This window comes from Balaenoptera physalus (genome assembly GCF_965194825.1).
Source record: "Balaenoptera physalus genome assembly, chromosome: 15".
Lineage (NCBI taxonomy): Eukaryota > Metazoa > Chordata > Mammalia > Artiodactyla > Balaenopteridae > Balaenoptera > Balaenoptera physalus.
The window spans coordinates 65,482,509-66,574,732 of NC_138894.1; the positions used below are offsets into that span (position 1 = coordinate 65,482,509).

At 38.9% G+C, this 1,092,224-nt stretch overlaps 5 protein-coding genes, 4 long non-coding RNA genes and 4 pseudogenes across 30 annotated transcripts; 8 read left to right on the forward strand and 5 right to left on the reverse strand.

Moving 5' to 3' along the window:
• Positions 1-28,818: 28,818 nt before the first annotated feature.
• On the reverse strand, positions 28,819-30,758 carry LOC309644257 (receptor-binding cancer antigen expressed on SiSo cells pseudogene; annotated as a pseudogene). The gene has a single exon. The product of its transcript is annotated as a receptor-binding cancer antigen expressed on SiSo cells pseudogene (transcript).
• A 289,872-nt stretch (positions 30,759-320,630) lies between these two features.
• THUMPD2 (THUMP domain 2 tRNA and snRNA guanosine methyltransferase) lies at positions 320,631-384,045 on the forward strand (the record flags this gene model as incomplete). 8 transcript variants are annotated; one of them, XM_082427796.1, is made up of 10 exons in its annotated part: positions 320,631-320,791; positions 326,204-326,339; positions 327,714-328,120; positions 329,000-329,110; positions 331,500-331,552; positions 339,499-339,586; positions 346,821-346,892; positions 347,388-347,502; positions 359,578-359,686; positions 383,874-384,045. In XM_082427796.1, exons 1-10 carry the CDS (start codon positions 320,666-320,668, stop codon positions 384,043-384,045), a joined length of 1,389 nt encoding a protein of 462 aa, XP_082283922.1. In that variant the 5' UTR covers positions 320,631-320,665. The 8 variants fall into 8 exon arrangements, with proteins under 8 accessions (XP_082283922.1, XP_082283925.1, XP_082283923.1 ...); XM_082427799.1 differs by having other exon boundaries at positions 381,351-384,016; XM_082427797.1 differs by lacking the exon at positions 383,874-384,045 and adding an exon at positions 364,415-366,498.
• Positions 384,046-384,448: 403 nt separating this feature from the next.
• On the reverse strand, positions 384,449-433,602 carry TMEM178A (transmembrane protein 178A). 2 transcript variants are annotated; one of them, XM_082427860.1, is made up of 4 exons: positions 433,153-433,602; positions 397,828-397,941; positions 394,863-395,000; positions 384,449-384,697 (listed from the first exon to the last, which is right to left on the reverse strand). In XM_082427860.1, exons 1-4 carry the CDS (start codon positions 433,550-433,552, stop codon positions 384,456-384,458), a joined length of 894 nt encoding a protein of 297 aa, XP_082283986.1. In that variant the 5' UTR covers positions 433,553-433,602; the 3' UTR covers positions 384,449-384,455. The 2 variants fall into 2 exon arrangements, with proteins under 2 accessions (XP_082283986.1, XP_082283987.1); XM_082427861.1 differs by lacking the exon at positions 433,153-433,602 and adding an exon at positions 410,946-411,084.
• Positions 433,603-434,823: 1,221 nt separating this feature from the next.
• LOC309644263 lies at positions 434,824-635,164 on the reverse strand. 3 transcript variants are annotated; one of them, XR_014254320.1, is made up of 9 exons: positions 634,915-635,164; positions 626,312-626,475; positions 596,075-596,189; positions 564,625-564,747; positions 561,258-561,388; positions 496,235-496,505; positions 488,502-488,661; positions 470,866-470,964; positions 434,824-437,652 (listed from the first exon to the last, which is right to left on the reverse strand). It is a non-coding gene; the product is annotated as an uncharacterized lncRNA (long non-coding RNA). The 3 variants fall into 3 exon arrangements; XR_014254321.1 differs by lacking the exon at positions 434,824-437,652 and adding an exon at positions 438,509-448,280; XR_014254322.1 differs by lacking the exon at positions 434,824-437,652 and adding an exon at positions 460,074-460,690.
• LOC309644303 lies at positions 509,767-516,519 on the forward strand. The gene is made up of 2 exons (XR_014254366.1): positions 509,767-513,983; positions 514,355-516,519. It is a non-coding gene; the product is annotated as an uncharacterized lncRNA (long non-coding RNA).
• Positions 635,165-635,383: 219 nt separating the features above from the next.
• MAP4K3 (mitogen-activated protein kinase kinase kinase kinase 3) lies at positions 635,384-836,623 on the forward strand. Of its 2 annotated transcripts, XM_082427700.1 has the most exons (34): positions 635,384-635,656; positions 689,971-690,028; positions 736,469-736,559; positions 747,293-747,357; positions 757,415-757,470; positions 758,059-758,106; positions 761,121-761,163; positions 762,700-762,772; positions 773,808-773,939; positions 774,137-774,199; positions 774,285-774,366; positions 774,465-774,575; positions 779,452-779,530; positions 784,168-784,226; positions 785,514-785,576; positions 793,744-793,802; positions 799,203-799,241; positions 799,492-799,545; positions 801,804-801,846; positions 803,064-803,223; positions 804,083-804,195; positions 807,206-807,247; positions 809,228-809,312; positions 810,500-810,579; positions 815,568-815,628; positions 815,712-815,829; positions 817,918-817,976; positions 818,978-819,081; positions 821,993-822,164; positions 826,021-826,089; positions 826,168-826,260; positions 829,171-829,241; positions 831,743-831,798; positions 832,475-836,623. In XM_082427700.1, exons 1-34 carry the CDS (start codon positions 635,561-635,563, stop codon positions 832,560-832,562), a joined length of 2,685 nt encoding a protein of 894 aa, XP_082283826.1. In that variant the 5' UTR covers positions 635,384-635,560; the 3' UTR covers positions 832,563-836,623. The 2 variants fall into 2 exon arrangements, with proteins under 2 accessions (XP_082283826.1, XP_082283827.1); XM_082427701.1 differs by lacking the exon at positions 785,514-785,576 and having other exon boundaries at positions 635,388-635,656.
• On the reverse strand, positions 691,007-701,823 carry LOC309644292. The gene is made up of 2 exons (XR_014254356.1): positions 700,770-701,823; positions 691,007-700,555 (listed from the first exon to the last, which is right to left on the reverse strand). It is a non-coding gene; the product is annotated as an uncharacterized lncRNA (long non-coding RNA).
• A 1,059-nt stretch (positions 836,624-837,682) lies between the features above and the next one.
• Positions 837,683-895,923, forward strand: CDKL4 (cyclin dependent kinase like 4). 6 transcript variants are annotated; one of them, XR_014254292.1, is made up of 11 exons: positions 837,683-837,800; positions 855,425-855,646; positions 859,060-859,181; positions 870,217-870,289; positions 875,794-875,884; positions 876,995-877,192; positions 878,627-878,709; positions 880,177-880,233; positions 882,633-882,767; positions 887,652-887,764; positions 890,993-894,058. XR_014254292.1 is itself a non-coding variant. In XM_082427844.1 (10 exons), exons 2-10 carry the CDS (start codon positions 855,479-855,481, stop codon positions 895,363-895,365), a joined length of 948 nt encoding a protein of 315 aa, XP_082283970.1. In that variant the 5' UTR covers positions 837,683-837,800; positions 855,425-855,478; the 3' UTR covers positions 895,366-895,923. The 6 variants fall into 6 exon arrangements, 5 of the variants coding, with proteins under 5 accessions (XP_082283970.1, XP_082283966.1, XP_082283968.1 ...); XM_082427844.1 differs by lacking the exons at positions 887,652-887,764; positions 890,993-894,058 and adding an exon at positions 895,345-895,923; XM_082427840.1 differs by having other exon boundaries at positions 885,012-894,058.
• Positions 853,136-854,536, forward strand: LOC309643504 (rho-related GTP-binding protein RhoQ pseudogene; annotated as a pseudogene). The gene has a single exon. The product of its transcript is annotated as a rho-related GTP-binding protein RhoQ pseudogene (transcript).
• A 3,800-nt stretch (positions 895,924-899,723) lies between the features above and the next one.
• On the forward strand, positions 899,724-902,169 carry LOC309643505 (large ribosomal subunit protein eL31 pseudogene; annotated as a pseudogene). Its single transcript has 2 exons — positions 899,724-899,748; positions 901,247-902,169. The product of its transcript is annotated as a large ribosomal subunit protein eL31 pseudogene (transcript).
• An 11,732-nt stretch (positions 902,170-913,901) lies between these two features.
• LOC309644281 lies at positions 913,902-933,630 on the forward strand. Its single transcript, XR_014254345.1, has 2 exons — positions 913,902-921,291; positions 922,826-933,630. It is a non-coding gene; the product is annotated as an uncharacterized lncRNA (long non-coding RNA).
• A 2,870-nt stretch (positions 933,631-936,500) lies between these two features.
• On the forward strand, positions 936,501-1,084,825 carry SOS1 (SOS Ras/Rac guanine nucleotide exchange factor 1). 2 transcript variants are annotated; one of them, XM_082427659.1, is made up of 23 exons: positions 936,501-939,299; positions 1,002,906-1,003,031; positions 1,012,534-1,012,665; positions 1,015,071-1,015,235; positions 1,018,069-1,018,278; positions 1,020,790-1,020,933; positions 1,028,881-1,028,991; positions 1,029,066-1,029,164; positions 1,045,412-1,045,539; positions 1,046,322-1,046,977; positions 1,055,548-1,055,629; positions 1,056,387-1,056,509; positions 1,057,027-1,057,130; positions 1,058,279-1,058,501; positions 1,059,638-1,059,757; positions 1,063,885-1,064,047; positions 1,064,570-1,064,687; positions 1,073,058-1,073,230; positions 1,073,439-1,073,555; positions 1,074,808-1,075,072; positions 1,080,434-1,080,478; positions 1,082,209-1,082,327; positions 1,083,252-1,084,825. In XM_082427659.1, the coding sequence occupies exons 1-23, from the start codon at positions 939,213-939,215 to the stop codon at positions 1,083,741-1,083,743; spliced, it is 4,002 nt and encodes a 1,333-aa protein (XP_082283785.1). In that variant the 5' UTR covers positions 936,501-939,212; the 3' UTR covers positions 1,083,744-1,084,825. The 2 variants fall into 2 exon arrangements, with proteins under 2 accessions (XP_082283785.1, XP_082283786.1); XM_082427660.1 differs by lacking the exon at positions 1,080,434-1,080,478 and having other exon boundaries at positions 936,502-939,299.
• LOC309644241 (ubiquitin-ribosomal protein eS31 fusion protein pseudogene) lies at positions 957,746-961,605 on the reverse strand (annotated as a pseudogene). Its single transcript has one exon. The product of its transcript is annotated as a ubiquitin-ribosomal protein eS31 fusion protein pseudogene (transcript).
• Positions 1,084,826-1,092,224: the final 7,399 nt, after the last annotated feature.

A 1,092,224-nucleotide genomic window follows, 5' to 3' on the forward strand; every position in this document is an offset into this window, starting at 1 on the left:
AAAAATGCAGAAAGTGTTTGGACAGTACTCACAAGTTCGAATTCAGATCTGGAAACTGGAGCTTGATAAGTATCAACTGACAAATTACCCAAGAAAGAGAATCAGAAAGAAACCAAAGAGGGCCAAAATTTAGCAAGTCTGTCCTCCAAGATCATCGACTTACTTTATACTCAGTTAAAACTTTTAAAAAGTCATCTATAGAGCCAAGGCAGTGGAACAATTTTTAAATCAAATATCAGAGTCTATTTCATTTTTTCAATCATACAATTCCATAAACCTCAAGCATTTCTTTTGTGCAGAGTATTATACTAGGCACCCTAAGAAAGTATGAAGAATTCAAGACAAGTTAATTTCAAGAAAATTAGCACTAGCCCTGAATTTAGTCAGGAAGAGTCCAGCTATGGCACTCTAATTAAACTAACCTTCCATTTTGGTCTGGAGACATCTTATCAATTTGAGACTGCTAAATGGAGCCATTCTGAAACCTATCCAGGAAGCTTCCTTTAATAGAAATAGAACTGCTAATTTTCTTAACTTCACATTCTATCTTTCACCAACGAGATAAATGGATACAAACTCAACCAACATCTCCAGAGTCTACAATGCAACAAAGCCTGTGTGAGACTGACATACAGTGTTTTGTTTCAGCGTTTCAAGTTGGGATAAACTTGTTCCAAAAATAATTTGCCTTCCCATTACTGAATTTTTTTCTATTGGGTGTGGATATTAGTTCATCACTGAATTTTCTTAACTCTGCCTATTGTTCTTTCGACTTTGAGGCATCTGGCTGTATTTCAGTGAGTTACAACTCCAGCTGTCACATTTTAACAGCCAAATAGAGAAGACCTCAATCCCCATGGCTGAGTACACAATGTTCTCTTCATTTCAACATCAAAAAGTCACCAAAGAGGAGACCTCAGAGGCTTTTTTCTTTTGAAAATTAGAATTTAATTGTTTCAGAGGATTGTGAATCTTGAGCTCTCTCTGGACTTGAATTTCCTCATCATTAAATGGAGGGGCTTCACTTTTAACTTGGTCTTCCAGAACACATGAAGCCCCGGCATGATCCTGGTATCAACCCAGTGGGTATGGGTTGAAGGTGTTTTATGTTGGGAACCAGTTGGTCCTCATAACACTCATAATACTTGATTACCAATGTAAGCCTCAAGCCAATAAAACCACATTAAGTCTGACAGGAATTTAAAGATTTATTTTGAAACAATTCTTTATGCACTGCTGAAAAATTTCCCTTCCCTAACTGGAGTGAAAATTTTCTCCCTTTGTGGGATGCCCAACAATACAAAATTTAATGAGATAGGAATGCATTCCACCTCAGTGACTTCCTAAGGTTGAATCTGCTATTCTTCTAAATGTAAATTTTGAGTTCACACAGTTTCCTACAATAATTCCACATTTATTTTTTAATTTTTATACTTAGTGACAACCTTTTAGGAGAAAGAGACAGCCAGCAGTGATTTTATACTAAAGTGTGTGAATACAGACAGGATGCACACTGACCAGGAGAAAGATATTAAAAGATATAAGTATTCTAAAGGAAGATGAAAAAAGGATTGCATTTGCTGCAGATTCAACTGTCTTTTCAAACGCCTCCCTTGTTATGGAGAAAATGACTCCTCAAAAAGATTTTACAGAAAGACTTAAATCCCATCCCTAGCAATCATCTGGTTTGCCACAGCCCAAATGTCTCATTAGCAATCTGAAATTGCACATGGTTGGAGAAAATATAGCAAGAGGATGTAGACATTGCCATGGGGAAAAGAAAGAAAAAAAGAAAAAGCAACCATGACAAACTCTGCTTATGTAAACAAGGAATGTTTTAGTGGAATAAATGTAAGCTTTCTCTTGAAGGAATCCCAGTTAGAATGTCATCAGAAATGGCAAAACCATGGCAACATCACAGCAGTAAGATATTCCAGTTTTTTTAGCACTGAGGCAAAAAGCCAAATCTGTCAGGGGGGAAAGGTAAATAAAAATTCCTGGCATTGCAACAGATGAAGAGATCTTGCGAGCCTAGTTGTTGAGAGAGAAAAATTAAAAGATAGTATTTTTGTTCTAACTATAGTACTGTCTAACTTCCATATAGGGAAAAAATTACTTTTCCTTCTCTCATTATATGTCTTTATGTAGAGCTGCTATTCAGTTACGGCAGGCATCATATTTTTATATTCCCGTTAAGTCCCTCATGTTGAATGTGACCCTCATTTCACATTTGATTAGGAAATCCTAAATTGGAAAGGTAGATTTTTCTGCCTTTTTTAAAACAAATCTGTGCCATAAGCATTTTCTAGAGGTGACTGCCTTAAGCCATCCTGGTAGCTCTGTCAATCTTCAGTAGGTGCTTGGTTTAAGGCAGAGAACCCGTAAATAAATGGAGCTTTCCTTCTGCACCGGGAGTGGCCCCTTCACACAAACTCACGTCTGTTTGTCCTCAAGTTCTGTGCCAGACCAGCCTCTTGATTGACCCAGGTCCACCTGTCAGTCAGAAGAACCGCCAACTCTAATTACACGTGCTGACAGCTTGTCGAACCGAATTCCTCATCAACGGGATTTCATGGAGTGGCCCTTGCTGTTCCTGCTTACTCTTTACTCTTTTACGTAGGTCCTTACATTTGGTAGGCTGTACAAAGGATTTTACTAGAAAAAGTCAACAGACCTTCGTGTTCAGTGAAGAAACTACGAACAAATTTAGCTGTTATCATGTTAATCCTCCTGAGGTCTCAGGGAGAATATCACCTGTGTGGCGAGAGAGACTCTCAATGCTATTCCTAAAATAATACTCCCTGAAGAAAGGCCGTAGAGTCTTCCGCAAATAGCCTTTGGGGACTCAAATTTAATGATGTATAAAAAGCATATTCTCTTCAGAGGGAGGTCATAGGTTAGAGCACGAGTTTGAGTCATATTTTACTTTTGGGTTTGCTGTATATGCTAATATAGGACTTAAAACTTCTGCACCTCTAGTTTCTCAAGAATTAAACTAGCACCAATTGAATCTGTCCCTTGCCTACATTATAAGAATGCCTCGGAAAAAAAAAATCCAACACTGACCTTCACATTCCAAATGGAAAAGCTTTGTCCTGGGAGTGCAGTTAAGGTGACTGAATAACTAGTGTGTTTGAGGATAAGCTACTATAGTGGTTCGTAACATTTGGTCCGCAACAAGCCAGCATCAGAAGCAACTTTGCAGTCTGTTGGGTATATAAATTCCCTGTTCCCACCTGAGACCCCAGCCCAGACCTATGAATCAGAAATTCTGGGAGCGGGCCCAGCAATGTGGGTTTTAACAAGCCCTTGGGATGATTCTGATGTACGTTCAAGTTTGAGAACTACAAACAGTGCTCTGAGTGGTCAAGAAAAGTTCATGTCACCCACTGTTTTAACTCTGCTTCCTCACAGGAAAAAGCTTAAAAGCTTAAGTGATAGATTCCATCTAGGCCCAATACATTCTGATATATGGACAGAAATGTCCACCATTCAGACATAAAATATAATCTGAAGGAAAATTAATCCTTACAAACATTCTTCACTGGTGTAACTGAGCTTCAGGCAGGATCTCCAATCAGAAAGATTTCTCATCAGCTCTTCTAGTTCTTTTAAAAAGCCAACAGCTAATCCGCTTTGCCTGACTGCCCAGGGCCTAGAGAATGACCTTGGACACCTTTCTCTTAATTGATCAGCTCTGGCCCATTTACCTTAATGCTAAGCCATCATGTAACAGAACTGAGGTATATTTAATGACATGGTATATTGGTTTGAAGAATGGGTGTGGACTGAGCTAAAATGACTAGTGGTTCTAAGTGTGTTTGGGTTTTCGAAGATAGTGTCAAAGGCTCACATAGCTCATAAAACCTGGAAACCACAGACAATGTAGACATCAATCCCAAGACCCCTGGGAGCTTTTTTCTAGGCTCATTTGAATTGGTGCAGAACCAGAGTGGAAGGCCAGCAAGTAACTTGGCTTATAAAAATGGCTTAGGAAAGGGAATTTAAGACTGTGGGCTATGTGTGTGCGTGCATGTGTGTATGCTTCCTTAAATCTAACCTGAAAATAACACATTTACAGCTACTTAAAACATCCATATGTATTTTGACCCCTCTTTTTTTTTTTTTAAAAAAACATCTTTATTGGAGTATAATTGCTTTACAATGGTGTGTTAGTTTCTGCTTTATAACAGAGTGAATCAGCTATATGTATACATATCTCCTCCCTCTTGCGTCTCCCTCCCACCCTCCCTATCCCACCCCTCTAGGGGTTGACCCCTCTTTTTGATGCAGAAAAGTAAATTCAGAGTAGCCGAAAGGAGGCCTAAAATGGAACCTCAACAATGATATTCTGAAGGAAAATGCTAAACTATCCCCCCAGGCCTTCCTTTGAAGGAGCCAAACTTGTCAGATATCTTGGAATGACTGCTCTTTTTCAGGAATTACTGAAAAAGAATAACTGATGTATCATAATGTTCTACCTTCTTCTCTAAAATCTGTGTTGCATTTGGGTGTCCCGTTTTCTGTCTCTGACAGCATTTTCTCATTGGCTCTTTCCCCAGCTGTGACCTGATCACCACACAACTCCAGCTAAAGCACCGCCCCCCCTTCCTCTGTCTCCACCATTGTGTCCATCTCCATCTGCATATTCTGTCTTTTACTCAAAGTTAAAGCCTCACTAAGAAGATACTTCTTAGAATAATCACCAAATGTCAAGGTGCTTGGCGATGGAACATGCACCTTTGCAGGGGAGGGGCTGGATCAGACTGGGACTCACTCAGATCCAGAGCCTTGACCTCCCTTCCGGACCTTTGTAGTCCACAAGGCAAAATTACAGTGCTGGCTTGGCTTTGTCGACAATCCATGGTTTATGTTATGGACTCAAGTCTTGAAATCTTGAAACAAACCTGGATTAAACATTTCCCTTGGAAAGTTTAAGAGAAAAAGTTACATGTTCTAAAGCCCATTCACTTATGCGACACATTAAAAAGGCCTTGACATTACAAGGTAACAGACAGTTACTTTAATCTCCCAACAGTTTCTGCCTTTCAGTGCCATTCTTGGTGATTTTCGTAGGCCAGGGGTGCAATTCGATATTATTCTAATAAGCCATAAAAATAACTGTTGGCACAACTGTTATTCCAACAGGGGCTTTCCTGGATTTCACCTATTAATTTTTGTAGACAGTAGGAAGGTCACACTGAGGAGACATTTTGAGCTTCCTAGAGGAGGGCAAGAGAAGGAACTAGCATCTTGTACACACTATTTATCTGCACAGAACACTGCTCGGTCCCACTGGGAGTGTTCCCCGCGGGGCAGGCGAGATGGAAGAATTCAGGTAGGAAACAAATTTAGAATGTCTCTCTCACCTTTGATGGTTAGGATGGCAATTCATTCCTACCGAAGAAGCTTGGTAGATACTTTTGATAGTAAACTGAACTCATAGGCAATCCATAAAGAAAAGGGAGGCAAGATCACTGTGCCAGAAACCCTCTCTTCCAAAGAGGCGATCATGAATTCCCCACACAGGACAGAAAAGGAAAGACCAGCCGATTCACATCCTGTATGCACAGTTTAAAGGACCCACCAAAAATAGCCTCCAAACACAGGCTGCGGTGGGGGGTGGGGATGAGAGTGGAAAGAAGAGAGGCCAAAGTGGAGAGAAGGAGTTCGTGTCTCGAAAAATGAAGTGAGCAATCCTAATGTTCCTCTAGTTGATCCTGAAGATAGTCACCTGTCTAAAGCTGATTTTTAAATAATTTCACCGCACTTTGAAATTCCTGAGTAGTGGTATGTCAGTAATACATTTGGCTACTTAACTGAACTTTTCAGGTTTTATTCTTCCATGCCAATGAATGTAATCTCTAAGACTTGCCATTTTTAAGTACACACACACACACACACACACAAAGGTAAATGCATTATATATTACTCATTTTGTGGGAAACACAGTGTACTATAATCAAAAAGATTCCAGTGGATTCTTTCAGTGTGTTTCAGTGATAATATTTTGTATGAAATAAAGGTAATCAGACCCTCTCTTTCCTGACCATATGGTCAAAATTACAAACTTAAGCAGCGCTGTTAGAAATGCCTGTGTGAAATAGCTTCTCTAGTATCAGTGAGTCAATACACTTTAACTTTCAAAAAGAATATGTGCTAAACTTAAATATTTTTATATCTGTGGTGTTTTCCTATTAACCTATAGTTGTAAACAAGTGAGCTTACAACTGATATCATCACAAAGGAAAATGGCCTACACAAGACGTTAAAAGTAGAGGAAGTTATTTATAAAGTGTTCTGCCAAAGACCATTTAATGATCTGTAAAACGTAGATTAACTTCTTTCATCATGAATGTGATTGTAAGAAATGCTCACCCTCTCATCCTCTGTCTTTTGAAAATTAATATTTTGTATTTCTAAGGACCAAGGAAAATATTTTTTAAGCCAATGTAATACACAGACCCCTTGGAAATGAGAGGTATTGATACAATGACTCAGATCAACCATGTAATGTTAGATTAGAAGTCTGACATCCGATGGTAAATTTATCAGTCTTTCCTATAATTCTTATACTGCACTAAATTACATTTGGGAAATTCAGCTAATCTCTTCAAATTAAAGGCACCAACATTAATGGTGGATCTCATCAACATGGAAGGCATTAAAGTACTCCCTTTCAAGCACCTTGAGCGGATGGAAATTACCCCCTAATTTTCCCACCTACCATCTCACGTACGTTAACTCAGAGGTCTAACAATGTTGCATAGAAGGTTAACAGACTATGTACACTGAGGATATTTAATTTGTGCAGTTAGTAAGAACTAGCCATTTAAAAATATATTCAAATGTTTTGTAAATAAAATTTTTGATTCCTATAGTTTTGTTCAAACTACTATCTTTTAAAATAATTAGATATTATTTGAATTTTAAAAATAATCTATTATAAGTTAGATGTTGCTTTATTGACTCTGTGATTCAATGTACACTCAGCCATATTCCTGTGGGGAAACATCAATCTTACTTTCTTGGCATAAGCCAAATCTTCATAGATTATTTAAGGACTCTAAATATGAGATGAAAAACAAAAAACAAACAAAGAAAAAAAAACACCAAAATTAAATGCTAGTGAAGAAATTAGAAACCTATTGTATAAAATGTATTTTTAAAATCTTAAGATATATGTGATTTACACTGCCTGTTAATCTAGTCTCTTTGTGAAATAACGACAGCATAATATTTGTTTAGACTCTGAAACACCAAATATTTGTGATGTTTGCATAGCACCATTGTTATTATATGTGATTTCAAATGGTAAGCATCTTTGTTGTAATCATGTGAATCCACAGAAGAATAAATTCCTGCTGTTAATGTACAACCAGCTCTCAGAATTCAGATTTCCTGCAGCTGCTGTATCACCAATAAATGAGAATTAATTGTGAAAACAATTTTTAAAGAATTGAGTTTATCATCACTGTGCATTTTCCTGATGAATGAATTCAGAGAGTTTTATTTTTACCAGAAATGCTCTCTCTGTCAGTCAGTATATACAACTGCTGATTCCAACCATACCATCATTTCAATGGTTCCTGTATGGTTGATCTAACTACCCAAAACTGGAAGCTTGTTGCAAGATGTGTCCTAACAAATGTACAATAAATGACTTTTCCTGCATGCTGCCTGAGATATACTGTAATTTGAAATGTCTTATCCAACAAATTATATATTTCATAACCCAAAATTGAACTGGCAATATTTCTCATGTTTATAACTAATGGTATGTTAATATCAAAATCAGAAGCACTGTCATATATGTATGTTACATGTGACATTTAACTTGTTAAACTGTGATCAGTGAAGTGTTCATTGCCTGAACTAGTCAATTCTGTACAAATCATTGTCTTAACTGTTTTCCGAATCTTACCATATTTCCTAACACTTAAATATAAATGTTTGTAAATTAGTCATTCATTTTTTAATTGACTTTTTGTGTATCTTCAGTGTGACTCCATTAACTAACCCAAACAAAGGAGAAACAAAATGTTCCCCTGTCATAGTTAAGTCCAGGCTCAAGGACATTTTAGCGATGGCGAAAGTTCATTCATTCGTCTGACAAATATTTATTGAGTATCTGCTGTGAATCAGGCTCTATACCAAATATTGGGAGAATTTTTGAGGACTGAAGTAATCACAACCCTACATCACACCCCGTGAGGACTTCTGAACTTTCCCTAAACCATTCTTCAGTGACTTTCACGGAATTAAGAAACTACTTTGTTTCTGTGTTATATCAAAGATAGAAATTATCCACTGAAGAGTCTTGGATTAAAATGCAGTACCTTTGGCCCAGGAAAATGCAACTATCACTCACAGAAGTATTGTCTTAAGGTCAAATTTAAAAATGAATTAAACTAAAACTCAATTTAAGAGATTTGACCCTAACTCCAAAAGAAACACTTAAAAGGTCTTCTCTTGAAATTTATATACTAGGTCTGTTTTAAAGCATTATCCTTAAGGTTCTTTGCTACACATAAAATGTAGCATCAGATCACATTTCCTAAAACCGTACCCCTGTGGGGTATCAACGAATTCTGTAAAAGAGGAAGAAAATGTCTGTGAAAGGATAAATATTTATCTACAGAATAGCACAGAAGGGAATACACCCAGATGTTTTCTCAATGACAGATTTCCTTACATGTACCATATCCATTTACCACGTTTCAAAAGTGCTTGTACACACTCACAGCCAGATTCATCTCTCCCACCACATTTTCATTGTTCTTATTCAAGGAGATGCCCCAATAAAACCTTGTGGTTCCTGCCATCACGGCACTTAGGGTAATGAGGTTGGTGAGTGTTTTATGTCTTGACTTTACTATCACAAATTAATTTTTGCAGCACTTGTCATTCCTCTGAAGCTGCTGGAAACAACTGCAACTTGCCATTCGCACAGAGATTCATTCATTCATTCGCTGTGAATATTTGCTAAGCGCTGGAGATGAGACTAGATCTTTCCATACAGCCACACATGCCTGAGATGGAACAGTGTCCCCCAGTACTGGCTGGTAGAGTCAGAAAACTCTGGATTTAGAGTCTAGCTTTGTCAGTTGACCTGGGTAATCTTGTTGAAATCCGTTCATCATTCTGAACCTCAATTTCTTCCTGTGTAAAATGAGACTAATTGTATCTGTTCTTTAGGGTTGTCATAAAGGTTAAATGAAACAATCACCATTTATGGAGTGCCTGATGCTCATAAGGCCGTGAATAGATTGTTGTTGGTATTGATGTCCTAAATATTACTTACGTCCCTTATACCAGTGACAAAGCGTTCTCCTTGACCAAACTTGAGTAAGGCTCCTTGGAGACCTCTTCTTGACTAGACCCTGACCTTGGGCTCTGTCCTTGGCCCATTTAGTTCAGTTTTGGCAAAAAATCCTGCTGGGTCAGTTGAGTGAAAATCCCCCCAACCTCTGATACTTGATCGCGTTTCCCATCCCCCACCCTTATCACCCTGTCCTGCCTTCAACAAGATTCCTGTTGAGTCAGACTAGCAAAAATCCACCTAGCTTTGATGTTTGCTTTTAGTAATTTTCCATCCATTGACCGCTGACTCTGCTCCTTGGCTTTAAATCCCCATTTGTCTTCATTCTATATACAGAGTTGAGCTCAGTCTCGCTCCCCTACTTGCAGTAGTCCCCTTTTTTGAATAAAGTCTTCCTTACCATCTTTAACAAGTGTCTGAACAAGTTTCTCTTTAACGCCAGCAACATCTTCCGTGATGAAGGATGAAAAGACCAAATGAGCTAACTCTCTTCACCATAGCAGCTTTAGCCAAGATATATCAAGTGCTTGCTATCAACCAGGTAATGTACTAAACACTTTACTTGGATTATATCCCAAATCCTCACAAAAACCTTCTGAAAGGAGCATAATTTCTTTCACTTTTTACACATGAGAACTTGAATCTTAGAGAAATACTTGCCCCAAATCACACACCTAAGTGGCAGAATCAGAAATTGAAATCCAGTCTGCCCGACTCCAAAGCTTAAGCTTATGATTGTTGATAGAGAGAGGCAGAATAACACAATCTTGAAAGTATCTACTTGGACTGAGCAAGCTCCCAAGATGACATAAAATGATAACAATGTCTATCAACATATACTACCCATGCAATCACCATGATCACTAGGTGAGTCCAAAAATTTCATCAAAACTTGATATACAACTCCATGGTAACAATCCTATAGCATTACTATCATAGATCTTATAATTTGTGATATGAGATTATATAGAATGTCTTATCACTAAAGAGACTTTAGCTAATGTCCCCCAGATGCAAGAAAAGCACACTAAGTTTTTCATGCCTCATCAAAGTCACATTGGAAACATCTCATCCAACACCGCCTTCAATATTTTAGACAACCATGGAAAAGAGACATATTTCTTTCTTGCTGTTTTGGTCTGCCTTATCTGTACACATCTGATTTGGGAACAAAAATAAACCTGATTTCGCTCACAAACTTACAACGCAGCTCTTTCAACAAAGCAAGTTACAAGATAATCCAGAACAACAACAAAAATGACACGTCTGTGGTAGATAATCCACGAATGGGAACAACTACCAGTCCAAAAATGGGCTTGATTATACCAGGAATTCTCTTATTCCAAATGACCGTTTTGTTCTAAGACTGTCCATAGCACTAGCTATGTTGCAACACTATTTTCATCATCTGTGAACAGCTGTGATTCTCCAATTGTACCTAGTCTCTGTGCTTATTGGCTGCATACCATGTAGTCACATACAGGGAAAGACAATATAAACAGATCCAGAGATAGGCCGGTAAACTCTTGATTTTTCTTTTCATTTAGAACCCAATCATTAAACATGTTTAAGTGCAGATTCCCAGGATCCTACCATTTACATGCTTACATAGGCAGAACTATTAGTAGCTCTTCCTAGGATCTGTGCTCACCCATTCAGTGGCAGGTGAAACTTCACCACATTTCAAGGAATAACAATGGACACAAATATACAATTAGCAAAAGGTCACATTCAATCCTTAGTTGGCACCTTAGCCAGATCCTTTTTAAGTGCCTCTGCTTCCATATCTCATCCACTGGTTGAAAGTGGAATGCCATGAAATATTTTCAGAAATTCTGAGATGATAAATCTGTAACATATGAAGGTAATCTACAATGGTCCCAGGCATATCCCATTTATTGAAAGGAATTCATTTCATGTGAGTGATAACGCTGGCCTTTATTACCAAAGATCTGATATTGCAAGGAAATTTTTTAGTTTTTATAACAATGAAAAATTATTAAATAGGCTATATGCAACAAAGGATTCATTCTGGGTTCTTGTTCCTACTATATCACTAAAAACAAGGTACAAGTGTAATAATAATCTAGTAACACAAACTAGGAAATTCGACAAAAGTCAAGCCCTCATCAAACAGCTGTACCTGTTCTGACAGCTCTGCTGGTTTTACTTTGTGAGAAAAAAAAAATGTTAACAACCTTCTTTGGTTACCATGAGAACTAGAGCACAAACAACCAAGCAAATTTCCTAAAGGGAGTGGCCATCTGTTTCAAAATTCTAGCCAGCAAATTCCAAGTGTGTGTAAGTCCCAGCCCTAAAGAAGCCAGGACCTAAAGCTGCAAATGATAAAATTTTGTCCTTGATTAATCTGAGGGCAACTCATGTTTGGCCATAATGCAATAAGAAATGAGGCAAAAATTATGGTTCTATTATTGATTACAGAAAATCTGTATTTTCTTGAATGAAGGTTCCATGATGCCTCATCCTTCACATATTTGTGAGGGTTTCTACTACGCCACAGTTCCATAAATTCCAAGGGAAAGATTAACTCAAAATTCCTATCTAATCTCCTTCTGTTGAGAAATCAAACATAGAGATTTTTTTTAAACATCCTTCCCCAAAGGCTTTTCAATTCAATAGAAACAAATGATCAGAGTGCCTATGTCTTTCTGAAGATAATGTGAAGCATGGCCCAGATGTCCAAAAACATCCAGTTGTCAAAAAAGAATTCACGCACATACTCACAATGGCTACAAGAAGAGCAAAGACAATTATTAGAGCCTTTTAGAATTGAAGAATGAAATAGAAAAAATCCTAGGCAAATGCCAGACCCTTTCAGCTCAGTCAGCAAGAGCACTTCATTTTTACTTGAGTCAGAGGAAACTTGAGATAGAACATCATGTTTTTTAGTCATGGGAGGCACTAGAGCTTGACCTGCTATGACTTTTGAAAAATTGCTCTGCCTCTGTTCTCACTATGCAGGGTGAATCTTATGAGTCTAAGTGTCACTGTATTTCAATTGCCTAACTCCCAATATTCCTCCAGAGGGGCACTGGAGAGTAAAGAGCGTAAATTCTGGACCTGAACTGCTTGAGTTCAAATCCTGACTCTGCTAAGCTAGGTGATCATGGACCAATTATTTACTTTATGCCTCAGTTTCCTCATAAGTAAAATAGGGAGAATAACAGCACCTGTCTCGTGGAGTTATTGTAAAGATGAAATGAGTTAATACACACAAAGTCCTAGAGAGTGCCTGCCACAGAAGGAGTGCCAGGTAAACGTTATATACTATCAGTGTAGCCGGTAGATAGAGAGCTGTGATTGGTTGCTTGCTATCTACCCATAGTGAAGTATGACTTAGTTCTACTGTATGTTTAAAAAAAGGGAGAGAAACAAAAAAGAACAGAAGCAACTGAGACACAATGGGGAAGAGACAAAAGGAAAAATACAAAAGGAAAAGAAAGTGGTGACGGGAAAATGGACACTGAAAGGAAGCATTTTAATGTACAATAAGAAAAGGAGGGTCGAATAAGGAAGGAAGATTGATGGGTTCACGTACTGATATACTGAGTGATGCCTGCTAAATAGGCAGGGGGCAGGGGCGCACACCCTCCATGCAATCAAAAATCCGAGTATAATGTGGAGTCGGCCCTCCATTTCAGCAGTTTCTCCACATCCACTGATTCAACCAACCATGGATCGTGTAGTACTATAGTGCTTACTACTGAAAAAAAATCCAAGTATATGTGGCCCCATGCAGTTCAAACGTGTGTTGTTCAAAGGTCAACTGTACTCTAGAACTTCTGCTTTATTACTGTTTTATAAAAAAAAAGAAATAATATCAATAGTTCACCTTTATTAAGTACCAGCCGCTGTTAGGCACTTAGTAACCCTCACCCAAAAATAAAAATAAAAATCAGTCAGGTATTATTATCACCATATTTCTAACAAAAACTTGAGAATTAAAGGGGTCCCTAATGTGTGAGGCTTACGTGGCTAGTCAATGCAAAAGCAGCCTGAGGACGGGCTTGACTGCAGAGTTTGTACACTCATCCCCTGAGCTGCACTCACTCCCACATAAGTGACAGGACACGGGGCTCAATTCTGGAAAAAGCCACATGTAGAACTGGATGAAAATGGTAACAGCTATAAAGAAACCTACTTGTGAAATTTTCTCTTCGGTACTCCTTGAGGATTTTTTATGATCTTGATAGTTTTATGCTGTGTAATTCCTCCAGTAGCAAAATAACCTCTTACTCCTTCATAGTCTTCGTGAATCCATGGATCTATTATTGTTGTCATTGTACATATGCATATTGCAGAACTAGGCTTCTGCTGTGGGCAAAATAAAAGTAATTCTTACATGATGGGTCTTTTTTTCCTTTTTTTAAAAGTCCCACACATCAAAATATTAAAAATCGAGCCTAAGCTTCCCATGTGGGGAAAAATGTGAAAAACGGTGTGACTGGTTTCATAACCACAAACGCTTATGCTTGATAAACTACTGCATTCCAGAAGACTGAACTGCATCAAGTTTTCTAAGCTGAGATGCATAAAGTTTTCTAAAATGCATACAAATCTTTTTCACAGGGAAACCAACTATTTAATTGCAGAAAATCATGCTGAAGTTGACACTGCGTCCTAGCATCCTTGAAAATTTTCTTCTGAATTCTTTCATAGTTCCTTTAATATTTTTAGAGCAACAAGTCAGAAAGTGAAAGAACCTGTTTATTGTGATCAAAAACTTTAAGCTGTATGTTTTTGGGGAAAATTTTACAGAAATCTTTGAAGAACCCCTGAGAAAGATGCAGAGTCACTAATCATCCAAGGAAACCTGTACGTTGTCCTCTTCATTCCATTGTAATGACACTGTAGCACTGTAACCATGGGAGGCATGAGACAGAAATACACTGTTCAAAGTTGAGGTTAATTTCCTCCCACTGGCAAGATGACAAATGAGAACTTACACACTGCATATGAGAATCTCTTGGGAATAACATGTGTTTAATTGGCAAAGTGCTTTAAGGGTAATTACTTTGCTTCAAAGACTGCCTATAAGAATTTAGGACTAAATCCACTATGACTGGGAAAGGGCACTTCCTTTTGATCTACTTATAATTAGAAACAGTTAATAAACTATTGTCTTTATGTCAGTGATTAAATGGAATTAAAAATGAGTGAGAAGGTTTTAGAACCCATAGAAGACATAATTTACTTTTTCCCCCTTATATGCCGGAATATAGAAATCTTTCTTGACTTCTTCTGGGGGTTAATTTTACTGAATTGCCATATTTATTCATGCAGGAGAGGTTTGGGAAATTAACGCAAAGCCTCAATAGCCATATGCTCGGCTTGGACTTGGCACTCACATATTATATGGATGGATGGATGGATGGATGGATGAATAAATGGAAAGGCCAGGAACAGAGTCTAAAGACTGGATGGGACCACTGTGGTAAATCAGGTTCCTGGGGAAGATTTCAGTTCCAGGCAATTAAAGCAGTAGTTTTCACCCTGGCCAGACATTGACAAGCACCAGAGGAACACTTCAGATAAACACTTGGCTCAGGAACCCCCATAGGCCAATGAAATCAAAATCTTTACATGTGGGGGTAAGTGGTAGAGTATAGTATAGGTTTTTTTTCAAAAATTTACCAAGTAGAGTTACCAGGTTCTACAAATAAAAAGACAGGATGCTCAGTTCAAGCTGAATTTCAGATTAAAAAACAAGTAATTTTTTAGTATAAGTATGTCCCAGGCAACAGTTGGGATATACTTATACTAAAAAATTATTTATTGTTTTTCAGAAATTCAGATTTAACTAGGAGTCCTTATTAAATCTGGCAATCTTATCCCTCAAGGTATTCTAATGTACTGTTTTGAGAACCACTGAGTTCCATTAAGTGAAGTAGGTAGTGTGACATCAAGAAAATACAATAACGGCAAACTAGTCTGTCCAGAACACCCAGCATTAGGCAGCCAACAGCAGGGACACAGCCCCAGAAGCAGTGCTCTATTCTGGAAAGACTAATGGAAGTCAAAGTAAATCCTCAGTTTCAGAGAAATTGGGGTATCAGATAAGAAGCCTAGGCAGAAACTTAAGTAAGTTTAAATGAACAAGACAAGGACCCAGCTATTTAGTATGATATACTATGGCGTTTTCATGGTCAGAACACTGTTGTGGAAACAGAGAAAATGAGAAGAGAATTTACAAAAAGCAAGATCCTTCACAGCAGCACCAAACTGTGGATCCAGGACAACTGGTGTTTTCTCTGCTAAAGAATGAATTCATCTCAGAGCCTAGAGCGTGTAAGTTTAAGAGAGTTCTGAAGTGACCTTATTTCTGTGATTGGAGGTCTTTTGGGTTGAGGGCAGGACATTTCATTACAGCAGAATCAGCAAATAAGCCAGCACTCACATCAACAACTCTTAAATGTGTCTCTATTGACCAGTATTCATGTGAAAGCAAAGGCCAGATGAGAACAGTGTTAAGGAGATAAGCCTTGAGAAAGATAAATGTCAGTCACTACCTATAAGAGTTTCCTTTTTGTGAGCTGAAGATGGCAAAATGAAAGTAGATTTTGACATTAATGGGACTACCCAAGAAAAAAGGTTTAAGGAGTCTTGCTCCGCCTTAGAAAAATCCAAAGATACTCTGGAAAAAAAAAGAAAAAGAAAAGAAAATGTAACAGTAGGATATATCTCATTTGGAATACCAATTTTAAAATACAGTTGACCCTTGAACAACACAGGTTTGGACTGAACGGGTCCACTTATATGAGGATTTTTTTCAATAGTAAATACCACAGTACTACGCGATCCATGGTTGGATGAATCTGTGGATGCAGAGGAACTATGTATGGAAACGAAGGGCTGACTATAAGTTACATGCAGATTTTCGACTGTGTGAGGATCAGTGCCCCAACCCCCATGTTGTTCAAGGGTCATCTGTATAGACATAATTGTAACAAGAAATATGTATAATATCTTTAAAAACTCCAATAACTTCTATGTATAAATATGAAAAAAAGAGACATTAACAGAAAAATGGACAAGAGTAGAACAAACACTTACAAAACAGGCTATCCAAGTTGCCAAAAATAAACAAAACATAAAAGGCAATAACAACTTTAGGAACTAGAAAAATATATTAAAATTACATAGTAATGATACTACATACCCACCAAAATGGCCAGAATTAAAAAGACAATGTCAAGTGTCGGTAATAACATGAATAATTGGAACTCATGCACTGTTAGTTCAATCATTTTGGAAAATCATTCAGCATCATCTATTAAATGTATAACTTTGCATATCCTGTGGTCCAGCAATTTCATTCCCTAATACTCAACAGAAATGTGTGCAATATGCACCAAAATTCTTATGCATGTATATTAACAACCCAAACTGGAAAAAACTCAAATGTTCAATAGTAGAATGGTTCCATAATTTGTGCTATATTTATGCAATGAATACAATATAAAAATGAAACTCAACAAACTACAGCTATTCACAATCATTTAATGAATCTCACAAACGTAAGGTGGAATTTAAGAAGGCAGACATAAAAAAAAAAGAAAAAAAAATATGTATGATTTCATTTGTATAAAGTCCAAAAACAAGCAAAATAATTTTAATTCTGGAAGTCAGAACAGTGATTATTTTGGCAGAAGATGAGGAGTGGTATTAGGGAGGAGGTATGACTATTACCGAACACAAGTTCATGTGCCCGATGCAAAGTGGGGCCAGATAGTACTGAAATATCAGAGTTTGGAGCAGAGAAAGGTTCATTGCAGGGCCATGCAAGGAGAACAGGTAGCTCATGCTCAAAACAAAAACAAAAACAAAAACCCAAACTACTCCTCGAAGGGTTTTAGCAAAGCATTTTTAAAGGCCAGGTGAGGGAGGGGCATCCCAGGGTATGTGATCAGCTCATGCACAATTCTATGATTGGTTGATGATGATCAATCCTTAGGCACCAAAAGGTCTGGGGGCTACGTGCTCACGATCATCAAGTAGTTAATTTCTTCCATTTGGTGGTGGTGTTTAGCATCTGAAAAACTCAGGAAATATGCACGAAATACTCTTATCTGGGTACTTCAGAGAGGAGCTACAGCAGAGGATAGGGGGGAGTGGTCTGTCTCCAGGAAGTCCGCGTAGGGTCCTGCTCGGTTACGTGACAGAAACATTTGAGATGCTGGTACTGTTCTATTTATCGACCTGGTGGTAGTTATGTGGGAATATTAACTTTGTGATAATTTTCTGGTCATTTTACTTTTCTCTATGTTTGCTATATTTTAATAAAGGTTTTAAAAATTAAAGACTTATGAAGGGATCTAAAAGATTTGCATAAATATAAATGCCCTATTTCTGTGTAGGAAAAGTCAAAAACAATGTCAGTTCTTCTCAAATAATCCCTAACTATAATATAATCCCAATAAAATACCAACAGCTTTTTAGGGTAAGTGGAGGGTCAGTAGATGATATTTAAATTCACATGAAAGGTAGAGAACAGAGTAGTTCAAGATATTTTAAAAGTTAAGAATAGTGATGAGATGATAGCTCTTCCCAGGTAATAGTGTCAAAAGAAAATGCAGAAAGCCTCACTTGATATGACTACTTTATTGACTGAGAAACAAACTGGTGAACAGGGAGACTTTAAAACCCAAAGTGGTAAGAAGCTAGGCTCTCAGCAGTTACAGCTCAGTTTATAAAGCATGAATGAAGAAGTACATTGTTTTCTGTTGTGACTGGTTACTAGAAACTTATATTCCTTTTAGAGTAGTAGCACTGCACGATGTTACTTGCTTGTAGCCGACTGGCTAGGAAGTTGCAAGGTCATGCTGACGTGAAGAATGCTTAAGTTTTAAGGTCAAAGTCATCATTTTAGTGAAATCAGGACAGTTTCATTTTTGGTTAGAAGGCTATGGGTGGTTGGCTTAGGGGTGTTCTCAAATTGTAGCCTCTGTTGTTTTTGTTTGGTTTCGTTTGTTTTGTTTTTAACCAGTAGTAAAACATTTGACAACTTAATAGTAAAATATAAAAATAAATATTAAATTTCTAAGTATATTAGATGTATTATAAAATCACAGTAATATAAACAGTTTGGGACTTGTAAATGAATATAGAGATTAATAAATTGAACAGAATTGAGAGTCCAGAAGTAGACTCAACTACATGTGGAAATTTGGTAGCATTCTAACTCAGTGGAGGAAAAACTAGATTATTTAATAGAACATATTAGAACAACTGTACATTCATTTCAGAAAAATATAAGATTCTTGCCTCGCTCCCTGCAACACAATATATTTCAGATACATTAAGAATTTAAATGAAAATAATATTAAAGCCTTAAAGAAAACCTATAAAAAAATCACAAAAGAAATATTTTCTAAGAAACATCAAATTTGAGTAATAAATTGGTATTTTGAATTACACATGAACATTTTTTAATTTGTGTGGAAACATACCATAAACTTCATAAAAATTAAAAACTGGGAAGAATATTTGCAGCAGATGGCAAAGGACTATATTCCTTAAAATAAAAAGAGCTCTTAAAAACCAGTAAGGAAATAGATGGAGAGATATACCATGTTCTTGGATTGGAAGAATCAACATTGTGAAAATGACTATACTACCCAAAGCAATCTACAGATTCAATGCAATCCCTATCAAACTACCACTGGCATTTTTCACAGAACTAGAACAAAAAATTTCACAATTTGTATGGAAACACAAAAGACCCTGAATAGCCAAAGCAATCTTGAGAACGAAAAAAGGAGCTGGAGGAATCAGGCTCCCTGACTTCAGATTATACTACAAAGCTACAGTAATCAAGACAGTTTGGTACTGGCACAAAAACAGAAATATAGATCAATGGAACAGGATAGAAAGCCCAGAGATAAACCCACGCACATATGGTCACCTTATCTTTGATAAAGGAGGCAAGCATATACAGTGGAGAAAAGACAGCCTCTTCAATAAGTGGTGCTGGGAAAACTGGACAGGTACATGTAAAAGTATGAAATTAGAACACTCCCTAACACCATACACAAAAATAAACTCAAAATGGATTAAAGACCTAAATGTAAGGGCAGACACTATCAAACTCTCAGAGGAAAACATAGGCAGAACACTCTATGACATAAATCACAGCAAGATCCTTTTTGACCCAGCTCCTAGAGAAATGGAAATAAAAACAAAAATAAACAAATGGGACCTAATGAAACTTCAAAGCTTTTGCACAGCAAAGGAAACTATAAACAAGACAAAAAGACAACCCTCACAATGGGAGAAAATATTTGCAAATGAAGCAACTGACAAAAGATTAATCTCCAAAATTTACAAGCAGCTCATGCAGCTCAATATCAAAAAAACAAACAACCCAATCCAAAAATGGGCAGAAGACCTAAATAGACATTTCTCCAAAGAAGATATACAGATGGCCAACAGACACATGAAAGAATGCTCAACATCATTAATCATTAGAGAAATGCAAATCAGAACTACAATGAGATATCATCTCACACCGGTCAGAATGGCCATCATCAAAAAATCTAGAAACAACAAATGCTGGAGAGGGTGTGGAGAAAAGGGGACACTCTTGCACTGTTGGTGGGAATGTAAATTGATACAGCCACTATGGAGAACAGTATGGAGGTTCCTTAAAAAACTAAAAATAGAACTACCATACGACCCAGCAATCCCACTACTGGGCATATACCCTGAGAAAACCATAATTCAAAAAGAGTCATGTACCAAAATGTTCATTGCATCTCTATTTACAATAGCCAGGACATGGAAGCTACCTAAATGTCCATCATCGGATGAATGGATAAAGAAGATGTGGCACATATATACAATGGAATATTACTCAGCCATAAAAACAAATGAAATGGAGTTATTTGTAGTGAGGTGGATGGACCTAGAGTCTGTCATACAGAGTGAAGTAAGTCAGAAAGAGAAAAACAAATACAGTATGCTAACACATATATATGGAATCTAAGGGAAAAAAAAAAGGTCATGAAGAACCTAGTGGCAAGACGGGAATAAAGACACAGACCTACTAGAGAATGGACTTGAGGATATGGGGAGGGGGAAGGGTAAGATGTGATAAAGTGAGAGAGTGGCATGGACATATATACACTACAAACGTAAAATAGATAGCTAGTGGGAAGTAACCGCATAGCACAGGGAGATCAGCTCGGTGCTTTGTGACCACCTAGAGGGGTGGGATAGGGAGGGTGGGAGGGAGGGAGATGCAAGAGGGACGAGATATGGGAACATATGTATATGTATAACTGATTCACTTTGTTATAAAGCAGAAACTAACACACCATTGTAAAGCAATTATACTCCAATAAAGATGTTAAAAAAAAAAAAACACTATCTTGTTACCTTAGACAAGTTAACCAACAAATACAGGAAATACAACTAAAAGCTAGATATTAATTCTTATTTCAGATAAATACATTTTACATAGTTGAATGTATTAAATCATTCCATATTCATTTCCTGTTTGAAGTATTTGTCTCCTGTTATATTATTGTTTGAAAGGAAATCTTAGTTCTCTAATTCCATAATTTTTTAAAAAAAAGATTACATACCATAGTGCAATTTGACAATAAATGGATGATTTACTTCCAAAAAAAAAAAAAAAAACCCCAATAAGGAAAAGAGCGTCAAGCCAGTAGAAAAAAATGGACAGAGACAAGAACAAACAATGCATATAGGGCTATGAAACTATATTGATTTGTACGGTACTGGCACAAAAACAGACATATAGATCAAAGGAACAGGATAGAAAGACCAGAAATAAACCCACACACCTATGGTCAATTAATTTATGACAAAGGAGGCAAGACTATACAATGGAGAAAAGACAGACTCTTCAATAAGTGGTGTTTAGAAAACTGGACAGCTACATGTAAAAGAATGAAATTAGAACATCCTCTAACACTATATACAAAAAAAAAAAACTCAAAATGGATTAAAGATCTAAATGTAAGACTGGATACTATAAAACTCCTAGAGGAAAACATATGCAGAACACACTTTGACATAAATTGCAGAAATATCTTTTTGGATCTGTCTCCTAGAGTAATGGAAATAAAAACAAAAATAAACAAATGAAACCTAATTAAACTTCAAAGTTTTGCACAGCAAAGGAAACTATAAACAAAATGAAAAGACAACCTACAGAATGGGAGAAAATATTTGCAAACGATGCGACCGACAAGAGATTAATCTCCAAAATTACAAAGAGCTAATGCAGCTCAATATCAGAAAAGCAAAAATGGGCAGAAGATCTAAATAGACATTTCTCCAAAGAAGACATGCAGATGGCCAAAAGGCACATGAAAAGATGCTCAACATGGCTAATTATTAGAGAAATGCACATCAAAACTACAATAAGTTACCACTTCACAGTGGCCAGAACGGCCATCATCAAAAAAGTCTGCAAATAATATATGCTGGAGAGGGTGTGGAGAAAAAGGAACCCTCCTACATTGTTGGTGGGAATGTAAATTGGTGCAGCCACTATGGAGAACAGTATGGAGGTTCCTTAAAAAACTAAGAATAGAGCTACCATATGATCCAGCAATCCCACTCCTGGGCATATATTTGGAGAAAACCATAATTCAAAAAGGTACATGCATCCCAGTGTTCATAGCAGCACTATTTGCAATAGTCAAGGCAGGGAAGCAACCTGTGTTCATTGACAGATGAATGGATACAGAAGATGTGAGAAATATATATATACATATATATACACACACACATACACACAAACAATGGAATATTACTCAGCCATAAAAAAGAATGAAATACTGCCATTTGCAGCAACATGGATGGACCTAGAGATTATCATACTAAGTGAAGTAAGCCAGACAGAGAAAGGCAAATATCATATGATATCACTTATATGTGGAATCTAAAATAATTATATAAATGAATTTATTTACAAAACAGAACTAGACTCATAGACATAGAAAACAACATTTTGGTTACCAAAGGGAAAGGGGGGGAGGAAGGACAAATTAGGAGTTTAACAGATACACACTACTACATATAAAATAAACAATGACCTACTCTTCCTTCCTATAGCACAAGGAACTAAACTCAATAACTTGTAATAACCTATAATGGAAAATAATCTATGTACATATATGTATGTATAACTGAATCACTTAGCTGTACACCGGAACTAACACAACATTATATATCAACTATATTTCAATAAAAATTAAAATATATGTATGAATTCATAAATATATAATTCATGAATATATGAATTTATGTTTTTTACCATATTAACCATTTTAAGTGTACAGTTAACTAGTTTAAAATACATTCACATATTTGTGAAACAAATCTTTAGAAATACTGACTCCATATATGAAATACAAATTAAAACTAAGTTTTCACCAGTAAATTGGTCATGATCAAAAGTTTGGTAACATACAACATTGATGAGGGAAACAGTTACTCTCATTCATAACTGATAGGAATGCAACTTAGTTTACTTTGAATGACAATTTGGCAATGTCTTCCAAATTTTAAATGCACAGACATTTTGATGCAGAATTTACATTTGTAGCTATTTTTTTTCTGCAAGGATATATTTGTATATACACAAACTTATAAAATATAATTGGTTCAGCATTGTTTGTGGAACCTAAATATTGATAAAGAAATCATGTCATATCTACTTAATGGAATCCAAAGTAGCTTCTACAAAGAATAAGCTTGATTTTTGTATAATGATCAGGAATAGCCTCCAAGATACATTAGAAGGTACAGCATTCAACACTAATATTTGTGTTAAAAAAAATTACTGACAGGGGATAAACAATAATGTGCTTAGATATACTGAGAATTTCTCTGGAAGCGTTCACAAGACAGCGGTTTGAGAGTTACCTCTTAGGATCAGGACTGGAATATTAAGGGTCAGGAGCACATAAGACCAAAACATGTTTCACTGTAAACTTTTGTACTGTTTGAAAGTTGCTACATCCATGTCTTACTAAACCAACTCTAAACCAATGGCAGCAAAACAGACACCCTGAAACAAAATAACTCTCTTGTCTTTGTGAGTCTTACATCAGAGCATTTTTCCCTCCTGCAGAAGAGGGATTCCTCCTAGCACCTGGACTGCCTGACTTTTCTCAAAGAAGAAGATGAGGGTAAACGTCATTGTAGCCTTGTGCTGGGTGCCATGCTGTAAAATGGTTTCAGAACTCTCAGCATGAGAGGGGACATTACTAGGCAAGTCCAATAGTCTTTGAGCTCACCTCACTGAAGTAGATTTGAGCAATTAACCACTCCATACTTCTGTTTTGTGTTCATCTGCAAATTAGGAATTTTGATAATGCCTGCCTATAATAGGGAAGAACAAATCTGACTCCATATTAGATCTGTTTTACTTTAACCTTTGTGCTCTGTTGCCTGTGCTTAGTCATGCTGGCTTTGCACCTTTTGTAAAAGAATGTTGCCTATAGCCTGAAATATACAGGATAGCCTATTCTTAGGGCTCTGACCTTTAAGAGTCCATTCATATAGAGATAAAAAGTAAAACAGAGAATAACATTTGTCTTTTTGGAGGTTTACAGGAACATAGTGACCTGACCTACGTGGACAGCTACGAGAACAAAGGATCCAACACCAAGAAGTTTGCAACAACTAACCACCCGCCTCCCTCACCTCGCCTTTATTTATTTATTTTTTAAAAATAGTTATTTATTTTATTTTTATGGATGTGTTGGGTCTTCGTTTCTGTGCGAGGGCTTTCTCTAGTTGCGGCAAGCGGGGGCCACCCTTCATCGCGGCGCGCGGGCCTCTCACTATCGCGGCCTCTCTCGTTGCGGAGCACAGGCTCCAGACGCGCAGGCTCAGTAATTGTGGCTCACAGGCCCAGCTGCTCCGCGGCATGTGGGATCTTCCCAGACCAGGGCTCGAACCCGTGTTCCCTGCATTGGCAGGCAGATTCTCAACCATTGCGCCACCAGGGAAGCCCCACCTTGCCTTTAAAAGTGCCTTGCTGAAACCCTTCGAGGAGTTCGGGGGTTTGGGGGCATGAGCCACCCATCTCCCTGCATGACCCTGCAATAAACCTTTCTCTGCTCCAAACTCAAATGTTTCTGTTTTTTGGCCTCACTCTGCGTCAGGCACACAAACTTGCGTTCAGTAACAGGCCTACTTCACAGGTGTGCATGATCAGATGAAATCATGTTCATGAAAATGCTTCATTAACAAATATTATCATGTATTTTATTCATTTAAGTCTCTGAAATAGTTTTCAAAAACATGAGCTTACTTGTACAACTGACATGTTATCTGACAGAAGTGACACAGAAGCGCTTTCCTTGCTAGTGCAAATAAACCAAGACAAGTACAGCTTATTATTCTCCCATCTTCTGTTAAATCCAACCTGAGTCGTAACATTCTTAACTTTCAGATGGGGTAGGTCTTTGAGGATGATCGTGTCTTCCCCCTCACACCCAGTGAGAAATTTCATACAGCCTCTCAGAAAATGAGGCAGACGATTCATCCTATTCCTTGTATTCACTCTTCATCTACCTCTCAGTTTTTCCCAGTGAGAGTTATCAACAGTTTTCAGGCTGTTTCAGATTTGAAATGTGACATTCGTGACTAGCAAGTGCCCTGGAGAAAGGACTTGTGACATGTTAATACTGAAGTAAATGGAGGTGCAAGAAATGACCTGTTTATCTTCCTGCTCTCACTCCAGGCAGAGAGATCTTTCTAAAACTTACCCTCTCTTCCTTTTCCTTTAACTCACAACAAGAACTATCTTTCCAGGTGCCAGTGGTCCCTCCTCGGCTTCTGCTGGCTCAACACAGCCCATACCTGCCTTTGTCCTAGTGCCACAGGCAGGTCACCCCAGGTTAATTCCCTACATGACTGAGTCCTCATACAGCTTCATCCCTGCCTCTCCTCTACGGTGTGTACAGTTTTAAAAGCCGACTTTCATCAACTGTTCTTCTTGCCTCCCCTTGCCATCACAAATATTATGGTGAGGGTTTCTCTCCAAATTATCCCTCAGTAAAGAGGGGGTCACATTATCCACATTCTTAACAAACTGCGCACATCTATTAACTCTACTTGGAATAATGAAGTAAATGAAATATGTTCACCTGAAATATCCACTATTAATGTTAGTTTGATGTGTATAGAAGTCACACGATGGATTAGGTTGGAGACAATAAGGAAACAATAAATCGAATAAAGATGTAGGGATTATTCCTGGGGTATGAGCTCATAATTGCGAGTGCTGGATGCCATTGTAAACAAGCCTCTTAAAGATCATTTGAAAAATCAACATAATGACATGTTGTAGGTATCACAGACACGCAAAAGAAATGAAGATCAAGGGTACTGTCTTTTGAATGAGTATTTGTGACAAGGGATAATGAATGCCAGTGAAAACATCCTACACAGATTCAAAAGGGACTAAGTTTCAAAAAACTTAAATAAAGATGGCATACTCTGGAAAACTGTTAGGTGATTCAAAAGTGGCTCTATTGAGGATGATACTCAGGTTAAATATTTTATGTGTTTTAAATAAAATTACTTACAGAACATGAGGGTAGAAAACACTGTGTGACTAATTAATGCTTTATGAAATATGCTATCTTCATAAGTCTGTATAAAGAAATTAAAAATAAATACAATTTGATATTCATTTGCATTCTGAAAAGTTTACTTATTATAATTGAACTTGTTTTGTGTGCCTGCCATACTTCCCACTGGGAAAATGGGAGACCCCTATGTGGAGTCTCCTCATACTTGTGCTTGTTTATTAGTCATTTGGATCCCTCCCCACTCATGTATTCACAGGGTTAAGAAAACTGAGGCTCCAGGAGATGGTGTTACATTCAAGACTCACAAAGAGTGGTTAATGGCACATGTTGGGCTAGAACACAGGTTTCTACGTAGGTCCCATGCTCATTTCAGTCAGAGAGGGAAAGCCCAGCAACATCACAGAGATAGGACCAAGTATGCTGGGAGTAGAAAGTAGTGAGGGTGGTAAATGGAGAAGCTCTATAGGATGACAGGAAGAGACTAGAAAAGTTACAAGACTTTCTTTTTTCCTAAAATAACTATATTCTTTTTTTTTTTTTAACTGAAAGAGTAATGCATATTATGGTAAACATGTGGTTTGGTTGCCTTTCTTCTGAGGACTAATTCTTCCCACTCCATAAAGTATTGTCAGGGATCTCTACCATGGAATTGTGCCCTGTGACAGGAGAGGCACATGACTTGGTTGGATCCATGAGAGACTCCCCCTCTCCTGAACATAGTTACAAATCTACCTGGGTCATGTGACCAGGAGGGGCTATAACAGGGAAGAACAAGTCTGACTCCATATTGGATCTGTTTCTTTTACTTCAACCTTTGTATTCTATCACTTTCGCTACAAGTTAATAACTAAAGGGATGTTGCCTATAGCTTAAAGTATAAATAATGGCCCATCTCTGGGAACCCTGCCTCCCATGTGTGAGTGTTAAGCTAAAATACCTTTGTTTAGATCACAGAAAACATCCTGACCAGGCCCACCTGTGAATGGCGGCAGGAAAGAAGAAATTAACACATCCCTTCTGGAGTCTGGCTGGAACCAGGAAATATTTGCAGCAACTTATTGCCTTTTTTTACTCTTCACCTCTCTCTCTTTGTTCTGTAAAAGAAACTAGCCTCCAAATCCCGGCAAGATGGTTTTCTGGGATACTACTCCACCATCTTCTCGGTCTGCTGGCTTTCCAAATAACGTCGCTATTCTTTGCCCCAACAACTCAGCTCTCGATTTATTTGCCTGTCATGTGGCAAGCAGTACAAGCTTGGACTTGGTAACAGGGCCAGTCAGAATCATCTGGAGAAACTCTTTCTCCTGGAGTTATGGAGTGGAAATAACAAAGAGTAGTGTTGCCATTGGCCACGTCTCCTGGCCACATGGAAGAAGATCATCTTCAGTGGGTGGGAAGGAGGCCAAACTCAGAGCGAAACATGGTCAAGAAATCTAATGAAGGACAACATCCTGCTTTGATTCACATGTTCTGGTTGTTGCGGAAATAGTGTCCCTAGACTTCCCAGTCATATAAGCCACTAAATTTCCCTTTTTATTCCAAATCAACCAACAGTCTTACAAGTATATCAAGGAAAAAATAGACAATCGAAAGAAGAAAATAGACCCACACACCCATGGACATAATTGTCTTTGTCTTTGACAAAGGAGGCAAAAATATACAATGGGGAAAAGACAGTCTCTTTAGCAAGTGGTGTTGGGAAAGCTGGACAGCCGCATGCAAATCAATGAAGTTAGAACACACCCTCACACCATGCACAAAAATATACTCAAAATGGCTTAAAGACTTAAACATAAGACAACATAAAACTTCTAGAAGAGAACATAGGCAAAACATTCTCTGACATAAATCGTACTAATGTTTTCTTAGGTCAGTCTCCCAAGACAATAGAAATAAAAGCAAAAATAAACAAATGGGACCTAGTCAAGCGTATAAGCTTTTTTGTTTGTTTTATAAATACTTTTTAAATTTATTTATTTATTTCTGGCTGTGTTGGGTCCTCGTTTCTGTGCGAGGGCTTTCTCTAGCTGTGGCAAGCGGGGGCCACTCTTCATCACGGTGCGCTGGCCTCTCTTGCTACGGAGCACAGGCTCCAGACACGCAGGCTCAGCAACTGTGGCTCACGGGCCCATTTGCTCCGCGGCATGTGGGATCTTCCCAGACCAGGGCTCGAACCCGTGTCCCCTGCATTGGCAGGCAGACTCTCAACCACTGCACCACCAGGGAAGCCCCAAGCTTATAAGCTTTTGCACAGCAAAGGAAACCATCAACAAAACAAAAAGACAACAAACGAACTGGGAGAAAATATTTGCAAATGATGTGACTGACAAGGGCTTAATTTCCAAAACATACAAACAGCTCATACAACTCAGTAACAAAAAAACAAACAACCCAATCGAAAAATGGGCAGAAGACCTAAATAGACATTTCTCCAAAGAAGACATACAGATAGTCAATAGGCACATGAAAAGATGCTCATCATAGCTAATTATTAGAGAAATCCAAATCCAAACTGCAATGAGGTACCACTTCACACCGGCCAGAATGGCCATCATTAAAAAGTCTACAAATAATAAATGCTGGAGAGGGTGTGGAGAAAGGGAACCCTCTTTACACTATTGGTGGGAATGTAAATTGGTTCAGCCACTATGGAAAACAGTATGGAGGTTCTTAAAAAAACTAAAAATAGAGTTGCCATATGATCCAGCAGTCCCACTCCTGGGCATATACCCAGACAAAACTACAATTCGAAAAGATATATGCACCCCTATGTTCATAGAAGCACTATTTACAATAGCCAAGACATGGAAACAACATAAGTGTCCATCGACAGATGAATGGATAAAGAAAATGTGGGGTGTGTGTGTGTATATATATATATATATATATACACACACACAATGGAATATTACCCAGCCATTAAAGAGATTGAAATACTGCCATTTGCAGCAACATGGATGGACTTAGAGATTATCATATTAAATGAAGTAAGTCAGAAAGAGAAAAGCAAATACTATATATATGATATCACTTACATGTGGAATCTGAAATATGACACAAATGAACATATCTATGAAACAGAAGCAGACTCACAGACATAGAGGACAGACTTGTGGTTGCCAAGGGGGGTGGGGGTGGGAGGTAGTGGGAGTCTGGGATGAGCAGATGCAAACTATTATATATAGGATGGATAAATGACAAGGTCCTACTGTACAGCACAGGGAACGATATTCAATATCCTGTGATAAACCATAATGGGAAAGAATATGAAATAGAATACATATATGTATAACTGATCCAGTGCTATATAGCAGAAATTAACACAACATCGTAAATCAACTATACTTCAATAACATTTTTTAAAAGAGAGGAAGAAGAAAATAGAAATCAACCACAGTCATTACCCAGAATGAAAACTCACACACACACTCACATGTAGAAATACACTGTTTAATAAAAGATTTTTTTTTTACTAACAATATATTGCAAATATATTTTCATAGGAGACTTCACTGCTTTTGTCAACTCTAATACTAACCAGCTGCGTAAGAATGAGCCATCTCTTAAAATCTCTGGTTATCAGTTTTTGCACCTGTCAAGGGAAGAATCTGGAAGTAGACTGCTAAAATCCAGCAAGGTTGGATAGGTAAGTGAGACCGTTGGATGAAATATTTTAAATGCCAGGTAGAGCAGTTTGGGCAGCAGTGAACTATGGCGGGCTCCTAAGCCACAGACCTTCTCAACTCCATTATTTTTTTTTTAATATTTAAAATTATTTATTTTATCATTATGCACATTGAAGGAAAGCATTACAGACAGCAGAGTTCTTTCCCACCATAAAATTTACACCCATCTAATTAGCTAGAAACACTAGCTTGAAGAGGTACTGATCTGTTCCATTTGTAATAATTTCTCTACAGCAAACAATCGTCTTATAGTTGGAACATGTTGAAGAAAATATTATCTCACAAGTCTTTTTTTGTTCTTTGAGTCTCAATCACCAAGAGTTCAAGGGACTTTGAGAGAATCCTGGTGTCCTGCATGGCCTGATGAATGCATTAAAATCAAGCAGTGTATTTGTATTCTGAAACTACTCTTAGCTCCATACAAATGTTACTTGGGTTGTGGAGCTCACGTTTCTTGCACTGGCACTATGACATATGAAGAACATTTTGTCATGAAAGTTTCACACCAATTTTGTTTTGTTCTTTCTTCATTAGCCCCTGTGCTTCCTTTTCCATTTTCTTCCTTTGTTGTTCTGCTGCTCTCTTTTCTCTCTCTTCTGCTGCCTCAGAACTTCTTTGGCTTGCCAGGCCGCATCTTCTTCTTCTTCCCATGCATTGGTATTTTCCTGCCAGGTATCCAAGTCACCTAATTCAGGAGACTGATGAATAAAAGGCATATCTTGTGTAACTGCTAGTCTACTAGAGACACCCGTGCTACCATCTGGGATGCCAAAATTTAATGGTTCTCTCTTCTTAATAATGATTTTCTGGGTTTTCTTTATAGTTGGTGTCATGTCCTTAAAATAGTCAGGTTCCAGTTGTTCTAAAGCATTTTGCTGTGTTGCCACATTCCCATTCCCTCCTTCAATCTTTACACTTGCGGGTGCATCTTCATCCCAGGAAGTCCACTCTTCAACATCTGTCTGCTTAGGAACTGATGAATAATCAACTGTAGTTGGCAAAGTTCTTTGGTCTCCACTTAATTTCCGTCCTCTGCCAGGTCTGCGTATTAATCTCTTTAGGAATGAGAATACTGTTGCTAGGCAGGTACAAACTTTAAATAACTTGAAACTGTGTGATAACCATGGTGGGAATCAAAACCTGCCCCTGCCCCTCCCCCTTCCCCGCCCCCTTCCCCGCCCCCTTCCCCTCCCCACCCGCCCGGCGGAGGCTCCCAGCCGCTGCGGGCTGCGCGCGCACACAAGACGCACGCACGCGCACTGCTGGTCGCTTCCTCGAGCCTGTGCTCCGCCGGGTCAGTCCCGGCCCCGCTCATTCAAAGCTGGGCGCGCGCTCCGTCTCAGCCGCCGCTGCTGCCACGCAGCTGCCATAGCCGCCCCCTCGTCGGGAAACCCTCCCCTCCCCCAGTCCCACCTCCCTCCTGCCTCTCCTCCTTCGCCCTCGAAGGCGGCTCTCGGTAGTTCAACTGCATTATTTTATATTCTTTTTTTTTTTTTTTTTTTTAGTTCTTATAGCACCGTTTGAAATTTTAAGGTAGTCCCCCAAACACAACTTTATTTTCTTCCTATTTTCCTGTCATTTCCTGAAAATAATACATTTGTTTTTCTTATTATATGAAATGAGCCTTGTTATATACAAGCCACATATAAGAAGTTGCAGCCTCGGCTTCTGAAGAGTGGGAGATAAGAAAACCCATGACTCCTCCTGCTTCCGTGGACTTAGGGCTCTTATTGAAGATGCTCCTCCTAGATCCCGTTGGCGGTACCTCACCAGCTGATACACCCTTGGCTTGCCTCGCATCTAATAATATCCTGGATCTGGATTTCCTTTCAGATGTTTCTAAATTTGATTCCTCTTCGTTTCAGCCACAGAGCAATCCCAGAGTAAAGGGCAAAGAAGGTTATAGGCCTTTTTCACCCCTGGGAATCTTAGAAACCCGAGAAGGGATTCTCCCAAGAAGGGACTCTTCAGGATAAAAGATCTCCCTGTGGGGAGATGACTAAACCCCTTTATCTGGCGTGTGGCATTTGCGCCTTCTTACGGTAAATTCCTTTAGGGACGTGATTTCTAACAGCCTTTCCTGGAATCGGTGGATGCCGTCATGTACAATAGACAACCTGAGAAGAGCAATTCTGACAGAGAACTGGAGTCCATAAACAAATGAGTCCCCGAGTCCCTCTGCCACGGTCTCTTCCCTATCTGTGTGGCGTGGTTTTACTTTGTCACAGGCCACGTTTCCTAACACGAGTGGTTGCACTTGGGTTAACCTCTAATGTTCCAGTCTCTTCAATGACATCCCATCATCATCCTTAGACGAGAGGCTTTTAAACATGATTTCTTAGTGCTGGTCTGCAGGTCGACACCCAGATGTCCCGTGCTCTTCAACACTCAGTGGCTCCCACTTAGGGAAGGTAAGAAGAGAAGCCGTATTGTGAGCGCCCTCTAAGGGCCCGGGCATTCTGCTTGGCATTTATGTTCACTATCTTACTTCATCATTATAACCATAGAGTCTGTAAATATTATCACTTTTTTTTACAAATAAACCAAATCTCAGAGAAGTCACTTTCCTCTTGCACATCATCATGTCACGTGGGACATAAAAGAGCTACAATTAAAGCCCTCAGCTCTGACTCTTCCCAGATGAGACCAGAACCTTTCAGAGCAATCCCTAGAGGAAACAGGAGAACAGAGAAAAAAGAACTGTGGTTTTTTTTTTTTCTCACAGAGTAGATCTGTCACAGCTGATGATTCACAGTTCGTTCTCAAGTACCTGTTGACAATCTTTTGCTCAAGGTCTGTTGCGAAAGATGGGATAAGTCGAGATGGCGGTGGAAGAGGAGCAGGGAATTGGGGAGCCTCATTTGAGCTTCTAGGTGCTGGTGGATCCTTCTGACCTATGACACACAATCCTGGGGGCCACTCTTCAAGTTCTTCTCCTGGGAGACTTAAAGACAAAGCTACTTGTCTGAGCTGAGCAGCTCTAGGCAGAGGAAGGACAGCAGGAATTTTGTCAAAATGCCAAATGGATGGCCAAGAGGAAAAAGAGGAAGATAGTAGCGATGGCATCCTCTGGAGATGGCTGGCTATTCACAGCCCAGTGTAGGATTGGCTCTATTAGCTGTGACGTGGAGAGGTACATTAAGATACCAGTCAGCAGTGTGGCCCCGTGAAAGCCATTCTTTATGACTGAAGTAAAGCAAAAATTTGGTTTTGAATTCTTATCATCATCCCCTGACTCCCCAGCCCCTACTACATACGTGTGCACACACCCATACACACACAAACACAGAAGCTTGATATCTTGCCTTTGGAATTCTCAGGATGCCATATCAACCCTGCCCTGGGTAGTAATACATATCCCTCCAGAACTAGGAAAAGGGCCTGGTTTTTAGCATTCAAGAGGTAACGGGGAGGTTTTCTAGCACAAGATAATAACGTTTCCCTGCCTTGCAAGTCCTCGGTTGGCACAGGTAATCTTAATTCCCTACCCTCTCCCAGTTCCCTGGTGATACTCAGCGAGGCTGTGATGGCAGTGGCTGACCCCAGGCGGTCCCGGCTGCCTGAAGTAAAGCGTACTGCTCTTCTTCTCACTTGCTGGAGGTGAATGAAGAAAGTGCGTTACACACCAATATCAGGGGGAAGATTGACCTGAAGGGTAATCTATGATACAGAGGAGGAAGAAGAGATCAAATTTAGCTGGTGCAAACTGAGTTAGCTATATAAAGGTGGAAGAAACCGCACAGCAGATCTTGAGAAGAAACAAAGAAGAGAAAAAGGCAGAATTATAAACCAGTTTAACCACAAGAGTGAGGATAACCAAGGACGCTGAGTGAATCAGACCGTGGAGGGGTAAGGCCCAGTTAAGGCTGCACTGGGCACACACTGCCCTGGCCATCACACATTCACCTATTCTGATCGGATTTAAATGAGAAGAATTACATGTGAATAAAAGAAACAGGCATGAGGGAGCAAAGTGGCACATGCTGCATCTTGGAGACTGTTCTGGGAAAGCAGTCCTTGGAGAAGTTTGCAATGAAAACCAAGGTTATATAAAGGGGTTAACTTGCTCTCCGGAAGAGAGGCAGACCGTCAGTACCAGAGACCTGTTGTTTCTGCTGTTTTGGTAGAGGTCATGGTAGTAATAAGTCCTGTTCCTGCATCCTGGCTAGCTTCATGCAGCCTCCGACCACCTCATGGCTAGAAATCAGCCCTGAGGGAATGCAGATGTTCACCCTGAGGTGGCCTCTTGTCGTTGTCCTGGGCATCAGGGCCCTCCCAAAGTGGGGTTGTAAACAAGGAGTCAATGACTAGAACTGGCCAGTGATCACACAGCCCGGGGGTTGTTTGAAGACCCTCACAAAGAAAGAGACAGGTTAGAGTTGGAAGGGTTAGTGACTTCTCTCAAGTAAAACAGCAGTCTGAGCCTTTGCTTTGGTTGGCCAGGGCCACAGATAAGAGCCTTTCCAGCATCTGAGGTCTTAGCTATGGAATAATGATAAGGCCTGTTGTAAATAACAAGGGAAGGACCAGACTTTAACAGCTGAGATGATTGCACCAGATGTGGCCAAAGCTGTCTTCAAATAGATATCACCCACTTAGTATGGAACACCATGTGAGTGGTTTTACGTGTACATTTTACCTTTACATTCTCTCTCTTAACCATCACAATAACTCCATGGAGTAGATACTATTTATTTTATGGATTAGGAATTTCAGATCAGAGAGGTTGAGTAACTTCCTTAAAGTCACACAGCTATCAAATAGCAGAGTTAGGATTCAAACTCAGGACTCCAAAGTCAATGCTACTCCCCCTGCTGTGTCTCCCGTTAAAAACCAGCTATACCCTCACCCTTGCCATGCAGGACCCCAAGGGTCTGTAGTCAGTATCCGTACCTTGAGCCAGACCTGGCCTTATTCTGGTTGATCCACACTTCTTAGTATAGTGTGTTAAGGATCCATATTGCATTTTATTGACTCCTTTCATAGAGACAATGGTGTGCAAACTTGAGTGTAGGTCAGAATCACTTGAAGGACTGACTCATTAAAGCATAGATTGTTGGCGCTAACCCTACAGTTCCTGATTCAGCAGGTCTGGAGCAGGGCCCAAGAATTTTCCCTTTTAACAAGTTCCTAGGTGTTGCTGGTCTGGAGACCACACTTTGAGAACCATAACACTCAGATAATCATGCTGGGGTCGTGGGGGGAGACAGAGGGGTTAGTGATGTCCTGGAGAGGCTGGAGGGAAGGCAAAAATTCAGGCTGCAGAGCCTCAAACTGTTGGGGAAATCCAATGCATATTGTAAATTTTTTTTTTTTGTAGGTTTATTCCTAGATATGTTATTCTTTTCCTTGCAATGGTAAATGGGAGTGTTTCCATAATTTCTCTTTCAGATTTTTCATCATTGGTGTATAGGAATGCAAGAGATTTCTGTGCATTAATTTTGTATCCTGCAACTTTACCAAATTCATTGATTAGCTCTAGTAGTTTTCTGGTGGCATTTTTAGGATTCTCTATGTATAGTATCATGTCATCTGCAAACAGTGACAGTTTTACTTCTTCTTTTCCAGTTTGGATTCCTTTTATTTCTTTTTCTTCTCTGACTGCCGTGGCTAAAACTTCCAAAACTATGTTGAATAATAGTGGTGAGAGTGGACATCCTTGTCTCTTTCCTGATCTTAGAGGAAATGCTTTCAGTTTTTCACCATTGAGAATGATGTTTGCTGTGGGTTTGTCATATATGGCCTTTATTATGTTGAGGAAAGTTCCCTCTATGCCCATTTTCTGGAGAGTTTTTATCATAAATGCGTGTTGAATTTTGTCAAAAGCTTTTTCTGCACCTATTGAGATGATCATATGGTTTCTATTCTTCAATTTGTTAATATGGTGTATCACATTGATAGATTTGTGTATATTGAAGAATCCTTGCATCCCTGGGATAAATCCCACTTGATCGTGGTGTATGATCCTTTTAATGTGTTGTTGGGTTCTGTTTGCTAATATTTTGTTGAGGATTTTTGCATCTATATTCATCAGTGATATTGGTCTGTAATTCTCTTTTTTTTGTAGTATCTTTGTCTGGTTTTTGTATCAGGGTGATGGTGGCCTCATAGAATGAGTTTGGGAGTGTTCCTTCCTCTGCAGTTTTTTGGAAGAGTTTGAGAAGGATGGGTGTTAGCTCTTCTCTAAATGTTTGATAGAATTCACCTGTGAAGCCATCTGGTCCTGGACTTTTGTTTGTTGGAAGATTTTTAATCACAGTTTCAATTTCATTACTTGTGAGTGGTCTGTTCATATTTTCTGTTTCTTCCTGGTTCAGTCTTGGAAGGTTATACCTTTCTAAGTATTTGTCTATTTCTTCCAGGTTGTCCATTTTATTGGCATAGAGTTGCTTGTAGTAGTCTCTTAGGATGCTTTGTATTTCTGTGGTGTCTGTTGTAACTTCTCCTTTTTCATTTCTGATTTTATTGATTTGAGTCCTCTCCCTCTTTTTCTTGATGAGTCTGGCTAATGGTTTATCAATTTTCTTTATCTTCTCAAAGAACCAGCTTTTAGTTTTATTGATCTTTGCTATTGTTTTCTTTGTTTCTGTTTCATTTATTTCTGCTCTGATCTTTATGATTTCTTTCCTTCTGCTAACTTTGGGTTTTGTTTGTTCTACTTTCTCTAGTTCCTTTAGGTGTAAGATTAGATTGTTTACTTGAGATTTTTCTCGTTTCTTTAGGTAGGCTTGTATAGCTATAAACTTCCCTCTTAGAACTGCTTTTGCTGCATCCCATAGGTTTTGGATCGTCGTGTGTTCATTGTCATTTGTCTCTAGGTATTTTTTGATTTCCTCTTTGATTTCTTCAGTGATCTCTTGGTTATTTAGTAATGTATTGTTTAGCCTCCATGTGTTTGTGATTTTTACATTTTTTCCCCTGTAATTGATTTCTAATCTCATAGCATTGTGGTCAGAAAAGATGCTTGATATGATTTCCATTTTCTTAAATTTACTGAGGCTGGATTTGTGACCCAAGATGTGATCTATCCTGGAGAATGTTCTGTGCGCACTTGAGAAGAATGTGTAATCTGCTGTTTTTGGATGGAATGTCCTATAAATATCAATTAAATCTATGTGGTCTATTGTGTCATTTAAAGCTTCTGTTTCCTTATTTATTTTCATTTTGGATGATCTGTCCATTGGTGTAAGTGAGGTGTTAAAGTCCCCCACTATTATTGTGTTACTGTCGATTTCCTCTTTTAGAGCTGTTAGCAGTTGCCTTATGTATTGAGGTGCTCCTATGTTGGGTGCATATATATTTATAATTGTTATATCTTCTTCTTGGATTGAGCCCTTGATCATTATGTAGTGTCCTTCCTTGTCTCTTGTAACAGTCTTTATTTTAAAGTCTATTTTATCTGATATGAGTATAGCTACTCCAGCTTTCTTTTGATTTCCATTTGCATGGAATATCTTTTCCCATCCCCTCACTTTCAGTCTGTATGTGTCCCTAGGTCTGAAGTGGTCTCTTGTAGACAGCATATATATGGGTCTTGTCTTTGTATCCATTCAGCAAGCCTGTGTCTTTTGGTTGGAGCATTTAATCCATTCACGTTTAAGGTAATTATCGATATGTATGTTCCTATGACCATTTTCTGAATTGTTTTGGGTTTGTTTTTGTAGGTCCTTTTCTTCTCTTGTGTTTCCCACTTAGAGAAGTTCCTTTAGCATTTGTTGTAGAACTGGTTTGGTAGTGCTGAATTCTCTTAGCTTTTGCTTGTCTGTAAAGCTTTTGATTTCTCCATCAAATCTGAATGAGATCCTTGCTGGGTAGAGTAACCTTGGTTGTAGGTTCTTCCCTTTCATCACTTTAAGTATATCATGCCACTCCCTTCTGGCTTGTAGAGTTCTGCTGAGAAATCAGCTGTTAACCTTATGGGAGTTCCCTTGTATGTTATTTGTCGTTTTACCCTTGCTGCTTTCAATAATTTTTCTTTGTCTTTAATTTTTGCCAATTTGATTACTATGTGTCTCGGCGTGTTTCTCCTTGGGTTTATCCTGTATGGGACTCGCTGTGCTTCCTGGACTTGGGTGGCTATTTCCTTTCCCATGTTAGGGAATTTTTCAATTATAATCTCTTCAAATATTTTCTCTGGTGCTTTCTCTCTCTCTTCTCCTTCTGGGACCCCTATAATGCGAATGTTGTTGCATTTAATGTTGTCCCAGAGGTCTCTTAGGCTGTCTTCATTTCTTTTCATTCTTTTTTCTTTAGTCTGTTCCACAGCAGTGAATTCCAGCATTCTGTCTTCCAGGTCACTTATCCGTTCTTCTGCCTCAGTTATTCTGCTATTGATTCCTTCTAGTGTAGTTTTCATTTCAGTTATTGTGCTGTTCATCTCTGTTTGTTCTTTAATTCTTCTAGGTCTTTGTTAAACATTTCTTGCATCTTCTCGATCTTTGCCTCCATTCTTATTCCGAGGTCCTGGATCATCTTCACTATCATTATTCTGAATTCTTTTTCTGGAAGGTTGCCTATCTCCACACTTCATTTAGTTGTTTTTCTGAGGTTTTATCTTGTTCCTTCATCTGGTATGTAGCCCTCTGCCTTTTCATCTTGTCTATCTTTCTGTGAATGTGGTTTTTGTTCCACAGGCTGCAGGATTATAGTTTTTCTTGCTTCTGCTCTCTGCCCTCTGGTGGTTGAGGCTATCTAAGAGGCTTGATGGGAGGCTCTCTGCACATTGTAAATTAATGTGTGTTTGTTGTCTACATTAAAAGTACCAGGACAGGGGCTTCCCCGGTGGTGCAGTGGTTGAGAATCTGCCTGCCAATGCAGGGGACACGGGTTCGAGCCCTGGTCTGGGAAGATCCCACATGCCGCGGAGCGACTAGGCCCGTGAGCCACAACTGCTGAGCCTGCGCATCTGGAGCCTGTGCTCCACATCAAGAGAGGCTGCGACAGTGAGAGGCCCATGCACCGTGATGAAGAGTGGCCCCCGCTCGCTGCAACTAGAGAAAGCCCTCGCACAGAAACGAAGACCCAACACAGCCAAAAATAAATAAATAAATAAGTACCAGGACAGATTCTTGAAACAAGTAGGTTTACACCTGTACCCTCACAAAGGGAACTATTTCGCATCTTCTGAGTCAACCTCACATGAAAGTGGAGTAATTCTCTCACACACTCACAACTTTTATAGTTCCGGAGTCCTGAGGGATTGTTTTGCTCCTAATGCCTGTTTCTCTTCCATCTAGCGTCATTCTTTAAGAGTCTGGTACCGTAGGAAGTGCCACTTAAATGCAAACATGTTGAGTAGGTAGTAAGCCTATGAGAGGCAGTGAGCATGGAGGTTAAGGGTGCAGGCCTTGGAGTCAGACATCCTGAGTTTCAGTTTCCACTCTGCAACTTATTTATTTATCCTTTATCAGATAAATCATCTGCCAATGAGTAAAGCAAGAGTTACAAAAATACGGAGCATTGTCTTACGGCATCGTGAGGTTAGAGTACTACTTTAAGAGAGCAGAGCATTCAAGGAACACACAGGAGGAGGACACCAGAGGAAGGTAAATGATGGGGGCTGACGCAGGAGACATGCTAAATGTTAGACTCTGATGTCACAATGTTGCACAATATGCCTATAGCTGGAAGAGAGAACCCCTCTTATTTATGAATTGACTAAACAATCCTGGTATTTATTTGTTTATGCTTTTCCTTTCTGGAATTGACGATCAATCCACATTAACTAAATCAGAAAGTTCTCAGATTTCTTTCCCTCCAAATAATATTTAGGTGAGTTAAGTGTAAATGAAAATGAAGCAGATGGATTAAATTGCCACTTAAGTACACAGAGGGTTGAGAAGCAAATGGAAAAGGCAATTAGCAAAAATCCCATTCTGAGTTCACTGAACCTGAAACACTTGAAAAGGTATTTGCCAGGTGAAACAACCCCCAAAATGCAGCTGCAGCTCTCCAGACCCCAAGCCCTCTGTCACTGGTCTCCCAGAGTCCCCACCTGCCATTCATCTCACTCTTCTTTCACCAAGAGCCATACAGACAAGCAGTAAACTTTCATTTTCATCATGAGAACATATTCCAATTATTCCTATTCTTTTAACAATGAAACTGCTCTAAAAATTCTCTGCTTTTGAAACTGGCCTTCAAGTCTTATAATTTTTGCCACTGAAAAGCACAGAAACAGATCAAGGTGAATGACTATATGGGTTTGAAATCCACTATTGATGTATTTATTCATGTAATTGGCAGGTATATACCAGGCAACTGCAATGTGGAATGAATGAATGAATGAATATGCAAGTATTGTGTCCTAACTCAGACAGTCAGACACCAGGATGAGTGACATCCCTCAAAGACATTATACTTTAGAAAGGGAAGTAAAACTCACACACACACACACACACAGATGAAAAGAAAGATAGTATCAATTTGTAGCCAAAAAAAGAGATTACAGGGGTTTAGCAAGCAGAGTCCAGAGAGCAGCAAATTTAAGTAGAAACTATGAAAGAGATCTGAATTCTCAGCTTGGCCTTACCACTCACTAGCTGTTTCTGCCTGGCAAGTCACTCTGGGTCTCGGTCTCCCCACCTATGGGTGGTTGGAATAGATTAATTTCCTAGCATTAGCACCCTTTTCATTTTTTGTAAATGAAATCTTAACACAGAATTCCAGTATATTAAATAAGTCAAAGCAGAGCTTTTCCAGGAGACCCTGGTTGGAGCCCCCTCTTACCATGTCATCCAAATCAGACAAAACAGAGGTGGAAACCTCTGGACTAGATGCTTGAAGGTAATATCAAGTCTAAAAATCTATAAGCCTGGAAAATCACTCCCAGATGAGGTGAACAAAGATGTCTTCAAAGGAGAGGCAGAAAACCGGATAAATACAAAGGAACTCAGGGAAGGGGCACTTCCTCATGGTGTATGGACTTCCAAGCGGCCTTAACACCCAGCAGTAATGAGCTTGTCCACTTTCACGGAACAAGATGAGTAGGAGGAGCATTGGCTTCAAAGTCAGATGGCTGAGTTTAACTCATTACGCTATGAACAGAGCTGCATGACTGCGGACAAATCATTTTATTTCTCTGAACCTAATTTCCACACCTTTAAAGTGGTTCCATAATGTCTATCCTCACAGGGTTGCTGTTAAGTTTTACGTAAATTTTATACACACACACACTTTTTTTATTGTGGTAAAATAAAATTTACCATCTTAACCATTTTAAGTGTACAGTTCAGTAGTGTTAAGTATTATTCAAGTTGTTGTGAAACAGATCTCCAGAACTTTATCTGGCAAAACTGAAACTATATCCATTAAACAATTCCCCACCCCCAGTCCCTGGGAACTAATATTCTGCTTTGTTTCTATGGATTTGACTAGTTTCCTCATGTAAGTGGAATCATACAGTATATAACATCTTGTAATAGACTTATTTCACTTAGCGTAATGTTCTCAAGGTCATCTGTATTGTAGCATGTGACAGGATTTCCTTCCTTTTTAGGGTTGAATAATATTCTATTGTATGTATAAAACACATTTGGTTATCCATTCATCCACTGATGGATATTTGGTTTGTTTCTATCTCTTGGCTACTGTGAATAGTGCTAAGTGAATAGTATACAGTTAACCCTTGAACAACACAGGTTTGAACTGGGAGGGTCACTTACACACAGATTTTTTTCAATAGTTAATACTACAGTACTACACAATCTGTGGTTGATTGAATCTGCAGACATGAAACCACAGATACAGATGGCTGACTATAAATTACACGTAGATTTTCAACTGTGCAGAGGGTCAGCGCCCCCAACTCCTGCATGTTCAAGGGTCAACTGTATTTGAACAACCCTGATTCTTTAAGTATTGGCTTTCTTTGTTTTCTTGATATTTTTGTTTTTAAGCAAAGATCAGTATGCCTTGTCATTTATATTTCATGAATTTCGCTATTCTATCCACACACATTTCTTGTTCTTCTTGTAACCAGTAAAACTACTTTATGACCAATAGGCCAGGGTAAAGATGTAAGGAGCAGCTCATAATAAAATATAAAGACCTAATTAGCCCAGCTAAGTTTTGAACCCATAACAATGACATCATGGTACAATGATTCAATTGAGCTTAGTAGCTATTGTCTTCTATTACAAAACTGCCTACTCCTGAACTAAAGCAGCAGTAAGAATTAGAAAGATCATCTCCAATTTTCATTAAAATACTCTTGGATTTCTTACTTTGTTCCCCTGCTTCCACCCCCCCCGGTTTTTTTTCCACCAGAGAAAGTCCAAACAAGCTTGCACGCATTTTGGAACTAGACAGATTTTGTCTCTGAAATTTCTGCTTTCCTATTCTGTGAGTTGAATGAAATATTCCAAAAATGAATCTAAAATTACCTTCATTTGTTTGATGTAAGTTAAAGCATTCCAGACAAAATTCTGCTTCCACACAAAAAGTGGTCATCCACTGATGACATGACTATTAACAGCAACTAAGACATAATTATTTTAGTGGTCACCCCAAAGATTATCTGCCTAGCACTCCTTTTTTGCTCTTTTTAATGTAATTGCTCTCCTCACTTTGACATGATCTGCGTTGATATTTTTCATCATACTTGAATTTTTTCAGCCAATTGCTGCAATTAGTTTGCTGCCTCCTTCTTCTAAGATTACAATTTTATGTGTGTTGGACCGCTGGGAATTATTCCACAGGTCACTGACACTGTGTTCACATTTATAACAGCTCTTTAAAATCCTTTTTTGGTAATTTTATCACCTCTTTACCTTTTTGTCTTGACTGATTTCTCTCTTGTTTATGGGTCACATTTTCCTGTTTCTTCACCTAATAATTTATGACTGGATGCTGGACATAGTGAATTGTTAGTGCTTGGATTTTATTCCTTTCTTTAAAAATTGCTAGTCTTAGTTTACCTGTGGATCATCAAATTATTTTGAGGCTTCTTATAAAACTTAGTAAGAATGGGTTTTTAAGTAGACTCTGGGAATTATTCAGCTTCTAGCTCCCTAGTAATTCATCATTTTCCCAGCAGCTCTTCTTTGCCTGGCCTTGTGGAGTTTTCACTGAAACGTGTGCAGATTAGTAATTATCCAAGGAATTGAGGAAATCCCTATGCAGATTTCTATGCTTTTCTCTGGATATCTTCTTTCTCTAGTATTCTGTGCCACAAATTATAGCCACCTTAGTCCCTCAAACTCTGATCTCTGAAACTACTCAGTTCAGCAAGACCACTTTGCTCTACCTGGCTTTTTTCTTCCTGTGCAGAGTCTAGAAGTTGCCTGCAGGTAGGAAGCTGGGATGATCATATTGTTCACCTTGTTTTTCTTTTCTCCACCTCCACAGTCCTCTGCTGTCTATGTCTATGGGAACAGTTGTTTTCAGATTTATTTTATAGTGAGAAGACTATTCAGGTACCAGTTATCCTGTCATGGCCAGAAGGTCAAAAGTTGATTAAAAGAAAAAAAAGCTGCAATTTTTGAGATTCTATTATGGACCATGGGTTTTACATACATTATCTCTATTCTTTACAACCGTTGCTGAAAGGTTGGTAGTTTATTTTCATTTTATGGACAAAAGATCAGAGGTTCTAAGAGGTACTGTCATTTACCCAAGATTGTATAGCCAATAAATGAGTTCTGATTCCAAAGAATATTTGAAGCAATTGGTAGATCATTCCTTTTTTATTTATACAGCTACACTGGCTTTATCATTTCTATTTTTCCTCCTTCCAGAATCCTTATCCACTGATATTTTAAGATGATACCTTCTTAAATGGAGACAACCACAACCCTACAGTTATCTCAAAGGACTAACAGGTTAAATTTCCTGGAGCTTAAATTTTATTTAATAGTAAGTGTTTTAAAACATCACTTTTATTTTAAAACAAATATATATTATATTGTTATGTATTTATATGTAACAAATATATATGTGTGTGTGTGTGTAACCTATATTATGGAGTAGAATTCATAGTCAACGTGAATATTTAAGATAAAGTTAAAGACTTTAGAGGAATGTTGTTTTTCTCCAGGAGGCTGCGTTGGGTTATTCTCTCAGAATCCCAGAAGTATAACTTCACTTTCTTCTATTAGGGGCACTTGTGAAAATTTTGTGACACATATAGGCATGAGGATATGTGCATCACATAATGGTTGAAGGGAGGATAAGAATGCAGGTAATAGATGTTAGAAATAAAAGGGTATCCCTGTTGCATAATAGGATGGAGTACAGTTTTGCCTCTCACAGTATTTTCTGGTCTCTAGTTTTATTTTATACTGTAGTGCATCCTGGTTGCATTTATGAAGGAACATTTTATCTCCCTTCTCTCTACTGTGGTGGCTTTCAAATTTACGAGTCTCTAAGACTCACTCAGGGAACTTTTTGAACATCCAGACTCGCAGTCCCCACCTCCTAAAGGTCTGATTCTGTAATCTGAAGAAGGGGTCAGAAATCCACAGCCCATCAAGCTCTTCATGTGATTCTAATGGTCCTCTGACCACACAGAGAACCATGGCTCTTTCATATATCACAGGTGCTGTCCAGGGCTCTTCCATAAGCCTGGGGAGGATATAAAACCTGCCCATGCTTCTTATCAGTGGGCAATAACTACAGGAAAATAATACCAACTGTTGAACAGAAATTTATTTCAGTCATATTTTCGAACCTCATTATTTCAGTTGGCCAAGCAAAAATCAATTTATAAATGCTACAGAATTTCACCAAATGGCTCATGAGCTGGGATCTTAGACTACAAAAGCAGAACCACACATTTCCTAAACTCAAGCAGCTTATGTGCTAGTCAAAAAGACAGATGTGTGAGCAGTTAAATGACAGTGTAAATCTGATAAGTACTATTCCTGAGGTAGGAAGTGACAGAATGGCGTACAAAACAGCTAACGGCTAGAGGGCACTCCGTAAAAGCTACATTGAATCAGTGACATTTAGGCTAGCAGTTGAAGGATAAGTACACATTTTCAGTAACACCGGGGGCAAAGAAAACGCACAAAATACCTAATCTGACCCTTCAGGCCTGTCCATGGAATGGCCAGAAGTTCAGTGTGGCAGAGGACAGGGTGATGACATGTAGGGAGAAAAGCCCATCTCTTCAAACCATAACAGGTGGGTCTGTCCAAGAGCTAAAGACAAGGGCATATGTGGCAAGGAGTGGAAGGGGGTAAGGATAAAGTACAAAGGGACTGTTTAAATCCAGTCAAGATGCAGCCCGTGGCCTACTCTATGCCTTTGCAGAGCCAGAGAGTTGTTTAAATGCCCAGAAAATTGAGCCCAGATGTTTTGACATGAGGACCTCATTTCCCAGGAAGTCAATTAGACACATTTTTTGCTTATCCATGGAGCTCTGGTCTCTGCCAGATTATTCCGCCCTCCAGGGGATGTGTCGTGTCTCCCCAATGTAATTGTCATGTATGTGTCTGCGGCTAATTGATGCTTGCTTGCTTTTTAATAACTAGTCAGGTGGTGGTAATAAAAACTGGACTGAAAAAAAAAGAAAAGAAAACAAACCTGGGCTGAGTTTCATTTAATGACTGTTTGGGTAATGAAAATTAATAGCAGAAGAATCCAGGCACAGCCTGCTTTGACCTTGTGTGCTAAAATGGAGGAGGGCTGAGGGGCGTCTACCTGAGATTCCCTCAGCCGTATCTCCCGCTGGGTGAAAGGGGTGGGGTGAGGAAAGGAGGCCAGGTGTGAGCTGAGCCTTTTTCAATTCCCTGGAGAAAGACACTGAGTAATCATCAGTAGAGCAAATAAACTTGTCTTAAGAACATTCCCTTCTCATTTTCTTCACCCTTTCCTCACTCCTGGCACTTCTTCCCTCAAAATATTTTCATGTAGCCCTGTTTTACCAAGCTCCCCACTGGAGAATTGCACGAGGCCTGTCCAACCAGGGGGATCTCTGGGTACCACCTTGATCTACCACGTCCAACAGGAAGTGTTAATGGAGGACTGCAGCAAATGTATGACAGACAGTTCCACCAAAAGCCCGGAAACCTCTGGAATAAAAATTTAGATCACTTCATTAGACAAACAAACTGAATCAGTTGAAGCTTGGGCAAGAGGGAAAGAGAATATAGAATGGGTAATATCAGAGGAAATTCATTAATATCAGCTACACCCTTGGCAAGTAGTTAGGAAATAATTATTTTAGCTCCTCTATGTATTCTTCTTGCTGTTTTCTATTCACCACTCAAGCCTGGGCCCCTGCACTTAACACTAGACTCTTTTATTCAGCTGACCTTGACATCTGCCCTTAGAAGTCTTATGGGCATCTTCAACTTAAAGTGTCTAAAAACAGACTCTTTATCTGCCCCAATTCCTCCATCTCAATAAATGGCAACTTCTAACTTTCCATTTGCTCTGATCCAAAACCATGACATCATTCTTTATTCCTCTTTCTCTCACACTTCACATTTAATCAATTAGCAAATACAGTTGGCATTCTACCTTCTATAGAAGTCCAGAGTATAATGATTTCTCATCACCTCCCCCTCTGTCTCCCTGGCTCAAGCCACCATCATCTCTCCAAGAACCAGAGTCTTTCTGTTGGCAGCCTCTGAGAGTTACCTGCATTCAGGCTAAGAGATAACTTTTATTGAGCTTCTATTAAGTGCTAGCCACTGCTCGAAGCATTTCAAGAATAGGAATTCATTTGATCCTCATAACAACTTCATGAAGTCGGCACTGTATTTATCTCCAAGTCTCCAAATGGGGAAACAGAGGCATGAGAAGGTAATCATCTTGTCTAAGTTCACAGTCCTGCCCTGGTTACTGTCTGTCTTAAGGCCTGATTGGCTGCCTCTTTCTCTGATGCTGGGCACCAACAGTGTCCTTCCAATAAGTTATTATTAGTAAAGATAACTTTATTTTGCTTGCATCCAAAGAACCATCATATGCTGGTCTCACCCATCAGAATGTCCTTCCCCGTGTTTTTTTTTTTACCTTAAGGAAAGACATTTAATTAATTAGTGTTCATAACTGGTAAGTGGTATATCTATGTGTGTGTGCTGGAGACCTCAGAGGGGAAAACTGCATTTTCATAGAAGACTCCTAAGTATACAATCCCTTAAGCCTAGAGGAATGAATAATTAACAGCAAAATTCCTGGCACCATGATAGGTTCATGATGGAGCTTTTGGGGAGGAGGGGGGGAAATCTGCTCATAGATGATTTCCCTGAAGTCACATCTCATCATTGATCCCTAGCCCTGGCAACAGCCCCTATGTTTAGCCTGAAGCCTCAAGAAAAGACTCAATCCCTCCCATGCTCTCATACTGAAATTTTTCTGAAAACTCATCTGCTGGTAAAGTTCCATGATATTTTAAAAAAGGATTTAGAATGTCAGGTTAAGATATTTGGCAAACTAATAAAAATATAAAGAAAAATAATCCTATCATCCCTCACTTTTTTTTTTTTTTTCCTATTTCTCTCTTTCCAATCTCCCTCCCTCCCCACTCCCAAACCCTATGATTTCCAAGAGGCTAAAAGAAGCTCTATATATCGTACTCAGGAGATTTTTCTGGTTTCTATTCGTTAAAATGCTCCAAAGGTAACAGTGGAGATGGACATTAAGTAGAGATGCTGATTTGTTAAATGTGGCCACTAATTTCCTCCCATAAGAAAAATATTAAAATGGCCTTTGGAGCCAATTTCTTTAGAGCTGTTTTCACATAGTTTAACAAAAGGACAAATTTGCCAACTGCCAATGAAACCAGCAGTAAAAATGAAACCCTCGGGAAATGCTTTAATCTAAACCACATTCAAAACGGATAGACTTATCAAGTATGCTTTTTAAAAAACTAACAGTTTTCCAACCACATACAAAGGGATGGAAGGTACTTTATGTTAGGAATTACTGGACAAACTCAAGGTTCTTCCAGATCTGATTGTGTCCAAGGTCAGAATAGTCAGTACCAGCAGAGGACTTACAAGGAATCAAACAATCTTGGTTACTAACACAAACAGATATCACATCTCCAACCCGTGTCCATCTCAGCTTATCTCGTACTCTGCAAACTAGCAAAATGAATTCAGAAATCAGATATAGAGAGGGAGAAACAACAAAAGGGATACACAGTCCTTAGGACATATATTAATTGGGTGGAGGGTGTGAATTATTCATACTGATGAATACTTGTTAAATTCATCTTTTCACTCAGCAAAGATTTCTGCTACATGTGCTGGGGAAACCATGATGAATGAGGGTCTCAACTTTAATGCTAGTGTGGAATCCAGGCACTGCAGATGTTTTTAAAGGTGTGAAAAGTACTATGAAAAGTGCAGCAGAGGAAGCTGCAGAAGCACATAATGGGTGAAATTATCTGGAGGTCAGATTAGGCTTGTGTGAGGAAGGGACAACTAGTACTGAACACAAAGAATGAACAAGAGTTAGCAAAGTAGAAGAGCGTGGTGAAGAATGCTGTAGGAAAGAGCATGTTTACACATCTGGAGAGAGAGGAAATGAAAGATGCCCAGCAGGCAGCCAAGGGGCTACATGGAAGCAGGGTGCAATGGGGTTGGAAAGGTGAGCAGAGCCAAAGTGTTACTTAAACAAGGTTTGGATTTAATTTTAGGAGCAAATACATGCCATTGAAGGCATTTAAGCTATAACAACAGGAAGGGTAATATAATTAGACTTACAGTTTTCAAAGAGTATGTTGTATGTAGACTAGAGGCTAGACTTGAGAAAGACAAGAATGAATAACTTAATTCATTCACTAAATACATATTGTACAACTACTGGTGACAATATTTACCTAGGTGCTAAGGATATGGCAGCAAATGAAAAAAAAGATAAACATAGGAACATCAAAAAAGGAGATTAATAAGGTAGTCCAGATGGGAAGTGAGGGTGCATGGACTAGGGCGCTGACTGTAAGACGATCTGAGAGATTTATGAGAGCCCTTCCGTATGAGTTAGTGATAATGCAGGACCAGAAGTGAGAAAGAGGAGTCATGGAGTACCAAGTCTTTGTCTTGCACTATTTATAAAATGCAATAGGAAAAAAACCCTGAGGGACACGCAAGTTTGCGGAAGGTGTCGATAAATTCAGTCTTGGACATGTTTCCAAAAGATCTTAAGGTGTGTTGGAACATCCAAGTGGAGAAATCAAATAAGAAGCTTTCTACAAGTAGGTGAGGCTTGGTTAGGGTCAGAGACGGATCTGGGTAGTCAGTGAAACCATGGCAGTAGATGAGATGGGCTGGGAAGAGTACAGCAAGTGAAAAATAGAGCCCTGTAGAATTCTGACATTTACAGGTTACTTAGAAGAAGAGCTAATAAAGGAATCTGAAAAGGAATAACCAGAGAAACCATGACAAGTGGAGTTTTGAGGAGGAAGAGTGGTCAACGGTGACAAATGTTTCCATGAGGTTAAATAAGGACTTCAAATTGTCCATTATATTTAACAATATGAAGGTCACTGGCAACCTTGACGAAAGCAGTTACAGAGCATTGGAGGAGGTAGAACCACATTATAATGGGTAGAGGAGTGAGTGTGAGATTGGAAAATAGAGATGGTCAGTGAGAACAACTCCCTTATGAAGCAGCTGGAAAAGGACAAAATGTAAAGCAGGCGATCAAGATGTGATTTGGCCCAGGTAAAAAAAAAATTGGGGGCTCTTCTCCCAGAAAGGAAGGCCCAGCCAAAAGCTGCAATATGAAAGATGCCCAGTGAGGGGTTTGCTCAGGCACCCTTCCAGAGCTCATCATGCCCCAACACCCCAAAGATTTGGTAAACTGTACTGGCTTCTCACTCTCGTCTCTACCCCACCTACGTGCTTTTTGTTTTTTCAAATGGGGGAAATCTAAGAATGTTTAAAAGCTGACTGGAATGGGTCAATAGACTTGGAGAAATTAAAGCTCCTGGAATTAGAAGGGATTTAAGAAAAAGATAAGCTCCTGGAAAATAAGGAAGGTGTGCAATTTAAAACAGAGTGTAGGAATCAGAATTTTATAAGAGTAGCTTAAATTACAGCAGCAGATAAGGAGGAAAATATGATTGAAATAGCTGGATTTGTGAACTTGGTAGCACTAATTTGAGCAAGTTCCTGTCTGATCATGTCTATTTTCTGTACAAAAGAGGAGCCAGATCTATCAGCTTAACTGAAGGAGAATATATTTGGTTTGGAAGTTTGAGGATAGTGGGACAGTTTGAAATGGGAGAGTGGACTGAGAGATTGCTGGGTAGTATCATGCACTCAGATTGAGATGATGACCACGAATTTAAGACAGTGTCAACAAACACCCAATAAATCAGACACAGGCACAGGAGAAAGTGGGTAGTTGGATTCATCCAGGATGTGGGGTTTTTCCAGGTGGGTGTAATTAGTGTGGGAAGTTAGGTTATTAGAAGAGAAGTTTGAAATGATAGAATACTGCATATAGGCTAGATAAAAGTGAGAAAGGCAGGAGGTAGAGGCATCAATGAACGAGAAGTCCCGATGTGTGGAATAAGAGGGGTCACAAGGATAATCAAGTCAGCAGGCTCCAAGCAATGAGTCTGAATTATGATTCTGGAACGGTTTTGGCTGATGACAGGCTCCAGACTATGGCTGTGTGAGGGTGAAACTGAATGGAGGAAGAGGTCCTTGAAGAGAAAGAAACTGAGAGGCCAAGGTATAGGATGGGTTGTTTACAGAGCAAGAAAGTCCCCCTGGATGGTGACTGGACCTTGGAAGCAGAGGCAAACCACCATCAGGATGAATACTCCGTGAGAAGGAGTCACTGGGTGGTCAGCAGATAATAGCAAAAAGGAGACATGAGAGGATGATGGACCGAAACTCATGAGCCTCCAAGAAGCAAGATGGCAGGATCATGGTCTGGCAGCCTTAGGGAATGAAAATCACACCAGGCCATCTCGGAGCCTAGGATCAGCGGCGGGATGGAGCAGAATGAGCGCCAGGGGAAAGAGTATCCTCAGGTGGGACCCTGGTTTCTGCTACAACCAGGAGGTGCAGGGAGAATCAAATAAATAGCACAAAGATAGAAGGGAGTTTTTTCGGCAGTGAACAGGAATTCTGAGTGGCGAATGGAAGGGGACAAGGAGAGAAACTAGAGTGGAGGGTGACATCAGGGGAGAGGAAGACCCCAAAAAACTACAGGAAAGGGAAGCTACAAACGCAGGGACACACAGAGACACACGGGATGGAGCAAGAGTAATGATGTGATGCCCTTTCAATCCTATTTCTGTAAGTATCTGTTTAATGTTTACTTAAAGAGATTAGGGGGGAATCTGATTTTCTATTGATAAAAAAAATCTGGATTTTTTTCGGCTTTTTAAAAATGAAGTATAGTGATTTTGCAATGTTGTGTTAGTTTCAAGTATACAGCAAAGTGATTTGGTTATACATATATTTTTTCAGATTCTTTTCCATTATAGGTTATTACAAAATATTGAGTATAGTCCCCTGCACTATACAGTAGGTCCTGTTGTTGTCCTATTTTATATATAGTAGTGTGTATATGTTTATAAATGAGGAGTTTGGGATTAAAAAGTATCTGTGTTTTAAGTTCAAAATATGGGAAGTATTACTTGCATTAAGCACATGGAAGGACAATTTCCAAGATATGAAGTTTCTGTTTTCTTCTTCTCCTCGCCAATTAAGGCAGGCAGCAGACATTAAAGGAGGGACCTCTATCCCCCTGACCTTATAATCCTGATTGACGAACTCCTGCTAGAACATTTACTGCCTTTCTGGCTCCTTTACCCTCTCCTGCCCAAGGGATAGTGACGTGTCCAATTGGTGAGCTCAGCGTGTGCTTGGCTTAGCGGTTTCCAAGTCTCCTCCCCCTGCTTCGTCCTGCCCTCAGGATGTGCACATTCTCTGCTCTCCGCCAAGGCGAGCACTCCCTGGAGAAAGAGTTAGCAGAGCTCTGCCAGGGTCTGAATACATAAGCTTTTCTCACTCAGGGGTAAAGGATTAACAAGCCCACAATGCACGCAAAGAAAAAGCCACTTTCTCAAATCCCCTTCCACAGTAGTAAAGCTAACATTCTAAATCTCCATCCTTCTGTCTCTTGTGTCTCATTTCTCAGGTGACTCCAAACTCAGGATGAACGTACATAGGTTGCGTCTTATTTTCCTATTGCTATTATAACAAATTACCGCAAACTTGGTGACTTAAAACACTATCAGTTTATCATCTGACAGTTCTGTAGTTCCCAGGGTCCGGGGATGAGGACGTGGACATCTTCAGAGGCCACAGGTTACAGGCTGCCTGATACGCCATTTGCAGGCTCAGTGCTTACTACTTTGAGAGAGATGGGGCAGAGCAGGAAGTAGTAGTCTTAGCTGCGCTACCCAAGCCTTCCCAGATTTTGTTTCCAAAAGCCTATAGCCATTGTAGAGATTTTGCTAGGTGGCTTGGAAATTTAAAGTGAACTTGAAGGGAAACATGAAGATAGAGGGATTCCCTCCAAATTAACAGGAGGTTTGGGGAGCTTGGACTTGAAGGGAAACATGAAGATAGAGGGATTCCCTCCAAATTAACAGGAGGTTTGGGGAGCTTGGAGAGGGGAAAGGAAGGTCATGCAGTCAGCTGGGAATCTTTCCCCCACCTGTGAATATGGAACAAGTGGTGGTCAGGTATGCCCTTGGAGGCAGGACCTCAGCACCAGGGTTCCCAGACCGAGCAAAGATCTCCCTTCTGGGCTTCCCTGGTGGCGCAGTGGTTGAGAATCTGCCTGCCAATGCAGGGGACACGGGTTCGAGCCCTGGTCTGGGAAGATCCCACATGCCGTGGAGCAACTAGACCCGTGAGCCACAACTACTGAGCCTGCGCGTCTGGAGCCTGTGCTCCGCAACAAGAGAGGCTGCGACAGTGAGAGGCCCGCGCACCGCGATGAAGAGTGGCCCCTGCTTGCCACAACTAGAGAAAGCCCTTGCACAGAAACGAAGACCCAACACAGCCATAAATAAATAAATTTAAAAAAAAAAAAAAAAAGATCTCCCTTCTGCATGGGAATGTGTGGGGCCAGAGAACCACCAGACGCCATGGTGCCTTGAACAGTGAGATCAAGGGCCTTCTCCGATTTTCTGCATCACTGGAGAGACTTGCTCAAAATAAGTACGACTTTTATCCTCCTTCCTTCATTTCAGAAAAGTTTCCATTTTTGTCCATGGTTTCCTTCTCCCCCAACCCCTTCCTCCTCCTTCTTCGTCAGTTTTCCCTTTCGACTTTCTAAACCAGATAATTTCTTGGAGAGCATACTAAATTATTTAGATTTTAAATAATGAATCACTCATTTTCAGTACATGGAACAATGCCCAGCATTGTTCAGTTTTTCTAGCCAAATGAGACACACCGTGCCAGCTGGCTGATCCTAAGGTAGATAGATATAAGGTGTAGACACAGAGATGAGATTGGTAGAAATGAAAAAATATATATATATATATTTTAATGTCTTCACTGAAGACGCTGGGGGCCCTGGCTAAAGCGGGGCAAGTTTACATTTCCAGTAAGGAAATCCCAGTTAACTAGCCCCACATTTCCAACATTTCTAAGAATTCTGACCTGCCCCTTCTGACATGTGGAAAGCACAGAAGTCCAGAAAGGACAGTCTTCTGCAGGATGCCTGAGATAAGCAGGGACATGAAGCAAGGCGGCTAGGAGGGTGGGAACCAGACCTCACTGAACACCCAGGGCTCGCTGCGGAGGACCCAGGGCTTTGAAATGGAGCAAGAAACTCCTTTGCTTCTTGGTTCAATAAAGAAGCAGCGGGTGGGCGGTTCAAAGGCACAAGCAGAAACCTTGATACCCTGCATGTGTGTGTGGGTAAGATTCCTCTCTGCTTTCCTTGACTGCATGCAGTTCAGGCTCAGCCCTGAGTTGGGGTCAGCACTGCGGATGGAATCTCTTTGCTGGGCTGCTGGCTGCAAGACTCAGCGCACAGTTCAGATTTCTTCCCTCAAGTACTGTATTCCAGACTTTTGTTCCTGAAGATAACTCTGTCATTATTCTTAGCTGATTCAGCAGTCATTTAAAGACGCTTATTGACTTGCTTGTGGCTGTCTAGCATCCTATCTCTATCCCTTCCAATTAGCATTCCATCTTTCCTTGGGGAGAATCACCCCATTCCGTGGAGCCTTGTGGAAGGGTGATTTCTAACACCGCCTTCCCCAGTAGGATCCTTCTTTGGAAGCTCATAGGACCTGTGGCCAGTCCATTGGATTGCTTGCTCCTGGGACTCAGAATCTTGAGCGATTGTAACCAAGGCAGGAGGAAACTGGAAGTTCAAATTGATTAGAAGTTGTGGAAGAGCAGTGGCATTTGGACCAAAGTGGCTTTACAGCATGACCCCGGCTGGGCATCTGGCTGCTCTGCCCCAAGCCTCCCTTGGTTTCCTGTCAAATTGCCACTCTTGGATCTCGAGTCTCCTATAACTGCAGGTGTCCCTCCCAGTGTCCTGCTGGCCGGTGTCCTTTTTGTTAAGACAGTTTGCTTGCGATCAGGAACCCGACTATTGTATTTTTTATAGAGCTTTGAGCCCGTCAGTCAAGATAGTTAAGAAACAACATTTAATATTCCCCCTTATGCCAGTAAAAAGTTGAGTTGGGATGGAGACAGAAGGAAGATGAGTACAGATCACTTAGAATTTGGACTGGTTCTATGCATCGTTTCTGTGAATAGTACAATCTACTCTGAGCACGGATGAGAACGAATAGGTGTTGAGGAGGAATGATGAGATAGGAGAACGAGGCTGCTTCCTAGCATTCTTCTATGTCAGTGACATCATTATCTATGAGGAAATACTGAGAATTCCCAGAACTCCACACACAGAAATCCCTAAACTTAATCACAGAATTACATTCCAATGCGAAATATATTCTTTCTATCATACTAACCACTTGGATTATCTCAGATAATCATACACAATCAGCCATTTGGTATCAGAATTCCTAGGGATTAACAGTGGTACAGAATACTTGAAAAGTGAAATGGAAAAAAAAAAAATCCAAAAAACCTGGAACAGACAACCTAAAGGAACAGATATTTACACTCAAATTCTTTGGGACTCTAAGGCCATCCTAGGCACCACAGAGAGAGTCCAGTCAATCTGTCTCCTCTTCTTTCACACTGATAAGTAGGGCTCTATTTACTCATAAAATGTAAAATTTAGTTGATACTTTTTATTTAAAGAAAAGTACTCTAAAAGCTTAAAAAAAAATGTATACCCAACTTAAAGTGACAGGTATGATATCAGCTAACAAAAGGTCCACAGAGAAGAGGTCAGGAAACAAATTCAGCTGAAATATTCTAGAGAAGACACACTTCCTAGAAGTGGTAATAGAAGAGCCATTTGCTGGGGACTTCCCTGGTGGTGCAGTGGTTAAGAATCTGCCTGCCAATGCAGGGGACACGGGTTCGATCCCTGGTCCGGGAAGATCCCACATGCTGTGGAGCAACTAAGCCCGTGGGCCACAACTACTGAGCCTGCACTCTAGAGCCCATGAACCACAACTACTGAGCCTGTGTGCCACAACTACTGAAGCCCGCGCATCTAGAGCCCATGCTCCGCAACAGGAGAAGCCACTGCAATGAGAAGCCCGTGCGCCGCAACGAAGAGTAGCCCCCGTTCGCTGCAACTAGAGAAAGCCCGCTCACAGCAACAAAGACCCAAGGCAGCCATAAATAAATAAATAAATAAGCCATTTGCCAAATTAAATAACATGGCAATTATAGTTTTTCAATTAAGCCACTGCAAGCAACCGCCACACAGATTAAAAGTGAAATGGCACATCCATCAAGGTAATGACATTGATTTATTAGTTCTAAAAGTACGACATGAAAGCTAAACAGCACTTTACTAAGTGCAAAAAGATGAAATGAACATGTAAATGACTGCCAACGCTAAGGAATTTTTGTAAATTAAATAGTAACAGGGACTGCTCAGTTATCCTATTCAAAGCCCCATTCCCACAGAATTCTGGGAACATAGAGCTTGAATCATTTACTTATACAACATTCACTTGTATTTTGGGTTTTAAAAAGAAAATTCTTATCCAGTGTCAAATGTGAATGAAATTATATGAGTGGTACATCAAGTGTCTGCTATAAAAGAATTCTAAAACACAGGAAGATCATAAAAAGCAAGCCCTAAGGAATCCAAGTTTATGACATTGGAACAGTTTAGCACTAGCAGTAATTCAAGCAAGTTTTTCATTTTGAGTGTTTTTCCTATATGTTATCTGTCTTTACCTCTCCTCCCCCAAATGGGGGGAAAATGAAAGCATACATATCTTGAGAACCGGTAAAAGACTCTTAATTTCACCCTACCTCCTGCACCTACTCAGCCATATCTGTGTGCAGTAGAATTGACTTATATTTTGAATTAGAAACATTAATCTATTTAAGCTGCTGTCTGTCACAATACTCTAGAAGCATAAAATGGAATAGAGATGCAGTATCTTCTGTCAAAGGAAAACGCGCTGCCTTGTCTGATCTCTCCAGCCCATCCTTCTGCTGTTTATGTCGGAGATAAATGGGAATAGCCACATTAATGGGAATAGCCTCCTGTGGATGTGGCTGAGACTCCGAAGAGTCCCATTCCCTCCTCCCCAGTCCCATGCCCACTACCAATTCACTCTGCTTCTGGGGCTCCTGCTGCCAAAGGAGCAGAAAGCCTTCAGAAGGAGAAACTGGCCTCTGGCAGAAAAAGGCATGGCACACCAAGCTGCAGGTAGATGCGGTGGATGGGGCAGCATGTGATGTAGCTTTGAGCCGCCTCCCCGCTGGAGCTGCCACCTGTGTGCCCCAGCTGATGGAAATGGTTGAGCCCGCAGCCTTGGCTGGAGGCAAGGTAGGTCCTTGATTTTAAGTCTGGCAGCCGCCAAAACCAAAATCCCAGTTTCTTCAATAGGTAGGAAGGAAAATTGCCAAGCTCTTAATAAGCAGCTACATCTTGATTCCCCCAGAAATGCTCTGTATGGAGATTGATAACTACAGATTTATAGAAGTCACCGATATTATCACTGGTTAGCCACACTCATCTCAACATGGCTTTATATACAGACCCTTATGAAATTATATCATTCATTGGAACAAATTACGTGGAAATATTTTATGAACGCAATCTCTTTTATAATGATGACTGATATCCAGATGCATCTGGGGTTCAGTCCTCATGACAGTGTGCTTATTCCAAGTTTTATAATAATGTTCTATTGGGTAGAAATCGCCTGGTGAGGTTGAATAGTAAATATTTTCTTGATTTGTTTCAAATCCTGCTAATTTAGAATCGCTTAGGGAAAAAATGCTTTAATTTCTAAGTATCTTCCTTTGCTCCGAAATGAGTTAAGGCAGCAAGGTAAAATAAATGAGAACTAAGTGCTGGAAAAACACCAAACAAACAAAACAAGTAAAATTAAAAATGAATACCAAGGTTGTAACCTTGAGCCAGGAGTGAGGCTGATTCGATTGCATTCTCCTTAAAGAGCCTGGGCCATTTAGCATGGCTGAATGCCCTTCCATCCACTCATTCTAATAATTAATTATTTAGTGTCTATGTACCAGACACTCCATGGAACTCTCCTCTTCAGCTTTCAGAGCAATGTCCTCTTACGATGGTCCTCCTCTCTGTTCTCTTAATTGGCCCCTATTCCTTCTGCGTAACTTGAGGAATCTTTTTTGGTTCTACTCTCAATCTCTTCAATTTTAACTTCTCAAGTAAGTGATTCCTAAATATAGGAGCAAACTCTTTCCAAAATTGGAATTCTGTATTTCTCAAAAGCTACAGGATGTTTCCACCTTAACAGTCTGCTGGTACCACAAACTTACAGGACAAAACTGCTCTGTGCTGACCGGCCTGAAATCCCACTCTCCACAGTGTACTCACATACTACAGACAGAAAACTAGCTCATTGCGTCCTTCACTTTACTAAGGTCCCCGCCAAACTGCCAGCCACCCAGGCATTAAACTGCGAAAGCATTTTGTCTCATCCCTCACCAATCTCTAGCCTTCCCTCCCCATCACCCTGACAACCAGCACAAAGGGAGAGGGACAGAATCAAGAACATACTGCCATGTGTACTCACCTGAAAGAGGTAAGGCAGGCCTCTGTTTATAATAGAAAGACAAGTTGGTGGAAAAACAAATTTAGGGAGGACAAAAGGAGCAAAAATAGGCTAGCTTAGAAATAATAGACATAATCATGGTTACAGAAGATTAAAATATTTATAAAACAGTGCTACATGCAACTTTGTGGCAACAAAGGCTCATGCATTTGATTACTGCCTTTAGTAAATAAACATATATTGACTCAACAAATAGCTTTCCCAATGCTATTATTTTAGATGAATAATTGATTCTGAATATAAACAAAGAACACAGACATTGAAATTGCTTGTGAGTACTTATATGCTTAAATTAATAATTTTGTTTTAGCTTTTAAATTTATTTATTTATGTATTTATTTTTAGCTGTGTTGGGTCTTCGTTTCTGTGCGAGGGCTGTCTCTAGTTGCGGCGAGCGGGGGCCACTCTTCATTGCGGTGCGTGGGCCTCTCACTATTGCGGCCTCTCTTGTTGCGGAGCACAGGCTCCAGACGCGCAGGCTCAGTAATTGTGGCTCACGGGCCCAGTTGCTCTGCGGCATGTGGGATCTTCCCAGACCAGGGCACGAACCCGTGTCCCCTGCATTGGCAGGCAGATTCTCAACCACTGTGCCACCAGGGAAGCCCTGTTTTAGCTTTTAAACATCATCAGGCATCATACTTGTCATCAAAAAGCTATTGCTTTTCCATTGTATATATGTGCCACATCTTCTTTATCCATTCATCTGATGATGGACACTTAGGTTGCTTCCATGTCCCGGCTATTGTAAATAGAGCTGCAATGAACATTTTGGTACATGACTCTTTTTGAATTATGGTTTTCTCAGGGTATATGCCCAGTAGTGGGATTGCTGGGTTGTATGGTAGTTCTATTTTTAGTTTTTTAAGGAACCTCCATACTGTTCTCCATAGTGGCTGTATCAATTTCCATTCCCACCAACAGTGCAAGAGTGTTCCCTTTTCTCCACACCCTCTCCAGCATTTATTGTTTCTAGATTTTTTGATGATGGCCATTCTGACTGGTGTGAGGTGATACCTCATTGTAGTTTTGATTTGCATTTCTCTAACGATTAATGATGTTGAGCATTCTTTCATGTGTCTGTTGGCAATCTGTATATCTTCTTTGGAGAAATGTCTGTTTAGGTCTTCTGGTATTTGTAGTGAGGTGGATGGAGTTAGAGTCTGTCATACAGAGTGAAGTAAGTCAGAAAGAGAAAAACAAATACAGTATGCTAACACATATATATGGAATCTAAGGGAAAATAAAGGTCATGAAGAACCTAGTGGCAAGACGGGAATAAAGACACAGACCTACTAGAGTATGGGCTTGGGGATACGGGGAGGGGGAAGGGTAAGCTGGAACAAAGTGAGAGAGTGGTATAGACATATATACACTACCAAATGTAAAATAGATAGCTAGTGGGAAGCAGCCGCATAGCACAGGGAGATCAGCTCGGTGCTTTGTGACCACCTAGAGGGGTGGGATAGGGAGGGTGGTAGGGAGGGAGATGCAAGAGGGAAGAGATATGGGAACATATGTATATGTATAACTGATTCACTTTGTTATAAAGCAGAAACTAACACACCATTGTAAAGCAATTATACTCCAATAAAGATGTTTAAAAAAAAAAAAAAAAGCTATTGCTTTTTGAACACTTCTTTTGTGCCAGACAGTATTCTAAGTACCTCATATTGGTTGTCTCCTTGTACAAGTAAGGTACTGTTATAGATATGAAGAAACTGAAGCTTAATAAGATTAAGTTTGTTTTTTTTTAATTTTAAAGTCAAACAGCAAGAAAGTGGTAGGGCATGGAATGGAACCTAGTAAGTCTGATACCAGAGTTAGTCACGTTACTTAGATCACTGCTTAACCATTAATTTAGGATATGCTATAGTTACAAAATAACCTACAAATCTTAGTGGCCTAAAATAACAATAGTTTCTTTCTTTCTCAAGTAGACCACAAAGTCCAAGCAGTCAAGCAACTCTCCAGGGCAGTTGCTCCAGGAGGTGACCCTGTGGTCCGGGTTGCTTACACTTTGCAGCTCTGCCATCTGACCACATCACTTCTGCAGCTGCTGTGACAGACAGAGAGCTGGAGAGCTGCCTGCCGGCTTGGACATCCTTCAGCCTGGAAGTGACATCTGTCATTTTTGCCCACGGCTCATAGCTCAGACTCATCACATAGTCACATCCTAACTATAAGGGAGGCTAGAGAACATCTTCCAGAGTTCCTGAGAAGAGAAAAATGAAATGGGATTTGGTGTCTCTGCCATAATGCTCTCGACCCACAGCTTGAAAATTCTTGAAGAGGCGGTTTTATATACCATACGTAACTTTATTCAACAGAATGCCTTTTAGGAAGGGCACTGTCTGTATCTAGAAGAACAATTTCCTTAAGGAAATTTTGGGAGAACGTAAGACTCCCAAGGTCATGATCCAGTTCAGAAAGGTCATTAGCAACTTGTAATGAAATGAAAAGGAGAGAAAGTTGTTTTTCTTCTTAGAAGAATGATCAAGAACAGAGAATATACTGAACAAGGAATCAGAGTAAACCCCAGCCTAAAGAGACAGAGCAGCCAGTGGAGCCCATTTTTGCTGCAGGTGGAAAGGGGAGACACAGGAAAAGGAAAGATAGTCAGCGAGATGGCATGAGGCTGAAGGGTAATGTGATCTCTCCCCGGGACCCCAGTCTTTAGTAAAATTGAACAGATGAAATATTTATAATAAGTGATTTTTATTTTTTGTGGAAAATGATGAAAGAGCAAAAGAGCATATCTGAGTTGATGTGAACTTCATCAGAGGCAGTAGATTTGACTCAGGAACCCAAAGTCAAGGAGGCCATGGGAAAGTAATCCCCTGGGAATCAACAGAAATCTGGAATTTAAATCCTCATTTTGCTTTCTTTCTTTCTTTCTTTCTTTCTTTCTTTCTTTCTTTCTTTCTTTCTTTCTTTCTTTCTTTCTTTCTTTCTTTCTTTCTTTCTTTCTTTCTTTCTTTCTTTCTTTCTCCCTTCCTTCCTTCCTTCCTTCCTTCCTTCCTTCCTTCCTTTCTTTCTTTCTTTATCAAACTAAAGCTAATTATGAGCCCACATCCACAGTGGTGATGGAATAATTCACAGTCATTTCTGCAGGTCTCCCCCTCCTTAGAAATTTGGAAAAGTCCCAGAATATTATGCAGAGCCAAGCAGCAGGGAGCTCCCTTAGGTCATCGGTAATCATTGTCAGTCTGCACTGGTCAGTCACTCCATCCCCAGATGCCACTGCCCAGCAGGCTCGAGGCTTTCTGCAGGGCAAATCTGTTTTCTTCTGTGCCTCATGTGGAGCTCTGGAAGCATTGGCAAGCCTTAGAATCCCTGTGCCTAAGGTCCAGTCTTTCTGGGATACCAAGGAGTTGCTTTTCTAGCAACCCTCCAATCTTGGATTGAATCTCTTCTCTCTTGCTACTGTCAAGGTGCTATAGACTGAATGTTTGTGCCCCCTCAGAATTCATATGTTAAATCCTAACCCCTAATGGGATGGTATTAGGAGGAGGGGCCTTTGGGAGGCAGTTAGGTCATGGGGATGGAGCCCTCATGAATGGGGTTAGTGCCCTTATAAAAGGCCCTAAGCAAGAGAACTCTCTGCTCTCTGCCATGTAAGCATACAACAAGTTGGTAGTCTGCAACCCAGAAAAGGGACCTCACCAGAACCCAACCATGCTAGCACCCTGATCTTGGACTTCCAGCCTCCAGAACTGTGATAAATAATTTTCTGTTGCTTATAAGCTACCCAGTCTATGGTATTTCATTATAGCAGCCCAGACTGACTAAGCCACCAGTGTTCCCTCATTTCCCCTCTTCCTCCAGAACACCCAGAATAATCTCTGCAACATTCTTACAAAAGACAGGAGGATGCACTAACTTCATGTACTGTCTACTTTCAGTTCTTCAAAACTCCCTGAGACAAGTAAATACTAAGGATAGAGCTGCTTTGAATGGTGGAGAAAAAGCAAGAAAAAGTCAAATTTCAAACAAAACAAAGCAAACCCCCACCAATATACATGCATAGAATACACACACATACACACACAATGAAAAACCAATTCTGGGTAGGAAATACACCAGAATGCTGACAGTGGTTATCTCTCAGAAGTGAGATTATAGAATTTTATTTTCTCTATTTTCCAAACTTTCTGTGGTGAATACATGCAACTGTTATAATAAATCAACAGAAATCCCCTAGTCTGAGGTGACTTCTAGGACAAATTGTTTCCAACCTGTTGACAGCTCCCACCTGGAGCTCCTGATTTCCTCTCAGCCTCTCAAGCCTGCTTAGCCTTGTCTGCACCAGGAACTTCTGAGGAATTTATGACCGCAAGGCCAATCCCCAACTGATGGGGGCTGGGAGTCAATAAATGTCTCAACTCCCCATCCTCCAGTAGGACATCTGGCACATGTCCTACAAAGTACCTCAGAGAGTCCCAGTGACCCAGAGTGGGATGTGCTTGTCAACACATTTTACACTGGCTTTTCTCCCTTCCCTGTTTCACCTTCCCCAGTTCCTCAGCTGTGCTTCCTGGGATCACTTCCCAAGTAAACTACTCCTGACATAGTCTTCTTTAGGGAGGAATGTGAACTAAGACAGAGGGAAAGTCAGTATTTCACAATGTCACGCTTGTTCACATCTGTCTATAATGCAGTGGGCTCTACTGAGAGCTTCGCTGAACCAGGTGAAGAGGATTCCTACCACCAGGAACCCAAGGATTACCAGGCACCAGCCTTCATCTTTATCCCTGTACCTCTACATCACCTAACATAGAGCTTTGCCTACATTAAATACTCTATTAAATGCTTGTGGAATTCAATAGATTTTCATTTACCACAGCTCTGATGGAAACCTGAATGCTCCTTTCAATGAGCCAACACCAGCATGGATTCAAAACCAGAGTTTCGAATCTCTATTTGCAGCACAACCAAAGGGTGTTCCTTAAAGGGCACTGTGTGCTGTTAACAGATCTTCTTTATAACTTGTCACAGTGCCCAGGAGCACAAATGTCTGAAGTCAACGATGTGAGCTTGCAAATCGGTTCGAATGGGCGCTATTTCAATGACGGTCAATAGTGTACATCAAAAGGAATGTCACTTCCCCTACCCATCCCTTCTAGAATAGTCACATCCTTTGCCGCCAGCAGTATCTCCACAATGGTTAGTTACCCTCAGAGAGTAAATACTAGCTTGCTGACATTCTCTCTATTTGAGCTCCCCACAAGCCATTGCATCCACAATTTGCTGGCACGATGAGAATTTCTATTCATGATAATGAGACAGAAGCACTAATTGCATGATCCTCAAAGGCTATCATCACAGAAAAAGTGAATTAAGTTTAATTGTATTATTCTTCAAAAATGGGCAGTCCATCTGTGGGCAACTAGTACCTCTCAGTTAACCAGAACAGTTTATTAATAGCAAGGTCCCACATGTGCTGAGCCCACAGGAATTCAGGAGTGTGCAGGACCCCATCAAACGACAAAGGACAAACATGGGACTTGGAATCACAGACCTCACCATCCTCTGGAGTGTAGTTCAAAATTGAATCTTGCTGTGAGTCTTTCTTAGATGAAGACAGAGATTTATGTTTCATTTGTGTTTATGTTTGAACTGGAGACAAGATTTGGGGGCAGGGGGCAGTAGGTGAGGCCCACAGGAATTCATCACCTACATCACCAAAGGCATCGACTGCCACATCTGGTGCTGTTGATAGTCCGTCCCTCTGCCCCATGACAAGCATGTAGCTCAAGTCTTTTACCTTGGCATCCTGAAAGCAAGGACAGAGGCTGAGCAGAGGAGAGAGGAGTCCATAATAACTTGGACTTTGGAATCAGATACAAGCCTGTAATCTTTGTTTCCACTTTTAACCTAACTCATGATGACCTCATAGATATCTGACAAATAAAGGTGAGCATGATGTTCATGACCTTTTAAAATACCCAGAAAAGAGTCTCAAGTACTTGGTGGCATTTAAAACTTCCAGAAGATGCTCCTCATCCCTCACTGCATTTGAAGCCTAGGATTAATTTAGGACTGATCTTGCCAAAGGAAAAGTCAGCAAAGTTTCTCTTGTCGTCTGGTGCCCTCAGTTCCCCCACTCAGCCCTCTTTTCATTCTTCCTCTTGAGTGTGCAGGACCCCATCAAACGGCAAAGTACAAACGTGGGACTTGGAACCACAGACCTCTCTGTCATCTGGAGTGTATTTCAAAATTGAATCTTGCTGTGAGTCTTTTTTAGATGAAGACAGAGATTCATATTTCATTCGTGTTTATGTTTGGACTGGAGACAAGATTGGGGGGTGGGGCAGTAGGTGAAGGAGTGACAAAGAAGGTTGGTGGGCTCTCACCTGATGGAGTCATGCATCTTTGGACATATGTTCTCCTGGTCTCTCTTCTCTTCCTTCCTGCTCCTAACATTACCTCCACATTCTCCTAGTCTTACTTTCTCTATCTCTACTCCTTCCAAAAGATAAATGTGGAAGAAAGGAGATGTGAGGTATTTTCTGTTTTGTATTTACATTTAAGGATGAACCTATTTATTATGTGCCATGTGCTATTTACGACATTTTCTTATATAATACCTTAGTGCCTCTGTTTACATTCAAACCCAGTTCTCTTTCCTCTAAATGTTGTGTTATTTTCTCTACCCAAAATTATTCAGAGGAAGGTAGTCAAAGTAAACTAGTAAAAATGCCCTTGTACTTCTTTTGCCCAAGTACCCAGTTTTAGGTAAAACCCAAAGGCGACTATGAATTCAAGTGAGTCCAAAATGTATACAGTACATCATCTTCAATGAGCAACAAGAAATGGTTGAGAGAAAAGAACAGTTGACCCTTGAACAATGCAGGTTTGAACTTACACACAAATGTTTTTCAATAAATATGTACGGAACTACACGATCTGAGGTTGGTTTAAGCCACAGATGCAGAACCACAGATGCAGAAACACAGAACCACAGGGCTGACTATGGGACTTAAGCATCCACAGATTTTGGTATCCACAGCGGGTTCTAGAACCAATACCTCATGAATACAGAGAGACAATTGTACGATTATAGTTGTGATTGGTACCCAGATAAGTTACCCAGAATGACAGAATGGTTAAAATTTGGGGGGTTTTAGTTAGGTTACCTGGTTCCATTGTCCACTACTTAAACTTTCTAAGTCTCCATTTTCTTACCAATTACACAATAATTCTAAGCCTCAGCACTGGTAAAAGATTACATGAGATAATACATGTAAAACACTTAGCACAATTCTAAGACATAATAAACTACCCATAAAAGAAGTTTATTCTGAGCACAGAGTTATTTCCTTTCTTTAAAACTCATTTTCTCTTCTCAATTTTCACTTAGTGTAGTTTCTATTTAGAATTAATAGCCTTCTTTCCTTCCTGATTTGCTTGTGTTCTCTGTGTGTTATCAATTAGAATCTCAGCTATTCTGGGAAACATGGTCTAATTCACCATGGGAGTTGCCACTTTCATTGATAGTAATTACACTAATGTCAGTGGCCACTCTTGAAATTTAACTAGAGCTGTCTTCAAAGGCACTGACTGACTAGTTTTCTCCAGTCAGTGGCATATTGATTATACACCTTCCTGCCTCACTTGCTCAATATGGTAGTTATGAGCCAATACCCTCTAGCTTCCCTGCTCAGCTAAGCCAGCCTGAAATGCTGCCCAGCTCCAGCTCAATTTGAGAAATTAGAGGGTAATGAAATAAGGAGTGAGTTGGTAAAACAACCAAGGATGATGGAAAGTCTGACATGATTCACCCGTAAAGATCAATGAAGAAGGTGAGTAGAAGAAACAGAACGTAGCCAAGACAGAGAAGGAGAGCAATTTTCTGTGTTGGGCTGTACTTTTAGAACTATCTTCACAATCCCAAAGGAAGGAAGTGAAACTTGCCAATGAGCATATGACGAAGTCAAATTTGGAGTTTGTTCATCATCCATTCGAATATTTATTGAAGTACCAACTACGTAACAGGCTCTCTTTGAGATGCTGTGATATAAGGCTGAACAGAACCCCAAAATCTATACCAGCAGAGATGTGAAGTGGGTTGCTTGCTAGCATTTGACCAACCTCGCTTTTCTCTTCCAGTCCTGTGGGTCTGAGAATATCATGGGTTTAAAAGAAGTCAAAGGACTTTCACTTCTCCTTTGTTGATTTTTTTTTTTTTTTTTTTTAGCAAGAAGCTCTTGAAGGAGCCACAGTTGTGAAGAAAAAGAAGTTAGAAGAGCTAGAGAAGGAAACATGTAGAGAGGTGAGAAAAATGACTTAAAAAAAACTAGAAGGCCCACGAATACAAGCCCATCAAAACCAGAACATGTATTGATGATATTAAGTGAAGGAATCAGAGAGCTAAGCCCTTGGAAACCATTTCCAATGTTAAACATCAGTGTTGGGGTTACTAAAGCTGAAAAGCCTAAGGTTAATTTAGCACTTTTCCTAAGCTAACTCAGTTAAAAGCCAGTAAGCCTCCTGGTGTCAATGTGGCACAACTGTTAGAATTTCCCTTAATGAAAGCAGCAGCCCTTGGTCCACAGGTCAGAAACTTTATATTAGAACGTAGAAACAAGAGTAATACAAGTCTGTCCTCTGATTCTCCACTGAATTGAGGAGAAAGTTACATGTCGACAGTGGACTAATTCTTTTTTTTAATTAATTTATTTATTTTGGCTGTGTTGGGTCTTCATTGCTGCCCAAGGGTTTTCTCTAGTCATGGTGAGCAGGGGCTACTCTTTGTTGTGGTGCGTGGGCTTCTCACTGCAGTGGCTTCTCTTGTTGCAGAGCAGAGGCTCTAGGTATGCAGGCTTCAGTAGTTGCAGCACTCGGGCCCTAGAGGACACGGGCTTCAGCAGTTGCGGTGCGTGGACTCAGTAGTTGTGGTGTGCGGGCTTAGTTGCTCTGTGGCATGTGGAATCTTCCCAGACCAGGGATCAAACCCATGTCCCCTGCATTGGCAGGTGGACTCTTAACCACTGCGCCACCAAGGAAGTCTGACAGTGGACTAATTCTTTTTTTTTTTTTAATTTTTAAATTTTATTTATTTTTTTATACAGAAGGTTCTTATTAGTCATCAATTTTATACACATCAGTGTATACATGTCAAACTCAATCGCCCAATTCATCACACCACCAGCACCACCCCCCGCTGCTTTCCCCCCCTTGGTGTCCATACGTTTGTGCTCTACATCTGTGTCTCAATTTCTGCCCTGCAAACCGGTTCATCTGTACCATTTTTCTAGGTTCCACATATATGCTTTAATATACGATATTTGTTTTTCTCTTTCTAACTTACTTCACTCTGTATGACAGTCTCTAGATCCAACCACATCTCAACAAATGACCCAATTTCATTCCTTTTATGGCTGAGTAATATTCCATTGTTTATATGTACCACCACTTCTTTAGCCATTCGTCTGTTGATGGGCATTTAGGTTGCTTCCATGACCTGGCTATTGTAAACAGTGCTGCAATGAACACTGGGGTGCATGTGTCTTTTTCAATTATGGTTTTCTCTGGGTATATGCCCAATAGTGGGATTGCTGGATCATATGGGAATTCTATTTTTAGTTTTTAAAGGAACCTCCATACTCTTCTCCATAGTGGCTGTATCAATTTACATTCCCACCAACAGTGCAAGAGGGTTCCCTTTTCTCCACACCCTCTCCAGCATTTGTTGTTTGTAGATTTTCTGATGATGCCCATTCTAACTGGTGTGAGGTGGAGAGTTGTAGTTTTGATTTGCATTTCTCTAATAATTAGTGATGTTGAGCAGCTTTTCATGTGCTTCTTGGCCATCTGCATGTCTTCTTTGGAGAAATGTCTAGTTAGGTCTTCTGCCCATTTTTGGATTAGGTTGTTTGTTTTTTTAATATTGAGCTGCATGAGCTGTTTATACACTTTGGAGATTAATCCTTTGTCTGTTGCTTCATTTGCAAATGTCTTTTCCCATTCTGAGGGTTGTCTTTTCATCTTGTTTATGGTTTCCTTTGCTGTGCAAAAGCTTTGAAGTTTCATTAGGTCCCAGTTGTTTATTTTCGTTTTTATTTACATTTCACTAGGAGGTGGGTGTAAAAGGATTTTGCTGTGATTTATGTCATAGAGTGTTCTTCCTATGTTTTCCTCTAAGAGTTTTACAGTGTCCGGTCTTACATTTAGGTCTCTAATCCACTTTGAGTTTATTTTTGTGTATGGTGTTAGGGAGTGTTCTAATTTCATTCTTTTACATGTAGCTGTCCAGTTTTCCCAGCACCACTTATTGAAGACACTGTCTTTTCTCCACTGTATATTCTTGCCTCCTTTATCAAAGATAAGGTGACCATATGTGCATGGGTATATCTCTGGGCTTTCTATCTTGTTCCATTGATCTATGTTTCTGTTTTTGTGCCAGTACCATAGTGTCTTGATTACTGTAACTTTGTAGTATAGTCTGAAGTCAGGGAGTCTGATTCCTCCAGCTCCGTTTTTTCCCTCAAGACTGCTTTGGCTATTCAGGGTCTTTGTGTCTCCATACAAATTTTAAGATGTTTTGTTCTAGTTCTGTGAAAAATGCCATTGGTAGTATGATAGGGATTGTATTGAATCTGTAGATTGCTTTGGGTAGTATAGTCATTTTCACAATATTGATTTTTCCAATCCAAGAACATGGTATATCTCTCCATCTGTTGGTATCCTCTTTAATTTCTTTCATCAGTGTCTTATAGTTTTCTGTATACAGGTCTTTTGTCTCCCTAGGTAGGTTTATTCCTAGGTATTAGATTCTTTTTGTTGCAATGGTAAATGGGAGTGTTTCCTTAATTTCTCTTTCAGATTTTGCATCATTAGTGTATAGGAATGCAAGAGATTTCTGCGCATTAACTTTGTACCCTACTATTTTACCAAATTCATTGATTAGCTCTAGTAGGTTTCTGGTGGCATCTTTAGGATTCTCTATGTATAGTATCATGTCATCTCCAAACAGTGACAGTTTTACTTCTTCTTTTCCAATTTGGATTCCTTTTATTTCTTTTTCTTCTCTGATTGCCATGGCTAGGACTTCCAAAACTATGTTGAATAACAGTGGTGAGAGTGGACATCCTTGTCTTGTTCTTGATCTTAGAGGAAATGTTTTCAATTTCTCACCATTGAGAATGATGTTTGCTGTGGGTTTGTAGTAGATGGCCTTTATTATGTTGAGGTAGGTTTCCTCTATGCCCAATTTCTGGAGAGTTTTTATCATAAATGGGTGTTGAATTTTGTCAAAAGCTTTTTCTGCATCTATTGAGATGATCATATGGTTTTTATTCTTCAATTTGTTAATATGGTGTATCACATTGATTGATTTGCATATATTGAAGAATCCTTGCATCCCTGGGATAAATCCCACTTGATCGTGGTGTATGATCCTTTTAATGTGTTGTTGGATTCTGTTTGCTAGTATTTTGTTGAGGATTTTTGCATCTATATTCATCAGTGATATTGGTCTGTAATTTTCTTTTTTTGTAGTATCTTTGTCTGGTTTTGGTATCAGGGTGATGGTGGCCTCGTAGAATGAGTTTTGGAGTGTTCCTTCCTCTGCAATTTTTTGGAAGAGTTTGAGAAGGATGGGTGTTAGCTCTTCTCTAAATGTTTGATAGAATTCACCTGTGAAGCCATTTGGTCCTGGACTTTTGTTTGTTGGAAAATTTTTAATCACAGTTTCAATTTCATTACTTGTGATTGGTCTGTTCATATTTTCTATTTCTTCCTGGTTCAGTCTTGGAAGGTTATACCTTTCTAAGAATTTGTCCATTTCTTCCAGGTTGTCCATTTTATTGGCATAGAGTTGCTTGTAGTAGTCTCTTAGGATGCTTTGTATTTCTGCAGTGTCTGTTGTAACTTCTCCTTTTTCATTTCTAATTTTATTGATTTGAGTCCTCTCCCTCTTTTTCTTCCTGAGTCTGGCTAATGGTTTACCAATTTTGTTTATCTTCTCAAAGAACCAGCTTTTAGTTTTATTGATCTTTGCTGTTTTTCTCTTTGTTTCTATTTCACTTATTTCTGCTCTAATCTTTATGATTTCTTTCCTTCTGCTAAATTTGGGTTTTGTTTGTTCTTCTTTCTCTACTTCCTTTAGGTGTAATGTTAGATTGTTTATTTGAGATTTTTCTTGTTTCTTGAGGTAGGCTTGTATAGCTATAGACTTCCCTCTTAGAACTGCTTTTGCTGCATTCCATAGGTTTTGGATAGTTGTGTGTTCATTGTCATTTGTCTCTAGGTATTTTTTGATTTCTTCTTTGATTTCTTCAGTGATTGCTTGGTATTTAGTAACATATTGTTTAGCCTCCTTGTGTTTGTGTTTTCTACGTTCTTTCCCCTGTAATTCATTTCTAATCTCATAGCATTGTGGTCAGAAAAGATGCTTGATATGATTTCAATTTTCTTAAATTTACCAAGGCTTGATTTGTGACCCAAGATGTGATCTATCCTGGAGAATGTTCTGTGCACACTTGAGAACAAAGTGTAATCTGCTGTTTTTCGATGGAATGTCTTATAAATATCAATTAAATCTATGTGGTCTATTGTGTCATTTAAAGCTTCTGTTTCCTTATTTATTTTCATTTTGGATGATCTGTCCATTGGTGTAAGTGAGGTGTTAAAGTCCCCCACTATTATTGTGTTACTGTCGATTTCCTCTTTTAGAGCTGTTAGCAGTTGCCTTATGTATTGAGGTGCTCCAATGTTTGGTGCATATATATTTATAATTGTTATATCTTCTTGGATTGATCCCTTGATCATTACATAGTGGCCTTCCTTGTCTCTTGTAACATTCTTTATTTTAAAGTCTATTTTATCCGATATGAGTATTGCTACTCCAGCTTTCTTTTGATTTCCATTTGCATGGAATATCTTTTTCCATCCCCTCACTTTCAGTCTGTATGTGTCCCTATGTCTGAAGTGGGTCTCTTGTAGACAGCATATAGATGGGTCTTCTTTTTGTATCCATTCAGCAAGCCTTTGTCTTTTGGGTGGTGCATTTAATCCATTCACATTTTAGGTAAGTATCGATATGTATCTTCTTATGACCATTTTCTTAATTGTTTTGGGTTTGTTTTTGTAGGTCCTTTTCTTCTCTTGTGCTTCCCACTTACAGAAGTTCCTTTAGCATTTGTTGTAGAACTGGTTTGGTGGTGCTGAATTCTCTTAGCTTTTGTTTGTCTGTAAAGCTTTTGATTTCTCCATTGAATCTGAATGACATCGTTGCCGGGTGGAGTAATCTTGGTTGTAGCTTCTTCCCTTTCATCACTTTAAGTATATCATGCCACTCCCTTCTGGCTTGTAGAGTTTCTGCTGAGAAATCAGCTGTTAACCTTATGGGAGTTCCCTTGTATGTTATTTGTCATTTTTCCCTTGCTGCTTTAAGTAATTTTTCTTTGTCTTTAATTTTTGCCAGTTTGATTACTATGTGTCTCGGCGTGCTTCTCCTTGGGTTTATCCTGTATGGGACTCTCTGCGTTTCCTGGACTTGGGTGGCTATTTCCTTTCCCATGTTAGGGAAGTTTTCGACTATAATCTCTTCAAATATTTTTTCGGGTCCTGTCTCTCTCTCATCTACTTCTGGGCCCTATAATGCGAATGTTGTTGTGTTTAATGTCCCAGAGGTCTCTTAAGCTGTCTTCATTTCTTTTCATTCTTTTTTCTTTATTCAGTTCTGCAGCAGTGAATTCCACCATTCTGTCTTCCAGGTCACTTATCCATTCTTCTGCCTCAGTTATTCTGCTATTGATTCCCTCTAGTGTATTTTTCATTTCACTTATTGTGTTGTTCATCTCTGTTTGTTTGTTCTTTAATTCTTCTAGATCTTTGTTAAACATTTCTTGCATCTTCTCGATCTTTGCCTCCATTTTTTTTCCGAGGTCCTGGATCATCTTCACTATCAATATTCTGAATTCTTTTTCTGAAAGGTTGCCTATCTCCTCTTCATTTAGTTGTTTTCCTGGAGTTTTATCTTGTTCCTTCATCTGGTACATAGCTCTCTGCCTTTTCATCTTGTCTATCTTTCTGTGAATGTGGTTTTCATTCCACAGGCTGCAGGATTGTCGTTCTTCTTGCTTCTGCTGTCTGCCCTCTGGTGGATGAGGCTATCTAAGAGGCTTGTGCCAGTTTCCTGATGGGAGGGACTGGTGGTGGGTAGAGCTGGCTGTTGCTCTGGTGGGCAGAGCTCAGTAAAACTTTAATCTGGTTCACTGCTGATGGGTGGGCCTGGGTTCCCTCCCTGTTGGTTGTTTGGCCTGAGGCAACCGAACAGTGAAGCCTACCTGGGCTCTTTGGTGGGGCTAATGGTGGACTCTGGGAGGGCTCATGCCAAGGAGTACTTCCCAGAACTTCTGCTGCCAGTGTCCTTGTCCTCATGGTGAGTCACAGCCACCCCCCACCTCTGAAGGAAACCCTCCAACACTAGCAGGTAGGTCTGGTTCAGTCTTCCCTGGGGTCACTGCTCCTTCCCCTGGGTCCCGATGCACACACTACTTTGTGTGTGCCCTCCAAGAGTGGAGTCTCTGTTTCCCTCAGTCCTGTCGAAGTCCTGCAATCAAATCCTGCTAGCCTTCAAAGTCTGATTCTCTAGGAATTCCTCCTCCTGTTGCTGGACCACCAGGTTTGGAAGCCTGACGTGGGTCTCAGAACCTTCACTCCAGTGAGTGGACTTCTGTGGTATAAGTGTTCTCCAGTTTGTGAGTCACCCACCCAGGAGTTATGGGGATTTGATTTTATTGTGATTGCGCCCCTCCTACCATCTCAATGTGGCTTCTCCTTTGTCTTTGGATGTGGGGTATCTTTTTTGTTGTCTTCCTGTTGATGATTGTTCAGCAGTTAGTTGTGATTCTGGTGTTCTCCAAGAGGGAGTGAGAGCATGTCCTACTCTGCCATCTTGGTTCAGGGCCCTATCTGGACTAATTCTTAACATCCAGAAGCTTCATGCAGAAAAGACTACTTAGGAATTGAAAGATCAAATGACCTTATAAGCAGTTGTCAAGAGCATGGTATTTAATGAATATGAGTCACCTTTCTTCCTATTTATTACTACACAAAATAGTAACTGATGTCAGAAATTCTACTGTAACCAAATAATTTGAAAATATCCAATAATTTATAACTCCCCTCTTCTCTAGCTCCCAGCTCCTATCCCCAGACTATATTAACTTTCATAACAATGAAATCAATAATCCCTTTATGGCAATTATTATTTTTAGATTATATTTTTATATTGACTTGGATAATTATTTGATTGGCCTCTTTTCCCTCCCCCAAGTTATAAGTGGCCATGAGAGCAGAGACCAAGTCATATTTTTATTAATTACTGAATCACCGGCACCTAGCACATAGTAGGACCTCCATAAATATTTGCTAATTGAATGAACTTTCAACATTTAGGATTGTGGACTTGGTTATATTCCAAACACAATGTTATGATGGACAAAGCTGGTGTGAATAAGTTACGAGGAACTGGGGAAAGGGAAGCAGAATGAGATTATTTGTGATAAGCAGTGAATTGTGCCTGTGGGAAAGTCCAATTCAAAATTCCAGGAGAGGGCAGCCACAAATCCATGGGAATCAGATGTGCTGATGCCAGCTTCTTTAGCAGTTTTCAGGCTGATGTTGTCAATAGTCACTGTCATCATCATCATCATTATTATTTGCAGCTATTTCTGTGCTAGGCATGTTACATATATTATTCCTAATCACCAATAACCTGCTTAGGTGTGATTATCTCCATTTTACAGCTGAAGAGACTAAGGCTTCCTGAGTAAAGCAGTAGAGCCAGAAATCAAACTCAACCCTGATCCAAGTATACTGCACTTCCTCCCCCAAGACTGGCTCAGGATCACATTTTTTTTTTTTTACCTAGCAGATGTCCTCCCCAAATTCACCATCTTAGATTTCTCAGCACACAGTTTTGCCTCTCCATCTGACTTGGTTTGACCCTACTGGTGGCCATTAGATACGGCTTGTTTTTTGCAAAGAAAATGTTTCTTTCTGTGATGTATTAGCTTCCTACAGAGTCCTGTTCTGACAGCTCTGGCTGCTCTAGCCAAAGAGTAAATGAGACAGTCCTGGGAAGAATACCCTATGGTAGAGGGCTGGAATCATCCGTTTTTTAACTTGCAGGCTAGAGCCAGCTTGAGAATATCACTCTTTTCTCACCAGAAAGCCATAGTGTATGAAAGAAGGGGTCCTTTGGTTAAAGTATCCTTTAAAACTCATAATTTGTTTTTTTCTTAATGGTTCAATAAAGGAAAGTGCCAAGTCAATCATATTTATGCTGTACTTTCCCATCTCTAGGCATAATTATTTGCATAATAGAAATCTCATAAATGTTTAGTGAATCTAACTGGCTTTTTAACAGATCATCTATTCTAGGGAGAAAGGAAGATCCAGTTTGAAGATGACAATGAAGACTTCAGGAATAGGCCTAATCAGACTTGATGGCAAGTAAATAGTGGAAATGAGTGGAATTATACAAAAGTATATGGTTCTACCTAGTCCATGACATGGCACGTTAGTGGACAGTGACCTACCATGCCAAGACCTGGAAGACCATCAGAGCAGGCTAGGAGAGACTAGAATTAAATATAGTGTGGTTTTTCTTTCCTCTAATTTACAGTTGTTTTTGGGAAAATGGATGATGTTTCTCAGTGACCCACATATACATGAAACTTCAGGTCCCCTATGGGTGATTAGATCAGAAAAATTAGAAAATCATGCTGGGTTCAATGCAAATAGCATATGTTGACTAGTTTATACTCACTGTCAAGAAAAATGTTCTCTTCCCTTTACTGGATCACAGTATCTGGCGTGCTAAAAAAAAAAACCAAACTAGCTATATACCTTCCATTTTCCATCCAACTTCCAAATGTTTGGTCCTTTGCCAAAATATTGATAAATGTAATAAGTTAATGACCCGAAGGATAGAATCGTCTCTTGGGCAACGTTTCAAATTAAGTACTCCTCAATTTAAGGAAATCCCATTTATGAAATTCTAAGATTTCAACCCAAAATCTGTATATAAATTATGGATCGGAGGAAGGAATGGAGGGTTTATTTAAATTACTACAATAATCTGTTCTATTTCACAAGATTCTCAGGAGGCTTACTTTAAATGGTACATTAATGCATTGAAAATATGGGTTAGGAATTTATGGCACGGATGAAATTAATATAGTGTCCCAAGGCTCCTTCCTTCAGAGACTCGACCTTTGGATTCAATTCAACAAATTTACAAGGAGGGTTCAGCTCTGGTAAATATTGGAGGCGTGGGAAGATGGTGCAGGACCAGTGTGTCGCCTCACCTCCCAGGGAACACAAAAATACATAATTTCCCTCTGTTCCAAATGGTCTTGGATCCTCAGGCCAGCAACCGCAATTTAATAGAAGCCCCAGATGAATTAACCTTATTTTTTAATAAACTACATGGAGCATTCACTGACATGAAAGCAAAACTTAATTAAAACTGAAGCGTAGATGAGCTGGAACTGAAGAGAGAGGAAGTGCCATTAAAACCAAAGCTGTCTTTCCTCTCGTGCCCTCTATCCCCAGGCACACAGAATGAGCAACAGAGTACAGAGGGGATATCAGTGCCCTATTAGGGTAAAAATAATCGTGCTAGTACCAACACCCTGAACAATTATTATAAGATTCTAAAGCATTCATTATATCGAACTGTAGTGCTGATGATACCACAGTAATGACTACCGAAGTAGATCTTAAAGACTAGTTTTAATTATGAACAGTGATCATAATACAATTGAAATTGCTTCCCCCATCCTCTGACAATTAGACATTCTCTCAATGGCAGGGATTAAGAGGACACATATTTAGAAGTCTGGAGAAAGACTTCTGAGGAGAAGATAAGGCAACCCCTTTTGTACTCCAGTGGTACTGATTATGGATCCACTTTCTCCCCAATACCAGGCTATTGAGATGATTTCCTGTGTTCTCTCACTTCCCCATCTACCCTTCCCATAAACACTCATCACCAAAATTTGCCCAAGCAGGTCACTGTTTCTTACAATCTGAAAAAGCATAGCCAACTCCCCTGGCTAATTCCACATCTGCCTAACTGCTCAAGTCTCACCCCACTGATTTAAGAGATTTCAAGAAGGAAAGAGAAAAATTCACCTGTCACCTTCCCTCCACCACCTCCATTCATGCATATCATCCAATGACATAAGGCTTCAGAGAAATCAAAACATTATATCTCATCGTGAAAAGATTAGGAATCCTTAATCTATACTTTCTGCTAGACCCCGTAATACATTATAGTCTTGGGTAAACGTGCCTGATAAGTCAGTCAGCAGTTACTCAGTGTCCTAATAAATCACCTTCTAGCTGCAGACCCAGCCCAACAAGGCAGCTCTGCACTGCAGTTACTTTAGGCATGTGGAAGAATGTGTCCCATGCCAAACCCTGTCCTACTTAGTTCTCTAGTGTATGGAAAATTCTGTACCCCTATATGTAAGGTGTATATCTCATAAGCAGCATATAGTTGGGCTTTGAGTTGTCTTTTTTTTTAAATCCAGTCTGACAATCTTTAAATTGGAATATTTTAGCATGTTTATTTCAAATGTAATGACTCATGATTTGAGTTTAAACTACCACATTACCATTTGCTTTCTGTTGGTCCCATCTGTTCTGTGTTTTTCTCTCTCTCTCGTTTCTCCCTCTACCTTGGCTTTATTCAGATTTATTGAATTTATTATTTTTTAACCTATTTTCCTCGTGATTATCTTGTTTTCTTGGTACTAGTCCTGCTTATGGCATGTATCTCTGGTTGGAAGGTTTTTTCGTCACTGCTGGAAAATTCTGTCCTGTTTCTCTTCAAATATTGTTTCTGTTCTATTCTCTCTCAGTCTCACCTTTTATTTTCTTGAAAATATTAAGCTTAGTTATTTTAAAGCTCAGGTCTAATTAATTCCATTATCTGGATCCCCTATGGATCTGGTTCCTTTGTCTCTTGTTTCTTTTGGTCTGTGGTGACAAATTTGTGTTTCCTCATACGAAAAACATAGATAAAATTTAAGGCTCTACAATATGGTATCTTCCTTCTAAGGAGTTTTAAATATGCTTCTAGATCTAGACAAGGGACACTCACAATCCCAGGTCACCACAATTTAGTCAGGGTTTGACATGATTCAAAACCTATTTCCAGGAGAGGGTGTGGAGAAAAGGGAACCTTCCTACACTGTTGGTGAAAATGTAAATTGGTACAACCACTATTGAGAACAGTATGAAGGTTCCTTAAAAAACTAAGTATAGAACTACCATATGATCCAGAAATCCCATTCCTGGGCATATATTTGAAGAAAACCATAATTTGAAAATTTATGTGCACCCCAATGTTCATTGCAGCACTATTTACAATAGCCAAGACATGGAAGCATCCTAAATGTCCATCAACAGAGGAATGGATAAAGAAGATGTAGTATATATATGCAATGGAATATTACTCAGCCATAAAAAAAGGAGATAATGCCATTTGCAGCAACATCGATGGACCTAGAGATTATCATACTAAGTGAAGTAAGTCAGACAGAGAAAGACAAATATCATATGATATCACTTATATGTGGAACCTAATTTTAAAATGATACAAATCAACTTATTTACAAAACAGAAACAGATTCACAGACATAGAAATCAAACTTATGGCTACCAAAGGGGAAATGTGGTGGGGGGGAGTGATAAATTAGGAGTTTGGGATTAACATGTACACACTACTATATATAAAATAGATAACTAACAAGGACCTACTGTATAACACAGGGAACTCTACTCAATATTCTGTAATAACCTATGTGGGAAAAGAATCTGAAAAAGAATGGATATTTATATATATATATACATATATAATATAATATATATATATCTGATTCATATTGCTGTATACCTGAAACAGAACATTGTAAATCAACTATACTCCAATAAAAATTAAAAAGAAAAATAACTGTTTCCAATTTACTCTTACTCCTAGGGTTTGCCTTTGGGATCCCAACACAAAAACCTGAGGGGTTTAGCAGAGCTCCCTCCTTGATGAACCCTTAACTCTGGTGTTTGTCTCACCAGCCCTGTAAGGCTGTTAAAGCTCTGTTTAATCTTAGCCTTTGAATCTCCTTCTACAGGAAAGCAGCCCCAAAGGCCAGCCTCATCTCTTTGGATTTCTTCCCCCAGAACTTTGATACATAAAAGTTTGTCACTGTATTGCTACTTTCTTAAGCCTTAGAATAGATGTTTTTTATATTTGATCCAGCTTTTCCATTATTCCCAGCTGGAAGATTAACCTGAACCATCTAAGTTCACCATTACCAGAAGTAGAACTCCCAGGGCCTAGAATCTAACCATTGGAGAGTTGTCTTTGGCTGAAGGTTTTGCTTCTACTTAAAATCTAAATGTCAAATAAGAGCACATCAAGTCTCTTCACTCATTTACATTTTCAAGGAAATAAATATATTTATTATTTCCTAGGTGATGGGATTGGGGATAAAAAACACAGAAGGAAATGTTGCGTGCCTTAAGTTATAGTTTAGCTGGTGGGAAGGATTTCCAGAAAGTCTTGGATATACAGATAACAGGGATAAAGTGATAGACACATTAATCTACACACACATATTTTTGATCCCGGAGTTTTATAGGTGCTGTTTAGATGGTACTTTGCCACTCAAGTGCCACACTGAAAAGATCAGTGTAAGGACAACAATTCATCCATCTGTGGCTGCCAATGGCAAGGTCAATCGTCACTTGTACTGTTTGCCCTTAGCACGAAAAATCCGCTCAGCCTTAGCCTGGTAAGCAACTCTGATGCCTCCCCTCAGGGAAGCACGGGCTGCTACTTGTGAAATGATTCTCTTGGTATCTCATAAAGTTTATGCTCCCAGCCAATGGTGGGCATGGCCATTTATTTATTCTGAACCATTTTTTTAAATGCACAAAGCACTAAGGTAGGTGATATGAAAGGTAAAAAAAGATGAATCTCAATCCTATCCTTTCATAAAATGACTCGTGATGCAACTATGGTTTTAAGAGTTTTATTGTATCCGTCTTTATTGTAAGTCATTTCAAGTCCATTTTGAAAGCAGTCAAGGCATAAATAATTAATAAATCTATGAACAGATCTCTATCCCTGTTCTCAAGGAGTTTATGATCCAGAACTAACTCAGCTTACCGTGGAGTTAATTAGGATGGGTTTGCCCTTTCATGGAAGGTCATTGAGCAACACCGGAGCACACAGGGATGTTCCTGTGATGTGGACACTGTGAGTTACCTGCCCAACAACCAGTGCTCCCCCTCTTCTTCTTAACAGAACCCCAGTATCGTTCTCGTACTTATCCTCCCCACCCATAGTCAGGAAAGGGGAAGCTGACCACCCTTCCCTCCCCAACATCTCCAGAGGTGGGTGTGGTTGATCTAGATTAATCCTCTTCCACAGCCAGTAATTAGGGCAGTGGTAGGTACATGACCCAGTGCTGGTTCTTGAGATGCGAGAGCAAGTCAAGCCGCTCCTAGGACAAAGCCACAGAAAGAGGCACGCTCTCTTCTCCCTCCAGCTGTCTCTGTGATTAATAATGGCACCTAGAGCTGTGCCCGCCCTCTTGCAACAAGGCTGAGGATGAAGCCAACATGGAGAATGACAGACTAGAGAGGGCAAGAACGTGGCACTTCGATAACATCGTTAAGCCAGGGGGGCTGAACGTGTAAGTAATTCATTGTAGACATGATTTTCAAGAAGGAGAGAATATAAAGAATAAGAGTTAAAAAAAAATATGAGAGAAAAACACTTTTTGGTAAACTGGATAGAGTGTTTTTTATAATGTCCTTTAATATTCCAAGGAAAAGGTGGTAGGATGAGGGACATGCTACCTGATGGATATATCTATCAGGCTCCACTGTAACACTCCCTGAAGGTTTTAAAGGCAATTTCTTCAAATGAGTACTTCATCACAATCAGTACATTTCTATCAGCTGTTCTCGATCAAATGTCCAAGATCAAGGTTTCCCAACCTCGACCCTATTGACATCTGGACCTGATCATTCTTTGTTGTGGGAGGCCTGACCTCTGAAGAGTGCTTATCAGCATCCCTGGCTCCTACCTGCTAGATGCCAAGTAGTGCCCCCTAACGCTTGGTTGTGGCAGCTAAAAATGCCTCCAGACATTGATAAGTATCCCTGGAGGGGGGCGAGGGACTGCCTCAAGTTGATAACAATGACCTCGATAAAATCAATTTTTTAACCACCTCAGTCCAGTATGAAGGCAAATATGCATTCCTTTTAAAAATACACCTTGCTTCTTTTCTTCTTTAAAAAATTAACATTTTGAGTGGTACAGAAACATGTAATGTAAAAGAGAAACTCATTCATAATCCACCCCCCTCAAATATTAACAATTAACAATTTAGTGTGTAAGCCTTGATATTTTCTATTCACGTGTTTACATATACAGAGATAATTTTGTAAATATAAATAGGATTGTAAAGTATGTTCTATTTGTTCAATTCCTGCATATCAATGTATATAGTGCATCTTTTCATATTTATAAATATATATTTATTTCCATATTTTATATATACATATAGATAACTCCCAACCTTATTCTTTACAATGGCTAAGTGGTATTATATTGCACGGATGTTCTACAATTTATTTATCTAACTATGTAAAGATGAACCTTGGGGTTATTTCCAATTATTTGCCATTACAAACAACAATGCCATGAGGATACCTGCACGGAAATCTTTGCATACACATGTATTTCTTTAGAACAAATTACATGAAGTGGAATTAATGACTCAAGGATCATAAAAGCAGCCCTTTTTGAAAGTGTAAGTGTACTCCAAATGTGGAATAAGAGAATATAAGAACCAGGAGGAATCTATTGCATAACATTTATGCTAATTTATGTATAACAAAAATTTAACCTAGGGGGTTTGAGGGTAAATTACCTAAGGTCACACAGCTTTTTTGTGGCAGAGCCAGGACTAGAAACGAGGCCTCTTAAATCCTATTCTGGTATATTGCATAGTGAGATGTCTGTGGAAAGCCAATTTATGTTACTACAAGTTTCTTAGATATTAAGAAAAACTATTCTCCATTTGACTGTCTTGCAAAAATAAGAAACAGGCATTGAGCGTCATAGGGAAGTATGGCTCTCAACAGAAAGTGAGTTTGCCGCCCTCGACCCAGAGGACATTTGTCAATGCCTGGAGACATCTGGTCATTATAACTGGGTAGGTGCTCCTGGCGTGTAGTAGACAGAGACTAGAAATGCTGCTGATTTCCTAGAATGCACAGCATAGCCCTCATAACAAAGAATAAAGGGCCCTAAACATCAATAGTGCTGAGGTTGAGAAACCTGCAATACAAATACAGAGAGAAGATTTTTAGATATAGAGAATGTAGACTATTTTCCTATGTTTGGTCCAGGAAGAGAACTAAGGACATTGCCACATCCCTTGCCTACCTTACTCTACACATATTCACACATGCAGCAACCACATGGAAGTCACCGGGGGTGGGAGATAATCATTAGTCACATCCTTCTCCTCTTAGTGAGTTCGGCCCCATTTGATAAGACGCAGAAATTGGACAAATCACGATAAAAATGACAGCATCATTCCTGATAAGGCCAAACTAAAGAGTTGGGCTTGACCTAACTAACCTTAACCTAAGGCCAGAGTTGAGCTTCCTAATCTCTCTCTCTCAAGTTGTATGTTGCCCCACAGTTGAAGCCTTCCCCCTCCCCCTAGGTAGGGACAGGACCTACCTAGAAATTGCATCACAGTTATGAGCAAAGAAGTACTGCTGAGAACAGGTCTTTCCAAGAGACACCTGGGCAAGGCTGAGCCTTCCATGCTCAATCCCTTCATTTTCCACACTCCCTAATCCCATCTCCCCTGAGAAATACAATGAGAGTTTATGAGAGGCCACATGTATTCCTTCCATTTTTTTTCCATGTTGGGGCAGTAGGGTACTAGTTTCTTCCTCTCTATGAAAACTGGAGGAAAGGGGGAAAGCTCCTGCACTGCAACAGGGGCAGAAGCTTTGTTCAACAGAGGAGCACTTCTTTTTCACCTGGTTTATATTCCAATCTTTGTAACATGTAAAACAAGTTGGTTTAGATTTTTAAAAAGACATGATAGATAGATAGACAGGGCTACATACACACATATACATGTTCATATATATGTATGTTATTGTGTGATAAGGAAACCAAACTTTTCTCAGTTAAAACAAAAATTTACTTACTGGAGACTAACATTTTTATTAAAGAAAACTCTGATGGAGTCAGATTATTTGTGCACATGACGAGTGATGACCTGTGAAGTTTGCTTGCTTCATCACTCCTTTCCTTTCCTAGCTCATTTTTCACGGATTTTCCCTTTGTACATCCAACTATACCATCCACAGATAACAATTTATCCGCTTATTAATTATTTATTGTAATGTAGAAACAGTTCCTTCAAGATTTTACTTGTATCTCAGCATTGTACCTGCTTCTCATCTCTAGCCAAAGCCTAGAGAGAATAGAAATGACTTGAATTGTGCTTCAGGGCAAATGGGGGAAAAGTCAAATTAAACCCATCAGTTTTAAATACCTTGGTCTCATCTCCATGAATAGTAATACTCAGAAACTGCTCAAAATGAAAAGGCTCAGTTGAAAAGATGTCAGCTGCACTCTTCAATTTATGAAGCACCAGCTCGGGCCCTCCTCACATTCGATTCACCAAAGAAAAGAGTCGCTGAGTCCAGGGATGTGTTTAGCAGCTCAAAGTTCTAATGAGGAAAAGTACTTCTGAGCCCCACTGCAGCTTCCCAGCCAAAGTAAATCCCCCTGGGAGGGCAGGTGCAAAATCGATACCGAAGGGAGCAGTTGACATGCACACAGGGAACTGCTGGCCAGAAAATGTTCAGAAATAATATTTGCATGGCCAACCATCCTCGGTCTGAGGCTGACCGGAAGCTAGCAGAACTAAGAGCTCTCAGAGTCACACCAGATACATTTGGTATTTTCTCACATGAACCTCTAGTAGAGATGAAGGAAGGAAATAACACCGACGTAAGCTAAGATTTAATATATGCATTCGAATAGCACATTCTCTAATTCCCACTCTTCTTTTGAAATGAAACTTTTAGAAATGAAAACTTTACACCCCAAATTAGGAGAATAATATAACGGGCCATCTGTGCACTCCCCAACTAACTTGAGAAATGAAATATTATAAACACATTTGAAGACTTTCTCCTTTGCATGACCCTCCCTTCCTCTCATCACCCACAGCGAAATACTCTCCTGGATTTTCTGTTTATCATTTTCATGCATGCCACTTTCTACCATGTATCTGTAATCCATAAACAATATACAGTATTTTAATGGTTTTAAAGTTATGTAAGTAGCACCCTACTGTAAATACCACTTCTGCACCTTGTATTTTTTTTCCTCTCTCGACATTATGTTTTCCAGATTTAAGATTTCTGAGCAGAGGAATGATAAGACTTTTCCTCTTGTTTTGACTCAGACCATCATAGTCTTGAGACCAATCAGGTAGATGAATAATAACTGAAATACAGTCGGCCCTTTATACCCACAGTTTCCACATCCCCAGATTCAACCAACCATGGATTGAAAATATTTGAAAAAACAAATTCCATAAAGTTCCAAAAAGCAAAACTTGAATTTGCCACACACTGGCAACTGTTTACATAGCACAGACATTGTATTCGGTATTATTAGTAACCTAGACATAATTTAAAGTATATGGGAGCATGTGCATAGGTTTCATGAAAATTCTACACCGTTTTACAATAGGGCTTTGAGCATCCACAGATTTTGGTATCCACGGGGCGAAGAGGGGGGCAATCCTAGAACCAGTGCCCCCATGGATACCAAGTGATGATGGCAAATCATTCCAAGACCCCACCAAGGTTGTTACTGGGTCCACCTATAATGAGCTAGTATCAACATTCTTCAAACAAGTGAAAAAAAAAAAGATTATTTCTCTTTCTTTATATATTTCAGACATCATTTCTCCTTTCGTAAATATCACCCCACCATCCCACACCCTTCTATTCTTTCTAATGCCACCATCCCTCTAAGACAGAGAAATATGTAGACACCAAAATACCTTATGGTAGGAAGCAATAGGTAAGATGAATTCATCATGCTTGATCCTAGAAAAATGGGAGTCATCTTTGAAGAGGTATGATAGGATGGGTATAAAAGAGACTGAGTCTCCAAGGCACTCAAAACGCATTCCCAGTATGCTATAGTCCAGTTCATAGGTCATTGTCCCCCTGAAGTGAAAGCCCCGTGAAGGCAGGGGGTATGTTTCTACTTCTCTATATCCCAGGGTTCAGCATATGCTCTGCATAAAGCAAGTTCACAATGAATATTTCTTGAAAAATCTGACAATGGTGGTGAAGATGACTGGGACCAAAAAAGTGCAACATTAACACAATGTCAGGCTTTAGATGATCAAGATTACTGACCTGTTGTCTTTTTATGTAAGCTCTCCTAATCCTTTCTAATGTTTCCATTATAAGCATCCTTTTTTTCATGTTCTTTCAGTCTCATTAGTAAAAATGGAAACCTTGCCACCTTTGAATACTAATTATCTTGACATTTTCATACCTGAGGCTAAATGTATCATCAATGAGCTTTAACCTTATCAGCTAGAGCCCTGTACCACTGTGCTGACAGGAGGGCCAGCTGGTTCCCAGGGGGTATTCTATCATGGCTACAAATCAAGATCTTCTTCAAGGAACCATCAAATCCCGCTTCATCCAGGCCATGGTAGGAAAAATGAACTTATACGTCAGAAAGCCAGTATATTACTTCACAACAAGAAATAAAGCTGTCAGGGAGAACAGAATATGCCAGTTGTCAGGCCTGGGCTTCCTCTTTCTCACACAGTTCTGGAGGCTTGTTGATGACATTTGTTTTCCAGAAGGTCACCCGCGTGTGTGCCTCTTTGCAGAGTCGCAAGGGTCCCCGTCATTCTCAGCCAGAGGGCATGTCCTGCTTGACCTTAACCAAGCTTAGCTTTCTCAGAGGTCCATCTTACACTCAGTGGGCTTCTAAGTAGAAGTGTGAATCTCTGCTCTCGGTCCCCTTTTAGTCCTTGCTTGTCTATTAGTCTTTCTTATTCTTAAAAAACTGATCTGATTAAGCCCTGGTCCCCAAAGCAAACCTCATAAGGGCACTGAGCAATGTGCATGTAAGAGTTGAGCTTAGTGCCATAACATCCAAGGGGGTTCTTTCTATATGCAAATAGTCCAAACCAGATCTACTGAATCCTATCTGTACCTACATGCATTTAAAGGTTAATTAAAATATTACTATCTCATGAAAGAGGTACATGTCTTCAAGAAAGCTGTTATACAGTAGTTCACCAGCAAGGCTCTCAATTCTAAAATTTGTATATTAACTCATAATCTGAATTGATGAAGATATAGACAAGGAAATAAACAATATACACACTGAGAAAAAGAGAACTCAAATGACTTTAGTCCTCTATGACATTTTTGCTAACAGTTTATAATATCAGAATGTGTGAGCTGAAGAAAATTAAATAATGTTTTTTTAGCACAAGTCTCACAATGGTGCTTAAATTGACTTTAGTCAAAATAACCAAACTATCACTGAACATTTTACCAGGACATTAGAATGTCTGAATCAAGCAATTATTTAGAAACTAACCATTGATATGGTCAAAATTTCTATTAATAGCAAAAACACTGAAGCTATCATATGAATGCCAAGTATACTCCAGCTTTACCTAGCCCCTCCCCATGAAAACCAGCATAACAGCTTTCCCATAATTCCTAGTCATTAACTATTTATGGATTTTATTTAATCTCAAAACCCATAAAAGAGAACTGGGATCCACTTGGATCATTTTTAGTAGGCCCATCATCTATTGATTTTAAAGCCATCTCAATAATTTGAGAAATGCCAAAGAAATTCTTAGCAAGGACGTTAGAGCAATTATAAGTTTTGGCTGATGTGAAAGATCAATCTTGCAATAATTCCCTCCTGAACTGAATAAAACCTGAACAAATGTAAACCAAAATTCTTTGACACAAAAATCCAAAGGTTTACGATGGATTTGTGCTTGAGGAAAAATGCAACATTTCATCATTGGAGGAGCTCTCCCTTCTAACTTCAAGGCCAGAATGTGAGCTCATGCATTGGCCTTAGATGACAGGGGTCCAGTGGCTGTCCTCATGCCAGATGCTGAGAGCCAGGCCACTACAAGTGTCGGGAAGTGGGGAGATGAAGACCAAAGTAGCTTCAAACATTGTCCATGCCTTGTGCAGTGCTTGTAAAAGAGGAGGTAGAGAAGACGGCAGAGGAGTAAGACGTGGAGATCACCTTCCTCCCACAAATACATCAGAAATACATCTACATGTGGAGCAACTCCTACAGAACACCCACTGAACGCTGGCAGAAGACCTCAGACCTCCCAAAAGGCAAGAAACTCCCCACGTACCTGGGTAGGGCAAAAGAAGAAAGAAAAAACAGAGACAAAGAATAGGGATGGGACCTGCACCAGTGGGAGGGAGCCGTGAAGGAGGAAAGGTTTCCACACACTAGAAGCCCCTTTGCGGGCGGAGACTGCGGGTGGCAGAGGGGGGAAGCTTCGGAGCCATGGAGGAGAGCGCAGCCACAGGGGTGCAGAGGGCAAAGCGGAGAGATTCCCGCACAGAGGATCGGTGCCGACCAGCACTCACCAGCCCGAGAGGCTTGTCTGCTCACCTGCTGGGGCGGGCGGGGGCTGGGAGCTGAGGCTCGGGCTTCGGTCAGATCACAGGGAGAGGACTGGGGTTGGCGGCGTGAACACAGCCTGAAGGGGGCTAGTGTGCCACAGCTAGCCAGGAGGGAGTCCGGGAAAAGGTCTGCAGCTGCCAAAGAGGCAAGAGACCATTGTTTCGGGGTGCATGAGGAGAGGGGATCCAGAGCACTGCCTAAACGAGCTCCAGAGACGGGTGCGAGCCGCGGCGATCAGCGCGGACCCCAGAGACGGGCATGAGACGCTAAGGCTGCTGCTGCCGCCACCAAAAAGCCTGTGTGCAAGCACAGGTCACTCTCCACACCGCCCCTCCCGGGAGCTGGTGCAGCCCACCACTGCCAGGGTCCTGTGATCCAGGGACAACTTCCCCGGGAGAACGCATGGCACGCCTCAGGCTGCTGCAACGTCACGCCGGCCTCTGCCACTGCAGGCTCGCCCCGCATCCGTACCCATCCCTCCTCCTGGCTTGAGTGAGCCAGAGTCCCCTAATCAGCCGATCCATTAACCCCATCCTGTTTGGGAACAGATGCCTGAGGGCGACCTACAAGCAAGGCGGGGCCAAATCCAAAGCTGAACCCCAGGAGCTGTGCGAACAAAGAAGAGAAAGGGAAATCTCTCCCAGCAGCCTCAGGAGCAGCGGATTAAAGCTCCACAATCAACTTGATGTACCCTGCATCTGTGGAATACCTCAATAGACAATGAATCATCCCAAAAATGAGGTGGTGGACTTTGGGAGCAACTGTAGACTTGGGGTTTCCTGTCTGCGAATGACTAGTTTCTGATTTTTATGTTTACCTTAGTTTAGTGCTTATTATCATTGGTGGATTTATTGGTTTGGTTGCTCTCTTCCTTTTTTTAAATTATTATTATTATTGTTTATTTTAATAAGTAAAAAAATTTTTTTCTTCTTTCTTTTTTTCTCCCTTTTCTTCTGAGCCATGTGGCTGACAGGGTCTTGGTGCTCAAGCCTGGTGTCAGGCCTGTGCCTCTGAGGTGGGAGAGCCGAGTTCAGGACATTGGACCACCAGAGACCTCCCGGCCACACTTAATATCAATCAGCAAGAGCTCTCCCAGAGATCTCCTTCTCAATGCTAAGACCCAGCTCCACCCAACAGCCAGCAAGCTCCAGTGCTGGACGCCCCATGCCAAACAACTAGCAAGACAGGAACACAACCCCACCCATTAGCAGAGAGGCTGCCTAAAATCATACTAAGTTCACAGACATGCCAAAACACACCACCAGATGTGGCCCTGCCCACTGGAAAGACAAGGTCCAGCTTCATCCACCAGAACACAGGCACCAGTCCCCTCCACCAGGAAGCCTACACAACCCACTGAACCAACCTTAGCCACTGGAAGTAGATACCAAAAACAACAGGAACTACGAAGCTGCAGCCTGCGAAATGGAGACCCGAAACACAGAAAGTGAAGCAAAATGAGAAGACAGAGAAATACACAGCAGATGAAGCAGAAAGGTAAAAACCCACCAGACCAAACAAATGAAGAGGAAATAGGCAGTCTACCTGAAAAAGAATTCAGAGTAATGATAGTAAAGATGATCCAAAATCTTGGAAATAGAATGGAGAAAATACAAGAAACGTTTAACAAGAACCTAGAAGAAATATAGAGCAAACAAACAATGATGAACAGCACAATAAATGAAATTAAAAACACTCTAGAAGGAATCAATAGCAGAATAACTGAGGCAGAAGAACGGATAAGTGACCTGGAAGATAAAACAGTGGAAATGACTACCACAGAGCAGAATAAAGAAAAAAGAATGAAAAGAATTGAGGACAATCTCAGAGACCTCTGGGACAACACTAAACACACTAACATTCGAATTATAGGGGTCCCAGAAGAAGAAGAGAAAAAAAAAGGGACTGAGAAAATATTTGAAGAGATTATAGTTGAAAACTTCCCTAATATGGGGAAGGAAATAGTCAGTCAAGTCCAGGAAGCACAGAGAGTCCCATACAGGAAAAATCCAGGGAGAAACACGTCAAGACACATATTAATCAAACTATCAAAAATTACACACAGGTCTTCCCTGGTGGCGCAGTGGTTGAGAATCTGCCTGCCAATGCAGGGGACATGGGTTCGAGCCCTGGTCTGGGAAGTTCCCACATGCCGCGGAGCAACTAGGCCCGTGAGCCACAATTACTGAGCCTGCACATCTGGAGCTTGTGCTCCGCAACAAGAGAGGCCGCGATAGTGAGAGGCCCGCGCACTGCGATAAAGAGTGGTCCCCACTTGCTGCAACTAGAGAAAGCCCTCACACAGAAACAAAGACAACACAGCCATAAATAAATAAATAAATAAATAAATAAATAAACCCAAAGTTAAAAAAAAAATTACATACAAAGAAAAATATTAAAAGCAGCAAGGGAAAAGCAACAATTTACATACAAGAGAATCCCCATAAGCTTAAGAGCTGATCTTTCAGCAGAAACTCTGCAAGCCAGAAGGGAGTGGCAGGACATATTTAAAGTGATAAAAGGGAAAACCCTACAACCAAGATTACTCTACCCAGCAACTATCTCATTCAGATTCAATGGAGGAATTAAAACCTTTACAAACAAGCAAAAGTTAAGAGAATTCAGCACCACCAAACCAGCTTTACAGCAAATGCTAAAGGAACTTCCCTAGGCAGGAAACACAAGAGAAGGAAAAGACCTATAAAAACGAACCCAAAACAATTAAGAAAATGGTAACAGGAACATACATATCGATAATTACCTTAAATGTAAATGGATTAAATGTTCCAACCAAAAGACATAGACTGGCTGAATGGATACAAAAACAAGACCTGCATATATGCTGTCTACAAGAGACCCACTTCAGACCTAGGGACATATACAGACTGAAAGTGAGGGGATGGAAAAAGATATTCCATGCAAATGGAAATCAAAAGAAAGCTGGAGTAGCAATTCTCATATCAGACAAAAGAGACTTTAAATTAAAGACTATTACAAGAGACAAAGAAGGACACTCCATAATGATCAAGGGGTCAATCCAAGAACAATATATAACAATTGTAAGTATTTATGCACCCAACACAGGAGCACCTCAATACATAAGGCAAATGCTAACAGCCATAAAAGGGGAAATCGACAGTAACACAATCATAGTAGGGGACTTTAACACTCCACTTTCACCAATGGACAGATCATCCAAAATGAAAATAAACAAGGAAACACAGCTTTAAATGATACATTAAACAAGATGGACTTAAATGATATTTATAGGACATTCCATCAGAAAACAACAGAATACACTTTCTTCTCAACTGCTCATGGAAAATTCTCCAGGATAGATCATATCTTGGGTCAGAAATCAAGCCTTGATAAGTTTAAGAAAATTGAAATCGTATCAAGTATCTTTTCCTCACAACACTATGAGACTAGATATCAATTACAAGGAAAAAAATGTAAGAAATACAAACACATGGAGCCTAAACAATACACTAGTAAATAACCAAGAGATCACTGAAGAAATCAAAGAGGAAATCAAAAAATACCTAGAAACAAATCACAATGAAAACACGATGACCCAAAACCTATGGTATGCAGCAAAAGCAGTTCTAAGAAGGAAGTTTATAGCAATACAATCCTACCTCAAGAAACAAGAAAAATCTCAAATAAACAACTTATCCTTACACCTAAAGCAATTAGAGAAAGAAGAAGAACAACAAAAAAACCCCTGAAGTTAGCAGAAGGAAAGAAATCATAAAGATCAGATCAGAAATAAATGAAAAAGAAATGAAGGAAACAATAGCAAAGATCAATAAAACTAAAAGCTGGTTCTTTGAGAAGATAAACAAAATTGATAAACCACTAGCCAGACTCAGCAAGAAAAAAAGGGAGAAGACTCAAATCAACAGAATTAGAAATGAAAAAGGAGAAGTAACAACTGACACTGCAGAAATACAAAGAATCATGATAGATTACTACAAGAAACTATATGCCAATAAAATGGACAACCTGGGAGAAACGGACAAATTCTTAGAAAAGCACAATCTTCCGAGACTGAACCAGGAAGAAATAGAAAATATAAACAGACCAATCACAAGCACTGAAATTGAAACTGTGATTAAAAATCTTCCAACAAACAAAAGCCCAGGACCAGATGGCTTCACAGGCGAATTCTATCACATTTAGAGAAGAGCTAACACCTATCCTTCTCAAACTCTTCCAAAATATAGCAGAGGGAGGAACACTCCCAAAAACTCACTCTACAAGGCCACCATCACCCTGATACCAAAACCAGACAAAGATGTCACAAAGAAAGAAAACTACAGGCCAATAGCACTGATGAACATAGATGCAAAAATCCTCAACAAAATACTAGCAAACAGAATCCAACAGCACATTAAAAGGATCATACACCATGATCAAGTGGGGTTTATCCAGGAATGCAGGGATTCTTCAATATATGCAAATCAGTGTGATACACCATATTAACAAATTGAAGGAGAAAAACCATATGATCATCTCAATAGATGCAGAAAAAGCTTTTGACAAAACTCAACACCCTTTTTTGATAAAAACCTTCCAGAAAGTAGGCATAGAGGGAACTTACCTCAACATAATAAAGGCCATATATGACAAACCCATATACACTACCAAATGTAAAATAGATAGCTAGTGGGAAGCAACCACATAGCACAGGGAGATCAGCTCAGTGTTTTGTGACCACCTAGAGGCGTGGAATAGGGAGGGTGGGAGGGAGATGCAAGGAGGAGGGGATATGGGGATATATGTATACATATAGCTGATTCACTTTGTTATACAGCAGAAACTAACACAACATGGTAAAGCAATTATACTCCAATAAAGATGTTTAAAAAAAAAAAAAAAGAGGAGGTAGAACAGCGAAATTGATGTCCATTGCATCAAGCCAGCAGGAAAAATACCACATACTACAATATATGGAATAAACTTTTAGTAATACTCTAATAATCTTTACTTAGGTAGCATCTAATTATAAGCCAGCAACTGAGTTGTCCCCACCCAGCTCTTAGCAGCTATACCTAAAGAGCACCAAAGCTTTCCCTATACCATGTGCGGCAGGATACAGAACACAGCTCCAGGTCAATCCTGGATTTTCTGCCACTTACAAGCCTTCTGGTTATGAACCAGTTCATGAACCTCTCTGAGCCAGTTTCTTCTTGACAGAACTATGGCCAAGATCTGAAGAAAAGATGAGATAAAGATAAGCTATCAACACTTCATGAAACTGTACACGGCCTTTCTTGTCAGATAGCACAGTACAGTGAGCACAGGCTCAGAGTTGGAGAGTTACGGGTTTGAATCTCAAGTCTGCTAACTAGTGCCATGTTACTTAGGAACAGTAGCTAACATCTCGAGGCTTTATTTTCCCCATCCGTAAAATGGGGATAATGATACCTCCACCTTGCTTTTTAAGAGACGTCTTCACAGTGAGTTTTGCAAGGGCAGGGACCGGCACTTGTAGGTAGTCAGTAAGGGTGGTCATAGCAGTGGTGTTGCTGCTCTTGTTATTTTTACTATAATCACTGTGTTGGTTGATTGATCTGGGAAGGCTGTGGGATCGACTGAAAAACAAGGTGAAGAAAGAAGGGAGACAGAAGCAGCGCTGCCTGGACAGAAAGAAAGGGACTAGTGGCATGTGGGGAGAAGAAATAGGTTAAGAAAAATAGAAATCTTTAAAAAGCCAGGGTGGGAAGTCACTCCTGGGAGAAAGCCAATAACCACGTGAAAGTAGGTTGAGGGGAAGAAAAACAGAACTCATGGGGATGGCGGGGGTGGGGGCAGTTCTAACGAAAACTTCAAATAGATACGTGAGAATAAAAAGCTGCCCTGGGACATGGGACCACAGGTGGGCCCTGTGATCAGTATGATTAGAGAGATTCCTTGGAAAAAACATGCCATCACGACAGCCAGTTGAAAGGTGTGATGGCTGCTATGTAGGCACCCAAAGAGAACTGCTTTCATTACACTGAGAGAATATAACAAACATATACAAATTCTATCAGGTGTTCACTCCCCTACTGCCTCCTAGTTTAAGGGAAAGAGGGTAACAAGGAAAAGAGCCTGTCAATTCCAGTGCATAACTGAATAGCAGAAGCCCTGTGGAGAGGGGACATGAAGTTACCACTGGCCTTCAGGACTTTAAGTACCAAAATAATAACCCATCTCCAACCAGAGGACACCATATGTGTTTCAGGGGAAATTTCTGAGAGGGAATTTACTGCTACACAAATCACCCTTGCCTAACCACAACTAACCAATCAGGTTACTCAAAGAAATCAAGGACGTTCTTTGTAAATATCACACTAGGATCCCTGATTTCCAGCACACATGGGAGAGGCCTTCCCAGTTCCATCTCATGAAGGAACGGCTGAAGGTGCCTCACGCGAGGCCCTACCCTGTCTTCAATAATGCAGATTCTTCACCTCACCTCCAACGTGCACAGCTGCCCAGTTACAGAAAGTCTCCATCAACCAGGAAGCTGAAGCTTGCTCACCACAGAATGGAGGGAAACTTGGTGACCTCAGCTTCTGAGGACTCAGAACACCTGATATTAAAAGGGCTTCCTGGGACTTCCCTGGTGGCACAATGGTTAAGAATCCTCCTGCCAATGCAGGGGACACAGGTTCGAGCCCTGGTCCGGAAGATCTCACATGCTGCGGAGCAACTAAGCCCGTGTGCCACAACTACTGAGCCTGCATTCTGGAGCCTGCGAGCCACAACTACTGAGCCTGCATGTCACAGTTACTGAAGCCCATGCGCCTAGAGCCTGTGCTCCGCAACAAGAGAAGCCACCGCAATGAGAAGCCCACGTACCGCAACGAAGAGTAGTCCCCGCTCAGCGCAACTAGAGAAAGCCCACGCACACCAACGAAGACCCAACGCAGCCAAAAAATCAATAATTAATTAATTAATTTTAAGACAACAAAACAAAACAGACACTCAATATTGAAAGAAAAAAAAGGGGGCTTCCTGCTACTCTTTGCTTCTCTGTTAAGGGGAAAAAAAATCGAAGGATTTCTTGAAACACTGGGAAATCTACTCAGCTGTACTAGTATAGGTTGTGCCTTTCTAGCAAAGACATGTCAGCCCAGACCAAGATGAACAGAACAAACCCCCAGATAGGTGAGCAGTGCATACAGACCCAGGTTGAACATGGACAGAAACAGTGAGTGAAGGAACGTGGAGAGAAGAGCCATGAGAAATAGGCCAATGGCCATCGTGGAGGACAGACAGGGTGATATATAGGGGATGGCAATGTGGTACCCATCCAAGGAGCTCAGGATAGGAGCAGGCTAAGGGTGGAAGGGCCCACAAGGAACGAGTATGAAACTGGCAGCAGAGAATACAGCGGGTGCAAGAGAGACTCTAAAACAAACGTTCTTTTTTTGCAATCCCAGCTGATAGCTTCCTCATGGCTGCTTCAGGGAGGAGCTACACCAAAGCTGTTTGTTTTTTATTTGACAGTGTACAGAGAGCCGCTGCTTGGCCGCATTTTACGTGAAACCACGATTTCGGAGGCAAAAACGCTGGTGCAGGGTGAGAAAATTTATTCCTGGGATTTGAGTGGCTTCTTTCAAACAAAGGGTAAAAGATGTAGGATTTATTCCTGCGCATCAGCTTTCAGACTGTCTTCATCAATACATATTCCCCCCAAAGCATACACAGGACAGAGCTCAGTAAGAAAACAATGTTCACTTTCTCATTTCCAATAGGTCTCAAAATATTAAATTTACATCAAAGGACAAATCCCTTTCAAGCCCTGTGAAAGGAAAATGCTCACAAGAACAAAAAGAAGGAAGTGAACTCAAAAGTCCTCTTATTGTGTCTTCAAGTTGCTTGGTTATTAACAGTTTAAATACTCATTACTGGCCCTTTTGCAGAATTGAGCAGCCGAGATCTTTTATTGAATTATCATTCTTTAATAAAACACAATTCTTCAGGCAGATTTACCCATATCTAAGAAAATACATTCAGCTTAAAAAAATTAAATGCAACAGATGTTAATAACGCTATATAATTTAGCATTCGAGCTCAGAAAAAAGGGGGATTAAGTGATCATATTCCCCCAGCACCATGGCTGCCCCTGTGTCCAGACAAGCCTAAAAGTACACAACTTGTCTGTTACCGATTCTGATAAACCAGCAGCAAGACTCTTAAGTACTAGGACTGAGGAATGAGGGGAAATAGGTGCCACAGAGTTCAGGATTTGTCTCTTTCTCCTCCTCCCCTTAATTCACAACCCAAGATAAAGACAAATGAGAAGAGGGAAGGAATAGAATAACAGAAAGGTTAATCCCAGGAAAAGAGAGAAAGATGAGGTTCATCTAGTGGTAGAAAAAGATCTATTTAAACACCTAAATACTCCACCCATTGCCAGGTTATCACTGACATTAGCCAACAGAATTACTGTATAATCAACTGGAAAGGAAAGGGAAAAGTTCCCACATGTGGACCAGAAAGCCTCCTCCACTGCATCTTATTGGCTGCTCTACTTTTCACTGCGGAAAGATGAGTCACAACATGCGATACTAGGTGATACAGGCAATTTATGACTGTCAGACCATCCTGGAATGAGGTCCAGGTAGTGCCAGTAAATCAGCTATTGCGCAAATATTCCTGATGTCTGATTCTTTGCAAGGTATTTTAAACAAAATACAAATTATTATTGTGTTGTAAAATAAAACATGGCACATTGAACCCTCAAAATGGTTTTGCTCTTCTAATATGGTCATAACCTTACTTTAGATGAAAGGGGGGCAAATACCCTTCACAAGTGGGGTTTATAAGTTAAAAAGATTCAGAGATATATTTTGCTTTGTTTTGTGTAAGTCTCTTTTGACTTCCCTCCACCAACTTTTTTTTTTAATTTTATTTATTTATTTATTTATTTATTTATTTATTTATTTATTTATTTATTTATTTATTTATTTATGGCTGTGTTGGGTCTTCGTTTCTGTGCGAGGGCTTTCTCCAGTTGCGGCAAGTGGGGGCCACTCCTCATCGTGGTGCGCAGGCCTCTCATTATCGCGGCCTCTCTTGTTGCGGAGCACAGGCTTCAGAAGCGCAGGCTCAGTAATTGTGGCTCACGGGCCCAGTTGCTCCGCGGCATGTGGGATCTTCCCAGCCCAGGGCTCGAACCCGTGTCCCCTGCATTGGCAGGCAGATTCTCAACCACTGCGCCACCAGGGAAGCCCCCTCCACCAACTTTTGAAGCCTGCATGGAACCGTAGTCCCCAAAGAGAAGACATGCCGAATATTTGTTGTTTTTAAACATGGCCGGTTAGTCAATAAAATAATAATTCCTTCCGTTTATTTCACTTAAAGCCCGTGTGTCCTCGCTGTGTCCTTTCTACTACTATGGGTGTTGAGATCTCCAAGAGTGTAACCTGAGAGCCCCAATGACATCGTGATGATATCCACATGTAGGACTTGCATATTTACGGTCAAGCAGACAGGGTGGCAGTCTACAGTAAATACCGGTTCCAAAAATTTAGAGGTAAAGTCATCCCTGGAGAAGGAAACTACTAAGATTCAACACATGATTCGGAAGTGGTTTGCAAACACACTGCTGATGAAGAACTGGGCAACAGTCAAGGTCGGCATAGCCTGCCAGTAATGAAAGAAAGTTTTAAAGGAATCTTTGGTCCAGTAACCCATCTGAAGAAAGATAGTGTTAAAGAAGTCAAGTGATCTGCTCAGAGAGTTTTTCAATGTATCACTTTGGGAGACAGTTTTCAGTCAATAGCAATGCCTTATCTATTGCTCTAAAGTTGGATATAATATTTTTAAGGACAATGTGCTTGCCTTGGTTCTAACTCCATGATTTCAAAGCAATTTTGTGATCATTTATTTGGTGTGCCAAATAGCGTGACCGCAAGAAGAAGATGCCCCAGATACTGAATACAGTACTCCAATTCCTGGAAAAATATTCACTCCACTGTAAATCACTATATCAACTTCCTGGTTTATCATGTATTTCTTAGGGGTTTACTGTGTGTCAACACCTAAGAGCCTCAGGAACTCTGGGAAAATTGAATCCAGAAAGCTGTCTCTTGTCATTAAACCGCAGAGTCTCCACCAAGCAATATCTAGTGAGGCTTTAATTGAGCGAACGCCAGCTTCGTTCGGCAGCATCTTTTTTTTTTTTTTTTTTTTTTTAAAGCAGAAAAGACACAGTGTTTCCCCTGCCTGGGGACTGTTCAGTCCTCCTCCAATAGCACTGTGTGCTCTCAACAGATCATTCAAATGTACCCCCCACCATCACGATGGTGTTTTGTTCTGGAGAACAGTAGTTAATGCAGATGTCAGAACAACCGGGAGTCATTTTTATTGTGAAGACTTGATGTGTAATTCAAACTTGTGAATGCAATAACCTTTCATTCTAGCACCCAAAGGAAATGTGTCTAGTCTAGCTCATTGCGATCAACTGCCCTCCAGCTCACTGAAAACCCATTTAGAAAGAAAAAGCTAATCCAAACACTTGCAGCACCAGGGTTGGGTGCACATGGGAGATTGCAGCCCCCTGGAAATGGGAAATCACATAATTTCTCTACAAAAAAAAAAAAAAAAAAAAAAGTCATTATCTCTTTATTTACTTCACTGGAATGCTCTGAAGACTAGCTACCTTTTCCCCTTTTCCTGAGAGCCCTAGGCCCTTCATGAAATACATCATTTCCCAATGATGTACCTAAAATACATCTCTCAATGAGTGTCTAGATGGGTCAAAGCTGCATTATTTGTCAGTGTAGATGAGGCTTAAAATTTGGCTTGGCCTTAGGCATTGAGGTCAGTAATTTAGAGGGTAGTCTTGAAATGACTGCTGAACTCAATAAAAGAGTACAAATTATAGCTGGCACTTGCCTTGTGCCAGACACTACCTGGGAGCTTTTGACATGTTTCTAATTCTCCCCAATGACTTTGCAAGATAGTTATTATTCCAGCTTGTACTAATGGACAACCTGAGAGATAGGAATGTTAAATAACATTCCCAAGGTCACACAGCCAGAAAGTCAAAGAGACAAGTCCATCTGATATCTCAAGACTTCTCCTTGAAATGCACTGGAGCGCTTCTCAGAACATCTTTGCTCAGTTCGGGATCAATGACTAACTTTAAACAATCAGCCTCTCTTTGCCTCAGTTTTTTTCCTCTATAAAATAAAGGTAGTACACTAAGTAATTCTGAGTTTCCTTGTTGCTTTAAACCTTATGACACCATGTGAATTCCACAATTAAAGACCATACTGCCCAACACACAATGCAGTGACATTTCCCTAGGATTTGTAGAAGCCTTTGAAATTCTAAAGCACAAAATCTTGTTTATAATCTATAGGTTAAACACTCCGCTAGCAGTTACCTTCAATAGGCAGTTTCCAAAAGTGAACGTGGAGGGCAACAAATGGTCATGGTCCTTCCTAAAAGTTTGATTGTGGTCAACAGAAAACAAACAAACAAATGTACGCTCCTCAGTGAATCTAACTATAGTCATGTAATTATTATGGGGTGATCTTTGAGGGCTGGGCCTGTAGACAACTGTAGCTGCCAGAGTTCCAACAGTGTCTTTCATGTGCTTTGGGCTAAGTTTGCCTTCCAGTAATACCTCGTCCATATGTAGATATGAATAATCTGAGAGCTGAAGCACTATAGCTGAAGTTCTTTGCAAAATTCCAGGTTCGAATAATTCAGTCCATTGCAAGATCCCCTGTTGGTATTTAGGATTTTAAATTAGGCAAAATGGTTTTGTTGTAACTGGGAACTATTTCTGGGAATGTAGCAAAGTAGTTGAAGTCAGACTCAGGTGCAAGTCCTGTTCTGCCATGAACAGGCCGTGTGACAGAGGGTTAGGTAGAGAGCTGACTCACCTCCTCTGAGCCTCAACTCCTTACTGGCAAATGGGCATAATAATATCTACCTTAAAGGGTTGTTGTGGGGCAATATGAAGTGAGATAAAGTACAGACCTTGGCTAATATCATACTTGGATTCCGGAAACAACCTCCTAACCGGTCTCTCTGCTTTTATCCCAGCCCCCATAGACTTTTCTCAGCTCAGCCGCTAAAAGGATTTGGATAAAAACAGAAGTGAAAGAACTTGCTATCTCACTCACAGTAAAAGCCAAATGCTCTTCTGTGTCATAAGGCCCTCCAGGATCTGCACCCTCCCCCGCCCCTTACCCCCTAGTTCTCTGTCCTTATCTCGGGTCACCCTCTGTCTTGAACAGTGTGGCGGCCACACTGGCCTCCCTGTAGGCTCTGGAGTGCACCAGGCACGCTCCTGCCTCAGGACTTTTGAACTTGCTGCTCCCTCTGCCTGAAATTCTCCTTCCCTGGACACGTGCGTGGCTTATTCCCTCACTCCTGTGGGTCTCTGCTCAAAGAGCACCTTCTTAGTACGTGCGTCCTTGGCGTCCTTTCCAAAATGATCATTCCTCTGCTCCCAAGACCTCCTTTCTCCCTTCTCTGCTATATTATTTTTTACTTTAGTATTTATTACCATATAACAGATTATAGATTTTACTTATTTGTCTTGTTTCTTAGCTGTTTTGCCCTCTAGAATCTAAGTTGCCAATACACAGATCTTTGATTGGTTTGTCCACTGCTATGACCCGAGTTTTTAGAGTTGTACCTAGCATATTAGTACTCATTAAAGCAGCTGCATAGCACAGGGAGATCAGCTCCGTGCTTTGTGTCCACCTAGAGGGGTGGGATAGGGAGGGTGGGAGGGAGACACAAGAGGGAGGAGATATGGGGATATATGTATATGTATAGCCGATTCACTTTGTTGTACAACAGAAACTAACACAACATTGTAAAGCAATTATACTCCAATGAAGATAATTTTTAAAAATGTTTTGATAAAGAAAAGGAAAGAAGGAAGTCTTTTGAAGGCAGTACTGTCCATAGTAGCAAAAAGCTGGAAAAAATAACTGTCAACAGATAAGTGGATAAATAAATTGCTGTATGACACACAAAAAATACTATTTAGTGAAAAATGAAGGTAACTATGTGAAAAACATATTGATACATGGTTCTTAGAAATATAATTTGAGTGAATAGTAAGTTGCAGAAAACTATAATACACAGCATAATACCAAAGCCCAATTATAAGAAAAACAAAACAGTATATTGTTAGGAATACATTCAAAGGTGATAAAAACTACATATATATATATATATATATATATATATATATATATATATATATATATAATTTTTTTAAGGGATAGTTAAAGGAAATCCCTGAACAGTACCTACCTGTAGCTGTCACATATGTAAATCTGGCTTACCACACAAAACAGTGGACTATATCATTTAAATATACATATATAAATATATAGTGAAGGTAAGAAAATAAACAGAAATGTGATGTACAACTGCTTCAGGTTAACAGTTATCTCAAGAGAGAAGACCGAGATGAAATGTGAAGGGGTATCATTAACTGTATCTTTAATATTTTCTTCTTTCCTTCCTCAATTATATTCTTCCTTCCTTCCTCCTTCTCTCCCTTCACCTTCCTTCCTTTCTCTTTGAGAGAGAGAGAGAGAAAGTGAGATAGATGGAGAGAGAAAGGGAGGGAGAGAGATGGAGAGAGAGATCTGAAGCAAATATGACAAATAGTTAAAACCTAACTTGAGATTTTATATGATTCTGTTACATCATTTTCTATGTAAATATTTTTCAACAGCTTTTAAATGTTCCAAATTTTAGAGTAAAAGTTATATAATATCATGAGAAAATTTATGTTAGTTAACATGAACACAGAACAAATGAATGATTTTCTAAAGAACAAGTCATTTTTCAAAATGTGATAATTTTAAAAAATAGACTGAAGACTGTTTAAGAAATGAAGTAGTAATTTAATATCTACCTATGGGGGGGTGGGCCCAGATGATTTTACAAACAAGTTTTACCTAATATTCAAGGAAGAGATAATCCCAATATTATGCAAGTATTCAAGATAAAAATGGGTGGATAAAAAGGAAATTCTCTCTAACTCTTTTTAGAAGGCAAGTAAATCCTGGATTCCAATAACAGACAAGGACCATAAGAAAACCATAAGAAATTATAAGATAAGAAAATTAAATAAAGGTATAAGATTTAGAAAAGAAAACCTCCCTTCACTGAAATTAAAATTGTCGATTTTAGAAAATTTAAAAGATTTCTATTCAAAATATTAAAACTAATGAGAAACATAGGAAATTTCCCAGATGAAAACTAAGTATACAATAATTATGCTTTTATATAGAAATTTTTTAAGTAAAAATAAATTGGTAAAAAGATGTCATTTAAAGCAGCAGCAAAAACAATACATTTCTCGGAATAAATTTAAAGAGAGAGAATGAGAGATATGCCACCCTTCATGGACAAAATCATTTAAAAAATCATTAAAGGTCATTAAGGAGACAAATAAAGGAGATAAATATGTGGAAAGATATAACATATTCACTCATGGGAGAAAAACCCAACAGTGTGAAAGCGTTAAGTATTTCTAAATTAAACTATAATTTCCATGTAATTAAAAATTCCAACAGGATTTGGAGGAATCTGAAAAGCATGTAATCCTGAAATGCATATGGAAGAGCCAAGGGTCCAGAATAGGCATGAAATATAAAGAAGAAGAATATTAACAAGAACAAGGTAGGATTGCTGTCTGGCCAGATACTACAGCAACTCCCTCCCCCTCCTTATCTGCAGGGGATTCATTCCAAGACCCCTAGTGGATGCCTGAAGCCATGGATAGTACCCAACCCTATATATACGATGTTTTTGTCCCATGCCTACCTATGATAAAGTTTAATTTATAAATTAGGCACAGTAACAGCTTAACAACAACAATAATAAAATAGAATTATAATATACGGTGATAAAATTATGTGAATGTGGTCTCTCTCTCTCTCAAAATATCTCATTGTACTGTATTCACGTTTCTTGTGATGATGTAAGATGACACAATGCCTAGATGATAAGATAAAGTGAGGTGAATGAAGTAGGCATTGTGACATAGCCTTAGGCTACTACTGACTTTCTGATGAGTCAGAAGGAGGATCATCAAGCCATGACCTATGAATTGTTTATTTCTAGAATTTTCCATTTAATATTTTCAGACCATGATTGACTGTGGGTAGCTAAAACTGTAGAAAGTGAAACTGCAGATAACAAGAGTGGGGGTGGGTGAGGGGGTACTTTCAGCACAGTGGTTAATTGCACAAACTCTGGAGCCAGAATTCATGAATTTGAATCTCTGTTCTGCAATTTACTGCCTATGCGAGCTTGGTTGAGTTTTTTCACATGATTCTTGTTTAGATAAAATGACTTCAAACATAAAGCCCTTCCAATTTGCCTGACATGTAATAAGTATTTTCTAAGTGTTAGATATTACTATGGAAATACTAAATTAGCAAAAGGCATAACTAGACAGTTCACTAAAGTAGAAACTTTAATGTCCAATAAACATGGAAAATTGTGTCAACCTCACTAACACCTAGGGAAATGCAAGTTAAAGCAATAAAAAAAAATCAGAAAAAATTTAAATGTCTGACAATACCAAGTATTAAGGAAGTTGTGAAGAAAAAAATAATTTTTTTAAACTACAACATCTTCAATAAACAATCTGGCAATATTTATTAAAGCTGAATAACACATAAACTACAATCCAACAATTTTACTCATGGTGAGTACTCTAGAAAACTCTCCCAAGTCTTGTAGAACATGACTTGCAGAGTATCAATCATTACAGTTTTGACGCAGATAGATCAAGATGTTGGAGTAGGAGGACATGGAACTCACTGTCCTCCCACAAACACATCAAAAATACATCTGCGTATGGAACAATTCTCACTAGAAACTGGCAGAAAGACTCCTGTACAATCAAAGCTATAAGAAGGATATACATGGAATTGGGTAGGAAAGGAAGAGAAGCAATCAGGTCAGGACCTACGGCCCTGGGAGGAGACTCAGAGGAAAAGCGAGATTACATGGGCAGAAATTCACCCTGGGAGTGAGCAGTTCAAGCCACTTATTGGGCACTCCATCCCTGACTCTTATATAGGGAAGACAAGCCCCTTGTCTGGTTGGAGGGCTGCTGGAACTAACAGGAGGGCTGTGGAAAGCCCGGGCTCCACTCATAAGGAGTGTGTGCATGCTTCCTTGCCCCCAAAGGCAGAATGGAGAAGGCAGATTTAAGACTTCTCTGTCCAGTTTCCTATGACAGAGACAGCACACGCCCCAGCCTGAGCTGAGCAAACACTCCAGTCCCACTTACTCCATGTTACAGCTCTGCATTGGATCAAGAGCTGCCACGACTGAGAAGACAGGTTGGTCATGGGGCACACAGGCAATTCAGACACAGGGTGGCATCTGGGTGGGGTGGGGGCAGTCACTGTTGGTATGTACTCAGAAGCACATCAGAAGCAGCCTGGAACTCTGATGGTGGCCAGTCCACCACAGCCCATGCCCCAATATATGCAAAGAGGCAACGTGGGTCCCATCTACCCTGCAGTACAGCTCCACAACAGGGTGGGGGGAGTTACTGGCTATGAGGGACAAAGAGGACTTGGACCCGAGACCAGGGCTGAGCAGGGCAAGGGCAAAAATTGCTGGTATCTGCACAAACAGTGCATCAGAGGCAGCTCAGACCTTTGTCTGCAGCTGATCTGCTGCAGCCCATGCCCCATCATATCTAAGAACCTACACAGGCCCCCCTTATTTTAGGACTGCTCCCCTCTGGGGCAAGGGTCCCAGTGCTGGGAGAGAGAAAAACATACACATAAAGAAAACAGAGCCAGCTCAGACCTGAATCTCAGAGCTCTGCCTCACACCTGGCTCTAGATCTAGCTCCTCCATCTCCAGCCTCACCTCCTACCAAGGTGATAGCTGCCACCATATCCTGAAGAAAGACGTGACTTGTGTTCACATCAAATCTAGCTCTCCAATCAAAGGCACTGGGCACAAGCAGTCTATAACGGACACTCCTACATAAGGGCACCACTTCAAGACCTCAACTAATAATTGTTGGACCTAAATTCATAGAGATAGAGATAGTTAAACAAAATGAAAAGGCAGAGGAACTGCTCTCAGTTGAAAGAACAAGAGAAAACCCCTGAAGAAATAATAAAATAGAAATAAACAATTTACCAGATAAAGAATTCAAAACATTAGTAATATGAATGCTCACTGAATTAGGGAAAAAAGGTAGATGAACACAGTGAAAAATTTAACAAGGAACTAGAAAATATGAAAAAAACAATCATAAATGAAGAATTTCATAAGGAAAATAAAAAACACACTGGAAAGAATGAATAGCATAGTAAATGATACAGAATAATGCATAAGTAATCTGTAAAATATAATAATGGAAATCACCCAATTAGAAGAGAAAAATAAAAACAAATTGGAATAAAATGAAAACAGCTTAAGAAATCTTTGGGATAATACCAAGCGTACCAACATTCGTATTATAGGGGTCCCAGAAGGAGAAGAGACAGAGGAAGATTGAAAATGTATTCAATGAACCCACACATCTATGGACAATTAATCGTCAACAAAGGAGGCAAGACTATACATTAGGGAAAAGACAGTCTGTTCAGCAAGTGGTGTTGGAAAAGTTGGACAGCCACATGTAAATAACGGGTGTTAGAACACACCCTCACACCATACACAAAAATAAACTGAAAATGGCTTAAAGACTTAAATATAAGACATGACACCATAAAACTCCTAGAAGAGAACATAGGCAAAACTTTCTCTGACATAAATCATACCAATGTTTTCTTAGGTCAGTCTCCCAAGCAATGGAAATAAAAGCAAAAATAAACAAATGGGACCTAATCAAACTTACAAGCTTCTGTACAGCAAAGGAAACCTATGGACTGGGAGAAAATATTTGCATATGATGAGACAGACAAGGACTTAATTTCCAAAATATACAAATACTTCGTACAACTCAGTAGCAAAAAGAAGACCTAAATAGACATTTCTCCAAAGAAGACATAGAAATGACCAATAGGCACCTAAAAAGATTTAGATTTCTCTAATAATTAGTGATGCTTATCATCACTAATTATTAGAGAAATGAAAATCAAAACTATAGTGATGTACCATCTCATGCTAGTCAGAATGGCCATCATTAAAAAGTCTACAATAAATGTTGGAGAGGGTATGGAGAAAACATTCCCTCTTACACTGTTGGTGGGAACATAAACTAGTGCAGCCATTATGGAAAACAGTATGGAGGTTCCTCAAAAAACTAAAAATAGAGTTGCCATATGATCCAGCAATCCCGCTCCTGGGCGTATACCTAGACAAAACTATAATTCAAAAACATACATGCACCCCTATGTTCATAGCAGCACTATTTTCAATAGCCAAGACATGAAAACAACCTAAATGTCCATTAACAGATGAATGGATAAAGAAGATGTAGTACATATATACAATGGAATATTACTAAGCCATAAAAAAGAATGAAATAAGGCCATTTGCCACGATATGGATGGACCTAGAGATTATCATACTAAGTGAAGTAAGTCAGAAAGAGAAAGACAAATACCATATGATATCACTTATATATGGAATCTAAACTATGAGACAGATGAAGATATCTCTGAAACAGAAACAGACTCACAGACAAAGGAAACAGACTTGTGGTTGCCAAGGAGGAGGGAGTGTGGGGGAAGGAAGGATTGGGAGTTTGGGATTTGCAGGTGCAAGCTAGTATATATAGGATGGATAAACAGCCAGGTCCTACTGTACAGCACAGAGAACTATATTCAATATCCTGTGATAAACCATAATGGAAAAGAATATGGAAAAGAATATATATCTACAACTGAGTCACTTTTCTGTACAGCAGAAATTAACACAAGACTGTAAATCAACTATACTTCAATAAAATTTAAAAAAATAAAAATAAAAATAAATTTATACCTAGATATACATTTTTTTTAAAAGAAAATGTATGTGATGAAATTATGGCTGAAACTTCACAAACCTGAAGAATGAAATAGATATTCAGGTACAGGAAGCACAGAGAGTCCCAAACAAGATGAACCCAAGTAGACCCACACCAAGACATATCATAATTAAAATGGCAAAAGATAAAGATAGAATTCTAAAGGCAGCAAGAGAAAAACAAAGAGTCCTATACACAAGAACCCCCATAAGGCTATCAGCTGATTTTTGTGCAGAAACTTTGCAGGCCAGAAGAAAGTGCCATGAAATATTCAAAGGGCTGAAAAAGAAAAACCTGTAACCTAGGATACTCTATTCAGCAAGATTATCATTTAGAATAGGAGAGATAAAGAACTTCTCAGACAAGCAAAAACTAAAAAGTTCATCAATACTAAACCTACCTTAAAAGAAATGTTAAAAGGTCTTCTCTAAGTAGAAAAGAAGTAAGAGTCTATAGGAAAGGGAAAATCCCACTAGGAAAGGCAAAAATATGGTATTTAATAAATAGCTAACAGATAAACAAGATATAAAATATGACGTCAGAAACACAAAATGTGGGAGAGGAGAGTAAAAAATGTAACTCTTTTAGAATGTGTTTGAACTTAAATGGCTACTAATTTAAAACAAGTAAATATAGTTAGAGGTCAACATATATGAACCCCATGGTAACCATAAATAAAAAACTTGGAGTAGATACACAAAAACTAAACAGAAAAGAACCCAAGCACTTGTAAAGAAAATTAGCAAACCATGAGGGAAGAAACAAACAGAGAAGGACTACACAAAAAAACAGAAAACAGGTAATAAAATGGCAATAACCACATACCTATCAGTAATTACTTTAAAAGTCAATGGACTGGGGCTTCCCTGGTGGTACAGTGGTTGAGAATCTGCCTGCCAATGCAGGGGACACGGGTTCGAGCCCTGGGCTGGGAAGATCCCACATGCCGTGGAGCAAATGGGCCCGTGAGCCACAACTACTGAGCCTGCGCGTCTGGAGCCTATGCTCCGCAACAAGAGAGGCCGCGATAGTGAGAGGCCCACGCACCGCAATGAAGAGTGGCCCCCGCTCGCCGCAACTAGAGAAAGCCCTCACACAGAAACGAAGACCCAACACAGCCAAAAATAAATGAATAAATTAATTAATTAAAAAAAAAGTCAATGGACTAAATGCTCCAATCAAAAGACATAGGCTAACTGATTGGATTTAAAAGAAAAAGATACTCATCTATATGCTGCCTATAAGAGATTCACTTCAGAACTAAAGACACATACAGACTGAAAATGAGAGGATGGAAAAAGATATTTCATGCAAATAGAAATGACAAGAAAGTGGAGACAGCAATATTCCTATCAGACAAAATAGACTTTAAAACAAAGCCTATAGCAAAAGACAAATAAGGGCATTATATAATGATAAAGGGATAAAGACAAGAAGGGGATATTACACACATTAACATATATGCACCCAATAGAGGAGCACCTAAATATATAAAGCAAATATTAACAGACATAATGGGCAAAACTGACAATAATACAATAAGAGTAGGGGACCTTAACACCCTACTTACATCAATGAACAGATCATCCAGACAGAAAAATCAATAAAGCAACAGTGGTCTTAAATGACACAATAGACCAGCTGGACTTCCATCCCCAAACAGCAGAATACACATTCTTTTCAGGTATACATGGAACGTTCTATAGGACAGATCACATGCCAGGCCATAAAACAAGTCTCAACAAATTTAAGAGAATAGAAATTATATTAAGCATTTTTTTCAACCCCAACACTATAAAACTAGAAATCAACAATTTAAAAAATTGGAAAAAGAACAACTACGTGGAGACTAAACAACATGCTATTAAAAAGACTGGGAGGTGGGTGGGGGTGTTGGTGGGATGAACTGGGAGATTGGGATTGACATATATACACTAATATGTATAAAATAGATAACTAATAAGAACCTGCTGTATAAAAAAAATAAAATTCAAATTAAAAAATAAATTAAAAAACCAGTGGGTCAATGGAGAAATTAGAAAATACCTAGAGACAAATGAAAATACAAACAACACTCCAAAGTTTACGGAATGGAGGAAAAGCAGTTCTAAGAAAGAAGTTTATAGTGTTACAGGTCTTCTTCAAGAAGCAAGAAAAATCTCTAACAATCTTACCTACCACCTTAAGGAATTAGAAAAAAAATAAACAAAGCCCAATGTTAGCAAAAGGAAGAAAATAAAGATCAGAGAGGAAATATATAAAATAAAGACCAAAAAAAATAGAAAAGACCAATGAAACAAAGAGCTGTTTTTTTTGGAAAAGATAAACAAAATTGATAAACTTTTAGCCAGGTTCACCAAGAATAAAAGAGAATGGACCCAAATAAACAAAATAAGAAATGAAAGAGGAGAAATAATAATACCTCAGAGATACAAAAAAAAAATCATAAATGAATACTACAAAGAGTTATATGCCAACAAAACAGACAACCTAGAAAAAATGGACAAATTTCTAGAAACATACAAGACAGAATCAGGAAGAAACAGACAATTTGAAGAGATTGATCACTAGAAGTGAAATTGAATTTGTAATAGACAAATTCCCAGCAAACAAAAGTACAGAACTGGATGGCTTCACAGGGGAATTTTACCAAACATATAAACAAGAACTAATACCTATTCTTTTCTACTGCAAAAAATTGAAGAGGACAGAACACTCCCAAATGCATTCAGTGAGACCACCATTACCTTATATCAAAACCAGAGAAAAACACTACAAAAAAGAAATTTACAAGCTAATATCTTTGATGAATATAGATGCAAAAAATCCTCAATAAAATATTAGCAAACCAAATCCAACAACACATAAAAAAGATCATACACCATGATCAAGAGGGGTTTATTCCAGGGTCACAAGGGTGGTTCAACATGCACAAAATCAATGTGATACACCCCAACAACAAAAGGAAAGACAAAACCCATATGATCAACTCAATAGATGCAGAAAAAGCATTTGATAAAATTCAACATCCAATCATGATAAAAACTCTCATCAAAGTGGCTATAGAGGGAACATACCTCAACTTAATAAAGGCCATTTATGACAAACCTACAGTCAACATCATACTCAACAGTGAAAAGCTGAAAGCCTTCCTGCTAAATTTAGGAATGAGACAAGACAAGGATGCCCACTCACACTGCTTCTATTTAACATAGCATTGAAAGTCCTAGCCACAACAATCAGACAAGAAAAAAAAATGTATCCAAATTTTAAGGTAAGAAGTAAAACTTGTCACTATTTGCAGATGACATGATATTCTATGTAGAGAACCCTAAAGTCTCCACCCAAAAGCTATTAGAATAAATGAATTCAGTAAGGTTACAGGATACAAGATGAATATACAGAAATCTGTTGCTTTTCTATACCCTAATAATGAAATATTAGAAAGAGAAATTAAAAAAAAAATCCTGTTTAAAGTTGCATCAAAAAAAAAAAATCCTAGGGATAAACTTAACCAAGGAAGTGAAAGACTTATACTCTGAAAACTATAAAACATTGATGAAAGAAACTGAAGATGATTCAAAGAAATGGAAAAATAACTCATGATCTTGAATTGGAAGAATCAATATTATTAAAATGGCCATACTACCCAAAGCAATCTACAGATTTAATGCAATCCCTAACAAAATATCCATGACATTTTTCACAGAACTAGAGCAAAGAATCCTAAAATTTACATGGACCAACAAAAAACCATGAATTGCCAAAGCAATCCTGAGAATAAAGAACAAAGCCAGAGTTATAACCCTTCCAGACTTCAGACTATACTAGAAAGCTACAGTAATCCAAACAGCATGGTATTGGCACAAAAAGAGAAATATAGATCAATGGACCAGAATAGAGAGCCCAGAAATAAAAGCATGCACCTACAGTCAATTAATCTATGACAAAGGAGGCAAGAATATGCAATAGAGAATAGAAAGTCTCTTCAACAAGTGGTGTTGGGAAATCTGGATAGTTGCCTGTGAAATCATGAAATTAGAACATTTTCCCATACCATATACAAAAGTAAACTCAAAATGGTTTAAAGACCTAAGTATAAGACCTGAAACCATAAAAATCCTAGAAGAGAACATAGGCAGAACACTTTTTGACACAAACCATAGCCATATTTTCTTGGATTACTCTTCTAAGGCAAAAGAAATAAAAGCAAAATTAAACAAATGGGACCTAATTAAACTTAAAAGTTTTTTCACAGCAAAGGAAACCATCAACAAACTCAAAAGACAACCTACAGAAATGAAGAAAATATTTGCAAGTGATATGACAGACAAAGGGTTAATATCTAAAATATATAGACAGCTCATACAACTCAAAATCAAATAAAGCAAACAGATGGTTAACAGGCACATGAAAAGATGGTCAACATTACTAATTATCAGAGAAATTCAAATAAAAACCACAATGAGGTATCAGCTCATACAAATCAGAATGGCTATCATCAAAAAGAACTCAAATAACAAATGTTGACTAGGATGTTAAGAAAAGGGAACCCTTGTTCATTGTTGGTGGGAATGTGAATTGGTGCAGCCACTATGGAAAACAATATAGAGGGTCCTTAATAAACCAGAAATAGAACTACCATATGATCCAGCAATTTCACTGCTGGGTATATATTCAAAAAAATTGAAAATGCTAATTTGAAAAGATACATGCACCTCAATGTTCACAGAAGCACTATTTACAATAGCCAAGACATGGAAGCAACTCAAGTGCCCATCAACAGATGATTGTATTAATTAATAAGATGTGCTGTGTGTGTTTATACACATGTATACACCATGGAATATTGCTCAGTCATAAAAAAAAAAAGAATGAAGTACTGCCATTTTTATCATCATGGATGGACCTTGAGAATATTATGCTTAGTGAAATAAGACAGAGAAAAACAAATACTGTATGATATCACTTATATGTGGAATCTAAATAATAATACAACTGAATGCATATGCAAACAGAAACAGACTCACAGATACAGAAAACAAACTTGTGGTTGCCAAAGGAGAGAGGTAAGTGGGGAGGGACAAATTAGGGGTATGGGATTAACAGATACAATAATATATGTAAAATCAATAAGCAACAAGGGTATTCTTTATAGCACAGGGCATTATACCCATTGTCTTGTAATACCCTATAATGGAGTATAATTTGCAAAAAATACTGAATCACTATGCTGTACACCTGAAACTAACACCATATTGTGAATCAACTATACTTCAGTTTTTAATAAAAGGTTGAAGAGGATGGAACACTCCAAATTCATTCTACAAGGCCACCATTACCCTGATCAAAACCATACAAAGACAATGCAAAAAAAGAAAATTATAGGCCAATATCTTTGATAGATATAGCTGAAAAAACCCTCAATAAAATATTAGCAAATCCAAACCAACAAAATATTTAAAAGAATCACACACCATGATCAACTGGGATTTATTCCAGGGATGCAAAGATGGTTCAATATTCACAAATCAATTTATGGGATTCACCACATTAACAAAAGGAAGGATAAAAATCATATGATTATCTCAATAGATGCAGAAAAAGCATTTGAAAAAATTTAACATCCACTTATGATAAAAATCCTCAACAAATTGAGTACAGAGGGAATGTACCTCAACATAATAAAGGCCACAGCTAACATCTTACTCAATGGTTAAAAGCTAAAAGCTTTTCTTCTAAGATCAGAACCAAGAAAAGAATGCCCACTCTCACCATTTTATTAAACATAGTATTGGAAGTCCAAGTCAGAACAATTAGATAAGAAAAAGAAATAGAAGCCACGTATATTGAAAAGGAAGAAGTAAAACTGTCACTATTTACAGGTGACATGATATTATATATAGAAAACTCTAAAGACTCTACCTAAGAACTGTTAGAATTAATAAATTCAGTAAAGTGGCAGGATACAAAATCAATACACAGAAATCCATTGCATTTCTAAACAAACTAGCAGAAAGAGAAATTAAGAAAACAATCCCATTTAAATTGCATCAAAAAGAATAAATACGCAGGGATAAATTTAACCAAGGAAGTGAAAGATCTGTACACCGAAAACTACAAGACATTAATGAAAGAAACTGAAGAAGACACAAATAACTGGAAAGATATTCTATGCTCATGGATTGGAAGAATATTGTTAAAATGTTCATACTACCAAAGCAATCCCTATCAAAATTCCAATGACATTTTTCACAGAAATAAAACAACCCTAAAATTTATATGGAACCACAAAAGACCCCAAATAACCAAAACAATCTTGGCAAAGAGTAACAAAGCTAGAAGCATCATGCTCCTTGATTTCAAACTATAATACAAAGCTAAGGTAATCAAAACAGTATGGTTTTGGCATAAGAACCAACACATAGGTCAATGGAACAAAATAGAGAGCCCAGAGATAAATCCACAGATATATGGTTAATTGATTTACAACAAAGGATCCAAGAATATGCAATGGGGAAAGGACAGTCTCTTCAATAAATGATATTGGGAAAACTGGCCAGCAACTTGATTAAAGACTTGAATGTAAGATTTGAAAGCATAAAACTCCTAGAAGCAAATATATGTGGTAAGCTCCTTGACATCACTCTTGGCAATGATTTTTTGAATCTGACACCAAAACCCAAGGCAACAAAAACAAAAATAAACAAGTAGGGGTACATCAAACTAAAAAGCTTCCATACAGCAAAGGAATCCACCGACAAAAGGAAAAGGCAACCTACTGAATGTGAGAAAACCTTTGTGAATTATATATCTGATAAAAGGTTAATATCCAAAATATATTAAAAATTCATACAACTCAATAACAAAAAACTCCAAAGATCCAATTTTTTAAATGGGCAGAGCTAAATAGACATTTTTCCAAAGAAGACATACAGATGGCCTTCAGGTACATAAAAAGTTGCTCAATATCATTGATCAGGAAAATAAAAATCAAATTCACAGTGAGATATCACTGTGCACCTGTTAGAATGGCTATCATGAAAAAGATAATTAACAAGTGTCCACAAGGATGTGGAGAACAGGGAATCCTTGTGTGTTGTTGGTGAGAATGTATATCAGTGCAGCCACTATAAAAAACAGTATGGGGTTTCCTCAAAAATTAAAAATATTCCTATCACATGATCCAGCAATTCCACTTCTGGATATTTATCTAAAGAAAACAAAAAGATTAACTCAAAAAGACATACGCACCCTCATGTTTATTGCAGCATATTTATAATAGTCAAGATATGAAAACAACCTAAGTGTCCATCAATGGACAAATGGATAAAGAAGCTATCACACACACAAAGTGGAGCAGTGGAGTATTATTCAGCCATAAAAAGAATGAAATCTTGCCATTTCAGACAACATGGATGGACCTTAAGGGCATTATGCTAAGTGAAATAAGTCAGGCAGAGAAAGGCAAACACCATATGATCTCACTTATATGTGGAATCTAAAAAAAAAACCAACAACAATAGAACAACAACAACAAAACCCCAACACAAACCAAACTCATAGAGACAAAGAACAGATTGGAGGTGGGGGGGTGGGCAAAATGGATGAAGGAGGTCAAAAGGTACAAACTTCTAGCTGTGAAATAAACAAATCATGGGGATGTAATAGACAGCATGGTGACTACAGTTAATAATAATGTAGTGCTGCATATTTGAACATTGCTAAGGGTAACTCTTAAAAGTTCTCATCACAAGAAAAAAAAATTGTAACTATGTGTGGTGATGGATGTTAATTAGGCTCATTGTGGTGATCATTTTGCAATATATGCAAATACCAAATCATTATACTGTGCACCTGAGACATTTTATATATCAATTCTACCTTAAAACATTTAGTAAAAGTATAAAAACATATTAGGGATGAATAAGCACCAAATTTAGAATAGAGATTACATTTGGAGGGAAGGGATAAAGGAAAGATATTGAGGGAGCATCAACAAGTATTTCTACTGTGAAACTTCACTGAAATATACGAAGCAAATTAAGCAAAATGTAACCATTCACAAAGCTTAGGTAATAGGTAAGTGGATATTTTATTATTGTCAAAACTTTCTATGTGCCTGAAATATTTCATAATTTTTAAAAAAATCTGTGTATTATTGAGTATATTGTTGAATATTGCATTCAGAATCACATTCCTTTAAAACAAATAAAATAAGCAGGAAGAAAATGGCTTTATAGATGTATATCGATGCATTCATGAAGGAAGATGCAGACAGACTGCTGACTGAGGCTACCTCTGGAATAAGAAATGAAAAGGGGAAGGAAGCCGAGAGAAGTTCCATGTTTTGCTCTGTATGCCTCTGTGTTGTTTGAATCTTTGAGAATGTTCTACTTGAGTCATAATAAACACAAAACACAAAGAATTAAGCCCAGAGCAACACTCAGAGGCAAACCCCAAAGAACATAGTTTCTCGCTATGTAGAAAAGCGAGAAACTTTCTTGAGGGAAATGTCTCCCCCTCTTCAGTACCAGTGAATTCCTTTATGAGCGCCTCAGAAGTGCTAAAGCATATGAGGCATTACAGGGGGGAAATCACTACCACTGTTATCCTGCAGCTACACTCTCTGAGCGGAAGGAGACTGAGTCTTAGGACGGCGCAGTGATCATAACCGTCCTATTTATTTGTGCAGGACAATTGTTTCTAAGCCACGGAGTATTCACGAAGTGGAACCATCTTGAGTCTTACAGTTTAAACGGCAAGACAGTGCTGGGAGGGGAAGGGCTTTGAGAAGCTGTTCTTCTGATCTCCAAAGATGAGGAAGCACAGCCTCATTAATCATAGTGAAATCAGAGCTCGGCAATAAAAGTGGCTGGCTTTAGAATGAGCTGTTTTCCAGGAGTCATTTATTTATTTGATGTTATGTCCCTGATAAACTGCGCCAACCATGATTAAGCTAAGTTTATTCAGATGCACAACACTGCCTCCTGAAACAGCTAAAGCCAAAGCCCTCGATCTTTGTCAGGGACTGCAAACTACTTGAGCAACTCAACAACGGGTCTCTGCTGGTAGCAACCAGTGCTTAAAATGTAAATTGTGCTCATCAAGGTACCTAAAAGCGGGGGCTTCCCTTGTGGCGCAATGGTTAAGAATCCGCCTGCCAATGCAGGGCACACGGGTTCACACCCTGGTCAGGGAAGATCCCACATGCCGTGGAGCAAAAAATCCCGTGCGCCACAACTACTGAGTCCACGTGCTGCAATGACTGAAGCCCGCGCGCCTAGAGCCCGTGCTCCGCAACAAGAGAAGCCACCGCAATGAGAAGCCCGCGCACCGCCATGAAGAGTAGCCCCCGCTCGCTGCAACTAGAGAAAGCCCACGCGCAGCAACGAAGACCCAAAGCAGCCAAAAATAAATAAATTAATAAATTAAAAAAAAAAAAGTACCTAAAAGCAAAGGGAAGGAGGTGTGGAGGTAGTGCAAAGGAGGGGGAATCTTTGCAGAATCATGTCAGAGAATCTCAAAGTCTGGAGGCTTGTCCCTCATTGTTTCTGGAAATTCGAATAATTGGAACAACACATAATATCTGACATTTCTTGTGGACTAATCATATGGCCAGCAGGAAACTGCTATTTGTATCCTACTTCTTTAACCATCACAACCCAATGCAGGCTTCTGTGTCATCAGGCCATGCCCTCTGAACCTTCTGCCCACAGCAGGGCTGGGTATTAGCAGGCTGGTGTTGGTGTGAGTTGGGATGGAGTCCAGTTGTGGTATATCCTTTGGGCAAATCATTTCATTTATCTGAGCTCCAGATTCCTCTCCTTGATCCTCATTAATGATAAAGTAATGAATATAGAAAGTTCTTGGAAAGTGTTCAGCTACTAATTCCTATAAAACCTAAATAAACAGTAACAAGGGGTATAGGATTCCTCCAGCATCCAACACACACACACACACACACACACGCCTGTCCTCAATTTCACAGGCACCGTATCATCTTCCCTTTTTTTTTTTTTTTAAGAAAACCATATTCTTGGACTCTTTCCTCAAAGCAATATCAAAACAAGAAACAGACCAAAAAAGAGGCTTCTCCAGAATACAGCAATACATACATACATTCCATTTCCCTATATCACACCGCCCGTATTGCATCATGCTTCCAACACCCACTTCCCTTCCTATCACGCAAACACCAACCAGATCTCCTCAAGTGGGTGACTGTTTTCTTTCGATCCATTCTTGGAGACTTAATAATGTAGTTTCCATCTAAAGATGGCAAATCATTGTATAGCCAACAAAAATTACAGTGTAGTTTTATTGCTTTGAATTATTCAAATAAAAATAATGCCTTGCTCTTGTTAAATATATATATATAAGACTTAAATTCTCTTTAACCACTATCCCTAATTATTTTTATGCATTTATTGGCATAGACACACACACACATACACATACATAAAATTGTTATATGTGTCACATAAATGGTGTTACACTGTACAAATTCTGTAACTTGCTTTTCTGCAACAGTATGTCTGGACTTCTATCCATGTTAACTGATGTCCTGTTTACATAGACTCTATTCTATGGAACTTGATGGGATTGAGTGTATCTTATTATATTATTACTTAGAAAAAGTGAGGACAGTTTCTATTTCCAATTGAGAGAAGAGAGGAACAGAAAGACAAAACTGCTGGGCTGGCTTCAGGGACATTAGGTGTCCTGGTCCTCAGTTGAATGATTCAATCCACACATGATCTCTTATTTATAAGTGACAGTGTCAGGAAATCAGGCAAACCAGGATAGAAGAGCCAGTAATAGCTACAGAGCTTCAAAACATAGAAGCAGATTTTTTAGCTGGAGGGGCCAGAAAAGAATTTTCATTTCAAATCCCTTCGTTTACCGATGAGAAATCTGAGACTAAGAAATACTATCAATTTATCCAAGATTATAGCCCAAGGTGCCTGGCTTTGCCCCTGTAATGGGTTTTCTTTTTTCCTACTTCAGCAGATCTGTCTCAAAGACCTCAGGAGTAATCAACAAAGTAGTCCATATTTTTTTAAAAAACAAACCCTTGCTGCTCACCAGCTATAAAAGCTGCTGTATTTGATTTGTTCTTTGAGCTGGGGCATGGTAGTAAAAATTAATTGATATTTAATCAATCAACAGTGATAATGACAGATTGCTCTCAGACATTTCTAAAGACCTAAAAAGTCAGTATTTGCTCAAGTGGGGCAACCACAGGACTTCCATTGGCCACAGATAATATCTGTGGTGAGAATTAAATTTAATTAAGTGATGCAAGTGATGCATTTACTTAGCACAGTGCCTGTTACATCAATGCTTCCTACTGGTAAGCATTTTTATTTAAAGACATCCTCTCTGCTGGAAATTCTCTCATTGCTCTGAAATGGAAGAAACTGAGGACCACTGAGTCCTGCTTACCAGCACCCCAGCCCAAGTCAGCTTTCCAATACTTGTTTTATTTTAACCAGAGAGGGGTGATGATGGTTTATGGTCTATGGTGTTTCGGTCAATTCCAAAAGAAAAATATCCTATTTCATTAGGAAAAGTGTCTTCCCATTATGGAAGCCAACACGTCTCCTACCTGGCATCCCTGCTCAGTTATGAGTGGAAATGGTTTCTAATCATCCTTCCAGGCCCCCCCGCTCTAAGTCTTTAGGCAACTGCCATGTGCCAGCTGGCAATAAGCACTGAAGAGACTCTTCTCAGGTTTTGCACATTGGCTGCATTAACAAGTTTACCCATTTGATCTTTTCCAAGACCTTCTTTCTAAATGAAAAGTAAACATGCCATTGCCCTTGGATAAGAGCCTCTGTGATCTTCTCTCTTAGCAGTTTATGAGAAGCTGATGCTATGTGGTTATAATTTGGGCCTGGGGAAACCCATCCGTGTTCTAATCATATACGTGTAAACCAGATGTCGGCCAAGGAATCCTGGCCCCTTGAAATGTAGAGAAAATCAGCTCCAACCCTTGTTCCATGCTCAGTGCAAGTCCAAAACAGCTGCCCTCCCTCCAAACTTTCTTTCAGATTCCTGGGCAACCTCACGCTCATGGCCACCTCTGCTCCAGGCTCCTATTTCTCATAGGCTTGTTTTCTCCACTCAGCACTGAATGTCCCCAAATGTCAAACTTAGCCTTGTAAGCAATTTCCAAATCCATCAATCAGACATAACCCCAAAGCATGGACGACTGCAATTCAATGAACTTAGGATCTGGAGGGAGACAGAAGAGGCTGCTGCCATCACAACTTTTATGCATCCCTGTTCTTAAGATGTCTTTAGGTCACTTCACCATGGGGAATTTCCACTGGCTGCTCCTGAGACCAGCTTCACCCCAGCTTTCTGGCTTCTTTCTTCTTATCCAAACTATTTCATCTCTCTTCTTCATGCAACTCCAAATTCCTCTCTTTTGGCTATGGAAAGCCATTCACCTCTCCCAAGACAAGATAGCAAAAGTCTGTCTTAGCTTACCTTCATTCACCAAACCCAGCAAGCTCCTCAGCAGGACCATACAAGCTCTGCCCTTCTTAGAGAGCAGTTGTCATAGCCAATGGAAGTTTGTCTATTTTTTTTTCCCATTTTGTTGCATATAAATCAAGTTCTTGGTTAGGGATGGGACCAGAGGACAGGGGATGGTCATACTGAAGTTTCTGTACCCCTTAGAGTTGTGCGCTCAGATGCATAGCCATTTGCAGTCACCTTGAACAGAACCAAGTTGCAAATCAGTTGAAGTTGTAGGAATTGACACCTTGGAGAGAAACATCTGAGACATAGGAAAGAAATGAGTTAGCAACTAAAATTGTGGGAAGAGAAAAGAATGTAAAAAAAAGAGTGACAAAATAAGGTGAGAAAGAATGAGAAACAAAAGGAGTAGCAAAAGAAGAAGAGGGGGCTGGTTTTAGGACAAATGGCAAGAAAAGGAAGGAAAAATGTGAAAGAAGGGAGCACGGAAGTGGGCAGTGGGAAGATGGAGGTGACAGAGAAGAGAGGTCGCTCTGCCCACATTTTCTCCTGGCTCCATCATCCTTTTGATGTCACCCAGCCTGCAGGTCTTTGGCAGCGTGGTCTAACAAAGCAGAACACTAGGCTTGAGCTCTGATCCAAGCTCTAATGAATGTCTGTAGGCAGGTCATTTACCCTCTCTGGTCTGCTTGATTCACCTCTAAAAGACAGCAATTAAACTCAGTGTAAATGTCCCTTCTAGTGACAAGATTCAATGTCTCCATGAGACAGGAGAGTTAACTCCTCAATCTCCTACCCCACTGCACACTTAGTTGCTCCCTTCTTTACCTCCTCCCCTTCCCTACTCCTTCTTGATCTGGGCATAGTGAGCCAGAAGCCAGGAAGTCCACGCTGAGTCAGCTGTCCATCTACTGCCTAGGTAGCTGTTAGCTACCCAACAGCATTCCAGAAACAGTCAGAAGGAGGCACAATGTTCAAATGCATCTTTTTAACCATGATTCCAGCCACTTTTAAGTATCATGTAAAATCAGGTGGTATCAAAATAAACTGTTTTTACTGTTTAGTAACTGGTATTACTGTTTTAAGATTTACTGTTACTGTTTGACCTAAAAGACCAAAATGCTGTGTGAGTTTACATGCAGATTTATCTGCCTTGTTCAACACTCATCAAGTCCCAGAGTGTACAGACCTCTACTATGGAACTCTGGAACTCCCTATGGGAGTTTCCAGAATCAAAGTAATGTGGATTGGGGAATCAGGAGTGTCCCAGTCAAGGAAGGGTAGTGCTGGCAAGTAGGAAACAGGTAGGAAACAGCTAGATGATTCTGGCCCCAAAGCACAACAGCCTGTAACAGTCCTCATCAAAATTCCTACCCTCTCAAAGCCCTCTCCCTATAACCTTTCAAGGGAAAATAATTAGAGAATTAGAGCATCTAATTCATCAGATGCTATCAATGGCTAGAAGATACTCTTTCTAAGGCAATACTAATAAAGCTATATAAATGAGTTGTTAAGTATATCATTCATATCACGAAATGGGGCTAAAGAGAAATACAGATAGTTTTGAGCAAAGGTACCTTTTCTGTGCCTCTGAGATTATACTACACAGACTACATATTTCTCCACGTGTACATCAAGTTGCATTTTTCAATTTTAAGAATGTTTTGCCATGTACCGATGCAAAAATGGAAAAAAAAAAAAAAAGGAGAGAAAGGCTGGGAGATAAAGAAAGGGTAAAAAGCTAATTAAGAGTCCTAGGGATGGAGAATCTCACTGTTATACTTGGAGCAGACTTTATTTATATAGAGCAAGCCTGGCTGTAGCCGATTAAGTGCCTGAGAATTAGGTCAGAGAATTGGCCAGCACTTACAGTTTTGAGAGTTTTAGTGGAAACCCTGAGAGAAGTTTTCCACTGTCAAATCTATTTGGGAAATGCCATGTTCTATACCCCTGTCTTTGATAGTCACAATACATGTTAAAGACCATAGGTTTCTTGTAGGAAAAAAAATTATCTAACTCAGTAAGCTCAGCCTTGCCCAAACCCATTTGGCTACAGAACCCTTTTTTCACATAATGCCTACTAGAGCTAGTATTCCAGAAACACACATTGGGAATGACTGACACAACATCGTTCGGATATTCATAATTAACCTCTCCTCTGTCATAGGAAGATGAAGCCTAGGAGCTATAGAGCCTTAAAAATAAAATAACCCAGATTGGTGTTCACAGATGAAAGGCAAGTTGGGGGAGGCGGGTTTAAGTTCACCGGGTGGAATAAGATGCAGATTGACCAAAAAGCACTGAGATGTTTAGCACCATAGGAAGCCTTTCATTTTTTGGCTGTTGCTCTGGACATGTGATGGACCACATGATTTTGAGCTACATTTGCATAGCATGTTATCTGACCTTCCTCCCACAGATAGATAGTTTTCCTTCTTAATTCTTTAATGAAGTAATCTCACTTTGTCATTAATACAAAAGTGTGTTGTCGTCTTGCTTGTAAGAGTCACAAAACCAAAGATTCTTAAGACAAGATGTAGGTAACTAGCACCAGTACATGCAATACTAGGGCACACGTAGTTCAAAACTGTCTGTGAGAACTAGTAAGTACAATCTTGAACAAGGCTAGGCCACCAGCTAGCTGCTGTGTGACCTCACCCAGACTACTTAACATTCGGCCATGACTGCCTCACTTTCTAAAATGAGAGGGTAGGAATTGATTCTGCTCAGAAATCTCAGTCAGCTTTAACATAACAAGAGACAAAAGAGTAGTTAAATATTCTGGCTTTAGAGTCAGAACAACCTAAACATGAATCCCAGCTCCACCACTCACTGCCTGCATGCTTGGATCAATTATGGAACTTCTCTTGACTTTGGGATAATAATAATCATCCCCAATTATCCATTAATAGGTAGTTGACCTAATACATGAGGCTTAAATACAGTTAGTTATATTAAAAATAATTACAGTCTGGATCTATAAATGTTGCTATTTTGATGATCATTAGTTTCCTATGCCACTGAGTTCTGGGTATCTAGGGTAACAGATTGCGCCCCCAAAAAGGGCCAGACTGGGCCATGTGAAGTCCACAGACACATGTAGAATAGTTTGATCGTGCTAGCCTACACCACGTGTTAGACATGCCTACTGCTTCCACATATAGAAAACAAACTTATGGTTACCAAAGTTGATAGCGGGGAGAGGGAAGATAAATCAGGAGGTTGGGATTAAAATACATACACTACTATATATAAAATAGATAACCAACAAGGACCTACTGTATAACATAGGGAACTATATTCAATATCTTGTAATAACCTATAATGGAAGAGAATGTAAAAAAAAGGATGTATTTTATATGTATGTATAACTGAATCATGTTGCTATACACCTGAAACTAATACAACATTGTAAATCAACTATATTTCAATAAAACTAAAAAAAAAAAAAAAATCCCTACTGCTAGGTCACTCACTGAGAGCTTGAAATGAATTGATACCACAGTTGGCCTTCCATATCCTCAGGTTCCACATCCACAGATATGAAGGGTCGACTGTACTAGGCCACTTTATATAAGGAACTTGAGCATCCATGGATTTTGGTATCCGTGGGGTCCTGGAAGCATCTCCCTTGGATAGGGAGGGACGACTATAGTTAAATCAGATACTGTCAATGCTCTGCTTAAAACTCATTAATGGCTACTGGTTTTATTCTATATCAAGAGTAAAATACCAAATGCCTATAGGTCCTGGTCCCAACTGGTCCAGATTTCCTCTCCGCCTTACTCACTTCTCTAGCCACACTGCTCTGCCGTTAGGATGTGCCCCAGCCGCTGCTCCTGCCTGGGCGGCATTTGCCCTCATTCTCTGATGGCCTGTTTTTTCTCACCTTTCAGATCCCAGCTGAAATATTGTTTCCTCAGAGAGACTTGCCCAACCACACCATCAAAAGTGGCTCCCAATTTCTTCCACTTGCCGTGCCAAATCCCATATTTATTATCTTAGCACCGTGTGATCAATTCATTTGTTGATTTATTTGGGTCCAGCTGCAATATCTCAGGGCCCATCTTAACAATAACAAGTTATGCAAGCAGAGAGGAAAGTTAGTCTGAAATTTTTAATCCTGATCTTTTGGCTCCAGTGTCCTCGACTCCCCAGTCACAGCCTCTATGTCTATTAATTAAGAACGAAAAAAAAAAAAAAAAAAAGAGACTCTTACTGGTGCAGCTAAGTTTCGAGATTTATCCTTAGTCCAATTAAATATGGGAAGGAGGTAGATCCATGCCATAAAATATGATTTACCATTATGGGAATGGGCTGGACAGATACCCCAAAACATGTCTGAACAGTGTTTAAGGTCCATGGAGCACAGTAGGAGAATCCAGCTCTGAGCAAAAGCTAGAAAACTTCTGCTCCTTTCAAGACCCACTCAGCATCTCCTTCACTTCCTCCTCCTCCTCCTCTCCCGTGAGGCATCCCTGACCCCCACGAAATCTTTTCCTAAGCAGCAATGACCACTTCCTCCTTTCCAAGAACACCCACATTAAACATGTATCTCACTGCACTGTGACTTTTTTTGTGAATAAGTTTATCTCCCCCAATGAGCTGTAAGCACCTCGCACAGTGCCTACTTTGTATTCGATGTTCAACAACTCCTTAATAAATGAAGAAATCGATGCATGAATGAACTGACTAATTGAAAGTTAACAGGTGATTATGACAGATTCAATAGATGGAGAGCAGAGTCATACCGAGCAATGTGGGGTCAGATGTTAGAGGTGTTGATCTATACATAGTCAAGGACGTATTGTAGAAAGAGATCATCTGTGTGCCCCAGTGGCTGCCCCATAGTCAACCTCAGTAACTGGTAATTGTAATGACGATGACGATGACGATGACGATGCCAGCATTTAGGGATGAGGTACATAAAACGTTTTTTCCTTTCTGATGAAAAAGTGACAATTGTCCAGCACCTTCCTTCATCTTCTTTTCTCTCCACGTACTTTTAAAGGTCACTCTCTAAAAAGACCATTTCGTCCTGGCTCTGTGGGAGAATAATTTAAGTGAAAATGTCCACATTTCAGAGGATGCCTTACACTAAACTGAAATTAAACTCAAAGAAATAATTCCATTTTTGTCCCAAACTTCTTGAAACTCTGTTGGTCTCCAGCAGGAGAGGGTAATCCAGTTTTTATCATTTGCTTTGCTTGAATACAGCTGCTTCCTTTTGCTGAAGCAGCTGGAATTTATCTTATTTCCAAAGTTTTGCTTCAGAACTTGGCTTTCCCCCTTTTTTTCCCAGGCCTGGTGTAAATAAGGACATAAGCGGAGAATAAAAGCATAAACTGAGACCAACCATCTAAGGAGTTTGAAAGTCTGTTTTCCTCTAAGCAACGCTGGGACTCCAATCCATCACCAATTTCCCAGGAATGTTTAGATGTTAGATGGGAGACCAATTACAGAAAAGCAGAAAGCAACCTGTGTCTAAAAGGATGGAGTTTTGGAGACACAGTTCCATAAAAAAATAATTGTGTATGTTTCTCAGAATGATGACCTTAATAATTTGGGTAATGTGAATTAAGACTGTTGAAGCATCACCCTATGGCCAATAACCCTGGCAATAAGCTAAGCTCACCGCTCAATGACAAATGAATATCGCAATATTGGACCTCAGTCATTGGCTTTACAAATTAAGAATGTTTCTGAGAGCACTGGGGAATGTTTGACAAGAGAAAAAGGTAATTGCTTTCTACATATTAATAATAATGATGGTGATTCCATGATATTAATAACAAATATCATTATTGATATTTTATTTGATAGCTTATAATTATAAATAATTGGGTTTGAATCTCAACTCCGTCACTTACTTATAGCTATGTGACCAATAAGTTGTTTAATCTCTCTTTATCTCAGTTTACTCACCTGGAGTATGAGGTTAATAGTATCTACCTCATAGAACTGGGCAAGGATTAAATCAACAGTGCATGGTACAGAATAAGGGCTCTATAAATATTAGCTCAATTATTATTGAGTTCTTACTATGTATCTCAACTTAGTTTGACACTGAAGTCTCTGACCCTAATCATTGTTCTATTCTGCCTTCTGCAGGTGGGGTGTGTGAGGAAGGTGGATGGATGGAAGATAGAGCAAAGGAAAGCATTAACAAAGAGACTCCAATAAACCTTGTAAGAGCTCACTTTGTGACTCATATCACAAACTTACATATCACAAGAGAGACACTTATAAACCATGATCTACTCTAGAGAGGAGAGCATCTTGGAACAAATCTCACTCTATACTCTATTTCTTCCAGACCATAATATTTTCAATCAGGGAAAATCTGATTAAAATCTATTTAACAAAGGTTTACTGAACAACTGAATGAACCAAGGATAAACCTTGGGTAATGAAAAGGCAGAAGGTAATGGAGAAGATGTGGAACTTGCCAGAGGGCAAGCTGATGGTGGCTGGGGGGGGACCAGTGGGTAGGTGGGGTTACCAGTGGAGTGGAGGGCATCCCATTTAGCCCTCTACTTTTCTGTCCTCTTGATTTACATGATGGCAGAACCCGTGTGAGCCCCAATTTATAGTCAAGTTCTGGGGGAAGCCCGGCCTGAAATGGAATTTACTGTGCAGAAAATTCACGAGAAAGTGTCCTCAGGATCAAGCCTGGCGGAAGGTGGGAAAAGGAAGCAGGACTGGGAGAGGGGAGAAGCTGTACTGTGAAGCAAGACCTGGGGCCTCAGCCGACACCATGAGGGGCTTTGGAGCTACCATGGCCATGAGGTTGATCTATGATGAGCCGAGTGCACCAGGCCTTTGTACTCCTGCCTGGATCAGTCACTGTTTTGGGGATGGGGGCGAAGAGGCTTTCTGTGGCTGAAGCAATCCCTGAGGGGGCTGACAGCACCGCCAGCAGCGGGGGCGACAATCCCTCCTAGAAGGGGGATTTGGGAGAAGCACCTGGCTGGTCCTCACAGCCCCCAGGTCAGTGTTTCTCTACCTGTAGTCAAAGAAGCACCTGCGTCAGCTTCGCCTAAAAAGGGGCAAATTCCTGGGCCCCAACTCCAACCTACTGAATCAGAGTCTCTAGGGGTAAGGCCTGAGAGTGTGCATTTTAATGAGCTCCACAAGTGAATCTGGTTCACAGTGAAGACTGAGAATAGCTATATGTAAGAGAATTAAAAACAAAAACAGGGGGCTTCCCTGGTGGCGCAGTGGTTGAGAATCTGCCTGCCAATGCAGGGGACACGGGTTCGAGCCCTGGTCTGGGAAGATCCCACATGCCACGGAGCAACTGGGCCCGTGAGCCACAATTACTGAGCCTGCGCGTCTGGAGCCTGTGCTCCGCAACAAGAGAGGCCGCGATGGTGAGAGGCCTGCGCACCGCGATGAAGAGTGGTCCCCGCTTGCCACAACTAGAGAAAGCCCTCGCACAGAAACGAAGACCCAACACAGTCATGAATAAATAAATAAATAAATAAATAAATAAAAGAACGTGAATTTCTAAAAAAAACAAAAACAAAAAAGGTTGTTGCCAAACAAAGTAGGAACTTGACAAAGAGAATTCCTAAATTCTGCTACTAATCCCACCATGTTCAATGTAACTGACAAAGTAAATTCTTGCCTAAAATAAATTTCCTCCAGCCCCCTAGGTGGCTGCTGTAAGAGGATTTTCCTCTGGGGGCATGGATGTGTTTTCTGTGGCCGGCCATCCATCCTGTATGTCTGCCCACAGATTCCCAAGAGGGACACAGGGCTTCCAATACATCATCTCGAGCCTGGCAGGCCTGGTGCTACAAACGCTGATTCATTGTGCCGACAGTCTACAGGCTCATTTGTGTCTATCTTCCACAGAATCCTTGTCATTTCTGAAGAGTCCATATGTTAATAGTACAACCCAGCTAAATCACTGCCTTGTATAAGGAAGCTTTGGGAGGTCATTAAATAAACTCCCAACTCCACACACCCTGAGCAGTAAAATATTTGGAGCACAATTTAATCTCTGTCTCAAAACCTCCACTTTTCTATACTTAAACTGTTCATCCGAAACCCGTCCTCTGGGCACTGCCACGTTTACCCCTCTTCCTGCCTTCCTTCCAATAAGGTCTGGGGCTAGCAATGACATCAGCCTAAAGGCTTTAAGGCTAAACCAGCCAGACAAAATTAAACATATGGAAAACAGCAAAGTTTTCTTTATGAAAAAGTAAATATTTGTATTTGTCCATATACATTGTGAAAATTAACGAAGTTCATATTCTTTGACTCCATAATTCACCTCTTGGAAGTAACCTAAAAAATAATAATAAATGTGGAAAAAGCACAAAGATGTTCATCATAGAATTACCCATAACAGTGACACAAATGGAAAAAAACTAAATATGCTACAAAAAGAATAACTGAGTATACATTACATGACATAGCTATTAAAATGTTTAGGAATAGTTTTGAATAACAAAGCCAAGTGCCTTCATTTAACAGTAAGTGAGAAGTGCAGGATACATAGTTGTTCACACAAAAAGAATTCAAATGTTAAAACTGCTTATAAAAAAAGACATTTACTAAAATGTTAATAGCAGTGTGTCTGGGTGATGGAAATGAATAATTTTCTTTGAAGAATTTAAACTTATACTCTAAGTTTATAATTTTTAAGAAATATATAAAACTTAAATCCTTGAGTTTAAGAAACATAAAAACTTAAATCCTTGAGTTTAAGTCTCATTCTCTGTATTATCATAGAAGTCCATTAAAATGTAGATTCCTAAGTATGAGGATAGTGTTTGCTTCCTAGAGATACCCCGTTATATCGGAAGTGTATTATAGAAGGGATCATTTGTTATTATAGGTATAATCAATCCATAGACTTGGGCAATGTTGTACTCTTTCATCTGTGTTTCCAGAAGAGTTTTATTTGTTGATAATCCCCCAAAAAACTGCCCTTCCCTGGTGATGCAATCAGAGCCACAAGCAGTCACCTCTGGAAAGGGGTTTATAGCTGCCTGTGCTGTACATGTGACATCTACAGATTGCTTTGCTTTGTGCATCTGGCTGTCTCTATTGGAGCCTCAGGTATTATTTCTGGTCATTCTGTGTGGGTTATCACTCTTTGCTTGTCTTTTTCATGGAAAGAAGTAAGAAACTAGATTATATAATATTAAATTCATTTACATAAAAATTGAAAGCAAAATTAAAAGGATAAAAGTTTTAAAAGCAAATAAGCTGGGGAAACATGTGCCAGAAGTATAAGAGGATAGTCCTTTTATTAAAGGACAAATCAAAAAGAAAAATAGGCAGTTGCACAAAAGTAAACTAACAGAAATTCATTAAATAACTAAAAAGTTAACTTTCAAGAATTTAAAACAAGTTATTTTTAACATAATCTTCAATGCTGGCAAGTGTACAGTGAAACAGACACTCCCATACACTGATGAGAGGGGTGCAATTGACAACGCTTCTAGAAGTCTGTAAGGCAATATGTATGAAGAACCTTTAAAATATTTATACTCTTACACAGTCTTTCCTTTTCTAGGAATATATTCCAAGAAGACGATCAGAAATTTTTCTGGTTATTTATCACTGTGTAACAGATCTTCCAAAATTTAGTTGCTTAAAAACAGCAACCCATATTTAGCTCACAAATGTATGAATGTGGCAGGGCTCTGCAAGGACGGCTCATCTCTGACCCATGCAGCAGCAGCCAGAATACGTGGAGCAAGAAGGTCCGCGTCTATGGCTGCTAAACTGGGGCCAGCTGGCAGCTCAGATGGAGCTGAAGCCAGCGCTATGGTGGGCTAGAATGACATGTCAAATAATAGCCGAGCATTGCTCCTCCCCGTTAGTAATTACTGGTCATGCTCTCCAAATGGAGGACTGACCCTTGGTGTACCAGAAAGAACTGGGTCTATCGGTCCACATTTCTCTTCCCCTTCTATCCCTCAGCTCACTCTGTCCTCACCACCTGAAAACACTCTTCCCCCAACATCCTCACTCACTGATATTTTACTTGAAAACTGAGCAGACTGACAAAATTATCCGAGACCCCAGCTGAGCTCTTTTCCCTCTGAATGCTTCTAGCTCCTTGTTTCCACCATAATTATAGTACTTAATCCTTTTATCTACATGCCATTCCTCTCTTCTCCTCAACAACTCAGATTAGATGTGGCTTCCCTGGCGTCCCCCCATACCTAACCCCACCCAAATCTATGCTGTCCTTTCAGTCGGCTCCTATGCGACTCTATGCTGACTCCTGTTTCGCACATCATATTAGAATTATCTGTCGATTGTTCGTCTGAACAATAAACCCCACCCATTTATTAGTCTCCTGAAAACAGGAATTGTCTTGACCACTGTGTTTGTAGTAGACACTGGCTTCCTCCAAAGCCATTTGCAATCCCCTCTCCCTTGCCACATCTCACAATGAAGATTAAAAAGTCAAATGCTTGTGTTGCCAGCCTTCCTGACAGCAAGGAGTTAAGGTCCATGAGACATGAGAAAAAGTCTGCTGTGAGGATTTTTATTAAAAAAAAAAAAAAAAAAAAAAAGCAATATTCTTCAGTGTCCTAGCCCTTTTCCTTTCCCTGTTATTCCTACCTTGAGTGGCATCATAATAGCTGGAGGACAGTGGTCATCCTGTCACCATAAGGAAAAAAAAACAAGAAAATTTCAGAGACAGTGGCACTACTATGACTGAGATTCTAAAGCCAGCAGCAGCTACCTATGGGCATCTTATTACCTGCGAATAATAAAGACCTATCTGTTTAAACCAGCAAACTGTGGCCCAGGGCCAAAACTGGCCCACCTCCTGTTTTTGTAAATAAAGGTTTATCGGAATATAGCCATGCCCATTTACTTTCGTATTGTCCATGGCTGCTCTTACAATGGCTGAATTGAGTAGGTGCAATAAAGACCACATGGAAAAGCCTTAAATATTTACTATCTGGCCCTTTACAGAAAGTTTGTTGACCCCTGGTTTCAGCACCTGTTGGTCACGGTTCCTGTTGAGTACATACAGCCAAGTGACTTTTTGATGAATGTCATATCCCCAATATCTAACACAGGACCTATCCTACAGAAAATGCTCAATAAATGGGTGTCCAAGGAATGGATGGGTCAATAACTTGAGGTCACTGGCAATATCTCCATTAAAAAAAATCTTCCCCAGTGCCAAGCAGCACCTTTCATAGTGGACACTTAATAAATGTATAGAGATTTGTACCTAGAGGTGGATACAAAAAAATAACTTCAAAACAATTAAAGAAAATTTAAATACTAAACTGTGTGGGCTTAAGGGTAACCGTTCCGAGAATGCTGAGCTATATGTGTGGGCTAGTGCAGTAAAATTAATTTTCATGGTGCAGCTGGGAATTTTAACAGTTTTATTCCCTTTTCTTGGCGGAATTACATTCAAACAACTCACACAGCATTTGACCAATAAAGAAGGGCTTTTAGAGGCATATCAATCCAGGATGATTTAGAAAAACACCTCCTAGGACTTCTGGTCCTAAGGATTTGACAAGGACTCTGGCAGCTTAAGACACTAGTTGTTTAACTGAGTAGAACTTACAGCAGAGGAGAGGGCTGGATGGGAATTCCAGAAGGGAGGTGGAAGGTATTAGCATAAGAATAAAGTACAAAGGTAGAAAAGACTATGGCATACAAGATATGGAGCAGTATTTAGTTTCTCCATTTATTCTGGAATGTTGTTTTCCTTCTAAACAAAAACAAATAAATGCTGAATTCAGGATATTAATGGGTCCTCTCACTTAGTAAATAAAAGTATTCACGGTCTCACAACTAGGCGTCTCATCTTCTGAAGTCATCAATGATTTTAAACCACAATGAACAAAGACCTATACTTTTACCTTAGGCCTATCTGCATGTAGGACAGTTTACTAAAATAATCTCTCTTCAATGTGTGCCTTTAAACACTCGGGTGAGTGCATCAATAATCCAGAACTCTTCTGCATTTTAAAGTGATTCCTATCATAAAGAGAATGTGTTCAAATAAAGGTTCTACTTTTGATACACCCCTTCTGCCTATTTCAGGAAGGCTGGAAGCCTAATATTAAAGATTTTGTAACCACTGTGCCATCCTTACCAAGTATTGCCTGCAAAGCTGCCAGAAACCTGAACTAAGAACCTCCTAACTCCCAGTGAAGAAAGTAAATGAAAAGTACTTTTCTTTAGAAATACAGAAGTGGTTTTATTGGAGGGGGGAGAGAAATGGAGATGAAGGAAACCTTAAGTTGAACCGAGGCAAATTCAAAACATAATAAAAATCATAATGGATCCACCAGAAGTTGAAATGAATAAATGAGTCAGGGAACCAAGGTTGGGGTAACTGAGTATATCAAGAGATGAAATGGAAGGATGCGGAACAGGCATGTATACCCCACTTACTGTGCTTCAACAATCTTGAGCTTGACTTAAACCCCACCCTTGCTTGGTCAGCTGGAGCCCCAAATGGAAGGCAAAAGGCTCAGTGAGTTTATTTCTCTACTATTTAGAATCCTTAACTCATCAGAGGGCCCATTAACAGGACTTCCAACTGTGCACACAGGATTGGCCAATAAAGGACTTTTAGAAGTATATTGAGCCATGATGATTCAGACAAAAAATCTCAAAGGATTTCTGATCCTAAGGATTTGATAAGGAGCCCATTTCATCTAAAGACTCTGACACCTTAGGGGGTTCCAAAGCGCTTTGCCCTGTAGATATCCTGGGTTTCTTTTGTCTTTTCACCTACTTCCTCAGGCTAGTAAGAGAGATGAAACGAACATTATACGAAAATCAGACCTGAATTCTGACCAAGGATCTGCCACAGGTAGCCTATGGCTGAAGTCAAATCACTTAACCTTTCTGTGTCTTAATTATGTCTTTTGTAAAATAACAGTTCAGAGCTCTGAAGTCCTTTCCAGCAACATGAGCCCTGATGGTAACCCAAGATCTTGTCGCAATTATTATTCTGGATTGTAACTGCACTAAGCTTCTGTAGAAATAAATGTAAAGAGAGTATATTTGGGAAGATGGCAGAATGTAACAGAAAGCATGTGTATTTTGGAGTCAGATACCTAAGCTGACAGAAGGAAAAGAGCTGCTCTACATAAATACAATTTGCCTGACTTGGGGCCAGCCCCTCAACCTCTCTGAGGCTCATTGCCTATAAAGGTATCATGAGAATTACATGAAGCAACATATAAAACAAGTGGCAAGGTGCCTGATAAATTTCAAGTACTTAGTTAATGTTAGTTCCACACCCTTAAACCCCCATGATTCAAGATGAGGAAGAGAGGGAAAGAGACAGACAAGAGTTGAAAATTACAAAGGGCTTAACCAAGAATAACCAGCAGTATAGTGAATAAAATAGACAAGGAAATTTAGTAAAATAAAACGATTTGAAGGTAGAGAGAGTTTAGTTCTAGAAATATCAGTTTGAGATGAAAGCTAAACAACCTAGAAAAAATGTCCAGTAGGCAGTTGAGAATGTAGAAAGTAAGACTTATGAGAAATGTAAGAGGAGATAAAAAATTTAAGTGTCCAAAATGGATTAAAGACCTAAACGTAAGGCCAGACACTATAAAACCCTTAGAGGATAACATAGGCAGAATACTCTATGACATAAATCACAGCAAAATCCTTTTTGACCCATCTCCTAGAGAAATGGAAATAAAAACAAAAATAAACAAATGGGACCTAATGAAACTTAAAAGCTTTGACACAGCAAAGGAAAACATAAACAAGACAAAAAGACAACCCTCAGAATGGGAGAAAATATTTGCAAATGAAGCAACTGACAAAGGATTAATCTCCAAAATTTACAAGCAGCTCATGCAGCTCAATATTAAAAAAACAAACAACCCAATCCAAAAATGGGCAGAAGACCTAAATAGACATTTCTCCAAAGAAGATATACAGATGGCCAACAGACACATGAAAGAATGCTCAACATCACTAATCATTAGAGAAATGCAAATCAAAACTACAATGAGGTATCACCTCACACTGGTCAGAATGGCCATCATCAAAAAATCTACAAACAATAAATGCTGGAAAGGGTGTCAAGAAAAGGGAACCCTCTTGCACTGTTGGTGGGAATGTAAATTGATACAGCCACTATGGAGAACAGTATGGAGGTTCCTCAAAACACTAAAAATAGAACTACCATACGACCCAGCAATCCCACTACTGGTCATATACCCTGAGAAAACCATAATTCAAAAAGACACATGTACCACAATGTACATGTAGGACAGGACATGGAAGCAACCTAAGTGTCCATCGACAGATGAATGGATAAAGAAGATGTGGCACATATATACAGTGGAATATTAGTCAGCCATAAAAAGAAATGAAATTGAGTTATTTGTAGTGAGGTGGATGGACCTAGAGACTGTCATACAGAGTGAAGTAAGTCAGAAAGAGAAAAACAAATACCGTATGCTAACACATATATATGGAATCTAAAAAAAAAAAAAAGGTTCTGAAGAACCTGGGGGCAGGACAGGAATAAAGACGCAGATGTAGAGAATGGACTTGAGGGCACAGGGAGGGGGAAGGGTAAGCTGGGATGAAGTGAGAGAGTGGCAATGGACATATATACACTACCAAATGTAAAATAGATAGCTAGTGGGAAGCAGCCGCATAGCACAGGGAGATCAGCTCGGTGCTTTGTGACCACCTAGAGGGGTGGGATAGGGAGGATGGGAGGGAGACGCAAGAGGGAGGAGATATGGGGATATATGTATATGTATAGCTGATTCACTTTGTTATAAAGCAGAAACTAACACACCATTGTAAAGCAATTATACTCCAATAAAGATGTTAAAAAAGAAAAAAAAGGCCAGTGAATGCTAATAAGGGAAATGCAACATGAGCGAAGACCCCATCAGCAGAGGCAGGCTGCAGAGAGAAAGGCAGCAGCTTGGGGGAAAGAAAAAAAAAAATTTAAGAGTGTCATGCATCGTTAACACTCTAGAGGGAAGTTTTTCAAATGTTGACTGCAAGCCATTTTAAGAAATACATTTGACCTTTATAACTAGTAGTTACAAAGTGTATATGCGTTTGTGCATGTGCACATGTGTACAGGCATGTAACAAATTCTTCATTTAAAAGTTTGTGCCCTTATACCATGATACAGTTGTGTATTTTCCATTGCATTCTGGTCTATTCTACTCTCTCTGTTTCAGTAAGGAAAAAAAAATGCCGGTGACAACTCTAAATTGATTCCAGGGCCCAGTAATGCCGACAACCTACGGTTTGAAAGACACTATTTTGGAGGAAATAGAGTCATAATTTATAGCTATTATCTAAACCATCCACAAGAAGAATTCAATAATGACCTTCCAGCTTTCTCCACAAAATGAGAACAATCCCTGGTTTCCCGAGACAAGGTAATGCCATGTGTCTGGTAATTTATTGGTTGATTTAATGTGCCCTTGAACAATAACTGACATGAATAAAAGCTTTTAAAAGTTTTAAACTGTGTTCATCTGGATTTGGGCCTTTGATCCTCACCATGCCTGGTAAGAAGTCACATTGGTTCATTTGATTTGTGAAGAAACTGTGGTTCCCAAGTCACACAGCTGTGAGCGAGTCCAGATTTCCTTATTTTGGAGGTCGCGCTCTTCACAAGTAAACTTGCATAACTGTTTTGTTCAAAGCACCAAACAAACTGAAACTACAGACAAAATATTCTTACAAGTCAGTTCCTGCTACTGCTCAATACAAGCTTCACCCAAAACACAGTGCAACATGGACTTGTGTCTCCCTCCAAGAGTGTCCCCAGGTTGAGGGACTATTTCCATCAGTGTCACATCAAGGTTCTAGGCATCTGCCCCCGTCTGCAGCTAGGTTTCAGTGCTCTGTTGTTTCCACATAACAAGATGAGAGAGGATCATAATTGAGATTATTACCCTTATTTCTCTAATGAGTGGTTTCTATTAAACCAAGTCCCTAGCTAGTCTCAATAGAGAGGAAGTAATTTCCTGATACCGGCTCTTTTTATGACTTCTTATAAATGACTCAGTGGGGGAGGGGGAGGGGAAATGCTTTATCTCACAGCTCTTTGCCCTATAACAATTTTCTACCCAATGGAAAAATTAAAAAGAGGAACATTATATTATTTGTTTGCTTAGATCTCTTTGATCCCTCCTCTCCCTCTTTCATATGCTTTGAATAAAATTAAGCTAAATCACCAAATAATCAATTTTTCAAATGGTTTTCCTCTTGAAATTCTCCTCCTTCAAGACCCACTCTAAATGCATCTTCTTTGCAGAGATTTCTCTGGTCATAATTAATGACTTCTAACATCCCATAGCACAGTCTCTGCATCTCTATTTCAACTGTATCATTCTGCTTTTATTATTTAAAATTTATTTTTTTGTTTAAAATTACTTAAATCTCATAGTAAAAATTTTATATTATTTATTATTATTTTGCTTATATTTTTTATTGGTTTATAACCAGACTCCTTCAAAAGTCTAGGTCTCATTTATGACTTGATCTCCGTACCTTATGTGAAGGAGGTCTTCAATAGATAGTGAGATTGAATGATCCGTAAGTTAGATATCAATGTAGTTTTGCAATATTCTTCCCTGGTACTAATCAATATAAACAGTTCTTACACTGATACTGTTTCCTCTCAGGGAAAGAAAATCATAATTAAAGCCAAGGATAGAGGGAAGACCTCTATGGACTACAAAGGAAGGAGGAAAGGCAGAGTCAACCGTGGGGAATCCCTGTTATTAAGCAGCTGAGAAGGTGAATGGGAACTGAAATAAAACAGAACAAAATACAGAAATGAATGAAAAGATATAAAATTATGAGATAATAATTGGAAGGAACGACCCAACATCGACTGTAAATCTAGTACATACCCTAAGTATACACAGTGCCTTATCCAGTTCTCATGACACCTCAACAAAAGGGTGATCTTCTGTCCTACAGATAAGGAAACTGAGGCTCAGAGAAGTTAAGCAGTTTGCACAGGTTACATCTAATAAGTATCTGAATCAGGATTTAAATTTGGGTCTGTCTGATGCAAAGCCCCCTCTTTTCCCCACATGTGACTGCCTGTCTAAAACGTTACTTTTTTCCTATTCCAGTTGATAGGATATATAAACATAGAGACAGCTATAAGGCATTAGAATTCCCACCTCTTAGGTCTTATTAGTTCTGCCTTTGTCCCAGGTAACATATGCCCCAGATTGTAATAATGGGACTGGCTTTATTTGCTTTTCCACAGATGTTTGATCATAATCCACTGGACACTGAAGATACTCCTTTCTATCAAGGAACAGGCAGAGCTGCTAACCTTTAACCATAGGCGTCTCAGAAGAAGCATCTTGAGGCTCTAATGTGGGAACGGCAGGACTGAGGGCCCCAGAAAGAACAGGAAACCTTGTTCACAGGCAACTCAAGTTACACACTCCATCAGTTCCAGCGGGAAGTCATCAGCGTTTTGCATCAATCTAGAATCACGTTTTCCTCATGTGCACTGATTTTAAGAGTTGGAAGATCTGTCTATCAAATGTTTAACAGAGTAACAAGTAGAACCAGCCCCTTAAAAGGCATTTGAATGAATTATTCTAACCCCTGCCCTTGAGACCTTAGTGTCTGATTAAAAGCTAAACCTAACCTTGGCCAAATACAACAATAAAGTCATAGAAACAGAGAATAGAATGGTGGTTTCCAGGGGTTGGGGGGAAGGAAAAATGAGGAGTTGTTATTCAACAGGTATAAAGTATAAGTTCTAGAGATCTGCTCTACAACAGAGTAGCTGCAGATAATAATACTATACTGTGAACTTAAAACTTTGTTAAGAGGGTAGATCTCATGTTAGGTGTTCTTACTGCTAGGGAGGGAAGGGTAGGGAGAGAGGACTTATATTGTGGAGGGGGATAGGGAGAAAAAAAAAAAAGAAATTTCACTGGTGGTTACCAGAGCAAAGGGAGGTGGGGTGGTGGGAGGTGAAATAGGTGAAGGGGATTAAGAGGTACAAACTTCCAGTTATAAAATAAATAAGTCATGGGTATGTAATATACAACATAAGGAATATGGTCAACAATACTATAATAATTTCATATGGTAACAGATGGTTGCTAGACTTATCATGGTGGCCATCTGGTAAAGTTATTTAGATGTCAAATCACTATGTTGCACACCTGAAACTAATACTGTAGTCAACTATACTTCTCAAAAAAAAAAATCTCAGCCAGGGTTCAGGACACCAATTTTACACTGAGCCTGTCATAAGCTTCTGATTTAACTTTTCTGTATTTATTTACACAAATGAGGAGATACAGATATCTTTTCCTATTTCCTTCTTACCTATATTGAAGAGCACTATATTATGGACACTTTCTGTACTTTTTCACTTAACCAATGTATACTGGAAAAATCACTTCGTATTAGTTCACAGAGACCTTCCTCATTCTTTTGACAACTGCAGAGGACTCCATTGGACGGAGGTACTGTAGCTGACTCAGTCACTCTGCTATGGATGGACTCTTAGATTTTCCCCATGTGTATTTTCCAATTACCAATGATAAACCTGGTGCATTTATAATTTTCATATTTGGGGGGATGTATCTTCAGAGCAGATTCCGAGAAGTGAGATTGCAGGGTCAAAAGGTGAGCACAGTTTTGTAGGCATTGCCAAATAACCCTTAAGAAGGGCTGTATCCGCTTGCATTTCAAGTTGCAGGTATGAGAGTAACTGTTCCCCACAGCCTTGCCAACGGAGTATGTTGTCGATACTTTTTAATTTTCACCCACCTTATAGGTGAAAAATGGTATCTCAGTGGTTTTATTAATTTGCATTTATTTGATTATGAATGGAAACTTTTTCATAGGTCTAAGGGCCATTTTACATGTTAATCTGTGAATTATCTGATCATGTCTCTTTCCCACTTTTCTGTTGGATTTTGGCCCTTGGCTCCTTGATGTTCAAGGTTTCTTTTTGTATATTAAGGGATATTCGGTTTTAGTCTGTAGAATATGCTTCAAATATTTTCTCCCAGTTTTCCAGTTACGGTGTTTTCTTCTAACATGCAAAAACGTTTTATTTTATGTAGTCAAGAGTTATCAGCACTTTACTGCCTATAGATTTTGAAGCATAATTAGACTTTTTCTACACCAAGTAAAGAGGAATTCGCTCATGTTTTCTTATAGTACTAAACGGTTTTGGTTTTACAGTTAGATCTTTGATGCATTTTAAGTTAATAATGCATTTGCTGTATAGTATAAAGTACGAATCTAATTTTTTTCTTTTTCCAAGCGGTAACAGGGTTGTCCAAGCTTCCTTTATAAAAAGTCTATCTTTGCCTTTTATCTTATACTAAATTTCCATATGACCATTGGTCTATTACTGTGTTTTCTCTTCTATTCCACTGGTGTATTTGTCTATTTATGCTTCAGTACCTCCTTGTTCTAATTACAGAGGCTGTATAGTCTGTTAATAACTGATAGGTTTAGTTTACACTCATAATTTTCCTTTTTCAGTGTTTCTCTGGTTATTCTTCTACATTTGGTTTTCTATAAAAATTTCAGCATTAATTTGTAAAATTCCATAAAAAGCTTATTTATACTTTATTACTGTGGTAAATTTAGAAATTAACAGGAAGAACTGACATATTTGTAATGATGTGTTTGAATTATTTGTATCTTTGATTCTGTTCAGTTTGTCAAATGTAATGTATCATGTGCAGATAGATATAGTTTTACTTCTTTATCTATTCTTATACTTTGATTTCTTGCATCTAATGCATCGGCTAATCTCTCTAACAAAACACTGAAATTTAGTGAATATATTGGCATCTATGCCACCCATTCCTGACCTTAGAAATTCCTCTAGTGTTTCCCCATTAAGACACTGGCTTTGAGATTAATATATATTTAATCATGTTAAGAAAGTAGCCCTCAATTCATTTTTTCTTGAATGCTTTTATCAACAGTTAATTTTGAATTTCATCAATGGCTTTATCAGCATCTATGGAGATAATCACATGATTTTTCCCCTTAGAGCTATTAATATGGTATGTGATATTAATGAATTTACTAATATCAAACCAACCATGAAATAAATCTCACTTGGTCCATAGTGTATTTTTTTCTTAATGTGCTGTTGAACTCTCTTTGCTATTATTTTTGCATCAATATTCATAACTAATATGGTTATTATAATTTTACAGTATATTTAGCAGGATTAAGTATCAATATTATATTTGCTTCATAAAAGAAGTTAGGACATTTTTCATTTTTGTTTTCAATGCTCTGGAACAATTTATGGAGCATTAAGACTATTGCTTTTTGAAGGCTTACTAGAATTCCTCTGTGAAATCATCTGAGCCTGCTCTTTTTTTTGTGGGATAATTCCTTACCTCTCATTATTTCTACTATGAAAATTGATCTGTTTATACTTTCTAACTCCAATTGGGTCAATTTTGGTAATCTTTATTTTCCTAAAAATTTATCCAGTTCATCTAAATTTTCAGATTTGCATCGAGGTCTACAGTCTATTAGTACTTTTAAATTTTCCTCTGGGTCCTCGGGAAGATGGCGGAAGAGTAAGACGCGGAGATCACCTTCCTTCCCACAGATACAGTAGAAATACATCTACACGTGGAACTGCTCCTACAGAACACCCACTGAACGCTGGCAGAAGACGTCCGACCTCCAAAAAGGCAAGAAACTCCCCCCGTACTTGGGTAGGGCAAAAGAAAAAAGAAATAACAGAGACAAAAGAATAGGGACGACACCTGCACTAGTGGGAGGGAGCCGTGAAGGAGGAAAGATTTCCACGCACTAGGAAGCCCCTTCGCGGGCGGAGACTGCGGGTGGCAGAGGGGGGAAGCTTCGGAGCCACGGAGGAGAGCGCAGCCACAGGGGTGCGGAGGGCAAAGCGGAGAGGTTCCCGCACGGAGGCTCGGCGCCGAGCAGCACTCTCCAGCCCGAGAGGCTTGTCTGCTCACCCGCCGGGGCGGGCGGGGCTGGGAGCTGAGGCTCGGGCTTCGGTCGGATCGCAGGGAGAGGACTGGGGTTGGCGGCGTGAACACAGCCTGAAGGCGTTAGTGCACCACAGCTAGCCAAGAGGGAGTCCGGGAAAAAGTCTGCAGCTGCCGAAGAGGCAAGAGACTTTTTCTTCCCTCTTTGTTTCCTGGTGCGCGAGGAGAGGGGATTCAGAGCGCTGCCTAAACGAACTTCAGAGACGGGCGCGAGCCGCAGCTACCAGCGCGGATCCCACAGCAACAGGGGCGCAGAGGGAAAAACGGAGAGATTCCCGCACAGAGGCTCGGCGCCGAGCAGCACTCTCCAGCCTGAGAGGCTTGTCTGCTCCCCCGCCGGGGCGGGCGGGGCTGGGAGCTGAGGCTCGGCTTCGGTCGGATTGCAGGGAGAGGACTGAGGCTGGCGGCGTGAACACAGCCTGAAGGGATTAGCGCACAACAGCTGGCTGGGAGGGAGACCGGGAAAAAGTCTGCAGCTGCCGAAGAGGCAAGAAACTTTTTCTTGCCTCTTTGTTTCGCGGCGCGCAAGGAGAGGGGATTCAGAGCGCCGCCTAAACGAACTCCAGAGAAGGGCGCGAGCCGCGGCGATCACCGCAGACCCCACAGCAACAGGGGCGCAGAGGAAAAAAACGGAGAGACTCCCGCACAGAGGCTCGGCGCGGAGCAGCACTCACCAGCCCGAGAGGCTTGTCTGCTCCCCCGCCGGGGCGGGCGGGGCTGGGAGCTGAGGCTCGGGTTTCGGTTTCGGTTGGATTGCAGGGAGAGGACTGGGGCTGGCGGCGTGAACACAGCCTGAAGGGGTTAGCGCACCACAGCTGGCTGGTAGGGAGTCCGGGAAAAAGTCTGCAGCTGCCGAAGAGGCAAGAGACTTTTTCTTGCCTCTTTGTTTCGCGGCGCGCAAGGAGAGGGGATTCAGAGTGCCGCCTAAACGAACTCCAGAGAAAGGCGTGAGCCGCGGCGATCAGCACGGACCCCAGAGACGGGCGTGAGACGCTGGGGCTGCTGCTGCCGCCTCCAAAAAGCCTGTGTGTGAGCACAAGTCACACTCCACATCGCCCCTCCCGGGAGCCTGTGCAGCCCGCCACTGCCAGGGTCCCGTGATCCGGGGACAAGTTCCCCGGGAGAACGCACTGCCCGCCTCAGGCTGGTGCAACGTCACGCCGGCCTCGGCCGCCGCAGGCTCACCCCGCCTCCTCTGTACACCTCCCTCCCCGCGGCCTGAGGGAGCCAGAGCCCCCGAAGCAGCTGCTCCTTTAACCCCGTCCTGTCTGTGCGGGGAATAGACGCCCTCAGGCGACCTACACGCAGAGGCGGGTCCAAATCCAAAGCTGAACCCCAGGAACTGTGCGAACAGGGAAGATAAGGGGAAATCTCTCCCAGCAACCTTAGAAGCAGCGGATTAAAACTCCACAAACAACTTGATGGGCCTGCAGCTGGTGAATACCTGAATAGACAACGAATCATCCCAAATTCAGGAGGTGGACTTTGGGAGCAGGATATATTAATTTTTCCCCTTTTCCTTTATTTGTGAGTGTATATGTATATGCTTCTGGGTGCGATTTTGTCTGTATAGCTTTGCTTTACAATAGCTTTATTTTACTTCACTATATTATAGCCTCTTTCTTTCTTTCTGTCTTTCTTTCTATTTTTTCTCCCTTTTACTCTGAGCCGTGTGGACGAAAGGCTCTTGGTGCTCCAGCCAGGCATCAGGGCCGTGCCTCTGAGGTGGGAGAGCCAACTTCAGGACACTGGTCCACAAGAGACCTCCCAGCTTCACGTAATACCAAACGGCAAAAATCTCTCAGAGATCTCTATCTCAACATCAAGACCCAGCTTCACTCAACGACCAATAAGCTACAGTGCTGGACACCATATGCCAAACAACTAGCAAGACAGGAACACAGCCCCATCCATTAGCAGAGAGGCTGCCTAAAATCATAATAAGGCCACAGACACCCCAAAATATACCTCCAGACGTGGACGTCCCCACCAGAAAGACAAGAGCCAACCTCATCCACCAGAGCTCAGGCACTAGTTCCCTCCACCAGGAAGCCTACACAACCCACTGAACCAACCTTAGCCACTGGGGACAGATACCAAAAACAACAGGAACTACGAACCTGCAGCCTGTGAAAAGGAGACCCCAAACACAGTAAGATAAGCAAAATGAGACGACAGAAAAACACACAGCAGATGAAGGAGCAGGGTCAAAACACACCAGACCTAACAAATGAAGAGGAAATAGGTAGTCTACCTGAAAAAGAATTCAGAATAATGATAGTAAGGATGATCCAAAATCTTGGAAATAGAATAGACAAAATGCAAGAAACATTTAACAAGGACGTAGAAGAACTAAAGAGGAACCAAGCAATGATGAAAACCACAATAAATGAAATTAAAAATACTCTAGATGGGATCAATAGCAGAATAACTGAGGCAGAAGAAAGGATAAGTGACCTGGAAGATAAAATGGTGGAAATAACTACTGCAGAGCAGGATAAAGAAAAAAGAATGAAAAGAACTGAGGACAGTCTCAGAGACCTCTGGGACAACATTAAACGTGCCAACATTCGAATTATAGGGGTCCCAGAAGAAGAAGAGAAAAAGAAAGGGACTGAGAAGATATTTGAAGAGATTATAGTTGAAAACTTCCCTAATATGGGAAAGGAAATAGTTAATCAAGTCCTGGAAGCACAGAGAGTCCCATACAGGATAAACCCAAGGAGAAACACACCAAGACACATATTAATCAAACTGTCAAAAATTAAATATAAGGAAAACATATTAAAGGCAGCAAGGGAAAAAAAACAAATAACACACAAGGGAATCCCCATAAGGTTAACATCTGATCTTTCAGCAGAAACTCTGCAAGCCAGAAGGGAGTGGCAGGATATACTTAAAGTGATGAAGGAGAAAAACCTGCAACCAAGATTACACTACCCAGCAAGGATCTCATTCAGATTCGATGGAGAAATTAAAACCTTTACAGACAAGCAAAAGCTGAGAGAGTTCAGCACCACCAAACCAGCTTTACAACAAATGCTAAAGGAACTCCTCTAGGCAAGAAACACAAGAGAAGGAAAACACCTACAATAACAAACCCAAAACATTTAAGAAAATGGGAATAGGAACATACATATCGATAATTACCTTGAATGTAAATGGATTAAATGCTCCCACCAAAAGACACAGGCTGGCTGAATGGATACAAAAACAAGACCCATATATATGCTGTCTACAAGAGACCCACTTCAGACCTAGAGACACATATAGACTGAAAGTGAGGGGATGGAAAAAGATATTCCATGCAAATGGAAATCAAAAGAAAGCTGGAGTAGCAATTCTCATATCAGACAAAATAGACTTTAAAATAAAGACTATTACAAGAGACAAAGAAGGACACTATATAATGATCAAGGGATCGATACAAGAGGAAGGTATAACAATTGTAAATATTTATGCACCCAACATAGGAGCACCTCAATACATAAGGCAAATACTAACAGCCATAAAAGGGGAAATCGACAGCAACACAATCATAGTAGGGGACTTTAACACCCCACTCTCACCAATGGACAGATCATCCAAAATGAAAATAAATAAGGAAACACAAGCTTTAAATGATACATTAAACAAGATTGACTTAATTGATATTTATAGGACATTCCATCCAAAAACAACAGAATACACATTTTTCTCAAGTGCTCATGGAACATTCTCCAGGATAGATCATATCTTGGGTCACAAATCAAGCCTTGGTAAATTTAAGAAAATTGAAATCGTATCAAGTATCTTTTCCGACCACAACGCTATGAGACTAGATATCAATTACAGGAAAAGACCTGTAAAAAATACAAACACATGGAGGCTACACAATACATTACTTAATAACGAAGTGATCACTGAAGAAATCAAAGGGGAAATCAAAAAATACCTAGAAACAAATGACAATGGAGATACGACGACCCAAAACCTATGGGACGCAGCAAAAGCAGTGCTAAGAGGGAAGTTTATAGCAATACAAGCCTACCTCAAGAAACAGGAAACATCTCGAATAAACAACCTAACCTTGCACCTAAAGCAATTAGAGAAAGAAGAACAAAAAAACCCCAAAGCCAGCAGAAGGAAAGAAATTATAAAGATCAGGTCAGAAATAAATGAAAAAGAAATGAAGGAAACAATAGCAAAAATCAATGAAACTAAAAGCTGGTTCTTTGAGAAGATAAACAAAATTGATAAACCATTAGCCAGACTCATCAAGAGAAAAAGGGAGAAGACTCAGATCAATAGAATTAGAAATGAAAAAGGAGAAGTAACCACTGACACTGCAGAAATACAAAAGATCATGAGAGATTACTACAAGCAACTCTATGCCAATAAAATGGACAACCTGGAAGAAATGGACAGATTCTTAGAAAGGCACAAACTGCCGAGACTGAACCAGGAAGAAATAGAAAATATGAACACACCAATCACAAGCACTGAAATTGAAACTGTGATTAAAAACCTTCCAACAAACAAAAGCCCAGGACCAGATGGCTTCACAGGTGAATTCTATCAAACATTTAGAGAAGAGCTAACACCTATCCTTCTCAAACTCTTCCAAAATATTGCAGAGGGAGGAACACTCCCAAACTCATTCTACGAGGCCACCATCACCCTGATACCAAAACCAGACAAAGATGTCACAAAGAAAGAAAACTACAGGCCAATATCACTGATGAACATAGATGCAAAAATCCTCAACAAAATACTAGCAAACAGAATCCAACAGCACATTAAAAGGATCATACACCATGATCAAGTGGGGTTTATCCCAGGAATGCAAGGATTCTTCAATATACGCAAATCAATCAATGTGATACATCATATTAACAAACTGAAGGAGAAAAACCATATGATCATCTCAATAGATGCAGAGAAAGCTTTCGACAAAATTCAACACCCATTTATGATAAAAGCCCTGCAGAAAGTAGGCATAGAGGGAACTTTCCTCAACATAATAAAGGCCATATATGACAAACCCACAGCCAACATTGTCCTCAATGGTGAAAAACTGAAACCATTTCCACTAAGATCAGGAACAAGACAAGGTTGCCCACTCTCACCACTATTATTCAACATAGTTTTGGAAGTGTTAGCCACAGCAATCAGAGAAGACAAAGAAATAAAAGGAATCCAAATCGGAAAAGAAGAAGTAAAGCTGTCACTATTTGCAGATGACATGATACTATACATAGAGAATCCTAAAGATGCTACCAGAAAACTCCTAGAGCTAATCAATGAATTTGGTAAAGTAGCAGGATACAAAATTAATGCACAGAAATCTCTTGCATTTCTATACACTAATGACGAAAAATCTGAAAGTGAAATTAAGAAAACACTCCCATTTACCATTGCAACAAAAAGAATAAAATATCTAGGAATAAACCTACCTAAGGAGACAAAAGACCTGTATGCAGAAAATTATAAGACACTGATGAAAGAAATTAAAGATGATACAAATAGATGGAGAGATATACCATGTTCCTGGATTGGAAGAATCAACATTGTGAAAATGACTCTACTACCCAAAGCAATCTACAGATTCAATGCAATCCCTATCAAACTACCACTGGCATTTTTCACAGAACTAGAACAAAAAATTTCACAATTTGTATGGAAACACAAAAGACCCCGAATAGCCAAAGCAATCTTGAGAACGAAAAATGGAGCTGGGGGAATCAGGCTCCCTGACTTCAGACTATATTACAAAGCTTCAGTAATCAAGACAGTTTGGTACTGGCACAAAAACAGAAATATAGATCAATGGAACAGGATAGAAAGCCCAGAGATAAACCCACACACATATGGGCACCTTATTTTTGATAAAGGAGGCAAGCATATACAGTGGAGAAAAGACAGCCTCTTCAATAAGTGGTGCTGGGAAAATTGGACAGGTACATGTAAAAGTATGAAAATAGAACACTCCCTGACACCATGCACAAAAATAAACTCAAAATGGATTAAAGACCTAAGTGTAAGGGCAGACACTATCAAACTCTTAGAGGAAAACATAGGCAGAACACTCTATGACATACATCACAGCAAGATTCTTTTTGACCCAGCTCCCAGAGAAATGGAAATAAGAACACAAATAAACAAATGGGACCTAATGAAACTTAAAAGCTTTTGCACAGCAAAGGAAACCATAAACAAGACCAAAAGACAACCATCAGAATGGGAGAAAATATTTGCAAATGAAGCAACTGACAAAGGATTAATCTCCAAGATTTACAAGCAGCTCATGCAGCTCAATAACAAAAAAACGAACAACCCAATCCAAAAATGGGCCGAAGACCTAAATAGACATTTCTCCAAAGAAGATATACAGATGGCCTACAGACACATGAAAGAATGCTCAACATCATTAATCATTAGAGAAATGCAAATCAAAACTACAATGAGATATCATCTCACACCGGTCAGAATGGCCATCATCAAAAAATCTAGAAACAATAAATGCTGGAGAGGGTGTGGAGGAAAGGGAACACTCTTGCACTGTTGGTGGGAATGTAAATTGATACAGCCACTATGGAGAACAGTATGGAGGTTCCTTAAAAAACTACAAATAGAACTACCATACGACCCAGCAATCCCACTACTGGGCATATACCCTGAGAAAACCATAGGTCAAAAAGAGTCATGTACCAAAATGTTCATTGCAGCTCTATTTACAATAGCCAGGACATGGAAGCAATCTAAATGTCCATCGACAGATGAATGGATAAAGAAGATGTGGCACATATATACAATGGAATATTACTCAGCCATAAAAAGAAATGAAATGGAGGTATTTGTAATGAGGTGGATGGAGTTAGAGTCTGTCATACAGAGTGAAGTAAGTCAGAAAGAGAAAAACAAATACAGTATGCTAACACATATATACGGAATCTAAGGGGAAAAAAAAAAAAAGGCCATGAAGAACCTAGTGGCAAGACGGGAATAAAGACACAGACCTACTAGAGAATGGACTTGAGGATATGGGGAGGGGGTGGGGTGAGATGTGACAGGGTAAGAGAGTGTCATGGACATATATACACTACCAAATGTAAAATAGATAACTAGTGGGAAGCAGCCGCATAGCACAGGGAGATCACCTCGGTGCTTTGTGACCATCTAGAGGGATGGGATGGGGAGGGTGGGAGGGAGGGAGATGCAAGAGGGAAGAGAAATGGGAACATATTGTATATGTATAACTGATTCACTTTGTTATAAAGCAGAAGCTAACACACCATTGTAAGGCAATTATACTTCAATAAAGACGTTAAAAAAAAAAAAAAAAAAAAAAAAAAAAAAAAAAAAAAAAAAAAAAAAAAAAAAAAAAAATTTTCCTCTGTTTCAATGGTTATTTCCCCTTTGTCAGTTCTTATTTTGTACTTATGTGCTTTCTCCCTTTGTTCATGAGCAAGTTAGCTAGTTTTGCTGACTTTTAAAAAATACAATTTTGGATTTACTGATTAGGTCTACTGATTTGCAATTCTTTACCACACTGATTTCTGCTTTACCCTTATGATTGCCTTCCTTGTGTTGTATTTACTTTGTTGTTCTTTTACTAGTTTTTGGAGCTAAAACATTATTTTCAGAATTTCATTTTTACTGGTAAGAGTGTTTACTCCTATGAATTTTGCTTTGACAACTGCTTAAAACGTGTCCCACAGATTGTAATACAGAGAGAGTTTTGTCTTAATTTTTCATTCTATAATTTCATTTTGTATTTCCTCTTTCACTGAGTTATTTAATAAAGAATTTTTAAATTTCAAAGAAGAGCATTTCTTTTTTTGTTAGTAATCTCTAGTTTTATTGCTTTGTGATCATGGAGTTCCACTTGTAATATTTCTACTTTATGAAACCTAGTAATGTGTTAGAGCTGACTTGTACTGGCTTATGAAAACCAATTGCCTTTATCTCTCCCCAATTCCTTGTTCAGTGACATTACATTGGTAACTTCAAATTGGCTGTATGAGGATTTACATCAGAGAAATTAGCAAATGCTGCAACAGAGCTTTTTTCTCATAGAGACATGCTTGTTAAATATTTATCATCATACCACTGAATTTACTGTGTGTGTGTATGTGTAGTAAAATATAATCAAATTGTGTGACTGGTGCATGAACTCGAGAAAAAAAATGTCTTCTCCATTGTCAGGGTATAGAGTGATACCTATTCACAAGATCTTCCACATCTATTATGTTTTTAGGTCTTTCATCTCCTATGTTTTTTGTCTACTTCGTCTTTCCTGTATTAACAGAGCTGTATGACTGTCTCCTACTATTACTGTAGTTACCTCTGTCTCCTTGCATCTCCTATAGTTTATTTTTATAAAGGTGGTTGCTATGTTATTTAATGCATAAATATTCATAAGGATATATCTACATTTTGAATTGTGACTTTCCCATCAGAAAGTACCCTTCTTAGGTCTCAAAGAGATAATTCGTACACTGATGTTTATAACAGCATTATTCACAATAGCTAAAAGGTAGAAGCAACCAATTGTCCACCAAAGGATGAAAGGATACACAAAATGTGACATGTACATATAACGGAATACTATTCAGCCTTAAAAAGAAAGGGACTGAGCTCTGCCCACCAGAGCAAGAGCCAGCTCTACCCACCACCAGTCCTTCCCATCAGGAAACTTGCACAAGACTCTTAGATAGCCTCATCCACCAGAGGGCAGAGAGCAGAAGCAAGAAGAACTACAATCCTGCAGCCTGGGGAACAAAAACCACATTCACAGAAAGATAGACAAGATGAAAAGGCAGAGGGCTATGTACCAGATGAAGGAACAAGATAAAACCCCAGAAAAACAACTAAATGAAGTGGACATAGGCAACCTCGCAGAAAAAGAATTCAGAATAATGATAGTGAAGATGATCCAAGACCTTGGAAAAAGAATGGAGGCAAAGACCGAGAAGATGCAAGAAATGTTGAACAAAGACCTAGAAGAATTAAAGAACAAACAAACAGAGATGAACAACACAATAACTGAAATGAAAAATACACCAGAAGGAATCAATAGCAGAATAACTGAGGCAGAAGAACGGATAAGTGACCTGGAAGATAGAATGGTGGAATTCACTGCTGCAGAACAGAATAAAGAAAAAAGAATGAAAATAAAAGAAGACAGCTTAAGAGACCTCTGGGACAACATTAAAGGCAACAACATTCGCATTATAGGGGTCCCAGAAGGAGAAGAGAGAGAGAAAGGACCAGAGAAAATATTTGAAGAGATTATAGTCGAAAACTTCCCTAACATGGGAAAGGAAATAGCCATCCAAGTCCAGGAAATGCAGAGAGTCCCAAACAGGATAAACCCAAGGAGAAACACGCCAAGACACATAGTAATCAAACTGGCAAAAATTAAAGACAGAGAAAAATTATTGAAAGCAGCAAGGCAAAAATGACAAATAACATACAAGGGAACTCCCATAAGGTTAAAAGCTGATTTCTCATCAGAAACTCTACAAGCCAGAAGGGAGTGGCATGATATACTTAAAGTGATGAAAGGGAAGAAGCTACAACCATGATTACTCCACCCGGCAAGGATCTTGTTCAGATTCAATGGAGAAATCAAAAGCTTTACAGACAAACAAAAGCTAAGAGAATTCAGCACCACCAAACCAGTTCTACAACAAATGCTAAAGGAACTTCTCTAAGTGGGAAGCACAAGAGAAGAAAATGACCTACAAAAACAAACCCAAAACAATTAAGAAAATGGTCATAAGAAGATACATATTGATAATTACCTTAAACATGAATGGATTAAATGCACCAAACAAAAGACACAGGCTTGCTGAATGGATACAAAAACAAGACCCATTTATATACTGTCTACAAGAGACCCACTTCAGACCTAGGGACACATACTGACTGAAAGTGATGGGATGGAAAAAGATATTCCATGCAAATGGAAATCAAAAGAAAGCTGGAGTAGCAATACTCATATCAGATAAAATAGACTTTAAAATAAAGAAAGTTACAAGAGACAAGGAAGGACACTACCTAACGATCACGGGATCAATCCAAGAAGAAGATATAACAATTATAAATATATATGCACCCAACATAGGAGCACCTCAATACATAAGGCAACTGCTAACAGCTATAAAAGAGGAAATCGACAGTAACACAATAATAGTGGGGGATTGTAACACCTCACTTACACCAACGGACAGATCATCCAAAATGAAAATAAATAAGGAAACAGAAGCTTTAAATGACACAATAGACCAGATAGATTTAATTGATATTTATAGGACATTCCATCAAAAACAGCAGATTACACTTTCTTCTCAAGTGCACATGGAACATTCTCCAGGATAGATCACATCTTGGGTCACAAATCAAGCCTCAGTAAATTTTAGAAAATTGAAATCATATCAAGCATCTTTTCTGACCACAACACTATGAGATTAGAAATCAATTACAGGGAAAAAAACGTAAAAAACACAAACACATGGAGGCTAAACAATACGTTACTAAATAACCAAGAGATCACTGAAGAAATCAAAGAAGAAATCAAAAAATACCTAGAGACAAATGACAATGAAAACACAACGATCCCAAACCTATGGGATGCAGCAAAAGCAGTTCTAAGAGGGAAGTTTATAGCTATACAAGCCTACCTCAAGAAACAAGAAAAATCTCAAATAAACAATCTAACCTTACACCTAAAGGAACTAGAGAAAGAAGAACAAACAAAACCCACAGTTAGCAGAAGGAAAGAAATCATAAATATCAGAGCAGAAATAAGTGAAATGGAAACAAAGAAAACAATAGCAAAGATCAATAAAACTAAAAGCTGGTTCTTTTAGAAGATAAACAAAATTAATAAACCATTAGCCAGACTCATCAAGAAAAAGAGGGAGAGGACTCAAATCAATAAAATTAGAAATGAAAAAGGAGAAATTACAACTGACACCACAGAAATACAAAGCATCCTAAGAGCCTACTACAAGCAACTCTATGCCAATAAAATGGACAACCTGGATGAAATGGACAAATTCTTAGAAAGGTATAACTTCCCAAGACTGAACCAGGAAGAAATAGAAAATATGAACAGACCAATCACAAGTCATGAAATTGAAACTGTGATTAAAAATCTTCCAACAAACAAAAGTCCAGGACCAGATGGCTTCACAGGTGAATTCTATCAAACATTTAGAGAAGAGCTAACACCCTTACTTCTCAGACTCTTCCAAAAAATTGCGGAGGAAGGAACACTCCCAAACTCATTCTATGAGGCCACCATCACCCTGACACCAAAACCGGAAAAAGATACTACAAAAAAAGAAAATTACAGACCAATATCACTGATGAATATAGATGCAAAAATCCTCAACAAAATACTAGCAAACAGAATCCAACAACACATTAAAAGGATCATACACCACGATCAAGTGGGATTTATCCCAGGGATGCAAGGATTCTTCAATATATGCAAATCAATCAATGTGATACACCATATTAACAAATTGAAGAATAAAAACCATAGGATCATCTCAATAGATGCAGAAAAAGCTTTTGAGAAATTCAACACCCATTTATGATAAAAACCCTCCAGAAAGTGGGCATAGAGGGAACCTACCTCAACATAATAAAGGCCATCTACTACAAACCCACAGCAAACATCATTCTCAATGGTGAAAAACTGAAAGCATTTCCTCTAAGATCAGGAACAAGACAAGGATGTCCACTCTCACCACTATTATTCAACATAGTTTTGGAAGTCCTAGCCATGGCAATCAGAGAAGAAAAAGAAATACAAGGAATCCAAATTGGAAAAAAAGAAGTAAAACTGTCACTGTTTGCAGATGACATGATACTATACGTAGAGAATCCTAAAGATGCCACCAGAAAACTACTAGAGCTAGTCAATGAATTTGGTAAAGTTGCAGGATACAAAATTAATGCACAGAAATCTCTTGCATTCCTATATACTAATGATAAAAAATCTGAAAGAGAAATTAAGGAAACACTCTCATTTACCACTGCAACAAAAAGAATAGAATACCTAGGAATAAACCTACCTAGGGAGACAAAAGTCCTGTATGCAGAAAACTATAAGACACTGATGAAAGAAATTAAAGATGATACCAACAGATGGAGAGATATACCATGTTCTTGGATTGGAAGAATCAACACTATGAAAATGACTATACTACCCAAAGCAATCTACAGATTCATTGCAATCCCTATCAAATTACCAATGGAATTTTTTACAGAACTAGAACAAAATATCTTAAACTTTGTATGGAGACACAAAAGACCCTGAATAGCCAAAGCACTCTTGAGGGAAAAAAACGGAGCTGGAAGAATCAGACTCCCTGACTTCAGACTATACTACAAAGCTACTGTAATCAAGAAATTACGGTACTGGCACAAAAACAGAAACAAAGATCAATGGAACAGGATAGAAAGCCCAGAGATAAACCCACGCACCTATGGTCTACTAATCTATGACAAAGGAGGCAAGGATATACAATGGAGAAAAGGGTGTCTCTTCAATAAGTGGTGCTGGCAAAACTGGACAGCTGCATGTAAAAGAATGAAATTAGAACACTCCCTAACACCATACACAAAAATAAACTCAAAATGGATTACAGACCTAAAAGTAAGAGCAGACACTGTTAAACTCTTAGAGAAAAACATAGGAAGAACACTCTTTGACATAAATCACAGCAAGATCTCTTTTGATCCACCTCCTAGAGTAATGGAAATAAAAACTAAAATAAACAAATGGGACCTAATGAAACTTAAAAGCTTTTGCACAGCAAAGGAAACCATAAACAAGACGAAAAGACAACCCTCAAAATGGGAGAAAATATTTGCAAACGACTCAATGGACAAAGGATTAATCTCCAAAACATATAAACAGCTCATGCAGCTCAATATTAAAGAAACAAACAACCCAATCCAAAAATGGGCAGAAGACCTAACTAGACATTTCTCCAAAGAAGACATACAGATGGCCAAGAAACACATGAAAAGATGCTCAACATAACTAATTATTAGAGAAATGCAAATCAAAACTACAATGAGGTATCACCTCACACCAGGTAGAATGGGCATCATCAGAAAATCTACAGACAACAAATGCTGGAGAGGGTGTGGAGAAAAGGGAACCCTCTTGCACTGTTGCTGGGAATGTAAGTTGATACAGCCACTATGGAGAACAGTTTGGACGTTCCTTCAAAAACTAAAAATAGAGTTACCATATGACCCAGCAATCCCACTACTGGGCATATACCCAGAGAAAACCATAATTCAAAAAGACACATGCACCCCAATGTTCACTGTAGCACTGTTTACAATTGCCAGGTCATGGAAGCAACCTAAATGCCCATCGACAGACGAATGGATAAAGAAGATGTGGTACATATATACAATGGAATATTACTCAGCCATAAAAAGGAACGAAATTGGGTCATTTGTAGAGACATGGATGGATCTAGAGACTATCGTACAGAGTGAAGTAAGTCAGAAAGAGAAAAACAAATATCGTATATTAACACATATATGTGGAACCTAGAAAAATGGTACAGGTGAACTGGTTTGCAGGACAGAAATTGAGACACAGATGTAGAGAACAAACATATGGACACCAAGGGGGGAAAGCGGCGGGGGATGGGGGTGGGGATGGTGGTGTGATGAATTGGGCGATTGGGATTGACGTGTATACACTGATGTGTATAAAACTGATGACTAATAAGGACCTGCTGTATAAAAAAATAAATAAAATTAAATTCAAAAAAAATAAATAAATAAAAGGAAATTCTGACATATTTCGTAACATGAAAGTTGATGTTTTTATGCTAAGTGAAATAAGCCTAACACAAAAAAAACAAATATTGTATGGTTCAACTTATATGAGGTATGTAGAGTAGTGAAACTCATAGAGACAGAAAGCAGGGTAATGGTTGCCAGGGGCTGGGAAGGGCAGGGGGATGGGGAGTATAGAGTTAATGAGTATAGAGTTTGTTTTGCTAAATGAAAAACTTCCCGAGATAGGAGGTAGTGATGGTTGCACAACAAAATCAAGGTACCACTGATCTGTACACTTAAATATGGTTAAGATGGTAAATTTTATGTATTTTACTGCAGTTAAAAAAAAAAATGGGGGGCTTCTCTGGTGGCGCAGTGGTTGAGAGTCTGCCTGCCAATGCAGGGGACATGGGTTCGAGCCCTGGTCTGGGAAGATCCCACATGCCGCGGAGCAAATAGGCCCGTGAGCCACAATTACTGAGCCTGCGCGTCTGGAGCTTGTGCTCCGCAACAAGAGAGGTCACGACACTGAGAGGCCCGCGCACCACGATGAAGAGTGGTCCCCACTTGCTGCAACTAGAGAAAGCCCTCGCACAGAAACGAAGACCCAACACAGCCAAAATAAAAATAAAAATAAATAAATTAATTAATTAAAAGAAAAAATTCTAAAAAAAAAAAAATGGGGAACAAAATGCCCCTCTTTGACATGTTTATGCTTTTTGGCTTGAATTCTATTTTGTCTAATATCAAGATTACTACCCCTACCTTCTTTATTTTTCCATTTGCCTGCTATGCCTTAGTTTATCCATTTATTTTTAGCCTTTCAAAACTACTTAGTTTCGGGTATAGCTTCTATATACAGTATATATACAGTTAGTTCATGTTTTGTGAGCCAAATTAAATACCTTTTTCTTTTAGTACATGAGTTAAACTTATTCACATTTATTGATATAACTGATATGATTAGTCTCAACCGTGGCAAAATTTTTCATATGTATTTTGTTATATTTGCTATGTTTCTTTTCCTATGATATGTATTCTTTGCTCTTTAATTTAAAACAATTTTTGGTATTTGGAAATATTTGTATTTTTGTACTGGTGATTACAGTTGTGCTTATACGTTTGTAATGCTTCTAATCTCCTGGGGTTGGTTGGTTGTTTGCTAGGTTGGTTGGATTTTACCTTTTGTGATCTGGTTTATCAGTTTTTGTTACCATACTTTACCGCCCATCTCCTGCTTATACAACTATCAATAAGCTTATTCTATTTTCTTCTTCCCTTTCCCTTTCCCTCTCACTTTTCAGTCACATTATTTCTATTTTGTCACAACATTTGTACTTTAGACTTCTACCCTCATCCCCACCTATTTTTATTCTTATATCTGTCATTTACATACTGAAAAATTTCACCTGAGGTTTAGGATTTTCAGCAGAATCCTTTGGTTGAAATTCTCTCTGTCATTTCTTGGGGGGGATAAATTTTATCCTCTATAACTGACAAAATTAATCCAATAATAAACACATCTTCAACTTATTTTGCTATATAAATGTTATTCTAAAACTATGCTGTTGGGACTTCCCTGGTGGCATAGTGGTTAAGAATCCACCTGCCAATGCAGGGGACATGGGTTCGAGCCCTGGTCCCGAAGATCCCACATGTCGTGGAGCAACTAAGCCCATGTACCACAACTACTGAGCCCACATGCTGCAACTACTGCAGCCTGCGCACCTAAAGCCCGTGCTCCACAGCAAGAAAAGACACCGCAATAAGAAGCCCGCACACCACAAGGAAGAGTAGCCCCCGCTCACCACAACTAGAGAAAGCCCCAGCAACAAAGACCCAACACACCCAAAAATAAATAAATAAATAAATAAATTTTAAAAAAACAAACAAACTATGCTGTTACTATTTTCTTTTCCTTAAACTAAATTAGTGGCAAAATAACAACTCTGTCTCTCCTTCCTACCCTCCTCTGCTAGGAAAAAAAATATCTTAAGTCCATAGTAATGTCTCTTTCACATTGAGTGACCCATTTGGAAATATTGTCATTAAAAGTAACAAAAACATACCACACATCAAAAAAAAAGTCTTTCCAAAGAACTTTTAATAACATTCCCACTGGAACATTTAGATATAACCACCAATTAATTCAATCTCTGCTAAAACATATAACCTTAATAATGATGTTCAGTGCTGGCATCATTCCCAGTCAATTGCAGTTCTATTTATTCATTTGATGTTTTAACATTTAGTTGAATCATCTAACCAAAACATCCCAAGAAAAAGAATGGAGTAATTATATAAACACTTGGAGCAGAACAGTTATAAAGCAAGAGCGTTAGCATTCAGCCAGGTTAGAGAGCTAATCTGCATATGCATATATCCTGAGGAGCAGGCACCGGTGGCCTTTACTATCTGTTTCATTATGTTGTTCTTTGGTTTCTGCATGTTTGTTTATTAATTTTCTTTAATTAGATGGTATAGAATGTTTTCCTCACTTAGGTGTCAATGGCATATATGCATATACACAAATTCCAACTCAGAGATGCCCAGGAACCTTGGAAACATAGGTGGAGTATAATTACAGGACACTGGAACATCAACAGGGAAGAAATAAACAGGGGAGTTTGGCTGGAGTTAGACCTTTGGTGCCCATGGTAGGCACAAGGTCTACAATTAAATTCCTAAGTGGGCCTTCAACATGCACATAAGCTCATCAGGAAAACCCCTAGCATTTAACTGTAAATGAAAATGTCATGTAATTTTAGAAGACCTTTTTGCAGCTCTGGGTCCATTTCATTAGCCTGAAGGGCAACCTTTAAGAAGGAGCAATTTCTCTGACCTTATTTTCTCGGTAGCCTTTTGCATCCTTCCTTTTCCTCCTCACCATCCCCTCACACAGCAACTATAAATATCTCTTTCTCGAACCCACTTGCTTAGGTACTTGACAGCTTGACTCAGCTCTCAAGGAAGATGTGGTTTTGATTCATCTGTGCCTAAATCACTTGCTTTAAAATATCACGTTTCTCAAGAATATACCACTTGAGTCCAAGTGAAGGCAAGGAATATTTCATGAAGCTTGGTAGAACCAAATTCTCTATGGGAGAAAGGAAAAAAATCTGGCCACTACAGACTGTCATTCTACAATGAAAGGGACTAGATAAATAGCCTCAGGGACAGAATGTGTCAGAACATGATATTCTGTACAGAGACATCAGAAACCAAGATGTGTGTCATCCACGCAGGTTCATTGTTAATCCATTCACTCTATGTGCTCTAAAATAAGGAAATGAAAACCTTAAAGGCAGAGCACATCCCTTGCTTTTATACCTCAAGAATTTCAAGGACAGGTGTGTGTGTGAACTTAAGTCTTGATGAGGTGGTTAGTGCACAAAGGGAACATAAATGACTCATTCTCAATGATTCACTCTCATTCCCTCCTTAAAAAAAATTTTAAAACAGCATGTAATTTCAAAGGTTCAAATTATGTGACCAATTTTTCCACGACATGTGTTAAGAAATCCCTCAGTAATTAAAAATTTCCTGGGAGGAACGTTAGGATAGTAATCTGCTACTATCTTTTTGATACTGATGTACCATTTTCTAAAATAGCTCAAATCTCTTTATGGATAATTATTCTCAAAGTTTTCAAAGGAAGTCCAGTAAGTGTACCTAGAGTGAAAATGATGCCTGACTCACCAGGGAAAGAGGCACAATGTAGTGGAAAGGACTGAATTTAGGACAAAACAGTCAGGCACATGATACACAGTGAGACAGAGGTTTTTTGCCAAAAACAAACAGGTTGAAAGACATCTAGAGGCCTAGGGCTCCCTAGACATAACACCTAGATAAATCTGTCATGATGTGATTCTTACCATCAACTTTACAGGCCTACGCACCAGAGACTCAGACATGAACATACTCTTACTGATAGGGTCACGATCATGAAATTCACACTGAGACTCATATATAAACCAGAAAGCTAGTTTATGAAATTCCCAGCGGGGGTGTGGTAGTCATAGAGGTTCAAGAGAGAACCTGTGACAAGGAATGGTTAGACCTTTGGGGTCTGCCTCAACATTTGAGCCAAGGCTAAAAGAGATAAGCATAGCTCTTACCTGGCAGCCCCTGCCAAATACTGAGCCCAGTACTGAGCAGGGACACAATGGCTTGGCTATTACTGTCCAGTGCAGACTCTTTAATGGGCAATGCACTAGAGCTTCGCTTCATTTGACAAATATTTTCTCAGCTTTGCACCATAGTCTAAGGCTCTTCATACCCAATCTTCCTTCTTTCCCCCTGAGACCCACATAGCAGACTGAAGCCTACGCCTGCCTTCCCGTTTCTCTTCCCTTTGTCTCTTACAGACATCACTCCCAATAAATCTCTTTTACTTCTCTTTCCTGGCATCCACTTCCCGGAGGACTTGACTGTCCAGAGTAACCAACTCTTTCCTGTAACTAGAATGTTGTATCTACATGGCATTGCCCTTGTTATCAAGGTACCAGAAGAACAGGCAGTAATCAGAAATCTGTTGAGTCTAGCAATGAAACGTGACTGTTTCCTTGAACTCTATCTTCCAATAGTTCTGACATGATTGCAGTTCTCTCAAATTCACCATGAACTTTTCTCCCTCTTCCCCTACCTTTACCTGGTTTGCTCCTGTTTGCACTTCAGGATCAAATTATGTATCTCTTCTTCTAGTAAAACTTCTCTGACCTGAGCTCATCCATAGCTTTGGTGGTCCTGTTTTGTTTCGAAAGGAATATATATGTATCCCTTTTGTACCAATTACACTATATTATCCAAAAATTACACAGCTATTTACCCCACTAGAGTACTATCTTGTGAGCAGGGACTATGTCTTATTTGTCTTTGTATCCCCAGTACTAAGCTCAGTGCCTGGTATTAACTAGAGTTCAACAAATGCATGATATGGAAGGGCTTCTGATTTTGGAATTAGAGTAGAATAAGATAACTTGAAAATACTCCACTACAAATACAAACAAATGCTAGATGAAACATAGGAAACATTATTTCAGATGCACAGCTAAGCTGACGATGAAGAAGGGAAATTCCCAAATGTTAGAAATGAAGGCAGCCCTGAAAACCAGACAAGTATGTTCTGCTAATGCTATAGCTTCCCTAGGAGAGTTTGGTGAGAGGTGGAGGGTAGCAATCTTGGTAAAGTAGGAGATGGGGTTCCAGTGTTCATGCAGAAATAGGAAATTGAGGCCTTGGGCCAGTGTGAAGGGAGGAGGGGGAATTGAGTTTGGATCCTTGAAGTGTTACACATTTTATTGAAAGGTTTGACCAGAAAAGAAATTCCCACCAACACTCTAGGAGATGACAGGAAAATTTCTCTCTCTCTCTCAAGACTCTAGATAAAAAAAATAAAAATTCTCTATAAAAGTTTAAAACCCAGGCCTTCACTTCCTTTGGGTTTCTAATTCAAATATGCATTGGCCTGGAATTTCCAAATGAACAAACTACCAGAAATTAAGTTCAGACTCAAGATTTTCCTGCAATTCTTGTCAAGAATACATGCAAAAACATACACACAAAAACTGTTCTGGAGGGTTCTGGTCTCAACCTGAGGTATAGCTTTTCATCTACATATGCACACTGTGATCTAATACAACAAAGTACATAACAATCCACTGTGAGCTAGAAACAGCATAAGTATTCAAAAAACATTGTGCTAGAATGTCAACCTGAAAGAAAATATTTTTAAAGTATACTTAAAAGTATTAAATACACTAATGGAAGAATCAAAGTCCTAAGGAAAGAATAAGACACCATAAAAAATAATGGGTAGTAAAATTCAAGAGTCGGGCTACAATTAAATTCAGTAGTAGAACTTCAACAAATATTACACAATCTTAAAGAAAATATAATTGTTATCAAAGAAATAAACAGGAAAGAAGCTTAAGAAGAGACTGAGACATTATGTAAAAAATGAGGGAAAACTTAAACAAATCACCAATATAATGTCTCATAACAAATATGTAGGCATTGAAATTTTAAATAGATTACCCCTATCAAAATACCTATGGTACTTTTTACAGAACTAGAACAAACAATTTAAAATTTTTTATGGGAACACAAAAGACCCCAAATAGTCAGGAACAATCTTCAGAATAAGAACAGAGCTGGTGGTATCATGCTCCCTGGCTTTAGACTATACTACAAAGCTACAGTAGTTAAAACAGTGTGGCACTGGCACAAAAACATACTTATAGATTAATGGAACAGAATGGAGATCCCAGAAATAAACCCATGAACTTATGATCAATTATCCTATGACAAAGGAGGCAAGAATATACAATGGAGAAAAGTCTCTTCAATGAGTGATGCTAGGAAAACTGGACAGCTACATGTAGAAGAGTGAAATTTGAACATTTTCTAACACCATATACAAAAATAAACTCAAAATGGATTAAAGGCCCAAATATAAGATCAGAAACCATGAAACTGCTAAACAAAAACATAGGCAGAAATCTCTGATAAAAATCATAGCAATATTTGTTTGGATCTATCTCCTATGGCAAAGGAAACAAAAGCAAAAACAAACAAATAGGACCTAATTAAACTTAAAAGCTTTTGCACAGCAAAGGAAACCATTGACAAGATGCAAAGACAACCTACTGAATGGAAGAAAATATTTGCAAATAATATGACCTATAAGGGGTTAATATCCAAAATATATAAACAGCTCATACAACTAACATCAAAACAAACAAACAAAAACACAGCATAGTTAAAAGACAGGAAGAAAACCTGAATAGACATTTTTCCAAAGAAGACATACAGATGGCCAAAAGACACATGAAAAAGTGCTCAAAATCGTTAATCACCAGAGAAATGCAAATCAAAACCACACTGAAATATCACCTCACACACGTCAGAATGGCTGTCATCAAAAAGACCACAAATAAATGTTGACAAGGATGTGGAGAAAAGGGAACCCAAGTACACTGTTGGTGGGAATGTAAACTGGTGCAACCACTATGGAAACAGTATAAAGTTTTTTCAAAATAGTAAAAACAGAACTACCATATGATCCAGCAATTCCACTCCTGGATAAATAGGTGAAGAAAATGCAAACACTAATTCAAAAAAATATATGAACTCCAATGTTCATAGCAGCATTATTTACAGTTGCCAAGATATGGAAGCAACCTAAGTGTCCATCAACAGATGAATGGATGAAGAAGACGTGGTATACATACACAATGGAATACTAATCAGTCATAAAAAGGTATGAATTTTGCCATTTGCAACAACATGGATTCATTTGGAGGGTATTATGCTAAGTGAAGTACATTAGACACAGAAAGATAAATAATGTATGATATCACCTATAGGTGGAATCTGAAAAATAAAACAAACCAGTGAATATAAGAAAAAGAAACAGACTCACAGATATAGAGGACAAACTAGTGGTTACCAGTGAGGAGAAGGAATGGGGGAGGGGCAGGATAGGGGTAAGTGTACAAACCACTATATACAAAATAAATAAGCTATAAGGATATATTGTACAGCACAGGGAATATAGCTAGTATTTTATAATAACTGTAGGGTATAACCTTAAAAAATTTTGAATCACTATATTGTATACCTGAAACTTATAATAATATTGTAAACCAACTATACCTCAAAAAAAATTAAGTTAATCATACTTTAAGAGACTTAATGACTTGGAAGACAGATCTGAGGAAATCTAAAACAAAACACAGAGAAATAAAAAGTTAGAAAATATAAAAAGAAAGTTAGGAGGCATGAAAGAGAAATGAGTAGTTCTAATTTACGTCTAGAAGGAGTTCCAGAAAAGGAAAATAGATAGTGAGAGGTAATTTTAAGGAAGTAAGAGCAGACCATGGCCTAGAAAAAGGAGAAGGGAAAGACCTACAAAAACAAACCCAAAACAATTAAGAAAATGGTAATAAGAACATACATATCAATAATTACCTTAAATGTAAATGGATTAAATTCTCCAACAAAAAGACATAGACTGGCTGAATGGATACAAAAACAAGACCCGTATATTGCTGTCTACAAGAGACCCACTTCAGACCTAGGGACACATACAGACTGAAAGTGAGGGGATGGAAAAAGATATTCCATGCAAAAGGAAATCAAAAGAAAGGTGGCATAGCAATTCTCATATCAGAAAAAATAGACTTTAAAATAAAGACGATTACAAGAGACAAAGAAGGACACTCCATAATGATCAAGGGATCAATCCAAGAAGAATATATAACAACTGTAAATATTTATGCACTCAACATAGGAGCACCTCAATACATAAGGCAAATGTTAACAGCCATAAAAGGGGAAATCGACAGTAACACAATCATAGTAGGGGACTTTAACACCTCACTTTCACCAATGGACAGATCATGCAAAATGAAAATAAATAAGGAAACACAAGCTTTAAATGACACATTAAACAAGGTGGACTTAACTGATATTTATAGGACATTCCATCCAAAAACAACAGAACACACTTTCTTCTCAACTGCTCATGGAACATTCTCCAGGATAGATCATATCTTGAGTCACAAATCAAGCCTTGGTAAATTTAAGAAAATTGAAATTGTATCAAGTATCTTTACCGACCACAACGCTATGAGAGTAGATATCAATTACAGGAAAAAATCTGTAAAAAACACAAACACATGGAGGCTAAACAATACGCTTCTAAATAACCAAGAGATCCATGAAGAAATCAAAGAGGAAATCAAAAAATACCTAGAAACAAATGACAATGAAAACACGATGACCCAAAACCTATGGGATGCAGCAAAAGCAGTTGTAAGAGGGATGTCTATAGCAATACAATCCTACCTCAAGAAACATCTCAAATAAACAACCTAACCTTACACCTAAAGCAATTAGAGAAAAAAGGACAAAAAACCCCCAAAGTTAGCAGAAGGAAAGAAATCATAAAGATAAGATCAGAAATAAATGAAAAAGAAATGAAGGAAACAATAGCAAAGACCAATAAAACTAAAAGCTACTTCTTTGAGATGATAAACAAAATTGATAAACCATTAGCCAGACTCAGCAAGAAGAAAAAGGAGAAGACTCAAATCAACAGAATTAGAAATGAAAACAGAGAGGTAACAACTGACCCTCAGAAATACAAAGAATCATAAGGGATTGCTACAAGCAACTCTATGCCAATAAAATGGACAACCTGGAAGAAATGGACAAATTCGTAGAAAAGCACAACCTTCCGAGACTGAACAAGGATGAAATAGAAAATATAAACAGACCAATCACAACCACTGAAATTGAAATTGTGATTAAAATCCTTCCAACAAACAAAAGCCCAGGATCAAATGGCTTCACAGGTGAATTCTATCAAACATTTAGAGAAGAGATAACACCTATCCTTCTCAAACTCTTCCAAAATATAGCAGATGGAGGAACACTCCCAAACTCATTCTACGATACCACCATCACCCTGATAACAAAACCAGAAAAAATGTCACAAAAAAAGAAAACTACAGACCAATAACGCTGATGAACATAGATGCAAAAATCTCAACAACAAATTAGCAAACAGAATCCAACAGCATATTAAAAAGATCATACATCATGATCAATGGGGTTTATCCCAGGAATACAAGGATTCTTCAATATACGCAAATCAATCAATGTGATACGCCATATTAACAAACTGAAGGATAAAAACCGTATGATAATCTCAATAGATGCAGAAAAAGCTTTTGACAAAATTTAACACCCATTTATGATAAAAACTCTCCAGAAAGTAGGCATAGAGGGAACTTACCTCAACATAGTAAAGGCCATATATGACAAATCCACAGCCAACATCATTCTCAGTGGTGAAGAACAGAAAGCATTTCCTCTAAGATCAGGAACAAGACAGGGTTGTCCAGTCTCACCATTATTATTCAACATAGTTTTGGAAGTTTTAGCCACAGCAATCAGAGAAGAAAAAGAAATAAAAGGAATCCAAATCGGAAAAGAAGAAGTAAAGCTGTCACTGTGTGCAGATGGCATGATACTATACACAGAGAATCCTAAAGATGCTACCAGAAAACTACTAGAGCTAATCAATGAATTTGGTAAAGCAGCAGAATACAGAATTAATGCACAGAAATCTCTTGTATTCCTATACATTAATGATGAAAAATCTGAAAGAAAAATTAAGGAAACACTTCCAATCACCATTGCAACAAAATGAATCAAATACCTAGGAATAAACCTACCTAAGGAGACAAAAGAACTGTATGCAGAAAATTATAAGACACTGATGAAAAAAATTAAAGATGATACCAACAGATGGAGAGATATACCATGTTCTTGAATTGGAAGAATCAACACTATGAAAATGACTATATCACCCAAAGCAATCTACAGATTCAATGCAATCCCTATCAAGCTACCAATGGCATTTTTCACAGAACCAGAACAAAAAATTTCACAATTTGTATGGAAACACAAAAGACCCTGAATAGCCAAAGCAATATTGAGAAAGAAAAACGGAGCTGGAGGAATCAGGTTCTCGGACTTCAGACTATACTACAAAGCTACAGTAATCAAGACAGTATGGTACTGGCACAAAAACAGAAATATAGATCAATGGAACAGGATAGAAAGCCCAGAGATAAACCCATGCACATATGGTCACCTTATCTTTGATAAAGGAGACAAGAATATACAGTGGAGAAAAGACAGCCTTTTCAATAAGTGGTGCTGGGAAAACTGGACAGCTACATGTAAAAGAATGAAATTAGAACACTCCCTAACACCATACACAAAAATAAACTCAAAATGGATTAAAGACCTAAATGTAAGGCCAGACACTATAAAACTCTTAGAGGATAACATAGGCAGAACACTCTGTGACATAAATCACAGCAAAATCCTTTTTGACCCATCTCCTAGAGAAATGGAAATAAAAACAAAAATAAGCAAATGGGACCTAATGAAACTTCAAAGCTTTTGCACAGCAAAGAAAACCATAAACAAGACGAAAAGGCAACCATCAGAATGGATAAAATATTTGCAAACAAAGCAACTGACAAAGGACTGATCTCCAAAATATATAAGCAGCTCATCCAGCTCAATATCAAAAAAACAAACAATCCAATCCAAAAATGGGCAGAAGACCTAAACAGATACTTCTCCAAAGATATACCGATTGCCAACAAACACATGAAAGGATGCTCAACATCACTAATCATTAGAGAAATGCAAATCAAAACTACAATGAGGTATCACCTCACACCAGTCAGAATGGCCATCATCAAAAAATCTACAAACAGTAAATGCTGGTGAGGGTGTCGAGAAAAGGGAACCCTCTTGCACTGGTGGTGGGAATGTAAATTGATACAGCCACTATGGAGAACAATATGGAGGTTCCTTAAAAAACTAAAAATAGAACTACCATATGACCCAGCAATCCCACTACTGGGCATATACCCTGAGAAAACCATAATTCAAAAAGAGTCATGTACCACAATGTTCATTGCAGCACTATTTACAATAGCAAGGACATGGAAGCAACCTAGGTGTCCATCGACAGATGAATGGATCAAGAAGATGTGGCACATATATACAATGGAATATTACTCAGCCATAAAAAGAAACGAAATTGAGTTATTTGTAGTGAGGTGGATGGACCTAGAGACTGTCATACAGAGTGAAGTAAGTCAGAAAGAGAAAAACAAATACCATATGCTAACACATATATATGGAATCTAAAAAAATAAAAAATGGTTCTAAAGAACCTAGGGTCAGGACAGGAATAAAGACGCAGACATAGAGAATGGACTTGAGGACACGGGGAGGGGGAAGGGTAAGCTGGGACGAAGTGAGAGAGTGGCATGGACATATATACACTACCAAATGTAAAATAGATAGCTAGTGGGAAGCAGCCGCATAGCACAGGGAGATCAGCTCAGTGCTTTGTGACCACTTGGAGGGGTGGGATAGGGAGGGTGGGAGGGAGACGCAAGAGGGAGGAGATATGGGGATATATGTATATGTATAGCTGATTCACTTTATTATAAAGCAGAAACCAACACAGCATTGTAAAGCAATTATACTCCAATAATGATGTTAAAAAAAAAAAAGATGCAGACATAGAGAATGGACTTGAGGACACAGGGAGGGGGAAGGGTAAGCTGGGATGAAGTGAGAGAGTAGCATTGACATATATACACTACCAAACGTAAAATAGATTGCTCGTGGGAATCAGCTACATAGCACAGGGAGATCAGCTCGGTGCTTTGTGACCACCTAGAGGGGTGGGATAGGGAGGGTGGGAGGGAGACACAAGAGGGAGGCGATATGGGGATATATGTATACATATAGCTGATTCACTTTGTTATACAGTAGAAACTAACACACACCCAAAAAAAAAAAAGAAAGAAAAGAATAGAAGCCAGAATAAAATCTTGGTGGAATGAATTCAAAAATAAGAGTTTGATTTAGGCCAGAGAAGACAACGTTTCTATTTTGTATGCCCTCTTCCATCACCTAGTTATGTCCCCCTGGAAGGATTTTTAAGTCCATTCATTCTCAGCAGGGGGGAAAAAAAGTCCTTAGGGCTGTCTGTCATTGGCAGAAGAAAGGTAAGTAAAGCTTCAGTGTGTTTGTGTGTTATCCATCCAAAATCTAGGCTATTGTAAGGCCCAGTGAAATATTATTGCCCCACAGCAGAAAATACCTTTCTGGGGCCAAAAAGTCTGAATAAATGCCATTACGTTTATTTAATGAGGCTGTTCCAAGAATCAAGTTGATATACATACAACATATCTTGTAAAAAAAAATTTATATTTAATAAATGGAATGGCAATTCTGATGATAATACTGCTAGAGGGGTCTTCACCAACATCCTTTGAGTGCCAGGACTTGGGACCCAAACATGCCCCCTTCAACTTGGCAGAAGGAAGTTGATCCCTATGGTATGAAGACAGAAGGTGAAACTCAAGGGATCTAATACCAGACTGGCCCCAATTAACTCCACCTTCCCCGACAATGGCCTGGCATTTATGTGTGTAGGTGTACAGCGTAATTATAACTGGTTTTTTAAAGGCAGAATCCATTAAGGATGTGAGTTTTATTACTAAAATACTATAGAGTACATAAAACTTTTTGGAACCTGGGGTATATTTTCCCACACAAGTAGTGTTAACAGAGAGCTTAACTCCCAAACCAACATAACAGACAAAAATCTGCATTGTCCATGGTGAACAATGGAATACACATCACTGGGTACCACCTCACTGTGTGTCTTGTCTCTAAGGGAATGTCCACGTATAGATCCAATGTAAAATGGAAGACCCAGGACTACAAGATTACAGTCCTTTCCTCCAGCCATGGCTTTCCCCTTTCACCATGTGTCTACCAGCTCTCCTGCCCCTGGACACTGAATCCCCCCAACCCCAAATTCAGAGGAGGTTGAAGCAGGATGAAGGGTTCCAATACTACCTGTGTGGGCTTAGTGAGAGCGAGCAAGAAATGGTTTCCTTTCCTGGAGACAGTATGAACATGCTTACAAGCTAAAAATTAAAAAAAAAAAAGACAAGGTGGCAGAGCCAGGATACCTCTAGGTTTGTCCTCAAGACATCAGTCTATTAATTAAACTAATTCAAATAACAATGTTTGAGATGTACTAAAGGTTTCAATAAATCAGGTAAGGCTCTGCATTAAGCACTTCATATATAGTATTTAAGTCTTCTAGCTACCTATGTGATAGGTATTATCTCCCCCATTTTATACAGGAAGAGACTGAGGCTTTGAAATGTGAAGTTACCAGTCCAGGGTCGAAGAGCTAGCCAGCCATGGAGACAGGATTTGACAAGACGAAGATGAAGTCTGGCTCCAGCTGCATGTCTGTGAAGCATGGCTTCCCTGTCCAACCCCCTTAGGCTGTCAGGAAGAGCAATTACACACTGCTGTGGCAAATAGGTTTTAACTCATGCCAGCTCTGATCTATTTGTGATTGTTTTGATAAAGATTCCAACGCCCCATCAGGACTCAGTGAAAAAAAATGCTGTGCTCAGTTAGCAATGTCTGCCCTTGGTGAGAAAGAGGTCGAGGGACGCTATTTGCTACGTATTGGCCATCCCAGAGTAGTGAATTCTCTGGAGAGTTTCTATCTTTAATACTCAAGTTAGAGTTATAAGAAGAAAAATAACGTTGACAATTGCTGCCACTCCTGATATATTTTTTAATGGAAAGACACCCATCTGTGATATAAAACTTAAAAATGGAATTTACGCTGCTAAATTTTTCTGAAGTCTGTATTGGGAAAGGTTAACCTCAAACACCACTGCTTCCAACATTCCATAATTTTTTTAAATGATAAAAGAAGTGATAATCCAGCAGCAGAGACAAAATGAAGTGGTATGCTTCCCCCCTCCCCCCCCCAAAAAAACCCAAAAACAAACAAAACCCCTTATAACTGTCAAGCAACTGCCAGGAGTTTCATGAGTCAAGCACCCAGATTAATAAATCCCAGTTCCCCATTGACCCAGGGAAACACACAGGAAAATCACATCTGTCCATATATATGTCCCACCACTTCTCATCACCAGACCAGCAACTGCCATGACCCAAGCCATCCTCATCTCTCACCTGGGTGACTGATACCCCCTACATGGCCTCATGGCTTCTACCTTTATCCTCGACAGATTTTAGCACAGGTGCCAGAATGATTCTCTTAAAACATAAATCAGATCCTGTCATTCATTCCTTTGCTCAAAACCACGCAACGTATTACATCCCATATTACTCGGATTAAAAGCCAAAGTCCATAGAGTGCCTCCTTAGGCTCTAAGCTGCCTTTTTTCCCCTCCTATCTTCATCTCACCACAGTCCCCTGCCCCCCAAACTCTAATGACACCAGCCTTTTCACTATTCTGTAAACATGCCAGGCTCGCTGCATCTCAAAGCTTCTGTACTTGTGGTTCCCTTTGCCTGGAATGTTCTCCCCGGATCTCCCCACAAGCTCACACTCTCACCTCCTTCTTGTCTTTGCTCCAATGTCCTTTTCTCAATGAGGCTTTTTTTTTTCTTTCTTTTTTTACCTAAAACTGCAACCCCACACCCTCTACCAGATCTGCCTTCTCTGCTTTTTAAAAAATGGTTTTGTCTGTATCCCTTACAACCATCCTACACATTACATATTCACTTTTTGTCAACTTTCCCCTTCTCTCCACCCCCACTAAACTGTAAACTTCCTGAGGGTAGGGACATCTTCCGTTTTGTTTTCTGCTCTCTTCCCAGGGTCTACAGTTGTGGCTGCTATATAGCAGACACTCCATGAGTGACTGAGTTAAGCACCTGGACTTATAAATTCTGTTTACTGCAAAACAGGGGGAAAAAAGTCAAATCAAAATTTCTAAGCTTTTTTTTTTTTTTTAAACAACAGATCCAGAACGCAGAAAGATTCCTAAATGTGGCTTTATGTGGGAACCTGAGCCTATTTCTTAATAAAGATCCAATTTCTAGATGTCTTAGCCCCTAAGGCTCCACACTAAAGTACTCAGTTCACAGTGACCATAAAAGCATATTGTGTTCTTACTGCTGCGTGTATAGCCAGAACTAATGAATCATAATATACATTTTACCACCACCAACCCAGGTGATTCTTAGGCACTTGAAAGTCTGAGAAGCACGATCCTGTGTGATGAGCTTCCAGCAAAGGGCTCTGAGGTCTTATCAATGGAAGCACAAGCCAGTCTTTGGACTCCAGGAAACCCAGGGGTTGCTTGTTCTTAGGTAACAGAGCTTTTAAAGAAAAAAAGTTGACCTCAAAAGTCAGGCTTCCTTTTCTAAGTCCTGCATCAGCTACATGTGAAATCTCCTAAACGAAAAGAAAAATCTTTGCTCAGTGTACCATGCTGCCTTTAGTTAGCGTCACATGGCCAACATGCACCACAGCTTAGCCAAGAAAGCATCATACGAGGAAAGTGATGCCAGAGCTCTTGCACTGTCAGCCCTTTGACAGATCACGTTTTCCTCTTTGGGGTCCAGCTGAGTCATCTGTTTAGGTGGATAGGAATACAAACCCTCCCTCCCCTCAAGGATGTTTTGAGTTTCAGATGGGGTCTTATTTGCGAAAGTCCTCTGAAAGGACAACAGTGCTGTATAAGATGAGGTATTACTTAAGCATTAGTATTTTACTTGCCACTTCCTAACACATGCTTGGTTCATGCTTAGTGAGATGCATTCACGCCATATCACGATTAGCATTTGAGGACCAACTGTTGTTTGCTCTTGTGCCAGAAGCCATAGCAGCTAAGGTAGGACATCTTCCAATTCTATGGTTTTGGTCCTAATTATTTTGCACAGCACCCACACAGCAATACGTTTTCCCTTGCCACTGACAGAATTATAAGAAATAACTATCCTTCCTTCCTGAATCATCCAATCATTAAAACTGAGCTCCCCCGCCCCAGAGAGTTCTCACCCTCTTTCTGTGCTTCAACCACCGGGTCCCTAGCAAATCTTGCCTCACTTTGAGGAGCAAAATAGCCTTGTCCTCACCAAGAAGGAAACTTCTCACCCACCAGAGCAAACAGTTGCTGTCCTTGGATCAAAAGGCAGGCTAAAACATCTTGTAAATCTGCATGCCTATCAACTCCACCTTCTATTTGCCCTGGGTATTTGGATGTCATTCCCAACTCTCCCACTCTCTTCAGCTTTTGCTCCTTCCTCTCTGACCTCATTGTTGCTCTCTGAATTCACAGGATTTACCCACCAGCAGTTCCACAATCCCCCAGGCCCCCCACTTGTGATCTTTGCCTATATGCTGCATCACCAACCAGAGCCAAAGTGCCTGGGCCTGGCCCCTTCTGAATTGCTTGATTCCAAAGCCACTCGAGAGCTAGTACTGGGTACCAACATCCTGGTCCTTCTCGTGAAACAGCTCACTCTGCTTGGGCCCATATCTGGGTGCCATTGCTATTTACAAGCCATGGCTGTTCTGTGGGACACTTTCCGAAAGCTCCCATAAGTTCATTTATTTAAAAAGATGAACTTATCCACTGAAGTATAATGAACATACAGAGACACACGAGTCATAAACAACTCAGTAAATATTCAAAGTGAACACATGTGTATGATTTCCATTCAGATCAAGAAATAGAACATTTCCAGCACCCCAGAAGCCCCTTCATGTCCCTTCCCAGTCATTAAAATCCCCAAGATAAACATTTTCTCCTCCCAGTCATCATTCACCTCCCCCCCAAATAACAATTACCTTGACTTTTAACACCATAGGTTTGTTGTGCCTGCTTTTGAACTTTATATATGGAATCATGCAGTATGGACTCTTTTGTGCCTGCCTTTCTCTACTAAACAGGTCTATGAGATTTATCCATGTTGTTGCATGTAGCAGCTTATTCTGTATTACTATAAAGTATTACAGGTTATGAATATACCACTATTTACCTGCGTTTGATGGACATTTGGTTATTTCCAGCTTTGTTCCATCGCAAGTAGCATTGCCATAAACATCCTTATACATGTCTCTTCTGGTGAACATAATGTACACATTTCCTGTTGAGTTATAACCAGGAGTAAAATAACTGGTTGAGAGGATGTACATGCCTTCACTGTCAGTAGATGTAGCAGTTTTCCAAAGCTATTGTACACGTTTACACTCCCATCAACAGTATTTGCAAATTCCAGTCACTCTACATCTTTGCAAACATCTGGTATTGCCTTGTACATTTTAGCCATTCCAGTTATTGTGATTTAATGTAATTCCCCATGACTGACGATTTCAAGTACCTTTCAATATGTTTACTGACATTTTGGGTATTTGTAAGTGCCTGTTCAAGTATTTTGCCCATTTTTCTATTCACACATCTTTTTCTTATTGCCATGTGGGGTAAGAATATTTATGTTTGTAGGTAGTGCAAATGCCATCTCCCACTCTGCAATTTGCCTTATCACTCTCTAAATAGCGTCTGTTAATAAAGAGACATTCCTAACTCAGAGTCCGGAAGTCAAATTTTTCCCTTATAGTTAGTGCTTTTCACATGTTCAACAATCCCAGCAAGTGACAGTCTGCCTCTGATGGATGCAAATTGTCCCAACCGTGGCATCTGTTGGTATGAAAATCACTCAAAATAGTCAATCTTTAAAGTCATACAAATGGCAAAATTTCTCAGGTTTTCCCTGAAATTGACTTTTCCCAAAACTGAGCCAAGGGCTGGCCTAGACCTTCGAGTCAACCACATACTGCTGATATAAGATTTATTGACATTGGCTTGAGAACTCCAGTCCCGAAAGATCCCCAGTGAATGAAGCAAAGACCTGTTAAAAAATGCCTACCTCATAATTATTTAGCAATCAATGTGGTAAATAAAGACAAAAAGTATTGTGTTTAGTTATATTGCCTTATAAAGAAAATATTGATCAGCATCAGACAGGACCATTAAAGCCCAGGGATGATTTAGGGCCATTTCATTTAATCCTCACCACGGAGAAGATAGTGTTTTATCTTTTACGGGTGAGAAATTTGAAGCACAACTGTAAGAAATTAGATAATGCACGAAAGTTCATAGAACAAAGCCTGTCACCCTGACTAAGCAGTCAATAAATCTTGGCTACTGTTGCTATTATTCCAAGTTCTTTATGTTGCAGTTGTAAAAGATGAGGCCCACAAATATAAAACACCTGCTTCTCAACTCACATGGCTTTCTTGTTCCAGAATTAAGACTAAACCCTATATAATCATATTCTCAGTCAACAGTCTCTCAGAATTGCCTACCTAAAATAGTTCCCAAGGATATTTACAGGGGAAATGGATTCATAAATATTTAATAACTGACAGGGTGCACAACTTATTTTCATTTTCATCACTTTATAAATTATAATACCATGCTTATAAAGAACTGATCTTCTCGTTATTGAAACAACACTCATCCTATTTTTCAACTAAGATCATTTTTCATCACATATGATTGTTACCTTCTCCACCATAATACTATGATGAGTGTTTCAGTTAAATTTTGTTGGGTAACAAACTATCTCTAAATGTGGTCATGTAGAACAGTGATCATTTATTTTTCTCAGGAATCTAAAGGTCAGCAATTTAGGCTTTGCTTACCTGAGTGGTTCTGATCTCAGCTGGACTCATTCACACATTTGTGCTCAACTACAGATCAGCTACCCAGTTCTGCTTCTGGGGATTGACCATTTGGCCACTGGCATGATGAAGTCCCCGGCCTATGTATCTCTCATCACCCAGTAGGCAACCTGGGCTTATTCACATGGTGATTCCAAGATAGCAGATGAAAGTGTGAAAGCCTCTTGGGGCCTAGGCTCAGAAAGAGCAAACCACTTGCTACATTTTATCGGCCAAAGCAAGTCACAAGTTGTTGGAGGTGGTCATCGAGAGGACATGACTGCTGGTTGACCTGGATAATTGGAGGCTCCTCATCACCTCACCTCTTCTTGGAATGGACGTTCCACCTACTACTCCCATACTAGCAGCCACTTCAAGGTCAAGGATGCACCCTTGAGAAAGTAAGCTGTGGTTGAGACCATCCAGCTGTGGTTAAGGCCTCTACAGCAACTTTTAAGATTCCAGCAGTTGGGTGGGGAAATCTACTCATCTTGCAGCCGCCTAAGACAAGCCACATATGTAAGTTCCCTTGCTCATTAAACCTGCCAGCTACCAATCTGGAGTGGTCTGCCTCTTTCTTCCATCTCTCCTTGCCCTCTGTGTACGGGAGCCAATCTGTGAACCAACACAAGTCCAACCCAGATCCAAGGAGTGAGGAAATGGACTCTACTTCTTGATGGAAGATTCTGCAGAATCACATTGCGAAAGTCGGATATGGCGAGGGAAATAATTGCAGCCACTTTTGAAAAACTTTACAACAATGAATATACGTAACTGTCAGATAGACATGTTAATTCTATCCTTGTTTGGACTAGAAGTCCTGTTATCTTTTAGCAAAATAAAGCTTTCTCTGCAGTCATTAAAATAAGGATTTGTATTTTTATATTTTTCTCCTATCACATGAGCAAATATTTAAAAATTATAATACCCGAGGCTGGCAAATTAGGAAGGAAATGGACACTCTCATATGTGTATATCAGAGTGCATACATTTTGAATCAGGAATTTCATGATGAAGAAGTTATTATTTAAAAAATCATGGATTTCACAAAGATATACCTCTCTGGCTATTTAACAAAGCATTATTTTTTTAATACTGAAACACTGAAAAAATTGATGTCCAACAATAAATAATTGTTAAACACATTATGATATAACCATATAATGGAATACTATAAAGTCATTAAAATGAAGATATAGTCAAATGTTAAATGATTTAGAAAGATAGTCACAACATATAAAGGTCAAAAAGATTATGTATGGTGTTATTTGCTTTATTTGTATTTTTTGGTTATAACTATTTTCTAAAGATATTACAATTGGTATTTGTTTTTTGCAATCAGATGGATAGATGCCCGTTGACAATAAATTTGTCAGTCCTTTCACCTGCTGCAAATTAGCATTTATAAAAAACAATCTACCTTCGGTGGTATTATCACAGAAGAACTTAAAATCTCACGTGAAGAGATTTTACTGTGAAGCATTGTTTAAACATGAACCTGTGCAATGAGTCATGAACCCATGCTTGCCAGTCATTTTCTGTTTTAATACTCCAGTAACTGGTACCGGCAGCACAATTTATTTGGAATGGAAGTCATAAAATGTTAACAGGTCCAGCTCTGCCAAGTTCTGGTTGAATGACTTGAAGAAAATCACCATCTCTTTTCGTTGCATTTTCCCATCTGTCAAATGAGGATATAATGGACCTTAAACTCCTTGAGAGAAAAAACTGACCAGGTCTTATTCAGCCTTGTGTCCTCAGCCTTGCCTGGGGATACATTATATGTGCCCCAGTAGCATAGCTGCCTACTTCTCAGAGGTGTTTGCAGAGCCATGGAGGTTGTATGGAATATACCATCACTCTACAAGGAAGGTTTCCATAAGGAAGGAAGAAGAATCAGACACATCTTATGCACCATGTCATGCCCTCTTGTATTCACCTATGCCCAGGGCATTTGGCCACTTGTTCTAACCTCAGTGGCTGCAGTAGCTACCAGCTCTGTGGGAAATCTGACCAATCTCACTTGGGTACAACCCAACAGCATCTTACCACACACCCGTATTATGGAAGACTGAGACACTACAGGACCCAGTGGAAACCCGCACACATGCAATGCAAAATTACATAAGAATTAACACTCAAGGTGAAACTCTGACCAGTGGACAAAGTCTTCTCCCTCCCTCCCCAAACAGACCATCCTGAGAAATGGTCATGTATAGGGCCAATGTCACCTGGGTAATGCATCATCATGTTAGATTGTCCACCTTCTTTGCTTCACTTCCTCTTTCCCTCACTCCTGCTTCCTAGTATTCCAGGCCTGCCCACCTCAGGAAGGGCCTTAAAGGGCAGTGGTTAATGAAATCCTAGTGGGCAGAGCTGTGATCAGTATATTTTATCATTCACTTTGTATGGAGAAGTCGCCTAAAGTATAGATATACAAGGAATCCTGGACAATGAATTGGCTGGCTGGTCAGGGGCCCAGAAGGAACAGATTAGAATATTGGGGAGAAAGAGGCCTGTGAAAGAGATAATGATGGACATTTGAGCACGGGCACAAAGTATGCAAAGGTTATATCTCACGTCCTCCAGAGAATGTGAATGTCCTCCAGAGAGCATTCACCATAAAGGAGACTCTCAAAGACCAGATGATAGGAATGACTTGTTCTGTGGACGTCAGCCAGGCTGTCTCCTTGAGTATCCCAAGGTGGCATGATGAGCCCACGAACAGAGCCATCATGGTGGTGGGAATGGAGGCTGTACAAGGACCCCTCAGCACAGACTCCCTCTCAGCAAGACTGATCCAGTTCTACTACTGCTGAATGCACAAACTGCCAGAAGGAAAAACTAAGGCTGAGCCCTCATAAGGCACCATTTTGGAGGGGACCAGCCAACTGTTTGATGACAAGTTAACCATATCCATTCCACCTTAGAGGAGATAGCAATTTATCCCAACCAGAATGTGTGTCTACTCTGCATATATGTTTTCCTTCCCTGCTACACTACAGAGCCTCTGCCAATATCAGCCCCCGCGGACTTTCACAATGTCTCTTCTCCTGACATGACATCCCATATAACATTGCCTTGGACCAAGAGACCCATTTCTCTTCAAGAACACTCAACAATAGGTACATGAACATGTGATCAACTGCTCATCACCCAAAAGCAGTCAACCTAACAAAACAGGCTGTTAAAGGCTCAGCTAAAGTGCCAGGTTGAAGACTACTCTTATGGAGTTGAAGCTTTCTTGTCTAAAATGTGGTATATGTATTTAACCAAAAGGGCTGTGTTCCCACTATGTAGAATACGGGAGTCCAAGAACCAAGGGGTAAAAATAGGATCGGCCCCTTTAATTGTCACTCCCGATGACCCACTGTGGAATTTGTGTTTCTCATCCTATTTCCTAATTCAGGGTGGGGGTAGGGAAAAAGTGAGCAGTGTGAAGAACAAATTTTTCCATCATGTAACACATAATGGTTCCAGTGAATTCCCCACTGTAATACCATAGATCACTGACTTCCTTATGCTACTGGACAAAGAAGAGACTCATCCTACTGATAAAAGCACTCAACCCTGACTGCCAATGAGGCCCTGGGGAAGCTGCCACACAATGCATGAAGGAGGAGCACGTCTAGAGGCAGCGGGTTCCCTAGAACATCCCTTGGTGCTTCTCAGTCAGTAATAACAGTAAACAGACAACCGTAGCAATCACAGCCTGACACAAACAACGCATAGAAAATATCAGGGATGAAGGTTTGAGTCCTCTTACTGGGACACACCAGATCTACTCAGGTGTTGGCCACAGTTAGGAGAAATCTAGAAGAGATGGTGGAGGAGGGAGATGATACGTATCAATTAGCAACTGTCATTTGCACCATTAACCTTCTTGCCTAAGTCTTTTCAGAGTCTGAGCTGCCCATTCCTTGAAAGATCCTCTGACTGACTGGACTTGTGCCCTCCCCTCCCAGAGGGGGCACCATTTTGTAGTATAGGAGCCAAATACAATGTCTGTTCTCATACCTGTACCAGGTACTTCTTGCCTCCTGCCCAGGGTTTCCTGTTGTTACTAAGATGGGACATGCGGCAGAGCCCATGTAGGCACATACAAGATGTTCAGAGGAATCAACACCCATGAGGTTAAATTTTGACCAAGGGCAGGCAGGGGCCAGTGGATGAATTCTTCTCACTTCCTCCCTTGGAGGAAGACAGTCTTTCCTTGCAGACCCATCATTTACACAATCTCTAAGATGATCCTGCAAGACTCAGTTCCCAGTTGCTCTTGACACCAAGTGGTGGTGGGCTTAATAACGTACCTTTATACTGGCTTTCCCTCCTTTCCTGACTCATTTCCATTTTCCTTCCCTCCTGTTCCCTGGGATTATATTCTCTAATAAAGAAGTAGCACAGAAGCCTCTGCCTCAGGCTTTGATTTGGAAACCAGGATAAGACAGAAAATGATAGGCAGGCACAGCCGTGGTGTTCACACCAGGGAGAGAAACCTGTGAGGGAGACAGCAAGCCTTCTAGAGGTGGGAGGACACAGCCCACTCTTCCCAGAAACAGGAGAGTCTTCATGAACTTCCCAGGGACCTGGGTTCAATGCCAAGATTAAGGCAAAGAATAGTCCTGTAGCAAACAAATGGACAGATATTCCCCAAATCCCTTTCTTCTTCAGGCTTAGAACATATCTTTCCTGTTCTGATGGTGTTGACCCCATCTTCACCCTTAAGGATGGTCATGAGATCAAGCATGGCCTATCAAAAGCCCCCCACCTCCAGTACTATGATTGTTTTAGGAATTAGTCTCTGATTGGAGCCAAGCCAGTCAGGATCTTCTCTGGGATCTTTCTACCAATTCTATAAGAAAAAAAAAAAACTGCTTTCTTTTTGCTGGGGCACTGAAGCTAGGAGGATGAGAGTCCTGAGCTAGTGGCCTTCATTGATGCCACATGGAATCTGCCCAGTAATGCAGCCAAAAGAAAAAATAAAAGCAGAACTTAGAGCTGCAAATAAAGACTTTTATTTATTGACACCACCGCCATGGGTCCAGGTAGGACTATCAATAAATAAGCACGCATCAGCTTCTAGGAAAGAAGTCAGGGTTTTTTATGACTACAGTACTGACAAAATGAGTTGAGCCCTTATGAGCTGAGATTTGAAGGCTGTCAAAATGCTATTAAATCTAGCAGAAGCATAATGTCTAAAAGGTAGGGCTGGCTTCACCTATGGCTGGATCTGAGGGTCCAAACAGTATAACCATGACTACCTCTATTTTCAGCTCTGAGCTCTGCTTTTTTTTCTGTTGGCTTCACTATTAGGCAGATTTCATGTGCAGAACAGTCATGGCCTTGAGGCTCAGCGTGGCTATGGGAACTGCAGTAATTCGTGGTTGCAGTGGGCAGCTCTGAGAAGGGGAGCCGCAGGTCCATCCCCGCACTGGAAGTGAGCACTTGACAACCACAGCCAGGAGGATAGATGCTCCACTCGCTCCTGAATTCGGTGGAGGTTATAATGAAGAGGCAGGCCGAAATCAAAGCTGGAGTCCTAGGGGTCACTCTGGAAGGGAGCTAGGGAGAAAAATGGTGCTTCTGATTGGCACTTTTTTTCCCCTCTATAGCTCCACCTTTGTCCTGCTATAAGCATGAACCAAGTCAAATGTTAAGCAGGTGACATTTGACAGTCCCAAGAAAATATTTTCTCTTCTCCTTACCACAGCAACATTCCCCTGCACACCATTTGGATGTATCACTCTTGCTCAGAATTCTAACAGCTGAGTCACGAGAAGTGACAGACTGAGAAGTAATACTTTCTTGATTTAAAAAAAAAATTTTTTTAAGTTAACATAAACATCAAACTGTAAAGGCTGAGCATATATGAAAATTAGTTTTGCAATTAAATAATTCCCAACAAAGTTAATTTCAGACCTCCTAAGACACACATAGATAGCATTCTTATGATGCCTAGGAATTACGTATATGAGTAGTTCTAAGAAATGACTAGTCATTGTTGCATTTTTCATAAAGTTAAATCCAACTGAGTCAGTTGTAGAGACAGGAAAGAACACAAATAGTTCCCTCAATCCTCTCCCACTGAGAAGCAATGCTGGAAGGAGCTCATCATTGTCCCAAGGACCCCAACCCTCGTCTGGAATTTAGACTTCCCACCCTACTCCCAACAGCCAGGGCCAAGACAGTGGTCAGCTAGTAGCTTGTAGAACAGCTGGAAACTCCATCCAGACACTTGTGGGAACCTCAGTGGTGGTTTCATTTGCCCTGTGATTAATCCAAGAGATTCCAGGGCAGCTCCCTGTTTCTTTTAAAGAACACACAACATTAGACAAAGGGATTTTGAAGTTAGCAAGAAACTTCACATCCAAGATGTCTCATACAACAATTTTGCCAAAATAAGGGGTTTCCTGTCACCAATTCTTTTTGCTTTCTATAAAATTTTAGCATACACTGAGCTCAAAGAAGAGAGAGGACTACGGGCTGAACCGTCATCATTCCAGAAAGGCAAAGACAAATGAAGCAAGACAAATGAAGCTAATACTAATAGTTATTTGGAAGGAAATACATAATAAAATAACTGATGCTTTCCTCTAATTAAAGAAAGTAGACAATAACATTGTAAAACTCAAAACCAAACACCTGATCTCCTTGCACGCCTCTCCACCAGACTACCATGTCTCTACCTGGAACAGTGCTGTGTGCTACCTGAAGGTATAAAATGGTGAGAAGAGGGAGAGAGACCCCGCCTGCCTATAATCAGTGAAGCGCAGGCTACGTGGAAGTGGTGAGAAGGGCCCCCTGACCCAAACTCTGGGGGTCAGAAAAGCTTCCTGCACAGAGTGGTATCCAAGCCAAAAACCAAATATCAAGTTTAGACACTGTGGAGAATAGTGTTTCAGGAAGAGGAATGACATATGTTAAACCTGGGGAGGATAGAATCATTAAAAGAAGTTCAGGACAGTTCATTTATTCAAGGGCAGGAAGTAGGGAGTAGAGAATAAGGAAGAGATGAAAATGGAGGGAGGGAGGCAGAAGCCAGATCATGAAGGGTTTTAAGTCATGCTTAGGTGTTTGCAGTTTAACCTCCGAAAACGACAAGACATTGAGGAGATTTAAAATGGGGAGGGATCTGTACGTAAGTGTTTGAGAATCTTTATAATCCCAGTGTCTAGTATTGGTGCCCAACTCTCAACAGGTGTTTAATAAATGCAGGGGTGAGGGGGTGTGGCGAGTGCAGAAGAGATGACTAACCAATGAAAAGATGGGTTTTCTAGACTATTATAATACAAAGTATTTAAAAACATACTAATAATTTTAAGTGTATGCTATAAAACGGTCAGCTATCATTAGATCACAGTCACAAACCAAAAACCATCACTATCTTTAGGGTGCCAATATCACTTCCTAATTATTAAAAGGAAAACCATGAATTATTTCATGAGTGTTTCCTCATTGCATAAATCCGGTAGTTTTTTGTTTTTTTAATGTTAACATTAAGGAAATAGATGGCAAGAATGTTCTGGAACCTGGGGCGGGAAAAGATGATAGCATAACCGTAAAGAGTATGGGCCCTGGTTTATTCTACCTACATTCAAATCCTGGATCCTAACAAGATTCCCAGATGTCGAACAGTGGCCAAGGATCTCACCTTTCTGTACCTCAGTTTCCTCATTTGACAAATGGAAAGGAAATCAATTACCTCCGAAGTTTATTGTAGGAATCCAGTTACATAGTACCTGTAAAGCAACCACACCATGCCTGACAGGGTGACTGCTTGGTCACCATTCACTCCTCACATAGGTGAGAGAGGAAGGCTTTCAAGAACAACATTATGAAGACTTTAGAGACAGCATGGAATTCTTGAGGGTTGGAGGCTGCAGAATAAAATTTAGAAAGGAGGGTGCCAGAGAATGCGGATTTACTCTGATATTATCTAGAGTTCGGCCCACCCCCTTTCTTGAGAATTTAGAACTGGGACAGAGTTCTGGTTCATCTTAGGTTCGTTCATTCATTCATTCCACAAGCATTTCTTGAGCATCTACATGCCAGGCACTGCACTAAGGAGTAGAGATTTGGCAATGAAAAAAATAGATCAGAAACAAAAACAAAAAGGAAAACCAGGCGACCGGCATGTGAAGTACCTTTACAAAGAAGGTTTACGCCTACAAGAAAGAAATGGAGTGATTTAGGCTGGGGTTCTTCAGATATTTTGTGAAAGGTGAGCTTCTTTTGGCTTCCCTAAGCCTAGAGATGAAGTGCTAACAGTAAAAGCCCTGAGCAAAGTAAACACACAGCCAAGCAGAGGATGGAAACACTGATGGCCCAGAGATACAGCAGATACACGTGAGTGCAACCAGCAGATCCTGATGTACTGATTAAAGTCTCAGGGTTTAGCAGAGCTTGTAGGGACTTCCTGTAGAATCTTCAAAAATTGAGAAGAATTAGGGAAAGTAGAGATAGCACGTAGGAAGTTATACATAATTTTTTTGTTAAGGCCAACAATAAAGGTCAAGGAAAAAGGAGGGGGGTACAGTACCTGCTCAAGAGATGGGGGTGGAGACGAGAAAGAAGGAACAGCAGCAGCTTCTTCAAAGGTACTAGAGAACTTAAAACTGTGTGTGAAGGATTTAGGATTGGTGAGTGGGAGCAGACTAGCCACAAAAGAGAACAAAAAAACATTTGTTGGGACCTCATTAAAAAGAGAAGGGAAAGAGAAAGTCATTAAGAATTGTAATTCACATCTGCTGTTCAATAAGGGTTTAGAAGAACACAGCAAAAGAATAAAGCCTATCTTGTATTTAAAAAGGGGGGATGAAAACTACAAAGTAATTTGTTTTATCAATGTAACCAGCATGGTCTTTCTCTCTCATGTATCCCCATTCAACAAATGATGATATCTGAGATCGTTATTCCATTTGACTGGTTAAATCATCCCCAGGTATTCTGGACTCCCTGGGAAATATTTCACACTCTTCAAATCCATCTTGATTGTCCCCTGGATCCAGGCTTCTATCTGTGGACCATCACTTGCTCCAGCATATATGACCTCCTGCCACCTCATCAGAGGTTTCCATCAGGCCACCTCTCTCCTTTAGACTGCTTCGTCTAAAACCTGGGTACAGATGCTTCCTCGAGTTCCAGTTAAAACAGATCAAATAAACAAAATTTTGTTGCTGTTTTGAGGATAATAGAGGGATTGAAGAAAAAGAAATAAAGTGGTCCAGCGGTTAAGACTCTGCGCTCCCAATGCAGGGGGCCCAGGTTCAATCCCTGGTCAGGGAACTAGATCCCGCATGCATGCTGCAACTAAGAGTTCGCATGCCACAACTAAAGATCCTGCACACTGCAACTAAAGATGCCACATGCCGCAACAAAGACCTGGCACAGCCAAGTAAATAAATAATTAAAAAAAAAAAAAAGAAGGCAGTAAAATTGAAACCACTTTTAGATATGGTGCCCACAAAACCTACAAGCCAAGACCCAACACTAATTTCAAGAGATCCGTAACTGTACCTCTCCCACCTAGACTATGTTTTAGGAACCTGCTTATGAACCACACATGTACGCTAGTGGAATGTCCTTAAACATATCCTGGTTTTCAATAAAACAAGTTCCTAATCCCAAGGGCCAGAAAGACAAAGAAGTTTATTTCTCACTTCCTAGTGTTCATTCCATGACCTTGGAGCAGCCTCTCCCTTTCAAGGGAAAACCTCCAAGGTAAGGTCTTGCTCTATGGCCTTCCTTTGAGTGAGCCCATAAATACACAAGAATTTGTACAGATTCCCAAGTCTGGATATTCACTTTTTTTTTTAAGTTCCCTATGTTGTACAATATATCCTTGCTGTTTATCGAGTTTATACATAGTAGTATGTATCTCTTAATCCCATACCCCTATCTTGTTCCTCCTCCACTTCCTTTCCCCACTGGTAACCACCAGTTTGTTTTCTGTATCTGTGACTCTCTTTCCGTTTTGTTGTATACATTCATTTGTTTTATTTTTTAGATTCCTGGATATTGAGTCTTTAATGTAAAGATTTGGGACCTCAACAGTCTAGCGTGGGCAGAGCTGCACCAGACTCAGGACACATGAGGTAAAGATCATATCTGCACATGTTTCCAGCCATGGCAGGTCTCAGCTGCTTCTCTCCTATCAGCAGCAGCTTAAATACATATGAACTTATCCAGAGCAAAGGCAAGACTACATTGATACAGGGAAATCCAAATTTATGCATAGAAAAGGAGCATATTCTAGGAAAAATGATCCCGAGATGCAATTCTGTTTGCTGTAAAGACACACTTTAAATTATAAAGTCAAACAGTTTAGCTTTGGGAGGCCAAGAAGCCTCAACCCTTTTGAGTCCAGAAAGGAAAATTTGCTCTGTCTTCAGCTCAAGGGCCGCAGGATGGGGGATGATGGTGTTCAGAATGAAGAATGATTATGAACCTCTGGTTAAGTAGGTGCTCTTCTGAAACTCTAAAATGAGCAGTTTTCAACTTCTACACACACCACTGTTAGGACTGTCACCCAAGACACTAATATATAACCAATTTGTGAAGCTTTTTTTTAGTACTGAAGCATTAACAGTACATCTGTATGTTACACGTTTATTTTTCATAATTGAAAAAAACCTGAAGGTCAAATATATGTGAAAAGGCTTTGACAAGTATAACATACTGCCTCAGCAACTGTAAGGGAGGTCAGTCTTTGCAAAGCTGAAGACAAAATAATTTGGAGACAACGCAGATTGAAATAAGCTCGAGACCTTGAATACCACAAAGAGAGTGTCATGTCTTCAAATTCTTTCATATCTTAAATTATATCCTTAGTACATTTTGAAAACCCATTGCCACATATCCCTGGCCAGAGGTCTTAGAAGCCATTCATCTCTTTGAGCCCTTAACTACTTTAAAATTCTTTGGTGCCAGAGAATCACTAATTGATCAGTTGCTTCTCAAACTATATATGCCCCTTATAGCTAAAGTCCTCCTACAGAAATTGTATATGTGAATTTTCCATAACACTGAATATCAACCTTGGGCTTCCAATTAAACATAACTTGAACACACATTTATTTTCACTTCCAACTCCACTGAGATCACAGTGAATTCATTTCAAAAGGCAGGGCAGGGACTTCCCTGGTGGTGCAGTGGTTAAGAATCCACCTGCCAATGCATGGGACACGGGTTCGATCGCTGGTCAGGGAAGATCCCACATGCGGCGGAGCAACTAAGCCCATGCGTCACAACTACTTAGCCTGTGCTCTAGAGCCCGTGAGCCACAACTACTGAGCCCACATGCCTAGAGCCCTGCTCCACAACAAGAGAAGCCACCATAATGAGAAGCCCGTGCACCACAATGAAGAGTAGCCCCCGCTCACCACAACTAGAAAAAGCCTGTGTGCAGCAACAAAGACCCAATGCAGCCATAAATAAATAAATAGATAGATAGATAGATAGATAGATAGATAGATAGATAGATAGATAAGTAAGTAAGGCAGGGCAAATTCCTTAGGCTCAGGAATTCCTTGGAGGTACCAAGTGCCTCTGAGGTTACGGGAATTCAGTGAAAACCCACATGCTGAATATGAAATCCCTAGTTCTTTTCCCAATTTAACTCCTAAAAGGCAAAGCAGCCAGGCATATGCTCCTCAGCCAGAAGATTGGAGAATCATCCCTAGGAAAAACAACTAAAGAGAAAGACCTAAATATATTAATATTTTGCATCCACCACTCCACAATGAATGAAATGTCTAGGTGACACCTGATCACAAAAGTGGGCAAGCCCCATGATCACATGAGACTTTCCAAAGAGCATTTCAATGTCCCACTCTCAAAATGCACAGCCAAGGACAACCAGATATTTAAGAAATACCTCTAAAATGAAGACAGAATCCAAAACAAAGAGAAAAAGAAAAGATACAAGGAAGAGTCAGAGATAATGCAGAGAAGAGAAGAATCTTTGAAAAGAACTATTAACTATCATGCTCCAAGAGAAGATTTTTGGAAACATTACAAGAATGTGGTACTTGGAGGTGATATCAGCATCATGGTGGCACAAGATGTCCCTCATTTTTGTTCCCTTCCATATCCTGGCCCCCAAAATTCAGCATTCATCCATGGACAAAAGTGCCTTTGAGGGATCTGGATCCAGCACCATACACCAAGGGACCCAGGAAGTTTCACCTACCCATAAATCAAGTAACAAGTAGACAGACCTCAGTCTCACCTATGGACTTTGCAGTAGCCCATGACCTGATTCCAGATTTTTTTTTTTCGGCCTATCATGCTTTATTATTTCAAGAAAGGTAAAAACGTAACTGAAATGCAAACAAAGATTTGTGCAGTGTATGGAGAAGGTGCTGTGACCTCTCAGCCATAGTCCAAGAACCCCTGGAAAACACTGTCTTAAACACTCACCCATGGATGAGAGATTCTTTGTGGAAGTCCAGGTTTCCAGAGGAGAAGTTCCAGTACACCGGTGAAGCAAAAAAAATATGAGTTTGGATGCATTGAAGTGGGTCAGAAAAACAACTTGACTTTACTCACATCACCCTTCCTCCAATATGGCACAGGTTAGGGCCAAGAGATCTTCTCTTGCCTGTGATTTCTCCTGCAAGAGAAAGAGAGAGTATGTGAGTGAGCAACAGGGTTCTCCAGCTATGCAGGATGCTGCCAAAGAGGTTAATGTCTCTCTCATCCCATCCAGAGTAATGATTTTGAGCTACACGACTGGGAGGTAAGGGGAGGGGGCAGAAGAGACTGGGAGAATGGCAGATATGTCTCTAGGAGAGCATTAAAGGAACTAACTCCATCAGAAACTTCATCAAGAATCCTGTCCATGAGCTGCTGGGAATGTCTCATCCACAGATCTCCCCATCTGGCCCATGGGCACCCCACAGAACTCTGCATGCCTCACCCACACACCCTCCCATCCTGTGGCTGGCTCCCTGTGCATGCTTCCAACAGTGGCAGCAAGAACAACATTTGGCAGACAGCTAGTGAGCATGCACAAAAAGCCAGTCCAAATCTACCAGACCCAGAGAGACCAAAACTTGAATTTCAGCATCATCTTTGGAAAAGCACAAGAGGCTGTCAGCACTCAACCTGGTGTGTTGCAGGATCTGGAAAAGTCATACCAGTTTAAGAGTTCTGCAACAAGAGGGAGGAAGCATGGAGCTGGTTACCCACAGAAGGTCTGAGATAGCTTCAGAATCTCTAGCAAAACTAATGGAAGTCATCTCTCTCCAGAAAGCAGATGGTCTGAGATAGCTTCAGAATCTCTAGCAAAACTAATGGAAGTCATCTCTCTCCAGAAAGCAGAAGGTCTGAGATAGCTTCAGAATCTCCAGCAAAACTAATGGAAGTCATCTCCCTCCAGAAAGCAGTTATTAAAGACTAGAGGAGGTGACTGCTACTTCAAACACAAACTGCAATGCAAAACTTCAAGGAATATGAAAAATCAATATAACACGACACCAAAGCATCACAGTTTTCCAGTGACCAAACCTAAAGACATGGAGATCTGTGACTTCGCCATTAAGAATTAAAAGTAGCTGTTTTAAAGAAACTCAGTGAGCCACAAGAAAATACAGAGACAATGTAACAAAATCAGGAAAGCAATACATAAACAGAACAAGAAAAATCATAAGAAAGAACCAAATAGAAATTCTAGAGCTGAAGAATAAATAAGTTCAAAAGAGGGCATCAGAAGCAGAATGGATCAAGCAGAAAAAAAAAAAATCTGTGAGATACAAGACAGGAATTTGAAATTATCCAGTCAGAGGAGAACAAAGAGAAAAATGATAAGGAGTGAAGCCTATGTGATCTATGGATTACCATCAAAAGTCACAATTTTTTAATTATTGTAGTTCCCAAAGGAGAAGAAGGAGACAGGAGTAGAAAGCTTATTTAAAGAAATGATAGCAGAGAACATCCAAGTTAAGCTGACAGATCACCAAATAAAAATCAACCTAAAGGGACACTCTCCAAGAACCATTACAATAAAAATATCAAAGATCAAAACGAAAAAGAATCTTAACGCAGCAATCATGTAACTTACAAGGAAACCCCCAATAAGGCTATAAGCAGATTTCTCAGCAGAAACGTTATAGGTCAGAGGAGAATGGGATGGTATATATTCCAAGTGCTGAAGGAAAAAAAACAGCCAACCAAGAACATTTTACCCAGCAAAGATTTCTTTCATAAATGAAGACGAGATAAAGGCTTTCCAGGACAAACAAAAGGTGAGGGAGTTTGCCACCACTCCCAAGTGCTACAAGATTTGAAGGGAGAAATAGACAACACTACAATAATAGTAGGGAATTGAATATCCCACTTCCAAAAATGAATAGATCAATCACACATAAAAAACGAAAAAAATTTGGATTTGAACCATTCTTTAGACCAAATGGACCTAAGAGACATATACCGACATTCCATTTAACAGCAGCATAATATACTCTTCTTAAGCACACACAGAACATTCTCCAGGATAGTTCATATGACAGGTCACAAAGTAAGTCTTAGCAAACTTAAGAAGATTGAAATCATACCAAGTATCTTTTCCCACCACAATGACATGAAACTAGATATCAATAACAGGAGGAAAGCCGGAAAATTCACAAACATACAGTTGTTCACGTTCCTGTACAACAAATGGGTCAGAGAGGAAAACAAAATGGGTATCAAAAAATATCTTGAAACAAATAAAAATGGAAATACAACACCCCAAAACCTATGAGATGCTACAAGGCAGTTCTAAGAGAAAGTTTGCAGTGATAAATGCCTACATAAAGAAAAAAGATCTCAAACAACCTAACTTTATACCTCAAAGAACTAGAAAAGCAAGAACAAACTAAGTCCAATGTTAGCAAAATGAAGGAAATAAAGATCAGAGCAGAAATAAATGAAATAGACCCCAGAAAAAATAGTAGAAAAGATCCATAAAACTAAAAACTGCTTTCCTGAAAAAATACACAAAATTGACCAATCTTAACTAGACTAAGTAGGAAAGACCAAATAAATAAAATCAGAGGAGACTTTGCCACTGATATCATACAAAGGATCATAAAGAGACCATTATGAACAATTATATGTCAACAAATTGGAAAGCCTAGAAGAAATGGATACATTTCTAGAAACATACACCCTACCAACACTGAATCATAAAGAAATAGAAAACCTGAACAGACCAATAATGAGTAAGGAGAATGAATGACTAATTAAAAACTTCCCAACAAAGAAAAGTGCAGGACCATATGGTTTCACTGGTGAATTCTACCAAACATTTAAAAAATTAACACCAATCCTTCACAAACTCTTCCAAAAAATTGAAGAGGAGAGAATATTCTCAAACTCATTTTATGAGGTCACCATTATACTGATACCAAAACCAGATAATGATACTATGAGGAAATAAAACTGCAGGCTAAAATACCTGGTGAATACAGATGCAAAAAATTCTCAACAAAATATTAGAAAACCAAATTCAACAGCATATTAAAAGGATAATACATCATGATCATGCAGGATTTATCCCTGGGATGCCAGAATGGTTCAACATATGCAAAATCAATAAATGTGATATTGGTATAGAAGGAACATACCTCAACATAATAAAAGTCATATATGACAAGCCTACAGCTAACATTATACTCAGTGGTGAAAGGCTGAAAACTTTTCCTCTAAAATCAGGAACAAGAGAAATGTACCCATTCTCTCCACTTCCATTCAACACAGTAGAGTGAGCCCTTCATATCCATGGGTTCCACACCCACAGATTCAACCAACAGTAGATCAAAAATATTTTGGGGAAAAATTCCAGAAAATTCCAAAAAGTGAAACTTGAATTTGCAGTACACTGGCAACTATTTACACAGTGTTTACATTGTTTTTTACAAAGCATATACACTGTATTATGTATCATAATCTAGAGATGATTTAAAGTATATGGGAGGATGTACATAGGTATAGGCAAATACACCATTTCATATAAGGGAGTTGAGCATCCATGGATTTTGGTATCTGCAGGGCTCCTGAAACCAGTCCCCGTGGATACTGAAGGATGACTGTATTAGAAGTCCTAGCCAGAGTAATCAGGCAAAAAAAGAAATAAAAGTCACCCAAATCAAAAAGGAAGAAGTAAAATTGTCTCTGTTTGCAGATGATATCATCTTTTGTACAGAAAATCCTAAAGATTCCACACACAAAAAAAAATCCGTTAGAACTAATCAACAAATTCGCTAAAGCTGCAAGATACAAAATTAACATACAGAAACCAGTTGTATTTCTATACACTAACACAAAATAACTGAAAAAGAAATAAAACAACTCCATTCACAGTAGCATCACACAAAAAAAACTACTTAGGAATAAATTTAATCAAGGAAGTGAAAAATCTTTATATGGAAAATAATAAGACTTTGTTGAAAGAAACTGAAGGCACAAACAAATGGAAAGATATCTTGTGTTCATGGATCAGAAGAATATTGTTATCATGTCCATACCACCCAAAGCCATCTATAGATTCAATGCAAACCCTAACAAAATCCCAATGGCATTTTTCACAGAAATAGAGAAAATAATCCTAAAATTGGTATGGAAACAAACAAAAAACCTCTGAATAGCCAAAGTAATCCTGAGAAAGAATAAAGCTGGAGGCATCACACTTCCTGATTTCAAACTTATCATACAAAGCGATAGTAAAAATAGTATGGTACTGGCATAAAAATAGACACACTAACCAATGGAATCAGAACCCTCACATATACAATCAATAAATATTTGACAAGGGGGCCCAGAATATTCAGTGGCAAAAGGATAGTCTCTTCAATAAGTGGTGTTGGGAAAACTGGATAATCAGACGCAGAAGAATGAAACTGAACTGCTACCATACACAACTCACAAAAATTAACTCAAAATAGATTAAAGACTTGAAAACATAGGAAAACCACTCTCTCACACTGGCAATGATTTTTTGGATATGACGCCAAAAGCACAAGCAACAAAAGCAAAAATTAATAAGTGGGACTACATCAAACTAAAAAGCTTTTGCATAGCAAAAGAACCTATAAAATGAAAAGGTAACCTTACATAATAGGAGAAAATATTTGCCAATCATATATCTGATAAGGGGTTAACATGCAAAATATGTGAAGAATTTGCTGAATAGCAAAAACACAATCCAATTATAAAATGGGCAGAGGAATTGAATATTTTTCCGAAGAAGACATACAAATAGAAACAGGTATATGAAAGGGTGCTCAGCATCACTAAGCATCAGGGAAATGCAAATCAAAACCACAATGAGATATCACCTCACACTTATTAAGATGGCTGTCATCTGAAAGACAAGAGATGAACATTGGTGAGGATGTGGAGAAAAGATAGGCAGAAATATAAAATCATATACCCGTTATAGAAAACAATGTAAAGTTTCCTCAAAAAATTAAAAATAGAACTACTATAAGATCCAGCAATCCCACTCCTGAGCATATAGCCAAAGGAAATAAAAACAGGATCTTGAAGAGGTATCTGCACTCCACATTCACTGCAGCACTATTCACAATAGCCAACATACGGAAACAACCTAAGTGTCCATCAACAGATCCATGGAGTATTATTCAGCCGTGAGAAAGAAGGAAATCCTTCCATTTACAACAACATGGATTGACCTTGAGGTCATTATGCTAGTGAAATAAGTCAGAGAAAAACAAATACTGTATGATCTCACTTACATGTGGAATCTAAAAATGCCAACATCATAGGAACAGAGGAGTTGTCACCAGGGGCTGGGTGTGGCAAAAAAAAAAAAAAAATGGAGAGATTGTCTGGGGATCTAATATACAACATGGTGATTATAGTTCATAATATTGTATTATATACTTGAAAGTTGCTAAGAAATAGATCTGAAATGTTCTCACCACAAAAAAGAAATGGTAATTATGTGATGTGATGGAGGTGTTAGCTAATACTATTGTGGTAATCATTTTGCAATATGTAAGTATCAACTCAATCTGGTGTATGCCTTAAACCTATACAATGTTATATATCAATTACATCTCAATAACACTGGTAAAAATCACAATGGCAAGAGCTATTATCAGTAAAGTTGATATGTATTTTAAAATGTGCTGAATCTAATTGTGAAATATTCCAAAGAAATATTTCAGAAAAGTAAAAATAAAACACTTTTAAAAGAAAAAAGAATGAGGTGCCTTAAAAACTAAAATGGGGAACCCTGCGGCCATGTTTTCCTGGGGAAGTGGCGGGCAGGGTGACGCAGCCAGAGGGGCCTGGGAGCCGCCGCCACCTAGGTGGGGTGCTGAAAGTCTCCTCTAGAGCTCTGGAAGGCTGAATGGACTAAACATGAAGAGCTTGAAAGCCAAGTTCAGGAAGAGTGACGGAAAAAAGTCACAGTAACAACACTATTAAAAGCATCCGTGAGAGATCTTCAAGATGGCGGAGGATTAAGACGTGGAGATCACCTTCTTCCTCACAAATACATCAGAAATACGTCTACATGTGGAACAACTCCTACAGAACACCTACTGAATGCTGGCAGAAGACCTCAGACTTCCCAAAAGCCATGTGGCTGACAGGGTCTTCATGCTCCAGCCAGGTGTCAGGCCTGTGCCTCTGAGGTGGGAAAGCCAGGTTCAGGACATTGGTCCACCAGAGACCTCCTGGCTCCACATAATATCAAACGGCAAAAGCCCTACCAGAGATCTCCCATCTCAACGCTAAGACCTAGCTCCACTCAACGACCAGCAAGCTACAGTGCTGGACACTCTATGCCAAACAACTAGCAAGACAGGAAACAAACTCACGCATTAGCAGAGAGGCTGCCTAAAATCATAATAAGGTCACAGACACCCCAAAACACATCACGGGACATGGTCCTGCCCAGCAGAAAGACAAGATCCAGCCTCATCCACCGGAACACAGTCACCAGTCCCCTCTACCAGGAAGCCTACATAACCCACTGAACCGACCTTAGCCACCGGGGGCAGACACCCAAAACAATGGGAACTACAAACCTGCAGGCTGCTACAGAAGATCCCAAACACAGTAAGGTAAGCAAAATGAGAAGACAGAGAAACGAAAAGTAGATGAAGGAGCAAGGTAAAAATCCACCAGACCAAACAAATGAAGAAGAAATAGGCAGTCTACCTGAAAAAAGAATTCAGAATAATGATAGTAAAGATGATCCAAAATCTTGGAAATAGAATGGAGAAAATACAAGAAATGCTTAACGAGGACCTAGAAGAATTAAAGAGCAAACAAGCAATGATGAACAACACAATAAATGAAATTAAAATTCTCTAGAAGGAATCAATAGCAGAATAACTGAGGCAGAAGAACGGGTAAGTGACCTGGAAGATAAAATAGTGGAAATTACTACCACAGAGCAGAATAAAGAAGAAAGAATGAAAAGAATTGAGGACAGTCTCAGAGACTTATGGGACAACATTAAACGCACCAACATTCGAATTATAGGTGTCCCAGAAGAAGAAGAGAAAAAGAATGGGTCTGAGAAAATATTTGAAGAGATTATAGTTGAAAACTTCCCTAACATAGGAAAGGAAATACTCAATCAAATCCAGGAAGCACAGACAGTCCCAGACAGGATAAATCCAAGGAGAAACACGCCAAGACACATACTAATCAAACTATCAAAAATTAAATACAAAGAAAAGATATTAAAAGCAGCAAGGGAAAAAAAAAAACAAACAAATAACATACAAGGGAATCCCCATAAGGTTAACAGCTGATCTTTCAGCAGAAACTCTGCAAGCCAGAAAGGAGTGGCAGGACATATTTAAAGTGATGAAAGGGAAAACCCTACAATCAAGATTACTCTACCCAGCAAGGATCTCATTCAGATTCAACGGAGGAATTAAAACCTTTACAAACAAGCAAAAGTTAAGAGAATTCAGCACCACCAAACCAGCTTTACAACAACTGCTAAAGGAACTTCTCTAGGCAGGAAACACAAGAGAAGGAAAAGACCTACAAAAATGAACCCAAAACAATTAAGAAAATGGGAATAGGAACAAACATATTGATAATTACCTTAAATGTAAATGGATTAAATGCTCCCACCAAAAGACACAGACTGGCTGAACGGATACAAAAACAAGACCCATATATAGGCTGTCTACAAGAGACCCACTTCAGACCTAGGGACACATACAGACTGAAAGTGAGGGGACGGAAAAAGATATTCCATGCAAATGGAAATCAAAAGAAAGCTGGAGTAGCAATTCTCATAACAGACAAAAGAGACTAAAATAAAGACTATTACAAGAGACAAAGAATGACACTCCATAATGATCAAGGGATTGATCCAAGAGGAAGCTATAACAATTGTAAATACTTATGCACCCAACATAGGAGCACCTCAATACATAAGGCAAATACTAACGGCCATGAAAGGGGAAATCGACAGTAACACAATAATAGTAGGGGATTTTAACACCCCACTTTCACCAATGGACAGATCATCCAAAATGAAAATAAATAAGGAAAACAAGCTTTAAATGATACATTAAACAAGATGGACTTAACTGATATTTATAGGACATTCCATACAAAAACAACAGAATGCACTCTCAAGTGCTCATGGAACATTCTCCAAGATAGATCATATCTTGGGTCACAAATCAAGCCTTGGTAAATTTAAGAAAATTGAAATCGAATCAAGTATCTTTTCCGACCACAATGCTGTGAGACTAGATATCAATTATAGGGAAAAAAATGTAAAAAATACAAACACATGGAGCCTAAACTATATGCTACTAAATAACCAAGAGATCACTGAAGAAATCAAAGAGGAAATCAAGAAATACCTAGAAACAAATGACAATGAAAACACAATGACCCAAAACCTATGGGATGCAGCAAAAGCACTTCTAAGAGGGAAGTTTATAGTAATACAATCCTACCTCAAGAAACAAGAAACATCTCAAATAAACAACCTAACATTACACTTAAAGCAATTAAAGAAGAACAAAAAAAACCCAAAGTTAGAAGAAGGAAAGAAATCATAAAGATCAGATCAGAAATAAAGGAGAAGGAAATGAAGGAAATGAGAGCAAACACCAATAAAACTAAAAGCTGGTTCTTTGAGAAGATAAACAAAATTGATAAACCATTAGCCAGACACATCAAGAAGAAAAGGGAGAAGACTCAAATCAACAGAATTAGAAATGAAAAAGGAGAAGTAACAACTGACACTGCAGAAATACAAAGGATTATGAGAGATTACTACAAGCAACAATATGCCGATATAATGGACAACCTGGAAGAAATGGACAAATTCTTAGAAAAGCACAACCTTCTGAGACTGAACCAGGAAGAAATAGAAAATATAAACAGACCAATCACAAGCACTGAAAATGAAACTGTGATTAAAAATCTTCCAACAAACAAAAGCCCAGGACCAGATGGTGTCACAGGCAAATTCTATCAAACATTTAGATAAGAGTTAACACCTATCCTTCTCAAACTCTTCCAAAATATAGCAGAGGGAGAAACACTCCCAAACTCATTCTATGAGGCCAACATCACCCTGATACCAAAACCAGACAAAGATGTCACACAAAAAGAAAACTATAGGCCAATATCACTGATGAACATAGATGCAAAAATCCTCAACAAAATACTAGCAAACAGAATCCAACAGCACATTAAAAGGATCATACACCATGATCAAGTGGGGTTTATCCTAGGAATGCAAGGATTCTTCAATATATGCAAATCCATCAATATGATAAATCATATTAACAAACTGAAGGAGCAACACTATATGATCATGTCAATAGACGCAGAAAAAGCTTTTGACAAAATTCAACACCCATTTATGATAAAAACCCTCCAGAAAGTAGGCATAGAGGGAATTTACCCTCAGTATAATAAAGGCCATATGTGACAAATCCACAGCCAACATCGTTCTCAATGGTGAAAGACTGAAACCATTTCCTCTAAGATCAGGAACAAGACAAGGTTGTCCACTCTTACAACTATTATTCAACATAGTTTTGGAAGTTTTAGCCACAGCAATCAGAGAAGAAAAAGAAATAAAAGGAATCCAAATTGGAAAAGAAATAAAGCTGTCAATGTTTGCAGATGACATGATACTACAGATAGAGAATCCTAAAGATGTTACCAGAAACCTACTAGAGCTAATCAATGAATTTGGTAAAGTAGCAGGATACAAAATTAATGCACAGAAATCTCTTGCATTCCTAAACACTAATGATGAAAAATCTGAAAGAGAAATTAAGGAAACACTCCCATTTACCACTGCAACAAAAAGAATAAAATACCTAGGAATAAACCTACCTAAGGAGACAGAAGACCTGTATGCAAAAAACTATAAGACACTGATGAAAGAAATTAAAGAAGATACAAACAGATGGAGAGATATACCATGTTGCTGGATTGGAAGAATCAACATTGTGAAATGAGTACACTACCCAAAGCAATCTACAGATTCAACGCAATCCCTATCAAACTACCAATGGCATTTTTCACAGAACTAGAACCAAAAATTTCACAATTTGTATGGAAACACAAAAGACCCTGAATAGCCAGAGCAATCTTGAGAAAGAAAAACAGAGCTGGAGGAATCACGCTTCCGGACTTCAGACCATACTACAAAGCTACAGTAATCAAGACAGTATGGTACTGGCACAAAAACAGAAATATAGATCAATGGAACAGGATAGAAAGCCCAGAAATAAACCCACACACATATGGTCACCTTGTCTTTGATAAAGGAGGCAAGAATATACAATGGAGAAAAGACAGGCTCTTCAATAAGTGGTGCTGGGAAAACTGGACAGCTACATGTAAAAGAATGAAATTAGAACACTCCCTAACACCATACACAAAAATAAACTCAAAATGAATTAAAGACCTAAATGTAAGGTGAGACAATATCAAACTCTTAGAGGAAAACATAGGCAGAACACTCTATGACATAAATCACAGCAAAATCCTTTTTGACCCACCTCCTAGTGAAATGGAAATAAGAACAAAAATGAACAAATGGGACCTAATGAAACTTCAAAGCTTTTGCACAGCAAAGAAAACCATAAACAAGACGAAAAGACAACCATCAGAATGCGAGAAAATATTTGCAAATGAAGCAACTGACAAGAGATTAATCTCCAAAATTTACAAGCAGCTCATGTAGCTCAATATCAAAAAAACAAACAACCCAATCCAAAAATGGGCAGACGACCTAAATAGACATTTCTCCAAAGAAGATATACAGATTGCCAACAAACACATGAAAGGATGTTTAACATCACTAATCATTAGAGAAATGCAAAGCAAAACTGCAATGAGGTATCACCTCACACCAGTCAGAATGGCCATCATCAAAAAATCTACAAACAATAAATGCTGGAGACGGTGTCGAGAAAAGGGAACCCTCTTGCACTGTTGGTGGGAATGTAAATTGATACAGCCACTATGGAGAACAGTATGGAGGTTTCTTAAAAAACTAAAAATAGAACTACCATATGACCCAGCAATCCTACTACTGGGCATATACCCTGAGAAAACCATAATTCAAAAAGAGTCATGTACCACAATGTTCACTGCAGCTCTATTTACATTAGCAAGGACATGGAAGCAACCTAAGTGTCCATCGACAGATGAATGGATAAAGAAGATGTGGCACATATATACAATGGAATATTACTCAGCCATAAAAAGAAACGAAATTGAGTTATTTGTAGTGAGGTGGATGGACCTAGAGTCTGTCATACAGAGTGATGTAAGTCAGAAAGAGAGAAACAAATACGGTATGCTAACACATATATATGGAATCTAAAAAAAAAAAAATGGTTCTGAAAAACCTAGGGGCAGGACAGGAATAAAGATGCAGACGTAGAGAATGGACTTGAGGACAAGGGGAGTGGGAAGGGTAAGCTGGGATGAAGTGAGAGAGTGGCAATGGACATATATACACTACCAAATGTAAAATAGATAGCTAGTGGGAAGCAGTCGCATAGCACAGGGAGATCAGCTCGGTGCTTTGTGACCACCTAGAGGGGTGGGATAGGGAGGGTGGGAGGGAGACGCAAGGGAGGAGATATGGGGATATATATATATATATATGTATAGCTGGTTCACTTTGTTAAAAAGCAGAAAAACACCATTGTAAAGCAATTATACTCCAATAAAGATGTTAAAAAGAAAAAAAAAACTAAAATGGAACAGTATGGAACAACAGTTTGTGGTAATTAAAAATCCTATATATACATATATATGTATATATAGTGTGTGTATGTATATATATATATAGTGTGTGTATGTGTGTGTGTGTGTGTGTATATATATATATATATATATATATATATACACATACATACATATATACACACGTACATATATACATCACAATTCAATGTCTCAGAAGATAACAGTTGAACAAATCTCCCAGGGAGGCAAGTAGCAGTAGTAGTCTTGGGGTGTAAGCCACTGGAATGTGGCCACACCAGCTGCTCCCACTGGAGCTGTGCCACATCAGGGGGAACTGAGCTTCCAGGGCACCATATAAATTTAGTCCCTCCTAAATGGTCTGAAGCAGACAGAAACTTTCACGCTATTGTTCTTCCTCCTCTCACACAGTGCCAAAGCATTCTTATCAACCGGAGCATTTACTTCATTAGATAGACAGTTGGAATACAGAATGCCAGATATCTCTAAATTCGGTTCAGTCCATATAGACACTGCCCTGAAGCAGGGAGGAGGGACAATCCTCAGAAATGTCCCATTCACTGTGTAACATGCACTGCAAAGCAAAGGGGCATTTTCCCCCTGTGTTTCCTGCTTCCACAGTCAGTTCCAAATAAATGATTAAAACATAGGAAAACGTGAGTCTTTGTCACCCAACACTGTTGGGTAATGATCACTTCAGTCATGAAGGAGTCTACTCCACTAAGGAAACACACTGCCTGGAAAATGTAATGTTTCATATTCATGCATCTGTGCTCTTGCAAGTGCTTTCTTGGCACCACTGTATTTTGTATGATTAATTTTCCACTAGATTTACAAAGGAATAAAAATCCTTCTTTATGGAAGTTTGACTTGTATTTTCTGAGTAATTCCTGACACCAAATGCTGAAATTATGCTTTACCTTTCAGCAGAGAAAAAAAATGTATCTCTAGCTAGACATTTTTATTTGGACGTTATCTTTTCTAACCTAACTATGCTTTATTGGATTTATTTAGCAAAAGCACATATTGGATATGTATGATAATACATTGAGTCTTCAGCCCTATTGCAGTCCTCCTAAACTTCCATATAGAAGGTCCAGAGTAAAACTCAGGGTCTCATTTCTCCAGCCCAGGACATACAGAACAAGCTACTGTACAACCATCAGGGAACAATTCCAAGAGTGTAAACAGGAGAGCTCTGTAGGAGAACAGCATGACACTGAGCTGGGCTTGCTGTCCATTCTCAGAATGCAGAATAATCCCTCTTTTCTGAATTTGAGTCAGGGTCATGGAAAAGTAACAGAAACTTCAGTGTCCTATGTCAAATGAAGAACCAGAAAGTAAGCTGTACATCATAGGTGCCACGCATATATATCAGGAGGCACTATATTTTGTAGACAGCTTTTGTAGACAGTAAACGTAGAACAAAAACAAAGCAAAACAGACACAGCTTCCTCTCACATCCCTCTAACCCACCCTGCCCTGAGCAAATGCTTACAGACAAACCCACAAAATTAGATTCATTACATATAAGATAGGGCCCAAGGATCTCTATCTCTAAAAACCCACAGTGATAATCAACTAGGGGGCCACCTTTCTAAGTCATCATTTAAGTCCCTTCCAGGGCTTCGGTAGATAGAAGATATGGTCTGTGCTCTCCAGGAGGTTGAAATATAGTTAGACAGTTAAGACAGAACAGAGCAATATGTGTTATATGAGCTATATGAGTATCATACATAACGAAAGTTCTAGGAATATAAAGGTTCAGAAGCTCATCTCTGGAGGAGGAAGACCCCGAGATAAGTGTCAAAGAATTTTTAGAACATGCAAAGGCAGGAGAGATGGAGGAGGCCATTCTTGGAGAGAGACACAAGAAGGGCACTGCAGGGTGATGCGGCAGGCCCAGAGATACATGCAGGTGAATGCTGGCTATGAGCACTGCCAGCTGGGTCTTGACACAACCACTCTCCCCTCTGGAGAGTTTTCACCCAGGTTGGTTTACCTTATGATGTCCTGCAGGGGGAAGAAGATGAGTACTCAGTCTACTACACTGATGTAGACAGCCTGATGTATCTTTCAAGGCCTAATTCAAATCCAGCCTCTTTCATAAAGCCGTCTCAGGTCAACCTAAACCTATTATCTTTTTCCTCCTCTGAACTCAGCTAGAGATGAATTAAGAGCACTTAATCCAGCTCCCTTATATTACATAACATCATCCTGAAAGGTTCAGTTGGCTTGCCCAATGTCACACAGGTAGAAGAGCCAAGCGAAGTAGACCTCTGGTCTCTTGTTGAGAGCCCAATGTTCTCTGCCGTGGTTGCCTATGGTTGACGGAAGTTGGAGGGGCTAAGGGGTGATGGGGTATGGAGTTTTCTTCTGGGGTGATAGAGATGTTCTAAAATTGATTTTGGAGACAACTGTGCAATTCTGTCCAAGAGCCACTAAATTGTACACTTCAAATGGGTGAATTGTACGGCATGTGATTCATCTCAATAAAGCTGTTAATAAAAATAGGGTCAGACTTCCACTTTCGGGAAGATGGAGTAGACATACTTTTCCCTCTTCCTCCTGCCAAGTATAACTAAAATCCCTGGACATGGTATATAAAAACAACATAAGAAGACTCTGATAGGTAGAGAGAAGACAGACATTCGAGAATACTATAGATAATTCAATATTCTGAAAAGTTGTTCAAGTAACCCACAGAAAGGCAGAAAAAAGAATATTAAAAAAAAAAACACAGAACAAATCAAAAATTAAGATGGCAGATTTAACCCCTAAAATATGTAAAAAGTTATATTAAATGGCCTAAATACATCAACTAAAAAGACAGACTGTCAGAGTTGAATTTTAAAAATGACCCAACTATATGATCTCTGCAAAAAACTCCCTTTAAATGTAATATAGGCAGGTGGCAAGAAAAAGATAAGAATATATCATGCAATTATTAATATAGCTATTCTTGCTTTCCTTTGATATTAGACAAGTAGACTTTAGAGCAAGGAAAATTACCAGAGACAAAAAAAAAAAAAAAAGACATTATATAATGATAAAAGGGATAATCTACAAAAAAGACACAGCAATCCTACTTATGCATGCATCTAACAATAGAGCTGCAAAACTGATAGGGAAAAAAAGAAATCCACAATCATACTTTGAGCCTGCTGCCAATATAGATATAACTACTCAGAAAATCAACAAGGATGTAGAAGAACTTAATAACACATCAACCAACAGGACCTAATAAACATTTATAGAGCATTCCACCCAAAAGCAGCAGAATGTACATACTTTTCAAGCACCCACAGAACATACATCAAGATAGACCATATTCTGGACCATAAAACAAACCTCAACTCAGAACAGTTGGTATTATATAGAGTTGCTATTCACAATGAAATCAAACTGAAAATCAATAGCATATAACATGAAAATCTCCAAACACTTGAAAATGAAATACTTCTGAATAATCCATGGGTCACAGAGGAAGTCTCAAAGGAAATTTAAAAATACATTGAACTGAATGAAAATGAAAATACAACATATAAAAATTTGTGGGACACAGCTAAAGCAGTGCTAAGAAGGAAATTTATAGCACTAAATGAACATGTTAGAAAAGAGAAGTCTCAAATCAACAATCTAAGCTCTTGCCTCAAGAACCTAAAAAAGAACAAGATAAACTCAAAGCAAACAGGGAAGAAAATAAAGAACAAAAATCAATTGAAAGTAGGAAAACAATTGTGAAGTTAACAGGAAAAAAACTCGTCCTTTGAAAAGATCAATAACATTGTCAAACCACAAGCAAGACTGGCAAAGAAAGAAAACACAAATTATCAATAGCAGGAATGAAACGTGGTATCACTACAGACCCTGCAGACTTCAAAAGGATAATAAGCGAATGCTAGGAATATCTCTGCAAGCATAAATTCAACAACTTAGATGAAATGGACCAATTCCTCAAAAACGAACTATCACAACTCATCCAGTATGAAATACAAAACTTGAATAAGCCTGTAACTATTAAAGATATTAAGTTATAATTTTAGAAGTCCCAAAAGAGAATTTGCAAGGCCAAGATGGTTTCACTGGACAATTCTACCAAACACTTAAAGAAGAGTTCATATCAATTCTACATAATCCCTCTCAGAAAACAGAATAGGAAAGAACACTTCCCAACTCATTTTATGAAGGTAATATTGCCCTGATACCAAAACCAGACAATATTTTTTAAAACCACAAATATGCTCATAAATATAGATGTAAAAAAATCCTTAACAAAATAGCATATAGAATTCAGCAACACATAAGAAGAATTACATGTCATTTATACCTCAATTTTGTAATTCTTTATTTTTTAAAAAAAGAGTTGTACACCATGACAAACTGGGGTTTATTATAGAGATGTAAGCCTGGTTCAACATTTGATAGTCAAACAGTATAATCCACTATATTATTAACAGTCTAAGAAGAAAAATCCCTGATCCTACCAATTAATATGCAAAATGCATTCAATAAAATTCAATATCCATTCATCATTAAAAAAGAAAAAGAAAGAAAAAGAAAAACCTCTCAGTAAGGAGAGAGAACTTCTTCAACTTGATCGATAGATTCTACAAAAACCCACAGCTAACAGACTTAATTGTGAACGAATGACTGCTTTCTCCCTAAGTTCAGGAACAGGGCAAGGATGCTTGCTTCCACCACTTTTATCCATAACTGTACTGGAAGTTCTAGCCAGTGCAATAAAGCAAAACAAACAAATAAAAGGCACACAGATTGGAAAGGAAGAAATAAGTCGTCCCTGACTGCAGATGACACAATTGCCTATGTGAAAAATCCCCAAACATCTACAAAACAAAACCTTTCTAAAACTGAGTCTGCAAAGTCACAGAATACAAGGTAAACATACAAAATTGTCTTCCTATATACTAGCAATGAACACTTGGGACACTGGAAGTTAAAAAACAATAGCATTTAGTGTTATTCAAGAAAATAAAATTTAAAAACAAACAACATGGTGTTAATCTAATAGTCTCCCCTGGAAATAACCCAGATGTCCTTCAACAAGTGAATGGTTAAACTGTGGAATACCTATACCATGGCATACTGCTCAGCAATAAAAAGGAATGAACTATTGAAACAACAACTTGATAAATATCCAGAGGAATCTGCTGAGTACAAAGAGCCAATCCCGAAAGGTTACATACTGTCTAATTCTATTTAGACACCATGCTTGAAATGACACAGTCACAGAAATGTTGAAGGGCTCAGTGGTGGCCTGGAGTTGGGTAGGAGGCCAAAGGGAGAAGGAAGTGCATTTGGCTGTAAAAGGGCAACATGAAGCATCCTAGTGGTAATGGGAAAGTTCTGTATCTTGACTGTATCAATGTCAGTTTCTTGGTTGTGATGTTGTGTTATAGTGTTGCAAGATGCTCCCAAAGGGGTAAACTGGGTGATGGGTATATGGGATCTCTGCCTTATTTCTTACAGTTGCATGAAAAGCTACTATCTTGAGATCCACAATCTCAAAATTAAATTTTTAATTGAAAAAGGTGGCATGGTTCATGAAATAACAGGCATACAATTTTGAACAAGCAAACTTTTTCTTTTAATTTAATCTAAATATCTTTTTCTGGATACTCATTCACCCCTCCAGCCTCATTGTTCTGCAGGGCTGCTAGGGGCAGCATGGTGGACACAGGGTAAGGAAGGTCACACACCTAGAAGTCACCACCTGGCCTTGGAAGTCACTCAATCAACTCCAAGGTCGACAAAATGCCCCCCACCCCCCAGCCCATAGACCTCACAGAGCTCTAACCAAGATAAGCAGGATGACACCTGTGACAGGGATTGAATTTCTCAAGAGACTGATTAAGCGAGAAATCGATGTCTGTGGTGGTCACGATTGCAGTTTGAAGGAAAGGGAAGGTAATTCACACTAGGGATTTCCTGCATGCCAACAATTTGCAAGTGGAAAAGTGAAACAGGAATTGAAATAGAAAGGTGAGAAGGAAAGGTTTTAGTCCCAAATTGCATGGGACTAAATGCAATTTGGGACTAAAGCTAATTGGTGGGGGGACTAATTGCATCCCAGACCCCACCACCTACAGGCACAGGACCTCAAGAAATCCCTTCAGGATGTACGTTGTCAATAACACAGAATCCAATTTCAATCATGCCGTATCTCCTGTCATATCAAATTGTCTCATCAAATCATTTTATATATTCTAAATTTAGCAAGAGTCTGCCTTCACACACAGCTTTCTCAATTTGAAAACATTATCTTAGAGTCATTCCAATGCCAACACTACCCTCTAGTGGCTAGAACAGGCAACTAGGTGGATACAGCTGAACTTGCCCGTTTGGTCAGTTTTCTTTGTCATATGGATAGCACTCTCTTCAACCAAAGCAGCTTCACAAAATAACTATTTCTTTTTGCTAAAAACTAAATCATCCTGTGGTATCATGGACAAGCACGTTAGAACAGTATTCGTAAGAAGGTTAGCTAATATGACTATGTTTAAGCCTCACTGAGTAATAGCTAAATTTATCCCGGATTTTAAAGATTTATGATAGGATTCTGTTTAAATATTCCTTATACATTTGCAATATCATTTTACAAAAATGAAACATTTGCCCACAACTCTAGGAATACCTATGGTATAAGCTGAGTATGTAGGTTTCCATTGCCATTTAAGGAAGAAAGGATGATTCTGCCTCTTCAGAAGGCAAGATGTTTAGGGAGTTATGTGGAGTAAAGGACACGTGGTTTGGAGGACCCCAGATACAAGTTTGGATCCAGCCCTGCTATTAGTTAAGGACCTTCATCAAGTCCCTCGATTTTATGATGCCTTAGGTGCCCCTTCTATAAAAATGGGAATAAAAATAATTACCTGGCTCACAGAGTGGGAGAAATTTTATAATTCCTGGCATAGAACAGCTTCTTAATAAATCACGTCTATCATTAGGTATAAGTCTGTATCAGTTTACACATGCCGGAGAAACTCAAGCTATACATGAAAAGTCATTAGGAAGAATTATGAAACATAATTTCCTTTCCAATCTAATAACCAAGATAGGAACATAAGACCCTATCTCCAAATGCTATATCTTTTAGAAACTCTTTGAAATAATAGCATTTACTGTGTGATAACCACTGTTTTCAATACTTTACATGAAACATTTAATCCTACAAATATCCTACCAGAAAATCAGCAACAGAAAGGTCAAGGTCACATGGCTTTATGTGGCCCAATGGGCACTTGAACCCAGACACTTAACTCCAACTGCACCCTGCTACTACTATGTGGGATCACCTCCCTCAGGCAACCCAAAGCATGTAGTGGGGAACGTTGACTTAAGATTTGTGTTATCACTGATGGCTTACTCTTAACAACACTTAAGATAAGGCTGACTGGTTTTAGAGGACAGAGAAGTGAGCTACCACCCAAGAATCAAAATATGAATTTCTAATAAAAAATTCTTCCTACCCACTCAATTTATTTGCTTGCCATGCATAAACCAGAAAAATGAACAAGCAAAATGTTTTCATTTGTTCAGCATTTTACGGTGAGTGGTTCCTTCCAACACCTGAAGACTATTTCCCTCCTCACAATAATGCTGACACAGGAAAGTGTTATCCCTCACTTTAGAGACCCGAGGCCAAGATGGTTACGTGTATCATCCAAAATCACAGAACAAGGAAATGTCAGAACTATGACCCTTAAACCCCATTCTTCACTGCCAGTCCTGTTCTTTTCCCCTACAAGGTCTCTGTAAATAAGGTCTCTAGAAAATCCTGTTTCTAAGTAGATCTTGAAGCCTACTTTCAACACTGTAGGCAATGGAAAAGCCAGTCTTTATTAGGGTGGGAAATGCAAACAAGTTGGAAGTTGATCAGACCAGAGTACCACATTTTTAAGGAGCTATTGTTGCCTTTTCCTATTCTTAAATCAGCCATGGCTCCTCCAAGCCACAGAGAGATTAGGACAGGGATAGCAGGTAGATGTGAATCCTCACATCTATCTTTAAATCCATCAGCACATAGAAACAAATCTTCACCTGCCAGCTCTCGGGATCAGTAACTGCATTGCTGCATTTGGAGGACACACATCCTACTTTGCCTTACAATCAGGAGGCAATGGAATTGCTATTTTCAGAACTTGCAGTAAAATCTGAAGGTGATGGAGAGACTCTTCCCAAAATCATCACATCAGTCTTCTAGTGGCTCATCCTACCCCAGTGTTCCTCAGGCCCACATCTATATATTCAAGCTCTATCTAGCACATCCGAATACCTCACCTTCAAAAGATATTTCAGATGTTAAGTTGGAAGGGTCCAGTCCCTTGAAATCGCTATTCTGCATCTTGGAAAACCTATCAACTATCCATGTTTATAATCTTCACTCAAAATGAAACCATACTGAAGGGGAAAAAACCCTCTAAAGATATAATTGGCTGCCTGTGCCCCAGGTGCCATGATGTCTTATGGTGGAGGTGGGAAGCTTCAGTGGCTTTTCAATTCAAGAGGCAAAGTCACCCTCAAGCATACAGGGACAACGAAGACTACACTTTCCAAAGTTGCCTGGCAAATTATCTTGTCCCCTACTAAAAGAGAAACAAATCCCTACAGATATATGCAGCTGCAAGCAATTACTCATCTCCATTAAACACTCACTTAAAAGACTAATTCAAACAACCCACTGCCTACACCTGTGGGAGGAAAGTAAACAAGTTATAAGGGGAAAGGGCAACATCTACATTAAAAAAAACCAACCTGTTTATAAAAGCCTGTAGATGGTCATTTCCAGACACCAATATTAACTAATCAAGGCATCAAATAACTCTTCTTGTTAGTGACCTGCGTTACTCACAGAATAAGCAATCTATTGCTTCTGTTGCTAAATATTGTCAATTTCTTATCACATAATATACGTCTCATGCTACTCTTTAAAAATGGCATAAAATTAACAATTTGGGAGAGATTTTAGGGCCCAGTAATAGCCTCCAACTTCCACCCAGGGACAGAAAAATGTGTGCTTAAAGGTTTCACAAGGCAACAAAAATCTGTGCAGGGCACGAATGTGAGATACATAGGTCTGGACATGACCTATGATCCAGGCAGTGTGCTGGGAACATTTCATGGGTTATTTTATTTTCACCACAAATATACAATGTTGTTAGTATCATTTTCAAAGTTCAGAGAAGTGAGGTAAACTGTCCTTGTTTGCACAGCTTGTGAACAACCAAACAGGACTTGGAATCATCTTACTCCCAAGCCCAAAGTCTTAATCACTCTGCTGGTCTACCTCAGGGGCTGAGTGTTTAAGATACAGAATCTCAAATTTGGCTGCATGTTGGAATCACCTGAAGGGTTGTTTTTTAAATACTAATATCTGGATTCAACCCCCAGGGAATTTGATTTAATAGATTTCAAGTCTGTCCTGGACTTTGGGGTTTTTTTCTAAAATTTCCCAGGTAATCCACTTGTGTTTGTGAATTGCTGGTGTAATATAACCAGTAGGGCTCCTGCATTTCTTTTCTCTTTATATCGGGCGCTGGAAATGGAAGCAGTTTAGCACAGGGCTTAAGAGAATTGGTTTGGGGTCATTTGGATCTGGGTCTGAATCTCAGCTCTGTCACTTGCTGGTTTTATAATTTCGGCAAAATTAACCTCGCGAAACCTCGGTTTTCTCATCTGTAAAATGGAAACTCAGTTAATATGTGGTTATTTAAGGGCTTGGCATGATGCCAGCAAGCAGTAGGAATTCCGAGAATGTCACTATTATTATTATTACTATCATCATCATCATCTTTGAAATATTATATAACTTATCAGTTTAGTGAGTTTGTAAAATCAAGATATGAAATTATGCATAAAATAACACTATTCATGTTGATAACCATCAACATGGTGATTACCCATTGGAGTTTGTAAGATATATTCACTTATCACCTCATTTAATACTCATCACATCTCTGACATTATTATTCCATATTATAAGTGAAAATGAAGTCCAGGGGTACTAATTTCACACAGTTCCGAAGGGGCAGAACCAGAATTTGAATCGACTGTAAAGATGCTTCAGGTTCAAGTAACACTTTATACAAACTGAAAGTGGTATTTTTTTCAGAAACATCAAAAAGCATGTAAGAGTTTTTCTTCAATGTAGACTCCTTATTCTAAACAATTTGAGGTTATCTTTTGAACTGCCTGTAGAGCTAGTTTTCAAGTACAACATAAAGCCACTCTCACATTGTTCTTTATTTTATATGCTAAGTATTATTAACCAGTTTGATTACTCAATCCACTGTGCTTACTTTTAAATGATATTTCTTTGAATATGGATTTGTTTTCAGAAAATGGACAGAGTTTTCAATCAATGAGCAAGTTCAAAGGGATTTGCCTCAGATTCTGCAGGTAGTTTCATAAATGGAATTTCAAAATTGATGAAGCTATAATAGCATCCTACCAAAATGATTGGAAGAGATTGAACGTCTTTGGATGGACAATGTCTGGTTTGTTTGTTTTTAATTCAAGTTTCCTCATTTTATTGCAGCAGCTTATATATGTCTAGAGTTTCTAAGAAGGCACAAGTTAGACCTCAGGAAATTACTATGACAATCCAATGACTAGGATTGTTACAGGAAAAAAAAAATCCAGTTTTATTTTCACTTTGGATTCCAGTCAGTCCAAAGGCCCAAAAATCTTTTTCTTCAACTGAGAGACATTTTTCCCCTGATGCACACAGATGAAATCACCTGACTTCATTTTTCTTTGATTTTATAGAAATGGCCTCTGTAAGGATATCCTGGAGGTTTACTAATTCTCACAATAATTTTCTTTATATTTTAATAGCTCCTAAAGTTATATAACTATATTTCTATCAAACCTGTAATCTTTATGAAATTGAGGGTATTCTAAAAAATGGCTGAAAACTAATCTCAGAAAGTTGCCCCTAAGTAAATATGTATGAAATACATGGAAAGAAAAATTAAGGACCAATATAGGCAGCAAATGGAAATTATGTCCAAAGACTATTATAACTAGAAGGGGTACTAGAGATCATCCAGTCCAACTCACCTACCCCCACCCATGAGTTAAGCTGAGCCTGAGAAGTGTTGCAGGACTTGTCTGCAGTGTCTTGACTAGCAGTATGTGGATGATATAACTCTTTTGTTTGTTTGTTTGTTTTGTTTTTTTGTTTTTTGTTTTGTTTGTTTGTTTGTTTTTGATATAACTCTTAAAATGTATCTTCTGACTCTTAGGGTCGGGCCCTACATCAATGTTTGCATTGCTCCAAACATTAATAATAAGACAGCTCCTTCAATTACAACAAGTTTTGAAAACATGATCATAATGAGATATGACAAGGATGAGGAAAAAAACACTAATGTTGAGTCCAAGAAGTGTTAAACTCCAGGGCCTAGAGAATCAATAGATTCCTCGGGTTTAGAAAGGGACTTGGAGATCATCTAATCCTCAGTTACTTTACAAATGAGGAATCTACATGCAGAAGAGATGGCATAACTAAAAAGTAACAGTAATAGCATACACTGACTTCTGCTCTGAGTTGAGCGCTTTCCTAAGCCACTGATATGCATATTCTCATTTTTTATCACATCAGCCTCATCAGGTAGGTCCTATTAGTAGCCCTGTTTGTAAAAGAGGAAATTGAACAAAGCAGTGTCATTACCAAGGTTGCATGGCTGTTGTGGTAGGCGGTCTTCTGAAATGGCCCCCAGTGATCCCTGCCCCCTGGTATTCGTATTTACTAGTGACTGATTTCTAACAAATAGAATACAGCCAAAGTGATGGGATATCACCTCTGAGATTAGGTTACAAAAGACTGACTTGACTTAGTGGCCTTCTCTCTCTAGTTCTTCTAGCTTGCTCGCTCCAGTGAGGCCAGATGCGCAATGTGAGCTGCTCTATGGAGAGTCCACAAGGCATGGGACTGAGGGGTGGCTTCTGGCCAAGAGCCGGCAGTAAACCGAGTCCCTCAATCCAACGGCCCAAAAGAGACTGAATCCTACCAACAACCAGGTGAGCGAGCTTAGAATTAGAAGCTAATCTACCCTCAGTTGAGTCTGGAGATGACCACAACCCAAGCCAACACCTTGATTGCAGAGAGTGAAGATGCAAGTAAGGATTCGTGATACAGAGAAACTGAGGAATAATATTGTTTTAAGCCACTAATGTTTGGGATAATTTGTTATGCAGCAGCAATTTGATAAATAATACATCTACGAAATTGAAATCTCAGGATTTAAGCTCAAGGGCAACTGACATCTCCCATTTCTTAGCTTATACAATAACATCACAGAATAGTTTATGGAAGATCATAGTCAACCTCAAGTATCGTGGCTAATTCATGTCTTCATTCATTAATTAATTTTAAAAACATTACTGAACCTCTACTAGGGATAAGAAACACCTAGATTCTATGATATGAAGATGTATAAGACAAGGTTTCCAATCTTATACTGTGTAATTTCTATTAGGGAAGAAAAACATGCAAACAAGTAAACATTTAAATTGCCACTCAAATTCGAATTACACATACTTATTTTTATGACTATATATGCAGTTCTGGTTTTTCTAGATTTTAGTAGAGATATCCACTGAACATCTAATTCCTACTCTTAAGAGTTTTTTTCTTTTTTTTTAGTAGCACTGGGATTAACCCTATTTTACACATACACAATGTTATTTAGTATAAAAACCATTACCCAATTCTATCTCTTCGTTCAACTTCAACACATTAGTATTTTAAATAATGCTTCCTGAAATTAATACAAGAAGCAGACATACAGAAGATGGGGTATTAAAACAGGAACCTATGGGGAAAGAAAGTGAGGTATTTAGAAGTAAAGCACCAAGTAGAAAATAAGGAAATATTTTAGGGAAATAAAATGCAAGGGTGACAATAAACTTGACAGAAAAGAGCTGATAGAATTATTGATTGCTGGCTGTAGCTCACCCAAGTGATGACTTTCCTGCTTTCCTCTTAGGTGCAAATGAGGAGAGTTTGCACTAAAATGATAATCCATGGTTTATTTGAAAATGTGTCTGACTTCATTAGCAGAGGATGACAGAGAGGATAATGGCCCTGAATGCTGACTTTGGGTTCCTACTGGTTTTCAAGAGAATTTGTCTCAGTTTGGTTGATGAGACTGACAGGCTATGAAGTCAAAGTAGTGACAGAATAAAAAATGTGTTTCTCCCTCAAGCTATTGGATAAAGAGCTAAAGATATAGATTTTTCATGAATTTACATTTTAATATCCATAAATATTTCTTTCTGCCTCAGAGAGCTTACACAGTCTTTTCTTTTCTCATCTTTTCCACTAGCTTTGGCTTACTTTTTGGTTTTACATTTTTATTTTCTTTAACTGCACTAATACTGTGTGTTCCACCCTACAAATGACTTTTATGGGAAATAAAGCAGTGGTGTTTTTTTTTTTAATTCTCTAAAGTGAAAGAAGTTCCTACACACTAAATTAGCCACACCCTCATCATTCCTGCCAGACTGTGTGCCTAACAGGTAAGTGTCTTCAAGGGAATTATCCACCAAGAACATGAAGACCCCACTGGAGTTTCTGAGTGCCTGTCTTAGCTTAGGCTGCCAGAACAAAACACCATAGATTAAGCGGCATAAGTAACACATTTCCCATGGTTCTGGAGCCTGCAAGTTCAAGATTAGGGTGCCAATACAGTCAGGCTCTGGCGAGAGTACTCTTCCTGGCTTGCACATGGTTGCCTGCTCCCCGTGCCCTTGCATAGCAGACAGAGAGCAGCTCCAGTCTCCTCCTCCTCTCCTAAAAACACTAATCCACCCCATCACTGGAGCTCTACCCTCATGACCTCCTCTAAACCTAGTTATCTCCCAAAGGCTCTACTTCCAAATACCATCGCATTGGGGGTTAGAGCTTCAATAAGTGAACTTGGGGAGAAACACAAACATGCCGTTTATAACCCTGCCTAATATCTTCCCTTTAGGACACTGGGGCTGATGAGTCCACAGTAGAATGAGATGCTCTGCTCAGCCTGTGGGGCTGTGGTCATGAGCCGCTAAGGGCAGACAGTCGGGCCAAGCTTGACTGTCTATGAAGCACAAGCACAACGAATAGAACCACCTATGTATGAAGAAAACTAAATGGGACAATTTTAAACAAGTATAACGAGTACATAGAACTGACAGAACATAAAGCCAAATAAATGTTGAACACATAAAAGCGGGATAAAAGAATTGTAACGTCACTGAATTTAAGTTGGATATGGAAGTTATTACATTGAAATGAAAACTCAGCAGAACGAATTAACAGCAGAATGGACACAGTTAAATCACAGATTAGTGAGCTGAAAGATTCCTGGGAGAGTTCCTCAACCCAAACATCATGAAGGACATAAATATAGAAAAAGAAAACATAAAGATAAAAGATATGAAGGACAGAAGGAGTGTCCAAAAAAGAGAAAGGGGAGAAATTATTTGAAAAAATGACTGATAAGACTTTTCCAGAAATAAAGACAGACCTGAGGTCACAGATGGGAAGAGTTCAGACTGCAAGGAAGTTTGAGAAGACAGTCATTACTGAGACCCATTCCAATTTAAAAAACTTAAGACGAAGGCTTCTGAAAGACATGAGGGATGCAAATCTCCTTCCAAAAAACTCTGAAATTGATGTCAGATGTCTCAGCTGCACTGGATACATGAACACAACGTGCTAGTATCTTCAAACTGCTGAAAAGAAAGATCGTTAACTCTAGAATATTATATCCTACTATGCTAGCATTTGAAAACAAAGACATAATAAAGACATTTTCAGACTTGTGAGATGTCAAAAAAAAAAACCATCACTGAAACCGTTTGAAAGATGTTCTACAGGAAGAAGAGAAATGAATGCAGAAGGAAGCAAAGAGATATGGGAAGTAAGCAAAAATAAAGAAATTCATAAATTTTGTGGTTTAAATAAAGAGGAGGAGCAGGAGGAGGAGGAAGGAAGATGGAAGGTGGGAAGGACGGAGGCAGAGATGGGGATGCAGGGGAGGACGATGGAAAGGGACAACAGGAAAAGAAAAAATACAATCGAAACAATCTGGGAGGGGGAAAATCACCTTAAAATACTAACAAAGGAATTAGGAAATGGAGGTGGGGCAGGAAGAGACCATAGGAAGATGAGAGTGTGCTATAAGTCCTACCCTTGTGTTGGTTGGGAGCCATAAGTACTGACACTTTATAAAGTGACAGGGGAAATAACTGTAGATACAGCTTTCAATAACTTAGGAGTAACCAACAGAATAAAAATTAAAGCTCAACTTTCAAGCCTATCCAGAAAGAAATCTTTTTTTTAAAGAAAAAGCATAGCAAATAGGAATCACTGAGCTAATTCTGATATTTTTATCTTTCAGTCTGTGCAGTAAACCACATTAATAAATTTTCTGATGTTGAATCACCCTTCTCTTGAGAAACTATATTTAATCACGATGCATTTAAAATGCTATTAGATTTGTCTATGCACTATATTAAGATTCTTGTATCTGTGTTCATAAAGAAAATGGTCCTATAATTTTATTTTTCTTGTGTTCTTGTCTGGTTTGCATATCAAAGGTAATCTATCCCGGTACAATGATGCAAGCAGCTTTCCTTTTTTTTTTTTTACTATGTTCTGGAAACACTTAGATACAACAAAGTCAACTTGTGCTTTGAATCACCTATAAAACCCTTTGTGCCTAGCCCATCATGTGAAGTGGTGGATTCTTGCCATTTTAACGTCTTTATTGGTTAACAAGGCCTCAAGGGTCTTTTCAATCTGGCCCATTTATATCTCCAGATAGATTATAAGAGGTAGAGGATGATATATGGTCCAGCCAAGCTAGCCTACTTATAGTCATATCAATGTTACTTTTTCCCCTCTCACTTCTTGTCCTTTGTATGTATTCTTTCTTCTTCCTGGAATCACCCACCTACAGTATCTGCTCAATGCCCACTTGCCTTTTATGCCTCAGCCCGGGCATTTCTCCTCCTGAACGCTTCCTCGATCCACCCTCCAAGGGTCCTACACTGGGGTCTTGTCCATTGGATGGAGTCAAGTCTCACAAATACCCCATTTTCCATTTACACATGTCCTGGTTTCATAGTTGACACATTTTCAAAGTCCTCTTAGGTCAAGACCCAAGAGTGGAACACACGCTCCTGCCGCAGCACTCCTGGTCTCTCCTGTTCTATGGAGCCACATGGACCTCAAGATGGAGGAGCCCTTATCAGGCCTCAGCAACCTGAGGATTCTAAAAAGGGAATGTTTTCCATGATGAATATCAATACATAAGAAACAGGTCAAATTGACAGAATCCATCTTTTACAGAACCATCACCTTTCCAGGATGTGCATTCGACCTGACAGAAATCCTCAGGGCATGCTTGGGTCAACCATCCTTCATTGGCTCGAGCTCTTTGACCCTACCACCATGCCTCACAACCCTATGACGACCACTATCACAATTCTCCTTACACTGCATTGACATTTGTCCACCTCTGGGTGTGCCACCAGCCTAGAAGTTGGTAAGAGCAAACTAAGAGGCCCCTGGGCTGAAGCCAGACCTGGAATCTGAGGTGAGGTTAAGTCCTAGCTACACTCTTTACAAATTCCGTACCTTGGGCGAATGATTTTAGTGCTCTGCCTTGCCATCTCTCTATAAAATATGCATGCCTATCTAGCTCACAGGAATTCCTACCATGAAAGGGATAAAATGAGATTTCTCTTATGAAAGTGTCTTATAAACAAAGAATTATACAGATATATTATTCAGTAAGCAAAGAATTGGTGGCTGGCCTTAAAAAGGGCTGCAGTATTTCAAGGCAGGCTTGTACCTTTTATGTATTAAGTACAAGAGATAATTTTCTAAATGACAGTCTCCTGGCTTGAAACGTTCATCTAATTCCCCTAGCTAACTAATTAACTCCCCTAGCTAAAAACTCCCCTAGCTAAAAACTGTGCTGACTTCTTAGAGGAAGGACCAGATTTTTTCCATCTGTCTATACGTACAACAGGGTCAAAAAATTTAACTCACACAACTCAGATGTGCAAGGTAGACAAATAATTAGTCTATGATTAATATCATCTTTCTTTCAAGACCCTAACTTCTTCTCAGTCCACTTTAGACATAATCTGATTCAATAATTGAAATGGTTCCTCAGAATAGCATTCAGTCTCTCTAGGGAAGGATGCTCAGTGTCCCAGTTTGCCTCTACCTGCCCCTGCCTCTCTCCCTGACTTGGCATCAAGGTGTATGGGGGAGTCAAGTATTTGAGTCCCTGGGGACATAGGGGGTAGGGGGGGTCCCCCTATCTTGTACTGGGGCTCTGTGGGCACTGGCAGGCCTGACCTCTAGAACAAGAGTCCTAGTCGGCCTAGGCGCCCCTGGGCTCTGCTGGCCTTCCCTGCTGAAGCTGGTGTCATTCAGGCTCATTCTTCTGACTCAGATGGCGCTCTGTGCTGACTCACCAGTTTGGCGACTATGGGCTACAGGCCATGAGCTACTTACTACATCCTCAGTCGAGGGTCACCGCTACTGTATCAGCCCCCTTAACAGACCCACTGGCTCTCAATCCTAACAGAGGAAGTAGGGCAACTCAGGAAGGCTCAAGTACCAGCTTCTCTACGCTGAGCACTTGGGATGCTTTCCCACAGCCGTGCTCCAGAGAAACAAGGAACAGGGAGCCTTTTCTATCTGGCATTAGCTTCACTTACCTCACATACCTGTTTCTCTTCAAGCCTAAACCTGGTGAAGGAAAAATGAGCAGCACACGTCTTACCACCTTCCTCCTCCCTTTTCTCTCTAGTCTCTGCTCAGTTTTACGAGACAGCAGACAGAGGCGGCATCCTCTTTTCTTTTTTTTAAAATTTTTGTTGGAGCATAGTTGATTTACAATGTTGTGTTAGTTTCAGGTGTACAGCAAGGTGAATCAGTAATACATATATCCACTCTTTTTTACATTCTTTTCCCATATAGGCCATTACAAAGTATTGAGCAGGGTTCCCTGTGCAATACAGTAGGTCCTTATTAGGCACCCTCTTAATTCTCCTGCATCCTGTCCTCTCCACCCCCCTCAGAGGAGCCAGCTGGCGTGAACAAACAAGGCACCTTCCTCACACCTAGAAGGACTCGGCTTATTTGTTGATCCATCCAGTCTTATGTGTGACTATTAACAGGAGATGAGGGAATGGAAACATTTCTCAAGACCGTATCATGGCTCACAACCTATTTTTAAATATCAAAATCTGAGCATGCCCTTGTTCTTTCCCTCAGCATCCCTTTCGTAATACGTTCTGTTCCCCAGCCCATCCCTCTGCCCCATGGCTTCCTGGGGGAAGGCTGAGCTAGACAGCTTGTATCCAGAAAGGGAAAAGCAGAAAGCGAATTAAAGATATTACCCCTGTGACAGACAGGTACATACACTGTGGAGACATACAATGTTTTCATGGAAGGATGAGGAGTGGAATTCAGACATAGACCTCCATGTGGAAGTCTGACTTCCTGAGGCCTCTTGAGATCTCAGAACAAGGGATTCTCTGGTATTCAGGGAGCCTGGAAGATGCAACCTAGAGAGGGTCCAAGTCTTCAGAGTAGTCAACACTAGTATCAATCTATGGCCACTATCCCAAAGGCTCCTGATGGTGATGTTGGGGAAGCAGTTGACTAGGGCTAGCCTGAACCCCTATATTTGTAGCAAGCAGGGGCCGCAAACCCAGATGTTCACAGGCAGCAGGCTGAGAGCACATATGTCTGAAGCAGTTGGCTACAGGACATCAGAGGGTGGATGGGGCTTCCGGGGCACCACAGAGTAGAGACTTTTAAAAATTTTTTAAGCACTGTTTCTTCCCCACCCAGCTGCCAAAGCATTTAAGGCCAAATATAGCTGTATTCCAAATTTTGCATCTTTGGGATTTACATACAATTAAAATAATCCTAAATGATTGGTGTCCTCAGAGCAGAGAGGAGGTTGGCAGCATTGAGAGTAAAAAAAGCATCTCAGAAACACATGAAGTGAGGAGTTAGTAACTTGCTACACGTCATGTTAAACTCAAATGACTCTTTAGAGTAAACCTTATTTTGTCTATATTGATGGTGAAGAGGGCGTGAGATTATATGGTGGGGAATCTATTTCTATCATGATTGAGCTTAGAAAAGTATACTTCAGTCAGGAGTCACAAGTCCAAATGGCCACAGGGCTCATGCAGGTCAGACCACTGTGTGGGTCCACTGAGGTGGACCACAGGATTGGGGGGCTGAGAAAACCTGGAGAGTCCTGTCTGCCGACATTCAAACATAACGTTTTAAACTAATCCTGAGTGACAAAAGACATCTGCTGCATCTCTGGGGTCGGCAGGAAACGTCTTGAGAACTCTGGTGTATGTGAACAACTCAGGTATCTCCTGAAGAAGTGGAATTGGTTTCTATTTCATAGAACAAGATTGTGTGTGAATTAAATTTCTCCTCTGTATGTGTATAAGTGCACATGTGTGTGTGTGGTCCCAACACAGAACACGGGTCTGTGACCTTTGAAGAGGTTCTGTGTGAAAAATCAGTGAGATGGCCATGAAGATACAAATGTCACAGGTTTCAAATCTTTCTCCTTAAAAGAAGGGCTGAGAACCTCATTCCTTCTATATCTTTTCACTATCTTAATCAAAGGCAGCCTGAGTTAGAGAAAACCATGGCTTGGTGGGAGGGGATATGTGGAGAGAAGATAAATATTAAGAGAAAGCCCAGGCTTCTTGTGTGTTAGTCCTGCAAGCCCCCTCTCGCTTTACAACACTGGGTCTTTTTATAATGACCCAAATCAGTGAAATTTGCCTGCAGACATATTTCCTTGTGCTTGTCTAGTGCTTTTAAATACTTGAATTATTTTCCATCCTTTAAGAGTTAGGAGACTTCAGAGATCCCAGCAGTACTTGAGCCAACATTCTGCCTGAGCTGAAGACAGGACACCTCCCTAGACAGGACTGTGCTCCCCGTTCACCACACTCCCCACCACTCCCTTTCGTCTTCCCCGTCATGGAGCTTGCCTTTTAATGCCATCTTGTGCTACTGTTGTACTTCTGGATACCTGATTACTTATGTTTCCTGCCTGGCGCCACAGGCAGGGGAGTCCACAGTCCCTCTTCTAGAGTTCCCATCCCCCTCCTGACCCGCTGCCCGCCCCCCCAACACCAGGTTGTGATCAGGATTGCCCCCATGCTCAACACTTTGCCTGTGGACTCGAGGGAGTGGCAAAGAGAACAAGATGCAGAGCGCACATCCACAGAAGTGTTTTGCCTACTAGGGAGTAACTGCTTCAGAGGGATAACCACGACTCGGCTAATCCTGACTCTAAGTGGCCCAAGACAGACCAGGCTCAGAACTTGAGTAGCAGTGTTGGACAACAGCTGGCCCAATGTAGGGGGGAAGATTCTTGCATGCATTCCTAAAGTGACTTGTTCTAGTGGTTACCATACATGAATTTCCTCTTTCTGGAAAAGAAGACACGGATCTTACTGACACTTGCTTAATAGTCATAGTTTCTCCATTTTATCGTCATCTCAGAAGAGAAAATAAGCATCATTAAACCTGATGATTATTAGAAGGGTGTGAACAAGCTGTGCTTGAGATAGAAAAACAGGAAAATTCCATCTTTAAGTTAGTTTTCTGTCTGTGTGTGTGGAGTTATAGAACTTATCAAGATCTTGTAAAATTAGACCTACTCAAAAACCTACCCTTCTAGCTTCACCAATTGCAGTGATTCGTCCTGCTTTTGGAAACATCTGTGTTCTCGGCAAGCATCTGACTGCCCTGGATGTTTAGCCTGTAACTCAAGGTGTAACATTGCCATGGACCCTCTAAAGATCTCATGGGCTGATGGCTTCTCTTCTTCCTCCCAAGCAAAGGCTAAGCCTAAGAGGGTGAAAGAGGTCGTTTGTGAAAAATAGGCACCATATGCTCTGGGAAAGCAAGCATGGGGTTTGGGGTGGCAGGCAGGAAGAAGTGACAGATTTGTGACCAAACGCCATTCAGAATCTTTTTTAAATACTTCCTAGCATATTTGTCCTTCTTGGTAATTGTTCTTTCCCTGCAGCCATTCTATTTTTGCCCCAGAGAAGAGGAGGGGCAAGTACCACCTGGGGCAGAAGGAAATGTAGGGGCAGTTCCTGTCAGTCAAGAACAGGAAACAGGAAATCCTCACTGTGAGGGGAGAAGTAGCTGCAAGACATAGAAAGGTAACTTGTGAGCAGTCAGATAAGTTTCAGCTTGAGGAATAGGGAGTAACTGTAAAAACCTAGTTGGCTACCAGATGCCAGGTCAAGGCATGTCCAGGCCAATTTTGTCAGTAATAAAGCATTTTATCCTTATTTATTTTTTAAATCCTATATCATTTTAATAAGTTTTAAATAGAAAACAGATAACAGGGGTGCTGTTTATTAATTCCTCCTAAAACCCCAATAAGTATCAGGAAACTTTTACGTACAGAATATTAGCAGTTCTCCTGAAGTGCAGCTTTGATTAAATTCTTACATCTTAAACAATGATTGAGATAAAATGGGCTGCTGAATCTGGTTAAGGATCATTGTCAGCCTTCCATAGGAAATGGAAAGCAATGAAATGAAACTGCACTGTTACACAGAACGTAAAACTGAAAGGACTATGAGGGATGAGGCAATGGAAAAAAACTTCTTGGTTATATAACTAAGATTTTCTTGAAGGAATTCAGTGTCATTAAACCCAAACTAGACTCTGTTCTTCCTCCCAAGTCTAACAGCGTGAAAGAGGTCATTTGTGAGAAAGAATAGGCACACATAGCCATTAAAAAATTATACCGCACAAGAGTCAAATATCACAAGGCAAGCCATGTACATTCACGATGTTAGCATCAGAACAGAAGGATTGAAAGATGAAACATTATTATTCCTATAGATAGATGACAGAACAGATGGTGATGTTCTGGAACAACTACTCCATTTCCTGTGCCAGAAAGCCTGCATAGAACAGGACAAACTATGAAAGAGCCAAGGTGAAAGTCATTGTGAAGGTCAAAAGGAGACATGAACGAACCAGAAGACATAACCCTGCACTTCCTCCCTTCCACTCCTGCAGTGATATCCACAGATGAGACCTCGACCATCTCTACCTGTGAACCACACATTCAAAGAACTATCCATCTCCTTCTTCAAACCTCAACATTTAGGTCAAAGGGGATTTTCTCCTCCACCAGCTCCTTTAGGCCTCTATCGGCATACCACTGAATTGGAGATACAGACAAGATGATGGGTTCCCGCAGCGCTTTACGCCTCATGACTTGAATCTTTATTTCCTTTTTCCTCAAGGAATTCAGCTCCTCAAGCCAGCTTTTCTACACCTTCCAAGCAAATTTGCTCTTCTGACTATTTGCTCATGTCACTCTTGCCTCTGGGGTTCTCCAAGGCACAGCTCACTCCGCAACTGCATTCTCAATTTGGCCCCAATTCCAGTCGCCCATCCCTTGGCACCACCCCACCCCCAAATCACTAGGCTTTTTACTGTGTTTTTCAAAAACCATCACATTCTATATTTTTTCACCGTGAACTACTGGACAAGAAATTTCTAGAATTTACTCTGCCTAAATATTCAAATTCTAGGAGCTGCTTTATTCACAGAATTTTTATATCATCTGCAAGCCAAAGGGTAAATGAAGTTTATACAGGTAGTGATCATTCTTTTATTAAATTAGAGGCCCCTAGAGGGTAGGGAAAAATGTTGTCTCTAATATGTTACTTTTCTCCCAAATTAGGTTATTAACGCTTTTAATAATGAAGATGAAATTCCCCACGACACTGGTTTCATTCTTAAGACAAAAAAAAGGTGGGGGAGGGGACAGGGAGAGATCACCTCATGCCTATTAAGCTGGCTGCTTTCAAAAACAAAAACAAAAACAAAACAGAAAATAACAAGTGTTGGTGAGGATGTGGAGAAAAGGGAACCCTTGGGTACCATTAATGGGAATGTAAAATGGTGCAACCACTATGGAAAAGAGTATGGAATGTCCTCAAATTTAAAATACAACTACCATATGATCCAGCAATCCCACTTCTGAGCATATATCCAAAAGCATTGAAGGCAGGGTCTCAAAGAGACATATGCAAACCCATGTTTATAGCAGCACTGTTAACAGAAAAAAGGTGGAAGCATCCCAAATGTCCACCGACAGATGAACAGATTAACAAGCTGTGACATATACATAGAATGGAATATTATTCAGCCTTAAAAAGGAAATCCTGTCACAGGCTACAATATGTATGAGCCTCAAGGACATTATGCTAAGTGAAAGAAGCCAGTCACAAAAAGACTGTAGGATTCCGTTCATGAGGTATCTAAAGTTGTTCAAGTTATAGAAACAGAAAGTAGCATGGTGGTTGCTAAGGGCTGCAGGGAAGGGGGAAAGGAGTTGTCTAATGGATATATATCAATAGTTTCAGTTTTTCAAGATGAAAGTCTTCTAGAGAGCTGTTTCACGACAATGTGAATACACTTAACACTACTGAACTGGACACTTAAAAATGGTTAAGGTGGTAAATGTTACGTGTTTATCACAATAAGAAAAAGTAAGTGCACTCAGCTTCATGTTTAAGTATTACCTGCTGAGTTCTGATGTTCTGTGTACTCACATCTAAAACCTGCCAATTCAATCCATTCAGTAAAACATCTTATTGAATCACAGTAAAATGAATAGCTCAAGCTAGTTTTCACACTGGATTAACCAAGATCTCCATGTAGACAAGGTCTCAGGCATGTGAAGGAATGTTTCATACAGTATATGGCAATAAACAGATTATTAATAGCATCCCTATGGTTAAGAACTCTGCCAAATAGTGTAATAAAAAGTACTGTAGGGCAAGCCTGAACCAAGATGGCGGAGTAGAAGGACGTGCTCTCACTCCCTCTTGTGAGAACACCAGAATCACAAATAACTGCGGAAAAATCATCGACAGGAAGACACTGGAACTCACCAAAAAAGATACCCCGCATCCAAAGACAAAGGAGAAGCCAAAATGAGATGGTAAGAGGGGTGAAATCACAATAAAATCAAATCCCGTAACTTCTGGGTGGGTGACTCACAAACTGGAGAACACTTATACCACAGAAGTCCACCCACTGGAGTGAAGATTCAGAGCCCCACGTCAGGCTTCTGAACCTGGGGGTCCAGAAATGGGAGGAGGAATTCCTAGAGAATCAGACTTGGAAGGCTAGCGGGATTTGATTGCGGGACTCTGACAGGACTGGGGGAAACAGAGACTCCACTCTTGGAGGGCACACACAAAGTACTGTGCGCATCAGGACCCAGGGGAAGGAGCAGTGACCCCAGGGAAGACTGAACCAGACCTACCTGCTAGTGTTGGAGGGTGTCCTGCAGAAGTTGTGGGTGGCTGTGGCTCACCGTGGGGACAAGGACACTGGCAAGAGAAGTTCTGGGAAGTACTCCTTGGCGTGAGCTCTCCCTCAGTCCACCATTAGCCCCACCAAATAGCCCAGGTAGGCTCCACTGTTGGGTTGCCTCAGGCCAAACAACCAACAGGGAGGGAACTCAGCCCCACCCATCAGCAGTCCAGCAGATTAAAGTTTTACTGAGCTCTGCCCACCAGAGCAACAGCCAGCTCTACCCACCACCAGTCCCTTGCATCAGGAAACTTGCACAAGCCTCTTAGATAGCCTCATCCACCAGAGGGCAAACAGCAGAAGCAAGAAGAATGACAATCCTGCAGCCTGTGGAACGAAAACCACATTCACAGAAAGATAGACAAGATGAAAAGGCAGAGGGCTCTGTACCAGATGAAGGAACAAGATAAAAACCACAAAAAAACAACTAAATGAAATGGAGATAGGCAACCTTCCAGAAAAAGAATTCAGAATAATAATAGTGAAGATGATCCAAGACCTCAGAAAAAGAATGGAGGCAAAGATCAAGAAGATGCAAGAAATGTTTAACAAAGACCTAGAAGAATTAAAGAACAAACAAACAGAGATGAACAATACAATAACTGAAATGAAAACTACACTAGAAGGACTCAATAGCTGAATAACTGAGGCAGAAGAATGGATAAGTGACCTGGAAGACAGAATGGTGGAATTCACTGCTGTGGAACAGACTAAAGAAAAAAGAATGAAAAGAAATGAAGACAGCCTAAGAGACCTCTGGGACAACATTAAATGCAACAACATTCACATTATAGGGGTCCCAGAAGGAGAAGAGACAGAGAAAGACCAGAGAAAATATTTGAAGAGATTATAGTCGAAAACTTCCCTAACATGGGAAAGGAAACAGCCACCCAAGTCCAGGAAACACAGACAATCCCATACAGGATAAACCCAAGGAGAAACACGCCGAGACACATAGTAATCAAATTGGCAAAAATTAAAGACAAAGACAAATTATTGAAAGCGGGAAAAATGAGAAATAACATACAAGGGAACTCCCATAAGGTTAACAGCTGATTTCTCAGCAGAAACTCTACAAGCCAGAAGGGAGTGGCATGATATACTTAAAGGGATGAAACGGAAGAACCTACAACCAAGATTATTCTACCCGGCAAGGATCTCATTCAGATTCAATGGAGAAATCAAAAGCTTTACAGACAAGCAAAAGCTAAGAGAATTCAGCACCACCAAACCAGCTCTACAACAAATGCTAAAGGAACTTCTCTAAGTGGGAAACACAAGAGAAGAAAAGGACCTACAAAAACAAACCCAAAACAATTAAGAAAATGGTCATAGGAACATACATATTGATAATTACCTTAAACATGAATGGATTAAATGCACCAACCAAAAGACAAAGGCTTGCTGAATGGATACAGACACAAGACCCATCTACATGCTGTCTACAAGAGACCCACTTCAGACCTAGGGATACATACAGACTGAAAGTGAGGGGATGGAAAAAGATATTCCATGCAAATGGAAATCAAAAGAAAGCTGAAGTAGCAATACTCATATCAGATAAAATAGACTTTAAAATAAAGAATGTTACAGGAGACAAGGAAGGACACTACATAATGATCAAAGGATCAATCCAAGAAGAAGATATAACAATTATAAATATATATGCATCCAACATAGGAGCACCTCAATACATAAGGCAACTGCTAACAGCTATAAAAGAGGAAATCGACAGTGACACAGTACTAGTAGGGGACTTTAGCACCTCACTTACACCAATGGACAGATCATCCAAAATGAAAATAAATAAGGAAACAGAAGCTTTAAATGACACAATAGACCAGATAGATTTAACTGATATTTATAGCACATTACATCAAAAACAGCAGATTACACTTTGTTCTCAAGTGTGCACGGAACATTCTCCAGGATAGATCACATCTTGGGTCACAAATCAAGCCTCAGTTAATTTAAGAAAATTGAAATCATATCAAGCACCTTATCTGACCACAACGCTATGAGATTAGAAATGAATTACAGGGGAAAAAAACGTAACAAACACAAACACATGGAGGCTAAACAATACGGTACTAAATAACCAAGAGATCACTGAAGAAATCAAAGAAGAAATCAAAAAATACCTAGAGACAAATGACAATGAAAACACGACAACCCAAAACCTATGGGATGCAGCAAAAGCAGTTCTTAGAGGGAAGTTTATAGTTATACAAGCCTACCTCAAGAAACAAGAAAAATCTCAAACAAACAATCTAACCTTACACCTAAAGCAATTAGAGAAAGAAGAACAAACAAAACCCAAAATTAGTAGAAGGAAAGAAATCATAAAGATCAGAGCAGAAATAAGTGAAATGGAAACAAAGAAAACAATAGCAAAGATCAATAAAACTAAAAGCCGGTTCTTTGAGAAGATAAACAAAATTGCTAAACCATTAGCCACACTCATCAAGAAGAAGAGGGAGAGGACTCAAATCGACAAAATTAGAAATGAAAAAGGAGAAGTTACAACAGACACTGCAGAAATGCAAAGCATCCTAAGAGACTACTACAAACAACTCTATGCCAATAAAATGGACAACTGGAAGAAATGGACAAATACTGAGAAAGGTATAACCTTCCAAGACTGAACCAGGAAGAAACAGAAAATATGAACAGACTAATCACAAGTAATGAAATTGAAACTGTGATTAAAAATCTTCCAACAAACAAAAGTCCAGGACCAGACGGTTTCACAGGTGAATTCTATCAAACATTTACAGAAGAGCTAACACCCATCCTTCTCAAACTCTTCCAAAAAATTGCAGAGGAAGGAACACTCCCAAAATCATTCTAAGAGGCCACCATCAATCACCCTGATACCGAAACCAGACAAAGATACTACAAAAAAAGAAAATTACAGACCAATATCACTGATGAATATAGATGCAAAAATCCTCAACAAAATACTAGCAAACAGAACCCAACAACACATTAAAAGGATCATACACAAAGATCAAGTGGGATTTATCCCAGGGATGCAAGGATTCTTCAATATATGCAAATCAATCAATGTGATACACCATATTAACAAATTGAAGAATAGAAACCATATGATCATCTCAATAGATGCAGAAAAAGCTTTTGACAAAATTCAACACCCATTTATGATAAACACTCTCCAGAAAGTGGGCATAGAGGGAACCTACCTCAACATAATAAAGGCCATCTATGACAAGCCCACAGCAAACATCATTCTCAATGGTGAAAAACTGAAAGCATTTCCTCTAAGATCAGGAACAAGACAAGGATGTCCACTCTCACCACAGCCACCATATTGCTGTGGCTAGGACTTCCAAAACTATCAGAGAAGAAAAAGAAATAAAAGGAATCCAAATCGGAAAAGAAGAAGTAAAACTGTCACTGTTTGCAGATGACATGATACTATACATAAAGAATCCTAAAAATGCCACCAGAAAACTACTAGAGCTAATCAATGAATTTGGTAGAGTTGCAGGATACAAAATTAATGCACAGAAATCTCTTGCATTCCTATACACTAATGATGAAAAATCTGAAACAGAAATTAAGGAAACACTCCCATTTACCACTGCAACAAAAAGAATAAAATACCTAGGAATAAACCTACCTAGGGAGACAAAAGATCTGTATGCAGAAAACTATAAGACACTGAGAAAAAAATTAAAGATGATACCAACAGATGGAGAGATATACCATGTTCTTGGATTGGAAGAATCAATGTTGTGAAAATGACTATACTACCCAAAGCAATCTACAGATTCAATGCAATCCCTATCAAATTACCAATGGCATTTTTTACAGAACTAGAACAAAAAATCTTAAAATTTGTATGGAGACAGAAAAGACCCCAAATAGCCAAAGCAGTCTTGAGGGAAAAAAACGGAGCTGGAGGAATCAGACTCCCTGACTTCAGACTATACTACAAAGCTACAGTGATGAAGACAATATGGTACTAGCACAAAAACAGAAACATAGATCAATGGAACAAGATAGAAAGCCCAGAGATAAACCCATGCACCTATGGTCCACTAATTTATGACAAAGGAGGAAAGGATATACAATGGAGAAAAGACAGTCTCTTCAATAAGTGGTGCTGGGGAAACTGTACAGCTACATGTAAAAGAATGAAATTAGAACACTCCCTAACACCATATGCAAAAATAAACTCAAAATTAGAGACCTAAATGTAAGACCAGACACTGTAAAACTCTTAGAGGAAAACATAGGAAGAACACTCTTTGACATAAATCACAGGAAGATCTTTTTTGATCCACCTCCTAGAGTAATGGAAATAAAAACAAAAATAAACAAATGGGACCTAATGAAACTTCAAAGCTTTTGCACAGCAAAGGAAACCATAAACAAGACGAAAAGACAACCCTCAGAATGGGAGAAAATATTTGCAAACGAATCAACGGACAAAGGATTAATCTCCAAAATATATAAACAGCTCATGCAGCTCAATATTAAAAAAACAAACAACCCAATCCAAAAATGGGCAGAAGACCTAACTAGACATTTCTCCAAAGAAGACATACAGATGGCCAAGAAGCACATGAAAAACTGCTCAACATCACTACTTATTAGAGAAATGCAAATCAAAACTACAATGAGGTGTCACCTCACACCAGTTAGAATGGGCATCATCAGAAAATCTACAAACAGTAAATGCTGGAGAGGCTGTGGAGAAAGGGGAACTCTCTTGCACTGTTGGTGGGAATGTAAATTGATACAGCCACTATGGAGAACAGTATGGAGGTTCCTTAAAAAACTAAAAATAGAGTTACCATATGACCCAGCAATCCCACTACTGGGCATATACCCAGAGAAAACCATAATTCAAAAAGACACATGCACCCCAATGTTCATTGCAGCACTATTTACAATAGCCAGGTCATGGAAGCAACCTAAATGCCCATCGACAGACGAATGGATAAAGAAGATGTGGTACATATATACAATGGAATATTACTCAGCCATAAAAAAGAACGAAATTGGGTCATTTGTTGAGATGTGGTTGGATCTAGAGACTATCATACAGAGTGAAGTAAGTCAGAAAGAGAAAAACAAATATCGTATATTAACGCATATATGTGGAACCTAGAAAAATGGTACAGATGAACTGGTTTGCAGGGCAGAAATTGAGACACAGATGTAGAGAACAAACGTATGGACACCAAGGGGGAAAGCGGCGGGGGGGTGGGGGGGGTGGTGTGATGAATTGGGCGATTGGGATTGACATGTATACACTGATGTGTATAAAATTGATGACTAATAAGAACCTGCTGTATAAAAAAAAAAAGAAGAAGATTCACATCCACAGGGAACCCACCCATCTGAGGGAGGAAGCCCAGCAGAGGCCATTGGAGTCTGATCAAGGAGAGAGGAGCCAAAGGAACCATGGGGATGTGGTGAGCCTGTGAGCCCGCGGCTCCAGCTGGGGGTTGCACACCCACGTGGGTTCAGCAGAGTCTGGAGCAAGACTCAGAGGGCTGTGGTAGGAATGCTTATTCAGCTAAAAGCAGGGCCACAGAGGGAGTAAAATTAAAAGGTGGAACTGCCTCTCTAAACCTAAGTATGACCCAAGGAATGGCTGCGGGAGAGGGGGAAGTGAAGAGGGTACTGAGAGTAGGAGATGTGCTATTTTAGGGATCGCGGTAGCCCAGAGGAAGGCTGGCCACAGCAGATGCAATGTCAAAACATTCAGAGGAAAGATAAACAGAATCCCACAAAGGCTCTCAAATAACAGTCCTTAACCTTTTTTGGGTCTCTGACCCTTCTGAAAATATGATGAAAAGTACAAATTCTCTTCTTGGAAAAAGAGCATAAATGTACTCATGAGGGACTTTTATGGCTAAGAATCTCTGTTCCTTAACATAGTGTTGTAAGTCAATTATATCTAAATTATAGTTAGATAGATAGGCACTTGCCACATATATATATATATATATATGTGTATATATATATATATATATATATATGTATGTATGTATGTATGTATGTATGTATGTATATATAAACTGGAATGAAATGCCAAAAATAAAAGTACTGTAGGGATAGAGGGAGTCCCATTTTCCCTTCCCTGAGAAGCAGGAATAAAGATTTCTTCCTGTGGTGTTTAGGAATCTGAGCTGGGAGTAGGGAATAGAGGCTGTAAGCTTTAATAAATGAAATCGGGCTTCCCTGGTGGCTCAGTGGTTGAGAATCTGCCTGCCAATGCAGGGGACACGGATTCGAGCCCTGGTCCGGGAAGATCCCACATGCCGCGGAGCAACTGAGCCCGTGCGCCACGACTACTGAGCCTGCACTCTGGAGCCCGCGAGACACAACTACTGAAGCACACGCACCTGGATCCCGTGCTCCGCAACAAGAGAAGCCACTGCAATGAGAAGCCTGCGCACCGCAACGAAGAGTAGCCCCCGCTCACCGCAACTAGAGAAAAGCCCGCATGCAGCAACGAAGACACAACACAGACAAAAATAAGCAAATAAATAAATTTATTTTAAAAATAAATAAAAAATAAATGAAATAAGGTAGATGGTTTGAGAGGCACTATCCAGAAATGAGAATCCAAACAGAATATTCATTTCAGGAGGAAGGAAAAAGACCTTGACCTCGCTTCCTAGGCCAAACGGCCATATTTTATGCTCTCTTAAAACCACAAATTCTTCATAGCATTTCTCTCAATGACAATTATAATATCTTAAGTGTAAATACTTGACTTGAACTCAATAGTCTAGTTAGGGATGGCCTTACCGGAAGGGAGAAGAGTGATGCCACCTTGTGAATCACATCTCAGACCAAGAAATCATCCAGGATAAGTCATCATGGTGGGTACCTCTAACACCTGCATACTCTGCCCAACCCACGGCCCCCCATTTAGCCATGGGAACAGAGCTCACCTACCCACTTGAGAGTCCTTTAAATTTCCACTTGGGAGACTGAAATCAGAGGGGTAAAATGGGACATTAAGCGGGAATTGTTGATTTGTATTTTGTCAGGGTTGCTTTTAACCATTTAACAACTTCCCTGGAAAAAGGAGAAACCAAAAATGTCACACATTTGTGGAGATGGGAAATCAGGACAGACAGGCTCTTGTTAGAAGAATGTATTTCTTGATTTGGTTTCATCATCTTCGCTTCTTTCATAAAAATTTGAACACTGCTGAAGATTCATGAATTGGGCTATTTTTATGCTGCTTTAATATAGGATATTATACTTCAGAAATAGGAAGGGGATTCATTTTTCAACCACAGTAAACAGTATGAGGCTGTTCCGTATAAGCTCAACAAGTGTCAATATATGTTTTCTTTCCTAAGAAGCCACCAAAAGCAACATTTATCCCGGTATGAAGAGTTTAATTAAAAATCAGTTTGCCTAGCTTTGAACCCCAGCTTTACTACTTCCTTGCTATGTGGTTCTAAAAGAATTACTTAAGCTCTCTGTACCTTCATTTTCTCATCCATGGGATGGGTATAATACTACTATCTACCTCATGGGACTCTTGTAAGGATTAAATGAGTCGATACACGTAAATGCCTAGACCAGCACTTGGTATCTAAGAAGTGCTATATAAATGTTAACCCTCATTTCCTAATATTCCCCCAGCTGGTTAAAGCTGGTTTCGTTTAAAATCTTACTACTTTGCAACAGCATGACCTAACCTCTGTAAAATGAAGTGTACTCCTCCAAAAATGTTGAAAACCCCGTGTTCCCGTCTGAGTTTGGTGAAGATTTAATGAGATGATCTATGAAAACCTTGTGCCTGGGACCTGGTCCATGGTAACCGCTCAGCTTTCGTTTGAGCATTCATACGGTCAATTCACAACTTTTGAAGGCTTTCTACTTAAGGCACTTGGGCAAGAGTCTCTTGTCCTCATACTTATTCCCTTTTACTGAATAAAAGTACATTTACAATCATGACGTGGGAGTAGTGCCGGAAGAGTGGACAGCACAGATAGAGCATGGGCAGAGTAGAGAGGAGGAAAGAAACCTCAGGAAAAGGCTTCACGGAGGAGCTGGGATCTGAACTGAACTTTAAAGAATGGGCAAGACTTGGAGAGGGAGAAACAATGGGGGTGGACGGATAGCTGCATTTCCTGGGTGAGGAAATTGAGCCTGAGAGAACACAATTCACTTGCTCCAGGGCCCCCAGGGAGCAGGGGGCAGTGCCCAGGCCTGAATCCAGGCAGGTGGGATCATAGCCCACGCTCCCCCACCAGTTCCTCCAGGAATCTTCACGTCTCTTTCAGAGTAAGATTTAGCAGATAAAACGTTTTCAACATTAGATAATTCAGATTAAACTAAAGAAAACTTTCTGGCCCAGTTAACATCCTCTCTCCCGTGGTTATAAGCCCTCTAGCTGGTCTGTCTTTCCTTGACGGACGTGAGTCTCCATCACACCCCAACCCTGGGAGGGCCCAAGGGGTTAAATTTAAAAATCACATGGAGGGACTTCCCTGGTGGCGCAGTGGTTAAGAATCTGCCTGCCAATGCAGGGGACACGGGTTTGAGCCCTGGTCCGGGAAGATCCCACATGCCGCGGAGCAACTAAGCCCACGAGCCACAACTACTGAGCCCGCGAGCCACACCTACTGAAGCCTGTGCACCTAGAGCCCGTGCTCCACAACAAGAGAAACCACCGCCATAAGAAGCCTGCCCACCACAACGAAGAGTAGCCCCTGCTCGCTGCAACTAGAAAGCCCACACGCAGCAACGAAGACTCAATGCAGCCAAAAATAAATAAATAAATATATAAAAAAAAAAAAGTAAAATCACATTGTATTTTGGGGAACAAGAGGCCTGCGGCTTTACCCTTGGCACTGTCTGCGCATTGCAGATGTTTATGGAGCTGCTCCTTATGGAGAGGGTCAAGCCTCTCAGAAGGGCTGCCAGGGTGACAGGATGGCACTAACTTTGAGTGACCCTGGGAGATTTATTTCATCTTGAGTTTTTCCTCCCCAAGTGGGAATGGTGATATTGACTATATATTCCTCACACAATGACCAAGGCCCAGGCTTATGAATATTTCTATTTATCTCAGGGAGGCACTGAAACCTTTAAGGAAAAACAATCTGGAGCTCTATGATATTTATTGCATGTTCATGATCAAATGGGGACCCACTGGTCACCAAGGCAGTGACACTTCAGTAGCTCGCTATAAACCAAGTTAACTACCCAGGGTAATGGCCTGTCCTCTCCTGCCTACCAGGAGTCACATTCATTTATCTTCCATTGATTCTAGTTTTCTTCTCAGAGTCTCTTTCAAGTTATGGGTCACAGAAGACCTTGACTGACACCAGGTGCAATTAGATTTGCCAGAAGGTAAGAATTCAGAGCTAGTGAAATAGATTATTCCAGAGCTACATATTACAGAGAAGATGGAAAACCAAGATGGAGAAAGCTAATGGGAACATATCTTCAGGGAGGGATGGGGAACCAGAAGGACTCTCCCTCCACAACATCTGTTAGTATCAGTAACTCCCACTGATGGGCCATTTCTGAGATGCTGGGCACTGCAGCCACATGCTTTGCATAGCCCAGTTATTCCACACAAGAACGCTGGAAAATATATTATTGCTTAGATTTTACGGTTAAAGAAACTGAAGCTGAGCGTAGTTAGGGAACTTGTCCAGAGTCACAGAGCTACCAAGTGGCAGATCTGGCATTGAAAACAGCTCTGATTCTGATCCTGTGACTGGTCCCCTGGAGACCCAGCCACTCTGGAAGCAGGAAAGGGGGATGGAAGGGACTGATTATAGCTAAGTAGGCATCTCCTAGGCCTCAACTGTTACGTTTGTTTATGAGATGAAGTTAATCATCAGGACACATAGAGCTGAAGGTGATGACTCAACCATTAGAGGAGCTATTGTAGAAGAGGCTTTAGCATGAGACAGACTCGGGGTCTATCCAGTCACAAATTATATGGCTTCTCTGAGCTTTTCTAAATTCCCTCCTGTAAAAGTAGAGCTAACACCACCTGGTTCAGAAGATGGTTATAAAACTGAGTTACTTAACATACATTAAATCATCTAGAACATAGTAAATGCTCAAGAAATGCTAATTCCCCCAACCCCTCCTCATAGCCCCATGACTCCCTTCTCTGTCTCCCAGTCTTGTAAGAGATGAGCATACAGCCCGACAGAATAAGCTCAGTCAACGAAATGTGTAACCTTGCCAGGGCCTGGGTTTCTCTTTTGCAATTTCTTTTTCTGACATTTTATAACTGACTGAAGAAACAAACATTTTGAATAAAAAGCTACCCTTAGCCAATCTATTGTCTTTATGTCACTCCCTTTCCTATACAAACCTCACATGTGGGAAACAAAATGTACTTGATAATATGCTTTCAAATATAATTTCCTTCCTTCCATCTTCCCTGTGGGCACAGCTCCCAGAGAAAGTCTTCATACTTCATAAAAAAAAAAAAAAATCACGGACTTTATTAAGAGTTTAGTTCTGGCTAGTCTTTCTTGGTCCCAAAAGATCTGGCTGTTGTAGATTTTCCCCAAAAAAATACCCAAATGGAGAATGACAATGGAAAAACAAACCTCCACAGGCAGGTTGTAAATCTTATTACTGTTTAAGGCATTATGTTTATGACTTGCCACACTTGATAAACAAAGACACAACTTTAAGAAATACATGTGACAAAGAAATGTTAATTATGTGATGTGATGCCAGTGTTAGGTAATGCTACGATGATCATTTTGTAATATGTATATGTATAAATCAACATGTTATATACCTTAAACTTATAGTGTCATGTCAGTTGTATCTCAATAACATTGGGGAAAAAATAATACATGTGACCCAATAGTTACAATCAAATGCTTTGAATTATGTTGTCCAACACAACAAAATTCATTTTCTGATTTGTATGAGATTATGGTTTACTTTTTGGTATTTTTATATGACTTTGAAATGCCCAAGTACTTTTTTTTTAAAAAAAACTATTCAACAAATCCCTCTCACACTCTCATGCTTCTAGCCAATCCTACCATCCTTTTAACAATACCATTTAATGGTATACCACTGATGCCTGGAAAGGATTCTAGTCCTTGGAAGGCAGATGCCACGTAATTCATTATGGTTCCTGGTTCAGGGTCTTGCACATAATGGATGCTCAGTAAGTATTTAAAGTCAATTGAACTACATCTTATTCATCCTTTGGATGTCAAATAGAGCCTAAACTATTACCAGGTATCTAGGTTATTTATATCCTTGGTTATTTTACTGAGTTGGTGGATTGTTAACTTCTTTAAGGCAGGCATGGCACTTTACATGGGAGAACACTGTGTACAATAAAGCATTCCCTGCATATTCAGTTAAGTGGGAATTAAGTTGAACATTCCATGTAATGAACAATTAGTGGGCTGGAGAAAACAGCTTGGGTCCTACTTTACCGCTCTTATGGAAAGCAAGTAGTTGATGTTAATTCTTATAGCAGAGAGATCAAGGAAGGATTCACTTAAAGTGTGAAAATGTCATTTCTCACTTTGATAAGGACAAGAGGTTCTCCTAGTTGTAAAAAGGCTCTAATTTTGTGAATATTGTGCTACATGACACTAAGCAATGTAGGACTTCAGCAGAGCAAAAAATGACCTAGATTTAAAGTGGGAAATACCTCTATTCTAGATCAGTTGTTCCCAACAGGGGGGCAATTTTGCTCCCAGAGGACACGTCGCAACGTTCAGAGGTATTTGATTGTCACAACTTGGGACAGAGGACAGTTTACAACTGGCATCTAGTGGGACAGAGGCCAGGGATACTGCCAAACAACCTACAATGCACAGGATAGTCCACCACCACAAAGGTTTCTCCACCCCAAAGTGTTAATAGCGCTGAGGCTGAAAAACCCTGTTCTAAATCAAGCACTACCACTTGCTGCTTGTGTGACCTTGACTTCGACGAAGTGACTTTCCTTAACTGTGATGTGGAACATGGAATTCCTTCCCTGTCTAGCTTGTAAGTGTTGTGAAGACCTAACATGGTAAAAAAGTGGTATCTGATCAACTAAGTACCTATATAAATATGTTGTTAGCATTAAAGCATATTTAAGAAAGCATAAAGGTTGCTAAGTCATGGGTAGCCTCGGCCAGCCAATGCACCTCACAATGAGCAGCCCCAAGGGGTCAGGCCAAGGACATAGCTTCAAACACAGCACTCTAGTAAGAAGGCCAGTTTTCCCTAGGATCCCAGGTCTACCTCAGAGAAGGCCTTAACCCCCAAGGCTATTCTAGAGCAAATAGAATCCCTCAGAAAGCATCTAAGAGAAGACTGGGAGAGCCACTAGGGAAGGGTACCTGGCTCCCTCCACCAGACCCCAAGGCAGTGACCAGCTAGCCTATCAGACTAGACTTCCAACTGTCTTCCAAGATAGTCTTCCAACTAGAGACAACCAGGAAAGCCAAATTTGTTTCTGTTCCAGTGGAAGTTCCTTAAATACAGAAACATTTATCGACTGAAAATCATTTGTCAAAGACATTCTACCAAAACTTGCCGATCTCAGACCCTGCAGTTTAGGGATTAGTGATGAGTCCAGGCACAGCCCAAACTCCTATAGAAACGGGGGCAAAGTAGTTCAGAAAAGCAGTTAGTATCAAAACATGTAAGATGGCCAGTTCTTTTTCAGCTGATGAAAACTCTGGCAGAGAAGTCGCTTTAAGCGTTTCTTTTTCTTCGTTGGCAATCCTTGCAGAAGAAGAAATTTTCTAGAACTGTCTTCACAAATCATAAGCTTACTTGATGGGGTGGGGGGAGAGTATAGGTATACCTCAAAGTTCAAATCATGTTTAATTTATTGTAAATCCTTGAAATTTAGGACATTTAGTGGCATGCCCCCAGAGCTGATGAACTGTACATAAAATGCTAAGATTTTTCTTTGAGGTTTAGCATTAGTATTAGTTCAGTCAGCCTGCATCAATCATTTCCTGTAATTTACTAACACAGAGTAAACCTCTATGGTTAGGCTCATAAAACAGATGTTAAAATAAGAATTAAGCTATGTGTGGATACAAATCTTAACTTAACATGGGAAGAAACGAAGTATAAATCATAGATATGTGTCACTTTTTTTTTTGTCACTTTAAATAAGTTGTTTTCAGTGTGAAATTAAGAGTTAAGACAAGTTTTCCAAATATGTATGGCCATGAATTATAAGGCATGAGGAAGGCATTATTTTCCAAATCCTAGGAAACAAAATGTTAGTGATTGTGGTACATTACTATTGGTCCTAGTAAGATTTTTTTCCTTTCAGAAAACTTATTAAAAGATCTGAGAATGAAAAATGTCGGGTTTTCCTACATTCTGCATGTAAAAACACACTAAATCCTAACTTTATTGAAATGTGCTTATTTCTTTCTCCTTAAGTGATCCCTGGACTTGGAGCCATAAGAAAAGATCAACAGCTGATGGGTTCTTCTCAAGCACCCAAGTGAAAAGCACTCTGTTGACGGCTCTCAAAAATACATCAGATCTCATGAGGACACATCAGATCTCATGAGGTTCCTGCCCGCACTTTTTTTTTTTTTTTTTTGGAATGCTTAAATTTTCAGGTTTAATGAGGAAAATGAGAGAAAATGAAAAACATGATCATACAAGAGATTAATGTGTTCAATATACCATCATAAGAGATTTTATAAAGTAGAGTACAACTACGTATTCTGTACATAGTGTAAACTAAGGGCTATTAATTACTGTGAATGGGAAAAACCTAGGAAGGCATCACTGAGAGAGAGATCAGAATTTTTCCAAAGATGAATAGGATCAAGATAGTCAGAATAAAAAGGGAAGGTATCAATAGTTCCTTGTGCCAAACGAAATGCAAAAGAGAAAAATTGAACAATTTGGCTGGGTTGAACAATTTGGCTGGACCAGAGAATGAAGACCAATTTGGTTGAACAATTTGGCTGGACCAGAAAAATTGAACAATTTGGCTGGACCAGAGAATGAAGGTAAGTCACTGGAAGGAAGACAGAAAAGCAAAAACAAAAACACCTACACACACAGAAAAAGGAGGAAGGGAGAGAGAAAGAAAACCCTCCTTGATGACTCAGTCCTGACACCAATGGCATAATCAAGACAGTATTTTTAATAAGATTAATTTAGTAGTAAAACATATAGTGCATCAGAAAAGGAAAAGCCAAGACTTAGATGGACCAAGGCCAAAGAGGAGGTATCCAGCAGTTCTTCCAAAGTTCAATTTCTTTAGCTATCCAAAGCTACGTTCAGTAAGAATGACATAATACCAATTTTGACTCACCTACTAAAAGGATCGTTCATGTAAAAATAGCTGTCAATTATCTAAGTATGTTTTCTGCATGCCAATCGATATTATGAAAAATGAATCCTTCTCTTGTGGGTTCTACCACTCCAATTAAAACATTGCTTAATGAAAATCATGGACCACAGACTATCACAAAGGCTTGATTTAATTTTCTTATAATGGCTAAATGACAGAAACATTGTTCAAATTATGAAGCCTAACAGTCCTACTGGTTCCTACCCATCAGGAACATTGTGCTAAATTCTGGGGACCATATTTTAGGAGGACATTGGTTAACTCACCAGAATTGTCCAGAGTAGGGCAACCAAGTTGGTAAAGAATCTGAATATAAAGCCAAAGAACGATGGAAGGAACAATCCAGGTTCCTTACCAATCTGGTTGTCCCATCCTGAACTACTACATAATGTGTAAAATACATATTTTGCTTTCCCCACAATACACGAGAAATGAGAAGCAGAGTAGCTTTCACCAAGAGTTGAAGAACCATCTAAAAGAAAAAGCATTCATCTGTACTACTCTGGATGTCAGACCATAAGCAGTAGATTGAAAATATAGTGGAGTAAATTTGGAGGAATATAAGAAAATTCAGACAACCAAACATAACCATTTGACAATACAGCAGACCTCCTCAGCATATAGTGACCTTTCCAACACCAGAAGTTTCAATCAGAAGCCAAACCACCATTTGTCAAGGAGGCTATGAGAGTGATTCTTCAGTTTGGTGGGAAATCTAGGATTTAATACAATCCTTACATCTCCAACCTAGAATTCTCTCCTCTTCTGAGAATCATTTTGTTTGTTTACCAGGAACTGAAACCTACTCAAACCAGCTTAAACAAAGGGCAAGTTTTACTAGAAGGCCCTAGGGGTGTCTCATAGAATCCAAAAGGCAAGAAGAGTAGTTGGGCCATAGAAGGGTCTAGAAACAGGGACAGAAGATGATCAGGATCCAAGAAGCAATCTGTTTCTCAGTCTCTCCCTCCCCACCCTCCTCTCCTCTTCTTCTTCCCTCCCCCGCCATCTCTTATACCTTTTGATTTATATATGTATATAAATATGTATGTATACTTGTGTGTGTGTGTATATATATCTCAACATTCAGATGGCAGCAATACTTCCCATATATATGTGAAAGTCTCATTTGGATCCTCAGAACAACTATAAAGGTCAGCAGAGTGCATTATTATCTTCATTTAATTTTGAATCAGCTTTATCATCTATGAAATGAAGTCTACCAGTCTTAATTAATGGCCTTAATTAATGGCCAAACTGGGCCTACATCCAGAAAGTCCAGAGTCTTTTCAACTGCTCCTGCCACACAATATGCTGCCTCCCTTGATCAACTTTATTTTTTAATAAGTTGGTAGACTCAAGTAAGAATTACTTCACAGCCCAGTGAGTAACAATCTACTGCCTCTTACACATCTTTCCACAACATGCTGCTTTCAGTTATTACATTAAATTGAACTTGGCTTTGAAAATATTCAAAGACTATTATAGACAAGCACAGATATACAACTGCAGTTCTTTCTGTCTGGGTCTCTCCAACCTCCCCCCCCAATATACATCTCTTCACCATCTCCCCCACAAGGATATAAGCTCCATGAGGGAAGTGTCTAGAATAGCACCTGATGCAGTGTAGCTGCATGATATATATTTGTTGAATGAATAAATAAACCCATCTCTCTGTTAGAGTCTATGGCCCTCCAGGAATTCTGGATCTCTTTACAATAAAAGGAAAAACTTTCCTGCAGCCTTTGCTTAGTTTTGCTTTGGAGAAACTTTATCCAACCCACAAAGTTGAATACAACCTTGAGCAAGAGAAGTAGGTGGAGTAATTTTCCAAGAACAAATAGGGTCTCCTCTGAAAACTGCCTAACCCAATAGAAAAAAATGAGGGAGAAAAAGGAAATAACAGACCCACATTAAGAACAGTAGACAAAGACCCATTAATGCTTTGACTGAGACATCAAAAGGGGACAAAGTAGTGATGAGTGGAGCTACTCAGAGAAGAGACCGAGAATGTGGGGCACTAGCACCCAGAGCAAAAGGAGGGCTGTAGTGGGTCAGGTAGGGACAGATCAGCTGCCACCTAGTTACATTGAGAACCTGACTTAGAACACTTCTTGCAAGTGAAGAAAACCCAAACCCAAGGCAACTACAAAGTCCAGGGTCCTGGTTTCAAGGACAGCTTTGAGCAGGGCTCAAGTAATGTGACCAGGACCCAATTTCTCTCCTTCCACCTCTCTGCCTTTTTCTGCCTTGGTTCTATCTTCAGATAGGCTTTCACCCTGGGGCTGCACGAGATTGCAGCATTTCTAGCCTACCTCCTTCCAACTTCAAGTTTAGCAAAAGAAAGAGTGAATGTGCTTCAGTGAAGGCACAAACCCATGTCCCAGAATTGAGTCTCATTAACTCTGATTGGCCAGACCTGGGTCAGATTCCATCTCTAACCCAACCACTGTGGCTAGCAGAATGGCATGTTTTGATTGACTTGTGCCTAGGTCTCACTCTCCATTATTAAAATCAATTATGGAGTCAACTTCTCTTGGAACACATAAACTAAGAGTGGGGAGAGGGAGGATTCCCTTGATGGACTATCAGGGTATATTTTTCCTAAGATAAAGTAGATGCTAGAGGCAAAAAACAACTAGTGTTTACTCCATTTTCCAACTAAGCTCAAGTGTGGCTTTCACCTAGTTGGCCAAGGGTATGCTTTGATCTTGCATTTTCAGAATCTCTCAAAACATCAGAGGCGACAAATTTGGGAGGTAGACAAACCTGAATTAACATCTGGCTCCAGCTTATATTCGCTATGTGATCTATAGCAAGTTACTTAACCTCACTGATCAATTTCTTATGTATAAGATAGGGATAATTTTTCCTCATAGAATTATTAGAAGGACTTAAATTGTGTATGTAAATTTCTTGGCTCAATGATGACTGACTAGTGAATCCCAAAATGGATAGCTACAATGATGACAATAATCATGACGGTATTTAGAGTTGCACTACTGCCAGAAGGACTTAGTTATTAACCTATTTCTCTATTTTGCTATGCTCAGCATACTCAAGGAGACATCGTTCACCTGAAGAAGGTGCCATGGCCATCCTAACCCATGTGTTCTACCTTTCTTTGATCTACCACCTCAGTTCTATGGGGCTAAGACTTCATTAGCCTTAATTTTTGACATCTTAATATATGTTAAAGCAAAAAGAATAGTTTCGCTCTCCCACAAAATAAAAGATTAACTAGTTCTACCTTTAAAAAGGCAGAACTTCATTACTGTAAAAAGAAAAATACCAAATCCCTTTGGAAAGCTGTCCAAACACTGAAAAGCACATTTTGCCTCTGTGTCACACTCTCTGCATCTGTAATTTTGGCATACTCTACAAAAATCCCTTTTCTTGGGCAATAGAAACAGTTTATCACCCCCTGTTGCTAGGGCTTAATGAAGCTGGTTCACCGACAGAAACAAGCAAATTCTCTCAATGTCTCTCAGCAGCTTCCCCAGGTTGAGGAAAATGGAGCTTCCGTCTTGAATATAGAAAAGCTTCATTTCTGTTTTTCTTTGAACATGCCGCCTAAACTTCAGGCTCTCAATGACACTGGGAAGGACCGACTTGGACCATTAGATGGAAGGCAATATTTCTCTGTACATTTTAATGGTCTGTATTTCTAATGCTTTCTCTATGTCCTTTCCTTGCCTTTCACTATGACTAGCAAATCCTCAGAAGGCCTCTTGGCACTATCCGTAATTCAGCTTGTCCTCATCCAATTTGATTCTACTTTAGAATAAATAATATCTCGTTATGTTCACTCTTGTCATACGGTGAACACCTTTGAATTCAGAGGAGAAACTCAGTTTTATCATTTGGGTCATAATCTGAAGTATTCTTAGTACATACTATTTTTGGTATTAAATATTTGTACAAGAATTTACCACCTTTTTCCATGGGACATTTTGTAAAGTCTGGTTTATCTAACATCTTCTACAAGGAGGTAGATTGGTCACCAGTAGGTCACTCAGATAACATTAATTACTGCCTTCAGATTTACTTTGGGAAATGTTAGAGGGCAAGGAGAATTTTGTAGAGTATGTACACTCAAAAGAAAACTTCATATTGTATGGTTCCTTGACAGCATTCAAGATAGTTTTTCTTTATCATAGTGCTCAGCAGGTATGAGTGTCCCACAGGCGAAAGTTTAAAAACAAAACAAAACACCAATGAGACTAACGGCAGCTCATCGTGTGTTGATGAGGTCATGAGGTGGCTAAACCCAGCACACGTTCTTTGCTAGTAAAAGAATCCTTGCATGAAAGAATATACAGTGGAGAAGAGACAGTCTCTTCAATAACTGGTGCTGGGAAAACTGGACAGCTCCATGTAAAAGAATGAAATTAGAACACTCCCTAACACCATACACACAAATAAACTCAAAATGGATTAAAGGCCTAAATGTAAGGCCAGACACTATAAAACTCTTAGAGGAAAACGTAGGCAGAACACTGTATGACATACATCACAGCAAGATCCTTTTTGACCCACCTCCTAGAGAAATGGAAACAATAGATGGGGCCTAATGAAACTTAAATGCTTTTGCACAGCAAAGGAAACCATAAACAAGACAAAAAGACAACCCTCACAATGGGAGAAAATATTTGCAAACAAAGCAACTGACAAAGGATTAATCTCCAAAATATACAGGCAGCTCGTGCAGCTCAATATCAAAAAAAACAAACAACCCAATCCAAAAATGGGCAGAAGACCTAAATAGACATTTCTCCAAAGAAGGTATACAGATTGCCAACAAACACATGAAAGGATGCTCAACATCACTAATCATTAGAGAAATGCAAATCAAAACTACAATGAGGTATCACCTCACACCAGTCAGAATGGCCATCATCAAAAAATCTACAAAGAATAAATGCTGGAGAGGGTGTGGAGAAAAGGGAACCCTCCTGCACTGTTGGTGGGAATGTAAATTGATACAGCCACTATGGAGAACAGTATGGAGGTTCCTTAAAAAACTAAAAATAGAACTACCATATGACCCAGCAATCCCACTACTGGGCATATACCCTGAGAAAACCATAATTCAAAAAGAGTCATGCACCACAATGTTCATTGCAGCTCTATTTACAATAGCCAGGACATGGAAGCAACCTAAGTGTCCATCGACAGATGAATGGATCAAGAAGATGTGGCACATATATACAATGGAATATTACTCAGCCATAGAAAGAAACGAAACTGAGTTGTTTGTAGTGAGGTGGATGGACCTAGAGTCTGTCATACAGAGTGAAGTAAGTCAGAAAGAGAAAAACAAATACTGCATGTTAACACATATATATGGAATCTAAAAAAATGGTTCTGAAGAACCTAGGGGCAGGACAGGAATAAAGACACAGACATAGAGAATGGACTTGAGGACACAGGGAGGGGGAAGGGTAAGCTGGGACGAAGTGAGGGAGTGGCATGGACATATATACACTACCAAATGTAAAATAGATAGCTAGTGGGAAGCAGCCGCATAGCACAGGGAGATCAGCTCGGTGCTTTGTGTCCACCTAGAGGGGTGGGATAGGGAGGGTGGGAGGGAGACGCGAGAGGGAGGAGATATGGGTATATATGTATACATAGAGTGGATTCACTTTGTTATACAGCAGAAACTAACACCACTGTAAAGCAGTTATACTCCAATAAAGATGTTAAAAAGTAATTAAAAAAAAGAATCCTTGCATGAGATATTCACTTAATTAAACCTATCTGCACAACAACTGTAAAAACATAGGTTTTTGATACTTTCTTCTCTTTAACATAAATAAAACTTCTAGAAGAAAAACTTCCAGGCTACACTCTCCTGGATTAATGAAGCCAGAACAGAGCATTTTCTTCCTTGATCATGAAAATGAAATTTCTCAAGTTAAATCTTACTAAGCAGGCGATCTGACAACACTAACACCCCCGTTCTTCAACAACAGCTTGTTTCCCTGGAAGACATCTGCTTTTAAGATATTAAGAAGTGTTCTGTTTAAAAATCAAATCCTATTTATGAACGCTACTTTTATTTCTCCCACTCAAATTTTACCTTTCTGCTTTCAAAAGACAAAGATACATTTTGACTTATTGGAATTTTATATCATCTTCCTTTCAGCCTTTCAGTCACTTTTCTTTTATAGAACTTCTTAGGATTACAACGCTTGCTGGAATTTGAAGGAAACCAAAGTCCTGGGATATTAAACGAGGCTTCAGTCTACGTCAGAGAACATACTCCCAATTCACCTGTGAGAGTTCCAGGTGAGGGGAGAGGATGGTGGTCAAGTCGGTAACTACACAAGACTCCCCTGCTCTCTCCACACTACGTGCTAGCTTTCTTACCAGCACACCCTTGCTTGCTCCATGCTCATGGAGCTTACAGAAAAGAAAAGAAGCCCCTTCATTCCTATTGCTCTGGGCCCTGACAGTCACTCCTCTAGTCTTGGCCATTACTTGTCATCCAGAATCAGACACTGGTTCTCCTCCTCCTTGGGCCCAGCCTGGCATCTAGAGCTCTCTTTCTCTGAAAGAGGTTCCAATGACTCCGCTTGCTTCCATTTCCTCTTTAGTACCACCACCGCGTTCTTTATTCCTTGGGCTTGCCACCCCAAGCTGGCTGAATGATGCTTAATGTATTGGCTCTCTGTTGCTTAGCAGATGCCAGTGATATCATTTTTCATTTGATGGCCTGATAATGAACCACTAAGGAGACACCAAAGTAATCAACATGGAGATGTTATTAAGTTACTAACAAAGCAAGTGGCAGACCACTTATACTCCAGCCCACCTGTTTTACCACTAGGGGTGGAACGAAAAATCCATCCCCACCAGGCCTGAACAGTGAAGCAGGAAAGAACAGAATCTTCTTGGGTAACCAGCCTTTCTGTGGCTCACCAGACCAGATGACTCCCAGTTCTCCAGGCCCCTAAATCCCAAGCACGGGAACCCTCGGAGCATTTTCTCAGAGGGCAAGACCCCACGAAGACCCAGGAGCAAGAAAGGCAGGTGGGGTCAGAAGGTGGGGCCTTCTGCTCTGTGAGATCTGGGCCACCTCTATACGATACATCCTCTGATTAGGCCCATTTTGAAGAGAACTCTAGTGCTTCAAGAAGTGAATTTTGCCAAGCTCACACAGCTAATAAGTGAAGAGCCCAAACCCAATCTGCCCAACTCCAGAACCTCTACTCTTGATCGCTCTGCTGCACCACTTTCCACAACCCTCGTCTTCTAGGGCAGTTATTTTTTCCCTCCCCACTATTCCAAAGAATTTTTAGCTGCTGTGTAAATAAATGGGTGCAAGTAGAAACAAGGGGCTCTGCTCCCCCTGCCCTACTCACCAGCAGCTTCAGGTCCCAGATGTAAATGTGCATTGTGGGTGAGGCACAAGCATAGCCAGTTCTAACTGCCTGGGGAACCAGTCTGGATCGGCACAAGTCTGCACCACGGGATGGGGGACAGGTCAAGGCACACCCTGTCCACTTTCCAGGGAGTGGCACTCAGGCAGAGAGTCCTTACAGCGAAGAGAAATGTTGGAGGAGAGGACATTGGTCCACAGTCACAGCACAGGAGAAGCTGAAGGGAAGCACCAGGGACATGGCAGCAGTGAAAGGTTGTCACACAGAGAGGGGAGGAATTTTTGGCAGCTGCCATGAACTGGAAACCATGAAGAAAGGAAGATTGCTAAAGTTTTAGGAAGCCTTGTGTGTGGAAGTCTCCATAAAATATCTAAATATCATACTCCCTTTCTAAAGAAACTTATGATTCAGACTTCCCTGGTGGCACAGTGGTTAAGAATCCGCCTGCCAATGCAGGGAACACGGGTTCGAGCCCTGGTCCGGGAAGATCCCACATGCAGTGGAGCAACTAAGCCCATGTGCCACAACTACTGAGCCTGTGCTCTAGAGCCCACGAGCCACAACTACTGAGCCTGCATGCCACAACTACTGAAGCCTGCACGCCTAGAGCCTGTGCTCTGCAACAAGAGAAGCCACCACAATGAGAAGCCCATGCACCGCAACGAAGAGTAGCCCCCGCTCGCCGTGACTAGAGGAAGCCCGCATGCAGCAACGAAGACCCAATGCAGCCAAAAATAAATACATAAATTAAAAAAAAAAAAACCTTATGATTTTAACAACAAAAAATTTCAAGTCTTCTGAAGTTAAACTGTTATTTCCTTGATGCAATATCAAGGTATACTGGGCCACATGAGACTTGGGGATTTCTAGAAGTTACATAGAAAACAAATTAGCACCTTACCACCATTTCTACTTCTTTGGAAATGACCAGAAGCCTCTCTGATATGATTCATCCTACGCATGAATGCTGCCACTGACCATAACTCCAGTAGACACTGGCTCCTTTTTTCTTTTCTTTTTTTTTTTTTTTTTAAGTCAAAAGAAATTTTTAAAAAATACAAAACCCAACAAATTAGGTATTGGAGTTTTTGGGGTTTTTTTAAATTTTTTAAAATTTTTATTTATTTATGGCCGTGTTGGGTCTTCGTTTCTGTGCGAGGGCTTTCTCTAGTTGTGGCAAGCGGGGGCCCCTCTTCATCGCGGTGCACGGGCCTCTCACTATCGCGGCCTCTCTTGCTGCGGAGCACAGGCTCCAGACGCACAGGCTCAGTAGTTGTGGCTCACGGGCCCAGTTGCTCCGCAGCATGTGGTATCTTCCCAGACCAGGGCTCGAACCCGTGTCCCCTGCATTGGCAGGCAGATTCTCAACCACTGCGCCACCAGGGAAGCCCCTGGAGTTTTTTAAAAAGCACTTCAGGAGAAAAGGAAAATTCTGGCAAAACATAATCAGCTCCCTGAAGAGCAGAAAATAAACCATATATGCAATGACTAGATGTGTTACTTCCCAAGTGTTAAAAATAAGGTTTGATTATTAGGGACACCCACCTCCCTGCTGGGTCCTAATAGGTATCTCAATTCCAGGTGAACACTTTAGACCCTAGAGGACTCTGGGAGCTTGTACATGTATTCAGAGATAATAGTCCACTAAATGATGACTAATTATGCCAATTTTTCACCTTAGCCGAAGTCTCGGGTTAAGAGTCCATTAAATTATATTTGCTCTTTGGAAACTGACTTCCTGATCTACAAGGCAGAGTAATGAAATAGCAATACTCATATCAGGAGATGAAATTAAGGAGGTTACTTTCACCTTAGCAGGGAATGATTCACCTAGTAAACAACCTGGTAAAAAAAATGCTAAAATGTCAGAAGAATCCTGATGTCAAGTTAACTCTCAAGCTGCTGAAAAGATGATTAAACTTTGTTGACAAAAACAGGTCTTCTGGACTCTTAACGAAGCCATTCCCTGAAATGGTGGCCGGCTCCAGGAGTACAAGGCTTGGGGAACATTTTCTTCCTTGGATTAGAATACAAGCCACTCCAATGAAACTGGATCCTCCAGTAGACAAGGAACTCCCATGACCTTCACCCAGATCTCTCCTCATTAAGAGCAATGGTAAGTTATATGCCATCATGAGATATTCAGGATCCTCAAGAACAAAGAGTCCCAGGGCCCTCATCTTTTTTCCCATTCTTTTCAACTGAGGGAAAATTCAAATAAAATTCAGTGAATCACTATTTTTAAATACACAATTCCGTGGCATTTAGATCATTTACAATGTGGTACAATCACCACACCTAGTTTCAAGACACTTTCATCACTCTAGAAGGAAACCCTGTACCCATTAAACAGTCGCTTCCCATTTCCCCTCCCCACAGCCTCTCACAAACAGTAGCCTGCTTTCTCTATGGATTTACCTATTCTGGATATTTCATGTAAGTTAAATCATATAAATGTGGGATTTGGGGTCCACGGCTTCTACTTAGCATAAGGTTTTTGAGATGCATCCAAGTTGTAGCATGTATTAGTACTGCATTCTTTTTCACAGCTGAGTAATATTTCACTGTATGGATAGATCACATTTTGTTTATCCATTCATCAGTTGATGGACATTTGTGTTGTTTCTGCCTTTTGGCTCTCATGAATGCGCTGCTATGAGCTGGGGCCCTCACTAATACTTTATTCCTATAAAGCATTTTATAATCCTCAGCAATTTGCATATAATACCTCATTTGACTCTCTAATAAGATCCTCCCTATTCATTTCTCAGGATTATTTCTCAGATACTAAATCTATGTTTCAAAAGATGTAATTCCAAGCCACCTACTCTACCATCACTAAATGGTAGAACCCAAGTCCTTTGACTCTTAGTAGAGAGCTGTGTACCCCACACATGAGGACTTCTGGTCCTTAACTCTATATTATTTTCATCTGGGACCAATTTTCCTTGGGCAGGTGAGGCCATGCAAATTCATGCTCCAAACTCCATTCAAAACTGTGGCTAGAAAAACAAAAACAAAAACTGTGGCTAGGGCTTCCCTGGTGGCGCAGTGGTTAGGAATCCGCCGGCCAATGCAGGGGACATAGGTTCATGCCCCGGTCCGGGAAGATCCCACATGTCGCGGAGCAACTAGGCCCGTGAGCCACAATTACTGAGCCTGCACATCTGGAGCCTGTGCTCCGCAACGGGAGAGGCCGCGACAGTGAGAGGCCCGCGCACCGCGATGAAGAGTGGACCCCGCTCGCCACAACTGGAGAAAGCCCTCACACAGAAACAAAGACCCAACACAGCCAAAAATAAATAAATAAATTAATTAATTAAAAAAAAAAACTGTGGCTAGATGAAGTTCCTAGAGAGTTGGGATTGAGTTTTCTCTTTATAGTCTACCATCTGATACAGCGTCTCTCTAGCACAGAGCTGGCACCAAAGCTTTGGAGGCAGCAGAAAGAAAGGGATGGAGAGGAAGAGAGAGAAGGACACACACTAGACAGACTCACAATGTCACAGTTGGGAGAATATTTGTTCCTGTGACTTCCTGAGTTTGTGCCCCTTTTACACACAATGGGGACATGAGTCAGGGGAGTTTTGGAGAAAGTCCAGACTGTAGGTAAACTCAGTGGTGAAAAGTGCTATGGTCAGATCCCCAATCAGCAAAGTTCCTGCTATAACATCAGGACTTTTTCTTGTCCCTGTTTTGAAACAATTACACTATCTAAAAATAAGCTAATATGAAAACTAAGAACAAGCGCAGCAGCAAAAAATACTTCCTAAAGGGCATTTTTTCCATCATCCCACTGCCAAGTTTGTATTGCCCAAACCATGGTCTGTGTCCAGGAGAAATTATGGCTCTGGGTACATTGTTCTTCTATCCAGGCAAGTCCTGGATTTATGATCCTACACACAAAGTATGATCCTCCACTTAAAGTACAGAGTTTCTAGAACACTGGACAGGTCCCAGAAGATAAGATTCTGATTCTTGAAGCACTCTAGAATCATAAAATCTCAGAAACCTGTCCAATTCATATTCCCAATCTTTTCCCCATAGCAGTATACATAAAGAATTATTTCCCTAGTGTGTTGGGTTAAATGACTAGCTGCTCACAGCTGGAGGCAAAGGGTCTGGGCCTGCTAGCTGAGAGGGATGGGAAACTTTTTTCTTTTTAAACAGGAGCCAAAAACCCAATCAACAAAATCAGCAACTGATCTGAGGATATCACCTTACGGTATTAACTTTAGTGCTTAAAATGTTCTTCCCTTTTTCTTGTTGGACCCTTCACATTAGCGTTATATAATCCTCACAATGACTGAAGTAGGTAGTAGTAGTCCCATTTTATAGATGTGGAGACTGAAGCTAAGTGTAATTAAGTGATTTATCCAGCTAATAAGATCTATGGCTCTGTTTAGACCAGGCCTAATTAAATCTATTGTTCATGACAGAATTTGTTCCCAAACTTGGATGTGCATCAGAATCAGGGAGGCTTGTTAAAATACAGACTCCCAGGGGTGGAACCATGGGATCCGTGTCTCTGACATGCCTCCAGGTGCAGCCAGTCTTGGGTCCACATTCAGGAACCACTGCCGAGCTGACATCCCACTACAGCTGTCCGGAGAGCTTAAAGCTGACCAAGTGTTCACCATGGCCCATTAGTTACCCACTGACTTGGCCTGACCAAGCTTTCATCAGGCGTCTGTCCTCCCCACAGGCCTCTGAACTTTGGCTCCAAGCCTGAGCAAGAACTAAAATGCAGAACACTGAGCCCTTAGCAGCTCACCCTGCAAAGAGGCTGAGTACCGTGAGAAACACTTCCTGTCTCACCGCCCCATCCTGCTGTCTGTCTGCCCACCCCCTGCTCACTTTCCTGATTTCCCCTCCAAAGCTCCTCCTAGACCTGCTTCCCCCTCCCTAGAAAAGAAAAGGCTTTTCCTGTTTGGTTTTGAGATGCTTGTAGATCCTGAGATCTGAGCACGCACCCTCTTGCAACAGTCTTTTTGAATAAAGTCGCTCCTTGTTCGAATCCAGATTGGTTTTTACTTGACAAAGCCCCCAGCCACTGACTGAGCCTCAATCTTCACGAGCTTTCTCCACGGGGGCTGAGGGGTAATTTCACAACACCATTTTGGGTTCTTTTGTGTATGCAGCAAACTGGCTGGGAGTTTGACCCCATCACCAGCCTTGGGGTGCCATCCCAGGCTGACGTGTGTTTGTTTGCACTCACTGTGGACCTTTCTGACCTGAGCTTCAGGACTCAATTCCTGGCATTTGAACATCAACCCCCACAGGGACCCTAAGATGAAACAACTCAAGGAAGGTAAAAGTGTCTGCCGTGAAATACTTCTCTCCAGAGACGCACCAGCATGCTTGCAAGCAGCCTCCAGAAACGTTTCACAGAGTTGTCAAGGCTCCTCCTGTCAAAGTGATCTTGAAAGCTGACTGTTTTCCTCCAAGGAGCTGTCTCCCTTGGCTTTTTCTCCACTCTAGGTTGAGACACACACTTTACATAAACTATGACTAAGCAGAATCTAAACAGCATTAGGCTGCCTGCACATCCCTGCATCTCCCGGCTGAACACTTGGCCTTGGCTTTGCAGAACTCTTGCCAGTAAATCACCCAGGCTCCCAAGATGCAGATTTTATGGGAAGAGGAGAGTGCCAAAGAATGAAGTTAAAGGATCTTTCTAAATGTAGAATCCCTTTCCACCTGAATTAGAAAGCATTAGGCCGTTTCTAGCCTAATGATTTCACTTGACAGTTGTTTGTATAAATAATTACACAATTATGCCCTCTTCACACAATCCTATGACGTTGCCAACTTTGTCTTTCAAGCAACAGAAGAAATCGACATAATCCATATGTATTCTTTTCTTAAAGATTATGACAATCACAAGCAATGCTGCCTATGTAGTGCTACCAACACAGTTCTAAAGCTTTCCAAGAGGTAATGCTTTGTCTTTTCTCCTCCCCTAGAGACGCAAGAGCAAAGGTGATTAATAGGTTAACAAGCAGCAGTAGTGTGTTGGGAAGAAAAACCCTAGAGGGAAAACACCCAGGTTTCAATCCCAGCTCACCACTTGTCTAAGGCAAGTTTGGTCTTAGGCAAGCCACTTAACCACTTCGAATCTCAGTTTCTTGATCTATAAAAGTAGGCACAAACAGCATACAACCCAGCCTACCTCCTCATTTGGTTGAGAAAATGAAGCAATTTGAAAGCACTTTAAACAGGAAAGTGTTGTAGAAAAGCAAAGCAATAAACAAAACACAAAGTGCCATCATTAAGGCCTTCAACTCATCCCAGCATGATTGCTATGTACCCTTTATCTTACATCTCCAGAGAAAAGAGAACAATTCTCATCCTTGTATTATATCCCGAAGTCTTCATGAATGCCTTTGTCCAATAAAATGACGGTACAGGTAAACGGTGGTATGTAAACAAATATCAAAGTGCATAATGTATGCAAATCTTCCTAAGACAAATCTTAGTTAATATATATACTCAATTTAAGTACAACAGCACTCCACTTGTCTAAGGCCTCATTTGAACTCTTACGGGAATTAAGCAATCAATTTACATAACTCAGTAGAACTGGTTGTATACATAAAGGCGCAGATTATTGTCTTTCAAATGGATAAGAACCTTGCAATATTTTTCCAAACAAATCTTATCATGATGTCTCAAATACATTCTATTTCTCATGTTGGACCTACCATGGACAATTACTGTATTTCCATCACTTTAGAGAGAAGGAAACAGAAGCACAAAATAAACAAATCCGTCAAAAAGAGCTTTTAAGTATGTGTAATATTTCTCTAGTCCTGGGCCTGGAAAAGAAGTTGAAAGTTAAGTTTCTGCTTTACGTGAATTTACCTTGCGGGGTGAAAGTGTCGCCATGGCCTGGAGTGCTAAGGGAAGATCTTGTGGCAGAGTACAGTTCAGAACTGAGGCTTCAGAAAAAACTGTCACCGCAAAACTTCCAAAACAGAGCTAAGACCCAGCGTACCTGGGTCCCTCTTCCACCAAATCACAGTCAACTTCAGCGGTGCTCGAAATGTAGCCCCGGGGCTAGCAAAGACAGCAGAGCGTTGGCAGAACTGCACTGTTCCCCAGACCCACACCAGGCAGCTAAATAAGAAGCTCTGGGGGTGGGGTCCAGCCGTGGTTTAACAAGCCCTCAGGTGATTCTGATGCACAATTAAGTGTGAGTGGCTCTGCTAACTTCGTGGTATGCTGGAAAAAGCATGATATTTCTGGTTTTATGGTGCTGTCCCTAATGCCTGAAGTGGTCCTGGGTTCAGTGCAAACTCCCTTCATGTGCCACTTTATATCATTTTTATCATAAGGAAAAATTTAAGTCATGTTGAAACCGTGGGTAACCCATTAGTCAAATCCATTTCACCTGCCTTTGCTAATCTAGGTCGTTTTTAAGACTTGCAGTTCCTCCAAGCTGCCTGTAGCCTAAACAATAAGATGTTTGCCGGAGTTGTTTTCCAGGAACTTGGAGTCAGCTGTGTCTAGTTCAGCTGAGATGGTTAAGACTGAAGAGGATCACCCACCCCTGCAACTGGGCATGCACATCTGCTCAGTGACCTTTTGATGTCACAGGGCAGAAAACTCCACCCTCAGATCACGCTAAGCGCCTCCACTTTTTAACGTGCAGAGGCCTGGGGCTTAGTTAGGCCTTAGCAGAAGGAAGATTACTGCACCTTTTTCCATTCACCTTTCCCCACCTCCTCATGCCCCTGACTGCCCTGCTTCTTTATTCTTTATCCTATAAATACCCCAGCCCCTTGCCTTCCTGGAGCATCTGAGACTGTTTCTCCTGTCTCCACGCTTGGCTGCCTTGGGAATAAACCCTCTCTTTGCTGCAAACCTCAGTGTCTCAGGGATTTGGCTTATTGAGTGTTGGGCAAAACAAACCTGGTTTAGTAACAATGTATTTTGAAAAAAAGAAAAAAAGGGAAATAAAGTAAGGGATGCAGGACAAATAGAACACACCTGTGATCCCACAACCCAGAAATAACCACTTAGGACTACTGCTTTGCACAACTCCTGGGCTGTGTTTCACACAATACAACCTGAGTTATGTAACACGGCAGTCTTGACCACAATTCATATTTTTGTGAATATCTTTCAAATACATATATCCTCCAAATGGAATCGATGGTACATACCATTTTAGAAACTGCTTTTTTCACTGAAAGATATAATCATCTTACTTTTAATGGCAGCACAGTAGTCCTTTTATGAATATAAGTTATTATTTTAATTGAAGTATAGTTGATATACAATATTACATAAGTTGCAGGTGCACAGTATAGTGATTCACCATTTTTAAAGGTTATATTCCATTTATAGTTATTATAAAATATTGGCTCTATCCCCCGTGTTGTACAATATATCCTTGTAGCTTATTTCATACATTATAGTTTGTACCTCTTAATTCCCTACCCCTATCTTACCCCTCCCTCCTTCCCTCTCCCCACTGGTAACCATTAATTTGTTCTCTATATCAGCTCAGTGGTACTTTTTGTGGGTTTACCATAATTTAAGAAATCCTATATTTTTTATAATTTGTGTATTTACAGTTTGGAACCCTTATAAATATTACAATAAACAACTTACAGCTGTCTCTTTGTGCACACCTATGGTTATTCTTTTGTGATTAGAGTCTAAGCAGAGAAGTTAAGAATAAGGCTTGTCATTATTTGTAGTGTTATAATTCTATTCTTCCGGGTAGCAAGCACTAATCTCTACATTTTGAAATCTTCCTGTCTTACCTATTTATGCTTGCTCAATTAAATATAGTATGCTTTATCTATCTTTATCACAGAAGCATCCAGCTCAATAAAAAAATCAGTAAGAAAACACATGGATTGGTCTGCATGCTGCCATGTTAAAGAGAATTGAGATCCTATGATAGTTCTATTTTTAATGTCTTTAAGAACCTCCCTACTGTTTTCCATAGCAGCTGCATCACTTTATTTTCCCACCAACAGTGCACAAGGGTTTCAATTTCTCCACCTCCTCACCAATACTAGTTATCCAGCAATCCCACTCTGGCTATAGATCCAAAAGAATTAAAAGCAGGGTCTCAAAGAGATATTTGCACACCCATGTCCATAGCAGCCTTATCCACAACAGCCAAGAGGTAGAAGCAGCCCAAATGTCCATTGACAGATGAATGGCCTAACAAGATGTGGAATACACATGGAATGGAGTATTATTCAGCCTTAAAAAGGAAGGAAATCCCATCACATGCTACAACATGGATGAACCTTGAGGACATCATTCTAAGTGAAATAAGCCAGTCACAAAAAGACAAATACAATATGATTCCACTTATGAGGGATCTAAAGTAGTCAAATTCATAGAAACAGAAAATAGAATTGTGGTTGCCAGGGCCTGCAAGGAGGAGGGAAAGGACAGTTGTTGAATGGGTAGAGAGTTTTGCAAGTTGTGCAAGATGAAAAAGTTCTGGCGATCTGTTTCACAGCACTGTGAATACACTTAATACTACTGAACTGTACACTTAAAAATGGTTAAGATGATAAACTTTATGTTATGTGTTTTTTACCACAGTTAAAAAAAAAAAGTGCCCTCAGCTTCATGTCTAAGTATAACCTGCTGGGTTCTGATGTTCTTTGTACTCACACATAAAACCTGTAACTAGGGGCTTCCCTGGTGGCGCAGTGGTTGAGAATCTGCCTGCCAATGCAGGGGACACGGGTTCGAGCCCTGGTCTGGGAAGATCCCACATGCCGCGGAGCAACTAGGCCCGTGACCCGCAATTGCTGAGCCTGCGCGTCTGGAGCCTGTGCTCCGCAACAAGAGAGGCCGCAATAGTGAGAGGCCCGCGCACCGCGATGAAGAGTGGCCCCCGCTTGCCGCAACTAGAGAAAGCCCTCGCACAGAAACGAAGACCCAACATAGCAATCAATCAATCAATCAATCTTTAAAAAAAAAAAAAAAACCTGTAACTAGAGTCAAACTTAAGAGAAGCAGAGAGTACAGCGGTGGTTGCCTGGGCTGGGGGTTGGAGAAATGGGCAGCTACTGTTCAATGGTTGTAAAGTTTCAGTTAGGCAAGACGAATGAGCTCTAGAGACCTACTGTTCAACAACATGCCCATAATTAGCGATACTGTATTGTGACTTAAAAATTTGCTGAAGCATAAGGGAGACTTTTCCCCCACGTTCCTGACGCTCTTCACTCGCTAAAGTTAAGATCCTTTCCGATATCTGGAATCCTCCAGTGGCCCTTTTCTTCCCTTCCCCCAGGACTGAACGGACCTTTAATCAATGTGCATTGCATGGAAGCAAAGCCACTCTGGAGGGAACGGTGTTCCTGTGCTCTCAGCACTGACGCAGGCAGACCTCAGCCTTCCAAGAAACCATCTCATAGTGGAAGGCACTTCAGAACCCTGGAGCGCTGGGATTACCAGCTCTGGGCCCGCTTTGGGCAAGCAGGGAAAATCCACCTGTCAGTACAGCACAGCCAGATCCCTGGTTGCAGCGCTCCAGTCATTTGGCTGAAAGCTGCAGAGTCGGCTCCAATGCACCAGCTGGGGAGGAAATGAATCGCACAATAAAACTGAGCAGAGCTCACCCCTCTGGTCCCTAGATGCCCAGCATGTCCACCGGGCCGTTATTCAGCTCACACGGGCTGGAGGGAATCTGGGTTTCTCCTTCCTCCGGGTTATCACTCGATCTGCTGTGGTTTCTTTTTCCCCAGTTATGGCAGACGCTGAAATATACATGGAGGGAAGCAGCACGGATCTAGGGAAGCAGGTGGCCGAGAACCACGTGGAGGTGGACGTCACCAAGGCCTCGTCTCCTCCCTCTCCTCTGATTCCTCAGTGGCCTCGCCTGTAAACAGGTAAGCATGTCCGCTGTCCTTATCTCTCATATGTGGGCTCTCAGGCTGAGCCCGCAACCCCTATCACTTATGAACTGCCCCCCACGCTCCACTCCCACCTTCAGCTTTTAGGGACACGCCCTGATATAACGAGGCATTAATTATATCAGAATTTAAAAATTTATGTGGGCCTTGTTTGCCCCTTGAAATGGTCTCTTCCCACCGTCCCCTCTTTCTCCACCTACTTGATACTATTTACCCTTCGACATCCTTCCAAGTCACATCAAGCCCCCCTCAGCCGGCCACTGAGCTCTATCTGACAGCCCAGCCTGCAGCCCACAGTGGGTTCTTCCTTCCCAAGTCCCCTGGAACACTCATTGTCCCTCCTGATTCCTGGGGGCTTATACTTACTTGTATTATCCTTCAGTTTTTTGTGTATATGTCTCATCTCTACCACTAAATTGTAAACTCCTTAAAGTCAGAGATTATGAGGAATGCCGCCACGCATGTCCTGTGATGCTTCCCATCACGGCATTTATCTTAAGAAAATTATCACAGGCACTTACGATTGGCGAGTGGCAACCACTATGTCAACAGTAATAACCGCTCCAAAAGTTTCTTTTCTCCCAACAGAGCCTGAAAGAGCAGTGATAGTCTGTCCTTCCCTCACTTATCACTGCCCCCCTGCTTCCTAGTTCTCTACATCCCAGGACCCAATCCCCTGGCTGTTCTCTAGTTCTCCAAAAACTCTGGAGATTGCTGGACCAGGAGAGGGCAGGGTGGGGTTGTTGCTAAAATATCCCATAGGTGATAACGTTTTCAGCAAAATTCCAAACTGCCTCCAGTTTCTTTAGAAACAAGCGCAACGTTCTCCAAAGTTCTCAAAATCAGAACACTGTATTCTAGGGGGAATTCTGAACTAAAATGAGTAAGGATGTTGGGATTCCAGGAGAATGGGGAATCACTGACCAGGAAGAAGCCCCCTCAGTAACAGAGGGGACTCCAGTGTGAATGGCAGGGCTTGGTGGCAGGCAGAGGAGATGGAGGGGTGGGCTTCTCTACTGCTGTCTCCAGTGACTCCTAGGGGCTCAGTCCCTGTCTCCTCACTACTGTCTCCCATTTAATTAAAACTAGCCAAAGCCTTTTGTTCTTCAATCAGAGATCATGTTTAAAATGCAAATATCCCCAGTGTTTAAATTGACATTAAGATGTAAATGGTTTGTGTCAGATCCTTTACTTAATACAGGCTTTGACAGCAAAAAAATAAAAGGAGAGTCACTGAATGAAGAAGAGAATAGAAAAGGAGCAAAAGTCTCCCTTTTGGGCCAACAATGAATTTTTTCTCTTTTTTTTTTTAGGCCTGATCACATCTGCTCTAGAATAATAAAAAAATCAACAGAATCAAAAATCGCAATTTACTCTTATGGACTGTAGTCTACAAAATACCTTCATTGTCATTGCCTAATTTGTTTTCCAGAACAATTCTGTGACTTAGACATAGTTCCCACTTGACTGGTTAAAAAAAAAAAAACCAAGCCTCATGGAGGCAAAGTGAGGACCTCAAGATATCACAGATTGACTCAGGTCTCTAGCTTGGTCCTATGTACTCAGCAATAATGCTGAAAGACTTACTCCAGGCCAGACTTACGCCAGGTGCTGGGGATAAAATTATGTGAAAAACTCATGCAGACTGTCCTTAGGGACCTTGGAGCTAATTAAGGGGACAAGTGTTCAAGTAATAACAGAAATAAATGTAGCGTTACAGCTGTGATAAGAGGAATGGTGGTGATAATAGGAGAATTGGCCTAGAGCCAGCCTATGCATTCCAGAAATTCTAAGAATGCCAGCAGGGCAGCAGGCAGAGAGCAAAGTTGCGGATAGTTTGGGTAGGTGGGTGGGAGCTAGATTAGCAGGAGGATGTCTGAGAAGTATCCATAATTGAAAAGCATTCTTGTGGACAATGGTATCATGTTCCCACTTGGAAATATGTCCAACTGAACTGAACATCTACAGTGGGCAGTGGAAAGCCATAGCCCTGCCACTAGCCACTGCCGTGCAGATCTGAGGGATCTGCACTTGACATAAGGCCATTATCCCTTCCTCTTTCCATCCAATCAAACATCTCTAGAGAGCCCCCCATGTAAGGTTCTGGGCTGGACCACTCCATGATGTCTCAGACTCAGACTCTGCTCTAGGAGAGGAGCCATGCAGACAGAGAGCTCGAGAACAATGTGGGGAGTGATGACTACCTCTTGATAAAGGGAAAGGAAATAATCACAGAATGACTGAGCTGCAGTCTTTCCTCAAGATTTTGAACACTTGGTTTTCATTGTTTTCTGATGTTTACTACTGCAGAGAAGTCAGAGGCCATGTTGACTCATTCTGTTTTATGCAATCTCTCTTTTCACTTTTCAGACATACGTAAGCTTTATTCCTATATCTTTGCAATTCAAAATTTGACTCTGAGTCAGGTCACTTTTCAGTGATTTTGCTGAAAATATAGATTGCTTTCAATCAGCTTATTTGAATCTTTTTTCAACTTAGGAAAGTTTTCTTTGAATATATTGTTAGTTAATGCTTCTATTTGGAATGTTCTGGAACACTGTCGGATCATAAAATGATTAAGTTGGTTCTCTCTTCTCCTATATATATATATATATATATATGTATAAACATATATATGTTTATACATATATCTGTATGTAAACACATATGCACATATATTTACATACACATATGTATGAATGTACAAGCATATATCATCTGATATGCATGTGTATAGAATAACACCTTATCTTTCACATTTATTATCTCTTTGTCCTTTTCCTCTGAATTCTGAGCTACTCTGTTTGCCTTCCACACCATTGATCTGATGTCCTGTAATGTCCATTCTTCATGTTACTGCCACTAATGAGAATTTAAATGCTACTTCATTTTTTATTTCTTTCATCTTGTTACATCAGTTGCCCTGATCACATCTCTGGTTGTTCTCTCCTTACAGTTTTCTGCTTTTATTTCATAGATACCATGTCTTCTAGCTTTTTATTGAGGCAGCTAAATAATGATTACATTTTCCCTGGTGGCCCCTCCAGTAAATAATTTTAATAAATCTGCTCCTCCTCTGAATTTTCAGGATGATGTACCATCTCACTTATTTTGCAGAAAGTTCTGTCTCACAGGAAACATATTCTTGTTGTTTTTTGTTTTATTTTTATTAAAACACAAAAGAGGAGATATCTATCCAGGCCTGCATTTACCAAGAGACAAGGAGTTGGAAATGTCCTTGACCCGACTCTATGTTCCATCTCGACTTTATTGAAAATCCTTTCTCAAGTCCATAGGTGGTTGTGTGCAGCTCAGACCAATTTCCAGTCTTGAATGGACTTTTCCTCAAGAGCAGCTCTGCCAGGCTTCTGTGGCATCTTTCCCAACTCTGACTGGCTGCTTCCCAGTGTCTCGAACAGTTGGAGTAAATAAAAACCTCTCTCAGCACCTGCCTTCAGACCATTACTCATGGGCCAGCACCAAGGTGGGCTTGTGAGCCCCACGAGTTCTCCCACCAACACCACTCCCTGCCCATGGCAGTCCCAACCTCTGAATGGAAGTGTCATAATGAAAGTGAGAGGGGAGATGAGATTGTGGTAACACTAAATTATTAGCCATGCAGGAATGCAGATGGATGCCTAGTTTTCTGGTTGATACCCATCTTGCATTTCACATGCAGGTGGCCCAGCAGAGTGGTTACAAAGGGTGCTCAGAACCTACTCTTCAGAAGGCAATCTTAGTTCATTTCTAAACACAGGTGGGCTACTGGTTGTGTTTTTCAATTCAGTTTTTCAGCTGTGTAGTTTGTGGAAATTTCTCTCAAGTTTGGGCAATGGGCTGTCAGCCATATTTCCCATATTTTTTTCAGTGTCTCTCAGAGTATTTTATTCAGAAGCTTAGAGAGGTTATGTAGGGACCATTCAAACCCTACTCAACACATGTTATTTTTAATAGAGGCTTCTCTTTAGCATCCGGACTCAACTACAAGAATTAACTCCAGGGACTTCCCTGGTGGTGCAGTGGTTAAAAATCCGCCTGCCAATGCAGGGGACATGGGTTCAAGCCCTGGTCTGGGAAGATCCCACATGTCACGGAGCAACTAAGCCCGTGTGCCACAACTACTGAGCCTGCGCTCTAGAGCCCACGAGCTACAACTACTGAGCCCATGTGCCACAACTACTGAGCCCGTGTGCCACAACTACTGAAGCCCATGTGCCTAGAGCCAGTGCTCCGCAACAAGAGAAGCCCTCGCAATGAGAAACCCGTGCACCACAACGTAGAGTAGTCCCCACTCGCTGCAACTAGAGCAAGCCCGCCCGCAGCGACAAAGACCCAACGCAGCCAAAAAAAAAAAAAAAAGACCTAAATGTTAAGACCAGACACTATAAAACTCTTAGAGGAAAACATAGGAAGAACACTCTGACATAAATCACAGCAAGATCTTTTTTGACCCACCTCCTAGAGTAATAGAAATAAAAACAAAAATAAATAAGTGGGACCTATTGAAACTTAAACGCTTTTCCACAGCAAATGAAACTATAAACAAGACAAAAAGACAACTCTCTCAGAATGGGAGAAAATATTTGCAAATGAATCAACAGACAAAGGATTAATCTCCAAAATACATAAACAGCTCATGCAGCTCAGTATTAAGAAAACAAACAACCTAATCCAAAAATGGGCAGAAGACCTAAATAGACATTTCTCCAAAGAAGACATACAGATGACCAAGAGGCACATGAAAAGATGCTCAACATCATTAATTGTTAGAGAAATGTAAATCAAAACTACAATGAGGTATCACCTCACACCAGTTAGAATGGGCATCATCAGAAAATCTACAAACAACAAATGCTGGAGAAGGTGTGGAGAAAAGGGAACCTTCATGCACTGTTGGTGGGAATGTAAATTGATACAGCCACTATGGAGAACAGTTTGGACGTTCCTTAAAAAACTAAAAATAGAATTACCATATGACCCAGCAATCCTACTACTGGGCATATACCCAGAGAAAAGCATAATTCAAAAAGACACATGCACCCCAATGTTCATTGCAGCACTATTTACAATAGCCAGGTCATGGAAGCAACTTAAATGCCCATCGACAGACGAATGGATAAAGAAGATGTGGTGCATATATACAATGGAATATTACTCATCCGTAAAAAGGAATGAAATTGGGTCATTTGTAGAGACCTGGATGGACCTAGAGACTGTCATACAGAATGAAGTAAGTCAGAAAGAGAAAAACAAGTATTGTATATTAAAACATATATATGGAATCTAGAAAAATGATACAGATGAACCAGTTTTCAAGGCAGAAATAGAGACACAGATGTAGAGAACAAACGTATGGACACCAAAGGAGGAAAGTGGGGGACGGGGGGTGGGTGGCAGTGGGATGAATTGTGAGATTGGGATTGACATGTATACACTGATGTGTGTAAAATAGATAACTAATAAGAACCTGCTGTATAGCACAAGGAACTCCACTTCACTGTACAGTAGAAACTAACACAACATTGTAAAACAACTATACCTCAACAACAAAAATAAATAAATAAAAAATAAAACAAAAAAAAAGTGTTGAAACAAAAAAGAACATCAATGGAGAATTCTATATCCATCAAAACTTTCCCTCAAAAATGAGGCAGAAATTTAGACATTCCTAGCTAAATAAAAGGAATTTCGTTACCTGAAATGAGGGAGTTCATTACCTTCCCTAAAAGAAATGCTAAAGGGAGTCCTACAGGTTGAAATGAAAGGATCCTAGATAGTAACTTGAACCCATATGAAGAATGTAAAGATCTCCAATAAAGATAAATATGTGGTCAAATAAAAAAAAAAAAAAGTAAGTATAAGGGAGGATGCTGTGTAGGTTATATGCAGATACTGAGCCATTTTTATAAGGGACTTGAGCATCCTTGGATTTTGGTATCCACGTGCGTCCTGGAACACAATTCCCATGGATACCAAGGGGAAACTGTATATACAATTGTTAAACCCTTTGAACTGCATTTTTAAAATATGTTTGTTTTACTGTATGTAAATAATACCACAAAAAGAAAAAATAAACCTCAATAATCATTAAAAAAAAGAAAAAAAAAGAATTAACTCCAAAGCCAAGAAGAGAGCAGAATAGGGAATGCGCGGGCTGGGAAAATGCAGTCCACTCCTCCCAGGTTTACATGTCTCAACCCCTGTCAAATGGAGAAACTATAACGCACGAATACAGACTCTAACCCTCCAGCGTTTGTCCTGCCCACCCTTGAAAGGATGATTATGGGAGCACCAGACTAGGATCTATGCCTGAAAACTGATTGGTAATCAAACCCAAAATAAAAACAAATATAAATGTAAAGGTTCAAGTGTGAGCTAAGATCTCTAGACTCTGGGTCTAGCTCTGTTCCTATCTGCCTGTAGGACTTGGGGAAAATTCCTTGACTCTAAGCCTTGGGGTCACTCATTCATTTAAAGAGTTGCTGCTCTCAATGAGAGGTTCTCAAGTAGAAAAGATGTTACTAATAGGACGGTACCACATACATGATGTGTGCGGAGGCAGATAAACAACTGACAACCCTGAGATCTCTGCCCAAAGTGCAGCCAGGTCTAAAATCCTGCGGTTTTATGAAAACCAAATTTGGCCAGTGAGAATGTGGAGTTCTGGGTGATATTTGGTCCTACATCCTGAAGTCCCATAACTTCCCTGAACTGCCAGGAAATGCTCTTGCCAAGATCTCTGGAATGGCCTAGCCCAAGGTTGCTTTAGGGTTGGTGTGTGCTTTCCAAAGTGGTAATGTTCCTTACGTTGCCAAACCAGTTGTGCTGGATTCAAACAATGAGAAATGATAAACATAAAACCCATTAAACCAAAGCAGGCATAAAGTAGTTTAGGCAAATGTGTATTGCACAAAATAGTGTTACCTTATTTTTTTCTTTCTTTCCAGCAGAGTGGGAAGGGGAGAGAAAATCTAGAGCTCTTGTATTTCGACCTGAAGGGGGGACATTGCACCCTCTAATGGTGCCTCTACTGTGTCTCCTATTTCTATAAAACAGCGCAGGACTACCTCACAGGGCTGTGCATTCATACAGACTTTAATGTGAATGGCATTCTCCAGATTATATGCTGCACATCCTAGACAACCATACACGACAAACCTGTACACACACATGTGAACATATGTATGGACATAGCCAACATATACACATATCCGTACAAGTACACTAAACATATACTCACATACCAAGGTACATATACACACAGTACATACTACAAATATACCTATACAAACACTAATGCATGCATGCAAACACAAGTACAGCAGACATCCCATGTACAATATGTGTATACCTAACATACACACATTCACATACATATATATGGAACATATATATGGACATAACCAACATATACACATATCCATATACATACACTAAGCATATACACACATACCCAGGCACTTATACACACAGTACAAACAATAATATACCCATACATGAAGGTTCATGCATACATGCAAATACATAATACAGCATATAAACAATACACATATACCTAACATATACACATTCACATGCATAAAAGTGTATGTGCATCCACACATGTGCACACACATATATGCTCAAACATATACATTCACAATAAGCATGTATATGCATACACGTGTATGTACCACAAGCACATATACAAACATATATGCAAAGTTATGCCTCTGTAGGTACATACACACACTGATTCCATGATAAATTATAATTAATCTATGAGAACAATAGTAACTTTATTGATTACTTTTTATGTGCCAGGCACCTTTCAAAATGATTCACATGTGTTAACTCATTTAAACCTCAAATAATTCAATGAGCTCTTATTTTTATCCCCATTTTACATGAACCAACTGCAGCCAAGGAAGTTTTAGTAACTTGCCTATGGTCATAAAGCAAGTAAGAATCAGAACCATGATTTCAATAGGGTCCATAGTCACAGCTATATGAAAGCTAATCAGTTATATTTAAGGTATTAGGGAGCATTTCTGTGGAGAGAAGTATGTGATCTTAGTAAAAAATGGTATGTGATAATGTCTGTAAGCCCATAAAGTTAGACTGCAACGGCCTCTCACCAGCCCTTTGAAAATGTTTTATTCCTTTCCTGATGCTTTCTCTGTATCCACATCTTCCCTTACCATCCTCACCTCTACCCTCCTACACACACACACACACACACACACACACACACACACACACATACACACTCATTTTGGCAGTCTTCCAGATCTTCACCTTATATATCCACACATATATTAAGCGTAGTTATTTATGTCTAACATTTATAGAGTGCCTAATATATAGAAGATGCTTTTCCTATATTTCTATACTACTTAATTCTCATAGCATTCCTGAAAGTTATTTAGTATTGTTCCTATTTGTAAGAAGAAACTAAAGCACAGAGAGAAAGAAGTTTGCTCAAGGATCCGCAACTAGTAAATAGCAGAGCAGGAATGAAAACCGAGCGTTCTGGCTCCAAATCTCATGCTGTCTTCCCTGTATCACCCTGCTTATCTCTTTTCATTCCATAAAAATTGCTACCATTTCCATGCACAGATCACAGAAATTGTGAAGGATGAAATCTAGTGAGCCAAAAGATTTTAAGATTTTTCAAATATAATTGCTGGATTCAGTTGCAAATAATAAAAATCACTGTGGCCATGTTAGGGAGAAAGAAGTTTCATACAGGTGATTGGATGCTTACAAAATTACCAAAGGCCTGGCACCTGGGCAGGGCCTGACCTCCAAATAGCACCGCAAAATGGGCCTGCCCGTGCAACTTCTACCTCTGCCCCAGGCAGGAATCTGCAATGAGGACGGTGGTGATCTGCTGCTGGCTGCCGGGTCCCACCACGCCTGCTGTGACCTGCACAGCAGAGGCCCCTTTAGGATGGTTGGCCCAGAGAAAAGCCATGCCTGCTGGGCTCTCATGAGCAAAATAGATGCCTCCTGTATCACCACCGTTCTCCCCATGGAGCTGATGTCTGACTTTAAGTCTCCTTGAAGTGTAACCCAATTGATGGAACCAAATCATATCCAAATCCCTACTGCAAGGAAGACTGGGAAAGAAAGTTGATAGTTTTCTGGCTGCAGTACAACAAGGCACACAAGAAAGGCTAAAACAGATGTTGAGAGATACAGTTCCTACCCCATCCTTTTTAACAGAAAGAAAGTGAGTCTCTAAAAGGGGAGTTTTTGAAAGTGTACATATTCAAGAGAGCCTCTCAGTCAGCCAGCAAACAGCCCATAAAGGAAAGCACCTGCTCTGTCCAATGGTAAAGCCAATCAAATCTTTTGTGCTAAAGAACCAACTTTGTCCTGGGAGCTTTGAAATATTTCACTGGTGACAAGGAGGACCTTCAAAGATTACTACCCATTAAAGGTATGACCAGAGCAGGGGATGATGGGCTGACTTCCTCCTGGTCTCAGACTTTGGGAGTATCTTTCCCAAGCCTGAGAGAGGACAGACGGTGCTAAGTTGCCCCTCAGCAGGCTGCAAGAGGTAAAGCTCTTCCCAAGAGCTGTCATTTGCTGGCCTCTCACCACTTGGATCTGCCCAACCCTTGGCATTTCCATCTGGCACACTGAGGACTTGGCAGGGAGAGAAGACACCCCAGTCCAACCCAGGCAAAATGAAACACTTCCTTCTCCTAATTCTGAGGCCAAAATATTAAAAAGGTTGCAATGGTTCCGTGCTTCCAAAATCACCTTGATTTTAATCAGTCTGTATCTGCCTGCCTTTAGGTTAGATGGGCTGCAAACCAGATGGGACCAAGTCAACAGAACCAACCAGTTATTTGCATACAAGAGTGAACTTTTTTAGAGTAACTGTGGTTCAGGCATCCAGAATACAGCTGGATGGCCATCGTGGACGTGGGTTCAGACACGTTCCTTTATTACTGAGAACTTGAGTTTTCTAAACTGTGTAAAAGACTTAAGGACACCATCAGCCATTCTCAAAATACCTTCTAGCAGCTGCCAACTGCAACTTTATGCTTTCAAGGTCTCCTCTTGTAACCATGAAAATTTTTTCTTATTTTTTTAATTTTATTTTTGGCTGCGTTGGGTCTTTGCTGCTGCGCACGGGCTTTCTCTAGTTGCGGCGAGCGGGGGCTACTCTTCTGCGCGATGAGCGGGCTTCTCATTGTGGTGGCTTCTCTTGCTGCGGAGCACGGGCTCTAGGCGCACGGACTTCAGTAGTTGTGGCATGTGGGCTCTAGAGCGCAGGCTCAGTAGTTGTGGCGCATGGGTTTGGTTGCTCCGCGGCATGTGGGATCTTCCCGGACCAGGGATCGAACCCGTGTCCCCTGCGTTGGCAGGTGGATTCTTAACCACTGCGCCACCAGGGAAGTCCCCTTTTCTTACTATATGAGTGGCAAATAAGAGAGTTCAAGCTATAGCCTGCCAGCAGAAGGCACTAAATTCTTTAGCCAGAATAGAATTAGCTAATAAAATTGCTTTTTAAAAAGGGGAAAAAGAAGAGAGAATTTTTTTTTAAAAAGGAAAAAAATTTATTTTTGAATGTCTTCCATGGACCAGACGCCATTCTAGGCACTCTATGTTTTACTTGATAAATCCTCACACTAAATCTATCAAACAATTCTCACGCTCTCCATTTTCCACTGTTAAGTAATTTGCTTCAGGGACACAACTACTGAGCTATGGAGTTGGGGTTTGGACTTAAATCTCTGATTCCATAGCCCTTGTGGCTCCTAGTACATGGGTATTTCTCAGGCCTTTTTAGCCATGTCCTACCCCCAAAGCTTTGCTAAGCGTTCCCTTCGGTAGCTTATATCACAAAAATAATAGGCACTCTTTTTACTTTCCAAATATGAGTTATTATATTTCATTGTCAAAAATAGAATTATTGTATGGTCGTATTTATTCTTTCAAAATGCACATGCATCCCAACTTCTCTGCAGGTTATAATGATACACCATTTCCCTCACCATTGCTACTGTGCCTTAAAGGATTAAAGTCACATCAACCAAAGAAAAATAATTGAAAAGAAAGTGGAGGAAATTTCTAAACAATGTAAAGAGTCATGAAGTTTATAGACACAATCACCTTAGAATAAGATATCCCAAATTCAAGTTTCGATCTCTTGGGAGTTGGCGTCTTCATTTACACACTTGTGATATCCCACATACTTTAAAGAGTTGTGAAGATGAATTATAAATTTTATGCTATGCAAAATGCTTTATAAGTTGAAAGACTGTACAAAGAAGATAAAGTGTTCTTTTTGCATATTAAGACATCCGTAACCAAATTGATTCCTATGACTTGAATAAACCAATACTCATATTAGAAAGCAAGTGCTTTCTTCCTTAGGTACAGGTGAGCATAACACTCTGAAAGAAATCTGGCTCAGATGTCTATGGACATAAATTTCTAGAGAATGGAGATTTTTGTTTTATTTTGTCTTGTTTGTATATTGGACCCAGGAAGTATGGCCTAGTGAAAGACAGAAGACACGTTTTGGAGTCAGAAATCCTGGATCTGCACATAGTTTCTCCACACACGTTTTGAGCAACATTAAACAAACTTGTTCTCTCTGAACCTCATTTCCTTATCTTGAAAATTATGCATTTACCTACATCACAAGCCTATGGTAAAAATATGGGAGACAAAGTATATGAAAGTTCTATACATGCATAGTAATTATTACATTACATTCAATATATCAGCATCCCTGAATTGACCACGCATCAGAGAAAACACCAAGTTATCTTCTGATAAAGTTAATTTTTATTTAAAAAATAAGTGTTATATATCCGTGTTGCTTCTAAAGAAAGAAAAAATATCTAACCCACCCGACCAAGTGTATAATGCTTTTTGATGGCAATCAAACCTTTCAGTTCCCACATATTCTTCCCTGAAATAGTAAGATGAAGTTCTTGTATCTCTTTAGTTTCATTTTTGTACATTTACATCCCGATACTATTTACTGAGCGAAGATATAATTTTCTTGATATTACATGTAGCCCTATTCAGCAGGGTCAGTAGCAAGAGCCGACTCTCCGCAGCGCCACCTAGTGAGTTGGGAAGCACGTGCACACCAAGCCTCTACAACCAGTGTGGTCATTGCTGTTTCCCCAAGTTTCTGAGACACTTATACAATCTTATACTGGCTTCTAAAAGGTACACTACACATTGATGTATATTAAAGTGAGAAAGCTTATTTTATTTATCCACTTAATATATATTAAAGTGTAAAAAAAAGGTATTGATTTCTTTTAAAAATATTTAAAGAAAATACTTTTAACGGACGCTGCACCCTTAGAATATGAGAAAAGCATGCTTCTAAAAGTATTTAAAATCCTCTTTATACACATAAATCTAGGAATATTTGTGGGAAAATTAGTATTAATATTAATCATGAGGATTTTAGCAAATATTTCCCCCTCCCAAATGGCAAAAATTATATCCTTAGTCACCAATAAGATACGAAATGTGTTTTAGGAAGTGACAAAAAATATAAGGAAGATGCATATAACTGGATGGGGCGGATGGATACTGATACAAAAAAAATCTGAATAGTCATGAAGTGCCAAAGGTAAAAACGCACGCGCACACACACACACGAAACTTCAAGTTGTGTGATGTACTTTTTCTGGGGTTACAAATACAATTGAGAGTCACCTTCATCTACATTGAAGAGGTGATAGGGTAAAGGGAACTATGTCTTGAAAGACCTGGGTAATTTGCCAATACCTGCCCTGGGCTGATTCTTTTTAATTAAAAACGATAATAGATTCATGACAGTCCCTGGAAAATTATCATGCAGTATCCTAGGAAACAGACGCCCATCAAACTCCATTCCGTAGCTAACATGAGAATTCAGAGATTGGGTTTTTATTCTCTTCTAATAATTTTTAAGTCTGAAATATTTTGAACATATGGAAAAGTGTAAAGAATAATAAGCACATATGAACCCATGTGAACCAATGTTAACATACTGCCCAATGTGTTTCAAGTATTGCGTTTGTTTCTTTCTTTTGTTTTATTTTATTTTAAGGAATAAAATATTGCAGAAAGTGTTGAAGTCCTCTATTAACTCCTCTCCAATCCCATTTCCTTTCTTCCTACCCAGAAGTAATTGCAATCCTGAGATTAGTGTGATTCATTCCCATGCATATTCTAATAATATTAGAATTAATGCTGACAGTTCTCAAATAATATAAAAAGAACCTGGTGAGAAGAGTCAAAGACAGAATGTGTTGCTTTTGTTTGTTTATTTTACTTTACAGCCCACATAGACCTGCTTAAAGTCTACCCCAGTGTGGGGAAAAAATCAACTTTCAAAATTAAAACAAGTCAGTGTCTGTTAAATATGATGGCATTCTTTTCAGCCTGGGATAATTTTTTTTTCTCCAGGCACAGAAGTCTTAGCCAAGGGACTCAATACTGCCTAATTTCTTTTGTTCTAACAGCTTTCTTTGCAATACTTCCCCCGTCCCTTATGTAGTATTCATTATCCAGAATGTTCAAGCTCATATTAGCAGTTTCCATCATCAACCAATGGGATTTCTGAAAATGATAGCAGCATTTCAAATCAGTCTGCAGTCCTTTGCTAATACTGGCAACTCAGTGTCACTAAACATTTGGGCTGCAGCTCCCCATCTTGGGAGCTGCACTTCCTGAAGACTCTACCGTCTTAGAGCTATTTTCATCACCTCTATTGTTTTATCAAATGAATCACAAAATCTCTCTTCATTCATTTCCTTTCTGAGATAACTTTTGAAAGCATTATAATAGAATAAACTTTGAAAATCTTATGTTGCCTCTTGTTTCAAATTGTTTTCATCATAAGCTGAGCAAGAATTTTGGAATCAAATCTTCCTGGCTAGAAGTGTGAAGTATGTAACACAACCAAACAGAAATACGTAGGGGTTACATACATGACCATCTGGTTTTGCCTTCACTGGGGACCAGGGTCTTGGCCTGCTATCAAATTCCCCATGTTTTTATATATAATAATACCAAGATGGAGTATCTTTAACTTCAGAACTTTATGGAGACAAAAAGAATTGTCAGAATGACTGAATTCACATTTGCTATGAAATTTTATAAACAAGTTACTATGCATATTTATATGTAACAACACTTAGGGTTTAGCAACTGGTAATAAACTTTGACAGTCACAGCTAAGGGAGCAGTTGTGGTGGTCATTATTCAACCTCTGTGGGGCTCTCCATCATTATTCTTTCCCTGGATGGTCTTAAATCCGAACCATTCTTGCTCTCACAGATTATTTGCAGCCTTCTATCATTTCCCCTGGGAGACTGCAAAATGCCGCCCCTCTCCCTCTCTGCCTCTGCACCCAGAGCCTGGTGTCTGCCGAGCAGTTTCTCTGCAGCTCTGAGATACATCTGAGCACGGTGCCATTGGAGGGGGATTGGAGGCAGTGCCTTCCGTAGTAATGGAGCTACAAATGGATCCTACCTTTGCATCGTACTGTGATACATTCTGTGCAACATCAATAGATATTCTCCAACCTCTTCATAAAAGTAACCTAGAAGTAACCAGGGCATTATGATTGAAGTACCTTCTTACCCAGTCATTGGACTTAAGATGTCCTTTGACAGTCACGGGGAACCATCAGAAACGACTGATCTGTTTTGACCTTCTTGTCCTAAAATATCCTGACTTGTAGAGCAGAATCTTGGCCACAAAAATGAGCTGAAAATCGTCAATACCATTATAAGAGTATCTTCATGGCCCTCTCTAGCTACAAGAAAGGGACAGCAGCAGAAATGGAGATTCACTGACTCAAACAGTAGAAAAGGAAACGAAGATATTATGGTCAAATCCTATCTATATTTCAATTCTACTTCTTTCACAAACCCTGAATCTCTCACCCTACTAGTTAATGTCTTCCTTCTTTGAACTCCTGCTGCATTTCATCTCTACCATATATTATCACATGGCTATACACTAAACTGTATACTTGGCCACTGGTCCATGTCTTAGGCTTGACTCTGCAATCTATATTTGAGAGCAAGTGCTCCCCAATACACATGAGTCCCTCTCAGCCTCTACCCTATTTCTAGGCACATGTCACATGCTCCCTAAATACTACTGTTTGATAACAGAGCAGTCATGATTCACTAAGGACATGACTCACTAGGATATACTTGGTATAGCAGCCTTCCCAAAATAAGAGCTAACATGTCACAAAACCAGAGCCATTGCCATGCACTTCTTCTTGAAATGGAGTAGGTATGGGATGAAAGTTGGATAGTAACCAGCAGACTGTTCCTCGGATCCCACTGCTAGTTAAGACCTGCTCTGCAGCTGTTGGTACTGGTATAAGTTAGTACTGGTCTAAGTGCAGAGCAGATCTGTATGACACCAATGTCAGAGTGGATATCACATCACCACTGCCAATCTCCACATTAGAATGCCAACATCTTGCATCATCCTTGCCTTCCCTCAAGTCATGCCATGAGCCTTAATCAGGAGTCTGCTTCATGGTGGATGTTCAAGGCAGATCACCCAATGTTCTGCTTTGGGGTGAAGAAGGGCTTGACTCTAGATCATTTTCTCTCTTTCATAGATTATTTTGAAACTTCTGAAAAAGAACTGAGTTGTAGGGCCAACTGTGATAGAATGCTATTAGATCTGTGACCCTAACAGAGAGGAAAAGAGACTTGTGTGATCTGCTGTGCCAATGAAGCATGAAATGAAAGTCGATTCATTTTTTTCCTACATAACCCTAGAGCAAAAGTAAACCAACTGTTAGTTCTAACCCCCAAACCAAATGCCATTAGTATATAGAATCCCCCTCTTCAATGAATCTATAGCTCCTTCTCTCTATAACAACGCCCTTAAACTATCCAAGTAACATCTACTTAAAATTAAACCAGAATGCAGACTCTAACACTACAATTAGATCTCCATTTATGCATTCAGTCTGCAGACAATGCTTGGTACACGTATAAAGTCACTCGCAAATCCTATATATTTCTCAGCCCCTAAGATGTATGGTCCATCTTGAGAATGACACGATTCATTTGACAAGGAAGTATTGGCCAAATATGGGAATTGTCTTGAGTTGCTATATTAATTCACTTAAAAGTAAACTCTATAAAGAAAAAGATCTCGTTTGTGTTGTTTTGTTTTATCCCCAGGGCCTAGAAGAGTGAGTATCATAATAGGCATTAACTAGATAACTCTTAAATGTTACATGAATTCGTGTAATTTAATTTCATTTTTCACGTATTTATGGTTTCTTTCTCCACTTCACTTAGCTTTTCCTACATCTGAGTCCTACCTGGAAGACGGTCGGTCACATCTTAGGCCCACACTTCAATGCTCTGACTCAGTAATTAATGTGGGAGTTTGGAGCATCATGCTAGAGCCCAAAAGGAGGCTATTTGGGTGTAGTGATTAGAGGAATTTCTTATGGCCCTCAAAATATCCTGTATGGGTGTCCTCCAAATGACATCACAGTCTTTCCACTTAAAAGTTAACTTCAACAAGTGGTGGAAAAGCAAACCCTAGCCAAACAATGAGAACACAGAAGAAAATAGATCCAGAAAAAAAAAAAAAAATACGCCATGAGACTATCACACATGACTTTGCTTGGTTAGTCCCATAGACATTCGGAGTAAGGGGTGTGGAAATGAGGAGTGAAGTAAAGGATGAGGGAAGGGAGACTTTGCCAGCAATCTTGGATATGCAGCTTCAGACTTAATTGAAATGGAAAGTTTAGGACTAAAAACCCCTTGAGCATCTTTGAAACAAGAAAGAACACTGAAGAACATTTAAATCATCTTTCCCTTGCAAAACAAACCAAAGAGTTGAGACATTTTTATGCCACATAATGGAAAGTCAGGTTTCAACCTTGCAGAAGAATAGGCGATTTTAAATTGCAAAATAGAGTTTGGGAATTAATAGTACCATTAACATTTAAAAATGCTGTCCTGAGCATATGCACTAGGAAATTATAACAACGTGAAGCTCCTGTATTTAACAGCTCACTGCTTCTATACACCCTGCTCTCAGAGCAAACACGCCAAACTGAAGAAGGGGCACATTGGCCCTTTGTCACTGTGACAGACACAAGCAATAGGCTTTTTCCAATAGCCCCTATACAACCTTAATGGTAACTGTGGTCCTCCCCCAGTTTTCCTCCCACACTACTTCCTCCTATGTCTTCTAAAACAAAGACCACAGCAGGACTTAAATATGAAATTTTTCAGAGATACCCACATTTTTTTCTCTTTTAAGAACATAACAAGACATTGCAATCAATTTCAATGTGTTTACATTACTCCATTGAGTTATACCTTTGGTCCTCAGGGGCAATCAAGTCCAATCTGTTAGCGAGTTGTTAATATTTAGATACAAGGAAAATATCAAATCAAAATGTAAACAGAACTCTCAAATCTCACAGTGCAAGTAAAATTAAAAAGAAGGCATGGATACCTATATTCTTCTAATATTTTAGCTTTGAATTTTCATCACCAGCGGAATCACCGAGACAGGGGAAAGGGAGTATGCCTACCTCGCAGGCTCAACTTACCGCATTTGTCTTTTTCTCTTTGTAGCATTAAGGACATGCTTGGTCAAGCAGCAAAAAGATGCACATTTAATCATGGCTCTACCACCGAACAGCTGCATGGCTTTGAGCAAGAAATTCTTGGAGGTTTGGTTCCCCCGTTTATAACTCTATCCCAGACCCTTTCTTGAGTTCCAGATATGTAAATGCAACTGTCTTTCTGACATCTCCACCTTGACAATCCCAAAGCATCTCAATCTAACAAGAAACTAACCTGTGATCTCCCACCATGAAATTGGTTCTCTTCCATCATTCCTCACCCATCCACCTGAGCCAGCCAGGAATCTGAAACCCATGCCTGACATCACCCTCTCCTCTGATGTCTGATCTATGACCAAGTTTTGTTAAATTTAGACCTTTCATTTCCGCCCACCTCTGTCCATCTCCAGCACAGCACCACTCCCATTTAAGCCACCTTCACTCTCATCAGGACTACTGAGAGACTTCCTCACCAGTCTACCTCCATCTACTCTTGTTCCTCTAAACATTTGTCCATCTTATCGGTATTCTTTTTAAAATGCAAATCTGATAATGTCACCCCTCCACCTAAAATATTTCAGTGACTTAGTCTAGCTATTTGAAAATCCAGCAATGGTCTCTGAACTCTTATCATACAGTCCTTCTCTCAGTTGCTTGCCCCCCACACCACAGGGCCTTTGCACATGTTATTCCCCTGCCTGCCATACTGCCTCTTCTCCAGCCAACATCTAGTCTTCCATCAGACCTCATCTCAATTCTCCTCAGAGAAGTTACTCTCACCTCCATATTATGTCAATTCTCCTAATAATTCATGCTTATAGTATTCTTACAGTTGTAATTTTCCATCTGTTTTGTGATCATTTGAATATTGCCAGCTTTCCCATTAGACCAGAAGCTCCATAAAGGCAGAAACCAAATCTCACTTTTCTCACGTGACATATGCACAATAATTACTTGATGAGCAATAGAATGCATCAATGAATATAAATAAATTAATAAAGCTATGAAATTAATAAAGCTCTGACCACGAAAACCTACATCTATTATTTAACTTCTCTGTGCAATCACTAGCTGCATTAAAATGAAGGAAAGCCGTATAACTGTAAGTCCAAAGTTGGTCTAATGTCAGATTTTACTGCTAGCATAAATAAATAGGTCTTGAAAAAGTTCCTATATATCTAGTCCTTGACAAGAAAGCAAACCATCTATCAAGACACTGCAGGAAAGTTATACAGGAAGAGAATGTTTTGATGGAGAAGTTGAAAACAGGAAAGACTGGTCCAGACAAATGCTGACAAAGGGAACAGCCTAGATAAAAAATATCTGCGTGGAAAGGGACACGGGGAATATGGTATGGAGTACCCAAGAAGCATGAGCCACAGAAGGAGAAAAAGAGGTAGGAAATTATGAAATAATAGAGCTGAGTCATGTATCACCATGAACAACCTCACCTCACACGGGATCTGATTGGTCAGGTGCCCTGTAAAATAGTTCAGTTCTAAACATTGAATTTTTTTGCTTGGGACAGCAGTTTTACTGCAGTGTTTTCATCGTTGGCAGCCTGAAAGATATTAGAACAATGATCGTCTTCTGCCAACAGTGTGCTATTTTCTTGGCTGTGCTGATGGCAAAACAGTTTGCTTCTGGCTGTAAACGAGTTTCTTGATCACCTGCATTAAAACCCTCGCTGCAGGTTCTATGGACAGATTCTGGGAAAGGACAGCATCAGAGGTACTTCAGAAGCTCCCAAGAGAGCCTAATACACACACACACACACACACACACACACACACACACACACAGGGGCCTCTTAAGCACAACACAGAGGTAATGTCTACGGGGCTTTTTCACTGGACTAAAAAGAAGAGAGAAACATGTCACCCTTTATAAGAATAGGCACCTTTTGTGGAAAACCCTTTCCCAACGCTGCATCTACACAGCCAAAACTCTAAGGGGCTCTGTGATTGGCTCAAGACCCCACTCAAGTTTTTACATCTCCAGTCCTCCAAATATTTTAGGGGATAGTTGCTATTCCCCCTCCTTGGTGACAAGTACAATAAGCCCCCAAATTTGTGGCCTTCCCATAAGTTTTAAGCTCTTAAGCTCACAGTTGGGACCTAGACCTTTCTCAAGGGAGTTCCCAACCTGGCAGGTGGACCGAGCAGCAGACTCAGGGCAGTACCTTGTCAGCCATTCCCTCCAGCCTTCTTGGCTCCTGGCCTTTTGCCAAGAGGTGGGATTCCACAGTTTTGGTGTATCAGAGCCCCAGAAGTGTTCTGCTGAGCCCTCTCCTTAACAACTATGTCATCCAAGACAAAACTCTTGAAGGGAACTTGGTCTGGATCTCTTAGGGTTGGATTAGGGACCCTAGTTTCTGAAACAGTTCATGTCCTCCAAGTCTTTGGGGCTTGGAGGAAGACACAGGTGTGCAAACTTTTCCTCAGCTCCAGGTGGTTTCCATATCAAGAGAATCTCTACTAGCAGTTCAGAAAGGAACCCATAATTCTCTCCTGGCAAATTCAAACTCAGGTCTTTTGGGGAGCTTATCCCCAAATCCTTCCCATATGTTCTTCCAATAAGACATTGGGATGCGTTTGAGAATTAGGATCAGGAAAAGAGTTTCCTAATATTGCTATTCAAGCTAATCTCCAAAAATATAGAGAAGATGCCATTATTTTTTTAAGGAATCATAGATTTAAGATGAACATCATGCCTCTCCAACCACATACCATGAAGGAAACATTATCTCAGAAAAAATGTTTGAGCAGAGGAAATAGGAAAAATATAAATTACTTTTAGTACCCAGATGAATCTCTGGCAAGGTATTGTGTTTAGTCTTTAGTACCTGACTAATTTTCATCCCTGGGAAAAATCAGGAAAATATGGATGTAAAGGGGAGCTTCAGAATACAGAATTGCCTCTATTCTTAAGTGACCCACCAAACTTTTCCAGTGATTGAGAACAATATATATGTTAGATTTAAGACAGCTATAAAAGTTGCCTAATAAACCCAATTACAAAATAATCAAACATTAACCATACAAAATAAACCAGAGACCTGGTATATGTTCAGTAACTTCTAAGCTTGGTTATTAATACAAATTTTATATCCAGTCCTAGTTTACATTGAGAGAAGCTATTATATTTCTCTTTCATGAAAGCATGACCTGGACCATGAGAAGACAACAAAAGGAATGTTGCCTGACTCTAAAAGCTCCCAATATAATGCTAAGAAGCGAGCCATCATCCCTATGATTTATCTTTCATGCCCTCAAAAACCATCCTAAAATCTTCTAAACTGTTTGAAAAAATTTCCCCAAAAGTAGAAATAATATACTGATTGTTTATCTTGCGATCCTAGATTTATACCTTTGACTATATAAACTATGTATGAATGCCACACCAAGTTTAGGATATAATTCACACAATTATGGTTTCTTAAGCCTACATCGAGAGAGGTAAATCACTGCAGAGTTCTTTCATTTTTTTCCCTAATATCAAACAATGACATCGAGAAGCATATGAAATGACCGTTCAAACTAGAGAAACGTTCAGCACCTCACCTTCCATGTTTCTGCTCTGAATGAAGAAAGTTCTTAAAAACTCAGAATAATTACTGTGTACTTAACAGCTTCTTAAGTAGCCTCTGAACATGTGAGTATAATTCTTTTCTGGTGCTTTCTACAGTAGAAAAATAATCAAGTTGTTAAGAAACTAAATGACCCTACCTACCCAGTCCATGAAATTATACATACAGACGATGCATACAGGACACAGTTCCTCATGAAATGTTAGTTACTCACACCCTGATGGTAGCTCAGCCTATTGGCTCCATGGCTCCAGATAAAGGATAGGAGGCTCAGATTCTAGTTAAAAGTAATGTCAATTTTAAATTTTTCCATTACTGCAGAAGAGGATCCATTCTATGTCCTAGTGACAGAAGAAAATCATCAAACTCAAAATAAAAACTTACCTCCTTACCCAAGTCCCCACCCCTCGTGACATATGCAGGCATTCTTGCCCTTTGACCACAATTCTCCTTAGTTGTTTCTAGAAGTTTACAGATTGTCTGAAGCCTGCACGTCACATACGCCCATTTCTGGCTCCTTAGTGTTCACCTTATTCTCCACACACGCAATGGTGTTCAGGTATTTCCTTAATGTCTGGGCAGCTGCAGCAGGACCCTGTCAAGTACCCTGAGATATTGGGGCTTCAGCCATAATCCTTTAATGGGTTGGGTCCCTGCAGTCTTCACTGCTTTTCCTCTGTCCTTTCTCAAAAGTGTACACATTCATTTTCCTACACATACACCATAATATTTGTGTTAACAACGGTCAAGGATAAGCAAACTCGGGTTCTTTACAGCATAGGCCTGGAACTGGGACAGCAAATATGAGCTCAGCTGGCCATCTTGCTCCTCTGGCCAACCTCAGTGAGCCCTGCAAGTAATAAGGTGTGAAGTATGACCTTTGCAAAAAAGACCATGAATGGATGCAGCTCCCTCCACCTTTTTATGGAAAAGTTAAAGGAAAACATTAATAGAAGAGGGTAAAGAGCTTGAGGCTGCCTACAATTCAAAGCCCTATTTACTCAAAAGTCTGGCTAGATTTCTACAGATTTACTCAAAAGCCCAAATTCATTTGATGTTGTCACTACAGGTGGGTCTAACTACTCGGATTATGACGATTTAAGGGACCGACTTTTTACAGGTTGGGAGAGTCACCAAAGATAGCCCTTCTTGGTTTTTTGTGTGACTTTAAGAAACTATAGTCACCACGCTGTACATTACATCCCAGAACTTACTCATCTCATACCTGGAAGTTTGTACCCTTTGATGACCTTTCACCCATTCCCTCCACCCAACCCCCGCCCCCAGCAACCGCCCATCTAGTCTCTGCTTAAAATATACTTGTTATATCCTTTCACTTTGAATGTTTCTGTAGCCCCATAGTCAAGGTGTATCTCTTGTAAACAACCTACATAGAGGTGAATTTTGTTTTTCAATCCAGTCGAACAACCTTTATCCTCTAGTGTTTTTAATCCAATTGCATTTGGTATAATTACTGATATATTTGGGTTTAAATCTACAAATTACTATTGTGGATTTTTTGGTCCCACCTGTTCTACGTTTCTTCTTTCCTTATTCTGTATTAAGTAGTATTTTATTATTCTATTTTCCCCTCTATTAGCTTCCCAGCTAGACAATACAATTCTTTTACTATCCTTGTAATGGTAACCATAGAAATTACAAATGCACTCTTGTTTTATTAAAATCTAATTTAAATTTGTAGTTTTATCCATTGTTGAACAATGCAAGGATCTTTGAACATATTAATGCCATTTACCCCTTCTGTCTTTTGTACTACTGTTATCATGTATTTTAATTCTCTCTATATTTTAAACCCCACAAGTCCTTACTGCCTTGGTAGCTCTCTGATCTGCATGCATACACACATACACACACACACACGCACACGCACACTCAGCTTTTCTGGGGTTTTTTTTCCAATGGAAGAATTGGTCAGTAACCAGCTAGTCTCTCACTGTTGGATATGGAAATCCAAATAACTCTATCTTAAATGGGATTAGTAAACCATGATTTATCTGCTAATGTTTCTAAAGATCCCATTTGTTAGATCCTTAAAATACAGTCACAGATTTCATATTTTCATCAGCAGTTGTCTATCGTTTCTTTATTTAATTCAAGGATTAGAGAACTACAGCCCATGGACTGTCAGGCCTGTCGCCTGTTTCTCTAAATGAAGTTTTATTAGAAAACAATAGCCACACCCATTTGCATATTGCCTATGGTTGCGTGTACACTACAGAGACCACATGGCACACAAAGCCAAAAATATTTACTATCTGACCCTTTACAGAAAAACTTTGCTGACCCCCTGATTTTGAAAATCAAGTCTTGTATCGATTCTCTGGTCTCCTTACCTCCATTATCTGTATTCCAACCTAATCTGGATATCTCTGGTATATTAATATTCCAAAATTCAGGTCTAATCACATCACTAATCACACAGTATTCTGCCTTATATGAGTTATTTGTATGAACTTATTTTATTTTCTTACTAAAATATTTATAGTATTCCTTTTTGAAAGCAGGATTTGTCCATCATATTCTAAAGTTCCTTTTTACTATGCTACATGTGATAGGTGATACATAATCAATACTCATTCATGTAATTGAATAACAAGTTTATTCATTGTTAGAAGACATAAAATGTTCTTTTTTACTCTACCGTCTGAAAATTAATGTTAGGCATCTGAAATGATACATATTATTTCCAACTCGTTTCACTGCAATTTCACTTGAAAATAATTCACCACCACCTCCCATGGGCTGCTTCCCTCAATGCCACGCATCATCCCCCCCCACAGAATCCAGTTTTATCCTTCTGTCCCAGCCTCTTACTCCCACTGGCCAGTTCAATTTGGAGCCCTCTTAGTCAATTAAACGTTCCTCCTTCCGACCACATCCGTCTCAGTGTTCATGAGATGTGTTGTTATTTGTCTTGTCCTTTGGCTCAGAAGTCATGATTTATCAGATAAATCCTGCTCTGCTAAACTATGGTAAGAGCCAGCCAGCTCACTTCCCCACTCTCCCTTCTAGTCTAAAGCCATAGGATTTAACTAGAAGCATAAATGAATATAAAACCTGAGCAACGTTTCTCCTTTCTCCTTTATTTTCCTGTTCAGAGACTCAAATCTCTAAAGAACAGGACAAACTACAAGGCTACAATACACATCAGAACTTCATCCGAAAAAGTCCCCAAACCAACTCTTTCTACACCCCTCTTTTATCACTGAGACATATTTAACTCAGAGTTTTGCATAAATTGTCCTTTACAACATGGGTCTTCCTTGAAATGTTTAGCAGGTTGTATAAAAATGACTTCCTTCGTGATAAGTATGGGAAGTTATAAGTAAAATAGGTTTTTCCACTGCAAGTTTCTCAGCGCCTTCACTATTCTAATGGGCACCGTGGATCTGGGAGTGATGGGTGGATACACAGCAAGTTACCTTCCCAAGCTCATTTCACCACACTTTTGGAGATCAGCTATTTGTGTCTTGATGGACCACCAGTGTTCCCTCTGAAAACAGTTTAGTAAATGCTGATAGAACTCCCAACTCCAGCTAGGGCACTAAAGATGTTTAACACCCAGATGAACTGTCTTTCTCTCATTACTGCTCTCTATTGAAATACTATTGCACTGTCAACTTGAACTCAGTGTTCCCACGAAAGTTGAATTTCTTACAGCACCATATTCCCAGCAAGGACTAGGCTATCTGCCTATGAGCTTGCCGGGGGAGCTGTGAGGTCCAACATATCTCTTGGTGGTGGCTTGATTCTAATTGGATAAATCTGAAGTTAAACAGCCACAGCAACTGAAGAAAACCTAGTCTGTAGTCTTTATACTTCTCTATATTATTATTTCATTTTATCTTGTATGTTTGGTTTGAAATCACTTTAAATGATATTCAGGGTCAAAAAGGAGAGCAAATTACAATTCTACCCCCCGATCCCTTACCTTATATTTATTTGCCTCTCCCCAACCTCTCCCTTGTCTGTTTTTTCCTTAAAAGAAAATAGTCCTGCCTGGTTTGCTATATGTTTCCTTTTCTTCTCTGGGTAAGATTATTAAATCAATTGGTTATTGGTTTATCACTTGGACCAGCTTGTTGTAGAAGCAATTTTTTCAAGCCTACTTCTCATCTTTAACACACTGAGGGAGACTGCAGGATTAGTTTATGAACAGATGCACACTGAAGCTTCCTCCGATAATGAAACCATAGGAAACATGTTTAAGAAGCAATCCCATCAGTCCAGAAGCAGTTATGAAGCCACTTGTGATGATCAGAGAAGCCTGGTGGCATGTTAGTAAGACATGGATGACAGAGGAAAGTTATAGGCATTAAACTATTTCATGTTCTGCTGAATTTTTCAAAAACCACTTCCAAGCCTGTTATTTTACTACTGCTGTTAAAAATAGAAATGGCTTCCTCTCAGAAACTTGAAATATTCTTGTAAAGTGTTGTCCCCTTGCAGAACTAGTAAGACACAAATCTGTATCCACATGCATTTCTCCTCTCTTCCCCTTTCCCACACCGTACCCCTTCTAACATGGGATGAAAAGGGAAACCTGAATATGATTATTCAGGTGTAATTTGATCACTTGATTCCCAATGACCCACTCATCTCAATCTTAGGAATGTATTCTAGAAAAACAGTTTAAAAAAAAAAAGTATCATGTGCATCAATAAGTTGCTGTAATTTATAGCAGAAAAAAAGGATATAACATAAGTACTTAATAAGAGGGAAATGTTCACTAATTTATCTACAACATAAAATTTGATAGCCCTTTTAAAATGTAGACATAGAAATATTGTATATGTTAAATAGAAAGGCAAAATACATAAATCTTAAACTCTGAAAGAAACATACACACATATGGATATACTGAGAAAAGCAAATTAATGCACCGGGTAATTTTTATCTTATAAAAATTTACATCAGAGACTATCGCATCAGCTTCACATTTCCTTTGCATCCTAATTAAGGTTACACTTAGCCACTAAAAATACAGTAGACCAGGTAAATTTTAATTTCAGATTTAAAAGACAACTAAATTTTAGTACAATTAGTATAAAATATAATCTAATACTTTAACTTTTTAATATAGTACGCATGCAATTTGGGGACATATTTATACCCCTCAAATTTTATTTGTTAGCTGAAAATGCAAATTTAACTGGATATCCCGTATTTTATCAGGCAACCCTACTCCAGTTTCTTCTAAGTTACCAAGTCAAATGGAGAACTGGAAAAAGAGGTCAGTGTTTAGGAGGAAAAGATCATTTAAACTCTAGTGACCCATCTTCTTCTCATGTATGTCCCAAAAGAGAAAGGCTATGTTGGACTTGGTTTGTCACTATCAATGTGGAGTTCCCCACATTGGGTAGAGTTTCACACCAAGCTTCTCCAATGACCAACTAATCCTGGGATGTCTTTGACTTAAACATTGATCCTTAGTATGGCCAGAAATGGTGCACCATTTCTACAAATATGGCACAAACCACAGAAATTTCATGCAGAAATAATATTTTCAACTGCTTTTCTCTAATGGGGAGTAACAGGCATTTAGACTTTCTGGAATCTTCTCCATGACAAAAGTTCAAGTGGAAAAAATAAAATATAAAATGCTTCCATCATGTCAACCTTGAAAATTAGTATATCTATATGCAAACAAGATTTTTATAGCGATACTGTTAGCATACTGCTAATAGTAGGCAGAATGGTTTGTGGAAGTAGGATTTCAAATTCCCAATATTTTCCTTTACCAACCATAACAATAGTCTGGCTATCTGAATTTTTAATGAGAGAGTATCATAAAAATCTCCTCAAAAGTGTAGAAGACATCTTACAGAGTAGCCAGTAAAATGCCTCATTTTACAAATAAAAATGGAGACGCAGACAGGTTAAATAAGCTGTTCAAGGTCACATCTATGTCATGACTTCCCTTTAGGAAGAACGACTGAAATATTTCCATTATTTTCCCCAGTACAGAAAGGTGATTGAGGACCGACCATTAACAGCAGCAGGTTGATTTACTAGGACTAGGAGTTTCAAGTAAGCAAAAGGCAAAAAATAGGGCAACAGAGATAATTCTTGACATTTTGCTTTCAGCATAACTCAAAGATGAATTCAAGGATTATGATTAAATAAATATGTATTGATTTCTCCTAAGAATATAAAGAACTCTTGATTATTAATTACATCCATTTCCATTTTACAAGTCAAAACCTTTTCGCCATGGCAGCCTTCAACTCTGCATTTAAGTGACTGTGTATTGATGGATGCAGAGAGGATTGTCGGGGTTAGGAGAAGTAACCCATCAAACAAATAATTAAAAACAAATCCCATGTCCAATTTTTGCTTCCACAGACAAGAGATCTATACCTCTCTCTTGAAGAAATTGTTAGCTTAAAATTGTGGAGAGTGACCATATGTTACTTAGTGTCCTTTGTAACAGCTTGACTATATATCAAAAGCTAGGCTAACAACAAGAATTCAAAGTAATAAAGCTTGCACGCAAAATTGTGATCCACTGTCAGATAAGATGGAAAAGTAACGCTTCCATAGCCGTTTAAAAGAGGTTTAGAAATTGCTAACAAGGAACTAGTTTCTTTCCTTACACCAAATGCTACAGAACAAAATACAACGGCTTTTCCTTCATCCAAGATGAAGCTCGTTGATATAAAACTGAGCGAGATGAACTCATAAAACACTTGCATTTTATTTAGGTAACTTACTCTCTTCTTTTCAAGGGAAGGGTGGCATCTTGTGGTACAAACACAACTTGCTTCAATAAGCTTACTCTCCCTGTGAGCAGAACAGTTTGGAAAATGGCATCTGGTTCTGAGCAACTACGCATATTTTAAAATTTCTTCTCCCTATGGGACCAGCCCCTCTCCTGCCCTTTGGTGGCTTCAGTTACTGTCAGGAGACCGAGGGCAGTGATTGGAAGGTGCTTGGTTTATTAAACACAGTCTGACAGCCAAACCACCAAAACAAGATGCTTCTGGAACAGCTGCACTCACCCCTCCCCCACCCTATTCCCCTGGGGCAGGGGACCTTGATTTTCAAATTTCCTGAGATTTTTTTTCTCCTTGCTTACTTAGCCTAAGCAATTAACCCTTCCTATAATTACAGTCTCGGGAATTTTGTTTCTAAAACACTTGGCCTATTTCTGGGATAGAGAATGGTGGCTATAGGTTTACAGCAATTCAGTGTTAGAGTTTTAATCACAGTGCCGGGAAGGAGGAAAGCCCAGCACAGTTGGGACCAGAAGGGAAAGAAGCAAAAATGTTCCAGAATGGTTTACTGTATTTCATACTGAATGAAGGCAGGAACCCTGACATGATAATGACTTTCGTGGGAGTTAACTTTCATTGTAAACTTTTGGCTTCACAGATTTGACTTGCCTGGAGGGATGTCTTCTTTCACTTGTCAGTGACACATAAGACTGAGGTCTAACTGTGTTTTCTCCTCACTCTGAAATCACGCCACTGGGTGTGGCAGACACACATGCACACGGCACGACCCTCCATCCATTCATTTCTTCCATAGCTTGGATCACAACCTATCACTTTTGAAGCAGCATCGAAGGCTTGCAAAGATGTTTTAAACCATGATTACTTGTGCTGGTAGTTTCTAATTTCTCCCAACTCTTTTTTATAAAAATATCATTGTTGCACAATTGTTTCATAAGCAGATCATTCCAGTATACGTACTATGTGTACGGACATGTCCCCATGTCATGAAATTTAATGCCAACATATGTTCTCTATGTAGATGTATTTTTTAATCCCCCCAATTATTAAGCACTAAGGTTGTTCTCCTTATAAATAACACTATGTAAATCTTTGTGCACATTTTCTATTATTTTCTTAGGAAAAAATTCCTAAAAGTAAAATTTCTGGGTAAAATACTATGCATATTTTAAGAGTTTTTAAATATATTACCAAACTGTCCGTCTAAAAGACTGTACCCATTTACATTCCCCCCAAGCAACATTTTCAAACAGCAGTTTGAGTTTTATCGCTTTTTTAAACCTTGCCATTTAGATAGGTGAAAACGAGTGTCTCAGAGCTAAAAGATGAATTTGTACGATTTCTAGTGGACAAAATACTTATTTATATATTTTTACTTCATATGAATGTCTTTGTTTTTATTCCTTCAAACTCTTTGTCTGTTTTTCTATTAAATTGTATATCTTTTTTGGGACTTCCCTGGTGGCGCAGTGGTTAAGAATCTGCCTGCCAATGCAGGGGACACAGGTTCGAGCCCTGGTCCGGGAAGATCCCACATGCCGTGGAACAACGAAGCCCATGCGCCACAACTACTGAGCCTGTGCTCTAGAGCCCGCGAGCCACAACTACTGAGCCTGTGCTCTAGAGCCCGCGAGCCAGAACTACTGAGCCCACGTGCCACAACTACTGAAGCCCGTGAGCCTAGAGCCTGTGCTCCGCAACAAGAGAAGCCACCGCAATGAGAAGCCTGTGCACCGCAACGAAGAGTAGTCCCCACTCGCCGCAACTAGAGAAAGCCCACGCGTAGCAACGAAGACCCAACACAGCCAAAAATAAATAAATAAATAAATAAATTTTTTTTAAAAATTGTTTATCTTTTTATAGTAATTGGAATAAACTTTTTCTGTACAAAGTCAACTCTTTATCATTTAAGTAAAAAATATTGCCCCCAAGTTTTCAATTTTACCTTAATTCCAAATTTTTAAAATTCTGGTTCAGTCTGTTTATATCTCTTAAGTCTGCCAGTAGCCTCTTCTTTTCTTTTTCTAGCACACTTTAACTTGCCTAAGATTCATAGCTTTTATTCCTACCAGAAGTTGACTTTCTTCCTTTATCAGTCTAGCATTTGCAACAGGTTGTGTTTCATGACTGAAAAGAATGGATTGATTATTCAATAAATGGTGATCAAACAATTGGATGTCTAAAAGGATATAAAACTTAGATTCTTACCACATACCTCAGACATACACACAGGTGTACACAAATTCCAGATGAGTTCAAGATCAAAAGATAAAATAAATAATACATGAAAATAAAATAAATAATAAAATAATGAATTAGAAAAAGGAATGAAAAGAAATAAAGGCTATTAGTCTCAGCAAAAAAATCTTGTGCGAAGTCTGGTAAAGAAGCAGAGACATTGAGGACTTAAATAACAGGCATGTGAACAATATCCACGTGGATTGTAGTGCCCAAGGGCCAAACACACTGCTCTGCATAAGAGAACCTTCCCACATCCATGAAGGTTTAGGAGAAGAATCCCCATGATTACTGACCTTGAGTTTCTCATGACTGGCAGAGTGTTAGGAGATATGCATATAATCGCATTTAAAGAACATAAGGTAATGTAGCAGTTCTTACATGCCTGACTGGGGTCACAGACTCATACCTGATAGATAGATAGATAGATAGATAGATAGATAGATAGATAGATAGATAGGAAAAATAAAGAAGAGATCAAAATCTAGATTATAGATACTTTAAAACTCCTCCAAAACCATAAAAAGACAGTAAAAATGGGTGAAGTATATAAAAAGAAAATTCACAGAAAAGATACACAAATGGTGAATATACATGTGAAAAGATCTCAGACTCATTAAGTAGTAAGGGAAATGCAAATTCAAACAATTAGATGTTATAATTTCATCTACAAAATTGCCAAAATTTATAACTTGATAATATCCAATCTTGGGAAAACTGACAAAAACCCTCATATGAGTGTAAACTGGCACAGCCCTTTTGGAAGGCAGTTTGGCAGTACTGACTCATGTTTTAAATGTATAAGCTCTTTGTCTCAGAAGTCCACGGGTGTCTTTCTAGAAAAAATTTACACCTAAGTACAAATGTGGTAAAGAATTTTTTTTCAGCATTATTTTCCAACTTTTCAGGCAAAGTTTCAATTAATGTTTTTGTAAAATTGTTTGTGCATATGTAAACATGTATTTCTATAGAATAGAATTTGCTGAGTCAGAGTATACACAATTAAGTTTTTATATCAGTGGACTAATTACCCACCAAAATGGTCTTACTAATGTGCTCAGTCACCAACAGAGTTTGAGAGTGCCTATTTTCCTGTTCTTTTGCCAACCTTAGGTACTGTCAACTTTAACCAAACAATGGGTAAGAAGATAATATCTCAGTTAAACAATGTGTATTTCCCTAGTTACTAGAGAGGTTTTCAATTTAACTGCTGTTGAACTTGTACACCTTCTCTCTAATAGCCTCTGAGTTTTAGAAATTTTTCCTAATGCTATTTAATTTTTTCACTTTTTTTAAATTGTGGTAAAATACACATAACATAAAATTTACTATCGTCACCATTTTAAAATGTACAGTTCAGCAATGTTAAGTATATTCACAGTTCTGATGCATCCAATCTCCAAAATTATTTCATCTTGTAAATCTGAAACTCTGTACCAAGTAAACAACAAGTCGCCATCAACCATCATTCTACTTTCTTTCTCTATGAATGTGATGACTCTGGAAACTTCACATAAGTGGAATCATATAGTATTGATATTTGCCTTTTGTGATTGGCTTATTTCAATGCAATTTATTTTTAATAATGAAAACTAGAAACAACCTTCTAGAAAACAGAATAGTTAAATAAACAATAATATATCCATGCTTTTTATAACATGCAATTATTTGTTTGTTTTATAAGAGAGATGTAGATGTATTGGCCAGAGGTAATTGTAACAGATCAAGATCACCATCTTGGGTGCAGGTGGTAAAAACTGGCAGATTCTGGATATATTCTGAAGTTAGTGCCAATAGTATATACAATTGGGTTGAATATGGGATTTGAGAGAAAGACGACACTAGTGTTTGTGATCTGCGGAAAGGGAAGATTGGAGAGAGTATTTCCTGAGATCAGAAAAGTGATTAGAGGAACTGATTGGGACATGCAGGAATCAAGAGGTGACTTCTGGTCACGTTAAATCTAAGATGTATAGTTGACATCTATAGTGCATATGCAGCTATAAAAAACCATTCATTTTAACTCACTGTCTCATGACTTGAGGTTAGACCAATCCATTTTTTTCAAAGGATTCAATAACTTTAACTGTATGGATTAAAAATTTTTTTCAACGTTAAAAAAAATGAACACCATATGTAATTACAATATTTTTAGTCAAATTTGCATTTTAATATGGTCGCCTATTACACAATGATACCACCTGTGTAAAATGAGTCAATCATAGTTTAATAAGACTTGGATACAGTGAAACAATTTATAATGTAAAATAGCATTATCACATTTGGTGATTATCAAGACTGCAAGCTGAATAAAATGAGAAGTTCCATCTGTTACTCTCTACCTTTCACCCCTACGTGAAGGAAATATAAAAGGGAAGAGTTATAGGAGCTTCTCCAAGTAGTTGCATAGAGTGAAAGTTCTCATTTGGCAGGGACTGTGTGTTATTCATTTTTGTATCACCCACAGCGGCTTGTGTGTAGTAGGCGTCCAATTAACATTTGTGGAATTTAATCAAAGGCTATTGAGCTGTAAAGAATAATGTCACGGTCATTATTCAATACATTTGCACAAGCATTTATTATGGAATGTTAAAAAAACAGCTTAACTTCTGGCAACTTCAATTATCCACGACACAGATAGTAACTGAGAAAACAAGTGAAAAAGAACTAACTACCATAAAACCACCTGTACTTTACTATTGAAGAGAAGTCATCTTTAGGCCAGAGAAGAACTTAGAATTACAGGTAAATTAAAATTTATTGGTCTAATAACTTAAGAGTAAATTAGAAGCAACAGATACAGTTATTTTAACTGAAATGCACCAGTAAATGATAACAAATGAAGGAGAGAAAACAGGATACCAATTATATTTATTTATTTGGTTGCTCCAGGTCTTAGTTGCAGCAGGCGGGCTCCTTTGTTGCAGCTCGCGAGCTCCTTGGTTGCGGCATGCATGTGGGATCTAGTTCCCTGACCAGGGATTGAACCCGGGCCCCCTGCATTGGGAGCGTGGAGTCTTAACCACTGTACCACCAGGGAAGTCCCAGGATACCAATTATAAAGTAAATAATATAAATAATATATTGAGCACTGGTGGCATTTTTCTCTTACAGCAAAGTGTCATAATTGATGTGCATGATGTGAAAAGATTCAGTTCCACAAATGTTTTGGTAGATAACACATAATCAGATGCTACGGGGATTCAAAAGTGAGTAAGACATAGACTTAGCTGCCAAAGGCCTAAAAGTCCCAAGGCAGAGATAAGAAAAGTATCAAGTATAAGCAAAGGCAGACTATGAAGTTTACACAACATTGAGAATGCAAAAGAAAGAGAAATAAGAAAGATGTGATTCAGAGGGTGTGGAGAAAAAGGAATCCCCCTATATTGTCGGTGGAAATGTAAATTGGCACAGCCACTATGGAGAACTGTATGGAGATTCCTTGAAAAACTAAAAACAGAGTTACCATATGATCCAGCAATCCCAATCCTGGGCATATATCTGGAGAAAACACTAATTTGAAAGGACACATGCACCCCAGTGTTCATAGCAGCACTATTTACAATAGCCAAGACGTGGAAGCAACCTGAATGTCCATTGACAGATGAATGGATAAAGAAGATGTGGTGCATAAATACAGTGGAATATTACCCAGCCATAAAAAAGAATGAAATAATGCCATTTGTAGCAACATGAATGGAACTAGAGATTATTATACTAAGTGGAGACAGAGAAAGACAACTATCATATGATATCACTTATATGTGGAATCTGAAAAAAATGATACAAATGAACTTATTTACAAAACAGAAATAGACTCACAGACATAGAAGACAAACTTATGGCCACCAAAGGGGAAGAGGTAGGGGAGGGATAAATTAGGAGTTTGGGATTAACATATACACACTACTATATATAAAATAGATAAACAACAAGGGCCTACCATATAGCACAGGGAACTATATTCGATATCTTTTAATAACCTATAGTAGAAAAGGATATGAGAAAGTATAGATTTATATGTATATACATATATGTATAACTGAACCACGTTGCTGTACACCTGAAACTAATACAACATTATAAATCAACTATACTTGAATAAAAATTTTTAAAAAATAAAGAAAGATGAGATTTATGGAAGGAGTCCAATGTAAAGGAAAGATCAAGGAACTTTACCAGGTGAGTCAAAGCATAGGAATAAGTTGGAGATTAATGAGAGACGTAAAGGGAAAGATGGGTAGGAGTCATATTATGGAAGGCACACACACCAAGACGAAAATTTTTTTAATTAGTAAGGGTGGGTATTTGAGAGTCATAGAAGGATTTTGAGCAGGAAAATAAAACATTAGGAATTTTGGTAGTGAGAAGATTAACTTAACAATACTGTGTAGACTTTGCTCCTGCAAGTGTCGTTCCCAGACCAGCAGCACCAGCATCTAACCTTAGCTTATTGGAAATATAGACCCTCAGACCCCATTCTAGACATACAGAATCAGAATCTGCACGTGGACAAGATCCCCCAGGGAACGTGTAGCACATTAAAGTCTGAGAAGAACTGTTTTAGAATAGCCTCAAAGGGAAAAATTCTGGAATTGGAAAGTCAATTAAGAGTTCTTTAATATAAGAAAAATAAGAGTTGTAATAGTACAAACAATAGATAATGAAAAGCAGAGAACTACTACTGCCATGCTTCACTTATGCAGAGCTAACCCTCAGATGAGAATGAGATGCATCTTAAGTAAATCACTGCTCTGTGAACATGATAGTTACTGGACATCTGGTCCTTTCTTCTTGATGCCCTAGACTGAGTCTCTAGTTCTGCTCAGTTCCATCATTTTTTCTTCACGTGCTGAGGTTAAGGGCATCACCTATCCCTATTCTCTCTCTCTCTTTCTCTCTCTCTCTCCCCCCCTCCTTCCTCCCTCCCTCAGGAACCTAATACATGGTAAAGATAATACCACAATTCAATGGTGGAGGAATAAACTGCTTAATCGTGCGTATTGGGGAGAGTGGTTCACAATGAAGAAAAAAGAGACTGGATCACCACCTGACATCACATACAAATGTGAGTATCAGATGAATTAAAGACTTCATGTGAAAGGAAAAAACAAACAGTAAATAAAGGCAGGGAGGGGGAGTGGTGGGGGAAGGTAAGGGTAGTAGAATATCTTTGTGACCAAGAGGCAACACACAGGCCATGAGGGAAGCAGTCCACTCAGTCATTTGTAGCATGGACAAACTTAGCAGTCAAATGACAAAATGGAAGGAGGTAACTGCAGCTTTTAACACCAATAAGAGATTAATAGATAGAATCGGAAAGGAACTACCACAAATCAAATTGGGAAAACGAGTGATTCTCAACAGAAAAATGGGAAAGAGTATGAAAGGGCAATTTAGAGAAGAAAAAAAAGATGACAAACATAAAAAATATTCAAATTAATTAGTAATCAGGGAAATGTAAATGAGAGCAATAGTAAAATACATTACGTTAAATGGAAAAGGAAGGATGCTAGACCATGTTGAATGCTGGCAGAGGTGCAGCTACGAAAGGCTCCACATGCACTGCTGGTGGAAGTAGAAGGGAGTAGCCATTCCCAAAAGCAACCTGGCAGTGCTTGGTCAAATTAGTATATGCATAGTCTATGGCCCAGCAGTTTTTCTCCTGGCTATATATTCCAAAGAAATTCTCACATAGATCTATTCGAGAACACCTAGAAGGCTAGTCATTGAGCATTATCTGATGATGAGAGGAGTTGGGGGCAACCTGGGATAGTGAATGAGCAAAAGGTGGAGGATACACACCCTGGAGTCCATGCAAGAACCTGATTCAAAGGACTCCCTGTAGGACTTCCCTGGTGGCACAGTGGTTAAGAATCCGCCCTCCAATGCAGGGGACACGGGTTCGACCCCTGGTCCGGGAAGGTCCCACGTGCTGCGGAGCAACTAAGCCCGTGTGCCACAACTACTGAGCCTGCATTCTAGAGCCCACAAACCACTACTGAGCCCACATGCCACAACTACTGAAGCCCGTGCGCCTAGAGCCTGTGCTCCGCAATGAGAGAAGTCACTGCAATGAGAAGTCCGCACACCGCAATGAAGAGTAGCCCCTGCTTCCCGCAACTAGAGAGAAAGCCCACACGCAGCAACAAAGACCCAACGCAGCCAATAAATAAATAAATAAATAATAAAATAATAAATAAATACAACAAAGGATTCCATGTACATCATGTTTATATCACAAATTTTACCACAATAATAATAACAATTGCTGGCATTTATTGACTGCTTGCTATATGCCAAGCATCATTCCAAGCTCTTTACATATGTTTATCCTCACACCAACTCAGGTATGTACTATCCTTAGGAAAGTAAAGCATGGAGAGGTCAAATAACTTGCCCAGGTGCACATAGCCAATAAGGAGCAAATAATGAACTCAAACTCCAGGCAATCTGGCACCAGAATCCATGCTATTAGTCACTATGCTACACAGCCTGCTCTGAGATATACTCTCGGAAGTGTTCCAAATTCTAATAAGAACGTCTATTGTTGCATGGTTTAAAATAGAAAAAAAGGGCTTCCCTGGTGGCGCAGTGGTTGAGAATCTGCCTGCCAATGCAGGGGACACAGGTTCGAGCCCTGGTCTGGGAAGACCCCACATGCTGTGGAGCGACTAGGCCCGTGAGCCACAATTACTGAGCCTGCGCATCTGGAGCCTGTGCTCCGCAACAAGAGAGGCCGCGACAGTGAGAGGCCCGCGCACCGCGATGAAGGATGGCCCCCGCTCGCCGCAACTAGAGAAAGCCCTCGCACAGAAACGAGGACCCAACACAGCCATAAATTAAAAAAAAAAAAAAAAGTCTTCTGTTAATCTAAATTTCCATTAATAGTTGTCCATATGCCCATCTGTTTGTCATATGAACTAGATCTTGCATGTAGTCACATGAAGATACCTAAAGACATAAGTGAAATATATAAGGAACAAAATATTGTGTATAATGTAATTTATTTTGTGTAATTTCCTTTTTCAAAAGAAATGAGTGTGTGTGTGTGTGTTTGTGTACACACATGTGCAAAATTGTGAGTATGTATATATGCAAAAATATTTGGGGGGAAATAATACCTAGGAATATGTTCACAGTAGTTTAAGTTGGAGAGAGAGTCTGGAAAAGAAATTTTTTACTTTTCATTTTTCCTCTTGGGATTGCTTAAATATTCTAACCACACACACATTACTTTGTTTTTTTAAACAATTATAGTTACCAGAATGATGAGATTGTAGGCCATTTTTGCTCTGTTCTTATATTTTTTGTACTAAAAAAAGTAATAAACACAATTTGAACAGATATGTAAAATTACCTTAAATCCATTGATGGCATGAATCACTGATGCTTTCATAATTGAAATTTTCACTCTATGTCTGACATTGTTAATGAAACACATTACAGAACAATCGTACAGAATGTAATCTTCATGGAGAAGAAAAGTAGCTTCTCTTCATAAAAAGCTTGCAACTCTAGCCAAATGAAATAGCAAGATATAGATGGCATATCTCCAATACGACAGCATGTGGCCTTTCAAATGGATTTACATTAGAGCTGAAAAACACCGTCTCCTAATGATAATATGAAGGAGGAGAACAGAGGGATCTAGATTAAGAATTTTTTGCAAATCCATTTAACAGAATTTAACATTTTACTTGCCAAAGACTTCTCGGGAAAATTAGATGTAAAGTACAAATGCTACCAAATGATCTGGATGATACCCGATGTCTAGGTAGTTTGCATGGTCAACGGAGTTATTATGGTCAATGGTTCCCAAGTAGGAGTGTTACGAGCATTACACTCAGGTACAACATTATGAAACATGAATTCAGGTGCAGGATCAGCACAAGACGTGATACACTATTACCTTATATACTGTTACCTTACTATCTTATATATTTTTCATGGCACCAAGAAAACATTGTTTTCCTCTAAAAATTTTGAAAGGTATTCCTCCATTGTTAACTAACCTTTTTTCCCTTAGGGGATTTCATAATCGTGGAAAAATTTTTAACGAACCTAATGCACCCTTTTTTTCAATGAAGTTTGAAAGAGGCTGATTTGAATTATTTAAGAATTACTTTTATTAACTTCAACCAGTTAGCAGTTATACTAGAAGACTCCATTTTCAATAGCAACAAAAGATAAATATAATATGCAATATATATATTAAGGAAAAAACTACTCCTAAAATAACCAAAAGATAAGTTGAAAATATGAAAAATCACATCAGTAATGATGGTAATTCTCCCCCAAGTTAATCTATAAATCTGAGACAAACTAACAACAACAACAACAAAAACCACCAACCACATCTTTGGAAGCCAATTAGGAAGATCTATCAAACTTTAAATGTACATTCAAATCCTACTTCTAGGAATTTATCCTACCAAAAAAAAAAAAAACCTACTAATGCCATGATCCATGTTCAAGGTCATTCACTGTGACACTGTTTGTAAAAGCAAAACCGCAAACAACCTAAGTGATCATCAATAGACCAGTTAAATAAATTATTACATATTTATCCAGTGATATACTATACAGGTAATAAAAAACAAAATATTACAAAGCTCTCAAACTATGACATGTTTTCTTATCAGTTATAATTTTCATTTTAACCTGAGAGCCCTCTTTCAGACTTATTTATAGAATATTATTATTTATCACTACTGGGCATACATAAAAAGGAAAATGTAAGTGAAATCAATTTAGAGATTCCTAAAACTTTTTCACGTTTGGAGTTCAACTCCCTCTAGGCTCAGAATTATAGAAATCCATATTTTGCCATGAAATGTCATCCTCTGGGCTCCATTAGTATCTTCAAGATCATCTTCAAAAATGCTGAAACATGTTATATTACCTTTGAACCTTTTAAACTTTTACTAGAAGAAGGAATTGTAAGGTTTTCAGCTCTTCCAAAGTGGTCTTTCCCAGTGGTCTATTGACTGAAACATCAAGGCACTGCAGTTGTCCAGTCCGTGAATTCACAGACAGTGATGATTGCACCACAACTGCTACTTATTGATGATGGTTGTAAAATATCATTGAATACAAGCCTCAGATTAATTTAAGGCACTAAAATATGAAAAAATACGTGTCATCTTATTGCTGAAATACATTATAAAGTGAAAGGAGCAAGATGCAAAACAATGTGTACAAACAAAGCCATCATTTGCTTTAAAAGGGGTTAAAGAATACATACATATGATTATGGATACATAAAATATCTCTAGAAGAACACACACACATAACTGTTGTCTGTTGGATGTGTACTGTGCTGCTAGAGATGGGGTAGGAAGGAGAACTTCATTGTGTAGATTTTGCGTCTCTTGAATTTTAAACAATGGGAATGTAGTATCAATTCAAAAAACTAATACATTTTAAAATTTGCAGATTTGCTTTTGCTGTTTTAAAAATAAAATTAGAAGTGAGGTGTCATTTTATTTTTATCACAATCTAAAGCAAGCTTTCAATGCTATATAAAATATGTTTGCATAAGAAGTAGCTAAATCCATTGCTTTATGCAAGCAGTTACTTTCAGAGCAAAGAGACCCCAAAGGATCCAACACCACAAGTAAAACGTAAATGAAAGTACAAATTAGTTGATAAGTCATTCCTGGGCTGCCATTTATGTCCTTACTAGTTGAGTCCAAAAAGACATTTAAAAGCTTTGAACCACAGGGAAATTGAAAAATGCCATTCCTGTTCTGGTTTTGAGCTGTGTATATATATGCAAAAGGGATGATAGTCATTCACTCTGTAAACTACTTAGTGGCTATTATCATGGGACTAGAAAGACAAAAGTCCTGACAAAAGTTCTGGTAAGGGTAAAGGATATATAAACCTATGATAGGACTCAATGCAGAATGCACACAATGCAATGGAAACCCATGAGAGTGTCTAGCTTATTTTAGGAGTATATAAGAAGACTTACTCTGAGAGTTGACACTCAGACTGAATCCTAAAGGCTCTTAACCCTAAAGTAAACAAACTCATTGGAAGATGTCCTCAAAATCTGGTCAAAGGATCAACTCACCCCTGCTCTTAAGCCCATCACCATCTGAAAATGGATTAACTTAATAATTCTATCAATTATCTCTTTTCTATCTTCAACCTCTCATTTCACACTAGCTCTTCTTTCTCAACATAGAAATAATCTTTCTAACTATTGTCCTACCTCTCTTCTTTCCTTCACAGCCTTTTAATAAAACATGCTACATATGCTTTCTCTGCTCTCTCAGCTCCCATTCATTCTTCCTGCCACCTCACCAATAATGACTCTTGCCCAAGTGGACAATGATCTCTTGCCTGGAAAATTTATTTAATACTTTACCATATCTTACTTGATCTCTTTTTCTCCTTCCTTGGCTTCCCAAATCTTTCAATGACTTTCCATTGACTTTATTATAAAAATCCATGCCAACAGCATGGCATGTAAGGACTTACATAGTTTGAAAAAAATTTCATTTCAGAAAAAAAAATGTCTACAGGAAAATAGATTAGGACACATCACAGAGAAGTCCAAAAAAGTTCATCATGGGACTTCCCTGGTGGCACAGTGGTTAAGAATCTGCCTGCCAATGCAGGGGACACGGGTTCGATCCCTGGTCCAGGAAGACCCCACATGCCACGGAGCAACTAAGCCCGTGCGCCACAACTACTGAGCCTGCGCTCTAGAGCCCACAAGCCACAACTACTGGGCCCACGTGCCACAACTACTGAAGCCTGCATGCCTAGAGCCTGTGCTCCGCAACAAAGAGAAGCCACCGCAATGAGAAGCCCATGTACTGCACCGACGAGTAGCCCCCACTCGCCACAACTAGAGAAAGCCCGCACACAGCAATGAAGACTCAATGCAGACAAAAATTAATTAATTAATTAATTAATTAATTAATTTTTTTAAAAAAGTTCATCATACTTAATCAGATAATCAATTGACATATACAATATAAGAAGCATGTGGCAAAAGTAATAGCTTCACCAGCATCTTTATTTCCAAGCTAAAGTCATGGTCAGGAGCAAACCAAAGTTCCTGATATCTGTAGGCAGCGAGTTCTCATGGAAAAAAGGAATAGCAAACTAGGTGATTTGAACTAACCCTCTCACTGAGAACAACTAAGAAAGCTGAACAAAAACAAAACAAACAAACAAAAAAAAAAGACAAAGACAAAAACAAACCAAAAACCTTACAAAATAATGAAGTATTGTGAGACCAAGATTAGAAGGCAAGAACTGAGAAATGTAAGCTGAGGCACTTAAAGCTGCATTTTTTCCAAAGACATTTGCTTATCATGGAAAACAAACTATGAAGTTCATCTGTATTTTGGAGACCTCTTGAATCCAAAGAGACAGAAATTAAAGCCTGGACACTGCCAAGGGATGGGATTCTAATAAATTAATTCCCATTTTCAACTAAAATTATGATAATCATGTCATCAGGATAGGTGTGAACTGACAATAAATCAGCAATAACATGGATTTGTACTCTAACCTCCAATCAGCTAGATGTCTGGGATTCTCAAGCTTTGAACCAACATGCAAGAGGTCCCAGAATGGGATCCCAAACAACGAGCAGAACCAAATGAAAGTCCTCTCTGGGAAAAGCACCATCATCCAAGGCATCAAAATATTTATCCAAATATCTTTTAAATACAATGTGAAGCATAGACTTAAAGATAACCAAACACACAAGGAAACAAATACCCTAAGGAAAAAAACAATATAAACAATAAGTAACAGAAATGACCCACAAATATATATGATGTATTGAAATTATCAAAGACTACTAAGAAAAGTAAAACAACAAAAAACAATTGTGTTTATTATGTTGAAAGAAACAAAGACCAAGATTCAAATTTTAGGCAGAAGACTAAAAGAAAAACAAGAGAAAGTCTAGAATTGAAATACATAATTCCTAAAATTAAGAACTCAATATATGGTTTGAATAATATATTAGACATAGACAGAAAAAAATCAGTCTATTGAAAGACAGGTCAAAAGAAACTATCCAGAATATAGCACAGAAAATTCAGAAAAGAAGGAAAGATATTTAGAGGATATGTTGAGAAGGTATAATGAATGTTTTGTCAGAGCTCCAGAAGAAGAGCAGAGAGAGAATGTGTGGAGACAATATCTTAAAAAGAGAGTAGCTGAGAATAGTTGAAGACCGATCAAAGACATTAATCCACAGATTCAAGAAGACAAATAAATTCTAAGCAGGAAACATAAAAAGAAAACCACATCTAGATACATCATACCCAAAAGGACAGAAAAAAAACACACACACAAAGGAAATCTTAAAAGCAGCCAGAATAAAAAAGCTCCAAAGGATCAAAACTGACTTTGGAGCTGACTTCACAATAGCAACAGTGAAAGCCAGGAAACATTGGAATATCTTCAGTGTGTGAGGAGGGGTGGAAGCAGAGAGAGGTGAGGGAGGGAATACCACTCTAGAATTCTATATCCAGTGGAAATATTGTTCAAAACTAAAGATAATGAAAAGATGCTCAACATTGCTAATTATTAGAGAAATGCTGATCAAAACTACAACGAGGTACCACCTCATCATTAAAAAGTCTACAAATAACAAAAGCTGGAGAGGGTGTAGAGAAAAGGGAACTCTCTCATACTGTTAGTGGGAATGTAAAATGGTGCAGCCATTATGGAAAACAGCATGGAGGTTCCTCAAAAAATTAAAAATAGAGTTGCCATATGATCCAGCAATCCCACTCTTGGGCATATACCCAGACAAAACTATAATTGAAAAAGTTACATGAACCCCTATGTTCATAGGAGCATTATTTACAGTGGCCAAGACATGGAAACAATCTAAATGTCCATCAACAGATGAATGGCTAAAGAAGATGTGGTATATATATATATGCAATATATGTGTATGTATATTTATACAATGGAATATTACTCAGCCATAAAAAAGAGTGAAATAATGCCATTTGCAACAACATGGATGGATCTAGAGATTATCATACTAAGCAAAGTAAGTCAGAAAGAGAACAACAAATACCATATGATATCACTTATATGTAGAATCTAAAATATGACAGAAATGAACGTAGCTACAAAACAAAAACAGACTCACGGATATAGAGAACAGACTTGTGGTTGCCAGAGGGGAGGAGGGTTGGGGTGGGAAGGATTGGGAATTTGGGATTAACAGAGGCAAACTATTATATATAGGATAGATAAACAACAAGGTCCTACTGTACAGCACAGGGAACTATATTCAATATCCTGTGACAAACTGTAATGGAAAAGAACATGAAAAAGAATATATATATGTATAACTGAGTCACTTTGCTGTACAGCAGAAATTAACACAACATTGTAAATCAACTATACTTCAATAAATTTTTTTTTTAAATGAAGATAAAATATTAATACTTTCAACTTAGAAAAAATACTTAGTTATCACCAGAAGACCCATGTTAAAGGAAATTCTAAAGAATATACTTCATGAAAAAAAAAAATTATCTGCGATGGAAGCTCTGAAATACAGCAAAGAATAAAGGATGAATAAGGTGGTAAAAATACGTGTAAATATGTAATAATATTAACTGTATAAAATAATGTCTTATGACATTTAAAACGTTAATGACAAAATTATCTGGAAACAATAGCATATTAGTTATGAGGATAATTAATAGAGATAAAATATTCCAAGGTTCTTTTATTTTCTAGGTGACAATCTTCATTAACTTAGACTTTCACAAATTATTAATGAATATTTTTGATAATTGAAAATGTGTCTTCTAATTTTGAAGGTAATCCCAAAAAGAATAAAATAAGATGTATAATTTCAAAAATAATAGATTTTTAAAAGATGGAATCATAACTAAATCCAAAAGAAGGCAATAAAGGAAAGAAAAAGAAACAAAGAATGAGTGGAACAAATAGAAGACACATAATAAGATGGTAGATTTAAGTCCAAACACTCAGTAGTTTCAGTAAGTGGATAGAATCTCAGAATTAGAAAGCTTTCCTCACCTAGTCACAGGAAGTTCTGGAACGATCACAGGCCTCTCCCAGACACAGATAGAGGCAAGCCTCCCCATAAGTTTTGCAGCATGCAAAAGCAGAAAAAAATTCATTCTTCCTTGGGTCAGCTGGGTTCCATGAGAAAAGAGGAAGGGAAGCCTCTGGACTCGGCATGCCCACTTCCTGTTTCCAAGTTTACCAGGCAAATAATTCACTTTTCCCCTGAAAGGATGTGTGAGGGGGCAGAGAGAGGTCAAGAATATTATAATGCTTGATAAAACCAGGGAAAATTCAGGCCACCCTCATAGTAATATTTATTGTTCTAGTCTAGGCCACTGAGACATATTTGTTTGAGGAGTGTAAGAAGGATAGGTTAAGGAGGGAGAAGGTAAGTGTACAAATAAGGCAAATGTTTAAAAATAAAGAGCAATAGGAGAAGATAGAAATGATTGGGAGAGACAGGAAAGAAGAATTGGTTAATACAAAATTACAGATAAAATATAATTCCTTCACAGCTTTACCTTGAAGAATATCAGTTGCACAAAAGCACTTTTTATTCACTTTTTTAAAAATTTATTTATTTTACTTATTTTTTTTGGCTGCGTTGAGTCTCCGTTGCTGCGCACGGGCTTTCTCTAGTTGCGGCGAGCAGGGGCTACTCTTTGTTGCAGTGCGCGGGCTTCTCATTGCGGTGGCTTCTCTTGTTGCGGAGCATGGGCTCTAGGTGTGCGGGCTTCAGTAGTTGTGGCACGTGGGCTCAGTAGCTGTGGCTCACAGGCTCTAGAGCGCAGGCTCAGTAGTTGTGGCGCACAGGCTTCGTTGCTCCGCGGCATGTGGGATCTTCCCGGACCAGGGCTCGAACCCGTGTCCCCTGCATTGGCAGGTGGATTCGTAACTACTGTGCCACCAAGGAAGTCCCCAAAAAAGTACTTTTTAAAAGTTGCATTTTTCAGCTAAAATTGGAGAGCAATTTCCATCAAAGGGCTCAAATAGAAACATCTCAATCCTTCCATCTTTAAAAATACTCCTAAACTAGCCACCTCAGAAAGATAAAAATATATCCTATATTTAAAGACCTCCACAGAAAGATTTTACATGCCATCTCAGTAACTAATTCCAGCACCTGACACAAACTGTTTTTATCACCTTAATTAACTATCATTCAGAACATTAATAGGAATATCTTCTTTAAAAAACTAAATTAATCTAACCTACAGGTTAAAGTTAAATTTTTTTTCCTCCAGGAAAATAAATATCATACGAGCTCCATAAGGCTGGTGGTAAGATGCTTTCTTGAACTCTCAAGCAAACCTCCCCACAAGAAGACTTACCAAAGCAGGAAGTTGCATGAAAATGAAAACAACAGAAAGAGCATCAGTCTTCATCATCATGGCTGGACAGATCTGGTGTAGGTGCAGAACTTATAATGCTGAAGCGAATGGCTTGACTTTGTGGAAATCCAATGAGAGTAAAATTCAATTTAAACTTTTTATGAAAATAACAAATTTTAAGATGTGACTTTGCTGTTGTAGTAAATCATCAAGACTCTTAAAAACTACGAGACGTAGACCCAGAAAATCATCATTCGAGTACATAAATTATACCCTTGAAAGTAGAGTATTGGCCCTTTCAGCCTCATCAAGAAAAGAAAAGTTGAGTCAAGTCTATATACTACAGGCATACCATTCTATTCATGTCAGCAAGCTCCAGAGATAGGGATCGATATGGCCAAGGTAATTATACAGTAATGTGCAACGATTATTAAAATTACTGAAATTTGGGAAGAAGCAGTGGTATACACTGTCCTTTTTAAACACAGTTATACAACTTGAGAACTGGTAATATTATAAAGAATGTACCCGTGTGGCATGACAATGAACTAGGCCAGATTGCTAGCTCCCTCTCCTGAACCCAAACCTAAAGAAGCAAACACCAAAACAAAGAAAAAACAAGCAAAACAAACCAAAAACCAGGAGGGAATCACATGCATTTTAAACACTAACATAAAACCCATAAGAGACTCCTGAAGATCTAGAAGGTGGTCAGGATCTTAAGTGGGGAGGAAATAGCAGTCTCCCCAGGAGGTTTACAAACCAGGACCTGAGCTTCAGACTCCTCTCCCTGGATACTCATTAAAAGTCAAGGTACACACACCTATGGCCAATTAATCTACAACAAAGGAGGCAAGATCATACAATGGAGAAAAGATAGTCTCTTCGATAAGTAGTGCTGGGAAAACTGGACAGCTACATGTAAAAGAATGAAATTAAAACCTTCTCTAACACCATACACAAAAATAAACTCAAAATGGATTAAAGACATAAATGTAACACCTGATACTATAAAACTTCTAGAGGAAAACAGGCAGGACGCTCTGACATAAATCACAGCAATGTCTTTTTAGATCCGTCTCCTACAGTAATGGGAATAAAAAGAAAAATAAACAAATGAGACCTAATTAAACTTAAAAGCTTTTGCACAGCAAAGGAGATTGTAAACAAAACGAAAATGCAACCTGCAGAATGGGAGAAAATATTTGCAAATGCTGCAACCAACAAGGGATTAATCTCTAAAATATACAAACAACTCATGCAGCTCAATAGCAAAAAAACAACCAACCCAATCAAAATTTGGGCAGGAGATCTATATATACATTTTTCCAAAGAAGACATAAAGATGGCCAAAAAGCACATGAAAGACACTCAACACCGCTAATTGTTAGAGAAATGCAAATCAAAACTACAACGAAGTATCACCTCACACCAGTCGGAAGGGCCATCATCAAAAAGTCTACAAATAATAAATACTGGACAGGGTTTTGAGAAAAGGGAACCCTCTTGCACTGTTGGTGGGAATGTAAATTGGTACAGCCACTATGGAGAACAGTATGGAGTTTCCTTTAAAAACTAAAAATAGAGCTACCATATGATCCTGCAATCCCACTCCTGGGCATATATCCAGAGAAAACCATAATTCGGAGAGATACATGCACCCCAATGTTCATTGCAGCACTGTTTACGATAGCCAAGACATGGAAGCAACCTAAATGTCCATTGACAGAGGAATGGATAAAGAAGATGTGGTATATATTGGGTTGGCCAAAAAGTTCATTCCAGTTTGTCCATAACATCTTACAGAAAAACTGAAACAAACTTTTCTGCCAACCCAATATACACAATGGAATATTACTCAGACATAAAAAAAGAATGAAATAATGCCATTTTGCAGCAACATGAATGGACCTAGAGATTATCACACTAAGTGAAGTAAGTCAGACAAAGATAAATGTCATATGATATTGCTTATATGTGGAATCAAAAAAAAAAGATACAAATGAACTTATTTCCAAACAGAAATAGACTCACAGACATAGAAAACAAACTTATGGTTACCAAAGGGAAGGGATAAATTAGGGGTTCGGGATTAACATATACACACTAGTATATACAAAATAGATAACCAACAAGGGTGTAGTCTATAGCACGGGGAACTATACTCAATATTTTGTAATAACCTAAAGGGAAAAGAATTCAGTTTATATATATATATATATATATATATATATATATATATATATATATATATATAACTGATATATATATAACTGAGTCACAATATATATAACTGAATCACTTTGCTGTACACCTGAAACTAACATGATACTGTAAATCAACTAGACTTTGATTAAAAATAAAAAAATAAATATAAAATTAAATTAAAAATTTAAAAAGTCAAGGTAGCAAATACCCACAGGGGAATATAAGTTCAGAAGGAAAAATGGCATTTGAAGAATATAAGTGCTATAAAACAAAAGACAACAAACAGTGACATACAGCAAATAAAGCTGAATTATTGGAAGAAGCAGATTAAGAATGTAAAGTAAGCATAAGATCAAGTATTGGTTACATGATGAAGAAACAAGAATTTTAAAGAACCAATGAAGAACCATGAGGGACAATATGGATAGAGTGGAAAACTAACTTAGTGAGCTGGAAGATCAAGGCAAAGAACAAAGGATTCAGGGATGAATTAACAGATGGAATATATGTGGGGTATTACAAATATATTTAAAAGATATGAAAGGAGAGTGTTACCATCTGCATAATAGTATACAGTTGACCCTTAAACACATGTGGGGTAGGGGCCCTTACCCTACACACAGTCGAAAATCTGCAAATAACTTTAGTCTGCTTCCATATCTGCAGATTCAACCAACGACAGATCATGTAGTACTGTAGCACATATTTATTTTTAAAAATCCACGTATGAGTGGATCCATGCTGTTCAAACCCATGTTGTTCAAGGGTCAACTGTAATGGGACAGTAAATAAAAGGAAGCAAATATTTGAAGAATTAATGACTGACAGTTTCCCAGAATTAAAGATGAAAGCCCTCATTTTAAGAAGGCACATAGAGTACCAAGGGACAAACAAAAGAAGGAGAAGGAAAAGAATATCCAAAATCTAGACATCAATGGAGGAAAACTAAAGGACTTCAAAGTCTAATAGAAAATTCTGAAAGCTTCTAGAAACAAAGAGCAATCCAACTACAAAGGATAAAATTCAGACAATTAGTCTTCTCAACAGCTACACGAGAGGCAATGAAAAAATATTTTTAAAGTGTTTCAAGAATATATAGTTAAAATTTTATGTACAGTAATTTTCATTTAACTATAAGAAGCCAATAAGAATATTCTTTGATGCAAAGCCTCAGAATGTTTACCACACAAAGACCTGCTGTGAAAACACTCAGAAAAATTACACTAACAGAAAGAAAACAAACTAACCCTGACATAAAGGAAGTTAGGGTGAGTAAATAATTCAGAAAGGTTTATTTTGCCTGAAAAAAGCAGAAGAGAAAAAAATTAATACACATAATAATCCAGAGCTAAAAGGGGATGATACTAAGTGGACTTTCTTCAGAAAAGAGGAAAGTAGAGGTTAACATCAGAAGTAAGACACCATTTTACAGATGAGGAAACTGAGGCACAGAGAGATTAAGAAACCTATACAAGGACACACAGCCAGTAAGAGGCAGTACCAAGATTCAAATTCAGGCAATATGATTTAGAGTTCAGTCTTCAAGGGGAAGATATAGATATTGATAAAATCAAGAACTATGAAAAGGAAAAAAAACATAAAAGTGGGTCTTAAGTTTGAGGTAACCACCAGACAAGTAAAAATTTAAAATGTATACCTGTCTAACCAGCATAAGAATATTTGATTTATTGATTGGAAGGAAGGAAAGGAAAAATAAATTAACCAAATGAAAGTATGATAAAGAGATAATATGAATTAGATGGTCTCAATAATTCTAAATATGACAATAACTAAAATAAATGTAAATCATTAAACTAACCAACAAAAAAGAAATAGGGTATCAGATTGGCTTAACAACAAACAAAAAATTAGATGCAAAAATAAGTTGTCTACAGAGACGTGCTCAGATACAGAAAAGCTGAAAAAGAAAGGAAGGAAAGAGATGTAATAGGCAAGTGTGAACCAAAAGAAAGCCAGAGAAGCAATTTTAACGTCTGCTGAAAGTGAATGCCAGGCCAAAAATAGCAGTGAAAATATGAATATTATATATAGGTTAAAAGAATATAAATCAAAAAGGTATTATGATTATATCCCTAAATGCACTTAACCACACCTCAAATAATAATAGTTCATGTGCATTTAGTGCTTATCATATCCCAAGCACTGTTCTAAGAGCTTTACATGTATTAACTCATTTAATCCTCAATAACCCCCTGGGGTAACTATTACCTCCCATTTTACAGAGGAGGGAACTGAGACACAGAGGGTTAAGAGGCTTACACAAGGACATGCTCAGACTACCTGACTCAGAGTTCACTTTCTCAACCTCTATTTTCTGCTACTATTCTAAATTATAAAGTAACAACTGACAGGTTTTTAAGGAGATAAATCAAGAACAAATTATGAATTTACTTGGAAAGTTTAACACACCCTACAGAAAATGACAGATCAGGTAGATAACAAGTAAATAAAGCAATAGAACATGGATCAGCAAATTCTGGCCTGCAGGCTGACAGCCAATTTTTGAAAATACAATTTTATTGGAACACAGCTATACTCATTCATTTACATACAGTCTATAGCTGCTTTTGCATTATAACAGCAGAGTTGAGTAGTTATGACAGAGACTGTATGGTCTGCAAAGCCTAAAATATTTACTATCTGTCCTTTAAGGAAAGATTGCCAGCACCTGCTATAGAAGATTTAAACAACAAAGTTAACCAGCTCAACCAGTGATATATAGAGCATTTCATATCCAGAGAAGACTCTACACATCTCCCAAACAGTATATCAAATTCACTACCTTAAAGCTCTAATTCCACCCTCCTTGCGCAAAAACAAAGATACCCAAAATATAACCCTAATCACAATATTAGAGAATAAAACAAACTTAAGGACCAGGTAAATAAGATGAAAATCAATGCCTTAAGAAAAGGCATTTGAATGTGACAGTCAAATGCACAGACCTTTAGTGCTAATTTAAATGAGTGAAGAGGAATAGAGTAGTAAAATGTCTCAATGCAACTGTGGACATTTGTCAACAAATTTAAAATAAGCATTACCCTACAGTTACTGAATCATCTACTGCACATCCCTTGAAGGAGAAAGAGTGAGTATAGCAGATGAGAGCCTGGGCATTGAGGTCTAGCAGCACAAATTCCATTCTCAGCTCTGTCCCTGAACACTGTGTGGTGAAGGAAAGTCACTCAACCGTTCTGTGCCTCGATTTCCTGATCTGTAAGATGAGGCTAATAATAGTACCCATCTAACCATAGAGTTATTGAGAGTAATAAGTGAAACGATGTAAATGAAAAGGGCTTAGTATAGTCCCTAGCATACAGGAAGTTTTCAATCTATTGATAATAGGGGATATCACCCAACTGATAATTTGAGAAACCACCATGACTCCAGAAACAGTGTATTATGAAATTACTTTCTTTTAAGTTAAAAAATTTTTTTTTCCTGTTGTACCATCTGTTGAAGCAGTAATATTTTGAGAACACAGGTTGCTGCTATCCTCTGTTCTTTCATTCACTAAGAATATCCAAGTTTAGAAGCAAGACCATTGTGAGGAGTGGGCAGGGGAAGAGTCTGATATATGTACTAAGGTGGGGAATAGATCCAAGATGTAAGGAAATCCAAGTTTAGAAGCCTATGTTTTGTTTAGTTCTATGAGTATCTCCTAATAATGACTGTCATAAAAAATGGTCAAGCCAGAGATGTTTTTATGATCAGTACCCTAGAAAGCAAGATGTTAGCACCAAGGTCCTCTCTGATAGAAAATCAATTTTAAGAACAGACGTCCAGGACATGGGTTCGAGCCCTGGTCTGGGAAGATTCCACATGCCGCAGAGCAACTAAGCCTGTGCACCACAACTAATGAGCCTGTGCTCTAGAGCCTGCGTGCCACAACTTATGAAGCCCACGCGCCTAGACCCCGTGCTCCGCAACAAGAGAAGCCACCGCAATGAGAAGCCCGCGCACCGCGATGAAAAGCAGCCCCCGCTCGCCACAACTAGAGAAAGCCCGCGCGCAGCAAAGAAGACCCAACGCAGACAAAAATAAATAAATAAATAGTATAAAAATTTTTTTTTAAAAAAGAAAAGAAGTCCAAAGGATATTTTCTCTTAAATCTACCTATAATCATGATGCTGTAGGTCAAAAAGCTCTATCTCATTCTGATCAGGGCTGAAAAGATACAGAAGACAGTGTTATCAGACTTCAAGAGAAATAAAGGTTCACCAACATTTAGGTGGATTAATTTCTTATTGTACAGTCATCAGAAATAAAAGCAGAGCAAGAGAAACTGGCAAAGCTCATAACTCAAAGATCTGGTTTAATAGCAGAACTTGGATACAGAATATGTCATTAATGATGCTTTGGGGGAAAGTTTAACTTTGCATATCTCTGGATAAACCTTTTAATTTGAATATTTGCTTTGTAGAATTAAACAAACCTCAGCTAAATTTGAAGCCAGGACAAGCCTGTAGGAGGAGCTCTCTTTGCCCTGCCTCGCATCATCAATTACTCCAAACAGGAAGAGACATAAGCCTACATCTCTGACAGGAAGATGTCGCCTACTTTACTGTCCAGCAGGAAGAAGAAAACTCTCAGCCCACTGACAATCCAGCCAATCTGATAGCAGCCCTACAGATAAGAAGCCTCCATACTTTGGACTTGCAGCTTCTTTCAGTGGTCCCTTTGGTTATCACAGCCCTTCCCTACTCCTCCCTTTTCCCTATAAAAGCCAGTTTGCCTTCCTTGTTCTCTGGATTGCCTGTGGTCCAGAATAGTTCATGTATCCCAAATTGCAATTCCTCTGGCTATTTCTGAATAAACTTGCTTTTGCTGGTAAAATAACTGGCTATGATATTATTAACATTGACAACTCAAAGCATAACCACAATCTCTATAACAGAGGAAGCCTAGAGAGGAAGACTAGAGTACATTCATCATTTTGGGTGAAGTTTCTTACAAGATTGTAAGTCTCTTTTTCGGGAAATCTCTAATTGAGAATATTATCATTTATATAAATAGGACTGTTGGACTCCTGGCGAATTGTGTGTCATGGGCTTCAGGTGATCTGAGTCCCTTTCTATAAAATGTGCGAATCTCTTAAGTGACAATTGGAAACCTCCAAACCAGTTTCTTTTCTAAAGACCTTTTTTTTTTTCTTCTGCCTGTAAGTCCTTAAAGCGCAGCTTACCCTATTATCTCTTCAAGCCTCATCAATAATTATCACAGGGCTTCCCTGGTGGCGCAGTGGTTGAGAATCTGCCTGCCAGTGCAGGGGACATGGGTTCGAGCCCTGGTCTGGGAAGATCCCACATGCTGCGGAGCAACTGGGCCCGTGAGCCACAATTACTGAGCCTGCGCGTCTGGAGCCTGTGCTCCGCAACAAGAGAGGCCGCTATAGTGAGAGGCCCGCGCACCGCGATGAAGAGTGGCCCCGGCTTGCCACAACTAGAGATAAGCCCTTGCACAGAAACGAAGACCGAACACAGCCATAAATAAAAATAAATAAACAAATACTTTAAAAAATAATAATAATTATTATTATTATTATCACAACTGGTCATTTTCATTTAGACTATTATTGAGAAATAGCCCCAAAATAAACTCTGAAAAATTAATAGCTTGAGTTGTATCAGTGTTCTTGTCAAATGTTAGACTGGATGAATTAAAACTTGTATTTAAATAAATTATACTATCAACTCCAAAGGGAAAATAATTAGAATTCATTAACACTCCATCTACTGATCTGTCCATTCCTAGGATATATAAGAACAAGATTTTCTTTGATTTCCAAATTTTTTTATTGAATTAGGCCTAACCACGCACAAAATATATAGCTGTGTTGATTTTCAAAATCATAGAAACAACACCAAGCAACTTGAAATTTGATACAGATTTTCTTCTGACATTTATTTACTGAAATATTTGTTTTCGATTTCAAAAGAAAGGAAGGAAGGAAGGAAAAAAGAGGGCATAATGTCACACACATCACAAAGCCTCATTTCTGTAGGCAATGCTAGTGTTAATGCAATCAAGCGGAATAAACAGGAAAAAGCTTATAAAAATTGTATCTGAGTGATGACTACTATTTTTAAAATTTGTTCCTCAGGTTGTATCTTATCACACTTCTGTTTACACTTAATCCAGGATGTAAGATTGAATGATTTGCCTCTGTCAGATGTTGAAGCCTGGGTAAAATAAACAGTTTTCATTTGATGTCATTAAACTTCAGCCTAGAAGGCCATCACAATAACTCAGGAAGATAAATAGAACACAGAGCACTCCAAACAGAATATTTTTTTCTCCTCTCACTTCATAAAACCAAACTGGGCTAAAACCATGCAGCCATAAAACATCAGCCAGCCCTAGATGACCTCTCTCTAAGGCCCTGACCTCCAGAGACTTCTGTCTGCTCTACGAAAAATTCTTAATATGCAAAATCTTATGATTATCAGTTGCCTTAAAAGAGACCATGAGAATCCCCATACATGCTGTAGTTTGGCTAAAGGTGAAGCTGTGTCCCTTTTCATGGATATTTTTATGAAAGAACAGCCTTCTCCTTGATTTTCAGTGTTTTCTCCATTCCCTAGATGTGCATCACCTCTCACACCCCGCCCAAGTACATTTAAAAAGACTTTTCTTTAGAAAAATAAGCCAAGGGGTAGTTAGTGAAGAATTTTCCCCACGGGGCTCACTATAATAACCCTTATATTTAGTTGATAAGAATTAAATATCAATAATATTCAAGCCCTGGTCTATAGAGATCTTGGTATTTCTTTAAATAACTAGTTTTCTAAAAATAGAGTTGTCATATGATCCAGCAATCCCACTCCTGTGCATATACCCAGACAAAACTATAATTTGAAAATATACATGCACCTCTATGTTCATAGCAGCACTATTTACAAGAGCCAAGACAGGCTATTTACAATAGCAACCTAAATGTGCATCAACAGATGAATGGATAAAGAAGATGTGGTATATATATATAAGAGAATACTACTCAACCATAAAAAAGAATGAAATAATGTCATTTGCAGCAACACAGATGGACCTAGAGATTATCATACTAATCAAAGTAAATCAGAAACAGAAAGACAAATACCATATGATGTCACTTACATGTGGAATCTAAAATACAACACAAATGAGCATATCTACAAAACAAAAACAGACTTACAGACATAGAGAACAGACTTGTGGTTGCCAAGGGGGAGGGGTGGGGGAGGGAAGGACTGGGAGTTTGGAATGAGCAGATGCAAACTATTATATATAGGATGGATAAACAACAAGGTCCTATTGTATAGCACAGGGAACTATATTCAATATCCTGGGATAAACCATAATGGAAAAGAATATGAAAAGAATATATAAATGTATAACTGAGTCACTTTGCTATACAGCAGAAATTAGATACAACGTAAATCAACTATACTTCAGTAAAATTTTTTTAAATGACTAGTTTTCTACCATTGTCTCAAAAGTAATTTTTAAAAACCTTTCCAAAAGCTTACATAAAATTTAATAATTTATGTATATGACTTTTATCAATATCTCAAGCAATTAATTGAGATAAAATCTGAGGAAGATCCTTAGGAGATACTAACTCTTATATCTGTCTCTTTCCCCCTCCTTGCATTCCTGATTGGTGGGGTTTCCCTGGGAACTCACAAAACTGCTATTAAATCAACCAAAGTGAGCTGGACAGCGGAGAGTGACAAGAGTGGCACCTGTCACAAGTAAGAAAGGAATGCCCACTACTGGCTGTATCCCTTCCCTATTCTCAAATAGAGCAACATGTCACCATCATAATGTCCTTCTATGTCCAATCTTAGTAAAATAAACCAGAACCCAAAGGGCACGGGGAAATCACATGCTTATTAACAGACAGAGGAACTTTCTCCCTGTTTTAGAAAGTGAGGTCCATGAGCTCGGACCTTTTCAGACTGGTTCACGACCATATTCCCAGCATCTAGAACAGGCATCATTATGATGTTTGAGAACCACTGTTTTTAATTCTGTACATTCAAACTGCAGAAAGTAACACCAGCTTTTGGGTTCCAAAAATTATCCACCATAAGATGTCTAATAAGAATATATGATAGGCAGGAGGACACACAATCTCCACAAAATCGAGGATCAACTCTTTTCCCCTTATCTGTGGCTAGCAGGTATAAACTTCACCAGCCCTTTGGGGAGCACATTTCGGTTACAGTACATATTCAGAAAATGAATCTAGTACTTAAATTTAACTTCATTCTCGATAATGATCCTTTCACCTGAGTATTTAAAGACGTATCATGTCAAAAGTAAAATCAGAGAGGTCTGCCTCCTCTACCTGATTTAAAACTGTGAGTCTTTCTCTTTCCTGTGCTCCTAGCGCTCCTTAACCTGTTCTATTTCTCAATAGCACTTTTGACATTCTAACACACCCCACATCTTATTTATTACCATGATGGCTTCTTTGCTTGCCTCCTGCAGCCCCCAACTAGAATATCAGTGCCACAGGGGTATTTTTAAAGACAGAGTTATTTGCTTTGTTCACTAATGTTGCCATATGCTTAGCTAAACTCATGTCTGGCACAGAGTTGATGTTCAATAAATATTTGTTCAATGAATAAATGTTATTTTTCATTAGATATGCCATTCTACCATGCTGACAATTATTACTGGAAATATAAAAACATAAATGCAAAACTGAGTAAAACTTATACGCAACTTTGGCCTGTTTTTGATAGTCACATCAGGGAGTGCTTTACGGGAAATATCACAAACTTTTGCCATAGCAGTTATACATGTAGGCAAATAGTTCTAGAGTTTTAGCCAGGTTTTCTGAAAAACGTTTCATCATGGGATTTATCTGCATCCAGTTTGAGTTTGGTCTACGATACCCTTTGTTTCAGCTCAGAATGCTTTTGTAAGCAGGTAATGAGAGAAGAGCCACTGTTAGGGGGATTAAACCATAATGACACTTATTGTTTACTAAACAAGAAAAAGTAGGCAGTCCCAGAGTTCAACAATGTTATTAAAGACCCAGGTTCTTTCCAACTTTCTGCTTTCCCACTAACTTGTTGGGTTTTTTATCTTAATGCTTGTTGCCTCATGGTTGCAAGATGGCTACCATAGCATACGGCATCACACCTGCATTCAAAACAGAAAAAAAGAGGAAGATGCCATAGCATTAAGTTCTCTGGTATCTGTCTCTTTTATCAGGAAAGCAAAAGGAGTGCCAGAAGACACAGCAGAGATTCATTGGCCAGAACTAGGTCACATGGCCAACCCCAGAGATTAAAAAGCCAGGAAAAGCAAAGATCTGGCAAAGAACAGGATTGCCTGACAATGGTTCTCTACCCTAGTGAGAGATTTTTTAAAATGTTAATGCCCCACTTCAAACCAATTAAATCAGAATTGTGGAGGGGTAGCAGGAATCTGTATTTTTATTTTTTTAAGAATTCTTTTTCTTTTTTTTTTTTCATGCCATTCTCTCCAGTTCTGTCATTTTTTTTTTTAATTTTTATTTTATATTGGAGTATAGTTGATTAACAATGTTGTGTTTGTTTCAGGTGTACAGCAAAGTGATTCAGTTATACATATACATGTATCTATTCTTTTTCAAATGGGAATCTGTATTTTTAAAAGCAAAACAGGTGGGACTTCCCTGGTGGTCCAGTGGCTAAGACTCCTGGCTCCCAATGCAGGGGGCCTGAGTTCGATCCCTGGTCAGGGAACTAGATCCTGCATGCTGCAACTGAAAAGATCCCGCGTGCTGCAACTAAGACCTGGCACAGCCAAATAAATAAATATTTTTTAAAAAAAGAAAAAGAAAAAGCAACACAGGTGATTGTCACATGCAGGCAGGGTTGAGAACCACAGACTGGACCATTCAAGAGTCATTGCTAGGATTAGCCACATCCATTGTCATGGCGAATGAAATCTGGCTTGTGTAAAAAAGGGGATGGGTTAGGAAAGCAAATGGTACCAGCCACATCCATTAACTTAATGTTATTACCACAATTCTATTTAAAAAGACTCACTCTGCTGTTCATTCCTGCATTCAGTCAGAAGACATTTATTAAGTACCCTCTAAGTGTAAGGCGCTGAGGACAAAAATGAATAAGTTCTTAACTTAGAAACTAATGAGGGAGATAAACATGTAGGAAAAAAAATCCATCAAAATACAATATACCAGGGGCTGGGGAGAGGGAGAGACGGGGGTGGGGGGGTGGGGTTGTTCAGTTTTACAAGATAAAAAGTTCTAGAGATCTCTTGCACAACAATGTGAATATAGTTACTACTGAACTGTATACTTAAAAATGGTTAAGATGATAAATTTTATGCTATGTGGTTTCTACCACAATTTAAAAAACAAAAGCAAAACAAAACAAAAAACAATATGGTAAATCCTAATAGAGGAATAAGACTAAAGAGCTTATGGGAGAACAAAGAATTTTTTTTCACTTATCAAAGTCTTTGGAAGTGAATAATTACCCAACTAGCCTCTTCAGTAACCATCTGTCTCTATGCATCAATTTCACCCTTTATGACCTGATCTTGGGACACCTACCTTGCTTAGATTGTGATCAACAAATGGTAAAGAGCAAAGGCTACACTCTGGGCCACCAAGAAGACACCTTAATGGGAAAGGGACCAGCAGGTCAGAAAGCCAGAACTTCAGACTCTGGGACTTGAAGTCCCAAAGGGCTTTAAGAGTTGAACCCATGCATTTTTTTTTCAGTTTTCTTTATAACAGACCTGTATCCCACTAATGATCCCATTCATGTATTTGAAGATATTTAAGGCTTTTTCTTAACCTTCCTTCATTTCAGCAAGCTAAACAATTTCAACTCCTTCTAACCTTCCATGTAAGATTTATTTTCCTCAGTTATTTTTTTCCTTAACCTTCTCTACTTTCATATCCATGTCAAAAGTAAAATTATTCTAATAAATGCCCTAAAATACTATATTAAGTAATTGTTAACAAATATGCAGTTTGTGGTCAGTTTGAGGTCCACTTTTAGTATTTAGGCTTATAACAGCTAAATTTGGATTAAACTTGTTTCTAGTCAGTGCTTCCCAATTTTTTTCCTTGCATTTGCCCCCATCAGATTTATATTATTGAGATTTGTTTTCAAGTTTTTGAACATCTCTTTGACAGAATCTGGGTAGAGAGCCAACTGTAATTCGAAGAAGAGCAAGGAATTTCCAAATCAAGTTACCACCTAACACTGTTTTCAACAAGTTATATATGTGAATGTTTTAAATTCTATGTATACCCAGTTTGAAATAACAAATACTATTACCACATCTGGGCCATACATTTAAAACATATGGGTGTCAAGTTTATCTGGAATTGTTTGGATTAACAGTGGTTTCCAGAGCCTGTGTCTTCCAGCTGCCCTCACTGGATGCTCAGTATCAAAGTTGCCTTCAAGGAAATCCAACTCTCAAAACTGTGACTGCTATTCTCACCCCACAAACGAAGAACCTCAATATGCATTCAGTAGCCGCGTTTCCCCCCACTCCCTAACACACACAGTCTTTCACAACTTCAGGAATTTGTTTTTTAAAGAATCCAAGTCCACTGCCACAGTTAAGAAAAGTGCTTCCAACTTAAAGAGTGTATGTACCCCCAAAGTCTAAAAAGTCTGGAAAATCTGCACTATAATCTACATCCAATGTAGAAAGCTGATACAACATCCAGTACAAACCACATACAATGTCCAGATTACAAAGTTGAGCAGTTCTGATTATTGTGATTAAGCCATGTGCTAGTGCAAAACTAGTACTATTTTACATAATAATTTTAAAAGACCATAAGAAAATGATCATCCAAAAATACAAAATTTAGAATGTTGGGCCCAACCTCTGATTATAATCCCCATTAGTTAATCTGCCCTGGGTCACCCTGAGATTGCACTGTCTATACCTGTCAACAATAAGAAATAAGTACTTAAGAATTAGACACTTGGTTTATATAAAATCTATTGCTGCAGGTGAGGGATGAATTCAGACACTTAGGTTTTCCTTATGAGCTCTGCTCTTAGTTCTTGCTTCCACTGAATTCACTCAAAAGATAGCCACAATGCATGTAGAGGGTACCACCCCTTTTCCACATCAAAACATACTACTATATATAAAATAAATAACTAACAAGGACCTACTGTATAGCATAGGGAACTATACTCAATATTTTGTAGTAACCTATAAGGAAAAAGAACCTGAAAAATTTTATATATATATATAACTGAATCACTTTGTTGTACACCTGAAACTAATCCAACATTGTAAATCAACTATATTTCAATTTTAAATAAAGAAAACACTCTGATAACTTTGAATCCTAGAACACCTGAGGCAAAAAGCTGTTTCTGTCTATTTGTTTTACTGAAAGTTTGGGTACTCGAGAGGTTAAACATGGCAACACCAGAAACAAATTTAAATTGAGTACTGAAGATCCTTCTTAGAAGTCCTTCAGCAACCGTACCACAGGCAACCTCTCACTGGCTGCTTTTCCCCACTGGCCTCAGCTTCCCACCCTGCTATCCCACACCCCACTTTCCTTATCTGATCGCCCCCCATCACCATATTCCCTACCTCTTGTTGACTTCTCAAGCAGAATGGTTTAACTGTCTCTAGATTTCTCTGGTCGGTGACTTGAAGCCTCACTGAACTCCATCAAGGAATCTTCTTAAACAAAGACTATTTTGTATCTAAGGTGGATTCTGAAGCCTGCCTTTAAGATTATTTTTCCCAGCCTGGCTACATTTAGATTGTGAAAATTGTGAGGCAGAAGACCTGTGTCATCTAAGTTGATCAGAGTGACGGGGCAATAAAACAAGATACACATAGTGATTAAAGATACAAATATTATTATCTGTCTGGGATCTAGAAGCTCACCCAGTACCAAATAACTGCAGCATTATGTCCTATTCTGAAGGTATTTTATGAAAGACCCAAATGATTGCCTAAGCTGGTGCTACAGATTGCATCTTTCATTTTGTATCTATATTGTTTTTCTGTTAAGCCAAGTAATTAATCCATTATTAAAAATTATACGGGCTTCCCTGGTGGCGCAGTGGTTAAGAATCCACCTGCCAATGCAGGGGACACGGGTTCGAGCCCTGGTCTGGGAAGATCCCACATGCCGCGGAGCAACTAAGCCCGTGCGCCACAACTACTGAGCCCGCAAGCCACAACTACTGAAGCCCATGCGCCTAGAGCCTGTACTCCGCAACAAGAGAAACCAAGACAATGAGAAGCCGGCGCACCGTAACAAAGAGTAGCCCCCACTCGCCGCAACCAGAGAAAAGCCCGCGCGCAGCAGCAAAGACCCAACACAGCCAAAATAAACAAATAAAATAAAAGAATGAAATAAATAAATTTATTTAAAAAATTATAGCATTAAATGTAAATAGAATATCCTTCATTATTAAATCTAAAAATTTTTTTAAAGAATTGTTGGGAGACAAGCCTGATTATGTGTGGATATAGATCAGAAAGAATTTTCCAAGAGTGCTAAAAAATCTATTTTTCAAAGCAGCACAAAATGTCCATGGGCAGCAAAGAATTATCACCCTTCAACAAAAAAAAAAATCGAAAGATATGAATACATAATAAAGTAAGTTTGCTTGCTCCACAATCCACTCTCAACTCTTCGTGACAACAATGGGAGAAAATTAACTGAATCAAGCTAACATTCTAATAAAATCTCCAGATTCTGTTCTGCCAAATACCATTCACGGTAAAACAGGGTGTTCTTTCCGTACTTTCGAGGAAATAAAATCTGGTTGTTTTTGTTTATTTGCAGATCACAGCTGCTTGAGTTTTAAGGTGATTTTCTTCTTCAATGACCACTGATAAACAGGCAAAATAAACGGCTGTCTACTAGAAAGTAGTAAGACTTACAAGAAAATGAAAGGGGGAAAATATCAAAATATGGGTATCCTAGGTAGTTTGGGACATTTCTGGGGCTTTCTTTGGACTAGGAAATAGAAAGGTAGGTAATAGCAAACCTCTCAAGGAAAATAATTCATAGTAAACATACACATAAATGCAGCACAAGAAAAGGAATATTAAAACAGCAGTCGGAGTAAGGTGAATATAACTGCAAGAAGAAAATGGCTTTATTTTATTTAGGCAATATAGTTCACTCAAGCAAATTGAAGAAAATTGTAGATTCAGTCATTCGTTCAGTCAGCAAATATATCCAAGAAATAATTTTCATACTCTCTTCTAACTGGGACATTATAAAGGTCTATCAGATATAAATACAGTTTTATGGGCTCAAAATACATTTAAACAAATAAAATCACATCAAATACCTTAGTGTCTTGAAATATGCATTAAACACTCAGCACGCTTTTCTGAAAAAGCACTGGATATACTAGGTTTTATTTGTACATCAAAATAATAATTTCATGCACTGCATAACTAAAGGAAGATAATATCTATAAAAGAATTGTCTCTCTAGATCAAAGCATGGCAGTTGCATCTTTTGAATTTTGATGCTACAATTAAAACTACAGTGATATGAACGCTAATGAATAAATAATGCTTTAAAAGCAGTATTTACATACACAATGCAATAATTTTCCACTAAATTTTCTTTTTTGACTGTACGTTCAAAGAAGCACCATTCATGATGATTACTGTGTGCATGTAGGTGGTTGAAATGATCAGTATGTGACCAAGAGCTTTTCCCCAAACTGCTTTTGCCATTGCAGACATACAAATATATTGATTCTTTCACAACCTGCACTGACTTGGTTGGAATGTGTGTGTGTGTAACAGACTTCTGCGTCTGTATCTAAGGTTTTACCACAATGCTACAATTCAATTGAATTCTAAAAAATTTATAAAATCCTACTCTTTTTAAATTACTATGCTGGGCTATGTGAACAGAGTTCATCATACCTCCATGGGGCTTACCAACTACATATCCATCTTGGGGAGGTGGGTTTCTGAAGGCAGAGAATGTCCTGACTTGGCAAAGATGTGCAAAGGGAGCTGAGAAGCCACAGATGTGACAAGTGTTCACTCAACTTCAGAATAAATTCATTTGTTCGATCTTGTTTATAAAGTGCCTACTATATGCCAGGCCCAATTGCTCTCCTTTCCTTCCCATATATCACACTGTATTGTCATGCTTTATATGTCTCTCTGGGCAATCCAGCACCATCGCATTACCTCCCATTAAACTGAAAGATTCTCAAAGGCTGGGACCTTGTCATATCAACTGATACATTGCCATGGACTCAATAAATATTTATGAAAGAATAAATAAATGGTAAATGTATAAAATGTTATGTTGTAAAGGCAGGGAAAGAGCTTCATGGAAGATGTGGCATTCTAGCTTAGCCTTAAAGAGAAGAAAGGGAAGAGAAGAGGGTTCTAAACAAAGGGAACAGTGTAAGCGAAGGCCTGGGAGTGGGGAAAGAGCAGGCATTTGGGGGAAGTCGGCAGTTGAATTGGCTGGTATATAGCAATGGTTCCTTCCTGGGGAGAAGGGCCCTGGCTTGTCACCAACCCCACTCAACTGTACCAGAATACAGGGGAGAGGGGGATGGCAAGCCCGACATATTGAAGTGACTCCCCAAGTCATTCTGAGGAGGATTCCTGGTAAGGAAACGTTATTTATAAAGCGTTGGGGGGGAGGCTAGAGAAATGATGAGGCGGGGAGAAGTAGCAGGCAAAGTTGCAAAGAAGTTCATCTTTGGGGTCCTCCTGTCCCCTGAATTCCCTTCAGTGGTCTCTGTACTCTACTCTTATCCCCATGTCTCATTCGCAAAGGCCCCCACTGATATGGTGGTGATAGCAATCCCTTCTAGCTGAGGGGGATTTCTTTAGTGAGTGGCCTTCCATTTAGTCACGATTCCAACCAATTCAGCATTCACTGACCAAGAGCCCACCATACACACGCCAGCATACTCCCCTCAGATGCCCAGATGAATGACGTCATCCCATCCTCAAGGATCTCACAGTCTAAAGCGTTTGCATTTTAATATCTAAGTACATACATCAAATGCTTTTAAGAACTAAAGGAATTGCCAATCGCACCAAAATAGGGAGAGATCTTGAAGCAAATAACCTTGCCCTAAATTCCTAAAACACCCCCAATTAAAAGTGTATCTGTTCTAAAATTGTTCCTGCCAACTGCCAACTTCCTACGTTAAATATGCAATATTCCATCAGCAAAACAGCTGGCTAAGCTAAATATCTGTAGGGATCAGTGGTTCTTCTTCAGTAGAGACATTTTTGAATGAGAAACAGAAGTGATGGAGGAAAATCATTTGCATAATAGGGAGAGAATTCCAGGCAAGTCTCCTCTCAAAAAACCAATTGTTTTCTCCCTAAAGAGGCAGCTCTCCACCTGTTTCATCTCATCTCAAGCATTGTGTGAAAGGCATTGTCGGAAGGGTTGTGCTGCAGCAGGGTCCAAGGGTGTGTAAATGCACTTGACCCCCCAACTGGAACAAGAGTGGCCCCTGACCTTGCTGACCAAAGGCTCCTGGAGAGGCAAAGACCACAGAAGAAGGGAAAAGCGGGGGAGGTAAGAGGAAGATTGGCTGTGCAGGCATGGTTTTGTCCAGGAGAGCATATTGCTGGCCAGCCTAAGGCTGGAGAAGTTATTTCTTCTTCTGCCTTGGGCAGCACTGCTGTGACCTGGTCCCTACCGACCTTTCTACATTTACCTCTATCGACCTCAACTCATACAATTTATGCTCTGATAATACCTAACTGCCGTTGTGGCCTTCTGTCACTCACTCTCTCACACACACACACACACTTGCATCTGCTGCTCCTTCTACCCAAAACTCTACACAGCTATTACAACCCCTCACCCTCTCCCCCATCCCCAGTGAGTCATTTAACTCTTACACAACCTTCATGGCTTGGCGCAGAAGTGATTTTCTCCAGGAAGCTCTCCCTGCTGCCTGTTTGTTTGTGCTGCCACAGCATCCTGGGTAGTCCTCACTAAATCAATCTCACCATCCTCTGAGTCCCTTGAAGTCCAGACCCTTACTTACTCATCTTTGTATCCTCAAGACTTAGTGTGGCATCTGGTAGGGAGTGGGTCTGGTACGTGTTGAACTGAATGGGATACCGTATGTCTCGGTGCTTACCATCTTGGGTCCAGAATGTAGGAAGTACTATGGAGGTTTCGTGGGTTTCCCCAGACAGACTTGAGAGTCAGGAGCCTCAAAGTAGAGAGGAGTTGGAATAGCTATGGCAACTGCCAAGAGAACAAGAACATAAGTCTGGAGGGAAAAAAAAGATTTCACCAAAATGCATGGGTCTGAGAAGTTTTAGGACTGAAGCTTTGAAAAGCCCATGTTACCTGACTCCATAACAATTTTCATGGACTTCTCTGATGGCGCAGTGGTTAAGAATCCGCCTGCCAATGCAGGGGACACATGTTCAATCTCTGGTCCGGGAAGATTCCACATGCCGCAGAGTAACTAAGCCCACGCACTACAACTACTGAAGCCCGTGCACCCTAGAGCCCGAGTGCTGCAACAACTGAGCCCACATGCCGCAATTACTAAAGCCTGTGTGCCTAGAGCCCATGCTCTGCAACAAGAGAAGCCACCGCAATGAGAAGCCCAAGCACTGCAACGAAGAGTAGCCCCTGTTAACCGCAACAAAGAGGAGCCCCTGCTCACCGCAACTCGAGAAAGCCCACACATAGCAACGAAGACCCAACACAGCCAAAATAAATAAACAAATAGATAATTTACAAAATTTTTTCATAATACTGTCCTAGTGGACCAAGATGCTGGGGAGGGGGCGGGACAGAGGGAAGGGAAGTCCATTATTCACCTTGGTGTCCCATTGTGAAGCGCGTGAGACGTACTGGCTAGACAGATACACATTTAATAGTTCCTATATATCTGATTCATATAACGACAGAGCTAATTCAATGCTGTTCATACTATAATATGGCTTCTATGCTTCCCAAGTAATATATTCATTGTCAATTTAATTCATAGTTTAAAAACAAATCCCTTCAAATACTGTTAAGAGGGTCAATCAAATCAGGTGGCCCAAACTGGATGGTGTATTCATTACCCTGATGATTAACTTAGTGCAAGAAATGTGACCTGTTTCATGAACATAAATACATTTTGTGGGAGCATGGGAAGTTCTGCTCCTGGGTCTAGGAATTCCCAGTTTGAGCCCAATGCTTGGTGAAGACAGAACCGGGCTCCTTACATGAGAAGAGTAGTGGGGAGAGATGGAGAGGAGGGGAGGGAGTTGGGAGGAATGGAACAAAACTCAGTATAGTAGATGCCAAGGCGGCTAGGTTCCAGCCTCAGCTGCACCACTAACTCACTGTCCCTTGGCCTCTCTAGGCATCAACTTCCTCAATCTGAAAAACAAGGCAGATGGATGAGATGATATTATATCTCCTTTCTAAAAAAACATATTTCACGCCTTTATTTTTAAAAGGCATGTCAGAGATATAATGTTTTAAAACTATGCTAATGCATATCATGCTTGATTTTTATTGCCTATTTTTATTATGCTTATAGTCAAAGATTAAAAATAAGAGTACACGTTGCTGTACTCTTATTTGCCTTATCCAAGTTCCAACGGACTTCTGATGAACTGTCTTCTCCGAGGTACAAGAGAAGGACCTATTACTGCGGTAGCTTCCTTTGTTATAGACATTTAAAGCGTAGCAGTTACAGATGTTACAGAGAAATCATTTTTTAAGACTTTATTTTCCCATCTTAAAAAAATATTTGATTTGAAAATATTTTTAACAAGTTACTCATCTGTTTTATTCACCAACAATTTATCAGTTGGAATAGGATTTCTCATTCACACATCTCGCTACTAGCACAAACCAGTAATCTTATCCATTACCTCACTTCGGGAAGAGAATTGGGGTGAAATCTAATGGATATTTCAAGCAATACATCAGTTAGTTCCTATAGTCTTTCACATTTTACGTTGCTTCCCTATAATCATCATCCATTTCTCTGGCACCGCGAGGCCATGAGTATCAGAGGCAAAGATGTGTCATGATATCATCTGCTAAAGATCTAACAGATCGATGGCAGTCTTTATTCTTTCTGAAATAAACTCTGCCACCCTCTATGTGTGTATATATATATATCCTTTTTATATATCCCAATCATATCCCCCTTTTTTTTTAATTTATTTTATTTATGGCTGTTAGGTCTTCGTTTCTGTGCGCGGGCTTTCTCTAGCTGTGGCAAGCGGGGGCCACTCTTCATCGCGGTGCGCGGGCCTTTCACTGTCGCGGCCTCTCTTGTTGGGGAGCACAGGCTCCAGACGCGCAGGCTCAGTAATTGTGGCTCACGGGCCCAGCTGCTCCGCGGCATGTGGGATCTTCCCAGACCAGGGCTGGAACCCGTGTCCCCTGCATTGGCAGGCAGACTCTCAACCACTGCGCCACCGCCACCAGGGAAGCCCTCATATCCCTTTTATACATCCGCATTATAGATCCCAATCATATCCCTTCCACCTGTGATTGTAAATAATTCCAGATGCCTAATCAAGGAGGTTCCAAGCAGTTAACCTAGGAGACCCACAGGGCCCCTCCCAGCCGATCGCACCCTCCCGGGACCTTCCTGCCCGGCTCGCCTTAGGCAACACCCGGCCCTCCACCCCCTGAGCGCCACCTCCGGGGCCGCTGCGCCGCGCCGCGCGCACCCGAGGCCACGTGACCCGGAGCCGCCATGGCGGCGGTGCCCGGCGGTCGCAGCTCCGGGCCTGCAGCGGGCGCCCGCTTCTTCTGCACCGCGGGCCGCGGCCTGGAGCCCTTCCTGATGCGGGAGGTGCGGTCGCGGCTGGCGGCCACGCAGGTGAGTCGGCCTGGTCGCGCGCCTGGGCGGGAAGCAGGGTGGCCCAATCCCCGCCCCTGGCCGTGGTGCCTCCCCGCCGGGGTCCGTCCCAGACCCGGGAAAGCGACGTGATCCCCGCGCTCTCGGCCCGCGAACCCACGGAGGCGACGTCCCGGCCCTCGGAGTTCTGCTGGCAGGTCCTCTAATTACTGCCGGAAAGACCCGCCAGCCGTTTTTCCCTGCACATCTGTTACCGCGTACCCGTCACGGGTGAACTTTTGTTAAAAAGAGGGGTTGATGCAAGTTACTTCATGGATTCTTTAAAAGTGTTTGATAGTGCCTATAATTAGAATTAGACCTGTCAGAATCCTTTCTCCATCCTTTAAACGCAAATATAATCTTCAGGTTCAGCTGTTTTCGTCAGTTTCCCGACAATGATTATGTTTATCTCATAGGACTTTTGGGAGGATTAAATGACAAAGGGTGTGTAAAGTACACCTTAAACACGCTGTAAATAGTAGCTAGAAAAATTCTCTTGGAGGCCTCAGAGGAGGAAGTTAACAGTTGCTGGCATTTATACGCTGTTAATTTCAATGAAACGAAGAAGGTTTTAAACATCAGTTTAGGTTCTAGGACATGCTGAGCCTGGTTCTTGAAAACAGGAAAAGGATGTAATAGAAAAGTGCTCCAGTATCTTGATGGGATATATATGACAGCGTGAATGATGTGTTTTTGGAAAATGAAAGCTTAATGAAAGAAATTGACCACTCCACTCCCAGGACTCCTGCAGTGTTGAAGGTCCACAAAAGGAGTTTCAGTGATGAGGGGGTGGGGAGAGAAGGATATAGGTGTCATGAAGAATGGCATCAGTCTTTATTAGACTATCTGCCATTTGTGGTTTTGGTCACAGAATGTCATAGAGCATTGAATGTAGCTAATCTAAAAAAGCAACAATAGCAACTGCTGACATGGATTAAGCATTTAATATGTATCAGACAATTTTCACAACTACCCTATGTTACGAGGTAGGCTCCACATAGAAACGGAAAATGAAGCACAGGTAAAGTCCAATAAAATATTCAAGTCATGGAACCAGAAAATGGCAGAGCTGGGATTCAAACCCAAGCTGTCTGTGAAATCAGGCATGAGCATATTATCACGTTCAACCCAGGCAGGCTGGGACCTGGGTCCAGTTCCTTAAACACTGTGTGGCCATGACATCTTGCTGCACTGATTTTTTAAAATGTTAACGTAGAGTTCTTGGTATGAAAAATAGATGGCTTGACCCAGTCTGCGTGTGCAGCATTATTAGAAAAATGTTGGTCTCTGCTTGTTCTCAGTCTTTGCCATTTGCTTCTCCGTGGTGTGGTTTCATATGTTCCTCTATCCTCTATGTTTCCTGTAAATCGGAGTCCTGTAAGTTATAGCTAGCACTTGGTCACATTCAGGTTTGATTTTTTTTTTCTCCTGGTGGTGGGGCAAGCCTCTCTATAGGTTCCTGTGTATTTTTAAATATTTAATTTATAGCATACAAATATATTACATAGTATACTATGTAGTGTGTAGAGTACTTTAAAGAAATGTGTTGGGTAAAATTAAGCTTTACTTTGTAATAATGTTTAATGTGTTAAATACTGTTATTTATTATAACAATAAAAGTAGGAACAGGGCTTCCCTGGTGGCACAGTGGTTGAGAATCTGCCTGCCAGTGCAGGCGACACGGGTTCGAGCCCCGGTCTGGGAAGATCCCACATGCCGTGGAGCAACTAGGCCCGTGAGCCACAACTACTGAGCTTTCGTGTCTGGAGCCCGTGCTCCGCAACAAGAGAGGCCGCGACAGTGAGAGGCCCGCACACCGCGATGAAGAGTGGCCGCCGCTTGCCGCAACTAGAGAAAGCCCTCGCACAGAAACGAAGACCCAACACAGCCAAAAATAAATAATAAATTATTTTTAAAAAAAAGTAGGAACAGTAATTTTGAAGATAGTAGAGGTGCCTCCAATGCCAGCTGACCAGGAGGGCCTGTCAGTTGATAAATCAGCCTTTATAAATCCACATAGCAAAGACAATTAACCCAGGTCCTTTTTTTTTTCACTTTTTTAGTGGGGTCATGATGATAGAGGGTATTGGGTTACAGCTAAGCAGATAGTTGAGTTGTTTCATAGTTTTTCATTTAATGTAGTAAAGTATATATTTTTAATTCTCCTAAAATGATCCAAAAAAGCTCACACGCCACCTCAGTCCTTCACTTAGCACTTTAAAATTAATTCCGAAATTAAATGGCATCTGTAGAATTAGGAAAACTTTGGTATCTCCCTATATTACTGTACCTTACTTTTTTGCATAGGCTTAAGCTTTTCATCTTTGTGTCAAACTTGAATCCCTGAATTTTAAAAGAAAGGTAAAACTGCTAACTGCTTAGATAATGCTAGCCGATAACAGAGCTGTTTTTTTCTTTAGTAAAGGCTGTTATTTCGTCTTCTGAAGTGTTAGACATAAAACCAGCTGGTTTTAGACAGTTTTTAATGATTTAATTCCAAATGGAAAAAACAGATTGGATATATAAATAAATTTTCAAGTAACAAATACTGGGATGAAATATTCTAAAATGCCACAGTTCTCTCTAATTATTGTAACTGAATATGATCAGTTACAAACAAACTAAAAAAAAAAACGAGTAATGGAAGCTTCACTGTTTGAAATCATAAACACCAAAATTCATTTCTCTGCTACTTTGAGATACAATGTCTTTACAAAGGGTGAACTGTTAAAGTGCTTTCGTATATATGATTGATTCTCACAGTGGCTGTTTTACAACTTCGTAAACTACTTCTGATTACATGCTCATTTCTTGTAAGAGGAAGGTAGGCCTAATGTTAATTTTTTAAATAAAGAGAATAATGTTGCTTTTGGTTTTGAGAATGTATTTAGCATTTTAATGCCTCAACACATATTATTCTTATGATTGGATACCCCAAATAAATTAAATGACCTTTTAGGTCCTCTTAATTAACTTTATTTTCAGTCAAGTCTTTTTGTTTTTTTGTTCTCCACACCCCCCTCAAAAAAAGATATTTTTGGAGGAAGTTCATTATATAAACTGTTTCCCTTGATACTCAAGTAAATGAGAAAAGATAAGATCTTTGTACAATTAAATAACTAATGTCTAGACTACTTAGGTTAAAATCACTGGTCTAGATGTTTGTTTTTGCATCAGTTTGTTTATAAGACTTGGATCTTAAAACCATACATTTTCAGTAAAATATTTATGTCAGTTCCCCCAGAATCTTGACAAGGTATTTCATGTCTGTTAACCTGTTTTGTGATGGCGTAACATCAGCTATATTTTTAGGTCAAGTAACATAAAATCTAAACTTCTAAAAATTTACTTTTTAAAACTGTGTCTCCAAGTTCTAAGCACTTTTGAGGTATATATTTAGTTTTGACTTTAGTGGGAAAATGTCACGTTTGTAATGAGAAAGAAGTAAATTGTAGAAACCAGAAGTTCTTGTTTTAGTTACTTCATTATCCGCTTCAATACTGATTCCTAAACATTCTTCTCATTCCCTTCTCCCTCCATCTCTCTTGGTCAGCTGCATTGCTGGTACCTAAGCTATTTGGGTTTTCTTTTTTATTTATTTGTTTTTCCAGCTCTATTGAGGTATAATTGACATACAACATTATGTAAGTTTAAGGCGATTTGATACATTTATATACTGCAAAATGATGACCACCATAGCATTAGCTAACACCTCCATCCCGTCATATAAGCACCATTACTTTTTTGTGGTGAAAACATTTAAGATCTCTTTTAGCAACTTTCAGCTATATAATACAGTATTACTAGCTGTAATCACCATGCTATATGTCAGAGCTGCAGAACTTGTTACTCTTATAACTGGAAGTATTGGGGTTTTAACTGTTATCAACCTAGGGCTTCCCCAGTGGAGATTCTTCTTCATCAAGCTAGAGTGGTAACCTCAGAAATTACCATCCCCAAAGCTTAATTAGACCAGGTCAGATCAAACATACAACATTTGGAGTTCAAATTCCCATTGAATGGGAGCTACCTACACACATGGGATACCCCAAATTCCATGGTTGCCTCAGTCCTAGGAAATGACTTAAAACCATGTCAGTCAGCCCATGGCCACTGCTAAAAGGAGAATGCTAGGACTATCCACATCCATCCTGAACTTGAGGGGGTTGGATTGACCCAAAAGGTTTAGGGTTCCATTGGCATTAAGCACCATTTGCTGTACCTCATTCGACTCTCTGTGAGTCAGTGCTCTTTTCATTTTCCGTTCTTCCCTGACTTCGACCACGTAGCCATCCTGTCTCCACAACCTCTTTCTGTTTGATGCATACTTCTTGCTTCTGTCCATTTTCCAGTTCCCACAGCCAAATGGTTCATTATTTCTTCCTCAGTAATCTACTTCTTCCTCCAGCATCACATTCAACACTCAGTCCTCTATGCCTCTTCCACGGTAATTTTTTCTGCCAGCTAATTTAGTGCTGTCATAGTTTTCATCAAAAGCCTATAACGCTTGACCGTTAGCATCTGTGATACTCGAAATTTCATGAGCGTTATCAAGCAGGCCTGAGCTACACCATCCATCCACCTGACACCATCAGTCAGCATCACACAGCAAATGTTGCCGTGCTGGCTCACAGTTTACTTCAGCCAGGTTGTCACTCCCATCTGCGTGTTCTTGCCCTTTTTTCTTTTGTTACAATCCCTCTTCCCAAGTCTTATAGGATTCTTCCCCGAGACTTTTACTAACGATGGCTTCCATCATTGGTGCTACTTATTGTACCTACAACTTACCAGTGCGTTTATTATGTTAAGTTTTTTGTTTTCTTCTGGGTTTAATGCAGGTTGTTGTCTTATAAATTTTACATTTTAATTTGTATGTCAGTGTATGCCTATTACATTATTATTCATCTTTAAGATTTATACTGTATGCTTCCTTGTAGACCACGAGGTAGATGTTTAAGAAATACCTACTGATTATTTTAACCTTGGGCTAGACACCTCATTTGTCCTCTCCATTATACCTTTCCTTTGCCCACTCTTAACAGTTGTGTGAGATTTGATAATTAATGAGTATTTTGTGTTCTATTTTTTTAGTAGTGTGTGCACACACACACTTTCCAAAAGGTAACATAGAAAGATTATGATCTTGGTCACTGACTGTGTGAGTTCATACAAATTATTTAACCTCTCTAAGCCTCAATTTCCTAATCTATAAAATGGGGATGATAAAATCTACCTTAGAGGGTTGTTATAAGGATAAGGGGGGGGGGGGAATGTATTCAGAGTGCCTAGTACAGTGTCTGATAAATAATAGATACTTCAGAAATGGTCATTTTTATTATTGTTAGTCTAGGTGCCATGTTTTAATTCATTAATACCTATTTTTTCTATCTCTAGGTTGAATATATTTCAGGAAAAGTTTTTTTCACCACCTGTTCTGACTTGAATATGCTGAAAAAATTAAAATCTGCAGAAAGGTTATTTTTACTGATTAAAAAGCAGCTTCCGTTGAATGTTTCTTCTGTAAGTAAAGGTACAGTGTATACCTATTGCTTTTACCCCCCATGATATATTGTACTCCAAAGTTTTCTGCTTGGTAATTAATATGTAGCCATTTCACATTTTTAAGATTCATTCAGACCCATGGGATCGTTAATTAGTTATTTTTCTGTATTTCCTGAACATTATCACCTAATTATGTCTCTTCTCTTTGCAATCTGCTGCCTTTCTTCTGAGATTGTAGTGTCCTAAGTCACATTTCTTCCTTAAGAATTACGATCAGACACCTTCTCTAGAGCTATGTATGGTCAGTGCATTTATTTAGATTTAGGAGCATGTGATAACCCAAAATGCATTGATTTAATAAATTGGTCAAAACTGTCACCATCTAAATTTTAACTGATGAGTGATATAATTGGAAAAATACTACATAGTAAAATTTCCTGTTTGGGGAACTTTAACTGTTTTGAAAAAACTTACACCCATTTATAAAGCATTAGAGTTAAAGAGGGCTTGAGAGATTTCTTGTCCACTCCCTAATTTTATAAATATGCTGCTGAAATAATGTAAAGATCTTGATAAAAGCAACAAAAAAGGATCAGATACATCTGGCTAAAACATTGCCTTAAACCTCATTTTGATTGCTGCTTGTGCACAAGAGACCATGTCATCATATAGTCTATAATAAAGTGTGTCAAGAAAGATACAAATGGCAAGAAATCAAGACAGGGCAGAAAAATTGTTTTAAAGCAAATCCTAAGGTATTATATTGTGGGGTCAATAAAATTTCATCCCAGTATTCCACACACTTTCATCTTTAGAGAACTACAGTTATTATTCTTGGGTCATCTTGATGGCCCTTGTTCATCAAGGAAAGGTTACATTTTATCGAGCATGGCTGGCAGTCCCTAAGTTATGAATCGGTTGTATATCTGAAGTGTTACTTTGTGGAAACTCCTTTTATGATCTGTGCTAATACTGTATGGTCTAAAATAGTCCCAAGATTCAGTTGCTCTGTTTTTGTGCTCTGTGTTTTGCAATTTATTCTGTTTTTTTAAACTTAATTTTTATAGGCAAGATCAGCATTATTTTAAAGATCAACACATGCTCTAGGTCTATAAGTATATTGAAGAGATGCATATGTTATCGTAGGACAAATGATCTTGCTAAAGAAAATGATAACTTTGTAGGAATTTTAAAACAGTTTTGACGTTAAGTATAGAATATACGAATGAACTTTATTCTGCACAATATTCTTATGTTAAATTATATAAATTCCAGATGAAAGGGAAGTCACTATTCATGTAGCAATTTAATAAAATTTCTTATTTTAAAGAAATAAAGGTAATGGGATTTGGGGGTGATGAATAGCTTCAATAAAGGGTAAACTGAGATTTTATTTATTTAGGAAAAATACTTAATGAAATGCAGAGACTTACAAATGATGATCCTGAAAGTTGGTTGAATGCCATTTCAATTTGGAAAAATCTTCTTGAACTTGATGCAAAAAAGGTAAAACTTTCTCAAAAAAATGCTAAACCACTAAAAAGAAAAGTGGGAGAAAATGACATCATTGCTAAGAAACTGAAAACAGAACAAATGCAAGAGATACAAGAGAATAAGGAATGCCAACTGGAAAAACAAATAGAAGAAGAAACACTGAAGCAAGGAAATTTTACCAGTAAAAGAGACAAACCTCAAGAAGAACTTCAGAACGATGTAGCAGAAGCAGTTGATACTCATAACCAGAACGACTTAACTTTCAGAGTTTCCTGTCGCTGCAGTGGAGCCATTGCAAAGACCTTTACTGCACAGGTACACTTTCCCCCTCCAGAGTGGGTTACCATTTTCTAAAAGAATTTATTACTCTTTAGATCTAAAAAGAGGTGAAAACCTTTCTCAGAATACATAAACCAGGCCCAGAGAGATAACTAGGCCTAATCTCATATAACTAAATCTCTTCTAAAAATGCATTTTCCTTCTTAACTGTACCTCAGATGCTTAAGAGGAATAGTATGCCATTCTATGTAAACACTTCCTTTTACTTTCTCCCTAAAGGTTTCGTTAAACGAATAGATATACTTTACATTTGGAAATCCTAATATCATGGTCTGAAGCTTTTAGGCTTTCTCTGTAGTTCGGTTCTGTGTTTATTGAATTGTTGCTCTGCACCAGGTCCTGCATGTGGGATTGTCCCAGGACCCAGATGCAAATACACAGATGGACGTAAAAGGAGAGCAAAGACCACGAACAGACCCTACAAAGTTCAGTAATATAAAGGGCATAAGCCTAGGTCCTTTGGCCAGTCTTAAAATCAGACAGACCCTTAAGTTTGAGCCTAATGCTATTGCTGGTAATTTTTAAACATATAGGATTGCCATAGCTAAAATAGTTAATCTTTCAGCTTGCATCTGTTTCCTAAAACCCAGAATGACCGTATTTATCAGGCCATGATCTGGTTATTTCATGTATCTAAAATTACAAGAATAAAGATTACATACAAGTAGACGTTACTGCCGTAGGATGTGTTGGGGGTGGAAGAGGTAAAATGTACCCTTTTTGCCTTGAGTAGAAAATGCTTTCGTGTGATATTTTAATATTGTAACCTTAAATTACCATCAGATAGTCTGATTGATTTTCCTGCAAACTCTGTTAGTTTTTGCTTACATTTAAACTTAAAATTTTCATTTTTAGTATATTCTTTTCTATAACCTGCTGCTTTTCCAGGAGGTAGGAAGAGTAATTGGAATTGCCCTCATGAAACAGTTTGGATGGAAAGCAGATTTGAGGAATCCAAATTTAGAGGTAATGAATGTTCATTTTATTTTATATGCTTATAACCTAATTCTTTAAAGACAATACCAACTATTCTTTTTTTAAATTGAAATATAGTTGACGTAAAATATTATGTTTCAGGTGAACTACACAGTGATTCGACATTTGCATACATTACAAAATAATCACCATGTTAAGTCTAGTAGCCATCTGTCCCCATGCAAAGTTATTACAATATCATTGCAATGTCAACAACTTTTATTGTGCTTTTCAATTTTGCTTTAGAGTTTTAAAAATCATGTCTACATGGATCCAGCAGTCTGTTTCCTCTTTAGCAATAGAATACTGCAGATAATTTTGCTAGTAGTTTTCACTGTGAAAATGTCTCATCCAAATAGGGCTTTTGGAATGGAATTGTTTAGTCACAGTTAAACTGAACATTTAACATAAGGTTGCAGAGATGCTCTCTATAATCACTATAATAAATAACAAGTCTGTATAATAAGAAATTCTAGCTAATGGTAAAAAAAAAATTGGAAAACAAAAAGGCCAATACAAAGTTAAATAGTGTGTTAATCGTGGCTTTGTTAGGGTTTGGGGATTATTTTTCTTTTTCTCTATTTTCAAAATCAATTTAAGGAGGTTACACAATTTTTAATTAGAACAAAGTAAACACATGGGAAAACAAATTCTAGCTATAAAAAATATTCTTCACTATTTTTTGAAAACCATCTCATAAATTTGACCAGTTTAGTCACTTTTATGATTCGTTAATTCATAAATTTATTGTTATATAGCTTTAAATGGAGTAGTGGCTGGCCAAATCAGAAGATTTTGTGTTGTTTTTCAGTTTTGTTATTTGATATTTTTTGCTTTTAATAAGTCGTGCCTCTTTTATATTCTTTATTGCTGTTATGCAAAATATTTTGACCTCAAGAATGTTTTGACATAAGGGTGTCTTCCTTCATCTGCCCCTTTCCACTTTTCTTATCTTCTGCTCTCCTGGTTTCCTCCTCTCCATCTCTCCCTGACTCTATCTCACTGTCTCAGAATTATAGTTTTCTCATAGTTTAGCTCATAAATAAATATATCTAATTTAATTCCTATCATCCATTTAATGCAATTAATAATAGCTATTGGTAGAAATAATCAACACAAAACAAAATTGACAACAATAGAATCACACATAGTAAAATCCGTGACCAAAATTGACAGAAGAAACAAACCTTAACAAATTTTGTTCTGTACAGTTAATAGAAAAACCTTCATAGTGGGGAAAGCTATACCTGATAACATTTGATATATAAAAATATCAGTATATCATATCTTTAATATAACTTTTAAATAGAAAAGAATGAATCCCAATTAGTAGTTTTGCTAAAGTGAATAATATAAAAAATTGGAAAGTTTAGCTTCAGTAATCAAGGAATTAAACTGACTAAATGGAGTTCACTCCAGATTATTCTTTTCTTAGTAAAAGTTTATCAATATTGGAATAATTCTGATTAAACTATATTAAAATACCTTTGGGGTGAAAGTATCAGGAATCAAATGTTCTTGAGGTCAAACAGCAGAATTAGAGAATTCCATAAGCCTCATCAGGCTACAGAAGGAGGGTTCTTTAAAATTTATGTGGGCTACTAATTATAACTTGAGATATTTAAATCCTCATCATGGCCTATCATGACGACTACAGCTGACACTGCTATACAACTTAAAGGAAGGCGGTTAAGAGAGTAAACCCTAGGAGTCCTTATGACAAGGAAAAAGTTTTTCCTTTTTCCCCTTCTTTTCCTTTTATCTATATGAGAAGATGGATGTTAGTTGGACCTATTGTGGTAATCATTTCACAATATACGTGAATGAAACCTTCATGCTATATGCCTTAAACATATAGAGTGATATATGTCAATTATTTTTCAATAAAACTGGGAAAAAAATAACAAGGTAATAGGAAGAAGCTCCCCTATAAATAGTAAGGAGGGAAAAGGTCACACTTGCTACAGTATATTTGGCTTAAAGAAAGTTTCTGTTAACCATGGCATCAAGTCTTATTTGAGGCTAGAATTAGGGTAGATTTAGGTAGTTGTCTCTAACCTAAAATGATGAAAAATCTAATTTAGTTAAGGTAATTCAAAGAATCGCTGGGAAGAAAGGTAACCTTGAGTTCTTCGTAATATGATTCTCAATATAACTTGTATACAATTTGACCTCAGAATTTTTCTGTGAGACGTACTTAAAATTTACTTTGCCTCTGCTCAGTAAAAAATATTATGGAAAATTTTTCTGGATATGACAAAGCCTTGGAATTTCTTATTAAAATATAGGTTGTATAGGTTCAAAATGGAAGTTTTCAAATTGTCAGTCATTTGGTAATGCATTTCCTGTTCCATTTTAACTTCTGTATTTGTTCTTTCAGATCTTTATACATCTAAGTGACATTTACTCTGTGGTGGGAATTCCTGTGTTCAGGTAGATATTGTTTCTAAGTTTCAGGCTTGTTCCTTAGTAGAGTTTGTAAAATTAAGAACTTTGTGCTTTTATTTATAGTATGAAAGAAACATTGATATATCAGAGGGGGCTAAAGGCAAAGCATTTGAGTTCTTTGCTTGAGCCAGTAAAGTGTTTTCACAGAGCTTGGTAGATATGATCTGATCGGACTAGAGCTGTGAAAGATTTGATCACAATAACCCACTGATTACATGATTCATACTGAAAATTATATCTAATTATTTCTATTATTAAATGATTTTCACAGGCCCATATTTAAGCTAAAATTTTTAGTCTGTTGGTCTCTTGGATTTTTTTATTAAATTAGAAAATACAACACAGTTCTTAAAAGTCACCTTAAACATTCTTCAAATTTTATTGCAGTTCTTTTTTTGTGGGAGAGTAATTCCAGTTTTTAAAATCTTCTTCAGGTTTTCTCCCTAGTTATGTTGGGTACTATATAATAATAAATGCAGTTGATTCCTTTTCTTAACTTATTGAACCCTTATCATACGACAGGTCCTTTTTCTAGGTGCTTTGGGAAGAAAGAGCTGGTTGGATGATGGAAATAGGGATTTGCAGTTTTTTGGGAACATGTGAATATTGTTGGCATCTCCAAAACATTTTATATGCAAAGCCCTGTTTACACAGTATAAGGTGATTTAGATACCCCTTCTCTAGGTGATTCTAGGCATGGAATGTTTTTAAAATCCTAAAAGTGCTATAGGAATACCTCACTTACCCTAAGCTCACATTTGTGCATGTGTAAGCCTGAATCAGGATGTAAAAAGTAATGCTGAAGGTCATTGTAATAGCTTTTATCAAATGGTGCACCATAGCAGTTGATTAGCACAATGCTGAGAGCACTGTAGACGTTCAAGAAGTGTTGAATGATTGAGTTCCACTGCGTGCTAGTTATAGGGTAGGCCCCACTAGCCTCTAGATTACAAAAATCCTGCACCAAATAATATTTCTTGTCACCTTAACACACAAGAGGTCATCACATGCCTCAATGCCCTGTTGGTTTCCCTTGGCCCCCACCTACCCCAGTAGCCTACCAACTCTCCCAGACGAAACCTAACCCACTGTTTTATACCTACACCTACAAGGTGTCCAGGCTGCCCTACTCCAGTGCCTTTTGAAGTCCCAGGCCCTAACCCCTGCAGAATATTTGTAAAACTGGTTTTTTTTGTTGTTTTTTTTTAGCAATTTTGCCTACCATGGTTTTTTTAATTTTATAATAGTCGACAGGAAAGGTGGGAGAAACTGAAAGATGGCCACATTTCAACCTAGTGTAATTATTGATAGTCACCAAGACAAGGGTAAGGAAGACTAGTAAGACAGTAAAATATGAAATATATTTTTAGAAGGATTCATAAAGCAGCTAAATATTCTTTAACACTTTGGCCCCTAAAAGGGTGAGCTTAAGTGTCTAGAATATTGATTTATAAGGAACATTTCATCCCCAGCAGGGCTGACTGATGCAGTATGAATGTATTTAGATTTTTGGCACCAAATAAAAGAACTCATTTTTAATTTGTAATCATATATAAAAATGCTAACTTTCATGATCTTTTATTATTAACTTAACAAATATACATATATATAAGTTTTTATATGTGTTTTTAAAAGGTGTACAATTTTATTTAATGCTTGCTAGACACCTTCAAGAAGTCATGCTTATGGCATCTCAAGTAATAACTGGTAATTTAACCTAAAAGTTGACAAATAAAAGGTATGTATCTGAAAATTAAGGCTCAGACCCTGAATGAGCAGTGGCCGAAAATAAGATTGCATTAGACGCTCTCTGATTAGTCTGTTTCACTACCTCAGCGAAGGAAGGAAGCAATCACGAAGTGTGTTGATTAAAACAGTTCGCCATTGTGTGAGGCAAGGGAGGCGTATGAAGAACTGAAAAGCAGATAGCGGTGGACGAGAGAAGTGACGGTGGAGGTCAGAAACCGTAACCTGGTGACCCTGACAAGAGAAGAAAGTCAGAAGTGATGGAACAGAGGACAGAGCAGCCATCGAGTTTGAGGGACACACAAAAATGTGTATCTTAGTAGCACATCACCTGGTACAGTAAGCATAGTGGATAAGAACCATGGACTTCAGTTCCCCCTTCTCCACAAAATAACTCTGTGAGTTGGGGCATATTATCACATTCCTCTGCTATAAAATCAGGAAAAGGATGGTATCTACTTCCTAGCTTTGTAGTTGGGATTAAATGAGATAACACATATGAAAATGAGATAACTGCTTTTATGATAGAGTAAGTGGTAAATAAATTTCAGCTATTCTATTTTTAAACAGATCAGCAACTAGGGAGGGAAGGGGAAAAGCATTTACCAGCGTAAGATTAATTCATTCAATTAATTTCAAGTGAAATTATCTAATAAGTTCTTACTCTGTGCTAAGCATTGTGCTACATATCCAGTGTTCGAAGATGAGTAAGATGGTTATTAAACACAAGGAATTCACTCTAGTGGGAGAACAGATATGTGGTCAGTGCTTGATTGGAATTAGAAAAGAGGACCTAACTGATGGAGGACAGGTGAGCAAAAGAACACAGAAGAGTATCACTCAGTGTATCACTTAAATGGAGAATAATAAGCAAGGATATCTCAAGCGGACAAGAGAAGGAAAGGATCTTACAAGCAAGGAACTGCATGTGCAGAGGCGTGGAGGTGTGAGGAGGCTTGAGGTACATGGGGGACAGCAAGTAGTTTCGGTATAGATGGGACAGGGAATGCATAGGGAGAGTGGTAGAAAAGGAGACAGAGGATTGGGAATGAGTCATGAAGTGTCTTATAAGCCGGGTTAAATAATTTGAGTTTTATTCTAAAAGCAGTAAGAATTTGAAGCAGAAAAGTGTTGTGATTAGGTTTGTGATTTTTAAAAAATTACCAAGGAAATTATATTTTAAAGTGGAAGGGAAATAAAAAAGGGGGGGTTAAACTCTTATACTGGTTCAGGCAATGAATGATGAAGAAATGAACTAAGGCAAAGTTGGGGGTAATAAAAAGGTAATAATAAAACATTCAAGAAAATGTTAGGGAGTCTAGAATAACTTCCAGATATCTGATTTTGGCAACCAAGAGACACTGGTGTCAGTCACTGAAATATAAAATGTGGGGAAAGGAAGTAGTTGTGTGTTCAGTGAAACATGTCCAAGTAGATATTTAAAGTTGCAGCTCTGGAGTTCAGGTGACAAGTCTCAGCTGGAGATGTAGATGAGATTACCCAGTACATAGATGGTAAGTGGCCTAAGAAAATGAAGACGTATATCAAGAGAGTAAATACAGGGAAAGGAGAGTGTACTTAGTTTATATCTGTAAATTTTGCAGTACTTAAAGAACCTCCAGGTAAAAGGTGTCCAAACACACGTTTGAAGATAAAGATCTGGGATTCAGGGGACAAATCTAGGCTAGAGAGATGTAGGTGAGAATGTCTTCAACTTGCTGATAGACGGTGTGTAAGAGAAAAAAAGAAGAAATGCACGTAAGAAGATCAAAAAGCACCTTTATTTTTTTTTTTAACATCTTTATTGGAGTATAATTGCTTTACAATGGTGTGTTAGTTTCTGCTTTATAACAAAGTGAATCAGCTATACATATACATATATCCCCATATCTCCTCCCTCTTGCATCTCCCTCCCACCCTCCCTATCCCACCCCTCTAGGTGGTCACAAAGCACCGAGCTGATCTCCCTGTGCTATGTGGCTGCTTCCCACTAGCTATCTGTTTTACATTTGGTAGTGTATATATGTCCATGCCACTCACTCACTTCGTCCCAGCTTACCCTTCCCCCTCCCTGTGTCCTCAAGTCCATTCTCTCCGTCTGCATCTTTATTCCTGTCCTGCCCCTAGGTTCTTCAGAACCTTTTTTTTTTTTTTTTTTAGATTCCATAGATATGTGTTAGCATATGGTATTTGTTTTTCTCTTTCTGACTTCACTCTGTATGACAGACTCAAGGTCCATCCACCTCACTACAAATAACTCAATTTCATTTCTTTTTATGGCTGAGTAATATTCCATTGTATATATATGCCACATCTTCTTTATCCATTCATCTGTCGATGGACACTTAGGTTGCTTCCATGTCCTGGCTACTGTAAATAGTGCTGCAATGAACATTGTGGTACATGACTCTTTTTGAATTATGGTTTTCTCAGGGTATATGCCCAGTAGTGGGATTGCTGGGTCATATGGTAGTTCTATTTTTAGTTTTTTAAGGAACCTCCACACTGTTCTCCATAGTGGCTGTATCAATTTACATTCCCACCAACAGTGCAAGAGGTTTCCCTTTTCTCCACACCCTCTCCAGCATTTATTGTTTGTAGATTTTTTGATGATGGCCATTCTGACCAGTGTGAGGTGATACCTCATTGTAGTTTTGATTTGCATTTCTCTAATGATTAGTGATGTTGAGCATCCTTTCATGTGTTTGTTGGCAATCTGTATATCTTCCTTGGAGAAATGTCTGTTTAGGTCTTCTGCCCATTTTTGGATTGGGTTGTTTGTTTTTTTGATATTGAGTTGCATGAGCTGCTTGTAAATTTTGGAGATTAATCCTTTGTCAGTTGCTTCATTTGCACATATTTTCTCCCATTCTGAGGATTGTCTTTTCTCTCTCTTTTTTTTTAATAAATTTATTTATTTATTTATTTATTTATTTATTTACTTATTTATTTTTGGCTGCGTTGGGTCTTCGTTGCTGCGCGCGGGCTTTCCATAGTTGTGGCGAGTGGGGGCTACTCTTCGTTGCGGTGCGTGGGCTTCTTATTGTGGTGGCTTCTCTTGTTGCAGAGCACGGGCTCTAGGCGCACGGGCTTCAGTAGTTGTGGCATGCGGGCTCAGTCGTTGTGGCGCACAGGCTTAGTAGCTCCGCGGCATGTGGGATCTTCCCGGACCAGGGCTCGAACCCGTGTCCCCTGCATTGACAGGCAGATTCCTAACCACTGCACCACCATGGAAGTCCTGTCTTTTCATCTTGTTTATGGTTTCCTTTGCTTTGCAAAAGCTTTTAAGTTTCATTAGGTCCCATTTGTTTATTTGTGTTTTTATTTCCATTTCTCTAGGAGATGGGTCAAAAGGATCTTGCTGTGATTTATGTCATAGAGTGTTCTGCCTGTGTTTTCCTCTAAGAGTTTTATAGTGTCTGGCCTTATATTTATGTCTTTAATCCATTTTGAGTTTATTTTTGTGTATGGTGTTAAGGAGTGTTCTAATTTCATTCTTTTACATGTAGCTGTCCAGTTTTCCCAGCACCACTTATTGAAGAGTCTCTCTCTTCTCCATTGTATATTCATGTTTCCTTTATCAAAGATAAGGTGACCATACGTGCGTGGGTTTATCTCTGGGCTTTCTATCCTGTTCCATTGATCTGTATTTCTGTTTTTGTGCCAGTACCATACTGTCTTGATTACTGTAGCTTTGTAGTATAGTCTGAAGTCCGGGAGCCTGTTTCCTCCAGCTCCGTTTTTCTTTCTCAAGATTGCTCTGGCTATTCGGGGTCTTTTGTGTTTCCATACAAATCGTGAAATTTTTTTGTTCTAGTTCTGTGAAAAATGCCATTGGTAGTTTGATAGGGATGGCGTTGAATCTGTAGATTGCTTTGGGTAGTATAGTCATTTTCACAGTGTTGATTCTTACAGTCCAAGAACATGGTATATCTCTCCATCTGTTTGTATCTTTAATTTCTTTCATTAGTGTCTTATAGTTGTCTGCATACAGGTCTTTTGTCTCCTTAGGTAGGTTTATTCCTAGGTATTTTATTCTTTTTGTTGCAATAGTAAATGGGAGTATTTCCTCAATTTCTCTTTCAGATTTTTCATCATTAGTGTATAGGAATGCCAGAGATTTCTGTGCATTAATTTTGTATCCTGCTACTTTACCAAATTCATTGATTAGCTCTAGTAGTTTTCTGGTAGCATCTTTAGGATTCTGTATGTATAGTTTCATGTCATCTGCAAACAGTGACAGTTTTACTTCTTCTTTTCCGATTTGGATTCCTTTTATTTCTTTTTCTTCTCTGATTGCTGTGGCTAAAACTTCCAAAACTATGTTGAATAATAGTGGTGAGAGTGGACAACCTTGTCTTGTTCCTGATCTTAGAGGAAATGGTTTCAGTTTTTCACCATTGAGAACAATGTTAGCCATGGGTTTGTCATATACGGCCTTTATTATGTTGAGGTAAGTTCCCTCTATGCCTACTTTCTGGAAGAAAAAACACCTTTATTTTTGTACTAGGGTACAAGCCAGCTAAACTCTGATTAAACACATCAGCGGATTTTACCAAAGTAGGGAATTATTTTTATTTTCAAGGAGTTTATTTCTGAACACTTCTTTCCCCCGAATAATTTTATTTTTACTGACATAATGAGCCCATTTTGTTGACGTAATAGCAGATTAATTTTGCCCAAGTTTAAGCAAAATAAGAATACATTCACTTTTGTCACATATTAATAGAATTGGCTTCCATAAAATAAAACCTCTATTAGTAAAAATATGCACATAATGGCTAAAAATTTAAAAGGTTCTACATAAATCTCTGATGCCTAGAAAAGCACTTTGTAATATATACGGACAAAGACAGTTTTCTGTACCAATTCTCTCTCTCTCTCTCTCTCTGTGTTTGTGTGTAGAGTGAAAATAATCTCTCCATTTTGGTTTTTAACTAATGTGTTTTGTAGCAAGATAATTGCTGCACTTAGCCTGCAGAAGCAAGGTTCATTGATCAAAATATTTTATAGTCTTTCTACCTGCAAAGTTTATATCCCAGATTCCAAATCTATGGATATAGTACTATTTACAATGTGAATTTTTATTTCCTGAAAAACCTTTCAAGAGAAAAAAAAAAAAACAACTCTCATGGGTTTACCATTCAGGGCTTCCTTGTTATAATAGTAACTATGCAATTATACTGTTTTATTTGATAAGGTATTTACAATTACCTCATTTCATTCTAAGATCTTAAGAGGCTTGCAGTAAATACACACAAAACAGGATAACTTAAAGTCAAAGAAAGAGCAGAAATAAAACGATGAAAGGAAATAGGGTTTGGAAAACACTGTGGCTTTGTGTAATGTTAGTAGAATAGCCCCTTAGTGGCTTTGGAACAAGCCTACCCCCAAAACAACCAGACACTGATTCTTGAAATCATACCGTAATGTCTTACCAACAAATTGTATACATGAAATAGAAAAGTGCATTGATATTTCCAAGGAAATGCTTGTTCATTGCATTAGAAACATAAAAGTAATATTCTGAAAATTTGTATCAAATCTGGAAACACTGATAGTAGCAATGATTAGGTAGAGGATAAAGTATAAAGTGATACATAATGGAGACCAGTGAACTCATTGGAGAGATGTCTGCTTCAGCCCTTCGTTCGATAAATTATCTTAGGCAATACAATGTCATGCTTCATTCCATCTCTTGAGAAAGATGCAAATGAGCAAAAAGCAAACTTACAAAAGGGAACTTTTAGAAAACATATTTCAAGGGTTAGCATCCATTCAGCCCTGCTTCCTATACTACATCTATATCACAATGCAGTCTGTTCCTCTTGATGACTCCAGATCAGCAAGGAAAGGTCTAGTCCGTGTGGCAAGTCAGGGAAGTATATAAACACTTTAGGAAGATTTCCCTCATGTGATTAAATTTTTATAAGTTAAACACATAAGGGTTTAAATTTCACTTATCTAAAAAATTTACCTTTCTGAAATACCACACTGGCTGGTTAGACAAGGTGCCAATTAGAGAAGGTAATTTTGTAATAAGGTTAAATATTCTCTAACAGGAATTACTTTAGTGCATGTTGTATGAACTTGTTAAAATGAGGTACAGATATGAATGGGTTAATTATTTTTGTTTACATCATATTCTTTAACATACAGTAATATTGGGTGTTCTTTTCTTTTAGGGTTCCTTTAGCCAGCAGAGCTTACATCAAGACAGCAGGACTGAGATCTACCATAGCGTGGGCAATGGCCTCTCTCGCAGAAATTAAGGTAAGGAAACCGTTCTCATTCTTATTAATGTAATAGCAGGGTCCCTTGCATAATTAACTTACACAGTCTCTTATTGATAGTCATCTTTTCTCTTTAGTTCTTCTAACCTTTTTTTTTTTCTTTTTTTCTTTTTCTTTCTTGCCATTACTCTTACGAACTGCAGTGATATGTTTTTATATACTGTTGAACTTCTGAGAGTATTTTGGCTATGAAAAAGCTGAGTCAAAAAGTAGCTACATTTTATTATTCCTAGTCACAATCACATGGCCTGTACAACCTCTACTTCTTAAAATTTAACCAAGATCTTGATCAGTTTTTGTAAATATTCCATGGACATAAGAAAATAATTTTATTTTCTAGTCAGGAGATGGCCTTTATATCTTTATTTACTGTTTTACTGTCTGCTCAGTTCTGAAAGAGGTATTTTGAAATTTATTAGGTTATTACATTTTTTTAAGATTTTGCACTTTTATTAGTTGTTACCTCATTCAGCTGCTGTGTAGTTTGGTTTATACTCTTTTATGACTGTTATTGCTTCATTGTGAAGTGTGCCTCTTTCTTGTTATTAAAGTTTTCATTATCTTGATTTGGAAGTTTACATTTAAATTTCACCATGTCTTATTAATATTTTCACTGTTTTCTTTCTCTTTGCATTTTCCTTTGTAGTAGTTCTTTGACACTGCTTTATTTTCAACTTTGTTTTCAGTGTGTTTTTTTTATAAACACAGAACTCTGTTTTTATCCCACTCTGATAGGCTCTGTCTTTCAATGAGAGAATTCAGTATTATGATAGATACACCTGATTGCATTCCTCCTGTTTTACTCTGTTTGTAACTTCTTACAGTTTATTCTCTTTATTTTTGCTAGTTTAAGCAAGTTAGTCATTTCACTGTTCTCCCTGAGGTTGGATTTTACTTTATGTTCTACTCCATTAATGGCTCCCTCTCCCAGCTCTCTTAATTAAACACATGGGACTCGATTCTAACTTTACACCAAGACATCAACTCTTTTCTTTGCCAAGACACTGTTTTTACCACCAAGACACTCTAATCTTTCCCCTCTTCCGTATCATAAGGTGAGACCTCCGGGGTACTTTTTTCTCTTCTCCTGCCCCACCTTTACTCCTCCCTACAATGAGACTTTTGAAACATTTTCCCCCCTTCCACTCCCAACTCCCAACTACTAGATTGAACTAAATTATTTATTATGTATCAGAATTTCCCTTAAAGCGTGTCCCTCTGTTTCAAAAGTTCTTATTCTGCACTTATATTACACAGCCTATCCTTAATCATTAAGATGTAATGTGTGTAACATACACGTTTCTCTATAAACACACAAAGATATACTGTGAGGTGCATTGCTCCTCGCCTTTGTTCTTCACTTTGAGGCCTCGGCTCAGGTTTATTTGTTGCTTGGTTAGTCTTTTCTTACCTACTTTCCTCAAATGTGGTATTGAGGAATATACTGTCTGGATTCCTATATATCCTCCAACTTCTTCCTTTCAACCTGGGTATCCCCACTTTGGCTAGGTATAAGGATCTTGAGTTGCAGTTCTTTTCTCTCAGAGGTCTGTAGATGCTATTCCATTGTCTTTTCACTTCTGGTGTTCTAGGTGAGCAGTTCACACCAGTGTGATTTTTCTTTTCCATTATGCCTATCTTGTCCTTTCTGCTTGCAAGCTTATAAGAGTTTTCTCTTTAATCCTCTAAAGTTCAGGACTATCACCAGGATGTAAATACTTATGTAAGAGCCAGAGCTCGGTGAGTCTGACTGTCTGAGTTCTAATTCTGGCTCTACCACTTACTGGCTGGGAAACTTTAGGTAAGATAACTTAACATCTCTGTGCCTAAGTTTCTCATTTGCAAGATGAAAATAATAATCTCATAGGGTCATGTGAGGACTAAGTGAATTAGCATTTATCAAGTGATTAGAACAATGCCTAGCATATAGAAAGTATGTAAGTGTTGACTTCTGCTATAGTAATGTCGGGGAGGTGAAGACTTCCCCCCTACCCCTCTTGAGTTCTTTTGGCTGGTCTAATAATTAAATTGACACAAGACAGATTAATAGGAGGAAAAAAAATTTAATTTGTTTGCATGGAAGTCTAATAGAAATGGGACCCCTGAAGTGACCAAAGCAGGCTGTCTATGTATTATTTTTAGACAAAGAAACAATTATTTGTGAAGATTTAATGAAACAAAGGGGCTTGTGCTTGTGGTAGCAGACTAATGAAGAACTAACAAAGTTTGTTTATCCAGCTTTCTTAGCCTTCAGTTCCCTAACTCTGGTGACAAGGATGCTTTCTATCTCCTCCCAGTAGTGGGAGGATACCTTCACAAGGGAAATTTAGTTCCTGCTTTCAGGGGGAAAGGAGGTGATCAGAGTGTCTTTTTCTTTCTTTTCCTTCTTTGTTAATATCACTTCTTTTTACTGGCTGTTTCTCAAGTAACTTTAATTCAAGATCATCAATATGCCATTGAAGCATATTTTGGGGTGGCCTGCTCTGGACCCCAACAGTAATAATAATCATAGTTATAATAATTATTATTTGGAATGTATAATTATAAAAATACCATTTTTTTCCTCCACCTCAGGCACTCTTTCGTGCATTATTTACTTAATTATTATTTCCTCAATTATTCTGCTTTAGTGCCTTTAACCTTAAACTACTTCCTTTTTTCTGCTTCTGGAATTCCTGTGATAAACATGTTAAGCTTCCTTTCTCACATGCTCTCCATCTCTTTATATTTTGGCTCTGCATTTTGAGTTATTCTTGGATATTTTCTTAGAAACTATAACAAGAGTCACAAAGATGTGCTCTACTTTATTTAGTGAAATGTTTAGCTTTAAAATCATGGTCTTTTTTAGCTTTGGAAAATTGTGTGTGTGTGTGCTGTATTTGCTATCTCTAGAAGCTCTTACTTTTTTTCGCATATTTATCTGTTCCCTCCAAAAGTTTCGTTTCACTAGATATGTGTTCTCTTTGCTCTATGTTCTCTCTAGGTTTTGAGGGACCTCCTCCCCTTAGATGTGTCATTATTTTTCTTTGTTGGCTCACTGGGGCTCAAGTGTGGTTAGTAAAGTATTTTAAATGGCTGGAATCCAGTAAGTGGTAAAAGGCAAGTGGATCTCTGGCACCCCTGGGTTTGGTAGTGTAAGGAGACTGTCAGCCATGCTGAGGCACTCGGTGAAAACTCTTCTATGCGCTGGTCTCCCTGCAGGTCCACAGATCTCTGAAGACCAGGTTTTTCCCTGATTCCAGTGATTTCCCCTCTGGGTTCAGCGCCGGTCTCTAATCACCCACCCAGCCCATGGCGAGGAGACCTCGCACTGGGTCCTTCTCCTGGGACCTCAGCAGAGCCCAGGGCGTCTCCTAGCGCCGGTTGCCTCTGGCTCTGAGCACCATTTGCCTCAGAAGTAAATAGCTCAGAGCTGAGGGAAAAAGGAGAGAGCTATTCCCATATTACCACGTTCCCAGAATCCATGATTTTCTTTTTTATTTGATTTACATCTTTAGCCTAAATTTCTTTTAGTAAGGAGAGAGGGGTATGGTAACAGTTTATTTTTTCCCAAACTTCCAGTGATGTCACCACAGTTTACATTTACATAATAAATTTATATAACCACCTACACATTTGAAATGTTACCTTTATCTGATCTAAACATACAGTTTTCAGAAATACAGAAAGTAAACGATCGAAAATATCCACAGGGACTTCCCTGGTGGCGCAGTGGTTGGGAGTCCGCCTGCCAATGCAGGGGGCACGGGTTCCAGCCCTGGACCGGGAGGATCCCACATGCCGCAGAGCAGCTAAGCCCGTGCACCACAACTACTGAGCCTGCGCTCTAGAGCCCACAAGCCACAACTACTGAGCGCATGTGCCACAACTACTGAAGCCCACACGCCTAGAGCCCGTGCTCCACAACAAGAGAAGCCACCGCAATGAGAAGCCTGCGCACCGCAACGAAGAGTAGCCCCCGCTCACCGCAACTAGAGAAAGACCGCGCACAGCAACAAAGACCCAATGCAGCCAAAAATAAATAAATAAATAAATTTATTAAAAAAAAAAAAAAAGAAAATATCCACAGATAATACTCAATGAAATTTTTCCCTTTTGTCAGTTTGTCCTGCTAGGACCGAACGTAAAAATTTTCTCTAATGTGACCACCAACAAAGAAGGTCTGTTAAAGTAGGTGAGAAATAGCGCAGCAGGGTTCTTCTGGGGGGGATGCAGTGATGACCCACCGTGTAAGTGATCCCAGCATCCAGCGTTGATCCAGGCCCCTCTTTGGAGCTTGGTACCCAGAGCAGTGCACAGGCAGCTCAACCTCAGGTAGGCCAGCGCCACGAAAAATGAAACTTAAGTCTGGGGTCGTTAGATATTTTTCATGTTTACTATAAACTGTTCTTCCTGTATATCATAACAAGTAAGGAAAACCAAGTTCTATAAATCTCAGTTATTCTTTTAAGCATATGGAAATACTTCTCTGCTTCTGCCTGTGTACCCAAATATCATGGCTAGAAAAGGTCCTACAGTAAAATAGACATTGAAAGATACTTAAGGTCAAATTACCTCATTGAACAGGGACCATCGGGGAGAAAGAACACAGTGTTTGGCACATTTTAAGATCTTAATAAAAATCAGTTCTTATACCACTATTAATCTTAAAGTTGCCATTTAAATCATTATTCTTTTTGTTACTCTCTGCCCCTTCATGGGAGACCCATGTGATACTCTCCGTAATTTCGTGCCAGGGGAAAGTCTCTCTCTTTCTTGAAGGACATTTTGTTTCTTTCCATCAGGTACCCCCTGGCTCTGACTGAAACCTGGCTGTCCTCTGAGTGTTCTGCCTCCTCTGTAGACAGACCAAGGGACCGCTGGGCCTGGAGGTGGGGTAGGTGTCCTGCTTGGCCTCGTCGCCCCTTCTGCCCCAGATCTCTCACTGCCTTAGAAGCGCATGCCATCAGATTATCCCGGTGTCTACAGATCTCTTCCTATCTTTTCTGCAATGCTATAGACCATTACTCCTGTCATAATTCTTTATGACCTCAGTGTCCGCTCTGTAGTCTGATCCCTTAGTGTCCTGGCTTCCCTACCTCTAATGATCTGCCTTAGTCACATCCTAGACTTTATCATACCCAGAAGGGTATACCTTCCAAAATCTCAGATTCAAGAATCCTGCTGTTAACCTCCTTCTCTTTCCCATTCACTTCCTCTTGTGCCCTAAAGCAGTTCTTTAACCCCGTGGGACCTCTAGTAGGTGACCCTACTCACCACCTGTCCTCAGCCCTCCTTCACAGCTTGGATTTTATGTTCTATCATTACAGTCATTTCTTGACCATACTTTTAATTCTCTTACTTCTTAATTGACTTAAATATTGGAATCAGAAGAGAACTTTAACATGTTCTCCCCACCAAGTTTACCGACATATTGGAATCTACACCCTCATACTTTGCCTTGCCATCATTATAATAAATGAACTGTCCTTGTTTCACTCCATTACTTGTGTACTGGATTCCATTCCCTCTTGCCTACTTGAGGACATTTTTCTCTACTAGGTCATTCCCATCAGCATGTACACATGCTGTAATATCTTGCAACTTAAAAAAGAATTAACCCTCTCCTGAATCCACATTCTCCATCAGCTACCACCCCCTTCTCTGCTTCCCTTTACAGAGAAACTTAAAACTAGCTGTCCATATTTGGTGCCTACTTCTTCTCTTCCCACTCTTTCTCGTGCCCGCTTCCCTCAGGTTCTCATCGCCAGCACTCCACTGAAAGAGCTCATCTTGCTTAATCTACTAGCATGTGGACACTGTCGTCACTCCGTCTTGAAATGGGTGTTTCCACTTTGTTTCAGGACCACTCTAGGTTCTGCGTCAGGATGTGCTGCTGTCAGTGTGCACTGCTGCATCTTCATCTACCAAATGTCTGTACTTAGGAGATCACCGGCGTCCAGCCCATAGACTGTTCTTTTCTAACTTCTCTTGCTTCCCAGATGGCTCATCCAGTTTTGATGCTTTAAGTACCATTTATAAACTAACAACCACGGTTCCCAAATTTATATCTGTGGCCTGAACCTCTCCTCTGAACTCCAGGTGCTTAAGTCCACTTGACATCCATGCTTGGTCTAAGAGGTATCTCAAAATGAACAAGTCCAGAACTATACTCTTGTCTCCCTTGTAGCTTTTCCTCCCCAACACTTCCCAGCTCAGTAACAGGCAGCTCGTCTTCCTGATGCTCAGGTCAAAAACTTCAGTCACTCCAGACCGTTGTCATTCTTTAACATGCCACATGCAATCCATCCTGTTGGTTCTACCTTTAAAATATTCCCAGAATCCAACTACTTCTCCCCACTTCCACCAGCATCACTCTTTATGCAAGCCACCGTTACCTCTGCCTGGATTCCCTAACTAGCCTCCCTGTAACACTCTTAGCCTTCTGTGATCCGTTCTCGACAGAGCAGCCAGAATGGTCCCTTTGAAATGTAACATCATGTTACTTCTGCTCAGTTTCCCTCCAGTAGCTTCCCACCCTTCCGCATAGAACCAGACCCCTTATAACACCTACGAGATCTGACGTGATGCGACCCCACCCCAGCCCCACTGCCCAGATGGGAGAGTTCTTAGTTTTTTCTCCAGATTTCCTGTTCTCCTCTCAGGTACAGCTAGGATGACACTTTCCTGACCCCTTCAAATTGTGTGTGTCATGTGACTGACATGCTTTCCCCAATTAAATGTTGGTGGAAATGATGTATGTCACTTCCAGATGGCACCTTTAAAAGCCGGTGCCTGATTTGCTTTCTTTCCCTCTGCCACAGCGGTGGCCGTGCTCCAGGTGGCGACCACTTCACTGTGTGACATGCTGAGTGAGGAGCGGAAGCCCCAGGTGTCATTCTGTGGGCATGCAGCGTGAGCTACACGGTGTTTTAAGCCTGTAGGACTTGGTGGCTGTGACTGCACGCGGTGTAATGCAGCCCATCCTGATGAAGTAGTCTGGCCACCTCTCTGACGTCATCACCACCTTTCCCCTCTCACTCACTGCGCTTTGGCCACACTGGTCTCCTTCCTAATCTTTAAATGTGTCAAGCATACCTGCCCTGGGGCTTTAACTACCTGAAATTCCTAATAAAGTATAGAAAGGAGTCTTTACTCTGAAATATGGATTCCTCAAGTGTTAGGTTTCTTTTATAATAGATTTAATGACAGCAAATCAACATTTCTGTCTATAGGCTGGTGCAGTTGTTTTAGATCCAATGTGTGGACTTGGAACAATACTTTTGGAAGCTGCTAAAGAATGGCCAGTAAGTTCTAAAGTTTGGTAAACCAGGCAATGTTTTACGTTAATCAGTGTGTGTGTGTATTCACTTACCAATTATGTACAGGTAGACTGTCTATTTAGGGATTATTTTTTAATTATACAAGTTGCTATATAACTGTAATAAAAATAGACTCTGAAGGGTTAATTAAATTGCTGTGTTGTTTCTTTAAATACTGTGATAAATTTAGGAAAATATGATAGAAATACAATAATTAGTCATGACCTAGATTATATAAATCCCTAAATTCCTTAGACATTTGTAATTGTAAAATATTATTAACAGTTTTTAAAATTTTAACAAAAACTTCTCAGTTTTTTGCCCATGAATGTCATTTTAAAGAAATATTCTAAATTTGTTTTAACCTGAATTAACAAATCTATTAATTTCATTTTCATCATTGAAAATGCAAGTAGATTTTCTTAACTACATAAAATATGGGTTTATTTATACTTATAATATGAATTTCTTCCCTCATAGGATGTGTATTACGTGGGTGCTGATGTCAGTGACTCACAGTTGCTAGGTGCATGTGACAATCTGAAAGCTGCAGGCCTTAAGGATAAAATTGAGTTACTTAAAGTCTCTGTGATAGGTAAGATATTAAAAATGCAAACATTTGGGGGAAATGAACATTTGCAAATACATTTAGAATCATAATGTAAAACAGGACTCACTTTTCATATATAAAGGTTGAATTGTTTATACTCTGTAATATATCTGTGGCGCCAATACTCAGTTTACTTCCAATGTGATAATTGTAACTTTTTAATTTTTCGAATGATTCATGATCAGGAACAGTATTTATGTAGTTTCCCTAAGCACGTAAGTAAAAGCATGCCTTCTTAAGATGTGTTTGTTGCATCTGAACCATTTCTCACATCATAACCAGGGATCACTTAGTATAGGCATAAAATAAACAGAATAATAATAATAATAATAGCTCTGTGGATTCTTTCAGATAAAGTGTATATGAAATGTTTTGAATTACCCTACCTTTTCCTTGCCTCATTGGACAGTATTCCTGTAATATAGGGAGTGAGGTGACCAACTATCCCAGTTTGCTAAACCAGTACTACTTTCAGGGCTAAAACCGGGGAAGTCTGGGGCAAACCAGGACAATTGGTCACCCTGTTAGGTAGAGGGAAACCATTACTCCCAGTTTACTGATGCGGAATCAGCAGCAAGAAACATGACGAGGAATCAAGTCTGTGGAGTCCAAAATAATATTTCCCTGAGGCCCAAGGTATTTAGACTGTGTGAGAGAAGCCTCACATTCCTTCTTTTTTTCCCTTAGTGCACCTTTCTCCCTTAAAAGTGACCACATTTAATTCCCAGCTAAGAAAATCGTATTCTCTTGACATGAGAATGAGAGAATAGGTGGTAGATAAGTCCCAGTATTGAATCTGTAATCTAGAGGAACAGAATATTGTTTAAACAGATTTTTATTATAGTAAAAAAGTAGTAGAGATGAGTTATTAACAAGAAGAAAATGTTAGGATAACTTTTATATAAATGCATAATAAAGCAGCATCACCAAACGTAAAACAGATAGCTAGTGGGAAGCAACCACATAGCACAGGGAGATCAGCTCGGTGCTTTGTGACCACCTAGAGAGGTGGGATAGGGAGGGTGGGAGGGAGGGAGATGCAAGAGGGAAGAGATATGGGAACATATGTATATGTATAACTGATTCACTTTGTTACAAAGCAGAAACTAACACACCATTGTAAAGCAATTATACTCCAATAAAAAAAAAGAAAGAAATGATTAAAAAAAAAAAAAGCAGCGTCAAAGAAGAAATTGTACTGTTGATTGAGATCTCATAGTTGTTTGCTATCAATGACTATCTTTTCAACCTTTCTGTCAAGGTTTTTAACAGGGCTCTGTGCATAAGACACAATTTTCTAGAGGAAGCCGAGGGGTGATTAGACTGAAATCAAGTTTTCATATACCCTAATTTCTTTAAGAAAGCTATTTTTCTGAGACCTTCAAGAAAAATGGAATAGCTCTATAAGTTGTTCCAGAGCAGTGGTTTTTCATACCCTGTACAGTCTCCAAAGTGCCTTAACAGCATGAGGAAGGAAGCACTGATTTGCCCATTAGAACGTTGCTACGCTCCCAACTCCACTTTCATCAGTTCTCATGTTTGGGGCATTTCCCATAAGATTTCACTTTAAAATCAAGTATAAGTGCTCAACTGTTATTAAAAAAACATTTTTTTAAGAAAAAAGTTCTCTATGATACCAAATAGCCAAATAAATCCTACTTTTTTAAAAGATCACTCTAACTGCTGTGTTAAGAAGAGACAATAGTAGGGCAAGGATTGAAACAAAGAGACTAGTTACAAGACTATTGCAATAATCCAGGTAAGAAATGGTGGTGGCTTGGGGCAAAGTGGTATTGGTGGAGGTGTTAAGTAGAGGTCAGAGATGTGTATATATATTTTCTGAAGGTAGAACCAACAGGATTTGCTGGTGGATTAAATGTGAGGAAAAGAACAAGGATCACTGAGCTTTCTGACTTGAGCAGCTAGAGGGTGGTGTTGCCATTTACTGAGTTGGGGAAAACCGCAGGCGGAGCAAGTTGGAGTTTGGGGCCTGTTCAGTTCCACGTGATGATTAGACACCACATGGAGAAGATGTCAGTGTAGTAGGTCAGTATACAGATCTGGAGTTTAGGGGAGAAGATGGACATCACTAGTACAGATAACATTTAAATCCACGAGATCGCCTAGGAAATAAGTACAAATAGAGAAAAGAGAGGCTTTCTCTGAGGATGAGATGCTTCGAGTTCTGGAGGGTGAGAATCTAGTAAAGGAACAGCCAGTGATGAGAAGGTAAGAGAGAATCTGAGGAAGAAGCATCAGCTGTGTCAGATGCTGCCGGTGGTGAAGCAAAATACGGCCTGGCCGTGTCCGTGGAGCAGCAGGAACGCAGACCTGGCCGCCTGAGCGGGTCCTGGAGAGGATGATGGGGGAAGGTGACCTGCAGATGGCGAGTCCTGGTCATTCTTTTGGGCAGTTCGACTGGTAAGGGGCGCTGAGAGATGGGGCGGTAACAAAGTGGTGAGATTAGGCATCAAGCAGGGATTTTTTTTGAAGATAGAATTCACTTTTTTAAAAAAGTACAACACGTTCTTACGCTAAAGAGAATGAACAGATAAACAGGAGAAACTCAACAGTGTAGGAGAGAGAGACTTGCTCATCTGATACACTCCCAGCCCCCAAGAAAGGATGGGACGCAGCGCACAAGTGGCGGGACGGGCACTCCTGGTGACGGGAAGGCAGAGCACGTGAGGATGGAAGTTGTAACAGGTCACACCAGACCAGGTGTGGCCATTATAGTGCACGTTCCCTCAACCTCTGCTGAGGCTGGATATTATCGTTCTATTATGATTTTTTAAACTCTTTACAAATCTGGTAAAAATCTGTAAAATTTACCTTTAATTACTAGTGAGATAAAACCTTTTTCACTTTATGTCATTTGTAGATTTTTCTTTTGTGAATTAATGGTTTTCAAGATAACTTTCTGGAGGAAAGAATAAAACATCTGTTTTAAATTATTTTAACATCACAGCCTTTTAATATTAAAAGTCAGTCTAGGGGGGATTATATATCTTGTGTACGTAGGGGCCAATATTAACTATTTAATAAGTACCCCTTCTTTGCATGCCTCTACTTTAGAGGTGGACATTCTAGCTAGATATAAGTGTTTATTTTCTTTTTTTTTTAACAACTTTATTGGAGTATAACTGCTTTACAATGGTGTGTTAGTTTCTGGTGTATAACAAAGTGAATCAGCTATATGTATACATACATCCCCATATCCCCTCCCTCTTGTGTCTCCCTCCCATCCTCCCTATCCCACCTCTCTAGGTGGTGACAAAGCACCGAGCTGATCTCCCTGTGCTAAGCGGCTGCTTCCCACTAGCTATCTATTTTACATTTGGTAGTGTATATATGTCCACGCCACCCTCTCACTCCGTCCCAGCTTACCCTTCCCCCTCCCCATGTCCTCAAGTCCATTCTCTACATCTGCATCTTTATTCCTGTCCTGCCCCTAGGTTCATCAGAACCTTTTTTTTTTCTTTTAGATTCCATATATGTGTGTTTGTTAGCATATGGTATTTGTTTTTCTCTTTCTGACTTACTTCACTCTGTATGACAGACTCTAGGTCCATACACCTCATTACAAATAACTCAATTTCGTTTCTTTTTATGGCTGAGTAATATTCCATTGTATATACGTGTCACATCTTCTTTATCCATTCATCTGTCAGTGGACACTTGGGTTGCTTCCATGTCCTGGCTATTGTAAATAGTGCTGCAATGAACATATTGGTACATGACTCTTTTTGAATTATGGTTTTCTCAGGGTATATGCCTAGTAGTGGGATTGCTGGGTCGTATGGTAATTCTATTTTTAGTGCTTTAAGGAACCTCCATACTGTTCTCCATAGTGGCTGTATCAATTTACATTCCCACCAACAGTGCAAGAGGGTTCCCTTTTCTCCACACCCTCTCCAGCATTTATTCTTTGTATATTTTCTTCATTAATTTGGTTTTACCTTTTAAAGCTCTAATCATAAGTACAATTTAGAATTGTATTTCTACACAAGGATCTCACACCTCTTACTATAATGAGAGCACATATGAACTTCAGAATCAAATTGAGTATAAATCCTGGATCCACTTCTTCACTATGCGGCCTTCAGCAAAACACTGGACCTCTATGTATTTTCTCATCTATAATATGAAGCTAGTACCTACTTCATAGAGCCGTAGTGAGAATTTATTACATAACTACATGGAGTCCAGTGTCTGACACACAGCATGAATTAAAGACTTCTGTAAGCATGGATACATCTAGGAACATTAGTATTCAATAAATCTCCTACTGTGATTTGTGCTTTTGCAGAATCACTGTCTTCTTTCTCTGTATGCATTAATGGCCTTATTTTTTTCTACTTTTTTAGTAACATTCACTTTATCTTATAACCCTCTACTAATTAATATAAGATGAGATAATCCTTTAACATGCAGAAATTTTGCACGTGTTTATTCCTAAGTTTTGATCATCATGAAAATTTGGAACCAAATGAATATTATGTTGCAGGCTATCTTAGGAAATAATTAGTCATTGATTAGGCTTTTTTAAAATCTACAGAAACACTTACATTCTCAATATAATATATATACAGATTTGAGCAAAAGAAACACACGAATGATTAACTAAAATGACAAAATTATAGGCAGGTGAATAAAGGGGAATGTTTTCACTCCTTCTAACCAGACATTCTGTATAGCCTGTCACATTCAGTGAAAGAGTGTATAATAAGATTATTGGTAATAACTGTGCTTTGTTCTCAGTCACATCTCTGCCTTCGTCTCTACACTTGTAGATATAAGGCATGCTTTTTTCTACACCCATAAGCTCCCCATAATGTGGTTGCATTTTCTTTCTTATTAGTGTGAGTTTTCCTCTAATACCAGTCCTGCCCCTGCTCACCTGGCCCTCAGTGTTCTACTCAGGTGTGTTGTGGCCCACACCATATTCTGCAAGATTCATGAAGCTGCCAGGATGCCCTGGCATTTGGGGAGTCAGGGGGAAGTGTAGGAAGTGATGGGTTAGGTGTGTGTGAAATATGTGTGGGAAATAGGGTGTAAGAAGCTCACCATAGAGAGTTTGAGTGTTTTTGCTACAATGGCTTTATGGTTTATCATATGGTATAAATCCCTTTTTATTATTTGGTAATGCTACTACTCTGTAACAGACTCTTGCAGCAGCAGTTAGGTTTTAAAAGTGCATATTTAATGAAAAAGTAAATACTGAGTTTATATTTCTCAAGAAAGCTGTTGATGAACAGATAACTTGAGTAAAATGTTTATTACCATTTATCATCCACTGTGAGGGCCATGATGATAGCACTAATCAAATGAAACAAATCTGTTCATAGAAGCATCTAGCATTTACTTCAAAATGTAGTCATTATTTTAAGGAGACTGAGCCAAAATTAAGCATTTATCACATGCAGCTGAAAGAACTGCATTTAAATATCACTCTGTGAAGCATGCCTTTTCATTTAGATCAAATGACCACTCTTCTAAATTAATTTTGCTCATTTTCAATTCCAAATTTTCTTATGTACATAAATAAAACGAAGCTATAGCTATTAATATGTTGGCTCCATTAGCAGAAGACCTCTGCAGAAAGGTAAATGTTGCCATATTTGTATCAATGTTATCAGATGCTTCAAAGAGAAGATCAGCTAAGTCAATTCCAGTAGTGGTTTAGCTTTTTTTTTTCCTCCAATTCTTGGAAATTTAGGAAGTTTTTTCTCTCAGAGATGAAACATCTTTCATTATTTTGAATGCTACTGTAAATTCAGCTCAGCACTGCATGTGTGTCTGTTTATGCATTATTTGGTGGACCACAGCATCATGGTGAAAATTAATGTTCTTATTAAATAAAGTAACCTGTGAAGCAGAAATGTACTTGGAATCTGACATGGTACCTACATAATTCATAATTACCTCCAAACAAGCTGTGATGTTCTGAATTGAAATAGAAACTTAAGTTATCAAAATAACAGACTTTAAAAAAAAAATTTTTTAATATACGCAGAGTAACTGAACTGCAGGCTATCTGTGATAAAGATGGTTGAACACAAAAAAATTAATTCAGCATGACAGTACACGCTTTATTTGCTTGCCCATCATTAGGTAGGTTTAAAAATGTTTAAGCCTTTCAAGAATATAAAATGGGAAAAAGTCTCTTCAGCAAGTGGTGTTGGGAAAGTTTGACAGCTGCATGTAAATCAATAAAGTTAAAACACGCCCTCAGAGCATGCACAAAAATAAACTCAAAATGGCTTAAAGACTTAAACATAAGACACGACACTATAAAATTCCTAGAAGAGAGCATAGGCAAAGCATTCCCTAACATAAATTGTACCAATGTTTTCTTAGGTCAGTCTCCCAAGGCAATAGAAATAAAAACAATAACAAATGGGACCCAATCAAACTTACAAGTTTTTGAACAGCAAAGGAAACCATAAAAAAAAAAAAAAAGACAAAAAGACAACCTACGGAATGGGAAAAGATATTTGCAAATGATGCATCTGACAAGGGCTTAATCTCCAAAATATACAAACAGCTCATACAACTCAACAACAAAAAAACAACCCAATCAAAAAGGTGGGCAGAAGACCTTAATAGACATTTCTCCAGAGAAGACATACAGACGGCCAGTAGGCACATGAAAAGGTGCCCAATGTCACTAATTATTAGAGAAATGCAAATCAAAACTACAATGAGGTACCACCCCACGCTGGTCAGAATGGCCATCATTAAAAAGTCTACAAACAACAAGTGCTGGAGAAGATGTGGAGAAAAGGGAACCCTCCTACACTGTTGGTGGGAATGTAAGTTGCTGCAGCAACGATGGAACACAGTATGGAGGGTCCTCAGAAAACTAAAAATAGAATTGCCATGTGATCCAGCAATCCCACTCCTGGACATATGCTTGGACAAAAGTATAATTCAAAGAGATGCATGCACCCCTATGTTCATAGCACTATTCACAATAGCGAAAACATGAAGACAACCTAAATGTCCAACGACAGATGAATGGCTAAAGATGTGGTACATGTATATACAATGGAATACTACTCAGCCATAAAAAAGAATGAAATAATGCCATTTGCAGCAACATGGATGCAACTAGAGATTACCATACTAAGTAAAGTGAGTCAGAAAGAGAGACAGGGACTTCCCTGGTGGTGCAGTGGTTAAGAATCCGCCTGCCAATGCAGGGGACATGGGTTCAAGCCCTGGTCCAGGAAGATCCCACATGCCATGGAGCAACTAAGCCTGTGCACCACAACTACTGAGCCTGCGCTCTAGAGCCCACAGGCCACAACTACTGAAGCCCGCGCACCTAGAGCCCGTGCTCTGCAACAAGAGAAACCACCACAATGAGAAGCCCATGCACCACAATGAAGAGTAGCCCTCACTTGCTGCAATTAGAGAAAGCCCATGCTCAGCAACAAAGACCCAATGCAGCCAAAAGTAAAATAAATTTATTAAAAAAAAAAGACAAATACCATATGATATCACTTATATGTGGAATCTAAAATATGGCACAAATGAACCTATCTAGAAAACAGAAACAGACTCACAGACATAGAGATCAGACTTGTGGTTGCCAAGGGGGAGGGGAGAGGGAGAGGGATGGACTGGGAGTTTGGGGTTGGTAGATGCAAACTATCGTATTTAGAATGGATAAACAACAAGGTCCTACTGTATAGCACAAGGAACTATGTCCAATCTCCTGGGATAAACCATAATGGAAAAGAACATAAAAAAGAATGTATATATGTGTATAACTGAGTTACTTTGCTGTATAGTGAGATTGGCACAATATTGTAAATCAGCTATACTTCAATGTTTTAAAAACTGTTGAAGCCTTTGAAGAATGACTTTGTAAATCAGCCAGGGTATCTTATAATTGTGCTATAAACTTTTTAAAATAAACAAGTTGCCTATTTGCAGTTGCATTTTTTTCAAAATTCATTGGAAATCTGTAATCAAAGAATTCAACAAATGGAGTGCCAAAAATCTTAAGTTTTTGAAAATTTTGATGAATTGCAGTTATTAAAAACAAAGCTGGCAACAGGACATTAAAATCTATCCCTACAAACACCAAGGAAGAAATGAACAAATTAAAACAGTGAGAGCTCAATTATGCACAGGACTCTGAAATTTGTAAATACACCTTGGGTATATTATAGGAAGAATCTTCTAATGGCTTCCTTAATTTTAATTGGTTAAATGTATATTCTAGAATGGAATGGAATGAAATTGAGAAGGCTTAGATTTTACAGCCTCTAAATTTGGCATTACAATTAAAAGAATAATAGAGACAACTTATTTGCGTTTTGTGTTGTGAAAATATTTGTCAAAAGCACTCTGAATGGAGAGACTGTGAACCAGAGGGCTGAGATATTTACACTTTCCCAATGAAAAAAAATAGAATTGAGAGTCTCCTCCATTTAGCAGAATTTACTCTGAGCTCTACCGTACTATCAACCATAAAAATGAAACTTTGAAGAATGTTGCAGGCAACTGTATGAAAAATTTTAGAAGTCCATACTTTTTAAAAAAATACTACCTTCTTCTGTAAAATGCCAGTTATGACATGGTATTAGAGCTGATGCATCTAAGAAACTGCTCAGCATACGAGTACAGAGTATTTCACTTATTTTTAATGTTAAATAATATTTTAAGTTTTTATTTAAAAAAAAAACTTCACTAACACAACATTGTAAATCAACTATACTCCAATAAAAAAATTAATTAAAAAAAACTTCACTATGCCAGATATGTTATTTTTTAGGTTCACCATAATAATAAACCAATTAGTTAGACAATAAATATCTCAAAAATTATATAATTTTATTTCTAACTTCTTTGTTCTCAAAAAATGTTTCTGTTTGCTATAATGGAAAAGAATCTGAAAAAGAATATATATATATATATATATATATTCTTTTATATATGTATTTATATATATAAAAAACTGAATCACTGTGCTGTATACCTGAATCATTGTAAATCAACTATACTTCAATAAATAAATAAATAAATAAAGATTTCTGTTTGGACTATAAATTAAATGGTGACCAGATCCAGATGCCAAACTACATTTTGCATATTCAAGACTCATTATGGATTAAGAAGACAGATTGAAACTTCAACTTCATTGAAGTATTTGTATTCTCTTGTGTTTAATGAAATCAGAAAAAGAATAGTGTGAATAAAAGGGAAAAATTTCACCAGCAGCAACCAAATAAGGAAAGCGCATAATCTAATGCTGATGGAAAGAAACAGAAAGTGGTAGAGCAATAGCCAGTGGAATAGTGGCGACTTACAAGGTTACTGAGGCAAAGTGGGACCCAGAAATATAACGCCCAACCAAGATGTCATTTTAGTATAGAGATATTTTCAAATATAAAAAAGTTCAGGCAACATTTCACTAATAAGCACTTTTGAGGGGGAAAAAATTAATAAAATCCAGATATTTAAGAGATGAACCCACTGAGGAATAGAGAAAGCCAAGGTAAAATGGTCATGAGGATTGAATCAAATATACAACTAATTTTGAACAACTGAGAATTACAGGAGAGGATGCCATTGTTATAAACCTGGACGATGGAAAGAATAACAAACAGAAAGTACAATTAAAGAAAATAGAAAAAGGGTGTGCCCAATTTTATAAAAGTGCTCAATTTACCTTGTCTCTTGTCTAAGTAGACACAGAGAAAGATATCTTAAAGGCTCTTAAAACCTTTTGGAATAAAACATCTTAGGGCCATAATCCTGGTTTTAAGCAGTTCTTACTCATTTTTCTCCCTGAAGGAGGGAGTAAATAGGACAGTTTTTGTTCAAGACATAGCAGTCTTTTAAAATTTTTTTCATGTTCTTGAATCATCCTGCAGAGATGTAAAAAAGAGATGATTTTTTTACTTGTTTGTTTTGAGTTCTGTTTCTATTTCAGAATTTTATCTCCTTAGTTACAAACTCTTTGTTCACAGGCAGTTTAAACATTTAATAATTTAAAAGATTTTACTGCGTGTTTAATCTTACGGGTCAAGTGCTCGTGATTTTCGGAGTTTCTGCATCAGAAACTCTGGAGGCGGGGCCAACAGTCTGTGTTCCACCAAAGCCCTTCAGTCGATTCTGATACACACTAAATAGGTTTGGCTGGGGGCCCCGAGAGTTTGCATTTGTAGTTCCCAGGTGATACTGATGCTGCTTCCCTGGGGACACACTTTGAGAACCACTGCTAAAGGGAAGGTGAGTTGGAAATAAGCCCATCTGGAAGTAGTTGCCCCACCTAGGCCTTTGAGGCGCTGTGACAAGGAATTGCGAAGTTCTGCAGAGCTTCCCTGAAGGATTCTGACCCACTGGTCTCCGCCTGGCTGTCATCTCCTTATACACCTCAGAGAGGACATTGTAAGTAATGACAATAGCTGACAGTTACTGAGTGCTCATTACCTGCCAGGCACTGTTTTAAATACTTTCCGTGAGTTCCTCGCTTGTTAACTTCTGAGATGGGTAGTCTTATCCCATTTTACAGATGAGAAAACTGAAGCAGTAATTTCCCAAAGTCGCATAGCTAGTAAGTGGCAGAGCCACAAGCAAGCTGTCTGACGCCAGAGACTACACAACAAAAGCCACATCAACAAAAGTTCAGAATATTTTATGTTCTATTGGAAGATGACACCACTCAGTTCTAGAACTTTGTAAAAAGTTACTCTCTTCTATCTCGGTGAAGTTTATTCCTTCAGCTTGTACAATGATTTAAAGCAGTTTGGCAAATTATATGATACAGAGTAGAAAAGTTGCAAATAAAAATAGACACCAACCAGAAGGGGAAAAAATGTCACCAAATCTGAAGATGGGCAACTCATGTATGAGTGTGTGTGTAAGTAGACCAAAGACTTGGGCTCAATCTCAGGAGTAAGTTACTGCCGGGTTCCTCGTGTAGAAACGTTTGATAACCATGTCTGTTCACTGTCTTCAGTAGTTTCACAAAAAGTATAGTTAACAGTGTTCAAATGGATGTGTCCTATATCAGTAACCTAAAACCAAAGGCATGAAGTCAGAACGTGACCTGGAGAAAAGATTTCCTGCCTAGCCCAAACAGAATATTATCCCATTACTTGTTTTCTAACAACCTGCTCTTCTACTAATCTCAGGTAAGGTCAGAACTAGGAAAGATTAGCACGTGTTCATTAGACTTTCCCAGATAGCAGGATTTTTTATTTTGTTTTTAAGTTTCCCACCAACAGAAATTTGTATTGTATTCGGATAGTAAAGACTATTTAAATTCTATTGTGCTTCTATAGAATTAGATGCTCTCCAAAATAAAAATGATTATCTAACTTAGTTTAGGTGGTGGTGGAAGTAAAATAATTGGAAAGTGCAAAGTATATTCAGAAAATGTGGAAGTTAAGATTGGGTGTAGGTAAGATTACCTTATGGTAATCTAATTTCTGAGAATAAGATGTAAAGTTGAGAAGGAAATTTAATTTGATAATCAAACACTATATTTTGTTTTAGAGACGATATTCATTTTGTTGATTATTGATTGTTTAGCCTTTTCTCTAGTCTTAGGACTTAAGTAGATGTTCTTAACCCTTTAAAAACACAATGAAAGCTATGGGCCACCTCTCTTAAAAACAAATAGATCAACATGCAAAATTTTATATATGATCATGAAAAGAAAAATGAAAGTTATAGGACGTAATTTTGTAAAAGGTCTTTCTAGACATCCTATTTCTTCTTGGATCTAGTAATTATCTATTCATGTAATATGTTTAAAGAGTTGAATTTTCTGGTTAATTTAAAATTCTGCTTATGTCATATTTTATTATATCAATACCTAAAAAATCACTTTTCAAAGAACGGAATACAACAACTATGCCATCTATCTTTAGTGATTATGAAAGCCTTTCAGGATCTTGTAATTCCTTAGAAACAATATTAGCAACCCTAAATTTTATTTAATATGCAAAAATAATCCAGTGTACTTCAGTTTTCTCATATTTAGGTTACAAATGTTTGAACTTACTGTAATAAGATTCTCTCATTTTTGTGTTTCAGAATTGCCATTGCCTTCAGAAAGTGTCGATATTATTATTTCCGATATTCCATTTGGGAAAAAGTTTAAGTTAGGAAAAGACATCAAACACATTATACAAGAAATGGAAAGGTAAGTTGTTGAATTTATTTCCATAATTTTTGAGCTATTGGGCATTTAACCAAAATGTATCATAGCTCTTAAGATTTGATTGCATTTTAGTAATTTCCCAGGTTTTTTTTTGTTTGTTTTGTTTTGGTTTTTATTTATTTATTTATTTATTTTTGGCTTTGTTGGGTCTTTGTTTCTGTGCGAGGGCTTTCTCTAGTTGCGGCAATTGGGGGCCACTCTTCATCGCGGTGTGCGGGCCTCTCACTATCGTGGCCTCTCTTGTTGCGGAGCACAGGCTCCAGACGCGCAGGCTCAGTAATTTGTGGCTCACGGGCTTAGTTACTCCGTGGCATGTGGGATCTTCCCAGACCAGGGCTTGAACCCGTGTCCCCTGCATTGGCAGGCAGATTCTCAATGACTGCACCACCAGGGAAGCCCCTTTCCCAGTTTTTATAGCTTAATTTTCTAAGGTTTCAAATCAGTTTACAATTGAAATAGTTATTCTGTATCATCATAAGGAGAAGATATTTTTCATTATTGCCTGAAATTTGAATATTTAAAGCAATGACATATTTCAGTCTCTGAGTTAATTTACATATTTACTTGTAAATATGTAAGTTTTTACATATTTAAACCCTGCCTCCTATGTGTTAATCCCCTACATTTTACTGGAGGGAACCTGGGACCCAGAAGATTATCTTTCTCAAGATCACAGAGCTACTAAGCAACAGAAAAGAATTTACATACAGAACATTCAGTCACATAGAATGGACACCTTCATTGTTGACTGTTAAATGAAAATGCAAAGGTGCTATTCATGTAGTGTTTCTGAGGTCAACCTCAGGGAAAGTATTTCTTGGAGAGGTTCAAACAGTGAGGCCTGAATATGTATCTTCCTGATCATTTCAGTTGATAAAAGGGAGAACCTTTCACAGAGGAATGAAAGGACATGGATAAGGAGTCAGTTCATATTAAATTGTCTCAACTGAGCATTTGATGGTGCAGGATAACACACACGGTCAAGAGCCTGTGTCTGTAACCCTGTTACGCAGTTACCTAACTCGTGACATCACCTGGGATCTCAGCACCTGTAGTTCAGACATTTCCTGAGCTCCTGTATCCCCTTCTGCCTGACAGCACATTCCCCTCGAGATTTTGTAACTCTGACTTCATTTTAACATCATTTCAGGAGCTTCTGAAAAATACTGATGCCCATCCTCCACTCCTCCCCACCGAGGCTGACTTAACTGGTCCGGGGTAGAATCTGGGCGTTGGTATTTCTTAATGGCCCCCGAGGTGATTCTGTTGTGCCACCAGGGTTAATAACCACAGCCTTTGCTGGCGAGGTAGCTCACCAGGTATGCTATGAAGCCAGCTCGTTGTGAGATACTCCTCTGGGAGCATGTTACACTTAATATGGAAATTTACAGTTAACCTGAACTTTCCACCAGAGATGGTGGCTTAGCCTACCTGACGATCTAGTGCTGTGTATTTTCAACATTTCCACAAGTCAGTGGAGGGCAGTGTTTGGAGTAGACAGTCTTTTCAGCTTTAGTAAAATTAGACCAGCCTCACTTTCTCTAGACCAGTTTTGGTTTTTGTTCTAGGTAACTGAAAATGAGACAGTAATAGATATGACTGCCCTCACATTGTTTCAGGAAATTTAAGTTTTTACCTGAGAATCAGGAAGACATTCAAGATTTCCCCCATAATTCAGGTGCCTCCATAGAATCAGTTCAAAGTTTATGTATTTGGACATAAGGAACTTTCCCTGCTCCTGTGACCAAGCTTCCTTGCCAACTGCCCTCAGCCTTTATCGTTTGGCCTTTGACTTTTCTGATTTGAGGTTTCATACAGGCCGTGTAGTGTAATGTAGTGGTGAAGATCACCAGCTTTGGAGCCGGAACACCTGGGCTGTGATCTTGGCGCTATTACTCATTAGTTCTTCTGCCACAGGCACATTGCTGAACCACCCTGGGCCTCGTCTTTAAATAATAGAACCTGCTTCACAGCATCGTCCTGAGGAGTCAGCAGATTTAAAGCTCTTAGAGGGCTTCCCTGGTGGCGCAGTGGTTAGGAATCCGCCTGCCAATGCAGGGGACACGGGTTCGTGCCCCGGTCCGGGAAGATCCCACATGCCACAGAGCGGCTAGGCCCGTGAGCCACAACTACTGAGCCTGTGCGTCTGGAGCCTGTGCTCCGCAACGGGAGAGGCCGCGAGAGCGAGAGGCCCGCGCACCGCGATGAAGAGTGGCCCCCACTCGCCGCAACTAGAGAAAACCCTTGCACAGAAACTAAGGCCCAACACATCCAAAAATAAATAAATAAATAAATTTATTAAAAAAAAAAAAAAAGCTCTTAGAACAGTGCTAGGCACCTAGAAGTGCTAACTGTTAGCTCTTATTTAGTGTAAACCACTTCCAATGTTTTGGGAAAGCAGATGGGGATATATATAAATATATATAAGTACACATACCTTTTTTTCCCAGTGGTTTACCAATAGTTTAAGACTCTAGATAGAAAATGGAAGGGAAGGGAAGGGGAATTGTGTTAGTAAAAATAAGAAAAAATACAAGAGGTCAGTAAACCTGTTTACAATAGGCAATGGAAAAAGTTGGCCCTGAATGTAAAACAGCACTGGATTCTTCAAGAAAGAACATGCAATCAGAATTTTAAATTCCCAGACAGATAATTGCTCTGGTCAATTATTTCCTCCTTCAATTTACTTCAGCAATAACAATTTCATGTATGCAAAGCGCTTCAGAGAAGTATAATATTTGCGCTTTCCTCTCAAATATAACCATGTAAAACAGATGAGCAAAATTAGAAATTAAACTTGCTAAGCTTGAAGGAAGAAGTCACTACATCCCCAAAAGACTTGAGGTGGATTCATGGAAGAAACATGATTTCAATGAAATTTAGAAATTTGCAAAGAATAAAAAAGGAGACCGCACCATGTTTTATACATACAGATAGTGAACAAGTATTTCTTGAGTAAATAGTGAAGCAAAAAGCATGTTCAAAAAACAGTGAGTAGGACTTCCCTGGTGGCGCAGCGGTTGAGAATCCCCCTGCCAATGCAGGGCACATGGGTTCGAGCCCTGGTCTGGGAAGATCCCACATGCTGCAGAGCAACTAAGCCTGTGCACCACAACTACTGAGCCTGCACTCTGGAGCCCGCCACAACTACTGAAACCCACGCGCCTAGAGCCCCTGCTCCGCAACAAGAGAAGCCACCGCAATGAGAAGCCCGCGCACCGCAACGAAGAGTAGCCCCCGCTCGCCGCAATTAGAGAAAGCCCACGCACAGCAATGAAGACCCAACACAGCCAAAAAATAAATAAATTAATGTTAAAAGAAAAAACCTCATTTAAAAAAAAAAATGAATATACCAGACTGCTTGGAACAGAGATTAGTGGTAGAAGGTTAAGGCCTAATGCCTTCCAAGTTCAAATAATTTGGGTATTTGTATCACCTACCCCTAGTCTTGCAGGTTCACATGCAAAAGAGAAATCTCTTTTGTGTTGTTTGATACAGTTTCCCCCAACTTACTGACCACATAATTCTTGTTGGTTTTTTTTTTTTAGCAAGAAAGAATCTCTCATACTAGACTAGTGTTCAGAGGAATACAATTTGGGAAATGTTGGTTTATAATTTCTGAATAGCTTTCTTAGTAAGAAATTATGTGTATATGATCATGGAAAGTTGCCTAGAAGAACATTTATCAAAAATGTTCATCTCTGAGTGGCAGGATTTCAGGTGATTTTTACTTTCTTATTTTCTCCATTATGTGAAAAAATTTACAGTAAATTAATTGGTGAATGTCCTGCTAGACATTGTTCCATGGACATACACACAAATAGATAACATGTTTTCATTTCTAGCCATACATAAATAGGATCATCCTTAATTTACTGCACTGTATAACCTTTTTTTTTTCCACTCGAAAAATATGTCATGAATCTCCTTTCTGATCAGTTGTTATAATGTACATGATACACCATTACGTAGCCCGTATACATAATAGGGATGAGCATTTAGGTGACTCCCACTTTTTCATTTTAATAAAGAACAACGCTCTGAACATCTCTGCACCAAACAATTTTTCAAACTTACTGTAATAACCAAGTTACTTAAAACCACAGTGCCTCAGTTTCTTCATTTGCAAAATGGCTGTGCTAACAGAATATACTTGAATTCTGAGGATTAAATGATATATAATACAAAGCATTTAACACAGTGGCTGGCACATAATAAGTACTCAATAAATATTAGCTGTCACTGCCATTATTGTCACTGTTATTATACTACTGCTCCTGCTTTTACTCTTATATCTTAGAATACTTTCCTAGAAGTGAGATTGCTGGGTCAAAGGTTATGTACATTCCGTATTTTTGATACATTATTGCTAAACTACTGTCAAAAAAGTTATACCAGTTTTTGTCTTTGGGAGTACTCATTTTCTCCTAATCTTGCCATCCTAAGTATGGTAGTCCTTTTATTTTTGTTAATGTGGTAGGCAAAAAGTTATATCTCATTTATTATCTTAATGACGTTTTCTCCTGTGTGTTTAGAGATACTTGTATGATTTTTGTTTCTGTCCCCTGGCACAGCCACATCTGTCCTCATCTCGCCCCCTCCTCTCCCAGTAGCCTGGGTTTATCCCCTTGGTCCCTACCTCCTCAAGGATCGTTCTCTGCCCACTTCTCATTCTTATCTTCAACCTGTTCATCTCCTCGTTCTTTCCAGATCCAGCCATCCCTTCCCAGGACACTTTTGTGGCCTTGCATATCCACCCGCTGTACTAGGCACTGGGGCTTTGGCTGTGAACAGGACAGAGCCTCTGCCCACGTGGGGCTGGCACTCCAGCCTGGGAAGACAGATCATGAATAAATCAACAGGATAATTTCAGATCATGATTGATACCATGAAGGAAACTAAAAAGGACATTTTTGCCAGAGAGTGACTAAGAAAGAAGCAGTGGCTACCTTAGATAGATGCTCAGGAAAGGCCTATCCAAGGAGATGGTGTTTGAGCTCTGGGACCTGAATGATGAGAAACGCACAAGGGAGTGGGTGTCAGTGCCACACGAACAACAGGGCTGGACGTCCTGAGGCCAGAAGGGAGGCTGGTGCGTGGAAAGCATAGTGGGCAAAGGGAAGCAAGCAAGTGGGAGTTGAGAGTTTCTTTGAAGTTTAATGGAAGAGAGAGAGGTCTCGGGGATCTGCAGTTGTGTCCTGTGTGGAAACTGGGAAGGGGAGGTGGGGGAGATGGAGACGAGAATGGGAACCAGGCCTGTCGGGTTGCGCTAGTGCAGGGGGAGCCCGAGCATAGGAGGAAGTGGACGAATCTGTGACGTCGTTTGGAGGCAGACTCGTCTAGACGGTCTGACTGTTTAGATACGGGACAGCTCCTTCAGCTCCTGACGTCTTTGCTGGGCGTGGCAGGGGGTTCCCTTAAGTCTTGGTCCTCTAGCTGTCGCCCGGTTTCCTTACCTCTACAGCCGAGCTTCTTCAAAGAGAAGTCTACACTCGGCATCCCTGCTACCTCACCTTCCCTCCCCACCTTGACTCCGGCGGACCAGCATTGGCTCCTGCCCTCGACTAAGATTGCTGCCCCCAGGCTCACTAACAACTTCTCATACCCTCATCGCTTGTTAGTCCTGTAGCATTTGACGCTGTTGAGACTATTCATTCCTTTCTTGAAACTCTACTCTTCCGGCTTCCATGACATCACCGTGGTCCAGACTTTCTCCTAGGCTGTTTCATGGGCTCTTCCTCCTTCCTTGAATGTTAAGTCTGCTCCTTGGCCCCTTGTCTCTCCTCTCTCTGTTCTGCCATCCCAGGTGATCTCATGCCCCATGATGGCTTCATCTGCCATTTACTCCTGGAAACTGTGAAATCTCCACCTCGAGCCCTGGTCTTTCTCATCACCTCCAGGCTGGACGTCCAGCTGTCTGTCGGCCCCCAAGCTCGGCACATTACAAACAGAGCTCTTCCCCTCCGCCTCCTCCCGCCACCCTCTGACCTGCCCTTGAGCTGAAGTACCTTCAGTGGCGTCTCCTCTCCGCTGCGCCCCGTCTTCGCTCCTTTCTCGGCCTCCAGCACCCCCCCTGCTCTAGTCGCTCCCTGCCCCTCGGCCCGGCCCGCACCTGCTTGGCCTTCACACCCGCTGCAGGTGCCCTCATCCTCTGGGGGTTTTCCCCACGCTCAGTGCCCGGGTGTGGGTCCCACCTGAGGTGCTCCCGCAGCACCTCACTCTCTAACTCTTCCCTTGCCTCTCTCTCCCACTGTTCAGTCCTCTCTTTAGCAACTCAGGGGACAGTATGTCCTTCATCACTTTTTCCACAGAAGTGCCATACAGACTTTGGTCAGATGATTGAGAAAATGAATTCTCCTCCACAAGCTGACATTTCAAGGTCTTCCCTTCTTTTTCTGATCTTCCCTTTTGCCCTTTCTTTGTTCATGTCCTCACTCCTTCCTGGTGACTTTCTTCTGCCATCAGCCTGCTGCCTTTCACATACACCAATTCCTCAGGATTCTTTCATTTGCCTTTTCCTTTGTACACTCATTTATTAAACTGTGACTACAAATTACTTTGAGGCTTGCCTTTTAAATAGAGTAAAAATAGATAATTAAAGCAGATTTGTACTAGTGATTTCATAATTACTATAATGAATATGCATTATGGAAGATACTACCTAATTATCAAAATCCTCGCATTTAAATAGATAAAATTAAATTTCAAATTAAAAACAGCAAGTATTTTAAACAAAGTGGGATTGTGTGTTGTCTACAAAGGGGGAAATACTCCTACCAATTACCATTTTTTTTTGTCACAGAGTGCTTCGTGTTGGCGGGACCATTGTGTTGTTGCTTAGCGAAGATCACCACAGGCGCCTTAAAGGTTGTGAAGAGAGCAGCGTCCCTTTGAATTCCAAGGGCAGCCGCACAGATAAACCTGGAAGCACAGAGTGCTTGAATCCTGAAGAAAAAGCTGCCATATCAGAGCCAGTGTCATCTTCATTTGCAGCCAGTAACCAGGAGTGCTTGGACAGAATGCCACCATTCGGCTCTTTGGTGCCAGTGGAATGCTACAGAGTTAGCCTTGGAAAAACAGATGCGCTCATATACAAATACAAGAAGTCGCACTCCCCTGGGCAATAGCAGGCTTGCTGCTGTAAGCCAGGTTCAAGTCCTTATACGTCAGCTGTACAGAGTGGAAGATGGTTGTCTCTGGAATCTTGACAGTGCCAGAGGCTTCCAAGTAAACGGACCCCCCCCAAGACAGGGCCGTGGCTGCTGAACACCTGTTCTTAATAAGAGCTTCTGTTTTACACTCTAAAGAGTGTTTCTGACAAAGAACAATTAATGAATATTTGAACTAAAGGACTCAAACTTCGCCTTCTGTCAGAATATGAAAAGGTCTGCTCTGCTTGCACTATTTATGAGCAGAAAATTCAACTTCAAAGCAGAAGTTTCAGAGGCTTACCATAAAGTATATCTCACTCATCACAAGTTTAGTAATATTTTCACTGTCACATTTTTTGAAATATAGAAACTTTTATGTTTTGATATTAACTTCTTTTGATATTAAACTTGATTTTTTGAACCTGTCATTTTCTTCTCTGTTGGAATGAAAATAACTTTTATTTGCAGTACATTTTATATGTCCCATATTATGTAAAACATCAGTGGGAATAATAATATGAATTAAGCCAATATCCTCCAACATGACGGAATATAAACTTTGTCTTTTTTGTGAAAGTATTAATAAATTGTCACCTCACTCTCATTTAAATTGAATGCATTCCTTGTGTTCACTACTTAAAGAAACAGGAAATTGATGAAAACTATGATTTCATTTTTTTCAGTAGCCCAATGTAGTGACTTAGCTTTGTGGCTGCTTTAGTACCATTTGAACAACCTTTCCACACTGGGGAAAATTCTCACTTTGTGAATCCCACCTCTCCAAAATAGAAGCAAAAACTTGTTTTCCAGCTAGGGTGTGGCATGTAACCCAGGCCCAGTGTCAAGGTCCACTGGTCAGTGTGGGGCGAGTGCAGCACAGGTGATATGTGGTATTTTTACCTGGGAGCACCTCACAGTGGGCCCAGTGGGACTGTAGCCTATCACGTATTTACACAGTAAATATTTATCGCAAACCTACTATCTGCCAAGGCACTGTTCTAGGCCCTTGGAGCATATCAGTGAACCAAACAGATCCCTGCCCTCATAGGACTTAAATCTAGTGAGGGAGACAGATAAGAAATGATAGACATAACAGGTAATTTATTTGATAGGTTAAAAGATAAGTGGAGGGGGCTTGCAGGGGGAGAGTAAAGCAGAGCAGTGATTAGGGGCACACAGGAGGATGGGGACAAGTGTTCTGCATTCTTAATAGAGAATGTGAGATTTGAGGAAATATGTGAAGGACATGGAAGAGTGTCCAGGCGTATGGAACAGCCATTGCAAAGGCCCTGTGGCAAGAGGGTGGCTGATGTGTTTGAGGAACAGCAGAGAAGCACCAGTGGCTGGAGTAGAGTGAGTGGAGGGGAGAAAGAGAGGGGTTAAAGAGGAAGTGAGGGCTTCTCTGGTGGCGCAGTGGTTGAGAATCTGCCTGCTAATGCAGGGGACACGGGTTCGGGCCCTGGTCTGGGAGGATCCCACATGCCACGGAGCAACTAGGCCCGTGAGCCACAATTACTGAACCTGTGCGTCTGGAGCCTGTGCTCTGCAACAAGAGAGGCCACGATGGTGAAGAGGCCCGCGCACCGCGATGACGAGTGGCCCCCGCTTGCCGCAACTGGAGGAGGCCCTTGCACAGAAACAAAGACCCAACACAAACAAGAATAAATATAAAAATTAATTAATTTAAAAAAGATTACTTAAAAAAAAAAAGGAAGTGAGTGGTGGGGGGCAGGGGGGCAGGTTAGATCGCATAGGGCCTTGGAGACTGTTGGAAGGCTTTGACTCAAAACCACTGTAGAGTTTTGAACAAGTCACAATCTACCATACATTTTACAGGATCATTGTGACCACTGTGTTGTGAATCGATTGGAGGGAGGCAAGGTGGGAAGTAGAGAGGCCAGTTGGGAGTTTTTTGCAATAATCCAGTTTTTTGCAATAATCTTGCCCCAGGGCAGTAGCAGCAGAGGTGGTAAGAGGCAGCTGGATTCTGGATATATTTTGCAAGTAGAACCAGCAGGATCTGCTGATGTGTTCGATGTGTGACGTGATCAGTGGAGAAGAGGCAGGAATGACTATAAGATTTTTGGCCAAGCACCTGAAACAGTGGAGTTTCCTAGTCAACTGTTCAAGGGAAGACTACAGGAGGGCCAGGCTTGGTGGGAGATACCAGAAGTTTAGCTTCAGACTTGCTCACTTCGAGATGGGCATTAAACATCCAAGTGGAGGTGCTGAGTAGGCAGTTGAATATATAGTCTTCAGTTTAAGCCAAACGTCTGTTCTGGAGACAGGAATTTGGGAATTTGCAGCATAAAGGTGCCATGAAACTGGATGGGATCACCAAAGGATAGAGTGGAGGAAAGAAAGGAAGAGGAGCTGGGCCGAGCCCTAGGTTCCTCCAACAGAAGAGGGATCTGCAAGGGAGACTGAGGAGGAACAACCAGCGAGGCAGGAAGAAAACAAGAACGGTGGCCTGGAAGGCAAATGAACAAAGAATATGGTGGAGGGAGTGACCAACTATTAAACGCTGCTAACCAGCCTAGTAAGAGAAGGACTGGAAATTGACCATTGGATTTAGCAATGAGGAGGTCATGAGTGACCTTGACAATGGGAATTTTGATGGCGCGGAGAAGAAGCAAAACCACACTGGGTTGGGCTTCAGAGAAAATGGGGAAAGAGCCAGAAGTAGTATAGGCAACTCTTTCAACTAGTGTTGCTGAAAAGGGAGCAAAGAATGGCGGTAGTAGGTTGGCAGGGGACGTGGAGTCGAGAGAATGACTTTTTTTTAAGATGGAAGGAGTAGCAGCATGTTTTTTTTTTATGTTGAAGAGAATGTTGCAGGAAAAGCAAAAAGCTGATGAGCTAGGAAAAGGGAGATAAACGCCAGAGCCATGTCCTTGAATAAGGGGATGGGTCCACACGAGGAGGAATTAGCTTTCGATAACAGCGTGAATAATTTCTCCATGGTTACAAGTGGGAAGAAGCATGCAGGCATTTCTGCCATAACAGGATAAATGTGCTCCTGAACATTTTCTCATTCCCAAACTCATGCACTAAAAATAACAATTTATGGAAAAAATAGGGTTGGGGCAGACCATTCTAAACCTATCCAACTTTGCAAACTGCACACTAGCAAAAGCACCAACAAACATAGTTTTTAAAAACTTTATACACCTAACAAATAAATGCATCAGAAAATAAAGGATTCCACCTTTCCAAGAAAAGGGCAAAGACAGCTTGCTAGAATTTGGTAGGAGGGTAGAAGCTGCTGAGTTACACAACAAGCACTTCCAAGACAGAATCTGTGGCCAAACCACCAAGACCTGGAAGGTGCAGTGAGCAGGCGTTACATAAAGTACCTTATTCTTCTGCAGCTCCTCCATTCAGCTCATCCAATTGGTGTCCTTCACATTCGGCTGCTTTTATCTGGTGGAACAAAATATTAATGTGCTGGGGGAAAAATCACTTGTGATCCAACCCAATTTCCCCATTACAGTGACATCATCCCCCTACTTAGCAATAATATTTAATGTCCATTACAGACACACGCAGGGTAGAACAGAGTGTAAGTGGGAGCAGATGCTGGAAAGTGGGTGGATGTGGTGGTGGAAGGCTGTGGAAGTTCACTTCTGACTGTTTTAATTTTGTCAGTGAAAAGGTATGTGGTAATTTCCCCAGTTCCTGAGCCTGTAGTTGGAACAGTTCCCCTCGGCAATGAAAGAATCCGCACAGTGGCTTCCGAACCACGGGCTAAGGGTGTCTATTATTGGAGGACCAAGGTCACATACTCCCCAGGTTCCCCCTTCCTACCAAAAAGGACAAAGAAAAGCAACGCTGTCTCTTTGTATGAACCGCAGCTATTAGTGCCACCGAGAAGAAAGAGGCACAGATCAGTGGAGTGCTTTGGCATCTGAAGGCAAGCTATGTCAGCCTGGGGTTCGCTGCTTTGACTCATTTACTTTTAATGGAGGCCTGAGCAGGGGAGGGCTCTCTAGCTGGTCCAGGCACTCCGTAAGCAGCTCTGCATTTTGCCAGCAGGACCCAGGAGATCTAATTACACTCGGAGTGTCTGTGACCGGCCGGGATGCTGTGTGGAGCCAGCAGCAGATCCCAATAGGGAAAGTGCAGCTGCAGCCTCTTAGCTTTTGGAGAAAAGCCAAGCTTTCTTATGCAAGTAATTATTTTCCTCTTAGAAATAACTCTTGCTATGGAGGGCTTGACCACAGGAGACTGGGTGACCACGTGACCTAAACTGCCCATCTTGCAATTTGATCCACCAAGCCAAGAGTTCAGTGGGCCCAGCCGGGCAGCACGCCCTCGTCAGGTGGGAGTGGTATATATCAGCACTGGGGGCCACGTGGCAGACGGTGCCCGTGAGCTGCAGGGACCTTATCCTGCCAGGCGCCTCCTGCCTGCCCCTCCCCTTCCTCACAACCATGGTCCCATGGGGGGAATTCCCAATGAGCCATTTGCCAGAGGAAAAAAAGTCAAATCTGGTTTGGAGATGGCTCTGCCAGCTTTGCTGGCACCTGCTGAGGCATTTCAGCCCCACTTGGGGCCGAGGGACAATGGGGAAAGGAGACCGTCTCAGGGAGCAGAACTTGGAGTGGTCTGCATTGTACACTTTACCTAGAAGGAGAGATGACCTGGGAGGAAGGTAACCCACCATGTCATGGGCAGTGGCTACCACTTCGAAAGGATGGTCGGCGACATGAGAGGAGGTCTGGGGAAGAGGGATGTGGCTGGACATCTCAGAACGGGCCCCAGTGCGGGAGAGTCTTTGGGTCTTAACCACTGGAAAAGTCAAGAATGCCCACCATGCACGAGGTTCTAAGTGTTCAAGCGGCAGATTGCCTGCCCTGTGCCTTCTCCCCCTTTCCTCAGCCACCCTCGCTCAAAGGCCTCATGGACAAAGTGGCCATGGTTTCAGGGACAGAGATAATGCATTGGCCCAACAAGGGCTTCTCATCAAGGCTAACTGCCTGCTGCCCCCGCTGATGAATTTTCAGCAGCAGTGAACAACCCTGAGACTTGTTATAATACCCCATCGAGGACAGGGGTTAGAGTGGAGACCCTTCCCTTGCAGAGAGGGCAGTAATTTGTCCTCACTGGACAAACTGCTCACTCTGGACTTGGATTCTCCAGACCACACACACCTTTCATGACCTTCCCAAATTGCCTTATTCACTATCATTTGTTTCCCGGCAACAATGCTTTTCACCAGAGTTCAGTTACAGTGGTGTGTGTGAGGCAATAGACCTAGGCTCACAGAATTTCTAGTCTTATAACATCTACCCATCACCTGAAACGTAAGGCCTGAGGGCAGGGTGGAATGGGCTATTCAACACTCAATTAACTGTGCCAGCAGAGAAGTCCTTGAGAGGCTGAGACGCCTCCCTGCAGGATGCTGTGTGTGCTATGACCCAGCGACCAGTAGATGGCGATCTTTCTCCAAAAGTCAGAAAAAAGGGACCAAGGGGTGAAAGTGGGAGGGATGCCCGTTACCATGTCCCTTCTAATGAAGCAGGCACCATGATGGAGTCTACTTTCTGGAAGGGTGTCAGAAGCATCTAGCCTCAGGAGTCAGCAGTGACAGAGCGCAGCATTCAGGGCCCAAAAGCAATGGTACAAGCTGTGCTGTGGGTACCCAGCAGAGGCTGCAGTGGGTCATTGTGACAACAGCCCTATCACGTCAGTCGGATGGTGTTCCTGGTTGAGTAACCACCCAGACTAATTTCCTGCCCTCTTGAACACCTTAATATATTTTTTCAATGAACTCCTTTTCTGCTAAACTACCTAGAGTATATTCTGTCGATTGCAGCTGGAGACCCTGCCCCACACACCTGGGTTACTAAAGCCCACTCCTGTCCTCCAGGCACCGCCCATCTCATTCTCAGTAGGATGTTCACATCTGTTTTGCATTTATCCTTTTGCCGAATTTTCCAGGTCTGTTTTATATTCTTTGCCACCTCCCACCCAAAATCACTTTTAATGTGTTGGCCTCTCAAAGATGTTGAACGATACAGTCTTTTTCATTCTGTGCCTAAGCCTTACTTGAATCTTTAGGAGAAAAAAATGTGTGAAGGTGGACATCTTTGTGTGTGTAACCAAGATGCAGCAAATGGCAGGTAGAAAATGAATGACAGTGGTAGACATACTAAAAGGCAGTGGTTCTAATTACCTTTGCGTACTTGGCAGAATTAAATCATGGTTTCAGTGTCTGCTAAAATAGCTTTAATATCAAATGCACAAGGCAATAAAGCTTTTTGAGAATTTTCCAAAGTTTGAGGATATCTTCTAGTTGGAGTATTCTGTAGTACTTTTCCCCCTTTGGCACAGGGTGTGGCCACCAAGAACAGTTAATATTCCTTGGACTAAATTAAACTGGCTCCTATTAGAAGATAACAAATAGATGCCTGTGGATCTGAGGATAGTGAACCAAAGGGACACCCAGAAAGCCATGCGAGAGACAGACACCTGTCGGGGGAGACACCTACTCTCTACATAACCTGGAAAACTAAGCCTCATCAGGGATTCAAAATATATTGACTTTTCAAGAGGAAACACTCACTTGGATATTAGGTAAATATGATCGTGCAAGGAGCTATGCAAGAAAGCTTTTGGGCAAAAATTAGGTGAGATGCAAGGTCTTCACAGAAAAATCTTGGTAATACATCTTGAGTATTTTCACGCACGTTATACAAACACTACGTATTTTCAGAGTGTTTATAGCCTTTTCAATTCTCTTATTCTTTCGCTCATTCATTTTCTCCTTCATTCATTCGACTGCCAAGCATCTCTGGGAACGTGCTGCGTGTCAGGCTCTGGGGATGCTCGTTGGTAAAGCGGCCTTGCCTGAAATGCTGCTGCGACAGCTCTCTAGGTGAAGAGGCAGGCAGGGAGCAGGAGGGTGATAGCCAGAGGTCCCAGTGTATGACAGATAGGGTTATCCCCGACCTCTGGAAATAGAGGGATGAAAGCACTCTCTGAAAAAGCTCGACAAAGAGAGAAAGGTGAACAGAGTCCAGGAAAGTATCTGAGAGTGAAAAAGAATGGATTTGTGGGGAGTTTAAAAAAAACAACTGAAAACATGCCTAGGTGTGGTTAGCTTTGTCTTTTAGTTGCATCCTCTGAATTTAACATGTTCAAGAGAATCAAGAATTTGAAGTGTCATTTTGCCACCTGAATGCCACAATCATTTAACATTGTCAGTTTTCATCAAGTTCCTTCAGCAAGTAACTGCCTTCTCAACTGTGTAACAAATGAGAGCAATTACAGCGGGTCCACCCCCTGTCCACCCCCTGCCCATCCCCCTCCTCTTACACATTTTTTCCTACCATTGAGTGGCCATCCTTCTAGCTGCCCTTCTGTGGCTCCTGCCCTTGATATGTCTACACTAGTTGAGGTTGGGCACCTTGGAAGAGTGCACATATTAACCACGTATTCTGCCAGGGGGCCCCAAATGCCCAGTCCTGGCCTCTGGGTACTAACGTGATTCACTGGGCCAGAGGTTTTTTGGTTTTGTTCTTATGTAAGTCAGATGATACCACTCTCTTGCTCAAAACCCTCCAGTGATTTTCCATTTTCCTCAGAATACAACCCAAAGTCTTGACCTGGCCCCTGGCACCCCTCTAACTTCATCTCTAACACACCCCCTTTCATTCTGGCCCCTTGCTGACGCTGGAATGTTGCAAAGCTCGGTCCCATTTCAGGCCTTTGGACTTGCTGGCCCTCTCCCTGGACACTTCCCCGTTCGCCTACACAGCTCAGGCTCTCTGCTCAAAGGCCCGCGTATGAGCACGACCATCCCTAGCCTCCCAACCTAAGCCGGCCACCACGGCACCCTTCACGCCTAGTCTCCTAGCCACTCCTCCGTTTCTCTTCATGTGGCTGACACGCTTGCCTGCTGGCTGTCTCCCAGCCGTTACAAGGGCCCCTCCATAAAGGCAGTGGCCTCTCTGATTTGCTCACAGTTTATCCCCTGTACTGAAGTCAGTCTCTGACACACACTAGGCACTCAGTGTAGATTTGGTAAATGAAGGCCCACGTGAAGATTCCCTTCCGTAGTCATCTGCCAACCAGACGAACAGAGCCAGAAAGGCCCCGGATGCTAGAGCAAGTTCCCCCTCACCCTAACCAAATCCATGCCCTCCAAAAAAGAAAAAAATGTTCAACAGTTATTCCCCGCAGGGAAATTTTTTCCCCCGTTTTCCCTTTGTGACATTCGAACGCATGGAGTCATGCGGCACAGAGCAAGCTGCTCCATCGTCACTAGGTAAAAGCCTGACATTTTCTGTGACACCCTTCTTGATTAGGTAGGCGTATCACAGCCCCGCAGGCTGATCGCTTTTAAAAATAATGAAATTGTACTAAATTTCACCCTAACCCATGACATCCTTCACTCCTCCGGCTCCCGCAGTATCTGTTGTGTTGTTTTGTTTGTTCGTTTTGACAAGGTTGTGAGAAGAGGGCGTCCACTTGTCCCGCCCTGCACGGCTCCACGAGACTCTCAGCCCCTCAGCCCATCCCACTCCAGCTCACCCACATTCTTCCCTCTCCTTCACTTCAGTTCTCTTGAAAACCATTTCCCACTCCTGTGAACCTTCTTTGAGCTGTCACTTGATTTGGAAAATTCTTTGTTTAAGAACTGGTTCATCCTTCAGATCAATACTGCATTAATCACTTGTGTTTTCTCCCCCAGATTACCTTTCACACTTGGTTTAGTTTCCATTCCCGAGTCCACTTTATCTGGGAAACATGGTGGCATGAGAGCGATTTACTGTATTCACAGCAGAGACGTGTAAAGCACAGGCTGATGCTCCACCGACAGGTTTGCAGCAATACAGATACCTACTTTGGCGACCTTGAAACCGCATTAGCTAAGCTGCTGGGGGAGATTAGACACCTCACCAGAGACTGGCTGAGAGATCCTGGGTTAATACTCAGAGTCTCAGTTTCCTCTGTTGTCAACAGGATGACAATCAGAGCCTCCATATACCTCCCAAGGCTGTCTTGAGGTTTGGTTTGGTTTGGTTTTGAAGTCACCATACAGCGACCAACCTCTCCAAGAGAAAATAGAAAATGAAGTACTCTCCTTGATTCATAATAAAAAACTTGGAGGATATCCTTATTTGACTCAACATCAGATGGCTTTAAGTTATTGTCTGTGTAATTTCCATGCCCTATTTTCAAAATCAGTTCGCATTCAACTTGGATAAGTAAAAGTTTATAGAGGTATTCAAAGTATTTCGTGGGCTTCTCAAAAGTGTGGTTATTGAAAACATCCCTGGAAATCACATCAGCTCGTGGATGTGTCCAGAAATTCAGTAGAGATGACTGGCTTTCAGGACCACACATCAAGACAGTCACGAAACAAGGACTAACATTCATGAGTCTCTGAGTTCCTATACTATCTCTAACCATATAGCCTCCTTTTTGAGTAGTTGCTTTTATTTAATAATTTTTAAAAAGCCATCAGGAATGCTTTCACAGGACAAAGGAAGGAGGACCTGCCCACTTAAATATTAATCTTCGAGCCACCCTGACATGGGAATTTCTCAAAATGTTCTGTCGGGGGGAGTGCCAAGAAGGTAATTAAAATTGCTGTCCTATCTTTAGGCTACTGCAGGGCACAGGGTCTGCTGAAGGTCACTCATGTAAGGAGAGTTTCCCTGCTTATAAAAATTCTGCTATTCTTTACAGAATTACGAAGGGCAGTGTGTGCTCCAGTTTAGAAATGTAGCAGCTTGATTAAAAACTGCAGAGCAATAATTTCCAAGGGGAACCATGAAAAACGTGGGGGACGGTGAACCTATGTAGACGTATTAAAATTTTGAAAAATAAGCTCAGATGTGGTTAAAAGTGCACGATAGGGGTTTGTGCTGGGTTTCGGGTAGGTGACATGGATGTCATGTGGAAAAGTGGAAAGAGAAATGACTTTGGAGTGAGCAGGCCAGAATCCAAACCTTGGCTCGGCTACTTGGTACCTTAGGGAAGGTGATTTAACCTCTAGGAGCCTTAGTTTCTCCATCTATAAAGTAGAGGCTATAAAACCAAGATAAGGTTTGTAAGGAACGTGGCCTGGAACAGTCCCTGAGGAAACTTAGTCCATCCCTTCAGCGTCTCATCCATGTCGAGAGACAGAACTGGAGAGGACTTGAGAATCAGAGCTTTCTTTTCCGCTTCTCATTTATATCTAACATTTACAAGACTGAAGGAGACCTAGGAATTGGTAGGAACGGGACTCCAGCACCAGCCTCTTAGGATCAAGTGCTTTGAAAGTGGGAAGTGGTTTTTCTGAGCACCTGAGAGGGTCCAGAACTAACAAATGGAAACCAGGGCTTAGGGAGAGATGAGAAAACCTCAACAATTCATGCAGGCGTCTGGGTCCCTTTTGTCCTCCTATGCTGAACAGCTTCGATCGGCGTGATGAGCTGTGACGGGTTTCACGTGTGGGGAATGAGTGTGAAGCCCGCTGGCGCCACAGCTGGGTGAATTTCAGTCCTGGCGCGGCCAGATCCCTAAAGCAAGTCTAGAAGTGCTCATCACAGTCAACTTGATTGACAGGCAAAGCCATGAGAGTAAAAATAAATGGCGTTTTATAATTCAAGAACTAAACATCCTGAGCGTGACATCTGTCTGTGATTGTGAGGGACTTATTGTGTTCTGAGGGCATCGTCAGCGGGGTCCCAGGCCCTTCTCGCCAGGATCTAGTGGAGCCTCCATGAACCCCCGATCCAGCAGTACTTCCATGCATTTCCCAGAACCCCCAGAGGATGTCACTCCACATCTATGCAGCTGTTGAAGGAATTTACCTCTATGGTCCTGTGTAGATTTAGAACGTTTCCTAAAGAGCCTGACGGTACAGTTCATCCATCCTCACAAACCCACGCTCAGGGTGGTGGCGTCATCCGAGTTTTGGCCATCCAGAATGAGCAGATGACGGGGCAGTGGTCTGTGCATTTTGTGAATGTCAGTAATGCCAGACCTAAGACATGATGGAAACTTAACGAAAGCAGGCCAATAGTCTCTGAGGTAGGATTTAAGCTGGGGGTGGCCAGGGCGTGACATCTGCCTTACCATTCACTCACAATCACTATATCCTTTCCTCTGTGGCTGGACTGAAATCTTCCCAATCACCACTAATTGATCAAGTTCACACTCAGACTGAATCCTATTTGCCAACCCTGGTATAGGCAGCTTCTGGAGAACAACTAGAAACCAAAGAGGAAGAGGCTGGCCATTGGATCACTTAGAGAGAAGGCGCATTAGGGTCATTGGACCGTATTCTCAACTACGGCTTTTCAATCCTGGGCTCCACTCAGTTAAGGATTTATCCTAACCTAGGTGCCATCCTAAGTGACACTGGGTTTGCCATAAAACTTTGTGTTTTTTTCTTTTTTCAAATTATGGTATCCCCTTTTTGATACAAGAACCATAATTTCCTTAGTAAATAACCTAACTCTCAAAATTACTTAGTTGTCATCCTTGATAATGTCCCTTCTTTCCCCGCTCCGTCCACTTCACCAGCACACCTCAATTCCATCTCTAAAATATATCCACCCACTTCTATCTTCCTCGCCATAGTCGTGGCCACCATCACGTCTCCTGGACTCCAGCAACACCCCCTCCTCAACGGGCTTCTCCACCTCCAGTCTTGCCTTTTTCTAATCCATTCTCCATCCAGCGACAACACTGACATCGTTAAAGTAGAAATCAGATCCCATTGTTGTCCTTTAAAGACTCTCGTTGCTTTCCATTGCCAGAATGAAACCCAGTCTCCTTATGGAGGCCAGCCGGGCTCTGGCTATCCTGGAAATCTCGCCTACACCACTGCCCCCTTTGGCTCTTGCCACTCCAGCCCATGGTCTTCTCTCATTTCCTGTCTGCAGAGAGGCCCTGACAAAAGACCATGTGTAACCCAAGGTCTTACACATAGCAGGCAATATTTTACAGTACATGCTGACAAGAGAAAAAAATAGGAAATAAAGACAGAAAAGTATCTTACTTTTTAGCCAACCAATTTGTTTTCCTCTTAAGGTTGCTATAAGAAAACATGTTCTATGAGGTTTTAGAACAATTAGAAATCTTGCTTTGAAGCATGGCAAAATATAGGTTGTATATGAAGAGGAAATATGTTGGATAGCCATGTTCCCAGTATGCAGTGGGGTGCCCTGAGTGTCTTCAAGCATTTGTGGTTGTCCTACAGCAAGGAGAACTTCCGGTCAAAGGACAGGGCCCTGGGGAAATTCAAATAATGCAATTTCAAAGGGTTAGGACTTCCCTGGTGGCGCAGGGTTAAGAATCTGCCTGCCAATGCAGGGGACACGGGTTTGATCCCTGGTCCGGGAAGATCCCACATGCCGCAGAGCAACTAAGCCCGTGCACCACAACTACTGAGCCTGCACTCTAGAGCCCATGAGCCACAACTACTGAGCCCGTGCGCCACAGCTACTGAAGCCCGCGTGCCTAGAGCCCGTGCTCCACAACAAGAGAAGCCCACGCACCTAAACGAAGAGTATCCCCTGCTTGCTGCAACTAGAGAAAGCCCACGCGTAGCAACAAAGACCCAATGCAGCCAAAAATTAAAACATAAATTAATTTTTAAAAATAAAATAAAATAAAATAAAAGGGTTCTTGGTCAATATAGCGATTTGCTTTCAAAGGAAATCCTTTTTGAAGCACTCCCTTCAGAATTCCAATTAGAGATTTGAGACATATCGGCGCATAAATGAAACAGCTTTAAATTGAAGTGTAGAACAATATTGAGGTTACTAACATAATACTGTTTGAGCCATCAAATAAACATTCCACAGTATTTAGTTCATAACACATTTCAAGTTATATCTGTGTTAGTGTGTGTTAATAGTCCTTTTAATTGCCAAGCTAGAGTCTCATTCCATTTAGCCTGTTATGCTACCGTTTATTTTTTCATGGGTTCCCTAAAATTGGTGGTAAGGGAGTCAGTTCTGTCCAGGGCAGCAGATAGTTTGTCTCTGTGACTCTGAATTCATGCATTTCTTCCACAAAGGTTTATGAGCACCTGTCGGGTTCCAGGACTAAACCCTGGATACAAAACTCAACCAAGACACAGTTTACACCTTGCAAGAGTCTCTGATCCAGTTAGGGGTGAGCAGGTGATTAGCATGCAGAGTGTAACTGGTCAGGAAAGGGGTTAAAGCAGGGCAGTGTGCTCAAGCCTGGCTTCTAGGAGTGTTGTGTTGAAGCTGAGACACAAGGAAAAGTCAGCATGAGCCAGGAAGAGTAAGGGCAGGTGTCCCAACTCAGAGGAAACAGCCTGAGCAAAGACCTGGCGTCATTAGCATTCCACACGCACTGGCCTCCACTGGGTAGGTTATCTTGACCTTGTGGCCCAAGTCTCCAGGATCCCAGGTCCCTCTTCATTCTTAGCTCAGGTAACCTTAGGAACCAGGTTCCTTAGTTCGGGTGACTGAGGCATACTCGTGCAAGTACACCTTTGTGTTCTCAGATATCAGTTTCAACTGGGAAATCTTCGAGAGGCAAATGTATCCCCCCCCACCACAAAAAAAAGTTAATAATGTACTTTTTATGTTACTGAGGATAGATTCAAATAAAATGATATGAAGTGAAATATACAAGCCAATGAAAACATAATTCAAAAGAAACGTATTTTTATAATTGGGTTGAACTACTTTAATCCGGGATTTATGAAATCACGTGGGGCTTGAAAGGGTGACGAATTTTTTACTTGTGTTGTACTGCATTTTACTAGAATAAGCTTCACAGGAGCAAGAACCTTGGTCTGTTTTGCTTCATGGATGTTTCCCAAGTGCCTAGAATACCACTTGGCACACAGTAGGAATTCAAAAAATATTTGTTGAAAGGTACAAGGACTTTTATGGAGAAATTACATTCTGGGTAAGTTTCCTACATCCCGGACCCTTGATTATCAAGGGTCCACGGTGCTGTAAAGGAGGGGGTAGAGTTCCCTTGGAGTGGGCAGCAATGTTCTAATATTGCAAATAAACCAAAAATGACATTGGTAAAAGGAGGGGCCTATGGGGCCTATGGTTATCTCATCAAGGATTTGGGTAGAGCTCTCTTTTTTGGTAAATGGTAAATGTTGTCTATATATGGCAGATGGACATGAGTCTTAGTCTATCATCTCAGGTGTCCTGTAAATCCATTTACTTTCTATTCAAAGTCCTTTCTTGTAGGTTTAGGGGGAATTAGCCCTCATTCATTACTGCGGACACACACACAGCTGTACCAATGTCCCTGGACCTTCCAAGGGTCAGACTGGCTGCCACTGAGAAGCCCATTATTCCAAGGCTTGGTCCTTCCCAGCCCATTGATTCTGCTGGTCTGAAACCATGGTTGGGTCATGAGAGCCACTGTACCAAGGGCCCCAGTATCTCTGGACACCCCATATAGCCATCCTTGCCGAGGTCCTGATAACCTCAAGAAATGCACGGACCCAGCTAATCACAGGACTGCCATCCTTTTTCTCTTTCCAGTCTCCAGGATGCCCTTCAGCACTTCTAGCCCACAAAGTCAGTCCTCTGGCCTGTCCTCCCTTCTGGACCCACTGCATCCTCGCTTCAAGGAGATCAGCTACCTCTGCCTTCTGCCCTGCAAAAAATGCCTAAGGCAAAAAAAACAAAAAAACAAAAAAACAGCCTGGCTACAGGCATGCAGCTAGAATTGGGACAGAGAAAACATAGGAAGAACAAACAAATTATCTCAACTAATTCTTCTGCTCATGCAGTACTGTGCAGCCATTTCAATCACTCCTCATTCGCAAGCCAATTAAGAAAACACCCCTAAGAGAAGCCTAAGGACTGGGAACCAAATGCGAGACTGGCAACATTTACACTCTGTGAAATGTAAATAGAAAGCAAGGAAACTTGCTCTGAGCTCACTTTGGCTGAAAGGCAGGGAAGCTCTGTTCTTGCCAACACACACTTGAAACCGAAGTGAACTCCCCTGGCTTCTGGGCAAATCTTTCTGGTGTGTGAACCCTTCAACCTTCTGTCATTCCGAGGCTCTCTTCCCCTCACACCTCAAACCCCTGGGAAGCTTCTCAGAAACTTCAAAAGTCACTCACTCAGACGCTGCTTTGGTGGTTGGAATATAAATGCTCAAGTCTTGACATCTTCTATGGGGAATCTTTAAAGAAAACTTCAAAGAAACAGCTCTCCTGCTTTGAAAAGTAATAAATGAAAGTAATAAATGAAAATAATTGCTCCTTTCTATATGTCTCTGATCTCATCCAGAGGGATGGGTTTATTAAACAGGCCTGAGAGATTGCCAGGGAATACAGCCACAGGCCTTGGTGAGAGCTTGTGTGGTCACCGGGATCACGTAACCTCTTCCAAAAGGCTTATGTAACGATATGTGGACACCGTCACTTGGAAATCAGGCTTGATTTTTGGGTGGGGGTAGGTAGATTATCATTATCCTTTTACAAGTACCAAATCAGGCTTTCTAATGAAGGGGAAAAAAGCATTTTTTATAAAATTAAAGTCTGAAGCACTATTGTACTTCTGGTATAGCACCTTCCCTCTTTTACAGACCATCTTTCTCACACATTGTGCGTAGAATACAGGATAATGACGGAGTTAAGAGGAAAAGCGTAGAAGTTAGCTAGTGCCCACCCTTCCATTTAAAGATAAAGAAATACCATGGAAGGGTTTTAATTTTGTCCTATACCCACGCATAGAAAAAAATGAAGCAAATGTTCTGAGTCTGCCTTTCAGCTTCATTATCAGTAAAATGGAATAAGAGTTACCTACCTGTATGGTCAGGCCACCCCAGATGGTTCTTCTCTTGCGCTTTGTACATTCTCTGCTCAACTCAACCAGTCCCTGCTTCACCTACACCATTCTCACAGGAATGTGCTCGCCTCCTGACCATCAGGCCAGAAGGGCTCCACCTGCTAGTTTATTAAAGGGAAACAAATGCCCTCGTGATAGTCTTAACCTGAGGGGCTGTGAGGGACTTGCCTCTGCTGCTGGTTTCCTTGGTAACTGATGAGCCAACCTGACATCAATTTCCCCTATAAATGGGGGAATTCCTCCTTCTCCCCCAAGTAGCAGACTGCTGCCATGTCCTGCCTGCCATCTATGGTGGGGTGTCGCTCCAGGACCTTTTGCTTCAGATGTGTAAGATCCCCTATCCAGTAAACAACTGATATCTCTGTCGCTGTCTCTGGGCTCTTTCTTTGGTCTTGAGGCTGGGTATCCACAAGGCTTGCAGGCCTGCAGGGTGCAGCCCAACACTACCTCATGGAGCTTTTGAGAGGATTAAATGAAATTATACCTGGAAAAAACAGAGCCCAGTTGCTGGCACACAGTAAGTGCTAAATAAATATTAGCTACCAAGGAGATACCTGTAGCTCTGACCCAGTACAGTGGCTCTAGATCCCAAATGCACATCAGAATTATGAGATTTTTTTTTTGAAAAATACTCAAGCCCAGGCCCAGCTGCAGACATTCTAAGTCAATTGGTCTGGGGTGGGGCCCAGTTCAGGTACAGTTGAAGATGATTAACCAGGTGATTGGATTTGCAGCCAAGGTTGAAACCCACTGGGGTAGGAGGTCCAAGGATAAGGCCAGAGACTGTGAATCCTTATCAGTGGCTAAATACCAGGCAGATGGTAAACAGAGACGAAGAGGGAGAGAAGAAAACTCAAAATACTATCGTAAGGTTTTAAAAGAAGCTTGGAAAATGATATCTATCGTCAAGAGCATCTGTGTGATTGCTACAAGAGATAAATAAAAATGACCAACCTAACAGATGAAGCAAGTCTCTTAAAAACAAAGAGTTCTCACCTGTCCGAATGGCTAGGGAGACCTACTGCCACGGCTGAAAGACAGGAAAACACGCCCAGATTAACAAGGGGGCAGTCATTTAATGCAGAAATCCAGTTAACATAAAGAGACAGGTCGAACAACAGATAGGACTTCTAACAATACTGCATAGCATTACAGGTTAGCTCTTCCATGGTTGATCTGTTTCTCTTATGATTTTGATTCCAGTACAAAGATGGAGAAGAGACTTCAATTAAAAATAAATAAGGCAACAGAAGAATCTTCCTGTGACAAAAAACATCCACAAATAATGCACAAATATTTGGTGCTGACACAACAAGACACCATTAGGACAAGTTCTGAAGGTGCTGCATTAAATTTAACAAGCATGGTACAATGACAAGAAAATTATACTCGCTTTGTCATGAATCCTTTTGCAAATAGAAATGACTCTCGGGTAATTGTTATGTACAAACTTTCTGAAATAAATGGCAATCAGACAAATTTTTCCATTGCGGTTTCCTCTTTTTCTAAACCCAGAAATGTTCCATGGCACTGCTCCCTACTCTTCACAGTCAAAGCATAAATAGTCATTAAAGCACTTGAATCCACAGTAGTCTTGTCCTTAGAAAGGTATGGAGGTTTTGCGTGATTTGACATCAGTCATCCAGAAGGGGCTGGCAGGCAACAGGCTGGAATGTAAAAGACCGATTTTGTGCTTGGGATCGTGACTCAAACTCTGCTCCGTCCCCTTCCAGGGTCGTCCGCACTGTGGACGGGCCACCAAGCAGTGGACTTGAGTGTGGACAGTCATACCGTGGAGTCCCTGCCAGACTTTAGATGTGCAATCTTCGTCCGGCTAATAAATGGGTAAGCGATGCAGAGACCTCCAGCTGCCACAATAAAGCCTAAACTGCACCAGGCACAAAAGATAGACCAGCTGTAGCCATGTTCCACATCATCAGGCAGGCTATAAATTAGCTTCGGGAGCCGGTTCAAATCATAGGAGATGCTGGCGGCATAAGTGCAGAGGGAAATGGTGCAAAATATTCCTATAAATAATACAAAGAGAGCAGGGTGATGGGTTACAGTTTTGCCTGCTACAAGGCAAATGCCAGACAGGCTTTCGTGAACATCAGATCAACAGATGAGATGACGAATCCAAATTAATAAAGGATTGACAATTCTTTCACTTGAGTTACTTCATTCAACAAACATTGGCAAAACCTTTATGTGCCAGACTGTATGCTAGGTTCTGGAGATACAGGAGTGAAAAAGACGGGAAAATTCTGATAACTTGAATTATTCAGAATTATCTCAATTAAATTGGTATGTATATTTGAATTTATTTTTTTAATTCTTAAAAACAACGTAGTAGAAATTTTAATTATTTTTAAGGAAAAATAATCTATAATCACTCAAGCCTAGTACAATTTTCATTTCCCTTTGTTCTATACCTGAGTTGACACAGTTTTAGATAGTTGCAATCATCATACCAAGTCTTTCTTTTTCAATTACCATTATCATTAGTATTTATCATGTTGCCTGATAATATTTTAAATGAATTTTTACAAGTTTTTTTTTTAAGGCACAGAGCCTGGCACATTCTAGGGCCTCAAAAATCTTTTTTTTTTTAATGAATGGATAAAAAGATTGTAAATCATATAAATTAAATCCATGATGTTGGAATTGTCGTAAAATAGCTGACATCATATATAGGAGATCTATAATTCAACCACTCAGAATGCAGGTAATTTAGGTAGCCTAAGGAAAATGAACAGACCCAAAATTATACTTTTTTATACCAACACGTTATATATAATTGTCCTTTCAGAACACTAAGATCAGCATTCTGATAAAAATGCTTCAAAAAGCCCAAAACACAGGACTTTTACTACTCAAGGATGTAAATGCTTCTATTTCATCACAGTGGACCCCCAAGGCTGCTCCTTTTGGGTGGGCATGGGATCACCATGAGGCAGTTGCTGAGCTGTTAAGGTGGGTAATAAATACAAAAACTGGCACCCAGTCAAGTATCAGAATGTTCCATTCGGTTCCAAGTTCTACACATTTCTTTTTCATACTTTGCTTCATCCCTGTGTACAATGGAGTTTACAACCATTTGCTGAAAAATTGCTTTGGCAACCTTAGGGATCTATGCAGCATCTCCATAGGAAACAGAGACACAAGAATTGGGAACTGAAAGGAGAGGGCTACAAGTAACAGATCTCCACACCCCTTTTTAATAGAACTTTGGGTATCAGAAACATTAGTAGAAAAACAAACTCAGAGCAGGCAGCAATTGGGAGGAAACAAAGATCACCTTAATGCCATTGTTTTTTCCTTAACGTCATTTTTAAGTGCTAGAATTCTGCCTGCACTCAAATCACGTAAGAACACATTGCCTGAATCCTTTTCCAAGTGTGCATTTAGAAATGTTTTAAATTAAAAGGACACTTGATCTGAGGTGATTTGATCTCTCCTACTCTTTACCTCATTCTACTTTTAGCCTCTAAAGTGATTCTGTTTTTCTAAAAAGGATAAAATCTTGTTTTCTGACTTCTTGCTCCAAATTATTATGGTAAACACATCATTTTTTGAGCTCTCCCAAGAAAGATCATGATGGAAATAATTCTTTCATAAAGGAATGGCACAGTCAAAAACAGAATACTCTGCTTTTTTCAAACCTTGTGAACAGCAAATGTTCTTACATCTACATGAATGCCTTCACTGGCCAAAACAAAGACGATGTTTATATATAACAAGGTCCTTCTAATGAATGCTGGTAATAGAACAATAAGGCAGTTAGAAAAGTCTGATCTCTGGAGTATCAAGAGGTAAAATAGAATAATAGAACAATAACCTGTTCACAGGAAAAACAACTCTTCTGCATTTAACTGTCTGCACACAGCTGAATACCTAAAAGTGAAGCTGTTTACAAGTAACGTAGTTTCAATGACCTCTGAAAGCTTGAATTCAAACTAAGACTCTTAAGCATACTTTCGTGTCCAAATGCATTGGGCTGGGATGCAGGGAATATGTATTCTGGTCCCCAGCTCTACGTCTAATCACTGTGTGACCTTGAAATTACCTAATCTCTCTGAGCTTCATCTAGGGGGAAAAAAATGGGGGATTTGGTTCCTGAAGTCCCTTGCAGTGTCAAATTTCTGTGACTCTGTTATTCCATAATATGGCATTGAGCAAGGACATTTCCCAAAATTTCCTAGTGAAGCTAGTACTTGGTATTATGCAGCTAAATAAAAAATTGAATGTCATGGATTTTTCTTTCTGCACATACTCTTTTTGATTTTATACTAAACACTGATTTTATTAGCACCTCTCCCCTGCCAACTCCATAAAATTGCTTTTGGTGAAATGAATTTTAGCATAACAACACCAGTTCATACTGAATAGAAAAAGATAAGAAAAATCTAACCTGAGGATTTAACCTCAGGATGACTTTCTATGCCCTGAGTGTCATGAGTAGCTGTGCTTTCCCAGGGCACTTAGTTTGTGCTTACCTCATGGACACTGTGAATGATGTCACTAATAGAATGTCTTTCTTTGACCGAGTTGCCAGAGAGCTGAAACTCCCCTAAAGCTAAATTAGTGGCCCCCCAGGGGCAAAAACTGGGGACTTCATGGCATGCTTTTTGGCTACTAATCTCACCCTTGGATCCATCTTACCCTACAAACCTGACTGCTCCTTTGTCTTATTTGTATTCCTTATTTGTATTTATTTTATCTTGAAATATTATATACATCTCTATGCCACTTAAGTTCTTTTAGGATTAGGGCATCGCCAAACCTTGATGAAAACCTGCTTTATTTCCTTCTGCCTTTACTCTCTCAGCTGAGATGGAGGGGTGGAGGAGGTTACGTGAGCCCATAAATATGCCTGATGTCTGCCCCTACCCTTCCCACAAATGTCCCCTGAGACTGCTCTCCAAGGACGTTTTTTCTCCCTCCAAGATGCTCTTGAAGTAGTTCTGAGTGAGAGAAAAGCAAAGATGAACCGAAGAGCATATCTAAGAATTTCCCCTTTCTGGACCCTCACATACCTAAGGAAGTTTGCAAATACAGAGCTGCCATAGCTGTTATCTGTGGGATGGGCAGGACTGTTTGATTATTACAGAGAAATGTAGGGAGAGGAGACAAAGCAGTGTTTCCAATGTATGCAACTAGCTTTTGTAAAAGAGGCCTAACCCATTCAAGATATCTTAATAAGGGGAAAGAAGAACCCTTCTAACTTTGAAGACGCTAAGGAAAAGTGTTTAAAGGATGAAGACATCTTTGTTGTAGCTAGATTAGTAGTCATTGGTCAATTTTGATCCTGCGGAATTCTATTTTAGTTCCATATGCATGTCTTAGAGTCCTCATGTGTATTAGTTTGCTCGGGCTGCCTTAACAAAGTAGCAGCAGACTGGATGGCTGAAACAACAGAAATTTACTTTATATCACAATTCTGGAGGCTAAAACTCTGAGATCAAGGTCCTAGCAGGGTTGGTTTCTTCCAAGGCTTCCCTCTTTAGCTTAAAGATGCTGGTCTTCTCCCTGTGCCTTCACAGTCTTCCCTCTGTAACTATCCGTGCCCAAGTTTCCTCTTCTTTATAAGGACACCAATCATATTGGATTACGGCCCACCCTGATGACCTTATTTAGTTTAATCACCTCTTTAAAGACCCTGTTCTCCAAATACAGTCACATTCTGAGGTTCTCGGGGCTAGAACTTCAACATATGAATGGCAGGGCGGGGCGCGCACACAGTTCAGCCGATAACATTGTGTGTGTGTGTGTGTGTGTGTGTGTGTGTGTGTGTGAGAGAGAGAGAGAGAGCTTGTGTGTATGGTCAATGTATGAAGTATATTTCCATCCCTTTTACAGGCCTAAGCAAGATTTTACTATTTTAAGTGTTATTTAATCAGTTATTAAAGAATTATTTATAAGCATCTACTATGTTCCAGACCCAGTTCTGATTATCTTAGAGGTAGTTAAGTTGAATGAGTTCTTGATGGCCACAGCCATCATTGCTTTGACGCTGATGTGATCAGGAACCCCAGGTGTTCTTTCCACTCACTTTCCAGCATGCATATCAGGGAAAAGGAGGAGAGACCCCTGGACTTCCTGTAAGTTCCACACGGAGCCTAATAGCACTGAGGACACGGAGCGTGCAAAACCTGCTGAAGAAAACCGAGTTCTGCAATACGGTGAGTTCCACACACCTAAGAACCAGTTCATCCTAAATCATCTCCTATAGGATTTACCTAGATGGCAAGTTATTTCAGATAATGTTGCTTTCTTGTCAGTAGCAATCTAGTTAATGCAAGATATGGAATGAGGGCATGGAAAGATAAGGTACCAGCCTTGCATTTCAAAAGTTCAAAATCTAATGGTCATTCCTGAAAAGCCACGAGGAGAGAGGTCACCTCTCCTCCCTTCTTCTCTTAGACATTTCCTTCCCTTTCCCTTCTCCCCTGACCAGCCACGAGTTCCCTTGGGCTACCGCCACTGATACTCTTCAGCCCAGCTGGTGGCGCCAGGGTAGAGGGGTTTGTAAGTCCCAAACTCAGTCCTGGCTACTGCTGGTAGCATCTTCAAAAGGGTGAGTACTTACTTGTTCTGAAGAGCGCTGTATGCAGCGACTTTTCTTATAAAATATTAAAAGGTGTTCCGCCAAAGTCCTTAATTAGAAGATACAGTGATATCACAGAATTACAAGACCGGAAAGGATATTTTTGGACCAGAAGGGAAATAAAGTTATGCTGCCATCCCAGATCATCAACCTAGTTTTCTTCCCTAAACTTCATGGTGCCCATGGCCAGCTGGTATGGTGTAGTTAGGGTAATGGCCCACTCTTTTGGCCATCCTCTTTTGATGTGCTTGAAAGGCGGAAAGGAGTGGAAGTTGCTTCACCCTGGTTAGCCTGCTTGATAAATAACATAGCTGCAACACCCAAAGACATAAACATTGATTTTTCTTTTTTTCACTCCTTCAAAAGATGGCCTGCCCATCATTCTGGCCTCTTTGCAATTCCAGAAAAAAACCGCCTCACGCTACTTTTCACACAGATTGCTCAAAAAGCCATTGCTAAGTTGCCTTAACTAAATGACTGGGCAGGACTAATAGAGACAGACAACACTTTTTAAAAAAATCAAATACAAGACCCACAATCTGCAATTAACTAAATCCGAAAAACATCCAATCTTTTTCCGAAAGATTGCAGCAATCTCACTGATCGGCAAATTTGGCCTGACGTGACATAGGCTATTTATAATCCTATTGATCCCACGTAGTGTGAATATTCATGTGTTTGGCAGCAGAAATGTTAATGTATACTTGATTTCAGACCCTGCTCAGGGTGTTAGATAATATAGAATACATGCGCTATATTACCTTTCTAAAATAAAACTTAAAAATCCTGAATTCCAGGGACTTCCCTGGTGGTGCCGTGGTCAAGAGTCCACCTGCCAGTGCAGGGGACACGGGTTCAAGCCCTGGTCCGGGAAGATCCCACATGCCATGGAACAACTAGGCCTGTGCGCCACAACTACTGAGCCTGCGTGCCACAACTACTGAAGCCCATGCGCCTAGAGCCTGTGCTCTGCAACAAGAGAAGCCACGGCAATGAGAAGCCCACGCACCACGACAAAGAGTAGCCCCCACTCTCCGCAACTAGAGAAAGCCCGCACTCAACAACAAAGACCCAAGGCAGCCAAAAATAAATAAATTAAATAAATTAAAAAAAAAAAATCCTGAATTCCAAACTGCACCTGGTCCCAAGGGCTTCAGATACGGCATTAAGGACCTGGAGTTTTAGGTCATAATCAGTGGATACCCTAGAGGATTCAATACACCTACAGAGGAGTCTTTGTTTTAATTTGAATGTACTGAAGCAAAACAATGGGTGGCCTAGCGTGGGTGTTACCGGTCCCTGAGCTTTGCTGGGGCAGCCTGGACTGTCTCTTCTTTCTCTACTGTCCCGAAGGCCCTGCCTCGTCGGCAGTGGCCACTCAGGGCACAGCCTACGAAGGGGAATGGAGGCCCTCATCAAGGGAGGACCAAGCTTTATCCAATTTTTGAGACTCCCAGTATATTAAAAGGTAATTAAAACCCTACTACGGAGACATAAAAATTGTATTTAAAAATATTTGCATTGAATAAATTAACCTTTTAAAATATTTATATTTCTAACAAATGATAATCATCATCCTAGCACAACAGCAATAATGCATCATTTAAAGCTGCTGGAAATACTCACTCGCAGTGCCTGAAGGCAGTGTGGTCTGGTAAAGGGCAGCCCCTCACTGTTGGATCATGAGTCTTACTTATTCCCTTAGTCCTCTGGGTATGCCTCCGTGACGGTGTGTGTGTAACTTCAGAGGACATGAGGTCAAAAGGCTACATTTGAGGCTCTGTGCCCCTGGCCCTGCTGGAGGACCCCTTGAGAGGCCCCAGGGAATTAGGGATGCGAAGTGACAGTCAGCAGCCCTGCTACTCCGCGTGTGGGTAATCAAGAGCTGTCAGTATGCAATAAGGCATAAGGAGAGAGATTGTTTCCAGGTTTCCATTTTAACATCTCAAACTGTCACATCACTGATGATCTTCATTGAAGGTTTGGCTAATAAATTCAGGTACAGAATGAAGATGCCAGCGCCTTAGAAGAGGCTAAGTTTAGCATCAAAAATCTGTGGGGTGATGCCGACTGCTGAAGACACTTCTGCTTCATTAAAATCAATTCTTTTAACCCTTATTTGCTCTCATCTCCTGCTGCTACGTGGGAAGGTCCTACAGCTAATTTATCTCATGCAATGGATTAACATAGTTATCTCGGTGTTTACAAAGGAAATGGAAAGGGATTATTCGTAGTAGCAAAAATGAAACAAACCTCCCTAAATCCCACAGTAAGGGAACACAAAGTGGCAAATCTACTGCATGGAAGAGCATGCAGCTATTAAAAGCTATTAAAAACCGAACACAGAACAATATAAGGCCACCAGGAATGCTTACAGTATGATGTTAAACGGAAGCCCAGAAAACGAAATATTCAATACTTTCCATGTGATGATGGTGGCAAACATTTTTTCTTTCCTTTTTCTTTGTTGTTGTTGTTGTTTTCTTTTAAATTTTTATTTTGAAATAATTGTAGATTCACATGCAGTTGAAAGAGAGAACACAGTGAGATCCTGTATACCTTTCACCCAATTTCCCCGAATAGTAACGTCTTGCACAACTCTAGTATAATAGCACAACCAGGAAACTTACGATGATACAATCCATCCACCTTATTCCGATTTCACCATTTTTACATGCACTCACTCACTTGTGTGTGTGTGTGTGCACTTCGTTCCACGGAATGTCACCACGTGTGCAGATTACGTGGTCACCATCACAGTCCAGACACAGGCCATTTCCATCACAAGGATGCCCTGAGCTACCCTTTTAGAACCACAGCCACTTCTCTCCCTTTTGTTGTTTTTAGTGAGAAAAAGACTTGGGCAAGATTTGGTCCAGGATAAGGAAAATATTTTAACAACTAATTTTTCAGATGGTGAGATCTATAAGTGGGTTTTCCCTTTATTCCAAAAAAACATGTTGTTTGGGCAATCAAAAGCAAAAAAAAAAAAAAAAAAAAAGCCAGTGTTATGTGGTAGGTCTGTCCACCCTTCCGGACTGGTCATCAAACTTCAAGTTTATAAGTTTAGGGTGTTTTGGGGTTGCAGTGGGTTTTTGCTACTGTGGCTATTGTTCTGCTTGTTTTGTTTTTAACAGTTGCACAGGGGCTTTTGATGATAAATCCTGCTGAGCCCTGAGCCAGTCTGGCCCAGAGTTACACAGATGGCTCAGGAATGAGGGCTGAGCAGGGGAAGGTGGGGCTGGCTGAGGAAACTCAGCTCCTAGCTCTCCTCTGAGCCAACGCAAGACTGAACTCCCACCCTCCTTTCATTTAAAACGAAACCAGCCCCTCTGCCTCCCAAGAAACGCTCACTGAGCCTGACTTTTATGGTCCTGTGATTTATTTTCATGCCAACAATTGTTTGATATCTAAGAGCGTCCTAAATTATTCATGCATTACCCACATTACAAGGGTCCTTTAAAAACTACTACTACTGAGGCTTTTGTCTGGCCCTCAGCTCCTTTCATTTTCCTGAGGATGCTATGTGGGGCCTTTCCAGGGCTGGGGGGTCGTGAATACTTCTTTGATGTATATGAGGACAAGAGTTAGAAAAATGGGGGCCCAACTAATAAAGGAAGGCAAGAAAATGGGGGGAGATATTTCATGACCATTAAGCTTAAAGACATCCCCTGGGCAGCACAGGCCTCTCTGATTCTTTGACACCCTCACCTGTTCATTCTACACCCTGGATTTTTTTTTTTAATATTTATTCATTTATTTATTTGGCTGTGCCGGGTCTTCGCTGCTGCGTGCAGGCTCTTAGTTGCGGCATGCGGGATCTAGTTCCCTGACCAGAGATCGAACCTGGACCCCCTGCATTGGGAGCGTGGAGTCTTAACCGCTGCGCCACCAGGGAAGTCCCTACACTTTGGATTTTAATGAATCCTTTAGGCAGGCACCCTCCCAGTGGCTGGTCTTGAAGGTTCAAATCCTCCTCCAAAACCTCAGGAACTAGAATTTTAGCCTGCCTGGGCTACAGTCCTGCAGCCTCTGTGTATTCACCCAAGTCTGGAAAACTTAAGTTGGTTTTCTGCTAAGAATTATTCAAGGGCCGGGTGACTTCTGAATGCTCTGCCGGGTGCTTACAATGATCACGTTATTCCAGGCCACGGCCGGTCACAGCGCCGTCTCATGGGCTCGGAAAGGGGCCCACAGGACTTAGAAGGAAGGAAGGACCTCTGTCTGTGAATTGGGTTACAGAAGCTGACTGGCTGACCAATCAGAAGGCAAAGCACCACCTACCTGTCAGCCCTGAAAGACAGAGAAAATGGTGCCAGTCACCGAGGGGTCCCGCAGCCTCCAGTGAACACGGGCTTGAGTGAGTGACCGTGACAGCGAGCAGTGCCGGAAACCCCAGTCGTGGTCGTTTGAGTAACAGAACTCCAGAGAAGCAGAAATAAGCCTATTCAAAACGGCTGCACATCTAGAGTACTGTTACCCCTGATGCTCTGCGTACTTTGTGAAACTGTTAACTTGGCATTCACTAATCACAGACACGATTTTCTGGGAAAAAGCAGGAGGAAAGATTTCTTCCCCGTAGCCACCTTCAGTCAATTTCAGCCATCAACTCAGCTGCTGACTCCTTCTTAGACAAAAATGTTCTTCACCCGACAATCGAAAAGACCATAGTCGTGTCTCCACACACCCCCTTCCAATCTCCTGATTTAACAGCAAGTCACGCCTCGGCGTAAAACCTTCTGGTGGCTTCCACCACCCTTAGATTAAAATCCAAGCCACTGCCTGCTTCTCCACCTCATGGGATGCTGTCCTTTCCTTCCCTGCTCTCCGGCCACACTGGTCTCTCTGTGGCTCGAAACACATACGTCAAGCCATCCCTGCCTTAGGCCTTGGCACCGTTCCTTCCTCTGCCCGCAGCGCCCTCCCTATGTGGAAGAGGGTCCCCTACGCCCGCCACCTCGTTTATCTTCCTCACAGCTTTTATCGCTATCACAAATTATTATTCGTGTCTCCCCACAACAGAAAGGGAGAAGGATTTTGTCTGCCTTCATCATTATGTGTCTTTAGTATGTAGAGAAGTGCCTGGTCCATAGTAAGTCCTCACAAAATATCTGTGGAGTGAAATGAATGAATGTTTTGTGTGTAAAAATGACACCAATGACTCCATCACTAAGAAACAGACTTTGAGTTGACCTTCAGCCCAGAGGCATGGGCTGTGCTGAGCTATCACCCTCTCCCGGAGGGCTCCTGAGAAGCAATGGCCCATGTTTGCCAAGAGTCCACGCCAGGGTTAGGGGCACAATAGGAAAGAATGGGACAGAAAAATCAGACCTGCCTCATATGGAGATTAAACCCAAGACATTTCCATCTAACCTTATAACGGGCCACAGTGGGGAAATCAGGGCTGCGTTTTTAACACTGTTGTTTTCTTTAAATTCTGTATTGCCCACCAAAGCCAAATGACCTTTTGGTTGCTCTTCTCACAAGTGAAAACAAAATTCATGGAGAGATAACAAAGTGAAGCTAGCTGCCTGCAGAGCGGCCTTTGCTTTTGCTGGGAGAGGTGTCAGAGGTGTTCTGCGTACCTGTCATGAGGAAAAGGAGTCCGGCGACATGCTGGGTCAGGCTTTCCTCCCAGAAGAAGCTGACCATGGCCACAATGCAGCCACAGAGCAGGACGGCCACAGCCATGCCCAGGAAGCCAGCAGTGATTCTTCTTAAATCTAATCTCAAAACACAAACATTCAAAATAATAAGCAGAAGAAGGAGAGTTATTGAAAATTCGAGAATAAAGAGCTTTGTATACATTGTGAAAACTAATACGTTACATGGACAGGTGTAGGGTCTTCAGGGTCACGGTGATTTAGGAAATAAACTTCCTAGGTATTTCATAAGAGGACAGATGGGGTGTAACAAAGTTGAGGGGTCAGCATCTACCCTCCCTGAGTCCATGGAGAAGTCCGTATCAAGTAGAAAATAGACCAGCGGACACCAGGGTAAACAAGGGTAATAGGTAACAAGTTACTTAGTAAACTGAAAGTGAGGAAGGTTTGCAAAAGACCTTTATTATCCTTCAAAGAGCAACAGAATCATAGGTCACCACCACTGTAGTGGCTGTAATTAATCTGACTTCAGGGAAAGAGCCTGAAAACTGAGCTATAGTGAAATATGGTTTTACCTGCGCACCAAGGATGCCAATTACTTTATTTTTAAGTTATATTTCCTCCTGCCTATTTTCAAAAAGGATTTGAGAAAGTGAAGGCAATTGTAACTGAAATAGGGCCCAAGATGCACATATAAGACATCTACTCATTAAGACCCTCTTCCCTTAAACATAGGCCCTACAACCCAAGCTCCCAAGTACCCAGGTTGAGAAAAGGCTGTTCCCGTGGGCCAGGCCCCACTGTACACACGAGAAGTTTGGTCTATCACAAAAACACGACTGTGATCACTGGGCCAGGAACCCAGGCCCTGGCCCACCTTCTAGGCCAAACCAGGAGATGGTCTGGCTGGATGTATGGGAACACTTCCACTCCAGTTGCCCACCCTCCTGCTATTTTGCTTTTTCTTTCTATTTCTCTCCCTCTTTTTTTTTTTTGAATGAAGATGATTTTAAAATTCGTGAGCTAAATTTCTCTGATCTTTCTGAGAGCAACAGATCCCAAACATAAGTCTACCACTGAAGCCAGCCAACAGGTCTAGGCAAGGTGGAATGTGCACACCTGTGCACACATGGAGCCAAGGCGAGTGGCACACCCCGCTGTGTGAGTGTGGGCTGCTCTACGAAGGTGCCCAGGCAGCCGCCACGACACTGTGTGTTCCTGTGGCCTCTGGCAACTCAGGATGATGCACACAGGGTGGGTCACGGCAGCTTTCAGTCTTGCCCTTGTCACACGTGGTCCATCCCTTTCTTTTAAAGGGATTTCTCATTTCTAGCTCAGAGCATCTAAACGGAAGCAGGGCATTGCAGCCTAGAAGGGGCAGTGTAGACCACCACAGAGCTAGGGGGTCACGGGCACTGATCATTTAAAGGGGCTGTTTAATATTAAGGTGTAAGTCGTTTTGAGACATCCAATGTAATCATAGCTCAGTCACCATTCTCTCACAACCTCCTGAACTCCCTGTGGTTCAAGTTTTACTTTCTATGGCCATTAAAAGGCACAAGGTTCAGATATAATCCACATGGGATTTGCCTTAGTACCGGATATGCTAAGCTTATCTGGTAAACATGGTGCAGATCACCCAGTGTGACTTTCTTGGGAAAAGCCATGCCTGAGACCGCTGAAAGCATCTTTCCATGAGAACCTCAGAGAGGATTAAGAGCAGAATGCTCAGTACTGTCTTGCTGGGCAGTAACAGGGTACCAACTCTTAGAGTAAAGAGAAAAGGTTCTTTTTCAGGACCCTGTGATGATCTTTTCTTGCCTAAAACCAGTGACTATGTGGCTTTCTGCATAGATGATTAAGGCAAAGAACTCCAAACATGCTCATAAAGAATTAAGATGTAAGAACACTTAGATAAGGCTCTAACTAAGATCTGCTGAGAAATGACCATTAAGATCAGCCAGCAAGAAATAATTTTCAGGAAGTCATACTATTCAGAAATAAACCACATTTTAGCCAATGACTTTCCAAGTCCTAAATTTGCCAATCATAATATTTATAATATTATACCACTGCTGTGGGCAATATCTTAAGAGCTTCCATTTACGTGTTTGAGATTCAAAATAGAGCCGTTTGATCTGTAGAGAGACTTGACTTTACAAAATGAAACTCTACTTGGCTTCCTGTAGTGACTTTGGTCACCAAACAAGATCACTGAAGTCCTTGAGTCGATTGCATTGGAAATGACAATGTCAACCTCTGATTAGGGTAAACACTAAAAAGGATTAGGCCTAGTTTTTTGCTTTCCTGAATTATCTATCCCTAGGCAACATGAATCGACAGTTTTCAGGTAAATACCAGTCCTCTTTGGTATCACACTGCAGAATCCTTTCTACAGTTTCACATTTTCCTGACAGTAAAAAAAGATAGTTCCTGCCATCGGGATGTGGAGATAACAGACACCTTCTGAGAAAATTACAACATACACTCATAAAGATATTTTAGAAGAAATACCAAGGTCTGAAACAGACACAGTAACTAAAATGAATATTGGATAAAGAAAACTAAAATAACACACCTAAGGTATAGTCTCCTTGGTTGACTAAGACAAGCGCCAGATCAGGGCCTTGTACCGCATGGCTTGGTAAAGAATGCACTCAGGAGGTGGCTTGTATACCGATGCCACCAGGACAGACACGCTCACTGCACTGTCTCACAAAGCACCACGCCTGACTCTGACACATCTGATCTGCAAACAAGTTGTGACCATGGCACAGTGAAATGACTCTCTGAGTCTCTGACCAAGTTGGATGGGGCCCAGAGGCCCACGTAGGATCAGCACAGCATCTTTCAGTCCAAATCTGAAAGGGCTGGTGGGAAGGCTTTTTGTTCAGAAAGACACCATTTCCTCTCTGACCCTCTTTGACCCTTTCCCAGAAATACTCACGAAGCAGGTGCCATTCATCTTGCTGAATTGTCTTGGTCAAATTGAAAGGAATGTTTCGTAAGCGTATCGGCTGAGAAAAGTGGTACTTGATAGCTGTACATCGCTGTGCAATACCTTGAAGAAAATAAGAAATGTGATTTACTAGTCTGTTCATTTGTAATAGAATTCTGGAAACTGAAGGCAGGATAATGCATCCTAAACTGGGTTGAAGGGGCAGGGGATAGGAATCTCTTGATTAGTCTCATTAATAGAGACAAGTCAGAGTAGTAAAGACCCAAAACATGAAATAATTTTTTAAATCATGTTTCATTTTTGAATGTATTAAATTTGATAAGAATCTAAACTCCCCTAATTGTTTTTTCAATGTTGAATTTGTATTAACTAAACACAAAACTCCTCAAGGAGAAATGGCCTAAAAGTATACAGATGATTGGGAGAAATCAGCTTGGAATTTTAACACAGATAAATTTCACGCATCCAAATTTGATCCAACCTCAAACTCTCAAATGGGCTGAATCAAAAAGTATATCAGGAAGTGTGTTATTTGGAAACCAGAAGACATTTTTCAATAGAGAGCCTTCTACGTGGTGGTTTAAATAGTGATTAGGTCTCCAGACAGCCCACAAGAGCCTAAGTAGCCCTACAGCAGCTGATATAATTCCTTAATACACATTTTACTGATCTGAATTCTAGGTTCTAAGAGAACGGGTAATATTAAAAGTAGAAAGGAGAAAGAAATTTTTTTCCTCCCTTTTCTGGTTGTATGCACACTATTTTGAAATGGGCAAGTACCCACTGCTTTATCTAGTATCTTCTCCTACCTTCCCTCTCAATCCATGCTTTTATTGCATAAATTAACACAGGCCTATTTTTCTCCTCAAGTCTTCTGAATCCCATGAAAGTATCTATCTTCCTGTCAAATTAAAACAAAACAAAACTTCCTTCTTTCCTTGTAAATCACCTTGGCCAGCTGTTTGGATAAATGCAATCTGATTAGGTTAATTTTAAAAGAGCTGTGAGTAAATGTTAATCCTTTAACTCCAGAAGCTGTTAAAAAATATTCTCATAGATGCAAATAAATCTCTAATTGGTGGAATTTGAGTAAATGTAACTAATAAAGTGAAATTTTTAAGAAATCAGGCACTGAAAGGGGAGAGTAGTATTTGAGCACGGTTTACGTCATGAGCCGCTTAGTCCCTGATGTGAAGGCACCTACAGGATCATCTCCCTTGTTTCTCAATCATCAGTATGCATAAGAATCACCTGGGGAGCTAGTTTAAAATGTAGACTCCTGGACCCAACCCAAGATATTCTGACTCAAAAGATTTGGGATGGAGCCAGGAACCTGACTTTTAACAAAACATCCCAAGTAATGCTGATGCAGGCAGCTGAGAAACACTACCCAAGACTATCTCTGCTTTTTTGGAAGCTTTTTTTTTTTTCCTTATGAAACCACAGATTCTCTAAAAGCTCACAGCTCTTTTTATTTTTCTCTTTGTTTTTTCAACATAGGCCCCTGGCAGTGGTTGTGAGGTCTAAGGCATATAAGTTTGGTGTTTACATATAAGTTATGTGTTTATGAGTCAGAAAATGCCTGTGCTTACAAAGAGCAAATGATCTGGTCTGAGAATAATAAAAGATAACAGGCTGCATTAATAGCTCTCATTTGTGTTTTTCAAAACTGTCATTCCACTTGATACTCATCCTCAGGCTAACCTTGAGGCTCTGTGTAAGCAGGAAGTGAAGGCTAAAGTAGAGTTCAACACATGCCCCAACACACACACAGAGCCCATTGGCAAAGACTGGGGGACGTATTGGTTCCAGGCAGTTAAGAACACTTCTGTCCAATCATTAGCTTCCCACTAAGCTAGCCAAGCAGAGACTTCAGGGCCCACATATGACAAAGGATACCAACTTTACAGAATTAGTTCAGTAGAGTCACTAAAGGAACAAACAACAACACAAAAACAGTAACAAACCCTGAGGAGGAGGGAGAATCTAATTTCCAGAGTTGCTATATTATTTTAAATGTCCAGTTTCAATTAAAAAGTATAAAACATACACAGAAAAAGGCTCCTACATAGAAGAAAAATGTCAGTCCATAGAAACTGTCATTGAAGAAGCCCAGACATTGGATTTACCTAACCAAGACTTTCCGGGCGGCATGTGGAATCTTAGTTCCCCGACCAGGGATCGAACCTGCACCCCCTGCAGTGGAAGCACGGAGCCTCAACTACGGACCACCAAGGAAGTCCCTACCCAAGACTTTATATCAACTGTTTTAAATATGTTCAATGAACTAAAGGAAACCATGTCCAAGGAACTAAAGACAAGTGTGAGAATGATGTCTCACCAAATAGAGAGTATCAGTAAAGTGATGGAAAGTACGAAAAGAGACAGAAAAAAAACCAAATAGAAATTCTGAAGTTGAAAAGTATAATAATGGAAATTTAAAAATTTACTAGAGGGGCTCAACAAAATTTTGAGCAGGCAGAAAAAAGAATCAGCAAACTTGAAGACAGATCAATTGAGATTATCCAGTCTGAGGAGTATAATGGGAGTCCCAAAAAGGAGGAAAGGGAAAAGGGAGCAAAAAGAATATTTGAAGAAACAGTTGTCAAAAACTTCCTAAATTTGATGAAAAACATGAATCTACACATCTAAGAAGTTTGATGAAGTACAAATAGGATAAACTCAAAGGGATCCATACCCAGACTGTTGAAAACCAAAGACAGAGAATCTTGAAAATGGCAAGAAAAAAAGTAATGTATCATGTATAAGAGCTCCTCAGAAGATTAGACACTGATTTCTCATCAGAAAACAGGGAGGTCAAAGGGAGTGGAATGACATATTCAAAGCACTGAAAGAAAGATTCTCAACCAAGAATTCTATATGCAGCAAAGCTATCCTTCAGAAATGAAGGGAAAATGAAGACATTTCCAGTTAAACAAAAACTGAGAGAATGCGTCACTAGCAGATCTACCCTACAAGAAATACTAAAGGGAGTCCTTCAGGCTGAATGAAAGGACAGTAACTGAATCCACATGAAGAAACAAAGAACATTTGTAATGTTACAACACAGGTAAACATAAATGGACGAAAATATAAATAGACCAAACACTCCAACCAAAAGCAGAGATTGGCATTATAGACAAAACAACATGATCCAACTATGTGATGTCCACTAGAGACACACTTTAGATTCAAAGATGCGAGTAGGTTGGAAGCAAAAGGATGGAAAAAGATATACCATGAAAACAGTCACCAAAAGAGAGATGGAATAGCTATACTAACATCAGACAAAATAGACTTTAAGACCAAAATTGTTATTAGAGACAAAGAAAGACATTTTATAGTGATAAAAAGGTCAATCCACTAAGAAGATATAACAACTATAAACATATTTTATCCACTTACCAACAAAGCCCCAAAATACTTGAAAAAACTGACAGACTTAAAGGAAGAAATAGACAATTCAACAATAATAGTTGGAGACTTCAGTACTCCACTTTCAATAACGGTGGAACAACTAGATAGAAGGTCAACAAGGAAACAGAAGATTTGAACAACACTGTAAACCAACTAGACAAAACAGACATCTATAGACCACTCCACCAAACAGCAGAATATACATAATTTTCAAGTGCAAATAGAACACTCCCCAGCATACCCCATATTTTAGGCAATAAAACAAATCTCAATAAATTTAAAAGAAAGTCATACAAAGTATGATCTCTGACCACAATACAGTGAAATTAGAAATCAATAACAGAAGGAAATTTTGGAAATTCAGAAATTTGTGGAAATTAAGTAACACACTTCTAAACAACCAATGCGTCAAAAAGAAATCACAAAGGAAATTTAAAAACACTTCGAGATTAATGAAAACAAAATCACAATATATGAAAATTTACAGGATGCAGCTAAAGCAGTGCTTACCGGGAAATTTATACCTGCAAATGCCTACATTAAAAGAGAAAGTATCAAATCAATAGCCTAACTTTCCACCTGAAGAAATTAAAAAGAGAAGAACAAACTAAACCCAAAGCAGAAGGAGAGAGATTACATAATTAGAGTGGAAATAAATGAAGCAGGGACTAGAAAAATAAGGAAAATTAAAAAAAACAAAACTTGGTTCTTTGAAAACATTAATAAAATTGACAAATCTTTATCTAGACCATTTAAGATAAAGAGAGAAGACTCAAGTTATTAAAATCAGGAATGAAACAGAAGACATTACTAACCGTCTTACAATCAGGAATGAAACAGAAAACATTACTAACCGTCTTACAGAAATAAAAAGCAGTATAAGAGAATACTGTGAAAAAATTATATGCCAACAAATTAGATAATACAGATTAAATGAGAACTTCCTAGAAAGACACAAATTACCAAGACTGACTCAAGAAGAAATAGAACATTTAAACAGATCTATATCAAGTAAAGAGAATGAGTTAGTAATTAACTTAGTAAAAAAATTCCCACAAAGAAAAGTCCAGGACCAGGGAGCTTCACTGGTGAATTTTACCAAATGTTTAAAGACAAATTAACAATGTTTCATAAACTCTTCAAAAAAAACAAAAACATGGGCTTCCCTGGTGGCGCAGTGGTTGAGAATCTGCCTGCCAATGCAGGGGACACGGGTTCGAGCCCTGGTCTGGGAAGATCCCACATGCCGCGGAGCAACTAGGCCCGTGCGCCACAAGTACTGAGCCTGCGCGTCTGGAGCCTGTGCTCCACAACGAGAGAGGCCGCGACAGTGAGAGGCCCGCGCACCGCGATGAAGAGTGGCCCCCACTTGCCGCAACTAGAGAAAGCCCTCGCACAGAAACGAAGACCCAACACAGCCAAAAATAAATATTAAAAAAATTAAAAATAAATAAATAAATAAATAAATAAAATGCAATAAAATTTAAAAAAAAAAAAAAAAACATAAGAGGAGGGAACAATTCCCAAATCACTGTATGAGGCCAGTATTGCCCTGATACAAAAAACAAAGGTAACACAAGAAAAGAATATTACAAAATACTTCTTATGAATATGTAGTCAGAAGTCCTCAACAAAGTACTAGCAAAGTGAATTCAGCAACATATAAAAAGGACTGTACATCACGACCAAATGGGATTTATGCCAGGAATGTAAGGTTGGTTCAACATATGAAGATGAATTAATGTAATATACCTGATCGATAGAATAAAGCACAGAAATCACCTCATAGATGCCAAAAAAAAAAAATCATTTGACAAAATCCATTTGATACTCACCAAAATCCCCTATGAGCTAGATATGAAATAGGTATTATTAGCTCCATTAGGCAGGTAGAAAAATCTGAAGCTCCGAGAGGTTAAGTAACTAGCCCAAGGCCACAGTGCAAAGCAGTAACCAAGCTTTTAACATATATGGTGTTACCCAAACTTTGTATAATGCTCACTCAGGAAAGTTAGAAATCCTTACGCTTTTAGAAATGCATCTTAATTCTGTGGGTAGTGAGAACTGCAGCTTTTTTTTATGTCATGGAAAGGCATTTTATTTTAAACATAGCACGGTGTACAAGTCAGTCCCAAACTCCCAATCTATCCCTCTCCCCCCACCCTTCCCCTCTGGTAACCATAAGTTTGAGAACCGCAGTTAGTAAATGAACTATCAGTTTGAAGTGAAAAACAAATTTTTTCAGTTTAGTACAAACATATGCTCTTTTGGAAACAAAGCTGATACCTAACTGAGCCTTCTGTTTGTATATTATCCATACCTTTCAACACACATTATTTGGAGACTGGATTGGCTCGTGGCTGACTTAGTGGCTTCATCCTTCCTGCATCTCATGGAAGCTACTTAATTCTAGAGACAGGGTTTGGATTGGGGAGAAATTCTCCTCTCGGACTCAGCGGGGCAGGCCTTCCACCCACTCCTGTGCTAGGGAAATATGTGGTCCCTTGACATCATTGCTAACACTCTCAGAGCCCGTCTCCTCCTCCGCCCCTTGCTGGGAACAGGCGTGATCCCAGTGGACAGAGAGAGTAACAGAAAGGAGGCGGGCGGCCGGCCAGCCCAGTGCTCTCCTGCTCCCCCAGGAGAGCGCCACACGTGTGCCAGGAATGAGGTAAGCAGTGCACACATCACCAAATTACGTTTCCTTCCCCAGTAGGCTCCCACGTTAAATTTAAACTGCCAAGAACTTGAAATGAGAAGAAAAAGGAAGTGGGAAGAGTGACAAGGTCTGGATTGGAGAGTAACAAGCAGTAACCCAAAGGTCCCAAAGCCTGGGAGTGTGGTAGGGAACCCAGAGCTCCTCTCTTGCGTTTGCAAGAAAATGCTCTACAGCCCTGGTGCTCTACTCCCTTGGAAGATGATTAGAGACTTCAGGCAGAATTGGAAGAGAAAGATGGAGTAAAGGACAGATCAGCTGTAGTGTCAGACGCCTGCCATTAGCTCTTTTATTTCCTTATTCTTAAACACTTGTTCCACTGTTAAAGCAGAAAGTCAAACAGATTCGAAGAGTAAAGTATACTATTAAGTTTTGGCTTCCTACAGCACACATGTAAAACTGACAAAGTGAAACTTGACAAAACTCACACCAGAAAAGACCTCTAGTTGCTTAATTTGCCAAAGACAAATTAAGTCCTTTTGATAAAAAGACGAGTATACATATATACATAGAAGGTGGTAAAGACAGAAATGCCATGCGATGTGTTGAAGAGTGATACTGTGAAAATCCACAAGGAGGCATTAGATGCAAATGTTTTCAAAGCCATGCATGCGAACTTTGAAATGAACTGGCTTTCCGGGTTTAGAGAGCAATGAATCTGGCTCTCTGAAAAGGAACACAAAAAGCATGAGCTCATAGCACCAGATGGCATCTCACAATGGGGGGAAAGAGACACGCAGGGGGTTGAAAAGAACAACTTGTGGTCTATATTTAGTGATTAATTAGCTTTTTAAAGGGCCAAGTAGAGCCACTTTAATGATGATATAAACCATAGAATAAAGATATATAAAATATGCCACACAGGGGTTAAAAATGGGGTTTAGGGGCTGGTGAATTTCTGTTGTTTCTGATGCTTAGAGAAAGGAATCAAATTCTAAGCTAAGTTACAGAAACTCACACTCCAGGTTAAATGAGGGAGAGAAGTGAGAAACAGCAGAAGATGCTGTCAAAAGTCATTAGAGTCAATCAATGATGAGGCAGTATATGCAGTGGCTAAAGGCTTGGAGGTCAGTCACACTCGGATTTGACTCCCAGCTGTGTGACTTTTGGTAAATTACCTTACCTCTCTGAGCCTTGGTTCCCTCATCTGTAAAAGAGGGGGAATAACGGCAGATACGTTATGGAGTTATTGTGAGGAAAGACAGAGACATCGCACAGGATGTGGCCCACTCTAAGGCTCAATAAATGTCAGCACTGGATTATGAGTTACCTCTCGGCATCTGCCCACGCTCAGCAACAGAACAATCAGACGCACTAGGAGTCTGAACCCTAAATGAGCATCGCAGATCAACCAAGTACACAGAGAGATAAACAGACACATGAAACAGCTGCCTGAACAACGGTCTAACCAGTGGCTCTCAGGTTTCCTCTCCATTCTCACCACTTCTCAAGACTCCTAAAGAGTCTTCACTTCACTCCTAAACAGTTGGCTAATTGGCCTCTTTGCCACTCTCTCCCCATTTTCCATCCCACCCTGCACGCCACTCTTAGATAAACCTGCTGTGTGAAGACCTGGGGCCTCTGGAGCCTCAGTTGCCCATCTGTAATGCAGAACATGAAAACCTTTAAGATTTTTGTTATATCCACCTGCCTTTCACAGTATCATGAGCTTAATATGCTTCTTTAAATTGATAACTATAAGTGGGACACAGCTTTACTTGCCATCATGTAACGTTGTATTTATTTTAGAATTATGTGTTTATTTAAAAATAAGGTGCCTGAAGACGGGAATAAAGACACAGACCTACTAGAGAATGGACTTGAGGATATGGGGAGGGGGAGGGGTGAGATGTGACAGGGTGAGAGAGTGTCATGGACATATATACACTACCAAATGTAAAATAGATAGCTAGTGGGAAGCAGCCGCATAGCACAGGGAGATCAGCTCGGTGCTTTGTGACCACCTAGAGGGGTGGGATAGGGAGGGTGGGAGGGAGGGAGATGCAAGAGGGAAGAGATATGGGAACATATGTATATGTATAACTGATTCACTTTGTTATAAAGCAGAAACTAACACACCATTGTAAAGCAATTATACTCCAATAAAGATGTTTAAAAATAAATAAATAAATAAGGTGCCCGGCAAAAGGTAGGTGCTACATAATTGTATATTGAATAGCTTTAACGCTGTGCCAATGTACCGACTTCCACACTTAGGCAAACAGGAGATGAGAAAATTTCTGGTGGTCCCTGAGAGCAATAAGCCTGGGGTTTTCATCATCCAGCTCTGTTTTGCCCCATCGAGAACTTACCATCAGCTTCCCCCGAATCAAGCCCAGGCTACGGGCCCCTATCATCTATCCCTGCCCCCCAGCTCACTTACACTTACATGTGACTGGTCCCCAGGGGCTCCCCCCACCCCTCCCAGACGTGTCCCCTGGCAGTGTCATGCCCATTTCTTCCCATACCTACAGCCTTCACCTTAGAACGATCTGCAACCTACTAAGCCCTCCAGGCCTACAGCCTTCATTCAGAAAGTCTTCCCCACGCATGCAGCCCATGCGGCTCCCCCCACCCCCCACCCCGTTCTCTGGCTTTATTTTGATTTTCGAGGCTGAGCCACACAATCTGGCTCTAGTTACTCAGTCTTCGTTATTTCCTAATAGGTCAGCAAGTCCGCCTCCCCCTGAATGTCCCAAGTTCCTCAATAGTCGAGGCTGTGACTTCTTTCTGGATCCGTGACGTTTAAGAGGTTGCTGACAACTACAGTATGATTGATGCTTTAGGTCCTCTAGCAGATGAAAGTGTCGGTGAACAGTCTGCATTGTTTCCTAAAACATTTCAAAGGCGACTTGGAATTCCATAACTAGCCCATGGACAGAAAAATGAAGAACTCTTTGCTCTGCCTGTGCACATCCCAATTTAAAAGGAAAGATCAACTGTGGGCTCACAGGGCAGGGTGGCTACCAGGTCCTTGTCCAGGAGATTTAATTTCTGAGGGAATCAGGGGCTAAACAGACAAAAGAAAAGGTTTTCCTCATCACCTCCTTGAATGAGTATGAACAGCCCTCACTTAGATCAATGAACTAAGTACAGTAAGCTTAGTAGCTTAAAGCTGACTTTTAAGCCCAAAATGACCAAAACCAGTCCTGAAGGGCAAACCCATCATGAAGTCTCCAGAACTGAAAGGAGAAAGATATAAAATCAGTAAATCTAGAGTGTTGACGTCCAGTAGAAATAGAATGCAAGTCACATATATAATTTTAAATTTTCTTATAGTCACACTGCAAAAATAAACAGATGGTATTAATTTTAATATATTTTAACATGCAATCAAGATTTTGAAAATTATTAATGAGGTATTTGACACGCTTTTTTTCACACCAAGTCTTTGAAACCCAGTGTTGGTTTTCCCCTTACGGCACATCTCCTCTTGGATGAGTCTCATTTCAAGCTCTCAGTAATCTCACGTGGCTGGTGGCTTCTGTACTGGAGAGAGGAGATTTCCAGATGAAGGTGAATAAGGCTCCAATTAAAGCAAAAGCAACGAAGAGCAAGAGGGTTTGATACCGCGAGTGTCTGAAAGGTGTGAATGTTATTCTTTGCTTAGATTCTTTCTCCACAACATACTAGCATGTTCTGCTATAATTACTTCTTATTACTCATGGAGAATCAACTTCTTAGAAGCACAGAATTATATTTGTGTTCACTCTATACTCTCTTTGGAGCAAGACAGCATGGATTTGCGTTCTGGTTTCACCGCTCACTAGCTGTGTGCCTTTGGCTAGTTCTTTAACTTCTCTGGGCATCAGTTTCCTCAGTTGTAATATACAGACAGTGATAGCCCATCTATCTCATAGGAGGATTAAATATACAATACTTACATAATATAATACTTATAGAATACTATTAGTGTAAGCTTCCATTATTATTATTATTATTATTATCACTACTACTACTATTACTGTTAGTACTTCTGCTGCTGCTACTTTATTTACCTGAACAAACCCAGACAACTGGACTATTCCTTAAAGGCAAGACTGAAGTGAGTTCCTTGAACTGTAAACACATGATCTCTAGGGGCCAAAGAGGGAAGGTTCAATGCCAAGTCTGAGGGATTCAACCTATTGCAGAAAGAGTGAACATCATCACAGGAAGTTCTTTTTAAAAAAAAGTAACAGTGGAGGACTTCCCTGTTAGCGCAGTGGTTAAGAATCCACCTGCCAATGCAGGAGACATGGGTTTGAGCCCTGGTCCGGGAAGATCCCACATGCCACGGAGCAGCTAATCCCGTGTGCCACAACTATTGATCCAGCGCTGTAGAGCCTGTGAGCCACAATTACTGAGCCTGTTTGCCACAACTGTTGAAGCCCGTGTGCCTAGAGTCCATGCTCCGCAACAAGAGAAGCCACTACAATAAGAAACCTGCTCACCGCAACGAAGAGTGTCCCCTGCTCGCGGCAACTAGAGAAAGCCCGTGTGCAGCAACGAAGACCCAATGCAGCCAAAAATAAATTAATAAATTAATAAATAAATTAATTAATGAGAAAAAAAAAGTAACAGTGGAGAAAACCAGAAATAACTGTTCAAGCAGGCCTGATCCTGTACAAAGGTGGAAATTCTCACTGGGTTACGGTAGTGGATGATGACTGGTTTGCTGAATTAAAATTTAAATTTCCTTTAATTTAGTTATGTTGCTGTGTCTACAATAAAAAGTAATACAATACTTAAAACTTTCAAGCCAGGGATTCTCAGTTTCTCAGAACCATCATGGCATACCAGTCAGTGATGTATCTGGTGGGTTGGGGATTTACGATTAGAGGCTGAAGAGAGGATGTGATTCTATGCGGCTTAATGGGGGATTGCAGCCCAGTTGGGTACTCTCTGTCTCTCTCTCCCTCCCCATTCTCTTATCCTCCCCTGCACCTTCTCTCTCGAGCAGGAGACCAGAGAATCGAAATCTGGAGACAGGTCCTGGCCTCTTTTTTCCATCTCAGAGTTGCCAATGTGGGAAAGGGGGACATGATCATGCCATTGGAGAGAAGGCAGACACAGCAATAACCGACACCCCATCCCACGCCTTGTGCCCTGAGCCCCATCTCATGTGAAACCAAATACAGCCATCGACTCAGTGGATGCAGAAGTCTCACACACTATGGTATCTTCCCTCCCACAGGGGATACCGTGTTACAGCGACAGGCCAACAGTCACTTCTAGTTACTCGTGCTCTGGTCACAACATGCTGACCTCAGAGAGATCAATAAAGTCTGGACAAAAGCTGTCTTAATAGCACCTGGGTCTCAAGCTGTTGTTAATACACACTTGAAGTTAAAATCTCCTGGATTCAGGGAGACATCCAAATAGTCAGTGTGGGAAGCAAACCTAAGCTGTCTTCCCTCTCCCGGCCCCATGACTTTTTCAATTCGTGTGAATATGAATGAATATATATATATTTTAATCGGAAGGTTAAACACTTACACTCTAAATATTGGGAGAACCTTGGGAATATGGGGCTTTTTGTGCATTTAACGTGTGCGTATAAGAAGCAGCATGCAAGAGTGCAAACTAGAATATTGGCTTTGGAACCAGCTGTGTGATTTAGAACAATACACTGGACCACTCTGAGCCTCCATTTCCTCATCTGTAACATAGAGGTAATAAAACCTCACAGAATTGTCATGAGGCTCAAACGAGATAACATACATCGAGTGTCCTAACACTGCCACGCCCATAGTTGATGCTTAATAAAGGACAGTGTCTATCCACCCCTTCCCCTCCCATCCCCCTTCATAAGCAGGACCTGTGAAGCATGAGTCCTGAGCTGAAGGACAGCAGTAATTTTGTCCTCATCTTCAGCATTGGCGAAAAATTTAGTGGCCAAGTGTCAAGTCACTACCTTTTGCCAACAACAGTCAATCACCTCACCCTTTATTCTTTCTTTCACTTACTCATCTGTCCAACAAACATTTATTCAGCAAGTGCCTTTTAGACGGAGGACCTACTTTCTGAATCTAGAATATGGTTCCACAAAAACCAAAAACTAACAAAGTGCAACTAAACAACAACTCTGAAATGGGGAGGGGGGAGGGAGGGAAGGATGGAGGGACAGAGAGGGAGAGAGAGAGAGAGAGAGAGAGGGAGAAAGCTATCTCCCACCTGCCACAGATGACCTATAAATACTGATGCCTTTAGCAATTTCCCAAGTACTCAGAAAAGAGCAGCTTACTGGAGAAAGGCTGCCCACTTTAGAGTGTGTTGGCAGTGTCCCAGGGCAAACGATCCTTAAAAACAATGCACTCTTGGCCCCTTCCAGGTGCCTTGATAGAATCCTTCAAATTGAGCTACACTTTCAAAAGTTTGTTTCCTTCATGAAGGTAAGCCCTGGATCGAGCTGAATTGACTAATTGCTACTGTACCTGGAGATGAGGAAAGCAACGTCTGGTAGAGCTCATTTATGAAAATATAGTCAAGGGCAATAGCTTTGCTCAGACTGTGGAAAAATTTAAACATATTTGCTGCTGTGAACAATGTTCTTGTATCCTCTTCACCAGATGAGCTGCTGGATTTATGCTGGGAGGTGTCACAGATACACATCAAGATAAATGGAAACTAGGAGCCCCTTTAAAGCCAGCCTTCAGGATCTAAAGGGAAAGCCTATTCTATTGCTGGATCACTGATAGAATTGTACTCCTGGGCTTTGACAGATGATTGAAATCAATTTCCAAAAACAATACAAACTGTTTTTTAAACGATATTTTCAACTTTTTCTAAGTAATGATCAAGGCTAAGCAATGATTAAGCAAAACTGACAAGTTTGAACTTCACTCCCTTTTACTATCGATACTTCAGTTTGCCCTCTCATGGTTAGGTGGCCTGGTGGGTGCCAGAGACTAGAAGCAAAGGAGCAATAAAATCTCCAGATTGGATGAATTATCAAGGATTCACTCCAACAAGAGCTGAGGATGGCACTCACCACCTTCCAGTGCAAGCACCTTACAGCAGAAGAAGCCAAATCTCAAAGCCATTTGCAGCAGCAGCAGGAAGATGACAGTCAGGACAGGACCGTTGTTTCTAGCAGCTTTTACACTATTTCCCATGTGTTCTGGCTCCTGCAACAGCTCCAGGCATCTCTAAATCAGGACATAAATCTGCAGCCAGATAAGCACACTTTTGAGACCCCCCAGAATTGCTTTAGTGTAGTTATAGGAAAAGGATAATCATGCTCATATTTATTATACAGGCTGTGATGCTGTATTGAAAGTGCCTTCTTATGCATCCTAGTTAGTTACATAAGGCAGATATCCTGTCCCTTTTACAAATAAGGCACTCACTAAGGCCCATAGCTAAAGAGTGATGATGATAATTTACCGAGGACTTGCTATGTGCCAGGTTCTATGCCGAGAGCTTTACCCACACTTCCCCCATGAGATAGGTTCTATTTTACAGAGGAGGAAACGGAGGCTCAGATAGGTTAAATAATCTGCCTGAAATCCCACAGCTAACAAGTGACAGAGCTGGCACTGCATTTGCATCTGCTTCCAGAACCAGTTCTTAGATATCTTAACAGACTTTGTCAGATGAGAGTCACTATGACTACATCTGATCATGCCTAATTAGTCCTCTTAAGTGAACAAGGACAGAGCAGGCAGGCACGGATTGACGCGTGGCATTGCTTTTCTCGTAATATTAATTTGTGTATTTCCATCCCCTTTGCTCTCACACTGCCCTCTACCCACAAGGAAGCACAAACAAAGACTGGAGGAAACCACTGTCCAAAGCGCTGCAGGCAAAGACTTCTTTCCCTGCTTGCCGAGCAGGTTTTCAGGTGCCTAAACCCTTAACTGAGGCAGAGGCAAAACAAAAGGGGCACAGGAGTGGCTGGGAAGACAGAGGAAGGTGTGGGAATCACGCGACGGGAAGGAGGGCCATTGGGGCAGAGATTCCACCCCAGAGCCCCAGACCCACATAGGTCCCAAACTGGGGGAGCGGTGTTGGGATTCAATACCTAAAGCGAGGATTGGAGGGGTAAACCTCGTCCTTGGCCAAGTGGAACCCACCTCCGAAGGGAATCTCTGTTGGAGGGAAGGCGGAGAGGGCCCACCCCACAGATGCACACTCCAGACTGAAGTCCCCATCCTTTCTCCTACCAGAACTACCCACCTACCCACATAGTTCAAGCAGCCAAGATAACCGTCGGGTGCTTGAGCCTGAAACACAAATGTACCTCTGGTCCAGTTCCAGTGACAGCGTGAAGGAGAGCTTTAATTCTCTTTCTGTTTTCCACCTGTGCTTATCACATCTAGTCGTCACAAGTCCTTGTCTGAGGATGAGGACAGGACGAGATAACTTGCATATAGTCTAGAGCTGTACCTTATTTACTTCAGTGCTCATTGCACCCTATAACGCACATGCGGCTGCGCGTGCCCACACACACACACACACACACACACACACACATTTCAGCCCACATCTCATCCAAACATGCCCACGAAATGTTTCCGACCCTAATTTTACATCAAGCAGCGTGAATGGCATAGACAACTGGGCAGGAAAAAAAAAAGTGCCAATAGGCAGTTTTGCTAAGCATCACTTCAATCAGCTATTTGAGGATACGGTACTAAGAACTCAGGAAGCAGGCAGAGTCGATCAGAATTACAAAAATTGCAGGTTAACCCCCAGCCCCCATTCATCCGGTTGGGTCAGCAGCCAGGCAACGAGCCTCTCCTCTGGTCCCCAGGCGGTCCCCGGGCCCCGTGCTCAGGGAGGCCTCTCCTCCAGCTGCCAGCTCAGCCCGGAGCGATAGCCCATTAGCATTCCTATCACTCCCCTCAACCCAAGGGGAAAAACTTCCAGCTGCCTCGTACTTAAGCATCACCCTCTCAGCACCATAAGCCTGAGCCTGTGCATAATTGACAAGGAATATGTTGATAAGGAGTGGGACTGTTCCAAGTTTCTGAAGGATGACTAGGTAATTAAAAGAAAAACCTAATTTAAGAAAATACGGAAGAAATGTTTTAAAACTCTCTCGCTGCATCCTTTATGGATTATTCTCTCTTACGGGGACTTCTGTTTTGCCTTTGTCTGGTTTTCAAAGCCTGAGGCTAGATCACCGGGGTTCCAGGGCATCCACAGCCCCCAGCCTCCTCTGGGGGTAACTTTAAAAGCCCCGGACTGGAAGCAGAAAGGCCTCCTCCGTTGCCCTGCAGAGCTCAGAAGCACCCGAGTCTGCTCAGGTCTGAGCACCTGGTGACTTCTTCCTCGGGATTTAGCACTGTGCCCTCCGAGGACCCTGGTACCCTGGCCGACAGCTGCCCCCACTTCTATCGGGCAGATGCAAAAGGACTCAGAGAACACCACGAATTCCCAGGAACACCAATGTGCAGAGGTAAAATCAGCCCCTGCAGGGCTCCCTGCTTCTGGCCGCACCGCTTCTCTGCCTGGCTGGTTTAAGGCCATACAACGAGCCAGCCAGCTGCCCAAATGCATCCTGAGACACGCAAACGGAAACCTGGGGCTCCACCACCGCACGCCAGGAGGTCCGTCACCTCCCAATAGACAGCCTGGACCAGCATGTTCTTCATTCCACACAGCCCCCTCTCCTCGAGGTTGACTTAACATTAAATTATGGCCCTACCCCCTGCTACCTTCAGGAAAATCTCTGAGTCTGAGTTAAAATGAGGCTGATAATGTTGATTTCATAGGCTATTCCAAGAACTATAGGCGATCACCTCTAATCCATGTCTCTGGCATTGCCCCACTTGGTGACTTGGGACGGACCTGGTCTCATCTAGCTTGATTTGTTGATAGCTTTTCTAACGTCAGCTCCTGGACCTTGTGATTTTCCCCCAAGCCAATCCTACCTGTAAATGAAAACGAACACAAGTCTCCCCCTCAGAGAGCTTAAAGTCTAGTGAAGGACAGTGGCATTATTGAAATGATAGCACAGACAGATGCCAAATCACAACTCTGACATAAGGGAGAAGCACACAGCGCTCGGAGAGCACAGAAGAGGGTGGCTGAGTGCTGAGGGGAAGGGGGAGGCCGTCCAAGAAGGCTGAGGCCCCAAGGACCAGCAGGATTATCCTCGTGGAACCGAAGGAAGCGCACGTATGAGGGCTCTGAAGAGGAAGGCCTGCGAGACTGGGCTGAGGAGGTATCGGGGAAGATGGCGCTGGAGAAGAGGATGGGGGCTAGATCGCGGAGAGCCTGAACGTGGATCGAGACTTGGCCTCCACTGTGAGACTCGGTGGAAGCCACCCCAGATTGCAAATGACCGGAATCGATGATCAGAATTGATTTTTTAAAACAAACCGGCCAGAAAACACTTCCCTCTTGCCCTAGCATGGAGAATGCACTGGAGGGGGCCCAGAGTCAGTTGAGTGATGGAGATCCCAGCAGGCCACTACAGAACTGTCCAGAGAAACAGGTTCCCGACGAGGGAAAGGCAGAGAAGGCCTCCTGCAGGGAACCTTGAAACGGGAGCCAGAGACAGCCAGGTCACAGGGGTGGTGGCATGAGAGGCAGGCGTGGGCATCCCAGATGGAAGAAGAGCAAAAGGGAAGGTGCAGAGGTAAGGAGTGTTCGGTGCTGTGTGAGATAGAGCGTGACGAGAAGCAAAGAGCTAAGAGGAGAGGTTGGCAGAGACCAGGAAGGAAAAGCTCCTTCCCCCACACAGCGAGGCCTCATCCAGCACGTCATCAGGAGCTGCAGAAGGATTTAAGCAGGGAAGTGATAGGATCAAGTTTTATTTCCGGGAGATGATTCCGTCAGGTAGACAAAAAAGGATACGAGGAGAGAGTCGAGTAGGAGAGATTAGTTAGCTAGAAGGCGATGCACCCACATATTAAAATACTTTGCAGATATTAAAAATGATTAAAATTGGAAAATTCTTGTGGCTCAATGCTGGCTACAAAGCAGTATATATCATATTATAGAAACATGTCTTTGTACATATATTTGCATAAAGACTGGATGAAAAGAAATCAAACTTTGAACAGGATTATATAACTAAGTTGGAGGGCTACAGTTGATTTTTGTTTTCTTCTTTGCAGTTTTCTGCAGTTTCTATAATGAGCGTGTGTTTATGAAAGTTCATAATTAGAAAGAAAGATGTAAACTACATGGAGGCAGCATGAATGGTCCTATCAAACTGATAGCAACAATTTACATTTCAAGAGTGTGTGATATTTAGTGACCCTACATCTTAAGCCACAAGATAAACATCATTCTCTCTGTGTTCACAGAGAGAAAAATGAAAAACAGGGAAGCAAAATGATTCATTTAACATGACACAAAGGGCTAGAGGCAGAAGCAGATAGGAACTAGGTAGATGCATGTACTCTTGACCTGGTTCAATTCTTTTTTTGCTGAGAAATTATTTTAACAGAACAGGTCATGCACAATCCAATAATTAAGATAGCCAAAATAATTAGAACCAGCCCAACAGACTGCATGATTATCAGCCCAAATCAATAAAGAAGAAGTCAAAGCCGCGGATAAATAAGGCCTCAGGCTACGCTGCTACAAGGACTGTAATTCCAGAATCCTGAGAGCGATTATGACAGTATTTTTCTAGAAGTCAGGAGGGGCCAGCCTTAGAAGGGAAGAAAGCAGATGTTGCTTCCACACTGTACCCATCCTCATCCTTCCCGATGGTGTTAAAAGAGAGGAAAATTCTAGCATAAGTGGGACACAACGGTGGCTCACTTAACTCCCATGCCAAAATGGGTGGCACAGTCCTGTTTCTCTAATTACCGATCATCTTCTGGCTTTTCCCCACACCCCCAGGAGTTACATAAACACAATCCTGGATGAAGCCACAGCTACATATATTGGACCCTCCTGGCTTCCTCCTGCCCAGGAGGAGCTCCTATCCCCCTCTTGGGCAGGGGAGCTGTAGTCCAAGGATAGCACCAGGCCTGACTGCTTTTCTCCCATGAGTGCCCAGAAAACACAGCAAAGAGAGCCCCACGGGAGACTGGCCCATGTGACATTCATTCATTCATTCATTCGTTTATTTATTTATAAACTTCAGAAAAGCTCAGAGAAAACCAGTGGTATTTTTTTAATATGGCTCCTACAGCCTAAAATAACATTCTTGGCTTTGCTGGGTGGGAGAGGGGAGATCATGGGGAGGGAGGATGGAGGAGGTAGGAGGCTGCCCCAAATTGCCAAGCTTGCAGATTAAAGAAGTGCAAATTAGTCAGTGTCCAAGTTTATGCTGAAAAGGATGACACTGTATTTTGCAAGCTAATAAAGCGGCATGTACATGTAAATACACAGAAATGAATAACCAATTTACATTTTCTTAAGCTACCCCGCAAGTGGTCCCGAGGATCAAAAGAATAACAATTAACCAGTTCAGCATCCATGGGTCCTAATTCAACATTGCCACTGCCAATCCCCCTGTATCTGCTTCATCTAAAGAAGGCAGTAATGGGCTGTCATGGTGGAGAATGGCTGCAAGCCAAGGCTGTGAACAGGATGACCTTGTGGGACGCCCTACAAATGAGACTTGGCCCTGCCTGTCAATCACCTGGACACTGTCACAGATCCGCACACCTGCCCTCTTGTTGACACTCTTCTATTTCTGAGCCCTCTTGTAGTCCCTTGGGCTGTGTCATTCCCGCCCAGCTCTCATTCTTATTTTCTCCTCTAGGAAGGATGGTCACAAACATTACACCATTCCATAAATAGGAAGAGCCAGACACCTCGATACTGTACTTATCCAAGGGCCGCTTACTGCAACACAGAACACCCCAAAGGCCTCAGGCAGTGACCTGAGGAAGTCCCCAAATCTTCACTCTCAGGGGTGGCTCCTGAAACCTCACCTGGTGACTATTTGCCCTAACTTCAGACCTCATTCCAGCTTGCTTCATCTATGACCCCCTGTTCCTAGCCCACTAGAAGCAGCAAAGTGGAATACAAAAAGGGGCAGCTCGAGACAGACAACGGAAACAGAAAGAAGTGATATTTAGAAAAGCAGCAAGCACACACACACACACACACACACACACACACACACACACAAATCAGAACCTCATAATCATTTTTGTGTAAAGGACGGTGTGCTGCGTCATTTGGTTCTGAGGCACACAGTTCTCCACACCTCTATATTCCCCAAGGGGACCTGGCTATTACATCATAGTTCATGGCAACAACCTTGAGTCACTCAGCAAAAGTTAAATTTAGTGCTCTCTGTTTCAGAAAGCAGAGATGTGCATAATGCATTGAATAATATATCCATCCAGTCAGATAAAAACAAGTTTTTGAGGCACAGAAAGGTAGGTTTTGGCTCTCTGGAAAACTCACCCTTTCCTTCCTGATGCTCTAAATAAATCATAAAAGGTAATAATCTGGAAAACTCTTTGAAATCATGAAGTTCAACTTTAAAAATGAGAAGCTGAGATCTAGAGAGGTTTAAATGACTTGCCAAGGTCCCACGGGTGGCAGAAAAGCCAGGACCAGGACCACAGCTCCCAGTTCCCAGGGTTGCTCATCCCCCACCCCCCGCCCCCTCCATGGGGCCACCTTCCCCTCCGTATACAAGCAGTAATTAACAGCAGTCCCAATGTTATTCTCCTCAGTCACGTATGCTTAGTCAGAGAACATGTCTCCTTTTTCTCTTTGTAAAAACTGCTTTGGGTTATGAGAAAGGAATCTGCTGTGTAAATTTAAAGTGCTTTTTCTCATGAATTCCATGAATATCACACTCCTCGTCATATGGCTTCTACAGAGTGATTTCAGTTCCCTAGTTCATAATCTCCCACAGACTTTGTAAGACTCTTCCTAGTGTTACTGTTTGTAAAAGGAAACAAACAAAATTCCAAAAGAATGAAGAGACTTTCTAAGAATCAAGAGACCAAAGTTAAGACGGTTATGTGATGACTCTCATTCTCCATGGGGTTGCCTCTCCCCTATCTTCCCCATCACCATTCAGTGCAGTGTTGTTAACCTGTTTTGAACAGGTTCTTTTTTCCTTCCTCTTAGATAAACTTCGAAGTCTTCCAAATGACCAAAATGCTTATGATGGGGCAAAGGTGAGGTAGTACGCTTGCTACCTTGGACCATATCCACTCTTGTCTTCTGGAACTCACACTCTCTCTCAATAAGAATCAGCCTGACCGTGATGGGGATGATACAGATGATTGTCTTGTCTACCTCATCTCTGCTCTGTGTGGAAGGATTTAAGTAAAAACTCGTCCAACCAAGCATCAGAAGTAGAGCAGCAGATCTGCCATTATAATCATTGCCATGGATGCCTAAAGAGGTTTACCTGGGCATATCCTTTCATCTACATAAAGGAAAACATTGGGGGTCAAGGAAAGTCATATCATGTTCAAATTTTTTGAATAGGGCTTTCAGTGAAATTAACTATTATGCCAATTACAACGTGTGGCAAGCCACCTAAAATATCATCTGAGGGGAAAAAAGAAACAAGCGAATAATCAAGATTCATAGTATGAATTAAAGTGGTCAAATATAACTTCCAGGTATTTAACACAGCGTATTAAATTCAGAAAGCATATCTCTAAAACTTTTGAACAAAATGAATCATGATAGATAACTGTGGACTTCTATTTAACTTCACGTGGCTTGTGAGTATTAAATATTCTCATGAAGCAAAAAAGGAATAAACCTAGGATTTTTTTACCTGTAGTAACAAAAAGAAAGTATATGATTTTTTTTCTTCCATCAAAATCTCTCGAACTTCTTCAAACAAATTAAAAATGAGCAAGTAAGGCAAAATTTAAATTATACGATGCAGTTTTCTAAAGGGTACTCCTTTTTTGCTCTCTATTATGAACTCTAACTTCAGTTTCTAAAACCAGATATAACTTATTATTACCAATTCCCTGTGAAATTATCTAACAAGGAAAAAGTTATACAGTTCAGTCCTTCCAACCAAATGGCAAACATTGCTCCTACAGAAGAGAATTCCTGGAACAATATAGAAAGTCCTGTTCTCTCCTTTGAAACCCTCAGGAAATGAAAAAGAAAATTAGCAATAAGAAAGCATGTCGCATTCAAAAGAGCAAAGGAAAGGCATGTGGGTGAACAACTGAAAAGAGAGAAAGGCTCTCAGATTTGGATTGTCCTAACACTTACCTGCTTCTAGGGAGAACCGACCTTTTTCTATCCTTACACTTTGTGGAGTTAATTAAGCTGCTGTTTGCTGGGCACCCTATAATTACAGCCAGTTAATGCTGCAAGAGACCCAGCAGGTTACACTGATCCAACCTCTGTATGTACAAATGAGAAAATGAAGATCTGCAGAGGTGAGGTGACTTGCTCAAGGTCACATAGCTAGTTAATAGCAGAGGGAAGAAGATGCCCCAAATCTCTGACTGCTGTCACCTCAATAACCTTCAAAATAAACCTGCTGAAGGGGAGATCATTTCAGCACACCAGAAAAGCCACCAGTCTCTCGGAGAGCTATCTCAGCTTGAAGAGTCCGAAGAGCGCACTTGAACCCCAGATGCTCCTCCAGGCTTTCTTTCAGCATACAGGAGCCTCCCTCTTAAGACGTCGGACACAGCATCAGAATAGCTCAGTAAGGAGCCTGACGGAGGGCAGTCACCAAGAGTTTTTCAGAGATTCATTCTAGCTACTGTGCTTTCTGGTGAAAGGAAGTATGTAACTGGACTTGCAACAGTTTTACTGAAAAACAGAATATTTACTAAGTCAAAACTGTACAAGAAAATACTTAGAATAAACCTAGGAAAACACTACCCATCTATTGAGTTCCTAGTATCTGAAAACCACCCAGCTAGGTCCTGTGAGAGAACAAAGGAACAGTTCCTTGAAGGTAGGGACTTCCAATGGGGTAGAAGCAGAAAGACAAGAAAATCGCAATAATAATGTAATCCTTTTGTTAAGGATTAAGAACATTTTATGAGGCAAATCCTCCATAAAAAGCACCCTGTTAGTATTATGCTGATTTCTGGAATACTTTCAATATAAAAGCCACCATAAACGCTTCTTTTTTTACATATATTACTACTACTGCTTTTTTTTAATGCCAATTACTTCATCTTCTTTGAGTTAATTATTAGTGTCCTAGTCCCTGAAAGATTAGAATAAGTCTCTCTTCTCCTTGTCCTTGAATTGAACGAGAAACTCTGGAGTGGGTGAAAAAGAATGGACCAGATATGACGGTGATTTGAATCAATCCAGTGGAATTTTTTCAACAGCTATTCTATGGGAAGATCGCCATGTGCCAGATACTGAGCTGGGTGGCATCCATCCCCAACCTTAAGGTAGGGGGTAAAGTGGACAAGGAAATAAACCACAATACAATGTAGGAAGTACTCTAATAGTACAAAGCACACTGGGGTCCCAACTAATAAAGCAATTAATTCTGCAGGTAATGAGAGACTAAGGGGAGAGTCAAGGAAGTCTAGAGAGGAGATAACAATGGCACTAGGAAGCTTTCAAGGAAGAGCGACCAGATGGACAAGAGAAGGTGACATTTCAGGCAGAGGAAACAAGTTCCACAATGACACAGAGTGAAGGGAACATGTATTGAGGGAAAAGCAAATGGTCTGGTGGAGCCTGACCCTAGATTAATTGGAGAAGTGTCTGGCTACACAACCAGAAAGGGAATTGGAGCCACATGGCAAAGGCTTTTTTATGACCTTCGAAGAAGTTTAGACTTGTAGATGTGGACAGTGCAAAACCATCAGAGATTTTGGTTTTGGTTTTGTTTTGGTCACATTTTTTAAAGTGTGTAATTCCTTGTCCTTTAGTATGTTGTACAACCATCCCCACTATCTATCTCCAGAACATAGGTATCAACCCAAAAGAAAACCCTATACCCATGAAGCGGTCACTCCACATTCCTCCTTCCTTGTTTTCTGTCTCTATGGATTGGCTTATTCTGGATATTTCATATAAATGGAACCATACAATACTTTGCCTTTTGTGTCTGGCTTGTTTCACTGAGCATAGTGTTTTCACGGTTCATCCGTGTTGTGGCATGTATCAGTACATCGTTCCTTTTTATAGCTGAGTAATGTTCCATTATATAGACTTAGCACATTTTGTTTATCCATTCATCAACTCATGGACATTTGGGTTGTATCCACCTTTTGGCTATTATGAACAGTGCTGCTATGAACATTCATGTATAAGTTTTTGTTTGAGTCCCTATTTTCCATTCTAGGATATATTCCATTCTAGGGTATATTCCTAGGAGTGGAACTGCTGGATCATTGAGTCAGTCTATTTTTAACTTATTGGGGAATCCATCAGACCGTGATTTTTAATCAAAGGAAAGACATGATAAGATTTTATTTTAGAAAGATAAACCTGATAGATATTTAAAGAAACAAGATCCCAGAGAGCTGGTTCCCCAAAGATCCACCATAGTTGTTCACTTGCTCCTTCCTACTTTCCTCTCTTTCCTGCCTCCTCACTTGTTTTTTTTCTTTTTGAACCTACAAATTGGCATGCAAGCTGGTGGTCCAAATATATGTCCTCCCACATACCTTGTGGCTCTACACCATCTTTTGAGGCTTCTATGCTAACACCCTGCTAGCTCAGCCCATCTGCAATAGTTCAGATTGTTTTCTTGCTTTGTAATTCCTGCTCTAAAGAGGTATCAAGCTTTAATAAATAGGCCTCTCAGTTTCAAATGAGAGGTCCAAGAAGAGCATAGCAATTCCACCAGGAAAGATGAAGTGCCCCAGAGTGGTTTGACTTGAACATTCCTGCCGAGATGCCTGAGCTGCATCAGAATACACGCTCCCTCCATCCCACTCCTCCAAACACAGGATCATATGTTGCTAAATAACCACCTCCGCAGGTGGCCTTCCAGGTGTGTAACAACACTGACCTCGTCAATACAATGTGTATTAAATTGATAACAACTGCACTATCAGATCTTGGAGTACATGAAAATCCCCTAAAATGCACAGTTTTGAACATTTTACATCCCATTTTTTAAAGTGCAATTATGAATAAGCCTCCTTAAAAACAACCATGCAGTCCCTGGGGTACCAGAGGTTAAAGAGTCCCTAACAGCTCTTCGGCAAGCAAAGCACAGGGCTTTCAGGGTGCTTTGACATGCCCATGAAGAAGAGCAAAATATGCGGCCCCCAAATATGCCACTTTGACATAAGAATTATTCTGAGCTGAAGCAATCGAGAAGAAGCAGATACAAGAAAAGCTTTCTGCCCTTCTCCTAAAAGCAGGACATAAATTTATAAAGGTGCCCCCTCCTTCTTCTCTGTACTAGGAAGGATAGAAGTGAATTACCGGAGATAAGTCTAGACCTTTATCAGCCAGAGATGGTACCAGAGGAATCTACATAAAGATCCTTGCTAATTCTAGCCCTGATCTACCATTAGTTTCTCCTTATATTTGCCTTCCCACAATTTGTCAGCCCTAGAAACTCAGTCCTTTTCCTTTGTCTTATTACTTCCCTAAAAATGTATTGTTCTTAAAAATAAATAAATAAAAAATAAATTTAAAAAAATGTATTGTTCTTTCGTTAAGATGCCATATAAACCCAAGTTCTAACCACCACTTTGAGTTACCCATCTCTGAGGGCTCCATATGCATGACGCACGTTAATAACTTCTGTTTTTCTCTTGTTAATCTGTCTTTTATCAGTCAATTTATAGGACCCAACCTGAGAATTTAGGAATATAGTGGAAAAAGAGGTTTTTCCCTCCCCTATTCCCATGAGGGCAGGATGTGGGGAGAGAGAATACGGTAAATCTGGAAGCGCTAGCAAGAAATCGGGGTTCTCCTCTCAGTCCTGTTCTCCCTATGGAATGATCACAGGTAGGACGGTACTGACATTTGGACTTTCCGGCTGTGGACACAACAGCCATGTCTCCTGAGCTAACAGTAGCCAGACTTTGTTCAGGTGTCAGACAGGCAAGTGCTTCCTGGGGAGACTGAACCCTTAGCCACTGTCAGGGGAAGCTTGATTGGTCTAAGGGAATCACCATAATCCCATTCTACTCGCCAAGGATTGGTTTAGGAATGGTCATGTGACATAATTCTAACCAATGAGGCCTGTGGGAAATCTTCTGGGAGACTTCTGAGACATTACACTCATTTTAAGAATGGTTTAGGAAAAAGGGGCATGGCCCCTCTCTCCTGCTTTATTAGCCTTTGAACTATTGCTATGTGATGAAGTGACTGGCACTCCTGCTGACGACCAGCAAGAGACAAGCCTGAAGGCAAAATCGTCCCTGTTGCGACAACTAAAGCCCAACAGAATTCAATCTTTAATTAACCAGCCTAGGTACAGGCTTCCTCCAGAGTTCTTGTTATGGGAGATGATACACTTTCCTTGTAGGTTAAGCCATTTTTATTTGGGTTTTCTACTATTCGGCACTAAAAGATCCTTAAATGATAAACCCACTTATGTGAGTGGATGAATGTTTATCAAGCACTTTATTAATTGCATTTAAAAAAATTAGACTGACAACCCAAATTATAATGTTTCACACCTGACCTTTTCAGGAATTAAAAACAACTCCGGAAAGCTACATATATGGGAGAATACTTAGCCAGGGGGGATAAAAAATTAGGTCTGCCATTTTAACCTGCAAATAGAACTGGATGAGTGCTAAAACAAGAACTGTGTGATAATTTAGGAAATAAAACCATGCTCTCGAAAATACCCATGCCACAAATTTCCGAAATGAAAATCTGGGGCATATTAGTAAGAAGCATCAATTTCTCCCATGGCATAATCAAATATGACTGCAGAATCATCTTGTATGTGTGGTTTACTGAATAGTGAGCTACTCTGTTTAATGCCTTTCAGGGGCCCTCAGACAGATTTATTTCAAGAACTCTGTCACACTTGGAGGGCAAACAAAACTGTGACCTTTTATGATTTCTCCTGTCATTTTTTTTTTAACTTTCTCAAATCAGGTATGTTGGGACCTATTCATAAGGCTAACAGGTAATGAGTTATTAATACAGCTCCCAATTTCCAAATCAGTGGTGGTGCCTGGGGACGACTTTGGGAGACTGGAGTACGCATGCTCAGAGTGTCCACCAGCTCCCTGTACCAGCCTCACCCCTGAAAAATACACAGCCTGGATAAAGCCCCCACTGCCACAGCCAATCAGACGGCTGTCTCTAAGCCTCCTCTATACAAGATCAAAGGGCCTCCCCTGTCCAAAAGCTAGACTCCGTTTTATAAATTAAAACTGATCAAGATTATGCTGATAACAACATGCCCTCCCTCACAGGCATTCTGAAAACACACGCTCAGAGAGAAAAGGAGGGAGTCAGAGCTGGTATGCTAGGAATTGCATGTAATTGACAGAAGTTTGTAGCGCACATGAAAATCCTCTTATCACGGCATCACAGTAAAAAAAATTGGGTGAGGATCATGGCTCAAAGTTCCTTTCAACTCTGTGAATCTTTGATTCTACATGTGCTTACCCATTTTCCTCCAACCAATTTGAGTTTCTTTCAGAAAGAAAAGGTAACACTTGAGGAAAAAAGGAAAGAAATACATGACTTTGAGGCTTCTTCAGCAGACATCTTCTGGCTGGATTTTATCTTTTACTACTGAATAGTAAACAATTTCCTTGTGCCCATTTTGTTTTGTTTGTTTCAAACACCTGAACAGAAAGACAGTATTTTTCAGTCAGTGTGGCTTCTCCTGCCACTCTAGTTCAGCGTAGCTCTTTATTTTTCTAGCATTTGTTCGCTTTAGCTTCTTTCAACCAACACTTCCACTGTCTGAACACCAAACAAACTCTCCCTAAAATATGTTAGATGCTAAGGATTAAATCACCTGGAATAAGTGATTAAGTATCAGCGGCATAAAACAAACATACTGAGCTTCAGTTGGCCCAGACTCACTTATTATCATTGGCCATTGTATTTTTAGTTTCTTCCCCCCCTACAGTTTATCTTCTGCTAGGTCAAACTGTCTCTCTGATGATGAGTTCCATAATTTTTCAAACCCATGATCAGTGATCGATTCTGTTGCTTTTCAGGATAACCTCCTTGAGTACCATTTAACAGGATGCCCATGCTGAAAAATTCCATGACAACTGTAAACATGACTGTAAGCAGTTTTCAAAATTGTGAGAACATAAGAAATGGCATTCGAACTCAAATTAACCAACAGCCCCATCCGCCTGCTCAGACCCTCTTCCTCGCTACTCTGGGGGTCCTTAGAGAAACCACAACCTCACGGGGCAAGGAGGATACCGCACCCGTGTTTTTCACTGAGCAGCCTCTTATTTGCAAAAGCAATTCGTTTCAACACTCAGTAACATTTGTTGACTGATTTCTGAGTGAAGCAAATGTTTACATCCCCCGCACCAAACAAAAATTCCTTAAAATGTAGACAAGAGAGATCCAAGTCACATACAGCCTCCCACCCCTACCCTCATGCCCCACTCTCCCAATCTTGCCTGTTATAGACACTAAGGATACAAGTCAGTGCTTACTGGCATGGCAGATGGAGGCATCAGTGTTGATTTACAGTTGAGGTACCTGTTGTGAAGGGACAATGAAGCCTTCTGGAATTATCTATACATCCAGAATTTCCCACATACTTCTGGAATCGCTTCCCTGTCTACCTATATGGTATCAAATAACCTGGAGAAACCAAAAGGGAACATATTACAACCCTTTGGTCCTTAGAGGAGAAATGAGTTGATTGATTTTTTCCCATGAACAAAATACTTAAAAGTCTGAACACTGGGGGACATCCAGCAAGTTACAGAAAATAGTTCAGTGTGTCCTCAGTCAGTCAAGATAACGGAAACTGAAATATGGTTTGTACTGTTCCCCTGTGTTCACTTGCTAATGCATTCCCTGATGGGTGTCCCCATGACATTATTATTTGGTCTGCAGTCGGCTTATCTGGCTGAGTTACAAGAAAGATGGAGTGCAGCCTGTAGTTTCCCCGTACTCTGCAGCAAACAAAGGCTGCCAGCTTCATGACGGCCGATGTGGGCTCTCTCAGGCTCCAAGAAGTTCAGCTACATCTTTTTAGTTAAAACTTGCAATAAAACAGATTAATCACTGCAATCACTTTTAACCAGAGGGAAACACTGTAAGAAAGTGAAAAAATAAACCATCATAAATTTTACCAGGTTTTGAAGATAAAGTCCATTTTCTACTGACAAACACCTTTATTTTGATAAAAATCTTTACAACCAGTTGTGCAAAGCTTTAGACAATAGCAATGGTGTAGTTTTTTAAAAAATATTAATTGTAGAAAAAACTAATTTGTTAAACTTAAAGCAAGTCTACAGGGTTAGAATGATCTTATCTGAATTGCCCCAAACTACTGAACTAATATTTTACACCAAAGGAGATACATTTGCTATTTGTATTATTTGCCAAACCTCCAGTTTGTTTTCAACTTTTTCCTTCATTTCACCAGTTGCTTTTGCAAGGGAGAGGGAAGTGAAGGGGATGGCCAAATCTGATTATTTTTATTCTTTTAACCAGCAAATAATACAGGAAAATGGGCCTCAGATGGTCACTCAATTGAGTGTCAAAGAAGGACAGTGGAATCTCTCTGAAAGATAAGGTGGACACAAGAAAGATGGGCTCAGGAATAAGGACAGAGTCAACCCGAGGTCACAGTTTGCTTGGCAGAGGTCAGAGGTCAGTAACCTGGGGTATACCACACTGCAGGTGGGCTCAAAGAGGAAAGGAGAGTTCACCGTTGGTAACTGTTGGGAAAACCCTAGGACCTGCCTAAATTCCTTCAATGTTGCCGCTTCCCATGGTCTCCCATTTAGCATTGACACTGGGAGACTCGGTTACTCCCTCAATGGAATAACTTCCAGATGCTCCCCAAACAAAAACATATCTTCTATGGCAATCAAGAACACTTGCAATTATGAGCAGTCTGCCTGATGGGGTTTAACGGCTCTTTTTGAGCTTTGAAAAAGAAAAATCAGGAGCTAAGGAAAAAATCACAGCCACTCGGGTATAACTGGATGTGAACTTTCTACGGCATAGCAAAAAACTCTTCTGTTTTTCCCCTCAAGGCCATTGCTAAATGTTATCCATGAGACATGGTGGATACAAATGTCACTGACTCTGGCAATTTTGATCACAAACCACTTAAAACACCAACCTCTTTTGTGTTTATGAATCACTTTTAAAATGTGACTTCCCGGTGCAGATGGAAAGAATGGAAGCAAGTATCTTTTTTATTGATAGCAGAGAGGCAAGTAAGAATCTAGTTTCTATGCAAGATAACCTTCAGGAGTGTTAGCAATAGGATGTGTTGAAACATAGGGTATCACACTTGGGTAATACTGTGTCTAATGTCAGAAATGATACAGAAGTAAAATGCATCTTCTTCTCTCCCCTGTGCAAGATGAATACGTGTGATACAACGGTGGCCTGGAAAACCCACCACAGAGGTCAGCCATGACAGTAAACAAACAATCCTTCTTCTGCCCAGATGAGAAACTCAGCTTTGCTGATGGGCAGTGAGAGAAGCAGTCTTCCAAGAGGAGTGTATACATGCCAGGGGGTACACAAGCAGTCCTTTGGAAAGTGTGGGTGAAAATAGTTGAACTTCTTTTTCTGTTTATTACCCCATCCCTTCAAGGTTTGCTTTTGTCTGTGTTTCATGATGTATATGTCAGAACAGTCCATGCACCTAATTTTAAAATGAATAAATATAAATTACATAGAGTGAGGCTTAAGACAAGTTTGGAGACCACTGCCTTGAGAAGTAAAGAAAGAAGAAGGGGGCTTCCCTGATGGCGCAGTGGTTAAGAATCCGCCTGCCAATGCAGGAGACACGGGTTCGAGCCCTGGTCTGGGAAGATCCCACATGCCGCGGAGCAACTACTGAGCCTGCGCTCTAGAGCCCACGAGCCACAACTACTGAAGCCTGCGCGCCTAGAGCACGTGCTCCGCAACAAAAGAAGCCACCACAATGGGAAGCCTGCGCACCACAACGAAGAGTAGCCCCCGCTCGCCACAACTAGAGAAAGCCCACGCACAGCAAGGAAGACCCAACGCAGCCAATACATACATACATACATACATACATACATATATACATAAATAAATAAAATTAAAAAAAAAAAAAGAAAGAAAGAAGAAGGAAGTCTTAATGATATCCCCAGCACCCCGAAAACTGAGGAATCCCTTTGCCAGCAGCATCTTCTGGTCCAAGAGAAGGTCTGAGAACAGTATGTGAACGAATGAGTCAGGGAAGAGAAACAGTGCTTGCCTCTCAGATTTCCCAGATACATCTGCTCTTGGGAGATAATTATTCTAACACAAATGATACTTTGGTCTACAAATGAGCTGGAGAAAATCATCAATCTATTTCTGTGTCAGGTAGTACGTAGTGGGTCCTGTACAGACTATTAATTTCATGGAAAATAAGCCAACAGGGGAAACAGATATATCATTAGCAGAGTGAAGAAGAGACCCAGTGAATTCCTACCAATCCTCCTACTTTCTTTTACTTGCAGAGAGCAAAATGACAAAGTATTTATGTCCTACTGTCTTTGATATCTCTGTTTATCTCATTAAAGGAAAAATGCTTCTGAAACCACAAGGACATGTTGTATTTCAAGTTTCAAGAATTCAATCCCAAATGATTTATCCAAGTTAACAGTATGCCTACAGAATTATAATCTTCACACTGCTGAAATTCTATCCCTTTTAATTTCATAAAAACAAAACACTACAACATTCATTTTCCTTTTGTTTATTGCAGGCAATATATAATATTAGGATTTGGTTTACATAAACAAAGTACATATATTTGAAAAATAGTGTTAATTGTTTTTAATGAAAATTTTTAATTGAAAAATTTTTTTCAATTAAAGTTAAGGCTAGTAAGAACAGTTGGCACTTTTGATATCATTTCAATGACTAACTCCTATTCAAAATTAATTTCTCCAAAGTTCCATATAATGTATTCACAAGACTCATCAATGTTTATTTATTAAACTCAGTGTTTTCAGTAACTGAAAGAAGCATTATAGAATGTTTCCAACTGAGTCTCCTTCCATCTGTCCTCCTATTTTAATGTTCAACCAGTAGTTTAAACATAAGAATTGCACTTGGAACAGAATGGCCGGGCGTCCCCCAAAGGGTACAGCTCTCCATCACTCTGCACTGTACTTTCTGTCACGTACTTACCAGCTCTAGCAGCTTGCACAGTGCTCTTCCCACAGCCTACTAAGAGTAGTGACTGTATAATCCACTAGAAAATAACTCCACCACTTGATATAAACTATTAGGGCAGGCGTTTTTATCCATTTTGTTCAATCCTGCATCTTCTATACCTAAAACAATACCTGACTTTCAATATAGATTTATTGAGTGAATAAACTGGATGAATGAAGGAATAAAGAATCTACTCCTTAAACCCATTCTCTCAAGTTCCTACCACAAGGCTCCTTCAACTATTCTAGCCCCCCTATTGCTGGGTGGAGGACGACTTCATTTGCATACGGATGACTTCATTTGCATACTTATCAGAGACTGTCTTTACTTTGACCAGCAAAGCTTCCTTAGCAACAAAAGTTAACTGCAAGAAGGGTCTATATATGGAAGAATAAGTTAGTCAATTGACCAGCTCAAACACAAAAGAATCCCCACATGTGAGATCTCCCTAATATGACCTTGCACATAATAGCCTTTTGATGGGCATTTGTTTTATTGGATAGTAAACTATGGTAATATAGTGTGAACTTAATATCTCTACAGCATTTGTAAGTTCCCATGTTATCCCAGTGGGCAAGATAGTGAAACGTGGATTAGTCAGTACAGTAAGAGGAAAAACAATGGTATGCAAACTGTGCTGGTGACTGGTCTTTCGTTAGCCTGGGAGAGTAGCATCGAGTTCTAGTCTTGGTCCTTAATGGATTTATCTATAACTTTACTTCCATTCTTATTGAAGGTCCTGGTTGGAAGTCCAATCTAGACCTTCTAGGGTCACTCTGGGCTAGAAGTAAACAGAATCATAATGAAAGGGTAACAATCAGAGTTTGATGATTTTCCCAAATACTTGTCCCAATGAGACCGCTGCTCTTCTGGCTCATGTGATTTCTCTTTAAGTAGAAGAACACTACAGAGCCTATATGTTGCATTTCTAAGCGATTCTCTTATTCTCCACATTGTCTGTTTCTTTTTCCTCTACATCTCTCAGAAATATTTGCCCAGCCTCCAGGAAATGCAAACAATTCCAATTGTGAGAGGTCTTCCATATTATCAACTCTACATTTTCCCCTCTGTAACTTTCACCCACCTCCTGGCTTTGTGCTCTAAGTCCACACAAAGAAAGTCTGACCTCTTTTTCCCTCAAAAGCTCATTAAGTATGTCAGGCACTTCTTGTGGCCCTTTCCTCCCCTCCCCACTCTCCCATCTGAGTCTACTTTTCTTCATTTCCTATCGTTAACATTTCTAAATCTTAGGACTCATAAGGTAGTTCAGAGAAGAAAGTAAGAATGAAATGTGGGACCCTAGTTGTCCAAATTTTTAAATTAGATGTCATGTTGATTTCTAGTTATACAGGGCTCATTTAAGAAATTCATACCACAGCCACAGATGTCAAAACACACCACAAATGCCAAATTCATATCACAGATGCTAAAACAAAGGTAATAATGTTTACCTAACATGGGTGTCAAAATCATCTGTTGAAATTATTCTTAGAATCACAGAATTTTAAAGCTGTTCATTTCACCCATTCATCTCACAGATGATGAAACTGAGATCCAGAAGAGTTATGTAGGTAGCCCAAGGTAGATGAGTAGCAATACTGAAAGTACTTGAGGCTCTTTTGGCCATCTCCCAAACAACAAATTATGATCCTATAACGTACTGAACGTCTGTCATTTCCTCCAAACTCCTCATGTCAATAATGTCAGCGCATTAACTTCCCAGGAAGCTAAATTTACATTGCTATTAGTACAACAATGACAGATTTTAGAACTAGAAAATCCCCTAAAGAACAGTGAGCCTTCCTACTATGAACTAGAAAACTGAAGGCCAAGGAGGCCTGGACACTTGTTGAAGGAAGCCCTGCGATTTAGCAGTAGAGCCAGCAATGGGGCCCAGGTCTTCTGATGACAACCTAGAACTCTTTAGTATCCTACAAAAAGGATTAGCTAAACACCATCAGTATTACAAATCTGAAATCATTTTAATCCAAACTTTCATTTATGACTAGAAAACTGTAATTTTTTTAATTAGCACACAAGTTCTGTCTTAGGGAAGTGCTAGGCTGGACAACCGTTTGTCAGAAAGATGTAGAAGAAGGGAGTCTGAGCAATGGGGGGGAGGTTGGATTGAATGCCTGCTAAAGTCCCTTCAGCCTCCAGGATTATTCGATTCTGAACTTCCCTGGAGCTCAGCACCTCAGCTAGCCAGGCCAGGTGGGGAGGCAGGGAATGTGCAAGTGTCCTGTGGGACACCCACTCCCCGCCGGCCGTCGTACTGAATGAACTCTACCCTGCTGTTTCAGGCATTATTCTATATCCAGTTTACACGCAATCAAATACTCTCGGCACTGGAAGAGTGTAAGGAAATGCAGCTCTGTCATTTCCAAAGACAGACTACACTGCTTAGCTTTCAAAATTGCCTTGCCTAAACGAGCATTCCATAACCAAACCTCCAAATTCAGCTTTTACAGTTTGTTCATGTACTATGCTACTATCAAAATTAATTATGCAGCATCTTCATGAGGAGAAATCAGATTTGGATGTGAGTTAGGAGAGGAAAGAATACAGCGCCCTTCCCAAAGGAAGGTTACTGTATCTACTTCCCCCCAAAAGTGCTGGAGTCCTTCCACACACAGACAGATTTCAGATGGCAGTCCCCAGCTGAGCTAGCCATGGGAAGGAAGAAGTTGACATGTTTGAGAAATGAGGAATACGCCAACGAACAAGACTCTGAGGCCAACATGTTATTAACCCCCTCCTTTCCAAGTAATTCCATTCCAAACTGGAATTCAACACAAATCTGCTTCTTTGCTCTCCTGGATGGCTACTAAATCTTTAAATGTACTGATTTTAGACGTCTTCTTTTTTTTGCAATAATGAGTCCAAGGGAAGAAGGTGGGTTGTTTTATGTTTTCCATCTCAGAGAAAAAGAATTTGTAATAAGGGTCAAGCTCTGAAAGTTAGAAGGAAGCTTCAGCAGTAGGACTGTCACATTGAATATTTTTACATGAATGACATTACCAAAAAAATTCAAACGATCCGATTACACGCATGGGAGCCAAGTGTCACCTAGACTTCAGAAGAGCAAATTGATGCTCTACAACTCAGTGTCAAATAACAAAACAACAACAAAAACAGCCTTACAAGGTATCACAAATTTAAGAGAGAGTGATTCTGTAGAGAGACTCCATGTGCAAATACGGAAAGCTCTACTTTCAAAGGCTTGGACCCGTTTTCCACTCTCCTTGCCCTGGTGTGACTAGCCTAAGGATGGTGTATCCAGTCATCAGGAAGGTTGGAAAAAAGTAGATGTCCTATCTGCATTCAGCTGCCTCCACCAATGCATTAATGTTATCTGAGGTCTAACCCAAAGGAACCCTGCGCTTCGGGGGTTTAGAGGAAGGTTCCTCCGGCCTCCTGAGCTCCGCATTAGCCTGCGAGGCTGGCATACCACATCAGTCCCGTCTGCTACCAACATCAGCACAATACAAGAAAAAGCCCTTTTTCTCCTCTTCTGAGGTTTGCACCACTTTTCCTCCAAAGGTATTTGTAAAAGGAAAGTACAACTTAAGGGAAGGAGCCCAACTGGGAAAGGTCGGGTCTTTTTGATGTTTACCTTCCCGGGGAGCAGCGTCCAGAAAACCGACCCACGCGTTCCAAGTCAGGCAGGTGTACAAAGACAGCGAAGGACAAGAGGCGAGGAGAAGAGGGGGGAAAGGAGGCCAAGGAAGCCAAGGAGATAGTGGCGGGGGGCTGAAGCCCAGACTTGAGGGAAGAGGGGAAAAGGAAAAGGAGGATGGAGAGGAAAGAAGAGAGTCGGGGAAAGAAAGAGGAGCGAGAGAGAACAAGGGAGGGACGGGGAAAGAAAGAGAGAGGGGAGGAGTAAAGAAAGGAGGCGGCGGGGGAGACGAAAGAATGTGCCGGGGACGCGGCGGGGAGGCGGCCGCGGGGACCGGCGCGCCCCTGGGGAGCCGCGGGCTGCGCCCCACGCGCGGGCGCCCGGGGCGCAGGGCGCGCCCGCCGCTCACCTTTCAGGATGAGGGTGTCGATGTCCCGGTCGATGCCCAGGAAGTAGCACTTCCTCCAGAGGCCCGAATAGGTGGCGAAGAGCGGCCGGCCGCACTCGGCGTCCAGCCCGCCGAGCCCCAGCAGCGAGCGCCAGGACTCGGGGTCGGCGCGCCCGGGGCCGCCCGGGAGCAGCCGGCGCCCGAGGGGGGGCGAGTCCCGCAGCGGCAGGTGAGACAGCGGCATCAGGCGGTTCTTCTGGTCCGGGGGGTCGGCGCCCGCGCGGCTGCGCTCGCAGCTCTCCTTGTGGCGCCGGGGGTCGGTCTCGTACCAGTGGTCCGTGAAGATGGCCGTGACCAGCAGCCCCAGGGAGCAGAGGCTGAGGCCGAGGCTGAGCGCCGTGACGAGCGCCCGCGGCTCCATGGCTGCCCGCCCCGCCGCGGCCGCCGGTGGGCTCGCGCGCCGCCGCCAGACACAATGCACTTGGCCTCCGCTCGCTCCGCGCTCCCCCACCTGCCCCCCACCTCCCGCCCGCCCTCGGCTCCCGGCCCGGCGCGCTCCCTCCTCGGCTCCCTTCCGACCGCGCGCCCGCCCCCTCCCCGGTCCGCCGCTCCGCGCCTCCCCGAGCCTCGAGCGCTTCCTCGCCCCCCGCCTCTCCCGCAGCCCCCTCGCCTCCCTCCCGGCGCCGCCGCCACCCCCGCGCACCCCTGCGCCCGCTCGGCACCTCGCGACCGACCCGTCCTCCCTGCTCTCCCGCGATCCCCCTTCCCTTGTGGATGCCTCCTCGCCGCCCTCACTGCTCCCTCGTCTCTTCCTCTCTCCTCTTCACCCTGTCCCTACTTTCCCCCTACTTTTCTTCAACTCTTCCTCCCTCTCTTTTTCGTCCCTCTGTTTGCCCCCTCCTTGTCGCTTTCTACCGCTGCCCTGGACGCGATGTTTCTCTCCAGCTGCCCCCGAGCACACTGCCTGCCGTCCTCTCCCCTCCAACGACCTGAAAAGACATCCACCAACATCAGACCTAGTCTTGTCACTTGTCCAAGTTGATGTTGATCAGTGTCGCGTTTTCTACCCAGAAGCAAATCCCATCCGGGTCGGGCTGCGTGGTGATATTTAACTCTTAGGAATCTCCATCTGGAGACGAAGACCCCTTCTCCCTCCTCCTGAAGGATGCAGCCTCGGAGACCCCTTGGCAGCTCTGTCTCCCTGCCATCCTCCCTTTCTCTCTCATTTGCCCATGGCAGCCTCTCAGCGCTCTCTCCGCTCCAGCCCCTCTTCTGAAAGAAAGGCACCGAGTGTCACTGGAGCCATGGGTCTCTATGGCCAGAGATTTTCTCCCACTCCAGCCTGCTCGGAGATGGACTTCTTTTTCGTTGACCACTTCCATCTCCCGCCGGAGTGACGGCCTCCTGGCATTTCTAGAAGCGCACAGGATCAATAAGCCCTTGCAATGGCACCTGCTCTGTGAGGTGATGACTGCCTTTGAATAAAGAAAGCCCTTAGTAATAAATCAAAGGAATGCTTTTTTTTTTTTTCTCTCCTATGCAAGTTTCTTGCAGGGACTGTGAAGGTCAGCAGCGAAGCAATACTACACACCGAAGTCAACATCTCAGCTTGCTTCTGTTTTCCAGGGCACTGGGCAGTCACAGATGTTAATTCGGAGAACGGCAGGCAGATTCACATTTTCTAAAATGAGGAAACGTTAGGACTCAGGGTCCTGAGTTAATTGATTGTGTTGTGCAGCCTCACGACAGAGGAGCAATACCCTCGTGCCACTTAATGCCCTCGGGGCCACATCACAGACAGAAAACCAGGCTGCATGAGCCCAGGGATGCCAATTCTTGTGTTCTTATGCTGTGAAATATTAATGATCAAAAGACGATGAGGCATTCATTAGATGCTGAATGTCATTACTCCACAATTTAATGGAACTTACTAATTAGTGCCCCACATCAATTGGTATGAATGTGATTTATATATTTCCTCTGAAATGACATCTGTAAAGGTGATATAAGAAACTTGCTGGGATTTATTTTCCTTGCTGTTTGTACTCAGCATCTTCAGAGGGTTTATTTCCCACGAAGACTGTGTACCTCTCCTGAGCACCTCCGTTCACAGATAGATCACTTAGGCAAATCCTTCAGTCATACTGGATGCCCCGTGCCCATTTCTGCTGACCTGACAATGTGAATTATTACTTGAATTTTATCACAGCTTCAGCAAGATCTATGGTGAGCTTCAGTCTAATTAAGGAAGACAAAGAATTATAATTGTAGTGCTCCTCTCACCTATAAGCTTTTCCTTAACAGGAGCCGCTAAGCGCATCAAAGGAGTCTTATCTGGATTTACACAAAAATGATGAGACTTAGAAGCTCTCTTTTATTTATACTCTATACTATGTGTAAATTCCTAGATCTTTACGGATACAGAGAGAATATCTTTAACTGTGAGCCCACGGCTGATATCTGAAATTCGCTCAAGTTGTCATGTGTCCTTTTATTTTTTTTAAAACACCTCTTGAGATAAAGATATTAGATAAAGATATTACAAACCTTGCAAGTTCCAAGGGTGGTCAAACCTTTAGCAACTCTTCACCCCCTTTTCAAACCCTGATGCACTCTAAGAAAAAAATATTCTGCCACATTTCAGAGTCATCGGATTATCTTCACACAATAACCATGTCCCCACTGGGGCTGACAGAAGGAAACCTCTTTTTCAGGCACTTGTGTTTAACTTAAAAGAAAATAATGTTCTGCTTCATTTTCCTAGCCAGAACCCTTGATCACACCCTTCTCAGAAAATAGCACTATCCTTGAAGTTCATTTATGTCTATGTTGAAGACCAGTCTCGGCATATAATCCAAAGGTTACTATGTGATGGATTACCCTTGACAGCATTTCATAAAAAATGTCACACGTTACAAATATGGGCCAGCAGCATGTAATGAGAGCACTGCCTCTGCTGGTGCAGCATTAACAGCATCAGCGGGGATGTGACATATGATGTGTATACAGGTTTTGCTACAGCAACTGCATATCGTTCCATCCACGTTCTTAAATTTTCTCTTCTGGATATTTCCAACAATGAACTATCACCCACGAGCCCCACTCTGTTAAGGGAGTGGGAAATACAAAGATGAATCAATGGTTCCCATCTTCTGGATGCTCCCTGTCTAGTGGTGAGAGACAGACACATAGACTTTTCTGTGCACTCTAGCACAAAGCAGAACAAAGTGTGTGGCAACGTGGACAATGAAAAGACTAACCACCTGGGGAAGTCAGGAAGGCTACTTAGAGACAGTAACTTTTGAGTTAACTCTCAAAGGATGAGTTAAGCTTTACCAAGAGGACTAGATCAGAGACACTGGCATTCCACTCAATATAAGTCTGATTTATGTATCTACCCGACAGATTTGGAGGCTTCCATATTTGAGCCCACTGTAAAAGAAGAATGCTCTTCTGTGTTTTTAAGTCATAAAGTTGACATCTTGAATCCCTGACCACAAGCTAAATACTTGCAGGCGACGAGAAGCAGGAGTCTAAGCCAGAACACAGTCAATGTATGAGGGCATTTAGCCTGGCAGGTAGTCAAGATGATGGGAGATCACATATCCAACCAGAACACCGAGGCATGTCTCAGCAGGGCTGAGGGTGGTGCCGTGCCCTCAACATTTTCAAACTTAGCTTGTTCTTCACTTGTCTTAAATTTCCCTTTGCCATCTCCAGATCTGATATCACCAATATCTCCCTTGGAGAATAACAGTGTCCTAACACGACAGGGATAGAGCTGGAGAATTTCCACCTGGGCGTTTCACTGTGTTGTAGAACTCAGTATGTCCAAAGGTCAACTCATATTTCCCTGTGGTCCAACTGCCCCTCCTCACTTCTCTCTCTTTCTGGTGTTGACAAGTCAGTCAAGACACTCAGACTCATTATTTTAGAATTTTCTATCGCATTCACAAAGTGGTAGGGATTCTTCCTTTTAAATGTCTTTATAGCCAATCTTTCCTCTTCATTTCTACCACTTGCTATCACTATGCCTCTATCACCTCACATCTGGATTATTATTCCAGCTCCCTCCTTGGCCCCAGTGATTCCAGGACAGCTGGGTTCATGGGCAGATCATCCTGAAGTTATCCTGGACACTGATGCCAAATGCATCTTCCTCCAATTTTGTTTTTTTTGTTTTTTAATAAATTTATTTATTTATTTATTTTTGCTGTGTTGGGTCTTCGTTTCTGTGCGAGGGCTTTCTCTAGTTGCGGTGAGCAGGGGCCACTCTTCATCGCGGTGCGCGGGCCTCTCACTGTCGCGGCCTCTCTTGCTGCGGAGCACAGGCTCCAGACGCGCAGGCTCAGTAGTTGTGGCTCACGGGCCTAGTTGCTCCGCGGCATGTGGGATCTTCCCAGACCAGGGCTCGAACCTGTGTCCCCTGCATTGGCAGGCAGATTCTCAACCACTGCGCCATCAGGGAAGCCCTCCAATGTTGTTTTGATGATGTCATCCTTCAGCACCCAACTCTTCTTTCTAGGTTAGAGAGAATTATCCTCTATATTACACTAGAGTCCTTCTTTGTTACTGTCAGTATTCCCGTAGCATTTAAACATCCCAACTTATGTGTTGGCCATGTTTAAATACTGAGAGAACAAAACACTTTTGCCTTCTCCAAACACACTTATCATAATATCTAGGTGCTTTATGACATTCATCGTATTTCTCTACACAGGAAGTTCTTAAATATTTTCTTACAAAAAGGTACACACACAGGGAGAGAGAGAGAGAGAGAGATCTCCAATTATCACAGAGCTATGGCAATGATTTATTGACATACCTATGCTAAGCTGACCATGCTAACCATGAATGTTCTAAAAGGCTTTCACCCTTTTGCCCCAGTGCTGAGACCAAAAGCAATATCTTTCCTCATCTCAAACATTTAGATTCCATAGAATTTAGACTATGAAGTTTAACCAAAACCACATACTGGACTTCCCTGGTGGCTCAGTGGTTAAGAATCCGCCTGCCACTGCAGGGGACATAGGTTTCAGCCCTGGTCCAGGAAGATCCCACATGCCGCGGAACAACTAAGCCCGTGCGCCACAACTACTGAGCCTGCGCTCTAGAGCCCACGAACCACAACTACTGAGCCTGCATGCCACAGCTACTGAAGCCCGTGTGCCTAGAGCCCGTGCTCTGCAGCAAGAGAAGCCACCGCAATGAGAAGCCCGCGCATCGCAATGAGAGAGTAGCCCCCGCTCGCTGCAACTAGAGAAAGTCTGCCCACAGCAATGAAGACCCAACGCAGCCATAAATTAATTAATTAATTAATTAATTAATTAATTAATTTAAAAAACCAAAACAAAACCACATACTGGCTTTTAAAAAGAGGAGGGGTTTATTCTTGGTACTATCAGACATTTTTCCAGCATTTAATGTAAGGATAGAGTCAATTATGTTATCGATCTACAATATGTCATTTCTGCAAATAATTGAGATATCTTATTTTAACATGATCATTCTAAACGGTTCCCCTATAACAATTTTATTTTAATTCAATAACATTTATTGAGCACCTCCAGGGTAAGTTATTGTGCTGGGTCCCACTGGATTATGCAAAGATGAAACAAAACCCATGGCCTGTGCCCTCAGGGAGCTTTAGGTTAGTGGAGGAGAAAGATAGAAATGCAAGAGGCTATAAAGAGGGATGCCTGGACTGAGTGCTGTCGCAGAGGTGCAGACAAAATTCAACAGGGAAACCTAGTGCAGGGAGATCAATTTCCAGTGGGAAGAATATGGTTACGCCAAGTAGATAGATGCTATCTCAGGGAGGCCTTGGAGGAAACAAGGCATTTTCTGTATAGGTGTCAATTTAGTCCGGGGCAAAGCCAAAAGTAAATTTTAGAAGTAGCACCTACCGTGGTCCTCCTCTCTACCCGACACATGTGGTAATTCATCTTGCCATTTTGTCACTAACTGGAAGCCTGGAACCAGAAAATACCACAAAGCCCTGAAATAGATGGTGCCTGATAAGCTTCTCATTTCACTGACACACCACGGAATGTCACCATTCTTTTTCACATTCCTGGATTAAGCTGTTTCCTTTTTGGAGTCTTTAAGCACATATGGTGGAAAAAAAAAAAACACGTTCAAAGAAACCCAAAACCATGTTAAGTCCCACTCAGAGTGTGATGTTTCAGCAGATGGCGGCTCATTAATTGCCGTACCTAACTGTATTCCCCGCCTCATCTGTGTGTCTGGATACTGGCCTTCTAAGTTGAGGGCTAGTTCAGCTCGTTCAGGCCATGTTTGACAACCAAGGCAGAGCTGGACATAACTGAGATAGGTATCTAGTCTCTCTGAGTCACAGCAGCCTATGATGCTGCCCAGGTGAACAAAATCTATTGTTTCCAGGTGTGTCTCCTTTTTCTTACCCTTGAACCTCATCTCTGAGTTGTATCTACTCAGAGGCACCAGGATCTGGGGGATACACGTGCACTGGAGTCAGACCACCTATAAATTCCAGACCTACTACTTCTTTTATTTATTTATTTATTTATTTATTTATTTATTTATTTATTTATTTATTTATTTATTTATTTATGGCTGTGTTGGGTCTTCGTTTCTGTGCGAGGGCTTTCTCTAGTTGCGGCAAGTGGGGGCCACTCTTCATCGCGGTGCGCGGGCCTCTCACTATCGCGGGCTCTCTTGTTGCGGAGCACAGGCTCCAGATGCGCAGGCTCAGTAGTTGTGGCTCACGGGCCTAGTTGCTCCGCGGCACGTGGGATCTTCCCAGACCAGGGCTCAAACCCGTGTCCCCTGCGTTGGCAGGCAGATTCTCAACCACTGAGCCACCAGGGAAGCCCCCAAACCTACTACTTCTTACCTGCTCATCCTTAGCCAGTTACCTAACCTCTCTGAGCCACCCAAGTTCAGAAAAACAGGGATATCAACAACTACCTCTCAGGATTCATGAGTCATCATTACCACATGCTAAATATGTTTCCTCCCACTCTTCCCTACTCTATCCACGTAAACACAGAAACATGCTTCAGAAAACCCACAGCCTAATCATATTAAGCCCACGTCATTTAAATGTCATAAATACAAATAGCTAAATAAGTTATTGATGACATGATTTTTTTCATGTTACTTATTATTCATCTTATTCTTGTAGGAGAGGCAACCTACTATTCTCGTTTGTTCAGTTAACATGTAGTGAGCCCCTGTGGGCCAGGGAGAGAGCATTCCAGGCAGAGGGAACTGCCAGTGCAAAGGCCCTGAGGCATGAAAGAGCTCTGTATCACTGAGGAACTGGAAAGACACCACTGTAGCTGCAGAGTAGTGAATGAGGCAGTGAGCAGCATGAGATTCAGTTGCAAAGTTGGTCAATAGCCACTTCACACATGGCCTAGAAGGGCATCCTATGAAGTCTGGACTTTGGTCATAAAAAAACCTTTGCAGAGTTTTAAGGAGGGGGGAGGGGCACGAGTTGATTCATATATTAAACGTCACAGACGACTAAGTGAAAAATGAACTGGGGCTGGGGCTGGCAAGTATGAAAGCAGGGAAACCAGTCAGGAGGCTATTGCCATAGTTCAGACAAGGGTTGTTAGTAGCTCAGACTAAAGACACAGCAGTGGAGGAAGAGAGGTGGGTCGAGGTTGAACTCATGGAATTACTGGGAGTCCAGATGAGGAAAAGGAAAAATCAAGAACCAGGCCTACATTTCTTGATTTGAGTGTTTGAAGGGTGGTATCATGAACTGAGGTGTGGAACATTCCTGAGAACAAAGTAAAAAATTCTGTTTGGGGCATGTTAAGTTTGAGATGCCATTTAGAAATCTCGATTGGATGTATGAATCTGAGAGTAAGGGCAGCAGTCTGGAAGGGAAGATTTCGATTGTAGAATGTCAGCAGATAGGTGTTAAATGCATGTTGATATTTAAATTCACAGGACTAGGTGAGATTGCTTAGGGGAGAGTGCGGCTAGAAAAACTAGTAGGTTCGGGTCAAGGCAGGCTCAAAGACACTGGAGCATTAAAACCTCCATGGGGAGAGGAAGAGCCACAAAGGAGACCAGGAAGGAAGGTAGGAAGGAAGCCAAGAAAATGCATGTCCCCAAAGCCAAGGCAGGGGAGTCAAACAATATGCTTTGATGACACAGCAACAAGACATATAGAGTGTGGGCTGTGGGGTCGGAGGGACTTGGGTTCAAATTCTATGTGATTATTTTGTGGGGAGCAGGATTTGCTTAGCCTCTCCAAGCCTCTGTTTCCTCATCTATAAAATGGAGATCAGAGTAATAATAGAGCTGCTATGAGAATCAAACACACAATGAAAATAAAGCATTAGCAACACAGTAAATGTAAAGGCTGACATGTAATAAGTGCCCCGTGTATATGGCAGCTGTTGTGATTGTTGTTATTTACCATCTCCAACAATAATACTTGGTGGCCGCTCACATCTGCAGGTCATGATCCTCGTGCGGTACAGAACGTTACTCTCCCAAGGGTTGTACCCCAATGAAAAGCCTGAAGGCTTACCATAAGGCTCCTGCAAACATAAATCATCTATAGTATTGGCAGAATGATGAGCGTTCAGAAGTGCAAGAAACCATTATGCTCTTTCAATAGGCTATTTTGTTATGAGCCCATAAAGGGGTTCAATGGTGTTTTGTAAATAACCAAAATGAACTGCCAGAGTACGATAAGGTATCTCCAGTCCTCAAGGTCTCTAAATGGACTAGAGAGAAAGGCCTCTGTAGAAAATGACTGCCCATTTTTATGGAAACAAAACATGTTAGGGGAACCTAGGTAGAACCTGGATGTCCCCTCCCCGTGCAAGGGGCTGGGAAAGCCCAGAGAGGACAGGGGGACATTAACCCAGCTGCAAACAGCATCTGGATGAGAGGAGAAAAAGAGACAGCCTCCTCTAAAAAGGGGCAGGCAGAAAAAGGCAGACTCAGGAAGGACCCAAGACCCAGCCAAGATGCAGCTCCTAGAAGCCAGAAGGCAGCTCTCCAAAAGTGATGAGAGATCCAAACTCTGCCCACGTGACCGAAGTCAACATTCCAGATTCACATCTGGAATGTGACCAGGGGACAAAGATTGAGTCAAATGTCCCCGAACATGTGAATTCAACCCAGGTCTGGAGGCATTTTCCCCCCACTTTAGAGAGCAACAGCACCACCCCGGACAGCTCTGTTTGTTCCTTCAGTTCTTGACTTGGATGAGCCTCTTGAAAACTTATTTGAGTCCAGGTAATCATTAGCCAGTACGTGAACAGCTATTATGAATCAGATACTCCGAAGAACACAGAACAACGTGTCGTGTTCTTTACAGCTCTCGGCACGCCAGGATTTTATCAGGCACCGTGGCGTGTAATCATCTGCTGCACGGTGCTTGGGGAACCATCGTGTTCTTTTGGAAGGAGTCACCCGTCTGGCAGGACCTGGTACACACCTCCCCACAGCCACACCGGAGCCCCTGTAATGAATGGGTGCCACGTGGCACTGACGGTCACTCAAGTGGAGAAGCAGATGAAAGCGTGAGGACAAATTACCATCTCACCACTGACTACTGGTACAGAGAGGTAGGACCTTGTCAGGGTCAGATTTATGAGGCCGATTAAAAAAGAGAGAAAATGCACCAATGGCCAAAAAGGAGTCCAAGTAGGTGGCTTTGATGTATGAGTTCCATCTGCCTAATTTAGTTGGTGTCTGTGGTCTGCATGTGATCAAGAGCCCTGGGCTAGGTGAGTGGCAAGTCAGGGAGGGGGCTGACAGTGGGGGAGATGTCGCTTAGTGTTTTCCAGCCAGGCCACCAAGTGCCCTCATGAGCCCCGCTGAGACAAAAACACAACAGAAAGGGATTCTCTTCAAATAATCGTGGAATTTAGCTGAAAGAAATCCCTGAAGTTTCAAACAGTGAAGTTTAATCCCCACTTCAGGACTTTCTGAATATTTAGGGAAATTCTTCCATTTCTCAGTTTCCTTTTCTGAATGCTGCCTGGCTTTTTTGGTCCTGAATAATGTGGACATAGTTTGAATTACTTCCTTTTTCCATCCTCACTCAGCAGTTTACCCTTTTCCATATCAACCACTTTTGCAAAGAAGCCCAGGTTCTTTGTGTCAATAAAATGAGAATTGAAAAGGACTCTCACGGCAGTATTGTTAACTGGGTTTACAGAACACTCTTTTAAATGTTATATTTGGTAGCAATGACAGCAAACTCTAATATAGAATCCTGAAAGGGGGAGGTCAACACAGAATAGAGCCAGGATCAGGACTAAGGTTGTCTGGGGTTCCTGGGATCTGAAAAGAGATTTGGAGAAGAGGAGCTATCGGAAGTACTCTAGAGACAAAGGAAAAAGAGGTGACAATAGCAAATAGTGCATGATCGAGAAATGTTAGAGGGGGCTTCCCTGGTGGTGCAGTGGTTAAGAATCCGCCTGCCAATGCAGGGGACACGGGTTCGAGCCCTGATCCAGGAAGATCCCACGTGCCGCGGAGCAACTAAGCCCATTCGCCAAAACTACTGGAGCCTGTGCTCTAGCACCCATGAGCCACAACTACTGAAGCCCACACGCCTAGAGCCCGTGCTCCACAACAAGAGAAGCCACCGCAATGAGAAGCCCGGGCACCACAACGAAGAGTAGCCCCCGCTTGTCACAACCAGAGAAAGCCCGCACACAGCAACGAAGACCCAACACAGCCAAAAATAAAATAAATAAATTTTTTTAAAAAAGAAAGAAATTTTAGAGGGACTTTCCTGGTGGTACAGTGGTTAAGAACCTGCCTGCCAATGCAGGGGACACTGGTTTGAGCCCTGGTCCAGGAAGATCCCACACACTGCAGAGCAACTAAGCCTGTGTGCCACAACTACTGAGCCTGTGCTCTAGAGCCCACGAGCCACAACTACTGAGCCCGCGTGCCACAACTACTGAAGCCCGCACGCCTAGAGCCCATGCTCCACAACGAGAAGCCATCGCAATGAGAAGCCCCCACTCGCCACAACTAGAGAAAGCCCACGCACAGCAACAAAGACCCAACGCAGCCAAAAATAACTTAATTAATTTTAAAAAAGATGGTTAGCATAAATTAAAAAAAAAATGTTAGCTACGTACTATTATTCTATAAATCAGTAGGTAAAAACTGCACAAAATAAGCAGCACATCAAGTGGTAGGCACAGGTCAGAGTTGATGGGAACAATTATCCCCCAGCCTGGTTCAGCAGGGGTTTGGGTATTTAAAGATCTAGATGGCTTATGCTTAGGAGAATGGCGATTTCCATGGTTTCCCTGATCTTCCTGCCTACTACTTCCCACCTACAGTCATGGAGCTTTTATGGATTTATAGAATAATAGTATGTAGCTGACATTTGTTGATCACATACTATTTGCCAGGCATTGTTCTAAGCACTTTATATGGTTTTTCACTTAATCCTTGTTAACAGTTATCCTCATCCTCATCATCCTCATCATCATCATCCTCATCATCCTTATTTTATACATGAGGAAACTGAAGCACAGAAAGGGTAAATAACTTGCCCAAGGTCATACCCTTAGTAAGTGGCAGAGCCAGGCCTGAAGCCTGCATGCTATGACTCCAGGGCCTGCACTCTTACCTGTTATTTGTATCATTACAGAGAGAGGACAGTGTTTTAGACCAGGTGATGATAGTAGAATGACAATAAGTGGTTGGATTCCAGGTAGATATTGCAAGTAGTGCCAACAGGATTTGCTGATGGTGAGAGAGAAAGAAAGGGACTGGGTGGAGTTGTCACCAGTGGACACGGGGAGACTATGGGAAGTGTAGGCTGGAGCAGTGACACTTCTCAGGAGCTACGTTTGGGATGAACTAAATTGAGACGCCTATTAGATCTCTAAGTGGAGATGCTGAGTGAGCAATTGGAAACACACATCTAGGGCTTGGGGAAGGGGTTCAGGCAAAGATATAAATTTGAGAGCCAACAGAATCCACATATAGATGGTACTTTAACCCATGAGACTGGATGATGTCACCCAGGGAGTGAGTGTTGATAAAAAAGAAAAAAGGGCCAAGGACTGAGACATGGAAATCTGCTACAAGTTGAGGAGCATGACGAGTTGAGTAAGAACTAGCAAAAGAGACTGGAGGGGCATGGACAGAGAGATAGGAGACAGTAGAGTCTGGGACACCAAGTGAAGAAAGTGTTTCAAACAGAAGAGAGTCATCAAGGTCGCAACGTTTCTGATTGGTCAAGCAAGATGAGAAATGAGAATTGACCACTGGATTTAGCGAAGAGGAGCTCCTTAGTGACCTTAATAAGAGCATTTTCAGCAGACTGTTGGGGATGTAAGCTCAACTGGAATGCGTTCAAGACAGAATAGGAAGAGAGAAGTTAGAGCAGTGCAGATAGATCACTTTTTCAAAGGAGTTTTGCTGTAAAGGGAAGGAGAAAAAATACATAGCTAGAGGCAGAAGTGGGATTAAGAGAGGTTTGTTTGTTTTTTTGAAGATAAGAAGATAACAGCATGCTTATGTACTGATGGAAATGATCCAGGAGGGATGGAGAAATTGATACAGAAAAGAGAAGCAGAAATGCTGGAGTGGGGTCTGGTAGATAAATGGAGAGGTTGTCTTAGGTAGGTGCCTGCAGAGTTCATCCACAGTAACAGTGGAAAGAAATCAGGACATGGTGACAGTTGCAGGAAGATGAGTGGGTGGATGATTGGACCTTATGGAAGTTCTCTGCTGATTTGCCATGTGCTCTGCAAATGTTAATGTGTTCAGAGGAAGGAGAAATCTTAAAAATGGAGACGGCCAAAGAAGTATTGATGGGGCGATTGGGACTTGAGCTTCAAAAGATCTATGAGAGTAAATAGGTGGAGAAGGAGATAGTATTTTAGGAATGGAAAACCATGTGAACCCAGAGATAGTAATGAACACGGTATGTTCACGGGATAGTGAACACCCTGGTCCTCCTAGAATTTCTGTCATGAAAAGTTTGATAAACTTGGAAATATTGATTAGATTCAGACAGTAGAGGGTTTAAACAACACTAAGATCTTAGGAAAGGAAGAATGACATGATGGCAGAAGAGAAATTAGGAATTAATCTAGCAGTGGTGGTAAAGTAAGTGCTGAGAAGGACTTCAGATCACCCAGGCCAGGGTGATGAGAATCACGAGGGCAGCACTGGAAGCAAAGGAAGAGATACCAGAAACATTATGAATAAAAATAGTGAATAAGTCAACCAAAGGGGATAAAAGAAGTCAGACACCAACGCTGGAATTCAAGCCAAGATGACTAGGACCAGGATGAATCTGTTGACTAAAATGAATAAACAACCTTTATATAAGCAAGTCGGTACATAAATCAGGAAGGAGAAGAGATCTGGAGATTTAAGCTCTGGCCATTTGGGTTTGAGAGGACAGAAGGATACCTGTCTAGAAATGTCCACCAAATAGTTAGAAAAGTAGATTCGGCTGATATCTATGCAGAGGCAAACATGTTCAGAAGTCTGTGGGAGTCTGGGTAGAAAAGAAGAGCAGAGGTCGTGTCTGGAGGCGAGGGCTGGGGGGAGGACGAGGGACCAGGGTCTGGCAGCATGTTGTGAGTGAATCAGGAGAGCCACACAAGCCAGGGATGGGGAGTTTCAAGAAAGGCCTGGTCAACGGTGTTGAGAATCATGGGAATATCCAATAGCGGATAGAAAAGTGAGAAAGTGTCTCAGTGACATAATACCTGGGACCTTCGGCAGGTCATCATCCATAGAGGACTTAAGGCAGGAGCCAAACTTCTGAGGTCTGAGGGATGAATAGAAGGTGAAGGAAAAAACGGTAAAACGTTGATTACTTTTCGGAGAACTTTGGCAGTCAAAGGCAGGAGGGAATCATTCTACAGCTAGGGAGGTCAGGAAGATTAAAGCTTCTTGAAGGCAGAGGAAGCTCCTGGATGTTTGAAGGAGAGACATGGAGAAGGAGAAATGAAAGTTACCCCTAAACCTTAAAGTAATATTTTGAATAAAGAAAAATTGTGATGGAACTAATAATATTATTATTGCTTGCCTACAATAAAATTTCACTTATCACAGACTGATTTGATGTCAAATAGAGAATTTTTAAAGATCTATGGCTGTCCCATTAGATCTGAGGGAGACAAAACAGGTAGGTCTAAAGGTAGAAACTTTTTTCTGTCTCAGTGAGGACATCGACTTTGTGGTGTGGTAGGATAGAATAATCTGCCCACTCCATCCCTGGGACCTATGAATGTGTTACCTTACATGGCAAAAGGGACTTGGCAGATGTGATTAAGCATCTTGAAATGGGGAGTTTATCCTGGATTACTCCAGTGGGTCCAATCTAATCACATGCATTCCTAAAACCAGAGAACATTTCCTGGGTACCGTCAGAGAGACGTGTAAAATGGAAAAAGTGTTAGAGAGATGCATTGTTGCTGGCTTTGAAGATAGAGGAAGTAGACCGCAAGTCAAGGAATGCAGGAAACCTCTCGAAGCTGGAAAAGGCAGGGAAACAGATTCTCCCCTAGAGCTTTTAGATAGGAATGCAGCCCCGCTGAAGCCTTGGCTTTAGCCAGGTGAGACTAACTTTGGACTTCTGACCTACAGAACTGTTAGGTAATAAACTGTCTTAAGTCCTTAAGGTGGTGGTAATTCGTTATAACAGCAATTGGAAACTAATACTTTAGTTAAATTGCTTTCTTTGTAGGATGGTAGCCCACAATTCACCACTACTTCCCCTCCTCCCTGACCCTGTTCCCCCTTCGATAATGCTCCAAGGGTCTACTGAATTCCAGCAGACATGACAATTAAAATTCCTAACAGCTGGAGAGTGGATGCCTCGGCCAATCCTCCTGCACCGCAGGCATCCATCTTCTCCAGGCATTTATTTCAGCTGAGCACTCATTCCCTCGCCCGACGTGCTGCTCTGCCTGCCATCCAGGAATGGGAAAGGCTGGAGAATGACTGTGGGTGGACGCTCCAGGAAGCAACAGAGAAACCTGAGCGCCAGTGATGTGTCCACTGCAGTCACAGGAAAGATGCATTCGGTGAGCTCTTCAGGTTTGTGCAGAGCAATGAGAGCTCTTTCCTGTGTCAAACAGCTGGAAAGATTTTTTTTTTCCACCTTCACTTTGAATGCAATCAAAATGGATTTCCACCTGAAAAAAATTTAAAAGAATGGAGCATATGTAGCTATTGCCCTGATTACCTGAACCAAGTTAGCAAAGCCCTAGAGGTTGCTTTGAACTGTGACCATGGACTCTGAAAAAGGACCCAAGTATCTTGAGAGTTACTTATAAGGCAGGCGTGTACTGAATGAGGAGTGTTGATCCAGAGGAGGAATTTATTGTACAGGAGGAAGGAAAGACATCAAGGTTAACTAGTAGATATAAAAGGAGCTAAGTTAATAAATCCAGGGGAATGTGGACAGGTCATGAATACTTCATGGAGAAACAGCCAAAAACAAACAAACAAAAGAAAAGGAAGGAGACACTGAAGAATGTTTATATTCTTAGCACCATAACAGTGAAGGGTGTGAAGAATACAGTTGGGGTGTAGACATAAAGCGCAGAAGGTCTGCCCCAGTCACTGCTGCATTGGGGCTTATTTCCCTTGTTAATGATGTTGTGACAAGAGGAAAAGCGCATTAGGTTGGTTATTAGAAATAGGGTTACATGTGTCTGGTTAGCACCATCTTGAGAGGAGATTTGAGCAAGGGTTTAGAGGAAGGTGGCTGTGCAACCATGAGCAAGGTCCTGAAAGAAAGAAATTCGTTACCTCTAAAAGGTTAAGTTGGACTCTTCCAACAGAGAGAGCTTCTGGCTCAGAAACCACCCCACCCCTGCCCCGCCGCTTCTCTGGCTGGACCAGCAAATGGGTATAAAACATGTTTGTGTATAAGCATTGTCTTGCCAGACCTACAGGGGAGAAAATTCTCGGAACACAGGCCAGTGGTGCTCTGTAGGAGCCCGGGGTTCACCCCGTCTCACTGGTGTTCAAGAAGGTGTGCCCGCCCCGTGGGTGTGTGGAGAAGAGGATAGAGTCAAGTGGCACTCATCATTCACCGTAAAAATAAGACCAGTGTTCAATAATACACATGGGCTAGTTTTTTAAGTAGACTTGCTCAAGGGTATCATACGTGACAGCAAACAAATCTATTGATCCTGATGATGTCTTTACATAAGCCATTCCCGAAAAAATGAAAGATGTGTGCTTATTTGTACATTGTTCAGAGATCTCTAACTAGACAAGGGAAGGGGCAGGTGTTGGGAGTGGAGCGGCAATGATGTGATAAATCCTGTTCAACTTTAAGATGCATTTTTGTTGAAAGTCCATGGTACTTAAATTAAGGTTTATGTTTTGTCTTCCTATACCTTGATTAAAGGTATGTGTATATATCAGCTTGCACGCACACATATTTGTAAGTATGTACTACCTCTCAATATATATAAGTTAATAATGTGTGTATGTATAGGGGGGTGAGGTGGGAGGGGCTAGAAAAATCCCACCACTAAGAACCCACTGCCACCTGTTAATAGCTTCATTGCAGGAGAACTGAAGAAATAAACTATCTCAAAGGACAAAGTGATCTAGTGGTCTTGGAAGAAAACACATACAAGCCTTTCCCAAACTTACTAATGCCAAACCAGTGATCCACGATGTCACTGTGCTATGTCAGTACACATAATATTATACAGAATGATAGGTTATATACCCAATTTTTATTAGCACCGCTGCTTGACAATTCTTTGCTTCCTTCTAAGGCTACCCTAATATAGATCAGCCTGTAGCATGCCTTTTTATTCTGAAGCTTGGACACCTGGGGTCTTGTTGACCCTGGAGAGACTGCCTCTCCCAGGGCCAGCCAATTCCAGAAAGAATTAATGACTGGGCCAGGAGCACGCCTTTCATATGCAAGCCAACCAACTCAGAGCCATGCCCTAATCACCTCCTTTATTGGGCTTCTGCACTCTAAGCCACTGTCCCCCTGCTCTAATCATGCCAGGGCCAGGGTACCAAAGAGCCAGAGACAGCCCTTATATCCCAGAACCCACTGGAATTATTCAAACTAGTCAATCCTAAACTTGTTTACCCTGCCTCACCTGCTTGTCCCCGCGGAAACCACAAACAGGGCTCTTGCCCTTGTTTCCCCCTCGCGCCTTCCGCCTCCTGACTGTTCCTGCCGCTTCCCCGCATTCTCCTCCCCCTCCCCCAGGCACGGCGGAGCCCCTCCCCTCGGGAACTGCGAGTAACAAACTAATTTTTCAATGGCAGTCATCTCTTGATCTATTGTCCTCACCATTCCTGAATAAAAACAAAAAGCTACGTCTTAAAACACAGCCCTATGGGGGTAGGTTCATGAAAATTGTGTTGATTAGTGAAAAGATTAGGAATCAGTTGTTTGGGAGATGGTACTAATAAGACCAATAGTTCAGTCATAGGAAAAGTAAATTTCTTTTATGACCCATTGCCAAATATTTACACTGCAAATCCAGTTATTAGCAAACATTTATCTAGAACTACCATGTACCAACTAGACCTGTATAAAACCATCTCTCGACTCTAATTCATGTGGCATGCTTATGTAAGTAGCTGGAATTACCAAGGCCAGGAAAGAAGAAACACAATTCACCTCTGGTGGGCCATGACCATCTGTGCCACCTGGGATGGATGGCCATGGCAGGGATGTGACCATATCACCTTGGGTTCCTTCCAACCAATCTGCCATAATTTGTCCTTTGAATCACTTCACAAATATACAGCCTTTAACTTCACACCTAAATATGCTAATAGAAAGAATGACTGCCATGTCTTTACAATGTATCTTTAAACACATCCATAGAATTGTCCCAAAGTTAATTGCAGGGTGTTAGATAGGGAGGATCTACTTGGTTTCACTTAAACAATTGTATACTTTTATACTTAGAAAACTTCACCATCCCAGTTGCATAGTTGAGGAACCTGAGACCTAGAAAGACAGTGACTTTTCTAGAATTAATGGCTAACTGGGGATAGAGTCCTTATCTGACTCCTACTGCAGTTCTGCCCTAATTGTGTGATTTAGAGCATATCTCCGAACTTCCCTGAACCCCAATTACTTTTTCTGAAAACAAGGATACTAGTACCCCTCCACAGCTTTGTTGTATTATTCAAGATATGAAAAGTGCTTCGTAAACCATAAAACAGGAAATGAATAATGTATGTTATTAATAGTATCACTAAGCTGTTAGAACAAAGGGGTCAGGCCAATAAACAAATTGGACTTATAGTTGCACCTTCTCTTAGAAGACAGAACACAGATCCTAGAAATACAGTTGGATGAAATGCTTCATTCAAGAGCCTGGAGCGATGATGGAACCTCTGTTTGTAATTATGGATTTATTCTTTTTGGCTACTGTGTAATCCCAGGATTACTCTGGGCATCTTGACTGAAAAGCTTTTAAATTATTTAATCTCCTTTTGCAAATATATATTTAGTTACAGAAGTAATACATGTTAACTGCAACCTTCCCAGTAAAACAGAAATGTAGAAAGCCAAAGTGATGATCCTTCCCTCAGCTTTCCCAATTCCAGTCCCCCAGGGCAGCACTGCTACACATATGTAATTTTTTAAACACAGAAACGGGATCATGATAGATAGATAGATAGGTAGACAGATAGTTTTTTCCTCAGCAATCTACAGTGGGCAGCTTTATTCACATAAAGCTGCTTGGCTGTTTTCACAGCTGTATAATATTCCATTGCATAAATAATACCATAATTGATGGCCCCCCCTCCCATTTAGGTTGTTTCCAATTTGTCCTTCTTGTACGTGTCTTCACTGTGGATGGACTTGTAGACACTTGTTTGAGTATTTCTGTAGAACTGATTCCTGGAAGTCAAAGCGCAGACACCTTTACGGGGGCTCAGAGGACCTAGACTTGGGGGTTTCCACTTTAAGTAACTGTCCTCACTTCCACCATTCTTTATCACCTCCAGGCAGACAATGGTGCAGAGTCCAAGGCAGACGAGTCTAGATGGGGCAGAGTCAGTAAGGGCACGAGAATAGAACCCGTTACACAAGAGGGGTCGTGTGGCGTACTCTGCAGTGACTCAGCCCTCGCATCGCGTGCCACTCACCCTGTCAAACTCTGCCTTCCTGCTGACTTGCAGCATCTGTGTGTACAATGAAACTTTTGACAACACCAGCCTAGGGTTGCTTTAAATACACCAAGGAGGTCATGTCACAGTCAGTGAACATTCATAAATAACTTCCTAATGAATAGAAACAAGAGGAAGCTGAAACTTCCATCCTCCAAAAAGGTCAGAGTTGGTCTCCATTTGGAGACAAGGAATATCCACCCTTCGTCAGTCTGGCAAAGCCCTGGCCCGCCCAAGGCACGGTTCTACCCAGTGGGCTGTTCACGACCACGGCCTTTCTCAGCTCCCACAGCCCCAGTCCATGCATGTGAACTCCAACTCTTGGGAAAATGCTGGAACAAATCCCAACTTTTGGAGTTGTCTTCAGCTTTGAGAAAATGTCTTCAGTGGTCCAGTTGTATTTACTGAACATTCATGGAACAATTCCTGATGCATCTAATTTTCTATACCAACTCTAATTCACCTGCTACATTTGGACTTTTGGCCATGCTACAGTTTTCCTAAATTGAAATGTTTCTTAAGCTCAAAGATCTCCCTGGTGTTCAAAAGCAAAATTGGTTTCCTATAAAAACTTGGCATCACTATCATTAATTAACAGAAAGCAGGATGCCTCTGTGTGTTTACCTTCACAAAGTGTATCCATGCAATGCATTTCTTTCCCAGAGGCATGGTTTATTCCTATGGACCAGAAATTAAGAATGTATTTTAAAAAATAAATGCATGCTTTTCACCAGCAGGGAAGTTTTGAGAAGTAGACTACTACATTTCATGAAAAGACATCAGACACAGGGGTGTGAAAATTAAATAGAGCCTCTCACTATGAGAAAGTAAATTATGTTAAATCGCTCACTTTATCTGAGGCTACTTTTCTGTGGCTTGATCCAATTTGCCAAACAATGTATGGGCTGATCAGCCAGCCAGTCAGGAGCTATTCATTGGCCAGCTTTATGGCTGATCTGACTTGCTAGTAACATTGCAAGGTAGAAGTGTGTGTGTGTGTGTGTGTGTGTGTGTGAGAGAGAGAGAGAGAGAGAGAGAGAGATTTTATTACTAGTTATAACAAAAGGACTCTTGGAACTTTGGGGCTTAAAGTTAGAATTCCTTTAGAGACTGGTGCTGGAAAGCAAGATTGCAACGAAGTTTCTCTGTGTGGTTTCTTTTCGGTTGGTATAATTTGAGTCATGGTATATCTAAACCCATAAATCATATTGTGATAGTAGTTACATTTCTATATACATTAAATGACTTTAATTCATAATGATTTCTGGGTAAGCCCCTTAAGTCTGGAACCACATTTTATATTATTTTTGCCTCTGTGACTTTTATAACAAGGTTAGGGATATAAGTAAGACTGATAAATACTAGACATTTGATAAACACTTGCTGACTTTAATTAGAGGTGATCTCTTCCCTCCACTATTTATGTTCTATGATAGACAAACATAAAATGAAACACTTTAATTGAAAAATGCTACTCAGAATCCTTCAGGCTTGTCACTCATAAGAAGCCGGGGGCACAGTGGGACTTAGAGTTGAAGGAAATGGGCTTGTTGGCAGTCCTCTTTTCTTTTCCCCTTCTGTTGAAATCAGGGCCAGAGCCAAACAGGGCAATGCCATGTGTCCTGGGAGCGCTGAGTAACATCAATTCTATTAAACTGAAAATGGGACAGAGCCCAGACTCGGGCAGGCAGGAGGCTTGCTGAGGCCTTGGCAGCCAAGAGCAGGCAGGAATGGGCATCCTGAACCAGAGTACAAGCCGGGCCAGCTGCAAAATTGAAGGTCCTGAGCCCAGCCTGACAGGTACACTCCCTGGCATATAAAAGGGTCATAGGGCCCACAGGACTCGTCCTTTCTACCACCATCCCTCACCTAGTGCCCTGCCTGGCCTCTGTGGTAGCCAACCGTTCATTTCAGCCCCAGTTTCAGTCTGGGCACCTCTGTCCACCTGTTCTTTTGTACAATAATGTACCCCTTCACCCCTAAGCTCATGACATTTCTCCTTCCTCGTTTAGTGATGCTTGAACTGCTTTTCTAGAATGTCGGGCATTGCGGCCCCTTGAGCCTATCCTTGGCACTCACTCCTATAACTGCCCCCATAGGCAACCAGAGCGTTCAGCCCAGCATTCCCAGCTTATGCTTTGCCCTTGGCTCTGGGCGGAGAGAGTCAGACTCAGTCTCGAGGCATAATCATCCAAGGGCATAATGAGGTCAGGCACAGTTCAGAGTCTGTGGATATGCAGAGTTTCAGCCCAAAGGGAGGAACACAGTAGCAAGAGAGTCTTAGGGCAGGCTCAACTGCAATGTCAGGTAAGAGGCTGCTATCAGGATTGGGTGACGAGGAAGAGCATGGAGCCCAGCATTTGTGGCCATGTCACTGGGCCCCCAGGCCAGGAATGGGAGCTAATCCCAGAGGTGAGACTGATACACTTCCTGCCAGGATTGATTCTGGAACTGAGGTGGAAAGGAAGTTGGAATTAAGGCCATTTTTAAGTCCAGCTTTCAGGAGTTATGGAGGGTGAAGTCAGAAGAATAAAGATGGTCCAAGAAGCAAGTGATCTAGATGCCTCTTGGAGGAGACGCAGACTTAAAAGATGACTATTTAAGTTTCATTAGGTCCCATTGGTTTATTTTTGTTTTTATTTCCATTACTCTAGGAGGTGGGTCAAAAAGATCTTGCTGGGATTTATGTCAAAGAGTGTTCTTCCTATGTTTTCCTCTAAGAGTTTTATAGTGTCTGGTCTTACATTTAGGTCTTTAATCCATTTTGAGTTTATTTTTGTGTATGGTGTTAGTGAGTGTTCTAATTTCATTCTTTTACATGTAGCTGTAAAAGACAACCCTCAGAATAGGAGAAAATATTTGCAAACGAAGTAACTGACAAAGGATTAATCTCCAAAATATACAAACAGCTCATGCAGCTCAATATCAAAAAAAACCGAACAGCCCAATCAAAAAATGGGCAGAAGACCTAAATAGACATTTCTCCAAAGAAGACATACAGATGACCAAGAGGCACATGAAAAGATGCTCAACATCACTAATTATTAGAGAAATGCAAATCAAAACTACAATAAGGTTATCACCTCACACCAGTCAGAATGGCCATCATCAAAAAAATCTACAAACAATAAATGCTGGAGAGGGTGTGGAGGAAGGGAACCCTCTTGCACTGTTGGTGGGAATGTAAATTGATACAGCCACTATGGAGAACAGTATGGAGGTTCCTTAAAAAACTAAAAATAGAACTACCATATGACCCAGCAATCCCACTACTGGGCATATACCCTGAGAAAACCATAATTCAAAAAGAGACATGTACCACAATGTTCATTGCAGCTCTATTTACAACAGCCAGGACATGGAAGCAACCTAAGTGTCCATCGACAGATGAATGGATAAAGAAGATGTGGCACATATATAGAATGGAATATTACTCAGCCATAAAAAGAAATGATATTGAGTTATTTGTAGTGAGGTGGATGGACCTAGAGTCTGTCATACAAAGTGAAGTAAGTCAGAAAGAGAAAAACAAATACCGTATGCTAACACATATATATGGACTCTAAAAAAAAAAAAAAAATGGTTCTGATGAACTAGGAGCAGGACAGGAATAAAGACACAGACGTAGAGAATGGACTTGAGGACACGGGGAGGGGGAAGGGTAAGCTGGGACAAAGTGAGACAGTGCCATGGACATATATACACTACCAAATGTAAAATCGATAGCTAGTGGGAAGCAGCTGCATAGCACAGGGAGATCAGCTCGGTGCTTTGTGACCAACTAGAGGGGTGGGATAGGGAGGGTGGGAGGGAGGGAGACGCAAGAGGGAAGGGATATGGGGATATATGTATATGTATAGCTGATTCACTTTCTTATAAAGCAGAAACTAACACACCATTGTAAAGCAATTATACTCCAATAAAGATGTTAAAAAAAAAAAAAGTGAATCAGCAAAAAAAAAAAAAAAGACACATGCACCACAATGTTCACTGCAGCACTGTTTACAATAGCCAGGACATGGAAGCAACCTAAGTGTCCACTGACAGATGAATGGATAAAGAAGATGTGGTACATATATATAAAATGGAATATCAGCCATAAAAAGGAATGAAACTGGGTCATTTGTAGAGACACAGATGGACCTAGAGTCTGTCATACAGAGTGAAGTGAGTCAGAAAGAGAAAAACAAATACCGTATATTAACGCATATATGTGGAATCTAGAAAAATGGTACAGATGAACCTATTTGCAGGAATAGAGACACAGACGTGGAGAACAGAGATGTGGACACGGGGTAGGGGGGAGGTGGGGGCAGATGAATTGGGAGATTGGGATTGACATATATACATTACCATGTGTAAAATAGATAGCTAGCGGGAACCTGCTGTATAGCACAGGGAGCTCAGCTCAGTGCTCTGTGGTGACCTAGATGGGTGGGATGGGGGGAGGGGAGGGAGGTCCAAGAGGGAGGGGATATATGTATACATAAAGTTGATTCACTTCGTTGTACAGCAGAAACACAACATTGTAAAGCAACTATACCCCAATTAAAAAAAAAAGATGATGATTTATAGTATATTAAGACAGAAAAAAATCTTTTATTCCACTAAAAGAATTATGTTTGAAAGAACTTTTAGGAACAATTAAAAAAAAAGATGACTATTTATAGTATATTAAGACAGAAAAAAATCTTTTATTCCACTAAAAGAATTATGTTTGAAAGAACTTTTAGGAAGAAAAAAAAGATGGAGTAGGTAGCAGTTTGGAGTTTTCCAAACTAAACAAAAAATGGTTATGATAGCAGCTCTAAACTTACAAACCAAGAGCATTTATTTCTGGTGGCATGCATCTTGCAGAAGGAAAAAGAATAAATGTCCCTTTCAGAACTCACAAGTTCAAGTTAAATGAAACAGACAAGGAGAAGGCCTGCTCCTTATAAGGGAACATCTGAACTCCCAAACCAAGATCAAAAGGTGTCGTCCCCAAAGTGTGTGTCAGTAACTTAATCCTCCTCACTGTGTAATCTGATTTGCCACTATAAGTCAATGCAATAATCATAGCAGCAAATACTTAAGTATATGCTTCAAACCTGGATCATTGCCCAGAAGTAAAGTACATCCAAATATCTGATATTCTGACATTTAATAAAAGTTTGAATTATATTTGCAGTTCCCTGTGATTTAATTTTCTTGAGCTCAATATTTAATAAAACAATAGAAAATTATTACAAGTATCTTGTGCCATTCAGAAACCACTAGATATGAGCCTCGTTCTGGGGTCAGACGGTAAGAGATTAAATCCCAATTTAGCCACATACTAGTTGTCTGACTAGCAAATGACTCAACCTGTCTGTTCCTCAGTTTTTCTCACCAGCAAAACGGGAATTATCCTCAAATCTATTTACCACAGCAGTTGTGAGGATTAATAAATGATTATATACAAATTGCTTCGAGCACTGCCTGTTTATATTATAAAGAGGACTCAGCAGAAGTTAACTAAGGTTATTATTTTTTAAAGTGGAACCGGGCTACTCACTCTTCTCGTTTTGTTTCTTTGCTTGTTTGTTTCAAATAGCTGTACAAACATCTGCACACTTTCCCAGTTTGTTTCAAATATTCTTCCAAATAAACTCTTTTTAGAAAGAGGAGAATTGAACCGATAACAGACTTCAACACAGAGAATCTGAAGTTATGTGGTTTGAGAAGATACCCAGTGAGGCATCTGAACCTCAGATCACAGAGAAATCTGACTTTAAGGCAAACTTAAAAATGGGCATCGGCCTCTGAGTTCCAAACCTGAAAGAACTTCCAGAAAGCACAAAGAAAGAAAGAGCTGGTGAAGAAAGTAATGCAATAATAATATTGCTTAGGTCTACCTCTGCCCTCTCTACTGTAAGCCCCGTGATAGCAGGAAAGATGGAACATTTGCCTTTTCATCCTCAAGGCCAGTAGAATCTCAAGAACCGAGAGGGCACTGGGTGAATGCTGGCTGGTTGTTTAAATGAATGAAATTAGAAATGAACCAAAGACACGGCACTGAGCTCATAATGCATCTTCATGCGTGCTAGCACTGGATCAGAGCAAAGTACTTGTGAAAATATTGCTAGCTGGGGACAGGGATCTTGCTTCATTTTCCAGGAAAATTTTGTTGAGGGCTTTGTTTTTCTTCCTGGATCTCTGATTCTTTAGGTAACAAGAGCACGTAATAGGAAGAAATCCCATTTATTGAGTTTAAATGTGCCAGGAACTATGTGAAGCACAATACAGTTGATCTAATAGTTCTTGGCTGAGCTATTTATTACTACTGTACTAGTTTTACAAACTGTGAAGATGGAGAACAGAAAGGTTAAGTGAATTTTTTAAGATCACACAGCTAACAGGCAGCTGACATAGGCCTGAAACCCAGCTTTATCCAACTCCTAAAGACCTGCTTTTAACCAATGCATTGCATTAAACCCTCTTAAAGTCACAAAATATCACAGACTAAGAGGATCTTGTGTATTTTACAGGTAAGGAAACTGAGACCAGAGGTGTGCGGTGCCTTGCCAAATATAGCCTGGTTCATCAAAGCAGAGCCTAGGAGTTGAACTTAAGACTCTTATCTGACAATCCAAAATGATTTCCCCTGTACCTAATCACTTCCTTTTTAACAAAAGCAGCCTTATTCTAACTTTGGTAAACCCAGTCAATCTCTTTACTGAATGCTAGAGAGAATTTCCCTTCCAGAAATGACTTACTCTTGTTTCATAAGCTCAATCAGTTCTTTTGTAATCGAAAATATGCACCACAAAATAAATTCCTTGGGTTAGTAGTCTAAGCACTCGTTTTTGGTTTTTGGTTTTTTCTTTCCCCTGCCTTCAAAAACGCCACTCAGAGCACGCTGCCTGAGACAGACTCCTTTCCAGGGGCTGGGACTGATGGAGATTAAGGAGAAAAAAAAAGACAAAGTGCAGATCTATTTTCACAGTCAGATCTAGCATTCACCAGATGATTGCCACGTAATAGATGTGGGTGACAATAGTCACCCAGTGAGGTCTAGCATCTTAACCAAGATGTCTATTGTGTCCAATCCATTTGTTAAAGATGGTCTTACTACACCGACCATGTGATGATTAAGGCATTGTTCACCAAACCAGGCATTATGACTGATGTTTAAAAAAAAAGTACATATGTGCAAAATGCAAATCTGACTACCTCAATAATAATCCTGTCTTTGTTTAAAGGGAGATGCTATTCCAGCATATATGTGGGGCTGTTCTACTCCAGCAGTGATGGAGCTTGGATCACAGGCCCGACACGCACTCTCCTGTTAGAATCAAGGGGTGTCTTCACAACAGAGGGAGGAGAGAAGATCCAGTTTATGGATATAGGACAAGGGAAATGGACAAGGGATTTATATAGTCTCTTCGGAATCACCAGCAGAGCCCCCCGGTAAAAGTGTCCTTTGCATGTAGCTTATGTGGCAAAATGTTGATGATTACTGAATGTGGAGGATGAGTAAAAGAGTCTATTATTCTGTTCTCTCTGTTTTTGTGAATTTGAAAACTTTCACAATAAAGGTTCTTGTTTTTTTTTTCCTTAAAGTAATCCTTTCCTTGGGAAGAAGCTTCCCAGAGTCCTGTATTAGTGATGACACTCCTCTAGGAGGCAAGGATTAGTAGAGGGCACTGGACTTGAACTCAGAAGTCCATGACCTTAGCAGTCCAGCAATCTCCCGAGCCACAGAACCTTGAGGGTTCAACCTTCCCTAACTCCTACTTTGTTTCATATTCTCCCCTCCATTTGCTCCCATCATACAATAGTCCTTATCATTTCGTATTTCTTTTGCCTTCTTCCCCATTCCCCCAGGAGTACAAGAACTCCTTGAGAGGTGGTATCACGACCCATTTAATGCTAAATCACCAACACCTAGTATGATGTCTGCATGTATCCAATGCTCAGTAAATGCCTACTCAGTCAAAGAAAAAAAGCAACTGACGTTAAGTATGCATTTATTAGCAGTACCCATTTCCTATTTTTGTTGCCAAGATTGAGACCACTTAGCACAGTGGTTGGTGTGTAGTAAGTACTCATTTAATGGTGGCTGCTTTAATAACAATTATTATTACTACTATCATTATTACCCACCTATCATATGCTATTTAATCATGACCCGAAAGAAAATTCTCACAGAGGACCCAGTCACACCATTACTAAGTGACAGAATTCGAACCTAAGACCATTTGTGGCCAAGGTTCATGCTCTTAGCTCTGCATCATTCTGATTTATTTCTCGTAGATGGGCCTAAAAAAAGCCAAAGGATCTCAGTTGTGGATTGTTATCCTCACCAACAGGATGTCAGATTCTAGAGGCAAGCCACCTGGCACTTTCCATGGCTGGAAGGAGGAGGCATCAAACTGTTCCAGGCTGCTTAAACTCAATTTAATCCCTGAGTGAACAGACAGAAACAAATAGCAGTCACTATAGTGCATGTGGTTGAAATAAATGTATATTTCGCTTGAGTCAGCAGTTCTCTCCCCCAAAATGCATTAGTGTTAGTTTACTGTCCATATACTTTTATCTTTAGACTTAATCATCACTATATTAAATCACATGGGGGCCGCTAGTCCAACAGCACAGGTGTGAATTAAATGTTAACAGAACACTGGACTGAAACAATTTCCTTTTCCTTCATCTGCGCTTGAATTTCCCTTTTCCTAAGGAGCTGTGGATGGCAGCTGTCAGGGAAGGCTACGGGTGAGGGTGACAGGCTGGGCAAGAGGTGCAGTAAGAGATAATCAGTCTATGAGCTCTGCCTGTTTCACTAACTTGGTGAGCTCAGACCAGTCATTGCTGCTCTTTATGCTTCTGTTTGCCCAGCCATAAATGAGAAAAATCATGCACAGTGAGAGTTGGGAGTTTGCATTTGCAAAGTACACTGAAAACCCACATAAGAGTTAATAAAAATTTATTACACATGCAAATCTCCATATTGTTACACCCCTTCCTTAAGAAGGTGTCAAGACAAGGGTCATATGGTATCTCTTATATGTGGAATCTAAAAAAGATACAGGGCTTCCCTGGTGGCGCAGTGGTTGAGAATCCGCCTGCCAATGCAGGGGACACGGGTTCGAGCCCTGGTCCGGGAAGATCCCACATGCTGCGGAGCAACTAAGCCCGCGAGCCACAACTACTGAGCCTGCGCTCTAGAGCCCGTGAGCCACAACTACTGAGCCCGTGCGCGCTAGAGCCCATGCTCCACAACAAGAGAAGCCACCGCAATGAGAGGCTTACGCACTGCAACGAAGAGTAGCCCCCCCTTGCCGCAACTAGAGAGAACCCGCGCGCAGCAACGAAGACCTGACACAGCCAAAAATAAATTAATAAATAAATTAATTAATTTTAAAAAAATAAAAAATAAAAATAAAAAAGATACAAATGACCTTATTTGCAAAACAGAAACAGACTCACAGACATAGAAAACAAGCTCATGGTTACCAAAGGGGAAGTGGGGGAGGGATAAATTAGGAGCTTGGGATTAACAGATACACATTACTGTATATAAAACAGGTAAACAAAAAGGTCTTACTGTATAGCACAGGGAACTATATTCAGTATCTTGTAATAACCTATAATGGAAAAGAATCTGAAAAAGAATATACATATATATATACACACACACACACACACACACACACACACACATACATATAAAACTGAATCACCTTACTGTACACCAGAAACTAACACAACATTGTAAACCAACTCTACTTCAATTTAAAAAAAATTTTTTTAATTTTTAAAAAAATTTTTTAAAAAAGAAGCTCTCAAGAAAGCCCAGATTTTCTTAGCTTCATTCTAGTACGCCTTCCCAGCCCACATCTGAAGAGCATCAGGGAGCCACAGCCAGCCATTCTCAGGCAGAATGTAACCTTAGGGTCCTTTTGGCGCCCAGAGATCAGATACGTCCTCCTTGCGATGTGTTTTCCTTGTGAACTCAGCCAGGGACCTAGAACTGGACTTCTAGGACCAGCCCTCAGATACTTCTTTTCTAAATGTATCACCCAGACCATCAGATAAAATTATAATTGCATCAAACAACCTAGATTAAGCTCACAAAGCTAGATTGTAGCTTTCTGGGGAATTTAGAGTGAAATTCAAAATTACCTCCCTAGCAAAGGAAGGGAGGTCCTTAAAACAACAAAATGAATCACTGATGTGGCAATAAAGGGTTAAAGGCAGCAGTGCCTCAGATCCTGAAAGGTCTGCCAATGTCTTCAAAGCTCAGTGGCTTTACTTCCTTCCATGGGTTGCATTTTGTTTGTTTTTTTCCTTTTCTTTTCAGCCGCACCCGCCAGCATGCAGGATCTTAATTCCCTGACCACGGATTGAACCCACACCCCCACCACCACCACCCCACCCCCGCAGTGGAAGCACAGAGTCTTAACCACTGGACCGCCCAGGAAGTCCCATGTTGGGGCTTGTTTTAAAAGAATATGAAGAACCTTAAGCTCCTGGGAAGTCAGATATTTCCCTCTTCAACAGCAAGCCTTCCCGGGAGATAATAAGGAGCTCCCCTTCCACCTACACGCATGAAATAAAAATAGGAAAATAGTGGGGAAAATAGGAGATAGTAGAATGGATGAGGACCAAATATGCAGAAAGCAAAAGAGAAATCACAGGAACCAGAAGGTGAGCTTTTAACAAGTTACTGACCTGGTAGGAAAGTCTACAAATTGTGATGCTAATGGAATTCTGAGACAACTTCCTGAAGGAGTCCATAGCCCTTTAATCATGAACAAAAGGGAACAATGGATCAAGACACCCAGAAGAGATATGCACCCAGCCCCGAGAGTTAGGGAGGAAAAATTTGTCTTGCCCTTGTGTGATGAGCAAAAGCTAAACATAACTACTTGTGTAATGAGTTGACTAGTTGAATGAACACTAAATCAACTCTACTAAGCACACTGTGTTGTCTTCAAACACCCACTCATGTTTTTAATCTTCAGTTCGAGAATCCTAACCAGGTATTATTTACAGCAGCAAAAACTGAAATTGACAGATCCTAAATGCCACCTGACATTCACACTGGTGGTTAGGTCAGCCTAGATTGGAAATACCTGCATACTCTCCAGCACAAGGAGAAAATGTGTAAACACCACATAGAAATGACCATATCCAGGCTCCATGCTCCCTTGTTGGTCTCTAAAACCATTGCTGTGACTCTTCACCTATTTTGCCTCTCCTCACATCACCTTCATGGCCCACTCCCCACCCTCTTCCCTACAAATATCACTCCTGTTCCCAGAGTTTGCAGTAATCTGGTTAAAGTAATTTACATTAAATTATGTATTTTTGATAGCCCTAATCTTTCCAGAATAATTTTCATTTTTAAAATAGAAGACCCAGAGTCTGTCCCATTAGGAAACCTGCACAAGCCTCTTAGATAGCCTCATCCACCAGAGGGCAGACAGCAGAAGCAAGAAGAACTACAAGCCTGCAGCCTGTGGAACAAAAACCACATTCACAGAAAGACAGACAAGATGAAAAGGCAGAGGGCTATGTACCAGATGAAGGAACAAGATAAAACCCCAGAAAAACAACTAAATGAAGTGGAGATAGGCAACCTTTCAGAAAAAGAATTCAGAATAATGATAGTGAAGATGATCCAGGACCTCGGAAAAAGAATGGAGGCAAAGATTGAGAAGATGCAAGAAATGTTTAACAAAGACCTAGAAGAATTAAAGAACAAACAGAGATGAACAATACAATAACTGAAATGAAAACTACACTAGAAGGAATCAATAGCAGAATAACTGAGGCAGAAGAACGGATAAGTGACCTGGAAGACAGAATGGTGGAATTCACTGCCACGGAACAGACTAAAGAAAAAAGAATGAAAAGAAATGAAGACAGCCTAAGAGACCTCTGGGACAACATTAAACGCAACAACATTCGGGGTCCCAGAGGAGAAGAGGGAGACAAAGGACCAGAGAAAATATTTGAAGAGATTATAGTCGAAAACTTCCCTAACATGGGAAAGGAAATAGCCACCCAAGTCCAGGAAGCGCAGAGAGTCCCATACAGGATAAACCCAAGGAGAAACACGCCAAGACACATAGTAATCAAATTGCCAAAAATTAAAGACAATTATTGAAAGCAGCAAGGGAAAAATGACAAATAACATACAGGGGAACTCCCATAAGGTTAACAGCTGGTTTCTCAGCAGAAATTCTACAAGCCAGAAGGGAGTGGCATGATATACTTAAAGTGATAAAATGGAAGAACCTACAACCAAGATTACTCTACCCAGCAAGGATCTCATTCAGAGTCGATGGAGAAATCAAAAGCTTTACAGACAAGCAAAAGCTAAGAGAATTCAGCACCACCAAACCAGCTCTACAACAAATGCTAAAGGAACTTCTCTAAGTGGGAAACACAAGAGAAGAAAAGGACCTACAAAAACAAACCCAAAACAATTGAGAAAATGGTCATAGGAACATACATATCGATAATTACCTTAAACGTGAATGGATTAAATGCTCCAAACAAAAGACACAGACTTGCTGAATGGATACAAAAACAAGACCCATCTATATGCTGTCTACAAGAGACCCACTTCAGACCTAGGGACACATACAGACTGAAAGTGATGGGATGGGAAAAGATATTCCATGCAAATGGAAATCAAAAGAAAGATGGAGTAGCAATACTCATATCAGATAAAATAGACTTTAAAATAAAGAATGTTACAAGGAAGGACACTACATAATAATCAGGGGATCAATCCAAGAAGAAGATATAACAATTATAAATATATATGCACCCAACATAGGAGCACCTCAATACATAAGGCAACTGCTAACAGCTATAAAAGAGGAAATCGACAGTAACACAATACTAGTGGGGGACTTTAACACCTCACTTACACCAATAGACAGATGATCCAAAATGAAAATAAATAAGGAAACAGAAGCTTTAAATGACACAATAGACCAGGATTTAATTGATATTTATAGGACATTCCATCCAAAAACAGCAGATTACACTTTCTTCTCAAGTGCGCACGGAACATTCTCCAGGATAGATCACATCTTGGGTCACAAATCAAGCCTCAGTTAATTTAAGAAAATTGAAATCATATCAAGCATCTTTTCTGACCACAATGCTATGAGATTAGAAATGAATTACAGGAGAAAAAAACGTAAAAAACACAAACACATGGAGGCTAAACAATAAGTTACTAAATAACCAAGACATCACTGAAGAAATCAAAGAGGAAATCAAAAAATATCTAGAGACAAATGACAATGAAAACACGACAATCCAAAACCTATGGGATGCAGCAAAAGCAGTTCTAAGAGGGAAGTTTATAGCTATACAAGCCTACCTCAAGAAACAAGAAAAATCTCAAACAATCTAACCTTACGCCTAAAGGATCTAGAGAAAGAAGAACAAACAAAACCCAAAGTTAGCAGAAGGAAAGAAATCTTAAAGATCAGAGCAGAAATAAATGAAATGGAAACAAAGAAAACAATGCAAAGATCAATAAAACTAAAAGCTAGTTCTTTGAGAAGATAAACAAAATTGCTAAACAATTAGCCAGACTCATCAAGAAACAGAGGGAGAGGACTCAAATCAATAAAATTAGAAATGAAAAAGGAGAAGTTACAACAGACAACGCAAAAATACAAAGCATCCTAAGAGACTACTACAAGCAACTCTATGCCAATAAAATGGACAACCTGGAAGAAATGGACAAATTCTTAGAAAGGTATAACCTCCCAAGACTGAACCAGGAAGAAATAGAAAATATGAACAGACCAATCACAAGTCATGATATTGAAACTGTGATTAAAAATCTTCCAACAAACAAAAGCCCAGGACCAGATGGCTTCACAGGTGAATTCTATCAAACATTTAGAGAAGAGCTAACACCTATCCTTCTCAAACTCTTCCAAAAAATTGCAGAGGAAGGAACACTCCCAAACTCATTCTATGAGGCCACCATCACCCTGATACCAAAACCAGACAAAGATACTACAAAAAAAGAAAATTACAGACCAATATCACTGATGAATATAGATGCAAAAATCCTCCACAAAATACTAGCAAACAGAATCCAACAACACATTAAAAGGTTCATACACCATGATCAAGTGGGATTTATCCCAGGGATGCAAGGATTCTTCAATATACGCAAATCAATCAACGTGATACACCATATTAACAAACTGAAGAATAAAAACCATATGATCATCTCAATAGATGCAGAAAAAGCTTTTGACAAAATTCAACACCCATTTATGATACAAACTCTCCAGAAAGTGGGCACAGAGGGAACCCACCTCAACATAATAAAGGCCATATATGACAAACCCACAGCAAACATCATTCTCAACGGTGAAAAACTGGAAGCATTTCCTCTAAGATCAGGAACAAGACAAGGATGTCCACTCTCACCACTATTATTCAACATAGTTTTGGAAGTCCTAGCCACGGCCATCAGAGAAGAAAAAGAAATAAAAGGAATCCAAATTGGAAAAGAAGAAGTAAAACTGTCACTGTTTGCAGATGACATGATACTATACACAGAGAATCCTAAAGATGCCACCAGAAAACTACTAGAGCTAATCAATGAATTTGGTAAAGTTCCAGGATACAAAATTAATGCACAGAAATCTCTTGCATTCCTATACACTAATGATGAAAAATCTGAAAGAGAAATTAAGGGAACACTCCCATTTATCACTGCAACAAAAAGAATCAAATACCTAGGAATAAACCTACCTAGGGAGACAAAAGACCTGTATGCAGAAAACTATAAGACACTGATGAAAGAAATTAAAGATGATACCAACAGATGGAGAGATATACCATGTTCTTGGATTGGAAGAATCAATATTGTGAAAATGAGTATACTACCCAAAGTGATCTACAGATTCAATGCAATCCCTATCAAATTACCAATGGCAATTTTAAGGAACTAGAACAAAAAATCTTAAAATTTGTATGGAGACACAAAAGACCCCGAATAGCCAAAGCAGTCTTGAGGGAAAAAAATGGAGCTGGAGGAATCAGACTCCCTGACTTTGGACTATACTACCAAGCTACAGTAATCAAGACAATATGGTACTGGCACAAAAACAGAAACATAGATCAATGGAACAAGATAGAAAGCCCAGAAAGCACCTATGGTCAACTAATCTATGACAAAGGAGGCAAGGATATACAATGGAGAAAAGACAGTCTCTTCAATAAGTGGTGCTGGGAAAACTGGACAGCTACATGTAAAAGAATGAAATTAGAACACTCCCTAACACCATATGCAAAAATAAACTCAAAATGGATTAGAGGCCTAAATGTAAGACTGGACACTATAAAACTCTTAGAGGAAAACATAGGAAGAACACTCTTTGACATAAATCACAGCAAGATCTTTTTTGATCCACCTCCTAGAGTAATGGAAATACAAACAAAAATAAACAAATGGGACCTAATGAAACTTTAAAGCTTTTGCACAGCAAAGGAAACCATAAACAAGACGAAAAGACAACCCTCGGAATGGGAGAAAATATTTACAAATCCACGGACAAAGGATTAATCTCCAAAATATATAAACAGCTCATGTAGCTCAATATTAAGAAAACAAACAACCCAATCCAAAAATGGGCAGAAGACCTAAATAGACATTTCTCCAAAGAAGACATACAGATGGCCAAGAAGCACATGAAAAGATGCTCAACATCACTAATTATTAGAGAAATGCAAATCAAAACTACAATATCACTTCACACCAGTTAGAATGGGCATCATCAGAAAATCTACAAACAACAAATGCTGGAGAAGGTGTGGAGAAAAGGGAACCCTCCTGCACTGTTGGTGGGAATGTAAATTGATACAGCCACTATGGAGAACAGTATGGACATTCCTTAAAAAACTAAAAATAGAATTACCATATGATCCAGCAATCCCACTACTGGGCATATACCCACAGAAAACCATAATTCAAAAAGACACATGCACCCCAGTGTTCACTGCAGCACTATTTACAATAGCCAGGTCACGGAAGCAACCTAAATGCCCATCGACAGATGAATGGATAAAGAAGTGGTGGTACATATATACAATGGAATATTACTCAGCCGTAAAAAGGAACAAAATTGGGTCATTTGTTGAGACGTGGATGGATCTAGAGACTGTCATAGAGAGTGAAGTTAAGTCAGAAAGAGAAAAACAAATATCGTATTTTAATATCACATATGTGTGGAACCTAGAAAAACGGTACAGATGAACCGGTTTGAAGGGCAGAAATTGAGACACAGATGTAGAGAACAAACGTATGGACACCAAGGGGGGAAAGTGGCGGGGGGGTGGTGGTGGTGGGATGAATTGGGAGATTGGGATTGACATGTATACACTGATGTGTATAAAATTGATGACTAATAAGAACCTGCTGTATAAAAAAATAAATTAAATAAAATGCAAAAATTTTTTTAAATAATTAATTAATTTAAAAAATAAAATAAAATAGAAGACCCATTAACTTCAATTGATGTTCAAGGTAAAGGTTTTAGTTACATGCAGATGATTTTTTTTATATTAGAGTGTTTTAGTAGAGATAAAAGTTACTGAAAGCAAGTCAAGCTACTGCAAGCCAAGAGGGAATCTGTGTTTCATTCTTCTGTCCTCCTGTATACCATTTTAACAGCTTCTTCATCCACATGGCAGAATATAGCTGCCCCATGCTCTTGACATTCCATATTGCAATTCTAGAGACAGACTGGCTACTCTAAATACCATTTTTAATTTACAGAGAGAAAATCTGACTGGCACAGCCTGGCTTCCTTTGCAGCCAGGGACACGGGTATGACAAAGCCCAACCATGAATACTAAGGTCCGACCTAGGGGTAGGGAATTGTATTGTATTGTACTGGTGGCTATCGTATAGGCTGAATGGACATCCTAAAAGCTATCTGCTATAAAAGGTCTTCCCGCAGAACCTCTGAATCTGTGTTTTCCAAATTTCTCTGATGGTAGAATCATCAGGCCCTTGCCTGAAGAGTCTGAATCAGTGGGCCTGGAATGTTTGTTTTTAGTGAATACATCAGGTGATCATTATCATGAGGGAAGCTTGGGAAACCCTGTGGAATCAAACCAGAGGCGACTGCCTATACAGAAGGACACTTCTGACCTGTGTAGCCAAGCTCCACCATCCTGCATTCCTCAGAATGTCTTGACCTGTGATTCTCAATGAGCCTACTGTCACCTCAATCTGATCTCTTGGGAGTCTTCTATCCTGAATCATTTTCAAAGTCCCAGGAAGTAATTGTGAGGAGACTCAAAACTACCCACACTCCAACTTGAACAGGAGATAGGGGTCCATCCTTTCAATGCTGGATGTAAAGCAAGGATTAAAAAGAAACAGTCAACTTCCCATACAGATTCCTCTCCCCCTTCTTAGAGATCAGGATAGTACGAAAAATTCTCTTCCCTTAACAACTCCAACTGCTTTGACATCTTTCATATTCTCACTTCACCCCTATCCCACCATTTCAGCCAACTAGGTATTCTGGTCTCAGACATTTTATCACATAGCTTGGAAGATCGATTCGCCTCTCCAAGAACATCTTCCTAAAGGACAGGGTAACAAACTAAAGGCTTAGCTTTACATGTTGTTTGAAGACTCAAATACTATTATCCTAATAATGCGATGCTGGTTTACCTTCAGGTTGGGGTAATCAACTAAAGGACGCCACTAGAATAAGGAACAAGCAGACATTTAATGACAACTGCCAAAATATTTTTCCTGTGTAAAGCACAGTTGAGGTTTTCAAAAGATGTATGTTGCAAAACCAGAGATACAAAAGGCCAGTGAACATGTGAAAAAATTGCTCCACCTCAGCCAGAACACAAATTAAAAGAACAATGAGCTCAATTTTTACCTATAAAATTAGCAAAGATAAAAAAGAATAATCCCCAGTGCTGGTGAGGTTGTGGGAAGGTTTACTCCCTTGCCGGTAGGAGTCTGAACTGGGACAGCTTTTCCAGAAGGTAATTGGGGTATGTATTTCTAAAGCCTTAAAAATGGCCACACTTCTTAACATAGCAGTTTTGCCTTTTAAGAATTTATCCTAAAAAACGAACTAAGACTGGGCACAAAGATTTATGACAAAGTTGTTCATTACAACATTGACCATATTGGCAAATACCTGGAGGAAAGAAAACCCACCAACAGAAAATGGTTGAGCAAACCGAGGCAGAGCCATACAATGGATATGCTGATTGTATCACCATCACGAAAACTGAGGAGGTACGATATTATTTATAGGCAGGGAAGTATGTTGGCAAAATAGTAAAAAAAAAAAAAAAAAAAAAAAAAAAAGCTACAAGAGGTATGATCTCATTTTTATTTTTAAAAAATGTAGTAGAACATTTGGGCAGGGTTGCCTACTCTATAATCCATTATTTGGAATTACCCCCATGACCCTACTGAAAGGGATAGCCTTCTTGCCTTTGTTTTAATAACACCTTGACTTTGGCTGATTAATATGAGAGATCAGTGAATAGCCTAGAATTCTCTGATTGGAGAATTAGAAATAAGAGACACAAAACCATGCTCACATGATTGCTGACGTGTGAAATGAAGGATGTTGTCCAATCAGGGCTGGGGTGGCCATTTTCATTCACCCATAAGCAGAGGAGTAGTGGAGACAGCCTTGCCTGCAGAAGGGAGAGGAAGAGAACAGAGAAACAGAACGTGTGCTTCAAGAGAGTGCGATGGGTGAAAGGAGGGGTGACACTAACTCCCTCCGCCCCACTTTTAAATAAGTCCCCTTTCCTTGAGCTATCTTGAGTCATATACGAGTAAACCTCCAAATTTAACAGACATTATTCCTAAAAGATGGTATTTCAGGTCAATTTTATGGTCTCAGTTTTGCTTTTTGGTATTTTTTTTTATTGTAACATATGAGATGAAAGGTCAGAAAACCTGCACTCCAGCCAGGATTATGCCATTAACTATGTGATTTGGGGAAGTCACTCCACCATCTAGATTCTGTGGGACTTTTAAGCAGGAAATCCCAGGCTTTTTGGAAAGGACAAAGCAAACCCATGGGGGTAGGACCCACAGAACTCCCTATCTGCCCATCTTGTAGATGGCTCAAAACCCAAGTGAAAAAGACTGAATCACGTCCTGCCAAAGAGTGGCAGCCTAGATGTGAATCCTGGTTCTCCTACTTAGGGCATGTGGGTTTGGGCAAATTGCTTAATGATTTTATATCTCAGTTTCCTTATCTGTAAAGTGGCATTAATTCTAATACTGCCTCCTTAGAACTGCTGAAGGATTAAAATGAGGTAAGTTGTGTAAAGTTCTTAGCCCAGTGCCTAGAACATAAAATAAGGATTAGCTGTGGTCCCCAGAGGCCCTGTTCAAGGAAAGGGTGTTCCTTCCTTTCCAAGAGACACACTAGTCCCCTAGGCCAGTGCTTCTTAAACTTCAGCGTGCCTAGAATCCCTAAAGATGTTGATAACATGCAGATTTTGGGGTGGGCCCTGAGAATTTGCATTTCTAACTATTCCTAGGTGAACCTATGCAGGTGGTCCACCAGGTGGGTAGTGTTAACAGCTCTGCCTCAGAGAACTCCTAACACATAAAAGCTTTTCATACCTGTTTCCAATATGCAAAGCACCTTCAATCAACCAGAAAGCTTTAAGAGTGGGGCCTTTTAATTACTTAGATGTTCTCATTAAATTGGAGTTAAACATCACCATGTTTTCAGTTTCAGCTCATGGAGCAACTGTTTCTAAAATATATTATTAGTTCACTTTTTGGCTTTGGTAAGTTCAGGACATAATTTAGTCTTTCTTTGATGATTTGTGAGGCACTTCAGACCCTTGCAGCGCCTCGGGTCATTCATTTTAACTGCCTGGCTTCATAGACACAGGAGTTATGGGATAAGAAATTGAACTGAACTTGTTCAGACCCAGAGCATAGGCTGTACTCCACTGAAGGGTTTTACGTGTTTCTACTAACTCTTTGGAATGAGTGTCTTTGCTGGCCGTAAAGTGAAATGAAGGATGCTATTCTGGTTATCTGAAGGGCCCAATCGTGCTCCAAATAGTTGAGCGATATATATACACACCGCTACAGAATAACACTGTGCTAGGGATGCGGCCAGGGACTCCCTGCCCTCCTATGGAGGGCGCTAAAGGACGTATCCCTGGGAAGCATTCAACCTCGAGGACGCCAGGAGCCCTTTCACCTCATCACTTATGCAAATACTCCTTTCTCCCCAGTCTTGTCTTAACAAAGAATTAGGGCAGCTTCAAAGCCGTTTCTCAAATAAACAGATTCATGACTGCTGCTACTGAACATTCAGGAAACCTGTTTTTCTTTACTTGTGGGGGTTTTACAGAGGATTTCTGCTCCGTGGAGTGGTCACTTCTCAAGCTGTTTCAAACTCACAAGATCTATTAGGGACCACATGAACCATGTCTAGCCTTGCGTGGCTATTTTTCTCAATTCAGTTCTATTTCCTTCCTTCTCCTCCCTACCCCTCCGTCCTTTCTTCTTTTCCTCTTTCTCCTCCCTCCCAGGCATTCTTACTGAGGCATGACACACTCGCAGAGAAGGCTGCACCTTCTCTCCCATCCCCGCTGTTTCCCATCTTTGCCCTCTGAGGTTTCTCTGTTAATACCAGTTCTGTTCTTGTAGGAAAACTTGGTCTCCTTTCGATATATTTAAGTCAGGCCCCATTTCGCCCAGATATTTCTCTGACTCTGAATCTTTCCAAATGTCTGCAGGTCTCGGCACACAGACGTACTTACCAAAGCCTGCTGACCAATGCTCCTTTTGGAGCCTGAGATTTATCACGTCTGACCCTCCCTTCCATTTTGGCCATCAGCAGACATCGGTGTGAGTGTCTGCTTGTACAACCCTACAGCACCACCAATACCAACCCAAAATAAACACAAATCTAACTCCAGTAGCTTTGAAGAATCATGTAGATTAGTGCTTTCCAGTAGCAGTATAACACCAGTCACATTATGTTTTAAACGTTCTAATAGACACAGTTTTTTAAAGTAAAAAGAAACAGGTAGAATTAACATTAATGATATACTTTAACCCAATATATTAAAAATATTATCGTTTCAACAAGTATTCAATGTAAAAAATTATCAATGCAATAGATATTTTACATTCTTTTTCCTACACTAAGTCGTCAAAATCCAGTGTGTATGTTACACTTGCTGTGCATCTCAATTCGGACCAGCCACACTTCAACAGCTCAATAGCCAAAGGTGGGTCCTGACACCCACACTGGAAAAAGCACAATGTAGATGTTTACTGTGATTTTCATGAAGGAGCAGGGTGAGAGGTTTTACAAGCATATCATAAAGGCTACATCCTTAAAATCTTTCTTAGACAACTCTCTCCACCCAAGTGCTAAGAATCTCTCAGCCCGCTCACCCCCCAACTCACCCCCTCACTGCTTTGTTCTGTTCTTCCTCTTCCCTCCTCCTTCTCAACTCACCATTCCTGCCCTAGGCCCCCTGACACTGAAAATGCTTCTCTGACTGCATTTCCTCCAAAAATTAGTCCTCCTGGAATTGTACTGAGTAAAATTATCTATTTTGTTGGCTGATTCTTAAAGGTTCCCGGTTCAGCCAGCACCTGCTCACCAGTCTCCCAGGTTTCTCATGGGTGTCTGGGTGAGCACAAGTGATCCCCAGCCGGAAACAGATGAGCCACTCTTCAGATGCGTGGGGACTTCACCAAGGCAACCGAATCTGCCTGCAGTGAAAATGCTCCTGCTAACCAGCCCACACTGCAGAGCCCTTCTCAGGACCGCTGCCAGCACTGCAGCTCTAACAGGCGAGTTACTGAGAAGAGGAAGGGTTCTGCTCTATGGCAAACGCCATTCCCTCCCTCCGACACCTAGAGTCTCGGGAACGAGCGGGTAGAGAACATGGAGGCAAAGCAACAGTCCCTGGACCCCAGTTTTGTTATATTCAGCTGTACGGACTACAGAATTAATCACGATCTGTTTGTACAACTTTTCTGTCAATACCAGTTATATCTACTTTGTGTTTCTCTAAGACTCAGTCAGATGGGCTGTCCCCCAAAGACAATGCAGGTGGAGTTCCAGCTTCCGGTGGTGAGAATGGATTTGCTCATGTTCAGCCCTATCTTCCCTTAAGATTTCTTTTGAAGCTCATAGTTTCAAATCATTTGGTTGGAATGAAGATGGAAAACCTTGCTCATGAAATAGATCCTCTATCTATGGAAAACAGATACACAGCGTAACTAGGTAAGTAGCCTTGACCTTCTTGAGACACTATTGGATCTAACTGAATGGACCCTCATTATTACCATATCCACACAAAAGATATGATTGGACCAGGCAAGATCTACCCCCAAATGACCCAAATCTTCACAGGAATCAAAATCTACTCAGACTCCCAAGGGTCATCCAGATCAAAAGAGACCTAAAGCTAGTCTAGGAAGCCGCTGAAGTTTTCTAACCCAGTGCAGTACTGGCAGAAATGGGTCACCCAAGGAGAGCACGGATCTGAACAGCTCTGTTCGGCATCTTTCACGTCATATCAAGCACTCAGAGAAAACTTGGGCTGAAGACTTGGCTACTCTCAATACAACCTCTTGTATCTAAACATTAATAAATATCCAGGAAATATCAATTGTTCTTTTCTTCTTTCCCCAGCTGAATCGCATCCTTCTAACACTGAATGGCTTTTTAATATCTGTGACACACTCCCCCTCCTGTGTCTGCCAATATTATAATGTATTATTTGGCTGGTGATTTTTCTCATTTCTCTTCTCAACTCAGCAGCCAGAACTGCTCCTCCTGACTTGGCAGAAGTTGAGGATGTCCATACTTGCTGACTTTTGTGCCCGTTCATTGCCAAAAACCCATAATATTTAAGGTTTTTAATTCTTCCTCTGCATTTTTTTTGAGGGGGGTTATTATTTGTGGCCAGAAAGTCAATATTTTTCATATTTACTCCACAGTTTATAAAGTACCTAACACAGGTCTCTACTTCCTTGCAATCCTCAAGAAATATGTAATTGTCAAGTGAGACAAGTTATGCAAGAATTCTATATACAATCTAATTAATTCTATATACAAACTAATTGATTAATTAATCTGTTTTGTTATTGTTATTGTTATATACAGGAGCATGTTTTCCTGTGTGTGGTACACAGTCATAGTTTCCTCGGAGCTAGTTCATTTACGATACCTCTCTCTGCTGATCTGGATGAATAATAATTTCAGATAAGTTTAAGACAGCGGAGGCACAGTGGAAAAGGTGTCAATGAACTGGACTCTGCCACTAACTAGCTGTGTCCTTAGAAAGTCACTTAATATCCATAAACCACATTTATCTTCATCTGTTAAAATAGGAGACTGGATTAGATCAATGTTTTCCAAGGTGCAGGTCCCCGGGGCCCTCCAAATTCATGGGATCTCCAAATCCATGTGTACACCTAGTAGGCTATAGATGAAATAAATGATATGTCTCACTCATACAGGTATAGCTATTTGTTTCAAATATATGTAATTGCTGTTCTGATTAACAAAGTTTAAATTCATGCAAATGATTATTGAACTCATAGTGGCATACTGTCATTATATACCTTCTCAATCCATGCACACTACAAGTTTAAGTCCTACTAAATGGGAATCCAAAAAACGCTGAGATCGAAAAGGGGTTCTCACACTTGAAAAGGCTTGGGAATCTCTGTGGTATAATGATCTGTAAGATCCCTTTCAGCAATAAAATTCTGTGTCTAAACATTTCTATTTTGACAGGGCGTCTTCCATGCTCTAACTCAAAGGCCAGTAAGGGAAACAGCTGAGCATGGGGTGGACTTGGAGTAACCCTCAGCCGGCAGCATGCAAACCAGAGCTCCGTCCAGCCACACTGCACTCCAACTGCAAAAGCTCTTACAGAGGAGAGGAAAATTCCAGATGGGGGCTATTACCGTCTTAGAAGATTTCTTGAGACTCTTTTTTTTTTTTTTCCTCTTCTCTGTTCCCTTTAACTGTTGACTCACTTCTGGCTATACGTTTCTGGAATCGGTATCAATTATGGCAGCCAAACATGAAGCAAGAAATCTGCTCTCATTTATAGCCTTAGTGTTTTAACTTGAAACACTAGGTCTTTTCAAAATAGGCATATGCAAATACTAAGCAAATTATACCCAAACCACAAACCACTTCTTTTGGGAACCATCTAATATTTTTTTCACCTTAATATAAACCTTGGGATAGTCCTGATGGTAAGAATTATTCCAAGGATGTAGGACTAGATACTCATTTATGTAAGAAGCCAAGTTTAACGATTATGAAAATAAAACGATATGAATGTCTTTTAAAGAAATAAGGAAGGGACAACTTACTTATTATGAGTTCCTTGAAGGATGGACCATGTTTTTTATCCCTCTGTATCCCTGTATCCTAGCATTTATGGTTGTTGTTATATCTGTTAAATGGTGAGTTTCCTGAATATAAAAAGAAGCATTAGAATTGGAAGAGGATCTTGACTGCCCTTCAACTAAAAGGGACAGGATTAGAAATAATCAATCACAGCCTATGAAATTAATATGAATAATACAGAATTGAAGAATATTTATGTGAATGCATTTTCTAAAAGCTTGGGGGGAAAACAGGAAACGAGCCAATAGAACTACCAGAGCATATCACTGTAAAGTGATAGATACCAATTTTTCCACTATCTTAAAACTGACTTCTTGGGAACTGGTTTATCAGATTATACGTGGAGTTAGCAAACTACTGAGAGAATGTAAAGTGGCTAAAAATGTCAGAGGAATGACTCGAAGGGACCATTTGCTCCAATCTAAAGATGCCAGAGAGTAGTAGGCCCTAAAACTCTTAGGAAAAGAATGAAGCAAAATGATTAAAAAGAGAGTTGGGTCCAGATGCTCAAGAAATAGAGTTTAGGCAAAAGCAAAACAACTGACTTACAATGTTTCAAAAGAGAGAAGGCAGTGGTGAGTTTGTGATATATGACTGAATGGTTAGCTTGACAACAAAGAGAAACTTCAACCAAAGAAAGAATTATTTACAAGAATAATAAAAGTGGAAATCAACATTCTTTTTAGTAAACATTATGTATCTGGTACTATTCTCATCTAATTCCATCTTCTTGGGACTTCCCTGGCAGTCCAGTGGTTAAGACTCTGCGCTTCCAATGCAGGGTGCGTGGGTTGGATCCCTGGTCAGGGAACTAAGATCCCACATGCCGTGTGGTGTGGCCGAAAAAAACAATGGTAATTCCATCTTCTCAATTCTGCCATTAGGTATGTGCAATGTGATCCCGTTTTACAGATGAGGTTGGAAAAGTTTGCCCCGGATGACTCAACCAGAAAGTGACAGGGTCAGGATTCGAAAATAGGACTCTTTGATATGATGGGTGTTCAACATCACTCCCATTAGGGATCCTAATGGAAACTAAAGGAGCAAGAGAAGAAGCACCTTTGTGAAAATTTCAAGATCAACTTCTACTAAATCCATGAGAAAAGCCTAGCTAGCTGCACGTGGAAGAAAGATGAAATGGTCCACTTCATAAAACAAGGGGACTGAGCATCGTATTAAAAGAAAAGGGAGGCGTTAGTAGCAGAGGCCACTAACATTGCAACACACTGTTTACAAGAGTTTTGCAAAAATTCTGCTGCAGTTGTTGACAAGAACAGCCAAAGGCATGATTTATACAATCTGGCAATCTGCCATGGAGAGGCGGGAAAGAGCTGACAGTTGGTGAACTTAAGAGAAGTCACAAAGAGGGGGGTGTAATAGAAAATTACTAGATTTTGAAAAGGGAAAAGGCTTTTTGCTCAGACTACACAAATCATATAAACACACACTAGACAATAATACAAAGCAGTATAATATCAAGGAGTATGGGAAATATTACTTGTGATATGGACTATAAGAAATATAGGAAATCAGATACAGGGCTAGATACCATTTATGCATTTTATTATTTTTTTTAAGGATAATCCTAAAAGAAAAAGAAACATAAAAAGAAAAAAAGATAATCCTAGATCCTAGTTTGAAAAGTATTTTTAATTAGAATTCAATTAAACAAACAAAAACCAATGAGTTTTCATTGAGTAACAGAGAAAGTACTAGACTGAAAGTCCAGAGATTTAATACAACATTTTAAAACAAATACCTTGGTATTGCTAAGTTTAATTTCCTCCCTGGTAAATGGGGTATAATAATAATACAAGGCTCAGAGGATCTTTGTGAACATTAAATGCAACAATGTGTGTGAAAATTGCCAGTGCTGTGCAATCTTCATCATCATGATTATAATTCCTGCTCTGGTCTTACTTAGCTGTATGACCTTAACAACTAGAAAATGGAACTGGAAATGAGGAGGTTAGACTAGATTATCCCTTTAAACTCTCCCATTCTCTGCTAATATAAATCACTGCTTTCCTTCAAAACTACATAAATATATTTTGCAATAGATAAGCAATTAAAATGTGTAAGAACCCAGCATCTCCATACCCAGTGGGTAGAGAAAAAGCGAAATTAAACTGACAAGGAGAGAGGCAAAGCTGCCCGTCTCATCCCATACACTGTGTGTGGCATGCAGATCGGTCAGTTGTAAGAAAACGCTTGTGAAATTTAAAGGCAGTGGAGTGAAATTTTGAAAAGAAATATCCATATACAGGCAGAGCCCCCATCACATCCCATTCAAAGGACACAGGTCAATGATAGCAGAATAATACAGCAATGCCTCTTCTCCATTTATTTGGTAAGCTCCTACTGATTCTACAAAACTGGATACAAATGTCTGTCACCTCCTAATTTGCTCCCAGAGCACTGTGTATATCATAGGCTTACCAGTCCTTTGTAGTTGGTTGTTTTGTACATCTATCTACCCACTAGATTGCTAGGTCCTTAAGAATTAGAATAGCATCTTATTCAATTATATAGCCTAGCCAACCACAGGGTCTGCCATATAAAAGTTGCTCAATAATGCTGGTTTGAGAATTGAATTAATTAATTAAGTGAATGCTGAAAACACAAAGTACATGATAGAAACTGGCTCTTAAGTCAACAGAAAAGACTTTCAACTTTAAATGGCATCTGACAGTCTCTCTAAAATTTTCCTTAAAATAAAAATTTTCTCTAAAATAACCATGAATCAGAAGGGAGGGGAGGAATTAAAAACTAACATTTTCATTAACCACCATACTGATGGAACTGTGCTAAAGAGTGCAGTTGGTAAATCCTTGTGTTATGCTGCCTTAATAGAAAGACTACCCATCTGAAAAAAAGGTACAAAGTCCCTTCAATTCTCCCAAATGGTCTGGCTCCCTGGAATAAGAATGCAAGACCTGCCCCAACCCAGAAACTGGATAGCTGACCTTTACTGACTAGCTGCTGCTTTTGGAGGCTGTCAGAATATTGTTATTTCCCACCATCCCCAACTTATAAACATCCAACCTATGAATTATAGGCGAAAGAAACCAAAGCAAGTGTAATAGAAATTATAATCAAAGACACAGTTGAAAAAAAATCACAAATTGGAAAAAGCCTCAATTATGCAGGTGTAAGGAGCCCATAATGTTTCAGAGGGAAAATATATATAAAGAAAAAACTCTTCAAGCATCCAGACAGGAATAATGAATTGCATAATAAAGGGAGGGAAGTCAGGCTGATTACAGATTTCTCCTTCGTATTATTATTATTTTGGCCGTGCCACGTGGCTTGCAGGATCTTAGTTCCCCAACCAGGGATGGAACCCCAGCCCCTGGCATTGGAAGCTCAGAATCCTAACCACTGGACCACCAGGAATTCCACTCTTTTGTATTATTAAATGTTAGAAGGAAATTAAGCAGAGTGTATAGAATTTGGAGGGGCAAAAGTTGTAATTCAAGATTTTTATACCCAGTTTTTATGACTCTTTTAGTTGCAACCGAGAGGAAACCCAGTTCTAACTAGCTTAAGGGGAAATAAATGAATATATTGTTTCACAAAACTTCCAAGGTAACTTTAGGTACAGCTAAACCCAAGGGTTCAAATATTGTCATTGCCCCTCTCTCTCTTCCTCCCTGCCATCAACCCCGCCAACTCTTACTTCATCCTGTCTCTGCTTTTCTCCCTATATTGGCCTCATTCTCTCCCACTGTTATGTACACTCTTTCCCTATCCCAGGAAGTGTGGCTAAGGAAACAATTCCATACCCACATTGTTTTAGCTCATGATTCAAATGGATGACAGACTCCCTGCATTCGTGAGATTTTCAATCTCATGAAAATACTTTGGTTGCTTGTATTCAGACCATGTCTAATCACCATGGATGAGAAGTTGGTCCATTATTGGTCAGGCCTGAGTCACACACTGGTCCTGCAGCCAGCGCATACACTGTGATTAACAGTCTCACAAGAACCTAATGAGATGGGAGGGAGACAGTTCCTTCATAGAAAGAAAGAGTGGGCAGACAATAAGAGCAAATATCAACTACATTTCCCCCATGCCTACTTAACACAAACTCAAACAATTTCAAAAGTCCCTCCACCTAATGTTTGTCCAACAAATGTATGTCCAACTAATGTATAACTAAAGTCACACTTACTCCAAAGAGAGACAACACAGAAACACATCCAGTTACTACCCCATCTTCATGCCCAGGATCTCTGGGTGATGTACACATCTCTGATATCCAGATATGGTTTCTCTTGATTCAATAATCTGCAGTATATATTTTTAAAATTACATTCATGAAACAACTGGAAGTTTGAACACTGACTGGATATTTAATAATAATAATGAATCACTGTTAATTTTTTGGGTGTTATTGTATTACGGGTTTTTGAAAATAATACTTATGACTTATTAACAGATGTAATGATACGATGTGTAGGGTTTGATTCAAAATAATCTAGTGAGTGGAGATATGCATAAAACCAGATTGACTATAAGTTGACAATTGTTGAGGTTGGATACATCAGGGTTCATTATTCTATTGATATTTATAGTGGTTGTTTGAAATTTTTCACTATAAAGGTACAATAATAATAGTTATAATAAAAACATAACCTGCAGTTTAAATGATCAATGTAATGATCCCCCTACAGCTCCCTTACACAGTAGAGGAGGAAAAATAGCATATCTTCCAATAAAACTCCATTCAGGGGACTTTCCTGCCAGTCCAGGGGTTAAGACTCCGTGCTTCCACTGCAGGGGGCGCAGTTCAATCCCCGGTCCGGGAACTAAGATACCACATGCCTCGCGGTGCGGCCAAAAAAACTAAAAAACAAAAACTCCATTCAGAAAGGGTGCCATGATGTATGCCACAGCATGTACCAGACCCTACAGAATAACACCGCAAGAATTTACATCTTGACAGTGAAACCAATCTGACAACCCCAGGCTTCTCCCTGTGCACAGATCGCCCACATTCATTATTCTTCAAGGCTGTGCCTAAAATGAATGTAGGAAAAAATCCTTCTGGAGGTCCTGCCCCTTAACATCTCTCTTGCATTTGGTGTTAGTACAAGGACCTGGGGATTGCCTTAGAAATCCAACAATCCCAAGTGCTTTCCGGTTGATATTTCTCTGGAAGTTCAATACTTTTAAACCCCTAGTCATCTACTGATTGGGTCTACTTCTGTAGGTGAAAATCAGAAATCTTGTCTTGTCCTTGATTATAGACCAGACTCTTTTGCATACCTGTTTCTTAGCAGCACTTCTTAGCCTTCAGCTAAGAGAGTCCCAAATGACTCAGGCTGAGGTATTGAGGCAGAACTGATCAGTGTTGCGCCCAGGCTGAACCCATTTGTTGGCTGTTTACTAGGGAATGAATTGTTACCTTCCCCACCAGCCAGTGTTCAGCAGGATAGTTTGGGGAGGGGCGTAAAGGATCAGGCTTCCGGATTTCTCAAATTCCTCCTGAGTCCCAATCACATACCCTACTCCATCTCCCACCTCCCGACCTCTGCCAACACTAACTTCAGCTTGGGGCAGGGCTTTTGGCTTTTGTAGTTCCATGAGGTGCATGATTATCTGACCCCCAGCAGTCTTAGATTACTGCCCACATCCAAATGGAGGAAAGGCACCTCTTAACGAAGTTATATACTATTTCCTTCCTGCTTTCACAGGGACCAATTTATACTGAAGCTTTTTCTTTTCTTGAAAGACATGCAAGAAGCAGGCAACATCCTGAAATTCTGACGATTCCTCTAAAGCTCCAGTCTCAGCAGGCACGTGGTCTGAGTCCAAAGAAAGAAGAGGTCACCCTTTAACCATATGTTTTGGAACAGCATAACAAAGAGGGACGATTTTCTTGCCCTTGGTATAGGGGTCCTCTCCATCCTGTGATACACTTAGACTCAACCAAATCTTTAGAGTTTATTCCTAGCAATGGCCTTTTCCTAATAGCAATTCTATACTTACTTTTTTTTTAGTTGTAAAGGACAGAAAACCAACTCAAACTATCTTAAGAAAAACAAAGGAAACTTATTGGCTTGTCTGACTCGAAGGTCCAAGAGTAAGACTTCCAGTGCAGCTGATCAAAGATCTCAAACAATTCAGCTAGCCCCACTCTCATTTTCTCATTCTCTTCCCTCCAGCGCTCGTGTTCTCTCTCTCTCCATCTCTAAGATCTGCGTGTTTCATTTTGCTTATGTTGGCCTCATTCTCTCTTGCCACAGATGAACTCTGTTCACGTGGCAGAGAAGATGGCCCCTCGCAGCCCAGCTCTACATCCACACAGCTCACAAGCCATGCATGTAATTTAATTCAAAGGCCCTGACTGGCCCTATTTGGATGATATCCCCACCCCTTGTGTAAGTCATTAAGGACAGGTTATCACAGTTAACCAGGTCTAGGTACATACCGACTCTGAAGTGATAATTATACCAAAAATACATGGGTTGAGGGAGTAAACGTTCCTCAATTGAAAACAAAATAAAACAAAAACAACGACAACAACAAAAGACAAACAGGAAAAGCTGAGCAGAAAAGCACAACAGATGTTCCACTATTCCAACTTACTTGTCTTCTATGCCTGAAGGCATTCCTAACATTCCCAAGATTCATGGGGTCAGAAAATACATTACCCATTTATCTTTTCTGGTAAATGTACGTGAAGAAGAAATTCCAGCTAACCAAAATTAAGACACTAAGACAGGAGATGTCCACATACTAAAAAATACCAATGTACTTCCTTTCCTCAGTTTGACTCTAGACTTGGGAATTAAGTTTTATTTGTGCTTTCAGGTAGATTTTGCCATGCTGGGCTGAGACTTGGTCCCTCTTTTTTGTTTTCAACTTAGCTTCTGCTTTGGCTCCTTTCCCAATTCCAAGAAATCTGATTCTCAAGTTACATCCTTCATCAAACATTTCAGACAGCACCTTTTATTGGATTTGACCAGTTAAACAACACAGTTGGTACATAACTACTAGGATGGATAAAATCCAAAATACTGACAACACCAAATGCTGAAGGATGTAAGACAACAAGAATTCATTGCTGATGAGAATGCAAAATGGTACAGCCACTTCGGGAGACAATTTGGCAGTTTCTTACAAAGTTAAACATAGTCTCACCATATGATGCAACAATCACACTCCTAGGTATTTACGCCAATGAGTTGAAAACGTATGTCCTACAAAAACCTGCACATAAATGTTTATAGAAGCTTTACTCATAATTACCAAAACTTGGAAGCACCCAAGATGTCCTCAGTCAGTGAGTGGATAAATGGTGGTACATCCATACAATGAAATATTATACAGTAATTATAAGAAATGAGCTCTGAAGCCATGAAAAGACATAGAAGGACCTTACGTGCCTACTGCTAAGTGAAAGAAGACATCATACTGTATGATTCCAACTATATGACATTCTGGAAAAGGCAAATCTACAGAGACAGTGAGAAGATCAGTGGTTTCCAGCAGTTTGGGCTGGGGGGAAGGAGGGAAGAACAGATGGAACACAGGGGATTTTTAGGCTAGTGAGACTCTTCTATATGCTACTGTCATTGTGGACACATGACATTATGCATTTGTCAAAACCCATAGAACTAGACAACACAAAGAGTGAACCCTAATTTAAACTACGGACTTTAGTTAATAATAATATATCAATATTGGTTCATCAATTATAATAAATACACCATATCAATGCAAGATAGTAATAGTAGGGGAAATCCGAGGGGGGTATATGGGAACTCTCTGTACTTTTTGCTCACTTTCTTTGTAAACCTAAAACTGCTCTAAAAAATAAAGTCTACTCACTTAAAAAAAGAAAAAGAAAATACAAAGAGCAGAAGCATCTTTTGGTGCCAGAAATAAGGCAGTGCTCAAAAATAAAATGTGTGTATGTCAAAAGGACATAGGATCCAATCTAAAAGAGCTCCCAGTAGCCAAAGCTGGATCAACTTCATAACAAAATAAATAATGATAGCATGGGGTTGTATATAATCCTAATAATAAAATAAATATCCACAAGTCCATACTGAAAGAAATAAATAAGATACAACTCTTCCTTATGGAAGAATGAATTCCAATTAAGAAATATGGGGGACTTCCCTGGTGGTGCAGTGGTTAAGAATCCACCTGCCAATGCAGGGGACAGGGGTTCGAGTCCTGGTCTGGGAAGATCCCACATGCCGCGGAACAACTAAGCCCATGCACCACAACTACTGAGCCTGCGCTCTAGAGCCCGCGTGTCACAACTACTGACTTCGTGCACCTAGAGCCTGTGCTCCACAACAAGAGAAGCCACCACAATGAGAAGCCCGCGCACCGCAACGAAGAGTAGCCCCCGCTCGCCGCAGCTAGAGAAAGCCCACACGCAGCAACGAAGACCCAAGGCAGACAAAAATAAATAAATAAATAAAATAATTTTAAAAAAAAGAAATATGGAAGGAATGAGGGAAATAGAAAATCGGCATTAGAACACTACCGTGTTAACTGCTGCAGGCAAGATCTACTGATGAATGCTCAAACTAATGGGCGAAAGCTTGAAGAGAAACAGGATATTTGCATAGTCTCAAAATATTGTCCAAAAATTACTTATTAATTACAATAGGAAAATAGTAACGGTATAATAAAGTAAAGCAGACATCACCTTAACCAAGGGATCAAGGTTAACATCACTAGTAATAAAACATATTGAATCATGTATCCACCAATACGATGCACTGAGAAGGGTACATGACCCCTAAAGTATCCTTCCCAAAACGCATAACTGCAAGCTCACTGTGAAAAAACACCAAGCAAACCCAAATTGAGCAACATTCTACAAAATATCTGATCAGACTCTTCAAAAATATCAAAGTCATGGAAGACAAAGAAAGCCATGCTCACATTGGATAATTTGAGGGGACTTTAAACAGGGGTAATTTAAGGTGTTGGCAGAGCGTAGGGGAATAACAAAGGATGGTCACAGTGGCCAGCACTGGGCTTGAGCAGGCAAAGGGAGGAAGTAGTTAGTGGGGCCTGGATAGAAAGCTTGTGGAGAGGCCATCTGACAGGACCTGTGACTTTCAGTCAAGGACACAGCCATCCTGATGTGACTCCCCCAGGGAGGGATCTAGAGGAACAAACTCCCCAAACTCACTCTCCCCGCTCCCTCCAGTCTCCTGCCAGCGCTCCACAAGGAGCAAAACCCAACCTGGAGCCACAGGCGAGGACTGTTGATGTGGTCCATGCAACGCCTGTCTGCTGGGTCAACGCACAGGGTGGAGAAGGCAGAGCATGGACCTGGAGGGCCAGATGGAAGCCGTTCAGCACAGAGCTTGCCCTCACAAAGCACACATTCCCGTGGAGGAAGACAAACAACATAGTAGCAGCAAACATTCAGTGAACGCTGACCACGTGCCAGACGCGCTCTGAGCACTTTACGTGTTATAACTCACCCCTCACGATAGCTAATGAACTCAAATTAACTAATGAGGAAACCGAGGCACAGAGAGGTTAGAAACCTTGTGCAGAGTTTATATGTGCATGAGTTGGTATCAACTATTGCAATTTGAAAAAAGACAAAGCCACATCTAAACTCTTAAGTAAAGCACAGCAAAATGTTTTTGGAAACTATAAACTAGCATTTGGGGAGGATGGAAAATGAGGGCAAAATGAATATTACGGGTAAAAGACAGAGGGTTTATTTTTAAGTTGTAAGATAAAGCACTAAGACTAATAGTCGTGGGGATCAAATGAAATATAGTTGCCAATGGATGTGTAAAAAAAAAAGTCAGAAGAGCTGGATCAAAAAGGAAAACACATTATAGAAAAAGAAAAGAGAGAAACAGGGGTGGGGAGAATAATATGAGCATATTCTGTTAAACAAAATTAATATGCAATTATAACTATTTAAATATTCATACTATGTAAATACTTTTTGCAAATGAAATTATAGACTTGCTTGCAAACAGTAATCGTGCTAAATAAATGTAAGGTGCTATTATTTAAAACAACAACAACAATAACTAGTGGATAATATTGGCAGCAGTCCCTACAGAAAGCTCAAGCTTCCAGGAAGATACTATCTATAAAGAAATATGCAGGGCTTACAGCATCCCCACAGCTAGAAGGGGCTTAGAAATGAGAAACATTTCTTTCTGAGTTCTCCCTTGAATTGAAATTGATTGGCTTCCTGGACAGTAACATGGTGAGCTTCAGGATGGAGGTTCAGAGGACAGAATCCTCCGGGCTTATGATTGCCCCACAAAGTTTCTCTGTGGGACCAGGACAAACTTAAACAGTTCAAGTAAATGGCCCTCCAGCTCTGGTACTTGTAACTGTAAACATGTCTGTGCTGCCCCCGTCCACTCAAGCCCCTCCTCCCCTTCATCCACAGAGCTGACGAAGCACAAGGGAGCTGAAGTCGCTGTGTGTTTAGATCAGTTCTGCAGGACACAGCAAAATCCGAAATGGATTGTGACCTGCTGATAATCTTTCACAGCGAACCAAGTGATCATTGATTAAAAATAGCTTTGAACATGTATTGCACATCTATTTCAGGCCTCGTTTTATTTGGAATGCAAATACTGCTGGAAGCCAGAGCTACACGAGCAGCAGCTGGAAAGCTACTCAGACATTCTAGCCAATTCTTGTCAAGCCCAGTTGGTGAAATGAATGCCATTCTGCGGTCTCAGTGAAGGAGAGATTGTTAATTATGCCCCACTGCCCAGTGGTTTCTATTATGGACACATCTGAAATGAGAGGCTCATTTGAAATTCCCAATTTCACTGCTCCCCGGAGCCTAAACCAAGTTTAAAAACTGATTTGTGAGGATGAGAGGGTAGTGCATACAAACTGCCTCACCCACAGACTCCAGGTAGGGCTCTAATGAAAGTCTGTCCTAGTTTCAAAGGCTCTTTCCTGCCCCGGGTGCTCATACTTTCATCAGTATTTCTTACCAGTTCCTAAAATGCAGTGTTTGGGCAGGCTTCTCAGTAAATAATAAATAAAACACACACGCCCATCCCTACACCTCAAGGCTAAGGAGTTTAGTTTCCACGGCGCCCTCAACCACCGCAGGCTGTGATATTTTCATCTCTCTGAAAGGAAGGCAGGCTGGGACCTTGTCTGTTTCGACAGAAAGCCTTTCAAGGAATGTGTATGCCCTGCATCAAAAGACACGGCTGTTTTTTCTGAGGAAAACTCCTCTCCAAATGATCGCTGACTCCTGTTTTGGCAGCGGGAAGGGTGGAGTGGAGACTGCACTGTGGGAGATGCCATCTTTGAGAAGGGAATGAAAACAGATCATCAGTCAAATCCAGGGTGGCTATTCGAATCCTACTGGGCTTTACTTTGAGCCAACCAGCCACTTTCTATTTCACTTAGACCTCAAGTAACACAGGTCCCTGACCCCCCCTATGCTCTTCTATTCCATCTTCCCATGAGACCACCGGTGTTCACACAGCGGAGGTCGTCATCTGACCAGGCAGCAGCCCAGCATGGAGACGTAGGACCAGGCTCACGCTGGCGAGTCAGGTGTCCTACATGACGCAGTATTGTTACCGAGCAAGGGCTAGCTGCCCCAGGCGCACAGAAGCCAGTACTATGGCATTAGCTTTTGAAAAAAGGAAGAGCTTCACTGTGAGATCGACCAGCAAGGAAACTGGAGACAAAGTTCTCAAATCTGTCCCTCTATCCAGGCTTCAGGGCAAAATTAAAGGAGTTAGGGGAATTTCAAACTTGGAAGCTGATTGGCTAGACTTGAATTAGTCCATATAAGCTACTTACGGTGCAGGAGGCCAGATTTTCCTTATTGAAGGACTTCTTGCTTCGTAAAGGGCTCCAGTGGCAACACTTCTATTCTTTGAGTTCTGTGGACTGAAGATCCTTGGTTCTGGGGTCATCCTGGAGACGTGGGTTCCTGTCTTGCACATGCGCAGTGCTGCCTCTGTAAAGTAACTCAAGGTTTGATTAATCAACCTAGTTACAGAGGCAAAACCAGTTTAAGCTGGTGCTGTTTCAATTTGATTAATCAACACTCTATTTAAGGAGGCAAAACTAGCTGAAGCTGATCAATGTTTTACGTGCTGTTTCAATATCAGAAGCGCTGGGAAGCTATGTTCCCTTACCCCACCCTCCCTTAACCTGCCTGATGACTAAGATTCATTTTATTCCTTTATGCCAAATCTTTCAAGCCTTCGTCCTTAAAAAAAAAAAAAAAAAAAGTATAAATGCTCTTAGGAGGATACAATCATGTTTTATCATTCACTTACCCCTGGTGGCTAAGTTTCCAAATTTTTTCTGACAGTGGGAATTCTGATGGGGGAAGAAAAGTTAGACTGGAGAGGGTGAGAAGGGGCTGTCCCTAAAGGAAAACACATGATTAAGGACAATGAAAGTAAACTCCGCTGGAGAACCTTATTCATAATTTGGCCTGGAACTGACCTTGCTTAGTCCAACCTAATTTGCACCAACTACTTGGACGATGGATCAATTTTATAGAAATCAGTCTTTGATTAAGACTGAGGAAAATCAGTCAGCTGAAGAACTTGAAAATTACAGAGAGCAATATACAGGCTTAATTTTAAAAGTGTTTCTGAGCTGCCTAACAATGTATCAATTAATGGGAGAGATTGTGCCATTCCTTCCCCAGGAAATATTTAAACAGTCTCATTTGTTTCTGACAATGGTGCTCCACAGGGCTCTTTGGCTTTAGGCAGGTGTGGAACTAAATCAAGCTGGAGATCCAAGCCAGCTCTGAGGTTCTCTTGTTTACTCAGCTATCTCATGGAGACTCATGATTTTGACCTGAGGAGCTGAAGTCAATGTGACATTAAAACAGCCAAGCACAGATGGCTAACTGCTTGTTGTTTGCTGGCTGCACGACGTTGAGCAAATCACGAAGCCTCAGAGCTCCTCAGTTTCCCCACCTGTAACACTGACCTCCTAGGGCTGCTGCAGAGATTGCATGAGGGAATAAATACAGACACTTGGACCGGCGCCTGGTGCGTAGGAAGTGCTCCTCAGGGACCAGCTCTTACTCTTATTATGGTTATTATTTCCTCAAGCCTCACTTCAGGAGGTCACTAACCTCTGAAGAATATGCAAGGCAAAGAGCAGAGACCACTGTGAGCCAGAAGATAAAGGCCAAGGGGGAGCTCATGACTGCAGAACCCTCTAGAACCTATGACCTCCGTGGAAGAGCATCTGGAAAACTCCACAATTATAATGCTGGGCGGAGCTCAATCCTTTTGATCCCGCACCTAGGCGCTAAGTCAAGTAGCAACTGACTAAGCTGGCAAGGATGACCTTACATTTAGAAGTCATTTAATAAAACATTAAATTAAAAAAAAAAAAGCCAAGCAGGCACACAGGTGCCCTCAATTAACAGGATTAGGACCTCAGGCCACAACTCTTCTGTATCTCTTTGAACTGCCTGGTGTCCAAAAAGGGGACTCCACACTTATCTGGCGTGGACACAGAGATCCTGCAGAGTCGAGGTCACTGTGCAGGATCCCTGGCTCTGGAAACAGCCTTACTCTGAGCTGCCCAAAGCCCACAGGATAGAAGGTGGTAACTTTAGGGAGTGCCTCTTGCATTTCTCGACCATGAAACCAAATGCTCAGAATGGTGCTTCCAGCTGAAGCTAGAACCAAGTCAAGGAAGGGAATGACAAGTTGGGGTCAGATGTGGAAACAAGGCAGAATCCAAATTTGCTCAAAACTAGGGTTAAGGGTGGAGCCTTGGTTCAGAAACTTAACCAAAAAAAAGCATGGTGCCATGGAAAGAGCAAGTACTTTGGAAGCAAACAGACTTGCATTCAAATCCCAGTTCTACTGCAAGATCTTCTTCTAGGAATTTCTTTGTTTTATGGGCCTCCATTTTCCTCATAGGTAAAAAGAGGCTAATAGTTTTTTCTTTGAGAAATTACATGAGAATTAATTAAATTAGATAGAATATGGCAGGGCAGGGAGCTAGGCTCAGAATGGGCATTCTATAAATATAAATTATCCTGCTCCCTACTCCTTGGCCCAGTGACTGCAGATTAGAATCAACTGGAAAAATTTTAACTCATTCCTACGCCTGAGTCTCCTCTACCCCAGAGGTTCTGATGTAATTGATCTGGGACAAGATGCGGTTATCAAAATTTTCAAATGTTTTTAAAATCTTTCCAGGAGATTCTAATATGTTCCTAAGAGTGAGAACCACTGTCCAAGTATATCAGAACGAGTATCACCCTTGGATTTGAGATTTTCTATTATGGATTATAGGCAAATGTTTTCTTCTCTGAGGCTTAATTTCTTTATTATTTTAAGAAGGGGAATAATATTCTGATTTTATAGGATTGTTTTGAATATATCGTGAGAGATATTTAATAAAGCTCCTAAAAGAAGGAGCTGACAATTAGTAGATGTTCAATGAATATTCAGTTTTCTCTTTCTTTCTTGTTATTCATCAGAGAACACACTTGGCCAAAATATTAATAAAATAAATAAGGACAACAGACACGAGATAGTACCAATCAGGCAGTTTTGAAGTTAAGATAATTACTGTCTACCTCAGGCAAAACTTTCTTACCTATCTTGTGGTGGAACATGAGGTTAAATCCTAGGAGAGGGATGACAAATATGGTGCCCATTTACCCCAGTCCTCCACGCCATGCTCACGGCAGACATAACTAATCAATTGCCGTACTGTTTCCTACTGAGCCCTGATGAAGCCACAAAGTCCTTTACTATACAGCTCTCTCAGGCCTACGCGAACAATTAATCAGAGCTAGTACATGTCTTGAAACAAATCTGCCATCCTTATTTTAGGTCAGGGCTGCCTTAAGCCTACAAATGTGGCATATTTCAGAGACGATTAAGTGGGTTCCCTGGTCAGTAGGGAGCGTGTGGCCAGAGACAGAAGCAGACCCTGAGAGAACCCAGCTTTATGCAATCTGATAAGCAAACTAAGCTACTCGAAATGAAAGAGCCAACCCTACAAGCTGCTTGGTGCACTCAAGGGGTCGCTACCTCCCACAACTTCCAGAAAGAGTTATCAGATTGTTTTCCAAAAGCCAGATTATTTCTTGGACTTAGGAAATGTGAAAGTAACTGTGGCAGCGTTTCCCCCCTAAGGTGATAGGCAAAGGCTCTGATGAGAAACCCCAAGGCAGCTCAAGTCAGTGGGTGAAAGCCTGACCTTGATGCCTGCAGGCTTGTCACAGCTGAGACCTCGTGAATGCCAAGGCCGGAGGACTGGTGCGACTGGCTGGGACCCTGGCCTGCTGTGCCCGACCAAGGACAGCCAACACTTCGGCAATGGAAGCTTCTGCTAATACTCCTTATGACTGATTAACGCCTTTGAAGGCCGTCAGTGTGTTCACTTGTTACAGAGCAGTGTTAGCCCGTGCTGGGCAACATCGGGAAGGCTTTGAGCTGATTCCACAGCAAGCACAGGTTATCATTCTAATAGCCTGTTAAAAGTCTTCTGCTTGGGCCGCATAGCACAGGGAGATCAGCTCTGTGCTTTGTGACCACCTAGAGGGGTGGGATAGGGAGGGTGGGAGATGCAAGAGGGAGGGGATATGGGGATATATGTATACATATAGCTGATTCACTTTGTTATACAGCAGAAACTAACAGAACATTGTAAAGCAATTATACACCAATAAAGATGTTATAAATAATTAATTAAATCCTTAAAAAAAAAAGTCTTCTGCTTGGGACTTTAAATAAAATTGTAACTTGCTCCACTCGATCGTTCCCTTTCTCTTTTTTTAAAGACTCGGTGCTTTTCTTTGTAAAAATTTAGGAACAGGACTTCCCTGGTGACGCAGTGCTGAAGAATCCACCTGCCAATGCAGGGGACACAGGTTCAATCCCTGGTCCGGGAAGATCCCACACACCACAGAGCAACTAAGCCCGGGCGCCACAACTACTAAAGCCCGCGCACCCTAGGGCCCACGAGCCGAAACCACTGAGCCCGCGTGTTTCAACTACTGAAGCCCACGTTCCTAGAGCATACTATCCGTCTGACCATTGATAGATACATGATAGAGCTCGTGCTCCACAACAAGAGAAACCACTGCAATGAGAAGCCCTCACACTGCAACGAAGAGTAGCCCCCACTCGCCACAACTAGAGAAAGCCCGTGCGCAGCAATGAAGACCCAACGCAGCCAAAGAAAAAAAAAAAATTTAGGAACAGGAATTAAGAAATAGAACTACTGCAAATGGAGCAAATGGTTTTGTTCACTTGGGTTTCTTCCCTTCAAAACGTGTTGCCTGCTTCCTCTACTTCCCTTCCCAGCATGGAGAACTCAGCACAGCAAGTTCATCATCACAGGATGGTGCGAGGGTTGAGGAAGCCATTCAGAGGCATGGATGCAGGGCAGGAAGGGGTGAGACACAGGGGTAAAGAGGTGGGATGTGGAGGTGGTGGGCAGAAGAGACAGCGGGCGTGGCTGGGAGATTGAGCCAATAAGTAAATATACTAGGATAATAGGAGCCAAAATTCTCATTGCCTGAGAAGGTATTTACAAATATTGAAACAGGAAGTCTAGAAAACCATGAGGGTTTGGATTGAAACCAGAGTATCAGTATGAACTTAGCTTTTATTATTATTTGTGTTTGTGTGTGTAAATGTATACATACACACAGATAAATACAGAAATAGTTACAGATGTATATGTGTGTATGTATAGATACATATATTAACACACATATATATGTGTGTGTGTGTATTTCCTATGTCTGTCCACAGAGTGAATGAGCCTAAAAGCAATGACACCCCAGTAGCAATTAAAACATTGAGTGCCCAAATCTTGGTCTCTGAATATACCCTTTATTAAAGGAAACCAGAGATCCTTGGGAAAATGGCTGATTCCAGGCCTAGAACAGGGAAAGTACAAGTTGAACCTGAAACATCACCTTATGCCAGAAGATAAGGACATGCTTAACAAACAATGGGGACATGCAATAACATGGATGAATCACAAAAACGCAAAAACGTTATGCTGAGTGAAAGAATTGTTACACAAAAGACATACTGTATTATTCTATCTACGTGAAGTTCTAGAATGGATATCTATGATGGAAAAAAAGTCAGAGCAGTGATTGTCTGGTGGGGGAGTGGTGCAGAGGCAGGGAAGTACCCCAGGGCGGAGGCATGAGGGAACTCGTAGGTACAGTAAAGTTCTCTCTGGACAGAAGTTTGAGTTATGCAGATGCACACATTAGTTAAAAGTCATCAAATGGTTCACCTAAGATCTGTGCGTTTCCTGTGTGTAAATTTTACCTCACAGGGAAAGAAAATGAACTATAAATGAATATTAAACTATAGTTGTTGATACGTATACTGACACATTTAGGGGAAAATGTACTGATTGATGTCAGCAAATTACTTTGAAATGCGTCCCCAAAAATGAAGTGGATCAATGGATGCATAGAGAAATAAGTAGATTTGCAATAAAGCAAGTATAGTAAAATGTTAGCTGTACAATCCGATGATAGATACATGTGTTCCCTGTAGATTTATTTTATCTGTTCTGTATGTTTGAAAATTCCCATAATAAAGTGTTGGAAAATTTTTTAAACCTTGCCATGGACTAAAAGTAAGAGTGGACTGAGCTTCCTAAGATGAAACAGCATAAGGCAAAGAGCTGGACCAACTGAGAAGCCCAGACAAATTGCACTGGAGTATTTCTCCCAAGAGTGTGTCCTAAAAGAAATGAGATATAGGAACATGTATGGGTCAGTTCTTCCCATCATCCCTAATGTTGAGATCATTCAGAATGACTATTCGTCTGACCATTGACAGAATACTCTAAACCACCAAATCAACCTAATCATTTTTACTTTCTCTTCTTCTGAAAGTGTTACCAGTTAATCAAATTGCATGAAAACAGCGTGTTTGGATATAACTGAATGTCCTTTCATTCCTATTCTAGATCAGTAGTTATCTACTGGGACTGTGTCTCAGATTTTAATATATTATTTTTTGCTATTGTATTATAATGGTAATGCATGATATACTATATATAATGTTCTGCTAGTTGCTTTTTGCCTGTTATATCCCTGGACAGCTTTCCATGTCAATACATATAAATTACATCATGTGTAAATGGAAACATGATAATTGTGAAGACAAATTTAGTTAATATTTATAAATAACTTAGAGCAATGTCTGGCACACAGTAATTGTTTAACTAAGATTAGCTATTTTTATTTCATTGTAAAGATGTTTCATGATTTGAATAATTTATTGATGGGCAGGTTACTGTTAGTTTTCCCCAACTACAAATGATGTGGAATTAAACAATCTTATACTTATGTCTTGATACGTATAAATATTACTAGGATAAATTCCTCGAAGTGGAAGTTCTGGGTCACAGAGAATGTACCTTGTACCAATTATATATCTATTGTCTCTCAGCCAAACCCCATCCTCCCACACTTTTTTTTTCCCACGCTGGGGTAGGAATCTGTAAATTCCCTTTCCCAGACTGCCTTACAAGCTGGCTTCTTTTAGGTTTCCAGGAAGATATTGCTAAATCAACCTCCAAAATGGTTGCATCAGTTTGAATTCCCACCAACAGTGTATCAAAGGGTCTCTTTCCCTACTTAAGGAATTTTTAAACAAGAAAAAAATATAGCTAAAGGGCCCCAATCTAGACCTCCTAAGTAAGAATCTTCAAGGGTAGGGCCCAGGCATCTGTGTTTTCTAAGAGCATCACAAGTGATTCCAATGCACAGCCAGACAGGAACCATTGTTCTAGATCTTTGATTCTCAAAGTGTGTCCCTAGACCAGCAGTGTGGGCACCACCTGGGAGTTTGTTAGAAATACAGAATCTCAGGAGCCGCATCTTAACAAGATCCCCAGGGGATTCAAATGCACATTAAGGCTTGAGAAACACTGCTCTATAAAGGATGCTATCAGATGAGCAGCAACAGATCCAGTTCTCGTGGGGCCTAAAGCTTATACAGCTTGGGGGCCCTTTTTACCGAAAGAAATACAAAATCACAGACAAAAACTGAGCACAGATTGAACATTTGTTTACAATGAAGTAAGAAATCATAATAAAATACTAATTTCTAAAACTGAAAAATTCCACAAACATCACAAAATCCAGGGGGAAAAAAATGACAAAACATGTTTCCTAATGAGCTGCCTAAAATACATGTATAATATTTTTCTAAATCTGTAGTCATCTCTTTATATGATAAGCCACTTTTTTCTGCAATCTTTCTATAAGGAGATGAGAAAGATAATTCAGACTAGTAGAAATTTGTTTTTTCATGATTGATAATTTAGAAAAGTTTTTTCCAACTTCCAACTCATTACAGTGTCATGTAACATTTTTAGAGTTTTGTCAAATTTGGGCTAAGCTCTATCCAGTTTCCTTCACCTATGAGCTAAAAGAGTCATGGTATTTCAGGCTTCTTGAGCAGTGGCTAATTTTAAATACCCTTTGACACAATGACCAACTCATTAACTTTTCTGTAGTCCATGTCCTCATGCAGACCACTACTTACCTCCTCGGTCTGTTCTTCTGTTCTTTGTCCTGGAATGTCCCAAATTACATAAATTTTCTCTCTCTTCTGTTATTGTTTAATCTATATTTTCCTTGCTGTTGTGATCCTGTTTCTTGTCTTTATGACTCTGGACATCAGAGTTTTTAGCTTCTGTTGTGATAAGAGAGTTTTCAACATTTTGAAGTCTCTGCTACTCTCCTTTCTTTTAGTTTAGATCATCAGTTTCCAATAGGATACATCCTTCCTTTCCTCTTTTAGTGTATCAACCGTTCTGAAAATAGATACAAAATTAATCCGAAACTAAGGCATGCCCAAGAGCAAGTCAAATACATTTCTAAATTGTGTCTACTATATATTAAGCTGTGTAATAGTATAATCAAACTACTCTTATTCTCCATCTATCACCTTACTGAGGAATATAGGAGTTCTGTCACTAGAACCCTTGTTTCTTGAGGACTTTTTAATGCATTGTGTCAATACTGCATGCTGCTTCATCGAAAACCAGCACAATTCATCTTGACAAGATGTGTCAGATATGCTAAGACTTATTTTGAGATGCATAAAACCTACAAAATCACAGACTTACTGCTTATAGTACTGCTTAAAGGTTTTTGCTCCTACAAACACAGGCATTCTGGAAAATTCTATTTCAAGCACATATAATAAAAAAAAAAGAGAAAAGAGTGTGTTTATAATTGTATATGCTGCACTATTAAGTATATTCCTGATGGAAGAACATTTCCATTTTGTTTAGGCATCATTGAGAACTGAAACCTCCATTTATAACTTTATGTGTCAGACAATTGGAAGAATTTTCAACAGACTAGCTTCTGGCTCTGTACATTTCACACTTGTCTCTCTCCCAATCCCCACATGCTTCCAGTGCCAAGAGTTGTAGGATAAGTTCATTCCATGGCACCATGTGTGCCTTGCACCTTCATGCCACACTGGTGAGGGAGCATGCATTGATACAATGCATTAAAAAGTCCTGAAGAAACAAGGCTTCTAGTGGCAGAACTCCTATATTCATCAGTAAGGTGATAGACGTAGTAGAAGAGTAATTTGGTTATATTCTTATGTAGCTCAAAATGTTATAGACACAATTTAGAAATGTATTTGACTTGCTCTTGTGCGTGCTGGATGGCATGAAATATTCTTAGAAGCCATACCTGTATTAGAATGACTAGTAACAAGGTAACTATACACAAAAGTAACTCTAGACTACATAGAAATGTATCATTAATATCCTCAACACAATTTCCCTTTATCTGAATCCCAAAAATGCCCACAGCCATTTCAAGGCCACCCCACACCTGGGGAATTATAATGAAGGGAGAGAGGCAGTAAAGAGGGACAGCTGTCGTAACCAATTTCAGTTAAAATATTTTACTTTTGGAACTTTACAAAAATATATGACCATGTAAAAGATCTTGATGGGCCCCTTCCCAGGGCTTCTGAAAAGAGCTGTGCAAGCAAAGATCCCTGACGCTTAAGCTTCATTTAGTTCACAATCTGTCCCTGCAGAGCAGCACGTAGGATCAAAATGATAAAGCAGAGAACTATCTTCAGAGATCCCTAGTAGGACCCTCTTGATATAAAGATGGAGAAGCTGAGGCCCTCAGAGGTTGTGTGACTTCCCCAGGATCACCCACTGGGTTAGTAACAGAGCTGGGACCGGACTCTTGACTCTTAAGTCCAGTTGTCTTTCTCTAGACTGCTTCTAGCTTTGCGGGTTTTCCCATTAAAACCTTTAGGCTTTGAGAGCTAAATTTATGCCCAATGTGTACTGAAGGAAATAAAGTATTAGAAGAGGTATCCCTCCAGATTTCATTTAGGCAAAGTGCCAAAAAAATACCCTTTACTCCTGTGACCAGTTTCACAGCCTCTCACAAAGTACTTGCCAACAGAGATTTTTTGCTGATCCACTGAATCTTACATGGCAAAGAAAATAACCGTTTCCATAAGTCACAACATACGTGTTGATGAGATGTGGTTTGATACCAAAACAGGCATTCTCTACCCCAAAGAAGGAAGGATTACCTAATGCTAACACTAATGCTGATGTTATCCTATTACAAGGGTCTCATGCTGTGGCTCTATTCTGATTTGTGCCTTGAGATAAAGATTTAATATCCCTCATTTAAATTATAGTATCTATTGGGTCTTTATGGGCTGCCCCATGTTCCTATACTAACATTTCAATGCAGTCATTTCCACCCCAAAGATTTATTTCGTCTGACAATTCAAACACATCCCACAATTAACTCAAATATCAGCTCTCTGGGCCATACTCTATTGTCCTCATGCATGCAACAGTCATTTACTGGATGCCCCTGCTGTGCTGGGCGCTGTAATAGGGGAAATAGGAAAGGCATGTGACATTGAAGAGGGACTACAAAGATGAAAGACACAAGATGTTTGCCCTCGTGGAGCTCCTAGACAAGAGGGAGAAACAGATACCTGGCCCGCTTGTTGCAACGCAATAGGGTAGAATCTGAGAGCACAGAGGAAGGGAACTGTCACTCAACCGGGGAGAGGGGAATTCAAGAAGACTTTGGAGAGCTGACCTTTGAGTTAATTCTCAAAATAAAATGTTCACCAGAGAGAGAAGAGGAAGAGCATTAGAAGTGGAAGGGCCAAATTGTGCAAAGGTTTGGAGATGTGTTGGAGAATATTTAGGAGACAAGTAAACCTTTATTTAGGCTACAACCTAGAAGCCTGGGGGCAGGGAGGGTGATAGCAGGAAAAAAACCTGAAATGCAAAGAGTGTCATACCTGCCTGGTAAGTCTTTGTGGACCATGCTCAGGAGTTCGGACTTGCTTCTGCAGGAAAGGGTAAGCTTTTAGGCAGCACGGTGACATAATCAGACCTGGGTTTAGGAAAGCCAAGTATAGGAGGCACGGACTGGACTTGCTTCTGCAGGAAAGGGTAAGCTTTTAGGCAGCACGGTGACATAATCAGACCTGGGTTTAGGAAAGCCAAGTATAGGAGGCACGGACTTAAAATGCTGTGTGTGGCAAAGGTCCAGGCAAGAAATAAAGAACCCGTACTAGGAAAATCCCAAAGACTAGGATGATGGCATCCACTGGATATCAAGAGATATCTTCCGAAAACCATCTCATTGTAAAGGTCTATAACTAGAATTGTCAGGGCTGGATAACCGGACTAGAGCCCTCCCCACTGTCTTTCATATAGCAAGCAGTCATTTACAACATAAAGCTCCCAGATCATTTCTCTAAGTAAATGAGAAGTGTCCCAGGATGACCTGGATCTGACCATTCTCACCTGTTCTAGCCTGATGACATCACATGCTGTTCACTTTTTTTTCTTTTTTTTCATTCGGGGCTGGATCTAGATAGGTCAGTAAGTCTGATCCGTGGAGACAACAACCACATATGTGGCTTGGGACCTGAGTCTCCAAGCTCCTCCCTTCTAGGTCAGACAGGAAAACACAGAAATGCACTGGCCCAATGGGACTGAAAGTATCAGTTTATTACTAGGCCAGCAAGCACCCAATAATCCCCCAAATGCAGAGTTCACTGGTGAAAGCTAAACTGGAGAAAAAAAGATTAAACTTTAAGATAAACGGGACCTTTGCTCCCCTCCCAAATCTATACCTTGGAGCCAGAACACTCCGGCATATCTATGATAAATGGGCCCTCAGAAAGGACTGCAAGTCCACTGAGTCATTGGGATGGATGTGGTCTGCGGTGGGCAGCAGGACAAAGGGAGAGTTACCTACCTCTTCCCCATGAGCAGCCCTGCTCGGGGGCTCTTTCAAGAGAGAGGGAGAGGAAGAGACACCTTAGCGCTTGTGTCTAGGCAGTGTAAGCCAAAGGAAGTCAAAGGCCTTGCCTTAAACACCGTTATCCTTGTCAGTCAAATGAGGCCAAGGAATTTTGCAGATTCTGACCAGAGTAATCAGAAGGTCCCAATAAAAGGATGGAGAGAGACAGAAACACCCTCCCCAGGTAGTGAGAGGGGCAGATATGTTTGGTGGAAGGCATAAGTTGCCAAATAGAATATAGAATGCCCAGTAAATTTGGATTTCAGATAAACAACAGATAATCTCATAGTATAGGTGTGTCCCAAATATGGCATGGGACATGCACTAAAAAAATTTATTCATTGTTTACCTGAAATCCAAATGAACTGGGCATCCCATACTTTGAGAAATCTGACACTGCTAGTAGAAGAATCTTCCTCCTAGATGGCCTAGATGTTCATATCCCCACACCTAAATTAGAATCTCAGGGTTCCAGAAATGGAGAACTTTAAAATCACCCAGTCCATCAGCTTAAATGTGTCTATGATGAGAGAGAGGAGACCCAGAAAACTGCAATAGCTGGGCCCAAAGTCACACTTCGAATTAATGGCAGACCAGGGCATAAAATACATCTGCAGATCCTATTGCAATGCTCCTTCCCCTCTGCCACCCTAAGCCCTTTTGTCCCTTGGCTCACTAGCTCCTGAATTACATGAAAATTCCCTAAGGGCAAAGAGAATTATTTTTTAATACCTTCTCCCAATGCCTAACACAATGCTTTATGAGCCCTGGCAGCGCAATCGATATTGTGGAGTGGCATGCCATGAGGCCAAATTACCTGGATGACGGCCACCTCTCTGCACTCCGCTCACACCTTCTGTGTCCTCTGCTGCTGAACCCATTTGGGGGGCGTTGCTAGGAGGCTGGCACAGCCTCCAGCCAGGTGTGAAAATTGTCCCAGCCCTCCTGAGAGGCCGTGAAGTATGACTTTCTGAATCACACACAGCCTTTGGGAGGCATCCTCTCTACGGAGGTAATGGGTTCAAGGAAAACACAGCTGAGACCTGCGAGCTTCTGTGAAAGGCAGTCGTATTTTAATCAGAATTTTCAGCTTCCTCCACAGCAAACCTTTGACCAGAGCTGCCAGCAAAGAGCCAGCTGGACTTGTACGATTTCCTTCTCTCCTTTCCCTTGCCTCCCTCTTGTGGAAAAGCAGGCAAGAAGTTAGCACAAGGAACGTGAGGAGGTATGAGCCTTTAAACACACGCTCAGACTGATAGAGCAACGGCTCTGCTAAGTAAGGCCCTTGTCTGCCAGCCCTTGACAAACGTACGAAGTGGGGCGATCTTGACTGCCCTCTGGCACTTCTCACAGCTCACACCACTGTGTCTTCTCCTTGTTCCCAGGACCCTGATCATCTTCCCTCAGCCCCAGCCCCTCCTCATCTCCCTCTCTCTGTTCCTGACCTCCTTCTTCTATAACTCATCCAAGACCTAGGCTTCTTGGCGTCCTAGTGCCCCCGGCAAGCCATTCTTTACTCCGCCAGGGGACAAACTGCATCATTTCAATTAGAAGAAGCAGCACAGTCTTAAGCAGGATACTGAGATGCTTAATGACAACGATAATGACATTTATTTAGTGCTTAATAAGTGTAAGCTCCTTTTGCGAAACACATGACACACATTATCTCATTTACACTCATACTTCTCACAGCAAACCAATGAGGCAGATACGGTGCCTATGTCCATTTTACAGAGGAGGAAATCGAGGTTTGGAAGCATTAAATAATACACTCGAACTTTTACTCTAAGTGGCAGAACTGGGATTCAGACTGAGAAAATCTGACTCTAGACTCTGGAAAGCCCTGCAGTAATGGAAATGTTCTGTGTTGTCCAATATGGGAGCCACCAGCCACAAGTAGCTACTGAGCATTTGAAATGTGACTACTGCAACTAAATTTTAAATTTTATTTCATTTTAATTTAAATAGCCACAGATGACTAGTGGCTGCTCTAATGACTAACACAGCTTGGAGTATAAGCCCTGTGTTATTCTCGTTACCTGCTTTCCCCTTCCCCACACACAGACGCACAAGCACACCCTGAGTGGGTTAGGGAGATATTTTGTTTACATCATTCCCCTGGCCCTTACTCCACATAGATTTAAAGCAGACCCTGACGAGAAAATTGATAGTTGATTTATGTCCTCTTTGATGTAATAAGGCAAGAGAAAGTGAATCTGTGATGTAAGAGATACGAGCTCTTATCCTCACTCTGTTAGTGACAAGTCACGTAATTTCTCTGGGCCTCAGTTTCTGCCTCTGGACAAGGACAGACTATACTCCCTGATCTCAAAGACCATGTCCAGCTTTAGTGTTCTGCAGTTGGAAAGTGCCTCCACAGAACCCCTCTCTGGCTCTCAAGGTGGCACATTGAAAACAAGACCCCCAGGTGAGGAGTCTGGCACCAACAGTGATTACCTGGAGGAAGAGTCAGCAAGCACGGCTTGATTGTGCGCATCCAACACCCCATAATATATGGGGTTCTTTTTTTAGAACCCTAATCAGAGATTCCATTTGCATAATTAACATCTTTAGGCTTAATTGCAAATGACACATCTGTTCACCATCACCCCCTCCTTGGCAAACTATGTGTTATAAACACAGCTTCTTCAGCTCTGTAAACACTTGGTGCCTGTCCTTTGCTTGTTGCTTTAGTCACTTCCCACCTTGGGGCTGTAATAACCCCGTGTGACCTGTCCCTGTGTGGTCCCATCCCTTCTGCCTGCAGTGCTCAAACCAGCTTAGGACCTGCTTGCGACAACTACCCATTCTGACTGGCCACAGTGCATGAGTTCTTAATCTTGGCTTCCTAAAGATGCTCCCTAAAGGCTTCAAAAGATGCACGAAACTTTTTGAAGTTCTGGGTGAATACACTTGTGTCTGTATGTTCTGGGCAGAGGGTTCATTGCTTCCATTTGAGTTTCGATGGGTCTTCACGATACAAAAACTGTTAAGAACCACGTGCTCCATGATTTCATTCATATGAAAGTCCAGAATAGGCAAATCTACAGAGATAGAAAGTAGATTAGTGGTTCCTTAAGGCAAGATGGAAGGGGGGTATGGATAGAAGGATGAGGGAGTAACCGCTAAAGGCTACTAAATTTCTTCTTGAGGTGATGAAAATGTTCTAAAACTGACTGTGGTGGTTGCACCTATCTGTGAATAAATACCACTGAATTGTACACTTTAAATGGATGAATTGTATAGGTGGATTATAGCTCAATAAAACTATTTTTTAAAATGGCTAAGAACCCCTGCTTAGAGAAAAGGGCTGTAGACTGTGGGTGACCACAGACAGTGAGGCTGAGCCCTCTCTGCTCCCAGAAAGCCTTGGGTGGTACCAAGCACAGTTCTTTACTGGAAGTAAGGCCACATTTATGTGGGTCTCCCGTGGGGTGTGAATTAAAGGCATCAAGAAGGCTCTCTAGACCCGTGCTCCTCAAACTTCAACAAGCATGCAGGGCACTTGATCTTGTTAAAATGCAGATTCTGATTCATGTTCTGGGGTGGGCCCAAGATTCTCCTGGTGGTCCAGTGAATACACTACAAATAACAAGGCACTAGACCAGAACTGCGATAGCACCCTTTTGCCTCCCTGGAATCTTCATGTCATCTAGCTACTTATGACGATACTTAATTTCCTGAGATACATGGCCCTGGGTACGCTTTCTTCCTGACTACGGCTTTCTCCCCAACTAACTTATCTGCTCTCTTGCTCTAGTGAACTAAGCTGAACAGCTTGGAAACCTCAAGGGCCCCCTTTATCCTTTTTCCTTAGGTCTAAGATACAGACCCAATCAGCTCATTAGTTTTATTTCCCCTCAGTCCCACACTGGCCCAATTTAGCTCTTCAGAATGAGGTGGCCTCCTGCAAAAGGCACACCTAGCTCAAACAGAACTTTGACAGAATAAGTTAGTCCATCTGTGTGTCCTAAATGTAAATTTTCTTTTGCTCATCTCACTAAAGATTTCCCTTCCCCAGTACTGGATAAGGAAAGATGTGACCCTAATGCTTATTTTGAACCAAGGGGATGTTCATCTAAAGGGAGAAGGCTGTGGGTGTTCTCCATGAAAAAGTTGCCTCTAGAAAGAATAAGGACCTTTTCACTAGCCTTATTCAATTAGAACAATACCACAGATGCTATAGCAGGGATTGAATGGTGTAGTAGGTTGAAAAATATGATTGCAATACTTGGCAACAACTCCCATCAAAGTGTGGTGTCTGTTTCTATGCCTTGAATCTGGGCTGGCCCCGTAATTTGTTTTCACCAATCGAATATTGGCAGAAGTGCCACTGTATGAGCTCCAGAGCCCAGCCCTCAAGAGGCCTAGCAGCTTCCCCACTCTTGAAACACTGCCCTGAGAACGCCATGTAAAGAACCCAGTCTAGCCAACTAGGATGAGAGGCTGAGGGAGGAGAACGAGGCACCCCAGCCGATAGCCAGGACCATTTGAAGGGCAGACCAGTGAATGAGGCCATCTTGGATCCCCTCCCCCACTCCCAGTTTAACAGAGACACTGAAGTGAGTCCAGGTGAAAACAACAGAGGAAACTAAACCACTCCACCAAACTGTGAGAAATATCACACCACTGTCATTCTAAGTCACTAATTTTTGAGGTCGTTTGTCATACAAAGTAGGTAAATAAAATAGATGGGATGATGAACTAGAAAACATCTAAAGATTCTTCAAACACGATTCTGTGTTTTAAGAAATGTTGCGGGGGGGGGGGGAGTTGATTAAGCCCCAATCAAGCTTTTTTCTTCTGTCTACTTACAGCTCTTTACTCCATTCACAACCAGTTGGCTTCCACATGTGCTTGTTGCCGACCTGCCATGTGAGGAAAACAGTGAACGCCCCCAAAGGGGCTCTTCACATCTTTAGTGACACTATTGCAACAGGATGTCTTGCTTGAACTGCTGCGGGATTTAGATGTGTTCTAAGGGACTAGAGTTAGGTCACATCTCCCCCCTGCCAGGAAGCGCAGTACCTGGGGGCTTTGGGATTTAGATTGAACAGACTTGGGAGAGTGCTGATATGAGGTGCCTAGGGAAGAGAAGAGACAGCAGGATGGCAATGGTGGGGATGGAGTAATAGTCCCCCTTCCCCCGACTTCAAGCTCACTGCACAGGACTAATTTTGAATCTCTAAGAAAAGAGGCATTATGGTAGAAGCTGAAGGAAGACCTTAAGAAAATCTAGGTACCCAGGCTGCTTTAGAGTCCCAGAGACAAAGCTGGAGACACGTCTCTCTTCCTTTACTCACCCTATCCCAACTCTGCCACGCGTGCAAAGCAACCTGGGCTCTCTAAGAAGGGAAGACGACAGATGTGCTTAGTGGGGTCCCATTCTCACTAAGGGCTCAGTCATCCAACACAGGGAAAGGGCCCCTGACAACGGAGCCAAAGCACACGAGCAAACTCGTTTCTGAGCCCAAGTGATGTATTGTACAAACACCCCAGGGACCTCCTTGAAATAACTAGAGGAGTCTCTGAGGGGAAGGTGTTGGAGGTCCAGCAGAGAGGGCAGATAGAGAGCTCTGTGGAGCATCGATGTGAATGTGTTCAAACATGTACACACAGGCTGGTTACACAATGAAATAAAGACCTTTTTCAGTTTCTATTCTGACGGTCAGAGGTCTCCTTGACCCTGAATCAGATGTTCCGATATTATCCAGGTGCTTTGTACATTCTTCCATTTTCAAGAGCTGTTTTTCTACAAGTGTTTTAGGTTATGTGAAAAACAAAGCTAATTGCCCAACCTGGGTATATATTTTAACTAAGTCTGAAGATAAAGCCATGGAATGAAGGTTTGGTGTTCAGAGGGATAACTTAGATCCTCTCCTCCAGCTACTTATGGTAGAATAATATAGAGATGTATTATTATAGAGACTCTAATAATATAGGGTCTAGGTATTTTATGTCAAGGAGGATACAGATTGTATTATACTCTGATTTCAAGAAGGGAAATACAACCATAAATATCATGGACTAGGTTACAGGAAATAAACACAATTTGCCTGATTCAACTAGTTTTTTGTTATGTCTTGTTGCTATTGGTTTACTACAGCTTATTCCTCTATTAGTCTAACCACTAGGGGAATGCTATATGAACTATTTTTAAGTGCACAGTTTAACAATTTGGTAATTAAATGTAAAATTTAAGGAACCTCGTAACCCAGCAATTCCACTCTTAGGTATAGACAGACCCTGAAGAGAAAACCTCATACATGGACCTGAGGAGACTTCAACAAGAAGATGTATTGCAGCATTTTTTGTAGTAGGGAAAACATGTTTATCAATAGGGTAGAGTGAAATAAATTTGGAGTTATTCATGCAAAGCAATACAATGCAGCAGTTAAAATCATTGAACTAGATCAACTGGTATTAACATGGGTAAACTGCAACATAATGTCACATGTAAAAAGTGGTTAAAGGTGGACCTAGAAATAATCATACTAAGTGAAGTAAGTCAGAAAGAGAAACACAAATACCATATGATATCACTTATATGAGGAATCTAAAATATGACACAAATGAACTTATCTATGAAACAGAAACAAACTCACAGATACAGAAAACAGACTTGTTGTTGCCAAGGGGGAGAGAGGTGGGGGAGGCATGGATCGGGAGTTCGGGATTAGCAGATGCAAACTATTATATATAGAATGGATAAACAACAAGGTCCTACTGTACAGCACAGAGAACTATATTCAATATCCTGTGATAAACCATAACGGAAAAGAATATAAAAAAGAATGTGAATATACATATATATATAAAACTGAATCACTTTGCTGTACAGCAGAAATTAACACAGCATTGTAAATCAACTATACTTCAATAAAATAAATTTTTAAAAAGGTTAAATTGAGTTAGAAACACATTTTTTAAAGTTGTTAAAAGGTACGTTCAGAATATATCCCAAGGGTTAATATTAAAAGTCCACCTTCAAAGAGGACTACATATTCTTTCTGCATATATATCTATATAGTAAAAGTAATTTTAATGAACAAGAAAGATAAAGTCTAATGCTGTAATAGCACTTCTCTCTGGAAAGAAAGAGAAAGGAATAAAACAGTGGGATGGAAGTATAGAGATGTAGCTATACTGTAACATTTTGTTTCTAAGGAAGGAATGAAGGGAAGACGGGAAGGGAATAATAATAACAATAATATGGCAAAATAGCAACTCTTCAATCTGGGTAGTTGATACATGTGTCAATTATGTTTTTTCACAGTTTTCTTATGTATTTAAACTATTTTTTTTTTAATTAAAAAATGGACAGCTCACCAGCAAAAGGACTTCACCCCCTCTGCTGTAGTGCCTACTCACTTCTTGGGTCTATTAATGACCAAGGCACAAATAGGCACATCCGTGGATTAAATACTTATACCCATCTCTTCTCATCCCCACACAAGCTATTTTTCCTCACTGTTGTATACATGCATCACCTTTGGTTTCTGCGGAGGATACTAGCCCCAGGAGTCAGGATAAGAAGGAAAAGGGGGGGAAACATGAAACCAAACCCTTGTAAGACAGAAAGAAACACTTGCTCGGTTACAGCCCACTCTGGAACGCTCTGCGTTTCTGTCATCTCAGGCACTCTGAGTCATTCTGAGCATCTCCTCCAGATACAAGTCACTCGGCCAGCCAACAGGAGTAACAATTACTGCTGCCTTAAAAGACTGGTTGATTTCTCCAGCGTCTATTTGCCTGCAGTTCTGGCTCTCTGACAAATCAAGTCAGATCAATTTGTACCCTAAAGAGTAAGTGGGAGGATGTGATTATTTTCTGGTTCAATAGAAAAACATTTCATTTCCAAAGGCTGCTGCATAGCATTTCTTCTGGGATTCACTAGGAAGGGCTCAGGTCTGTAGAGAGTAAATGATGGGTTCTCAGGAGGACAGCTTGGTTTTGCTTCCCACCTAAGCTTTGGGAACAGAGGCAGGATGTGGGGTTGAGCAGAAAGCATGCTCCACCGAGAGGAAGGCTCTGTATATCCCATTGTCTTAGTTCAGGCTGCTGTAACAAAATACTATAGACTGGATGGCTTATCAACAACAGAAACTTATTTCTTGCAGCTCTAGAGGCTGGAGGTCTGAGGTCAGGGCCCTGGTAAGGGTCCTCTTCCAGGTTGCAAGTAGCTGACATCTCTTTCTATCCTCACATGGCAGAAAAGAGAGCTAGCTAGCTCTCCGGCCTCTTCTTATAAGGGCACTAATCTCATTCATGAGGGCTCTACCATCATGACCTAATTACCTCCCAAAGGCCCCACTTTCAACTACCATCACATTGGGATTAGGGTTTCAACATATGAATTTTGGAAGGACACAAACATTCAGTCTGTTGCGCCCGTGTTTAAGGGATATTTTCTTTGTCTCATTAGGTGCAGTGAGTCTTCTAAGAGTTAGAAAACATGCTAAAGATTCTGGAGGATTGAAATATAATTCTACAGGCAGCCACGTCAAGATCTAGAAAATTACCCCTGAAATGGAACAACAACAACGACCACAACAAAAACCCAGAAAGTTCTGAAGAACAAGAGGAAAACAGAGGTGGGAAAACATTAGAAGCAGTTTGGTCCTTGACATTCAGATGCCCTTTACTTGCCTGCTAACAGATCTGTTGGTTGAGACACAGCACTGGGGGTTGGTTCCGGGTTCCTGTGACTGAGGGCTTTCCCTGTGGGCTCTGCCTTCTCAGATGTTACCAGACACTTGAACTCAATCTTCAGGGTTAGACTCAACCCTCACTCCTGCACATTTTCCATTCCCTCACCCCACAGACATTACAGTTGACATACAGGAGTTGGAATAATGTAGGGGAAGCACTGCAGCTTTGGAGGCAGGCTGCGTGGGTTCAGTTCTCTGCTCCGTGGTTTATTAGTCGTAAGACCTTGACAAACAACTTATGCTTCAGTTTCCTCATCTGTATCACAACAGTAACAGTGCCTTCCTCAAAGAGTTGTTGTTAAAGGATATGGTGGGTATGAAGCTCCTAGCACAGTACTTGGTGTGGATCAAGCGCTCCACAGATGTTCACTATGATTACTGTTGTTGTTGTCTACTGCTTTGGTTATGTGATGCTCTTTGGTTTCCTATGAAGGACTTGGAGATTTTAAATGCAAATTTTTGTGGGAATATGTTTGTTACATGAGCATCAGATATATCCATGTTAGTGGGGCTCTAACCTTAGAGGTACCGTCAAGGCTGCCTTTGAGTCATTCTGGTCTATCATGGAATTGTCATCCTTCCTTACAGTGATCTCCATGGCAATCAGATATTTACTCTTGCTCTCCATCTCTACAACACTCTATGTGAGATAAGTTTATTCAGGAGCACCGTCGTGTAGCAATGGACACGAAGACTGAAGGCAAGAGTTCTGGTTCTTTCTGTGGCAATAACCAGTGGTCTGTGAGCAATTTGTTGACCATCTCTGCCTTTCAGTTTCCTCATCGGTAGACTGAGGGTCATTTTTCATGCTCTATTTACTTCATCAGGTTATGAAAAACTGAAAAAATGAATGTGAAGGTATGTTGACTTGTAAAGAGTAAGGAGGAAATGCAAGAGACCACGGCTGGCTGGTTATCTTTATTCTGACATCTGCAAGTCCTTGAATGCATGAACCCAACCGTCCAACGTGGTAACATAGAAGGCAAGAAGTACATCTACATGATACTGCTTTCACCGGCCTCATACTGTAACAACAAGGGGCTTCATAAATATTGTTGGTAATGGTGGATCCCCAAGTAAAGTTTAAAACTTTTCAATATAAACTATAATTTCTATCTGTAAACTGTTCGTTGCTGCCACACATTACATAAACTTGGCAAATTAAAAGCCTTCCTTCCTTAAATTAGAAACTGATCATGCACAGTTTCTGGTTGGTTCATATATCGCATTTATGTCTGATTTTAAAGTCTAATTTTCATAAAGGATTGCTAAAGGAGAAATAAATTTTTGGCTTGTTTTCTTTTTATTTTCAAAACACAATTGTCATGTAAAGGATTAACCAACTTTGTGTTCTCTGGCTATATTTTGAAAGTCTCTCGAACTGTCGCCAAGCCCATTAAAACTTTGTTTGTAATGGGAAATGGCTGCCACTTATGAACATTTTCTTTGTGTTTCTGTTAAGACTGCGCTAACACCTACTGTTACCATTATCTGCCGCACAGTCCCAACAGAAATGATGCTTACAAAGTAAATTGTAAGTAGTTTATTTGCAACAAGCATTTCCCGCTGCTAAAGACTTATGAACACCCTGCTTCATATCCCTGAGCAATTTGGAGGTGATTAATCACCACTCCTGCTTAGAGTATGCAAATATAGGCAACTAGGGGAAATGCATTTATTGATATTGATGGGATTTATTTCAGATGTTTTTAAAGTGTTCTGTCTCCCTAGTTATGGTGAGACTAGAACTCTCAGACCCTTTTGTTCCAGGGAAATTACTTTGTCCTTATCTTCATGCCTTTGTTCATACTGTTTCCCCAGGCTGGATGCCTCCACTCCTCCATTATTTCTGTATCTGTCAAAATCCTTTCATATGCCACCTATTCTGTGATGCCTCCTTCCCCCCGCCCAACCCCAATCCAACTCCCCCTCCCCTAAACTCTCAGAGCCATGTGCTTGTATCTCTGCATGACATTTATTCTGTTCAGCTTTTTTAATTCTTCATCTCATATAGGATTTTATGTTTCTTGAAGGACTGTGACCTATGTACTTCAGATTTTTCTCTCTCTCTCTCAATACACATGCACATACAGCACCTACATGATGTTTTGCACATAGTAAACACACAATAAATAATAATTGACAGATCATACCAGCTGTAATGTACTCATTCAGTAAGCATCTACTAAGTACTTCCTATGTAATAAGTATTTCCTGGCTTGTGCTAAACTCTGAAATTGGAAGGGGATAACAAGGATAAGTAAGACATGGTCTAATGAAGGAGACGGCCATGCCAATAAAAATGACAACACATTGTGATAAATTCCCTGATAAAAATATGCAAAATAATATGGATGCACAAGAGAGGGAGAGACCAACTCCACCAGGGGGAGTCCAGACAGGTTTCACAGAAAAGGCAAGCTTTGAACTTCAACTGAAAGGATGAGAGGAATTCACCAGGTGACAGGGGTGTGGTGGGTGTGAAAGGCATTAGAAGAAAAGGCAATCACTTGTGAAAAAGTCATGGAGGTGTGAAAAGAATAATGGTGGGGCAAGGGGGGTGGGGTCATGTGATTGGAGCCTTGGGCAGGTAGCGGTGAATGTGAGGCGACAGTCTAGAGAGATGGAGCCAGGTTGTGAAACATGCCAGGCTAAGGCGCTTCTCCTTGACCCAGCAGGCAGGAGACCTGTGTCAGGTTTTGCAGCGGGAGAGAAAGTGGATCAGACCTGGGTTTTAGAAAGATCATGCTGATGGCTGGCTTCTCAACTGACCATCCCTTTTGGCCCTTGTTTCCGTTTCCTGCCCCTGGCACTGGTGTTTCACTGTGCTCTGGGGAATTTAGAGCAAATGAGGGTGAGTTCCCAGGAACTGTTCATTCCCTTTAACATTTCAGTCCAAAGCAGTCACATTCTCAGAATATAACTTTACTTTTGTATACTTTCACGTAGGCAATCACAATAAAATAAAAGTTGCTAATTAGTGTTGGTCTTAAAGACTAACAACATTTAATTTCTCCCCCCTTCACCATGAAATGGCGTTGCCTTCGTAAGGAGTCAGAGAAGAAGGGAATGGGGCAAGTGAAATACATGAATAAAGCAATCACAGTAGTTTAATTAAGTGAAACTCTGCCAGCTGCTGTGAATGTGACCCCACAGCCTTATTTTGTTTATATTTCAAATCATCCTTTCCAAAGAAAGAGAAGAAACGTGCCTAGTAAGAATCTTCCTACACTGCCCCACTCCGCCCCCTACACACACCCACACACACGCTGTTAGGCAAACTAGATCTAAATGGAATCATTTCTCAGACCAACAACAGTGAGAGGCAGTGGGAGCAGTTGGTAGTGACCCTCTGAGCCTTGCTAACAGCACCTAAAGTGCTTCAGGATCCTGCAGGGAGTGGAAATATCCTAAAGCTTCCAAACAAACAGGAAAGAAGCAGTGGGGGATGAAGGATGCTCTAATTCGCAATTGGTTCCGTCGTCGCTTTGGCTAGTCTTAAAGAGCAGGGAGGGGGCTCACTATGAGCTGAGAACCCTAATTTCCTAAATACCATGCTCTGATTTTCAGGACCATAACCTTTAGCAGCCCAGAATGCAAAGATCTCATTCCAAACAGCCAGTTTCCTTCTTCCAGTCCTTTGAGGGAAAACAATAAGCCTGTTCATTTTAACTGTTGACTTATCTCTAGCCAGTGAGAGCAACAGTTCAAGTTTGGACTTGAAGGTCAGACCTCCCAGGTTCTGATCTTTAATCCACAACTTTCTGTGTTATTTGGGGCAAATTACTTACCCTCTCTAGGCCTTGAGTCTCTCATCTGTAAATGGAAGTAAAGAAAGCACCCACCCCAAGAGTTACTGTGGGGACGAAGTAATATAATGGATGTTGTCTGACACCAAATAAGGACCTTATAAATGTTAGCATCATCAGCAAGTGTCAACCGAAACTTATTACCTACTACTTCTTACCTAGTAATACTAATTAGTGTGAATTGGTTTATCAAGTTGCTTTAGAAATAGAACTGTAGAATCTGGGTTGTTAAAAAAAAAAAGTCAAAGAACACAAAATCCAACTCTTCAGAGAAGGAAACTGAAGTTCAGTGATCGGTCCTTGAGCCCCTGACTCTTTAGTGGCCAATCTGGGACCAGAGCCCAGGGTCCCCCATTCTAGGTAAGTGCCCTTTCCACCATGTCATGCTTTGCTCTGTGAGAAAAGAAACTACAACCACAGAGGGTCACTGAGTACCTGAGAAGCTGGTAGTCATTATACACTCAGCTCCTTGATAGTGCTGAGCTTAGGGCTAGGGTGACCAGTTGTCTGAGTTTTCTCAAAACTGAGGTGGGGGACTTCCCAGTTGGTCCAGTGGTTAAGCCTCCATGCTTCCAATGCAGGGGGCACAGGTTTGATCTCTGGTCAGGGAACTAAGATCCTACATGCCGCACGGCACAACCAATAATCCCACTACTGGGCATATACCCAGAGAACACCATAATTCAAAAAAACACATGCACCCCAATGTTCATAGCAGCACTATTTACAATAGCCAGGTCATGGAAGCAACCTAAATGTCCATCGACAGAGGAATGGATAAAGAAGATGTGGTACATATATACAATGGAATATTACTCAGCCATAAAAAGGAATGAAATTGGGTCACTTGCAGAGACGTGGATGGACTTGGAGAGTGTCATACAGAGTGAAGTAAGTCAGAAAGAGAAAAGCAAATATTGTATAATAACGCACATATGTGGAATCTAGAAAAATGGTATAGATGATCTTAGTTGCAAAGCAGAAATAGAGACGCAGACGTAGAGAACAAATGTATGGATACCAAGGGGGAAAGGGGTGGGGATGGAGGAATTGGGAGACTGGGGTTGACACATATACATTATTGATACTATGTATAAAATAGACAACTGATGGGAGCATGCTGTATAGCACAGGGAACTCACCTAGTGCACTGCAGTAACCTAAATGGGAGGGAAGTCCGAAAGGGAGGGGATCTCTGTATGTGTATGGCTGATTCATTTCGTTGTGCAGTGGAGGCTAACACGACATTGTAAAGCAACCAGACTCCAATAAAAATAAATTAAATAAATAAATAAATAAAACAAAAACAACAGCAACAACAAAAACGAAGGGGGTTCCTGGGACATAGTACTTTCAGTTCTAAAGCCAGGACAGTGGCAGGCAAATTGGGTAGTTGGTCACCATACTTAAGGCAGACTCTTGGTAAGTATTTTTTTTGTTTGTTTGTTTGTTTTTGTGTTTGTGTTTTTTGGCTGCGTTGGGTCTTCATTGCTCCGCGGGCTTTCTCTAGTTGCAGTGAGCAGGGGCTACTCTTCGTTGCGGTGCGTGGGCTTCTCATTGTGGTGGCTTCTCTTGCTGCGGAGCACGGGCTCTAGGCGCGCAGGCTTCAGTTGTTGTGGCACGTTGGCTCAGTAGTTGTGGCTCGCAGGCTCTAGAGCGCAGGCTCAGTAGTTGTGGCACACGGGCTTAGTTGCTCCGCAGCATGTGGGATCTTCCCGGACCGGGAATCGAATCCGTGTCCCCTGCATTGGCGGGCGGATTCTTAACCACTGCGCCACCAGGGAAGTCCCCTGGTAAGTATTTATGCAACAGGTGAATGAACGTCTCCTCAGGACCAGTTAAGTTCTCTGTATGAAGGTGCTGGCTTACGCTGGGTCAGGGAGACATGCCAGAAAAACAGAAAGGGGAGAGGTGGTTTGGCCCCTTGTGTCAACAATGAGAAGTCTGGCCAGAAAACTGTATCTTCTTGGTTAAAAGGAAAGCCTCTCAAAATGGATCCTTTGTGAGAAAAGAAAAACTGAAAAGATGAACCATGATGGGCTTTGTCTAAAAGAAAAAAGCAGAAGGTTAGCCAATAAAACACAGTCACAGCCAGAGGGGCTGGCTGGCTCTGGTTCATTTTTTCTTGAGGCCCCCTCCTAGCTGAGGACTGGGAACTAGGCTAGGGCTCTCCCTGAATACGGAGAGGGACACCTGCACTGCTGCAGGGCAGGGACATGCCACGCAGGCACCCCCAACGGCTGCATGGCACAAGAGACGCTAGTAGAAAAGAAAGCTTCAAACCTGGAGAACTAACACTGTCTGAGAGATAGAAACGGAAGGACAGAAGAAAAAACACAGCCAGCCAGCCGGTTTCAGAATAATTAAAGGATTCTTATACTGTGAGTCACAGGCAGCCTAGCGAGACAGTCAGGAAGTACAAAGCAATATTTCAGGGCCCAAGAATTTGCTGTGCATAAAAAGCCATCACTGTCCCTCCAGAACAAAGTGGTATTTCCCTAAAATCTAGTGCTGCATTAAACTGGTAAAACAAGTGCCTTCCCGCCACAATTTATGTAAAACTGCGTATTAGCAAACATATGGTTTTGGTTCACTCGGTGAGAAAAACACTGAAACATGGAGAAGATATTTATTCCCTTTTTATTAATAACAGTTTACTGCACAAACTCCACCTGATGGTGAGAGGTAATAATCATGCCCACTGGTAATTTCTAATTCCTTTTTGGAGAGTTTCCACTTCCACCAAACACTCCTCAGGTGATCCTGGGAAAACGCAGCCCCCCTCCATACCTGAGCCTTGTCCTGGACGTGGTGAATGAAAGAGCTCATTCCTGTTCTTCCATTCTATTCTATGACAGTGGAATAATGGAAATATTTTGCCTATATTTTCAACACAGCATTGAGTCTCTGACCAGTCTTAGACTGCTCTTAGAACTTATTGTCTGTAACGGACCCAGGGAAAGATGAATGGGACAGGTGTCTTGAGCTCCTAGAAGCTGGGTTTAGGAGCCCAGCAGACAGACTTGCCAAAATTAACCAGACCAACCCTCCAAACACCAGACATGTATAAAGGGGCAGAGAGGTTGCCATCCTCCTGGTCCTCATCCAGTAGCTTTACCTGTTTCTGTTGGCAATTCATGCACAAGTTATTTTTGCAGCTGGACCAAGATTACTGAACCAGAAAGAATAAGGTTCATATGTCCCCATGATGAAATTTGGCAGGAAGTCTGGGATTTCCTTCCCCAACAGGGCTGTGGATCTGGATACCTTTGGCATAAAATCAACTAGCTAGGAATACACCTGTTATTCATTCCCACCCCCATCAATAGGGCACTTTTTCTGATCTGCCACTACTACTTCTCCTGCTGCTTAACTAACTATGCTAAGCAGGGCAAAGTATAGGGAAAATTTAACAGAACATGGAGTCTGCCTGAGAGATTCTCTCCATTTCTCTTTCAACATGATTTTGGCTATGCCAGTTTCCCTCCTCCGGCTGCTTCAAGGTCACAGGACACCACGACCTGGGCACCCCAGCTAGAACTGCCACGTCCATGGTATTATGCTCTAGCCCTTTCTAGAACCAGGAATTACCTTTCTCTGTCCTATTTTCAGGGTCTTTATGGCCACCAAGCTAATGAATCTTAGTTAATTTAGATGCTAGTAAAGGATTCTGGTATATTTGCACTTTAAGTCCTTCACTTTTGTAAAACAAAGAAGTTACATAATAGTAGAACGAATGTCTCATCCAAAATGCTCTTCTAAAAGTAGCAGAACTGGGATTCAAAGTGGTCTGACTCAATAGAGACACAGATGTAGAGAACAAACGTATGGACACCAAGGGGGGAAAGTGGCGGGGAGAGGGATGGTGGCGGGATGAATTGGGAGGTTGGGATTGACATATATACACTAATATGTATAAAATAGATAACTAATAAGAACCTGCTGTATAAAAAATAAATTAAATTAAATTAAACAAAGTGGTCTAAGTATAGTTCTCCCACCATTGTAAATAGAGATGGAGCCACACTCAAAGACACTTTTCTTAAGATGTGTTAGCTCTTTTTGATCTGATGTCCTCAGTCTTTCTCTAATAATGCCTTATTTTGAGGGATACAATTGAGCAAGAAAGATTTGGTAACTCTTTGAAACTTTCTCCGGTAGAACGCTGCTCTCTGACGGAGATCCATGATGTAAAACAGTACACGACTTCAATTGCCTTTATCCTGAGGGTCAGCCACTATACTGTGACAACTCTGAACAAGAATCATCTTCTGTATCTGCTTGTTTATACTACTCTAGATCACATCCAAAGATACAAACAAGCCTAAGGACTTTTGAGGACATTTCCTGTCAATTGAGCAGAACATTTCCCAGATGGTCAAATGAAGTTGAGAGATAGCAGGAAAATTTGAATAAATAATCATAGATAAATAATTCCTGGCTCCCTGAGCCATGATGCTAGAACAGGATCATACTGCTTTCTCCCCAGCTCCTCAAGGCATTCTCTTAGCCCACAGAGTCCCAACAGCTAGATACCAGGCTGTTAATGTTGAAAATGCTGCCCTTTGTTAGTTAGGAAGAAGTTCTAGAAATTTAGCAAGTGCAGTTGCATGAAAGAGAAAGCAGAGTCCGTCTTAAGAGAGTTTGGGGAAATGTTATCAGTAAGCGTATTTCTTGGAGCAAGTTGTTTTAGTTTTCTTTTGCCCTCTATATACAAAGTCCTAATGAATTACTTCTTAAAAAGAGGAGTAGGAGAATGGGGTAAGTGATAGGGAAACATTCTGTAACTGTTTCTTTTGTCTTCGTCTATCTCCATTTCAGACTTTCTTCACTTCTCTTTCATTAACAATAGTTAATTTGGTAGTTATTTTATAAACCTAAAAAAGTCTTCGAATATTTCTTATAAGATCTCCTTCAATGATTATGCAAAATATGAAAATGCTGCATAAACTGTTCAGAAGTCATGGCAAGGAGAGAATCCAGTTGGTATCAGGATTCATTATAAACTAAAAGGCAAGAGACCAAGATCTTAGGATAAAAATGGGGGGGGGGTGGAGAGTGTGAGTGGGTTGCTGTGGTCATGAGCAAGCAAAAGGTATAGTGATCAAAAGGTCAAGTGTAAGAGGAAGGTCAAGTGTAAGAGGAAGGAGTGAGTAGGTCCCATAGGTCAGGGCAGATAAGGTCAGGAGCCAAGAGGTCAAGTCCATCCAAGGAATGGCCCTAGGAAGTAGAGACCCTTCCAAGTGGGCCAAACTGGGTCAAAGGTTCCATCACTTTGTTTACAAATCCTGCCTATGTAGAAACCAGCCTGGGGGTGAATCCAATGAGCAGATGGATATTTCTGATAAAGAAGAAAAGGGAACAAGAATTAATGAACCCCAAAAGCATGCCAAACATTGGACATACCTGCTTGGTGTTCACCACACTTTGAGAGAGAATGTACGTCATGTTTTCGGGTTGCCTCTCACCTTTTGTGCATTTAGCTATGTTTGGGCAGTTCCCTGCCTTATGAGGTCTGCCTCCCTAAAGTCAAGTCAGAAAATTTGCTTCCCCAGAGACCTCAGCAGCTAGAACAAAGGCATGACGCCTATGATCTGCCACTAAGATGCTCCCAGGCAACAGTTTAATCAGAAAAGATGAACCAGAGGAAGGAGGCGATACCTGGGACCCACTTGCTGACAAGGGTGGTGGCAGAGGCATCCAGTCTTCTGGGGTACCAGTTGTTGTAAGAACAGTTCCTGGCCCAGAAGTATCAGTGCTGGCAGAGCTCCAGTAGAGTGTGCATTCCCGGCAGCCACTCTGGGCTCTGGGGGAAAGCAGGGTCAGCAGCTTCCTTATTGGGTCACTTCTGCAGCATAGTTTCAGGCCTTGACCCCAGAAGCTTAGCCTTAAGCCTGCTTCTCTAGCCTTGCCAACTGCTCTGTGAGCTACCCAATATCTTTTCTGCCTAATCAGCATGAGTCAGCTGCTGTTGTTCATAATTAAGAGCCCTGAGTGTTTAGAGATAAGTATTGCTACTATCCCTTCTTACTGAATGGAGGCCAGGATGGAAAGATGAGACGAAACTAAAATAAAAGAAGAAAAGTTAAGTAACTTGGGATTGACATATATACACTAATATGTATAAAATGGATAACTAGTAAGAACCTGCTGTATAAAAGAATAAATAAAATAAAATTCAAAAAAAAAAAAGTTAAGTAACTTGCCCAATGACATAAAGTTCAAAAGTAGCAGAGGCAGAATTTGAAGCCAGGACTGTCAGACTATAATAATGGTGGGGCTCCCCATTTATAACAGGAAAAAGATCAGGGAAAGAGCACTTCTGTGGGGTGGGATAGGGAACAGCTTGCATTTCTACAGATTCCAGATACCTTAGTAGTTGGGACACCTTTTTCTCTTTGCTTGCCTCAGTCACTTTTCTGACTTAACTGTGTGCCAATAAGCATATGGGCGATGCTAAAGATAAACCAGCACCACCAATTTCCATTGCTACCTTCAAATATTGCCGTTCACAGTTTGCAAGGGGTGGGACCACTGTCTGTGGATTGCTGAGGAGGTGGCCAACTGTTGGGGATTTGTTTACCATTGCTTTTGATGAGTCACGGCGAGTTATGCATTATTCATAAACTGAAGGTTTGAAGAAAGTTCCCTTGTGCAATTTCTGCTCATTGGCTCCTCCAATCCAAGACTGAAACAAATAGCAGCACATAATGAAGTATATGACCCCACCTGTGCTTTCTAATAGTGTGGACTAATACCCCGAGAACCAGAAAGAAAGGCTGGAAGAGCAAGTTTTAATTCAGAGTCCTGCCATGTATGTGAAAAAATGAAAACTGGGCATACTGATAGATACATAACAGATTGGAAATAATCTGTTGACACCTGAAAATGCCAATATCCTTTATTTTTTCTTTATTTTTATTTTTTAATATTTATTTATTTATTTGGCTGCACCGGGTCTTAGCTGCAGCACGTGGGATCTAGTTCCCTGACCAGGGATCGAACCAGGGCCCCCTGCATTGGGAGCGCAGAGTCTTAACCACTGGACCACCAGGGAAGTCCCATGAAAATTCCAATATCCTTTAAGGTGAAAAAATAAAAATGAAAACTGCCTCAAGCAAGTGCCAGGAGTTAGCGCAGTTCCAACCAAAATGTGAAATAGCAGAAATCTGTCTTAGAGCCCTCAAACTCCCATTCTTTCCTCCTTTATTCCTCTAATGGTTCCCTCAACCTTTCCATTCCTCAAATACCTAGATTAAACTCTCTCTCTCTCTCCAAACTCCATTCAACAACCCACTCATTCGCCTTCAAACCAAGATACAAATGACTAATAGCAACTTAAAAAACTGCTCCTTCCCCTAGCATTTACACTTAAACTCAGTCAAAACCTTAAGAACAGGGACTATATTTTGTAGTGGCCATCAGTCACTTGTAGTTGTCCCAAAATCCTTTTTTATATCTTATAATGAAAATAGTATTCTTTGATATGTATATAAAATTGATGTGTGTCAATTTGACTGGGTCACAGAGTGACCAGATATTTGGTTTAAACATTACTTCTGGGTGTGTCTGCCAGGGTGCTTCTGGTTGAGATTAGCATTTGAATTGGTGGATTGAATAAAGCCAATTGCCCTCCCCCTTGTGGGTGGGCCTTTTGAAGGCCTGAGTAGGGTAAAAGGCTGAGTGAGAAAGAATTCTTACCCTCTGCCTAATGGTGTTTGAGCTGGGACATTGGTCTTTAGCCTTCAGACTCAGACTGGAACTCTATCATTGGCTCTCCTGGGTCTCCAGCTTGCCGACTGCAGATCTTGGGACCTTTCAGCTTCCATATTCACGTAGGATAATTCCTGATAGATAGATAGATAGATAGATAGATAGATAGATAGATAGGTAGATAGATAGATAGATAGAACGATCTTATTGGTCTGTTTCTCTGGAGAAGCCAGACTAATACACATATGTATTCATTATAAAGTATTAGAAAAATAATAAATCCTGGGAATTCCCTGGCGGTCCAGTGGTTAGGACTCCACGATTTCACTGCCAAAGGTGCGGGTTCGATCCCTGGTGGGGGAACTAAGATCCTGCAAGCGGCACGGTGCAGCCAAAATAAATAAATAAATAACGAATCCTTGTGGGCCTACTACCCAATCCAAGAAGTAAATTCCTACTGCTCTTCCCTTTTCTCTTCTCCAGGCTCCTTCTCAGATGTCCAAAAATATTTTGAACACCTTCTTAACATTTTGATAGTTCTTCACTCTGTAGCTCCTGTCTTCTCAACGACAAATAAACAAATAAAAAATTGTATTTCCCAGTTCTTGTGCAGGATACCTAGGGTGATTGACATTCCACCAATCAGATGCACCTGTATTCGACTGATTCAAAACCGAGCTGTACAGGGAAGAGGCAAGGCAAGAGGCATTCATATTTCTGGCATGGAATGGAACCAGCAGTGTGGTGGCTTCCGGATCATAGCAGATGCTGTAACTCCTTTGGAAGGTCATTTTGGAATGTGGAAGAGCACACTGGGGTTATTCCTGGAAGCTTACCTAAAGTCTGTTTCTTCAACATTTGTAATGCTTCTTTAAGCTCTATATCCCCGAATAAATTCCTTTCTGCTTAAGGTAACCAGAGGAAATTCATTGATTACAAATAAAGAACTCTGACCAACACAAAAATTGGACTATAAGTGGTTGCAATCAACAGATTTCAAGGACATGGAACATTAGATTGACTTATCTGACCTATTTGGGCTTGGAATAAGTATTGGGATATCATTAAATGATGGGACACTAGTGACCCATGGTATGTGAGATGGTAAAATGTAATGTAAATGACTATCTTTCGTCATTTGGAATCAAGTGTCTACTGAAGCCAGATTTTGGCTTCCCTTTTGATTGTTTTCCCACTTATTACATGGGGCTAAGGAATATAAAAATAGGGGTTGGGATGGCTGCCTCTATTAGCTTCTGTGAGCTTTTAAAAATGAAGACAGGCTAAAGAATTTAAATTCTCATACTAAGGTATTGTTAGAGAAACAGGGAGCTTTTAGGACTCCTCTAAAAGAATTTTTTATCTCTTAAAGTCACAGGGCTGTCATGGCCAGATGCAAAGGAAACACAGAGTCAGATCTGGCCGGTTACTGAATTTCAATGTAGGTTGAATTCATGTCCTCACTAGATGTCATATATGAAAGTCAGGGCATTATTTGGGAAAGGGGGCCACAAGAATTGGAATGAGGGCATTTGGGAGGCTCCAGATGATTCTGAGTACCCTCAAACTCCACTGCACCTCTCTTACCAAAAGAAGCAGTCCTCTTCCCCTGTCTAAAGATGCTCATGTGGCCCTGCTTGAAGACCATATAGTGACCTCATCTGAGACAGTTATCGCCTACAGGAATTCCAGTTCTCCTGCCTTACACCTGTGATCCTTCATTCCCTGCAGACTTGTAACTAGCTCAAGATCTAGCATGTCCTTAGGGGCCAATTTAAAAAGTCAAACGTGGAAGGAAAAGATTCACATGCCAAAAGAATTGCAAAATTTTGCTAAAATTAATATTGGCAAAAGCCTAGACAATATATTGGGTATTCTACTAGAAACATAATTTTATGGGCCAAATTATTAGCATGGATACACTAACCAGAGATTCTGCATTCATTCTCCTTAGCTTGAGCCAATTGTTAACTCGGTTGGTCAACTGAAACCCGGATTCCACCGTGGCCTAGCACTGAAGGAAGTTGAAATGCTATGGCTCCAGAGACTTAAGGAGATAAAAATATTGGAATGGATTTATCATACACAATATCTAGCATATACTGAAACTAAGACTAGAGACACTCCCTTTTCTAAGGCACTGGAGAAAATATTGATGAAGAGAGAACCAGAATCCTTGAAGAGTGCTTTGTTGAATTTCTACTGTACTCTGGGGATGAAGGTGGGAGATCCTGCTATTAAAATTAGTTCCCTGATTTCAGCACGGTTGATGGATGTCCAGAGGGGCAGACACTAAATAGTAGGATTTAAGTGCCAGAAACAGAGTAGATACAGTGATTATAATAGCAGAATGATTTGACTTCCAGGGATCTTTTGATGGTGGCTAACCGATCACGATGTTTCTAAAACTGAACTAGATAGGCAGCCTATGAGGGATGTACTTGACCTGTAAAACTGAAAAATTTCCTAAGCCTGGTGAACCTAGACTTAAATCATCATACTTGACTTAAATCATCACTAGAGAATCTTGGCCTATTTTCTAATATCCAGACTCTCAATTCAGTGAATGAAAAGGAGAAACCTTGAGGAAGGACATTGTAACAACCTATGAAAATCTTCCTCTATCCCTTCACCAAAAGTACCTGCATACATTTACCAACGTAACTGTGTACTAGAGAAAGGGAAATATACCTTTCACAAATTATCGACATGGCTTTGGATTTGTGCTAACCCTTAAGGACCCAGAATGTCACTGCTCCCCAACAAACGCGCAGAGCAGAGCCTTACCTATGGGGATCCAGTGACAAATGAAGTTTGAGTCCAAGTCCATCTCATGGTGGGAACAAAGTTTCTGTTAATCCAACCTCTGGTTATTTGCCCTAGTTCCTGAATTACAGTCTGAATGGATAAATCTGGTAAATAGCAGAATTCTCACATTGGCTTCCTGGCCCAAAGTGAGCACTATTGTGACTGTCTCTTCCTAAGAAAATAGTAAACCAAAAGTAATGCTATATTTTTAAGAGAAGTCTGGACATGAGTTCTACCATCAAAAAAACCTAAAGGAATGGTGATTTCTATTATGTCCTCATTTAACTCACATGCTTAACATGTGTAGTGACTAGATGGATCTTAGAGCATGATAGTGGATTATCAAAAGCTTAATCAGTAACCTCTGTTGCTACCACTCTACCTAAAGCTGTCTGTACTGAAGCAAACTGACAGCACTCTGGCCATCTAGTATGCAGTCATTACGGCTACAAATGCTTTTCTCTCTATCACAATAAGCCTAAAATACCAGAAGCAATTTGCTTTCACCCACAGGCAAAGAATCTTCATGTCCTGCCTCTGAGGTACACCAATTCTCTATGCTTCTTTTACATGTGAGAAAAAGGAACTTCTATCTTGTATAAGTATTATTATTTCAGGTTTCCTATACTAAGAGCTAAACAAAACTCCTGACAACCTATGGTCACCTAATCCATGACAAAGGAGGCCAGAATATACAATGGAGAAGACAGCCTCTTCATAAGTGGTGCTGGGAAAACTGGACAGCTACATGTAAAAGAATGAAATTAGAACACTCCCTAACACCATACACAAAAATAAACTCAAAATGGATTAAAGACCGAAGTGTAAGGCCAGACACTATAAAACTCTTAGAGGAAAACATAGGCAGAACACTCTATGACATAAATCACAGCAAGATCCTTTTTGACCCACCTCCTAGAGAAATGGAAATAAAAACAAAAATAAACAAATGGGACCTAATGAAACTTAAAAGCTTTTGCACAGCAAAGGAAACCATAAACAAAAGGAAAAGACAACCCTCAGAATGGGAGAAATATTTGCAAACGAACCAACTGACAAAGGATTAATCTCCAAAATATACAAACAGCTCATGCAACTCAATATCAAAAAAACAAACAACCCAACCAAAAAATGGGCAGAAGACCTAAATAGACATTTCTCCAAGGAAGACACACAGATGACCAAGAGGCACATGAAAAGCTGCTCAGCATCACTAATTGTTAGAGAAATGCAAATCAAAACTACAATGAGGTATCACCTCACACCAGCTAGAATGGGCATCATCAAAAAATCTACAAACAACAAATGCTGGAGAAGGTGTGGAGAAAAGGGAACCCTCTTGCACTGTTGGTGGGAATGGAAATTGATACAGCCACTATGGAGAGCAGTATGGAGGTTCCTTAAAAATCTAAAAATAGGGCTTCCCTGGTGGCGTGGTGGTTGAGAGTCTGCCTGCCAATGCAGGGGACACTGGTTCGAGCCCTGGTCTGGGAAGATCCCACATGCTGCGGAGCAACCGGGCCTGTGAGCCACAATTACTGAGCCTGCGCGTCTGGAGCCTATGCAACAAGAGAGGCTGCGATAGTGAGAGGCCCGCGCACCGCGATGAAGAGTAGCCCCCGCTCGCAGCAACTAGAGAAAGCCCTCGCACAGAAACAAAGACCCAACACAGCCAAAAATAAATAAATAAATTTATTTTTAAAATGGTAGAGATGATCTCATTTTCAAAGCAGAAAGAGAGACACAGATGTAGAGAACACACGTATGGATACTAAGGGGGAAGGGGGGGTGGGATGAATTTGGAGATGGTGATTGACACATATACACTATTGATACTATGTATAAAATAGATAACTAATGAGAACCTACTGTATAGCACAGGGAACTCTATCCAATGCTCTGTGGTGACCTAAATGCGAAGGAAATCCAAAAAAGAGGGGATATATGTATACATATAGCCGATTCACTTTGCTGTACAGTAGAAACTAATACAACATTGTAAAGCAACTATACTCCAATAAAAATGAAAACAAAACAAAAACACCCCCAAAACTCCTAACATAAATACGGACCATGTCAAAATTCACACTGTACTCAGTGGATGTGGAAAGAAGGATTTGGAGCTATTTGGGCCCTTCCTATACGATAAATGCCCAAGAATGAGAATTTAGAGTCAGATTATTTTTCTTGAAGGTGATTAGAAAGACTGTATTAATTTTAACATTTCACATGCTGCTGGTTCACACACAGTCGATTTAGATAGTAGATCATTCAAACATTCTAAGTTTGTTTGGCTTTTTAATCCATCAAAGTGGTGGTTAGGCTGAACTGACAAGTTGTTCCATGAGACTGACAAGTCAATTCTAACCAAGCCTTGAATAGACTCAGTCAGTCTGTGAGACTCAACTGCTTTTGATTAACAAAATGTCCTCATTTCCACCATATAACAGCAATTTTTAAAGTTTTGTTTTTTAATGTAGACATAGCCACAGACCTATTCGTTTTCTCTTGGTTCTGGAACAAATACAGAATTTGCTAGTTTAACTGAAAGCTTAATCTCTCTAGACCTCAGTAGTGAAAGAATAATAACACTACACCCACTATAAATTCCATCAGTAGAGGAGTTATGAAGACAAATGAGGCCACATTGGGTCAGTTTCCTGTTTTATGTAAATCTAAAACAAAGTCAGAGTCACACGGGATTAGAACCATAGGCACTGTTTTTTAGATTCCCAGAAGAAAGTCACTTTATCAACATAAACTTGGCACAATTTTGAAACATAACAGCATCCATCTCATTGGCCCATTGACTTGCTGTAGTAAGTTGTGGTATTTTCCTTATTTTATGCCTAGAGTCACAGAAAGATTAATGTTACAAGTAAACAGTGTGATATTTACAGCTTAGTATGTTGGTGAATATTGAAGTTCTTTCCTAGGTCCAGCTTCCTGAGGACCACAGGAGAAGGTCACTCATGTGCTATGAAGACAGTGCACTTTTCCTAATGTTTAGTCCACAGATTAATATCCATGTTCAAAAGCAGGAGAGACAAGGAAAAGCTACCATCTGTCATTAGGAGCAGGGGTATATAGTGGTGAATCAATTTCGAGAATATACTGCTTATGAATAAGAAAGAAGATCTGTACCCAGCTCTGGGTCAGAACCAGAGGCAGCAGTGAAATATCACTTCCAGAGGGATCGGCTGGATTCTGAATTTTCAAAATATCATCTCCATCAAGGAGTCTTGTTGAGAATGTCAGCTACATGCTGGAGGATATAAGAGCCACTGAGGCCCTTGAGAAGCTTTATTTCCATGACACTGGGGAAGAAGGCAGTGAATCCTAGGTGATGCTGTGACGTGAGTATTGTGGGACCCTTTTTCAGAGCTGGTAGCATAATGAACACATAGACTCTAGGTTATCCGTGAAGAGTAACAGAATATGCCACCCTGAAATATGCCACTTTGACACATTGATTATTTTGAGCTGAAGACAGTTGGGAAGAATAAGACACAAAAAATGTTCTCTGCCCCGCCCTTATTTGCCTAAAAGCAGGATAAAAATTTGTAAAGATTCCCCCTCTCTCTCCTCTCTTCCAGGAAAGACAGAAGTTAACCATCAGAGACAACCCTAGACACTTATCTGCCTAGAGACAGCACCAGAGGAATCTACATAACAAACTTAACTAATTAGCCCTTATCTTCTCCTAGTCCCTCTATATAGTTACATTCCCCAACTTCCCCCCACCACCAGAAACTCAAAGTCCCTTTCCTTTGTCCTGTCATTTCTCTAAAAATGTATTGTTCTTTTGTTAAGATGCAATGTAAGCCCAAGTTCTAACCACCTCTTTGAGTTACTCATCTCTGAGGACTCCCATGTGTATGCACAGGTTAATAAGCTTCTGCTTGTTTTCTCTTGTTAATCTGTCTTGGGTCAGTCTAATTTGCAGAGCCCCAGCTGAAGAACCTAGGAGGGCAGAGAGAAAAAGAATTTTGTTCCTCCCCTATACCTAGATTAGGCCACCAAGCAGTCAGCTGTCACACATATAGGAACACTCACCATGGATCAGAAACTGGACTATGACAGAAGATGCCCATGGGGTAAGACACGGAGCCCTCAGTGAACTCACAATCCAGTAGAGGAGACTAATGTGCAAGCCAGCCGTGAACAAGAGTTTTCAGTCTCCACCTAACCCTCACTCCACACACATACACACAGAGAAAATGCTGTCTTCCTCTGCCCACTGGTCCCTCCCTGGCCCTTGGAGAAGTATGCAGCTTTCCCAAACAGTTCCAGAACTCTGGGGATTCAGTCTTGGAGGAAGAAAAGGTAAAGACTTAAGGAGAGGATCTGCTTATGAAGAGAGACCGGACAGATGTACCAATAAATGGAGGCAAGGAGAAGAGTAGGCAAGAGGGAGGAGAGAGAGATGCAGCAGGTGAAGTATGAGGAGCTCCAGAGCACTGTGCAAGTAGAGAGAATCGGAGAAGAAAGATGAAGGGGCTTCAAGAAACGCTGCTGGGTGTCCTGGTCTTCATTGCTTTTTAAATTGTTTGGCAACTCTAAGGTAAAGCTGGACTTCCTCTTCATTGCTTTGGCCTATTTGGGCTGTTTCTTTTTATTCTGTGTCCTTGCAGAGATTGGACCACATGGGACCTCAGGAGCAGGACTCAGCTTCCCCCCTGGATGGAAACCCTCTCTATACATGAGCCCAGAAGGCACTTTTCACCAAAGCTGCCAAAGAACAATAGTGCAAAGAGCAGAGGTTGAACAGGATCAAGCCATAATAGTCATTTGTAGAAAACTGGAAAGCCCAATAAACACTGACAACACAACACCATAGACAATGCTACCAAATATGGGAGAATGCATGTTAAGGAGGCAATGTGCCAGCCAGAGAACCAGCCTGGGCAGTAGAGCAGCTTCTCAAACTGTAACCAAACACAATCACCTGCGGATCTGATTAAAATGCAGATTCTGCACTTCACACCCATTAGGATAGCTACTATCAAAAATAAACACAAACAAACAAAAAACCCAGAATATAACAAGTGTTAGCAAGAAAAGAGAGATGCTGGAACCCTTGTACACTGTTGGTGGAAATGTAAAGTGGTGCACCTTCTGTGGAAAACAGTATGGTGGGTCCTGAAACTTTAAAAAATAGAACTGCTCTATAATCCAGCAATTCCACTTCTGGATACACCCAGAAGAACTGAAAGCAAGGTCTCGAGGAGATATCTGTACGCCCATATTCATAGTAGCACTATTCATGATAACCAAGAAGTGGAAGCAACTCAAATGCCCACCGACAGATGAATGGATAGATAAGCTGTGGTATATACATACAATGGAACTTTATTCAGCCTTAAAAAGGAAGGAAATTCTGACACATGCTACAGTATAGATGAACCTTGAGGCATTAAGCTGAGTGAAATAAGCCAGTCACATAAACACAAACACAGTATGATTTCACTTATATGAAGTACCTGGAAGAGTCGAATTCCTAGAGAAGAGAAGTAGAATGGTGGTGTATGGTCAGGCCACTCAAGATGGCTATTCTCTCGCTCTCTCTTGTACATCCCCTGCTCGACCAGTCACTGCAGCACCTACACTCTGCTCATGTGAAACGGTGCTCACTCCCTGCCCAGCTAGTGATGATTCTAATCCTTAGACCAGAACAGCCACCCTCGTGATAATTGTTGACCTGAGGGGTTGTGAGGGATGTGTCTCAGCTGCTGGTTTCCCTGGTAACTGATGAGCCAACCTGACATCAATTCCCACTATAAATGGTAGCCTCCTCCCCCAAGTAACAAAGGTTGCTGCCATGTTCTACCTGCCATCTGCCATACATGGTGAGGTGTCGCTCCAGGACCCTTGTTTTGGACGTGTAAGATGCCCTGTCCAATAAATCATGGATGTCTCTGTTGCTGTCTCTTTAGTTTCAAGGCTGGGCAGCTACAAAGCTTGCAGGCCTGCAGAGTGCATCCCACACAGAGCCTGGAGAATGGGAAGTTGTTGTTTAATGGATATAGAGTTTCAGTTTTGCCAAATGAAAACAATTCTGGAGATTGATTGCACGATAATATGAATATACTTAGCAGTATTAAACCGTACACTTAAAAATGATTAAGATGGTAAATTTTATGTTATGTATACAGTTGACCCTTCATATCCATGGATTCCATATCCACAGATTCAACCAAAGGTGGATGGAAAATATTGGGGAAAAAATTCCAGAAAGTTCCAAAAAGCAAAGCTTGAATTTGCCACTCACCAACAACTATTTACATAGCATTTACATTGTATTAGGTATTATAAGTAATCTAGAGATGATTTAAAGTATACTGGAGGGTGTGTGTAGGTTATATGCAAATACTACACCATTTTATGTAAGGGACTTGAGCCTTTGCAGATTTTGGTATCAGCAGGGTTCCTGGAACCAATCCCTTTCAGGTACTAAGGGATAACTGTATTTTACCACAATTTTTAAAAAATTTATATGCAAATTCTGATTCTAAGATCTGGAATGGGGCTCGAGATTGTGCATTTCTGGGGGATCTCTTTAAAATTCCAAAGCCCCGGCTACACCCCAGACCCATTCAATCACAACCTCTCAGGGGGGATCCCAGGCATAGGCGGGTTTTGAAGCTTCCCCAGGTGATTCCTATGTGCAGTCATGTTTGGGAACCACTATTCTCCACTGAATTGGTTTTCACAAAGGATCCACCTCACTCGCTTCTAGTAAAGAACTGATTGAACAGGGACCCCAGAACAGGGACTCTCCATCCAGGCTGCACTTCAGAAGCATTTGAGGAACATTTAAAAACACTTGCACTTTGGTGCCACCATCTCCCACGTCCCAAGAGGTTTAACTGGTCTGGAGGAAGGCTTGGGCAGATTTTAAAGCTCCTCAGGTGATTCCAGTGAAAACTCTTAGCTGAGATGTTTCCTATTAACTGCGGCCTCTGCTTAGCCCACCTCTCTGCTCTCTGATCTAGCCACCTGCTCAGACTCTGCCCTTTACCTGTCCTCTGTGCATCCCACACTCTGCCATTGGTTTGATTATCCTAGTATTACAGTGTGGTTGATGATTAAGGGAGGACAGTACCAACTAATCAAGTGTATCCGGCAGGCACTGAATGCTGTCAGAAATCACCAATCTACTTCTGTGCCAATTAGCTTCGTGCCCAGAAAATTTTGATCTAAACCATCCACTTCTAGCCTCACAAATGCATTCATTCCTTACAAAAGTCACAGAAAAGGTGCTTGGTTCATGCAATTTGTCCTAAAATGGGAGTAGGATGGGTAAGGGATTTGGAGAATATATATGCGTCAACTTGCCTGGACCACAGGGTGCCCCTGATATTTGTTGAAACATTATTTCTGGGTGTGTCTCTGAGGATGTTTCCAGATGAGATTAACATTTGAATTTGTAGATTGAGTAAAGCAGATTGTCCTCCCCAGTGTGGGTGGGCCTCATCTAATCAATTGAAGGCCTGCATAGAATAAAAGGATGAGTAAGAACAAATTTTCTCTCTCTGCCTGACTGCCTTTGAACTGGGACATTGATCTTCTCTTGCCTTCAGACTCGAACTTGGACTAGAATTTACTTATACCATCAGCTCTTCTGCTTCTCAGGGCCTTCAGACTTGCATTGGAACTATACCATTGGCTCTCCTGGGTTTGGACTCCTCAGTCTCCATAAGTGTGTGAGCCAATTCCTATATATACGTATGTATGAATTATATGTTTATATATGTATGAGTGTGTATACCTGTATGCACCTGTGCCCTAGTAGTATTTCATTCATTCATTCATCACTTAAAAACATATATTTATTGAAAGCCTACTATATGCTGGACACAGTTCAACATGCTTGAATAAAATCAGCATGCACTCTCCCAGCTCTGGAGGCCTCTCTTTCCCAGATTAGTAGAAAACTCCAAATACCTGTACCTTATATACGAGACACAGATTCTATACAGATTAGTATCAGTGCTCGTCAGCAGAACTTCAGCAATCAGGCACCATATTAAGTTCCTGCCTGCCATCTCTGATGTGAGACCCAGAGGTTCCTGCCACCTCTGGGGTACAGTGTCAGGCAGGGCTAAGGAGAAAACGTACTTTATAAACACTGATTGCTTCTTGTTACACCTTGCTAATGTCATCTGTGTTGCAGATTAGAATTAGCATAATATTTTCGGAAACGCTGGGCGAAAATGGTCTGAGCTGCAGTGCTGTTTGTGGTTTGGGTTCTGTTCTTCAGGAAGTTGTTTTAGGAAGGGCAGAGCGAGACCTTGTATTTTCTTGCCAGGGTTTTAAGAGAGAACAACTTCTTCGCCCTTTTCTTCTTCAAATAATAAATCGTGAGTAATAAGCTACATCACTGCGTCATGTGTGACTGCTCCTGGCCAAAGAACACTTAACAAAATTCTGATAAGTCACAAGGTTTTTTTTGTTTGTTTGGTTGGTTTTTTTTTTCAAGCTCTTTCTGACCTTTCAGATCAAAACTGTGACTAACAGCAATGTTTGGGACAATTCCATTTATGGTGCACTATTTGTAAAGAACCTAAGCCATGGCCTTCCTAGAAATAGGAGCTTATACACACACCTACACATAAGTACAACTCTTCCAAGCACTAGTTTTCTGCTGATTACATGTGAGTCTCTCTCATCTGCTGTATTTTACTATAAATCCCTTGCAGGCAGAGGCCGTGCCTGTTCAATAGGACATATTTCATGCCTGCTGGCCTGTTGGAATTTTGTGGCTCTTGGAATATTGTTCACTCACCTCCTTTAAGTTCAGACTATGAAAGAGACACTAGCTACTGATTCTCCAGTCAACCTTGAATACAGAGGGGTCAATGGCACTTGCTGGGTCCTCGGAAAATTCCTGTTGAGTGCATCAGGGAGATGCTTGAGTCCATCTGTAGCCTTAGCTTGGTCTAAATCTCCACTCTGAATGTGGCTCACTCTCTCAGACTCGCCAGCCCCTCCCCTGCTGAAAGACATCCCACGTTCTGATGTCAGCTTGAACACCCTGGACTGGGTCTCCAACTCACTTCTCTTGAATCCCCTAATTCCCACACCTCTTTCCTGAAAAAATTGTTTCCTGACCAGGATGTTAGCTGTCAGGTTCACTCAAAAGTAAAATGAGGGGGCACCTTCAAGATGGTGGAGGAGTAAGACGTGGAGATCACCTTCCTCCCCACAAATACATCAAAACTATATCTACATGTGGAACAACTCCTACAGAACACCTACTGAACGCTGGCAGCTCAGACTTCCCAAAAGGCAAGAAACTCCCCACATACCTGGGCAGGGCAAAAGAAAACAGGAAAAACAGAGACAAAAGAATAGGGACGGGACCTGCACCAGTGGGAGGGAGCTGTGAAGGTGGAAAAGTTTCCACACAATAGGAAGGCCCTTCACTGGCGGAGATTGTGGGTGGTGGGGGGAGAAGCTTCGGAGCCACGGAGGAGAGCGCAGCAACAGGGGTGCGGAGGGCAAAGCGGAGAGATTCCCACACAAAGGATTGGTGCCAACCAGCACTCACCAGCCTGAGAGGCTTGTCTGCTCACCAGCCGGGACAGGCGTGGGCTGGGAGCTGAGGCTCGGGCTTTGGAGGTTGGATCCCAAGGAGAGGACTGGGGTTGGCTGTGTGAACACAGCATGAAGGGGGCTAGCGCACTACAGCTAGCCGGGAGGGAGTCCGGGAAAAACTCTGGACCTGCCTAAGAGGCAAGAGACCATTGTTTCGGGGTGCGCGAGGAGAGGGAATCCAAAGCACCGTCTAAACGAGCTCCAGAGACAGGTATGAGTCACGGCTACCAGCACAGACACCAGACATGGGCATGAAACACTAAGGCTGCTGCTGCAGCCACCAAGAAGCCTGTGTGCAAGCACAGGTCACTATCCACACCTCCCGTGCTGGGAGCCTGTGCAGCCCGCCACTGCCAGGGTCCCATGATCCAGGGACAACTTCCCCAGAAGAACACATGGTGCGTCTCAGGCTGTAGCAACGTCACGCTGGCCTCTGCCTCCACAGGCTTTCCCCGCATTCGGACCCCTCCCTCCCCCCGGCCTGAGTGAGCCAGAGCCACCTAATCAGCCGCTCCTTTAACCCCATCCTATCTGGGTGGGGAACAGACGCCCTCAGGGGACCTACATGCAGAGGCGGGGCCAAATCCAAAGCTGATCCCCAGGAGCTGTGCGAACAAAGAAGAGAAAGGGAAGTCTCCCAGCAGCGTCAGGAGCAGCGGATTAAATCCCCACAATCAACTTGGTGTACCTTGCATCGGTGGAATACCTGAATAGACAATGAATCATCCCAAAATTGAGGAGGTGGACTTGGGGAGCATCTGTAGACTTGGGGTTTGCTTTCTGCATCTAATTTGTTTCTGGTTTTATGTTTATCTTAGTTGAGGATCTAGAGTGTATTATCATTGGTAGATTTGTTTATTGATTTGGTTGCTCTCTTCCAGTTTTTATTTTTTTAATATATATATTTTTTTCCTTTTTCTCTTTTTGTGAGTGCGTACGTATATGATTCTTTGAGTGATTTTGTCTGTACAGCTTCGCTTTTGCCATTTGTCCTAGGGTTCTGACTGTCCATTTTTTTTGTTTGTTTTTCTTGTTTTTTTTAGCATAGTTTTTAGCACTTGTTATCATTGGTAGATTTGTTTTTTCATTCGGTTGCTCTCTTCTTTCTTTCTCTCTCTTTTTTTATTACTTTTTAATTTTTTTATTTTAAATATTTTTTTTTCTATTTTAATAACTTTCTTTTCTTTCCTTTCCTTTCTTTCGTTCTTTCTTTCTTTCTTTTTCTCTCTTTTCTTCTGAGCCATGTGGCTGACAGGGTCTTGGTGCTCTGGCCTGGTGTCAGGCCTGAGCCTCTGAGGTGGGAGAGCAGAGTTCAGGACATTGATCCACCAGAGACCTCCCGGCCCCATGTAATATCAAACGGTGAAAGCTCTCCCAGAGATCTCCATCTCAGCACTAAGACCCAGCTCTACTCAACGACCAGCAAGATACAGTGCTGGACACCCTATGCCAAGCAACTAGCAAGACAGGAACACAAACCCACACATTAGCAGACAGCCTGCCTAAAATCGTAATAAGTTCACAGACACCCCAAAAAACACCACCAGACGTGGTCCTGCCCACCAGAAAGACAAGATCCAGCCTCATCCACCACAACACAGGCACCAGTCCCCTCTACCAGGAAGCCTACATAACCCACTGAACCGACCTTAGCCACCGGGGGCAGACACCCAAAACAATGGGAACTACAAACCTGCAGCCTGCAGGCTGCTAAAGAAGATCCCAAACACAGTAAGTTAAGCAAAATGAGAAGACAGAGAAACACACAGCAGATGAAGGAGCAAGGCAAAAAACCACCAGACCAAACAAATGAAGAGGAAATAGGCAGTCTATCTGAAAAAAGAATTCAGAATAATGATAGTAAAGATGATCCAAAATCTTGGAAATAGAATGGAGAAAATACAAGAAACGTTTAACAAGGACCTAGAAGAACTAAAGGGCAAACAAACAATGATGAACAACACAATAAATGAAATTAAAAATTCTCTAGAAGGAATCAATAGCAGAGTAACTGAGGCAGAAGAACGGATAAGTGACCTGGAAGATAAAATAGTGGAAATGACTACCGCAGAGCAGAATAAAGAAAAAAGAATGGAAAGAATTGAGGACAATCCCAGAGAACTCTGGGAAAACACTAAACACAGCAACATTTGAATTATAGGAGTCCCAGAAGAAGAAGAGAAAAAAAAAAAGGGACTGAGAAAATATTTGAAGAGATTATAGTTGAAAACTTCCCTAATATGGGGAAGGAAATAGTCAGTCAAATCCAGGAAGCACAGAGAGTCCCATACAGGAAAAATCCAGGGAGAAACACGTCAAGACACATATTAATCAAACTATCAAAAATTAAATACAAAGAAAAATATTAAAAGCAGCAAGAGAAAAGCAACAATTTACATACAAGGGAATCCCCATAAGGTTAACAGCTGATCTTTCAGCAGAGCTCTGCAAGCCAGAAGGGACTGGCAGGACATATTTAAAGTGATGAAAGGGAAATAGCTACAAGCAAGATTACTCTACCCAGCAATGATCTCATTCAGATTCAACGGAGAAATTAAAACCTTTACAGATAAGTAAAAGCTAAGAGAATTCAGCACCACCAAACCAGCTCTACAACAAATGCTAAAGGAACTTCTCTAGGCAGAAACACAACAGAAGGAAAAGACTTACAATAAGAAACAAAAAACAATTAAGAAAATGGTAATAGGAACATACATATTGATAACTACTTTAAATGTAAATGGATTAAACGCTCCAACCAAAAGACATAGACTGTCTGAATGGATACAAAAATAAGACCCATACATATGCTGTCTACAAGAGACCCACTTCAGACCTAGGGACACATACAGACTGAAAGTGAGGGGATGGAATAAGATATTCCATGCAAATGGAAATCAAAAGAAAGCTGGAGTAGCAATTCTCATACCACACAAAATAGACTTTAAAATAAAGACTATTACAAGAGACAAAGAAGGACACTACATAATGATCAAGGGATCAAACCAAAAAAAAGATATAACAATTGTAAATATTTATGCACCCAACATAGGAGCACCTCAATACATAAGGCAAATGCTAACAGCCATAAAAGGGGAAATCGACAGTAACACAATCAGAGTAGGGGACTTTAACACTCCACTTTCACCAATGGACAGATCATCCAAAATGAAAATAAATAAGGAAATACAAGCTTTACATGACACATTAAACAAGATGGACTTAACTGATATTTATAGAACATTCCATCCAAAGACAGCAGATTACACTTTCTTCTCAAGTGCTCATGGAACATTCTCCATTGTAGATCATATCTTGGGTCACAAATCAAGCCTTGGTAAATTTAAGAAAATTGAAATTGTATCAAGTATCTTTTCTGAACACAAGACTATGAGACTAGATATCAATTACAGGAAAAAATCTGTAAAAAACACAAACACATGGAGGCTAAAAAGTACACTACTGAATAACCAAGAGATCACTGAAGAAATCAAAGAGGAAATTAAAAAATACCTAGAAACAAATGAGAATGAAAACACGACGACCCAAAACCTATGGGATGCAGCAAAAGGAGTTCTAAGAGAGAAGTTTATAGCAGTACAATCCTACCTCAAGAAACAAGAAACATCTCAAATAAACAACCGAAACTTACACCTAAAGCAACTAGAGAAAGAAGAACAAAAAACCCTAAAGTTAGCAGAAGGAAAGAAATCATAAAGATCAGAGCAGAAATAAATGAAAAAGAAATGAAGGAAATGATAGCAAAGATCAATAAAACTAAAAGTTGGTTCCTTGAGAAGATAAACAAAATTGATAAACCATTAGCCAGACTTATCAAGAAAGAAAGGGAGAAGACTGAAATCAATAGAATTACAAATGAAAAGGAGAAGTAACAACACTGCAGAAATACAAAGGATCATGAGAGATTACTACAAGCAACTATATGCCAATAAAATGGACAACCTGGAAGAAATGGACAAATCCTTAGAAAAGCACAACCCTCTGAGACTGAACCAGGAAGAGATAGAAAATATGAACAGACCAATCACAAGCACTGAAATTGAAACTGTGATTAAAAATCTTCCAACATACAAAAGCCCGGGACCAGAAGGCTTCACAGGCGAATTCTATCAAACATTTACAGAAGAGCTAACACCTATCCTTTTCAAACTCTTCCAGAATATAGCAGAGGGAGGAATACTCCCTAACTCATTCTATGAGGTCACCATCACCCTGATACCAAAACCAGACAAAGATGCCACAAAAAAAGAAAACTACAGGCCAATATCACTGATAAACGTAGATGCAAAAATCCTCAACAAAATACTAGCAAACAGAATCCAACAGCACATTAAAAGGATCATACACCATGACCAAGTGGGGTTTATCCTAGGAATGCAAGGATTCTTCAACAGATGCAAATCAATCAATGTGATACACCATATTAACAAATTGAAGGAGAAAAAGCATATGATCATCTCAATAGATGCAGAAAAAGCTTTCGACAAAATTCAACACACATTTATGATCAAAACCCTCCAGAAAGTAGGCATAGAGGGAATTTACCTCAATATAATACAGGCCATATATGACAAACCCACAGCCAACATCGTTCTCAATGGTGAAAAACTGAAACCATTTCCACTAAGATCAGGAAGAAGACAAGGTTGTCCACTCTCACCACTATTATTCAACATAGTTTTGGAAGTTTTAGCCACAGCAATCAGAGAAGAAAAAGTAATAAAAGGAATCCAAATTGGAAAAGAAGAAGTAAAACTGTCACTGTTTGCAGATGACATGATACTATACACAGAGAATCCTAAAGATGCTACCAGAGGACTACTAGAGCTAATCAATGAATTTGGTAAAGTTGCAGGATACAAAATTAATGCACAGAAATCTCTTGCATTCCTATACACTAATGATGAAAAACCTGAAAGAGAAATTAAGGAAACACTCCCATTTACCTTTGTAACAAAAAGAATAAAATACCTAGGAATAAACCTACCTAAGGAGACAAAAGACCTGTATGCAGAAAGCTATAAGACACTGATGAAAGAAATTAAAGATGATACAAACAGACGGAGAGATACACCATGTTCTTGGATTGGAAGAATCAACATTGTGAAAATGACTATACTACCTAAAGCAATCTACAGATTCAATGGAATCCCTATCAAACTATCAATGGCATTTTTCACAGAACTAGAACAAAAAATTTCACAATGTGTATGGAAACACAAAAGACCCTGAATAGCCAAAGCAATCTTGAGAAAGGAAAACGGAGCTGGAGGAATCAGACTCTTGGACTTCAGACTATACTACAAAGCTACAGTAATCAAGACAGTATGGCACTGGCACAAAAACAGAAATATATATCAATGCAACAGGATAGAAAGCCCAGAGATAAACCCACACACATATGGTCACCTTGTCTTTGATAAAGGAGGCAAGGGTATACAATAGAGAAAAGACAGTCTCTTCAATAAGTGGTGCTGGGAAAACTGGACAGCTACATGTAAAAGAATGAAATTAGAACACTCCCTAACACCATACAGAAAAATAAACTCAAAATGGATTAAAGACCTAAATGTAAGGCCAGACACTATAAAACTCTTCGAGGAAAACATAGGCAGAACACTCTATGGCATAAATCACAGCAAGATCCTTTTTGACCCACCTCCTAGAGTAATGGAAATAAAAACAAAAATAAACAAATGGGACCTAAAGAAACTTAAAAGCTTTTGCACAGCAAAGGAAACCATAAACAAGACGAAAAGGCAACCCTCAGAATGGGAGAAAATATTTGCAAATGAAGCGACTGACAAAGGATTAATCTCCAAAATTTACAAGCAGCTCATGCAGCTCAATATTAAGAAAACAAACAACCCAATCCAAAAAAGGGCAGAAGACCTAATTAGACATTTCTTCTAAGAAGATATACAGATTGCCAACAAACATGAAAGGATGCTCAACATCACTAATCATTAGAGAAATGCAAATCAAAACTACAATGAGGTATCACCTCACACCGGTCAGAATGGCCATCATCAAAAATCCTACAAACAATAAATTCTGGAGTTGGTGTGGAGAAAAGGGAACACTCTTGCACTGTTGGTGGGAATGTAAACTGATACAGCCACTATGGAGAACAGTATGGAGGTTCCTCAAAAAAACTGAAAATAAAACTACCATATGACCCAGCAATCCCACTCGTGGGCATATACCCTGAGAAAACCATAATTCAAAATGAGTCATGCGGACTTCCCTGGTGGTGCAGTGGTTAAGAATCCGCCTGCCAATGCAGGGGACACGGGTTCGAGCCCTGGTCCAGGAAGATCCCACATGCCGCAGAGCAACTAAGCCCATGTGCAGCAGCTACTGAGGCTGCGCTCTAGAGCCTGCGAGCCACAACTACTGAAGCCCGCCTGCCTAGAGCCCGTGCTCTGCAACGAGAAGCCACTGCAATGAGAAGCCCGTGCACCGCAATGAAGAGTAGCCCCCGCCCTGCAACTAGAGAAAGCCCACACGCAGCAACGAAGACCCAACGCAGCCAAAAATAAATAAATAAATAAATAAAATTTATTAAAAAAAAAAAAAAAAAAAAGAGCCATGTACCACAATGTTCATTGCAGCTCTATTTACAATAGCCAGGACATGGAAGCAACCTAAGTGTCCATCGACAGATGAATGGATAAGAAGATGTGGTACATATATACAATGGAATATTACTCAGCCATAAAAAGAAACGAAATTGAACTATTTGTAGTGAGGTGGATGGACCTAGAGTCTGTCATACAGAGTGAAGTATGTCAGAAAGAGATAAACAAATACAGTATGCTAACACATATATATGGAATCTTAAAAAAAAAAAAAGAAAAGGTTCTGAAGGACCTATGGGCAGGACAGGAATAAAGATGCAGACATAGAGGATGGACTTCAGGACACGGGGAGGGGGAAGGGTAAGCTGGGACGAAGTGAGAGAGCGGCATGGACATATATACATTACCAAATATAAAACAGATAGCTAGTGGGAAGCAGCCACATAGCACAGGGAGATCAGCTCAGTGCTTTGTGACCACCTAGAGGAGTGGGATAGGGAGGGTGGGAGGGAGATGCAAAAGGGAGGAGATATGGGGATATATGTATATGTATAGCTGATTCACCTTGTTATACAGTAGAAACTAACACAACATTGTAAAGCAATTATACTCCCATAAAGATGTTTAAAAAAAAAAAAAAGCAAAATGAGGCCTTGAACCAAAAAACCTAATTAAGCTTGTAATTTTTCTGATGGTAGAACCAAGAGATGAAGCTGTGGTTTTGATTTTTCCCCATGTGTAGAAACCGGAAGATGTAGATTACTATGCTCCCGACTGACTCTGGGAAACCATTTCTCTCCCTGAGATTGGCGTTGACTATGAATACCCCTTATTAACCCCATTTTCACTTTTCCCTGATTTTAGATAGTTCCATCTTTGCTATTGCACGTTAATTATAAAGAAAGATGATGAATTTTTTCTTAAGTACTTAACTCAGGGGAGGTTCAATTTTTCAACTTGCAAAGTACTTGAGATTAGGATGCATGAATTGCATCGTATGGAAAGTTCAAGGTAACTTTATTTTGTGCAACTGATATTTTCATGTTTTCCCCCATTAGAATATCCCCATTATTTTTCTCTCCATATAAAAATAGTACTTGCTCATTTTAAAAAATAATCAAGCAGTATAAGACTGTGTACACAAAGAAATGAAAATTATCTACAATCTCACCATCCAATAACTTCCGTGAATTTTTTTAAATTGAGATATAGTTCACACACTATAAAATTTATCCTTTTAAAGTGAACAATTAAGAGGTTTTCAGTATATTCACAAGATTGGGCAATCATCACCGGTATCTATCTCCAGAAGTTTTTCAGCATGCCAAAGAAACCGCTGTACCTATTAGCCGTCACTTTCTATCCCCTGTACCCCACCCCCTCAGTCCCTTGCAACCACTAACTTATTTTCTGTCTCTCTGAATTTCCCTATTCTGGACATTGCGTTTAAATGAGATCATACAATATGTGATCTTTTGTGACTGGATTCCTTCGCTTAGCATAATGTTTTCAAGGTTCATCCCTGTTGTAGCAGGTAAAAGTACTTCATTCTTTTTTATGCCTGAACAACTTTCCATTTTACGGATAGACTATATTTTTTTAAACCACTCATCCTTCATTGGTGAATATTTGGGTTGTTTCCACTTTAGGGCTATGATGAATCATGCTGCTATGAACATTCATGTACAAGATACATTTTCAATTCTCCTGGCCTAAGAATATTTTAATGAATAACATTTCAGACTTTTTCTATGCATATCTATATTTACAGATAAATATATTGCGATATATTATTGTCCCCAACTATTTACTCCCATTTCCTGTAGTAGGCAATTAATCAGTTGCCAAACGACTTGCAGTGCCTTCGGAGAGAATATATATCCCCACCCCATCATCAACCGCATCATGTTGCTTCCTTGGTCAATGGTCTGTGAGTGCATGCAATACACTCCACAACTGAGCAGAAGTTTTAGAGCCATTGTGTTTTTCTGTGAGCTGTCCTGCTCTTTCCCTCTGCTGTGGGTAGGAGACTGCTTGGCCCCAGAATAGGACCAAGGAGCTGAAATGCAGCTGACTGTAGCCATTAACAATGTGAAAGAGGAATGAATTAGTATTATGAGCCACCGAGATTTGGGGGTCATTGTTTCTGTAGCAAAGCTGACTAATGCATAAATAAATCATATATTAATCTGTTTTTCCCACTTACTGATATAGTGTGGACATTTTTACAGATGTAAATTTATAACAGTGGAGTTACTGGAACTGAGGTCCAAATAGACTAAGTGACTTGTTCTAGGTGACAACATTAGTAAGAGAGACAAAGTCAATTTTATATCCCTGCTCTGATTTGCAATCCTGTTTTCTAATTAAAGCAAAGGAGAAGGTAATCTGGGACATTCCAGTGGGATTACAGGACATTTATAAAACTTCTCACGCAACTGCACGATTGTTGGGCTGAAAATTCCAAACTGACTCATGTTGTACTAATTAATGAGTTAATACTAACTGGAAAACTGTAAAACGCTGAAATGTGTGTGTTGTGCTTTTTGCAAAAATTTCTCTTTTAAAGCGGGTAACATATTATAGAGTTAATCCTTATTCTTTATCTCTGCAGCCTTCAGGTCTGGAATCTGTACTGACAAATAAGTAGTTCTCTGCTTTCAATCCATTTTGTGTGCCTCACCCAACTGCCACTCTGTTTTGCATGATTTAACACAATTGCCTGCTTTTGCCCCAGAGGCTGGATGCTTAGCCTTCAAGGAACCACGAAAGGAAGGAAATCTTGGCCAGCATCTGCCCACACTCCATCTGGTTTAAGGCAGTATTTCCATCTCTTTTTCTATCTTAAACTCATAAGTAAATAACAGTTTTCCATAACTAATTTTCAGAAAGAAAGGATTTTGGTAAATCACCACTATTATTTAATAATAGCCAATAGCTTACAAATTACCATGGTTAGAACATACAAGTTTTAGTCTTAATATCACTTACAGGTGATAAAATGGCCCCTGGTGGTCTTCAGAAACCTGAACCCAATACCGGAAGAGTTTGTCTTCCTTATATTATACTGAGTAGGCAAAACTCCATTAAAAATAATTGACTTCCATGCTTTAAAAGAGGTGAGAATAGTTGTTTCTTTTACCAATTTATTTTTTTCCCTCTGATCTATTGGCACTTATACACATAAATATAGAGCATATGACCAGAATGCTACAAACTGCGAACCTTTTATACCAAATCTATTTTATATGTATTACAGCATAGGCTTTTAGAGATGATCTTAGTCTAATCGCCTCAATTTACAAGCAAGAACAATAATATCCTCAGAACGTAAAGGGCATTTCCTAGGTCATGAAGCAGGTGGCAGAGCTGGGCCTAGAACACCCGTCTCCTGAGCCTTAGCCCAGGTCTCTCTTCTCACTCCAGGCCACTCCCTTAGCAAATGTATAACCCAGAGGGAATTTATTAAGACCTGCTCAAGATGGGAATAAGATGACACCACTGAATCTTCTAGAAAGTTGAACCACCCAGGGAAAGTGCCCTGTGAGTGGGCAGGAGCCCTATGGAGGAATAGGAACAAAGATACCTGCTAAGGTGACGGAAGGAAGCAGACACAGGCCTTTATCTAGTGGCAAAATTATGACCAAGTAAGTTTCTCCAATCCTCAGATTGTCCCCCCAGTGGGACAAGCCAGGGCTAGTCAGAGACATCTAACGCAAGAGCAGTAGAGCAAGGAACCCTGAGGGGGGCAGTGGTTAAGACACTGCCGATGTATTAACCTCTGAGCCCAGCAAGATCTGGATTTGGTCTATGAGATGTAGGAACAACTTTGGCCTCGCAGTTGCTGTGAGGTTAATCATTCTCCTCATCCAGCCGGGAGCCTTCAGTCCCTGGATCTGAAGGGAGAGCCACGTCCTCTGGCCACATTCACCAGTGTCCACATTTCACCATGACCCAGGCATATCCTGGAACTGGGAGAAAAGTCAGAGGAAGCAAGACCTTGACAAAAGGGGGCGGAGGAGAAACTAGAATCAGCAGGTGACCCCCAAATAATACTATCAACTCTGATCCAAGCTCAGGCTTTTAAGAGGGAATTAGAAATGCCCTTTATGGGAGGCTCACACAGGGCTTAGTCTATTTGTTTTTAAACCACCAGGTTATTCTTAGGCACAGGGTTTCATAAGGTCCCCAAGATAAGCCAGTGTTTGGAAGGCTAAAAAGGTGAGACACCCAAGCTCAGTAATAGGACTTGTGGAAAAAATTAGGTCAGCCATTGTTTTAAGGCTTCAGAGGGCCAACATTCTAAACGATTTTGCTTTTCTAGCTTTAGACAATTGCTAGGATCATGGGGTAGGAAAAGGAACCTCAAATTATGAAACAATGTGGAAAACAGACATGGTGTGAATAATCATAATCAGAAGATCTTTTTTATATAAGTAGAAAGAGTTGTCAATCAGTAGAATTTTTGGTAGATTATATACCTAGATTATTGTTGGCACTTTAACTTTCTTTCCCTTTTCTCCTTTCTCTCAACTCCCCCGAATAGCCTCTGCTCACTGAAAAAACAAATCCAAAATGCCAAATAAATCTTCATTCTGACTACAAAACTCCAATATGTAGGCATTCTGTCACTGCTTGTTATTAAGCAATTTCTGCTTCCAAAATGTAATTTTTTTTCCCCTTTTTTCTTCCTTTCAGACTTCCCTAACATTTTATACTCCCAATCAGCTGTTTCTCATAACATACCTCTTAGGCAGGTCAGGGAGAGTTTTATCTGCACATTCCACTGGCACCCAGAAAGCAAGGTTAAGTGTGAGATCAAGGACACAGAGCCAGCTGGGGCAGAGCAGGAGTCCGGAGGCCCTACCACCCAGGGCTCCGCACGCCTCATTATTACACCGCCTTTTGAAAACCCTTGCTGAGACTGGAGTTCCTCCAGCTTTTATTGTCACCCTTAAAATTATTAATGGTCCAAGAATCCAGAATCCCAACTAGAGTTTTCTTGAAATACCTCACCACGGTTGAGGCACACTCAGTGTGAAGCGTCATTAAACTCACTGCCCATGGACCAAACAAGACAAAAGAGCCACAGAATCCTACTTGTGAAACTAAAGGGATATTAAAGTCACTTTCCTTAGGCTGAGTTTTTCACCCACTTTACACTCGCTCCTCTGTTAACAAGGGGACCCCATTCCAAAAGCACTCTGGTGTCAGCATCATCATTACCAGAGATAGAAATTATATTTGAGATGTTAAGGCGTGTTTAAGTGCTGGCTTTCTTTTCCTGGGAGGGCGTTGGTGAATCACTCCTCTATCTCACCATCCCCTTGCGTTCTAAGCTTTGCAATTATTCCTTTCATGTTAAGGATGGAGCAGAAGTATCATTCTGCTCCCATGAAACTGAGCTATGTGGGCTCCAAGGGTGACCCTGCCCTCGGGAAGCTCAGAACCTAGGAGCACCTCCAATAGCACTGTCAGCTGTTGGTCTTCCTGACCATGACCCTGCGCTGGAAGGATCAGAGCTGCTGCCTGAACTTCATTAGTCAGGGCAGAATGGGGTGTATTCCCCCACCCACCCAGGCTTCCTATTGAACGTATCTATCAATAAAGCAACATTCAACTGGATTTAGAGCACAAATCTGGTGCTTTAAACCAACATTTGGACTGTTCACTATGAGAAACTTGGGGCTATAACTTTAAATTCTAATTTTAATCATTCATCCTGAGATGTATGGTACCAAAGCAAAAAGTCCTCAAAGGTTGATCCTGGAAGCCATTTGCCTGAATCTATCTGACAAAAGCACACAGGGGAAGAACACCTGTTTTCTAATCTCACTTTCATCCATAACCAGCCATCTGACCAAGTCACAGGACCTCTCTCAGCCTTCTCACTTTCCTAATCTGGGGAAAGACAATACTTCACACTTTACCTTCAAGTATTTCAACAATGATGTTAAGTAACACAGGCAAAGACACATGGTAAAATGTAAAGCACTGTGTTCAAGAAGGAGAAGATTGTTATTTCTTTGTTCACTTGTGCTAGCATCCATCCTGCCATGTGAAAACTTAAGGAGTCCGGTCAGATGGAGGCAATGTCAACCCGAAGATCTTAACCATCACCAGTGTAGCCTAGTAGCTGTCCGTTTATAAGGATTCTCTGAAGTCTTGGTGTATTTCTTCTCTTTCCAATAACAATAATATATTTGTGTACCTCTTCATGGTGTGAGTGTGTCTGTGTGTGTGTGTTCTTATCTAAATATTTCAATGACACAGGAACCAGCCTTCAAGGAATTTTTTTTAATGTGTTTCCTGTGAAGGATGTCTTTTTCTCAGACCTTCTCTCCAGCATCTACTTAAAATCAAAGCCTGCCATGCAGCCTGCAGTGTAACCTAGACTTTTATTTAACCCTGTCTTGTGATGTTATGGGATACAAATGAACAGGAAGTGTTGAGGTGGCAACTGTTTGGAAAGAAGCCTGGGGCTGAAGCAGAGAACTCCATATCTCAGCCTAAAAGTGGCCATGGCCTCTCTATGTTAAAAAACAAAACAAAACAAAAGTCTACAGATTCTTCCACAAGTAATTTGCAATGGAAGAGACAGAGAGAGAGAGGTGGATTAAGGAGACTTAAGGTCATAGTGATATGTACCCCCTGATATAATTCCCATGAGAGGGACACTTTACCCTCTATGATATTCTTCCCTCAAACCCATAATCCCAGTCTGATCATGAGAAAACATCAGACAAATCCAAACCAAGGGACTTTCTACAAAATACCTTATCATATCAAGACAAACAAGACTGAGCAACTGTCACAAATCGGAGAAGTGTAAGGAATCACAATGATTGTGATTGTGGTGTCCTGAATTGGATCCTGGAACAGAAAAGGGGCATTAAGGGAAAAACTGGTGAAATCTGAATAAAGCCTGTAAGTTAGTTAATAGTAATGTCCCAAAGTTAATCTCTTAGTTTTGACAAATATACCATCGATATGTAAGATGTTAACATTAGGGGAATTTGGGTGAAGGATTCACAGGAATTTTCTATACTATGTTTGAAACTTTTATGTAAATCTACAATTATTCCAAAATAAACAGTTTATTTTATTTTATTTATTTATTTTTGTCTGTGTTGGGTCTTTGTTGCTGCACGTGGGCTTTCTCCAGTTGTGGCGAGCGGGGGCTACTCTTCCTTGTGGTGCGCGGGCTTCTCATTGAGGTGGCTTCTCTTGCTATGGAGCCCGGGCTCTAGGTACGCGGGCTTCAATAGTTATGGCACGCGGGCTCAATAGTTGTGGCACGCGGGCTCAGTAGTTGTGGCTCGCGGGCTCTAGAGCGCAGGCTCAGTAGTTGTGGCTCACGGGCTTAGTTGCTCCGCGGCATGTGGGATCTTCCTGGACCAGGGCTCGAACCCGTGTCCCCTGCATTGGCAGGCGAATTCTCAACCACTGCGCCACCCGAGAAGAAAGAAAGACTTCATAAACATATCCACCAATCAAATTGTGGGACTTTATTTGAACCTGGATCAAAGAAACTATTTTTAAAAATTCATTTATGAGACAACTGATCATTTAAACACTGGCTATTTGATTATATGAAGGAATTAATTATTAATTACTTTTAGGTGTGCTAATGGGATTATGGTTATAGTTTTTTAAAGGAGTCTATTTTTTACAGACACAAACCAAACTATTTATAGATGAAATGTTACAATGTCTTGAATTTGCTTCAAAAATAATACAGGAAGGGGAAGTTGGTGGGGGTGTGAAAAGCATGAGTAAATAATTACTGAAAATGGGTGATGGATGTTTGGGAGTTTATTATTTTATTTTACCTTCTTTGGTATGTTTCAAAATTTCCAGAATTTTTAAAAAATTAATTTAAAAGATCCAACGGAGAAAAACCATAATCCCGTACATTTTGATCACATCGCATCAGCTCTGCTGCTGTTATCTGCCACCTCAGCAGCCCCCCCAGTTATTTTCATGCAGCCTCCACCCTTACCAAACCCAGAGGCCAGCTTTGGGATTAAAGCTCTCCCCGGATCGCCCACTCACTCCCATGCGCCTCTGGGACAGGCTCGGAGGTACCAGAACATCATCTGGTACCAAGGAGGACTCTCAGCTGGGAAACCAACTTCGGGAACCTGAATCGGTTTTCCAGTACTCTGGTAGCCACACGGGCCACCCAAGCCCAGCAGTGAGGGAAGAGGGTGTTTATCGTGAGTCTAAAGGCAGCCCCATCCTTCAGCCAACTCTAGGAGCAGAGAGGTCCCTCCTCTCTCTCTCAGTGATGGTTTTGACATTTTAGTTCCTTTCAACCTCCAAGCAAATTGGATCTGAACACAGATGAACAGGAAGAGAAGTGACGAAAAGTCAGGGCTTTATTTTAATGCCGAGTTCTTTTTCTTCCCCAATGCAGAAGTCATATTAAAGAAACAGCAGGATGCTGACAGGAAACTGTTTGTAAGTAGAAATAACACTTAAAACAAGTCAGAACAGCAGGCATATAGGTTGGTTTGTTTGTTAATTATATCTGATTTTATTTTCTAATGAATGCCCTAAGAAAGGGGGGAATCATTCTGACAGCTGTTTGAAATCAAATTTTAAGTCCTCTTAGAAAGAAGATACGGAGCAGAAGCAATCAGATTTCTATGAAGCAAGAGGAGTTCTCCACCAGCCCCCGTCGTCGATCAGATCCGTGAAGCTTAATGATTTATAATCCTGTGGATGAGGATCTAAATTCCTGTTTTAACTGATGCCTGTGTTACTTGGTAGAGAAAGTCTTTTGCTCACTTATGGGGAAGGTACTGATCGAGACATACACGAAATGCACATGTAAGTTGCCCACATTTATAACAAGTAACCTGTAGCTCTTTTCTAGGTATGATATTCCCAGAGAGAACAAAGTATATTTGCCTTAGAGGAAAGTGTTAATTTTATCCAGATTAACTAGCTAAATGATTACACAGTCATGAATCAGAAAGAAAGATATAACTCTTAAAATGACTTAAGTGAGAAAGCAAAAAAACTATCTGGGGAGCAGGGCTGGGAGTGAATTAACTGACAAGAGTGTTTTTAAATTGCCCTAGGGGTGAATTAAGCCTCCTGCTTTTTTGTCAGAAATGAGTAATTACTAAAAGGAAGCAGCATAGTTCACATCTTGGCATTTTTATCCAGAATTAAGGTTTCACATTATACATTCCCACTCTATGTGGCACTTTATAGTCTAACTACAAATACCTGCACATCCAATCAAGGATACCTTGGAGATCAGGTCTATGCAGACAGAGCAGTCTGAATCATTTAGAACAAAATATGTGATGGATAAAATACAATAATTAAGGGAAAAAGCAGACTTGTCACCTAGATAATCCAAGCATCATCTCAGTTCCCAGAGGGATGGCCCTCCCTCCTCTTCCCTTCACCCAGACCACCTTCAAAACTCTGCTTTGAATGGTGCCTCCTACAGGAAGCCCTCCCTGGTTCACTGACCTAATCCTTTCATTTTGCTCCTCACTGCCACAAGAAGCATGTCTGTTTTTTGCACTTGGTCCGTAGTAGCTTATCTTATATCATTATTAAAGTGTTCCTTTGCCTTTGTGTCTTTATTTTATCTACCCCCTTATAGAGAAGTGCCTTTAGGACCCCACTGTGTCTTCCATTTGCTGGGTATTTCCCCAGGGTGCTCCCTGTCAGCAAGGAGGACTCACAGGAATGTTGCCTATCAACTGTGCACAGCCAGCATCAAATTGATGGCTTTGGCTTGGCTATCAGTCCTGTCTAAAAGTTTGGAGGGGGGCAAATGTGAAATAATATAAATAATTTTAATTAGATTCTTTTAAAACCTCCTGGAACCTGTTTCATTATCTGTTATGTAGAAATAATGTGAAATTCCCATCCCTCGCCCTCCACCCTGATTTTCTTTAAACCGGCTATTCTTGTTTTTTTTTTTTTTTGAATTGAGGGTTTCTTCAGGCTTGCTTGAATTTTACTAATAAACTCAAAACCCAGCCTGTGGGCTAGATGCAAGGCTGTGTCAGCATAGATGCCAGCTCAGGGCAGCAGTGCTTCCTTCTCAAAGGGACTGGCTTGGCCACATTCCGAAGTTAATGCAATGTCTGTGGCTTGGGGGAGTTTGGCACGGTAAAGGGGTCTGAATTCCTACAGTCACTGACTCTGCAGTCCCTCTGGGGAGAAAGAAGGAAATGAAATTCTTTAACACATTCTCAAGTCCATGGAATTCTGGCATACAACAGACATGGTTAATTCAAGATGGGGCTGAATTAAGATAGAGCCAGAGATTGGGAATTGATTTCCCAGGAATTGACGTAAAATATTTTCCATTTGAAACACTTTCAAAATGGAATTTCTTACCCTCTCTTTATTAATATCCAAGGTATTCAGGACCCTATCCTGAGGCTGTTTTAGCCAAGACATGTAGGCTTGCACTTAAGAATGAGTGTATGTTGGGATTTGGGAAGGGAGGAGAAACTCGCTGTGAAGAAATGCATCCCTTCTGCTTCTGAGAGCCAAGGAGAGCAATCCAATCTGCAAAATGTCTCTCATCAGCTTTCTTTCCACCAGCATCTCACAAAATTTCCTCAGAGTTTTCAAGAAAACTGGTGGAAGACGTCATGCTGACAATGAGGAGCAGCTGTAGGCAAATTAGCTCAGGTGTGGAGTTAGGCAAAAAATCAGTGGCTAAGGCTCCATGCTCCCAGTGCAGGGGGCCTGGGGTTCGATCCCTGGTCAGGGAACTAGATCCCACATGCCGCAGCTAAAGATCCCGCATGCTGCAACAAGGATCCCGCACACGGCAACGAAGTTCCCATGTGCCGCAACTAAGACCCGGCACAGCCAAATATCTAGATAGATGATAGCTATATAGATAGATAACATAAATAGAAAATATTTTTTTAAAAAAGAAAGAAATCAGGCTAAGGGTTGGAACAACTAACGAAAGTGCTAAGAGCAGAATGTCCAGTTGACATCACCGGGTATGTACCCCAGCTGCCCAACCGTGATGACGCTGGGTAGTGGGAGAAGCCCATGAATGGGAAACCAAGCGGTGGGAGCAGTTACCAACTGTCCAGTGACCAGGTTCTAACCATCTCTCCAGCACCCATCAGCGGGGGCCTGGCAGTGTCTTGCTATGCCTTTCTAGACCTAGGGTCCCCCATCTGTAAAATATGCAGGGCCAGCTCCATGGGCGTGCACTGGGCTTAGTGTTCGGCTGTCACCATCTTGAAATTCTTAATAACAAGGGACCCCATATTTTCATCTTGCACTGGGTCCCACAAATTATGTAGCTGGTCACGGAACTAAAAGTAGGATATTAAGGGGTTCTAGTTAAATGAATTGATTCATTTATATTATTTTGTTTTAAGCTATCTATAAAATTATCCTGTGAAATCAGGGTGATGAGAGGATGGAAACTAGAGACCACACTTTAAACATGCTTTATTGGCAAATGGTGTGGTCTTGATCAAAAGGCTACTCCAATTAACTGACAAGGTTAGCTGAACTCCTCCATATAGATTAACTGTCAGCAATAAGATGCTGAGTTACTTACTAAACATGAAAATTTATACTGAAGGTATCCTAATCTCCTGGCTCTTTTGATGTCAGGGGATGCTCATTCTAAACTATAATTCTCATTGAATAATACAACATAGAAAATGTATGGCTGTTTTAGTTTCTGGTGATTTTAGTTATATTAAGATCATAGTAATATTCACAATAAAAAGCAAACATTTATTAAAGACTGACTATGAGTAGGGATCTTTGTTAAGCTCTGGGATTTGAGATTTAGGGTTAGGATCAAAGTCGGGATTAAAGTTAGGGGTTAGGATTAGGGTTAGGGGTTGGGATTATGATTAAGGCACAGTACCTGCCTTGGAGACATACTACACACAGAAACCTAGACAGACTATTCATGAGTATAAACAACATATACATGCTTGCATACACATACACACACTACAGAAAAAAAGAAGGAAGTTTGGTTAAGGACCAGTGAGCCTCAGAATACTGCAGGAGTTCAGGGGAGGGAAATCTCAGGAAGCCAGTCTAAACCATCATGGTCCCCTTGGTGACAACAGGGTGGGCCCCAAGGTATTCCCTGCAGCTGGTTCCTGTTCGAGTTTGGGAGTCACCATTGAGTCAATGAATATGTGCTGACACCACTTCCCGGGAGGCTCTGGCTAGTCCTATGGAGACCCAGAGGTGAACAAGCTGAGGCTCTGGCCTCCACACAGCTCCAATCCAAGGGAACGAGGAACACAGATGTGTGACGGACGCCTCCCTGTGACCACCAGCCCCGCCCCCTGCAGCTGAGTGACAGGAGGACTCTCAGAGAAGATGCTTCAATGTAATTCTCTTTGAGTTATTGATGGAGACAGTTGGAAAACGAGAAAAACATCAATCCGGGGAATCAAAAGAAGCAATCTTCCATCAGTAGGAGTGCACCAGGGAATGGTGAGGTGAGAATGTGACTTAAGATAGAGGCTCGGGTTTTACTCACTAGCTGGCTGCCGGGCAGTCCCAAGATCTTCCCAATCCTATTTGCTCAGAATGACAATCACAAAAAACGTTACCCAACATTTCTAAAAGTAAAGAAATATGCAGCATCATTTTGCTTTGCTTTAAACAACTGTGATTTTTAAAATACGAAGAGATAAATCACTGAAGAATCCCTGACTTTATAAAATGTCGCACTACAAGATGGCCTTAAAAAGGAAATTCCCACAGTAGTACATTTTAGGTAGAATTTGACTTCCACCCAAAAAATTTATATGCAACATGGAAGCAGCCCATCTACTATATAAAGTCAGGTAGGCTTGAAGTTGATCCAAGTCATAAAAAAATATGAAGCAGTCATTCTTCACCAAGATTATTCAATTGAGAAATCTGGAAGAGCAATCTAAACAACAATCTTCCTGTCAGTGGCTATATTATTAGACTGCAGCTTTCCAGTTTCCTGTATGTTGACAGGAAGCTGATCTCCTGAAGTAGAAAGAATAAGACAATGCATACCCGTGGGATCATTTCTTCAGCCCCATTAAATGTTAGTCAGGGCCAGTTTGTCTACACACAGCCCCTTCCACTGCAGAGAAAAGTCTGAAGTAACAGATTGGCATACAGGGATTTCCAGGAAAGTTCTAGAATGAACTATTTAAATGATGACTTGTGAGCACTTAGAAATTGAGAAGTGATCACTGATTTGTATTTTCTTGAGCAGCCATCCTAAATGATTGATGAAAAGACTCATGTGAACCCGGAGGGAGGGCCCTAATAGAATATCACAGGGCTCTTCCCTGCTCAGCATTTCATCAACTCCTAGAATAAACATATGGAAAGCCCTTTTATCAAAATCATGTGGTACACAAAGCTGGAAGGCTAACATATTAGGTAGCAGAACCTAGATTCAAAGAGTTTCAGTAGTATGGAAGAAAGAATCAAAACAAACAAAATATAGTTTATAAGGGATAAATGTAAAATTTTACATTTAGGATTTTATATAAAGGAAAAAATCTGGCTTGATGGAAGATCATGTGACAGAGAACTAGGTGTCTTGGCTGGACACAGGTTTTACATGGGCCCTTAATGAAATATAGATATTAAAAACAACAACAAAACGCTAACGGATTCTTGGCAGTTAACATTTATTTTCTCCTTGGTTATCAAGGATTCTTATTTTCTTTATACTCTTCTGAACTTTTCCAAGTTTTCTACAATGAGCATATGTTATTTTTATGAACAGAAAAAAATTACTCTTAGTCTTTGAAAATATTTGAATGACTGTCTATGGAGGTTGGAGCAGGCTATTCTGTATAGTTTTAGAGGCTGGAACTAGGAAAAATGGCTCGTATCCAGTTCACAGTGGAGTGAATTCCTACTCCTGGAAGTGTCCTCATAAATGTTGGCTAACTACAAAGGTAGCATAGCATAGCACGGTGGCTAAAAGCTCTGGTTCTGACAATGGCCTGGGTTCAAATCTTGACTGTGCCCCTTATTACTTATATGACTTAGACAGGCATTCCACTATTTCTCCATCTATGAAAGATGCCTGATGGTAACTGTACTCATATGGTTACAAAGGAGTCAATGGGTTCATCTGTATCAATGTTCTTAAGACAGTAACTGGTCTATGCTCAACAAACATTAGCTACTAGTATCTGTCAGAAGTGGCACAGAAAGGATGTCTGCTTCGCTTGAGAAATTAAACTAAATGATTACCAAGGGTTCCCTGCAATTCCATGATCTTATTGTCCTAGGTGGGAGATTGCCCCCCTCAGGTGGTATTCTCTTATTACCTGAGTCTGAAGTTCTGAACAGAATCTTGATAATAACAAAATTATTGCAGGAGAGGAAGTGTCCACAGGAGGATGCCATCCAAAGGTTATGCAGAATCTCATGAGTTTCCTTACCGATAATAGAAAGGAGACCCAGCAATGGCACTGGACATGTAAGCCAAATTCATGATTGAGGTTCCAATGACTAGACAAAAGATAGGGCATGGGTGAGACAGTCAGAAGAAAAGGGAGCCAAAGGAATTACAGTAAACAAAAGTCCATGTTCATTCATTTATTCATTCATTCATTTGTTCAACAAATGCATTTACCAAGCATCTTCTATGTATGTACTAGGCACTGTGCTGGCTCTAAGCACAGAAAACCAGGCAAAGTCCCTACCCTAATGGAATCTGCAGTCAGTGGGAAATTTATTTGAACCAAATAGTCATACCAATAAATATAAAATTACAGCCATGATCAGCATATGAAGGAAAAGTACCCAGGGTCATATGGTAGAGATTTGCCCTGGATATGGAGGTCAGGGAAGATAGCCCTGGGGAAGCCATGACTGAGCTGAGATTTGAAGAAAGGGGGGAAGTTACAAGATGAAGAGGGGCAAAAAGCAATTGGAGAGGGGAAGCATAGCAAGTAAAAGGAAGTGAAAGAAGACCAGAGTGATTGGTGTGCAGGAAGCATGGTGGAGCATGGTTTGAGATAGAAATGTATGGGTGCAGGGCCTGTTAAGAATATTGCACCCTAAAATAATGGAAAGACATTCAAGCATTTTAACCATTTTCAGGTGGCGTGGGGGCGGACATGAAGATCAGGTGAAGAAATCACTCTGGATGCATTGTGAGAGGCAAAGGTCAAAATGGCTGCAGACAGACCAGTAAGGAGGCTTTTACAGCAGCCTAGGTGAGAGATGATGGTAGCTTAGGATAGTGGGAAAGGACGAAGGGAGAAGAGTATGGATTCAGGAGAGGTTTAGAAGGCAAAATTGAATGTGAAGGGTAAAGCAGAGGAAAGGGTCCTGGAGACCCCAAGTTCTGGCCTGCTTAACCCTTCAGTGAGATAGGGAGCACTGAAGAGATTTGAAGTGGGGGTGGGGGAGATCAAAAACTTGGTTTTGGGACAAAACTATAATTCAGAAAGATACATGCAACCCTATGTTCAGAGCAGCACTATTCACAATAGCCAAGACATGGAAGCAACCTAAACGTCCATTGACAGATGAATGGATAAAGAAGATGAGGTACGTATTATATATACAATGGAATACTATTCAGTCATAAAAAAGAATGAAATAATGCCATTTGCAGCAACATGGATAGACCTAGAGATTAGCATACTAAGTGAAGTAAGTCAGAAAGAGAAAGACAAATACCATATGATATCACTTATATATGGAATCTAAAATACATCACAAATGAAGCTATCTATGAAACAGAGACAGACTCACAGACATAGAGAACAGACTTGTGGTTGCCAAGGGGGAGGGGTGGGGGAGGGATGGATTGGGACTAGCAGATGCAAACTATTATATATCGGATGGATAAACAACAAGGTCCTACTGTACAGCACAGGGAACTATATTCAATATCCTGTGATAAACCATAATGGAAAAGAATATGAAAAAGAATGTATATATATGTATAACTGAGTCACTTTGCTATACAGCAGAAATTAACACAACATTATAAATCAACTATACTTCAATTTAAAAAAGTAAAATTGGAAAAAAAGAGTTTGGTTTTGGATGTGTTATATTTTAGATGTCTGTGAGACTTCCCAAGTGGAAATGTTAAGTAGGAAGTTGGATACGTGGGTCTAGAGCTCAGAGGAGAGATCTAGGCTGGGGAAACATTTTTGGCATGAATAAAATATAGAATAAGGAGAGAAGAGTGTCCAGGAGTGAGCCTTGGGTATTTTAATATTTATTGACTTGAGAAGAATAGATAAGGCTACAAAGGAGATAGCAAATTAGCTGTCAGAGAAGATAGAGGAAACCAGAAAAGTCTCGTGTCATTGAAGCCAAGAAAAGACAGTGGTTGCAGGAGGAGGAGTGGTGAACGGGGCAGACTACTGTTGGGAGGTCAGGGAAGAGGAAGAACATCAGCACAAGCTGTTTGGTTGGGTTGATGGGTCAGGACCCAACCTGACAGTGACCTGAGGAGTCAGTGGGAAGTGAGCAAATAGAGTCCACAAGTATAAATATTCTTTCTAGAAGTCTCTAGAAAGGGGAGAAGAGAATGTGATGGTTTGAGAAGAATGTACGGTTGGGATATGGTTGTCTCCACTCATCCCACTCCACTCTCAATGGGAGGGAGTTTTGGGTATGCTTTAAAGCTAACAAGAATAATCCAGTTGAGAAGAGACTGAAAATAAAAGCATGAGGAGAGAACATGCAGCACCACAGTGGGATAAGGGGCTAAAAAGGATACATGGCCAGGGACTTGCCTTTTGGCCAGGCAGATGACGCAGGAAGAACTGCCTGGTCACAAGGTGGTCACAAATGGTAGGACTCGATGTTATTACAATGCTGGTGGAGAATGAAGCAGCTGGGATCAAAGCTCTGTGTTTCTCCCTGGTTTAGGCTTCCAAGCCAAATATTTGCGAGAAATTGGTACGGTACTACCAAGAAATCTTAACTCAGGTATCCCAGAGATTGGGTCCTTGCCCCAAATAGAAATAGCAGTAGTCCCTGTGGGTGGGAGTTCTTAGGGTTCTCTTCTGAGTTGAAATCCAGACCAATTATTATCTGAGGAAATGATATCAGGTGTGTTTCCTCATTCAGGTCACAAGATTATTTCCCAGAACCATAATATTTTGCAAATGAAGAAACTGAGCTGCCTCCCTAGCTATGGCTCCTCTCAACCAGAGTGGAAGAATTTGGAGTTTGCACGAGTCCAACTTTCCAGTGTTTTCTAAAGTGTACAATACCAACATGGCATGAAGCCATCGTCTGAGACACAGTGTCTTCAGACACCCACTCCCAGGCCTTATGAAGTCACAGCAGCGAAGGAACTCCAGTTTGTCATGAGCATCTGCTAGGTGCCAGGCTGTGTATCAGTCTCGTTGGCAGGCATTATCTCATTTAATCCTCCTAACAGACTCTGACTTCTGGATCTGAGCTTCTACCCAAGACAAGAGAAATCCGCTTTGCCACCTTTCTGAGAGCGCCAGGCTGGTTCTTTTACTTCCCTGGTGGCCTTCATGTATGGCTCCAGGCTAACCTGGCCTGCCAGGCCCATGACAAAGTAGATTTTTGAGTTTATGGCAGCACATTTCCCTGAGCTTTTCCATAATTCTCCCAGCCAACCCAAGTGCCAGGAAAGGTCTGTATTTTTATCTCAACTTTCCTTTCTTCCAAGTTGTGTTCCAGACAAATATTTGTGGTCATTGCCCAATGAGACCAAAGTACACAAATTTCATGTGCTAATTTAAAAAAAAAAAAAAAAAGAAAAAAGGCAGGAGGAAGGATTTTCTGAGTACTTACCAGAGACCTAATACATTATTTTTTAAGCCAACAACCCAAGCTTAATTCCAACCCCCATTGTCAAAATCCTTTCATCTCTCAATTGACAAAACCAGAGCAAGCCACTGAGCAGGGCTTCTAGGAGGAAGTGAGGTTTCCAGCAAACAGGAAGCAAACTTCTTCTCCTCTCCATTTCTCAAAGACATATTTCGTCTGTCCTTGGCCACTAGGGACACTTAGGATCAACACTTTCCTTGTCACTAGTCACCCTACCATAACTGCAACACCTCCTATGAGAATATCTCCCTAATCAGCTTTTATGTTCTGAATTTCTATAAATTTTTCTTGGTATCTTGTTTTTCCCAGTTTTATAATCAGGTGGTATAAGCATAAGTAGAATGCTGACAATTGACCCCAGACTCATAAAAGCAATCCCTAAACAGTTTGTTCCTAAGAAACAGCAGCTCCGATCCCAAAGGATAATCCTTCACAGGGCAAATAAACAATGATGTGTCTGTAATCCCAGAGTGCCTTGAGGATTGCTGAAGTGGGTCAGGGATTCAGAAGGCTGCTCCATTCCCATCTGGGAGGAATTCCTACTTCCTTCCCTCTCCAGCCTTTGTCTGCCTGCCCCCAGCTCCCCACACTTCCTCCGTGTAAAAGTGAGGGAGGCTTTCCTCCTCCAAGTTTGCACGCACCTGTCCCTAACTGAGTTCAGTAATGAATCAGTCAGTAACAATGTACTGAATACCAGCTACATGGGAGACTAGATGACCTTTCATTACCTCTGTCTGCATAGCTCATTAAGAATGAGGAACATAACTCTTTGAAAACACATACTGTAGAAATGCTGAATAATAATGATAACCATTAATAACACATCAGCCTAAGTGGAAATCGAGTTTTACTCAGGTAGATAAAATTACCTGCGGAGTACAATACATCTATGGAATAAAGTGAGTCAGCACCCAGACACTTGTGCTGTTTGTAACAGTGATATTCTTTATTCAGTTTGTAAGTCACACCTGGCATTCAAAGCCTGTTTCTCAAACACAAGGCCCTTGAAAGCTTTTCCTTTTTAATATATATGCGCCATTGTCTTTTTCACTAGAATAATTTCGAGTTACGGGCTCTTTTCCCAACAAGATCAGGTAGGAAAAAAATGTTGATGTGAACTTATTGCGTGTTTAATTCATTCTTTCCTTCCTTCAGCGAGCATGTGTTGCAGGCCTGCTATGCTTCAGGCATTAGGCCAGGCACTGAGCCACCAGGGTGAGCAAGACACAGTCATGCCCACAAGTTGCTCACAGTTTAGCAGGTACCTACCCAAATTATAGCAACTGTTACAGGTGCCATGGCAGACATCTGTGAAGTCGTTAAGGTAGGAGCCCAAAAAGCCGTTAAGGTGGGTTCTACCTATGAAAGGTCATAAAAGACTTTACAGAAGAGATGGAAAACAATCGCTTGGCCAAAAATGCATACCATTTCAGATTCACATTCAAGCATCATGTTTCAATGCATTTTGTCATTAAGTGACTAATCTCTCTAAATACAAAAGAATTTGTTATTTCTGGCAGAAATGATAGTCAAGCTTAGGAACTGCGGTACTGGCTCGATCAATATGTGAGATGTTTTTAATTGAGGTCTGTGGTTTGTATATTCTTCTATAGAACAATCCACAATTGCTGTCAAATTTTTCTATTCTCAGCTGGCTTATCTACAAACAAAATAAAGCAACAGTTTCAACCCATGCTGCAAAAATCTTCTGGCCCAGTATCTGCTAAAGTTGCACATCCTAGAGTAGTGACTTCACTATTTAAAATATATCTGGTGAAATTTCAATAAGCTCTGCAGTTTAGTTAATAGTTTTGTACCAATGTTAATGTCTTCATTTGGAAAATTGTACTACGGTTGTATAGATGTTAAAATTGGGAAACTTGGGTGAGGGAATATATGGGAAAGCTCTGTACCAGTTCTGCAAATTTTCAGTAAATTTAAAATTAGTTCAAAATAAAAAGTAAATAATACATGTGTGCGTGTACAGATGTATTTACATTTTTTATGAATCAATGCTACACAAAGTGTGTTCCACAAATTCTTTTTTTTTGGTGGGGGGCTTTGAGTCACCCATCCATGAGGTCTTTTCTACAAGCAGTTTCTTTTATCTCCATGAAGATTTTATTTATAAAGTGCAGCTTATTTATGAAGTACAGCTGTTAATATCTACTTTTTTTACTTTACATTTTTTTAAACACTTTTTTAAAAATAAATTTATTTTATTTTATTTATTTTTATTTTTGGCTGTGTTGGGTCTTCGTTGCTGTGCGCAGGCTTTCTCTAGTTGCGGCAAGTGGGGGCTATTCTTCGTTGTGGTGCATGGGCTTCTCATTGCGGTGGCACACAGGCTCAGTAGTTGTGGCACGCAGGCTCAGTAGTTGTGGCTCGCGGGCTCTAGAGCACAGGCTCAGTACTTGTGGGCACACAGGCTTAGTTGCTCCGCGGCATGTGGGATCTTCCTGGACCAGGGCTCGAACCCGTGTCCCCTGCATTGGCAGGCAGATTCTTAACCACTGCACTACCAGGGAAACCCTACTTTTTTTTTTTTTAATTGAAGTATAGTTGATTTACAATGTTGTGTTAGTTTCAGGTGTACAGCAAAGTAATTCAGTTACATATTATATATATCAAAGAATATATATAATATGTATTATATATATAAGAATATGTATTTTTTCAGATTATTTTTCCATTATAGGTTATAATAAGATATTGAGTATCGTTCCCGGTGCTACAAAGTAGGAACTTGTTATTTATCTATTTCATATATAGGAGTGTGTATCTGTTAATCCGAAACTCCTCATTTATCCCTCCCCTCCTCAATATGAAAAAAAAACCAAGCAACCCAGTCAAAGAACGGGCAGAAGACCGAAATAGACATTTCTCCAAAGAAGACATACAGATGGCTAACAGGCACATGAAAAGATGCTCAACATCACTAATTATTAGAGAAATGCAAATCAAAACTACAATAAGGTTATCACCTCACACCGGTCAGGATGGCCATCATCAAAAAGTCTACAAATAATAAATGCTGGAGAGGGCATGGAGAAAAGGAACCCTCCTACACTGTTGGTGGGAATGTAAATTGGTACAGCTATTATGGAGAACAATATGGAGGTTCCTTAAAAAACTAAAAATAGAGTTACCATATGATCCAGCAATCTCACTCCTGGGCATGTATCCAGAAAAGGTGAAAGCTCTAATTTGAAAAGACACATGCAACTCAGTGTTCACAGCAGCACTATTTACAATAGCCAGGTCATGGAAGCAACCCAAATGTCCATCAACAGATGAATGAATAAAGAAGATGTGGTATATATGTACAATGGAATATTACTCAACCGTAAAACAGAATAAAATAATGTCATCTGCAGCAACATGGATGGACCTAGAGATTATCATACTAAATGAAGTCAGACAGAGAAAGACAAATATCATATGATATCACTTATATGTGGAATCAAAAAATGATACAAATGAACTTATTTACAAAAGACTATTATTACTATTACTATTACTAATCAGACTATTACTAATCAGACAAACTAAATATGGAAACTGAAAGCAAGCATTTAGAAAGTTTTATAACAATTTAACATTTCCACAATATTTAAGCATATGATTGTTTTCCTAAAAATTTATTTTTATTGCATTTTTTAAAAGTATCAATCTGTATTAGAGTTCTCCAGAGAAACAGAATCAACAGGATGTGTGTGTGTGTGTGTGTGTGTGTGTGTGTGTTTATATATACAGAATTCCTTCTTGCTCAGGGGAGTTCAGTCTTTGTTCTATTAAGGCCTTCAACAGATTGGATAAGGCCCACCCATACTATAGAAGCAATCTGCTTTATTCAACTACTGATTTAGCCGTTAATCTCATCTAAAAAACCACTTTCACAGAAACATCCAGAGTAATGTTTGACCAAATATCTGGGCACCCTGGCCTAACCAAGTTAACACAAGTTATCACATAGTCCATGACAGATTGGAAGATAGTTCGAGAAGCACTGTACAAGACAACTTTTAATAGTCTACCAAATAGTTCCATGAATAAAAAAAATTCAGACTAAGAATGTTCATTTTATGTGGAAACAGGGGAATTACTGTGAGCAGTGCCCTGAATGGTCTGGGGGAAAAAAAATAGAATCACTTTTCTATACTCACCATTGAGCTTAAGCCATTAAAATCCACCTTTGCCCTTTGAGACAGACAGTTCGTATAGCTCTAATCTTGAGGTTCCCAAACTTTCCCAATTCACAGGATCTTAGTGTCTCAGTAATTTTTTCACAGAGCTCCTAGGCCAAAAGGAAAAAAAACACTAACATAAATCTCACTTATCCAGTAGAAAGTTCCCAACAACTTAGCCATTTGAAAATATAATACACATAAATTGAAAGAAAAAATATTTTTATTTTGTTCTTAACCACAGTTATTTATAAAAGGATATGTATGCCAGGCATTGAACATCGTCTCTCAAACCTTGGAACCTGTATAGACACCACCACTTATTCACCTCGTGTTCACACTGATTTTCACTTACTACTTGCATTTTATAACAGCTGCTGAAAATCCAGCTTCTCAAAGATAAGACATCTTTGAAAGGAGTGCAGCACAATCTAATGTTGAAACTGTGAACGATCTTGACCAAGTAGTTCACCTGGTGGCCAACAGATGTCAAGCATCACCACATCTCCCTCAACATTTAGCCTATGCCACGGGACGTCCGTGAGTTTGCTGTGGTGTCCTGGGCACCTAGCGCATAGTTTGGGATTCCTGGCTCTATTCTTTTTCCATTTTTGATTCTATTCTCCCATTTGTAAAATATAAGCACCCACTTTAAGTGTCTAGCAACTACCTCTGTCAAAGCTGGGATTAAGCAGAATATAACATTTACTGTCATGTTATAACTCTGACCTTTCACTGCTAGCACTCAAGAAGCTGTGTATTCCATCCTCTGTTCTTTGTCTCTGGTAAAGGCTGTAGAGGATGAGAAAGCTCCCAGTGGCCAGGCATCCCAAATATGTCTCTCGGAGAACAGAACAAAATCTTTTGCTCTGTTATACATTTAAATAAAAATACAGTTTTTAACCAAGCTCATAAATAAATACAGAGAACAGATGGGTGGTTCCTGGGGGAGTGAGGTGGGGGGGACAAAATGGGTGAAGGAGGTCAAAAGGTACAAACTTCCAGTTATAAAATTAATAAGTCATGGGTATATAATGTACAGTGTGGTAACTATAGTTAATAATACTCTATTGAATATTTGAAAGTTGCTAAGAGAGTAGATCTTAAAAGTTTTCATCACAAGAAAAAAAAATGTTGTAACTATGTATGGTGACGGATTTAACTAGACTTATCATGGTGATCATTTTGCAATCTGTACAAATATCGAATCATCATGTTGTATACCTGAAACCAATCAAATGCTACATGTCAATTATACCTCAGTTTAAAAAAATGAATACAGTTTTTAACTCATGATGTTATCTTTTAACAGATCATTAGATCAAGACTGAAAGCAGTACAAAAATAGGTAGAATTTGGTACCTTTCTCCTAATTTTTAACCATTCTCAATCACATTTTAATCTGATCCTGATTTTTCTTTCCAATTACATTTATTTCACTCACCCTAAATTCCTGTCCCTTGGGTCATGTAAATGGCTCTAACAGGAGTACTTTGGTACTTAAGCATGGCTTGAAATCAAAGCCTTTGTTTTTTTCATCTGGGTCAATATGTTCTCTTCATCATTACAGTTGTTGTCATCATCATAATATGAACAATTTATCCTATTTGGCTGGTACCAACATTCGGAGAGATGGCCTCCCTCTGTCTCCTGTTTCTAGCTTTTCCTGGCTCCTTTTCCATAGGCAGAGGCAAGGGGAGAAACAGAGAGACTCATATATCTTATACTCCCTGCAAGATTGTCTCTTCCTGGCAACAACAAAAAAGACTTTCTCTTTCTCTGTCTCTCTCTCTCTCCCCCCTCCTTTTCATAAAGATCCCCTATGTTCTTTTAACTACTGTTTATTACCACCTTCCTATAGTTGATGCAACCTACCTCTGATATTAAGCTACTGTCTTGTAATGGAAACTACATGCCATCGCCAAGGATAAATTCAAGCTTATCAGAACATACTGTTTAAAGCATGTTTCATAATAAACAGCACACAATTGTAGATAGCAGCACAGAGCCACTGGGACTCCAGAACAGGTATCTGATGCCAGAACGCAGGAGAGCAGTGCCCTTCACTGCTGCTCCCATTTCACCCAGCCTGATGTTGAACTCCCCCCTTCCTTCTTGCTGGAGATTTTCTATAAACCAGATGTCAACAAATATATTGGATTCTTTATACTTTAATCTGTTTAACATTTCGAAAGTGTTGAAAGAGTTGGGCACATTATTCATTTCAACTACAGCTACTTTCTGATTACCTGGGGAAGGGATTAGCAGGATACCTGTTTGAAGCAAGGTATCCCAGAAGCCACCTCACTGGGTTTAAAATCTAACTGGTACACAGCCTTCAGTGGGAAGACTGATGGATGGTGTTCAGTAAAAATTAAAAGCCTAGGAAAAGCACAGGCCCCCGGGCCAGAACAAAGCAACTGCATGATGGTTCCACCTGGGAGTCGAGGTGGGAGTTTTTCCTTGCCATGCTCCTGGGGACAAAAGTGAAGTCAAAACTTCCTTGCAACAGTGATGAATTCCTCATCAGAGGGCCTCCCGCTTTTGCCGAGCTGATTTCGTGAGTGGTAAATGAAGTGGTCCTCAAAGAGAGAGCTGATAGAGGAGGAAACAGAAAAAGCACAGCCGAATCCCCAAAGATTCCCCGCATAGTGAAACAGGAGCAACTTTCAGAAGTGATGAGAGAGACCAGCCCAACCTCAGCTCTGTCTCAGACACGTTTTCTTCCTTCCTGACTCATCGGGTTTCTTTAGGAAAGCCTGGTGAGAAGGGATTAGGAAGCAGGCGAGGGAGCCAGCCTTTTCTGGCAACACGGGGCTTTGTGATTTCAGATTCTGCAAGTCTTCAAGAACAGACTTGGTGTGCTAGCATTCTAGGCTGGAGGCCAGCAACAGTTCAGCTACAGTGAAGCACATGAGATGGCTGGTGCTGTCAGCCAGAGACCCAAGGACTTTCCTGGGGCTGCAGCTCTCTGGAAGTTTGAAGCTATCGGGACAGGTTTGCCTTCTTGAAAGGTGCAAATGTCACCAGCCAGGAGTGGCAACCTTCTTGAAAGGTGCAAATGTCACCAGCCAGGAGTGGCAGATGCCGAGAGGCATCTGAAAACAGATCTCCATCTGGTAATGGGTTAGGCTTCCTGGGACACAGATTAGAATAGTTTGAAATAAAGCGACGGAAGCACCGGTTTGGCTTTTCACATATTGTTATGGTCTCTGGGTCATTTCCTGCCTTTGGAATTTATTTCCTTTCCAGGTTCAGCAGAACCCAATGAATACAAGAAAGAGATTGGGAGTTTTCTTCGCCTCGGTCCCAGCAGAGGGGTAGCTCTGTATCTGTGAACTTGTACCTCTGAGGTGGTTGCCTCTTCCCATCTGCTCTCACTGAGCCCGGTAGGAGGGAAGCTTTAGGAATGGAACGATAAATGGGGAAGGGAGCCATCTCCAGTTAAGTCAGATGAATCCTCTTGTTCCTAGAAAACAAAAAGGGAAAGAATCGATTGGGAGGGTGCAAAGGATGCTTTATTGGGGGGAGCGCTTTACCATCAGTATTCCGTTCAGGGAGGGACACAGCCCCTCTTGGAAAGAGGCTGACACCAGCTCCATGTAGGCAGCCCCTCCCCTGACCTCCAGTTAGGTACTGAGGACAGGTTGCTTCACAACCATGACCTGTTTTGTTTTATTTTACTAACCTTCGTTTCCCACTTTGTCCCCCCAGAGATTTAACGTAGCAACAACTGTCTTCCTGGCAGCATTTTAATGCTCATTCTGGGCACTTTGAAGCTGATGTGAATCCTTATTGCAAAATTTCTCCGCAGCTCCCAGCATGCCCTGAACACCCGCTGTAGTTTTGCAGTGCAGGGACGCCCCAGAGGTCAAGGTGAACCATCTAACGCAGAGGGCTGTAAGAGCTGGTCAAAACAATGCAGAGGCTGCTGCCACTGCCGTTTCTCTAAGTCTGAAAAGGTTTGTCTCTCTGGAGAGTGAACCACAGTCACAAGTTCCTTCTGAAAAGCCAGCTCATGCAGGCCTTGCTGTCAGGAGGAAGCTCGTGGAGTCTCTTCACATGTCCACAGCCCATGTCTCTCTAGACTGAGAGATCAGAGTTCACAGCTTTAGAGGAAGGGCTGATTTTTGCCCCAATCCTCAGCCTAAGCACAGCTAAACTGGCAGCAAGTGCTCTGTCAATGCAAAGGAAGGGGCAGCTGGTGATCAACCTTTATCCTGGTGGCCCCCTCCCCCATTCCCAGAAACAAGAACCAGAACACTCTCCCTTCCCCCACTGCCTTGACAGGAAGCCAGGTTATCACTGGGGCTCAGGAGAGAATCAAAGTGACCTTTCTGAATCACACCGTCTCATCGGGCGTCCACAGAAATGGTCTGTGACCTTCACAGTGATGTTTCCAACACTGAGGAAGTTCCAGGGGAAGGAAGGAAGTGGCTAGGGACAGAGTTGGCTCTATAAATAAGCAGCGTCAGAAACACCTGTAAGGTATGATTTTCAAAACAATGAGAAGTCTGCTGAAGAGCCCCATTCTTCCTCTACAAAAGAGCACTCTGGAGGATTAAGGCATCGTGTTTCCATGTAAAAGTGTAACCTGGGACTGGTTAACTTTCTAAGCCTTTGCTTTTAAACTTTAGAGAGTCTTGATTGCACAGGTCTGGCAGGAGGCCAGGGATCTGCATCTTTTATCAAGCCCACCTGCTGATGCTGGTACAGGTGGTCTATGGCCCATACTTTGTAAAACTGTGCTGAGAGAATTGTGAATTACTGTCATATTAACATGGACTAACTGGTAATACCTGGATTCCAGGCCAGGCTTTGGCGCTCTGTGTGGGCAAGACAGTTTAATTCTCGGAGACTGAAGGCCTCAGGACCAGACGGTGACCGCTATAAATTTAGTTGGAGGCTGGTTTCTAAATTATGGCTCACAAGCCTGCAAAGTATGAGGATTGGTCCACAGGGTTAAAGAGGGCAGGACTTCTGCAGCATGTCCTGAACACTCACTGAAGTTCTGTGGTGCAGAAAACCCCAGAGGCCAGAGAGGACCCTCTGACCCCAGGGCTGCCGTCCTGATATCCTACATCTTGGGGTACAAGAACTGAAGGAATAGATATATCTCCTTTCCTTGCCCTCAGCCATTTCCAAATGGGAAAAAGGAAAAGGGGAAAAAGAGATTTATTCAGTGTTTTGTATGCCTTTGTATCTTTTAAATTCTCAAGTAGCCCTAGTATCATTTAGTCCCATTTTGAAGATGAGAAAATTGAGGATTAAAGATGTTGCACAACATTGTACTTCAGCTATACTTCAATAAAAAATAAATTAAAAAAAAAAGATACTGGATAACTTTCAAAAATTCCCAAGGTCATATGACTATTGAATGCTTGAGCTGAAATTTGAACTCCCGTCTACCAAAGCCCAAGTTCCATTTTCTTTTCACAAAACCATTCATAACTAAAAGTTATGCTGTGACCATTCTGAGGGCCTAGATGTTTTGAGACCCTCAAAATACCCTCACCTCTCCCTGACCTTCATCCATACCTGTTACCCACTCTATTTCAGAATCTCACCTCATCTTTGATCTTTATTCCAACCCTGGTCTGCAACCAATCTCTCAGTCCTGCTCATTTCTTATTACCATAAATTCATTAGCCCCAGGGGTGAAATATCATCACCTCTCCTGGGCCCAGGAGGAATTTTCTGATCCATAATTACTCCAGCCAATGACTTCAAGACCAGTGGGTCCTAGAGAACCCAGGATATCGCCAGAGGTTTCCACGGATTGAGAATCCTCAAATGCTTGAGAGGCATTAGTGTATTTACTGATCTGAGACCCCTCCCCTCAATCCCAATCCCTGTACTACCTACGCCCCATCCCCAGATCTCTTCTCAAATCAGAGCAGAGATGTAGGGAACCTGGATCAGCTGTTGCCCTTCTATTAGAAGGAAATGCCGCCTCAAACCTCAACTTCCTAGTAACAGTGATTATTCTGGAATGCTGGGCACCCCCTAGTGGGAGTAACAGAGAGAAAAGACAGACTTTTGATGCTGTTCTCAATAACCCATCCACCCCCAGCTTCCTGCCCCTCAGCTGTCTTTGCCTTTGCGCCCATCTCACTGTTCTTGAAATGATTCATTCTTCCCACGATGCCTGGGCCTTTTGCCCCATAAAACCCTCCCTGTCTTTACAGACATAATGGGCTAAAATTAAGCAGAAGGCAACTCAGGCAGAACAGCAGGAAAAACTTCCTATAGTGAGAGCTCTTAAAACTCCAAAATTCCTTATAAGGCAAACTACGACCTAACTGCACTGGGAAAACAATAGAGAATATCTCGGAAAGATAATTTTGGAAGGGAGGGGGATGAGGGAAAGGCTGCTTTCCTGATTTCGAAATATATGTTAACACACACATCTGACCCCCTCAGCCTGAACTGAAGACTTACATTAATGCCCTGTGCTATGTCTTACCTCCTCTAAGGCCAAGGGAACACTCAACATTTACCCATTTTGGAATAAACTGATAAAGCCCTGTCCTAGCAGAGGGGCAGCCCATCTGTGGCCTGGGCACTATAGACCGCTGTGGGACATTCTGAACATTTGTCACTATCACTCACTCTTTAAAGACCCTGGCCATAGCCACCCCCCCCATGACAGGGGATGAGCCCTATTACATTATAATCAATAAACCATTTTCTGAATACCTACAATACACAAGGCTCAGGTAGACCCGATCTTACGCATTTTAAAGATCTGCCCACATCTAGTTTAGTCCTTTGTCCAAAGAAGGGCTTTAATAAAAAAGAGAGAGAGAGAGCTAAAGTTTTCAAGTGATGCATTAAGAATTCTTCTGGGCATATTATTCACAGCCCACATTTTAGTTAAATACCTCATCATCTGCTCACTGGGCAGGGGTCAGCCAATCTCATCCTGCAGCCCAATGCCTGTCCCTAGGGGATGTTATAATTCATAGCATCTCACCTCTCTATGCTTTTGGTTGTTATGGTCTTCCTTGTTCCTGGATTTGAGTCATCAACTCATTAGTGCCCATTCAAGTTAACCTTTCCTGATAAGTTCCCTGAAACCTTGCTCATAATGCTAGCCATTCCAGTGCAGAATTATCTCTGCTCTGGCTTCTGCCTCATCTTTGAACCAAGTCGATTGGACAGTCTAATCTCCCAATGGCTTATGATGTTGATCTCTTTCATCTTTTCTTTCAGAGCCATTTGATGATGTTCATCTCTCCGACAACCAAGAACTCTGGAAAAATCTCTCCCCTCAGGCATTTCCATTTTTGTGTCCTTGCAAACTCAGCAGAGGCCTTTCAGGAGGAACCTCCATGGGGGGTTACAGGACACACTGGACCCCAGTTCATGGGACCTCTGGGAGGCAGAGAAAGGTCAAGGAAGCTCCATGGTCAGCCTCTCGGGCCTAACAGCAGAAGCTGGGACTCCTTCCTGCATAACTTGGGCTTCAATTAAAGGCATTTTTTAGTCTGGAGACCTTTGACCTCCACTCTGAATGGAACACTCAAAGGGTGAAGTAAGGTTCTCTGTTGGCAGGAAAGACACACTGATCTCTGGCCCTGGTGTGTCCGCCAACCTGGAAAGATACCCAAACTGTGGTGAGTTAGCTGAGCCACCTAGAGTGCTACTGTCAGAGTCAACCATTCCTCTTCATGTAAGCTGGCCTTGACTTTGGAAGAAAGGGTAGTGATGTGTTTATGTGCTCAGAGGAGAAAACACTATGGAGAGAGAATGAGAATTAAAAGGAATAAACCCAACTAGAGGCTGCTTTGGGTGACTGGCAAAGAAATCATAGAGAAGCTCTGACAGTTATAGATACGGGAACTTCCACTACTTCTGTCTCTGTTTTAGAAGAAATAAAAATTAAATCATAAATCTAAAGATGAAGGTGCATTCATCTGGGGAGAGGAACAAACAAGCTGTTACATTTCAAACAGATATTAGGGTTGCAAAAAACGAATACTTTTAACCTGCTAGTAGAAGTGCTTCCTTCCTGAAAGTTATCATCGATTAGACACCAACACCAAAGAGAAGGTTACAAAAAATTCTTTTTCATGCAGGTTAAGAAGCATGAATTTGGGCTGTCTGTAGTTAGCTGGATTCCTAGTACTGGATGCTTTCCAAGAAGAGAAAGGTGAGCAACCATTGCAGTTATGCGAAATTCAGGTGTGCGCTTTGTGGGTAAAGGTGAGGAGAGGGTGCTTCAGCTGGCCCAGAGCTGCACCAAACAGAAGTCAATGGTTATGGAGTTTGGGGGGTGCCCAGCGGTGATGGGGTCCCTGGATCAGGCCTTGAGAGACCCAACATTGAGCCCCCATGGCAGTGCTTGTGAGCAGGGGGAGAGGTCTAAGCTGCCTGCCAGTACCTACAGCAAGGTTGACAGATATGCATTATCTGCTAACATCCCCAAGGGAAGGGAGTTATGTGCCAGCTGTAAACCTCCCAGGAAAGACAGGTATGCCAGCTCTTAGATGGCATTATTCAAGGAAACCAGGTGAGGGCTTGAACTCTGGCCAGAGAAGCAGGGTGTGTGACACCTGAGGGAGCTGGGTGGGAGTCATTAGGACTACACTCAGGCAGGGAAGAATGGGGTGTGGTGTGCCCATGAAAGGTGGGTGTGAGCATTCCAGAGCCTCGACAATGTTTACAAAAGAAGCTTCGGTAAATACAGACTATAAGTCATTCTGACTGTCCTCAAACGTTTTCTCCAGCTGGGCTTCTGGTTCTTTTAAAGCTACAACATAAGGACGTTCTCAATAAAGTTGAAGTTAAGACACAGCCTCAGGGACTTCCCTGGCGGTCCAGGGGTTAAGACTCCGCTTCCACTGCAGGGGGTGAGGGTTCAATCCCTGGTCGGGCTGCATGGCCAAAAGAAATTAAAAACAAAATGAAAAAAATAGTCACAGATTGGACGAGATGATAGCTATGTTTTGGAATCATAGTAGCTGAAGTTAAAGCAAGCGCTCCAGGTCTTCATCAACTTGACTTTCTTCCCCTCGCTTCTAGGAAGGCTGTGAACCACTCTACTTTGTCCTTTCGACCCTTTACTTCCTGGGGTGCGCTGGAGCCAGTGCGTGCCACCTCCCAACCCCGTGTTCAGTTAGCCTCATGGCAGCTCACAATCAGCCATGGTGGGAGTATTTATACTATGGAAATTGGCCAACACTACGAATCGGAGCTTTATGTTTGTTTCTGGAGAGCCAGTTGTTAAACATTTACCCGTACACCATGCCTGCTGCTAAAAGTTCTTCCATGGGAGAAGGGACAGTGAACTGAGGGGGAAGGACGTCCGGGGGTGGGGGAGGGATGGTGAAGCCCAGAGGGTCCAGAGGGAAGCGGCAGATTGCCAGGATTGGGTCTGCCTGCCTCACAAATACCGCCCCCCTCAACACAAGCCTTGCATCCAATATTTCACCTGCTGTGTGTCTACGACACATGGAGATATTGCTTTCTGTTCACTGGGGCGGAGTGGGGGTGTTTTACCTCCCCACTGAACTTGTTTTGAGGTTTATGGTGCAGGTATAATAACCTAGGTCCAGAATGTTTTTTCTGTTATGGATTTTAAAGTGTTTTCATGTAGATTCAATCCCACTTTTCCTCTTCCAACCTCCCCTGCCTCCTGGCTTCCCCACCACCCCCTTCCAACAATACGTGCTCTCTCTCCTTCCCCTATATGTGCTTCCCACTGACCTTTGGATGCAACATCTTATCTATTATAAAAATATCCCTGAGCCAGATAATTATTACTCCCTCTAGAAGAGAGTTTTTTATTGTACATGTAAATCACCTGGAGAATCTTGTTAAAAAGCAGATTTGCATTCAGTAGGTCCGGCTGGGCCCTGAGAGTCCTCATTTCTAACAAGCTCCCAGGTGATACTGACGCTGCTGGTCAGCAAATCATTCTCTCAGGAGCAGAGCTGTCGGCTGGATACGTTAATCAACGTGTCTCCAACAGTTGTCTCGCCCTTCTACCGTTTCTACTTCAAGAAGTTCCACCTCCATTTCTGGAACAGGCAGCGCCTCCCAGGCTATTGGACCAGGAGTAGGATCATAGCCCAGCAACCAAATCTATATGCCAGGAGGGTTGGATTCTCTTTCAAGAATCTGAGCTAGAATGCTGTCCTAGCCTGGGTTCCCCCACAAAGCAGAGCCTGAGACAGACGTTGGCACATAGCAATTATTTGAGAATTTGAGCAATTATTTGAGAATCCCATAGAATAAGAGGGCAGGATACGGGGAGCAAAAGAAAGAAGGAATAAAAAGCAGTACTAGGATGTATTTGTTCTTGAACTGATCCTGGCAAAGCACAACAGGCACTCAGTCCCATGGGACGTGCCAGTGGACCTTCTGCTATGCATCTCATTACTATCTCAAGCATTTATATGGCCTTTCCTTTATGAAATTACTGATTAAATGCTTGATAACCCTTTACTTTCCAGTTTTCAGATAATTACTTGGCTCCCTAGCATGGTTAGTCACCAATAAATTCTATTTTATATGATTATGAACTCATGGATTTAAATATATTTAATGCACTTCAATCCACTGCAGTTATTATTCTAATGGGTGCTCAAATTATCCCATCTTTGGTCAGTGGAAGCTTATTCCTGTTGGTTCCTGAGTTTTTTGATACAACCCCAGTAGTCTTTTATGGCTTCCTTCTTTTCTGGTATGATAAGATATCCAATAGAACTTTCTGTGATGATGGTAATGCTCTGTATCTGCACTCTATGATGCTTTAGCCACTAGCCACATGTAGCTATTAACCACTTGAAATGTAGTTAATACAACTGAGGAGCTGAATTTTAAACTTTATTTAACCATTGATTGATTTTATTTTAAATAGCCACATGTGGCCAATTGCCACCATATTGGCCAACACTATTCTATTTTGTAACGAAGAAACTTAGGTACAGAGAAGCAGTGGGATTTGTCTGTGATGTAATTCAATCCTTATTATTAGAACAGTGCAGGGAATGACTGCATCTAAATAATCTGGGAAATGTTTAAAATACTGATTTCTGAGCCTCACCCTCAGATATTCTGATTCATTATGTATGAGGTGGTGCTCAAGAATCCGTTGTTTTAAAAGTTGTTATTTTAATATCACCATGCGGGGACTTTCCTGGTGGCGCAGTGGTTAAGAATCCGCCTGCCAATGCAGAGGACACAGGTTTGAGCCCTGGTCCGGGAAGATCCCACATGCCACGGAGCAACTGAGCCTGTGCGCCACAACTACTGAGCCTGTGAGCCACAGCTACTGAGCCCGTGTGCCACAACTACTGAAGCCCGCGTGCCTAGAGCCTGTGCTCTGCAACAAGAGAAGCCACGGCAATGAGAAGCCCGCACACCGCAACGGAGACCCAACACAGCCAAAAATAAATAAAAAAATAAATAAATAAATAAATAATTAAAATATTACCATGTGATTCTGACGAGCAGCTAGGTTCCAGAACCATTATATTAGATTACTGGAATGTAATATTTATGTTACAGCTATGGTTCCTTGAAGATCATTCCAGTGAATCAACTGTACATCTTTAACTCCTTGTGGTAAGTTTCTGAACTCAGAGGATCCAGAACACTCTGCTAGTTATGGGATCAAGAGCTACGGGTGCTTACAGAGGCTTTCCTCTCTCTGGCTTCAGTACAGGTCTCTGGCCTTAGCCTGTTTTCCCTGCTATAACACACATACCATGGACTGAGTAGCTTATAAACAGTAGAAATTTATTTCTCACAATTCTGGAGGCTGAGAAGTCCAAGATCAAGGCACCGGCTGATTCAGTGTCTGGTGAGAGTCCGTTTCTTATACACCATCTTTTCACTGAGGCCTCTTTTATAAGGGCACTAATCTCATTCGTGAGGGTGCTGCCCTCATGACCTAATCACCTCTCAAAGACCCCCACCTTCTAATACCATCACCTTGTGGGGTAAGAGTTCAACATATGAACTGGGGGGACAGAAACATTCAGATCATAGCATGGCCCGCATTCATCCATAATTTTAAAAGACACAAAGCCAAGCCAAGAGTGGACAGCCTTCACCCTCAGACCAGCCTTCGTAACCCACCGTACCTTCCGTGTATGTCGAGAATTGTGAAAGATCTAAGATTTTACCCTGTTTACGCAATAACCAGGTAGCTGCCACAGACTCATGGATGCCAGTAGAAGACCCGAGACTCCTGGGCCAAAGACAAAGGACTTCATTACATTCTACACACAGAGCAACATGAGATTCATGTTCATGTCATTTCCCCTTGCCCCCCCCACCAGTCCCAAGGGGGTGACAGGGTAGCCCAGGTGGCTACCACACACACAGTGGGTTTCCAACACAGCTGAAGAACCCCAGTCTTTTATAATGGGCTGCCCAACTTTGAACTTGCCCAACTTTGCCCCAGAGGGAGACATTGTCTTTATTACAAAGTACAGAAAACAAACCTTCCTTCTGCTCCAGAGGGAAGATACTATCTCTATCTGCCAAAGCTGTTCAATATAAAAATACCTCTGAAAAAACAGTCTCAACAAAAGGCTGCCGATGCCTTTGCTTGAAGACATGCAGAAACATGAAAGACCCATGGAGAATAGTCTCCCCACAGTGTACACCCCAGGGCTCTATTCTTGGTCCATCCTCAGCACAGTGAACCTGAACCGAGACTAAAGTACCTAGATAGAGACCCTCTATGTTCTCCCAGCTAGGATGATTTTGCACATGGCTCTGTCCCCTAGCAGGAGGTCGTAATGCATAGAAGAGCAGCCTCTAAAGTCACACTATCTGGGTTCGCATCTCAGCTATGCCACTTATTAGCTGTATGTCATTGAGAACTTTATTTAACCTCTCCATGCCTCAATCTCCTCATCTATAAAATGGGAATATAATAACACCTACCTCGAGGTTATTATAACAATTACATGAGATTACCAAATTATTATAAAGATTACATGAGATTGTAAAGATTACATGTAAAGTATTTAATACAAGTTTCAGAGCGAGTCCTCTGTAAATATTATCCATTGCTATTATCACTCTTTTATTATTCATGCATTCTCATAACTTTTCCTACCATGGTAGACCTACTTGCTCATATAGAGCTCCAACACTCACTGGCTTTTTTGGGTTTAGCTAAAATGTCCAATTCTGACCTGTGTCCTCCCACTGCAACCTGAGAGCCAGTGTGACACCCTGTTGAGTTTGCTCTTTTCTAGCATGGGCACACTATGGCCTAATTAGCCAAATACAACCTGCCACCTGTTTTTTTTAATAGTTTTTTTAGAACCCAGTCACATCTGGTCATTTACATATTGTCTGTGGCTGCTTTAGAGCAACAACAGAGTTGAATAGTAAAAACTAAAATATTTACTATTTGGTCCTTTAAAGAAAAAGTTTGCCAATCCTTGTCCTCTTCTTTTCACAGCCTGTAAACCAACCCCATGCAACAATCTTGGGGTTACTGATCACCAAGGGGACCAGGTAAGAGTGGAGAAGAATCACTGCCAGCTCTCTTCATTCAAAAAACAACTCCAAAGTACTGTTAGTAGAGAAGGCATCAATTTAACCTTTTAGGAGCAGTGCTTTATATTATCGTTCTCTGAATTGGACTATCTACATAGTCCATCATTTGGCTAATATCCATCCAGCAAGCAAAACGTTAATAAACTTTCTTTGTGTAAAATTACTGGCTTAAAAACAGAAGACTATTTCTAAAGGAAACTTCCTTTGATTAAAGGATTTTATCAAAGAGGACTCTAAAAATAAATTAGCCTTTCAAATAAGAGTAAATATAGATAGAATTTATCACTTCCACTTTCTCCACAAATATCTTTGACATGTTAATAACCGCCTAATGAAGACAGACATTAGATGAATATTTATGATGGCCATGGTTGATGAATATGATCCGTGAACTATGCTTTGAGTACTGGATTTCAGAACAAAGTCATAAGATACAGTTAGTCATCATAATTGAATATGCATTGAATGACCACTTTATATTAGGCCCTCAACCCACATAGAACTTTCAACTTCCTTTGTGCAACACTTTTTCAGGGCAGAGAGACAGAAAGTTACTTGAGAAGTCCAACTCTGACCAACTAACAACACAGATGCTTTTATCATGTTCAGAGGGCAGGCTTCAACAGCCTTCTGAAAGCAGCCCCAAACCCAAAAGTGCAAAAAGCGTGAGTGGGGAAGGAGTGTTTGGTAATTAGTGTTTTTTTGTAATGAAAACACTATAATATTTTAGAGAAAAACTCCCTTTCTCCCTGTACCCTAGTACATTTGCTTTTTTGTGTGTACATTTTTGTGTACTCCCATTTAGACTTCATCCAAATGCATCCACATGTTCACATACGGTTGACTCTAAGTGAGAGTTTATCCTGATAAAAACAATTTTTAAAATGTGTACAGAGGTTTATCCACAACATGTTCATCACAGAGGAATCAACAGCATCATGTATTAGAGCTGCAAGTGGCTCTCAAAACTTGCTATACATTGGCACCACTTGGGAAGTTTTTTTTTTTTTAAATACTAATATTCTGGGCCCACCTGCCAAACATCCTGATTTAATTAGGCTGAGGTGGGATCAAGGGTTGGGTATTATTTTAAAGCTCCCCCAGGTAATTCTAAAATGCAGCCAGGCTGAGAGTCATTGACTGAGCTCAGTACCTTAATTTTACAGGTCAAATATTGTGTTCTGGGGGTGTACTTCAAACCTGCTGCCTTTTCCCCGGCCAAAAGCTTCCTGGATCCCTGGAAACCACAGCAAATAAACAGTCTCTATGAAAAGGAAAATACTCAAAGCGTTCCTTGGGTGGGCAGGTTGGATGTACTCCAGGGTTCTGTGAATAAGGATTTAGCCCTTGCAAAGCATGGAACAAAACTTTCTTGAAATATTCAAGATCTATAAATAGAGGGTCTGGTATCATCCCTTAATTGGAGCTGCACCTTTGACCTAGTTAGAATATACTGTCCAAATGTTTGGGATTGTGTCCTCTCAGCCATCCACTCCTCAGCTGAACATTCAACAGAATGACGACCAATATTTAGAATTCGCCTGAGAGCGTAGGCTCCAAAACTGTAGCTCCCGCTCTTCTCTTTTCCAAGTGGTTGAAATTTAAAGTGCTTCTGTGTCGTCTCTCCCTTTGGGAATATCCTCTGGACCTGGAGATTAATCATTATGCAAATATTAAATACTTCGAAAGTTCAAGAAAGGAAGGGAATTTGTTTCAGCAACCCTGTCATCGTAGTTTAAATGAGAGATAACAAACAGCAGTTGTGATTTGACCTGCATTCAAATTCTGTACAGTTTATGTGATTTCAAATTATATTTAATTCTTCTTTGAGATTTATATGTACCCTTGCCAAAACTTCTGGATTCCCATAAATCTCCAGATACATTGCCCCTCACCCAGCCTGTTTGCACTTCCTCCCAGACCTAAAGGCTGTTCTGGGAAAAGACAGATTAAAACATTTCTCTCTTGGAATGTTAGTTTGACTGAGATGTTATTTAGATTTTTAAAATAGCCTAAATGCCTGGGATGATCTGAAAGGAAATGCTGCGGAGTCTAATGTTGCCTAATAAATAGGGCAAGTCATGCTCACTCAGGCACAGCCCAGAGGGAAAAACAGTCTTCACTCTTATCCTGAAGGTCAAAACTCCTTGGGTTCACTTGTCATATTTTCTCCGTGTCCTCACGGGTTTCTAAACAATAGACTGCTAGTTAATAATTCTTTATATTAAACTTCCCCTGTTCAAATCACTGTGTGGTTTCTCTCTCTTGATCTGACCCATACTGATACCAGGCCCTTGCTAGACACTGAGTTCCCCAAGAGCAAATGAAGTGCTGCAGGGCTGGGACTGGGGTGAGGCAAGCAAGGCACATAGGTTCATGGCCTTGCAGGGTTGTTCAAGTGCAGGGTGGGCACCTGAGGGTGGGCACCTCCTACAATGCTGGGCCCTAGGTCACTTGTTTGCCTCTCCCTAGTCCAGGCCCTGCTGTGCTCTTTCCTTTCCTTTTCTTTTCTTCTTTTTTTCTCCTAGAGCTTATTCTAACATATTCCAGAGAATTCTAGTTAGTACTTGTTATCGACTGAATGTTTGTGTGTCCCCTCCCCCCAGTACACATATTGAAGCCCTAACCTCCAATGTGATGGTATTTGGAGATGGGGTCTTTGGGAGGTAATTAGGTTTAGATGAGGTCATGAGGGTGGGTCCCTCATTTGGGGATTAATGACCTTATAAGAAGAGGAAGACAGAGAGAGAGCTCTCTCTCCACAAGCATTCGCCAAGGAAAGGCCATGTGAGCACAGAGAGAGGCCAGGAAGTGGGTCCTCATGAGGAACTGAATCTATTAGCAACTTGATCTTAGACTTCCCAGTCTCCAAAACTATGAGAAATAAACATCTGTTGTTTCAGCCATCCAGTGATGGTATTTTGCTATGGCAGCCTGAGCTAAGACAGTGCTAAATTAGCATTTAGTGAAAGGCTGAATTACTTTTCCCTTTCAGAATCATTTCTCTAATTCAGCTTAAGAAAACAGTTGAATCTAGAAGCAGTATAGGGTGATGTTCAAAACTTAGACTCTGAAGTCTTGTAGACCCAGGGTAAAACCTACCACAGCCCTGATCCAGTTATTCTCTGTGCCTCAGTTTCTTTAGCTGTAAAGTAGACATAATAATACCTACTTCATGGAGTTGTGGAAAGGTTTAAATAAGATTATGCATGTAAAAGACTTAGCTCAATGCCCTCAAATATCAGCTTGTAGTGTTGAAAGTAAGTTAAAGTTACTCCCCATCAAATTAACCAAAATTCCCCCTACTCTGAGTCACAAAATGATGAAATTAAAAACCAAAATTCAGTATGTCAGTAAGTAGTCTTTCAGAGAGGGTCTAAAATCACAAAAGTTGAACATTGCCTCTCTCTGTTCCAAGAGCCAAACAAAAGCCAAAGTAAACAAAGTTTAGGAAGGAACGTAAAAAACAGAGCAATGGCATCAATCGCTTTTCCCATAAGAGAAGACTGGTTTAGAGTAAATATTCAGTGAGTTCTTTTTTTTGTTTCCCTTTCAAAAAGTTGAAACTTTATTCAAATTCAATTCAATGAGGATATTTAGTGCTTCTTCCATGTTCCAGGAATTATGCTAGTTAGTAAAGATTCAAAAATAAGATATCCTTGCTCTCCAGCAGCTGAAGGTCTTGAGGTACAGAGATAAGCATGTAAACAAAGCAAAGGTTATTTTGCGTGACAGTTACTAACTGAGGTGAAGTTCACGGGTTCTGCAGGAGAGAAAGAGGGACCTGGCAAGGTCAGAAAATCGCTCCCAGAGAAGAAAAAGGTAGTATTTGTATTGCTATTGCCCTGCAGAAGTGGAAAGGGAAAAATGGAAGGCATGACTCGCATTTTTCAAGTGACTAGAGGAAGATGGTGTTTTGTCTGTGATGTGACCGACAAGGGTGTAATTTCCAAAATATACATACAGCTCAATAACAAAAAAAACAAACAACCCAATCAAAAAAATGGGCAGAAGACCTAAACAGGCGTTTCTCCAAAGAAGACATACAGATGGCCAATAGGCACGTGAAAAGAAGCTCAGCTTCACTAATTATTGGAGAAATGCAAATCAAAACTACAATGAGCTATCACCTCACACCGGTCAGAATGGCCATCATTAAAAAGTCTACAAGTAATAAATGCTGGAAAGGGTGTGGAGAAAAGGGAACCCTCCTACACTGTTGGTGGGAATGTAAATTGGTGCAGCCACTATGGAGAACAGTATGGAGGTTCCTTAAAAAACTAAAAACTGTAGTTACCACATGATCCAGCAATCCCACTTCTGGGCATATCCAGAGAAAGCTCTAATTTGAAAAGATACATGCACCCCAATGTTCATAGCAGCACTAGTAACACTAGCCAAGACATGGAAGCAAACTAAGTGTCCATCAATGGATGAATGGATAAAGAAGATGTGGTATATACATACACATATATATATATGTATATATACACAATGGAATATTACTCAGCCATAAAAAAAGAATGAAATAATGCCATTTGCCTCAACATGGATGGACCTAGAGATTATCATACTAAGTGAAGTAAGTCAGGAAGAGAAAAACAAATATCATATGATATCACTTATATGTGGAATCTTAAAAAATGATACAAATGAACTTATTTATAAAACAGAAACAGACTCACAGACATAGAAAACAAGCTTATGGTTACCAAAGCAGAAAGGGGGTGGGGAAGGGATAAATTAGGAGTTTGGGATTAGCAAATACAAACTACTGTACAAAATAGATAAACAACAAGGTCCTACTGTATAGTACAGGGAAATATATTCAATATTCTGTAATAAACCATAGTGAAAAAGATATGAAAAAGAATATATATACATATATAACTGAATCACTTTGCTGTATACCAGAAACTAACACAACATTGTAAATCAACTTTACTTCAATTAAAAAGTAATTATCTGAAACTTGTGTTAGAGTATTTGTTCATTCTGAACTAATGATATTGACAATGATCGCTGCCACTTATTAAGTACTTACAATATACTAGGCATTTTGTATGCCTTAATTCATTTCAATCCTTTCCCAAACCCTGGAAGGTCAGAATTATTATCACCATTTTACAGCTACAGGAACTGAGGCTCTGTGAGATTAGGTAACTCTCAGCCAGAGTAATAGAGCAAAGACCACCACCTTCCCCAGCTCTGCTCTTGACCTGCTGCTGTTGCCTTTGTCCAATTTCTAATAATCTCTGCTTGTATACAAAATCACACAGGGCCCATAGGGCATTTCTAAACCTAAGCAAACATGACCTAAATGTCTTCATGAAACACAGGCTATCACATAGGCCAGATTCAACCAGCTTTTATTTACAACTGAAAATTATATTTTAACAGAAAAATAGATGTGCTACCCAAACCCAATCAACTTATTATATCACATCTCTAAAACAGGTCTACCAGGTTATTAATTGCAGCCACAAAGAATAACACAAGAAAATGTTCTTGGATTTATACCATCCTCAGCCCAATAAGTAAGGCTTCCAGCACGGAGCCTAACACACTATTCTGTCTCCTTCCCTTCCTCTGGTACAAGTTGTAGAAATGAAACAGTGAGCTGTGCAGGCAGATCAGGAGAGAACACCTGGAAAGCAAAGCATCCAAAAACAACGGGATAGAGAATTACAGGCTTATCACCCACAGGCGTGGTTCACAGTCCTCTCCAAACCACCTCTTGAGAGACACAATTGCCAGTTATGGTTTCACCCGGGAACTGGCCTTGGCCCAGAGCCTTTCATTCACTTGGCCAGGGACACTGCACACCTCAGAGGTCATTCCGAGCCAATAGATATACTCTCCATAGTCCCTTTAATCAAGCCCTGTATTGATGTTGGAGATAAGCTCATCAAAAGTAACCAAAGGACAGAATTGGGAACCATGGAACTAGGATAGGAAGAGTAAGCTACATAAAATGGAAGCCCTTGGAGCAATTATATGAAGAGCCCCAGGGAATGATTTTGAGGTGGAGGTTAGAGGGAAGCAGGACATGTATATTGTGATATGTCTACTTAGATTCTGGCACTCCAAAAAGAGAAGTTATGACATGTGAACACACATTTCCTAGTTTGGGAAGGAATAATAATGAGATGAGATTACTATATGCTGAACACTTTGCCTAGTACATAGGAAGCACTCAATAAAAAAGAGCTGCCACTACTATTATCATTAAAAATTTGCTCCTTATCACTAAGACTAGTTAAGGATGTTATACAAGATATAGTGCATCTGTGTATTTAAGGGGCTGCCGAGGTGGGTATTGTGGTAGGCTTAAAATGGCCCTCCCGAAGGTACCAGGTCCTAATCCCTGTAAACTATAAATGTTACATTATTTGAAAAAATCAGTCTTTGCAGATGAGATTAAGTTAAAGATCTTGAGATGGAGGAGTTTATTTTGGATTACCTGTGTGGGCCCTAAATGCAATCACAAGCGTCCTTATAAGAGAGAGGAAGTTTACACACACACACACACACACACACACACACACACACACACATGCTGGCAATGTGAAGATAGAGCAGAGAGAAATTTAAAGATGCTGGCCTTGAACTGGCCTTGAATATTGGAGTGATGAAGCCACAAACCAAGGAATGCTAGCAGCCACCAGAAGCTGGAAAATGCAGGGAATAGGTTCTCTCCTGGAGCCTCTGGAGGGCACACAGTCTTGCCAATACTGAACTTGGCCCAATGATACCAAGATTGGACTTCTGACCTCCAGAACTGTGAGATAATGAATTTTGATTGTTTTAAGCCACCAGGTTTGTGGTACAGCAGCCACAGAAAACTAATACAGGTATTAACTGGCTTTTCAACCTAGCAAAACTTATCAGTAAACTGTTGTCCAGCATGAGGCCTAGCTAATGGGTATTAATTGGATTATGCAGTTTCAAAGGTATAGACAATGATGTGCTGATAAACCAGTACTCTGGAGAAAAAACCAAACCAAACCAAACCCTGATTTTTAGCAGACGCCAACTCCTTTACTATAAATACTCCCACCATGGCCCAATTCCAAAGATTTAACATCTGGCGCACACAATTCTTTAGTACTGAACAATCAGCTCCCACAAACTGGGAGGAGCTGACTTCAGAACCTCCCTGTAGAGGTGCTCCAAACCACTAGCAAAATTGCTCTCAAACTGTACTGAGCATAATTTAATTTCTCCTTGATAATCCTGAAGGGTACTTCATGGTATTGTAGTTCCTGAGAGTCAACATGGGGAACATTAATTACCATTGCACTGTGTACGTGCAGAGTTGCTAATGAACAGAGTTGTGGTGGATAGATTAAACACCGAAGGGCTGAGAAGGAAAAGGCAGAACAGAATGTCCCATCAGTTGTTAAGTTGTATGGTTTTATTCCTTGGGGAGCTCTGGAAGGAATCCAGCAGAGGCTATCCCCTTCCTTAGGTAAATTTATCATGGTGTAAATAGTAATAACTGTGACAGAAATCATAATCATTTTCTTCCAATGGAATAAGGCTTTACAATTTTCAAAGTGAATTGGACTTTCACCTTGAGGAAAATAGAACAGAGGCTTTATCTCCAGAAGCAAATGAAGTGTGTAAAATTCAGTCTCTCTCTTCAGCCTCATTCTACTGACTTCTCAGTAGCATTCCAGTTGTACATATCTGGGGCTTGGGAAATTTTCCTAGCTCCTGGGAAGGAAATTAACTAAAACATACGACATCTCTGGCAAGAGGCACAATTTCACACAAAAACTTTCTTGCAATAACTTCACATATTGCTTCCCCTGGTGGAATCACTGTCTCTAGGGAAAGCTTGGGTCTAAAACAACAACTCTTGTTTTTAATGAAAGTGAGAGCTGAATGCTAAAACCAGCAGCCTTTATTTCTCAAGGAGAAGTCTCCATCTTAAAAATCACTTTTTACGGATGCCGTCACGACAGAGATAAGTTCTTCCAGATTTTTTTCTTTATGTTTTCAGAGCATAAAAACATTTTAAAACTCCTTGAGTGAAAAAAATAAGCAAATATGGTTACTACTTCTGCAACTCAACAGTGTTTCCTGTAGATGAAATATTCCAGAGTATTTGCTATTTATTGATACATGAAATTGGAGGTGGTGGGTGGTCACTGGAGAAAGATTGGTGGTTATGTGATTTATTCCTCAGTTAGGTTATGGGAATCAATGTTTTCAAATTTCAAAATTGCTTTATATGGCATATATGTATGCCACATATGATATATATTATATATGTAAATATATTAATATTTATTATACATATTATATAAATAAATTATATATATTTATGGAAATAAAAGCAATATAGTTATTAGCCATCGTTGCTAGTAAAGGGCAATAAAACCATTTCAATATTAAAGGGTGAGGTTACCACTTGTGTTTCAATATGGATGTAGTGCATGCCCTTTATGTTCCCATATGTACAAGGACCAGGATCTGAACCACAGGCTGTATGTACTTCATGGTGTACCCTATTTATAAAAGATTTTCAGAATGCCTTTCTTGATCATCACAGTGATGAGATGGTATTAAGATGTTTGACCAACGCCTACTGCAGGCAACATGTTCATTCCTTATAGGAAGGGGAGGGTCAGAGCTAGGAGGGTGAAGGACTAGATTTATGAAGCTTCAGTCCCTTCACCCAAGAGTGACAGGGAGCCAGTTCAAGCTCTCTGACTGTCCCATAGGCGTTGTGGTATAAAAGTAGATAATTTGCTGTGAGCTTAAAATACAAAACCAATAACCACTCTTAACTTTGCTACTGGATTGACTAATTGTTTTGCTTGTGAGATTATGTATACCTTGCAGAAAATTTTAAGAAAATCTTTGCAGTGTACATCAACTGAGCCCCCCAAATGACTTCCCTCTATTATAACACAAATGTCTGTCTGTAACAATTTTAACTAGCACTTTCCCACAAGTGAGTGTGTTCAAAAACCTTTAAAAAGATTCTAATAATCAGATGTCAAATACAGTGAGGTAGGAGGAGGAAGAAGGAGAGTATGGAGAAGTAACAATTCCAGATAATCCAGTAATGCAACCTCTTAAATTAAAATATATAATCTCAACTGCTACTCCAAGAATTCCAAAGCATGTTCTTGCTCTTGGATAAAATCAGTAACAAAAAATGAGATGGTCAAAAGATAACAGCAAAAAGTGATCAGGAGAAATCATGATTTTGTAATATCCCCAGGCCAAAGGAACAACCCCCAAAGAGTGAGAGGAACGTGGATTTTGGATTAGGATATAGACCAAGGTTTGAATCTTGGGTGTCCATTTACAAGCTGCAGAATAACCTTGGGCAATTCACCTAATTCCTCTGAACCTTAATTTCCTCACTTTTTTTTTTTTAAACAAAAAAAATTTTTTTTAATTTATTTATTTATTTTTATTTTTGGCTGCCTTGGGTCTCTGTTGCTGTGTGAGGGCTTTTCTCTAGTTGCGGCGAGCGGGGGCTACTCTTCATTGCGGTTCGCGGGCTCCTCATTGGGTGGCTTCTCTTGTCGCAGAGCACGGGCTCTAGGTGCGTGGGCTTCAGTAGTTGTGGCACGTGGGCTCAGTAGTTGTGGCTCAAGGGCTCTAGAGCGCAGGCTCAGTAGCTGTGGCGCACGGGCTTAGTCGCTCCACAGCATGTGGGATCTTCCTGGCCCAGTGCTCGAACCCGTGTCCCTTGCACTGGAAGGTGGATTCTTAACTACTGCACCACCAGGGAAGTCCCCCTCACTTCTTAAGTAAGATAATTACACCTACTTCATAAGGTTTTTGAGAAGACGCATAGTAGAAGCTCAGTAATTCTAACTATCACCCAACAGATAGGAAAGTCTGCTGTGTGGTTCTCTCAGAGGCTGTGGGTGAGTGGATAAGGATGCCTCTAGCTGATGTGTATCAGGGGATATAGCTGTTCTGAGAGGCTGGAAGGGTTGGGAGTGTGTGAAGGTTCCCCTGCTCCTATATTTCATTTGTATACTTTTGTCACCACCACAGGAGTCACCTGGCTGAGTCACCATCACTGAGATGGTATGCATCATTCCAATTCCCACCTGGACGGAGGAAGGCCCAGAATTTTTTTTTTTTTAACATCTTTATTGGAGTATAATTCCTGTACAATGGTGTGTTAGTTTCTGCTTTATAACAAAGTGAATCAGTTATACATATACATATGTTCCCATATCTCTACCCTCTTGCGTCTCCCTCCCTCCTACCCTCCCTATCCCACCCCTCTAGGTGGTCACAAAGCACTGAGCTGATCTCCCTGTGCTATGCGGCTGCTTCCCACTAGCTATCTATTTTACCTTTGGTAGTGTATATATGTCCATGCCACTCTCTCACTTTGTCCCAGCTTACCCTTCCCCCTCCCCATATCCTCAAGTCCATTCTCTAGTAGGTCTGTGTCTTTATTCCCGTCTTGCCCCTAGGTTCTTCATGACCTTTTTTTTTTTTTTTTCCTTAGATTCCATATATATGTGTTAGCATATGGTATTTCTTTTTCTCTTTCTGACTAACTTCACTCTGTATGACAGACTCTAGGTCCATCCACCTCACTACAAATAACTCCATTTCGTTTCTTTTTATGGCTGAGTAATATTCCATTGTATATATGTGCCACATCTTCTTTATCCATTCATCTGTTGATGGACTCTTAGGTTGCTTCCATGTCCTGGCTATTGTAAATAGAACTGCAATGAACATTCTGGTACATGACTCTTTTTGAATTATGGTTTTCTCAGGGTATATGCCCAGTAGTGGGATTGCTGGGTCGTATGGTAGTTCTATTTTTAGTTTTTTAAGGAACCTCCATACTGTTCTCCATAGTGGCTGTATCAATTTACATTCCCACCAACAGTGCAAGAGTGTTCCCTTTTCTCCACACCCTCTCCAGCATTTATTGTTTCTAGATTTTTTGATGATGGCCATTCTGACCGGTGTGAGATGATATCTCATTGTAGTTTTGATTTGCATTTCTCTAATGATTAATGATGTTGAGCATTCTTTCATGTGTTTGTTAGGCCCAGAATTTTTGACCTGCCTCTCAGCAAAGATTCACCGACTGCCCCCCTCCAGGAAGTCATCTGAGGGGCGGGTGTCCCGCGGTGGCAAGAGGCCTTGCAGCTGACAGCATACATTCTTTGCCCATTCTATGTATCTTGTACTGAGAGGCAGAACAGCACAGTGATAAGGAGGACAGGATCTGATGTCAAACAGACCTATTTTCAAAGCCTACCTCTGCCATGTGCCACCTCTAAGCCACAATCTTCTAAACAGTAAATGATGATCATAATAGCATTTACCTCACAGGGTCATTAGGAAAATTAATGGCCAGCATATATTGAGTGCTGTCTCCATGCAAGTACTATTCTAAGGGCTTTGTTTAATTTAACTCATTTTTCACTTCAACTCTGTGAAGTATTAGCATCCCCATTTTACAGATGGAGAAACTGAAACACAGTTTCCACTGCTTGCCCACGGAACCAGAGCCATATTAGTTTGGCTTTGTGTCCGTGTTATTAACTACTATGCAACCCGGCCTAAGGAGAATAAATGAAATACACACATACAGCACTTAGCAGTGTCTGGCACTTAGAAACCAATCCACATGTGGTAAATTTAGCTACTGTGCATCTGATACTTCTTTATGAATTCCTGTTTGGGTTGCTACCTGAACCTCTGTTGGTATGTGTTCACAGCATTTGTAGTCCAGCTCATCAATAGATAAAGTCATGATGCAGATTTTGGGGGGCCATTCTGGCTGAATTTTCCGAAGTCATTGGAACTATCAGTGAACGGCTGGGCAGACTGATCAATAGGACCTGCAGTAATTGTTATTCATCCCCTGGGTAATTTGGCACTTGATCTCACCAAACCATTGAGGAATTGGTTTTATGGGCAACTAACTTCAGAAATGATGAGTCTTGGCAAAAACTATGGCCATCATTTAGGCTAATAAATTTTTCTATGTGATAATTCCCTATGTGAGTTACAAACTTAGTAACATAATTTGAAAGGAAATTATTTTGTGTTCATGGTATGTGGGAGCAGGATGAGAGTAAGAAGAGAGGGAAAGTTAGAGGTTAACAGTATAATTCTGCAAATATCCCAAGTGGGGAAAAAAACCCAAATGACAGAAAAAGGAACTATTAAGGAAGATGCAATTGCATTCTTATTGGATATATTTTTATCACCATTTAATCCATGTCTTGTAGCTTTTCTGAAAATCAAGACTATCAAAGGGATCATAAAATGATTCCACTCTGCATCAACTGTGTTTTGTAGAGGAAAGAACGAAGGTTCTCAAGCACTACCACCAGATGGGCTGGAATTTTAATACCAGCCTTCATACTTACCAGCTGTGCAAATTTGGCTGCATTACTTAACCAATGTGAGCAGAAATTTCCTGATATCTAAAATTCAAATAGTATCCTTCATCCAACAAATTTGCGGCAAGGATTAAAGTGTGTTAAAGTTTTGTCACATAGGAAATGCTCAATAAATGGTAGTTAATGTTGTTATTACTATCTTAGATTGGTTTCTCTTTAAATAAATTTCTGTGACCTAAATGAGGAAGCTCATTCAAGGCATATATCCAGATATTTCTTAAAGGGATTTTTTTTTTCATCCAAATTATATGCATTAATATTGTTTACTTGAGTGGAAGAAATTCTAGAGTGGAGAATTGACTTTCTAATGACTAGGCAAAATTAGTCGAGTAAATTATTCAATCAGTTCAGGAGGAAAGAAAACAGGGTTCAAAGGTTTCTTTCCCCCCTCTGCCTATGGGTTCAGTTTATTGTTGCAACCCTCTAATTTGTTTTAGCTGTGGAGACATGGCCATTCCATTGCCAGTTTTACCCAGAAACTGGAACTATATTTCAAAATAGGACAATTGGATTTAGAAAATTACTTTTATACGAATAGACTCATTTATAACTAGTTATTCAAATATCCAGTGACGGCATAATAAAAATCTAGGGCCTTCATTTAATTAAATGCTCCGGTTAACTATTCCCTGAAAGTAGTTACACACATTTGGGAACTGCTCTTTCACGTATTTAAAATAGCATGTAACATTAAGACAGTAATTTATTAAGAAATAACCTGCTGGGCTTCCCTGGTGGCGCAGTGGTTAAGAATCCACCTGGCAATGCAGGGGACACGAGTCTGAGCCCTGGTCCGGGAAGATCCCACATGCCGCGGAGCAACTAAGCCCATGCGCCACAACTACTGAGCCTGCGCTCTAGAGCCTGCGAGCCACAACTACTGAAGCCCGTGCGCCTAGAGCCCGTGCTCCACAACAAGAGAAGCCACTGCAATGAGAAGCCCGCGCACCGCAATGAAGAGTAGCCCCCGCTTGCCGCAACTAGAGAAAGCCCGCGTGCAGCAACAAAGACCCAACGCAGCCAAAAAAAAAAGTAACCTGCTGATCTGAAAGTGCTGATGTGATTTCAAAATGTATTTAGGATGAATCGAACTCAATGAGGCTTACAGGCATAGATTTGAGGAATAAGAAGCTTATTATAGACACATGCACCCCAATGTTCACTGCAGCACTATTTACAATACCCAGGTCATGGAAGCTACCTAAGTGCCCATCGACAGATGAATGGATAAAGAAGTTGTGGTACATATATACAATGGAATATTACTCAGCCATAAAAAGGAATGAAATCGAGTCATTTGTTGAGACGTGGATGGATCTAGAGACTGTCATACAGAGTGAAGTAAGTCAGAAAGAGAAAAACAAATATCGTATATTAACGCATGTATGTGGAACCTAGAAAAATGGTACAGATGAACCGGTTTGCAGGGCAGAAGTTGAGACACAGATGTAGAGAACAAACGTATGGACACCAAGGGGGGAAAACCGCGGTGGGGTGGGGATGGTGGTGTGCTGAATTGGGTGATTGGGATTGACATGTATACACTGATGTGTATAAAATTGATGACTGATTAAAAAAAAAAAAAAGAAGCTTATTATAGGATTTTCATGGCTACCTCAAAATGGCAAATGAAGAAAAATTGCAGAAATCAGGACTACATGTTGTAATCAAAAAGGAACCTTCCTACAGACTGAAACAAACTTGGAAAACAAATGAATGGAAGATTAAACAATGAAGTCTGAGTAATATTACTTGTTTCCCTGTGATTAAAGCCTAACAGGAACCATGAGTCAGAATGTAAACACATGCTAGTTACAGTGGACCTCACTAGTTTATACTTCGGTAAACCACAGCTGCCTCAAACTTACCATTGAAAAGGTGTTTTGGGGAAATGAAACTACTAGCCACCACTTTTTTTTCATGCATGTGATATATTATTCATAATAAGTTCTTCTTATGATAGGAGTAAGCATACTTACAATATTCTAACGATTCTGCAAAATATATTTATAATATATGATCCCCTTCACCTGAAACTAATATAATATGAGTCAACTATACTTCAATTTAAATATATATATATAATTCTCTTATATTTTTCATACCTAATTCACAAAATATTCAAGAATTTCCCGTTATGTGCTTAATTTTACAGTCTAAATTTTTAGATGCCTTCCTTTTTCTGAGCTGGCAGCTTTACTAATGCACTACTACAAACATACATTGCCAGTGTCTACAGCCAAACGCTAAGTGATTTCTCTGCTTTGTTAGTAATTTTTATCAGCTTTTATATGAAACTTCCTTTCTGTAGGTCTAACTGAAGACCAAAAGATAAAACCTCCTTTTCTATGCTTTAAGCTAATTTTCACTAAAGTATCCTGTCATCAGAAACCAACTACTAAGTCTACAAGACCTTCCATGATTTGGACTTTTCATTCACTCCTCAGACTATATTAACTACCTCCTGTGCACCATGCCCTGGGGATACAGTAAGACATGAACTCTGCTCTCAAACAACATTCAGCTTATTAACAGAGACATGTAAACAAGTCAGAGCAAACACAATGTGCAATATATCACATACTAGAGGTAGGTAGAATGGAGGCCCAAAGGAGGAAGTAGTCAATTTTCACAGAAAAAAAAGTAAAGAAAATTCTAGAAGGCTTCATGGAGGCATTGACACAAAAGGTAGTGTCTTAAATGTAGATGAAAATCTGTGGCTCTCAGTGGTTGTTCAATTTACTTGCATGTTCAATCTACTTTTTTTTTAATCAAAAAATGAATTGCTTAAAAAAAAAGCATAGGATTCTACATCTATGTCACCTACTCTCTTATACTGTTTTACTTCCTATTCCTGACATTCTGTTTCTTCCAGCACTTATCTTGACTTCATTTTTTCCTTTTAAAGTAACTAATCAGTTTTGCTATCAACATGAAAATTCTTTTTAAAATAGTTATGATACAACCCAGTGATGCCTCACCTAGGTATATAACTCTCACAAGGAGATATGTACAAGAATGTTTATTCCTGCATGATTTGTAAGAGGAAAATAATGGAAACAATTCAAAGATAAAATGTGGTCTTTTTATACAATGGAATGCCATAAAGCAGTTTAAATGAATAGAAGATGTATATTAATCCATGTGGAGTGAGAACTTGAGAAGAAAGTATAGAATATATTATTTAATAAAGATGGAAAACAGGCAAATCAACATTATTTATTGTTTATGGATGCATATATAAAAAAAAACAACACACAAAAATTAAAACTGGGGATTCAGGATAGGTGTTACCTCTACAGATGGCAGGAGAGGAATGGGACAGATTAGTTACAGGGGCTTTAACTACATGTGTAAGATTTTATTTTGGAAAGAAGGAAGAGAGAGAAAAGAAATAAAAGAAGAAAGGGAGGGAGGGAAGAGACAGGGAGGAAGAAAGAGATCTGAAGCAAATATGGCAAAATTTTATTATATGACTGAGTTGGATGGTTGATATATTTGACACTTTGTTATATTATTCTCTATAGTTTTCTGTATGTTTGAAATAATCTACAGTAAAATGAAAGATGTGCTAATCTTTATAACATCAATCTTCAGTGTTATTAACCAAATCTAATAGTCAAACAAAAATTTTAAAGTAAAAAATTAGCAAACTGAACATACAATTTTCTAGTTCTACTAGTAAACAAACATACTTGTTTCTAGGGAAGATACTATGTACAGTGTAACTTTCCCACTCCCCTTCTAGAGCATCCTTAAGGAAGACGAAGTGGGTGTCTTGGACATGCTGGTGCTTATCAACTACTCTGCTGTGAACCAATTTGTGAAAGAGCTCCTGAAAGACCAGTGAAGGATTGACAATTTGCTCAACCCTTATTTACACCTTTTTTTTTCAAGTCCCCTCAGAATTTTTAAGAAGAGTTTCACAGTTCAGCAGGCCTCCAAATGAAATAGCTTAATGTTAACTCATTTGCTAATAATTAAGTTATTAGTTCGAGAGGCCAAATTAAAGCCTCAATATGGCAAATCAAGGAACCAAGGTCAAATCCATATTGGGTCTCTGACATCAAAATAGGATGAAGATCTGAAGCGCGGCCATTTGTAGGGAAAAGAGCCCAGGACTGAGAGGCTGGAGATCTAGCTCCTGGGGTTAACTGCCACCCACTAGTAGGGTGGTTTTAGAGTATTTGCTTAACCTCTCTCTGAACCTTTATGTCCTTGTCCTATAAAGTAAACTATTGAATCTGATCATTCTGAAGTTCTTTCTAGGTCTAAAAATCTGTAATGTGGTATCCTAAATCACAGCAAGATATGAGCACTTAGATTAAACCATGGGTAATAAGAAATTCTCATTAGAGATTTTCACAAGTCTAATAAATGAGGTAGAAATATGTCTCTAGACCTAAGCTTAAGCAAATCTTTTCCCCTTATTCCCCAAAAGAGGAGGTAGAGATGGAGAATATATATGATGTAGAAATTAATATAGTCTCTTTGTAATCTGCAAGAAATCATGGAAAACTAAAGCCAGAAAATGGAAAATGCAAATGCAGCCGTTCCATTAACCTTTCTGAAGCTATTATGTACAAGGGCACTGTTAAGCACTAAAGGAGACAGTCCTAGCCCTCAGAAGCTTAAGATTTTGAAGAAGAGGATTTGGATGCTAACTACATTTTTATATGTAATAGAGGCATATAAAAGTGTGTTACAGGATCAAATAAGAGCACTTAATCCTGACTAGGGAAATCAAGGAAGGCTTCTGGGAGGAAATAAGGTTTAAACTAAATTCTAAAGGATAAATAGGAACTAGCTGAGGGAAGAAGCAAGTAGGAACCCCATATGAAAATGCAGAGAAGGGCAGTTCCCTGGAGGTCCAGTGGTTAGGACTCTGCGCTCTCAGCACCGAGGGCCCGAGTTCAATCCTTGGTCAGGGAACTAAAATCCCACAAGCTGCATGACACGGCCCAAAAAAAAAAAAAAAAGAAAATGCAGAGAAGTAATATGAGAGCATTGTAATTTCAGTAAAGAGCAACTAACGTGGTATGGCTATAATTCAGAGTAGGGGAATATGGCAGGAGATGAGCGTGGCAATTTAGGCAAAGGTCAGATCATGAAAGGTACTGAATGCCAAAAAAAGGACTTTAGGTTTTATCAACAGTAATGAAGAACCACTTAAAACCAAGGATAGAGATCAGATACAAGGTGAATTTTAGCTAAATTTCTCTGAAAGCTCTGTGGGTGATAGATTGGAGGTGTGACAGACTACAATCAGGGAGACCAGGTTTAAGACACGAATACACTAATCCAGATAACAACTGACAAGAGCCTTGGCTAAGACAAGCGTTCTGATTCTCAAAAGCATTCTTTAGAAAAGGACAGATTCTGGAAACTATAGATTGGTCAACTACATTTTCCTCTCTAGACAACTACAAAAAATCACCTGAAGGGTCATTGGGGAGCATTAGAAAATGTGTTGAATGGTTGATCACTAGGAACAACTAACGAATGGTTCACCCAAACCAACCTCCTCTCCTTTTTGATGGGGCTGCCAGATTGAGAGACCAGAGAAGGAGGTATGGACCATGTGCCTTGACTTCTCTGTTTTGATGGCTCGTGTTCATCTTGGTGTGGACACTAGCCCCATCCCGTGCTTTGTTTTCAGTCTTGCCCTTCGTCACAATAACCTAGATGAAGATTTCTTTGTAAGAATTATTACGACCTTGGTGAGACCCTCACAACTCAGAGATGGGCATTTAAATCCAAAAAAAGGTCAAACAAAAGGTACTGGGCCTTGCCTAAAAATATTTTCCAATTTCAGAGGCTATGGCAGCCAAATCACCCATGGGCCTTGACACTGTGATTTGTCAAGAATTCAACATAATACTCCAGATGAGAATTGACCAACCTGTCAAAGCCAATTGATTTTGTTTCATATCAGTTATTCTCAGCTTTAATCCTTATGTCATTTTGTACGATTCCCAATGGACAGCTGTGGATTCCCCAGATCCTGCCAGGCTCTCTCTTCCATACTAAGTTCTTTCCCACCCTTGGGCTTTTGCACAGCTGTTTCTTGCCTAGAGTACCCTTTCCAATTGCTTCACCTCTCTGATTTTAGGTCTCGGCTGAAGGCTTTCTTTGACCACCCCACCTAAAATAGGGTGCCCCTTGGTTTCACCATCTCTCACCCTTGTTCTCCTTCAGGACATTCATGACAGCCTGCACTGATTGATTTGTCTGTTAGGTTTGGTTTGGTTTGGTTTGGTCTTGTCCGTCTCCCAACAAGAATGAGAATTCCCTGAGGACAGGGACCATTTCTGTCTTATTCATCACCGTATCAACAGCATGTAGCATGGTGCCTGGAACATAATAGGTCATCGATTAATATTTATAGAATGAATGCATGAGTGAATCTCTGGCTTCCTTGATTCAGAGTGGGCTCATCTATATAAGACTCCACTTTGCCTCAGCCTCTCCAGTCTGCTTTCTGCCCTGACCAGCCACCAACCTTCTCACCCACAGAGAATCCTATTTCGCCCATCACCCCTGCCTGGCTCAGCCCTTCCAGACTTGCTCTCTCCCCTCAGGCTACACAATGAACAGCGTGTTTGTCTTGGAGCTGTTTCTCTTGCTGCCTCAGTGATCAGCTAGAGCCGTTAACCTCAGCTGCTCTTTGCTGCCTCTACTTGTCAAAAAACAAAAAAACAAAAACAGCCAAAACCACAGCTGCCTTGGGATCCTACAGCTAACCCTTGAGAACTGCCTCTAATTATCAAATTTACATAAGGCACAAAGTTGACAGTGTGGCTAATACAATGGTGAATCAATATCACAGTGATCTTCACCGGCTGGTTAATGACATCTCTGGAACATTGTTTTCAAGCTGGGGTCCATCCTTTAAGGGGTAAAGATTGAAAACTTATGTCCAGAAGAGGGTAAGTTTGTAAGCTATTGGAATAAAAATGGAGCTAAACACGCAGACTCTGGAGCCAGACTGAGTTTGAATCCTGGCTCTAGTACTTACTGTGTGATATTTGGTAAATTAAATAACCTTGTGCCTTGGTTTCCCCAACTGTGAAGTGGGGCTAATAGTAGTGCCCATCTCATAGAATTACGAGGATTAAATGAGTTGATACATGCAAAGCACTTAAAACAGTGTCAGGCACATACTAAGTACTATATGAGTGTCAGATATTATTATATGAAGAATGGTTAAGAAACTGGTACAGTATTTGATTCATTATTCCTCAAGACCCTTGCTACTCATAGAGTGTGGTTTGAGGACCAACTGCATTGGCTTCGTCTGGGAGCTTGTTAGAAATGCAGAATCTCAGGCCCTGCCCTTGACCTACTAAATCAGAGAGGACACAACAGAAGCCAAGTTGGGAGCGGGGAGAGACATAGTAGGATGTTGAGTTCATGTAAGAATAAAATTAGTTTTTTCATTCTTCTTACTGCCTCTTCTTCCCCCTCCCCCACCTCTATTTTGGTCTTTTTTTTTTTTTTCTTTCATTCTCCTTTTTTCTTTTCTTGTATAATATATTTTAAAAGGGAAAGACACACTAGTCAGATAAAAACAGCAACAAGCTTGGAGGGTGTGTCCCCTACCAAGTGTAGCACCACCTGGGCTGCTGCCCCACATCGTCCTAGGCTAAAGGAACCCCGGACTAAAGCAGCCAACAGAGTTATCTTTCTTCACCCACCAGAGAGCAAAGTCAGAGTCAAAAGTGGGCCAAGGGGGGCTGGGGTGGGGGGAGTGGGCCAGGTCTCCTGCCAGGCAGGAGTAATACTGACGCCTCTTACCTCCCTAGCTCCTGACAGGAAGAACTTCCCCAAAGGCAGAATCCCAGCTTGACCAGCTAACTGTGCTCTGCACTACAGTCTAATGGAATGTCCTCGCTCTGGACCTGCCCCATCCACCTGGGAGGAGTAGGAGGAAGCAGCCATGGGAAGAGAAAAGAACCTGGAGGCCCTCACACTGAAGTGGCCAGAGAAAGGCTGTGTTTGAGTCCCCACCATGAGACTCACCCATGGTAACTGGGCCAACCATATAGTCAGGTCTGGCTCAAAATGGCCCACGATGTCTACTAATGAAACCCTACTTTCCTCCTCATGAAGAACTGCGACATGTAAGAGAAACACAAAGAACCTGGTAAACGGACTGCAAAGACATGCCAAGGAAATACGGGGGGAATGGGTTCTCGTTTGGTTCCACTTTGAAAGCAAAATATAGCTTATTTTGAGGTGTCATATTAAGAGAAACTTTGGTTGGAATGGGAATGCCGTGAAAAAGGCAAGACCATTAAAAAGGAAAACAGTTTCATCTCACTGAAGAGACAAAGGAAATATGGTATAACATACAGCTTTTTAATGTCATTTTCTGTGCATTTGGCTTCCTAACTAGTATAAAATACTATATGCCACGGGCCGCATCTTTTTCTTTCAGTTTCCCCAAAGAGAAGCTAATACACTGCATTACATGTGGTAGGTGCTCACTAAATGCATTGCATTTCAGGAGATGCTGATCTCACCAGAACTTAAATCGACTTGACAGTAATCAGATGATTAATAGCATTAACATGAAGAAAGTACATGGCACTAAAAGACCAGAATCTGTTAAAATCTTCTTCCTGTGTTAACCAGGTATCTACATAGGAAGGCGGCAGGTGGGAATTGTTAGGGAAAAGTGTAAACAGATAAGAACTGAAAATCCTTGTTGCCCCTCTAATTTATGAGTCTGCTCTTAGTCACTTAACATTTATTACGACTTCAATTTCCCTATGTGAAATAAAGGTGGGAGACAGTAGATATCAAAGCAAATAAGATTGATGGAGATGGGCATCAAACACATACCAGGGCACAGAGTCATTTCTGTTGAAATTCCTGGCAGAGAGATGCCTGGTCTCACTCTGTCAGTGTCACAGCTTCCCAGGTTGTCCCACATAAGGAATTTATCCTCAATTACCTGCTGCATTTGAAAAATGAAGAAAATGAAGGTGGTCAGGGAAGCCTGATTGAATGTTTGAAAAAGACTCTAAATCCATCCAGGTTCACAGTCAAATCACCCTTCATTACAACTCCTAAGCAGCATTTTAATATAGACGGTCTAACACACAACTTGGGAGAGTGGGGGAGAAGGGGCTAAGTACTGGCTTTTGGGGAGATGGAGCAAGATGTGGAATCAGTTCGTGCCCATTTGGGTTTTTTTAACATCTTTATTGGAGTATAATTGCTTTACAATGTTGTGTTAGTTTCTGCTGTATAACAAAGTCAATCAGCTATATGTATACATATATCCCCATATCCCCTCCCTCTTGTGACTCCCTCCTACCCTCCTTATCCCACCACCCCTAGGTGCTCACAAAGCACCGAGCTGATCTCCCTGTGCTATGCGGCTGCTTCCCACTAACTATCTACTTTACATTTGGCAGTGTATATATGTCAGTGCTACTCTCTCACTTCGTCCTAGCTTACCCTTCCCCTTCCCCGTGTCCTCAAGTGCATTCTCTACATCTGTGTCTTTATTCCTGTCCTGCCCCTAGGTTCTACAGAACCATTTTTTTTTTTTTAGATTCCATATATATGTGTTAGCATATGGTATTTGTTTTTCTCTTTCCGACTTACTTCACTCTGTATGACAGACTCTAGGTCCAACCACCTCACTACAAATAGTTCAATTTCGTTTCTTTTTATGGGTGAGTAATATTCCATTGTATATATGTGCCACATCTTCTTTATCCATTCATCTGTCAATGGGCACTTAGGTTGCTTTCATGTCCTGGCTATTGTAAATAGAGCTGCAATGAACATTGTGGTACATGACTCTTTTTGAATTATAGTTTTCCCTGGGTATATGCCCAGGAGTGGGATTGCTGGGTCATATGGTAGTTCTATTTTTAGTTTTTTAAGGAGTCTCCATACTGTTCTCCATAGTGGCTGTATCAATTTCCATTCCCACCAACAGTGCAAGAGGGTTCCCTTTTCTCCACACCCTCTCCAGCATTTATTGTTTGTAGATTTTTTGATGATGGCCATTCTGACCAGTGTGAGGTGATACCTCATTGTAGTTTTGATTTCCATTTCTCTAATGATTAGTGATGTTGAGCATCCTTTCATGTGTTTGTTGGCAATCTGTATATCTTCTTTGGAGAAATGTCTATTTAGGTCTTCTGACCATTTTTGGATTGGGTTGTTTGTTTTTTTGATATTGAGCTGCATGAGCTGCTTATATATTTTGGAGAATAATCCTTTGTCAGTTGCTTCAGTTACAAATATTTTCTCCCATTCTGAGGGTTGTCTTTTCGTCTTGTTTATGGTTTCCTTTGCTGTGTAGAAGCTTTTAAGTTTCATTAGGTTCCATCTGTTTATTTTTATTTCCATTTCTCTAGGAGGTAGGTCAAAAAAGATCTTGCTGTGATTTATGTCAAAGAGTGTTCTTCCTATGTTTTCCTCTAAGAGTTTTATAGTGTCTGGCCTTACATTTAGGTCTCTAATCCATTTTGAGTTTATTTTTGTGTAGGGTGTTACGGAGTGTTCTAATTTCATTCTTTTACATGTAGTTCTCCAGTTTTCCCAGCAACACTTATTGAAGAGACTGTCTTTTCTCCGTTGTATACCCTTGCTTCCTTTATCAAAGACAAGGTGACCATATGTGTGTGGGTTTATCTCTGGGCTTTCTATCCTATTCCATTGATCTATATTTCTGTTTTTGTGCCAGTACCATACAGTCTTGATTACTGTAACTTTGTAGTATAGTCCGAAGTCAGGGAGCCTGATTCCTCCAGCTCCGTTTTTCTTTCTCAAGATTGCTTTGCTATTTGAGGTCTTTAGTGTTTCCATACAAATTGTGAAATTTTTTGTTCTAGTTCTGTGAAAAATGCCATTGGTAGTTTGACAGGTATTGCATTGAATCTGTAGATTGCTTTGGGTAGTATAGTCATTTTCACAATATTGATTCTTCCAATCCAAGAACATGGTATATCTCTCCATCTGTTTGTAACATCTTTAATTTCTTTCATCAGCATCTTATAGTTTTCTGCATACAGGTCTTTTGTCTCCCTAGGTAGGTTTATTCCTAGGTATTTTATTCTTTTTGTTGCAATGGTAAATGAGAGTGTTTCCTTAATTTCTCTTTCAGATATTTCATCATTAGTGTATAGGAATGCAAGAGACTTCTGTGCATTAATTTTGTATCCTGCTACTTTATCAGATTCATTGATTAGCTCTAGTAGTTTTCTGGTAGCATCTTTAGGATTCTCTATGTATAGTATCATGTAATCTGCAAACAGTGATGGTTTTACTTCTTTTTTTCCGATTTGGATTCCTTGTATTTCTTTTTCTTCTCTTATTGCTGTGGCTAAAACTTCCAAAACTATGTTGAATAATAGTGGTGAGAGTGGGCAACCTTGTCTTTTTCCTGATCTTAGAGGAAATGGTGTCAGTTTTTCACCATTGAGAACAATGTTGGCTGTGGGTTTGTCATATATGGCCTTTATTATGTTGAGGTGGGTTCCCTCTGTGCCCACTTTCTGGAGAGTTTGTATCATAAATGGGTGTTGAATTTTGTCAAAAGCTTTTTCTGCATCTATTGAGAGTATTATCCTTCAAATTGTTAATATGGTGTATCACATTGATTGCTTTTGTGTATATTGAAGAATCCTTGCATTCATGGGATCATGATCATGGTGTATGATCCTTTAATGTGCTGTTGGATTCTGTTTGCTAGTATTTTGTTGAGGATTTTTGCATCTATGTTCATCAGTGGTATTGGCCTGTAATTTTCTTTTTTTGTGTGGCATCATTGTCTGGTTTTGGTATCAAGGTGATGGTGGCCTCACAGAATGAGTTTGGGAGTGTTCCTCCCTCTGCTATATTTTGGAAGAGTTTGAGAAGGATAGGTGTTAGATCTTCTCTAAATGTTTGATAGAACTTGCCTGTGAAGCCATCTGGTCCTGGGCTTTTGTTTGCTGGAAGATTTTTCATCACAGTTTCAATTTCAGTGCTTGTGATTGGTCTGTTTATATTTTCTATTTCTTCCTGGTTCAGTCTCGGAAGGTTGTGCATTTCTAAGAATTTGTCCATTTCTTCCAGGTTGTCCATTTTATTGGCATAGAGTTGCTTGTAGTAATCTCTCATGATCCTTTGTATTTCTGCAGTGTCAGTTGTTACTTCTCCTTTTTCTTTTGTAATTCTATTTATTTGAGTCTTCTCCCTTTTTTTCTTGATGAGTCTGGCTAATGGTTTATCAATTTTGTTTATCTTCTCAAAGAACCAACTTTTAGTTTTATTGATCTTTGCTATAGTTTTCTTTGTTTCTATTTCATTTATTTCTGCTCTGATCTTTATGATTTCTTTCCTTCTGCTAACTTTGGGGGGTTTTTGTCCTTTTTTCTCTAATTGCTTTAGGTGTAAGTTTAGGTTGTTTATTTGAGATGTTTCTTGTTTCTTGAGGTAGGATTGTATTGCTATAATTTTCCCTCTTAGAACTGCGTTTGCTGCATCCCATAGGTTTTGGGTCATCGTGTTTTCATTGTCATTTGTTTCTAGGTATTTTTTAATTTCCTCTTTGATTTCTTCAGTGATCTCTTCGTTATTTAGTAGTATTGTTTAGCCTCCACGTGTTTGTATTTTTTACAGATTTTTTCCTGTAATTGATATCTAGTCTATAGCATTGTGGTCGGAAAAGATACTTGATATGATTTCAATTTTCTTAAATTTACCAAGGCTTGATTTGTGACCCAAGATATGATCTACCATGGAGAATGTTCCATGAGCACTTCAGAAGAAAGTGTAATCTGCTCTTTTTGGATGGAATGTCCTATAAATATCAGTTAAATCCATCTTGTTTAATGTGTCATGTAAAGTTTGTGTTTCCTTATTTATTTTCATTTTGTATGATCTGTCCATTGGTGAAAGTGGAGTGTTAAAGTCCCCTACTATTACTGTGTTACTGTTGATTTCCCCTTTTATGGCTGTTAGCATTTGCCTTATGTATTGAGGTGCTCCTATGTTGGGTGCATAAATATTTACAATTGTTATATCTTCTTCTTGGATTGATCCCTTGATCATTATGGAATGTCCTTCTTTGTCTCTTGTAATAGTCTTTATTTTAAAGTCTATTTTGTGTGGTATGAGAATTGCTACTCCAGCTTTCTTTTGATTTCCATTTGCATGGAATATCTTTTTCCATCCCCTCACTTTCAGTCTGTATGTGTCCCTAGGTCTGAAGTGGGTCTCTTGTAGACAGCATATGTATGGGTCTTGCTTTTGTATCCATTCAGCCAGTCTATGTCTTTTGGCTGGAGCATTTAATCCCTTTATATTTAAGGTAGCTATCGATATGTATGTTCCTATTACCATTTTCTTAATTGTTTTGGGGTTTTTTTGGTAGGTCTTTTTCTTCTTTTGTGTTTCCTGCTTAGAGAAGTTCCTTTAGCATTTGTTGTAAAGCTGGTTTGGTGGTGCTGAATTCTCTTAACTTTTGCTTGTCTGTAAAGGTTTTAATTTCTCCGTCAAATCTGAATGAGATCCTTGCTGGGTAATCTTTGTTGTAGGTTTTTCCCTTTCATCACTTTAAATATGTCCTGCCGCTCCTTTTTGGCTTGCAGAGTTTCTGCTGCAAGACCAGCTGTTAACCTTATGGGGATTCCCTTGTATGTTGTTTGTTGCTTTTCCCTTGCTGCTTTTAATACTTTTTCTCTGTATTTAATTTTTGATAGTTTGATTAATATGTGTCTTGGCATGTTTCTCCTTGGATTTATCCTGTATGGGACTCTCTGCGCTTCCTGGACTTCACTATTTCCTTCCGCATGTTAGGGAAGTTTTCAACTATAATCTCTTCAAATATTTTCTCAGACCCTTTTTTTTTTTTGTCTTCTTCATTTCGGACCCCGAAAATTCGTATGTTGGTGAGTTTAATGTTGTCCCAGAGGTCTCTGAGACTGTCCTCAATTCTTTTTATTCTTTTTTCTTTATTCTGCTCTGTGGTAGTTATTTCCACTATTTTATCTTCCACGTCACTTATCTGTTCTTCTGCCTCAGTTATTCTGCTATTGATTCCTTCTAGAGAATTTTTAATTTCATTTATTGTGTTGTTCCTCATTGTTTGCTTGCTCTTTAGTTCTTCTAGGTCCTTGTTAAACGTTTCTTGTATTTTCTCCATTCTATTTCCAAGATTTTGGATCATCTTTACTATCATTATTCTGAATTCTTTTTCAGGTAGACTGCCTATTTCCTCTTCATTTGTTTGGTCTGGTGTGTTTTTTACCTTGCTCCTTCATCTGCTGTGTATTTCTCTGTCTTCTCATTTTGCTTAACTTACTGTGTTTGGGGTCTCCATTTCGCAGGCTGCAGGTTCGTAGTTGCCGTTGTTTTTGGTGTCTGCTTCCAGTGGGTAAGGTTGGTTCAGTGGGTGTGTAGGCTTCCTGGTGGAGGGGACTGGTGCCTGTGTTCTGGTGGGTGGGGCTGGATCTTGTCTTTCTGGTGGGAAGGGCCACATCTGGCAGTGTGTTTTGGGGTATCTGTGAACTTAGTATGATTTTAGGTAGCCTTTCTGCTAATGGGGGGGGTTGTGTTCCTGTCTTGCTAGTTGTTTGGCATGGCGCGTCCAGCACTGGAGCTTGCTGGCCATTGGGTGGAGCTGGGTCTTAGTGTTTAGACAGAGATCTCTCGCCAATTGACATTACGTGGGGCCAGGAGGTCTCTGGTGGTCCAGTGTCCTGAACTCGGCTCTCCCACCTCGGAGGCTCAGGCCTGACACCAGGGCAGAGCACCAAGACCCCGTCAGCCACACGGCCAGGTATGTGGGGATTTTCTTGCCTTTTGGGAAGTCTGAGGTCTTCTGCTAGCGTTCAGTAGGTGTTCTGTAGTTGTTCCACATGTAGATGTATTTTTGATGTATTTGTGGGGAGGAAGGTGATCTCTACGTCATACTCCTCCGCCATCTTTCATCCCCCTACAATAGGAGACTCCACTGATGACGCCAACCTCCGCAAGAGCTAGAGGTGCAGAGGCATTTTTTCAGAGGGTTCGCAGCTTGCTTTTTTTCTTTTCTTTTCCTTTGTGCTTCGTCTAGTTTCACTTGTTCACAGAGTGCTTCATGCAGAGGCCTTGCACCCAGCACTTCAGATCAGAGTGCCTAGGGAGAAATGGCTGCACTGTCACCTCAGCTCGGCAGGCCAGGCCGTGTTCGGAAGCGCTGCCCCTGACACTGCAACTCAAGATGGCGGTGGAAGGCCATGCGCAGCCTGCCCATTTGTATATGGCATTCAAGGAGCAAATATCCCTCCCTGCCAGGTGAGGGAATGGGATGGGTCGTGGGGAAAAGAAGGGAATCCAAATTATTCTGATTCACTACACCCTAGAGATACCCAGACAAGGTCACTGTATGTCTTAGTCCATTCAACTTGCTATAACAGAATACCATAGACTGGGTGGATTATAAACAACAGAAATTTATTTCTCACAGTTCTGGAGGTTGGGAAGTCCAAGACAAGGTGCCAGTACATTTCAGTGTCTGGCGAGAGCCCACTTCCTGGTTCACAGATGGCAGTCTTCTCATTGTGTCCTCACTTGGGGTAAGGGGCAAGAGAGCTCTCTGGGGTCTCTTTTATAAGGGCACTAATTCCACCTTCATGACCTAATCACCTCCCAAAGTCCCACCCCACCAAATACCATCACATTGGGGATTAGGTTCCAACATAAGAATTTTGGGGGGACACAAACACTGAGTCTATTGCGACATACTTGAAAGTGTAAAAGAGGCTTACTTTCTTCCTAGGCTCCTCATTACTAAACCAAAGGTCAAAACCAGTAAGTACATTACTTATTGTGTTAAGACTGCATTGTAGTTTAACCTTGGTTCAAAGAGAATGGAACAGACTGATGTTTTAACGTCAGACTGGTAACAAGAAAATCTGGTGCCAAATATGAGAGTTTATTATAATCAGAAGTGGGATGGGAAGCAAAGAATTAACAGGAACACAAGTAACACATACGCCCCTAAATTTTCAGTTATCGCATGATGAGTATATTTGTTGAAAGCAGTATTTCAGGAGGGCTACACCATATTTCAGGGCTATGTTAAGTAACAGAGTGAAGAGGAAGAGAAAGGAAATAGAATCTTATCAAGAAGGAAATGAGTCAAACAAAAGCAAAAAAAAATCTCGAGAATACTTTTGAAGTAAATCTATTTAGAAACCTCAGAGTCCCTTAAACCTTTGGAGAGGAGAACCATAATCTGGTTTATCATTTACAGTTCTGAAACTTGGCCAAGTTCAGTGAGAACCACAGGATTGTGTGTGTGTGTGTGTGTGTGTGTGTGTGTGTGTGTGTATGTAGTATTACTGGAACATCAACTTGTCATTGAAAACAACAACAAATTTCAATGGAACAAGAAAAAGATGATGTAAAATCAAATACTACAACATTCAGAAATCAACTGATTTCTAAATCAACTGTTTCTAGCTCCAACTGGAGATTATTACCTGTACTAAGAATATTACTTAGACAATGAAAGTTGAGCCCAAAGATGTAACTCACATTATTGGTAGGGGTTTGTGAAGTGGCTTACAGAAATAAAATTAAACAAATATTCTACCTATAGTGAGAGTAAGTTACACATACTGGATTCTGTTTACCAGGCAAATGTTATTGTCCTAATTTACTGCTTGATTCTTAACTCTTCATTTCAAAAACAATAGCGGTTTATCTAACAAAATTCTATTCATTTCCTCATGCTATAATTGTAGAAATTTTTCACTCTAAATTCCATTAATTATCATTAAATTAGTAGATTAAACTTTGTTGAGACCTTCTTTATTGAAATGTTTTTTCATCCAATTCTGCCACTTGTTAACTCAAAAGTCCATTATCCTTATCTCCACCTCCCCTAATTCTAGTAGTACCTATAGACCCCTAACACTAGGCAAGTGCTACCTCAAGCTAACACATCCCATATAAAATTCATATAAAGGAAGGGACCTCCCGACCATCTCTCCCTGTCTTACATTATTTCAAAAATACTACTCAAGGCTCAATGGTACACATTTATTAAGGCCACTAGCAATTTTTTTTTTTTTTAATTTTTAAAGAGATCATCGAACATTTGAGTTGATTATACTTGAACTGCAGAATCATGGAGTTATAGGCAACAGCCCTCTCTTTTTACCTCAGAGGTTAAACGACTTGCATCACACAGGTCAGTAAATAGAAGGCTTGCACCAGAACTCAGGTCTCACTCCCAGGTGAGTAATCCTGAGTGTGTGTACTATAAGATAAACACAAGTAACAGTGTCGGGTTCTTTACTGAAGGGAAAATGAGAATCAGCACTCTAAAATACCATTCATTTCCATAAGTTTCCAGGCTATTCCAGTTCTGTTCTAAATGAGTAGGAATTTGTACATCTTATAAAGAGAGCCAAATTTTCAAATAAGGGAATGAGACAAATGCAGCCGCATAGGAGGTACGTGTGCTAAAAAAAGAATATGCCTCTCCTTATCTCAGAAACACTTCATATACATTTTCTTAACTTGAGCAAGTCAAGCTAAATTTGATTAAGCACATTTCTACATATCACATGAGCCTACCACTAGTACAGAAGAGAGTGGAAACCAAAAGAAATGCCACATATTTCATGGTGTGATTCAGTTTCTTTCCAAATGACACTTCCTTTGAAAAGGCATAGATTTGAAATCTGCCTTTTGGAAAATACTTCTTTTCAATTTTCAAATATAATTGTGATGTAATTGATCTAATCTGCATTTCAAAGCTTCTAGAGCTGAGCTTAACACCAAAACTAAGCATGAGATCTCCTTTTATGGACCAAAATAAAGAACAGTGTATTGAATTATTAGATAAGCTTTTGTTCTTTTCTTCAAATATTTGCATGAATTATTCAGGCCTTGTATGGATGGAGCTTTGAAATATTCAAATTCCTTGAAATATTTCATTATTTAAGGTTCATACTTATTAAATCCTGTAGGATGCACTTTTCCTGTGAAAGTGCACATTCAGTTCAGTTATTATTTCTTCAGTAGAGAGTGTATACAGAGCAGAGTCTCAGGTGATGGAGGAGATACAAAGATAAGCAAGAAAATCTTCAGAGATTTTTACCCACAGGGGGAATACAAAGCTATAAAATACTTGTAAACCACAAGTTATACAGTTTATAAAGAGAAAGAGATACCTTCCAGCCAGGGGCTAAAGAAAAAACTTCAGAGAGCATCTGGCATGTCAAATGGGCCCTGAAAGACCAACAGGAATTTCACAAGTAGGAGAGCCATGAAATGACGGGGCTGAGATCTCCACTTGACTCACGCTCTCAGTTTCATCTATGAAACCCCTTTTAGATATGATAACCCATGCAGTCATCTTCCCAGCCATGATGCTAGCTCCTCTGGTCTACACCTTGATTTGGTCCCCCACCAGGCAAACACATTCTGACTATCCCAGGAGCCCCTTTTCTGAGGGCTGCTCCTACATTCCTTCTCCACAGATACTCCCTCATTCAGCAATTCTGGTCACAAGCAGCCCTAAAGAATCAGTGCAGAGCAGCAATCACAATCTCATCAGAACCCTTAATACATACCCATTCCTTCTCTCCCTTAAATCCTGCTTAGCGAAAGATGCAACCCAAATAGCTACAAATGCGGCCATGTTACCCCACACCCACTTCCAATGCATCCATGATACCCCAAACAGTAGTCCTTAACTTGGTGTGGAAAGCTTTTCTGTCCAGCTTCATTTATCTCCATTCTCCCTGGCTCACAGTGACTCTTTGTAGACCCCAACACACACACACACACACACACACACACTCACTCACTCACAGGCACCATGTTATATTTTGGTTTGCTTATGCTTCCCATTCTATCTGGAATACAAGCCTCTCTTCCCCGGGTTGTCAAAATAGGTTGTCCTACTCATCCTTTAAGTCTCAGCTCAAATGAATTTTTTTCTGTTGATAGTGTCTTGCTCTTTCTAATAGAAAAATTTAGCCTTTCTGGACTGAACCCACAGTGTGTGTGATCAATACAATACAACAGTCTTGATGTTTTGTCCATACAATAAAGGATTCTTCCTCCTCATTAGGGATAAGGTGGCAGGGAAGAAAGGTATGAATATTTATAAGTTAAGTCTTTTCTGGAAGGGAGTTTCCAGAATCATAAACTTTAACACAAACTCATCAAAATTCTGCCACTTTCAACTATCCTGCTTTGTTAGGAAAACACTGAAATGGTCTAAAAGAGGAATGCTAGGGGATCACAGCACATGTGTGAACAGTGCAATGGCAAGAAAGAGGAAATTTAAGGCAAGAGGATCAATAGAATGTGTAATTAACTGGCTCTAGAGAAAACAGGAGGAATCAAGGATGGGTATGACTTTGACCCTTAGAAACTAGGAGAAAGATAGTATCTGTGATGGAATTGGGAAGATTCAAAAAGGGAGGAAATTTGATGGAACAGCAAAACATCAAGTGGAACTACAACAGGCAGATGGATAGCTATAGAACTCAGGCAGAAAAAGTCCTGGGGTAAAGATAGGGACTCCATTTTAGAGATTACTGAAGACGTGAGAATGTGTAAGGGTAAAAGAGAGAGTGAAACCAGAGGTCAAAGGCCTTGGGGACATCTACAGTTACAAAATGAGGGGAGGAAGTGAAAGCAGTTTTAAAAAAGGAAGAGTCAGGGCTTCCCTGGTGGCGCAGTGATTAAGAATCCGCCTACCAATGCAGGGGACACGGGTTCCAGCCCTGGTCTGGGAAGATCCCACATGCCGCGGAGCAACTAAGCCCATGCACCACAACTACTGAGCCTGCACTCTAGAGCCCGCGAGCCACAACTTCTGAGCCTGCGTGCCGCAACTACTGAAGCCTGCGTGCCTAGAGCCCAAGCTCTGCAACAAGAGAAGCCACTGCAATGAGAGGCCCACGCACCACAATGAGAAGTGGCCCCCGCTCGCCGCAACTAGAGAATGCCCGCGTGCAGCAACGAAGACCCAACAATGAAGACCCAATGCAGCCAAAAATAAAATAAATAAATAAACTTAAAAAAAAAAAGGAGGGGCTTCCCTGGTGGCGCAGTGGTTGAGAATCTGCCTGCCAATGCAGGGTACACGCGTTCAAGCCCTGGTCTGGGAAGATCCCACATGCCACGGAGCAGCTGGGCCTGTGAGCCACTATCACTGAGCCTGCGCGTCTGGAGCCTGTGCTCCGCAACAAGAGAGGTCGCGATAGTGAGAGGCCCGCGCACTGCGATGAAGAGTGGCCCCCACTTGCCACAACTAGAGAAAGCCCTCACACAGAAACGAAGACCCAACACAGCCATAAATAAATAAATAAATATTTTAAAAAAAAAAAAAAAAAAAAAAAAAGGAAGAGTCAGAAGAGGTAGTGAAGCAGGACAGTGGAGCACTGTATTAGCCAAAGACAGAGAGGGGGAAAAGGAAGAGCGATTAACATTGTTGGATGCTACAGAGCAGTGAAGAAAAATGAGGACTGAAGGAAAAAGCCGTCTAATTTGGTGACTGAGTAATCACACTGGTGACCTCAGAGAGAGCAGCTTCTCAGAGAAAGGTGGGAGGGGAGGAAGCTAGATCCCGAACGGTGGAGAGAGCGAATGGGAGTGGACTTACAGTGCTCTGAGGACCACTCTAATCCAAAATGATAGTGAAAACAGATGAAATATAAAATAGGAGAGATGTCAGACATGTTTACACTCAAAAACACCTCTGCTGCCCAGAAATGGAATGGAAATAATACAGTAAGTGGCCTAGAGCTGTAGACCTGCAGGATTCGGCCAAAAGCCAACAGAGGCATTCAGGAACTGGACTCATGCAGGGTATTAAGGGCTAAACATCTCCCGTGTGAGGCACCTGAAATCAAGGGCCGGACAGGGCTACCCCCTTGAAAGCAGCTGCCTAGGGCTACGGGCTTGAACAAATTGACATGCCTAGGGAGGGTGGAAGCGTAAGGCACAGTGTCACAGCCAGAATTTGACTCTAGAGAAGGGATTGGATCTACAATGCTATAGGATAAGACCAAGGTCTGGCCTGGGAGTCCCAGGATTTAGATGGAGAAACCACAAAACTACTAAACAGGGAAGGTTGAGTTTGGAGGGACATAGGAAGGAAGGGAGGCAGGAAGGAAGGGAGGGAGGGAGGAAACTAATGCTAAGAAAGCAAGCCAAAAGTAGAAGCAACAACATGGAGAAGAATTCACACCAGACAAAAAATGGAGGGGAAGGTTATAAGACCAAAGAAAAGAAATCAGAGATTTAAATATTGAAAATATTGAAACAGGTTTAAATATGGTAGTGGACAGCTCCTGTTTTCGCTCTACCCAGCATCTATTTCCCCTTCTTTTGATAACAGCATTCCAATTTTCCTTAGAGAACCAGTCTTACTTTCTGTCTATACGCATATTCTAACACACTGACTGAAATGATTGGTTCAGAGATGAGCATGTGACCAAATCAATGAATCAAAACCATCCTAGAATTTTTGCAGGTAGCAACAGGTAAACACTAAAAAGGAAGTTCTGGCTTTTGCTGAGAGAATATATGATGTAAGCCATCTTGGCACCACAGGGATATCCTGACTAGAAAATGGAGCCAAGACAGAGGGAAGTACACTAGAGGGATAGAGAAAGCAAGACCAAGATCTAATGATATTATTTGATAACCTGGATCCAGACACATTGGCTTCTTATTAGTTAAGTGAGCCCATAAGTTTCCCTTTTTTGGTTAAGTTAATTTGAATTAGGTTTCTGTTATTCTTACCTAAAAGAATCCTGACAAAACAAATGAAGAGACGTAGTGGTTTCTATTTCCAGATAACATGATCAGTTACCTAGAAACCCAAGAAAATTAGCTGAAAAACTATTAGAACCAATGATGCAACATCAATAAGCAAAAAAAAAAAAAAAAAGTCAGCAGACCAATTATTTTAAAAATAGAAAGTGTGATAAGGAGAAAAAAATAGGTTCCATTTACAACAGTGACAAAAACTAGAAAATAGCCACCAAAAAAACTAATAAGATATGTGCCAGAACTACAAGAAAAAGCTATGAAACCTAGATAAAGACCTGAATAGGAGGACTTAATCTTGTCAAGATAACAGTTGTCCCCAAATTATCCATAAATTCAATAGATTTCCAACAGAACAAAAACTGATCAATAGCTCAATGGAAAAAAAGAGAGAGCCCAGAAATGGGCCCATGTTTATAGGAATTTAGTATGTTATAAAGGTAGTATTTCAAAACCATAAGGGAAAGAATGGACTCTTCAATAAGTGATGTTAAAACAATTGGCTATTATTAGGAAAAAAATTAAGTGACTTTCTTTTTACCTCACATTATTAAAATAAACTCTAGATAGATTTGGGTGATAAAACAAAGATATTATCAAACTATTAAAAGAAAATATATAGAAGACCATGTTTCTGATCTTGGGGGTAGGGAAGATCTCCTGAAACAATATACAAAATGCAAAAGCCATAAAGAAAAGGATTGAAAAGGTTAAGAAACTTCACTTTATCAAAACTTTAAATCTGTTCAACAAAAGAAACCATAAATGAGATTAAAATTCTAGTGATAGACTGGGTGAGATCATGGTAATATACACAGCAAAGAACTTACTCTTACAGATCCTTAAAAAAAAGACAAACAAAATAGAAAATGGACAAAAAATATGAACAGGCAATTCACAAAAGAGGAAACGTGAATGGCAAACATTTGAAAAGATGCTCAGTCTCACCGTTTTAGGGGGAAATGCAAATAAAAGCATGAGGATACCATTTTCCACCTTTAGTTGGCAATAAGTAAGAAAGACTGATATCAAGCACTGACAAGCATATTGGAATTGAGGTACTCTCTTAAACCACTGCTGGGAATATAAACTGGGCAAGCCTGTTTGGAGAACAAATTGGGCAGTAGCCCTTCCAACTGTAGATGCATCAATCCTTTCACTCTGCAGTCTCACACCTTGGTATCTACTCTAGAGAAATACTTGCATGGGTGCAAGAAGGAAAGTGGTAAGAGGTTGTTCACTGAAGTACTATCTGTAGTAGTAAAAACCTAGAGCAACCTAAATAATCATCAAAAGAGGGACAGTTAGATAAATAGCGATGCATCTGAGTTATGTAAGAGTATGCAGCAGTCAAAAAGAATTAAAACACACTGACACAGAAAAATCTCCAAGAGGCATGGCTAAATTAAAAAAAAAAAAAAGAAAAAAAAGCAAGTTGGAGAACAATCCACACTGTATGATACCATTCAGGTCAAAGCAAAATTCTCTCTCTTTCTAAATCTGTGCGTGTGTGTGTGTGTGTGTGTGTATACACACATATGTATAAAATATACAATATACAGATAAATAATACAGATATTTAAATATCTGAAAAGATGAAATGATACAGTCCAAAGTGAAATCTGTGTTGGCAGAAAGTAGAAACCTGAAATGGAGGTGAGAGGAGGGGTAGAAAGAAAACTTCTTTATTTACCTGTAGTGTGTGATTTTTTTTTTTTTTTTTTTTAAGATCCCTTGTAGCTCTATGAATGTAGGTCTTCACTCTGTTTAGGAAAAGACCCTCCCCTTTCTAAAGGCCTGCTCCAGATCAGGCATCTGCGTCTCTGTGCTGCATTCCTGGTGAAGCTGTGACTCAGCCCAGTGTGCCGCAAGCCAGGCCGGGGTGCAGAGATTCTGTGCTTCAGTCCTGGGTCAACATTCACCCAGACGGACCATGGGCAAATCAGTTTCAGTTCCTTTCTCACCTCCAGCTCAGTTTGGAAGCAGGTACCTCACAATGTGGTGAGAACAAGGGTGCAAGCGAATCGCCACTCTACAAGCTGCCTCCCCCCATTGTCTCAGTGCCTCTGGCCTTGGCAGTGGGGAGGTGGAGATTTCAGGGAAAATGTCTGGGGACTTTGTGCACTGCTCACAGCAAAAGAGCAAGCTGAGAATACCACGGCTGGAAATTCTTTAGTGCAGTCAAGTGTTCCTCGCCCATCTGGTTGACTACACGCAATTTTTCTTGCACTTTTTTGGTAGTTGTAGGGCAGACAAAATAGCCCTTCACCACGAATAAAGCCCTTGGAGACATGATTTACAGACCACAAAGACAGACTGAACTGGGAGGGGGGACCCAAATGCTGTGAACAATCTCCTTAGGAGAATGCCATAAATAAAAACCCTACCTAACGGTCAGGGGGGTCCTAAAAGGAGAGGAAGTCAGCATGTATGATAAAACAGCTGTGTAAATTACACAGCTTCCAGGGTACTACTAACCACATCATGCTACTTCCTAAACACTGGATTCCCTTCTCCCTCTCCTCCTCTACCCCAAAATAATCTAAAACAATCTTACAACAATTACTAAACTAGGGGAAAGGCAAACCACTCTGGGAAGGAAAAAATAGCAGCTGCTCTACATATCTTTTTCAGACTTTGGCTAGGATTGTTGAAGTTATCTGTCATTATCCTTTCTTCGTGGCTGCCTTGACAGCCCTTCAGGATTTCAGCTGGTTCCAAGCACCTCTCAATAAAGATCATTCCAGAGAAGTTTCATATTCCTAAGATTCCTTACATCTCTCTTTCTTTAATTTAGGAAATGAGGTTGAAAAAGATGAAAAACAGCCCAGATTTCACCATTTTCTATGCAAGGTTCTTGCAAAGCAAGCTGTGCCTCCCTTTCCAACAAGGACAGAGAGAGGCAGTTCTGATTGGGAAGTAGGCGGTAGGGCCTTTGGAGCAGCAGTAGGACTATGTGTCTTTGGAAAAGGCCCCAGCAGGCCCAAAGGCTGTTTGAAAACTTTTTGTAAAGGAGGGGAAGAAAAAACAGAAAAGCAGACTTTGGTGCACTCAGCCATTCAAAAAGCCTGTGTCTGCACCATGGACTTCATTCATTCACCAAATGTTTATCTTGCACCTATGCGGTGCCAGGCTCTGTTCTAGATGCTGAGAGTAGAGCAGTGAAGACAACCAAGTGTCTGATCCCTGTAGGGAGTTTCTGTGTGAGTGGGGATGGGGCTGATCTATGAAGAGAGCTCCAGGAAGCCCTTTCCCCTGTTTCCTCCCAGTTGGGTGCATGCTGGCCCCTCCCTTCTTTGGGTTCTGGAGTCCCTTCCTTCTGCTGCGTCCTTGGTTTATTATTCCCTTCACCTTTCCCCTTTATAATCACTTGTCCCTTTGTAAACATCAAAGCAGGACCAGGGAGCTGATGAAAGTGAGGCCTGTGACTCATAGGAGGATGTTTTTCTCCTCATTTATGCAACTCTCTTCTCAGGAGAACCTTTTTGTTATGAAGCTAGCTTGCCTCCTCTTTTTCAGAGATTCCTCATTTCAGCTCTGATTGTCAAAATCTACTCTCAACTTTCTGCTGGTGTTGCAACTCCCCTACCACTCACCGGGGCCCTCGGGGTACCCTGGCAATCATTTCTTGTTTCCCTATGCAGCTTTTTTGGTTGTTGTTGTTTTCATCCTTCATTTAGACTGTTTCCCCCAAATCTCCCTACTCCTCAGAGTTCCCTACCCATAGCCCACCCCAACCTCCCTGCTCACCCAGTAAGCTTCAACAGATGACAGTGCCCATACTTCACAGAGAACACAGAAACCAACAGAAGAGAACTCCCTCCATTTCCAGTCACCTGCTATAGACTGAATGTTTGTGTTCCCCCAAAACTCATATGCTGAAATCTAATCACCAGTGCGATGGTATCTGGAGGTGGAGTCTTCAGGAGGTGATTAGGTCATGAGGATGGAGCTGTCATCACTGGGATAAGTCCCCTAAAAGAGGCCCCAGAGAGCTCTCCTGCCCTTTTCCCCATGTAAGGACACAGTGAGGACCAAGAAGGGGGCTTTCACCAGTCACTGAACGTGCTGGCACCTTGATCTTGGACTTCCCAACCTCTAGAACGGTGAGAAATAAAATTCTGTTGTTTGTAATCCACCCAGTCTATGGTGTTCTGTTACAGCAGCCTGAAAGGACTAAGACACTAACTATGAAGTCATCTGCACCTGCACACGTTGTTTCCACCCCTGCACAAAGAAACGGTGTCCTGCCATTTAAGGTGAGCCCCTGCACCAGAGCTTAGGACCACCCCATCCAACTTTCTCAGGGAGAGCACCCCATCAGTTATCCCTCCTTCACCTCGCTCTCCATTCCCTCCCCTCTGCCAGATCCTTTCCTCCAGCCTAACACAAAGCCCCTAGCCTTTGCTTCTATGAACTAAAAGCAGATCCAGAAACCAGCCAAGGATGAATATAAATAATAAAAAGAACCAGGACAGGGGCTTCCCTGGTGGCGCAGTGGTTAAGAATCCGCCTGCCAATGCAGGGGACATGGGTTCGATCCCTGGTCCGGGAAGATCCCACATGCCGCGGAGCAACTAAGCCCGTGCGCCACAACTACTGAGCCTGTGCTCTAGAGCCCGCGAGCCACAACTACTGAGCCCACGTGCCACAGCTACTGGAGCCCGCTCTGCAACAAGAGAAGTCACCGAAATGACAAGCCCACGCACCACAGTGAAGAGTAGCAACTAGAGAAAGCCCACACACAGCAACGAAGACCCAACACAGCCAAAAATTAATTAATTAATTAATTTTTAAAAAAAGAACCAGGACAGGATCTACATAAAGATACTGTTAACTGACTGTTGGATCTTTTGAAATCATCCTTTACTTCTCTCACCTTTTTGCTCATATTCTACTTTTTGGGATATTTATGAGCTCTATCTTCTAACCCTTCCAGTGAAACTTTTATTTTGCCAATCATATTTTCATTCCCAAGACTTCCTCACATTTCTGATCATTCTTTTTATCGCATCCTTGCTCTTGTTTTAGGTAGGTAATATCTTCTCAAGTTTCTGAAAGCGCTAATTAGAGATTGTTGGGTTTTTTAAAAAATAAATTTACTTCTGTTCCCTAAATTATTTCTCTGTCAGCCTTATGGGATCCTCATCTTACTAGGCATATACTGATGAGCATACTCATTATATTGCTACTCCAGGTCACACTCCTGAACTCCAGATATTTCTCTTTAATTGCCTAATGAAAAACTCTACCTTGACATCCTAAAGGCACCTCAAACTGAACTCATATTTTCCTCCAAATAAATGTTTTTTCTTTCATCTCACTACATGGCACTACCATCCACTGTTACCTGAATGAGAAACCTAGGAGTAATTCTTGACTGGCCCTATTTTTCCTCACCTATATCCAATACATTAATTCCTGGTGATTCCATCTCTTTAATATCACTCAATGGTGTCCTAATGTTTTCTACTTTCTTGAACACACATAGGTGGTGTTAACTCCTGGCATCTCTCCGTGCCATTTAACCACTCTATCTCAGGGAAGGTGGACTGACCCATGATTTATCTGGGTGTCTTAGTTCTGAGCCACTCTTCATCCTCTTGGCTGCTAGTTATAGGGGACAGACATTCTCATCTTCCAGGTATAGCATTCTCCAGAGGTGTCACAGGTTGGGTTCCCTGGGAAGCAGGTTCTGAGATAGATATTAGTGTGCAGGAGGTAGTGCTTTTGGAAGAAAAAAACAGGAAGGGAAAAAAAAGGATAGGATGGGAAGAACAGGAACAGGAAGGGAAGAGAAAGGAGCAAGATTGGGCAAAGGGAGAAGTTCAGCTGAGATTCAGTCTCAATAGAGGCCTCAGATGACCTTGGGGGAGCTCCAAAGCTCGGATGACCTTTCAAAGTTGTCTCAAATTGGGGGGGGGGGACCAAAGCTTTCTATTCCTCACTGATCAGCCATTGGATGCCGGCCACCCCAAGGAGACATAACTGGGCTAGTGGGTTTTTTTAGCCAAGGCCCTCCCTAAAAACTGCTGCTAGCTGAGGGTAGAAGCAGCACTCCAGGCAGCCAGAGGAATAAGTCCTTTATTTCTGAAGAGGGATCCAGGTGGCACACCTCAACATTCACCTCAGAGAAGCCTGCCCTCATCTGGGGATTTACTTAGCATCTCATCTGGCTCTCACACTAAGCTAAGACCTCTATGGTAGTTTTTTTCAGCAATAAATGGCAGGTTTTGGAGTCCATCTGCCTATCTTTCTTTTTTTTAAAATAAATTTATTTATTTATTTATTTTTGGCTGTGTTGGGTCTTCGTTGCTGCGTGTGGGCTTTCTCTAGTTGCGGAGACCAGGGGCTACGCTTCGTGGCGGTGCACGGGCTTCTCATTGCGGTGGCTTCTCTTGCTGCGGAGCACGGGCTCGAGGTGCGTGGGCTTCGGTAGTTGTGGAGCACAGGCTCAGTAGTTGTGTCTCATGGGCTCTAGAGCACAGGCTCAGTAGCTGTGGTGCACGGGCTTAGTTGCTCCGCGGTATGTGGGATCTTCCTGGACTAGGGATCAAACCCGTGTCTCCTGCATTGGCAGGTAGATTCTTAACCACTGAGCCACCAGGGGAGTCTCTTATCTGCCTATCTTTTGTTTCATTGCTTCATTTTCTCAGAGACCTAGGCTGAAACAAGGGATGCTATTTAAACCTAAGATAATTCTCAGTATTCTTCCTGCTACTCGATGGTATAAGGCCAGTCTCAACGCCTTCCTAGACTACAGCTGTTTGCTATCTGGCCATCCTATCTCGATTGTTACCCCTCTCCAATTCTTTCTCCACGCTTTAGCCAAAGGGAAATTCCAAAAGCACAAATCTGATCAGCTCACCCCTGCTTTCCCTTTGCCTTCAGAGATAAAGTCTAACCTTCTTAATGAGGCTGAGAAGGCCAACAAGATTTAATTTGAGCTCCCTTGTCTGTTCTGATTCTCTTAACACTCCCTTATCCCTCAGCTCTGTATCTGATGCTCCAGCAAGAGAAAAGTACTTGCAGTCTCCACCAGCAACCCAGTGGTTTCTTGACTCTGTGCTTTTTAAATATTTCCTCAGATTAAAACGTATTGAACTGCTTCCTTGTCCATCTCTCTCATTGGAATATGAGCATCTTAGGTACAGAGACATTTCCTTGTTCTTACACTAGGCACTCAATAAATATTAAATGAAAGCGTGAATATATCTGGAAAGGATTTATGGCCTGTTACATGCTTATTTATTAGCAAGGGCCACTGAACATGGAAAAATGTTCAACCTCGCTATTAAAAAGGTGCTCTGAAACAAGGAGATACAATTTTTCACTTAGAAATTGGCAGAGCTACTAACAATAATATTTGAGGCTAGCAAGGGTATGGTGAAATAAGCACTCTGATACACTGTGAATATCCGAAAAGCATTCTGGCAATATATGACAAGTCTTAAGATGCTTAAGCCATGTACCCTAATAATTGCACATCTAGAAATCTATCCTATATAACCAGAAAGAGAAGTAAAATTTATGTGCAAATGTATTCATCATTGTATGTTTTTCTATTATACTTGCACTCTTAAATTGTCCATATATTCTAAATTGGGTCTGTTACAATTTAAAGATCGGCAAAACGTTAGTAAAATGCTGATAAGGTTAGAGTTGGGAGCCAGCCTCCAGGATAGCCTAATGATTCTTGCCTCCTGGTATTCACACGCTGTGTGGTTCCCTCTCACATTGTTCCAGAAGTAGTGTCATCACTTCTGCCATGCAACTTTCATGATAAGGTTATAAAAGACTCTACAGCATCCAAGTTAGCCTTTCTCCCAGATCACACGCCCTTGGGGAAAGCCAGCTGCCATGTCTCTCTCTATGGGGGGACACACATGGCAAGACATTGAGGCCTCTGGGTTTTTTTTGGCCACACTGTGTGGCTTGTGGGATCTTAGTTCCCTGACCAGGGATTGAACCCGGGACCCCTGCAGTGGAGTCCTAACCACTGGACTGCCAGGGAAGTCCCCATTGTGGCCTCTCAATAAAACCACATGAGTAAACTTGGAAGCAGACCCCCCAGCCTAAGTCAAGCCTTCAGGTGACTGCAGCCCCAGCTGCCACTTGACTGCAAGCTTATGAAGACCCTAAGCCAGAACCACATGGTTAAGCTCCGCCTGGATTCTTGGTCTAGAGAAGTTATGAGATAATAAATGTGTATTGTTTTAAGCTGCTGAATTTTGAGTAGGATGATCAACTGTCCAGGTTTCACCAGGACTGAGGGGTTTCCTGGGATATGGGACTTTCAGTGCTAAAACCAGGGAGGTCCTGGGCAAACTGGGACAGTTGGTTACACTAGTATTTTTAAATACAACTTTATTCAGATATAATTCACATACCATAAGTCACCTGTTGAAAGTTCAATGGTTTTAGTATATTTGGAGTTGTGCAACCATCACCGTAATCCAATTTTAGAACCTTATAAAGAAATCCTGAAAAAAAAAAAAAAAAAGAAATCCTGTACTCTTTAGCTATCATCCCCCAGTCTCCCCACTCCCCCCAGCCCTAGGCAACCACTAATCTACTTTCTGCTTCTAGACATCCTAGTTTTGAATAATTTATTATACAGCAGTAGATAATTACTATAGGGTTATGGATAATGGGATAAACGATGCTTGCTTTTGCATTAGTCTCTTACCTTACACTTTACTGAATTTTGCAAATTTTTACAATAAGCATATTTTCATTTAATATAAGAGAAAAAGTAGTAGTATTCTGATTTACTGAAAATATGATGTATGATTTCATGGAACTGTTGTTTGGGCCCACCCAGTATCCTTGTACTCCCTGTTCTTCTAGTAACAACACTACCCCTCTTCCTTAAGGAAGAGCCTTTCTCCAATTCCAGGTTGTTCTGATTTGGCTGCCAATCAAAGGACAAGGTGGATACTTGACTCAGGCCAGAATAATCAGATTTTCTCTCCCAATAATTTGAATCTTGAGTAGAGGCACAGGGGGAAAGAAGGTATTTAAAACTAGTCATCAGGAGGCAGAATCCTAGAGAATTTGTTGGGGAACTTCTGTTTCTGAAATCTCTGTAACCTTCCTGGTTCCTCTTCTTTCCTCTTGGGTATTCAGTAATTCCTTTGATTCTGTAAGTTACTCCTGTATGACTCCATAAGTCTCTTTTTTATTTAAGCTAGTTTCTGTTGCTTGCAACAAAAGAACTCTAACTGATCCAAATAATAGAAAAAATATTTCTGTTGTGCTGGGGCGGGGGTGAGGGTGGCGGTTATCCCCTCCCCCCCCAAAAAATACCCATAAATCTATCACTCCAACAGAAAAGTTTTTTGTTTTTTCATATTACCTATTGGTTCATTTTCACATAGTTAGAATCATGGTGTACGTATCATCTTATATTTTTCTACCTAACAGTGTACCTGCAAAAATTTTTAGTGTTTCTACAAAGTCTATTCATCATTTTAAATGTATGTTATTATCTTGTACTGGTATATAATAATTTATTAAATCTTGATCCACTGGTTGGATATTTGGGTTGATTTTAGCTAGCAGACATATATTTAAAATGAACATTCTCACAGCAAGCTTTTTGCTTCTGTTGAATTATTTCTTTCCTTAGGATAAATTTACAAAATTGAAAAATGGATCTGCTATGGTATTATCCTTGTTCCTTTCATACATTTGATGTGTTGCTTTGTAAAGTGAAAGGTGCTTTTGTACTACAAGTAATTTTCTATTTTGAATGTTTAGATTTCCATTTATAAGATATTCTTAGATTGGGCAAATTCAGATAAATAGAATTTACTTAGTTCAAAATCTACATTACGACAGTTATACAAGTATTCATGTGATTTTAACTATTTAAATACACCTTTTATTGAATATAACATACATAAATAAAAATGGCACAGATCATAAGGGTAGAATCTCAATGAATTTTCACAAAGTGAACACACCCATATATAACCAGTACGAAGATCAAAAAGGGCTACTGGCACTCTAGAAGCCCCCTTATGCTCCCACCCAATTATAACCTTCTGTCAGATAACCACAGTCCTGATGTCTATTACCATAATTTAATCTCTTCTGTTTTGAACTTTAAATAAATGCAGCCTTTTGTGTATGGTCTCCTTCACTCAACATTATGTTTATAAGCTTCATCCATGTGTAGCATTAGTTTGTTCATTCTCATTCTGTGTAGTATTGCATTGTGCAGATACACATCATTTATCTACTGTTGAATGGATATTTGGGTTGTTTGCAAATTTTGGTTCCTACAAATAGGACTAAAATTGTTGGGTCATGGGTTATGCACATATTCAGCTTTCTTAGAAACTGCCAAATAGTTTCCCAAAGTGGTACCAATTTATATTCTCACCAGCTGTGTAGGAGAGTTCCAGCTGCTACACATCTTCTGATTTTGTGCTTTTTCACATGTTTGTTGGGCACTTGGATATTCTCTTTTTTAAAGTACCTGTTCAAATCTTTGACCAATTTTGGGGGGGGGGTCAACTTTATTGAGATATGATTTTCATACAGTGAAATTCACCAATTTTAAGAGTACAAGTTTATGAATTTTACAATGTATTCTATAATGTAATCATCATCATACTCATGATATAGTTCCCTTTTGTCCTTTGAAGTCAATTTCCTTCTCCCACCCCATGACTAGCAACACTGACATGTGTCCTGTCACTATACCTTTGTCTTTTCTATAATTTCATATAAATGGAATCATACAGAAAGGAATCTTTTGTGTCTGGCTTCTTTCACTGAGAATAATGTTTTTGAAATTCTATCCATGTCATTTTATGTATCAGTAGTTCATCAGGGTTTTTTTTTTAAGTGCTAAATAGTATTCCATTGTATAGATATGCCACAGTTTGTTTATCCATTCACCTGTTGATGGGATGTTTTGTCGTTTCCAGATTTGGGCCATTATAAATAAAGTTGTGATGAACATTCAAGTACTTATGTTTGTGAATACACGTTTTCATTTCTTTTAGGTAGATATATCGGAGTGCGATTGCTGGGTCCTACAGTAAATATATGTTTAACTTTATAAAAAAATTATCCAATTTTTCCAAAATGACCATATCATTTACATTCCTACCAGAAGTATATGAGTGTTACAGTTGCTCCATGTCTTTGCCAACACTTGGTACTGTCAGTGTTGTTAATGTTAACCCTTCTAGTGGGTGTGTACTGGTATCTCATTGTGGTTTCAATTCCATTTCCTCGATGACTGATGATGTTGAGCATCTTTTCATGTGCTTATTGCCGTTCATAAAATATTTATTCAAATCTTTTGCCCATGTCATAAATTGAGTTCTTCTACTTTAATTATGAGTTCTTACTGAACTGTAAGCATTCTTTTGTATTCTTGATACAAGTCCTTTATCAGGTATGTTTAATAAATATTGTCTTCCAATATGTGGTTTGAATTTTCATTTTCATAACAGTGACTATACTTTTCCATTAGTTTAAACTTATTTCAAAATAAAAGACTACCAAAAAGAGAAGAAATTACTAGTTTGATAAGAGTTTTAAATCATGAATGGATATTGAATTTTATGAAATTCCTTTTCCGTATCTATAAGGATGATCATATACATTTTATTTTATTTATTTTTATTTATTATTTTAGATTTATTTATTTATTTATTTATTTATTTATGGTTGCGTTGGGTCTTTGTTGCTGTGCGGGCTTTCTCTAGTTGCAGTGAGCAGGGGCTACTCTTTGTCGAGGTGTGCGGGCTTCTCATTGCAGTGGCTTCTCTAGTTGCGGAGCACAGGCTCTAGGCGTGCAGGCTTCAATAGTTGCGGCACACAGGCTCAGTAGTTGTGGCTCGTTGGCCTAGAACGCAGGCTCAGTAGTTGTGGTGCATGGGCTTAGTTGCTCCACAGCACGTGTGATCTTCCCTGACCAAGGATCGAACCCGTGTATCCTGCACTGGCAGGCGGATTCTTAACCACTGCACCACCAGGGGAGTCCCTACATTTTATTTTATTAATTTGGTAAATAATAAGACTATCAATGTTAAACCAACCTTGAATGCTTGAAAGAAACACACATTTTATATATTATATATTACTGGATTTGTTTTGCTGATATTTAATTTAGAATTTTTTTCATCTCTGATAAGCGAGAGACTGGTCTATAGTTCTCTTTTCTTATAATGACCTTAGGTTTGGGGATCAACATTTTATTGGCCTCATAAAATGAATTGGTATTTTTGTATTCTCTGAAAGAGTCTGTGCACTATTGTTGTCATTTCTTCCTTAAATATTTGGAAGAATTTAATGGTGAAGTCATAAGAATATGGAGATTTAATGTGTGAAGATTTTTAATCACTATTCAGTTTCTTTAGTAGATATAGAACTATTCAGGTGGTTTTTTTGTTGTTGTTGTTGTCACTTTTTGTATGTTGGGTTGTCTAGAAATTTCCCATTTCAACTAAATTTTCAAACTTACTGACTTTAAGTTGTCTAAAATAGTTTTACTTCAAGTTTGTGGTATCTGTAGGATCCACAGTGATGTCCCCCTTTTCAAGCCTGATAGAGAATAGGTACCCTATTTGGGGTTTTTTGTTTCCACTTTGTATGTGCGATCAGTCTTGCTAGGGATTGGTCAGTTTTACTATTTCTTTTCAGTGACTCTTCTCTACTGTACATTTTTTTTCTCTTCACTTTACTATTCCTTTCTTTATACTTTTACTATTCCTTTCTTTATACTTTCTTCAGGTTTAACTGTTCTTTTCTAGGTTTTTGAGACGGATACTTAGGTAATTCTTGTTTAACACTATAAATTTCAGCCTTTAAAATTATAAGTATCTCACTAAACACAGTTTTAGCTGCATCTTAAAATTTTTGATGTCATATTTTCATCATGATTTAGTTCAAAATATTTTCTAATTTCTACTGTGATTTTTTTTCTTTGACTGATGAGTTACTTAGAAATACATTGCTTAGGTTGTACGTGTTGGGGAATTTTGCAGTTGTTGGGTGCAATATTCCATATATATCCATCATGTCAATTTTGTAAGTCATGTTGTTTAAACGTTTTGTCTCCTGTTCTATCAGTTCCTGAGAGACGTGTTAAAAGCTCCTACTGTGATTGTAGATTCATCTATTTCTCCTTGAAATTTTGGCAATTTTTTTTTCTTTATGTATTTTGTAGTATATTGCTACTTGTGTGCAAAATTAGAATTGTTTTATCTTCCAGATGGGTTAATATTTTTATTATTGTTAAATATCACACCTATTTCTAATAATGCTTCTATCTTTAAAGTCTACTTTATCTGTTATTTATAGCTATACAAGCTTTCTTTGGGCTAGTGTTTGCATAAAATGTCTTTGTATTCTTTTACTTTTAACTATTCTGTGTTATAATTTTAGATTATTACTCTTGTATCTTTTGTACAAAGCACATATATTTTAAAAATCAGTATGACAATCTTTGTTCTTTAATAGAATATTGTGCCATTTATATTTATGGTAATTAATGACATATTGGTGTTAATAGCTAACATCTTACTATTTTGGTTTCTATTTATTCCACTTGTTACTTGTTCCTTCTTATCGTTTTTCTTGGCTTCCTTTGGCTTAATTGAGTGTTTTCTTTATTATTATTCTGTATTCTCTCTTTTACTATTTATATAATATATTGTTTATACATACTTTTACTATTCTCTTAATAGTAACCCTAGAGTTTACAACATGTACCCTTGACTTGTTTAAGCTTAGTATAAGTTAATACTTTTACTACTGTTTTTTAAATAAATTTATTTATTTATTTTTGGCTGTGCTGGGTCTTCGTTGCTGCACACGGGCTTTCTCTAGTTGCGGCAAGCAGGGGCTGCTCTTTGTTGCGGTGCACGGGCTTCTCATTGTGGTGGCTTCTCTTGTTGAGGAGCATGGGCTCTAGGCACATGGGCTTCAGTAGTTGTGGTTCGCAGGCTCTAGAGCGCAGGCTCAGTAGCTGTGGCGCAGGGGCTTAGTTGCTGTGCGGCATGTGGGATCTTCCCGGACCAGAGCTCAAACCTGTGTCCCCTGCAGTGGCAGGTGGATTCTTAACCACTGCGCCACCGGAGAAGTCCATACTTTTACTACTTCTGAGACAACATATCCTTGCTGGCATCCCCGTGGATGTCTAAACCATTCTGATCTGTTATTTGGAAGTGGACATGGGTCTTCACCATTTATGGAAACTGACTCTTGTCTGGTTCTCTCCTCCTTCTGGGCTCAGGAGATCCAAATTCTCCTGAAGTCAAGCCATTCCCATTTTCTTAGAACCCTTCTCCTTCCAGATAACTGAGTCTTCTGTCTCCCAAAGACTTTAGAAAATCACCACATTTTAACCTTCCCTCTAGAGAAGAGAAGGGAAAAGTACTTCTTATCTTTCCATGCCAAGCCCAGAGACAAGAAAACAAGATGTGATTTCTTAATCAACTGTCACACCTATTAATATTATTTCAATTTTGTGGCCTTGACTTAGAATATAACCATAATTAATCACACTATTTCCATGGGAAATCAATTCCAAGTTATAAACACTTTTCTTTTAGGGAACTTTGAGAACCCAATATATTCATTGGATATATTCTCTTTATAACAGCATTTTTCTTGCTTCTCTTTAAGGAAAGGAAAAATTGTAGAGAGCAATGATAAGATTCATCATTAATGTAAAAATACTCTGGTCACTGCTTTAAGGCTTTGCTTCAACGTTAATGCCCACAAATGAGGTGAACATGAGGGAATATATTATCTCTTACCAAACGGCAAGATATTTTCTTCGCCAGGACACAAATGATATAGAGATAGAGGTGGCAATAATTTTAAAGATATAACCTCCCTGAGGTACACTGTAGATAGAGTTAAGAATACCGTCATAAATACAGATGTAGGTAAGGTTTAATTTAAGGAACTGTATTTTGGGTATTGTAGCACTTAGGCCAAAGAACCATGAGATAGTGGCCTGGTTTAATAAAACATTACAAAGGTCCATTAGGAAAACTTACCAGGGACAAAATGGGGGTAGTTTTGAAATAGACCATAGGAGCTGCTGCTTCTGCTAAAAGTAACCACACTGATTCCTAAATTTATCTCATTCTGTGATAACCGACTTTTCATTCTGAGGAGAGACAATGTAGTCCAGATCTCTTACCATTTCCTGTGCTCATCAGCTTTCATCCTGGGCCTAGTATAGACTAACCTTTTACTCTGAGGTGTCAGGTGAGGTGGTTGCCTCAAATACAAGCACTTTTTACAAGATAGACTAAGGGTAAATTGAACTCAAAGTAATTTTTTTTTCCTCCAAAATCCTTTCCTGATTCCATAGGTGGAAAACCTTTTGTTTTTTAGTTTCATCGGACCACCATTCCCATGTCTAGTACAATAAATACTGGAATGAAGGCAGAATGATAACAAGGTAAATCTGTGTGTGTTTATGCAACATATCATGAGAGGAAATATTTTTTCAAAATAATTTGTAGGGGCTTACCTGATGGTGCAGTGGTTAGGAGTCTGCCTGCCAATGTAGGGGACACAGGTTCGAGCCCTGGTCCAGGAAGATCCCACATGTCGCAGAGCAACTAAGCCCGTGAGCCACAACTACTGAGCCTGTGCTCTAGAGCCCGCAAGCCACAACTACTGAAGCCCGCACACCTGGAGCCCGTGCTCTGCAGTAAGAGAAGCCACTGCAGTGAGAAGCCCACACACCACAATGAAGAGTAGTCCCCACTCGCTGCAACTAGAGAAAACCCACGCAGCAACGAAGACCCAATGCAGCCATAAATAAATAAATTTATATAAAAATAAATAAATAATTTGTAAGTTTGGCCTAGGATTGTCTGAAAACTGGAAATAACTATAAAATAATTCAATAGTCATAAAATGAATTTTTAAAACCTGCTTTTCCCCATAAGAGATTATCCACATTTAATCATTCAAGAGCTGATTATCCAGAATGTGTAATATACAAACCCGTTATTTCTTCTTTTCCCTTCTGCTGCCTGATTTTTGGTCATTTCACAGCTCATTAGTATTCTCTCTCTTGGAAAATAAAGGCAAGTGTAGCACAAACTAGTATTTTCAACTTTCTATGTAAAGGTTTTGTAGGAAGGGTTATGGTTTATATATCACTTTTCTTTAATAAGTATCTGGTTAGGCTCTACTGGGCACTGGCGAAGAATTAAAGACATTTAAGACATTGTCCCTGCTCTTAAGGCTCTTACAATACAATTGGAGAAACAAGGTTTATGTATAAAGTCAAATATTAATGCAAGACAATATATATTTAAACAACAATATGAAAGAATCTGGTCATAAATACATAGTGTACAAGAGAGCTTTATAGATCTATCATGGTTTTGAAAAGGGAGAGCAATAGTTTGAACTGAAAAGATGGTCACAGAAATTCTCAGTAAGGTAGTGAGACTTGAGCTAGGTATCAAAGAATGGATGGAATTTTAGCATGGGCAAAAGAAAAAAAAAGAAAATTCTGCGCAAAGTAAAAAACACAAGAAAATCCCAGAATTCCAGGGTTCAAGGCCCACAGATACTTTTAAATGGAATATTCCAAGCATACAGAGTATAGAAAATAATATAACAACTTCTCTTGTCTTTCCTGCCCAGCTTTGTCACATATTTACTTTTTGCCATATTTGCTTTAGATCCACGTCTTTGTTTTTGTTTTTAAATACAGATTTGGCTAAAGGCTTCTACATACTCTATCATTATCCTGCTTTCTCAGCAGAGGTAACAACTATCTTGAATTTGGTAATTTATCATAACCACGAATATTTTAAAATGTTATTACAAATGGAAATATGCAGTATTGTTTAATGTGTTTAAAGTTATGTAAACAGTAGCATACTTCATGTATCTTCTGTCACTTGGTTTTATTCACTCAATATTCTATTAGTTGAGATTTATGCATATTCTAATTCTAGTTCTAGTTCATTTATTTTAACTATAATATTGTATTCCACTGTGTGATCATACACCAATTTACTTATCCATTCTCAGGTTGATGAACATTTAGGTTGTTTCCAATTATTTTCCTGTTATAGACCATGCTTCAATGAACATTCATTTACATGTCTCTTTATGCATTTGAGGGAGAGTTTCGTGTATACATGTAGAAATGGAATTGTTAGATTGTAAGATTGTAAGGGCATCTTTAGCTTTGATAATGAAAAATTGCCTTCCAACGTGGTTGTACCAGTTTATTCTCCTCCCCACAGTATACGAGATTTCCCATTTCTTCCTTACCTTTGCAACTCTGATGACTACATCATCGGCATGGAACTGGAGAGTACCCTGGAGTCAGTTCTTGCTATAAACTAGCACTCTGTGTAGGTGACGCTCAGCTTTGGATCACACCATGAACCTGCCCAGCCCCAGCTAAGACGGGATATCAAACCTCTGGGAGAGAACTGGAGAAGAGCAAAGAAAGGACTCGTTGAGTGGCTGAGGATTGGGAGCACATTTTATTCATTTTTGCAACCCCAATATCTAATATAACCTGAAACTCAGTAATCAAAGCTCAGTAGATGTTCAACTGACTGAAATTAATTATAAACCCTGATCTGTTTCTGATTTTCACTCCTCTAAGCTTCAATTTCCCCATCTGTAAACTAAGGAAGATAATAAATGAAGGAGTCTTTCCAAAGATAAAATGAGACATAAATATGAAAATATTTATAAATGCTAAAAAGTAATGCAAATTAAGTTATATAAGATTTGAAAGCTGCTTCTGTGTCGTGACTTCTTACATATAACCAGATAATATTTTAGCAGTTTGAAAGTATTGGCAAATTTCTCATTGGCATTCTTCTTTTAACCTTAATGAATCCTGGGATCCCACCTACCTCAGACTCTGCTCAGGAACACATATAAAGATACACTGTAATCTTAAAAAGGTATTCCAATCCTTACTTGCAGCTCTCAAAGAGCACCTATGAGGAAACCATTCATGGTTACAGAGCCAGGCTTGAGTTCCATTCTATTCTCTCTAGTCCTAAAACACAAATTCTTTCTCTAGGACCCAGTTTATTGGGCTCTTGGTTATCTTCTCCCTTCTCTCTTTCTTCCAACACCTGAAAGGTTGATTTAGCTCCTTTCTGGCTAAATTATTCCCCTTGTCTTCCTCCTTCCCCACCATCACGTCTCCACTATCCTTTCCTTAAATTCCACGTCACAAATATATCAAGCAAAGACAGGCTGGAAAACACTGCCTGGGGAAGAATGGATACATATTCATATCTTAATAAATTATCCCACAGCATAAATTCTTGTTATGGAAGTTACATTATTTTCACTTTAAATGTTTAAAAAACAAGGCCCAGAAACATTTTCTATTCCTTTTAAGTGGCCTTCACTAAAAAAAAAAAAAAAAAGATTGCTCACCATTGCTCTACACTCTCAGACTCTCACTTAGAGATCTCATTATTCTACCGTCTTTGTTTGTATGACTTAAATTTACACGTGATGATCTAATTTCCTCTTGCACTTTCTAAATCTGTCACTATCTTTGCAATCGCTTCTCCTTAATGCCCTTTCATCTTCTCAAACATAATATGCCTAAAAGTGAGCTCACATTCATTCCAAATTTAGCTTCCCCCCGAGACTTCCATATTTCCATCATTGGCATTTTAAGAAGCATGTTTCTTGGCCAGGTGTGGTATATCAGAAGAAGAGAATGGGGCCAGAGAGACTAGTTAAGAGGCTTGTACCCCGTAGCAAAAACCAGACTGCACTCAGATTTGCAGACATGGTGTTTTGGATTTATTTGGAAGGACCAAAGAGGGCTCTCTTTAGGTCAGAGGTAAGCCCTAAATATTGGCATCAGCAGTGTAAGAGAGTTATACTTTCAGGTATTGAAAGTTCATACAAACATTTTCACATATTGATGCCCACTTAATGGTATTGATGTTGAGACAGAGAGAGAATGCCTGTACAGCTCCACACTTAGGCTTGAAAAGGACTATTCACAAATTTCATATAAGAGCTTAGCCATTTGTAAATGAAATACAAAGCGGTGGGGAAATTTTCATGAGTTTCCTTCCTTTTATTCCTTTTACAATGAGAACAATTATTCCATCAACACGTTTAAACTATTTCTGATGGCATCGGGTACTCAGCTGGGAAAGTTTATACTACCAGATGAGTCCTAATTTAAACATAATTTTTTAAAAAAGTATCTTAAGTAACCCAGATGATCAGATTCCAGACTGAAGCTTTGGCTCTAATGCTGAGAAGAGGCCCTGATCCAGTTGGGCTTTGCCATGAGCTCAGACCCAGGATGACCTATTTCCTGGGGCAGAGATCTGGGTCAGTTTAAGAAATGAGTCACCTTCACATCTGCCTTGAGCTATGAGCAGAGGGTAAGGAACAATGAAATAATCCTGGCACATGTTATTTCAATTACTTAACTGGGCTTTTATTTCTGTTGTTATTTTTGTTTTTGTTTTGTCTGTTTTGATCAAGAAAAACTCCAGTCCAGGTTTAAACCGAATTCACGGATTTTTTTCTCCAAAGAGATGAACTTTTTAGATCTATGAGCAGATTGCTTTCCTAGAGGTTTTGTCGAGAGCAGGGGTTGGACTCCTCCTAAGGGAGTAATAGCAACTAGAATAAAGCTTCTAAAGAACAGGCCAGTAGGATAGCACTCTGGGCAGTAATCTACCCTGGAAACACAGTGTATGTAACTGCATTTGTTCTAGGTCAACTCGATCCGATCTGGCCCAACAGTGGCCTCACTCTGTATTTGGGAACTAGAGGACAGGGCAATACCCTTTAACTGAGGGCACCTAAGGGAAGTTTTAGGCTAGATGTTACATGAAAGGGAACCAGGGAAACACTGTGCTCTGACCTATCAGGGGATAAAAGGTGAATATAGCTAGGATTTTTATCGGTAGATTATCTCAGCATCTCTTGATCTCTCACCCAGACTGTATTCAGCCTGCCCTTCTTTACAATCCTTTAGTATTTTGTCTATGTTTCACAGAGCCTACACCCATCAAGGATTCGTTGGGTCTAAAAAGATATCAATCCCCTACAGTGCAGGCCCAAGAGCACCCCCTTGAAATCCTGGCTTCTCAAGAAGATAGGAGGTTCTTGTCTATCGAGACAAGGTTCTTGTCTAACTTGTCTTTGCAAGATCTCACCTGATAGCAACACGGGGTAGGTGTACTCTATGCCCTGTTTTGTTGGTGTGTTTTATCTGCTTGGTGATGAGAAGATGCTATTTGACCTGATAAACTGTTAGCAGGAATTTTACAGTAGGATCTATAAGATCAGGTTCTTGTCCCTGGCACTTTATGGCAATGGGGGTTCAAGAACACCTCTGATGATCTGATTCAGAGGGGAGCAAATACGTTTTTTGGAGATGTTACTTGATGGAGACCCAGGGGCCAGTTGTAGTTGAGGATTATATAATTATAGATTATAATCTGATCCCCTGGAGTTGGGCAGCACAGTGGCCCTGAGTTTGTTGCAACTATAAAAAGCTGAATCAAAGTTTGGGCTACGATATAGTGTTGAGATAATAGGTAGTTATAGTCTTCCTGTAGTCAATGCTGACCAGACTGCATGTGGAATACTGAGCTCAATGTTTAGTGCCAGAGTTTAGAAAGATATTAATACATTACATGGGTCCATATGAGGGGGGTCCAGATGAAATGTATGAAGATCATGATGTACAAGAAAGGCTGAAGGGGATCTGGCAGAATATAACTAAGAGGACACACGCTGGCAGGAGAGGAACTATGAACATCAATAGTTAGGTCAGCACTGACCTCCATGATGGCAAATCTAATGATACTTTTATATCTCCCTCCTCAGTCTCTCTTTGGCATTTAACACACTTGATCATTCTCTTCTTAAAATTCCCTCCTTCTTTGCTTCATTGATACTAACTGTACTAATTCTGCAGATGGTAAAATTGAATTAGAAGTGCAAGAGACTTACTTGTGGAAATAGCTGGAAGGATGAAGAGGAATGGAGGAGTAAGAGGGACGCGTCTCAGACCGCAGAGCAGCTCTGAGAAAGGCTCAGTGAGGCCAATGAGGAGCTCAGAGCAAAGACTGCTCATTAGACGACACTGCATTACATATTCTCCCATCTTGTCTCCAGTCTTGCCATCTGCCTTCAATTCATTCTCCACCTGCAGCTAGCAGAACGTTTCTAAGGCACAAGTAAGATCATGCCACTGCTGTGCTGATAACCCATCAATAGCCCCCTTGTGTTCTCAAAAATCCAAATTATTTAACACAATTTACATGCCCCTTAATGGACTGGTCCCTGTTTACCACTCTAGCCTCATCTGTTATTCACCCCAAACAGAACTACTTTCACTTCTTTGAATGTAAACTTTCTACCCTCAGTATGGAATATACTTTCTTGCCTGGCTAATTCTCTAACTTGTCTTTTAAGTCTCAGCTTAGAATTTCCTTCCTCTGCGAAGACTTCCATAACCTGCAAAGACTAGATTCGTTGCCCTCTTATGTGATCCTGGAAACTACGTAAAAAAGGGCAGGTGGAATCTTGGTTGTGCATCTACAGAGGGCAGTGAAATATCACTTGGGTGCTAAATATTGGAAATGTAATAAAAGGGACAATGTTTATATATCAGAACTTCTCTCAGGGAATATACTACATGAAATAGAAAGGAATTCTATGATAAATAGTTTGGTGTGGGTGATAGTTTTCTAAAGGGACATGATAAGCAAACATTTTCAATCTAGTCACTACCTTCACCCCCCAGCCCAACCGTAGGCATTTGGAAATGCTGTTGATGTCAGTATGGCTGGGAGCAGTACTGATGGCGGGGCAGGGATGTTATAATGCTTGGGGACAGTCCCATGCAAGCAAGGACTACCCAAAATGTTAATGAAACCTCCACTGAGAAACACTGTGCTAGGACGTACCCAAGTCTGGAAGCAGAGCTGAATTGCTCAGAATAACAGAGAGGAAGCTGAGAGCTGACACCTGAGGACTTCCATCTCCGCCCACTCCCCATGCAGGGTTCCACCTCACCTGTAAATAAATGTTGAGTACATGCTTTCAAAAATATCCATTTACTATCTTAAAAAAATTAAAGAAATTAAGACATTCATTTAAAGAAATTAAAAATATATATAGGTTGAAAAAGAACCAAATTATTAGCCCGAGTGGCATCTAGTATCTTCTTCTTGCTTTGCTTCTCTGCACCTCAGTACTTATCTCACTGTCAAGAAATTATCTGAGAACTTGTCTGTAGCCCCAACTTGAGTTCAGGGACCTATTGCATTGCCAGAACCTAATATATGTTTGGCACCTAACAGATGCTCAGCAAACATTTCTGAACTATGGCTCTCCAAATTTAAAAATTAGCCCCGAAATTTTTTCTAAGTTTCAACCCTAATTTTTATTAGTGATAAATGTAAAATTTATCACTTATTTCACATTTCTATTTGCGCACCTCTAATTTAAGATACAAAACAGAATCATCTATTTTGATCCAGTGTTATAACCCTCCCCCAAATAACCCCAGTTCCTCTTATTATGGCAAATGCTATCACCTTTTTGGGATCTTCCCAATTGTCTAAGCCAGAAACCTGCTTGTCATCCATGTCACTGTCTGCTTCCTCACCGTCCAATTATTTCCTGGTTTCCTTCCCTTTTCTCCATCCTAGGCCTCCCTGGCCTTAATTCAAGGTCTCTTATGTTATTGCATTTGCTTCCTAAATCATATCTCCATCCCCATCCTCATGACTGTCAGCCTTTAAAACATTCTAAAATGTACTCAAAATAACAGTAATTAATACTTTGTGGGATTACTGTGGTGCCAGGTACCGCTGACTTTTACACGTATTTTCTTTTCGACTCTTTGTAATAGCCCCAGTTTGAAATAACTTCCCAAGGTTGTTCAGTAAGGAGACAGAGACAGACAAGATCTGAACCCAGGTAGCCAGGCTCAGAGATGTGTTAGACTAGGTTATATAACCTCCTGGAACTTTCTGCCATATTGTTTCACAGACATGTCTGAGTCTGATTCTCCTCCCCTGGCAGATGGCCTGGTTGTAATGAGTCTTTTCTGAGTGAAGTTTGGCTCAGTATTCCTTTCCCAGAGCTGGTGGTATACTGAAAATGTGAATGGTGGCTATACGGTCAATAAACCAAAGAAGTGGATCCGATGGGTTATTAGACAGGAGGTCTTGAGGATGAAACTGAAAGCTGGGGTGGAGACCAAGGAATTTCTAAACCGCAGACGCACGAGGGATGGGCTAACAGAAAGGTGGTCTGGGTATGGTGGCAACTGCTACTGTCCATCTTAGCCTTATGTGCTCCCTACTGTGTGATGCTTACGTGGCTGGATGCTTTAAGGGCCTGGGGCTAAGTGGCCAGCCTGGAGTGTACCACCTCCCCCCAGTTTGTCTGGCAAACTGAAATATTTTTCAAAATTTACTTTAGCATCATTCCTACATCTTCCTGTCTACATTTAGGTCCCTCCTTTGTTCTTCTCACAGTGTTTTGTGAGACTGCAAATTCCTTGAGGTCAGGCACCCTGGCTTTTCTTCTTTGTACTCCACACCACTAGAATCTAATAATCACTGACTCCAATTGAGTAACAGGGAGGCAGACTTTGGCTTAGCATAAGAGAAATTTTTTAAAGTATACTTTAACTACAGGCTAGTGGCTAAGAGCTTGGCCTTTGTGTCTTACTACCTCTATTCAAATTTCAGCTTTCTTTATTACCTTGAGCAGTTTAATCTGTCTGTGCCTCAAAAAATGGAGATAATAATATCTGTCATCAAGTTGTTGTGAGAATTAAATGAGATAATACATGGAAAGTACTTGGCTCAGTTCTTGGCACCCTGTAAGCACTTGGTAATTTTAGATATTATTTTTTTATTATTGTTATGATTATTCACTAGCACTATCTTATACTGAAGCAGGGTATTTCGGAAGCAGCGAGTTCCCTTTTACTGAAGGTATTCAAGCAGCAGTAAATCCAGGAGAGATGCTGTAGAAGCAGTTTAGGACTTCTAAGGATGCTTCTAATCATAGAAGAGGGAAGTTATTTCTCTGATTCAAAGAAAGTGTGATCATTAGTGTTACTTCTAGTGAAGCTGAGGAGTGTTAGAATAGAAAAAAAGATCAGATTTGGCTGTATGTATGTATTACAAACAGCAAAATATTTTATTCTTTGTTGATTGCAAAAGCCCTTTTATTTATGTTGTAACCCATACGGCAAATCAGGCCCTTACATGCAAATCCATGTCTTTTCAAAAGGGCTAGCTTGGCCTTGCCAAAATGGAACAAACAAAACTTTAAAGACTGTTTCAGCCCTACTGAAATGTCTTTTCCCTTTGAAAGAAGTCTATTAGTGATGCAAATGCAAAGTTATCTGCACAGATGATAATCCTCGCAAACAAAACAGTGAAACCATTAGAACTTTCTTGTGCAGCATTCAATCCTGAGAATTTGGCTTTCCAGCATTAAAAAGGCAGAAAAAGAGAGCAGAACTGGTTCCTATTTGAGATAGTTTATTAGGTCTGCTTATCTGAACCCTGGGCTAATTATCCTCATGTTTGGCTTAAGGAGGCCAAACAATTCTCCAAAAGTGGACAGGCTGAAGGAAGGCTTGCCTCTGGGCAAGTGCCTTAAACAGGCAAAAAACAGGGTCCTTAGCCATGGAATAATATTTATAGTCAGGAGTTTAATTCTCAAGATACCAGAGTCTTAAGGTCGATCCATCTAGAAGAAACCCAATGATAAGCATTCATAGGGCAGCAGTGTAAGTAATATGCTCCTAGTACTGATGCTTTAAAATAATTAAAAACTAGATAATTGAAAGTCTACTTGTATAGGTGAAGAGATGGTCATTTTCCAACATCTTTTAGTCAACAGGGCAAACAACTTCTTTGAGAATTTAGTAAACATGCAATCCTACTGTAGGCAGAGATGGAAAAGATAAAAATGTACGAGGCAGTTAACTGTAAATACTTCGCTTGACTATTATTTGATTACACTTATTTTATATTTAACAAGTTTGATAAGACCTAGTTTTTCGGGGAGCCACGAGGCCTTAGGGAATATTAACGGTCAGAAGGTGTGGTGCCTACGGGTATTAGGAAACAACTTCTGAAGCAAAACTCCAAAGCGGTATTGCTGAAGTGGCCATCACCTACTTACTTGATTAAAGCTTTTCGAAATGCCTAGTGGGCAGTTTATTGAGAACAGAAAATTAGCCCTTCATACCCACAGGCTTTCTTGGACAGATAATAAGAGTTGAAGCTGGTGTCCACATACATGGAATGCAAAGCTTGCAATCTGGGTCTGAAGCAGGGTGGGGCTTTGGGTAGTTAAGCTGTAGAGCTTGCGGACCATCACGGGTCGACATTTCAGGTATGAAAATGGATCTCGTCCACGCTTCACCCTTCACCCACACCCCACCTCTCCTTTGCAAGGTTGCTAGACAGCTTGCTGGTCCCCTCCCCCTTCTTTGATAATCCAGACGCCTCTGGTGAAGGGCAAGCACTGCTTTAGTTCTGGCCTCTGGCTGCCTCCCACGCCCTCCACGCGGAAGGGCTGGCGGCCGTTTGGCGTGTTTTTCCTCCAGAGCTTCCCACGGCCTACCCACTCCACACGCCTCCCTGGCCGCCCTCCTGACCTGTCCTTTTTTGCACCCTGGCAGGTCAACTCCAAGGGCCCGAGTGTCAGGGGTCACAGCAAGCACAGGCTCACTTTTTTCAGGGGATTTCCTCAGGACAACAACCCCTTCCCCGCAATCCCAGAAAGTCTGTGGGACTCGGCTGTGTCCTATGTACAGTTGCTTCTAAAAAAAAAGTTCGGGACACGGGCCGTCTTGCAAATTAAAACTATACTACCTGCTTAGGATGGGGACCTGATGCGGCGACGTCAGACTTTGTCGCTGGGGAAATGAGAAGCGAATAGGAGCTCCTTTCTGCCTGCACCCCCTCCGCGGTCCCGGGGGCAGGCGAGCCTTTTCTGGCACGGCACAGTGGCGGTCGCGCGCGGGTAGCCCGCGCGGTGAAGCCGCGGCCGTTTTGGCCGAGTAGGGTCCCGGGGCCGGGCCTCGCCAGGCAAGCGCGCAGAACCGGAGCGCGCACGGGGGGGGGCCGCGCGCAGGGCCGGGGAGCGCTCCCTCCGGGCTCGCGGCTGCGCAGTCGGGCGGGAGCCGGGAAAGGGGAGGAGGGTGGAGGAGCCGGAGTAAGGGGAGGGGGAGGAGCGGCGAAGGCGGAAGCCATGTTGGAGTTTCACCCCGAGCGAGGGGCTGCGAGCGTCCTCGGCTCCGTGTGGGTGTGACCCGGGTTCGGCGCCGCGGCGGGCTGCGGGGGGCGGGGACGGTTAGGCCGGTCGTCGTCGTCCGCGGCGGCGGCCGCAGCGTGGAGCCGGGCGATTGTGACCGCCGGGGGAGCAGGGGGCCCGCCGCGGCTCCCACTCTCCGTGTGGCCCCCTGAGCGCCCCCCCTCCCCTGCCCGGGAGGGAGGCGGGGGGCACCCGGGGCCCGCCATGAACCCCTGCTTCGATCTGTCCCGCCGGAACCCTCAGGAGGACTTCGAGCTGATTCAGCGCATCGGCAGCGGCACCTACGGCGACGTCTACAAGGTGAGGGCGAGGGGCCGCGCGCCGCTGAGGCCGTGGGGCGCTGACCCGCCGCGGGGAGGGCGGAGGGCGCCGGCGAGTCGGGGCGCCCGAGTCCGCGCTGCCTGTCGGCGGGAGACGCTGGCGCCCGGGAGCGGTGGGCGAGGAGGAGCGGCGGGTGCCCAGGGCTCCGCGACCGTGCAGAGAACAAAGGGCCAAACGTTTAACCCCGAGACCCCCGGGTCCTTACCTGAGCCTCCCCCGGACGCGCATTTCCCGGGAAGCGCTGAACGGCGGCGGCCACTCTGCTCCTCTCCGCGCGGAGAGGGTCTGCGCGTTTGTTGCATTGGCAGGGTCAGTGCGACGAGCCGGACGGCAGGGGTTTGGCTTATGTCAAACCTGCATGCTCTCCACGGACCTGGGATTGTCCGCGGTGGGTTGGCAACTGCTGCCCACCAGGCCCGGCGATAGTCATTTCACTGGGCAGCGTCCATCGACAGCCCCTCAACCTTTAGCCCCTTAGCATCCGCATACCAGTTTCTTTTAATTTTCCAAGTAATGACTTTCTTTTGTAAAAGAGATCTGGTTAGCATGACTTCTTTCTTCTTTCCTCCCTTCCTCCCTTCCTTCCTCTCTCCCTTTCTTTCTCTTTCTTTTTTTCATTCTTTCTTTCTTTCCCTCCCTCCCCTCCCTTTCCTTCTTTTTTTCTTTCGAAAGAGCAACTTTTTCTCCAACTCGAATTGGACTGTGATGCCTTATTAAACTTGTTTTTGTCAGTGACACATAGGATTCAGCTTTTTTTTTTTTTTATAAGTGAATTGAATACTTAGGAAAGGTACTGGTTTGGCAACGTTAGAATTCAAAGCCCATTAGTAGCACAGCATTCCTGTTGTAGAGGGACCACTTCTAAATGTGGCAGATAAATCATGCTTCTCTGGCCAGCTCAACTCTTGGCCTCACAGAGACTGCCAAGAAGAGCAGGCTTGTGCCAAATGTGGCAGCAGTCTTGATTTGGTTGTGTATCTTCTTACTGGTAACTGAAGTGGAGCTCCGCCTGTTTCACATAACACCTGAGGATGCACAAAGAAACTTAACTTTACTTTGGAAAGTTGAGCCTTAACTTTATTTTGCCCACCTTTAAGCAGTAGGTTTTTACTTTTACTTCACTTGTAATGCATATGGTAACTTAGATATTTAATACAGTGCAGCCAGTATTCTGCATTAGTCTTGTGGATGATTTGCTTTCCATCATCAGTTATATCACCACTTTTCTCCATAGACAACACAGGTGTCTATGTTGTCACCTATGTGACACACCTACTGTGTATAAGGTACTGTGCATCTATCTAAGCACTTGGGTTGTAGCGCTAAAAGAGAGACATGTTCCCAAGTCTTACTTGTTTATATTTTTTGGACAAGAACAACATTAAACAACCATTTAAATAATTATTGAGTTTTCTTTCGTGCTGCAGAGAAGAGAGGATTAGGATTAGGGTTAGGAAAGTGTATAACAGGAGGACTTCATTTCCTCTGGGGAGTCAGAGGCATTGGGGAGAGGGAATTATGCCAGATAGAGGAAGCATGATCTCTGCAGGCTTGGAGGCCCCAAGGAACAGGGTGAGGATTTGAAAGAAGGCCTATGTGGCCTCAGTAGCCAGAGAGGGAGGATGACCCTAGATCATGCGGGCCTCTTTGGTCTTGTAAGGAGGTGGGACTTCTCTTTAGGACAATAAAGAGCCATTGCAGGGTTTTAAGTAGGAGAGTGAAATTAGACTTGGATTTTTACAAGCTTTCAAGCTTTACCTACTGCAGTGTGGGGAGTGGAGATGGGGGGCAGAGGTAAAGAGCAGTTAGGAGGCCGTTGTAAGCATAACCGTTACGGTATTGTGCTTGGAATTTGGAATTTGTAGTGATTGTGAAAGGTGAAGTGAGTGAATCCAGGTAGCTTAGAGTTGGTTAAGGGAGTCTGGTTAGGGCTCCCCTGATGGCACAATGGTTAAGAATCCGCCTGCCAGTGCAGGGGACACAGGTTCGAGCCCTGGTCTGGGAAGATCCCACATGCCAGGGAGCAACTAAGCCCGTGCGCCACAACTACTAAGCCTGCACTCTAGAACCCGCGAGCCACAACTACTGAGCCCACGTGCCAAGCTACTGAGCCCGCATGCCTAGAGCCCGTGCTCCTCAACAAGAGAAGCCACCGCAATGAGAAGCCTGCGCACTGCAACTAAGAGTAGCCCCCGCTCACCACAACTAGAGAAAGCCTGCGCACAGCAACGAAGACCCAACACAGCCAAAAAAAAATAATAATAATAAATAAATAAATTTTTAAAAAAGGGTGTCTGGTTATATTGAGATGAAAAGTTAACTGAAACTTTGCTAATGCGTCAGACTTAGGTGGCAGTGTAGACAGTAAGTTCTTTTTCAGTTCTTTACAAGAATAATTGGCCATGTATTTACCATATTCAGAAAAAACAGCTGGTAGTTAAGCCACATGATTAAAACGTAAAAAAATTAAGGCCTGTAATTTCCTAAGGACATCTAAGTGCAGTGCAAGTATAAGTTGATTAATCTTGTCATCTGTTTAAAATAATGATAATGGAAGCTAACATTTATAGAGTGCTTATTACTTGCCAGGCACTGATCGAAGACTTCTCCATGTATTACCTCAATCCTTACAACAGCCCAATGAAAGATATGCTGTTATTAAGTCCATTTTGCATCAGAAGAAACTAAGGCACAGGGAAGTTACAGTAACTTGCCAAGGTTCATAGGTGGCAAAGCCAAAATGTGAGCCAGTTTGCTCTAGCTACTGTGTCCTTAACCAGCATATGGGCAGATAATGTATTATCGAATTTCCAGTGGGGAAACGGAGGCACACACTTAGTTTAGCAGGTTAGTTGCAGCCACACTCTGAGTTAGAGTGGATCTTTAAGTAGTAGTTAGAATACCTAACTCCTGCTGTGCAGCCAGGCCTCACTGTTTTTGTAGAGTCTGCCAAGTGGACATCAGATAATAGATGCTTGATCCCTGCCTGCCAGACTCTTCTAATATCAGGGGCCCAAAGCAGAGAAACTCTGTGTGGTTTTTGGCGTCATATCCCGTTTGCTGAATGACCCAAAGCTTAAACTATTTGTATTTTTGTCTGTACATAGTCATGTTCATGCTATAAAGATAACAGATTTTTTTGTAGTTTGCTGTTTTCGATTTTCATTATTTATACAAATGGTGTTGATTAGAGAGGAGTGCCTTAAAGAATTTTTTTCAAAAGCCAGTATATATAATTTGCTCCTTAATTTGTCAGTATTTAGGTGCTAAAAATGGAATGATCCGATTAAGTAAATAAGAGGCCTAATTATTTATAGTCATTCTTAGAAGGTTGGTGTTTTAAGGGATTTTTATTTTGAAAACTATATCCTATGCAGTGTAATAATATGCTTATTATATTTAAGGTGGCATGGTTTAGTTAAAAAGTATTGAGCTAGGATGTGGAAGATCTAGAATTTATTAGCTCTTTGGCCTTATAAAATCACTTAGCCTCTCAGAGCTGTTTTGTTGTGAAGGTATTATTACCATCATATGCCCTTCTGTTTATGGTGTTGACTTGTTTCACTCAACAAATACGTTTTAATTTTTTTGAGACCAAAAAAATGCAAATATACATTTCCTCTGCACTGTCTTAAAGTACATGAAAATATAGTTTGAAAAGAAAAGTCTTACATACTTTTAAATGTCCTGTAACTCTGGGCTTTATCTGTCAGATGAAGTATCTGTAGCAGGAGTTACTTAGGGACTTGGGAGTTGACAGCTAGAAAGGGCTCTGTGGTTGAGCCTCAGGGGGCCCATGAAACCCTTGGAAATATATAGGCTTAATGTTGTATGTGTGTGTGTTTTTCTGGAGAGATGGCTTTTGGTATTCATTACATTCTCAAAGAGTTCCATGATCCCAAAAAAGAAGAGAATGAATGATCTATAGGTTTGTCACTTGAAAGCGATTACTTGGAGAAGTTAGGTCTTTGTATACCATATCACATTATCAACATTTATCAACATTAGTATGATTTTCACATGCATTATGCTATTTTCTCTCAGGCAGTTTTCCAGTTTAATTTGTATTATTCCTACCCTTAGAGTCTTCATTTCCGGATGTTTTTCTGTATTTATTGCTAGAGAGACGATACTAAAGCTAGAGATAGGGTAAGGCAGGGTTGTTTTGAAGTACTGGTCTTCATGTGTTTCTCAGGGAATATCTCATCTGGTCTTGTGGCGTTAGCCTTGTCCCTGTGAACGACTCCCAGATGCCTCCAGCTTGTGCCTTCTGAGTTCTAGCCCATTATCTCCAGCTGACAAATGGAGACAATGTCAGAAGCCCCAGTAGTGTCAGTTTGCTAAGGCTTGAAGCCTTGGAATCATCTTTTACTTCCGGAGTGGACTTCATAAGCATTTTCCAAACTGTGACCAGGGAACTTCCCTGGCAGTCCAGTGGTTAGGACTCTGCACTTCCACTGCAGGGGGCGCGGGTTCGATCCCTGGTCGGGGAACTAAAAAGATCCTGCATGCTGTGGGATGCAGGCAAACAAACAAACAAACAAAAAACTGTGACCAGGGTGCTCCAGGGAAAGCAGTACTGTGAGTGTATCAGAGACCGAGAAGTCCTATGGTAAAGAAACCTGGTAAACTTTGCTTAACCCAGCAAACTCCAAAGTTACTTGACGATGGGATTCTTCTCTGTAATACTGAGTGCTTGTCCTTAGAACTGGTGTCTTGTAGAAGATGCTTTGGAAATGTTGGTATTGATTTTATCTGTGTGTGTTTGGAAGCCATTCCCTCTGAAGCAGAGGCTATAATGTGGCTAAGCTCCAAGGTAGCATTCACATGGTGAACTATGTAAAGAGAGACTCTGAAAGCTGACAGGAGAAAAATTGAAGGTTGGACAGTGAAATCAGGAAATTAATTTGTATGTTCAAGTATTTAGTGAATTATGTGTTGACTTGTTTGTAACTCTGCGTCTTTCATGGTATTCTGATTAATATCATCAAACACTAATTCTTTCATTATAGTCAGGATTTATAAGAACTTTTCTGGAAAACTCAGTTCTGAAACCTCGCCTCTTGTGAGGGACATGAAGACCTTAAGCATTTAGAAAAGAACAACTGAAGGAAAATAAAACATGTGTATCCGGATTATGCCCGTTTTTACTTTCATGGAGGACAAAGTCTAGAGGGATCAGAGGAAGTGGTCCTAAACTTCAGAATGATTGTTTGAGTATTTAAGGTAAATTAAGGTAGAGTTTCCTCGTATCAGTAGTTATTTGAGGTGGAAAATGACAGTGGAACAGACTGTGGGATAATTTCTGTAGATACGAACAAACAGCTTACCTGACTTTGATATGGACCTGATTCCCTAAAGGAGGTACTTACCTCCAAGATTTGATTTGTATGTATATTTACTTGTGAAACAACATCTAATTATTTTGTATTGAGAATGAATAGTTATTCTCTCATGAGAGTCCATTTAACATTCATCCTACACTGAATAGCTGTAATATGAAAGGAAAGGTCCGAGGGACTGTGTGTGGAGTAGGAAAAATGACAAGACTTGGTACTTTATTTACAGGGACATAAATTGTGAACCTACTTTTAGCTATCATAGTTTGAGATCAAAACCGTGTTGATTTCCTCTTTTCTAGCACATTAAATCTCTAACTGGCTGAGAGATTGTCTTGACACTCCATAATCCAGACAACCGACCTCTCTGTAGCACAGCATAGTGATTTTTTTTAACATCTTTATTGCAGTATAATTGCTTTACAATGGTGTGTTAGTTTCTGCTTTATAACAAAGTGAATCAGGTATACATATACATATATCCCCATGTCTCCTCCCTCTTGAGTCTCCCTCCCACCCTCCCTATCCCACTGCTCTAAGGTGGTCACAAAGCACTGAGCTGATCTTCCTGTGCTATGCGGCTGCGTCCCACTAGCTCTCTATTTTACGTTTGGTAGTGTATATTCAGCACAGTGATTTAAGAGCAGGTTCTGGAGGCAGACTGCCTGGTTTCACCACCCACTAGCCAATTACCTCATCCTTCTCTCTGTGCCTCAGTTTCCTCAGTTGTAAAATGGAGATGCTTAGAAAAGTACTTGGGGGACTTCCCTGGTGGTCCAGTGGGTAAGACTCCGCACTCCCAATGCAGGGGGCCTGGGTTCGATCCCTGGTCGAAGAACTACATCCTGCGTGCGCGCTGCAACTAAGAGTCTGCATGCTGCAACTAAGAAGCCCGCGTGCCGCAACTAAGACCTGGCACAGCCAAAATAAATAAATAAATAAAGATAAAAAGAAAAAAAAGAAAAGTATTTGGGGCAGTGCCTGTCACATAATACTCAGTAATTGTTAATTGTCAGTAATACTGTTTATTATTATGTATTTCTCCTGCTCCTGTCTTCCTAACCTGCTCTGCTCATGCTGCTGCCTCTGGTTTTACACTTGCTGTCTGTGCTTGAACCCGCCCCGACCCAGTATCTGTATGGTTTGTTTCTTCATCTCCCTCAGGTCTCAGCTCAAATGTCACCTTTTAATGTGCCCGTTCCTTATCATCCTATAGAAACAGCTCCTCCCCACTTCTGTCTTTACCAGGGACGGATCCAGATTTTGTAGGCCCTGAACTTTATACAGTAATTTGGGTACCCTCGTTGAGAAAACAAATAAATTAGAATAAAAAGTTTGGTGTGAAAGTGAATAATTATTTAGAGTTAGAAAAGATGTCGCAACAAAATGCTGTAACCTTAGAGTCAGGTCCCTTTCTTCTGAGGTCTCTTTAGGCATTTAATCAAAAATGCTATCGTGCAGTAGTGCTTCCTGATAGCCACCGGGCTTCTCTTCCCCACCAACAACATTCTACGTGTCCCAGTAACGCTCAGCGCTCATAGAGGCCCGGGGAAGTGAGGAGGCCTGAACTGTAAGTTTTATTAGCTCTGTAAAAAATTCAGCTTTGCCTCTTACTCTCCCTAATTTTCGCTGTGGCATGTATCACCTTACATTTATTTGTTTATTGCCTTTCTTCCCCCACTAGAGTGTAAGTCCAGGAAGCTGGTGGTTTTGTTTTGTTCATGGCTGTATCCCCAGAACCTAGAAAAGTGCCTAACACGTATTTAGACTCTCAGTAAATATTTGTGGAATGAATGAATGAACTGGCATGAGAGGAACAAACCATGTGCTACTACCTAAGTTTAGAGGAAGGAGATCATTATTTCTGGTTGGGAGAAATCATAGCAGGTTTTAAAGTGGAGATGACATTGGGCTTGACCTAGATCTCTGGCCATAGTGGGTATAGAATGAATTAAACATTGTGGTCTATTATTAGGCCTAAACTAAATCAGTAGGTTTAATGTATCTTCTGCATAATAAGCAATGTTCATAACTTATATGCATATGAGAATACTCTGTCATTTTAAAGTAAAGACATTTAGTGACTAGTGAATATATATAGCTATTACATACTGGTTTTTGTTCTTTGAAAATATGATTAAATTGGACTTCTAATCAGGAAGAGGACTTTGTTCACCAATACCAAAAGGCCTTAGATTTGAGAGATGAAATCATGTTTGTTTTCTACTTTTGTTTTTTACAGTTTTTTTGGTTGTGGAAGATGCCATGTTTCAGAGTTCCAGCTGCCTTGACCTGAGATTTTAAGTTTGGATTCTTAATGTGACAGTGTATCACCTCCCTTAGTCCTTAAAGTCTATTGGAACAATCTTAGATTTGACCGTAAATTTAGGTATGTCCAAAGAAGACTTTCTTTAGTTTGTTTAAACTCTTCTTAGAAGCTTGAGATGGTAAGAAAATTCTTTCTGCGTAAATCATCCACCTTCTGCTCCAAGAATCTTCTCTGCATTGCCTATAAACTAAAGTACACACCTTTTTTTTTTTAAATTGAAGTATAGTTTCTGTACAATATTATATAAGTTACAGGTATACAATATAGTGATTCAAAATTTTTAAAGATTATACTCCATTGGTAGTTTAAGCCTGACGTTCAAGGCATTGTCCTTTTTGCTCTCTGGGCCCTTACGATGAGAAAGTTTAGATTGGAGGAGGCAGGGAGAGAGGAGGAAAGCAGAGGAGGGAATAGGGGCTGGGGGTGCTTTCCAGGTGAGCATTTAACCACAGGAGTAAAGGGTTGGAGACTGAAAGGGAGGATTAAGTAGCATGGAAGACTTGTGTTGGGGAGCATGGAGAAGTAAAATTTGCTAGATAAGGCAGGGCCAATTTATAAAGTTCTTGAAAGCCAGGTAAAATTGTGTAGATAGGAAGTGACAGGATGTTGGGAACACTAAGGCTTTTGTACGAGAAGTAATAATGTTGAAAGTGCCCAGGATTATTCTGGCAATCGTAATGAGAGTGGATCAGAGAGGAAGGACAGAAATATCTGTTAAATAGAGTCTGTTTCAGAATCCTTTTGTACTCTTAAAAATTATTGAGAACACCAAAGTTGTTTATGTTAATTATATCTATTGCTATTGACTATATTAGCAATTATACCTGAGAAGTTTTTTAAAATATTAATTTATTAAAAAGAATAATAAACCTATTACATGTTAACATAAATGACATTTTCATGAAAAATAACTATTTTCCAAACAAAAATTGAGTGAAGGGAGTGAAATTGTTGTACATTTTGCAAATCTCTTTAATATTTGGTTAAATAGAAGACAGCTGTTTGTCAGATGTGTTTCTTCATTCATCCTATTGGGATATTTTGTTTTGGTTGACATGTGAAGAAAATCTGGTCTCTCACATGTATTTATTTGGAAAAGGAGAATATTTTAATAGCCTTTTCAGGTAATTGTGGGTATTTTCCTCTTATACATTCTACACAACTTGACAATTAAAAGTTAGTTGCAATGTAGAATCCAAGACCTACCATTATGGTAAGACACTTATTATTGGTCTCTGACTTAAAATGGATCATTTTAACCCACGTATGATTTTTTTAACATCATGCATTGGTCATTTAGGAAATATGGATTCATGATGTTATCCAGATCTTCCCAAAGTTGCCATGTTTCATTACACAATATCATAAATCATCACTCATCTCATCAGAAAAGTCTTAAAGTATTGATGGTAGATAAAAGTTTTCCAAGATTCAAATTTCTCTTTGAAAGTGCTAAATGCATCACATGCAGCAAATACTGTTGTTTTTCATTGAACTGACAGGTTCATTTAGTTTATTTTCAAGAAAATGTCAGATACCTAAACATGAATAATCATGGTTTGTCAGCTGTTCTCTCAAGTAAAAACAGTGTTCTGTGGAAAAAGTGGCTCCTTCGGTTTGCAACTCAATCACCGGTGCTGTTCCTTGAGATAAACCAGTGTACTTGGTATGCAGAAGTGTTTATGCATTTCATCAAATAGAATATTAAAATGATAAGTAAGGGTCAAGATTTAATAAAATTAATAATGTTTATGCTTCAATAAGGGCATTCTTAAGTGAAACTGGCTTTTTTTTTTTTTCCCCAGCGAGTGCATGGCAGTGAAGGATACACTTGACTGCTATACATTGTGGGTCTGCTGCCTTGATTTGTGCTAAGGCACCAGCAGTTTTACCACCGTTGCTTTTGTATTATTAGTACAAATGTCAACACAGTGAAAGGGGGCCAATAACATTTCAGTATTATTATGAAAATAGTTTTGACTTTTCAGACTCTCAGAAAGGAATCCCAGGGACCTCCACAGTTCTCCTCCACAGAACTGTGCTAGAAGATTATGTGGTGTAAGCTGAGGGTAAGGTGAGTGGTGATGGATCAGACAAGGCAAACAGTAGTGAAGAACAGAAAGGAAGAACAGATAGGTGAGAAGCATCTTGGAGAGAAATTCGACAGGGCTTTGTGGAGAAATACAGGGATGGAGAGAGATGATTCAGAGAGGACTTAACAATTTTAAGCCTGATTGAAGAGCACGTAGTTGGTGCTTTATAAATACTTGTTTAAATCAGTTAATAGTGGGAGAATGGCATCAGTTACAAAGACAGTAAAGTTGAGAAGGGGGAGCTCTGACAGAGTTTGGATTTTCTGTTAGAAAATAGGTATCTGTGAGGGTTTTTTTTTTTTCTTCATTATTTTCTTACTGTGGTTACTCTAAAGAAACAGTAGTAATAATTACTTCCCTTCATTTTTCTGTGGAGAATAACAATTCTTTAGCAGTGTCTTTAGACTAATAGAGGCTGATAAGAGCCAGAACCTTTCTCCCAGCTCTTACTGAGGGATTACCAGGAGGACGTGCAAAACATGTCCTCCTATTGAAGAAAAATGCTACAGATTGGGAGGGTAATTGGTATAGGGGATTAGTGAACGGAACAGTAAAATATAAGCTAGCTATTTTTATTCTGGCATAAATTTGACAAGCGTTTTGTATTCTGATTATAACATGTACATTTTTAAAAGAAAAAATAGACAATAAGAAAACTATAAGAAAACAAAATGATGAGTAATCTTACTCCCAAGAGGTGGATACTCTTAGTATTTTGATGTTTCTTTGTAGACAGATATTTTAGAAAACTTGTATGTTGTTGCATATTTTTAAAATTAAATTATGGCTTACTTAGAGTGAATGCACAGATCTTAAATCTTTCAGTCTGACATATATACAGCTGTGCAACCCATGCCTTTATTAAGGTAGAACATTTCCTTAACCTCAGAAAGTTCTTTTATGTCCCTTCCCAGTCATGCTGTCCACCGTCTTCCCCCCAGCCATTGCAATCACTGTTCTGATTTCTATCACTATAAAAGCTGTTCTAGAATGTGATATAAATGAATCACAAATGGATTACCTTGGCATCTTTGACAAAAATCAATTGACAGTACATCTGTAGGTATATTGCACTCTGTCTTGTCCTGTTGAGCTGTTTGGCTATATTTTCAGCAATACCTCAGTCTTGCTTACTGTAGCTTCATAGAAAGCAAGCCTTGAAATCAGGTAGTGAGTCCTACAACTTTATTCTGCTTTTTCAAAATTGTTTTATCTATTCTAGGTCCTGTATTTTTACCATACACATTTTAGAATCAGCATTTCAGTTACATGAAAAAGCCTTCCAAGATTTTACTTTTTATTTTAAAGTAATTGAAAACTCATAGGAAGTTGCAAAAAAAGTACAAAGAGTTCACATGGACCCAACACCCAGCTTCCCCCAGTGGTGATATTTTTGCCTAACTATAGTGCATTATCAAAACCTGGAGGTTGATTGACACAATGCAATTAACTAGACCTTAGTCAGATTTCATCATTTTTTGCATGCACTCATTTTTTTCATGCCTGTGTGCATAATTTTGTGACATTTTATCATGTATATAACCTACTGGGATTTTATTGGGATTATGTGGGATCTGTAGCTCAATTTGTGGAAAATTGAGATATTAACAGTATTGAGTCCTTTGATCTGTGAATACAGTATCTCTCTCCATTTATTTAGCTCTCCTTTAACGTATTAATGTGCCTTTTTTTCTTTTTAATTTATAAATTTCATCCTTCGCCTTTTCTACTAATATTGTAGTAAAAGATAACTATTATGTAATACTTCTTCAAAGTGGTACGGTAATTGTAATGTGAGGCACATTTTCAGTTTTTATTAAAATCTTCATTGTACTAGTGGTGTCTGACTTCCTTTGATTTAACCTTGAACATTTTTAGCCCTGAGCATATGGACTCTTTTTAAAGTTGGCAAAATGAAAACAGGGGAAATGACTATTTAAAAAGCTATCCACTTCATCTATATTATCTAAAGATTAAAACAAAGTCCTTAGAACCTGATTTGTTTTTATGTATGAGATGTATCTGCTTATTGGTGCATATTTTGCAAATTTAATATTTTTTGTGCTTATTAAAGGAAAATAAAGTTTTCTTCGTCCTTAAGTGAAAAATAAACAACATTGTGCTTGATTGTTTAGGAGATCCTAAAGAATTTCTTTCTTATCTTGAGGAGCTTATGATCTGATTTGAGGAAACAAAATATGCCTAAATGGAACATCTAAAGAACATTTATAAGGCAGTATTTTAACAATTAAAAGAGCAATCACATGTTTTAAATACTACAGAAATTCAATTTAACGGAAAGGTGAGTTGGTGTTAATTTGATAAAGATTTTCTGGAAGAGTGAATCTGATCTGGGAATCAAAGAAATAATTGGGTTTTCAGTTGTAGAGAACCTTTCATTTATAGAGAACCTTTCATTTGTGAGGGAAGCCATTCCAAAAGAGTAGATATGGATAAAAATACAGCTGTGGGACAGAAATGGGCAAAGAGATAATAGACATTCTGACTAAAGCAAGGGTCCACATTTTTGAGATGTGATAGATAATGTTTCAAATATCCAAGATACAGACAAACAAATGCTTGGAGAACATGCAACTCATTTGATTTACAGTATAATATTTTCCAAATTCATTAGGGCCACTCTTGTCTTTCTGATCTTCTTGTGTCACTATTTGGATGGTATCAGTACGTTTTATTTCCCCCCTTTCCCCTCTGTTGGGTTAAAAGTTATGCATTTTATTTTTATACTTTTGGTGTCAAATTTCAATATGCATAATAAGCTAATACATCTCTCTCTGTTCCCTTTCTGGTCAGTACATGGACTTGGGAATGATTCAGTTCAGTTACCACCTTCCTATTTTGTGTTGTTGTCTGTTATTTTGGTTCTATATTGCTTTCTTGTCTCCCAGATGAGTGTTTATTATCATTGTTTTATACATACAGTGCTGTTTTACGGCCACCCATATGTGTTTTCAATTTCTTTGCTCACCATTGTTTCTTGGCGTCTTGCTCCGTCATTCTGGCTTCAGTTTTCTTCTTCCTGGTGAGCATTATTTGGTAGGGTTCTTCCTCCCTCCCTCCCTCCTTTCGACTGTGTAAAGGTAAACTCAGTCTCTTTTTTTCAAAAATGTCTCTTTTGTCTTTAAATCATAATTTAGTGTAGTGTAACTAAGTTGACAGTTATTTTCTCTCAGAACTTTGAAGATATTCTGTTGTTAATGTTATATTCTTTGAAGATAGTCTGTTGTCAATTTAATTGTTGTTCCTTGTAGGTAGCTAATCAGTGTTTTCTTTCTAATTGTCTTTTAAGAATTTTTTTCTTTGACTGGTGTCCTTCAGTTTTACATTGATGTTTCTAGATAAGGATTTGAATAAAAATATTTGTTGTTTTTCTTTAAAGAGTAACTTGTTTCATCAGTCCTGGAAAATTGTAAGCTGGCGTGTCTTTGACTATTATTTCTTTCCTATCTCTGTTGTTCTTTCTTTAGAACTCCTATTGTATACTTTTCCTTCTATTTCTTCATGTCTCATAATGTCATGATTTTTTCAGCTCTGTATTCTGTCTTGTATTATGGTTCATATCTTCAGTATCTTCAATTGTATCTATGTCTCATCTGCTATTCAAAATATCTGTGACTTTAAAAAAAAAGAAGAAGAATATAAAGAACTCTTATATACCCTTTTCCAAATCCAGTGGTTAACACTTTGCCGCATTTGCTTTATCATTTTTTTCTTCTCTCTCTCTCTCTATATATATATATCTACACACATATTGTTTTTCTTTGAACCATTTGAGAGTAAATTACAGACATCATGCTCCTTTACCCATACACAACTCAATGTATATTTCTGAAAATAAATAATTTCACTTAAATAAAACCACAGTACAGTTATCAAAGTCAGAGACTTTTAATATTAATATAATACTATTATCTGATCTATAGACCTTATTCAGATTTCTATCAATGGTCTTAATAATGTCCATAAGAGCATTTTTTCCTCCTAGTTCAGAAACTAATCCAGGATCATAGATTGCTTTTAGTTTTCAATCTCTTTTCATCTAGAATAGTTTTTTAGCCTTTCTTTGTTTTTCTAGACACTGATATTTCTGAAGAGTATGTGTCATTTATTTTGTAGAATGTCCTTCATTTTCAGAGTGTCTGGTGTTTCCTTTTGGTTAAATTCAGGTGACACATTTTGGGCAGAAAAGCATGTAAGTGATGATGTGTACTCAGTGAATCATATCAGGAGGCACATGATGTTGATATGTCCCATTATTATTATTATTATTTTTAATATCATTCTTACCACCACCAACTTTTTTTAAAATTTATTTATTTATTTTATTTTTGGCTGCGTTGAGTCTTCGTTGCTGCGCATGGGCTTTCTCTAGTTGTGGCGAGCGGGGGCTACTCTTCGTTGTGGTGCGCGGGCTTCTCATTGCGGTGGCTTCTCTTGTTGTGGAGCACGGGCTCTAGGCGCACGGGCTTCAGTAGATGTGGCGGTGGGCTCAGTAGTTGTGGCTCACGGGCTCTAGAGCGCAGGCTCAGTAGTTGTGGCGCACGGGCTTAGTTGCTCCCGCGGCATGTGGGATCATCCCGGACCAGGGCTCGAACCCGTGTCCCCTGCATTGGCAGGCGGATTCTTAACCACTGCGCCACAAGGGAAGCTCTGATATGTCCCATTATTAATGTTAGTTTTGATCATTTGGTTAACTTGGATCTGCCAAACTTCTTCACTATAAAGTTGCTATTTTTTTCCTTTTGTAATTATTATAATAAGTAATTTGTGGGGAGATACTCTGAGACTATATAATATCTCCTTCCTCACCTAACTTACACCCATTAGTTTTAGCATCCATTGATGAGTCTTACTTGAATTATTAACTATGATGGTTGCAAAATAGTGGTTTTCTTAACTCCATTAATTTCTTCTATATTTATTGGTTGGCATTCTGTTATGGTCTTTTACTTCTTGATTTATTTATTTTTGGACTTACGGATTCTTATTTTATTCATTGGGTTCCAATTAATTGTCACTTGTTTTGATGGTCAAACTATTTAAGCTTTAGTTAGCTGGATTCTGTCTTAGCTCAGGCTGCCAAAACAAAATTCCATAGACTGGGTGGCTTAAACAACAGAAATTTACTTTCTCACAGTTCTGGAGACTAGAAGTCTAGGATCAAGGTGTGCCAGCACGATTGGTTTCTGATGAGGGCTCTCTTCCTGGTTTGTAGATGGCCCTCATCTGGTTTCTTACTGTGTGCTCACATGGCAGAGAGGGAATGAAGCTCTCTTGTGTCTCTTCTTTTAGGTCACTAATGCCATATGAGGGTCCCTACCCTCATGACCTCATCTAAACCTAATTATCTCCCCAAGGCCCTGTCTCTAAACACCATCACCTTGGGATTAGGGTTTCAACACATGAATGGGGGGAGGGGGGGGGACACAGTTCAGTCCATAGCAGATTCAGTTGCTTTTTAAATTTTAATAATTATATTTCGAGAAATTATATTTCTTTTTCAAGTCTGTATTCTTTTTGCATAGTTTCTTGTTCTTAGAGTTTTGACCCTTTTTTATAACTTTGATTATTTTAACATAGTTATTAACATTCTCTTTCAAATTACGATTCTGTCTTTTCAAATTGGGGGGGATGTTAATCTTTCTGTGTGTTGGTTTGTTGTGTTTGCTGACTCTCACTTGTGGATTTTTATTTTAATTTTGAATTCATCTGAAATTTCTCTAAGAATCTTTTGTGGCTTAAATTATGGGAGTGTGCTTACAAAAGAGTTTTGCTTTCACTCCTATCAGGAACCTCATGAGTCTCATTGGTCTGGGACTAATCTTTATGTTAAGGGCTCAGTTTGGAATTTCCCACACCTCATGGGTAATGCAGATTTGAACCCCAGACCCAAATGAGTAGCAGGCTCTTGGTTTTGAATTCTTTAAGCGGTTTTGTTCTTTACTCCCTGCCTTAAGCATCTGTGTACAGAGGTTTTTGTGTGGACGTAACTTTTCAACTCTTGGGTAAATACCAAGGAGTGCAGTTGCTGGATTGTGTGGTGAGACTATGTTTAGCTTTGTAAAAAACTGCCAAACTTTCTTCCAGAGTGGCTGTACTGTTTTGCATTCCCACCAGCAGTGAATCCTGTTCCTGTTGCTCCACAGCCTTGCCAGCATTTGGTGTTGTCTGTCTTTTGGATTTTGGCTATTTTTAATAAGTGTGTAGTGATTATCTTGTTGTTTAATTGCAGTTGCCTAGTGACGTTGATGATCTTTCCGTGTGCTTATTTGTCATCTGTTTATCTCATTTGGTGAGTTGTCTGTTCAGATCTTTTGTCCTTTTTAAAATTGGATTGCTTGTCTTCTTATAGTTGAGTTTTAAGGGTTCTTTGTATATTTTAGATACAAGTCCTGTATCAGATACGTGTTTTGCAGTTATTTTGTTCCATCTGTGTGTGGCTTGTCTTTTCATTCTCTTAACAGTGTCTTTAGCAGAGCAGAAGTTTTTAATTTAGTGAAGTCCAGCTTATTGATTATTTCCTTCATTGATCGTGCCTTTGGTGTTATCTAAAAACCCATTGCCAAACCCAAACCAAGGTCACCTAGGTATCCTCTTCTAGAACTTTTGTAGTTTTGCATTTGACATTTAGATCTATGATCTATTTGAGTTGATTTTTGTGAGAGGTGTTAAGATCTGTGTCTAGATTTTTTTTTTTTTTTTTTTTTTGCATGTGGATATCCAGTTGTTCCAGTACCATTTGTTGAAAAGATCATCCCTTTTCCATCTAATTGCCATTGTTCCTTTGTCAAAGATCACTTGACTGTATTTGTATGGGTCTATTTCTGGGTTCTTGTGTTAGTTTGCTGCGCTGGCAAAACAAAGTATCACAGACTGGATGGCTTAAACAACAGAAACTTACTTTCTCGTAGTTCCTAGTTCTGGAGGCTAGAAGTCTGAGATCAAGGTGTCAGCCGGGTTAGTTTCTTCTGAGGCCTTTCTCCTTGTCTCATAAATGGCTGTCTTCTCCTGGTGTCTTTACATGGTCTTCCCCCTGGAACTGTCTGTGTTCAAACAAGGGTAGTTTGAGATTATTAAAGAGTGGTAATTTGGAGTCAGATATAGCATAGAACTAAAGGAAGTAAGGACTGGGAGTCCATTGCGTCTAGTTAGGAGGACGTACTTGCTGTCTATAGAGTTGTTTTCTGGAGTGGTTGGAATGGTTGGCAAAGTATCCTGTTTACAAGTGATTCAGAAGGTAAGAGGAGGCGGTGACATCTTCTGTAGTCTCTTGTTGGGGAGGTTGACCCTGTTACTTCCTCCTAGTACCATATCATTTATATCCTTCTCTTAGTGTGTTCCCCAGGAGTACTTATTGAGCATCTCTGCTGAGCTCTGTACTGTGGCTGATGCAGATGATGTGAGCCCTCTTCTCAAGGAGGTGGCAGACTAGGTATGGGCATAGTACTAAGTAATTTAATTACAGCATTAACTTGGAGCATTCTTTGATTATGTATTGAGTTATGTGATTCTTGATAGACGTTCAGAAGATCAGAAAATGATTGCAGTCCATGGCCAAATAGAAAAGGCTTTTTAGAAGAAACAGAATGAAAGCTGGGCTTTAAAATGTGATTTAGATTTAAATTGGTGAAGTGGAACGACATTGTAGTTGAGGTGAATATTGGAAAATGAAGACCTGCTAGGGGGAGGAATAAGTAAGAAGGGATCATGCAGGAAACAGGTCAGACTGCATCAAATGATTTGTATTGGAGAATAATGGAGAATATTGAATATTAATAACAACAATAATTATAATAATAGCAAATAGTGTTTCTGGAATACTTACTATGTGCTAGGCATGCCCCTGTGTAAACAGTGCCTAAACAATCCAAGGGTGAATGGTAATGATGTGAATTAGATTAATGACAGGGGAAGTTTTGGGCATAGGTGGCCTGGAGAGATGGGAAACTTGAGTAGAGTAGAGTTAGATTTTGGACAGATCGATTGAGAGAATATATTTAAGTAGAAAGGTGTTGTCCCATTACCCTCCCCATCCCCATCCCTACCCCCACCCCCTGCAGTGGTAGACTAGCAGATTTGAAGGGACCAGTGGGGACATATGGTAAAGAAGGAAAGAGTGCACATGAGAACAAGAATTCTTCAGTGATGGGAGCCAAGAGAAGGGACATCTTTTGCCTGGAGTTTTCAAATGAAGAAGAGCTCTCATCTGACTTCCTCCTCACCTTTAATGTCTAAGGGATTCAAAGAATTCAAGATTCATGGTTTCAGTCTTTCTTTTGAGGTGTCATATTTGAATGAGTGAGTGAAATATGCCATGAAAGACCTATGCTGTAAGTACACATGTATGTGAAAGTTATGGTCTTTAGGAAAAGGTTTGGTATTACAAGTTACTGAATATGTTCTAGTTGAAACAGTTAAGAATAATGGAGAGATAGTAAGAGATTACCCACCATTGTTGTTATCAGAGTTTTCTTTCAACACCTGTGCCTCCTTAAAATCGTTTTTTGGGTTCCTGTATTCCTTTCAGTGCCTCAGGAATTGGTGACTTATGATCTCCCACTGTCCCTACACAGGAAGATTCACACTTCTCTCCCTCCGTGTCATCCTTAGGAGGTGACACAGTTGATGGAAGGAAGAGAACATTGAAGGTACCAAGTGATAGGAAACCCAGATGGACATGGTCATTATTAAAACTTGCTCATCTTTCCCTTCTCTGCTTCTTGCTGCATCTATCCCCACCCCCTGCTCCTTCACCCTTTCTCCCTTTGATGAAAACTCAAACCCCAAACCTTTAAAGAGGGTTGAGTAGAGACTATAAAGCTTTTTGCAGAAACAGGCCACACACACAGTTATGTTTACTTTTTGTATGTCATTCAGTTTGAACAGTAATAGGTCAGTCAGTCACTGTCATTTCTATTTCATAATCATTATGTTGACATTTTTCTTTGGGGTCTCATGTTTCCAGTTAGTGCTGTGATGTTCATTCGCTAACACTACTGGAGTCTGCTAATCGTATAAGATGTTTTGATTTGGAATGTAGACTTTTTTCTTCAGTAAGCTGTGGTTACATGAGGCTTGACAAACTTTTTTCTTTTAAAAACCGAAATTGACGGTTACTGTTAATTACTGGGCAGAGTTGCTATTTTTACAAAAGGTTTGTATTGTTTGTGTTGAGATTTCCTTAGCTGCTTCTATCACATTATAGTATTTGAATTAAAATTTAAAGAACATTTCTATAACATAACCTATATTGTTTTGTAATAAGTGATCATATAAAAGGTGTGAAATTTAAATCTATGTTTCAGACAAAGTACTTTAAAAGTATAATTTAACTTATTTTGGTGGGTTTTAGAAAAGTCTGGAAACCAACTTTACTTTATACGGCAGTAAAGGGATCTGGGTTTTCTAGCAATATTGTTTGCAGAAATTATTCATTTACCTGATTTGATCAGCTGTTTTAGGAGACAAATACCTTTTTGTTTATCTGGCCAAGGTTTAAACTCACCTTTTTAAACTCATACCATTTTAAAAATTTAGTTTATTTTTTAATTCTTTGATAATTGAGATTTAAAAAACTTATTTTAGAATATTTTTAGATTTATAAAAAGTCACAAAAATAGTAGAGAGTTTCTGTAAACTCCTCACCCAGTCTCCCCTTTTGTTAACATCTCACATGACCATGGTACGTTTGTCACAACTAAGGAACCAACTTTGGTACATCACTATTAACTGAACACCATCTTTTATTTGGATTTCACTGGTTTTTCCCTAACTTTTCTTCTCTGTGCCAGGATCCCATTCAGAATAGCACGTTAGATTTTCTCATCATGTTTCACAGACTTTGTTTGTGATGACCTTAGCAGTTTTGAGGAGTGCTGATCAGGTATTCTGTAGTATGTTTCTCCATTTAGGTTTGTCTAATGTTTTTCTCATGGTTAGACTGGGGTATGAATTTTGGGGAGGGTGAAGTATCCACGCTATTAATTTGACTTATCCCTGGCGATGTTAACCTTGATCACCTGGCTGTGGTGATGTTTTCTAGGTTTCTCCACTATAAAATTACTTTTTCCCACCTTTCCATGTTGTGCTGTCTGAAAGCAGATCACTAAACACAGCCCCACACTTAGTGGGTGTCGAGTTAAGCTTCATCTTTTTGAGAAAGGGAGTAGCTACATAAATTACTTGGAGCTTTTCTGTGTGGAGATTTGTATCTTTGCCCCTCAGTTATTTTATATCAGTATGGATTTATCAATATTTATTTTATATCCTGGGTTATAATCCAATACTCAAGATTGCTCAGGTTGTTCCAGCTTGGCCATTGAGAGCTCTTTCACATTATCTCCTGTGTCCCTTTGATATGTCCCCATCATTTTGTTTTTAACACTTCCTTACTCTCTGGCAGTATAAGATGTCTCAGGCTCATCATGTGTATTCCCTGCCCCAGCCTTATGATCAGCCATTTCTCCAAGGACCCCAGGTTCCTTTTATTGGAGAGTAGTGTAAGAAACCAAGATTTGGGCTCTGGGTGTGCTTGTTCTTACTGGTGTGTCATTTCTCCTAGGCCCTCTCAGTAGATGGATCTAGGAAATATATATATTTATATATAATGTAGAGTTAATATATAAAATATGTATTATATAATATATATTTATAACATATGTTGTATATAAGTATATGTATTACTGGTTCGTGTATACATACATATCTATAGTTTTTTCTGTGTTTATATAACTGTATCCATTTTAAGCTAAAGGTGAATTTATACTGATGTCTTTGAATCTAATCCAGTCCCACATGGTTCCTTCTAGCCTTCCCCAATGCTGTCTGTAGCCTTCTTCTCTAATAGTAAGAAACCTGGCTCCCACCATCCGCCATCCATTTATGTTTTTGTTCAATTTTAGTATATCTGTACAGCTTTTGAGGAATTGTCACAACTCTGTTTTACAAGTTTTCAAACCAAACTGTTCTCATACTTTTAAGTTGCTCATTTACTCGTTGAAGTAATAATTATTATATATCATGTGCTAAGCATTTTTCTGTGAACTTTTACCTATAATAACCAGTTTTAATCTTAATCCATACTATGATGTGGGGTCTTTAATTATCCCTATTTTACAGATAAGAGTAGAGGGGCACAGAGAGCTTTAGTGATTTGCCCTAGAGTTCCCAGCCGGTAAGTGGCAGAGCAGCAGTTGAACCCACAGTCTGCCTGTGGAGTCCGTGCACTCAGCTACACTGCCAAAATTAGGTGTGTGAAAACACAGAGCTGTACATCCGTTGTGTTGGTTTCTGCTTTTTTAAAAATAATATTTTTTTTTGCCAAGGAAGGAGGATTGGAAGTGATTCAGTGATATCAGAAAAACGCCAAAGTATCTCACTGGACATGAGAGGGGACAGTGGTTAGAAAAGAGTGCATTTCCTTAAAAAGGCAGCCATGCAGTGGGACTGTATATTTACTAAAGGAGAGGGTTTGTTATCTTCTGGTTAGTTGAGATTGAGTTCTGAGGAAAGTAGTTTCCGCTTTTGAAAACGTTCAGGCGTGAAACGTGGACAGCTCCCCCTTCTCCGCCCCAAACCTGCCACCATTGTTGCCAGAGTATTATTTTTTCCTTCTAGTAGAAGCTTGTGGTTCTCACCCTCTTCAAATATGTCCCTTGCACAGAGGGGAAAGGAGTGGGTCAGAACTGCAGTTAGCAAAGGCGTTTAGCTGGCCACTGATCAAGTCAAGAACCCAATCAATTGAAGGGATTTCTTTATTAAAAGACCAGAAGCATCAAATCTGTTCTATTTCACCAGAGCCTGTTTAGCTTTCGGTTTCGTTGGTCAGCTTATATAGAAAAGCTTAGTTATTCTGGAGCTTTATTTTCAGACACTGTCATCCACCCCCTCGCCCCCTTCTCCCAACCCCAGCTTTTGACTTAAATTTTTGTAACGGCTTTATTGAGATTAAATTCACATACCATACAACTCACCCCTTTAAAGTGTACAATTCAGTGAGTTGTACAACGATCTGACTTAAATTTGAGTTTTAAAATCAGAGACAAGATAGAGATGGAATTTATTCTTCTGAATTTATATATTTTATATAATATTTTATATAATTCATAATTCTGTTTTTACATTAAGTACTGTTAAGGCACACCAAAGGTGACTATTATTGCCTAACTTTGTTAACTTTTAAGGATTGGAGAGACATTAAAAGCCATTAGAAACTATCAGAATGTGGCTTAGTTTGTTTAGTCCTCTTTGAAATAATGTACATAATTGCCTTGTTTTCATCATAATTCCATTTTCCTTTCTTTACTGGCTGTCTCCTTTTCTCCCACTTAGTTTTAAAGGGCATTCAATCCTGTAAACATGTTTCAGCTATGTCATAATTAAGCTGAAGCTAGACTCTGTTTACTACTTGTCTACCAGTAGATGCAAAGGGAAGAGATCTGAAAATTCCCATTTCTTTAGTGTGGAACATGTTAAATTTCTCCTGTTGCTTAAGAAGAGTCAGATCAGTTAGCATAGTAAATCTGAAGGAAACTTTAATCATTAATTCTGATGCTTGTTCAGGTGGGCAACATGCTTGTAAAATGACGACCATACATTTGGAACTGTTTGAGAACCGTATCTTTTCAAAAAGCACCTTACTTCCTAGAAGGAGTTTGGACTTTACAAGTACCGTCTGTCATTTCACAGAAAAGAGAACCTGATTGTGAACCACACCCAAGTTGTGGGCCATTGCCCCTGGCTCATAGAATTGCTTATAGACTCTTGAACTTCATAGTTCTTCCCAAAATTGTTGGTGACATTAGTTAGGATTCTCTATGAATTTGGTGGTTTCATTTCGAATAAATGAATTACCATTTATGTAATGAATTACCATTTACACGATATTTGGTTTTCATACAACATTCAAAGTATTAGATTGGTACATACTCTTAAAAGAATTGAGGCACAGTAGGCAGGGTAGGAAGTAGAGATCTGCAAGCAGGTGGCAGTGAAGGTGGGGAGTGGGGGCAATTTCTCAAAAACATTACTGACAGATTTTCTTAAGAAAACGTATTCTTCTGAAAAGTTTGCCTAATATTATTGTAAGTAGCGATTTTGAATTACTGCTTGCCTCTCATTTCCCCCAGAATGATATGTAAAAACTATTTAATAGAAGATTTTAATGTAAAATTCTAAAATTCCCATACACTGGGATTTGACAGTAAGATATTAATGTTAAGAGCAGGATTTTCTTTTTCTATGTCTTTTTCTCTTTCGCTTTCTCTTTTTCTTTTTCTTTTCTGCATCTGGGCACCACTAATGTTTAGAGAAGATTGGTGCCTCTCTTTGCTTCTTGTTTTTGGCTTCTGATGCAGAGGTTGGGGGGTATGTTTCTGGTTTCCAGACTTGTCTGCTTCTATAAAGATTAGCAACACGTTGCTTGTTGTAGATGTATCAAGACAGAAAGGAACAAAATCATGTTTAACTGTGACAGAAAGTTTTAATGCTGACCGTGATAGTCGCGTTGTTCGGCTTGCAGATACTCCTCGAGCTGCTCTTCTTTTGGGGTCACCTTGGGAAAGTGTGAATAACTGTGTGTGTTGTTAATTTAAAGATGCAGAAACTGATATGAGGGGGAAAGGAATGATGTGCTTTGGAAGTGTATCAGAGTCTTGTACGTGCTCTGTAAGAAGCAGGAGATTAAAGCCCCCATGAGTGGCAAAGTGATCCAAAGCTGGGCTTTCCCAGGAGCTTCGTAGTCAGCACGTGTGTGGTGCAGCCTGGACATCTTAATCCAAGAACTCTCCAGGTAGCTCTGGGAAAGACAGTTGCGAGCAGACTCCTTTGTCTGGTGGCACGGTGTGCCTGTCTCTGCCTGGCCTTACCTTTCTTATGAATTTTTCTGATTGTGTTCTCTTCTGTTTAGTCCCTGTTCCTGACACCTGCACATCTACCATGTTTGCTGTTCCATGTGCAGCAAATGGATTCTCGTGGTTAATCTCAGTCTTTGTAGTTACTGGCTATGACCCACTTTTGGCTGTTAGTCTTTGGTTTCATGTATTTTGTGGTTGTGCTTGTTTTTATCACCAATAACAGTATCTGACCGCTGACTATCCCCAGTGCGTCCTCCAGGCTGCTCTGGAGTTTTCAGATTTCTGCCCTGATCTGGGCCCCATCCTCCAGGTGTGAGGATAATGGTGGAGAGACACTGAAGAGAACCTTGGTTCCGCTCCTAGCTCCCGCAATACTTAGATAAATGATTGTGGTTCAGTTACTTAACTCCTCAGGGCTGTCGTCTTCTCATCTCTTGCTAAGTCCTCTTTAGTGTGTGTTGGAACTTGGTCGTTCCTGTCATTCATTATCTTCTGGTCCGAGGACGTTAGCTTGGCTCTTTCACTGCCACTGTGCGCTCTTTGATGAATTCCTTTATATCCTGGGTAAAACTGAACATCGGGATACAGTTTCTCCTTTTGCTAAGAAAAAACCCATATAATCCTTTGTTGGGTCTCCCTACTGGTAAATTCAGGGAGGTAGACAGGAGTTAGTTACGTGTGATAGACAATGAGAAGATGCAGGAATCTTTGGCTGCGCGGCACCACTTGCGGGATCTCAAGTTCCCTGACCGGGGATCGAACCTGGGCCATGGCAGTGACTGCACTGAATCCTAACCACTAGGCCACCAGGGAACTCCCAAGAAATCTTAAAAACTGTTGGAATAGCAGTTTGGTATCAGACAAGTAGATACTGCTTGGTTAGATGGCCACACAGTTAGGAAGTTAGCCTCTTGAACTGGAGAGTTGGATTTGAATTTAAGCTCTGCCAGTTTTTTAGCTTTGTGACCTTGGACACTTAATTTATCTTTGCTATACCTGGTTTCATTTGTTAGATGAAAATGATGAAATAGTACATACCTCAAAAGGTTATTGTGAGGTTTAAATAAAGCATTTAAATCTTAGTATTTGTTCCGATTACTTATTATGTAAATTTGAGCCTGTATTCATGGGTCTGTTTAGCAAAGCCCTTCTTAGTATTTGCAGGGGTATTTTTGGTTTGTTTTTATTTTAGTTTCAGCCTGTCTCAGTCATACTCTCTCTGTCACATCATCCAGGTTTTGTTTGTTTGCTTTTCCTCCTACGTAGGACTAATCAGTCTGATTTTTTTTGCTTGTTTGTTTGTTTCCCACAACTGGAATGTAAGCTTTGTGGGATCAGGGACCTTCTCTGTCCTCTTCATTGTTATATCTCCAACTTCTAGTGTAGTCCCAGGAACAGTAGAAGCTCAGAGGAAGACATTAATAGCTGCAGTTACCTGTTCAGTGTATCGCTGCGGGGAGATGGCAGTGACTGCAGCTAGGAATTGCGGGCATTTTGCCTCCTCTAGAGCTATTTTGTCATCTTTTTTCCAAGTCCCTGACCTTCTGGCCATCAGGTGACTTTGCCTCTGGAAGTATGTTCTCCTCTGACATGATTCTTACCTCATTTGGTGCATTAGTGTAGTTCCCCCAAATTTCTTTTCTGGAACATTAGATTCTTAAAGTGATCCTTAATTAAAGGATTAAAGATTTTGTGATCAAATGAATTTGGGAAACGCTGCTATTCCCTTCCTCCACATGGAGATTCACATTATATATTGGCATATTAAAGACTCTGAAAAGTCCTATGATAGATGTACTTTTAAACTTTGATCAATTATTTTCCTGAATTAATTGATCCTAAATGTAAACACATTTATTTCTTAATTTTTTTACTTAATGACTATAATATCCCAATTCCACAGAACACACTGGGAAATGCAGGGCTAGCCTGCTTCTAAAGGCCTGCTTTACCCTCTTTCAGTTCCTTCCTATGTAAAATTATAAGGCCAGGAAAATTAAAATGAAGTGCCTTAAGGCATTCATTGTTGTCAAGCATTTAAACCTCCTTCTTTAGCCACCATGTGAGTATGGTGACCAATATCACTGGAATCTGACGGTGTTATGTCTCCCTATCTGCAGACCTCCAGAGTTTTTCAGTGGTAGTAGTCCCAGTGGTTCTTTCCCTTAGATTTGTTTTTTCAACTCGAGAAGACTTCTGTGCCCATATGTAGAACAGAGATACCTGACATACCTAGAACGAAGTGAGTGATGAGCCCTTGACAGATAAAAGTTCACTGGTTCCATCCACTTTCTCACCAATCTCACATGGTCATCCAGGGGAATGGACTTTCAGAATTTTAACATTATAGTTTTACCATTTAACAAAGACACTAAGCATATGCTAACAGTAGCTTTGTGTCCCAACACCTAGCACCATACCTGGCATGTATTTGGCTCCCAATAAATATTTAGTCACTGAACCAGACACTGAAATCATACACCACTCTTTCCTTGTTCTCATGTAGTGAAATGGAGACACTGGTTAGAGAGGGAATATGAATTGGTGCACTCAATCTGGAATATGCATCACAAGTTTACAGTATAATTTAAGAAGGAAAAATGTAAGCAAAACACCTGCATTTATACCAGAAGTAAGGGAGTCAAACTTACTGTCTCTCTGTACTGTGCTTTCAAGTTGGATCTCAAATAGCAGCCTTTGCTAAAAATAGAGGTCAAGATTTTCTTCTCAGACATAGATGTCCATTTATTTCCCAGTCCTCTTAGGAAATCCACTCTCAATTTAAGGCATAAAATTACATGGAGTATATCTTGCTTTAACAAATTACTGTTTAGGGGCTTCCCTGGTGGTGCAGTGGTTAAGAATCTGCCTGCCAATGCAGGGGACATGGGTTGGACCTTTGGTCCGGGAAGATCCCACATGCCGCAGAGCAACTTAGCCCGTGCGCCACAACTACTGAGCCTGCTCTCTAGAGCTCGTGCGCCACGACTACTGAGCCCGCGTGCTACAACTACTGAAGCCTGCGCGCTACAACTACTGAAGCCTGCGCGCCTAGAGCCCGTGCTCTGCAATAAGAGAAGCCACTGCAATGAGAAGCCCACGCACCACAACAAAGAGTAGCCCCTGCTCGCCGCAACTAGAGAAAGCCTGTGCACAGCAATGAAGACCCAACGCAGCCAAAAATACATAAATAAAATAAATAAATTTTAAAAAAATTACTGTTTAATTACTGTCTTATACTTAAGAGAATGTTGGCTTCTGTCCATTTTTGTATAACTTTAAGTAAAACAGTATAATGACATAATCTGCTGTACTTTTAAACACATTTTATTATTTCTAAAAGGTGAATGCCTATGTGAATGATATGGTGTGGTCATATTTCATTTGAATGAAAAAATAATATAGAAAAGCATTGCTAGAACATCAGTGTCATATATGATATATATATATATCTTTAATGTCATTATTTCATATAGCCTTTTATATATTTCAAATGGCTATTCCATACACTTTGGTTTAATTGCTAGAATAAGAAAGTTTCATTTTTGAGAAGCTAGAAAGAGTTTCAAAAGTTAGAAAAATGTTTTTATATTTTATATTATTAAAAGTACTAGTTTATGATATTTACCCAGTCGAAAGTCTTAAAAAAATAATCCTTTAAATATTATTTTCATTATTAAGTAATGAAATTAACGTTTACCTCTTGAAGACAAATTCTGGTTTTCTTCACACATTGTGTGTTTCTTCCAAAATCAAATAATAAGATTTTTGGCTATTACAATTAAATGGCTATAATGGTTTTCAGTAGTTTGTTATTACAATGTGTGGGCATAGAATCAAAATTTATATAGATACGAAGTTTTACAAACACTTCTAAGATTTTTTTAATAATACCACTTGGCTTTATGATTATATTACTCTTAATTTTCTAGAACTGTGAAATTCTGTTATTGAAATGTGTGCAGGTTGTTGCATGAATACAGGGCACTCAGAATTCTTGATTCCAGCTATTTGTGGCATGCCCTGCCAATCCAGCGAGGGTTCTTCTGCTTCTCTTACCTTAAAGCAGTGGCCTGTCCCTGAACTGGAAATCAGCCTTCTTGTTAAGACAGATCAGCAGCCCCTCCTCCAATAGTCTAAATTACTGTCCTCCCACCCAGACCTAGATGTAATAGAAACCAAAAAGAGATCAACCAAAGTTATTTCTCTTGGTGTAATCAGGAAAAAAGGGGCAAATGTTGGACATAAACAGAATTTTGTGGAGAGAAGTTTTTCAAAGTACATTTAACAGTTGGAATCTCTTTCTGCTATTTTCAGTGCATTGTTGGAATTGGCACTTAGAAACTATCTGCTTAAGCATTATTGACCCTCATAAAGCTATTTCTTCCCTTAACCACACTCTCCTTATCTTAGGGCCTGTGAATTAGAGGTCTGTCTTTACATTTATTATAGTACTAGGTAAATAGGCATTTATATAGACTCTAACATAATCAGTGATTGCATGTAGAATATGGATAATGATTTTGTTTCTTTCTGCCCACAGTGTTAAATTACTGTCTTCCTTGGTTTTTAACTCTGAATTTATCTCAGTGTCTACTATATTTTACTTTTTCCTCTGATTTCTGCTCTCTGCACACTGAATTTTTTCTGGAGAGATTTACAAACTGGCTGTTTATACTGAAGCATTGAATGCAACTTCAAGTAGATTTTTGTTGAGATTCCCATCTAGTACCTATTTTCATATCTTCAGTTCTGTTTACTCAAGATTCCACATTTGATTTTTAAAAATTAAGTAGAAATTCAACTAATCGTACATGTACTGTGCACTTATTATGTATAAGCACTACCCTACTAGGTCCTGGGTATAAAAATATAATTAAGACAGTCCAAGAGCTCACAGCCTTAACAGGGAAGACAGACATACAAATAAGCATAACAACAGTATGATTTTATTTTAGAAGTAAATTTTAAGTTCTGTGGTGCGGTATGAATACAGATTCTGTGTAAGGATACCAAGAAAAGTTACAGTGTGGAAATGATCTTTAAGGGTTTTCTTTTTTCCTTTTTAAAAAATGCTTTATGGAGGTGTAATTGACATACAGTAAACTGCACGTATTTAAATTGTATGATTTAGTAAGTTTTGACATATGTATATACCCATGAAGCCATCACAGCAATCAAAATATTTAATAAACGTATCCATAATCCTCAAAAGTTTCTTTGTGCCCCCATGTAATCTTTCTTGCCGCTCACCTTTCTTGCCCCTAACTAGTCCCCAGGCAACCACTGATCTGCTGTCAGTTTAGATTAGTTTGCAGTTTCTAGAATTTTATATACATGGAATCATAGAGTATGTAGTATTTTGTCCAGCTTCTTTTACTTACCTTAATTATTGTGACATTTTTCCATGTTGTTGAGTGTGTCAGTATTCCTTTTTATTGCTGAGTATTGTTTCACTGTAGGGATAGAAGACAATTTGTTGGGGCTGCCCTGGTGGCGCAGTGGTTACGAATCCGCCTGCCAATGCAGGGGACATGGGTTCGAGCCCTGGTCTGGGAAGATCCCACATGCCGCGGAGCAACTAAGCCCGTGAGCCACAACTACTGAGCCCATGCACCGCAACTACTGAAGCCCGTGCGCCTAGAGCCCGTATTCTGCAACAAGAGAAGCCACCGCAGTGAGAAGCCCGCGCACCACAGTGAAGAGTAGCCCCCACTCTCCTCAACTAGAGAAAGCCCACGCGCAGCAGCAAAGACCCAAACACAGCCCAAAATAAATAAATTAAATAAATAAATTTGAAAAAAAATAAGATATTTAAAAAAAAATACGACAGTTTGTCTATTCATTCATGGTTCTTATTCATGCTCTTTTTATTTTATTTTAGAAATATTTGCCAAACTCAAGGTCACTAAGCATATCTCTTATGATTTCTTCCAAAGAATTTTTTGAAATCGTTTTTCAGCTTTGTTGAGGTATAGCTTACAAACCATAAAAATTACCCAGGACTGTATGCAGTTGTGCAGCTATCTCTACAATCTAATTTAGAAGGCTTCCATCACCCCTGAAGGTTTCTTTATGTGCCTTTGATCTCAGTTCAGTTTGATTATGATGTGCTTTAATGCTTTTCTGCATGTTTCTTGTGCTGGGAGTTAATTAAGGTTTCTTGGATCTGTGGATTTATAGTTTTCATCAAATTTGGGGGAAATTTGACCATTATTAAAAAATTTTTTCTGATGACCTAGGCTGCTTGAAGTTGTCCCACAGCTAACTGATACTCTGATCATTTTATTCCAGTCTTTTTTCTCTCTGTATTTCATTTTGCATGGTTTATATTTGCTATTTTTTCGAGTTCATTAATCATTTTGTCCATGGTGTCTAATCTGCTGTTATTCTAGCCAGTATATGTTTTACCTCAATTATGTTAGTTTTCATCTTTTAGCATGATTTGTGTCTTTTTCATATTCCATGTTTGTAGTTAACTTGCTCAATCTTTGCTTTCTTTAACATATGGAATTTAGTTATACTGTTTTATTTCTTTTTGTCCTTTACTATCCTAATAAATTATTATTTATTATCTTATTATTATTATATTATCTTATTATCCTTTATATCTTATTATTTTCTTGACTCTGTTTTTTATCAATTTTCCTTCTCATTTTACAGGCTGTATTTTCCTACTTCTTTATGTGCTTAGTAATTTTTACTGGATTCTAGACATTGTAAATTTTGCCTCAAGTGTGTAAGATGTTTTTGTGTTCTTATTAGTGTTCTTGAGCTTTGTTGTGTGTTGCACTGAAGTTACTTTGGAAAAAGATCCTTTTGAGGTTTGTTTCCAAGCTGAGTTAGGTGGGAACAGAGCAGCCTGTAGCTTAGGGCTAATTTTTCCCAATACTGGAGTAATATCTTTCTGAGTACTTTTACCCACTGCCTCTTAAATTATGAGGTTTTCTGCTAGTGGGAACATGAGCTATTCTGGCCCTTAATGAGCTTTGGGAGTTGTTCTTTTTCCTCCTTTCTGGTGGTTCTGTTTTAGGCCTTATGCACTGGGGATCAGTACTGAGCTGAAAACTTAAGATGCAGGTGGACTCTACAGATCTCTGAAGCCGTCTCTGTATGCAGTTCTCTCTCGGGTACTTGTTCTAGCTGCCTTGGTTTTCCCATGTTCCCAGCTCCATCTCCTCAACTCAGGGAGACCATCAGACTCCATCTGGATTCCCCCTCCCTGCACTGAGGCATGAAAATTATCTCTAAGCTATAAGCTGGGACAGTTGTAGAGCTCTGTAGGGTTTTGTTTTTCTATTTTCAGGAAACACTGTAGTTTACTGTCTGATGTTCATTGTCTAAAAACCATTGTTTAATATTTTACTTTTTTAGTTTTTTCAGAGGGAAGGGTAAAACTGGTCCTGGCTACTCTGTCTTGGCCAGGTACCATACTTTTGGAAGCTAAAAAACCACTTCATTACTCATTCGTTAAAGGAGGAATTACAATAAAAATTAACAGTAATCTTGTCAGTGAAAAATTGTCAAAACTATGGATAGATAAAGCAGGATAGATAGATAATTTGCAGTTGCTAATTTATTTATTAAAAAACAAGAAAGAACAAAAAAATAAGCATTCACCCCAGGAATTAGAAAAAGAGCAAAGTCATAGACACTGGAAGACATGTAAACAAAAAGGAGGGATGGAAATTAAATAGAAAAAAAAAAAAGAGAGAGAGAGAGAGGGACAACTGATCAGTAGAACCTAAAGCTGGATATTTGAAAAGACATGCAAAAATGCCAAGTTTGTGACAAGATCACCTAAGAAATGAAAGAGGAGCATTCACCCCAGGAATTAGAAAAAGAGCAAAGTCATAGACACTGGAAGACATGTAAACAAAAAGGAGGGACAGAAATTAAATAGAAAAAAAAAAAAAAGAGAGAGAGGGACAACTGATCAGTAAAACCTAAAGCTGGATATTTGAAAAGACATGTAAAAATGACGTTTCTGACAAGATCACCTAAGAAATGAAAGAGAAGGCATACATAGTATTTATTGATTGATTATTATTAAGGAAAGAAAGAGGGCATACCTACCAATCTAGCAGATGTTTTAAAACTCATAAGGAGATACTATGAGCAATTTATGCGGATAAAAGTGAAGGCCTGCTAGATGCATAGATTGTAAAAGTCAAGAGAGTGTCCAGGCTGGAGATAATCACAGTATTCCAGAGAAGAGATGATGGTGGCCAGAAGCCTAGGGCACTAGGAGTGGAAATGGAGCAGTAGAAAGATTCAGCAGACATTTATAATCCTGTGAGTGGAGAGGTGGAGAGTGTCAGAGAAGAGTTAAGGTGTTGGGTTATAGGATCCTGTGTTGGATGGTATTGTACAATATCATTACACCTGAGGAATAGCAGAAATTGGGGGGGGGGTGTTGAATTTGAGGTATATGGGGGACAAGTGGCATTGTCTAGTTGGTTACATGGGTCTTGAACTTTGAAGAGGAGTCTGGATAAATTGTCTGCTTATGTTGCCACCGGATTGGGTTCTTGTTTCTAAACTCACCAGCTTGTTTTTGTTTTTGTGAACATGCCTTTAAAAGTTCCCAGAAATATAAAATACCTTTTTTATCAGATTAAACCCTCCTCCATATAAGTATTATTTACCCAGTTAGATCTTAGATACAAGAACAAAGATCCTACTTAGAGCAGTCTCTTCTAATAAACACTGAAACGTATGCCTGTAACAGGAGCCCTTACATTTTTGGCACAGTTCTGTGTATGTACTCAGATTACTCTAAGTGATGTGGCCGTGACTTAGATTCTGATTCTCTGGAAGTCATTGCCAGGCTTATCTGACCCTGATCCTGGGCAGCTGGGGCAGCCTTTACTAGACTATAGTCCTTTCATTTTACCTTTCATTTCACTAATTGGTCCCTAACATACTTTTAAAGTGAGCCACTTTCACTTATGCTAGTGAAGTGCTAAATGTAGACTTTTCTTTCCTCTCTTTCTGGTCCTAAACAAAACTCCCAACCACCCCAAAGATGGAAGCAAGATGGTTTCCATCTTCTTTTTTGTTCTCTTTGGGAGAAGAGACTGACAGATACTGGAAGTGGCCTTTCCTCACTGGATTGAAGGCTACAGTTTACCGCCTCCACCCTGCCAGTTTTAGCATAATCCCAGCCTGACCTGCACTGAGCTGGCTGTTATTAAAACCTTTATCTACACTGTCACAAGTATTTACTGCCTGTCCCAAGCGTTTGCTCTTACTGCTGACTCCTTGTTGACATGTAAAGAGCAACTGTGTTTCCGACCAGGCGAACAGTGTGCTTTTGGCCACAGAGTGCAACGTGAATTTTCAAAGTGCAAGACGTCTTCTGAATTTAATAGATTGCTTTGAAATTTGCTGTGAGCATACAGACAAGTGTGAGCGTGTTTGTGATGCTGATGTTTCACACGGTGATTAGTACTGCTGTCATTTTAGTTATTCCTTTAAATATCACTCAGAAGAAGGGCTTACACAATGGTCCAATAAATGTTTTTGACCAAACATTAACCAAGTCACCAGTTTCTTTTTATCTCTTTATTTCAAATGTAATTGTTAACTTGTAATATTTTGAATAGGGAATATATTTATTTACAGGTTCAAAATCAAAATGCTATTTTAAAAAATGTATAGGGGCTTCCCTGGTGGTGCAGTGGTTAAGAATCCGCCTGCCATTGCAGGGGACACGGGTTCGAGCCCTGGTCTGGGAAGATCTCACATGCCACAGAGCACCTAAGCCCGTGCGCTACAACTACTGAATCCCGTGCGCCTAGAGCCCGTGCTCTGCAACAAGAGGAGCCACCGCAACGAGAAGCCCGTGCGCCGCAACGAAGAGTAGCCCCCACTCGCCACAACTAGAGAAAGCCTGCGCGCAGCAACAAAGACCCAACGCAGCCAAAAATAAATAAATAAAATAAATAAATTTATTTAAAAAAAAAAAGACTAAAATATAATGAAAACAAAGCAGTGTTATTAAATACTAGCTCTGTAGTATTGCCTGTGAAAGCAGAGGCCAAAATCACCTCTCTTTAAAAAAAAAAAAAAAAAAGGATATACCCTGAGAAGTCTTGCTCCTACCCATCCCTATCTACCACTTCTCCCTAGCCCATTACATGTAACTGTTTTTACAAATTTCTATTTATTCTTTCTGACTTCCTTTATGCAAACAGCTAATTCAAATATATATTCTTGTTTTCCTCCTCCTTTTACTCAAAAGGTAACATACTGATATTTTTCACTTTGTTGTTTTGTTTTTCATTTTTATACCTTGGAGCTTTCTCCATATTAATACAATAAGATGTTCCTTTTTTTTTTGACTGCATAGTATTCGGTTATGTATATGCCGTAGTTCATTCAACTAGTCCTCTGTTGCTGAGCCCTTGAATGTGTTCGATCTTTTGCTATTACAAACAGTTTTGTAGTGAATAACCTTGTTCATGTGTTATTTCATATGTGTGTAGGTGTCTTGTTTAGATTCCTAGAAATGTGTTTGCTAGGTGAAAGGGTAAATGTATCGGTAATTTTGGTAAATATTATTATGTCCCTTCATATAAGGGTTGTACGTTTTGCATTTACACCAGCAGTACCTGAAGATCCTTGGAGCACCTGATTCTCCACAGCTTGATGAGAGAGTGGTTGGACTTAGATCAGATTTTGCCTCTGATAAGAAGTGCTATCTCATTTCTGTTTTCATGAGTTAGGTTAAGGATTTCATGTTTATGTTACCTTATTTGTATTTCTTTTTTAATGTAATCTGTCCATTTTTCTATCAGATTGTTTCTCTGTTTCTGAAAACTATATTGGTCTATTTCTGGACTTTCTGTTTTCTCCCGTTGGTCTGTCCATTCATTTGCCACTTCTACACTGTTTTAACTCTTGAGGCTTTAAAAAATATGCTTTAATATCTATTAGAGTCGTTTGCTCATCTTTTTCAGAGTTCTCTTGGTAATTATTGCTTATTCGTTTTTCAATAATTAGTGCGGTATAATTAGCGAAAACCCGATGGTTGACTGTATGTAATGACTGACAAAGTAAACCAAAGCCAGTATCATCAGTAATGGAAAAAGCTACTTACTACGGCCTGGTTAAAACAATTATGAGTTAAAAATGTGTGTGGAAGAGTGGGGGGAGTTGTGTGGTAAAATCTACTTTTTATGTGCTTGTTTTAGATTTGTCAACAGCAAGTTATTAGTTTCCACTCTTAATTTCTGCAGTATTTTTCACACGTTGAGAGCCCGGTGCAGATGAGTTTATTGCACATTATGATATTAGTTCTTCATTATGAGTTGGTATTATTTCTTGAATGGAAACAATGGCATCAGCTTTTTTTTTTTTTTAAATGAGTGTCAGAATGCTAGAAAGTTGATTAATTTCGCCAGTGTATGGTGAACTACTAGTATTGTGTCTGCTCTTAATACTAACTCAATTGGACTCCCCTGGCGGTCCAGTGGTTAAGACTCTGTGCTTCCAGTGCAGGGGATGCGGGTTCTATCCCTGCTCTGGGAACTAAGATCCCACATGTCATGCGGCGTGGCCAAAAATTTAAAACAAAACAAACAACAACAACAAAAACCGCTAACTCAAATGATAGATTCTGGTTGCTGTCACAGTGGAATCAATGCTTTGTTTTTTGCTTCAGATTATTAAGAATTAGGAAATAAAAATGTTTTTTATTTTTGTGTGTTTGTACTTTAAAGGTACAAAATTTCGGTCAAAAATATGTCTTACCCATAATATCAGATCACAGTTGTATCATTAGGGAATCCCTCCCCGACTTCCTTAGTATCTAAAGAAGATTCTCTCACATTTATTCTCACAGCACACATCACGATTTCCAGTCCTGTATCTGTTTTTCTTCCATGTTAGACTATCTTCCCCTAAGAGCTCATTGTAAAGAACATCTTGCACAGAGCTTGACACTGTATTTGTTAAGTGAAGCAGTTGATGCATTTTTAAGCTTTCTCTAATGTTTTCCTCAAAAATGAAATCGAGGCACAAGTGACGTTCACAATTGAATCTTTAATTTTTACATCGGGCAATTGAAAGTGTATCTGGTGTCTACATAATGAATATTCATTTTCAAAGAATCTTTTTTGAGTAACATTCCTGGTTATGGGTAACTTGGTGATTAAAAGCATAGCTTTTTGGAATCAAGACAGCCTGGGTTCAAGTTTGTTAACTTATCTGAGTGCTAGTTATGTCATTTATAAAATAGATTTAATAATGGTGACTACCTCATAGGGTCATTGTGGAGTAAGTGAGCTTTACACATAAAGCTCTGACACAATGCCTGGCACATAGTTAGTGCTTGGTAAGATGCCATTCTTTAGTGTTTACTGCTGGTATGGTATCATCATCCTCATGATATTCTGAGCAGTACTACCATATTTCATATGTTGAATCAGGGACAAAACATTCCCAGGTAGGAAAAGTGTAAACTTACATAAAACGAATATCCTGCTGAGTTAGGATGCTAAAAATATACCATTGGTATGAGTTAATATTTTATTAAAGATATCCCCTCCACCAAAAAAAAACCCTTTTGGGAACAAAAAACCCACCTTGTTCAAGCATCATTAGCTTGTTCTAAGCAGATGTACCTTTTGAAGGTTGTAGGATATTTTATAATCATCAAAGATTGATTATCCTTTTTGAGCTCCTCTGATATTATTAACACACATAAAAGAGGTTGCTGGTTTTCATCTTCTTCACACTAGGAATTGTTACTAGAGTGGAAGTTGGCAAAAATCACTTTAAGAGCCTGGTGTCTGCATTGCAAAACTGTTGAAGAGATAGACCATGATCTGAAATGAGTACGTTGACAAAGTAGCATAATCCTTCTGTCAGTCTCATGAGTTGTTTTTTGCCTTATAATACTTAATCTTTAAATATGCTTACTTTGAAATGCCAAGATTACTAACTGGAAAATACACGTATATTACTAACTGGAAAATACACATGGTTTAGCAAAGTTGCATTTCTTCTTATAAATCTTTGCCTTTTCAGTTAGAAGCCTTAGGGACATTCTCTCATGTTTTCATGGAAAACCATAAAACTAAAATCTTTGTGCTTTTATTTGGCTCCATGTGTGATATGGTACCACTTAAAGCCTTCAGAGATTGAGAATCTGCCAGTACTCTGAAATTAAGGGAATAAATCTGCCAGTACTCTGAAATTAAGGGAATAATTTCGCTTAAATTGTAGCTGAATTGCATCCTCAGTTTCTTGTGTGCAGTTCTTTATATTGTATATAGATTGTTGTGGTGCTTTTAAAAGTTATTAGCACAACTTTTTTACACTTCTGCTTTTCTTTTTTTGTTTTTAATCATATTTTTAAAAAAAATTTAAAAAGTAAAAAAAACTGAGAGTCCCTTCCTTTCACCTCCTCCTTCCTGTTAACCTATATGTAACCACGGGTTACTGGTATGCGTACATTTGTAGAGCTTTTCTATATGTATGTGAACTGCCTGTGTGTATGTCTGTGTATGTGTATGCTGCATTCTCATACATGTAGTTTTATTTTTAAGACTGTATTATCATGCAACTTGCTCTTCTAATTCAACACCATGTTATGGAAATCTCATTATGTCAGTACATAAGGCTTTACTTCTGTGGTGTTTCATAGTATGAATTTACTATAATTTTATTTGATCATTTTCCTAATAATGGACATTTAGGTTTTTAGTTTTATTATAAATATTGCTGCAGCAAACATTTATATACACATATCTTTGTACATTTTTTAGAATATTTGTGGAATGATTGTTAGAAGTGAAATTGTCAGGTCAAAGGATTTGTGTTTTTAAATGGTGATATTAAAAATTGTTCCTTTAAAAATTATTTTTCCAATATATACCCCCATCCTGAATATGTGGGGATGTCCATTTTCCTCATATTTTTTCCATTCTTTCATGTCCTTCATTCATTTGAATTTTGCCAAACTGATATGCAAAAATAATGTATTAAAAGTGTTAATTTACATTCTTTGATTTTTACTGAGGTTGATAATTTCTTAATAATATTTATTGTTTAGATTTCATCTATAAATTGCTATTTAGTATCTCTTTTTGTCCATTTTCTACTTAATTATTTTACCATGTAGAATTCTTAATTTGTATGTGGTCAAGTATATTGCTGTTTTTCTCTGTGACTTCTGGGTTCATGTTATGTTTGAGAGGCCCTCACTCTCCGATTATCAAAATGTACTCTTTTTCTCTAGTATTGCAGTAATTTTTTTTTTAATTCATTTTTGGCTGTGTTGGTTCTTCGCTGCTGCACGTGGGCTTTCTCCAGTTGCGGCAAGTGGGGGCTACTCTTCGTTGTGGTGCGCGGGCTTCTCATTGCGGTGGCTTCTCTTTGTTGCAGAGCATGGGCTCCAGGCGCGTGGGCTTCAGTAGTTGTGGCACACGGGCTTAGTTGCTCTGTGGCATGTGGGATCTTCCCGGACCAGGGCTCAAACCAATGTGCCCTGCATAGAGGTGGATTCTTAACCACTGCGCCACCAGGGCAGCCCCTATTTCAATACTTTTGCTTTTTACGTTTAAGTCTTAAAACATCCAAATTTATTTTTGAGTATAACATGAAATAGGAGTTTAACTTTTTTTTCCCAACTGAACAGACAGTTGTTCTAAAAATGTTTTTCATCAGTGATTTAAATTGCTATCTTTATCATATTGTAAATTTGTTCCATTGATCTGTTTGCTTATTCCTGTGCCAGAAATACACTTTTCTAAATACTGTATCTTTTTAGTATATGTTTTAATACTTGGTAAAGCAGTTTATCCTCTTCACTAATCTTTGAAAATTTTTCCTTGGTTAATCACACATTTTCACTTCCAGATGTGTTTAGAGTTTGTATAATGGGATGTCACATCCTTAGGCTATTTGTGAATGTAAGACTTTTAGGCTCAGGTACTCTGCACTTATACAGCAAGGCTTTGATCATATTTATTCTCTGACTTATTTTCCATGTCTGTTATCACTGGCTGTTACTGCCTCTTACCTTTTCTGTTGACCATTCCATTCTCTTTTAGCTGCTTACCAGTACATCCACTCGATTGGGTTCTTTGCTTCTGCTTTTCAGCTTTTGTGTGGAGCATCTAAGCTTCTCTACATCTCACTGGCCAATCAGCAAACAAACCATCATAGTACATCTGGTTATGATCTTAGGTTTCTTAATTCTCAGCCCTTTCATTATTGCTGACTGCTTAGAGCACACTTCACAAATGCCAAACAAACCTTCTTTAAAAAAAAATCATGCTTTTGGAGCTATTTCATTTGCTCAGATTTGCAGGAAGTCTGTTCTAATAACTGAGATATTATTGGATAGTCGTTATGGTAGTGTGTTTCTGTCATGCACAATTTGAGATAACATACTTAACGTGTTTTGCTACCCTTGCCCTAACTTTTCAGCTAAGTCCTTAAGTGTTGTATTAGGATATAACAGGCCAATGTAATCAGACCAAGTTTGGAATTAACTGGTACGATTAACTACACAGTCTCTACTGTTGGATAACAGCTTCATGTAAATTTGTCTTTCCAAACCAGATAATTTTAAAAGATTTAAAACATTTTATCTAATGATTATTTGGTTTGCACAAATGTTATCTAACTAGACACCTATGAAGCTCCTACTTGATTTTAAGTGCTTTCTTAAAGAAATTGGAATTAACTGTTTTTCCTAAATTCACCTAGTATAGTCCATTTAAAGCATATAGATTTCTCAATATTTTCCCAGTTTATCCAAATTTTATCCACTGAGTTGAGACAGTGGAAGACAAAACTACTGACTAATCCTCACAACTACAATGAGGTCGTTTACCTCACTTATTATCTTCATTTTGCAGATAAGGAAACTGTAAAAGGTTAAAGAACTTGCTCGGTGTCATATAGGCTGCTAAATGTGTTATGTATGTATTCATAATAAATGATGGAGCTGGATCCAACCTCGTAGAACATACCAAGAACCACGATGCTGTGTTGCCTTTGTATATATTTGTTTGCAGTTTAATGGATTCAAATTCCATCTGACTCAGGAACGTCCCTTTCCAGACTTTGGGAGGAGGATATATCACTGGCCAAGGGTGTCAGAAACTCATTGTCCAGTTTCCTTACTTTAGCCCTTGCAGACCTGTGTGAGATTATCATGGGAAACCACAAGCTGTCCCGCCAGAATGTGGTACCTGAAAATAATGTTCATCAGTACTGGCAAGATCAGTTTCAGTTATTGTCAACAATCTGGGTTTCTAGCCACTGCCATGCCTGTCTCTGTTTGGTCTTGTCTTTGGCCTCATAACTACATTCTCCCTGTCTTAGTCTCTGAACTGGTCTTCTTTTTTCCGTAATCTGCTCTTACATTTCTTTTTCCTGTCCATCTGGCCAAGCTCTTTTTGAGGATATGCTGTCTTCATACTTGGCAGCCTGCGTGAGCTCAGGTCCAGCTTTGTTGGAGAGGAACGGCCCTGCTCCATTATGGTCCTTTCTTGGAGGACTGTCTTAGACACCCCTGGATTGACAGTGCAGCAGAAAACATAGCTATTTATTCCTGAAAATAACTACTTAAGCAAATAAAATGTGGGCCTTGTTAATTTTGGCTCTGGACAACCACAAACTGGAAAACATGGAATAAAGTAGAATTTTAACCATTTCTGTCCACTCCCATTAAATTACTTTAGTTCAGGCAGTCATTGTTTCAGGCCTGCTCTAACACTGTGTCCTTAGAGATTGTCCTGCCTTCTCTTGGCCCCTCTTTTCAGTTTATCCCCTGAGATCACCAAAGTATAATTGAAGTAAAAGCCTAGCAAGAACAGAAGCAAATGAGGTGAGGTTGAAGGGTTCGGGGAACAGAGGAGAAATGTGAAAAAAGTAGTGTATTCATATTGGTCATTCTCCTGTAATAATAGATGGATTTTTAGTGAAAGGAGGAATAATAGTAGAAAAAATTTTATATAATATGATAACAGAAAAAAATGTTTCTAATATCATTGCTAAGAGTGCTTTGTGAAAGTAACATAGATTTCATGAAGCTAAGTTAGTGTATTTGTCTTATAAATATATTTGTTTGAAATTTTGTGTCAGGCAAAAAGCATATGTATCTTCTTCTAATAGCACTGTTTTTAGTGAAAGATATAAATCTAGCCCTCAAATGCAGGCACATTTTCCAGTAATTTGTTCACTCATCCAGATCTAAACAGAATTTTAAATTTAAATTTAAAAGATGAAGTTGGCTTTTCCATTTTTTTTTTCATGGATAGATTCTGATGATTACAGGCAAAAATGGGGTTCTCAAATGGATAAGTGCTAGGTTTCATGACTGATGTATTTGAAGGATATATTCTTTTGTAAGATAGAAATTATCTTAACATATTTAAAAATAAACAGAAGGCTGCTAGTGAGACAAAGATTTTATTGGGTAGAATATTTTGTGTCTTTTTATAATTAATCTGTACTATCAATTATCTGAGTAAATAAATATTCAGTTTATTTGACATAATATTTGCCACCAGTCAGTTTTCATGGTTTTATTTTTTTATTCACTATATTTGTAGGTGAATCCCTCAGTGATTTAATGAAAACACATTTTCTAACAAGCTCACTTATTTTAGCCCAGAGCAAATTAGGAGGTAGGCATGCCCTAAGCAGCACACTGACAGTAAGAAGTAACCGTCGACAACCTGATGAGACAGGAGGAAACCGAAACCCTTCAGATTCAACAAGCAGAGCAGTCAGATTTATTTGGAGAAGTGCATCTTAAACCTTGGGTTATGTACACCTTTGAGATATCTGATGGAAGCTGTGGACTTTCTTCCCAGAAAGATGCATAAACATGTATCCGGTTACATTCAGTGTCAGGGGATTCTTGGGTTCCCTGAAGCCCATCCTTGGGCCAACGGTAAGAATCCATGATTTAGTAAATGAGCAAATAGCTTTACATACCTCTGTAGCCTTTAAGAGCATCACTGTATGACGGTTTATGGATAATTGACAATACTAAGTTTACAGAAAATGTTAAAATTTGTGCCACACTCTTAATAAATATACAATATTTCTTCTTTGAATTCAAAAATATACATTCTCCACTTAACATTTATCCCATTATCTGGAAAACTCAGTCTTCATTCCTTAGGGGTACTGGTTAGTGAGGTGGTATTCTGTATTTGCATAAAATAAGCTACATTTTAGCATTTTAGTAGTTGATGTCCCAGAGCCTTTTTGTGTTAGTGAGATTATGAGCATCTCTTCCCAAGCCAGCGTTCAGAGATGTCAAGTTGGTACCTTGCGATCGCCTTGGTGGGCATGTTTACAGTGCTGAGATATGTACTGCCAGTCAAGGCTTGCTCTGCCTCTATCCCCCACTCTGGTTTTTAAACATTTACTACATGCAGTTGATTTCAGTTACTCATTCAGCAAACAGTTTTTGAGGGCCTTTTGTGTTCCAGATACTGTTCTAGGTACCAAGGATACGGCAGGGAATAAAAAGCATTTACTTAAGTGAATATAGTTTTCTAAATCTTAAGTTCCCAAATAAAGACAGGGAAGTATTGGGAGTTCCTTAATCAGATCATGGAGGGAAATGTGGAGTCAAACAAAAGTAAATGGATGTCCTTGCTGTAGATCTTCAGAATCTTTTAATGTGCTGTTGTTCATTGTTATGCTCTAGGAAGAAAATATAGTATGTACTATTTTCAATACTTACTTAACCAAGGAACTCTTTTTTTTTTTCCCAGAACACATTTAACACCTTTTAGAAATATGTTCTGCTGCTCCATGGCAGACACATCCCAGATGTTAGGAATTGATGTATGAAGGGCCTTTACCCAAGGGGTGTAGGTCAGAGTGTGGCCAGGATTTCTGAAGACAGACCTTCTCACCATCTGGTTTATGGATGGTCCATTTGTAGGTTGTAGATTGAATTATTTTACTGATGGTGTCCTGAACCATTCTATTGTATTTTCATTTCCAGTATTTAAATGAAAAAGCATCTTATATAATGAGAAAGCACTGTTCCACTTATATTGTTATTAATTTTAGAAAAATGCTTTCCCTTCTACTCTGCAGTTTCTGATTTGGGGACACCTAATGGTATGTGTATGTGAACTTCTGCCCCCACCTACTCCCTGCTGCTAGATTTCTCCTCAGCACTGGGTATCGCTTGCTCCAGATCCTCTTCCTATATGGGGGTCTTTGAAACCCCATTCATCTACCACTTCACCCTCACTAGGCTGTAGTGTTTCTCAGAAGTGTGGTTGATGGACAGTTGCATCACAGTCACCTGTGTGGTTATTAAAATCATGGGTTCCTGGGTCTCACCTCAGAACCTGATGATTCAGAATCTGTTATATATGGAGCCCAGGAATCTGTGATTTCAAGTACATCTGCAGGTGATTGTTATTGAATCAATTTCCATGTTGAATTGGAAATCCATTTTTGGCCAGTGTATACGGTATTTCTCAGTTGTAGATGCTCTTGGCATTTTGGCCAGGACTGTGTCACTGTGTGGCACATTGCAGGCACAGCAGGACATTTAAAATCCTTGGCTCCTACCTATCAAATGCCATTGTCATCCCCAGTTACTGGTACGACCCAGAATGCCTTCACACATTTCCAAAGACTTCTTTTTCTACCGTATGGAGGTACTATCCTCCTTAATTAAGAATCACTGCTATATACTACTTTTATTACTCTAGAAGTTACTCTTAATAATTTTATGCATATATCTAACCTAAGACCCCAGATTACTAAGTCTGCACTTCCCAAGCAATACGAGGCCCTTAGAACACTTTAATGTCAATCACACCTCATTTACATGCTGTTTTGTTCAATATTTGAGTTCCAGCTTTTTAAAAATTACATAAATAAGACAATACTATTATTATTGCCCTGTATAGTCATCAGTGTTTGTTTATATTGACCCAAGATTGCCATTTTATTTGATTTTTACTCTTTGCATTTTAGACTTTCCTTCTGAGTCTTTTTTTTTTTAATCTTGAAATATACTTTAGAAGAATGTATTGCATTGCCTTTTGGTGGTAAGCTTGGTTTTTGTTTGGCAAATAATATCTTTTTGGGAATGATGTTTTTACCTGGGAATATAATTCTAGATTGACTTAATTTCACTTAGCACAGTATTCTGATTTTTATTGTTTCTCCGAGAAATCTAATTTATTGTTCCTTTGTAGATAATCTGACTCTTTTCTCTGACTGGTTTTAAATATCACCTCTTTGTCTTTGGTGTTTTGCAGCTTCATATGATGTGTCTGGATGTAGATTTCTTTTTTATTTATCCTCCTTATGACTTGTGTCTCCTGAATCTGAGGTCTTATGTCTTCTATCTATCCTGGAAAATTTCCAGCCGCTATCTCTTGAAATACCGCTTCTCTCCATTTTTTTCTGTTCTTTTGAAACTTTAATTAGATGTATGTTCATCTTTCTTTCATGAGATGTCTTTATGAGATAAGATGATTTTAAAATGTCTCTTAATCTCTCACATCTTCTGTCTTTATCTCTTTTTGCTGTTTCAGATCTGTCATTTGGTTTACTAATTCTGTCTTTGTGTCTGCTCCAATTAGGTTTTTAATCTCAAGAATTATACTTTTTATTTCCAGAAATTCTGTTAGGTTCTTTTTTTCCTATCTTTCAAGTCATTTTTGTTACCCTCTTGTTTCTGGTCCATGTATTTAATACTTTCCTTTAGTCCTGTAAACTTTTAAAGCATACTTAACTGTAATTTTATATTATGTATCTCTTAATTCCAAAATTTGAACTTCCTGCAAATTTAATTCTGTTGTTTATAACTTTTGCTGCTCTTGTAGTTTGTTTCCTTGTGGTTTGATAATTTTGTTTTAATTTCATATTTGGCTAAAGTAATTTAGGAATCTCCTGGGGCATGGATTGAAGGTGCATTTCTCTACAGAAAATTTGCTTCTCTTTCTGTCAGGTGCCTTGCATTACCACCAACCCAGAAACAGCTTAAATTCGTTTCTTGGCTTGAGGTTCCTGGTCCTTGCAAGAAGTGTAAATTTATACTCAACTGAGAATAGGCTGTAATTATGAATTTGGATTTTCAGGGAATCCCCCCTCATTCTAGTGATTCAAGCAGTTGTTTTTTTATTCAATCATTTTGTCAATGGACAGACACCCCCTTCCTCCCCTCCATTCACTGAGAGGTGTGGCCTTTCAGGGGCATTGTTGGTTTTATGCAGTGGTCTCAATTCCAGCTTTCACTACATCCAATAAAAATCAAAATTTAAGTCTCTAGATTCTAAGTTTAAGCTAAGGTCATGGCTTTAGCTCTTGCTTACAACTCTGATTTCCTTCATTAAATGCATTCAACAGATACTTTTTGAGCGAATGACTGTTTTCTCTTCCTGTGGATTTCTTTCCTTGTGTGTCCAGCAGTGCATTTAAAAGAGTACTTGTTCTATCTTACCTGCCATATCTAGGTATTTGTAACGGGAAGGATTTTCATATCTAGTCTTACATATTTCCAAAAGCAAAACCGCAGGTGATTTTTATATACTGGAGTTTGAGCACCCTTGGGTTAGAGACGCTGCTTCTGTCACTTCTGTAGTGGGAAGTGAGAATGTGCTTACATGGTCCCTTACGTTTTCCCAAACTTAATACCACTATTAAGTTTTATCCATATTATTAGTTCATTTGACATTTGTGGTCTGCCAATTACCACTTAAAAGTGTTATTGATATGGAACAATTCCAACTTGAATTCCAAACAACTTAAAAAATAAACTTTGAAATATAACTTGTTGCTGTTTGTCTTTTATCAGTCATAGATTATTTTCCATGTCTATATACAATCATTAGCTGTTAAGTGCATCTTTTTTAAAAGTTAGTATGGTAGTCTCAATCTGTTTTTTTCTTTTTTGAAATTAGCATCATACAGTCCTAGAAATTTAGATCTTTAATCATCTGGTTTTGAGAAACAAAGAGCCATTCAGGTTAATTCAAGAAAAGAGAGGCTATTGTGAAGATACATGTGATGGGGAACTGGAAAGCTGTCAGGAACTCAAGGCAGCTTTGGAAATACGTTTCTTTCTCATGGTCTCTTATTTTTTTCTGTGCATTTGTTCTGTTCTCTGCTCTTTATTGTCTGTCTCCTCACTGTATCTTTCCAGTTTCTTCAAATCTTTATTTGCGCAAGGTCCTACTTGCTAAGACAGTGGCACAACTTTATGGCATCATTTACACACTGGGTTATATTGCATGGTGGTTCAAACTTCTTAGAGCTGTGAGGTCTAATACAGTTGTCACTGGCCACACACTGCTTTTAAAATCAAAATGTGTAGGATCTATGTGCTGAAAATACATAATGTGTAGGATCTATATGCTGATAATGTTTTTATAAAACATTCATGAAAAATATCAGAGAAAACCTAAATAGAGAGTAGTGTTCATGGATTGAAAGATTCTGAATAGTAAAGGTGTCAGCTCTCCACAAATTGATCTATAATTACAAGCAGAATCTCAGCAGCGTTTTTTAAAAATTAAACATAGACAAGGTGATTCTAAAATGTCTATGAAAAGGCAGAGGACCTAGAATAGCTAAAGGAACTTCGAAAAAGAAAAATAAAGTTGGAGGAATCACAATATCTCATTTTTAAGACTTAACTGTAAAGCTCTAGTAATCAGGATTGTGTGTGGTATGGGCAGGGAATAGACACAAGATCAATGGATCAATATAGAATCCGGAAATAGACCCACACAAATATGGGCAATTGATTTTAACAAAGATGAAAGACAATTCAATGGAAGAAAGATAGTCTTTTCAACAAATAGTATTGGAAGAGTTGGACATATACATGCAAAAAAACAAAAAAAGGAAGGAACATTGACCTAAACTTCACAAAACAAAATTAACTTAAAAATTAACTCAAAATATAGCATAAATTTAAATGTAAAACTTCTTGTTTTAGAAGAAAGCATAGGAAGAAATCTTTATGACTTGAGGTTAAGTAAGGTCTTGGATATGATACCAAAAGCATAATTCATAAAAGAAAACAGTTGATAAATTGGACTTCATCAAAAGTAAAAACTTTTGCTCAGTGTGTTAGTTTGCTAGGTCTGCCATAGCAAAATACCACAGACTGGGTGGTGTAAACAATTGAAATTTTATTTTCTCACAGTTCTGGAGACTGGAAGTCCAAGATTAAGGTGTTGTTAGGGTTGGTGTCTCCTGAGGCCTCTCCTTGGGTTGTAGGTGGCTGCCTTCTTGCTGTGTTCTCACATGGCCTTTTCTCTGTGCACGCACAACTCTGGTCTCTTCCTCCTATAAGAACACTGGTCCTGTTGGATTAGAGCCCATCCGTATGGCTTCATTTAACCTTAATTACCTCTTTAAAGGCCGTGTCTCCAAATACAGTTACATTCTAAGGTACTGGGGCTTAGGACTTCCAATGTACGGATTTTGGGGGCACACAGTTCAGTCCATAATGCTCTGCAAAAGACACTATTAAGAAAATGAAAAGACAAGATATAGACTGGGAGAAAATATTTGCAAATCATATGCCTGCAAAAGAACTTGTATCTAGAATATATAAAGAACTCTCAAAACTCAACAGTAAGAAAATAAACATCCCAATTAAAACATGGACAAAAGATAGAAGACACTTCACCAAAGGATGGCAAATAAGCACATGAATAGATGTTCAATGTCATTAGCCATTAGGGAAATGCAGACTAAAACCACCGTGAGATACCATCACCTACCTGTTAGAAATGGCTAAAAAGTACAATCGCAACTTCTAGCAAGGAAGTTCTGGAAGAACTGGAGCTCTCATACACTGCTGCTGGAAATGGAACAATGGTACAGCCACTCTAGAAAGAACTTGACAGTTTCTTTAAAGATGATACATATACCTACTGTATGGCCCAGTCCCTCTCCAAGGTATTTTTATAATCTGTACACAGATGCTTATAGCAGCTCAATTCACACTTACCTAAAACTGAAAACAGCCAATGTGTCCTTCCAATGGTAGTGAATGAACTGTGGTATATCCATGCAATGGGATACTACTTAACAATAAAAAGGAATAAACTAATGATACATGCAGCAACTTGGTGAAAGAAAATAGTCTCCAAAAGTTATATGATGATTTAATTTACATGAAATTCTTGAAAAGGCAAAACTGTAGTGGCAAAGAACAAATCAGTAGTTGCCAAAGGTTGGGCTGAAGGGAGAATGTAACTTTCAAGGGAGGTTTTGCAGTGATGGAACTTTTCTGTTTCCAGATGGTGGTTAACTCATTTTATGCAAATCTATGCATGTGTTAAAACTACTAGAACTATATTTTTAAAAGTTGATTGTTTTCCAGTTAAAGCTAAACGAGTCTTGGGGATGTAATGTACAGCATGGTGACTATAGTTAACAATACTGTATCGTATATTTGAAAGATGCTAAGAGAATAGATCTTAAAAGTTCTCATCACAAGAAAAAATTTGTAGCTATGTGTGGTGATGAATGTTAACTAAACTTATTGTGGTAATCATTTAGTAATATACACATATATCAAATCATTATGTTGTACACCTAAAACTAATACAATGTTATGTGTCAATTATATCTCAAATTTTTAAATATTTAAATATCTCAAAAAAATTTAAAGCCTTTCAAATTTAAATATTGCATACACAAATACTTAAATACAGTTCAGTTCTTCAGTTGTATTAGCCACATTTCAGTTGATCAGTAGCTCCATGTGGTATGGGGCTACAGTAGTGGACAGCGCAGGTATAGAACATTTCCATTAATGCAGAAGGTTCTATTGGATAGTGCTGTTTTAGAGTGGGGGTCAGCCAGTTTTTTCTGTAAAGGACCAGATAGTAAATACTTCAGGTTTTGTGGGCCACATGGTCTCTATCTCAGCTGCTCAGCTCTACTGGTGTATTGTGAAAGCAGCCATAGACAATACTTAACCAGATGAACATGGCTGTGTTTCGGTAAAACTTCATTTGCAAAAACAGGCATGTTTGCTGACCCCTATTTTCGAGAATCTGATTGGCCTATTTCCCTTTTCATGTCAGCTCACGGTTTATTGGTAGAGTGACCTTATAATTTACCGTCCAAGTTATATAAAATTTTAATTATAAATTTGAGAGTGAAAGTGGGCGCTGTTAATAATTCTGCTAGGGCAGTTGGCATAACCCGCAAGTGTCCTGGGCAAACCAGGAATGTACATCACCCTGGCTATCAGTCTTCCTATGAAGTGGTTGCCTTTGTAGTAGGCTCATACCTAGTCCAAGAAACTGTGGAAAAGCAAACAAAACTATTCCTTCAGCAGGCGCTGTGGGTTAGCCATTTTTCTCTGAAATGAGTATTTATATGGGAGGCACCCTGAGGTTTGGCCCGCCCAGTACACTCAAAATAGCCTGTTTTCTGTCCCTGTGCCTTTGTTCATGCTTTTCTTTCTGTGCCCTCGTTCCCATCCCTCTTCTGTGTTTGTTGTAATCCAGCCCATCTCTCAAACCTCTGCTTAAGTGGTATCTCCTTCATAAAGCCATCCCTGTAACACCCCTTTCAGACTTAAAAAGTTGGTACTTATATTTTATAAAATTCACATGGCACAGTGCCTTAGACCAGGCGCCCAGACCTGGCTGAGCACCAGAAGCAGCACTTCAGTAGTTTTAAATACGGATTCCTGTGTCTCATCCTAAATCTGTTGATTCAGAAATCAGTGGCAGTGTTTTTATTGTTTTGTTTTTAAACTCCTCATACGATTCTTGTATAACCAGCCAGCTGGTTCAGTATTTGGAATCTGTTAATTTAGAGTTAAATTATTTGATGTAAACATTGACTTTCAGAATTAGAAGGAAACTTCTTAGAAATAGTCTTTTTTCACTTTCTTATTTTTAAATTGGGGGGAGAAGACACAAGGAAATTACTTGCTCAGATCCCATTGCTTGTTACTGGCAGAGCCAGCACTAAACTTTGCATTTTTTCACTCCCATTTCAGAACCTTTCTTCATATTCACGTTGGACAGCCCCTTCTGAGTAGTAAGCTTTGAATACCAGAAGGTGCTTGGTATATCGTAGATGATCAGATTTGTTACTGATAGTTATTTAACTCACTTTATATAACACATAGCACTTTTTTTTTTTTTTTTTTTTGCTGCTTAATGATCCATTCTTGATTATGTTGTTTACTCCCATTCCCACACTCAAGGAATACTTTTCTGATATTTGGAGATAACTCAGCAGTTTGCATGAAATCATCTCAGAAAAACCTTTTCCCAAATTAATGCTAATATGAATGGCTTCTAAAAGGCTGACTGAATCAAACTGAATTTTGGGACAGCTTTGAAATGTAATAGTTTCCAAGAGCTCCTCTAAAACTGAGATCAGCTCTAGATCTGCAGGATTTTTCTCACCAGGCCCACTCCCATTTGAGAAAGGTTACTGAGGATCTGTGGGAGTGTGTGTGTGTGTGGGGGGGGGGTGCCTAAACTTGAATGGGGATCAGGAAAATTCTTGTGGGAAGTGATAATAACCTAAGTTGAGCTTTAAAAGACATCTGGAAGTTAGGCCAGGGGAGGGAGTTAGGGAAAGCGTTTGTCTAGGCATTAAGTGCCAAAGGGCAAAAAGTGTGGATAGCACTGGAGATGGCCAGTTGTTTAGTTTGGCTAGAGCATAAAGTGCAAATTAAGGAATGACTGGAAATATAGACAGGGGCCAGGTAGTGAATGGTTTTACAGTTAAAATGTTGTATTTCACAGTTGGCTATCCACATGCAAAAGGAGTGAAATTTGAGCCCTGCCTGACACCATATAAAAAGTCACTCAAAATGGATCAGAGACCTAAATGGAAGACCTAAACTATAAAACTCTTAGAAAAAAACATAGGAAAGAAAATCTTTGTGACCTTGGGTTCCAGGCAGTGGTTTTTCAGCTATAATACTCAAAGCACAAGTAACTAAAAATAGGTAAGTCGGACTTCATCAAAATTTACAAGTTTTGTGCTTCAAAGAACACCATCAAGAAAACGAAGACAACTCAGAGTGGGATTAAATATTTACAAGTCATGTAACCAATAAGAGACATATCAAGATTTATAAAGAACTCTTACAAGTCAACAATAAAATTGACAATTAAAAATGGGCAAAGAATTGGATACACATTTTTCCAAAGAAATTCAAGTGACAAACCAGCATATGAAAAGATGCTCAAGATTGTTAGCCATTAGTGAGTTGTAAGTCAAACCACAAAGAGATAGTACTTCACATTCACTAAGAAAACAAAAGTTAAAAAGCCAGGTAATAATAAATATTGGCATGGATGTAGAGAAATTGGAATCCTCATACATTGCTGGCGATAATATAAAATGGTGCAGCCACTTTAGAAGAAAGTTTGACAGTTCTTCAAACAGCTAATCATACAGTTACCATGTGATTCAGCAATTCCACTATTAGGTCTGTATCCAACAGAATTGAAAACCTAGGTCCACACAGTGTTCATAAAAGCATTGTTCATAATAGCCCAAAATGGAAACAACCCAAATATCCTTCAACTGATAAAAGGATAAACAAATGTGGAATTGCCATACAATGAAATATTGTTCAGCAGCAAAAGGAATAAAGTACTGATACGTGCTGCAACATGGATGAACCTGAAAACCTTATGCTCAGTGAAAGAAGCTAGTCACAAGGGACCACATTTTGTATGATCATATTTATATGAAATATCCAGAATAGTCAAATCAATAGAGACAGAAAGTAGACCAGTACTAGTTGTCAGGGTCTGGGAGGGGGAGGAGTAGGGGAGTGACGGCTGATGGGTCTGGGGGTTTCTTTCTGGAGCGATGAAAATGTTTCACATTTAGATAGGAATAATGGTTACATAATTATGTGAATATACTAGAAACCACTGCATTGTACATGTTAAAAGGGTGAACTTCATGGTATGTGAATTATATCCCAATAAAGCTGTTATAAAAAGTGCTGTATTTAGTAAATAATTTAAATTCTCTGATAGGGAATTTGAATTTGTGTCTTTAAAGCAATGGTGTGTACTCCTGAAGAGTTTTAAACTCAAGAACAACATGATCTGAACATCACTTTCAGAGCATGTAAGAATGGTGGTCAGATCAATGATGTGGCAGAAGACTGGGTCTAGAAGCTGAGAATACGTATCCTCAGTTTTCTGCCCTGGGCAGATCTGTACATTTTATGTTACTGATACTGATTTAGAAATTCTTAACTTTATACACGGTAATATTTTATAATATTTACCTTGCTCTCATTTTTTTCCTAATCAGTTTCTCTAGGTGATTGAAAAAAGAATAGCAGGTACAGAGTATTAGAGTTAATATTAATTTTTAAATTTACCTGTGTGTAACCTTGGCTGCTGTGAGTTTAGAGACAGCAAAATATGACTTATTTTAGCCAGAGGACCAAGATTCTTGATGAACCATTATGCTTTAAACACCTTCCATTAATAAATGTAAGGATTTTGATGGGGAAAAAGCTCAGAAATTCAGGTTTACTGAGGGTTTTTTGTTATTCTTCTTCCCTTTTTGTGAATTATCTTGTCTGTCAAATAGCTTACATATTGGAGAATTCCAATATTTTATAACTTTTTATCCTTTAGAAAATTCTGGACTGATTTAAATTTTGAAAAATTGTATTCATAAGTCAAGCCTATAGTAAATAATTGACTTTAGTAAGCTAGTTATCACTAGTTTACTGTCATAGTTTTTCTGTTAAATATGTGCTGGTGTAACCATTAATAAACCTATTTTTAGAAGAGTACATTGTGTACTGCAGCCATTTTGGACACTTTGTGTAACTTGTGTTGTCAATAGAGATCGTGCCCTCTTGTGGTAAGCTGGGAACAGAATTTCAGCTGTAAAAGTAATCACCCTAGCTTTCTTTGAGTTCATATTTTTTGCTAGTGCATACTCTGAGTTTATTTTCAATAAACAGAAAACAAAACTATAGCAAGATTTTTAAATGGAGAATTGAGAATTGGAGAGAGTAGTGTGTTTTGTCTTATTTTATTTGGAGAAGTGCTAAAAAAGATGTGGGTTAACAGACAGAGTATCAAGGAGGAGCCTAACAGGGAAAAGATATCTCAGTGTGAGGAAAGGCAACGAGTTCTGAGAGTGTTTGAGAAGATTTATGACTAACGTTGATGTGATATCCTGAATATTTTACAGGTACACTCTGCCCTATCCTCCTTAGAAAATGCTCCCAGAATTTCTATTCCGTGTGTGTGTGTGTGTGTGTGTGTGTGTGTGTGTGTGTACCTTCTCATCCTAGGGAAGGGAAAAAATACTTATGTGGCACTATTTGAACTGTCTGTCTCATATAATGGAAATTAAGTTTAGTTTGAAATAAATGTTGAAATCTGTTTTGAACTGCCTGTAATAAGTTGGCATCCTAAGTGTTTATTAGTCATGAGGATTTTTTTCCAAAAGGAATGAATTTTCCCTGAAAATTTTATTTTAATGTTTTCTTAATTTATATTTTTTAATACCTTTGTTCTTCTTTGAGTTTAAAGGTTAAATTTTATATTTCAGTAGTGACTGTGTCCCATGTATATCTTCTTAGAAACTGATTTTTTTTTTTTTAATGCCCCAGTATTCTTAGAAGGATTCCGATGTTAATGCTGTTATCAACCCTTGTGGGTGATTCACTGATCTTTACCAATCCATTAATAAGAAGTGTTACAACTAAGTATTATTCTCATCACATGAATGAATTTTTCTGTGATCAGGGAATTGCATATATTGGTCTTCATTGGTTGATATGAAAATCAATTTATTAAGTTTCAGTTCATAGTTTAAAACATTATTTTGAAAATTCTGATTCAATTATAAAACATTTTAAATTGACAAAAGTAACTGCCATTTTTATACAAATTGAAAAGACAATTTCTGCTTATTTATACATAATTACAGCTGTAAACACCAGCAATCTAATATTATGGATTGATTTTTTTTTAATGATTTTTATTTTTAATATGTGGCTTGTAAAAATATATTTGGTTTGTATTAACTGTACTTATTTCATTGTACTATCAGGTGTGTTTAAACAGATGCAGGGAAGTTATTTTTACAGTTAAAAAATGGTGCTTGCTTTTCATATTATGAAGTTTTTAAATTTAAAAGTTTAAAGCTAGTTAATTCAAAATTTTAACAAACCTTTGAATGAATGGCAATAGAATGTAATGCTTAAAAAAGCTCAGACTCTAGAGTTAGACTGCCTGGGTTGGAATCCCAGCACTGTCACTTAATAGCTAGATGGCCTTGGCAAGTTCTTTAACTTGTTGGTGCTTCAGATTCCTCATCTGCAACACGGGAATAATATTAGTACCTACCTCATAAGATTGTTGTAAGGATTAAACGAATTAATATAAAAACACTTAGAATAGTGCCTGATGTATACTAAGGTCTGTGCTTCTGTTAACAATATTATTATTATCACCATTATTAAATTTATACATGGATTAATGTTGAAATTCATTTTGAAGAATATACTGTTTGTTTTGTAAATGTAAATCACTTTTGCAGTTCTTGCTGTAAAAAACTTTTCTGAATAATTGAAAATAAATAAAAGCTCAAATGACATTTTATGAAGTTTTTATGAAAGCTTTGTTCACAATTATCTTTTCTTCTCTTTTAGGCACGGAATGTTAACACCGGTGAATTGGCAGCAATTAAAGTCATAAAATTGGAACCAGGTAAATTCATTGAAATTTGGTGTTTCTTATTGCTCTCAGCCACTGGATAGCTTCCAGGCTTGTTTTAATGATGTTTGGTCAACCTTCTCTTGTTGTTCTCAACATCTGACAAATAGGACTGGTGTCTACTCTTTCCTTCACCTCTTTGAGACCTGTAGACATGTTGCCCAGTTCTTCCCTGAAAAATAACTAGTAATTGCGGGAGGGAGGGGAGCTCCTGAGCGGACTTTGTTCCTTCTGGACGCAGTTGAGCTCCCTTGTCACACATCGTTAGCGGTGTATTTCCAGGTTAACGCTGTCCAGTGATGAGGGGCAGTGTGACGCAGTGGGAAGAATGGGACTGAAATCTGGTCGTTGTAGTCCAGCTCTTCGTGTCCCACTCTCCTGCTCTGTGAACTTGGGCAAGTAACTTCAGCTCTGAGTCTCGGTTTCCTCAATAAACCTAGCTCTCACATTTCACAGGTCGTTAATATTGTAATAGCTACCTTCCACCTTGAGTAGCTTGTCAAGCCCCTAGGACTGCTCCGTATTTTTCGTCTGCTTCAACTGTATTCTATCCCTGAATTCCACGCCCCCAACCCTGCAAAACCCATGTCTTTCTGAACTAACTACATACTCGTCCCTCTTTTTCTCCTTCCCACCATAAGTAAGTAAGTGTACTAGTGTCTAGACTGAGTTCCATGGCGATTATAGTGCCTTTCTGAAGGTGCCTTTCAGTATGGGCACAAATACATCCAGTAATTTTTTTTTTTTTTTAAGTGTAGGCAACTTTTTCTATGTAAGTCGAGATAGTAAAATACTTTAGGCTTTTTGGACCACAGCTAGTCTCTGTATACAGTTCTCTCTCTCTTCCTCCCTCTCTCTCTCCTTTCATCCTCCTAAAATATAAAAACCATTCTTTGCTGAAAAACCATTCTTAGCAAACCAGGCTACCTGCGCCTGTAGTTTGCCCACCCCTGATTTAGATCATCAGTAGACTTTTTAGAAGTGCTATTAAGATGAAGTTTGAAGGATGTGTTGACTGACTGTGATCAAACCACACTCAAATATAATGAATTTAAAAAATACTTTTTAAGTTATAGGTATTTACAGATTTTTTATATTCTAATTATATTCTACCATCACATGACAAAGCTTTTTCTGTTCTCTGACTCTCCTGTTGTTTAGTGGAAATTTGAAATTGACAAAATCTGAGGTTAAGAAAGAAATTAAAGGTTTGACATTTGAAGCAGGACCTCCATTTTTAATCATTAAGAAGTGGCTATGTTATTGATGAAGTAGTCTCTTAACTGGTAGCAGTGTGTACATACATCATTCCCTCATATCAGTTTAGTGCCTCCTCTTTCAGGAAGCCTTCCTCCCCTGACCCCTGCCCTGACTAAGATGACTCCTGCAGGAATAGCTCTGGAATAGCACTTACCACAGCTGTGCTTCCAGAGTTGCCTTTCTTTGTTCCTAAGTTTTAATCGAATTTATGTCCACAGCACTCAACTTAGCGTCGGTGCATAGTACACATTCAGGACATCTTAAAATTTCCTTTAAAAAATTAGGAACTTAAAATCTTATTGTTCATCAAGTCATTTGTTTCCTGATTAGTGAATTTTTTGTGTTATGTTTATCTTGAACACTGCCTTGTGTATATAGATCATTGTAATAAAAGAAAACACAATTAAATAAAAAGAAAAAAGCTTATTCCTATTCTGCCACTCAGAGATAACAAGAGTTACTACCATATATGTTATTAGATATACACTTAAATTTGGTTAACATTGGATTCCCTACTTGTGTGTTCATAGCAGTCACCTGAATTTTTTTTTTGGCTGCATGTGTGGCTTGCAGGATCTTAGTTCCCTGACCAGGGATTGAACCCGGGCCCCCTGCAGTGGAACCCGGAGTACTAACCACTGGACCACCAGGGAATTCCCCCTGAATTTTTCCGTTTAATTTCTTTGTTTTAATTTGTTTATATCCTGTGAGAAATGTTTAACTTGTTGGTGAGCTTGAAGTATATGGCACAGTGGTTAAGTGCACAGACTCCAAAGCCAGACTACTTTGATTCTGGTCTGGCTTGACCACATTGCTTAAGCTTTTCGGATGGACCTCTGTTTCCTCATCCCTAAAATGGGGATAATAATAGTAACTTCCTCTTAAGGTTGTTGTAAGGATTAAATAAGCTAATATATCTAAAGCACTTTAAAAGTTTCTTTAAAAGTTTCTTAATTTGCCATAATGACGTAGCAATTCCACTCTTGTGTATCTACCCACACAACAACTTTCACACACAAATGTTCACAGCAGTGTTATTCATGATAGACAGAAGCTGGAAACAACCTAACTGCCCATCAACTGGTAAATGAATAGACAAAATGTGTCCATACAATGGAATACTGTTCAGCAATAAAAAGAAACAAACTGTTGATACATGCTGTGACATAAATGAACCTTAAAAACATGTAAAGTGAAAGAAACCAGACAAAAGAGACTACATATTATATGATTCCATTTATGTGAAATGTTCAGAAAAGGCAAATCTACAGAGTCAGAAAGTGGATTCGTGGGCTGGTGTATGTGGTGGGAGGATTAATAGTTAATGGGCATGAGGGATCTTATTGGGTAATGGAAGTATTCTAAAACTGATTTACAGTGAACTTACTTGGTGAATTTACTAAAAAAAAAAAATCATTGAATTATGCACTTGATATGGATGAATTACATGATTTTAAAATATGCCTTAATACAGTTATAAAAAATAACCACAATACCATTGTAGTCTCTTACAATATTAATAATAGCTTCTTAATAACAAATAAGTTTCACACGTTGTAATTAGTTGATGTGTCTCAAATTTCTTTTATATCCATAGGTTCTGCCTTCATCGCTGTCTTTTTCCTTGTCTTTTGTTTGTTTGTTTGAAGAAACTTGGTTATGTGTCCTGTAGGATTTTCCCTCAGTCGGGGTTTTGCCAGCTGCCCCCCTGTAGGATCATTTAGTGTGTTCTTCTGTGAGTTAGTGGTTAGTTCTAGAAGACTGATAAGATTAAGGTTTGATTTGGCATGTGGTGGAAGAGGACAGCTTTGTTGGTGGTGTTATGTTCTCATTTTTCTAAATTACAATTCTGATATCCAGTCTTTGACATTTTGAAAAACAGAAACTAAATCTGAAATAGTCAAGTGTAGTGGAAATGATTTTAAGAATTTGCATCCAAAGTTGGGTTTTTTTTTCCCCCTTTTTCTTTATAACTGATATCCAGTTTGAACCTGAAGCTAGATGAAAACTTCTTTGGACATTTGGACAAAATTGTTTACTTAAATGTGAATTTGGTCTAAGTATCTCACTGGGGCTTCTAATCTTAGTCCTGTGGCTTTAATTTAGATTTGATTTTCTCAATTGTTCTTTGATTAAGCATCAGTCTGTAACATTTTTTAACTTAAATTGCAAAGACAATGTTTGATCATTGTAATAAAAGTTAAAAAAATACAATTAACCAAGAAGAAGAAGCTAAACATCATTCATCATTCTGCCACCTATATAAACACTTGACTTTTAGTGATTTTCTCTAGATTTTTTTGTGTATTTATGTACAGGCATACCTAGTTTTATTGGGCTTCACTTTACTGTACTTCACAAATACTGTGTTTTTTACAAATTGAAGGTTTGTGGTGACCCTGCATTGAGTAAGTCTGTTGGCACCATTTTTCCAGTAGCTTTTGCTCACTTCGTGTCACTGTGTCACATTCTGTCAATTCTCATAATTCAAACATTTTCATTATTAGTATAACTTTTATGGTCATCTGTGATCAGTGATGTTAATGGCAAAAAGATTACGACTTGCCAAAGGCTCAGATGATGGTTAGCATATTTTAGCAATAAAGTATTTTTAAATTAAGGTATGTACTTTTTTTTTAGATATAGTGCTATTGCTTAATAGACTACAGTTAGTGTAAACATAATTTTCATATGTACTGGGAAACCAAGAAATTAGTGTGACTTGCTTTATTGCAGTCTTCTGGAACTAAACCCACAACATCTCTGAGGTATGCCTGTACAAACACCTAACATATATACTACACACACAGAGACACACACACTTACCTACGCAGACCACAAAGGGCTGGGCAGAGTTCAGAGATGGATAAGAATGTACTGAGATCAGCTTGATTTGCATGCTTACTGCTGAACTGGTAAACAAGCATTGCAAAGGCTAAGTAAGAGAAGAATACCATGAGTGGGCACAGCTCCCCAGTGCTTCCCCAGGTCCTCAGAGGTGACCCAGACTGGTGGTCCGTGCAGTGAGTGATTTGTCAACCACAAAACACCTGGCTTGCTGCCATTTATGCTATCAGGCTTGCAGAGGGACATCATCAATACTCAGCGAGTGGTGTGACTCTTCTTAGAAAAGGCAATTATTTGTTGTGACGCTGTTCGGTAGTTTTGTGTTCCATTTCTTACTATGTCCTCAGATCTGTAGCTGGCCTGGCCATTGCCTACCAAAGATGCAAACACATGTATATGTACATGAGTGTGTTTTATCCATAAATGGGTTTATTTTGTACATCTTCTTTTCATTTGAAAAGCATTTCATGAATTTTTTTCTATGTTAGTATTTCTACACCACCATTTTTTAGTTGGCTGCATAGTATTCAGCAATATAAATTATAGCTGTTTAATCAGTCCCTAATGATTATAACACTTAAGTTTTTACAATTATAAACCATGTACCTCTATTTATTATGTATCATGTACCTATGAGGACATCTTTTGTCCTTGTACATATGATTATTTTGTCATGATAAATTAATTAGCTGGTCAGAGGATATGTACATTTTTAAGAGTTTTGACATATACTAGGGATTATGCCTGACATTTCCAGGGTTTGATTTTTTGGTTTTTGGTTTTTTTCCTATACCTTTGCCCACAAAAGGGTATCATTATAATAAAATCTTTAGTATTGATCAAACACCGATGTCTTACTGTTAATTAACATTTCTCTGTCTTCCAGTGATTGGGTATCTTTTTTCCCCATATACTTCTTGGCCTTTTATTTTTATTTTATGAAGAGCTTGTTTGTGTCAGTCATTTAACAAATATTTATTCATTGTCTGCTACGTGCCAGGCATTGGTCTGGGTGCTGGGCAAATAGTGGTAAATAAGGCAGACTCTTACCCTTGAGAAGCTTATATTTTAGTTCAAAGTGACAGTAAACATGTAAACAGATAAGATAATTCATGAACTAAAATAAGGTAATGTTGTTGAAAGTGGCCAGAGGCTACTTTAGCCAGTGTGGTTAAGGGAGACCTTCAGAGCAGGTGGCATTTGGGTTGAGACTTGAACGATGAGAAGGCAATAGTCATGTGACAGTCTTGGGGGGAGAGCATTCTAGGTGGTCAAGGGTAAGTGCAGTGACTCTGAGACAAGAATGAGTGCTGCAAGGCTGAGGACAGAGAGAAGGCCTGTATGGCTGGATCATTGTGAGCCAGCGGGGAACAGGGTGTGGAAGGGGGCTGGAAAGCTAGTCAGGGACTAGATTATAGATGGCCTTGGGCACTGTGGTAAGGAGGTTAGATTTTACTTGAAGCTCAGTGGAAAGCTTTTGGAGGATTTTTGGCCTGAGCAACTGGGTGATACTTTAGGTACTGTTTACTGAAATGGGGAAGACTTGAAGTGTGGATGGAATCAGTAATCCTCTATTTATTATGTATGTTTTAGGCATCTGCTAGATATCTAGTTGGAGGTGTTCAATAGGCAGTTTGACACATGCATCTGGAGCTTTAGGAGAAGTTAGGTTACACATACAGATTTGAGGGTCCTCAGCATGTAGGTGGTCCATGAAGCCGTGGAAGTAGATGAGGTTACCTGAGAAGAAAGGAGAGATAGAGAAGGATGGCCCAGGTTGTAACCCTGGGTGATTTCGATACTAGAGGTCCGCTAGAGGAGGAGGTCCCAGCAAAGAAAACTTGAAAACAGGTAACAAATTAGGTAGGAGAAATATCTGCTGAGGGTTTTGTCAGTGAAGCCTTAGAAGAAAGTCTTTCAGGCAGGAGGGAGATTAAACTGTGTCAGATGATGCTGAGAGATGTGGAGTACGATGAGGATTCAGAATTGGGCATTGGTTTTGATGACTTTGATAAATCAGATTAGTGGTTAAGGAGAGAATGAGAGGAAAGGAAGTGAAGATAGCCAGAAAGATTCTCCTCTCAAGGCCTTTTGCTGAAAAGGTTAGCAGAGAAATGGGGCATTAGCTGGAGTGGGACCTAGAGTTTATGGAAGATTTTTCTAGAATACATGATACTCAGTTACGTTTTGTGCCAGTGCAGTGAGAATAAATCAGTAGAGAAGAAGAAATAGATGTTGCAGAAGCTAATGCAGGTAACTCCAGGAATAAAGTCTGAGAAAATGAAAAGAGACAGGATCCAAGGCGTAAGTCTAAGAGCAAGGAGACTTGATTCATTTTAACAGGAGATAAGGCAGAGGATGAGTATATAAGCAGGTAGGAGGACAGAATTGATAGTGGAAAGATTGGTTATTATCTGATTGTGCCCATTTTCCTTTTGAACTATAGGACACGGTTATCAAAGCTTTATGCTTTGAAAGCCTTGCCAATCCCACTATTTATTCATACGTATATGTATATTTTATATACACATATAAACTTTTGACTTTCGTTGTACTTTTTTTTTTTAACATTTAGATCTTAGATCCATGTAGAATTAGTTTGTTGTATGATGTGAAGTAAAAATCGAACTTAATTTTTTTTTCTCAAATAGTTAAATCTAGCTCTTTGTTATAATTGGTTCTGTTCTGGGCTTTCTGTTTTAATTTAAGGAATTGCCTATTTATTTTGTTGCCAATACCACACTGAAACTAGCTTTTAAAATAATACTTGTTCCTGAGGTAGGTTGTTGCAAAGAATATTTTTTATAGAACCTGATGAAGATTAACATAATGATTGATAATGACATATTATTTGGATATCAGAGATAGATACAATAATGTAAGATACTCAATGACATTGGAAAATAAAGGATTCCATAAAAGTGAGTTTTCTAAGATCCTCTTTAAATTGCGAAAATTGTTTTAACCATTGTGTTTGTAAATATTTCTCAAATGCATTTCACCTCAAATAACATACTGAGAGTAGTGTAGTTATCATAATGTAACTAATAGTTATAAGTTGTCCTCAGCAGCTCATGGCAAAGAGAAATGTTGTGGTGCCTCTCAGAAAAAGGCTCTAAATGACAGTGACTGAATGACAATGACGTTTCCCCCTCTCTACGTGTCACTAGTTGCTTTTTTTTGGCCACGCTGAGCAGCTTGTGGAGTCCTAACCACTGGACCGCCAGGGAATTCCCTAGTTGCTTCTCTTTAGGTCCGTAAACATTTACTGACATATGTTAAGATAAATGATAAGGCACATTTCTTGATTTTGAGGTCTAGCCCTTTATATCTGCCTTCTCTGTCTCCTGTTTCTGTTGTGTTGTTGGCCAGGAGATTGGACAATCAGATTTGTTAGAATTGCATCTAATGAAAAAGTGAATATGCTGTGAGCTTATCAGAAGAATTTTCCTTTGAACTTTGAGTCATCTCTCTTACCTTCTCAAGGTACTTTTTGTCCATGCCTGGTTCTCATTTATGTCCTGAAAAGTTAAAGTTACTAAATAAGTGCTTAGTTTGAAACCTAATCGTTTCTACGACGGGTAGTGGAAGTCAAAGAGAGAGCATATAGCGTAGTGGTTAAGAATGTGGACTTTGGACCCAGAGTGCTTTGATTAAAATTGAGGCTCCATCATAGTAAACTGTGTGACCTTGGCAGATTATTAACCTCTCTACCTATTTTTCCTTTCTGCAAAGTAGGGGCAGTAATAGTTCCTACCTCATAGGGTTCTTGTAAAAATTAAGTAGTTTAATGTATTTGAAGTACTTAAAATAGCTGTAATTTTTATTAATAGGGACTTAAAATTGTTATAAATACATTGATTTATTGTGCAATTAAAATGAATAAAATTAATAAGCTATTATGTTTTCTTGTTCTAGAAAACAAATGCAACAACTGATTTCTTATACTGTCTACTGACTTAGTCCTCTCTCTTGCTATCCACTCCCCCACCTCTCCCCGCAGTACACACGCATACACTCTTACACATGCCATAGAGCTGCTAGAGATACTGAACGTGCTTTGGGTGTTAGACTTTTCTTTGTGATACTCTGGGGGCTGTGGAATGAGGCAAGCTTATAAAATTATTTCCTTAAACTTACCTTCTTTCAGTTACTACTCATGTACAGTGAAATAAAGTTCAGGAATTGCCTTTTTTGAACTTAAATATAACGTCTACCATAGACTGTAAAATCCTCGATGGAGGAGGCCTTGTCTCTTAATTATAACCTTGAGACATTGTACAGCTCTATGCACATAAATGTTTGGTAAATATTTTACTGAATGAATATTGTATATGATAAACTAAAACATCCAGAATGATTTTTTTTTCTATGTGAAAACATTTTTTTAATGTTCAAAAAACCCCACAACTTACGAGTTCTGTTCCTAGAGTTCTTATACTTTGTGGAACAAAGCAACTTTCTAACCTTTTGAGCATACCCATGCTACTTGCTGGAGAAAAATATTTATTATTTGTAAGATAAAATAAAATCAATCTCCAGGTAAACAGATTAACCCTTTTTATATGTTTGGTTTGGATCTTTGATATATACATATTTAGTCTTCAAAGTCTATAGGTGTCATGTATATAAGTAACATTAATAGGCTCTGAAGTACTAACAGGTCCTTTTAAAATTAAAAACTAGGGGAAACACAGCTATCATATTGAGTTTGCTTTCTTTGTCAGAGGAGGTACAGGGGAGAATTTGGCAGCAGAATTCAAACGGGTCCAGAAATCAGTAGAAAATAATGATGATGTGCAGAACTTGGCTTAACAGGAATCCACTTTCCTTTTTTTTTAAATTAATTAATTAATTTATTTATTTTTGGCTGTGTTGGGTCTTCGTTGCTATGCGCGGGCTTTCTCTAGTTGCGGCGAGCGGGGGCTACTCTTTGTTGCGGTGCGCGGGCTTCTCATTGCGGTGGCTTCTCTTGTTGTGGCTCATGGGCTCTAGAGCACAGGCTCAGTAGTTGTGGCTCACAGGCTCTAGAGCGCAGGCTCAGTAGTTGTGGCGCATGGACTTAGTTGCTCCGCGGCATGTGGGATCTTCCCGGACCAGGGCTTGAACCTGTGTCCCCTGCATTGGCAGGCGGATTCTTAACCACTGCACCAGCAGGGAAGTCCCAGGAATCCACTTTCTTATTAGTGTTTTTCCAGATGGTAGAATTATTTTTCTTAAATTCACAAATTCACATAACAACAACAACACTAATGGTGATAAAAGTCACAGCAGCCACTTTTTGGATACTTGCTTAGGACACTGTGCCAGACCCTGTACTAAGCTCTTCATATGCATTGTCTCAGTTAATCCTCACAGTAACAAACGCTGTGCAGTAGGTACGGTATTATCATCCCCATCTCACAGGATAGAGGCACAGAAAGATTAAGTAATTTGCCTAGGACTGTATGACAGCGGAGCAAATTTAAATCCAGGTTTATGTCTCCCTAGAGCCTGTGCTATTATGTATGTTGCCTTACAGATGCTTCCTGGAATTTTTAGAATAATTCCCAGTTCTCCAGCAATATTTTTTGAAAGTTTGCCTCTCTACTGTAGAGCTCATTATTCATTTATTTTCAATGTTAAATTAAATTTTAAGTTTTTATAGTTTTTTAAAATTTATTTTATTTATTTATTATTTTTGGCTGCATTGGGTCTTCGTTGCTGCTCGCGGGCTTTCTCTAGTTGTGGCGAGCGGGGACTACCCTTCATTGTGGTGCGCGGGCTTCTCATTGCAGTGGCTTCTCTTGTTGTGGAGCACGGGCTGTAGGCGTGCGGGCTTCAGTAGTTGTGGCGTGCGGGCTTCAGTAGTTGTGGCTCGCGGGCTCTAGAGCACAGGCTCAGTAGTTGTGGCGCATGGGCTTAGTTGCTCTGCGGCATGTGGGATCTTCCCGGACCAGGGCTCGAACCCGTGTCCCCTGAATTGGCAGGCGGATTCTTAACCACTGTGCCACCAGGGAAGCCCTATAGTTTTTATTTAACATAATTTCAGACTTTAGGGGAAATGTTGAAAGAATAGTACAAAGAATTTCAATATTTCATCAAGATTTCTCAATATTAATATTTGCTACATTTGCTTTATCTTTTCCTTATCTTATCCACTTAAAGATACCCTCTTCCCCTGAATACCTTAGTGTGTATTTCGTTAGAACAATGAAATGTCATTCATTGCCTTACATAACAGTACAATCATCAAAATCAGGAAATTAATGCTGCTACAGGGCTGTTATTTAATCCACAGACCTTATTCAGATTTTGTCAGTTGCCCCAATAATACCTTTTTAGGAAAAAGAAAATCTGGGATAATGTGTTGCATTCCGTTGCCAGGTCTCTTCAGTTTTTTTTGTTTGTTTGTTTTTTAATCTGAAAGAGTTCCTGAGCCTTTGTTTTTTTTTTTGTTTTTTTTTTTTTTAGAAATTCACATTCTTTTATTTATTTATTTATTTATTTTTGGCCTTGTTGGGTCTTCGTTTCTGTGCGAGGGCCTTCCCCAGCCGCGGCAAGCGGGGACCACTCTTCATCGCGGTGCGCGGGCCTCTCACCACCGCAGCCTCTCCTGTTGCGGAGCACAGGCTCCAGACGCACAGGCCTGAGCCTTTGTTTTGAATGCTAGGTCTGTTTATTGCTACTGATGCATAGTTTCTACTAGGTTGTCTTAAGGGATAGAGCCAGGAGATAGATGTATGTATGCACACATAAATATGTACATACCCACACACCTCTCCCTTCCCTACCCCCCATCTATCTTTATCGAAAACTATGACTTCATGCTTATACCTCCAATACCAGTCTAACACCATAAAGTTCATTCTCTCTTTTCTTTCCATATGTGTAACTTCCTTCTCCAACAGAGGGAAACCTGGTTTCCATTATCGGCAGTGTATTTACTTACTTGCTTAATCCTTGAACATAAAAGTAATTTCAGAATTGTTAACCTATGCCTCTGTGAGAACTCAGCTACTAACTGGAGGTCATTGTTTGTTTAGAATATTTATCTCTAGGCTGAGGGCGTATAGTGTCCTAAAATCTGGTTCCCCTTGTCTCTCTCCCTTTCAAAATTACTTATGTTATTCTGTTGAAGTTTGTATGGTGTATTAGTTTCCAGGCTGCCATAACAAAGTAGCACAAACTAGGTGGCTTGAAACAACAGAAATTTATCCTCTAACAGTTACGGAGGCTACAAGTTGGAAATCAAGGCGTCAGCAGAGTTGGTTCTTTCTGAGAACCCTGAAAAATATGTTCCCTGCCTCTCTAGCTTCTGGTGATGGCCAGCAACCCTTGGTGTTCCTTGGCTTATAGGTGGTTCCAGTCTCTGCCTCCGTCATCACAGAGCAAACACCCTGTCTCCAAATTTCCCCTTCATATGAGAACACCAGTCCTAGAGACTACCGTAAAGGCCTCATCTTAGCATGATTACAGCAAGACCCTGTTTCCAAATAGGATCACATTCACAAGTACTGGAGGTTCAGTTCACCATATCTTTTGGGCGGACACATTTCAACCCATGATACATGACCAGTTTATTTGTTTCTGTTTGTATTCATTTTGGGGATGCCTCCTTCATCGTTGATTTTATTTCTTTTAGAGTATTTTTTTAAGTATGTGCAACTTGAACATGATTCAGGGAAGTGTCATTCTTTTTTTTTTTTAAATTTATTTATTTATTTTTGGCTGTGTTGGGTCTTCATTTCTGTGCCAGGGCTTTCTCTAGTTGTGGCAAGCGGGGGCCACTCTTCATCGCGGTGCGCGGGCCTCTCACTATCGCAGCCTCTCTTGTTGCGGAGCACAGGCTCCAGACGCGCAGGCTCAGTAGTTGTGGCTCACAGGCCCAGTTGCTCCGCGGCATGTGAGATCTTCCCAGACCAGGGCTCGAACCCGTGTCCCCTGCATTGGCAGGCAGACTCTCAACCACTGCGCCACCAGGGAAGCCCAAGTGTCATTCTTTTATCTTTTTTTATCCTATTCCCACTCATCCGCTGTTGATAACCACTATTTTTGGTCTCAGGTTTATCTTTCCATGTTTTGTTTTGTTTACCCAAATGAGCAGATACATGAATATTTTCTTATTTTCTCTTCTTTTCTTTTACAAAAGGTAGCATACTATAGCTATCCCTTTGAATTTTGCCCTTTTCACTTAACAGTCTGTCTGGGAAATCATTCCACATTAATTCTCATTCTGCATAGTACTCCATCATATGAATCAGTCAGTGTTCCATGTGTGAGCCTCTAGGTTGGTTCCAATACGTTACATTTACAAATAACGCTGCTTGTAAAATTTATGTGATCCATATTGATAAATGCTACAAAACGAACCTCGGAAACATTATGCTAAATGAAGAAGCCAAACACAATAGGTCACATACTGTGTATTTCCATTTATGTGAAATATACAGCATAAGTAAATCCATAGAGACAGAAAGCAGATTTGTTGTTGCCAGGGGCTCTGGGGAGAGGGGGATGAGAAGTGACTGCTTAGTGGGTATGTGGTCACCTTTGGAGGTGATAAAATGTTTTGAAACTAGATAGAGGTGATGGTAGCACAACATTGTGAATGTACTAACTGCCACTGAACTGTACACTTTGTTACATGGATTTCACCTCAGCAAAAGTATATATTATCCATATAATTTAAACAGCCTCTTGTTTTTCTTGCTGATGTTGGTGCTGTTGACATTTCGGCCACTGGATAGTCAGTGCATCTTTAAACTCCTCCCACAAAGAACAGACCCTGAAGTTTATCATTTTAATGACAGTATGTGTAAAGTATACCCTGTCTGTTCACACCTTTTTTTGGTTGCCCCGTCAGAGTTAATTTACCTCCTCTGTCTTTCACTTTACAGAGTTATGTTTTGTTTTTCTGTTACACTGGAGAAAGTTGAAGTCTGATGATGCTGGCACTAAAGTATCTGTGTGGGAAAATGGGGGGCATAGTCCAGGATGGGAGTGGGTCATAAAGGATGTAAGCCAGAAAGATACTTAGGGCCAGATTGTGTACCATGATACCTTCTATTTCATGCCAGAATGTCTAGAGCTGTGGGTCATTGAAGGTTATTAGAGAGAAGACTAATATTTAGTCTGTGTTTGAAAAGATAACAGGCAGTAATGTGGTGAATGTACTGAAATGTAAGTCAGTACTGGAAACAGGGAGACCAGTGAAGAGGTATATTGAGAAGGGTATTAGGAAAAGAATGTGTATGTGTGTATAACTGAGTCACCTTGCTGTACAGCAGAGATTGGCACAGCACTGTAAATCAACTCTACTTCAATAAAAAAAATTTTCTTTAAAGAAGGGTATTAAGGTTCAGGTTAACTGCTAAAACAAAGAAACCCAAAAATAAAGTGACCTAAACAAGATAGACATTTATTTCTCTCTCACGTTGACAGTTCTGAGGTGAGTCCAAGTTGGTAGTTCAGTTCTGTTCCATGAGGTCATTCAGGGATACACGTTCCTTCCATTTTATGCCATCACCCAGTAGAGCGCTCATTCATCTGCTTATGTGAGGTTAGGTCACTGGTATGTCCGTCTTTAGCTTGCTGGAAGAGAGACAGGTATTTTAAGGCAAGCAACTTTTCTTTTAAGGAAGTGAGGTTGCAAGTCACATACCAGTCACATACTCATTTTTGTGCTAGAACTTAACTTCCGTGGCCACACAAATGCAAGAGAGGCTGGGAAATGTGGTCTTTAGCTAGGCAGCTAGATGTCCAAAGAGATGGAAAGAATGGCCATTGGAGGCACAAATAGTAGTCTACCCCAGGAGGCAATTTGAGTATTATTACGAGGATTTGAACCAGGATTGTTATAGTAGGGCTAGAATTGAGATGTGTTTAGAAAGTAGACTGAAGAGAAAGAATATATTTCCATTCATCTGAGACATCTTGATTATGAGGTATTTAGAGATTGTGTAGTTGTGTACAGTTGTTAATTTGATCTACAGGTCTGGAGCTCAGGAGAGAGCTCTTGGCTGAAGGGGTGGATATGGAGATCACTGGTGTTTGGTAGTAGTTGCAGTTGGAGAATTTCAAAAAGAAAGAGGGGGTCACTAGTACCAAATGTTGCTGATACATCAGGTAGAATGAGAATTGATAAGAGGCCTTTGATTTGGCTCTTAGAATGACATGGACCTTTGCAAGAGTAATTTCAGCAGAGTCATGGAGTGAAAAATAGATTGTAGTGGGCTGAGGAATGAATGGAAGTCATGAAAAGGAAGCAAAGCTCAGACTGTTTTTTGAAGAAATTTGAGTGTGAAAGTGGGGACTGGTTTAATATAGGAGGAGCAAGGTTAAGGGAAGGTTTTTCACTTTTTAAAAAAAATTAATTAATTTATTTTATTTTTGGCTGCGTTGGGTCTTCATTGCTAAGCGCAGGCTTTCTCTAGTTGCAGGGAGCGGGGGCTACTCTTCGTTGCAGTGCACGGGCTTCTCATTTCAATGGCTTCTCGTTGTGGAGGAGGGGCTCTAGGCATGCGGGCTTCAGTAGTTGCAGCACTTGGGCTCAGTAGTTGCGGCACACGGACCCTAGAGTCCACGGGCTTCAGTAGTTGTGGCTCGCAGGCTCTAGAGCGAAGGCTAAGTAGTCGTGGCGCGGGGGCTTACTTGCTCCGCAGCATGTGGGATCTTCCCGGATCAGGGCTCGAACCTGAGTCCCCTGCATTGGCAGGTGGATTCTTAACCACTGCGCTACCAGGGAAGTCCAGGTTTTTCACTTTGAGGTAAGTTTGAGCATGTTTGTAGGCTGCGAGGAAAAATGTGAGTGGTGATAGAGAGAATAAAGGTATCAAAGACAATATAAATGATGGAGCAAGGTTCTGAGAGGGCTTGGAAGGAGATAGGATCAGGAGGTACCTCTTTTGAAAAGAAAGAAAGTACCTCTTTTGGGATCACAACTTTGTAAAGGGCCAATAGTGGGCACAAAAAAAGATCAGTTTTAAGGTTGAGGAGAAGGTAGTGAAAGAAGATCTTTACATCAGGGTCTCCATTTTCTCAGATTTGGAAGCTAGGTCCGTAGCTGTGAGTGAAGTTGAGGTGGGTAGGTATGATATCTGAGGAATAATGGAAATGACTTTTTATTGTTGTTTTAAGAGCCATTGTAGGAAATAGAAGAAACTGACTAGTTAACAGTGGTGGGACTGTTGTACAGTGTTATATACCTAATTGAAGTTAGAAATCAACCATTTTTATTATGCCCATTGACATAGCTATGCTACTATTCAAAAGCTGTTGCTAGAACATCACCTAAAAACAATATGAAATTAGTTTTCACCTATTAAAAGATCTTTTCTCTAGAAATTAGAGTTATGGGGAAATTAGTATTAAGAGAATTAGACAAGGTACTACCCCAGGGTAGGTAAACTTGTCTCTATTTTATTTTATTTTTTTAAATTTATTTATTTATTTATTTATTTATTTATTTTTGGCTGCGTTGGGTCTTCGTTGCTGGGTGCAGGCTTCCTCTAGTTGCGGCGGGCGGGGGACACTCCTTGCTGCGATGCGTGGGCCTCTCATTGCGGTGGCCTCTCCTGCTGCGGAGCACGGGCTCTACGCATGCAGGCTCAGTAGTTGTGGCATGTGGGCTCAGCAGTTGTGGCTCGCGGGCTCCAGAGCGCAGGCTCAGCAGTTGTGGCGCACGGGCTTAGTTGCTCCACTGCATGTGGGATCCTCCCCGCCCAGGGCTCGAACCCATGTCTCTATTTTAAAAACTGCTCATTAGTGCATTTCCTGCCCTGTTACATGAATTATCCATCCATGTTACCTTTTCCCCAAAGTCTCAGAGGATAACAAGCATATATTCGTAAATTTATCTTCAGCCTTACTCATAAAGTGGGTAAAAAAACAAACCTGAGAAATGCTAAACAGTTGTTTAATGAGAGATAGAAAAGAGAAAAGCAGTACCCAGATATGTCACTTGATGATCTCACCCGCCTGCAGAAAGTCTTCTTGATTCCCAATGTGTAATGCGAACCACTGACTTCTGACATTTTACTTAAAATGCTGTTAATATAAATTTAATATTTATTGCACTCCCATAATATACCACTATAGAAGAAAGTCCAGTTTCCATTTAAGACTATTGCTTCTAACAAGGCTTACATTTTCTTGATGTTTTATGAATTACATTGTAGTCCCAGAGATCTTAACAAAATATTAACCTACACTTGTTATCTCATATTTTTTATGATAGCCATTCTAACAGATATGAGGTGATATCTCATTGTGGTTTGATTTCTATTACCCTGGTGACTAGCGATGTTGAGCACCTTTTCATATACCTTTTGGCCATCTGTGTGTCTTCCTCAGAAAAATGTCTATTTCGTTCCTCTGCCCATTTTTAAATCAGATTGTTTGGGGTTTTTTGCCATTAACTTCTGTGAGTTTTTATATATGTTTTTTGGATATTAACCTCTTATCAGATATATGATTTTCAGATATTTTCTCTCATTCTGTAGGTTGCCTTTTCATTTTCTTGATGGTCCCCTTTGCTGTACGGAAGCTTTTTAGTTTTTTATCATAAAAAAGGCAAGAGATAAGTGTTGGTGAGGATGTGGAGAACAGGAAGCCCTTGTGCACTGTTGGTGGGAATGTAAATTGGTGCAGCCACTGTGGAAAACACTATAAAGATTCCTTAGAAATTAAAAACAGAGCTGCCAGATGATCCAGCAATCCCACTTGTGGGTATATATCCAAAGGATATGAAAGGATATCAAAGAGATATCTGTACTCCTATGCTCATTGTTCACAATAGCCAAGATATATAAACAACCTAAGTGTCTGTGGATCAATGGATAAAGAAGATGTGGTGTATTTATATATACAATGGAATATTATTCAGCCAAGAGAAAGAAGGAAATCCTGCCATTTGCAACAGTATGCGTGGACTTTGAGGGCATTATGCTAATTGAAATAAGCTAAAACATTAAATGAGTACATGAACTTCACTGAGGTAAGATATGTTTCTTCAAAACCAGTGTATCTGCCCAGATTGGATATCTTTTGTGGAGAAATTGCTGCATAATAAACAAACCAAAAGATAAATAAGCAAGTAACCTCTTTTCTGAAGAGCATAATGTAATCAGTTTAATTAGCAAGCTGTTCTTTACACTCTGACATAAAATGGAGACAGGAATCTCAAATAACAAGAAAGTAAGAATCTGGCCATTTATCAGGCTGGAATAGCAGACACAGATAAAACCTCAAACTTAACAGGAAACGGTATTTCTCACAAGAATGATAGAGCTGTGAAGTGTCATAACAAACCCTGTCTTTGAATGACTATGCCTTGCCTACTCACTGAAAAACTTTGCTCTGGAAAATCAGACTATACCAGAAACTTCACTTGTGTGTAATTATAGCAGCAAGAGTAAAACATCCCATTCTTGCCTGGAGAATTTGCCTGGAGAATCTAAGTGGTTTTTTTTTTTTTTTTTTTTTTTTTTTTAAGCCTATGTTAGCATGCTGAAGAGAGGCTTAATTTTTTTTAAACATTTCCATTTAATTTTTTTAAATTAATTTATTTATTTATGGCTGTGTTGGGTCTTTGTTTCTGTGCGAGGGCTTTCTCTAGTTGCGGCGAGCGGGGGCCACTCTTCATCGCGGTGCGCGGGCCTCTCACTATCGCGGCCTCTCTTGTTGCAGAGCACAGGCTCCAGACGCGCAGGCTCAGTAGTTGTGGCTCACGGGCCTGGTTGCTCCGCAGCATGTGGGATCCTCCCAGACCAGGGCTCGAACCCGTGTCCCCTGCATTGGCAGGCAGATTCTCAACCACTGCGCCACCAGGGAAACCCAGAATCTAAGTGTTTTTGACATAGAGTAGCAGTCTTGATTTACAATCGAGACACACAGCTTCAGTAAGGGGTTTCTGGACACAGCATCCACATCTATCTTAACTTCGTAGTTCCTAAGGAAAGAGGACCTTGGTTCACTTTGCAGTCTAGTCCCTTTACACACAGCGCTGCTTTGCTCTACGCCTATCTAAACACTGCTTCATGTAAATTTCACTTATACTTTACTCTTTCCCAAATCTTTTTTCTTTTTTAACTTTATTTTATTTTTATACAGCAGGTGGTTCTTATTAGTTATCTATTTTATACACATAAGTGTATACATGTCAATCTCAATCTCCCAATTCATCGCACCCCCCCCCCCCCGCTTTCCCCCCTTGGTGTCCATATGTTTGTTCTCTACAAATGTGTCTCTACTTCTGCCTTGCAAACCGGTTCATCTGTACCATTTTTCTAGATTCCACATAGATGCATTAATATATGATATTTGTTTTTCTCTTTGTGACTTACTTCACTCTGTATGACAGTCTGTGGGTCCATCCACGTCTCTACAAATGACCCAATTTTGTTCCTTTTTATGGCTGAGTAATATGCCATTGTATATATGTACCACATCTTCTTTATCCATATGTCTGTTCATGGGCATTTAGGTTGCTTCCATGACCTGGCTATTGTAAATAGTGCTGCAGTGAACATTGGAGTGCATGTGTCTTTTTGAATTATAGTTTTCTGTGGGTATTTGCCCAGTAGTGGTATTGTTGGGTCATATGGTAGTTCTATTTTTAGTTTTTTAAGGACCGTCCATACTGTTGTCTATAGTGGCTGTATCAATTTACATTCCCACCAGCAGTGCAAGAGGGTTCCTTTTCTCCACACCCTGTCCAGCATTTGTTGCTTGTAGATTTTCTGATGATGCCCATTCTAACTGGTGTGAGGTGATAGCTCATTGTAGTTTTGATTTGCATTTCTCTAATAAGTAGTGATGTTGAGCAGCTTTTCGTGTGCTTCTTGGCCATCTGTATGTCTTCTTTGGAGAAATGTCTATTTAGGTCTTCTGCCCATTTTTAGATTGGGCTGTTTGTTTTTTTGATATTGAGCTACATAAGCTGTTTATATATTTTGGAGATTAATCCTTTGTCCGTGGATTCGTTTGCAAATATTTTCTCCCATTCTGAGGGTTGTCTTTTCGTCTTGTTTATGGTTTCCTTTGCTGTACAAAAGCTTTTAAGTTTTCATTAGGTCCCATTTGTTTATTTTTGTTTTTCTTTCCATTACTCTAGGAGGTGGTTCAAAAAAGATCTTGCTGTGATTCATGTCAAGGAGTGTTCTTCTTATGCTTTCCTCTAAGAGTTTTATAGTGTACGGTCTTACATTTAGGTCTTTAATCCATTTTGAGTTTATTTTTGTGTATGGTGTTAGGGAGTGTTCTAATTTCACTCTTTTACATGTAACTGTCCAGTTTTCCCAGCATCACTTATTGAAGAGGGTGTCTTTTCTCTATTGTATATCTTTGCCTCCTTTGTCATAGATTAGTTGACCATACGTGCGTGCGTTTATCTCTGAGCTTTCTATCCTGCTCCATTGATCTGTATTTCTGTTTTTGTGCCAGTACCATATTGTCTTGATGACTGTAGCTTTGTAGTGTAGTCTGAAGTCAGGGGGTCTGATTCCTCCAGCTCCATTTTTTTTTTCTTCTCAAGATTGCTTTCGCTCTTCGGGGTCTTTTGTGTCTCCATACAAATTTTAAGATTTTTTTGTTCTAGTTCCATAAAAAATGCTATTGGTAATTTGATAGGGATTGCATTGAATCTGTAGACTGCTTTGGATATTATAGTCATTTTCACAGTATCAGTTCTTCCAATTCAAGAACATGGTATATCTCTCCATCTGTTTGTGTCATCATTGATTTCTTTTATCAGTGTCTTAAGGTTTTCTGAGTACAGGTCTTTTACCTCTTTAGGTAGGTTTGTTCCTAGGTATTTTATTCTTTTTGTTGCAGTGGTGAATGGTATTGTTTCCTTAATTTCTCTTTCTGATCTTTCATTGTTAGTGTATGGGAATGCAAGATTTCTGTGCTTTAATTTTGTATCCTGCAACTTTACCAAATTCATTGATTAGCTCTAGTAGTTTTTTGGTGGCATCTTTAGGATTCTCTATGTATAGTATCATGTCATTTGCAGACAGTGATAGTTCTACTTCTTCTTTTCCAATGCGTATTCCTTTTATTTCTTTTTCTTCTCTGATTACTGTGGCTAGGACTTCCAAAACTATGTTGAATAAGAGTGGCGAGAGTGGACATCCTTGTCTTGTTCCTGATTTTAGAGGAAATGCTTTCAGTTTTTCACCATTGAGAATGATGTTTGCTGTGGGTTTCTTGTATATCACCTTTATTATGTTGAGGTAGGTTCCCTCTGTGCTCACTTTCTGCAGAGTTTTTATCATAAATGGGTGTTGAATTTTGTCAAAAGCTTTTTCTGCATCTCTTGAGATGATCATGTGGGTTTTATCCTTCAATTTGTTAATATGGTGTATCACATTGATTGATTTGCATATATTGAAGAATCCTTGCATCCCTGGGATAAATCCCACTTGATCATGGTGTATGATCCTTTTAATGTGTTGTTGGATTCTGTTTGCTAGTATTTTGTTGAGGATTTTTGCACCTGTATTCACCAGTGATACAGGTCTGTAATTTTCTCTTTTTTGTTGTATCTTTGTCTGGTTTTGGTGTCAGGGTGATGGTGGCCTCGTAGAATGAGTTTGGGAGTGTTCCTTCCTTTGCAGTTTTTTGGAAGAGTGTGAGAAGGATGAGTGGTAGCTCTTCTCTAAATGTTTGATAGAATTCACCTGTGAAGCCATCTGGTCCTGGACTTTTGTTTGTTGGAAGATTTTTTTTTTTTTTTTATACTTAGTAGCTTTGTGACCTCAGGCAAATTGCTTACCATCTTTTATTTTATTTTATTTTTTTACTTTTTTATTTTTTTTATGGATTAGTAGTACTTTTATTTGAAATAACACAAAGAAGCATAGCTAAAAATATTCTATTCACCCAAAAGAAGGCAGGAAAGGAAGAAGGAGAAACTAAAGATCAGATGGAACAATTAGAAAACAAATACCAAGATGACATATTTAAATCCAACCATATCAGTAATTACATTAAGTGTAAATGGACTCCAGTTAAAAGATACAGCTTGTTTTTTTTTTTTTAATTTTTTTTATTTTTACAAGAGATAAATAGACTGACACCAAGCATTGTACATGGATGACCACAACAAAAGCAACAATGATTGCAATTACCAAACATGAAACACACTCATACTATGTCATAATATTGACATTCAGTCCAATAATCCTCCACTGTAACAGCTCCTTTACTTTGCAGTGAAAATTGATTTGTATATTCTTTGCCTCTGAGTCCTTGTGGGATTTTTTTTTTTTTTAATTCAGACAGAAAGTCACAAAAATTATACTCATCCTCATCAGTTCACTCAGTCCCATGTAATTAATTTTTTTTTTCATCTTGATCTTTTGTTAGCACTTTTATAAGTTCATCAGTTTTTCATTAGAGTTCTGAAAATGCTTATTCATTCAGTTCAGCAGTACAGTCAGTTACCAGAAACCTGTACTTGTCAGTCTTTTCCATGAATTTCTTGAAGATGAAACCCTTTTATAAAAACATATTTGCAAAAGAATCAGATTACACCCAGAACTGTCTGTAAATGACAAAAGACTTAAAAATTATCACAGTTAAAGATTTCATGAAAGTTCATAATAATGCAGTTGACAAGAAAATTAGTTATTTCTGAGATATACATTTTAAAGTAATAACTAGGATTATTACTTATAACATTATACCAGAACATATAAGATTTTTAGAAATTTCATGTAATGTCTGAAACATTTATATTGACATATTTCCATACATATTTCCATACAAATACAAATATAAGATTTTTAGAAATTTCATGTAATGTCTGAAACATTTATATTAACATATTTCCATACAAATAACCCAATGAAAGTTTAGTATTAGTTGTTTTGTTTGTTTGTTTTTTTATACTGCAGGTTCTTATTAGGCATCAATTTTATACACATCAATGTATACACGTCAATCCCAATCGCCCAATTCAGCACACCACCATCCCCACCCCACCGCAGTTTTCCCCCCTTGGTGTCCATATGTCCATTCTCTACATCTGTGTCTCAACTTCTGCCCTGCAAACCGGCTCATCTGTACCATTTTTCTAGGTTCCACATACATGCATTAATATACGATATTTGTTTTCCTCTTTCTGACTTACTTCACTCTGTATGACAGTCTCTAGTTCCATCCACTTCTCAACAAATGACTCAATTTTGTTCCTTTTTATGGCTGAGTAATATTCCATTGTATATATGTACCACAACTTCTTTATCCATTCGTCTGTCGATGGGCATTTAGGTTGCTTCCATGACCTGGCTATCGTAAATAGTGCTGCAATGAACATTCGGGTGCATGTGTCTTTTTGAATTACGGTTTTCTCTGGGTATATGCCCAGTAGTGGGATTGCTGGGTCATATGGTAATTCTATTTTTAGTTTTTTAAGGAACCTCCATATTGTTCTCCATGGTGGCTGTATCAATTTACATTCCCACCAACAGTGCAAGAGGGTTCCCTTTTCTCCACACCCTCTCCAGCATTTGTTGTTTGTAGATTTTCTGATGGTGCCCATTCTAACAAGAGTGAGGTGATACCTCATTGTAGTTTTGATTTGCATTTCTCTAATAATTAGTGATGTTGAGCATATTTTCATGTGCTTCGTGGCCGTCTGTATGTCTTCTTGGGAGAAATGTCTATTTAGGTCTTCTGCCCATTTTTGGATTGGGGTGTTTGTTTCTTTAATATTGAGCTGAATGAGCTGTTTATATATTTTGGAGATTAATCCTTTGTCCGTTGATTCATTTGCAAATATTTTCTCCCATTCTGAGGGTTGTCTTTTCGTCTTGTTTATGGTTTCCTTTGCTGTGCAAAAGCTTTGAAGTTTCATTAGGTCCCATTTGTTTATTTTTGTTTTTATTTCCATTACTCTAGGAGGTGGATCAAAAAAGATCTTGCTGTGATTTATGTCAAAGAGCGTTCTTCCTATGTTTTCCTCTAAGAGTTTTATAGTGTCCAGTCTTATATTTAGGTCTCTAATCCATTTTGAGTTTATTTTTGTGTATGGTGTTAGGGAGTGTTCTAATTTCATTCTTTTACATGTAGCTGTCCAGTTTTCCCAGCACCACTTATTGAAGAGACTGTCTTTTCTCCATTGTATATCTTTGCCTCCTTTGTCATAGATTAGTTGACCATAGGTGCGTGGGTTAATCTCTGGGCTTTCTATCTTGTTCCATTGATCTATGTTTCTGTTTTTGTGCCAGTACCATATTGTCTTGATTACTGTAGCTTTGTAGTATAGTCTGAAGTCAGGGAGTCTGATTCCTCCAGCTCCACTTTTTTCCCTCAAGACTGCTTTGGCTATTCGGGGTCTTTTGTGTCTCCATACAAATTTTAAGATGATTTGTTCTAGCTCCGTAAAAAATGCCATTGGTAATTTGATAGGGATTGCATTGAATCTGTAGATTGCTTTGGGTAGTATAGTCATTTTCACAATGTTGATTCTTCCAATCCAAGAACATGGTATATCTCTCCATCTGTTGGTATCATCTTTAATTTCTTTTATCAGTGTCTTATAGTTTTCTGCATACAGGTCTTTTGTCTCCCTAGGTAGGTTTATTCCTAGGTATTTTATTCTTTTTGTTGCAATGGTAAATGGGAGTGTTTCCATAATTTCTCTTTCAGATTTTTCATCATTAGTGTATAGGAATGCAAGACATTTCTGTGCATTAATTTTGTATCCTGCAACTTTACCATATTCATTAATTAGCTCTAGCAGTTTTCTGGTGGCAGTTTTAGGATTCTCTATGTATAGTATCATGTCATCTGCAAACAGTGACAGTTTTACTTCTTCTTTTCCAATTTGTATTCCTTTTATTTCTTTTTCTTCTCTGATTGCCGTGGCTAGGACTTCCAGAACTATGTTGAATAATAGTGGTGAGAGTGGGCAACCTTGTCTCGTTCCTGATCTTAGAGGAAATGCTTTCAGTTTTTCACCATTGAGAATGATGTTTGCTGTGGGTTTGTCATAGATGGCCTTTATTATGTTGAGGTAGGTTCCCTCTATGCCCACTCTCTGGAGAGTTTTTATCATAAATGGGTGTTGAATTTTGTCAAAAGCTTTTTCTGCATCTATTGAGATGATCATATGGTTTTTATTCTTCAATTTGTTAATATGGTGTATCACATTGATTGATTTGCGTATATTGAAGAATCCTTGCATCCCTGGGATAAATCCCACTTGTTCGTGGTGTATGATCCTTTTAATGTGTTGTTGGATTCTGTTTGCTAGTATTTTGTTGAGGATTTTTGCATCTATATTCATCAGTGATATTGGTCTGTAATTTTCTTTTTTTGTAGTGTCTTTGTCTGGTTTTGGTATCAGGGTGATGGTGGCCTCATAGAATGAGTTTGGGAGTGTTCCTTCCTCTGCAATTTTTTGGAAGAGTTTGAGAAGGATGGGTGTTAGCTCTTCTCTAAATGTTTGAAAGAATTCACCTCTGAAGACATCTGGTCCTGGACTTTTGTTTGTTGGAAGATTTTTAATCACAGTTTCAATTTCAGTGCTTGTGATTGGTCTGTTTATATTTTCTATTTCTTCCTGGTTCAGTCTTGGAAGGTTGTGCTTTTCTAAGAATTTGACCCTTTCTTCCAGATTGTCCATTTGATTGGCATAGAGTTGCTTGTAGTAGTCTCTTACGATGCTTTGTGTTTCTGCGGGGTCTGTTGTAACGTCTCCTTTTTCATTTCTAATTTTATTGATTTGAGTCCTCTCCCTCTTTTTCTTGATGAGTCTGGCTAAAGGTTTATCAATTTTGATTATCTTCTCAAAGAACCAGGTTTTAGTTTCATTGATCTTTGCTACTGTTTTCTTTGTTTCTATTTCATTTATTTCTACTCTGGTCTTTATGATTTCTTTCCTTCTGCTAACTTTGGGTTTTGTTTGTTCTTCTTTCTCTAGTTCCTTTATGTGTAAGGTTAGATTGTTTATTTGAGATTTTTCTTATTTCTTCAGGTAGGATTGTATTGCTATAAACTTCCCTCTTAGAACTGCTTTTGCTGCATCCCATAGGTTTTGGGTCATCGTGTTTTCATTGTCATTTGTCTCTAGGTATTTTTTAATTTCCTCTTTGATTTCTTCAGTGATCTCTTGGTTATTTGGTAGTGTGTTGTTTAGCCTCCATGTGTTTGTGTTTTTACGTTTTTTTCCCTGTAATTCATTTCTAATCTCATAGTGTTGTGGTCAGAAAAGTTGCTTCGTACGATTTCAATTTTCTTAAATTTACCGAGGCTTGATTTGTGACCCAAGATGTGATCTATCTTGGAGAATATTCCATGTGCACTTGAGAAGAAAGTGTAATCTGCTGTTTTTGGATGGAATGTCCTATAAATATCAATTAAATCTATCTGGTCTATTGTGTCATTTAAAGCTTGTGTTTCCTTATTAATTTTCTGTCTGGATGATCTGTCCATTGGTGTGTTACTGTCGATTTCCTCTTTTATAGCTGTTGACATTTGCCTTATGTATTGAGGTGCTCCTGTGTTGGGTGCATATATATTTATAAGTGTTGTATCTTCTTCTTGGATTGATCCCTTGATCATTATGTAGTGTCCTTCCTTGTCTCTTGTAACAGTCTCTAATTTAAAGTCTGTTTTATCAGATATGAATATTTCTACTCTAGCTTTCTTTTGATTTCTACTTGCATGGAATATCTTTTTCCATCCCCTCACTTTCAGTCTGTATGTGTCCCTAAGTCTGAAATGGGTCTCTTTTAGACAGCATATATACGGGTCTTGTTTTTGTATCCATTCAGTGAGCCTTTGTCTTTTGGTTGGAGCATTTAATCCATTCACATTTAAGGTAATTATCAATATGTATGTTCCTATTACCATTTTCTTAATTGTTTTGGGTTTGTTTTTGTAGGTCCTTTTCTTCTCTTATGTTTCCCACTTAGAGAAGTTCCTTTAGGTTTTGTTGTAGAGCTGGTTTGGTGGTGCTGAATTCTCTTAGCTTTTGCTTGTTTGTTAAGCTTTTGATTTCTCTGTCAAATCTGAATGAGATCCTTGCCAGTAGAGTAATCCTGGTTGTAGGTTCTTCCATTTCATCACTTTCAGTATATCATGCCACTCCCTTCTGGCTTGTAGAGTTTCTGCTGAGAGATCAGCTGTTAGCCTTATGGGAGTTCCCTTGTATGTTATTTGTCATTTTTCCCTTTCAATAATTTTTCTTTGTCTTTAATTTTTGGCAATTTGATTACTATGTGTCTTGGTGTGTTTCTCCTTGGGTTCGTCCTGCCTGGGACTCTCTGTGCTTCCTGGGCTTGGGTGGCTATTTCCTTTCCCATGTTTTCGGGAAAGGAAGGGAAGTTTTCGACTATAATCTGTTCAGATATTTTCTCGGGTTCTTTCTCTCTCTCTTCTCCGTCTGGGACCCTTGTAATGCAAATGTTGTTGCGTTTAATGTCCCAGGGGTCTGTTAGGCTGTCTTCGTTTCTTTTCATTCTTGTTTTATTCTGTTCTGTGGCAGTGAATTCCACTGTTCTGTCTTCCATGCCACTTATCCCTTCTTCTGCCTCAGTTATTCTGCTATTGATTCCTTCTAGTGTATTTTTCATTTCTGTTATCATATTGTTCATCTCTGTTTGTTCTTTAATTCATCTAGATGTTTGTTAAACATTTCTTGAGTCTTCTCAATCTTTGCCTCCATTGTTTTTTTGAGTTCCTGGATCATCGTCGCGTCATTACTCTGAATTCTTTTTCTGGAAGGTTCCCTATCTCCACTTCATTTAATTGTTTTTCTGAGGTTTTATCTTGTTCCTTCATCTGGAACATAGTCCTCTGCCTTTTCATTTTGTCTATCTTTCTGTGAATGTGGTTTTTGTTCCACAGGTTGCAGGATTGTAGTTCTTCTTGCTTCTGCTGTCTGCCCTCTTGTGGATGAGGCTATATAAGAGGCTTGTGCAAACTTCCTGATGGGAGGGACTGGTTGTGGGTAGAGCTGGGTGTTGCTCTGGTGGGCAGAGCTCAGTAAAACATTAATCCATTTGTCTGCTGCTGGGTGGGGCTGAGTTCCCTCCCTGTTGGTTGTTTGGCCTGAGGCAAGCCAGCACTGGAGGCTACAGGCTCTTTGTTGGGGCTAATGGCAGACTCTGGGAGGGTTCATGCCAAGGAGTACTTTCCAGAACTTTTGCTGCCAGTGTCCTTTTCCCCGCAGTGAGCCACAGCCACCCCCCGCCTCTTCAGGAGACCCTCCAACACTAGCAGGTAGGTCTGGTTCAGTCTCCTGTGGGGTCACTGTTCCTACCCCTGTGTTCTGATGCACACACTACTTTGTGTGTGCCCTCCAAGAGTGGAGTCTCTGTTTCCCCCAGTCCTGCTGAAGTCCTGCAGTCAAATCCCATTAGCCTTCAAAGTCTGATTCTCTGGGAATTCCTCATCCTGTTGCTGGATCCCCAGGTTGGGAAGCCTGATGTAGGACTCAGAATGTTCACTCCAGTGGGTAGACTTCTGTGGTATAAGTGCTCGCCAGTTTGTGAGTCACCCACCCAGCAGTTGTGTGATTTGACTTTATTGTGATTGCACCCCTCCTACCATCTCATTGTGGCTTCTCCTTTGTCTTTGGAAGTGGGTTACCTTTTTCGGTGAGTTCCAGTGTCTTCCTGTTGATGATTGTTCAGCAGTTAGTTGTGATTCCGGTGCTCTCACAACAGGGAGTGAGCGCACATCCTTCTACTCCACCATCTTGCACCAATCTCTTTCCCAAATGTTATAACTATCTTTTCCTGTGTTTTGTGAGACGGCCCAAAATTCCCCTGGTGTACAGTCTTCCTTGTCACAGTGGGTCAGTAAACCTGCTCTTGTCAGACTGCAGGCTTGTTCCTATGGTTTTTAGTCTGATGGGGCTAGCCCACTGCCAACTCTTGAGACTTAACTTCAAAAGAAAATTAAAATGGATCCAGATGAGAGCTTGTGGCAGAGCTTGGTAGTAGAATAGAACTCACAGACAGGTACTTTCAGGCTTCACTTTCAAGTTCTTATGTTGTCTTTTTTTTTCTTTTTGAGTTTTAAAGTCAGAATTTTAGAGCCATAAGGTACTTTTTAGGTCATCTCTATGGATGGTTGTCAGATTTTTATAGCTTTCAAAAATTTTGGCATTGAAAACTACCTGGTGGCAGGGAAGTATTCTTTGAACCATCTCTTCAGCCTAACGCTCACGTTTCATATTGCAGGAAAGTAGGCACACCATTTGTAATTTACCCAAAGCCACACATCTTATTTGTGGATCTGATTCCTCTCTTGACCTGTTGTTCTTTAGTTTTTCACACTAAAGATATAGTATTTAATTAAAGTTACTTGTAATTATTCATTTGTGGTATTGTTTATAGCTCTGGTTATTAAAGTAGAATATAAATGCAGACAGATAACACTGATTAATTAGGTAGCACCTCATGGGAGCACCTCTTTTAAGTGGGGAAGCTCATTCCTCTTCCAACACAATGAAAAATACTGAGATTGATGAGCAGGGAAATTCGTAGTGAGAAAATACGTTATTATGTTTTGTTTCCACAAGAGCAATGTTTATTAAATTGTAGAGCAACATTTTTAAAGTGCGAGTAGGTACCAGTAAGACTCCATTCCACAATTTTTTCATGGATCTCTAAAGTTAAATGTTATGAACCTTCTTTCCTGTCAGCCTTTGACGTTAGTTTTTTCTGTCCTGAGAGGTAGGAGAGTGCTTTCTCTCCCTTCATCTTGCGTCATAGACTGGCAAGACGTCAGGGACATGAGTTATCTGCTCCCTTTCCTCTCTCCCTGAGAGCGCTACTAAATCCCTTGCCACCAGTTGTTTATCCCTTGCCATATGTTTATTGCCGTCATGAAGACAGTCATTGTTACATCATTTGTGATAATTACTTTTCAAAGGTTGGTCATGGATTGCTTAGCCACGCTTTAACGTGTTAGAGCCATATTATGTCATAGTCAGTTTGAGGCTGACTATACTGGACAGATCAGATATTTACACATTGCAAGGGAATAATGCTCAAAAATAAAAAAGGCCTTTACTTAGTATATCTGCAGTTTCTTCCTCCTTTCTAACCCTGTGTCACTTCAGTGATTCAGCTTTATGAATATTTATTTAGTACTCAATTTACTGAGAATAGAAGATACATAGACATGGTTCCTGCCTTCAGGGAGCTTGTTGCCCAATGTGAAACCCAACCAGAGTGCTTGTCTAAGTAGCCTAACTGTAGGGATTTACCCGTTGAGTAGAGTGTGTGTATATAGTTAGTGGTGCTGGCAATAAGGAATGGTGGTGGCTGTGACTAGAAAAACTTTATCAGTTCACAGGTCTCTGAATAGCTAGCTTTGACTATTTACTTGTGAAATACTCTAGATAGGGACTATCTAGGCAAGATGCCATGTGAAACAACACTAATAGGACAGAAGAGTTAATATCTCCTGATTCACTTGGTAGGTCCCATAGAGGTTGTGAGGTTCATTTCACTTGGGGTAATTAAGAAAGGAACAGTTCATCTGAGTCTTTAAGGCTGGCTGGGATTTGGCTGGCAGTATAAGAGACTGGAGAATAAGTATTTCATATGAGGATAATGCGAAAGCAAAAGTGGTATTGACTTACTAGGCCTGTTTGGAAAATAGTAGTCTCATTTAACTACAGTGGTTATGCTCTGTTTGGGCATAGCAGGAAATAAGATGTGAAAAGCAGATTGATTATAGTTTATGGAGAACCATAAATGTTATACCCTAGAGATTTAGATTCTACCTTGTGAATGATGGGATTTTTTAAAATAGGTTAGTAACGTGGTCAGTGTACACAGGACAGATTGGAAAAGAGAGACCCTTGTGGTAAGAAGACTTGTTCCTGTTACAGCATCCACACCTGAGTAACATGGAAGGCAGGGATGGGCAGGATTTTAGGGTGAAAGAATAGAACTTAAAATGTGACTGATAGGTGACAAGGGACAGGGATGTGTTTTATTCAGTTGTGCTTTATGCCTACATGACCTCAAGAACAGATCAAGAATGACTATAAAACTTTATTTTAAAATCAAGTCTTGGGGACTTCCCTGGTGGTGCAGTGGATAAGACTCCATGCTCCCAATGCAGGGGGCCCGGGTTCGATCCCTGGTCAGGGAACTAGATCCCACATGCACGCCACAACTAAGGAGCCTGTGAGCTGCAACTAAGGAGCCCACGAGCCAAAACTAAGGAGCCCACCAGCCGAAACTAAGGAGCCCGCCTGCCGCAACTAAGACCCAGTGCAACCAAATAAATAAATAAATATTTTTAAAAATAAATTTAAAAAATAAAACAAAATCAAGCCTTGTGAGAGAGAACCACTAGAACATCCTAGAGCTTGAAGCATCTCAAAATTAGAGCTATCTCTGAATAATAGACTGTTGGTCTCGTTGGTAAGCCTGGTAAAGATAGAAGTTTTACCCATGTATTTTGTTCACTTGGTTTAAAATCTGTGCCATGCTTTATTTTTCCTTTTTTCTGTTCTTACTCCAGAAACATTTTTGAGCCTACTACAGACCTACTTTACATACAGAGACTCTAGCTGTGCTGCTGTAATTTTTAATAGAGTAGGACGACTCGTACTGGGAATTCACTTCTGAGTTATGGGTACCTGCCTTATTTTGGATCTTCCATTAGAGCTGCATAGATAAACCTGGCTCTCAAAAGAAGAGCTGGATCCAGGTAAGAGAAAAGGAGACCTAACAAGCTAGTCAGGAATCTCCGATTAAGCCATTCTTCCCTCGCTACCTGGAGACCATCTGTTCCCGCTGGGGAATGTTTTCTCAAATATACCTTTAACATGAGAAGGCGGTGAAATTTGGTTCTCTGAGGATGAAAAAAATCTTAATGTATGAATCACAGATATACATACAGTACATAAACAGACATACAGAGTACCTGTGGAATGAAATTTCATGGGGAGAGGTCATTAGGAGAACAAGGTTTATAAACATTGCATTAGAGTAGGACATTTTTGAGAGTGGGGATCATGTTTTCTTTAAAACAAAATCTAAACCTAATCATCTGATAGAAACTACTTTGGGTATACCAAGCTGGGTATATTGATATTTTACTGCTTAGTTTCGGTAAGGGAATTTCTTTTTGATCCTGTTGAACCCACGTTCAAAGTTGATTCATGACAACTTATGCAAGTATAAATGATACTTATCTTAAGCATCGTTAATCATGAATACTAACTAAAAGACAGCCAAATAAATAGGCTGTAAGTTATGTTAAAAAACAAAATTCAACTGAGTAAATTTGTAGATCTAATTAATTGGATTTTTTTTTTAAAGAAACTGCCACTTTTTAAAATATTTATTTTATTTATTTTTTTGGCTGTGTCAGATCTTAGTTGCAGCATGCAGGATCTTTTGTTGCAGCGCATGGGCTTCTCTAGGTGTGGTGTGCGAGTTTTCTCTCTCTAGTTGTGGCTTGGGTTCCAGGGCGCGTGGGCTCTGTCATTTGTGGCACGTGGGCTCTTTCTTTGAGGCGCTCGAGCTCAGTAGTTGTGCCTATGGGCTTAGTTGCCCTGGGGCATGTGAGATCTTAGTCCCCCGACCGGGGATCAAACCCACGTCCCCTGCATTGGAAGGCGGATTCTCTACCACTGGACCACCAGGGAAGTCCCCCGATCTAACTGGCCTTATTCAGTGATTCATGAGTCGGGCAGCATCCCATCTAGCAAGTGGCATGGCCCTCCTAGGAGTTGTACAAAATGGAAGGTTTTTATAGGAAGAAGGGTGGGGCAGGGGACCTTTAGCAAAAGAAAAGGAAGGATTAGTTTTAGACCAGGACATCTTCTTTTTGCGGAGGAGGGAGTGGCAAGGGTTTTATCATACAGATTGCCTTTTCTTCCTCAGGGAGAATAGAGAGGGCCCATGTGACAGATTACCTCATTGATGCTGACCAGAAAATTCCAAACTGGTTGATTAAGATTACATTTCTGGTGAAGGTTGAAACTGCATTTAGGTTAGATGTTAAATCTACGTTTGGTATCATGGGCTTTAGCACAAGTGATGCCATTTTGGGCCTGTGGTTTTTCTCTTTCTTTTTTTCTTCTTTAATTTTTGAATTTTATTTTATTAATTTTTTTATACAGCAGGTTCTTATTAGTCATCACTTTTATACACATCAGTGTATACATGTCAACCCCAATCGCCCAATTCATCACACCACCATCCCCAACCCTCTGCGGCCTTCCCCCCTTGGTGTCCATATGTTTGTTCTCTATGTCTGTGTCTCAACTTCTACCCTGCAAACCGGTTCATCTGTACCATTTTTCTAGGTTCCACATACATGCGTTAATATACGAGATTTGTTTTTCTCTTTCTGACTTACTTCACTAGGTATGACAGTCTCTAGATCCATCCACGTCTCAACGAATGACCCAATTTCGTTCCTTTTTATGGCTGAGTAATATTCCATTGTATATATGTACCACAACTTCTTTATCCATTCGTCTGTCGATGGGCATTTAGGTTGCTTCCTTGAACTGGGTATTGTAAATAGTGCTGCAGTGAACATTGGGGTGCATGTGTCTTTTTGAATTATGGTTTTCTGTGGGTATATGCCCAGTAGTGGGATTGCTGGATCATATGGTAATTCTATTTTTAGTTTTTTAAGGAATGTCCATACTGTTCTCCATAGTGGCTGTATCAATTTACATTCCCACCAATAGTGCAAGAGGGTTCCCTTTTCTCCACACCCTCTCCAGCATTTGTTGTTTGTATATTTTCTGATGATGCCCATTCTAACTGGTGTGAGGTGATACCTCATTGTAGTTTTGATTTGCATTTCTCTAATAAGTAGTGATGTTGAGCAGCTTTTCATGTGCTTCTTGGCCATCTGTATGTCTTCTTTGGAGAAATGTCTATTTAGGTCTTCTGCCCATTTTTGGATTGGGTTGTTTGTTTCTTTAATATTGAGCTACATAAGCTGTTTATATATTTTGGAGATTAATCCTTTGTCCGTGGATTCGTTTGCAAATATTTTCTCCCATTCTGAGGGTTGTCTTTTCGTCTTGTTTATGGTCTCCTTTGCTGTGCAAAAGCTTTTACATTTCATTAGGTCCCATTTGTTTATTTTTGTTTTTATTTCCATTACTGTAGGAGGTGGGTCAAAGATCTTGCTGTGATTTATGTCGAAGAGTGTTCTTCCTATGTTTTCCTCTAAGAGTTTTATAGTGTCTGGTATTACCTTTAGTTCTCGAATCCATTTTGAGTTTATTTTTGTGTATGGTGTTAGGGAGTGTTCTAATTTCATTCTTGTACATGTAGCTGTCCAGTTTTCCCAGCACCACTTATTGAAGAGACTGTCTTTTCTCCATTGTGTATCCTTGCCTCCTTTGTCATAGATTAGTTGACCATAGGTGCGTGGGTTTATCTCTGGGCTTTCTATCTTGTTCCACTGATCTGTGTTTCTGTTTTTGTGCCAGTACCATATTGTCTTGATTACTGTAGCTTTGTAGTATAGTCTGAAGTCAGGGAGTCTGATTCCTCCCGCTCCATTTTTTTCCCTCCAGACTGCTTTGGCTATTCAGGGTCTTTTGTGTCTCCATACAGATTTTAAGATGATTTGTTCTAGTTCCGTAAAAAATGCCATTGGTAATTTGATAGGGATTGCATTGAATCTGTAGATTGCTCTGGGTAGTATAGTCATTTTCACAATATTGATTCTTCCAATCGAAGAACACAGTATATCTCTCCATCTGTTGGTATCATCTTTAATTTCTTTCATCAGTGTCTTATAGTTTTCTGCATACAGGTCTTTTGTCTCCCTAGGTAGGTTTATTCCTATGTATTTTATTCTTTTTGTTGCAGTGGTAAATGGGAGTGTTTCCTTAATTTCTCTTTCAGATTTTTCATCATTAGTGTGTAGGAATGCAAGAGATTTCTGTGCATTAATTTTGTATCCTGCAACATTATGTGGTTTTTCTCATTATCAGTTATTTTCATCTGATGAAATTTTTGAAGAGTCATTTTCTTCATTCTCAATCCTTAAAAATACAAATATTGCTATTATAATTAATTTTTCCATATGTTGAAATATCAAGAAGTCAGTAGGATTATTAAACACTTCCTTTATATTTCTGTGTGGTATTAATTATAGTTTGAATATTTCTCCAAAAACTAAAAATTAGGTGCTGGTTCTGTGGTTTTACAAAAAATATTTTATAACTGTATGTTGTAATTACTTAAAGCCAATTTTATCTTTTTATTTTTATTTTTTTTTAAATTATTTATTTATTTATTTGGTTGTGCTGGGTCTTAGTTGCGGCTCACTGGCTCCTTAGTTGTAGCATGTGAACTCTTAGTTGTGGCATGCCTGTGGGATCTAGTTCCCTGACCAGGGATCAACCCGGGCCCCCTGCATTGGGAGCATGGAGTCTTATCCACTGCACCACCACAGAAGTCCCAATTTTATCTTTTTAAAACCAGCCATTGGATTTCATGGTATCTAGTTTAAGATAGTAATTGGATTTCCTGGTATTCTTGTAGTTTGAGATAATAATTGACAGCTTGTTTAAGGGAATCACAGCTCTGGGTAGTGAGCTGTGGTTTTACTGAAAAATATTATTTCCATTTATTGTTTCTGTAGTATGAAATGGAGTTTATAAATTGTGTATTTCGAATGGTACCACGTATCATATTAAAAGGTAAATTAAAACTTGTCTTATAGTTAAAATACTTTTACATATAGCATAAATGGATATTCCCATATCTCTCTGTTTAAAATAGAGGAAGATTTGTGAGTGAGTACCCATAACATGGGCATGAGAAACCTTATTTGTTCCGCATAGTTTTAATTTAAATTTTTTCCTCTGGCCATAGGACAGTGTGTGTGTGTGTGTGTGTGTGTGTGTGTGTGTGTGTGTTGAAAAACGTAACATTAGATCTACCCTCTTAATAAATGTTTAAGTGTATAGTGCAGTATTGTTAACTATAAGTTTAATGTTGTACAGAAGATCTCCAACATGATTGAAATTCTAGACCTACTGAATAGCAGCTCCTCATTCACGCTGCACCCACTACCCCCCGCACCCCCTGCCCAGCTCCTGGAAACCACCGTTCTACTTTCTGTTTCCATGAGTTTGACTACTTTAGATACCTCATAAGTGGAATCATGTAGTACTTATCCTTCTGTGACTGGATTATTTCACTCAGCATAATATCCTCAAGGTTCATCCATGTTGTTACATATGCCAAGATTTCCTTCTTTTTTATGGTTGAATAATGTTCCATTTTATATATATATGTACAAACACCACATTTTCTTTGTCCATTCATGCATCATTGGACCTCTTGGCCATTGTGAATAATGCTGCAGTGAACATAGGAGTGCAAATATATCTTTGAAATCCTGATTTTAATTCTTTTGGTTAAATACCCAGAAGTGGTATTGCTGGATTATATGATGGTTCTATTTTTAATTTTTTGAGCAGCCTCCATTCTGTTTTCCATTGCAGCTGCATCATTTTACATTTCCACCAAGAGTATACAAGTGGTCCAATTTCTTCACATCCTTCTCAACCCTTGTTATTTTCTATATTTTTTTATAGTGGCCATCCTAAGAGGTGTGAGTTGATACCTCATTGTGGCTTTGATTTGCATTTCCCTTCTGATCAGTGTTGTTGAACAACTTTTCATATACCTGTGGGCCATTTGTAATGTCTTCTTTGGAGAATTGTCTATTCAAGCCCTTTGATTTTTTAATCAGGGTTTGGTTTTTTGGTGGTGTTTTGTTTGTTTGTTTGTTTTGGGTTTTTTTTTTTTTGCTATTGAGTTGTAGGAGTTACTTATATAGTTTGGATATTAACCTCTTATCAGATATATAGTTTGCAAATATTTTCTCTTATTTTTTAGGTTGCCTTTTTGCTCTGCAACAGCTTTCTAGATTAATGTAGTCCCACTTGTCTATTTTTGCTTTTGTTCCTTGTTCTTTTCCTATCATATCCAAGAAGTTATTTCTTTTTTTTTTACACACACACACACACACACACATACACACACACACACACTGTATTTTATTTTTACAAGAGATAAATAGACTGACACCAAGCATTGTAAATGGATGACCACAACAAAAGCAACAATGATTGCAATTACCAAACACGAAACACTCATACTATGTCATAATATTGACATTCAGTCCGGTAATCCTCCACTGTAACAGCTCCTTTACTTTGCATTGCAAATTGATTTGTATATTTTTTGCCTCTGAGTCCTTGTGGGATTTTTTTTTTTAATTCAAACAAAGTCACAAAAATTATATTCATCCTCATCAGTTCACTCAGTCCCATGTAATTAACTTTTTTTTCATCTTGATCTTTTGTTAGCACTTTTATGAGTTCATCAGTTTTCCATTAGAGTTCTGAAAATGCTTATTCATTCAGTTCAGCAGTACAGTCAGTTACCAGAAACCTGTACTTGTCAGAGTCTTTTCCATGAATTCCTTGAAGATGAAACCCTTTTATAGGAACATATTTGCAAAAGCATCAGAGAACACCCAGAACTGTCTGTAAATGACAAAAGACTTAAAAATGACCACTGTTAAAGATTTGATGAACGTTCATAATAATGCAATTGACAAGGAAATTTAGTTATTTCTGAGATATACATTTTAAAGTAATAACTAGAATTATGACTTATAACATTATACCAGAACATATAAGATTTTTAGAAATTTCATGTAATGTCTGAAACATTTATATTAACATATTTCCATACAAATAACCCAATGAAAGCTTAGTATTAGTTGTTTTGTTTGTTTGTTTGTTCTTATTAGTCATCAGTTTTATACACATCAGTGTATACATGTCAATCCCAATCACCCAATTCAGCACACCACCATCCCCACCCCACTGCAGTTTTCCCTCCTTGGTGTCCATATGTCTGTTCTCTACATCTGTATCTCAACAAGAAGTTATTTCTAAGAACAGTGTTAGAGATGTTTCCCCCCTATGTTTTCTTTTAGGAGTTTTATTGTTTCTGGTCTTGGGTTTAAGTCTTTAATCCATTTTGAGTTGATTTTTGTGTATGGTGTAAGAGGTGGGTCCAGTTTCATTTTTCTGCATGTCGATATCCAGTGTTCCCATCACCAGTTGTGGAAGAGACTATTCTTTCCCCATTCTGTAGTCTTGGCACCTTTGTTGAAAATCCGTTGACCGTATGTGTGTGGGTTTATTTCTGGGCTCTCCATTCTGTTCCATTGGTCTATATGTCTGTCTTTATGCCAGTACTATAAGGTTTTGATTACTGTAACTTTGTAATATGCTTTGAAATCAAGAAATGTGAGGCCTCCAGTTTTGTTCTTCTTTCTCAAGATTGTTTTGGATATTCAGGGACCTTTGTGGTGGTTCCATATGACTTTTAGGGTTGTTTTCCTATTTCTGTAAAAAATACCATTGAGATTTTTAGAGGGATTACATTGAGTCTGTAGATCACTTTGGGTAGTATGGACACTTTAACAATATTAAGTCTTCTAATCCATGAATATGGGGTGTCTTTCCATTTACTTAGGTCTAATTTATTTCAGCAGGATTTTGTAGTTTTAAGTGTACAGGTCTTTCCTAAGTATTTTATTCTTCTTTTATGAGATTGTAATTGAGGTTTTCTTAATTTCCTTTTCTGATTATTCATTGCTTGTGTATATAAACACAACTGATTTTTATATGTTGATTTTGTATCCTGCAACTTTGCTGAATTCATTTATTCTAACAGTTTTCTTGTGGAATTATTAGGATTTTCTACATGTAAGATCATATAATCTGCAAGCAAGAGATAATTTTACTTCTTCCTTTCCGACTTGGATGATTTTTATTTCTTTTCCTTGTCTCTCTGGCCACAGGACATTTAACATGATCCACGGTAGACAAAGAATCAAAAAGATGAGAATTCTTCTGGGTATATCAATTCTTAAATAAGAGCTACTTATTTTAAAATAATACCTATTACAAAACTGTTCCCTCATGTTTATTTTTCCCAGATGAATTTAATTATAATTTTTTTATGTTCAAAAAAAGATTCAGTTAGTATTTTGATTGGAATTACATTAATTCAGAGATTAATTCATGAGACAATTGCCATCTTTACCATAGTAAATTCTTCTGTTCATAAGTGAAGTGTCTTTCCATTTTTTTTTTTTCAGGTCTTTTAACTTCCAAAATACTTATAAATAAAGTATTTTATTAAAATGTGGCCTACACATTTTAAAGCTTCTCCTTAGATACGTAATTTAATTTGATGTATGTGTTCTCATTTGCTAACTTGAGGATTTTTTTTTTTAATTGTTTCTGGTCGTTTTTTTCAGTTGATTTTTGTTTGCTTGCTTTCTAGGAACACAATCATATATATTGCAAATAGTGAGAATTTTGTATTTCTACTGTTCATACCACCTTATTTTTTTCACTTGTGGGTTTCAATTGCGTCGTACTTCTGGAATAATTCATTAACTCCTTCAGATTGAGTGCCCCTATTATGTGTTGGGAGACAGAGTGAATAAATAAACATATAATATATTAGATGTGATAAGTGCTGCGGAGAAAAATAAAGCAGAGTAAGGATGTTGTGGAGTTGTCGTTGTGGGTTGCAATTTTATATAGGGATATCAGAGAAGGTCTCATCTTAAAGGCAACAGTTGAGTAGAGCCCTGGAGGAAGTGAGAAAGCAAGGCAGCTGGGAGGAAAAGAGCACTGCAGGTAGCTGAATAGAAAGTGCAAAGGTTCTGAGTCAGGAGCTGTGTATGATATTCAAGGAAGAGCAAGGAGGCGAGTGTGGCTGAAGCAGAGTAAGAGGGAGAAGAGTAGGAGAAATGATGTAGGATTACGAATAACAAATCATACTGGGTGATAATAATAGAGGTAATAGTTATTAAACATTATGTTTGAGGCCTTGTTCTACGTACTTAACAAGTATTCTTTCATTTAATCCTTACAATAACCTTAAGAGGGAGACACTGTTATCTCCATTTCATAATGAGGAACCTGAACTCAGAGAGAGAGAATATGAATATGAATGAATTTGCCCAAGATCGTACAACCAGAAAGTTGTGAAACCAGGTTTCATACTTCAATATATTTATTTTTTGGCCGCACCACGCAGCATGAGGCATCTTAGTTCACCAACCAAGGATCTAACCAGGGCCCCCTGCAGTGGAAGCTTGGAGTCCTAACCACTGGACCGCCAGGGAATTCCCCATAGTTCAATATTGTGATTCCAAAATATATGTCCTTAATTATGACACTGTGCTAGACATGGTGAGTCCAGCAGCAAAGTATAGATTTAATGTTATAGAAATAAGGGAGTTATCCATTTCAGTGAATGACAACTCCATCTTTCCAGTTGCTCAGACCATAAATTTGAAAGTCATATTTAACTCATCTCATTTTCTCATACTCCACCTCCAACCAGACTGAACCGGTTGGCTCTGTCTTCAAAATAGATCCAGTTGCTGATCACATTTTATCATCATCATTGCTCCTACCCTGGTGCAAGCCACTGCACATCTCCAGGGATTAATACATAATCTTCTAGGGACTTCCTTGGTGGTCCAGTGGTTAGGACTCCGTGCTTCACTGCAGGGGGCACGGGTACGATCCCTGGTTGAGGAACTAAGATCCCACAAGCCGAGCAGCGGGGCCAAAAAAATCTTCTAAATGATTTCCCGGCTTCCACCGTTGCTCCACCCAGCAGTCAGAGTGATACTTTTAAATCAAATTAGCATGTCAGGTCTTTGCTGAAAACATTTTAACAGATAGTTGTCTCAGGGTAAAAGCCAAAGTCCTCATATATGATGTGCCCCCTCTTCTTCCCATCTTCTGCACTCTCTCCCAGCTCACTCCGCTGCAGTCACAGCAACCTGCTTACTGTTCCTAGAAAAAGCTGAGCAGCTTGAGCCTTTTCAGTGGCTCCCTTCCCTCATTTGTATCTTCAGTCAAATCTCATCTTCCTCACCTGCTCTCTTGAGCCATTCCTGCTAAATCCCTATTCCCTCCTTTGCTTCATTTTTCACCTTAGTACTCAACACCTTCTAATGTACTATACAATCTTACTGATTTATTTTGTCTATTGCCTGTCTACTTACATTAGAATATAAGCTCTACAAAGTCAGGGATTTTTGTTTGTATTATTTTTTACTGCTGCAGTACCATTGCTGGCACATAATTGTTCAATAACGATCTGTTGAATAAATTTTAGAAAAAGAAAAAGAAAGAAGGGAGTTATTTAAGGTTTGACTTTAAGCTGTTATAGTTATGATTGTGCACATTTTATGTCTCCTGTAAGTTTCTTAAAGTCAAGGAAAGTCTTGTTCATTTCTGGAACTCTACTCATGGTCTCTAGTACGTTCTCTTTTATATCATATTAGCTGCTCACTGTATGGTGGTTGTTGAATGTCTTCTCAACAGGGAACGTCCTAAGAATAACTATTCATCTTTACCCAAATGAAAGCATTAGATATTTTCACAAATAATATATATACACAAATACACACATATTTCTTTACATACTTGTATGCTAAAAGGTAAATCAGATCTATAACAAGTTAACTTCCTTTTACACTCTTTAAAAATTATAATTAAAAGTATTTTAAATTCTAATCTGCTCTATTGTTAATTACCATGTAAATTAACTTTTGATACTGCAAAGAATTATTTCATTATCATGACATTTGTCAAGACACTTCTGGAAAACCATGGCAGCTTCTGAGAGTCATGAACATGTTAAACATCTAGAAGAGAGATATTTAGATATAAATAAATATAAATAACATTTAGATATTCTAAATGTTAAACATTTAGAAGAGAGATATAAAGATATAAAAAAACAAAGAATTGACGTAAGAAACAACAAACAAAAGGTAATTGATGGTGACATATAAACTCGTTTCCTTCGTAGGGGAAAGAACTACAGAAACAGAAAATACACAGTTTACAAATAGACCAAGAGTTGGTTTCCTAAGGACTTGTCTGTTGTTTCACCTCCCAATACAGATAATCCTTACATTTCCCCTGTTTGTTTTTCCTATAACCTCTACTTCCACTCAGTGTGCAGATACACATCAGTTGCCTTCATTACAATTACTTGAACTTAGATACATAAACTGTTAAAAAGCACAAAATGATAACGCTACCTCCCAGCCAGTAGTTCTGTTTCAACAACTTTACCATATTTATCTAACAACACTGTTTGTGTAATTATTTACTTTATTGAATTTTTTTTTTTTTTTTTTATGGCTGTGTTGGGTCTTCGTTTCTGTGCAAGGGCTTTCTCTAGTTGTGGCAAGCGGGGGCCACTCTTCTTCACGGCGCGCGGTCCTCTCACTGTCGCGGCCTCTCTTGTTGTGGAGCACAGGCTCCAGGCGCGCAGGCTCAGTAATTGTGGCTCACGGGCCCAGTTGCTCCACGGCATGTGGGATCTTCCCAGACCAGGGCTCGAACCCGTGTCCCCTGCACTGGCAGGCAGATTCTCAACCACTGCGCCAGCAGGGAAGCCCGCTTTGTTGAATTTTTTGCTTATTTGTTAAAAATGTGAGTGGATAGTTTATTAAGTCAAAGTGCTTATGTTAATGATAAGAAGAGTAGGTCTTATAAACTGAATACAGTTGACGCCAGTGAAAATAATTAGGCATACCAAAAAGGCAGTTGGTTATCAGTTTGATCTAAGATTATGTATTATTTTGTCAAAGAAAAAGTAAATAATTGTATGAAATGTTGGAAATACCATGATTGTCAGTTTGTATCTAAAAAGGCAAGAGGGCCTCCCCAGTGGCGCAGTGGTTAAGAATCCACCTGCCAATGCAAGGGACACGGGTTCGAGCCCTGGTCCAGGAAGATCCCACATGCCACAGAGCAACTAAGCCCATGCGCCACAACTACTGAGCCTGTGCTCTAGAGCCCACGAGCCACAACTACTGAGCCCACATGCCGCAACTACTGAAGCCTGCACGCCTAGAGCCCGTGCTCCACAACAAGAGAAGCCTGCGCACCGCAACGAAGAGTAGCCCCTGCTCACCGCAACTAGAGAAAGCCTGCGTGCAGCAATGAAGACCCAATGCAGCCAAAACTAAAAATAAATAAATAAATAAATAAATAAATAAACAAACAAGGCAAGGAAGTATAGGGAGTCTATGTTTTATTGTAGTTTTCAGGGAGAGACCGACCCCCATAACATTCAAGTGTCCTTTTGCTCTCACATATTTGACTAAATATAGCTTTTTACCAGAAAGTATTGTATTAAAAAATAAAGTAAATTGTATAAAAAATAAAAGCAAATAGAAATGCCTATAATCTTGTTCATCATATCTGTGCTCTATTAGAGGGACAGAGTCTCGTGTTTGTTAACCCACTAAAACATTTGTGAAGCCCCTCCTACGGTTTGGACAACCTTTTTCATAAATGGATGGTAATAATTATATCAGTTTAGGATAATGCTAACTACTGTAATAACTAAGCTAGATCATAATATAATTTTATTTCAAGTTTATGCAATAGTTTAGAGCAGATGTTCAAGTTGTTGGATGACTTTCTTTCTTTGGGTGACTCAGGGACCCAGACTTCTTGCATTTTCTGGGACCTCACAGTGTCATGTAGCCTGCTAATGGGAAAAGAAAGAGTAGTAAAATGACACATTATTTTTGCTCACATTCCATTGGCAAGAACTGTTCTCTTGGGCACATCACGTTGACTGGGAAATGTTGTCTTTTGACGGGATAATTGCCTCCCACCAGTAACTTCCACACTATGGAAGGGAGAGCACAGATTATTTGTGAATGGCTAGCCAGCTCTGCCACAGTGATAATGTTGATAGTAATCGTGTATTAGTTTCCTATGGCTATGTTAACAAGTTCTACAAACTTGGTGACTTGAAACAGCACAAATTTATTCTCTTAAAGTTCTGGAATTTAGAAGTCCAAAGTGTGTTTCACTGGGTCAAGATCAAAGTCTTAGCAGGGCTGCCTTCCTCTGAATACTGTAAGGGAAAATCAATTTCCTTGCCTTTTCTAGCTTCTAGAGCTGCATTCCTTGCATTCGTTCATTCTTGGCCTCTTCCTCCATCCTCAAAGCCAGCAACATAGCATCTTGCTCCTTGCCTTCTTATAGTCAAGTCTCCCTCTGCCTCTTCTTATAAGGACACTTGTGATTACATTAAGGGTCCATCCAGATAATTCACGATAATCTCCCCATCACAAGATCCTTAACTTAATCATGCTTGCACGCCCCTTTTTGCCATGTATGGTAACGTTCACAGGTTTCAGAGGTTAGGACCTGGCCATCTTTGGGGCCATTATTCAGCCTACTACATATAGTTAACATTTATTGAACACTTAGTATTGTGTCATGTTTATTCTGAGAACTTTGCATGTGTAAGTTTGTATTTTTCTGCCTGTCTACTTGATTTATTCATGATCTGCTCTACTTGTAGGCTTGCTTATTTTTCTCAATTAGGTTTTGTTTTTATTTTTGCCATCCTTTGGAAGATGTATTCTTCACTTTAATGTCAAAAATTGTACCGAAAACTCATAGACTCTCAGAATTGGAAAGAATTTTTCAAGATTATCTTGTCTAACCATACCATTGGAGGGGGGGGGCTGTTAATTTATCCTTTAGAATGTATTTCTCTTGAACTTTGAAGAAAGTCCTTTAACTCTGTTAGGCTCCTTTGGATTAATTAATGTATTAAACTGCTTTCTTTTTTCCTACCCAAATCTACCTTTTTCAGTTACCTTTAAAAATCAAATTGTGGAATTTTTCTTTGGATTTTTTCCCCACAAAAATACTGAATTTTATTTGGTCATTGTCATAATCACATGGAGGTGACTTAATAGGACAAAAAGGATGCACTTTGGATCAACAACATTTCCTGGGAAAGACGTAGTTGAAGGCTTAAAAAGCCACTCATAGATTTTAGTGAAACCACAGGAGTAGCAAACAAACAATTGTATAAAACATGCTAATAACTGGATGAAATTAAACCAAAAGCAGATGCTCCTGATTTAGAGTCATCATGTAGTAGAATTATGTGCTATGATTATGGTTATGATTATGCTATTATTATGATTCATTCAGGCAACAGCTTCATTGATTGCATATTAGGTGCTAGGGATACAGAAATGATGAAGGTATCATCCTGTCCTAGACGATGTAACATTCCAGTGAGGACATAGACATGAAGACATTGATGCAATGATGCTTACAGGTATAATAGAAACCACAACTCAAAGTGGCTTAAACAGTACAAGGAGTTTATTGGTCATGAACAGGTATATCTGAAAATTACCAGGCAGATGAGGCTTCCTGTAGTAGCTCAATTACACTGGTCTTGTGCCTTCCTCCTTCCCCCCTTTTCATGTTTCTTCTCAGTGTTTTCTGCAGATCAGTGTTATTCTAAAGCTGGCTGCCTTGGAGGTTGTGTGACGACTAACAACTTCAGGGCTGCTCCTAGAAAGAGAGCTGCTGTCCTCTAACTATTAAACTAGTCCTAGAGTTCGTGCTGACTGTATCAACTTTGATCTCATGTAACCCAGTCACTGAATTGGGGAAGGTATAATCGAAAGGCAGGTGAAAAGCAAAATTTAGAACTTTCAAAGTATTTCATATATCCCTGAAAATTGGAGTTAGTCTCATTATGGCTTTATTATGTTTATCTTGGATTTTTCTTAATATACTGAATCAGAAATTCTTACTGGTGGGAAGTAAACCCAGAAGATCCTAGTTCAGTGATTTTCTTTTGAGATTTTGAAGGCATAAAAATTTTCTATTCTCCCTTTGGAGAACTTTGATTTTGTACTCATTTCATTGCAGAAGTTACAAATCTGAATCTGACATACTGTCTCTTCTCTACTACTTCTTCCCTTGTCACGGGGGCAGCAAGGTTGGTTTTGATATTGAGTTCAGATGGTTCATGGTTAGGCTACTTTCAAGCCTCGGTTACATTTACAGTAGGAAGATGCCAGGCCAGAAGTGTCAGGGCTTGCCATAACAACCTCATATTTATGATTTAAACTTTAGTTTGGGAAACCTATTTTTGATTTTGCCACTAATATACATTTAATCAGGTTATTCATAGTATATAATGCTTTAAAAACTGAATTAGTAATACAAAGCTGCTTTGATATCAATGTAAGCACTTCCACGTGTTCTCTTTCTGCTTAGTCTCTAGTTTACCATATTTGCATTCATGGCAGTTCTGTCTCTCTCCATGACAAATGTTCATTCAGGAACCATAGCGTGTGACACTGTTATAGGATTGCCAGATCTTATTTTGAAGAATTTGGGCAGGGAGGGAGTAGAAGGAGAGAGATACTTGCTTATAGTCTGACCAGGCTTAAATACAGTCCCATTCTACATCCCAACACAGCTGGAACAAGGCACTCGAATACAGGATAGGCCTGTGGGGGGGGCCTTCTGGTAAACCAGTACTGCTAGAGTAAGGCCTCTCAGCTCTACCAAGAGAGCTGTGGAGGTACGTTTGATAGTCTCAGTGTATAAGGGTTCCTGCCCTAACTTAAAAAAGAATTGCTTCCTTGTGCAAAATTATATTAAATGTTGGGACTTCCCTAGCGACGCAGTGGTTAAGAATCTGCCTGCCAATGCAGGGGACACGGGTTCACGGAGCAACTAAGCCCATGCACCACAACTACTGAGCCTGCGCTCTAGAGCCCGCGAGCCACAACTACTGAGCCCGCGTGCCACAACTACTGAAGCCCACGTGCCTAGAGCCCGTGCTCCGCATCAAGAGAAGCCACCGCAAGGAGAAGCCTGCACACTGCAACGAAGAGTTGCCCCTGCTTGCCACAACTAGAGAAAGCCCATGCACAGCAACGAAGACCCAACACAGCCAAAAATAAATAAATAAATAAAATTATATTAAATGTTATTTGCTAAGAAAGGGAAAACATAATGTATTTCTAGTGAATTATATGATGATTATATCCAAGGCATAATTGTAATAATAGCAAATGCTTATCTAGTGCTTACTCTGTGTCAGATACAGTTCTAAGCATTTTACATACATTAGCCCACTTAACCCTTACAATAGCCATATGAGATAGATTATTATTAGTTTTATCCCTATTTTACAGAGGAAGAAATTGGCACAGAGAGGTCAAGTAACTTGCCCAAGTTCACACAGCTTAGTAAGGGACAGAGTTGGGATTTGAATCCAACATAGTCTGGGACCAGAGTTCATACTTTTAATCATTGTACTTTACTTTCTGTCAAGAAAGGACTGAAATTGTCATTAAAAATAATATCAATAACATTATTTATTACGTTTTGAAACAAATCGACATTTTGAAATTTACTTACTAAATATTCAACTTGCTTATTTTTTATTCTAGGAGAAGACTTTGCAGTTGTGCAGCAAGAAATTATTATGATGAAAGACTGTAAGCACCCAAATATTGTTGCTTATTTTGGAAGCTATCTCAGGTACATTGTTTGTTTCCCTTATGAAAAGCAGTAATGATTTCCATCACCTAATATTTAACAAAATAAAGTTAGCTCTAATACCATGTTTTGTAGTTTTCTTCATGCTTTGAAAAAAAGATATTTTCATATGAATGGAATTTTTATTTATGACCTCTTTATGTTAATTCTGTAACCAATACCATAGTCTGTGATTTGTCTGTTATACTCTTGGGAATTCTGGGTGTAGTTTCAATGAGGAAGCTGGCAAGTAAAACCTGACTTTTATGGTTAGTCTTCCTGTGGTAGACCAGAGATCTAAACACGCCATTCTGTTGCCCCTTTCTTCTGGTCTTGGGTGAATTTACACAGTATATCTGTTGTTTTTATTAGAACCTTTAGAACCTTTTTTTTCTTTTGTGCTTCTAGCCTCAAAGTATTGCATCATCCCTTCCCTTCATTTTATCCAGAGGACTAGGAATTATAATTATTTTACTAACTTCTTATTTTCCCAGGTCCTAAAGTGAACTTAGAAAGACTGAATTTGCCACCCCTTGTTTTGGTTTGGCAGGACCAAGCCAGGTTCCCCAGGTCATATTCCATAGGGGATGACCTCAAGGTCAGATCTTGTGTTTCCATTCACTTCTGTATGCAGTTGAGTTGAGCACTGTGGCCTAGTTGTTTCCAAGCTTCCTTCCAAGGGGGAAGGATTAGAGAATGTTTTCTTCGGTATTTAAAAAACTCTTCTGTTTGGTTCCCATATACTGTAGGGTAAGAATAAGGATGTATCCTATTACAGCTCCCATTCTGTCTGTGAGCCAAGTACAAAACACTTCTTTTCTGATGCAGGCCCAGCATATGGAAAAGACGGGGCAGTTCTGCCCTCTCTTCCTTCCAGCTTGTGAAAAGCCAGGTGGACCGGCTCTTCTTGATTCTGACCACTCTTGGATAGCTTTGATTGCCCACCTTCATCGAGGTCAAAGGGTGGGTTTAATGGGGACTTTAGTTCACATAGGGACAGGTGCTACCCCGAGGTCAGTGACTGTTAAACATTTTGAATGGGTTCTTTAACAGCCAATTTAAAACTGCTTTAATGGTGGGTGGTTCAGACAACAACCTAACAATAGTTTCTGCATCCGTTTTTATCTTATGGACAGACCCAGCACAGGCAGTTACTCCATCAGCTCAAAGAAGTCTCTTACAATCATTTAAGCTCATGATACAAATAACTGATTTCTCCCAACACATTAAAATTATCACTTCAAAACAATTTGTTTCACTGTTATTGGTCCTAACAAAATGATCCTACTTAGACTCATTTGGGAGAAGCATTACAAAGTTTTCTTCCCCCAAGAGCAAACAGATCATTTTTTAAGAGTTTTTGTGTTTCCCCAGGGACATTGAACTGAGAATTTCTCAAACATGGTCTGAGTCTTCCAGAAGTATGGGACCATCCAAAGCCTAACCTGTTATTCCAGGAGAGCCCCACCCACTTACATGGCAACCTTGGTGTGGTGAAATGAGCATGATCTTTTTGCCACAGAGACAGTAGTATAGTTGGTAGTTTAGAGCTTGAGTTCTGGAGTCAGGTTGGTTGGGTTGGTTGAGTCCTGACTCCATCACTTACTAACTTTGTGGCTTATGGCAAATTACTTAGCCACTCTGTGCCTCCATTTCCTCATCTATAAAATAAGGATAATAATAATAGATACATGATGTGATAACTACAAGGGTAATTGGTAAATACAAGTAAAGTGTTAAGAACAATGGTTAGAACATAATAAATGCTCAATAAATGTTAACTTGCATTACTACTACTATTGCTATGATTACTATTACTGTTAACTGTTTTTTAAATACCATCAGGTTAGTGCCTAATTTGATCCTTTCAACAGCACTCTTAGGAATATTACTCTATGGTAAATATTATTTCCATTTTACAAATAAGGTGTTTGAGAGTTTCACACTGAGTATTTAGTTCACAGTCTCATTTCAAGTTATTGACAGAGGAGGGTCCTAGTTCTTTCTGTGGTATTGTGCTTATGGATCACATGACTTTTGACTTGGCCTTTCTACTTCCTTGCCAAAAAAGTTGACCAAATAAACTTCCAGTATTTCACCCCCACCCGCCCCACCCCCCCCAACCCCCCCACCCCCGCCAAAACTCAAAAAGTAACACTAAACTAAACTGGACATTTGACTTTCTGGGTTACTTAGGCAAGAGCCTTCCCACACAGGTTAGGCAGCAAAACGTTTGATCTTGTTACCGGAATGCAGAATTCCTTTTGGGTTTGTATTCATTTTTGTTGAGACTTGGGGCAAAATAGCACAACTCTGTAGTAACACACTCTTTAACCTTAACCATGAGACATGCTACAAGAGAGCCAATTTGAGGTTATGCCTAACAAAAATTGTACTTACTTTTAGATATCAGGAACCATGTATTCTGACTGTATTTTGAATATCCTTTTTTTAAAGGAAACCTTTTAAATTGAAGCATAGTATACATACAGAACAGTGTGCAAATTTCTGTTTTGTGTGTAACTCGATGGATTTTTTTTAGAGGATACTTTTATTTTAATCTAAGTATAAAAATACAGAGAGCAAAACTGCCCAGAAACCATAGTGAAACAGACAAAATTAGGGTCATTCTCTTTTTTTTTTTTTCTTTTAGTAAAGTTGTGTTCATTTGGAGTTGTATGATCTGATATAGGAAAACTGATTTAAATATATAATTTTATTCTGTAACGTGTAGTTGATGAAAGTGGTACGAAAGCAAATGGTAGTATAATGTGGAACAGCGATTAATCTTCTCTTTCTTTAGCTCTTTTCTTCTACAGAAATTCTTCCCTGCTTCACTAATTAAAGTCTAGACTCAGGCAGATTTGGACTATGGGATAATGATTAGCCTTGTCGGGTGTTAGAGCTAGAAGGGACTAAGAGGTCTTGTCACTTAGCCCACTTTTTTTTTTTTTTTTTTTTTTGCTGATAGAAGAGGGACTGCTGGATAAATGACTTCTTTAGGTTATCCAGCTACTCATTGTTGGTGCTGGGATTTAAACCTGGCTCTGCAGGTACCTAGCCAGCAGTCTTTTTGGTTACTTGGTTACTTTGGACATATTACTTAGTCCGGAAATGGCAGATTTAGTCTCAAAGGGAACATGGTTTCTTGGCTTCTTTCTCATTACTGAATGATTTTTCAGAAGGCAAGGAGCTTGTTTGTTTGAACTTGATACAAACCCCCTAAAATATATACTGTTCTTATTGACCTTCTTCTCTCTTGCTGCCATTATAGCCTATTATAACAAATTTGGACAAAAAAATTGAGCAAACTGAAGTAACATGGTTTGACCATTAATAAATTTCCCCTCCAGGAAATCAGACTTAACCCTATGAATTTACTGAATAGATGACCAGCAAATAATTAAGTTCAGAAGCGTATTTTATAACAGGGTTATAGTGAGCTATGCTCACTTCCCAAAGAAATATTGAGACTGAGCTCCTATAAAACAGAAGCCTAATACTCTTGATGGGGCCTTCCTTACTTGCTCTTCAATATCATTAAAAACCTGTGTTTATTAAGTGCCTAATTACACATACTGTGCAACAAGAACTGGATAGAGAAAACTTTTCTCTGAAAGTTTAGAATTTAAAGTAAATAGTCCTGGTTTGGTATATATTTTTATCTGTGTATTTCTGTGTGTATATTTATAAAACAACAGATTTAAATCACCATAGACCTATTCTTTATTCTCAGTAGAGCTAAACTATTGCTTCTTTTAAGCAAAGAATGATTTTAACTTCAGATTCTTCTAAGCATTCCTTAGCCCAGCATATCCTTTAAGAATAAATTAAGAAAATTGGAACATTCCTTTCTAGTTTGAACTCATAATGCTCAGCTTTGAATAACAGCAAATGATCCTCAAAAGGTAAGCTGTCAGAAGATCAGATCCATACACTGAAAACACTTTTATTTAGATCAGATATTTTAAACCTTTGAAATCCAGAGTACTAGTTTAGATGAACATGATTTAGCTCATAGTAATAATATATTTATAAATCATCACCACTTACAAAGTGTTTTTACATTATTTCTTAGGATGTCTAGAGTGCTGTATTGATTTCTGGAGATGTTAAGATAGATAAAACAGTCCTTGCCTTTAAGGAGCTTACTATTGAATAGAAAAAATAGATATGAGCAAATAATTGCAATGCTAGGTGCAGTTATCATTTTGACATAAGATATAAAGTGATAAAGATGGTAGAATATCTGATTTTGTCAAAGGGAATCAGAGAGAGCTCTTTGAATGTTATTCCCAAATACTGGGTGTTAAAGGATTAGTATGCATTTACTGTGGTGTGTATATGTATGTAGAAAATTGTAATTTCTGACAAAGGAAATGGATGCGTGAAAAAATCATGAAGTGTTCAGGAGATAGCTAATAATCTCATATTAGAGTTTAAGGGGAAAGGGTGTAGTTCAGCAGGTTAAGGCTGTGGAGATTTAGGCAAAAAAGAAACCTTTTATGCCTTAATTAGGACCTATGTGTATTGAGCATACTTGTTGGAAGGTTTTAACACAGAGGTAGTATATTCTATGGGGGGATGGACTTGGGGTGTAGGGTATTGAGACAAGGAGTCAGTTAATTTTATACAGTACATTTATTACAGTAATCCAAGAAAGAGATGGTAGTCCCTTGAGTTATATAGAAACTGGAAGAAATTTTTTTTCTAGAGCCAGAGACAGGACTTGCCAGGGAAACCACAGAATCTTAACTGAAAATGCGTTTTTGAATGCTCACACTATGAAAATAAAAATTACAGTTAAGTCACTTTAATTTATACCCAGCTACTGTTTTTTTAAAAAAGGAAACTTAATTTTGGAATATGTTAGATTTACATAAAAGTTGCAAAGATAGTACAAAGAGTTCTCGCAGCTTTCCCTGGTGTTAACATCTTACATAACCCTGGGACATTTGTCAAAACTAAGAAATTAACATTGGTACAATAATATTAGCTAGACTAAGATACTGCATTTGGATTTTACCAGTTTTTCACTAATGGTCCTCTTTAAGTAAGAAATTTGGTGGAACTACCTTAGGAGATACTTCTTTATACCAGTATTGCTGGGGTATTTCTACCAAACATTTGTTCAGAGGGATGCTGATATGTGAAAAAATGGGTCTATGGAAAAAATAATTTGGGGATGTAGCGAACTAAACACAATTAGAGAAGTTGTATTTCTTCTTTCTCTTCTTCATTTTCCCTCTCCCCTCTGCTCTGTTGTCTTTTCTCCTTCTTCCTCTTCTCCATTCTCCCCTTCCCAACTTTCCATCCCCTTTCTTCCCCTGTTTCTAATCTTCCTCCTCCTTTTCCCACCTTTTCTTCCCTCTCCACACCTCCTCCTTCCCTTTCTCCTTCTATTCTGTGCCCCACTCCCACCCCACAGGATTTCTCAGAGACCTTAAAATACCAGTGGCGTTGTTAATTTCCAAGAGAAGAGAAGACAATAGTATATGACATTTCTAAAACTGATTTAACTGCAGTGGTTTCTTGTGGGGAACATACTTCACATAGGACTACTGTCCAATGACCCGTTCTTTGTCAAATATTATGCCAAACTGGGGGTGTTAGGTATAATTATAGAGAAATAGGTCACCTTGTATCCCCTGAATACGTAGCTACCCCTCACTGTTAAAGGGGAAGAAGGTGGATGGGTTACGTATAACTTTTTGGAATACGGTCGTTTTTGCTATTTGTTTAAAAATGAACCAAAACATTTTAAATTCAGCACACATTAACATGAGCTATCCTAAATTAAAACATCTAGCAGTTATTAAACTTTTTGTTTTTCACATTGACAGTTGAGGTTACAGTTGAATTACTTTGCTGAATATGATGGAGTAGCCATTGGCAAGTGCTTTGGTCAACAAGACAACCTACAGTAAAGTACAGGGTACTGCAGTGTGGGGCATGGCGAGGCGTCCTGTCCCGGGGGAATGGCTGGTATGCTAGTTTCTAGCAGACGTTTGAGAGCTGTTTATCCTTGGTGATCATGCTCATATTTTATTTTTCTTTTTAAATCATGTTATATTTGGGCAAAATATATAAATAATTACACTTAGTTTGTTCAGTCAGTGTGGGAAGATTAAAAGGTGTGTTTTAGAAATGATAAGCTCTTTAATGAAACAGTTATTAGAATGTTAGTTCCTATATGCTCTAGTAAACATTGAACTAGAAGATGAAAATAGTGAACTTTTCCCCCCTCTACTTATTTTTCTATTCCTTGTCAGATAGAAAGATAATTTTACAGAATAAGAAAGAAGAATTCTAAGGATTTGTTGAGCCAGAGAATTAATAGTGATATATTGTATATTTACCTCAGTGATTAATTTTATTTTAGTTCAAATACCCAGGGACAAAGATTTTGTAATTTATTGGCCTGCATCAAATGGACTGATTTGATTCAAGTCCTTTCCCGTTAGGCAGATGGCTTGGTGAGTGACCAAAAGCAAATGCAGATTTACCATCACAAGAGAGGCATTCATGGAACAGATGGAAGTCATTTTTCTAATAGACTCTGAATATTCAAGCATTTTTGATAATAGCAGACTTAACTAAATAGAATGTTGTAAAGGTAAAGTGTTTTAGGCATCTTAAAAGGTAAAGTATTAAATATATAATTATGATTTTTTTTTCTCAGTCTGTAAGTTGGAAAGTCATTTTACATAGAGTGAACAGAAAATTGTGTTTTTAAGCAAGGTGGGAAAGGGGGTAGACCAGCTTCAAGTAGAGGATGGTATAATATTGAAATATGTAAGAAAGCAGAGAACTCATTTCCTGCATCCATTTTCTTTACAAAGGAGAATTGTTTTCAAACTGGAAAGGGCAGGAAAATAATGCTTAATAAAAGCATTATTAAGAAGGAATTGAAGTACAGATAGGTGAGTAGATAATTATAGAACACCAGACACTTTAAATGAATGTAAGCCTTTTAGATTTATATAAATTATATCTCATTACTATACTGAAAATATAGCAGACATGATTGTCATCCACTGTCGGTGAGTGTCTTGACAAATAGGAGGGGTGTCAAAAGATTAGTGATCAGCATTGACCAATTTGCAAAGGAAAGGAAAAGGTGATTTCTAGAAAATACAGACCGTTAAACTTGATGTCAGTCATCTGTCCCCAGCAAACATCTAAGATAATTTATTAATCACATAATTAGTGAGCGCTTATAGGAAGAAAGTGGTGATTAGCATAACTTTAGTAAGAAGTTATGTCAAATCAATCCCATCTCTCTTCTATTTTTTTTCTTAAAAAAAAAAGAAAAAGGCAATTTTACTTAATTACACCTTCACTGAGTTCCAGGAGCAGTTTAAGGTGCCTCACATAAATACACAACAAGACAAAATATAACAAAAGGGGTAGAAAACAGCTTACGTTTATTGGGCGTATAGTCCAGGTCCTTTACTAAGCAGTTTACATGTTTTTTCATTTTATCCTGAGCAGACCCCAAAACAATTCAGCCAGTTTCTGTAAGATGTGAGAAGTCCCTGCTGCCTGTTGCTTCAGCCCTTGAGGCAGGAATTTTATATGAAAGTTTCATGTGTGGCAGATGTGAAAATATTTTAGAGCAGTAGTTCTCAAGCACTTCGGTCTTAGAACCGCTTTTATTTTACACTCTTAAAAATGATTGAGTACCCCCAAAGAGCTTTGGTTTGTGTGGGTTGTATCTATTGATATTTACTATATTAGATAATAAAATTGAGAAACATTTGAAACAAGAATACATAAGCACATATTCCAGTAGCTGCCAGAGGGATGACATCATTATCACACTTCCTGCTCCTGTAGCCTCTGGAAAACTCCACGGTATTTTCAAGACAGAGTGCAAAGGGCAAATAATTTTTAGTGTTGTTATGAAAATGAGTTTGACTTTGCTGACCTCCTGAAAGGATCTCCAGGACTCTCAGAGGCCCCCAGACCACACTTTGAGAACCATTGTTCTAGAGGAAGGATTCAGTCTAGAGAGATCAGGCTATGAAATCCTGCATTACACATATTAAATTGGTGTCTGAGCATCATTTCAGAGAATATTGGTTGATAGACTTGCCAGAGTCTTATACCTCAGTTTAAGCAAAGGCACAGGGAGGTGCCAAATGGTCATTCTGAGCAGTCTACATAGTTAGAGTGCCATTCGTGTCACCAGTGGAAAAATTACTCCTAACGTTCCTTAAGCTCATTAGTAAACTCAGTAGTGCAGGTCCACATAGTTTATAAGCAGAGCTCTTGCTCCTGATTAGGGGCTTTCTAACCAACGACTTTTGGAGCGTGGGGTAGGAGGGGTGTATTTACAATTAGAAATAGTGTCGCAATAGTGTCTCCAGTTATTTTAAGTAAAATAATTGGAGAGCTAATAAGATGCATGTGAAAACTTTTTTTTTTTCTTTTAAGAATGAAATTTAACAAATAAGGACAAGGTCCTGTGCATAGTTTCAGTGAACCAGATATACAAATAGGGAGCTAGAAAGGAAACTCATCTGACCACTTTTATGTAAAAAAAGACCTAGAGGTTTTAGTTAACTTCAGACTGCAAACCAGCAGTTGAATGCAGTTTCTAAGAAGCTGAAGTTAATAAGAAATAGAAGTGTTCGTATAAAGGGCATAGTTGTTCGATTCTCAGGGGGATTTAGATTTCTCCCTGTGTAACAGTCACTGGTCATACATGCCTTCATCGTTCTGGATGAGACCATACGTCTGCCAGCCCCAGGCGTCCATTCTGAGAGTTATTCAAACCAGGCCACTGGGCAAGTAGGTCCTACTTTACCATCAGCTGTCATGCCTCAGTTTCATTGGTATGTGGACCACCTGTGAATTTGAGGTCCTGATTTCTTTCTCTGGGCTTCACTGTCTTCAGCTTTGCCTCTAGAATCATGGTACTTTTTACTCTGTACTCTTTTAAGTTTGCTGACCTTCACACTCTGACAGGTTGTGTTCCCTTGATATATGGTGCCTGGTCCATCACACCCAACCAAGTCAGCTCACCTCTCAGGTCTGCTTAATCACACCACCACTGCCATATGTGGTCCAATCCTGGTAACAGCTCCACTTGTTAATGCACTGTTCATGCAGTATTCAGACCAGTACTTGATTCTGGGTGCCGCATTTTAAGAGACATTGACAAACTAGAGACTATCCAGGTGAAAGTAACGAAACTGAGGAGTCTACAAACCAACCGTTGTTTTACAGTACGACCTCAGCCTATTCTAGCTTCACTTCCTGCCATTCTGTCTTCAGGTAGCCTGAGTTCAACTCACACTAAATCACCCACAGTCTCCAAAATGTGGCATCAAATTTTCATTCTTTTGCACAGGCCCTTTCCCTCTCTCTTAGTGGTGAATTCCTACTTTAACTTCAAGACCCAACTCAAATGTTATTTCCTCCCTTAAAATTTCCATTGACTCTCCTAATTATTTTTACCTCTGGGTTCTCACAGAACTTTATACATGCCTGGATTGTGCATTAATCAAACTATAATCCAGTCCAAGGGTCAGCAAACCTTTTCTGTAAATGACCATATAGTAAATATTTTAGGCTTTGTGGACTTTGTATGTTTCTCTCTGTCACAGTTGCTCACCTCTGCTGTTTTAGTACAAAAACAGCCGTAGATGATATGTAAATGAATGAGTGACTGTATTCCAATATAACTTTACATGGACACTAAAATTTGAATTTCACAGAATTGTCACATGTCAAGAAATAATATTCTTCTTTTGAAAAGCCTCCCTAACCGTTTAAAAATATGAAAACCATTCACAGTCCCTGGGCTATACAAAATCAGGCGGCAGGCTAGATTTGGCCCACTGGCCATAATTTGCTGACCCTGGATCTAATCGATTTGTCTATTATTTCAATTACTTATGCATTCATTCATTTATGAAATAAATATTCATTTGCTGGTATCCTTCTAGGCACTGTGAATGCAGTGGTAAGAGACACCAACATATTATTAAGGCAGAGTCTTTCTTCTGTGTTAGACTGAGCTTGCTGAGTTCAGAGACTTTCTATTCCATCTCTGCCCCCCAAAAATAGTACATTTCCTGTTACATTTTGAGATGAAGTAATGAATGATTCAACAAAGGAATAAGCGATTATGGCTTTGCTAATTATTTCTCCTGTGCCAGTTTGGTTATGCTGTCTTATAATGTGAATGTGAAAGAGAAATGCTACTAAAGACAAGTGAGTGATAAATTTTTAACAAAGGTTATTTTGGAAAGATCTTTGTTGAGTCTAGATATGAAGGTAAAGTTTACATTTTGTCTGTTTTGACAATGAGAAGAGCTATCAAAGTGATATACTTTGAGATGTATTGGCTATTCTCTGATGAATCTTTATATAATTTTTGGTATGAACCTTTTAATTAACGTTTAACTTTTATAATGCAGTCATAGGGTAGATGGATAAACTGTGAGGGAGGGGACCTTTTAACTAAAGGGACATTTTCTCTCCTTTGGATGTGCCAAATGACATCTTTACATCCTACAAATCGTGTATTTTAAGGATTAAAACCTTGGGTTGAGTTATAGTAACACATTATGTTAAGTAATTCGTTTACTCATAGAGATTAGCTTTTCTCTTAGCACATTGCATTTATGTGGTTTTTCAAGGTATTGGCATACAACCTTAAAATACTTGTTACTTCAAATAACTTTAATCATGAAAATGTGATAATGCTTATTTTCTTTTTATAGGCGAGATAAACTTTGGATTTGCATGGAGTTTTGTGGAGGTGGTTCTTTACAGGATATTTATCATGGTAAGACCAAAGTATATGTGAAAGAGATTAAGTAGAATTTCTTAAAATATAGTTATTTACTATGTTAAACATTACTGTTGTTTTGAGGAAAGTGTGTTTTATCATTATGCTATTTGGATACATAAGGAAATTTAAGATATATACAGACGAAAGGAGCATTCACTTTATAAGCTGAGAAATTACACGCAGTTGAATTATTTGCTAATTCTGAAGAAGGCATATTATATATAGTTAGTTCAGTTGGAATAGGAAACAGGAAAGGATAGATTTTCTGGAACTGTTTTAGAAGGCTTATTGAAGAAAGTGGGCTTTAAATTGGTCTTTAAAAGGTAGGTAAACCATGGATACAAAGAACAGAGACAAGTGCACTCCAGGAGTTGAAACAGCAGCACAGTGATGTGAAGGTGTGACATGTTAGATCACTCTCACTGGTCTGTCTGGGGTGTATTTGGAGAGTGTGGTCAGATCTAGAGAGCCTTGAAAGCCAGAAGGAGGGACTTCCCTGGCAGTCCAGTGGTTAAGACTCCACACTTCCACTGCAAGGGGCACAGGTTGGATCCCTGGTTGGGGAACTAGGATACCGCATGCCATGCCGCATGGCCAAAAGAAAGCCAGAAGGAAAAACATGAGACCATTTCTGCTTCATGAAAAGTTATTTCTGAGACTTCCCTGGTGGCACAGTGGTTAAGAATCCACCTGCCATTGCAGGGGACATGGGTTTGAGCCCTGGTCTGGGAAGATCCCACACGCTGCGGAGCAACTAAGCCCAGGTGCTACAACTACTGAGCCCACGTGCCACAACTATTGAAGCCCGCGTGCCTAGAGCCCATGCTCCGCAACAAGGTAAGCCACCGCAATGAGAAGCCCGTGCACCGCAACAAAGAGTAAGCCCCGCTCGCCACAACTAGAGAAAGCCCACACACAGCAACAAAGACCCAACACAGGCAAAAAATAAATAAATAAATACAATTTAAAAAATTTTAAAATATATTGTTAAAAAAAAAAAAGTGAAGGGCAGACAGCAGAAGCAAGAAGAACTACAGTCCTGCAGCCTGCGGAATGAAAACCACAATCACAGAAAACAGACAAAATTAAAAGGCAGAGGACTATGTCCCAGATGAAGGGACAATATAAAACCCCAGAAAAACAATTAAATGAAGTGGAGATAGGCAACCTTCCAGAAAAATAATTCAGAATAATGATAGTGAAGATGATCCAGGACCTCAGAAAAAGAATGAAGGCAAAGATCGAGAAGATGCAAGAAATGTTTAACAAACCCTAAAAGAATTAAAGAACAAACAGACAAATGAACAATAAAATAACTGAAATGAAAAATACACTAGAAGTAATCAATAGCAGAATAACTGAGGCAGAAGAACGGATAAGTGACCTGGAAGACAGAATAGTGGAATTCACTGCTGCGGAACAGAATAAAGAAAAAAGAATGAAAAGAAATGAAGACAGCCTAAGAGACCTCTGGGACAACATTAAACACAACAACATTCACATTATAGGGGTCCCAGAAGGAGAAGAGAGAGAGAAAGGACCCGAGAAAATATTTGAAGAGATTATAGTCGAAAACTTCCCTAACATGGGAAAGGAAATAGCCACCCAAGTCCAGGAAGCACAGAGAGTCCCATACAGGATAAACCCAAGGAGAAACACGAAAGGACCCGAGAAAATATTTGAAGAGATTATAGTCGAAAACTTCCCTAACATGGGAAAGGAAATAGCCACCCAAGTCCAGGAAGCGCAGAAAGTCCCATACAGGATAAATCCAAGGAGAAACACACCGAGACACATAGTAATCAAATTGGCAAAAATTAAAGACAAAAAAAAATTATTGAAAGCAGCAAGGGGAAAATGACAAATAACATACAAGGGAACTCCCATAAGGTTAACAGCTGATCTCTCAGCAGAAACTCTGCAAGCCAGAAGGGAGTGGCATGATATACTTAAAGTGATGAAAGGGAAGAACCTACAACAAATATTACTCTAGCCGGCAAGGATCTCATTCAGATTCAATGGAGAAATCAAAAGCTTTACAGACAAGCAAAAGCTAAGAGAATTCAGCACCACCAAACCAGCTCTACAACAAAACCTAAAGGAACTTCTCTAAGTGGGAAACACAAGAGAAGAAAAGGACCGACAAAAACAAACCCAAAACAATTAAGAAAAAGATAATAGGAACATACATATTGATAATTACCTTAAATGTGAATGGATTAAATGCTCCAACCAAAAGACACAGTCTCGCTGAATGGATATAAAAACAAGACCTGTATATATGCTGTCTAAAAGAGACCCACTAAAGACTTAGGGACACATACAGACTGAAAGTGAGGGGATGGAAAAAGATATTCCATGCAAGTGGAAATCAAAAGAAAGCTAGAGTAGCAATACTCATATCTGATAAAATAGACTTTAAAATAGAGAATGTTACAAGAGACAAGGAAGGACACTACATAATGATCAAGGGATCAATCCAAGAAGAAGATACAACAATTATAAACATATGTGCGCCCAACATAGGAGCACCTCAATACATAAGGCAAATGCTAACAGCCATAAAAGAGGAAATTGACAGTAGCACAGTAATAGTGGAGGACTTTAACACCTCAATTACACCAATGGACAGATCATCCAGACAGAAAATTAATAAGGAAACACAAGCTTTAAATGACACAGTAGACCAGATAGATTTAATTGATATTTATAGGACATTCCATCCGAAAACAGATTACACTTTCTTCTCAAGTGCACATGAAACATTCTCCAGGATAGATCACATCTTAGGTCACAAATCCAGCCTTGGTAAATTTAAGAAAATTGAAATCATATCAAGCATCTTTTCCGACCACAACACTATGAGATTAGAAATCAATTACAGGGGAAAAAAAGCGTAAAAAACACAAACACATGGAGGCTAAACAGTACACTACTAACTAACCAGAAGATCACTGAAGAGATCAAAGAGGAAATAAAAAAATACCTAGAGACAAATGACAATGAAAACACGACGATCCAAAACCTATGAGATGCAGCAGAAGCAGTTCTAAGAGGGAAGTTTATAGCAATACAGTCCACCTCAAGAAAAAAGAAAAATCTCAAATAAACAGTCTAACCTTACACCTAAAGGAACTAGAGAAAGAAGAGCAAACAAAACCCAAAGTTAGTAGAAGGAAAGAAATCATAAAGACCAGAGTAGAAATAAATGAAATAGAAACAAAGGAAACAGTAGCAAAGATCAATGAAACTAAAACCTGGTTCTTTGAGAAGATAATCAAAATTGATAAACCTTTAGCCAGACTCATCAAGAAAAAGAGGGAGAGGACTCAAATCAATAAAATTAGAAATGAAAAAGGAGACGTTACAACAGACCCCGCAGAAACACAAAGCATCGTAAGAGACTACTACAAGCAACTCTATGCCAATCAAATGGGCAATCTGGAAGAAAGGGTCAAATTCTTAGAAAAGCACAACCTTCCAAGACTGAACCAGGAAGAAATAGAAAATATAAACAGACCAATCACAAGCACTGAAATTGAAACTGTGATTAAAAATCTTCCAACAAACAAAAGTCCAGGAACAGATGGCTTCAGAGGTGAATTCTTTCAAACATTTAGAGAAGCGCTAACACCCATCCTTCTCAAACTCTTCCAAAATATTGCAGAGGAGGGAACACTCCCAAATTCATTCTACGAGGCCACCATCACTCTGATACCAAAACCAGACAAAGATACTACAAAAAAGAGAAAATTACAGACCAGTATTACTGATGAATATAGATGCAAAAATCCTCAACAAAGTACTAGCAAACAAAATCCAACAACATGTTAAAAGGATCATACATCATGATCAAGTGGGATTTTTCCCAGGGATGCAAGGTTTCTTCAGTATACACAAAGCAATCAATATGATACACCACATTAACAACTTGAAGAATAAAAACTATATGATCATCTCAATAGATGCAGAAAAAGCTTTTGACAAAACTTAACACCCATTTATGATTAAAACTCTCCAGAGGGCTTCCCTGGTGGCACAGTGGTTAAGAATCTGCCTGCCAATGCAGGGGACACGGGTTTGAGCCCTGGTCCGGGAAGATCCCACATGCCACAGAGCAACTAAGTCTGTGTGCCACAACTACTGAGCCTGCGCTCTAGAGCCCGCGAGCCACAAGTACTGAAGCCCACGTACCACAACTACTGAAGCCCACGCACCTAGAGCCCGTGTTCCACAAGAGAAGCCACCACAATGAGAAGCCCACGCACCGCAACAAAGAGTAGCCCCGGCTCGCCACAACTAGAGAAAGCCCGCGTGCAGCAACAAAGACCCAATGCAGCCAAAAACCAATAAATAAGTAAATTTATTAAAAAAAAAAAAAACTCTCCAGAAAGTGGGCATAGAGGGAACCTACCTCAACATAATAAAGGCCGTATATGATAGACCCACGGCAAACATCATTCTCAGTGGTGAAAAACTGAAAGCATTTACTCTAAAATCAGGAACAAGACAAGGATGTCCACTCTCACCACTGTTATTCAACGTAGTTTTGGAAGTCCTAGCCACGGTAATCAGAGAAGAAAAAGAAATAAAAGGAATTCGACTTGGAAAAGAAGAAGTAAAACTGTCACTGTTTGTGGATGACATGGTACTATACATAGAAAATGCTGAAGATGACACCAGAAAACTACTAGAGCTAATCAATGAATTTGGTAAAGTTACAGGATACAAAATTAATGCACAGAAATCTCTTGCATTCCTATACACTAACAACGAAAGATCAGAAAGAGAAATTAAGGAAACAATCCCATTCACCATTGCAGCAAAAAGAATAAAATACCTAGGAATAAACCTACCTAAGGAGGTAAAAGACCTGTACTCAGAAAACTATAAGGCACTGATGAAAGAAATCAAAGATGACACAAACAGATGGAGAGCTATACCATGTTCTTGGATTGGAAGAATCAATATTGTGAAAATGACTATACTACCTATAGCAGTCTACAGATTCAGTACAATCCCTATCAAATTACCAATGGCATTTTTTATGGAACTAGAACAAAAAATCTTAAAATTTGTATGGAGACACAAAAGACCCCAAATAGCCAAAGCAATCTTGAGAAAAAAAAAACGGAGCTGGAGGAATCAGACTCCCTGACTTTAGACTATACTACAAAGCTACAGTAATCAAGAAAATATGGTACTGGCACAAAAACAGAAATATAGATCAGTGGAACAGGATAGAAAGCCCAGAGATGAACCTGAGACCACACCTATGGTCAACTAATCTATGACAAAGGAGGCAAGAAAAAAAAAAAAGTTATTTTCTGATAATTTTTTTTTTTTAGGTGTGTGGCTATTCTTCATATATGAGAAATTTTTCCTTTTTATTAATGACATTTTGATTTCAAAGGTTTAGTGAAAATTGAGAAATATTTGTTATTTTGCATTGCAGAACATAAACGGTATTTCTGAAAGCTTGTTTTAAATTCAAAAAGCTATTTACCCCTTTTTTTGTTTTCATTTGTACTAATTTCTCTACTATTGTTTCCACACTTATTGATTTAATTTCCTTCTTCCTGAAGTTTTTTTTGGCTAGGACTCTAGTGGTAAACTCTCAGTCTTTGATCCTCATTCTTAAATGATAGTTTAAGTGGACATAGGCACATTTTCTCCGTTGACAGGTATTTTTGTTAGCATTTCGAAGATGCTGGACTATTGTCTTCTAGTTTCTGTAGTTGTTGGTACCTTCTGCTAACTATTGATCCTTTGCAGGTAATCTTCCTTTCGTTGTAATTGCTTTTAAGATTTTTCTCTTCGTTTCTGGTGTTTCTAGTATCTAAACGTAGATTTACTTTTCCTGCTTGGGACTTAAAGTGCTTACGTCCGAGATTTTAGTTCTTTTATCAAGTCTGACAATGATCAATTATTATCCATTCAAATATTTTCTCCTTCAGGTTCTCTGATCTCTCCTTCTAGAATTTCAGTTCAATGTACATTAGCTCTCCATGTTTCTTAAAGTGAGCTTCATTTTTCCACTTCTTTTTTTTTTTTTTAAACCAGGAGCACTTTCTTTTTTAAAAAAAATTAATTAATTAATTAATTTATTTTTGGCTGTGTTGGGTCTTCATTTCTGTGCGAGGGCTTTCTCTAGTTGCGGCGAGCGGGGGCCACTCTTCATCACGGTGCGCGGGCCTCTCACTATTGCGGCCTCTCCTGTTGTGGAGCACAGGCTCCAGACGCACAGGCTCAGTAGTTGTGGCTCACGGGCCTAGTTGCTCCGCGGCATGTGGGATCTTCCCAGACCAGGGCTCGAACGCCTGTCCCCTGCATTGGCAGGCAGATTCTCAACCACTGCGCCACCAGGGAAGCCCGATTTTTCCACTTTTTAATCCCTCAGAGCACTGAGGATACTCATAACCATCTTCCAGTTCACTGATTGTACACCTAATTTGGTGACCATATTTTTCATTTCTAGAAATTATTTGGTTCTATTTCACATCTCTTTCCATTTTTTGTCTTATTCTTTCCTTGTAATTTTTCATCCCTTCTTTTATATCTTTAGTTTATTTAAGCATACTTATTTTTTAGTCTTAGATTGTTTGGTAATTCCGTCAGATATACATGATTGGTCTTAGGTGTCTGATTCTGCTTTCTTCATTAAGAAGCAAGAAAGCCAGTTTAGTTACAGAAATAGGTTGTCATGATTGTTATTCCATTTCAACCCTCTGGTGGAAGTAACATAGTAATATGAGTCTGTAAGTACTGATTTGTTTATATAGCAACTGGGTCAGTGGAAGAAATAATTTCGTATTAACTTGGATGCTCTCAAACATGCATGCTGAGAATATGCAGGCTTATATGCAGCCCCAAACCCTGTCTTTCTCTGTATGCACACCTTTGATTGCACCCAGGTTTCTACCAGATAACCTCCTCATGGCAACGTATACTCCTCTTTGGCTGTAGTCTACACTGCTGTCTACTTGCATCGCCATATAAAACATATACCTCCATTTCTCTCTGTGTATGTCTCTTGCCTCCTCTCCTCTCTCTCTTTCATCATGTTCTCATTCTGTGGGGAGTAGAATAAATATCCTGGATTACCTTATTTGGTGAAAGACAAGTTCTACTTTTCTAATAACCACAGTGCTTGTGGGTTTTTGTTTGTTTCTTTGCTGGTGTATACAAACCAAATTTGATCCATCATGCAAAATTTTTTTGATTAAAGCCTCCTTTTTTAAAATTATTTCCACTTATTTATAAAGTACCATTAAGCCAAATTTTATATTTTGTCTTATGTCCTTAATTCCATCATTTACTCCAAAAGATTGTTTTAAAGTTAACTCTCCTGAAAGGGGAACTATATTAGTTATCTATTGCTGTATAACAGTGATCTTAAAATTTGTCATCTTAAAACAAACATTTATTATCTCAGTTACTAAGGGTCAAGAATTCAAGAATGGCTTAATTGGGTGATTTCCCTTGCAGTACAGGGCAAAACATGCATAAGACATTTGGTCCATGCCAAAAATCCTTGAAATTTGGTCCTGTCCAGAATGTCCATGAGCATATTTGGTTCATGCCACATGGTTTTGGACAGGACCAGATATCAAGGATCTTTTGGCATGGACCCAATGTCTTATGGACATTTTGGGCAGGACCAAATACGAACAAATATCAAGAGCCTTTTGGTGTGGACCAAAAGTCTTAGGGAGGTTTGGGGCAGGACCAAATGTCTGCGAACTGGATGATTCTAGCTCATGGTCACTCATGAGGGTGCAGTCAAGCTCTTGGCTGGAACTATAGTCATCTGAAGGCTTGACTAAGGTTGGAGGATTTGCTTTCAAGATGATTCACTTACATGGCTGTTGGCAGGAGGTCTCAATTCCTTGCCACAAGGATCTCGCTATAGGACAGCTTGAGTGTCTTCACAGGATGGCAGCTGGCTTCTCCCAGAGGAAATGATACCAGAGAGCAAGGAGGAAGCCATAAAACCTTTTATGATGTAGTCTCAGAATTTGCATTCTGTTACTGCCACCACAGTTTGTTCTTCAGAAGCAAGTCATTTCTGTCCAGCCCACACTCAGGAAGGGAATTAAGTTCCAGCTCTTGAGGGGGATGTATCAGAGAATTCATGGACATATTTTGACCATGAGGGTGAGGGCCGCAGGGCAACTTTTGACTTTACATTTTTTCATGAGTTCCTTCTCCTCTCCTTTTGTTTACTTTTTCTTTGAGAACTAACATTAGAACCTTTTATTGTTCCAACATAATAGATTTTTTGTCTCTATTTTTCACTGAGCATTTTTCCTTCTGTTTAATGTTGTCCTTTAACAACTTTATGCATTCTGTTATATCATTTATGGTGAATTTTTTTCTCATTTATTTCATAATTTTGAGATCATCTTCAGGGGGAATTCCGTATGGCTTTTGAGAGTGTGTCCTTCCGACAGTGTTGGATTTTTTTTTCCCCTGGGACCCCAGTGACCTCATTGTTTTCTATATATATTTGAACCCTAAACCTGAGTGAAGAAGAGGCCTTTTAAATTCTAAGAGGAAACATTTTTTCTCCTGTCCACATCCCAGGCCGTGACACGCAAATCCCTAGTCGTCTCCTGGTGCTTGTCCACTATTTTAATGAGGGTGTAGCCCTTTGAGGATTCTGGTTTTATGTGGGTGTTTGTTTTAGCTCTTCCTCTGCAGAGCTATAACCTTTTCTTCTGTGCCCATGTAGGGGATAAAACTAAGGCCCTAGCTTACTAAGACTGGCCTTCCCCTAAGAGACAGCTAGACTATTTGTCATTTTTACGATTCTGTTTTTCATTTTCGTTTTTGTGTTTGGCTTCTGGACAAGTCTCTTACTGTTTATGAGCTTAGCTAGGCATTTAGAAGATTATTTAAAATTTTTTTTCCTGGTGTTACTTTCAGGGTTTTCAGGTTATCTTATTTGCTGTATTGTGGGAACACACATCTCAAGAAGGCCTATCTTGCTGGATGAGAGTAGGTTTACAAGCCACAGAAGTTAGTTACTATGTGGTTTATCCTCATTTAAACTTAGCCTTGTCCCCAAAAGAATCTAAGTGAAATAGATTTCTTTCTTCCACAATTGTAAAATACAAATACTCTGAACTACACATTTTTACAGAGCTGTTAGGTTTAGGTAAATGGGAGATCACTGTCTAGCGCGTGATTTCATGGTTGGAATTTGATTCAGTTTCTAGAATAGTTTTTCCCGCCTAACTTACTTCTTTATTCTGAAGTGGCTTAATAGCGAGAAAGAGAAAACTATTAAAATGTTTTTCATAGTCGAAAGATGTGCACAGAGGAAATATTAAAATATTATATGATTAAGCTATGTATATTGATATGGAAAGATGTCCATGATAAATGAAAAGGCAAGTTTCAGAATTGTATGTGTAATATGTTTCCATTTATGTTTATGTGTTTGTACACTACATACCTGTACTATATAAAACATCTATGCATTAAGTCATCTGGTAGACTATAGGCCAAACTATTGGTATTGTTTATTATTGAGTAATACTGGTTTGGATAAGGAAAAGACCTGTCTCTGTTGATTGGAATTTTTTATATTGAACATGTATTAATTTTATATCTATAAAGCTAATAATTTTAGGGAAAAAGTATTGATTTTTAACCTAGTCAGTAATACATATTACATGTCAATTATTTTAAAAAGCTTTAATAAAAACTAGCTAAACGTCTTGGCCATGCTTTCTTTCTTTTAACATTTAAGAGGTAATATGATCAGGTGTAAAAATGAAAATGTAATTAATTTCAGTGACTATTTCAATGTTTTATTCATTCCACAAACATTTACTGAGTAGCTTTTCCATGCCAGGCACTGTTCTAAACACTGGGGATACAATGAGCAAATCAGATTTTTAAAAATTCCTGCCCTCATGGAGCTTACTTTTTAGTAGAATTTAGGTATATTAAGTCTATTGCTTAGTGGAACTTGTAAACTCTGTCTCTTATTGAAAAACATACTTTGACTAATTTTATTAACATTAATTTTCTCCTCTTATAGTAACGGGACCTCTGTCAGAACTGCAAATTGCATATGTTAGCAGAGAAACACTACAGGTAAATTCAATGTTAATTAAAAAGTAATGTTCTTTATTAAACTAAATGTTTAATTATTGTGCATTACCTGTTAAGCAGAGTAAGGATTTAAATATTCTAGTTTGGTAAACTCTTGAATTTAATACATTTCAAAGTTGTGTAGTAAACTCAAATTATATTTGCAAATAAACACGTTAAAGCTTCAGTATCATAATATACCTCCTAAAATTTAAGCACTATGGATTTGTTATTTATTTTTATATTCCTCTTAATACCAAAGAAAGGCTTAAAAATTAAGCATTCTTATGGGATTGAAACTCATTCTGATACTAATTGGATATTTACTTTTAAAAAGTTATTTCAAACTATTTGCAGAGTTTAGTGAAAATTATTTCTCTTAGGAAAATTAGTGGTTCAAACTGAGCTCCGCCTCTCATTTTCTCGATTCTTTTATCTTTTCGGATACTCTGGTAAAATAAAGTGATTATCACTAGTGCTTTCTGTAATGAGTAAATAAATAAGATAGAATACTACTCATTGATGACTTTAAATCCCAAAGTGTGTTCTGTAGTAAAGTCTTGTTAATTTTTCTTTTTTTTGAAACTCCAGGGATTATACTATCTTCACAGTAAAGGGAAAATGCACAGGGATATAAAGGTATATATCATATCTTTACCTAATGGCCCTCTCTTCATTTTTAAATATGCTGACCAAACTGTTGAGCAAAATTGTATCAGTTATTCTATTTGATGAATTTGTTATCTTAATATGTTACTATAATAAAACTGAGTGATACTTTGAAGGGTTTATTAATTTTTTTTATAGCGGCTCTATTGAGATACAGTTCATATACCATAAAATTCACGCTTTTAAAGTGTACAATTGTGGATTCATGTTTTAATAACACATTTTAGCTTATTTGTAGTTATTTATTTATAAAATGCAAATTAGGTCCATAGCTTCCATTAAGTTACAGTCTTTAGGAAGTTTCATGCTTTGAATATTGTAGTAAACTTTGGCAATCTTAAGGAACTGTCATTAATAATGTATAAAAATGGATAAACTAAGCCTTGACCTTTTCTGCTGGTCTTTAACTGGCAGAGGAGAGCAGGTACACCAGGCATGTTGTGGTAAACCACCCCTATCGTAGGACTCTGAGGTTATTTCCAAAGATACTGCCGTCTTCCCAGCCTGGATATTTTCTCTGTTCATTTATTTTTTCTTTTCTTTTCTTCTTCCTCATTCATCTTACCTCCTGCTTTTTCTTTCCCCCTTTTGTTTTCTCTAACATAAAGGTTCTAACCCTTTTTTGCGGGGGATGTGGGTGTGGGAATCATGTGCTCTTTGAGTCTGATGAAAGCCATGGACTCTCTCCTCCAAAAATGCTCTTATGCACATGCCTTCAAATTTTGCATGAAATTTCAGTGGACTCTCAGATCACCTGCTGAGATCCTCTACTTTAAGTATTGTTCATAAACCACTTCAAAGACATAAGCAAAGAGCCTTGGATTCAAAGGTGCGAGAGATCCTAAGAAATAAATGTATCAAGAAAGATTCTGTGTCATTGGCACTTAAATGATCTGGAAGGATTGATAGATTTTTGTCAGAAATGGAAGTTGGAGTGCCTTCTAAGCAGAAGGAACAGTGTGAGCAAAGATACGGAGGTCAGAAAGTGTGGGGTCATTTTAGGGGGTATGAAGGCTGCACCATATAATTGAAGAGAAGAGAATGTAGGAGAGTGATAAAGATGGTTTTGGCCAGGAGGTTTGGTGCTCCATTATGCAAGAACTCGTGTGTTGGACTTCAGAGTTTGGGCCTAATTGGATAGATTCTAGCCATCACCACTATTTCTACCCTGTCTAAGCCACCATTATATTATATCTCACCTGGACTTCTGGAATAGCTTTCTAACTGGTCTCCCTGCTCCCATTCTTGAGTGATCCTACAGTCCTCTACCTCACACCAAAGTGACCTTTGTAAATCAGATCTTGTCACTCTCCTGCTTATAAACCACCGTTGCCTTCCCATCATACTCAGTACAGTATTCAGATGATTTTACCGTGGCCATTAAGGTTATGCATGATCTGGCCCCTGCTTTCCTCTCCGACCTCATCTCATACTCTTCTTCGTTTTACTCATTCTGTTCTAGGCACACTAAACTTGGAGTTCCTGGAATATGTTGAGTTCATTCTGGTTCCAGGACTTTGTATTTGCTGTTACCTCTTTCTGGAATGTTCTTCTAGATTTTGGCATGACTCTGCACCCTCTCTTCAATTAGATCTCTGCTTAAATATCCCTGCCTTAGAGAGGCCTTCCCTTCCTGCTTTATCTTCAGAGTGCTTATCTCTAACTGGCTTTGAATCATTTATTGGTTCATTCATTCGTGTGCGTGTGTGTGTGTGTGTGTGTGTGTGTGTGTGTGTATTCGTTTTTAGATTTTCTTTCTCTCCTGCTTAGATGTAAACTCCTTGAGAGCTGGAACTTTTTCATTACTATAACCCTAGAGCTTGAAGTAGCATCTGGTTGCTAGTAGTCTCTCAGGGAGAGAGGGATGAATGGACACCTAGATGGATGGATAGAAGAATGCATCATAAGTGCAGGTGACATGATATAAACTGTAATTTAGAAAAATTAATCTGGAGCTGGGGAAAGACCAAACTGAAGACTCTGGCAGAAGTCTAGATAGCTAGGGCCTAATTCAAGTTGAAATCCCTACTCTAGTTTCTTTTTCCTTTTTCTCATTTCTCCCATTACTCCTTAGAGTTGCAGTAATATCAAGGGGTGTAGGTTTTGGTTATTTCTTCCTCTTTTGGGGGCTGGAAGGAGTTTCCTAGTATTTTTTACCCCGAACTTATACTTACAAAATTGATTGCATCCTGAACCATAGAGGATTACTTTTGCTTCCTCATTCAAAAGTTGCCCAAAGCGGGGGCAGGGGTGGGGAGCCTGTAGTACCTTTGAGAGGCAGTATTTCTACCTCCTCCAGAAGCTCTCAGTTTTTTGAAGATGAAGTCGTTATTATCACCTTCTTCTTAGAGCTTAGATCAAGAAGCAAAAGTGGATGAAAATGCTGCTAGGTCATGCAAACAGGTGACATTTTAATTCTGTGGGACTGTGCCTAGTTGTTTATATACTGAATGGCCCCAAACTCTGGGCAGAGACACATTAGGATGGACAGCCCTACAGACTAAGAAGTAAGGTTCAGTCTTACACATTAGCATTGGTTCAACTGATGTTGAGTACCTAGAAAGGAGATGTGTTTTGGTGGTTTGGACAGGAAATGGCAATGAAGTTTAACATGTAATTCAAGGAACTGAATAATGCCATTGTAAGGTAACAGTTTAGTATAGTGACAGCGCTTGATCAGTAAGAAAATAGCATTCAGATTAAAACTAATATGTCACGTTCATAATAACATTCATATTATTTTAATAGCAGCTTTTTGCAAGGCAGAACATTTTGTAAGGATAGTCAAATTGCCTAAAAAGTAGACAGTAAGTTTTCCTATGAATGTAATGGTTTAACATTTTAATTGGGCCTACTATAAATCGTCAGTATTTCTAGGTTTAAGCCTGCCACTTGTGATTATTTTAAATATATATGTTTAATCTTTTATATGTGCTTTCTGATAAAATGTTTCCTACTTTAACTAAAATGTTCTCACTTTGAAGGGAGCTAACATTCTGTTAACGGATAATGGTCATGTGAAATTAGGTAAGTAAATTTGAATTTCGTCACTTGCACAAATTTATTCCAAAACATAGTAAGTTTATGTTTTCCTCTCTAGGACTAGGTTTCCCCTCCCTCAGCAGCATCTATGTATCTTTAGGTGGAAATCTCATTGCAGGACATGACATATGTAATCTCTCTGTATCTGTTTCTTCTTCTCTTAAGTGAGGATAAAGTCTATCCTTCACATGGGACAGATTCATTATAAAGATATAGTGAAATAATATCCCTTAAAAATTCTTTCACCTCTAACCCTAGGAGTGGGACTTCTAGTAAGAAATCTGTACGAGATTACCTTGTGACCAAAAAATAAGGCAAACAAAAGCCAAAAGCTCAATAATGCAAAATCTCCTACCTGCTTACACAAGCTTTTAAAATAAAACATTGTATTAGTTATATAAGAATGTAATTTAGATGCTGAATGGTGCTTTATTTGAAACTGTAACTTTTATTTTGTAACTTTTGATTGTCAAGTTATTAAAACAGTTCAATACCTAAATAATAATTTAATTTGAAAGTTTAAGACAGGAAACATGTACAATATAGTAACTTTATAAACAAAGTTATGTCTGTTAGGTATTAAATGAAGTATTTAATAACAAATATGAAACAATTATTTTGAACTACATATCACTATAAAATCAAAATTCAAGGAAATATTTATCGTCTAAAAATATGATTAAACTATTTTGACCTATAGCCTATAATAGGGACTAATCAGATTTAAAAGTATCATAATTTACATATAATAAAATTTTCCTAAGCCACCTCTAAATATGAGAAAAGCAGTTATCTAACTATTGATGACTTAGTGAACAGTTTCCATCTGCAGTTTAAAATTTGTGTCAATATTATGTGCTTTACTCAAAGACATCCTATATATAATATGTCTTAGTTTATAAAGATTTAGAAATCATCATTAAAAAACTAGAAAATATTAGAACTCAATATACTTAAAAAATAGCAACATAAAACTAAACTGACATAAAAATAAATTTCTTGATAGTGATTGTTATTGGTATTAGAATATATTGCTACGGTAAGATTTTTGGGAATATTCTGTTTGTCTTTTCACGGTAGATAGATTTACCAGTAGAGATTTTGTTTTTTTTAATGTCAGTTGTTGTGTGTATGGCAGGAAGTGAATGGAATGTATTCCTACTTAAGGTCCCTCCCAGTGATTTTCCTTGAATTTCAGGTCCTGGGAATTAGAAATGATAACATTAAATCTGGCAGGTTAGATTCTCTCAGTTGTCTCTTCCTCATCAAAATTATTTGATCTTGACTTTCGTTGTCATTTGATCCATGTGGGGATGTATGGGAACCCATTTGGCTGTCATACACGCTATTTTGTGATGTCTTAATGCTAGTCCATTAGAGTTACAAATCTTAATGTGATGTTTGAGAATATCTCATTTCTGTGAAATTAATTTAATTGAAATAGTTATTAAAAATTTCTCATGTTACTTTTAAATAATTTTACTTTATTTTATTTTCTAAACGTATCTCTTTTTTTAATAGCTGATTTTGGAGTGTCTGCTCAGATAACAGCTACAATTGCCAAACGGAAGTCTTTCATTGGTACACCATATTGGTAATTGTATTTTAATTGATAATTTAACTTTTTGTTTTTCTATCATTATTGTATGCAGTGTTTATTAAAAAATAGACTGAATGGTCAAAATTATTAGGACTAAAACAGATTAAGGAGGTCAGCAACAGGCTAAGTAATTTAGGCATGTATACTTTTGGATGAATTACAATACATAGCCATAGAATATTCTACCATACTATTTTTCATTATGTGGAAAGGGCTGTAAAGGTTGATATACTTTTAGAAACCTTGATATAGTTCCAGTTTTGCCCAGAAAAACCCCAACTCTTGGTCCTACATATATTACGTGTATTTTCACAGATTAGTCTGTATTCTGACGAATTTTTCAACATTGTTTTATTCACAGTATTCCCTAGCTCAAAACTTTTTGACATATCTTGGTTGCACACAAGATCAAGTACATATTTCTTGGCATTTGGAATCTTCCGGTGTCTGGCCTCTATCTGCCTCATTAACTTTTTTTTTTTTAATTAATTTATTTTATTTATTTATTTTTGGCTGTGTTCGGTCTTCATTGCTGCGCACGGGCTTTCTCTAGTTTCTGTGAGCGGGGCTACTCTTTGTTGTGGTCCGTGGGCTTCTCATTGCGGTGGCTTCTCTTGTTGCAGAGCACAGGCTCTAGGCCCAGGCCTCAGTAGTTGTGGCCTGCGGGCTTTTGAGCGCCGCAGGCTCAGTAGTTGTGGCTCACGGGCTTAGTTGCTTCACATCATGTGGGATCCTCCCAGACTAGGGATCGAACCCGTGTCCCCTGCATTGGCAGGCGGATTCTTAACCAGTGCACCACCAGGGAAGTCCCTGCCTCATTAACTTTAAGGTCTACTGGTTGCCTCCACAGACCTTCCTCTCTAGCCATGTTTGTCTGCTGGGTGTTCTTTGATCATTCTATACAAACTATCTTACTCATTCATTTATTTGTTCAATAAATATTTTTACCACTTACTATGTGCCAGATACGCTGTTAGTCATTGTGCATATAGTGGTGGATAGGTATAGAGCTTTTTTGCTCACATGATTCCCTTGAAGTAATGGCACTCTGGAAATCTTAACATTCCTTCAGCTTAAGTGCTACCATTCCTCCCCCGATGCCCTCCTGGTCTGCCTCCTCAGCAGTGGGACAGCACTAATCTGGAGGACTTCTTTTCATATTTAAGATATGATATATACCATTTTTGATATTTGTCTTTTTATCAAACAGGTACATACTTTAAAAGTCAAATAGTGCTAAAGAGACTGATAAATTCTTCTAGTTGTGTCTTCTGCCATCTGTAGCCTTATCAATTATTATTTATAGGCTTTGTGTTACAATAGGTGAAGATTTTATTAATAGTTCTCTTCATTCATCATTCAGTCTTCTTATCCTTTCAATGTACTTGCTGAGTCAATTATTATACTACTATTACACTTACTGTCTTTAAAGTTTTTTCTTATATCTAATAATTTCTTCATTTTTTATTTGCTTAGTTTGTATTTTTAATCCCTGTCCAAGACTTCCATACCTCCCCGTATTCTGCAGTCTGAAAGATGCCTCTATATAATTTTCCAAGCCATAAATAGTCCTGATTTTGGGAGGTTTTTTTTGCTTTGTTTTAATTTGTTTTGTTTTGTTTTTATTAAAGTTAAGTCTTCCTGGGGTCCTCCTCCCTCCTATTCCAATCTGAAATGTTTATTTTCTAGGTTTTTTCCATAGCTTCGCCTTGGGAATTCATTTCCTGGAATCCAGGTCTTCTTCCTCCTTCATAAATTTCTCCCTCTCTCATGTTTTGATAACTTCCTGAGAAATTTGAGGGGTAAAAATTTTTGAGACTCTGCATGTCTAGCCTCACACACACATGATTGATAATTTGGATGAATATGGCATTCTAGGTTGGAATTTTTGAAGCATTGCTCCAGTGTCTTTTCTCTGATGTTGATGGGAACTGTGATGCCATTATGACACATGATTTTTTTTTTAACATCTTTATTGGAGTATAATCGCTTTACAATGTTGTGTTAGTTTCTGCTATATAACATAGTGAATCAGCTATACATATACATGTATCCCCATATCTCCTCCCTCTTGCGTCTCCCTCCCACCCCTGTAGGTGGTCACAAAGCACTGAGCTGATCTCCCTGTGCTATGCGGCTGCTTCCCACTAGCTATCAATTTTACATTTGGTACTGTATACATGTCAGTGGTACTCTCTCACTTCATCCCAGCTTACCCTTCCCCCTCCCCTTGTCCTCAAGTCCATTCTCTACATCTGAGTCTTTATTCCTATCCTGCCCCTAGGTTCGTCAGAACCATTTTTTTTTTTTTAGATTCCATATATATGTGTTAGCATACGGTATTTGTTTTTCTCTTTCTGACTTACTTCACTCTGTATGACAGACTCTAGGTCCATCCACCTCACTACAAATAGTTCAGTTTTGTTTGTTTTTATGGCTGAGTAATATTCCATTGTATATATGTGCCACATCTTCTTTATCCATTCATCTGTCGATGGACATTTAGGTTGCTTCCATGTCCTGGCTATTGTAAATAGTGCTGCAGTGAACATTGTGGTACATGTCTCTTTTTGAATTATGGTTTTCTCAGGGTATATGCCCAGTAGTGGGATTGCTGGGTCGTGTGGTAGTTCTATTTTTAGTTTTTTAAGGAACCACCATACTGTTCTCCATATCAGTGGCTGTATCAATTTACGTTCCCACCAACAGTGCAGGAGGGTTCACTTTTCTCCACACCCTCTCCAGCATTTATTGTTTGTAGATTTTTTGATGATGGCCATTCTGACCAGTGTGAGGTGATACCTCATGTAGTTTTGATTTCCATTTCTCTAATGATTAGTGATGTTGAGCATCCTTTCATGTGTTTGTTGGCAATCTGTATGTCTTCTTTGGAGAAATGTCTATTTAGGTCTTCTGCCCATTTTTTGATTGGGTTGTTTGTTTCTTTGATATCGAGCTGCATGAGCTGCTTGTATATTTTGGAGATTAATCCTTTGTCAGTTGCTTCGTTTGCAAATATTTTCTCCCATTCTGAGGGTTGTCTTTTCGTCTTGTTTATGGTTTCCTTTGCTGTGCAAAAGCTTTTAAGTTTCATTAGGTTCTGTTTGTTTATTTTTGTTTTTATTTCCATTTCTCTAGGATGTGGGTCAGAAAGGATCTTGCTGTAATTTATATCATAGAGTTTTCTGCCTATGTTTTCCTCTAAGAGTTTTATAGTGTCCGGTCTTACATTTAGGTCTTTAATCCATTTTGAGTTTATTTTTGTGTTAGGGAGTGTTCTAATATCATTCTTTTACATGTAGCTGTCCAGTTTTCCCAGCACCACTTATTGTAGCTGTCCAGATTTCCCAGCACCACCATCTCTTCTCCACTGTATACCCTTGCCTCCTGTGTCATAGATTAGTTGACCATAGGTGCATGGGTTTATCTCTGGGCTTTCTATCCTGTTCCATTGATCTTTATTTCTGTTTTTGTGCCAGTACCATACTGTCTTGATTACTGTAGCTTTGTAGTATAGTCTGAAGTCAGGGAGCCTGATTCCTCCAGCTCCATTTTTCTTTGTCAAGATTGCTTTGGCTCTTCGGGGTCTTTTGTGTTTCCATACAAATTGTGAAATTTTTTGTTCTAGTTCTGTGAAAAATGCCATTAGTAGTTTGATAGGGATTGATTTGAATCTGTAGATTGCTTTGGATAGTATAGTCATTTTCACAGTGTTGATTCTTCCAATCCAAGAACATGGTGTATCTCTCCATCTGTTTGTATCATCTTTAATTTCTATCATCAGTGTCTTATAGTTTTCTGCATACAGGTCTTTTGTCTCCTTAGGTAGGTTTATTCCTAGGTATTCGATTCTTTTTGTTGCAGTGGTAAATGAGAGTGTTTCCTTAATTTCTCTTTCAGGTTTTTCATCATTAGTGTATAGAAATGCAAGAGATTTCTGTGTATTAATTGTGTATCCTGCTACTTTACCAAATTCATGGATTAGCTCTGGTAGTTTTCTGGTAGCATCTTTAGGATTCTTTATGTATAGTATCATGTCATCTGAAAGGTGCCTCTATATGTGACTATGTGTCACTGGCACACAGTGACAGTTTTACTTCTTCTTTTCCGATTTGGATTCCTTTTATTTCTTTTTCTTCTCTGATTGCTGTAGCTAAAACTTCTAAAACTATGTTGAATAATAGTGGTAAGAGTGGGCAACCTTGTCTTGTTCCTGACCTTAGTGGAAATGGTTTCAGTTTTTCACCATTGAGAATGATGTTGGCTGTGGGTTTGTCATATATGGCCTTTATTATGATGAGGTAAGTTTCCTCTGTGTCTACTTCCTGTAGAGTTTTTATCATAAATGGGTGTTGAATTTTGTCAAAAGCTTTTTCTGCATCTATTGAGATGATCATATGGTTTTTATCCTTCAATTTGTTAATATGGTGTATCACATTGATTGATTTGCGTATATCGAAGAATCCTTGCATTCATGGAGAAACCCCACTTGATCACGGCATATGATCATTTTAATGTGTTGTTGGATTCTGTTTGCTAGTATTTTCTTGAGGATTTTTGCATCTATGTTCATCAGTGATATTGGCCTATAGTTTTCCTTTTTGTGATATCTTTGTCTGGTTTTGGTATCAGGGTGATGGTGGCCTCGTAGAATGAGTTTGGGAGTGTCTCCCCCTCTGCTATACTTTGGAAGAGTTTGAGAAGAATAGGTATTGGCTCTTCTCTAAATATTTGATAGAATTCACCTGTGAAGCCACCTGGTCCTAGACTATTGTTTGTTGGAAGATTTTTAATCACAGTCTCAATTTCAGTGCTTGTGATTAGTCTGTTTATATTTTCTGTTTCTTCCTGGTTGTCTTGGAAGGTTGTGCTTTTCTAAGAATTTGTCCATTGTTTCCAGGTTGTCCATTTTACTGGCATAGAGTTGCTTGTAGTAGTCCCTTATGATGCTTTGTATTTCTGCGGGGCCTGTTGTTACTTCTCCTTTTTCATTTCTAATTCTGTTGATTTGAGTCTTCTCCCTTTTTTTCTTGATGAGTCTGGCTAATGGTTTATCAATTTTGTTTATCTTCTCAAAAACCAGCTTTTGTTTTTATTGTTCTTTGCTATCGTTTCCTTCATTTCTTTTTCATTTATTTCTCATCTGATCTTTATGATTTCTTTCCTTCTGCTAACTTTGGGGTTTTTTTGTTCTTCTTTCTCTAGTTGCTTTAGATATAAGGTTAGGTTGTTTATTTGAGATTTTTCTTGTTTCTTGAGGTAGGATTGTATTGCTATAAATTTCCCTCTTAGAACTACTTTTGCTGCAATCCTAAGTTTTGGGTCATCGTGTTTTCATTGTCATTTGTTTCTAGGTATTTTTTGATTCCCTCTTTTTTTTTTTCAGTGATCTCTTGGTTATTTAGTAGCATAGTGTTTAGCCTCCATGTGTTTGTATTTTTTACAGTTTTTTTCCTGTTATTTCTATCTAGTCTCATAGCGTTGTGGTCGGAAAAGATACTTGATATTTCAATTTTCTTAAATTTACCGAGGCTTGATTTGTTACCCAAGATATGATCTATCCTGGAGAATGTTCCATGAGCACTTGAGAAGAAAGTATATTCTGTTGTTTTTGGTTGGAATGTCCTATAAATATCAATTAAGTCCATCTTGTTTAATGTGTCGTTTAAAGCTTGTTTTCCTAATTTATTTTTATTTTGGGTGATCTGTCCATGGTGAAAGTGGGGTGTTAAAGTCCCCTACTATGATTGTGTTACTGTCGATTTCCCCTTTTCTGGCTGTTAACATTTGCCTCATGTATTGAGGTGCTCCTTTGTTGGGTGGATAAATATTTACAATTGTTATATCTTCTTCTTGGATTGATCCCTTGATCATTATGGAATGTCCTTCTTTGTTTCTTGTAATAGTCTTTATTTTAAAGTCTATTTTGTGTGATATGAGAACTGCTACTCCAGCTTTCTTTTGATTTCCATTTGCATGGAATATTTTTTTCCATCCCCTCACTTTCAGTCTGTATGTGTCCCTAGGTCTGAGGTGAGTCTCTTGTAGACAGCATATATATGGGTCTTGTTTTTGTATCCATTCAGCCAGTCTGTCTTTTGGTTGGAGCATTTAATCCATTTACATTTAAGGAAATTATCGATGCATATGTTCCTGTTACCATTTTCTTAATTGTTTTGGGTTGTTTTTGTAGGTCTTTTCCTTCTCTTGTGTTTCCTGCCTGGAGAAGTTCCTTTAGCATTTGTTGTAAAGCTGGTTTGGTGGTGCTAACTTCTCTTAACTTTTGCTTGTTTGTAAAGGTTTTAATTTCTCCATTGAACCTGAAAGAGATCCTTGCTTGGTAGAGTAATCTTGGTTGTAGGTTTTCCCCTTCATCACTTTAAATATGTCCTGCCACTCCCTTCTGGCTTGCAGAGTTTCTGCTGAAAGATCGGCTGTTAACCTTATGGGGATTCCCTTGTATGTTATTTGTTGCTTTTCCCTTGCTGCTTTTAATATTTTTTCTTTGTATTTAATTTTTGATAGTTTGATTAATATGTGTCTTGGCGTGTTTCTCCTTGGATTTATCCTGTAATGGACTCTCTGTGCGCTCTGGACTTGACTGACTATTTCCTTTCCCATATTAGGGGAGTTTTCAACTATAATCTCTTCGAATATTTTCTCAGTCCCTTTCTTTTTCTCTTCTTCTTCTGGGACCCCTATAATTCGAATGTTTGTGCATTCAATGTTGTCCCAGAGGTCTCTGAGACTGTCTTCAATTCTTTTCATTCTTTTTTCTTTATTCTGCTCTGTGGTAGTTATTTCCACTATTTTATCTTCCAGGTCAGTTATCCATTCTTCTGCCTCAGTTATTCTGCTATTGATTCCTTCTAGAGAATTTTTAATCTCATTTAATGTGTTGTTCATCATTGTTTGTTTGCTCTTTAGTTCTTCTAGGTCCTTGTTAAATGTTTCTTGTATTTTCTCCATTCTATTTCCAAGATTTTGGATCATCTTTACTATCATTACTCTGAATTCTTTTTCAGGTAGACTGCCTATTTCCTCTTCATTTGTTTGGTCTGGTGGGTTCTTACCTTGCTCCTTCATCTGCTGTGTGTTTCTCTGTCTTCTTATTTTGCTTAACTTACCGTGTTTGGGTTCTCCATTTCGCAGGCTGCAGGTTCGTAGTTGCCGTTGTTTTTGGTGTCTACTTCCAGTGGGTAAGGTTAGTTCAGTGGGTTGTGTAGGCTTCCTGGTGGAGGGGACTGGTGCCTGTGTTCTGGCAGATGAGGCCAGATCTTGTCTTTCTGGTGGGCAGGACCACATCTGGTGGTGTGTTTTGGGGTGTCTGTTAACGTATTATGATTTTAGGCCGCCTTCCTGCTAGTAGGTGGGGTTGTGTTCCTGTCTTGCTAGTTGTTTGGCATGGGGTGTCCAACACTGGAGCTTGCGGGTCGTTGAGTGGAGCTGGGTCTTAGCATTGAAACAGAGATCTCTGAGAGCTCTCGCTGATTGATATTACGTGGGACTGGGAGGTCTCTGGTGGTCCAATGTCCTGAACTTGGCTCTGCCACCTCAGATGCTTAGGCTTGACACCCAGCTGGAGCAGCAAGACCCTGTCAGCCACACAGCCAAGAGGGCTCCACTCACATCACCTTACTTTTCCCTCTTGGCACTGGACTATGTGTGGACCACCGCCCCATCCTCATCACAGAGGGATGCTTTCATGTAGGTAGATGTGGAAGGAATGCATCACACACTGGTGGAGAGGGGGGCTGGGCAGCCGATGGGCTCCAAAAATGGCTGAAACTGTCGACACATGATATTTGAATGTAACCCCTCCCTACTAGAATCTTTTTGAATGTTTGGTATTCCATGGTGGTATACTTCAGAATGTTTTTGTTTGTTCTTTTGTCATTTTTACTTTTATTCATTGTACTTGGCATTTGTGCTTTTCAGTCAGGATTCATGTCTTTCAGTTCTGGGAAGTATTCTTGCATTACTTCCTTGATAATTTCTTTGCTATGCTTTTTCCTGCTCTCTCTTTCTGGAACTCATCAGTTATATCTTGGACCACTTGGATTAATCCATTAATTTTCTGTCACTTTTTAAAAATCATTTTTGTTCTTCTTTCTGTAAGATTTCCAAAGCTTTTGAGACTCATGCTTTCATGATGGAGGCTTCCCTCAAATGTCTAGTAACCCTTCTCTTCTGGTTTACATTGAAGAGCAAGGCACTTAAAGCTGATTCGTAGCCGTGTGTGCATGGGATGTAGCATGTAAACCCAGTTTTTAGTGTCCCAGAAATGAGTAAGTGAAGGAAGCTGAGGAACTCATTGTTATACACAGACTTCTACTGCTCACAGCCCCTGCTCTCCTTTGTTCCTGATATGTCTGAGTCTGAAGCCCCTCATCCAGTTTCTCTTGGTCTTCATCCAGTAGGAATGGGGAAGGAGTAATTGCTGGGCTTTAATAGATGAGAAGAGGAATCTGGTGGACTAACTATTCATTATTTAGACTTGACATTTGCAAATAAATATACCTGTTTTCAACCTCAGTCTTAACTCTGCTTTTGTAAGTTTGTAACCCTAATTTGTCAGCCTTTCTGGGATTCTTAGGGGCTAAGAACCAGCTAGTTGGAACCTAGTCATCAGTAAAGTAGTAACTGATGTACATTAAATTTTACATATTTCTGGGGTTCTTGGCTTGCTAGTTGGTCTTGTCCTGTACACACACTTAGGTTTGTCCTTCCTCCTATTTGCCACATCAGTTACTATTATTTCATTTCCAGTCCAAATATGTCTTCTGGATTTTTCAAAGATGATATGTTTATATTTCTCTTTTTTGTTCTTATTGTTCGGGATTGATTTCTGAGAGGAATAAGAGCTTAAAGAGCTATCTGTTATTATTTTTAGGTACTCTGTCTCCTCAGTTTGATTTTAAACATCTGGAGGAACTCTCATTGAATCTCCAGGGTCTAGCATGATTCTCTACACATGCTTAGTAAATGTTTGTTGATGATAACTAATCTCCAACTGAAGCTTCAGAGATTAAAAACTAATGTCATTCTTCTAATGATAGAGTAGGTAATATCTTGGGAGCATGTGAAATTGTGAATTAGGCAAAATAATGTTTTGGAACACTCCGACTCTTCAACTCTCTCTAGTATCATGTCTTTCCCACCTAAACTCTAGGGATGTAGGATAGAATGGAATCTCTCATTCATTGTGACTAAGGTTGGCAGTTATTCAGTTAATCAAAAAAGTCTGTGGAATTGGCAAATCTCAAAATTAATACACTACACATGTACCTTAAACATTTTATTTCAATTTAAGGCATGTGAGTGTACTTTTTTTTTTTTTTTGGCCAATCATTTGATATAGGGCGAAAGCCTTTTCTTTGCGTGGATAACTAGTTAGATGTAAATCATCCACATTTCCTGGTTTGTGTTTTCTCTAAAATGCAGTCATATACAAAGCATGTGACTTTTCCAGTCAGGTTTATTGAGGTATAAATTTAGCCTTATTAGGTGTACAGTTCTATGAACTTTGAGACACTCTGTGGTAGTGAAAAATGCCACCACAATCTGTGTAAAAACATAGGTTCCCATCACCCAGGAAAGTTTCCTTTTGTGCCCTTCTCATAAATTCTTTTGGCCCGTCTCTAGCCTCTGGCAACACCTGATCTGATTTCTGTCTCTATGGTTTTGCCTTTTCCCCCAGTGTCATACAGATGGAATTATGCAGTCTGTAGCCTTCCTAATCTTTTACAGCTATCCTTTTCTTAACCTCATTTGCCAGATTTTTTGTTTTTTCTGTCTTTAGAAACTTGTCTTTAACAAGTTTTTCTAAAGCATACACGTTAATTTTCATAACAGCTTACTCTTTTTACCTTCATAATTAATTAGTTTTTATAATATTTAATTAGATTATGTATTTATAATAACAAATATAGCAAATAAACAGGTTCAGAGATGACTCAGTTGATTGCGGTAAGCATGCAACTTAACTGGCAGGAGTACAAGTGCACTGGGTGGGATCTTTCACTCATATTTTTGTAGAGGAAGGGAGAACATCAGCTGCCGTGGCCAGCTAGTTAAGAATATGTCACCAGTGTGCACTTTCATCCTCTACTGGGGCATTTCCACAGCTGGCTGAAATCTAGCCATCAATAAAGATTAAAAACATTTTAAGACCAAGCATTTAGAAAGTTAGAGGGATTTTTTTTTTGGTTAACTTACTGACATATTTGACTTTCCTGAAATCATACCAGGAAAACAAACATACTTGTTAAGGCTGCCTGTTTAACTCACACTTTTGATATGTAAGAGTTCAAATGTTTATCTCAAGTAGTTCTTTTCAAAACTACTGCTTAGGATTTGAAATGTTTTATATTTGAAAATCAACATAATTATTTAATAAAATACAAATTTATAGAGGTATAATTAGAATAAGACTACAGTGAAGTTGAAAGAAACAAAAAAAATACTGAATTCAGGTAACTTTCATGTGAATAAATGTATTTTTTTAAAAGCAGACACTCATTTTTATAACTTTTCACCAACCAATTAAGTTTATAGTAAATGTGAGTTAAGTACTAAATGAAGATTCTTGGTGCCCCAATAAATAGTATTGGTCAAGTGAAAACAGTCGGAGGCCAGATTGCAGTTTATTGACGTAAGAAGGAAGAGCTAAAAATGATAAGTTATTTATTACATGTTATGTCTCTATAGAATTTTGCATGTACAGAGGAAGAGAGATTGGGATGTGGACAAATTGTTACATGTCGCTCTGTTGTAGTTGTAAATTTTTATAAACCTTTATAGTAAATAGCTTAAAGTAACAAAGGAGAAATCAGTAGGGGCTTGGGATGGAGAGTCTTATGAGATGTCAAGATCTTGGGAAATATGAGCCTTTTAAGTACTACATACTTATTTTTCAGATGTCAAGGCCTAAATAGGCCTCAGCTTACATAGTGATGGTGTGCCTCTGATGGGAATAAGAAGGAAAATACAATAAATAGATTTTTCTTTTCTGGACTATTTCCTTCAGGATGGCTCCAGAAGTCGCAGCCGTTGAGAGGAAAGGGGGGTACAATCAGCTTTGTGATCTCTGGGCAGTGGGGATCACTGCCATAGAACTTGCTGAGCTGCAGCCTCCTATGTTTGACTTACACCCAATGAGGTCAGTGTGTCATAGTTAAAGAATCCTGTACTTAAATTAAGGTCCCCTCCCCGCCTCCCAGTATTATTTATTATATCATGAACAAGTAATATTCTTAGTCTTGCTTTACCTTATTTGGGAATTATAGTGATAGAATTAATATTATATATTAAAATATGCAATCTTAAAATGCTGTGTAATGGTTGTTGATTTTTCAGAGCATTATTTCTAATGACAAAAAGCAATTTTCAGCCTCCTAAACTAAAGGATAAAATAAAATGGTAAGTATTTTTGTGTTATTTACTTTTATAGTCATGAGCAAAAAAATAATTGAAATTTTAAAATCTGATTTTCAAAATTTCTTAGGTCAAATAGTTTTCATCATTTTGTGAAAATGGCACTTACCAAAAATCCAAAAAAAAGACCTACAGCTGAAAAGCTACTACAGGTATTATTTTTGCCCTGAAATATGTCTTTTTTCAAAAGATAAAATGTCACTCAGACTTCTAATAAGTGTTCTGTACTATGTTATTTTATTTTTAATAGCACCCGTTTGTCACACAGCCTTTGACACGGTCTTTGGCAATCGAACTGTTGGATAAAGTGAATAATCCAGATCATTCCACTTACCATGATTTTGATGATGATGATCCTGAGGTAGGAACTGTTTTTACCAAGTAGTATATATAACATATATGTATATAGTATGTACATCTGAAAAATCAGTTCTTTTAAGTTCTGGATCTAGTTTAAATCAACTCTTGAGGGAAGAATTAACTCCTTGACTTTAGAAGTCATGAGCTGGATTTTTCCTGTTGACTACTTATAGAGACTGTTTTCTGAAAATGGCAAAGGCAGAATCATCTAATCTACTTCTTGAAATTACTGTAGTTTTTTTAAAGTAGTCATTTTAGATGAAGTTGCAAATAAATAATCCATTGTAAAAGAGAATGCAAATGGGAAGCACCTACACAAGATATTAGAATATACATAAAATTTCTATTCCATTTTCTTGTCAAAAAGAATCCTTGTACAATACTTCACGAGTTATTAGTGGTTAGTAGAAAGTATAGGATTGACTTTGTTAGTGACTATTACCCTAATTGTCTGCTGTAGACGTGTTTAAAAATAAGCCAGTGTAGTTAGAGAATTAAATAACCCTAGTATCATGGGAGCATTGGTGTGAATGGAAGCTTCACTTCGGCTGGCATATGTAACATTCCTAACTCAGCTAATAATCGTGGCACCTAAGATAAACTCAGTATATGTGACATGTCAGAATTCTGTTATTGGGTCTGTAACTGAGCTGGATAGCCTTGAACTTGACTGGCTTTTGGAAGGTACTTAAAATGGTGTAAATTCCATTGATGATATTGAAGGAACGATAGCTCTCAGTGGTCAGAAAGGTGGTCTCAGATTGTCTTAGGTAAGAGAGAACCTTTCTATCAATTCATCATTGTTGTAGCTTGTCATCTTTATACAACTATAAATAAGCTACTATCCCTTTGTTTAAAGGTCTGGAAAAGTATTTGAAAACAAAAAACTTAAGAATTATAAAGTATTATTGACTTTATACAAGGGAGAAATTGGGTTTTGTTGTTTTGCTTTATAAATTCTTCTATAATTTGATATACAGGTGTTCCTTCATTTGCATGGTAGTAAAGGACTGTACAAATGACCAAGTAAGGTGAAATCCTGCAAAGCGATCTTTTTTTTTTTTTTTTTTTTTTTATTTATGGCTGTGTTGGGTCTTCGTTTCTGTGCGAGGGCTTTCTCCAGTTGCGGCACGTGGGGGCCGCTCTTCATCGCGGTGCGCGGGCCTCTCACTATTGTGGCCTCTCTTGTTGCGGAGCACAGGCTCCAGACGCGCAGGCTCAGTAGTTGTGGCTCACGGGCCCAGTTGCTCCGCGGCATGTGGGATCCTCCCAGACCAGGGCTCGGACCCGTGTCCCCTACATTGGCAGGCAGATTCTCAACCACTGCGCCACCAGGGAAGCCCCGCGATATTTTTTTTTTTTGAAAGGATCCAACAGCATTTTTTTTGTATGTAAATTTATTTATTTATTTATTTATTTATTTATTTATTTATGGCCGCATTGGGTCTTTGTTGCTGAGCGGGGCTTTCTCTAGTTACGGTGAGCAGGGGCTACTCTTCTTTACGGTGCGCGGGCTTCTCATTGCAGTGGCTTCTCTTGTGGTGGAGCACGGGCTCTAGGCCCGAGGGCTTCAGTAGTTGTGGCATGTGGTCTCAATAGTTGTGGCTCGCGGGCTCTAGAGCACAGGCTCAGTAGCTGTGGCACACAGGCTTAGTTGCTCCGCGGCATGTGGGATCTTCCCGGACCAGGGCTCAAACCTGTGTCCCCTGCATTGGCAGGCAGGCTCTCAACCACTGCGCCACCAGGGAAGTCCCCTGCAAAGCGATCTTAATACTCAAGGAGAAAAATTATAATTTTTTTGTGACCTTAAAACATTTTTGTTAGAAGATTAAAAACTCTCTTATTGTCAGTTTTAAATGTATAGGGGAATGAAAAAAATAGTAAAACTAATATTTTATTTAATACATTGTAAAGTATTAGAACCTGTGAGAATTGTGTTTCTTTTCTTTGTTTAAAAAAAAAAAACACTTCCATGGATTGTTTCATTATCAAGTAGTCTGTTTATTGAGTAGATTGCATAGTGTTTGCCTTCTTCTTGTCATATAACTTTATGACACAGAGCAAGTATCTTCTTTATGCCTTGGTGAATGTCAGATTCCTTTCTAAGTTCAGATCAGCTTCCAATATTTTATCCTTTGAACTTTCAGTGCATGAAGTAACCTCAGTAGTCCTGTGATGTGAAATTTTTTGCTAGCGCCCCTTCTTTTGGGGCACCTTCATCCTTTTTATCAGGACTTCTTTCTTCACTTATGTCAGGTTCACCTTCGCTACGTTAGCCTGGCTGTGTGTCCACAGTCTCTTGAACAGTGGCAGTGTCAGCATTCTCACAGTCAGCTATTTTCTCCTGTAACTTCATTTGTGTTTGATTCAAACTTCATTTCCAACATTATCCAGAGTTATCACTTTCTATTTCTTTGCAGCAGTTTTATCTTTGTTAGCTAATTTCTTCTTTCAGTTACCAATTTTTGTAAAAATGTCACATGAGTATATTATCACTGGGAGACAAGGAGGCAGCACAACTACACACTTCGCTGTCTGTGCATGAACTGAATAACAGATGCTCAGTGACCGGTCACAGACAGACTTTGAAAGTAGTGATGTGATTAGTTACGGATCATGATGTGCATCTGTTATTCACGCAGTGATCTGTGGACTGACAAGCAGGCAGTGAAGTTTGTGTTTTATGCCATTATAATTAATATACTGAATGTTGATAAGATTAATATACTGAATAATATACAATTAATGTTATATAATATTATACAATTAATAAACTGGTGACTGAAATTTGAACCATGTTATAGAGGACTAGTGTAATTTAACTGTATTATAGTAACTGAAATTTGTGCCTATCAAGACTACAGGACGAGGACTGCCTGTACGCTTTCAGTGCACTAGGTGCTGCATTGTTGTCCCTTACTTCATCCTGTTTACGTGTTGTGCTGAATTATAAAGTCCTTCAAAATGTGTTTAAAGAGGAGAAATAATAAACCAAATATAGAAGCAACCTGTGGAATAAAGATTCTTCTGAAATTTTCTCATATAGCAGAGAAAGAAATTTCTCCTTATCAAGACTATGTTATTAGTATTATAATTGTTGGTTAGGGAGGAGGGTAACTTTTCTTCTCACCATAGTTTAAGATCATACTTTCCCCAGAGAAATCTATAGTAATTTATACATATATAATACTTCAATATATGTTATACATAATAGGTAATATCTAAGTCTTATTATTTGCAAATGATTTGTAATTATAATTGCTAAGTACTGTGTTGTCACTCAGAATTTGAATGTGTCTAACTAGCATTTCAGCACTTGCTGTGATACTATATAATACTGTGTGGAAGTTGAATTCTCTTGAAAATATTTAGCACGTGTACTAGTTCTACTTAGTCTTTAGTTGTTTTAGTTTAGTATACATTATTCACAGTGGAAGAAAGTTGACTTTTCATGTAGGGTTCCCATGTAGTTTCTATTTTAGAAGTACTATACATTGAAGTAATTGTGATTAATAGCACTTGCTTCTCCTGTATGTTAACCCATGTACTAGGTACAGCATTATAAGATTTAATAATTTTATAATTGCACTGTTGAATCTGGGAAAGTAAAACTGTTCTCATAGAAAGCATAGATTTCATCCATGTTCACTGATAACAGCAGTATGTGTGACTAACCTAACATGATACCTATTTTTGCTTGTTTGTTTTTGCTCCAAATATTGTGATCAAAAGTCCAGGGTTTTTCTTGTTCTGCGGCTAACTAGCTGAATGTCCTCATCTATAAAATGAAGATTAATACTTGTTTCACAAGTTTATTTTGAGGACAGAATGAGCTAAGGTATATGAAAGCACTTTGTAAACTACAAATCACTGTGTACATGTAAAATTTAAATACTTAATTTTTTAAATTATTTTTGCTACTGTTTTACTACATTGGTGTTTTAATATTTGGGTCTTAGATTCATATATCTTTATTTCCTGAGAGGTGCCTATACTGAGAATAGTTAACTTGGGTCCTGTTCTTGATTTGGCTTACAGAGTCTTAAGAATTTGAGCTCAAATGTTTATGAATTACATTTTCCAAAAGATATGTGTAAGAGTGTATTTCCTTCAAAGGTAGTAAAACTTCAAAGATAGTGTTTCACACACAGAAGAAAAAACCTATTTGGTACATGAAATAGATGCTGGCATCACCTCTTAAGGTGAAGCCTTAGAGTGTATAGAATGGAGTTGCAGAAACTTTTCAAATAGGGCCTTTTTTACTCCATAAGGTTGGAGGAATGTCCATGAATTAATAGTAAGAAGAACTCATCCCCACTTCACCTACCCCCCAGGATATTTCTCTCTGAAAGTGACAGTACACATAGAGAGATTTTAATAAAATAAAAGGAAAGAAAATAGAGTGCTGCTTCTACAAGAAAAGGCATTAAGGTGGGGGAAATGTTGTATTTACTAGGTAAGAAGACCATAAATCATTAATGCCTTTAGCATTATTTCATTTCATTTATCTCATCCTTCTTGATATAAGAAGTTGAACCAGATTTTTTTTCAATTACAATTTTCTCCTCTGCAACAGGGAAAGCTAGCTGCAGCTTTTGAACAGCTATTGTGTTCTTGAAGTATTCAATTTTGAATATTTATTTATATTCAACTCATAGAACATTTATTGGGAACCTGCTGCGGATAAAGTATATCCCTAATCTTAAGCTCCCAGTTTGAGGAGTAAGAAGCTTTCAGTTTCTGGTTGCCATTTTTTAAACAAATATTAACAAAGTTGTATTTTATTCCCATTTTTATGTAAAGAGAAGTATTTCTTTCATATTTGGGTAATTCTGTGGACCAGACTGTGGCTTGTCATTGATTTTGTTCTTTCCTAGCCTCTTGTTGCTGTCCCACATAGAATTCACTCAACAAGTAGAAATGTGAGAGAAGAAAAAACACGCTCGGAGATAAACTGTAAGTGTATCCTGTATACAGTTTATAATTTAACAATGAAAAATAAGATTTCAAGTTTTAATTTAGTTGCCGTTATTTTTGCTTCATTTTCTTCTAAGTGGCTTTTCTTATTAGATGCTTTGAAAGGTAGAGTTTAATTAAGGCAGTAAGAATTTCATTTTCCTTACTCCTGAGGACTTTCTGGTGGTGTCTGGGGGTGTGTATTTATGTTGTTATTGTTTGGGAAGAGGAATAAAATTCCTAGAATAGGCAGGATACAAGTAATCAAGGCAGTGCTCCCTAAACTTCCATATGGGTAGAACTTGCCTAGAGAGCTTGCTAAAATGCGGTTTCTGATTCAGTAGATCTGGGGTGAGACCTGAGGTTCTTTACTTCTAACAAGCTCCCGGGTTAGATAGAAGCTGATGGTCCAGGAGAGCCAGGAGGGGGAGAGGTCTGCACATTTAAAAGCTAAGTAAGGTAAGTAGGGACAGGCACTATCACCATTTAATAGAAAACAAAAAAGAAATGCAGAGATGAATAGATCCGCCTGTGGGATGGAGTCATACACCTGGTTAACAGCAAGCCCTAGATCTCTCGGCTTCCAGCCCAGCGATCTTTCGCAAACACGGCTCCAGTTCAGAAACCACCTCAGCACGCCTGTGTGGCTTTCACACTGCAAGTCCTTTGTGAACCTTCCTTTGGAATTTTGGCTGGACCGTACACTGTGTGTTAAGTTCTTGGCAGAGCTTGGTGCTGGTGCTACCTGGAAATGCTCTTAAAAGAAGGAAATTCTTGAAAGATAGCACCATCTACTTTACAAAAAGCCCATGACTGGGATTTGTACTTTGCCTACAGTTAGTTTTGTGACCATATAAACTTAACCTTTATAGCTCCCTCTGAAGCCATGTGATTTAAATTTGCTAATTTTTCCCCACAAGTATTTTTCTGAAAATGACAACCTTAGCATGTGAGCATTTCCCATTATTTTTTAATGTACAAAAAGTAATTATAATACGTCTTTGTCATTTCTTTAATAATACAAAAGGTGATTAGAGATGCCTTTGCAGTTAGAAAACCTTCTGTGTTCAGTACTACTGAAAATCTAAAGTACTTTCTATCTTGTTATCCAATTCTGTTTTTAAATTGTATTGTCAGGCCCTTTACTGCAAAGTGCAGTTTCCTCTTAGGCGTTCTTTACTAGTTTATATCAGTGATTCTCAGCTCCTAACTGCATATGTGTGTACATGCTATTTGAAACTATAGATGCCTTTACCCTAGTTTTTCTGAGACTCTGATATGCCCTCCTTTTGATGAACATCTTCCCTTCTCCCGTGTTTGCCAGTAAGAAAGGTGTCATATCCCTCTAGTATGTTGAGGTAGCAACAGGATTAAAACCACCACTTCTTACAATTTGTGGGTTTGATGTTTGAGGCTTTAAAATCTTATGCAGTGTTGTAGTATCTGTTTTCTTAGGATGTTTTATGATTTTATGTGAGATGTGATATATAGAGTAATCAGTCATGCTATTGACGATAAAGGCAGGCTTTAGAAAAAATAATTTATTTTAGTATTTGTATATATTTGTTGCTCTTGATAATGTTTTGTGTTTACAATTACATGGTATCTCTCCATGCAACCAAGGTTTTCTCTTTATTAAACTAAATGGTGTTTGGGCAACATATATGTAAAAATTGGCTCACTTGCAGAAAGTTTGTTGCTCTTTCCCTTTTAGGAAGTCCCCTCTGCCTTCAGTTAAATATGATAAGCAAAGACTTGCTTTAAGAAGAAATAATTCTGGGGCTCTTCTTGTCTGCCATAGTAGGATCAGTTTTGACCCCTAATGGCTAGTGATGGGTCAGCAAGTGACCATGTCAGAGCTATTTCAAAGAAGCTAAGGAGGAGTTTTCATCTGGGTAGTAAAATATAAATTTATGGTGTGTCGCTTGACATACGTTCAAGGAGATGGTAGCAGAAACAGAGATCAAGACCAATAGACAATTACAGATAAGTAGGAATTTTCGACATTATTAAGAACATCATAAATAGCACTGTAGCCTGGGATGATTGCCCAGCAATTATTTGAACAGTAGTTGGAATGTCCTGTGGCAGACACTTATCATAACTTTAGGGAATTTGGAGAGAACAGAAGAGTGATACCAGTGTAAGGTATGAAGAATGAATCTCCGTAGGGACTTTGCTGTACGGGCTCCTGTCTCTGGAAAAGTGTTCCCACAGAGTACAGGGGTATTGAATACCTGCTACAGCTGGGGTTCTGTTCTTGCTATGAAAGTTAGTCTAGGGACTTCCCTGGTGGCGCAGTGGTTAAGAATCCACCTGTCGATGCAGGGGACAGGGGTTCAAGCCCTGGTCCTGGAAGATCCCACATGCCACGGAGCAACTAAACCCGTGCACCACAACTACTGAGCCTGTGCTCTAGAGCCCATGAGCCACAACTACTGAGCCTGCGTGCCCCAACTACTGAAGCCCACAAGCCTAGAGCCCATGCTGCACAACAAGAGAAGCCACCACAATGAGACGCCCGCGCACCGCAATGAAGAGTAGCCCCTGCTCGCCGCAACTAGAGAAGGCCCGCGTGCAGCAACGAAGACTCAACACAGCCAAAAAATAATAATAATAATAATAAAAATGAAAGTCTAAGACAGCATCCCTGCACCCCTGTACTTAGTGATTATGCAGTCCCATGGAAACAGGCATGTTCACATGTGATGATAACACAAGGCAGATAATGCATGAAACTGTCCTCATGTAATTTTATTACAGATTTAATTTTGCCATTTGATGACAAGTTTAGGTGAGAGTTGTTCAATAGGGCCTCTATCAAGGTGAGATATATATATATATAAAATATGTTTTAATACCTTACTAAAATCTATTTTGTAATCTTTGATATGTGATCATATGTGAACAGGTATGAGGAACCCATTATTGAACAGCCTACTTATCTCTAAGGGCCAGAATTTGATATCAAGTGCATAACAGCTATAAAGCATATACATACTTCTTCACACAAAACTGGAGATCTTGTAGGGCTGTGTTTCTCAACCTTTTTTACTTGTGCCTCCTATTGCTAAATATTCAAATCTCATGATCTCCTTTATTTGGCATTAACATTCACAGTAAACCATACATACTAAGCTAAAATCAAAACAGTTATAAAATGATTGTACTTTGAAATCTCACTCATTTCCCTGCCTTGATTGAGAATGGCTGTTTTGGCTGAGCCCTTACTAGTTGAGCTGTGATATTATTTGTGACTGTTTTTCTTCTTTTTAATGTTTTATATTTGTGCCTCTGCTTTTTTTTTTTTTAATTTATTTATCTACTTATTTTTGGCTGCGTTGGGTCCCCGCCGCTGCACGCGGGCCCTCTCCAGCTGCGTTGAGCGGGGGCCACTCTTTGCTGCGGAGCACGAGCCCTAGGCACGCGGGCTTCAGTAGCTGTGGCTTGCAGGCTCAGTAGTTGTGGCTCGTGGGCTCTAGAGTGCAGGCTCAGCAGTTGTGGCACACGGGCCCAGCCGCTCAGCGGCATGTGGGATCTTCCCGGACCAAGGCCCGAACCCACGTCCCCCGCACTGGCAGGCGGACTCCCAACCACTGCGCCACCAGGGAAGCCCTGTGCCTCTGCTTTTATCTCAGTGGTCTTGAATGCTGTACCCAGGTTATAAAAGCAGATAATGACAATGATAATGAGATACAGAAATTAAAGGTAAAGGTAGTGAAACATTCATTAAATTAGAATAGCAGGGGGAAAGGTGAATGTAGTATAGTCAATTTGTGTTGGCTGTAGTATTTAGTTTATACTTTAGCTGCAGAAGTGTAGTTATTTATTGTTGTATAACAAATTACCCCAAAATTTAGCAGCTTAAAACAATAAACATTTATCATCTCACATATTCTAAGGGTCAGGAGTCCAGGACAGCCTAGCTGGGTGGTTCTGCCTCAGGGTCTGTCATGACAATCAGGGTGTCAGCTGGGGCTGCAGTCTTCCCAGGGCTTAACTGAGGTGGAGGATTTGCTTCCAAGGTTACTCACGGAGCTGTTAGCCCAAGGTTTCAGTTCCTGGCAGTGTAGCCTCTCCTTAGGGCTGCTCACAGCATGACTTCCTCCAGAGCAAGTGATCCAGTAGAGAGAGACCAAGACAGAAGCCTTATCTCTGAAGTTATATGCCATCATTCTGCCGTTTTCGTCTGGTCACATAGACCACCCCAGGGAAGCGGGAAGGAAGTACACAAGTTTATGAACTCTAGGAGGCAGGACTCGTTAGAGACCATTTTGCAGGCTGGCTTCCAGAAATAACTCTGCCTGAATTGCTGTCTGTATACCGAAGTACTGAGTTAAGATTGTCTCTATTTTATGCTGGGTCACAATGAAGTAGCACCTTAGATCCTGACTGTAACGTACACGTAATTTTGTTAATCATCTTTTTTTTGCTACGGAAAAGGCCTAGGATTATTAGATTAAGCTTTAACAGCTTCGACTTTCTTGGGTTTTTTCCAGCTAACAGATTCTTTATTTAAATCTTTGGATTGGGAGATGGTAAAATTAAATAGGTTTTGCTATGGGAGTAACTTTTTAAATTATTATATCATTAAAAATATGGAAACAGATGAAGGCTTTACTTTTTTTCTCTTTTAGTTGGCCAAGTAAAGTTTGATCCACCCTTAAGGAAGGAGACAGAACCACATCATGAACTTGTAAGTAGTATAGTCTTGGAATCTTAACACTGAAAGTAAATGTTTTAATTAGTCTTTCTGATATGTTGGTACTGACTACAAAAGCTAGTTATTAATATTTTCAAAGCATTTGGGGAAATAAAAAGGTAACTAATTCTAAAATTTGGAATAAATAAATCTGTGTTGCTGAGATTGAATATTTTCAAAATTATTTTAGGAGAAACTACTAGTTTTACCATTCGCTGATTAAATGTTTTTAATGCTAGCCCTTTTTTGTTTTTTTGTCTTTTCAGTTTTGCTTTGCAGTTTTTGAGAGGCTTTTTGCGTATATATTTATTAGGATAAATGCCACAATTTTAAACTACAGTGTTGGACCAGTAGTAGCATATCTTCTCATTAAATTTATGGGCAGTTTTTTAAGAGTGTAAACCACCTTTTCTAACTATCAGGACAGAATCCAGTCTCTTTGGAGTAACTGAAACTCAGGAGAGACTAGGTGTACAGAGCAGATTAAATTTATCATTTATTTAAAGATTGCTAAAACATTCTTTTCATGATTCTCTTTTGTTAATTTTTTATATGCTCCTTTCCAGATATATGATAAAATATTAGGTGCAGTCTCAGAAGCAAAATGCTGTACAAACATTTGAGATGTTAATATTCTATGGAAGAATAAAAAATGAGACTTAAAAAACAAACAAAATTAATCCTAATGAAATTACTTAACCAAAGATCCAGATTATATGTTTCATTTTTTTCCCTTTTCTGCTTAATAATGAGAAGAAAGTAACTGTTAATGAGCGCTCAGGATGAAGTGGGAACTTTCTTCTTAAATTTAATGCTTATTTTAACCCACTTGACTAAAGGCATACAAAGGGAGTCTTTAGCCTTTTAACTTAAGGAGTTGCTCTAATTCAGTATACCAGCATGGAGGAAAGGAATGCTAAAGAAAAATTCTTAAAATGATCATGTTATAATACTTAAGCCTGACCTTTATGTAGAAGATGGAGAAAGTTTAGAAGAAAACATAATCATGATGTTTATAAATGCCAATTGTTATTTTCTGCTTCTCTTTTTAACTTACCATTGCATGTATTTAAATTCTGTACTAATTTAGTAACTGTATTATAGAGCAAAGTTGTTGCACTGTTGCTTTTTTAGAAGCTCCTTAATCTGATTTGACTTTGCATTTACCTCAATAAAGTTATGTTAGCAGGACTTACTTCACTTGTGAAAGTTTCCCGTTGTGAATTTGTGGCTTTTAGTCTAAGTGTAAATAACTTGGGTTTCTTGGTCTCTGCTAAACAGCCCGACAGTGATGATTTTTTGGACAGTTCAGAAGAAATATACTACACTGCAAGATCTAATCTGGTATTTCTCATCTTCTGATTTTCTTTGTCAGCATTGTTTTAGTCTTAATTGCTTTTAGGGATTTTTAATCAAACATTTTGTCCAGTTTTAATGAACCAATTTAAGCATTGTTTTATAAGTTCCTGCCAGTTAGCAACCTACCATATATAAAGGATTATAACAATTTTTTCTACACGTTAAAACATATTTACTCGAATATATTATAATGTTACAACAAAAAGTTAAAGTTTTTTCTTTTTTATAAGAACATTTTGTTTTCTCACTCAGATATGGATTTTTTTCTTTAGAAATTACATTTCCCTATAAAAATGTCCAGTTTGAATAATGTGACTTGTTTTAGTGAACTAGAAACCATCCATATATATACATATCCATATATTACAAAAATAAAATGTATATAATTTTTTAAAATAATCTACCCCTGATTAACAGCGAAATCAGTCTCAGATGAAATTTTAACTTTGTAGCATTATGAAGTATCCAGTTTTCTCAGGCCAAAATTTGGGTTATAAAAACTCCCTGAAGTTATACATATTAAGGCTATCTTACCATTAGGTAAGAAAAGACGGGCAATTAACCCTAATAAATATTAAATAGTACTTTTAATAGTTGCTATTAAATAGTTTTTTCTAGTTCTATAGCTGGCCAGGGCCCCAAGTTGCCTCCATATTTACTCCTAGATTCCACTTTTCTGCCTTTTCAATCGAATTTTCCTTCTCTTTCCTTCCTTTCTGCCTTAATAACATACCTCTTTTAATTCTGGTTAGTTGAAATGATTCTTTATATAAATTCCTATATCTATGCCCAGTAACATTTGTAGAACATAAAAGAGATTTTAGACATAATTTCTCTTTTAGGAAAGTTGCAGTCTTGGATCAGTGGAAAATACTTATATATATAAACTCTTAGCCATGCAACAAAATGTACAGTGCATTGCCAAAATTTTTTCTGGTGGTGACTATTGATGAGGAAAGGCTAACATATAATAGGTACTATGGAAGTCAGAGAAGGAGGAAAGCTTTTGGGTTAATATGGTTCATCTGCCTTCTGGGAGGGACCAAAAGACTGATTTCAGTATTGTATAGGAACCATTATATATTTTCCAGGAAAATAATGGACAGTTGACTACTAAGTGTCATGGGAATTAACATGGGAACAGTCATTGGCACAGTTCTGAGAGACGGCAGATAAAGAGCTGAAATTATGGAATGGTTACACTACTACTAGAGTTATGGGATTAGCTCAGAAAAGGAAGATTGAAGTCATCAAAGAGGAAATGATAGATGAAACCATGAGATTGCATGTGTTCCCCAGTTAGGTCTGAAGAAAGAAAGTACAGAAAATAGGTCACCACAGGGGTGATGCCTGTTTTGCAGTCAAAGGTAGAACCAACTCGAGGTGGGAAGAAGCAGTTGGAACACTAGAAGGGTCAGTAAATGGCCCAGAGAGGCCAGAAATCATGAGGCCAGAATTAACCATGTGAGGGGACAAGTGAGATGCAGTGCCTGAAGACAGCACTGCCAGTGATTTCTGGACTGAAAATTTCTTCAGAATTAGGCATATATAGGCTAGAATGACAATAGTGACATTTGTTGTGGAAATAAAAGGCCACAGAATCAAAAGTTTAAATTGACTGTTTTATGTATTAATATTCTCCAGGAATATACAACACCAAAACCAGAAACATACTACTTTTAGAGTTACAAATATTCTTTTCTTTACCCTGTGTGTAACTAGCCTAGTAACTTGAGTGAGTTATCATGGCTCTGTTCCCTAGAACTACCTCCCACACCCCTTACATAATCAGCAGTTTCTTATGATAGAGGGAGCAGCTGATAAGGGAGTCTTGTGACAGAGAAGGGCTTTAGGGACAATTAACTTGTGGATAGTTCTGGCGGAAGAGGGATGAATGAAATATTTGTCAGGTCCTACTATTTATAAAATCAACCTTAAAAAGCCCACTTTTAATGATAAAAGCTAACACTTACCTAGAAGTTTTTTTAAACCAGGCTTTATATTCTAAACACTTTAAATATGTTAAATTATAATCCTTGTTTTACAAATAAGGGGATTTAAAGTGCATAGAAGCTGAAATCGACTTTAACCACCCAACTGAATAATAGTAGAGCTGGGATTTGACCTAAGCACCCTGGCTCAACAATTCCAACCCAAACCACTATTGCCTCTACCCAACAATGTCAGTATTTTTTCCCCACTAATACTGGTCTTGTGCTCATGCTCTCTTTTTAATCAACATATATGTTCCATAGTTTTTTTTTTATTGTAGTAAAGTATGCATAACATAAAATTTACCATTGTAACCATTTTTAAGTGTACAGTCCAGTGGCATTAAGTACATTCATATCGTTGTGCAACCATCACCACTGTTGATCTCCAGAACGTTTTCATCTTCCCATGCTGCAACTCCTTACCCATTATACAATAACTCCCATTCTGCCATCCTGTTTTCTGTCTCTGAATTTTTCTGTACTCTAGGTACCTCATGTAAGTGGAATCATACATTATGTGTCGTTGTGTGACAAATAATGTAAGTGACTGGCTCACTTCACTTGGCATAATGTCATAACATCTTCAAGATTCATCCATGTTGTAGCATGTATCAAAATTTCTTAAGCCTGAATAATATTTCATTATATGTATAACCACATGTTGTTTATCCATTCATCCATCAACGGACACTATTGTGAATAATGCATCTGTGAACCTAGATATACAAGTATCTGTCAAGTTTCTGCTTTTAGTTCTTTTGGGTATATAACTAGAAGGGGAATTGCTGGATCATATGATAATTCTGTGCTTGATTTTGGGGGGAATTACTGTACTGTTTTCCATAGCCGCTGCATCATTTTACAGTTCCCACCAGCAGTGCACAAGGGTTCTAATTTCTCCACATCCTCTTTGATGCTTGTTATTTTCTGGTGTATGTGTATGTGTATATTATTGAAGTATAGTTGATTTACAGTATTCCATTAGTTTCAGATGTATAGCATAGTGATTCAGGGGTTTTATTTAAGATTATGTTCCATTATAGGTTATTATAAGATATTGGGTATAATTCCCTGTGCTATATAGCAAATCCTTTTTGCTTATCTATTTTATGTACAGTAGTTTGTATCTGTTAATCCCATACTCCTAACTTTTCTCTCCCCCTTCCCTCTCCCTTTTGGTAAGCATAAGTTTATTTTCTGTGTTTGTGAGTCTGTTTCTGTTTTGTAAGTAGATTCATTTGTATTATTTTTTAGATTCTACATATAAGTGATGTCATATGATATTTGTCTTTGTCTGATTTATTTCACTAAGCATAATATTCTCTAGGCCCATCCACATTGCTGGAAATGGCAATGTTACATTCTTTTTTATGGCTGAGTAATATTCCACTGTATGTATATACCACATCTTCTGTTGATGGGCACCTGGGTTGCTTCCATGTCTTGGCTATTGTAAATAGTGCTTCTATGAACATTGAAGTGCATGTGTCTTTTCAAATTAGTGTTTTTGTTTTTTGATGTGAAGTGTCCATAATTATTTCAGTCTCCTACTTTCATAGTTCTAAAACCTTAGCACTGTGAACAGGATTTCAACTCTTAAATACTTACTGCTGGCCAGTAGAAACCTGATGGACCCAAAATGTCTGGCTGTCATCTTAGTAGACAATTGGCACCAAGATGACAGCCCTAAATCTTTTGGGACCCAAAAGAAACATTTACCCCCTTAAAGACCTTGCTGCCTAAAACTTCCATGTCATCAATGATTTCTGGTTGTTTTAAGTGCTAAGTGTATTCATCTTATGATTTTTGTAAATGAATTTAGAATCATTACTATAGTAAAGGTTTTTTTTTTTAATCAGGCAATCATAATATATGAAACCAGAGTAACAGAGCTTGATTTTTAACATTGTGAGTGAGTAGAAAGGTCTTTAAATTTTGAAAGATGCATGAGTTAAAAAAAGCAAAGAAAAAACTCAGCAAAATTCCATAATAATAAGAGTTTTGCCCATAACCATAAGAATGGATATAGCTGATGTACAAGATGCTGTCTTTACGTTAAAAGGTATTACACATCTGTTCAGCTGCTGCTAATTTTTTCTAATTTTCCTAGTTCTACTAGGCATTTTGGCCCATATACCAATGAAGAATATATTGAAAGGTAAGAACAGTTGACCCTTAAACAACAAGGGGATTAGGGACACCAGCAGTTGAAAATCCGAGTATAACTTTATAGTTGGCCTTCCTGTGACTCTGCGTCTTTGGATTCAACCAACGGCAGATCACGTGATATTGTAGTATGTATTTATTGAAAAAAGTCAGCATGTAAGCGGACTCATACAGTTTAAACCCATGTTGTTCCAGGGTCAACTGTATATGTAAAACACTATGTTAATTGCTATGGAGGAACATAAGTAGTAACATAATCATTGCTCTGAAGAAACTTATAGTATACCTGAAAAAGTAAGAATAAAATATTTAGGTTATAATTAAAAACATGGCAAAAAGATATACCCAATTTATCATTATCAGTAACCATAACAGAAGTACTACAAGATTACCCCTGAATTAGGTCACAATTGAATAAAGTCTATAAATAAAGTTAAATTTATTCTGGAAAAGAAACATCAACTTTGTTAATTTTAAATCTGTTAAACTATTACTATAAAATTTATGTTGTATGGTCACTTTTCTTACCTATTATATATGATGCAGTTTCTAGGGAAAACTCACTTCATAATTGCACAATTACAGGACATTTTCTAGAGTATCAAAACTAACCTGCTTCAACTGTACTTCAGTAAAATTAAAAAAGAAAAAAAAACTAACCTGCTGATACTCATTTCCAACCTTGCTATACAAAAGTCATGTTTATTCACTTTGAGTCCCCTTAAGTCTTCTGCTTTTATTAGTCAGAATACTGCTTGTTCAGTTAGTGTTCTGACCCTACTTGCTTTTCTTTTTAAGAAATAAGAATTATCGAGGGTTTAGTCCCTTTTACTTCTGTAAATTATCTACCACATTAAAAGGTGTCTCCTAACACCTTTTAACACTCCTAACACCTAACACTCATGTGCCATATTTTCTCATTTTTTTGATGAGAAAAAAAAATTCCACTATTCTCTTTTTTCTTGCTTAAAAAATATTGTTAAAGTATTTTTTCTTTTGTGTTTTTGTAGCCAACTGTAACAATTCTTTTGACTTCCTACTGTTTTCTCATCAGGTATAGATAGACTTTGTAATCTCCAGATGGCTTTTAAAAAAAAACAATAATAAGATTTTCTTGGCCATGTATTTTCCTTTGCCAGTGTTCCACACCACATCCTGTGTTCTTTTTCAGCTCTTGCTGGGACCATGTCTTCTTAGAGGCTCTATCCGAGTTCAGAAGTACTCCTCTATTCATTAAAACACTGAAGTTAGGACTTTCTGACCCCAAAAGATATTTTAATTGGGCTTAGGTTGACCATCTTAAATTTTTTGCTGAGTGTTCAATTTGAATCTATACTGGGCTATTGCATGTTTTCATCCATGTTGTTACTGCTTTGACTTTGTGTAGTTAAACACTGTCTGTTCATTAATAAGTTGATGCCTGATTTATGCAACTAAATTTTTTATGTCTATCCTGGCATGTTCAAATGTATTCATATTTAGCTTATAAAGAATGGCCATGTTTTACCAGCATCTTATAGGGTTATTTTGAGTGCTTTTCCAAGCATAACTTTGGTAGCATTTTTCTATTACAGAATAGCTTCCAAGTCCCTTTGGAAAGCATTTTAGATCAGTCTTTCTTAGACTACCCTAAAGATACGTAAATGACTACTAACTTTGCCCAAGTTTCCCTTTTCTTCCTTTCCTTTTTATTTCTTCTCATTTTTCTTGTCTGATTTGCTGTCTGAATTCCTGCCATATAATAAGTGCTTGGTAAATAATAGTTGAATTAAATGAGATTAACTACTTATTAGAAGAACTTAGTGCAATCCTTTTCCTTGATGACATGCCTAGCACATTGGTTTTTTTTTTTTTTTTTTTTTTTCCTATGGATGCTAAAACATAACTTGATTTACGGAGAAGGAATTAATAAAGAATGAAACCCTTTCAATTTTAGCTTTCCTGGTAGGGCTTAACACATGCCACATTTAATCATCAGACCTGGATCTGTCAGCAACTTCTCCCCATCCTGAATGTTATTCTGTATGTGAACTTACACTCCATTTTCTATTAAAATATTTCATTAGTTATTTCAGATTCTTCTCCTACCTTCCTAAATGTATCAGTTGATTTTTTAAAATTATTATCATCAACCTGGTAATTGTCATGTAGCAGATGAGCTAGCTATTCTTAGGACATATCTATATTTATATAACACAAGCCATGGCCACTCTGCACAAATTACGCTTTTGAAAGCTGTCATTTGATTAAAGGCTTAAGAGATTATATTGGCTAAAGAGGTTGCTGGTCCGGTAGAAGGGCCCAGTTATGCGTAGCTGAAGAAAATGAAGTTGAATTCAGAAAGGTATTCATTGAGATTAGTACTTTTCTTTACTAAATACCAAAGCTTAAAGTCTCCTATGTAAAGTCATGACCACTTAAATAGTGCAGCATAATAACTGTGTGGCAGTCTTATGATAATAGCAATTTCATCCTATTAACATATATCATTACAAATTAAAGAGAACAGGTGTCATTTTTCATTAGAATTTTATGTGATACCAGTGTGACAGTTCACTAATCTTTTTTGTTTATGATGTGTTATCTCTTCTGTCACTGGTAAGAACATATATTATTATGCATGGAAGAACACAATTATTGAAGAAGACAAAATCTGAGCCTTGTCTAAACCAGGCTTTTGGCTTTTAACTTTTCACTTAAATGTGATGTATTGCTTAGAAGTCTCATATTTCTAGGCTTAGTATTTGTGTGATCTATAATTATCTATGTGTATCTTAACGAGGCTGAAGTGTTAGTTATCTGTTTACAGTAAAATAAACAAATGGCATTTGAACACGCATTTATTTAGGGCCTAATTAGTGTGTGCCAGGTACAATGCTAGACCCTAGGCTGTAGGGAAAAAAGATGGATTTAACCATTTTCCTTTGTTTGAGGAGCTTATAGCCTGGTTACTATTTTTATAAACTTGTAAATAAGTTAATTAAAAGTCAGTGTAAATGCTAGAGGAGAGTCGCGAAGGAGGTTACACCGATCTTCCTGGACAGTCTTGGAAGGCTGCTCCAAGAAGGTAACTTTTGCATTAAGTCCTCATTGTGTATCTGGCAGTATCTTGTAAAATTAGATAGCACTTTAAGTACACTGTATTCTAATGAAAATAAAATTCATTTAAAATGTTAAATATTCCCCCTTAATCATTAAAACAGTGCTTGAAATACAGCGGGAGAAAAGGAAACTGTACTTTCCGTGGTTGTTGGAAAGCATATTTTTCCTCAAGAAGGCATTTGAGTCGAGCACATAGATTTTGTTCCTTTAAATTTCAGTTCTTAACTCTACAGCCTGCAGCGTTCAGTGGAAATGTTTAAATAGTTGAAGAACTGCCTTAATAATATTCGTTTGAAGTTTTGCTACTTAACCCTTTAAAAAAATATTAAAAGTCCTTAAATTTAGTTTATAATCTTGTGCAATTTCACATGTATAATTTACTTTAAAAGACCACCTTCTTTTTAACCTTTAAAAAATTATTACCTGCATGAAGCAGTAGTAGAAATATGTGATGTGTATATGTACATAATTATTGCAGATCTTATATACAAAGTCAAACCAAGATTTTTGTTGCTTGTTCTCTTCTGTAATCATTTTTGCTTCATTATAGCTTGAGCATAAATACCTTATTTCAGCTTTTTTCATTCGAAAAACTGATTTTTACAAATGTTAATTACAGTAGCAATAACCATAAATGAAACTTGCATATAGTGTTCAAACAAGTTCCCAGGAAAATTTTGGTAACTTAAATAATAAAATATATAAATTAGGACTACAAACTTCTGAAAGCTTTTATTGTTGGAAGTCCTACCTTACTTTCTTTTTAAGAACATATAGCAATACAGATTTATTTGAAGTCTGGGGTTTCTCTTTTAAAAACAATATGCGTTAGTGTATCATGATTTGTGATACACTACTATTTTGCTGAATATTTCATTCTGTACTATTAGGATCTACAACTAGAATATGGACAAGGACACCAAAGTAGTTACTTTTTAGGTGCAAACAAGTAAGTAAAATTCTTTTAAATTAAATTTAAATTTAAGAATAATTAAATTGCCTTAAAATATGTTATACATTAATTGTATTTTAAATATTTACAGTAGTAAATTGTACTAGTCTGGTAGATATATTTTATAATATGCTTTTAACTTTTCTTTATTACTACCTTGCTAATCATCTACTCAATAATTGTCATAATGGGGAGAGTCACCTTAAATTTTTTATATCAAGCTACTTTGTAGACCTTACCTGTTAGAGAAAGTAAGTACATTCCAACTAAAGATAAATATATGTTTCAGCAATTTATTTCTTTTATTTGCAAAGTTGACCTGTTTATTCCTTACAAAACTTGCTTTGGTACATCTCCCAGATGTGTTGGCCTATGAAAACAGATGGAAATATTCACACTATTTAAAAATCTTTGTCTTAACTTTTTAGCTGTTAAGAGTCTTTTAAAAAGTAGATAGCCGTTAAAATATGTCTAAAGTTTTAAAAGTTATTTATTTTATGCAAGAAATAAATCCAGCGGTTGTTTAAGGTCTGCAGTATACCAGGCACTGTCTAGGTGGTGCAGCACGGTGATGAAAAGGCAGCTTACAAGGTGTAACAATTTTAGATGTTCTTAGGCCTGAATTAGCAAGGTACGGGGACAGGACTCTGCTCTTCCCCGTGGAGTCTCATTTCCTGAGTTCATGGATAAACTGTCATTATAAAAGCTAATTTATAGGGAAATATTTAAATTGCCAAAATCTCCCAGCTATGTAGATATTATTTCAATAATCAGAACTACTTAAAATTTCCAAATATAATTTCAGTGACATTAGAGGGTTGAGACATATTATATACCCATATTTTAGTTAAGATATGTTAAGTTAATATGTTAAGTTAAGCAGGTGACTAAAAGACAAGCAACTCAGATTTAGAGATAATAACATAAAATCATGTCTCTTTTTTTATAAACTAAATGTTTAAATACTCTTTTCTTAACCCAAAAAAGGCTTTGAATGACAAGCTAGAGAAATGCATTAGTTTTGATTTTGCTGAACTTCAGTTAAATAACGTGAAGTTTTTGTTTTTGTTTTAAACCTTATGTTTCCTAAAATGGAAAATAAGTCTAAAATTTCCCTGGTTGAAAAATGAAATTTTATCAAAACAGTAACATTTGCTGTTTATAGTTTGTCTTGATTTGTTGATGGGCAACAAAGGAAAGTTTGTCTCATAATGAGTTAGCAAATAAATTCTGACATGTTTTTGTGTTATTTTGTCTAAATTTCAGGTCATTAGTTTTAAGGATCTTGTTAGCAAATTTTGATGTATTTTAAGAGATTGGATAATTTCAAAAAATATTTCATTTACTTTGGTTTATTTTAAATATATTTTTATATTATATACTTGCAAAAATACCCCAAAAATGGCATATCATTAAATGCTTTTCTAGATTCCTTAGTTCCCATTGTCTGATTTTTTGATTGTTAGACATTTTCATATTATATAGTTACTTTGGCTAGGTAAAATGTTAATAATTTCCCCAACCTTCATTTTTTGATTAATTGGATCCCTGCTTAAGGAACTTTATTCTATATAACGAATCACTGGCAAGGTAGGTTGCCCCAAAGTTTGCCCTTTGGCTGTGTTTCGTGTACAGGTATATACATACATGTGACATGAGCATGGATGTAGCACTTCTCTTACTGTACTGCTATGTCTGCTTTATTCTTGTGACTAGGCAGTGTTTTAAAACTCACAGGATTTCCTGCTTTCTCCATAGGTGATCAGGCAGACAGATTTCCATTTATGGGTTTCTGCCTGTTCCAGACCACGCAGGAACTAAGTTTGTTTTTTTTTTTAACAGAATGCATATGTGTTTTGACTTATTGGGTTGTTTTCTTTTGAATTGTTATTATTGGGGTCAACTTTTCTGACTAAACCAACAAAATACTATTTTTAAAAGAAAACTCTAAATTATTTCTGATTTTGTTTTTAATGTAGAGCAAAAGTTCTAAAAATAAATTCTCTTCTAAAGACTTAAATAATAGTGAAAAGAAATTCCTGGCATAATTAACTATAGTAGTAGTAAATGCCAGATCCAGAGTCAGAACTGTCTCTTGCTATAAACTGTGTAACTTGGAGAAATTTACCTCAATTTTCTCTAATAAATGGGGATTATAATAGTACCGGCCTCATAGTATGCCAAGGGTGAAATGGAATAATCATTGTAAAGCATTTAGCACATTTAGGGTTTATTACACATTAGTTGCCCTTACTTGTAGTGTTTACTCAGTAAATGTTGATTGTAAGAGCAAGTGAATATGAGTGAATAAAATTGCTTTTTGGTTTTAAAGAAATAGGGAAGTTTTTTGGTTTGTTCTCAGATATAATCAGGGCAGTACTTACAGATTGTTTTGAGTCAGTTAGGCAATTTTGAATGATTCTAGTAATCCGCAGCTAATTCAAATATGCCAAATACTTTGGTGGTGGTTTTTGACTTCTCTCCCTATCAGTTTCTTCACTTTATCAGTTAAATCTATGACCTATGTTTGCATGTTTTTCCATTTTTAACATCTTCATCCAAATTTTCTGGTCATTTTAAGACTTCATGAATTCTGTAACTTTATTAACAAAATATCTTAACACATAGTAGGAAATTTACAAGTAAATGAATTAAAAAATATATATATGAATCCCTAGCCTTAGGATATCTGTTTTTTCATGCTCTCTTATTCTTACAGAACCTATACTCCCAGGAAGATAATGTTTTAAAAAGTGGAATGCCATATAAGTCCAATTAAATACGGTAAACTGAAAATAAACTACATTTAAATTCCCCTCTTAGTTATTTTCAAATGCTAATATTCTCTACTGGAAAAAGAAATGGCTCAAAAAATATTGTCATATGCTTAAGAAAAAGTTTGTTTTCACATCTTCTAAGATGATGTGAAAGCCCACTGTACAGTTCAGAGATATTACGTTTAATTTGGTAAAATAATTTAAAGCAGTACTTCCGAAATTTTTAGTCTCAGGATCCCTTTACGGTCTTAAAAATTATTAAGGATTCCAATAAGCTTTTGTTTATATCACTTATAAATATCAATATTTATAGTACTGGAAATTTAAACTGAAAACTTATCAAAATATTTATTTCAAATAGTAATATACTCATTCCATGTTATCATAAAACAAAAATTTTGTGTGTATTAAAAAATTCCTCATCATTAAGAACCAATTCAGGGACTTGCCTGGTGGTCCAGTGGTTAAGACTTCACCTTCCAGTGCAGGGGGTGTGGGTTCAATCCCTGGTCGGGAGCTAAGATCTCACATACCTCGTGGCCAAAAAACCAAGACATAAAACAGAAGCAGTATTGTAACAAATTCAATAAAGACTTTAAAAATGGTCCACATCAAAAAAAATCTTTAAAAAAAAAAAAAGAACCAATTCAAATGCCACCTCTTAATGGTACCCTCCTTGCAACACCGCTTTGTTCCTCTCATGAGACTTAGAAGCAGCTTTATATATGTCAGTATAATACAGCAAACGTTTTGTTGAGGGCCACAGATAACATTTTTTATGAAGAATAGCTGTTTTTTTCCTGAAACAAAATAATATTAGTAAGAAAGGTGGCATTGTTTTATATTTTTTGCAGATCTCCTTAACGTCTGGCTTAATAGAAGACAGCTGGATTCTCATATCTGTTAGTAATCTATTATGATATCATACACCTCATAGTCTCCAGAAAACTCCAGAGTTTCATTCTCAATGAAAGAATAAGAGTGAAAAAAGAAAGAAAAAGAGTGAATAAGAGTAAAAAAAAAAAAAAAAGTGCTTTAGATTATGAAAATAGTTTTTTACCTTGCAGACCTCTTATAGGAGCCTAAAGGACCCCCAGGATCCCCAGACCGTGCTTTGAGAATTGCTGGTTTAGAGAAATGTTGCTTAGTTGATAATAATAAAGAAAACACTGAGTACTTACTGTGCTCTGAAATACTATTCAAAGAATTAATTAATTGTATCTACAGATAAACATTTTGACATAGGTACTATTGTAATTCCCATTTTGCTTAGGAAAATCAAGAGTAACTTATCGAAGGCCTCATAGCTTACAGTGGCAGAGGCAGGATTCAGATTCAGGCTGTCTTTGCTTCACAACCTGTCATCATTTTGCTATACTGCCTCTAGGTAGAAGTCCTGTCTTCTTAGAGCTAGCCCTTGAAGAGTTTTGTGAATAGGTAATACATTTGACTGAAGTACCTTAATTTTTTTATCTGCAAAATAGGATTTGCAGTTAGTTTATGGTTTTCCTATGTCATTTGCAACTCCAGATTTAAAACTTTGTCACTTTTTAATACTTAAATTGTTATTAAACTATCCTAATTAAAACATTTGATGGCTAAAATCTATTCTATTAATTGTTTATACCAGCTAACCATACCTTTCAGTTTCTCTGGTTTTATGCTTTGATAATTCTGAGGGCAGTTTTTTCCACTATATATAGGAATGGGAAATGATTAGAAGGTACTACCTTACAACTTTTGAGGAGAGTAAATTTTCTGCTGAATCACTTTTACCACAGTAATCTATCAGTAACCGTATTTCTATCTCGTTAGCTTTAAGAAGGCTATTGAGTTTCTAATGCTTGAAGAGTATAATATAGGAGGTATGTTGCGTGAATTTGCAGTGAAAAGAAATAGGGGAACTTCAGGAATGCCGTAAGTTCTCTCTTACATTCCTGAATATCAAAGTTTTATAAACTGCTCCTAATGATAAAATCCTCGCACCTGGTCTGATACAGGCTTAGTCCCCCAAAAGTGTAAATGTGTTTGCCAGTACACCACTGGAGAACAGATACTTCAGGTAAGTGAGTGTCTTCTGTGAAAGCAAAGTGCTACTACATTCATGTATTCACATCACATGCATGCATGCTTTTGCAGAGATCCAACACGTTGAGTTTCATTTTGTAGGATTGCCTGAGAGCATGATGTTTTTTTAAAGTGTGTCACCTTTCTTATATTAAGAAAAAGAAAATATAATTTCAGGTGTCAGGTAAAATAGTCCAGGTAAAATTTAAATCCTGGAAACCCCTGACTGTGACCCTGCAATTATTGTTTTGTCAGTCCCAGTTGTGACATTTCATGGTGGGTTGTCCTTTGTCTGAATTGGTATTTTTCAATAAACACTTGGATTTATTTTGTTCATTTAAAATACATGTATAAAGACATTAGCAACAGAAGATAGATACCTCATTAAATATAACCTGATGTTTTATGGTATAGGGATGATCGTTACAGCAAGTTTTTAGTGAATAGTAAAAAAGTATTTTAAATTTATAGATAAGGTTAAAGTGATGAAAAATTGTACTTAGTATTTCTTTGCTTTATTCACATTATTTTTAATTTTTATTTTTCTCCTAAGGAGTCTTCTGAAGTCTGTTGAAGAAGAATTACATCAGCGGTAACTTTAATTTTTAATTAAGCTTAAAATACTTTCTTACAGATGAGTAAAGTCTCTTTGCCCCCCTTCTCTATCATGTAGCCTAAGATTGTGTTGTTGTTGTTGTTGTTTTAATATCCTGAATCCTGTAAAGACGTAGAAATAAAATTCTGTCCTACAGTAGCCCTTCCTGCATTTTCTAAAATTTCTTCTTAAGCTGTTTTGGTAAAGTCCATTTGGTAACCGTGGAATTATCCTTCTTTATCCTTAGAGGGCATGTGGCACATTTAGAAGATGATGAAGGGGATGATGATGAATCTAAACAGTAAGTTCTGTTTCCATTTTTGGTAAAAGAAAAAGTGTCATTTGACCTGATTTAGTAAATCTGGCAGCTTAATATTGAAGTAATTTTAATATCATTAATAATATAGTATCATGGGTTGTACCACAGTTTCTTTCCTTTTCTCTGTTCTAATGGTATTAGTCGGTTCGGGCATGCTTAACAAAATATCATAGACTGGTATTTATTTCTCATGGTTTTGGAGGCTGGGCTTCCGGACAGTTTAGTTCCTGGTGAGAGCTCTCTTCCAGGCTTGCAGGCGGCTGCCTTCTCAGTATGTCCTCAGATGGACTTTCCTCAGTGTGTGCGTGCAGAGAGAAATCTCTCTCCCTCTTTTTATAAGGCCACCAGTCCTATCTGATTAGGACCTCATTCTTATGACCTCAGTTAACCTTAATTACCTCCCAAAAGCACTGTCTCCAAATACAATCACATTTCACTGTAAGCAGTCAGAAAGAACCAAGCCTCTCCTTCAGCACTTCGCTTAGAAATCTCCTCAGCTAACTATCCCGTTTCATCCCTTGCAGATTTTCCTTCCACAAAACACTAGAACATGAATGCAATTCATCCGAGTTCTCTGCCACTTTATAACAATGATTACCTTTCCTCCAGTTTCCAATAACTCGTTCATCATTTCCATCTTGAGACCTCACCAGAATGGTCTTTAATGTCCATTAAAGGACATTATTCTGTTAATGACTACTTGTGTGTTCTCTAAGAAGACGGAAGCTTTCTCACCGGCTCTCCTCTTTTCTCATTGACCTCTTGCTCTTAATGTCTGTACTTCTAGCATGTACCCCCAAACTCTTCCAGCCTTTACCTATTACCCAGTTCCATAACTGCTTCCACATTTTTATGTATTTATTACAGTAGCACCCCACTTCTTAGTACCAAAATATGTCTTCACTCAGGCTGCCATAACAAAATACCATGGACTGAGTGGCTGGAACAACAGAGATTTGTCACAGTTCTGGAGGCTGGGATGTCCAAGATAAGGTGCCCACAGATTTAGTTCCCGGTGAGGGCCCTTGTCCTGGCTTGTAGACGGCTGCCTTCTTGCTGTGTCTTCACATGGCCTTTTCTCAATCTGTGCACAGAGAGACAGAGAGAGATCGAGATCGAGATCTCTTCCTCTTCTTAATAAAGCCACCAATCCTATTGGATTAGCTCCCCACCCATATGATCTCATTTAACCTCAGTTACCTCCTAGAAGCCCTGTGTCCAAATACAAGCACATTGGAGGTTAGGGTTTCAACCTACAAATTTTGAGTGGACACAATTCAGTCCATAGCACAAGTTGATAAAAAAAGAACTTTGAAAAAAATTTACAAAGACAGTAAAGATATCCTGTAGTTTAATGTTATAAATTAGTCAGTAATTGCTGTAATTATTACTACAGCTACAAAGAGTCTTACTATATGGTTGATTAAATTTCATCTGATATGTTTCAAATAAATAATTTGGATATAAATGTATTTTTAAGGGGGGAATATTTTCACTACGTAATTATTAATATTTAGTCCTTTTAGTTTTGGGGGTTTTGTTGTTTGTTTTTTGTTTGTTTTTAAATAAAGATGCAGTTTCATGGTAGAGTGATAAAAACACCTGAGAAGCAGCTGGGGCATTGATTTTCCTTTCTACCTCACTGCTCTGTGACCTTGAATCAGGTCACTTAACCTCTCTGGGCCCCAGTCTCCTCATCTGAGAGTATATGCTCCATAATCTTTTAATTTTTAATACTTCTAAAACTTCAGTTCTGAGTTGTAATGAATCTGAGCTTCAACCAAATAAATTCTGCCAGTAATTTCATAGAGTATGTGTATAGCTTTTGATGAGCTTCATCAGAGATATTCCATATCTAACAGTAGTAAAAATGAAGCTTACATTGTAATATATTTTTATATCATTTTGCTATTTTTCCTTAAACCAACTGTTGCTTGTGTTTTTATATTAACTACCTTTCAATTGATATAAATTCGAATTGTGGCTATCTTTTCCAGTTTTAATTACTAAAATAATATTTGAAAACAAGAAAGCATATCTACTCAGTTACTTTTGAATAATACTTCATTTAGCATAACTTGAACATTTCACAAAGTATTTTGAAAAACGCTCGTAACCTTAGAAAAAGAAACTTGTTTATACAAAATTTTCTTCCATAGCTTTAAGAAAGTAATCATATTTTAGTAATGATTTGTTTATAAAATGACGAGTTCTGATTCTAAGCGTTTATGTTTTTATAGTTCAACCATGAAAGCAAAAGTTCCACCTCCTTTGCCACCAAAGGTGAGCAGATTTGTTTTTCGGTTTGAATTGTGTATGTGTGTCTGCCACTTTAATACTGTATTAATACTTACTCTGTGGCTTATTTTCACTTGGGATCCACAAAGAAAAGTCATGAAGAAGTTACTAACCATGATATAAGTAGACAATTGTGATTGTTTTTGTTTGTCTTTTTTTAATTATCCAACTTGTCATTTGGTGTTTATTCTAAATAATAAGTTCCAGAAATTTGTACATGAAAATGATTAAATTAATGGATTAGTATTTCACTTGGGTTAGAAAACTCATACTTTTAATAAGATTTTTTTCCTCAAAATCTATCATCTACTAGTAACTGATTAAGTTCATATGCATAGCAAATTCTAATTATAAAATGAACTGTTTATAAAATGAGTTGTACAGTTTGAAATCAATTATAAATTGATTTATAAATGAGAATTGGAGTCCGACCAGCCTAGATAGCCAATGTATTACTATATTTTGTTTTTATTTAATACTTTTAAGAAAATCACGATTCACCCAGGTAAATAGGACTGTTCTTGCTTGTTCAGTTTTACATTAGCAGAAATACAGAGATCTGAATTTCAAAGAGATAAGTGCTGAGCAGTCTTCCTGATAAGGGACACATTATAAGAATTTATAAATTCTCCAAACCTTCAGCTGACTGGATGTTTTTCCCTTGTCTGCACAGAAGGTTTCCCAGGTATCCCATATTGCTGAGTTAGTATTCTCTCATTTGATAAAATTTTAATTGGCATCTTCTTCTGCCCCCAGTCTGAAAGATTAAGCATTAACATAAAAGATAATGAGTCACCTGAAAGAGACAGTTTCGATTAGCCTTGTAAGGAGCTGAACTTTGATTAACCTGAATGTTTAAAATAAAAGGAGACTCATTTAAATTGGGGATCGTAAAGACCAGAATATTTTTATTTGGCAAGTCTAAGTGAGTAGGCTTGTGAGGAATTAATAGAAACAGGTCTTTTTTTTTTTTTTCCTGAGAAAATATTTTAGTGTACATTTTTAGGATATATATTAAGATTACCTGAATCAGATAGTTGAATAACCCAATAAGAGTTGAAACTCAACTAGTAAACACAGTTTGAAAGCCTCTGATTTATAATAATATTTACTTCAGGGCAGATATTCAGTATTTTTCATGTTTAATGAAACACGAATAATTTCATGTTTAATCATTGGTCTCCTTTTCTGTATTATTTCAGCCTAAGTCCATATTCATACCACAGGAAACTCATTCTACTGAGGATGATAATCAAGGAACAATCAAGAGATGTCCCACGTCAGAGAGCCCAGCAAAGCCCTCCCAAGTTCCACCTAGGCCACCACCTCCCAGGTTACCTCCACAGAAGCCTGTTGCTTTAGGTAATGGGGGAAGGGAAGGTGAAATAAGAATGTTGCCAGGTTTTCATAATGTGTGAAAAAAATGGAGGGACTCCTTTTAAGAGATTATTTGAAATTCCTTTGGGGAAGGGAGAAGGAAGGCAATGGCTCTAGAGATGTTTTCTGCTTTTTGCCTCATAGTTTGAAGTGTTTTTATGACAGGATTACCTATGACCCAGTCTGGGATATTTTGCCTCTTCTTTCTCATTTCATATCTAGCCTTCCCTCTTTTGGAGAATCATTTGTACCCAATTTGTTATTTATCTAGAGTGTGGCAACAAAAGAAATTAAACTCTAAACAAACAAGGAAAATGTGTTTGGTCCTAGGCTACTTCTGTTTTAGACAAAGAAGAGGATACCTTGTCTGACTCCTTTATTTTATTTCATTTAATCATTATTAGAAAAATGATTGTCAGTATTTGCTAGGTATTTGCCTCCAAATTAATACTAGAAGGTACTGTTTTAATACTGTAAAGTGTCTTGTGTGTTATGCAAAAGAAGCAATTAAAAAAAGAGCTACTAATGTTTCTTGGATAACAGACTATAAATTGCCCCTTTCCTGAAAGCAGTTATGTATTCAATATTTCTTTTCTTTTTAACACAAATATATGTACTTAGATACAGCCTAAATTTTAATTTGCCTATGTGAAAGAAATAAAGTAGAAGAACGTATATATAAAAGACTTCTTACAGTAGTAAATATTCTGATAGGGTAATCCCAAATGAAGGCTGAAACTGTCTCAGAGATAATATTTTTTGTTTCCTACTTGATAATTTTCTGAATGAAAATTTTCATAAAAAGTAATCCTTTTCTAATATGTTTAAACATATCTTACTGAAGGAAATGGAGTGAGCTCTTTCCAGTTAAATGGTGAACGAGATGGTTCATTATATCAACAACAGAATGACCATAGAGGCACAAACCTTTCAAGGAAAGAAAAGAAAGATGTACCAGTAGGTATTTATATTCATAAACTCTACTTATATTTGTTTCCTTTTTCACTATTAAGTTAGTTTTGCAGTTATAATTGATGGAACTATAGCAATTATATATTTTAAATTTGTATGTTTATATTTTAGTATATTAATTATAATGATAATAGATTGTTTAAATCTTGAAAAAAATGACTTTGCTATGGTAAACACGAATGAAAGCTTTCTACTGTTCAAATTATTTAGGCCAATTTGTTATATTGCATATTATAAAATGTGACCTCTGCATACAGCTAAACACTTAGTATTCTTGTGATTGTTGAGAAAATATTATTCTCGTTGATTAGAGTGATTCTTATACATTGCTTTTACAGTCTGATGAACTTACTGAAGGAAGGACATGGACAGATAAGGAAAGCCATAGCTTCTACCTCAGGACAAATTTCTGTTACATAATTTGTGATATTACTACTCTTACTCAAAGAAAATAGCTAACAAGGAAGAAAAATTAAGTATTTTCTAGTAGATATATCACTTTAGGAAAGGTGAAGTTAGCCTTAGCAGCTATTCCTGTTACAAATGATAGGTAAAACACTATGACATAACTACTAAAACATAAATAGAATTTATCAGGGAGATTAAAAATTTTTAACATTTGTAAAGAATTTACTCTTAATCATCAGGCGACATTTGTCCATCATCATAGAACTTAAAACAACAAAAAAATCCTTAAAATTCCCAATTCAGCGGTTGCCAGCAAGATCACAAGACAGTATTTTGGGGGAAGTTTTTGTGTATAATAACATTTGTTATTTTTCTAGAAATTTACAGGACATATGGTTATGTGCATACAGCTATACTTTGTGCACTAAGCACATTGCTAGAGGCTTTTGTTCTGTATCTGTTCAACTGTTTCATAAGATTTCGCTATAGGTATGACATACCATTTTTTATAATTCAGTTAAAGCATTTGACTGGGGTTATGCATTGTAATTTGTGAAACTTAGGACATTTTTAACAAAAGTGAAATGTCCTGTAGGAATAATAGGATTTATGAAGTCTGTCCAACGGAGTAGTGCCTTTTTGCTTTCATCAGTTTAAATTTTAGCAGCCCTGCTAATGTAGTAGTATAAAAATGCAGCCTAATGATTTTGCAACACAGTATAATAACCTTTGAGAGATGAATACATTTTTTAATTTATGTACTTTTAATTCACTTTTTCTATTACCTTATTTTATCAGGATAAGGAACTAGTAATTAAACTAACAGTCTCAATAATTCTGAAATAAATATGTCAGGACTGTATCAGGATAAACAGTATCCCTGGTATATTGAAACATGATTACAGTTTGTGCAGCTTCTTGAAATTATTTACAGCCAATTCTGTCAGTACTTAAGTTAAATCTGACAGTTACAACATTCAGAGCTCCCTAATTAAAAATGATGTTTTGCTAAAATAGATGATATATGATAAAAAATAAGTACATAAATCATTTGCAAAATGGAAAAAATTATCAGAAATTGATGGCAGTATTAGGCTGTACATCCTCATAAACATATCTACAAAGTAAAATTTCATAGTCTTAATTTTAGAAATGTCTAAAAGTTACTCATGTAAGTAGTACTACACAGAATATTTCATTTGTGTCATGTATATGAAGTCAATTAACAGTAGCTTTTTAATTTTGGTCTCATTTAAACAATTCTGATTTATATTAGATTGAGAAAAAATTATAATGTCATTCCTTAAAACGCTGTTAAGATTAACCTCAAAAGAAACCTAGACTTTCATTAAATTTACGTTTAAATTATAATCTCTCCCAAGGAGATTCCTTCTCCAGGGATAAATCATGTACCCCAGGAATGTAGCCCCTTGGAGAAATTTCTGGTACTGTTGAGAATATTGTAATAGATGAGCAATGTGCTATTTTTCCTCTCCTTAAATTATCAGTATACTATGACCAATGATTCATGCATTTGAGTCCATCAAAATTTAAAACTTCACTTGACAAAACACTCTGTAAACAAGGTTAGCATAATCTGCAGACTAGGAGAAAACATTTGTAATATATATATAACAGATAAAGTATTTAAGTCTAGATATATAAGGAGCTCCAACAAATAGCTAAGAAAAAGGTAACTCAGTTAAAAAAAAGGGGGGGGGGGAGAATTCACAGAAGAGGAAAAACTTTTTTTAAAAAAGATTCTCAACCTTCCTAGCAATCAGAGGCATGCAAGTTAATGAGAAACACAGGAGAAAACATTTTTTACTCCTGTAAAAACTGTTGTCAGTTTGAGAACATTAAGTGTCTGTGAGACCATAAGGAACCAGGACTCTCATACATTGCTGGTGGGAGCGATATGAAGCGGGCACTTGCAAAGGCAGTTTGGCAGTCAGTATCCACTAAAATGTGAAGGTACAGACCCCATATTCCAGAAGTTTCACTTCTCACCACATATCCTTAAAAAAAACCATTCACTCGTGTAGTAAGGTATGTGCAAGGGTGATCACTTCCGCATTGTTGTTACAGTAAAAATCTGAAAATAATTTTAAATATCCAATAACAATTAGGGAATTGCTAAATAAATTATGTTATATTCATACTGTGCTGCAGTTAAAGCAAATGAATCAATGTACTTATGCCGTCCAAGACCCAATGTTAAGGCAAAGAACAAGTTGATAAACAGTGAATAACTGTTTATGTTCTAAAACACACACAAAAACAGTATTTCTGTGGGGACATGTATATAAATATGTGCAAAAAGGTCTGGAAGGATACACAGATACATGAGTACATATAATTGCCTAGAGAAAAGTTTGGAAGGATACACAATAAGCCATTTTGGGGGGGGCAGGTACTAGGAATAAGTGGAGTGTGAAAGGATTATAGGGGACTTCAGTGTTATCTATAATGTTTTGTTTGACAAAGAGAATGTATTCATGTATTTTATTCTGATACATGTGTTTGAAATACAGTACTGATGCACCAAACAACAAGAAGTATAATCATGCATGTGTTCTTTTTCTAGAAGCCTATTAGTAATGGCCTACCCCCAACACCTAAAGTGCACGTAAGTATGAATACCAAATAGGTTAAGTTTTCAAACTAAATACAATGACAAATAATTGCTTGAATGTGTACCTTCGGTTGGATTTTTTTGCCTCTTTGAAAGAATCCATTATTATTGAAAAAAATCTAAAAGATTGCTAATTTAAATATTAATTGATTATATCTGAAAAGTAACTTTTCAAAAGAAAATTACGATAAATTATACATTTTAAAGCTGCTTTATTCAAAAATTATTAATATTTTCTTTGCACATATTTTTGAAGGAATGTGAAAAATGCACAGTTATCAAAAACATAGAATTTTAGAAATAGAGGGAACATTGAAGGAGCATCTGGCCCAAACTCTATTTTTTGCCCATGAATAAAACTGAGACCCAAAGATCTTAGTCACCAAGATCACAAAACAACACCCAACTCTAACCAGACCTAGAACTAGAACGTAAATGTCCTATGTTATAGTCCTTGTAGGTTTTTTATATCTATATATACCATGCTATCTTCTTTAGGATTAAGATGATTTTAACTCAATGTAATTTTAGGTTAGTATGGATAGAACTACCTTTTCGCTGATACAAATCTCTAATCTAAAACCTTATGTAATACTAGTTTAGACAATGTCCATAATTTTTCTGGTTTTTAACCTCCCAACTCTACTATTTAGCCTTTTTACTTTTTAACTCTACTTTTTAATTAGTATAAAGATCTAAGTAATCATACCTCATTTTACAAAAGGAAGGTTTGAGTGTAAAGGGCTCCTGAGTCTAGAGATTTATATATACAATAGGGATGAGATTTCCTGTTGGGCTACAAGATGAAATTCCTTTGTCAGGTATACACTTGACAGGGAAGAGCTGATAACTATGGACCAACTATACAAATTAGCTTTAGGTTGGGACTGGTTTGATTGTTTTGTACCTCATTTTGTCATTTGGATTTTTAGGGGTTTAGCAATACCTTAATATGTGAATTTTGGTACCTATCTTAAAGGATAATTATCAGGGTTAGTTAAGTGATATAATTTCTGCCCTACACCATAAAAACATTTTTTATTGGTCTCCTACCACCTGGTGGTATTGCCAGGCTATTGTTCTTTTTTGGGAACTAAAATCTTAAAAATACTGGTTGGTAGGTTTCTGTGAGTAAAAAGGAAATCTTAAGATTTAATATTTTGATTATTTTGTGTTAATATTTTTAATCCACTATAGTCAACAGTAATCGCTCACAGTATTATCTCCCTGTTGATGAAGAAAACATTCCTGCTCTAAAATGACGCACAGTGCTGTCCTTACCACATATTTCTGTATTCTTTTTTCCCCCAAGTTTTTGTTAGTAAAAGTAATTAAATGGGTAAGCTTTCTTGTATTTATTTATTCTAACCAGAACAATAATTTCAAAATTCACATCTTACTTTTTGAAGATCAAAAAACGTTCAAATGAGTGATATTATTTTTCACTGTAAGGTATTTATTATCTGAAAGGTTTGTAAATAAGCTTGATAAATAAATATTAACATCAAAAAATAAAGCTTTTTGTTGAATCCTTCCAGGGAAAATAATCAGATTGCTCAACTTTTTTTAAAAGTACATCTCTGTGTTTTGAGATTAAAGTCCGTATATGAATTTCAAATCAACCATACCTTTTCCACTTTGTAATATTAAATTCAGTGCTTAGTGCTATTTTTAGGCTCATGAAACCAAGTAAGAAAATTTTCACCTTTGTAGAGATTATGATTTCCTTCTTACCAGAGAATATTGTATTACTCTTAATGTGGGACATGTGAGTAATTCTTCTGTAAGCAATTATTGTGCAGAATTAGTCGCTATTACTGCTTTGTTTATTTGAGAAGATAGGAAGAATAAAATGACTCTTCTAAGTAAAATCTTATATCATCTGACAGTTGTGCCTGAAACCTTTGTGATACGACTGTAAGGCAGATGACTAGGACTCGATAGATTTATTTGGTTATTTTTTGTTTTTTCCAGATGGGTGCATGTTTTTCAAAGGTTTTTAATGGATGTCCCTTGAAAATTCACTGTGCAACATCATGGATAAATCCAGACACAAGAGGTGTAGTACTCTATATTTTTATCTGTTATCTTTCTGATTGTTTAGTGTTTTCATGAGACCAGGAAAGCGCTCAGTTTTAATCACTTTCTGCATACCTTTCTGAAAAAAATTTTGTTACAATTTAAAAAGAAATGTTTTTAAGGTAAATATGTTTCTCTGTGTTATTAGCGGTGTTTGAGGTGACACATGGTATTAAAATTTCACTGTGTAGTCACCGTATCGATATACTGAAACCATATACTCTGTGCCATCTGTCTGTATACAGATACACGTAGAGATATGTACAAACGTATGCTCTCTCCTTCTCCCTCTCTCTTTCTCTCTCTCTCTCTCACTCACACACACACACAGAGGTATTCTTACTAAATCTTTCAAAAATCCAAGGTGTAGGTACTTTTATTTCACAGGTAAAGAAAATGACACTCAGAGAGGTTCATTGTTTCACAGCCAGTCGGTAGTAGAGCTGCAGTTTGATCCCAATTCAGTCCTGTCTGACCACAAAGCTTATGCCTTTAATCTCCCAGTACTAATCCTAAATACTGGGCAGTATAGGAATGTTCTTGGCATTCTAAGTTGTTCTCAGGATACTTCAGTTTAGCCTGGAGAAGTTCTTCACCTGCTGTTTTACATTATCATAAAAACTGATTAAACAGAACCATAGCCAAACTTCTAATATCTTCTAGAAGATATTGAGTACCCTAGCAAGCATCCAAGTTTTAGTTGACTTTTTAAATAGTCTGTAGTCAGATCTTGGTTTTTTTGATGTTATGTTTATAATAATAGCCCATCTGCAAAAATACTTTGAGTCTGTATCAGCTGTTCTTGATTTGCATTCTGTATGTCAGTTGCACATGATCCTCTCCAAGAGGGAATTCAGAAAAGTTGCTGCGGATTCTCTGCCAGTCCTTAGCACCCTCTGATGAGTGAGGAGTCCTAGCATGCCATTCTTCAAGACCTCTTTTCATAAAATTTTCTTCACTGCTTTGAGGCTAATATTTTCATATAACTCAATTCCTTGAGCTAGAGTTTCTAACTACTTATTTGCATTAAAATAAAAAATACTGCTTACAGACCACAGTAATTCTTTTTTCATATGTTAATACATATATACTTAATTTTAGATTATATAAATTCTTTTAAAGAGTATTTTATATATCAAAATCAGTGGATTACTTTTGTCATTTCAGATCAGTACTTGATATTTGGTGCTGAAGAAGGGATTTATACCTTGAATCTCAATGAACTTCATGAAACATCCATGGAACAGGTATGTTATTTTGTATTTTTCCTTTTTTTTTAATTCTTAAGTTATTATACACAGACACTAAACAAGAAATGTTTCAGTGCTATGGTTTGTTGCCTCTTTTGTTCATAAAACCTTCCTAGAGCATGTTCTATTTACCAGGTGCTAAAGGCACACTCACAAGATTAGGCCTCACCTTTAAGTAGCTCATGATCTAATAGATGAAACAAACATGTAAACCAATAACTGCAACACACTTCGAGTTGATGTCGCACTAGGAGTGAGTACAAAGTATAAGCCACAGAGGTGGGTATCACTAGCACCTCCTGTGGGGAGATGAGAAGGAGAGAGACATTTAAGATGGACCATAAATGATGATGAGTAGAAGGTTAGAGGATAAACATGAAAGAGCATGGCAAGCATGGGGAGCTATGAATAGATAATTCGATTGGCCTATAGAATGAGTGTAGAATAGTAACAATAAATGAAGGTGGATGGGTAGGCAGGTGCCAGACCCCAGAGCTTTGTGTAACATGCTGATGATCAGATCTGTGTTTTAGAAATATCTGTTTGCATTGTGGTGAGAGATGAGACTAGAGATTATGGTTAAAGGGTAAAGAAGTGTTTAGTCAGAGCAGAAGTGGAGAGGACAGAGGGGAAAAAATGGGGTTTGGAATTGTATGGGGACATTTTTGATTGTCACAATGACTTAGAGGAAGCTTTTGGCATTTAGTACCCAGAGACCAGAACTGCTAAACAACCTACCTACAAAAATGATGATAATGATGATGGTATTAATAGCTAATACCTGTATAAATCTTATTATGTGCCAGGTACTGTTTGTTTGTTTTTTTCTTGTTCTATTTTTTTTATTTATTTTTTATTTTATTTTTTTTTTTAATCAGTCATCAATTTTATACACATCAGTGTATACATGTCGATCCCAATCGCCAGCTACTGTTTTTAAATGCTATTAATCTTCACAGTGACTCTTAGAAGTAGATACCATTATTATTCTCATTTCAGATGAGAAATCTGAGGCTCAGAAAGTAGCTTTTCAGAGATCCCACAGCTGTTAAGTGGCTGAACTGGGATATGGACCCAGGCAAGCTGGCTCCAGAGTCCATGTCCTTAAATACTTCACCATACTGCCTCTCCCACTTGTATCACTTCTATAGAGAAACACTGGACTTAGAGAATTAAAGAGCTAGAATTGGCCAAATTGAATGACCAGTTCAACAAGGAGGTTAAGAAGTCTAGGTTGACTTCAGTTTTCCAACTTGAGTGACTGGACGAGTGACAGTACCACTGGGCACGGCGTGGTATTCAGAAGGAGAGGTCAGTTTGAAGGGGATAATGATGAGTTCAGTTTGGTCACGTTGAGTTTTGGGTGCCTGTGAGATGTATAACTAATTCTCCATTATTAATATAAATCGATTACAAGTAAAATAGAAAAATCCGTAAGTAATGATAATTTCTTCAAAACCAAACATTTCCATCTTTTCTCATCACAACATTTTTTAAATCAGATTTTCTAACAAGATCCTTAACTGATATACTTACTCTAAATCTTAATCTGGAAGGAGGTATATACAGTGCAGTGGCTGAAAAACACATATGAACTAGGGAAAAAAGAAAAGGATCTTGTTATAATAATTAGTAAATCACAGTCAAAAGTGGTAAATTTTTTTGGATATAATAAGATATCTAAAAATCATAGTACTGGTAACAATATTAATTGTAAGGAACAAGACCAATGTCATGCTTACATGGGGTAAGCATTTATCAACCTAATTTAAGGGGCTGTTAAGTGAAGGTACCTTCAACCCCACCCATCCCCACTCTGCAGTAACTCCCCTTCTTAGGTGCTTTAGCATTTGAAATTACATTATTACGGTAATATTTTCTGAGCTAAACACGCCCATCAAGGTGAATGTTTTCCCTCCCAGAGGAAGCCTATAAGAGTAGAGAACGTATATATGTGAGATCTTGAGTTTTTCCATCTTCCTGTGAAATTGATTATTAGGCTGGTTTTCTCTGTACTCTAAGGAAAGAAACTGGGTGGCATGAGTCTGCTAGATAGGAGAAGATGCTGAAAGGTGAGAAAATGACACAGAACAGGGTCTTGATTTACACATCTTTTTCTGCTGTTACTATTTATAGCTAGCATTTATGGAGTGCTCAATGTACGCCAGTCTTCTAAGCATCTTACACCTACAAGGAACATCATGTTCACTCACCACAACAGTGTTGGGATAGGAGCTCCATTTTACAAATAAGAACACTGAGACACAGAAATAAGTCAGTTACCCAAGGTCACAGAGTCAATGAGAAAGCAGCTGTCTAAATCCAGGCAAAATGCAGAACCTACTCTTCTTTTTTTTTTTGATAAATTTGTTTATTTTTGGCTGTGTTGGGACTTCGTTGCTGCACGTGGACTTTCTCTAGTTGCAGCGAGCGGGGGCTACTCTTCGTTGCGTTGCACGGGCTTCTCATTGCGGTGGCTTCTCTTGTGGAGCACGGGCTCTAGGTGCGCGGGCTTCAGTAGTTGTGGCACATGGGCTCAGTAGTTGTGGCTCGCGGGCTCTAGAGCGCAGGCTCCATAGTTGTGGCGCACAGGCTTAGCTGCTCCGCGGCATGTGGGATCTTCCCGGACCAGGGCTCAAACCTGTGTCCTCTGCGTTGGCAGGCGGATTCTTAACCACTGCGCCACCAGGGAAGCCCCCGCCCCCCCAGAACCTACTCTTCTTAAGCACTATATAGCTTTATTAAACTGATTATTTCACCCAGAGCCTATTTTGCTAAGAGAAGTAGGCATTAGAAATCTAGGAAAGCTTTAGAGTTTTATTAAACGTGGCTAAAAATGAAAATCCGAAGTGAAAATCCAACACTTAATAAAACTTTGCATAAATACTCTTCCATTGTCCCTATGTTGATATTACCAAAGGAATTTGTGTCTTACCCTGGTACTTTATATATGCTTGTATTAAATAAACGAACTCACTTATATTTACAAATATATAGTCCCATGATAAATTTGTTTGGTTTGGTACTTGCAGTACTTTGTAAGTATGTATTTTTATGAAAATAAACTCACTTCAACGCTGAATTAAATAAAAATTAGTTTCTTGCTACTTTGGTAACATGTACTGGTATGACTTGGAATTAGTCATTGCCCCTTTTTTTATCTGCCTAATTTTCTCAGTATAGCCAATGAATTCTCAATTCTTCTGTGAAACTTTTATGAGAGCATAAAGCAGGAAATGTTGTTTATGTTCTTGCAGCCTGAGGCACAGTTATAGGCAAGTTTTCCAAAATTAAAAACCACATGGCAGGGGGACTTCCCTGGTGGCGCAGTGGATAAGACTCCATGCTCCCAATGCAGGGGGCCCAGGTTCGATCCCTGGTCAGGGAGTTAGATCCCACATGCATGCCTCAACTAAGAGTTCACATGCCACAACTAAGGAGTTGGTGAGCTGCAAGTAAGGAGCTCACCTGCTGCAACTAAGGAGCCCACATGCCACAACTAAGGAGCCCGCCTGCTGCAACTAAGACCCGGCACAACTAAATAAATACATACATACATACATACATAAATAAATATATTTTTTAAAAAACCCACATAGCAGAACTTCCCTGGCTGTCCGATGGTTAGAGCTCTGCGCTTCCACTGCAGGGGGCATGGGTTCAATCACTGGTGGGGGAACTAAGATTTCACAAGCCACACAGCACAGCCCAAAAAAAAAAAACATAGCCGTGCCACATTTTACTTGCTTGGAGACATTAGGTGTTCTATGTGGGTACATTTAGCAAATAAATGAAACAGGTTTTATTAAAAACAGATTTTACTTTGTTTCTCACCCTTTTATTATTACTTTTCCTATTTTAATTATTCAGGACCATCATTGTGACTTTTAAAGGCTTTTTTAGAGTAATGTCCTTAGAGGCCTTGATATGTTTCATCAGTAGTCTCTTCCTTCTTTCCGTTCCCTACCCTCATCCCAGTCTGGTTTGGAGTAACCTAGTAGGAATTGCCAGGGCAAACCCAGCAACCAAGCTTGTTAAATCACGATGCTTAATTACATTCATCAGTGGTTCTCAAACTTCAGTATGCAACAGAATCACCTGGAGGGCTGATTAAACCGTAGATTGCTGGACCCACCTTTAGAGCTTCTACTTCAGTAACTCTGAGATGAGGTCCAAGAATTTGCATTTCTCATTTCTAACAATGCCCGGTGATGCTGATGGTGCTGGTGCAGGGACCACTTTGAGAACCACTGATACGCATATGAAATGTCTTAATGAGAGCAGTTGTTTTTTTTCCTTCAAAATATATGAACTGCGTTTCATGAAATCCCTTTCTTTACCCTAAATACTAATCACCTTAAAGCTTCCAGAGAGGTGTCTCTCAGTTCTTATGTGCTAGATTTCAGTAATGAATTCCATATATATGTCCTTTATGATTTATAAGTTTTCATCATATTCTCTCTTGGCCTTTTTTTCCTCCATACCTACTATTTCCATATCCTGTGTTTCACTACACCGTGATCCTTTTTTCTCTTCTGTTCCAAAAGCCATGCATGTCCATATGCCTAGATAAGAACTTTTTTTGGAAGTACACAGGAGAGTCTTAATTATTTAAAACCCCAGAACCAAAATAAAGGAATAAAGGAATAAACCAAACCAAAATAAAGGAATTGTTTGAAAATGTCCTTTTTTCCCTGTGTAGTTTGGGATTATGTAGTCCTAACCATAAGGAGAGTGGAGCTAATCATGTGATGTTGGAACTTAGATAATGAAATTACACTGCTAATTTATTTTTCTTCCATATAAATATGTATGTGTAGCATCTTGTTTTACATGCCTTAGAAAATGAATTTCTATTAAAAATAAGTTTCTTTTTTAAGAACTGGCCTAATGATATGATAGCTAAATGGTTAATATGTACATATTTACACTGCTATTATCTATTATCCTTTGTAAACTTTGTGCTTTTTTTTTTTTTTAATCAGCTATTCCCCCGAAGGTGTACATGGTTGTATGTAATGAACAATTGCTTACTATCAATATCTGGTAAGTCTTTCAGTTTTTAAATACCTTACAGTTGTTCCTATTTATGTTATCAGCTTTTATGACATATATATTTTTCTCTGCAGGTAAAGCTTCTCAGCTTTATTCCCATAATTTACCAGGGCTTTTTGATTATGCGAGACAAATGCAAAAGTTACCCGTTTCTATTCCAGCACACAAACTCCCCGACAGAATACTGCCAAGGTAACTGTACATTTGATTATGTTTTCATCCTTAGAGATATGTTAATTCATTCTAAAAAACAGATATACTATAGAAATTGAAAAAGCATGGGTTTGTAGAAATCACGTGTAATGAAAAACTGTAAGAAGTAATGTATTTTTTTTTTAAATGAGGTGCGTTTTTTAAATTTATTTATTTATTTATTTATGGCTGTGTTGGGTCTTCGTTTCTGTGCGAGGGCTTTCTCTAGTTGTGGCAAGCGGGGACCACTCTTCATCGCGGTGCGCGGGCCTCTCACTGTCGCGGCCTCTCTTATTGCGGGGCACAGGCTCCAGACGCGCAGGCTCAGTAATTGTGGCTCACGGGCCCAGTTGCTCCGCGGCATGTGGGATCTTCCCAGACCAGGGCTCGAACCCGTGTCCCCTGCATTGGCAGGCAGATTCTCAACCACTGCACCAACAGGGAAGCCCAGAAGTAATGTATTTTCACAAGTGTTTATCACATTCTTCTAAAATTTTCTGCTTTATACTTTCTACTTATATCAAGCATTTTCTTTCTGAGTTTTTAATTGTTTTTCTACAAGGTTAAAACTAATTTTTTTTCTGTAATTTGCTGGTAATTTTATGTCACATATAGTGTTTTTGACTTATTTGTGTCAATCTGAATAAAATGAATTTTCTCCAAGTAGTTTCTAAACTTAGAAAATTTAAGTGAGTTATTAAATGAAGATTTTTGTTAGAAGATAGTTGCTACTTAGAAATTGAGATTTTTGCTTTTCTACTTTCAGGGATTTTTAGTTACGTTCTTTCTTCTTTTTGGTTATTATTATATTGGACCTCATTTGTTGAGTAAAAATCTTCTGAGTTTGGTATAAATTGTATTTTACAAAAACTTTATAATGTAACCATTCTTCCGTTACAATATTAGTTGTAAAGCAACTAATGTAGAACCTTAACTTTTAAGTACCTTGAAAATCTGTTGTTGTTAATTGCTGAGTTTACAGTATAGCTAACATTTGCCCCTTTGTGCACAAAACCTTTTAAAAAAATTAACTTTTGTATGAAAATCATTTTTAAATACACTGCAAGCTTTTCTGTCTTTAAAATAGATTACACTGAGTTTAATTGGATCTTTTCATGATGAGTTAGTTATGATTATGAACTTGATTTATTATATTTATATTATAGTATCTGTAGTTGGACTTAGGGATATTGCGCCTATAACTAGTCAGGAAGTTTCTTTCTTCCTGTACAGTTTATGTGCCCCTCTCTTTCTCCCAGCTGCCACTTTGTGCTGTTATTTTTCTGCCTACTTAAAGTATGACTCCATTCAGCTTTCTAATTTGATAATCCTAAATTCCTGTCGGCATGGAAACTGACCTCCAAGCTTTAAAAGTAAAGAGCCCCCAAAGAATGTAAGGCACATAAATTTTAATGCATTAACTTTTTGATATCATTTTGTCAGAATAGAGTCCTATTCTTATATCAGTTTGTGGCTCATCTTTTTACTTTCTCAGTGGTGTCTTTTGGTAAACCAAAGTTAATAATGTATTAAACAAATTCATTCGAATTGAATGCCACTCATAGTTTGAGGTGCTAAGGATACGGCAGTGAAAAAAATACCAATTTAAGTTTATCAGTATTTTCCTGTATGATTTATTTTTGCATTTTTAAAAGAAATCCCAGGACTTCCGTGGCGGTCCAGTGGTTAAGACTTTGCCTTCCAATGCAAGGGGTGTGGGTTCCATTCCCGGTCGGGGAGCACATGCCTTGCGGCCAAAAAAACAAAACATAAAACAGAAGCAATATTGTAACAAATTCAATAAAAAGACTTGAAAAAAAAAAAAAAGAAATCCCAAGGTCGTATTCTTCTAAAATGTAAATATTTTCTAGTTTTGTTTTTCATATTTAAATCCTTAATCCATTTGGAATTGATTGGGGGGAGTTGAGAAAGGTATCCAATTTATTCTTATTTTTAATAGATGATCTATTATGTCAGGACCAGTTTTTAAACAACAGTTCATCTTTTCTCCACTGAACTGTAACAGTACTATTTTCAAATACTAACTTTGCCTACATGTATTATATATTCATTTCCATTTCCATTTAGGAAATTTGCTGTATCAGCAAAAATCCCTGAAACCAAGTGGTGTCAGAAGTGTTGTGTTGGTAAGTAAACTGTCCAAAATCATGTAGCTCTCCTGCTTTGCAGAGTGGGTAAGAAGATGCTGTGAGGCACATTTTTAAATCTAGTGTAAAACAGTACTACTCCAGGACGTTCTGCCAGTAATAGTTTATTTTTCCCTCTTAAATAAATGTATTGGCCATTCTATGTTCATATAGTACCTTGCACATGTAGTTGTTTTGCAGATAATTTATTGACTAGATAAATGGAGAATGACTTTATTGCAGTACTTGATCACACCCTGTTCTCTAAGGAACCTGTTACTGATCATTCACCATTCTGCTTTGTAATGGCTTATGAGACTGCATTTATTCACTCGACATACTTATTATTTATTCTCATGCCTTTAATAGATGAAACGTTATGCTTGTGATGTGAAGGTTATAGTCTCCCTGATCACACACCACTAGCCGGAAGTCCTCCCCAACCCCCGTAACAACTAGCTGGTTGGTTTGCATCTAGGAAAAACCAAAAACAGTTTCCTTTCCTCCCTTAAAAAACTCTGAGGCAATTCAGTTTTATTATTTGTAAACCTGTATCTTGAGACTTGATTAATGTCTTCATGTAGTGCGGCCCAAAGCATTACTGCCTCTGAACATTACTACCAAAAAGCACCGTGAATCACCTGCCCCTACATGTGCTGCAGCTATCAATTTGGGAAGTTCTCCCCAAACCTACTTTGACCGTTTCTTCAGGATCTTGCTAATCTCTCTGCTACCACAAGACCTCAAGTTCTTCTTCCCGCACCCAGGCCCCATAACGACCAGCATTTTCACTTGGGAATACAAATAAAAATCCTGCAAGCGATAAATAAGGGAGTTTCCCGCTACTACCTGAAACAGTATTTCTTTTTCACTCTCCAGTCTAATTAAGAAATTGAACTGGCAGTCAACTTTTGTTTGTTTGTTTTTGAAGTATGCAACTGTTACTGTAAGGACTTTTTTGTATTATAAGAAAACTTACATATACTTTTTTGCCTTGACAGTGAGAAATCCTTACACAGGCCACAAATACCTATGTGGGGCACTTCAAACTAGCATTGTTCTATTAGAATGGGTTGAACCAATGCAGAAATTTATGTTAATTAAGGTAAGCATGAATGTTGACCTAAGTCGTTTTTAGTATAAAAGCTTGTCAGTTTTCCTGTTCTTTCAGAAACATTTTTTTTCCCAGTTAATTCTCAAGATTTAATGTAATAATTTTGGATTATATGGCAGAGTGCTGAAAATCTGCCCAATTATAAAAAACTCAGTTGGCCTGATAGAAAGAGATGTCCTTCCTATTCCTTTCATTCCTAACCTCTATCAGAATGAAAACAGTGTCATTACATCAGTTGTTCATGGATACTAATAGTCTGATTAAACCTTAGTATGAATGAATTTTATGTGTTACCTGATATGTTAAACTATTTATCCTAATACGTAATGAAAGACCCTTTTCTCTGTTAAAGGAATTTTCTGTATTAAGAGCATGCAAGAGAGAAAATATACTTTGAAGACATGGGAAGCTTAAAAATTATCCATCCATGTTTTCTCTTTTCCGGGTAGATGGTACCAGGGAGCCTGCCCCTGACTGATGAGGCCTGTTGCCAGTATTCTAGGATGTTAGACTTACAGTACAGTTCTACTTGCAGGCCTCCTTCACGACTTCTTGCTCTTCCCACTTTCCTTAAACTCCCTGAGCTACACGCCCCTATATATTTCCCCTCATCTTAACCCAGTTCTTTCTCTGTGTCTCTTCTTCGAGATTTCTATATGTATATTTTGTTTCTACGTTTGGCATTATCTCAATTAGTATTTTCGATGTTTTCTATACTACAACTCTTACCAGATATGTTCAAAAACATTCTTACGCTTTCCATATACTTCCTCCTCCTGAGATTTCTGAGTAAGTTTTTGCTTCTCTAGACTACATTTTCAATATAAATAAAAGTTATAAATTGAAGCAGACATTCATGTACTTATTACAAATCAGGCACAGTGTTGTTTAACTAGAGAGATAAAGAGTAAGATACAGTCACTGGCCTCAAGGACCATCACCAATAGCGACTGGATTTTAAACTGTTATATGGGAATCCTCTTCTGTTAATGACTTATACATATTGTTTAGTTATTGTTGGAAGCTAAGTAGAAGTATTCACAATGTGTTGGTTTTCATATTTACTGAGGAAAAAATACAGAAGCATTTGTTTTCTTCCTGTCTTACTGCTCTTCCCACATTTCAAAGAGAGTTATTTAAAATGTTTTACCTTATTAAAAATAGGATAGATTTTATCCATAGCATATCCCCAGGTGGGAATGCTCCCAGAGAGGGTGTTTGGAGAGTGTTCGTGAAGGAGTGTCTAGACCTCTGCGATGGGGGCACTCGGGCAGTCACGGGGAAGGAAGAATGTGGAAACAACAGGTGTGCACAGAGCTTCACGTTCCAGCCATGAGGACCACACTGGATCTTCTGACACTTTAAGACTAGTAGTTACGGGAGCCCCATTTCACCTGTTTATTTTCTCTATCATTTATTTTCTTTAGAATTTACAGTGAGTTACCAGAGTAAAAAATAAATCAATTTCAGTAGTTTTTAGAGATACTAACAACAGCCATTTGGGAAGTATAATGGAAACACGGCCCATTTATAAGAGCAACAAAAATATAAAATATATTAAGAGTAGACTTAATAAAATATGTGTTAAGACCAATGTATTTTTTAAAAACCTTTTTATCATGAAGAAGAACATTGCTAGTGCCTCAGACCTCCCCATGGCACCCCCTACAAGTCAGCTGCCTTGTTTTCCATTTTTACCATGTAAGCACGCACTTCTCAACGTTAGCATTCATTTTACCTGATATTTCAACTGTACGCAAGTAGAATCATAAAGTATATATTCATTTGGGTCTCACTTCTGTGCAACATTATATTTGTGTAGTTGTTGGATATAGCCATAGTTTGTTCATTTTCACTGCGGTCTAATTTCCCATTGTGTGAATGTGTCATCATTTTATCCATTCTACCATTGATAGGCATTTGGGTTACTTCCAGTTTTTGTTATTCTGAGCAATGCAGCTTGTGAATATTTTTGCATGTCTCCTGTGCGTGCATGTAGTCATGTCCATTAGAATGTATAACTAAGAGTGTTATTGCTGGGTTCCAAGAGATGTGTATCTCGGCATTAATAGGTATTGTAATTAACCATTGTGGTCACACCAATTTATACTCCCACCATCAGTGTTATGAGCATTTGTTTGCTCTTCTCTTAATAACCCTTATTATTGTCGTTCTTCTGGCGGGTGTGTATGATTATCTTGGTTTTATTCCCTGATTACTAATGAAGTTAATGTTTTCCTCTATTTTTCCAAACTTTCAGAGTGTGAATTTAGTCTCTTTGTAGCAAAATAAAAATAATTTTAAACTTACGTAAAATTAAAATCGGTTGCATTTTAACTAAGTTAATTTATTAAATAGAATCACTTGAAATACAGGACTAAATTTCTCTTATTTGTGGTTGTTTTTCTTTTCTGTCCACACTTCTAAGGGGAATGTCTCTTGCTCATTAGCATTTCAGTTTTCTCATCCATGTTTGCTCAGCTGGATAAGAAGGCAGAGGAGTAGTACTGAAGCAGCCTGGGATTAGGAGACAGGAGACTCTGCCACACAGGGTGGGGGTCGGGGGGACCCTGGGCCAGCCACCCAGTTGCTGGATCTTAGTTTCCAACTCTGAAAAAAGAGGGTTGGACAGGTGATTTGGAAGTCTGTTTCACCCCAATATGCTAAAAATGTGTGGTTTTTAACTTAAAAAATTTTTGCAGTGCTTAACCTAAATTCTTTATAAAGATACTTCCTAATTTAGATTTTCTGCATACCCTGAGTTTCTGTACGAAGAAGCAATCTTTATAGCAGAGAGTACTATTTTATATATTCTCATAAGACTAAAAATTCTTATTAGTGTTCTCATGAAATTTTTTTTGCTCTTGTTTTCCTTTGTTTAATATATTTTGTTTTTTTCTAGCACATAGATTTTCCTATACCGTGTCCACTTAGAATGTTTGAAATGCTGGTCGTTCCTGAACAGGAGTACCCTTTAGTTTGTGTTGGTGTCAGTAAAGGGAGAGACTTCAACCAGGTGGTTCGATTTGAAACAGTCAATCCAAATTCTACCTCTTCATGGTTTACAGAATCAGGTTTGTGATTTTTATTGAATTATTAAGTAATAAATTTACTATATCTTTCATTAGGCAAAAGCAGTGCATAGAAATCCAATCTTGAATAACCTGTTAAACTGGAAAAGATGACTTGCTTTGAAATAGCTAATTTGTGTGACACATTTATTTTATTTTTTAATTAATTTCTATTGGAGTATAGTTGCTTCACAATATTGTGTTAGCTTCTACTGCATAGCAAAATGAATCAGCCATGCATATGCATATATCCCCTCCATTTAGGACTCTACGGGGCATTAAGTAGAGTTCCCTGTGCTGTACAGCAGGGGTCCCTGACCCCTGGGCCATGGACGGGTACTGGTCAGTGGCCTGTTAGGAACCGGGCTGCACAGCAGGAGGTGAGCGGCAGGCAAGCGAGCGAAGGTTCATCTGCTGCTCCACATCGCTCACATTACCGCCTGAGCCGTCCTCCACCCCCGCCACCCCCTCCCGCCCCCGCAACCCGTCTGTACGTGGAAAAATTGTCTTCCACAAAACCGGTCCCTGGTGCCAAAAAGGTTGGGGACCGCTGCTATACAGTATGTTCCCATCAGTTGTCTATACATAGTATCAGCAGTGTATATGTGTCAATCCCAATTTCCCAGTTCCTCCCACCCCATCCCTTTCCCCTTTGGTATCCATACATTTATTCTCTATGTGTTTGACACATTTAAAACATACTAGTGGTTCCCAAACTTGAGTATGTGTCAGAATCACGTGGCTGGGTCCCACCCCCAGAGTTTTTCATATAGTAGATCTGGATTAGGGCCTGAGAATCTTCATTCTATAAATTCCCAGGTGATGCTGATGATGTTAATACAGGGACCACACTTGGAGAACCACCATATATATACAAACCTAGGCTAATAGAAAAGCTGATTTATATAAAAGTGAAAGCTGCATTAAGTATATTTTATTTTCCAGTATATTTTTGTAATTGATACAAGGGTGCTACCCAGTAACTTCAATAAATATTTTTAATGATTTGTAATTAGGATACAAATTATAAGTAAGCAGTAAAATACCTCCAAAGTATTTGAGGGTGCTTGAAAATAATACTTTTATATGATTTATTTCCTTAAATTTTGATCTGCGTTGCCCAGTTGTAGCAGATCCTTCCTTCATAGTTTGTCTCTTAGGAAATACCTCCAGTTAATGAGCTTTTTACAGAAATTTGATCATAGTTGAAACCTTCAATTGTGTTGTTGCAGTCCATACACATTGGCAAAACTTGGGTTTCATGGTAAATAAATCTGATTAAACTTTCACACATAAAAAAACATGACCTTAAAGGCCTTTTAATCTTTATTTATTATTATTATTATTTTTAGAAATACTGGTTTTTTGTGGGGGGGTTTGGTTTTTTAATTTATTTATTTATTTTTGGCTGTGTTGGGTCTTCGTTTCTGTGCGAGGGCTTTCTCTAATTGCGGCAAGCAGGGGCCACTCTTCATTGCGGTGCGCGGGCCTCTCACTATCGCGGCCTCTCTTGTTGCGGAGCACAGGCTCCAGACACGCAGGCTCAGTAGTTGTGGCTCACGGGCCCAGTTGCTCCGCGGCATGTGGGACCTTCCCAGACCAGGGCTTGAACCCGTGTCCCCTGCATTGGCAGGCAGATTCTCAACCACTGCGCCACCAGGGAAGCCCCTAATCTTTATTTTTAAAGCACTGCATTTGTTATGAAGCTTCTTTTTTTGCATTTTTCTCTTTAAAAAATGACATTGTACAATGTTTTGCTGTAAAATAGACAGTGGCCATTTTAGAAGGTTATTTTTAAAGATCTTGCAAAGGCCCTTTGTTCAGAGTCTTTGGCGACTTAGGGAAATGTTAAAGAACCAATTTGCCAATAAATATTGATTAGTCAGGAGTTTGTTGGAAGCCTGAAAGAGTGTTCACAAAAGGAAAAAAATTGAGACTGAGTTTTTTTGGCATTGAAAAAAAAATGATCACATTCACAAAAGTCTAAAGACAATTTCATGGCTTGCTGAATCCCAGGGGACTTGAAACAGCTTTCCTTTGAGGACACGTTACGGAAGGAAAACATGGCCAGCCCTTGACAACATTACTGTGGCTTCTCTTTGGTGCCCCTAAGTTCTCTGTTAAATTCTCCCTTTAGACGCCCATCTTCCCTTTGAGACACGGGGTGAACTCCTGCTTTCTAATCTCTTCCTCCCTATTTAACAAGAAGGGATTGTTGGTTGATTAATATTTTATTTAGTGAATTTCAGTTGTCTTACTTCTCTTAAGCATTTTAATTTTAAATCCTTTTCTACTAATTGTTGAATGAAGGGCCTCATTTCCTGACAAAAGAATTTTGTCCCTTCCTTCCCAGTAACTTTTGATTATTTCTCTTACCATAATGAAATCCCTTTATTAGAAGTTAAACATGACAAATATAATTCATCTCTGGTTTTGAGATGATGAGACAGAGTAAGAGACAGAAAGTATGTTTAGGGTTTTGTATCAGCTGAAATTATAAGCTCGTGGTTTCCTAAACTCTGCTGCACATTGGAATCCGCCTGAGAAGCTTTTAGCACTCTTGATACCTCAAGTCACACACACGCTCGATTAAATAAGAATATCTGGGGCTTCCCTGGTGGCGCAGTGGTTGAGAGTCTGCCTGCTAATGCAGGGAACACGGGTTCGAGCCCTGGTCTGGGAAGATCCCACATGCCGCGGAGCGACTGGGCCCGTGAGCCACAACTACTGAGCCTGCGTGTCTGGAGCCTGTGCTCCGCAACAAGAGAGGCCGCGATAGTGAGAGGCTCGCGCACCGCGATGAAGAGTGGCCCCCGCTCTCCGCAACTGGAGAAAGCCCTCGCACAGAAACGAAGACCCAACACAGCCATAAATAAATTAATTAATTAATTAAAAAAAAAAAAAGAATATCTGGGGCCAGCAGCTGGGTGTCAGCAGATCTCCAAATGATTCCAATGTTCGGGAACTAATTGTTATAAGCAATTTGTAAATCTCATTTTCCTGGCTTTCTATCTAGTAATGCTAGACTGGCTTCTTGACTGATTTTCACCAAAGATCTGGTTGGCCGGATGTACAGGAGGCCTATTCCATATCCTTCCAACCCTGGTTAGTTGTACCAGGTCTAAAATACTTGTGAAGGTCTGAAATACAGCCATCCATGGATTTATTAAGATTCTAAATACTGTGGGAAGTAGAAAACAGGCAAGCTAGACTTTGGATCAGACCCACTCTCCAGAAACAAAGGCCTATAGTTTAGCAGTTTCAGGTTTGATGTTCATACAAAGCTTGGGATATCCTACTTTTTGCTTCCTGGAAAACTATGTCATTTAAACATTTTCAGTTTGTGAAAACTTTCTTAAATCATTATTATAAAAATAGGGCCTCTATGCATTTTTATGGTGCCTCATACTTCTCAAAATACTTCAGTTTTTTTCTTAACTCATTTGGACCTGAAGTTATTTGTTTGACTCTCTGATTCATTCATTCAGTAAATATTCATTGCATGTGCTAGGCACCACACATAATGACGTACACAGCACAGCCCCTGGCCTTCTAAGCTTAAAATCAGAAATTAATCATTGCCATAATATAGAAGATGAGACTCCTAATTTCACATATGAATAAAATAGTGGCATCACCAATAATAATGACAATAGCTAACCCTCCATTAAGCACTCACTTAGTTTAGCTCTTGCATCAAATTTTGAATCCAAGCCGCCTGGCTTAACCACTACATATGTATAGTTAAAAATATATATCCGTTTCAAATTCAGTGATGTTCAGAATTCTTCTTTTTTTAATGTCTCTGCTTTAAATATTACTGTTTTCTGTAAGTTTTATCGAGTTTTTTGTGTTGTAGATACCCCACAGACAAGTGTTACTCATGTAACCCAACTGGAGAGAGATACCATTCTTGTATGCTTGGACTGTAAGTTTTTATTTATGAATATCTTATCTTAATGAGTTTTTTTTATCTTAGTTTCTGAGTGACTTTTTTGCTTTCTAGGTTGTATAAAAATAGTAAATCTCCAAGGAAGATTAAAATCTAGCAGAAAATTATCTTCAGAACTCACCTTTGATTTCCAGATTGAATCAATAGGTAAGCCAGAGTTTTGTGTTTCTTGTTTGATTGCATTATGAACTGCTTAAAATAATTGGTCTAATAATTATTTGAAATTATAAAAATATATTACTAAGGGCTCATTCTTTTAAATTGTAGTATGTAATGAATATGAGGTGAATATCAGTCTTTGCTTTTACACATTCTCTAAAATAGTTTAACAACTGTGATATAATCTGTAAATAATGTTATTTTCCCTACAGATTTGGCATTTTCAAAATAAATAATTAAATATCATTATTCATAACCTAGTTATGAATTTCCATTTTCTCCAGACTCCTGAAGAGTTCCCCTATAAGTACTTTAAAATTTAGTACTCAGTATAGTCTATTGTATTTTTGCTGTTGTAGCTTCTAATCAGAGATCCATAAGTATATGGAATTTCCTTCTTGCCGTTTTTACATTTTGCTTGATGAGTTTTTCTGAAAACGGATTTCTTGCACAATCAGTATTCTAAAATGATTACATTCAGGAAAAATAAGGTGAAATGATCATACACAGTTTTTCTGGTGTCCTTTATCAGTAAAGATACTTGCATGTATATGCGTTAGCGGACGGTAGGGCCAAGGGCAGATAGTTCATTTGTCTTATTCTTGGTCCTATTTTTATTCTTTCTCCCAGTTAGAATGCCTCTCTCCCAACAAGCAAACACTGATGATAATAAGAAGTCAGTTTTGAGGGACATCTGCTCAAGATGTTAAAATGGATTCCATACTTAAAAACACATAGCCAGCTCAATAAAGAAGACAAAGAACAGAAACCCAAACTAGTATGAGCTCCTGAGTGGTAAAGAAGACTAGTAGTGTCCCACAGGAGATGGGGAACCAGAGCCAGGCTTGTGGTTTGAGGCACCTACTAATCAAGACTCTCCTCACATAAGGCCTCGTGGTTTTATAGGGGATTTTTATCCACCGTTAAAAGAAGGAATAGTTCCTGTCCTATACAGACTGCTTCAGATTGTAGACAAAGAAGGAATGCAGAATAAATCAGTGTTTAACACTATTGATAGTAAAATCAGTTAAATTATACAGAAAACAAAATTACCCAATCTCATGAAAATAGATTTTGGAAAATCTATATAAAATACTAGCAAATAGAATTCCATATCATCAAATAGTAGACTTTACCTCAGAAGAGCAAAGATGGTTCAACATCAGAAAATTTATTTATGTAATATAGCACATTAAAGATTAAAAGCGAAAAGTTATGTAACTCTTCAGTAGATGTACAAAAAGCATTCAGTAAAATCTGTCATTCATGATTTTTTTTTTTAAAACAACTTTTTAGAAATTAGGAGTAGAAGGAAATGTCCTTCATCTAGCAAAGCCTATTAAAAGTATTGTGTTTAATGGTTAAACTAATTCCCACTAAGTTGGAGAATGAGATAAGGATGTTTGCTATCATCACATGTCAACATAGTCTCATTGGGCTATGAAAAGGGAACTATGAGGATTAGAAAGAAATAAGTAAAAAGTCACTTTTTTGCTGATGGTATGAATATCTACTAGAATATACAACTCTAACTGTTAGAACCAATAAGAAAATTCAGAGTTGCTAGATATGAGAAACACAGATGGATAGCTTTCTGATATGCCAGTAAGACATGTAATCAAACATATTTAAGACCATCATCTAGGAAATTCCAAATTATTGTTTAAAAGCATAAAAGAAGATTTAAACAAATGAACTGCACTGCGTCCGTGGATAGAAACACTGAATATGGGAAAGATGTCAGTTCTTCACAAATTAATCCACACATTCAGTGCATTTGCAATAAAAACCCCAGTAAGGTATTTTCTGCCACTTGATAAGCTGATCTTAAAATTCATGTGGAAAAGCTAAAGGCCAAGAACAGTAAAATAAATTTTGACGAATACTTGCCCTACTTGATGTTGAAACTTACCATAAATCCATAGTGATTAAGACAGTGTGGGATCAACACAGGGAGAAATAGAAGAGTGGAACAGAAGAGAAGGCTCAGAAATAGACCTACGTGTAATTGGAAATTCACATCATATGTCAGTGGGGAAGTGATGTCCTGTTCAACAAATGATGCTAGTACAATTGGTTATCTGCAGGAAACAAAATCAGTTTTTCTCCTCACTGAAGACACACAAAAATATATATTAAATGTGAAAATACAAAAAGCAAAACTAGAATTTTTAGAAGGCACATATGCCTGTATCCCAGTAATTCTATTGCTAGGTGTCTACCCCAGAGAAAATTTTGTACATGTATTTAAGAAGAGGTACAAGAATGTTTATTGCAGCATTTTTTTAACAAAAAAATTAGAAACATCATTTGGTTCATCATACCAAATGTATAAAAGTTGGAAACATCCAATATAAAGTTTACACTGATAATGTGAACTTACTGTGTTGTAATAGTAAAAACATACATAAGAACAACAAATACCAAGTACGTAACAGCGGTTATCTCAGGGAGGAAGGAGAGGTTAGAATACAACTAGAGTAGGAGTTTATAGGGATGCTGGCTGTATTCATTTTTATTTAAAACAAAAAGCAAATATGGCAAAATGTTAGGATTTGAGAGTTAAATGGTGGATACACGTGTTTTTAGGCTATTCTCGTATTTTTCTGTATGTTTGAAATATTTTATCAAAACAAAAATTTCTATAGCAAAAAATATTTTCAGTGAATTTTCTTTTTCTTACCAGAAAGATGAGTCAGGTCTGTATAGTATTTATGCTGTATAGTATATACTGTGTAGTTCTAGGCAGTATGGTAAAGATGCCATTGTAAATATGGAATGACTAACACTAGTTATTAATTGAAATATTGTTGTGCAAGGTAGAAAGAGGGATGAAATAATGCTTGTCAGTTGAACTCTTGTACTATTAACAGTAACTGAGCTGTTCTTACCTGCTAGTTTGCCTACAGGACAGTGTGCTAGCTTTCTGGAAACATGGAATGCAAGGTAGAAGTTTTAGATCTAATGAGGTAAGTAATCTTTTAAAAAATTATGTCCAATAAATGGTCATGAAGCATTATCAAATTCTACATCACACAATATTCTTTAACTTTGGAAAATTCCTGATTGATGCAAGGAATACTTGATTTGCTAATTTTATTGATATTTTCTGTATTCAATCTAGTGATAAAATTAATGGCGCATACTTTATAGCAACCTCTCTCTGTCCATTCAGTCAAACAGTTTCAGTGCATATTTTATGTGCTTCCAGATAATCACCCTTCTATTCAGAACAAGAACTTCCTAAATACTGCTAAAAGTGAGCCAACTCTGATTTTCTTTCAACTTTTCCCAGGCCGTCACCTGGAACAAGAGTGCTGATGCAGGCTCTCTCTGTCTTGAAGCACCTTTTCTACTTTGTATTTCAGAAATAATGACCAATGTAGACGATAAGTAAAGGGTTCCACATTTCTCTTGCAGCCACCTTGCCTATTTCTGGTATCCTTATCTCCTTAGTCCTTCCTACCTTAATTTAACTCCAGGAATAATTGAACTCCAAGTCATATGACGTATTTAAATCAGTTCATCAGAAAGTGCTGGGGCTATAAGCATGAACAAGACTTGGTACTTGCCCCCTAGAATATTACAGGCAAGTAAAATCATCCTAAGTTCTTTCAATAACCCCAAGCCAGTCTCCGTAGTAACTTTTACTTGAGCATTGGAGGGAAGGGAAAACATTAGGTGCCTCAAGCAAGAAAATAGCTCATTTGTGTTTTAAACTGTCGTTCGTTAAGATCAGAGCATTTCTTCTAACCAGTAAACAGTATATATAGCAGAATGATCATGAGCGTGGGTTCCTGAGGAGACACCCGGGTTCAGTCTCAACTGTGCTGTTCAGTAACTGTGTGACCTTGACACATCACTTTAACTTCTCTTTGCCTGTATTTTTTCATCTGTGAATTGAGGACAACAGCATAGTACTTGTTTCATAGGGTTGCTAAGATTAAACAAGAGGAAGTACGTGATGTGCTTGGCACAATGCCTGGCCTATAGTAAGTATTCAAGAAAGGTGGCTGCCAGTGTGTTTCTTTTTTTTTAAGATTTTTTTTTGTTTTAACGTGGACCACTTTTACAGTCTTTATTGAATTTGTTACAATATTCCTTCCGTTTTATGTTTCGGTTTTTTGGCCACAAGGCATGTGAGATCTTAGCTCCCCAACCAGGGATCGAACCCGTACCCCCTGCATTGGAAGGCGAAGTCTTTAACCACTGGGCCGCCAGGGAAGTCCCCTGCCAGTATGTTTCTAAGAGTAATTCCCTCAAGAGGGCTCACCTCTCAGGAAGATTTTTTTTTTTAAATCACCTGAGGGAATGGAGCCTGGAGATAAGAATAGTCAACAGCTAATAAACACCAGGCAGAGAAAGAAAGGCATCATAGGATACAAGAGAATGGTTTAAAAAAGATAGTTTGCCCAAACAATCACCTGAGGGGCTTTTTCACACTACATACGCAGCCCTCACTAAAAACAACCTCTCCAAAAATGCTATGTCCTTCAAGTAGGCCAGTCCCAAAATATTGAACACTTCGAAGATCGTGATGATGAGCCATCACTACTGAAGTGAGCGAGTTGTGTCCTTCAGGTGTGCTAAGTTACAAAAGAAATCAAGAACCACTGACTGCTGTTTCCAGAATAATTTCAGTTTCAAAGTCAAATTGTTTTTTCAGCCTTACCGAATTTTGGGGAGAAGCTACTGCCATTAAAATTGGGAATGTTTTGCTTTCAGTAAGCAATAAACAATGGGTTTCTCTTTCTCCTGTAGACTTAGTCTTAACTCCCCAACTGGTAATTGGTCACACTGAGGACTTCTTTAAGGACATATGCCATTAGAAAATATTATTTCAGGAGACTTGGAAAGAAATGGGAAAGAGAATTGTTATCAGCTGAGCATTTCCTTAGCTAGGCATTGTACCCATTAATACTTACAAGAATACTGCAAGATACCACTGCAAAGTAGACATTGTCTATCCCATTTTGCAGAAGGTAAAACCGTTTCCAACAAATTACATACCTCGCGCAACTGTCACAGCTAGTAAGTGGGAGAACTGGGATTTAAACTGGAGTCATGAGTTTGTCCCATCATACCACACTGCAGCCTTTTAAGTGAAATGACCAGACCTAAGTGGCTTACTGCTGCAAGAGTTTTGCTATTAGCATTAAGGTAACTGACAGGAGGTTTCTGATAAATAAAACGGACTAGGTGCTTTGCTTTTAACTTTTTCCGTTGAAGTCTATATGCCAGCAAATGGTTTACTACTCTCATGTTTTATGATTGATTCAAAATTAGCCACATTTTTCCTAGACTAACAAATGGATGCACTCATGTGCTGATTTAACAAGTTAACGGTCATACAAGGATCTATTTCCATCTTAGGAATTATGCTTCTTTTCTATAGAGTTATAAATTAAATGCCCATATAAAATTTTGTGCCTTTCATTTCAGAAATTAAATTGATATTTTAATTGAACAGGTAACACAAGAAATTTCAGATAGCACGAGAATTTTCAGACTGCTTGGATCTGACAGGTATGAAAAGGAGTTGTATTAAATACATAGTTCTAAACATGTTTTATAAATCCAACATGAAACTGGTTTCTTTTTCAAGAGAATTGAAATTTCTACAGTAATATATTCAACATTATATTTTTCATAATATAAGAATTCGCAGGTCAGAAAGTTATGAAACCTTTGAGAATGTGCCTGGTCTTCCAGGTACCAAGAATATATAGATCTGTCAGTACTACTTTTGCATTAAACGTAATATCTAAAGTATGATTTATAGGACAAGAAAGAGGAGATACCATATGCTAGCAAACAGAAAAGTTTTCAGTTTTAGTACCAATAGGATTTGGAGTTCTATTCTGATTTACTTTCTGATTCTTGAACTACAGATTGTTTTTAGAATTCATGATAAGAATTAAGTTCCCCCAACTTATTCCTAGTACAGATTTTACCCCTCTGACTCTTAGGACAGCACTGGCTTAGAGGTGGGAGGTGGTGGGCAACAAAGGTGTACTTCCCAGAGCTGGAGCTGACTCTTCAATCGTAGTGATTTGCACATGGTTTCTGCCCACATATCAGATAAGGAGCATTTATTAGAGGCATACAATGAAGAAGCAGTGGAAGAATTTTCTGCTAACATTAGTTTTCAAGAATAACTTTGTTTTGTTGTATGTTTTTTGTTTGTTTTTTGTTATTTTAGGGTCGTGGTTTTGGAAAGTAGGCCAACCGACAACCCCACAGCAAATAGCAATTTATACATCCTCGCGGGTCATGAAAACAGTTACTGAGAAATGCTGTGCTTTGACAGTTAACTCTAGAGAGAAAGAACACTACCACTGCAACATTAACGGATGCTTGAACCTGTACAAAAGCTGCAGTTACCTGGCTTCAGTTACTTGTAATTTATTGTGGCATGAGACAAGATGGGGAAATTTTTTGTTTTAAGTGGTATGGATATATTTAGCATATTGAACCACACAAGTGCTTAATTCACTGTTATGTAATCTTTGTACATATAGGCAGTATTTTTCTGTGAAACTTCATATTGCTGAAGACATACACTAAGAATTTATGTAGATAATGTATTTTATGAGATGTACAAGTTAAGTGTCTTATCTGTACAGATGTAAATGTTGATGAAAATGCAATTGGGATTAATATTTTAAGAATCCTTTAGTATATTCTTGGGTGCGGCTATATTACAAAATGGGATGCTGGCAATGAAACCGTACATTTAACACTATTGTATTTTTATTATATGTAATTTAGTAACATGAAGATAAATCTTGTAACTTTTAAAATTGTAATGGAGGCTGTAATCATTTTATAATCTTGTTTTTAATTTTAATGCAAGTACACTGGTGTGTTTATATTTGCACAAAGTATTGATATGTGATGTGTTAAGTCACAAAAGTAAGCTGTGACCTTGTCAATATGCATTCGGCTCCCCAGCATCTTTCTAAAACGTATTTGGATTGTTTTCTATGTGAAACAAACCAATTAACCCCCTGTTGTAGTAACTGGTCTTTTTATATTTCAGCAGAATCCTGTAAGATTGCTTGTCTGTGCTTAAAAACAATACCTTCGAAAAAATTTTTGAATCACAGAATAGCGGTACCGTGACGTACGTAGCACTGCAGTTGTCTGAATTACAGTATGCACAAAGTATAAGTTAGCATTATCAAAGAGTCCACGCTAAACGTTTCTTATAATCACTTTGAAGAACTATAACATTCCAAAGAGCGAAGTGGTTCAAATTTCTAGTGGGATTTTTACTTTTGTTGGCCTTATTTTATGATCATTTTCATGTTTCTTTTGATTTAGAGTATTAACACTTGGCCAAAATAATTTAGTTACTACCTCATATAAACAATATAATGGTTACTACACATCACAGGAACTTAGTTTTGGTTAAAGTCATTTTTGATTGCTTTTTTCCAGTGGAATATGTATATACCAAGTTTTAGAAAAATGCACACTTTGGCTCTTTTTTGGTATATGTTCTTTATATTTTAATGTGAATATATACACAAAGAACAAACTAAATTGTGATTTATGTTCTTCATTTATTTTAATTGACAGTGCTTTTAAATATGTTCCTGATTGTACATAGTGTAAAATAAACATGTTTTTTAACATGCTGTTGTATAGTAGCTTGTCATCTGGCTTAATCTGTATATAGTAAGACTAAGACATATTAAGGAGAAAAAGTTTTTTTAATTATTCTAAAATCCTTAAGTAACCATTCTGATCCTTCAGATCTTGATTTTTTATTTGATCTGTCTCCTCAATTTCATAAAGGGGTAATTTTCCCACATTTGTGAAAAGGGCATCTTTTGTAGAATCTTCAGTTTCCTGATCAGGAAAATTAGTGAAACATTCATAATCTTTTGGTTAGAGCAGGGATCGGCAAACTGCATTCCTCAGCCCAATCCTGCTTAATGCCTATTTTTATATAAATGAATTTTATTGGAACAGATTTGTTTGCATGTTGTCTATAGCTGCTTTTGCAAAAAATACAGTTTTCCCAAAAAAACTATATTACCCACAGAGCCTAAAATATTTACCATCTGACCCTTTATAGAAAGAATTTGCTGACTCCTGGGTTAGAGAAAGGAAGGGAGAATGCAGTTCTGGAGGCAAGGAGGGGAAGATTATATGTGGGAAGAACTGGGTTGGGGATCACGAGGTGACATTTCTACTCTTGTTAATGCTCCTGCCTGTTGTTATGACCTTGGATAATTAACTCCAGAACAGTTTCCTTATCTAAAAATGTGACTTCTAAATCATACAGTTGTTAATAATCATAGCAGTTGTGTACATTTATCACTCTGCCTAAATGCATTCTGACTAATCTTAGCATTAATAACTGAATAATGACTGTTTTAAAAACACATCTTTATCAGTATAACATTATCAGTTTTTTGAAAAACAGACTCATGGAAAAGATTTTCAAGAAATCAATATTCTGTCCTTGGCATTTATTGACAAGGTTGTTGATCCTTTTTCTGGGCCACTGTTTTTTCTAGTTTCCAAGTCCTATAAATTATATAAAGGGTCACATCTCAAAAAAATTTAACTTTCACATTTAACTGTCAAGCATTTCAAAATATTTCCAGAAGATAACGTATACAACTGGTTGTGTGTTATGTATACAGACCCCTGGAATCAGTCTTTGAGAGAGAGGCCCAGTAACCCATGTTTCTATAAAGTTGTACAAATGATTTTAATGTGCAGCTCTTCATGAGAACCACTGGCCCGACAATGAATTTAAATCAGTGTTTCTGAGTGTGGTCCAAGTATCACTTGCCTCAGAATAATCTTTGATGACACTTAAGAATGCAATAAGAATGCACCCACTAACTTCTGATTGAGGATCTTTATTCACTGAAAAGGAAGAGAGCCACTGACTGAAATGTTGGAAAAGATCTGTTTCATCTTCATTGAAGTTTAAAGCTGTCTGTCTTGTTAGCTAGTTTCTTAGACATTGGTGTTGAGAAGAATGAGATCAATTGTTTCTGGGCCTTATTGGCAACATTCATCTTGCTAGTATGTCCCCAGTTTCAGTAGAAACCAGGAAATAAAGGATAGGTATCCCTTTTCACCATTACTAGAAGAAGGATACAAGTGTGCTATACAAAATATAATAAGTGCCCAATGCCTGTGTTTGTGCTGTTCCACATGCTTTGCATAGATTCTCCCACTGAAGTCCCAGAACAGCCCAATGAGGTAGGTAGGTATTGTTAACACCATTTTACAGATGAAGAAACGAAGGCACAGAAAGATTAAAAAACTTGCCCAAGAATATAGCCGGGAAGTAGTAGAGCTAGGACTTGAACCTAGGCACTCAGTTCAAAGTGTATACTCTTAACTACTGTGCTAAACTATGTACTACACAGAATATATGCAGTATATTCACTACCCTCTAAAATATACTCTAGCATTTCTCCCCTGAAATTAGACTTATTTTCTCCAGGAGTTGGATTTCAAATTCTGATTTTCACTGTCTCTTTGCAGCAAGAGAAATTAACTCTCTGTCTTAATTTTTCACCTTATCAAAAAGGATTTTCCTTATTCAAAGTGCTTTGTATAAGAATAAAAGGATTTGCATATAATTAATTTTACAATTAAAGCTTATGAAATACATCTAGTCAAAACTCATTACAAAGACTTTCTTTTAGTTTGCTCTTATGAGATAATTATTTAACTAACATACATTGATCATTTACAGTGGTTCCAAGCTCTTTACTGGCACTGGGGAAAAGATGGAAAATCATCATTCCCAGTATTCCAAGAGCACACTTGGATGAACAAAGATAGATTTAAAGAACAATGCAAAAGGCTGTGCCTAATTCTGGTTTGGGAAAAGGAAAGCCTTTGTGCAGAACGTTGTATATAAGCCAAGTGGTTGAGAGATGAAGAGGAGTGTATCAAGTGCAGAAAAAAATCAGGGTAGGGAGCTGTAGGCTAGACTAAGGCATATGCAAAAATGCTGCTTGATCAAGGAATAGAGACGTTCAACGCAGCTGAGCTTAGAGTGTGTGCAGCAGAGTAACAAGGCATGAAGCTAGAAAATAGGGATGGGCCTGATTGTGAAGAGCTTTCTAATGAGAAGAGTAGCTCTAATAGTCAACAGTTATGGAAACTGCAGAGATCAAATACCATGAAGATGAAAATAGCTGTTGGCAAAAAAAAAATAATAATAAGGGGGAGGGACTTCCCTGGCGGTCCAGTGGGTAAGACTGCGCTTCCAATGCAGGGGATGCAGGTTCGATCCCTGGTGGAGGAACTAGGATCCCACATGCTGTGTGGTGCCGTCAAAAAAAAAAGAAAGAAAGAAAAAAAAATAGCCATTGGATTTGTACCTAAGGTTATGTGATCTCTTGTATCCTTACTGAGAAAGTTACCTAAATAGCATGATGAGGGCAAAAATGATAGAGAAATAAGTTGATGTTAAGTTTACCTGGGAGTATGTTTGGTCTTGAAGGAGGTAAAGGTTTCTGTTTTTGTTTTTATCTCTGTTTCTTTGTTTCTAAAGATGGGCAGAGATTAGAACATATTTCTAAGCAAATGAAGGAAATGGAGAATTGAAGCTAGATGACAAAAAGGGAGAAGCGTTACCTCTGAGGGAAGAGGGGAAGTATCGACATCCTAAATCTGGGCATGATGGAGAGCATTTTACTGATGCTAAACAAAGTGTGTATGTGCTCATTAACAACAGAGATAGTGTTTCCAAGTTTCTCTTGGAAACAAGAAGGGTAGACTTTGGCAAAAATTATCTATTCCATTGTTAATACCTATACCTCCATATAGCATTCATCACATTACTTGTTTGCTTGACTTGATTCCCCACTGGGTGGCAAGCATGTCTCTCACTCTGAATCAGCCCCACATTAACTAGTACGATGCTCTCTGAATTATGAAAATGGCAGCAGTGCACCACAGGTAATACATAAAACTGCTTGTTAGCAAAAAGCCGACAGAAGTCTGCTGGAAAGCTATTTGGACACTAAGGCGGAACCGAAGAGTAATGATTAATAATAGAGGATCTGGCCACCCGAGGGTCTCTGCCCAGGCAAGGAAACGAACTTCTGTAACTTCAACGTTTACATTTGCTTAATTTTAGTGCTCCCGAGGCCTTGGATAGGAACAGGACTTGGTATAATCACAGTGTTGCGGAAAAGTGGTTAAAACGTTTCCCGAGTGCCTCCTTCAGGGCACCTTAAAAGGGTTCTCGGAGGAGAAACTGCTGCTGCGTTCACACTCTGCTGTTAAGGGCTGGCCCAAAGGTGACCCGCCGAGATGCTGAACCGGGGCCGCGGTCTTCCCCTGCGGCGGCCGCCGCGGGAACCGGCTCCGGAAGCCGCCCTGCCCCGCGCGGCTTGAGCGTCCGGTTGCCAGGGAGACGCCGCGGCGGTGGCGCACGGGAGTCGCTGCGCCGGCAGCGCAGCCTGCGACTGCGCCCCGCGCTGGAGTCGGGCTGAAGGGGCTGCTCGAGACTGTGTCGCCGTCGCCCTGTCCGCGCCGTAAGTGCGGCGGCCGGCGGGCGGGGTCCGGCTGTGAGGAGGGTCGGCGCCGGGGGTGATGGAGAGAGAAGTGGAGTCTGGAGGGAGGCTCCCAGAGAAGGGAAAGTTCCCTGAGAGAAGCGGAGCCGGGCAGCCTTGCGTTCGGCGGCCTCTGGAGGGACGGGCAGGGGTGGGGGGAGGGGCTAGAGGTGACAGTGACTCCCGCTGGCCGCACGACCCACCCGATGCGGGCCCCTGGGGAGCGGAGCGGCTGCGCTGGAGACCCCTGTGTAGCCGAGAAGCTGCAGTGTCATTAAATGTAGCGTCAAGACTAGTTTAGAGGCCTGGAAATCAAGTGGCTTATGCCAGACGTCCAGCTGTTACGTGTTCACATGAAATGTGAGGCTTTTAAGCAAAATTAGTTTCTTGGATTATGTAGATTATATGGGCTTTGGTTTTCTGGGGTTGCTTTTAGTTAATCCGATTGTACTATCACTAGGACAAGTTTACAAACACGTGTGTGTACTTCTGAAGTTCTGCGATTCAGTATTATGTTTATAAAACAGATGCAGAATGGTTTTATAGCCCATCTTCCTGGTCAATTTTATTAAATATAATTGCATGTTTGGTTGCGCTGGAAACAATAATAACAACATAGCAGACTGACTTTTAGCCTGTAGAATCTGTAACTGGTCTGGCCTGGTCTTGAAAAGGTCTTCTTACCCGCCCCCCGCCCCCTCATTCCTAACGCCACTATTTACACAAGTTTCCTCTAAACTTGTAGATTAGGAAATTAATGTGTTTTTTCACCCCATTTCCTCTCCCTTTCTTAATTTTGTTTTTCTTCTCTCAGTGTATTCTTTAAAGGCTGGCTAGAGCCCTCATGACCTGCTTTTGTGATACAATCGTGGAAAATAATCTGCCTTCAAGTGTTTTCTCGGTTTCTATGTGCATCCTTTTGCAAATCCTCAAGACTAAGGAAGTTAAATAGAAAATTTTCAAAGAATTTAATAATCCACTCAATTATCTATTTTATCTATCTTCCTATATTCACCAATCGGCCCAAGTCTATACCTGCTTTTGCCTTTGTACACAGAAGTTCGTTAACTTAATACTCAAATATTTGGTAAATTCTGAAGTCAGGAGGCCCTGTAGCCGAGAGGTACATAGGTTCAGACTGAAGGTGACTAATGATTAGAAAAAATATTTTCTTTTTTTTTTTCATTTTCATCTATTCCCTGCAAGTAGCTATCTCACTGTTTCATCGTGATTTCCTGACCAGGTACTATTTTAACAATCAAAATGTATTACTGCCTTTTGCTTAAAGAAGAAAGATACATATTTAGTGGGAAGGTTAGAGAATAAAACTATGGTAGGATTACAACAGACAGGTTGAGCACCTACTATGTGCCAGACAGTGGGCAAACAAGGCACATCAGGTATAATAAATGTGTAAAAAAGGAGTTGGGGAACTTAACTCAGTATGTGTGGAGAGAAAGAGCTTGCCTTTGGGGATTGGGAAGGGCTAAGCAGAAAAGACACTTGAGTTGAACTGCAAAAGATGAAGAGGATTTCGAGGTCAAACCTTCCAAGCAGCGGTTGGTATACGTAGAGACTTAGAGACTTGAAAGTGTTTGGGGAAGAATCTGAGAAGCACTGAGGGAAAGGTCCTTTGGGACCAGGGTGGAAAGGACTGTAAATATCATACTACAGTTTGAACTTTATTCTGTGGCAGTAGAGGCCATAACCATTTTTGAGGAAGGATGATATCTGATTATACTGATGACTGAGAAAGATGTTTTTGTTTTAATTGAAATATGCAGGAAAAAATGTGATTCGAAACTTTAGTCCCACTATCTATAGGTTTTTGTTGATTTTTTTTAAAATTTTATTTATTTATTTATTTATGTCTGTGTTGGGTCTTCGTTTCTGTGCAAGGGCTTTCTCTAGTTGTGGCAAGTGGGGGCCACTCTTCATCGCGGTGCGTGGGCCTCTCACTATCGCGGCCTCTCTTGTTGCGGAGCACAGGCTCCAGACGTGCAGGCTCAGCAATTGTGGCTCACGGGCCTAGCCGCTCCGCGACATGTGGGATCTTCCCAGACCAGGGCTCGAACCCGTGTCCCCTGCATTGGCAGGCAGATTCTTAACCACTGCGCCACCAGGGAAGCCCTATAGGTTTTTAAAATAGCTCTGTTTTGATATAATAATTTCAAAACTGCAAGCATAGTACAATTAACTCCCATAAATTTACATTCATTAATTGTTTACATTTTGCTCATTTCCTTTCTATCTCTCTCTGGGTGTATAAATATATATATGCATATTAATTTTTCTGTAACGTTTGAGGGTAAGTTGCAGACATCATGTCCCTTTATCCTTAAATAGTTCAGTGTATATCTCCTAAGAACTAGGACACTTACATAACCACAGTAAAGATTACCAAAATCAGGAAATTTGATATCTGATCCACAGTCAATATTTAGGTTTCGCCAGTTATCCCAGTATGATTCTTTATAGTTCTTTTTTTCCCCATTCCAGGATCAAACCCCACATCCACATTACATTGCATTTTCACATCTCTTCAGTACTGTTCAGTCTGGAACAGTACTTTGACCTTTGTCTTTTATTTGTTAAGAACACAGACGATTTATTTGTAGAGTGGTCCTCGATTTGGCTTTGTCTACTGTTTCCTCATAATTATATTCAGGTTTTGCATTTTTGGCAGAAATATCACAGAGGAGGGCTTCCCTGGTGGCGCAGTGGTTCAGAATCTGCCTGCCAATGCAGGGGACACGGGTTCGAGCCCTGGTCTGGGAAGATCCCACGTGCCACGGAGCAACTGGGCCCGTGAGCCACAATTACTGAGCCTGCGTGTCTGGGCCTGTGCTCCGCAACAAGAGAGGCCGCGATAGTGAGAGGCGTGGTGCGCGCACCGCGATGAAGAGTGACCCCCGCTTGCCACAACTAGAGAAAGCTCTCGCACAGAAACGAAGACCCAACACAGCCATAAATAAATAAATAAATTAATTAAAAAAAAAAATATCACAGAGGAGATCCTGTGTCCTTCTCAGTGGCTCATTTGACTCTTCTAGAAATTGCGTGTAAATGGAATCACATAATATGTGTTTTGTGTGTGTGTGTGGCTTTTCTCAGATAGCATTAAATATATATTTTTTAATGTTTATCACATTATAGCATGTATCAGTACTTTGTTCCTTTCTATTTTATTTTAATTTTTATTGGAGTATAATTGGTTTACAATGTTGTGTTAGTTTCTTTGTTCCTTTCTATTGCTGAATAGTATTTCATTGCATGGACAGTCATTCATCAGTTGATGGACATTGGTTTGCTTTCAGTTTGGGGCTCTTATGAATAATGATACTATAAATATTTTGGGAATTCCCTAGTGGTTCAGTGTTTAGGACTCAGCACTTTCACTGTTGGGGCCCGGGTTCAATCCCTGGTCGGAGAACTAAGATCCCACAAGCCACCGGGCCAAAAAATATATGTATTGATACATATTTGCAAACATGTCTTTGTGCAGACGTATTTTTTAATTTTTCCTAGATAGATACTGAACAGTAGAATTGCTGTTTACGTTTAACTTTTAAGATATTGCCAAATTGTTTTGCAATGGGACTGGGCCATTTTACATTCCCACCATTAATGTAAGAGCTCCAATTTCTACATATCCTTATCAATACTTGATATTGTCAGTTTTGTGGATTTTAGCCATTCTAGTGGGTATGTAGTGGTTTCTTATTGCGGTTTACTTATTTATTTATTTATTGGCCATGCCACATGGCCTGTGGGAGTTTAGTTCCCCAACCAGTGATCGAACCTGCACCCCATGCAGTGGAAGCGCAGAGTCTTAACCACTGGACTGCCAGGGAAGTCCCATTATTGTAGTTTTAATTTATATTTTCCTTGGCTAATAGCCTCCTTTCATGTGCTTATTAGACATTTGTGCATCTTGTTTGCTGAAATGTTTATTCAAATCTTTTGTCCATTTTTAAATTGGATTGTTTGACTTCCTACTGAGTTGTATGAGTGCTTTATGTTTTCTGGATACAAATCTTTTATCAGATATATGATTTGCTAATATATTTTATTCCGTCTGTGGCTTGTCTTCATTCTCTTAATGGAACATTTTTTTTTTTGAAAAGCAAAAGATTTTAATTTTGATGAATTCTGCTTTATCAATTTTTTCCTTTATGGATCATGCTTTTGTTGTCATATCTTAGATATCTTTGCTTAATGAGATTACAAAGATATTTTCCCATGTTTTTTCCTAGAAGTTGTATAGTTTTAGCTCTTATATTTTGGTCTGTGATCCATTTTGAGTTAATATTGGTATATTGTGTGAAGTAGCTATCTAAGATTTTTGGGTTTTATTTTTGTTTTTTTGATTATTCCAATTGTCCTAACACTGTTTGATGAAAAAAAATATTCTTTCCTCGTTGAACTGCCTTGGCATCTTTGTCAAAATCAATTGATCATTGATCAAAGGGTTTATTTCTTGACTCTCTGTTTTGTTCCATTGATGTGTATGTCTATCCTTAAGCCAATATCATACTCTCTTGATTTACCATAACTGTATAATAAATTCATTTTGGTGGCTTCTCTTGTTGCGGAGCATGTGCTCTAGGCGCGCAGGCTTCAGTAGCTGTGGCATGCAGGCTCAGTAGTTGTGGCACACGGGCTTAGTTTCTCTGCAGCATGTGGGATCTTCCCAGACCAGGGGTCGAACCCATGTCCCCTGCATTGGCAGGTGGATTCTTAACCACTGCACCACCAGGGAAGTCCCTATAATAAAATTTGAAGTCAGGTAATGTAAGTCTTCCAAGTTTGTTCTTATCCCAAGTTGTTTTGGCTCTTCTGGGTCCCATGTATTTTCATATAAATCTTAGATTCATCTTGTCGATTTCTACCCAAAAAGAAGCCTATTTTTTATATAGGGATTGAATTTAATCTATAGATGAATTTATGGAGAACTGACGCCTTATTGAGTTTTCCAATCCATGACCATGGCATTTCTCTCCTTTTATTTAGATCTAATGCAATTACTCTCAGTGAGGTTTTAATTTTCAGCGGACAGGTCTTGTACTTCATTTGTTAAATTTATCTGTAAATATTTTATTCTTTTGATGTTATTGTGAGTGGAATTTTTTTTAAATTTTATTTTCAAATTGTTTGTTGCCAGTATAAAAATGTAATTTTTTATTGTATACTGATATTATATCCTACTACATTGCAAATTGGTTCATTAGTTATAGTAGCTTTTGGTAGATTCAGTAGGATTTTTTATATACAGTAGCATGCCATTTCCAAATAATGGCAGTTTTTCTTTCCATTTCCAATCTATATACTTTTAATTTCTTTTACTTGACTTACTGCACTGGTGAGAACTTTCCAAACAATGTTAAATAGAAGTGGTGAAAGCAGACATCTTTTTCCTCAATCTTAGGGGGAAAACGTTTAGTTTTTCACCATTAAGCATGATGTTAACTGTAGGTTTTTCACAGATGCCCTGTAGGAAGTTCCCTTCTCTTACAGTTTGTTGAGATTTTTATTGTGAATGGTTGTTGGATTTTTGTCATATCTACTGAGATGATCATGTCCTTTGTCTTTTATTCTATTAATATGGTGTTTTACATTATTGATTTTCAGATATTAACCATTCTTACATTCCTGAGATAAATCCCTCATAGTCATGGCATATATCCATGTTATATGTTTCTACTAATTATTTTGTTGATGATTCTTGTGTCTATGAGAATAATGATCTGTAGTTTTCTTGTGATTTCTTTTTCTGACTTTGTATCAGGGTAATATTGGCCTTATAGAAGCAGTTGGGAAATGTTCCCTCTTCTATTTTTTAGAACAGTTTGTGAAGGATTGGTATTAATTCTTCTTTGAATGTTTGGTAGAATTTATCTATGAAGCCATCTGAGCCTGGGCTTTTCTTTGTGGGTAGATTTTTAATTACCAATTCAGTTTCTTTATTTTTTATGGGTGTAATCAGATTTTCTATTTTTCCTTGAGTTACTTTGGTATTTTGTATCTTTTTAGGCATTTGTTCAACCACGTTGTGTAATGTGGTTGCATAAAGTTGTTCATAATATTCTCTGTTAATCTTTTTAACTTCTGTAGGGTGGTTCTGATTTTAGTAATTTTTCTTTTTTTTTTTCTTAGTCCATCTAGATAAAGGTCCATTAATTTTGTTCATCTTTTTAAAGAACTAAATTTTTGTTTTATTGATGTTTTGCTATTGTTTTTCTGATGACGAATCAGTCAGTAAGCATATTACTGTTCCCTTGTATGTGAATGATTCTCTCACTGTTTCTGAGATATTCTCTTTGTCTTTGGTTTTCAGCAGTTTGACTATGATATATCTAGGTACGGATCTCTTTGTGTTTATCCTATTTGGGGATTTATTAAGCTTTTGAATCTGTAATTAGTGTTTTCCATTAAATTTAAAAAGGTTTTGGCCATTATTTCTTCAAATATTTTTTTCTGCCTCTTTCTCTCACTCCTCTCTTTCTGAGAATCTCATTACTATTGATTTTTTAAAAAATTTTATTTATTTTATTTTTGGCTGCATTGGGTCTTCATTGCTGTGTGCGGGCTTTCTCTAGTTGCGGCGAGCGGGGGCTACTCTTCATTGCGGTGCGCGGGCTTCTCATTGTGGTGGCTTCTCTTGTTGCGGAGCACGGGCTCTAGGCGTGCGGGCTTCAGTAGTTGTGACTCACGGGCTCTAGAGCACAGGCTTAGTAGTTGTGGCGCACAGGCTTAGCTGCTCCACGGCATGTAGGATCTTCCCGGACCAGGGCTCGAACCCGTGTCCCCTGCATTGGCAGGCGAATTCTTAACCATTGTGCCACCAGGGAAGTCCCTCATTACTATTGAGTTTTGTCCCACAGGTCTCTGAGGCTCTGCTCATCTTCAGTCTTTTATCTCTCTTTCATATTGGTCATTTTCTGTTAATCTATTTTCAGATTTACTGATTCTGTCTTCTGCCATCTCAAATCTGCTGTTGAATCCATCTATTGAATTTTTTCATTTCCATTGTATTTTTTGACTCTAAAATTTCCATTTGGTTCTTTTTTATACTTTTCATTCTTCTATTGAGATTCCCTATTTATTGAGTCATTGTTGTCATATTTTCCTTTAATTATTTAAATTATAATTTGCATAAATTATTTGATCATATTTATAATAGCTACTTTTGAAGTCTTTGTCAGCAAAATCCAACACCTGGATCCCCTCAGAATTCATTTTTATTGACCTTTTTTCTGAGTATCGGTCACACTTTCCTTTTTCTTAGCATGTCTCATAATTTTTTTATTGAAAACTAGACATTTTGGATAAATATTATCCAGCAATTCTGGATTCTGATTTTTCTCCCCTGAGGATTTTTTTTTTTTTAAATGGGTTGATTTTTGTTTTTGCAAACTGCCTGTATTCCAGAATCTATCTCCTCCCAAGTGTATGGCTGCTAATGTTTCTGTTCAGTTTTTAATTTTTTTAGCCTGGCTTTCTAGAAGTCACCACTGTCTGCATAGCTTAGTGGTCACCAATAATTTTGGCAGTGGTGGTACTCAAACACCTCCAGCCATAAGTCTTTCATCTCTTCTAGTGGATCAGCCTGTGGGTTGGAGAGTGCATTCAGAATTCAGTCATCCTCAAACCTGCCCAGCTTTAACTTTTCTCAAAGCTTTCTCAGGTCTTCCCTATGTATGCCCATATTTTCCCAGTTAGCCAGAGATGTGTGGAAAGTTAATCTAGCCCTTCTATGGTTCTTTCATTTTTAGTATCTTCCCATAAATTTCTGGCAATTCTACACCTCACCCCAACTAGAACCACATTTTCAGGCTTGAAAAACTGGTTTCTTTCCCATTTGTTTCATACTGAATTTTTAAGCATTCCACTGACATTGTTGTCACAGGTTTTCAGCATCTGAGCCATATCAAACACATCCCCTCAGGAGGGAGGCTGCTGGCTCATGGCCAGTCCACACTGGTAATACTACTACACTCACTGAGCCAAGGTACAGGGGTAGATGATGGATGGCAGCAGCCTCAGGCAAGAAGCCACTGACTCCCACTGTTCTTAAGTGGGGTTGTAGCAGCTTATCATAAATAAATACTTCTCCATTTGCTTATTGCTTTTGCTCGATTTCCAGATCCTTAAAATTGTTGTTTTTATTTTTGTTTTTGTTTTTTGGAGAGTTTTGCTTGGTCTTATACGTGTGTTTTACGAAGATTTGCCAATCTCTTTACCCCACCATAGTCAAAGTCTGACCCCTTGTGCTTTTTTGTGGGATTTTTTTTTTTTTTAAGTAACTTTTTTTCCTATACTGAAACCAGTCTAAATTCTCAATCCCTAATTGGGCAAATTTTGGTAACCTCTATTTTTCTAGGAAATTATCCATTTCATCCAAGTTTTCAAATTCATTTGCATAGATGCCTGCAAAATAGTCTCACGATTTTTTTAAAATTCTTCTGTTTTGATGGTTATTCCCTCTTGTCATTTCTTATTTTGCATATTGTTGTTGTTTCTCCTTTTTTCCTTCATTAAGTTAGTTAATGATTTGTCTATTTAAAATTTTTCAAGGAAGCAGGATTTGGGTTTATTAATTAGAGCTACTATTTTTTGTATTCTCTGCTTTATTAACTTCTGTTTCAATTTATTGTTTCCTTTCTTGTGCTTTATTTTGGTTTATTTTGTATAGTTCCTTTTCTATATTTTTAAATTTTGAACTTAATTTGTTAATTTTTAGTCTTTTATCTTTTATTCTATATGTTCATTTTGATCTCTGGCTTTTCTTCTCCTTACTGCTTTATGTCAGGGTACCTCAGCCATGTCATTATTGACATTTTGGATCAGATAATTCTGTAACATGGGGGTCTGTCCTGTGCCTTGAGGAATGTTTAGCAGCATTCCTGGCCTCTGCATACTCATAACAATCAGAATGTCTCCAGATGCTGAAAAATTCCCCTGGGGGCCAAAACCACTAGTTGAGAACCACTACTTTAAATATGTCTCATTGATTTTTATATGTTGTATTTTCTTTATCATTTTTTAAAATTTTATTAGTTTAGTTTGTGTTTCCCTCTTTACCCAAGAGGTGTTTAATAGAAGGCTTTTTAGTTTCTAGGTAGAAGATCTTTTTTTATTTATGTTTTTAAATTTTGTTCCAATTTCTAGTTTGATATTTTATGATCAGAATGTTATTTCTACTTTTTGAAACTTCCTGATGCTTTCTTTGTGACCTAATATATAGTCAGTTTTTGTGGCTATTCCATGTGTGTTTGAGAAGAAGGTATATTCCAGATTATCAGAGTGTAGAATTCAATGTATATTTCTCCTAAAGATTTACTTTACTGGTTACATTGTTTAGGTCTTCTACATAGTTAAATATTTTTGTTCACTTGCCTTGTCTTTTACTGAGTGATGTGTTTAAGTCTCTCATTATTAATTTGTTTCTATACATTTCCTTACATGTCCTACAGTTTCTGCTTTATAACAGTAATTGCTGTGTTATTGGGGGCTATTATATCTACATTGTGAATTTTTGCTCTTAGCATTAAAAACTGCCCCCTTTTGTCATATTTAATACTTTCTTAGCTTTAATTTTACTTTGTCTGACACCAGGATCACAAACTCCTTTCTTATTGTTTCCATTTGTCCTGTATACCTTTGCCTGTCTTTTTATTTTTAACCTTTCTGAATCACTTTATTTTAGGTATGTCTCTTGCATACACCTTGCTTTGTGAGCCAAATTGAAAATCTTTCTCATTTAATAAATGACTGAAGCCCATTCATATTTATTGATACAACTTATTGTGGTCCCTATTCTGCTGTATTGTTTTATGTTATAATTATTATGTACAGAATGTTAAATTTCCTGTTTCTTTATGTGTTATGTTGGATTATTTTTTAAATTTCTTTTAGTGTTTAGGAAAGTTTGTATTTTTGTTTAAGTAGTTACCTTTAGACTAATACTTTTTTTTTTTTTTTTGGCTGTGCCGTGCAGCTTGTAGGATCTTAGTTCCCCGACCAGGGATTAGACCCAGGCCATAGCAGTGAAAGTGCTAAGTCCTAACCACCGGACCCCAGGGAATTCCCTAGACTAATACTTTTTAAAAAATGCTCTTAGTCCTTGTTTTCTTATTTAACCTTTTATTCTCTGGTTTGTCTTTTTTTTTTAATGGTATTTTTTTATCCCACTTATTCAGTTATCAGTGAACTTATTCTGTTTTCCTTTTTCTCCATTCTTTTAACATATTTTTAGTTGCATTACTTCCTACATTATCAAAACTTATAACATCTATAAGTTGTTTTCCTTATGTATTATTCTTCCACTTATGTACCTACCTTTGTTTTAGTCTTTAATTGAATACATTAAATGTTCACTATAAATCCTTTTGCTGAAGTTTTCCCAATCAACTCTTGGTTGGGTGAAAGTTATCCTCATAGATTTTTTAAGAAGGGCTCATGAATATAATATTCCTGGAATTCTTGCATGTTTTAAACTCCTTATCTATAACCTTGATACTTGAACGACAGGTTGGCTGAGTTAAAATCCTTGGTTTTCACTTTATTCCTTTGAATTTCTTCAAAATGCTGCTGCATTTTCACTTTGCATTGTACGTTGCTCTTGATAAGTTTGATGTCACTCTAATTCTCTTACACTGAAGTTATTTAGTCTTTATGTCTGGAGGCTATGAGAATATTTTCTTTATCTTAATAGTTTTATTCAAACATATCTCTGAGTTGGTTGTTCTGGGTCAATTTAGCCAACTACCTGATAGGTCTTTCAATATGTACATTCAGATCTTATTTCCAGAAATTTTTCTTGGTTTATAGTTTCAAATATTGGTTCTGTTCCATTGTTTTGTTTTCTTTTTTAAGGAACTCTAGTTATACCTTTGTTGTGTTTTTTTTGCATGTCTTCCATTTCAACCACTTTCTCTGTAAACTCTCTTCCTTCTTTCCCCCTCATTTTTATTCTCTTAACTGCTATTCTGCCTTTCTTTAATTCCTCTTATTAAATTTTTATTTCTTTTTTTTTTTTTCAGTTACCAGAAACCTGTACTTTAAATTTTTATTTCTATTCTCCTGTTGGCATCTTGTTATTTAGTCTCTATTTCTGAGATTATTTTCCTTTCTCTTGTATTTCTTTCCTGAGTTCAATCAACTATCATTTTATTTTTTCATCAACATTTGGTCTTATTATTTGAGTTTCCAATTTATTTTTAAATTTAACTTTATTTTATGTATTTTGGCCACGCCGCACAGCATGTGGGATCTTAGTTCCCCAACCAGGGATCGAACCCACGCTCTGTGCGTTGGCAGCGCGGCATCTTAACCACTGGACCACCAGGGAAGTACCTGAGTTTCCAATTTAAAGTGGCTCTTCCTATCTCCAAATGATTGTTAGAGGATATTTAAATGAGATATTGTGTTAGTTTTCTTACGCTTCATGGTTAGGTTTTTTTGGAATGATTTTTTTTGGCCATGCTGTGCAGCTTGTGGGATCTCAGTTCCCTGACCAGGGATTGCACCAGGGCTACAGCAGTGAAAGCTCTGCAATCCTAACCACTGGACTGCCAAGGAAATCCCTCAACCTATTTTTTTACTCCCTTATCAATCACTATTCCAGGGAACTCCCTGGAATGGTTTTTGTCAGCAGAGATATTTAATTCTCATTTCTATTCTCTTCTAATAATAGCTTTGTATGGAGATTGCTTTCCTCTATTTTATTTCTTGGGCAGGTTTTGGCTTGCAGTAAATGACAGCCATCCTAGTTCAAGGGAAACTACTCTGTCACTGTACCGAAGTGCACTTTCTTTAATGGATAGTGCTTTTTTTTTTTCTTAGTGGTGAGAGGAAGATTTGCATTTCCTTCAGTTTGGAGATTCTCTTTTGTCTTGCAGGGTTGTGAATTTATCCTCTTGTTTCTTTTTCCCTTCACTTCTCTAGTCTCCAACAGAGACTGGATAAGCCTCTCCCTTATGCCTCACCCTTCCCACTTACTCTTCTCTTCCCCAGGAGTAGTGCACCCTGACTGATGCCTCCTGGATACCTTGTACTTTTTTTTCTTTTTTTTCTTTTTAATTAATTAATTAATTTATTTTTGGGTGTGTTGGGTCTTCGTTTCTGTGCGAGGGCTTTCTCTAGTTGTGGCAAGCGGGGGCCACTCTTCATCACGGTGCGTGGGCCTCTCACTGTCACGGCCTTTTGTTGTGGAGCACAGGCTCCAGACGCACAGGCTCAGTAGTTGTGGCTCACGGGCCCATTTGCTCCACGGCATGTGGGATCTTCCCAGACCAGGGCTCAAACCCGTGTCCCCTGCATTGGCAGGCAGATTCTCAACCACTGCGCCACCAGGGAAGCCCACCCTGTACTTTTAAGTCACGTCCCTATAGTGAATGCTCAGATCCACCAGGACACTCTCAGTACTTTTGCACTTGTAATGTATTTTTCTCTTCTGAGGAGTGATTCTAAGTCTATCTTAGGCCCTTCTTTTTCTCTTCTCTCTTCTTTTTTTTAAAAATTTATTTTATTTTTATTTTTGGCTGCGTTGGGTCTTCATTTCTGCGCACGGGCTCTCTCCGGTTGCGCTGAGCGGGGGCTACTCTTTGTTGCGGTGCGCGGGCTTCTCATTGTGGTGGCTTCTCTTTTTGCAGAGCATGGGCTCTAGGCACGCGGGCTTCAGTAATTGTGGCATGTGGGCTCAGTAGTTACAGCTTGCGGGCTCTCGAGCACAGGCGCAGTAGCTGTGGCACACGGGCTTAGTTGCTCTGTGGCATGTGGGATCTTCCCAGACCAGGGCTTGAACCCATGTCTCCTGCATTGGCAGGCGGATTCTTGACCACTGTGCCACCAGGGAAGTCCTCTTCTCTCTTCTTTATAGTTTTTCCAGATCCCATCCCACTCCTATCTTTGCTCTCTGCAAGGGCTTATAATGGCAGCTCAAGAGATATCTCATCCAGAATTGGGGGTTTACTTTTCTATTTAAGTTTGTAGATTCCTCTGTCTTCTTGTAATGTTGAAGGCATTGGGTTTATGTGGTTTTATTGTTCTGGTTGACTTCTGTAGCTTCGTGAAAGGTACATGAAGAGAGATTTCGATTTAAGCAGCTGTCGCTACCCTTGGCTGTCTCAAAGTTTTCACCGTACGTATCTTGACAGGCCATTTAGGTGTAATGTGCAGCAGGTTTGTGAACTTTGGGTAAAGGCAGAGGATAAGAAAGAAGGCGTTTGGTTTAGAATGTACTGATTTTGAGGTGGTTCTGTCCATTCATGTAGAGATGTTCATCAAACAGTGAGATATTTGGTCTGGACCTCTTTTAAGAGATCAGGAATTACCGCTCCTATAAACGCTGGTGGCGTCCTAGTAAACTGGAATTAAAGCCATAAGTTCCTTTGTGGAATTCCTGCCTTGTTCTAACTCCTGCCTGTGTATTTAGTTTCATCTTCCATGAACATATAAGGGCTTTAGAAAACAGATAATACTGAGATGTTACCAGATAAAGTACTGTTTTCTGGTGCTCTATTTTATTGTATTCAAGAGTATGGTTGATGTGACAGAGATCTAAATATTAGCCTGAGCAATCAGTCATTATTGAACCTGTTGAAAGAAAAGGAAAATCATAGATCAGTAGATCAGATCACCTACTTGAGGAAAGAAAATAACACGAAGACTAAAACTTCATAATTAAGTTTTTGGCATATTCAGATTTTCCCTCAGTAACCAAAGTACCTATCAAGTAGGTTAAATTCATAAATCTACAAAGTTTATACCAATAACTCTCTAAGGCAAATGCCTAGTTTCTTCTGTCCTCTTCCCAGTCACCTATTACTAGGCTACAGAAAGACAAATGTATGCATGCTTATATCTAAATACCTTTAAGATAATAATACCTACTTTAAACTACAGTGTAATTAATAGTTTTCAGAATATAATCTGTGATGGATTTTCCATGTGTTACTTGAGTGTGTATGCTTAAGTTTTCTTCCTTTTATAAGAGAAAATAGAATGTACAACAACAACAAAGAAATAGCATTTGTAAAATAGTGCAGTAAGTAGTCCTTTATCTTCCCAGTTGTCTGTTTTTATGGTTGCAAGCGAGAGTAGATGGTTTCTTTCTCCACTGAGATAATCTGTAGGTGGAAAACACTGAATAATAGTGAAGTAAAAAAAAAAAAAAAGTGTACTCATTTGAAACATGAGAATTTTTTAAAGTGGTCAGCTCTTTCACTTGACATTTCGTTACTCCTAATACCTGGATAAAGTGGTCTTCAAATTGTGCATTCCTTTGAATTCACTGAAAGGCAGTATAGTGATTCAAATTGTGATCTCTGGAACCCGACTGCCTGGGTTCTCATTCCATGCTAGGTTCACTGTGCCTGTTTTCTCATCTGTATAATTGAATAAAAATAACACCTACTTCATAAAATATTTGTGCAGATTATTTGTAATTTGTGTAGAACAATGTTATTTAATTGCTACCTATTATTATTAGTATTAGATTATATCAACAAGATTCTGAGGTGGGATTTTTTTGAGACTATTTAGAATTTGTGTATTTTTAATTGCTCGATGGATATATTTAATTATGTTGGCCTTATTTGTTATTTAGCATGTAAACCAGTTACCACAAAACTTATGAATGCACGGTGCAAGACAGAAAACTCAAACCTAGTATTTCCATAGAAGTCACTATGGATATATATGAAAACATCCATGATGAATTAGAGAAAGCTGCCCTCATTTTTGTGCTTTATTAGTATTTTCTTTAGGATCTAAGAATTAAAGGATCCGTTCCTTCATACATATAAAAGCTAAGGGCAATAAATGATGCTCCAAAAAGATTTTGTTTTTGTTTTTAATGGCTGCTTTGTTCAGCAGCCCTCTTTCTTCTCTCCACCAGGTGGCAGTAGAGCACTTGGTACCATGTCCTGTTCGCTACTCCTCCTAGTCTCTGCAGTATTGACCTGGGTTAGAAGGGAAAAGATAAACACCGTACACCAGAGTATGCAGTGTTCCTTCAGCTGGGTTTTACAGCATCATATTTTAATCATTTTCTTGAAGATAATGGCAACAATAGATTGGATAAGGTTCCTGTCCATAAATTCTTTTAGTTCAGCCGAAGTACACACAGACCCATTGTAAGAAACATATGTGGAATCTTTGCAGTAGCTGGAATGACTGCGTAGGACTGAACTAAATGAACGAAATAATGTCCAGATATATTTTTTTTCCCCACAAGGCTTCAGAAAATGGAGGCAACAGTCGTGCTTTTCCCTCCCTCTATGAATCTTTAGTAAAAGACAAAAGAGTCGCTTATGATCCAGCGTTTCCTCCTGGGGAGGCCGGGCCGGGGAGAGGGCGCGGGCGCCGAGCGGCGGGGGCAGCGGGCGGGCGCGGCGACCGGGGCCCGGGCGGGGATCCGGGCAGCGACCGAGGCGGCGGCAGCGCTCCGGGCCCGCCGCCCCCTCCCCTCGGGCGGGGGGAGCCGCTGCACGGGGCCGGGGGGTCGGCCCTGCTGCGCTGAGCGGCGGCGGCGGCGGAACCCCCGAGGCGGGCTGGGGCTGAGACTGGGGCCGGGGCGGGGGGCTCCGGGGGTCCACGCCCGGAGGCCGGCCAGCCGCAGCACGGCTCACGGGCCCGGCGCGCTGATGCTCAAGTGCGTGGTGGTCGGCGACGGGGCGGTGGGCAAGACGTGCCTACTCATGAGCTCTGCCAACGACGCCTTCCCGGAGGAGTGCGTGCCCGCCCTCTTCGACCACTGCGCAGTCGGCGACACCGTAGGGGGCAAGCAGTACCTCCTGGGACTCCATGACACAGCCGGACAGGAAGACTATGATGGGCTGAGGCCTTTATCTTACCCAGTGACTGATGTCTTCCTTATAGGCTTGCTCCTCTGTGGTAAATCCAGCCTCATTTCAAAATGTGAAAGAGGAGTGGGTACCAGAACTTAAGGAATACGCACCAAATGTACCTTTTTTATTATAGGAACTCAGACTGATCTCCGAGATGACCCCAAAACTTTAGCAAGACTGAATGATAGGAAGGAAAAACCTATATGTGTGGAACAAGGACAGAAACTAGCAAAAGAGATAGGTGCGTGCTGCTCTGTGGAATGTTCAGCTTTAACCCAGAAGGGATTGAAGACTGTTTTTGATGAGGCTATCATAGCCATTTTAACTCCAAAGAAACACACAGTAAAAAAAAAGAACAGGATCAAGATGTATAAACTGTTGTTCAATTACGTGAGGAACGTCTTCAGTGGCCAAGTGAACTGTCCGTTTCTCTCAGAAAGCATATGAAATGCTAAAGCTATACCCAGACCTCTTATAAATAATAAAGCAGTTTAAAACTTGAAAGGAAAAACAAACAAACAAACCCTGTCCTCAGAATTCTATAAAGTTGATTAAGAATGTTTCTTAAAGGTCCAAGAAGCAACAAACAGCATCTGAAGCCACAATCTATTATAAATACTTTATTTCACCTAGAAGGTACAATCTCTCAGGGGTTTCATAGTTTAAAAAGCTACAATCACATCGTGTTGTAACTACATAAAAAACAGTGCTGTTAAGTGGAACTGCCTGGCTTAGACCATATACATGTCTGCACAGTCTTTATGGAATCTGCACAAAGAAATATCTTCTCCCTTTGCTCCAATTAATTGTTCTTGTATGTAAGTTTCTTTCTATTCCAGTATATCCAGAGTGGTGAAGTAACAAGGCCAGCCACGTAGCCAAAGGTTGCTCCAAGCGTGCAGGAGATGGGCCATTCCTGAGGAGAGAATGTATGAGAGCAAAAAGAACAAATGTTTTATTATTACTTGAGCACAAGTGTAACCTAAATATTTCTTTTTTCTTTTTTTAATAATTGACATGTTACATGGAGCTTTTATTTATTTATTTATTTATTTATGGCTGTGTTGGGTCTTAGTTTCTGTGCGAGGGCTTTCTCTAGTTGCGGCAAGTGGGGGCCACTCTTCATCGCGGTGCGTGGGCCTCTCACTATCGCGGCCTCTCTTGTTGCGGAGCACAGGCTCCAGACGCTCAGGCTCAGTAATTGTGGCTCACGGGCCTGGTTGCTCCGCGGCATGTGGGATCTTCCCAGACCAGGGCTCGAACCCGTGTCCCCTGCATTGGCAGGCAGATTCTCAACCACTGCGCCACCAGGGAGGCCCCTAAATATTTCTATATTAAAGCTTAATGTGCTTTCTTAAAGAATGCCAAAAGTGTAATAAGGTCATATCTGCATTTATCATGAACACTAAAAATGTACACATTTTAGTTAATGTGCATTCAACTGTAACAAAGGTTTCTGGCGATTGTAGATTTAGTTTGATGCTCCCCAAACTGCATGAGATACATGCTGAAATTACAAACTAAAAGTTTGGGTCAGACTTTGCCATTAAAAAAAAAAAAAAAAAAAAAAAAGACAAAAGAGTCATTCGATTATGAAGAGAAGCACAAGTATAGATGTCCAGATATTTTTAAGTGTATTTAAAATTAAGTGGAAATAAACCTTTGGCGTCCTGGGCAAATTAGTTTTACATAGTGAACTGTGAGAGCGCTGTCCTTGGTAACGTGGTTAAACTGAGTCATTTTATTTTCCAGGTGCAACACTGTACTGCAAGTCAATCAATACAGTATTAAGTCACTTCGACTCAAATGGAAAAGTATGAAAAATTAGCTAAGATTGGAGAGGGGTCTTATGGGGTTGTATTCAAATGCAGAAACAAAACCTCTGGACAGGTTGTAGCTATTAAAAAATTTGTGGACTCCGAAGGTGATCCTGTGGTTAAGAAAATAGCTCTAAGAGAAATACGCGTGTTGAAGGTAGGTTAACTTCCTCTGTACATCTGTAATATCACGGTACTGGGTGAAATGGGTATGCCAAAATTACAAAGAATTTTAAAGTGATTTTTTTTTTCCCCATTGGACTTCAATTTCTTTGTATCAGCAATATATAAATTGATCATCACTTTGGACTTTGGCCGCTCTGATGTTTAAGTGATATTATGAGCACAGCTATAGACTGTTAAAATTGAAGTCCTGCTCTGGTTGGGAAATATTCGCTGTCCTAAGTCCCCTCATCCCGGTGTTTACCCTCCCCTTCAGCCCTGGCCCTCCCCACCACAACCCCAGCCCCGACGCCTGCCCAAGTCCTTCTCCCCATAAACCAGCAAGGAAAAGAGCATCCTGTGGCGCAGAGGGGCCCATAGGACCGTGCCAGGGCCCCTGTGGGCATCCTCATGGATTGGTCCCCGCCTGCGCGCCACTGGTTCCTAGACATATTGAATATCACCCCCAGCTACGTATACACATTTTACACAAAGGTTTTAAGTTGTTTTTACTCTGATAGGATTTGATATGCAAGATTCACAAGTTCTCAATGTAAATTTTTTCCTATCCTAAAAATCGTACAATTTTAGAGCACTAAGAAATCTTAGAGATGCTTCTCATTCAGCACGCTTATCTTATCGGGAAGGAAACTGAGGCAGAGGGCAGTGCTTCTCAAACATAAACCTGAATCAGAATCCCCTGGGGACCTTGTTGAAATGCAGATTCTGAGTCGAGGTCTGGGGTCGCCCTGAGATTCTGCGCTTCTGACAAACTCCTCGATGGCAGAGATGCTGCTCGTCTGTGGACCCCACTTTGCACAACAAAACTGTGATCTCCTCAAGAACACACAGCCACAGCCGACCTTTACTTTCTTTCTTTTTACGAATTTATTTTTTTATTTATTATTTAGTTTTGGCTGCATTGGGTCTTCGTTGCTGCACGCAGCTTTCTCTAGTTACGGAGAGCGGGGGCTACTCCTCGTTGCGGTGCGCGGGCTTCTCATTGCGGTGGCTTCTCTTGTTGCAGAGCTCAGGCTCTAGCTGCACTGGCTTCAGTAGTTGTGGCACACAGGCTCAGTAGTTGTGGCTCGAGGGCTCTAGAGCACAGGCTCAGTAGTCATGGCGCACAGGCTTAGTTGCTCCACTGCATGTGGGATCTTCCCAGACCAGGGCTGGAACCCGTGTCCCCTGCATTGGCAGGTGGATTCTTAACCACTGCACCACCAGGGAAGCCCCTGACCTTTACTTCTGATGTGCATCATCTGTTTTAGGAAACCCCCAGAAATCCAGTTTTTAAAGGGAGAAAATTATTACATTATCTGCTCTTTTCAAGTATTATTTGTAGCAGCTTTCCTCAACTAAAAAGTTTTAGTGTTTTGTTTAAAATATAATTTCATATGCACGGAGTTTTCACGAGCACATCCATCATGATTTTAAGAACAGTCCCCTGTTCCTTGTAGCCAGAAGAGAGCACTGGTCAGACAGCCAGCTCATCACAGAGCTAAGCTACAAGGTGTGTCTGAACCTGGCAATGGGCTATTTTCTAATAGAAGATGCTTTTTATCCACCCCCTCCCACCAAGTCTTCCAGTAAAGTTAATGCTCAGGTAGCACCTTCCGGGTTACAAGTGCCCAATTTGAGGGTGCACTTGAAGGTAAAAAATAGCCAGATTCCCACTCACTTTGGTCTCCGGTGATGGCTCTCAGAAGGTACATCTTTCCTGCCTTTGGTGTGTTTCACCCATGCGTGCCCTGAGGAGATCCCTTCCGTGATAAATCTACCTTACTTTCCTCACATACTCCTGTTATTTAAATTCGCTTTGACTTTCCCCTCCTTATTACCTGTTTTACCTTAGACAAGTCACTGTTTTTCTGGGCTAAGTTAATTTGATTTGCAAAGAAGATATAAATTGCCCATCTACCCAAAGACAGGAGACTTGACAAGGTTAAACCTTGCCTTCACATCCAGCTGTAGCATCTGTGAATCCCTGGCTCTCCTGGAAGAGATTATTTCACCCCCATTCTAAAGTTTTTGCCTCAGTACAAAGCAACTGGCTTACCTGTGTGACCTGTTTCCTCCACTGTTTGCCTTTCTGCTCTTTTAGGCAGTGGAACACATAGAAAACAAATTGATTTGGTGCTCTGGGCATATCGTTAATGTATAATGGATTCCTTTTCCATATAATCAGGCACATAATCACAGGGTGATTTTTTTTTTGTTCTGTTTTTTTGGTCAAGTTGTGCTTACAGATAAGGGAGAGGATACTGTATGAGGCCGCATACTTAAGACTCTCTACTGGGCCTGCAAAATATTTATTGAGCTTCTACTGTATACAAAATACTGCATTCTCTCTCTTTATATAGCTTTCTGAGTAAATGGTACCAAGGGTTTGGAAAGTAGATTTGTCTACTATACTGGGAAAACAAGAGGAAGATGAGTTATAAGTAGGAGTGATCAGATGTCCTGGTTTATCGCTTTTGTCCCAGTGTTCACTCTGGTTGGCACCCCTTTTTGTCTGGCTAGCATCTTCTTTAAAAAGCATACTGGTTCGTATGTGAAATTATACAGTCACCTTACCTATAGGCAGGGTGGCCACATGTGCCTATTTGCCTGGGACAGTCCTGGTTTACATTCGTTACCCTGGTTGGATGATAAATTATGTAGTTACTTTAGTGATAGATTATTTTACTTAATCAGGGTTTTTCCTTTGGTTTACGACATTAAACAGAGGCTGCCTTGTGAAATGCTTCAGTTTGGGAATTGAATTTAACAGATTAAACATCTAAGCATAAGAGAGAACAAGAGACTCAAAGAACAGAGCTGAAAATATGATAAATAAATTTAAAACACAAACTAACTGTAGGGACTCCTAGAATATAGAGTTTAATGAGATTTGAGGGTTGAAATCTAGTATTTCTGAGAGCCAACACTAAAATCCAGGCTGGGTTTAAAGCCAGCTGACATTTACATTAAATCTATGCCAATATGTAAGCTAAATGGGTATTGATGCTTTTTATAGTCTTTTACTCAATAATTCCATTACCATTCTATATTAAGGTCATTTTATGACTTGTGTATTTAGAATTTCCACTAAATGCATAAAGGATTTTTTATTTTAGTGCTTAGATTTTAAGTTGTACTTTATTTGCTGTCTCCAGAGAGATCCAAGCAGCTTAGTTATCCTTTATTATGGGGTATATTAGGGAAATTCTTAAATTTCTTCCAACTTTAAGATTCTATGATACTTACTAAGAGTAGTTTCTCTTGTGAGTAACTGTAGTAAAATTCTCTGCAAGAGGTGCAGAGAGAATGATGAGCAAGGCCTTTTGCTCTTAAAATTGTAAGGGGTCTGGGAGAAACAGTTACAGGAAACACATCACCAAACTTTGTATTTCAATTCCTTTGCAGCAATTAAAACACCCAAATCTTGTGAACCTCATTGAGGTGTTCAGGAGAAAAAGGAAAATGCATTTAGTTTTTGAATACTGTGATCATACACTTTTAAATGAGCTGGAAAGAAACCCAAACGGGTAAGTAATCTAGAAACTGAAATTCTGTGTGGCCGGTTCCCAGTTTCATTATGTGTGGGATTAACTATGGCAAATTTCAAATCTGAGCCCCTTTCTACCCAGATGTATCTGCTGGCTCTCCCTCTCCAGTCTCAATTTAGGATGTACTCAAAGGGCAAATGAATATTAACCTAGAGTAAATATAATATATAGTATTTAATAGACAAATCTACTGCAAATATAAATCACAATGTATTTCAAGGCTAAATTATATGTTAGATTATCTGAATTCAAGGAATGAAGCACAGTTCAATATTAGGAAATGTATTCATATAATTCACTAATAGGTTAAAGGAGAAAAAGTACATAAGTCTGATAAAATTTTAAAAGGCAGTTGATAAATTCAACATCCTTTCCTGATTACTAAAACAAAAAACAAAAAAACCTTAGCAAACTAGGATTAAAATACTTTCTTTACACACACACACACACACACACACACACACACACACACACACGCACATACACACACAAAACTTCTTCAAATAAATAGCTAATTTTATATTCAATGATAAAATACTGAAGAAACTGTCACTAAAGTGAGAAACAAGACATGAGAGCTCAAGCCAATGTAATGCACTAAGAAAAACAAATAGGATATATAATTTTGGGAAATGAGATAAAATCTCCATTATTTGCTTGATATTATTATTCAACAAAATCTAACAGAATTACCTAGCGTTATTAAAACTAGTGGTATTCAGTATAGTGACCACAGCACTCCAAATTCCACACACAAAATTAACAGCTTTTGTATCAATCAGCGCTTTAGAAAATCTAGTGGAGAAGGATCCCATTCAAATATCAATAACAAAAAAGTTTAGGAATAAAGGTAAAAAAGAATTGTTCAGATTCTACCTAAAGACAATTACAAAGCTGAGATACATAAGGGATTTTATTTAAATGAACATGTATTTCTGGATGGAAATGTTCATTATTATATAGATTCGGCCTCCCTGATTGATTTATTTATTGCACAAAAATCAAATCAGAATGCCAACTGTTTTTTCTTAACTTGAAAAACTTAGACTAAACCAAGAAAAAAATTTTTTTAATATTTATTTATTTATTTGGCTATGCCAGGTCTTACTTGCGGCACACGGGGTCTTCACTGACACATGTGGGATCTTCATTGCAGCGTGCATGCGGGATCTAGTTCCCTGATCAGGGTTCGAACCCGGGCCCCCTGCATTGGGAGCGTGGAGTCTTAGCCACTGGACCACCAGAGAAGTCCCATAAACCAAGAAATTTTTTAAAAAGAAGAAAGGGAACTCCAACTGCCAAATAATAAATCATATTCGTTTTAGAGATTCCCTTTGACAAAAAGTAGCATAAACAAAACTAAAAAAGAAATGACAAATTGGGTAAATTATTTGCCAGATGAAGAATTAATATAATTTCATATCTACATATGTAGATTTTGCAAATCATATTTCTAAAAAGATTAACACCCAGTTAGAATATATATTCATTCAAAACAAATTTTAGTGAACTCCTACTGTTGTTCCAGGCTGGGTGCTAAGGATACAGTAGTGAACAGAACACACGAAAAAAGTTGCCTAATGTGAAAAAGCAAATCATAAAAAAGAGGGGAAAAATAACCAATACACCTATGAAAATATGTTTATCCTCCCTACTAATGAAAGAAATTCAAATTTTAAAATAAGGTACCATTTAGAATAAGGTGAGAAAATTTCTCACCTATCAAATTGGCAAATATTTTTCAAAAGTCAATATACCCAGCATTGTTAAAGTCAAATCCAGCACTCTCGTTCACAGCTAGAGAGAGTATATAATCAGGAGTGCAATTTGGCAGTATGTGTGAAACTCTTTTAAACAGTTTTCATCCTTTGACTAAGAAATTCCATTTAGAGAAATTTACGGTAAGAAAATAATCAGATAGGTACAGAAGTTATACATAAGAATGGTCAACGCATCATTATGTACCAAAAAAAGGGGGGGGGGCTGATATAATCTTCCAATGGTAAAGATTTGGTTAAGTGCAGTTTGATATATCCATACAGTGGAACACTATGCATTCAGTGCATTAAAAAGCAAGCTGTAGAATAGTTAATGTCCTGGGGAAGTGTTCATGAAATGGTATGTGAAAACATGAGGCTGCAAAGTAGACTGTTCAGTGTAATTGAAAATTTGTTTTGCACTTTCCCAATGTCCTAGTGAATGCACGTATTTCATTTTTAAAATAAAAATTAATTTTTAAAACAGTTAAAATGATGAATTAATTCATAGTTCAGCTTTATTATGAGCTAAATAGGATTTTGTGTTTTGGCTTTAGAGGACAGATGTGTTCAGCCATCGTATAAATTAATTTATAAATTAACATACATTTTCATAAAATTAGAAATGTATGCTTAATGTCATGTATTGTCCAAGGCCCTGAAAATAAAACCTACAGTACATACAATCCATGTACCAGTTTAATTGAATTGAACATCTTTCTTTTCCTTCTGTGTACCCTAAGCTTTCCTGCCTATAGGACTTAGCTCATGCTCTTCCTTTAACCTAGAATGTTCTAACCTTTTCCACTTTCCCTATCTCTCTCGTAATCTCTAAAATGTGAAATCCTAGATATTCTTACCATCTCTGAGATCCCTCTATCTGGGTGGAATTGCTTCCCTCCTTTGAATACCCATGGAATTTTATTTTCATCCCTGTTATGGTACTTGGCACTTACTACCTTATATGTTTTTATGTGCATACTCTCTGTCTTCCCAGACTGTAAGTTTTTTGAGTGCAGAATTCATATCTAATTCATCTTAATAGCTTCCTTAGTGTGCAGCATTCTTTTATTCACTCACTTCAGAAATATTTTACTGAACACCTCTGCTGGTGCAGAGAATAGAAAGATATAATGGCACAATCCTGCCCTCAAGAAGCTTAAAATCTAATGAAGAGACAGATATTCAAAGTAGCCATTACAAATGACAATGTAGACTGGGTTACCATTGGTGTTCAGGATACACGAGAGGAGCAGCTCCAACATCTGTTGGTCCTGGGGAATCAGGAAGTTTCTGCAGAGAAGGAACCATTTGGGCTGAGACTTTGAAAAAGGGGAGAGTTGGCCAGGTGGACAATCTTGGTGGAATGCCCAGATGCGAGAAAGAACAAGACATGTTCAAGCAACTCTTTTGTTCTGTATGTATTTAGCAACCACAAGGACCTCTGAACTACCCTACTTTCCACTCTAGTGGAAAGTGTATTTGGTGTATTTAGTGTGTTTTACTAGTGTATTTAGCAGTTCCAGTGTATCCAAAGTGCTTTGGGTCAGCCCTGAGACTTGGATCTACATAGAGGAATGCAAATATGAACAATGCAGAATACGCCACTCTTTCTCTGAAATGCTGGGTACTTCCAGATAACAATGATTAATTAAAAACATTCGTCTGCTTTCACCCCCTTCTTAAAATCTACTTAAATAACAGCCAAGAGAGTATAAACCCAGTGAATAGCAAACAGAAGTAAACAACCAAACAGCATACATACCAAGCCTATTCGACCATTATTTATTAGGGTAAATTCACAGTTTGAAGAAATAACTGGTGTGTGGATATGAGATGATCAAGGTAGTGGAAGTGTGGGATGAGAGCTGTGGGATGGTGAGATGGTCATGAGACTTGAGGACTAAATTGTTTCATAAAGAAGAAGTAATTTAACACTGAAGTAAGATGGTGAAAGTGTACTGCTTCCCCTGCCAAATGAAAGCTTCTGGTGTCCTCTACTTGGATAGAGGGAAAAGCATTTGTTAGATCAATGGCTGCATACTGAGTACTGAGACTGTGTTGGATTTGCTCCAGTTAAGAAACTACGTGTACTTAAACAACTGCAACTGGTATCATCTGATTAAATTTAAAATAATCTATTCCCATTCTCTAAGATCCTTCTCTGTTCAAAATAGGTACAATAGGAGGGAATTCCCTGGCGGTCCAGTGGTTAGGACTTGGCGCTTTCACTGCCGAGGGCACGGGTTCAGTCCCTGGTTGGGAAACTAAGATCCCGCAAGCCACACAGCATGGCCAAAAAAAAAAAAAAAAACCAAATAGGTACAATAAGTAAGCTAATTGGTAATGTGATAGGAACTACCACCCTACCAACAGGAAGGATTTCCCTTTACTATCATTGCACTATACAAAATGGGCTAATCCTGTCTTCAAGAAGCTTAAAATCTAAGGAAGATATTTAAAGCAACAATTATAAATGACTGTCAGGGTATAAAAACTACCATATGGGTTTATAAAACTACAGCTATCCACTTCTGGCTGGCGACAGCACATCATGTACATCTGTGAGTCATGTTTCAATTTCTTTTTTTAAAAAAATTCAGCTTTACTGAGGTGTAATTGACATCTAAAAGGCTTAATTTCCTTCTCAATTAACTGATCATAGATAATTACCCATAAGACTATGGGTGTGGATTGGTGGAGGATGGCAGTGAACCATGAGCATTAAGAAATGCCTTAGTTAGAAGAACACCAGCATCGTGTCCCAGATATGAAGCAGGGAGAGTCTTCCTTTGAAATGGCTTCCTGATTTCTTGGGGATGATTGGCGTCCTGGATGGCAGAGGCCAAGAAGGAGTGCTTCACTTCCAGAAGTTACTGTAATAGGCAACAGAGCCAGAGTGGTGATCAGAATGGTTCGGTCTGACCATGGGTTCTCCCACACAAAGGAGATGGGCAGGTCACTAAGCTTCTATTTGTTCTACATAAACTAGTAACTAGAGGCTTGGCTTGAGTCACCGTAATAGCCAGTTTGCAGACCCAGGGCCTCATGAATAAAGGGGAGCCAGCAGCTCTCCTTGGGGAATAGCCCTGCAATAACATCATATGTGTGTACTTAATTCTTCCTCTTAGCCTACCCCAGAATGGTCTGTGGCCATTTACCAGGATAGCTGTGTACTGGGAAAAGAGAGCTACCCAATCTTTCAGGAATTTCTGGTCAGTGCTCTGCGGTAAAACCAATCACCAGTGACTTTGAAAGCCACTGTGGTTCACCAGTTTGTGGGGGGGTGGTGATGGGCAACTTAGTGAGAGTCAGGTGGCAAATGAAATTTTGACTTGAATCCATCTCCTGGCAGTCCTAGAAAGTCCAGGAATCCATCCTTGGGGTTATTTCCCCATTTCCTAACTGGATAGTGGAAATAGGTACACTAGCAAATGGAATAAGAGCCACTTGGCTCTGATCCAAGGAATGAAGGCTGCTGTGGTGGGAGGAGCCTAGTAGAAGGGTCTGGCATGCTGTCTCTTTATCAAAATAGAAAACTGAAAGCAATACTGCAGATCTGGGGACAAACGTAGATTAGTGCTGCCATTACATACTTCGGAGAGACATAGATGAGCATGATGCCTGTGACAAATCCTCTCAACACTCCTGTCTCCTCAAAACTTTGGATTTCTTCCCCCTCATTTTACCAATGAATTTCTGGCATCGCAACTTCATTTGGCACAGGCAACCGTTTAGTCCAGGTTCCAGTCAACCAGTGCAGCAATCACCCAATGCAGCAATCAAACCAGTGCAGCAATCAAACCAATGCAGCAATCAAACCAGTGCAGCAATCAAACCAGTGCAGCAATCAACCAGTGCAGCAGTCAACTAGACTCACTCCTAGCTGCTCCAGGGAGTTTACTGAAACCAGGCTCGCTAATAAGTGTGCCCATACTGTTATAATCCGCCCAAGTCTAAAATCTTGTTTCCTCCTCTCTGGTCCTACACTTATGAAATCCATTTCCACATACATTCTCCAGTATAAATTAGGAAAATTCTATAGTTCTTTTTGCCGTGTAAATCTTCTTTCCCTCTCTTTGACTTTGTAATAGTCCCCTTGGGACATGCTGGGATCTGACTTTAGTCAAGGTTTGGAGACCTTGATGGGTAGCTGGGAAAGGAGTCTTGAGGAGAATTGGCAGCCCCCCCATGCAACACAGCTGCCTCAAGTGAGATCATTGGGGGGGGTCCTCAACAAGGCAGAAGCAGCCTCATAACACAAGTTTGGGGGCTACTTCACATGAGAAGAGACCTTTGGCAGCAAGTTGGGATGCTCTTAGTTCTATGAATACTCCCAAAGTGCCACATTTCAATTCTCAAAGTATATCTCTCAGTTAATTAACTGAGAAATTAATTAACCTCACATAAATTCAACCTGTGTTGTCATTCAGCACCCTGCAGGACTATTCTCAGCATCCGATTTTTCAGTCATCTCAGGGTAATTCCAATGGTCAATGGAGTGAGTCTTAAAAATACAAGAAATAAGGGCAACCATTGAAACTTCTGGTTTCCTAACTGTGCCTTGAACCAAACTATCAAAGCCCTAAAGCTGTCCTTTTGTTTTTTCTTTAATTTTTCCAGTGAAGTGAGAAACAGCCAGCCTGCCCCGCTTTTCTTTTATTACTTTCCCATATGTTCCCATATTGTTCAACCACATTCAGTCCAGCAAAGCCCTGCCCTGAATAGGCACTTCATTCCAGATGACCACAGGTGATTATGTAAATAATTGGTTCATCACTGGGTGCCCATTTACCAGTGTTCCAGCCACTAATGGTAATTAGATCCCCCTGCCTTCAGACCCAACTAAGTCAGATAGCCTACGTTCCCAAGGCCTTGACTTTGTTTCCCATACCCACTTCTGTTATCATATTCTGAACTAATCAGGATTCAACAACAGAATTCACTCTAGCTAGTTTAAGCGAAAAGGGATTTATTACAGGGTGTTAGTTTATACAGTTTCTGAGAGTGCCAGCGAAGGAAGCTTAGTTGAGGGCCTATTAGGTACCAGTTACTGTTCTAGGCCCCGGAGCTCTGCAAGGTAAAGCCCTTGCAGAGTTAGAAGCCTTTGGAGAACAATAAAGCACACTGAGGGATTAGAGAATGCCCTATGAGGGGCATAGGTGGAACAATAAACACAAAGCTTTGGAGGTCTGTTCAGGGAATAGCGGACGCTAACTGGGCCGGAGTGGAGGTCAGTGGGAATGTGATAGGAGATAAGGGGCGGCGGGTGGGGGGGGATGGTGGGGGGGGGGTTAATAGAAGTGAAATCATTAAGAGGCTGGTAGGCCACAGTAAAGGTTGGATTTTATTCTAGGATAACAAAGGTTTACAGAGAAGGACTCAATTCATCTTGGGTACTGATAATGAAATCAAGTTTTCCATGTCAAGTTATATAACAAACTAAAACACAGATAATGAGCTCTGATGTCAGCGCCAGGATTCCCCTGAATGGCTAAGAGAGCAGCCTCTGAGTGGCCCAGTCTAAATTCCCTGACCCTGTCACCCTTATTAACCCCTATGGGCTTGAACCAGAATGTCTAGTTTTTGCTTTCAGGCCTTCACTATTCCAGTATTTGTTTGTGCACTCACCAAAGTATACTATTTAAACATAGAGTATCAGTTGGTTTCTACAGAAGGTTTTATTTCACTCCAAAATGCCTTGAAAAATGCTGACTGTGGCTGAATAATGTTGCAATGCTCTACCTTTCTGGAATGAACACTGTGTGAATCTGTATTCTCTTTGATAACTATCTCCTCTTCCTAAGATCAGCGGTATTTGCTTGTAGCTGTTATTTTGTATAAATGTTGTTTTGCCTAAAATGGAATCTGCCTTCTTGGAATCTGAGCTCACGAAGGATTCTGTTTTGAACAGAAGCCAGGACTCTTCCTGTGAGATGCCCTTAAATACCCCTCTTTCACAACAATAGCTGGGGAGTTTCTTAGGACATTACTTCACGCCTAATTCCGTGTTACTAACACTAGTAACCAGGGTTCTGCCAGTCTCTGAACCCTTGCCCATACCTGGTTTCCCAGTTCCAGTACTGGATCCCGGTCCCTAGAGTCCGTGGACCCATGCAAACGTTCTGTTTCTACATGAATAGGGCCATGTGTTACTCTTGCCAGTTCCTCTCAGGATTTTTTTTTTTTTTTTGGCTGCGATGGGTCTTCATTGCACGCGTGGGCTTTCTCTAGTTGCAGCACGCGGGCTTCTCATTGCGGTGGCTTCTCTTGTTGCGGAGCACGGGCTCTAGGCGTGCGGGCGTCAGTAGTTGTGGCACACAGACTCAGTAGTTGCGGCTCGCAGGCTCTAGAGCGCAGGCTCAGTAGTTGTGGCGCATGGGCTTAGTTGCTCCGCGGCATGTGGGATCTTCCCAGACCAGAGCTCGAGCCCATGTCCCCTGCATTGGCAGGCGGATTCCTAACCACTGCGCCACCAGGGAAGCCCTCCTCCCAGGACTAAGATCCACTTCCCTTCCCTCCACCTCTACCAGCCTCATCTAAATCACTAGATCTCACCCGGATTATTAAATTAGCCTCCTAATTAACCTCCCTGTATCCACTCTGCCCCAGAAATCCATTCTCTATATATGTCACTTGCCTTCTTGAGTCCTTTCAATGACTTCCCTTTGAATTTAGTAAAGTGCAAATTCCTGACCCAGATTGAGAAGGCCCTCGGGGGTCTGGCCCCGCCAGCCTCTGCAACTTCACTCACACTTTAGCCACACTGGCCGCCACACTCCCAGCTCTTTCTCACCTCAGGGCCCCTCCCCATCCTCTTCAGGCTCTTTGTATCTTTGCACTGGGTGTCAGTCCCATCTACTCACCTCGTCTGACCCCAAACCCTCATATCATGAACCTAGGTTTTAATACCCAGACTCTTAAGGGATAGACTTCTCAATAAACTTGTGAGGTATTATTCCAGGAAAAGTGAAAGCACAAATAACTAGCCCAAGGTTATAAAACTAGGAAGCAGCACGGCTGGGATTTGAACTCTGTGCACAAATGGCTGTACTATTCCTTCTGCCTCATTAAAAAAATATAAATAATGTAGTCTCAGGCTTGGCTCTTAGGTAAAGGAGGGAGAGGATAAAGTTATACCAGAATTCAGTATAGGAAATAAAAACCACTGTAGACATTTTAAGTGGAAAGGGACTCAATACTGAGAATTAGGTGCTTTCACAATACTGAGAAGAGCTAGTGTCAAAAGGCTGCCACCAGATCACTGATGCCAAGGGCTTGACACCGTCACTGTGATCTGAGATGGGGAAACTGCTCTGAGCAAAATACCTCCATTCAGTGGTTGCTATTTCTTGGTGTTTACCCAGACCTCACATGTCTTGTCACTGGTGCCACACCTGCGTCACACACAGGCCAGCCCACTGTTCTACAAGACCAGCTCCATCTGCACGATAATGAGTTCAGTTTCTAAAAAGTGATCTAAACACATGATGTAAATATCCAAATATGATACAATATTAAAACTGAGTGATGGGTGTGTTTGGAATATTAGGTAATTTTTTTTTAATCAAAAAATCCTTACAGTAGAACATTTAGTGAAAAAAAATCTTGTGTTTCAGATTTTTGAAAATATGCCAACAACAACCTCACCTCCACGAAGAGGGCTGAAAAGCAAACAACACACTGAGAAAAATATTTACAGCATCTATGTAGACTCTGATACACATTGAGTCTTCATAAGTCAATTTAAAGAAGAGTAACTAGACCAATCGAAAAGCAATAAAGGGCATGAACAGAAAATACACAAAAGGAGAGAAGTTTAATGTTCAATAATGTGAAAATTAAAATCATTAATAATTAATGAAGTGAAATTAATGAAAACCAAAGTGAGATATCTTTTTATTTGAACCACAGATTGGCAAACCTAACACTGGCAAAACTGAATGTTGGCAAGACAATGAGGAGATAGGGACTCGAATGCATAGATGCTTGGTGGGCGTGTAAATATGTACAACCTTGCTTAGAGAGGGTAGTTTGGCCGTATGTAACTGTGAAGGCATCATCCTGGGACAGGGATGTGAGCAATGGAAAGACATCAACAGAAAAGTTAAAGGGAATGTAATTGCTGCAATTTATAGAAATGGTTACACAAAATACACTAAGTACTCCCAGACAGAATACAAGTTGCCCAGATCCCCAATTCCCCAATGGAAAACACTCCCCAGTATTTTCCACAGAGTGAGGAATCTTCAGGGGCAAGAAGCTCCCAGCCTCCCATTCTCAAGGGCCCTTTATTCTCCCTGGCCTCCCCTGGCTGTGTACCTGCCTGCTTACCAGGCATAGGTAACTGTTATAAAACAACCCTTGCACATGCTTGAGTGTTTACCGCCAACATGAATTGGATGAATTGAAGGTCAACCTTCAAGAATGCCTTTTTTCCTGCAAAACCAAGTCTCAGGTCTACCTGAAGTTCATACTTGCAGGATCAAAATGTAACATGTGCCTACCATAGGTCCCAGAAATCCCACTTCTAGAACTTACCTTAAAAAGATAACTGCACAACTTCCATAGATGGATGAGTAGATATTCACTGAAGCATTGCTTCTAGAAATGAAAATCGTGTCAAGCCTAATTGCTCATCAATGGGGACTTAGTAAATTATGATACATCCATATAATGAAATCCTTGGCCACTGAAATATATGTATACATATTAGTATCTGTACCTCAATGCATAGGATGTTTCTGAAAGAGGCAGGGGAAGTTGCAGAGGATGAAATGGTTGGCAAGGCAAGTATGAGAGAGAATTCTTCATGGATATTCTTTTAACTTTAAAAATATTGAACCATATGAATGTATTTATTTAATATTAAAAGGTAACTGCAGAGAGAGGGAGAGAAACAGAGATTCCTAAAGGGACAGTCACTATAAGTTACAGCAATTATTTTGAGCTAGCAAGAGTTGAGTCAACACTTTTTATTTCTTTACTTTTCTATATTGTTGGAATTTTCATGATAAGCATGGATCATTTTTACAGATGTAAAAATTTCAAATTACAAAGCAAAAATTATATAATCATAAAGAAAAAGTAGTAAAGCAATTTTCGTTAAAACATTAAAAAAAAAAAAATTTCCAAGACTCCCTTTGCACTGCATCCTTTGGCCATGACAAGCCCCACCCATCCCATTTCTATTCCCAGTTCTGCTCCTGAAACCCTACCTTAGGAGTTTTCATTTCCTTTTTTGTTTTTTCCCCCAGACTTGCTGATGGAGTGATCAAAAGTGTGTTATGGCAAACACTTCAAGCTCTTAACTTCTGTCATAGACATAACGTAAGTAACATTTTCTAACGTATTTGCTGATTTCTTCATGATGACTCTTTTCTTCTACTTAGCTCAGGGGTCTATTTGAAGAGCTAATGACAGAGGGAAAATAAGAACCAAAAGAGCAAAACAAAAGAAAGTTACAGAATATGAGGAAAAGTAATGCATTATTCATGGCTCTTTTCCAATTTCTGTAAGAATCGAATTACTCATTCCTTATGAATTAAAAGTTTGTATAAACTTAATGTTTCTTTTTGCCACAATACTGATTCCTATAATTATTTTTAAATTGGATTAAAGTAAGTTTTCAGGATATCAGTAGTGTAACCCTCCATGGCACTTGATTTTGTTTTGTTTTTAATGTCTCTTAAGTCTTTTATTCTGTAACAGTCCCCCTTCCCCTACCTTTTTTTTCCCCATCATTAATTTTTTACAGCCATGGGTATCAAACTTGAGCAAGCATCTAAATCACCAGGAGGTCTTGTTAAGACACATTTTGCTGAGCCCATTCCCAGAGTTTCTGATTCCGTAGGTGTTGGATAGGACCTGAGAACTGGCATTTCTAACAGTTTCCCAGTTGATACTGAAGCTGCTGGTCCTAGAGCCACACTTTGACTACTCCTGTGTTATAGAAATCATTTTGGCCGATTGCTTCCTATGTGTTACTTAACTTATTCTTTCACCTGTATTTGCTATAAATTGGTGTTTATATCCAGAGGCTTGATCATACTCAGGTTCAGTTTTTTAGACAGGAATGCTTCACATATAGTGCTGTACACTTCTTATTGCATCAGCATCATGAGGCATATATAACGTCTGGTTGTCTTTCCCACTTTTGACTGTCTTAAAATAGATTAGTGGGTTCAGGAGGTGTTCATTTGATCCCCTCCATTATCACTTTCCCTGTCAATCTTTTATTTCGTTTTAGCATTCATAGATAATTATTACCTCTCTCCAGGATTTCATTAGGGTTAAAAGGTGGTGATTTTCTAATTCTATTATTCCTTCTGCATTTGTTAATTGGAATTCTATGGAGAAGAATTTACCGTCATGGACTCTGGCTACTGTAAAGTACAGTAAGATAAATATGTGATTATTCCCTTTATTTGTCAGTACTCAAGAGTGATGGGCTGGGGTGTTGGCAGCCTCAAAGGGTGAACAATGAAGGGTTTTGGGGAGGTGTAGGGTATCACTATAAACAAATGGATTTTATGTATTTGATGTGTTTCAATCCTTTGCAATAATTGTTCTCTCTGATGTTCAAATCTTAGGCCAGTGGGAGCTTCTTTAAGTAGGCTCTTGGGTGCTTTTGCTATAATGATAGTTTTTTAAAAAATAACTCTAGACCTTTTGCGTTGGTGCCTACACGGAGGCAGTGTTGAGGCAAGGATACAGACTACCATATGGTCAATTTTGATGCCAGCAGAATATCTATCATAGTAGTCTAGGATTGCTGAAAAAGAGTACAAGATCATGGAACGAAATTTCAATACTTAGGGAAAGCTTCCTTTAGCTTTTAGAAGTCAGTGAAGTTTTTTTTTGTTTGTTTGTTTTGTTAGGATAAGTCAGAAACTTTTATTTTCTATTGATAGAGTATAGAGGGATATTGTCCACAAGATACATAAACCTGTTTTTCATGATGCAAATTGTACTTTCAAATAATTACTAAAGATGATGCTGAATTGAATCCCCATCTCTGTTGCTTTTCACCATGCTCTGAGAGGTATTCAAGTTCACCTGTTTGTTGCTAGAGTTTTATGGGTAATTAAAATGATTTTTTAAAAATTCTGTTTACCATAAGTGTTGTACATTATCCCTATATAATCAGACATTTTCCTGTGTACTGATTATAAGCTTGAATACAATGTCTGTGGCTGATTTACCTTTGTATCGCTTTAGCCTAGCATGGATCTTTTTATATAAAAGGTGCTCAGGAAACATTTGTTGAATAACTGGATGAAGGAATGAATGAATGAATGAATGAGTGGGTCAATGAATCAACTTACCTACCTGATTACGACTTACTATTTCCAGGGGACCCAAACATTATTGTAGCTCAGTGCGACTGCCACCATTTCTTTCTCTGCTTGGAACAACATGTTCTGTACCTTAAACTTTGAAATATTGAAAACGTCCAGTTTATAATCTATGGCCTTTATTAAAAATGGATAATTTTTCAGACAAAATTTCTTCCTCCAACGTGGAAATTACTTCTGAACTCTGGTTATCCCATTTTCTTATGCTATAGTAAGCTTTTATGTATCTTTTTTTTTTTTTTTAACAAACCTATTGTCTAAAATGCACACAAAGGAAAAAAAATCTAAATCATATATAAGTTGTTACAATACTACATCTAAAACCTTTATACTCTCCTTATTTTAAAGGAACCCTCATGATACTCTCAAAGAATAGAAAAGGCAGTCTGACCCAAATGGTGTTGCTAAAGATTCCCAGCTTTCAACCTGTGGTGACCATGACTACCTTTTTATCTCCAGAGTGGTGACCCTACCAAGAAAGGAAGGTTACGGTAGTAAGGGATTAAGGCCTTGCTACTCAAAGTGTGGTTTGTAGAGATCACCTGAGAGCTCATTAGAAATGCAGAATCTCAGGCCCATTCAGATCTGACTCAGAATCTGCATTTTAACAAGATCTCCGGGTGATTCATGTGCACATTAAAATTTGAGAAGCACTGGACTTATGAAAATACCTACTCATTTTGTTCTTTTTTTACCCTATAATATGGCTAGATTGAGGTAACTAAAGTGACCATTTAGCATCATTGTGAACTCATGAATTTTTATATATTTGACGTATCGATTAGAGAAAAACAACTTCATGTCTGGGAATTCCCTGGAGGTCCAGTGGTTAGGACTCTGTGCTTTCACTGCCGTGGACCCGGGTTTGATCCTTGGTCGGGGAACTAAGATCCTGCAAGCCACACGGCACGGCCAAAAAAAAAAAAAAGAACTTCATGTCAAAATGACAAAATTACAGTGACTTCCAAAATACGAGTATGTCTGGCTGTAACATCCATCATCGTCTTGTTGATATCAATGACTTAGTTGTCAAGGAGGAGGTTTCTTTCCTCTCTCATTATGAGTATCCATCCATAAGACTCAAAGAACAACCTTCTCAGATGTCCATTCAGGCTACATAAAGAAGCAACTTCTAGTAGGGAAGCTTCCGGAGATGATTCCTAAAATTAAGGGTCAGGTTTAAAATACCGTGGATACCTCTCCTTGCTGGCTTTTGAGATTATAAAAATGAGATTGCACGTCAGCTGCAATAACCCAGTTTAAGCAATGTTTGCTAAAAGCTGTGTATGATACCCAAGTTTATCAAAGTGTTTTGGTTACACTGACTTGCAAGTTATTGCTCTTAGGTGGAAAATAAGCTGATTGCGAGAGGCATTACAGAGTTTGCACTGAGTGCAGCTTTGCAGTGGAGAAGGTGAATGCTGTATGTCTAAGCATCTTCTGTTCTCCATACTCTGCTTCTTACTGTTCCAGTGATTTTTACTCTCTTTTTCCTTCTTCTATTATATAATACTCCATCTATCTTTCTTTATTTGTAGCTTCTCTTACCTGCATTACACTAAACATTTTTTCAGATTCTTTGGGACATATCAATACTTCATTTGCCTTTGTATGTTGTGGTTGGAAGATAAGTAGCTGTAAATTTCACATGGATTTGCATATTTAAATAGGCCAATAGACAGGTATCAATGTAAGTCCATTTACTTGGTAATGACACATATAGTACAGAAATTTTAGAATCTGATGCAAACTCACCTGAGGGATATAACCTATTCTTATTAAATCACTAATTATTATAGGTGAATATGATGCAAAGTGTTAATCCAGTTTTCATAAATGTGTTGCTTTAAAAGGTAGGATGAAAACTATGTTGGCTTATAACAACGTATTTTTAAAAATTAATATCTAAGGCCTTAGGACTTTTAAGAGGCCTTAAAAGGTTTCTTCTAACTGCTGGTTGTACAAATTATGAGACAGTTGACAGTAATTGAGACAATACAAACAAGCTTCTAGTACCAGTGCCGTTTTTGTGACCCAAAATGAATTTAGGGTTCAACATTTTCTCCTTTTAGATAGCTATTATAGAAGCAAAAAAAAAACTATTTCAAAATTGTCAATTTGACAAGAATAGTTCAAGAGACTGACAGCACAACAGAGAAGTGAGGCAGAAAGAGCTGATTGTTGTGGTACTTAATCCGGAGTCCGTGGGTAGCCACCTGCAATCACAGGATTGTTGCAAGGATGAACTAATTCATGTGGAAGTGCTCTGAAAAGTTCAGAGCTCCACATGAGGGCTGAGTTGTACAAGAAGAGCAACATCGTTTTTATCTATGTGCTTGTTTGGAGGGAGGATAACCTGGAAAGCTACAGTTCTGAAGAATAGGGCCTGAGTTGTTTTCTCCTGGGGCATCCACAGCATGGAATAGCCATTTCTGGACTAATAGTGAGTGGGGCTCACTCATCCCACCTTCATCCACACCCCCAGCTTAGCCCTCTCACATCCAGGAAGGAGCACCTGCTTCACTCAGGGTCCTGGGGTGTTGCAGCAAGCTGTAAGGTCTCCACACATAGAGGACTCTGAGGGGAGAATGCCTCCCGGTGGTGACCCGCTCTCCCAGGGGCAACTCCAACAGCATCATGTGGTCACGTTTCAAGAAAGCTGTTAATGGTTGCAGATTAGTTGGGGATACTCATCCCCTGAGGCCGAATATTTGGTATCTCTTGTTAATAGGTGACCGTTACATCCCAGCTTGCCCAGGACAGTTGTGGTCTGTTGTCATCACGTAGTAATTAATAGAGCTCCCTTTCACACATCCTTAATAGAGCTGGATGATAAATAAGATGGTCACTCTAATGAATTTTGTTTTTGCTGTCATTCAAATGTTTTTCCAGTTTCTCAAATCTGCAATATTTGTGCAACCTGCATTGTGATTCTTGGGGGGCAGCCGTTCTTATTAGAAGCACTCTGAATGTTACCTCGTTCAGGGTTACCTCATATTGATTTACAAGGTTGTGTTAATTACTGCTGTACAACAGAGTGACTCTGTTACACATATATATTCTTTGTTTATATCCTTTTCCATTATGGTTTATCATAGGATATTAAATATAGTTCTCTGTGCTATTCAGTAGGACCTTGTTGTCTCATTCAGGGTTTTACCTCTTACTGTTTAAATAGGGCTCAGTAAAAAGTGGAAAAAATAATTATATGATACTCCCTTCTCAAAAAAAATTTTTTCAGTTTTCCTATCCAATAATTATTTTAATTTCTTTCCTAATATAGCAACTTTTTTTTTCTTTTGGTATGATAAGATTTACAAATGAAAAAAATGGCAATTTAAGTTTTTAGAAAAATGAAGGAAAACCATATTTGTGTTTATCTCACAGGCTTTGTTTATCATTTAAACGAATAGTTAAATGTTCATTATGCTTCATTGTCTGGATGACTCGGGGAAATAATTAAATATTTTCTTACAGTGTATTCACAGAGATGTAAAACCTGAAAATATTCTAATAACTAAGCAAGGAATAATCAAGATCTGTGACTTTGGGTTTGCACGAATTCTGAGTAAGTAGCAATTTTTTACTAACTTATCCAATTCAGATGATTATGAAATGATACAGTTTAAATTCTTACTTTAGATACTGAATGTATGCTGATTGTTATATTGTTATTATTCAAAAAGGGAAATTTCACTGTAACCTTTTAGTCAGTACATCAGTTCACACTTCACCTCCATCCAATCAACTACAATTTATTGGATGTCACATTTTTGTACTTTGCCCCGTAGGAAAGGAAAAGAACTACAAGATGCATTTCTGGTCTTCATGCACTTATAATATGAAGTAAAAGAAACAAAAGAATAATACAAGATGACTGGCAATAAAGTACTAAAGCGAAAGGGCAGATGGTTCCCTGGAGGGGGATATTAATGTGGTCTAGAGTGGTTGGGAAAAACTTCATGGAGCTGATGAGACTAGGAGAGTAAAGAGAAAATGACAGAGAGGATTCAGAGACAGTGCTGAGAAAAAAGAAGTCATCCCAGAGAGGGAGGAACCAAGGGAAAGGGGGACAAATAATGATGTCTCCTTGAATCTAGAGCTGTGCAGCAGGCAAAAAGATGCATTAACAATAGACACACTGCACGGGGGGCATACACATAATCAATATCCTGATAGGACCCAGACACAGGTGACTTGACAATGCAGTGGGAAGCTGGTTTATACTTGAAGTTACACTGTAGAAATTCTCCCTACCCCCTCGCCCTGGTCCTCTCTTTTTCGGATTATATAGATGTTAACTAGCTAAGGTACCTTTGGAAGTTGAACTTTTTAAAATTGAAGTATATAGTTGATTTACAATATTATGTTAGTTTCAGGTGTACAGTATAGGGATTCAGTATTTTTGCAGATTATACTCCATTATAGGTCATTACAAGATAACAGGTGTAATTCCCTGTACTGGACAGTATATTGCTTATCTATTTTATATATAGTACGGGGAAGGTGAATTTACTATCTGAGCACTGTTTGCTCGATTAGTGCCTCACTGCATGAACTGTTAGGAGTATCGTGGCTTCTGAGAATTACTAAAGCTGATCTGAATGCCTGACTGCTCTTGGGAGCAGTTCCCCTCTTGGGAGAATGTGACCCACCTGATTGACTGATGCATTTGCAGTTCCAGGAGATGCCTACACTGATTATGTCGCTACAAGATGGTACCGAGCTCCTGAACTTCTTGTGGGAGATACCCACTATGGTTCTTCAGTCGACGTATGGGCTACCGGTTGCTTTTTTGCAGAGCTCCTGACAGGCCAGCCACTCTGGCCTGGAAAATCAGATGTGGACCAACTGTATCTGATAATCAGAACACTGGGTATAAGTTGCATTTTATGGCTTACAGAGTTGCTAAAGTGTTATAGTAGTGGTATGTCACTGTAATGAACAATAAGACCTTTCTTTCGTCTCCAAAGTGCTACTCGGGATGGCTGTTCTGGGTTGTAGCCAAAGCCCAACCCTTTTCTCAATGTGTAGAGCCATAACTTCTGTCAGTGAGGAGTTTTCAGATGCCTTTCCAAGTCAAGTCAATTAGCCGTGGAATAAACTATACATTTACTTTCCTTATCAGCCTAAGATAGGGCTAAGGGTATGAGTCAGCTGCATAGAGCTTACTCTAAAGAGATTTACTCAAATGCACTTTCTATCCTCTGTAAAAGAGGATTTTCCCCCTTTCCTCTAGCGCAGGGGTGAGCAAACTTTTTCTATAAAGGGCCAAATGGTAAATATTTTAGGTTTTGCAGGCTCTACAGCCTCTGTTGCAACTCCTCAAATCTGCTTCTTTATACTTAAGAATTTACAAATTACTTTCACACACACCATCTCTTTCAGTCTTAAGAAAAGCCCATTAAGGACATTATAACATTTTTCATTGTGCCTGTTTTTGCCAGTGAGGAAACTGAGGCTCTGGGAGCTTCCATGAGTGGCCTAAAGTCCTACAACTAGTTAAGTGCAGAATAAGAATGGACTCAAATGCTCTCTTTCGTGAGCTTTCATCACGATGCAGCGTCCTCAGCACTTGTCAACTTCCACCTGGTTGGAAGAGAACATAACCCAAAAGATTAGCTGCAACTTTACGCCAGCAGCATGGATGCAAACAAAGTGATGGGTATTTATTAATCCCTTCCCATAGGCTCTCCTGGCAGCATGGCTGCTGGGCAAGGGAACTACTGCTGTCTGGTCTGATGCAATTCCCTGTGTGGTCCCAACACATTCTGCTGGAGAATTCCGCAGCATGAAAAATGTGGGGTAGCGTATCACTACAGGCCACACCTGAAGCTTATGCTGTTTAATTGATTTCCTACAAGGATTGTGGAAATTTACATTAGGCAGATGTTAGACCTGAGTCTGAATCCTGGGTCTGTCACCTAATGACCGTGTGACTTTAGACAGCTGATCAAACCTCTGAGCCTCATTCTCTGACTGAGACAGTATAAATGAAAAATAGCAACGATTGTGAGATGGTTATGAGATTAAATGGGATCATATGTGTAAAGCCCTCCAGACCACTTGCTTACCTCCTCTTTTGGTGGCGGCTGAATGGCAGACCAAACCATGTGTGGCAAAGAGAGTTCCTTGGGAGCATTGACCTTACCTGAGAAGGTATGTTTTTGCAGTGACCCATTCCTCCTAAATCTGGAGGGAATGGTCAGGCTCAGTATTTCTTTCACGTCTGGACCTCAGAAGTTAACCATTTAAGCATTATGTTATTTTCAGTAAATTTATCATGAGTTATGTGGTTTGTATTTTACAGGAAAACTAATCCCAAGACATCAATCTATCTTTAAAAGTAACCAATTTTTCCATGGCATCAGTATTCCTGAACCAGAAGATATGGTAAATTGCTGGATTCTGGTGTTTTGTTATCTGTGTTGCTACTTTCTTCATAGGGGTAGTTGTTTCTTTTTTAATGTTTGTGCATTGAGCTCCTGTTTTCCTTACGACACACTGACACAGGTCAAAAAAACTATGTAAAAACTACATAAAATGAACCAGGAGAATGCTTTAAAAGTTTACTTGCCCTATGTATTCAAAGATTAATTCAATTTTAAATTTGAAGTGAAAGTATACTTAGTTCCTTCATAAATACCGTGATCCTTTTAATCAAAACACTCCGGTACCTTGCCCTGAAATAATTATGAAATAATTATTTTCTCATAAATAGTACTTACCATAGTTGTCTCTATTTTGAAAAAAAATGCATTCTCTATTTTTTTAGCTTCTGAAACAAAGCTCAGATCAATAGAAACTATTTCTTCACAACATATATTTCCACATGGAAGGTCATTCCACAAAATGATCCTCATTGTATCCAAATCAAAACTGCAAACCACAATGATCACCTCTGTACTCTTCCTGTGGTCTTTGCCTTTCTTTGGGAATCTACCAATGACTACTTGACCCTCTTACTCTCTGTAGTCATTGATTTCCTGTCTGTGTTACCTAAGTCTGGGCTATGATCTTTAAAACTCTGCATGATCTAGATTCTGCCTATAGAATGAAAGGACGGTCAGGGGAAGCATGTGCCACGCTCCAGCTGTGTTGGAGGTGGGGCGAGTCTGCAAAGCCAGGTCATGATTTATGGCACCTGTGAACCATCAGATTCAGGTTGTCCCAACTTCTCTAAACACTCTGTTCATCTTAAATTTATCTCGTATATTACCTTGATTTATGTACTGGATTTCTTTTTTATTATATTTGTTAAGACTTTTAACAAATATAATAAAAGGTTAAAAGTTGAATTACAAGTCTAGAGGTTGAATTACAAAAGATTACTTATATAACATGTTTGATTTAAAGACTAAAATACAACAAATTCACATGTACCTGCTGCCTAGTTAAGGAAGGAGAATATTGCCATTAACTTGGAAGCTTCCCCCTCCCCATGTACTCTTCCTCAATCCCATTCCCTTCCCCCCTTACTATTCTGAATTTTGTGTTCATCATTCTGTTGCTTTCTGTAGTGCTCTTAATTATGCAGCTCAGTGTATTTTCATTAATGCTCAAAGCATCCCTGTAAGTAGATCAGGCATCCCTATAAGTAGATATTAGGGTACTGTTGTAGGATTTCAGAAGGGGACATTTAGCACGAACATTTACCAAACACTAATTGCAAAACACTGTGAAGTTAATAGCTTCAGTTTTTCCCATTACACTACACAGTAGTGTAAAATTATGATTTTAAAAAATCAAAATCTAACCTACTAGGGGATCTTTCTCCAAAGTATTCTTAATGCTAATATATTTAAAATATCCATTACTTTGTGGTTAGGTAACATTGAAATGCTTTACTTTGTTTTTTAGGAAACTCTTGAAGAAAAGTTCTCAGATGTTCATCCTGTGGCTTTGAATTTCATGAAGGTACCTAAGCATCAATTATAACCATTATTGACTGCAAGTCATAATGATTGAAGCCGGTAACTCTGGGAGGGGTGGACAGTAGGGCAAATAATGCCAAGGTAAAAATGTAGTCATTGAAACAGTTAAGGAACTGTAAAATAATTACAGTTAAAGGAACATCAGTGGTTTAAACAGTAATCTTTCTAACATATCCATTAAAATTAGTAGAAGATGAAAGAGTATAATTAAGGTCTGCCATGATGAAGACCATACTTCTTCTGCATTCGTTAGGAAATTTGACTGTTAAGTCAGTATATTCAAGACTATGGAAATTTATGAGGATAAATGTACTCCTTAAGTTTGAAGATCAAGAATTGTGCTGTAGAGGGAAGAGATATGGGGATATATGTATATGTATAGCTTCTGTCAGAGAGGATTATTACAATACCTGTCTAACAAAGTATTCACTTTGTTATAAAGCAGAAACTAACACACCATTGTAAAGCAATTATACTCCAATAAAGATGTTAAAAATAGATATATAGGGCTTCCCTGGTGGCGCAGTGGTTGAGAATCTGCCTGCCAATGCAGTGGACACGGGTTCGAGCCCTGGTCTGGGAAGATCCCACATGCCGCGGAGCAACTAAGCCCGTGAGCCACAACTACTGAGCCTGTGCGTCTGGAGCCTGTGCTCCACAATAGGAGAGGCCGCGATAGTGAGAGGCCCGCGCACCGTGATGAAGAGTGGCCCCCACTTGCCTTAACTAGAGAAAGCCCTCGCACAGAAACGAAGACCCAACACAGCCAAAATAAATAAATAAATAAATAAATAAATAAAAGTGAAATTAAAAAAATAGATATATAAATAAAATAAAAATTTTAGAAATAAAAAGAACTGTGCTGCCCAATATGGTAGCCACTAGTTACATGTTACTATTGAGCACTTGGAATATGGCTGATTAGAATTGAGATGTACTATATTTCTATGAAAATTACTTTAAAAAAGAATATAAAATATTTCATTAATAGTTTTTAAAATAGTACATGTTGAACTGATAACATTTTGGGTACACTGGGTTAACTAAAATTTTAAATTGCTTTTTTAAAAAATCAGTAGAAGATCGGGCAAAATCAGAACCATGCAGACACCAAATATAGCCCCTGTACCAGGGCCAAAAGAGATAGTCAAACAAAGGACAAATTCTAATAAAAAGCAGAAGAAACTCATCTATGACCAGTATGCCATTCATGCTTGGCCAACTGAGGCCATGCTAGAAAGTGTGCCTCTTCCATTCAGTGTGGACGCTGAAAGCCTTTAGTGGTATAGGGATGGAGATACTAGTATGAGTATCTATCTGTAACAACCAATTAAGTTATATTTATAGCAATGACTTCCATACCACTGATCAGAATGACTACTCATCAGAATGAGCTTTTTAAAAATATACATTCCAATAAATAACCTCAGATTTACAGAAGCAGAATCTCTATGACTAGGACCTTGGAATTTGTATCTTTAAGCCTCCCCCTAGGTGATTATGATAAGCAGCCCAGTTTGAAACTCTTCTGATCTAGAAAGTAGAGCCATCTGGATGACCTAGAGTCAACTTTGTAGACCAGCCTTTGTGCTAGTGCTGGTCACTACCCAGGTGCTATCCAGGGTGCTGGATTCCTTCCGTATGAGTCCTCCTGAGACTCGGAGGCCGACACCTCTGAACTCTCAGACTGCCCTGACCACTGCTCCACTGGACCTCACCTGCCTTCTACCTGTCTCACTGCTCTGACTTGCCCTAACCCAGCACTCTGCAGGCCCTGTCCTGGAAGTCTAATTCTCCAACCTTGTTCTGGACAGGTTGTTCTGACCCACCTGCAATTTAGCAGAACCCCCGAGGGGTTGGTGGAGGGTAGGTCAAGCCCTGTAAGCCCAATCCATTCTCAGGTGGCTTCTCAAACTTGAACAGGTATTAGATTCACCCTGAAGGCTTGTTAAACACAGATTGCTGGGCCCCACCCCCAGTGCTTTTGATTCAGTAGGCCTGGGGTTGGACCAAAGAATTTGTATTTCTAGCAAGTTCCCAGGTGATGCTGATGTAGCTGGCCTAGGGACCACATTTTGTGGAGCCCTACAAACTATTTGCTTTGACAAGCGATAAAGCAATGTCACTGGTGAAACGCACCTGACCTATGTTTACCCCCTTCGAGACATTGAATGTTCATCAAATCTACCCTCAAAAGACTTTGAAAGGGCAAAAGACGAGCAATTCCAGTTATTAACAAGTTCCAAGTACTGGATAATATACAAACTTGAAGATTTTCTAAACTCATATTTGCTCTACCAAGTTATTATTCAGAGTTTTGGGGCACAGTAACAAAAGAGGCTCCTCTTTTAATATCTTCTTTGCTCTTCCCGTCTTCCATAGGAGTGTCTGAGGATGAATCCAGATGACAGGTTAACCTGTGCCCAACTCCTGGAGAGCCCCTACTTTGATCCTTTTCAAGAGGACCAAATTAAAAGAAAAGCATGTAATGAAGGAAGAAACAGAAGATGTCAGCAGGTACCTCCATTCAAAAGTTAAAGTGCTGTAAAAATGATTCTTTATTTTCCTTCTCTACCTTTCAAAGTGAGACTAGGCGGGCACCAAGATCTTCTCTTTGCACTGGTTTAGTTGTATTTGTTTGTCTAATAAATATTGGTGATTGATGTCATGAAACCATAAAACTATGAAAATATACAGATTGTCGCAAAATCTTATTCCAAATACACTTAAGTTATTGCACAATTCTTTTCTTACACTGAATCGATATCCCCCCTGCCAGGTCATGTACCCAAAACACAACAGTTTCAAACAAGTAAGCCCCGATTACAGCATAACTGAGTTTGACCCGCATTATGGAAGAATCCTGGTACCTTCTGTAGCCTCCAGATGCCCAGTAAAGGAAACTTGACTCTTCTGTCTTTTCACCCGTGGCAGGCACCTTAGTCTGCCTTTCCTAGGCTTTTCCTGGAAGCCAAGGACAAGCTCTGGGCAGATACAAAGAGCTGAAACTCAGATATCTGAGAACCAAATCCTGTCCTAAAATGTGCCAATATTGTAGAATAATACAGTGAATATAAAGACGAACACTGATTCTGTAGCTTATTAGGCAACTACCATTTACTTGCAAAACTTTGAAGTTAAAACATGAACTCCATGAAAGTAGGTTCCTTTGAGTTTGGATTTTTTTCCCCTCACCTGTATCCCCAGCACCTAAAACAATATCTGTTACATCAAAGGTACTTAATAGATATTATCCAAATAAATAAGTAAGTGAACATTGCTTATTAATAAGCCAAGATGGTAATTTTCCATTTTTCAGAAACTGACAATTGTCACATTTTGCGTTTGCTTAATCCTCCACCTCTGATCTACTTTTTTGTTCATTTATCTTCTCATTAGCATCTTTACCATAAAGGAAGAAAGTGGTCTCTTTCAACAGTTAAAATAGAAGTTTGTTGGGAGAGAAAGATCAAACTAATCAATAAGATGAAATGTTAAGATGACGTCTGAGTATCCAAAATCTTTATCCAAAATAAAAATCCAAATTTTTATTACATAGGTCATTTTACCTTTAACTGTTCAAGTTACATGTTTGCAAGTTAAGCCCAATACAGTTTACTTAAATAACCAGAAAATTAGCGTTTGTTCAAATAAGTCTGAGGCAGCAATTTGAAATACAGTGTGAATTTTGTGTAAAAACACTGTCCCCTCAAAAACATCTCACCAGCTTCCCCAGCTTTGTCCTGGGAGGGTGGATGGCAGCCCTGCTCCATCCTGCATCTCGGTCCCTGATCCACTTTCCACCACGCTCACTTCCAGGTGGGTGGAGATGCTGCTCTCCCTTTAAGTCTCCAGTTCACAGCTGTGCTACCCTTTCTTTAATACTTTGTGGCCCAGCTGATACAGATCAGGGACTTTACAGAAGGCCTTCCCAAAGACCCAAGACAACAGAAGGAAAAGAAACACCAAGAGCAGCATGCACCTAGAGAATGTCATTTACAAAGACGATGTCATGTTCTCCGTGCTTAGCCATCTGCATCCTGCCCATCTCTACGTGCTAGCCCCACCAGAGCCCTCACCATGAGACCGTGCCTAACCGCCTCCCTCCACCAGGTGAAGTCCATAGGGAGCAAGGCCAAGAGAAAGACAGGGATGTCTTTCAAGTTCTGGTTTTCTTTCTGAGCACACACCTCTTTCCTAGACATTTTACCATATCAGAAAATAAACTAAAAATTCAGAAAGATCTTTTTATACAGGGTGGTTTCACTTTGTAAGTTCAAATTTCTACCTAGATCTTAGTTTCTGTGTCTCTGAGTGGATAACCAGCAATTTCCCTGAGACTAAATGTTGTTTTAAGTTGATAGTAAAGAGGTTTTAAATCTTTGCTGTTCTGCCAATATCCTAAAATTAATATCCAAAATTAAAAATTTGAGATGGGTAGAATGTAGACTCTTGGAATTATTGTTTAATAGCTGGTGGACATCTATCTTTTAAACGCTGACTAGATACTCATAAATGAGTTTATTGAAATAAATCATAGTACATCTCTGAGAATCCTAGAATAAGTCATAGAAACTAATTTTCAAGTATCAGAGAATCACAATTTTTGGAAAAAGTAACCCTGTTTAATTTTTAAAATTGATGTCTCTTGACGTCTTTGCACCATATGTATCCTTTTTGTTTTACCACCTTTAAATTAAACTGTACCAATAGGAATTATTTTCAATTTACTTTCCTATTTTTGTCTTGTTCTGCTATTAGAATCAACTGTTGCCTCTCATACCAGGAAGGCACATCTCCCCCACACCTGATGGAAGAAAACAAGTTTTCCAGTTAAAATTCGATCATCTTCCAAACATTTAGTTCTTTCAAGTGGAAAGTAATTTAATAGGTACACGTTTTTGTACCAGAGGAACAGGGATCCTCGGTGTTTCAAATGCAAATGAGCCATATGAAAATTAAGATGCTTTCTAGAATTGTTTTGCTCTGATCATTACTGATTCCTCTGCCCATGCTTTTTACGTGCCAACTTTATCTTTTAGAACATTTTCTTTAAATGTTACAAAGTCTGAACCTGCACATATGGAGGAGACATTTTCAATTTCATCAGAGCAGCCCCTCTTGAAGCAATGTGTATCGAGAATTTGTGAGCTTATACTTTGATTGATGAAAACGATTTACATTTATCATCTTGCTTCAGCTGACCACATACTGTCTTAGAGCAGTATCAAATAGCTTGCCTAGCTGTTGTTTGTGTAAGGAATGGCATTATGTTTCTGCATTTTAATTCACTCTTATTGTAACCAGGTCTGTTGAGTAATGCTGGTGTTTTATTTTGTGTTTTTTTTATTGGTGTAGGAAGGGAACCTTGAAATGTCATCTAGGTTGATCCCTTAATTCCAGGGCAGACTCTACTTTCTCTGTCTCATAAGACATTGACAATTCTATTTTTAAAGCTAGCTAGAGAACATGTCATACATTTACATAGAAAATAGTGGATGAACTGCAAGGAATTACCATCCTCGTGACATCATGCCCTAGGATAATTGACTGCTGACTCTATTGCTCTCCTTTGGTACATCACGGTTCCTTATCCTTTTCTCCTCCTGTCTAGATCATCTCAGTACCTAAACCTGTCCTCCTGGGTGTATTTTCTACATTGTCAACACTCTCTTCCAAACATTTGCATCCATAGCCTCTATAAACTTGTGCAGCCCTACACTCAGGCATCATGGTCAGGTCAAGTTTGTAAACACTTTTGAGAGCAGGAAGATTATCATTCAGTTATCTTCATTTTGTGTGTCTTATCCAAAAAAGACACAGACAAACAGAACACCTCAATAAGTGAGCTGAATTTATGTTGGGATATTTTCCCAAGTAAACTTGACACACACACACACATACATACATACATATATGTAAATATATGTTTATAATTATAAATTTTGAAGCATCATAGTAGATGCCTTTTATCCTGGACATCTAAAAATGATACAGACTGTTTGAAAGTACTTTTAGTTTGCTAGCAAGGAACTCATGTAAAATAATAGCATGAGGCTGTCTATCATCACTGTCTGGCATAAAGGCACAAAATAGTGATGTCTCTATCAATAAATATTAAGATTATTTCATTAAATTTTTTCTGCTCCTGGGTCTGGCATGCTTACCTGAACATTGTCAGATTTTGCAAATACACATAATTCCAGAAATTCCTTGTATTTGGCACCAAGGCACCAAGCATAAATTGTTAGTAAGAAAACACAGTTCCACCTTACGTTCATCTCTAAAAGTCTGTTGCACATATAAATATGGCTCTGTAAACTTCCAGAGAATCTCATTCAGTTACTTGGGTGCATCTCTTTATTAAGGAATTATGGCCTCTAAACAGTAGTTTCTTGCTCACTGGAAGGATATTTTAAGTGGGCTTATTTAGCCATTTAACGTACTCAGTGTGAATATAAGCTGCTAGGATCTTCTTTATTTTCATCTTTTTATCAGAATGTGCCTCTTCAGATTTTTATGTTTCTTGCATTTTTAATAAGATGATACCAAAGGTGCAAGGACAATAAGAAATAAAAAATAAAAGGCAACATTGATTAGAGATTTCTTTTTAGCATTCATAGTGCTTTTATCATTGAAGCCTTCTTATTGGCAAACCACACATTCTGCTCCAGCTCTCCTAAATGTATATGCACATAGACACTATATATATAGGGTTGGCCAAAAGTCTGTTCGGGTTTTTCCATAACATCTTACGAAAAAACCAGAAGGAACTTTTTGGCCAACCCAGTAAAATATATATATATATATACACACACCCATACACAAACATATATGCAGAAATTAAGAAGACAGCACAAGACTCCATTATCCATTTTATAACTGTGCTTCAAACAACAGTGGAGTTTGGGGCAGGGGTTGGTAGGGTGACTGTCTTCCCTTCATTTTTGCTTACATTTAAGAATCAATTCAAACTAGCATTTCTCTCTCAATTTTTTTCCTTAGACAAATCCATCGTTTAGGTATCACTGAGGAGAGGAGAGGGGAAAGCATCTAATGCTTAGAAAAATGTCCGGATGCAGTCATATTAGCTTGAAGAAAAGGAATCTTCTGATGACATTTGCATACTTATCTCTCCCTGAGTGGCCCAGGCCCGGGAGCACTACAGCTGCCTGTATCACTCAGGGGCACATGTCTCAAAGTGAGACTCTTTTCGAAGTGCGTATTTCTCACCTCCGTACTTCACAAATTCCCTCGCATTTCTCAGCCACATGGAAGACAGTTGCACTTGTGCCCAAATTAAGTAATGACTTTTGTAAAAGTTATCCTCAGCAAATAGGCTTGCCCCAGGCTCTGCGCAGAGGCTCACGCGATTCTATAACCATGCATTTCCTTTTACAGTCTTGCACAGTTTCTGGCTTACCTGGGACTTGTCTCACCCGTGCCAGCTTCCAGGCTCTTTAATTTATTTATAGAGCTCTTTCCCGGTGCTGTCCAAATACTACACTGTCATGGTGAGTGACGCCACCTAAATATTCCTTTTCTCCACCTCAGTGTGACCTCTTGGCTCCCTAGTTTCCTCAGACTTTCCACACACGTGTACCTGGGAATCTCTAAGCTGCTGGCTGGCTTTCTTTCTTTTCTTTTCTTTCTTTCTTTCTTTCTTTCTTTCTTTCTTTCTTTCTTTCTTTCTTTCTTTCTTTCTTTCTTTCTTTCTTTCTTCTTCTTCCTTCCTTCCTTCCTTCCTTCCTTCCTTCCTTCCTTCCTTCCCTCCCTCCCTCCCTCCCTTCTTTCTTTCTTCTTTCCTTTCTTTCTTTCACAGAGCACTTTACAGAGAATTAAAAGTGCAGACCTTACTTATTCTTAGTGCTCCTGCTTCTTCGGGGGAGAAGGAAGTGCGCCGTAGAAAGGACATTTGATTCAGCTTGTGTCAGCCCCGTAGACCTATTTGCTCGGACTCTGTCTTTGGTCTCCGTTTCAGTCCTGGTGATATCTGAATGTGATTGTTCTGACTTGCTGCAATCACGAAGCCCTTGAGGGGTCACTTTCTGAAGATTATTTTAACTAGACTGAATCATTAAAAAGTGGTGTTCAAGAGGCAACTGTTGAATGCTTTGGATTAGGGAGATGATTGAGTAAAGGGTAACAACAAAGCTCCCAAGCAGGGAATGAAGAGGTGATCAGGGAGATCGTCCCTCTTCTCAGGTAGCTCTCTCACTGTTCTTTAGTGCTCTTGCAGGTTCCCCAAAATACAAGACATAAGAAAATTAATATGTTATTTTTAATAAGATGAAAACATTTTCAATTCCGAAGATGTTGTATGGTCCTTTAGCATCCTTGCCACAGAATTGCAATTTTTCAAAAAGATACTTTCTTAGTCATTTGTCACCACCAGGGTTTCCAATCCTGGTCTTGGAACAACCTGAACAGCACAGAGTTCTCCGAAAGAAAAAAAATCTTTTTTTTAATTGAAACATACTACCAGAAGAGGAATGATCCTAAAATTCTACAAACAGTAAAATCTTGAAAAAATTGAGATGTCAGTATCAGGTATTAGCTAAATCACAAATATGCCAATTTCTAATGCACATAGTTAAGACAAAGATAAAATGCCACTCACAAGTTAAAGTAATATTCTGGGTTTGTGTGTGTATTTGTTTTCTACTGGAATCGTTAACAACTTCATTCTTGTTTTAACAGAAGACTGAAAGTCTTTAAGAGTGATAGTTTAGAGAATAATAGAAATATCATTTGGTCTGCGAGTTAGGCCGCTGGGTTCTAGACCTGGCTTGCAGCTCTCTGTGTAGCCTTGTCACAACATGTAACTTTATTTTGCCTTCATTTTCTCATTTGTAAAATAAGAGAGTGGATAAACGAGGTGATTTTTTAGGCTCCCCTTCAGCTCTAAACTTCTATGATTCTCTGTAGCACATGGTGTTTGCGTCCTGGACATATCTCCCACTAGAAGAGGCTTTCTAGAGATTGTTTAACAATATCAAGATAAATTTTGCTGTTTATGATCTAGCCAGGAGCAAGGAGATTCTCTCCCTGTCTCTCTCTCTCTTGCCTGCTTTCTTTCATACTCACACAAACACACACACAACACCCCCTGCTAGTTCTATCAAGTCAATAGCAGTTTACAGACAACCACCTAACAGAGGTTAAATTTTATAAATGAAAGTGGATTTTAAAGCTAATTATCACTGGATTTTAATTAATGTAAATCAAACAAGTATGCTTTCAAAATGCAGACTAATATGTAATCACTCTTTGCTGTTTTAATCTAACTCTAATTAGCTTGGAAATGACATATGCTGTGAAATACTAATTTAAGATAACCATTAAGGCAAAGAACATTCTGTACATTTCTAACTTCAGTAAAACTTTTAGTAGTTTCAGTAAATGATAACTTAATGGAATTCTACGAATAGATCTGAATTATATCTTTTTTATATTTCAGCAACAGGGACGCAGGCTCAGTCAACCTTATACTTAACTTATTGTTTAAAGCTTATAATCAAGCCAAGAATTGGTTATCCTATTTAACAGGAATATAAATGACTTCAATTTATAAAGTTAAAATTCTTCTTTTCTGTTGTGAACACTAGTCACTGACTGTATCTCTAAGTATTGTTATATTGAAGATGTTGTATGTCTACTTAAGATTTTAGAGCATATTTGTATACAAACATGTCCATTTCAAATCACATGAAATTATAACTATATTTCAATTAGCACTGATAATTAGCATAATGGCAATTTATACTCCTAGAAACAATTCACTACAAAGCAGTTTTAGCTGTATTATGTTACATATACATAATATTTTAAAAATTTTTCTTAAGATACTTGGAAAACCTAAGGATGGGATTAAATACTTAGGTGACTTTATGTTTGAATATATAACTTAACCTGAATATGTTCTTTAGCTTATTTTAATAAAAGTTAGAACTATTTCTGTCTCCTAATTTCTGTTCAACTCAGCTATTAGTCCATTGTCTATTATTTTGTATTCAGGTGAGAAAAACTGTCATCTTCATATATAAATTCCAGAATTTGTTATTTAATTTCCTATCAGTTGGAATTTCTGAACAGCTGATGTGGCAAACTATTCCTTTTTTTGCCTGGGGCTGGGAATTTTACAAATGGAAAAACTAGCAAAATCTTACAAATGGAAAAACGAGCAAAATTTTACAAATGGAAAAACTAGCAAAATCTTTTCCAGTCTGACTGGCTAGATGTTTATCTCTGAGAACATCTTTACAACTTTACTTTGAGGCTGTAAGATTCTTTTTCTTTCAGTTCAGATATTTCTCTGGCCCTTTACAATACTTAAACTATAAGATATGAAATGTTCCTGTATCTTCAAGCCCAAGCTATCACAACAGTTTCTGTTGTAGGTTTAAAAAGACAAAAAGGCTCAAGACCAAACTTAGACTAATGATCAGATGAGAGAAAAACAATTGGTAAAATAATGAATGAGGTCACTATTTAAATATGCTTCAATTCTTTCATTTTCTTTTGAACTAACTTTTCTGCTTTCATTATTTTTAATGGCACTTATGTAAAAAGAGAGCAGTCAGTTATTTCCAGCAGTAACAATTCAACCCACATCAGTTTTACCATGACACTTTGCAACAATTTCAACCCACATCAGTTTTACCATGACTTTTTGCCACTCCTCTTATCAAGAGGTGAAGTCTCCCTCCCTCTCCTCATCTTGTGACCTGTGTCTTCCTTAGATGCCCTGTGCCATTTCTGGGCCTAGCCCTTGAAAGCCCTGGCAGCTTCTGCCTTCTCTCTCTGGGGAAGCCAGCGTCCATGCTGTAAAAAAGTTTGGGCTAGATGCTACTAAGTAATAAGATACCACGTGGAGAAGAAGAGGCTGCTGGAGGAGCCCCAAGGGGCCAATCGTGTGAGTAAAGCCTTCCTGGACCTTCCAACTCTAGTGTAGCCACCAGCTGAATGTCACCAAATGAGTGTCCCTAGCCAGCATCAGGTAGAACAGGATAACTGCCCAGCTGAGCCCAGTCAACCTACACAACTATTAAAAATAATAAGTCAGTGGTTTTAAACCACTACTTTTCAGGTTGGATTTGTTATGCAGCAATAGATACCTGAAAGAGTATGTTTTTAAATTGTATACCATTGCAGTGGAGAAACATGCTCTCAAATTTTATGCAAACTTAAAGTAAGGCATAAGGTCTGATGTTATTTTTTTTTAATTTTAATGAAGTATATTTGATTTACAATGTTATGTTAATTTCTGTTGTACAGCAAAGTGATTCACTTATACATATATATATTCTTTTTCTTTTTTTAATTTTATTTTATTATTTGGCTGCATCGGGTCTTAGTTGTGGCACACGGGATCTTCACTGCAGCTTGTGGGATCTTGCATTGCAGCACATGGGATCTTTCATTGCAGCGTGCAGGATCTTTCATTGTGGCGTGCAGGCTTCTCCCTAGTTGTGGCGTGGGCTCTAGAGCACACAGGCTTAGTTACCCCATGGCAAGTGGGATCTTAGTTTCCCAAGCAGGGATCGAACCCGCGTCCCCTGCATTGGAAGGCGGATTCTTAACCACTGGACCACCAGGGAAGTCCCCTATACCACATCTTCTTTATCCGTTCGTCTGTCAATGGACATTTAGGTTGTTTCCACGTCTTGGCTATTGTAAATAGTGCTGCCATGAACATAGGGGTGCATGCATCTTTTCAAATTATAGTTTTGGGGTCTGATGTTATTTAACCTAGAATTAAGTACATACTGTAGGGACTCTGAAAATCATTCTTCCCTGTTACCCATTGGCTTCTACCTTTGAATCTCATTTATCTTAGTCAAGGCTGCTATACTTCCAAGGGGGAAATCATCTTCTCATAAAGCATGTATAACCACCCCATATGGGAAATCTAAAGCACCATAATGAAGAAATGGTCCAGACATTGTAGTCTACCAAATTCTTGCTAGAAATCTGCTTGATTTCTTCACAGTGATTTAAGAGGGAATTTCCTTCTTTTTGCATGAAAAATATTCACATCCATGTTAGATAACTGGATGGATGCCAGAATACTCACTTTCTACCTTTTTCCACCCACCCCCCAAAAAAATAACCACTCAGTCAGTTTGGGTCCTGATGGGTGTTTTTGAAGCAGTGCACTTCACTCGTCTTCCCACTCACTAGACATCACCTAGATCATCTTCTGGCTCTTAGGGGAAAGACTAATCACACTGAAAGAGCTTCTCCTCATAACCAAAGATCTCTAGCACTTTTGACTATTCAAGATAGCTGGTGCCATTGTCTTTCCACATTTCCCCTCTTTCTCTTTTAACTGCAAAGGCATCCAACCAGAGGTGATTTTGGCTTTGCCACTTATAGGTCATCACCTTTGATAATCAGTGTCTTCAACTCTAAAATGAGAATTTTAACACCTGAAGTTGATAAAAGTATTAAATGAAACAATTATGTTAATATACTTTGTAACATAAAGAGCTATGTAAACACTGATTATTATTTTTAATACCTTCTAGAACTTTTGAATACATTTACTTCTACAGTTAATATGTGATCCCTTGAAATAAATCTATAGAGTTTTTCAAAATATAGTAGTTGCCATGTTCCCTCCCAAAGAAGCGTGAGAACTCCTCCTACTCAATGGCTCCTGTCTTCCATTTGGTGGCTCTTGCATTTCCAACATGAAAGGATCTTACCTTCCAGCAAACAAAAATGTCAAGTTTCTCTTTGTATACAATTTAGTTTATTGGCACTATTTAAAATTTCTGCTTATTGCCTAGCAAACACTACCAAGTACTAGGAAGAAACAGAAGTAAAGCCCTCAGTGGAATATGTAGCCACCAAGAAGAATCAGCTTAATGGGATTTAACCAGAAAGGCACAAATTAAAATCTCACCAGAAAACCTAAAGACACCAACACCAGCATCATGAAATAATCTGACCATGACTCCAAGAGATTTCCTAAAGTGTCGGAATCATCAGAGATAGGAGAGTTGGCTGGGGAGGTACAACTAAATTTTGAAGAAAAAGCATTTTAGGTATGGGAATACACAAAACAAATTTAATATTGTGTTTTGTTAAACAGCCCAGGATGATTAGTTATAGGAAACTCAACTAGAGAAAAACCAAGAGATCCAGGCTAGAGACGCGAGTCTTAATTTAATCTCTGTATTCTGGCAACTGAAGTTGTATAAACAATTTTTATTCCTCAGGCAGTGAGGAAGTGCCGTGAATGAGAAGGAAAGTCAGGCATAATCTTTGAGAAATACTTGCACTGAGAGGAAAAAGGACAGGAGGGAGAATTGTCAGAGGCACCAGGCAGAGGAAGAATCAGTATTTGTCACTGGTCCAGCAGCAGTCCCCATCTGAAGATCTCCTTTCCACCGTTCCTCCCTTCCTCTTTCCTAATTATCCTCCTCTGTAGCCACACAGCTACTTTTCTTGGATTTGAATCCCTATCCTATGTGTTCAGTTTCTTCTTTACCAAATACCCATCACTCCACTCTACTCTGGCAAAGACAGGCTCCATTATCCAATTTCCTTCCTCCGGGATTTGCTAATCTCCTACTACCAGTACCTGTAATTTTCAGGTCAGAGGAAAACATCCTGAATTTAATTTTCTCTAATATAAGAACCCCCTGTAAAACACCAGCACTATCTTATATAAACTAAATTTGGAAGTAATCTTAGATTGAATTCAAATAGATCTATAAGATATATTTGTTTTAAAGATTGACATCTCATTGGATGTCATACACTCTGTTATTTCTTCAATGTAATCTCCTTTGGGGGGGGGGGGAAACCATCACCAAAATTGACTCCATCAATGTTCCCTCTAAATCATGGGTTTTTAGCCATGAGTTGGCTTCAAGGGATCCATTGGAAGTCCCCTCCTCCATTCCCAAATCCAGATTGCAAGTGTAACCCAGGGCTATTATTGCCCCAAACTCCAGAGAGCTTTGCTGGGTTAATACCTGCACAGCTCACAGTACCTCTAATCTAGGGCAAAGGACCTCTTCCCCTTTGCCCTGCTACTCACCAGCTTGCCTTTCCCTGCATCTTGAGCTCTTTATGACTTGAAATAGGGCAAAACCATGACTAATTCCACCTTACAGGCTTACTGGCCTAGAAGAGATAATAATCCCTTCCTCATTCTGCCTTAAATAGTTAACATTTAGAAATGCATCTGGGTTCCAAAATAACCCCACTGAGAAGCTATTAGGGAGACAAAGTACCAGTTAGAATTTTTGTGTGAATTTGTTTAAAAGAATAGCTTTCCCAAGAGCTGTTTGTCATCAGAATGTTGAGAAAATAGAGGTGTGGGCTAAGGTAGGTGGGACTGTTGGGTGGCTGGAAGGCAACATGAGGGCAAGGGGTCTTTCTTTAGGGATTGGGAGTGAAGGGCAACACAAGGGGTGAGAAATGCAGGTGGAAATATGCCTACAACAAACCGTGTCCACTTTGAAACTTCATCAGTGCCATCTCTGGCCATCATTTCTTACAAAGAACATGCATCAAAGCAGCATGGGGAGGTGGACATACCTTGGGTTCTAGAGCCAGATCTGCTACTAACTACATTGTTTTGAAATGTTCCCTTCTCTCTCTGGCTGTAATAAGGAGTAGTCAAGCTCAGTGTTTTTAAGGATCCCTCCGGCTAAGATATTTTGTGAAGTGACATGGACAAAAGGCTGTCATCTATCTCTTGTCCTTTTCCTGTGTCCTCTTCCACTCTTCTTTTCTCAGGTCTGTGGACAGAGTAATGGCCTAGCTAAGGATCACACTCTATCTGCTTCACAAAGAAGGAACTCATCCTGCGTCCTTCCACTTTCCTGATCTACTCTGAGGTCTCCTTTCTCCCTTCTGTCTGCTGCAGAGAGCTAGCTCCTTATTGGCAAATGCAAAGTCCTGGGGGTGCACTTGCTTTGCAATAGGCCAGCTTTCATTTTGTAAGCAAACCAAAGATATATGAGGTATTAGATGGTTTATGTTATTCAGCACTGAGCTTGGGTTTTGTTTTGTTGCTGCTGTTGTTTTGTTTTGTTTTGCCTTGGAAAGCACTTTAAACTCCTTGTTGCCATAGATGATGGCACACCATAAATAGATGAGCTGGACGCCACTCTGAACTGGAAGAACACCATTCCTGCCCATAAGTGCACAACATGCCCTTTGATCAATAACATCGACAAAGAAGACTACACATGGCTGAGAGAATAGCTATTAAGCACAAGTGAAATTGAAACTTCAATTTTCAAATTGCACAATTATTAAGGATTAAAGTAAATCCTTGGCCAGGATTCCAAGAAGACTCCATCTAGCAACATTGCCAGGAGATTTTCCGGCACTCTCAGTATGTAAAATCCCAGAACATTATTTACAGTACTTTTATTTTATCTCAACTTGCTAACCACATTACCTTATCTTGCACAAATTTACAACGTGTTTTTTGTTGGTGTTTTTTTAAAATTTTTCAGAATTTTTAAACCCATAAGGGAGCAATAATAACCAATGCAGTTGAATATTTTAGGAAATTTGACAGGATCAAAGCTAGAGAGAAGCATTAAATAATGATAGAAATCTCAAACCTTATGTAGTATAAAGGAAAGACATATTTTAAATCAATATTCAGAATATAACGCAGCGATCATATGTTGATATACAAATCATTGATGAATTATGGGGGCAAATTATGGCTTTTTCGATTCATCCTTAATTTCACCAATTTATGCATTTACACATGTGTATTATTACTTCTTTTCTGTTGGCTTTTATGTTCTTGGTAGATTAACTGGTCCAAGGGAATTAAATTACAGTCAGCTCTTATCAGATGTCAGGCATCGTACTGGATGCTTTATATCAATATAAACACTCTCTAATATACTCTACCAAACACTGTAGGAAGTAGGTATTGTTAACCACATTTTACAGGTAAGAAATCTCGGGTTCAAAGACGTAGCCAGAAAGTAGCAGAGCCAGAAGGTAGCAGATCTAAAAACTTCATAAAACTTCCACCAAACTTTTCACTTATTTTTGCATTTAAAGGTGGTAAGCATTTAAAGGTCTGAAGCTAACCCTAACCGTGACCCTAACCCTAACTCTAACCCTAACCCTAACCCTGACCCTTGTTTTGGGGCATTTTCAATTTTTTGCTGAATTCTTATATCCTGATATTTGTAATTTCCCTAAGGCCAACCTTAACTAAAATAACTATGTAAAAACACTGTGTCCTTACCTAAATAGCTAGTCCCAAACTATAACAGGGTGTTTGGTCTCTTTGCCAGTAGATCTCATCACATTTGTAAACGAAGGCATCTGCATATTCTTCTTCTGTATATGCAGGGTCTAGCTCTAACCAAAGTGATGGTACTGAAATTATCATGAAACGTGAGCAGTCTGAACACTACATAAAAAGGTGTAATTTAAAACAGAGTCCTTTGTGAGATTACACCAATCTTCTGATTTTTACAGATAAGGAAGCCAGAACCTTGAAAATGGTAGAGGACCCAAAGAAATGTCAAACATAGATTAAATAGGTGGTCAAAACTTTGTTTTATTTAACTACTTGTGTCTCTTCATTGCCTTATTTGATAATGGATTTGAGGCAGTTTCTATGTATAATAATTATAAAATAAAATGAGAGAATAATTTCCTAAAGCAAGAATGATGAAATGTTCTAAAATTAGAAAGTGGTGGTGGTTGCACAGGCTATGAAAATACTGAATAACACCGAATTGTGTACCTAAAGGAGTAAATTTTATGGTATATGAATCATATATCAATAAAACTAACTTTTTTCAAAAGAGCAAGACTTTATTTCTTTTAATAGGTTAGAGGATAAAACCAAGGATTGGTGACCTTTTAATTTTTATTTATTTTTATTATTTACAGTCTCTCTTCTCTACTCCATATTAGAATATCTCCAGTGAATTGGCCCAAGTCATATTAGCTTAATGAATCAAGAACATTGATCTATTGCCACTAATTCTCAATTGTGGAGTATTAGGCCAGGTTTCAAAGTTTCTACTGGGGTTGAGAAATTGTTTTTGAACAAGATTCTGGAATATATTTCCAAAGAGAATGCATTTTTCCCATGAGAAATCTCTGAGTAAATTAAAAGCCATAAACTAAGGGGTCTTGTTGATTTCTATTAAGAAATAGAAAGTTAAATCTGTTGCTCTTATTATACAGGCATACATTTGTATACAAGCATACATTTCAAGCAAAATCTTTTAAGATTAGTACACACAAATTGATCTAGGAATCCTCCTTCAATTTTTTTTTGGAATATTTTTTTAACATCTTTATTGGAGTATAATTGCTTTACAATGGTGTGTTAGTTTCTGCTGTATAGCAAAGTGAATCAGCTATACATATACATATATCCCCATATCTCCTCCCTCTTGCGTCTCCCTGTCCTTCTTCAAATTTATCATAGAATATAACGAGCTCAGAGAAAGACTTGAAAACAAAGATATTCATCCTAGCATTATCATTATTTATAGTAACAAAAAAGCTAAAACAAATCTAAATGTCCAACAACAGGAGAATTTTAAGGTATAGGGGAATATTGTACAGTCCTTTAAAATGGGGTTTTTATTTATTTTAAAATCTATATTACTTTTCTGATTACAGAGATAATAACAATATACATATTATTTTAAAAATTTAAACGGCCAAACATTTCCACACAACTCCTTCTCTTAAGACATAAACAAAATTAAATGCTTGGTGAATATTTTATATGACCATCCTATAATACTGCTTTACAACTTGCTTTGTTCACTTCATAATGAATTTTTGCACATCACTTTCTGCACATCTCCCTCACTAGCTTGTTTTTGTTTTTGTTTTTGTTTTAACATTGTTAAAAATTATTCAAGACTCAGGGAGATGTTCATGATATAATGTTAAGGGGAAAAAAAAGCAGACTAGAAAACATTAAATATGGTATGATCCTAAATTGGGTAGGAGGGGGAGTGGCAAAGCTTATACACAAGTTCATAGAAAGACTGAAAGAAATACAACAAATTGTTAACTATGGTTAGTTCTAAGTGGTAGAGTTGTGAGCAACTTTATTTTCTTCTATCTAATATCATGTATTTTCCAAATTATCTATGATGAGCATGATAAAAATAGCACTGGCTTTTTCTGTTTCCAAAAATAATTTCGGTTTCTTGTAGGCAATCTGGAAAATGCAGATAAACCCAAATAAGAAAATAAGAAGTTACTCACAATCCAACTACCCTGAGATAATAATTGTTGTCTTTTAGATACATTTTTTAAAATTTGGGTATAATTGCTTTACAATGTTGTGTTAGTTTATGCTATACAACAAAGTGAATCAGCTCTCTATATACATATATCCCCTCCCTCTTGGACCTCCCTCACACCTCCCATCTTACCCATCTAGGTCATCACAGCGCACCGAGCTGAGCTCTCTGCGCTATACAGCAGGTTCCCACCAGCTATCTGTTTTACACATTAAGTAGTGTATATATGTCAATCCCAATCTCCCAATTAATCCACCCCCCCCAAACAACTTTGTGTGTGTGTATTTTACAAAGATAAAATTACGCTGGCCATAATTTTTGTAACTGACCTTTGTCACTTAAATGTAGTGTGAACGTTTAAAAAATTTCACTAAACACTCTTCTACAAAATGTTCTTTTGGCTACACAGGACCATAATTTATACATAGGATTCAGTTATTACCATTTTTGCTTTTATAATTGATGTAGTGAACATTTGTATGAATAGATCTTTGTGCATATATACTGTACAATATTTTCACCTGGATAAATAGCTAGAAATGGAATTGCTGAGTCAGATGGTCTGCAAAATTTTAACGCTTCTGATACTTATTGCCAAGACATTCTTCAGAAAAGATTTAGCAAGTTTTCCTCCCAACAGTGGAATGAAAAAGTGGTCATTTTCCACACCTTCAGCACTGCCAGGTGTTAGTAATCTGGAAACTGACTTTTATTATTTTTCCTCTTAGTAGGAAAATGATAAATGTTTTTTTACAGAAAACTTAGAATGTACAAATAAGCAAAGAAAATAAAAATCATAAGGATATCATCAACCACTGATTCTTCCTCTGTCTATATATGTGTGTGTGTATGCACATATGCATATGTACATATTTACTTCTTAATAAAAGTAAATCATGTAATAAATGGCAGCTAATACTTATTAAGCATTAACTATTAGACTCTATGCTATGTGTTTAAAGTGAATAATCTCATTGACTCCTTATGCCTTTATATAATAGTACTTTTAGTAGTTAATATGTCTATATTTTAAAAAGGAAAGCTGAGTAGAGGGATTAAGAAACTTGCCTTAGGTTATATAGTTAATATGTGGCAGAGCTGAGATTAAACTATCTTTTAGTTTTTTTAAAGATTCCTTGTCCTTATGTCCATTAGGAACCCCTAGAAGGTTTCATATTCCCTGTCATGGGGGATGGCCAACTTTGCTAAAAGCATAAGTACTGACCTAACCCTTTTACTGAAATAAGAGTATTTATTATTTTGAATTTAAAAGATGCTTGTGTATAAATGAGTAGATGAACAAAAAAACAAATAGGGAGGGAGGGACGAATCTTCAGTACAGAAGAATTCCAAATAATATACGTAGATACTGTTCCCTCCAAGAGATGGAGCTCAATTCCCCTCCCCTTGAGTGTGGGTTGCACTTAGTGACTCTGTTCCAAAGAATAGAGCATGAAAAGGGAACATATAGTGACTTGAGAGTAGAGGGACCTGGCAGAGCCCACCTACCCGTGTGATCCATGTTAACATCACCAGGGATCAGTCGTCATGGTGACGACATGGACCCCCTGATCTGGTGTGAAGAGAAGGGTCCTTCCCCTCTGGTGTTCTTCCCACAACCCCAGTAGAGTCATGAGAAAAAAAACATCAGAGAAACCCAAACTGAGAGACAGTCTACAAAATACCTGACCTATACTCCTCAGAACTGTCATGGTCGTGAGAGACAAAAACTAAGAAATTGTCTCAGATCAGAGGAGGCCAAGGAGATATGACAACCAAATGCAATGTGGGGTACCAGACGGGATACTGGAACAGAAAAAGGACATTTGTGGAAAAACTAGTGAAATCCAAATAAATCCTGGAATTTAGTTTAGAGTAATGTACCAATGTTGGTTTCTGAGTTTTCACAAATGTAATATGGTAATGTAAGTGTTAACATTAGGGGAAACATCAGCCATATCTTTGCAACTCTTCTGTAAATCTAGAATTATTCCAAAATAATTTTTTTTTTTTTTTAAGAAAAGGATGCTTGTTTCAATACAAACACCACTTGTGGGTAGCAAAAATAAGGTTCCAGCTATGGCAGGATGTTCAAACTATCAGGGTCTGAACCAGTCTCCTCTCTTTCTTTTTTTTTTTTTTAATTATTATTATTATTACTATTTTGGCTGCACCATGTGGGATCTTAGTTCCCTACCAGGGATCGAACCCTTGCCCCCTGCAGTGGAAGCATGGAGCCTTAACCACTGGACCTCCGCAGAAGTCCCAGTCTCCTCTTTTTCTGTTCTTGCTTCCCAGTTAAGGATCCAGTATCCAGCCAGAGTACGGCCAAAAGGAAAAACTCAGAAGAGGCAGGGCAGGCTGATCTCTAGGGCTTGATCCCAGGGACACAACTAATTTTCCTGTTAGGGTTTTTCTTTTTTTAATATTTAAGAATTTATTTATTTATTTGGCTGTGCTGGGTCTTAGTTGTGGCATGCGGGATCTTCATTGCCGCGAGCGGGATCTTTTAGTTGTGGCATGCGGGATCTTTAGTTGCAGCATGTGAACTCTTAGTTGCAGCATGCGGGATCCAGTTGCCTGACCAGGGATCAAACCCGGGCCCCCTGCATTGGGAGCTCAGAGTCTTAGCCACTGGACAACCGGGGAAGTCCCAGGGTTGGTTTTTTTCGTTTCTGCAGAACTGAAAGGCCTCTGGTCACTCTTATTGATTAGTCCATTTCTCTGATATATTTCTAACTCAATTATTAGTGAGCAAAGGAGGTGGTGGTGAGGTCCACTCCTGGGTTGACTTCAAGCAGCAGGGGCTGGGTACTCCTACTGCAGTGCTGGCTGACATCACAAATGAGCATGGAAAAGAAAACTGTGTTAAGATTATCAAGCAGTTCCAACCTGGTCTCAGCAAAATTGCTCCCACAAAGAAGGGTGGAGAGAAGAAGAAGGGTTGTTCTGCCATCAACAAGGTGGTGACCAGAGAATACACCATCAATATTCACAGGTACATCATGGGGTGGGCTTCAAGAAGAGTGCCCTCAGGCACTCCAAGAGATTAGGAAAATTGCCTCGAAAGAGGTGGGAAATCCAGGTGTGCACGTAGACACCAGGCTCAGCAAAGCTGTCTGGACCAAAGGAATAAGAAATGTTCCATACGGTATCTGTGTGTGGTTGTCCAGAAAATGTAATGAGGATGAAGAGTCACCAAACAAGCTCTATATAGTGGTTACCTGTGTACCTGTCACCACTTTCAAAAACCTACAGACAGCGTGGATGGGAACCAATTGCTGATTGTCAAAATCATGAAACTGGGAAAAAAGAAAGAGAGAGAGAGATCACCAAGTACCCAGAGGACAATATAACCCTGTTTGTTATCTTTAGCTGGACTATCTCTCCAATATTTCTTTAGATCATGAACCAGGGCTGTTTCCCTGGTTACAAAGGCCAACTCACTAGGACAAAGGGCACAATGGTGGTGTTATTCCAGGAATTTGTAATGGCAAATGCCAAGCTTTCATGTGAATATGTGTATGTGTCCTGAGCATTCGGAAGAGACTATTTGTAGACTTGTAGATTACTACAGCTCTCAACCACTTTGTAAACTGCTGCCTTATTTTTTCCCCTTAATAAATCATGAACATCTATTCATGTTATTAAATGTTCTTCTACAAATTGTCCACAAATGTGATCTTCTCAAAATGACTAAATAAATTAAGAGGTGCACATCAAAGGAATACTCTGTATATTTGAAAGAATGAGGTAGTTCCCCATGTGCTTATATTGAACAATCATATTCTTCGTATTGAAAAATTAAGTATAAAAAGCCAAGGGCAGAGCAGTGTGGATAGTAAGCTACCATAAAAGAAAAAATATATATGCATATATATTATTATATGTAATATATATATGGAAGACTGTCTCTGGAAGGATTGAAAGGGAAACCAATATCAGTTGCCTTCAAGAAGGAAACTCAGTGGCTAGAAGACATGGGTGGAAAAAGGTTTTTTTTTTTTTTTACTGTATAGCCTTTTATATCTTTTTAAAAAATTTTGTAAGACACTCATGAATTATTTAAAGGACTAATTTAAAAAAATTACAATGTTATAGTTAGTGCCTGCCTAGTACATACATTAGGTTATTTCCAATTATCACTATTATATATAACGCTTCATGCCACACACCTTAGTAGCTAAATCTTTGCCTATATTCTAATTTCCTTCAAATAAATTACTGTAAGTGAAATTGCTGAATCCAAAGGTGGGAACAGTTTTAGGCGTTTGGATATGTTTTGCTAAACTCTCCAGAAATGAATGAACTTACATATTTTATTTCGCTACACCCTCACTAACAAGAAAAAGGTTTTATTTCTTTTTACTTTGGTAGGATAAAATATAATATAGATGTGTATTTTTATTTATTCCATTATATTTTATACTATATATATATACACACACATATATATGTATAATTATATGGTTTGTTTTGCCTCATAAGGAGCGCATGGACGGTAAGATTTAAGTGCTTGCATATATGAGTACATCTTCATAGTTTTTATCAATTATAGATTCTAGAGTCAGAATAATTTCCTCTCACAACTGTGAAGACAGGGCTCCATTACCTTGCTGGTCTTAAGTCTGACACTGTCTGACTTGGACCCTTTGTAAGTTACCAGATTTCTTTCTTCCCCTCTGGAAGCTTTTAGAGTTTGGGCTTCATATTAATTGGCTTTCACTAGATTATGCTGCGTGACAACCTAAAAATCTTAGTAGCTGACAACACCAAATATTTATTTCCTGCTCATGTTACTGGTCCGTGGCTGCAGTTTGGCTGCTCTGCTCCAGGTGGTGGATTGAGAATGGGCTCGTGTGTCTTCTCGTTCAGGGATCGAGGCTAAAGGAGTGGCTCCCATAGGGGCTATGCCCTTCTCATGGCTGAGGGCCCAGGAACAAAACGCCTGGGGGAAACTTGCAGTGCCTCTAGAATCTTCTGCTCAGAAGTGGTACAGGTCACGTCTGCTCACCATGCGATGCTTAAGGCAGATCTCTGAGCCAAGCAAATCACAGGAAAGGGGGTGGTGAATAAGCCTTCTCCTTGGAATTCTCAATTTTCTTCTAGGAAGTGTCCAGACATAAGTTCAGCTCCTTAAGTTTTACAAAAATTCGACTCATCTAAAGCAATCTGTGGGTAGTAGTCTTTACTAAGCATTGGAAGAAAACGAGACGGCAGAGGTGGGGTATTTATAGCAGTGGCACGAAAAAAAAGTTCAAATTTGAATCTGGACATTCACGGGCATAAAAGTCCTTTGACTTCCCTCCCACAGGGGTCTTTTTTCTCACACCTCACCCCATGCAGCAACCGTACATCTTGCTCTCCCCTCTGTCCTCCTATCTCTCCTCCTCACCCCCTCCCTCTCTTCGGTTCTTGGAATTTGGGGATTGATATTCTGGAACTTGAGCAGGAAGCAGGTGACCTGACAGAAGAAGATTAAATGTGCCTGTCTCAGTTATCTTTTGCTGCCCAACAAACCACCCCAAAACTTAGCGGCTGAAAACAGCCCTTTTATTATCTCTCCCAATTCTGTGGGTAAGCTGGAGCCCAGCAGGATGGTGATTTCCGCTGGTCTCGTGTGGGGTTCTGAAGCTGCTGCAGTCAGATAGCTGTGGGGCTGGAACCTCCAAATGGCTCCACTCACATGTCTGGCTGGGAGGCTGGGCCCAGGTGGGCCTCCCTCTCTACCCCTGTAACACCAGGCCCTTTCTCTCTCCTGGTGATCTCTCCACAAAACGCCTCCAGCAGGGCAGCAGGCCTTCTACACGTTTCTCAGGCCTCCAAAATGTGCAAGAGCAGAAGCTACCAGGCCTGCCTAAAGCCTAGGCCCAGAACAGGTAGGCTGTCACTTCTGCCACTTTCTGCTGGTTAAAGTGAGTCCCACGGCCAGCCCAGGTTCAGGGTGGCAGGGGAAGCACAGAAGCATGGCTGGGGGCCACCTTTGGAGAAGAACACCACAGCGCCTGAACACAGCAGTTAATAGGATTCATGCCTTTGTTAAGTGTACTTATAAAGTAGTAATAAAAGTTAATAGAATCTGGCATTATTAAATATTAAAGTATTGATATTAAGCTGAATATTATTACTTTGTTTTTGTTTGTTGACTGAAGATTTTGATCCCTTTTATCCCTCATTTCCACCATTCTTCCCTTCCAAATAGATACAACACGATTTAGTTCCTCTGCTGGATACCTTCATACCTTTAATTGATTTTTTTAATCAATCAACTACACTCAGTTCATAAGGTGAGAGATGTTTATTGCAACATCATCTCACCTCTCTTTACCTAACTTCTGTCTGCTGTAATTTGTAGCTGTAATTTGTAACATTGAGGTTGATAACATTTACCGTGTTCTGCAATCAGACTTGTTTTCCATGCCTCTCTGTAGACTGATTCTAAAAGTTCAAAAACAGTAGGCAGTCAGGGCAGGTCTTGGGGACCACTGCCAGAACTCGGACTTGGCCTGTGAATGAGATGAGGAGTCCTTCGAGTCTTCTGCTGCTGTGTCCTCAGCCCTGACTCTGCTGGCCACCTGCAGTCAATGTTTTCTAAATGAAAGAAAGGAGGGGGAGGAAAGGGGGGGGGGGAAATCTGTGGCAATTTTAATCCACCACACCTGCTGCGGAGAGGGTGGGAGTTCAAGGTGGGGCGATCTGACCAGGAGTACCGCGGAGGACCATACCGTACAGCTCACTGTACATCTGAATAGAATGGTATGACTACATTTCCTTTTTCCCTAAGTGTGGCATGCAAAAAAAAAAAAAAAAAAAAAAGAGTTTTACTTTCATTTGATTAATAGCTAAGTATGCATAGAATTCTGTATTAGAAATACCTTCCCCCATAATTTTAAAGGCATTGTTTCATAGTATTCTAGCATCCAATCATGCTGACAAATTGATCAATTTGATTTTCACTTCTTTACAGATTACCTGTTTTTGCTTTTGCTTGTGAGTCTGATTTCTCAAAGTTTTTAGCGCTCCTCTCTTTACCTTTAGTCTTCAGAATTTTTACAATGCTGAATCTAGGTGCAGGCTTGTATCCTCCCCTCCTTCCTTCCTCCCTCCCTCCCTTCCTTCCTTGTTCTTTCATGTCTTTCCATATGTGGGCAAAGCTTGTTGATTGACAGGTTTCCTTGAAGGCGAGCAGCTGAGGAACAGGCTGGAGTTCCTAAATGCCGACATGCGGGGCTTTGTTCCATTCCGTTAGAGGGACCCCCCCCCCCACCCGTGCTTTGTGTCAGGGTTGGGTGGGAGTGATAAACGCTTGTTGCCAGGTGTTTCTGCGTGGCTTCAGGGAGGCAGGTGGGCGGGGCTGGCTGCCCCACGTGCAGGCGGGAATGAATACCAGTCTCTCCCGCTCCCCATCTTACTGCCTCTTTGTACCTGGCATTTCCAAGCCACCTTGCCTAGGTTCTTCAAGGCATATCCGCTTTCTCCAGAGCTGTATCCCTTTGTCCATACTCCACGCTGTAACTCTTTCCACATTTCATCATTTAGCCTCTCCTTATACATTAGCCGTCTTCTGTAGACCTGCTGAAATCTCTCATCTGCTGTGGCTTCCCCTCCAGTTCTCTTTGTTATTTCAGGTTTCTTTGAAGCTACTCAAGCAGAAAGCCTAAAGTCTATCAATTTCTCTGCTTCGAAAGCACAATGTCATATAAAAGATAAAAGGGGGAAATATCCACTATTCAAGAAACCTTTTTCTTCCTCTCCCTGTGTTCCTTTCTTGATCCCTCAAATAGCATCTATGATCTTTTTTTTTTTTTAATTTATTTATTTATTTTTGGCTGCGTTGGCTCTTCCTTGCTGCTTGCGTGCTTTCTCCAGTTGCGGCGAGCGGGGGCTACTCTTAGTTGCAGTGCGTGGGCTTCTCATTGCGGTGGCTTCTCTTGTTGCGGAGCACGGGCTCTAGGCACGTGGGCGTCCGTAGTTGTGGCTCGTGGGCTCTAGAGCGCAGGCTCAGTAGTTGTGGCGCATGGGCTTCGTTGCTCCGCGGCGTGTGGGAACTTCCTGGACCAGGGCTTGAACCCTTGTCCCCTGCATTGGCAGGCGGATTCCTAACCACTGCGCCACCAGGGAAGCCCACATCTATGATCTTTTGAGAGAGTGGAGAATGAGCCTCCACCTTTTCTTCCACCTTAGCTCACTCACTCTTTCTAAAGAGGAGTAATCGTCTGATGGGTGAGGTCAAGAAAAGGGTCCAACGTGTGGCTGGACCCCTTCTCGTCTTTCTAGGGTCAGCCTGTCCTCAGCAGACCTGAATTCTCTCTCTTTAGCCTATTGTGTCAATAAGTCCAATGTTAGCGGAGAGCAGTGAAACAGCCCTGGGGTTTGTCTCCTGAGGCAATTTCTCCATCTAGAAAAGAAAGTGATATCATTACCCATTTCTGATGGCATTACCCTTCAATTTTATTAAACCTGTATTAAAATATTATTAAATATTTTTTATCCATTCGGAACTTAAGTGCAGAGTGCTTACAAGGAGTGTATTAGAATGATGGATGGATTTCTTGGTTTGGGGTGGGCTTGAGCCAAAAGAAGTGTGATAACTTCCAAAAAACAGAACACAAGAGTTATGCAGAGTTATCTCCAAGTGGTTCTGGGTATATTTTATTATCCACAAAATGGAAATAAATATTTTCCGAATTCAGAAAAAGCAAAATGTCAAAACACAGTGTAATAAGGTAACTTGATGTGAGATTGAACCTCAGAATGGTTTGAACTCTTAGGGGAGAGAGACTGAAAAGAATAGACGGAACTTGGTTCAGGCTAACAAGGGCTTTTGGTGCCTCAGTGTAATTTATGACTAAATAACTCAGACATTGGGAAATATGCTGACATCACATTTATTTGCCATTGGTTTTTGCTCTCTGTTTGGGGGGAAGGAGATTTCCCGTAGAGGAAATTGATATTCCACTATTGACCATCTTTACATCAGATAAAGAAAGGCCCAAAGTGCTTTCATTATAAGGTGGAGCCATAGAAGGGGTAAAGCAGGCCAGCATTAAAGCAAAGCAAGGTGGGCCTGGTATGGGCACTGCAGACTTATCTGCTAGGCTGCTGCCTCAGAGGAATTTCCTTCCTTTGTCCCCAAATTGTCTGTAATGTCTCATTAAAGATTGTAGCCTGGTATTGATGTACAGTGAAAAATTAGAGAACTTTCATATAGAGGTAATGGAGCAACTAAGGAAAGAACAGTCAAGGGATAATAGCCAAAGTGACTGTATTGGAGTAAAAACCTAACATCTGTAAAGAGAGACTCCAAACTCCAGTGGTTCAAACTACATTTAAGTTAACCTCTCTGTCACATAACAGTCCAAGGTGGCAGTTCCAGATTAGCGGACATCTCTGCTCCACACAGACACTCAGGGACCCGTGTTGATGGCGGCTCTGCCATCCTTTACATGTAGCTTTCAAGGTCAGTCTAGTCATCACCAATTAAGCCAAAAGGAATGGTGAGGAGGGAAAGTCCAGTGCCAGGAATTTCCTCCTAAGTAAGGGAGATGGAACTTCCCCACATCACCCTTACTCTTGTTCCATCGGTTGGAGCTTCGTCAGCACACCTAGGAGCAAGGGAGGCTGGGCAGTGTGCTCTCTGGGCAGGCATGTCCAGGCTACATCTCTTTTCTGTGGAAAAGAGGGTACTTAGATCTTGATGGGCAACCAGCTTGCTCTGCTACTGTGGAAACAGCAGAGACCAGATGATGCCTGTGGAGTAATGAGCTCAGCAAGGGCGCTGTGATGCCAAAGGGGCAGGGTGGTTGCTTGAAGACTTGACTAGAGGAGAAGATGACAAGAGAAAGCTATTCAGGGACTTGCCTGAGGCAGTAAGAGCTGGGAAACACTTTAAAGGGGGTTAATTTCATGCAACGAAGTTGGTGGGGATTCATCATCCTCATTGGAATGACAAATGATTTTTTTTTCCTTTGCTTTCATTGAGAGGCAATGTGAGAGAGTGGAAGGAACAAGGGGCTTGGGATCAGAGGCTGGCCTTAAACCTTAGTTCTACCTGCCACTTAGCAACTTTGAGATTAGAAGTTGCTCATTTTCAGTTTCCTCATCTGCCAACTGACAAGACCCTTCCTCCTTAGCTTGTTGGGAGAGTCAAGTGAAACAGGATTTTAAAGTCCTTTGTAAACAATAAAATATCACGCAAATATAAAAGGGCTTATAATAGTAATAAGCTTAGTTGGTTTATCCTGCTATGAAATAACATAATGCAAGAATCTAAGCAACAAAAACCTCAAAACCCATAGACCTTTGGCAAACTCTACTCTGCGAGTGAGCGTCCTGGGTTGAATTTAGTAGTTAGTAGTTTTCATGCTGCCTCAGACCCATTTTGGAATGAGGCAAGGTTTATATAAAAATATTAATCAAGGACATGATAAATCTGAAGGAACTGAGACATAAGCGTTTTTGCTTCCCATTTTTTGCTATTTGGATATGTGGCCAGAAGGTACCCAATATCTAGCAGCATTGTCTTGAGCCTACCAGAGTCTTCCTTTCGCAGGTCTTGGGTAAGGAAGGAACTTTAGAAGTGATAACTTCACCGTTCATCTCCAGCTTCTAGTGGTCATCTCTAAGAAACAGAACCTCTCTGTATATTCAATAAAAAAGGCAAAAGAAAGAAGGCTCCCAAATAAACCCCAAACCAAAATGCCAACCATAAAGAGTGAAAGAAAGAGATCAAACATTTTTCTGGGGGGGGAGTTTTTCTTCAAGGGAATCTAACATCTTGAACCTATCCGCTCAGGGACTCAAATTCTTATCAGAGGCAGCCATCAGTAAACTGTGAGAAAGGCCATTTGCCTCTGTCTCTAGACCTTTTGCACACGGTCAGGTTCGCACTCGTAAGGCACCAGGGACCCATGGCATTTTGCTTTCCCCTTTACCCTAATGAAACGCCGTTCCCAGGAAAGGAGCCGAACCAGTCATTCTTCTTGGGATGTCACTGATTAGTAAAGCATATATTTTACTTCTTTTTAAATGTTTAACAAGGCAAAACTTTAAGCCGAAGGAACAGATCTCTACTTGTGAAATTTCAGGCATCCGTCAGCTGAGTGCATATGTGTCCATTTCCCAAAAGTCTCAAAAAAACTTGTTATAAGTTTGTATCTTGACCAATTTGTTAAATGAAAAATGATATCCTATGTTTTTTGAAAATATTTATTTATTTTGGCTGTGCCGGGTCTTAGTTGCGGCACTCAGGATCTTCACTGCGGCATGTGGACTTCTTAGTTGTGGCCTGCATGCAGGATCTAGTTCCCCGTCCAGGGATCAAACCCAGACCCCCTGCATTGGGAGCTTGGAGTCTTACCCGCTGGACCACCAGGGAAGTCCTGATATCTCATGTTTTTAATGTGTATTTCCTTTAATTCTGAGCTTTTCATAGATGTTATTGCCACTTGTGTGCTTTCCTTTGAATGTTGCTCGTTCCTGTCCTATGGTAGCTGGGTGGGAAGAGTACAGGGCAGGGAGCCAAAACACCAGGGAGTCAGCCCCAAACCACACACCTCAGGCCTCGGTTTCTTCAGCTACAAAATGTGGAAGACTGGTCCAGGTGACCATGAGGTTCTTGAAGAGCTCTAAAATGCACAACTTACCACACAATGACCAGTTTCTATAATTTTTGCTTAACAATAATCAATCTCATAGACAAACGTAAAACCAGAGCCAAAATCTTCTATTGCCTTTCCAGGTTTAATAAACAAATAGGGCTGATTCACCTGTAGCCTGTATTTGCATCAACCAAGCCACAATTTGCATCAGCCACTCAGGCCTACACCTCTTTCGGCTAATTTCAAGGTGAGTTTTTACTGGAGGCCTTTATTTGTTTGAGTTATGTTTATAGAAATTAGCTTAATAATTGCCTTTCTTAGGACTTCCCTGGTGGCGCAGTGGTTAGGAATCCGCCTGCCAATACAAGGGACACGGGTTCGATCCCTGGTCTGGGAAGATCCCACATGCCGCGGAGCAACTAAGCCCGTGCGCCACAACTACTGAGCCTGCGCTCTAGAGCCCACGAGCCACAACTACTGAGCCTGCATGCCACAACTACTGAAGCCCGTGTGCCTAGAGCCCGTGCTCCACAACAAGAGAAGCCACCGCAATAAGCCCATGCAGTGCAACAAAGAGGAGACCCCGCTCGCCACAACTAGAGAAAGCCCATGCTCAACAAAGACCCAAGGCAGCCAAAAATTAAATAAATAAATAAATTTATTTTTTTTTAATTGCTTTTCTTAGACATTATCTACTACATTTTCCTTAAGTGTGAGAATAAGGCTACATTAGATTGTATCTGCGTTGTTTAAATACTATATACAACCTTAACAGGCACAATGTGGTTCAGGTGATGAATTGTTAAAATAAAACAAGTACCTGCCACTCACCTGATTAAATCCAGACACATTAATAGAAATAAGTGGTGGCTAAAATACCACAATTCTGGTTAAAAACATAATTACCTAAAATCCTACTTTTTTTTCTTTTCCATTGTGGTTTATTACAAGATATTGAATATAGTTCCCTGTGCTATACAGTAGGACCTTGTTGTTTATCCATCCTATATATAATAGTTTGCATCTGCTAGTCAGTCCCAAACTCCCAATCCATCTCTCCCCTGCCTACCTCCTCCTTGGCAACCACAAGTCTGTTCTCTATGTTTCTGTTCCATAGATTGTTCATTTGTGTCATATTTTAGATTCCACATATAAGCAATATTATATTTGTCTTTCTCTTCCTGACTTACTTCACTTAGTATGATAATCTCTAGGTCCATTCCTGTAGCTGCAAATGACATTATTTCATTCTTTTTTTACAGTTGAGTAATATTCCATTTTATATATATATATATATATATATATATATATATATATATGCCACACATCTTCTTTATTCATTCATCTGTCAATGGACATTTAGGTTGTTTCCATGTGGCTATTGTAAATAGTGCTGCTATGAACATAAGTGTGCATGTACCTTTCCGAATTATAGTTTTGTCCGGATATATGCCCAAGCGTAGGATTGCTGGATCATATGGCAACTCTAGTTTTTTGAGGAACCTCCATGCTGTTTTCCATAGTGGCTGCACCAATTTACATTCCCACCAACAGTGTAGGAGGGTTCCCTCTAAAATCCTACTTTGGAGACAGGCAAATAGAAGTTACTGCACCTACACTGAGATTTTCCTAGTGTGGATTCTACCTGGTAAAGAAGTAGAGATGAAATTCTAGATGCAAAGGTCCAAAAACTCTAGACTTTTTCCAATAAACCCACACATACATAGGCACATACTATTCTCGATAGATTTTTTGCTTCCTGATTTTTGTTGTTTCTTTTGAAAGATTGCTGGAAAAATATATTACACTTGCCTGTTTTCAACAGTCTAGTCCAGAATATAACAGCCAGAGTTAGGAATGACATTAAAAATAAGGAAGTTAAATGATAATTAAAGCTCTCCAGAGCTGTGCTGTCCAATAAAGTAGCCATAATGTGAGCCCTTGAGATGTGGCTGGTTCTAACTGAAAGCTACATAAGTGTAAAATATGCTCTGCATTTCAAATACGGTATGAAAAAAGAGAATGTAAAATATCTCATGAATAATTTTTTATCAATTGCATGTTAAAATAATATTTTGGATATATTGGGTTAAAAAAAGTTTTAGCATGTACTACTAATATACATATATACCAACTTTTAATAATACACATATAAACAGCAAGCTAAATCATGTGCATTAGAAAATATTTATTTTAGTTATTGTTGGTACAAAAATTTTGCTCCTATGAAAAATATCATTATTAGTGATAACAATATAATTAATAAGAGCAATATAATTGAATATGCCACAATTATAATTTTTGATTTAGCACTTTGCAATGAAACAGTCAAAGGTCTGGTTCTGTGTTCAGTTTTTTTAACATGTTCTTTTAAATTCTGTCAAAGCTAAAAAAATACTTCAAAACAATATGTAGAAATATATTATTGGCTAAGTTTACTAAATCATAATACTTATTTTTCAACTCTAATAATTATATAAATGTTTTATTGAAATTTGGTTAGGAAAGTTTTCCATTTTCCCTAAGGTCAATCAGTTATTCTTAGAAATTAATTGGATATTGTCAAATTCTTATTTTTCACAAGTAAATTAAAAAACCTATTGAAACTCTTCCTTTTTAAGATTTTTAAACATGTTGGAAAATTATGTTTCCAATTTTTTCATGTGTGTACATATACAGGTTTTTATTTAAAGGTATAATTATATTGTTTGAGGTATTTAAAAAGTCATAAAATGACTGGGACCCACTTAAATGAGGTACCTAGAATAGACAAATTAATACAGAAGGTAGAATAGTGGTTACCAGAGGCTGGGAGAGAGGGGAATAGGGAATTATTATTTAATGGGTACAGAGTTTCAATTTGGGATGCTGAAAAAGTTCTGGAAATAGAGAGTGGTGATGGTTGCACAACACTGTGAATGTACTTAATGCCACTGAATTACACACTTAAAAATGGTTAAATGGTAAATTTTATATTTTACCACAATAAAAAACAGAAAAGGAACAAACTACTGATACATGAACAACACAAACAAGAGACTTGTCATCTCAATGACATTATACATTATGTTCAGCAAAAGAATCCAGACACAGAAAGGAAAGTACATATTGCACGATTCCATTTACATAGGTTCAAAACAAGTCTATCTATCTAACCTATGGTAATAGAAATCCTAACAGTGGTTACTTGGAGTTAGGCTGGGGTGAGTAAGATTGATTGGAAAGACGCAGAAAGGAACTTTCCAGAGGGATGAAAATGCTGTATACCTTGATTGGGTTTACACAGGTGTCAACTTAAAAAAAACGCACAACCAGAAAGCTGAGAATTATGTTTTATTTGGGGACATTACTGAGGACTATATAGCCCGAGAATCAGCCTCTCAGATAGTTCTGAGGAACTGTTCCAAAGAGGTAAGGGAGGAGCTGGGCTATATAGGAGTTTTTGCTGAAAAAAACAAAAAACGAATGTGTAGTCAAACATCAAAAGATTACTGCTAATCACAAAAAACAGACATCTCAAGTTAATGATTTTAGTGTTTTCCTATGTATAGAAAGATGCAAGCGTCTGGGCTGTCAATTATTCCTTTGATATGCATCTCAACTATCTAGAGCCCGTGTTCAGTTTATCTCCATCCTGAAATCCCCTCAGGATGCTGATTGCGGGGGTGGGGGTGGGGGGCTACAGTGGCTGATGGCTTGATGGAGGGCATAATACATTGTTTACGTGAATGGCAGGCAACAGTCTTTGCTTACTGAGATGACAGCAGGTGTATGCAATTGTCAGAACTCATGGAACTGCGCATCTAGTATTCGTGCATTGAGTTCTATGAAACAATACGATGAAATAAAATAAAACCAAATTAAAATGCTTTAAACTGAAAATAAAATTTTAAAAATAGAGTTGTGAGACATTACAAAATAAAATGGTACTGAAACAGGAGGGAAGGGGGCAGGGCACAACCTTTAAAAGAATGGCATTGCCCAAGGACATGACATAAACTGATTAGAACCAAATAGGTCCAAGATGGCAGACAAGTCGACTTCCTCTAGACCTTAAGCCTCAGGATACATTCACTGTAACACACCAGCATGATAAATGGCCCACCCACCGGCACCATGACAGTTCCAGGGCCGAACATAAACGTCAAAAAGTGGGCAGTGGCCCAATTCCTGGAAATCCCTACCCCTTCCCCAAAATAGCTGGAATACTCCTCCTACTCATTAGCCTATGAAATTACCCACCTCTATAAAAACTGACGTCCCCATATCCTAGAGCCGCTCTCTCCTTCTGAGATGGCCCACACTGTGTCCGTGGAGTGTATTTCTCTCTAAATAAATCCACTTCTTACCTATCACTTTGTCTCTCATTGAATTCTTTCTGTGATGAGACATCAGGAACCTGAGCTTCATTAAGTCCTGAGACCATGTGTGTGATCTCAGTTAAAAGACCATGGGTTCATGTTCCAATCTGGGTTTTGGCCAGGTTCAAGTCCTGGCCTGTGGGTTCAAGCCCCAGTCTGAGATGCATGGTTTCAGTACAATAAAACACTGCTTCAAGAATTTAGGTTTTTTTAAGTAGCTAGAGCTCATCTCCTCAGTGCTCAGGGGATGTCAACATGAAAAATCCACAAATCTCAAGAAGAACTTAAAATATTTTCCATTGTGTTTTGTTTTTGTTTGTTTGCTTTAGATATTGAGATGACTTAACATTCATCAGGAAAAAACTGAACTAGTAGAGAATGTTAATCTCAACTCCAAAGTACAGTAGTCCCCCATTATCCACGGTTTTGCTTTCTGAGGTTTGTCCCCAGAGGTCAACAGTGATCTGAAAATATGAAATGGAAAATTCCAGAAATAAACAATTCATAGGTTTTAAATTGTCAGCTATTCTGAGTAGTGGGATGAAATCTCGTGCCCACCTGCTCCATCCCACCCAGGACATGAATCATCCCTTTGTCCAGTCTATCCCTGCCTGTTAGTAGCCATCTTGGTTATCAGATTGGCTGTGCTGTATCACAGTGCTTGAGTTCAGGTCACCCTTATTTTACTTAATAATGGCCTCAAAGCACAAGAGTAGTGATGCTGGCAATTTGGATATACCATAGAGTAGCTGTGGAGTGCTTTCTTTAAGTGAAAAGATGAAAGTTCTCCAAATCATAAGGAAAGAAAAAAAAAACTTATCCTGGTGTTTCTAAGATCTGCAGTAAGAACTAATCTTCTATCTGTGAAATTGTGAAAAAAGAAAAAGAAAAAGAAATTCGTGCTAGTTTTGCTGTCGCACCTCAGACTTGCAAAAGTTGTGGCCACAGTGCATGGTAAGTGCTTAGTTAAGATGGAAAAGGCATTAAATTTGTACAATAAGATATTCTGAGAGAGAGACCACATTCACCTAACTTTTATTACAGTGTATTATTATAATTGTTCTTTTATTATTACTTATTGTTGTTCATCTCTTACTGTGCCTAATTTATAAATTAAACTTTATCATAGGTGTGTATGTATAGGAAAAAACATAGTCTATTTAGGGTTCGGTACTACCGCAGTTTCAGGCATCCATTGGGGGTCTTGGAACATATCCCCCGCAGTTAAGGGGGGACTACCATATTGCTTTCCCAAGTTATCTCCCTTATGGTCCATGGATTCTTGAGAATTTTCTGATTTTAGAAAAATACTCCCTTACACACTAGTTTTACTCTGTGGCATTCTGTTTAGTGGAGTTTTAATTTCAAGAAAAAGAAATTTAGTCAGAAAAATATTCTGCTTGGGTTTCTCCTGAAAAAGGCCTAAAGGATAGATTAACTCATCAATGCAAACTAAAATGTAAATCCCAACCAAACCTTCTGGGGACCACACCCAACTTCCTGGGTAGCAGGGCAGAGCCTGGGGAAATGGGGCAGCCAGGTCTGCAGGGGGTAGGAAAAGAGAAGGGGGAAGGGGGATCGCATTTGTTGAACCTTTTTCCAGGACATACAGTATTTTAGGAACTTTACTGTAATTGTGTCATTTAAAGAATATAGACAAGAGTATGGAAAAGGGATTCAAAAAGAGGTTTAAAAAAAAAAAATTCCTTGGCTATCTTTACCTACCAAGTAGAGTCATATCTTAGCAGAAGCCAACAATGACAGATTCCAGGAAGGACTGGGTGGAGGTGGCTGCCAAGGAGAGTCACCTCCTAGGAACTCTGGCACCTCCTCACCATGCCCCACCCTCACCCCTCCAGACAGGTGGCTGAGCTTTTGCAAGACTTGTCTAAACAGCCAATAAAAGAAAGTGTGTGTTTAATTTTGGAGAAAAGGCCTGCTGTTTTACACGATTATTTTTAATTAGCTATTTTCTGGAGGTTGATTAAATTTGGAAATAATTGAATCTTGGGAACTATTTAAGAACCTCAGATTGTAAACCCAGGGCTGCCTCGGGAATCTGGGGATGCATTGTCACCCTGTGACCAATTGCCAGTCCTGAAAACAAGCGTCTTTTGTCTACAGAAGAGATCGTGGTCATGCAAATTTTTCTAGTTCTTCTCTGCTTAGAAAGAGAATCCCATCTGGCTGACTTCTCTTTTTTCTCCAGTTCTCCTGTATGAAATATGCAAAACACAAATGCCTGAGCCACCAGAGCAGCAGATTATGTCGCCTGTATATTGCAGATAAAATTGAAACATGGCAAAAATTTAAAACCTGCCCTTGGGAGAAGCATGTAAAAGATACTTTATTTGCATAATGATATAAAAATTTTAATAAGTCCAGGATAGAAATAATTATGGAGAAGAGAAGAAAATTATCAGTTTGAAAAATTCAGTCATAAGTAAACTATAAGAGAAATAGTTGAAGAATCTAGAATATTTAAAACTGGGATGTGAACTCATTTTAAGTTTTAAAAAGTTAAGTTTTTTTATATTGTTAAGATTATATATCTAATCCAATTTTCAAAGCATTTTCATACCTAATAATTTTTATATTATCTAACATTCATGCCTATGAGGTAGGGAGAGACGTTATCATTAGACTTATTTTATAGGTGAAGAAACTGAAGCTCAGAACAGTTTTGCCCAAGGTTCTACCTGAGTTGTAGTTGGAACCCACATGCAGGTCTTGACATTCAAAATTCCTGGGCCCTTGTCACAGTATCCCACTGCTTCTGTTGTCTTCCTAAAAATATTATGAAACTAAATAATAAGTTAATCATAGAGCAAGCTCTTTAGTTAATTACAACAGCAACAACAACAAAAATCCCATTTACACGGGCAGAGGAACTGAATAGACATGTTCCCAAAGAAGACATACAAATATCCAACAAGGACAAGATGAGATGCTGAACATCACTAATCATCAGGGAAATGCAAAACAAAAACCACAATGAGCTACCACCTCACACCTGTTAGATTGGCTATCCTCAAAAAGACAAGAGGTAAGTGCTGGTGAGGATGTGGAGAAAATGGAACTTTTGTGCACTGTTCATGGGAATGTAAATTGGTGCAGCCATTATGACAAACAGTGTGAAAGTTCTTCAAAAAATTAAAAACAGAACTACCATATGATCCGGCAATTCCACATCTGGGTATATATTCGAAAGAAATGAAAACAGGATATCAAAAAGATATTTTTGCTCCCATGTTTATTGCATCATTGTTCACAATAGCCAAGGTATGAAAACAACCTAAATGACTATCAATGGATGAATGGATAAAGAAGATGTGGTATATACACACAGTGAAATATTATTCAGCCATGAGAAAGAAGGAAATCCTGCCATTTGTGACAACATGGAAAGACCTTGAAGGAATTATGCTAAGTGACATAAGTCAGAGAAAGACAAATACTATATGATATCATTATATTTGGAATCTAAAAATGCTGAACTCGTAAAAACAGAGTAGAATGGTAGTTATGAGGGGCTGGGAGTGGGCAAATTGGGGAGATGTTGGTCAAAAGGTACAAACTTGCAGTTAGAAGATAGTTCTGAAGATCTGATGTACAGCATTGTGATTATAGTCAACAATACTGTGTTATATACTTCAAAGCTGCTAAGAGACTACACCTTAAATGTTCTTACCACAAACAAGAAATAATTATGTGACCTGATGGAGATGTTAGCTAACACTATATTGCAATATTAAGTGTATCTAATTATATTGCAATGTATCAGATCAACATGTTGTATACCGTACATTTATACAATGTTATTTGTCAATTATATCTCAATAAAAAAAGAAGAAGAATGCCAGCTAATAAATGTTCAATGGATGATGGAAATTTACCATATTGCAACCCCAGTGTTATAATTCATCCAAGCAGGGATTATCTAAATCAGTTCTCAAATGTCAGTGTGCTGCAGAATCACCTAGACACTTGTTAAAACACAGATTACTGGATGCCATCCCCAGAATTTAGAAGGTCTCGGGTGGGGCCCAAGAACTGGCTTTTCTATCAATCTCTCAAGTGATGCTGGTTCCAGAAATATACTTTGAGAACTACTGATGTAAACAATTGGGGGATGGGTTGTTGAGGAACAGGTTATTCACACAAACAAGGATTATTTAAAACAGAAAACACTTAAAAGGAAAAAGAAAGAAATGAATCAGAGTGGGAGAAATTACCAACATCTTTTTCTTACTAAATTCAGATACTGTTCACGTTGTTATCTGATCCTGGAATCTCAAGATCTGAAGAGGGCAGGCCTTCCCTAAAAAGCCAGGCAAGATCACATCTAAACTTTAACAGCTTTTTAGGACCAAGGATTCTATTTCTATTTCCACTATTAGCAGACTTGTTTGACCTTGGGCAAGAACTTGGCTTTTCTTTAGGCTCTATCTAGTTTAGTTACAAAATTAGGATCTTGAACTAAGTGTTTTCCGTGGGCTTAATGGCAGAGTGTTACAAAGCCTGAAGAAATTAGGCTGGAAAAAATGACTGCATCCTGCAGCTCTGAAATCAGAAAATAGAAATACAGAGACACCATCTCTAGTGAAAATTATTTTTATAACATTGCATCAGGGATTTCTTTTTCTAAGAAAGATGCTTATCTTAGCATCTTAGCAATATAGATTTTAAAGGAATGTGAACAAGAAATATTGTTAGACAGGTTTTAAAAATCAGTGTTGCTGCAGCCAGTCTGCATTATATAGGGGGTTAGAAATCACTTTACTCTGCAGAAATAAATAAGTAAATAAATAAATTGCCACTTTCTTGCTAGATGTAAAACCATAAACCACTCTTGTAAAGTTTTGTGCAGTAGTGAGGTAGCTTAAGGGAGACCTGATCAGGACAAAAATATGTTTCTTTGCTACCAGCTCTCTGTAAAGAGCAGCTCATTTATAATCATTGCGGTTTCGACAGGTCCCAGGTTTATCTCCTTTATAGACTCTCCGTTCCAGTCTTGAGGCCATTCTGAGGAATAAATGGAGCTGGAGCTACGATGGGCACTGTTCGAAGGGTCCTCAAAGACCATCTTCTCTTGACCACAACAAGGAAAACACCTCAAGGACCGCCAGAAATACACAGTGACACACATTTCCCATCCCTGAAGTCTAGTGCCAAGCATGTAGAAAGCTGGAAATACTGAGACTTTGTAAGGTTGACTACCTCAGATTTGCTGTGCTCATTGTGGGCTGCGTGTGGATCACAACTTCTGTATAAGAAGGTTATAGCTATTAAGTGTTGATGTGAAACCTGAAAGCAGGTCTGCTGGATTCCTATCAGAAATCCTGCAGAAAGTCAGCCACCTGGGTTCTAATCTGCTGTAAAAGATGAAGATTTAGTTGACCTTAATAAACCTGTTCTGTGTCCCATCCATGAGGAATGCTCGTGCTGGGCTGTGGCTGTATCAGACTTCCTGGAACACGCTGCTCTCAAAAGAGCTGATGTGTTCAGATAATCTGTGTGGGGGCTGTGATTTATCATTTAAACTTTCAGTTGTATTCTGAGGTAACCACAAATTAAATTCAACCAAATTCGGGTCCACCAAGTGGGAAAAAGGGTGGAGGAGGGACTAATCTTGTTTCCTTTAGTAATTTTTTATTTGGGTTGTGGTTTTTTTCTGTGTTCCATATTAAGGCTTTTTTTTTTTTTTTTTTTTTTTTTGCTTTGACTTGGAATAACTTCTCAGAGCATATTGCTTGGTTAAGTAACTTGAAATAGACATTAGAATTGCAAAGTGTCTCATGAATTTGCCAATCCCTAGAGTGGAACCAAATAGCCTTAATGTAAAGGGCAGTGAATGCATGGGGCTCTACTTAGGAGCTGCTAAAGCCTTCTCTAAATCAGGTCTAAATTGTATAGAAAACTGCGGTGGAAAGAGTATGGTTTCTGCTCGGGCCAAGGGATTCACTGACCTGTCCTTACAAAGTCAAAGCAATGTGAGCGGAACCTCAACTAAAACCCACTTACGTTTCATGGATCTTGCATGATCTTTGACAAGAATTCCAGATACACTTGTGCCCAAATGTTTAAGGTATTAGACATTCTGTAGACGCAGTGATTGACTAGCGTAGCTCTCTAACCAACCCTCTGGTGTGTCTTTATGTTGTTCATTTGGAGAGTCAGGGGCAAAAGAAACAGATGTAGCACTTCTGTTTTTAGTAATTACACCTTAAACTATCCAGTAATGTTTAGTCCTGAAGAGGCACATGAGGAAGCTACCCAGAATTACTGAAAAGTCTTTCCATTATAATGAGATAGTCTGGTAATTTCCTAGTTTTGTATCTTTGGTTCAACAAAAATATTTCAAAGTGTCATGGGACCACTTCATGCAGAGTCTGGGTTTCTCTATAATACATTCTTTTGCCAAATGCAGGAGTTGCAGGCTTGCTCCTGGCAAGAGTGAAGCAAACGGGCGAGTCGAACTATCCTGATGTGGGAACATTTTCTTCTAGGAGTTCAGTCTTGATAAAAGTGTCAGTGCAAGAATCACACTCCTTGGGAGGGTTACAGTATCACCTGACAGGACCTGCCAACCATACCTGGGCAACAGCGTTGGCATTATTTGAAGTGGCAGGCAGGATGCCTATATCCTGATGTGTTTGTGTGAGTAGCTGAGCCAGCCAAGGAGAGGTCGGACGATTGAGAAACAAGGGATTCTTGGTTAAACAGAAGACTTCATTTGGGAACCAAAAATCTTAACAAATAATCTTTTGGACCTTGAGCCACATATTTCCCCTGAAAAGTATGCATTTTTTTTTTCTGCAAAATTTTGTTGGGGGTTATGTTATTGAGGGATGAACTGAGATGAATATGTTATTTCATGGTATACTGTCCTAGAAATCTGAAGACCTGCAGGAGATTTAAAAATTCTAACCCATGTTATAACTTTTTAAAAGACTGTAAAATTATCAAAATGCACATGAATCAAGTTTTAATGTACTATATAATGGGTGGATGAGGCTGTCCATTGTACCATTTTTTTCTTTGACTTCTCAGGCATGGTTTGGCAGTGCAAGAACTCTGTAACATTTACAAAGTCGATAAAAAGTAAATATATGGGAAAAAAATACCATCATCTCTCTAGCTCCTATCTTGTTACATGAATTTCATCAATAAAGATACTTTCAGCCAGGAAAGGGCATCTCATCGTGATGAACAGGCAATGGGAGAAGGGTGGTTCCCAAAGGAAAACTCTCACGAGAAGAAGCTGGGAAAGAGACTGGATAGGCAGAAGTAAGATTGCATGGTTCAGTGAAATTAGAATCTCTGAGGAAACAGGAGTTTGGAGTTAGGCCGTAAGGCACTTGGGAAGTAGGACCTGGGTAAGGAATAGGGAGGTAGATCATAGAGAAAGCCAGGGTGGAGTGAAGCTGTGGGCAGCTTGAAGGCAGAGCCTGTCTGTAGGATGACCCAGAGAAACTGGGCTTGCTTTCATGTTTCCTTATGTTGCAAGTGGATTATAAATATCACTTTCAGAAAAGCTGATAAGGCCGAAATGATGCAGTTCTGGGAAACACTTTTGTGAATTTTTAACCACATGTTCCATGAATTTTTACCACAAACAGTTTCATGAATTTTTACTTCCACCTCCCGCTACTTCACACTCTTCTACCCCAGCAAGATACCCTTTTGTCACCCTCTGTCATAGCCATATGTTACAGAGCTAGGAAAGGAGGGCACGGCAAAGCCCTCAACTGTAGACCCACTCTTCTCCGTCTGCAGTATCCTTAGCCTTCATCTCCAAGGGGCCTTGGAATTCCCAAAGTCTAGTTGGGCTGCTGCCTTTGAAATAAAAGCTCGGACCAGATGTGCCCGATTGAGAGCCCAGGGGGAGAAGGGTGTCTAGTCTTTGGCTCACCTGCATTCCTTGATAATTATGTTACAACAGAAACACATAATTAAAGACATTCCAAAGTGCACTGACACATACACATTTATTTCTTTGACTTTAAGAAAATGTCCTAATATTTCAAAATCGAAAAGATTTGTAAAATTGTAGAAGACAGCATTTTTTTCCTCCTTCTGATGGTGTTATACTGTGCTAAACTGACTTAGCACGGCTCTCATTTTTGTGAGACTCAGTGCTGGTCTCATTTATTAGAGCATATAAGGTGCCCCAGTACAGAGTGGTACCTGCATAGATGACAAACGTGGAAATGTGGCTTTGGTTTCATGAACTTAGGTCAAGGATCCATTTTTCTAGTACTGAGTTTTAAAGGTAGGAGTTGAATTGTGACTAATGATCCTGTTTACCGCCTACAAACAAAATGCTGAAGAACAAGAATGGGATTGAGCAAGGGGACCTCTTCAAGTCAGAGCCTGCCGGCAGCCCAGCTGGACCTGACAACCGCCTTACACACCGGTGTCCTTCGAAAGATTAAAGAATGAAGCTATTGGAACTTTCCTCTCTTGAACAGTCTCATTTTTCAAAAAGATAAATCTGAAACAGCAGTGTACACCCAGTCCTTGGCATGAGGAAACCGGGACGGAGTGAAACAAGTATTGACCTTGGAGTCAGCTGCCCACTTTGCACTGGGTGATGGAGAGGAGTGCACTCACACTAGCTAAGCCTCAGTTTTCTCCTCAGAAAAGTGGGGATACTAACACCCACTTCATAAACTAAAATATAAGTAGGGAAGCTAGGAGGTTGGAAATGTTCTAAAAGTGTTAGTTTCCTTTTGCCTTAGCCAAACCAGTTCTAAGAGAGCGGAAGCTCAGGGTGATAGAGCATGGTCTGAGCATTCAGAATGAAGGAGAAGGATATGGCAGAATGAGGGAGCTCCAGGTTGATGGTTTTGATTTTCTTAATAAAAGTCAAAATTAAGAGCAAAAGGGAAGTGGAAATGGATGAGGGAAATAAGGTATAAGAAAAGAGGGAAAGGTGTAAGTTAGGTGTTCTGAAGATTGATGTATAGAGTTTACAAGAGATTTGGTAGACTTCCCAGTGACAATGAGTGCCCTTTGGAGGCTTGTGATCCTGAAATTAAGGTGATGCAATTGTATGGTTCTGTAGCACAGCTCAAGTGCACATGTGCAGACACAAACTAGTGGATGTTTGGGGTTATCTGAAGCCAGACTTTTTTGTAAGGCAAGTATGGTAAAAGGAGAGAGGCAAGGCAATGCAGAGTATTTTCAAGGGAGTAATCATAGTGGTAATCATGGAATTTAAGCTAAATAAGGAAAGAAGAAAAGACAGTAGGAGACTTCCCTGAAAATGCAATGGAGCAGTATGGATATTTATTCCACTTCTGGTAAGAATTATGTTGCCTTTACCCTTAGAAGGCCAATTTTATTTTAAAATAATAGTTTTTTTAAATCTCCCTCACATTAGCAAACTAAATCCAGAAGTTTATTAACAGAATAATACAACATGAGCAAGAACAGTTTATTCTAGGAATATATGAGTACTTAAATATTACATCAAAAATGAAAGAAAAATAACCAAATGACCACATCATTGGATATGGTATCAGTTATCTATTGCTGTGTAACAAACCACCCCAAACTTTGTAGCATGAAACCATTTTGTTACACTCATGGATTCTGAGGGTCAGTAATCAGGACAGAGCATAGCAGGGACCATTTATCTCTGCTCCACAATGTCCAGAGCCTGACTGGGGAGGCTCAAAGCCTGAGATGACTTGATGACTGAGGGACAGAATCATCTGGAGGTGTCCTTACTCACTTGTTTGGCACTTGATGCTGGCTATTGGCTGGGACCTCAGCTGGGCTGTCAGGTGAAAAAGTTATACATGCCTCTCTGGGTACTTTCTCCATGGGTTAATCTGAGCTTTCTCATAGCATGGCTGATGGGTTCCAAAAGTGAGCATCCCAAGAGAAGAATATAGAAGCATGGAATTTTTATGATCCAGTTTCAAAAGTAACATAGTATCACTTCTGCCATACTCTCTTTGTCCAGGCAATCACAAAGATCTTTCCAGGTTCAAGGAGAGATGATATAAACCCCACAACTCAATGGAAAAAGTGTCATGCATGTGGGATGGGAGATAATGTTGTGACATCTTAAAAAACATAATCTGCTACAGATATTAAAAAATTGTTTTCTCAAATTCAGCATCCCTTGCCTTTTTAAAGCTCTTATCAAAGGAAATAGAAGGATGGTTCTATATCCAAAATAATTGAAAGAGGGATCTCAAAAAGATATTTCCACACCCACGTTCATAGTAGCATTATTCATGATAGCCAACAGTTAGAAGGAACCCAAGTGTCCACTGACAGATGAATAAACCAAATGCGGTATATACATACAAAGGAATATTATTCAGCTTTAAAAAGGAAGGAAATTCTGACACACGCTACAATACGGATGAACCTTGAATTCATTATGCTACGTGAAATAAGCCAGTCACAAAAAGACAAATACTGTATGATTCTACTTATATAACATAACTAGAGAAGTCAACCTCATAGAAACAGAAAGCAGAATGATGGTTGCCAGGGACTGAGGGAAAGGGGAAATGGGGAGCAGTTATTTAATGGGTACAGAGTTTCTGTTTTGCAAGATGAAAAGAGTTGTGGAGATTGATTTCACAATAATGTGAAGATACTTAAGACTACTGAACTGTACACTTAAAAACGGTAAATTTTATGTATGTGTATTTTATCACAATTTAAAAAAAAGAAATAGAAGGGGACTTTCTGGCTATGCTAAAGAATACTGTGGCAGATATTGCATACTGGTACGCTCTAGAATGAATGCACAGATGGAAGATAAACAACTCTGTTTCCCAGGCTCTCTTGTGGTGAGGGCTCAAGATGTGATTTGGGTCCCATCAAACAGAAGCACTCATGTGAGGCTTTGATTTGGAGCTGAGTCCTCTGTGGAGAAAGGCGGTGTACAGAGCATCTGCTTTGTTGATGTCGACTGTAGTAGAGGTGGCAAGGTTCTGGAACCAGCTGCTGTAACAGCAGCTTATTAATTTGGCAGATGACTTCTTGATTCAGCAGCTTTCAACATTGGTGGTGGAAGCATTCCCAATTTTGGTCAAAGCAGAGTGGTTATGGGGTCCAGGAGTTGCCTGGGTCCTGTTCCTCCCACCTTTATGAAAAGCCTGGAGGCAAAATCATCATGGTTTGCAAATAAAATGATTGTAAACAGAATCAAAGACATTGAGTTAAAAAGAAAAGTATTGGAACTAATGAAAGAGTTAAATAAGGTAGCCAGATTGAAGTCAACTATATTAAAAAAAAAAAAAAAGCTTTTTCTTTAACTCAACAATAATCAAGTAGAAATGTAATTTTAAAATCCCATTCCAAATGACAATAAAAGTTAACAAGAACAAGGAATAGACATACAAGAAATGCGCTAGACCTATTTGGTACATGGGTTCCATTTTGGTCCTTTTTTCTCTGTTTCACCTTCAGAATATGTTCCACACTCTCCTAACTAAAATTAATAAACAACTAAAAGGAATATTATAACAAAATACTTCATGAGGACTGTTTCCCCTGAAGTCTCAGTCATAAGAAAACCTATTTTTCCATGATCAGCTGAGCAAATTAAAATTCAATTCTTCTTTAGTTGTTATTGTTGTTTCCTATCCCTAGGTTTTATTGCTTTGTTTTAACTTCTATGTTAGAGTTAAGAAAACAAAAACTATACACACCGTAAATCAAGGCTAACTTTTTCATGTTTAGACAAGGGAGGTTAAGAGGAAAACAATTCTGAAGCAGCAGTGCTTCTGCCTCCGGGAGAGAAAGTTTTAATATAATCCTTATGAAACTGTGATCCTGGCATTCTCTTCATAAGTCATGCATGTATAAGTAATTTTCAAAGATTTAGGGAAATCAACCATTGCACAAAGGATGGTGGGATATGTTATTTTGTTTTTGTGTTTTTTTTCTCTCTCTTTCTTTTTTCAGAGTTGCTCGTAGTTTATTGGCCAAAAAAATGAAGAGATTTTTCTCGTTATTTCTTCTCTGTCAGAAGCAGTCAAAGAAGAAGGATAGATCTGAGGAAGTTTGGAAACTTTAGCTATATTTTTCATAAACTCTGTTTAAGGAACATAATCAAAATTAGGGTAAACTGCAAGCTCTTAGAGATTCAGAGCTATATTAATTTCTGCACATATTATGAGAAAGAAATCAGTTTTGAAGATTATCGATGTATTTCTAAAATCAATGAATTTCAACAGCTTATATGGAAGCATCATGATTTAAAATATCAGTTGATGTCCTGAAAAACAATTTCATATACAAATGTATCAGTTGGGTCTGCTGGGAAGCAGAAACTGAGATGATGTTAAGAGTGCAGGAGGCTTATTGAGAAGTAACATCTGTGAAAGGAAAAAGAAGGAAGCTGGACTGGGTAGAGACGCCATCAGACCACAATACAGATCTGCCAACAACTCAGCCATTGCAATGGGGAGCTCCAGAGCAAAGATTGCCCATTAGAGGAGTTCTGCATTGGGTGGAAATTGCCAGTCTTTTGTTCCACTATCTTGCTGAGTCATTGATTGGGGCCACCTCAAGCAGAGTAAGACTTTGGCCTGAAAGCTGAAGGAGACTTGAAGGAGTTAACCGCTAGATGCTGTCAGCTAACTGCACAGTCCTTAAAGATAGGCAAGGAGTCCTTTCCATTTTTTTTTTTGTTTTTTTGGCCACACCATGGGGCATGTGAGATCTTAGTTCCCTGACCAGAGGTTGAACCTGCACCCACTGGCGTGGAAGCACGGAGCTTTAACCACTGGACCACCAGGGAAGTCCAAAGGAGTCCTTTCTTGAAGGGACATCTGAGCTACACAACATCTCCAAGTTAGTATCAGTGTTACAAGTTAGTATCAGTGTTACATACAAAACAAATTATGTGCTGCATCCTTACAATTTTTTATTTTTAAAAAATGATATGGATGTAAAACCTATAAACAACATCAGTTTTTAAGAAATGCCAACTGACCAATTGACCTGATTTGTTCTAACATTTGCTTTATATACATTCTTGGAAGAAAACAGGGCTTTTGTAGGTCATGTGTGTTTAATAAAATCTAGGGTAACTCCACTAGTATGGCAGATCATTAAGCTCTCAATGGGGTAACAACCCTAATATACAAAGAATTGACAGCAGATTTATTTGTGCAATAAATTTATCTGTTGTAATTAAGCTACATGCCCTACAAAATGAACATGGAATAAGACAATAGTATTTAAAAAATCACTTGTCTTATATAGTTCATAAGGCACTACCACCTCAAGGCATGAGGTATGACTTCAGAGAAACTCAAAACATTGTTTCATAGTCCTTATAGATACTAATATAATAGGAATAGTCACTATTAGGTAACTAACTAAAATTTTCTCCTTTGTCTTATTATTACTATACCACTCCTAATGAGCACTCCTAAAGACATTAAGAACATTAAATAATTAGCCCTCTAGTTTGTCAATATTTATCAAAATTGCAAAATACTTTCCCATTGGCCCAGCAGTCCTTCTTCAGGGAATTTATCCTCAGATATACTTGAATACAAGCAAAATAATTTTACTTATTCCACCACTGTTTATAATCAAAGGTTAGGGAAAAAACCCAGATGTCCCTCAGAAGAAAATTAATAAAATAAATTATTGTATATCCATTTAATAGAATTATATACTATAAAAACATGAGAGTGTTCTCATGTATGGATTTGGAGAAATTTTTAAGATAAATCATTAAGTGTAGAAAAAAGGTGCAAAAAAGTGTTTGCTATGATTTGTTAATAAAATGGGAATGTAAGAGTATATATTTTTAGACATAATAAATGAGTTTAGCAATGTTGCAAGATATAAGATAAATTTTTAAAAATCAGTTGTATTTCTATATACTACCAATAAACAATCTGACAATAATATAAGAAACAACCATTTACAATAGGATCAGAGAATAAAATATTTAGGAATACATTTAACAAAAGAAGTACAAAACTTGTACTGGGAAAACTGCAAAACATTACTAAAAGAAATTAAAAATTGTACAAATGGAAAGACAGCCCATGTTCATGAATCAGGAGAGTCAATATATTTTTAAAATTAATTATTTATTTATTTAGGCTGCGCTGGGTCTTAGTTGTGGCACACAGGATCTTCATTGCAGCATCAGGTCTTAGTTGAGGTATGAGGACTCTTAGTTGTGGCATGCATGTGGAATCTAGTTCCCTGACCAGGGATCGAATCCGGGGCTCCTGCATTGGGAGCATGGAGTCTTACCCACTGGACCACCAGGGAAGTCCCTCAATAGTAAGATGGCAATACTTGCCAAATTGATCTATAGATTCAATGCAATCTCTATCAATATCCAAGCTCTCTTTTTTGCAGAAATTGACAAGCTGATCATAAAATTCATATAGAATTACAAGGGACCCAGAATAGCCAAAACAATCTTGAAAAAGAACAAAGTTGAAGGACTCACACTTCCTTATTTCAAAACTTACTACAAAGTACAGTAATCAAGACAGTGTAGCACTGGCATAAGCTTAGATAAATAGATTGAAGGAATAGAATTCAGAGTCCAAAAATAAACCCTGACATTTATGTCAATTAATTTTCAGTAATGCCATCAAGACAGTTTAATGGGAAAAGAATAGTCTTTTCAGCAAATCGTGGTGGGGAAACCAGATATCCATCTGCAAAAGAATGAAACTGGACCCCTTCTTCACACCATACACAAAAATTAACTCAAAATGGATCATAAACCTAAATCTAAGAGTTGAAGCTATAAGACTCAGGAGAAATTATAGGGATAAATCTTCACGACCTTGGGTTAGGCAAAACCTTTTTAGATATTTCACCAAAAATCACAAGCAGCAACAACAAAAATAGATAAATTAGACTTAATCAAATTAAAAACTTTTGTTCTTCAAAGGACACATCAATAAAGTAAAAAGACAAACCATAGAATGGGAGAAAATATTTGTAAATCATGTATCCGATAAGAGACTTGTATCCAGAATATATAGAGAACACAACTCAATAAAAAAAAAGACAAATAACCCAATTAAAGAATAAGCAGAGGCTCTGAATAGACATCTCTCCAAAGAAGGTATACAAAAGGTGAATAAGTACATGAAAAGATACTCAACATCATTAGCCATCAGGGAAATGGAAATCAAAAGAAAAATGACATATCACTTCATATCTACTAGGATGCTTATAGTAAAAAAGATATACAATAACAAGGTGCTGGTGAGGATATGGAGAAATTGTAATCTTCATACATTACTGGTTGAAATGTAAAATGATGTAACCACTTTGAAAAACAGTCTGGCAGTTCTTCAAAAGATTAAACATAGGGTTACCATATGCCCCAGCAATTCTACTCCTAGATACAAACCCAGGAGAAATGAAAACATATGTTTGTACAAAAACTTGTACACGAATGTTTGTAATAACATTACAACCAAAAAGTATAGTATAACCAAAAAGTATAGCCAAAAAGTGGAAATAACCCAAATGTTCATCAACTAATGAATGGATAAATAAAATGTGGTATAGCCATACCATGGAATGTTATTCAATAATAAAAAGAAATGAAATACTGATATATGCTGTAACATGAAGGAACCTTGATATTATGCTAAGTAAAAGAAGCCAATCACAAAAGACCACATTTTGTATGATTACATTTATTTGAACTCTATGGAATGGGCAAATCTATGCAGGCTGAAAGTAGATTATTGGTTGCCTGGAGCTGTGGGAGTTTGGAGAGAAATGGGGAATGACCACTAGTGGATATGAAGTTTCTCTTGGGGTGATAAAAATATTCCAGAATTGATTGTGGTAATGGCTGAATAAATTTGTGTATATACTAAAAAAAGCATTGATTTGAATGCTTTCAATTGTGAATTGTATAGTATGTGAATTATATCTCAATAAAGCTGTTGTTAAAAATAACTTATGTTTGTACAAGTTAGTACTATTACGAAGAGTGAAAATAACTTTATATTGGAGAAACTTTGTTGACTCCACCTTAACCAAGTAATCAAAATTAGCATCACTACTGATGGGATAAACTGTCATCATGTCCCCCCTGATGTGATACACTCAGGATACCACACATTTGCTATTCGTATCCAAAATAAAAAAACCTGAATCTTATCATTGGAGAATTTCAGACAAACCCAAATTGAGGGACATTATAAGACAAAATGGCCTGTCATCTTAAGAAATGGCAATACCATGAAAGACGAAGAAAGACTGAGGAACTGTTCCAGATTAGAGGAAACTAAAGAGACACAAAAACTAAATGCAGTATATGATCCTCCACTGGATCCTAGACCAGGAAAAACAATCTCTGTAAAGAACATTGTAGGGACAATTGGTGAAATTTCAATAAGGTCTGTAGATCGGATGATAGTATTGTATCCATGTTAGCTTTCTGAATTTAATAATTTTATTACAGTTAGGTAAATATAAGTCCTTGTTCTTAGGAAATGCACACTGACTCACTGAAATGTTTGGGGTAGAGGGGGATGATGTGTGCAAATTGGTCTCAAATGATTCTGAAGAAATATTAGACACACACATTTATGTATGTGTGTATATATGTATGTGCATATGTATGTATGCATGAAGAGACAAGGACAGAGATAGAGACAGAGAGGAAATGATATAGCAAATGGGGTAAAATGTTAAAAATTGGAAAGTCTGCATGAAAGTTATATGGGAATCTTTGTCCTTTTTTTTTTTTTTTTTAATAAATTTATTTTTGGCTGTGTTGGGTCTTTGTTTCTGCATGCAGGCTTTCTCTAGTTGCAGCGATCAGGGGCTACTGTTCGGTGCAGTGTGCAGGCTTCTCCTTGTGGTGGCTTCTCTTGTTGTGGAGCACGGGCTCTAGGCGTGTGGGCTTCAGTAGTTGTGGCACGCGGGCTCAGTCGTTGTGGTGCACGGGTTTAGTTGCTCCGTGTCATGTGGGATCTTCCCGGACCAGGGCTCGAACCCATGTCCCCTGCATTGGCAGGTGGATTTCTAACCACTGTGCCACCAGGGAAGTCCCTCTGTCCTGTTTTTGAAACTTTTCTGTTAAAATATTATATTTGTGTTTGCAGCAACCAACTCTGGAGGAATATGTAAGAAACTAACAAAAAATGGTTACCTGCTAGGGAATTGGAGGGAAGCACTATAGCTGATGGGCAGGGTGAAAAAGACACTTCACGAATCACGTGGATGTATTACTTATTTGAATTTTTAAATGCCAAGTTATTTTTTAAAATTAACCTTCGAATATCTTTGAATTACATACCATGGTTACTCATATTCAGATATTGAACTCCTTATACAGTGGGTGCTTACCTGATGAGGTTACTTCCTCTGGACTCACATTATACAAGTTGTTTTAATAGATATTAAGTAACTTGCTTAAGGCAACAAAGAGCAATAAAGGACTTGAGTTGGTTGACCTGACTTCAAACCAAAATGTAGCCCTTATTCTCACTCTTCAGTTGCCTTTCCAACCCTTAGTATCTGAGACTGAGAAGCTTTGGAGATGTTCGCCTTTTGCTGCTGCGGAGAGGAGGAGAAAAGAGAAATTGGCAGTCAGTACAGATGCTTCGTGTGATTTGTCTTTAAACTACTGCCTACTTGTGTCTACTTCTAGCCTCTTCCAACTCTGATCTATAATTAAGAGCAGGTAGATTTTATTTCTTAAGTGCATTCCTGAGATTGTCACAGTCAGTTCAGAATTGGCTATGAAGCCACTGTGCTCTCTCTCTATTGGCCCATTGGAGCCATCACCCCCCTTCTCTGTGTGTACTGTGTGTTTGTAACATATTATGCATACAACAAAGAGTGTATGTGTTTAAATTTTAAAATAATAAGATGAACAGTTGTGTACCTACTACTCAGGTTAGAAATAGACCATTACCAGTATCTCATTAGAACCTTGTATAAAACCTCCCCAGTTGCGAACACTTTCTACACTATTTTTTTCCTACAATTTACAATATATCTTAAAGATCTCTCCATATGCATACAACCTTCACAACCACCATTATGAATTCAGTGTTATTTTAATGTTTTGTTATAATTTGACCGCTTATGTATGTATCCATAAAAATATTAGTTTTCTAATGTTGCATAAGCCATTACCCCCAAACTTAGTGGCTTAAAACAACACACATTTATTATCTCATCGTTTCTGAGAGTTAAAGATTTTGAAGTGGATCACCTGAGTGCGTCTGGCTCAGAATCCCTAAAAAAGTTGCAGTCAAAATATTAACCAGATTTCAATTATCTGAAGCCTTTACTGGGACTGAGGGATCTATTTCCAAGACTGTCAGTGAGGGCTTCCCCTAGAGGGTTGCTTGGGTGTCCTCAGAAAATGGCAGTGGTTTCTCCCAGAATGAGAGATGAGAGAGAGACACAGTAAAGTGACCATGTCTTTTAAGACTTGGCCTCAGAAGCCACATACATAATTTCTGCATAATCCTATTTTTGCAGGTGACTATCGCCTAGGATTGTCTATTCAACATGGGAGTGTTATCTATACTGGGGAAGGAATACCAGGAAGTAAGGCTCATAGGGCCATCTTAGAGGTTGGGTATCACAATAAATAACATACAACTCAGTTCTACTTTTTTTTTTTTTTTTTTGCACCTTATATAGTGAATCATATAGTGTGTAGTTTCCTGTGTGTCTTGCTTAGTGGTTTTTTCGTTTGTTTTCTCTTTTTTCCTTTGGAGGTTCACAGGCACATTTATATATTATCAGTGTTATTTTTAAAGGATTCACCTATGTTGATGTGTGTCTTAGGTCTTTTGGGCTGTTATAACAAAATACCATAGACTGAGTAGCTTATAAACAATAGAAATTTATTTCTCACAGTTTTTGAGGCTGGGAAGTCCAAGATCAAGACACCTTCAGATTCAGTGTCTGGTGAAAGCCTACTTCCTGGTTCATAGATAACAGTCTTCTCTCTTGTCCTTACATGGTGGAAGGGGAGAGGGCTCTCTCTGCAGTCTCTTTTATATTGGTACTAACCTCATTCATGAGGGCTCCACCCGCATGTCCTTACCGCTTCCCCAAAACCCAATCTCCACATACCTTCACATTGGAGATTGGGATTCAACATATGAATTTTGGGGGGAACAAACATAAACTGTGGTTCATTCATTTTTGCTGCTCTATAGTATTCCACAATTTATTTATCCATTCTACTGTTTATGCTACAACAAACAATGCAGTGAGGAATTTTCTTTGGGATATACATGCTATGGGAATAAATCTATGCCAGTTTGTATAGGACATACCCATATTCATATTTCAAGAAAAGAAATAGTTATCTAAAGTGGTTTTAATCATTTATTTTCCCATGGCAGTGGATGAGACTTTTAATAGCTTTACATCCTTGCCAAAGCTTAGCATTGTTCAACTTCTAAGTTTTTGCTAATTCAATGGACATGAAATAATATCTCATTGTGGTTTTAACTTGCTTTTCCCTGATTACTAGTGAGGTGAACATTTAACCATCATTATCTCCTTTAAAGTAAACCACCTGGGGACTTCCTTGGTGGCCCAGTGGTTAAGAATCCGCCTGCCAATGCAGGGGACATGGGTTCGTAGCCCTGGTCCGGGAAGATCCCAACCCACATGCCGTGGGGCAACTAAGCCCGAGCGCCACAACTTCTGAGCCTGCGCTCTAGAGCCCGTGAGACACAACTACTGAAGCCCGTGTGCCTAGACCCTGTGCTCTGCAACAAGAGAAGCCACCGCAATGAGAAGCTCGCGCACCGCAACCAAGAGTAGCCCCCGCTCTCCGCAACTAGAGAAAGCCTGCGTGCAGCAACGAAGACCCAATGCAGCCAAAAATAAATAAATAAACAAACAAATAAATAAATTTATTTATTAAAAAAAAATAAAGTCAACTACCTGTCCTGGATACTAATTCTTTTTCGGTTGAGTTGCAACTACTTTCTCCTACTTAATGGCTTGTGCTTTCACTTTTTGTATGCCTTATTTTGATTTACAGAGATTCTTCGTTTTAATAAAATCAGATTTATCAATCTTTCCCTTTATGGTTTGTGTTTTTTTGTGTATTATTTGAGAAATCTTTTCTTACTTTGAGCTCATAAAGATATTCTTTATTTTCCTCTCACAATTTTATAATTTTGTTTTTTACATTTAAGTCCTTTATCCACATGCGGTTGTTTTGTGTCGGGTGTGAGTTAGGGATGTAATTTCACTTTTCTATATGTATTTATCAACTGTGCATATTTCATTTATTGAGCACTATACCCTTTACTCACTCATCGGCAATGCTTGCTGTGTCATGAATTGTTTCTATGTATTTGGTCCTCCACAACAAGAGAAGCCACTGCAATGAGAAGCCACCGCAATGAGATGGGTCCATTGGTATGTTTGTCTGTTCCTTTTCTGATACCACGTTGTTTTAATTACTCTAGCTGTGTAATGTTTTCATATCTGGTAAGTCAAGTTCCCCTACCTTGCTCTTTAATAGAAGAACTTTTTTTTTTCTATTCCGTATACAGTTTGGAACCAGTTTATCAGGTTCCATGACAAACTGTTGGGAATTCAATGAAAGTTGAATTGGATTGGGGTGCAATCAGTTTGAGGAGACATTACCACTTGAATCAACTGGAAAAAGACATTTGCCAAAAACTGGACTCTGCCGGGATCCTGAAAAAAAAGTGCCAGGAATAGTCCTAAATATCTTGGAGAGCTTTTGATCATGTCTTCTAATTGTACCTACCTTGCTCCCCACCATCTTTGCCCGAGAGAGAGAGAGAGGGAGAAGGGAGGATCAAAGTATTAACTAAAGGTGATAAAGGATGGTTGTCCAGTGGTTTTATCAGCCACTGCTTTCTCTGGTGTATTTTTCTGGGGACATAATTGGAGAAATGGAATTGAAAGTGGGGATTGGGAAGAAAGCCAGGGTGAGGGGAAGCATTGAGAGGATATGCTGCTGGAAGAGAAGACCTTAACTTTATTGATGGCTGAAACTGCTGCTTCTTATGCCTATTGGACTCGAAAGTTTAAGGGGAGGAATCCTAAATGGGGGCTGAAAAAGACTTCAGAAAGAAGGCGGCATATGTGCTGGCGGCGACAGCGTGGATAAGAATTTCACGGTGAGCGTGTATATGGGAGGTGGGGTGAAGCTGTGGTGGGATTGGAGGAAGATGATGAAGGGCATTCTAGGCAGATGGAACAGAATAGGCAAGAAACAAGAATGGTTTTATAGGAGGCAATAGTAGTTCATTTTGAGTGAGAGCTATACCTGGAAAGATAAGTAGTGGCCCCATTGTGCAAGGCCATGAATACAAAGCTAAGGACTTTGGACTTTATTCTGGGATGACAGTGGAGACTCGAACGGGAGAGTAACTGCATCTGAAGTTTGCTTCAGGAAGATCGTTGCGGCTGCACCCGGGCAGGGAACCCTGTGACTGCGTCCGGGTGCGGCGCGAGGCAAAGCGCGTAGTGCTGCACTCCCACCTGCAGGGGGCGCGCCGTCGGCCCAAAAGTCCTCTCCGCCTCCTTTCCCGCTGCCCGTGTGCTGACTCGACGCACTCAGAACTCGGCTAGCCTGCCTGGACGCGCCCCCGTGCGTCACGTCCGCTCAGGCTCCTGGCTCTTTAGAGTCGAAGGTGGGGCGCGAACGGAACCTCTGCGCCTGCGCCGCGGGGCCACAGTCAGCGGTTGCCACTGAGGGGCTAACGGGGCTTTCGCGTCTCCACTAGCAAGTTTCTGAGTCCGCCACGGTCGTCTTCTCTCGCAGCACGCCCATAGGTTTTGATTTGGCCCAAGAGATACAAGCAAACGGTGTAGAGGGGCTCGATTGCTCCCTGACCTTAGCGGCGCCGAACCCAACACCACTCCCCTTAGGTCTCTTAGCTGCGGAGAGCCGAGTCTCCTCTCTGCAGTTTCCCTCCAGCTGCTTGCTGTCAGTCTGCAGCCAAACGTACATACTAGTGAAAACCTGCCCCGGCCGCTAAGCATGCCCAGCCGGGCTTTAATCCATGTTTCTAAGGCTTGTTTACCTCTGCAGTCAAATCAGAAACTCGGAGTTGAAGGGGACATTGGAGGTCATCAAGTCCCACCTCTTAACCCTCCCCGTCGTCCCGAGTGAGCGAATGTACGGTTTTTACTTGCACACCCCAGAAGATCACCCGTTTCTTAGGACAACTCCGATTACGTAGTCTTCCTGAAAGTTTCCGCCATTCAACTTTCATACCTTCAACAGTATTTATTGAGAACCTACTATGTGCCAAGTGCTGTAGTTCCTGGGGATACAATGATGAGCTAGAGTGAACACGTAAGATTGTTGATCTTGGAGTTTACATTCCAGACGGTGGGGGCGGCGGGGTGGGGGGAGACCAACAACGAAAAATAAAGGCCGTGATTTATGCTTGCGAAGAAAGAAGCCAAGGCTTATGGGAGAAAAGTATAGGTGGAAACTACTTAGCGTGATCACCGAAGGCCTCTTGGAGGCGGTGACGTTTATAACCAGCCAAGTGAACAGGAGCAGAATGAGTTACAGGCTGAGAGAAGAGCAAAGCCCTTGAGGCAGGAAAGAGGATGGTGTTTTCTAGGAATAGACAGAAGGCCAGTGTGACTGGAATGTGGTGAGCCAACGTTGAGAATGGTGAGAAAAAGTTGAGAATGTAAACAGTAGCCAGATACATGTTTTGTGGGTCATGGTAGGAAGTTTGAAAAGTATTCTAAGAGCAGTAGGAAGCCCAGGAATAATTTGGGGCAGAGGCTTGATCTTAATTCAATCGTTTAGAATCACACAAAACCCTATCACATATCATATATTTTTTTTCATATCATTACTTTAGAGATTTGAAAATGGCTGTCATGTTTTCCTCTGACACCCCTTCTCCTGCCCCCAACCCCTCTCTAAGCTATGGTTACTTTGCCTCTTTTTACCCAGAGGATTTATGGATGATTTTCAAAATGTCATTCTGAACACTTTGAAAGTGTGGAGAATTTTTAAATGTAAATCATATGTGTACATCTTTAAAGGAAAGGAACCAAGACTTTTATGAGATTCTCAAAGAGGTCCCGTAGAGATTAAGAACCGCTGCTTAAACATTTCTCATCTATGTGATTTTGGTTATTGTTCTCTGAAATAGCAGGGTACAGTATCAATTTCAACTCAGGCTGGTTCTTTAAACTGTCATGCAAAAACAATAGGATTGCTCCGAGGATTAAATGAGATTATGCTCAAAAAGTGGTAATGGTAAACCATGAGGCGCCAGCCACCCAGTGCCACTGTTAAAAGCAAACACCTGCATCCCTGGGATGGAGGAACAATTTACAGATAATGCTCCTTTAGCATTCCACAAACATTCACTAAGTGCCTATTCTGTGTAGAGCCCCTAACCCTGGTGAAAAAGATCTGCCTTCCAGGAGTTTGTTATCTAGTGGAAAGAGCCTTGTAGAGATACAAAACACGTTAAGCTAAATGCCCGGAGAGAGCACTGAGTAAAGTGTTCCTGGGATCTGGGAGCTGCAGGAGAGGTGTCAATTTCCACTGGAGGTAAGTGATTATTGGAGTTCATATTTGAAACGGGTTTCAAAGATGAACATATTGCATTTAAAAACACACACAAAAACAACATTACACGTACACGTTTTATTCTTGGTGATGTGGAAAGACCGATTGGAGACATTGCGATCACTTCTATTATGCCGTAGGTTTCGTGAGAAAGGCACCTATCTTTTGTCCAGCCTGTTTACTATACGTTGCATGCTCTGGGCAGTCCTTATCTTCACGCTCGGGAACAAAGTACACAGATACACACCCCTTTCCGAAACGAAAGGCCCAGGGACTCCGAGAGAGGGGTGGGATCCTTCTCGGCCCAACCACACAATGGGGGCCGCTCCACCGTAGCTCGCACCCCACCCCGCAGGCCCCACTCGGCCGGGGGTTCGACGGCTCGGGGCCCTATCGCTCCTCCCCCTGCAGCCCTCGGGGGCGCAGCCACAGCCCGGCAGGGCGCCCTCCCTCGCTCGCTCGCGCTTCCCTCCTCCTTGGCTGGGGAGCCGGAAAACCCGGAGCGAACCGGCCCTGCCCGGCGACGCATGCTCAGTAGCAGGCAGGTTCAGTTCGCTAGTAGGAAGCTCTAGCGCTACACCGGCGTCGGCGGCGGCCGCGGCGGCACCTCAGGCAGCCGGATTCCCCAACAACGACCTCGGGCCTTTCCCCTCCCCCGCTACACCCCGCGCCCAGCTCCGCCCCGCCCCGGGTCGCTCGCGTTTCGGGGTCCCTGCCGCAAGGGCGCCGCGGCCGGAGCGTCCGTCCACACGCCCTCCCCCAGCCGCCGGCTCCGCCGCGGGGCCAGGCCGGGCCCGGGAGCGCAGCCCCGGCAGGCGGGCGGGCGGCGACCGCGGCGGAGGGCAACCCGGGGCGGCGCCAGCGGGCCGGGGAGGAGTGGGGGCCCGGCCCCGGGGCGGTGGTGCGGGATGCCGCCGCCGCCGCCTCCGGGCTGCGTTCGCTCTTCGCGGCTGGTGCCCGTGTCGGGTGGGTGGCCGGGCGCGGGCTTCGCCCCCCAGCTCCCTCTCCGGGGCTAGCCCGGCCGCTCGGCGCCCCGAGGGGGCCGGGCCGTCCGGTGGGGCCGCGGCCCTGTTCCGCGCTAAGAGCTCGCCCTCTCGCGGCTCCCTGGCCCGGCCGCCGCCGCCCCTCTCCCAACCCGGAGGCGCCCCGGGGGCACCATGCAGGCGCAGCAGCTGCCGTACGAGTTTTTCAGCGAGGAGAACGCGCCCAAGTGGCGCGGGCTGCTGGTGCCTGCGCTGAAAAAGGTGAGGAGCGCGCGAGACCCCGCTTCGCGGCTGCAGCCCCCTGCGAGGGCGCCGGGCCGGGGCTGGGGAAGGGCTGGGAGGCGGGGCGCGCGCGGAGCCGTCTTTCTTCCCGGTCTCACCGCCTCCCAGAAAGGACGGCGCACACCGAGAGGTTCCCTTACACTCGCTGGCTCTCCGTGTTGACATTCACCCGGTGTGGTGTGTGGGAAGGCCGCAGGGAGCCTGGGAGAGTTTGTCCGAAGAATCCAACCGCTGAGAGCTTACCGCCCTGCCCCTGATTCAGAGACGAGAGTTGGAGGAGCCTCCGTTTTCAGTGGAGGTCAAAGCAGGCCACTTTTCCCCCTTTTCGTTCCTCTCCCGGAGCTGCTGTCAGCCTCCGGTTTTAGGTGTCCAGTCTGCTCGTCTAAGTGGGCTCCAGAATGCTCTGGCCATAATGCTTGCTCTAAGTAATTGCAGAGCTCGCCTGCCAGCAGGAACAGGGCCTGCTTTGCTCGTCCTCTGTAATCACTCTTCATTCCCCTGAATTCCCCGACTCCTCCGATTCACAGGGGCGGGTGCACATGCCACTGTCCTTCCTTCCTTCCTTGCTTGCTTTCCTTCCTTCCCTTTCCTTTCTCTCTTTCTCTCTCTTTTTCTCTCCCTCCCCGCCCCCCCCCCCGTGTCTGTCTGTCTGTCTGTCTGTCTGTCTCTCTCTCAAAATCTTGGTACTGTCATTCGGTTTGTTGATTAGACATTTTAACAGTTCTTTGTTTCTTTGAGTTTGCCATATTGTTATCTAAAGTTATATACCCCGTGATCTGTACTTTTATCCGTTTTAGTATAATTAGGAAATGTTGTTAACATTTTCAGAGCTTCTGAAGCAACGTTGTGATTTAATACACTAAAACATCAGCAACTGATCTCTGAATGAATATTAAAAACTATCAGATTATTTTTTGTTTTCCTTTTACTTCTTATAAATATAGGGATAGCTTTACTCTTTTAATAATGTTTCTAAATCCGCATTTCTTGTTGCTCGAAGAATGTTTCATGTTATCTGATTAAAAAATATTTTTATTCCTCACTGAGAGTTGAGGTTATAGTGTACCTTTTCTTTTAAACATTTATACTTTAAAAAACTGTGTTTTAAGAGGTATCTGATATTTCTCAAAGGCCAGCAACTTTTACTTTCCCTTTTGTGCTGTTCTCCCTCTCCCCCTCTTGGTAGCTCACAATGGAACCTATTTGGTTTGTTAGCAGAATTTGCTCATATATTTCAAATATAAGTCACTGACTTTTTTGCTCAGGTGTCTGACTAGTCACAGATATCTCTGTGATAATTGTTTTCTAAGAAAACCAAATCTTTGCCATATGCCTTACCTGCTTTATTCATTAGAAATCCTGTCAGGCTCTCACTCTGTTTACTTTTGCTTTACCTGCAAGCTTGCCATCTTAGGTTGTAATAGAAGGGGAGGAGGAAGTCTCAGTGATGCTAGAAGCAGGTATCCTGACCAGGGTGGGGATGGGGTGGGGAAGAGACAAAAATTATTGAAAATATATAAAAGAACTAATAAAGCACTATCAGTTTGGGGCTGTTTCGCTTGGAAGCAAGCAGCTCCTATTCCATGGGAGTCACCATGAAACCCTATCAGTTGAGGGTCCTATGAGATAGTGAAAAGAGCACTGAAGGATTTAGCAGACCAGGTCTAACTCTGCCACACTGGTGGCCTGTGCTGAAATCTGTCCGCAGAAGCATTTTTTTTGGCTGGCATAGTGTTGTTTTATTTTTAATGTAATCAGATGCCAGTATTTTCAAATGGGAGATATTACATAAAATCTGAATTTTGAGCTTTTCTTGGAGAATAAGAAGATCTCTCCACATTGGGCCAGCATTCAAGCAAGGCAGTAAGCTGCTGGAGCTGAGTAAATTGCTGCCCTCTTTAGACAAGGCATCTATCTATCTCAGATTTTCCACAGTCCCCACCAGTCCTCTTTGCTTATTTATATAAACCCGCTTTGACTTTAAGCAGAGATACCCTTGCTTGACAGTAGAAGTGATGGGAGAAGGTGGAAGTGTACACAATCTCGCTGATGTGTGAGATTCTCCCAATTCTTATTTAAAATATCCACTAAAGATGATTTTAAGCCACCACAGGTTGAAAATATATTTGGTAGCTCAAAACCTGCATTTTCATCTGCTTGTTAGACATTTCCTGTGGATATCTCCATATCTTCTTTTAGACTTATTGTACTTATTGTACTGTTTGCAGATGCATCAACTTGTGTTATCTAACCTGAGGCTCTTTGAACATGCTGTTTTCTTCACCTGGACGGCCTTTTGCCTGGCCTAACACCACTCATCCTCTGGGCTCTCTAGACCTCAGATCTTTTCTCAGATCCTCAGGCCTGAGTTGGATAGTCTTTCTTTCAGTCTAAATATTCTTTTAGCACCCTAGCCTAGCACTTAACAATTAATTTTAAGTTCCTATTTTTTTCCTGTTTAAGTTCCCCACCCCAACTAGATTGGATGGTCTTTGGGAACAGGGATGATATTTTACCCTCGTTTTATCCTCCATGTATACAGTGCCTGACACCTGGTTGGCGCTTAAATTTGAATGAATGGGTAGGGAAAACCCAAACAAAACGATCAGCTCCCTCCCTTTCACCTATTAAAAAAAAATTCATCTTGATTTATTAGCTGTATTACTTTATTTGACTGGTTCAAAACTTTGGAGTCATTTCTGATGACTTATTACTGCCCACACCCAGTCAGAGCCTGTAGCTTCATTCCCCTTGACATGTTCTTTTAATCTATTCCCCCCTACTCCCACTGCTCTTGAGTCCCCTTTCCCAGACTACTGCTGTAGCCTCTTTACTGAGTTCACTGCCCCTCACCTCTCCTTTATCTATTTTTCAAATTTCAGAAGTTATAGGACACTTCTGAATGTGTCACACTCTTGTTCAGAACCGTTGATGTCTTTTGAGGGCATGGAATGAAGTGTATATTCTTTGGAATAGACTTGATGGTGATCTGTGGTCTGGTTTCATCCTGCTTTTCTGGATGGATTGCTTACCATAGTCTTTCCTATACTTTATGCTTCAGCCAGACTGGACTACTACTATTCCTGAAAATCCCCAGAAGGTCTCAATATATCTGTTAGTCTAGGTCCTACCTTATCTATTGCATAAGCATATTGTGCCTACTGCAGACCAAGTATTGCTCTCAGCACTAAGGATTAAAAGGTAATTGACATCACCCAGAAATTACTAAGTTCGAACATGATGGGAAGTGGCAGAAGATGAGTTTGGAGAGGAAACTGATTTATGGAGAATTTTTTGTATGTTAAGCTAAGGAGTATGAATTTTATCTTGAGGGGATGGATGGCATTGAGGAATTTTAAATAGGGGAGTAACATAAAATTTCAATTTTAGAAAATCCACTTTGGCCATAGAATAGAAAATGGATTGGAGAATAATGAGACCCAGGGTAAGGAGAAAAGTTAGAAGAAGGCTAGGGTTAATAGTCCAGCCAAGAGATGATATGCATTTGAATTAGGATGGAAGTGTGGAGATGGATTTTATTTGAGAGATGTTTAAAAGGCAGAATTGACAGGATCTAGTAACTCACTGAGTGATGGAGGGAAATGGTAAGAGTAGGAGGATTCTTAAGTTTCTGGTTTGAGTGCCTTTAGTCAGGATAGAGAATGTAGGAGGAGAACCTGCTGGGGTGGAAAGAGTGGCATTATAAGATGAGTTTTGAACTTGTTGATTTAAAAGTCATTTTGGGTTATCCAGGTGGACTTGTCAAACTGGCAACTGGTTATTGGTATCTGGTGAAACAGATTTGGGACTTCCAGGTGTGTAAGTAGAGCCATGAGAATAGACGAAGCTTATATCCTATGAAAGACTTACACATGAATGTTCATGGCAGTCCTGTTCAGCAAAAAATTGGAAACAACCCAAATGTCCATCAGCAGGTGAATTAATAAACAAATTGTGATATAGCCATACATTGGAATACTTCTCAGCAGTAAAAAGGAATGAACTGTTGATATACAAGGCAGCGTTGCTGAATCTCAAAATAATTAAGCTGAATGAAAGAAGCCAAAGAAACCACCCCCTGCCCCCTCAAAAAAACACCACAGTATATATACTATAAATTTCTAGAAAATGCATCCACAGTGACAAAAAGCAAGTCAGTAGTTATTTTGGGGGGAGGCTTTTATGTTCATTTGTCTTGATTGTACCAGTAGTTTCAGGAGAGTATACATATATTAAAATTTAATGGATTATACAGCTCAGATATGTGCAATTTATAGTATGTTAATTGTACCTCAAAGAAGGTGTTAAAAAAAAGTAGATGAGACCACCCACTGAAAATGATTAGAGATAAGAATGAAATAAAGCTGGCATCAGAACTGGGGAAATAGAATGGACAGTAGGGTGTAGGGGAAGAGCAGAGGGAAAGGCGTGAGTAAAGGAGATTAAGAAGGAAAGAGTCAGGTAGAGAGAATGGGACCCTAGTGTCTGAGAAGCTGAGAATGGAAGGAGTTTCAAGAAAAGTGTCATTAACTGTGTCAGGCTATAGAAAAGTCAAATAAGGGGCCTGAAAAATGTTAGATTTGACAGCTTAGGGGTCACTTATGTCCAAGCAGTTTCGGTGTGAGAATAGAAGATGGAAGAGCATGGAAAAAGAATAGCAAGAACAGATGAGTTTTTTCAGATTTTTTTTTTCCCCTAGAAGCTTGGAAATGAAGGGAAAAGAGATACTTCTGTGACAAGAAGGGGATTCAAGTTGGGGAAGACACTTGTTTTTTATTTGAAGGTGATGGAAACTTGTTTATGTTAGGAGGCTTTGGGGAAGGAGCTGATAGAGAATGCTAGTGAAGATACTGAACAAGATGAGCTCAGGAACACAGCAATGGGATTTGCCTTGAATTATTTGCCAGGTACTATTTTAAGTGCCTTGCATGTGTTCTCTAATTCTCACAGTATACTATTATTGTTTCTATTTTTTTAAAAATTAGTTTATTTATTTATTTATTTTTTTGGCTGTGTTGGGTCTTCGTTTCTGTGCGAGGGCTTTCTCTGGTTGCAGCGAGCAGGGGCCACTCTTCATCGCGGTGCGCGGGCCTCTCACTGTCGCGGCCTCTCTTGTTGCGGAGCACAGGCTCCAGACGCATAGGCTCAGTAGTTGTGGCTCACGGGCCCAGCTGCTCCACTGCATGTGGGATCTTCCCAGACCAGGGCTCAAACCCGTGTCCCCTGCATTAGCAGGCAGATTCTCAACCACTGCGCCACCAGGGAAGCCCGTTTCTATTTTATGAGAGAAAACTGAGGTTTGGAAAGGATAACTTGGTTACAGAGTCTGCATTTTTAAGCAGTATTGATGATGATCCGCTGCCTCTGGCAGGAGTGATGACATCCTTTCTTCTGAGGTGGGAGGAGGTGAGATAAGATGGGTTTGTAGATTGGGGAGCAGGTAGTTCATGCTCAGTAGCCACTATGTTCATGATGGAATAAAAGGCAAGATACTTTACATAGAATGAGGAAAGAGAAATGAGTAAGGAGTTTAGAAGCATAATCCAGTTTTGGAATTGCTGCTGTGGAGTCTGGAGAAGGAGCCAACCAGTGAATTAGAAAGGAATTGCTCAGCAGTGCTGAGTGTGGAAGTTACAAATTTGGAGTAGCGTTCATTGGTCTAGTGGTTGTGAGATTTTCCTCGGGCAGCACTCATCAGTTTAGGTAAATGGGTAGAGAAGGATAGTTGGTTGCAGGTGGCTGCAGTAGAGACGAAGAGACTAGAGATATTTCAGATGATTGGAAGTTAAGCTATAAGAGAGATAATGGAGGTGTAAATGAGAGCTCCACGGATTAGAAATCTCAATGAGTTAGAAGAGGAGGGTAATGGGAGCAGGTAAGGAATTATTTTACAATTTACACCTGGATTTTATAATTTACATTTTACTGTTTGCTTTATCACATGCTTATCCATCTCTCTGTCCATCCACCAATCAATCTTATGTTTTGATGGATTTCAAAGTAAGTTGTGGACATCGGTACACTTTACCCCTAAACACTTCAGCATGTATGTCATTAACTTAGAGTTCAGTATTTGTTTGCAGTTCCTTTTTTTAAGGTAAAATTTACATATAATGGAATACACAAATGTTAATTGTACCATTTAATGAATTTTGGCAAATGAATACAACCTAAGCCTCTACCAAGATATCAAACATTACCATCACTCCTGAAATTTCCCTCATGTGCCTTCTCAGTCAGTTCCTGCCCCCAACCTCCAGAAGCAACTGCTCTTCTGATCTTCTGTCATCCTACCATAGGTTAATCTTATCTGTTCTAGGATATCATATAAATAGAATCGTACAGTATATATTTTTGGAAAGGCTTTTGAGGTTGTGTTTATGAAGAATTCAGTCCTTTTTTCTATCATGTGAACATGTCAAAAGTTTATCAAATGGATGTATACCAGGGACGTTTCCAGTTTGGGGCCATTATGAATAAAGCTGCCATGAGTGTTCTTATACAGGTTGTGTTGTAGAAATGTTTTCATTTCTCTAGGGTGAATATCAGGAGAAATGGCTCATAGAGTAAGTGTCCGCTAGTTTTATAAGAAACTCCCAGACCTTTTCTCAAAGTGGTTGTACCATTTTATGTTCCCACCAACAGTGTATGAGAATTCCAGTTGCTCTACATCCTTGCTGGTATTCAGTGTTATTAGTCTTTAATTTTAGTCGTGGTGGGTGTGTAGTGGTATCTCATTGTGGTTTTAATTTGCTATATCCTGATGACTGATGATATTGAGCACTCTTTCATGTTCTTGTAGGTTATTTGTATATCTTTTGGGCAGTGTCTGTGTAAATCTGCTGCCCATTTAAAAAATTGAGCTGTTTTTCTTTACAGTATTGAGTTGTGGGAGTTCTTTATATATCCTGGTTAACTGTCCTTTATCAGATATATGTTTCATGAATATTTTCTTCTAGCCCGTGGCTTGTCTATTCATTTTCCTAATGGTGCTTTTTGATGAACCCAAGTTTTTAATATTGATGGAGTCAAATTTATCAGGTTTTTTTTCTTTTAAGGTTATTGCGCCCTGTCCCAGAACCCCTTGCCTGCCACCAAGTCATGAAGACATGGTCCTAATGCTATTTTCTAAAAGCTTTATAGTTTTAGCTTTTACATAATCTGTGGTCCATTTCAAATTAATTGTGTATGATATGAGGTAAGAATTGAGATTCATTTTTTTATGCTTGTATCTAGTTATTTCAGAACTATTTTTCAAAGAGACTTTCCTTTCCCTGTTGGATTCTGTTGTTGTTTTTGTGAAAATTAAATGAATATATATAATATATATTAATGTAAATGTATATTTAAATATGTAATATATTTAAAATAAATATATATATATTTTTAGACTCTCCATTCTATTCCATTGGTGTTTTGTTTATCTTTACCCCAATATCACACCATTGATTACTGTAGATTTATAGTAAGTCTTAAAGTTAGGTAGTGTAAGTCCTCCTTCTTTTAAAATATTATTTTATTGTTTCTAGGTTTTGCATTTCAATATAAATTTTGAACCATTCTGTCAATTTCTACCAAAAAATCTTGGTGAGATTTTAATTGTAATTGCATTGAATCTGTAGATAACTAGGGAGAATTGACATCTTAACAATAGCAAATCTTTGGATTCATGAATGTAGTATAGGTCTCCATTTATTTAGACTTCTAAATTTCTCTGAGAAACACTTTAAGTGTAGAAGTCTTACGTGTCTTTGGTTATGTTTAATCTGAAATATTTTGTTTTTTGATGCTATTGTAAATTGTTTTAAAATTTTATTTTCCAGTTGTTTGCTACAAGTATATAAACAATAGGTGAAAATTTGGAGAGCAATAAAGAGAAGTTGCAGGGTGACAGATGTGCCCAGGCCTAGAGAGAATTTAGTCCAAATGGGAGATGAAGGAGGGAGACTTCTAAAGGGAAAGAGAGAGGGAATTTCAGAAATTTTATATTGTTATCAATTGGAAGTCCTTAAATATGCATCGAGTCCTTCAGTATGCCGAAAATGCATGAAAAAGAAAGGCATTATGAAACTCAAAAAAGTTGTTTAATGAAGATGTTCTATCTGAATAAAAAACAAAAGCATGTAGCTGACTTTTGTATATTGATCTTGTATCCTTTGACCTTGCTCGTAGTTGTTTTATAGACTTTATAGAATTTTCTACATAATTATGTCATCTGCAAATAGAGTCTGGTATTTATTTCTTTATTTCTTTTCCTTATTTTACTGACTAGGAGGACTTCCATTACAGTGTTGAATCAAAGTAGTGAGAGCGCTCATCCTGCCTTGTTCTCATTCTTAAGGGAAAAGCATGTCTTACTTCACCATTAAGGATGATGTTAGTTTTCATTGATGCTGTTTATCAGATTGAGGATTTCCCCTTCCACTTTTAGTTTTCTGAGAGTTTTGGGGTTTTCTAAAATCATAAATGGATATTGAAGTTTGTCAAATGATTTTTCTGTGTCTCTTAAAATAATCATAAGGTTTTTCTCCTTTATTCTGTCAGTATTATGGTAAATCACATTAATTGATTTTGAACGTTAACCTACATTTCCTGGATAAGCCATAGCAGATAGTATTTTATTGATTTCCTGCTTTGTGTCAGTATTCTAGGCACTATGCTTGGTACATTACATACTTATCTCTGTTCTACCCATTGACTTTTCAAGGTGGTGATTTTTACAGCTGAGTTTTACAGATGAGGAAATGGATCCTCAGGCAAATTGCTCAAGATCTTGTGACTAATGAGTAGAATCAAGATTTGAACTTAAGTCTATTTAGCTTAAAAGACAACTCTTTCCACTGTACTGTGTTTCTTCCTTTGAGTAGGCAGTATAATACAGACAATGGTGTTCTAATTGTCCTGCACCTTAGGTTTTAGGGAAGCAGTGTCTTAGGAGAGAAGGAGGCTGAATGAAGAGGGTTTTGAAACTCCTTGAGTTAGGCTGAGAAGCTTAACTCTTTTACATATTGGGGCTCTGTGTAGAATTGCATTTGACGAAAGGATTCTGCTGTATAAAAAAGTAATAATTTTAAAGGTGGTAGTTAATGAAAAGACAGCATAGACCATAAAGGAAAGGGCTGAGAAGTAATGGCCTTGGGATGGCAATAGGAAGCTAGGAGACTATCCTTGTATGTTTATATTTGGGAGTGAAGGAAGTGACATTTTAGTGGAAGTGGGAGTTAGCCAGGTGAGGATGAGGAGGAAGTGTGTTCCAAGGGTTTGTGGTCCAAAGAGTCTTTGGAGTCCAAGAGGAGCTCAGCATCTTAGGAATTCTGAGTAGCTGGAGTCTGGAGCATGGGGCCAGGTCTTGTGAACCAAATTGTTGCATTTTATCTTGTGAGCAGTGAGGAACCACTGAAAGGTTTTAAGCAGGATGTTGATAATTAGATATGAATTTTGAAGGATCACTGTCTGCTCTGTGGAGCCTGGATTAAATGGCAGTAGAACTGTAGGCAGGAAGGTAGGTTAGGGGACTTTTGCAGCAATTCATGGAAGGGATGATGGTGGTCTTGACTAGGGCAGTAGCTGTGGGGATAAAGAAAAGTGGACAGATTTTATTTTATTTTTATTTATTTATTTTTGGCTGCGTTAGGTCTTCGTTGCTGTGCGTGGGCTTTCTCTAGTTGTGGCGAGCGGGTGCTACTCTTCGTTGCAGCGCACGGGCTTCTCATTGCGGTGGCTTCTCTTGTTGCGGGGCACAGACTCTAGGCGGGCAGGCTTCAGTAGTTGTGGCATGCGGGCTCAGTAGTTGTGGTTTGCGGTCTCTAGAGCGCAGGCTCAGTAGTTGTGGCTCACGGGCTTAGTTGCTCCGTGGACTGTGGGATCTTCCCCAACTAGGGCTCGAACCCATGTCCCCTGCACTGGCGGGCGGATTCTTAACCACTGCACCACCAGGGAAGTAGTGGACAAATTTTAGATTTAGAGGTAGATTGGTAGTTGAATGACAGGGTAGTGAGAGGAGTCAAAGCTGATTCCCAGGATTCTGGCTTAGGAGTCTAAGTGGTAATGGTGATGAAAGGGGGGATACTGGGAGAGGAACACCTTTGGAGGGGAACTAAGAAACCATCAGTACTCTGGGAATGAGAAGGTGTGAGAGAATTGTGATAGGAGGAATTTACACATTGTGGGTAGTCAAGCGTGCAAGCATGGAGGGCATCTTTGTTGGATTGTCCTTATTAATTACAGGCAGGTACAACCTGAAGGCCCTGATGATGTCTTTCAATGTACATTTCAAATACTGTCTCCTCTACAAAGGCTTTCCACTACAATTCCATCCCCTAAGTAGAATGAATCTCTTAATTTCTTTAGTACTTTATACTTCAACTTTAGTACTTAATGATAATCTGCCCTTTAAAGTTTGTATCTGTGGCTTCTCTCCACCACTATATTGGGAGCTATTTGAGAGCACGATAGGATCCTACTCACCTTTGTATTCCCTGTAATGCTTAGCATATTTCTCATGTATAGCAGGTGCTCAGTACATATGTTGAATTGTATGTAGTTCTGATCTTGTCCCCTCAAGAATATACTTACTCAGGAGTTAGTTGAGATCTTTACCAGTCAAAAGGCATTGGAATTGTCATGTTTGGTGTATCCTATTTTAGCAAATAGGGAAACAAATAATTCATTTGAAATGGCAAAATAGAAAAAAAAAGTATAATGCTGCAAGGGAGAAGCAGATGCCAAGATGGGATTAAGCATGCAAGAAATTTATTAGGAGAAGTGCTTGTGAGAGAAAATGAGGACAGAGGCAAGGAGAGTTGTCAGACTGATGTAAGTCTGACTCCAAGTGAAGGAGAGAGGTAAGGAAGGAAGTCTGGATGAAAGTGTCGTAGTTCTAAGGAAGTTCACCGAGACCTCAGAAGTCCTTGAGCCAAAGGTGCCTATCACAAAAATTCCTCATCTCCCAGGACTAGGGCTGCCTTAGTATGCCTATGGTGCTCTTTGACTGGCAGCAGCCAGTGAGAAGTGTGGCCTCCATGCACAGTGATGGATTTCAGCGTGCAGCAGCTGGGGCCCACGGTCAAGTATTTCCCCTGGAGTCAGAGATCTGAGAGGCTCATTCTCATAGCCATCCAGGGTCATCTCTGTGGCTATAAATTGCCTGATTTGGGAGAATTTAATTACAGTATTCCCTCAGTTAAAGTGGTGATTTGTTCCCCCCAAACCCCTTATGCTTTAAGAAAAAAATACCTTAGGATGAGTTCTAAAAGTCAAAACTTAATTGTCATTGATATTAATAGCACACAGTTTGCTTTGGTAGTTATCAAATAAAGTTTGCGTCTCATATTCAAGTTTATTTCATAATTAAACCTTTAATGTACCAAACCACAAACAAAGCAGTAAAGATGAAAGAAAACAATGCAAATGATACCTGTATTATTACTATATGAACTAGTGAACCAGGAGCACTTCAGGCACTTCAGCAGTACCTTGAGTAGTCCAACCATCCAGTTATGAAGATGAATGCTTGTTGACTTTCCTTTCTAGACTGGGCTACCTCAGGCAGACAAACACAAATCAGTAAAAGAAATTACTCATAAAGTCAAATTCTGGAAATCTCCCATTGGAGTTGGGGAAGGGGGCATACACTGGAGAAAAGAAGTAATTTAAAGTTTTGGTTTTATGGACCCTGAATTACTCAGATATTATTTTTAAAGTAGGTATTTTAAAATTGTAATGGGAAGATGATTTTGAAAAGAGTTTCCTTAATGCTACTTTCCTGCTGATTTTGACTGGTTTGGTTTTATTCACCAAATTTGTTGAGTATTTATTGTATGGCTAACATTATGGACAATTAAAAAATAAAACATAATTGTTGCTTTTATGAAACTTGTATATGGTGGTAAAAAGAAAATCTGTAATCTTCCCATATGTGTTAAAACACTCCAATCCTAGTATACAGAAAGTTTGGTTCAGGGTTAAAAATAAAAATTTAAAAAACAGATAAAAAATAAATAAGTCTTGGAATTAAAAGTAAGTTGAGTTTTAAATTAGCAGAGACTTTTTGTAATAAGCTAACTTAAATTCCAGTTATTCTTTTATAATTCCTGAAACAAACTTTTCCCTTTCTATATAGATAAGTCCCATTTTCTATTTTACTTACAATGTAAACCATTTGCAAGTAAATTGATTTCTGTATATGGCTCAGTAGTTTGTAATGGAATGCACTTACTGATAATTGCATTCACAGCTGTTTTGTTTAAGGACTTTGATAGGATTCTGATTTCTGTACATGTGTTTAATAACTTTTTCTTTTATTTATTGTGGTAAAAAATATATATGTATAACATAAAATTAACCGTTTTAACCATTTCTAAGTGTAAATTCAGTGCCAAAAACTGCATGCATAAGGTTGTGCAACCATCACCACTATCTATTTCCAAAACTTTTCATCACCTCAAACAGAAACTATGTACATATTAAGCAATAACTCCTAACTTCCCCCTCCCCCAGCCCCTGGTAACCTCTAATCTACTTTCTGATTTTATGAATTTGCCTATTCCAGATATTTTATGTAAGTGGAATCATACAATATTTGTCCTTTTGTGTATGATTTATTTTAGTTAGCATAATGTCTCATCCATGTTGTATCAGAATTTAATTCCTTTTTAAGGCTGAATAATATTTCATTGTGTGTGTATACCACATTTTGTTTATTCATTCCTCTGTTCATGGACACTTGGGTTGTTTCTACCTTTTGGTTATTGTGAGTAATGCTACAGTGAACATTGGTATACAAGTATTTGTTTGAGTTCCCGTTTTCAATTCTTTTGGGTATATACCTGGAAGTGGAATTGCTGGGTCATTTGGTAATGCTATGTTTAACTTTTTGCGGCACTGTCATACTGCTTTCCACAGCAGTCACACAATTTTACATTCCTACCAGCAATGTACAAAGGTTCCAATTTCTCCACGTCTTCACTTATATTTGTTATTTTCTGTTTTGTTTTGTTTTTTTAATTGCCATCCTAGTTGATGTGAAATGATACCTCATTGTGTTTTGGTTTGTATTTCCCTAATGACTAATAACGTTGAACGTCTTTTCATGTTCTTAACGGCCGTTTGTATATCTTCTTTGGAGAAATGTCTGTTCAAGTCCATTGCCCATTTTAAAAATTAGGTTGTTTGTGTTTTTGTTGTTAAATGTTAGGACATCATTGTATATTCTTGATATTAGACCCTTATCGGCTCTATGATTTGTAAATATTTTCTCCCATTAAAACACAACCAAAAAGCTGTCTTTTCAGTTTCTTGATAATCCTTTGCACAAAAGTTTTAGATTTCAATGAAATTCAGTTTATCTATATTTTTCTTTCATTGTTTGTGCTTTTGGTGTTATATCTGAGAATCCATTGCAAAATCCAAGATCATGAAGATTTACCCCTAAGTTTTCTTCTAAGAAGTTTATGTTTTAGCTCTTATATTTAGGTCATTTGTCCTTTTGGGGTTAAATTCTGTATTTGGTGTGAGTTAGGTGGAACTCACACTGAATACATGTGGAAATCTGTGGAAAATTCATTTCCACAGATGTGGAAATGAATTCATTCTTTTGCATATGGAAATCTGGTTGTCCCAGCACCATTTGTGGAAGAGATTGATCTTTCCCCACTGAATAGACTTGGCATCATTGTCAAAAATCAGTTGACCGTAGATGTATAGATTTATTTCTGGACTCTCTATTCTATTCCATTGGTCTATGAGTCTATCTTTATGGCAGTACCACACTGTTTTGATTACTGTAGCATAGCATAGTAAATTTCGAAATTAGGAAGTGTGAGTCCTACAATTTTGTTTTTCTTTTTTATGATTGTTTTGGCTATTCAGCAGTTCTGTATGAATTTGAGAATTGGCATTTCCATTTCTGCAAAAAAGGCTATTGGAGTTTGATAGAAGTTGCATTGAATTTGTCGATTATTTTGGTTAGTATTGGCATCTTAATATAAAGTCTTCCTACCCATGAACACAGGATGTCTCTCCATTTATTTAGGTCTATTTTAATTTTCTTCAGCAATATATTGTAGTTTTCAGGGTAAAATACTTCCACCTCCTTGGGTAAATCCATTCCTAGATATTTTATTCTTTTAGATGCTATTATTCTTTTAGTTGCTAAATGGAATTACACTCCTAATTTCCTTTTCAGATTGTACATTGTAGGTGTATAGAAACACAACAGCTTTTTTTGTGTTGATTTTTGTTCTGCAACTTTGCTGAATTAATTTACTAGCTCTGGTAACTTTCTTATGGATTCTCTGGGACTTTTCTACATATAGGATGATGTCATCTGCAAATAAAAATAGTTTTACTTCTTCCTTTCCATTTGGATGCCTTTTATTTCTTTTTCTTGTTTGATTGCTCTGGCTAGAACATCTAGTACAGTTTTGAATAGCAGTGGTAAAGTGGGCATCCTAGTCTTATTCCTGATCTTGGGGTGAAAGCTTTCAGTTTAGCTGTGGGTTTTTCATAGATGCCCTTTGTCATGTTGAGGAAGTTCCCATCTATTTCTAGTTTTAGGAGTGTTTTTCTCATGAAAGGATGTTGGGTTTTGTCAAATGCCTTTTCTGAATTAATTGATCATGTGTGTTTTCCTTCATCCTATTAATGTCTATTATATTGATTTTTTTTTTTTTAATGTTGAATTGCTTCTGCATTCTTGGGATAAATCCCAGTTGGTTAAGATGCTGTTTTAATATGCTGTTGGATTCAGTTTGCTAGTATTCTGTTAAGAATTTTTGCATCTATACTCATAAAGCATATCAGTCTGTAATTTTCTCATGATGTCTTTATCTGCCTTTGGTATTAAGGTAATGCTGGCTTCACAGAATGAGTTAGGAACTGTTCCTTCTTCTTCTGTTTTTTTGGAAGTGTTCGAAAGGATTGGTATTAATTCTTCACATGTTGGGTAAAATTCACCTGTGCTGCTGTCTGGTCCTGCATCTTTCCTTGTTGGAAGGTTTTGATTACTGAGTCAGGTTTTGATTACTGATTTCTTGTTATATGTCGAGATTTAAAATTTCTTCTTGGGGCTTCCCTGGTGGCACAGTGGTTGAGAATCTGCCTGCTAATGCAGCGGACATGGGTCCAAGCCCTGGTCTGGGAGGATCCCACATGCCGTGGAGCGGCTGGGCCTGTGAGCCACAATTACTGAGCCTGCGCGTCTGGAGCCTGTGCTCTGCAACAGGAGAGACCGCGATGGTGAGAGGCCCGCACACCGTGATGAAGAGTGACCCCCACTTGCCACAACTGGGGAAAGCCCTCACACAGAAACGAAGACCCAACACAGCCATAAATAAATAAATAAATAAATAAAAATTTCTTCTTGAGTCAGTTTAGGTTAATTTGTGTGTTTCTAGGAATTTCTCCATTTATTCTATGTTATCTAGTTTTTTGGTGTGTAATTGTTCATAGTATTTTCTTACAATCTGTTTTATTTCTGTGAGGGCAGTGGTAATAATGTCCCCACTTTCATTTCTGATTTTAGTTATTTTTGTCTTTTCTTTTTCTTAGATGATCTATAAAAGGTTTGTCAATTTTGCTGATTTTTTTCAAAGAGCAGCTTTTGGTTTCATTGATTCTATTGTTTCTCTGTTCTCTGTTTCATTTATCTCTAATTTTTATTATTTCCTAGCTTTGAGTTTAATTTCTTTTCTAGTACCCCAACATGTAAAGTTAGGTTGTTGATATCTTTTTTCTTTTTTAACGTAGACATTTATAGCCATAAATATCCATCCAAGTGCTGCTTTTGCTGTATCCTGTAAGTTTTGGTATGTTGTGTTTTTCCTAAGTATTTTCTAATTTCCCTTAGGATTTCTTCTTTGAACCTTTGGATGTTTAAGAATGTGTTGTTTAACTTCTACATATTTGTGAGTTATCCAGTTTTCCCGCTGTTGATTTCTATCTTTATTCTTAGAAAAGATTCTGTCTGATTTCAGTCTTTTTAAGTTTATTGAGTCTTTGTTTTGTGGCCTACCATATGGCTTATCCTGGAGAATGTTCCATATGTACCTGAGAAGAGTGTGTATTCTACTGTTATTGGGTGAAGTGTTCTGTATATGTCTGTTAGGATTACAGTGTTCAAGTCCTCTACTTCCTTATTGACCTTCTATCTAGATGTTCTGTTATTGAAATTGGTGTATTGAACTAATATTTCTCCCTTCAATTTGGTCAACGTTTACTTCATGTCTTTTGGGGGTCTGTTGTTTGTGCGTATATATTTATTTATTTGTTTTTTAAAAAAATTTTATTGAAGTATAGTTGATTTATAATGCCGTGTTAGTTTCAGGTGTACAGCACAGTGGTTCAATTATGTGTGTGTGTGTGTGTGTGTGTGTGTGTGTGTGTGTGTGTGTATGTGTTCTTTTTCAGATTCTTTTCCCTTATAGGTTGTTACAAGATATTGACTGTAGTTCTGGGTGCTATATAGTAGGTACTTGTTGGTTATCTATTTTATATATAGTGGTGTGTATATGTTAACAAATATGTTTACAGTTGTTTTATCTTCTTGATGAATTGACCCTTTTTTCAAAATAAAATGTCCTTCTTTGTCTCTTGTAACAGTTTTTGATCTAATGCCTATTTCGTCTGATATTAGAATAACCACACTAATACCCTTTTGTTTTCTGTTTTCATGGAATATCTTTTTCCATTCTTTCACTTTGAAACAATTTATACTTTTGTGTATAAAGTGAGTCTCTATAGGCAGCATATAGTTGGATCATGTTTTTTAATACATCCTGCCAATCTCTGGCTTTGATTGGAAAGTTTAACCCAATTAAATTTAAAGTAATGGCTGATAAGGAAGGATCTCTGCCATCATTTTGCTTTTTTGTTGTGAAATTTTATACCTTTTTTGTGGCTCATTTCCTCCATTACATACTGCTTTCTTTTTTTTTTTTTAATTAGTTTATTGTAGTGAACCATTCTGATTTCCTTCTCATTTCCTTTTGTGTGTATTTTAAAAAAATAGTTATTTGGCTGCTCTGAGTCATAGTTACGGCATGCAGGATCTTTAGTTGTGGCATGTGGGTTCTTAGTTGTGGCATGTGGGATCTAGTTCCCTGACCAGAGATAGAACTTGGCGGAGTCTTAACTACTGGACCACCAGGGACATCGCTTGTGTGTATTTTTTAGATATTTTCTTTGTGGTGAATTACATTTAATGTCCTAAATTTATAACAGTTTAGTTTGCATTGATATGAACTTAACTTCAATAACATACAGCTCAGTCTTACCCCCTTATGTTGCTGTCGTCACAAATTACATCTTTATACATTGTGTATCCAGTATCATGGACTCATAGTTATTTTTTATGAATTTGTCTTTGAAATCCTATAGGAAATACAGTGAAGTTAGAAACCAAATATACAGTAATACTAGTTTTTATATTTGCCAGTGTATTTACCTTTACTAGAGACCTTTATTTCATCATATGACTTTGAGTTGCTGTTTAGTGTCCTTTCATTTCAGCTGAAGGACTATCTTTAGCACTTCTTGTAGGGCAGGTCTGATGGTAGTGAACACCCTCAGCTTTTGTTTATCTGGCAACATCTTAATTTGTACCTCATTTTGAAGGGCAGTTTTGCCAGATATAGAATTCTTGGTTGACATTTTTTTTCTTTCAACACTTAAATATGCCATCCTACTGTATTTGGGCCTCCATGGTTTCTGATAAGAAATAAGCTGCTGATCTTATTGAGGACCCCTTGTACATGAAGAGTTGCTTCTCCTGCTGCTTTTAGGGTTTTGTCTTTGTTTTTGGACAATTGGATTATAATGTGCCTTGGTGTGTGTTTCTTGGAATTTATCCTGCTTAGATTTTATTGAACTTTTTGAATTTGTAGATTAATGTATTTCATCAGATTTGGGGTGTTTTCAGCCATTATTTCCTCAAATATTATTTCTGTCCCTTTCTCTCTCTCTCCTTCTGGGACTCCCATAATGCATGTTCTGGTCTACTTGTTATCCCACAGGTCCCTTAGGTTTTGTTTACTTTTTTAAAAAAAAGCATTTGGAACATATTTAAGTCAGTTGTTTGAAAGTTTTTGCCTAGTTAGTCTGATGTCTGGGCTTCCTTAGCCAGTTTCTCTCAGTTAATTTTGTTCCTTTGAACATGCCATACTTTCCTGTTGTTTTGTATGCTATGTGATTTTTTTTCTTTTTTTAAAACTGGGCATTTGAATACTATAATATGGTAACTATTGAAATCAGATTCTTCCCTTTCCCCAGGGCTTGCTGTTTTATTGTTTGTTTTTGTTTTTATTTGGTTTTGTTTTTGATTGTTGAAGGCTATCAATATGTTTGTTTAGCAATTAAGATTATCACCTTTATTCTTTTCTATGGCTACATACTATTATTTAGTTGTGCTATAATTTAACTAGTCTCTCTTTTTTTTTTAATTAGGTCATGTCTTTTATTAACCAGTGTACAATTACTTGTCTTCTGGTTTGTTGAAACAATAGGTAAGACAACATTTGCCACAATACTGTGTGTCAAAGTGGCTCACCATAAAAACTCCAGCACCACATTCATCTGAAGGGCACTCCCAATGAAGGTGACTGATTTTGCCATTCTCCTCCACCTTATAGTATTTCAGGACAGCCAGCTTAACCTTCTTTCTCTTATGCTTGTTCTTCTTGAGAGTGGTGTAAGACTTCTTCCTTTTCTTCACACCACCACGAAGTCTCAACATTTAGATGAAGAGTGGACTCCTTTTGAATGTTGTAGTCAAAGTACATCCATCTTCCAGTTGCTTGCCAGCAAAGATCAGTCTTTGCTGGTCAGGAGGAATTCCTTCCTTATCCTGGATCTTGACCTTTACATTTTTCTGTTGTATCTGAGGGTTCAATTTCAAGAGTGATGGTCATCCCCAGAAGGTCTTCATGAAAATCTGCACCTTGGCGGCAGTTCTGCTGCACATGGCAGATCCAAAAGCTAACTAGTCCCTTATTGAGAAACATTGAGGTCACTTTCTGTCTTTTTGTATTATAAACACTTGTAGCAAAAACTTGTATATATGTCCTATCACATATGAGTGAAATGTTTCTTCATGTCTCTTGCCCATTTTCTAATTAGATTGTTTGCTCTTTTACTAGAGGTCTTTATATATTTTGGATACTAATCCTTTGTTGGGTCTGTGGCTTGGAAATGTTTTGTCCCACTACTTACCTTGTCTTTTTATCCACTTTCCAGGGGCTTTCTCAGAGCAAAAGTTTTAAATTTTGGTGAAGTCCAATTTATCAGTATTTTACTTTTTTAAAAATATTTATTTTATTTATTTATTTTGACTGCGCTGGGTCTTAGTTGTGGCACATGGGATCTTTGTTGCAGCGTGCAGGATCATTTTAGTTGCAGCATGTGGGCTCCTTAGTTGTGGCATGCGGACTCTTAGTTGCAGCATGCACGCGGGATCTAGTTCTCCAACCAGGGGTCAAACCTGGGCCCCCTGCATTGGGAGCATGGAGTCTTACCCACTAGACCACAAGGGAAGTCCCTATTAGTATTTTTCTTTTATTGGTTGGTGTCAAGTCTTAAGTACTCTTTGAATATCCATGGATCCTGAAATTTTTCATGTGTATTTTTTCCTAAAAGCTTTATAGTGTTACATTTTACATTTAAGTCTATGATACATTTTGAGTTATTTTTGCATAAGGTATGAGACTTAAGTTGAAGTGCATTTTTTTGCCTATGGATGTCCATTTGCTCCAGCACCATTTGTTGGAAAGGCAGTCCCTCCTTCATTGAATTGCTTTTGTACTTTTGTCAAAAACTGGGCATATTTTTATGGGTCTATTTCTAGGTTCTCTCTTCTGTTCCATGTGTTTCTCTCTATCTGCCAATGCTACACAGTTTTTATTACTATAGCTGTAAAATAGGTCTTGAAATTGGGTAGGATGGTTCCTTCTATTTTATTCTTTTCCCAAATTATTTTAGTAATTCTAGTTACTTTTCCTTTTCATATAAAATTTTAGAATAATCTTGTCAATATCTATAAAAAACCTTTCTTGGGATATTGGTAGGAGTTGTGTTAAACCCATGTATTAATATGAGGGAGTGGGAGAATTGACATCCTTGCTATGTTGAGTCTCCCATTCCATGAACATAGAATGTCTCTTCATTTGTATTTAGATTGGTTTCCTTCATCAATATTTTGCCATTTTTAGCATACAAGTCTTGTGCTTGTTTTGTTAGATTTGCACCTAATATTTTGGGTTTGTGGGGGTTTTTTTATTATCATTATTTTATTTTGTATGTCCATGTGTTCATTGCAAATAGAGTTGATTTTTTTACATGTTTATCTTGTATCTTATGACCTTACTGAATTCACTTATTTGTTCTAGGTTTTTATTTTTTTTGCTTTTGTAGATTCTTTGCAGTTTCTACCCAATCATGTAGCTGACAAATAGGGATGGTTTTATTTTTTCCTTTCAAATTTGTGTGTTTTTTTATATCCTTTTCTTGTTTTATTGCACTGGCAAGAACTTTTCAGCACTATGTTCAATGAGTATGTTGAGAGTGGACATTATATCTTTTTCCCCAGTTTTAAGGGGAAAGTGTTCAGTCTTTCACTCTTAAGTGTAAGTTAAGTATACGTTTTTGTAGATGCTCTTTATCAAGTTGAAGAAGTTCCCTCCTATTCCTCTTTCTCTGAGAGGTTTTTTTTCCCACATGAATGGGTACTGAGTTTTGTCAAATACTCTTTTTATTTACCTCAATTGAGATGAATTATGTGGTTTTTTTCTTTAGCTTTTTAATGTGGTGGATTATATTGGTTGGTTTTAGAATACTGGTCTAGATCTGCATCCCTGGAATAAACTCTGCTTGGTCATAGTGTGTGATTCTTTTTGTATATTGCCAAATTTGATTTGCTAATATTTTGTTAAGGATCTGTAATTATGAAGGATGTTGGTCTGTAGTTTTCCTTTTTTGTTCTGTGTTTATCTGTTTTTTTGTGTTTTTTTAAAATCAGGGTAATACTAGCTTAATAAAATGAATTTGAAAGTATTCCCTTCAATTCTATTTTCTAGAAGAGATTGTGGAAGATTGGTGTTAATTCTTTAAAAGTTTGCTGTAATTTTCAGTGAAACCATCTGGACCTGGAGAGGTTTTGGATGTTTTGAAATTACCAATTCAATTTATTTATTTAATAGGTGTAGGACTATCCAAATTTTTTACTTCATATTGGGTAAGTTGTGGTAGTTTTTTGTTTTGTTTCATTTTGTGAGAAATTGGTTCATTTCTTCTAAATCATCAATATATGTTTGTGACGAGTTGTTAGGATTAGAAAGGCTCCCCTAGACACCCCAACAGTATAAGGATGAAGCATTCTTCATGGTTTTATGATGAAAATTATAATCTTCTAGCTATTATAGCTCTCTGAAGAAAATGTTCAATCAAAATATTAAATCATACAAAGCATTTAACATTTTCAAACAGTTGCCTAATAACAAACTTTTAAAAGAGATTATTCATAGCACTAAATTATGTTTATCAAATATTTGAATAGTGTTTCCTTACTGTCCTTTTGTAGTTGCAGGGTGTGTAGAGATATTCATGTTTCATTCCTGATTTATACCTTATGTTGGTAATTTGTGTCTTCACTTTTTTTCCTTTGTCAGTCTTGCTAGATGTTTGTTGATTTTTTTAAAAATTAATTTTATTGGAGTAGAGTTGCTTTACAATGTTGTGTTAGCTTCTGCTGTATAGCGAACTGAATTAGTTATACGTATACATATATCCACTCTTTTTTAGATTTGCTTCGCGTTTAGGTCACCACAGATCATTGAGTGGAGTTCCCTGTGCTATACGGTAGGTTCTCAGTAGTTATCTATTTTATACATAGCAGTGTATATATGTCAGTCCCAATCTCCCAATTCGTCCCACCTCCCCCTTTCCCCCATGGTAATCGTAAGTTTGTTCTCTACATCTGTGACTATTTCTGCTTTGTAAATAAGTTCATTTGTACCATTTTTCTAGATTCCACATATAAGCAATTTTATACGATATTTGTTTTTCTCTTTCTGACTTACTTCACTTTGTATGACAATCTCTAGGTCCATCCACGTCTCTGCAAATGGCACTATTTTGTTCCTTTCTATGGCTGAGTAATATTCCATGGTATATATGTACCACATCTTCTTTATCCATTCCTCTATCAGTGGTCGTTTAGGTTGCTTCTATGTCCTGGCTGTTATAAATAGTGCTGCAGTGAACATTGGGGTGCATGCATCCTTTTGGTTGGTTGTCAGTTTTTTTTTTTTTATTTATTTTATTTATTTATTTATGGCTGTGTTGGGTCTTCGTTTCTGTGCGAGGGCTTTCTCTAGTTGTGGCAAGTGGGGCCACTCTTCATCGCGGTGCGTGGGCCTCTCACTATCGCGGCCTCTCTTGTTGCGGAGCACAGGCTCCAGACGTGCAGGCTCAGTAATTGCGGCTCACGGGCCCAGTTGCTCCGCGGCATGTGGGATCTTCCCAGACCAGGGCACGAACCCATGTCCCCTGCATTGGCAGGCAGATTCTCAACCACTGCACCACCAGGGAAGCCCGGTTGTCAGTTTTTGACCTCTTAAAAGAACCAACTGTTACACTGATTTTTCTCTGTTTTTCTGTTTTCAGTTTTACTGATTTCTACTGTATCTTTATTATTTCCTTCCTTTCTCTTGCTTTGCTTCTGGTTTGCTCTTTTTTTGAGATTCTTGAGGTGGGAACTTAGGTTATTGACTTGTGGCTTTTCCTTTTGATTTGAGGCTTTTCCTTTTTTTAAGTTTGTTTCTCAGCACTGTTTTACCTATGTCTCACAAATTTTGATATGCTGTATTTTCATTTTCCTTTAGTTCTGTTATATGTATTTTTAAATTTCCCCTGATAATTCCTCTTTGATCCATAGATTATTTATATAAAGTGTGCTGTTTAGAGAGCTGAGTGGCGGCCGTGGATACTCTGGGTGCCTGCTGTGCGTGTGTGTGGCCACCTGGTGTGCACAGGCTCTGGCAGCAGCCACAGGCTGGCCAGACTGCGGCAATTTTCTGGATGACAAACAATGGCTCAGCACGGTGTCTCAGTACAACCAGGAGGCCGGACAGTGGAACCAATTCTGAGACGCCTGTTGTCGGGCCTGAGCTCCTGTGGTGGGAGTGCCAACTCCAAACCACTGGACTAACAGAGAACCTCACACTCCAGGGAATATTAATCGGTGTGAGCTCTCCCGGAGGTCCTCATCTCAGCACCAAGACCTGTCTCCACCCAACTGCCTGCCACCTCCAGTGCTAGACGCCTCAGGCCAAACAACCAGCAAGACAGCACAGCCCCACCCATCAAGAAAAATGAGATGACAAAAAAATATGGTACAGACAAAGGAGCAAGGTAAAAACTTACAAGACTAAATAAATGAAGAGAAAATAAGCAACCTATCTGAAAAAGAATTCAGAGTAATGATAGTAAATGTGATCTTAAATCTAGGAAATAGAATGGAGGCATGGATCAAGAAAATACAAGAAATGTTTAACAAGGACCTAGAAGAACTGAGAACAAACAATCAGTGATGAACAGCACAGTAATTGAAATGAAAAATACACTAGAAGGACTCAGTAGAACAACTGAAGCAGAAAAATAAGTGAGCTGGAAGTTAGAATGGTGGAAATAACTGCTGAGGAGCAGAATAAAGAAAAAAGAATGAAAAGAAATGAGCACAGTCTCAGAGACCTCTGGGACAACATTAAACGCACCAACATTCGAATTATACGAGTCCCAGAAGAAGAGAAAGAGAAAGGGTCTGAGAAAATATTTGAAGAGATTATAGTGGAAAACTTCCCTAACATGGGAAAGGAAATAGTCAACCAAGTCCAGGAAGCACAGAGAGTTCCATACAGGATAAACCCAAGGAGAAACATGCCGAGACACATATTAATCAAACTAACAAAAGTTAAATTCAAAGAAAAAATATTAAAAGCAGCAAGGTGAAAAGCAACAAATAACATACAAGGGAATCCCCATAAGGTTATCAGCTGATTTTTCAGCAGAAACACTGCAGACCAGAAGGGAGTGGAAGGATATATTAAAAGTAATGAAAGGGAAAAACTTAAAACCAAGATTAGTCTACTCAGCAAGGATCTCACTCAGATTCGATGGAGAAATCAAAAGCTTTACAGACAAGCAAAAGCTAAGAGAATTCAGCCCCTCCAAACCAGCTTTACAACAAATGCTAACAGAACTTCTCTAGGAGGGAATCACAAGAGAAGAAAAAGACCCACACACAAAAAAATCCAGAACAATTAAGAAAATGGTAATAGGAACATACATATCGATAATTACCTTGAATGTAAATGGATTAAATGTTCCAACCAAAAGACACAGACTGGCTGAATGGATACAAAAACAAGACCTGTATATACACTGTCTACAAGAGACCCACTTCAAACCTAGGGACACATACAGACTGAAAGTGAGGGGATGGAAAAAGATATTTTATGCAAATGGAAATCAAAAGAAAGCTGGAGTAGCAATACTCATATCAGATAAAATAGACTTTAAAATAAAGACTGTTACAAGAGACAAGGAAGGACACTACATAATGATCAAGGGATCAACCCAAGAAGAAGATATAACAATTGTAAATATTTATGCACCCAACATAGGAGCACCTCAATACATAAGGCGAACGTTAACCTAAAAGGGGAAATCGACAGTAACACAATAATAGTGGGGGTTTTTAACACCCCACTTACACCAATGGACAGATCATCCAGACAGAAAATAAATAAGGAAACACAAGCTTTAAATGACACAATAGACCAGGTAGACTTAGTTGATACTTACAGAACATTCCACCCGAAAGTGGCAGAATACACTTTCTTCTCAACTGCACACCAAACATTCTCGAGGATAGATCACATCTTGGGTCACAAATCAAGCCTCGGTAAATTTAAGAAAATTGAAATCATATTAAGCATCTTTCTGACCACAATGCTATGAGATTAGAAATCAGTTACAGGAAACAAAACTATAAAAAACACACACATGGAGGCTAAACAATACACTACTAAGTAACCAAGAGATCACTGAAGAAATCAAAAAGGAAGTCAGAAAATACATAGAAACAAACTACAACAAAAACACGACAACCCAACACCTATGAGACACAGCGAAAGCAGCTCTAAGAGGGCAGTTTATAGCAATTCAATCTCACCTCAAGAAACAAGAAAAATCTCAATCTAACCTTACACCTAAAGCAACTAGAGAAAGAAGAAGAAGAGGAGGAGGAGGAAGAAAAAGAAGAAAAACCCCAACGTTAGTAGAAGGAAAGAAATAAAGATTAGAGCAGAAATAAACGAAATAGAAATGAAGAAGATGGTAATAAAGATCAATAAAACTAAAAGCTGGTTCTCTGAGAAGATAAACAAAACTGATAAGCCTTTAGCCAGGCTCATCAAGGAAAAAAGGGAGAGGTTTCAAATCAATAAAATTAGAAATGAAAAAGGTGAAATTTCAACTGACACTGCAGAAATACAAAGGGTCATAAGAGACTACTATAAGCAACTATATGCCAATAAAATGGACAACCTGGAAGAAATGGACACATTCTTAGAAAGGTACAACCTTCCAAGACTGAACCAGGAAGAAATAGAAAATATAAACAGACCAATCACAAGTAATGAAATTGAAACTGTAATTAAAAATCTTCCAGCAGGGGCTTCCCTGATGGCACAGTGGTTAAGAATCCACCTGTCAGTGCAGGGGACACGGATTCCATCTCTGGTCTGGGAAGATCCCACATGCTGCGGAGCAACTAAGCCTGTGCACCACAACTACTGAGCCTGCACTCTAGAGCCCAAGAGCAACAACTACTGAAGCCTGCTTTCCCAGAGCCTGTGCTCTGCAACAAGAGAAGCTACCGCAATGAGAAGCCCATGCACCACAACAAAGAGTAGCCCCTGCTCGCCACAACTAGAGAAAGCCCACACGCAGCAATGAAGACCCAACACAGCCAAAAATAAATAAGTAAATTAAAACAAAAAATCTTCCAACAAACAAAAGTCCAGGACCAGATGGCTTCACAGGCAAATATTATTAAACATTTAGAGAAGAGCTAACACCTATCTTTCTCAAGCTCTTCCAAAAAATTGCAGAGGGAGGAACACTCCCAAACTCATTCTACAAACCACCATCACCCTGATACCAAAACCAGACAAAGATACCACAAATAAAGAAAATTACAGGCCAATATCACTGATGAACATAGACGTAAAAATCCTCAACAAAATACTAGCAAACAGAATCCAACAACACATTAAAAGGCTCATACACCATGATCAAGTGGGATTTATCCCAGGGATGCAAGGATTCTTCTATATACGCAAATCAATGTGATACACCATATTAAGAAATTAAAGAATAAAACCATATGATCATCTCAATAGATGCAGAAAAAGCTTTTGACAAAATTCAACACCTGTTTATGATAAAAACTCCAGAAAGTGGGCATAGAGGGAACCTACCTCAACATAATAAAGGCCATATATGACAAACCCACAGCCAATATCATTCTCAATGGTGAAAAACTGAAACCATTTCCACTAAGATCAGGAACAAGACAAGGTTGCCCACTCTTTCCACTCTTATTCAACATAGTTTTGGAAGTCCTAGCCATGGCAATCAGAGAAGGAAAAGAAATAAAAGGAATCCAAATTGGAAAAGCAGAAGTAAAACTCTCACTGTTTGCAGATGACATGATACTATGCATAGAAACTCCTAAATATGCCACCAGAAAACTACTAGAGCTAATCAATGAATTTGGTGAAGTTGCAGGATACAAAATTAGTGCACAGAAATCTCTTGTATTCCTATACATTAATGATGAGGGACTTCCCTGGTGTACCAGTGGCTAAGACTCTGCACTCTCAAGGCAGGGGGCGCTGGTTCAATCCCTGGTCAGGGAACTAGATCCCACATGCTGCAACTAAGAGTTCACATGCTGCCACTAAAGATCCCGCGTGCTGCAACAAAGATCCCGCATGCCACAACTAGGACGCGGTGCAGCCAAATCAATCAATCAATATTTTAAATAAATAAAAGATAAAATTTGCCTATACACTAACAATGAAAGTTCGGAAAGAGAAATTAAGGAAACAATCCCATTTACTATTTCAACAAAAAGAGTAAAATACCTAGGAATAAACCTAGCTAAGGAGACAGAAGACCTGTATGCAGAAAACTATAAGACACTGATGAAAGAAATCAAAGATGACACAAACAGATGGAGAGATACACCATGTTCTTGGATTGGAAGAATCAATATTGTGAAAATGACCATACTTCCCAAAACAATCTACAGATTCACTGCAATCCCTATCAAACTACCAATGGTATTTTTCACAGAACTTGAACAGAAAATTTTACAATTTGTATGGAAACACAAAAGACCCTGAATAGCCAAAGCAATCTTGAGAAAGAAAAATGGAGCTGGAAGAGTCAGGCTTCCCAACTTCAGACTATACTACAAAGCTACAGTAATCAAGACAGTATGGTACTGGCACAAAAACAGAATATAGATCAATGGTACAGGATAGAAAGCCCAACGATAAACCCACACGCTTATGGTCACCTAATCTATGACAAAGGAGGCAAGAATATATAATGGAGAAAGGACAGTCTCTTCTATAAGTGGTGCTGGGAAAACTGGACAGCTACATGTAAAAGAATGAAATTAGTACACTCCCTAACACCATACACAAAAGTAAACTCAAAATAGATTAAAGACCTAAATGTAAGACCGGACACTACAAAACCTTTAGAGGAAAACATAGGAAAAACATTCTTTGTTATAAATCACAGCAAGATCTTTCTTGAACCACCTCCTGGAGTAATTAAACTAAAAACAAACAAATGGGACCTAATTAAACTTAAAAGCTTCTGCATAGCAAAGGAAACCATAAACAAGATGAAAAGACAACCCTCAGAATAGGAGAAAATATTTGCAAATGAAGCAATTGACAAGGGCTTAATCTCCAAAATATACAAAACAGCTCATGCAACTCAATATCAAAACAACAAACAACCCAATCCAAAAATGCACGGAAGACCTAAATAAACATTTCTCCAAAGAAGACATACAGATGGCCAAGAGGCACATGAAAAGATGCTCAATGTCACTAATTATTAGAGAAATGCAAATCAAAACTACAATGAGGTATCACCTCATACCAGTCAGAATGGCCATCATCAAAAATCTACAAAGAATAAGTGTTGGGAGAGGGTTTGGAGAAAAGGAACCCTCTTGCACCATTGGTGGGAATGTAAATTGATACAGCCACTATGGAGAATGGTATGGAGGTTCCTTAAAAAACTAGAATAGAACTACCATATGACCCAGCAATCCCACTCCTGGGTGTATACCCTAAGAAAACCATAGTACAAAAAGACACATGCATCCCAGCGTTTATTGTAGCACTATTTACAATAGCCAGGACATGGAAGCAACTTAAATGTCCATCGACAGAGGAATGGATAAAGAAGGTGTGGTACACATATACAATGGGATGTTACTCAGCCATAAAAAGGAATGAAGTTGGGTCATTTGTAGAGATGTGGATGGACCTAGAGTCTGTCATACAGAGTGAAGTTAGTCAACAAGAGAAAAACTAATATCATATATTAACGCATATGTGTGGAATCTAGAATAATGGTACAGGTGAACCTATTTGCAGGGCAGGAATAGAGAGGCAGATGTAGAGAACGGACATGTGGACACCAGGGGAAGGGGAGGGTGGGATGAACTGGGAGATTAGGATTGACATATATACACTACCTTGTGTAAAATAGTGGGAACCTGCTGTATACCACAGGGACTTCAGCTCGGTGCTCTGTGATGACCTAGATGGGTGGGATGGGGGAGGTGCATGGGAGAGAGGTCCAAGAGGTTGGGGATGTATGTATACCTATAGCTGATTAACTTTGTTGTACAGCAGAAGCTAACACAACATTGTAAAGCAAGTATAGTGAAATGAAATGAAATGGGTTGTTTAGTTTCCAAGTGTTTTGAGATTTTCCTGTTAACATTCTGTTATTGATTTCTAGTTTGTTTCTATTGTGGTCAGAGAACATGTTCTTTTTGATTTCAGTTCTTTTAAATTTGTTCAGATTTGTTTTGTAGTCCAAGATATATTCTATCTTATTTTGTGTTGCTTGGGCACTTGATAAGAATGTGTTTTCCTCTGTTGTGTTTTATGAATGTTGAATAATTCTTGTTGGCTGATGGTGTTGTTGAGTTCTTTCAAATTCTTTGTGATTTTCTATCTAGTTGTACTAATTGTTCAGATAGGGGTGTTGAATTGTTCAGCTGTAACTGTTGATTTGTCTCTATATTCTCCTTTCAGTTCTATCAGTTTTTGCTTAACATTTTAGAGATGTGTTGTTTGGTGGATACACATTTGGGAATGCTATGTCTTCTTTTTTTTTTTTTTCCATAAAGTAAAGCCTTACTTCTTTTTTTGTTTGTTTTTACTTTATTTATTTATTTATTTTTGGCTGCGTTGGGTCCTGGTTGCTGCACGCGGGCTTTCTGTAGTTGAGGTGAGCAGGGGCTACTCTTCGTTGCAGTGCCTGGGCTTCTCATTGCAGTGGCTTCTCTTGTTGCGGAGCATGGGCTCTAGGAGCGTGGGCTTCAGTAGTTGTCACTCACGGGCTCAGTAGCTGTTACTCGCGAGCTCAGTAGTTGTGGCTCACGGGCTCTAGAGCGCAGGCTCAGTAGCCTGGCGCATGGGCTTAGTTGCTCTGCAGCATGTGGGATCTTCTCGGACCAGGGCTCGAATCCGTGTCCCCTGTATTGGCAGGCAGATTCTTAACCACTGTGCCACCAGGGAAGCCCATGGGAATGCTATGTCTTCTTGATAGGTTGACCTTTTCATCATTGTGTAATGTCCCTTTCTGTCCAGTAAATTTCCTTGCTTTGAAGTCTACTTTATCTGATATTAATATTGCCACTTCTGCTTTCCTTTGATTAATGCTTGCATGATATATCTTTTTCTGTTCCTTTGCTTTTAACCTATTTATATCACTATATTTGAAGTGACTATCATGTAGATGGTACATGGTTAGGTCATGTTTTTTAATCCACACTGTAATCTCTGCTTTTAATTGCTATGACCATTTTCATGCAGTGTAATTATTGCTGTGTTATGGCTTAGCCTGCAGTTTTTTTTTCTATTTTTTTTTTAATGGAAGTATAGTTGATTTACAGTGTTGTGTCAATCTCTGCTGTACAGCAAAGTGACTCAGTTATACACATATATACGTTCTTTTTTTATATTCTTTTCTGTTATGGTGTATCACAGGATATTGAATATAGTTCCCTGTGCTATACATTAGGACCTTGTTGTTTATCCATTCTAAATATGATAGTTTGCATCTACCAACCCCAAATTCCCAGTTCGTCCCTCTTCTTTCCCCCCACCCTTGGCAACCACAAGTCTGTTCTCTTATGTCTATGAGTCTGTTTCTGTTTTGTAGATAGGTTCATTTGTGCCATATTTTAGATTCCACATATAAGTGATATCATATGGTATTTGCCTTTCTCTTTCTGACTTACTTCACTGAGTATGATAATCTCTAAGTTGCATCCATGTTGCAAATGGCATTAGTTCCTTCTTTTTTATGGCTGAGTAATATTCCATTGTATATATGTACCACATCTTTTTTATCCAGTCGTGTTGGTGGACATTTAGGTTGTTTCCGTGTTTTTAGCCTGCCATTTTAGATACTATTTTCTGTTTGTTCAGCTTTTCATTTCTGTTTTCTTTTTCCTGCCTTACTGTGGGTTACTTGAACATATGTTAGGATTCCATTTTGATTCCTTTATTGTGTTTTTGAGTATTTCTTTGTATCACTTTTTGTGTGGTTGCTCTGAGTATTACATGATGTATACAGTCAACCCCTGAACAAGGCAGGGGTTAATCTGTGCATAACTTATTGTTGGCGCCCAGTATCCGCTGTTGCTCCAAGTCTCCAGGTTCAATCAACCATGGACCGTGAAGTACTGTAGTATTTACTATTGAAAGATATCCCCCTATAACCATGGAGAACCATGCAGATCAAATCCACATTGTTCAAGGGTAAACTGTGCATAACTCATTACAGCTTATTGGTATCATTTTATTAGTTTGATTGAAGCATAGAGAAACTTTATCTCCCTCCCTTTATGCGATTCTGTTTATAGGATGATTGCCTTAGTATAGAACCACATGAGACAGTGTTATAATTTTGCTTCAACAATCAAACATAATTAGAAAAGTGAAGAAGAGAAGGAAAGCCTGTTGGATTTACCTGTATATTTTCTTATCATGTTGTTCTTCCTTCCTGGTGTTCTGAAATTCCTTCCTTTTGTTGTTTGCCTTCTGTTTAGATAACTTCTTTTAGCCATTCTTTTAGGGTAGGTCTGCTGGCAACAAATTTTCTTAATTTTGTTTCATTTGAGAATGTTTTGATTTCTCTTCATTCCAGAACAGTATTTTCACTGGGTATAGGATTCTGGGTTGATAGCTCTTTTCATTTAGCACCTAAAAAATATTATTTGACTTCCTTCTGACCTCCCTAGTTTTAGATGAGAAATCTTCTGTCATTTTAATTGTTTTTCTAATGTAGGTAAGGTGGTGTTTTTCTCCGGCTGCATTCAAGCCAGTCTATTTAGGAAATCTACTCTTGCATGTGTGTATGATTATTTTGTGTGAAAAAATATTTTTTTCCCAGCTGAAGTTGTATTACGTTGCTCTAAAATAGAAATGACTTAGAAAGTTTAGTAAAATTATTTCATAATGAAAGTACTACTTTTTAGATGGTAATGATAGTTTTACTTAATTCTTCATAGCAGCTATAGCTACATAAACTAACTCTTAAAAAGAAGGTCTCCAGTGAAGTAAAAAAAATTACATTTATCTATTACCCACCCCACCCCTTTCTAAGCCAGGGTACTTTATATTTTCAGATTCTATTAGCAAAGGTAATTTTTCATTCCACTGACCCTATTTGAAATTTGGAATCAAATATTTCAGTCTTTAATATATGTACTGTAAAATTACCAAGGCTTGAAAGTAGTGAAATCTCTTTTTGACTATATTTTAAGTTATCTGTGTTATATTAGCATTTTACCTGAGGTAGTTTAAATCTTTGCCTGGTGGGAAAAGTATAAGTAACCATTTCTGGTTCTTATTTTCAGATCTATATAATAAACCAATTCTGGTTTGCTTTTGCTTTTTTGGATTTTTGTCTTCTATTCAGTATTTAGGTTGAACAATTATGAAGTTGGTTAAAACATAACTTAATTCTCTTTTTGATACCTTATTAACAGTTGATACCTTATTAACAGTTGTATGTGGAGTGAATTCTACCTTTTAGAATGATTAAAGTGTTAGAGGACTCAACTTTTTACAGAATTTATTTTGTTGTTCTACCATTCAGTAACTCTTAATTTTTTCACATAGTCACCACTGTGGAACAAAAATATCATGCATAAATGAAAACATTTTTCTGTGGTTTCTTTTTTAGAGTTTGAGTATGTGATGCTTTTTAGCAATTCATAGTACTAAGCTGTTTTAGTCTGGATACTTTGGTTACAGCAAAAATACAAGTTTAAAAATAAAAGTACTTTAAAATACAAGTATTTTTTTAAAATAAAAGTTTTAAATGGTTTACATTTAATAGCCGATATGTTGGTAACTATGGGCATCTTCATATTGGTTTTATAACCTTCTTAAAAATAAAAAAGGAACTTAAAAGATTGAGACCTTCCTGTGACTCACTTTGTGGGATCTTTTTCCCTTTTAAATAGTAATAATCGTTCAGTATTCAAATTCAGATTAAAGTAATACAGATGCATATGAAATAAAAGTGAAAATCTCTTCCTCTTCTTTCCCTTCCTCTATCCCACCTGGCTTACTCCCCAGAATCTACATAGCCTAATCTTTTATACTTTAAAATCCTTGTTCTTTCCTCTCAATAATGAACTCTTCGCCCTTTTAAAAAATAGAAGCAAACAACAACAAAAAACAAACAAGATCTTAAAGAAAAATTCAGTATATTACAGATCACAAAGAAAGTTATTCTTTTTTTCAGAGGCAATGTGTAGAATTATGCCTCACCTTTACCTGGTGGTACTTGGAGAATCCCTGGGGAAGCACTCAGTTCTGTGCTCATAATAGGAAAACTCCTGCTCCCTTTGTGCTTCTGGTAATTAAAAGCAAGAAATTAGTTGAACATTTTATGAAGGAGACATACTTCTGGTTTTTAAAAACATGTATTTAAAAAATAGCCTTGGGCTTCCCTGGTGGTGCAGTGGTCGAGAATCTGCCTGCCAATGCAGGGGACACGGGTTCAAGCCCTGGTCTGGGAAGATCCCACGTGCCGCGGAGCAACTAGGCCCGTGGGCCACAATTACTGAGCCTGTGCGTCTGGAGCCTGTGCTCCGCAACAAGAGAGGCCGCGATAGTGAGAGGCCCGCGCACCGCGATGAAGAGTGGCCCCCACTTGCCGCAACTAGAGAAAGCCCTCGCACGGAAACAAAGACCCAACACAGCCAAAAATCAATCAATCAATGAATAAAAAATAGTCTTATATTTCTAATGTAAATGTTGCTTTGTCAGAAGTGTCAATATTTGGAACAAACTTTGGTAATTAATTTTTAAATATGTAAAATATAATTCAAAGCAGGCTTAGTTAGAAAGGTGTCCAGAATGCTGTCAGAATTCATGTAATGCTACATATAAAGTTATTTTCTATATTATCTAATCAGTTGTTTTAGGCATACTGCTGAAACTACTCCTACAATGAAAATATATGTTTTTCTTTAAATTTTCTTGATTCTTTTCATTCTTTCTTCTTTTGGGTAAGAGCTTTACTGAGATATAATTTGTATATTATACAGTCCACCATTTAAAGTATATAATTCAGTGTTTTTTAGTATATTCACAGAGTTGTACAACCATCACTACATTCAATTATTAATCCTTTTCATCACCTCAAAAAGAAACATTGTATCCTTCAGCTGTCACCGCCCCCCCCAGCCCCAGGCAACCATTAAGCTACTTTCTGTCTCTATAAATTTGCCTAGTCTGGACATTTCATATAAATGGAATCATATAATACGTGTGTTCTGTGACTGGCTTCTCTCACTTAGCAGAATATTTTAGGTTCATCCATGTTGTAGTATGTATCAGTATTTCATTCCTTTTTATAGCCAAATAATAGTCCATTGTATGGATATACTACAGTTTATTTATCCGTCAATAGATGGACATTTGACTTATTTACATCTTTTGGCTGTTAAGAATAATGTTGCTATAAACATTTGTGTAAAAGTTTTTGTGTGGATGTAATATTTTCAGTTCTCTCAGAGTGGAATTGCTGGGGCATGTGGTAAACTTCATGTTTACCTGTTTGAGGAGCTGCTAGACTGTTTTCCTAAGTGGCTGTAGCAGTTTGTACTCCCGCCAGCAGTGTGTGAGGGGTCCGATTCCTCCCCAGTCTCACTAACACTTAATTATCTTTTTGATTCTAGCCATCCTAGTGGGTATGAAGTGATGTGTCATTGTGGTTTTTATATGCATTTTCCTATCAAATAATAATGTTAGATATCTTTCATGCGCATATTGGTCATTTGTATATCTTCTTTGGAGAAATGTCTATTCAGATTCTTTTCCCATTTGTTAATTGGGTTCTTTGTCTTTTTCTTGTTGATTTGTGAGTGTTCTTTGTATATTCTGAATACAAGTTCCTTATCAGATACATGAATTGCAAAATATTCTTCCCATTATGTGAAACAGCATTCTTATATCATTGTGATTAATACAGAAATATTAATTTAAAGCTTATATAAACATTTAATTTTCAGTAAGTGAAAATGTTTAGCACTTGAGCTGTTCTAATCATGGGTTCATCATTAATGTTTCAGGAGTTTACTTCAAGCTTGTGCCTTAGGTCAGTTGTTCTTAAACATTATTAGGCATTAGAATCTCTTAGGGGGTTTGTTTTAGTACTTTGCTGGGACCCACTCCCAGAATTTCCTAGATTCAAGAAGGTCTTGTGTAGGGTCCAAGGTTTTACATTTCTAACAAGTGATGCTGATGCTCTTGGTTCCTGAACCTCTGCTTTAATGATCTCTATGAGCCATCATAAAATATTAGAGAAATGCTGGTAAGTAGCAATTTCTACTTGTCTACTAGATAAAATTTAGATTTACCCTCCGTATTTGCACATATAATTTGTATATATTTGTATATACATAGTTTCATATACTATTTAACTATGGTTAAATATTTAACCATGGTTAGTGGCTGAATTATTTAGTTTCTTTCGAAATTCCTGCATACATAAAGTATACTTTTCTTCCTAGCCTAGGGTTGTCTCCTTACAGATCCTCACAAATTTCCTTGAACTTAAGAAAATATCTAATAATCAAAGAATGTTAGAACTTAGAGGAATTTTAATCATCCAATTAATCCCTTCTCTCCTTGCCTCACGTAGAGATTAATTAAATCACTTGATCCAAGATTACATAGCTAATTAATGGTGTGTATAGGTAGTTCTTAGTGAATTTATTTCCAATAATTCTTTTTTGTTTTAAGAAAGGTACAAATTTATATCAGCTCATATATTTTTAGTGATTTTCAAATACAGATCTCGTTGGTAACATTTCTTTAGATATTGATAATAAAAAGCTTAATATTTTTGAAATGACTTAAAACTTGATTCTGTGCTAAATGGTATTTTATCACTTTACTATGTACCAAAAAAACCATGAATTTAGCCTGACAGATAATTAGGCTTTAAAAGGTATGATTTATAGGTGTTTTTGTTTTTTCTTTTTCTCTCAGCTTTATTGAAGTATAACTGACAAAAACTGTATATATTTAAGGTATACAATGTGATGTTTTGATATACATTTACATTGTAAATGATTACCACAATCAAGCTAATTAATATATCCACCAACTCACATAATTATCCTTTTTTGGGTCGTGAGAACATTTAAGATGTACTCTCTTAGCAAATTTCAAGAATACAATATAGTATTATTGACTATAGTCACTGTGCTGTATGTTAAATCTCCAGAACTTATTCATCCTTCATTACTGAAATTTTGTACCCTTTATATAAGGGGTACATTTCCCCTTATAAGTGTCTTTTCTCTTCTGATTTTAAACAAAGGAAGCATATGAGGAAGAAGATAGATGTTAAAAAATGTGTGCTAATGAAATGTGGGACAGATTTCCATGAATAAACTCATGTAAAACAGAGTACAGTGAGCAGGTTAATTATTTCTTGGAGACATGTTACACCTATTAGAAAATTCAGAGGAGTGATGAGGAAAGGACATGTAATAGAAAAAGTATAAAGCTGCCTGCCCTATGCCCTCTCCCCCTCTCTTCCCAGCACCCCCCCCGCCCCAAAAATCTCCCTGGCCAAGTCTGCTTAAGGGAAAAGACAGTCTTGCTTTCACCAGTCTAGGTTATAGGCTAGTAAATACTCACTTTAATAATTACAGAAATACTAAAATCTTTTTTTCATTTAACCCTTCACCTTAATAGTCAAGTTTGGGGGGGGGTGCCCCCAAATTAGTTAATCTGCATTGTTTCTTTTTTTGAGTTTTTAAAATTATTTATTTATTTATTTATTTATTTATTTTTGGCTGTGTTTGGTCTTCGTTGCTGCGTGCAGGCTTTCTCTAGTTGTGGTGAGCGGGGGCTACTCTTCGTTGCGGTCCGCGGGCTTCTCATTGCAGCAGCTTCTCTTGTTGTGGAGCACAGGCTCTAGGCACGCGGGCTTCAGTAGTTGTGGCACACAGGCTCAATAGTTGTGGCTCAGGGGCTCTAGAGCACAGGCTCAGTAGTTGTGGCACATGGGCTTAGTTGCTCTGTGGCATGTGAGATCTTCCCGGACCAGGGCTCGAACCTGTGTCTCCTGCATTGGCAGGCAGATTCTTAACCACTGTGCCACCAGGCAAGTCCCTGCATTGTTTCTTTCATAGGAGTTTGAGTAGCCAAATAGGTAGCTTCATATACACATCTAGTTTTTTAGATACCAACTGTAAAATGCATAGAAAACACTACTAAACAGTAAAAATAGATTGTGAAAGCACTGCTGACTGACTTATTGCCCTTGGTCAGCTCCTGCATAGACTTCTACACAGCCAGTAGCCTCTTGCAACCATGCTGTGATGTTGCTAAAATAATTTTTCTGCTTCCCTGTTAAAACTCTTAATGACTTCTGTCTTCTTTGAACAGTGACACAGTCCTGTCCTATGTCAATCTCAGATTATGTGGAACTGGAATAATTTTTGTCTTGGAAGCAAATATTCCAATTAAGTCTTCAGGCTTGGTGCGTTTTTCACCTTTTAAATTTTTCCTGGAGTAGGGAACTTACTAAAGTAGGAAATGTACTTCTGCCCCAGATTCAAGAATAGAGAATTATTTCACTGTTTCAGATACAGACTTTTGAATGTAACCTGCAGAACTCAGCTACTTGAGAGCCACATACTGCCTGGTGGTTAGTTCTCCTTATAATCTAGGAAACATGCCTCATCCTAGCCCTTCCTAACTGAGCTAAGACTTTTCTGCTTGCCCAATCATAGTGTTTCTTTCTCCAGGAAGCCTTTTCAGATTAACTCTGCTCATCCACCAGTCCTCAAGTAGTTTCTCAAGAATCCTTAGACACTCTCATGGGTCTGAGAGTTGTTTATGAGATTTAAACAATTCTGTGGTTCTCTATAGGTATAGATACTAATACCATACATCTAGTGTCTACTGGTGGGTGAAGTTGAAAATGATCATTTTGAAACAATGACAGAACCTTCTGAAACCTTTTTAAGTAGCACATTTGAGCAGTGGTTTAAAATAAAGATTTTTTGAAACTGTGTTTTGTGTGATTCTAGGAAGTACCTTAGGGGGACCTTCATGGTAACTGAGGGGATGGATGAACTAGAGGTAGGAGACACCACCCTCTCTTTAACCAGGGCAGCTTTACTTTTATTTGTGTCATATATTGTGGTTCAGTGGAGATTTCTCTTGGGAGCTCCCCTCTCCCTGCTAAAAGTTTTGAAAATCACTGGACTAACAGGTTTATGATTTGGGGTTTTGGAGGGGAAACAAGGATGATGTGTGTGGCTGACTGAATTATTTATAAATAGATTTTCTGTAGTTAGCCTGATGAGAAGTCCTCCAAAGTTATTAATGGTGATTGGGGAAAGCTACTCCAGGACATCTTTGATTAATAGATCAATAGTTCTCAAGTTTTTGATCTCATGACCCCTTTACACTCTTAAATAATTATTGAGGCTTTCAAAGAGCAACTTGTATATGAGTTATACCCATGAATTTATATTTTTAAAAATAAAACATATTTAAATTTATTTTAAAATAGTAAACTCGGGCTTCCCTGGGGGTGTAGTGGTTAAGAATCCACCTGCCAATGCAGGGGACACGGGTTCGAGCCCTTGTCCAGGAGGATTCCACATGCCGCGGAGCAACTAAGCCCGTGCGCCGCAACTACTGAGCCTGCGCTCTGGGGCCCGCAAGCCACAACTACTGAGCCCACGTGCCGCAACTACTGAAGCCTGTGCGCCTAGAGCCCATGCTCCGCAACGGGAGGGGCCCCTGCAATGAGAAGCCCGCACAGTGCAACGAAGAGTGGCCCCTGCTCGCCATAACTAGGGAGAAGCCCGCGCACAGCAACGAAGACCCAATGCAGCCAAATAAATAGATTAATTAATTAATTTTAAAAAAAACAGTAAACTCATCACATATTAACAACAATAAAATTTTTATTAAAATAACTATATTTTCCAAACAAAAAGATTTAGTGTCATTGTTTTACATTTTTGCAAATCTCTTTAACATCTGGCTTAATAGAGGAAACACAGAGGGACTTCCCTGGTGGTCCAGGGGTTAAGACTCTGCACTTCCACTGCAGGGGGCACAGGTTTGATCCCTGGTCCGGGAGCTAAGATCCCGCATGCTACACGGCTCAGCCAAAAATAAAAATAAATTTAAAAAAATAAATTAAAAAAAAAAAAAGAAGAAACACAGATTCTCTTATCTCCCTCTGCATCCAGTCTGTTGTGATATGCTGTTTTAGTTGAACTACATGAAGAAAATATAGCCTCGTGCATATAAATAGTTGGGAAGGGAAAAGGTTTTTCAGATATTATGAATGTTTTTCTTTGACATCAGACCCCGTAAGTTGTAGTTTCTTACTTGCAATGTGGAATCTGAAACCATAGCAATGGACTTTTTGTTTCCTGAACTTAGAGTAGCAATGTACTCTTGTAGAAAGGCTCTAAAGGCCTCATTGGCTGCTCATCATTGCTGCTCTATCACCCTCAAAGTCCTTAAGTGATCTGGCCTCCTACTATCTCTTTGATCTCATCTCCAAACCCTCTGCTGACTTTGCTTTAATCTCACTGCACTCCGTGCTGTTTGTTTCTCTAAACAGTGTCCTGTGTTGGCTTTTGTGCTGCTGTTCCCTCTGACTTCTTAGCAAATAAATTAGATATTGTGTTAAATGATCTTAATTTAGTAAAACCTACCGGCAAAACATATTTCTGGTTTTGAATGTGAAAATAGGAATCTCTGAGTTGAATTGCTTATACGTGGCTTGGCATTGGCATTGCAATCAGAAACATTTACTCACCACCTTTATGTCATACTCTGACTTGGTCCTGTGTTGGTGGAAATGAAAGTGACAACAAGTCATTTTGATTACTAATACTTTGCTATGGAGTACATAAATGTGCCTCCCCTTTGCAAAACACTAAAGACTGTCTTTACTATTATAGTTTACTAGGACCTAACCACATAGGCAATCAGTCATTTTAGGGAAATATAACAGAAATAGAAAATCACTATTCTATATGTTTAGGGCAGATTTGATTTAAACCTAGGTGATTGAAACAATTAAACTACTGGTCAGGAACATTCAACATTTTCTTCAAAAGTACATTTTTATTGCTTGATATACTTAATATTCTTCACTTAAAAGGTATTATAAACTACACATTTTCAGGAAGTTACATTTCTATATGATATTTGATGCTTCACTGAATTCACCAATTTATTGAGTGGTAGTCCAAGGCAAAAGGGGTTAAAAAGATGCATCTCTTACAGAATTGCTATGGTGTTATATAGCATGATTAGGAGCCCCAAGTAAACAAAGACAAATTCTCACTAACTTTTTAGGAAAAGTCCTGTCTCTGATTTAACAGGTTAAAGATGTATATTTGAGGATTTTTTTTCTGTTATGTGTTACCAGTTCAGCGGATACTGAAATATTTAATTATATAACTTTATTCTGGATATATTTTTATTACTTTAAAAATTCAATTTTAAGGAAATAATTATTGCTATACCTTAACGGTTAGACATTTTATTTAATATTGTACTTAAAACCTACAAAAGTCAGATGTCAGCATGAAAAAGAAACACATCTACCTGCCTTATCTAGTTTATTTCCAGATTTTCCCCTTTCTGTTTCCCATTAGTGTACAGTTGGAGTTCTTAGTTGCAAATAAAAGGACTTGGTTTTAAAAAGAAATTTGTTGGAAGGTGCTGCTTAGAGGGTCATGGAAGGGGAGAGAAGCCCTGATAGAGAAACTGGCAGGAGCCAAGGGAGCTCTGTTCAGGGCCTCAGGGTTCATGGCAGCAGGCTTTGAAGTGGAAAAGACATGCTAGATCTCTGCTTCTGCTGTGACTGACCCCTAGTCAGTCTTTCCTTCCTTGGGTTACCTGCTTATGTTTTAGGGAAGAGTGTCTGTGCCCATCCCCTGGCTATGCTAGAACTGGAAGAGGTAGTGTTTAGCCCTTTTGGCTTCTATGTTGGGAAGTGGTCACCAGAAATTCCTCTTTTACCAACATTGCACAGAGAGGGAGAGCTAATTCCTCAAAAGAAAGTCAGAGTCCTGTTAGGAAGATGCCCAGAAACGACAGATATTCACTACAGTTAGTTGAAGGGAGAACTATCTTTATAAATCCACAGAAGGAACAAGAGTTAGTTAAAACTGTATTGCAGCCTCATTTGAAAGAGAAAAATAGATTGCAGTTTAATAACACTTTTCATACAGAAGTACAAAAACACCTAGATTAGTAGTACAAAAGCACCTGCATTAGTAATTTCTGAAATAAATATACTTAAGTCATCACTTAACTGATACAATATTCTTGAAAATTCGTGTGTGTTGTGTATGTGATACAAATTATAATGAAAGGACTTCATTAGCACTTCACCGATAGTGATGTTACTTACAATTTTATGGGCACATTCACACACACATAATAATAATCCCTTAAAGTTATATAGCATATTTGCATTCATTATTTAATATTTGTTGTAACATTATATTGTAGGTATTAGCCCCAATTTATGGAGTAGGAAGACTGAAAAGTTATATGTCTTGTCCAGAGTCATACTGCTGTTAAGTTAGAGTCACGATTTTAATCCAAAAAAAAAAGATTTTAATCCAGGTCCTACTTATTCACACATATTAAGAATGGCCTGGATAACCCTTAATTATCGTACAATGGGGAAAATCATGCCTATCTTGCAAGATGGTTGAAGATTAGAGGTAAAGTACAGGAAGTTTCTTGTTATTGTAAGAGTTAACAAATATTTAACATTTAGTTAAATGTTCATTTTTAAAATGAATTTTTTAAAAAAAGTATTTCTATAGTAATTGATTTTGGGGGATCTTTGGTTAATTTGTAGAGTCACTTTTTTGGAGTCACATTTTACAAAGGAAGTAATATTGCCTCATAAGAATTCTGAAATTATAACATAGCACTTTGATTTAGAAGTAAATTGTCATTTTCATTTTAAACTTTAATTGGGAAATTTGAGTGGTTATGTATGAAGTTTTTCTTGAATGCCTAGTTTGAAGAGACTTTTTTACAACTAAGAGCTTCCAAGTGGATTTAAATTTGTCTTGCTTTTGAAGAGATTCTATTTGAAATTTTCTAATCTTTTCTGTTGAAGCATACTTTGATTAATTTTTTAAAAATTTATTTCAAGTTTTAGGATATCCCATGCTTTTGGATTGGAAGAATTAATATTGTTAAAATGGCCATACCACCCAAAGCAATCTACAGATTTAATGCAATCTCTATCAAATAATCATGACATCTTTCACAGAAGTAGAACAAATGATACTAAAATTTATATGGAAACATAAAAGACCCAGAATTGCCAAAGCAATTCTGAGGAAAAAGAACAAAGCACGAGGCATAACCCTCCCAAGACTTCAGATAATACTACAAAGCTATAGTAATCAAAACAGTGTGGTATCAGCACAAAAACAGATATATGGATCAATGGAACAGAATAGAGAGCCCAGAAATAAACCCACACACCTACGGTCAATTAATCTTCCACGAAGGAGGCAAGAATATACAGTGGGGAAAAGACAGTCTCTTCAGCAAGTGGTGTTGGGAAAGTTAGACAGCCACATGTCATGAAGTTAGAATACACCCTCACACCATACACAAAAATAAACTCAAAATGGCTTAAAGACTTAAAGTATAAGACATGACACTATAAAACTCCTAGAAGAGAACATAGGCAAAACATTCTCTGACATAAATCGTAGCAATATTTTCTTAGGTCAGTTTCTCAAGGCAATAGAAATAAAAGCAAAAATAAACAAATGGGATCTAATCAAATGTATACGTTTTTGCACAGCAAAGGAAACCATAAACAAAACAAAAAGACAACCTACGGACTGGGAGAAGATATTTGCAAATGATGCAACTAATAACAAGGGATTAATTTCCAAAATATGCAAACAACTCAGTAACAGAAAAAAACAAAATAACCTAATAAAAAAAATGGGCAGAAGACCTAAATAGATATTTCTCCAAAGAAGACATACAGATAGCCAATAGGCACATGAAAAAATGCTCAACATCGCTAATTATTAGAGAAATGCAACTCAAAAGTACTGTGAGGTACCTCCTCATACCAGTCAGAATGGCCATCATTAAAAAGTCTACAAATAACAAATGCTGGAGAGGGTGTGGAGAAAAGGGAATCCTCCTACACTGTTGGTGGGAATGTAAATTAGTGCAGCCACTATAAAGAACAGTATGGGAGTTCCTCAAAAAACTAAAAGTAAAGTTGCCATATGGTCAGCAATCCCACTCCTGGGCATATATCCAGACAAAACTATAATTCCAAAAGACACATGGACCCCTTTGTCCATAACAGCACTATTTACAATAGCCAAGGCATGGAAACAGCCTCAATGTCCCACTGACAGATGAATGGTTAAAGAAGATGTGGTATATATTACACAATGGAATACTACTCAGCCATAAAAGAAGAATGAAATACCATTTGCAGTTACATGGATGGACCTAGAGATTATCATACTAAGCAAAGTAAGTCAGAACAGCAGATACCATATATTATCACTTATATGTGGAATCTAAAATATGGCACAAATGAACATATTTACCAAACAGAAACAGACTCACAGACATAGAGAACAGACTTGTGGTTGCCGGGGAGGGTGGGGGGCAGGGGAGAATTGAATTGGGAGTTTGGGACTAGCAGATGCAAACTATTATATATAGAACAGATAAACAACAAGGTCCTATTGTATAGCAGAGGGATGTATATTCAATATCCTGTAATAAACCATAATGGAAAATATATATGTGTATAACTGAATCATTTTGCTGTACACCAGAAACCAACACAACATTGTAAATCAACTACAATTTAAAAAATTTATTTCAAGTTTTAAATATATCATGTACCTTTCTTGCCTTAAAAAGATGTGATTTCTTTGTCAGTAGATATGTAAGGTGTAAATATATGAATTTACGATTCTTAAAAGTTGAGATTTAAGTACAATGTGAATGCATGTTGTGAAAACACAAGGAATATTGTAAGAGAATATATATAAAAGGTAGAGAGGAAAAGGTCTGCTGGGTTAGGTTGGAGAGTTACAAAGTGTTGGAGATTTTATTTTTATCCAAGAAAATTTGTAGTGGGGCAGGGAATCCAGGTGCACGTGGTAGGCTGTGAAGAGGTGGGGAAAGGTGTACTTTAGATCAGTGGTTCTCAACCAGTAGTGATTTTGCCCCCCAAGGTAACATTTGGCAATGTCTAGAGACATTTTTGTATGTCACAACTTGTGTGGGTGGGTTGCTGCTACTGCCATCTAGTGGTTAGTGTTCAAGTTATGCTGCTGAACTTGGTACACAGGACAGCCCCCACGAAAGAGAATTAGTTGGCTTAAGATGTCAGGAGTGCTGAGGTTGAAAACTCCTGCTTTAGATCCAGATGGTGGATCCAAAATGAAGGAATAGAGCTGATAAAGTCATCTTAAATTAGAAAAGGCAAAAAAGGATACTTAGTCTTTGATTTATTTTAAAAAAAAAAATTAAGTTGGCTGTTTAAATTCACTTCAAGTTTTTTTCCCCCTCTGTTTTCTCATATGCAGCTTTAATCTGGTGCTGCAGTGACCATATTCAAAATATCTAGTGCTGGTATTAGTAATGTGACTGGTCTGAATAGGCACCCTACTGTGTCAGGTGTTAACCCTTCCGCTAGTGGAGAGTGAAGAGATTCCAATATTTCAGTTTAAGGGCCCGAATGGCAGGAAGTGTCTGTTGAGAGAGGAGGGATATTTGCAGTCTTTGGGCAAAGCTCAGCATTAGACCTGGTGGTTAGTTTCCAGGCTAGTGCTGCAAAAGCACATTTAACTCTCATATAGAAGAAAATCTGCATATTTACAGAATAGGAAAATGGTAGAAAATAATACTAGTAATTAAATTAGAAGTTTAAGTAAGGATAGTTTTCTTATTTTCAGCTTAACATTGGTAGTACTTCAGAAAATTGATTTAATCATTGAAGGATATAGAAGCAGATGCTTTGTATTCACAGTCTGAAGGGAACTTTCTGATGCTTACAAGGAGTTTTTAGAGACTAATGGCAATGGTTTTGTAGTAAGTCTAATTCATATCAAACTTGGATTTCTTTTAATTTCTTAAAAATTTGAATTGACTTTAATTATAAATATATTTAGTGGTTTTTGTTTCTTAATCATTCATTTATTTATTCATTCAACCAACCAACAAAATGACAAGAGGTATTCTAGATACCACAGAAGTAGAAAGTGATGAGACAAAGTTGCTATTTACATGAACCTTAAATTCTGGTAGGAGAAAGCAAACAAATAAATAGACAAAGAACTACTGTGGTTTCAGAAAAGAGTGTAATAAACAAAATGAAGCAGGTTGGGATAAAGAGGGTGTGAGAGATAAGAAAGGAGGTGTTCTTTTAAATGTAGTGGTCAAGGAAGGCCTCTGGAGGAGGTGACATTTGAGAAGAGACAAGAATGTTCAGAAGGAGCCAGCCATGCAAAAACCTGGTGAAGGAGCATCCTAAAAGGGGTTAGCTAAAGACCTTGAAGCAGGACAAACTTGGTATGTGTAAGAAAGGTCAGGACAACCAGTATGACTAGAGTGTTACATTTGTGAGGAAGAATTATAAGAGATAAGCTGGGAGAAGTAGAAAGGGACTACTTCATCTAGGAACTTACATGCTTAGTGATGGTAAACCATTAGAAAATTTTGAGCAAAGGACAAAGTCAAATTTAGGTTTAAAAAAAAAAAGATGATTCTGGTCACTCTTAAGGAAAACAGATTATTGATGGGCAAGAATGAACCAAAGTGGCCAGTTTGGAGGCAAGAGGTGATGGTCATGTGGACTAGTAGTTTAGGTGGTAAGAAGGTGTCAGAATTGGGGTATATTTTGGGTAAAACAAATAGATTTGTTGAATGTATAGGGAAGAATAAAAAAGGAATCAAGGTTGACTGCTGTATTTTTGGCCCATGCTGACTGAATGGAGGTGCCATTTACTGAGATGAGAAAAATGTGAGGAGGAGTAGTTTGAGGGTGGAGTCAGACCTAAGAATTCAGTTTGGGTTGTGGTAAGTTTGAGGGAATTATTAGACATTCAAGTGGAGATGTATATAGTGTAGATATCCCATCAGGGGAAAGGTTAAGTTTGGGGATAAAAATGGGGGAATTATGAGTGAATAGTTGGTAAAGCCATGGACTGGGTCACTTAAAGAGAGTACACTGGATGAAGAAGAGAAGAGTGCCAAGGATTGAGCTTTGGAGGACTCCAGCGTTTCAGAGATGGAGAGAAGACTAAGAGTGTCCATTGAAATGGACCATTAGGAGAGCATGGTGCCTTGGAAGTCAAATGAAGAAGGGGTTTCAACTGTGGTCAACTATGTCATGCTGCCAAGAGGTCAAGTGAGATGAGGTCAGGGATTTAGCCCTGGCCACTTTGCAGAATGGCAGTCCCTGGTGACCCTGATAGACCTAAGTGGAGAAGAGCCTAGGGGGTGGGTAGAGAAAATTACTATGGAGACTTGAGGAGTATATCTCTGAAAGGCAATAGAAAATGAGTGGAAGGCTAGGGGACCTGAGGGCGAGGAAAGCTTTTTTTGTTGTTCTGAGCAGTTTTGTATACCAATGGGAATGATCTAGTTGTGATTGAGTTCAGTTTTTTTGTTCATGAATGAAGTTAGGATTTCGTGAAGTAGAAGAGAATTGGAAAGGAACTAATGGACTTAAGGAGCAGTGGTCCCCAACCTTTTTGGCACCAGAGACCGGTTTCATGGAAGACAGTTTTTCCACAGACCAGGGGGAGGGGGCGGTTTCAGGATGATTCAAGTGCATTACATTTATTGTGCACTTTATTTCTGTTATTACATTGTAATATACAATGACATAATTACACAACTCACCATAATGCAGAATCAGTGGGAGCCCTGAGCTTGTTTTCACTTGCCATTCACTGATAGGGTTTTGATATGAGTCTGCAAGCAATTGATTTATTATGGTCTCTGTGCAGTCAGACCTCTCTGCTAATGATAATCTGTATTTGCAGCCGCTCCCCTCAGGTCCACCTAGATCATCAGGCATTAGATTCTCATAAGGAGTGCATAACCTAGATCCCTCGCATGCGCAGTTCACAGTAGGGTTCGTGCTCCTATGAGAATCTGATGCCGCCGCTGATCTGACAGGAGGCAGAGCTCAGGCAGTAATGTGAGCGAAGGGGAGCGACTGTAAATACGGATGAAGCTTTGCTTGCTCACCTGCTGCTCACCTCCTGCTGTGCAGTCTGGTTCCTAACAGGCTAGTACCGGTCCGTGGCTCAGGGGTTGGGGACCCCTGTTATAGAGGATTATTTGTACCTATGGGAAAGTTGGAATTCCTAATTTGGTGTTATAGACGAAACATCAAGGGAGTTGAATACATTGTACATATAATTTTACTCACTCATTCAAAGTGTTGTACTTGAGCTCCTCCTGAAGTACCAGAAACTACAATATAAAGGTAAGAAATGGTCCCTCCTCTCAAGGAGCTAAAAATTTAGCAAAATAGACAGATGTATGTATCCTTGTGCAAAGTACAGTCCTTAGACCAGCAGCATTGATAGAACTACCAAATGCCCACCCTAGAACTACTAAATCATAATCTGTATTTTAAACAAGATATTTAGGTGACATATATGCATGTTAAAGTCTGAGAAGCACTGTTGTACACAAACTAAACATAATGTAATAAGAACTATAGATTCTTATAAGTAAAATACAACATCAACTCAATTACTACCCTCATCTCTCCAGAAGAAGAAAAATGGTCATGGAGAAGAAAAATTAAATCAGACATTTTCCTGGATTGGCATATTAAAAGGTGTTCAGTGGAGTTTGTTGAACTGAACTGACACCAGGCACTGCTTTTTTGGAATATTTTATTTGCTATTTAGTAGTCTACATTTAGTGTTTATGCACAGAATTTTTGTAAATAGATTGTTTCAATACAAAGAATGAAACTCAGATCACAGAGAAAAGGGGGAAAATGAAAGCCAAGATTACATAAGTTGGTTGCAGTTTATTGAATATTCGCTAGCACCAGGCACATGGGAAGTGCTAAGATATAAAGAAAAGGGAGACAGTCACTGCCCTCTAGTAGGAAACTCATGGATATTTATTTTATTCTTTGGGTTATAATACAGTACTATTTTTTAATTAAAGTATAGTTGATTATGTTAGCTTATATTTACAATATTAGGCATATAACATAGTGATTCTATATTTTTATAAATTATACTTCATTTAAAGTTATTATAAAATATTGGCTATATTCCCTGTGCTGCATATTGTATCCTTGTATCTTATTTATTTTATACATAGTAGTTTGTACCTCTTAATTTCCTACCCCTATCTTGCTTCTCCCCCCAATACAGTACTATTGTTACTTATTTTATTGCTTAGTTGTTCCAGCTTTGGCCATTAGGAGCTCTTTCAAGTTGGCTTCTGTTGAAAACTGCTTTCTGATTCAACTTTTTCCTCAGTTCTTCCCTGTTTTCAGGGATGCCTAATATAGGATCAGTGTTTTATGAAAAGTGGGGTCTTCTGATTAGCCACCTATATCAGAATCATCAAGGGTGTTTAAAAAAAAACAAAACCACATTTAACATCACTAATCATTAGGGAAATGAAATTGAGTACTACAATGAGATACCACTTCACACCCATTAGGATAGCTATTATCAAAAAATCAGAAAACAATGTGTTGGCAGGATTTGGAGAAATTGGAACCCTCTTGCATTACTGATGGGAATGTAAAATGGTACAGCTGCTGCGGAAAACGTTATGGTGGTTCCTCAAAAAACTAAACATAGAATTACCATATATTCCAGCAATTCTACTTCTAGGTGCAAGCATACCTTGGTTCTAGATCACTGCAATAAAGCAAATACTGCAGTAAAGCTAGTCACATGAATTTTTTGGTTTCCCAGTGCTTATAAAAGTTATGTTTCTATTACATTGTGGTCTATTAAGTATGCAATAGCATTATGTCTTTAAAACTATACATATATTAATTAAAAAATAATGCTGTTGGGAAAATGGTGTTAATAGACTTGCTCCACACAGGGTTGCCACAGACCTTCAATCTGTTAAAAAAACAAAAACAAAAAAACACAGTATCTGCTAAGCATGATAAAGTGAGGTATGCCTGTATATACCACAAAGAGTTGAAAGCAGGGACTTAAACAGACATTTGTACACCAGTGTTCATAGCAGCACTATTCACAGTAACCAAAGGTAGAAACAACCCAAATAGTCATTGCTGGATGAATAAATGGATAAACATAATGTGCTATATACATACAATGGAATATTATTCAGCCTTAAAAAGAAATGAATGAAAATTAATGTACCCTCTCACATAGCTAGGCTAAAGAAGAAAAAAAATCACATGGTGATATCAGTAGAGGCAAAAAAGTAATTGACAAAATCCAACTCTCATTCATGATAAAAACTTAGTAAACTAGGGATACAGGGGAACTTCCTCACCTAGATAAAGAATAGGTACAAAAAAACCTACAACTAACATCATACTTAACGTTGAGAAACTCAAAGCATTTCTAAGATCAGGAACAGTGCCAAGATGTGCCCTCTTAACACTGCTTTTCAGCATCATACTGGAAGTCCTAGCTAATGCAATTAAACAAGAAAAGGAAATAAATGGAATGCAGATTTGGACAGAAGAAATAAAACCATCATTGCTTGCAAATGACATGGTTGTTTATGTAGAAAATCTCAAAGAATGGACAAAAAAAAAAAAAAAAAAAAAAACAACTCCTGAGAATAGACAAAAAAACTCCTGGAACTAATAAGTGATTCTAGCAAGGTTGCAAGATATAAGGTTAAATTACAAAAGTCAATCACTTTCCTATATATCAACAATGAACAAGTGTAATTTAAATTACATAGAACGTAGAATGTATAAAACAAAGAGTGAACTCTTAAGGATTTTAGGTGGTAATGATGTGTCAATATAGATTCATCAATTGTAACAAATGTACCACTCTGATAGGGGGATATTGATAACAGAGGAAGCTATGCATGTATGCGGGCAGAGGGTATATGGGAAATCTCTCTACTTTCTGCTCAGTTTTGCTGTGAAACTAAAATTGCTCTAAAAAATAGTCTTTTGATTATTAGGAGTTATCAGTTTAAAAAGGAATGAAATCTGATATATGCTGCAGTGTGGATGAACCTTGAAAAGATTTTGTGAAGCAAAAGAAGCCAAGCACAAAAGGATAAGTGTTGTATAATTCCACTCATATGAGGTACCTACAATAGTCAAATTCATAGAGACAAAAAGCGGTTACCAGGAACTGAGGAGAGGAGGGAAAGGGGAATTATTGTTTAATGGGTACAGAATTCCATTCTGGGATGATGAAAAAGTTCTGGAGATGGATAGTCGTAATGGTTGTAAAACAGTGAATGTGCTTAATGCCATTAAATTGTGTACTTAAGAATGGTTAAATGGTAAATTTTGTGTGTATTTTACCACAATTTAAAAAAAGCAAAAAACTTCAGGTAATTGTTAAGCATGGTTTCGGTTACAGCCACTGATATATGGGATTATATAATGCAAAGTGGGATAAACTGGATTTTGTTGGTACTATATCTAAAGAGAAATTTGTCAAATTGATGAATTCAAGTACATACAATCTTCATCTGTTTTTAATGTTCAACTGCTATAATTTGTACCTCACTGCATGTGGTAATGTGAATAATGACTACTTACAATTATTTAGCATTCTACCATTTAAAGTACTTTCAGTTATATGACTTCATTTGATCAAGTGTCCTCTGGAGATGGGTAATGATATTGCCTTTTTCAGGTGAGAAATTTGAGATTTAGGAGATATGATTTACCTAAGACAACAAATACATACATACATACATACAGGTAAAGTCAGACCTCCAAGATAGATCTTCTGACAACAACTCTCATTATTTCCCCCATTGGCAGTCTCCAAGAAAATAGGAGGTCTTGTTTAAGTTATTAGAAAGATCCCATGAATTTAATTGTTTTGTGAACTGAAAGAATGAAGTTTTTAAATGAATCATAAGACTTAATACTTTATTTTGCAGACTATCATTTGACAGCTCTATTGTTCTTGCCATATTGCTTAATATTTACAAAATCAAGATACACTGATTCTATATAAGGAAGTATTTTTATGAAGCATAAACATGTGATACTTTATAATAAATACTAATTAATGCTAGTTATCAGGAAATCTGAAGCAGATCTATCATTCTGTGACTGTTTTCTTCTCTTGCATTGAAATAATCTCTATACCCAACCATTTGTGCATACTATGCTTTTCATTATTCTTTTAGAGCTTCCCTGTGAAGAACGTATTCATCACATTTGAGCCCAAGAGTCAGTAGGCTCCCTTCTTTGCCAGGGACATTTAGCCATGTTCTAGAATAGTAGAAAGATGTAGGGAAAAGCCACTTCTGATATTCTAGTTTAATACTCATACCCCCATAGCCTTCCTAGCTACCATCATGGAATTGGTGTGGTAAGGGAACTGTGGGCTACAGTTTTCAAAGCATTAAAAAAAATGCCTCTAATTTCTGCTGGATAGTATGGGATCTGTAGGAGGAAAAAAAGTTTTATTGTTTTTTTGTGACAATTTTGTTTTAACAGTGATCTAATATCTACTTCTTGCTATTTTCATAGAAGCACAATGTGATAAACTTATTAAAAATAGAATTCCAGGCTTGTTTACCCATATATTAAACTGATTGTTTGCTAGTTTCATATTTCAAAGATATCTCAAGCATAATGAAGTCCAGATCATCCTATAATCATCTCAACAGATGGAGGAAAAGTGTTTGACAAAATTCACCCTCCATTTATGATAAAAACTCTCAAGAAAATTAGTATAGAGGGAGTGTACCTCAATATAATAAAGACTATATATGACAAGCCCAGAGCTTACATCATACTCAACAGGGAAAAGCTAAAAGCTTTTTCCTTAAGATCAGGAGCAAGACAAGTGTGTTCACTTTTGCCACTGGTATTGGTACTGGAAGTCCAAAGCAATGAGATAAGAAAAATAAATAAAAGGCATCCAATTTGGAAAGGAAGAAGTAAAACTGTCACTATTTGTGGATGGCATGATTTTATATTTAGAAAACCCTAAAGACTCCACTAAAAAAATAAAAACAGAACTAATAAATCAATAAAGTTGAAAGGTACAAAATCAATATACAAAAATCTATTGCATTTTTATACACTAACAGTGAACTATCAGAGAAATTAATAGAGTAATCCCATTTACCCTTGCATCAGAAAGAATAAAATACCTAGGAATAAATTTAACCAAGGAGGTGAAAGGACCTGCACACTGAAAATTATAAGACATTGACAAAAGAAATTGAAGAAGACACATGTAAATGGAAAAATCATCCTGTGCTCACAGATTGGAACAATTTTTAACATATTGTTAAAATATCTATATTACCCAAAGCACTCTATAGATTCATTGCAATCCCTATCAATTCCAGTGGCATTTTTCACAGAAATAGAACAAACAATCCTAAAATTTTTATGGAAGGAACCACAAAGGATCCCAGATAGCCAAAGCAATCGTGAGAAAGAACAAAGCTGGAGACATCATGCTTCCTGGTTTCAGAATTATATTACAAAGCTATCATAATCAAGACAGTATGGTATCAACATAAAAGACATGTAGATCGGGCTTCCCTGGTGGCGCAGTGGTTGAGAGTCTGCCTGCTAATGCAGGGGACACGGGTTCGGGCCCTGGTCTGGGAGGATCCCACATGCCGCGGAGCGGCTGGGCCCGTGAGCCACAACTGCTGAGCCTGTGCATCTGGAGCCTGTGCTCCGCAACAAGAGAGGCCGCGATAGTGAGAGGCCCACGTGCCATGATGAGGAGTGGCCCCCGCTTGCCACGGCTGGAGAGGGCCCTCGCACAGAAACGAAGACCCAACACAGCCAAAAATAAATAAAATAAATAAATTTAAAAAAAAAAAAAAGACATGTAGATCAATGGAACAGAATAGAGAGTTCAGAAATAAACCCACATATAGATGGTATATTAATTTGCAAAAAAGGAGGCAAGAATATTCAATGGGCAAAGGACAGTCTCTTTAATAAACAGTGATGGGAAAACTGGACTACTAACTTATCATACACAAAATTTAACTCAAAATGGATTAGAGACTTGAATGTAAGACCAGAAACCATAAAAAATCCTAGAAGAAAACAGGCAGTAAGTTCCTTGACATTGCTCTTGGAGATATATTTTTGGATCTGACTCCAAACGCAATGGCAACAAAAGCAAAAATAAAAAAATGAGCTACATCAGGGTACCCAACCCCCAGGCCACGGACCGGTACCGGTCCGTGGCCTGTTAGGAACCAGGCCGCACAACAGGAGGTGAGCAGCGTGCGAGCGAGTGAAGTTTCATCTGTATTTACAGCCGTTCTCCATTGCTCGCATTACCACCTGAGCTGTGCCTCCTGTCAGCATTACGGTGAGTTGTATAATTATTTCATTACATGTTGCAATATAATAATAATAGAAATAAAGTGCACAATGAATATAATGCGCTTGAATGTACCACTCCAGCACCCCCGGTCCATGGAAAAATTGTCTTCCATGAAACTGGCCCCTGGTGCCAAAAAGTTTGGGGACTGCTGAGCTACATCACACTGAAAAGCTTATGCACAGGAAACCATTAATAAAAGGCAACCTAGTGGATGGTAGAAGATATTTGCAACTCATATACCCGATAAGGACTTAATATACAACATATGTAAAGAACTCATACAACTCAACAACAAAACAAACAACCAATCTTATTAAAAAGTGGGTGGAGGGTCTGAATAGACATTTTTCCAAAGAAGATACACAGATGACCAACCATGCATATTAAAATATGCTCAACATCACTAATCATCAGTGAAATGCAAATCAGAACCACAGTGTGACACACCTTACACCTGTAAGAATGACTGTAATCAAAAGGACAAGAAATAACAAGTGTTGGTGAGGATATAGAGAATAGGGAACCTTTGTGCACTGTTGGTGGAAATGTAAATTGGTGCAGCCACTATGGAAAACAGTATGGAGGTTCCTCAAAAAATTAAAGATAGAACTACCATATCATTCAGCAGTTCCACTTCTGGGTATTTATCTGAAGAAAATGAGAACACTAATTTGAAAAGATACATGCACCCTTATGTTCATTGCAAACAAGATAGGAAACAACCGAAGTGTCTATCAGTGAATGAGTGGATAAATAAGATGTAGGATGTGTGTGTGTATCCACACACACAGTAGAATACAATAGCCAAGATACGGAAACAACCGAAGTGTCTATCAATGAATGAGCGGATAAATAAGATGTGGGGCGTGTGTGTGTATACACACACAAAATGGAATACTAATCAGCCATAAAATGAATGAAATTTTGCCATTTGCAGCAACATGGATGGACGTTGAGGGTTTTATGCTAAGTGAAATAAGTCAGAGAAAGACAATTACCGTATGATTTTACTTACATGTAGAATTTTAAAAACAAAACAAATGGACAAACAAAATAAAACCAAACTCATAGATACAGAGAATGAATCTGTGGTTACCAGAGGGGAGGGGGGTTGAGGGGTGGGCAAAATGGGTGAAGGGGATCAAAAGATAAAAACTTCCAGTTATGAAATAAAGTCACAGGGATGTGATGTACAGCACGGTGGCTATAGTCAGTAATGTTGTATTACAAATTTGAAAGTTGCTAAGAAAGTAAATTTTAAAAGTTCTTATTACAAGAAAAAAGGTTTATAACTTTGTATGTGACATATGGTAACTAGCCTTATTGTGGTGATAATTTCACAATGTATACAAATGTTGAATCAATATGTTGCACACCTGAAACTAATATAATGTATGTCAATTATACTTTTAAAAAGAAGATATCAAGCATAGTGAACTAAACTCTTAATCTCCTTGTCCTCCCATTTACTAAAAAACCTGCTTCTTAGTTTTCCTCATCTTAGTAAATGCATCTGCATCTGGCCAGTGATCTGGGCCCTACCTAACCCTCTCTAATTTCATTTCCTTCACTCTCCCCTTCCTGTCTGTACACGCTCTTCCCTTTGCCTAGAATATCATTCCTCTCACTTCACCAATCCACTTTTTACCTAAATTCTACTCACCCTTCAGGTTTCAGCTTTAATCTTCATTTCCAGAACCGCCCGGTTAATTTAGGCCCCTTTTGTAGCTTCATGGCATCCTTTAATAAGAATAACAGTAATAGCTGCAGCTAACATTTAGTAAAACTTGACTGTGTACTGGTACATAATATCAGAAGGATTAAGTAATTTGTTTAGGGGTACACCCTGATAATTTAAAGAACTGAGTTTGAATTTAGACAATTTACCCCACACTTAACCTCTTCACTACCCTGCCTCTTAACTGTGTAGTTACTTTTGTGATTACTTGTCTTGTTCCCCTCTTGTACTTCTAAGCTCTGTGAAGGCAGAGACTATGTCTATCTTATTTTCCTGGTATCTAGTTGAACGTATGCATAAGTGCATTGTCGTACTTGAGATGTAGCCTTATTTACTCAGGAAGTCTGAAAATGGATAAAATTTACAAGAATGTCACCTGGAATTCACAGATGACATTGACCATTTTACCTTCTAGAAATGAAAGTATAAATGTGGAGAAATCTATTTAGTTCATCTCGTAAATCAATTTACTGTTAATGATTATACGTCAAGGAACCCGATCTATTTGGAGAAGATTGAATTTGAAAAAAAATTTCCCGCTGCCTTTGATTCACTAGATTTTAGAATGTAATGCTTAGAGGTTATGGGCAGGCAATTGGTGAGTTTTATTAGATATGTTAGTCACAAACTGCCATCTGTTGGTATTTTGGGGAAAACTGTCAAAGCATAGACAATAGACACACGTGTTATGACTTGCTATTCCAGCTTTAAAGATGCCTCTTAGACAGGGATCAAAACTTAAAGTAGAATAGAATGAGTGGGAGCACGAGGGTAAAAAAGATGGGAATATTATAAAGAGCTCCCACCTGTGTCAGGACATCACTGATAAGGGATTTCTCTTACTTATGGAAGATTCTTGAGTATGAAGATTAAGGAAATGCTTTGAAGAAGAACTAAAGCTCCATCAGAGATTCTTTTCTTGAGTCAGTTCTTTGTTTTATTGATGGGAACTCTGTTATCACAGAAAGTAATAAAAAAAAATTGTCTAGGAAGGCCATACTCATTGTTTTTAAAGCAAAATAAATGAAAGATGATGTAAACTTGGCACTTGACACGTGTTTGGAATTTGATGTGCGTAGTTATTTTCTGTGGGAAGGGACTTTGAATATTGTCTTTCCCATCGCTGATGTACACACAGCAGAAAAGCAATCATGAAATTTTTTATTTAAATGAAAAATAAAATGAAAAAATTTAAATCTAAATTTTATATTTACATAAAGTGTTACACAAGTGTATAAATATGACAGTTATTTTCATTACAGGAGTTGTTTTTTTTATTTTTGAGAGGGAGGGGGTAGTTTGTTCATTCTTCCCCCTTTTTTCTTCCCTTTCATCCACATTCCTGCCCTGCCAGGTCCTTCTAACCCATATTAATAACCTAGGTTATATTCCATATTTTTCTCCATGTTGTCATGTTCATGTACAGATGTATATAATACATTATACATACATACCAGTGTGTATGTGTTTGTATTGTGTGCTTGTGGTTTTTTGAGTGTTCCTGTACTTTAAAGTTTTCTGTCTTACTCAAGAATACCTTATGGAAATCTGTTAAATGACAAAGCTGTGATTTATTCTTTTTAGCAACTACAAAGTTGTTGTATTAGTTGACCAGGGCTGCCATAACAGAGTACCACACACTGGGTGGCTTAAACAACAGAAATTTATTTTATTACAATTCTAGAGGCTAGAAGTCCAAGATCCAGGTGCTGGCAGGGTGGATTTCTTCTGAGGCCTCTCTTCTTGGCTTATGGATAGCTATCTTCTCCCTGTGTCTTCTCCACAACCCCCAAAATAAAAATCTAAAAACCACTTCATAAAAAACAATTTCAACTTTGTTTCCTTAGATATAGTACAAGAACCTTAAACTAAGGTGTTAAACTTGAATTTCTTACCTTTCTGAAAAATATTACCCTCTTCTTGTATTTCCTATCCTAGTGAAATTAGTGGTTGTCCCTCATTGCTGTTCTCACTACCCCCAAAATAATTATCCAGACTTACCTCCTCATTTCTTTTACATCTCCCACTGCTTCTACGTTGTTTCAGGCCTTCATTGTATCTTTTTACACAGCCTGCAGCATCCTTCCAACTAGTTTTGCTTTCTTCACTTTCATCTTTGTTTTAACCCATCCTTTATACTGACACCAGAGAGATTCTTCAGCAGATAGATCTAATTATGTCAATGTCTGTTTGGAACCCTTCTATCATTTTCTCTTTCCCTGATCACTTCTCAACTTCTTAACATGACACATAAGCCTGCCCTTTCCAGTCTTAGCTTTTTCCAAGTGTAGTCTTTGATCCAACTCTTACAGTTTCCCCAGTACATCATTTTGTCTTGGTCTCTATGCCTCTTTATATGTTACCTCTTTTAGTAAAAGCCCTACTTCCTTATCTGCTTCCCTGTTGCACATTATTCATCCTTTATGATCCAGTTCAAGTGTGTTTTACTTGTGAAGACTTCTGATACTCCTCATACACCATAAGCAAGGATCACTCTTTTTTTGGTTATCATTGTACCGTAAATATAACTCCATTGTAACCTCATCACACTGTGTTAAGTCACTTGTTGACATGTCTAGCTCCTCTGTGAGCTGAACTCTTTGAGGGCAGATGTCATGTTCTCATTCATCTTCGTGTCCCCAGCAATGAGAGGAAATCAGGGGCGGGAAAGAATGTTACATACATGGGCCTAAAGGCTAATTAACAAGCCCTAAGAAATGCAAAAATATTTTCAGTCAATTTTGTTTTGGGAAAATATTTAAGTTCTCTGATTTGTTTTATTATTGTTGCTTTTAATTTTTTTTTAAACAAAGGCTTTTTGCTTTGATTTTTAAATAAACCTCAAAATGAGGAGAAATAAGAACCTAAAACATCATACATTGACTAATTGTAACAATGAGAAATTGATTTAACAGTCCAAATCTTTATTATTTGCTATTGTAAAGGTTTTTAGCGTACCAGTTTTATTTCAAATTCTGTTATATGTTTAAATAAAGTAGCAGATCTGGGCTCAAGATGTGACAAAGTACAATCCAGAAGCTTTTCTAATTCTTCAGAGAGCCATTAGCTAGAAGAGGCTATTAAAGATTCATCAGAATTCAACTTAGTGTTTTCTAGCAGTTTACCCAAGGGGTTCCTGAATACAGTTAGAGGACTCGTGGATCAAACAGCTAGGAATTGATATAGATCTAATCCCTTTGCTTTTCCAGATTCCATAAATCTGACAGTAATAGCCACAAAGTTGCTTCTGAATTTGTTAGAAATTACTAGAGACAAAATGAACTGTCAAGACAGAAGCCGGCAGTCCTTAAGAAATGTTTAAAATTCAGTGGGTGGCATCTTTAACTGAATATGATGATTATACCTTAATCGAATATGATGATTATACCTCAAAAGAATTACTGTCATGATCATATAAAATTCTTAATCATGGCTATCATTCATTTTTTAGTGAAGTTTTTGCATTTACTTTACTTAAATTACCTAAGATAAATGCATTTAAAGAAGCATATGGAGTTTTCTATGTCAGTAAACCTAAGTATAAAATGTAATGTTTTTGAAAACTGCATGTAAAGGAAAACTCCCATTGACTTTAAACCCAAGTCTAAGTGCATATTATAATTGCTCTCATACACACACCCTTAGTGAATGTTAGTTGTAGATAGCTTCTAAAGGCTGTCATAAAATTTGGCAGTGTAACCTATTCTGTATAGTCTTGAATAATTTGTATCATTTGATCTATTAAATATCTTTGAGTACCATTTAGATGGAATGGAACACTTTAGGTGTAACACTATCTCATAGAAGAGAAGTGTTTTTTTATCCTATCTGTATAAGAAAATGGAATGCTACTTCTGTCTGCTCATTAAAGAAATCTCTTAACAGCATCTTCCTTGAAAGAATGAAGAGCAAAGTTTATTTCAGGAATTGGTGCTCTGCTTGTCTTCAAGCATTTACCATTGCACATGTTTTTCAGTCAGAGATTTTGAAGTATTGTTTTTAGAGAATTAAAATAATTTATTAGTCTCTTGTATGAATGAACCTTATGATCCTAATTTGACAGATTTAAGATGTGATAAAGGTTAATCTCCAGAAATTTAGGTGAACAGTTGGCATCATGCATTATTTTCTATTTAAGCTTAATTCTTTGATTGATTTACCTAATAGGTTTTATTTGGCTATTAGTAACCATCAACGAATAAAACTGCTTGAATTTGAATTTCTAAAATTTCATGTATCATACAAGGCGTCAAGCTTAACATTTTAACTATAAGTGATAAGCATTATCACGGTTTTTGGTTTGTTTTTTTAAACCATAGCATTTCACCGCTGTATTTGTATACAGTTCATTTGATTCTACATAATAAACATTGATTTTAGTTCTGACTGCCTTTATATGTTGAATGGTTTCTGCCGTAAGGGTTTATTCTCCTGAAATCAACCAGACTCTAGCATTACCACCACCCCTTTTCACTCTTAATTCTGAGAAAGAGATATTTTATTCCTTTCACCCCTATAACACAGAATCTTTGAGTATTCCCCGAATGTCAGGGGTTTAGAGTGAAAAGCAAAGAGAAAATGATTCTATAAGTAGATAAACAAGGCCTTGCGTAATGGGAGCATCAATAGAGGAAATAGACAAGGGAACATGTAATTATAACTCAGTAGGACAAACCCAATAACGAAAATGTGATACCTAGTACAAGGATTAGCACAGAGCAGAGTATAAGACCCATAGAGCAGGGGCTATTTTTTATTAATCTCTATATATCCAGTATTTAATAGGTTCAATAAATCAGTTAAATGAATGAGATTAATTCTGCCTTAGAAAGAGACAAGAAGCAAGAAAGTCTACCCAAATGACACGAGATCTGGGGTTTGAAAGTCAGGTAGGTAGGCGAAACGGTAAGAGAATGAATGATAGCCACGGAGAACAGTGTGAGTGAAAACTGCATGCCATGTTTCACAAACTGAATAGTATGAATTGCTTCAGCATAAAGTGTAAATTGAAGAGCAGGTAAAGATGGAGCTATATTAGTGAAGAATTATACAGTTTCTATGGGTTTCTTTGAAAAACAAAGAACATTTTAAAAGTATAATCTGATCAATTTACATTTTCTTGAACACTTTCTAAAATGTGTTTAGAGGTACCTAAACCACTTCCTCAAAAGGCTTGATATTTTTTAAAGTTAATTAGAATTATTGTTGATTAAATATTTTCATCCTTTTTTTTATATAAATATCTTTATTTTTTGGCTTTGCTGGGCGTGGGCTTCCTCTAGTTGTCACGAGCGGGGGCCACCCTTCGCTGCGGTGTGCGAGCTTCTCATTGTGGTGGCTTCTCTTGTTGCGGAGCACGGGCTCTAGGCACACGGACTTCAGTAGTTGTGGCACACAGGCTCAGTAGTTGTGGCTCGCCCGCTCTAGAGCGTAGACTCAGTAGTTGTGACGCATGGGCTTAGTTGCTCCGCAGCATGTGGGATCTTCCCGGACCAGGGTTCCAACCCGTGTCCCCTGCATTGGCAGGGAGATTCTTAACCACTGCGCCACCAGGGAAGTCCCTAAATATTTTCATCTTAATATTTATTATCTCTAGCAATTTAGCTTTATGTCAGATTTTTAGTATATTTACAATTTTATGTAATACATGGGATCCTTTGTGTAATCAATGATCATTTTACCCATTTTGAATGATTTTACCTTTGCAGATGGTAAGATTTATAGTGCTGCATTTACATTTATGACATGCTGATGTTTCTTAAAGTATGACCGCATACTTCAAGCCAAGCTTTAGGGACTTCCCTGGCGATCCAGTGGTTAAGACTCCACACTTCCACTGCAGGAGGTGTGGGCTCGATCCCTGGTTGGGGAACTAAGATCCCATATGCTGCGTGGTGCAGCCAAAAGAAAAAAAAGCGAAGTTTTATATAGAAGCCCACTATATAAATAGATACAGTTCATGGACATTCTACTCCTTATGCTGATGGAGCTACTAGGACTCCTCCAAGTTGACAGTCAGGGGGTTAGTGGAAAGAGCTTTGGCCTAGACACCAGGAGGCCCAGGTTCAGCATTACTAGTTAGCTACAGAATTGTGGGTGTCTCCTTTTTATTATCTGCTAAATAGAGGGACTGAGTGAAATGACTTCTAAAGTCTCTTTTACTTATAAAATTATGTTGTTTTATAAATCTGTAGCTATATTTTATGTGATGCTGGAGCCTTGAATGGGAATGTAACCCCAATTATAGCTACATTTTCCAGGACTACATCGTAGTGAAACCAGGGGCTGTCTGTACTGTTTTTCATTTGTGAGATATAGTTTTTCTTGTTCAACATCTATAATAAGTTCCTCCCCGCTCCCCCCCCACCCCATGTAATAGTTGAGATTTTGGTAGGATAGGTGGAGATATCTAGCAAGTAATTTGGTATATGGGTCTAAGAGTCAGGAGAAAAGTCAGGACTACAGATAGATTCGGAGTCATCCATGCAGGTGATAAAAATGTGGAAGTAAATGAGATTAGTTGGGAGAGAGAACAGAAGAAGGGAGCAGACAGACAAGGACGGACTCCACATTGAGGGGTGAAGGAAGATATGGAACTCTATAAGGAACAAATGGAAAAAGAAACAAAGAAATAAGAGAAGGAGAATAGGTTGTGTCACTGATAATAAGAAAAGAGAGTTTAAAAAAGTCGAGAGCCCCCCACCAAAAAAAAACAAAAACCCACCATGAAGTGTTAGGATTCACTTTTCAAGGAAGATAAGTCAACCATGAAGGTAAAGGGTATCTAAGAAATCAGTTTAAGCCAATGAGGGCATGCAATTCAATGTATAAAAATAAAACTATTGTCAAAAGTTCCGGGGGTTTTTTTGTTTCGCTTTTAAAAGATTTTTTAAATCATGCTTAGTGTTGAATAGGAGTCTGTTTACAGGTTTCGTTACCTACACACATTAGTCAGAACGCGACGGCCTGGTGAATAGAAAGCTGAGAAACGTGAATTCCGGGTTCTAGTCCCTACTCCATCCATTATTTTAACTGTACAACCATTCAGTCATCTAATAGGGTGAGAGATTTGTAAGCAGGTCAGTTACAATCTGGTCGGTAATAGCGATACCAAGAATGACAAAAAGTACTTGGGCAGGTGATTTAAGCCTTTTGGGGCTCAGTTTCTTCACCTGTAAAAGAATAGTAAATTGTTTTAAACCTCATAATTAATGTAGCACCCCTCACACAGTTCTGAATTGTCATAATGTTATTTGCCTCTAAAATACTTTTCTTTAAAAAGTATTATAAGTGCATATATACGTTTATATACATGTCTTTGTACTTTTAATATATATTTTAAAATTCATTATATGGTATACTTTATAATAAAATTTCTCCATACACTGAGGCTGTCAAACCCTCAGCTAATGAGGTGTATGTAGTAGGACAGACCATACTAAATGCCCTTGGCTAGTGAGTACTGTGTACTTTCATCCAGTGAGAGCTCTGAGAGCTCTACCGTCCTTTAGAGAGTTGAGCATATTTTGAAACATGTATTGTTTGTCTCCTGAAACTGATTTTTCTGCCATTTTTTAAAGTAGGGAACAGTTTTGACCCATAGTGAGTGACAAAGGGATGCAAGTAAAGACTATCATGCTGGTTATTAAAATGTAAGTTTTACAAAAACCGGTGGCCTAAGATGCCTCCAAAGAAATGGTTGAGGAAAATGAAGGTAAAGATTATTGGGCATTTATGAATGAGTGACCATCAAGTTATCTTCCTGAAGCATAGACAGTCTCACATTGTCAAAAGTGCCCATTTTGTGTCCTTTGATATAGGGTGACTTTGTGTTCAACAGACATTTACCAAGCTTGTATTATGTGCCATGTACAACGCTAGATGCTGGAGTTACTTTGGTGAATAAGATATATCCCTCTTGGATTTTATCATTGGGTAGGAAAGATAGAGTTAAACAAGGGACCCATAGGAGGTCAATTTTGCCCAAGCACTATGTTGAGTAAGTGTTCTAACTACCACTGGTTCTTGGCAAAAACCATATAAACTGCATCTTTTATCCCCAGCTCAGCCTCTCCCTCCCTCTCTATATTCCCACACTCCAGGATAACCATGGTTTAAGAAAAAAATTGGAAATTATGCAATTAAGTATCTGAATCTCTAGAAACATGTTAATAAGCATGTATGGTGCACGTGGCTGGGAAAAAGGTTAAGAATTCCAGACTTGGATCATAACATTCAAATCTGTATTTGCAAGCCAGACCATGTTCTTGAATACAAACCCAGACTTAAAAAAACAAAATTATTTGTTTCGTTTGTTTAATTAGATGAAACAAGCCTACGTTTTAATTACTTTGCTTTTTGTTTATAGGTTCAGGGCCAAGTTCATCCTACTCTTGAGTCTAGTGATGACGCTCTTCAGTATGTGGAAGAATTAATTCTGCAGTTATTAAATATGCTATGCCAGGCTCAGCCCCGAAGTGCTTCGGATGTAGAGGTATGATAAGTTTTGCCTTGTGTCTAATATGTGTGTTTATTGTCATGTCAGTGAAGGGGGAAAGAGTTTACTTTTCAGTTCCACAGAATATATATATGGTATTTTAAAAGTAATGACTGGATTTATTTTAACTTTGTATTGAGTGTATGATAGCTTGTATATGTTTTTGCTGTCAAACTATTCCATTATTTGCTTTTAATCTAAAATGAACTTTTATTGTCCTCTAAACACTGCTTCTTGATGCTAGAATGACAAATATACCTTTAAGAGTGGAATATGTCAAGTGTTTTTATTTGTTTGTTTTTTAAAGCCAGCTATCATTTCAAAAACGTTTCAATTAATCCTTTGATCTTCAGTTGCTAGGTGTATTTTAGATAGAAGTGAACCACTTTCCACCTATTGGAAGGGAGGGAAACATCTAAAAATCTAGGAAGGAAGTTCTGTAATCTCCTACAAAGATGACATGGCTCCTGTCTTTTTAGGGCTTATAGATTAGTGGAGATACAGGTAGGTATATGGGCGGTAACATAATGTGATGTACTATGAGAAAAGGGTATGTGGGAAACCAAAAAATGGGTAAACTAATAACACAGGCTTTGGGGCTTAAGGTTAGCTTCTCAGAAGAAGAGCCATCTAAATGGAGTTCTTGAGGAGTCAAGATTGAGAGGAGAAGAAAGGAGGCTTGAGTACCAACTATAGAAAACAGAACATAGAGCTGGAAATACAAAAGGAGTTTTCTGGCAATGATGAAGGATCATTTGACTTTAAAGACCTTGAATGTATAGTATACAAATCTTTGCATTTCTGTGACATTTCTTTTGCAGTACTCGTGTGGGCACAAAAAAGATGGTTGAGTTGAATGGCATTTCACCATGGATATATAATGGCAGAACAGTAGGGCAAGAGAATTGTGGAAATTGGTAGTAGCAGTGCTTTACAACCCTTTTCAGGACACAACACACTAGAATGTAATAATGATTTTGCAGTACACAGTGACTGGGCAGGAGGTGTATCTCTGTCTACCCCAGGCCCTGCTCTGTTCCCCTGAGGGGTGAGGGATTGATATATAGTTATATTCAATAGGAAGCTCAGCTGAAAAGAGCATCAGAGAATCAAATTGGATAAGGAAAAAAGTGAAATTTAAAAACAGCTGATATTTGAGTGCTTGCTATAGTATCATACACTGGTTTAAACACTTCTATGTTTATGTTTCATTTAAAGTTTTTAATAACCCCATGAAGATGTTGCTGTCTTTTCCTTTAATAAGATATAAGGTCCAGAATATAAGGTCTTGTTCACCCAAATCCCCAGCACCTAGAACATTGTCTGGCACTGAGAAGGCACTCAGAAAGTATATGTTGAATGAATTAATGTGGAAACTGAAGCACAGAGAGGTTAAGTAAGTTGCCCATGGTTACAGCTAGTAAGTAGTGAAGCCAAGACTCTAACCCAGAAAGCCTAAGCTTTCTGGGCCGAAATTCTACTAAACTATTCTGCCAGGTAGGCGAGGGGAAGGTAGATTGGCAAAACATGGAGGGAACAGTATTGGATTTCCCAATAAGATCAGAGAGCTGATAACACTAGAATACCTGAGTGATAGAAATAGAAGAATAGATTGGGATCAGAGACAGAGTTGTTAGAATTTAGGATTTCTAAAGTAACATAGTTACAAAAGCAGGATGTGGCCATGTGGTGGTAGCTGGACTAGACATGAAGGTCCCTATAATGAAGTGTTCAAGGAATTAAGAGGTCAAAGTATTTTATGTGTCCTTAATTTAAACAATAAAGTCACACAGGATGATGGCAGGACTTTACATGAGAGTGGAAGAGTGATATTCCAGAAGCAGCCTGGGGAGTGGAAAAGATGCTAAATCCACCTTCATGTGGGTTTTGGGACAAGGGCAGTTCCTGCTCTAGAAGTCTTTAGGGGAGATCCAGATTTCAATTGAGGCAAAGAAATATTAAGCAACACTAAGCTACAGAGGTTGTGGTTGTAGAAAAGATTGTGTACTATGGAATAGTGATTCACTTTGATTTTTTAAGTAATTCAAAGTAGGTTTATACATTTTTATCCCGTTTTTCCATTGAATTATAAGTAAAATACCTTTTATTCATAATTTCCTTTAGGCACTTACTAACATTGGGCTTTCAGAGTAGATCTTGAATAGAAATGGTTGCCTGACTCTCCTTGTTAACAACTCCGTTTGATCTTTTGGACCCTGATTAGGTTCTCCCACAGTGTTCATAAAATGTAGCATCCAATCCTATGCCTAGTGTATTAGAATGGGGTTACAGATCGCATCATCATTCTGATGTTGGTATATTCCAGGTATTTGCTAGTTTGAAAACACTACAATCTCAAATTCAGCTCTTTCCAAATAATGTTGTACTATACCTGTGTTTATCTAATTTTCTCCTTTTCATTAATATAAAAACTAACATAATTTTCCAGTATTGAAGGAGATCTCCATGAATTCTCAAAAATTACTAATGAGTCTCTCAGTCTTCCACTTGCGCAGATTTAATCATTATGTAGATACTCACGATTCTAGATAATAAGGGATATTTCATGGCTTTTTAATACTCAGAAAGCTTCTGAGATATTGAAGATATTTACCCTCTGCCCTGTTGTGTTATTTTTAAGCAAGTAACTTGGACATTTAAAATAGATGTAGCCATGGGATATTCCAGTGAACTGATGTTGTGGTTGGGAATGGACTTTTTGAAAGAGAATATATGACAGTAATAGAAATAGCAATCAGTTGTGTAATAGGCTTTGTAATTTCAAAGTACTGTTATAGACATTTCTATGCCCTTCCAACAACCCTGTGGAGTAGTTATTGTTCTCCTTGTTTTATATATTAGACAGTTAACCCTCAGAATGGTAGAACGGATTTTTTAAAACGATGGAAATCTAGTTCTTTTCCAATCAATAGTCAAATACCCTTCTTTCTGTACCATTCCTGGAAGGGTGTTTATTTAAGAATATGGAGATTGGAGATATTTAGATGAATATAATAGTGTCTTTAGATTCTTTTATCAGGAAATAATTTTCTTTAATTTCTTTAATGCATTTATGGAGCTTCCTTTTAAAATAATAAGGGCCGTGACTTTAGCAAGCCCTTCAAATAAATTTTGGGGTAAGGGATAATTCATAAAAAAAATTAATTTGAAGGCCGTATAAAAATGTGCTTTAAGAAACAGAGCAATCTGATTTAGTGGAATATGTGAATTTTACTTCTAAAGAATACATTTTGATTACTTTAAAGTATAAGCATAATTCAAAGTAGGGTGGCAATTCTTGCTTAATATTCAGCCCCTAGGGGATTTGTTTCAATGAAAAACTAAAAGTGATTTTTAGTTGCCCTATAGTTTTAGGAAAATAGATACTTCAGAAGTGCTTGAAAACTAATGGGTTACATACATATCTATAATCTTGCTTATGCTAATTTAAAAGTTTTGATGAATTGTACTACAGATTATCACAGACTATGAACTATCATAGTTCAAATGAATGGGATTTTGTTGTGTTGATGTAGCTAATGTTCACTAATCCATGGCACCAATATTTGAGTATCCACTATTTGTCAGGCAGTGTTCCAGATGAATAAGGGTAGTATATATAAACTCCCTGGGAATGCAGAGAAGGGTTATATATTATTTGGTCCTGTCTTTTTAAAATAATGTTTTAAAAGATAGTGTATAAAAATTCCTCCAATCTGGTTTGCTCTCCCTCTCCTCATTTTGTGATTTAGTCGTTTTAAAAGTAGAAGTAAAACCAGTCGTATTTTTTCTGATATAGTCCTGATAAAGTATATTTTTATTTATTTATTTAAAAATTTAAAAAAATTTTTTTTATTTTATTGAAGTATAATTGAGTTACAATATTGTGTTAATTTCTGCTGTACAACAGTGATTCAATCATACATATACTGTTTTTCATATTCTTTTCCATTATGGTTTATTATGGGATATTGAATATAATAGTTCCCTGTACTATACAGTAGGACCTTGTTGTTTATCCATAAGTATATTCTTTTTTTTTTTATTTTTTTTTATTTTTGGCTGCATTGGGTCTTCAGTGCTGCAGGTGGGCTTTCTCTAGTTGCAGCAAGCGGGGGCTACTCTTCATTGCAGTGCGTGGGCTTCTCATTGCGGTGGCTTCCCTTGTTGCAGAGCGCAGGCTCAGTAGTTGTGGCTCGCGGGCTTTAGAGCACAGGCTCAGTAGTTGTGGCGCACAGGCTTAGTTGCTCTGTGGCATGTGGGATCTTCACGGACCAGGGCTCGAACCCATGTCCCCTGTACTGGCAGGCAGATTCCTAACCACTGTGCCGCCAGGGAAGTCCCCCATAAGTATATTCTTTTAAATTTCTTAAGTCTTGTTCTTTCATAATTGTACTTGTTCTTTATTTCTCTCTGGTTGACTAGACTGATTTCCATTTGTAATATCTTTTTTTCCTGTTTCCCTTTCTCGCCTGTGTGTCCTGTATTTAACCAACTTTAATTTCTTAGGACACTGATACATTTTTCCTCTCATTTAACTCAGGCTTTCTTGGACTCTATTTCTTTTTCATATATATATATATATATATATTCTCTTTCAGATTCTTTTCCCTTATAGGTTATTGCATAATACTGAGTATAGTTCCCTGTGCTATACAGTAGATCCTTGTTGGTTATCTTTTTTTTTTTTAAACATCTTTATTAGAGTATAATTGCTTTACAATGGTGTGTTAGTTTCTGCTTTATAACAAAGTGAATCAGCTATATGTATACATATATCCCCATATCTCTTCCCTCTTGCGTCTTGGTTATCTATTTTATACACAGTAGTGTGTATGTTAATCCCGGCCTATTAATTTATCCCCACTCCCACCCCCTTTCCCCTTTGGTAACCATAAATTTGTTTTCTGTGTCTGTGAGTCTCTTTCTGTTTTGGAAATAAGTTCATTTATGTCTTCTTTTTTTTCTTTCTTTTAGATCCCACGTATAAGCGATATCATATAATTGTCTTTCTCACTTAGTAGGATAATCTCTAGGTCCATCCATGTTGCTGCAAATGGAATCATTTCATTCTTTTTTATGGCTGAGTAATATTCCATTGTATATATATACCACATCCTCTTTATCCATTCATTTGTTGATGGACAATTAGGTTGAATAGTGCTGCAGTGAACATTGGGGTGCATGTATCTTTTTGAATTAAGGTTTTCTCTGGATATATGCCCAGGAGAGAGATTGCAGGATCATATGGTAGCTCTATTTTTAGTTTTTTGAGGAACTTCCATACTGTTCTCCATAGTGGCTGCACCAATTTACGTTCCCACCAACAGTGTAGGAGGGTTCCTTTTTTCCACACCTTCTTCAGCATTTATTATTTGTAGACTTTTTGATGATGGCCATTCTAACCGGTGTGAGGTGGCACCTCATTGTAGTTTTGCTTTGCATTTCTCTAATAATTAGCGATGTTGAGCATCTTTTCATGTGCCTTTTGCCCATCTGTATGTCTTCTTTAGAATAATGTCTATTTAGGTCTTCTGCCCATTTTTTGATTGGGTTGTTTGTTTTTTTGATATTGAGCTGTATGAGCTGTTTGTATATTTTGTAAATTAATCCCTTGTCGGTCTCATCATTTGCAAATGTTTTCTCTCCCATTCTGTACGTTGTCTTTTCATTTTGTTTATGGTTTCCTTTGCTGTACGAAAGCTTTTTAAGTTTTATTAGGTCCCATTTGTTTATTTTTGTTTTTATTTCCATTACTGTAGGAGGGGGATCCAAAGAGATATTGCTGCGATTTATGTCAGAGAGTGTCTTGTCTATGTTTTCCTCTAGGAGTTTTATAGTATCCGGTCTTACATTTAGGTCTTTAATCCATTTTGAGTTTATTTTTGTGTGTGGTGTTAGAAAACGTTCTAGTTTTATTCTTTTACATGTAGCTGTCCAGTTTTCCCAGCACCACTTATTGAAGAGACTGTCATTTCTCCATTGTATATTTCTGCCTCATTTGTCATAGATTAATTGACTATAGGTGAGTGGGTTTATTTCTGGGCTGTCTTGTTCCATTGATCTATATTTCTGTTTTTGTGCCTGTACCGTACTGTTGTGATGACTGTAGCTTTGTAGTATAGTCTGAAGTCGGGGAGCCCGATTCCTCCAGATTTGTTTTTCTTAAGATTGCTTTGGCTACTCATGGTCTTTTGTGTTTCCATACAAATTTAAAAAATTTTTGTTATAGTGCTTTGAAAAATGCCATTGGTAGTTTGATAGGGATTGCATTGAATCCTGTAGGTTGCCTTGGGTAGTATGGTCATTTTGACAGTATTGATTCATCCAATCCAAGAACACAGTATATCTTTCCATCTGTTTGTGTCTTTGATTTCTTTCATCATTGTCTTATAATTTTTGAAGTACAGGTCTTTTGCCTCCTTAGGTAGGTTTATTCCTAGGTATTTTATTCTTTTTGATGTGATGGTAAATGGAATTGTTTCCTTAATTTCTCTTTCTGATCTTTCATTGTTAGAAATGTATATAAATGCAACAGATTTCTGCATATTAATTTTGCATCCTGCAACTTTACTGAACTCATTGGTGAGCTCTAGTTGTTTTCTGTTAGTGTCTTTAGGATTTTCGATGTAGAGTGTGATGTCATCTGCAAACAGTGACAGTTTTAGTTCTTTTATTCCAATTTGGATCCCATTTATTTCTGTTTCCTTTATCTTAGACTTTTTTCCCCCTGTGAGCTGAATCCTTAAATTTTAAAAGTTTGCTTTTCCTTTCCCATTCATTTTTTCTTTAACTTTCTTTCTTTTCCTTCACATCCTAAAGAATCTTTGTAATTTCTAATAAGTTTGCCATTCACATTTCGATTTCCCAAGTGATTTCACAATATTTTCTACCTTTCTAGACAGAAAAAAAAAATTCTCCTACACATTCTAAGCCTTTATTACTATTAATAGCACTTCAAAAGTACCTCCAGGTCTGAATATTTACACTGAAGTACATGTGTAGGAATTTTTATAGATCCTAGAATGTTTCTTTTGGAATTGATCATCAAGATTATCTATTTAGACACCTTTATTATGTAAAGGAAAAGGCAAGGTTCTGCTAATAAGAGACAGAGCTGAATTGCAAACCTAGCTCTCTATCTTTTATTTTTCCCAAAGCCACTAAATATCAATCAAGGTGGAGTTTCTCAATTTAAAACAAAACTATTAATCTTGAAAGTGGCATCTTGAAAGAGTATCTTGAAAGAGTAATAGACTTTATTTAATTCATGAATCTTTCATTGATCATTTCTCCTGGGGCTTCTTTACCTTAAATTATATAAGATAATTGTAAAAATAAATTTTATTTTGCTCTAAAATTGTAATTAAATTTGCCACTACAAGAGACAAAGTATTTCTTTCAGTCTGGCCTTTTCACATTCAAGGCATCTTTTTTGACCCTACTAATCTTTCCCATGACCTTTGGTATTACCTCATAAATATACAGTCCAGTAATACACTAATAAGTAAGTTTAAAATGTTTTCTTCATCATTATTATTTTCCCTTTCTTGCCTTCTCTTTTAGCATTCCTGACTTTCCTTCCCATTCTTTCTCAAAACAATAGATAAACTTGGAGTTAGGTTGATAAAATTGAGATGGGCAAGGATTGCTGTTCTGTTTTCTTTCTCTTCTACCTCAAGCCCTGCCTACAGTTTGCATTGTAATTCTACTGATGATTTTTTTTCAAAGATGTATGTTAAATGTATTTAGAATTATTAGATTGAGTTCAGCTTCTGTTCTCTTCTGCTGCTTTCTGTCACCACTATACACCAGTGCTTTTTAGATTCTAGGTCATCACCCCTTATGCCCAACTAACATTTTTATAAATGAATAGGAAAAATCAGTGCATTGCCTATAGTAATAGAAGGTTTTGTTTTATGAAGCTTTGTTCCTGTGTACTATGAATGTGATGTATAAGAATGTAATGTAAAATGTATTAAGAACTTACTATTTCTTACTATGCATTGAGGTCCCCCCACCAAAAAAATGTTAGTCAGCCATAGGGCTATACTATTATAAGGTTTGTAATCATGGTTATACCTATTTATTCAGTTAACCATGGGTTAAACCCATCAGTATGAAATTTTTCATTGGGAATCATGGTAAAGTTAGTTCTAAATCTCTTGTCATTTTTGTATTATCAAGTCTATAGTATTGACTTGGAAAAAAGGAAGAGAATTCTTGTTTTGGACATTCTTTTCCACCCCTTCCTCCTTCCTTTATTAGTCCTTTTTCACCTGCCGAACTCCCCCAGTATTTTGGACCTTTGTATTGCCTTTATTATATGAGGGTATAGCATCCTAGCAAATAGCTTTTCAACTAGACATTTGAAAATGTTTGTGAACTCCATTTTTAACTACAATAATTTGTCATTAGATTTAAAATGATAACTTCTTATATTTAGAAGCTGACTTACTCTTGAACATAGATGAAGAGAAAATTTCTTAAATTTGAATGGGTTAAATTATTTTGAATTTATAAATTTGTTATTAACATGTCCTGGAATCAATGTTTCCTTTCCCTCCACAGAATATCACATAGCAATCTCTTTTTCATTTTCCATCTTAATAGCAATTGACAAAACTTTTAATTTACACTTATAATCAGGAGTGATGTTAAACAGTTTTTATATATTACTAACTAAATACGGAACAATTTAAAATACATGTTAAAATTGTGTAATAGCGACCTCTACTGGTTTTAATTATGGTATCCTGAAAGTGGATTTTTAAAACTTCAGAGCATGAAAGTACCTTTTGTTTGAAGTGAATTATATTAGTTTATTAAAGTCGGAAAGTTCAGCTTTTACATTAACATGAGTTCTTTCACTTTCAATGGAAATTCTAACTGGATAACTGCTGGATTAAAATGAAATATCTTGATAAAAATTAATAACCTGTGGAAGATTCAAACTCTAATGATAAGCTATAGTGTATTAAAGTTGCAGTTACTAATGTAAACCCTTGATTTCCATGATTTATAAATAGTTTTGAAGTCAAGTACCTTTGCATGATGGATAAAGGAAAAAATTCTTAGAAGTTTCCAGTAGAAAATGCTATTTTAGCTTGTAATTGGTGTTGAAAGAAAGGACAAATGAGAACTGGATTTAGATATTTGCTTTTTGAGCTTAGGTCTTGTTCCTTGAAATTTTATATAAGTAATGTTTTAAATAGCGTCTACTCATTCTTGTCATTAGCTTTATCACAGTGAAGTTGAAATTCAGAATGTGATTTTTCCCCTAGTTAATAGAAGGAACATTTAGTCTCTTAATTGCCTAATTAAGAAACTAGTACATTGGCAGTTATGGTTTTCTCTTAGCTTAGGTATGTTTGTAGTATAAATTATACTACATGTGAAAAGCCTGCTTTTGGTATTCTTTGATTTTAAAAGTAAATTGTAAGTGAAGAGCACTATTTAATATATTTGTTACTTAGTTGTTATTTTCCTATTTTCCAAGGAACGTGTTCAAAAAAGTTTCCCTCATCCAATTGATAAGTGGGCAATAGCTGATGCCCAGTCGGCTATCGAAAAGAGGAAGCGAAGAAACCCTTTATCTCTCCCAGTAGAAAAAATTCATCCTTTGTTAAAGGTAAAGCTGAAATACTGCCTTCTTGCCTTTTAAAAGCAAAATAAAACCCATGATTTTCAAACACAAAGAATATGTTTTATGGATAATAGAGTCAACTGAAGAGTGACATTCTCTCGTTTTAATTTTTCCAGGAATTTATGTCATGGGGAGGGATGATATAATAGGAAACTATAAGTTGGACAACATGACTTAAAGTTATTTCATACCAACAGTAATAATCAAGCAAATTGAAAGCACTAAGAAAAGTTATAATTGTGGATTTTGTTCATCTCAGATGTTACTAGAACCTCAAAGAGAACTTGTAAAACTCCTTTTTTTTTTTTTTTTTTTTTTTTTTTTTTTTTTTTTTTAAATTATTTATTTATTTATTTTTGGCTGTGTTGGGTCCCCGTTTCTGCGCGAGGACTTTCCCCAGTTGTGGCAAGCGGGGGCCACTCTTCATCGCGGTGCGCGGGCCTCTCTTGTTGCAGAGCACAGGCTCCAGACGCGCAGGCTCAGCAACTGTGGCTCACGGGCCCAATCGCTCCGAGGCATGTGGGATCTTCCCAGACCAGGGCTCGAACCCGTGTCCCCTGCATTGGCAGGCAGACTCTCAACCACTGCGCCACCAGGGAAGCCCTAAAACTCCTTTTTTTGTTGGCTAGACCTAAGTGTCCCTATAAGAACCTCAAAGAGAACTTGTAAAACTCCTTTTTTTGTTGGCTAGACCTAAGTGTCCCTATAAATCCTTCACATAGTTAGTTGTGTAGGGACCTCTGTGAGACTGCCATAGGGCTATGTGTAATCTCTGAACAAAAATTCCATAAAGATCACCTATACTATTTAGTCCAACTTGTCATTTATATTAGTCAGTCGGTCAGTTGAGTCTCTCCAGAACTAATAGAAAAAATAACTGCTAGAAACTCTGATAATGTGATTTCTTTATTTAATACAATGAACAAACTATTGATTAACTCTCACATCAAAAATATAGGTATGATAATTAAAACCTTAATAATACTTCTGATATCAGTAATTTTGTGTGTACTATAATACAAGTAAAATGCTAATGCTTGCATACATTATCTCTAAGTTTTATTATTCAACAGAGTTAATTATTATCATCCCCACTTTGTAGATAACTGAGGCAGAAAGTGATTAAGCAACTTTTATTCCAAGTTCACAGGACTCTAAGTGATAGCATTAGGAAATCCAAGTCTGTTTGATCTTGTACAAGATTTAAGGCTGAACACTTGGGTGATTAAGACTATCAAAAGGTTACGTTTTGTCCTTTGTTGTTTGAATAGAAATATCTACCTATTTCTTACTAACTGGTCTGAGGAAGTAAGTTCAAGTTATAGAAAATTACTAAGCTGTTAGTCATTGCACTTCTTTATAATTCTCTTTTCATGATTTTTATAGCCATACATTGAATTATATTCTAAGAGAATTAACAAATTGAGGTATGTGCATGCTGTATTAATGATTCTAAATGTTGCATTTTAGGGTCTAATTGTGGGTATCATTTCAATTTATTACTATATCCATATCACTATAAACAATTAATAGTTTTTACATATTCTTAAAGGTAAATGCAACCTGTTCCCAACTTATAAGTAAACTTTTTTTTTTTTTTTAAGTATAGTTGATCTACAATGTTATGTTAGTTTTAGGTGAACAACGTAGTGATTCAATATTTTTATAGATTATACTCCATTTAAAGTTGTTATAAAATATATAAGTAAACTTATTATTTTGAAGTTTTTTTTTCTTAATTGGATTGTTTAGAAAATAGAATTTATTTTCCTATAGGAATTGGTCAGCCCCACAAAAGCCCATACTCTCTTTAAAGTCTAATAATAGGACTATTTAATGTGCCCTTAATAACCACTGTTGTTCAGCAAGACATAGCATGAATTTTTTTCCATAGAAACAGCCCAGATATCAGGAGTGAATGTACCACTAGGGTTTTTAGGAAGCCCAGGTTCCTTTGGAAAGAAGGATGGAGGTATAAGGATAGTGGATATTCCCAGATACCAATAATATATTAACTCTTGTTCTGCATAAAGAAAAAAACCCTCATTTGTCATTGTTAATTCCAGGTATTCTTAATTAGGTAACAATGAGCATTTTTCCCCTCCCCCAAATTTGGGCTTCCCTTCCTAGTTTAGGGATTACCTATTTACTTATCTGTACTTCTTAAGTATTTTACATGAACATAGGTAATTTTGCCTTACCTTTTCTTGGTTTACATTTTCAAATAGCAATATGTATATTATTCATAGATGAACTACTTAAAATTAAATGCTGTTGACAATCACAGGCCTCAGTAAAAGTTAAGCTAAACTGTATACACTTTTTAAAAAATCAGTGTGTCAAATTTATAGTAAATAATTTTAAACATGCTTTTCTTTTAATTTTTTCAGGAGGTCCTAGGTTATAAAATTGACCACCAGGTTTCTGTTTACATAGTAGCAGTATTAGAATACATTTCTGCAGACATTTTAAAGCTGGTGGGGAATTATGTGCGAAATATACGGCATTATGAAATTACAAAGCAAGATATTAAAGTGGCAATGTGTGCTGATAAGGTAGGATGCTGATCTATATGTTTTGTTCTTAAATTTTTATTCATGACTTACTGGGTGCTAACATACTACTCAGACAGAATAAAATTGTATATTGTTTGTTAGGGCATACTTTTAGTAATCTAATGGCAAGAACTCCAGATATCACTTTATGTAAATAAAGTATTATATATATAGTATTAAAATGTGTTTAAGTATGTCATGTAGCTTTTCTTTTATGTGTTGCTGCATGTAGGGTTAATAACAGTAATAATCTCTTATTAGTGAATTTCTTAAATTTTTATTTGGATTGGAAGACTTAGAAGATTATGGATTTACTTGAAAAGAATATTCGAAAATATAAAAATACTGGGTTGGCCAAAAGGTTCATTCATAAGATGGCTCTAGTAGTGCTTAGTTGTCTTTAACTTCATTCGAAACAGTTTTGTTAGATTGTATTGTGACAGCTGTCATTTCCGTGTGCATTTTTAAAAAACTTATCAAAATTGGTGAATTTTTGTGTAGCCATTTTAATACTGAAGATGTAAGAAAAAAAGCAACATTTTCGGCATATTATGCTGTATTATTTCAATGAAGGTAAAAATGCAACTGAAACACAAAAAAAGATTTGTGCAGTGTATGGAGAAGGTTCTGTGACTGGTTGAACATGTCAAAAGTGGTTTGGGAAATTTCGTGCTAGAGATTTCTCTCTGGATGATGCTCCGCGGTCGGGTAGACCATTTGAAGTTGATAGCGATCATATGGAGACATTAAATGAGAACAATCAATGTTATACCACGCGGGAGATAGCCGACATACTTAAAATATCCAAATCAAGCATTGAAAATCATTTGCACCAGCTTGGTTATGTTAATCACTTTGATGTTTGGGTTCCACATAAGTTAAGTGAAAAAAATCCTTCTTGACCATATTTCCGCATGCAATTCTCTGCTGAAACGTAATTAAAACATTCCATTTTTAAAACAAATTGTGATGGGTGATGAACAGTGGATACTGTACAATAATGTGGAACAGAAGAGATCGTGGGGCAAGTGAAATGAACCACCACCAACCACACCAAAGGCCGGTCTTCATCCAAAGAAGGCGATGTTGTGTATATGGTGGGATTGGAAGGGAGTCCTCTATTATGAGCTCCTTCTGGAATACCAAACGATTAATTCCAGTAAGTACTGCTCCCAACTAGACCAACTGAAAGCAGCACTCGACGAAAAGCGTCCAGAATTAGTCAACAGAAAATGCATAATCTTCCATCAGAATACTGCAAGACTGCATGTTTCTTTGAAGACCAGGCAAAAACTGTTACAGCTTGGCTGGGAAGTTCTGATTCATCCGCCGTATTCAACAGACATTGCACGTTCGGATTTCCATTTATTTCAGTCTTTACAAAATTCTCTTAATGGAAAAAATTTCAATTCCCTGGATGACTGTAAAAAAGGCACCTGGAACAGTTCTCTGCTCAAAAAGCTAAAAAGTTTTGGGAATGTGGAATTATGAAGTTGCCTGAAAAATGGCAGAAGGTATTGGAACAAAATGGGTGAATACATTGTTCAATAAATTTCTCGGTGAAAATGAAAAACGTATCTTTTATTTTTACTTAAAAACGAAGGAACTTTTTGGCCAACCCAATACTAAACTCTTGAGAGTTTAATTTCATTGCCTAACTTTCTTTAGATACTACTTGTATGGTTTTACTATGATTATGTTAAGAGCAAACATTTATTGAAAGTTAAGCATATATGCGACTTATCTCATTTGGTCCTTGTGATATCCCTCTAAGGTAGATGCTTTTATCTACATTTTATAAAAGGGAAACTGAAGTTCAGAGAGATAAAGAAATTGGTCTAGAATTTTCTGAGAAGTTTCAAAGCCTAGACGTGAACTCCAGATCTGAGTCTAAGTCATTGCACTGTACTGCCTCAGTAATTTTATTTTATAAAAATGACTTTTCAGAAAAGAAAATATTTTCTGATGAAGCGTCTCACTCCCTTTTTTCCAAGTATTATTGATTCGGAATATTCTTTCTGATTGCTGAATCCACTTAAATATATTTTAGTATATTTGTTCTTTCAGAATGTGAAAATCACCTCATCTGAAGGATTTCAAATGTTTTTATTTTTTAATGAATGAGTATTTGATTTTAAAAGTTATTTTTCAATGAATATAAAATATTTGATACTTTTAAATGAATTGATAAAATGTTTCTGAGTATGTAGTACGTGCTCACACAGAGAAGAGATGCAAGAGAAATATAGAACGAGACTGTAGATTTGATGAAAGGGTACTTATATTTGTGAAACAAGCAGAAAGTAATACAAGATAAAATATTTCATTGTGTTATAGGGATAATGATGTCGAAGTTCACAGGAGGGAAAAGAAGGTTTAGCAGGAGTAGTAATAGTAGACTTCTTGGAAAAAAACAGGACTTATTTTGATCAATCACCAACAAACGTAGGAATTATTCAACTATGAATTATGTGAGGCCCTGGAATGAAGTGGTGATGCCAAGGTTATGAAACAGAGGAAACTGAGAGAAATCCAAGACAAGATTTGGAAACAAATTAGAAGTAATATACGGTTAACAAGAGAGACAGACAGACAGACAGACAGATACTTGTATTGTCAGAGAACTTGGAAGAGGCAGTTTGTGATACCTGATGTAGAATTTTGTCTTAGAGAAGCTGTGGAGGGGGAAATGGCATTATATCCAAGAAGAGGTAATTGTGTGTCTGCTTATTATCATTTAAGAACTGTATTCAAATAATAGCTTAGGGTGTTTAACTTCAAGTTGGACTATAGATTCATATTTTATTATACTTTCTTATATCTCTGATTGTAGGTATTGATGGATATGTTTCATCAAGATGTAGAAGATATAAATATATTATCTTTAACTGATGAAGAGCCTTCCACCTCAGGAGAGCAAACTTATTATGATTTGGTAAAAGCATTTATGGCAGAAATTCGACAATACATAAGGGAACTTAATTTAATTATAAAAGTTTTTAGAGAGCCCTTTGTCTCCAATTCAAAATTGTTTTCAGCTAATGTAAGTATCATTGAATAAATGTATATCATTGCATGTGTTGTTAATTTTACATGACCACTCAAATTTGAATTTGTATAGTTCATGATTGCTAATTGGTCCATTTTTTAAAAGTAGTGGGATTTAATTCATCATGACTGTGATCAAAAATAAAGTTGCTACAACAGTTGTGATAAATTAAACATCAGAAATTAAAAGACAAAATCTAAACTAGACTGATTGTGTAAGTACAAATGAATTCACAGACTCTTCCATGTACTCCAAAGAATAAAGCCTCTTGTTTAGGTGGAAGATTTCTGTGTTTAATTTGACTCATTTGCATCATTGAACCAACACTTCATCAGGGCTGCCTATATTTTTGATGCCATACTTGGCAATGGGGATTCAAAGATGAATAAAAAACCGTTTCTTCTGTCAAGTTTAGTCCAGTCAAGACAGAAATGTAAACTTTAAATTAAATTGCAATACATTGTGGTAATTACCATAAACAGAAGTATGACAGCAGTATTTTGGGGAGCACAAAGGAAGGTGCCAATAACTGAAAATTAGAGAAGGGACTACTGATCTTACAGTAGTAATTAAACCAACCTGATTGGGTCCTGGAGAAATGCTAAATGAGAACAGTTGAGATTGTCTAAGGGAGTTGCATTCTAGTAATTTCTACAACTGTAGCTACATAGTCACAGGTGACTGATGGAGAAGTGGTGCTCACAACAGAGGCTGAGACTGGTATTCACTCAATGTTATGGCAATGAGCAGACGTTAAAAAATAAAGGAGTAGATTTTGAGTTGCACAAATCTGTAAATATAGTAAAAAACCATCGAATTGTTCACTTTAGGATGAATTGCATGGTATGTAAATTATATTTTAATAAAGTTGTTTAAAAACAAAGTGGTAAAGAATAGGCAAAGATTTCTTAGGACACAAAAATCAAGAACCATAAAATTAAAAATTAATGAATTAGACTTCATTAAAATGAAAATAACTTCTGCTCTTTGAAAAGCATTGTCAGAAAAATAAAAATGTAAGCCACAGATTGTAGGAACCTGTTTGAATTACATATATCTAACAAAGGGTTTGTATTCAGAATATATAAAGAACTTTTGCACTTCTCAGTAATAAGAAAAACAGCCTGATATTTTAGGTTGCCAAAAAATTTAAACACTTTATAAAAGAAGGTATACCAATGACCAAAAAGCACATCAAAAGATGCTCAACATTAATAGTCATAAGGAAAATGCAAATTAAGACCATAATGAGACACTACTACACACTCATTAGAAAAGCTAAAATTAAAAAGACTGACAATACTGGATGTTGAAAAGAATGTAGAGCAACTGCTTTTGGGAATGTAAAATTCCCACATTGCTTGTGAGAATGTAATCTGGTATAAATATTTAGGAAAAGAATTTGATAATTTCATATAATATTAACCATAAGCTAGCCATACAACCTAGCAATTCCACTACAAAATCACACCTGGGTAAAACATCCATTCAAAGTTCAAAATAGACCAGTGGATTTTAATGTACAAAATTTGTATAGTTTCAGATTCTATGTTGCAACTAACCTTTAAGAAGCTACCATTTATTGACTTGTATAATATCATAAAAAGATATTCATTCCATATATATGAAATTTCCAGACTAGGCAAATCCATAGAGATAGAAAGTGGATTAGTAGTTGCCAGAGACTGGGGATGGGTGTGTAGGGGAAGAATGGAGAGGGCTACTACTGGATACAGCCTTTCTTTTTGAGGTGATGAAGATGTTCTAGAATTTGATGGTAGTGACGATTGAACAGGCTGTGAATATGTGAAAGTACACTTTAAAAGGGTGGATTTTATGGTACGTGACATATCTCAGTAAAGAAACTATGCAGAAAAAGAAAAGGGTATCCACAGTTATTTGAATAGACTCCTGCCTTTTCCAACTACATGTCTTTGTAAAGCTAGATTTTCTTCATATGCTTTAACCAAAGCAACGTATCACAACAGATTGAATGCAGAAATATACATGAAAAGCCAGCTATCTTCTATTAAACTAGGTGTTAGAGATTTGCAAAAATGTAAAACAGTGCCATTCTCCTCACCAAGATTTTTGGTTGTTCTGGAAAAATATAGTTACTTTTCATAAACGAACTCTTTATTGTTATTTTTAAATGAATTAAATGTTTTATGATTTTCTTGGTTTTAATTTCTAATATAGTAAATGTTGATAGTAAATAATTTCTAATACAGTAAGCAAAAGCCCTTTGGAGTTTTCAATAATTTTTAAGAGTGTAAAGGAGTCCTGAGAACAAAAAGTTTGAGAACCTGTGACCTAGAGAAATGTATTTTGCAAACTATACTTCATTGCCAAAGGAATTCTTTGTCTCTTACTTATATTTGTAAGTTGTTAAAATTTCTCACTGTATCTGCAATGTTAAATTTCATGATTGTAAAATGACTTATTGGCTCAAAATTTGTTTTATTATACAACCTAACTGAATTAATGTGTTTTTCATCCCAACAGGATGTAGAAAATATATTTAGTCGTATAGTGGATATACATGAACTTAGTGTAAAGTTACTGGGCCATATAGAAGATACTGTAGAAATGACAGATGAAGGCAGTCCCCATCCATTAGTAGGAAGTTGCTTTGAAGACTTAGCAGAGGTAAGTAATTATACACCAAAAAAGTCTGCATCTAGAAGGCCCGACATTTGAATTAAAATTGGAATCTGGATTCTTGTTTCCAGCGAACATAAACATTAACTGCTGACTACTCAACTGTATTGCCTCTTCCTCAAAGGGTCATCGTCAACATTTGTTTCCATTATCTCACAAAACTTAGAAAAAGTAGTTTCTCATCATTATAAAAAACAGATCCCACAGCTGGCACTTAATTGGCTATCTTATCAATGAAGAGGCCACAGAACTTGGACCTGAGGTCAGACTACTTGTGTTCCAGTCTAAAATCTGCTACTTAGTAGTTGTATGTGTCCGTGGGCAATTTACTTCACATCTCTAAGCCTCTCTATCTATATCTGTAAAAGAAAGATAGTAATAGGACTCAGGATTTTTTGAAAGTTAAATAACTTTCCTGAAATATTTAGCTAACCAGCTTCATAACAGCTAGCTACTCAATATATGATAACTGTGCATAATTATTTAGAATAGGAGGGATGAAGTGAATAGGAAAATCAAGTCCAGGACCTAGACGATTCAGATATCATAGGGGTAGAAAAATGGTAACCTTCTACTTGATATTTCAACTGCTAAAATATTGAGTTAGCCCTTATAAGTTAGTATTGATAGTCATTCTGAAATTTCTAGCTCTTGCTTTGTTCTCATTCCAAAATCAACTATATCTTTTATTGTAACTCAGGGTCGAGTTTGTAAAACAAAAAATTTAAGACCTTCAGGCAAAATAATATGCTAAGTTTAAGCTTCACTACAGCCCCTCAGTGTTGCTTCAAACATACAGAAGTCATAAAGTATAAAAAGAAAAAAGGAATATACATAACTAGACTCAAAAACAAGGATGTTCTTCAGCAAGAGGGAAAGTTGTACTCAGAGGAAAGTTGAGGAATACAAGAACTAATGCTGAGAAATGTAGTAGTAAATTTTATAAGCTACTGAATATTTTTTTAATAAATTTATTTATCTTATTTTTTTATTTTTGGCTGTGTTGTGTCTTCGTTGGTGGGCACAGGCTTTTCTCTAGTTGCGGAGAGCGGGAGCTACTCTTCTTTGTGGTGCACATGCTTCTCATTGTGGTGGCTTCTCTTGTTGCAGAGCACGGGCTCTAGGTGTGTGGGCTTCAGTAGTTGTGGTGCACGGGCTCAGTAGTTGTGGCTTGCGGGCTCTAGAGTGCAGGCTCAGTAGTTGTGGTGCATAGGCTTAGTTGCTCCACAGCATGTGGGATCTTCCCGGACCAGGGCTTGAACCCGTGTCTCCTGCATTGGCAGGTGGATTCTTAACTGCTTTGCTCCCAGGGAAGCCCAAGCTACTGAATATTTTAAAAACCAAACTATTTTTTTTTTTAATTTAAAAGGGTAGGTAAACTAAACTTCTCAGCACATAAAATGGGCTTGTATTCAGAAGACAAGAAAAACTAAACAACTGTAAACTCTCTTTAAAATTTAGAAAAATTTATAGATAATAACAAACTATATTTGATTTTAAAACATTTAGGAAAATCACCAAAAGAATAGAAATACTACCTATATCTTACAATGTACAAGAACTGTAGGAACACTTTTTAATCTTTTCCACTGATAATAGGAAAGAATAAGGAAGTAAAGAAAAACAGTGATAATGAAAACAAACTACAGTCATCCCTTGGTATCCATGGGGGATTGGTTCCAGAAATCCCCTCTCCAACATCAAAATCTGTGGATGCTCAAGTAACCTCATTTAAAATGGCATAGTACAGTTGGCCTTCTGTATCAGCAGATGTGGAACCCACAGATACAGAGGGCTGACTGTAATATGATACAAATAAATCCAACTACATTATACTACTATGTTAGTAACTCAGTATATGTAAACTGATGAAACTCGCCTATTTAAAGAAAGTACTTATTTTTTATTTTTAAAAGTCCATTTTCTGCAGCTTGTAGAGACACACCCAAAACAGAACCACAGAAATATTTAAAATAAAGGGATTGAAAGGTCAACATATGAAAACAAATAAATGGAAGCTAGTATATAAATATCAATTGATATAATTAGGAAAAGTAAGCTTGGTGGGGAGGACATTAGAGTAGAGAGGAACACTACCTAAATAGGAAAAGGGACAATGTCATGAAAATATAACAATCATGAATGTATGTGTACCTGATTATAAAGCCTCAAAATATAGAAACTGACAGAATTACAAGGAGAAATGGAAAAAAATTTACTATTACGATAGGAAATTGTAGCACATCTCTATCACAAACAGAAAAAAGATTAAGGCTATAGAAGTTAAAATAAGAAAATAAACAGGTTTGATTATGTATATATGGATGATTCTAGATTCATTTCAAGATACCAGTTATATTTACAAAAATTGGTTACAGTATTAGATAAAAAAGGAAGTCTCAAATATTACATAATAGCATACAAACCATCTTTTCTGACTATATGAAATTAAATTAGAAATCGCAATAAAAAGTTTTTAAAATACTAGGAAATCTTAAAAATGAATTTCTAAATATCTCATGGATTAAAGAGGCAGTGACAATGAAAATTACAAAATACTTGAAATTGAGCAAAAGTGAAAGTACTAACTATATACAAAACCCTGTAAGATGCAACTAAAGCAATGCATAAAGAAAAACTTACAGTTTTAGACATATATTTTAAAAAGTAGATGTAACTAAAAATAAATGAGTAAAGGTTTCAAGCCAAGAAACAGGAAAGATAAGGTAAATTTGAGAGATGATAATAATAGAAACAACATAAAGGAAGTAATAGAAGAACAGAATTAATGAACTAGAAAGCACACAACAGATAGAACAAAACCTCTAATAATGTTGATCAAGGGAGAAAAAAGGAAAAGCATAAATATTAGGAAGAAAAAGTTATAACTACAGATTGCAACTTTTTAAATCATTCAGGAATGCTGAGATCCATTTGAAAATTTTTGAGAACTGGGATTGAGTGGTTAACTTTTTAAAAAATATAAAATAGGAAAATTGACTTAAGAAATAGATATCCTAATTAACTTAAAAACAATTAAAAATTGAATAATCAAATCTATGTTTCAACAAATGACATGAGGCATACACTAAGTGTTAGGAGTTTTACCAGTCTTCAAGAAACAGTTAATCTTACTCTTTTGAAAATTGTCCCCTGCTCCATTCAGTTTAGAAATAGCACCATAAGGTATTCAGAAGTAAACCCAATAAACATATGCAAGATTTTTGTTAAGAAAACCACAAAATAGATTCATAAGGAAGATAAAAAATAGGGACACAAAGGGCAACTCAATTTTTAGGATTATATATCAATACATGTATTATCAAAACTGGATGAGAATAATACAAGAAAATAATATGAACCACTCTCACATACTGACACAACTGGCAAAGAAAATTAATCAGTTTATAATCTAAATAAAAACTGTGGCCAGTATGATATATCTTAGGAAGTTTACTCTTAAGTGGTTTGAAATTTTTAAAAAGTTAATGTAATATTTCACATTAACATTAAAATCTCAACAAATAAGAAAGAGCATAGAAAAACATTCATTCAGGAATTTCTTTAAAATGTTGAGCAAAGTAGGAATAGAAGGGACCTTTCTTAATCTAATAAAGGATATCTATCAAAAACCTATAAAAGATATATTTAATGACTAAGCTGTAGGAGAATGCCACTCACTACATCTTTTCAGCACTCTAATAGAGATACTAGCCAAAAGACAGAAAAAGAATAGAAAAGACAAAATTGTCCTATTTGTAGTCAACATAATTGTCTACACAGCAAATATAAGAAAATGTATATAGTGTTGTAACTATTAGGCAAGTTCAGTATAGTTGCTAGATAAAAGACCAACATAAAAATTGCTAGCATTACTATACTCAGTTCTAACCAAGTGAATGTATAATATTAAAGGAAAAAGGCTCCATTCTCTCTAGAAACAAAACTATAAGGTATTCAGAAATAAACCCAATAAACATATATATGCAAGACTTTTGTTAAGAAAATCATAAAATAATGATATTCATAAGGAAAATCTGAATGAATGGAAATACCATGTTCATGGAAAGACTCAATATTGTATTGATACAGTTGTCCCCGAATAATCTATAAGTCAGCAAGCTGATCCTAAAATTCATGTGGAAGAATGAAGGGACAAAAATAACAATTTTGAGGAAGAACAAGTTGAGGGGACTTGTCCTATCAGATTTTAAGATTTATTACAAAGCCACAGTATTAGTTGTAGATATAGACAATTAGTGGAACAGAATAGAGCACCCTGAAAAAAAATACACATACACACAATATGTGACAGAGATTACTTTTTAATCAGTAGAGAAATAACTAATTAATAAATGATGCTGGGTCAAAACTGGTTTTCCATGTGGAAAGAAAATATTCCTTCCTTAGCTCACATCATACAGGAAAAATTCTCAGTAGTTTAAATAAAATCTAAAAATGAAAAGCAAAACTTTAGAAGTTCAGAAGAAAATACAGGAGAACATATTTATCACTTTGAAGTAGGAAGGGTTTCTTAAAGAATACATAGAAAGTACAAACCATAAAAGAAGAGATTAAAATTTTTAAACTTTTGTTCACACACACAAAAAAACATAAAATTGTGAGAAGCACAAAAGAATGAAATTGAACTCCTTACCTCACACCATAGATACATAAGTTCAAAATGGATCAGAGACTTAATATAAACTAAAATTACCAAACTCTTAGGAGGAAGCATGGCTAAGTCTTCATGACCTTGACTTTGCAAAGGATTCTTAAATATTACACCAAAAGCATGAGTGAGAAAAGAAAAAAATACATAATTTAGACTTAAAAGGTAAAACTTTTGTGCTTCAAAGAGTACCATCAAAAGTGAAAGGAGAGCACACAGGATGGGAGAAAATATTTGCAAATCATATGTCTGATAATATCTGATATATTCAGTGTATATAAAGAACTCTTACAAAAAAGACAACTCAGTTTTTAAACGGTCAAAGGATTTGAATAGGCATTTCTCCAAAGAATATATAAAAATGGCCAACAAGCACATGAAAAGGTGTTTAGCATCATTAGTCATAAGTAAAATGCAAATCAAAACCATTATGAAATACCACTTCACACTCACTAAGATGGCTAGAATTAAATTTTTAAAAAGAAAGGAAAATACCAAGTGTTGGAGAGGATGTGGAGAAATTAGAACCTTCAAACTTTGCTGGTGGGAATGTAAATAAAATGGTACAATTGCTATGGAAAACAGTTCTTCAAAAAGTTAAAGAATTACCATATGATCCAGCAATTCCAAAAGGTTGCATACTGTGTAATTCCTTTTATCTGACTTTCTTGAAATGAAAAAACTATTGAGATGCAGAATACATCAGTGGTTGCTGGGGGCTAAAGAGACTATGATGGGAAGGAGGAAGGTGTGGCTATAAAAGGGCGGCAACAAGAGCCATCCTTGTGGTGATGGAAATATTTTATACTTTACTACATCAATATCAATGGCCAGGTTGTGATATTGCACTATATTGTACTATTGTAAGAGGTTACCACTGGGGAAAACTGGGTAGTGTGCAGACAGACAGGATCTTTCCATATTATTTCTTACAACGACATGTGAATCTAAATTATCTCAGAGTAAAAAATTTACCTAAAAAAAGATATATTTATACAGTGGGATATTATACAGAGTTTAAAATAAATGAACTGTAAGGAACTATATGAATCAAATTGGATAAATCATTAAAACAACTTTGAATATAAAAACCAAATTGCAGAAGAATTTATTGTTACTATGTATTTTACAATATTTATATAAAATTTGAAAACATTGCCTTATTTCTTGATACATATGTAATTATGATATAAAAATATACTTGGAAATAATAAAATTCAAATTCAGGATAGTGATTTCCTCTGGGGATTATCAAGAGAGGAAATCAGCTTCTGAAAGGGAGTGCAGGAGGATCAATTACATCTGTACTGTTTTATTTCTTTTAAAAAAAAAAAAAAAAAGGTGAAGTGTTATAAAATGTTGAGCTTTTTTTGAGCTAGATGGTGAATATGGTTGTTAAACTGTTTTCTTTACTTTTCTGTATGTTTAGAATAGTCTATATTTTTAACTGTTAGTACACAGTTGTGTGTATCAATAATTAACTTTTTAAATGAATCTTATAAGTATTGCATTTAACCAGTAAACTGATCATAATATTATCTATTAATTTATACGAGGAGTCTTAGAAGTGCTTGCCATTCTACAAATTTATCCTCAAGAATAAAACTACGTGATGAGAGCTTAGATTTCCAGTTAGTTGTCAACTTTTTTCTCTCTTGAAATTAGCTATTTTAGAATGATAATACTAGATACCATTTATTCACCTCTTATTATGTGCATACGCTATTGCAAGCACTTTGCATGTATCTCATTTAATTCCTAAAACAACTCCTTGAAGTAGATATCATCTACATTTTCCAGTGAGGAAACTTGGCTTAGAGAGAGTAAGTGTTGATAGTTTGTCAGAGGTCACACAGCTAGTAAGTAGTACAATCAGAAGTGGAACCTGGGTCTCTCTGATGCTAGAGTCATGCTTTTAAGCCACTACACTGTCTGTATAGTCTTTACTTTATATGTGTAATTGTCATAAAAATTCTATAATAAATTAGAGTTTATTGAAAGGGGAGGAGGACAAACATTATCTGTTCTATATAAGTTCATGAATTCAAGAGACCCAAGCTATAAGCATCCAATCACATTTTTATTCCTCTCTCCCATCCAGTCTATTCATACCTGACTCCTTCCTGCTGTTATTGTTGAAAACCTACTATCCATTCCTGTAAGATCTGCAATGGACTGCAATTTCCATTGTTGTATTATTACAGAAATTTTCAGTTGAGAGGACAGTTGAAGGAATTGAAATGGCTCAAGGAATTTAGGATGACTTGGAACTTTATATCCCATATTGCATTTCACAGAGAACAGAACTGGGGTCTTCTGATTTCTGATCTTGTGTTGTTATTATTGAGTCTTTCCTTAAAGAAAACAGTCTGAGAAACAACATTAAGGGTAATTTAAAAATAAACATCATTTGTTGTCATTCACTCCTAACTTCATTCTTCTGCAGTCCTCCACTAGATGTCCTCTTCCTCTTTCTAGAATTACCCTTCATAGAAATGAGCTCTTGCTAGAATCTGTAGCACCATCTTCATAATAGTTTGGGGTTTTTGGCTTTTTATTTTTACCTGGAATAGAACACAGGATGGTGGAGAGTAGAAATCCTACCTCCTGATAAAATCACAATACCTACTCTTTTTTTCCTCAGGAATCATCAAAACCAGTAGATTCTAACCTTTAGAATTGTTTAGTTTATTAATGATTGATGATGGTAAAATTTTTTGGCAATTTGGATTAAATTGTTATTTAATTGTTTTGTGAAAAATGTGCCAATGAATTTTAGATGATATAAACAATTACCTCTGGCTTGCAGAATGTGTAAGTAAGTCTATGAACAAGAAATAACCATGAGAAAATAAATGTCTGGCACCAATATTCTAAATGTTTATACTTTACCTGGTTGTGGATATCTATGTTCTTTATTATTCAGGCTACACTTAGTTTTCCAGATCTAAAAATCACCCCATTCTTTTGACTATGTTTGTTGATGATACTCCACTAGAACCCTTTCATGAGAGGTGTCATAACATATGAGAATCCCCATTACTCATCAGAAAGAATTGATTTACTTTCTTAATTGAGAATATTAGGTTTATTCTGTTAAAATTAATAGCAATGTAATTGTGTTTAGAGGCTTTAAAAGAAATATATAATTGTGCAGGCATAGATGTGCCCATAATTTAATCTTTTTGTGTTTATGGTGGTAGGTCATTTATACTTTACCTTGGAGAAAGATTATTTATGTTTTGCCTTCTTTATTTTCTAAGGAACTGGCATTTGATCCATATGAATCATACGCTCGAGATATTTTACGACCTGGTTTTCATGATCGTTTCCTTAGTCAGTTATCAAAGCCTGGAGCAGCACTCTATTTGCAGGTATAGTAGTTTCTAGATCAAGATATATGATGTCTGAAAAGTAAACTTAAAAATTAAATCACTTTGTTTTCTAGTCAATAGGCGAAGGTTTCAAAGAAGCTGTTCAGTATGTTTTACCCAGGCTACTTCTAGCCCCTGTTTACCACTGTCTACATTACTTTGAACTTCTGAAGGTAAGAAAACTTTCTCTTACTTATAAAATATTCAAGTGTGTTACAGTTTTTTACCAATTCATTTGTGAATCATTATGTGAGCGCTCATGAACATGTCTGTATCTATTTTCTTTTTCTAGTTAAGAAGCAAATGTAAATGAATCTACAGAAGAGTGGCATATTTTCTCCAGTTTCAATAGTGAATTTTAAAGCAATCATCAGATATTTTTTTCTTGTGCCCTTACTTTTTGTTTACATGGTCGAATGTTTGGAAACAACCTTGTATTTATGCATCCAAGTCTCCATTTTGGGACCTCAGCAGATTCAGGGACTTACATAAGGAACCAGTGTGAGGATAACGCCAAAGTAATGGAGAAGATTAATCACCTAATTTTCGTAGCTTAAGTTTGCAACTACGTCTATAGAACTGCTTACTGTTACTTTAGAAGCAGTGAACTATAGTAATCCTAGTAAAAATTTCCCATTTGATTAAAATACTCAATTTAAAAAGCACCAAAAAGAAAAGGTTCTGCTTTTTTTCCCTCTTTTCCTATTATGCACTGAAATTAACTAGGGAAAAGGGAACCTTAGTCTGTATAAATTATTATTCAATAGTGTAGCTCCAGGTGGTTTACTTTTAAATATCTTATGTATCTAATGATGTCTGCTTTGGATTATGGATAATATGTCCTAAAAAAAATCAAATTTTTTTCAAAAATTTTAAATAATGAATGAGATAATAAAGATATTCTGTTTAATGAACTAACCCCATAAATACAAAATAAGACATGCATTAATACTATTATTATTTCTTTAGTTTTTAAAAGAATGTTTTATTAAAGAAAAATTCTATTTAATATCATGATTTTGTTATGAAGCATGTATTATTAGAAATCAGATTTATAGTTTGCAGGAGTACATGAAGGCTCTCTGTAATGAATCAATGAATGAATAGAAAGCCTGAATTTAGTAAACTGGAGGAACTCAGATTCTTACATTTTCCTTCCATTTTCCCAGGTCTCTCTACATTGTAGTAATTTGGAGTTCAGTTAGATTTGTTAAGTAGGAATGTTTGAAGTAGGAAAAGACTAAGGAAGTTAAAGGACTTGATCACCAAGCAGAATTATGGAGCTCTTAGCTCTGTTCTAGGCTGCAAACAGAATACCACTTATGGTCTTCGGTAATATAGGATGATTATTTTAAGAGGATAATCAAGAGGAAGCATTTGGTGTGTAAATCATTCTTTACAAAAATTCATTATGACAAATCATAACCTCAGAATGGGATATTTGCAAACAAGTTTATTATTATAGATCCCTTCCTCATAATGGAATCTGTAATAATGAGATTTTTACCTGAGACTACAATGAAATTCTGATGGATTAAAGGCCATATGAAACCTTGAAGCAGTCATTAATTAATAAGTAAGAACAAGAAGATTTGATGAAGTTTCAGAAGGCTATAAAACCTAACCATCTTAATAGTATAAGAGAAATTATTTACTCCCCCAAGTATAGGCAATTAAATTTTTTAAAATTATAAGTTATGGTAATAAAACTTTTTTTAATTAAATTTATTTATTTATTTTTGGCTGCACTGGGTCTTTGTTGCTGTGCACGGGCTTTTCTCTAGTTGTGGCGAGCGGGGGCTACTCTTTGTTGCCGCGCTCAGGCTTCTTATTGCGTGGCTCCTCTTGTTGCAGAGCATGGGCTCTAGGCGCGTGGGCTTCAGTAGTTGCAGCACGCGGGCTCAGTAGTTGTGTCTCATGGGCTCTAGAGCGCAGGCTCAGTAGTTGTGGCACTCGAGCTTAGTTGCTCCGCGGCATGTGGGATCTTCCTGGACCAGGGCTCGAACCCGTGTCCCCCACATTGGCAGGCGGATTCTTAACTACTGCACCACCAGGGAAGTCCCTCAAATTTTTATTTTATTATTGCATCAATCAGCAATTTAAAAGATTTCTACTGGTAAGCACATGTATTCCTAGTTCATATTACTGCCTAAATTTCATTGCAAAATTAATAGTATATTGGGCAGGAAACTGCCCAATTACTTCCACAAATTGTCATCCCTCCTTTTTATTCTGCATTCCCTCAGCACTAATGTACTGTTTGTATTTATTATCTTTAATTTGTATTTGTTGGTATGTTGCTTAAATAGTTTTATTGAGCAGTATTTCAAAGTGTATTCTATAGAATGCTAGTCCCATAAGATACTCTAAATTAAAAGCTTGGGGGAAGGAATTCCCTGGTGGTCCAATGGTTAGGACTCCATGCTCTCACTGCCGAGGGCCTGGCTTCAATCCCTGGCCGGGGAACTAAGATCCCACAAGCCATGCAGTGCAGCCATAAAGAAAAAAAGGTTTGGGAGAAATGTTCAGTGGTCAAATACGTTTGGGGAACACTGTATCCCTAATTATACTCCTAGAAATTTTCAGTGTACATTAGAATATTAAAGGCTTTGTGAAATTGTGCAATAAAGCAATCTAAAGCAATTAATTCCCAAATTAATTAGACCATGGAACCCTTTGAAACTGTAATTATTTCTGGAGGTTACTTTGGGAACTTATCATAGAATTCCTCCATCAGAAGAACTGAAAGACCTAACACTTAATGGTCTAAGATTTTTTCCAGTAATGTGATTCTCACTAACTAAATTTTTTTCCTCTGGGTATTGTCATAACTTCAAGTGCCAGTGTGGACTAGGTGATTCTGGACTCAACAATGATTAAATAAAATCAGCTCAGTGGGAAGCAGCAAAATGCTAAGACACCAATGACAATTGGAAACTAACCATAATTTATCTATGGCATGGAGTGGCTTTTGAAAGACTAGATAGGACTGTGATTTTTTTTTCTGACTCTAGCCTGGTAGCCTGCTAGCTGAGTAGCCTGTAACAAGTCACCTCACCTTTTGAGCTCTGGTTTTCTTATCTGTGAAATGCTCTTATCTTACTGGGTTGTTCTGTCAACCAAGAGAATGTATGTAAAAGTACTTCATATGCAGTAAAAAATACAAAGACTGAGTATTGTCATTACTAGAAAATTTTCTTCTTGTCTTGCATATATCTTAAACTAACATTTTACTACCTTCATCTTTCACCACTTCCCCACTTCTCCTGCCTGCCCAAATTTATATTCCATTTCTTTGTTGATCACCTCAGATCCCTTCACCAGAAGCCTCAGTACCATCTTTGATTCTTCTCTGTCCCTTATTAGCAGAGCATCATGATTTGATTCCAGAAATGATTCTGGAATCCAGTCTATTCTCCCATTCCACTGACACTGCCTTAGTCCAGACCCTCAGCATGTCTTTCCTGGGTTACTGTAGCAGTTTCCTATATGGTCTTTGTGTCTCATGGAACTCCCAGTTTAAAAAGTGCAGTTGGTGCCCTGTGAAGTGGGACACAAAATCTAAATTCTTTAGCCTCTCTCCAGCCTCGTCTCTCAATACTTGATGTTACTTACCTTATGCTTTAGCCATAAAAAATTTCCAAGCAACTCTGGATGTGTCAAATCTGTTCAGGATTCCATAGCTTTCTTTTTTTCTATTTTCCTGGAATTTCTCTTCTATTTCTACCTTCCCCTTTCATCTGAAAAATTCCTGCTTGTCAAAGAGTTTGTTCAAATGTTGGTTCTCCGTCAAGTTTCCCTTGGTTTCCTAGGCTGATCCTTTGACTAAGCTCCTTTGTTCTCTTCGTATCTCTCTATAGAACATGTCCCATTTTTACTGTCTACCTTGTCATTAGACTCTATACTCCATAAAGAATGGAACTGAGCCCTGTGTATCTTTGAATTCTCATGCCTAGTAGTGTTTGGCACTTAGACATTCCATAAATGCTTGTTAAAAAATGAATAGCAAAAATAAAGTAAGTTTTCCTTACGATTCCTATAAATGTTTTTATATTTGTAGGAATAGTTTAACTGTAAATTGTATATAATTACATTTACTTTGGAAACTTAGAATGCCTTCAACTTTACAAATTCAGAAAATAAAAGTTTAGTTATTAATAGTATGACTTTAATGCCACTGAAACTGGAAAAAAGAAATACTTTCCCCCCCCTCCCTCACCCCCCCAGCAAGTTAGTTCGCAATCAAGTCTTTGGAACCTTTGATTAATTTTTTTCACATTAAAGTTAATTTTTATGAAGTTAAAAAAAAAACAAAAAAACTTCCTTTGTGTCCTTTTGAAAACCTCATTATTCCAGTAATGTGATTTTCCTATGTGAAGTTTAATTTGCTTTATTAAACCAATTTAGAGTTGTTTCTTGGGGCTAAGTACATATGTTGACCAGTATTTTGAAGGTTACCAAATCAGTACATTGTTCAGTTCAGCAAAAATGTTAACTTTTTCTTTGTTCTTTAGATATATTATTTTATCCTCTTAAGGCATACTCAGACAAATGTTAGAAAAAAATCATCCAGGGTGATTTTGAGCCAGTCAGTTCCCTAGAAATTTACCTATTCTCTTTCCGATATGCTGGGTACATATAACCTAGGGGAAAGTAAGTCTCCCTCAATTTAAAAAATCAGGTTCAAATCTATATTGTTATTTGTGCATTAGTGTGTTAGTTTCCGAGGGCTGCTAGAGCAAAGCACCACAGACTGAGTGGCTTAAAAACAACAGAAATTTATTGTTGCACAGTTCTGGAGACAAGAAGTCCAAAATTAGGGTGTTGGCAGGGCCATACTCTTTCTAAAGTCTCTAGGGAAGAACCCTTACTGCCTTTTCTTGGCTTCTGGTGTATCCCAGCAATCCTTGGCATTCCTTGGCTTATAAATGCCTTCACTTCAATCTTTGCCTCCATCTTCACATCACTTTCTTCATATCTTCACATTCTTCTCTGTTACCTCTGCATCCAAATCTCTTTCCTCTCTCATAAAATGCCAAGTCAGTGGATGTAGGACCCACCCTAATCCAGTGTGACCTCATCTCAACTTGATTATATCTGCAAAGACCCAATTTTCTTTTTTTTTTAATTTATTTAATTTATTTATTTTTGGCTGCATTGGGTCTTCGTTGCTACGCACGGGCTTTCTCCAGTTGTGGCGAGTGGGGGCTACTCTTCATTGCGGTGTGCAGGCTTCTCATTGCAGTGGCTTCTCTTGTTGCGGAGTACGGGCTCTATGCGCGTGGGCTTCAGTAGTTGTGGCACACGTGCTCAGTAGTTGTGGCTTGCGGGCTCTAGAGCACAGGCTCAGTAGTTGTGGTGCACGGGCTTAGTTGCTCTGCGGCATGTGGGATCCTCCCGGACCAGGGCTTGAACCCGTGTCCCCTGCATTGGCAGGCGGACTCTTAACCACTGCGCCACCAGGGAAACCCAAGACCCAATTTTCAAATAAGATTATATTCACAGGTACCATGTGTAGAACTTTTTTGGGGAACACAATTCAACCCATTACAGTTAGTTTTTGGTATACTATAAAAATTAAATTCATTTTTGTTTTTCTGATTCTCCAGTGTATATGGGCTTTCTTAAACGCATAAAAATATATTTTTTGCATGGGCCAATTAATCATTTCCTCCTGATCTTAGATTTTAACATTTAATTTCAGTCCAGCAAAAATCTAGTGAAAAGCCAACAATTGCAGTATTTTTCAAATAGATGGATTATAAGCAGCTAAAAACTCATGGGAATTCAAAATTACTAACAATCTTCTGAATAAGACTAAATGTACATAACTGAGGTTGGGGTTATCATGTATGCTTTCCCTTAAATGAAAAAATAATAGAAAATTTAACACTTAAAACCTCCATACCTTTCTTAGGTTTCATTGATAATAAAACATACGAGATTAGGAAAATAATTGAGAGAAACATGTCCAGGTTTAATTTTAACACGTCACAACAACCCTCTGTTTTTAGGTAAGATTAAATTAAGAACCAGTGGAATAGTAAATAATTTAGTGGATGTTAATTCATTATAACAGTGCAGTGCAAGCATACTGCACACTTGATCACAAGCTTTACTTTAGAAAATAAGAGACACTAAAGACTTTAATCTGAATGTTCACATGGTTAGACACTTGCTATATGTTAAAATTTAACATTAAATTTTCTAATATTCCTAGATTTTTGTGTACTGACTGACTTGAAGAATAGTCCTTAACATTTCCCCTTAGCATCATAAATATTGCCAAAATTGTAGCCCCAAATGCTTAAGTACAGAACTGTGGGAAAGGGTTACAGATAAGAACTTAGAACTGAATGGTGCAGTGAGTGGAAAACTTAGGCTCAAGAACTGAGAAATGTTAAAAGTAGGAGACATTTTTCCTCCCAGAGTAGTTTTTTTTTTCAGTATATAAAACAAATTGGAAAAGGCAAATATAAATTGTGCTACATCATTCACTTTAAACACCCACTAGCGGCCTTCACATAGTGCACCAGAAACTCTTTGTAAAGAAATATGCTCTGCAGACCCCTACTACAGGTATCTTGTATGCATTTGTTAATGGCTTTGGTTTGTTGCTTTTTCAGTTTGGGAGCTGGACAAGTATCAAACATCTTCTACTCTAGATAATTTTTTATCTACTTTTTTCATGTTCTGCATCTGGTTTAATTGCTGTATGCTTCAGACCATTTTTTTATACTGCCCATGAGCTGATGCTTAATACCAGCAATAAGAGGAGATTTAGAAAACATAGCTTCTCTCTGAGTATCATAAAAAGAAGTCCAGAAGAGGTCTGTCTAGCTTCCATTCCTTTGAACTAGCTTTCTAAATTTAGAAATTCTTTTCCAGAAACCATGGGCTCAAAGCAGTGAGCTAAGTGGTATATCTGACCACAGATGTTGAATGCCTAAAGTTAAACATAGAATAGTATAATTCAGGAGCCATTATAAACAAATAGCTGACTAATATATTACTCCAGCTTTAAAATTTTAAACCAACTAAACTGCTGTGAGGAACATTCATAGTTTTGGTGATTTTTTTTTCTCTGATAAGAAAAGAGAGATGGTTTTGAAAGGTATTTTATTCCATAAATGAGATTATCCTAACCTTTTTTTAGGGTTGATTTCCTGTTTAAAGTTTCAAACTCGTTTCACCTTTCAGATTTTAACTTGCTTTTACATTACTGCATTTTCTGCCATTTTTTTCTCATTTCCTCTTTCTGGAACTCCAATTACATGTATGTAGAACTACTTTATGTTGTCCCACAGATCTCTGAGACCGTTCATTTTTCTTAAATCTTTGTTCTTCAGAGTGGTAATTTCTATTGATCTGTCAATAGAATTGTTAGTTATTATACTTACTCTAGAATTTCCATTTGGACTTTGTTTTATAGTTTCCAGAGACTCCCTATCTGTCCACTCAATAAGACCATGTTTTCCTTGGATTCTTTGAATATGATCACAAAAGCTACTTTGAAGTCTTTCCTAAACCCCCCGTCTGGGCCGCTTGGAGTCAGTTTCTATTAACTGGGTTATTTTCCTCAAATATGGGTCACATTTTCCCAGTATTTTTGCTAGTTAACAACTCTGGATTCTGTTGTGTTGAGGATTGCTGGGGTTCCCTTTGTGGGTTTTGGTTTTTGTTTTGTTTTGGATTGTTGGGTTTTTACTCTAGTAGTAGACAGTTAACTTTTCTGGACTCAACTGCAAATTTGTCTCTTCTGTGTTGTGCAGCAGCTAATATCTCTGTATCACTTTTTAGGATTTCCATACGCTGCTTTTTTAGCTTGACTCTTTCCCGTCTTCCTTATACATGTATGATTTGACAGACTAAATGTTTGGGCAGAGATAGTGTTCAAATTTGGGGGCACCGTCTCTGGTTCCCTTACATCTGGAGATTCTCCCTTAATTTCCAGCCACTCTGCCAGCCTCAGGCTCTATTCCCTGGCACCTTAAACCAGTAAGGCTTCCGCTTTCTGCTCTCTGAGCTATGTACAGTTGCGGGGAATAAACTCAGTTTAAGAAAAGCAGAACTTATCCATTATAGCTCTGTCTTTCAAGAGTAGATTCCTCTTTGGTCTCTGCCTACTCTTTTGCTAGACTCCCTGGGGTCTTTTCATGCATGCAGAGTTTAGGAGTCAACCAGGCATTTGGGTAGAGTTTATTCTCAGATTTTGTGTCTCAACCCTTCTGCAGTTCATTCACTTCCATATTTCCCCCTTCAGTTTCCTCTTAAATTCTGCTCTCTTTCATCTCTAGCCTGTAAAGCTCCTCTTCTCCTCTCCTTCTTCCTCACTGTCATCATGGGAGGTTGGAGAAAGCCCTAATCCCACAAGTGTACACTTTCTAGTTGCAGCTTTTCAAGAGCAATCGTATTTCTGGCTTATGCTTTCTTTCAGATGTTTTCCAGTGCCTATAAATATTTTTAATATCTTGTTTAGATTGAATAATTGTTATCTACAGAGGGTTCTCAAGACTTCTTCACTTCACCACCATTACTGGAAGTTCTTGCATTTTTATAGCTCTTCTTCAGTATTTGTTATGGCTTTGCTGTCTGTAACAGTAGGAAGGGGATACAGTGAAGGGCTGCAACTCACATTCCACAGGTAGGCAAGAGAGCTGCTAATGTTAGAAAATGTATTCTAATAGATTTAAAGATATGAGTAGCTGGATCCTGTTTAAAATACAGTTTGAATATTGGGCATGTTTAAAAATCGGTTGCATTGATTATTTTTTTAATTGCTTTACTTATTCTTAGATCATCCTTTATCTTTTTCCTCCCCTAGATGACATGCTTGAGCTTAAAATATTCCCATACAGAAACAGTACACAAATTTAATCCAATTAGCAGGAACTCTAAAAACTTTTTACAATTATCTAGGATTGTTACAATCTGAAAACATAATAGTGATACTTAGAAACATATTTCCCTGTTTTACTTTTTTTGCTGTTGTGTTATGACTTCTTCATCAAATAAACATTGTAGTATTCAATTTTTTTTCCTCTTTTTTAGCTGGAAATTCACCAGACTCTCTCCTTTTCTTTAAAAAGCTAAAAATAAAAATAAATTTGGCCTTACTGTAAAAAAGTGATTCTAAGTCACAATGAAAGGAGCTTGGTAATGTTATTCACCAGCATTTTGGCCTTTCAGCTATAGTGCAGTTTCTTTCTTCTTTTTTTTTTTCTTTCTTTTTTTAAGGTGCAAGATCTTTTCTTTCATTAAGTGCTTCTCTATTTTAAAAAGTTTTCAGGGACTTCCCTGCTGGTCCAGTGGTTAAGACTTTGCCTTCCATGGCAGGGGGTGCGGGTTCGATCCCTGGTCAGGGGGCTAAGATCCCACACACCTCGCAGCCAAAAAAACAAAACAGAAGCCATACTATAACAAATTCAATAAAGACTTTAAAAAATGGTCCATATTAAAAAAAAATCTTAAAAAAAATAAAAGTTTTCAGAATTTCTAATACTCTAACTGGTAATTAATAGATAATAGTAAATAATACTTTTATCATTATCTGTCTCTATCATTTTTTTTCATAAATTTATTTATTTATTATTTTATTTTTGGCTGCATTGGGTCTTCGTTGCCATGTGTGGGCTTTCTCTAGTTGCGGCGAGCGGGGGCTACTCTTCATCGCAGTGCGCGGGCTTCTCACTGCGGTGGCTTCTCTTGTTGCGGAGCACGGGCTCTAGGCGCACGGGCTTCAGTAGTTGTGGCTCGCGGGATCTTCCCAGACCAGGGTTCGAACCCATGTCCCCTGCATTGGCAGGCGGATTCTTAACCACTGCACCACCAGGGAAGCCCCTGTCTCTATCATTCTTTTGATCATATATACTGAAAAACTTTTTCATAGACAGTTTTAATTCCTATTATATATATTTAAATGTTTATATTAATTGCAATTTTCCACTTGTCTGGATAGCAAAGAAAGACAAAAGAGAATGGATAAAGCCAATTTACCAAAATCTTAAACTGCCAAATATGAATGAAGTATATGAGTATTCATCATTTTATTCTCTCTACTTTTAAGTATTTTGTCAATTTTTATAATAAAAATTATAAATACCCATTTTAATTAATTTAAGAAACCCCACATAAAACTATATGAAATAACTATAAACTTCAGCTAGTATTAAAAAACATTTTTTTTAATTACAAACTTTAAACTCACTGAATCAACAATAAATGTTTTTTGTTTTCCCTTCTCTTGGTCTAATATTTTTAAAATCAATATTTAAAATCTTAGTAGATAAAGTATTGCTGTAAATTTTTTAATGATGCCATTTACTTTTTAAAACCATAAAATCTTGTCATATGATTTCTTTGGTAATTATACATTTCAGACTAGAAATTGAACTTACCATCAGTCTGATTGCTAAAACCATTAAAAGCCCATTTTAAGAGAGAAGATACTCTACTCTGATACATACAGTATACAGAAAGTTGAAGAGCAGATATTTAGCTAAAAACATTAAATTATTACTTTTTTTAAAAAACAGCTTTATTGAGATATAATTTACATGCCGCAGTGTTCTCTATTAAAGTATGCTTTTTTTGTTTGTTTATTCGTTTTCAAATTATTTCCGCTCCCAAGCACCTGTAGGGGAGAAAGTTTTTTCCTCAACCCTCTTAGAGTCTCTGGCTGGGTCTGAAAAGGAAACTGACAAAGATGAACAGGAGAAAAGCATACAGATTTATTTAATGTAAGTTTTACATGACACAGGAACCTTGGCATGTTGAGTATTTTAAACTGAAGGAACTTGAGAAAACAGAACCAGGGAGGTCACTGACCTTCTCCCTCCCTCCTGCTGTTTTCTCAAACTCCTTCAACTTAAAATATTCAGTATGCCAAGGTGCCAGATTGGGGAGTAGTGTGTCCTGAATCCTATCACACCCTTCTCCTCCCCTACTCCTGTCCTATCATTTACTCATGAAGTTTATCTAGAAAAGCAGTGACCCCTTTGCTATCAGGTAAGAAACCTGTCACACCCAAGGTTACTTTTAGCAGCATGAAGAAAATCAGGAATTTTGCTGGTCTTAATAGGATTAAAGAGATTCAACGAAGATAGGGGTATGAAAAAGGAAATGGGGAAATGTAGACTGTTTATTGTCCAACTATCTTTTGAACAACTCTGCTTCTTTATTGGGTAAACAAATCAAGTTCACTTTCTTGAAAACTCCTTATCTTTCCCAGCAAAGCTACTCTTTCTGCACTCATTCACTCAGTGAAGCGGTCCTACTATCCATCTGGTTACTCAGAATAGAAACCTGGAAGTCCTCAACTCTTCTCTGTCATTCTCTTCTCTGTCATTCTCCACATCCCATCCACTTTGTCACCAAGTAAGTCCTTTTCATTCTTGAAAAGGATCTTCTTTTGGATTCATCTTCTGTTCATTTCCTCTCAGTGCTCTATGAGGGCCATGATCATCTCATCTCCCTTCAGTCTTGCCTTTCCCATCCTCACCCCCCCACCCCCCATTTGCTGTTTCCTGGGTAACCAAACCAAAGCCATCTTTCTAAAATGCAAATTTGATCACATTAGTCACTAGCTTAAAACCCTTAATGGCTCCACATTGACCCAGGTTAATGTTCAAGTTCCTAATAAGGCTTGCAGTCCTGACTTGGTCCCTGTTGACTTCTCCAACATCTTGACTCCTCACCTCTCCCCACACCCATCCTTCCCAGCCACCAGGTTCTACTCTTCAGCCAGTTTCTCTCAGCCTTGGTACTGAATAACTCTTTGATTACACATGCTGTTTCTTCTTCCTAATACATTTTTTGTACCTCTGTTTCCCCATAGCTAAACCATTCTTATCCTTCAAACCTTATAGTCATTTCCTTCTGGAAGCCTTCCTTGCTATCATCTCTCCCTTTATTAAGTCAGGGGCCCTTGCTGTGTATTTCCAGAGTGCCCTATATTTTCCCCATTATAGCACTTTGTCATTCATCTGTCTTCTCTTTTACACTCTAAGCTCTAACAGCAGTGACCAGATTTGGCTTGCTCACCATCATATTTTCATTACTTATAAATAATGGATGGTTAATTAAATATTTGTTAAATTAATTCTGATTGGAACTTCACTGGCTTCCCCTGTAGATCTGCCCTTTTGAGTTTCATTCAGCTACTATTAATATTCTAAATAGTTTCTAAAAGTGTACAAAAGACCATTTAATTAGCTCAATAAAACTTGTGACTTTCCTCAAAAACTTAGAGAATTTTGCTTTTATTTCCTAATAGTGAACTGTAAGTCAGGTTATAGTTTATATTTTAAGATTTCACTTTTATATGTTCAACCATTGGCTAATTTAATAAAGATATTGTTTCATTTAAATTACAATTATGGATTATTTATAGTGTTATACTATTTATTTCATGTATTATATACCACCTTGGTAATGGTCATCTCCTTGCTTGTCTTGGGGGAAAATAAGGGTTAAGTAAAAGAAGATTGAATTCTGTTAATATCATTAACATCACATACTGGTTGAAATTTTATATATTGTAGGAGAATTATCTGCATATATGAAATCACTTTAACTCAAAAAATAACATTTGGGGGAAAGGAAGGAACTAGTTATGAAATTTACTTCATGATTCCTATCTTTGCTTGTGTTCTCACATTTTGTGATGAATGAACTCTTATATATGTACACAATATTTAAGATAAAGATAAATCTTTATTTTTATGTTCCAAATCTTAGACACTTATAGTGTATATTTCTTTTTTTTAAGTTTTTTTTATTGAAGTCAGTTGATTTACAATATTGTGTAAGTTTCAGGTGTTCAGCACAGCGATTTAGTTATATACTATGTTTCTTGATTATATATTTTGTCATCCTTGTGCATTGCAATTTACCTATTTGAATGGAATAGGTTTTATTTGGTGAATATTTTCTAAACAAGTATTTCAGGTCATTTCAGTTCTTTGGGTAGTATATTGAAAAGGACTGAGAGTTGGGAATCCTGGGTTCTGGTCCTGCCTGCCTCCATTATCAACTAAATGGCAGTTCCTTTATTCTATAGTATTTCTTGTTGGAGAAAACTAATTTCTAGAAATAAAAACATATGGATTCAAGTTTTTAAAGAGAGGAGCCATTATATGTTTGTGAATTAGTTGAACTCATAAATTGCATCAGGTACAACACTTTATTTTTCTATGTGTAAACCAATCTTGAGTTTTATTTGTCTCCTATCTTTTTCCAGTTTAAAGCTTCTTAAATTTAATACTATTTATCTCTCAGGGTTTCCTTTGGGCATGCAATATACCATATTGACTACTACCCCTTCTACTTATTTCGAAAGGACCCCCCCCAAAAAAAACAAAAAATTACTGGTAAAAGTGGCTCCTTTCTTTTGAAAATGTAAATTTTATCATCTCTATAGATCGTATGATTTACCATTGTGCTTTAGAATATGATGCTCTGGGTAAGTTTAAATACATTCTCATATACGGCAATGTAATATCAGGACTTGATAATTTTTTAAACTATTTAGTAAACAGAACAGCATTTGTAAAATTAAATTGTTGCTGTTACATAATGTTATTAAATAGGCACCCATGAAAAGCATGGTATTGAATATCACTTTGGTAACAAGAGGATGCTGCTTTGTAGAGTCGCATTTACATACTAATTGCCATTGCTTTGTTTCTGTAGCAACAATAAGCCACCCCTTTGATGGTGGTTAGCTTGAATTATTCTGCACCAATGCCCAGTTTAAATCAGCTATGTTAAGTAAAAGAAGCAAAGAATGCTTATAAGGAAGGTCATTTATTACATTGAAATTTGTTTTAGATGCTTGACTAATGCTGTGAAGGTAAATATTACATTTAAAAATTATTTCATCAGTAAAGTTTTATGGTTTTTAAAATAGACTTTGGGTTTGTGCTTTTAAAATACATTAAAAATATTTTTGAGATACCAGTATATTCTGTATGTGAAATGCTATAGTTAATGATAGATAAATGACCCAGAAACTTGAAACATCTTTAGAATAGAAAATCAAATGCATCTCTAAATGGATTTGTTACTTTCAGAGTTCTTTTTATGTGTTAGAATTGTGTGTTTTGTATGACTTTAGGTATGTTTGCCTGAATTAATAATATTAAAAATATCAAAGGATAGAATATAAAGGACTCAATAATATTCTGTTGTTAGTGTCAGCTCTTTTTTTTGCTTTGTATTATATTGACTTGAATATTGAGTGATTAAATTCTGAAACAACTCAGTGAAGTAGTTTACTCTTTAGTGGTACTTTTATTAAACCATCTAGAATTTTGCCCTTTCTTACTGAATATTGCTTTCAGTGTTAGATTGTCTGCTGCCTTTGAAGCCTAAACTTGATAAAGTTTATGGTAATATTTTATTTGTCTCCAAAAATTCTGCCATATGAGAGGTAAATAGTTTGGAATCATAGAGATGGAAGATACTTTTAGAGATTACCCAGAGTCCAGCCTTCAGCCTACCATTAATATCCGTTAAGTAAAAACCTAGTATCTTTCTTTATGAACACTTGGCCATTGGCTTTCTTTAATCTAGCTGACCATGGTGAAGAGAAATACTATGAGTAAAAGGTATTTGCATATTTTTTGTAAGGTAGCTATTTTTAAGTCTCTTATCCTTTAGCAACTGTCTCCCTCCCCCAACCCTTTTTTGTTGGAAATTATGTGAATAGATTTTTGTTTTACTTAACACAAATGAGACTGGATATTTTTCTAAAGAGTACAGATTATGCCTCAGTGAGTTGTAAATAATGGATATAAGAAATCTGAATAATAAAACCTGATTGTTAAATAGATATTACAATATATTTATTACTTCTGGAATATTTGAGCATTAAGATATTTTAAGCAAATTATTTTTATAAAAATTGTCTGGAGCATTGAGTAAGAATATGTTTACTTTTCATAGGTCATCAGTACACATGTGTGTGTGTGTGTGTGTGTCTGTGTGTCTGTGTGTGTGCGTGTATAACCTGTATCGGCTGAAGCAAAAAAGGAATTTATCGTTAATCTTTAAGAGATACCTCTCCAAGAACAAAGTTCTTAAAGTACTAATGGATAATGAAGCTCTTTGAAAAGTAAACCTTTATAAATTACTATTTTTTATGGTTTTATTTCTCAAGTCTTTTTCCTTTATGACAGAGAGTAAGTGTTCTTAAATGTTGCATGAAAGCTCTATTAATAAACGTTATTTCTTAACTTTTCCTTTTTGGTGGCCACAAAGAGATTTATAAGGTTACTGAATTATTGTCACTTACTGTCACTCATACCTCAGTTAATTGCTTGCTTGAATTACCACCACCTAGTTGCATTGATGATTAGTAGTTATCGATGACTCAATTCTTGTTAAGTACAGACTCTCTGTCTGGCACATGTGGTATCTTTAGCCACTAATTGAAAATGTGCTTGAGTTTCACTAACATGTATATTCCTAGTTTTACTCAAAATCTTAACATGTGAATACTGACGAAGTTCTTCATGATATCAATGTTAATTCTGTAGTAGAACTACAAAGGAAAGCACCTTACCACCCATATTGTATGTTACCATTTACAAAGTGGTTTCATTTTTAATAACAACCCCATAAAATAGGCAAAAAGTGCTTTCATTTTTAATAACAATCCCATAAAATAGGCAAAGCAGGCGTTTTATAAGCCTCATTTGACAGATAGGAAAAGCGGGCTCATAAGTCAAGTAATTTGCCCCAAGGTCACACAGAAAGTAGAGTCAAATTTTGATCTTAGGTTTTGTGTCTTCAACTTCCTCTCCACTATATTGCATCCTTCTCTGTATATTTATCTTCCTCGGCATTCCATTGCTTACACCCGTAATGTGGGAATCAGAAATCTAAGACCAAATTAAACACTTCAAAAAAAATCTCATCTGTGTGTCTACTGCTGTGCCAAGACCTATGATAGTAAAAAGATAATTTATGTCCCTCATTTCCTTTCAGTAATATTTATCTGAGAAGCTGCACATTACTGCCTGTCAGAAGGTGTGACATCTGTTAACACTGTTTCTACATTTTTTGTTTTTTTTAATGTAGAAAACTTGGTTGCATGTTGATATGGATAGTAATATAAAGGAAGAAAAAGAATTCTAAAAAGAATAATAGGGACTCCCCTGGTGGTCCAGTGGTTAAGTCTCCACGCTCCCAATGCAGGGGGCCCGGGTTTGAGCCCTGGTCGGGGGACTAAGATCCCGCATGCACGCCTGGCACAGCCAAATAAATAAATAAAATATGTTTTATGACAGGTTTAAAATTTTTATTGTGGTAGAAAGAGTTAATCAATGTTATCTTTATCCTTAAATAAAATGGGATTATTATTTTTTTTGGCCAGAACTGTTCTGCTAATTCAGATTTGTCACTTTTTACTTTGCAGCAGTTAGAAGAAAAGAGTGAAGATCAAGAAGACAAGGAATGTTTGAAACAAGCAATAACAGCTTTGCTTAATGTTCAGAGTGGTATGGAAAAAATATGTTCTAAAAGCCTTGCAAAACGAAGACTGAGGTGAATATTTTCACTTTTTTTATAATCCTCCTTTTCACCCTGAATATTGTGGTATAAATTCAGGGATCCCAGTTCCCTCCTCAAGTAAACAATGAAGAAAATACTTTTAGTGACAAGCTTGGTCTTTCAGAGGAAGTGACATCAAAGCCAAGAGAATTTGTTATTGTTTGAAAAACCTTTCATATTTGTGCATTTTCCTTGCATACTCCCAGACAAGACCTCCTGAGAGTCAACTGGTAAGCTAAAGGAGAGAGAGAGCAAAATGTATTGGGTAGATTTATGTCAACATCATTGTTCTGTCAAAGTAAAATTAGTAGTGTCTTTTATTTTAGGGATTATGTAACTCAAGGCATTAATTCAGATAATATGCTTCCAGTTTCCTAATTATAATATATACATGGTTTTTAGCTTTAGGTATTGTCTACTTAAGCATTTCTAGATAAATTTTTCAATCTTTCTTTTTTTTCACTATATTGGGCTACTTTTTAATACTTGTCATTCTAAATATCTCATAGCCGTGGTAGAAATAATCATTCTGTAGCTAAATTTATAGGGTAGAATTTTGTCAATAGTTGTTCTTTTTAGAGCACTAAAAAAATGTCTCCACTGTGTTGCTTTAGTTTCCAAAACTGTGCAATTTTGTAACACTAATATATTTGGAGAAATAGTGAAAACCTTCTCAGTGCAACTTTTTAAAATATACTTTTGCACTGTCATTTATTTACATGAATTATAGATTCCCTGTCATCTTTGTACTAACCATGTTTTTTCCTTTATCCTAGTGAATCTGCATGTCGGTTTTATAGTCAGCAAATGAAGGGGAAACAACTAGCAATCAAGAAAATGAACGAGATTCAGAAGAATATTGATGGTTGGGAGGGAAAAGACATTGGACAGTGTTGCAATGAGTTTATAATGGAAGGAACTCTTACACGTGTAGGAGCCAAACATGAGAGACACATATTTCTCTTTGATGGGTTAATGATTTGCTGTAAATCAAATCATGGGCAGCCAAGACTTCCTGGTGCTAGCAATGCAGAATATCGTCTTAAAGAAAAGTTTTTTATGAGAAAGGTACAAATTAATGACAAAGATGACACCAATGAGTACAAGCATGCTTTTGAAATAATTTTGAAAGATGAAAATAGCGTTATATTTTCTGCCAAGTCAGCTGAAGAGAAAAACAATTGGATGGCAGCATTGATATCTTTACAGTACCGGAGTACACTGGAAAGGATGCTTGACGTGACAATGCTCCAGGAAGAAAAGGAGGAGCAGATGAGGCTCCCCAGTGCTGATGTGTATAGATTTGCAGAGCCTGACTCTGAAGAAAATATCATATTTGAAGAGAACGTGCAGCCCAAAGCTGGAATTCCAATTATCAAAGCAGGAACTGTTATTAAACTTATAGAGAGGCTCACATACCATATGTACGCAGGTAAGAAGTATGAACTTGCCTGTCACTTTTATTCTCCTGCTTCAAGCTGATTTTTCTTTGCTGCACAGGTCATTATGCCTAAAATAGAAAGCAAACTGACAGCAAAAGACCTCCGCATTATCAGAGTTCATTTTCCTCCGACTAAAAATACCGTCACTTTATATTTCTTTGAAGTTTTATAATCTTTCTACCACATTTACATATGTTACTTTTAACTTTGCAACCAGCATTATAAATAAAGTTACTGGGCTAAATTTACCCAGTTAGCCAGTGGCAGAAACAAGACTAAAAGTAGTGATAAATCAGTCATCATTAGGGTCTAAAAATCTTTTTACTCCTTTACCTCTTTTTTTTGTTTCTTTTTCATTACTGAGATTATAAAATCAGTAAAAATTCTAATTGATATCCATGATCAAAATTGTGCCGGTAGTACATTATATATACAGCATTGCTTTTTCTTAATTTCCATTCCTAAAATTTATTAAATTTAGCAATCCTGGGAGTCATTGAAGTTTTCAGTATTTTTTGCTTTTTACAACTGATGTTATTTAGAAAACAATTTCACCTTAGCAGGGCAATTTTTAGAGACAAACATAGGAGTTTGGAGGATTCCTAGGAGGTTGAGACATGTTTGTCTTTAAATAGGCTGCATCAAATATAGTGTTGGAGAGTAAGGAACAAATATAATGATCGATTCTTTTAAAGTAATTTTATTTCTTCTAATAAAGTGACAAATGATAATCCAGTGTTCTTCAACTTCCCTACATAGTAGGAAGTTTGACGACTGTAAAATACTGTGGAAAGAGCACTCACTGAATTTAGATTCACACCTTCACTCCATCACAGTTCCTTAAGGTTTTAGAACCTTAGTTTTCATCTCAAAAATCAACGTCACAACAGCTGTCTTAGAATATTGTTGGAAAGAATAAATGAAATATTATATGTGAAAGCTCTTTATAAATATAAACTTACTTTCAAAGAATGCTTTTATTACAAAGACATATTAAATCAAACACAACTCTTATAAGTGCTATTCTTAAATAGTTGAATGTGTAAGTTAACTTCCATCCCCAAACTTTTTGCTTAAATATATTTCTATCTCTAGGATATGTGTGTTTCTGGGGAAATTTCTCCAGTTTTTAAAATCCTTCAAATGGGTTCTCAGTTTTCTCTGGAAACTATTCTGGCACCAGTTGAATTTGGTAGTTCTTTTGCTAGTCTTTTCCATAGTGAAATAATAGTGTTTTCCATAGGCTAATTTTAAAAGCAGTTTGGGCTCTTTAAGCGTATACCATTTGGTAGTAGCAGGCAGTAACGGAAACATGTTGAATATAATGAAAGAAGACTCCGGGATTCCAATTTTACTACTGATTTTTCACCTAGAAACTTCTGTAGTCAGTGTATTCATTTTACTGACCCAAAAATAAAAAATAAATCAAAGTACAGAACATTTAAATAAGCTGCCGAGGATTCTGCATGAAAAATAGATTACTCTGTCATCTTTTTTTACATATGAAACTTATTTTGAGAGGTACAATTTTCAGTAATTAATATGACCTACCTATTTAGTTGATGACCATCAGCTTCTTTAAGATCTAGAATACAGCTTAAAAAAATGTTTTTATTCATTACCTGAAATTTGTAGTTGCAAAATAGTTATTTCTTTGCTACTTCTGAAGGAATTTTTAAGGTTATAAAGGTTCAGGTTATTCTTCTTGCCACGTTATTCTGATTTTTGTGTCTTGGAAGATTCACAGAACTTTTTATCATAAACACTCTAAACTATTCATCATTTTAAGTACCTTTGTTTTGGGTTCTTAGACTATTTAGAGTAGAATTAATCCTTAGATTCTTATCTATGTGAGGCAGAAGTTCTCTTTTTTTTTTTTTCTTTCTGTAGAGCAATACAAGGTGCTAAAGAAGACTTACTAGTGTTTACCATCACAAGTCAGTGGTATTTGATTTGGAAAATATTTTCAAATTTCAAAATTTTTAATATAATTGTTTCTTTAAAACTCCTATTGTTAATGATAAAAATTTTCTTTACTGCTTGCTTTATTTCACAGAACTGACTTATGATTATTAATAAGCAGTTATAGAACTACAATTAAATATTTTTTTTTCGGGGGACTGTGCCTTTTATTTATTTTTTGAATGAGGACACTTTAAAACAAGCAAAACTAGAACAAGCATAGCTTGATAGTTTTTCTTTAGTCTCGGCAGTAACGTACACAATGCTAGCCATGTCTGTAGAGACAGTGCTTTTGCTATGGTGTTTTATTAGTTACTTTTGATAGTTGCTCTCATTTATATTAATTTTTAGCTGTTGAATAGAATAACTTAAATGATTTTATTTCTAGTTAATATAAAACACTTAATTTATAGAACTTTGCAAAGTTAGGTGTATTCAAATTTAAATTGACAAGATTTTTTACTTTTTTAAAATGTTAAAGTTTTTTTAAAAATTCCTTTCATTAATTTCTTGAGGAATAAAAAGCCACTGTTGGGTTCAGAAGTGTTGTAGCTAAGTTTTTGGACATTTTTCTTTTCTATCTTATTTTGAAGCTTAATTGAATATTTTAATTTATGTCATAAATATATTACTAGTGTAACTAAAACCGGTAAGCAGCTTTCACGAATTGTGATTTACCGTACACACCAATAAGTATTAATTATTAGCTTATTTGACTTCTGTAAGGTCTGTGACTGAATGTATTACTGGCAATATAGAATGTGTTTTTAATAGACCGTGTATGAACTTGTAAAACATGAAAGCAGCTATTTTTTAAGGTCTTTTCCAGCTCAGATGGACTCTTAGGCCTCACTACAATGATAATAGATCAGCTATTTGTTTTAAAGAACTGTTGGTCTGCTCTATTTAATTTTGGTTCAGTTGGTTGATAGGTATTTTATCAGAGAACCTACAGTGCAAGTTGTGGCTTACACTGAAACAAAAACTAAAATTTAACTTGCATATTTTTATTACATTGTATAGAATTATAATAAAAGACATTGGCTGTAATAAATGAGAAAAATCCAATAACTAATAAGCACTACTTCCAGACATTTTTTAGATTATATGTTGGTCAGAGACATTGTCATAAAAAACAGAAAACTTGTTTAACCTTACTTAGTTCAGACTTCACTGTGGCTTCAACCAGCTTGATCACTCGTGTTTTAACAGTAATTTATGAAACAGAGCTATAGATCTTAGATGATCAATCCTTCACTTTATAGACCAAAACCCAAGGCCCCTGAAGTTTGTGATTTGCCAGAAATCATATCAGTTAATTGCAGAAAGAGGACTAGAAATTAGGTTTCTTGACTCTTGAAATAGAGTATACTTTCTACCATGTTACACTGACTCATGAATTTTTTCATTTTTAGAATATAATTTTTATTATGTATATTGAATAGTAAAAATAAAGAGAATTACTTGCTTGGTTTGAATTGCCAGTAATATAAACAGCTTGTTCACTTCTGGGCAAACACAGGTCTACTATGAAGATATAGTCAGAGTACTGTTTTTTTTCTTATTGAAATAGGTAATAAATTCTGACTATAGATAACTTCTATTTTAATGCATAGATTTTAGTTTATATTTAGATGTTGGTCATTATAATTTTAGTTTTTAACAAAATCCAGTCAGTCTGTTGGTGGTGTTTGCTCTGTAAATTTAGGTGAATTAGAAGGTGCTTAACTGTTGCTCAGAAGAATTGCAACAGGGTTTTATGTGGGATCTAATTTATAGTGCCTCAGGTCCAGTATTTCTGGACATACAATAATTCGTTAACTACATCAGAACTTCAGAATTCATCTGAAATGGTGTGGGGGGGAAATTGTCTAGTTAGGTGGATCATTCTGCATCTGGTAAGGATGTGAAGAGACTTTTACCTACAGTAAGAAAGCACAAAGCAATATACATAAAAAGCAGAAGATGAAAGTAGGAATTTCACTTCTGTTACAGAGTTATAGGAAATAATTTAGTACAAATTAATTACTGAGACTTTAAAACAACACGGGTGAAGAGATATTTGGAGATGGTGTGTCTGGTTTTGATAGTCTCTCTTAGAGAAATGAGATGACTTTGCGGTAGGGGTCTTTCAGAACTGACATTATATGGAAATAAAAGCTTTTCATACTGAAGTGTGGGGTGTTTCCTATGTATGGTAAATTTCTCTTTTAAAGAAAATGGTATTGAAAAAATTTAAGCCAGCTGATATTTTTCTTTAAAGTATTTACTGCTATTTTATGCCCTCATATAGAAAATTTGCAAAACACTGCATTAGATTTCTTTGGAGTTTGTGTCCTATATAAGCTCAGCTCGGGTGTTTTAACTTTTAAAAAAATCTTTTGAACAATTTTTGATCTATAGGGCAGTGCTGTTCTATTTTTAAACTCTCTGATTTTTTTTTTTAAGTGTTTGTGCGTCAGCATAGCGTCTGTTTCCTTTTTTAAGGAATTCAAGAGTGATTGTTTATAAATCCTTGTTGAGGAGCTTATTGTTTCTTGTAGCGTTTTAAATGGCTGTATTAAAGGGAGAATTATCACATGAACAGACATCCTGATTAACGGTGTTTCACTATGGTGGTTGGGGGAGGGGTATTTACATAAATAACTCTCTATGTAACAAATATTTCATAAATTTATTGACCTTGCCAATAAAAATGTGTTAAAAAAGGATTAAATTTATCACCTCAAATCTAGTATGCTGTATTCTGAACATTAATGTAAATATGCTCTGATTTCCTAAGATTTTGAAGAATTGTACAATAAAATATTATCAAAGAAAATAGCTTTAGAATGAGGGAGACAGTCAGCTAGAAGGCCAGCAGAAAAGAGAAAACATGGCTCATATTTGAAATAGCCTGGGCCGAGACCGGGGACTTGATGGTAGAGTTGGCAGGTGCTTGTACACACAGAGAGGTTGGGTAGACGGAGGCAGAGGAGCTAGTGAACATGGTGGACATCTTAGTACAGGGCTTTGAGAGTAGAAAAGAGTGTTACCTAAAATGGTGAAGAAGAAAAACCACAAAGGATGTTTTTCCCATTGCTCATATTGAAATCCATTAGGGGTTATGTTTGAGAAAGAGGTTTGTGGAATTACATCCACTAGCGATAAACAGAAAGAGGAGAATATCGACATAGTTGATTTTCATTTTCTCCACAAATATTTGTGCTTATGTTTTAAAACCAAATCAGCCTGGCTTTTATATTTTTAACGCATTTGCCTTCCATCTGTCTCTGAAACATCACTTTATAATACAGGTAGATAACAGAAGCAGTGCAAAACTTAGCTATTATCATTGTCTGATAAATGTAAGTAGGTACTTTGTTTTCCTACAAAATTATATAACCTGTCCTTATTGACGGGTACTTTTAAAATACCTAATTATCTTAGTCCTTTGTATCATCAATAAGATAAAGGTTTCCAGTGGTTAGTGTGACATTATATGTGTCACTATCACTGAAATGGGGAAATCAATAGAAATAAAAATAGCTTCTGGAATATGGAATTTTGTGCAAAATTTCAAATATAGATGTTATGTCCTCTCTTAATATAAGTTTTTCATTCATTAGCAATTTCCCACTGCTTTAGAAACTAGAAATAGAGCCTAAATTAATACAAGCCTGGGAATATATTCAGCCTTTAAGATGTTTTTTGAAAGTACTTAAACTCTTGCCAATTTTTCTTGGTTTATTTTTAGCTTCTGCTGGTTTTTTCTGTTGGCAAGACTGCTCTAATTTCTAATCAAGCTAAAAACAACTTAAACTTGAGTCACTTTAGAAGTTAATACAACAGTGATGATTGTGGGAGTGTTTATTTCACCGCCAGCTTCAGAAACTCCTCTTCTGAATAGTGTACAGGAAGGTACAGCTGCTACTTCCTAAAATCTGGAAGAAGGCTTAACAAGAATTACAGAATCACAATTAGACTGCTAATTTCTCAATGACTTTAGTGCCTTTAACCAAGATTAGCAGTTTACAGCTTCATTCTGAATTAATCATTTGTGTAAATTTCTACAGTGATTATGTAACTCATGGATTCATTCTTTATATTTAGCTCTCACAGCTTTGGAAACCTTAACAAATCCTTTAATCCAGGGAGGTTAGGTGATATGGCAGAAAAAAGCAGTAAATCAGAAATCACACGATCTAGATTCTGGTTCCATCTGTGTCACTCTATTGTGTGACTTTAGATAACTCTTAGTTACTTCTGTCATATGTAGAAAGGCAAAAACAGCAGCCGCCCTGCTCACTTCACAGAAATCATATGGAATGAATTATATGAATGCTCTTTGAATTCATTACGTAACAGACATCAGGAGTTGATGTGAGCCCCTTTGACTGGTGTGGCACTGCGGCACATCATGACTTTCCCAGCATTGTCATCAGTTAGTAAAGCACTGAAATGGCCAGAAGTTTTGGTATAAGATGAAAAGGCTGTTTTAAAATAGTCTGCCTTTAAAAATAGCCAGTTTTCTTAAAACATACTTTAATTCACTTAAAACTTGCTTTTATTGTTTTTCAACTTAAAAGTATCTTTGATATCCCACAACTTTTTAGCCTGACTTAGGTGGCATTTGAGAAGAAATGGATCTGGATATTGATTTTAGACTTCTGGACTAAAATAAACTTTTCTTTTAAAAAAGGGAGAGGTTACCCTTCATTTTGGAACACAGCTCAGGGCTATTTGGAGCACTCTGTACTGAGGGTCTGGCCTCTCCAACCGTGAGAGCTCAGCATCTCTACAGTGGCCACTGCTTTTGCTTCCTAAGGACATGATGTTTTGAGTAGCCTCACCTTTACATATAGATTTGCAGAACAGGAAGAAGATTCTTGAAAGGGAGGATTGTGATGAAACCGATATAAATCTCTGTTTTAAAATCTTGTACAGCCTTCTGTTTTAAAATCTTTTCTTCTGGTTGAGACATTAGTCTTTAACGTTTGAGGAACTCTGTAACTGAAGACAAACAATAAAATACCAACAGAGAGGAAATTACTAAAGGATTGTATCTATTTAAATCACTTTTATCAGTAACCCACTCTAGCCTCAGAAGGTATGAAGCTAAAGGAGAAGAGGGCCATTTAAAACCAATATATTTTTATTATGTAAATTTTTCTTTAACTTAAAAAATTATTATAATCTTAAATTCAAGGTTGTCTGATATTTAAATCAATTCATTATCTTGATGACCACATATACCAATAGATTGAAAATAGATTTCTATTTTATGATAAATCCATGTATTTGATTTTGGCCGGGGGGTGGGGGAAGTTAATATAGTTACTTTATTTTAAGGCTCAATTTAGGGTGATTCTTAATCAGACAGAATCAGACTAAATAGAGATTTTCCATGCAAATGAATTTGATTCTTGCTAAATCCTATGCTAATAACAGACATTGTATTTCTTATAAAGAATCCATAGTGTGTAGCCTAACAAAAATAAAGGTAGTTGCTACTCTAAATAAATTTATCATTAAATTAGAGCTTACCATTCCATAGTGATGTGAAGTAGGAAAAGGATACTCCCAATAAAAAACGCAAGTTAATGAATTCTCCCCTCCTCCTTTTTAAAGACTCTTACAACTAAATGTGGACCTTGATGAAATTTGAGTTACAGTGAGTGGTGAGTGTTTTTTTTATTCCCCATTATGGGAAGATGTCTCCCGCCACCCCCAACTCCCTTTATGCAGATGATAGCCCAGGTCTCTTGTGCTGATGACAGCAGCCTTTCTCCACAACTCTGGGAGAATACTGTCAAGGAGAGACTCAAGTAGGCAGGCCTGGAAAGGTGATCACACTCAGTCAGCTTCCTGCTTTAACTTCATGAAGTATGAATGAAAAGCAAATCCTTTCATGGAAGGGGTTGAAGACTCCCGCTCTTATGATTGAACTCTCATTGTGTCTACTTGCAATGAAAGTAATTAAAAGTTGTGAATAGAGCCAAATCAACATATTCTTACACATTTAATAGTTTTAATAACTTACAGGTATTTATAAGCATCTTTTAGCAGTTTTAATTAAGACTTTTAGCACATAAAACAATTTAGAAACTATTTAACTTAATCTACAACATTATAAGATCCAATTTCCAGTTGTATGCTCTATTAACATGATTTGAAGAAATCCAGATAACTAATCCAGATAAACTAGTCTGAAGAGCAGGAAAAGTAATGGGTTATTGCTGTGGCCTTTCTGTTTGCAAGGGAGATAAACCAACTGGTGATGTTCTGAGATCCATGTAGCATGTGGAAGCTTGCTTTTATGCTCTGCCTTTCTTCCCTTTGTATTCCTGTGGCCAATAATGAGTTTAATATCAGCTAGTCAGAGTGTGCAGAGGTCAAGAAATAAGTTGATGTAAAATTTTAGTATCAATGATTTTGCCACTAATTTAGGAAGAAACTAAAGTTAGCAGTTGATTTCAAAGTCCAAAGCATTCTGTGTGGTCAAAACATTTTGGGACTTTTAAAATTGACTATTTAATCTCTTTGGAAAATGTAAATAATAGTTTTAATCATTCTGAATAAAAGATTTTAATAAGATATTTTTCCTTTTTCTTCATAGATCCCAATTTTGTTCGGACATTTCTTACAACATATAGATCCTTTTGTAAACCTCAAGAACTACTGAGTCTTTTAATAGAAAGGTCTGTCAATTTAAAATGTTTAAATTCTTTGTTCTTTTTTTTAATGAGATTGAGCTAAGATATGGAAATATATTGAATGAGCTTTAAGTTGTCGTTCATGAATACTTTAAGAAGAAAATCTCTTGGATGACCATTTATTTTATAATAATATGTTAGCTTTGATTATTTAAATACAAAAATAGGCAGACTTTTTTACATGGAAACTCAGTATGTGAAATTTCAAATTTACAGAATTAAGTTAAAGACTATAAAAATGTAGAATTTAGGCTCTGGAAATTCAAATTTTAATGATTTAAATGTTCTAAACAGAATTTTTCAAATATACCACATGTTGAGGAAAATTGAGTGAACAAGTACCGTAATCAAGAAAAGTGTTTCATGTACCCAAAGAGCAGTCAGCTTTTCAGAACTTACCCTTAAAAAGTTTTATGTTGGCTGATTTAGAGTAATTACACAAGCCAAAAATGAATATCATTCCCTTAACTTTATAATCACACTTATTTTTAGACTTTGCATGTACTCTTTATTATGTTTCTAGTTGGTTTTATTTATATTGGCAAGTATTAATTTCTTCTTAAAAAATTAAATCATTAGTCTTTACATTATAGAATCCTCACTTGTATTCACTGATGTGTATATCCTAGTATTTTTTACAGTGCTCTATTGATTGTGCTGACTAGTGAAAAGATTTGTAGTTTTCTGTTTGCATAATTTGATATCATTGATCTTTTCATTAGTTTGTTCTGTTTTATGTTAGGTTTGAAATTCCAGAGCCTGAGCCAACAGAAGCTGATCGCATAGCTATAGAGAATGGAGATCAGCCCTTGAGTGCAGAACTAAAAAGGTTTAGAAAAGAATATATACAGCCTGTACAACTGCGGTAAGCATTAAATAAATAACTGAAGTAAATAAGCTTTTGTTGAACTTTTGTTTCAGAGTTAAATAAGGATGTTTCCCAAGCAAGGAGGAAGTAACATGTAAAATGAGTGAAGTAAAGAGGAATTATCAGAAATTACTGTATAAGTCTTAATTAACATAGAATTTTGAAAGTGGTAAGCCACTTATAAGATTAAAGTTGACCCTTGAACAACGTGGGGGTTAGGGACACTGACCCTTGGCACAGTAGAAAATCCACAGTCAGCCCTCTGAATCCGTGGTTCTGCATCCACAGATTGAACCACCTGCCTAGGGTGTAGTACTGTGGTATAGATTTATTGGAAACAAAAAAAAAAATCCAAGTATAAGTGGAGCCGTGCAGTTCAAACCCTGTTATTCAAGGGTCAGCTGTATTTAATTTGGTAAGAGTTACTCTGTTTTCATTTATACCACTCATTGTGATAAATGTTTATGTCCGAGTTCCCATGTAATTCAATTCTTCTTCTGTGTTAATGCCATAGAGTATTAAATGTATGTCGGCACTGGGTAGAGCACCACTTCTACGATTTTGAAAGAGACGCAGATCTTTTGCAGCGAATGGAGGAATTTATTGGAACAGTAAGAGGTATTTTTTTTTTTAAAGTGCCTTAGTTTTATATGTAATAAAAGTACCAATATGGTGACTGTCAACCTACATCACTACTGCTCAGTGTAGTTAAGAGGTATTTGTAATAATGCCAGCATAACCAACTGGAAAAGTTAAAATTTTTCGCCATTTTTGACCTACAAATTGTTTAATAATCATCCTGTTGATCCAATGAATTTTCATTTAGTAAATCAACTTACTGATATTTTGGAATTGGATAGAAAAAGTCTCAATTTATGCTGTCTTAACACATCTGAAAATACATGTACCAAAGGATAATTAGGAACTGTTGTGCCATTATAACACCACGATGGAGGTTGACTGGGACACAATTAGGTGAATAGTGCGTAACATATCAGAGAGGCAGCAGAGCACACTGAACTGAGAGCCAAGAAACAAGAGTTGTCTTCCGAACACTGCCACTCATTAGATAAATGACTCTGGCAAAATCATTTTGACTCTTTAGACTTCAGTTTCCTTTTCAGTAACATGAGGAGCTAGGCTTGATCATCTCCAGTTCCCCTTCTAGTTTTAAAGATACTTTGATTGTATAGGTCTAAGGGTGTCCTAGACAAACTTGTTTCTATTTCCATCATACACTTTAAATGAGAATCGAAAAGTAAAGGGTTAAATAATAGTACTTTCATGCATAGTACAAAACGAAGCCACATCAAAAGCTCACACAAGATGAAGGAGTCCTCTGCACTGTTTGGTTTATAAAATGCAAAGTTTGTTAGATTAACAGCTAATGTATGATCTATCATTATAAATCTTATCTGTGCAAGATATATCTTTTTTGGAGAGGATTATAAAATAATATTTTGAACTGAAGTTTAGAACAATAGAGGTGAAAAATTTCTACAAATAAATTACTTTCTCTTATTTAAAAAGGATGTGAAAGAATATATACCAAACTATTAACAGTGGTTATCCACTTGAAGAAAGCTGAGATTGGGATAGGGAATAGGGAAACGGTAAAAGGGAACTTCATTTTTTAATTTTGATCATTTGAACTTTTTATAGTAAAGATATATTCAGGTATCACTTATATGATTTTAAACTATTTTTTAAAAATAAAATATTGAGTAAAATGTTTAAATGTTATTTTTAATGTAATGTTATTTCAGGTAAAGCAATGAAAAAGTGGGTTGAATCCATCACTAAAATAATCCAAAGGAAAAAAATTGCAAGAGACAATGGACCAGGTCATAATATTACATTTCAGAGTTCACCTCCCACAGTTGAGTGGCATATAAGCAGACCTGGGCACATAGAGACTTTTGACCTGCTCACCTTACACCCAATAGAAATTGCTCGACAACTCACTTTACTTGAATCAGATCTATATCGGTATGTAATTTGATGTTGAAGCTGCAAAATCCTTTCAGATGAGTTAACTTTTAAAATGAAATGCTGATTTCTGCCATGTAGGATTGTTATAAGACATAAATGAGATAGTACATGAAGTGTCTTGTAATAAGGCCTGATGTATGGAAGGCTCCTCTTTCACTCTCTCATCCTCTTTGCTCTATCTGGATTTACAGCTTCTCTCTTTCTGCAGTCACCCCTAGTTGGTAAAGCTAAGTTCAGATCCTGGCTTTACCAATTGTTGGCTTGGTATCCTTGGGCAACTTTAACCTTCTTGTGTAACTTTTATCCCTCTGCTGCTTAGTTAGCTCAAGAGTAAAATGGGGCTAATGATGGTACCTACTCCTGGAGCTGTTGTGCAGGTTTAAAATAGTCCATTAAAAAAAAAAAAAAATAGTCCATATATTTACAGCACGTAGCATATTGCCCAGCACAGAGTAAGGGCTCAATGAGTTAGCTACTGCCATTGTCATTGAGAACATTTAGTCATTGCCATTTAGCCTTTTATAGTTTTCCTACATTGATATAACTACTATCTCAAAAAAATGTCTGTTTATAGTTTTAAATTTGGACTATTTAGATTTCAAACTATTTAATTTTGTAAAAACTAAATGAAAAAAGGAATTAAATTTATAGATCTCCCACCAAAAATCATCACTGTCCCAAAATCAGTGTTAGAATGTATTTTATTTCTTTCCCAGTACCCTTCCCAGGAGGGATTTTTCCCCCTCCTTTAGGAGGGGAAAAAAAAAAAAAAGATTTATGAATGCAGCGATTTCTATACCCTCATTGGACTGATTATTATCACATTATCATTTATTTAAAAGAATTATCCCAATCTACTTTCTCACCCTAATTTGTTAGATAATATTTATAAGTGCTGGGAAAGATACTATGAAGAAATCTCAACCTTGCCCAAAGCAAAATGCTACTATAAAGCAATAAAAAAAAAAAAGTACACAGTACATGCATACAAAATTTTTTTTAAATCTATAGAAAAAGATACAAAATTATAATGTTTTTGTTCTTGTTTTCATAAACCTTTTATCTCATTTACTTAATAAAACAGTATACTAGAGGGAAAAGTATCATATAGAATTATGTCTTGATGATTTTAGAGCTGTACAGCCATCAGAATTAGTTGGAAGTGTGTGGACAAAGGAAGACAAAGAAATTAATTCTCCTAATCTTCTGAAAATGATCCGGCATACCACTAATCTCACTCTGTGGTTTGAGAAGTAAGTATTACTGATCTTCTTACATTTCATAGCATTTATGTTATAAATTTCACTGCAATTCTATTTGTCTCATGTCTTTTTTGTTGTTGGTGTTCCTCTGTTCCTCCTTTTTTTTGCACTGAGTGAATAATTTTCTAATGCAGCATTTTAAGTTATTTTATTAATGATTGTTTTTAGGTTTGCCACATACATCATAATAGAATTAGCTTCAGATTTATACCAGAATTCTAGTGATATGTAGAAATGTTACTCCTCTGTGGCTCTATTCACTCCCTCCCTTTTGTGGTACTGTAATATATGTGACATAATTAACGATGTAGATCTAACAATACATTGTTATAATTATTGCTTTACTACCATTTGCCATTATTTTCTTAGCCTGTTACAGCTTTGCTCTCACCCACTCTTTGTGTAGTTATTGGCAATGTATTTCACATACATTACATTTCTGTATGTTTTAGGCCCAACAATACATTACATACACATTATTTTATACAGTTGCCTTTTAAATCAGTTAAGAAAAGCAATAAGGAAAAAAATAGGCATTTATTGTGTTTTTTATAATCATATAATTACCTTTACCAGTGCTCTTTGTGTGGATTCATATTACCATCTGGGGTCACTTGCTTTCAGCCTGAAGAACTTGCATTACTATTTCTTGTATGGTGGGTCTGCTAGCAACAAATTCTCTTAGTTTTTGTTTATATGGGAAGGTCTTTATTTTGCCTTCATTTTTTAAACAATACCTCTATCTTCAAGTTTAACTATTTTTTTCTTCTGCCAGTTCAAATTGACTATTGAGTCCCTCTAGTAAAATTTTTAACTATTGTACTTTTCAAATCCAGAGTTTCCATTTGGTTTCTTTTATAATTCCTGTGTCTTTTAGGATACTCCCTATTGGTGCACATTGTAATCATACCCCCCTTTACTTTTTAAATCATACTTTCCTTTAGTTCTGTGAACAAATTCAGAATGGCTACTTTGAAATCTTTTTTTGTTAAATCTGACATATCAGGTCTGTCTTGCAGGCAGTTTACTGTTGCCTGTGTTCTCCCCCAGTGAAGCCTGACATTTTAGAAGTTAGAGGAGTAGGGGGCCCTGTGTTCTTGGCTGTCTGGGCTAACTGCCCCCCACCCTACCCAACCCCGCCAGGTTCTCTGAGGAATGAGGGTAGAGGAAGTCTTGGTTCAGATACCACAAACTCTTGCCTCTTACTGAATTGTTGTAAATTTTCCTGAATAGATGTTTCTCTCTCTTTTAAAAAATTTATTTATTTATTTATGTATTTATTTTTGGCTGCATTGGGTCTTTGTTGCTGCACGCAGACTTTCTCTAGTTGAAGCAAGTGGGGGCTACTCTTCATTGTGGTGGCTTCTCTTGTTGCGGAACATGGGCTCTAGGCACGCAAGCTTCATTAGTTGTGGCACGTGGGCTCAGTAGTTGTGGCTCACGGGCTCTAGAGCACAGGCTCAGTAGCTGTGGGTGCACGGGCTTAGTTGCTCTGCGGCATGTGGGATCTTCCCGGACCAGGGATCGAACCCGTGTCCCCTGCATTGGCAGGCGGATTCTTAACCGCTGCACCACCAGAGAAGTCCCAATAGATGTTTCTTTATTTGCCATTTGCTATTAGGGCCATTTCCAGAGACTGCTAGAACTTTATATATATAATTATATATATAATTTTCACCAGTTTCCCTGAGGAGTGAGTAAGCAGAACTTCTTACACTGTCATGTCAAAAGTCCAGAATCTCAATACAGTTTTATAATTGGAGCCAGATATTAGAGTTTTATGTATTGGCCATAATTTTTATGATCTTGACCCATATTTTATAAGGGTGATATGAAGTTTCCACAGATCATATTGGCATTATCAGAACACAAGACCAGTGACATAAAGCAATGACTGGAATGTGAGGTAGAGTGTGGATAAAGACCAGAAAGCAATTCCTAACGAGAAATAAGTCATCTGAAAGTTAGGACTTCCTTCTATTTATGTTATTACTTCTTAGCCTCTAAAAAGTAAAACTTTGGAATTTGCCCGCTAACTGTTGCTTCCTGATTTCTTCTTTATCAAGTCAAATAACTACACTTCAGTTGCAGAAGTGCTTTTCCATCATAATAATTAAAAGTTATGTCTATAAAGAGGAAACATAACTCATAAGACATACAGACCATTTTCATTTCTGTCCTATTTTTTAATAGATTACTAAGAAGGCAGCCATTTCCTGATCTTTTTCCTTTCTCTTTTTGCTTTTTTTAATTGTGGTAAGATTTTTTTCAGTGTACAAATACAGTATTATTATCTATAGGCATAATGTCCAGCAGATCTCTAGAATTTATTTATCTTGTGTAAATAAGTGCTAATCAACATGAAAATTTATACATGTTGATTAGCAACTCCCCATTTCCCCCTCCCCAGCCCCTGGCAACCATCACTTTGTTCTTTGCTTCTATAAGTCTATTTTAGATACCTCATATATGTAGAATCATGCAGTATTTGTCCTTCTATGACTGGCTTATTTCACTTAGCATAATGTCCTCAGTGTTCATCCATCTTGTCACATATTGCAAGATTTCCTTCTTTTTGACTGAATAATATTCCATGGTACATATATTTCTCATTTTCTTTATCCTTTCATTTGTAGATGGACATTTAGGTTGTTTCCACATTTGGCTATTGTGAATAGTGCTGCAATGAACATGGGAGTGCTAATATCTCTTTGAGATTACAGTACTTTTGGATAAATACCTAGAAGTGGGATTGCTGATCATATGATAGTTCTATTTTTAATTTTTTTTTGAGGAACCTCCATACTGTTTTCCATAGTGGCTACATCATTTTGCATTCTCACCATTAACACTGTACAAGGGTTCCAGTTTCTGCCTTTTCAGTGGAAGAGGTTCTTGTTCATTTGCCACAGTGGTTTTTAGCCATAGATGTGCATTAGAATTGAAGTCACTTCCAGATAAATCATCCCAGACGTACCTGGTTTTTATAAAAGCTCCACGGGTAGTGTCATTGTGTAGACCTAGTTAATATCAACTGAGTTAAAAAAAGATGTAAACATATTATACTTGTATCATACCTTTTAAAATGTCTAGATAACTAGTTAGCTGGTATATGATTTGTAGACATCTAATGCTTTAATGAATAAACATGTTATGTTTAATTTGATAATAAGGCAAATTTATTTTGATAGTTTTGCAGTGTTTTTTTTTTTCAGTGTTAGATCAGCCTCACCAGAGAATAGTGTAATCCACAACTTTACATTTTTGTTAATGTTTAATATTGATTTATATTTATTTTTAACATATGTGTATTTTATTTTTTCTTAGATTGAGTTGTTTACTATCACATTATTGAAAACCAAGTTTAAAATATTTTCTTTACTGATAAGTGATTAGTAAATAAAAATTTTTCTCAAATATTAGAAATAGAGAATAAATGCTCACTGAGGAATTCTTTTTTGAGCATAGCTTCCTTTTAGCTATTTACTTGGATATATATGTACTTTCCAAGGATTCTTGGTATTTAAATGTAAAGAGCTTTTGTTTTCATTGACTTTTTTATTCTTTCTAAGTAATTAAAAATTTTTTATTCTGAACGGTAGTAAAATACTTTCATTCACTTTTTAACATTATAGTGCTTATCTAAAGAGCTGTTCTTAGAAATGTAGTAATTATTTCTGTATGTCAAAGAAAGAAATTAAGCATTAATCACTGAAATCTTACAATTAGATGAAGAATAAAAAGAGGCAGAGAATTCTTAAATTTGTGAATAAGTTTCCCTAGAACACACCCACATCCTAAAGACCAGCATACATTCAACAAGATGATAGACTGATCATAGAACTCCAATACTGAGAGAGAATGCACCAAATATAATAGGAAGAATGACTGACCGGTTGACTGTATCAGTCTGGAAAACAGTGACAAGCAGCATGCCTGAATGAAGGCATTGCCTTCTCTTCCATTCACCTACTATTTACCTGCCATTCTGAATACGTATTCTCTACTGTTACACTATAGCTGCCCTCCATTCCATTTTGTTTGCTAAATTCTTTAAATCATATCTTCGTTGGGAAAACTCCAAATTTTTTAATTCACTTTTTGTCTTTGATTCCCAGATGTATTGTAGAAACTGAAAACTTAGAAGAAAGAGTAGCTGTGGTGAGTCGAATAATTGAGATTCTGCAAGTCTTTCAAGAGCTGAACAACTTCAATGGTGTCCTTGAGGTTGTCAGTGCTATGAACTCATCACCTGTATACAGACTAGACCACACGTTTGAGGTAGGTTTGCTTATCTAAAGGTGTTTTTTCCATTCCCTGTTCTAGGAATCAGGATGTTAACAGTTATGACCTTTAATTTTTACATTCCTCATCTATCTTTTCAGTAACAGCTGAAATGATGGAATTACCTAAATTTTGTATTGAATTGGTTGTTCTTTGTAAATTAGGCAGTCTCATTAAAATGCATTCACAGGTCCTAGCCTAAGTTAGAAGAATAAAAAGATTTCAGCACCTAATTTGTAATATAATGTACAACTAAATGCTCACATACTTGTTTGAGGAATGGCAAGATGAAATAGATTTCTCTCACACACACACACACACACACACACACACACACTTGTTCTTTAAGTTTGTACTAAGGTCTATGAAGATAGACTCTTTGAAGCAGTATTATCATTCTTAGAATCAAACTGATACTGTTGTGTTTGGGCTTTACTCTAAGCCTGGCATTTTTTGGCAAAACCTGTGATTCCTTTTGTAAACTTATATTCCCTAAACATTATTTTTTTTTTATTGTAGCAAATACCAAGTCGCCAAAAGAAAATTTTAGAAGAAGCTCATGAACTAAGTGAAGATCACTATAAGAAATATTTGGCAAAACTCAGGTCTATTAATCCACCATGTGTGCCTTTCTTTGGTGAGCATTTCTCCTTAAATTTTTATCGTGTTTCTGGATAAAACAAGACAGTTATTTCATTAAATGACTGAGTAAACACATGTCTAATATACCAGCAGAAAATACTTATTTAACAAATATTTAGCACCTGAATCCCCTTAGAATTTTTCTCTATGAGGACTTTTTTAAGATGAAGCCCAATATGTACATTCCACTTTTTATTTCCATATTGTGCAGCCATTCAATATTGTATAATGCTTACTTCTGTTTTAATATTCATAGAAATCTTTTTTATTGACTTTTAGTAAACCAAACACTCTACAGAAGAGGCATGGCCGTATTTACCCATACTTGATAATCATGCTGCTTATAAACAGTCTCACATGGCTAAAAATCACAGTGCATGTGCCTTTGGGCCCACACCTTCTACACATCAAAATTTTACCTATTCTTTTTTCCTTCCCTTCTGCACCAGAGTGAGGTAGTGCCTTTTCTTTCTTTTAAGACTGAAACCTACCATCTGAATCTTCTCGCTTTCTGTAGGTTCCTCTACCTTATTCCATCATTTATTTCCTGTATTTTATTTATTTATTTATTTATTTAACGTCTTTATTGGAGTATAATTGCTTTACAGTGGTGTGTTAGTTTCTGCTTTATAACAAAGTGAATCAGCTATACATATACATATATCCCCATATCTCCTCCCTCTTGCGTCTCCCTCCCACCCTCCCTATCCCACCCCCTGGGTGGTCACAGAGCACCGAGCTGATCTCCCTGTGCCATGCGGCTGCTTCCCACTAGGTATCTGGGTAGTATTTGGTAGTATATATAAGTCCATGCCACCCTCTCACTTCGTCCCAGCTTATTTCCTGTTATTTTATATCTTCAATATCTCTTTCACACTGGTTTCTTTTCTCTGCTGGTATATATGCTCTGATGATTCTTCCTCTAAATACTTAAAAAATTATGACCTCAATTACACATCTGGTGTTTAGTCTTTTTAGTATGTGGTATATTTTCTTCTAGCCTTTTCCTCATCTCTATTTATATATTTTCTATATAGCTTTAAGTTATACTTCATGTAACACTGTTATGTCCTGATATTTTTTCAATTGACATTTTTGTTCAGGCTTTATAACCAACCAGTTTTGTACATATACATATTATATATAGTTGTAATTGTGTGACAGGTACACATTGTTTACTTTTTTCACTTACCATATCCCAGATATATTGTTGTGTTTTATTAGTCTTCATAATTACCATTTCTAATGGCTACATGATGTTCTTTAAAGTTGGTATGACAGTTTATTTAACTGTTACCCTATGACCTGACGCATATGTTGTTTCCAGCTTTTTTGCTTTCCTAAATAATGTTATAATGAATATCTTCATGTTTATACCTTTTTTATGTATTTGAGCATATTTTCTTGAGCTAGCTAGCCAATCTAACTAGATAATTTATATCTAGCTGGATATTTCTTGAGCTAGATATTTCACCAGTCTGCCTTTTAGTTGTTATTCTTTGAAATACAGTATTTTTAAAATTCTGTAATCTGTCCATTTTTCCCATTATGATTTCTATTGTTTCTAACCGTAGAAAGTTCTTCCAGTCTAGTAACTTAACATTCAGTCATATTTTCTCCTAGCTTTATGATTTGACTTTTAAAATTATATTTAACTCGTCAATCAAATTGAAGTCTCTTTTAGATATATGAAATATTCAAATTTGTTTCTCCACCAAATTGTTTATTTGTTGACCCAGGTTTATTGAATAAGTCTTCTTCATCCCCATTTACATATGGTACCTCCTTCTTTAAAAAATATTGTTTCCCATTAACTTCTTTTTATTTTATTTTATTTTTATTTTATTGGAGTACAGTTGATTTACAATGTTATATTAGTTTCAGGTGTACAGCAAAGTGATTCAGTTATACCTATATATATATTCATTCTTTTTTAGATTCTTTTCTCATATAGGTTATCACAGAATATTGAGTAGAGTTCCCTGTGCTATACAGTAGGTCCTTGTTGGTTATCTGTCATATATAGTAGTGTGTGTGTGTTCATCTCAAGCTCCTGATTTATCCCTCCCCCCAACATTTCCCTTTTGGTAACCATAAGTTTGTTTTCGATTTCTGTAAGTCTGTTTCTGTTTTGTAAATAAGTTCATTTGTATCTTTTTTTAAAATTAGATTCCACATGTGAGTGATATCATATATTTGTCTTTCTCTGTCTAACTTAACTTAGTAATGATAATCTCTAGGTTCATCCCATTAACTTCTTATGCTAGTGCCCCAGTCTTAATGATTGGCACTTTATAATCAGTGATTCTCAACCAGGGCGATTTTTGTCCCCCAAGGAACATTCAGCAATGTCTAGAGGCATTTTTTGTTGTTCGAGTTGGGGGGTGCTAGAGGCCTCTAGTCAGTAGGGGACAGGAATGTTGCTAACAGCCTGCAGTGCACAGGACAGCCCACACAACAAAGAAATATCCAGTTTAAGAGGTCAGTAGTGCCAAGGGTAAGAAATCCTGCTTTAGGGACTTGCCTGGCGGTCTAGTGGTTAGGACTTGGTGCTCTCACTGCCGTGGGCCGGGGTTCGATCACTGGTCGGGGAGCTAAGATCTCACAAGCCACATAGCTCGGCCACAAAAAAAGAAAGAAAGAAAGAAAGAAATCCTGCTTAATATTTATAATATTTTCATATATAATAAGATTGGTTTGTCAATGTTTCTTCAGTATTTTCTTTGTCAATTTTGTCTCTTTATTTTTCCAAATGAACTGGGGAGGGGGAGTGATTCCCCAAAATACAGTTGGAATAATCTATCAATTAATTTGGAAAGAACATTTATGATAATTAGCTTTTTCCTATGTATTTTTGATCATGAATGGTATTCATTTTTTAATAGTCAATTTCCCTTAATTCCAAGAATTATTAATTTCCTGGGATTTTCTAGATATTTAATCATGTCTACCGATAACAATAGTGTCTCTTCTTTTGATTTGATTTCTGTGTTAGGCCTTACAGCATTAGTCACAACTTCCCAAACAAAGGTTAAACAGTAATAAAAACAAGAAGTTCTGTTTTCATCTCTGTTTCAGCAGGGATAGGTATAATTTTGCTATTTGCTTGATTCGATGCTGTTTATTATGTTAAGACAATTTCTTTTCATAGTTATCTTTGGTGTTTTTGTCGGCAGTATACATTTACCTTTATAGTTTGCTGTCTTAGTGAGAGCAAAATGATTTTTCTTATTTAGCAAATTAAAATTATAGGTTTGCTAATACTGAACCTTTCTGTTAACCAACATTAAGCCTTTTTTATTCATGGTGGATTAATCTTTTAAATATACAAATGAATTCTATTCATTATCATTTTATTCAGGATTTTTGCATCCATCTTTATAAATGAGATTGGTTTGTGGTTTTTCTTCTTGTTCTATATTTATCAGCTTTTATTATGGTTATATTTACTTTGTAACATGAGTTAAGCAGCTTTCCATCTTATTCTATTCCAGAATATCATGAAATGATCTAGCCTTTAAACTTTGAAATATTCCAACAGAAAAATCATCTGGGCCTAGACTCTTTTGTAGTATGTAATTCTATAATAACATTTTCATTTCTTCCTTAATTTTTTTTCTATTTCAGTTTTGTTTGCCACACAGTTGTCTCATTTCAGTATTTTAAAAGTACTAGCATTGTCTATAAAAATGCTACTTTTAAAATTGCTCTTATTTGCAATATGTTTTTCTGTTTCTATTTTTACTTGTTTGTTTTACTGCATTTTTCTTCCAAACAATAAAAGTTGAAACAGTTATTCTCTCTGATTTTATAGTTTTTATGTCATGTATTACTTTTTATTATTGTTAGTTTATTCCGTTTTCTGAGGATTTTTCCCCCTAAATTCTTGATAAAACTGTTGAGTTCATTTATTTTCTCTTTCTGATAAAACATTGAAGTCTATGCACTTACTTTTAAGTGTGGTAACTATGGTGCCAGTTCATAGAAGGGAGCCTGGGAAGGACCCCAGTCTGATGTTCATTTCATTCAACCTGTCAACAAATATTTCTCGAGTACCACTAAATATCAGGGGCTATGTCAGCTGCTTAGAAAAAAGCAAAATATCATAGTCACTCAATACACTCACTGAACTTATAGTCATGCTACTCATGATATCCTATGGCCCCTGTTACACAGAGATGAAATGAAACCACAGGGCCTGTTCACTGGACTCATGTTTGGCCCCTGCTACTCCATTATATCACCTGATTGGTGGGCATTTATTCATACAAACTGAACTGTATTCTCTTTCAGATCTTTATGAACTAACGTAATTGATTTTCGTTAACATGTTGTTAAGTGAAAAAAGGAAATTTCAGACCTGTATTTAGAGTAGTATTCCATTGTGTTTTAAAGTGAGCCATATGATTTAGTGAGTGATTGCAAACGTGTAGGTGGTTTGATAGGTAGAGACAGCCTGCCTGCCTGCCAGCCTTCCTACCCATTTCTCCTTATCTTCCTGATTATTAAGTCCCTGGTCAGTTCTGCTGCTCTAGGAGATTTTTGCTATTTCCAAGCTAAAGGTTAGACAGGTAGCCTTTCATGGTTCTGACCCAATAGGTAGATATTATTGCTGATGCTTAGTTCCATTTCATCTGTATGGTCAATTACAGAAACTTCTTCTAGATTCTTATCCTTAATTCTGGATACTGGATTTTTTCCCCCTCTATAGGAGGCTCATGGGTAGTATCTGACACTTTTACTTTCTCTATCATCTTAGCCGAACTCTTACTCAGATTTTTTGCTGGCACTGCACTATTTACAGAATAATAAAAGTCAGGCAATTTCTCCTTCCAAGGCTATGCCAGGCTACTGGTCTATTTCCCAATTTTTCTCCATACGCTACAAGGTTCTACTCATAGGTAGAATGAATATGTATAGGCAAACTAACATTTCCTCTCAGGTAAAAGGATGTAGATTTCTACCTCAATCGAGTCTCACCTCTCTGCACAAAACTCCAAGCCTGTAACATCAGCTTTGCTCTTTCCTTTCACACTGCTCTAATCTTGTGTCCTCCTTCTGTTTCTTGTCAGTTTGTTTCATCTCCACTCTTGCTTTCCCGCCATTTTAGAATTGACTGTATGTCTCTTGTATCCTGGTCTAGGCTGCAAATGCTTTCTTTTCTATTCTGAAATAATGTGCTGCTTTTATTCATTCAGAAGTATCTGTTGAATGCCTAGATGTGCCAGGCCCAGGGCTAGGTGTTGAGAATAGAGAGACAAGGAAAACATAGTCTTATACTCAATAAGCTCCCTTGAAAGAGCAGAAAAATAAATGACAGTGCTGTGTAGTAAATATAACACTGTACTGCAGAAACGTGTAAATCAGAGTGTGGACAGAGTGCTCTGTGAGCCCTGAGCAGCCACTTCTTCCTGAAAAGCTTGGGAAGGGTGTCAGCAAAGAGGTGAAACCTCACCCCTCTTCATCATTTGTCATAATGCTCTGCTTTTCCTCTCCCTAGAACAGCTGTCCCTAGAGCAGGGTATGTAAAATGATCTTTTTAAAAAAAATTAAGCTTTAATAGTTTATAATATTCACGTCTATATACATATTTGCACTACATTTTTTATTATACATATACACAGAGAGAGAGAGAGTGCATGCTTAAACATTTTTTTACTGATGTAGTTTATGATCAACAAAGTTTGAACACCACCTCTTTAATTATTTGTTCTCCTTTTAACTAGCCGTTAATTTGTCATAAAATAATTCCAAATTTTATCCTGAACTCTCCCAAAATGCTACTTGTAAGCATTTTCACAACTTCTTTCAAGTATACTTTTAACACCTACAATATCCCACAATTTATTATCCCCATGTTCCCCGGGTCAGTCATTACATCACCACCCAGTCAGTCCCTCAAGCACAAAGGTGAGAGTCTTCCTTCCCACTGTGCCTACCCTCTGCCCAAACCACTTAATCAGTTCTTGTGGCATTTACCTCTTAGATATTCATGCATTCCACTCTATCCCTGTGGGCTCTAAGGTAGCCCTCATCATCTCACCAAGATGACTTTTCCTCTGTTAACTGAGCTTCCTGCTTCTAGTCTTAACTCCTTCTAACCCATCTAGCTTCACAGTACAACCAGAGTAATCATTCTAGAATGTAAAGATGCTAATCGTCTCCTAATTACCTACTGGATAAAAGCTAAGCTCTTTTCAAAAGGCTCTTTGTGACCCTGTACAGGTGCTACTACCCACAAACTCTTCACAGTTGGGCCATCAATTTGTGGCCAATATGGAAAGTTAATTTTGGCTCCCATTAAATATGTGTACTGTCACGGACATTTGTCAGACTGAACATTGAGCTAAGGGGATCATGCAACTTAGTGTAGAGGAGAATATAACCAACTGCAAGTAAAAGAGCCAGTGACAGGCAGATGTGGAAAATAAAAGAGCCTCTGCTTACTAGAACACATGGTCCATTTGTATGATGAATATATAATCAAGAGTAGCCTAGGTGCTGAGAAATAGCCAAGTAACTAACACTGAATAACTGGATGCTTTCTAGAACCAAACAGGCATTGATGTCTATCATGTTTCATTATTGCTAACTGTTCACTATTGATTTTGAGTTATTTAATCTTGCCAAGAACGTAGTCACATATTCTCGTATTTAAAAGTTTGCCTCAGGAATTCCCTGGCGGTCCAGTGGTTGGGACTCTGCACTCTCACCGCCGAGGGCCTGGGTTCGATCCCTGGTCGGGGAACTGAAATCCCACAAGCAGTGCAGTGCAGCCAAAAAAAAAAAAACGTTTGCCTCTACCACAAAACCATTTAGAACCACTAATCTATGATTATAACTAAAGTGCCTGTTGCTTTGTTCATCCCTCTTCTCATCCAGTGGCTAACCTGCAGTGATGGGGAAGGGATTAGAACTACTGATTCCTTGCAGCCTATCCTCATTTCCTGCCACTCTTCCTCCACCCCACAGACCAAACCCCTAAAGTCTAGCCATTTCTGAGTATGCCTCCAAGCTTCACAAAAACCAGTGCCTTCAAACACGTGGCTGCTTTGCTTAGAATGCCCCTCTATCTTATTCTGCTTATTAAACTTCTATTCATTTTTTGAGACTTACTTTAAGCATATTTTAATCTGTGATGCTTCTGCTACTCCCAACAGCTCAAGGCAGAGTTAGGCACATCTTGTTTGTGCTCTCATAGTATCTTATGCATTAGTACTAATTAATATAGCACTTACCAAATGGTACTGTAGTAGCCCACATTCAAAACTCTGAACTCCTTGAAGTCAGGAACTGTGTGTCTTGTTCATCTTTGTACCTGCAGTACCTAATGCAGTGCTTGGCGTACAGCAGAGACTCAGCAAATGTGTACTGAGCGAATGAACTCAGATATTCACACTTTTTTTTTTCCCAAAACATCATAGTCAGTACTTTAGAGGAAAAGGCAGAAATAGGATAGGGCAAGAACAGCAACAGCAGCATCAACAGTCCCAACCATCGCTAATTAAGCATCTACTTTTGTCAGGCCCTGTTCTAAGCCTGTACATAAATTTACTCATTTATTTCTCACAGCAACCCTGCTGTCCTCATTTTAGAGATGAGCAAACCAAGGCTAAGCAACTTGCACAAGATCACAAGAGTAGAAAGCAGCAGAGCTGGCTCCAGAACCTTTATGCTAGAACCGAAAGGAACTAAAATGCCTGCTATTTTGTTCATTCTCCTCCTCATCCAGTGCACAAACTGCAGTGATGGGGAAACAGGAGCTCCCTTACCAGGTTGACATAATTCTAGAAGTACTGAAGACCAGAATATACATAAATCATATGCAGTCCTGTGTTTGATAGGCTTGCACATCCGCCCACATTTTCATGAGTCAGCCTATCCAAACAGTACTACCTCTGAATTACAAAGCCTAACAACCTCTTGGGGGCCTCAAGAGCTGAGTAAGCAGAAAATATGATCCTCTAAATTTGACGTTTTCCTGTTTTGCCAAAAATATGTGTTAATAGTGATGGGTTATTCTTAAAGTTCCTTTAACAAAACCATGACTTACGTTAAATAACATATGGGTGTGGGGGGTGGAAAATTGGTTATTGCTCCTGAAAATCTATTAATTTTGTTAAACTTGGTCTCCCTTTTTCCTGGGTATTTATAGAACTTAAGTCACAGAAGAATTTGATACTTATAAAAATCTTTCTCTTGATATTTACTTAGTTTGTTGTTTTTCATAGAATGGAAATTTGTGCCTTAATTCTTTGGTTATGATGGTTGAGATGGTACAGTGTAATATACCTGTAATTACTGAGAAAGAAAAAAACTAGCCTTTTCCATTTTTATCCTTGAAATAATTTATTATCTCTTCTAGGAATTTATCTAACTAATATCTTGAAAACAGAAGAAGGCAACCCTGAGGTCCTAAAAAGGCATGGAAAAGAGCTTATAAACTTTAGCAAAAGGAGGAAAGTAGCAGAAATAACAGGCGAGATCCAGCAGTACCAAAATCAGCCTTATTGTTTACGAGTAGAATCAGATATCAAAGTAAGTTGAATTATTTGAGGACACATATTTCTGATTAAGTTTATAACCACCTGATAAGAGGCAGGTTTATTTCGGAGAAAAAGGAAAATAAAACTTAAATCATTCCAATTTTCTTACGTTAAATGTTTTCTTAAATTATTTTCATGAACTTTAAACTGAATTTAAATTATTTAATATTAATAATTGTTTTTCTTTGCATCTATTTTAGAGGTTCTTTGAAAACTTGAATCCAATGGGAAATAGTATGGAAAAAGAATTTACAGATTATCTTTTCAACAAATCCCTAGAAATAGAACCACGAAACCCTAAGCCTCTCCCAAGATTTGTAAGCATTCATACATTTATATTTCTTTTACATTTATATATTTTTTACAGTTGTCATCTATATCTGGTGGTTTATAGTTTTCTATAAAGGCATTTAGAGATGACGTGCACACATAATGGATAAAAATAGTGAATAAGTGCTTAATAAATATGCTCAGGATTATTCCACTTAGTTCCAGGTAAATGGGCACTAATATTAATGCGAATAAATCCTAATATGATAGATGAAGAAGTTGGGCAAATATGGCCAACTTAACAAAAAATGTTATTCAGTATTTATATTAAGGGCAGGAAATTTGATAATTTATACTAATTCACTTATAATAAATATATGTACTTATGACTTTTTAAAAAAAATAATGACTTTTGAGAACTTTTAACCATGAATCATTAGCCATAAAAATAACAGGCTTGGCTAAAGATACGTTTCTGGGGGTGAAATAAAGTTTCCATTCTTTCTTATTACTAGTAAGTGCCTGGCCAAATTTATGTACAGTATCATCATCTCACTGTTCTGAATATAATCTCTCTTATTCATAAGATAGTCAAGAATCAAGAAGTAAACATAAATGGCTTCTAAGTAATGAAGATAAATCTCATAATGTCTGTGTACCAAAGCTTATGAAACTACCTCACAAGAAAATTTCTCAAGGCCTAAAACAGTTTTTTAAAAGATGGATTAAAAACAGCAAATTGGAAATAGCTATATAGTCCGCTCCAGTGAGACACACTGATATCATTGAGAAATGATCACTCTGTAAGAAAAAAAATGCCATAAAACTAACATAAACAGATGAAAACTCAGTTTAATGCATTTGTAAATAGCTCAAATAATCCTGATGACATCACTGTATTACAGCATAGTAGGCTATCATAGTTCATAACAATGATCCTGGCTTTTCTACCAAGGTTGAATTAGTTCAGCATAGTCTAAAAAGCCAGAGAAATATACACCATATCTTAGAAAGATTTCCATCAAAAATATTAAAATAACAAATACTCTGGTATTTATAGGACTAAGACTCAGTTATTTAAAGAAATTAATTCCCTAATAATTTAGACAGCCAAGGCTTTGTGGAAATGGGGTGTCAACTCTTCAACCTGGACACTTTGATTTGAATCATTACGTAACGTCTTTATTAGTGCTTTGTGGTTTTCCTAGATACTAATCGAATTTTACCAAGCACTTATAGAAGAACCTTCTTTTCCATTATGGTGTTGTAAGTGTTGTGTTTCTTTTGATATGTCTACAGCCAAAAAAATATAGCTATCCCCTAAAATCTCCTGGTGTTCGTCCATCAAACCCAAGACCAGGTACTATGAGACATCCCACACCTCTGCAGCAAGAGCCAAGGAAAATTAGTTATAGTAGGATCCCTGAAAGTGAAACGGAAAGTACAGCATCTGCACCAAATTCTCCAAGAACACCGTTAACACCTCCTCCTGCTTCTGGTGCTTCTAGTACCACAGATGTTTGCAGCGTATTTGACTCTGACCATTCAAGCCCTTTTCACTCAAGTAGGTGCTCAAGTTTTAAGTGCTTTAAGTAATTGTTAGTATTATGCATGCTAGAGGTAAAAAGGAATCTGTATATATATATTTTTTGTAAATTTGTAGATAAATCAAATACCATTTCAAAAGCTGTTATTATAGAAATATAAAATAAATTCTAAACTCCAGCAGCTTATCTGTTAGAACAGCCTTCTTTAAATGTATTATACTTTACAGATAGGCCTGGTGATGAAATTGGTAATTGAAGTCTCATTTGAGCATTTGTTTTCAATGGGTGAATTTAAAATGCATCTCTAACTTCCAGAGGAAACAAAGATAACTCCTAAAATCTGCATGGAATGTCAATCTGATACTTTAAATGCTGCCTCCAAAATTATATTTGAATACTGCTCAGTACCTGGTTTCTTTCCAACCAAACTCTGTAGTTTCTAATTTTGCAATGTATCGAATTCGAACTCCTACTTAACCCTTTTTCAGTCTACACCATCCAGCAGGTGGTATCTAGCGCCTGCTAATACACTCCTATGCTTTCAAGCCCAGCCACACAAATCTCACAGACTGCATACTGTTGCTTATCCCTTTCCTAGTTCTAAGTCAGTGCTGTCCAATAGAAATATAATGTGAACCACATGTGTAACTTTAAATGATCTTTAGCCACATTTTAAAAAAGCAAAAAGAATTAGGTGAAATTAGTTTTAGTAGTATATTTTATTTAACCCAGCATATGCAGAATGTTGTCATTTCAATATGAAATCAGTATAAAAATTTACTGAGACATTTTACAATCTCTTTTTTGGTTCTAAATCTTCAAAATGCAGTATGCGTTTTACACTTACAGCACATCTCAATTTGGACTAGCCACATTCAAATGCTTAACAACCACATGTGGCTAATGGGTGCCAAACTGTACAGCCCAGCCCTAGCCCTTTGAAGAGGCTACCTTTTATATCTAGAGCACCATGCTTCCATTAATTTTTTAATCAATTTCATGTGGAGCGTTAAAGCTCTACTAAGAACCCACAACCTTTTTTCATTTGTTCATTATCAAATCAGAGTTTGAATCCAGTCGGCTTTAACCCTCTCACAACCATTTCCACATGCTCTCCCCATTGGCTGTCCTAGCTCAGTGTACAGTTCAAGTTCTGCCCTAATATTTGATGTTATAGAATCCAATAGTGAGAGGCAGCATGACATTATTATTCGGGAGGAGGTTGAGAAGCACTGACGTAGGAGTTAGGAATCCTAGTTTGTCATCCCAGTCTGCTAGTGAGCTTTCTGATTTTTCCATAAAATACTTTTTCTGTGCCTTCTGGGGATTAAACTAGATTTTTAAGATTTCTTCCAACTCAGAGAATCTAACTTAAAAAAAATATATTCTTTGGAGGTATATTATTTTGAGATTTGGTCCAGAATTCTGTTTATTTATTCCCGTGTTGTATATATATTTGTAGTTACCCAGCGGTTTGTCTTATCTTTTTACCACCTAAAGTGTATTTGTTTTAAGAATTACCACACCTTGGCCTTGTTTGGCTACTGAGGATTATGAAGTCATGTTATGCACGTAGTAGGCTATCAGATATTTTTTATAAGTTCAAATAAACACCAGGTTAAAAAAATTCCCATTTATTTTCCCCAACTTGTCAGCCTCCTAAATTAAGTAATAAAATAAAACCAGCACTTTTCACAGTATACCTGACTTAAAATCCTTGTTTATTGTGACTCATTTAACTTTTTGAAGGGTGTTTTTCCAAGAGCAGTTGGCTGTGATCTATATTATAAAGTTCCCATGAGTGAATTATTGAAATCACATGAAGGTCATCAATTGCGAATTCTATTTCTCTTAGTTTAAGTAGCTAAAAATGGAAGATGTAGAGAAACCGGAGATAAGCCTACTACATTCCCTACTAGTGCTAAATCTTTAAATTATTAGTCAAACAGGGAAAAGGGAATCATTTTGGAATGCAGTGCTCTGGATCAGTGCTTTGTCATATGTGACAGTGGAAGAATATTAACTAAAAATAGCTAGACAAGTGGAGAAACCTTAGGCTTTGTAATCTTAGCCCTGAAGATTTTTTCAATTTCTCTTCCTTTGTGAAAAAGAAAACCCCTATTACTACTCCCTTTGTTCTTAGTAAAAATTGAAAATAACTGATTTTGAAATTAAGTAAGCCAGTATAATATAAAACCATCTGTATGCTCAGTTAGTCCCTTACTTAAAGTTCATTAGTGGTCTATGTATATTAAAGGTCCTCATCTGCTTTTGACCCCCACTCTGCTTAACAGATCTGCTAGTGTTATGGGGCGGCAGGGGGGGTGGGGGGTCACCGGCACGTCCAACCTGGTACTCACTGTGTTGCCACTAGAGTGAATACCTACTTCCTTGCTTCCCTCAGGGCCTGGCAGGAAAGAGCTGCTGTACCTACATTCTTCAGTCATCTGAACATATTCCACTCCATACAAAGAGGCAAAAAGTGGCATTGCTTACGTTTTTCAAAAGGCAGAGTTTGACTAGAATTTTTGATCAGTTATAGTAGTTCTTTTTTTGCTTCTTATAGTTTTTTTTCCAAAAAATAACTTACTTTAAAAACAAAGATTAATTTTTTCAGCCAGTATCTGTTGCATATCTCATTTCTTGCTAAGCAGTGACACACCTTTTCTGTTAGGGCTTGCAATCTTACTGAGATGTTAAAAAAATAATCATAGTACAAAGAAAATCATAGTTAAATGCTTAACCATTGTTAAGTGCTTGATTCTGTTTGTACTATGATTTTTTTTCATCTCTCAGTAAGATTGCAGGCTTCACCAGAGAAGATGTATAAGTGCTAATTTATTAGCAAAATGCTAAATGAGTGGCAAAGACATTAATGCTGTAGAAGTTTACACAAAGATGACCACAGAGTGGGCACGAATGGTCATGGAAAGCTTTGTGGTGAAGACAGAGAGGGAAGGAAACTGGCCACCTACCTACTGCTGCTACATACATCCTCACATTCAGAACCCTGCTCCACACCTTACCCTGGCCAGGTCCACCTCTGAGGTGATGATGACAGTGGCCGGGTAAAGGGGAGAGACCACCCAGCTTTGCACCTGTGGCTATAGCATTGAGGGAGGAGGATGAAGTGCTCTTGGTACCTTCCTGTTTGAAGGTTGCCTGGTCATAAAAGGAAGCCATAGGTCTGGCCTGGTCTGTGTGCTGCAGATGAGCTTTAGCCCTATCCCTTAGTAGGGAAAGCTTTAGCAAGAAAAAATGTATTCCAGGCATTTGAAGCTGGAATGCAAGGCTTTTCTTCAGAGAAGATTATTATAAGTGATTAGTTTCTGATTTCATACACTTGCATTTAACAGGCTATTGTGAGTTTAAGAAGTTATTCATGATTTATATAATTTTTTTCTATAGGAAAATGCTTATTCCTATTCCAAGAATGACTCAATTATAAATTGGAGATTATTTTCAACAGTGGTTTCAACCCTGGTTGGACATTACAATCCCCTGGGGAGCTTTAAAAAATACCTATATGTCCAGCCCATGCTTGAGTTAGACTGGCATTGGCACGTGGGCATCAGTATTTTTTAAAAGCTCCCTAGCAGGGTCTAATGTGCAGCCCCAATGGAGAACCACTGATCTGTTGTTTGGGATTTGTATTTAACAAATTGATACTACTTTTTGATTAATTGGGTTTCACTCCTAAGTCATTATCAATAAATTTGTTCAGTACCTAGCTGACAAGAATTCCTAGTATATATTTCTTGATATATATATAATGTTTAATTCTGAGAGTTTTTAAATAGCATTTTCCAGGCAGTAAGACCAAGCAATCAGTTTGAAGTGACAAATCAGAAAAGTGCCCCAAGTTTACACATGAATCTAAGCCTGTGCTATATATAAATATGATCAAAGCCAAGTCTACATCTGCGTGCACAAGTGTGTATGCATAGGTGTAATCATTCTTTCTAAAAGCCTGCAGTTGGTAACTGTCATGAGCTTTGTCTTTTGATTTTATTCCTGTATTGTACTAAGTATACGACCATGTTCTTGAGGCTTATCTCCAGAAGGCATATTTATTTCCTTTCCAAGAAAAGTGGAAAATACATAAGTAGTAAACACTAGAGCAGATACTCCTTTTAACCCCTATTATGTTAGTGAAGAGAATCTAATTTTTAGTAAACAGAATCTGACACAGTAGCAGCATTATTTAATATCAAAGTGTAAAAATGAATTTTAATCTTTTGAGATCTAACTTATTAGAATTAGCTGGATTGCTACCCATAGTAACCATAGCCTCCAAATAAATATCAGTACATATGGAAAGGAGGTAATAGGATAGATTATTTGAAATTGGAGCTGTCTGGGAAATAAGAACACTGTATCTGTATAAGCGATCAAATTAATAATTCCGCCCACTGAACCTGGGACGTAAAATTATCCTCATTCTGAGCAAAGAAGCTAAAAAAACAACAGCCCTAATTATGTGAGTGATTGCCTATTGTGCAAAAATGAGAGAAACCTGAATTTTTAAAAATCAGCTCAGTCTAGTGCTATAGGTATTGCTTTAGTCTCTTGGATATTATCTGTTCAGTATGTTGGTAATATGAGGCAGTGTAACCTAAACATCTGTGTTGATTTAGAAGCAGTATAGATCTTCTAGCCTTTGTCTCAGTTTTTTTACTTTAATGCTCTTGGGGCTAGTGTTGTTGAAATTAGACATTCAAAAATTATCAGAGAGTTTCCTATATAAAATGTGTCTATAAGCACCAAAACTGTTTAATGATTTTTTTAAGTGTTTAAAAATATAGAAGGAAAAAAGCTATATCACTTTCAAGCTTGTTTGTAATATCCAAAGCTGTAGTTATTTTGTGATGAACATACGCCCCAAGAACATTTCCAAAAATATATAATAATTATAGTAGTAAGAAATTTCCTTTTATGTTTCAATTTTTGTAACATAAATTTATTATTTCCTACTTATTTTCACAAGTTTGGTTTTTCAAAATAATCCTTAGTAAATGACATATTTCTGTAGGTCCAACTGAATTCTTTGCTCACATTGGGTTTATACATTTTTTGAAAGTCTTCCTCTAATATACAGGATATTGTATATAGGTTTCTCATGAATGCTTTTCATTTAATTATTATGACATCAAGTAGTGAATCTAAAAGGAATCTTGAAAATTCCCAATGATATTAATGCAGTTTAATTCTTTATCTTTCTCAAAAGTAAGTAGTAATGAGCTTTTGCTAAACTGTTCTACCATTCTTTAAAACTAGAATGACAAAATAACATTTCTATCATAAATAAATTTTTACAGATGAGTTTGAATATATCAATGAAAGAAAAAATATATACTTTTTCTTGTTTCCTTTCACAGGCAGCGATACCGTCTTTATCCAAGTTACACTGCCCCATGGCCCAAGTTAGTATATTTGGTTTAAGACTCATAATTTTCGCTTTGGCTTTATAGATTAAACCAAATGTAACCTTTCCTGCTAAAACTCTTCTTGGGTCTGGCAGTATTGGTACCTTGCTTTGCAGCATCTTAGAAGTGAGGCCTTCACTTGTGCTATCTTTTGATCATAAATGATTTGCTTAAACTTACATATTTTTCATGCTTTTTGTAAAATCTTTTTTCTCTTTTGAAAGAACATTATTATATGGGTGGCTTCCACATTTAACCATTTCTCATTTCCAACTCTGGAGTTCTAAACATATTTTAATGCTCAACTTTTAAAAAAAAGCAAGAGCATGCATGCGCATATGAGAATGTTGGCAGCTACGTGCAGTGTCTAAGTCACAAAATATACTCAGCCTGGGAACGGCACAGATTGTAGGCAAATGACTATTATTTGACTTTAGAACAGCTATCTTATCATTGTACCTATCTGTATTATATAATCTAAATATTCATCACTGATAAGCAAAATAAAGTTCCAATGTAGGTATTTGCTTTTAATTTTAAAGTAAACTAACAATTCACCAAACTGTTCTATAAATTTTAAGCTAATAGATTGTTTTTTGTTGTTCTTCATACAAATGATTTCAGAATGTGTACAGTGGAAAATATTCTTATAAGCTAAATTAACTTACATAGTCTCTTAAGAAAAAAGGTAGGTGATCAAAATGTTGTTCATTTAAATAATATCAATACACAAAGTACTCTTTTTAAGTTCTATATTGTTATAACATTTAATTGGCAAAATAAAAACTGTCAATGTTTAAAGGAGAAAAAGAAGCTGCCAAATATAATTTTGAACGACCATTTAAGTGTTTTTTCATATCTTTTTCATTGTGCTGATAAACTAGTTAACAACTTATATAAATGTTTTTCAAAGTGTAATTATTTATATGCCTATATTAAGTCCTTGTCATTATAAATGTCTGTAAGATATGTTACAGTTAGAGGCTTTACTTATTACCTTTTTGGTGCCAGTTTATCAACTTATTCCTAAATCAGGTTCACCAGATTCTAGCGTAATTTCTGTTTTTATTATCAGCACTGCCTCAGTCATCTTAAATACCTCCATCACAATGAAAATTTTTCGATTAGAGTATGATGAACCTGACTTTGCTTTCCTGCCAAGGAGAACAATATCTAAGCACACTGAGGAGAGACCCCTCCCCCAGACACTAGATTCTCTCCCTGGCACCCTTTGAGGGGATTGCTGGGAGAGACACTGGAGAGAGTGGTTAAGATCAGAAACTATCCCCAAGGACTATCCAGTGAAGGCAAGAAAATTCTGTACTAATAAAGTCAGAGGAAAAAATGAGCCCATCAACAAAGCTTAACAAAAATTACCATTCCAAAGGTTTTTAATAGTTTGCTGTCTCTCCCAGAAATCTGAGACTCAGATCCAAATAAAAAATTCCAGTAATAGATTAACAGTGGGAATGTTATTTTGTTCAAGAAACATAATAACAGAATATCTTAGGCAGCTTTTTTTCTGAAAATTCTGCTAAGAAATTTCTGCATGCTTTTATAGCAGTTTGCTTTAATAAAGGAAATACTATTGGTTGTTGAGTTATTGAACTGCTTTTGATACTTCTGTACATTTCTTTTAATAAATATAAGCAGTTTCCAAGTCTTTTCAGGATTGATAGATGAAATAGAATTCCTGTGAACTTTTCAAAAAATTTAACATCCTACAGGATCTGCTTCAGTATCATCTATAAGTTTAACCAAGAGCACTGATGAAGTGCCTGTCCCCCCTCCTGTTCCTCCACGAAGACGACCAGAATCTGCCCCAGCGGAATCTTCGCCATCTAAGGTAAAGTAGAAAATCTTGTTATCTGGAAACTGGAATCATTACAGTTACATTATAATCAATTGCTTGTGTCTGGTTTAGTTCTAACTGAATTAGGTTAATACTCAGAGTATTTGGGCTTAATAGAGTTTAAACAAGGATTAAGTATGGATTTACGATGCAGTAATGTTTATTTCCTTTCTTCTGAAAGCAGTTTTTTGGTAGGTTTTCAAAACCCTTGTAAATCTAAACTATGGGTACTGTCAAGAAAAAAGTTTAACCTATAATGTAAGAGTAATGCAGTCTCAAGCAGTTCTTTAAAAGATACAAGAGAGAGAAGGAAAGAGGTCTGAAGCTTTATATGAAAGCACATTTTAAATGAAATGGTATCTTAGTGCTAAATATTACCTATCTGAGCCCTTAATAGGTGAATGTGACATGCTTTTAAGTGGGATTTTCATGAAAATTCTGGGTCAGAAGAGACCTTAAAGGCTAATAGCTATTTTTTCTACCTCTTTGAATTTCTTTTTTTGCCAGTTATTAACGTGATTCAGTGTTCTCAAAGTGTCCAGAGAGCAGAGCACCTGGGCAAGTCAAGACACTCTTTGCAGAATAGCATGAAATGTTAATATAGTAAGTTTAAAACTGTAAAGTTGACAGGTAATTTATGTTAAATGGAAATGATCTTATATTAGATTCAATAATAGGTAAGCAGTAGCAAATAACAAAATTTTGAGAAAAATAAAAACTTAACACTGAGGGAAAAATAATTTTTTTAATGAATGAACTGCCGTAACCTCCAATTTAAAACATGGCAAAACGACCTGATCCACATCTAGGGTTCTTCCAATAGCATATTTGAAAACCCCAGCTTAATTCTTAATATATTCATGGTGCTACATAAATTAAATTATTAATAAATGTCTTTTTTTTTCCCATTTATGTTAGATCATGTCTAAGCATTTGGACAGCCCCCCAGCAATTCCTCCTAGGCAACCCACATCAAAAGCCTATTCACCACGATATTCAGTATCAGACCGGACCTCTATATCAGATCCTCCTGAAAGCCCTCCCTTATTACCTCCACGAGAACCTGTGAGGACACCTGATGTTTTCTCAAGCTCACCACTACATCTCCAACCTCCCCCTTTGGGCAAAAAAAGTGACCATAGTAATGCCTTCTTCCCAAACAGCCCTTCCCCCTTTACACCACCTCCGCCTCAAACACCTTCTCCTCACGGCACAAGAAGGCATCTGCCATCACCACCACTGACACAAGAAGTGGACCTTCATTCCATTGCTGGGCCGCCTGTTCCTCCACGACAAAGCACTTCTCAACATATCCCTAAACTCCCTCCGAAAACTTACAAAAGGGAGCATACACACCCATCCATGCACAGAGACGGACCACCGCTGTTGGAGAACGCCCATTCGTCCTGAGTCCTCTACACCGGGAGGTACATTGTCCTGGCCCCAAATCCATTGCTGGCAATGGATGCACTGAACGTGCCAGCACTGAGGAGTTAAAATGAGAACTCCAAACACTAACGACTCTACTTCAAGATGCAGTATAAGACAATGAATTTTAACCTAGATGTAATTATAAAGTGAAAATGGTGTTCGTTTAGAATACGGAAAGACTGATCTAGAGGAAGTGGACAACTGATTGCACCTGAAAATCAAGTAAAGGGAACTTTTTCCAGCCAGTAGGCAGGAGTCCTCTTTTTGTGAAGTGATGTTTATCATTAAAGGGATGAAAAACACAGTCTAGTGTCCAGCAGGCCCACATGATGACAGTTTTTGTAATTCAAAATATTATGCACTTTTTAAAAAGAAATCTTAAACAGGGATCTTCAAATCCTCCTTTGTTTTCCTTTGCTTTTATTTGTCCTACTTTAGAATATTTTCTTAAAAATCATTCAGAGGACTGTGAGGAAAGGCTGTGGTACCTGACCTTGTTGGAATCAAGGCCCAGCACTGTACTACAGTCCTGTTTACAGATTATTACAGTGAATTGAATGGGTACCGAGGCTTCACCAAAGAGGTACTTTTTTTTTTTTTTTTTTAAGAATAATTATACCGGTTTTAAGAGCATTCCCCTACCCACCCTCCCTACACAAACAAAATGTGGTGGTGTTGCCTTCAAACAAGAGAAGTTTTGTGTCATTAACAACGACAGAAGAACTTTTAAAACAATGTAACTGTCAAGTATATGATTTACATTTAGGAGACTGTTAATCTATGCTAGATTGTCCTTTTCCCCCCTTTTCCCACAGAAGTTTACTGGTAACCCATGTCATGGCTTGTCGCTGCCCCTCTAACCACACTATGGAAACGCGGTCACCCAGTGTGAAAGGAGTCCTTGCTGGGTATCGCTGACACCGTTCATGTTTTACTAATAGTTGAGTGATCAGCATATCTAGAATTACCTTGCATTGCCTAAATCATGTGTATATAGTGAATGTTATATAATATACCTGGCAGGTCTGTTTTAATTTAATTGAATAAAGATACAAATACTTTGTTTGGCTGGCATATATTAAATTATTATATGAGAAAATGGTTGATTCTTATTTCTTTCAGTTGAAACACACACACAAACACTAAGCATAAAAGCACGTATTGTGGTACGCCTTGGTTTCTAGTTCTGGATGTATGTATTCATCTTAAAGAATGATCTAAAGTTGCAGTTTGGCATGTAGGAAAATATTTGGTTAGAATAGGATGGGTATCTTTTTAAGCAGAGCTTTGTAAGATTTTTAATTTCCTAGGTAACATGTGTACAGTCTGTTAAAGTTTATATTAAACATTCTACCTTGCTTGAGGTCTTTGCTGTTTCGGAACTATTCGTAATAGAACATCTACCTACATCATTAATATCATAATATGGATTATTCATTAAGCCTATGTACTGATCTTCTGAGTCTAACAAATACTGTGATTGAAATGCATGCAACTTGTTGAAGAGAAAAAGTGTTATTAATCTCCACTATAGTATCTGTGAAGTGTGCAGTATTCCATCCTTAGAGAGTCCTCAGTTCATCAGTATATGCATGTGTCCTCTGAATAATGAAGCAACATTTCAGCAATTCTGTTAACCATGCCATTAGAGACATTTTTAGAAGTGCTGCATCATGGTGGAAACCTAGTACTTTAATAATTTTCTGTGATATTTATTAGAGCATTAAATGTACATCACAGTAGTACAATATATAGTCCTTTAAGACCAGAGTGTTGGTTGCATCATCATTAAGCAGTCCATCCTGTCATATACTTTATTTATTTGTTAGAGTTGAATTATTTTTTTCTAATATTTGTACCATTCCTATTATGGTAGTCACTTTTCTCTTTGTAAAATGTCTCCTTTTAAAAGTCTCCCCCCAAATTAATTTCAGATCTCCTCTTGTATGCAAAGTGTCCATAAGACCATTCATTCAACAAGTATTTATCTAAGCCTACTTACTAGTGCTGCTACAATTAATCATAATACACATTCCAGAATTTCCATGACTTTTTATTAGACCAGCCGCATCGTCCCTAGGATTTCCCTTTATATGTCTTATGTGCACTTCTCTTTTTAATTACCCCAGCCCCACTCCAAATGAGAACCTGAGAAAAGTCCCATTGGAGCCCATTCAGTATCTCTCTGGCCAGTGTGTTAGTCTTCAACAAGGTAATAACCTCTTTTCAACCTGCCTGATTGTATAAAGAAAAAAAACTCAGATTTGAAGTTCTAATCATACTTCTCCCAAAGGGAAGCATTCTTCTACCCTCGTGGTTCTAGGCGACCGCTTCACTGTGCATCAGCTTTACATGCATTGTGGATAGAGGATATTTTTATTCTGAAGTGTAAAATTTGGGTAAAAATATTTTCTGCAGTGGTAACTGATCAGAAAAATTCCAGTTGGATGCCCTTAAATGGAGTTGAGAAAACTGTATCCTTGCCTTCTTCACATGTGAAACATTAGCTAGCTGGCAAACTTATTCTTTGTAGTAACTAAAATTTCCAGGGACAGGAAGTGGCTGAGAAGACAAATGCATCACCACAAAATTCTGCTTTTGAATTCAGGACATTACAAGACAGTCAATGCAGCGTGACTTTTCCTAAATCACGGTCCAAAATATGGAACGTTTCTTTTAGAAATGGAAGTGCTCTTAGATGTTTCATTATCTTTGGATCACAAAATGAAGAAAATATTTCAAGGTTGAATTTACCTAAATGGGCTGATAACAATATAATAGAAAGGGAGGCTTTTCACATCTAAGTACTTTTAAAAACAGGAAAAGATAAGTATATGTTTCTAAATTTATTGAAAGACAGGTTATTTACTCTTCCCAGATATCCAAATGTATTTTAAGACTACAAATTATCAGGAAATGTACAAATGTCAAAAGTTTGCTTAACTAAAGGTTGTTGGGTATTAAATTATGTGTTTAGTAGGTTACTGTGCTCTAACAACTCAAGAATGTTTTAATGTATCTGAATTTAGCAAGGAGCATGCCACGCTAATTATACTCCAATTAACAGAACAGTGTAGTGAACCAGTACTATTTCAGTTGGAGGCTATATTATGGTTCTGAATTCCTTAATGTGTTTTTTCGTACATCAAAAATCACCCAAACCAAAAATTAGTTGGTATCTATGATCACAATCTTGTCTTAATTCTCAAATTTAGCTCACATTAGTCATGTACCTCATCATTTGTCCTTTCATGACAGCTTAAATTCAGAGTTTTAAGTGGCTCAGCAAAACAGATAATGGAAATGGGGGGAGGTGTCTCAATTTATTAGTGTTATACATATTGAGGAAAACCTTTTTTTTTCCCTCCAGATTCAGAAAGAAAAATTTAACCATTTATTTCTCGGTATTCTGCTGCTATAGGTAGGTTCACTTATTCTTTTAACCTATATTGTATGACTGTCGTACAAGTGTAGGTCCTATTGTGTTGCACATAAATCTTTACCAGTAAAATAAGCGTCACAGGGTTAATACCAGTTTGTCTGAAAGAATTATGCAGTAAAATTATTTATAAGGGAAAGTGATGACTTAGTTTATTTATTCAGTATTTTTCTTTTGAAACATCTCATTACTTTTAAAATCATTTCAAAATTCCTTATACATGAGCCAATGAAATATTTTGAGCGCTAGTTGAGAAAAGCATGAAGTCTATGATAAATCTAAACAAAAGCACTTGTAACTTGTTTTGTAAATTTCATGCCTTATTTTCCATTTTTGACACCATAAAGTGCATTTTCTGTCAACTGTGAGCAAATTTCCCTTTTGCCTTTAATGAAAATAGTGCATTAAGTAGCCAATTGCTGCAAAATTATAAAGCAAGTTAGCTAAAGGTGGATCACATTGGACTACCACTCAAAGAAACAAGATGCATAGTGGATGGAAGTCACATGTGGTGTGGCTTTATAGGGAGAGTGCACCTGTGCCAGATGCATGCCACTTTCCGTAGCTGCCAAATGTGCCTTTAATTAAGAACATCTCTGATTTTTTTCTTCAGATCAAGTCAGCATTTGGGGGCGGGATCAGGGCAGGGGACTTTGGGGTGCAAATATCTGGTGAAACACACCAGAGAAGAAGCCTTTGTTTGTCCAAGTGACACGAATAATTTCAGTTGAAACGTGTTTATGTATATATATGTGTATTTGCCTTTGTTTAGTAGCACGGTTATTTGCTAAAATAATTGTCCAAAAAATTGCTGTCAGTCTTACTTTGATGTAAAAACAAAGTTTGGTCTATACATCTAATATGGCCTTTGTACCTAACCATGTTCGTAGGTAATCTTTGTACTCTGTGTGCAGCAGTATTTGGTTTGCATTTAAAGTGAAAATAACGGCTGTTATTTTTCTGGCATTACTAAGACAAACCGAAAAATAATAAAAAAAAAAATGCCTTACATAGCCCACAAGTGTATTATTTTTGCATGTATTTATTTTAGAAGGCAATATTTTAATGTCATTAGTGATTCTCATTTTAGTTCATACTTTCCATAGAAATAGTTTGCTCTTAATCATGGTCTTGCTTTGGAGGCGCTTCTTCCTGTATCACAGTATTATAAAAGAAGTTGAATACTTCCTTCTGTATCAAGCTCTATGATTGTAGTGAGTGGGAGGCCCTTGGGATGAAAATTAGTACTTTAGTGACCTTGGGTGTCACCTGGATGAAGCTGCAGAGGAGGGCTGAGGCATTTGTATTCCATAAAAGTTTTAAGATACCACAGTTCCTCGACAGGCAGGTTTTGCTGAGACCTGCTGGAACATGGCAGCCTGACATTCAGCAGTTCTTTCTAGGTTTGGCATAGAAAGATACAGCTTACAGTTGTACACTGTAAAGAATTATGCAAATACGAGGTCATTCATGGTGAACTACAGAATGTGAAAACTGATGAATCCTCAAGAGATCTAATACCCTTATTTTAAAATTGAAGTGAGATGACTTAGCCAACATCATGTGACAGTCAGTGATTGAGACCACTGACTCAACTTTGATTCCTGGTATTTGGAGGACTGCTTTCAGGAATAGTCAAAATTCATTGTTGTGTTTTTTTTTTTTTCACCCCTGGTTTAAAGACACAAAATCATCAGTTTGTACAAATTCCATTTGTAGGCCACTGTGAAATCCAAGTATGTATTATTAAGTATATTCTAGATAATCAATTTAAAAGCTATAGGAAAATAACATTAATATTGATTAGTCCGACCTGATTCCACATTTGCTCTTGAAATATCACTTCTTTTGAATTTTAACCAGGTGGTTTGTTTTTTTTACTTATTTTAGTCACTAGCTCATCACAGATGCAGGGCGCTTAAGACTAGGGTTCAGCCACCAGCAGAGCCTACCTTTTTGCAGACAGATGCATGTAGCAAGGAGGGCTTTGGTAGAGTACAATTCCAAAAAAGCAGTTTATAGCCATTCTACTGTTTTAGGGCTCTTGATTCTTATTGGAGGCAAGAAGAAAACTACAGCCCATTTTTAGAAGCTGGTTTCTCTACCTTCATGACTCATCTAGAAAAGGAAAAACTGTTGTGGAGGAGTACAACAAGCAGGTCCTTTGGAATCACATTTCTGTTCACATTCTGGTTCTGTGACTTACTGGATGTGTGACTTGGGAGAAGTTATTTAAATAATCTGAGTCTGTGTTTCTTCATCAATATTTGAGGTCAGCAGATCTACTCTTTGGGACTGTTGTGAGGTTTAAAGGTAATATGTATAAAACCCAATGCCTTTCACAGAGTGAGTGCTTAATAGTAACTAGAGTTATGAGGGATATGTTTTCAGAGTTTGCCTGCTTTTAGGTATCTTTTAAGAGGTTGATGGTTCATCCTGAAGTTCCCATAATTTGATTCTTTACCATACAGCTTCCTTTGATGTTTACACTTAAATTGGTTTTGAGTGACCTTAGTTATAAGCATTTGTTAAGGGCCCATTTGACTATTCAACAAATATTTATTGTGTCAGGTACAGTTTTGATGTTAGGAATATAGCAATGAGCAAAACAGACAAAAATCCGTATCGTGGGATTAATAATCTAGTGAGGAAATGTAGACAATAAGTAATAAGAACAAACAGATATATGTTAGAATGTTGTAACTGCTATGAACAAAAAAGCAGGCAGGACAGGGTGACTGTGAATGTAGGGGCAGGGGAAGTGACACCTAACCAGGATGGTGAGAGTCAGCCTCATGGAGAAGGGGACATACAAGTAAAGACTTGAAGGAGGTGCAGGAATGAGACATGCATGTATCTAGGAAAAGAATATGTGAAGTCACAGGGAACAGTCAATTCAAAAGCCCAGAGGCAGGAGCATACTTAATATATCTGAGGAATAGCGAAGCTACTTGTGTCTGGAGAGGAATGACTGTGAGTGAGCAGGAGGTGCCGTCAGAGGTTTAATGGGTCCAGATCACTCATAATGACTTTAGCTTCTGTTTGAGAGAAATAGAGCCCTTAGAGGGTTTGAGCAGAGAAGTGACATGATCTGATTTACATTTTAACATGATCACTCTGGCTGCAGTGTTCAGAATGATTCGGGGTTAAGAGTGGGACTAGGGAAGCTGGTCCAATAGAAGGCAGATTGGCCAGGGTGACAGCAGAGGAGGTGGTGAGAAGAGGTCACTGATAGACTGGATGTTGGGTTTAACAGAATTGTCAAGGATAACTTCCAGATTAGGGGCCTGAGCAATTGGAAGGACAAAGTTACCATTAACGGAGGTGGGGAAGATTTGGTTGAAGCAGGCTTGGACATGTTAAGTTCAATAAATATATAAGACACCTGAGAGGTGCCAAGGAGGCAGCTGGAGATGTGAGTCTGGAGTTTGGGAGAGAGTTAGGGGTTGAAGATATAAAATTGGGAGTCACTTTCATAAAGATCATATTTTAAAGCCAGAAGTCCAGATAAGATCACCAAAGAAATGAGTACAGACTGGAAAAAGAAGAGATCTAAGCAAAGAGCCCTGGGGCTTTGTAACCTTAAAAGGAGGAGAGAGCCTCCTCACTCCCGAACAAATAGACCAGGAAGGAATGAAGGAGAAAACCAGGAGCCTGTTGCATCCTTGAGGCCTAGTAAAGAAATTATTGATATTTCCGAAGAAGGAAGTGATCAGTGCCTCAAATGCTATTTGATGGGGGAGTAAAATGACTAAGAATGGACTGTTCATTTAGCAAGGGTGAAAATCACCGATGCCCTTGACAAGAGTGGCCAGGGGAGTGCTGTGGGTGGAGTGAGTTTAATGAGGAATGGGAGGAGAGAAGTGGAGCAGTTTGCTCTTTCAGGTTTTACATAAAAGGAAGCCGTGAACTGAGACAGAGTTAGAACCATCAAGAGAAGGTTTCTTTTGCTTAAAATGAAAGAAATAAGAGCCTGTTTGTATGCTGAAGGGTTTGCACCAGTTGAAAAGGAAAATGTGATGATGAGAAGAGGGGATGCGATCTAGTGTTAAGTGGAAACAACACACTTAGAAACACAGATGGGATCCACAGCAGTCCTTCACGTAGATCCCACAGTCTTCAGATGAACAGGTTTACGTAAATGAGGAAGAAACAACACATTCAGTCTTCCTGCTAAGAATTAGAGCATTGAATGCTGCTATCTCTGGAGGCAATGAGGCAAGAAGAAGGAATAAAAATATCTCTGTAGATATTTAATAAGTTTGATAACATTAAAGATTGTACACTAAGCTCTTTGAAAGCAACAATAAATTTTGGAAAATAAGTTATTTGGTTTAGGTACAAAAATATTGACTATTTTGAATGTCTGACAATTTCCCAAAACGATATTTTCTGCACTGCTTACAGCACATCCTTATGTTCTTGTGTTTAAAACTTAGTCTAGTGTCACACATCAATTTCTAAATTTTTCCCTTAAAATATAGAGGGGTCTCTCCATCAATTTTCTCAACCTTTTTTTAATCTGTTTCCCTTTTTGAAAAACTATCTCTCACCCGTTTTTCCGTCATCCTCTCTCTACCATGTGAGATCCACTGGCCTCTGCATAGATATTCGAATGCTCACAGGCTGAGTGGGGCATGCACATCTTTAAGTGAAATCAGCTCTCAGGATAAGTTAAATCCTAAGTGTCCCCAGAGGCTCAGGAAGAAAGTTATTAATGGTGATATTTCAAGAGAAAGTCTAGTCTGAAAACTAGACTTAATTTTATTATACAACTTAATGTAAGACATTCATATTATCATGTTTCTAAGTGCATGCAATTGATTATGTAGCATATACAGTCAATTTTACCACTTTATTATAAAAAACACTGATCATGTATATATGTATATTTTTAATCCAAATCTTACTATATATAATAGCAAAGGTCACAGATGGTAAATTAAATAATTCAAAAAGAATCATTTGGGTTTTCATGAACTATCAGTTTTCTGTAACCCAAGGTAAGTATAATCCTTTAT

Excerpts from the sequence above, each read along its gene's own strand:
- TMEM178A (XM_082427860.1), bottom strand. The coding sequence starts at position 433,552 with ATGGAGCCGCGGGCGCTCGTCACGGCGCTCAGCCTCGGCCTCAGCCTC. Across the intron at positions 395,001-397,827 it reads AGATGAATGGCACCTGCTTC|ATTTAAGAAGAATCACTGCT; the intron begins GTGAGTATTTCT and ends TTTTGAGATTAG. Across the intron at positions 384,698-394,862 it reads ACTCCTTTTCCTCATGACAG|GAATATTTTGCACCATTTCC; the intron begins GTACGCAGAACA and ends TATTATTTATAG.
- MAP4K3 (XM_082427700.1), top strand. The coding sequence starts at position 635,561 with ATGAACCCCTGCTTCGATCTGTCCCGCCGGAACCCTCAGGAGGACTTC. Across the intron at positions 758,107-761,120 it reads AAATGCACAGGGATATAAAG|GGAGCTAACATTCTGTTAAC; the intron begins GTATATATCATA and ends CTCACTTTGAAG. Across the intron at positions 801,847-803,063 it reads CACCTCCTTTGCCACCAAAG|CCTAAGTCCATATTCATACC; the intron begins GTGAGCAGATTT and ends GTATTATTTCAG.
- CDKL4 (XM_082427840.1), top strand. The coding sequence starts at position 855,479 with ATGGAAAAGTATGAAAAATTAGCTAAGATTGGAGAGGGGTCTTATGGG. Across the intron at positions 880,234-882,632 it reads TGGCTTTGAATTTCATGAAG|GAGTGTCTGAGGATGAATCC; the intron begins GTACCTAAGCAT and ends CGTCTTCCATAG. Across the intron at positions 882,768-885,011 it reads GAAACAGAAGATGTCAGCAG|AATCAACTGTTGCCTCTCAT; the intron begins GTACCTCCATTC and ends TTCTGCTATTAG.
- SOS1 (XM_082427659.1), top strand. The coding sequence starts at position 939,213 with ATGCAGGCGCAGCAGCTGCCGTACGAGTTTTTCAGCGAGGAGAACGCG. Across the intron at positions 1,045,540-1,046,321 it reads CTTGCAAAACGAAGACTGAG|TGAATCTGCATGTCGGTTTT; the intron begins GTGAATATTTTC and ends CCTTTATCCTAG. Across the intron at positions 1,073,231-1,073,438 it reads GAGTAGAATCAGATATCAAA|AGGTTCTTTGAAAACTTGAA; the intron begins GTAAGTTGAATT and ends CATCTATTTTAG.